Source organism: Carcharhinus amblyrhynchos, chromosome 27 (genome assembly GCF_965287045.1).
Source record: "Carcharhinus amblyrhynchos chromosome 27, sCarAmb.v2.hapA, whole genome shotgun sequence".
NCBI lineage: Eukaryota > Metazoa > Chordata > Chondrichthyes > Carcharhiniformes > Carcharhinidae > Carcharhinus > Carcharhinus amblyrhynchos.
In genome coordinates, this window is record NC_137350.1 from 30,312,917 (window position 1) to 31,432,007 (window position 1,119,091).

Here is a 1,119,091-nt window from a genome sequence, read left to right on the forward strand (position 1 = left end):
GGCATACATTCCGAGGGCAATCCGTCATTTCCAGAGAAGGACAGATGTACGCCTACACTACAACCCTATGGCTAAGTGTCAAACGGAAGCATTTCAATGTATACATACTGATAAGTCGAGTGGGCACTTTTGTTATCATTTACAGTACGGAAATTTAAAGATAAAATCATAGAACTCAAGAGCAAGATAAGGCCATTCAGCCCGTTAAAAGTTCATCCTTCTAGCATTAAAATTCAAACTTATTTTAAATGTCTTTGCCCCCATTAGTTTGTCAGAAAGATTTGTTCCAAATACTTATCATACATTGAGAGAAGGTATTTTTCCTAAAACGTGTTTAGAATTGAGTCTGCAGCCTTTTAAATGTATCCTAATGACCAAACCCAACTCAATGTACAAGTTCAGAGTCTAGCTCCTGCTGGATACCTCTTTTTTTATTTGTTCGTTGTACAAGGGTGTTGTTAGCTGGCCAGCATTTATTGCCCATCCCTAATTGCCCTTGAGAAGTTAGTGGGGATCCTCCTCTTTAAAGCTCTACATCCGAGCGCTAAAATCTCGTATTGGATTCAACTCAACCACAACAGAGAAGAGAATCACAGAATTGTGACAGCATAGAAGGAGGTTATTCTGCCCATCATACCTGGACTGGCTCTCCGAATGTGCATTATGATTTATTGTGCCAATCTCCTGCCTTTTCTGACTGGATAAAAAATATCTGGAATTAAAAACCTATTGATGACCATAACACCATTGTCAATTGTCAGAAAAAACCCATCCAGTTCACTTTAGGGAGGGAAATCTGCCATCCTTACCTGATCTGGCCTACATGTGACTCCAGAGCCACGCAATGTGATTGCCTCTCAACTGCCCTCTGAAATGGCAGAGCAAGCCATTCTTTTGTATCAAGAAGGCATCACCACCTTCTCAAGGGCAACTAGGGTTGGGCAATGAATGCTGGCCAACCAGTGACACCCATGTCCCACTGCTAAAAATAAGTACCACCCACACAGTGATGTAGGGAGGCACATGACCCAAGACCTGGAGTTGGAATGGTGTTGAGTAGAGATGTGATAAGCCCTAGAAATGGAGATAGTTTCAGATCTTTACTGCATATATTTACAGTTACAATTAGTTAACAATGACTTGCAATTATCACTATGAAGACTTTTTTTAACAGATACATTATGTAACCAACAATGCCCTCCTTGCACCTCTCTACCTCGCTTTCCTCCTTTAAGACATTCCTAAACGCCGGTATATCTTTGACCAACTGTTTGGGTCATCTGACCTATTAGACAAGATTCTCCGGCCTTCCAGCCGCATGTTTCCTGCCGGCGGGAAGTGGCATGTTGTTTGCTAGCGGCAGGATTCTCCAGTCCCGTCGCTGTCAATGGGAATTCCCATTGACGTCACCCCCATGTTGGCAGGAAACCCGCGGGTGCACTGCCGTCGGGACCGGAGAACCCCACCAGCGTGAACGGCCAGAGAATTCTGTCCAATATCTCCTTACGTGGCGCGGTGTCACACTTTGTTTTATAATGCTCCTGCAGTGCCTTAGGATGCTGCATGATGTTAAGGGTATTATACTTACAAGTTAACATAATTGTGATTCTCTCTTATTATCCTTGAGTAAAACAAAATGCGTTTATTTGTCATGCTTTGTGAACCTTTCGATTCACAAACCCAGACAACCAGATCATTATGCTTCTTTGATGTGCAACTGCATCTGATTTATCCAAAGGGCAAATTGCACTTAACTTGCTCAAAAACAGACTCCGGTGCCAAGTCATGTGCCCCTGTGTTGTGGAGAAGCCTCTTTCATAACCGTGCTGTTTTCCCTTCGCAGCAATTGCACCCTTCCTGCTGGCTTAATTATTCTAAATGTGTCCATGTTTCACAGGGAAACAATTCCAAGGACGGAGGGGAGGAAGGATCTAGGATCCCGAGTGCCAGATTGCAAAATGATGCCCTAATATCTTTGCTTGTGCGGTCGACACTTTTTCAAAGCAGTGCTTGTGCACATCTGGGATCAGTCTACCAGGATGTTCCACTACTGAGAAATTAATCGGAGCAAATGAGGAAATGCCAAAATGGAATGCACCACCCTCCGATCGAAGGAATAAATATGTCAGTCTGCGAAACGCACTTCTCCACAACATATATCTCAGGACAATTTCCACACATAACTGCCAATATTTGTATTTTTGTAACAAGGTAGCGCTGTCCTGAAAATTCTCCTAACTTCACTGCATTTTTGTCTTAAAGTAATCTTATTTTTGTGGGGAAACAATAGACTTTCTATCTACAATAATGCAAAACAGCATGAACATCCTGTGTGTGTGTGTGTGTGTGTGTGTGTGTGTGTGTGTGTGTGTGTGTGTGTGTGTGTGTGTGTGTGTGTGTGTGTGTGTGTGTGTTTAAGCCTGACAGTGGCTCCATGGTGGCACAGTGGTTAGCACTGCTACCTCGTAGCGCTAGGGACCTGGGTTCTGATTCCCAGCTTGGATCACTGTCTGTGCAGAGCCTGCACATTCTCCCCATGTCTGCATGGGTTTCCTCCGGGTGCTCCAGTTTCCTCCCACAGTCCGAAAGACATGCTGATTAGGTACATTAGCCATGCTAACCTCTGTGTATCCAAACAGGCACCGAAATGTGGCGACCAGGGGATTTTTGCAGTAGCTTCATTGCAGTGTTAATGTAAGCCTACTAGTGACAGTAATAAATAAACTTTAATTCACAATGGCATGGCAAGACTGGTGGTAAATTTATTTTTACTTTTTACATGGACAGTGCAGAGATGTCAGGTGGGCAGCCTGCCTCTGACCCAATTGAGTCCTTTAGTCTGTACTGTAGGGTTTTAATGATTTCTATGGTTTTAAGTGGAGAAATTAAGGGCCCCAAACCACAGCCATTCTGAAATAACAGGTGACACGGGACCATGGAATTAAAAAACCCGGGTCCACTCTAAGAATGAACAGGATAAGGCAGTTCTGGGCAAAAAAGATAGGTTGTCTACAAAGAAAAGTAGAACACTAAAGAGTATTTGAAACACCAGGCACCACATCTTCAACTCCAAACTGGCATCAGACTGAAGCACTGAGAATACTCGTCCAAATGGGAAAAGAACGAGAGCTGGAATGGTTGTAAAGTTTCCAGATATGTATTATTTATTTACTTATTAGTGTCACAAATAGGCTTACATTAACAGTGCAATGAAGTTACTGTGAAAAAATCCCCTAATCGCCACACTCCGGCACCTGTTTGGCTACACTGAAGGAGAATTTAGCATAGCCAATGCACCTAACCAGCATGTCTTTTGGACTGTGGGAGGAAACCGGAGCGCCCGGAGGAAACCTACGCAGATGCGGGGAGATTCCGCACAGACAGTGACCCAAGCCGGGAATCAAACCCTGGTGCCTGGCACTGTGAGGCAGCAATGCTACCCACAGTGCCTCCGTGCCGCCCATCATCTGAGTTTGTCAGATCAGAGACTTGGAGGTGAGGGGTTAGCATGGCAATATGTTGTAAATATATTGGGGGAGGTGTAGTCTAAAGGTGTTCAGGTTGGTAAGGGTTAATGTGGGACTGGGGCAAGAACACCACCTACATGTGATGTAGAGAGTCACATGAGGGTAGACTGTGGGTGGAGAGAGTCTGAGAGAAGTCAGCATGAACACAGAACATACAACATACAACATACAACAGTACAGCACAGGAACAGGTCCTTTGGCCCATGATGTTGTGCCCAACCTGATGCCAAATTAAATTAATCCCTTCTGCCTGCCCTTGGCCCATATCCCTCTATTCCTTGATATTCATGTGCTTATCTAAAAGCCCCTTAAAGAACCATATTATATCTGCCTGCGCCATCTTTCACCCCTGAAGATAGGGCTATATCATGGAGATATGTATATAGTTGTGTGTTGACAATAAAAGGATTATGTTCAAACACACAAGCTTTCAGAGCTCTTAGTGACAAAGCAAACAACTTTACAACAGAGGGAAGCCCTGCCTCTGAATAATCAAAAGGCTATCTGCCAAAAAAATTCAAGCTAGCTTAGTGGAGGCCAGCTCGCACATGACTTTTCTGTTGGAGTGTAGCTAACTTCTCCATTCTCCCACTCATCAGTTTAAAATACAGTCCATGAAATCCATCAAGAGCTCAACACAGGAGGCTGTCTCCCCCCATTGGTATCGTACATAAATACCTGGGTCTCAGGATATTTGATCAGCCATTAGGACTGTGATGAGGTGAAATCTATTCACTCATAAGGTCGTGAACCTCTGGAATTTTCTTTGCCTGAGAGGGCTGTGGTTATTAAGTCAATGAATACAAGGCTGGGCTCAATAAGTTTTCAGATACCAAAGATAATCAAGCGATATCAGGATAAGGTGCAAATGTAAAATTGATGGAAAAGTTCTCAACAATTTGTTGAAAAACGAAAAGCATCCTCAATATTCTGAAGCCAATTTGATATTACAACGCCTCTACTTTCTCAGAAGATTAAGGAAATTTGGCATGTCAACTACAACTCTACAACTTCTATAGATACACCATAGAAAGCATTCTTTCTGGTTGTATCACAGCTTGGTATGGTTCCTGCTCTGCCCAAGACCTCAAGAAATTACGAAGGGTCATGAATGAAGCCCAAACCATCATGCAAACCAGCCTCTTATCTATTGACTCTGTCTACACTTCCTGCTGCCTCAGAAAAGCAACCAGCATAATCAAGGATTCCACTCACCCTGGACATTCTCTCTTCCATCTTCTTCCGTCAGGAAAAAGTTACAAAAGTCTGAGATCATGAACCAACTGACTGAAGAACATCTTCTTCCCTGCTGCCTTCAAATTTTTGAATGGGCCTACCTTACATTAAATTGATCTTTAATCTACGCCCTAGCTATGACTGTAACATTACATTCTGCACCCGCTCCTTTCCTTCTCTCCTATGTACTCTATGAACGGTATGTTTTGTCTGATGCAATCCTTTTCACTGTATCCCAATACATGTGACAATAATAAATCAAAATCCTTGTTTGAATCACCAATTCTTTTAAAACATACTTTCATTAAAGGTTTTTCATTTTAACAATTTACGCAACAAACCCTCAAAATGTATTGCTGAACAGCGTAATTATCTTTCCACATATATATACAGAAACTGACAGGAAAACATCAATTAACTGGTTCAAATTAATCATTGCAGATTGTAATCTGTGCCTCCCACTGTACAGATAATGAAAGGATATTTCAAGGAGACGGGGATACCAGGATGAAAAGGCTTCTAAGGATCGACATAGCATCAGGGGGACTCTTAAAATTGGGATAAACAACCCTGCTGAAAATACATAGCAGAAGCCAAATGATCTTCAGCTGAAACTTACCACGGACACATAAAGTTGAAATTGTTACATACGAAAGCACTTTAAATGGAATTAAGAGTGTGTCATGACAAAGTCGTAAAAAAAAATACTTCCTTCTCCTTCTGTGCGTTACATATATTTTAAACAACTTTTAAATACATATATAAACTTAAACCGCCTGAAGAAAGTCTGCTGCCTCTACTCACTTCAGTGAAAGCAGAAAATAATGTGCAAATAAATAGGAGCAAATCCTCACCTACTTGAGGTTTGAACACGGCACACTTTGAACGCACAAGGCCGTGTGTCTGGACTTCCGAATTGTCCCGACGCACATGTGCAGGGTACAATCTCCTTATATCAGGAATCTGTACTGAAGATGATTTGGCCTCAACTGTTTTCTGTGGTAGTGAATTCCACAGGTTTATCACTCTCTGGGTGAAGAAGCTTCTCCTCATCTCAGTCCTAAATGCATCCTCAGTCTGTGGCCCCTGGTTCTGGACTCAGCCGCCATTGGGAACACCCTTCTTGCTTCTATCCTGTCTAGTCCGATTAGAATTTTATAAGTTTCGATGAGATCCCCACTCAGTCTTCTAAACTCCAATGAATAATATCCTAACTGACTCAATCTCTCTTCGTATGTCTGTCCCGACATCCCAGGAATCAGTCTTTTTTTGTCATCATTCGTGGGACATGGGCGTCGCTGGGTGGCCAGCATTTATTGCCCATTTCTAGTTGCTTGAGTGCAGTTGAGAGTCAGCCACATTGCTGTGGCTCTGGAGTCACATGTAGGCCAGACCAGGTAAAGACGGCAGATTTCCTTCCCTAAAGGACATTAGTGAACTAGATGGGTTCTTCTGACAACTGACAATGGTTTCATGGTCATTGGTAGATTCTTAATCTAGACTTTTTTTATTGCATTCCACCAATGCCAGGGTGGGATTTGAACCTGGATCTCTAGAGCATTAGTTCAGTTTCTGATTAATGGTCTAGCAATAAATAATACCACTAAACCATTGCATCTCCTGCAGTCTAGTAAAGCTTCGCTGCTAATAGCTAATAGTTAAGAATTATACTTTGTCATGCTTAAATATTTCAGTTGGTGAAAGTTATGCTAATTCTTTTTGTTATATTTTGATTGAGTTGTGAAATAAGTTTTATTTTAATAGGAGCTTCCTAGTGGGTTAATCGCATCACACCGGGGATGGAACACCTTAGACTCGACTAACACCAAAATCAAAACTAGCTGGGATCTAGTTTAACTTCATAATGTATCTTAGAGTTTTTCACCTGGACCCTGACAGTGGTCATTTTCCAAAACTCTATCGATTCTGGAACAATTTCTCCACTTTGGACGGTGGCAAATGTCACCCCACTATTTAGAAAGGGAGAGAGAGGAAAAAAGGAATAATTACAGACAGGTTAGCTTGACCTTAGTAGTGGAGAAGGTGCTAGAGTCTGTTGTAAAAGATGCGGGTTAGAATTCTCCGGTTGTTCATATTGGAGGGATTCTCCAGTCCCGCCAGCAGCACAACCTCCACCCGTAGGGTTCCGGCCAGTGTGGGGTGACATCAATGGGAATTCCCGTCAACAGCGGTGGGACCAGACAATCCCGCCACTAACAAACAACACGCTGCCTCCTGCTGGTGGGAAACACACAGCTGGGAGGCCAAAGAATCTCACCTCAGAAACATTCGAAAAAAATAACAGGATTGGACAAAGCCAGCATGGGTTTATGGAAGTTAAATCATGCTTAACAAATCTACTGGCGTTTTTTGAGAATGTAACTGGTGGTAAAGACATGGGAGAACCAGTGGATGTTGTGTATTTGGACTTTTAGAATGTGGAGATGCTGGCGTTGTACTGGGGTGGGCACAGTAAGAAGTCTCACAACACCAGGTTGAAGCCCAGCAGGTTTATTTGGAATCACAGGCTTTCAAAGAACAAAGAACAAAAAAAGTTACAGTGTAGGAACAGGCCCTTCGGCCCTCCAAGCCTGCACTGACCATGCTGCCCAACTGGACTAAAACCCCCTACTCTTCCGGGGACAATATCCCACTATTCCCACCCTATTCATGTAATTGTCCAGATGCCTCTTAAAACTCACTATCATATCTGCTTCCACTACTTCCCCCGGCAGTGGGTTCCAGACACCCACCACCCTCTGTGTAAAAAACTCATGCATCTCCTTTAAACCCTGCCCTTCGCGCCTTAAACCTGTGCCCCCTAGTAATTGACTCTTCCACCCTGGGAAAAAGCTTCTGACTATCCATTCGGTCCATGCCCCACATAATCTTGTAGACTTCTATCAGGTCACCCCTCAACCTCCATCGTTCCAGTGAGAACAAACCAAGTTTCTCCAACCTCACCTCATATCTAATGTTCCCTACACCAGGCAACATCCTGGTAAATCTTTTCTGTACCCTCACCCTACTTTCAGAGCACTGCCCTTTCATCAGGTGAGTGGAAGTAGGTTCACAAACATGCCATATATTGGCAAAGACACAATTGCAAGATAATTACAGATTGGAATGTGAAGAATGGTTGGAATGCAATTCTTTACAGGTAATCAAGTCTTCACAGGTACAAACAGTGCTGATGAAGGAGCAGCACCCCGAAAACTCTTGATTCCAAATTAACCTGTTTGGACTTTAACCTGGTATTGTGAGACTTCAGAAAGTTTTTGATAAAGTCCCACTAAGAGATTAGTGGGCAAATTAAAGCATGTGGGCTAAGGAGTAATGTATTGGTATGGATTGAGAATTGGTTGACAGACAGGAAACAGAGAGTGGGAATAGAACCATAGAATCATAGAAAAACTACAGCACAAACTACAGCGCTTCAGCCCACAAGTTGCACCAATCTTATCTCTACCTACCAGGCTTACCTCTAACCCTCAATCCTATTAAGTCCCATGTACTCATCCAGAAGTCTCTTAAAAGACCCTAAATGGGTCTTTTTCCGAATGGCAGGCAGCAACTAGTGAGGTACCACAGGGATCAATGCTTGGGCCCGAGCTGTTCACAATATATATAAATGACCTGGATGAGGGAACCAAATGTAACATTTCCAAGTTTGCTAATAACACAAAGCTGGGTGGATTTGAGAGGTGAGGTGGATGTAAGGAGGCTTCAAGGTGATTTAGACAAGTGGAGCGAGTGGACAAACACATAGCAGAGGTAGTATAATGCAGCTAAACTTGAAATTATAGACTTTGGTGTGAATAACCGAAAGGAAGAGCATTATTTAAATGGTGATATATTGGGAAGCGTGGTTGTACAAAGGGATCTAGGTATCCGAGCACAGCAGCCGATGGAAGTGGAGAGGCAACTGTAGTAAGCAATCAGGAAGGCAAATGGAAGTTGGCTTTCATTGCAATAGGATTTAAGTTCAGAAGTAGAGATGTCTTGCTATAGTTATACAGTGGAGATTCACTAAGCTGATGCCAATGTTGGTGGGACTGTCCTATTAAGTGAGATTGGTTCTACTGAACCTGTATATACTTGGCTTTAGAAGGATGAGACGAGATCTAATTGAAATGCTGCACTCCCTCTATGGTAACTATATGCTTCCTATGTTAGGGAGATCAAAACTGCATAGAATATTCCAGGTGTGGTGTCACCAAGGCCCACACTTCCCAATACATCACCATTAAAATAATGTTCTCCCTTTCTATTATTCACGTCAAAGTCTATAATTTCAAGTTTAGCTGCATAATACTGCATCTACCATGTGTTTGCCCACTTAGCCAACTTGTTTGAATCACCTGGAAGCCTCCTTGCATCAACCTCAACTCTCATATCCACCCTGTTTTGTGTTGTTAGCAAACTTGGAAATATTACATTTGGCTCCCCCATCCAGGTCATTTATATATATATATATATATGTGTATATGTGAACAGCCGGGGCCCAAGCACTGACCTCTGCGGTACTCCACTAGTCACTGCCTACCACTCAGAAAAAGACCCATTTATTCCCACTCTCTGTTCCCTGTCTGTCAGCCAATTCTCAATCCATACCAATACATTAACCCATGTGTTTTAATTTGCTCACTAGTCTCTTTTGTGGGACTTTATCAAAAGCCTTCTGAAAGTCACAGTAAGAAGTCTCACGACACCAGGTTAAAGACCAGCAGGTTAATTTGGAATCAAGAGTTTTCGGAGTGCTGCTCCTTCATCAGCACTGTTTGTACCTGTAAAGACTTGATTACCTGTAAAGACTCGTATTCCAACCATTCTTCACATTCCAATCTGTAATTATCTCGCAATTGTGCCTTTGCCAATATATGGCATGTTTGTGAACTTACCTCCACTCACCTGATGAAGGGGCAGTGCCTGTGATTCCAACTAAACCTGTTGGGCTTTTACCTGGTGTTGTGAGATTTCCTACTGTGCCCACCCCAGTACAACTCCACGCCCTGAAAGTCCAAATACACAACATCCACTGGTTCTCCCATATCTATTCTGCTAGTTATATTCTCAAGAAACTCCAGTAGATTTGTTAAGCATCATTTAACTTCCACAAACCCATGCCGGCTTTGTCCAATCCTGTTAATATTTTAGAAATGTTCTTTATCTGGGCTGAGATACTTTGGCCTCCCAGCCGTGTGTTTCCCGCCAGCAGGAGGCAGTGTATTGTTTGCTAGTGGCGGGCTCTCTGGTCCCGCTGCTGTCGACGGGATTCCCATTGATGTCACTGCACACTAGTGGGAAACCCACAGGTGGGGGTGCACTACTGGCGGGTCTAGAGAATCCCCCCAGTATGAACAACCAGAGAACCCTAACCTGCATCTTTTACAATAGACTCTAGCACCTTCTCCATTACTAAGGTCAGGCTAACCTGTCTGTAATTATCCCTTTTTTCTCTCTCTCCCTTTCTAAATAGTGAGGCGACATTTGCCACCCTCCAATGTGGAGAAACTGCTCCGGAATCAATAGAATTTTGGAAAATGACCACTGTCAGGGTCCAGGTAAAAAACTCTGATGTATATTTTGAAGTTAAACTAGACCACAGCTAGTTTTGATTTTGGTGTTAGTCGAGTCTAAGGTGTTCGCCGCCCCCCACCCCCCCCCCCCACCCAGCCCCACGCCCCTGGTGTGATGCGATTAACCCACTAGGAAGCTTTTATTAAAATAAACTTTATTTAACAACATAATTAGTATATAGCAAAAAGAACTAGCGTAACTTTTATCAATTGAAATATTTAAGCATGACAAAATATAATTCTTAACTGCTAGCTATTAGCAGCGAAGGTTTACCAGGCTCCAGGAGATGCAATGGCTTAATAGTATTATCACTAGACCATTAATCTAGAAACTCAACGAATGTTCTGGGGACCCAGATTCCAATCCCACCATGGCAGATAGTGGAATTCATTAGAAAAAAACTGGTATTAAGAAACTACTGATGACCATGAAACTGTTCACTAATGTCCTTTAGGGAAGGAAATCTGCTGTTCTTACCTGGTCTGGCCTACATAGCCACAACAATGTGGCTGACTCTCAACTGCACTCGAGCAACTGGAGATGGGCAATAAATGCTGGCCAGCCAGTGACGCCCATGTCCCATGAATGAATACAAAAAAAAAACTATTCCTGGGATAGCGGGACTGACGTATGAGGAGAGATTGAGTCAGTTAGGATTTTATTCACTGGAGCTTGGAAGAATGAGGGGGGATCTCATCGAAACTTATAAAATTCTAACCGGACTAGAAAGAATAGATGCAAGAAGGATATTCCCAATGGCGTGGGAGTCCAGAACCAGGGGTCACAGACTGAGGATACATTTAGGACTGAGATGAGGAGAAACGTTGTCACCCAGAGAGTGATAAACCTGTGGAATTCACTACCGCAGAAAGCAGTTGAGGCCAAATCATCTTCAGTACAGATTCCCGACTTAAGGAAATTGTACCCTGCACATGCGCGCCGTGTTCAAATCTAAACCTGATAGGTGAGGATTTGCTCCTACTTATTTGCACACTATTTTCTGCTCTTGCTGAAGCGAGTAGAGGCAGCGGACATTCTTCAGGTGGGTTAAATTTATAAATGTGTTTAAAAGATGTTTAAAATATATGTAACACATAGAAGGAGAAGGAAGTATTTCTTTATACAACTTTGTCATGACGCATTCTTAATTCCATTAAAAGTGCTTTCATTTGTAACAATGTCAGTTTTATGTGTCTGTGGTAAGTTTCAGCTGAAGATCATTTGGCTTCTGTTATATATTTTCAGCAGGGTTGTATATTCCAATTTTAAGAATCTCTCTGACGCAATGTTGATCGTTAGAAGCCTCTTAAGATGTTGAGTGAAACGAGTTCTACATTTGCAGCGGGATATATGCAACTTGGTTATTTCAAGTGCTTTAGGAAAGTGTAATCCTTAAGATGACATATGCAAGCCTCCTGTAAGCTGATATGAACTATCTGACGAATAGGTATTACAGAATCCAGTGCAGATTGAAAACCTGGAATCATGTTCCACCTCTGCTACGACATCACACTTTTAACTTGCCTCCTTAAAATCACTGAACTTCTTTTAAAGCTCTGATGTAGGCACAGAGACCATGAGAGAAGAATCAGGCTACATGTAAAAATCTTCTTCCCTGCTGCCATCAGACCTTTGGATGGACCTACCTTGCATTTCATTGATTTTTCGCTACACCCTAGCTATGACTGTAACACTACATTCTGTACCCTCCCATTTCCTTCTCTATGAATGGTATGCTTGGTCTGTATAGTGCGCAAGAAACAATACTTATTGCTGTATACATGTGCCAATAATAATTCAAATCAAATCAAATGTACAATTAATTTGTCCAAACATTGCCCCTCCCCCTCCTCCTGCCCGGCCCCTCCCTTCCATTCCCCCTCTTTCCCCTCCTCTCCTTTTCCCTCCCCTGCTTGCATCCCTCTCTCCCTCCCATGCCTCTTTCCCTCCCTCCCTTGCTTACACTCCTTGTTTACAGAAAGACAACAGGGTTGTTGTACTGAAGTGAAAAAGATTTTATTGAACTTTGTGCTATAGTCAAAAAAAAATTATTGATAGGAGCCTGGAGCAGAACCCCAAGGTATATTATGAAGCCAAACTAAGTGTGAGGTTATCCATTTTCACAGAAAAAATCATTACCTAAATAGAAAGCAGATTCAAAATACGTCAGGGCAGAGGGATCTGGGTGTCTATGTTGACAAATCGTAGAAAGTCAGTATGCAGGTGCAGCATGTAATAGAAAAGGCAAATGGGATGTTGGTATTTATTGAAAAAGGGACTGGAGTACAAAAGTAGGGAAGAGTTGTTGCAAATGCATAGGGTGTTGGTGAAACCACATCTGGAATGTTCTGTCCAGTTTTGGTCTCTTATTTTAGGAAGGATGCAGAGCAATGGAAACATTTCAGAGAAGGTTTACCAGATTTGTTTTGGGGATGAAAAGTTTGATGTATGAGGAGAGATTAAACAGTTTGGGTTTATACTCACTGGAGTTTAGAAGGTTGAGAGGGGTTCTGGTCAAGGTATATAAATATTTAATAGGAATTGATAAAATAAATGTAGACCAAATGTTTGCTCTTGTGGGGCAATCTAGAACAAGAGGTCACAGGTATAGGGTGACAGGCTGCAGATTTAAAATTGAGATGAGGAGGAACTACTTCTCGCAGAGGGTGGTGAATTTGTGGAACTCGCTGCCCCGTAGCACGGTGGAGTCTGAATCATTGAATGATTTCAAGGAGGTAGATATATTTCTAATAAAAAAAGGGATAAGGGGATATGGGGAACAGATGGAGAGGTGGATTTGAGACCAGGGAGAGAGGTCAGCCAAGATCTGATTGAATGGTGGAGCAGAATCGAAGGGTTGAATTTGTCCACTTCTGCTCCTAATTCCAATGTTCCTATGCTCCTAGACCTCAGCATTTGTTCTTTATTTTTGGCATAAATGAGAGGAATAAAAGCATCTTTCGAGGAATGATTCCACTGAAAAATTTGGGATCTTTTACAGTAAAACAAACTCTATTTAATAACACAGTTGAAATAGAATTCTAACAAATATACCAATTTACAATTTAACTAGTGACAGTTTACTGCATAATTAAAAATGAAAAGGAAACAACTTTAATTTCTAATTTATCACTGTTTCAGTCCCAAATAAGCAACATCCCTTTTACAGACTTAAATGCCGCTTTAAATACTGTTAGCAACCAGAAATATACTTGCTATAATGAATGTGGAGCATCAAGAAGCTTTTAAAAAGAGAGAGAGAGTTCTCGAAGCTTGAAAAATCCTTCTAACTTCAACTAGGCATCAGCTGCAAACTAAACGTCTTTCTGGAAAAGCTTTTGCTTTCTGCTATAGACCCAGGACTACACATTAACCACATCATCACATGACCCTGTCAATCACTATAATCAGAAATCCCAGAGGAACAAAGTAAACAAACGTCCATTAAATCTACATAACATAACTAGTTGCAAGGCAAAAATGAGTAACTATCGTACATTCTCACCAGACATACTGACTACCTGCAGCACCAAGCTGAATATTTAAATATTCACCTTAAACTTAAAAGCTATATACATTATGTATACATCCACATCAATTTTGTTGCAAGAAATTTAGAAAAGGTGAGGTAATTAAACAAAATTTTATCATGCAGTTGCTAACACCAAATGTTTACCATAATGTTAACATGCTATCAGTTTTGTATTTATAATATTATTTTTGTTAATAAATGTTTTCCATTAAACTTTCCAAAATTCTTCAAATGCCTTATTGAAACATCAAAACATAACATTTAAATATGAGATAATTTTCAATGAATAACATAATTGGTGTAAACAAGACAGAAGAATAAGAACAATGAACATTGAGTGCTTTAGATTTTCCACAGCCCAAAATGTGAACTCTCCTTTTCTCAACCTCATGAAATGAGATATCCGAATCATGGTCTGAGAAGTTCTGACCTCTCAAAAGTTTAAAGTTTATTTATTAGTGTCACAAGTACGCTTACGTTAACACTGAAATGGGGGAGGCGCAGTAGCGCAGTAGTTAGCACTGCTACTTCACTGCACCAGGGACCTGGATTCAATTCCCGGCTTGGGTCACTGTCTACGTGGAGTCTGCCTGTGAGTTACCTGATGAAGGAGAAGCGCTCCGAAAGCTCGTGATTCCAAATAAAGCTTTTGGATTTTTTCCTGGTGTTGTGAGGCTTCTTATTGCACCCTTCATTTTAAAACTGCTGTTTCAAAGACCTCAGGGGCCTTTCCCAATACAGTCCCATCGTAAAGCAGCATGGCTAGAACCCTCCTGCACCACTTTGGGGTCTGCGGAGGCTGCCTCACTGGAGGCTGAAAGCTGCTGCTCCCAGCGGGAGATCAATCTGGATTTTTTTAACTCAGGTAACTCAGCAAGGAATTCTAGTGGACCGTGGCTTTCTGCCAGCGCCAGACGTAAGTTATAGGCCATTGTACATTTTCAAGGAGGAGTTAGACATCGCTCTTGGATTTAAAGGGATCAAAGAATTTGGGGAGAAGGCAGGAACAGGTTACTATGTTGTCTGATCAGCCATGATCATAATGAATGCTAGAGAAAGCTCGAAAGGGCTAAATGGCCTACACCTGCTCTTATTTGCCATTTCTATGTTTCTAGGCGGTGTGTGAGAGACCATTTGAAGTCAATGGGCAGGTTTTATGGTCTGGCTGGGGTGAGATCGTAAAATCCTGCCTGAGGCCAACAAAGATACATGCTTTGGGAACCTTGCCTGCCCTGGAATCGGGGTGGGCGAGGTGGTGGAGTTTTGGCTAATGTCCAAAAGTGAGCACGGAAGCATGGTGGCACAGTGGTCAGCACTGCTGCCTCACAGCACCAGGGACCCAGGTTTGATCCAGCCTTGGGTTTCTGTCTGTGTACAGTTCACGCATTCTCCCCATGTCTGCATGGGTTTCCTTTGGATGCTCTGGTTTCCTCCCACACTCCAAAGATGTGTGGGTTAGGTGGATTGGCCATGGCTAAATTGCCCTTTCGTGTCGGGGGATTTAGTAGAATGAATGGGGAGCTGGGCTAAGCTCTGAAGTTTTTGGCAGGATTCAATCAGGTGGAAGCAATGGCATAGTGGTATTGCCACTGGGATCGTAATCCAGAGACCAACGGGAATGAGGACCTGGGTTCGAATCTTACCATGGTAGATGATGAAATTTGAATTCAAATTTGGGAGCGGAATTAAATTGAATTTAAAAATCTGGGATCGGAATCTTACTGTCCCGCCCACAACAGGAATTGGAACTGGCAAGTGATGGACAGTGGGAAGGTCTGTTGATCTCAGGTGGGATTTTACAGTTTCAGGATGAGCGAAGCTGTAAAATCCTGCTGTGGAAGCCTAATGATGACCATGAAGCCATTGGTGATTTGCCTCTGTCTACATCAATGGGGATGAAGTGGAAATTGTTGAGAGCTTCAGGTTTCTAGGTGTCCAGATCACCAACTGGTCCCTCAGTGCTGGCGCTTTAGTTAAGAAAGCCCACCAATGCTTCTAATTTCTCAGAAGGCTAAGGAAATTTTGAACGTTTACAAAATGGCTCTCACCAATTTTTACAGAGGCACCATAGAAAACATTCTTTCCAGTTGTATCACAGCTTGGTGTGGCTCCTGCTCTGCCCAAGGTTTCAAGAAGCTACAGAGAGTCATGAACAAAGCCCAGTCCATCTCGCAAACCTGTCTCTCATCCATTGGCTCTGTCTACACTTCCCACTGCCTCGGAAAAGCAGCCAGCATAATCAAGGGCCCCACGCATCCTGGACGTTCTCCATCCGGGAAAACATACAAAAATCTGAGGTTACGTACCAAGTTACTCAAGAACAGCTTCTTCCCTGCTGACTTTTGAATGGACCTACCTTTCACTAAGTTGATCTTTCTCTACATCCTGGCTGTGACTGTAACACTACCTTCTGGACTCTCTGTTTTCCTTCTCTATGAACAGTATGCTTTGTCTGTATAGCACGCAAGAAACAATACTTTTCACTGTATGCTAATACATGTGCCAATAATAAATCAAATCAAATCAAAATCAAAAAAACCCACATTGTCTTTACCTGGTCTGGCCTACATGCAACTCCAGATCTACAATAATGTGTTTGGCTCTTAAATGCCCTCAGGGATGGGCAATAAATGCTGGCCCAGCCATCACGCCCACATCCCATAAACAAGTAAAACATAAAGTTGCTTTTAGTCTCACAGATGTCAACCTGGAGAATATTCTTGCTCATCTATGACTTCATATCAGACATGAGTTGAGCAGAACAATGCCAGTTGTTTCAGTGGAATAATAAATCTAACATAGTGGCCAACGTGTGGACCACTCCACAATTGAGGATTATCTCATCCTTGGCATATGGAAGAAGAATAGGAAAGTTAGTGCACTTTGGTTCCATTCAGCCTTGGGTCAGTGTGGAGTTTGCGTGTTCTCCCTGCATCTGTGTGGGTTTCCTCCGGGTGCTCCAGTTTCCAAAGACCAGAGATGGGCGGCACGGTGACGCAGTGGTTAGGACTGCTGCCTCACAGCACCAGGGACCTAGATTCTATTCCCGGCTCAGATCTGCATGGAGTTTGCACATTTTCCCTGTGTCTGTGTGGGTTTCCTCTGGATGCTCCGGTTTCCTCCCACAGCCCAAAGGTGAGCAGGTTAGGTTAATTGGTCATGTTCAATTGTCCCTTAGTGTCAGAGTAAGTATGGGAGGTTACGAATAGGGCCTGAGAGGGATTGTTATTGGTGTAGACACGATGGGCTGAATGCCTCCTTTCTGCACTGTAGGGATTCTAGGATTCTATGGTGTGCAGGTTAGGTAGATTGACCATGATAAATGTTTGGGGTTCTGGGGATAGGGCCGGGATGTTGTCCTGGGTGAGATACTGTTTCAGAGAGTCGGTGTTGACTTGATGGGCTGAAAGGCCTCCTTCTGCACTGTAGAGGTTCTATGGTTACATGGAACGTTAACACAGCAATGCCAGGAAAGCACTGTCCATCCATCCAACCTTTGATGCATCTCTATTAATCCTAAGTCATAATAATGACAATAAGAAGGAGTAATTGTGCTGGAATAATGAACAGAGTTGTTGACATATGGAAGCTAAAGAAGAATTAGAGCAAATGTCTTTCAAGGATTTTACTGAGGGTGGGCAGGGGAGGCTTTATTAACAGGTTCTGAAGTCTTCATTCTATAATCCATTTGTCCATAAGTAGCTGGCTCAGATGGCAATTCACAACTGCACATTGCAGACCTTTCTACTTCTGCTGTGAGTGGTTGCCTGGGTAACATTAAGAGAAAATCTTTATGTTGTTGCGGCTTAAAACGTAAACCCAAATGCAGCAGAAAATGTGAGAGCAGGAAATCATGGGGCAGGACTATAATGACACAGGAGCCACAGAGCCGTAGGCTCCCCTCCATTGCAGAAGGAGGCCGCTTGGCCCATCGGGTCTGCACTCACTCTCCGAAAGAGCATCTGACCCAGGCCCTGGTCATCCTGCCCCTATCCCCGTAATCCCACGAATTTACCATGGCTAATCAACCTAACTGACACATCTTTCGACACTGAGAGGCAATTTATCGTGAACCTAGGGGTTTGAGCAATTCGTAAAATAGTTGAATCTCTCCTGATTGTTAATGCCGAATGATTTAAGAGAAGGACAGCATCCCCCCAACATTGGCATTTACCAGCTGGAAAGCCCAGGTTTTGGAATTTCCTTCCTAAATATTTTTGGGCAGAATTTTCTGGCCCTTCCTGCCCGTGGGATCTTCTGGGCCCAGCATTGCGGGTTCCCTGGTGGTGGCGGGTCTGGCGAGCCACACAAATTGCCTTTGACATCGGCAGGACTGGAAGATCCTGTCAGCGGCCAATGATGAGTTGCCTCTGCTGTGGGGAAACCCACTGGGGTAGTGGGGCATGGAGAGGGGGGATCTATATCCTTCACCTGCTTTGAATCACTCTTTGAGCTAATGGTTACCTAATATTTTCTCATTTGGCTCAATATTAAAATCGGTTTAATGGTGCTCCCGCAAAGCACCTTGGGACATTTTACTGAGTAAGAGCAGCCATATAAACCAATGTGATTGTTACGGGTGTATAGGTGTACAGCCTGTGACAGTGGTCTGTTTAAATCATAGAACCCCTACAGTGCAGAAGGAGGCCAATCGGGTCTGCGCTGACTCTCCTACAGAGCAATTTATTCAAGCCCTAGCCCCATAACTGCGTGCATTTACCCCAATAATCCCCCAACCTACACACCTTGGGACACTGGGGGAATTTAGCATGGTCAATCCATCTAACCAGCACATCTTTGGACTGTGGGAGGAAACCGGAGCAAACCGCACGCAGACATGAGGAAAATGTGCAAACTCCACGGAGACAGTGATCCGAGCTGGGGATCGAACCTGGGTCCCTGGTTCTGAGGCAGCAGTGTTAACCACTGTGCCACCAGCTAAATATCTAGCTTTGCTTTTTGCATGTCACTGTTGTGTGGTGCTTGGCTATACGCTGCAGAAAAGCAGATGGTCATCTGGGGATCAGCAGTCGGCAGCAGAGTTTAGAAATGAACCTTTGCTTCAGGTTTAGTGCTGCAGCTGAACAAGGCATCCTTCAACAATGAGGCAGTCTCCCAGGAGTAATATTGAAGGGAAGGGCCAGGAGATCTGGAGGGGATTTGAGAAAAATCTTTTTTACCCCGAGGGTGGAGTGAGTCTGGAAGTTGCTGCCTGAAAGGATGGTGGAGGCAGGAACCCTCATAACATTTATGAAGCCTCGAGAATGGAGGGCTGGGAGAAGTGGTGAAGGGAATGGCAGGGGGTATCGAGGGAGGGATGAGTGGCGGGGGGATGGAGGATCTCTGAAAATCCAGGGGGGTGGGGATAGTGGGAAGTTGTGCGGTCAGGAAGGGCGGGGAGGGGGAGAAAATGAAGGGTTGATTGTTACCAGAACAATGTTCGCTTCTCTTTATTATCTTTGTTCATTTCAATGCTGGCAGCTGCCCGGGATGCCACTGCCATTGACATCACTGGCACTGGGCAGCACGGTGGCACAGTGGTTAGCACTGCTGTCTCACAGGGCCAGAGACCCAGGTTCGATTCCTAGTTTGGATCACTGTCTGTGTGGAGTTTGCACGTTCTCCCTGTGTCTGCGTGAGTTTCCTCCGGGTGTTCCGGTTTACGCCCACACTCAAAAGATGTGCGGATTAGGTGGATTGGCCCATGCTAAATTGAGTATCAGGGAGACTAGTTAGGGTAAATGTGTGGGCTTATGGGGATAGGGCTTGGGTGGGATTGGTGTTGGTGCAGACTCAATGGGCCAAGTAGCCCCCTTCTGCACTGTAGGGATTCAGTATTAATGTAAGCCTGCTTGAGACACTGACATTGCATCTGCACAGTCGTAAATGACACTTAAAACGCCATAGCATACAAGGCTACGGACCAAATACTGGAAAATGGGGTTGGAATGAATGGGTGCTTGATGGCCAGCACAGACATGATGGGCCAAAGGTGTTCTTCCTGGGCTGTAAAGCTTTATGGCTCAATAAATGCACTGCAATGTCAACCTAAATTAGGGGCTCAGATCACTGATGGGGCTGGAAGCCAAAGAGGACCACGTTTAATTGAACTAAAAGGAGAAGAGCTGTTGCAATGTCTAACATCACCATGAATACATCACTGACAAGCGTGTGTGCATGGTTTTGCTATATTTGAGTGTGTAACATCTTTCTCCCTTGGTCTGTCTGCAATTGTTGATCCATAATTGAAACGATTTTGTCCTTATTAATGGACTTTGCATCCCCAGGGAGTCCATTACCTAACTGCGGGCATGGGAAAGTGTCTAGTCATGGTGCTCTGGGCATGCTGAGTACAGGGCTGATTTGATGGAGCAGTGAGTCATTTTCTGCCCACTGTTTCTGCAGGCTTGTGAATGGACACAGGCTCTAATTTAATAGCAACAAGGCTCGGCAGCTGGATGATGGGAAGTCAACCAAAGCCTAAGGTTCCTGGCAGCCTCATTAGTGTGTTTGTGTGTTGCAGTCCTTGACAGATTGCTCTGTGCTTGTTTTGGAAAAGGTTTTCCTGATTATGGAAGAGAGACAAGACTGTTGGCTTTAGATTCACCCAAAACAGCTGCTCATACAAAGCCATGGTGTTAACATAAAAGATGAGGGAGGATCAACTGGAGATCAGTGGAAAAATAACAGTGTTTAAGAGAATGGGGGCTGCTACCTCTCTGAAATGAATGCTCCCTGTGTGTAAAATCTATTAAAGAGAGAAACTCTCCACAGTTGGCACGCTTCCTCTTTTTGTTCAGTGCAATTTGTTTCCCGAATTATAATGAGATATCACTTCATATCCCAATTGATGAGTCGATAGAGGTGTGAGGATATTCACCAGGACACTGCCTGGGATGGAATATTCGAGTTACAAAAAGAGAGATTGGGTAGGCTTGGTTGTTTTCATTGGAGCAGAGAAGACTGAGGGGCGATCTGATCAAGACATACAAGGTTATGAGGGGCATGGACATTTGTACCACAGCTTGGTATGTTTCCGGCTCTGTCCAAGACCGCAAGAAACTACAAAGGGTTGTAAATGAAGCCCAGTCCATCACACAAATCAGCCTCCTATCTATTGACACTGTCTACCCTTCTCACTGCCAGCATAAGGATGGACCCCGGACATACTCTCTTCCGCCTTCTTCTGTTGGGAAAAAGATACAAAAGTCTGAGGACACATATCAACCAACTCAAGAACAGCTTCTTCTCTGCTGCCATCAGACTTTTGAGTGGACCTACCTCACATTAAGTTGATCTTTCTCTACACCCTAGCTATGACCGTAAGACTACATTCTGCATGCTTTCCTTTCCTTCTCTATGAATGGTATGCTTTGTTTGTATAGCGCACAAGAAACAATACTTTTTGCTGTATACTAATACATGTGATGATAATAAATCAAATCAAATCAAATCAAGGGCCAGTTACAAGATGACACAGGTTCAAAATGAGGGCCAAGAGGTTTAGGGGGGATGTGAGGAAAAGCTTTTTACCCAGAGGGTGGTGACGGTCTGGAATGCACTGCCTGGGAAGGTGGTGGAGGCGGGTTGCCTCACATCCTTTAAAAGTACCTGAAGGAGCACCTGGCACGTCAGAACATTCAAGGCTTTTTTTTATTCATTCATGGACATGGGCATTGCTGGCTGGCCAGCATTTATTGGCCTTCCCTCGTTGCCCTTGAACTGAATAGCTCACTAGGCCATTTCAGAGGGCAGTTGAGAGTCAGCCACATTACTGTGTGGCTCTGGAGTCACATTGAGGCCAGACCAGATAAGGATGGCAGATTTCCTCTCTTAAAGGACATTAGTGAACCACATGGGTTTTTCTGACGATTGACAATGGTTTTATGGTCATCAGTAGATTCTTAATTCCAGATATATCTTATTAGATTCAAATTCCACCAATTGCTGTGATGAGATTCAAACCCAGGTCCCCTAGACATTAGCTGAATTTCTGGATTAATAGTCTAGCAATAATACCACAAGGCCATCGCTTTCCCTGAGGCTTTGGGCCAAGTGCTGAAAAATGGGATTAGGTGGGAAGCCAGGTATTTCTCGTAAGTTGGTGCAGACTCAATGGGCCGAAGGGCCTCTTCTGCACTGTATGATTCTCTGACGATGCATAAATGAAAAGAAATGTAGAAGATCAATGAAAGTTGGGGAAGACTAAATGAGAAGCTGCGAGTCTAAACACAACATACCTCACCGTCTGCCCCTTTCGTGACCTTATCATTGTGAGCATTAATAGCTATTGGTTTATTTCAATTTGTTGTCCTTTTCTACTGGGGCCTAGGTTACAGGCTGTACTTGTAAAATCACAAGAATCCCCTGTCGCTACTAAACAATCGATCAGAAAGTTGGCTCACCTGTCTCCTGTAGGCACATGCACAGTTTCTTCGGGCTGCTTACGTTTAGCATTCTCAGCTCCCACTCGCTGCCTGCTGTCTCTCATCTGGTGCTCATATCCACCCCACTCCCCCTCCCCTCCCCCACCCAGCACCTCGCAGAAGAGAGCAAGGGTGGCAGGAGTAGCAGAGAAATAGGAGAGAAGGGGCAAGTGGCCACCGGAGTGGGAAATGCGAGAAGCGGTGAAGGGAAAGGCAAGAGGGCGTGGGGGGGTGGGTGCGTGATTGGGAGTTTTGAAGGGTCAAGGGAATGGGGATGATGGGGGATTGTGTGGAGGGGAGGGTGGGTGGGGGGTGGGAGAGGAAGTGAAGGGTTGGTTGGAACCAGAACAGTGTTCGCTTCTCTTTATTAACTTGCTCATCTTAATGCGGGCAGCTGCCTGATGCGTCGCTATCATTGACATCAGTGGCACTGATGCTGCCTCTTCACAGATGCGACCCCAACACAAACAAATGCAGCCTTGTAAGGTAATCACCAATAAACTCAATCGAGAATTTACGCAGAGAGCAGTTAGAATGTGGAACTCACTGCCATGAGGAGTAATTGAGGAAAGTAACTTGGATGCAATTGAAGGAAAGTTAGATGAGTGCATGAGGGAGAATGAATGCCAAGGAGTCGGCTCAAAGGATTTGATAAAGAGGGGTGAGAGAAGGCTCATGTCAGAATGGATTCCCCTGGGCTGAATGCACAGTTTATGTGCTGTACTTGACATAGCTCAGTGTAATAGTTAGTGGTATCTGGCCAAGTTCCACAATACTAAAACTCCTGAAAGTTGGACATAGCTATTAAATTGAACCAATGGCTGTCCAAATGAATAATAGAATGATGGAGTCATAGAGATTCACAGCAATGGAAACAGGCCCAACTTGTCCATGCTACCCTTCTTTTTTAACCACTAAGCTAGTCCCAGTTGCCCGCATTTGGCTCATATCCCTCTATACCCATCTGACCCATGTAACTGTCCAAATGCTTTTTAAAGGACAAAATTGTACTACCTCTGGCAGCTCATTCCAGACATGCACCACCCTCTGTGTGAAGAAATTGCCCCTCTGGACTCTTTCGTATCTCTTTCCTCTCACCTTAAACCTATGCCCTCCCTTACCTTGGGAAAAGATGTTGACTATCTAACTGATCTATGCCCCTCATTATTTTATAGACTTTCATAAGATCAGTCTCCTACAGTCCAGGGAGAAAAAGTCCCAGTCTATCCAGCCTCTCATTATAACTCAAACCATCAAGTCCTGGAAACATCCTAGTAAATCTTTCCTGCACACTCCCTAAATTAATAATATCCTTCCTATAATCCTTTCTATAATAATCAACAACAGCAAGTTTTCAAAGAACATCAAAGACATTTGTGTGAATGAACAGATGATTTGGATTGGATGCAGGAGTACAGTCCGTGATATATCAATCATCGAAGTCAATTATATCAACTTGGACGTTTAACTTAGAGACAGTCCCAAGGCACCAATTAATGAATCAGTTTGGAGCAGGATTGCTGTGGATGGAGCTCCGAAGATGCACTTGATTATAAAATGCTGAAGAATTACTGCTGCCCAGGAGCTGGATTTTAACTCAGCCTGGGCGTGTTGTTAAAATGGCAGCTGGGGGGGGGGGGTTAGGGTTAGGGTTAGGGTTAGGGTGGCTGTGCCATGCTCCTCACTCAGCACGCAGACGGGATACTCAGCCAGGGGCCTGTTTCACACTCACAAGGTGCAGTCTGCAGCTGGTGTTTCCTGGTGGTTGCGAGATAATTTTACCTCAGGAAATAGGGAGGTCTAATGGGAGCAAACCCAATCGCAAGACCAGGCTGGAGCCAAGAGCATGGTCAGAAGATTCCACAGTAAGGATTCTCATTTAATGTTGGGAAGATTGATGGTGGAGAAAATTGGAAAACTGGCCTTTTGGGCCTCCTCAGTACAGGTTTGCACCACCGCCCCCTCCCCCCACCCCCCCTCCCCGCCCGCCCGCTGTCCTTTCAAACATCCTCCAGCACTTCAGGCTGGGAACTACACCCACTTTTCATATGAAGTCCCAACCCTGCCCACAAAAACCTGACATGACACCCACTGGTTTCAGATCGAAGGCATCTTCATCGCAGAATTACAGAATTATTGCAGAGCAGAAGGAGGCTGTTCAGCCTATTGATTCTGCACCTGCTTTCCAAACAAACATCATGACTTAGTGCCATTCTCATGGCTCTTGCTACTGGCAGTGGAAGGGGTGCAGAGGAGATTCATTAAGTTGATTCCAGAGTTAAGAGGGTTGGCTTATGAGGAGAGACTGAGTAGACTGGGGCTATACTCTTTGGAATTCAGAAGAGCGAGGGGCTATCTTATAGAAACACACAAGGTTATGAAGGGAATAGATAAGATAGAAGCAGGGAAGTTGTTTCCACTGGCAGGTGAAACTAGAACCGGGGGCATTCAAAATAAGGGGAAGCAGATTTAGGACTGAGTTGAGGAGGAACTTCTTCACACAAAGGGTTGTGAATCTGTGGAATTCCCTGCCCAGTGAAGCAGTTGAGGCTATCACACTGAATGTTTCTAAGGCAAGGGTAGATAAATTTTTGAATAGTAAAGGAATGAAGGGTTATGGTGAGTGGGCGGCTAAGTGGAGCTGAGTCCACGAAAAGATCAGCCATGGTCTTATTGAATAGTGGAGCAAGCTCGAGGGGCCAAATGGCCTACTCCTGCTCCTAGTTCTTATGTCCTTATATTTAACACATAATCATCTAATGCTCTCTTGAATGCCTCAATTGAACCTGCCTCCACCACATTTCCAGACAATGCATTCCCGACCCCAACCACTCGCTGCATGGAAAGGTTTTTGCTTCTTTTGCAAATTCCTTTAAGTCTGCGCCCTCTCGTACTTGACCCTTTTACAAGGGCGCACAGTTTCTCCCCATTCACTTTGTTGTGTCCCCTTGTGATTTTGAACATCTCTATCAAATCTCCTCTTAGCCTTCTTCTCTCCTAGGAGATGGTCGCAACCTCTCCGATCTACCCTCCGAACTGAAATTTCTCAGCCTTGGAACCCTTTTTGTAAACCTCTTCTGCTCTCTCTCCAGTGTGTTCACATTCTTCTTTTAGTGTGACATCCAAAACTGTACACAATATTCCAGATGAAGTCTAATTAGTGTATTACATAAGTTCAGCACAACCTCCTTGCTGTTGTACTCTGTGCTCTTATTAATAAAGCCTGGAATACAATATATTTTATTAACTGCTCTCTCCATCTGCCCTGCCACTTTCAATGAGCTGTGCACACAAACAGGAGCAAATTTTTCCCTTTCCACCCACCACAGGAATCATAGCGGGCAAGGCACGGACCTTAGAAGGGTCCATTGACCTCAGGTGGGATTTTCCGGTTTCAGGGCGAACGCAGCTGGAAAATCCCTTTAAGAATTTCACTCCTTATTTTGTATTGCAGCTCCATATTCTTCTGATCAAAATGCATCACTTCACATTTTTCCACATTGAACTTCACCCACCATCTATCCGCCCACCCCATCTACTTGCCTACGTCCTTTTGAAGTTCTACACTGTTCTCGTCACAATACTTCCAAGTTTTGTGTCATCATCAAAATTTGAAATTGTTCACTGCATTCCAAGATCTATATCATGAACCTATACTGGGGAAAGCAAGGGTCCCTGGGGAACACCACTAAGATTCTTCGTGCAACCCGAAAAATGTCCATTAATCATTTATCTCTGCTTCCTATTATTCACAGTAAAAAGTCTGACAACACCAGGTTTTAGTCCAACCTATTTATTTGATAATATACTCACAAGCTTTCGGGGTTAGCCCCTTCGTCAGGTGAATGGAGAGTTCTGGCCTCAGACAGAGCATATAAAGCACAGACAGTTTAGAGATTACTGATTAGAATGCGAATCCTGACATCTAACCTGCTGTTCAAGACCTGAAGTGGCTGATAATGTGAGTGGAAGGAGCACTGATCACAGTTTAAAGAGATGTGTATTGTCCCCAGACAGTACAGTAAGTGAGGTTTTGCAAACCCAGGCAAGTCACGGGGGTTACAGATAGTGCGACATGAACCCAAGATCCCTGTTGAGACCGTCCCCGAAAGCTTGTGAGTATATTATCAAATAAATAGGTTGGACTAAAACCTGGTGTTGTCAGACTTTTTACTGTGTTTACGCCAGTCCAACGCTGGCATACCCACATCATCCTATTATTCAGCCAATTCTGAATCTGTGTTGTTACTGTCCCTCTTATTCCATGAGCTGTAACTTTTCTCAGAAGTCTGTGGCACTGTATTGAATTACTCTGAAAGTCCATATACACCACATCAGCAGCTTTAACCTCATCAACCCTCCTCTAAAAATTCCAGTAAGTTTGTTAAACACGATTTCTTCTTTAAAAATCCATGCAGGCTCTTCCTAATCAACCCACATTTTTTCATCTGACTACTAATTCTATCCTGAATAATGGTTTGTGTATCTCTAACTCCTCAATCTTATTTACTATAGCCCATGCATTCAAATCCATGTCCAGTCATTCTGAACTGGAAGACCTGTGGAGGGTTGGTCTGGGTTTTTCCTCTAATTACCCAGAAGTTAGAAGCGGTTTTAACTCTTTGAATGTCATCCAATTGACTATGGGTGTAACCCCCATCCAAAGTGATTTAAACCGTTTTTCAGATGGTTCACAGCAGAGATTCACAGGTGGTACGTTGGCACGGTGGTTAGCAGTGCTGCCTCACAGCGCCAGGGATCCAGGTTCGATTCCTGGCTTTAACTTTAACAGGATTGTTCTTGCTTTTTGAATCATCTCCAAATTAAAAATGAATAAATCTTCATATCTGAACATTTTGCTTTAAATCATTCGTTATGGCAGTACAATGGACAGCACAGGGTGGCACAGTGGTTAGCACTGCCAGGGACCTGGGTTCGATTCCCGGCTCGGGTCACTGAATGGGTGGAGTCTGCACATTCTCCCCGTGTCTGCATGGGTTTCCTCCAGGTGCTGCGGCTTCCTCCCACACTCCAAACATGTGTGGGTTAGGTTGATTGGCCATGTTAAGTTTCCCCTTGGTGACAGGGGGGGGTCAGTAGGATAAACAAATAGGGTTATGGGGATAGTGGGATTGTGGTTGGTGCGAACTCGATGGGCCCAATGGCCTCCTTTTCTCTCTGGGATTCTACGAACTATGGAGGACAATTGTTCAGAGGAAATTTGTGTTTCTTGGCAATTGCTGTACAAACCTTGGGAAAATGCGAAAGGGAATTCCCAAACACATCTTTGGGATACACGCCTCAATCTGACACTGACGAGCTCACAATTTACCTTCACTTACGATGCGATGGGATACTTTCCAACAACATACTGAAACCATCTTCAGTAGTAGTTGTAATAATAGTACGTACTTCAGCTTGATCGTCAGAAAGAGATTACATCCAATAATTCAGGTTTGGTGATGGTTATTATCATGTATTTTAGTGCAATGCAGGGCTGTAGTCAACATAAGATACTGTGCTTCGTGTAAGATTGTGGATGGTGGTTTTCAGGATGCTGCTGTGACCTTACTGTGCACTTTGTTGCAAGTACAGTCTGTACCAAGCCAGCTAATTAAAATAATAGTGATTGGTAAGGATACAATGCAGTGAAGAACATTTCTGAGGCAGTTGGGCGCAGTTCTGAACTGGGAGAGAATCAGGTTATGTACAAAAGACACTGAAGCTCAATAGTACTTTGTGAAACTGGATGCCCAAGGTTGAAGGTATTCCTTTCAAACAGAATTGAAAGTGCAGAAGCATTATTGACTGTGAACTCTTTTCTTTCATTACCTTGTATTTAGTTTAACCCCTTGGATTTGTACCAATCACTTAACTTTCTGTCACTCTTAACCATAGCGTGGTGGTTAGCACTGCTGCCTCACAGCACCAGGCACCCGGCTTCGATTCCCAGCTAGGGTCACTGCCTGTGCGGAGTCTGCGCATTCTCCCTGTGTTTGCGTGGGTTTCCTCTGGGTGCTCCAGTTTCCTCCCATAGCCCGAAAGGCATGCTGGTTAGGTGCGTTTGCCGTGCTAAATTCTCCCTCAGAGTGCCCGAACTGGTGCCGAGTGTGGCAACAGGGATTTTCACAGTAACTTCATTGCAGTGTTAATGTAAACCTACTTGTGACACTAACGAATAAACTTTAACACTTTGAGCACTGCAGAAATCCATGAGAGCTGAATCTTTTGATGATTATACTTCTATATTAGAAACCTAAAATCTAGAAGCAGGAGTAGGCCATTCAGCCCTTCCAGCTTACTCCACCATTCATACTGATCATGGCTGATGATCAAATTCAATATCCTGATTCTGCCTCCCCCACATATCCCTTGATCCCTTTAGCCCCAAGAGCTATATCTAATTCCTTCCAGAAATCACACACCGTTTTTGCCTCAACTACTTTCTGTGGTAGTGGATTCCACACATTCACCACCCTCTGGGTGAAGAACTTTCTCCTCACCTCAGTCCTATTGCATGTTCTCTCTTTCGAAAATCATTGTCACCCATACTCATTGTCTGCATTTATGTATGCTGCCATTGGTTAGTCATTGTTTGATTTGAGGAAAAATTCTAAAACGTATCGTCTCATTTGAATTTATACTTTGTGTTCTTGATCTATATTTGGTTTATTTAAGCATGTGCTGGTGAACCACATCTTAATGAAATCCCAATTGTTTCAAAAGAGCTTTCAATGTATTTTTCTTCACAGAGGCAACTCAACACCATGTGGCGTTCACTCAATGTGGTTCTCTCCTGCTGTGACATATGGTGAAACAAGGCTGCAACTTTCTCCACAGTTGGAACTAGAGCTGCTGTGGAACTTGTCCAGCACAAGATAAGGACAAGGCGAGCAAGGGCCATTCTGTTCACTCCTGCAGGAAAAATGGAACTGTGCTATTTGTTCTGGTTGACTATGTTTCCTGAAATTCAGGCCTTGAACTAAAGCCAGGGGGTGAATTTTCAACCAGCTCAACTTTCATGTCACAGAGTTGCCCTCATCTGAAAATACTAGTCTTAGACATAAGAACATAAAACATAAGAAATAGGAGCAGGAGTAGGCCATCTAGCCCTTCGAGCCTGCCCCGCCATTCAATAAGATCATGGCTGATCTGAAGTGGCTCAGTTCCACTTTCCCGCTTTCTCCCCATAACCCTTAATTCCCTTGCCTACCAAAAACCTATCTACCTGTGTCTTAAATATATTTAGCGAGGTAGCCTCTACCACTTCAACGGGCAGAGAATTCCAGAGATTCACCACCCTTTGAGTGAAGAAGTTCCTCCTCAACTCCGATCTAAACTGCCCCCTCCCTTATCTTGAGGCTGTGCCCTCTAGTCCTGCTATCCTTTCTGAGCGGGAAGAATCTCTCTACCTCTACCCTATCCATCCCCTTCATTATCTTATACGTCTCTATAAGATCCCCCCCATCCTTCTAAACTCCAACGAGTACAAACCCAGTCTATTCAGCCTCTCTTCATAGTCCAACCCCTTCATCTCCAGTATCAGCCTAGTGAACGTCCTCTGCACTCCTTCCAAGGCCAAAATATCCTTGCGCAAGTGCGGCGACCAAAACTGCACACAGTACTCCAGCTGCGGCCTCACCAGTGCCCTGTACAGTTGCAGCAAGACCTCCCTGCTTTTATATTCTATCCCCCTCGCTATAAAGGCCAGCAACCCATTCGCCTTCCTGATCACCTGCTGCACCTGCAGACTGGGTTTTTGCGACTCATGCACAAGGACCCCCAGGTCCCTCTGCACCGTAGCATGCTACAGCTTTTCGCCCTTTAAATAGTAATCCCTCCTACTATTATTCCTGCCAAAGTGGACAACCTCACACTTGCTAACATTGTATTCCATCTGTCAGATAGAACCATTCTTCTCCCTATCAAACTGGATGTAAAGTTCAACCATATTGTGGATGCCACTACCTAGGGGTGCCTTTACTCTGAGCTCATTAATTAATCCTGTCACATTGCACAATACTAAGTCTGAAGTAACCTGCTTTCAGAATGTCCTGTTCTAACATGTTATCTCAAAAGCATTCTAAGAACTCTTCACCCAGGCTGCCAATATAAATTTTCCAGTTAATATGTGTCGATGAAAATCAGCTGTGATTATTGCCACCCTTTTATTACAAGAACCCAATATGTCCTCTTGTATACTTTGCCCGACAGTGTGGTTGCTGTTTGGGGGCCAGTTGACCACTCCCATGAGTAACCTAAAAGGAAGATAGCAGAATGAGTTAGCAGGAGGAGAAAAGGTCAGTGCTCAGTGAAAGCAAAGCTGATGAACAAATGACAGATGGCCCTGTGGGGATGGGAGTCCATTCATTTCTATCCTTCTTCAGCTCTGAAGTCACGTGGATTCAAAACGTTAACTCTGTTTCTCTCTCCACAGTTGCTGTCAGGCCTGCTGAGTTTATCCAGCATTTTCCGTTTTTATTTTAAATACAACCTCAGCAACCTAGGTCCAGAAGGTAAGCAGAAGACCAACTTGAAATTGAAGCAGGTGTATTTTTGTTTTGGTTGCTATTATGCAGCCAGCCTATCCATATGGTATAGAGGGATATGGGCCAAATGTGGGCAATTCGGACCAACTTAGTGGTAAAAACTGGGCAGCATGGACACGTTGGGCCGAAGGGCCAGCTTCCATGCTGTAAATCTCTGTACCTGATGAAAAACTATCAAATGGTAACTAAGTGGTTGGAGGCTGCCGTCCTTTCTTTCTTCATTTGGTCTTGGGATGTGAGTGTTTCTGTCAAGATAAGCATTTATTGCCCATCACTAATTACCCCTGAGAAGGTGGTAGTGAGTTCCATGCAGGCGGCACAGTGGCACAATGATAACCATTGCTGCCTCACAGCACCAGGAACCTGGGTTCCATTCCTGACTTGGGCCAGCTTCTGGGACGGAGTTTACACATTCTCCTCATGTCTGCATGGGTTTCCTCCGAAAGACGTGCTAAATTCTCCCTCAGTGTACCTGAACAGGTGACGACGGAGTGTGGCAACTAGGGGATTTTCACAGTAACTCCATTGCAGTGCTAATGTAAGCCTACCTGTGACACTAATAAATAAATTCTAAACTTTAAACATTGCGGTCCATGTGGTGTAGGTACACTCACATGCTGTTTGGGAGGTGCCCTAGGATTTAGACCCGGCAACACTGATTATAGTTCCAAGTTAGGATGATGTGTGGCCTGGAGGGGAACTTCCAGGTGATGGTATGCCTGTTGCCCTTGTCCTTTGAGGTGATAAAGACTCTGGCTTTGGAAGGTGCAGTCGAAGGAGCGTTGGTGAATTGCTGCCTGTGAATATTGTAGATGGTACACACTGCTGCTACTGTGCATTGGAGGTGGAAGGAGTGAATGTTTGTGGAAGTGGATGTGGTGCCAATCAAGTAGGACGGCTCCGTTTTGGAAGTATTGAGTAGTGTTGAAGCTGGACTTATCTAGACAGGCACCCCAGCACACCCTTGACTTCTGCCCTGTAGATGGTGGAGGGATACTGTGAGTTAGGAAGTTCCTCGTGTAATATTCCTAACCTCTGACTTGCTCATGTAGCCAGAATGTTGATAAAGACACAACTGAAAATGATTGATAATCACTGTCAAAGATGGATTCTAGCTCAGCTAAGGTTAGAATTGTATTGAAAGTTGACAAGGGGGGAATACATGTGAAGGGAAGAAAGTTTTTTCAACAAAGCAACAAATGAACTGCTTGTTCAGTTGAGTAGGCAGTAGGTTCTATTGATTGCAATGACTCAGTAATTGGAGATGGAGAAATATGTTGAACCATTTTTCCGTTGTGCGCTCCTGATTTGAACCTTACACTGGCTTCACATAATGGGGAAAGAAAGTGCAAACAATGGAGCTTTTTCTGTTATATGCTACTCTTATTAATTCAAATTCTACAGGAGCTGAAGAAGATTGACATTTGTACTTCCAGCGAGTGCTCCTTGCTTCAGGAATACTGCATGGCGTTCTTTGCTCTGGATTTATCATATGTGGCTGGGGATATTATGGCCTGAATTTTCTGGATGGCGGGATCTCGCTTCCCCCTATCCAAAGAGTCATGGGGAACACATGATGTAACAGGCTACAAGGTAGAGATGAGTCAAATCTCCAGCAACAACGCGCCTCTCCCTGATGAGCTCAATGCATTCTATACCTGTTTTGAGCAAGAGGTCAGCGAGGGGACGTCATCCACCCCGACAGCCTCAGTCGCACCAGTATCCGAGGTCACCATCGCAGGCCTCAGATCTGCCCTCTTGAAAGTTGACCACGGAAAGCAAATGGCCCAGATGGGATCCCCGGCCGAGCACTCAGATCCTGCATGGAGCAGCTTGCGGGGGTATTCGCAGACATCTTTAATCTCTCCTTCCCCCCATTTGAGGTTCCTACCTGCTTCCATCATCCCAGGACCAAAGGAAAACCAGGCAGCATGCTGTAATGACTACCACCCAATGGCTCTGACACCCATCATTATGAAGTGCTTTGAAAGGTTAGTCACCACCATAGTGGGTCAATCGCAAACAATGACAAGACATACAGAGTGCAAGAGTGAGATACAGAATCTGGTGAACTGGTGCGACGACAATAATCTCTCCCTCAATGTCAGTAATTTGAAGGAGGTAGTCATCAACTTTTGGAAACATGGTGGAGGACATGCGCTTGTCCACATCAAGGGGATGAAGTGGAAATGGTCGAGAGCTTCGGGTTTCTAGGTGTTCAGATCACCAACAATTTGTTTTGGTCCTTCCATGCTGATGCTATCGGAGAAAGCCCACCAATGCTTTTAATTTCTCAGAAGGCTAAGGAAATTCAGCATGTCCACTAAAACACACCAATTTTTACAGATGCATCATAGAAAGCATCATAGAAACATAGAAACTAGCAGCAGGAGTAGGCCATTCAGCCCTTCAAGCCTGTTCCACCATTCAACCTGATCATGACTGATCATTGAAGGCAGTACCCTGATCTACCCCTTCCCCCATATCCCTGGATTCCCTTTAGCCCCAAGAGCTCGATCTAATTTCTCCTTGAAACCAGATAATGTTTTGGCCTCAACTACTTTCTGCGATAGTGAATTCCACACATTTACCACCCTCTGGGTGAAGAAAGTTCTAAAAGGTTTACCACTTATCCAGATCACAGCTGGGATTGGCTCCTGCTGTGAGCAAGATAGCAAGAAACTACACAGGGCTGTGAACATCCATCGCACAAACTAACCTCCCATCCATTGACTCCGCCTACACTTCCTGCTGCCTCAGAAAAGCAGCCTGCAAAAATCAAGGACCCCACGCAGCACGGACATTCTCTCTTCCACCTTCTTTTGTCGGGAGGAAGATTCAAAAGTCTGATACAAAAGATATGAAACGAACAGATTGATGAACAGCTTCTTCCCTGCTGCCACCAGATGTTTGAATGGACCTTTCATATACTCAGCTGATCTTTGACTTCACCTTATCTGTAACCGCAATACTTTTTTCTGCACCCTTTTCTTTCCTTCTCCCTATGTATTCTATGAACAGCATGCTTTGCCTGTATAAGAAACAGTACTTTTCACTGTATCCTCATACATTTTGACAATAATAGATTAATCAAATGAAATCCCCACCAACTCCAAGTGCCCCACAGCCATTTCACACTCAAATGAGCATTAATTGGCTGCAGGCAAAGGTCAGGGCGTAGGGGGAGTGGCCTGGGCAGGGTGGGGGGGTGGTGTTGAGGAGGGACGGACCACTGGGCTTTAAGGGGTGTGCCTGCAGTCAGAAGGGGACTTCTGATAGAGTTAATCACTATCCTCTACCTGATTAAATGCCCCCCCCACCCCCCGCCACCAAATGCAGCATGGGAGAACACACCATACACACTCTCTGTATGATAGGACAAAAGAGGTTGTTTTCTCTGTAACTGGAGTGAATCAGGAAGAGTGGACAGTGGGTGAATGCACCAAGTCACGGATTGCATAAAAACACAGGCCATTCGGCCCATTGAATCTGCTCCTTCATTCATTATGATCATGACCGATCTTCTACCGCCACATCATACACCTGGTATTCCCTGCACCATGTGGAGGTGCCGGTGTTGGACTGGGGTAAACACAGTAAGAAGTATCACAACACCAGGTTAAAGTCCAACAGGTTTATTTGGTAGCAGAAGCCACTAGCTTTCAGAGTGCTGCTCCTTCGTCAGGTGAGTGGAAGTTCTGTTCACCAGCAGGGCATATAAAGGCACAAACGCAATTTACTGAATAATGATTGGAATGCGAGTCTTTACAGGTAATCAAGTCTTAAAGGTACAGACAATGTGAGTGGAGAGAGTGTTAAGCACAGGTTAAAGAGATGTCTCCAGCCGGGACAGTTAGTGAGATTTCGCAAGCCCAGACAAGTCGTGAGCTTCGTGAGGGTTACAGAGAGTGTGACGTGAACCCAAGATCTTGGTTGAGGCCATCGTCATGTGTGCAAAACTTGGCTATCAGTCTCTGCTCAGCGACTCTGTGTTGTGTGTCGTGAAGGCTGCCTTGGAGAACGCTTACCTGAAGATCAGGGGCGGAATGCCCGAGGCATGGAAGAGAACACTCTTGCCTGGTGATTGTCAAGCAGTGTCCATTTATCCGTTGTCGTAGCGTCTGCATGGTCTCCCCAGTGTACCATGCCTAGGGACATCCTTTCCTTCAGTGTATCAGGTAGATGATAAGCTGCAGGAAAGGATGTCCTGAGGCACGGTATATTGGGGAGACCATGCAGACACCATGACAACGGATGAACGGACACCACTTGACAATCACCAGACAAGAGTGTTCTCTTCCATGCCTCGGGCATTCGGCCCCTGATCTTTGGGTAAGCGTTCTCCAAGGCAGCCTTCACGATACACGACAACACAGAGCTGCTGAGCAAAGCCTGATAGCCAAGTTCCGCACACATGAGGACGGCCCCAACTGGGATCTTGGGTTCATGTCACACTACCTGTAACCCTCACGATGCTCATGACTTGCCTGGGCTTGCAAAATCTCACTAACTGTCCTGGCTGGAGACAATACACATCTCTTTAACATGTGCTTAACTCTCTCTCCACTGACATTTCTGTACTTTTAAGACTTGATTATCTGTAAAGACTTGCATTCCAACCATTATTTTGTAAGTTGACTTTGTGTCTGTTTGTGAACAGAATTCCCACTTACCTGACGAAGAAGAAGTGCTCCGAAAGCTAGTAACTTTGGCTACCAAATAAACCTGTTGGACTTTAACCTGGTGTTGTGAGGCTTCTTACTGTGTTCTCTTCACACTCAGTGGCACTGTGACCCATCAGCTGCACACATTAGATCCATACATAAACAGGTAGAAGAACTGCAAAGAGTTCCACTCTGCTAACAATAGTACTGTAATGACTTCAATCAGGCAATTGAGGTGGGCCTGTGAGAATATGAGCTCCCTGATTACGAGCCAAATTTTTGAGCCAATCGGGGGGCTCTACTTTGCATTTAACCAGGCATGTCAGTTCCTCTGAGACTCTTAATGTAGACTGCTAATTGAAAGCACTCTGTGTGCTGTTGTCAGACTCTTAAATAAAGGGATTTTGGTGAAGGGACTTCTGCCTCCAAGCACTTACCAGAAGTAACAACAACTTGTCTTTATATAGCACAATAAAATTGCATAATAAAATGTCACAAGACATTTGACAGAGGCATTACGCAGCAAAACTTGACACTGAGACCCATAAGACAATATGAAGACAGATGATTGAAAACTTGGTCAAACTTGGTTTCAACGAGTGTCCTAAAGGAGGAAAGAGAGGAAGGGAATTCCAGAGCTTAGAGCGCAGGCAGCCAACAGTATTGAACTTTCTGATTGTCACATTCATGTTGCTATAATTTAGATTTTTAGGGATGTTGTATGATAATCTATACATGCCTTTTCAAAAGGATTATTCCTCCTTCCCCTAGATAGTGGGGAGGAGGAGGCTCGTGTGTCACCAGCATGGCCTGTTTCTGTGCTGAACTTCCTTTGTACTGGACTGGACTGCATTGTTAGCATAAAATTTGTGCTGAATTTTCTGAAATGTGACGTGCATGTGGAAGTACAATGTGTACCAACTCAGGCATTAGAGTGTGACCATCGAACCACATCTGATACCTGAATCAAGATGACTCATATCTGCAGCATGATAATCATTAAAGCAAATCAAATGCTGAAAACACCACAGCAAAATCAGTCATTCATCAAGTAAGAGCTCATGGCAAAACCATCAAGTACTCTTTTCAGATATCATCTGGGTATTTTGTACAGTCTGACCAGTATCATTTATGTGTAGCCCACCTCAGTCTTTCTTTTTATCCTGAGCTGTGATACAGATGAGGCAGCATTGCAGTGTGCCACGCGGTATATGTCTCACCCAAGAGCAAAGCTCAGAATGTATCCGAGGTTCCTGACTCAGCTGCAGGACGCTGTTAGCACGAGTGGGCAAACACGACCACTACAGACTCAGGGTCAGGTTCGACAGCGGTACAGCTATATTTTAACGTCGGTGGAGGTGCAGTCAGGACATACAAACCAAACTGTCCCGAAAGCACTCTAAAACCCGCCGCAATGGGCTACAGTTATACCTGAACTTCAATACATTGTACAATTCAAATGCTAATGTTTTGTTTACAGTATTCAACTCTGACCATCCTGTTTCGATGTCTTCAGGTATTGTAACGATGGTTTTAAGTGTGTGTTAATCGTTTCTGTTTTATTAATGGCCTAGAATCTCCGGGGTTGAACAATGGATGTTTGACTATTTTGAGGAAGTTTGTGGGGCCAGGGAGGCTTCCTTAGTTATGTCAATCCTTAGGTGTCTTCATAGAGGGTTGCTTGATTAGATCAGAGGTGCTGATTTGGTCGGATGGGGGTGTACTTTTAATTTAGTTCCTGCAGGTGCCATCCTGTCCAGTTCCCTTTGTGTGCTAGCCCTCATTTGCATTCTAAAAGAATGTCCTTGCCTGCTAGTCTGTGTCTGTTCCCTTGTGACCTTTAGTGGGGAGGCTCTGAGTGCAACTTTAGTCTGCTTCCATATTGTGTACCCAATTTCATAAAATTTGTCGTCTGATAACAACGCAACTAAGCAAAGCTCCATTCAAAAAAAAGTTGCATTTCCATAACATCCTTGAAGTATATTTAACAATCACCAGATAGAGAGGGCAGCACGGTGGCACACTGGGTTAGCACTGCTGCCTCACAGCTCGAGGGATCTGGGTTCGATTCCCATCTTGGGCCACACTCCGCACGTTCTCCCTGTGTCTACTTGGGTTTCCTCCAGGTGCTCTGGTTTCTTCCCACAGTCTGAAAGACACGCTGGTTAGGTGTATTGCATAGAATAGAATAGAATCCCCACAGTGCAGAAGGAGGCCATTCGGCCCAATCGAGTCCGCACCAACAGCGATCCCATGTCTTTACTCTAGCTAGTTCCCCTGACACCAAGGGGCAATTTAACATGGCCAATCAACCTAACTCCCACATCTTTGGAACGTGGGAGGAAATCGGAGTACTAGGAGGGAACCAACGCAGACATGGGGAGAATATGCAAACTCCACACAGACAGTGATCCAAGCCAGGAATCGAACCTGGGTCCCTGGCGCTGTGAAATAGCAGTGCTAACCACTGTGACACTGTGCTGCTGTAGCAATGGCCATGCTAAATTCTCTCTCAGTGTACCCAAACAGGTGCCTGAGTGTGGCAACTTGGGGATTTTCACAGTAACTTCATTGCAGTGTTACTTAAGCCTACTTGTGACAATAATATTTAATGAAACTTAGGAGCACAGTTTTAAGAGAAAATGTATGTAATTCTGTGCCAGTCAGCATTACCCATGCAAAGCAGAAATGGCACATTTCAAGTTCCAGTCATGATTCATTTCAATACTTCCAGTTGTATAATAATATCGTTTAGCCAGAGTAACATAAGCACATTATCTGATCTTAGATATATGACCCTGAGACACAAAACAACTTTCGTCATCACATCTGTTGCTCTAAACTACTGCCACTTAGCTCAAACAATTCTCTTGGAGTACGGGGTGTTGAAGGTAGAGAATGCACCAGGTTGTGTTTAATGCTTCTCTGAACAGTTGACATTCATATCAAGGGAGCCAACATTCACTTGGCCATATTGACACCCCAGGTCTCACTCGATTTAAGATACAACAGCACTTTTGATCAAGATAGGTGCTAGAAGGACAGAGTTCCAAAGGAACCAAGTATCCTGAGACCATCAATATTACCCTCCATTTTATTATTCTATTGTCTACCATAGTAATATTTTGAGATCAAGCTCTTTTAGAGGATGAGACAATGGTGAAGTGGTAATGTCATTGGGCTGATGTTCTGGGGCATGGATTCGAATCCCACCAAAGCAGCTGGTGGAATTGAAATCCTGTTAATAAATCTGGAATATAAAGCTAGCCTTAGTAATTCTGACCATGCCAGTTATCATCATTCATTGTTAATAACCCATCTGGTTCCCTAATGTCCCCTTAGAGAAGGAAATCTGCCGTCCTTACCTGGTCTGGCTACATGTGACTCCAAAGCTACAGCAATGGAAAGACGTGCTGGTTGGTGCATTGGCCATTCGAAATTCTCTCTCAGTGTGCCCAAACAGGTGTTGGAGTGTGATGACTAGAGGATTTTCCTTTTTACTGAAGGAATTCACAGATGGTTGCCAAGAAGCACTGTAAGAACGTTGTAAGAGTAATTTCCATTGGCTGATGATGCTGCAACAAAGTAACTTCTGTAATATGTACATTCATATATTGAAATCTTTAAGTATATAGACACATGTATGTACATTCATTTATGTATGTATTTGTTTATATCCATAAATACTAGTGGTTAGCACTGCTGCTTCATAGCGCTAGAGACCTGGGTTCGATTCAGGCCTTGGGTGACTGTCTGTGTGGAGTTTGCACATTCTCCCCGTGTCTACGTGGGTTTCCTCCGGGTACTCCAGTTTCCTCCCACGGTCCAAAGATATGCAGGTTAAAGTAAAGTAAAGTTTATTTATGAGTGTCGAAAGTAGGCTTACATTAACACTGCAGTGAAGTTACTGTGAAAATCGTCTGGTCGCCACACTCCGGTACCTGTTCGGGTACACAGAGGGAGAATTTAGCATGGTCAATCCACCTAACCCACACATCTTTGGACTATGGGAGGAAACCAGTGAACCTGGAGGAAACCCACACAGACATGGGAAGAACGCGCAAGCTCTGCACAGACAGTGACCCAAGTTGGGAATTGAACCAGGATCCCTAACGCTGTGAGGCAGCAGTGCCAACAACTATACCGCCCTGCCACCCAAGGTGGCACATTAGATGCATCAGCCATGTTCATTGGCCCTTAGTCTGTCAGGGATATTGGCAGAGTAAATATGTGGGGTTGTGGGGATGGGGCTTGGGTGGGATTGCTGTCTGTGCAGTCTCAAAGGGACAAATGGCCCCCTTCTGTACTGTAGAGGTTCTATGAATTATATATGTATATATTTATATCTAAATATTTATATATGTATATATGTAAAAATATAATTGGGTAGCTATCAGCCCCGTCTGTGGCTAATTGAGAATCTAGTTTTGGTTAATTGCAATTCAAGTTGACAAATCAAAAACAGGAGTTATTTTTTCCCTGGGCAATGTTAAAATACTCTAATGAGTGACAGTTTTGTGCTGTTACTTATTCAAAAGATTTTTTTATAGACATTAAGCATGTGATCACAAGACTCATTTGCACAACTTGTGGATGTGTATATTTTAAAGAAAGCAAAAAAGTTTATTTATTAGTCACAAGTAGGCTTACATTCACATTGCAATGAAGTTACTGTGAAAATCCCCTGGTCACCACACTCTAGCACCTGTTCGGGTATTCTGAGGGAGAATTTAGCATGACCTGTCCACCTAACCTGCACTGTGGGAAGAAACTGGAGCACCCGGAGGAAACGCACGCAGACACGGGGAGAATGTGCAGACTCCACACATACAATGACCCAAACCAGGAATCGAACCAGGTCCCTGACGCTGTGAGGCAGCAGTGCTAATCACAGAGGTGCCACCGCTGTTGTAGTAGTTGTCACTGTGGCAATGTAGGAAGAATGACACCCAACTGTGCATAGCAAGCTCCCACAAACAGCACCGTGATAATGAACATTTATCAGTTTTAATGATGTTGATTGGGGGATATTGTGGGATCACTCCCCTGTCTTCTTCTGAACAGTACATCCTTAGTTTAATGTCCCACCTGAAGAATGGCACCTCTGACAGTGAAGCACTCCCTCAGCACTGCACTGCAGTGTCAACCTTTGTTTAAGGAGAGGTGGGGATGTAATGACCATAACGAGGTCCATGAGGTTGGCCTCTTGGAGTATGAGCTCCCTGATTGAGGTAATGATTTCCTGCCCAATCAGGCAGTCTCACTTGTATTTATATAGAGGAGCGCCCGGATTCAGACTTTGTATCTGAAGCACTCTTAGGAGTGGAATTGAACTTGTAAATAAAGGGAATCTGATGAAGGAACATCGGCCTCTGAGGAATTATTTCAGGTGGACCTGGGGACCTGGGTTTGAATCCCACCTCAGCAAATGGTGAAATTTGAGTACACAAAAAAAAATTGGAATCAAAGGTCTAATGATGACCATGAAACAATTACTGATTGTTGTAAAAACCCATCTGATTTAGGAAAGGAAATCTCACCATCCTTGCCTGGTCTAGCCCACATGTGACTCCAGAGCCAAGCAAAGCTGGTTGACTCTGAAATGGTCTAACAAGCCACTCAGTTCAAGGGAAAGTAGGGATGTGCAGTAAGTAAAATGAATTTTTTAAAATGTATAGTCAAAAGAAAGGGTCTCTGGATTACTAGTCAAGTGACAATTCGAGCAGTACGGTGGCACAGTGGTTAGCAAGGCTGCCTCACCGTGCTAGGGTGCCAGGTTCAATTCAAGCCTCGAGTCACTGCCTGTATGGAGTTTAAACGTTCTCCTGTGTCTGCGTGGGTTTCCTCCGGGTGCTCTGGCTTCCTCCCACGTTCGGTTGATTGGCCAAGCTAAATTGATCCTAGTGCCAGGAGGATTAGCAGAGTAAATGCATGGATTACGGGAATAGGGCTCGGGTGGGATTGTGGTCAGTACAGACTCAATGGGCCAAACAGCCTCCTTGTGCACTGTCAGATTCTATGATTCGATAGACACTCTGAAATTGTTGATCGAACCTGGTCAAACAACATTATTTTACTTTTGTTTAATCCAAATTGGCGAAGTTGATTTGAGAAAACCACACAATGATTGCAGGCATTTGGAAAGACAAAGTGGTAAGCAGCAGAGTGTAATTGGCGCTTAATGGTCTAATTTAGCTGGAAATCAGGTTAAGGAGTTTAAGAGTGAAGTTGTCGATGTCAGCATTATGAATAGTGCACTGAAGAGCATCTTGAATGATCAATTAATAGATTCCAAAGAGATGGCATGTCATTAAAACAAGCTTTACTCAGCACAGAATGGGGGGGAAAACTACTTAAAATGCAATGACTGAGAGTTGTTTCTTGAAAGCATTTTTAAAAAAATTTAAACGCTAACCTTCAGTGATTAGCGGCTGATGTTAGGTTAATATTGAATACACTCAAGACAAAAGCAAAATACTGCGGATGCTGGAATCTGAAACAAAGACAGAAAATGCTGGCAAATCTCAGGAGCATCTGCAGGGAGAGAATAGAGCCAATGTTTCGAGAATGGATGACCCTTCGTCAGAGCTAAAGGCAGTCTGACATAGGTGATATATAGAATTGTACATACATTGAGCTGAACTTTAGCTATGGATCCAGAAAAAAGGAGCTAGTGCTGTATTTGAGTATCCAACCCGTCCCTGGAGCGGGGTGACAGCCACAGGTTGGAGTTTTGTCCAGGATGCCTCCACCAGCATTGCCCGTTGCTGAACATAACTTCCAGCAATCCAAAAACAGTAAAACTGAACAGTGGTCTGCCTTTTAAACAGGAGATGGCGCAGGTATAGCCGAGGTATGCTGCCAGGAACAGGAAACCATGGCTGACGGAGACTGTACACTTACTTGATGTATATGAGTATCCAACCTGTCCCTGGAGGGGGTGGTAATAGCCGTGATTCCAAATAAACCTGCTTAACCTGGTATTGTGAGACTTCTTACTGGGTGACGGAGAGAGTAAGATGAAGCAGAGAAAGAGGGTTTAAAACAGATAATAAATGTGAGAGTATGGCTGAATATAAAAAAATTCAGAAGTGATGAAAGAAATTAAAGAGGCAAAGAGAGAGCATGAGAAGAGATCGGCAGCGAACATAAAAGACAGTCGGAAAGTCTTCTGTAGGCACATAAATAGTGAAAAGATGATAGGACGGGGGGTGGAACCAATTCAAAGCCAAAAAGGAGACTATGCATGGAAACAAAAGCTTGAAACGAGAAATTTGCTTTTGTCTTTATCAAGAATGAAGATGTTGTGAAAATCATAGTGGAAGAAGAAGAAGTTGAGATAAGAATGGGCTGACATTGATAGTGAGGAGAGCTGCTAGAAAGGCTCACTCTACTTAAAGTTGCTAAGTCACCAGGGCTGTATAGGAAGCATCCAAGGATGCTGAGGGAAGTACATTTGGACATTGTAGAGACACTAGCCATAATCTTCCAACCCTCCTTAGAAATGGAACTGCCAGTGAATTAGAGAACTGCAAAGGTCCTTACTCAAAACAGGGTGTAGGCATCATTGTTCATAATTATAGAACAGTCAACTTAAACACCTTGGTGGTGGGAAGATTTTTGGAAACAATAAGCCAGGACACAATTAATTGTCATTTGGATAATAATAGATTAATTAAGGGAAGCAAGTACGGATTTATTAAAAGCAAATTAGCTAATTTGATTCCATTATTGATGAGGTAACAGAGATGGCTGATGAAAGTAAAAGAGGTGATTTGGTGTATTTGGACTCCTAAAAGAAAAGTGCCACATAATTGCCCTTCCAGCAAAATTGAGATCCGTGAAATGAAATTGGCAATGTGAACTAAAACTGGTTAGTGACAGGAAAGAGAGTGGTGGTGAATAGTTACTTTTCTGGCAGGGGGATGACATTCAGTGATGTTCCCAAATGTTCAATACTTAGAGCCACTGCTTTTCCACGTATAAAATCATACAATGTTACACCACAGAAGGGCGACACAGTCTGGTGGCACAGTGGTCAGCACTGCTGCCCCATAGCTTTCAGGGACCTGGATTCGATCCCCGGCTTGGGTCACTGCCTGTGCAGAGCCTGCACATTCTCCCTATGTCTGCGTGGCTTTCCTCCGGGTGCTCCGGTTTCCTCCCACAGTCCAAAAGACGTGTGTGTTGGGTTGATTGGCCTTGCTAACTTCTCCCTTCGTGTCCCCGGATGCATGGGTTAGAGGGATTAGCAGGGTTAATATGAGGAGTTTCGGGGTGGGATTGTTGTCGGTGTAGACTCGATGGGCCGAATGGCCTCCTTCTGCACTGTAGGGTTTCTATGAGAAGGAGGCCATTGGCCATTAATTGGCCATTAAGGACTACGATGTAAGGCCACAATTTCAAAATTGCAGTTGGCACAAAATGTGGAAGTATTGTTACGGGGGATAGTGATAGACTTCAAGAAGATACAAACAGGCCAGTGGAATGGGCGGACATTTGACAGATGGATTGTAAATCACAGAAGTATGAAGTGAACATCTTGGTCAGGGTAGTAAATTCGAAGCTGACTCATTGTGGCTTAAAGCAATAAATGATTTATTAACAATTATATCACTTTGTGGGTGGCACAGGGGTTAGCACTGCTGCCACATGGAGCCAGGGACTCAGGTTTAATTCTGCTTACTGTCTCTGTGGAGTTTGCACATTCTCCCCGTGTCTGCGTGGGTTTCCTCTGGGTGCCCTGGTTTACTTCCACAGTCCGAAAGACATATTGGTTAGGTGGATTGGCCGTGCTAAATTCTCCCTCAGTGTACCCGAACAGGCGCTGGAATGTGGCGACTCACAGTAACTTCATTGCAGTGTTAATGTAAGCCCCCTTGTGACATGAATAGATAAACTTAAAAGCAAGGAAATTATGATGAGCCAATCTCGACTAGAGTATCTTGTCCAGTTCTGGGGTGTTCTCCTTAGACAAGGAAAGGGTGATTGGAGATATGGCAGAAGCATTCAAAATCATGATAGATGCGGAAGGAGGACATAGAAAGAAACTCTGCCACCACAGATTTAAAATGATTTGCAACAGAACCAAAGGCAACAAAAGGAAAATGTATTGCTACCCAGTGGACTGGAATATTGCTGGAGGCCAGTTCCATTGCAGCTTTCTAAATGCAATCAGATAAGTACCTGAAGGGAAAAGTAATTGCAGGGTGATGAGGAAAGAACTGGGGAAGTGGGCCTATCTAAAACGGTCTTGTGGAGAGATAGCAGGAGATGGATGGGCCGATTGGCCTCTTTCTGTGCTTTAGCCACCCTATGATTGTAGATTCTGTAATAAAAGGGTGAATAAATATTTCATCACAGGAGGCCTAATGACACTTGACAGCAATCTGCAAATTTGCTCGAACAGGCAAATGCAAGCAGCAAAGGATGTGGTAAATTATTAAATGCGCGTGGTACTAACTGTGAAAATAAACCTCTGGGTACTTAATGTTCCCTTCAAAAATAGATGCATTTCCTGCTTTGCAGCATCTGCTCAATTATTTATTTGAAAGTTTGGATTCTTTTTACTCCAAAATCCATTTTCTTTCATTGCAAGCTGTCATTCAATTCTTCAAGTCCATCCTTTTTTATTTACTTTGATGGACAACAAAATGTCTTTAAACTAAAATGGTTCCCTTTGTCCCTTTTTTTGGTACCCTCTGTCCATTTGCCCTATTCCCAGGCATAGGGATTCACCTTGGCAGCTCCAAAGCCAAGTTCTAGAAGTCTATTTATTTGTGTCACAAGTAGGCTTATATTAACACTGCAATTAAGTTACTGTGAAAATCCCCTAGTTGCCACACTCCGGCACCTGTTTGGGTACCCTGAGGGAGCATTTAGCATGGCCAATGCACCTAACCAGCACATCTTTTGGATTGGCGAAAAACTGCAGCAGGCGACGGTGCAGAGGGACCTCGGGGTCCTTGTGCATGAGTCGCAAAAACCCAGCTTGCAGGTGCAGCAGGTGGTCAGGAAGGCGAATGGGATGCTGGCCTTCATAGCGAGGGGGATTGAATATAAAAGTAGGGAGGTCTTGCTGCAGCTGTATAGGGCATTGGTGAGGCTGCAGCTGGAGTACTGTGTGCAGTTTTGGGCGCCGCACCTGCGCAAGGATATTTTGGCCCTGGAGGGAGTGCAGAGGAGGTTTACTAGGCTGATACCGGAGTTGAGGGGATTGAGCTATGAGGAGAGGCTGAATAAACTAGGCTTGTACTCGTTAGAGTTTAGAAGAATGAGGGGAGATCTCATTGAGACGTATAAGATGATGAATGGGATGGATAGGATAGAGGTGGAGAGACTCTTCCTGCTCAAAAAAGACAGTAGGACTAGGGGGCACAGCCTCAAGATAAAGGGGAGGCGGTTTAGAACGGAGTTGAGGAGGAACTTCTTCACTCAAAGGGTGGTGAATCTCTGGAATTCTCTGCCCGTTGAAGTGGTGGAGGCTGCCTCGCTAAATATTTTTAAGAAGCGGGTTGATGGGTTCTTGATAAGAGAGGGGATTAAGGGTTATGGGGAGAGGGCGGGAAAGTGGAACTGAGCCACAACAGATCAGCCATGATCTTATTGAATGGCGGGGCAGGCTCGAAGGGCTAGATGGCCTACTCCTGCTCCTATTTCTTATGTTTCTTATGTTTCTTATGTTGTAGGATGAAACCAGAGCACACGGAGGAAAGCCATGTAGAGAATGTGCAGACTCTGCACAGACAGTGACCCAAGCAGGGCATCAAACCCGGGTGCCTGGCACCGTGAGGCAGCAGCGCTAACCACTGTGTCAGACCAAGGTAAGAGAGAGGTTTGGTGGAAAGCTTCCCTGACTTTCTCTTTGATTCTCTGTCCCTTCCACGCACAACGCCCAAAGGAGAAATAGGACAAGTGAAGCAGTGTAGGGAAAATCCCTCTGTGCGAATAATCCCGAAACATGACCTACTTATTGTCAAATGTTCTACCTTTTCGGCAGCTGACCTCACATGAAACCACATTTAGTCAAAGCCTGATATGATCCAATTAGCTGATAATTCCATTTTCTTTAAATCCATTTGAACGGATTCCAAAAGTGTACCTTTGAATACAAAACAAATTGACATATGCACTTAACAATATTTTAGCTTCATTAAACTTTCTATTTTAGTTCATGTTTATTTGCCTCATATCCTACAGGCATCTTGGCTAAGGTATGGTTCAATGGGGGCTAGTAGCCATTCTGCTTCAAGAGGCTTATGTAGATTCCACCTGAATCACCCACGCAGGCACAGATCCACAGTCCTTCACATCTAAACATGCACGTCCCATCAACAGTTTCAGGATGAACAGGAGAGGGAGCACCAGCTAACACTTCTCCCCTTTACATCACCCGGGGGACTGACACCAATTCTGGTATCTCGATTGCCCTCCGACCTGCGATCAACCAACTCAGAGAGATTGCAAAATAAATCTGGTTTCCTGTGGCTTACTGCTACCCCAGTGGGTATTTTTATCTAGTGGACAATCAGGGAGATTGGAACATTTTATGTCTTTCAGGTGGCCATCCCACACTTTTGGCATCAGGGGATGTCACATTGCTTCATATTTGTACTTTCCTGACAGGTCTATAACATAGGAAAGGATGATGTGGAGTTGCCGGCATCAGACTGTGGTGGGCACGGTAAGGAGTCTCACAGCACCAGATTAAAGTCCAACAGGTTTATTTGGAATCACAAGCTTTTGGAGTGCCGTCCCTTCATCAGGTGAGTGGAGAGATGGGTTCATGCTGTGTTTGTGAACCCATCCCTCCACTCACCTGACGAAGGAGCAGTGCTCCAAAAGCTCTTGATTCCGAATAAACCTGTTGGACTTTAACCGGGTGATGTGAGACTTCTTACTATGGAAAAGAATGGAGTGAGAAAAGGCCATTCATCCATCAAAGCTTAACCTTTTCATGGACTATGTGCAATTTATTCAGTCAAGCGTTAGTATCTAATAGGTTCTATCTGACGGATGTTAAATACCCGGCAGTTGAAGGTAATAAGGTGAACTGGGTGTTAGGTATTGATTAGTTAATTCTACTCCAGCGTGTATATAAGGAATAGTCGGCCAGTGGTGCTGTGGTGCTAGAGTGTTGTGGGCGGCAGATGGGCAGGCAGGCAGGTGGGTGGGCCGGCGGGCAGGCAGGCGGGCGGGCGGGCAGGTGGGCAGGTGGGCCGGCGGGCGGGCAGGTGGGCAGGCGGGCTGGCGGGCGGGCGGGCAGGCAGATGGGCAGGTGGGCCGACGGGCAGGTGGGCAGGCGGGCCGGCGGGCGGGCAGGTGGGCAGGCGGGCCGGCGGGCAGGCAGGTGGGCAGGCGGGCGGGCAGGTGGGCAGGCGGGCGGGCGGGTGGGCGGGCAGGTGGGCAGGTGGGCAGGTGGGCAGGTGGGCGGGTGGGCAGGTGGGCAGGCGGGCAGGTGGGCAGGTGGGCAGGCGGGCAGGTGGGCAGGTGGGCAGGTGGGCAGGTGGGCAGGCGGGCAGGTGGGAAGGCGGGCAGGCGATCAGACAGCTTCTTCTCCTTCCACCAAAGCATCCCAATTTCAGTTCTTCTTCATGAGTAGACTTGGAAATTCTACTAACATCATTGACTTTACCAAAACACTTAATCCCTTGAAGACATGAAAGCTCATTAAGGTTCTATCAGAGTGTTTACCTAGACCCACAACTCCAGTGTTTAACTCCAAGCTCACCCTTAGGGACGATATTCTCAGCATGACACCACTAGAAGTGAAACTTGTCATGTGGTCAGTCTTAGTTTCGCTTTGGCCTGTAAGCACAGTGCGCACAGCTCTGCTGTTGATGTTTAAAAAAAAATCCATTCTTAAAGTTACAAAGCCAGTGCTCAGGGTGAGCACTTAATACATCTCCTTGCTCGCCCCGAACACTAATTCAAATTGAATCCAATTCATGGTCCCTACAAGAGAGAGATACAAGATCCAAGCTAACTGTGATGATGCTGTGCTATTAATATATGTTATTTACAAGGGGAGACTGCTTTAAGGTTCAATGTTTGTTACAACAGTTTGTCTAGGAAAAATACAGCAGATGCTGGAAAGCAGAATGATTGCTCATTTTAGCCATGGAAGTGTTTATTTAGCAGATTTAATGAACTTTTGTTCACCAAAGACCAGGAGCCTTGGGATGTTTTTTTGATTAAAGTAATGGAAAGGTGAGTTAGGTATACAGGGTCATAAAGTCATGTGATACTAGAAATAGGAAGAGCTAAACGGTAGCTGGGAAAAACAGCTTTCTGAATTTAGTTGCCGGAGAGAGCCGTTTAAAGATAATAGCCAATAAGATGCTGTCTCTCTCTCTCTATAAGTCCTTCTGGAAACTTCAAAGCCATTAACAAAGATTAAAACAAGTATGCCTGAATTTGCTAACTATTTTTAAGGTGGGATTTAAGTCTATAAGAGAAACGTTACTTAATTGGAATTGACACAGTGATAAGTTAAAAGATAATTTTTTTTGTTTCATGTTTAAAGATTGTTCAATAGTTAAGAGTGAAACTGGTTTCTTTTTTTAGAGTTACACTTAAACTGTGTTATGAATAAAGCTCGTTTTGATAAAAGATTCCTAATTTGTCAGTGGAATTACTGCTGGAGCAAAGCGTCCTTTCCTTATTTTTATGCCAAAATACAACTATTGTTGCACCCCATCCTGAGCTTGATCTGACTCTTGATCTTAGCCAAAAGGCTCAGAAGCGATGCTTTCTACATTTGCATAAGTGTTCTCAAATGCCTTGTCTCAATAAATGAACCCACAGCATGCTTACCCACACTTATGAATGATTGGTTACCTTTATAGCTTTATAAGAACATAATAATGACTTGCTTAAGATGAGCTTATTTTGAACCCATGCCTTTCTGTTTCGTGCTCTTGAGCTCAGGATAGAAGAGATACTTCAGCCACAGCTTCTGACTTATAGATCTAAATCAATAATTAAAAGTTGTTTATGAGTCACAATGCTGAGTTGCTGTTATGTTTAAATAAAAATATAAGAACTAGGAGCAGGAGTAGGCCATCTGGCCCCTCGAGCCTGCTCCACCATTCATTAAGACCATGGCTGATCTTTTTGTGGACTCGGTTCCACTTACCCTCCCACTCACCATAACCCTTAATTCCTTTACTGTTCAAAAATGTATCCATCTTTGCCTTAAAAACATTCAACTGCCTCAACTGCTTCACTGGGCAGGGAATTCCACAGATACACAACCCTTTAGGTGAAAAAATTCCTCCTCAATTCTGTCCTAAATCGGCTCCCACTTACTTTGAGGCTATGTCCCCTTGTTCTAGTTTCACACGCCAGTGGAAATAACTTCCCTGCTTCTATCTTAACTATTCCATTCATTATTTTACATGTTTCTAAAAGATCCCCCCTCATTCTTCTAAATACCAATGAATGTGGTCTCCATCTATTCAGCCTGACCTCATAAGCCAACCCTCTCAACTCTGGAATTAAACCTAGTGAATCTCCTCTGCACCCCCTCCAGTGCCAGTTCCTCCTTTCTCAAGTAAGGAGACTGAAACTATACACAGTACTCCAGAAAAACACCCATTTATCCCCATGTTTTGCTTTCTGTTAATTAACCAATCCTCTGTCCATGCTAACACATTACCCGTAACGCCGCGCACCTTTCTCTTATGGAGCAGCTTTTTGTGCGGCACTTGGCTGAATGCCTTCTGGAAATCCCAATACACCACATCTGTCAGTTCCCTGTTGTCCACTGCGCTCGTAATGTCCTCAAAGGATTCCAGTAAATTAGCTAAATGTGGCTTGCCTTTCTGGACCCATGCTGTGTCTGCTCAATGAGACCATTTATATCCCGATGTCTCACTAATTCTTCCTTGATGATAGATTCAAGCATTTTTCTCACTACGGAAGTTAAGCTCACCGGCCTATAGTTGCCTACATTTTGTCTACCTCCTTTTTTAAACTGTGGTGTCATATTTGCTGTTTTCCAATCTTCCGGAACCACCCCAGAATTCAACAAATTTTGGTAAATTACCACGAATGCATTTGCTATTTCTCCCACCATGTCTTTCAGTACCCTGGGATGCATTCCATCAGGGCTAGGAGACTTGTCTATCTTTAGCCCCATTATCTCACCTAATTCTGCTTCTTTAGTGATAATGATTGTTTCTAGGTTCTCACCAGCCATAGCCTCCTTGTCATCAATTTTTGATGTGGGTATGCCGGCGTTGGACTGGCGTAAACACAGTAAGAAGTCTGACAACACCAGGTTTTAGTCCAACCGATTTATTTGATAATAGACTCACAAGCTTTTGAGGTTTCCCTCTTCGTCAGGTGAATGGAGAGTTCTGGCCTCAGGCAGAGCATATAAAGCACAGACAGTTTAGAGATTACTGATTAGAATGCGAATCCTTACACCTAACCTGCTGTTCAAGACCTGAAGTGGCTGACAATGTGAGTGGAAGGAGCACTGATCACAGGTTACAGAGATGTGTATTGTCTCCAGACAGTACAGTAAGTGAGGTTTTGCAAACCCAGGCAAGTCACGGGGGTTACAGATAGTGTGACATGAACCCAAGATCCCTGTTGAGACCGTCCTCATGTGTGCGGAACTTGGCTATCAGTCTTTGTTCAGTGCACAGCAACCTCTGCAAGACATGCCGGATCATCGACATGGATACCATCATCACACGTGAGAATACCATCCACCAGGTACATGGTAAATACTCTTGCAACTCGGCCAACATTGTCTACCTGATACGTTGCAAGAAAGGATATCCCGAAGCATGGTACATTGGGGAGACCGTGCAGACGCTACGACAACGGATGAATGAACATCGCTCGACAATCACCAGGCAAGACTGTTCCCTGCCTGTTGGCGAACACTTCAGTGGTCACGGGCATTCAGCCTCTGACCTTCGGGTAAGCATTCTCCAAGGCGGCCTTCACGACACACAACAGCGCAGAGTCGCTGAACAGAGACTGATAGCCAAGTTCCGCACACATGAGGACGGTCTCTACAGGGATCTTGGGTTCATGTCGCACTATCTGTAACCCCCGTGACTTGCCTGGGTTTGCAAAACCTCACTTACTGTACTGTCTGGAGACAATACACATCTCTGTAACCTGTGATCAATGCTCCTTCCACTCACATTGTCAGCCACTTCAGGTCTTGAACAGCAGGTTAGGTGTAAGGATTCGCATTCTAATCAGTAATCTCTAAACTGTCTGTGCTTTATATGCTCTGTCTGAGATCAGAACTTTCCATTCACCTGACGAAGAGGGAAACCTCGAAAGCTTGTGAGTTTACTATCAAATAAATCGGTTGGACTAAAACCTGGTGTTGTCAGACCTTTTACTGTAATCAATTTTTGACACATTATTTGTGTCTTCCACTGAGAAGACCAACACAAAATATTTATTCAATGCCTCGGCCATTTCCTCATTTCCTGTTGTTAAATCCCCGTTCTCATCCCCTAAAGGACCAATGTTTACCTTAGCCAGTCTTTTTCATTTTAGATATTTATAAGAACTTTTACTATCTGTTTTTATCTTCTGAGCTGGTTTATTCTCATAATTTACCTTACCTTTCTTTATAGCCTTTTTTGTGGCATTCTGTTGACCTTTAAAGATTTCCCAATCCTTTAGTTTCTCAATAATCTTTGCCACTATGTATAATCTTTGTCATTTTGTATGAATTTTCGTTCAATTTGATACCTCCTTTGTTTCCTTAGAGATCTATGGCTAATTATCCCTTTTCTTACAGTCCTTCCTTTTAAGAACATAAGAACATAAGAAATCGGAGCAGGAGTAGGCCATCTAGCCCTTCGAGCCTGCCCCGCCATTCAATAAGATCATGGCTGATCTGTCGTGGCTCAGTTCCACTTTCCCGCCCTCTCCCCATAACCCTTAATCCCCTCGCTTATCAAAAACCCATCAACCCGCGTCTTAAAAATATTTAGCGAGGTAGCCTCCACCACTTCAACGGGCAGAGAATTCCAGAGATTCACCACCCTTTGAGTGAAGAAGTTCCTCCTCAACTCCGTTCTAAACCGCCCCCCCTTTATCTTGAGGCTGTGCCCCCTAGTCCTACTATCCCTTCTGAACGGGAAGAGTCTCTCCACCTCTATCCTATCCATCCCATTCATCATCTTATACGTCTCAATGAGATCTCCCCTCATTCTTCTAAACTCTAACGAGTACAAGCCTAATTTATTCAGCCTCTCCTCATAGCTCAACCCCCTCAACTCCGGCATCAGCCTAGTAAACCTCCTCTGCACTCCCTCCAAGGCCAAAATATCCTTGTGTAAGCACGGCGCCCAAAACTGCACACAGTACTCCAGCTGTGGCCTCACCAATGCCCTATACAGCCGCAGCAAGACCTCCCTACTTTTATATTCAATCCCCCTCGCTATGAAGGCCAGCATCCCATTCGCCTTCCTGACCACCTGCTGCACCTGCAAGCTGGGTTTTTGCGACTCATGCACAAGGACCCCAAGGTCCCTCTGCACCGTCGCCTGCTGCAGTTTTTTGCCACTTAAGTAATAACCCTTCCTACCATTATTCCTACCAAAGTGTACCACCTCTCACTTGCCAACATTAAATTCCATTTGCCAGTTCCTGGCCCATTCGCCCAGCCTATCTAGATCCTTCTGTAGACTCTCCACACCCTCCGCACAATTTGCCGTTCCACCAATCTTGGTGTCATCAGCAAATTTCGACACCCTACACTCGGTTCCCTCCTCCAGATCATCTATATAAATGGTAAATAGCTGAGGCCCCAGCACCAACTCCTGGGGCACTCCACTAGTCACCATCCGCCAATCTGAATAGCACCCATTGACGCCCACTCTCTGCCTCCTATTTGACAACCAATCCTCTATCCACGCTAACACCCTACCCCCAACTCCATGTCCCCTGACCTTCTGCAATAACCTCTTGTGAGGTACCTTGTCATATTCTTTTGCTAAGCACTGTGAAAGATCACTTTAAAAGTCCTCCATGTAGATTTTCGATCCTGCTTACAAAGGACGCTATTAATCCGTCTAATTGTAGAATCCCCTACGACTATCACTTTTTTTTTGCTTCTCCTCTTGAATAACTTCCTGTACCATGGTAAAGTGATCGTCTAGCTCATCCTTCCCATACTCCCTTTCTGCATCCACACAGGGGACAAGTACTTCGGACCCATTGGACAAGAGCTGAGGCCCCTCCGTTCCTGAATTCAGGATGCCTCTCCCTGCCTCACTTGCAGTCACACCCTGCTGTCCCTCACCATTGACCGAATTCAAGGTATTTAATCTACTGCGTGTGACCATCTCGTGAAACAAAGCATCCAGGTAACTCTCCCCTTCCTGGATGTTCCGCAGCGCCTGAATCTCAAATTCCAACTCATCAATTCAGAGATGACCTTTGTTTTGAGTGGCACAGTGGTTAGCACTGCCGCCTCACAGCCGCCAGGGACCTGGGTTCGATTCCCACCTCTGCGCAGAGTCGGCACATTTTCCCCGTGTCTGCATGGGTTTACTTCGGGTGCTCTGGTTTCCTCCCACAGTCCAAAAGATATTTTGGTTAGGTGTGCCGGCCATGCTAAATTCTCCCTTATTGTACCCGAACAGGTGCCGGAGTGTGGCAAATAGGGGATTTTCAAAGTAACTTCATTGCAGTGTAAATTTAAGCCTACTTGCGACACTAATAAATAGGCTTTAAATAAACCTCTGCCTGGAATAGCCTTACTAGCAAATAAATTGGTTGGACTTTAACCTGGTGTTGTGAGACTTCTTACTGTGTTTACCCCAGTCCAACGCTGGCATCTCCACGTCGGGATTAGCCTTAAGCATAATTACTGTTACAAATCAGGCTCGTATAATAGCGCCTGTGCAAAAGTTGAATTCGTAATGCAGGGTCTGGTCCTCAGACAGTCGCAAGAGGAAACCTCAAATTAACATTTATACAAACTTATCCAATATGTTGCGGGCGATCTCCCATCATCCCACTCTAGTTGTACATTACAGGCAGCTCTTCTACACATTAGCCAAAAGGGTGTTTGGTGAGCACTGCTGCCTCACAGCACCAGGGACCTGGGTTCAATTCCCATCTTGGGTCACTGTCTGTATGGAGTTTACACGTTCTTTTAAAGTGAAAATTTTGTTTATTAGTAACATTAACACTTCAACGAAGTTGCTGTGAAATTCCCCTAGTCGCCACACTCCAGCAGCTGTTCAGGTCAGTGCACCTAACCAGCACATCTTTGGACTGTGGGAGGAAACCAGAGCACCCGGAGGAAACCCACACAAACGTAGGAGTAAGGTGCAGACTCCACACAGACACTGACCCAAGCCAGGAATCAAACCCAGCTCCCTGCCACTGTGAGGGAGCAGTGCTAATTGCAGTGCCACTGTGCCGCCCCTGTATGTGTCCTCCGGTTTCCTCCCACAGTCCAAAGATGTGCGGGTTAAGTGGATTGGCCATGCTAAATTACCCCTTAGTGTCAGGGAGACTAGGTAGGGTAAATGCATGGGGTTATGAGGATAGGGCCTGGATGGGATTGTGATTGGTGCAGACTCAATGGGCCGACTGGCCTCCTTCTGCACATTAGGATTCTATGATTCTATGTGTGAGAGTAGGTTATATCACCCAGTGGAGGGAGGGAGCAGGCAGCAAGGGAAAAATAAAGTTAAAGACTTACGTTTATATGACGCCTCTTTCATGACTTTAGAACGTCTTAACTTAATTGGTTACGTTTGAAGTAGTTACTCTTGCAAATGTGACTACACAGCAAGGCCCTACAGGCAACGATGTGACAATGACCGGATATATCTGTTTTATTGGTATTGCTCAAGGGGCCAGGACCCCAGGTTAAACTTCACTGCTCATCTTCATCATGGTGCCACTGGTCTCAAGAGGTGCGGGTTAGGTTGATTGACCGTGCTAAATTGACCCTGGTGTCAGGGGATTAGCAGAGTAAATACGTGGGGTAACAGGGATAGTGTGGGATTGTGGTTGGTGCAGACTCGATGGGTTGAATGGCCTCCTTCTGCACTGTAAGGATTCTATGATTCTATGAGAAGGAGCCTGGGTTTGATGCCTCACTTGAAAGACAACACCTCTGGCAATGCAGCACAAGATATTGAGGAACAGCCTAGAGTTCGGGCTCAAGTCCCTGAAATGGGTTTTGAACTGCTCACTCTGAGAGATAGTGTTTTCACCACACCCTCACTTCACATCTTTGCAACATTCTACCACAAAACTATAATCTGTAAAATTGTGCAATAACTTTCGAAAGACCTGTCCTAGCCTGCTCTCTTGTATTGTGAAGACAAGATAGTTCAATGTGATAACAATTGAGGCATTTTACATATCGTTGTCTCTTTAGACACACGTGAGATCATCCTGCATAACTTCTGGATTAGTTCTGAATTTGAACACCTACTGATGGACAACCTGGCACTTTTAGATTCCCTGCAGTTCAATGAGACAAACATGAATCATTGATGGTTTTCTTGAAACATTTACCTCTTCTGCGAATTGACAGTGTTTTTTGAAAACATTATTACAGCAGCAGACAAGTACTGAAAGTTTTAAAAAATGGACCAATTGTCCAATAGTAATTATGTCTTGTGTAAAAAATTGCTAATGTCAGTATTCTATGCCCAAACCAAAGGTCCCGCTCATACACACCATTTCACATGTCTAAAGTGCTTTCCACAGACAGTTGCCTGTAATATTCTTAATTATATGCAGACTAACATAACGTTAGCCATTTAATGCTGCTCCTTGTATAGGTGATGGTGCATCTATGCTGATCATTCTCTTCACCCTATCTGTAACTACAACATCGATTTCAGAAGCATAAAGGAGAACATGCCCCTGTCTATATCAATGGGGACAAAGTAGATCTTCAAGTTTTTAAGTGTCCAGATCACTAACAATCTGTCCTGGTCCCTCCATGCTGATGCTATAGTTAAGAAAGCCCACCAATGCCTCTACTTTCTCAGAAAACTAAGGAAACTTGGCATGTCCACTATGACTCTCAACAACTTTTACAGATGCACCATAGAAAGCATCCTTTCTGGCTGTATCACAGCTTGGTATGGGCTCCTGCTCTGCCTAAAACCGCAAGGAGCTACAAAAGGTCGTGAATGTAGCCCAATCCATCACGCAAACCGGTCTTGCATCCATTGACTCTGTCTACACTTCCCGCTGCCTCGGCAAAACAGCCAGCATAATTAAGGACCCCATGCACCCCGGACATTCCCTCTTCCACCTTCTTCTATCGGGAAAAAGATATAAAAGTCTGAGGTCACATACCAAACTACTCAAGAACAGCTTCTTTCCTGCTGCTGTCAGACTTTTGAATGGCTCTAAATCGCATTAAGTTGACCTTTCTCTACATCCTAGCAATGACCGTAACACTACATTCTACACTCTCTTGTTTCCTTCTCTACGAACAGTGTGTTTTGTCTGTGTAGCGCACAAGAAACAATACTTCTCACTGTATGTCAATACATGTGACAATAATAAATCTAATCAAATCAAATCAAACAAATCATTATATTCTGCACCATTTCCTTTTTGTCTCCATGATGGCACAGTGGTTAGCACTGCTGCTTCACAGCACCAGGGACCCAGGTTCGATTCCCAGCTTAGGTCACTGCCTGTGCTAAGTCTGCACATTCTCCCTGTGTCTGCGTGGGTTTTTCCTCTGGGTGCTCTGGTTTCCTCCCACAGTCAGAAAGACATGCTGGTTCGATGTATTGGCCGTGCTAAATTCTCCCTCAGTGTACCTGAACAGGCACCAGAGTGTGGTGACTAGGGGATTTTCACAGTAACTTCATTGCAGTGTTAATGTAAACTTAGTTGGGACACTAATAAATAAACTTAAAGTTAAAACTTAAACTTATGTACTCTATCAATTGTATGTTTTCGTCTGTATTGCATGCAACTTTTCACATATCACAATACATGTGACAATAATAAATCAAATCAGTTCAAATCAAAGAACTGTGGGAAATTGGTGACTTGTACATTGTCACCCATGTACAACTGCCATAAAACTTTGCACGTTTTTGTCAACCTACATTTCAGCAGCGATCACACCACATCGCTGCTAGTTATTTTTTCCTTACTCTCATTCATTCTTTATTTTTTAATCAAACAAGTGCCCACATTTCACTTGTCTCTGTCAGCTATGAACTGCTATGACTAACTAATATTAGTAAAAGGAGTAAAGAGTCTACTGAGGGATATGTAAGTGGGCAAAAATTTGGCAGATGGAGTATAATGAGGGAAAACTCGTCCACTTTGGCAGCAAGATGTGGCATAATCACACAGTGGCGAGGCAGCATAGTGTCACAGTGGTTAGCGCTGATGCCTCACAGTGCCAGGGGCGCAGGTTCAATTCCGGCCTCGGTGATGGTCTGTGTGGAGTTTGCATGTTCTCCCCACGTCTGCGTGGGTTTCCTCCTGGTGCTCCAGTTTCCCCCCCACAGTCCAAAGACGTCCAGGTTGGGTGGACTGGCCATGCTGAATGCGTGGGGACGCAGTAGGGTGTGGGTGGAATGCTCTTTTGGAGAGTCAATGTAGACATACTGGGCCAAATGATTCTTTCTAAAATAGAAGAATAGAGAAGCAGGATATTATTTAAATGAAGAAAGATTGCAGAACTTGCTGGTACCAAGATGTCCTGGGACATGAATCAAAAAAACATTAATGTGCAGGTACAGAAATTGATTAGGAAAACAAATGGTGTATTGGAATTTATTGCATGGAGAATGGACCATAGAAGTTAGGAAGTTCTTGGTGAGACCACATCAAGGGATATTGTGTACAGTTTAGGCCTCCTTATTTGAAAAAAGATAGTATTGCGCTAAGAAACAGTACAGAGAAAGTCCACTTGATTCATTCCAAAGATGAAGAGCTTATATTGTGAAAAATGTTTCACAGATTGGGCCTAGAGTTCAGAAGAATGAGGGATGACCTTATTGAAGCATGTATGATCTGAGGAGGCTCATAAGGGTAGATACTGAGAGGATACCTCCTTCAGTGGGAGAGACTAGACGACATGGTTTAAGAATAAGAAGTCAACCATTTAAGACAGAGAGGTGTAGCTGCTTTTTCCTTCAAAAGTTTGTTAATCTGTGGAGTGCACTTTCCCATTAAACAGTAGAGGCTGGATCATTGAACTTATTCAAGGCTAAGTTGGATAGAGGTTTTGATCAAGAAAGTCAACAGTTATGAGCACGGTGCAGAGGGCAAACAGGGAAGGGTAGTTGAGTCCACATGAGATCATCCATAATTTTATTGAATGGCAGAACAGGCTGAAAGAGGCAAAGGTCTAATCGTGGTCTGAAGACCTATGTTTTATATTTAAAGTTTATTTATTAGTGTCACAAGAAGGCTCACATTAGCACTGCAATAAAGTTACTGTGAAAATCCTCAAGTCGCCACACTCCAGCGCCTGTTTGGGTACACTGAGGGAGAATTTAGCATGGCCAATGCACCTAATCAGCATGTCTTTCTGACTGCGGGAAAAACTGGAGCACCCAGAGGAAACCGACGCAGACACAGGAGGAACGTGCAGACTCCACAAAAGCCGAGAGTTGAACCCGGGTCTCTGGCACTATGAGGTATGCTTCTATTAGAGTGTATATTGTCCAGTATGGGTATCTCCATACTGACCAATGCTTGTTGCCAAGATGCTTATGGAGGCTGAGAGGTTGTCACTTCTGATGATTGGCGGTCCAATAGCCTGCCCAGTCAGACAACAAGGGACAGACCAATAGCAATGTGCAGAGACTGGAGAAAGGAGGGGCAGAAAGGTCAAGATAAAAATTCAACTGAGCCATGAAAATTGCTAAAAGCAAATCTTTACAGAGGCTTTTTTAGCCCCTTGTGAGAATGGTGTGTGTAGACATAGCTGGAGCTGCTGGAATAGTAATGCCGTATCTGATCAATATGTCTCTACTTGCAAAATAGGAAGATGTAGGTGTCTGTGGTAGTGATGCACATATAGTCACAGGAAACTGGTAATGTAAGGCGTACACACTCAACTGTTTTAAAAATGAAGTGCATAGTTCAACTCCTCTCTCATTTGGAAAAAAGTAGTTCATGTCTTACCTTAACAAAATAGGAAGAACACAAATAAAATTATTTCTATCTTTCCTGTTGGCATTATACAAAGACAGGACAGTACTTGAAAGAGATAGGAACTTTAATCTGACTCCTCTGATCTCTTGGAACAACGTGCAGATGATCCATACTATAAGGAAGATGTTCTACTGTATTTTCTGCAAACTGTGCTCTGCCTCTTGCAGTATTGAAAATTAAATTACCTCCCTTAGGATTCTTGCGGATCAAGAACTCTAGCTCTTGGCATACTTGCTGGAGATATCAAAGGGGAGCAAGTTATTGAAGATTTCTTCCATTCAAAATAACCTAGCCTTGCCTTTAGTACATGTCTGATATTCCCACTCGCACTGGAGAAATTGATTAATTGAAACTTCAGTCACTCAGCAGAACTTACTTTCCCTGTAATGTGTTCGCCAGGAACATTCCTGCATCAAGTTGTCCGTGTTTTTTTCGCTTTATTTTCAGGTAGATTCTTGAATATTGGGAAGACCAAAATCTTCAGTCCCTAGCTTAAAGACTACTGAGATTGAAATTGCCACATTGTCCACATTCTGTAGGAAAAAGATTTGAGTTCAAACCCAAACACTAGAGCTGTAAAAAAACTTATTTGTAACATGCCAAGTCCCTCCAGTCTTTCAGATTTTGTTTGACATTGCTTTGTGTTTAGAACTGAAGATGTGGTTGAAGATTTTCTACATTGTTATTTTGCAATCTAAGCTGATGACAAGTGTGTGGCCAACAGCCAACAAAAAATTCTGTTTACATCTTAAACTTTATTAGCTCTAAGCTGAAGAATTGCATTTATTTGAGTTGATTTGATTTATTATTGTCACATAGAACCATAGAAAATTACAGCTCAGAAACAGGCCCTTTGGCCCTTCTTGTCTGTGCCGAACCATTTTTTGCCTGGTCCCACTGACCTGCACTTGGACCATTTCCCTCCACACCCCTCTCATCTATGAACCCGTCCAAGTTTTTCTTAAATGTTAGAAGTGACCTCGCATTTACCACTTTATCCGGCAGCTCATTCCACACTCCCACCACTCTCTAATATTCCCTTTAAACTTTTCTCTTTTCATCCTTAACCCATGCCCTCTGGTTTTTTCCCTCCCCTAGCCTCAGTGGAAAAAGCCTGCTTGCATTCACTCTATCGATACCCATCAAAATCTTATACAACGCCATCAAATCTCCCTTCATTCTTCTACGCTCCAGGGAATAAAGTCCTAACCTATTCAATCTCTCTCTGTAACTCAGCTTCTCAAGTCCCAGCAACATCCTTGTGAACCTTCTCTGCACTCTTTCAACCTTATTTACATCCTTCCTGTAACTAGGTGACCAAAACTGTACGCAATATTCTAAATTCGGCCTCACCAATGCCTTATACAACCTTACCATAACACTCCAACTTTTACACTCAATACTCCGATTTATAATGGCCAATGTACCAAAAGCACTCTTTAAAACCCCATCCACCTGTGATGTCACTTTTAGGGAATTCTGTACCTGTATTCCCAAATCCCTCTGTTCAACTGCACTCTTCAGAGTCCTACCATTTACCCTGTACATTCTACTTTGGTTTGTCTTTCCAAAGTGCAATACCTCACACTTGTCTGTGTTAAATTCCATTTGTAATTTTTCAGTCCATTTTTCTAGTTGGTCCAAATCCCTCTGCAAGCTTTGAAAACCTTCCTCACTGTCCACTACACCTCCAATCTTTGTATCATCAGCAAATTTGCTGATCCAATTTACCACATTATCACCCAGATCATTAATATAGATGACAAACAACAATGGACACAACACTGATCCCTGGGGCACACCACTTATCACTGGTCTCCACTCCGAGAAGCAATCCTCCACAACCACTCTCTGGCTTCTTCCATTGAGCCAGTGTCTAATCCAATTTACAACCTCCCCATGTATACCTAGCAACTGAACCTTCCTAACTAACCTCCCATGAAGGAACTTATCAAAGGACTTGCTGAAATCCAGGTAGACAACATCCACCGCCTTCCCTTCATCCACTTTCCTGGTAACCTCTCAAAAAAGTATCAGTATACAGTGAAAAGTATTGTTTCTTGTGTGCTATACAAAGCGTACTGTTCATAGAGAAGGAAAGGATAGAGTGCAAAATAAGGGCGGCATGGTAGCACAGTGGTTAGCACTGCTGCTTCACAGCTCCAGGGACCTGGGTTCGATTCAGTTTTTATTCATATGTGGGACACAGGCATCGCTGGTTGGTCAGCATTCATTGCCCATCCCTAGTTGCCCTTGGTCAGGGGGCAGTTGAGATCAGCCACATTGCTGTGGCAGGTAAGGACGGCAGATTTCCTTCCCTAAAGGACATTAGTGAAGCAGATGGGTTTTTCCAACAATGGTTTCATGGTCATCAGTAAATTCTTAATTTCAGATATTTTTTAGTGGATTCAATTTCCACCATCTGCCATCTTCGGGATTCAAACCTGGGTCGCCAGAACATTAACTGAGTTTCTGGATTAATAGTCTAGGGATAATACCTCTAGGCCATTGCCTCCCCCAAATCAAGGCATTTTTGTAGATGTTCTATTGCATGAGCTTTAGCAACGCATTCCCATTCATTTGCAACATTCCAACCGTATTAGTTTGTTTGAGGGAATTTGACATTCAGAGACCTGGGAGATCTCAGGTAGAAGGAATCAGTTGAATATTAGAGAGAAATAAGTTCTGAGAAATTCAGATTATCAAAAATTAGATGAGCCAGCTCAATTAATAATTTTAAATCTGAGATTGATAGATTTTAGGTAAGGTCGGTGGGTAAAGTCAAGCTGTTGTCATCTCATAGAATGGCAGAACAGGCTTGAGGGGCTGAATGGTCTTTTCCTCTTCCTATTTTCCTTAAAAGAATAGCATTGTGGAACTGGGCCTTTCATCAGGGCTGGAATCATTTTAAGATGGAACTGTTTTTAAACTCCAAGGGCATCCAATGGCAAGGCCAGAGGGAGGAAAGAGCAGAAGGAAATATCTGTGGTAGGGAGGAAGGCAGAACTGATGACATGGCCAAAGGGATAGTTGTGCAAGTGAAGGAGGAATGGTTATGGGACAGGTAATGAAACAAAAGATGTATCTCGAGGTGCTGAAAATGACAACAGAATCACTAGCAGCATTTGCCATCCAAAAAAAAAGGGATAGCTGGTTACAATTTGCAAGAATTCCACTCCATGTCAATTTTGGAAGGTCCATAGACTGTGTCTGAAAACCAATTACTTATCAAAGATCAAAGAACATTCAGCAAGTAGAGCACATCTCACTCATTCCTCTTATTTTCAATCTCATTCCAAAAATTGCTTTAGATGTAACAGTCTGATGGCCTAATAGTATTGTCATTAGACTATTAAACTCAGCTAATGTTCTGGGGACCCGGGTTCAAATTATACCACAGCAGGTGGTGGAATTTGAATTCAATCGAAAAAATCTGAAATTAAAAGTCTACTGATGACCATGAAACCATTGTCGATTGTCGGAAAAACCCACCTGATTCACTAATGTCCTTCAGGAAAGGAAATCTGCCGTCCTTACCTGGTCTGGCCTACATGTGACTCCAGAGCCACAGCAATGTGGTTGACTCTCAACTGCCCTCAGTCAGTTGAGATGAGTTGAGACCTCAGGATGGGCAATAAATGCTGGCCAGCCAGTGACGCTCATGTCTCATGAATGAATAAAAATAACGTTTTTAGTTTGTTTGTGTGTCTAATCTTGCTTTCAATAAATGGGAATATGACTCTTTCAAATGGCCATTTGTTTAAAATAAATTGTGCTCAAAAAGGTTAGGTTTTGCAGTTTCAGTTAACATTACAAACATCTTTGCAGGAAGTGTCTAAACTCAACCTGTGGTTCTGTTTGAAAGGTTATCTCGTTGCCATCAAAACTAGCAGTGATCTTTGTGATTGTAATAGATTGCAGGTTACCTTAGGATCATGACTGCAAGTACACCTACTAGACAATGACTATTGAGTATGGTGTATATAATACATTGTGTACTGTCTGAGCGTTTTGACTGATCACATCTGGAGTAGTTAGAAGCAGTTAGAATCCCTACCCTGCAGAAGGAGGTCATTCGGCCCATCAAGTCTGCACCGGCAACAATCCAACCCAGGCCCTATCCCCGTAACCCTGTGTATTTACCCTGCTAATGCCCCTGTCACTAAGGGGCAATTTATCATGGCCAATCAACCTAACCCCGCACATCTTTGGACTGTGGGAGGAAACCAGAGCACCCGGAGGAAACCCACGCAGACATGGGGAGAACATGTAGATTCTGCACAGACAGTCGCCCAAGGCTGGAATCGAACCCGGGTCTCTGGCGCTGTGAGGCAACAGTTCTAACCACTGTGCCAGTGTGCCGCTCACTGTATAGTTTTGGTCTCCTTGTTTGAGAAAAGGTATAATTGCATTAGAAACAGTTCAGAGGAGTTTCACCCGACTCATACCTAGAATAAAGGGCTTATCATATGTAGAAAGGTTGAACAGGTTCCACCAATCCCTATTTAGCAGGATGTGGGGTGATCTTATTGAAATTTATAAAATCCTGAGAGGACTTGATATAAGGAGATAACAGAAGGAAGTTTCCCCTTGTGGGAGAGACTAGGACCGGGGGCACAGTTTAAGGACGAGAGATTTCCCTTTTAAGGCGAAGATAAGGAGAAGTTTCTTCACTTAATGGATCATTAGTCTGTGGAATTCTCTTCCCCAGAGAGCAGTGACGTCTGGCTGATTGAATACTTTCATGGCTTGAGTTCAATGGATTTTTGATAGACAAGGCAGTCAATGGTTATGGGGAAGATGGAAAAGTGGAGTTGAGAATGAAACCAGTTGAGCCATGATCCTAAGTGAATAGCAGAATAGGCTCGAAGGGCCAAATGACCTACTCCTGCCCCTAAGTCCTAAAAGCAGGTAGCATAAAAGAGAATGATTTTACAAAGTACAGTGTTTGCATGCGCTATATCCAGATGTCCTGCTTTGACTCATCCCTGTGCACTCTCCTGGAGTAAGAAGTCTCACAACATCAGGTTAAAGTCCAACAGGTTTATTTAGTAGCAAAAGCCACTAGCTTTTGGAGCGCTTCTCCTTTGTCAAGTAAGTGGAAGTTCTGTTCATAAACAGGGCATATAAAGACGCAACTCAATTTACAAAATAATGGTTGGAATACAAGTCTTTACAGGTAATCAAGTCTTAAAGGTACAGACAACGTGAGTGGAGAGAGCGTTAAGCACAAGTTACAGAGTTGTGTATTGTCTCCAGACAGGACAGTTAGTGAGATTTTGCAAGCCGAGACAAGTGGTGGCCCTGTTTGTGAGCAGAACTCCCACTTGCCTGACGAAGGAACAGCGCTCCAAAAGCTAGTGGCTTTTGCTACCAAATAAACCTGTTGGACTTCAAGCTGGTGTTGTGAGACTTCTTACTGTGGTTACCCCAGTCCAACGCGGGCATCTCCACATCACTCTCCTGGACCCAGAGGGCATATCGCGCAAACCCAGATCTTGGGATTAGGGTCCCATTTCAGATCCAGCTAATAGTATGATAGCAGATGTAGGTGACAGTTATGCCAAATTCCTACTAGTTGCTGTGGGTAAGGTGGACAGAGGAGATTTCATTGAGGTCCTGTGGGGAAGAAAAACTGCCATCCTTACCTGGTCTGGCCTACATGTGACTCCAGAGCCACTGCAACGTGGTTGACTCTTAACTGCCCCCTCTGAAATGGTCGAGCAAGCCACTCAGTTCAAGGGCAATTAGGAATGGGTAATAAATGATGGCCTAGCCAATGACACCCATGTCCCACAAATGTCCCACAAACCGGAGGGTGGTGAATGTGTCGAATTCACTACCACAGAATGTGGTTGAGGCCAAAATGTTGTTTGATTTGAAGGATAAATTAGATATACCTCTTGGGGCTGAAGGGACGAGAAATATGGAGGGTGGGGGGGGGAGGTGGTTAGGATATTGAATTTGATGATCAGTCATGATCAAGTTGAACGGTGGAGCAGGCTCAAAGAGCTGAATGGCCTACTCTTGCTTCTAGTTTCTATGACCCTATGAATCAAAAAAAGAGTGTGCCAGTCTTAGTGTTAGAGATTGGTGCATGAACCACTATCTTCCCCGTGAGCATCAATCCAGCAACAAAACTATTCTGTTAAGCGTAAACCGGTGTCTCCGATTATAGGGTAGAATTTTACAGCCCTTCCCACCTGCGGGATTTTCCATTCTTGCCGAAATCAATGGAGTTTTGAACGACTCGCTGGTTTTATGTTTCCACCCCTCAGATCACTGGGTCAGTAAAATCCTGCCCAGAACTGTAGTTTCAGATAAATAAACAGTTCAGATAAATAAATCTGTGAAGGAATTGCATTGATATCAATGGCCCTAAATGTTAACATTTGGGTGATTTACAGTGTATGTATTGGCTAGTCTAGAGGTCCACACGTCAAGCCAAAATGGTTGGACTGGATTTTCTCTGCTGGAGTTTGCTGGGCAGGTTATGGCTTTGTACAAGATTGTAGAATCTTGTAACCTTGAGACAAACCCCCTTTTGAAGTTTCAACTATTACTTTAGAAAATAGCTATGCAGCTTTCAAGCTGAGACAAATGGGAGCCCATTGCATTCTTTAAACTGCACTGAAGAGATTATAAAGTTGCAACATCTAGTGGTGACGTAGGATATTGCATTGTTATTGCACAGTCTGAGGATTCGGGTAGACCATTTAGGACAGAGGTGAGGAGACATTTCCTCACTCAAAGACTGTTGAGCCTGTGGAATTCATTACCACAGAAAATAGTTGATGGCAAAACATTGAATGTATTCAAAAGGCAGCTGGATCTTGCACTTGGGGCAGATGGGATCAAAGGTTATAGGGAGAAAGCGGGATGAGGCTATTGTGTTGGACGATCAGCCATGATCGTGATGAATGGCAGAACAAGCTCAAAGGGCCAAATGGCCTCCTCCTGCTCCTATCTTCTATGTTATTAGATTAAATTATCTGGGTTAATTAGAATTGTCATAATAATACATCGCAGTCACGACTGCTCTTTAATCTATAATCTATCTTGGTGGACAATATGGTACATCCAGTCAAGGTCAGGCCAGAATCACAGAACTGTGACGGTACAGAACAAGGCGATTTGACCCCGTAACCCTGCACATTGACCAGGAACCCCCGGAGATGTTTCCAGTGGTGGAGACAGGTCGCCGTTGCCCTGCGGGTTCCCCAGCAAGTGCGGCCAGCAAGCACGGCGGAACGGTAATTAGCAATGCTGGCTCACAGCATCAGCGACCCAGGGAGAATTTAGTATGGCCATTGCACCAAGCCAGCACGTCTTTCAGACTGTGGGAGGAAACCAAAGCGCCCGGAGGAAACCCACGCAGACACAGAGAGAATGTGCAGACTCCTCACAGTGACCCAAGCAAGGAATCAAATCTGGGTGCCTGGTGCTGTGAGGCAGCAACGCTAACCACTATGCCACAGTGTTGAATGACAGTTCAACATTCATGAACACGTGTAGAGATATGGAGCATTGATTCCAGCAACCCTGTTTACGAAGGTACAACATTTTTGCATAGAATTATATCAAAATACACAACTGGTCCATGCCACTATTTAAGCTGCACACAAACCCCTCCCACCTCTCTTCATCTCTGCATAATCCCTTCTGTTCCTTTCTCCCTCAGATCTCCCTTAATGAAATGTAGATAATTTCTTCCAGCTCTATTCTGCTTCCCAATATGTCATGCCTATGTTGATATTTGACATGTACACATATGCCTGTGAAGATACACACATATGTCTGTGCAGACACATATGAAGATTAATGTTTTGCAAAACGTTAATCTATCACGACTCGAAACCTATCTGATCATGTTGGCTGTCAGCACCAACTGGGAAGAAAATGTTAGAGAGAATCAACAAGCTTATAAAAACCCACATAGACTCTGCAACTGATGGCATGTAAGATGATGTATTTAAGCATCTTTTCAAACTATAAATATATAATCTTTATCCCTTTAAAAATATTTCCCCTTTGAAATTTTCCGCATTCATTTTAATAGCACAAAATTCCTGACTAGACCAAGAAATGGCTTGAATAAATAAGATTTAATGTTAGTTTTTGAGATTTAATTTATTATTGTCACATATATTAGTATACAGTGAAAAGTATTGTTTTTAAGTGCGATACAGATAAAGTTTAGTGTACATATAGAGGGAAAGGAGAGGGTACAGAATGTCGTGTTGCTGTCATAGTTGGAGTGTAGACAAAGATCAACTTAATATAAGCGAGATTTTTTCAAACGTCTGACAGCAACAGGGAAGAAGCTGTTCTTGAGTCAGTTGGTATGTGACCTCAGACTTTTGTATCTTTTTCCCAACGGAAGAAGGTGGGAGAGAGCATGTTGTGTGCGGTTCTTAATTATGCTGGCTGCTTTTTTGAGGCAGCAGGAAGTGAATGGATGGGAGGCTGGTTTGCATGATGGACTGTACTTTGTTCACGAGCCTTTGTAGTTTCTTGCTGTCTTGGTCAGAGCAGGACCCGTACCCAGCTGTGATACAACCAGAAAGGATGCTTTCTATGGTGCATCTGTAAAAAATATGAGAATTGTAGCAGACATGCCAAGTTTTCTTAGCCTCCTAAGAAAGTAGAGGCATTTGTGGGCTTTCGTAACTATAGCGTCAGCATTGAGGGACCAAGACAGGTTGTTGGTGATATGGACACCATTTCCACTTCATCCCATTGTTGGAGACAGGGGTATGTTCTCTACTGCGCTTTCTAGTTCTAACCTATGCATCTCTGCAGTCTACAATAATTTTTAGGCTAGTGTCCTAGGCCCAGCAATCTTCAGCTGCTTCATCACTTACATTCCTACCAGAATAAGATCAAATGTGCCAATGTTCACTGATGATTGCAAACGTTCAGCACCATTTGTTATTTCTCAGTCCATGTCCAAATGCAGCAAGCCTTGACAATATCCAGTCTTGGGCTGACAAATACCAAGTAATATTCATGCCACACAGATGCCAGGTAATGGTCATCTCCAACAAGTGAGAAGCTAACCATTACCCTTTGGTGGCATCGCCATTGCTGAATCCTCCACTTATCAGCTATGATTGAATGGTGGAGCACGCTCAATGGGCTGAATGGCCTAATTCTGCTCCTATACCTTACGCCTTATGGTCTCATGATCTTATGGTACTATCAATATGCTGGAGGTTACTATTGACCAGAAATTGAACTGCACTAGCCACATAAATCTGTGGCTACAAGAGCAGGTCAGTGGCTAGGAATCACATGGCAAATAATTCACTTCCTGACCTCCCCCCTCAAAGCCTGCCCACTATCTATTAGGCACAAACTAGGAATATGATGGAACACTCTCCACTTGTCTGGATGAGTACAACACCAACAACGCTCAAAGAAACTCGAGACAGACCAAGACAAAGCAACCTGCCTGATTGGCACACAATCCACAAACATTCAATCCCTCCATCACTGACGCACAGTAGCAGCAGCATATACCATCTATAAGATACACTGCAGCAATTCACCAGGGGTCAAAGAACAAAGATCAAAGAATAGGGACAGGCCTTTCGGTCTTTCAAGCCTGCACCAACCATGTTGCCCAACTGAACTAAAACTGCCTACCCTTCCAAGGACCATATCCCTCTGTTCCTGTCCTACTCATGTAGTTATCAAGACATCTTAGTCACTATCGTATCTGCTTCTACTACCTCCCTCAGCAGCTAATTCCAGGCACTGTTGCCCTTCGCAGCTTAAGCCTATGTCCCCTCATAATTGACTCTTCCACCCTGAGAAAAAGTATCTGACTATCCACTCTGTCCATGCCCCTCAGAATCTTGTAGGCTTCTATCATGTCGCCCCCTCAATCTTCATCGTTCCAGTGAGAAAAACAAGTTTCTGCAACCTCTCCTCATAGTTAATGCCCTCTATGCCAGGCAACATCCTGTTGAATCTCCTTAGACATCATCTTCCAAACCCACAATCACTACCATCTAGAAGGACAAGGGTAGCAAATGCCTGGGAACATTACCTTGAAAATCCTCTCCAAGTCACACAGCCTCCTGATTTGGAAATATATCACCGTTCCTTCAGTGTCACTGGGTTAAAATCCTAAAGAACCCTTCTTACCAGCATTGTGTGTGCATCTACAAAGCATGGACTGCAGAGGTTCAAAGAGGCAGCTCACTACCATCTACTCAAGGGCAATTAGGGATGGGCAATAAATGCTGAACCAGCCAGCAATGCCCATATCCTATGAATGAACTGAAGATAACTCTATTGCTCTGTGGTGTGGCCTATCACTTAACATCTGTAAACCATGTTTACATTAACAAAAACAGAATCAGTTATCCAGGGTAAAATGAGCCTAAGGAATAAATGATATTTTAGATATCTATAGCATGTGGCTTATATCATGGAATCCCTACAGTGTGGAAGGAGGCCATTCAGCCCATCAAGTCTGCACCGACAACAATGCCACATATCCCCATAATCCCACATATTTAGAATCACCGAATCCCTACAGAACAGAAGGAGACATTCGGCCCATTGAGTCTGCGTGACCAATTTTTCCTGCTAATCCATCTAATCTACACATCCCGGGACACCAAGGCAGAATTTAGCACGGCCAATCAACTTAACCCACACATCTTTGGACTGTGGGAGGAAACCAGAGCACCAGGAGGAAACCCATGCAGACACGGGGAAATTGTGCAGACTCCACACGGACAGTGACCCAAGCCAAGAATCGAATCCGGGCCCCTGACGTCACACAGCTGTGCGGAAGAAGCAGCTTTAAGCCGGATAATGATATTCAAATTTATTATAAAATATGTTGATCAGGCTGGTGCCCTTTCTGAGCGTGAACCGGATCATATCATTGAAGGGAACTGAAAGGTCACATTCAGAAATCTCACCGGAGCAAATCCCGTTTGTGGCCCCTTGCAAGATTTAGTGGCCGTTGTGGGATTTGCAATTAGTGTGGCTGCCAAAGAGGCTCTCTTCAATTTCCATTCAGATGTCGGCTGATTTTGTCCATAATTTGTAAATTCTTTGTTTCTTTCATTGGATGATAGCTGACTGTATCCAACTTTGATTGCATGGATGATTAGAGGGACATGGTCCAAACATGGGCAACTGGGATTATTTGGGAGGACACCATGCTCGGCATAGACGGGTTGGGCCGAAGGGCCTGTTCCCCTGCTGTATTGCTGTATGACTCTATGGCCAGATTTTTACAGCCTCAGTCGCCTGAGGCTCATAAGATCTCACCCAGGGCCAATGGAGAATGCTGTTCCGCAAGCCTCTGAGATGGGTGACGCTCGCAGACTGGCATTCTCTGTTGGCCTTGGGTGGGATCTTCTGAGCCTTGGGCAGGCGAGATGGTAAAATTCCAGCACATGTCTCTATGTCAGGATGGAACAGTCTTGGGGCTAAAGCTTCATAAATTTTGGTGCTCTAATCCTTGCATTCTTGGCCCTTGAGGAATGCCTATATTTCCAACTAAGATTCCTAACAGTTTTGCAGTGTAGACTTGAGTATTTCTTGGAGAAAATACATTGCATAATTACTTTCACGTGGCTTAATCCTCAGGTTGATATAGTTTCATTCAGGGACTTGGACAATATTCTTTAACCCCAAACAGTCTGTGATTTATTTGACTATTTCTGTATTCTGGGCTGTAATTAACTCTGTTAAACAGGCACTGCGTGGCATAGTGGGCCACATCCTTCCCTTTGAGCCAGAATGCTCCTGATTCAAGTCCCACTCCAGGACTGATGGTCAAGGAAGGCGCACTCATCATGCAGTCAAAGAAATAACTTGTAAATCTTATCAACATACACCAATGGCAGGTGGTAAAAGTGGGAGAAAATTTTGGTCCACCATTTTCTGAAAAGAGTGAAAGATAAAGTTGCCATTGTCCTAGATGCCTATAGACTGCACTCCCTTTTGAGGGATTTAACCTGAGGATCACTACACCTCAGACAAGGGTCAAGGTTGAGTCTTGATGAATAACCTCAGCCCGTACAGGAATTGAACCCATGCTGTTGGCTTTGTTTCACATTACAAACCTGCCATCAAGCTAACTGAGCTAAACCAAACTCCACCAAGTATTAGTACCTCTACCTTTGTTATTCGTAGCTCTAGGCCACAACACGTCAAAGTGTATGTTGCCACAGCAACTTAGATTACTTGGCTAGGGGTGGGGCTGATATGCCCTCAGTTGGGCAGCCAGTATGGAACAACTGGTGCCAATAGCATGAGGTTCAATCACTGTCCTGGCTGGGAGGTGGATTCAGGATCATCCTCTCATGATGGGGGTTGTGGCACTGTGGGCTGGACCTGTTGTCTCACTTTGAGAGAAGAAAGAGGGAGTCAAGCCAGCCATTCCTCTGGGCACTCTGGAAGGACAAATTCCATCAGATTAACCTGCATTGCAGTATTTACAGCAGAACATATTTGTATGTATGCAGCGTGTGTGAGCCTTGCGTTGGAGCCATTGTATTTCATTTCCACCTATCAAAATATGGCAAAATGGACTTTTTTTCTTCTTGATGTATTTTTCACTACAGTCTTGGAAATCCGCAGGAAAACCACCAAGGAAATACAGGAATGTCTGTGAAATCTGCAGGAAACATCTAACATTGAATTTGAAGTGGGTCTGTGCAACTGCATAGGGTGAAAAAAGCATTACAGTTAAAATGATGAATCATTTAAAGCTGGCCAATACTGTTGATCTGACTCTGTACTGCTAGAGGTTCACAGAGCAAATGTTTAACACATGAGTCAACCCTCAACGCTGAAATTATTTTTCATATTTCATGAACTCTTGATATGTACACATACGTGGCTGGCCCCATTTGCTGTGCTACCCAAATAAGGTTTATTAGTTTCAGATTGAGCTTTTAAAAGCAAAAGACATCAGAGAAGGAGTTATTGTTGCATGATCAGTTGTTGCGTTTTGAATCATCTTCAAATTAAAAATGAATAAACCTTACTTAGTTGGTATCTGAACAATTTGTGTTAAATCATTCATTATGACAGTAGAACGGGGGTCATGGTGGCACAGTGGTTAGCGCTGCTGCCTCACAGCGCTAGGGACCCAGAGTTCAATTCCAGGCTTGGGTCACTGTGCAGAGTCTGAATGTTCTCCCATGCCTTTGTGCATTCCCTGCGGGTGCTCCAGCTTCCTCTCACAGTCCGAAAGACGGGTTGGGGAGGTGCTTTTGGCTATGCTAACTTCTCCCTCAGTGTAACAGAACAGGCGCCAGAGTGTGGCGACCAGATGATTTTCACAGTAACTTTATTGCAGTGTTAATGTAAGCTTAATTGTGACACTAATAAATAAACTTCAACTTTAACTTTGCAGTGTTAATGTGAGCCTACTTGTGACACTAATAAATAAACTCAAATGCCCTACATGCGATTTTAAGAAAACCGTCAGACTATAACAAGTTTCGTGTTTTTGAGCTTCATTTCCTGGTTGTGCAGGTTGGAATTACACAATTCTCGGAACAATTTATCATCTATTGGTAAAATGCTATTGGTGAGTGAGGCTTCTCATTGTGAATGCAATTTCAGAAATTGATACTTATTCTGGCTACTTACGTATTGAACACCTACAGACTTTATTCAACTGCGAATGTCATGGAACCAGTCTGCACAATGGGTGTAGTGATCCACATGACACAGTACAGGGCCATTTGGTCTTGAATGCCACTTCTCTGGGTTTCTGTTTATCTTTAGCTGACTGAGCGACAAAGACTAATTAGAAGCCTATGGAAATTAAACATAAGACCGTAAAATATAGGAGCAGAATTAGGCCATTTGGCCCATCGAGTCTGCTCTGCCATTCGATCAGGGCTGATAAGTTTCTCAACCCTATTCTCCCACCTTTTCCCCATAATTTTTGACCCCCTTACCAATCAAGAAACCATCTTTCTCTGTATTAAATATACTCAATGACTTGACATCCACAGCCTTCTGTGGCAGTGAATTCCACAAATTCACCACCCTCTGGCTAAAGAAATTCCTCCTCATCTCCGTTCTAAAGGGTTGTCCCTGGTGCACTGTTTCGTACTGAGTGTGTTAAACACATGACGTGGACTTGAGGAGAGGGTCTGATCGCTTGTGTGCGTACATACGCATGTGTTTCTTCCTCTCTCGTGTAACATCCTTGTTATCCTTGGGTTGCCTTGATAATAGCTTAGGCCATGGAGGGGATGGGGGTTGGGAGGAGGGGGAGGACAAGGTCAGGCAGCAAGTCCTCGAGAACTAACTCTGCCAGTACATGGAGTGAACCAAAACCGTTCATGTTACTCTGCACCGCACTTTAGCCACCTAGACAACTGAACTAACAGATCCCCTCTTTCTGTTTGTCTTAGTCAATTCAGAAGAGAATTTGATTGAAATGGTGTTCGTTTACATTTCACTGTTCATTTCAGACAATGGTGGACATTCTGGCCTGGAAGTTCGTCCTGTTTTTAAGCTTGCTTCGTTAATTGAAGAACATTTTCGGTTTGTTATTCTTTTTTCTATTCATTCATGAGCCATGGGCAACTAGAGATAACCTCTCAAACAGAATCGCAGATTGAGTTTCGATGCTTCCTGCAAAGGCGTTTGTAATGTTAACTGAAACTACAAAACCCAAGTGCCTTTTTTGAGCACAATTTAGTTTGAACAAATGGCCATTTGCAAGAATCATATTCCTGCTTACTGAATCACAGAAAGCAAGATTAGAAACACAAACAAACTAAAGACATTTTTTATTCATTTGTGGGACGTGGGCGTTGCTGGCTGGCCAGCATTTATTGCCCATTCCTAATTGCCCGAAGACAGTTGAGAGTCAACCACACTGCTGTGGCTCTTGAGTCACATGTAGGCCAGACTAGAAAGGATGGCAGATTTCCTTCCCTTAAGGACTTTAATGAATCAGATGGGTTTTTCCGACAATCAACATGGTCATCAGTAGATTCATAATTCTAGTTTTTTTGTTAGTGAATTCAAATTCCATTAACTGCCGTGGCAGGTTTCGAACCCAGGTCTCCTGAATATTGGCTGTGTTATATTTGTGTGTTACAGTTTTGATGATATCATTTAGGAATACTCTAGCATTGTCACATTACATCAAGATATACATTGATGGCCAAACTGCCTTACTTGAATCTGTAAACTGAAAACGCAAGAAGCAAAGTTATGGGGAAAGGTGGCATGGAGGACTTTTCAGCTTACTTCTTGGAAGAGTTTTCTCTTTGAAGTTTCATTCTCAGTTGTGTAATCAATTAGTTGCATTATCTACCATTAACAGTTTGAAATGACTCGAGAGATTGCCTCTCAGATTTGCCCCGAGGAACAATGCGTTCTTTTATATCAAAAAGAAAATCTGTGAGATGGGGTGAGCAGATTGTCATGGCAACAGCATGAGTCATCTACTGGCCTACGTATCAAATCCCATCTCCTGTATAGTTGGGAGGTTAACCAAAGGAAGGATTGAAAAACATTTCACATATGTCTCCGTACGGTGAATGAATAAAGATGTGCTTATTAAGGGACCTGTAAGCAAACATAATCATGCTCGCTTACGCATGATTTGATGAACACCGTGGTCAGAAGTTTAGAAAAATAATATAAGATGGTATAAAATTGGATCTGGTCAGACCAGTTGGTTGTTTTTTTGTTTCATCATCTCAGAATGATGTCCCATATGGTGCTCCCCTCGTCTTGACATAAACAAACATACAACATCCTGTTCATGCAAATAACAAGTCATTAGAAGCATAGTGCCTTTTGGTGAAAGAACCCCTTTTTTTAATTCATTTGTTATTGTATTATATAGCTTAATATTCTTTATATTCTGTTCTCCTTTTTATTTGCAGAAGCTAAGGAGGCAATACTTCATCTTTTCAAACTATCCTGTCGTGTAATTCGATTGTGGACAATTTGCATCTTAACTCCATCTACAACTTTGGTTCTGCAGGGCACAATCTTCTGCTTTTCTGGTCTTGCAATAGTCTGCCCCACCTTGTGTTCCCCGGCGGCATGGAGCGAGTATGGGTGTGAGAGAGAAAGTGATGAATGTGTGTATGTGCATGAGAGAGGTGGGGTGAGTGTATGGGTGGGATTATGTGGCCTCGCTGATCCCGAAACCATAAAATCCTGCACGAGGTCAGTGGACATTTCCATGGTCCACCCCTCGCCCGCTCCGATTCCCATGGTGGGCAGGATGGTAAAACTCCAGCGCATGTGTGAGCGAGAGGGTGTGTGTGTGTGTGTGTGTGTGTGTGTGTGTGGGGTGGTGGTGAGTGTGTGTGTGTTGATGCTGTAGTTAAGAAAGCCCATCAACTTTCTAAGGAGGCGAAGGAAATTTGGCATGTCTGCTACAACTCTCACCAATTTTTATAGATGCATCATAGAAAACATCCTTTCCGGATGTATCACAGCTTGGTATGGCTGCTGCTCTATCCAAGTCTGCAAGAAACTGCAAAGGGATGTGAACATATGTCAGTTCATCACACAAACCATCTTCCCATCCAATGATACGATCTACACTTCCTGCTGCTTTGGGAAAGCAGTCAGTATAATTAAGGACCCCATGCACCCTGGACATTCTCTCTTTCATCTTCTTCCATGGGAAAAAAGATACAAAAGTCTGAGATCACGTATCAACCGAGTCAAGAACAGCTGCCATCAGACTTTGGAATAGGCCTACCATATATTAAGCTGATCTTTCTCTGCGCCCTAGCTATGACTATATCATTATATTCAGCACCCAGTCCTTACTTTCTCCCCTATGTATTCTATGAACATTTTTAATCTGTACAGCATGCAAGAAACAATATTTCACATAGTATCCCAATACATGCAACAATAATAAGTCAAATCAAATCATACAGACATCTCTCTCACATTCACGCACACACTTCTCTCACTCACCTCTCTTTTGCACACACTCACCTCTCTCTCTCTCTCCCTCACACACTCTGTCTCTCTCACGCACACTCACCACCTCCCCCACTCTCATAAACATAGAAAATGCTTAATCATTTATATTAGAAATATAGACATAAAAGATAGGAGCAGGAGGAGGCCATTTGGCCCTTTGAGTCTACTCCACCATTCATTAAGATCATACTCAATGGCCTAATCCTGCTTTCTCCCCATAACCTTTGATCCCATTTGCCTCAAGTGCTATATCCAGCTGCCCCTTGAATGCATTCAATGTCTTGGCATCAACTACTTCCTGTGGTAATGAATTCCACAGGCTCACCACTCTTTGGTTGAAGAAATGTCTCCTCACCTTCATTCTAAATGGTCTACCCTGAATCCTCAGGCTGTGACCCCAGGTTCTGGACTCCCCCACCATTGGGAACGTCCTACTGCATCTATCCTTCCTAGACCTGTTAGAATTTTGTAAGTCTTTATGAGATCCACCCTCATTCGTCTGAACTCCAGCGAAAACTATCCTAACCGAGTCAATCTCTCCTCAGACATCAGTCCTACCTTCCCTGGAATCAGCCTGGTAAACCTTTGTTGCACTCCCCTGAGAGCAAGACCATCCTTCCTCAGAAAAGGACACCAAAACTGCCCACAATACTAAGTGAGGCCTCATAAAGGCCCTGTAAAATTGCCTGTTCCTGCAGAAAAATGGGACGCAAATGGAAACCAGTGGAATGTGTTAACTCTGTACCTGGGCAACAGTCAACAAAATGTCTCATGGGCCACATGTTGCTCCCAGAGACGCAGGTTGCCGTCACTGCGATAAATTGTTGAAATTTGGCATTTTTGCATTTGTCCTGATGAATGTAAGATGGAAGGTTTTGGCAGTTGTTCATGTGAGGGCCAGTTAACACAGTTGACTAGATGGCCTGCAGGTGGTCAGAATAACACCAATAGTGGGTGTCTGATTCCCGATCCAGTTGAGATAGGCCTGGGGCTTGTTTTCTCAGCTTGCTCCCACGAGTGGAAAGCACTGACAAAGAGAAAACAGTACAGGCTGAAGCATCAACAGACAATGAACAAGAGACTTGTCCTCAGGCACATGAATTCATTTATACATTCTGCACATATTCCTTTTACCTCTATAGCACTTTTATAAGTATGTCCTTGATTAGAGAACAGCTGTAAAAGAGCTTGGGTTAACAAAATAAACTTTATTTAGCAAATTCCCTTGGGGCTCCTGTTGATACATGGAATCCATTCTTAATTCAGAAATATCATCATTTGTGTTGCTAACATTTTTGACACGATGAAAAATACATTTTTGAACGCATGAAGATTTTTTGAAATGACTATGCTGAATGAATAATGTCATATTTGCAGCGTTAATATATATTCAACACAATTAAGAGATTGTTAATGTTTTACATGCTTGAGAACCAGTTATCTTCATTTGGTCTCACTCCTCCCATCTTGTAGTAAATCTGCAGAGACCAGAATCCCTTTATTTATAAACGCTAACAGCAGTACGCAGAGTGCTAGTGGTTAGCGGTCTACCTCCAGGGGTGCCAGAGGAATTGACACTCCCGGTTAAATACAAGGCAAAGATTCCCTGATCAATTGAATCCTTAATCAGGGAGCTCATACTCCAATAGGCCAAGCTCATTAGCCTGACTGAAGTCATTACTCATCTTTTCAATGTTGAAGTTTTACATCTTCAAAAGTCAAGAATCTTGACTTGGATGTGTGGATCTTCAGAGAATCAAGTGGTGTGTGAGGCCTGGGGAATAATTCTTATCCCGTATTGTTGATGGTCCGTGCTCAAATGGAAAGATCCAAGGAGAACAGTTCTGGGTCCCTGCATTTTATTCAAATGTAGATGGTGCCGTGGTAGAAAATCATGCAGGTTAATGCTCCAAATTATAAAATAGTCGGGGTCCGGGATTAAGGGTCAAAATCAGGGAATTTGTTCCCTATGTTTCCACTTGAGCACAGGCCATCAACAATGTGGGATAAGAATTATTCCCCAGGCCTCTCGAGGTCCACGGAGTCTCCCTGATTCTGCAAAAATCCAGCCATCCCATGTCCTTGCTGTTAGTAACGTCAAAAGGTCCAACCAGATTAATCTGACATGTCTTGCCCTTCACAAATCCATGCTGGCTGCCTCTCTGAATAGTTCATTCTTGTTCAAAATGCTCAGTCACTCTGCCCCTGATCCCAGTGACTCCCACACTCAGTACATTGAGCTGACAGGGCTATTGTTTCATGATGTCCCACGCCCACCCACTGTCCTAAATGCTGGGACGGCGCTGGGAACTTTCCAATGCAGGGACACAATTCCAAACTCGAAGAACTTTGCAAAAGCATGGCAAATACATCTGCAATTCCCCCACCTCCTTCAATTCCCGAGATTGCAAACCATCAGATCTTAAGAGATTTGTTGGCCTCAATTTCCATTATTATTTCCATGCCTTTTCTAATATCAAATCAACTAATTTCCTCCCATAGGCTTATTTTTAGATTCCTTTCAACATCTGAAAATTGATGCCGAGTATTAACTTACTAGGCTTGCCATTTCTTCATCTGTTTTATAGTCTCACCAAAGTAACTTTAATACACCCACATTCTCCCTGAACATTCTCATTCTCTTCATGCAACTTTCAGGCATATACCAGATTTCTTACTGCTCAAAGACCACTTCGTGTCAGTCACTCATAGTCCAGACTGTGAACAATCATTAGAAAGCAACGCACTGAACTTTCAATTTCAGCTAAGAAAAGTGAAAAGGAACAAAGCAGGTGCATAGACAGGTCATATGAAAGCCTTTAAGGGTTATTTATATTCACATTTTACATCCTAGAGCTATCGGATAGGATTGCGAAATAGCTACCACTGATAACAAAATCAACAGCAGTTTCCGGGATGCACTATTTGTTTTGTGGGTGATTGATTAGATTTCATTTGATTTATTATTGTCACATGTATTGGGATACAGTGAAAAGTATTGTTACGCACTAACAGACAAAGCATACCATTCATAGAATACATAGAGGAGAAGGAAAGCAGAATACCAGGGCGGCACTGTAGCACAGTGGTTAGCATTGCTGCTTCACAGCTCCTGGGTCCCAGGTTTGATTCCCGGCTCAGGTCACTGTCTGTGTGGAGTTTGCATGTTCTCCCCGTGTCTGTGTGGGTCCCCTCCGGGTGCTCTGGTTTCCTCCCACAGTCCAAAGATGTGCAGGTTAGTTTGATTGGCCATGCTAAATTGCCTGTTTAGTGTCCAGGGATGCATGGTTAGAGGGATTAGTGGGTGTAATATGTAGGGATATGGGGGTAGGGCCTGGGTGGGATTGTGTTCAGTGCAGAGCTGAAGGGCCTCTTTCTGCACTGTATGATTCTATGATAATGTAGTGTTACAGTCAGAGCTGGGGTGTAGAGAAAAATCAGTTTAATGCGAGGTAAGTCCTTCCAAATGTCTGAAGGCAGCAGGGAAGAAGCTGTTCTTGAGTCAATTGGTACCTAATCACAGACTTTTGTATCTTTGGTCCGATGCAAGAAGGTGGAGGAGAGAATATCCGGGGTGTGTGGGCTCCTTAATTATCCTGGCTGCTTTCCCGAGGCAGCTGGAATTGTGGACAGATGGATGGAAGGCTGGTTTGTGAGATGGACTAGGTTAAGTACCCAACCTTTGGGATTGTGCCTAAGTATTTCATATGAGGGAGAGAAGATGTCTCCCTCATTCAAAACCAGTTCAAGTAGGTACAGGGCACATGATAACATGAAATGTTCCAGTGCACATGATAACCCAACCTTGTAACTCTTCTTGTTGCTGGCTGTGTGTTGGATTTGAGGTGATTTTCCAGAGGAGGAAGGAGAATATAAGACACCTCAGATCATCAATAAATTGACAGTAGACAGAAAAAAACTGGATTTTATTCTGGGGGTTCTTTTACGTGGGTCATTTTGGGTGTATTTATCGTGTGGCCATGAAACTTCTACTTTTCATTTTACAGAGGGTAGCCTGCGTGGGGAGGCAGTGGTATAGTGGTATTATCACTGGACTAGTAATCCAGCGATCCAAGGTTCTGGAGATTCTAGATCGAATCCCACTGCTGCAAATGGTAAAATTTGAATAAAAATCTGGAATTGGAAATGTAATGTTGACTGTGAAACCATTGTCAAGAAAACCTATCTGGTTCACTAATAGGGAATAAAATCTGCTGTCCTTACTTTGTCTGTGATTCCAGACTCCACAACAATGTGGTTGACCCATAAATGCCCTCAGGGATGGGCAATAAATGTTGGCCCATTGAGCAACTCCTTAAGCCCATGAACAAAATTGTTAAAAAGCCTCATTAATTCTATTTATACATTGATGGTATTTCTTAACAAAACCTGAAAAAAACGGACTCAAAGCTTTTCGTGTGTGTTTGTAACTGAATCTGATTCTGATAATATCTAACCGATTCTGAAGAAACTTGAACACAGAGGATCATTTGTTCCTTTGGGTGATTAAAATGCAGTTAAGCAGAGGACTAATCACACTAATACTTTCCATAGCTCACCTTGTAGTAGGAAAAACAGACTTCTACTTTTGAGCTTGATCCCTGGATTATCATTCAGCCCCTCTCTTGGTCAAGTCAAATGCAGCTGAGACAATATTTATCAGTAATGAGGAATTGCAAATGGATGCAAACTTTAGCATGGTAACGCAATCCCCCAGTCTGTTGACAAAACATTTTAATGGGAGATGTGCCAGTGTTGTGGTGAGCGAACAAAGGGTTACTTTCAATTCCATTTGTGCCATTTGGATAATTACATTGAATTTCTGGATGAAAGATCACTGGAACTGAAACATTAAACCAATAAGACCATAAGACATAGGAGTAGAATTAGGCCATGCGGCCCATTTAATCTTGGCTGATATTTTTCTCATCCTCATTCTCCTGCCTTTTCCCCATAACCCCTGATCCCCTTATTGATCAAGAATATCTCTGTCTTAAAGACACTCAATGAGCTGGCCTCCACAGCCTTCTGCAAAAAGAGTTCCACTGATTCACAACTCTCTGGCTGAAGAAATTCCTCCTCATCTCTGTTTTAAAGGATCATCCCTTTAGCCTGTGGTTGTGCCCTCTGGTTCTAGTTTTTCCTCCTAGTGGAAACATCCTCTCCATGTCCACTCTATCCAGGCCTCGCAGTATCCTGTAAGTTTTAATAAGATCCCCCTTCATCCTTCTAAACTCCAATGAATACACACCCAGAGTCCTCAACCATTCCTCACATGACAAGCTCTTTATTCCAGGGATCATTCTTGTGAATCTCCTTTGGAGCCTTTCCAAGGCCAGCACATTCTTCCCTAGATAATGGGGCTCAAAACTGCTCACAAAACTCCAAATGGGTTCTGACCAGAGCCTTACACAGCCTCAGAAGTATATCCCTTGTATTCTGGCCCTCTCAACATGAACACTAACATCCCATTTGCCTTCCTAACTGCCGTTTGAACCTGCATATTAACTCTCCCATTTCTTTCTACAGATGCTGCCTTATCTACTAAGGTTTTCCAGCTTCTTTTTCTTTTATTTTTGAAGCTAATTATATTGAGTTTTGGCTGGAGTTCCTCAGAAATCTGAGCCATATTTTATATTTAGTTTCTTCCATCTGTTTTCTCTTCTGACTTGGGGGAAGGGGGCTGTAGGGTAACTCTTTATGGGGTATGATGCATTTTGGCTGGTCTCTGACATCATTTGAGATAGGCTGACACGGTGGCACAGTGGGTAGCACTGCTGCCTCACAGTGCCAGGGACTTGGGTTCAATTCATGGTTTGTGTCTGCACAGAGTCTGCATGTTCTACCCGTGTCTGCGTGGGTTTCATCCGGGTGCTTTTCTCCCACAGTCTGAAAGACATGGTGGTGAGGTGCATTGGCCATGCTAAATTCTTCCTCAGTGTATCCAAACAGGTGCCGGAGTGTGGTGACTAGGGGATTTTCAAAGTAACTTCATTGCAGTGTTAATGTAAGCCTACTTGTGACAATAATTAATAAACTAACAAAAAAACACTTTGGGCCACAGACCCCACCCTACCGTTAAAAACTCCCCCAGTATAACTCTTCCCCTGCCAAGAATGGACAGTCATTTTTTTAAAAATCATTTATGGATGTGAGTATTATTAGCTGTAAGAGAAATTTTCCGAGGTGTCCCACTTGTACTCAGCTGATCTCACTCAACTAATACAAGGACTACAAAAGACAGCATGTCGTTCAACAACAAAAGGACGTTTATTGCTAATGCATGCACCAGGAGAGAAGACAGTGAGTTCTGACTATCCAATATAAACATGAGATTGATATAATCTTTTGAACACCACCCACCCTGTCACCCAAACTGGAGGGTCCAATTACAACATTACACCGTATTACCTTGACCAATAATGTTTCATCTATCAGCAGGAAAGGAGCTCATTAGTCCATTGTACCTTAAAATCATTCCCTCATTGCTAAGAAACCGAACTACGTAAATCTGGTATGCTCACAGCTGCTGCTAACATCTGCACATTTTAATTAGTAAAGGAGTCAATTCTCCTGCCCGAATCCGGCTCCTTCTCATCATCATGAGAAACTGTACCAGCCTCGCTAACTACGAGTGAATATACTCCCATTCATTCCAGAACTCTGATTAACTTGCAGCTGCCTAACCCAGGTTGATAAGAATGAGCTGCCCACTATGCATTGTCTCAAAGAACGTGGAATGTCTGCTTCTGCCTACTTCCCATCATGCTGAGCAAATAGACTATTGTTTGGCCAAGACTAACAAACACATTCAAAACTATATTTTAGTTACAATACTAGTTTAAGATTTCATTACTATTAATCATACGTGATTAATAGACAATACCTTTGCTTATATTGTATTAGGCACACAGTGAATCCTTATTCTATACAAAAGGCGCCTTGTAATCTTCTCCTTAACCTAGTCTACTTATTATAGTAAATTAAAAATGAGGGACTTTATATTAGGAGTTCTATACCTCCCTCCATCACTAGCTAGGCCAGTGTTTATTGCCAATCCCTAATTGCCCTTCAGAAGGGGTTGCTGAGCTGCTGTTGTGATCCCAAATGATGTTATTAGGATGGATTCCTGACTCAAAAGATTATAACTTTTACTTTTTTTTTTAGAAAGTGTGAAGTCACAATCTTGTTGATTAGTTCCTAACAACAAGCAAAAAGCATTTATTAAATTTGAAGAGTTGGGTTATAATATAATATTCCTTTATTCCCCCTCCTGCCCTAGCTTCACAAATGTTTTCAAAGATAACACCCCACTCTGACCAATGCCACTCAACTGACCTGCAGTGGATTTCTCCTCAAATTCCCCCATAGATGATTGCAATGTGACTGTTTCCAAATTCCCCTCTCAAAAAGTCACACTTTAAAATTTCTTTCAAACAATGCTTTCCATCAGCTGTTTGGATTTTAAAAAAACTCCACTCCAGGTTTTTCAATTATCCTTCCAAACAAAACTTCTGCTCCACTTTTTAATAAGGAATCCAGCACCGGGCTTTCTACCTCTCCTTTCAGAATTCCTTTGTCTTAAATTGCAACATGCATCGAAAATTCTACAGAAACTCTAGTGCTCAATATCCAACAGAATACAATTGATCAAAAACTGGAACTAAGGACACCACGAATGGGATTCTCTGACTGCTCTTGCCTGAAAATTGGAGATTCCCACCTGACTTCAATGGATCTTCACATGACCCACCCGCCGGCTAGAATTGCAGTGGCAGGTGGGATGGGGGAATTCGAGCACAAATCTTATAATTGCTTCTGATATGTGGCTCACCTGTAACCAATCTCATTGGCTCTTCTCTTCCCAGGTTTGACTTTGACTTCCATATGCAGTATCGTGTAATTTCTCTTTGATCCATTTTATTTCAATATTCTTTGAGCTTCTTTTCCACCCCCTGGTTTTTAGAACTAACTATCCTTTGGTTCCCCTGAAGTTTGCTTTCGTGCGACTTACTACACTGGCTTTCGCATTTCGAGCAGAGCTGTGAGAGTTGCCTTCTCTCTCACTACCTGGCTTCAGCTGCTGTAAGTCAAGCTAAAACTAAACTCAGACAGCCTTCATACGCTAAAGGTATCTCAGATTATTAAGGAACAACTTTATACTTCTTCCATCTTGTTTGCTTTTCATGTCGTAACCCACTCTAAGCACAATGGAAGCACAGTTTGGGCTAAACAAATCTCCGCACATACAAACTGTGCAGTTTGCATGTTCTCCCCATGTCTGTGTGGGTTTCCTCTGGGTGCTCCAATTTCCTCTCACGCTCCAAGGATGTGCTGGTTTGGTGGATTGGCCATGCTAAATTGTCCGTTAGTGTCCCAAGCTGAGTAGGTTAGGTGGATTAGCCATGGTAAATGTGTAAGGTACTGGAATAGGCCAGGGGAGTGGGCCTGGGTAAGACACTTGGTCAGAGAGTTGGTGCAGATTTGATGGGCCAAATTGAATGGCGGGGCAGAATAAATGGGCCAAATGGCCTACTTCTGCGCCCACGTGTATCTGGTGGAAATGTTCTGGAGAGTCAGGAGGTGTGTTGCGCTACAGGATCTCTAACCTGCTCTTGTAGCCATGGTGAATAGGGAGGAGAGGGGGACAGTTTTGTTTCTGCAGACGTTCCATCAACAAACTGCAGGGTCCAAGTTGCTGCTCCTGGTACAACTCTTGGCAGGCATTGTGCTGTGCTCACTGACCTTTTTGATATTACTGAACTGGCTGTTCCTTCAGCAGCTCTAAGCTCTACATTTATGTACATTTTGCAAATGGGAGTTTGAACAGAAGTTGGATCCAGTCCTCAGAACTGGTTTAATGTTTGTCACCTGAACCCTGGGATTGGATTACTGTCTCCAATTAGCACCTTGTTGTCAAGCTTCAGTTTGAACAATGGTGGCAAGAAGTTGCTTGCTGGTTTCAGATGAATGTTATCCCCATGCACATGATGACAGTAACGTGCAGGAGCACATAAAGTTTATTTTGTTATTGTCACAAGTAGGCTTAGATTAACACTGCAATGAAGTTACTGTGAAAATCCCCTAGTCACCACACTCCGTGCCTGTTCGGGTACACTGAGGGAGAATTTAGCACAGTCAATGCACCTAACCGGCACACCTTTGGATTGTGGGAGGAAACTGGAGCAACTGGGGGAAACCCATGCAGACACGGGGATAAGATGCAAAGTCCTCAGAGACAGTGACCCAACCCAGGAATTGAACTGGGGTCCCTGGTGTTGTGAGGCAGCAGTGCTAACCACTATGCCAGCATGCTGCCCTCTTCATACAAAGTGTTTTAAACCTTCCTGATCAAGGTAATAAGCTGTCAAATGAATTTAATCTTTACCTGATTACCCTATTAAATGTCATCATCTCATGGTCTTATTAAGGGAAGCTAGGGTTATGGAGATAAGGCGGGAAGTGGATTCGAGGATTATTAAGGGGGGCGGGGGATCAGCACGTTGAATTCAATGCTCAGCTGTGATCAAAATGAATGGTGGAGCAGGCTTGAAGGGCCGAATGGCCTACGCTTGCTTCTATATTTTATGTTTCTATGTTGTGGTGTAAGACTCTTCCCAGGTCTGACTTTAACTTTCATATGCAGTATCATGTTCCATAAGTAATTTCTCTTTGATCCATTTTACTTCAATATTCTTTGAGTTTCTTTTCCACCCCCTGGTTTTTAGAACTAGCTACCCTTGAGTTCTCCAGAAGTTTGTTTTCGTGCAGCTTACTCCATTGGCTTACGTATTTCTAGCAGAGTTGTGAGCATTGCCTTCTCTCTCACTACCTGGCTTCAACTGCTATAAGTCAGACTATTAAACTCAGAGAGCCTTCCTATGCTAAAGGTGTCCCTGATTATTAAGCAACAACTTTATACTTCTTCCATCTTGTTTACTTTTCATGTCGTAACCCACTCTAAGCACAATAGAAGCACAGTTTGGGCTAAACAAATCTCCGCGCATACAAACTGTGCAGTTTGCATGTTCTCCCCATGTCTGTGTGGGTTTCCTCCAGGTGCTCCAGTTTCCCCTCACAGTCCAAAGATGTGCTGGTTTGGTGGATTGGCCACGCTAAATTGTCCCTTAGTGTCCCAAGCTGAATAGGTTAGATGGATTAGCCATGGTAAATGTGGTAGATGTGTAAGGTACTGAAATAAGCCAGGGGGGTGGGCCTGGGTAAGACACTCAGCCAGAGAGTCAGTGCAGAGTTGATGGGCCAAATTGTCTCATTCTGTCCTGTGGGGATTCTATGAAACAGCTTTGTTTAGCATGAGTCTAATTATAGGTTCTTCCTTACACCGCAACATAGAAAAATAAAAAGGTAGAAGCAAGAGTAGGCCATTCGAGCTTGCTCCACCATTTATTTTGATCTCAGCTGAGCATTGAATTCAATATCCTAATCCCCCTCCCCCCATCCCTCGATCTCTTTAGCCCCAAGAGCTTTATCTAATTTCTTCTTGAAATCACACAATGTTTTGACCTCAGTTACATTCTGTGGTAGTGAATTTCTCATATTTACCACTCTCTGGGTAAAGAATTTCTTTTCACCTCAGTCTTAAAAGGTTTACCCCTTATCCTCAAACGATGACCCTAGTTCTGGACTCCCCCACCATTCGGCACATCCTTTCTGAATCTAGCTTGTCTAATCCTGTTAGAATTTTATAAGTTTCTATGAGATCCCCTCTCACTCTTCTAACCTCCAGTAAATATAATCCTAACTGACTTAGTCTCTCCTCATATGACAGACTTGCCTCCCAGGAATCAGGCTGGTAAGCCTTCACTGTACTCCCTTGATAGCAAGGACATCCTTCCTCAGATAAGGACACCAAAACTGCACACAATACAGGCCTTCCCAATGCAGTAAAACACTTCATTCCTATACTCAAATCCTCCCGCTAGGAAGTTCAACAAACCACTCACCTTTTTTACTGTCTGCTGTACCTGCACACATACTTTCAGTAAGTGATACATGAGGACACCAAGGTCTCACTGAGTATCTACTCTCTCAATATATACCTATTCAAGTAATAATCTGCCTTCCTATTATTGCTCCCAAAATTAGTTTTAATATTCCACACTGGCTTACTTTCATACTCAATTTTTCCCTCCTTAATCAATCCCTAATTTAAACACACTTAAATCTATTTAATTTAATTTGTTTTATTATTGCCACATGTATTAGTATGCAGGGAAAAATATTGGTGCTTGTGCACCAAAGAGACAAAGCTTACCATTCACTGAACAGGAAAGGAAAGGGTGCAGAATGTAGTGTTACAGTCATAGCTAGGGTACAGAGAAAGGTGAACTTAATATAAAGTAGGTCTATTTAAAAGTCTGATGGCAGCAGGGAAGAAACTATTCTTCAGTCGGCACATGTCCTCGGATTTTTGTATCTTTTTCCCGGCAGAAGAAAGTAGAAGAGAGTACGTCCAGGATGCGTGAGGTTCTTGATTATGCTGGCTGCTCTTCCAAGGCAGCGGGCAGTGTGGACAGAGTCAATGGATGGGAGGCTGGTTTGCATGATGGAGTGGGCTTCATTCACGACACTTTGTGGTTCCTTGCGTTCTTGGTCAGAGAAGGAGCTATGCCAAGCTGTGATATATTCAGAAAGAATGCTTTCTATAGGTCATCTGTAAAGATTGGTGAGCGTTGTAGTGGACACACCATATTTCCTTCACCTCTCGAGGAAGTAGAGGGGTTGGTGTGCTTTCATAACTATAGCATGGGCATGGAGTGACCAGGACAGGTTGTTGCTGATACAACACAAATATAGCTCAGCTAAAAGGGCACCTGTTTTCCTGACACTGTCGATGCGCTTTGCTACCCCCACAATACTGTTAGGGAGGGAGTTCCAGGATTTTGATCCAGCTATAAAAAAGGAACAGTGATATGTTTCCAGGTCAAGAAGGTGTGTGACTTGAAACTGTACTCCCCAGGAAAGTGGAAAGTATTCTATCACACTCCCGACTTGTGTAATTAGAGATTCCCCATGGACCTCATGGGAATTATCACAAACCCAATTAAATATCATCATTTTATGGTCTTATTAAGGGAATCAGGGGTTATGGGGATGAAGCAGGAAAGTAGAATTGAGGATTATCAGATCAGTCATAATCTCATTGATGTGGAGATGTTGGTGTTGGGCTGGGGTGGGCACAGTAAGATGCCTCACAACACCAGGTTAAAGTCCAACAGGTTTATTTGGTATCACGAGCTTTTGGAGCTCCTTCATCAGATGACTCACCTGATCTCGTTGAATGACAGGGCAGACTCAATGGGCCAAATGGCCTACTTCTGCACCCACGTGTATCTGGTGGAAATGTTCTGGAGAGTCAGGGGGTGTGTTACGCGCTACAGGATCTCTAACCTGCTCTTGTCACCATGGTGAATAGGGAGAAGAGGGAGACAGTTCTGTTTCTGCAGACGTTCCATCAACAAACTGCAGGGTCCAAGTTGCTGCTCCAGGTACAACTCTTGGCAGGCATTGTGCTGTGCTTACTGACCTTTTTGATATTACTGAACTGGCTGTTCCTTCAGCAGCTCTAAGCTCTACACTTATGTACATTTTGCAAATAGGAGTTTGAACAAAAGTTGGATCCAGTCCTCAGAACTGGTTTAATGTTTGTCACCTGAACCCTGGGATTGGATTACTGTCTCCAATTAGCACCTTGTTGTCAAGCTTCAGTTTGAACAATGGTGGCAAGAAGCTGCTTGCTGGTTTCAGATGAATGTTATCCCCATGCACATGATGACAGTAACTTGCAGGAGCATATAAAGTTTATTTTATTATTGTCACAAGTAGGCTTAGATTAACACTGCAATGAAGTTGCTGTGAAAATCCCCTAGTTGCCACACTCTAGTGCCTGTTCGGGTACACTGAGGGAGAATTTAGTGTGGCCAATTCACACCTTGGGATTGCGGGAGGAAACTGAAGCATCCGGAGGAAACCCACACGGACACGGAGAGAAGATGCAAACTCCACACAGACAGTGAGCCAATCCAGGAATTGAACTGGGGTCCCTGGTGTTGTGAGGCAGAAGTGCTAACCACTATGCCATCGTGCCGCCCTTTTCATATGAAGTGTTTTAAACCTTCCTGATAGAGGTAATAAACTGCCATATGAATTTAATCTGTATCTCTGATTACCCTATTAAGTGTCATCATCTTATGGTCTTATTAAGGGAAGCTAGGGTTATGGGGATAAGGCGGGAAGTGCATTTGAGGATTAGCACATCAGATCAGTAATGATTTCATTGAATGGCAGAGCAGACTCAATGGGCCAAATAGCCAACTTCTGCTCCCATACCTTGTGGTCATACGGATAAAAAGCCATAGTGCACTTAAACAGTACCAAGACAGAAATATAAATTTTCCCTAAGCAGAGTATATATGAAAATTATTCATTAATTTGTGCTTGTAAATCGGCATCAATTTATCCAAAGAAAATCTTTCTTTACCTTTCCAGAGTAGAAAAAAACCTGGCCCCCAGTTTCTCATCAGAAGTTAAGAAAATGGTAATCTATTTGGGAAATTAATTCGCAACTGCTTAAAAATAGTGGAAGTTAGACAGAGGAGGGGTTGATATTTGACTGATGTTCCTGCCATTCTAATGTTTGCTTGAAATTTTGCACAAAAACATATTTTCCAATGAAAATAACAGGCTACAAGTAGTTAGAAAAGGGTACAATGTGTTAGAGAACCAAGGTGAGCAAATGGAGTTAAAATACATATTCGCCATGTTCTGATTGAATGGTGGGACAGGTTCGCAAGCTGAATAGTCCGCTCCTATTCTGATGTCAAGTGATGATGTTACTCAACATGCTTTTGGATGCCAATCTTCAGTCTGCTATTTTACTGGGAATGATGCCATCATGAATACATTAATCGAGGGCGGTTGCTTTCATTGTGAGGAGGTTGGCTAGCTGAGCTGGTCAGATGGCTGGCGTGTGGTTTGGAGTAATACCAGTGGTGGGTCCTATTCTTTTTCCAGCTGAGATACACTGGGACCTGCCTCCTCACCCTGATGCGAGAGTGAAAGGCACTGGTAAAACACCACTGACAAAAATCTGCTAAGAAAATGGCTCAGGATGAAACAACGCAAGGATTTCATGTAGTGCACACATGATTTAATTTATTCTTGTCACATGTATTCAGATACAGTGAAAAGTATTGTTTCTTGCGCACTGTACAGAAAATGCATACTGTTTATAAAGTACATAGGGAAGAAGGAAAGGAGAGAGTGCAGGATATAGTGTTGCAGTTACAGGTAGGGTGAAGAGAAAGATCAGCTTAATATATGATAGGACCATTCAAAAATCTGTTGACAGCAAAAGCTGTTCGTGAGTCGGTTGGTACATAACCTCAGACTTTTGTATCTTTTTCCCAACGGAAGAAGGTGGAAGAGAGTATGTCCTTGATTATACTGGCTGCATTTCTCAGGCTGAGGGAAGTGTAGACAGAGTCAGTGGATGGGGAGGCTTGTTTGAGTGATGGCTACATTCATAACCCTTTGTAGTTTCTTGCGGTCTTGGACAGAGCAAGAGCCATACCAAGCTGTGGTACATCGAGAAAGGCTGCTTTCTATGGTGCATTTGTAAAAATTGGTGAGAGTCATAGTGGGCTGGCTGAATTTCTTTAGCCATGAATGAATAAACTTTCACTGATGGGATGTGGCAGCTGCGGCACATTTGGGAGCACTTTTACAGTCTGACTCACAAGGTTCTGAATTCAAATCCTGCCTCAGCCCTGCAAAGTCAAGGCTGACTTGCCAGTGCAGCACTGAGCGAACTCTGCACTGTCAGAAGTGTTATCTTAAATGACCACGTGTGACGTTACAGGGATAGTGTGCAGGGGAGAGCTTGGGTAAGATATTCCATCAGAGAGTCGATGCAGACTTGGTGGGCCAAATGGCCTCCTTCCACACTGTAGGGATTCTAGATGAGATGTTAATGTGAGGGCAATCCACCCTCTCGGTTGGGTGTGAAAGATCCCATGGCATTACTTCAGAGGAGAGCAGTGGAGTTACCTTTGGTGCACCTTGGCTAAATTTTATCCTTCAGTCAACATCACAAAAACAGATTATTTCACGTTGTTGTTGGTGGGATCTTGCTGTGCGCAAATTGGCTGCTGTGTTTCTTCCACTGCGACAGTGACATTTTCCACAAGTGCTTCATTGGCTGTAAAGCGCTGTGAGACACCAGATGGTCTTAAAAAGTGTTACATAAATATAAGTCTGTTTTTTGTTCTTTAGCATTTGCCAAATTAGGTAGCTCCTAAAAAGAATAGGATTCTTCCGATATGTGACTGCAATGGATAAGAGTTTTGAGAAGTACCGCCAAATATTTGGGACAGTCAATCAGAAAAAATGTTACTGCACAATAAAGGTTAAATGACATTTTGCATTTATCGAATGATTTTTACTGCAAGAAAATATAGTTAAACAGTGTAGAACAGAATGACGTCAAACTAGCAAATGTAGCATCTTTATATTAATAGAGCGCACGAAAAAAACAAAAACAAAGAAAAATAAAAGTCAAGGATATTCAGAACTCCACAGTGGCCTAGAAGAGTTAGAAAACATGACAAATAATCAAAATCTAGTTTGAATGGAACAGGGCTTAGCTTGTAGAGTTAGTATCTGTCATTTAAATTTAAGTTCTAAACCATTAGTTACACACTTGTTGTTTGGTGATGTCAGCCAGTTGCAAAGCATATTTCAGTTACATTTCCCATTCAAGAGTTGTGGATCAGTAGTTTTTAATAAAGAGGCAATGGGAACATTCCCAAGTCAGTCAATTCCAATTGAGATTTTCCCCAAACCAAGATTTCAAAAACATGGAAGAGGATTTTCTGTGAGCCATGGATTTGACCAAAAGGCTCTTATGTTGGTGCAGACTTGACGGGCTGAAGGACCTCTTCTGCACCGCATGATTCTTAAGTTAAAGTTTATTTATTAGTCACAAGTAGGCTTACATTAACATTGCAATGAAGTTACTGTGAAAATCCCTGAATCACCACACTTTGGCGCCTGTTCAGGTAAACACAGTAAGAAGTCTCACAACACCAGGTTTAATTGGTAGTAAACGCCACAAGCTTTTGGGGCTCTGCACCTTCGTCAGGTGAGTAGAGAATTCTGATCACAAACAGAGTTCTGATCACATAAAGGCACGCACAGTTTACAGACAATAACCCTAGCCGGGATTCGAACCCAGGTCCCTGGTGCTGTGAGGCAGCAGTGCTACCCACTGTGTCACTGTGCCACCCTCTATGATTGCCAAATGCATTCTATGAGTCTATGATTGCGAAATGCATTCTGACTGTTGTTTTCCATCTTTTCCAATATGTGAGAAGGTCCAGGAGACTTTGACTCCCCAATACTGACGTTACTTCTGTTCTTTTGTTATGTACTTGTGAGCTATTCCAGATCCTATGCAAGAATTGCAAATAACTTTCAAAGGGACGGTTGATCCAAAATGTTCCATAGTTACTAGCACCAGCCTGATGCCAATTACAAGTTTTTAAGGTTAAAACATGTTAAAGAATTATTAGGAAAAATTGCATTCATAATTGCTGATGCAAATCAGTCAGTGTAATTACTCACCACACTGGATCTTCAATGTAGTAGAAATAGGGGACTTCCAGATCAATTTTTGACACTTTGTGATATGTGATAACATGTGATATCTGAATTTAAGAATCTACTGATGACCATGAAACCATTGTCAATTGTAAAAACCCACCTAGTTCACTAATGTCCTTTAGGGAAGGAAATCTGCTGTCCTTACCCGGTCTGGCCTACATGTGAGTCCAGAGCCACAGCAATGTGGTTGACTCTCAACTGTCATGCAAGGGCAACTAGGAATGGACAGTAAATGCTGGCCCAGCCGGCAATGCTGACATTCCATGAAAGAATTTTTAAAAATATCTTAAGGTCATCCTTTCTCCGAAAATCTTGTGCCATTGAAAATTCATTTTTCTGCCTCCATATTAAGTTAAAACAAGCAGAAAGTGCCATTAAGCCAATTACTGGGTAAAAATATCTTGCACTTCTGATAGTTTGTCCCTTCCTGCTTCACATTGTTAATGAGACTACTGTGAACAAAAGCAGCAAGTTTAACCCTCAGCTAAGTCAACAGCCATGACGTCTTGCACAAATTTAAATCGCTTCTGATTTCTAACTTAAACTGTGCTCTGAGTGTAGATTGGACTTAGTGACAAAATAAATGTGATGCAAATCTACAGAATTATGCATCTACAAGACCATGATTAAACCAATATCCTCATCGGGGCTTGCCTGTCGCGCATAGACAGCAACAAACTATTACACAGCCAGCATTAATTTAGAAAGAACCTCATAAACATTCATGGATTCGTCCAGCACAGAAGGAGGCCGTTGAGCCCCTCGTGGCAGGTCTAGCTTTGCCAAAAAACTATTAAATTCATTCCACTCTGCTGCTCTGTCCGCATGGACCTGCAAATGTTTCATTTTCAAATAAATCCCTGTCTCTTTGTGATAAGAAAATTCTTGAGACTATGCTTTGCTTGCTTGAAGATTTCTACTTTAATGAGCTTCTAACTGCATTTGATTGGACCGAGATGAAAAACGTCTTTTGTGCATGTCTACCACAGATATTTTCAGCCAGACTCTTTACAAAGGAATCATTTGTCATCCGCAAATTAGATGAACGAAGAATCTGCTATTCACAGACAAAATAAAACTGGTTATTTGGCAGAAGTATTCTTCCATCCAAACAAGATGGTCCTCAAATTGTTACATTTTGGACTATCCATACCATCCTCTCCATATCAAATCATAAAGGTTCTCCGATACCAAACTACCACAAACTGTTATATTGCATGTTCTATACCCTGAGTTCTGAGGGAAAGTGACAGACCAGGAAATTGGACGGTATTTCTCTCTGACAGATGCTGCCAGACCTACTGATTATTGCCAGCATTTTCTCTGTTTCAGATTCCCAGCATCCGCAGTGCTACTTTTGATGCCTTTTACAGAACTTTGGCCTCATTAGTTCAGCCACAATTTTTATTGCCCTGGAGAAGGCAGTGAGGAGCCACCTCCATGGTCCATGTGGTGTAGGTACACCTACAGTGCCGTTAGGGAGGGAATTCCAAAATTTTGACCCTGCGACAGCAAAGGAACGGCAATGTATTTCCCAATCAGGGTGGTGCGTGGCTCGGAGGGGAACTTGAAGGCAGTGGTTTTCCCACGTGTCTGCTGCCCTTGTCCTTCCAGATGTGAGAGATGGCGCGTTTAGAAGGTGCTGGTTCGAGTTAAATTTTTGCAGCAAAGCTTTGGGTGACCTTAGGTTTATGGAGGCGAGAAGGTGGGAGATTGGTGAGACAAACAATGGAATAGTACACGCACTTTCCAAAGGGAGGAATCAACTGTTTGTTCTGTTTTGCTTTGCTGCTTAGAATTTGTCCTGAAGATCCAATTTACGTGTCAGAAATCCAAAATTCCCAATATAACCAGGAGCCACAGAGCATTTTCTGTAATCCCTTCACCAGGATTAATGCATGAGGAAACTCTGTGATTGTAATCAGCATTAAATAGAGAATAGCAATGCAATGTTCCAACCGAGAGTCAGTTATGCCAGAATTAAGCTGTAGGAGAGCACAATATTGTATAAAATATTTCAGAACTCAAATCAGAGCCAGTCAATATCATGTCACTGCACCAGCAAATCACTTTTTGTCCAACTTTAGCTCCTCGAATCCAGCCTTCGACTCTTGGGAAAGGTTTGTATTGAAGTCCGAAATATGACAATGGCTTGGGTGGTAAGATGTCTGTTTGGGGTGAGTCACATGTAGACCAGACCAGGTAAGGACGGCAGATTTCCTTCCCTAGAAGACATGTGACTCCAGACCCACAGCAATGTTCGTAAGTTCATCAGTTCATAAGATATAGGAGCAGAATTAGGCCATTCGGCCCATCCACCATTAGATCATGGCTGATACGCTCCTCATCCCCCATTTTCCTGCCTTCTCCCCATAAACCTTCAACTCATTACCAATTAAGAATCTGCCTAACACCGCGTTCAATTTACTCACTGTCCCAGTATCCACCGCATTTTGGGGTACTAAATTCCACAGATTCACAACCCTTTGGGAGAAATAGTTTTTCCTCTGTTTTAAATTTGCGACAAGTTTATTTGGTAGCAAAATCCACTAGCTTTTGGAGTGCTGCTCCAAAGGGGCAGCGTTCTGAAACCTAATGGGTTTTGCTACCAAATAATCCTGTTGGACTTTAATCTGGTGTTGTGAAACTTCTTACTGTTTTTACCCCAGATAAACGGCGGCATCGCCACATCTTAAATTTGCTACCCCTTAGACTATGACTTCCTGTCCTAGAATGCCCCACTAGCGGAATCATCTGCTCCACATCTACATTATCCACACCTTTTATCATCTTGTAGCCCTCAATTTGATCGCCCCCTCATTCTTCTAAATTGCAGAGAGTATTGGTCTAAGTTGAGTCAACAATCTGGTTGACTCTTAACATGGTTACCCAGTAACCGAGGCCAGCAGTGGTCAACCAATTTCTGATTCAGCGATAGTAATTCGAATTCAAATATTTGATATTGCCGGGTTTTGAAAAGTCTCACAGAAGGTGATGATTTCCGTTGGGTTCAGATTGCATTTGTGAAGGGTTTTTTTGACCCACAGTGATTGCAAATGCTCTTCCTATGGAAATTTGATGGCATTCTAGATGATAAAATAGCAACAGAGGAATACTCAGACTTGGAGGACACTGGCAAGCGCTATATGAATCATAGAAATTTACAGCAGAGAAGGATGCATTACAGCTTGGTATGGCTTCTTCTCTGACCAAGACTGCAAGAAACTACAAAGGATTGTGAACATAATCCAGTCCATCACACAAACCAGCGCCCCATCCATTGATTCTGTCTACACTTCCCGCTGCCTCGAAAAAGCAGCCAGCGTAATCAAGGATCGCACACACCGTAGATGTACTCTCTTCCACCATTTTCCGTCGGGAAAATACTGAAAATTCTGAACACATGTACCAACCGACTCAAGAACTGCTTCTTCCCTGCTGCCATCAGATTTTTGAATGGTCCTACCACATAATAAACTGATCTTCCTCTACACCCTAGCTATGACTGCAACACTATATTCTACACCCTCTCATTCCTTCACTCCTATGTACTTTACAAATGGTATGTTTTGTCTGCATAGTGCACGAGAAACAATACTTTTTACTGTATCCCAGTACATGATAATAATAAATCATTAATTCGATTCAAGGCCATTTGTCCACCGCACCCGTGCGATGAACAAGTGGTGCTGCTTAGTTCCACAAACCCTCTTTTTTTATTCTTACCCCTGTTAGATCCTCACCTTTATGTACCTGTCTGACTCCCTTTTAAAATAATGCTGAACATTCGAATCCCAATCAGGATGAATACATTTCTCTTCACCTGCTGTCTCAATCTTTTGCCAGCGATTTTAAATCCGTGACCTTTACATTTTAACCCAGGTGCCTGAGGGGGATTTTTCTGACGTACACTGTCAAATCCTCTCATCATCTTGAAATGCCTGTTAGGCCGCGTCTTAACCTTGTACAGAAAGAAGCACAGTGATGCATTAGAAACTCACCGTCTCTTTCTAAATCCAAGAGATTGAATTCACTGTACGGCACACAGAGACCAGTCTGACGTCTTGCTAAAAGTGCTTTGACCTTCGTTAAAAGCAGTCCTCAAAGGGAGAAAGATCAAGAATAAACCTGTCATTCAGTAGGTTGCTCAGATCCTTGGATGGGATTGGGCAAAGGGGAAATTGGACCTGCAGATTCCACCCAGCCTTGGTCAAAATGACAACTAGTTATCCCATCAGGAGATAAACTTTCCTTGGTGGACAGTGACAAGTAAGTTTAAGATAACCTGAATTGTGGATATCTTTTTATTTATTGAATCGGAGAATGTGATGTCACTGGCAGAGCCAGAATTTATTACCCAATCCTAACTGCTCCTGAACTGAGCGGATGGTGTGGGTCTAGAGTCACATGTAGGCCAGACCAGGTAAGGAAGGCAGATTTCCTTCCCTAAAGGGCGTTAGTGGACCAGATAGGTTTTAGTGACACTCAATGAGAGTTGCCATGGTCACATTTATTGGGATTTACATTTGTACACGGTGGCTGAATGGTTAGCAATGCTGCTTCACCCCGGTTCAATTCTAGCCTCAGGTCATTGTCTGTGCCGAGTTTGCACATTCTCCCTGTCTCTGCGCGGGTTTCCTCTGTGCGCTCCAGTTTCCTCCCACAGCCCAAAGATGTGCAGGTTAGGTTGACTGGCCATGTTGATTTGCCCAGTAGTGTCATAGGGATTAGCCAGGGTAAATACTTGTGGTTACGGGAATAGGGCCTGGGTGGGATTGTTGTCAGTGCAGGCGCGTTGGGCCAAATGGCCTCCTCCTTCCACTGGTCTGCGGGAAACTTTCTGATTTTCCAGTGCAAAGAATTGTCCCCAACCAAGTGTTGCAGACTGACACATTCCAAGATCCAGGATTGCATGTTGAGGGACGCACTGATGCTTGGGGGCAGCCACCACAATAGGGAAAGGAAATAGGTGTACATTTCCACATATTCCAGTCCCTACAATGTACCCAAAGCTTTAGATTACCATTTGTATTGATACATTCTACTGATAAAGGTAAAGCAATGCCTTGAGTAACTCCGCAAAGCCAGTTTATGATGCATTGCACTCATTCTTCAATCTTTTAGCTGACAATGTGGACTTTCTGATCTTAATGGCAAGCTGTGAATAAAGAAACAACTAAATGCAGGAGCAATTGGATCTGTTTAAAAGCTGCCATTTGGTAAACTTCTGTCATGTTAAGAGAAAACAAATCATTGGGAGTGCAACCAAAATGAGTTCAGTTCTGTACAGACTGTACATGGACAGCACAGTAGCGCTGCTGCCTCATAGCACCAGGGTCCCAGGTTCAACTCTGGCCTTGGGTGACAGTCTGTGTGGAGTTTGCACATTCTCCCTGTGTCTGCGTGAGTTTCCTCTGGGTGCTCCAGTTTCCTCCCACATTTTAAAGATGTGCAGGTTAGGTTGATTGGCCGCACTAAATTCTTCTTTTTGTCTAGTCGCCTCATAAATGACACAATCGTATGTCAAAGTCCAAAGATGTGTGGGTTAGGTTGATTGGCCGTGATAAACTGATCCTAGCGTCAGGGGGATTAGCAGGGTAAATACGTGGGGTTACGGGAATAGGGCCGAGGCGGGATTGTGGTTGGTGCAGATTCAATGGGCCGAAGGGCCTCCTTCTGCCCTGTAGGGATTCTAGGATGAAAGGCTGCTGTGTGAGGCCTTTCTGCTCGTGTACACTGAGTGACTAGCAACTGGGTAAAGCCCCTCGCACCGAGTGTATCATTCTAACTGTGTGTAATTTTACTGAAGAAATGCAGAGTGCAACATGACCGATGTGTGTAGTTTGTAAAGAACTTTACTCTTTGTAATGAAAATATTAAAATGTGTATAATGTTCTCAAACTGAACTGAAACACCCCAGTGCGAATCCTGGTGTCTGGAGAAAATAGAAATATCATCGAACTTTACTGTTACAATAATTGGAAATGTTTTGCAATGCGTCTTTCAGATTTTATGTGAATAAAGTATAATTTTGGAAATATATATATATATTTGTGGTCACAGCTGTCAGGCCATGATTGTTGTGGGAAGTCCCCACCCCAGGGTGACCTGCAGGTGCAGCTGTGACTCTACGGCAGAAGCTGCTCTGGTTTAGGTTGCTGGGGGGGGGCAGGGAGGTTGCCGTTGTTGAATGAGATCTCTGCAGTGACCCTCAATCTGTTTAAACAAATCCAAAGTAGCCATCCTCACGGCCACACACTTCGTTTCTATTTCTAACACTGGATAAAAGCAAATTACTGCGGACGCTGGAAAATCTCAGCAGCTCTGGCAGCAGCTGTAAGGGGAGTAAAGAGCTGACGTTTCGAGTCCAGATGACCCTTCGTCAAAGGACAACGGGTCACCTGGACTCAGCAGCCTTTCATCCTAGAATCCCAACAGGGCAGAAGAAGGCCCTTCGGCCCATCGAGTCTGCACCAACCACAATCCCGCCTCGACCCTATTCCCGTAACCCCACGTGTTTACCCTGCTAATCCCCCTGACGCTAGGATCAGTTTATCGTGGTCAATCAACCTAACCCACACATCTTTAGACTTTGACACACCATAGTGTCATTTAAGGGGCAACTAAACAAAAAGAAGAATTTAGTGTGGCCAATCAACCGAACCCGCACGTCTTTAAAGTGTGGGAGGAAACTGAAACACCCAGAGGAAACCCACGCAGACACGGGGAGAATGTGCAAACTCCACACAAACTGTTTTCTCTTTTGGTTTCATCTCCATTTCTCATCATTCCATTACAAGATTGGCCAAAGGACCCTATGGGTGACCAACTCAACACACTGTGTTCAAAATGTCCCACTCCCCTGTCAGAAAGGCCACCTCTGCACGGCTGATAAGATTCCACCCATTAGCTCTGTTTCCCTCTCCAGTGATGCTGCCGGAAGAATTTCCGGCCTTTTTTTATTTCTGATGAACCGATTCTCATCAAAATAAAAATGATCAACTGATAGCGCGGTGGGAATCAATGACTTATTATCCTGGAAGAGCAGTCGGCTGATTACATTAAGAATCCTCCCTCTGAGACGCTGCTAACTAAATTAACTGTAGGTATAGATGGGGAGAGATTGCGTTGTAAAAAGTGCCCTAGCGACTGAGCAACTTCAATGGAAGTCGGACAACTGGGATTACAAGTGGCACACTGACATGTTGTCTGCACGGGAAGCACATACATGAGACCCAGGATTGAAGACACGCAACAGGTACTGAGCAAGATGAGGCAACGCCGATGTTTTTTGCATCGTTACAGCAACAGAGAAAACAAATATTATCCCTCGTGTTTATTTTTTAGGAAGACAACTGCAATGATTAACCGGAGATTTGGAAGGAAAGCTCCCTCCTAATTAAATCTGAGAGTGACAGATCACCTGCTGTTGCCATCATTTGTTTATGAGTTGGGTTTGTGTTGGAGCTGATCTCCGGTTTATAGCTTGTCTTTGCTACCTTACGTTGAAATCCGCCCTCTTGTGGCCTTCCTCAGAAAGCAGCAGTCCCTGCTTTCTCAGGATTTCCTTCACTATAAGTAAATAATTTATGTTTATGCAGCGTCTTTCGCAACCTCAGGACTCCTCAAAGCTCTTCACAGCCAGAGAAGTACTTTTTGAAGCGTAGTCACTGTTGGAAGCAAAAACAAACCAATTCGTGCACAGCAAGCTCCCACAAACAGCAAAGAACCAGTGGGGCAATTGTTACCGTCCCACGCGCCACAGGAATCATAGAAACAAAGAAACATAGAAGATAGGAGCAGGAGGAGGCCATTTGGCCCTTCAAGCCTGCTCTGTCATTCATCACGATCATGTCCGATCGCCCAACTCAGTGGCCTAATCCTGCTTTCTCCCCATAACCTTTGATCCCAATCACCCCAAGTGCTATATCCAGCCGTCTCTTGAATACATTCAATGTTTTGGCATCAACTACTTCCTGTGGTAATGAATTCCACAGGCTCACCACTCTTTGAATGAAGAAATGTCTCCTTATCTCCGTGCTAAATGGTCTACCCTGAATCCTCAGACTGTGACTCCTGGTTCTGGAAATTGAATCGGAGCAGGTGAGAGGTAGGCAATGGAAAGGTCCATTGACCTCAGGCAGGATTTTCCAGTTTCGGGGTGAGCGAGGCTGGAAAATCCCAGCCATTAACTGGATAATTCATTTTAGGTGTTGAATGAGGGATAAATATTGGCCAGCCACAGGAGTTCACACCCTATCCTTTTGTAATAATCTTACCGAGGCCAATCTTCCATCACCATCACTCTTTATTTACAATGTGCTCAAAGTGACATTCAGCGGCTGTAGGATACGGGTCAGCCCCAAAGTCTACCCAGCCTGAGTGAAGCCAGCTAGTTTTAAACCCCCACCCCATTCCCCTCACCGCTCCTTCCCTATTGGGTGAGCCTCCATTGCCTAATCATAGAATCCCTACAGTGCAGATGGAGGCCATTCAGCCCATCGAGCCTGCATCCATCCCACCCAGACCCCATCCCCATAACCCCACATATTTACCCTGCTAATTCTTCCGACATTAAGGGACAACTTAGTATGGCCAATCATCCTAACCACTTTCGGACTGTGGGAGGAAACCGGGAATATCTGGAGGAAACCCATGCAGGCATGGGACGAACGTGCAAACTCCACACAAGGCCAGAATGGAACCCGAGTCCCTGGCGCTGTGAGGCAGCAGTGCTAACCATTGTGCTACTGTGCCTCCTGAAAAGGAGAGCTCAGATTCTAAGAGGTCCACATGGAAATTTATTGACAATCCTGTGCCCATTATAACACCCTTCTTCTGGTAGTGCTATGGGAGACATATATATATATATATATATAAAACAGATATATATATAACAGATGGGAGTCTTGGTTGAGCATCTCATTTGGAAGTAGATGAAGGCTAACTAGCCACATGTTGTACATTTAACACAAATCAAGCCTTACATTGATTAATGGCCTAAGCTAAATCCTGCACAAGGAATAAGGAATTAAGGTATTTTCTTCCTATTAGTCACAGGAATATTTGAATAAATTACGCATAGTGCTTCGTAACTCAGGGATGCCAATTTTATACTCTGCTTGCTTAGAGAAAAAGGACACTAAAACTATTGTCCATGCGTATCAGAACCATTCTTTCTCCAATAATAAGACTAACTAATATCTGTGAGGGATTGAGTGAAGAAATAATAGTTTTTGGCACCATATTCAATAATGTCAACAGCTCCATTTAATGACCGGGTCCCTTATAGTGTGAGCTCCTTGTCACTATATAGAAATATAGATAATTCGGACCACAGAAACAAATCACTTGGCTCCAATGGTCAATATAGATGTTTAGACTCCACATGAGCCTATTTCTCAGGCTGGATCTTACTTTTATGCTTTGTTTAAAGACTTTTAATTTTGAGAAGCGGGCTTAAATCTTACCACTGCAAATGGCTGGGCCGACCCACCCCATTAAAGTAAAATACAGCATGGTGACATCGAGTCAGCGATCCAACATCATCCCACCACTCTCCGATAACATGGAAGGAGAGGAGGAGAAACTGAAAATGAAACTGCCATTTTGAAATGAACAAGCTATTAGCTTGTTAAAAAGCCAATCAAATGCAATTTTTTGTCCCCCGTTTCACTTCTTGCCAGTCGCACAGGGAATACAAATAAAAACCACCCTCACACTGTGAGTATCCTGTTTACATTGAGGTTGCATGAAGTTGAGAATAGAGAAAAGTAAGATAACCATAAGACACAGGAGCAGAATTATCGAATCTGCTCTGCCTTTCAATCATAGCTGATTTCTTTTCTTATCTCCATTCTCTTGCCTTTTCCGCATAACCCCTGATCTCCTTATCAATCAAGAACCTATCTATCTCTGTCTTAAAGACACACAATGACCTGGCCTCCACAGCCTTCTGCAGCAAAGAGTTCCATAGATTCACCGCTCTCTGGCTGAAGAAATTTCTCCTCAGTTTTGTTTTAAAGGATCATCCCTTTATGGTTGTGCCCTTTATGGATGGTTGGATCCATTGGACTCCTCCGCGGAGGACTGGACACAGTATGTACAGTGTCTGGGGTACCGTGGAGATGCACAAGGATTACACCCCGAGGAAGACAAGGTCAAGGTCATAAAGGGGACATTGGCCACCAAAAAGACATCTGAGATCAAATCATTTTCAGGAATTGGAAGTTACTTTGGGTGTTTCTTTACCAAATGTGTTGATGTTATTGGCCACCTTGCTTATTCTGTGAAAGAGACAGGCACATTGGTCTTGGAAAACTTCCCAGAAAGATGCTTTCAACCAAGTAAAATAATTGCTGCATCCTTTGAACTCGTTGGTACATTTTAACCCAACTAAGGAATTGGTGTTGACCTCCAATACCTCTCCATATGGCATTGGTGCAGTGTTGTCTGATGGGATGGATGACGATCTGAAAGACCAATAGTCCACGTCTCAAGAATCCTCTCAGAGACTGAAAAAGGCCACTCACAAATTGAGAAAAGTGGATTGTCAATAGATTTTGATGTCAAGAAAATCAAGAAAATTTATGTGGTAGGCACATATCCCTTCATTCCCATCCTATTCATGTATTTGTCAAGACACCTCTTAAAAGTCACTAACATATTTGCTTCCACTACCTCCCCCAGTAGCGAGTTCCAGGCACCCGCCACCTTCTGTTTAAAAAATCTGCCTCATACAGCTCCTTTAAACCTTGCCCCTCGCACCTTAAACTTAAGCCCCCTAGTAATTGACTCTTTCACCCTGGGCAAAAGCTTCTGACTATCCACTCTGTCCATGCCTCTCATAATCTTACAGACTTCTCTCAGGTCGCCCATCAACCTCCATCATTCCAGTGAGAACAAATCATGTTTCCCCAAATTCTCCTCATAGCTAATGCCCTCCATACTGGGCAACACTCTGGCGAATCTTTTCTGTACCCCCTCCTATCCTTCTGGTAGTGTGGCAGCCAGAATTGAACACTATATTCCAAGTGCGGCCTAATTAAGGCTCTATAAAGCTGCAACGTGTCTCGCCAATTTTTAAACTCAGTGCCCTGGCCAGTGAAGACAAGCATGCCGTATGCTTTCTTGACTACTTTCTCCACCTGCGTTGCCATTTTCAGTGACCTGTGTATCTGTACACCCAGATCCCTCAGCCTATCAATACTCTTAAGGATTCTGCCATTTACTGTATATTTCCTATCTGTATTAGATATTTCAAAATAAATTACCTCACATTTGTCCAGATTAAACTCCATCTGTCATCTCTCTGCCCAAGTCTCCAACCTATCTATATCCTGCTGTATCCTCTGATAGTCCTCATCACTATCCGCAAATCCACCAAATTTTGTGTCATCCACAAACTTACTAATCAAACCAGTAACATTTTCCTCCAAATCATTTATATATATTACAACAGTAAAGGTCCCAGCACTGATCCCTGAGGAACACCACTTGTCACAGTCCTCCATTCAGAAACACACCCTTCCACTACTACCTTCTCTCTTTATAACCAAGCCAGTTTTGTATCAACATTGCCAGCTCACCTCAGATCCCATGCGACTTCCCCTTCTGCACCAGCCTGCCATGTGGGACTTTGTCAAAGACCTTACTGAAGTCCATGTAGAAAACATCCACTGAACTACCCTTCATCAATCATCTTTATCACTTCCTCGAAAAACTTGATTAAGTTAGTGAGACACAACCTCCCTTTCACAAAACCATGTTTCCTCTTGCGAATACATCCACTTATTTCCAAGTGGGAATAAATCCTGTCTCAACGAGTCCTCTCCAATAATTTCCCTACCACTGATGTAAGCTCACCGGCCTATAATTACCTGGATTATTCTTGCTACTCTTCTTAAACAAAGGAACAACATTGGCTATTCTCCAATCCTCTGAGACCTCCCCTGTAGCCAGTGAGGATACAAAGATTTCTCTCAAGGCCCCAACAATTTCCTCCCTTGTCTCTCAGTATTCTAGGGTATATCTCATCAGGCCCTGCAGATTGTCTACCTAATGTTTCTCAAGAATACCAATACCTTCTCCTTTTTGATCTCAACATGACTCAAACTATCTACACTTCCTTTCCCAGACTCATCATCCACCAAGTCCTTCTCTTCGGTGAATATTGATGCAAAGTACTCATTTAATATCTCGCCCATTTTCTCTGGCTCCATGCATAGATTCCCTTCCCTGTCCTTAAGTGGGCCAACCCTCTCCCTGGCTACCCTCTTGCTCTTTATATATGTATAAAAAGTCTTGGGATTTTCCTTAATACTTTTGGCCAATACTTTTTCATCAACCCCTTTAGCCACCTTTACTCCTTGCTTAAGTTTCTTTCTACTTTCCTTGTATTCCACACTTGCTTCGTGTGTTCCCAGCCTCCTAGCTTTGACAAATGCTTCCCTTTTCTCTTTGACTAGGCTCACACTATCTCTTGTTGTCCAAGGTTCTCAAAACTTGCCATACTTATTCTTCATTCTTCCAGAAATGTGCCAGTCCTGAATCTCTATCGACTTACACTTGAAAGCCTCCCACATGCCAGATGTTGATTTGCCCTCAAAAATCCACCCCCCATCTACATTCTCCAGTTCCTGCCTAATGTTGGCGTAATTAACCTTCCCCCATTTAATACCTTCACTTGAGGACTACACTTATCTTCATCCATCAGTACCTTAAAGCTTACTGAATTGTGGTCACTGTTCCCGAACTGCTCCCCTACTGAAACATTGACCACCTAGCCGGGCTCATTCTCCCATAGCAGGTCCAGTATGGCCCCTTCCCTAGTTGGACTATCTAAATACTATTTCAAGAAGCTTCCTGGAGACTCCTTATAAACTCTGCCCCATCCACGCCCCAAGCACCAAGTGAGTCCCAGTCAATATAGGGAAAATAAAAATCTCCCACCACAACAACCCTATTACTTTTACACCTTGCCAAAATCTGCCTACATATCTGTTCCTCTATCTCCCACTGGCAGGTAGGTGTCCTATAATAAACCCCTAACATTGTGACTTCTCTAAATGCTCCAATATTTCTTATAATTTTGTAAATGTTCCCATTCATTTTTGCCTGTAATTAGAACGTCGTCCAGGAAACACTGGACACTATTGATGCAGCTTGGGATTTGATCCATTGATATTTGAAATAAGGCCGCTGCCAATGTTATTTGAACGGTTGGTGTTTATACTGAAACAACCCTTTGTGAGTAACAGTCATCAGCAGTGCTTGTGACACAGTTGCCACCTTCATTTGGAGGCATTCTGGGACAAATCTATCTTACTGAACTGCTTACTCCCAGGCAATCCAGTGAATAGGCCCTCAGTTAAGCACTGGATTTATCGTCATCTTGAAGACAATGTAAATTCTTATAGAACCATTTGGTTTCATGAGAAAAATGTTTGGAGTTCACTCATGGTTATAGGTTCAATCAGTCCGTAGTTTCTCTAGTTCCACTTCTATTTTCAGTTTCATTGCATGTGGCACAGTTCTTGCCATTAAGCGCCTAGGGGCCGATCAGGTTTGATCATGAGTCTTGCTTTAATTCCAGTTACAAACAATAAAGTAATCTCAAAAATGTTCCTATTCTTCTCTAGACATTTTTTGTGGTATGTTCTTGTTAGTAACCAATTGGTAAACTGCTCCCCATTGATTTTGTACAACCATGTTCTCCAAGAGAGTGCAGGAAAATTTCCTTTTACCATATGCAGAGACAATTCTGCTGATTGGCCAATAGCTTCTACCTGAGCCATGATATATCCCTTCAGTGGAACGACCTCCTCGGTACAGTTTCACAGGATTACATTAGTGGAAGACATTTGAGCTTCTAATTCTAAATATTTCCTGAGATGAGTGTTACAACTACACCCGTATCTACTTCCATCTTTATTTCTTTCCTGTTTAACTTTGGATAAACACAGAGCCTTTGTGTATCTCCTTGCATGAAAGAGTGTCTAGTTTAGATCCTTGAATCTTCTCTAGTACGCTATTGCCTTGGGAGCTTTCATAGAATAGAGTCCCTACAGTGCAGAAGGAGGCCATTTGGCCCATCAAGCCTGCACCAACAACAATCCCACCCAGGCCCAATCTCTGTAACCCCACATATTATCCTGGTAATCCCCCAACACTAATGGACAATTTTTATCATGGCCAATCCAGCTAACCTGCACATCTTTCAGATTATGGGAGGAAACCGACTACCCAGAGGAAACCCACGCAGACATGGGAATAATGTGCTAACTCCACACAGAAAATGACCCAAACTGGGAATCGAACCCGGGTCCCAGGCGCTGTGAGACAGCAGTGTTAACCACTGTGCCACCATGCTGCCCCTACCACTGTGCCATTGTGCCACCAAATGTCATCAGACATTTTATAGAACCTTTTTGTAGATCTTGATGTGTTTTTGCATTTGCACACCTTCAGGATTTGAGAAGTCTGTCATGTCCAACACACCTTTGTTATGTGACCTTTCTTGCCACAGCTTCTCCATTTATTTTCTCTGCAGCAACATTCATGTGGACAGTGCCCCACCTGAGCACACCAATAGCATCTTGCATCTTAGGAGATTTCTTTCTGTAGGTCCCATCTTGTGTATTTTGGCACCAGCTCCAATTTGGGAAACTTTTCTTGTGGCCAATTCCATGGAGACCTCAATCTCAACAGGAAGTCTTAATGTTAAAGAATTGCATTGCATCATTTGAATTGCATCATTGCAAAGACCGCAAACAAGTCTGTCGCGCAGAGTGTCTTCGAAGGTCAGGCCAAACACACAGTTCTTTGCTAGCTTTCTTAATGTTGCTACAAATTATGATGTATTCTCATGCCCATTAATGGCTCCATTAATGGAATCTGAATCTCTCAGCAATTATTAATGGTGTAAGCGAAAAGTGATCGTCAAGAATTCTGGTCAATTCCTTGTAGGTTTTTCCACCAGGCCTCTCGGATGGACAAGACTCTGCAGTAAAGGTTTTTATGACTATAAGGCTAAAGAAAGTATTTTAAATTCATCTGTAACTGTGAGAAAATATTGAAATCTCTCTTTGTAAGCATTCCATGTTTCCACGTTCAAACCTTTTCATGGTGCCACCTTTGTAGTCACCAGTTCTTGGGTTGGAGAAGTTCTTTAACTTCCTTCCTTCCTATTTCCTTTCTCTTCCTTTTCAATTTGTATTCTTCCTTTTGTTGTTTCTTTAAATTTGTTTGGTTTTTTAGGAACTGTAGCTTTCTCGATATATGCAATCACCAAAGCAAACCAGAACAAGAAGATTTAAGCATTAATTCTTGCTTAGTTTCATTAGCAGTAACTTTTCCATTTCTTTTAAAAGATAGCAGGCTCTCTCTCTCTTTCTCTCTCTCTCTTTCTCTCTCTCTCTCTTTCTCTCTCTCTCTGTCTCTTTCTTTTCATGTGCAAGGTTTTGCAGTTTGGAGAAGTCTCCCCACATTTATTGGTAAGTAAAACAATCTTCTGTTACTTTTTTGTTGTATCTACTGGTGTACTTCGTCTTCCTTTTGCAATTGATTCAATGGCTTATATCTTTTTTCCAGGTTTTACCCCCCTCCAACTCTCCAATCTCTCTAGGGTTGTGGTCAAGAGGAAAAAAAAAGTTGGATCTTTCCGGAATGCTTTCTTTTCAGTTTAAAAAGTAATTGCTACTCCTAACCTTTGATAACACCCAATGCCCACAGCCAGTTTGCTGTAATATCATTGATGGTGGTGTGGCATTCTGAAAACCATTCCTTGATGCCAGGCCCAGGTCTGAGCTGATTTTAGTTTTGTTTATCTTGTTGAAAACCACTTCTCATCACCAGTTTTGTCTAAAACTGGTCTTTGTGGGTGGCACAGTCATTGTGGGTGGCGTGGTGCCACAGTGGTTATGGGCAGCATAGCGGCACAGTGGTTGTGGGGTGGTATGCTGGCACAGAGGTTATTACTGCTGCCTCACAGCGCCAAGGACCCAGGACACAAGTTAAAAGTGAGGGGTGGGGAGTTTAGGGGAGATTTGAGGAGAAACTTTTTTTTTACACAGAGGGTGGTGAGGGTCTGGAATGCACTACCTGAGAGGGTGATGGAGGCGGCTTGCCTCATATCCTTTAAAAAGAACCTGGAATGAGTACTTGGCAAGTCATAGCTATGGGCCAAGTGCTGGCAAGTGGGATGAGGTGGGCAGGACAAGGCCGTTTATGCATCGGGGCAGACTCGATGGGCCAAAGGGTCTCTTCTGCATTATAGGATTCTGTGATTCTGACCTGAGGGAATCCTATTTCTCTGGGTTTACAATTAGATTTATTAATTGTGATGTAGTAAACAATTGACTTAATGCATCTCATTCACAGAATCGTTACGGTATTGACCTGTCTGGGAATTTTCACACCCCAGAGTTTGGAGGGCGATTTCAGAGATCGGAAGGGAGACTGACGGAAGGGAGCAGAGACCTGAGGGGAGGATTGAAAAGGAGCAGAGATACGGCCATTTAATAACATTGATTGCACCAGTGTGAAGATGTGACGGCCATGGATGAGAAAAATGGAAAATAGGGCAAAGAAGTGAAGCAAAGAAAAATGGAGAGGTGTTGGCCGAGAGTCCTGAGGTGAAAGTAAAAATGCAAAAAGGCCCAAGTGATTGGCTGTTTATCATTAAAGTAAATGTGTAGACATAACTAAAATGCAAAGGAAACGCACGAAGAGGAGATGTGTAAGCACTGTGGAGATGAAAAGGGAAAGCGATCTGAACGGCAGAGACAAATCTGATGGTGCATGAAAAGGATATGAAAGGATATGTCAGCCCAGACAGTCCAGTGACAATTTTCAAGGATAATGCTGGTCCCCTTGCGAATTCTGAAACTGCGCCAACACTGGGCCGTCTCATCCTTAATCTGCGACTCTCTCTCCTCTCTGAATTGACTGGCCAGGCTGTTTCATCCTGTCTTACGGCACTCCAGGAACTGACTCTCCTTTTCAAGTGGAGATCTAAATAAAGCAGTGCAGCTTTGATCTTTCTTTCATAACTTCTCTCTCGTTGCCTGCCAGCAGCTCCTGGAATGTTGCGGAGGATTTTTATTTTGAGTTAGGAAATGTCACTTCCATGAGGCAGGCTAAATCAGTTCTCAAACATTTTCGGCATTTTCACTCACACGTGTATGAAATTATCAAACAGAACCTGTTCCAAGGATAGGGTCAGAGTTAAGGGAAGGAGAGCACGAGAAGTTCATCAATGGGTACAATTTTATGGTCCATTCATCACCCACCCCCACCTCCCCCCCCCCCCCCCCCCCACCTCGTTGGTGAGTTTGCAGCTAGGATGGTGGGGAGGGAATGTGGGGTGGTTGGTTTGTAACTTTCCCATAGTGGCCTGCGCACCACTCTCCCTTGAACAGGCCACAGTTTTACTGGGGTGGGTACGACTGAGGGCAACCTACCCTCCCTTACTCCAATTAATCCTCTTAACGTTTATTTAGTACCACAAGTAGGCTTACATTAACACTACAATGAAGTTACTGTGAGAATCCCCTGGTCGCCACATTCCGGTGCCTGTTCCAAATCACTGAGGGAGAATTTAGCACGGCCAATGCACCTAACCAGCACATCTTTCCGACTGTGGGAAGAAACCCACGTAGACACAAGGAGAATGTACAAGCTCCACGCAGACAGTGACCCAAGCCGGGAATCAAACCTGGGTCCCTGGCGCTATGAGGCAGCACTGCTAACAACTGTGTGCCACCATGCCCATGCTACTTCAGTGACAGTTCAAGCCGCTTCCCATTCCGCCTTAACTTTGAGACTGGTGGGAGATATTCAGGAGCAGGAGGAGACCTAACAGGTCTCCCTCGTCAGGACAGAGGGGATTCCTCCCTCAAAGACAGACCCCCTTTCCACATTGTGTGGCCCCTCCCTGACATCAGCTCCCGCCATGTGTACTTGTCCCAACTGAATCCCCCCGCACCCCCAACACCCCCCTCCCCCCCCCCCGCCCCACCGTCCTTACCCAATAAGAAGTCTCACAACACCAGGTTAAAGTCCCACCAGGTTTATTTGGTATCACGAGCTTTCAGAGTGCTGCTCCTTCATCAGGTGAGTGAAGGACCAGCACTCCAAAAGCTTGTGATGCCAAATAAACCTGGTGGGACTTTAACCTGGTGTTATGAGATTTCTTACTGGGCCCACCCTTTCCAATGCCAGCATCGCAACATCATGGCTTCTTTACCCAATTTCTCCAATAAGGTCGCTACCATCCTTTGGGCTTACCCTCCTCACCATGTGATCCTTTGTTATTATATGTTCCTGGATTCCAGGATTTAGCATCTGGAAAACTGGCCACTGCTGGCGTTCCTGGGGCCACAGAACCTCCATCGGTCAATCTGATTTGCTGACAGCAAACTAAGTCAGATTTACCCCTCAGGGGAGGAGCATTAAATGGTTCTGTGGAGACTGGTGGGCTCTTTGGGCTGCAGGACGGGAAACCCCTCCATCCAAAAAAGTCCTGTTCGGTGTGACTTAAGCTAAAAAGAACTTACATTGATATAGTAACTTTCACATCCTCAGGGAACTGAATACCCAAGGGTGCTCAACATTCGGAAAGGATGGATAGAATGGTAGAAGGGATGGTTGACGTTATTGGTAAAGGATATTTGATCAGAATTCTAGATGAAGGTTCAGTCTGGTGGAAAAAACAACCTATCCCAGTTCAGTTTACTCTAGTTATTTCATCTCCTGTAGTGGGGGTTCCTACATAAGGGGAGAGATACAAAAGTGTCCAGAGGGACAATTTTTTCACACAGAGGATGAACAAGCTGCCAGATGCAGTAGTAGAGATGGGTACAATGTTGTCTTTTAAACAGCATTTAGACTGTTACATGGGTTAGATGGGTATAGAGGGATATGGGCCAAATGCAGGCAATTGGTTTTAGCTTAGGCATTTAAAAAAAGGGCAGCATGAACAAGTTGGGCTGAAGGGCCTGTTTCCATGCTGCAAATCTCTGTGACTCTATAATTGGCTAAGATGGATTGAGGAACTTCATTAAAAGACATGATAAAGGATAGGCAATGTCAAATATTTAAGGAACGGATATATGCATTTTAACAGTTATACATTCCTTTCTAGTTATCCATTCTTTTCCTTTCAAGAAAAGTGACCCAACCATGTTTAACAAGATAAATTAAGCATAATATTGGATCTGAAGAGGAGTCATATAAGATTGCTTGAAAAAGTAGCAAGGTTGAGGATTGGGAGAAGTTCAGTGTTCAGCGAAGAGATTGATTAAGAGGGGAAAATAGAGTATGAGTGTGAATTTGCACGTAAAAGTAGACTGTAAAAATTTGATACGTATATAAAAATAAAGAGATTTGCGAAGGCAAAAGAGAATGTGGAAAAACACAGCAGGCCCGGCAGCATCTGTAAGGACAGAAACAGAGTTAACGTTTCAAGTCCATTTGGCTCTTCATCTAGTTCTGTCCCTACAGATGCTGCCAGAGATTTTCCAGCATTCTCTGTTAGTTTCAGGTTTCAGCAGCTGCAGTATTTTGCTTACTCTAGAGAAGACAAAAGTAGGTCCCTTACTGAGTGAAATGAATGAATTTGTAACAGAGAACAAGAAAATAGTAGAGCAATTAAACAACTATTCTAGTTCTGTCTTCACGGAATAAGACACAAATAAATTCCCGGAAATGCCAGGGAACCAAGGATCTAGCGAGGAGAAGGAGTTTGAAGAAATTAGTATTATTAAAAAATAGTGCTGCAGAAATTAATGGGATGGAAAGCCAATAAACGCCCAAAGCCTGATAATCTACATCCCAGGGTACTTAACAGGTGGATACGTTGGTTGTCATTTCCTAAAATTCTGTAGCTTCTGAAACAGTGCTGGCAGGTTAGAGGGTGGCAATTGTAAGCCAGCTAAATAAATAAGGAAGGAGGGAAAAAACAGGGAATTACAGATTGGTTAGTCTAACACCAATTATAGGGAAAATGCTTGAGTCTGTTGTAAAGGATTCAGTAACAAAACTCTGAGAAAATATCAATGGCATTAAACAAAGTCAACCTGGACTTATGATGGGGAAATCATGTTTGATAAACCTACTGGAGTCTTTTGAGGACGTAACTAGCAGACTGAGGGTAAACAAGTAGGAGTGATGTATTTGAATTTTCAGAAAGCTTTTGATAAATTCCCAGATAAGACATTAGTGTGCAAAATGAAAGCACGTGAGATTGGGAGTAATATGTTGGCATGGATTGAGAATTAGTTAGCAGGCAGGAAACAGAGGCTTGATGGGCTGAATGGCCTCTTTCTGTTCCTATGGGTGTTGATTTGGTTGTGCGAAATGTAAAGTATTCATCTCAGCTGCTCTCCACCCTCACTGCGGCAGGAACAGGGCGTGAACAGCTGGTAGGATCGCACCAGATTGTCATAAGATTGGAGAGAAAGCAAATTGGTTCCTCTAGAGATAAACACACCGGTTTTCTCACCAGAAACAACTTTCTGCCTTTGTTTGTCAGATTTCGCCCTTGGTCTAACTTTCTACTGTTGAGCTAATGTTTCAAAAACGCTTCAGGGCAATCAGGGATGAGAGGTATGAGTTAATGAAATACATTCATGCAATGACCCTATGAAATGCATCCTGGCAGTCACAAAGTGTTGCCCTCAGAGAGATGTGTGAAGTGGATGGCAAAGTAATGTGATGCTTTAAAAATTTCATAACTGCATCAGTGCATTGACGTCAGATGCAATCATCTGAAAACGACTTTCATAGTTCTCCAACTTTTTCAGAAATGTGGGGTTGAGTTTCCATCTGGGCCCGGGAAAACGTGCACTGCTGCGGCTTTCCAAATGCACACCTGACCCACGTGTTACTTCACAAGGAGTTTTACAGGTGGGTTTTCTACCTGTGCTCCAGTTTCCTCCCACAGCCTAAAGATGAGTAGGTCGTTAGAATGTAACCGGTGACAATTTTGTATCAGATGTAATGTGATGAATGGTAACAAGCTGTAAGAGTCAGCTGACCCAGTAAACCATGGGTGTGATGTGATGGTCAACTGACCAGCTGACGCAGTATAATAAGAACCTGTCAGGAATTTTGGGGAACTTGGATTGGCGTAGGGCAAGGCCCCAAGTAATGACATTTCTTTATTAAACCCTTTCTTTGATTTATAAGTTAGACTAAGTTTTGCTGTATTTTTATTGTCTGCATTCAATGAGTTCCTTCTGAAGAAATGTAGGTTACGTGGATTAATGGTAAATTGTCCCCTAATGTCTCAAGATGTGCAGGTTAGCGGATTGGCCATGCTAAATTGCCACTTAATGTCCCAAGATGTAGGTTTGATGATTAGCAAGGTAAAAACCCAGGGGTTAGAGGCACAACCTCAGGCTAAAAGGATGATCCTTTAAAACAGAGATGTGGAGAAATTTCTTCAGCCAGAGAGTGGTGAATCTGTGGAAGTCTTTGCTGCAGAAGGCTGTGGAGCCCAGGTCATTGAATGTCTTTAAGACAGAGATAGATAGATTCTTGATTAATAAGGGGATAAGGGATTATGGGGAAAAGGCACGAGAATGGGGATGAAAAAAAACAGGCATGATTGAAAGGCAGGGCAGACTCGATGGGCTGAGTGGCCTAATTCTGCTCCTAAGTCTTATGGTCTTGTGGATAGGTGGGTCAGTGAAGATTCAATGGGCCAAATGGCCTCCTTCTAAACTGTTGGGATTCTATGATTTATTTTTAGTTGTGTGTTGAGGAATAAATCATGGAAAAAATGCCACACAATCTTCTACAACAAGCTGAGGGCGAACCGGGCCTTAGTTTAACATCGCATTAAATAACGGTGCTTCACTGGAGTATCAGCAAATGTGTTCAGGTCTCTTTTGAGTGCAGCTTGAACCCACCACCTTCTGACTCAAAGGTGAGAAGCACAGTCAACAGATCATAATTTTGCCTACTAACTTATTTTAAAAGGCAGCAACATTTCTGTTCCATTGCTTCATCTATTCAGGCTGATGTTCACACTGGCAACAGAATGTCATTGGCATCAAAATACGCGTTTACATTTTACCTTTAATCATTCAGGGGATGGGGAACTCCCATTGGACTCCCTCTTCTACAATATTTTCATCTGGTGGTGTCGGGGTTTGGAGATCCATTAAAAGCATGTTAGGTTTGAGAGTTCATGAGGAAAATGGGAAAGTTGCTGAGGGGTTGCGGGCATCATGAGAGGTAAGCGTAAAATAATAAAACATCAGCTGAAAGATTTCCGTCCATCCCATAGTTTTTCAGCAGCTGTGGACTCACAGCAGTGTATCTGAGATAGGGAACTCAGCCCTAACGAAAGGTCAAACCTATATCTAATTACCTGTATGGACTTCCTTCTTTTCTCCACCCCTATCAGCTCCCACTCCTTGGGAATGTTCTTGGGACCAAGGTTTAGTTCAATGACAAAAAAATAGGGGTGAAGTGGGGGTTTTTCCTCATATGCTAAGTATTGAGCTGATCAACTAAATATAAAGACTTGCGAAAGATAGGATGCTGGTTAAAGGCATTCTTTATTGACCAACACGTGCTGAGAGAAAGGCAGCTGTACACGCCAACTCCTTTCCGAAGTTAGCAAAGCAATGGCAAAACAGTTGTACATTTTTGAAACGTCAGTTCTCCCGCCTACCCTGTCATCCTAACTGGATGCTCCAATCGCATTGGTATACATTATTTACCTTGGCCAATTGCATCCGATCTTCCAGCAGAATTAGGAATTCATTGTTCTAATAGGACCTGAAAATTCCTACCCACTGTTACTAAGCAACCTCACTTAGGTCAATCCGCAAGGTTCAAAGGTTGCTTTCTCACCTTAAGCCATGGAGTTGAAAAGATGATATTCCCACTGCTTTATTATCAGTAGGAATTGAATGCTTTATATACTTTGTGATACTTCTATTCATTTTCTAAAGTATGAGGATTTGCACTATCCATGACTTTCTTCTGATAACATAACTATATTCTGGGATTTTTTTGTTTCCAAAGATTGTGGCCTGACTGATTTAACTCTCGTCCATTATAGAACATAGAACACTACAGCACAAACAGGCCCTTCGGCCCACAAGTTGCGCCGATCACATCTATATCTGCCAAGCCATTGAATTATCTGTAACTTCCAATCCCATTAGATCCCATTTACTCATCCAGAAGTCTTTTTTACCACCACATCGGTGGTGGTAAAGTTCGCCTCTACCACCACCGACGGTAGCCGATTCCACTCACTCACCACCCTCTGAGTGAAAAACTTTCCCCTAACATCTCCTCTGTACTTGCTTCTCAGCACCTTAAACCTGTGTCCTCTCATAGCGACCATTTCAGCCCTGGGAAATAGCCTCCGAGAATCCACCCTATCTATTCCTCTCAACATTTCATAAACCTCTAACAGGTTGCCTCTCAACCTTCGTCTCTCCAGGGAGAAGAGTCCCAGCTCCCTCAACCTATCTTCATAAGGCAATGCCTCCCAATCCAGGCAACATCCTTGTAAATCTCCCCTGCAACCTCTCAATAGCTTCCACATCCTTCCTGTAGTGAGGCGACCAGAGCTGCGCACAGTACTTCAAGTGGGGTCTGACAAGGGTCTTATAAAGTTGCAGCATTATCTCCCGACTCCTAAACTCAATCCCTCGATTAATGAAGGCCAGTACACCATACGCCTTCTTGACCGCATCCTCCACCTGCGAGGCCGATTTAAGAGTCCTATGGACCCGGACCCCAAGATCCTTCTGCTCTTCAACACAGCTAAGACTCCTACCCTTGATATTGTACACCTGCATCCTATTGGTCCTGCTAAAATGGACCACTACACATTTATCCACGTTGAAGTCCATCTGCCACTTCTCCGCCCAGTCTTTCATCCTATCTATGTCACGCTGCAACTTCTGACATCCCTCCAGACTATCCACAACACCACCAACCTTCATATCGTCGATGAACTTACTAACCCATCCCTCCACTTCCTCATCCGGGCCATTTATGAAAATGACAAACAGCAAGGGTCCTAGAACAGATCCCTGGGGCACTCCACTGGTGACCGACCTCCGTGCAGAAAAAGACCCATCCACAACCACTCTCTGCCTTCTGCAGGCAAGCCAGTTCTGGATCCACAAGGCCAAAGCCCCTTGGATCCCATGCCGTCTCTCCTTCTCAAGAAGTCTTGCATGGGGGACCTTATCAAACGCCTTGCTGAAGTCCATGTAAACCATGTCCACTGTTCTTCCTTCGTCAATGTGTTCAGTCACATTTTCAAAGAACTCAACTAGACTCGTAAGGCATGACCTGCCCTTGACAAGGCCGTGCTGACTATTTCTGATCATTCTAAACTTCTCTAAATGCTCATAAATCTTGTCCCTCAGAATCCTCTCCATCAACTTACCAACCACTGAGGTCAGACTCACCGGTCGGTAATTTCCCAGGCTTTCCTTGTTCCCTTTCTTGAAAATAGGAACCACATCCGCAATCCTCCAATCCTCCGGAACCTCTCCCATCTCCATCGACGATGCAAAGATCATTGCCAGGGGCTCTGCAATCACTTCCCTCACCTCCCACAGTAACCTGGGGTACATCCCGTCCGGTCCCGGCGACTTATCTATTTTGATAGAATTTAAAAGTTCCAACACAGCCTCTTTCTTAACATCCACATACTCAATCTTTTCAGTCTGCCGCAAACCTGTAGTACAACCTCCCAGATCACTTTCCACCGTGAATATCGAGGCCAAGTACTCATTAAGCACCTCTGCCATTTCTTCCGGTTCCACACAGACTTTTCCCCCTTCACCTTTTATAGGTCCTATCCCTTCTCTTCTCATCCTTTTACTCTTCACATATTTGTAGAACGCCTTGGGATTCTCCTTAATCTCCAAGGCCTTCTCATGTCCCCTTCTGGCTCTCCTGATTTCCTTTTTAAGCTCCTTTCTACAAGCCTTATACTCCTTATACTTATGCTCCAGGGCAGTTTGCATTTTGGCCAAGGTGCACAATACATTCAAAAATACTTGTTTAAATCTAAAATACATGTTTAATTTCTATTGCAGACAGAAACTGGGGAATGCATAATAGGGGACATAGAAATGGCTGAGCAACTGAATGCATACTTTGGTTCTGTCTTCACAAAAGAGGACATAAATCAGATACTAGAAATGTTGAAGAATGCAAGATTTTATTGAGAGGGAAGATCTGAGGGGGACAAATACTAATAGATAAATTATGGTGGGAAAATTGATGGGATAAGTCCCCAGGGGCCCAAGTGGAATTCATTACCACAGGAAGTAGTTGATGCCAAAACATTGAGGCAGCTGGATGTAGCACTTGGGGTGAATGGGATCAAAGGTTATGGGAGAAAGCAGGATTAGGCTATTGAGTTGGACAATCAGCCATGATCGTGATGAATGGCGGAGCAGGTTCGAAGGGCCAAATGGCCTCCTCCTGCTGCTATCTTCTATGTTTCTATGTTATGTGTGTGACTCTGCAAGTAGCACCTTTGTACAAAATAAGTGTAAGCCACATTGTGATCCTTATTCTAAGTTAATTTCCCTGTTTAGTAATTTTATTCGTTTTTAAATCCCAGGGTTTCCTGAACCTCTCTAACAAGGGGTAAACCTTCTAAGAGAAATTCCTTCACCCAGAGAGTGGTGAATCTGTGGAATTAACTACCGTCAGGATATTAGATTTGAAGATTAGCCATGATCAAAATGAATGTGAAGCAGACTTGAGGGGCCAAATGGTCTGCTCCTGCATCTATTGTCTGTTTATAGGTTCCTAAACCACCCAGAGTTACTCTTTATGTGAGAGTCATCCCATATTATAAAATCATAGAATCCCTACAGTGCAGGAGGAGGTTAGTCAGCCCATTGAGTCTGTACCGACAACAATCCCACCGAGGTCCAATCCCTGTAACCCCATACATTTACCCACTAATCCCCCTGACCTACTCATCCCTAGACACTAAGGTGCAATTTAGCGTGGCCAATTCATCTAATCCGCACATCTCTGGACTGTGGGAGGATACTGGTGCACCCGGAGGAAATCCACGCAGACACGGGGAGAACATGCAGACTCCACACAGACAGTGGCCCAAGCCGGGGATCTAACCCAGGTCACTGGAACTGTAAAGCAGCAATGCTAACCACTGTGCCACCATGCCACCCCAGGTTCCTTCCCACAGTTTTATCTCATGACCTATGTCCTAATAGTCTGATGTTCCCCTATCTTCAGTTATATAGCTGAAATGTCTACTGCTCCAACACCCACTAAGATCTGTTTGTGGTCTCAACTCCACCTTTCTATCTATCTCCTATAGCCTCTGACTCCCTCATCTCTCAAAAATCTATCCAACTCCACTTTGAATGAATTCAGTGACCCAACCTCCACTGCTCATTGGGGAAGAGAATTCCACACACCTAGTTTTATCTCCCCCACAAGTGAAAAGATCAGCCAGGATTTTTCAGTGTGTACGGGTGCAATGAAACATTTGATGGACCAGCCAAAAGCCTGTTGACTTTGAGTGGGACTGAAAAATCGCAAGCACAGTGGCACAGTCGTTGGCACTGCTGTCTCACAGTGCCAGGGTCCTGGCTTGGGTCACTGTCTGTGTGGAGTCTGCACATTCTTCCCATGTCTCCATAGGTTTCCTCTGGGTGCTCTGGTTTCCTCCCACAGTCCAAAGATGTGTGGGTTAGGTGGATTGGCCATGCTAAATTGTCACTTAGTGTCAGGGGGACTAGCAGTGTTAATACGTGGAGTAATGGGGATAGGGGCTGGATGGGATTGTTGTTGGCGCAGACACAATGGGCCAAATGGCCTCCTTCTGCACTGTAGGGATTCTCTGATCATTCTATGATCCTTATGCATCCATCCTTTCGAGTCCCCTCGGGATCTTACATTTCAATGAGATCTCCTCGCATTCTTCTAATCTCCAACTTTCAACTTTCTTCATAAAGTATGCCCTTCATCCCAGGAATGAATCAGGTGAACTGTTCCCAATGCAATTATTTCCAAATAAAGAAAGCAAAAATATTATTCTAATACCAGGCATTGGCTGTGAAGGAACTGTTCTTTCATTACACAAAACGAAAATAAATAATAACCACAAGGCTGTGGTGAACACAACAGGTTCCAACCAGTACTGAAAGGTTAATGGACCCTCTCAGGGTCTTGCAGTATACAGGACTCGGTATACAAGCTCTATCTAGTTGGCTAATTACAGATCCTCAGGCAGCTCATGTTCAATGAGCACAACTGGGAGATGAATTAGTGATTTCCCCATGCAGATCGTGGGAGTTATCTCAAATATGTTGAAGTAAATAAATAACCAGAACGTTAAGTTCAGATTGGTTGGGAAAGTTTTATTACCAGAGATTAATATCATACATTGCCTCTGACCTTAATTTGATGGGACTTAAGTGGGGTTTTTTCACTTAACTTGGAGCCGACTATCATTTCAATGGTCAGTTGGGTCTCTTTAAACTCGGGAATCGTGTATTTAGTCGCTGCCCAGGCGAGTCGTGCTGGTCTCACTGCTGCAGGATTTCTATTGACTTTGCCGCATCAATGCAGTGAACTGAACACAGTCCCTTAGGACCAACAAAATTCATTCAAAAATAATAGACTCAGACATCTGCAGAGCCTATCTCAAAACGCTGCTAGATATACATAGAACATGTACCCAAGGGAATGCCAGTTAAATATTTTACCTTTGATCGACTGCAAAGTTTACAAATTTCCCTTAAGAAAGCCTAAAGTTAAGACAATTAGGCTGGGATAAGTCTGAAATCATTACCTAATATTTCTGTTTCAACTCCCAGTCTGTTTATGGATATGGATTTGTCAATTTTCAAAGCTTTTGGCGTGACAGATTTTGCTGTGGACTTTTGATATATTTATTAGTCACGAGTGAGCTTTACATTAACCACTGAAATGAAGTTACGGCAAAAATCCCCTAGTTGCCACACTCCAGCGCCTGTTCGGGTACGCTGAGGGAGAATTTAACATGACCAATGCACCTAACCAGCGAGTCTTTTGGGCTGTGGGAGGAAACCGGAGCACCTGGAGGAAACCCACTCAGGCACAGGCAGAAAGTGCAGACTCCGCACAGACGGTGACCCGAGGCTGGAATAGTGGATTGCCACAGGGTGATGTTATGCTTCCAGAGCATTCGTGCAAGACAGCACAATGGCACAATGGTTAACACTGCTGCCTCACAGGGCCAGGACCCGGGTTTGATTCCCAGCTTGGGTCACTGTCTGTGCAGTGTTTGCACATGTCTGCATGGGTTTCCTCTGGGTGCTCAGGTTTCCTCCCACCAGTCCAAAGATGTGGGTTAGGTGGTTTGGCCATGCTAAATTGACCCTCAGTGTCGGGGGACTAGTTAGGGTAAATGCATGGGGTTATGGACATAGGGCCTGGGTGGGATTATGGTCGGTGCAGACTCGATGGGCCGAATGGCCTCCATCTGTACTGTGGGATTCTATGATTGCCTAACCTGTAAGAGATTGTAATAGTGCATTGTTAAAAAGTTTTGAAGAGTTAGAGTAGAGTTTCTGAAGCCTAGGATAAGAGTAAAATATTAAATTTATAGGGTATGCTGGGCAAAGCTTGCAAGAAATCGCCACGCTCTGTCATCATCTTGAACATGCATATTGAATGAACTCAAGGTGAGATAAGGTGAAATAGTACACGCTGTCTTGTGAATCTGGCTCAAGAGAGTCAGAGGCATTGGAGCGGAACCCTATAGGAGGCTGGCGATCCCTGGGATCAAGCACCTTCTGGCAACTCCTGCAACCGAGTAGATTCTAGTCATGGGAGCTCCTGCCCTTCCTGCAGATTCCTCTGAACAGGTCTATTGGATAAATCCTGTGGCAACAATGGTGGTTTAGCCTGCTGGCTAAGGGAGAGGTGGACAGATACTTGGTAGCAGAAGTGCCGTCTATCGATGGCTGCTGTCTCGCAAACTCAGCAGCACTGCTGCAGGAGGGGCACCCACTGGAGGCCCAGGGTCATGGAGCAATCCAGGCCACAGGGTTTTCACAGGGGTGGGATGGGGTGGTGGGATAAGGAAATATAGAAGACTGTAGGCTATAAGAGAAAAGAATGGCAATTAGCAGTCCCCACCCTTCCCAGTGCCAAGTCCCTCACTTGGGTACTGAGTGCACTGGAAGAAGTCTCAACGCACTCTGCAGGAACACAACAGCAAAATGTGATTGAGTCACGTAAGGAGATGTTTAGACAGGTAAGGAAAAGATTGGTCCATGAGTTTTAAGGAGTGTCTTTGGCAAGGTAGAAAGGCAGAGAGTTTTACGGAGCTAACACAGAATTCACAGCATACTAGACAGGTTCAGACAAGGGCGTCAGTGGTGGGAGCAATCGAAATTGGAGATTCATTAGAGACCAGAATTTGAAGAGTGCATATGGTTGGCGAAGGTTTCATAGAATTACAGAATCACTACAGCATGGAGGAGGCCACTTGGCCCATTGAGTCTGCACCGACCACAATGCCACCCAGGCCCTATCCCCACAACCCAATGTATTTACTTTGCCAGTCCCCCGGACACTAAGGGAGAGTTTAGCAAGGCCTAACCACCTAACCTGCACATCTTTCAGACTGTGGGAGGAAACCAGTGCACCCAGAGGAACCCCGCTCAGACATGGGGAGAGTGTGCAAACTCCACACACACAGTCACACGAGATCAAGAATCGAACCCAGGTCCCTGGCACTGTGAGACAAGAGTGCTAACCACTGTGCCACCATGCTGTGCATTTACAGAGATAGGGAGCGCCAAGCGGGGGGCGATTTTGAAAACAAAAATGAGAGTTTTAAACTTGGTGTTGCTGAACCTCGAGCCAGTGTAGATCGGTGCGCAGAAGGATGACGTGTAAATGGGACTTTGTGTGAATTAGGGCCATCACTGATTGCTCTGGTGCTGCTACAAAATAGGAAGAGTCAACTCCAAAGATGTGTGGCTTCAATGGATTGGCCATGCTAAATTGACCTTTAGTGTCAGGGGATTAGCAGGTACATGAGGGTTACAAGAATAGGGCCTGGGTGGAATTGTGTTCGGTACAGACTCGATGGGCCAAATGGCCTCCTTCTGTACCGCAGGGAGTCTATGATTCTATGACAATAATGTATGAAACTATTTACTAAACCTACCAAAACGAAACGCAGAAGTGATGCTGACACGGGGATTAGGCATGTTACCAAGTATGAAATTTTATTCTGAAAGCACCAACATTTTCAAGTTAATTCCGCAGCAACCATGTCCTTCTGGAATCTTCCATGATCACCTCTAGCCTGAGATTTTGCACGGACTGGGGTGGAGCTTCTCTCATAACTCTCAAATTTTTCTTGTGAAACATGACAATGCTTGAAGCAGCGCCCTGAACTGCAGACTGACTCCACAATCGATGCTGCTTTCTGCTACACAGCTGTCAACGCCCAGGATTCTATTCCTAATCCTGCTGGCACTTGGGTGAATTTAATGTAATTGTTTCACTTGCTTCTATCTTGGCATTCATCAGCTTCTTTGATTTATTTACTGTGCATAAATTTATTCCTCTCTCTGCCTTGTTTGTTTAAGCTTTAAGTTTATTTATTAGTGTGACAAGTAGGCTTACATTAACACTGCAATGAAGTTAATGTGAAAATCCTCTCGTCGCCACACTCCAGCACCTGTTCAGGTACACTGACGGAGAATTTAGCATGGCCAATGCACCTAACCAGCTCATCTTTCAGACTGTGGGAGGAATACAGACCCAGAGGAAACCCACGCAGATACGTGGGGAACATGCAGACTCTGCACAGACAGTGACCCAAGCCAGAAATCGAATCTGGGTCCCTCGAGCTTGAGGCAGTAGTGCTAATTACTATGCCACTGTGCTCTTTATTCATAAGCCCAAGTTAAGTGGAGATTCAAGAGAAGCTGGGCAGTGTTTAGAGCAGAGGATATTAAGATGAGATTCATTATGAGTGTTGAAAATGATGAAGGATTTTGACAGGGTTATCATGGTCTAATTGAAAGAGGAACAGGCTTGAGAGGCTGAATGGTCAACTCTCGTTCCTATGGTCCTACATTGATCAGGGGATACAGATCAGGAATGGGCAAATGGAGTTGGTCAGTCATGAAATTAGATAGTGGTGCAAACTCAAGGGGCTGATTGGCCATCTTCTTTACTCCAAATGTATCCAATTGCTTAACATTTAGGTAAGAAGCAAACAATCCCACCAATACCTATCATCCATTCACCTGTGACCTGAGGACGCATTCTCCACCAGGAAGGGATGGCAAGCAATCAATCACTAACCATCACTGCCCACACACCCTCTTCTCTAATTCTTATCTGTATGGAAACCTCTCCATTGAAGATAAGAACCTGGTCATCTGGAGTGAGGCACCCTCACTGTTGCTGTGCTGCAGGCCTGGACCATTCCTCATTCCTGCGCTATGGCAATCACCCAAGCCATTTTCCACTACATCTGAAAAATAGACTGTGTTCGTAGGGACACAATGTGCAAACCTCCAGATAAAGGAGGGGAAAACATGTCCAACATCATCTTAATCCTTGATACCTAATACCTCACAGCGCCAGGGACCCGTGCTTGAATCCTGGCTTGGGTCACTGTCTGTATGAAGTCTGCACGTTCTCCCCATGTCTGCATGGGTTTCCTCCAGGTGCTCTGGTTTCCTCTCATAGTCCAAAAGACTTGCTGGTTCAGTCTCTACCTTTTATTTCTTTATTGCTTTGTTAATTTTTCTCCCCCCCCCCACCACTCTTTTCCCCTACTTTACACCCCTTCCCTTACCCTTTCTGTGCACCTTTGGGTGTGGCTGCATCCAGCTGTGCGCAGATCCTCGAAATGCAAACAACAAGTGTCACTACGTACTGTGGTTCTACCTGTCCCAGGTGTTGTGAAGGATAGTTAAACCTGTCCCTCGTGGAAATAGTTATAGAGGAACATGTTTGACCACAAATCCAAAAGGAGGTGATCCGCACGAAATGTCCTAGAGGCCTTACGGCAAAAGAAGTTGGTGGATCCTGTCAGATGGTCCCCAGAGCAGACTGTCACAGTCATTTGGCAGAATGCCTCCTCTGCAGAGCTTTCAAACAAGCATCAAGACCTCGCTTGGCTGGTGGTGAGAGTGACCCTCCCCATCGGAGCCTTCCTACACGCCTGGAATCTCACCCCCATCTGCATGTTGCCCTCAAGGTGACTGGGGTGGGTGAGAGACTGTTGTCCAACTCCTGTGGGAACGTGCCTTTGCAAGAAGATCTCGAGAGAGCCGAGGTGGTTTTTGTCAAGGTTCATTCCAAGAACCTCCGTGACGCAGGACTCTGTGCTCTACGGGCTGTTTCCAAGGGACAGGGACTCTGTGCTCTACGGGCTGTTCCCAGGGACAGGGACTCTGTGCTCTACGGGCTGTTTCCAAGGGACATGGGACTCTGTGCTCTACGGGCTGTTCCCAGGGAGGGACTCTGTGCTCTACGGGCTGTTCCCAGGGACGGGGACTCTGTGCTCTATGGGCTGTTCTCAGGGACACGGGACTCTGTGCTCTACGGGCTTTTCCCAGGGATGCACACCCGGACAAATATCAAATGCTGCTGGAGGGTCACCAGCTCAGTGAAAGAATATCTTGGGTCAAATGAGTTGGTCATCCAGTTCAAGGAGATGCCCCCCAGTTGAGTGTTACAGACTGACCAAAGCCCAAGACCACGTGATGAAGGACGCATTAAGGCCTGGGGCTGGCACCACAGAGGTGGAAAGGGGAAGGTTGCAGTCTAAGGCCTTTCAACAACATTGAAGTGAGGGAAGCAGAACCTCCTGAGGCCGATTGACTCACTGAATGAATAGAGTGAATATTACATGTATCTCAGTTGTAGGGAAGCACATCGGAGTGTAACTTGTTTTATGTAGGCAACCTTCATATACCTTTGCACTAGTTTTAAGGACCATTGTAAAATGTCGGATTACACTGAAGAATTTCAGAGTTAACTGATGCATGTAAAGAACTAGAACATTATTGCACTTTGTGTGATGGTCATTTTGGAATGTTTGTACTGTTCTTGTGGGTATTTTACGAATAAAGTATACTTTTGCAAAAAGGGATGGAAACCTGCTATTCTATTCTAGTGCATTGTCACTAACCTAAATTAAAACCCAATGATTTTTGCCCCGCGAGGTCCCATCAGGATGAGGCCATTTCAACAGCACAGGTCAACATGGCAATGTCACAGAGCAAGCCTCGTGGTCACTGCGCGTCACCATGAAACCTGACCTCACAATCGGTTTCTCAACTGGATATGATTTGAAGCAAGAGTCTGTGCAGCCCAGTGTAAGTGAACAGCTTTGCTTTGTGAACAGCGTGAGCCAGTAGCCCCAACCCAAGATTGTAAAGGTTTGACCTGATTTTTTTTATCTTGCATCATTTCTGACAGTCATAACCAGGATTATGGACAGTGTCATTGATACAGTAACTCTGCTGCACAGTCAGGTGGAATAGTTCAGTTTGTTATTGGTCGGTTCTTCATGGTTAAGCTCATTGACAATGCGTCTAGATACTGGTGCTTAATTGAGCCCTATCTCAAATCCCTCACTGAGACCCAGGCCTTGGGTTTGGAGCTTACTCACTCCCTGTTCTCGGCTGATCATTGGTACATGCCCTATGGCATTGCTCGAGGTAGTCTGAGGAGTGGGCAACAGTCACAAGTATTTACTGGGACCCATTTTATCGTCAGGATAGTTATTTTACCTCTATGATCTTCATAAATCCAATAGAGATTAATGGAATTGGTTCATCTTCTGCAGCCCTTCTCTCAGGCAGGACTGGTAAAGAAAATTCAGTGGAAGGGCCAGCAGGGAGTCATCTCTATATAAAGTTCCCTCAAGTGACAATCAGACTCCCTCTCTCTCTCTGGCGCCAACACAGGAATATCTGATCGACGGTTCCACGCCACCAACCCCAGCTCCACGGAACTCCAAACCCAAGAGACATGGGGCAGTTTCAAGGGTGTTGGAAACATCTTCCACCAAGAGAGAGGAGTTCAAAAATAGCAAGCAATCTCATCGCTATCCATTGCTAACTCTAACTCTTAGCCACATGGATACCATGTTATTCCATTCTAGTGCATTGTCACTGTAAGACAATGAAAACCTGAGGGTTTTTACACGATACGGTTTCAAGTCAAGACTCCTTGAAATGTAAAGGTCGAGTGCTGACATCAAGAGCAGGCCTCGCAGTCACTGAGCATCACACTGAAACTTGACATCACAGTAAGTTTGAGGCAGGAGTTTATGCAGCCAGTTTAAGTGAAGGAAGGGCAACTGCATTGACTATTTAGTTGTGAGTTCCGTGGATAGGTTTATGGATGGAAAGGGTTTGGTTTAGGTTAGGGGGTCATTGCTTTTTAACTGGTCGGCGCAACATCGTGGGCCGAAGGGCCTGTTCTGCACTGTAATGTTCTATGTTCTATGAGTTTGGCCAGTTTGAACAACTGAACAGCTTTATTTTACAAAGAGAACACAAACAATGCAAGCATCATCAACCAGTGAATCCAACAGAAGGTTGCGAACTTTGAAAGGTCTGTTTTAACCTGTTTAACTTCTGTCATCCTTTCTGCCAGTCATTATAAGCAATATGAATAGTGTCAGAATGGATGCAGTAATTCTGATGTACAATAGGGTGGGATGGAATCATAGAACAGAATCATAGAATCCCTACAGTGCAGAAGGAGGCCATTCAGTCCATCGAGCCTGCACCAATAACAATCCCATTCCGTCCTTAACCCCCTGACGTTAAGGGGCAATCTAGCATGGCCAATCAGCCCAACCTGCATATCTTTGGAGCATGGGAGAAAACTGGAGCACTTGGAGGAAACCCGCGCAGATGTGGGAGAATGTGAAAGACGGTACCCAGAGGCCAGAATCGAACCCAGTTCCCTAGTGTTGTGAGGCAACAGTGCTAACTATAGGGCATGCATAGTTCAGTTTGTTATTGGCAAGCCCCAGTGGCATTGTCTATAGGTTTTCTGGGCCTAGAGCCTGGTTACTGATAGTTACTGAACGCGATCTCAGGTTTCTCACTTAACCAGATTGGGTTTGGTATTGGCTCACAGTTCTGTAATTGTAGGCAGCTTGGTAGATCGCTCATGGCTCAGGATAATCTGGAGGGAGGGTAATCATAAATATTGGCTGGGATGCCATCCAGGGGAAGAAGGAGACAAGCAGAATAACAAACAATGCCCATTTCCTGTGCACTCTGCTTGTTGGGTCATGGCTGCATGAAAACCTGTTGCATTGTAGAACATTCTTGTAATAGAAATAAAGCCCCAAGGTTTAGCTCAACACAGCTTCATCACGCGAAGGCCAATTGGCCAGGTCAAACCACAATGGCCAGTGCAGACACAATGGGCCGAAGGGCCTTGTTTTGTGCTGTAAAATCTATGACACGACAACATCGCAGGGCTCAACCGTATATCAGAATGGGATCTGACTTCACAATGGATTGTTAAGCGATACACCACAGCCAGTTTATTAGGGGAAAAGGGAGCTTGGCTGACTGACTTACGAATCTATCTCGATTTGATCCTTATTGGCTCAAATATCTGTGCAGATTTGCTTTGTGAAGGGACTGCAAATACTGGAGTATCGCTAACAGCTAACAGCCTTTGGGGTTTGATGTAGAAAGCTTGTTCAAGATCATCATTGGTTTCGCATCCTTGTTTCGGACATCTTTACATTTATTTTAATTTACGGCCAATCAATCTCCCGTTGCTCCAGGTGACCACAGCCAGTGACAGCATGGTATCAAATTGAAAGAAAGAGCTTGTATCTTTTACTGTGAAGTCAGGATCGGGGAAGAGGTCAAAACACTAAACGTGTTACCTGCATACACAGCTCCCAATATCAACCACACGGCCCAGGTATTAACTCTCACATGGGAATTGTATATATTTGTAAATGAGAAATGTTTGGGAATGAATGAACTGGTTATTTCTTTCAAAGAGTATAAACACGCTGCAGCGGCTGGCAGCAGAGTGCACGGGGGGGGGCCATCGGGCATGTGCCGATCCCCCACAGTGCCAGGAGATCGGGTGATATTCCCCCACCTCGATCACCGGCCCCAAACCACCCCCCCCACATCACCTCACCCCCAATCGCAGCCCAGGCCCTGACCCCAGCCCCGATTGGTTGCGTAGTGTAGCGGGACAGGAAAAATCATGCCCATGGCTTCATTTGTGGTGAAGCTTTCAGAGATTTGACCAATTTTCCCGAGTTGCACTTCTTGGACATGTGGCCTAGCCTTAGGCAATGATACTCGAGGAGTCGGGGGAAGAATGTTCTATCCCAGGTGTTACTGATGAAAGATTAGAGTACTTACAGCAGATCCTGTTATTCATCTTTAAAGGGGATTGGTAGGGGGTCGGGGAGAGGGGCTTGAAATCTGTTGTAACACATGCTCATTATATCTACTGCCACCTAAAGCACTCAGTGTCCGACAGCTCCTCATGTGCTGGTGATCCATGACACAGCAGGAGAAGGTGTCAATTGTCCAACTCCAGAAGTGTTGGTAGCTATTTATATCCATTTACAAATCTAAGGTAGCACTGTAGCACAGTGGTTAGCACTGCTGCCTCACAGTGCTAAAGACCTGGGTTTGATTCCTGGTTATTGTCCGTGTGAAGTCTGCACATTCTCCCCATGTCCACGTGGGTTGTGTTCTGGCTTCCTCCCACGGTCTGAAAGATGTGTTAGGTGACGTGGCTGTGCTAAAATCTCCCTCAGTGTGCCTGAACAGGTACTAGAGTGTGGCAACTAGGGGAATTTCACGTAACTTCATTGCAGTGTTAATGTAAGCCTTACTTGTGACACTAACAAATTAACTTTACTTTTTACTGCTTTTAATACTGAGGTGATATCAGAATCTGTGGCCTATAATGTTACAAGAAATTAAACAGGTTGATAGATTTGCACTCAGAATCTGCATTAAGAATTTATAGACTAACTGCCATTGTTCCTTGTAACAACCTAGGGATTTTTGTGCGTGTGTTTTTTGTTCTTTTGCCAGGTACATGGTTGGTGTCAGGATGAGGGAGAGGAAATGACTTTTTAATCAAACAACCCACGACTAAAGTTGTAACAAAAGCAAGTATATCACGCACCAGACACCACAACACAACCCAACATGGTGAACACAACACAACAGCTTTACTAGGCTGATACCGGAGTTGAGGGGGTTGAGCTATGAGGAGAGGCTGAATAAACTGGGCTTGTACTCATTAGAGTTTAGAAGAATGAGGGGAGATCTCATTGAGACGTACAAGATGATGAATGGGATGGATAGGATAGAGGTGGAAAGACTCTTCCCGCTCAAAAAAGACAGTAGGACTAGGGGGCACAGCCTCAAGATAAAAGGAGGGCGGTTTAGAACGGAGTTGAGGAGGAACTTCTTCACTCAAAGGGTGGTGAATCTCTGGAATTCTCTGCCTGTTGAAGTGGTGGAGGCTGCCTCGCTAAATATTTTTAAGACGCGGGTTGATGGGTTTTTGATAGGAAAGGGGATTAAGGGTTATGGGGAGAGGGCGGGAAAGTGGAACTGAGCAGCGACAGATCAGCTATGATCTTATTGAATGGCGGGGCAGGCTCGAAGGGCTGGATGGCCTACTCCTGCTCCTATTTCTTATGTTCTTATGTTCAACCTGATAGAAATCAGATCCACGCCAGTAAAGGTCACAAACATGGGTGGGGGGGGAGGTGGAACAGTGCAAGTGAAATTCTCCACTCATTGTTGGTTTTGCATCCTTGTTTCAGACATCTTTACATTTTTTAAAATTTGACGGCCAATCAATCTCCCACTGCTCCAGCTGACCACAGCCAGTGACAGCGTGGTATCAAATTGAAAGAAAGAGCGAAAGATACTGCAAAGGTTAGCAGTAGGTCAGAAGATCGGTCAGATTATAGAAGGCGGTGGAGAATTACCAAAATATAGAAGAAGAAGTTAGAATATGAGAGAGAGCCGGCTAGAAATTTAGGAACGGTGAGAGATTTTTGACGTATTGAGAAAGGAAAGGAGTAAAATAACGGCTGGTCCACCAGAAGAGGGTGGTGAGACTGGAGGTTTAGTCATGATGGGAAAAAGAAAATGGCGGAAGCATTGAACAGGTATTCCCTGTAGAAGACACAAAAAAATCCCAAGAGTGTTTGAAAATCAGGAGGCAAAAGGGAGGAACTTAGTACAATTGCAATCGCCAGAGAAAAGGTACTGGAAAAACTACAGGGAAAATCACCAATGTAATCCCTCTAATCAAGAAAGTAGGCAAGACAGGAAGCAGGGAAATCTAGACCAGTCAGTCTAATATCCGTCAGGGAAAATGCTGGAGGTATTACAAAGAACAAAGAACAACCCAGCACAGGAAACAGGCCCTTCGGCCCAACGAGCCCGCACCGCCCCTTCAACAAAGCATTTTCCTACACCTATCCTGCCCTGTGTGTACGTGAATGGAACCCCTAATGTAGCCAGATTCAGGGGAGAATAGTGTAGGGTCAATTTGGTACACCAATCAGCCTAAGAGCGCATCTTTGTTTGGAGAACAATTAAGGAGGGAATAACAGGACATTTTGAAATCATGATATAATCAGGCAGAGTCAACATGGTTTTGTGAAAGGGATATTGTATTTTGTTATATTTATTAGGGATCTTTGAGGAAGCAACAAGCTAAGTGGATAAAAGGCAATCTGTAGATATGTTGAACTGGGCTTTCCAAAATCTTCCAAAGAAAAAAGAAGAGGAAAGAAGAGAATATTGGGATTGGATAGCTTGAAAATTGAAGGAAGCTAGATGCAAATAAAAATAAGGCACAGGATAGAGATATGAGCCGAGGGACATGCCTACTAGCAGAACACACAAGGTGATGCTGATGATTCAATAAGACGCCACATCAATGGTTACTACACAAAATGAGGTCATTGTGTCAGAGTAACATCTTAGCATGGGTAGAGGATTAGTCAGCAAACAGGAAGCAGAGAGAGCAGGGATAAATGGGTCATTTTTGGGTTGACAATCTAATGTGTGGAACGCCACAGTCCTGGGCGCTCAACTATTTACAATCTACATGAATGATTTGGCAAAGGGGGACCGTATGTAAATAATTTTGCTGATCACACAAAGATGGGTAAAATACAAAGTAAATTGCTGAAAAATTGACGTAGAATCCACAAAGGGATATCGATTGATAAAAGTTTAGCAGATGGAGTCTAATGTGGGAAAATGTGAACTTGACCATTTTAACAAGAAGCATAGAAAAGCAATACACTATTTAAATGGAGAGAGATTGCAGCTTCAAGGTACAGAGGGACCTGGGAGTCCTGCTATATGAATCACAGTGTGTTAGCACACAAGCTACAGTAGCTGATCAGGAAGGAACGTGGAATGTTGGTGTTTATTAAATTGGTTATCTCTCTCAAAGATATAGGGAGCATAAACCAGCTGGAGAAACCGGCAGCAGAGTGCACAGGGGCCACTGGGCACGCACATTGAATCTAAAACTGAAGAACAGAAGGGTGTGGGGCATTGGAGGCAGTTCAGAAGTGATTCACCAGATTGATTCCTGGGGTGAAAGTGTTGATGTATGAGGAGAGATTAAACAGTTTGGGCTTATACTCACTGGAGTTTAGAAAGGTGAGAGGGTATCTGATTGGAAGTATATAAAATTTTAAAAGTGAATGTAGACCAAATGATTCCTCTCATAGGGCAATCTAGATCAAGAGGTCACAGATATAGGTTGAGAGGCAGTAGGTTTAAAACTGAGATGAGGAGGAACTATTTCTCGCAGAGGGTGGTGAATTTGTGGAACTCGCTGCCCCGTAGGGCGGTGAAGTCTGAAGGTTTCAAGGAAGATTTAGATATATTTGTAATAAAAAAGGGATAAGGGGATATGGGGAACAGGTGGGGAGGTGGATTTGAGACCAGGGAGAGATCAGCCATGATCTTATTGAATGGCAGAGCAGGCTTGAAGGGTTGAATTTGACTACCACTGCTCCTAATTCCAATGAGATCACATCTGGGGTACTGAATAGTTTTAGTATGCTTCCTTACGAAAGGATATAATTACATTTGAAGCAGTTCAAAGAAGATTTACTCGACTGATCGCCGGGATGAAGAGGCTATCATATGAGGAAAAGTTGATCAGGTTGAGCCTGTATCGATTGGAGTTTAGAAGAATGAAAAAAGTGATCTTATTGAAAGTTAAGGTCATGAGAGAAGTTGACAGGGTAGGTTTGAGGATGTTTTCCCTTCTGAGGGAAGTCTGGAACCAGGAGACATCATTTAGGAATCTCCCATTCAAGGTGAAAATGAGAGTAATTTTTTCTCTCAGAGGTTGGGTAGTCTTTGGGAATTCTTTTCCCCGGACAGTGGAAGCTGGATCACAAATATGACCCGGGCTAAATTAGAGAGATTTTTGATTGATGATGGAATTCAAAGGGTTATGGGGCTTAGATAGGGAAGTGGGGTTGAGGATACAGATCAGCCATGATATCAGGGAATGACAGACCAAACTCAAGGGGCTAAATGGCCTACTCATGAAAGGTATCGCGCAACTGATGCTCAGGATGTGAGAAAGCCAGATCTGCAAGGGAAAAGGTCCAACCTCCCAGGACAAACAGATCAAAATTCATGTGTGCCAAATATAAACAGTAAGTTGATTCCAGGGATGAAGAGGTTATCATATGAGGGAACGATTGAGCAGGTTGGGCCTGTATCGATTGGAGTTTAGAAGAATGAAAGATGATATCTTATTGAAACATACAAGATCCTGAGAGGACTTGGATTCTTTGATGTTGTTTCACCTGTGGGGGGAGGTGGGGGGGGGCGATGTCTAGAACAATGGCTCTCCCATTTAAGATGGAAATGAGGATAAGTTTTTTCTTTCAGAGGTTACAAATATGTTCCAGCTAAATCAGAGAGATTTTTGATCGACAGGGAGTTCAAAGGGTTATGGGGTCAGACAGGAAAGTGGAGTTGAGGATACAGATCAGACGTGATACAAATGAATGACGGAACAGACTCAAGGGGCTAAACAGACTGCACATGTTCCTAATTCCTGTGTGTGTTATTTTCTCCCCTCTGCCACATGTCTTACCCATTCAGCCAGGTCCTTCATTCCTACCTGCTCCACCCAGACTTATTCCGATATCAATTTGTGTTGTTAATGTTTTAATTTGTGCTCCCAACTCACTCCAATTCCCCACCACACTTCATGTTCAGCCAGTAAGTAAGTCACTTACTTCATCAAACCCTGACCAACTTTTCAGGTGCATTGAGATCCTCATATGAGTATCACAATCGGGTGGGGCCCACGCCTTTCCCTTTATCCCAGCTGCAGCTCAATCAATGCTTGGTGATTCACTGCGTTTTAACCCTGTACCAGCCTTCAAGTTACGCCTGGTGTCAGTATCTGAGCAGGTGGCTATGAGGATCAGATCATTTTCATTAGTGTTGCAGTCTCTCCTCCTGGGGGCTGCTGTTGCCAGGCTGTTGCCTTGGATGTTGTCGGAATGCATAAAATCAGAAGGGGAAGCCCGGGGGTAACGGAAGCAAGAGGACTATGTGGTCACATCATCTGCAGCTCACTCATGCCAGAGAGAAGGGCTAGGGCGAGCTGAGGTTATGAGAAGGTGCACTCTACCTAAATGTTCTTCATGACACCAGATGCCACAGGGCACTGTCCCTGTGAGGCACTGGGAACACTAACTCCTGTTTTGGGGTGCAGGAGGAGACGCAGGCATCCTTGTCACGCACTGTGGCTCTGCTCTGCTCCCTCCAATTGTCTAACAACTGCAAAAGATAGAAAGAATGTCATTGGTTGTATTCGGGCCACGTGCCTGCCATAGCTGAATAGCTGGGGATGTTTGGAAGCAGCTGGGAGAAGGTATGAGGCTGGCATGATTGAAGCGTGCGTGAGGCTGAGCTGAATATCGGAATGTTAGGAATGAGTTGTGAGTGCCAAGGACTGGTACTTATGGGTGAGCGATGGGGGAGGGGGGGGGAGTGGATACGGGGGTGTGTAGTGCATTGTGCAGGATGAGAGGTTGGCAGTGTGGTGGGTAGGTGATGTCACATGCAGATGCATTCTTAATTACCTTGACCACCCATGTGCCGTTGTCAGGACTCCTTTTGTGGCACTCCTGCTGTGGGGATCAGTCCTCGGGTCCAGCCACAGTCTCAATGCAGCTCTCCTTTGGGACAGACTGTCTTTAAGTACGGAAGACAGGCTACATCAGCTTCTGTGAGCACACACTGTTTGGCTCCCTGCAAAGGCAGCCCATCGCTACAGTTAGGTAAATGAAGGTGGCAGCACTAAATTTGCATGACGTCTGCCTGCGCCTCAAAGATCAAATTTTAGCCAAGTGTCTGCAAAAGCATACAACAAATAGGTTCAGAGAGGGCAAGAACACAACAGATGGAGTATTGTGTGGCATAATAGGTTATTCACTTTAAGTAGATGAAGGCAAAAAACTGCAGATGCTGGAATCTGGAACAAAATCTCAGCAGGTCAAGATGGCATCTGTGGAGAGAGAATAGAGTCAACACTTTGGGCCCGATTTTGCCATTGCATTGTGCCTATTTTTGGGCATGAATACTAACTTTAGTCTAACTAGCTCTTCCTGGAGCAGCTCACTAGCCCGTTGCCAGGGGCTTATACCTTGAGAAGCACCACTTGGCATCAAGAGTGGCTGACTAGGAATCTCTCCTGCTCTTACTGCCAGCTATTGCTGTGTTGGAAGGATTTGCAGGTTGACATTCAACCTGTTTGGTTGCGTTATGAATGCACCTTCTTTGGCCATCACGTCCCGGGGTGGGACTTGAACCCACAGTTTCTGGCTCAGAGGCAGGACTCTGTGTTTGTGTGCCACAAGACCTCCTAGCAATATGGTACTCGTAGATTATACTCTGGGTCACTTAAACCACTTTATTCATATGAAACGACCTGCATTATCTTGATTCTCAGCCTCACTTGCTCAATCAACAGCAGAGCACATAGAAGATCATCGGTCTGATTTTAGTTTTTATTCAGCTGTACACACACAGCATCTGTACATTGGTCAATCTAGTCTACATTGCTTTAGTATTTTCTGTACTGAAAGTACTCAAGTTATGGACAATTGTACTTAATTGCTCTCTTGTAAGCTCCTTTTAGTTCTCTTGGGTAGGAGATTGGTGGCGTGCTGTCTCCAGGGGATAATGTAGATGTCAGCATTGCACATGTAGATGAACAATTCTTTAGTAAAGCATTTCTTTGAGGGCCAGAGTGATCTCTTGGACTCATTGCAATCGCCTAACTGGGGTCGGAGAGGAATTTTCCAGATTCTTTTCCCCCACATTGGCCTGGGTTTTTTAAATCTGGTTTTTTGCCTCTCTCAGGAGATCACATGGTCTTGGGGGAGGGTTATGGGGGGGGTGTGGAAAGGGAACAGTGGAGTTGTGGAGGAGTGGGTAGGGGAAATGTCTTTATCGTGATGTACGAGACATTCCAGTTGTGTGGGACATTCTTGAGGAAACCACTTGTTTTTATTTCTGGAGTGCCGTTTTTCGGATGTTATGTGTTACTTATGGTTGTCTGTTGGTCCAGGTAGGAGGCTTTTGGGATCTTTCTTTTCCTCAATCTGATTCCCTCTGGGGCATCACTAAACTGGAATGTGTGAAATATTAGTGCTGTATGGGAGCCAAAAAATGCGTGGGAGAGCTCCCCAAAATTAGAACGTTGAAATCAATGACTTTAAAAAGGAGTTAATGCCTTAAGAGATTTTCAAATTGAGCTGATGCAGCAACAACAACTTTTATTTATATAGCCCCTTCTAGCACAAAACTTCCCAAGGTTCCTCATAGGAGCAAAATTAAACACTGAGCTACAAAAGGTGATATTACAGCTGATGGTCAAATGATTAGTCAAAGAGATGGGTTTTAAGGAGCATCTTAAAAGAAAAATAATGAAAGATATGGGGCGGGATTTTACAGACTTGCTTTGGGCGAGACCAGAACTTCTCATCCAAGGTCAACAGAGGTTTATATTGTTGGATTCTTGCCCATGCCGTTTCCGTGGCTGGCGATGTGGTAGCATTCCGGTCACGGAGAGGTTTAGGGGAGGAATTTCCAGTACTTAGGGCCTTTGCAGCTGGTGGCACGGCTAGCCATGTTAGAGCGACTTTGTTTGGATGCCAGAATGAGCTGGGCACAGATATCTTGGAAGCTCGCGGGGCTGGAGGGAAAAGATAAAGCCATGGAGGGACTTGAAAGAAGAGCAACAGCCAATGACAAACAGGCAGCGGAGTTTTGAATGGCTTCAACTTTATGCAGAGTAGAATTTGCAAGGCCAGTGAGGAATAGCCAAGTCCAAAAGAAATAAATGAGGGACCCTGCAGCAAATAAGCTGAGACGGGCAAAGTTGGGGAATGTCACAGACATGGAAATAGGTGCTTTTTTAGTGGTGGCTTTTACAAGCAGGCAAAAAGGAAGAGAGTAGCTAAAATAAACATTCTTCCCCTAGAAGCAGAGGCAGAAGAAATCCTCATGGGGAATGAGGAAATGGCAGATGTCACTGGAGAAGACATAAAGTGCATACCAGAAACAGAGGGTAGTATCTTGTCTGAGAAAAGTGAAGAATTAATATCCATGTAGAAAAAAAGTATCAGAGAAACTTGAAGAATTAAATCCCCAGGATCTGTTGCGGCCTCCATCCCAGGATTCCTAGGGTGTTAAAAGAGAAAGCTGCAGAAATAGTGGATGTGCTGGTTATAATTTTCCAAAATTCTCTGGATTCTTAAATGGTCCCAACAAATGGGGAGGTAGCAGATGTAACACCACTATTCAAGAAAGAGAGAGAAAAAACAGGGAACTACCGGTCACTTAGTTTCTGCCGATTAAGGGCCTCAAGCTTTAGGCTGGTGAGTGCTCGATGACAGAGGGTGGGAAGTGGGGGGTCCCTAATGGGAAGGCACGTTCGACTGGGGGCGCCCCCTCCTCAGGGTATCCCCGACCCTGAGGAGTTGGAGTTGAGAAGCAAACTTATTGATTCTCAGGGGGCTGGACAGGCTAGATGCTGAGAGATTGTTTCCCCTTGTGGGAGAGTCCAGGACCAAAGGGCATAGTCTCAGAGTAAGGGGTCACCCATTTATAACAGAGATGAGAGCAATTTCTTCCCTCAGATGCTAGTGAATCTGTGGAAATGTATACCATAGAGGCTGGGTTAAGGCTGAGATGGACAAGTGCAGAAACCAAGAGTTATGGAGCTAAGGCAGGAAAGTGAAGATTAGGATTATCACATCAGATCAGTCATTATCTCATTGAATGGTGGAGCAGAATTCGATGGACAGAATGACCTACTGCTCCTATGTTTATATTATTGGCCCTAATCCTATTGAATGCTGGGACGTGTTTGAGGGTTATTTTAATTCATTTGTAGGACATGGGCATCACTGGCTGGCCAGCATTTATTGCCCATACTTATTTGCCTGTGAAGGGTAGTTGAGAATCAGCCACAGTGCTGTGGCTCTGGAGTCAGTTATATGTAGGCCTGACTGGGTAAAGATGGCAGATTTCCTTTCCTAAAGGACATTGGTGAACAAAATGGTTTTTTTTTCCAACAATTGACAATGGTTTCATAGTCATCAGTAGATTCTTCATTCCAAATTTCTTTTTTATTGAATTCAAATTCCACCATCTGCCATGGTGGGATTTGAACCTAGAGTATTAGTTAAATTTCTGGATTAATAGTCTAGCAATAATATCACTAGGCCATCTGCCTATTCAGCTACGAATATTGATACTAATGTCACAAGTAGGTTTACTTTAGCACTGCAATTAAGTTATTGTGAAAATTCGCTATCGCCACATTCTAGCGCCTGTTTGGGTACACCGAGGGAGGATTTAGAATGCAGTAAAAAGTCTGACAACACCAGGTTTAAGTCCAACCGATTTATTTGATAGTACACTCACTAGCTTTCGGGGTTAGCCCCTTCATCAGGCGAATGGAGAGTTCTGGCCTCAGACAGAGCATATAAAGCACAGACAATTTACAGATTACTGATTAGAATTCGAATCTTTACACCTAACCTGCTGTTCAAGTCTTAAAGTGGCTGACAATGTGAGTGGAAGGAGCACTGATCACAGGTTAAAGAGTTGTGTATTGTCTCCAGACAGTACATTTAAGTCCAACTGATTTATTTGATAGTAAACTCACTAGCTTTCGGGGTTAGCCCCTTCGTCAGGTGAATGGAGAGTTCTGGCCTCAGACGGTGCATATAAAGCACTTTAAGTCCAACCGATTTATTTCAGGTTAGGTGTAAAGATTTGCATTCTAATCAGTAATCTGTAAACTGCCTGTGCTTTATATGCTCTGTCTGAGGCCAGAACTCTCCATTCACCTGACGAAGGGGCTAACCCGAAAGCTTGTGAGTTTACTATCAAATAAATCAGTTGGACTTAAACCTGATGTTGTCAGACTTTTTACTGTGTTTACCCCAGTCCAACGCTGGCACATCCACATCACGATTTAGAATGGCCAATGCACGCCTTTCAGACTTTAGGAGGAAACCGGAGCACCCAGAGGAGACACGGGGAGAACATGCAGACTCCAGACAGTGACCCAAACTGGCAATCGAACCCGGGTCCCATGCCGCTGATAAGGGCTTCAGAAATGTTTTGCTAATGTACATCCTGAAAACTAGATCTGTATTTCCTCACTTGGCCCGTTAACGTTCAGGAGCTGGTGTTGCATTAAATCATCACTGGCTCAGTAACCAGATTTCAACCCACTGTCGAAAGGCAAATTAAAATGTGTCACAATTATCAGTTAAAGATAAGATCAAGACAGTTTTCACTCAGACTGAAACAGCACAGCATAGGAATCTCCGACCAACCTTTCGATTTGTTTCAGGACATTGCTGTTAACTGTGGTCGTGGCTGCTGTTACAGAGCTGGACTGGAGAGCGCTGGGGAGCAGAATTGTAGAGAATAATTCTGTGGGAAATCATTTTGGGGGCCAGAGTGATCTCCTGGACTCGTTTCGATCACCTAAGTGGGGTCGGAGAGGAATTTTCCAGGTTTTTTTTCCCCAAACTGGCAGCCCAGGTTTTTAATCTGGTTTTTCGCCTCTCTCAGGAGATTACCTGGTCTTGGCTGGGGGTTGGGAAGTGCCTTTACTGTGATGCATGAGGCATTGTGACTGTCAGGGGCAGACTGGAAGAAACCATTGGGTTCAGGTCTGTCATGTAGTTTCAAAGACTTAAATCACCTAGAAATAAACATTGAGGCAAAACTAACTAATTTTCGGTGTGTTTTCTCATTTGTGCACTGGTCGTAATAGCAAGCAGCATTTAAGTTTCTGTTTATTTATTAGTGTCACAAGTAGGCTTACATTATTAACACTGCAATGAGTCGCTACATTCTGGCGCCTGTTCAGGTACATTGAGGGAGAATTTAGCCTGGCCAATGCACCTAACCAGCTCGTTTTTCCAGATGTGATGGAAACCAGAGGAAACCCACGCAGACACGGGGAAAATCTGCAGACTCCGCACAGTGACCTAAGCTGGGAGTTGAACCTGGGTCCCTGGCACTGTAAGGCAGCAGTGCTAACCACTGCGCCAACCTTGCAGGATGGGTTCCCTCAAGGGGTATTAGCCCTAGGCTGTTGACGGGGTAAATCCTCCGAGTCACACACCAGACAGGGTCCAAAATCAATTGGCAATCTGCACACACAAATGGAGAATCTGTTGATAAAGACTATCAAGTCTATTAAACTTGCCCTATCGCTATGGAGACTAGAACTTTATCTGCTGTGGTGTCCCAGTAATGTCGTTTGGAACAGACAACAGCTAGTGGCCATTTCAGGAAAATCCTCTTCTCACTATCCACACATTCCACGAGACCACAAGTTGCACATGACACAACAGAATCGAATAAAGCTCCCTCTAATTGGCAAGGAGCTCTGAGGAACCTGTCATATCCTCTAAAAGAGACCTCACACGATGCACCACATGCTTGTTCTGCTCTCAGTCATGAAAGGATAGAGGACGAGAGAGCACAGATTTAAAATTGGCAACATTGCTAAAGACATGAAATCAGCACATTTCAGACAGCGTATGTTAAGTGGGGGAAGGGACTACCCGAGAGTGAGGAGGGGGCAGGTTCAGTCGAAGCAGTCCAAAGAGATTTAGACCATCAGCTAAAAAGAAAGAATGTGCAGAGTTAGGGGGAGAAAGTGGGGAAACGGCACCACGGAGAGAGCTGTGGTACAGACATCATGGGCCAACTGGCCTCCTGCACTGTAACAATTCGATGATCCTTTAACTGTCTAAATTTAAGTTTATTTCTTAGTGTCACAAGTAGGTTTACATTAACACTGCAATGAAGTTACTGTGAAAATCTTCTAGCTGCCACACTCCAGCGCCTGCTTGGATACACTGACAATCCCACCCAGGCCTTATCCCCAGAACCCCACATATTTACCCTTCAATCCCCCTGAGACTAAGGGACAATTTAGCACGGTCAATCCACTTAACCATTTGTGGGAGGAAACCGGAGCACCTAGGGGAAACCCATGCAGACATGGGGAGAATGTACAAACTCCACACAGACAGTGACCCAAGGCCAGAATCAAATCCGGGTTCCCGGCACCATGCAGCAGCAGTGCTAACCACTGTGCCACCTGCTCGTGCTTGGACCAAAAAAAAATTGTAAAAATAGTACACAAATAAATTAGCTGATACAGAAAAGTATAGAAATCAAATGAAAGACAAATTTGATGATCTTGAAAACAAAGCCTTGTGTTCAATGACAACAGTTTAAAAATCTGGAGCACTTGGTCAGTCCACCAATATCAACAAACGCGTCTTAATGAAAAGTAGTCTCCCTAACATTTCTGTAGCTACTTTTGAACCAAGTACATTCTTGCCAAAGTAAAATACTACAGATGCTGGGAACCTGAAATAAAAGCAGAAAATGCTGGAAATGCTCAGCAGGTCAGGCAGCGCCTGTGGAGAGAAAAACAGAAGGTGGCATTTAAGGTCGATGACCTCATCAGCTGATACAAGCGAACTTCCATAAAAACAATCCCTGAAGAATTATAAAGTTGGTCACCTGATGTACATTGATCTCGCTGCAGCTTCAGAGAAAGAGGGAGTCCAGATCAGCACGCCAAACTCTGACCCTTAATTTCGATTGTAAAACTCTTTCCCGAAATGCTTCACGCAAAAAGATTTGACGTGTCCTTTGACACATCAACCACACTATCATTGCCGGGTCTGTAGGATCCAGAGTTGCTCTCAGTGAGGTTAATTCCCAGGTCACAGAATTTACATCAATATATACAATATATACATCTTTTCAAATGAGCAGTAACTCAGGAAGCCAACTGGAAAGGAATGGTGTTATATCTTAGAAAGCAAAAGTAAAACCTCAAGCCGGTGGTACAAGTATACAAGGGTACTGTACGATGGGATACTGGACCTGCTCAGGAGCCAGCCTTATAAAGGACTCAGGATACAAGTTCCATCTATTACCACTTGTATTCTACGAGTCCTATGGGAGGTCAATTCGGGATTCCCCATGTAAATCATGGGGGTTATCACAAAATGTAAGGTGCGCACTTCTTGAGGGAAATGAGGGATGGGCAATAAATGCAGGCCCAGCAAACGGCAACCCATTGAAGAATAAAATATATCTCACTGTGTATCAGCATGCTTGATGGCCCTGTTCTCCAGTATAACACACTAGATTTATTCAAATGATGTATATTTTTAGTAGCTGGCAACCACCTCTGCAATCCAACTTCCGATGAAGCTCCTTGCAAAATCTCGATTCACAAACTATATTAATCTACCAATAAAATCAGCTAAAGCACCAAGCTGGCTCCAGACCTGTTTTTTCTGTGATGACACAAGTTTTGTAAAGCAATCAATGATTGGCTTTTTTCTTTCATCTATGTTTAGAATTACCCAAGAAATTCTGCTTGCCTTTTTGCTTTTTCCAAGGTCCAGTTAAAAAATTTAATTCTCTCCTCCACTAATCCAAACAATGTTCTCGCAAAGAAGTCGACCATTATTTTTGGTCCCAATTCCTCTGAACCGCTCCTTCAGCTTGGGCAGAGGGACAGTGTCATTGGCTGGGATTCTCCCAAAAAAGTTCAAATTGGCAGGAAAACAGAAGTAAATCACGCTGGTTTTTTTAGTAGGTTTTCATACTAGAATCTCCCACGCACTGTACACTGCGGAGGCCACCAGTGTGAATATCATTAGAATGCAGGGTGTAGGGCCTATTCCCCTCCAGGACACAGACAGTTCAGGACTTCTGCACATGCGCAGTGGCCCTGAACTGTCAGGCTCCCTTTTTGCTGGCCAGCTGGTTTGCTAACCAGCCCACCTTCTGCCTTGACCGGATCCCAATGCAGAGTGGCAGAGGGACCCTCCACACCAACCGATTGCCTCCTAGGCCTCGCACTCCAATAGGCCCTACCCCCTTGGCATTGCCCCATGCCCAATGGGCAGTGCTAAGATGCCCCCTGGGCAAGGGCACTTTGCCCCTTGGGCAGTGCCAGGTACCCAGGGGCATTACACCACACCGCCCAACCCCTTGGGGGACCCCAATTGCCCCCCTTTCACTCCACTGCGATCATCCTGCTACTTCGCCACATTTGGGGAGCTAGACTGAACCCTGCTGGAGTGAAATACTCCTGGCAAGGTGGGAGATGCTAGAATTTAGCCTCAGGCCAGATAATTCTGTTTTAATAGTATGTTAATACATACTATTAACATACTAAGGTTTAGAACGGAGTTGAGGAGGAACTTCTTCACTGAAAGGGTGGTGAATCTCTGGAATTCTCTGCCCGTTGAGGTGGTGGAGGCTGCCTCGCTAAATATTTTTAAGACGCGGGTTGATGGGTTTTTGATAAGCGAGGGGATTAAGGGTTATGGGGAGAGGGCGGGAAGGTGGAACTGAGCCACGACAGATCAGCCATGATCTTATTGAATGGCGGGGCAGGCTCGAAGGGCTAGATGGCCTACTCCTGCTCCTATTTCTTATGTTCTCATGTTCTTAAATACTATTTAAATGCTAGCCCTGCCTCCCAGCCAACTTCCAGAGCCAAGCAGATGCCGCTGGAAATCCGGGCCTAGGAGACGCAAGAGGGCACAAGCGCTCATGGGTTTCCCGCAAAGCGGTCGACACGCGATTCTCCCGGCCCACTGCGCTCCCCTCCTCGAGTCCATTTCTTCCCCAACACCTCCACCGCCATGGGAGGGCCTTTACCTCTGCTTGGCGATCGGCCTGGGGTCCATTGAAGGCAGAACAACCAGATTAGGGCTGCAGCATGGTGGTACACTGGTCAGCACTGCTGCCTCACAGCACCAGGGATCCGGATTTGATTCCCGGCTTGGGTCACTGTCTGTGTGGAGTTTGCACATTCGCCCCGCATTTGCAGGAGTTTCCTCTGGTCCAAAAGACGTGCAGGTCAAGTGCATTGGCTATGCTAAACTGCCCCTCAGTGTACTCAAATAAGCGCCAGAGTGTGGCAACTAGGGGATTTTCACCGTCCTACTTGAAACACTAACACTTAAACAGGGCTGTCACCCCTCTTTAATTTGTTCATTTTACCGATCACGGCCAGACTTTTCCGTCTCGCCTGCCACAGGAATCAGAGCAGGCGAGGGGCAGAGCATGGGAAGGTCTGTTGGCCTCGGGGCGGGATTTTATGGTTTCGGGAGGAGTCAGGCTGTAAAAGCCCACCCCTTGTGTTTTCATCAAAACAGTATAATAAGATTTCCTCTGGTTGCACTGGTTTCTTCCCACAGTCCAAAGATGTACAGGTTAGGTGGATTGGCTATGCTAAATTGCCCCTTAGTGCTCCAAGATGAGTAGGATAGGGGGATTAGTGGATAAATGAGCAGGGCTATGGGGATAGGGCAGGAGGGCCTGGGTAATGGTGGCACGGTAGCATAGTGATTAGCACTGCTGCCTCATAGCACCAGGGACCTGGGTTTGATTCCTGGCTTGGGTCACTGTCTGTGTGGAATCTGCACATTCTCCCCGTGTCTGTGTGGGTTTCCTCCAGTTGCTCCAGTTTCCTCCCACAGTCCAAAGATGTGCGGGTTAGGTGGATTGGCCATACTAAATTGCCCCTCAGTGTCAGGGGGACTAGTTTGGGTAAATGCCCCAGGTAATGGGAAAAGGGCCTGAGTGTGATTGTGGTCAGTGCAGACTTAGTGGGCCAAATGGCCTCCTTCTGCACTGTAGACATTCTTTGAAAGACTGAGGTCCAGTCAAGGCCCCCACTCCTCTCATTTTTGCTTAATTTATTGATCTTTTGTCTTATTAAGAAAACTTTCAAGCTTGCTTTATGCCAGTAAGTTTTTAGAATCTGCTAAATAAAGTCTGCATAAGTCACACTCCCTAGTCAGCAGAATTCCCCGTATATTGAATACCCCTGCTGGAAACGAAGCTTTATTTTGCATTAAGTAAAAATATTGTGCTTCAGAAAACAAAATGTGACTTGAATCATTGGTTTTTGTAGCTGCAAAGCTTGACGCACAGCTGCAGCGCCGGACTCAGGCCACATTCAGAGCTGCAACGCCGGACTCAGGCCACATTCAGAGCTGCAACGCCGGACTCAGTCCACATTCAGAGCTGCAACGCCGGACTCAGTCCACATTCAGAGCTGCAACGCCGGACTCAGGCCACATTCAGAGCTGCAACGCCGGACTCAGGCCACATTCAGAGCTGCAACGCTGAATTCAGGTTGGATTCAATCTGGATTCTGAGTTCCAGGCTGCTCCCCGCCAAAAGCTACAGGTTTAGCCCCGCCCACATTCGGCCCACCAATCAGGAGGAGTGTGGGCGGAGCAGACGGGGAATTGCTACATGAGGGTGACGGCAGAACCAATCAGATCAGCCGCTGGGCGGTGGCGCCAAAACCTGAAGTTACATTTGGCGGGAGTCGCTACCTGAGCCGGAGAGTTAGAGAAGCACATTCACCGGGAGAGACTGAGAATTTCACTGCCACACTGGGAGAGAGAGTCAGAGAACCACATTCACCGGGAGAGACTGAGAATCTCACTGCCACACCGGGAGAGAGAGAGTCAGAGAACCACATTCACTGGGAGAGACTGAGAATCTCACTGCCACACCGGGAGAGAGAGAGTCAGAGAACCACATTCACCGGGAGAGACTGAGAATCTCACTGCCACACCGGGAGAGACTGAGAATCTCACTGCCACATCGGGAGAGAGAGCGAGAACCTCACTCACTCACTCACCGAGAGAGAGAGAGTCAGAGAACCACAGTCACCGGGAGAGACTCAGAGCCAGAGAACCGCACTGGGACACACACCGGGAGAGAGACAGTCTCGCTCATCCACACTGGGAGAGAGGCACCCAGACCGGGGGACAGATATCAACCCACACCGGGACCCAGGCAGATAGAAACTCACCCATACCGGGGGACAGAGACACCCGCGCCGGGCGGACAGCATCAGCACTGGTTGGTGAGGAGAGCGCAAGCGCCGGGCCTTGAGCTCCTTGAGAGTGTGTGTGTGTGTGTTTGCGGGGGAGAGGGAGAGTGGGTGGTGAGCTGGCACTGTAATTCAAGCTCTTCCTGGTTAACAAAAAGTGCAGCATTGGGCCGAATTCATCAGAATCGATCCTTTAAATTGAAGTAATTTTTAAAAGTATGGATTCGTATTTCATCCTCTCTCCTTAACCCAACTCTAGGGTATCTTTTGCTTCCTGAAATCTTTCTGGTGTTTTTATCCTCTTCTAATCCAGCTCTGAGTTTAACTTTGTTTTTCTTTGCTGGGTTTATTCTTTCTCCTTTTACCTACTCCTGGGTTTATTTTTTTTTCTGAAGTGGCTCTAACCCAGTTCTGGGTTTTAATTTTATCTGTGTCTCTCATTCTTTGCTGGCTTCGTTTTATTCCCCCTCTCTTTTTGATCTAACCCACTTCTGGGTTTAATTTTCTCTCTTGTATCCTGTCCCTCTGCTTCCTGTCATTCTTTGCTCTTGTTATATCTCTCTCTTTCATCCATTGGGTTTATTTTTTTTCTCTCTCTGACCCAGTTCTATGTTTTAACTTTCTCCCTCCCTCTCTTTGCTCTCACCCAGTTCTGGCACCATGCCTTCCAAGGGTAAAAGTCGCGCTCAGACCACCATTAACTTTCCCAAGAAGAAGTTTCATCGAAGCTGCCCGGTGATTAAGGAATCGCCGCCGAAAGAGAAGAATCTGCCCCTCAGCCCCCGGAAACGTCTCGGTAATGTTGCGTTTTAAAGAAGTGGCAGCTTTTTAATTTTTGTTTTTCCGTTTTCAACCTGCAGAACGCTGACAGCCACTTGTGCTGTTTCCGTCGTGAAAGCTCTGATCTGCAGGCCAGACAAGTTATTTTTTCATAAAATTAACAATCTGCAGATTAATATTTGGAGCCTGTATTTTGTCACTGAAAATGTTAGCTCCCCAATGGGATTGAGTGCTCTTGTTTTTCAGTGCTGCCAGCGTTACGGGAGGGGGGTGGGGTGGAGAGGGTTCAAAAAATATCATGGAGTCTTTAAAGCCTGTTCCAACACAGGAAGTTGGCCTCCTCTTGGTCTGAGCTCTGAAAGGCGTCCCCTTGATGACCGCAAACCAGCATCAGTTAGGAAACGTTTCTTTTTTTTTAGAAAAGTTGACTTAATTTAAACTTACTGAGTTAAGAGTCAGCCACATTGCTGTGGATCGGCAGTCACATGTAGGCCAGACCAGGTAAGGGTGGCAGATTTCCTTGCCTGAAGGGTATTAGATAACCACAACAGTTACCTGTGGCTTCATGATCACCATTACTGAGACTTGCTTTCAATGCCACTTTTTTTTATTAACCGAATTTAAATTCCACCAGCTGCCAAGATGAGATTTGAACCCTTATCCCCAGAGTCTTAGCCTAAGCTTCAGTATTACTAGTCCAGAGACATTGCCACTGTGCCATTATTCACCCCCTTTTCTGTAACCGTTTGATACAATTAACTGACTTGGAATCATTAAAATCCCTATAGTGCAGAATAAGGCCATTCGGCCCATCGAGCCTGCACCAACAAGAATCCCATCCCGGCACTATCCCTGTACCCCCCAAGTATTTACCCTGCTAATCCCCCGATACTGAAGGGCAATTCAGCATGGCAAATCTGCCTAACCCACACATCTTTGGTCAGCCATTTCAGAGGGGCAGTTAGGAATCAATTGCTTTGCTATGGATCTATAGTGACAGGTAGGCCAGACTGGGTTAGAGTGGCGGATTTCCTCCAGCAAAGATTAGTGAACTGGGTGGCTTTTTATGACGATCTGATAGTATCATAATCATAAAATCCCTACAGTGCAGAAGGAGGCCGTTTGGCCCATCTAGTCTGCACTGTCCTCAATTTGCAGGGTTAACCCAACATATTTACCCTGCAAATTCCCTGACACTAGGGTCAATTTAGCATAGCCAATCAACCTAACCCGCACACCTTTGGAATGTGGGAGGAAACAGGAGCATCCGGAGGAAATCAACGCCGACACGGGGAGTGTGTGCAAATTCCACACAGGCAATGACCCAAGGCCAGAATTGAACCCAGATCCCTGGCGCTGTGAGGCAGCAGTGCTAACCACTACTGCCGTGCACAGTCATCATTAATTAGACGAGCATTTTATTCCAGGATTGATAATAAATAAGTTTGAATAACCCCAGCTGCTGTGATGGGGTTTAAATATCTGCTTGGAGTATGGGACCAGATCTCTGGCTCATTAATTTAATCAATGTTGCCATGGTGATGCTATCCCTTTAGATAAGGGAGACAAGACCCAGGGTAAAAAAAAATTGGGAGTGTGAGACACAGGACGTTTAAATGAATAGTAAGTTATTAGAATCCTACAGTGTAGAAGGAGGCTATTCGGCCCATCAAGCCTGCACCAACCACAATCCATTTCTACCATTGGTTGTAGCTTTGCCCCTACAGAATGATAGGTTCCTTACAGTGCAGAAGGAGACCGTTCAACCCATCGAGACTGCACTGACAACAGTCTCACCCAGGCCCTATTCCCGTATCCCTACGTATTTACCCTGCTAGTCACCCTGACACTAAGTGGCAATTTAGCATGGCCAGTACACCTAACCCACACATCTTTGGACTGTGGGAGGAGACTGGAGCACCCTGAGGAAACCCATGCAGACATGGGGAGAATGTGCAAACTCCACACAGACAGTGACCCAAGCTGGGAATTGAATTTAATTCCCTGGTGCTGTGAGGCAGCAGTGCGAACCACTGTGCCGTCCCAGTTGGAGAAGCGTTGCGCAATGTGGAATGATAAAGACAAGTGTGATTTCAACTTGAATGCGTATTGAAATATGAGGATTTTTAAAGAAGTTGAGGCTCTCAGATATGTCGGAGGAGAACTATAGGGCCAGTGAGAAGTTGGGGGGGTGTGCGGTTGCTGGTTAGGGAACTTCTGAACTATGTACCTCGATGGAGCATGCCTCGAAGAAGGACTTGCTGATGGTTGATGGAATGTCCATCGATCCCAAGACATTCCTATGCTGGTCTGGGCTGGAGGCTCATAGCTGGGGAAGCCGTATTCACGATGGAAGTTCTGTTAACTTAATTGAGATGTTCCTTTGTGACGATGCGCCTTTACCTTTCTAGGTACTGAGAACCTGTGTAACATACTGCAGCCTCTGCAGTGTTCACCAACAAAACGCAAGAAGGAAAATCAGCCCATCGCTCCATTAACCCCCCAAGGCCGGAAATTAGAATTTGGCGAGAGCTTGATAAAGCAGGCAGCATGTTCCCCAGAAAAACAGGAATCGCTTGTTGTTGGTAAATCGCCTGAGCGAGCAACAAGCCCCCTCAGCAAGGGTGACGAGACACCTTGTTCAGAAAACTCCCTCCGAGGGCTGAAATCTGTTGCGAGGAATCTAGAACAGCGAGGTATGGTCAGCATTTTGAGTAAAATTGAACTTGATCCTTTGACTGTAATGTGATGTTTGACTATCCAGTTTTGGTTGGTTCAGTGTGGCTGGCTAATCGCCAAGACGGGAGCAGACATAGGCCATTCAGCCCATCGTGTCTGCTGTGCTGTTCAATGTGATCATGACTGATCTGATGTGATGATCCTCAACTCCACTTTCCCATCCCCATAACCCTTGATTCTTTTACTCATTTAAAAACCTGTATATCTCAGCCTTGAACATACTTAACCCAAACTCGACAGGCCTTTGTGGTTTTTTAAAAATTCCCTAGAGCAAATTTCTCCTCTTCTGTCTTAAATGAATGGCTTCTTGCCTGAGATTATGCCCTCTGGTCCCAGACTCCCCAGAAGGGGAAACAATCTCTGTGCCTACCCTGTCAAGTCCCCGAAGAATCCTATATGCCTCAATAAGATTGTTTCTGAACTCCAGTGAGTACAGATCCAACTTGCTCAACCTCTCCTCCTAAGGAAACCCCTCCATACCCAGGGTCAACCTGGTGAACCTTCTCTGGACTGTGTCCAATGCCAGTATCCTGGATCAGGGGACCAAAACTGCTGAGTGTTCCAGGTGTGGTCTAGCTAATGCCATGTGTCGTTTTAGCTGGGTTATTTTATTTTTATACTCCATTCCTATTGTAATAAAGGTTAGCATTCTATTTGCCTTATAAAAGCAAATTACTGTGGATGCTGGAATCTGAAACCAAAAGAGAAAATGCTGGAAAATTTCACGTCTGGCAGCATCTGTAAGGAGAGAAAAGAACTGACGTTTCAAGTCCAGACGACCCTTGGTCAAAGCTAGTTGCAGCTTTGGCAAAAGGCCATCTAGATTCGAAATGTCCGCTCTTTTCTGTCCTTACACTTGCTGCCAGACCTGCTGAGATTTTCCAGCATTTTCTATTTTGGATTCTATTTGCCTTTCCAGCTGAATTACCAAGCTGTTAAGGCAGTGCTCCCTCAGTACTGCATTGGAGTGTGTAAGGCTTTGGAATGAGGCTTGAATCCATAGTTCTCCAATTTTGAGGGACAGGAAAGTGAAGATGTCCTATAACTGTACTCGCGGGCAGTTTTTCTTCAAAGGATTAACGAGACTTGACTCTGTTTGATACTGAGATTGGATGTTTTCAGAGTAGTATGACTATTTAAAATGACTGCTATTGTCTTTCTCATTGATAGTTGCATTGCGGGGTGATTGAAAAAGTTAATCATTATTTTTCTCCCCCATTGCCTGCCTTTTTTTATACCATGCCTCCTGAATTATTAATCCAGCACTTGAAATCCAAAATATCTGGCCCTTATGAGGAGGCAGTGGTGTAGTAAAATTGTCACTGGGCTAGTAACCCACAGTCCCAGGGTAATGGTCTGGGACCTGGGTTCGGATCTGAGATCACTACAACAGATGGTGAAATTTGAATCTTGTGCAATTAACAAAGCCTAACAATGACCATGAAGTCATCGTCATTAGTGAACCAGATGGGTTTTTTTTTAATGTCCTTTAGGGAAGGAAATCTGCCAAGCTTCCCTGGTCTGGCTTACATGTGACTCCAAGACACATGGCAATGTGATTCTTTAGAAATGTTCTCGGTTTAAGGGCAATAAGGGATGGGTAATAAATGTTGACCCAGCCAGTGATGCCCAAATCCCATGAATGGATTTAAAAAAACCTAAGTTGATGAAATCAATATCCTGAGGAAGTTTGTATATTGCCACTCTACTTCTGAGTTTGCTAAATTTTATAAACTTTGCGATAAATTTTGCTGCTCAAAATGAAACAAGTTGCAGTTGCAATCTGCCTTTGTGTGCTAGAGAATGCTTTGTAGACTTTAGCTGCTCTTCTCTTGTACGGTGTCCATGTGATTCTGTGCAAAGCCGTGCACAGCGACTGATCATTTTGATTATTGTTCCAGGTACGTGTTTCCAGCAGACCAAACAGGTACTGAACACGGCCACCCCCGAGCGCCTTCTGGCCCGTGAGAGTGAGACCGAAGCCATCTCCCGGTTTATAATGGGCTGTGTCAGTGAGAAAAGGCCAGGCAGTCTATACGTTTCGGGAGCACCCGGCACAGGAAAGACAGCGTGTGTGGAGCGATTAATAGAAGATCTAAAGGTATTGCCATCTGAAATAAAAGTAATGCACTGCAGACACTAAAAACCTGAAACAGGAACAGAACTGAAAATACTCGGTCGGTCTGGCAGCATCTGTGGAGTGATTTAATGTCTTGAGTTGAGTGTGACTTCTGAGAGAGCATTGCTTATTTTGCCTTCCTTTATGCCTCAGTTGGTTCATGCCAGTTACCCTTCTACAGCCCCCTGTGTAGCTCCATTGACATAATCTTTCATTAGTTTCTCGTGCTCTTGTGTTGTCAGCTACTTGCTGTAACAAATTCCATTGAGTGCAGTTTCTCTTCTGTTCTACACTGGGATTATTCAGAGGTAGACTTGCACTTTTGGGGGGCCCCCTGATGATGCCATTCTTCCCCACCCAGGTGATGTGGCTTCTTCACTCCCTCCCCTCAGCCCTGCTCCAGGGATCAAGTTGCCCCTACTGTAACTGCTGCCCTTTGACCTAAGCGCGCACTGGTAGCTCACAGGGTATTTCACCTGGCCTCTGATTTTTCTTTGGTTGGTAGCCCACCTTGGCCCTGGCCTGGAGGTCAAGCGTCACCCTGCCGCTTGACGGCCATTGACCAACAGAACCTCCTCAGTCCTTGCTAAAGGCCTCACACCCCCTGACGCAAGGTCAGCGACCTCGCTGTAACCTCAGGCTGCCAGGCCTGAGTGGTGGCGGATGGCTGCTGCTTTGCTGGCAGAGAGATGTTCAGAAACTTCAGACGATCGAGAGTCACTGTCACCTCTCAAGTGGGACAGTATTTTCCTGCTCTAAGTGGACTCCACCAATCAGATCCCAATGTTGTTCTATTCGGAGCTGCTAGGCTCTGATTGGTGTTCCCACGGACACCTCTCCTTTGGGGCCCCTCCTTTGACTGGGGCCTTGTGCTGCAGCTGTGTGTTTCATTGCAGGCCCACCTCTGGGTTTATTACTGACAATCTTAAATATGTTTTGGCTGCACACCTCCCTCACCATAATTAATTAACTTGCTTGGCATCTGGCTAACGGTGCGCCTGCCACGAGAAACCGATCTCCTCACAGACGGATGCAATTACAGAGGAGGGGAAGGGAAAAGAGATCATTGCCATGGTTTTAAATTCATTTTGAACTTGTCTTGCAGGGCAAACTTGGGGACACAATCGTCATTTCCATTAACTGTATGTCGCTGAGGAGCTCCCAGACTATTTTCCATTCCATCGTAGACAAATTGTTTGGAAAGGGAAAACTTCATTGCGCATCGAAAGATTTTCCAAAGAAACTGGAAAATAAACTCACAAGCCTGGGTCCAATGGTGTAAGTGTCTCCTGAAATCGTTCATCTTGTGGGGGAAGTGTGGGGGGGGGGTTAGGTGCATTGGCCATGCAAAATTCTCCCTTGGTGTACCTGAACAGGCATCAGAGTGTGGCAACTAGGGGATTTTCACAGTAACTTTGTTGCAGTGTTAATGTCAGCCTACTTGTGACACTGATAAATAAATAAAAAGTTACAACGTGGAATGCATTGCTTGAAAAAGTAGTGAAAACAAATTCAGTAGCAACTTTCAAAAGAGAACTGGGTCTGAGTGGGGCTATAGGATTAATCAGTACCTTGTTGAGCGAGCATAATGGCCACCACCTGTGCTGTACGATTCCAAATAGCACTTTTGATGCTTAATCAAGGGATGGCAGTGGGAAGTAATATATCTGTAGTTATAATTTGCAAAGCAGCTAATCGGTTTACTTGTGTATCCTTGTAATTGAGTGTTTGTAATAAGTTACTGAAAATGGGCAAACCAAATACATACACTTGTAAAGGTGATGGGGTTTGAGAAAACATGGATATGATATATACGCACTAAATAGTCTCCAATAAGTACAATAGGGGATTCGGGAAAAACCTCTTTATCCAAAGAATGGTTTGAATGTAAAATTTGCTACCACGAGGAATCCAAATCCCTACAGTGCAGAAAGAGGACATTTGGCCCATCGAGTCAACACCAAATTTCTGCCCGAATATTTTATCCAGACCCACTTCCCTGCTCTATCCCCCAACCCCCCACATTTGGCATAGCCGATCCACCCAACCGGCACATGTTTGGACCATGGGACGAAGCTGGAGCACCCACAGAGAAACCACGTATGCATGGGGAGAACGTGCAAACTCCACACAGACAGTCACCCAAGGTCAGAATTGAACCTGCATCCCGGGTGTTTTGAGGCAGCAGTGCTCACCACTGTGCCTCCTTGAAGCCAATGGCACAGACACATTTAAGGGACAGCCAGCTAAGTATATGGAGGTGAAAGGGTTAGAAGGGAACACGTATTGGGTGGGATAAGTCTCATGTGGCACAAAGAACAGCGCAGACTAGTTGTGAATGGCCTGTTTTGCGCTGTACATTCTGTGTAGTAAGCAGACCCACTTTAAATCGCACTTTGCTGCATTTGAATAGAATGTTGTCTGCACTTAACTGGATGCAGGAAATGTAGGGTAATGTGTTGAAAGAAAACTGCTGAGAGAGATGGCTTTCAGTGTTAATCTTTGGCAGCACATGGGAATGAGTCAAACTTTTAAATTGCTGTTGACGCCCAGGAAACTTGTGTTTTCACAGTCTTTTGATTCTGGATGAAATGGACCAGCTGGACAGCAAGGCTCAGGATGTCCTCTACCGGCTGTTTGAGTGGCCATGGCTGACCAACTCGAGGCTCGTGCTGATTGGTAAGATTTGTCAAAGTACCTGGCTATCTTATGGATTAGCATAATCCGAAAAAATAGGTGCGGGAGTTGGCCACTCGAGCCTGCACCACCATTCAATATGATCAAAGCTGATTGTGCACTTTCAGTATCCCGTGTTTCCTCAGAAGGAACCCATCAAAATGCAGCTAATGAAAATACAACAAAGCTTACTCTGACTTATAAATCAAAGAAAGGGTTTAATAAAGAAACATCATTACTCCAAACTTGGGGTCTCGCCCTGGGCCAACCCAAGCTCCCCACAGTTCTACATAGTTCCTTATTTATAGTGAATCAGCTGGTTTGCTGACTATTACATCCCTCTGTAATTGGTTCTATGGTTTATTGGGTCAGCTGACCCTTGCATCTTGTTCCCATTGATCTCATCACATCCAATACAAAGTTGTCACCGGTTACATTCTAACATCCCATTCCTGCTTTCTCTCCATAACCCTTGATCCCTTTAACCACAAGGGCCATGTCCAGCTCCCTCTTGAACCTGTCTAACCAACTGGTCCCAGCAGCTTCTGTGGGAGAGAATTCCACAGGATCGTGACTCTTGAATGAAAAAGTTCTTCCTCATGTCAGTACTGAATGGTTCTTAGATGGTTACCCCAAGTTCTGGACTTCCCCAACATTCGGAACATTCTTCCCACATCATGATATCACTGTTGCTGGTGTTAACAAGCAGAAAGTTGCCGTTTTACTTGAAGTCTGAATTAGCCATTTGGAAAAATAATGTAAATAGTGGACAGGGACATGGGGCGGGTCTGGAAAAGGCAGCAAGCTATTCAAAAGACCATTGACTTCATTGGGACTGGAAGATCCCTCCCAGAGAGCCCTGAAAATTCTGGTAGTGAATGTTAATTTATTTTCACTTTACTCAAAGTGATCAGCTGCTAAGTGTCTGAGCAGAAATATTCATCTGCTTACTCAGTACCTAGTTTCGACACTTTCTCCCAAAGTGGTAATCCTGACTGGCAGAATCTGCTCAGAGATCTGTTGCCACAGAGGGAGAGGTGGTGGCTTAGTCTTGTTATTGCTAGACAATTAATCCTGAAACTCGGCTAATGTCCTGCAAACCCGGGTTCAAATCCTCCCACGGCAGGTTATGGAATTCAAATTCAATTTTAAAAAATCTGGAATTAAGTATCTACTGATGACCAGGAAACCATTGTCGATTGTCAGAAAAACTCACCTTGTTATCTAATGTGCTTTAGGGAAAGAAATCTGCCATCTTTACCTGGTCTGGTCTACATGTGACGATGTGGGTATGCTGGCGTTGGACTGGCGTAAACACAGTAAAAAGTCTGACAACACCAGGTTTTAGTCCAACCGATTTATTTGATAATAGACTCACAAGCTTTCGGGGTTAGTCCCTTCGTCAGGTGAATGGGGAGTTCTGGCCTCAGACAGAGCATATAAAGCACAGACAGTTTAGAGATTACTGATTAGAATGCACATCCTTACACCTAACCTGCTGTTCAAGACCTGAAGTGGCTGACAATGTGACTCCAGAACCACAATGTGGTTGACTCTCAACTGCCCTCGGGCAACTTGGAATGGGCAATAAATGCTGGCCAGCCAGTGACGCCCTTGTCCAAAAGGATCATAAAACCCTAGGACACTGCATTAGGCCAGATTAAAAATAAAGATGATGTCCAAATCGGAGCACTCCGGCCAAAGTAAAACCTTGCAAAGGAACTGCTTGAAAAACCTGGCAAAGAAACGTGATTAAAATACATTTCTTAAAGAGGCACCTACAAAGAGGAGGGAGAGTCAGAGGGGGCAAATTCCGAGAGTTTGGGGCCCTCAGCAGCTGAAGCAAGGCTGTCAGTTGGTGTTGGCAAGATGGGGTTGCCCCAAGTCACTGGTTCTCCTGGATTGGCTGCCTCTCTTCCCTGGGAAGTGGCCAGCAAGCTGATGGCCTCAGAAAGCCAAACCAGCTTCTTATCCTGGTAACACAGAACAAAGCTGGCCAGAGGCTGCACACAGTGGGCCGTTGCCAAGTGGAGGCCAAGCACCCCTCCACAGGGACAGCGAAGTGAGAACTAATCCATTCTTAAACAATTCTTGCAAGGCGAGAGAACCTTGCTTTCTACTCTCATTCACTTGACTTTGCTGATGTTTGCAGAATAAGGGGACAGCAGTCGGTATGTCCTCAGTCAATAACTCGCCAAACTGATGTGGGTGGAAAGGCAAACTTTCTAAGGGCCACCAATAACTGGACCTCTTTCCTTCTACCTGTGCAAACCTACCGTGCTCTGTTGGTTGCACCCTGTGCGGGAATGGTGTGTTTTAAAGTTCCTACATAGGCCTTTTGTGGCGGCAAGGTGACAGTGATTAGCACTGCTGCCACACAGCGCCAGGGGCCCAGGTTCGATTCCCGGCTTAGGTCACTACCCGTGTGGAGTCTCCCCGTATCTATGTGGGTTTCCTCCGGGTGCTCTGGTTTCCTCCCACAGTCCAAAAGACATGCTGGTTAGGTGCGTTGGCCATGCTGAATTGTTCCTCAGTGTACCCAGACAGGCGCCGTAGTGTGGCAACTAGGGGATTTTCACAGTGACTTTATTACAGTGTTAACGTAAGCTGACTTGTGATACTAATAAATAAACTTTTGTTTTGACCTAAGGTTTATTGGGTGAAAGATTAAGCTTTTCTGGGAGTTATTTTGTATGTTTGTTCTTTCTTAGTCTTCCATCACCATGACTGAGCGACCTGCTGTAACATCTGCCGATAAATACCGATTGCTAGAATGAGCTGTGTTGCTAGTGATCCATCTAGACCAAATTAGATTGATGTTATAAAAATTGTCATGCGGTGAACTACAGACTGAGCTGGGCTTAGTGGCATTGCACTGTTACCTGGCAATGTAAATGCTGATGCGTTAATCTTGAGTGCTACATTAATACGGGAGTAAAGCATTCCAAATGCAGGAAATCTTACATTTAAACAAATTGTGCAAATCGTCAGTGTGTCTGGCAAAATCCAGAGGGAGGAACAGAGTTAATGGCTGGAATTTGCTAACCTCGCCTGCGGCTAGGATCCTCCAGTCCCACTGCAATGAATAGAGATTAGGCCTTGTGCCAGATTCTTCATTCTCGCTGGTGGCGGGTTATCCAACATTGGAGAATTCTGCTCAGTCTGTAGAATCCTACAGTACAGAAGGAAGCCATTCGGCCCATCGCGTCTGCACCAACCACAATCCCACTCGGGCCCTATTCTCGTAAACCTACATATTTACCCCGCTAATCCCTCTGACGCTAAGGGTCAATTTAGTGTGGTCAATCCACTTAACCCGGAGGAAACCCACACAGGCATGGAGAATGTGCAAACTCCACACAAACAGTGACCCGAGGCTGCTATTGAACCCGGGTCCCTGGTGCTGAGAGGCAGCAATGCTCACCGCTGTGCGAATCGTGTTTCAGGTTGATGTCCCTTCATCAGAATTTTGTCCAATTGGACAAGGTTTAATATTGAAACCAAATGATTTTGGCATAGAAACATAGTTACTGAATTTCGATTGGATGTATAAGTGATAAAACGCCTGTTTGAGCAGAATTGTTCTAAATTGTGGATTCTCTCCTCAGGAGTTGCAAACGCGCTGGATCTGACGGACCGGATCCTGCCCCGACTTCAAGCCCGACCCAAGTGTAAACCTCAGCTCCTGCACTTTGCCCCTTACACCAGGGAGCAGATTGTGGCCATTGTACAGGACAGGCTGAATCAGGTAAACAAAAAAAAGCCAGCGCCTGCTGTTTTTAGTGTTCTTTTGTGCTAATTTGTCTCTGAACTTTAAACATTAAAGCAAGCACGTAACAGTTCTAACGAAGTGGGTGCAGTTTTTGGGGCGTCATTCTGTGTGCTCCGATCCTCGATTCCCGTTCGAGTTGGACGCTCAGAGGCTCACTCGCTGCTGACTTTTGTTTTAAACACAGGTTTCTGGGGAAAAGGTCTTGGAGCCTGTGGCCGTTCAGTTCTGCGCTCGCAAGGTTTCTTCCGTGTCTGGAGATGCTCGCAAAGCCTTGGATATGTGCAGGTTAGAAATGGAGATCCATTGGATTGTTGGTTGAAGTTTGGGACTGTTCCAAATCCAAGATGGGTGAGGAGAGTAGAAAGGTTCTGAAAAGCAAAAGTTAATCAGAAATTCCAGGCCCTGTTGCAAAGAGGACATGGGGCTTTGAAGGCTGGTGCAGTCTAAGCTACCGATAGTCACTCATTGATGCTCCCTCTTTCGTACAAGAAATTGGAGATAGAGGGGACCATACTGTCCCTCAAACCTGCTGCCCTTTCAATAGGAATATTTTAAAATTCTTCAATGGGATGTGGATGTTGCTGGCTAGGCCAGCAATTATTGCTCATCTGCAATTGCCCTTGAACTGAATGGCTTGCTAGCCATGTTAAAGTTAAAGTTTATTTATTAGTCGCAAGTAAGACTTACTAATACTGCAATGAAGATACTGTGAAATTCCCCTAGTCGCCACACTGTTTGGGTCAATGCACCTAACCAGAGGGTAATTGAAAGTCAACCACTTTGTTGTAGGCCAGATCAGATAAGGAAGGCAGATTTCCTTCTCTGAAGGACATCAACAGTGGTTTACATGATCAAAATTAAAGTCCAGATTTTTATTGAATTCAAGTTCCACCATCTGCCATGGTGGGATTAGAACCCAGGTCCCCAGTGATAACAACACTTCACCACCGCCTCCCCTTAAACCCTGGCCCCTGTAGCCAGGGTTAATCCTTGCCCTCGACTCCACTTTCTCACCAACTCCCTATATTCTGATACCCTGAGAGACTGAAAGTCAGTCTCAGGCTTGAATATATTCAGCAATGGAATATCCTTGATCTGCTGTGGTTACAGGGTTTTGCTTACGCTGTTCGATTGTGCTGAGACCATGGTATCATGTCCTAGATTCCCCAGCCAGGAGAAGCAACCTCTGTCCTATCAACACTGTCAGCCTCCTTTTAAAATCATGCACGTGCAAGGTTCAAAAGTAAGGGTGACACGGTGGCACAATGGTTAGTACTGTTGCCTCATGGCACCAGGGACCTGGTTTCGATTCAGGCCTTGGGTCACTGTCTGTGCGGAGTTTGCACATTCTCCCCTGTGGCTGTGTGGCCTTCCTCCAGCTGCTCCAGCTTCCTCCCACAATCCAAAGATGTGTGGGTTAGGTGGATTGGCCACGCTAAATTGCCCCTTAGTGTCAGGGGGACTGGCTAGGGTAAACATGTGGGATTATGGGGATAGGACCTGGGTGGGATTGTGGTTGGTGCAGACTTGATGGGCCAAATGCACTATAGAAATTCTATGGCAGCCAAGATACAGAATGGGCTTCCAATTCAAATATTTAGGTTTGCCTTAATACACTGGTGATGTACGAAAAGTCAATTCAGTTTCAGAAGTCTGAATTTTATTTGGGGCTTTATCAATGACCTTTTGAGGTTTAATCGGCTAATTGTTAATGAGTTTAATCCGTTCTATTGATAATATTTGTAGGCGTGCTGTGGAGATTGTAGAAGCGAATGTTCGCAACCAGACTGCAGCCAAGTCAGTGTTGGAATGTAAGTTGGCTTAAATGGTGAAACACTATCTCATTCAAGCAGCTGTCTTAGATTGCTGTTGTTACATTAAGGATGATAAAGCTGGCAAACTCTAATTATTGACTTATTACGCCACAGCAAAGAGACCTTTCGGCCCGTCACTTCTATGCCGACTCTCTCTCAGAACAATTCACCTTGTGCCACTTTCCTGCCCCTTCCTGAATTCCTGCATATATTTCTCGCTTCAGAGAAATGATCCAATTCACTTTTGGAAGGCATGATTGAATTTTGGGTTTGGCACTGCTGCCTCACAGCGCCAGGGACCCGGGTTCAATTCTGGCCTCGAATGACTGTCTGTGTGGAGTTGGCACACTCTCCCCCGTGCCTGTGTGGGGTTCCTCCAGGTGCTCCAGTTTCCTCCCACTCTCCAAAAACATGTGGGTTAGGTGGATTGGCCTTGCTAAAATTGAACCTCCGTGTCACGGGGGATCATGAGCTCTCGGAGTGCTGCTCCTGATGAAGGAGCGACACTCCGAAAGCTTGTGATACCAAATAAACCTGTTGGACCTCAACCTGGTGCTGTGAGACTTCTTGCTGTGCCCACCCCAGCCCAGCACTGGATAGCAGGGTAAATACATGGGGTTACGGGAATAGGGCCTGACTGGGATTGTTTTTCTAAATTTCTGATCTTTGTTTCATTTTATCTCTGTCGTTTTTTCACTTGTGAATTTCACCCACATTAAAGTGAGAATGCTGATGAATAGAACATGTTATTTCAGTAACACCAGAGTTAGATACAGCACAGTTAGGTGCAAGAGTATTATTTCCACATTCCACGCAACTCTCTAAATAGTGATTTCCAGTATGCTTAAAACAACAGATGGGTTGGAATGGATTTTTCTGCTGCTTTTAAAGGTTAGTTAATGCAATGATTGATTTCTGCTCTGATGTTTGAAGCGGATTGCCAAGTTTTGACCCTCTTGTTCATTCTGGGTTTTTTTTTACTGTCTGAAGCTGTCTCGCCGGCAAAGCCCACTCGCTCCCCAGGCCCGGAAAAGGTGGGCTTGCTGCACGTCTCCCAGGTCATCTCCGAGGTCTATGGCGACCGGATGAAGTCCAGCTCTGGCTCTGACGAGTGCTTTCCGCTGCAGCAGAAGCTGCTGGTCTGCTCACTGCTGCTCCTCATCCGGCAGTCGAAAGCGAAAGAATTCCCACTCGGAAAGGTAAGCGGAGCCAAATCTGCCGGAATTTTGATTTGATTTATTATTGTCACGTGTGTTAACATACAGTGAAAAGTATTGTTTCTTGCGTGCCAAAACATACCGTTCATAGAGTAGGAAAGGAGAGGGCGCAGAATGTAGTGTTACAGTCATAGCTAGGGTGTAGAGAAAGATCAACTTATTGCGAGGTAGGTCCATTCAGAAGTCTGACGGCAGCAGGGAAGAGGCTGTTCTTAAGTCAGTTGGTATGTGACCTCAGACTTCTGTGTCTTTTTCCCGATGGAAGAAGGTGGAAGGGAGAATATATGGGGTGCGTGGGGTCCTTAATTATGCTGGCTGCTTTGCCAAGGCAATGGGAAGTGTAGACAGAGTCAATGGATGGGAAGCTGGTTTGTGTAATGGATTGGGCTACATTCATGAACTTTTGTAGTTTCTTGCAGTCCTGGGCAGAGCAGGAGCCATACCAAGCTGTGGTACAATCAGAAAGAATACTTTCTATGGTGCATCTGTAAAAATTGGTGAGAGTTGTAGCGGACATGCCAAATCTCCTCAGTTCTGTTGCTACAGATAATGAGCAAGTTTGTGAGTCAATGGAACTCCCTAAAGATGGGTGAGAAGTTAAACTAAGGCCTCTGTCTGCTGTCAAGCAAATGGGGGGCGGGGGAATCCATACAATGCAGAAAGAGGCCATTTGGTCCATCGACTCTGTACTGACTCTCCAACAGAGCATCTTACCAGGCCTGCAAATCCCCCAACTTGCACATGTTGAGACACTAAGGGGCGATTTACCATGGACAATCCACCTAACCTGCACATCTTTTGACCATGGGGCACCTGGAGGAAACCCATGCAGACATGGGAGAATGCGCAAACTCCACATAATCACCCAAGGTTACCATCATAGGATCCCTACAGTGCAGAAGGAGGCCATCCAGCCCATCAAGCCTGCATCGACTGTGTCAGAGCATAGTACGCAAGACTTGTCCCCATAATCCCACATATTTAGCCCACTAATTCCCCTAATCTATACATCTTGGGACACAAAGGGGAAATTTAGCATGGCGAAACCATTTAATCTGCACATCTTTGGAGTGTGGGAGAAAACCAGAGCACCCGGAAGAAACCCACATAGACACTGGGAGAACGCGCGAATTCCACACAGACGGTGACCCGAGGCCAGAATCGAATCCGGGTCCCTGACACTGTGCGACAGCAGTGCTAACCACTGTGCCACCGACACTATTTTGAAGCAGAGCAAGAGAGTTCTTCTGGCCGATGTTTAGCCCTTGAGAAAATCCTCCTTCAGGTACCAGACCCCAAGAGGGCGTTGGCAGCCTCGGGCTTCCATTGGGTTGGTCTGTGGATTATACTTGGCAAAACTCTTCCGTGGTTTGCTGTTGCCTTCTGCAGTTTGACTGAACAGGAATCCTTCCCACTGTTAACTGCCTGCCATCAGATGTGATGGAAAGATGTACAGGCTGATCATGCACCTGCTTTTGGACACATTATGAATGAACCTTCATGGCCATCAAGTTATGAAGTGGGGCTTGGGCCCAGAGATAGGGGCGCTACCCCATTGCACCACAAGACCTTAAGCAATATTTATTTGGTTGATCAAACGGTTGCTGCCTGTGGGAGCTTCCTGCCTGCAAATTGGCTGCCACGTTTCCTGCCGTATGACAAGTGACTACAAAGCACTCCACTGGCTGTAAGATGGCTTTGTAATATCCTGATCTTGTAAAAGACCTTTGTAACTCTCAGCCACTGCTTGGTACTTAAACTGCAGCGTACACAGTTATGGAACATGGAGCGATCCACATGCTAATGCTCGTCATCACTTTTTGTGGAATTGTAGAAGAGTAAAAGACAGAATGGGACCATTCAGCCCAGCAAGTGTGTGTCAGCTCTTTCAAAGAGTTAGTCCCACTCCCTTCCACTTTCTCCATTATCCCTACAATTTTATCTCCAGGTGGCTACGGGTTGGTAAATGGGATTAGGTGGGAGGTCAGGTATTTGTCACGTGTTGGTACAGACACTTTAGGCCGAAGGGCCATTTCTGCACTGTATGATTTGTATGTTCTGTTTCCTTTTGGCTGTTACTATTGAATCTGTGTTTCTCTCTAAATTCCAAACTCTCGTTGAAGTTTATGCCCATTGTCTTTGGTTCTTTCATCAGTCATCTTAAGTCTGTGACCACTGGCTGCCATTCCTAGAGGTGGCACAATGGTTAGCACTGTTGCCTCACAGCGGCAGGGAGCCGGGTTCAATTCCTGGCTAGGGTGACTGTGCATGTTCTCCCTGTGTCTCCGTGGGTTTTCTCCAGGTGCTCCGGTTTCCTCCCATAATCCAGTAATATGCAAATTGAGTGGATTGGCCATGCAAAATTGTCCTTTAGTGTGCTAAAATGTGTAAATTAGGTGGATTAGCTAAGGTAAATATGTAGGGTTACGGGGACAGGGTGGGGGAGGGTATGGGTCTGTCAGGGTCGCTGCAGACTTGATGGGCTGAATGGCCTCTTCTGCACTGTAGGGATTCAGTGATTCTTTATTTGCTCTGTTTGAGCCAATCGTGATTATAAATGTTTTTGTGGATTTCTTTTTAAAACCCTTGTCTCTTGTAACACTGCACGGTGTATCAGGATGATATTTATGATTATTCTGTGTTCCAGCTCCACGACACGTACACTAAAGTTTGCAAACAGCATCAGATGTCTGGGGTGGATCAGTCGGAATGCTTGTCGCTCTGCAGCCTCCTGGAATCCAGGGGAATCATGTCACTCAAGCGATCGAAAGAAGCTCGGCTCTCGAAGGTAAGATGCAGTGAATTGAATCTGTTGGCGATTCTAATCAGTGTTGACCTGTAATGTGTTAAATGAGTGATGTGCAGTACGCATTCCTCAGCTGCTGAAGCCCAGGTTCTGGAATTCACTCCAGAAACTCGGCTAATATTCCGGGGATCCGGGTTCAAATCCCGCCATGGCAGATGGTAGAATTTGAATTCGATTTTTTTTTAAAAGAATCTGGAATGAAGAATCTACTGATGACCATGAAACATTGTCGATTGTTGGAAAAATTCATCAGGTTCGCTAATGTCCTTTAGGGAAGGAAATCTGCTGTCCTTACCTGGTCTGGCCTACTTGTGACTCCAGAGCCACAGCAATGTGGTTGACTCTCAACTGTCCTCCAAGGGCAACTAGGAATGAGCAATAAATGCTGACCAGCCAGTGACACCCATGTCCTGTGAATGAATTTTTTTTAAGGAATTTTTCTCTAAGGAATCATTTCAGGAAAAAAATCTGACCAAGTTTTTGGTCCTCTTGTGGCTCGATGTCAAATTATGTTAATGTAGCAAAATGTCTTGATGTTTTGATGTACTGTTTAAATGTAAGTTTGGGTTTTGTCACAGTATCATGCTTGTAGCTGCATATTTCTACCATTGGTTGTGGCTTTGCCCCTATAGAATCATAGATTCCCTACAGTGCAGAAGGAGGCCATTTGACCCATCAAGCCTGTACCGACAGCAATTCCGCCCAGACCGTATTCCCATATCCCCAAGTATTTACCCTGCTTGTCACCCTGACACTAAGGGGCAATTTAGCGTGGCCAATCCGCCTAACCCACAGGTTTTTGGACTGTGGGAGGAAACCGGAGTACATCGAGGAAACCCACACAGACGTGGGGAGAATGTGCAAACTCCGCACAGACAGTGACCCAAGCCGGGAATCGAACCTGGATCCCTGTTGTGAGGCGGGAGTGTTAACCACTGTGCCATCCCTGTCTTGGGATGAGTGATGTAGAGATGCCGGCGCTGGACTGGGGTAAACACGGTAAGAAGTCTCACAAGACCAGGTTAGAGTCCAACCAGTTTATTTGATAGCTTGTGAGATTACTATCAAATAAACTGGGTGGACTCTAACCTGGTGTTGCGAGACTTCTTACTCGGGACGAGTGATCCAAACTACTCTCAGGTTAACAGATCTTCGGAGATCTGGAGCCTTATTTTGCTCGCTGTACAGAACGGATGGTATTCGTCCCCGGGGTGAATAGTAAATGTGAAAATGGCAAAGGGGAGGTGTGTAACTGAGCTAATCTTGTCCTACTCTGTTTCCTCTTCAGGTAGCCCTGAAAATTGAGGAGAAGGATGTTGAACATGCTCTTCACGACAAGGTGCTGATGGGGAACATTTTACTAAAGGGTCTTCCTTGAGAGATTTTAAAGCTGATGCTTTCGTTTACAGGGGGGTTTTAATGATTACCACTGCCGTGACTCTCAATAAAATAGGTGCATACAGTATGAATACCTGAAAAGTTTATGCAGAGCCCTTTCCACAATTTGTATTGTCCCTGAGACCAGTTCTTGAGCTGTGGTGTTTTTCCCCCACGTGTTTATGTTTGGAGGAGTGATTTGTCTTATTGTATCTCTGGAGTGTGGGGACTGATGTATATATTCCAGCACCACTCACTACTGAATGGCTCATTTAACATGAACATACTCGTTTGATCAACAGTCGTAGCGAAACTACTTGAAATGGCGAGATCAAGGGGAATTTTAAATCTTAAAATTTTAGATCACTGCTCTTCCAACAGCTTAGGGCAGAGTAGCGAATGTCAGTTAAGGTATATTTTTAAATAACGCACCCTGACGCTGACTTCCATTCATCTCCAATTCTACCTGAGGTGGGTTGAATCAATTGCGCCCCATCCCCTGTCTGAATGGAGTGCATTTTGCTTTTTAACTTCAAATTTTACACCAGCGGGTTTTACTTTTAAGCGACTGCTCCCAAATTTGGGCTTCACAGACTGAGGGTTGCAACCCCTTCCAGTGGGGAATCACAAGAGGAGATTTTAGGATCATGGGCTCTTCACGAGCCACGGAAGACCTCGGAGGTCAGACTGAATGTGAACAGCCATGTGACTCCTTAGAATCCCGGTTGCCTGAAGGGCTGCAACTTCTGTCCTGTCCCAGAAGAACCAGCAGAAACTCTGGGGCCTCAAATTGGGCTCATGTGGGGGAAGCATTTGGAAATTACTCTCTTAAATGGGGACTCGCTTGTTGTTGCAAACTGTAGTAATGCAGTTGAGACTTGAATCACTTGGACTTTTGAAGATCCGTGAGACTGCTGGAGAAAAATGATGATTTGCCGCCTCGCCCTCCCTCTCTGCCACCACCACTGTTGTGTTTGGAGATGACTGTAGGACGAGAACCTAAATGACAAACAGCTCCAGCTTTCTGCCTTTGATCTACAGCCACTCGGGAGAATAAAACCCGACTACATGAGTGTTTTCCTCATTTCAGTTTGTAAGATTGCCTTGTACAGTAGCTAGTTACATTTGGTAAAGAATATTGAAACAATGGGTGGGTGATAGTCTTATCATTTATCTAGCCCTTAATTTGAAAAGTGTAATGTGAATGAGTTTTAAGAATAAAAACACTTTTTATGTTGTTGCCTTTTATTCGTGGTGATTGAGAAATATTGTCTTGGTAAAGCTCTGAAAATTGCTGCTACTGGTAACCTAATACCTGGCACCCATTGCTCCATTAAAAGATAAAATGTTCTACTCTGCTCTTAAGGCCAGATGTGGGAGCTATGATGGTGTATTGTCAAAGAGAACTTTCATACTTTTTGCCATTCAGGTGGCATAATCATTCTGGCATAGGTGGCCATTTGGTCCATTGGCTCCATGCTAGCTCTGGCCATGTGGCTACTCTATACCCATTGTCCTGCCAATTTGTTTACTTTCCAAATCCCTCATTGTCTCTGCTTCCATCACTGTTGTGGTTAGTAAGTTCCAGGTTGTTGCTAGTAACTGCCTTAAGATTCCTTTACTCGCGCGTCCTACATATCTTACCCAAAACCTTAGTACAGAGGCATGGGGAAACAGATCTATTAGTTCATAGAATCCCTACAGTGCAGAAGGATGCCATTTGGCCCATCAAGTCGGCACCAACTTAATGACTGCATCCCACCCAGGCACCATCTCTGTTACCCCATGCATTTACCCTACTAATCCCCCTAGCCTTCATGTGTTTGGACACTAAGGGGCAATTTAGCATAGCCAATCCACCTGACCTACACATATTTGGATATAGAGGAAACTGGAGCACCCAGAGGAAACCCATGAGTCACAATCTTCGTGGGAAGACTTTTCTCTGGCGTACTAATCCAAACCTGTCAGAATCTGATATACCTGTCGAATTTTTGTTCCAACACGAATAGCTAAAATCTCTTATTCCAGCAGCTATTCTTTATAGTGATTCCAAAGTGAAATTTTATTATCCTTATCCCTCATTTTTCTAACCTCCTGCCATCTTTCATTCCTACCACAAAAATACCCATATAATCTGTTAAATGGTAGAAACTTCAGTTTGCCATTTATTTATCGCAAGTAGCCTTGCATTAGGCGGCACAGTGGTTAGCACTGCTGCTTCACAGTTCGATTCCCGGCTTGCGTCTGTCTGCAGGTTTCCTCCCAAAGATTAGGCTGGACTTGCTAAAAAAAATTATGTTTAGTGTCCTGAGATGCATAGGTTAGAGGGATTAGTGGATAAAATGTATAGGGATGTGGGGGTGGGACCTGAATGGGACTGTGGTCAGTGCAGATTTGATGGGCCGATTAGGCTCTCTGTACTGTAGGATTTCTAAGATTAACACTGCAATGAAGTTACTGGGGAAATCCTCTAGTCGCCACACTCCTGCCAAGAATTTAGCAAGGCAAATAGACCTAATTACTCTTGTGGAGTGCAGCAATGACCATTTGAGTCAAAGTTGTTGCTTGAGTGTTAGTTAAAATCATAGATGATTTATAGTGCCAGAAGAGGCAATTTGGCCCATTGTGGCTGCTGCTTGACCAAACCTAACCCCACCTTCCTGTGGCTGTGGCCCTGCAGGTCATGGCTGTCCATCAACCATGACCCAAGCCAGAAATCAAGCCCAGGTCCCTGGAGCTGTGAGGTCACGGTGCTAACTAACCACGATGCTGCCCCTGCCCAAGTAAATAGGTCATCCTCCTGTGTCCCATCTTAATGCTTCGATTCAATGCACGTTTCTGTTCCAAGGAAGATAGCCCCAGCCCGTTCCTTCAGAGTGAACCTTTTCCAGTCCTTGGTTGTGTTAGTAATGTTGTAGAACATGCTGTTTTCCAAACAGATGGCTTCTGGATATTCTCAAAAGCAAAGCAGCTTATGTTGTAAAGTCTCTGGGGCAAATGCTGTCAAATATGGTACAAAAAAACCAAGTGCTGGAAATCTGAGCTAGTGAGAATGTTTCTTTTTCTGATTTCTGCGATAGCCCCAGCATTTTGGGCACTATCTGCAGTGAGAAACAGTTAACATCTTGGGTTAATAATCTTTCAAAACTTTCCAAAAAGGATAGAGTCGGGAGGGGGGACCAAAAGGCGGAAGCTTTGTGTGGCAGGAGTGATTACATGTTTTTCTAACTTTATTAATGTCACAAGTAAGGCTTACATTAACACTGCAATGAAGTTACTGTGAAAATCCCCTAGTTGGCACACTCCAGCTCCTGTTTGGGTACGCTGAGAGAGAATTTAGCACAGCCAATGCACCTAACCAGCACATCGTTCATACTATGTAAGAAAACCCACGGACACAGAGAGAACAGTGATTGGCACTGCTGCCTCACAGCATCAGGGACTGGGTTCGATTCCGGGCTTGGGTCGCTGTCTGTGTGGAACTTGCATGTTCTTCTCATGTCTGCGTGGGTTCCCTCCAGGTGCTCTGCTTTCCTCCCACAGTCCGGGGATGTGCGGGTTGGGTTGATTGGCCATGCTGAAAAAATTGCCCCTTCGTATCCTGAGACGCATAGATTAGCGAGTGAAATATGTAGGGATTTGGGAGTAGGGCCCCGGTGGGATTGTGGTCCGTGCAGACTTGATGGGCCAAAAGGCCTCTTTCTGCATTGCAGGGTTTCTATGACTCTATGTGTCTGGGTGGAGTTTGCACTTGGGGTGGAGTTCTCCCTGTGTCTGCGTGGGTTCCCTGCGGGTGCTCCAGTTTTCTCCCACAGTCCAAAGATGTACGGATTAGGTGGATTGGCCATGCCAAAAAAAAATTGCCCCATAGTGTCAGGGGGTTCGTAGGGTAAGCACGTAGGGTTATGGGGATAGGGCCTGGTTGGGATTGTGGTCGGTGCAGCCTCATTGGGCCCAATGGCCTTCCGCATTGCAGGAATTCCACAAATATCTATTCTATGAACGTGCAGACTTCACACAGACAGACACCCAAGCCGGGAATTGATCCCGGGTCCCTAGCGCTGTAAGGTAACACTGTGCTGCCCTTATGACAAAAGGAATGATGAAGCAAGGAATGGAGTTGTTTGTGGGACAATGAAGAGGAGGTGTGTCCAGATGAGAAATCCCAGCATCTAATATCCAGAGATGTTGTCTAGAGTTGTTTTATTCAATATTGAAAAGTAAAGCTTATTAATTAGTCACAAGTAAGGCTTATGTTAACGCTTCAATGAAGTTACTGTGAAATTCCCCAAGTCACCAGCGCCTGTTCGGGTCAATGCACCTAGCCAGCACGTCTTTCAGAATGTGGGAGGAAACCGGAGCACCCAGAGGAAACCCACATAGACACGGGGAGAACATGCAAACTCCACACAGACAGTGACCCAAGCCAGGAATCGCACCCAGGTCCCTGGTACTGTGAGGTAGCAGTGCTAACCACTGAGCCACTGTGCAAGTATAGCAAATATTTTACAATTTCAAAATCCCGAGCTTGACCATCAATATACACGGGGTATACGACGCAGAAACAGCCCATTTGACCCAACACCCCTTGAACCTTTCATCTTTTCTCATCTTAAATCTATACCATGTAGTGTGTCCTAGTGACCACAAGGGGACACCAGTGAACCATCAGTGTAGTTGGAAGGGAGGGGAAAGTGATTGCATGAACGTGTCGATTCAACACATTTTTGTACTGTTTATAGTTTATTTATTTGTTAAAAATTGCAATTTGTTTGAATTTTAAGGCTGTGTTCAGTTGAATACAAAATATTCTACAAATTACATCAAATTTACAGAAAGTGGCCATTTGTCCCAGCTGGACTTGGTGGTGTTTATACTCACAGAATCCCTACAGTGCAGAAGTAGGCTGCACTGTCCATCGCCCCTGCACCGACTCCCCAACAAGCATCTCACCCAGAGCCCACCCACTTAATTCTCCCTAACCTACACACCTTTGGACCCTAAGGGGAAATTTAGTGTGGCCAGTCAACCTAACCTGCACGCCATTGGAGTGTGGGAGGAAACCAGAGCATCTGGAGGAAACCCATGCAGACACGGGGAGAATGTGCAAACTCCACACACAGACAGTGACCCAAGGCTGGAATTGAATCTGGGTCCCTGGTGCTGTGAGGCAATAGAGCTAACCACTGTGCCAACCTTACGAGGCTCCTTTATAAGCTACAGTGCAGAAGGAGGCCATTCAGCCCATCGCATCTGCACTGACCACAGTCCCACTCAGGCAGTATCCCCATGCATTTACCCTAGCTAATCCCCCTGACATAAGGAGCAATTTAGAATGGCTAATTGACCTAACCTGCACATCTTTGGACTGTGGGAGGAAACTGGAGCACCCGGAGGAAACCCATGCAGACACGGGGAGAATGTGCAAACTTTACACAGACAATGACCCAAGTAAGACCTCAGTGCTAACCACTGTGCCACCGTGCCGCCCCTCTAATTACGTATAACAAATACTTGATAATTTTAAAATCCTGTCCCTGATCATCAATGTGCACCGGGTTACACTGTGTATGTTGAATATTGTCATTTTAAGAGTCAAGGATCGATTCCTGCACCCCCCCCCCCCCACCACCTCTTTACAGTGTGATGGAATGAAATCTTCCAGATGGACTTTGAACAATTAACATTTGACCAAGCAATAGGAAAACTAACATGAAGCACAAAAGCCATCAATTATTCCAAACGTCTTGTTTCAACAGCATGAGGATTGGCGAGAGGTTATTTATTTTGATTTCATCATTATTTTGAGGCGGATATTTAATATTGTGTTGGGGTTAGGAACGTATGAACCCTTTAGCTCCTCCAGCTATTCCATTGATCTATGGCCTAACTCCAGATAAGTCCAACGCCGGCATCTCCACATCCTAACTCCAGATCCCACCTTTGCTCCATGTCCCTTGATGCTTTTGGATAATAAAAATCTACCAATCTCTGATTTAAAATTAACAAGCGATGTAGCATCACTTATAGTCTATGGAAATCCTCTGTGTGTCAAATTGTTTCCTAATTTTGCTCGTAAAAGGTCTGACTTTAATTTCTTAGCCTATACCCCTTAGTCCTGGATTTCCGAACCAGCAGAAAAGTTTTCCCTCTCTCTTTCTCTCTCTATCTCTCTTCCCCTGTGCTGTCTGTTTAGGTATAAATGGTTAAACTGCTTCCCATAACAGCACTGGGTTTACCAAGTAAATGAGCTCATTCCCTACTTTTGGCTAGCACTTCATTGGCTGTGAAGAACTTTAGATGGAAGAGGGGTTAGATAAATGTCAATTGTTTTGTTACAGAAACGAAACAGGCCATTTGGCCCAAAAAGTTCATGCTAGCCTTTGTGCTTCACCTGTCTTCCTGGAACCCTGTCAGTATGTCCCTCAACTGGGTTTCTCCCAGCTTCCAGAGTGTATCCCACATAGGGAGGAGGCGATGGCCTAGTGGTATTATCACTAGACTATTAATCCAGAAACTCAGCTAGTGTTCTGGAGACTTGAATCCCACCAGGGCAGATGGTGGAATTTGAATTCAATAGAAAAAATCTGGAATTAAGAATCTCCTGATGACAATGAAACCATCGGGGAAGACCCAGAAATTGGTTTCACGCCAGTGTGAACTTACGGTGGAATCGTTCGCTGGTGCCCACCACAGCGGGTCAGATAACACGCTAGAGGCCAGTAGCAACCTCACCTGCCTCCCGTTAATGGGATACAGGTGAAGGCCTGGCCAACCCTACGGCAGATTCCTCCTCATGCCGGTGGAAAAACACGCCAGCGTGAAACACGCTTGGAACGATGTGCCGATGTTGGGGCTCACCTGGCAGCTGCTGCTGGAATTCGGGATGGAGGCGTGAGCCGAGGCCGTTGTAGCAGGCTTACCGCTGGGCTCCACAGTCTCCAGGCATCTCTGGACGTCAGATTTCTGGCGTTGTCAGCTCCACACCGATCACAACTTAAATATCATTAGCGGGCCTGAGGCTGAAATCTCCAGGGTGGGCCAGCCTCTATCCCCACCCCCCCAATGCCCCTCCCCACTGACCAGGAATGTTTCACTTCAGCAGGGTTTCCAACAGTAACAGGGATCTGGAGGACCCCCAAGAAGCTGTGGGTCCGGTGGGTGGGGGGGAATGGAGGGGTGCCCCCAGGCATTGCCGGCCTGGCAATGGACAAGGGACAAATTGGCAATGCCTAGAGGGCACCTTGGCACTATTGGAGGTAAGGGGGCTTATTGGCGATGGGGTGGGGGGGGTGCTATTGTGAGTATGGCCTCCGGGGGCAATTGGTGGAGGTGGGGTCCCACTGCCGCTCTGCATTTGGGATTAGTGACAGAGGGAGGGAAGGGTTGATTGGAGTTGACCGTCCGGGTGGGGTGGGCGTCAGCCTGCTGGGGGTGTCAGGGTCTGCGGTGGGGGGGGGCGGGTGGGGGGGTTGTGGTGGTGGTGGTCAGGAGGTCAGGACTGCCGGGTGTGAGGGGGGGGGTGGGAGGGTGGTGGGGGAGAGGGTCGAGGCTGCCCCGGACACGTCCAGGAGGCCAGCGATTGAGGTGGGTGGGGGGGGGGGTGCGGCGGAGAGGCAGCGATCGCACTGGATGGTGATCAGGAGGTTGTCAGTGTGGGGCTGACAGATCAGTGCGTGCGCAATGGCCCCCTCAGTGCTATGCCGTCAGCCTCTCCAGCGGGAAGAGTTCCCGCTCTCAGATTGCTATCGTGATTCACACTAGGGCACTCTGTGATGCTCAGAATGTGTGAGCCTCATTTTGAAAATCCCACTGGAAGAAAGCAGTAGGATTTACTCCAGTTTTTACACAAATTTGGCATTTGGAATTTTTTCTTGGAAAATCCCACCCTATATCTTTCACTGGATACCAATACATGTGACAATAATAAATCAAATCAAATTAACTGCTACCACCAAAAGTTAAAGTAATTGGCCACCTCTGCAGCACGTTGCCCTCTTTGCGGAATAGTAGCTGAATTGTTTTTACTGTTTATCAGACTGATTCTGAACTCTGGAATTTGTCCCCAAACCTTTTCTGCCTTTCTCTTGCCCTTCCCCTCTTTAACGTTTGCTTTAAAACCTCCCTCTTTGACCAAATACCTCACGTGGTGACACATTGGTGTCAAATTTTGTTTGTTGGTGTTCCCCTGTCTCGGCCTTTTGGCTAAGATCAAGTACAGCATCTGTTCTTATCTGTTTAACTCCTGAAGTGTCCTGGGATATTTTTGCTGCGTTAAAGGCGTTATATAAATGCATGTTGTTTTTTTTTAAAGCTATCTGTTTTGCTCATACAGCCTGACCTGCTTTTATCTGGTGATGATGGAGCTGAGAAGTGGTTAAACTTTTCGAAATGAACCCGGGGATGAGAGAGACTGGTCACCGCCTGTGAATGTAGAGTTATGATTGCTGGGGGTGTCCCTGGGCTAGTTTAAATTAATTCAGCGCCTGGACATGACTTCAGAGGAATAAAGTGAGCGTTCTGCAAGTTGGCTAGAGCAGGAATTGACTCACCTTTAATTCCTGTTCCATAGAATCATAGAAATCAAAGCATCCCTACAGTGCTGAAGGAGGCCGTTCAGCCCATCAAGTCTGCACCAACCACAATCCCACCCAGACCCTCTTCCCATGACCCCAGGTAGCTACTCTGCTAATCCCCTTGACACTAAGGGGCAATTTAGCATGGCCAATCCACCTAACCCACACATCTTTGAATTGTGGGAGGAAACCGGAGCACCTGGGGGAAACCCCACAGACACGGGGAGGATGCGCAGACTCCACACAGAGAGTGACCCAAGCCGGGAATCGAACCGCTGTGTGTCAGCAGTGCTAATCACTGTGCCACCGTGCTGCCTCTGTACTGAGTGCTCCTGTATTCACACTGAAACCTGCTGACGCTGCTGTGTATCAATGTTCTCCCTGCCTCAACTCCAAGTTAAAGCAAGATATCCACAAGTCCCCACCACCGAAACACTGAGGGAATCCATGTCTGAACAGTTAACTTTAGCTGGACACCTGACATCAGCTGATAAAATGCATGAGAAGGGGAGTTCCTGCAGACTTTACGTAATTAATGTAAACCCTCTTTGGTGCAGTTAGTCTGAAGTTAATTTTTAATTGTGCAGTATCTGAGGGCACAGCCTCAGAGTAAAGGGACGACCCTTTGGAACCAAGTTGAGGTGGAATTTCTTTAGTCAGAGGATGTGGAATCTGTGGAATTCATTGCCACAGAAGGCCAGGTCAGTGAGTTCATTTTATTCTTTTGTGGGACATGGGCATCGCTGGCTGGCCAGCATTTATTGCCCATCCCTAGCTGCCCGAGAGCAGTTGAGGGTCAAGCACATTGCTGTGGCTCTGGAGTCATATGTAGGCCTTGCCCGGTAAGGATGGTAGATTTCCTTCCCCAAAGGACGTTAGTGAACCAGATGGATTTTCCAACAATCGACAATGGTTTCATGGTCATCAGTGGATTCTTAATTTCAGTTATTTTTTATTGAATTCAAATTCCACCATCTGCCGTGGCGGAATTCGAACCCCGGTCCCCAGAACATTAGTTGAGTTTCTGGATTAATAGTCCAGCGATAAAAGCATGAGGCTATCACCTCCTCACAACAGAAATAGATAGGTCCTTGATCAGTAAGGGGGTCAAAGGTTATAGGGAAAAGGTGGGAGAATGGAGTCGAGAAACTTATCAATTGTGATTAAATGGCGGAGCAGGCTTGATGGACCGAATGGCCTAATTCTGCTCCTATGTTGTACAATCTTATAGAATCATAGAATCCCCACAGTCCATCAAGCCTGCACCGAGGCTCACCCAGGCCCTATCCCCGTAACATGATGTATCTAACTTGCTAATCCCCCTGACACTAAGGGGCAATTTTATGCAGCAGAATAAATTCCACAAGCAAGGCCTCTCACTTCATGTGGTACATAATGTTTCTGTCCGTGTCAAATAGTTTGACAGCATGAGTTATCCCGACTGCGGCTGCTGTTCACCGTCACACTGCAAGGAAAACAAACCTGATGAAAGTAATATTAAAGTTTGTTTAATAGCAACCGGCTTTTATGTTTGTAAATTGATCAAAAATCCTTAAGTACTCAAAATCACATCATAACACTCTACTACTGTGATCTTACTGTACACAGGTACAGATAGGTTCTGCGCAGGGTGGTGCAGTCTTCACTGTGTTAGGCAATCATGCCTCTTGGGCTTGAGGTGAAATTACAAACCTTCAAAGTAAAGCTCAAGTTATTCAATCACCTGTTGCTACTAAACAAACTTTAATATTACTTTCATCAGGTTTGTTTTCCTTGCAGTGTGACGGTGAACAGCAGCCGCAGTCGGGATAACTCATGCTGTCAAACTATTTGACACGGACAGAAACATTATGTACCACATGAAGTGAAAGGCCGTGCTTGTGGAATTTATTCTGCTGCATAAAATTGTCCCTTAGTGTCGGGGGATTAGCAGGGTAAATACATAGTTATGTATAGGCCTGGGTAAGCCTCGGTGCAGGCTTGATGGGCTGAATGTGCTCCTTCTGAACTGAAGGGATTCTATGATTCTATAGTGCAAGAGGGTGGCATAGTGGTTAGCACTGCTGTCTCACAGCATCAGGGACCCAAGTTCGATTCCCGGCTTGGGTTATTGTCTGTGTGGAGTTTGCATGTTCTCCCTGTGTCTGCATACGTTCCTCCAGGTGCTCTGGTTTCCTCCCACAGTCTGAAAGACCTGCTAGCTAGGGGCATTGGCCACGCTAAATTCTCCCTCAGTGTACCTGAACAGAGGCCGGAATGTGGCAAGTAGGGGATTTTCACAGTAACTTAATTGCAGTGTTAATGTAAGCCTATTTGTGACACTAATAAATAAATTTTAAGAGGTGATTGTCACTAGACTTCTAATCCAGAGACCCAGGGTAATGTTCTGGGGAACAAAAACTCTACAAAGGGTGATCCAGACTCGAAATGTTGGCTCTATTCTCTCTCCACAGACGCTGTCAGACCTGCTGAGATTTTCCAGCATTTTCAGTTTTTGTTTCGGATTCTGGCATTCAATGTCATTTGCTTTTATACTAGCACTCTGGGGACATGGGATCAAATCCCAGCTTGGCAGAATGCAATAAAAATCTGGATTCAAAAGTCTAATGATGACCATAAAAATCATTGTTGATTGTCATAGAAACCCACCTGGTTCGTTAATGTCCTTTAAGAAAGGAAATCTGCCATCCTTACCGGTCTGACCCACATGGGACTCCAGAGCCGCAGCAATATGGTGACTCTTAAAATGCCCTCTGAAAATGGCCTAGCAAGCCATTGGGTTTAAGGGCAATTAGGGAGGGAAATGAATGCTGGCTTAGCCAGCAACACCCACATCCGATTAATAAAAAAAAGTGAACGCTTTGTTGGAGTAGTGGGTGACTTTATTCAATCAATGGTGTAAAGCATGCACTCTTTCTCCTTAGGGGGAATTGGAGAGTGCAGGGAGAGAGAGAGGTGAAAGAAAAACTACTGGAATCATAGCTGACAATAATAATGCCCACGATTGTGATTGTGGAAGTATCTATAACACCAATTTATGACCTGACACTGTAGAACCAAATCTCCACCCAAAGATCACAAGCGATTCCTTTGTCAGTTACATAAAATAACTTCAGGTGAATCCATTCTCCAAATTCAAATAATATCCAAATGCCAAAGTTTGGTTTGAACCAGGGATGAGATTGCCAAAAATTAGGTTTGAATTCCTGCAACGCAGAAGCCAAAGGAAGGATTTTATTGTGGGTTTTCAGGATTTTGAAAGGAATTGGTTAAAAGAAAGAGAGAAATTCTCTCCACTGAAGGTTTTTTTTAGTTTATTTATTAGTGTCACTAATAGGGCTGACATTAACACTGCAGTGAAATTACTGTGAAAATCCCCTAGTCGCCACATTCCAGCGCCTGTTTGGGCACACTGAGGGAGAATTTAGTATGGCCGACGCGCCTAACCAGCACATCTCTCGGACTGTGGGAAGAAACCATAGTATCCGGAGGAAACCCACACGGACACACGGAGAACATGCAGAAAGTGACCCAACCTGGGAATCAAACCCTGGTCTCTGGCTCTGTGAGGCAGCAGTGCTAACCACTGTGGGGAGCTAGGACAACAATAATTACAATTTGCATCTGCCTGAGCATCTTTCAAGTAGGAAAATGACCCAAGGAGTTTCACAGGAGCTTTAAGAAACAACATTTGACTCTGAGCAACATGTAGGTAATGCTAACAAAACAACTTAGTCAAGTGAATCATAAGATGTCCGGGTTAGGTGGATTGGCCATGCTAAATTGCCCCTTAGCGTCAGGGGATTAACAGGATAAATATGTGGAGTGGGATTGTTGTCATTGCAGACTCAGTGGGCTGAATGGCCTTCTTCTGCACTGTAGGGATTCTACAGTTCTATGATTTTACACAAGGGGATTTTCAGGAGAAAGATGAGGAAACGCTCCTTTGATGTGATTATGTTTTAGTTAGTACAATATTCACCCACGCACACCGGACGTACTCTCTTCCATCTTCTTCTGTCAGGAAAAAGATACAGAAGTCTGAGATCACGTACCAACCAACTGAAAAACAACTTCTTCCCTGCTGTCATCAGACTTTTGAATGGACCTAGTGGCCAAAACTTTACCACCCTGCCCGCCATGGGAATCGGAGTGGGCGAAGGGCAGACCATGGAAAGATCCATTGACCTCGGGTGGGATTTTATGGTTTCGGGGTGAGCAAGGCTGTAAAACCCCACCTATTATATATTAAGCTGATCTTTCTCTACACCCTAGCTATGACTATAAAACGACATTCTGCGCTGTCTCCTTTTCCTTCTCCCCTGTCTACTCTATAAACGGTATGCAGGTTTACTAGGCTGATACCGGAGTTGAGGGGGTTGAGCTATGAGGAGAGGCTGAATAAACTAGGCTTGTACTCGTTGGAGTTTAGAAGAATGAGGGGAGATCTCATTGAGACGTATAAGATGATGAATGGGATGGATAGGATAGAGGTGGAGAGACTCTTCCCGCTCAAAAAAGACACTAGGACTAGGGGGCACAGCCTCAAGATAAAGGGGGGGCGTTTTAGAACGGAGTTGAGGAGGAACTTCTTCACTCAAAGGGTGGTGAATCTCTGGAATTCTCTACCCGTTGAAGTGGTGGAGGCTGCCTCGCTAAATATTTTCAAGAAGCGGGTTGATGGGTTTTTGATAAGAGAGGGGATTAAGGGTTATGGGGAGAGGGCCGGAAAGTGGAACTGAGCCACGACAGATCAGCCATGATCTTATTGAATGGCGGGGCAGGCTCGAAGGGCCAGATGGCCTACTCCTGCTCCTATTTCTTATTTTCTTATGAAACAATACTTTTCATTATATCCCAAAAATGTGACAATAATAAATCGAATCAACTCAAATTTAGTGAGGTTATAGCTCTCCATTTTGATCTGAAGTGGATCAGTGGTTATATTCTTGCTTTATTTACTCATCTCTTCACACCCCTGACTAGCTAAATGTTACTGATTGCTGATTAAAATTGTGTTTTGAGCTTTTTGTGGAAGAGGAATTGACATTTTTACCATCTTTCATGGAAAGGAGTGTTTCCTAATCTCTCATCTGAATGGATCATCTCTCATTCTTCTTAACTCCAAAGACACTGGATCCAACCTGACCAACCTTTCCTCATAAGACAAACTCCTTCATCTCGGGAATCAACCTAGTGTACCCTCTCCGATCTGCCTCCAATGCAAGTAGACACCCCATTTCCCCCCGCCAGCATAAATAGAGAGACCAAAGTGCTGTGACACAGGCCGCTGGGAGCCAGCAGTTGGCAGTGAAGGGGGGATTGGTGATCCTGTGGGTACTGGAGCCCGATGTTGTGTGGGGGAGGGAGTTGGATAACGATCTGGCAAGCACCAGGATTCAGTGGAGGAGAGGGTGGTGATCCTATGGCCATTAGAACCCCATGGCAGAGCTGGTGCTGCTCAAACAGGGGCCAGCACACAGCGGTGGAGAGTTTTGTTTCATTCTTTCACTGGGTGTGGCTGTCGCTGGCTGTCCAGTGTTAATTGCCCATCTCTAATTTCCCCTTGAGAAGGTGGCGGTGATTCACCTTCCTGAACCACCACTGTCCATGTGGTGTAGCTACACCCATAGTGCTGTTAGGTAGGCAGTTCCAGACGTTTGACCCAGTGATGGTAAAGGAATGGCAATACAGATCCCAGTCAGGATGGGAACTGACTTGGAGAGGAACTTGCAGGTGATGGTGTCCCTGGTTTGAGTTACTATCTGTACTGAGTTTGCATGCTCTTCCCGTGTCTGTGGGTGTTTATTGCAGGTGTTCTGGTTTCTTTCCACAGTCCAAAAGGTGTGCTAGTTAGATGAATTGGCCATGCTAAGTTCTCCCTCAGTGCACCCAAACAAAAGCTGGAGTGTGGTGACTAGGGGATTTTCACAGTAACTTCATTACAGTGTCAATATAAGCCTACTTGTGACTAATAAATCAACTTTAGCATTTCCTATGTGTCTGGTCTCCTTGTTCTTCTAGGTGATATAAGTCATAGGTTTAGAAGGTGCTTTCAAAGGAGCCTTGGTGCATTGCTGCAGTGCATCTTGTTGATGCAACACACTGTTGCTACTGAGCGTTGATGATGAAGGAAGTGAATGTTGAAGGTGGTGAACTTGGTGTGAATTAAGTGGGCTGCTTTGACGTGGTGAGGTCGAGCTTCTTGAGTGTTGTTGGAACTGCACTTATCTAGTCGAGTGGAAAATTTTCCACTAAATTCCTAACTGGTGCTTTGCATTTGGTGGGCAGAACTTGGGCACTCAGGAATTACTCATCACAGAATTCCCAGACTTTGATCTGCTCTTGTGAGATGCACTCAGACCCAACAAGGTAGAAATTAATGATCTCGAGGGCACCAGTACCCAGTGATGGAGAAGACAATGATCCAGTGAACACTAGAACCCAGCAATGGAGTGGTGATCAAGCAGAGGTATCTAAAACCCAATAGCGGAGACCATGGTGGTACAACAGGTAGTAGTTAAGATTGGGGAGTGGGCACTAGGACCTAGCAGAGGAGAGGTAATAGTTGGGTGGGCAATAGGACCCAGCAGTGGATTGGATGATAGTTTGGCAGGGAATAGAATCCGGTGGGAATTAGGACCTGCTGATGGAGGTTCTGAGGGTCCGGTGGGCACTGGGATCTTGTCGTAAAGTGTGACTATCCGTCGGGCACTAGGACGCTATGGTGGGGATGCTGCGGCTCTGGCGGGCGCTAGGACTCTCTGGTGAAGGTGTCACAGTCTGGTGGGCGCTAGGACCCCGCGGTGGAGTTGATGCACTCCGGCGGGTGCTAGGACCCTGCGGTGGAGTTGATGCACTCCGGCGGGCGCTAGGACCCTGCGGTGGAGTTGATGCACTCCGGCGGGCGCTAGGACCCTGCGGTGGAGTTGATGCACTCCGGCGGGCGCTAGGACCCTGCGGTGGAGTTGATGCACTCCGGCGGGCGCTAGGACCCTGCGGTGGAGTTGATGCACTCCGGCGGGCGCTAGGACCCGGCCGCGCTCTCTCCCCCGCAGTCCTCCAGCTCCTGGCCCCCGGTTGTCCTGAAGCGTCTCTGAGGAGCCGCCGGATCCGAGTGGCGGCGCCTCCCGGCCGCAGGCTGTGAGTACCGGCCCCCCTGGAGGGGCCCAGCACACGCACACACAACGGGGCAGCTTCTACCCCCACCCTTCCTCCTCAGGCCGGGGGGGCTCTGTCAGCAGCCAGCCCAGCCGGCACTCACCGAGAGGCGGGGAAGAGGCAAATCGAGAGGCGGGGCTGCGGGGAGTCCCAGGCGGGGCCTAGGGCACAAATTAAACCCTGCCCAGGAAAAAGTTTCCCAAAGGCAGCAGCATCTCCCCACAAACATCCCCAGTGGGTTTGAGGGGAGGATTGTCACCTCTGAAAGTTAATTTACTTTCTCAGTAATTGCCTGTAGACAGGAATTCCCCTCTGGGTTTGATTTGTTTTTTTATCTGTTCATGTTTCACTGTGACAAAATATTTGGCTGTTAATTTATCATCTTGTGATAAATATTTACAGTTAGAATCAGAAACAAAGTGTTTGCAGCCCACGCTGTAAGGTGATTTTGCTTAATTTAGTTGTTGCAATGTGTGCTGTTGCAGGTAGTTTCTTCCAAAGTGTTCAACCTTAGTTTATTGTGAAAGTTTTGTTTGTTTGTTTTACATCTCTCTTCCTTTTCATAGAATCCCTAAAGTGCAGGAGGAGGCCATTCAGCCTATCAAGCCAGCACCGACTCTCCGACAGAGCATCTTAGCCATCCTAACCCCCAGCTAATCCACCCCCAACCTGTACACAGGGGCAATTTGGCATGGTCAATCCACCTAACCCACATATCTTTGGACTGTGGGAGGAAATCAGAGTACCTGTAGGACATGGGGAGAGCATGCAAACTTCACACAGACTGTCACCCAGGAATCGAACCTGGGTCACTGGCATTGTGAGGCAGCAGTGCTAACCATGTGCCACCCATACTCATCATTTGAGTTTGAAGTTTGTGGGTTCAACTCCCTAATCCAGGACTTTGTCAGGAAAACATGGGCTGACGCTCCCAGTGCGGCACTGAGGGGCTGCTGCACAGTTGGAGGTGCAGTCTTTCAATGATGATGTTAAAACAGGGCCCTGTCTGCCCTGGGGTGGCACATTGCTGTCTCACAGCGCCAGGGACCCGGGTTTGATTCCGGCTGTGTGGAGTTTGCGCGTTCTCCCCATGTTTGTGTGGGTTTCCTCCAGGATGACTGGTTTTCTCCCACATTCCAGTGGTGTGCGGGTTAGGTGGATTGGCCATGCTAAATTGTCCCCTTAGTCTCAGGAGGATTAGCAAGGTAAATATGTGCGGTTACAGGAAAAGAGCTTGGGGGGGATTGTTGTTGATGGGCTGAATGGCCTCCTTCTCCACTGTAGCATTCTACGATTCTCTCGGTTGTGTATAAAATTTCTCTCTATAGTCCTGGAGTGGTCAATATTTATCCCTCAAACAACATCACAAATTGATTGCCTAGTCACTATTACGTTGCTGTTTGTGTGATTTTGCTTTGTGTAAATTGACTGCCACGTTTCCTACACTGCAGCAGCGATTATGCGTCAGATATATGTTGTTGGCTGTAAAGCACTTTGGGATGTATTGTGGTCATGGAAAGGTGCTCCATTAATGATGAGGCAACAGCTCCAAAGTGCTAATCATTCAAAACCTGCTCTGCTGGACAGGACACGTCAGGCACATGAACATCACCAGGCTCTCGAAGCAACTACTCAACTTGGTCATGGACAGGGCTCTCCCAGGAGGACAGCGCAATCTCTTTCGGGATGTCCTCAAAGCGTCCCAATCCCCGAAAACCCAGCTTCTGACCAATCAAGGTGGGTAAGGCTCATCCAGGAAGGCTCTGGATACATTGAGAAACTGCATCGGGAATGTACAGAGGCAAAGTCGTGGCAGCTGAGGGAATGCTGAAACCTCCAAGCACCCCCTGCCCTGCAGGCAGCAGAGTCTGCAGGTGGTATAATGGACTGAGCAACCATGTCAGACCCATCAAACTGGAATGGAAACCAGTCGTTCTCCATCCCAAGGGATTGCCTAAGAAGGAGAAGAAGAACATGAACGGTCATCTGTCTTTGATTCTCCTGAAGGTATTGAACCTTTTGTTGGATCTGGCTCCATTGATGCCAGCCACGATCTGGTGCTTTGCTGAAGTTGTTCCTCTTGTGACTCAGAGAGTGGGAGTTTGATGCCAGCACATTACTGAGTCAAACCTGACCCTGTTTATACCTGATGTTCAAACACCCAGTTTCCAGCATGGGACTGCTGACTAACAATCAGGAGCAAGACCCTTGCAGATTATGTACTAACATGATCCTAGCTGGGTTGGTTATTCAGTATTCTCTGTGCTGTGCAAAAATTGGATCACAGACTAGCCACATAGAAAGCAGCAGGTCTTGTCATTGGCATCTGCTAAACTGGGATTGCAGTGAACTACCACACTTGACCTCAGTTCCCTGGTCGAGAATCACAATCCACTGATCCCCATTGGAAGCATGTATGAGTGAAATCTTGATAAGGTTGAGAGTGCAGTCACCTGTGGTCGGTTAACAGGCAGGAGGCATTGTTCAGACTGGCAAAGAGTGGTCCTTGCGTGAGCCAAACGAGGTCTGTTGGTATCATTGAACCTTATCCTTCCAAATTGCAGCATGTTCAGAAAGGGGACGGGTTGGGGAAATATTTCAAAACAAAATCTAAATAAAATGAGTCCTGAGAATTTGGATATATATATAAAAAAAAATTGGGCGGCACAGTGATTAGCACTGCTGCCTCGCAGCACCAGGGACACAGGTTCAGTTCTGGCCTCGGGTCACTGTCTAAGTGGCGTTCTCCCTGTGTCTGTGTGGGTTTCTTCTGGGTGCTCTGGTTTCCTCCCACAGTCCAAAGATGTGCGGGTTAGTTTGATTGGTCATGTTAAATTGACTCTAGTGTCAGGGAGATTAGCAGGGTAAATGCGTGGGGTTATGAGAATAGGGCCTGGCTAGGATTGTGGCTGGTATAGATGATGGGCTGAATGGCCTCCTCCTATACTGCAGCGATTCTGTGATACCCTTGAATGATCTAATTGCAAGGTTAGTATAACAAATGTCACAAGCATTGCTTTTGCATTTTCCAACATCATTTCAGCCCCTCTGAGTTTGGTGTTTTGTAATCAGTGCATGAAATCTGTGATTCCTTGCATGAAATACACTGGTGATAGAATTTCTTGGTGATAAAATTATTTTGGTAAGTCGATTTTTAGCAATGACATTTGCAGTGGCTAAACCTTCAGCGACGTTCTTGTGTATCAGTGATAAATATCGTTACAAAACATAATTGACAGAAAAATTGACCTGAAGCTAATGTTACATATTATATTTTAGCAAAACTCTCCCATGTTTAAGGATTTTCCCAGTAAATTGGCTAACATTCCTCCCTCTGAATTAGTGCTCATTCTGTTTGTGGGATGTAGAGTAGTTGCCACAATTGTGTAGAGAATAATAGTCGCTGCACTTTAAAAAAAAATCTTGCATAAGAAGCGTTTTACAGTGTTTGTGACACGCGGTATTGTAAAATGCTTTTCTTTTGCTTTAAGGCACTGTAATGTCTGAGGTAGGATGGCATCTTTCTAATCGCTTTCATGTTTCAGAATCATAGAAACCCTATAGTGCAGGGGGAAGCCATTCAACCCTGCAGAGTCTGCACTGACTCCAACAGAGTAACCCACCCAGGCCCTATCCCTGTAAGCCTACATATATTCCCCTACTAATCCCCCTAACCGCACATTTGGTCACTAGGAGGCAATTTAGAATGGCCAGTCAACCTAACTTGCACATCTTTGGAGTGTGGGAGGAAACTGGAGCACCCAGAAGAAACACATGCAGGCATGGAGAGAACATACAGATTCCATACAGTCACTCAAGGCTGGAATTGAACCAGGTCCCTGGTGCTGTGAGGCAGCAGTGCTAACCACTGGGCCAGGGACCCATTAACCTTGTTTTTATCATCTTGAATAAAGCATGTCTACAAACTTTTGTGCAGGTTGTAAAGCTGTATTTTTCGTAATCTTCTCTTCTAGATTTCCCTGGTAGGTCAGTGGGTTCACTGTAACACCTGGTGCGATACTGAGCAAAGATCGTGTGTGTCATGTGATGGTACGTTTGTCTGTTTTGACTCTGTGCCAAGCAGATAACCGTGATGTTATAATCTAGGCTGATATTTCAGTGCGTTACTGAGGGAATGCTGCATTGTTGCTAGTGCTATCTTTCAGAGGAGATATTAAACTGTGGCTACACCAGTTTGATGTTAAAAATTCCTTGAAACTTTCCGAAGGCTGTGCTCCCATGTCCTAGCCAGCACTGATCCCAAAACTGATGCCATTGAAGAAGATGACTGGGCTATTTATCCAGTTGCTGTTGGAGGGATCTTGCTGTGCAGAAATTGGTTATTGTATTCCCATGCAATTGATTCATTGGCTCGGAGGACATTTGGGACATCCAAAGGATGTGACAGAAGCTTGGTCAATGCAAGTTTTTTATTTGCCTTTCCTCTCTTGTCCACCAGGGAAACAAAATAATCAGTCAAGGTTTTTAGATTGTTATCCCAAGAATATAGAATGAGAACAAAATGTTCTTGTGGTTGAATAGCCTTTAATTGACATGTGGGGGAGTGGGGGGACACCACTTTGGGAAGGTACTAGAGAGTGGCCAGTTGTCTGGAAATAATAGCTGTTCTAGCATTGAAGAACTCAAAGAACTTTGGGAAGATACCAGAGAGACCAGAGAGTTTCCGGTTGGTTTGGAAATAATTGCTGTTCTAGCATTGAAGAACGCGAGCTAAAATGCTGCAGTGAAATACAATTCTGGGGAAGCTTGTATGTACCATTCTTTTGAAGAGTACATGCATTTTAGATAGATCCAATTTTATTTGAATTGAAAGCATCATGGGTGAAATATTTGTGGTATATGCGCGTTTTGTCACTTCTTCACATTTTAATGGGTTTGCAATTCTCTTATTTGGTCTAACTTAGATCTTCCAGGGGTAGTTGCGCAATTTAAATGAGCAAAATATATACAGAGATGAGACTTGCAAAAGTTTAATGGTTAGATTGTCATGCTATTCGTATGAAATACCTTGTTTTTAGCAATGAGTCAGAATATGCTAACTTTTTAAAGCATTCTGTACATTACATAGTATTGATATCTGAGTGTGATTACAGGACAATAATCTCATCAAGAGGTTCAGATAACATTGTAACAACAAAGCTCAAAGATTAGGTTACCGGTTTAAAATCACTTGTATGTAAGCATTGTTTCTTATAATGTTGTTCTGTCTGCTTTGAATAGATCCTGATGAGCAGGCGAGAGTTACAGGCCAGCATAAATACAATGCCATTCTTTCAGCATTTTCAAAGTGACAACTTAAAAACGTGACTATTGGTTAAAAGTATCTAGTATTTTTGTGATGTGTGTGCAAGTTGATTTTTAAAATGTGTATTTTACAATTTAACTGTTACAACCTTTATAAAATAATTAATACCACTGTCCTCTTGTTGCACTTTCTTAGTTCTTATCTGATGGTGCTTTGGGTTTGGAGTTTATTTTTTCCCACAAAAGCTCGGGTTGTCAGCTTGCTCATCAACATGTATGGGATAAAGTGAGATTCCTGATCATTAACTGCAAATCCTTTTCTCAAAATTACAAATTTCTGTCACAATCTAGGAGCCACTGTGACGCAGTACACTATTGCTTCCATATCTATTGATGTGGAGTGTTTTAATTCCACATATGTGGTGAATTTGAGGTTTTTAATCTTGTCATTTATCTCGTTGCTGTTTGTGGGACCTTACTGTGCTGCAGTTGGCTGTTTTATTTGTCTATGAATAGAATCTGCAAATAAACTTCATAAGCTGTGAGGTTGTAAAAGGTGTTATGTATATGGAAGTATGTGATTCAGTACTTCAGCTGTCGATGACTGCGATGGGTGATGACAACTAAAATAATCTAACCTTGCCTTGAAAAATTTTAATTTGTCAACTGTTTAACAAAATTGTATATTTAAAAACATTTAAAATTTTTTTTGGTAACTGCCTTCAGGAATATTGATTTAATGGGAGAAATTTCTAATGTGGAATGACAGAATGCCTGTTTTGTTTTCAATGTAATTAATGACACACTAATGAAAGTGCTTTCTTTAAAATTGTATGTTTGAAAACCATGTGCTCCTGAGAGGGTTAATTATGAAGGAAAATGGAAAATTTCACATGCTTAGGTTGCTTAGCTCCATTCTGATCCATTAGGAGTGACTGTTAAGATGTGATCTAAACTACTTGTGTAGTTTGTTTTTCGATACTTGTCTGAATGATACTCATCAACCTTTTGGCTAAGATCAAGCCCAAGATGGGATGCAATCCCACATCATGTCGGCTTGGATCTTGTTTGTTCCTTTTATGGGGTCTTGAATTGGATTCAGTTGGATTTTGAATTTGGTTTTTGGAGCAAGCAAGGAATGTATTTGGGTTTGTCATGTCCATTATGAGCATTGCCTTTGTAACTTTAAGGATGGAATAAAAATTAAAAAAATCTTTCTCTGACACACTCTACCACCCCTTCCCTGAGTTTGACCTCCCCAACTAATTCTAGGATGCTAGCAATCTGTCATTTTACCTTGCTTCTAGTAGTCATTCTTAATGTACAATAGATCCTGAATATGGAGGTTTGAATCGGGGAGGCACGGTGGCAGAGGTGGCACAGTAGTTAGTGCTGTTGCCTCACAGTACCAGGGATCCGGATTCGTTTCCTGGCTTGGGCCATTGTTGGTGCAGAGTCTGTACATTCTCCCTGTGTCTGAGTGGGTTTCCTTAGGGTGCTCCGGTTTCCTCCCACAGTCTGAAAGATGTGCTGATTAGGCGAATTGGTCGTGCTAAGTCCTCTGTGTACCCGAACAGGCACCGGAGTGTGGCAACTAGGGGATTTTCACAGTAACTTCATTGCAGTGTTAATGTAAGTTGACTTATGACACTAACAAAAATAAATAAATAAACTTGCAGGGGACTGTCTTGGTCTTGACCCCAAAGCCCACTCACCTTATGTCAGTGCTGTGCAGTTTCCAGCACCAGTCTGGATCCTTGTTAGGAGAAAATACCCTGACTAGATCTCATCAATTTAACCAAGTGCAGAGAGGTCGATTGCCACTATTCCCCCCCCGCGCTTTCTGCCCAAGGTTACATCAGCTAACACTGCAAAGTTGAACATGAGACTTTCTGGTAGGTTTCAGCTGTGCCTCCTGTCACTCACCAACTTGCTGTAGCTCAGTGGGTGGAGGGGCTCCAACTAGTTTTTTATTGGCTGAGGTGATGGATAGTTTAAAAATGTGCTCAGTTACTGCAGGAGGGAAGTTCTTATTTAACAGTTAAAACAAAAGCTGAAGGAGTACATTTGTCGAGGGAGCTCTGTCAACAGTTTTGCCTGGACTTCTTCATGTACTGCTCAGATAACCCCTCACAATTTTGTTGTGGTGAAAGAATCTCTGGATTCTACATTGGTCGAGAGAGCTCTTTAAATAACTTCAGGAAAATAACACACAGCTCAGGTTAAGGTGCATTGACTTATGAGATTGTGAAGCCTAAACACAGTATGAAACAATGTTAGTAGTAAACTCCAAAGTTCAAAGTTGAATGTGTTCTCAAGTTTTATCATCGTTTGCCCCACCAATGTTAGCTGTAGCTCACTTTCGTCTATGAGTCGGAAAGTTGTACGTTCGACTCCCACTCCAGGAAGTTGATCATTAAATCTAGATTGGGATGCCAGTGGAAAACTAAAGGGGTGGTGCACAGACCGAGACAGGCTTGCAGATGATGGGAAGCGACATCCTTTTCTAATTATTTTCCCTATCTGGCACACAACACAAGACAACTTGTAGTTAACCAGTTAACCTAAGATCAGTTCACTCAATACAGTTCCCAAGCCTGGGATCTTCCAGTTAAGTCTGGCTTAATTTGTTTGTCCATTGAATCACCATTTTAAGTGTTTTAATCCCCACTATGCCCCGTAACAAATGCGTGGTGTTCACCTGTGTGTTTCTGGTAATATAGATTGTAAAAATCAAATCACCTTTTTACCATCTGAACTAATGTCTTGAAGTGAATAACAAATGGACAGTTAAAACGTTGGGGTAGGTTTGTGCTGTAAACTTGCATCGTTTAAGAATTGCATCAGCTCAAATTGATTTAAATCTAAAGATAAAGGTCCCTTCCTGTCAGTTTGACACGGTTTCTGAAGAAAAGAAGATACACTGACCTAATGAGCCACTCAGCCCTCTGTACTATGCTGATTTTTTTTTATATATCCTGTAAATCGCCAGGGATTTTACACTCTTCAACATATTGAGCTTTAGAATGTTATTGTGTCCAGTGCTTCTGCTAGGATTTCATTGAGGTGCATATAACAGGCTACATGCAAGATTTCTGTACCATGTTCCATTGAACTAAGGAAAGCTTTGAATAATCTAATAAGTATAGATTTTGTTGTATCTGGGAAGAGTATCATGAGCTGTCTGGTTGTTGAGGTGAGGAAATGTTCACAGATTGCACTGTGATAATGCTGATTGCATTCAGAGGTGATGAATGTAGAGGTACATCGGAAATGTCATGCACAAAATGTCAAAGCACGTTGACTTGAGTGTCATTTTATTTCTGGACAGTTGTGTTGCTAAGTTGCGGCTAAGAGGGGATCTTATTGAAACATATAAGATGATTAGAGGTTTAGATAGGGTGGATAGTGATAGCCTTTTTCCTCGGATGGAGAAAGCTAGCACGAGGGGGCATGGCTTTAAATTAAGGGGGGGTAGCTACAGGATGGATGTCAGGGGTAGGTTCTTTACCCAGCGGGTGGTGAGGGATTGGAATGCCCTGCCAGCTGCAGTTGTAAATGCGCCTAGTTTGGGGGCGTTTAAGAGATCTGTGGATAGGTTTATGGACGAAAAGGGATTGGTATAGGCTAGTGGGTCATTGTTTTTGTAACTGGTCGGCGCAACATCGTGGGCCGAAGGGCCTGTTCTGCGCTGTTATGTTCTATGTTAAGTGAATTCAACATGTTGGTGCCAACCTTTCCCAGCAAAAAAATGACTTCAAAAATTGTGTTATGCAACACAATTATTTTACAAAGACACAATTCAAGTTTAGAAGGCAAAATTTATAGCTTGTACTGATTGATATAGTATTGGACTTGGAATGAAAACCTCACAGCGCAGTGGCACAGTGGTAAGCACTGCTGCCTCACAGTGCCAGATACACTGATTTGATTCCAGCCTTGGGTGACTGTCTACTTGGAGTTTGTATGTTCTCCTCATGTCTGTGTGGGTTTCCTCCAGGTACTCCAGTTTCCTGCCACAGTCCAAAGATGTTGAGGTGGAATGGCCTTAGTGTCCCAGCATTACGTAAGTTAGGGGAGGATTGTTGGGGTAAATGTATTATGGGGATACAAGGATAGAGCAGTGTGCCTGGTTAAAATGCTCTGTCGGAGAGTTGGTACAGACCCGGTGAGCTGAATGGCCTCCTCCTGCATTTGTAGGATCGTTCGATGGTTATGTCATTATGCAGCCTACTCTATAGTAAACCTAATGTCAATATTCACTACTAAGTGTATTGCAGAAGGCTGTTGTCATGTATATATTTGTAACAGGCTGGTAGAGATTTATCCAAAAGTTGCAGGACAATCCTAACATTAGAAGAGAGACGAAAGTTATGTTGGAAGTAAGAAGATGCTCCTGCATCCATTCAAAGGCCAGCATCATGCGAGATGATAATTCAATGAAGAAATGCAGATTGGGGAATTACAAGTTTGCACTGTCTATGCTTCTGGTTAGAGTAACACTTCAATGGAAGTGAAATTTGGCAGAATGATCTTTTGATGCTGACTTATTTAAAAAGACAAATCAGTGTTTTGTAGAATTGAGGCTTTTAAGGCAGTAAAAACGTACCCAGTGAGCAGCTGGAGGCTCTGTATTGTTTTGGCTGTAGCTCAAGGATGGTCCAGCCATATTACAACTGATGTAGTGCAACTGACAATGGGCTGCAGCAAATACCAATCCTTCAAGAGAATACTCAATTGACTACAATGACATTTTTCTATTATCTGCTGTATTCAAATGTGGTCTTAAAAAGATTCTAGCATATTTATTTGACTTTTTTTTCTTTAATTATATTAGAGCTGCTCTGGGACAAAATCCTGATCCTCAGGTTTCTTTGGAATTGTCATATGGTTGACTTATTCATTAAATGACGGTTTGCGAAAGGTTTATTACTTTATGATGAGATTAAAATATTTTGTGACTCATTGATTTGGTCAGAATGCTAATAGGCTTTAATGATGTAATTTTGTGCTACTTTTGATCTGTTGCTGGATTTTCACTGAATTAATTAAGTTTTGAGATTAGACATGCTTTGAAGTTTAGTTGACCAGCTGTTGGAAAGCCATTATTTTAACTAGAAGCTCCCAGGTGTGTGATAATGTGCCTGTTGATCTATGACTTCTTGAGCAGAAGGAGTTGTTTTATTTTTAGTTCCAGACAGCTTTCTCTTGTTCAGTTGAGATGGGTCACAGTCACATCATTAAAATGTATTTCTGAACAGAATGCAGGCATAGATTGTATTGCACTGTGCAGTAGGGCTACACTGAAGTTGTATACCATCTTGGGCAATGCCAAGTTTTTAATCATAGGAAATCTGCTTACTACCTCACACTTATTCCCATTATACTATTTTTGTTTGCAATGAAAACAAGCATTTGATTTTTGAACATGTTCTTTCATGGGATATGTGTGTTACTGACAATATCAGTACTTAGTGCTCATCCCTGATTGCCCCTTGTGAAGGTGGTGTGAGCTGTCATCTTGAACTACTGTAGTTTATGTGATGTAGATAGACCCAGAGGGCTGCCAGTGAGGAAGGCCTAGGATTTTAACCTATTGGCTGTGAAGGAATGGCAAATATAGTTCCAAGTCAGGATGATGTGTGGCTTGGAGAGGAGTTCCAGGTGGTTGTGTTCCCATCTGTCTTCTCTGCTTTTTATTCCAGGTGGTAAAAGTCACAGGTTTGGAAAGTGCTGTTGAGGAGATTGGCAAATTGCTGCCTCTTAATTCTTGAGTAAAATTAGGGATTGGTGAGTTTAAAGTTTATTTATCAGTCTCACAAGTAGGCTTGCATTAACACTGCAATCAAGTTACTGTGAAAATCCCCTAGTTGCCACACGCCTGTGCTTGTCCAGGTACACTGAGGGAGAACTTAGCATGGCCAATGCACCTAACCAGCACGTATTTCAGACAATATGGACGAGGTGGATGATACAGATTTCCTTCTGTAGCGGGAAAATCTGACTGTAGAATATTTGGAGTAGAGAAAGAAAGTTTGGTCTGAGGAGTGATATGTAATGAGAAGAATCAGTTAGATTTATAGAAATTAAAACACTACATATTTGTACAGGGAGGTTACAAGTATCCCTGTGCTGCTTAAAGTAGGAAATCAACAGATAGTTAAACATGAAATGGTGGGGGTAATGTGCACTGAGATATTCGTGATAGAATAATTGCACCCGATCTCTGAAATGCAATGAATTTGCTGGAAAAAATTGGCCCTTCCTTCCTTTGAACTTGTTCATGCATTCTCAGATTGCAGAAGTTGATACTTAAAACTACTGGAATTTGGTATTTTTAGTGCTCAGAGAGTTTGTGTTTAAACAATAGAGAACTGTTGTGAATTTGGCAATGTTTGAGCCTTGTTTGCAACAACAGCCTTTATATAACACCATTAATGCCCTCCTGCACTTTGGAAATAGCAATATTTTCAAACCAGATGTAACACTGAATCTCAGCAATATTAGGGCAGCTGACCAAAGCTTAATCAAAGAAGAATTTGTGCTGAGTGGAATGTGTGTACACATTGTTACTTCTTCCTAGTAGTGTGTACACATTGACAAGTATTTGAAGAGCTGTCTTGTTTCACCTTCTATGCAACATTCAGACTTTAATTTGATTTATTATTGTCACATGTATTAGTACGCAGTGAAAAGTATTGTTTCTTGTGCGCTATACAGACTGAGCATACCATTCATACAGAAGGAAACAAGAGAGTGGAGAATTTAGTGTTACAGTTGTAGCAAGGGTGGAGAGAAAGATCAACTTAATGCAAGATAGGTCCATTCAAAAATCTGACAGCAGCGGGGAAGAAGCTGTTTTTGAGTCGGATGGTACATGACCTCAAAATTTTGTATCTTTTTCCCAACAGAAGAAGGTTGAAAAGAGAATGTCCGGGGTCCTTGATTATGCTGGCTGCTTTTCTGAGGCAGTGGGAAGTGTGGACAGTGTCAATGAATGGGATGCTGTGACCCAAGTCCCTGCCAGTGTCGACCTTGACCAAAGTAACATGGTGACATAACAACAGCCACCCCTCTTTAACACTAATGTGTTTCAATAGTATTCCAAAGAAAATCTCAACATGAACATCATGTAAGTACCGCTGTTACCGCTTGAGAATAAATTTGATGCTGGAAAGTTTGTGAGCCCCAGGTTAACTTGCTCTCCAATTACGATATTTTTTGGAAGTTGCTTCCTTTTTCTAGCTCAGGGCTAATTGTATTACCCTTCTGTGGTCATAACTAATATCAAACAAAAGCCTAGAAAAGTAAATTAAATGTACTGCTGCTTAAGGCTTTATGAAAATAATTAACTGCAGTTGTATATGCAGCATGCATTATTTCATGACCTGGTAATCTGTAGCCTGCTGCTGAGTAAAATTTCATGATAAATATCAATGATCTTTGGAGCAGGGAGTTTCAGAATGTAACTAGATATGATGCTGAAACTAGGGGAGAGTTGTGTATGGAGAGAAGGACGTTCGGTGGCACAGTGGCTACCACTGCTGCCTCTCAGCGCCAGGGACCTGGGTTTGATTCCCAGCTTGGGTCACTGTCCGTGCGGAGTCTGCACGTTCTCCCTCTGTCCGTGTGGGTTTTCTCCCAGTGCTTCAGTTTCCTTCCACAGTCCAAAAGACATACTGGTTAGGTGCATTGGCCATGCTAAATTCTCCCTCAGTGTATCTGAATGGGTGCTGGAGTGTGGTGATTAGGGCATTTTCACTATATTCATTGCAGTATTAATGTAAGCCTACTTGTGCCACTAAATAAGAAGTTGGGGTTGGATCAGTTTTTTAAAAAAGTTTCTTGGGTGAAACCTTTTCCTGTTCTTGAAGCTTCTTAAGTTCCGGCACTCCCGAGTTCCTCTGAACTTGCATTGACTACATGTAGCATCTGTTATAGTGTCTCTTGATGCTGTTGCCAGCAAATAAAAGGGACCCAGAACACCATAAGTGGACAGCTATCTAATTACTGAGTTTATAATTAAAGCTCTGTCTACAAGCCTGCTTTTCCCATGAGCTTTGAATTTTGCTTCCTGAACACCCCCCCCCCCCTCCCCCCCACACGTTGATTATATCCCTGTTGTTGTTAAATGTTGCATTCTGATGTCACGAGCAATGCAGTAGGAGATAAGCTGGTAACAAATTAAAGTCTTATGTATAGCAAGCCCTTTTTTGTAAGCAATGCACTCACTTCCTGACATACTTTCCCCTCACACTTTGAAGATGACACCCCTATTGTCTGACTCGCCATGAGCAGTGCTAATATACAAAAGAAAACGGATGGAGTGATCAGCTGGAGGCATTCAGATGATGGTTATAAACCACAGGAGCAGTTTGAGATTATTGCCTTTTAAATCACTCCAATGAATCCTTTATTCTCTATCTCATCTTGTACAGTGTCATCTTACAGTGATGTTCTACAATTATCTCAGAACAAAGCCCGTGGTATCTAAGGACCAGGCTGAGAAATGCAGCTAATAAGAACGGTTATCAGTTCTCAGATATTTTGATTGTTATAAGTCATTTCTCAATTACGTTTGCTGAAGAAATATGTTTAAAGAGCAGATAACAGTGGACGGATGCTGTATTTTATATAGACAGTGACACAACATTATGCATAGACATGCAGAGTTCAGATAGGAATGCTTCCAAAAATGTGATTAACTGAAACTGGTGTACCATTTACAAGATGTGTTATCAGAGCTGTGGCAACATGCTGAGGCCCCGAGACATTGATTTTAATTTGAAGAAACTTTTTTTGCTGCAGGTGTTTAAAATTGTCTCAGAAAGTAAGCTTTTCTTTTTGAAGCTGAACTTTGATGTAGATTTAGAAATCTGAATTAATTCAGATAGCAAACTCTCCAGGGAAATACAGTTCCTTTTCTTAATACATCTCCTCACACATTTTCTCTCTTGTTACCTCTTTTTACCCACATCACAAGTTTATAAAGTCTATTTTATTGATGTCAAAAGTAAGGCTTACGTTAACACTGTGATGAAGTTACTGTGAAAATCCCCAAGTTTGCACACTCCGGTGCTTGTTTGGTTACACTGAGGGAGAATTTAGCATGGCCAAAGCACCTAACCAGCATGTCTTTTGGACTGTGGGAGGAAACTGGAGCACCTGGAGGAAACCCACACAGACATGGGGAGAAGGCGCAGGTTCCACACAGACAGTGACCCAAGCAGGGAATCAAACCTGGGACCCTGGCATTGTGAGGTAGCAGTGCTAGCCACTGTGCTGCCCTTCCAACCACCTTTGAAAAACCACCTTGTATCTTGGGTATTGTTTGGAGTTTTTTCTGTGGCTACTAAAGGAAGTGTGCAGTGCTCAGCTGACTGAAGACGATGAGAGGCAGTGGAAACCAATGAAACTCATTACCAATACCTGGTGAAATTGAGTGTCAATCATTGCTACCAGTACAGAAAGTGAGCTAAATTGTAGCACTCAGCTCTTTAATGGTCAGAATTTAAGCTGAAGTAGACAAATTAGCACATTTGACTTTACAGGCTTGACACTCTATTAACATCCACAAACTGAACTGGACTGGTCATATTAATGCTGGGGCTAAAAAATCAGGTCAGAGGCTAGGAATCTTATGCCATCACCTCTTGACTTCCCAAGACCTGTTCACCATCTACCTACAAGGCACAAGTCAGGAGTGTGTAAGAATACTCTCCTCTAGGCTGGATGAGTGCAGCTCCAACAACACTCAAGAAACTCAACACCATCCAGGACAAAGCAGTCTGCTTGATTGGCACTGCATCCGCAAGCATTCATTCCCTTCACCATTGACAAACAGTGGCAGGAGTGTGTGCCATCTATGAAATGCACTGCAGGAACTCACCAAGGTTCCTGAGGCAGCACTTCCAAACCCATGACCTCTGTTATCGACAAGGACAAGAGAAGCAAACACATGGGAACGTCATCACCTGGAAGTTCCCCTCCAAGTTGGTTACCTGGAAATATATCACTGTTGCTGGGTCACAATCCTGGAACATTCTAATAGCACTGTGGGCGTATCTACACCACATGGACTGCAGAGGTTCAAGAAGGCAGCTTGTACCAACTTCTCAAAGGCACTTAGGGATGGGGAATAAATGCTGGATTAGTATTGCCCACATTCAGTTAATGAATTACAAATGTTTTTCCATTTATTCTATGGTGTCCTCAATCAGCCTTTGCTATGGTTTAGCAGGTATTGGCACTTATCCAGTTTCTTGCAGATGTTGCTGTTCTTTACGAATAAACCTAGCAACATTTGAAAAAGTGTCAGCAGGATATTGGGCTTTCAGGCGGTTATAATCCACACAAACCACTTTGTATCATACGTTGTGGGTTAAGGAATCAGAAGTCCACTTGCTTTAATAAGTGTAACACCGATAACACTCAAACTCAACACCGTCTGGGTCAATGCTGACTGCTTGATTGACATGCAATGCAACATCTTAATCACCTATTTCCTCTACCACCAATACACCGTGGCAACAGTGTGTCATATTCAAACGTGATGTACTGCGCCAACTCACTAAGGTTCTTTCAGCAAGGTTCCTAGAACCTTCCAAACCCTCAACCCCTTCCTCCTAGAAAAACAAGGCCGCAGACAAATGGGAACACCATCACCTATAGGTTTCCCTCTAATTCACACTTCATCCTGACTTCGAGCCATTTTTCCCTTCTTTCATTATCACTGGGTGAAGATCCTGGAGCTCCCCTCCTAACAGTACTGTAAGTGTGCATACACCACATGGTTCAAGAAGTCGGCTCGCCACTCCCTTCTTGAAGACAATTTGGGATGGTCAGTAAATGCTGGTATTGCCAGCAACACTCACATGCAGAGAACAAAAAAAGAGAAAAGCCTGACTGATTTCTTTTTCTGTTCTCTTCCAGAGACTTAGGGATGAGTTGTAGTAAACTGCAACTTTAGTTGTCCTCTGAACATCTTTTTTATTTAAATGTTTGTGAAATGGCATGTTAAAACTGGTGGCACAGAGATTAGCATTGCTGCCTCACAGCCCCAGAGATTCCTAGTTTGGGTTACTGTCTGCTTGGAGTCTGCATGTTCTCCCCATGTCTGCATGGGTTTCCACCGGATGCTCCCATAGTCCGAAAGACGTGCTAGTTTGATGCATTGGCCACGCTAAATTCTCCCTCAGTGTATCTGAACAGCCACCAGAGTATGGCGACTAGGGCTTTTCACAGTAACTTCATTGCAGTGTTAATGTAAGCGTACTTGTGACACTTATAAATAAACTTTAAAATTCCAAGGATTCTCTCAAATGTCATGTGTCAGGTTGACTTTGCTTTTCAGTATGCATTTGTTTGTTCTTAAATGTTTAAAAAAATGGAACCTACCAGTTTGGACAATGAGATCACATCAGTCTATTTTGATTTCAAATCTGTAACCAGTAAAGCAGTCACCCCGAGCTGTACTGAGCCTATTTTGGGCATGTTATAAAATAAAGAAGTTTACTTTCTTGGAAGGACGCACCAACTGCTGATTTTTGGAGGTTGAGGAAGCTCTGTGTCGGTTTATCTGCCACTGCTGCAATAGGAAGGAGACACAGTTTGTAATTATGTTTTTTTTGCTGTGGTTTTAAGATGCCCGTTTCCTTCAAGGTAAAGTCAGTAAAACGTGGATTCAAGGTCAGGAAAACCTGATCTCCAATAGCAAAGCTTCATAAAATTGTGCAATGATATATGCTTAACAGCGGAAAAATAATTAAGTGTATGATGCAAAGTTCTGAACCTAAAGGAGCAAACCTTTGTGAAATATATAATGCTTCTGCCGGTGTTTACTGAACCTTTGGCAGTTGCAGCTAAGCTGCATTCAATGATTTGCTGTTCTCTTTATAATTTTAACCAAAATAATCCCAGATGGAAGACTTGAGTCTTTCTATGTAGAGTAATGGGTTTGGAAACTTCCGGTGGCTTCACATAATTTTTCAGTAATTCAGTAATCTGCTTCTGTTTGCTGTTTTCTTTAAAGGCGGTGATGCAGTTCTCCCAGTGCGAACAACGTATAACCAACTTTGTGCTTTGCACTGGATACCAGTACTATATTGAACCGCAAGTTAGTGTCAGTGGGTGATAGACATTTCAATTAGACACCGTAAAGAGGATTAAAGGTATCCAAATGGACAACCTGTCAATATCGTCAAAAAAATTAATTCAGTACAGTGTGTACATTGCCGTTTTCTTTAGGTCCAGCCTTATCCTATCTAAACAGAGCATGTGAAAGAGCTTAAATACTTCACTGTGTTATCTTTTCAGTCTGAACCCAAATTCTAACAGCACTGGGCAAAGGAATTAAGAATTTGCATTTTTTTAAAGCTTCTTTTACGCACCAAGGACAATCAGAAGTGCTACGCAGCTCAGGAATTAACCTTTGGGATGGTTTAATGTTTCTGCCAAAAAGACCATTCCTCTGACAAAACTGACGTTGTGCACCAGATTTTGTGTTCAAATCCTGGAGTAGCACTTGACCCACGGACCTGGGAGTTCCAACACTGAGTGAACCTGTCACAATTACACTGTCGTTTAAAAAAAACTGTTTAGCAGAGTGTATTGCTGATCAAGAGGTAGAGAAGTGTCCATTATCATTTATTTCAGTCAGCAAGGTGTGTGATACATCCAGCAATCCATCATCGCCTTTAATTGCTTTTAAAGTTGGCAGTTCTTAATGCTTCCCTTGGTCTTCCCTTCCATCGCCACTCTCCATTTGCCCCAACTTGACCAAGGCTGTGCCACATATCCTGTGCGAAGTCCCACTTTGCTCATCGCCTTGCTCTTATTCTGGCTTCTGGTTTTCTCATGCATTGCATTTAGAATCGCTATCCATAATTCACACCATGTTCTTGTCCCACCTTATCTCCACCAGCCCAATCAGAATAGCACCCATCTGTCATGTCAGGTTGACTTTGCTTTTCAGTATGGGTTTCAGTTTGTTCTTAAATGTTTAAAAAACTGGAACCTACCAGTTTGGACAATGAGATCACATCAGTCTATTTTGATTTAAAATCTGTAACCTGTAAAGCAGTCACCCCGAGCTGTGCTGAGCCTATTTTGGGCATGTTATAAAATAAAGAAGTTTACTTTCTTGGAAGCACACACCAAATGCTCTTTTGCTCTAATTTGACTACACATGCTTCTTCTCCTTCCTTTGTGTCACCATTTAGGCAGAATGTTCTAACCCTGTGTTACAATTGGAAATTCCCTCCCATGCATGTCCACTGTTTGAAAACCTCTCAAATTCTATATCCAAACTTTTTGTCATCCCTCCTAATCTTTATGAGCTTAGTTTTAATTTTTTTGTCCATTTTCCAAGGGCCTTGTGACTTTATGTTAATCGTGCAATACAAGTACCAATTATGATGTGGGCATGTACGGTATTATGTAGGATGACACCTTGGCACTATTCACATCTACAAGCAACTCCAATATCCCAGTGACAATTCCTTATCTATATGCTAGAACAATGACTTTTGATTGTGTAGTTCATCGCAGTTAAATCTAATCTTGCCGTTTCTGGCTGACAAATAGGTAACTACTCATTTCATTCTGTAATTACTGACCATCATCGAAATTGTGTTACGAACGTAAGAACTAGGTGCAGGAGTAGGCCATCTGGCCCCTCGAGCCTGTTCCGCCATTCAATAAGATCGTGGCTGATCTCTTCGTGGACTCGGCTCCAGTTATCTGCCTGCTCACCCTAACCGTTGATTCCTTTACTGTTCAAAAATTTATCTATCCTTGCCTTAAAAACATTCAATGAGGTAGCATCAACTGCTTCACTGGGCAGGGAATTCCACAGACTCACAACCCTTTGTGTGAAAAAATTCCTTCTCAATTCAGTCCTAAATCTACTTCCCCTTATTTTGAGGCTATGCCCCCTGGTTCTACAGTGTTCTCAGAGACTGGATCTTTCAAAATCCATCGTTCTCCTAATTTTATTTGTAGATCATATTAATTGTGGAAAAATAAACAGCATTTTCCTAGTTCCACAGTTCATCAAACTCTAGGAACCAGAGGGGATCCTGGCTGACTGGAGCTCACTGCCAATGAACATGATGGTAGGGAAGACACTGAATGTTTTCAAAAGGAAATTGGATGGACACTTGAAAATAAACTGGTAAGATCCTGGGGAAGTAGAGTGGGGAATTGGAACTAACAGTTGCTTTACAGAGTTGACATGGACCAAATGGCCTTCCTCTGTGCAGCAGTAACTGACTTTTTTTTATAAGGGGTGTACTGAGGCCAGTTGCTCACAATCACACCAACCATTTGAACTTAGACGAAGTTATGTAGCGGTGGTGATGGGTTGAGGCTGGGATGGGGGAGTGGAGGGAAGGGTCTGGGTAAACTACTCTGTCAATGAGAATAGGTGTAGATTAGATGGGCTAAGTGTCGTCCTCCTGCGCTGCAGGGATTCTAGTACAGTCAGTCAAATATAAATGTACCACAACTTCATGTTTTATGAATTGAGCTAGAAATTACTGTTGGTGGAAGACAAATGCATTCATGCATTTCTGTGACATTCTGCTGTTTTAACAGGGGTGATATTATGAGTTTGTGTGATGTGGGATTCTAAATTCCAAAATTATTCGTGCAGTGGAATTGAGGGTGGTGATATTTTTGTACGGCAAGAAATCTTGGAGCTCAACTTATTAAAACTGTAGGATAGTTTTTTCACACAATTGTTTAATTAGCAGGTAGCTTTTGATTACAGTGGGCAACTGGAGTGCCATAAAAACATAAGATCTGGAGTCGACAATTCGGCCTTTTGAGTCTGTTGTACTCTTCAATTTTCTACTTCAATCTTCTGCCTCAACTCCACCTTCCCTAACTATCTTCAATGTCCCTCAATTCCATTAGTCTTAGAATAAGTTGTTACTCACGTGTATTGGGATACAGTGATAAGTATTGTTTCTTGCGCTATGCAGACAAAACATACCATTCATTGAGCATACTGGGGAGAAGGGAAGGTGAAGGTGCAGAATATAGTGCATCAGTCCTTGCTAGGAGAGGAGAAATTTCTTCTCCCAAAATCTATTGGTTTCTGTCTGGAATATATTCAATTTACAGCTTTCTGAGGTAGAGCATATTAAAGATCCACAATCCTTTGAGCGAAGAAATGTTTGCTCGTCTCCATTCTCGACGGCTGACCCCTTATTCTGATGCTGTGGTCTCTGGTTCTGTTCTATCTTTTACTCTCGTTCTATGCTTTTAAAACAGTACTCTACCTCTTGTAACACTATATTCTGCACCCTCTCCTTTCCTTCTTTCCCAGTGTACTCAATGAATGGTATGTTTTGTCTGTATAGCGTGCAAGAAACAATACTTTTCACTACATTCCATGTGACAACAAATCAAATCAAAAATATATTCATGGTACATTGCAAATGATAAAGTGCAGATTTACGCCCCCAATTCCAAATATGCTAAAGATCTATCCCAGGAGAAGCAATTCGGAGAGGAACAGAGTGGCAATTAAATATTTGTTCACAGAAATTACAAGTCAAAGGGTTACTCTTGCTTGCTCTGTATGTTTTCAAATTTCCATTGCGCCATTGATTCACACACCTGCAGGCTGGACAATGGCTCATAGCAGAAAGAGCAAATGGAAATGTTGAAGAAATGCTGAAAACTCACCCAAGTTCTGAGCAAAATCTCTCTTTTACATAACAATGAATTTATGATCTGCTGATTGGCTAAGCACTACCATCAGCAGAAACCACAATATAACCAAAAATAAGTGGAAGTGACTGGAAAAAGTGCCAAAATGTTCCATATCTTATTTTTATTTATTGTCACAAAAGTAGGCTTATATTAACACTGCAATGAAGTTACTGTGAAAATCCCCTAGTAACCACACTCCAGCGCCTGTTGAGGCACAGTGAGGCCAATGCAACTAACCAAGCATGTCTTTCAGACTGTGGGAGGAAACCGGAGCACCGGGAGGAAACCCACTCAGATGCGGAGAACGCACAGATGGGGGAATATCACACCTCCTTCATGCCCCCAAATTTCTGGTCTCTTGAGCATCCTTGATTTTAATCGCTCTGCCATTGATGGCCCTGCCTTTAGGCCCTAAGCTCTGGAATTCACTTCCTTAAACCTCTCCAATTCTCACACTGTCCTCTTTGAGACACTCTTAATCAAGCTTTTTGTCACCTGCCCAAATTTAAACCATGCATCTTGGGGTCAAATTTTGTTTTTTCAGTGTTCCAGTGAAGCACCTTAGGATGCTTTCTTATATTAAAGGTTCTGTATAAATGTTGGAGGTTCTTATTTTACTCACAAGGTAATATTGAACGATATGTTGTGACTTCAGGATTGCTTTATTGATTTTCTGGTCTTTTACAAATGTACACTTTTGAAAGTGACCTGAGCAATTTGTGTGCTTAAGTTAAAACAATTGGCAAAATGGCCATTGAGGAAATTTTTAATGCAGTAAGTTATGATCTTGAATGCACTGTCTGAACAGGTTGTGGAAAGAGATTTAAAAGCAACTTTTGAAAGGGAATTGGATATATGCTTGAGAAGGAAAAATTTACAGTGCTAGGGGAAAAAGCAGAAGAGTGAGATTAATTGAATAGCCTTTTCAAAGAGCCAGCAGAGACTCGATGGGCCGAATGTCAGTTGGTAGCATTCTTGCCTCTGAGTCTGAAGAATGAAGGTTCAAGTTCTACTCCAGGATTTGAACATGAAAATCTAAGCTGGCAGCGCAGTACAATATTGATAGGTATTAGAGGTACTGCCTTTCGAATGAGACAGTAAACCATAAAACATGGGGACAGAAGTAGACTATTCAGCCCATCGAGTCTGCTCCACCATTCAATAAGATCATGAGTAATCTGATATGATCCTCAATTCCACTTTATCACCTTATTCTCATAACCCTTGATTCCCTTGCTGAGCCTGCTCTCTCTGGGTGAGTGTAAAAGGCTCCATGGCGCCATTTTGAAGAAATGCAGGGGAGTTATCCTTAGTGCCCTGGCCAATATGTATTATGATTTGGAGATGCTAGCGTTGGACTGGGGTAAACACGGTAAGATGTCCCACAACAGCAGGTTAAAGTCCAACAGGTTTATTTGGTAGCAAACGCCACTAGCTTTCGGAGTGCTGCTCCTTCGTCAGGTGAGTCGGAGATCTGTTCACAATGAGGGCATGTAAAGGCACAAACGCACTTTACTGAATAATGATCGGAATGCGAGTCTTTACAGTTAATCAAGTCTTAAAAGGTACAGACAATGTGAGTGGAGAGAGCATTAAGAACAGGGTAAAGAGATGTGTGTTGTCTCCAGACAGGACAGTTAGTGAGATTCATGCTCTCAATATGTATTACTCAGACAAGATCACTTGAAAAACAGCTGATCTGGTCATTATTGCATTGATGTTTCTGGGAGCCTATTGTCTGAAAATTGGCCGCCCCATTTCCCACATGACCACAGTGACTGCACTTCAGAAGTATTTAATTGGCTGTAAAGTGTGCTGAGACATTTGTGCCACTTGCTTTCTAAATGAGTCTCTTTCTTCTCTGCTGTTTGGTTCTAAGACTTAGACACTGAGAAAGAACAATGCCCTTTGTTTATTAAAACCTAAATAACAGGTTTAGCTGGTGTCCCTGCAGTGTGAATGGTCTGTGGAAGGGTGGCGCTAGAATGCTTTATGTTGCATTTCAACAGTTTTACTGATGCGAAACGAGTGTTAGGACTGATTATCCACCTAACTAAGCCAATGACACAATGAATGCAATATTCCTTTCATCTACAAGGAGCTAATTAAAGTTCTATTGTAGTTTTAATCCACTAAATCTCTTGTTAGGCTTGCATTGCTAATGTACCTTCATTCTTAATGCACTTGGAGATACATTTATATAAAGCTGTTGATCATGCTGGTGGGAGTTATTGTTCATACATACTTTGGTACTGTTTTTTCCAAATAAGACTAAAGAAAGCTCTTATTAGTGGACCCATCTTTGAGCCACTTTGGGCAGCATAAGAGGACCCAAGAATGATTTGCAGCAGTATTTTGAGGGAATGAAAACCATTAAATGCTGTTTTTGTTTCTCCTCCGGTCTAATGAAACTTTAAATCTGTTTCTCTCTCTAATAGACACTGTTTGATCTGCTAAATATTTCTAGTATTTTATATTTTTATTTTGTATTTCCAGCATCAGCAGTATTTTACTTTTATATTAGTAATTTGGAGAGTTTAACCCCTTAAGTTATTCATTACGCAGATGGCAGCACGTTGGCACAGGATTTATATGAATGGCACAGTTCAGTTTCTGGTCAGGCTGGTTGCTTTCTTAGATTGCAGACTTAATGCTGGGGGAACTCAGCAATGATAATGAAGTTGAATGTCAAGAGGAATTGAATATCTCTTTTTTGGAAATGGTCATTGTCTGAGGGAATGTCTACGTCAACAGGGACAAAGTAGAAAGGATTGAGAGCTTCACGTTTTTGGGTGTCCAGATTATCAACAATCTGTCCTGGTCTCCTCATGCCTACACTATAGTTAAGAAAACCCACCGACGCCTCTACTTTCCAAGACTAAGGAAATTACGAGACTCACCAACTTTTACAGATGCACCATAGAAAGCATTCTTTCTGGTTCTATCACTGCTTGGTATGGCTGCTGCTGTCCAAACTCTGTGGCCTGGGGCTCGGTATCTCCCTCTGTGACTGGATCCTGAACTTCTTAACCCACAGACCACAATCAGTAAGGATGGGCAACAACACCACCTCCTCAATCATTCTCAACACCGGTGCCCCACAAGGCTGTATTCTCAACCCACTACTATACTCGTTATACACCTATGATTGTGTGGCCAAATTCCCCTCCAACTTGATTTTCAAGTTTACTGACGACACCACCGTAATGGGTCAGATCTCAAACAATGTTGAGACAGAGTTCAGGAATGAGAGCGAGAATCTGGTGAACTGGTGTGGTGACAATAATCTCCCCCTCAATGTCAACAGAACGAAGCAGATTGTCATCAACTTCAGGGAGTGCAGAGGAGAACATACCCTGTCTACATCAATGGGGACAAAGTAGAAAGGATCGAGAGCTTCAAGTTTTAGGTGTCCAGATTACCAACAACCTGTCCTGGTACCCCCCCATGCCGACACTATAGTTAAGGAAGCCCACCAATGCCTTTACTTTCTCAAAAAACTGAGGAAATTTGGCATGTCCACTGCATGCCAACTCACCAACTTTTATAGATGCACCATAGAAAGTATTCTTTCTGGTTGGATCACAGCTCAATATGACTCCTGTTCTGCCCAAGACCACAAGAAGCTACGAAAGATCGTGAATGTAGCCCAATCCATCACGCAAACCAGTCTCCCAACCATTGACTCTGTCTACACTTCCCATTGCCTTGGCAAAGCAGCCAGCATAATTAAGGACTGCATCTAACCTGGACGTTCACTCTTTCTTCATCTCCCGCCGGAGAAAATATACAAAAGTCTGAGGTTATGTGCCAACCAACACAAGAACAGCTTCTTCCCTGCTGCCATCAGACTTTTCAATGGACCTACCCTGCATTAAATTGATCTTTCTCTACAGTCTGTCCATGTTTGTAACACTACATTCTGCACTGTCTCATTTCTTCCTCTATGAACAGTATACTTTGTATAGCGTGCAAGAAACAATAAGTTTCACTGTATGCTAATACATGTGACAATAATAAATCAAATCTGAATAAGTAGATGAAGTAAATTATGTTGGAAAAGAGGAACCAAAAATTATTAGCAATACTTTTTGGTTACAAAGAAACTTATTTTCTTTGTCAGTAGCAGCAGTGACTATACATCATGCGTACATCCTCAGTGTCCCAGGATCATCCCTATAGGGATGCAGATTTGTTCTTTTGATTCTGTTCCTGGAATTAAATCTTCATTATTTGTGTAATGTTTTTAATGTTTATTCATCAGCATCACAAGTAGGCTTACATTAACACTGCAATGAAGTTACTGTGAAAATCCCAAGTCGCTACACTTGGACATCTGTTCAGGTACACTGAGCAACAAGTTAGCATGGTCAATGCACCTAACCAGCATGTCTTTTGAACTGTGGGAGGAAACCCAAGCACCTGGAGGAAACCCATGCAGACGTGGGGAGAATGTGCAAACTCCAGACAGACAGTGATGCAAGCCAGGAATCAAACCCGGGTCCCTGGTGCTGTGAGGCAGCATTGCTAACCACTCTGCTATTGTTGGATCTCCAAATACAAATTCCATTACCCAGTTTCTGTTTTCAAAACTATCTGTTGAATAAAAATAGAGTTACCAAAGTCGCAGGTGACCATAGGCTAGACTTAGAACATAGGCTAGACTAGGAAAGGGGACCTGTTTGGGAATTATCAGGCACTTGGAGTTAAATTAGAGAACAGGCCCTCAAGGATTATAATCTCTGGATTGCTACCTGAGCCACATGTGAATTAGCACAGGGGTGAGAAAATTAGGGAAGTAAACACGTTAAAGGGGTGGCGTGGGAAAGAGGGGTTCTATTTCATTGGGAAATGGCATCAGTATTGGAACAGGAGGGATCTTTGGCTTCCTTCATAGGGGAGAGCTGACTGGTAGTGATTTAACCTGAGGATTACCACACCTTAGGCGAGGGGCAAGATTGAGATGGTGAGCCTTCATGAATAACATCAACTGAAATGGGAATTGAACCCGTGCTGTCGGCATCACTCTGCACCACAAACCAGCCATCCAGCCAACTGACCCTGCATCAACCAATATGCAGCACTGAGTCCCATATTCATTATAGGGACTGTTGATTGCTAATAGACAAACCCTCAAAATGCAAATACGCAGTAGTAATTCAGGGGAGAGCAAAAGATTCAAAACGGATTAAGAATTTCTTCTTTTCTTTAATTACCTAATAATCACATCTCAAAATTTTGAAATTAGTAGGTATAGTACCATTGTTAAATACAATACATTTTAACAAAAAATATCAAAATAGTTCATCAGCCTGATAATGGTACTGTATTGTGAACTTGTGCAGTTTGGGATGTCAAACTGTTGGAGCTCTGAAGTCTAATAACTTAGAGTGTTATAAGAGAGTGTTATGTCACTTATAGTGGTCATGTTCTTCGGTTCCTGTCTGCTGCTGTTGCTTTACATTGGACTAATCACACCTCAACTGTTTAAGAAAGTACAGCGTGGAATCCAGTGAGGCTGAAGTTCAATGGTTAGATCCTAAACTTTGGTAGCACAGTAGAAAACCATTCAGTCCATTATGTTTGTGCCAGTATTTATGCTGTCAGTGATGATTCATAAGAACAAGGAGCAGGAGTAGGCCATCTGGCCCCCGAGCCTACTCCGCCATTCAATAAGATCATGGCTGATTTTTTTATGGTCTCAGCTTAACTTACCTGCCCGCTCACTACATCCCTTAATTCATAAAAGAACATAAGAACATAAGAAATAGGAGCAGGAGTAGGCCATCTAGCCCTTCGAGCCTGCCCCGCCGTTCAATAAGATCATGGCTGATCTGAAGTGGCTCAGTTCCACTTTCCCGCTTTCTCCCCATAACCCTTAATCGCCTTGCCTACCAAAAACCTATCTACCCACGTTTTAAATATATTTAGCGAGGTAGCTTCCACCACTTCAACGGGCAGAGAATTCCAGAGATTCACCACCCTTTGAGTGAAGAAGTTCCTCCTCCACTCCGTTCTAAACTGCCCCCCCCCCCCTTATCTTGAGGGTGTGCCCTCTAGCCCTGCTGTCCTTTCTGAGCAGGAAGAACCTATCCATCCCTTTCATCATCTTATATGTCTCAATGAGATCCCCCCTCATCCTCCTAAACTCTAACGAGTACAAGCCCAGTCTATTCAGCCTCTCCTCATAGCTCAACCCCCTCAACTCCAGTATCAGCCTAGTGAACCTCCTCTGCACTCCCTCCAAGGCCAAAATATCCTTGCGCAAGTGCGGTGACCAAAACTGCACACAGTACAATTCCCTTCCTGTTCAAAAATCTATTTATTGTTGCCTTAAAAACATTGAATAAGGTGGCCTCAACTGCTTCATTGGACAGGGAATTTCATAGATTCACAGCCCTTTTTGGTGAAGAAGTTCCTCCTCAACTCAGCTCCTTCCGAACAGTCTGATACTCTTGGATATTTAACTTCCAGATGTGATCGCCCTGCAACCATGTCTCTGTAATGGCCACTAAATCATACTCATTTGTGACAATTTGCGCCGTCAACTCATTTACCTTGCTTTGAATGCTACGAACAGTTAGATAAAGTGTCCTTATGTTGGTTTTATACCTTTTTGAATCCCAACATCTCCATTAATAACAGCGCCTGTTAACTTTTAACATTTTTCATAATTTTCCATGTAGTTGAAACCTCCTCCCCACATCCTAACCTTCTGCTTTGCTTCCCATTTAACCATTATACTTTCCGTAGTTTTACCCTACACTTCTCCACCACTTGCTAATTTAAAGTCCTTGTGACCACCCTATTTATCCTTTCCGGTAGAACAGTGGTTCCAGATCGGTTCAGATGAAGACAGTCCCAATGGTACAGATCCCTTCTGTTCCCATACTGATGCCAATGCCCCATGAAATGGAACCCCTCTTTCCCACGCCACTCCCTTAGCCACGTGTTTACTTCCCTAATTTTCTCATCCCTGTGCTAATTTGCATGTAGTAATCCAGAGATTATAACCCTTGAGGACCTGTTCCTTAATTCCTAATGTCTGATAATCCCCAAACAGGTCGTCTTTTCTAGTCTTGCCTATGTTGTTTGTCCCAACGTGGACCACAACAACTGGACCCTCCCCCTCTCACTCCAGTATCCTTTCAAGCCGGTCAAAGATGTCCCTCATCCTCGCACCGGCCAGGCAACATATCATGCAGGACGCTTACAAAGGATGCTATCAGTCCCCCTAATTATAATACTTCCTCATTAGCTTGGCAATCACAACATGTGTTTGAATTGATGGTCTGTTGAGTGTGGTTACCATCTCAGGAAGAGAATGTAAGTACATTGTGGCCTAAACACATTACTTTGGTTTCTCAGAAAACTCTGTTTCTCAAAACTTCAGTTAGGAAAATTAGTTACTGATTAGACTTTAATCCATCTGAGAAGATCTGGTAGTAAATAAAGTTGTTGCTTTCAAGCAAGTACAGTTTGTGTCCTTTGCTCGGTTATAGTGCAAACCATACAAGTGGCACTGATAGGCTTAAACTTTGCTGCCTTTTATCCATGACTTTCAGCCATAAACAGTTGAACTTTCCTCTTAATAAGGCCAGCTGCAGGAGTGCCACAGTGGTGACTGACCTCTTCGACCTTCGATTTGGTGAAGCTGGGATTTGAACTAAATGTGCGAAGGAAAGATCGCAGAAACGAGCCTTTAACCACAATCTAATTGAATAGAGATACAGCTTCAAGAGACCCTATGGCCTGTTCTGAAAGTTCCAACTGTTATCCAAATGTCCTACACAAGATTGTCTCCTACAGTTGCAGTTCAAGCCATGTATTATGTGGCCTGAGTGGGTGGTGGGGGATATGGTAGAAAGACTGGTATAAAAAGAATTTGAAGGTGCTTAATACAATTTGGCCAGTGCAGGAGTTGGTCACATTGAGCTTCAGTTGCATACCATTCACTGCAGTATTTCTGTTCAGCTCAAGGCTATTGTTCCAACTCTGATTTTCCTTTTATTATTTATTTTTTAATTATAGACTAAAATGTCCCCAGTGACAAACTATGTTAAATAATCTACATAAAGGCGAGTTATTCTATCTATATTGTCGTGCTTTATGGAAACTCAGGAACTCCTGCTGCATTTGCGTGCATCACTTTTTGATACTTGGTCTCTGGAGAGAGCTGGAGATTGGCAGTGTAACACAGTTCAGCTCTATTCCCTCATCTCACTTAGTCTAATTTGACAGCTTGAGGAGTGGTTGGGGAAGGGGAAATGTCCCACTGTACCATTTAGCAGAAAATAACATTTTCAAAAGAGAAATACATTGCACTTTTTGATGAGAGTAACTATTGGCCTTGTAGTCCGACTCACTTCCTGCATTCTTGAGAGCTATTGCTGATATTCATTGGATCAGACGTGAACATCTTCAAACTGACAACAGTAGCCCATGTAATCCAAGATAATGTACAATGTGGTAGCGACTCGCATCAAATCTTTTGATTTACCCATTTTGCTGTGAGAAATACGACTGGCAGTCTGTGGAGTTGTTTGAAGTTTTACTATTCTTTTCGATACCGTGATTTTATTAGATATACATCATGTTTCTAAGAATGCAAGGCAGACGGGAAACATTACTGACTACAGATCAGTTGGCAGGTTTTTATCTGCAATGACATATTTTAGTGGTTCAGTTTGGTATTAAGGTTTGGGGGGTGGGGGAGTAGTGCAAGCTCCTGATCTGTTCTGCAGGCAGCGTTTCCACTCCTGCACACACACCCAGTGCATCTTCATAATTGCCAAATAATCTAAAACTATCTTTGGTTTCTTGGGCATAGTTGAATCTTTCAAACTGTTTCTGCAAAGAAAATTACAAAAGTTCAGTGTAATCATCCATTTGTCCCCCTTGGGCTTTCTGGAGAAGAAAAGGATTGACTTCAATGCTAAAAAGCATTACTTGTGAGGAAATTTCATGATGTCTTACCTGTTAGTAGTTCTGATCAGCCCAGTAAATACATTTCTTGCACGTGAAGAACTGTGTTCTGTTTGATCTGTACTAGGGTCTTAGCTTTGACTCAGTGTTAGCACTTTTGCTCTGGAGCCAGAAGTTCTTGCGTTTGAACCTCAGTCCATGGACTTGAACATGTAATTTGGACAAATAATTTATTGTAAGACTGAGTGAGTTCTGCACTGAATGCAATGCTGACATTTGCTTGGAATTTCATTTAGTCCGTTTGCCGCATTCCTTGAAAATAATGTCATAGAATAATTTCAGCACAAAAACAGCGATCTGTGCTATCTCTTTGCAAGAGCAATTCACCGAGTCCCATTCCACTGCAGGTATCTGGTAGCTCTGCCATTTTTTTTCCAACTCATAGAGTTAACTGATCTTGACTGAGCACTTTATCTAATGGGCTATCCCAAGAGGAAGTCAGTGGGCTCAGTTCGCAGAATGGAAGTACAGTTGACCCTGTGAAAATCCTGACACTTAGAGACACGATGGCACAGTGGATAGCACTGCTCCTCTCAGTGCCAGGGACTCGGTTCAATTCTGGCCTCAGGTCACTGTCTCTGTGGAGTTTGCATGTTCTCCCCATATCTGCGTGGGTTTCCTCTGGGTGCTCCACTTTCCTCCAACACTCCAAAGATGTGTGGGTTAGGTTGATTGGACATGCGAAATTGACCGTAGGCTCAGGAAGATTAGCACGAAAAATATGTGGAGTTATGGGAATAGAGCCTAAATGGGATCGTGGTCAATGGGCACTCGATAGGTTGAATGGCCTCTTTCTGCATTGTATGGATTCTATGTGGGAATTATCAGGAAGTTTCAATGGGCCATTCCCGTGGTCCCTGGGACCCTCCATTAGAGTTTCTGACTCTGAGCTAGACTCGGATACCTGGGATATACTGGCACAGCACATACTTGGATATTTACCCAGGAAATGTTAAGCAGGTTAAAACCTAATCTATCATGTTGGTAACTACACCACTATTCCATTCCACCCCCGCCCACCCAATAAGTCTCACTGACTATCCCACTGACCAAATTAACTAACACCCGACTACCCCATGACCCAACCATCTCTCTGATGCTAATCCGACTAAGGTTTTTCTATCTTCCCCCAACTGTACTCCACTCTGAGTTGCCCAAGTAATGTGAAGGCTGGGTTCAGGAGGTCCTAGTAGAAATATGCAGCAGCATTGAGTTGGGGAATTTTTGAGTGCAGGGGAAGTTTTGAATGCAGCAGATCTGACGATCATTGGTGCTGCATGGAAGATCCAGGCATTACCACTTTTCAGTGACAATGCTGAGAAATGTATGTGTGTAGGCATTGGTTGAGCTCAGATATGAGACTCTTATGGTTGAACAGCTAGGTGCACCCATGTCTAAACTCGCATGTAAAGAATGGTCACTAAGGCAAGGTACCAAAGCCCTGTGCTGTTCCACCCTGGCAAGTCTCAGCATCACAAGGAGAAGAGAAACAGTTGCCTCTGAGGCACTAATAGAACATGCTTTCTGTTGTCAACTCTGTTTATTATCTAGTGATTCCAGCTGTAAAACGGTTGTGGGCATTAGATGAGGCCAGCATTGTGATGTATTTCCTCCTGATTTCTTCCAGTGTGCATTGGAAGAATTGCTGCAAAGATAGTGGTGATTGGGGTCCTTAATCCCTCAAGAGGTGGTAGCTTCAGAGAAAGAGGGAGGAAAAATAGTTCTTCGTATTCGTAGGATGTGAGCATCACTGGCAGGGGCAGCATTTGTTCCTGTCCCTAATTGCCCTTGGAAAAGTGGTGCTGAGCTGCTTTCTTGAACTGTTGTAGCCGATGTAGCATCCTTACCGTGCAGGAGGCCATTTGGCCCCCTGAGTTTGTACTGACCCTCTGAAAGAGCATCTTACCTAGGCTTTTCCCCCTACCCCCTTCCTCACCCAACCCCCATAAACCCCAAGCATTTACCATGGCTAATCCACCTAACTACACATCTTTGGGCACTAAGGGGCAATTTAAGATGGCCAGTGCACCTAACTTGCACATTCTTGGACTGTGGGAGGAAACCTGAGCACCTGGAGAAAACCGATGCAGACACGGGGACAGTGTGTAAACTCCACACACAGTCACCAAAGGCTAGAATCAAACAGTGTCCGGTGCTGTGAGGCAGCAGTGCTAATTACTGTGCCACTGTGCCTCCCTCAGTGCTATTAGGAAGGAGTTCTAAGTTTTCAACCCCACAACAGTGAAGGAATGATGGTATAGTTCCAAGTCACGATCTTGGGAAGGGATACTTTGGAAGGGAACTTGCAGGTATGGTGTTCACATGTGTCTGCTGCACTTGTCCTTCTACATGTTAGAGGTCATGCTTTTGGGAGGACCTGTCGAAGCCCTGCAGCAGACTTTGTAGATGTTATTGCAGCCATTGTGCGGTGGTGAGGAGAGAGTGAATGTTTAAGATAGTAGTTAGATACTGATCAAATGGACTGTGTTCCCTGGGTGGTGTCAAGCTTCTTGAGTTTTGTTGGAGTGCACTTATCAAGACAAGTGGAGAGTATTCCAGCACAATCCTGTCTTGTACCTTGTAGACAGGCTTTGGGGAGTTGGGAGGTGAGTTACTCACCGCAGAGATCCCAGCCGCTGACCTGCTCTTGTAGTTGCAACATTTACATGACTGGTCCAGTTAGTACATTTCTGGTCATTGGCAGTTTGCAAGAAGTTGATGGCTGTGTGTGTGTGATGATGGTGCTGCTTGAACACAGGAACTCGCAATACTTCTCAGTGCTGGATTTTTCAGTCTTAGTTTATGGATTAGAGTGGTGTAAACTCTTGGTGACCTTCTCAGTTAAAGAGATTAAGATTGCCCTTGTGCTGAATCATAACCAACAGTTTGCACGTGTGGATTGAGTGGAGGCCAGTACAGTCCAAAAATAAGCCTGATGGGCTGGAAGGTCTATTTTTAAGCAAATCTCAATTACTTTGTTGCATCTGGATTTATAAAACCTGCATGTTAGAAACTGGTGTCACTGACACAGGACTTCATTCGAGATACGTATGTGCCACTAGAGTGAGTGTAGATCAACTTGAAGCAAACCCTTCCACAGCACTCTGCATTGTGAGCGTTGGTGTAGAGTTGTTTTTATTCTTAAGTGCATCAGTGCTTTAATGTGTTAGATGAAGAGAGAGATCCTTTGTGGGACTGCATTTACTTAAAAGTTGCTCTCAATGGATTTGGTTTACTTTTTGTGTTTGTGGGGGAATTAAGTGATTGATGTCAAATCAATATCCATCACATTCACTTAGCGATAGTCTCAGTTCAAAACAAGGGTTTGTGTTTTTCAGTCCGCTGGCCCTGAGCTGTTGCCTGATTCTTCATCTTGTGAAGTCAATGAGAGAGAGAGAGAGAGAGAAAATAATGGAATTAGGGTTCAATCTTCCTTGGATTTAAAGGTTTTAGAAGTGTGTGTTAACTCTTTCAAAAGCAATAAACTGTAAACTGTGGAATTGAACCCCCACGAAGAATGAATTCATCAGAAATCAAACTTGACATTTCTAAATGCCCAATTGCACCTTGAAAATTGTCAAAGGAGTATTGTTATTTTTGGAACAATGCTCTGATTTTCTTTTCCCTCTTTTTCATTGCACTGTTTTGTTTTATTCGCGGGATGTAGTAAGACCACAATTTATTGCCCATTCCTAATTGTCCTTGAGCTGCTGCCTTGAATACAACTTGTGTAATTTGAGAGGCCATTTCAGGGGCAATTAAAGCCCTCTTCAACCACATTGCTTTGGATCTGGAGTCATATATAGGCCCGACCCAATATGGGTGGCAGATTCCCTTCCATGAAGGAAAGTGAACCAGATGGACTTTGAGGGCACTTTGGTAGTTCCCTGGTTAGCACTGCTGACACTAGCTTTTTACAAAGACGAAAGGAAAGTACAGTACAAAAACAGCCTGCGCCGATCATGATGGCTGCTTAAACTAAAACTGTATGCATTTACAGAGTCCACATCCTTCTATTCCCATCCTATTTATTCATTTAGTTGCCCCTGAAATGCTACTATCGTACCTGCTTCCACCACCTCCCCAGCCAAATTTTCGACAACTGTATTTGTAATTTCTTGGCTGTCATAGTCAGATTTGAATTCACCTTTGGTTCAGCAGTCCTGACCTTTGGAAATTAGTGCAATGGCATATCCCCTATGCTGCTATAATACACCTAAACTGGTATATAGTTTCATAAGCAATGATTGCCTGAACAGGAAGTGACTCAGTGTCATAGACAGAATTAATGCATTCCTTTTTATTGCTCAATACGTTTGTATTTGGTGTTTGGGGTTGTGGGGGGGGGGGTGTGCGGTGCGGTGTCGTGTCGTATCCTCACTGTGAATCAAGTAAATCAGAGATCAGTCAATTTCTAGATATCATTTGATATGGCGATGGCATGGGAAAATGGCTTTGAGCTAGAATATCAGCCATGATCTAATTGAATGTTAAAACAGGCTCGAGGGGCCAAATGACCTACTGCTTATTCCTACGTTCCAAAAGATGGACTAAAAGAAAAATGTCAGGTAGATGTAGGTGCATGAGGGACTGTGTGCCCATGTCCAGCTACATCTTCAAACAGAGTAGAACATACCTTGTTTTGGCAAGTGATTAATATATTGCGACACTCCTGATCCCAAAGGAAGCTTTGTTAAGCAGACCAGATGGCATCACTAATTATGTGAATGCATTTCTAACCATAATGTTGCATGCTTTCTTAATAATGCCCCAGTCACAGTAAATCATGTTTTTAGTGTATTTCATGTATTAAACCATGCCAGTACGATCAATCAGCTAACACCTGCCGAGAAGCCCTACTACCATAACTGTACATTGTCGCAGATATAACTGTGGATGAGTCTTCATTTTGATATGACAAGAATGCAGACAGGAGGGAGAGTGGAAATCTTTAGGGCAATTGTTTATACATCCCTGATTACAACCCTAACCTTTCACCTAACAGATGAATGATAGAAATTCAGGGATGTATTTTCCCTGTTATTGTCTGGCGTAACCCAGGGATTAGTGGATTGTCCATTCCATTTGCACACTGCCCAATTTCTCTTTCCATTGACTTTGAGTGGATGGCAGGTAGCACTTGGAGTGTAACAAGTGGCACATGCACAAACCACCTCCATCGCTAAAACCTATTATTGTTATAGTGCTGCTGTTTGTCCGAGCTTGCCATGTGCAAATTGGCTGCTGCATTTTCTACATCATAAAGTGACTGCATTGTGAAAAGACTTTAGTTGGCTCTAAAACATGAGTGTCCTGATAGCATAGGAGTCACCCTACAAGCTGTTAGTCCTTTATCCAGTTTTTTGCCTGGCAGTAAAAGTGATTTTTTTTTTACCCCCTAAAGTCAGGTCACTTATTTCTGTGCCCTTCTTGATGAGGCCTGATATAGATCTAATGTTGCATGAAAAATCACTCCCTAGACAGGGAAAGACAGAATAATAGTTGTCTCATCAAGCAGATTTGCACCCTGACATCTGTTTTTGGAGGTTAGAAATGCAAGAATTCAGTGTCAATGTCAAACTGTTGTATGAGAGGAATGTGTGACCTTCAGCCTCACAAGGTATTGCCGCTGATAGACCGAGACCATTGTATGTGACATGAAACAGCAACCTGGACTGGGGAGTGCTTGATTTTGCAACTGAATCCTGAAAGTTTGGTACAGCAAATAAATTGACACTGGGCTTTTATGATGAGGCTGTAATGTAACCATTTCTGTGCCATTTATCCAATGTGTTCAGTTCATATAACAGTACTTTCTTCCTTGAGTGGCATACTTCTTCAGGTTTGACAATCTTCACTTCCTCTCCTGAAAGTCCCATCTGAAAAGGCTTGAAATATTTGATTTGTGTCCAAGAATCCAAGACTTGTCTTGGCACATGGGTTCAACTCAGGTTCTGGCAAAACTGCATCCTTTCTATTATGTTTGTAGGTGTCCTTAATATTTTCTTCTACCTTAATGTAATGATTGTCCTCCTATTGAGCAAAGAACATTATGGCACAGGAACAGGCCCTTTGGCACCCCCCCGCCCCCAAAAAAACATAGTCAGTCACATTGTCCTATCTAGACCAAGGACGTGTCTCCCTCTATTCCCTGCCTGATCGTGTGTCCATCCAGATAAATCTTAAATGTCGCTAACATGTCTGCCTCAACCACCTCACTTGGCAGTGCATTCCAGGTCCCTACCACCCTGTGTAAAAAAAAAATTTCCCCACACATCTCTAAGGAACCTTTCAATTTCACTATCACTAATGTCAAGCTCACTGAGCTATAATTACCCAGGTTATCCTTGCTATTCTTTAAATAATGGGACAACATTGGCTAACCTCCAACCCTCTGGGACCTTGCCTGTGGCCAACAAGGAAACAAAGATTTCTTTTAGAGGTCCAGCAATTTCCTCTCCTGCCTTAATAATCTGGGATAGCTACCATCTAGCCCTAAAAATCTGTCTACCTTGATACTTTTTAATACACTTAACACTAATGATGATTTGCTCTTGAGGGTTTACTACCTTTGAGACACCATCAACCAACTTGACCCTCTCCTTTGTGAATGCCAATGCGAAGTACTCAACAAGGATCTCACCCACTTCCTTTGGTTCTACGCATAATTTTCCTCCTTTGTCCTTGAGTGGACCTACTCTTTCTCTAGCTACCCTCTTGTTCTTAATGTGTATAAAATGCCTTGGGATTCTCTGTAATCCTGCCTACCAAGGACATTTTGTGACCCCTTTTTGCCCTCCTAACTTCAAGTTATTTTCTACTTTCCCTGTATTCTTCCACAGCTTCATCTGATTTTAGTTGCCGAGACCTTATGTGCATCCTTTCTCTTTGATTCAGTGCAATTTCTCTGGTTATCCACAATTCCTGAACAATTCTTTTTTCACAGGCATATGCCTGTCCTGCACTCTGATCAACTGCTCCTTAAAAAGACCCTCACATGCCAGTTGTGGATTTACCCTCAATCAGCCTCTCCCAAGTAATAGTGTTCAAAGCCTGTCTAATCTGGTTGTAGTTAGCCTTCCCCCAATTTAACACCTTAATCCTAGGACAACACTTGTCCTTTTCCATGAGTATCCAAAAACTTATGGAATTGTGGTCACTGTTTGCCACATGTTCTCTCACTGCAACTTTGATCTGGCCAGGCTCATTTCCTAGTACTAGGTCCAGTATAGTCTGACAATTGAACAGGCTATCACATATTGTTCCAAAAACTTTCTTGGGACACGCTTAACGAATTCCTTACCAAGCAATGAGAAAAATCAATGAGAAAAATTACATCTCTTTAGCTATTATCTGTATCAATTTCAGTCAATTGTGTGCTCCTCAGTGCTTCCAGATGCTGCTCTAACTGATCCATGCATTTGCTGAGCATCAACAACTGGATGAACTCCCCAAGCGTGTACTCCTCAGGGACACTTGAAGTGTCCATGATACCCCACACATCACAGGAGTAGCACACAACCAGCCAATTGACATCTCTCTCCCTCCTTTGGTTGTTAGATTAAAAACTAAATACTAGTTAGGCAGTTAAAAATTATTGCTGCTGCTCTCACGAATAGTCCCCTAAAATTAGGGTGTCTCCTCATTAGTACAGGTTGGTATAAATGTTAAGTCTAGTTTGCTACCCTCTAGTAAGAGTGAAAAAAAAACCTCTTACCTTACAAAATATAGCTCAGATTCCACTTCTGTGAACCTGGGAATGAATGGGTTAAGAACACAGTTCACTTATTTTATAAAGAATCAATCCAGAGTGCCTGTCTCTTTTGAAAGTTTGACATCAGCAGGAAGTAATCCTGAAGGTTCTCTGTGCTGCTGAAAATGGGGTGCTGATTCTGGCCTTGTGGGCTGCTTCTCTCAGCTAGGTCTCCTGGAAAAGATAAGGCTACAAGTCCGACTTGAACTCTATACAAATTAGAATCAATGGGAATCAGGGGAAATACTCTTCACTGATTGGAGTCATACCTAGCACAAATTAAGGTCATTGTGGTGATTGGAGATCAATCATCACAGTTCCAGGACGTCACTGCAGGAGTTCGTCAGGTTAGTGTCCTAGCTCCAACAATCATCAGCTGCTTCATCAGCGACCTTCCTTCCATCATGGGGTCAGAACTGGGGATGTTTGCTGATGAATGCTCAGCATCATTTGTAACTTCTCGGATAATGAAGCAGTCGATGTTCATATGTGGCAAGACCCGGACAGCATCCAAGTTTGGGCTGACGTGTGGCAAGTAATATCCATGCCACACAAATGTCAGGCAATGACCAAATCCAACAAGAGAGAATTTAACTATCAGCTTGACAATCAATGATACCATTACTGAATTCCGCACTATCACCAAATTTGATATTCAACAGCATTACCTCCCTGAATTCCTCACCATTGACATCCTGCATGTTACTACTGATTGGAAACTTCACTGATCCAGTCACAATCATACCAAGACGTCAAGAGGTTGGAGATTGTAAATTCTGCAGCGAGTAACTCACTTCCAGACTTCATAAAGGCTGTCCACCTTTTACAAGGCACAAGTTAAGACAGTGATCGAATACTGTCTATCCAGCTAGCTGAGTGCAGTTCCAATTGCACTCAGGGAGCTCAACACCATACAGGATAAAGCGGTCCTATTGATCAGCACCCTATTCACCAAAGAACAGAGAAAATTACAGCATAGGAACAGGCCCTTCGGCCCTTCGAGCATGCACTGACCATTTGCCCAACTTAACTAAAACCCCCTACCCTTCCTGGGACCATATCCCTCTATTCCCATCCTATTTAGAACAGATTAGAACGGAACAGAGTTGAGGAGGAACTTCTTCACTCAAAGGGTGGTGAATCTCTGGAATTCTCTGCCCGTTGAAGTGGTGGAGGCTACCTCGCTAAATACTTTTAAGACGTGGGTTGATGGGTTTTTGATAAGAGAGGGGATTAAGGGTTATGGGGAGAGGGCGGGAATGTGGAACTGAGCCACGACAGATCAGCCATGATCTTATTGAATGGCGGGGCAGGCTCGAAGGGCTAGATGGCCTACTCCTGCTCCTATTTCTTATGTTCTTATTCATTTCCTTGTCAAGACGCCCCTTAAAAGTCACTACCGTATCTGCTTCCAGTACCTCCCCTGACAACTAGTTCCAAACACCCGCTACTCTCTGTGTAAAAACATTTCCCTTAAACCTATGCCCCCTAGTAATTGACTCTTCCACCTGGGAAAAAACTTCCGACTATCCCCTCAGCCCATGCCTCTCATAATCTTGTATACTTCTATCAGGTCTTCGCTTAACCTCCGTCGCTCCAGTGAGAACAAACCAAGTTTCTCAACCTCTCCTCATAACTAATGCACTCCATACCAGGCAACATCCTGGTAAATCTCCTCCAAAGCCTCCACATCCCTCTGGTAGTGTGGCGACCAGAATTGAACACTATATTCCAAGTGTGGCCTCACTAATGTTCTATAAAGCTCAACATGACTAGCTGATGAAGGCAAGTATGCCCATATGCCATCTTGAGCACCTTCTCTTACCACTTTCAGTGACCTGTACATCCAGATCCAACTTAAACACTCTCTCCTTCCACCTTTTAGGTACAGATTCTCTGCTGTTGGAGGTGGCCATTGCCTGTCACTTATGTGGCAAGTAACATTTGTACCACAGTCAGCCCAAGTGTGAATGTTGTTCAGCTCTTGCTGCATATAGACACAAACTGCAGTTGTGTAAGCTTCTTACCTGTAGTGCCATTACGTTCTTATTTTTGTCAAATTACCTTTGAAGTGTTCATCATTTCTGCAGATGACATGGCTAAGTTTGAATCTGTACCAATCACTGCTGTGTTATGCACAAAGTAGATGGAAGGATAAATCACACTTTCACCACTGCCTCTCAAACGTGTGGATAAGTAATGTATGAAAACAAATGCACCACAACTTTATTGTTAGCAAGTACTGCATCAATAGCTTGTATGTTTTTCATTGGCAGTGAGGACAGAGACCAAGGACAAGAGACCACATTTAAAATAGTTGGCAAAAGAAGCAAAAGTGATACCAGAAATAAAACCTTCTTATGCAGTGAATGGTTAAGGTCTGGAATGCGCTGCCTGAGAGTATGATGGAGGTAGGTGTAATCAAAGCATTCTAAAGGCAATTAGACTCTTACCTAAGGAGAAAGGATGTGTAGCATGGCAGGAAAGTATGGGAGAGTGACACTTTCTCATTTAGTAAGCTGGAGTAGATGTGTTGGGCTGAATGACATCCTTCTCTGCTGTAACAAACCTATGACTAAGATGAGTGTTTGTGCACCGTGCTGTTGAGGTGGCGTTACACAGATTAATTGCTGAAGTGATTCATGGGCAATGTGATTTTTTTTAATGTATTAGTCACCATTAAGACTTACATTAACACTGCAATGAAATTATTGGGAAATTCCCGTAATCACCACACTGTGGCATCTGTTCACGTCAATGCACCTAATCAGCACATCTTTCAGACTGTGGAAGGAAACCGGAGCACCTGGAGAAAACCCACACAGACCCGGGGAGAACGTGCAATCTCCACACAGACAGTGAGCCAAACCAGGAATCGAACCCGAGTCCCTGGCACTGTGAGGCAGGAGTTCTAACTACTGCACCACCATACTGTCCACTCACCTCTTTCCGATGACATGATATGATATGCCTTTTGTGAAATTACGTTTCCAGTCAGAGAGGATTTGGGAAAAAAAACTAAAGTATTTGAAACTAGTACAAAACCTGTCAAACTGTCTAGATGCATGAGGATAGTTTCTAATCTCAGGCAGGCTTTGTTGGGAGGCAGCAAACAGAAGAGAAGATTTTGCTCAAATGAGGTGAGCATGACTGTTGGCTGCTTCAGAAGCTGCAAGTGCCTTTATCAAAGATTGCCTACATATATCCCTAGCTGTTGTGTGGTTGAAGAGAGAGAATGTGGAAACCTATAAAAATAGAGATTAGAGATGACAAGGAAATGTGCCTTTAATGTTGAAAAAAGCGTTCCAAAATGCTTCGCAGAATATTACCAAACAAAAGTGGTTGTCAAACAAAGAAAGAGACGTGAGGAGGGATGACTGAAAGGTTGGTTAAAAAGGTGGATTTTAAGGAGTGATTTGAAGGAGAAGAGCAAAATTGAGATCATAGGATCCATACAGTACAGAGGTTTAGAGTGGGAATTCCAGAAGTTAGAGAGCTTTACAGATGAAGATACCATTTCCAGTTTTGGAGCAAAAAGTGTTGTGAATGCATGAGAGCCCAGAATAGGAACAATGCAGACTTTTAAATGGATTTTAGTGTTGGAGGTTACAGAGATGGTAAGGATGAATGAATTTAAATGCAAAAACAGAATTTTCAATTTGATGTGTTGGACTGAGAGCCAATGAAGGTCAGTGAGCAGCAGGGTGGTGAGGATTTGGTGTGAAAAAAGAACACGGGCAGAGTTTTTTTGGTTGTGACTAAATAGGATGTATGGTTAAAGCCTGTTTAAGGGCTTCAAGCAAGTTTTTTTTTAACCCCTATAATTTTACATCATAAATCCTTAATTACAATGAAGGCAAAGTTTAAAATAAAACAAAAACCTATAGACATGCAGCACCTTTATTTAATATGAAGCTAACTGAACTTTTTACCCCTTAGCGCACAAATATAGAAACGCAAGCTTAAATGTAAACATATACCTTATTTCTAATGCCCACAATATAAATATAAATTGTTTAAATCAACTTTATTTCATAACATAACTATACTGGAACACATTGGATAGGGTGCAGCTCATCTTGGAGTACAAATGTTCAGTATTATTGATAGAATATTGTCAAGGCCCTTGGCTTTTGCAGTATCCAGTGCGTTCAGCTTTTTCTTGCTGTCATATGGAGTGAACGGAATTGGCTGAAGACTGGCATCTGTGATGCTGGGGACCTCCAGAGAAGGCCGAGATGGACCATCCACTCAGCACTTCTGGCTGCAGATGGTAGCAAATGCTTCGGCCTTATCTTTTGCATTGATGTGCTGGTCTCCCCCATGATTGAGGTCAGAAGCTTTTTATGAAGTAATACAGCCATTGTGAAGCAGTAATGTTATTACTAAACCTCTGGCTCTGAAGGCAGGACAGAAAGAAAATAGGGCTTTCGTTTTCCTAAGTTGTTAGAATTTGTTGTCAGTGCAGAAATAGACTCATTCTGCCACCTGAAATAGTCACTGCATCTCCAAAGAAAAGATATTGTTGTGGGTCAGAGTTTTATGGAACTAGAATTTTTTAAATGAAAAGTAATTGGAACATTTCATCTTTAAGAGGGCTTATCTGCACTGCTTTAAAAAAAACTGCAGCGCAAATCAACTGGAAGAAGTGAGTTTTTCCTCCTTTGAAGGGTATGCCAGCTTGGTTTTGTTGTTATCTCCAGGAAAGATGTTGTATGTGAAGGATGTTTTTGGATCAGTGGGCTTTTAAAGCACCATCCTGGATAACCTTTTACTGCTTCTCTCAGGCACTCAGTGAACATTAAGAACACATGAATCATTTAGGTAGGAGATGTTCCTGCTGCAGCCTGGAATTTATCACCATGTTTCAGCTCTATTGCTGCTACTTGACCGCCAATGTGCTCGCACCAAATGAAAACACTTCTAACTATTATTAAAAGAGATGCTTTTTAAAGACTTACAGGCTATCATAAGGCACTGTAAACTCAAGATGAGAACACGTTCTCATTCACCCAGTACCAGTGCCCTAAGTTGCTGTTAATCTTATCACGAGAATTGCATCTCCTTTTGACTGGATTTGACATTTCTTTTGTAAATGTGAAGACGTTGTCCAATATGAATGTATTAAGACAGCCTCCTGCAAAAGAATGAAAACTGAGGACTTGTCATGCATGAGATTTCCTCTCCGTTTAATGGCCCTGTTCTCTTTGGGTAGAATCTAGAGCCTAATTCCAGAGTGTAGCCTGCTATTGCACAGCATTGCTTCACACCTGCAGAATAATATTTGATTGTCACTTGTATGAAGTAGTTTTAAAATGAATTTTTAAGTCTTTTTCACAAGTGCAAATCCCCAGGAAGAGATTGAGATCAATTCTAATGTTCTTTAGGCATCAACAATTTAAAACTGAAATAACAAATAGATTAAATTTCCTATTTTTAGTTCCCAGATGGCCCAGTGGTTAAAACCCCGTATAGCACTAAGCCGTTTAGCTCAGAAATTCAAGGATTAGTTTCCTGGTCTGTGACTATTGTGCTGATTTCAGGTGGAGTAGTATTTGCATTGCTACAATTCATGCCAAGGTTAGAAAAGGGAGCAAAAATCAGATGCATGTCACTTTGCAGCAACACTTGCAATATGGACACTTAAGTAGAGAAATTGTTGACAAGTGAGCAAGAATAGGGCTTACCTAGATGAGGCATATTTTTACTAATTCAAGTGCCCACTGAAAGCTGAATGTTCTCCGAACTTATGCATATTTCCCAGAGACAATTTTTTTTAAAAAATGGACATGTTAAAACTATTCACTACTGTAAGCATTGTTATATCATTGTATCTATTTTTTGTTAGATAAGGGTATCCATTTAGATGAGAGAATGGTGGCTAATTGGAGTTGAGGTACAGATCTAAATGAGTCGCACAGCAGAGCCGAATGGCTCACAATTGTTTCCTTAAACAATTGGGAACAAATTAAAGCACTGACATTAGGCTGCAAAGTACATGTTTGGACATCAGGTGCAAACAAGACTGCCTTTAGCTGTGACGTCCTGCACTTAGTCTACTCTTGCTCCTATTTCTTATGCTAAGTAGTATTTTGAACCTGCTGTGCTATTCAGTATGATCATGGCTGATCTGCCTCAACTCCACTTTCCTTCTTGCTCCACAAATCCCTTAATTCCCTGAGCAGTCACAAATTTATCTATCCCAGCCTTAGAAACATTCAATGTTGGAACATAACAGCCCTATGGGGTCGAGAATTCAAAAGATTTGCAACCCTTTTGTTATATATTAGATGACTTGACCAGTATCACAAACAAGACAAAAGATGAAGAGGTGTTATAACGTGGGCTTTGAAACAACTCAACTCAGATTTATTTAAGAGCTGTTGCCTGATTGAAGTTCAACATGGAAGAGGGATGAAAACCCCCGGAAGCCTCTGGTGATGTCATAGTATGTCATGTGACTAATCACACACACACACACACACACACACACACACACACACACACACACACACATGCATCATACATAACAATATGCAGTGCCAGAGACCTGGATTCAGTTCTGGCCTTGGGTGATTTTCTGTGTGGAGTTTGCACAGTCTCCATGTCTGTGTGGATTTCCTCCGGGTGCTCAGGTTTTTTCCCCACAGTTCAAAGATGTGCAGGTCAGGTAGATTGACTATGCTGAGTTGCCCCTTAGTATCCAAAGATGTGTAGGGAAGGTGGATTAGCCACGGTAAGTGCAGAGTTCCGGGGTTAGTTTGGGAGGAAGTGGACCTGGGTAAGATATTTTGCCAGAGAGATGGTGCAGACTTGATGGGCCGAATGGCCTCCTTCTGTACTTTAGGGATTCTATGATAACATCCCTCTCCCTTTACTTCAGTAGTACAACAACAGACTTTTAAACATTAATGATTATCCACTATGAACATCAGTAACGTTACCAAGTATGTACAATTAATATGAGAGTCTTTTTGGTGAACATTGATTTTGTTTTGGTAAGTTAAGACATTCTGGAGTCTGATCTTTGACATCCTCGGTAGCCTGTTCCTCATGAATATTGGGTACTTCATCTTGTGAAGTTGCTTTGTTGTCAGCTTCCAGAGATATTGACTGTTCGACCGGAGTAGTATCTGAACTGGGTTCAGTAGTAATCCTTGGTTCAGGTATTTCACAACCTTGGGTTTTTCTGATACTCTCGCTGCTAATTCACTGTAAGAAGTGAAGATTTGATCCGTGTGCCTTTGTCTTATTCTCTCATCATCAAGTTGCACTGCATAAGAAATTGGGCCTTGCCTTAACTAGAATGGTTGCAGTAGAAACTGCTCACTTGTGGAGTAGTTTTTGTCACTAAAACCCTTTCACTTGTTTAAAACTCTTGTTTCAGTGTTTGTTCATGGTGAGTAACTTGTGCTGGTTGTTGTTGCTCTACTCTTGTGGCCTCAGGTGGTGTGAGTAGAAAAGAATTTAGTTCTCAGGTTTTCTCCCAGGAACAACATTGCCGGTGAACTTTGTATGATGGCATGAGCTGTGTTCTGATAGGACGTGAGAAAGTTGTTTACTCTCCTAAATAGCGAACCTTCATCTTTTGATGTTTTGATGGCACATTTCAGTGACTGTACTACCCTATCTATCAATTCGTTAGGGCAGTCCTTATGTGTTGCATTACATTGTTCTTAAGGTAATCCACAAATTCCTAAAATACGAATTGCATCCCATTATTCCTAACCAGTAGTTGGGGCTGTCCAAATCTTGTGAAAAAAGTTATCCAACTCCTCTCCAGTTCTTTCCTTTGTGGTGGATTTCATCTTCCTGATCTCACCTGACTTTGAATTGATGCCACTAGGACAGAAACACATCGCCTTCAATGGATGCCGCAAAGGTTGTTTTGGCCATTCCCCAAGTGAAGTGACTGTAGAGGTGGAATATTCTATATTTTAACGCATGACTGGTATTGCCCCATTGTTCGTTCTATTTGAGAGCAAGTCCCAGTCACCAAAAATAACTTTGTGTAAGCTCTTTCGTCCCCAGTACTCCTGGATGACCTTCGTGCGAATGATCCAGGATCTGTCTTCGTTAGCATGGAGAGATGGTCACTCTCATCCGCCATAGCAAAACCCATTTTGGACAGTTAGAGTCATAGCGGTTTACAGCATGGAAACAGATCCATGCTGCCCCTTTGTTTTTAAAACCCCTAAGCTAATCCTAATTGCCCGCATTTGGCCCACATCCCTCTACACCCACCGTACCCGTGTAACTATCTAATTTCTTTTTAAAAGACAAAATTGTACCCACCTCTACTACTACCTCTGGCAGCTTGTTCCAGACACTCACCACCCTCTGTGTGAAAAAGTTGCCCCTCTGGACACTTCTGTACCTTTCCCCTCTCACCTTAAACCGACGCCCTCTAATTTTAGACTCTCTTACCTTTCGGGAAAGATATTGACTATCTAGCTGAACTGTGCCCCTCGTTATTTTATAGACTTCTATAAGATCACCCGTTGGCCCCCTACATGCCAGAGGAAAAAGTCCCAGTCTATCCAGCCTCTCCTTAAAACTCAATCCATCAAGTCCCCGTAGCATCCTAGTAAACCTTTCCTGCATGCTTTCTAGTTTAATAATATCTTTCCTATAATAGAGTGACCAGAATTGCACACAGTATTCCAAGCGTGGCCTTACCAATGTCTTGTATAACTTTAACAAGACGTCCCAACTCCTGTATTCATTGTCCTGACCGATGAAACCAAGCATGTCAAATACCTTCTTCACCACTCTGTCCACCTGTGACTCCACTTTCAAGGAACTATGAACATGTACCCCTGGATCTCTTTGTTCTGTAACTCTCCCCCACACCCTACCATTAACTGAGTAAGTCCTGCTCTGGTTCAGTCTACCAAAATGCATCACCTCACATTTGTCTAAATTAAACTCCATCTGCCATTTGTCAGCCCACTGACTCAATTGATCAAGATCCCGTTGCAATGGGAGATAACTTTCTTCACTGTCCACTATGCCACCAATCTTAGTGTCATCTGCAAACTTACTAACCATGTCTCCTATATTCTCATCCAAATCATTAATATAAATGACAAATAACAGTGAACCCAGCACTTGTATCCATTGAGATACCTGACTCTGGATCCCATAAGATTTAGCCTTATGCAACAACCTATCATGTGGTACCTTGTCAAAGGTCTTGCTAAAGTCCATGTAGACAATATCAACTGCACTGCCCTCATCTACCTTCTTGGTTACTCTTCAACAAACCTCAATCAAATTTGTGAGATATGATTTTCCACTCTCAATGCTATGCTGACTGTCCCTAATCCGTCCGTGCTTTTCTAAATGCCTGTAGATCCCGTCTCTCAAAATACCATCCAACAATTTACCCACTGCAGATGTGAGGCTCACTGGTCTGTGGTTCCCAGGCTTTTCCCTGCAGCACTTTTTAAACAAAGACACAACATTTGCCACTCTCCAATCTTCAGGCACCTCACCCGTGACTATCAGTGATTCAAATATCTTGGCTAGGGGACCTGCAATTTCCTCCCTAGCCTCCCACGATGTCCTGGGATAGACTTCATCAGTTGCTGGGGATTTATCTACTTTGACGTCTTTAAGACTTCCAACGTCTCCTTCTCAGTAATATATACACTCCTATTTATTTCTCCAAGTTCCCTAACATCCATGCTTTTCTCAACAGTAAATACTGATGAGAAATATTCGTTTAGGATCTCACCCATCTCTTGTTGATCCGCACATAGATGACTTTATTGGTCTGTAAGAGGCCCTACTCTCTCCCTTGTTACTCTTTTGTCTTTTATGTATTTGTAGAAGCTCTTTGGATTCTCCTTTGCCTTATTTGCCAAAACAATCTTGTTAATTCAGGTTTTCTCATTGTAAAAGATCTAAATTCGGGATTCTTCTTTTGGTTGTCCAATGACTCTCTTAAAACCATGACCAAGACTCTACTCATTACCAGATTATTCCTCATGGAACAACATAAACATAGAACATAGAATATTACAGCGCAGTACAGGCCTTTCGGCCCTCGATGTTGCGCCGACCAGTGGAACCAATCAAATGACCCTCTAACCTAAACTATTCCAATGTTATCCATATGCCTATCCACTGACCATTTGAATGCCTTTAAAGTTGGTGAGTCCACAACTGCTGCAGGCAGGGCATTCCACGACCTTACTACCCTCTGAGTAAAGAACCTACCTCTGACATCCGTCCTATAATTACCACCCCTTAATTTAAAGCTGTGTCATCACCGTCTGAGGTAAAAGGGTCTCACTGTCCACCCTATCCAATCCTTTGATCATCTTGTATGCCTCAATCAGGTCACCTCGTAACCTTCTTCTCTCCAATGAAAATAACCTCAAGTCCCTCAGCCTTTCCTCATAAGACCTTCCCACCATACCAGGCAACATCCTGGTAAACCTCCTCGGCACCCTTTCCAATGCCTCCACATCTTTCTTATAATGCAGCGATCAGAACTGTACGCAATACTCCAAGTGCAGCTGCACCAGAGTTTTGTACAGTTGTAACATGACCTCACGGCTCCGAAATTCAATCCCTCTACCAATAAAAGCTAACACATTGTACGCCTTCTTAACAACCTTATCAACCTGGGTGCCAACTTTCAGGGAGCTATGCACATGTACCCTGAGATCTCTCTGCTCGTCAACACTACTAAGAGTCCTTCCATTAGCCCTATATTCTGTACTCCTGTTACTCTCACCAAAGTGAATCACCTCACACTTTTCCGTATTAAACTCCATCTGCCACCTCTCGGCCCAGCTCTGCAGCTTATCTATGTCCCTCTGCAAACTGTAACATCCATCCTCACTGTCTACAACTCCTGCAACTTTGGTGTCATCAGCAAATTTACTAATCCATCCTTCTACACCCTCATCTAGGTCATTTATAAAAATGACAAACAGCAGTGGCCCCAAAACAGATCCTTGAGATACACCACTTGTAACTGAACTTCAGGTTGAATATTTCCCATCAACCACCACCCTCTGTCTTCTATCAGCTAGCCAATTCCTGATCCAAACTGCTAAATCACCCTCAATCCCATGCATCTGTATTTTCTGCAATAGCCTACCATGGGGAACCTGATCAAACACTTTGCTAAAATCCATATACACCATGTCAACTGCCTTACCCTTATCCACCTCTTTGGTCACCTTTTCAAAAAACTCGATAAGGTTTGTGAGGCACGACCTACCCTTCACAAAACCGTGTTGACTATCCCTAATCAATTTATTTCCCTCTAGATGATTATAAATCCTATCCCTTATAATTCTTTCCAAAACTTTGCCCATAACAGAAGTAAGGCTCACCGGTCTATAAGTCCCAGGATGGTCTCTACTCTGCATCTTGAACAAGGGGACAACGTTTGCTATCCTTCAGTCTTCCGGCACTATACCTGAAGCTAATGACGACATGAAGATCAAACCCAAAGGTTCTGCAATCTCCTCCCTAGCCTCCCAGAGAATCCTAGGGTAAATCTCATCCGGCCCAGGGGACTTACCTATTTTCACACTCTCAAGAATTGCCAACACCACCTCCTTATGTACCTCAATCCCATCTAGTCTGCTGCCTGGTATCGCAGTATTCTCCTCGACTACACTGACATTTTCCTGCGTGAATACTGACGAAAAATACTCATTCAGTGCCTCTCCTATCTCTTCAGGCTCCACGCACAACTTCCCACTGCTGTCTCTGACTGGCCCTAATCTTGCCCTAACCAATCTTTTATTCTTGACATACCTGTAGAAAGCTTTAGGATTTTCCTTGATCCTATCCACCAAAGTCTTCTCATGTCCTCTTCTAGCTCTTCTTAACTCTCCCTTTAGCTCCTTCCTGGCTAATTTATAACACTCCAGTGTCCTAACTGAGCCTTCACGTCTCACCTTTACATAAGCCTCCTTCTTCCTCTTCACCAGAGATTCAACTTCCTTCGTACATCACGGTTCCCTTGCTCGATCACTTCCTCCTTGCCTGAGAGGTACATATTTATCAAGGACTCGCAGTAGCTGCTCCCTGAATAAGCTCCACATTTCAGATATTCCCAGCCCCTGCAATTTCCTACTCCACCCTATGTATCCTAAATTTCGCCAAATAGCCTCATAATTACCTTTCCCCCAGCTATTACTTCTGCCCTTCGGTATATGCCTATTCCTTTCCATCACTAAGGTAAACGTAACCAAATTGTGGTCACTATCACCCAAGTGCTCAACTACCTTCAAGTCTAACACCTGGTCTGGTTCATTACCCAGTACCAAATCCAATGTAGCCTCACCTCTTGTTGGCCTATCTACATACTGTGTCATGAAAACTTCCTGCACACGGACAAAAACTGACCCCTCTAACGTGCTTGAACTATAGCTTTTCCAATCGATATTTGTAAAGTTAAAGTCCCCCATAACAACTACCCTGTTACTTTCGCACCTACCCGGGATCACCTTTGCGATCCTTTCCTCTACATCTCTGGAACTTTTTGGAGGCCTATAAAAAACTCCCAGCAGGGTGACCTCTCCTTTCTTGTTTCTAATCTCAGCCCATACTACCTCAATAGACAGGTCCACATCAAATGCCCTTTCTGCCACCGTAATACTGTCCTTGACTAACAATGCCACGCCTCCCCCTCTTCTACCACCTTCTGTGCTCTGACTGAAACATCTGAATCCCGGAATCTGCAACAACCATTCCTGTCCCTGCTCTATCCATGTCTCTGAAATGGCCACAACATCGAAGTCCCTCATGTGTCTTTGTACCTGAGGTGATGTTTTTCAGACATACTCTACCTGGGAGAAGTATAATATGTTGACATAGCTGTCTCGTGTTCTGTTTTCTTACTGAGGCATCTGTGTTGGCATGCTGTTCTGATTGCCAATATTTGATTTCATAATTAGGTGCTGACATTATCAGTGCTCATCTTTGTAGATGTCTTGTGGCTAATGATGGAATTCCCAGATACGGACCAAAAATGGTTGTCAACATCCTGCGGTCAGTCAGCAAAGTAAATCATTTTCCGTACAGGCATTGATGAAATTGTTTATTGCCAGAAATTAAGCTGAGTGCTTCTTTCCCAAATTGTGCATAATTCTATTCCATGCTTGATAATGTTTGGGACGTGAACACTAATGGCTACTCCTCCCCAGTTGCCATAATGAGAGATACAATAGCACCCACCCCATTGGGTGATGCATTACATGCTAGTTGAATTTTCAAATTTGGGTTGAAGTAGACCAATACATCAGATTGCTTGAGCTTGTCTTTAACTTCTGTATATGAACTTTCACAATCCTTCATCCAATCCCATTGTTGGTTAACACACATTAAAGAATGAAGCGGCTTTAGTAGTGTTGCAAGGTTTGGTGGGATGAACTTCCTGTAATAACTGATTAGTCCAAAAAGTGATCATAAATGTGGTCTTGGTGCATTGAGGATTGCTGTCATTTTATAAGGTTCTTCACGGAGACTATCCTTGCCTATTATGTGACCTAGATTACTGATGGATGATTTGAAAGATTCATGTTTTTCTTTCTTCATGTGGAGGTTGTACTTCACCAGATGCTCCTGTGTTTCCTCTAAGTTTTGTAAATGTTCCTGTTCGGTTCTGCCTGTGATTAGAATGTCGTCTAAATAATAATGGATACCGTTGTGGCCACTTAAGATTTGGTCCATTGATTTGTGGAATAAGGCCAGTGCTGTTGTAATTCTGCATGGTATGTGCTTATATCGGAACAATCCCATGTGAGTAACAATTGTTAGCAGTGGTTGCAACTCAGTTGCCACCCTTACCTGGAGATATGCTTGAGACAAGTTTATCTTGCTGAACTGCTGACCACCAGCAAGTCCAGTAAATAGACCCTTGATGAATGGTAAGGGGTACAGGGTCATACACAGTACTAGATTTATTGTCACCTTAATGTTCCTGGGGATGCGTACAGAACCATCAGATTTAATAGCTGGGATGATTGGGGTTGTCCATTGCTCATCATTACAGGCTCCATCCTTGACTACTTTTTCTAGTGCCATTTCTACCTTTGGTTTAATTGCATAAGACAGTTCTTGCCTTGATTCATCTTGGGTTCCTATCGGTTTGATCCTGAGCTTTGCCTCCACTTCAGTTGTGGATTCTAGGGTCTCAAACACCTTCATATACTTCCACAAAAGTTTTCATAGGATGTTCTTGCCATCAACCAATTGGCTAACTGCTCCCCAGTTAGCTTGATTTTGTGTAACCATGCTCTTCTAAAGAGTGCAGGAACATTTTCCTTTACTGCGTGCAGCGATAATTCTGCTTATTAGTTTCTATTTGGACCATGATGCATAGCCTCAGTGGAACTATCTTCTCAGTATGAGTTTGCAGGATTACGTTTGAAGGTTTTAATGGTAAGTGTTTACGTTTCTGATACTTTTATTTTCTGGGAGAAGTGATACAGCAACCTCCTTATCTACTTCCATCTTTACTTTTTGTCCATCTAACTTTGGATAAACCCAGAACCATTGGATATCCTGTCTCATAGATAGGACATCTAGTTTAAGCTCTTTGTTCTTTCCTAGTCTGGTATCTTGGAAATTTTTATCCTCATTAGATATTTTATAGATCCCTTTTTTATGATATAGATGTGTTTTTGCACTGGTACACTTTTGGGAGTTTGAGGAGTCTGCCATGTCCAACATGCCTTTGTTATGGGACCTTTCTTGCCACAGCTTCTACTTTGATTTTGTCTACTTCAACTTTCATGTGGAGAGTGCCCCATCTGAGCACACCTATGCATCTTACATTTTAAGAGATTTCTTGCAGTCAGTTCCCATCGTGTGTATTTTGGCTCCGGCTCCAGCTCCAATTTGGAAAGCTTCTTTGTGGCTAATTCCATGGACAGAGCGATCTCAACAGCACATTTTAGTGTTAAAGAACTTCTGGTGAGCAGTCATCTTTGAAATTGCTTCATTTTGAAGTCCACAAAAAAATCTGTCTTAGAGTGCCTTCAAAGGTTGAGCCAAACTTGCATTTCTTCGTTAATCTTCTCGGCATCGCAACGAATTGCAATATATTTATGTTCTCTTCTTGGCTGCATCAATGAAATCGGAATCTCTCAACAATTATTAGTGGTTTAGGCGCGAAATTACTTTTAAGAATCTTGGTCAGCTCCTTGTAAGTTTTTACACTCAGCTTCTCAGGATGCATGACGCTGTGTTACGATGTAAAGATTTTAGGCCCTTAAGAAAGTGACTAATTTAATCCATTATCTTGTTTGCAGCCAAATAATATTGAAATCTCTCTTCATAAGCTTTCCACGTTGCCACATTTTCTTCAAATGCATCAATGGCACTGCCATTGCCCGCCATTTCAGTTACTGGTCATTATTCGTAGTACTTCTCTTTGACTTCTGCCCCTCTTATTTTTTTCTCTTCCTTACTAAATTGTATTATTTCTTTTATTTTTGGTTATTTTAGTTATTTATTTTTATTTAGTTATTTATTTTTAGTTTTTAATTGGATCTGTAGTTTGTTTTTTTTCAAACTACTTCTTGGTAATCAATCTCCTTTTTATTAAGAAAAGAAGGCTTTATTGTAATCCTTTTATTATATTTTGTGCACGCTCTATCTCTTAAAAATGTTTACACTTAGGAACGTGTGTGTGCATGTGCGTTTGTCCATCTGGTCCACAGTCGGGCACGGGTATCTGGCGCTGCCTGGCTGACCCCTGCTCGCCACTGTGTGTATGGAGGCTGGGTACAGATGAAACCTGCGCAGTGCTTGCGCGACTAGCACATGCTAAATGTACTGGGAGCAGGCAGTACACATGGATGCATGCAATTAAGAGATTAGGGAAACCATACAGAAACGTAGAGGGTTTCCATGGAGTTCAGAGATAGTTGCTTTGCTTTTAGCAACAGAGGTTTTGGGGTGGAAGTATGTCGTTACTGTAGTTGTGTCTGGTGCCTGGATGTTTGCATCAGATGTTGTGTTGCTGTGGTGCAGTGTTAGTTTGAGAATATCCCTCTGCTCTGCCACATTCTGTGAAAATTATGAGCTTGTTTGTCTTGCAACTTTCATGGTATAACATTTCTTTACAATTCAGTTACAAGCGTATTTGGAATGAGCTCTTCCGCATTCTCAAACTGCTTATCAGTGCAGTCATTCTCAAATGGCATTTCGCCACAGAAGCCACCATTAGTTTGCCAAGGTGCTGATTGCATATTGATGGAGCAAGAACTATGCCCTGTGGCAAACACCTGCCGTTAGATTGTTCCAACAGAAGGGACTGGTAATCTACGAATTCCAGTCAGCAGCCCACAGCTGTTCAATGCACACGGGAAGAGTTTGAATGTTTGGCACTTGTTTTGTCTGCATTTTTATACTGAAATGTCCAATTCAAAAACTGAAACGATGGCGCTTAGTAGTAGCTTTCATAGTCAGTTGATTTAAGATCAAGTACTTGCTCCTGTGGTTCTAGCTGGGAATTTTAAAAAATGTCGTATTGCAAAATGCTACAATCTTTAGCCCAATCTAACTCATCACAGTGGCAGAGTGGTTAACGCCATGGACCTGGGTTCAGGTCCAGCCTTGGGTTATTATCTATGTGGAGTTTGTACGTTCTGCCCGTGTTTACGTGGGTTTCCTCCGGGTGCTCCAGTTTCTTTTCACTCCAAATATGTGCACGTCAGGTTGATGACGTTGGTAAATTGCCCTTAGTGTCAGGGGGATTAGCAGGATAAATATGGGGATAGGGCGTGGGTGGGCTTGTTGTCGGTGCAGGCTTGATGGGTTGAATGGCCTTCTGTGCTGTTGATTCTCTGTTTCTAAGAAATGTTTGAGCAGCACAGTGGTTAGCATTGCTGCCTCACAATGCCAGGACGCTGGGTTTTAGAACATAGAACACTACAGCGCAAACAGGCCCTTCAGCCCACACGTTGTGCCGATCACATCTATACCTAGCAAGCCATAGAACTATCTGTAACTCCCAATCCCATTAGATCCCATATACTCATCCAGAAGTCTTTTAAAAGACCCCAGCGAGTTTGCCTCTACCACCACCGACGGTAGCCGATTCCACTCACTCACCACCCTCTGAGTGAAAAACTTTCCTCTAACATCTCCTCTGTACTTGCTTCCCAGCACCTTAAACCTGTGTCCTCTCATAGCAACCATTTCAGCCCTGGGAAATAGCCTCCGAGAATCCACCCTATCTATTCCTGTCAACATTTTATAAACCTCTATCAGGTCGCCTCTCAACCTTCGTCTCTCCAGGGAGAAGAGACCTAGTTCCCTCAATCTATCTTCACAAGGCATGCCTCCCAATCCAGGCAACATCTTTGTAAATCTCCCCTGCAACCCCTCAATAGCTTCCACATCCTTCCTGTAGTGAGGTGACCAGAACTGCGCACAGTACTCCAAGTGCGGTCTGACAAGGGTCCTATAAAGTTATGGCATTACCTCCCGACTCCTAAACTCAATCCCTCGATTAATGAAGGCCAGTACACCGTATGCCTTCTTGACCACATCCTCCACCTGCGAGGCCGATTTGAGAGTCCTATGGACCCGGACCCCAAGATCCTTCTGCTCTTCAACCCAGCTAAGACTCCTACCCTTGATATTGTACTCCTGCATCCCGTTGGTCCTGCCAGAATGGACCACTACACATTTATCCACGTTGAAGTCCATCTGCCACTTCTCCGCCCAGTCTTTCATCCTATCTATGTCACTCTGCAACTTCTGACATCCCTCCACACTATCCACAACACCACCAACCTTTGTATCGTCGGTGAACTTACTAACCCATCCCTCCACTTCTTCATCTAGGTCATTTATGAAAATGACAAACAGCAAGGGTCCTAGAACAGATCCCTGGGGCACTCCACTGGTGACCGACCTCCATGCAGAAAAAGACCCATCCACAACCACTCTTTGCCTTCTGCAGGCAAGCCGGTTCTGGATCCACAAGGCCAAAGCCCCTTGGATCCCAGGCCCTCTCACCTTCTCAAGAAGTCTTGCATGGGGGATCATATCAAACGCCTTGCTGAAGTCCATGTAAACCACGTCCACCGCTCTTCCTTCGTCAATGATATCAGTCACATTTTCAAAGAACTCAACTAGGCTCGTAAGGCATGACCTGCCCTTGACAAAGCTGTGCTGACTATTCCTGATCATTCTAAACTTCTCTAAATGCTCATTAATCTTGCCCCTCGGAATCCTCTCCATCAACTTACCAACCACTGAGGTCAGACTCACCGGTCGGTAATTTCCCGGGCTATCCCTGTTCCCTTTCTTGAAAATAGGAACCACATCCGCAATCCTCTGGAACCTCTCCCGTCTCCATCGATGATGCAAAGATCATCGCCAGGGGCTCTGCAATCACTTCTCTCACCTCCCACAATAACCTGGGGTACATCCCATCCGGTCCTGGTGACTTATCTATCTTGATAAAAGTTCCAACACATCCTCTCTCTTAATATCTACATACTCAATCTTTTCAGTCTGCCGCAAACCTGTAGTACAACCTCCCAGATCACTTTCAACCGTGAATACCGAGGCCAAGTACTCATTAAGCACCTCTGCCATGTGTTCCGGTTCCACACAGACTTTTCCCCCTTCACCTTTTATAGGTCCTATTCCTTCTTTTCTCACCCTTCTACTCTTCACATATTTGTAGAACGCCTTGGGATTCTCCTTAATTTTACCCGCCAAGGCCTTCTCATGTCCCCTTCTGGCTCTCCTAATTTCCTTCTTAAGCTCCTTTCTACAAGCCTTATACTCCCCTAGATCCTTAACATCTCTTAGCTCTCTGAACCTTTTATACACCTTTCTTTTCTTCCTGACCAGGTTCACCACAACCTTCATGCACCACGGCTCCCGCGACCTACCAAAACCTCCTTGTCTCATCGGAACGTTGTCGTGCAGAGCTCCAGTCAAACATTCCTTGAAAATCCGCCACCTTCCTTCAGTACTTTTCCCCAAGAACACCTCTTTCCAGTTTATTCGTCCAATTGTCTGCCTGATGTCATCATATTTCCCCTTACTCCAGACAAACACCTTCCTAGCCTGCCTGATCCTATCTCTTTCTAATGCTATCGTGAAGGAGATAGAATTATGATCTCCATCCCCGAGATGCTTTCTCACCTGTCCTGGTTCATTAGCCAGCACCAGGTCAAGTACAGCCTCTCCTCTTGTAGGCTTATTCACGTGCTGCGTCAGGAAACCCTCCTGAACACACCTAACAAACTCCTCCCCATCCAAACCCCTTACCCTAGGGATGTTCCAGTTGATGTTTGGGAAATTAAAGTCTCCCATCACGACAACTCTGTTATTACTACATCTCTCTAGGATCTGTTTCCCTATCTGCACCTCAACTTCCCTGTCGCTATTGGGCGGCCTATAGAAAACACCCAGCAAAGTTATCAACCCTTTACTGTTCCTAACTTCCACCCACAGAGACTTCGTAGACAGTCCCTCCACAGCATCCACCTTCTCTGCAGCCATGACACTGTCCCTGATCAACAGTGCCACTCCGCCACCTCTTTTGCCCCCCTCTCTGTCCTTCCTCAAGCATCTGAATCCAGGCACCTGAAGTACCCAGTCCTGTCCCTGAGACATCCAAGTCTCTGTAATGGCCAGCACATCACATTCCCAAGCAGCAATCCATGCCCAAAGCTCATCTACTTTGTTCACTACACTCCTGGCGTTAAAGTAGACACACCTCAGACCCTCGGTCTGGCCATTTCCCTTCTCCATTACCCGTCTAACCTCCCTCACATACTGTCTACAGTCCTTCTCTACCTGGGAGCTAACCTCCTCGCTCTCAGTCTCCTCATCTCTATTCCCTCCCCCAACCTTTCTAGTTTAAAGCCCCCCCAGTAGCCCTAGCCAATCTTCCCGCCAAGATATTGGTCCCCCTGGGATTCAAGTGCCACCCGTCTTTACTGAACAGGTCATACCTGCCCCTGAAGAGGTCCCAGTGATCCAGGAACCAGAATCCCTGCCCCCTGCTCCAGTCCCTCAGCCACGCATTCACCCTCCACCTCATTCCATTTCTGCTCTCACTCTCCCACGGCGCAGGCAGCAATCCTGAGATTACTACCTTCGCGTTCCTCTTTCTCAGCTGTCTACCTAATTCCCTATAATCCCCTTCCATGACCCCTTCCCTCTTCCTGCCTATGTCAGCAGTACCTATGTGAACCACAACCTCCGGCTCCTCACCCTCCCTCCTCTTTCAGGATGTCTGGGTCGCATCCAGAGACATCCCAGATCCCAGCTCCGGGGAGGCAAACCACCGTCTGCGACTCCTGTCTGCGTCCGCAAAAACGCCTGTCTGATCCCCTCACTATGGAGTCCCCTATTAACACTGCCTTGCTGCTCTTTTTCTTACTTTTTTGAAGTACTGCGTCAGGCTCAGCTCCAGAGAGCTGGCCATCGCTTCCTCCCCCAGGTGAGCTGTCCCCTCCAGCAGTACTCAAACAGGAGTACTTATTTCGAAGGGGGACATCCACCAGCATGCTCTCCATCACGTGAGCTTTCCCCTTCGTAACCGTTACCCACTTGCCTTCTTCCCGTTAGCCCGGTGTGACCACTTGCCGGTAGCTCCTGTCAGTTACCTCCTCATTCTCTCTAATGAGACGAAGGTCCTTGAGCTGCAGTTCCAGCTCCTTAACCCGGTCCCTTAGGGACTGCAGCTCCACACGCCGAGCACAGATATGGATGTCTGGGAGACCAGGAGCCTCCAGGACCTCCCACATATTGCATTGGCAACAGCATACTGGCCTCACACTCATACTTGCCCTTTTTAGAAATACAGAGAAGAAAGTAATAAAAACTTATAAACTTACCTTGCCTCACCCTTTTTGCTTAGGCCCTGTGAGTCAAAGCCCTTCCAGCTCTCACAAAAAACAAAAACAAACTTACGTGTTCTCACTCCAAGCCCCCCTCTCTCTCTTTTTTAGGTTAGAGGAGGTGGGAGGGTGGGGTACTCTACCTGTGTAGAGTATTGGGATTCCTCACCAGTCCAATTTATGGAAAAAAATATACCCAAGTCCCTTTGCAAACTACTTCCTGTTTTCGGAATAAAATTTAAAGAAAAAACTATCAAACTTAGTGATTTTTTTTTAAATTAACTTACCCACAAGCTCTCCTTACAAATCACTGCCTCTCATCAGTGCTCCCAAGGAGCAATGATTAATTCTGGTTTTGGATGACTCTGTGTGGAGTTTGCACATTCTCCCTGCGTCAGCATGGGCTTCCTCAAGGGGATTAGTGGGGTTATGGGGATAGAGTGTGGGCATGCCAGAGTAAGATGCTCTGTTGCAGAGTTGGTGCAGACTCAATGGGCCAAATGGCCTCCTTCTGCAGTGTGGAGATTCTAATGAAGAAACATGTTATTTCTGTGATATTTATATTTTCACTTATTAGTCTTGTAAGTTAAAATAAAAAATCTTCTACCTTTTCTCCATTTCTTCAAGCCCTTCACAGGTATGCAGCAGTGATTGACCAAGTCTTTGCCAATGGTGCTCTGTTACTGTCCACTGGAAGAGGTTGAGATTTGGGATACCCCTTCTCCAATTTTATCTCACTTTCTGTGGGAGATTGCATAAATATCCACATGGTGTCTGATTTTGAAAACAATCTCTGAATAGATATACACAATGGGGTAGATGGAGGCATGAATCTTGTGTTTTAGCATTCTTGTAAATAATCCTGCAGCAGCATTTTTGTAGATTTGGCTAGTGGAAGCTTTTTTTGCCTGAGGGTTTAGCATGTTCTGCTTTCACCTCTGGAACCTGGGTTGTAAGGGTCCTATGTGTTCGGTAATCTTAAGCCTCCTGTGGCATGAGGATGCAACACAAAATTGCATATTTCAGAGAAATTGGGCAGTGAATCATAAAAGTCATAGTATGGTTACAGAAATGGAGGAGGCCATTTGGCCTCTGTTATCCATGCCAGCTCTTTGCAACTTGGCTAGTACCAATTCCCCCACCCTTTTCCTATAGCCCTGTAAGAATTGATTCACTCAGATGTGGGACAAAGATGACTAGTATGGGAAACATCCATGTTGAATGTACTGGGAAATAATCTTCTGGAATTGGCTTTAAGGCCAATTTCAGACCAATTCACTAACCTCTGCTACAGTAACAACAACTAGCATTTATTTAGCCCCTTTAGCATTGCAAAACATTCCAAGACATTTGAAACAAAAACAGAAAATGCTGGAAAATCTCAGCAGGTCTGACAGCATCTGTGGGGTGAGACTAGAGCCAAAGTTTTGAGTCTAGGTGACCATTCGTAGGAGCTCTGGTTTTCCAGCATTTTTGTTTTTGTTTCAGATTCCAGCGTCTGCAGTATTTTGCTTTTATTCCAAAGCATTTTATTGGAGTGATTACAAACAAGATTTGACACCAACCTGCACAAGATGTTGTTAGGGCAGGTGATTCGCTCGCTGATAGGTGTTAAAGGAGTAGAGGCAAGTGCTCAAACAGGGAGGTCAAGAGAGGAAATTCCAGAGCTTGGGACTGAGGCAGCTAAAGGCATCGCTGCCAATAATGAAGCAAGTGGCGATGCACAAATATCCCATGTCTGTTTTAAGATTCGTGACCTTTTGTTCTAGTTCAAGCAGTAAATGCTGAATTACAAATTCATCCAAAGCCACTTGTTTTTGTAATTTGTAGTTGTTCTTTGGTTTAATAAAAATTAAAACATCAGCCTATTCGGATTAAGTCCTTTTGTACTCAGAGGAGTGGATTGCATTTGTACAATTTGCGCAGCATCTAAGGTCGCTCTAGGAATTAACTACGACTTAAAAGGATAGAAGAATTTACTGTCTGATAGTGCTTGTCACAAAGTGAATTAATCACAGGATTCTTCACAGAAGAATGCGACAGTTTTTAAAAATTGTTGCAATGTGCTGATGACGAGCAACTGGAATTGCAGGAATAAACCTTTCCACTACAGTTTCTGCCATGTTAACTATATTTTACTTTTCCTCCTCTGTACTTTTTGACCTAAGTTTCCTCCTGTTAACTACAGAGTGCTGAGATTTAAACAAGTTACTGGAAATACTTATTGATTAACTTTTCACATTCCAAAATCCGCAATTTAATCTCTAACCTGAGAAAGAAAACGAGCAAAGGTGAAGTTGGTCATTGGGCTAAGGAACTGGCTGCAACTAATCACAGATGATTAGAATTGAGAAGAAAGCAGAGAAACAAAAAGATGAAGCATTGAAGGCGATGGGATAATTGTGCTTTCGTTACTTGTAAATTGGCAAAGTATTGCAGGTTGACCAAACATGGAAAGTGGTTTGCCCCCTTAACTATTTGGGAAGTAGATGTAGTTTTCTCCCACCATGATCTAGAGGTACAACTATTTAGTCTATCTCACCTGGGATTTAATGTTACTTGGAATTAAATACTGATTCCAGTGCAAGATTCAGAAACTAGATGCTGCCATCCATTTGAACTGAAGCCATTGAAGAACATTGGTCCAGCCAGTTCTTATCTTGTGAGGTAAAGAAGATGTGATGTATGTAATCACCTGTGTGTAGCATCAAACTAACCAAGTCCCCAACTATGCAATGACTATTGAACCCTTCACCACATATACATGGGATTGACTCCAAAATCATTCCATGCTAGGAGACAGTTGAGAGTGGCTGTGGTTCTGTTTACACACCAAACACGCATCCACACAGTGGGGACATTGTAGTAGCAATGCGTTAAGGCCTCATTAGGCAAGAAGCTGCCATGCTGTGCCAATGCTTTCTGATTCTGTACTAAATTATGATACTGCTGCTCGGTCTTGTGTATAGAGAAACAGTGAGGTCTCATGGTTCATTTTATTTTTCTTTCTTGGTTGCAATTTTAATACAAATAATATGTCACTTGCTTTCAAGCCCGTATTATTGTGTTTCCCCAGAGATAAACTTGGCTGAAGCGAACAAGAAATAGAAATTAAGCGGAACATAAAAGGAAAAAATGCAATTGCAATTTCTCCCACAGAGTTACAATTCCGATTGCAGATAGCAGTTTGATACAATTTAGTATGTGTGCTATATATATATGAAATATTTTAATATACATTATGAATAATGAAAAACAAGGAGCTGTTGTATACACAATAATGGATAACTAGCAGTGATTACAAAACAATAATAACATCAAGAGGTTTAGCTCATTCTTTATAACTGCCATCTGAATCTTGAAATAAGATTATAAATCATGAAGTTGCTTATTTTTACTGATTATGCAACAAAGTTCACAGCAATGATTTATTGCATTTTTTCTCCGGTCGTTTTTATTTTGCCTGGAGGCAATTTCAGCTGTCAGTGCATGTCATTGATGCCTAATAACATGCACATCCTGGACTGACAATTATGATTAAATGGTTAGAGTTAATTTTCAGGAAGCATTCCAGCCATTCTTAATTCTAGGAATGGAGTTCAGGTGTAGCATTAGTAATAAAAGCAAACCTCGAGCAGATCATAACTATCACCTGAATTTCAGGATGGTTAAACATCTGAGTCTCATCATTTGTTTGATGTTTTAATCTATCTAAATATCCATGAGACTTATCCATTCCTCCACTTCACGCTGACTGTGAGGTCTGTGGTACAATCCCAACAGTGTGATTGCACTGGCCCTATACCTGAGTTCTACCTAAATGGCTTCATTGCATGGTCTCACCAAGGTGTTCTCTGCTACGGAAGGAAAGTCCACAGTAAATGGTAGAGCCCTTAGAAATAGTAGCATGCAGAGGGATCCAGGTATGCAGACACACAGTTCCCTGAAGTTGGCAACTCAGGTGGACAAGATGGTCAAGAAGGCATATGGCATGCTGGCCTTTATCAGTCAGGTGTTGAGTATAGGAATTGGAAAATCATGCTGCAGCTGTATAATACTTTGGTTAGGCCACATTTGAGTATTGTGTACAGTTCTGGTTGCCACACTGCTGGAAGGATGTTGCTGCACTGGAGAGGGTGAAGAAGAGATTTACCAGGATATTACTTGGTTTGGAGGATATGGACTATGAAGAAAACTTGAACAAATTTGGATTTTTTTCATTGGAGTGTCGGAGGATAAGGAGGGACCTGATAGATTTACAAGATTATGACAGCCTTGGATAGAGTGGATGGTCAGTGTCTTTTTCCCAGGGTCAATTACTTGAGGGCATAGGTTGAAAGTGAGAGGAGAAAGTTTAAAAGAGATATAAGGGACAAGTTTTTCACACAGAAGGTGGTGAATGCCTGGACCCACCGCCGGAGGAGGTGGTGGAAGCTGATTCTATAACAACATTCAAGTGGCACCTGGACAGAAAGATGAATAGGCAGGGAATAAAGGAGTATGGACCATGTAGAGGCAAGAAAATATTAAGTTAGCGAGGAATCTGTGTTGGCACAGACCTGGTGGGCCTAAGAGCCAGTACCTGTGCTGGTCTGTTCTTTGAACTCCTTGAATTATTTGAGACTCTTGACATTCCAATTAAGTACTACAGCAAAGATTAATAAAAGCAAAGGTTGGTGAAGTGTTGATGCTCTAACTGTTACTAACTCATTTAGTACATATTATCATATTTACAAAGTGTATTAAAAGATGTGTGGAAGGATTATCATTGATACAATTCTTTCTAGTCTGCATTTCATCCTTCGTTCACTATTGTGCGACTAAAATTGAAAATGAGACTATTTCGGTATATGTAGGCCCTTGCACTGTTCTTTGAACTTAATGGCACCATTGTTTAGTTTTCTGCACCAGCAACAACTGTCACTGAGAATGCCAACATCCTTTTGATTTTCTCTGGCAGTTCTGAGGGCATTGTCTACTTGACACCCTTTATTACCATGCCCAAGTGAATGTTCACATGTGATTGTTGATAGAGAATTCTAACAAACGGGAACATAGAAATGGGAGCGGGCTGTTCTTCCCCTTGAGCCCGCTCCAAAGCAGGTTATATCATTATGGAGGGACACATTGCCCATGTCTAATCCTTTCTTCATGCACTGACTACAGTTTCCAGTGTAAGTCATTAAATGAAATCAGGACCAGAAGCTGAACTGATTTTTCCCCTCCTTTCACCCAGGGATGTCAAGACCAGTTATGAATGGTTGTACATGCATTTATAACCACTGCGGCCTAGAATAACTAACTGAGAATCAAAATTGGGACATTCCATGTGTTTTTTTTTATGGTTTAGCTTGATATTGTATAAAACTGCTGAGCAATTCACAATCATAATGAAGCTTCCTGATGCAGCTAATGTTGAAGGTTGCTGCATGATGAAGGAAATTAGGATATAGCCATTTTAGGACATAAAGTAAAATGTATTTCCTGAAGCAAAACCTTTCATTTCACTCTTTTAAAATAATGTACGTGAAGAGTCACAACCTTGTGTCTAACGTGAATATTTACTATTCTCGATTGTTGTTGTTGTTAACCCATTCTGTGTGAAACATAATATGCTAGAAAAGACATTTGTAAATTAAAAATCAATAATAACTTCCATTATCATTACGCCATGAACGTAGCAAAACACTGTTAAGGCACTTCATGCAGATGTAACGAGAGTGATGGACAGTGAACAAAAGGAGGTGCTATTAGGGGAAATGTCTTTGAAAAATAGCCCTAAAGGAAGAGATAGCAGTGGAGGGGTTTAGAAAGGGAATTTTTTTTACATTTATCCTTTTATGGATTGTGGGCAATCACTGACATTTGTTGCCCATCCCGAATTGCCCCTGATCTGAATGGCTTGCTGGGCCATTTCAGAGGGCAGTTAAGAGTCAACCATATTGTTGTGAATCCGGAGTCACCTGTAGGCCAGACCAGGTAAGGATGGCAGATTTTCTTCCCTAAAGGACATCGGTGAACCTGATGAATTTTTATGACAATTGATGATAGTTCCATGTTTTCTACTACTGAGGCTAGCTTTATGTTCCAGATTTTATTAACTGAATTCAAATTCCACTCACTGCTGAGATGGGATTTGAACCCCATGTCCTCAGAGCATTGGTTTGGAACCTCTTGGTTATTAACTCGGTGACACTACCATTACGTCAATATCTCCCAAATGACGCATGTGTCCGTGTGACTGATGGCACACTGGTTGAGAAAAGGGAATGCACAAGAGGCTAGAGTTAGTAGGATAGAGAGTTTTGGATTGGAGAGTAATAACGTGAGCGCACCATGTAGTAGTTGTAAGGCTGGTGGAGGTAACAACAGAGAAGGGAAGGGGAGCACATAAGTAAAAGAATGAGAACTTTAAACTTAACGCATTTGTGGCCAGGAGCCTGTGTGGGCCAACATGCACAATCATGATGGGTGAATGGGACTTGCTGTTAATTAGGAGAGGGCAGCAGAGTTTGAATGAGCTTAGGTTGATGGGAGATGTAAGATGGGAGTCTGGCCAGGAGAACAATGAGATTGTTGAGATTAGAGGTAACAAATCATGGATCAGTGTTCCAGCATCAGGTGCAGTAAGGTAAGGCTGGGAATTGGTGATATTACAGTGATGGAAGTAAACTGACTGATGGAGATGATCTAAGATCAATGAGAGCAGTAGTTGACTTAACACGCAGATCATATTAACTTCGTTCACTTCAAGAATACCAAACAGGCTGATTGAGAACAGGAGATGCACTGTGTAAGAAATGGTTTCGGAAAGCAGTCCGTTACTCATCCATTGACACTGTCTACACTTCCCGCTGCCACGGAAAAGTAGCCAGCATAATTAGGACCCCACACACCCTGGACATGATCTTATTGAATAGCGGGGCAGACTCGAAGGGCTAGATGGCCTACTCCTGCTCCTATTTCTTATGTTCTTATGACATACTCTCTTCCACTTCTTCCGTTGGAAGAAAGGTACAAAAGTCTCAGGTCGCGTACCAACTGATTCAAGCACATCCTCTTCCATGCTGCCATCAGACTTTTGAATGGGTCTGCCTTGCATTAAGTTGACCTTTTTCGACACCTTAGCAATGACTGCAACACTACATTCTGCACTTCTTCCTTTCCTTCTCTATGAATGGTAAGCTTTGTCTGTATAGTGTGCAAGAAACAATACTTTTTACTGTACAATAATACATGTGACAATAATAAATCAAATCTTCTACTCACACAGCCAAGCATTGTTGGCTTGCCATTGTGGTACACCACTAAATTAAAGTTCATTGATTTTGAATATTTCAAAACATTAATGAAATGCAGTAAAACCACACACCAAGCTTTAGACAACCATATGAATGGGTTTTCCTTTCCTTCCTTTGTATTTTACTTTACAGTTGTAAGAGTGCTAATAAAGCCTCACTTGTTGGCGCATTTGCCTTACAATTGGGTTGGACTTGAACAGGGCTGGAACTTAATGAAATGCATATGTTCTCTGGGAGCTTTCACAGTACTGCAGGAGTTAAATGAGTAAAGTCTCTGTTGGGGAGAATTTGCCATACGGACTACCATATAATTACTTGCCGAAAGAATGGTGACTTTGTTTCTGGCACCCATGCATTTGTGAATTGTCTTTTATTAATGGCAATAATAGCCTCATTGAGGAATCTACATTGTAGGTAGGTGAGACGTACAGCAGTTCTTTAGGGAAAAATGGAAGGGTGGTGTAGCCAGCATCTCTGATTACGGCATGTTGTACTTCAATGGCTTCTTAAAAAAATTAATGTCACAAATAGGCTTACGTTGACACCGCAATGAAGTTATTGTGAAATTCCCCTAGTTGCCACATTCCAGCGCGTGTTCAGGTACACTGAGGGAGAATTTTGCATGGCCAGTGCACCTAACCAACATGTCTTTCAGACTGTGGGAGGAAACCAGAGCACCTGGAAGAAACCCATGCAGACACTGGGACAATGTGCAGTCTCCATGCAGACAGCGATTCAAGCTGGGAGTCAAACCCGGGTCCTTGGTGCAGTGAGGTTGCAGTGCTAACTACTGTGCCACTTACTATAAAAATCGTTGAGATGTTGAGGTTCTGGAAAGCAATATATAAATGTTTTCTCCCCCTCAAGTTAAATTGTTAATGTATTTGTGAGGACAAAGCTCCTTTGGTGCAACTAGAGAGGTTACGGCTGATTAAATAGAAAGAAGCAAATATCAACCTGTTGCACCAATTAATAGAAAAGAACCAATAATTGTGAACACTCTTGCTCACCTGATTTATTTATAGGGTTGTGCTGAAAGATGAGACTAAGGATGGCAATGCACTCTGCAATGTTAGAGTGCCCCCCCCCCCTTCTGAGTTGGGAGTTTGTGGATTAAAATCCCCCTCTGGGGAGTTGAGCAGATAGTCTACATTGATTCCCCAGTTACAATACTGAGGGAGGACTGTACTGTCAGCAGTGTCACTGTTCAGATCCAACATTAAGTCAAGGCTCTTTTCATGTGAGTGCATGGTATAATTTTGAAAGGCAACAGTGTGTCCCCAATGACTGGCTAACATTCATTCCTCAGTTTTGTAATGCTTGCTGTGCTGTTGCATTTTCCACATTGCAACAGTATCATTAACAGTAAGGCTTTGAGATGTCCTGAGTTGTGAAACACACCATGTTATTGCAAGTCTTTTTTTAAATCACATTCTTTTTCAGAGTCTCCTGTAAAGATGACTCTTTTAAATCGTTATATATAGAATAAATCCTGCTAACCCAACAGCATAATAATAGACATATGGAGGAATGTAAAATTTCACGAGTATGAGTGGGAATTTGACAAGTAATTTTTAAAATTATCCTCTTGCATTTATGTAGCATTTTTAATGTGCAAAGTGTCCAAAGAGAGTTTACTTAGTGACAAGAGGAACAGGAACACCAATTTAGATTATGAAAGACCAGCCTTTCTGAGGTGAATTGAGTGACACAAATACACGTGTTCTATAATTCATTCTCAGATTGTGGGTGTTGCTGACAGGTTTGGCATTTTATTCCCCATTCTTCATTGTACTGAGAATGTACTGGTGAGTCACCTTCTGGTTTTGATATGGCTGAGTGGCCTGCTAAAGCCCTGCAGGGAGGCTCATATAATTAGCTGAATGTGAAACTCTTTCCAAACCCAAGTTAAAATAATACCAAAAATCTCAGCAGACCTGGCAGCATCTGTGGAGAGAGAAACAGAGTTAAATTTTTGACTCAAAATGTTAAGTCTACTTTTAACTTTACAAGGTGTAGAAACAAAATAACATTTGTTTGTCAGATCTACTCCTACTAACTGTCTTCCATTTAATTAAACCCTTTGACAAGCAACAACAGCCAAGGGTAAAATTGCTGAGAAGTTCACTGCTTTGAAATTTCTCCAGTGCCCAGAGGCAATTGAGTCAAAACTCCAGGATATCAATCTAAGATTGCAATCAATATTATTCTGTTCTCTTCTGCAGATGACATTATCTTGGCCTCAAAAGAACTGAAATCTGGTGTGTTGAAATTGCATGGTGTGACAATAGTAATCAAATATATAAAGCATTCATCTGAAATCCCATTGTCTGCTATTTTGTCAGAGGAATTAACCTTATGTGTTTGAAATAGTTTGGTGCTTATGTTGAAATAACAAAGGGAGTTCAGAAGAATGCATGAAGCACTTGCAGACTATTGACCTGCCGCGTGCTATCCAGACACATTGTATCCTTCCTTTCTTAACCATCCAGCTCCATTTTAAAGGAAATAATTGACATAGCATCAGCTGTTTTTTTTAATGGATATCTCCAACTCTGCAGGGGAGAAAATTCTTCTAATCTGGTGTCTTGCTTGAGGCTTATGAAGGTTGTAATCATGCTCTCTATTTTGTGATCACAGCTTTAAGTAGTCTACTTACATCTGCATTAGACATGATTTGCAACAATTTAATGACTCCTCCAGAGCAATTACATAATAATTGGAAACAGGTTGGGATATTTGTAAAGAAAAACTATAAAATAGACATTTAAGAAAATGATCTAATTTTCTCGATCCACATGTAAAAGAAAACTTTATCTGGAGTTTTGAATTTGCCCCCGGTTATTTTCGGACTCCTTCCCTCATTTGTTCCAGCTATTGTTTCCCCATGATCCACATTTTCTCATTAAAAAATAATTCATACATTTAATAGAGCTTTTAATAACATTTAAATATCTGAATGCCTCACTCAGCCAGTTATTTAGAAAGTGCAGTGGTCGTTATTGAGGGATGGGTATGCAGCAAATTGGAAACCTGACTCCAGGCATTTTCCAATGCTGCTACTCCACCAGGGAATAGTAGTCTCTGAATTGGGTGAATGTCTCTCATGATGTGATAGGTATACTCCCTCTTGCACTGCTGGCTGTGGTTGGGACAGTTAGAAATATTGGCACTGAAAAACATTCTTATTTAGTTTGGGCGCATGGTGGTACAGTGGTCAGCACTGCAGCCTTACAGCGGCAGGGACCCGGGTTCAATTCCGGCCTCGGGTGACTGTGGGGAGTTTGCACTTTCTCTTTGTGTCTGCATGAGTTTTCTCCCACAGTCCAAAGATGTGCAGGTTAAGTGGATTGATCGTGCTAAATTGCCCCTTAGTGTTAGCGATATTAGCAGGGTGAATACATTTGGGGTTAGGGGAATAGGGTCTGAATGGGATTGTTGGCGGTACATGTTAGATGGCCAAATTGTCACCGTCTACATTGTAGGGATTCTATGATTTCACGAAATATTTAGCGCATGAATTTTGTAGGCATTGTTGGCATTGTGCATGTTGGATTCATAATTTTCCATGGACCTCCGCCATTAGCTCAGCTATACAGCATTCTGGCTATTACAGTGGCAATCCTTAAAACAGGAGAAGAGGAGTTTGCATAACTCCAACTAAAATGGGGTTTTATAATCCGCCCCAGACCAGTGAAAAACATGGGGAAAGCTTACCAATTGGCAGATCAGAAATTAAATCCTTTCTTTTCAAAATCAATTTCACAGTTCAGATCTGTTTTGGGGCCACTGTTGTTTGTAATTTTTATTAATGATCTGGATGAGGGTATAGTTGGGTGGATTAGTAAATTTGCTGATGACACCAAAGTTGGAGGTGTGGTAGATTGTGAGGAAGGGTGTCATAGTCTGCAGGGAGACTTAGATAGGTTGCAGAGCTGGGCCGAGAGGTGGCGGATGGAATTTAATGCGGAGAAGTGTGAGGTAATTCACTTTGGTAGGAGCAACAGATGTGTCGAGTATAGGGCTAACGGGAGGACTTTGAATAGTGTGGATGAACAGAGGGATCTAGGTGTGTGTGTACATAGATCCCTGAAAGTTGGGAATCAAGTAGATAAGGTTGTTAAGAAGGCGTACGGTGTCTTGGCGTTTATTGGTAGGGGGATTGAATTTAGGAGTCGCAGTGTAATGTTGCAACTGTACACTACTCTAGTGCGGCCGCACTTGGAGTACTGTGTGCAGTTCTGGTCCCCGCATTACAAGAAGGATGTGGAGGCGTTGGAGAGGGTGCAGAGGAGGTTTACTAGGATGTTGCCTGGTATGGTGGGGAGGTCCTATGAGGAGAGACTGAGGGATTTAGGGTTGTTTTCGTTGGAAAGAAGGCGGCTAAGAGGGGATCTTATTGAAACATATAAGATGATTAGAGGTTTAGATAGGGTGGATAGTGATAGCCTTTTTCCTCGGATGGAGAAAGCTAGCACGAGGGGGCATGGCTTTAAATTAAGGGGGGGTAGCTACAGGACGGATGTCAGGGGTAGGTTCTTTACCCAGCGGGTGGTGAGGGATTGGAATGCCCTGCCTGCTGCAGTTGTAAATGCGTCTAGTTTGGGGGCGTTTAAGAGATCTGTGGATAGGTTTATGGACGAAAAGGGATTGGTATAGGCTAGTGGGTCATTGTTTTTGTAACTGGTCGGCGCAACATCGTGGGCCGAAGGGCCTGTTCTGCGCTGTAATGTTCTATGTTCTATGTTCTATGTTCTAAAATGCAGTTATAAAATTGAAAGCTGAATTTACATTGTGTTTCAACATCGGAGCTATTTATTTTTAAAATTTCAATTACCACTTGTTAAATGCCTTCAACCCATCATTAAACCAGCTGTTAGTACATATGGCTATATTATGATGACCATTTATATACTTGGAGGGTGGCGTGGTGCAAGCTGTCCCGGATACAAATGAACACAACCTAGCAAAAATATGGAGAAAACTGAAGTGCCACCCCCTTTACAGGAAAGGTAGCTCCGTCTACACTTTCCACTGCTTTAGAAAAGCAGCCAGCATAATCAAGGACACCACGCACTCCAGACATTCTCTCTTCCACCTTTTTCTGTTGAGAACAGATGCAAAAGTCTGAGGTCACATATCAATTGACTTGAGAACAGCTTCTTTCCTGCTGCTGTCAGACTTTTGAATAGACCTCCCTTGCATTAAGTTGATCTTTCTCTATTCCCTAACTATGACTGTAACACTACATTCTGCACCTTCTCCTTTATTTCTCTATGAACGGTACGCTTTGTCTGTATAGCACACAAGAAACAATACTTTTCACTGTATACTAATACATGTGACAATGATAAATCAAACAGTGCACAAAAACGAAGCAGACAGTGACAAAGTTTATTCAATTGTATTACAAATGGAAAAAATAGCAAGCAGGATTTGGAAGATGTACAAATTTTGTGAAATTCTTAGTCTCAATGCTTTGGATAATGATTAAATCCAGGATTACCCATTTATAATGGGTTTGTCTGATCTTCATTGAGTCAAGGTTCCAGTTGCATAATTAAAGGAAAAGGCACATGCCTTTCAATTCTCATACCTAGCTCAATCTACAAAGAATTTTTTTTGTAGTGCAGAGAGTTGTTATGTAGATAAACAGTTTGGCAAGTCAACAATCAAACTGCCTAAATATTTTCATCTGAAGATTTGATGCAGATGTCCTTTGTATTTTTTGGGGACTGGGGATGGCCAGGAATGGTGGACGCATATAACAAATGGTTCCTCTGCAGTTCCTGTCATTAGTGTTATGGATCTTAGAGAGAACTTTGAAGCCCAATCATTAATCACAATCTAGCTGTATGTCTCTTTTTATTTAAAAAAAAATTAAACCCCTGATTATGGCCAGAATTGCAGTGTTTTTTAAGCATGATATCTGAGCAAATTCTACAGTTAGCATGCCATTTAATTAAGCAAGAAATTCATCTTTTTAATCTTTGAAGACCCCTCTTTATCCATGTAGGCTGGTTAGCTTGTTCCAAAAGGCAGCATCAGGATTTATGCAGGAGGGACTGACTATCCAATTTGCTTTTCTTTGAAAAGAAATGCTGGCGTCTCTGTTGTATTACTTACACATCCTAATTCCTTGCAAAATTGAAGTTTACTAAATTGACATTTTGTAATCTTGCACACTGAATCTGATGGTGATGTGTAATTGCCATTGTGAATTCTATCAGAGAATCACAAAACAATTAGGAGCTGAAGGAGGCAGTTCGATTGATATCATGATCACAGAAAGCTTTTAAAAGTCACCCCATTTCAGCATTTAATTGGATCTCACACAAGTCCGGGGTTTTTGCCTCCACTCATATCCAATTGTCCAAAGTTAGGATCATAGAATCCTACAGTGCAGAGGCCATTTGGCCCATTGAGTTTGCACCGATCACAAGCCCACCCAGGCCCTATACCCTAATCCAAGAATTGACCCTAGCTAGTCCCCACTGACAGGGGCAATTTAGCTTGGCAGTCAACCAAACCTGCACAAATTTGGACTGTTCCTAAATAATATCATTTATTATTTACATTTTGTAACTTTGAGTGATGTGCATTCTTTACAGAAGAAATGTGAAGAAGCAATGTGGACCTCTGTTACAGAAGTTTTATATCCTACATGTAGCCCATTCCATTTCATGGACGAGCTCAGTTGAAGTGACAGATGTTATAGACTTACCTGTCACTCCAGGTGATCTGATGAGATGTGGATGTTAGATTGCATGAGAACTTTTCAAGTGAAATGGTAAAAAGTGCAATTCCATTTTATAGATATATATTCCAGACAAATTACTGGGAGAGGAATGGAATTTTGTTTCCATGAGAAAGTGTAAATGTTGGTAGGGATCATTGGAATTGATCTGCATGGAAATAGCCTTTTGAAAAGTAAAATTTCAATGTGGGATTAACTCTGCAGTATGGTGTAACATCAGCTGCAAAAACAGAAATGCTGGAAATATGTAGAAACTTCCTTAGTGTCTGTTACGAGAAAAGATTGCTTTATGGGGCGGTCTAATTCACAGCCAAGCATCTTGAATGATTTTACTAAAGAAATTGGCAGAATGTGCCTAGCCCATTTTCTTCGCACATGAAAAGCAAATAAGTCAATCAGCTAATACTTGCATTCTAACCATCGGATCACAGCATCTTGTTTGATTTGATTTAATTTATTATTGTCACATGTATTAACATATAATGAAAAGTATTGTTTCTTGCGTGCTATGCAGACAAAACACACCGTTCATAGAGAAGGAAACGAGAGAGCGCAGAATGTAGTGTTACAGTGATAGCTAGGGTGTCGAGAAAGATCAACTTATTGCAAGGTAAATCCATTCAGAAGTCTGACAGCAGCAGGGAGGAAGCCTGTTCTTGAGTCGATTGGTACATGACCTCAGGCTTTTGTATCTTTTTACCGACGGGAGAAGGTGGAAGAGAGAATGTCAGGAGTGCATGGGGTCCTTAATTATGCTGGCTGCTTTGCCGAGGCAGCGGGATGTGTAGACAGAGTCAATGGATGGAAGGCTTTTAAACAACTTGTAACAACTGCAACTTTTAACAACTGCAAATGCTTTTGCCTCTATTACTTTGCTAGGTTGTTCTGTAGCTTCCGGGGAATGTGGGAGTGGTGTGGTGGGGGTGGGGTGGGCGTTAATAAACCTTCTGGAAATAGGCATAAAATACAGTACAGAATTGTGTGTTTATCATCATTAAGATCGTGTTTGTTGCTGCTGGAATGCAGGCATGGCTGTTAATAGAAGCAGTTACTGTAGCTTAATTGTTGCTTCATTTGCAGGTGTTGTCAGGTTATTTTTTTTGGCTGGTAATGGCCAAATTGAATGGATAGAAACTTAAACTTATTAAGCAACATCATACTATATCTTTAATTTTCAAATGTATTACAATCCCTTTTAAAGTCAGGTTTCTCCGTGAAGGGCATGGTCAAATCCAGGCCTTTTGTTATGGACTAATCTGAGAAGAGTTTTCTTATGAAGTATTCAGAATAGGAATTACAGGAAACACCCAGTAAAAAAAAATTGAGCACTGTATTTTTAAACCTATCCTGTCTTGGCTTAATACTTTCCACTAATGTACAGATAAAGAACAGAAATTTTTAGCAGTGTAAGATAGCACAATATTTTAAGATGGTTTGAAGTTCCTCTGTATTAAAACAATTATTTACCTGTGATTGCAAAAGGAAAATAACAACAAACGGAAGCAAATTGTGGACCAATTTTTATTTTTGTCAGGGAGACTGCTTTATCACCTGTGTGCAATGAATACAAGTAAATTAGACAGCAAAGAACATGTGGCCCATTTTGAATTAAAAATGAATGGAGGAAAAGAATTGAAATTGCTGTTATAGTTACATAGAACAGTACAGGCCCTTTGGCCCTCGATGTTGTGCCAAGCTTTGTCTGAAACCAAGATTAAGCTATCTCACTCCCTGTCATTCTGATGTGCTCCATGTGCCTATCCAATAACAGCTTGAAAGTTCTTAACATGTCTGACTCCACTATCACAGCAGGCAGTCCATTTCACACCCCAACCACTCTCTGAGTAAAGAACCTACCTCAGACATCCCTCCTATATCTCCCACCATGAATCTTATAGTTATGCCCCCTAGTAACAGCTACATCCACCCAAGGAAATAGTCTCTGAATGTCCATTCTATCTATCGCTCTCATCATCTTATAAACCTCTGTTAAGTCGCCTCCCATCTTCCTCTACTCAAAAGAGAAAAGCCTTAGCACCCTCAACCTTTCCTCATAAGACCTACCCTCCAAACCAGGCAGCATCCTGTTAAGTCTCTTCTGCACTCTCTCCAATTATTCCATATCCTCCTTATAGTGAGGTGATCAGAACTACACACAATATTCCAAATGTGGCCTCACCAAGGTCCTGTACAGTTGCAGCACGGCTCTTGAACTCAAACTCCCTGCTAATAAACGCTAACACACTATAGGCCTTCTTCACGGCCAATCCACCTAACCCACACATCTTTGGACTTGAGTGGCAACCTTCAGAGATCTGTGCATATGAACACCAAGATCTCTCTGTTCCTCCACATTCCTCAGAACCCTGCCGTTGACTCTGTAATCTGCGTTCAAATTTGTCATACCAAAATGAATCACCTTGCACTTTTCAGGGTTAAACTCCATCTGCCACTTTCCAGCCCAGCTCTGTTGTGCGCATTCCCTGCCTGACTTCCTTATATTTGCTGCTCCCTGCAATCCAATAACTCCCAACTACAGGACCAGGAAAATCTGCCTTTTATCTGTTTTGCAGCTTAGTGAAAAAAGACACTCAAGTGCAGACTTTAGAGTAGACAAATTGGGTTACTGTGTTTTAAGAACGTATGTTGAAATGCATTACAGATTTATTAAATCTTTGTGTATTATTTAGGATGGTTAAAATGTTTTCTGCAAAGTACTGTAGTTGATGGGTGTAGTTTTTGTAATCATAGAATCCCTATAGTGTAGCCTATCAAGTTTGCACTGACCCTCTGAAGAGCTTCCCACCCAGGCACACATCCCTGTCCCATCCCTGCAACTCAAGACCCCAACCATAGCTAGTCCACCTAACCTACACACTAGAGACAATTTAGCAAGGTCAATCCACTTAACATACACATCTTTGGACTGTGGGAGAAAATAGGAGCATTTGGAGGAAACCCACACAGACACAGGGAAAACATGCAAATACCATACCCCCAAGGCCAGAATGAGCCTGGGTTCCTGTTGTTATGAGGCAATAATGCTAACCACTTTGCCACCATGCAGCCTCAGTGTAATGTATCCACTGAAGGTTACAGATTTGGTGCTGGTGGTGTTGGGAGAAATCTGAGGTGACACACATCCCTTAAACATATTGCGTAACAACTACATGCATTAGCTTTATTGCTTCTTTTCCTATACTGCATTGCTGCCAAAACACCAAATATGTGTAGTCATATCACTGAGGATTTTGTTTTAAAAGTTACTTGAAGCTGTTTTGCAGTTTCTAATGTAAATTCTGTTCAGAAGTGAGTGCTTAACTGTAAATTTATTCTGCTGAAAACTTAGATTTACTTTTTGATAATTTACTCAGTCCCCAGGACGACCACAGTGAAAGTTACAAAAACATGCATGTATTTTCATAAATTGACAGGGGACTAGTTTAAATTATTAGCTCATGACTCACTGACAGTGTAAAATTTGTATGAATATACATTTTCAAATCTGAAATTGGGAAGGAGCTGAAGTGGAACTATTTTCCCTGTTACTAGAGATTTGTGGTAAGTCATCACAACTAAAATGTGTTTATATGCATCTCGTGTTTTATAATGTCAGTGAGTCAGAGTTGGTAATGTAAACTAGCTTCATGACAAGCTATGAAAATGGTATCTCCTTCTAACTTAACTGTTTCACTTCAAGACTTGGGGAGGTAATGATGTGCCCACCACATTAATAATAAATGAGACCCGGAGTTCCACTTAGAACTGAGCAATGCAGCTCTCAAAATGCCCATGTTCAAATCTTGGGGAATTTACCTGATTTTGGCCAGAATGAAGACAGGTGTTCTACCCTAAGGAGATGGAAGGGGGAGAGGAAAAATATTCAGCCAGGGTTTCCATTTCTGATCATTGCCCAGTGATCCCTGCTGCAAAGCACATGTGAATGTCATTGAGGAAGGGTTTGGGTGAGCTGTGACGCCTTCTGAAAATATTTATGTTAGAACACTAGTGTGAAAGGAGGCCATTTGGCCCATCAGGTCTGCACTGACCACAATCCCACCCAAGCCCTATCCCCTAAACCCTATGCATTTACCCTAGCTCGTCCCTCTAACATGTAGGGGCAATTTAGCACGGCCAATCCACCTAACCCACACGTCTTTGGACTGTGGGCGGAAACCGGAGCACCCGGAGGAAACCCATGCCAACACAGGGCAAACTCCACACAAACAGTGACCCAAGCTGGGAATCGAACCTGGGTTCCTGGTGCTGTGAGGCCGCAGTGCTAACCACTGTGCCACCATGCTGATTTCCTTCAAAATGCTTTTGGCTTCAAAGTACATCAGTCAGTGTTATAGTTTCAATGATGTTGGTTAGATCGTATTTTAATCCATTTTTTTAACAAACTGTATATTATTTCACCCCTTGTTGAAGTCAGTTTAGCTTTTGCCTGTAGTATTTTGAAGCATTATTTCTAAAACTCCACAGTTTATAAGCAGGATAGTATACTGTACGTGCAGACTGACATGTGTTCAGTGTGCAGAACTGGATTGTGTGAGAGCACTGAACTCCTTTGCGGTTACATTCAAGGGTTATTGAACTCTATGGTGAATCAGTGCTGGCAGGCTTTAAACTGGCAGAAGCTATGTATTTTTTGGCCTGGAAGTGGATTTCACAATGTCTAGGAGAAACACACTGTTCTTCTGTTGGATTTGTAGGGAACATAAACAATAAAGCAAACAGACAGAAAGGGGCCCAGGCTTTTTAAAATACACTCCGCAATTGATTGTGTCTACATATTTCACTTTTCATTTTGACTTGTTTTTATCAAGCATGAAAGTGGAGCACCCATGTAATAATCATGTATCATTTCATGTTACGTATGCCACATTTGTATTGGTGGGACACCAAAGGACAATGAGATTGATCTGCTTGACGAGCATTTGCTTTCCTGTTTTGAACTGGACATTTTAATTATTGGGGAAATATTACAAACACAGTAACTTAAAATGCCCCTGCTGATTTTTTTTTATTTGAATGTGAAAATGCTTTGATTTTTAAGAAAAATCTGTACAGTAAATATTAATTCAGATCTCTACTCTTTACTCTTTACCCCCCCCCCCATAATCTTCAGTGAAATCACCTACATGGTGATCTTCAACATAATAGATTATTAGCTTGCATCAAGAAACATTGCTGTTGTAAACGCTATATTTATAGTGTCTGCACTTCGCTAGGAAATTGGGCACCGTAATTCTTAATTTCCTAGCAAAGTTTCTATTTTGAAAGATTGACACTCAATCTGTCTTTTCTTTTTAGACACTTTGAGACTTGCTCTGTGTTGCCAACATTTTCTGTTTTTGTTTTAGGATTATTGAGATTAGTGTTGCATTGTTAAGTTAGGAATTTCCCCGTGAGACCATCCACCTATATAATGTTCTCCGCTGCATTCCTCGCTTAGGCCGTTTGCTGCTGGCCTCGTTACTTCCTTTGTCACCTCCAGCTATACTGTTCTATTGCTCTGCTGGCTGGCCTCTCGTCCTCCACCCTCTGGCATCTTCAGTACATCCAAAAGACCTGTTGCCCACATCTGACCCCGCTCATCACCTTTGTCCTTGCTTCAAATAGCTTTCAGCTTCCCAATGCCTTCATCTTTCTTTCCTTTAAATTGCCATCCCGTAGCTGTGTCTCCTCCTCTGGCTCAGTGACTGTTTTTGCATCTTTTTTTCCAACATTGAAGATGCTATATACATGTAACTTCTAGTTGTTAGTAGCATTTTCACCAGAAATGAATAATGTTGACCTTAAGGTGTCTGCTTTGGTTCAGTTTCTCCTCCTTCTTTCTTTGCAGCATTTGAAACTTTGCAAGAATTGGTGCTGAGCTGCTGACATCCGCTTTGACATTGTTTCCCCTTTGATTGCAAAATATAATTTGAGAGCACACACACACTCAGGTAAGCAAGTAGAAATGAACTGCCATGTTTATTAAAGGGGCTGTAACTCGGACGGCAATAAGTAGGAAATTTATGGATTGACAAGAACTTCCACTCTTATGCTGTTAGTTTCACTACGAAAACCTTTGACAAAGTTACACCTTGTTGAATAATTGTAACAGAGATTTTAATGGTGCATGTACTAAGTTCATAATTACTGTCCCTAAAAAACAAGTATTGGTGGAATGTCAAATTTCTCTAATTTAAAAAAAACATACAATTTTAAAATCATTTTTTAAGTTTTGAAATTTCAGTTTTTCCTTTTATGTCATGTGTATGCCCTAATAGTTTATTTCACTATCTGTAAAATTTAAAATGTTAAAAGCGAGATGATTCATACTTTGTTTTACATCTTCATTTGCTGTCTGTGAGAATACTTCAATGTGTTTGACTGCTTACCCTGATGATTGTCAATATCTTTTCAATTACCCTAACAACCTTGACAATGTCATTTACGTTGTAAAAGGGAACATGTGCAGGGTGTTTCAACACATAAGGGGACTTCTTTGAAAATCGTTCTGTAACATACAAGGAAAAATAAAGGCTTATTGGCCAGTTATCTCAGGTGGTTAGTGTGGTATTGACAATGCCAAGGCTGAGAGTTTGATCCTTGTACTGGGTCAGTTTGGCTTTTCATAGTTTGAATCACAGTTTCATGCTAATGTGTTTTAGTGTGAGGGTATAGCTCAATGGTAGAGCATTCGATTGCAGATCACGAGATCACTGATTCGCAAATATCTGGAAATTGTGCACATTTTAATGCAGGCTATGGCTTAGTGATACTGCTTTTGTCTCTAGACCAGAAGGTTATTGGTTCAAGAGTAACACCAACAGAGATTTGAGTGCAACATTTAATTGGGTGAGTAATTGTTGTAGTGGCAATGTCATTGGACTACAGTAATCTAGAGGCCCAAGCTAATGCTCTGGTGACTGGAGTTCAAATCTCACCTTGGTGTTTGGTGGAATTTCAGTTTCCCTTGAAGGGAAAATTTATCAGATATGATAAATCTCTCTTTATCAGATATGTGGAGAATCCTTTGACTTGGCACCAGATTCAAACTTGTATTGTCTATTTCTTATGTTCTTATTGAGCATGTTAAAATGAATGCCAGAGATCACTAGATCTTTGTGGGCAGCTTTTATAGAATTGTAGAATCTTGCAGTGAAAAATGAGGCCATTTGGCCCATTGAGCCTGTGCCAACTCTTCAAAAGAGCATTTTACCCACCCTGCTCTATCCTCATAACTCTGTGCATTTACCATGGCTAATCCACCTAACCTATGCATCTTTTGGACACCAAGGGACAATTTAGCACGGCCCATCTACCTAACCTGCAAATCTTTGGATTGTGGGAGGAGACTGAAGTACCCGGGGGAAACCCACGCAGACATGAAAAAATGTGCAAACTCCACACAGTCACTCAAGCCCAAAACAAACCCACATCATGGCTACTGATTTAGGTGGCACTACTGCCTCTCAGTGCCAGAGACCCGACTTTGATTCCTGGCTTGGGTCATTGTGCGAAGTCTACACATTTTTCCCATGTCTGTGTGGGTTTCCTCCGGGCGCTCCGGCTTCCTCCCACAGCCTGAAAGACATGCTGGTTAGGTATACTGACCATGCTAAATTCTCCCTCAGTGTACGCGAACAGGCGCTGGACTGTGGTGACTAAGGAATTTCACAGTAACTTCATTGCAGTGTTACAAGCCGACTTGTGACACTAATAAGTAAACTTTAATTTAGTTGGAGCTACAACTCACATTTTTGCAACCTGTTACTTTAGAAATAGTTAGATTTATGACTTTCTGAGGGTCCCTCTTAATACACACACATCCAAGTTTTTGAAACAAACATATTTTATCTAAAGCTTCAGAGTGCCAGGTGCAAGTTTGTTGGACATGAAAAAGTCATTTTATCCTTTTTGCAGTGATTAGCTCTTCCATACTGTGTGATGGTAGCACACAAATCTTAGTCAATGTATAAGATCGTCTGCCCTTTTCCCATATGGAACAGTTTGTAACAAGAAAAATAAGAGTTAGGCATTTTGGGGAATGCACAGTTGATTTTGTATGGATGCATTTTGATATTGAAATGCATACTGTTCTCCACAATGTCACCTCAAGTTTAAATGAAAAGATTTGAGATTTCTACTGATTCTTGATCCTATTTACATAAAAGTGTTATTTCTCTGATCAGCTAACCCCAATTAATGGGTGTAAAGTGGGTTTGAGTGAACAGAACAATGGCCTGAAATGCATTGTTTTCATCCATTTAACACCCATTTAGTTTACCAGTTGAGGTTTGTACTATTGCAATAACTGTCTATTACCTTTGCAGTTATCTGTATTATAGAAGCCCCTGCTGAGGTTTGTGGCAGCCACACAATCTCCCAATTGATTTACTTACCTTTATTACTGGTATCTCCCATGCCATTATTTACCAGGGAAAGGGGAATTTCAGAGTTCTGGAGTGTACAGTCTAAAAAAGTGTACTGTAAAGAATTTTGGGGTGCTTCTGAACCTTTTTTTTGGTGGGGTGGGATACTGGTCTCCACACTGTTTAAACTGAGCTGATAGAGATTTTGTTCCAAGTGTTTTTTAGCATGTGCATGACAATGGAAAGTGAATGTTGTAGTGAGAAGCCTTTGTTACTTTTTTGGAAGAAAAAGAGGTGCAACGTGGGATGCTAGGTTATACCAAAGTAGACCTCACTCACCTACTTGTTTTTTCCTCCCAGCATTTACATGAACTGGTGCACCTGAAGCTAGATACATATGCCACATGTTAGATGGTGGATGGCAGAGCTATACCATCTGATACTTGGACAGCTGAAGTTAACTTGCATTGTAGGATTTGCAATGCCTTTTGCTGCAATAGTCATGATGTGGAGATGCCGGTGTTGGACTGGGGTAAACACAGTAAGAAGGCTCACAACACCAGGTTAAAGTCCAGCCAATTTATTTGATAGTAAACTCACAAGCTTTCGGGGTTTGCCCCTTCGTTAGGTGAATGACGAAGGGGTAAACCCTGAAAGCTTGTGAGTTTACGATTAAATAAATTGGTTGGACTTTAACCTGGTGTGGTGAGACTTCTTGCTGCAATAGTCAGCAGGATCTTCAAATTCTCTTGTTCTGTCTTCTTCCAGGCAGGTTCCAATTACGCTACGGGCAAGTGCAATGGAATGGAAAATAGGGTCATCTTTTTCATTCTTACTTCCACTTCAATATCCCTCATCTCCATTTTTCCAGATATACAGAAAGGATTCAGATGTTTCATTCTTTTGCACTGAGACATTTAGGAGCGCTGCTCTTTGCCACCCTGATCCACTCACCTGATGAAGGAGAGCTTGTGATAATTTTACAGGTACACCACAGAATACATCCTTTCTAGATGTATCGCAGCTTGGTATGTTTCCTCTTCTGACTAAAACCACAAGAAATTACAAAGGGTCATGAATGTAACCCAATCCATCAGGCAAACTAGCCTCTCATCCTTTGACTCCGTCTACACTCCCCACTGCTTCACAAAAGCAGCTAGCATAATTAAGGACCCCACTCATTCCCAGACATTCTCTCTTCTGCCTTTTTCCGTTGGGAAGAAGGTACAAAAGTCTGAGATCACGTACCACTGACTCAACAACCGCTTCTACCATCAGACTTCTAATGGATCTACCTTGCATTAAGTTGATCTTTCTCCATAACCTAGCTATGACTATAACACTACATTCTGCACTCTCTCTTTTCCTTCTCCCCTATGTACTCTATGAATGGTATACTTTATCTGTATAGCGTAGAAGAAGCAATGCTTTTCAATGCATCCCAAAACATGTGATAATAAATCAAATAAAAAAAGCTTGTCATCATATGCTAGGGAGGACTTTTCAGGGCCAATCAGGCTGTGATGGCTGAAGTCCAATCCTGCTGCCACAGTGCCTATGGGTCAGAATATTTCCCCATTATTTTTGACTTTTGCATCACTAAGTGGCACACTCATTTCCCAAAGGACAGTGATACAGTTAGTTTATGTCACATCTTTCAAGATGATGGGGTTTGAATACATGATCTTTAGGTTCTGAATTCGGCACTATAACCATATAGCTTACTTGCAGCCACGAGAACACACAAGGAACTTGTAACTTTGTCTTGCCTTTGGCATTGGGGACTATTTTCTAATGTCTTCCTTTGTTTAAGCATTGATTCTGTGACCAAGCTTTTTCTACCTTTTCCATGTTAATGCATTTGATTCAGCATTAGCATGGTGGCAGTGGCCACGATTGAAGTAAAAGAGGACAACAGGAAAATTGGCAAATCTCAATTTTTTTATAGCCAATTAAGATTCATGCCTGCAAGTTATTAGTTTTGACTGTAAACCAGAAATCAAAAAGTATTTTGTTCAAAATAAAATATTGACTTTATATACAAAAGGACTGAAAGCTATTTGTTAGGGTAGAAGCTAAAGGCTAAATTTTGTCATTAGAACATCCACACTTGTTATTTGGTGAATTCAAGTTCTTAATGCAGGCTTTGACATGTTCTGAAAATAGTGTACAAAGCATCTTTTCAACTTTACTATGCACTAGACGTATGATGAGTGGAATGATCAAAACAACCAACATCACCAGCAAAAGATCTGATGCATTTCCAGTGATCGCTGTAAATGATGTTCATCCTAGCTGTTTCCAGCTCTGAGACGATAACATTAGCAAACTAATAGCTGCTTTTTCCTAACGTGTCAAACAGATACATTTTGCGTTTTATCTTTTTTCTATTTTTCCACCATTGCAGTGGTTAGTCTTGTTAATGAATGTAAAATAAATTGTACAGAACTTAATCATTGGGAAAATTGATTGTCATCTGTTGAATGCAACATGACCGAGGGCAGCCGTCAGATACTTGATCATCCAGAGAAAGTCCTTAATTGCAGTTGTATGTGTTCTTTATTTCTGTAGAATAAGTAGGCTCCTACCTGAGCCAGAATTGATTCTGACCCAGTTATAGACTTGATTTTTTTACTGTTCTGTTTTGGCTTTATTGTGTACAAATCTTAATTGAAGCATGAAATGCCATAGCATTGGCAAGCAACTCATGCGTGTGTCTGATTTTAACAGTGGAATTGATGGCAGCAATAGTTGGGTATTAATTTCAAAATGATTCATCCTTTTAAAGAAAAGGATACTAAAGGAATACGGGAATAAATTTTTAGCGCTTTTTTTTACAGGATTATTCAAATCCTTTGGTCAATTTTAATATGACTGATTAAAATATGTTGTGGTTGATTACCTGTACCATATTAAGAAGCCTCACAACACCAAATTAAAGTCCAATAGGTTCTTTGCTATCACTAGCTTACGGAAAGCTGCTCCTTCAACAGGTTAACTAACCTGATGAAGGAGCAGTGCTCCGAAAGCTCGTGATACCAAATAAACCTGTTGGACCAAACCATATTGCCAGCATAAAGCTGTTTTTTTGCAAATAACCAAAGATTTACGCATTCCCGTTGAGGGAGAAAATTAACCTGAGAATAAAAATTGCAAGCCCAAAATAAAATAATATTTGCTTTATAAAAAATGTATATTATTGCTAGTAAATAAAACATGCTTCTGATTTGAAGCTAAGTGCAAGTTGTTCTTTTAAAACTGAATAAAAACAAACTGCCCCCTCCCTAGTGGCTCCTTTGGCAAGTTTGAGCAGTGTACTGAGTCACCAGTTGTCAATCTTTTTGACCAAACAAGCTAAATTAACTGAGGGACAAATTAAAAGGGACAGCCCCCAAAAGAAGGGACCGCCCAAAACAAAGCAGAAAGGAAACTTAAAACATCAAATTAAAATGTGATTAAAGGGGTCAGTAATACATCCCAGCCCCTGTGGTGTCCAATGAGCACAGAAGGCCTCGATGCTGCGCTCTCCAGGGACACCTGGCCGTGAATATAGCCACTGTAGGGGACGGACAGTCGGGCTAGATGACCCACTCCCTGGTCGCTCTAGAGCCCTTCCGCTACAACATTCTGTGAGTGAGCCATGTTCTGGAGCTCCTCTAAAACTGGGCTAAATTGTTGAGGCACACAGCTACGGCCTGCTGTGTCTCCAGAATCCCAGCGAGAGCCCCAGCCATGATGCAAAGTGTTTCCAACTTGCTCCTGACACTCGTGACCATAGACCAGTGTGCGTTCAGGATGCCGATGACACCCTCAGCCATGGCCCATAACATCTCCAGGATGGCTTGGACCCTGTCACCTATGAGGCCAGATCCTTGTGCCAGAGATCTCACTGCAGACACCACCCTTACAGTGTTGGCCTGGTTGACATGCTGTGCTGGCACCACCTCCTGCGACAGCACTCTGACTCCCCTAAACAGCCTTGCAGTAGCAGCATGGTTGCTGACAGCCCGTCCACAACTCCCCGGGGTTTGCTGATGCATCTTCACCAGCTCCAGGTTGAACGAACCCTGAGGCCCTGCATCTGGCTCGGGGCCACCTGCGTCCTTGACTCTGACAGGCTTCCTTGTGCCTGAGCCTTTGGATGTGCCCGCCCCTACCTGACATGCGACAGTGGCTGTGATGTGCTCACCAGTAAGTCACCTAGAATCCTCATCACTAATGTGACCCACCGTGGTGACATTCTCTGTGTTGGTGGGTTGTGTGGTTGATGCCTGTGCTGAATCACTGGTGCTGTCCTCGGTGGATTCTTCAGAGCCTCCCTCTGAAGTGTCATCCGAGGTGTTATGAGAGTTGAAGCAGCAAGGGGCCCCGATTCCAGAAGCAGCAAGGGGCCCCGATTCCAGAAGCAGCAAGGGGCCCCGATTCCAGAAGCAGCAAGGGGCCCCGATTCCAGAAGCAGCAAGGGGCCCCGATTCCAGAAGCAGCAAGGGGCCCCGATTCCAGAAGCAGCAAGGGGCCCCGATTCCAGAAGCACCTGGTTCATCAGGATCCAGCACTGGAAAAAAGAACACACAGTTTGGGAAGGGAGGGAAAACAGCCCGTGCAGCATGGCACTAACTTCAAAGAAGACTGAGGAACAGTGTTCAGCTGATGTTCACTTGCATACCGGGCGCCGATCTGGCTGTTGGTTACCATTCAAGGCATATCCGCCACACCCCAAGGCACGCTGCTGAGATCTTGTCAACAGCTGCAGCTCAGGAACACCCCCCCACCAGTCTTTTCCCTTTCATGGCGGTTGTGTACGTTTTTTCTCTTTGGGGTCATAAAGGGGGATTGAAAGCATGATGTATGGAAGACCATCGGTGCTATGTGTGTCAGGGTTGGGGAGCTTGTGTTGGCTGTTTTGGCGAAATGGCTGCCCACTGGGGGGTGCTAACGGGAGGTTGGGGGGGGGGGGGGTGGGCAGGGGTTGGTTGGAGAGGCAGTCCTTGAGTGTGTGGGGATGGTTTTACATTGTAAGCACAACCACACGTACAGATTTGAGAATGGGATGCACGCTCACCCTTGCAGCCCTAAGAAAATTGTTCATTTTCTTGTGGTACTGTTCTCCAGACTGTGGGGTCAGAGTCCTGGCATTCACTGTAGTTGCCACTGCCTCCTATAAGGCGCTTGCTGTGTGACCCCTCGGGTGACAACCCTGAGTGGGGTACAGCAGCCTCTCCTCCACTGTGTCCAGCAGGTGGGCCTTCTCACTCTCAGAAAATCTGGGAGCACTTTCCTGGGAGCCACCTTCCTGGCGTGACTGCCTGTGTGTCCATAATTGCCGCTTATATACAGTTCTGCCTTGTTAAGGGAGTCCAAGTGCTGTCAGTTTGGGACTGTCATGGGCCCGTTAGTTAAATTTCAAGCAACCTAGTTTCAATGGAGAGTGAGCCATCTCCAAAGGCACTGATTGGGTGAACTCAACAAGATACTATGTCGGGGAGGGGGAGGAAATGGGAATGGGGATGGGGAGGCCAGCAATGTCTGGGTCAGTGAGGGATGGGGAGACCAGCGATGTCCGGCTCAATGGGGGACGGGAAGAACAGCAATGTCTGGCTCAATGGGGGACGGAAAGAACAGCAATGTCTAGGTCAGCGGGGATGGGAAGATCAGCAATGTCAGAGTCAGTTGGGGGTGGGGAGGCCAACAGGCCAGTGATTTTCTTGTGAGAGGAAGGGGGATGAGCGGCCAGTAATCAGGCCAGCACTGTCCATGGCAGGGGCGGTGTTGAGGCCAGCAACGTCAGTGCTGGGAGGATTTGTTTAGGTGTCTCCCAGAGATCGGTGCGTGCGCGGGGACCTACTCAGTACACGGATTTCAGGTATTGCAGTGGGAATCCCCTGGATTTTTTGTGCAATTTGTGCTTATGCTCACTGCAGTGCACAATGTTTGGGTGATTCATTTTGAAAACCCCACTGAAAAAGACATGATTTACTCCAGTTTTCACACAAGTTTGACACTTAGAATCTTTTTGGGAGAATCGCCCACACAATGAGGGAATAAATGTAAAAGGAAAATTAAATAAATTCAGCACTCAGAGGACTAGAATGAATGAATTTGTAAATTTCCTCTGTTTCAGCATCCCATAATTAATGCTCTCTGCAGAAAGTAATTAAACATCGGCTCAATAAGAAATTCCCTTTTGGATAAAAACATTGTCCAGTATAACAAATCGTGTGGATTAGACTCCCCAGGTTTGATTTTAAAGTTTATTTATTAGTGTCACAAGTCTTACATTAACACTGCAATTAAGTTAATGTGAAAATCCCCTAACTGCCACATTCTGGCGCCTGTTCGGGAATGGTGAGGGAGGATTTAGTATGGGCAGTGCACCTAACCAGCATGTCTTGGTACTGTGGGAGGAAGCTGGAGCACCCAGAGGAAACTCATACAGACTCTGCACAGACACTGACCTGATCCCGGGTCCTTGGTGCTGTGAGACAGCAGTGTTAACCACTGTGTCATCGTGCTGTACTTTTGGTGACATTGCTGGTCTTAGTGGGAACATAGTAGATTGTGGAGGGATGTGGGCGTTGCTCATGAGGCAGAAACTTATTGCCCATCTCTATTCTTCACTTTGCTCAGTTGCTACTGACTCTTCAGAGAGGATTTGATGTTCTGGGATTGCAGTTGTCAAAGCAAAGCAGTGACAAAAGTGCATCTGTATGTGTTTTGTCTTGATGGGTGTCAGGAAAGTGCATTAATGTACTGAATCCAGTATTTGATAGGCACTAAATTAGATGAGAACAACTCTTCAACTGAATTTTCAAGCATTAATGGATCATTGTTTCTACAGTACCAGGATTGTGCTGCATTCGGCAATGAAGAATAATAAGGCTTTTGAAAGACTTAACAAATCCATTTGTCATGTTCCTCAAAAACCGTTATTCTTTATTGTGCATTACAATCTATGGTTTTGTCTGTTATTACTGGAATTTAAAGTTTTAACTGCCTGGTATTCTGGCCTTTCCCATTTCCATAAATGTCAGTAACACACCAAGTTTCACTCCCAAATCACCCACCATCCTGACTTGGACCAATATTGCCATTCCTTCTCTGTTGTTGGGTCAAAATCCTGGAACAACTTCTAAAAGCAATGTGGGTGTACCTACACCAAATGGATTGCAGAGCTTCAAGAAGGCAACTCAGTGCCACTTCTTGAGAGCAATTTGGACTGGGCAATAAATGCTGGCCTAGCCAGCAACATCTGCTTTCCATGAATGAATAAATAAAGTTTTCAGCTGGGCTGACCAGGTTAGAGACATTCCATTCCATCTGGTACTTACAACCATAGAGATTTAAAGGATGACAGGAGGCTGGTTTGAGTGATGGGCTGGGCTTCGTTCATGACTCTTTGTAGTTGCCTGCGGTCTTGGGCAGAGCAGGATCCATATCAAGCTTTAAAAGCTGGAGATAGCAATAGTGGACATGCCAAATTTCCTTAGTCTTCTGAGGAAGTAGAAGCGTTGGTGGGCTTTCTTAACCATAGTGTCAGCATGGGGGACCAGGGCAGGTTGTTGGTGACCTGGACGCCTAAAAACTTGAAGCTGTTGACCATTTCTACCATGTCTCCATTGATGTAGACAGAGGCATGTCCTCCACTATGCTTCCTGAATTTGATGACTATCTCCTTTGTTGTTATTGAGAGAAAGATTATAGTCGTTGCACCAGTTCACCAGGTTCTCCATCTTTTTCCTGTACTCCATCTTGTCGTTTGTGAGAGCAGTTTAAAACTAATCGCACTATCCTACCTTCTGTCTGAAATCCTGCATTTTCTGTGTTTCAGGTATTTATCCACATTTTCCAACTGAGCTGCAATGTTCTTTGCTTCAGCTTCCTCTTGCATCATCAGCATTTGATGCTTTAGTACCAATCTGCATAAAATATAGTTTTTAAAATCATTCCTTTTTCTAATGGAAATTTTAAATCGGTGAACTTTGTCATTAACTTTCAAAAGAGAAGTCAGTAACCTTTGCCTTTTTATCCTCTTTAGAATTTTATAGTTTTAAAAATGTCCATTAAAACTCCTTTTGTTCAGTGCACATAATTCCAGTATCTCAGGAGTTGTCTCATCCTTGGTTTAGTCCTGTGAATCTCTGCTGTATGTTCACATATGCCTTTATATATTTGCTATACGTGGAAGTGCCAGCATGTACGGAGAAATTGTAGTGGGAATGAGGTAAGTGAAAATATGATGGATAATCTTGATACAAGAGGAATCTGTGTTCCATTGTATAATTCAGGATCATTCAATAAATTTCTCTTGCTGTTGCAATCTCGAACAATGATTTCTCAAGTAAAATTCCTACATTAAGCAGAACATAAGAACATAAGAAATAGGAGCAGGAGTAGGCCATCCAGCCCTTCGAGCCTGCCCCGCCATTCAATAAGATCATGGCTGATCTGTCGCTGCTCAGTTCCACTTTCCCGCCCTCTCCCCATAACCCTTAATCCCCTCTCCTATCAAAAACCCATCAACCCGCATCTTAAAAATATTTAGCGAGGCAGCCTCCACCACTTCAACGGGCAGAGAATTCCAGAGATTCACCACCCTTTGAGTGAAGAAGTTCCTCCTCAACTCCGTTCTAAACCGCCCCCCTTTTATCTTGAGGCTGTGCCCCCTAGTCCTATTGTCTTTTTTGAGCGGGAAGAGTCTTTCCACCTCTATCCTATCCATCCCATTCATCATCTTATACGTCTCAATGAGATCTCCTCTCATTCTTCTAAACTCTAACGAGTACAAGCCCAGTTTATTCAGCCTCTCCTCATAGCTCAACCCCCTCAACTCCGGTATCAGCCTAGTAAACCTCCTCTGCACTCCCTCCAAGGCCAAAATATCTTTGCGCAGGTGCGGCAACATGTTTTTTTAAAAAACACTTTTTATCCCTTTGTTGAACTCTCATTCACTCTCTCCACCTCTCTAATCATTGCATAACCCAAACTCCAGCAGTTGCTTTGAGTTTGTTGGTCTGTGAATTGAGGCTGGGAGGCATTTACAGCTTGAAGAACAAAAAAAAGTACAGCACAGGAACAGGCACTAGACCCCTGCAAGCTCATGCCAATCATGATGTTCTAACTAAACTTAAAAAAAACCTTCTGCCCTTATTTGGTCCTTATCCCTCTATTCCCTTCCTATTCATGTGCCCATCCAGATGCCTCTTAAATGTTGCTAATGTGCCTGCTTCCACCACCACCTCTGGCAGCACCACTGAGGCACCCACCACTCTCTGCATGAAAAACTACTCCCGTGCATCTCCCTTGAACTTTTCCCCTCTCACCTTGAACCTGTGGCCCCTTGTAATTGACACTTCCACTCTGGGGAGAAAGCGTCTGACTATCCAACCTGTCTATGCCTCTCATAATTTTGTAGATCTCCTCTATTAGGTCTCCCCTCAGCCTCCACCTTTCCAGTGAAAACAACCAGTAGTTTATTCAACCTGTCCTCATAGCCTGTGCCCTCAAGACTAGGCAACATCCTGGTGAACCTTCTCTGTACTTTCTCCAAAGCTTCCATATCATCGAGGCATTCTGGTGGGACACTAGGGCTGCCAACTGTGGTGGTTTTCCTGAAGTTTCATCGCATGACCTCTCCAACCATCCTGCCTGCCCAATAAGTCTTCAAAACCCACATTCAGTATTGTTATGGCTAATAGACAAAAGTGTTCAAAGAAAGAATTGTTCTTGGGTTTTTAACAGCTGTGTTCAGGAAATTAATCCTGGAAGGAAAGCGATAAGATGATGCAGGGTTACTGGTGGCTGAGGATTCTTGTGGCAATCATTGATCTAATATATTGACGGTACAACTGGCCTTTATAGCGAGAGGGATAGAATATAAAAGTAGGGAGGTCTTGCTGCAACTGTACAGGGTACTGGTGAGGCCGCAGCTGGAGTACTGTGTGCAGTTTTGGTCGCTGCACTTACGGAAGGATATATTGGCCTTGGAGGGAGTGCAGAGGAGGTTTGCTAGGCTGATACCGGAGATGAGGCCGTTGGCCTATGAAGAGAGACTAAATAGACTGGGTCTGTACTCGTTGGAGTTTAGAAGGCTGAGGGGGGATCTTACAGAGACGTTTAAGGTAATGAAGGGGATGGATAGGGTAGAGGTAGAGAGATTCTTCCTGCTTAGAAAGGATAGCAGGACTAGAGGACACAGCCTCAAGATAAGGCGGGGGGGGACGCAGTTTAGATCAGAGTTGAGGAGGAACTTCTTCACTCAAAGGGTGGTGAATCCCTGGAATTCTCTGCCTGTTGAAGTGATGGAGGCTACCTCGCTAAATATATTTAAGTCATGGATAGATAGGTTTCTGATAGACAGGGAAATTAAGGGTTATGCGGTGAAAGCGGGAAAGTGGAACTGATCCACTTCAGATCAGCCATGATCTTACTGAATGGCGGGGCAGGCTCGAAGGGCTAGATGGCCTACTTCTGCTCCTATTTCTTATGTTCTTAAGTACAACTGTGTATATCTACTTACTGTATAGGGGTGGTTTGCATATACCGGTGCTCTGTTTAATGTGATGGTTGCAATTCTCGGTGGAGAAAAATCTGTGGTTTGGGGCCTGCCAGCAATATCAGTTTTGATCACGTTAGACCAGTGAAATAAATTGAGTGGTCACAGTGCGCCGCTTTCTGCCATTTTATCTGACTCACTAAGGGTCTCAATTAGCAAAATGCCATTGCTGCGATCAAGGCCAGTTAGTCTAAACAGGCGTGTGTCTCATAAATCAAGGCAAAGAATCTTGACTGTTTCGATACCTTTTAGAAATGTTTCACTTCACATTACTCATACTAAAGAAAGCTGATGTATGCCACTAGTCATAATTCATGTTGATAAAATAAAAATGCTAAAATGAAATCTCAGCCAGTAAAGTGATGGCAAATTTGAAAAAAAATGACAGGAGTCATGCTAAGCTAATTTTCTATCCCTGAGTGGCCAGTGGATTATTTATCTTGTATTCGAGCAGTTAGACCCAAAATCCTTTGCAACCAATGCCAGCTTTCAGCAGCCAATGAAGTGATGATGTCCAGATAGTGTTACTGTTTTCACTTCTAGTCAGAACATTTGCAGGAATTGAGTTTTGAGTGAATGCTTTGGGTTTTGCTTTACCTGGTTGACAATATTTCTTGCCATATTTAGCTTTAGATCACTTAACAGTTTTGTAATTGCTTTTGAACTTCTGCTAATGGCGGAGATTTCAAGAATGTTAAATTCCACTTTTCACTTTGTCTCTGGCATGTGCCCACTGGCTGATTTTTTTTTAACTTGTCCAGATCACTGTTAACAAGGTGGTAACATCCTTAAAACTGAGTCAGTAGACTCACTGGCCAGGTATCATTGATGCCTTGGTGGCACCATTATTAATGGGGCCCTGTTTCAGGTAGATAGTCCTTGAATATGTGAATAGAAGTTCTATGCCATGCATGTGTTCAGGAAACAGTTGAATCATAACATTTTTTTGTAGTGCTGGGAAAAGGCTCCTGAATCTGGTAATCTACATTAGGGATGACTGTTGGGGGTGGCAGCTCGCCCCCTGTATTAAGTGAGATATGGGTCTCAAAATAATTCCAGCGTCTTCATTCCCGATGTAAGCAGGCAGCTACTGTACTTTATTGGTCAACTACTGGATTGTTAAAATCTAACTCCTCCTGTCTTCATTCACATACTTGCAAGCATTTTCTTATTTATCTACAGGGCCTGATTCTTAGAGACCAGTAGAGTGGGTTTTGTAACGGTGCTGTTTAATAGAAATGCTTAAATTCCCTGGGCATTAATCCATTTAAAATAAACCAATTAACAGCAGTTCCAAACGATTCTGACCAGAATTTGGCACAAGTGCTTAAGTTTAATTTGATCTGATTTCTTATTGTCGCATGTATTAATAGATAGTGAAAAGTATTGTTACTGACGCATGGTATAGACAAAGTATATCGTTCATAGAGAAGGAAAGGAGAGAGTGCAGAATAGTGTTACGTCATAGCATTCATACCAGTTGGTGACGATTAGAAGACAGACTCTTGGAACACCAACACACTGTACAATGATGTGACTGAATTTCAATCTAATATATTGCATGGAAAGTGCTTTGGGATGTTTTTGACGAGCATGTTCATAGAATCATAGAATCCCCACAGTGCTGAAGGAGGCCATTAACCCATCGAACCTGCAACAATCGCAATTGCACCCAGGTTGCATCCCCACAACCCCACGTATTCACCCCGCTAGTCCACCTGACACTACGGGACAATTTACCATGGCCAGTCAACCTAACCCACACATCTTTTGATATGTTAAGGAACTTTATAATGTTAATTCTATAGTGCTTGGCAGTCATCTAACTATGTTCTTTTTAGAGGCCCAATCTCAAGCTGCAAATGATTAGGTACGTATTAGGTCATAGACTTTGTACCAAACCATATTGCTAGTTTAAACATGGCACAAAAATTCCATAGGCCAGGGCTACGTTGAGAGAAATTATCGAGGTTAACTCAGTTATACATCTACAGTAACAGATATTTAGCTCTGGATATTAGTGGTCATTGGAGGGTCTCTGAGCTGGCTTGGATAGATGGTAGTGTGTACACCAGCAGTGTAGGTTTGATTCCCGTTCCAGCAGAGGTGGGTTTGGAACCTGCCTCCTCATCCTGCCCCCTGAAAGTGGAAGGCAGTGGCAAACTACCACTGAAAAAAACTGCAAAGAAAATGGCTCAGGATCAAACATCAGCCACAACCTGGTACCTGCCTTCAGGCAGAGCACACACAAATGAATGAATTAATTGGTAGTCAAGGAGCAGGAGTAAGCCATTTGGCCCTGTGAGCCTGCACCATCATTCGTTGCCACACAATCATGGCTAAACTTCCATCTCAACTCCATATGCCTTAATTCTGTTAGAGATTACTAGATGTTTGATACCATCTTTATATTAATGACAAACAGTTACAGGTTTTGGATAAAGAATTCAAAAAATGTGCAATCCTCAGACAAGAAATTTCTTCTCATGTCAATTAATATGCATCCCGTGGATGCATGCGCAAATAGCATGGTGTTAAATAATGTGAAACAAAAGTGAGTGCCGAGGTGTTTTGTGTGTGTAACATATGAGATGGATGGCTGAAAGATAAGCAGTCACTTTGGTCAATTGGAGAATTGGAGAAATACAGAGAGAAGCAGGGAGGAGAGAGCCAATAGACATAACCATTGCAGTGAAAGTGCAAGAGGCAGAACTTGAGAACAATGAGCCACTGATTCAAACATTTTTGTCTCAGCCCTTAGTATAAATTTAATTTAATTTTACCAGCACTGGAATTTATCTTAATTTGAGAGGAGCCGTAGTGACTGAGTAATTGAGTGCTTGGCTGCCGAAGTTGAAGTGCCTGTTTTGACTGCCGTTCAAAACATCCCTCTCAATCAGCAATATCGTGAAAGGGTGGAATTTTTGTTGACACTTGGAGCACGATTGTTTCCTTTTGTAGAACTTGTGACTCTACTGTTTTTCTTTGGCTTGAGAATTTAGTATACCCTCTCATCCTTTAAATGTAATGATGCGCTGGTTAATATTTGAGAGATATGTCTGAAACAGTTTCAGGTTTTGAATAAAGAATTCAAAAGATCCACAATTGTCAAAGAAGAAATGTGTGGCTTTTCTGTTTGATCTTTTCTTAGCTTTTTGGTTAATTAGATATGTCACACAGAAGAGAACAGTGTTAATTTGCCAGTGGGGAAGAAAAAAAATGTCATTCTGCAATTTTTCTTATAATAGTTGAGCAGGGCACCGCCAAAGGTAAGAAAGTATAAAGTGTTGTCTTGTGAGGAAAGGTTGAACAGATTAGATTTGTATCCACTAGAGCTTAGAAAGGTAAAAGGTGACTTGATTGATCCTGGGGGGTATGGACTGGGTAGATGTGGAGCGGATGTTTCCTCTTGTTGCAGATTCTAGAACTAAGGGCCCCTATTTAAAAATAAGGGGTTGTTCATTTACATCAATAAGACCATACGAAATGGAAACAGGAGTAAGCCGTTCGTTCGGCCCTTCAAACCTGCTCTGGCATTCTATAGGATCATGGCTGATCTGACATTCCTTGCATTCCTTTCCTGCTCTTTCCCTGTAACCCTTGATTGCCGTTGCTTATCAAAAATCTGTCTATCTCAGACTTAAATATACACAAGGATTTGGCCCACAGCTCTCTATATTACGGAGTTCCAAAGACACTCAGCCCTCTGAAAGAAGGAATTCCTCCTCATCTCAGTCTTAAATTGGTGCCCCTTTATTCTGAGATCATGTCCTCTGGTCCTAATCACACTCATGAGGGAAAACATCCTCTCAGCATTTACCCTGTCAAGCCCCTTAAGAATCCTGTACGTTTTAATAAGATCACCTCTCATTCTTTTAAATTCCAGTGAGTAGAGTCCCAACCTGTTTAACCTTTCCTCAGAAGACAGTTCCACCATCCTAGTGAACATTCCCTGAACTGCCTCCAATGAAATAATACCCACTCTTAAATAAAGAGACTAAAGCTACTCTCGTAACTCTAGATGTGGCCTCACCTATACCTTCTACAGTTGCAGCAAGACTTCTCTACCATTATACTCCAACACCCTTGAAATAAGGGCCAGCAGGATTCCATTAGCCTTCCTGATTACCTGCTGTTCCTGTGTGCTAACTTTGTATTTCATTTACAAGTATCCCCAAATCCCTTTGTATCCCTTTCTCCAGTGTTTCTCCACATGAGGCAGAAATGTTTTCTCTGAGAGGGTCATGCGTCTCTGGAACATTTTTTCTGAAAAAAACAATGGGAGCAGAATCTTTGAATATTTTAAAGGCGGAGCTGGATGGAATCTTGATTAATAAGGTGGTGAAAGGTTATCAGGGATAGGCAGGAATTAGGGGTTAAGGTTGCACTCAGATCAGCCATGATCTTTTTGACTGGCAGAGCAGGCCGAAAGGGCTGAGTGACCTACTCCTCCTAATTTGCATGTTTGTATGCAAACATAGAAAATAGGAATAGGCCATTTGGCCCTTTAAGACTGCTCTGCTATTCATTATGACCACGGCTGCACCCCCCTCTCTCCCCCCATATCCTTTGTTCCCTTTAGCCCCAGGAGTTATATGTGACTCCTTCTTGACTTTGGCTTCAACTGCTTTAGTATCAGTTGGTAGCAAATTCCACAGGCTCACCACTCTCTGGATAAAGAATTTTCTCTTCATTTCAGTCCTAAATGGTTTACTCCATATTCATAGACTGTGACCTTGATTCTGGACTCCCCCACTGTTACAGAATATAAGAGTGTTCTTATAAGCCTTTTCTCCTATGAAACAGCTTGGTATGATTCCTTCTCTGTCCAAGACTGCAAAAAACTACAAAGGATCATGAACGAAGCCCAGTGCATCGTGCAAACCAGCCTCGCATCCATTGACTCTGTCTAGACGTTCCACTGTGTCAGAAGGTGGGAAGCATAGACAGACTTCCCACTTGAAGTCTATGGTGTGGAGGCGGTACTTCCTCATTTAATGGAGGGTGGGTTTAAAAAACCCATTGGTTTTACATTTAGGACACTGACCAAGGTTGAAAAGGGATGTTCAGAATTGTACGAAGAGGGTCTAGCTGTTGTTTTTGTGGTGAAAAGATTTCGTCAGTACCTCTGTAGTTGTTCATTCATCATATGTACCAACCGCAAGCTGTTGATGAATCATTTCAGTGATTCGAAAAAGGATTCCTCTTATGACCTCAGCAAGAATACGGCGGTGGGTGCTTCCATTGTCAACTTATCAGTCCAATATTGTGTGCAGAGCACAAAAAGAAAACACAAGTGCAAATGCATTGAGTCATTTCCCTTTACAAAATTTGCCATCCAAGGTATTATGTCCTCCCGAGACAATTTTCCTACTCGAGAAACTTGCACATTGTGCAGTAAGCACGAAGTAAATTAAGCACTGGACAGATCCTTTTCCGTCGCAAGTTAAAAAATTTCTGATGAAAGGATGGCCAACTATCATTGAAGATGATGAGTTGAAACCTTATGTGAAGCATAAGGATGAGTTAAGTGTGCAGGGTGGTTGCATACAGTGGGGGTTATGAAGGGTCTTCTGAACCCTGATCATTCTCAAGTCATGGAAGAACTTCATGAGACTTATCCAAGTGCCTGTAGAATGAAAAGTCTAGCCAGGTCGTATGTTTAGTGATCTAATATGAATCTGGACTAGGAAGGGCAAGATTAATTGCTGTTCAACATGTCAGATAAATCAGAAGATGGTGTCAGCAGGGCCACTTCGTCCTTGGCCCGTGGTCCAGACTGCATGTGAACTTTGCATTATCTTTCACAAGCTACTTGTTTTTAGTTGTTTTGGTTGTCGTAGGTGCACATTCGGAATGGTTGGGAGCTCAAATCATGAATAATATTACAACTCCTGTGAGAATTGAGAAGCAACATCAAATTTTTGCAACTCATGGTCTACCAGGTATGCTTTTTTTAAATGATGGGACTGTGTTTACAACAGAGTTATTTCAAGAATTCGTGCAGAAGCATGATATCTGTCACGTGCGTATTGAGCTGCTTCATCCGACTTTGAACAGTTTGGCAGAGCGAGTTGTTCAAACTCTGAAGAAGGGATTGAAGAGAATGGCAGGTGATACTTTTGAGTACAAAAATGTCAAGATTTCCATTCCAGTATTGATTCATGCCACAATCCGTGACTGGGCTCGGTCAAATGGGATTGTTCTTCAGTAGAAGACCAAAGTCTCATCTGGTCCTGCTTCATCAAATCTCCAAGCAAGAATGAGCAGGAGACGAGAAGCAGAAGGAAGGACAAGACTACCACGCCAGAAAGGCAGTTCACAACGATGATCAGATTTGCATCAGGAACTTTGGTGGTAACCAGCTGTGGTTACCGGGAGTAATTTTAAGCCGAAGTGATTCAAAATCTTGAGTCATGAGGCTGCAACATGGGAGAACTGTGTGCTGACACCAAAATCATATTAGTTTATGTTTTGACTCAGAGTCAGGGAAAGTTTCAGAGTCAGCAGCCATTACAGACAACATGGCAGAAGGTAATGCTGCTCTGGCTATTCACCAGGAGGTGGTTTCTGTGTTTCCAGGTTTGCCAGTTGACTCTACACGGAATCTTCGTGTGCAAATTCTCAATCTGCCTCTTCATTTATGCTTCCAAATCAGCCATTACAAGATTCACCTGTGCTGTTGTGTAGGTCGCAATGCAATTGCAAAGCTCCTGACAGACTCTTGTTAAGTCATTACTTTCGTTGTATTTCTGTTCTGATGGTGGAATTAAAATTTAAGGGGAAGGAGTGTTACAGAATGTCATTTTAAGTACAGAGCGTTCTTATAAGCTGTTCCCCTGTGTACTTGTCCTACTGGTTTCAACTGAGGGCTCTGAGCATGGGTGGGCTTTGGCAGGTTTTTTCAGTCTGCAAGAAGGTGACCTGTAAGCAAGATCTGTTTTACTAGTGCTCCTGTTTCCATAGTTACTATTATTACTGTTCTGTTGAGTTACTGTAATTGTTAAACTATTATTTATTTAAATAAAGAAGTTCCTTCTTTTACACAATGCATTTGACTATCTTATTTGTGGCCTCAAGTCACCACACCTGCCTTCAGGAACATCTTTCTTGCATCTACCCTGCCTAGTCCTGTTAAAATTTTGCAAGTTTCTTTGAGATCCTCCCATATTCTTTTAAACTCCAGTGAATATAATCCTGACTGACTCAGTCTCTCCTCATGTGTCTGTCCCACCATCCCAGGAATCAGTCTGGTAAACCTTCACTGCACTCTCTCTATAGCAAGAACGTTCTTTCTCAGATAAGGAGGTCAAAACTGTACACAATATTCCAAGTGTGGTCTCACCAAAACCATGTATAATTGTGGCAAGGTATCCCTGCTTCTGTATTTGAATACTCTTGCTATGAAGGCCAACACACCATTTGACTTCCTTACCACTTCCTGCACCTCCACATTTACCCTCATCGACTGTGTACAAGGACACTCTGGTCTTGTTGCACATTCTCTCTCAGTCTAGAGCCATTCTGATAATAGACTTTCCTTCTGTTTTTGCTATCAAAGTGGATAACCTCACATTAATCAAATTTATTGGGCCAGTGGGCTGATGAGTGGCAGTTGGAGTTTAATTTAGACAGATGCGAGATGATGCATTTTGGTAGATTGAAACAGGGCAGGACTTACTCAGTTAATGGTAGGGCGTTGGGGAGAGTCACAGAACAAGAAGATCTAAGGGTACATGTTCATTGCTCCTTGAAAGTGGAATCACAGGTAGACAGATTGGTGTTGAGGGCATTTGGCATGCTTGGTTTCATCGGTCAAAACATTGAATACAAGAGTTGGGACGTCTTGTTAAAAGTTGTACTCGACATTGGTAAGGCCACACTTGGCATACTGTGTGCAATTCTGGTCACCCTATTATAGAATGGATATTATTAAACTAGAAAGAGTGCAGAAAACATTTACTAGGATGCTACCGGGACTTGATGGATTGAGTTATAAGGAGAGGCTGAATAGGCTGGGACTTTTTTCTCTGGTGTGAAAGAGGGAGGGGTTACCTTATAGAGGTCTACAAAATAATGAGGAGCACAGACAAGGTAGGTAGTCAGTATCTTTTCCCAAAGGTTGGGGAGTCTAAAACTAGAGGGCATAGGTTTAAGGGGAGAGGGGAGAGATACAAAAGTGTCTAGTGGGCAATTTTTTCACACAGAAGGTGGTGATTGTCCGGAACGAACTACCAAAGATAATAGTAGAGGCAGGTACAATTTTATCTTATAAAAAGCATTTAGATAGTTACATGGGTGCGATAGATATAGAGGGATATTGGCCAAATGCAGGCAATTGGAATTAGCTTAAAAAAAAGGGGTGGCGTGGACAAGTTACGCCGAAGGACCTGTTTCCATGCTGTAAACCTCTATGACTCTATGACTATACACGGTATACTGCACCTACCATGTATGCCCACTCATTCAACTTGTCCAATCACACTGAAGCATCTCTGCATCCTCCTCACATCTCACCCTCTCACCCAGCTTTGTGTTGTCATTTGCAAATTTAGAGATATTGTATTTAGTTCCCTTATTTAAATCATTAATATATATTGTGAATAGCTGGAATCCTAGCACTGATCCCTGTGGTACATGGCTAATCACTGCCTGCCATTTGGAAAAAGACCTGTTTCTTCTGACTCTGTTTCCTGTGTGCCAACAGTTTTTTGTCCATCACAATGCACTACTGCCAAACCCCTATCCTCTAATCTCTTTGTGGGACTTCGTTAAAAGCCTTCTGAAAGTCCAAATAAACCACATCCACTGGCTCCCCCTTGTCAACTTTTCTGCTAACATTCTTGAAGAATTCCAATAGATTTATCAAGTATAATTTCCATTTGGTAAATCCATATAGTCTGATCCTGCCACTGTTTTCCAAAGGCTCTGCTATTAAATCTTTTATAATCTTCCCCATTACTGACATCAAGCTAACTGGTCTTTAATTCCCTGTTTTCTCTCTACCTCCCTTTTTGAATAATGGGGTTACATTAGCAACTCTCCAAGGCTGCAGTTTAAGTCTTTCTCCTGCTGCCTGTGGGAGGGATGTTAAAAGTGATAGCAAATTACACCACCCCCTCACCTAACTTCAGCAGCTCATGATTTAATTTAATTTCCAAAGTCATGGAAAGTCTGTCACTTACTTGGCGCCGTTAAAGTTGAGTGGTATTCCAAGAGGCTCTAAATATATAACGCTGAGGAGTAAAATCAGGACACTGGTTTTCCTCTTGATTTATTTATTTGTAGCAGTCGTGAGAGAGAGAGAGGGAGAATGAAATCCAAGTTATGCATTTGAATATAAATGATTTAAGCTGCCTGTCAGGTGGAAGGGAGCTGAAGAGACAGACCAGATGTAATGCTGGAGGCAAGAGCTGCAGTACTGCAACGTGTTTTAAAAATGCCTTGATAAGGAATGTTAAGGAGGAATGTGTGTGTATATATTTTTAACAATTCTTCTGACCTATCGTGTTGATTGTAAGCAAACAAAAGCATTTATTTAAAAAAACACAGTTGGTGATTTTAATTGCCTGTTTTCCTGCATGAGTAAGGAGCAATTAACTCCTTTCCCCTAGAAATAACTGTAGTCTGTGGTACCCTGTCCAGTGAAATACTGAACCGATGCTCTGTCCTAATTTGTGCTAAGTTAACTTGTTTCAGGCAGACTAGCAGTTAAATGCTTCATTTCACTTCAGCTCTTTGCCACCACCCTCCCACACAGTGCCACCACCCCTCCCGCTCCCCCAATCCCCACATCAGCAGTGCCATAAATTTGGGTATGCACCAGTCTATGGTAAAAAGCCAATGAACAAATGTCTGACATCTTGGGATATCATTTTGTATTAAATTGTACGAATAATTCAAGTTGTCACTTTGAACGCTGCTTCCTTAGAAGTCAGGGGGAGGGACAGGATGGGATGAAACAGGGTGGGATAGTGTAAAATTGCCCAGAGCACTAGGGCTGCAATAAAAATATCCTTTTAAAGAAAATTTTTCCTTACAAAGTGAAATCAGTTGCACTAGGTATGGTAGCTCTTAAATGTTTAAAGCCTCCTGCATTGAATGGCAATAATCTGACGATGCCCTGTATTAATATAGCGTTAGTGGTTGGAAATTGCCTTGCATTTGGAAGTGGGTAGGTGTATTCAATATCGCTTCTGATAATGGTGGCTGATGATAAAGGTGTGACTTTCCTCTGACATTTCCTACCCTGTGACTGCCAAAATTGGTTGTTAGTGGTGAAGAAAACCCACCTAAAACCTTTGCGTAATGGTGGCTGCTTTCTGCAGACAGAGTGACTTGATTTAACACAAATTGTTACTGGGAGGCGTAACCATGCAGTTAAGCATAGTGGAACTATTTAGCAATTTTCCCTCATTTGCTAAATATTTTAGTGTCGTAGCAGTTACTTAGTACCCCGAGAAGAGAGAAACAAATGAGCAGCTATTATCCAAGGTGTCGTTTCTTTAAAAGTCAAGAATGTTTTTTTTGCGGCTCTAAACATGCGGTGCTCAGAGATTGAACTGCAATCCCAAAGCTGTCATGCATTATGTCCAAGTCATTCTGTGACAATTGGCCCCTAGCTACTGTAGAGAGAGCTATTCAGCTATCGTGTCTTCTGTTGCAAAGACATTGTATCTGAACATTGGATTCTTGCCTTCTGTGAATTCATTTTTTGTGGAATGTCGTACAAAATATCTATTTTTAATACGCAGAGGCATCATTGTAACCATTTGTAAAAAGTGCTCTTGCATTTAACTCTTTGATTGTGATAGCGCTTTTACTTTCAGAATAACCATCTCTCATCTAACAGCTGTGGAAGTAATCTAGGCAATTTGACGAATTTTATTAGCCTTAGCCCTGAAAGATCTAATATGGCGAGCATCGATAAAAGGGATTTTTAGTACTTGGCCAAATTGTGGGGCTGCTGTGAAAGGACTGGCAAGCCTTGCTAACCACATCTATTCAGGAGGCCACTTGGGTCACCAGTCATCACTCTCCTCACAGATCCTAGGTTTGTTGATGACAGGGAAAGGGGTCAGGAATCGAGGTCTGAGTGTTTCACTATGACTAGTTAAGTCAAAGTTTATTTATTAGTTACAAGTAAGGCTTACATTAACACTGCGATGAAATTCCCCTAGTCACCAAGCTCCGTCGCCTGTTCAGGTCAATGCAGCTAACTAGTACATCTTTCGGACTGTGGGAGGAAACCAGAGCATCCGGAGGAAACCCATGCAGACATGGGGAGATCATGCAAGCTCCACACAGACAGTGAGCGAGACAGGGAATTGAACCCGGGTCCCTGCTGCTGTGAGGCAGCAGTGCTAGCCACTGTGCCATCCCAGGCTAGTTGCTGACCAACGCAGTGCCACTAGCTGGGAGGAATTAATTGAAGTTGAGACAAGAAGAAGTCAGAATCCTCACCATCAAGAATGCCTTGATATCTACTAGCATCCTGCCATTTTGGGCAGAGCAGTGGAGGGAAATCCAATCCTGGCTGTCCAATAATGCTTTTATTGTGTTTGATTTTAACATGGATGTTTTTTTAACTTGGAGGTGAAAGAGTTAGCAGTAGGGCAGATGTGCAGAGAAACTAGAGGGTTTAGTCAAAATGAAGCAGTGTTCTCATCGTAAAGTGAAATTAATCTTCAATTCACTTCAACACAGTAAACATTGTGTAAACATAACTTTCAGCATCTTTACTAATTAACTTGATCTGTGATGAACTATTGACTTGAGTAGACAAAGGTGAGTGTATATGGTATATTAACTGCCTGTTGTGAAAGATATTGCAGTGAATTAAATTTTGTTGCTGCGGCCACATTTTTTTAAAAAAAACCTTTTCTTATCTGACCTGTATAATAATCGAAGCACCAAGCAACATAGTGAATGGTAAAGAGATGAATATTTTCTTAAAAATCACATTGGCTTTCATCTTTAGTGAGATGGTAATGAGTTTCATCATAGCTGAAATCCTTGCCAGTGAACTATGCACAGATTCTGTCAAACAGTATTAAAACTTGCAATTGCCCCAAGGGCAGTTTACATCTTTAAATTAAAGTTGACACGTGATTATTTATACGAATTCTCTAAATTTCATTAAATAGAAAAGCCAGTGGAGGAATCTATGATTCCACTTATCTTAGAAGTCCGCTTTTGTTGTGTTAATCTGCTTGTTTATCTGTTCAATCAGTTGGAAAAATGTATTGAGTTCTAACATAAAGTAGAATAATAGAATCTTGTAGAACAGAAGGAGGCCATTTAACCCATGGTGCCTAAGCTGACTCTTTGAAAGAGATACTCAATTAGACCTGTTCCTCCTCTACTTGCCCATAATCCTGCAAGTGTTCTGATTTTCAGAAATACATCCAATTCACTTCACAAGATCCCAGTGAATATGCTTCTATCATCCTTTCAGTCCATTCCAAATCGCAAAATTAATTGCCTTTTTCTACACTATACATTTGTAATCCATCTACAAACTGCCAGGCGTCTTAAAACAGCTTCTTCCAAACCCACAATAGCTACCATCTAGAAGCAGGCTCCAGCACCAAGCAGTTCTCCTCCAAGTGCTCTTTATATGAACTATATCATTGCTTTTTAACATAGAATCATAACATCCCTACAGTGCAGAAGGGGGCCATTCAACCCATCAAGTCTGCGCAGACAACAATCCCAGCCAGGCCTATCCCCATAGCTCCACATATTTACCCTACTAATCCTCTTGACTCAAAAGGGCAATTTAAAATGGCCAATCGCAACCTAAATTGCACGTCTTTGGACTGTGGGAGGAAACTGGAGCACCCAGAAAAAAACCCACATAGACACAGGGAGAATGTGCAAACTCCACACAGATATTGACCTGAGGCTGGAATTGAACCCGGGTCCCTGGTGCTCTGAAGCAGCAGTGCTAACCACTGTGCCACCCAGTTACCCACAGTTGCTGGGTCAAGGTCCTGAAACTCCCTGCCTAACAGCACCGTCGATATACCTATACTACGTGAATGTAGTACTTCTTAAGGACAATTGGGTATGCGCAATAAATGCTAGCCTAGCCAGTGAAACACACACCCCATAACTGAATTTTAAAAAAGTAATTTAATATATGTCTGTACTAACGTTCCAAAAATGCTTTCATCTAAAGCTTAGGAACCCACAGAGTTTAAAGCTTATTTATTAGTCACAAGCAGGCTTACATTACACTGCCACAAAATTACTGTGAAATTAGATTATTGGTTACATGGTATAAAGCATAATGATGGTGGATTGTCAAAGGTCTTTCCTTTGAAATGTGCCCTCTTTGTTCACCAATGCTTGTGGTGCTGGTGAATCTCACATGCGAAAAAACAGTAATGATCAATGTCAGTAAACTCTAACGATCAGTATTGCAATCCTGTAGATTTGCTGTGCAGTGAGTCTGGGTTACAGGAACTGAAGTAGTTGACTGGTGAACCCTCATCCACGAGTTTAATTAACTCCTCAAATAATATCTCTATCTTGGAGAAGCATGATCAGGGCACCTGATTTTAAAGTTAGTATTTGTTATATATACAATTGAATCATCAAAATACAAAAGGTACAAAGAAAAGTTAATGAGATATTCAGATAGGCATTTCTGATGAATATATGAACCAGACTGTTAAAATCCTACTGGTACGATCACTGCCTGAAAACCCATGTCCAATAAGTACATTGTATCTCCTTTACTGTTGCATCTCTTGAATAATAAAATCCAAGGCAGCAATTTTGGTGAAACAGGAAAAATAACGATACAAATCCAGAAACCAGGCTTCTCTAATGTTTTCAAACTGATGCAGACCATTCATTTTCGCCTGTAAGCTTTTTGAGTAGACACTGATCACATCTGGTATACTCTGAGGCATTTCTGTGCTACAGCTGTTGGGCTGAAATAAAAACAGAAAATGGTGGAAGTAGGCTGTAGGTCTGTCAGCATTTATAAAGAGAAGAAACTGTTCAACAGTCGTGTGTTCACAGAACTCCTCTTAAAATATCTGCAGTCAAAACATTGAGTTATGATTTTCAGCCATTTTATGATCAGCCATTTCAGATTTCCAGAATTTGTATGTTTTTTCAATATCAAAGTCAGTAACGAATCTCTATGTTTTGCAAATGTTGTAAAAATATTTGGTACTGTTCTGTTGCTGTGTAAAAGTCCAATATTTAAAGTATTCTGAAAACATATTGAGCAGAACCTGGCTTATTGCTTCCCTCATTTCCTTAAGGACTCTGGATGTCCCATCTGTCTTGTAAACATTTAATTCCTTGTGTGTTTTCCTCCCATGTGTTTTACTTGTGTTGCAGATTCCAGACCCAAAATGACTGGTTCAATTCCAGATCCCCAATCTTCATTAATTAAAACTGATCTGGAGAATCTGGTTTGCATGCTGGCCACAATCCGATCCTCTGTAATATTTCTTCCCAATTTAGCCATTAAAAAAAACCCACCTGATCCTCTATTTGATTCCAGCTTCACTTAACAAGTTACAGGTTGGACATTAGGATTCAGATTTACCTTTACGGGATCCATTGATATTGCCCCTTCAAGTTTGAGGATATGTAGGTTAGGTGGATTAGCCATGGTAAATGCATGGAATTAAAAGGACAGGGCAGATGACACACGGAATGAGACTGTTTTGCCCATTGTGTGTGCTGGTCAAAAAAGAGTCATCCTGCTTAATCACAACATGATTAACACATCATGCCTTTGCCTGTAACCCTGTAGGTTAGAGTATATCAAGTTCATACCCAAGTGTCCACAGAATCCCTACAGTGCAGAAAGAGGCCATTTAGTTCATCAAACCTGCACCAACAACAATTCCACCCAGACCCTAATCCCAGTAACCCCACATATTTACCCTGCTAGTCCCCCTGACACTAAGGATGGGAATTTACGGCCTCACTTAAGTGAGTTTCAGACTATCACCACCCTTTGAGTGAGAAACATCTCCGCAAATGAACTTATGAATTAGGAATAGCCACTAGGCCTCCCATGCCCACTCTGTCATTCAACTGGATCATGGCTGATCTAATTGTAACCTCAACTCCACATTTCACCTACCCGCAATAACTTTTCACCATCTTTCTTATCAATAATTTATCTATATCTTAAAAATGCTCAAAGACTTTGGCCAAAATTTTCTGTGATAGCGGAACCGATAATAATGATGGCTTTTTCCAACATGTAGTCCAGGACTTATAAAAAAAAACTTGCAGTCAATCAAGGGTTTCAAAAGGTATCACTGGAGGGCAGCCACTGATTCACCCATCCTGCCATCAGATCAGGCACTTAATGATCTAGGTATCATTTATAATGGCCTCTCCAGCACACAGCAAACTTAAGCTGTTTTTCTGCTATGCTGGTTGGCGGTAGGTGACTAGTGGAGTGCCACAGGGATTGGTGCTGGGGCCTCAACTGTTTACCATTTATATAGATGATCTGGAGGAGGGGGCTGAGTGTAGGGTGACGAAATTTGCTGATGACACCAAGATGAGTAGAAAAGCAAATTGCGTGGAGGGTGTGGAAAGTCTGCAGAGAGATCTGGCTAGGCTGAGCACATGGACGAGGACCTGGCAGATGGAGTATAATGTTGGCAAGTGTGAGGTTATCCACCTTGGTAGAAATAATAGTAGGAGGGATTATTATTTAAAAGGTGAAAAGCTGCAGCATGCTACGGTGCAGAGTGACCTGGGGGTCCTTGTGCACGAATCGCAAAAACCCAGTCTGCAGGTGCAGCAGGTGATCAAGAAGGCGAATGGAATGTTGGCCATTATAGCGAGGGGGATAGAATATAAAAGTAGGGAGGTCTTGCTGCAACTGTACAGGGTACTGGTGAGGCTGCAGCTGGAGTACTATGTGCAGTTTTGGTCGCTGCACTTGCGCAAGGATATATTGGCCTTGGAGGGAGTGCAGAGGACGTTCACTCGGCTGATACCGGAGATGAGGGGGCTAGCCTATGAAGAGAGACTAAATAGACTGGGTCTGTACTCGTTGGAGTTTAGAAGGATGAGGGGGGATCTTATAGAGACGTATAAGATAATGAAAGGGATGGATAGGGTAGAGGTAGAGAGATTCTTCCTGCTTAGAAAGGATAGCAGGACTAGAGGGCACAGCCTCAAGATAAAAGGGGGGGGGGGCAGATTAGATCGGAGTTGAGGAGGAACTTCTTCACTCAAAGGGTGGTGAATCTGTGGAATTCTCTGCCCGCTGAAGTGGTGGAGGCTACCTCGCTGAATATATTTAAGTCACGGGTAGATAGGTTTCTGATTGACAGGGAAATTAAGGGTTATGGGGAGAAAGCGGGAAAGTGGAACTGATCCACTTCAGATCAGCCACGATCTTATTGAATGGCGGGGCTGGCCTACTCTTGCTCCTATTTCTTATGTTCTTAGGCTTCATCAATGACCTCCTCTCCATCATAAGGTCAGAGGTGGGAATGTTTGCCGATGATTGCACAACGTTCAACACCATTCGTGACTCAAATACTGAACCAGTTCATGTTCACATGCAACTAGATATGGACAAAATTCAGACTCGGGTTGACAAGTGGCAAGTAATATTTGTGCCACACAAATGCCAGGTCATCACTCTAACAAGAGAAAATCTAACCACTGTCCCATAACATTCAATGGTGTTACCATCACTAAATCCCCCACTGTCAACATCCTTGAGGTTACCATTGACCAGAAACTCAACTGCATTTGCTACATAAACATGGTGGCTACCACAGCAGATCAGAAGCTGGGAATACTGCGGCAAGTAACTCACTTCCTGACTTCCCAGAGCCTGTCTACCATCTACAAGGCACAAGTCAGGAGTGTGATGGGATACTTCTCACTTGCCTGGATGGATGCAGCTCCAACAATTTCCAAGAAGCTTGACACCATCCAGGATAAGGCAGCCTGCTTGTTTGGCACCACATCCACAAATAGCCAATCCCTCCATCACCAATGCTCAGTCAATCCCTCCATCATCAATGCTCAGTGGAGCAGTATGTACTATCTACAAGATGCACTGCAGCAATTCAACAAAGATCCTTAGACAGCACTTTCCAAACCCACCACCACTGACATCTAGAAGGACAAGGATAGCAGATACTTGGGAATGCCACCACCTGCAAGCTCCTCTCCAAGCCTCTCACCATCCTGACTTGGAAATATATTGCTGTTTCTTCACAGTTGCTGGGTGAAAATCCTGGAATTCCCTTCCTAACTACATTGTGGGTGAACCCAGCAAAACAAGAAGGTAGCTCACCATAGCCATCTCAAGGGCAACTAGGGATGGATAATAAATGCTGGCCGGCCGGAGATGCCGATGTCCCACGAATGAATAAAAAAACACAGCGAACACACCAGGAAACAGTTATCACCCATGTTCAATCCCTGGCATCAAGTTGGCACCACCCTGACATTACCCTCTGCCCTCTGAATGCTGCACTCACATCTCATCTCCCCTGGGAGTACTGCTCATCAAGTGCACAGTTTCTGAAATCATTCGTTCTTCGTGCCATTCTGGCGTAAGGGCTTGATAATTATGTTCATTTATTGTATGAGGTAATGTTGTGATATGTGGCGTGTCACTGACAGGGTGACAAGACAATCGCTTCCTGCTTTGACGTTGTTGTGAAATGTGACATTAGCCCTTTTGCAATATTTTCCACTCCAATCGCTGAGAAAAAAAATACTTGGCTCTCATTTTAATCACGTTTTCCAGCACCTGGTCCACTGCTTTGCAGATTGCACCATATTCCCCTAAAATCCATGCTGACTATCTCTGATCCATCCATGTCTTTCAAAGTGATAGTTTATCCTGTCTTTCAGAGTTGTTTCCAATAATTAACCTATCACTGAATGTTTGCAGACTTTCAATCCTCTGGGATATCACCTGGATCTAGTAAGGATTGGAAAATGATCCTCAGGGTATTCACTATTTCCTCCCTGGCTTCCTTCAGCAGCCTGGAATACAATCCATCTGGCTCTGGTTATTTATCTACCTTCCAGGATGCCAGACCCTCCAGTACTACTTCTCTCACTATGCTTATTTATTCTAATATTTCACATTCTTCTTTAATTACAATGCCTGAATCAACTCTCTCCTTAGTGAAGACAAGGTATTCCTTGAAAACTCCGGGTATATCTTCTGAGTCCGTCACAAATTACCATGGACATCTCTGGCCCTGTCCTATATTTTTCTTAGTTATTCTCTTGCTCTTAATGTATTTGTAAAACACCTTAGTCAAGCAGGCTAGTAGGATCAAGTAGGAATATTCCTACTCCTAAATCTTAGGCTTCTCTAGTGCTCCAGCTGTACATCGATTTACATAGAATGTACAGCGTAGAAATGGGCCATTGGCCTAACTAATCTATGCCAGTGATAATGCTCCACATGAATCTCCACCTTCCTACTCCTCTTCATCTAATCTTTTCAGAATAACTTTATATTCCTTTCTATCTTGTGTTCATCTACCTTCCCTTTAAAATGCATCTTTGCTATTTGTTTCAATGTGGTAATGAGTTCTACATTCTAATCAGTATCTGTGGAAAGCATTTCAATTCCCTGTTAGGTTTATTAATGGCTATCTTATATTTATGCCTCCTAACTCAGTCCACCATCCCCCACAAGTGAAAACATCATGTCCACAGCTATTCTATTAAGTTCTTTCAGGACCCAGACTTTTTAATTGTTTTCATTCGTGCAAATCTTTTTTCTTTCAGCTTTTCTACTGCCTCCAAATCCTGATGTGTAGGCCAGAAATTTGCATCGTACTCTAAAGTGTGAGGTTCTGTGCATGCTTAACATTGCGCTTAAAGTTTACTTATGGTGTCACAAGTAGGCTTACATTAACACTGCAGTGAAGTTACTGTGAAAGTCCCCTAGTTGCTACACTCCAGCACCCATTTGGTTACACTGAGGGAGAATTTAGCACAGCCAATCCACCTAACATGCACATCTTTCAGACTGTAGGTGGAAGCCAGAGCACCCAAGGGTCACATAGACATGGGGAGAATGTGCAGATTCCACACACATTGATCCAAACCAGGAATTGAACCAGGGCCCCTGGCGCTGTGAGGCAGCAGTACTAACCACTGTGCCACCTATCTCAGTTTATCAATTCTCTCCGTCTAAAAATACTCCCCTGTACTTTCTTGCTTTTAGAATGGCATTATTAACCAGTTTCAAGCTTTTAAATCTTAACCTAAGCACAGCCCAATTAAGGATTTCTTTGTTCGAGGCCAGCTCATCACAATAGAGTGTAGAAGTTTTTATAATAAGGTATCACAAAGTGCTGTGAATTGATTAGTTCTGTAAAACCCAGTGAAAAGTAACATTTATTCAATAATCAATATTATCAATAGGTTTTCTCAAAATGATTGCTGTCAGTAAAATGTTGGGAGCAGGAGTAAGCCATTACGTGCATCTGACTGGGTCCATCACTCAATAAGATCATGGCCTGGATTCTCTGATCTCGTCTGTGGCCATCCCGCTGAAACTGAAAGCAGAGAAGTTGGTGTTCCAGCCAAAACACCATTCACATTCAGCAGCACCGGAGAATCCCAGCCGCGATTGAGAATCGAAATTTTCAGCGCACAGCTGATCTGATTGTGGCTTTGACTTCACCTTCCTGTCTGCCCTGCCATAAACGCTTCACTCCTTTGGCAATCAACTTTCAATGACCCAATCTCCAATATTCCCTTGGTTTGAGACTTCCAAAGATTAATGATCCTCAGAGAAGAAATTCCTCCTCGTCCCTAAAGTGAGAGCCCTCAATCTTAAACTGTGCTCCCATGAAGGGAAACAGCCTTTCAGCATCCACCTGGCTAAGCTTCTACCTAGAATTTTATGTTGAAATGAGATCATCTCTCATCTTCTAAACTTCAATGAGTATAGGCCCAACCTGATCAACCTTCCCTCATAAGGCAATTTTTTCATCACAGGAATCAACCCGGTGAGCTTTCTCTAAACTGCCTCCAGTGCATATTCCTGCTTAAATAAGGAGACCAAAACTTTGGTCTTTCACCAGACCCGCCCTTCCAGCCTGACCACCCCAAAATCCACCCACTTACCTTATATGCTTACCTTCTGCCAACTTGTGCTGTACAGAAAAGGGGCATGACGTCCTTCCCTCTGAAGGTTTCAGGAGAGTGCTGGCCTGGATGGCTCTCACCTGCCCTGAGACACAATTGAAAAAATTTAAAGGTTAAGGGAAGAAAATCTGACTCCGATTGCCACTCCATTGAAGTTCAGTCCCCTTCTGGCTATTGTCAAAAATGTGCCTCCTTCATTCTTAGTCTATAAGATATAGGAGCAAAATTAGGCCACTCAGCTCATTGAGTCTGCTCTACCATTCAATCATGGCTGATATTTTTCTCATCCCCATTCTCCTGCCCTTTCCCCATAACCCCTGATCCCCTTTATTAATCAAGAACCTATCTATCTCCATCTTAAAGATGCTCAATGACCTGGCCTTCTGCGGCAAAAAGTTCCACAGATTCACCATTCTCTGGCTGAAGAAATTCCTCCTCATCTCTGTTTTAAAGGATCGTCCCTTCAGCCTGAAGTTGTACCCTCTGGTTCTAGTTTTTGCTACTAGTGGAAACATCCTCTCCACCTCCACTTTATCCAAGCCTCTCAGTATTCTATAAGTTTCAATAACTTGTGCTTGATAATGTCAACTTATTAATGTAGTCCATGCATAGGTGCACAAGTTGTTCAAACCAGATTAAACAGTTTTATTCTGAAATTATGAAGAGTCTTTATATTGCACCAGGAGCTCTGCTGGTTCTCATGGTGCCCAACAGACTTATTTTTGGGAAACACACTTATCAACATGGGCCTAACGCAGAATAAAAATGACTGTCATTTTTGCTCTGGTGTCTTCTCCCCATGCAAATGGATATCTGGAATTCTAACTTATCCTTTGTCTTGAATATAATCAATTTAATGAAGAGTTGTACAGCAGCAGCAAGCACATTAAAACCAAATCTATTATTTTGAAACTGCTCACCTGTAAACTTAGTATTTTTTTTGAGTAATTGTTGTGTCTTGCGATCATCCCAAATGTCTAGATATGTGCGCTGTGCCCCACATCACAGGAATACAGGAATCCCTCAAGTGTTTGGACTGTTGCAAGTAATCAGCTTTTTTATTTTCCTGTGTGATGCATATAAAATTAATCATATGTACCCGTTGTATATACACTTGAGTGCAGCATTAATTTACGTAAATGCTACAGTAAACCTGTGGAAAATGGGAACGCCTGCCTGTTATGCGAGACAGCTTTGTTTTGATGTATAGAATTTGTGAAACCGCAAACCAGAAACCTCCGACTGAGGTTTTGCTGAAAGCCAACTTTTGTTGTATTTAACACACAGTGCTCCTTGCAGCTTGCCATAGTCTCTTATTTTAACATTTCCCTTGATAACTGTATGTAATTTATAGTTGAAATAGTTGGAAAGTTGTCAATTTTTTTGGCTCTTTGGGGTTATTAGTTAAACAAATTGCTGCTTCAAACATGCACTTAATTCATCTACTTAATTTTCATTGCAGCTATCAATGGTTACAGGGTTTCAACTGCCATTACATCTATAGCAATTATTTTCCATAAATCTTTTACGGTTGAGTATTAGAAACCATGATTAAGGAAATGTAAATTATGTAGTCATTGTAGATATCTGTGCTTGAGTACTTCCTGATTACAGGTTATTAATCTCTCCAGTTTAAGATGTTTTCTTTGAATATCCCCAATGGCACAGTTTGTAAAGCATCTAGAATAAAACAAAGCCTGAAAGATCAGGAAGAGTCCTCCATTTAATCCACAACCTGTACCAAATTCGCAGATTTCAGCTAGGGTTACATTTAACATCCCTAAAGTAGAGTTTGAAGGTATTTGTATGCAATGGGAGGACAGGATTGATCTCCATTGTAGTGCATCAAGATTGTCTGCTTTATGTATCAAGTGTTGCCATTTGAGTGAAGTGCTGAACTCCACATTGGAACTGTTTTGAACCCTGTGCATCCATGCAACGTCTTGCTTCCATCAGCCTCTGAGATCTGGGGTTACAGGGAAAGGCAGAAAACTGGAAGGAGCATGTTGCCTTTGGAGATCTGGGGCAAGGCAGATTTGGTTTTGACTAATGCCTAATGTAGTGAGTTTCAGCATCATGGGACAGCGCAGTGCCATAGTGGTTAGCACTGCTGTTTCACAGCACCAGGGATCCGGGTTTGATTCCGACCTCAGGTCACTATCTGTGTGGAGTTTGCACGTTCTCTCCATGTCTGCATGTTTCCTCCAGGTGCTCTGGTTTTCTCCATACTCTGAAGATGTGCAAGTTAGGTGGATTGGTCATGCTAAATTGCCCCTTAGTGTCAGAAGATCTAGCAAGATAAATACATAGGGTAACAGGATAGGGTGTGGATGGGATTGTTGTTGGTGTAGACTTGATGGACCAGATGGCCTCCTTCTACACTGTAAGGATTGTATGAATTGGAGGCAGCCATTGTTCTGCCATCACTGAGCATGACCAGATTGAACAGGTACCTTCCTGAATAAAGACAAACTTTAGCTTTTTCTCCTTCTAAGCACACACATACATTTGAAGCTTAAGAACTTTGATTGGGTCATGACTCAACATTTACATTTTACAATATTGTTTTTGGTTTAACATATATTACGGAAACTATTGTTCTTGTGCAGAATGCTTCAAAAAGATGTGGTATAAGTTTTAAAAAAAAGTTGAAATTTTGCCTGTCTTGGGTTGAGAAGTATCAGTAGGTTGGATGTCCATATAATTTGAAATGGATGTCCAATTTTGAGGTTAGCTTGCTCCTTCATTTTTACAGCTGAAATATTGGGCATTAAATGTGTTTTTGATACTTACACAAAATAAATATTTCGTCCATGAGTTGATTGCTGGACTAACTTTTAGTCACTGACTGGACTAAAAATGGCACGTCAGTTCTCTTGAGCAGGCCTTGACTTGGGTACGTGTGGAACCAAAACATGAGTGCATTGTGATTCCTTGATGAGGCAGCGGTGTTACTCTCTGGTGGTTCACCCAAGAATGAGGGACAATAACCTGCCTTCTGTTAAGATAAAATATGGAAAATGGTTAGCCTCAGCATTGTGCATTGGTCATGGTGCTTACAACCCAGCTCAGTATCCTAGCTATTTGTTATTTTTTAAGCACTTTGGTTAAGTTGTGCCAAAAATGGGCAGCACAATGTGTGTTTGTTGAAATTTTGTGAAAAGTGATAGAACAGGAAGAAGAGTAAAATATTGCAGGGTTGATAGCTCCCATGTTAATTAAGTGTTGCAGATTTGTTTGGGTACATTACCTGATGCTATCTCCATTGGACAAGGTTTTGGTGACCATTTCTTCTCAGTGGTCTCAGACCACTGTTTATAGTTTTAAGTTTTATTTATTAGTGTCACAAGTATGCTTATGTTAAGACTATAAGACATAGGAGCAGAATTGGACACTCAGCCCATTGAGTCTGCTCCACCATTCAATCATGGCTGATATTTTTCTCATCCCCATTCTCCTGCCTTTTTCCCATAACCCCTGATCCCCTTATTAATCAAGAACCTATCTACCCCTGTCTTAAAGGCAATCAGTGACCTGGCCTCCACAGTCTTCTATGGCAAAGAGTTCCACAGGTTCACCAGACTCTGGCTGAAGAAATTCCTCTTCATCTCTGTTTTAAAGTTTCATCCCTTTAATCTAAAGTTGTGCCCTCTGGTTGTAGTTTTTCCTACTAGTGGAAACATCCTGTCCATGTTCAGTCTATCCAGGCTTCGCAGTATCCTGTAAGTTTCAATAAGATCCCCCTAATCCTTCTACACTCCGAGTATAGACCCTGATCCTCAACCTTTCCTCATACAACAAGCTCTTCATTCCAGGGATCATTCTTGTGGACCTCCTCTGGAGCTGTTCCAAGGCCAGCACATCCTTCCTTAGATACGAAGCCCAAAACTGCTCACAATGTTCTAAATGGAGTCTGACCAAAGCCTTATACAGCCTCAGAAGTACATCCCTGATCTTGTATTCTAGCCCTCTCGACATAAATACTAACATTGCATTTGCCTTCCTAACTGCTGATTGAACCTGCAAGTTAACCTTAAGAGAATCTTGAACAAGGACTCCCAAGTCCCTTTGTGTTTCTGATTTCCTCCCAAATCTCTTTGTGTTTCTGATTTCTGATTAACACTGTAATGAAGTTACTGTGAAAATTCCCTAGTTGTCACACACTGGCACCTGTTCATGTACACTGAGGGAGATTTTGGCATGGCCAATGCACGTTATCAGCATGCCTTTCACACTGTAGGAGGAAACCGGAGCACCTGGTGGAAACCTACGCAGATACGGGGAAAATATGCAGACTGCGTATGGACAGTGACCCAGGCCGGGAATCAAACCCAGGTCCGTGACGCTGTAAGGCAGCAGTTCTGATCGTTGTGCCACCATGCAATAGTAAGCAGTAGATAAAGCTTTTTACTCCATTCAATAATCTCTGGATTACTACTGTAAATAAGCAGAGTTGTAAATAAAGTAGGAAATAAAGACAAGTGTACATGCAAAGTTGCTTTTGTACCCTTGGTCTGCAATGTCACATGCTCATTCCAATTTTTACATTATCATTGATGGGTTATCAAGGACCAAGAAAGTTATCTTTAACATGTTAGTGATGTTCAGGAAATAATCAGAGTTCATGAAATGTCCTGTGACATGTTTCATTAAAAATGGTGAGAAAGAAATTGGATCAAAGAATACATGGTCTCAGGACCATTGCAGATAAAAGAGCAGGCAGGTAACACATCCATTTTACACTTTACATCTTAAATAAACCATTTTATGTTTCATTTATTATTTTTGAAAGTTCAATTTATTCCCTTCTATTTAGAAAGTGCTAAGTCGTGCTGGGATGTTTGGTTCCATGGATCCCGGCAGTCCTTAAGTACCTCAGCAATCTGACTGTTTTCATATGGAATACTAGATAGTGAATGTCAGTAGGCTTCTGTACCAAGAAGAACAGTGCAAATGAACCCAATTCAAAGTTCTATAAACTCTGGAATGGTTCTTGCAGATTGGAAGGTGGCAAATGTCATCTCATTATTTAAGAAGGGAGTGAGAGAGAAAACAGGTATCTACAGACCTGTTAGTTTTGCATCATTAGTAGAGAAATGCTAGAATCTATTCCAAAGTACGTGATAAATGGACCTTTGGATAACAATGATCTGGACATAATAAGCATGGATTTATGAATGCTATATCATGTTTGACAACCTTGTTGGAGGTTACTTCCACTTGGACTTTCAGAAGGCTTTTGATAAAGTCCACTAAAGGAGGTTGGTTAGCAAAATTAAAACACATGGGGTTAAAAATTAGTTAACGGGCAAAAAACAGAGAGTAGGAATAAACATGTCATTCTTGTGTTGGCAGGCTGTGACACTTGACTACCGCAAGGATCACAATTATATATAGCAACAGAAGTTGGTTAGCTTAGTTGGCTGAATGACTGGTTCATGATGCCAACAGCGCATGTTCAATTCCTGTGCCGGCTGATGTTGTTCATGAAGGCCTGCCTTCTCAATTGTCTTCCTGGCCTGAAGTGTGGTGATCCTTGGGTTCAGTCACCACCAGTCAGCTCTCCTCCTCAAAGGGGAGAGCAATTAATGGTCATCTAAGACTATGGTGACTTTACTGTACCTATCTATATATCAGTGATTTGGATGTGGGGACTAAATGTAATACTTCAAAGTTGGGGGATGACACAAAGCTAGGTAAAAATGTAAATTGTCAGGAAGTTCAAACGGATTTGGGCATTCTAATTAGTCAGATATGTTGGCCTTTATTGCAAAAGGATTTGAGTATAGGAGTCACAAGTCTTCTTTCAATTGTATGCAACCCTGGTTAGACAGCACCTGGAGTAATGAGTGCAATTTTGGTCCCCTTATCTTAGGAAGGATAATGTTATCACAGAGGAAGTGTGACAAAGATTCAGCAGACTTGTTGCCAGGATGATGGGACTATCCAATGAAGAGAGATTGGGGAAACTGAACCTTTATTCTGTAGCGTTTTGAAGAATGAGAAATGATCTCATTGAAACCTATAAAATAGTTAACGGGATAGACAGGGTAGATGCAAGTAAGATGTTTGCTCTGTTTGTGGAGTCTAGAACCAGGAGGTATGATTTCAGTACAAGGGAAAAGACACTGAAGACCAAGATGTGGAGAAATCTTTTTACTCAGAGGGCTGTGAATCTTCGGAATTCTAATCTGCAAGAGAGCTGCGGAAGCTCAGTCATCGAGTATGTTTGAAGCAGAGATTGACAGCTTTCTAAATAACAATGACATAAAGGGATATGTGGTGGGGGGGAAAGGCATTGAAGTGGGTAATCAGACACGATTGCATTAAAAGACACAGCAGTTTCAAAGGGCTGAAGGTCTACTTTTGCTCCTATGGCTGCATTTAACCTGGAGGTGCAATATGTGTCATGAAGGATAGGTAAAGGTCATGAACAAGCGGTTAAGATATGGGGAATAATTTTAACTGGTGCTGCTGGAGAACTTGATTTCAACGTGAGTAAAGATTGGACACATTCTATAATGGATCCATTATGTAAGGTTGAAGTTAAGTGAGGGTTGAAGTTACAAATATTGTCATTAGGCTTATTTAGCATAACACGCTGTTGAAAATGTACCAGTTAAGCCAATACCATTCAATGTTGTGTGTCCATTGATATGATGTACTTTGTTTATTATCTCTCATTACCTCCACTGCTCTGACCGCCAGTGAACATCTTTTACCCCTATGCTTCATCATAAATCAAAATATTCTTTTCAGGCAAAACCCACATTTGAAAAATGTTTTAGTGTGCTGTGCAGTAATGGAGTGACATGATAGATTTTCAGTTGAGACCACAAAAGGATAGATGTTTTGATTTTGGGAAACAATGTCCTATCACCAGGCGGTACCAGAGAATGGAAGCTATCATGTTGACAGAGGCGCCTTGCTCCTCTTCTCCTTACGTATGTAAACGGCGTGTTTAAAGCCTGTTTCAAAACCATTGCACAAAGTTCATCAGTGGAGCAATCGGTCTCCCAAACCCAACTTCGTTGTATCTGGAAGTTGGGATACCATCAGTTCACTGAACTTTCCTCTAGACACGATTGCTGCTGGCAGCTCCCCAAATGATTACAATGAGACCCAAGTCCAAAATTTGAGGAAACCCTGGGCATTTATTTTGGACAGGTCCACTTTTCATTATGTAGCCAAAAATAACCTTTACCTTGTATGTAATTTATTTTGTACTGGTGATAGCATTGCATAATCTCCAAACCAGAAACATGCAAGTACCTGACCTAGTTCAAATTCAAATCTTCAGGGAACTCTCATGGAGTCATAAAGTTTTACAACACTGACAGAGGCCCTTCGGCCCATTATGTCTGCACTGGCCATCAAGCACCTATCCTAATCCCATTTTCCATAGCCTCGTATGCTACGGCATTTCAAGTGCTCGTTTCAATGCTTCTTAAATGTTTAAAGTTTGTTAGTGTCACAATTGGCTTACATGAAGACTGCAATGATGTTACTGTGAAAATCCCGGAGTTGTCACATTCTGACGTCTGTTTGGGAGAATTTAGCATGGCCAATGCACCTAACCAGCACATCTTTTGGACTGCGGGAGGAAACCGGAATGCTCAGAGGAAACAGACACAGACAATGGGAGAGCGTGCAGACTCCGCACAGGCAGTGACCCAAGCAGGGAATCAAACCCAGGTCCCTGTGCTGTGAGGTAGCAGTGCTAGCCACTGCGCTGTCATGTCGCCCTCCACTGTGCCACTTGAGAGTTCCCATCTCAACCATATTTTCAGGCAGTGAGTTTTAGATTCCTACCACCCTCTGAGTGAAAAAGGCTTCTCTCAAATCCTCTCTAAATCTCCTGCCCCTTGCATTAAATCAACGCCCCTTCGGTTACTGGATTGGCACTGACTGGGTTACTCTACAGAGAGTTGGTGTCGGCTGGCTGTAGCAACACTGGATACAGACATGTGTAAAATATATTTTTTAAATCTGCTTTCTTGACAACTCGTCAAGTTAGTATCCTTAGCATAGAAACTAGGAAAGTCCCTGATACGTTCACTGGTATAAGCTAAAATAGTTGGTCACAAATGGAGGGCATTGGTGATGCTGGAATTCATCTCAGCATTCGGAGTTACAGTAAATAAAGAATCTTTGCATCAGTTTCCACATTTGCCAGCTACCCAGCAATCTCTGCTAGAAAGACAAGTATGTGGATGGTAGCTGAGGTCATGACCAAATTTAACTCTGATGTTCACTGCAGTTATAAACAGCCTACAGATATGGAGCCTTCACATGCTGCATACCTATGTGTCAGGAAATTGCGCGCAATGATTCATTCCTTTTAGTGTACATTAATGATACTCCATCTGGGTGAGATATCTGACCCAATCCTGACTGGAAACTCTGATTGGACTCATTATAGACAGATTCGTTGAGACTGACCTTTTGTCGAATTTTCATGTCTGTTGAGTGTCATCAGTGTCTAATGACTGAAGTGAGAACTTGGCCCCACCGCCTTCGAGTGAAATGTGAAAAGAGGAAGAAGTTGGGGAATGCCAACAAAACAGATTAAACACTATTAGTTTCATTTCTCCAAGAAGAGGTTTATTTCTTGTCTGCAAGACACTGGTTGCTGTAATTCCTTATTAATTTTAATGAAAAGGTAATTATGAATCTCCAGAAGTGTGCTGACCCATTTAGGTTTACAAATGGAAAATGTGCATTACTGTTGATCACCCACTAGGTGTCATTATGCACCTGTTAGCAGAGGTGATTAACTAGTGACATCTAGCTGTTGTGAATGGATTGTGTTCCAAAGAATGGACTTGACATTCAACAATCCTGAATTTTTTGAGCTTTTGGCAACTTTGTGCTCTAATCTGAGAGAAAGTACCAATAGTAGTTGTGAGTGATTAAACGCTGATTTATGATTTATAAGAAACTTTTCCACATTGAAAAACTGCAATAAAACACTATCTATCTTCCTATCAACGTAATTATTTGTTATTCAAAGTAGCAATCCCTCAGTTTATGTGATTTAGTTTAAGTGGTTAGTTGATTTATTCAAAATAAGAATAATAATTCCTGAAAGTAGGTTTCAGGAGGAGCTGAGGGTATACAGTGGTAGTTTGTCTTTGACTGGTGCAGACTTGATGGGCTGAAGGGTCTTTTTCTGTGTAGTAGGTCTCTATGATACTATGACTATGACTATGTGTAAATATACAGGCTGATAGTTAACCTTCCGCATTCCTGTTTGTGATCTGAAAAACATATAATCGCAGTATAAACTGGATAATATGAAAGAGATACATGGTACCTTTTGAAATTGTATTCCAACTTGTTATCCACACTTGGCTATAAATCTGCATTGTTTATTTGCTTCTACAACTCCTTTTATTGCCCCCATCCTGCTTTTTCTGCATTTGCCCATCAGCCATTTATTTCCTTCTGAATGTTCATTTCCTTTGAATTCAGCTTTAAGGATTCTCCTACTCTTCGCCTTACCATCAGAGCCAGCAGCCCCTGTGTCATGATCTGTGGAACTCCTGAAATATGGCTCTTGAGAAACAGAAGTTGAGACTGAGAAGATCTCTATGTTAATGGTGTATTGAAGCAAGCTGTTGGATTCATAGAGTCCTACAGTGCAGAAGGAGGCCATTTGGCCCATCAAGTCTTCACTGACCACAATCCCACCCAGGCCCGATCCCCATAACCACATGCATTTACCCTAACTAGTCCGCTGACACTAAGGGGCAATTTAGCATGGCCAATCCACCTAACCTGCATATCTTTGGAGTGTGGGAGGAAACCAGGGCACCTGGAGGAAACCCACGCAGACATGTGGAGAGTGTGCAGACTTCGCACAGATGGTGATCCTAGCCAGGATTCGAACCCAGGTCCCTGGTGATGTGAGGCAGCAGTGCCAACTACCGTGCCACCCCAGCTCAAGGTATGTACTTCTGAACTAGTACAAATAGTTAGAATAAGACATGTGTTTCAACAGACAACATTTAACCTTCCACTAAAAACCATTACGATCATCTAGCTGACTCTCCCAACAGTATAATGTGAAAAAGCATTATTTGATGTAGTACTAAGTCGTACACACTGCCTGATGTTGGTAATATAAACAAAATTGTTCCAGATTTGATCCTTGTTCTGTGCTGATATCAGCTTGACAATAGGAGGTGGATTACAATTGGCATTATTGCCCCTGACTAAAGAGGGGAAAATCATCCAGGGTTGCCACATCTGATGGATAACCAGTGAACCCTGCTTAGAGTTTGTGTGGGTGGCCATTGGACAGGGGTAGAATTTGGCCATGGTGCCCTCTGAACAAAAAGCTTCTGTGCAGGGAAGTTTTGCAAGGGTTGTTGGCCCCCATAAAACTGTAACCCAAGAGTCAATACTGCAAAGAGAAAATGGGGCTGGATAAAATGATGGTTTAAAATGATAGTTTTTGCTTATGGAACTTTTGATTTTTTTTTCTCCTTGTACTTCAGTTAGTTCATACAGACTAACAATCATATTGGGCAATAGTAAAGCTAAAAACAACAAGCTTAAGCTAGATGTTGTTCAAGATACTCTTGTAAAAAGAATTCAACAGGGCTGGGGTTCTTCAGAGCAAATTAAACAGCCATTTTCTTGTAAGTTTTTTAAGTTTATTTGTTAGCGTCACAAGTAGACTTACATTAACATTGCAGTGGGATTACTGTGAAAATCCACTAGTCGCCACACTACGACATCTGTTCGGGCCAGTGTCTAACCAGCATGTCTTTTGGACTATGGGAGGAAACTGGAGCACCTGGAGGAAACCCACACAGAAGGAGGCCATTCGGCCCATCGAGTCTGCACCTACTCTCCGATGGAGCATCTTAATTAGGTTCATTGCCCTATCCTCATATCCCCATAACACATTTATCCTGATAATCCGCCCCTAACCTACACAACTTGGGACACTAAGGGGCAATTTAGCATAGCTAATCCACCTCATCCTGCATGTCTTTGGACTGTGGGAGGAAACCAGAGCACCTGGAGGAAACCCACGCAGACACGGGAGAATATGCAGACTCCACACAGGCGGTGTGACCCAAGCCAGTTCACAAAGAACTGCTATGACAGTTGATTGACTGCAATGTGTTAACAGTACCCATGGAGGTCACTATTGCCCTCACCTTCCAGTCCACAGGGATCTTCCAAGCAGTCACTGGGGCCTGTGCTACTCCATTGTGGTAAGTAATGAGGATGAAGCAACTAGCACTAGTGAGAATAGGCTGTGATGATGGTTAATGAAGGTCCAGTCAGCAGATCCTAGCAGGAATGAGTTGTAAACAGATGCATTGATTTCTGGACTTGAAGGCAGGAGAGGCTGTTTGAAGAAGGGAATCATATTGAAGTGTTGACACTAGAAAGCGGTAGCTTTCAGAGCTTAGTGTGCCAGAGTGTACTGCTTTCCTCCACCCAAATGATGCAAGAGAGCAACAGTTATTTATGATGAAGATGTGGCAACATCAGTATAATCAGTAGTGTATTGGTGCTTTTGTGTAGTAGGCTATCTCATGCTTTGAAGGAGCTGGGCAGTTCGGTTGCACAGTGGTTAGCACTGCTGCCTCACAGCGCCAGGGACCCCGGTTCAATTCCAGCCATAGAATTCCTATAGTGCAGAAGGAGACTATTTGGCCCATCGAGTCTGCACTGACCACAATCCCACCCAGGCCATATCCCTGTTATCCCATATATTTGCCCTGCAGGTTCCCCTGACACTAAGGGGCAACTTAGTATGGCCAACATACCTAATCTGCACATCTTTGGACTGTGGGAGGAAACCAGACCACCTGGAGGAAACTCATGCAGACATGGGGAGGACATATAAACTCCACACAGTCACCTGAGGCTGGAATTGAACCCGGGTTCCTGGCTCTGTGGGGCAGCAGTGCTAACCACTCTGCCACCATGTCACCTCCGGCGACTCTTACGCTCTCCGCTCCACTCCCCTCCCCTACCCCGCGCTCCACTCCCCTCCCCTACCCGTGCCCCTTTCCAGATAGCGCTGCAATTGGATTATTCTGTAGGTCAATATTGTTGCAAATATGGTTCTGAAAAGTTGATTTAGAGAGTTCATCTATCAGTACTATAAACAGTTTTCAAGTTACCAAGTAACTTATTGGCATGGGAATTAATGCAAGATATTTTAATTGTGCAACGCTGCCCTGATCGTCCACATCCTTGGTAACTTCTCTGATCCTGGGGTCAATGACTTGCCAATACGGACTGTGATTACAGCCAAGCATTTGTATGTTATGTTTACATATTGTTGTCTGAGAACTCACTAGTTTGCAAAAATGGACGCTTTAGGAGATGGGAATATTTGTTCCTTCCTGTGTTGCAGCAACTGGGGGAAAATTACTTCACATGGTTCACATGAACTTGAGATTTAGTGGTTTCTTCTGCTTAACTCTTTAAATGCAGTCCTGTTGTTTCAGCTTCTTAATTTATTTTCCAACCCAAATGCAATTGTAGGAAATAGACTGAAAATTTATTTGGATTGACATCCATTTTGACCCTTTGAGAGGTGTAATATTTTGGAATGTGTAAGTACCTAGACTAGAATATTAATTTCCATTGATACTTAAAGAAATCCTTCACAGTTGCATCTTCCCTCTCACCACCAGGACATCTTGTTAAAAAGTGTTTCACGCAAATTAATTACTCCTGAAATAAAGCCATTGCTGTTATGTAGACATAAATAGCAAGTAACCGTCATCAAATGTGGTAAATTCTAGTTAGCCAGTTTTTCTTGTCGTCGCAGCAAATAATGTTGTCAGGGGCACCAACAGAATTCCTGCTTTTTAAATTGCATGGGTTTCCTACATTGCAAGACTCACTTTGCTTCCAAAGTTCTTTGTCATCTGTAAAGCTCTTTGGGACATCCTATCTGAGTTGAAAGATATTACATAGATGCGTGTCTTCCTTTTTATAATTCTGTTGGTGCCGTTGATACCATTACTCCATGCGATAACGCATGAAAAACAGACTAACTGGACGTTTGATGCTGATTTGTGTCTCATCCAAACATCATCATCATACTGAGAATGCAGCACCCTGCCAGTATTACACTCACTTATACTCACATCCTAGGGAGAACTTCATCTTGTATCTTTTTTGGGTACCGTAGAGTCATAGAGCTGTTGTTTGAACAAAAAACAATCCTAACCTATCCTAATCTAACTCTATAGTACTGAATTTTTGGAATTTGCAAGATTTTATAAGATAGTGGAGATGCACAAATCTTAAAACAAAACTTGGAACATTTTTATCTTTTTCACTTTTTCCTGTAGTTTCTCTCTTCCCAGTACCTCTTGATTGGGAAAGCTTACTCTGATACTTCCAGTCAAGTGTATGATCCAATACTGTAAGTATCATGATAGGAACTAGTCACAGCTATGCCTAGTAATGTTCTCACCTGATGTCAACACATATGTACTTCACCAGGCATTTTTGATTACTGATCTTTAACAGAAACCTTGACTCAGGAGTGATAAAGCTGAGTGAAATTACACACCCCACTTTCTTCCAAAGTACTTTGTTGCCTATAAAGTACTTTGTGACATCCTATCTATGTTGAAAGATGCAAGATTGGGGTCCTAACTCAGAATGTTTCTGTCCACATAGGTTCTTAAATAGTTGAACCAGTACAGTTATTTATTAGTCACAAATAGGCTTATATTAACACTGCAATGAAGTTAATGTGAAAATCCCCTCATGAGGGAATCTCTAGAATAACAACTTATAACTCTTAAATAAATAATTTGATTTAGGATGTGGATGAACTGGCTGGGCCAGCATTTATTGCCCAACCCTAAACTGCCCTTCTTGGCTTTCTAGGCCATCTTAGAAGCATTTAAGGTTCAATCACATTGTTGTGGGTCTGGATTCACAGAGGATGGTGAGGATGGCAGATTTCAATGAACCAGATGGTCATAGTTAATAAACTTTTAATTCCAGACTTTTAAATTCAAATTTCACCATCTACCAAGATGAGCCCTTAGAGCATAATCTTGGGTCTATGGATTACTAGACCAGTGACAATACTACTATGCCACTGCCTCTCCCCAGCAATCTATGTACCTGGTAACTAAACATTTTTAGTGCAGTTTTATGTTCTGCCTATTGAGCTTCCTTGATAGTCTGGTTGGCGAAGGCACTGGCTAATGTGATACTAAGCCATACATAAAACCATAGAACACTACAGCACAGAAACAGGCCTTTTGGCCTTTCTTGGATGTGCCGAACCATTTTTCTGCCTAGTCCCACTAACCTGCACCTGGACCATATCCCTTTCATCCAAATACCTGTCCAAGTTTTCTTAAATGTTAAAAGTGAGCCCGCATTTACCACTTCATCAGGCAAACATCATATACTAAAGATCTCTGGTCTGTGGTAGTTGCTGATCTCAGCCAGGGAATGATAAAGCTCCTACAATTAGTTTTCCCACCACTGGGCTGGAAGTGACACAGGCAGGCAGTCTTCTGTTGTCTTGCCAAGTGCCTTACTTCATGTGTGACTCTCAGTGGTGATTATTTGATCTTGTTAGACACCACAGACTATCCTGTTCTCCCACAATGTTCACATGTACATGCTTCTAAAACTGGAATGTCTGAAAATCAATCAGGAGTAGGATTCTAGGTTTTTTTTGGTAATATCTCTGATCTACAGCCCGTGGTCAGCTCCTTTTAATTCTATCTAGGCTAAAGTGATCATTTACTTTATATGTATTTTTGATTTTTCGTGAGGAATTGCTACTTAAGTCCTAAAGTAGTTAAATTCCAGCTATTTTGCTAGTGATGAAGTATAATTATTTTTGGATTCAGTCAAGATCTCTGTTAACTGAATGTTACAGCCAAGCAGTGGTCCTCCGACAAGCCCATTTTTGTTGTTGCAGACAGTCCTGAGGCACTGGCTGCACCCTATGCTTTGATCCTTCTTGTACAATTCCCCGAAAAATCCAGCAAAGTACTTCTTTTTGCATTAGTCAATGACGACCAAATGTATTTTTTTAAGTCCAGATTGTGATTCCTGCATTGATGACTTGATACTGATGGGAAACAAATCTGTGCCTGTAATCGGATCCTGTAGTGCTTCCGTGTGACTAAGTTACTCTTCATTATTAAACACTTTGGTATACCACTGTCTGAGGTGTACGCGTAAGTGCATTACTCATTGTGGGACTGAGTCATAAAAACTAGGAAGGTCCTCTGACTGATCTGTTGTCTGTGATGAGTTAGCTGATGTCAGCCACCATTAGCCTCAACATGCTTTGCTAGCAGTGGGGAAGTGGTTCCCATTCCTGATCATATCCCCGTGATTTTAGTTGGAAAACGGAAAATTGAATGAGCACAGATCGAGACCCAGTTGTGGTGCCTTTCAAAGCTGAATCAGCTGCAAACATTTATTTATTAGGCTTACATGAAGGGTTGCCACTTGGGCAAGATACTGAAAGAAGGTTAGAGCCGAGGTACACTGGATCCTGCGCAGTGTGATTGGAGCACTCGCTTGTCCTGCAAGATCTTCTTAAGAACGAGGAAGAAGATTTTGATTTCATGTGGAGAGTCAATTACGAGGGGGCACAGGTTTAAGGTGTAAGGGGCAAGGTTTAAAGGAGATGTACGAGGCAGATTTTTTACACAGAGTAGTGGGTGCCTGGAATTCGTTGCCGGGGGAGGTAGTGGAAGCGGATAGGGTAGTGACTTTTAAAGGGCATCTTCACAAATATGTGAATAGGATGGGAATAGAGAGATGTGGTCCCCGGAAGGATAGGGGCTTTTAGTTCACTCGGGCAACATGGTCGGTGCAGGCTTGGAGGGCCAAAGGGCCTGTTCGTGTGCTGTAATTTTGTCTGTTTTTTGATTTGATTTATTATTGTCACATGCATCGGTATACAGTGAAAAGTATTGTTTCCTGCACACTATACAGACAAAGCATACCTCATAGAGAAGGAAAGGAAAGAGTGCAGAATGTAGTGTTACAGCCGTAGCTAAGGTGTAGAGAAAGATCAACTTAATATGAAGTGTGTCTATTCAAAAGTCTGATGGCAGCAGGGAAGAAGCTGTTCTTGAGTCGGTTGGTACGTGTCCTCAGACTTTTGTATCTTTTTTCTGACGGAAGAAGGTGGAAGAAAATATGTCAGGCGTGTGTGGGGTCCTTTAGAATGCTGACTGCTTTTCCGAGGCAGCAAGAAGTGTAGATAGTGTCATTGGATGGGAGGCTTGTTTGAGCAATGGACTGGGCTTTGTTCATGACCCTTTGTAGTTTCTTGCAGTCTTGGATAGAGCAGGAGCACACCAAGCTGTGATACAACCAGAAATCTTTTACCTGCATCCCCATTCAGTAAGATCTTAGCTAATCTACTCCAACTCCACCTTTCTATACTATTCTCATATCTCTTGATACCCTTAGCATCAAAAAGTCTAACAATCCCAGAACTGAATATATTCATTGTGCACTCACAGGTCTCTGGGGTAGAGAATTCAAATATTCAGAACCCTTTGAGTAAATAAACTTCTTATCTCAGCCCCAAATGGCTAACCCCTTATTCTGAATCTGGGTTTCCGAATTCTGGACTCTCCAGACAGGGAAACATCCTCCCAGCATTTGCCCTAACAATCCTCTTAAGGACTTTTTATGTTTCAATGAGATCACCTCATATTCTTCAAACTGTAGAAAATTTCGGGCTAGTCTGCCTAATTTTCCCTCATAGGTCAATCCAGAAATCCATCTAGAATTTTAATTTTCTCTTCCTCTCAACCAAATGTATCTTTCGTGTAAGCAGATTTGAATTGTACACAGTACTCCAGATGTAGCTTCTGCAAGGCCTTGTACAATTGCAATACGCCAATCTTTTTGTAACAATGGCTAATTGCTCTACCTGCTTGCCAGTTTTCTGTATTCCATATACCAGGGCACCCTGGCTTCTCCGACCACCAACATTTCCCAATATCTTGCTGTTTAAAAAAGATTCTGCTTTTCTATTTTCCTTTCAATTTGCGTGACACCCTTTTTCCACATTCTATTCCCTGCCACCTTCCTGCCTATGCACTTCATCAGCTATTTTACTGCCACTTTTTGTCCCCCTTACAGCTTTCTTTCCCACCTAACTATATATTGTCAGGAAACATAGACATGTGGCATTCAGTCCCCTCACTTAAGTCATTGATATAGACCGAGGTCCAAAAGCTAATCCTTGTAGCAACCCAAAGCTGACAGTTCAATCCCCCTGTTTTCTGTCTGTTAATGAGGCCTTAATCTGTGGCAATGTATATTGCCCCCAATTCCATGAGTACATGGATTTTCCTATATTAAAGTTCTTTTATACGTGTATGCTCCAAGCTGCTTATTTTTTCGATACTTGCGATACTTAGATCATCCAGTATGGGTAGATATGGAAACTTTTTATTTGTCATGGGATGTGGGCATTGCTGTCTGGGCTAGCAATTATTACTTATCCCGGAGGACATTTAAGAGTCAACCACATCACTGTGGATTTGGAGCCACATGTAGGCCAAATTTCCAGATTTCCTTCCCTAAAGGACATTAGTGAACCAGATGGGTTTTTGCAACAATTGACACAAGTTTCATGGCCATCACTAGACTTTTAATTCCTTTTTATTGAATTCAGATTTCACCATCTGCTATGGTGGGATTTGAATACGGGTCCCCAGGGCATTACCTTGGGGTCTCTGGATTATTAGTCCAGCGATAATACCATTATGCCACTGACTCCACTACTGAGTGCTTATCAACCTCTGATGGAGATATGGTGAGTGAAGAAGTAGAACTAAAATAGGTAAGTTTATATGGGAATATCAAAAAACTAATTGTGCTTTCTGATTGTCAAATAGGAACTCCTAATCACTCAGGGATATGTTTTCCTCCGTTTGCTCATTCTTCAAAAAAAGATGAGGTGAAATCAGTGTTCTACTTCAGGTAACTGAGGTAAATATATCCTGAATTGTCCCAGTCATTAAAAGCCGAAGATGGTTTTGAATAGAATGGAGCTTGATGGAACCGGGTATTCTTAATTCAGTGGGTTTTGAACTACTCCAAAAAAATGCTCTTTAGGTTCTCAAAGGTGCACGTAACCAATTGTACGTATGTATTTCATTGTCAGATGCTCCAGTTGAAGACTGAAAAATTCAGATTAAAGATATTTTAACCGAGCAATAGTAATAAAATCTTGGAGGAACTAAAAAGCAGAGTTTGGCAAGTCCTTTCTTTCCAGTTTTGTTTTGTAATATCTCAAAACAAAACATCTGTAGTTAACAACTAATCAGAATGGAGCTTTCAAAATCAACAGTGCAGAGATCACGACCTTCATTGAGACACATTGGAATAAATCACAATTTGTTTTCAACATTTACCCTTGCAGGCCCCACAGTTTAAACCCCAAACTGTGACATTTTGCTGTTTAGCAGCTGTTATGTTTATATCATTGTTTCCACTGAAAATTTTCTTATAAAATCTTTGCTGAACTGCATGCTTTATGAGTTATTCACAGCACGATATTACATCTGTCAAGTGATATAGATCACATAGCGAAGCAACTTAACAGTGTGGGTTGTTTTTCTTTGGGGATGGTGAAATTTTTACATAGCGTTTCATCAAAGTGACTCTGATCAAATCCTGCCTGTTATGTGAGGAAGAAGCATTAGCTGGAGGCTTTATTCAGAAGGTGCAATAAAAACTTAAAAAAAAAGGCCATATCATTGCCCGTTTGTGTTAAGAGTTTGTTTTGAACCTGACCACATGCTTACTATTGAAAACCTTATCTAAGTAATTTGTACAGTTGCTAAGTTTACCAGTGGATATTGCAGCATGACTTATTTAATTTTTAATGGTATTTAGCTTCCAGATGCTATTGGATTAGAATGCTGTATATCTTGTATTATTACTTTTTTCAATATTTTGTAGTTATATTAATTATAGATGGATAAACAGCATCTATGTAAATAATTCCTATTGACTAATCTGTGTCTTATTTACTTCGCTAAGGCAGAAAAACCTCTCTTGTGCTCATATCACCTTTCATGTTATCATTTGTGAACATGTATCCAAAATTGTATGAAATAGGAAAGCGAGTGAGTTGATGTAGATTTAGTTATGTCAAAAGGAGTTAATTTCTCAGCCAGATGTTCAGAGACCCCACCCTGGTTTGCTTCTAGCAGCCTGGGTACTGGATGCCGGAGATCTGAAAAAAAATGGCAAACCTCAGCCATCCAGCAGCTTCTAAAACTCTGAAGGTGAGGTGTATTGGAATTATATGTTGGCTAGGGTTTGCGCCGTCAGGGAACCCCCCGCAGGGGATTGACTATGGCAGGATCAGAAGGGGTGGCACAGTGGTTAGCACTGCTGTCTCAAGAGCCAGAGACGGGTTTGAATCCCAGCTTGGGTCATGTCTGTGCGAAGTCTGCACATTCTCCCCATGACTGCATGGATTTCCTCTGGGTGCTCCGGTTTCCTCCCACAGTCTGAAAGACATGCTGGTTACGTGCATTGGCCATGCTAAATTCTCCCTCCGTGTACCAAACAGGCAGTGGAGTGTGGTGACCAGGGGATTTTCACAATAGCTTCATTGTAGTGTTAATGTAAGCCTACTTGTGACTAATGGATAAACTTTAAGATCCCACTGACCGAATGGGCCTGGAAAATCCCATCGCTTAATCCTGTTTCTCTCTCCAGATGTTGCCAGATCCTGGCTGAGTTTTTCAGCACTTTTCTGTTTTCATGTGAAATAGTAAATCTCAATATATAGTCACTCGTGGAGAGTTAACCACAGGAATACAAAATGAAGCATCATATGTTTCTCTGTGTTTCTAAGTATGGAATTGTTAACTGAACCTGCAGAGTGTTGCTTATTTCTGTTGACTGCATGTCTAAAAAAGAAATCAGTTTCAATGTGTTGATGCTAATGGAATTTGAAATTTTCCTTCTCAATTAAACTGACTGCTTAGTAGGTCCGAGCACCATTCAGCTGATTATTCCTTTGAAGACCACAGTGACAAAATATAAAAGCAAAATAGGACAAATAGTTAATGGTAACTGAAATAACATCTAATTCTTTTACTATGGAGTACTTTTACTTGTTTTTTGAAATGTCCAGCACTGCTGAATCATGATAAAATGGTTCAGTATTTAAATTGTTCATAAAAATATTGAAACTAGTGTTGTAAGCTCCCTACTCCCACAATGCTGCAGTTGTTTAACAGAAGCTTTATGCACTCTTTACATTTATCAACAGGCATTGCTTGCTGGCATACAAAAAAATGCTTTTCCGTCACAAAGACTATAAGTGTGCAGATATTAGTCACTGATAATGCTCTTGCAGTGCACATATCTAAGCATTGATCGTAGTGTGCCAGTCGCTAAATAAAAGGTTGCAGCCGTAGCTCCAATGGTGCTTGATCATTCTTTTGGTTCATTCTTTTTGTTGCCATTTTTCATTTTCCTAAAGATGCTGAGTCTTGATGGGATACGGTTGTACAGCTGCTTGCTGGCCTGTTGTACCTAGCTGTTCTACCCAAGCTTCCTGTCTGAGTCTGGTTGGGGTATATTGGCGGATTATTCAACTGCAAAAGCATCGCACTGGAGATGATTCTCCCCTTGTCTGGTATAGGATACATACCCTTCACAGAGATGTCACAATGAAATATACATAAAGTCTATAAATCGCTGAATCAAATTCCCATTTTACCCCATCGGCACCCAGAACTGAAGGGATCCCACTACCTAGCCACCTTTATTGGCATTTTCCTGCAACTCGATTCGATTAGTTCCCTGCAGCTGGCCACCACATCAGATGAAATATCTTGCAACTGGTCAAGAACAGTCCAGAAATGTGCAAGTCAGATGGATTGACCATGCTATATTGTCCATTAGTGTCAGGGGGATTAGCAGGGGAAATATATGGTGTTAAGGGATAGGGCCTGGGTGGTATTGTTATTGGTGCTGACTTGATAGGCCAAATGGCTTCCTTCTGCACCGTAGGGATTCTATGATCTATGACTTCAACCATGAAAGCCAGTGGAACAAGAATTAATATATCTTCCTTTTGCCCTCATCCCTGAATGTCAATGTCCACTGTGGATAAGGGAGCAGTTCTTCTGTCAAGTCATTATTAAATTCTAAGGCCAGCTTTTGTGAATTCAGAATCATTTTGTGGATCTCTGGCAGGATGCTTGTATAAAGAAAGATATAATTCCCTAAAGGTTTTAAAAAATTATTTGGCTGATTTTGTGGGGGGATCAAATAAACCTAAATAAAAAAATAACTTAAAGAAGTCACTACCGTAATAATGTCAGTGAAAGCATTTCCCATTGTGCTCAGAGTGGCTTATCCAGAAAGGAAGTTTCAGGAGTATTTGCACAGACAGATGGAGTAATGAAGCTGGATCTGGTGTCGGGCATGTCTTTGCTTGATGCAGACACTAATACCGTTGTTGAAAAATGCACAATCATCATTGTAATCAGTTTCCTAGGGGATTTTGTTGTTCAGTTTCCAATGGTACATTACAGTATTACCTGTAGTACTTAATTAATCACTTGTTGGTAATATAATCTGGTTTCTCCTGAACAATTAAACTGGTCATAGAGCACTGGTCCATTTGTAACAGAATTAAGGAACCATTTAAGGTCTGCAGAAAAACTGTTGTTCAAGGGAACTTCAGTCATGGATATCAGATGGCGAGCTGATAAAGCTAGCATGCAGTTTAGGTCAGGCAGATCAGAAAGCCTGTGGTTTTGCTGTCAGTCCATGTTCCAGACCAGCTAATCTAGCGACTCAACAACTGGTTTCATCATCTTTAGATTGGGAGTCAAAAAAAATTGTCAAGGGTGTCTAGCTGCTGGAAATTGTGCCCCTCTGGACATTGGATGTGGAGGTGATTGGATTGGACTCAGCTATGGTACTATGGTGCTCTCAGTTACTGAATAATTGGCCTGTTCTGTGTTGCTGAATAACAGCCGATAGTCAATTGTTAAATGCAGATCTGAAGAATGGGTTTTTGGACAAGATTAGCAATTGGCAACTTCCAGCAGTGAAAAGTTAGCGTCAGCAGTCACCTGGGAACATTTCTATTTTTAGAATTCTTTGTGATCTAACCTATCCTGTAATGTTAAACAGTATGCTATGACGTATACAATTCCTTCCCTGATGGGAATGTTTTAGCCAAAATCAAAAGTGTGTAGTTTTAATTAAGAAAACCTTGTTAGTTTCTTAACTGATTGTATTGGATTGCTATGAACAAACTAAACAGATCTTATACAACAGTATTTGAAGATTTCATAAAGCCAGCATTGGGATAATGGGCCAAATGGTCTCTTGGGTACTTCCTGTTTGTTTCGTGTGTGTGTAATGATATGAAGCTTTTAACATTTGCATCCCACTTTTTGAGTGGTTTATCTTCCATATGCCTAAATGAACAACAGATTAATGTTTTGTAACTGAGAAAAATATACCAGAAAAGAACAGAAACTCTGCAGGAAATCAAAGCACGATGAAAATTCTGTGGCCAATGTTTTTTCCTCTGAATTTTTGAATGGAAAAAATTTTGAATGGTTTCTAATGTATTACTGAAAGCTTAAAAGTATTTCACAGTACCTTAATCGAGCCAAACTTAATCTTTCATGTCTCTGACCACTTTTGATAATCTGTCAACCTCTCTGATAAGCCTAGCTTTGGAATTGTGCTTTTTCACAAATCTATTGTTTTGCTTGTTGAAAACACCTGTATCCACAATTCCCAAATGACCAAAGACGTATGATAGACATATTGTCTATCGTACGATATGTATGATGGACACCAGTAGAATTTTCTTGATGCAACACCTAGATGCATGTTTCTCCCACACGCAATTAATTCTTCCCCCTTAAATTACTTTTTCTTTAAAAAAAAGCAGAATATAAGCATTACAAATATTTTTGAAGTAAGTTTTCACAGGAAAACTATTTTCAAATAAAATTGAGAGAAGAGTTGGCTGAGAGAGAGAGAGGAAAGAGGAAGAGGGGAGGCAATAAAAAAAGGACCTGATTTATTTTATCCTGCTTATACTGAAAGTTCAAAAATCTTCAATACATAGAAGATTAATTAATTTGCCTCAGTTTGAGGCTGGAATGTTACGGCTGTTCAAACCAGTGGGATTTTCCCATTCTACTGCAGTGAACAGAGATTTGGGGGGGGGCACCAAATTCTCCGATTTCGCTGCAGTGGGAACATGGCACGAATGGCCAGTAAGATAGCACCTGTGAAGTGTGGTTGTCGTTAATCTATGACAAAAGTTGAGATTTTTTTTCAAATAATTTTAAAACCAAACTTGAATGAACCACATGTGTTTAATTTTTCATTTCCGGGAAGGTGGCTGAGAGAGAAGAAAATTGTATACTGTGCTTGTGTTTTGATTAAATTGAAATTTTGAAAACAATTTTTATTCACAGAAGCAGCTGAAATAGATGAGGACAGTTTTTTTTGTTTTGGACACTATCACAGGGTTTATGTACCTTATTCAAAATTCTACACATCACTAACCTCTTACAATAATACAATGTCTGACTCACGATGAGTACTGCCAAGGAAGATCTGCTGTTTCAGGTATAACATCTTGGTTTCTAGTGTGTTGTGCTTAACATGTCAATGGGAGCACCAGAATGATAAACTGACCTTGATCAAGGTAAATAGTAACCTGTCATAACTGATATTGTACTTGGGCTCTATCAGTAAGTAATTAATACTTTGCTAGCTTTTTTCAAGGCAATAGAAACTTAGGCTTATCCTGCTGTTTCTCCCACCCTGGTGCTAGAGGTTTACAAATAGCTGAAGTCTTCAAAGTTCCAATAGCACAAGCAATCACATAGAATGTATAACACAGAGTCAGGACATTTTACCCAATTGCTCCATGCTGATGTTGATGTTCCACATGAACCCCTTCATATCCCCCTCTGCTTTGAACCCTAAAAGCGTAAAATTCTATTTCTTTCTTTGTTATGTAGTTACCAAGCTTCACCATGAATGCATCTATGTTACCCATTATTTCCACATTCTAACTACTGTCAAGGGGAGTAATTTTCTTCTGAATTCCCTATTTGCTTTACTGGTCAGTATGATATAATTATTGTCCCTGAGAATTTTTAACAGTGGAGTTTCCCCCCGGTTAGGTTCATCGAGGGAAGCACTGGCTTATTATCTCCCAGTGACTTTTTCTTCCTTTTACGACAGAATTTCTTCTCATCCTGAGGCCTCAGCAGAGTTTGGGTTTTTTTGACGTGCTGGGCACTTTCATACTTTGAATTGTCTTTAGATTCCGGTTTATATAGTTGTCATAACTGTGGTTTGCCTGGTGATAATTAAATCTATGATGGTTGATTAAATTGCCCCTTTAAATGAGACATTCCTGTTCTTGGGACGTATCTGCTAATCTATAATCATTGTGTCTTTTGGAAAGGAGTGAGTACTTCTCTCTCCCTGGGTTAGGGGTTGCAAGCTCTCTGGTTGGAGAAATTTCTGCAGGTTTTACCAACTGATGTCTTAAAGTTTATTTATTAGTCACAAGCAGGCTTATATTCACACGGCAATGAAGTTACTGTGAAAATCCCCTAGTTGCCACACTCTGGTGCCTGTTTGGATACACTGAGGGGGAATTTAGCACGCATTTCACCTAATCTGCAGATCTTTGGGAGATTGTGGGAGGAAACCGGAGCAACTGGAGGAAAACCAGGCAGACACAGGGAGAACGTGCAAATTCACAGTCAGTGACCCAAGTCGGGAATCAAACCTAGGTCCCTGGCTCTGTGAGGCAACAGTGCTAACCACTGTGCCACCATGCCGCCCCATGTCTTAACCACTTTGTAGTAGTTCTGATGAAAAAGAAAAGAATTTGCATTTAAGCATGTTCCCAGAATAACCAATACACTTAACTAATGTGTACTTTTCACATTAGATTTTATTACCTTAAAGAGACAGGCTATTTGAGTATCACTCCATCTAACCAGCAGAATAATGATCTTGTATCATGTTCCTGTGGTTATAAAATAATAATTTCTACCATTTTGTTATGACCAATCTCATGGGGATTTTCCAGTTAATGTAAAAGTGTCTTAAATATCTTGCACCACAGGAACTGAAACCTGTGACTGAAGTGCTATGACGTAAGCATCTTAAGTGCTAAGTTACCATACTGCTGTGAAACTGAATACTGTACTATTAACACCATGAAAATTCAAAAGAAAATTTAATCCTAATTATAACTGAGTGAACTAGAACTGTTTACCTCATTTTTCTTCCTTCTGATAAATCTAATTCTGCTCTCTGTTTTCTTCTCTTCCTTCTGAGGCCAGACATTCTCTGGTCTCCATGTTACTGTAACCAATGCACACTTAACTAGATTGCTGACTGATAGAAATTCCAATTGGGCAAATTATATTCAGCAGAATGAACTTGAACTGAATGAAACAACCTTTTATGGATATGCTATGGACATGTTCAGAATAAATTCCCTTCTGGATGAGAGAAATGTCTTTCTTCAATTTTTGTATCTTCCAGTTTTGATTTTGGTAACTTAGTTTTTCACAGACTAAAATATTCTTTCACCTTAGCCAGAGTTTACTCACTGCAGTGATTTATTTTCTTGGTCCCGCCTCTTCAAACAGTAGAACCTCTTGCACCCACCATTGAATCCTTCAGCCTCTGCAATTGTGAAATTGTTTTCTACTCAACAACAATATGCATTTATATAGCATCTTTAATGGAGTAAAATACTCAATGTGTTTCACAGGAGTCTTATTGAACAACGATTTGACACCCAGCCACAAGGAGATATTAAGACATTTTAAGGCGCATCTTAAAGAAGGTAGAGAGAGAGATGGGAAGGGGTAAGGCTGTTGAAGGGCTTGATAGGAAGGATAAAAATTTAAAAATAAAGATGTTGACCAACCTGGAACCATTGTAGGTCAACGAGTACATGGCGTAATGGTGAGTGGTAGTTGGGCAGTAGAGATCCCACAGCATTCCACCACCCTCGAGCATCTCTCCTCCTGTCAGTTTTACAGGAGGATGTTCTGTCAGCAACTTGTTTACTCTTTCACCACCCAGTTGCTATTCCCCAGCATTTTTTTTTCCAATTACAAATTCCAAAATTCTAATTATTCAACCATTTTGTAATTTAAGAATTTTTTATTAGTATTACATGTGAGCTTACATTAACACTGCACTGAAACTACTGTGAAGCCATTTATATGCGGAAGATGTATTGTGTTTGAAATAACTTCATGCTCATCCACTCTAACCCTTGGCTGTAAACGGTGCACATATTTCTTCCATGGTGAAGGTTCTTTGCTGCCATAATGCCAATCTTAATGTGCTACTACTTCCTCCATCATAAGGCAGCTATTGATGAGCAGGGCCTTTTTAGACAATCTTAGACCATCCTTCTAAGAATATCCTGAATTCCCCAACAATATATTTCATCATATTGTTTTTTTTAAACAATTACAGGACTTTGACTGGTACTATTCTTTCTAGAAGTTTATTCCATTCGTTGGTGACTCTTTATGTGCAGAATTAACTGAGAGAAGCTAAGTTTTCTATTTACTACTTTGAACCTGTGTCCCTTTCTCCTAGTCTCATAATTTGACTTGGAGTAATATTCTGGATTTACTCAACACTTTTCCCTTTATTATTTAATATAGCTTTTCTCCAGTGATGGGATGGGTTCAGATATTAGGCATAGTCTCTAAATTCCAGACCCAGCAGCAATGCTACAAGTAACTCATCATCATCATCGCTTCTTTCGTTTCTCCCTCCATTCTGTCTCATCTTCCACATAAGTATGCTGTTTGACTGAATCGTTCACAATTGCTAATGAAAATGCCCTGAGAGAAGTTTAGCTGAAAGTATGCACCTTATCTTTCAGTTGGAATTACGGCATGATGATGGATGAAGTCCAGTGAAATTACTGTTTTTCTTAATTCTCTTAATGAGAAAGCCTGTCAGCAGTGATTTATTTGATACTGGCTGTAAACTGTGCTTCGTTTGATCCTATTATCTGTGCTCTCAAACCATCTCTTTGCCTTGCAGCTTACATTGTCCAAGGAGGCCAGTTGATATATGGCTTTTTTTTTGGCGGGGAGAATGTTGTTTCAAAATTAGCGGAACAGGTTGCTGGGATGGACTGGTTATAGGGTGCAGTATTTTTTTTGTTTTGTCCTGTTATCTTTAGTTAGGCATTGCCAGAGATCGGGATCTGATGGTCCTCTTTTTATGAGACCTATCAGTAACTGTATAGGTAGATCACATTCCCAGCTTTTAAATTAAGAATAATGGCCCATTAATCAGCGCTGCTCCCATTGTCTGGTCAATGCGGTGTGGAAGATTTACACAGCCTTGGTCAGAGGCTGCAGACACTGACATTTTTCTCCTCAGTGCTCCGAGCTGGTCATTTAGAAAAGACTTAAAGCTGCTGAAAGGCTCATCTTTGTCCCTTTGGTAAAATACTGTCATCTGTAGGAAGCAATTACTAGGTGTTGTTTGATAAAGTGGCTTTTGCAACTTTTCAGTTTTGAAAACGTGCAGATACCTGCTTTGTTGAAGCATTTCTGATGTATATTTGCAGGTTGGAGAAACATTTCTAATGAAGAAAATAAGAAAAGGTGTTGTTCTTGTAACGTACAAATGAGGACATCAAAGATTTTGTGATTTGCTTTGTTGAAATCAGATTGTAATGTGCCTTTCCGGTACAGTAACTATTATCGCATAGCTAGCAATTCATTGCCACAGTCATGGGTATCAGCTATAATGAGCATTGCTTAAGGCTGTCTGATTTATAATGCACGATTTATATAGCAGGGTAGCTTTGAAGTGTGTCTCCAATATAGGTTGGCGTTCAGTGCTCTGAAATTACCCTATTTACAAGTTATGATTGTGCATTGTTTAAAATTACAACTACAATTTAAGAACAACGGTGCATAAAGAGTTAGTTTCAAGGAAAAACTCCAGCTTTAGGTTTCTGGTACTGAACCTTTGCTAATGTCAGGAGAAGGCTCACATTGAGCAGTGATGTGAAAACCCCATTGCTGGCCTGTATGGTTAGACGGAGGCAAGTGGCAGTTGTGCCCCCAGAGGAGCAATTTAACGTCATTTAACTGTCAAAGGGACTTAGGAGTGAAATTGCCTAGTAAGATGGTATTCTTAGGGTGTCCAGAGGAATGAAGACTACCATAATACAAGTGTATCAACAAGGAAACACAGGTGCAATGTCTCAAATCCAGCTGTCCCAAAAGCTGGAGGTGAGCAAAAACAGGACGCGTTTAGAATGTGCCACGCATCAATTTTAATGGAGCAAAATAAAACAAAATGACCTGGACAATTCAGCTTGGCACTGCATTGATGAGGTGTGGCGGTGGACTGGTTATCTGCTTTGCTGCTTGCAGGTTGGTCTCTTCCCATGCTCCAACAGACCCTTCATCTCACCCGTCCTGACTTGAACAAGAAATCCAGTAAGGTCCAAACTCCCTCAACCTTGGTCCCGACGTGGCTGGTTTTGAGCCACTGTGCTTGTAATTTGGTATAAAAAAGTATACAAAGCATTTTAAGGGACGGAAGATTTACATTTATCGATCATTTTTCATGATCTGAGAATGTCCCTGCAGTTTATGAAATTATTTTTTTAAGTATAGTCACTGATGCAATATAATAAACAAAGCAGCCAACTTGCACTGCAAGCTCCCACAAACAGCAATGAGACAGTCATATCATCTATTTTTTATGATATTGTTTGAGGGACACATCTTTCCCAGGTTACCAGGGGTGGCTCTCCTGTTAAAAATGGCAGGGGATCCTTTCCGTTCACCTGGAGAAGGTAGACAGGACTTTGCATTTCTGCATTTTTCTTTATTTCAAAAAATTTGATTCAAAAACTCACATGCACATGACTCCTAAGAGAAGTAATTGAACTCCGCTGCAGTTTATTTCACTGAATTAGAAATTGCCACAAGTGAACATTTTGCAACTTAGTGAACAAACGATAAAGCTCTCAACAGTCAAGGACTGCAGGGATATAACCTGCAGGATGTGTATTTTGGAAGGCTTGAAAATCATTAGTTTTGTTGATCTTTATGATAAAAGATTGAAATTTAAAATTTATATGAAAGCAAAGCAAACAATATGGGGATGGATTTTAAATTGAAAAGTCTGTAGGTTGCCCTGAAGTGAGAATACACATGAGAGTAGTCTTAATTGGTTTGGAGTGGGACCTCTGCCCCCATTTGTGAGCATGTCGCACTAGAGAAAGGAGGAAGGAAGGGAGGGAGGGTTAGGGGAGGGAGTTGGGGGAGAGGAGGTGGTGGTGGGGGGGAAGAAGAGGTGAGATGGATGAGGAGGTGAGGAGAGAAGGGGTAGGAGGAGGACAGCAGGTCACCTATTTTATTATATGAGCCTTCATCACTTTTAAATACCTGGTGTGCAGCCTTTAGGTCTGTAGAGAAAATTGGTTTCATGCATACTGTTTGGAAAATAATCCAATTTAACTGATCTACTGTTTCCTCTTATATTTTGTAGTACTGCTTCATATTTCCCTCTCTACGAACAAAGGGCCCTATCCCTCTTCCCTTTTCTACTGCCCTCCCTTCCAAGTGGAACTCAGCCAGATGAAATCAGCTTGTTTTCTTCAGCTCACTGGAAAGCTAACACTTATACAATGCTACACTGTTGAGACCAAAGGTTCAGTATATGAGCAGATTACAGACACAAATTCGTCATCACCTTATGACATGCTGGATGGCTGCTCCAGCATTGCATTGCCATGTCTTCGGCTGTTAATCTATTTTCACTGCTGTGTGAATTGTACATGTTTGACCAGCTGTGTTTCTCTCACCATTTCATTAGTAATATACAATGCATATAAATAAAGTTGTTCTAGTAATATTTGTTAAGAAAATAATCAGCTGCATTAACAGCAGAACTAGAGATTGTTATAATTCTCTTCCGATCTTCCTTTTAATTTTCATTCTTTGTATGATAACAACTTGAGACATCATTTCAGGATATGCAGTCTGTAGATAAGTAGATGCCCAGTCAAAATTAGAGATATTAGGAGGTGACCAAAAGAGCTAAGTTATCGAGTTAGTCTAAAAAGCAGAGAAATGGATGGAGGAACAGGGGTGTTGATGTGGTAATTCCAGTTTGTGGGGCGTACACAGCTGAAAGCACAGCAGCCAATAGTGGAAGATCACCTAGCTTATTATAGACTGAAATACATTTGGGATTTTCTGCTCTATATGGCACAGCAACATTTACCAACTGAGACATTGGGGAACGACACTGGTAATTTTCTAATGCTTTAGCTAGACCAAGAGGTAGGAAATTGAAGTGGTGAGTATATAAAAGAAATGGACAGGAATGTAAAATACTACTGCAATTATTATAATGTTCATCAATCTGTTTGAGGTTTATAGCAACTAAAATGTTGGCTTCAAATATTGATGCTGTTAAACAACCAGAAAGAGTGTCAGTGTTAGCAATTGAATTCTATTGCTCATTTAGAACTTCAGAAAGCTTTTTGTGTTTTGAGAAGATATAAAGTTCAACATAAATACTGAACATTTCAAATAAGACTTGAATTTTGTTTGGCGCCCTCTCTTCTGTTATGTCTGTTGCCTATTTGTGCTGTTTGATAAAATGGGCTACCAAAAGAATGCTCATCCAGTGCACTCCTGCCTGAGATAAAGTAATACAGTATTTACCTTTTAAGTTAATTTCATACACTATATTAGGATGCTCTGGCTACAGAGTCAGCAAATAAATACAGTGCTGGAGCCTTCTCTTTTCAGAGGATCAGACGTGACAGATGTACACCGGAGCTAGATGAAGTACTGGAAATGAGGTAAATCAGATGTAGAGGAAACAGGAGGTCCTTAGTGTCTTAACAACTGAGCTGCTTGGGCAAAGGCGGTCCCAACTTGATTTTTTGGAGTGAATTGGCTGGTCCTAGCCAGAAAAGTAATAAAGTGCTTAAAATTACCCCAGTGCCTTTGGATAGGGAAAACTTAGTTTGGATTTCTGCTCCTGATCCCTATCCGAGGGCTCCAGCTGGAATTGAACATGTACGTATTGGAGTGGACTATGATCACTTTGGTTGTATATAACATGTGAATAGGGTCACTTGGAAGAATTACCAGAGTATGTTGCATTTTTGGACCTTTTCTTTCCTTTTGGCTTCCTTATTTAGACTGCTCTGGCAGGTGTTATTTTAGCTCTTGTGCACATAAAAATACCTTAAACAGTAACAATTTAGGTAAATTTAGTAGCATGCCTAAGAACTTTCATTTCGAATTGCTTTGGCTGATGGATATAACCTTTGTCTTGGTAGAATCTTCCTTGGCTGTAACAAACATCTGGCATTGCTTTAGGCTTCATGCCCAGTACATTTATTGAAAATAGATGATAAAGCAAGTAAATAACTGCGCTATAATATGTATATTTGCAGGACATGTGAGACCAAGCTAACACTTATAGTAAAGATGATTACAAATGGTTCATAGTCTCAGCACCGAACTATATACTTTATATTTAACATTTAAATGCGCAATTATACCTTTTCCCTTCAGTTCTTACTAACTGAGGGAACTAACTAGCTTAAACAAAAACAGAAAATGCTGGAGAAACTCAGCACCTCTGACGGCATCTATGAAGAGGGACTAGAGCCAAAGTCGTCCAGACTCAAAACATTGGCTCTATTCTCTCTCCAGAGATGCTGTCAGACCTGCTGAGTTTCTCCAGCATCTTATGTTTCTGTTTCAGATTCCAGCCTCTGCAGTATTTTGCCTCGAGCTAACTAGCTTATCCGGATCTTTATGGAAACTAAAGATGAAGAGTTAGGGATTTTGCTTCTGTGCTTTTCACCCCCCTCCCACTCTGATTTTCTGTCCATTAGTGTCAATGTATAGAAAGTTGTTGGTTTATGAGTACAGAAGAGAAATTTCTAACAGCAACTTCCATATTTGAAGAGTGTAAGCTATTTGAATATAACTCAAACAGTTGCTGGGACTTTGTGTATTAGAATAACTCTCAGCTAAATTCAAAACACACTTCAGGTCATGCACATAATTCAATAAATCATAAAGCTATTTGTGTTCGAATTGTACTGAGCGACCTGGCTCCTCACTTAGAGCTGTCTGTTCAAAAAATTGCACTGTGTTAGGCTGGTATTATAATTTGGAATACATTGGGTTTAAACTCATTTATGTAGCATAGTTGAACTAAAGCATCCACTATCAAGCTAAACTTGGATAAAAGTATTTTACTTTAGTCATACAAGGGCTTCTGACATTTGTGGAGGCGTAAAGCTAGAAAGTATCGCAGTAAGACAGGGAGAAAGAATTTTTTAAAAAACTAACTCATTGACGAGCTGACAATTATACTGTGACATTAGGTCTGCTGGTTAGGTTATCATGGGAGGGAGAACTGTGTAGTACAGGAACAAAGTGCAACAGCATGTAAAACCTTCTGGTATGTTCCAGTGCAATATTAAACACTATGTTTAACTATAATAAACTGAATGGAAAAATGATTAAAATAATTTTTTTTGATGGGATTGTCATCCCAGCTGCGGTTTTTAAAAAATCCATTTTCAATCCCGTTTAGTCAAAAGTATAAACGTGTTGGCTATTTTCTCTGTACTTTCTTCATTGAGATTTGTGCTCATCTTGGGAGGGAGAAGTTATTGGTTGGGAATGGGTTGTTTTTCCATTTGCACCCCTTTGTCAACATAAATTATCTCTATTAGGTATAGATCCCCCTGCCCACTCAAAATGCTCAAATCTTCACCTCGATCCTTCCACTCAGTGTGGCATTTATGACATGTTGCCTTCTGAAGAAGATTGCCAGTTTAGTGGCAGTTGTTGCTCAAATGAGGGCCAGGTTGTGTCTTTAAACATGCACCAGAAGGATCAGGATTGATTGAGATTGTCGAAATTCATTTCATGCAAGATCTTCACACCTAAATTTGACCCAAGTCTCGGGGCTAAAAGACTAATGTCTAATCATTGCACTTTCCCGACCTTCAAATGTGTTACAGTTTTAATTGTGCTCAAGTTTGTCTAGACACATAGTTTGCATTTGCTATGGTCTTATGATCTTCAGCTGTGTAGAGAGCATTTGACTGTTTTCAACTTGTGCTAATGATCTGGCATTCTATTCTATCTGGCTAGCCGTGCACAGCAGAGGCCCATAAGGTTATTAACACTGATTAGCCTACACTGCAATACAAAGCAATACAATGCTTGACTAGCCTAGCAGCCTTGAATTAATTTTGTAGTCTTGGATCATTGTGAGCCAAATATTCCCCTTCTATACTATGCAGTCAATTTTTTAAAATTTTAATATGTTTTTGAGGACACGAGTTACATTTTTATGTTGCAATTACATTTTTTGAAATTTTCCCAATTGTTTGATGCATTGGGCAACCTGAAATCAATATTTATATTTTAATGTTTGAGGACACAACAAGTTACATTTTTTATGTTGCAAATTATATATTTTGAAATTTTCCCGATTGGTAGGTGCAGTGGCAACGTGACACTGGTTCCTGTTTTACACTATGTAGTTTGTATTTTAATATGTTTGAGAACACAAGAGTTACATTTTTATGTTGCAATTATATATTTTGAAATTTTCCCAGTTGGTCAGTGCATTGAGCAATATGACACTAAGTCTTGTAGAGCTGAACATGTTCTGTTTTTCTTAAAAAAGAATAAATTTGTTGTGCAGTGTCTAATGGGGCAGTGTCAAGAATAAAGCCTCTTAAGAAAGAAAAACAGGCCCCAAGTCAGACAGCTGATCCTTAATTAGCTGACTGAAACTGGAATAGCAGTAGGAGTGCTACAACTGGATCAAGGGGGTTGTCTGACTGCAGAGGAGGAAATACATCAGATAGGATTGATTCCCTTCTGGGCCAATTTTCTTCTCCCAACACTCAAAGTTACCAAAACTACAGGTTATCAAACCTACAGGTTGAATTTGGATAACAAACAACAGTAGACTTCACGAATGATAGACTCAAGGTTACTTCTCCAGAGTAGAGGACAAGGTGATTAGGAAAGCAATAAATGTCTAAGGGTATGAAGTACATGAAGAATGACATGTAATTTTTAAAATATATTCATGGGATATGGGCGTTGCTGGCTATGCCAGGAATTTTTGCCCATCCCTAACTGCCCTTAAGAAGGTGGGATGAGCTGCCTTCTTCAACCATTGCAATCTGTGTAATGTAGGTACACCCACAGTGTCGTTAGGGAAGGAGTGCTCGGATTTTGTCCCAGCAACAGTGAAGGGATAGCAATATATTTTCAAATCAGGATGGGGTGTGGCTTGGAGGACAACTTTTAGGTGGTGGTGTTTCCATGTATCTGCTGCTCTTGTCATTCTAGATGGTAGCGGTCATGAGTTTGGAAGGTGCTGTCAGAGTAGCCTTGGTGAGTTCCTGCAGTGCATCTTGTAGATGGTACACAGAACTGCCAGTATGTGTGTGAATGTTTGTGGGTGGGATGCCAAGCAAGTAGGTTGCTTTGTCCTGGATGATGTCTACCTTCTTGAGTGTTGTTAGAGCTGCACACATCCAGGCAAGTGGAGGATATTCCATGCACACTCATGACTTGTGCATTGTAGATTGTGGACAGGATTTGAGGAGTCAGGAGGAGATTCCTACAGGCATTTAGAGATGCAAAGACTGATTAGGGACAGTCAGCATGGCTTTGTGAGTGGAAAATCATGTCTCACAAATTTAATTGAGTTTTTTGAAGGGGAAACCAAGAAGGTAGATGAGGGCAGTGTAATTGATGTTGTCTACATGGACTTTAGCAAGGCCTTTGACAAGGTACAGTATGGGAGGTTGTTGCATAAAGTTAAATCTCACGGGATCCAGGGTGAGGTATCTAAATGGATACAAAATTGGCTTCTCGAGAGAGTGTGGAGATGCCAGCGTTGGACTGGAGTAAACACAGTAAGAAGTCTTACAACACCAGGTTAAAGTCCAACAGGTTTATTTGGTAGCAAACGCCACTAGCCTCAGAATCCTGAAAGCTAGTGGCGTTTGCTACCAGATAAACCTATTGGATTTTAAACTGGTGTTGTTAGACTTCTTACTGTACTTAACAGAAGCCAGAGGGTGGTTGTAGAGAATTGTTTTTCAAACTAGAGGCCTGTAACCAGCGGTGTGCCTCAAGGATCAGTGCTGGGCCCACTGTTATTTGTCATTTATATTAATGATTTGGATGAGAATATAGGGGGCATGGATAGTAAGTTTGCAGATGACACCAAGATTGGTTATTAACTGAGTAAGTCCTGCCCTGGTTCAATCTACCAAAATGCATCACCTCGCATTTGTCTAAATTAAACTCCATCTGCCATTCGTCAACCCACTGGCCCAATGGATCAGGATCTCGCTGCAATTGGAGATAACCTTCCTCACTGTCCACTATGACATCAGGATTGTAATCTCCAATTGCAGCGAGATCCTAATCCATTGGGCCAGTGGGTTGACGAATGGCAGATGGAGTTCAATTTAGACAAATGTGAGGTGATGCATTTTGGTAGATTGAACCAGGGTAGGACTTACTCAGTTAATGGTAGGACATTGGGGAGAGTTACAGAACAAAGATATCTAGGGGTACATGTTCATAGCTTCTTGAAAGTGGAGTCACAGGTGGACAGGGTGGTGAAGAAGGCATTTGGCATGATTGGTTTCATCAATCAGAACATTGAATACAGGAGTTGGGATGTCTTGTTGAAGTTGTATAAGACATTAGTAAGGCCACACTTGGAATACTGTGTGTAATTCTAGTCACTCTATTATAGAAAGAATATTATTAAACTAGAAAGAGTGCAGAAAAGATCTACCAGGATGCTACCGGGACTTGATGGATTGAGTTATAAAGAGAGGCTGAATAGACTGGGTCTTTTTTCTCTGGAGTATAGAAGGCTGAGGTCTATAGAATAATGAGGGGCATAGACAAGGTAGATGGTCAATATCTTTTTCCAAATGTAGGGGAGTCTAAAACTACAGGACATAGGTTTAAGGTGAGAGGGGAGAGATACAAAAGTGTCCAGAGGAGCAATTTTTTCACACAGAGGGTGGCGAGTGTCTGGTACAAGCTGCCAGAGGTAGTAGTAGAGGCGGGGTACAATTTTATCTTTTAAAAAGCACTTAGATAGTTACATGGGTATGATGGGTATAGAGGGATATGAGCCAAATGCAGGCAATTGGGATTAGCTTAGGGGTTTTAAAAAAAAAAAGGGCAGCATGGACAAGTTGGGTAGAAGGGCCTGTTTCCATGCTGTAAACCTTTATGACTCTATGATTCTGGTCTTTGATCTACTTTGGTAGCCAAATAACTTATGTAGTTAGTCCAGTTCAGTTTCTGGTTAATGGTAATCCCAGGATGTTGATAGCGGGGATTCAGTGTTGTTAATGCCATTGAATGTCAAGAGTCAATAGTTAGATTCTCTCTTGTTGAATATGGTGATTGCCTGGCACTTATGTGGCATGAATGTTAATTGCAAATTGTCAGCCCAAGCCTCAGTATTGCCCAAGCCTTGCTGCATCTGGACACAGACTACTTCAGTATCTGAGGAGTCACAAATAGTGCTGAGCATTGTGCAGTCATCTGTGAACAAAAAACAGCACAGCGCAGGAATAGGCCCTTCCATCAAGCCTGCAGTGATACTTAATGCCTTTCTAAGCTAAAGACCTTAAACATCTCCACTTCTGACTTTATTATTGAAGAAAGGTTATTGATGAAGCAGGTGAAAATGGTTGCACCTAGGACACTGAGGAACTCCCATAGTAATATCCTGGAACTGAGCTGATTGATCTTCAAGAACCACAACCCTTCATGCTTGGTATGACTTAAATCAGTTAAAGTTTTCACCCTGATTCCATTGACTCCAGTTTTGCTAGGGTCCTCTGATGCCATGCTCAGTCAAATGTTGCCTTGCTGTGGGCCAAGACTCAGTGAGTCTGGTGGAACTCAATCTGAGCGTCAGTGAGCAGGCTATTGCTAAGCAAATACTGTTTGATAGTCCTGTCGGTATCGCTTCTATCAGTTTGCTGATGATCATGAGTAGACTAATGGGGTGGTATTGACTGGGTTGGATTTGTCCTGCTTTTCATGGACACTTGGGCAGTTGCCAACATTGCCAGGTAGATGCCAGTGTTATAGATGTACTGGAACATCAGGATGCAGCAAGTCCTAGAGCACTTCTTCAGTACTATTACCTTTGCAGTATTTGGTGCCATCACTGTTCCTTGATATTAGATGGAGTGAATCAGATTGGTTGAATTCTGGCATCTATGATGGTGGGAATTCTCTGCCCGTTGAAGTGGTGGAGGCTGCCTCGCTAAATATTTTTAAGACGCGGGTTGATGGGTTTTTGATAGGAGAGGGGATTAAGGGTTATGGGGAGAGGGCGGGAAAGTGGAACTGAGCAGCGACAGATCAGCCATGATCTTATTGAATGGCGGGTCAGGCTCGAAGGGCTGGATGGCCTACTCCTGCTCCTATTTCTTATGTTCTTATGTTCTTATGACCTCCAGAGGAGGACGCGATGGACCATTCACTTGGCACTTCTGGCTGAAGATTGGAACCTTTCACTACTTCAAGGTTTTGCAAACATTTAAGTCAATGAAGTACTTTTAAAGTGCAATAATGAAATAAGTTTCAGTTTGTGGGATATTGGTGAAATAAGGAAAATGAGGTTCCAATAGGGAAGAGGGAACTGGGAAAATAAAACTAACCAAGATTAGCTACTCATGAAGAGGGAAATGGAGAAGGAAATTAACAATTCAGCAAGAGAGATATGTAGTCGAGGCATGCAGCCAATTGGATCAGTTATGAACAGGGAAATGACTAAAGTACAGAGAGTTGTTTAGCTTAGATGAGAACATATTATGGGAAGTAGAGTAATGTTGTAAAAATGGTTAAAATATTTTCATGGCAATGAGCAGGGACGTAAATTAGAAGAACTGGAACCAATTACCCTACAGGAAAATCATCAAAATAAAACAGAAAACGCATCAACAAAGTTCTGGCTTCAAAGAATGGAAAGTAATTATATTAGTATCTAATATTTTTAGGAAGATAGAAATATCTGGAAGGAGGCAGACTGGGAATAATTGTTATAGAGGAATGGTTGAAGCTCAAAGATTGCATATTCTGGAAAGGAAGTTGAAGGGAAACTTACAGTCTGAATAGAAGTGAGTAGGAATAACAAAATGATTATTCTTGGACAGTTTAATTATCTATTTACTGATCTGGACAGAGAGAGAATAAATGGAGAAAAGGGAATGGAAGTATCAAAAAAAAAGTGTGCAAGCTTCCTCAAGCAAACAGTATGTTATTAAAATTTTATTTGCTCCATCCTTAAAGTTGCAAAGAATGGACTAGGGAAACTCAAATCCATTCCTTGCTTGCTCCAAAAACCAAATTTAAAATCCAGTTGTATCCAATTCTTAGTCCCCACAAGAGACAAACACAATCTAAGCTGACAAGATAAGACATTGCACTCCCATCTTGGGCTTGATTTGACATTTGGCCTTAGCCAAAAAGCCAAGAAGCAATATGTTTGTAGGTTTACAAAGGCAGAGGTGTTGCTAGTTCTGATTATGTATGGTAACATTGGGTAGAATTAATGTGGGTGCTGTGGCTCCAATTTGATCCGGTTTGACGCCTAACCAGAAAAGAAAAAAGTCAGTACAATCAACTCGTAAAGGTTGCTAAGGCTTTATTAAAAATTATTTTTAAACAATATAATTCTGATATTAATTGTGAGGTGAAGAGGTGATGATGAGTTTATATAAAACCCTACAAACATTTCAGTCAGTGTATTGTTTGCAGTGTTGGGGGCCATGCAATATGAAGGGTCTGCAGAATAGAAGATGCAGATTCATTAGGATATTTCCAGATGAGGAAATATTGGGTCACTGACTGTGTGGAGTTTGCACGTTGTCCCCGTGCCTGTGTGCATTTCCTTCAGGTGCTCCAGTTTCCTCCCACAGTCTGTAAGACATGCTGGTTAGGTGCATTGACCCGAACAGGCATAGGACTGTGGCAATTCGGGGAAATTCACAGTAGCTTCATTGCAGTGTTAATGTTTTACTTGTGACTAATAAATAAACTTTACTGTTTTACTTTACTCAACATTAAGACAGGTTTGAAAAATTGTCAGAACATTGCAGATTAGTGGTCAGTCTGGGAGAAGTATTTAACTCCATCATCAGCTGCTCCTTGATTCGAGGATGTCATCACACATTTCTGCATTTGGTCTTCATAAAGTTGAACAGATTCATTCTCTACAGATCTTTGGGCACGTGGGGCAGGATGTCACATGAGGTAGTGGAATACAGAGTGAAGAATTTTCTTCCTCTCGTTTCCTTGTCTTTTGCTCCTGTGCCTCATTATTCAGGCATTGGGACTCAAAGTCTGGTGCGAGCATAGGCAGTAAAGAAAACAATTGGTATGTTGGCCTTCATAGTGAGAGGATTTGCGTTTGGGATTAGGGATGTTTTGCTGCAATTGTACAGGGTATTGGTGAGGTCATACCTGGGGTATTGTGTGTAGTTTTGGTGATTTTATCTGAGAAAAGATGCCCTTGCTAAAGAGGAAGTGCAGTGAAGGTTTACTGGGCTGATTCCTGGGATGGCAGATCTGTTATATGAGAACAGACAAAGTTAATTAGGATTTTATTAATCGGAGTTTAGAAGAATGAGAAGGGTCCTCTTAGAAACGTATAAAATTCTAACAGAATTAGACAGAGTAGATTCAGAAAGAACATTTCCATCGGTGGGAGAGTTGAGAACTAGGGGTCATAGTTTGAGGATAAGGGTTAAACCTTTTAGGACAGAGGTGAGGAGAAATTTCTTTACCCAGAGAGTGGTGAATCTGTGGAATTCACTACCACTGAAAGTAGTTGAGGCCAAAACACGTTGTGGGATTCCAAAAAGAAATTAGTGTGTCTGTGAAGTGCTTTCTTTGGCCTGTCCTGAAATGAGGGCCATTTGAAAGAACTATGAAAATTGGGACAGGGTAAATGGCCGCAAATTGTTTCAAGTACTTGAGCAGTCCAGAATGAAGGCCTGGAGGTGGAATATGCTACATAGAAGATTCAGAACTGAGAACAAGAATGAATGTCTTGGCAGAAAGTTATAATGCCATGGAATTCTGTTTCATGTTTAATGGATGAGGCAGAAAGTATGTTAGTTTTCCAGATTAAAATGGATAGATAAGTGAAGGAAAAGGGACAAATTTTATATTGCAACCAGTCAGATAAACAACATCAAGTCTATTTATTGACGTGGTGGGTAAGTGCAAACACGGACTGAGTGGCATGTTTTCCACTTGTGCCTTTTATACATATCTATATTTAATTTCCTTACATTAAGTATGCAAAACCAACCTGAAATATGTGTTTAATATTTTAAATGCTGCAGTTTTTAACATTTATTACCGATAACATAAGTAATGAAGGCTCAAAACATATTTTTCACCTCTGTTCAGATGCATTGTGGCAAGATGTTTCTTGTAGATACAGTCCACTAATGACTGAGTTAGCATTATAATCTTGTTTGCAGTGCAAATGAAAGAGAACTGTCCAAGTAGGTTATTTGATCTGAAATTTCTTAGTGAAGATTCTGAAAATGAAAATAGTACTCTAGAAATGAATTACTTGTTCTGGTAAATGAATTTTTTGATGTCTCAGATTTAGGTAGCACTAAACAAAGCCAGATGTTTCTTGTTGATATAGTATTATCCTTCTGATATCATGGAAGAATTGTTTCTTTAATACAAATCTGCCAGCAGTGACGGTCATAAAACAATCTAAATCTTTGAGAAATGCAATAAAGCAAATAGGCTTTTTTTTAAAGTAAATGTACAGAATCATTAGTTCACTCAGAATTTTAACCAGAATGCGGCTTTATAACATATTGCTCCCCTCTGTTTAATTTGCTCTTCTGACGTATTTAAAGCAAATATTCATTGTTTCTATTGAAGTAATCTAAAGCGTAATAGAGCTGTGGGCAGTGGCTAAATAACAGTTCGTGGTGGTAAGGAGGGAATGTTGGATAGGAGACAGGAAAGATTGTTGGGGTGGCACTGGTGGGAAAGCACAATGACATTTTGAGAATGAAGGGACAGGGGGGTGGCACGGTGACACAGTGGTTAACACTGCTGCCGCACAGTGTCAGGGATCTGGGTTTAGTTCCTGACTTGGTCACTGTCTGTGCGGAGTTTGCACGTTCTCCCTGTGTCTGCACGTGTTTCCCCGGTTTTGTCCAGCAGTCCGAAACATGTGCTGGTTAGGCACATTGGCCATGCTAAATTCTCCCTCAGTGTACCCGAACAGTAACTTCAATGCAATATTAATGTAAGTCTACTTGTGGTACTAATAATCAAACTTCAGAAGCTTTAAATTTTGAGATGTGCTGAAGATGAAATTTACACTATTACCAACATGGTCAAATCCACTAGGGGGCCTCCAACCACATTTACCAACAAGCAAATATGTCTAAAATTAAGACCACCATTTAGTTTACAGAGTAAATATGTACTGTGGCAAGATATTCCTTGTAGATACAGCCCTCTTTAAACAGCCCTCCAAGTGGAGGTGATTGGGTTATCATTTTAATCAGCAGTAACCCCACCACATATTTGGACGTAGGTTAACCTGAAATGAAATTCCCCAACAAAATTTCTGAAAACAACAGTGATCCAGAAAGCAGTAGCTTGTTCCTGATGAACTATTTAATATTACATCGATTATCCGGCAGGGAAACAGGCAATTTTGCCTGACCAGAACCTGCCAGTGTTATGCTTCAGCTGAACTACTTCCTATCCTTTCTCATTTAACTCTTATCAACCTAACTCTCTATTTCCATCTCCTTCCATCATTTATCTAGCCTCCCCTTAAATGTATCTATAATGTCCACCTAATCCACTCCCTTACAGTGTAGAATTGTGAATTCTACACTCGCCCCACTCTCTGGGATGGTGAGTGTTTCTTCTGAATTCTCTACTCGATTTTTTGATAACTTTATGTTTATAGTCTCCAGTTTTGCTCTTCCCCACAAATGAAGGTGTATTTTGTCTACTACGCTCCAGAAGAAAAAAGTCCCAGTTTATCCAGCCTCTCCTTATAACTCAAACCGCCAAGTCCTGGTAGCATCCTAGCATATCTTTTCTGCACTTTTTCTGGTTTAATAATATTCTTTTTATAATAGGGAGACCACAACTGTACATAGTATCCAAGTATGGCCTTACCAATGTCTTGTACAACTTCAACAAGATGTCCGAACTCCTGTATTCAGTGTTCTGACCAATGAAACCAAGCGTGCCAAATGCCTTCTTCACCACTCTGTCCACCTATGACTCCACTTGCAAGGAACTATTAAACTTGGCCTTTGTTCTATAACTTTCCCCAACGTACTACCATTAACTACCAAAATGCATCACCTTGCGTTTATCAAAATTAAACTCCATCTGCCATTTGTCGGCCCACTGGCCCAATTGTTCAAGATCCCGTTGCAATTCTAGATAACCTTCTTCACGGTCCACTATGCCACCAATCTTGGTGTCATCTGCAAACTTATTAACCATGCCTACTAAATTCTCATCCAATCATTAATATAAATGACAAATAACAGTGGACCCAGCAGCGATCCCTGAGGCACACCGCTGGTCACAAGCCTTCAGTTAGAAAAACAACTTACTACAACCACGTTCTGGCTTCTGCCATCAAGCCAATTTTGTATCCATTTAGCTACCTCACCCTGAATCCCGTGAGATTTAACCTTATGCAAAAACGTACCATGTGGTACCTTGTCGAACATAAGAAATAGGAGCAGGGTAGGCCATCTAGCCCTTCGAGCCTGCCCTGCCATTCAATAAGATCATGGTTGATCTGAAGTGGATCAGTTCCACTTACCTGCCTGCTCCCCATAACCCTTAATTTCCTTATCGATCAGAAATCTATCTACCCGTGACTTAAACGTATTCAACGAGGTAGCCTCCACCACTTCAATAGGCAGAGAATTCCAGAGATTCATCACCCTCTGAGAGAAGAAGTTCCTCCTCAACTCTGTTCTAAACTGCCCCCTCCCTCTAGTTCTGGTTTCCTTCCTTAGTGGAAAAAATCTCTCTACCTCCACTCTATCTAGCCCCTTCATTATCTTTTAAGTCTCTATAACACTACCCCCCCCCCCTCAGCCTTCTAAACTCCAACGAGTACAGGCCCAGTCTATTCAATCTCTCTTCATAAGCTAACCCCCTCATCTCCAGTATCAGCCTGGTGAACTTTCTCTGTACTCCCTCCAAGGCCAATATATCCTTACGCAAATAAGGGGACCAAAACTGCACACAGTACTCCAGTTGCAGCCTCACCAGTGCCTTGTACAGTTGCAGCAAGACCTCCCTGCTTTTATACTCCATCCCCCTCGTGATAAGGGCCAACACTCCATTCGCCTTCTTGATCACCTGCTGCACCTGCAGACTGAGCTTTTGCGATTCGTGCACAAGGACCCCCAGGTCCCTCTGCACAGTAGCGTGCTGCAACTTTTCACCATTTAAATAATAATCCATCCTATTATTATTTCTTCCAAAGTGGATAACCTCACATTTGCTAACGTTGTATTCCATCTGCCAGGACCTCGCGCACTCACTCAGCCTATCCAAATCTCTCTGCAGACTTTCCGCGTCCCCCACGCAATTAGCTTTTCCAGTCATCTTCGTGTCATCAGCAAATTTTGTTACCCTACATGCAGTCCCCTCCTCCAAATCATCCATGTATATGGTAAACAGTTGAGACCCCAGCACCGATCCCTGCAGCACGCCACTAGTCACCAACTGCCAAGCAGAAAAGCACCCATTTATTCCAACTCTCTGCTTCCTGTTAGATAGCCAATCCTCAATCCACGCTAACACTTTACCCCCAACTCCGTGTACCCTAACCTTCTGCAGCAACCTTTTGTGCGGCACCTTATCGAACGCCTTCTGGAAATCCAAAAACACCACGTCCACCAGTTCCCCTCTGTCTACCGCACTAGTCACATCTTCATAAAAATCCAGTACATTCGTCAAACACAACTTCTCCTTCATGAATCCATGCTGCGTCTGCTTGATTGAACTGTTCTTTTCTAGGTGTCATTATAGATGACAATTCACACCTCTTTAACCTATGATTACCTCTCTCTCCACTTGCACTGTCTATACCTGTAAAGACTTGATTACCTGAAAAGACTCTCATTCCAACCGTTGTCTTGCAATTGTGACTTTGCCTATAAATGCCGTGTTTGCAAAACACACCTCTCCACTCACCTGATGAAGGAGCAGTGCTGTGAAAGCTCATGATTCCAAATAAACCTTTGGACTTTAACCTGTTGTTGTGAGACTTCTTACTGTGCCTACCCCAGTCCAACGCTGGCATCTCCACATCACCTCTTCAATACAAATGTTTTGAACTAATACAATTGCGTTCAATCCAAGAACTGGAATTTAGATTGTAAATATGATAAAATAGTTCAATCTGTAGCAAGAAAATATTTGGTAGTCTGGACAGGCTCAGATCTGTGTGATAACAACTTAGAACATTCACTACGTTAAAAGTGCTGAGATGTTGACCTGAACTATGACGCTTCATTATACATGATATGTACAAAATCTCTAAATCAGTGGTGGGTCACATGCTGTCCATCTGGGTTCTGAATGCGACCCATCGGACATTTTGTTGATTGTTGCCTATGCGCAGAGTTGCCAGTTCCATCTGCTTTGTTTTTTTCCTCCCAGTATGACTAAAACAATACACACGTAAAAAAGCAAGGGCAAATGAAGTGAGGTGAATGGTGATTGCACGCAACATTGACTGCGAGAGTTGTGCGCCCCAGAGGGTAAATAGTTATTTGTTTTTACCATTTGGAGTTGATAGTTTTTTAATATATAAATAATTAAACATGTCCTATAACTTGTTATAAAATATTCAGCATGTATTAAATGTACGTTATTTCATTTCTGAGGCCGCGATTAGTGAACAAGCCCACTGCTCAAACTTGCAGCGCACTGAGTTGAAGGAGGGTCATGCATGTGGCCCACTTACTAGCCTAAGTTACCATTAGTGGTCTAAATAATTAGAAACCTGAATTTCAAAGCTGTGTTTGTGAAACCTACCTCTCCACTCACCTGATGAAGGAGCAGCGCTCTGGACTTTAACCTGGTGTCGTGAGACTTCTTACTGTGTCCACCCCAGTCCAGTGCCAGCTCTTTCCATTACCTCTTCCATACAAATACACTTTAAATGGAATATTTACCTACTCTTAATCCATTTTCATGCAATTTCCATAGAAATGGTGGAAGACAAGTAGCAGTGTCTCCTCATTTGATTAACTTTGATTTGGCTACTTCTAAGAAACATAATCTCTGTATGTTATTTTTTGTAAGTTTTTTTCAATTCAATTCCTCAAGTATAATTTGTTTTACATGTAATGAGCATTTGCACTTATTGATAATTGCGGTAATGTGTAAAATTAAGTTGCAATCTCTGCTAGTTTGAAAGCAGCATATCTTTCAAAATGCTGGTTCTGATCCATGCTGATGCTTTTGTGGTTTTCTTTTCAAGTTAGTATTGCCAACATCCAGAACAATTTCACTTTACTCTTGGTTACACCAAAAGTGGGTTTTCTTTAATTGAAGCCAGTTATACTGGCTTCAGGGGGGAAACATTTCAAAACATAATGCTTTGTATGACAAGTTGATGCCAATTTTGTCATTGTGCAGTGCATTGTGGGGCGCACCATCCTGAACGGAAGCAGGCCTGTAACGGCCTACAGCCAGATGCTTGACAAAAGCTCATTGTTGTTTTTGTTTCCTTCTGGTTAGTACAGAAGGAAGCCTCAGGTCTTATACTGCACATCGGGGACTGATTTGTCATATTGTGGAGCTGTCCCAGCTTTTGTCTTGCAGGATAACTAATATTGGTGGATCTTCTCAAGCTCTGTGTATTGAAATATTTAAAGCTTCACATATTTTAATGCTGTGAAAATGGAGCATGCGGCTCCACAAGTAAGCTCAAGTCTTGCAACAGGAGTGTAGAAGATAGTGAAATGAGCACAATTAATATATTGTGAAAACCACAAGCTCACCCTGCTTCTGATATCCAGGAATAGTAGTAGATTACATGGTCTACAAATCCTCAGGCTTCTGTGCTTGGTTGTTTGATCTCAACCAGGTCGGTAGCCTTAATATCCTGGCTTAGAGAGGGGAAAGATCAACTTGGGTGCCCTGTCCTAGTCATCATTTATGGAATCTGGCTGTAAGATGAACTTCTGTCAGCATTAGTTAAAAACAGGACCAGACTTGACTGTTATGTTCTTCACTGATGAAAAGTCTGCCAGCATTTCTGCCCAGATGCACTCATAACGAACAGCCACTCAAGTGATGTATTCATGGTCAGCACTGGTCGAACTATAGACTGGTAGTCTATGGATAAGTCAATGCTCTCAAAGAAGAGTGTACGTTAGAAAAATAATGAATCAAGAAATTAAGTAAAATCTGACAAGCTATTACCTATTACACAATTAATTAACTTGCTGTTCCTAAAGTATATTTTTTATTTTAGGTCTTGCCTAATAGAGGAAGCAATGCTGCACGGAATCAAGATAGTGGAATCAAAAAAGGTAATGATCAACTGTCATCTATGCAGTTAAAAGGTGTGAAAATAATGACATTTAACAAGCATATCATAAATTCCTATCGTTGCACTTTTAATAGAGATATTGACCTATTTTAGTAAGTGAGGAAAAAGTACAAATCTTTTACCTTATGAAATCTTAGAGAATGGCAGAATACGTGTGTTTGCCAAAATAATTGAGATCAAAAACTAATTATTGATGAGAAAGAACAGTTGATTCATCCATCTAGAGAAGTCCTAACGTCCTCCCGCTATTCACTTGTTTCTGAAATGATTCCAAGGTTTTTCTTTGAACATCTGCCCTAAACATTCCCTTCCCTAACTTGAACATGTGATACCTATTCCAGGTATTTCTCCAGGTAATTCTTAACAAACTATCATACCTTTATAAGCTCAGTTCTCAGATGCTCACTTTCCAAGTTCAAATGTCTAGTTTCTCCAGTCATTTCTCCTACCCTGACAAAGGGGATTAGTCTCCAAATTCCTATGGATCTATAATGGAAGTCTCAGTTACAGATCTAATTTTCTCAATTAGCAGTATTTTTAAAAAGTATCTTCTTTTGTTCGAAGCTTTTGTTTGAAGCAGTATATTTGGGGCAAAAAAAGTGATGAAGGGAAATTTTTGCCTCAAAAATACATCATAGAATTCATACAGTGCAGAAGAAGCCATTTGGTCCACTGATCTTGCACCGACTCTCCAACAGAACATCTTACCTAGGTCCTATCCCCGTGACCCCAGGTATTTATTTACCCCATTTATTTACCCCTTTAACCTATGCATCTTGGGATGTTAAGGGGCAATTTAGCATGACCAATCAACCTAACCTGCACATCTTTCGAGTGTGGGAGGAAACCCCAAGCAGACATGGGGAGAATGTGCAAACTCGACACAGACAGTCACCCAAAGCTGGTATTAAACCCAGATCCTTGGCACTGTGAGGCAGCAGTGCTAACCACTGTGCTGCCCATCTTGATATAAGTTACGCTGGGTGAGGGTGTGTGTGCCTGCATATAGGTGAATGGCTGATCAGTTAGATAAAATTCTCTTGTGACACCCAACAAATTGGATGATCAGTAATATGATGTTGAGCGCCAACTGCTATGGAAGCAAGAGTTTCGAGGCCTACTTGACACCTAACACCCATGGGATACCTCTATGGCAGAAGGTAATTTCAATGTTTGAAGCCTGCACCCAGATTTCATAAGGCTCATTAAAGTGCACGATTTTGTTTAAAAATAGATCCTTCCCATAATAAAATCCAGAGAGTAGAACCATTCAAGTACATTGATCACGCACACGTAAATGGCTGCTGCTGTGGAAACCTATGCACGTCAGTTGGGTCCTTGTTGCTAACAATACATATCCGTTGTTGCTTAATTTCCTAATGACTTGAAAGAAAGACCTTACATTTTATAGAGCATCTTTCGCATCTGCTGGAACTCCCAAGCCATCTTATAGCCATTTATATACTTTCAAAATATAGCTGCTTGTTCAGTAGGCAAATATGGCAATTTGCACACATCAAGATGTCAGAAATAGCAATAGGTAATGACAAGTTAATCAATTTGATGTTGAGGGAGAAACTTTGATCAGGATACCAGGAGAACAGCCCTGATCTTCAGGTAATGCCATGGGATATTTAGCATCCACTTGACAAGGCTTATCTGCCTGTCCAGCTTGTAGCTATTTCCATCTGTTGTCATGTTATGTCAGACTCGTCTGCCTTACACTATGCTCTCACATCCACTGCAGCTTGTCTGCGTCTGCTTTGTGACGTCTATCATTTAGTTACACCTAGGTTAACCTCTCTTTCTGCTGCCCCCCACTTCATTCTCTCAAGGAGATCTGTGTTGCTTTTTCAGGCTGAACATTTTCTTTCCTGGGTGTCGCTTTTTAGAGTGTTTTTAACACATGCAATTTCAGACACCTCTTCATTTGTCTTACAGTCTATATATGGAATTTTTGGCATATGTCTCAGCATTCACATTTCAAAGACCTCTGTTTTCTGCCAAACATCACAATTTATTGCTAAGGTTTTTTGAGAATTCTGTGAGGATGTGACTAGAGCGGTAGACAGAGGGGGACCGGTGGATGTGGTGTTTCTTGATTTTCAAAAGGCGTTTGATAGGGTGTCGCTCAAAAGGTTGCCTCAGAAGGTTAGGAGGCATGGAGTTGGGGGTAAGGTGTTAGCGTGGATAGAGGATTGGTTGTCTAATAGGAGGCAGAGAGTTGGTATCAACGGGTGCTATTCTGATTGGCAGTCGGTAACTAGTGGAGTGCCGCAGGGATCGGTGCTGGGGCCTCAGCTATTTACCATTTATATAGGTCTGGAGGAGGGGGCTGAGTGTAGGGTGTCGAAATTTGCTGATGACACAAAGATGAGTGGAAAAGCAAATTGTGCGGAGGGTGTGGAAAGTCTGCAGAGGGATCTAGATAGGCTGAGCGAGTGGGCGAGGACCTGGCAGTTGGAATACAATGTTGGCAAGTGTGAGGTTATCCACTTTGGCAGGAATAATAGTAGGAGGGATTACTATTTAAAGGGCGAAAAGCTGCAGCATGCTATGGTGCAGAGGGACCTGGGGGCCCTTGTGCATGAGTCGCAGAAACCCAGTCTGCAGATGCAGCAGGTGATCAAGAAGGCGAATGGGATGCTGGCCTTTATAGCGAGGGGAATATAATATAAAAGCAGGGAGGTCTTGCTGCAACTGTACAGGGCACTGGTGAGGCCGCAGCTGGAGAAGTGTGTGCAGTTTTGGTCGCTGCACATATGCAAGGATATTTTGGCCTTGGAGGGAGTGCAGAGGAGGTTCACTAGGCTGATACCGGAGATGAGGGAGTTGGACTATGAAGAGAGACTAAATAGACTGGGTCTGTACTTGTTGGAGTTTAGAAGGATGAGGGGGGAATCTTACAGAGACGTATAAGATAATGAAGGGGATGGATAGGGTAGAGGTGGAGAGCTTCTTCCCGCTCAGAAAGGACAACAGGACTAGGGGGCACAGCCTTAAGATAAGGGGGGGGGGGGGGCAGTTTAGAACGGAGTTGAGGAGGAACTTCTTCACTCAAAGGGTGGTGAATCTCTGGAATTCTCTGCCTGTTGAAGTGGTGGAGGCTACCTCGCTAAATATATTTAAGACGCGGGTAGATAGGTTTTTGGTAGGCAGGGGAATTAAGGGTTATGGGGAAAAAGCAGGAAAGTGGAACTGAGCCACTTCAGATCAGCCATGATCTTATTGAATGGCAGGGTAGGCTCAAAGGGCTAGATGGCCTATTCCTGCACTTACTTCTTATGTTCTTATCGAATGTAACATCTTATGAATTTATTTCCTTGTTTCAAGTTTGAAACAAGGGAGATAAAGCCTCAGCTCAATGCCTTGTCTGAAAAGCATCTCTAACAAATGCAAAGTTCTCTATACTGCTTTGTATCAGCATAGATTATGTACTTTAGATTTTTAATACGACTTGAATTGGTACCATCTGACTTAGAGGCAAGAGTCTTTCAACTAAGTCAACCTGACACTAATTGTTTGTGAACTGTTTTGGTATTGTTAGACAGAAATAATTAAATTTGTTGGAGTATTTCTGATACTTAAAGTTGCACTGTATCTTTTGTCAGTGCCTAAATGTACAACTTTGTGATTGTTAGACAGCTTGTTGGCACCCAGCTATAGGTATTCCCATTACCGAGATCTCTCCTTTGCAACAGATAAGCCTCTATACTAACACCCCTGCCTAAAAAGACAACATCCTTGGCCAGTTGAAGAAACCTGCCCCTGTTAGCTTCCTTCATGAACCAAAGTGATCACTGACCTTTACCCGCTCCGGAATTGGAGACCAGATTCAGAGGAGGGATACCTTTATCAGGGTTATCATGATTCCAGCTACTTTGAACTTGTACACAGACACCTTCCAGGCAAGTGTCACAGAATGCTGTGATATCTTCCAATCTTCAGTTGAAAGTTTTTAAGCAGGAGACGGCAGTGCTCTTTGTTGATGCTAAAGATTTTGTCGAAGGAGCTAACCGTAAAAAAAAGTGTTACCACATGGGAAGATTCTTAACAGTAAAGGGAATTATCAACTGCGTTTCTAGCCATGCTTGCCCCAGTTTGAATTCAGCATTGCAAAATGGATACCGTTCCATTAATGTATACTGACTCCAAGCACAGGAGCAGGTTTATGCACATGAATGCTCATTTCCCCTGAATCATTCTTCCTGTGGTGATCAGTGCTTGCCTTATTGAATACTTTCCCAATCAGATCCTGTCTAATGACTGCAGCAGTCAGAGAAGCTCGATCAGTAGACGGATCTTCTCCCTCACAGTCATCCCTTGCATTCCATTTCAGCTGCCTCTTACCTTCTGGTTGCTCAATTTAGGCCCTCTTTGCAGGACAAAGCTATGGAGCATTCAGCTGTCCGACTACTCCTTGTGTCAGTCTAAGCAATGGAATCCGTGCTTCGAATGCAGAAGGTATTTTTGAATATGACCATGTGCAGAGGTTGGCTGCACTGCAGCTCTCCTGATTTCTAATCCTCGGGTATTCGGATGTCACGAGCCAGGAAATATCCTTGGCCTGTGAAAACCATCCTTCCGTTTTCTTTTGGCCTAGAACCATGAAGGCTTTGTGCTGTGATAACCGTGACTTCTGGAAGAGAGCCATCCCTGATTTGGATGAAACATATAGGCCGCTGATGGAGCCTTGCAAAATCAAATCTGTTATGTCTGGGGAATTGTTATTGACTCTAATCTTACTCATTCGCATACCCGCAGTATCTAGTGGATAATAACTGAACTTCCGCGCCTTGGAGCACTATTTTTAATGTAGACACAGTTCTAAGAACTGCTCAAAGAGCCCACACATGTTTCCATTTTAAATCTTAGATGTTTGAGGTATAATAAATCATCTCTGCAAAAAAATGTTGTGGTATTCTGACAAAAAAGAAAAAGTGATTGATGTCCTTTTATAAATTATGCAATACATCTTAGATTACCTGGATTAAAACTCCTCCGTTCTCTTGTTTCTTAATGTTCTTCTGTTAAACGGCTCTATGTCTCTTGCAAGCTTAATCAACAATTATTGCTTTGATGGTTTCATTTTTACCCAATATTTTTGGCCTCATTATCTTTTCTGATCTTGAGTGGAACACCCATTGTTAAAGCTGTTGTTAAAGAAAGGCATTTTATCCTTGTGCACCAAATATTTATTTTGCTCTTAAAGGTGTTGACTTTTTTTTATGAATCCACGCTATCATTGGAAAGATTTACCTGTTAGAGTGTGCATGTTGGCAAATTGTAGGTTCATGATTTTGCCTCTGTTTTGAATAAAAATCTTGATTCTTGATATGCAGAAGCAACAAATAAGACTCTGTATAGCTAACATTAATTCATAAAACAAGCCTCAATAGCTCTAATGCCCTGTAAAGTTTAACACCTGCCAAGACTTGAATACTATTATCACGTCTATTTATGGCTTGAGAGAATTTCAAGACAAATTTCTTCGGATATGTGATTTGTCTGCTGCTCCTATCTTTCAGTTAGTTGTATTATTGTCCTTTCCATAATATGTATTTATTTGGTGGTGAGATCACCACAGCCTTTTTCACCCCAGAAAATTATTAGAAGTTTAAAAAAAGTGGTTGACCTTCTGTGGTTTCACTCTTCCTCTAGCTGTCTGTATCTCTTTCTCTCTCTCTCTCTCCCTCTCTCTCTCTCACCTCTGCCTATTTATTCATACTTCATTTTTCTTTCTTCAAATGCATTAACTCCTCTGTGGAAATAGTTACAGATGAATACGTTTGAACAACTGTAGTTTGAAACCTTTAATGAGCCTTGCAGCTTTTAAATGAAATGCATTTTAAAAAAAAATCCCCTTTCCCCTGCCCTGAAGACACTGACTCCTCAGTGAGATACATTTTGGTTTCACAATGATTAAATGCAATTTTTATATAAAATTCAGTAACTGCTGTGAAGTTCCAGTTAATCGACCTCGTTTTTTACTCAGAAAAGTACAAACCTCGTTATCCAGGTCAGTGAGCTTGAGTGATTTTTGTGTGTTTAAGGTGATGGAAATCTGTACTGAGTTTTTTAAAGTGTTTGCTTGAGTAGTAGTGTTCCACTAGTGTTGTTTTGCAGCTACATTGGCTCAGGAGGACTTCAGATTCGCAGTCAATGTGTGTTCTTCATGCTCTTGGGTTTTACAGAGAGGGACAAGATAGAAAGCAGGAAACATACAGTTGGCACAGTTTACTGCCAAACTGTGAGTGTTAAGTTTATGATAATGAATTGATAAGGCTTCATTCTGTAGAAAGTGAGGGTTGGGTGTTAAAACGTCTTCTTGATTTACAGTAAATGACTCACTGTGATGGTGAAATCCAGATGATGTATGAAGATCTCTGCTAAGCCATTTCCAATACTGCATTGTTCGGCTCCCTTTGTTTTGTATCCCACCCACCCACCCAACCTGCAGAACCACTCAAAATTTATGTTTGAGGTTAAACTTATTCAGTCCAATTGCCATTGCTTGTTTGGTTATTTATAGAATAAGCCAATATAACCAGCTATCCTACCGGCTCGTTTCAGGGTCCAGATATGATGGCCTCACCAATGGGAATGGATGCCATTGAAGCATCCCGGGTGGTTAGGCACTCTGGCAGTGCCCATTGGGTACCTGGCACTGGGCAGTGCCAAAAGGGCAGGGCCTGAGGAGGCTGGGCTCAGATGGGGGTAGCTGTGTGGGAAGGGGGAGCTCTGCAGGAGGGGAGGGTTGATTGGCTGGGGTGGTGATTGTTGGGGGGGCAGGGGCGAGAGAGTGAGGGGGGAGGTGATGGGGGGTGGGCCATGGCACAGGGAGCAATCGGTGCCTGGTCAGGTAGGTGAGGGGGACCTAATGATCATCTTTTTATTCACGCACTTAAGGTGAGAGGGAGCAAGTTTTTGAGTGGTAGGTGTTTGGAAGTAGTGGTGCAGGCTGATACATATGAGGTATTTAAGGGGCTTTTAGATAAGCACATCAATGTGTACAGAAGAGAGGGATATGGACCAAGGGCCAGACAGAAGGGATTGGTTTAATTTGGCATCATGTTTGGCACAACATTGTGGGCCGCAGGCCATTTCCTGTGCTGTACAATTCTGTAATCCCTGTTCTCCTCCATTTTCCACTGAGCTGCTGAACAGGTTGACCTGCTGTTTTGGCTCTTGGCCGGAGACGATGCCCCAGCAACTGAGAAAGATTGGTCATAGATTAGGGGGCAGGCAAGGGACGTGGTGATCTGGGGAACGTTAATTGAACTGGTAAAAGGAAGTAGGAGGCAGATGAAATTGCATAGTAGAAAGGGAGTGATGGAGTCTTGAGGTATTTGAGGAAGGAGGGCTGTGCTTTAGAAAATGGTCGTGTTTTGACGTGTATCTCTATCTCGCAATAAAATAGAGAATGCGGGAAAAATAATTATTTTCGGAGACATGTTCGTGTGATGCAGTTGCTATGGGGAGAATAACTTGAGCAGAAGTCAATTAAGGTGGGGGAGGAAGGTGGCAGTTTTAACACCTTTTTGCAGTATCTCACAGAAAAAGGCCAGTTGCTATTTGAGATGCAGAAATAAAACAGCTACTGATGTGGAAGAGCAAGGGTGAACTGTTTTCCTGTTAACGACCAAACAGGATGCTTTATCGAGTTCAGTTTTTGTTCAAAAGAAAGGGAATGGAATAGGTAGGAAGCTTGAAGATTTAAAGTGCAGAGAGTCACCAAAATGCGCCTTGCTGGTGGTGATTGTGTCCAGGAAAAGTCGGACTGAGTGGAAAGATGGTTGAAAGATGCTGGAAGTTTCTACCTGGCTTGGCAGGAAGAAATGGACCTCTGCTGGGGAAGTGGGAGTATCTGCAATGTTACATACCTGCTGGAAGCATGACATTGTTCCGTAAGACATGTTTCTGTCTTGTTAGTGAATGTGAAACTTGGGTTTGATCTTCTGTTTGGTGTATTAGTTGCCTTTTAATAATATTTGATTTAAATTGATTTTACTTTGTGTTATAGTGCCCTTTGGTTCTTTTTGTTAGTAGCTGGAAAATTGGTCCCTTTTTAGAGCATAAAGGTGTCTAAAGGGATTGTAAAAATTGGGAGACGCTGCAGGATGGGTTGATATTAAACTGGTAATTGGGAGGTTGAAATGAGGGCACTTGGAGTGATGCTTTTGCTTTCCTTTTCTAATTCCGTTGCTCTGCTCATAAGGTGATGAATGCCCCTTGAGTTCTACCTGCCCAACAGCACCTCTTGACCACTCTTGATCTGTGAGCTTGGTTGATGAGTGTTAAAGCATTTGCAATTGTTGCAGACTTTGCAGCTGAGCCTAGTCCTTGTCCTCGCCTAACATCCACACACACGTCCAGTAGGAATCACTACACTGTGACTAGAAGGGGGAACCGAGGAGAATTGTAATGTTGGCATCACTACACAACGAATTGAGTGCGTAATGTTGATTCAAGCCCTCAAAGTCCTAATTATATGATTGCTTATTCTATGAACTCATTGTGTTATTTGAGTTGGTGTAACAGATTAATTCTTTGTGAATTCTGTAAACAGAATACCTTTAGAAGACCTATTGTAGAAGGTTTCCATTGCAGTCAGGGTGTAGATCATAACTCACAAGTGAATTGCCAGATCAGCCCATTTGTGGGATATAAATCCTATCCCATAGATGTTCAAAATGGATACTCTATATAAAGTACAATAGCAATATCATTCCTGGCCAATCCAAAGTGTCATTTTACTGCATCATTCAGCCAAATCATCTGTCTCAGCTATATTCATTTTAATGAAATATGTTCAGTGTTGGTCTTGCAGTGAGTGAGGAAAGTTCCTTATTTAATGCATCACCTAGACTTTTTCATCAAAAAATCATTCATTTCAATGGCAGTTTTATTTTCTGTCAGAGTGTAAAGGTTTACTGTTAGTTTGATTTGATTCTTTGAAGAGTGAAAGGTCTGAGGATAAATGGATATGTGCAAAATCTCATGCTTTTGTTACATAGTAGAAATGAGGTCTAGAGAGGATAGAATGTGCTTGAGGTATTTAGGAATAAGGCCTTCACTAACCTACAAACAAGGGATAAAGCTTTAGAATACAAACAATCATAAAGCATATATTTAAAGTTTTTAACTGAAAGAAGATTTAGTCCAATTTATCTTCTTTCCTGAGGGGGAGAAAGCTCATTCAATGGAATGGTGACATGGGCATCCACAGCTCATTGTTACCTGTACTCTCAAGTACAAGTACTCCAGACTGGACGTCAAGACATATGAGTGCTATAGTTATGTAAAACTACAAAGAAAACTTACAATTTTTTTTGATTTGTATTGGTGAAGGTGATCATTAAAGAAATGGGTATTAAATTTAAAATGTATATTTTCTGAATGACAAAATAAATTCAAATCAAGTGGTTAGCACTGCTACCTCACAGCACCAGGGATCCGGGTTTGATTCGCAAAAACCCAGCTTGCAGGTGCAGCATGTGGTCAGGAAGGCGAATGGGATGCTGGCCTTCATAGCGAGGGGGATTGAATATAAAAGTAGGGAGGTCTTGCTGCAGCTGTATAGGGCATTGGTGAGGCCGCAGCTGGAGTACTGTGTGCAGTTTTGGGCGCCGCACCTGCGCAATGATATTTTGGCCTTGGAGGGAGTGCAGAGGAGGTTTACTAGGCTGATACCGGAGCTGAGGGGGTTGAACTGTGAGGAGAGGCTGAATAAACTAGGCTTGTACTCGTTAGAGTTTAGAAGAATGAGGGGAGATCTCATTGAGACGTATAAGATGATGAATGGGATGGATAGGATAGAGGTGGAGAGACTCTTCCTGCTCAAAAAAGACAGTAGGACTAGGGGGCGCAGCCTCAAGATAAAGGGGGGGCGGTTTAGAACGGAGTTGAGGAGGAACTTCTTCACTCAAAGGGTGGTGAATCTCTGGAATTCTCTGCCCGTTGAAGTGGTGGAGGCTGCCTCGCTAAATATTTTTAAGACGCGGGTTGATGGGTTTTTGATAAGAGAGGGGATTAAGGGTTATGGGGAGAGGGCGGGAAAGTGGAACTGAGCCACGACAGATCAGCCATGATCTTATTGAATGGCGGGGCAGGCTGGAAGGGCTAGATGGCCTACTCCTGCTCCTATTTCTTATGTTCTTATGTTCTTATTCTGACCTTGGGTAGCTGTCTGTGCAGGATTTGCATGTTCTCCCTGTGTCTGCATGGGTTTCCTCTGAGTGCTCTGATTTCCCAGAGTCCAAAGATGCTAAGTTGCCCAAGTGTCCCAAGTTGTGTGGGTGAGGGGATTAGCAGAGTAAATATGTGGGGTTTCAAGGATAGGTTGCGAGGGGGGTGGTGGGCCTAGGTAAGATGCTCTGTCGGAGAGTTGGTGCAGACTCGATGGGCTAAATGTCCTCCTTCTGGACTATAGGAATCCTATGATTCTTCAATGATTCAAGTGGGGAAGCGTCTATTTTTATTGCTTATTGTGTCTTGGTACTGATACTGCAATTCTTACCTGCTTTTCTTGAGAAAAAACTTGCCATGTAGTTTTGCTGAGTGGGGATGAAAAGAGAAGATCGGACAGTAGTTGAATGCAGTGATGTGAACTGTTTGGCAAGTGTGAATTACTATAGTACCCTACCGATAAAGCATGTTGGAACAGGGCACATTTGATCTGATCAGAAAAAGCAGTAACTCTCAGGCTATTGATGTTTAATACAACGTCCTGATTGTCGTTTGGAATTCCACTTCATTTAAACAGGCCGTTTGCTGTTTATGATCTAAGTACCCATGACCTCCATTAAGCACAACCTTCCCATGCCATTTGTTAATTAAATGCAGTCCCTTGACATCTTTAAGGGGGTAATCAATTTTTATGGTTTACTTTAATGTGCCTTTTGAATAATTGATGTTAATTTCTACACTGAATGAGGTGAAGCAAGCTAATTTTACACTAAGGTGCAGATTATGAAGAAGAAAAGGCAGGACTCAAATGAGCTTTGTTTAGGTTAATAAATAGTTGCCCCTGTTGTGGTTTGCAGGTGCAGGATGAACATTTTGGCAGGTGGAATATCACTTTCCATTTAATGTCTGCTGTTTAAGATCTTTAAAAAAGTAGCTGCTTAATAGCATGAAAAAAAATGATGGTTTGTAATTTTGGTTACTTCTTTCCTTCCCTGTTAACACATAGGCATTTCCATAGCTCTTTGGTTGACCCTTCAATAGACATACTTGACTGACTATGAAAATAGATGCTTCTCATTTTGGCTTTATTTTGTTTCACCTAGCACTCTCCTTCAGATGACCTTTGGGGAAAGCACGAGTCCAAAGGCTAGTTGAGACTTTCCAGATTTATTTCCCACACCTCAATTGTTTAGCTTTAAATTACCACTTTGGCCTGAGATTTACCCTCCATTTGGTGGCCATCACTGCTGCTGCCTCAGTTTTTCCTTCTTTTGTGAGAGAGGATGACCCAAGCTATAGAATTTGTTTCCATATAAATATAGTCTACCGACAGGAGGCTTGATGTCAGCAGTCAATTAACTCTCTCTTCCACAAGGATGAACTGTTTCTCTTTTCTACAAGAAGTTTACATGACAGATGGCCGTAAGCTACTGATGAAATTAAGTTCGTTCAAGTGACAATCAAAACTTGGATTTTAATTTGTATTCTCTGGATGGGTACCCACTATTCCTTCAGTTCAGCTACAGAACTAAAAACTTGAGAATAGAATTTACTTTGATGGGTATAATTGGGGATATCTTGCCCATTAACACAAGTCTCACAACTGTTTTTTCCCCCAGTGCTCTGTGGTTAAGACATTGATGCTTTCTTGAGGATAGTTTCAAGGATTTCTCAACTCCTGCAATGCCCTATTGTCGTGACTTTATGTTTTCCTCCACGAGCTTTGTCACTACGTGCTGGCAGCCTATTCTGCCTTGGAAAGCCTTATTTTAGAATCTTATATCTGTATTGGTCTTCATGGAATTTCCATGCCTGGAGAGATGACGAGGTGTTAGGTTGGTCCAAGAAACTGAGGCTGTTTGCTCTGCCACACTGCCTCACTGACTGAAATCAACTGCTTTTTGAACCTGGAACTTTTCTGGCTTGAATGCATTTATGGTGCATTTATTTTATTTGTTCACAAGATATTAATGGTGCGCTTCTGTGGTATGGTCAGCGGGCCTATAGTGGAACCTGTATATCATTGATCAATTGATTCTGTAATATACCAATAGCCCCATAATAGGGGTACAACCTTCTTTATTATGCCGTCGAAGCTTAATCATCAGTGTAATTGTCAGTGTCAGCTGAAACCAATTCCACATCACAAGAGTAGCTCCAGGGACAGGGACTTAATTCCTTTGGTTTATGATTATCATTGCAGAGCAAAAAAAATGACAGGAATATTATAGGTTTTACACAGCACTGCTATAAATCAGGATGTGGATAATGCTGTGATATCAATTTTTAATAAACCCTTTGCCTTAGCTGTTTTTCAGTTTGGCTTCCATTGTTCTCAGAACATACAGCCAGCTCAAAGGAGCCCCACTTCACCCTAAACGTCAAATTTAATTAACCTGTATCAAGACACAGCGTTAGCTTGTAAAGTGTACATTTCGATTTCTTTATGCAGTAGTTGGAAAAATCAATTTGTATCTCTGCTTGTACTGGTGACTGTTGAGGAGTTGTGTGATGGCCAATTCTGTTGTGAAGGGGGGGAAAGATTAAGAGGTAAAACCTTTCTTAGGCATGATGTGAGGCAGTAAAAGTTGATTGTGCTGCATAACTACTGAGGGTAGGAGTCAAAGGAGAGATTTTTAAATCAGATGAACTACTATGTAAGGCATAGTATTATTGTTATATTGTACTGTATTTTAAAAGTGCTGCCCAGAATCTGCTTACCAGATTCAGGAATTCTGTTGAAGAGTATGGACATTGTTCAAGATATTCAATGGAAGCAGGTTGTCGCTTAAAAGCAAAATTTAACAGATGCAGGAAATCTGAAATGAAAACAGAAAATGCTGGATAAACTCAGCAGGTCTAGCAGCATCTGTGGAGAGAGAAACAGACTTAAATTTTTGGACCTAAATGACCCTTTACTGGAGTAGAAGGATCATTTAGATCCAACACATTTCTCTTCACAGATGCTGCCAGACCCTGCTGATCTAATTTTGTAACACTGCTTGACTCCCTCGTTGTCATATCTGTTCTCTTGATACCGTGGGCTGGATTCAACAGCAAGAAAGCAACTGCTAAATATATAAAATGGCTCATAAACTGATATTCAAAAGTTGGATTTGCTATGTTGTTAATTTGGCTGGAATGTTACCTGATGCAGGGGGAAGGTCCTTAGAACCAGCAATTGCTGCTGTTCTTGTGTTTTGCACATGCTGAGTGGGAAATGGACCGGATCCATCTATCAATGTGCAATATTTTCCTGCATTTTTTCTGGCTAAGCTTATCCAAGCACAATCCTGAAATCTGGACATCACAAGACTATGAGCATCTGATAGGATCTCTCCTTGGGATTTCACTGCCAACATGAGAGAGGCAGAGTGGCAAAATCTTGACTTGTTACTTGTTCTGTTAATTATGATCAACTAACTCGCGGCAAGGTGGTAAAATGGTTAGCGCTGCAGCCTCACAACGCCAGGGACCCCAGGTCCAATTTCTGACTTGGGTCACCCTGTATTGAGTTTGCACATTCTCCCCGTGCATGCGTGGGTTTCCTCTGGGTGCACTAGTTTCCTCCCACAGTCCAAAGATATGCGGGTTAGGTGATTAGCCATGCTAAATGAGGAGGATTAACGGGTAAACATGTAGGTTTACGGGAATAGGGCCTGGATGGGATTGTGGTCAGTACAGGCTCGATGGGCTGAACTGTCTCCTTCTGCATTGTAGGGATTCTATGAAATTTAGTGAACTCCTGTGGAATCTACTATATTCAGGACTGAAGTGAGAAAGAGGGCAGGAAACCCAATATTAATACCCCAGTATGGCAGATACCCCAGTATGGCAGATGTTTCCTGGGGTCAGTGTTAGGACTATTACCTTTCTAGGTCCCTAATTTGGATTAAGACTATTTTGTATAGGAAACAATTTCAAAATGGGGGTCAGGAGGCAGAGAGCCCTGGGGGTACATGTGCAAAAATCATTGATGGCAGGGCAGATTGAAAAAGTGGTTAGTTAAGCATGTAGAGACCTGGTTTTATAAATACAGGCATAGAATACAAAATCAAGATAATTATACTGAATTTTTATAAAACAATCTTTCTGCTTCAAATGGAGTATCGTGTCTAATTCAGGGAACCACACCTTTGGAATGATATGAAGCATTAGAGAAGGTACTGAAAAGTTGTACAAGAATGTTTCCACAGATGAGTACCTTTAATTACATGGATAGCTTGGAAAAGTTGAGTCTGTTCTTCTTAGAGAAGAGAGCATGGAACGGAGATTTCATAAGCGATTAAAATCATGGGAGATTTTGACAAAATAGATTGGGAGAAACTGTTCCCATTGGTCCAGAGTCAGATTTGTGGTGAATGGCAACAGAACCAAAAGCATCATGAGGATAAACCTTTTACGCAGCAAATGGTTAAGATCTGGAATGTTTTGCTCAAGAAGTGGTGGAGACAGTTTCAGTCCGAACTTTCAAAAAGGAATTGGATATTTACATGGCTGGAAAAGATTTTTAGGACTATGGAACAAAAGTGGAGGAGTGGGATAAATTGAATTGTCCTTGCAGATAGCTGCACAGACACGTCAGGCTGAATGGCCTCCTATGCTGTAATCATTCTACAATTCTATGATTCAAAATGACAGGACAGATGATTTATACAATGTAAAGTATATGGTAAGCCTTGCTGTGAACAAGCAACCGCAAAGAGCTGAGAGTTTAGTGTGGGAAGATGTATTTGTTGACTGTGTTTCCAATTATGCAAAAGCTTTCAGAAATTTGCATTTACTATAGAATAACTTTAATTAATTTATAGTCATGAATTTCCTTTGCTTAAATACCTTGGACAATGCGACTGTCATAATATGATTGTGTTTCTGTCCAATTTTCATAGTTTGATGTTTCATAATGTTGAAAGTATACAGCCTTTGATATTACAAGGAAACCATTATCCTTACCATGCAGGTTTCATGCCATTGAAAGACTACTTCTCGTCAGTTGGATAAGGCAGATTGATCTTCTAACTTGGGTTATGACCACGTTGCAAATGATAAAAACTGAGTGATCCAGATGAGCGAACTCTGTTCTATTCTCTCAATTTGAACAGAATCATAGATCCTGACAGTGCAGAAGGAGGCCATTTGGTCCATTTGAGCCTGCACCATCCCACCCAGCCCTATCCCTGTAACCCCACATATTTACCCTGCCAATCCCCCTGACATTAAGGGGCAATTTAGCATGGCCGATCCACCTAACTGGCACATTTTTGGACTAGTGGGATATGAATTTCCAAGTCACATTTGGAAATTCATATCCTAGATGAACAACGGCAAAATTCATTTTAAAAATTAATTCTCGAGTTGTGGGCATCGCTAGTAAAGTTGGCATTTATTAGCCATCCCTAGTTGTCCTGAAAGCAATTACTGGAATACACCACTATTTGCTGAGAGGAAGCCTTTCTTCATTTCAGTATGTTGAACAGTTTTTCTATATCTCCCTCAGGGGAAGTTGAAGCATTTGTTTGACTGCATTCATTTTTTATACGCTTTCAGCTTTCCGGCTAAATATTTTGACAGTACAAATCAGTTCCTGTGACATTCATGATCTGTAATTAAGTTGAAGCTGCAAACAACAATCATTTTCGAATATAGCACTGAAAATTCCAGCTTGTTACTCCTTTTTCTTTACAGAGCTGACTATAGTCTGAAGCAACAACATGAAGTCAAAATAGTGATGGCAATGTCATCAGAGGCATCAAGACCTTCCCTGAAGATTAGGATTCTTTGTGGTGCCTGCAAATTCTGAGTACTAACAGGGGCAAACATCAGCAACCGTTGGCAGCGGTACTAACATTATTTGAGGTGCTCGTGCAGCCTGTCAGTCAATTTTCTACATGTTCTAATCTGTTTGGATCTTCCTTCATGTCAAAATGGGTTCCAGACAAAGTCTGATATATGGCTTGAGAAGGCAAACTCTGCTGAAGTTGCATTCGTGCCTTTAGAGCAGTATGCAAATACCAGTCTTGCATGTGTCTAGTTACTTATTATTGCTAAATTTACCCTGCCTTAATAGAAGGGACAGATTTGACAGCAGGCCAATTATTAGACACACTTCCAAGAGATCAAAGTAAAAGGAAAGTTTAAAGTTTGTTTATTACTCAGAAGGAGGCTTACATTAACACTGCAATGAAGTTACTTTGAGAATCCCCTAGTCGCCACACTCCGGTGCCTGTTAGGGTATGCTGAGGGAGAATTTAACATGGCCAATGCAGCTAACCTGCACATTTTTGGATTGTGGGAGGAAACCGGAGCACTCAGAGGAAACCCATGCAAACACAGGGAGAATGTGCAGGCTCCGCACAGTGACCCAGGCTGGGATTTGAACCTGGGTCCTGGCGGTGTGAGGCAGCAGTGCTAACCACTTTCTTAATCTATGAAAGTGGATTCTCCCAAGGCTATATCTTTGTATTTTAAAATTTTCTGACCATGAAGCTGGCTACTGATGAGAAGAGCAATCACCGTACAATGATGTTTAAAAACTTCTCTCGTAGCTTGGCTGCAAAATGCAGTACCTGATATAGTGATGGGCAATATAGACCAGAAAACCTGATTAGATTTCTGGCCTATTCTCCAGTTAGGTCTACGTGACTTTAATGATCAGATTGGGGGTTGGTCAGGAGAAAATCATGTTGGGGGTCTGCTTAGGGAAAAAGCAGATAAGGTAAGTTTCCTGATTACTTCCCAGCAATAACTCTGAGAAAAAGAATGAGCAGCCATTGGGTGACAAACAAACCTTGAACTTGCTGTTGCTAGTGCTAATAAATGAATGTTTAATTGCTTGTAAGTTTTTTTTTGCTATTTTAGTAGAGATGTTAATTGTCTATACTGATGTAAAAATAGCAGACAAAGGAATGTTAAATGGTTAAGTTAAACATTGATCTTCCAGCTTCCCTTTAATATTTACTAACATTCTCGAAATAGATAATACAATTCACAAATTTCCTTATGCAATTTGAAAGTCATATACAGATTACGAAAAGATAGAAAAGATAACAATTATAGTTGTATTACCATCATAGAGTCCCTACAGTGCAGAAGGAAGCCATTTGACCCATCAAGTCTACACCAACTCTCCAACAGAGCATCTTACCCAAGTCCTATCCCTGTAACCCCACTAATCCCCCGAAACTATACACCTTGGGATACTAAGGGAGAGTTTAGTATGGCCAATCTACCTAATGTGCACATCTTTGGACTGTGGGAGGGAACCGGAGCGCCCGGAGGAAACCCACGCAAGCGGGGGGAGGATGTGCAAACTCCACACATCCAGTGACCCAAGGTTGGAATTGAACCTGGGTCCCTGGTGCATGCTGTGAGGCTACAGTGATAACTCTTGAACTGCCTTCAAATAATCTAAAAGACAAAACATCGTCACAGAGACTAGACTAAGCTACATGGCCACTTTTGCGTTAACATAAAGTGATTTCAGGTGTATATTGACATGAAAGCAGCAGTGTGTTAGATGTCAGTTTTTGATTTGAAATCTGAGCAAAGTCATGCTAAGCTGGTTTTGTCTTGTTCCTATCCAGAGGCTGACTGCTTTACTTGCACATCGTTAGCAGTATGACTTCAGCCTGCCGTAAAGATGTCCTGCTGGTTTGTTGGAGTTCTTGAGAAATTTTAAGAATTGAATGGAGCATTTTTAGCCTTCTGAAGAAACAAATGCATCTGCTGCACTGCCCTTTTGGTTGCCAGGGGAGTGAGTACTTTTGCAGCTGCCTTACTGGTTTTGGGTTGCTAGTTACAATATACCTGAGGCTGACTATGGAATAATTCATAACAGAAGTTGGACAGAGCTAAATTTAAAAGACGTAGAAAATGATATGCGCGCGGTGGGAGTTGTAACTATATCTCTAACATCAAATTTTACAGCGCGGCCAGCGTATGGGACAAAACAGAACATCTGGGCAGGAAGACCAACCAGCGAGGGAATGAGATAATGATCTGGGGGGTGAGGGGAGAAATAGGGCAACTGACAGCTGAAAATCAAAACAGAGCAGCACATAGCGTAAGTGTAAACTCAGAATTTGGTGCCAAGGAGATCAGAAGATAAACCAGGAGGAGGACGAAAAAATATAACTTTGTGACTGTGACCAGAGCTGATGTGAGAAGTTTAATTTTGGAGTAAAGCTCCCGAGTTGGTGAGGATGCTGAAGTGTGAAGACAATAAGCAGAACTGAGGCACAGTGACTAGTTTGCAATATAGTTTTAAAGCTTGTATCTTAAGAGAGTGTGTTTTTAATGCCTATTTTCATTTGTTTTCTATATTTCAGTAACTGCCAACTAAGAAGCCACTACATTTTGTTGCCATGTGGAAAGTAGGCATTTAAACCTGATCATTTTTTTGTTGCCTGCCAAAAGATATAAAATTAAGATTCAGAAGTGATCCATTTCCACTCTAGATTTTATTGGATTTCTATGGTGCCTGTGCTATTTTGTTTCTTCTGTCTGTTGCAGCATTAGATTTTCCAAAACAATCTTGTATTTTGTTACTTCACATCATTTTCTCTCTCCTTTCCATTTATCTCTTCACCATCTCCCAATTTTTTTTCTTGCTTTTTTTTCCCCTAATTTAATTCCTGCGCTTTGTAATGATCTGTTCTCCTCCCCCCACCCCGGCCACAACCTCGTCAATAATAGCTCCCTAATCTCTTAAACGCTTCACAACAGTTGCCAACAAAAACTGAAGCCTGTTGATCAATACATTGTTTACTCCATCAGCCATCAGCCTTTTTGGTGCCGTCATGCTTCCATTATCAGCAGCCACACATGGCATGCTGAAGCACTGTCATCAGATGGGATGAGTTATTTAACCCACCCATGTTTGTCTGCCCAGAATGTTTTGAAACTTTCTTGAACCCAGAGAATGCATATTGAACTCTTCATATTTGGAGTAACGTACAATGAGCAGATAAGATTGAATGAAACGAGTGACAGCCACAATAACTGTATGATATAGCTGGTCTGTTCATTTGATAACTATGCCAACCAAATTGTTCATTCCTGTCCTCTGAGTTTATTTAATTGCTTCCGCTCATAGTGCAAGAAAACATATAGGAATGAAAATGGCGATAGTTGGCTAATTTTGCTCTAGCTGCTAATAAATGCGTCATGTTTTTGATTAATCCATTAATCTGGAAATTTGTAGCTTCTCCGCTGTACCCTTGCTGTAGCTTCAATGTTTCCAATTCTAAGCCTTGCACTGAAATTTAGGATTGGTCTGATGGTGTTGGAGCCTCTCCCCCTCTCGCCACCAAAGCAAAACTGTCAGCCTTAAAGAGGAGAGTCTTGGCTTTCCCAGCCCTCAGAGGAGCTGATAAAGGATTGGTGAAGTTTACGTGAGAGGTCAGTTGGACTGTCCTGATGAAGGCTGGAATTTTCCCAGCGGTGGATGTCGATGGTGGGAGGGACTGGAAAATTTGGCGTGAGGCAAAATATTGATTACCGTCGTGATAAAAATCAGTTGCAATTTTCTGCTCCCAAGGCTACATGGCAGGTCACGTTGCCCACCACATTATGTTGAGAACGGCATCATGTGCCTTTGCATCTCATGAAGATTCATTGAATCTCAGATCATCATAATCACATCCCCATCCCAAATTCATCGGTCATCAATCACAACTGGATATAACTGACGTAGGCCTGGTGGACTAGATTTTAAAGTTTAGGCAGCGCCCGCCTACTTTTAACTGTGCTGCGCTGCTGGCTGCTCTGACTCCGTGCCAAGACTGTTCAGGCAAGCCCAGTGAGAAGGGAAGGGGATGAAAGGCACATGTTTGACTGGGATGGGGTGGAGCTGATATTAGACGGAGGCAAAAGAAGGATCTGGATGTCACATACTTGACTGGGGGTGGAAGGAGGGCTGGACCAGGGAACATGACTGGGATAGGGGGTGTTAAAGGAGCAGAGAAGGGGAGGGTAAGACGAAGAGAATCCTGACGTAGTTTGCACCATGTTGTCGGGGCTAGAAAGCAGAGGCGGTTCTGGGGCAGTGCTCACTATGCTAAAAGGCTGTGCCTATCATGCATTTCCTGGTCCCAGACAAGGAAGGGGGAGAACCTGTTGTGCTATGTCGGTCAGGCACAGCATGGTCTGCAGGGTGTGGTCAGTGCCTCCTACATTTTGGTCCTGAGGGGTTGTTGACTTGGTACTAGGTCGCAGACGTCACAGTCAGGGGAGGTATCTGCAGCCTGTAAATGGGAAACTAGTAAATAGGACGTGGTCTCAAAGTGGGAGTTGGGTCCCAGTAGATCACTGTGCATAGGGCCTCAAGATGTAGAATGGCCAGGTCAATATGGGGACAGCAAGAGAAAACAGTTCAGTGGGAGGACAGGGATATCTTCTAGAATTATGATGGGTTCCAGAATTAGAAGGTTAGGAAGGAAAGTGAATGGTTGGAGGGAAATTTGCACATCTGCAATTCCACGATGATGGGAGGGACATGGGGTGTTGTTGGAAGGTAACCTCATAGCAGAAGCTGAGCAGCACTATTTTGACACCTGGTGGAATGACGCAGTTGAAAAATAATCCAAGAAAAGAATTACCAAGGAGGGACCCAAGATCTTGAGAGGAGTCGACCACTGCACTTTTGGGCCATTTGAAGGGCTGGTACTAATTTCTGTTTCAGAACGTGGAGAGCTAGGTTTAGCTGAGACATGTTAGGAAGACTGAAATGCCAATTGAAGGCTTTGGGAACCTTAGCTCCTGGTGCATATTCTTATGAGAAATCTATTGCGGCTTGGAGCCAAATGTCGGTTGGATTTAAGTGACCATTTGTTCCTCTCAGAGAAATGTGCAAAGCTCATAAGGATCCAACTGTATGAGACACAGAGCTCACAGGTGCCACAAATCTTTCAGGGCCCTTAACACATTCAGGGTTGATTCATTTGGGACAAAGAGTACCCCCAAAACATATGGCTAAAATGCCAGTTGGCGGCCATGAAGTGCTTCAGAGGAGAGATGCAATTAGCTCATCTCGTGATACGTTCCCTGATTGAGCAAACCATTGGCATGCTGAAGATACATTTCCGATTGGAAGAAAGAAAAGTACATACAGGAACAGGCCCTTAAGCCCTCCAAGCCTGTGCTAATCATGATGCCTTAACTAAACTGAAGAAAAAATCTTCTGCACTTACTTGGTCCATATCCCTCTAATCCCTGTACCTGTCCAAATGCCTCTTAACTGTTCCTGATATGTTGCTTCCACCACCAACTCTGCAGCACGTTTCAGACACCCGCCACTCTGTGTGAAAAATTCCCCCCACACGTCTTCGTTAAACTTTCCCCCTTTGATTTTTAATCTATGCCCCCATATAATTGACCATCCACTCTGTCTATCCTTTCAGAATTTTGTAGACCTCTATCAGGTTTCCCCTCAGCCTCTGTCTTTCCAGTGAAAACATTCCAAGGGTTTTCAACCTCTTCTCATAGCCAACACCCTCGAGGCCAAGCAACATCCAGGTGGACTTTCTTTGTACTCAAAAGCTTCCACATCCTCCTGGTAGTATGGAGACCAGAACTGCATGCAATACTCAAAATGCAGGCTAACCAATGTTTTATATAACTGTAACATGATTTCTCAATTCTTGTACTCAATGCCCTGGCTGATGAAGGCAAGCATGCCATGTCTGGATCTATTGAGCAGTACTCTCTCCAGAGGGTGACCTGCATTATTGTGACTTTCTGTGCTCTACACAACTTGGTGCTCCGAAGAGGATGAGTTGCCAAACAGAGAGATTCAGAAGTTGCACATCTCCTCTGATAAGCAGCACATCGTGAGGAATGAGCTCAGTGAGGGAAAAGATGTTACTGCCCCAGAAGAACAGGCCACGGCACGGGCCAGGTGCAGCAGGTGTACCCGTGAAATCCTTGTAGCCACAAGATTTCTGGACTATGATGAGGAATAAAGAACAAAGAGCAACACAGCACAGGAAACAGGCCCTTCGGCCCTACAAGCCCGTGCCGCCCATTTTAACACTGTGAGTGCCTCATACCAATCCTTCTTTTACCTATGACTTTTGTCTACGCCTCTTGGAGTCCACAATAAAAGGGTGCAAATTTAGAGAATTTTAAGTGTGCCAGATTAAGGGAGGTCTAATTTAGGGACAATTCGTTAACACCAATCAGCCTAAAGGCACATTTTTGGGGTGTGGGAGGAAACCGGAGCACCCGGAGAAACCCATGCAAACATGGGGAGCATGTGCAAACTCCCACAGACACTGACCCAAGTTGGAGATCTGACCCGTGTCCCTGTATCTGCACAGCAAACAGTGATAGTCACTGAGCTGTCGTGTTGCCTGTCAGTTGGTCCAGTTTAAGCGTACACTAATGACATGAAGCACTAGGCAACTCTCGAAGCAATATCCAAGAGCAGCCCTCGCACAACCCACCGCGTGTATGCCCCTTGTTGGCCAACAAGGCGGACCGAATCACCTGTGGATGTAAAAAAGAGATGTCAATATACATACACCGCCTATACAGACATTCACGGAAGATCCCCAGAAGCTCGAACGTAAGAGACAGGTGAAGCATAAAATACGTTGAATGTATTTTATGGCTTCTTTCACCTGTGTCATTTATACAAACTCAGCATTAACATCATCTTTGCTATCCTCAGCATCTCAGTGAAGCACATCAGTCTTCATAGAGCATTTGGGAATTCTGTTATTGGATAAGAACTCCATTAGTGTGCCACTATATAGAAATTAGACATGGTGCTGTCTTTTTGAGCATCATTCCAACATTTCACGCCTTATGGCAATATACAAGAGCCAGAAGCAGCATTGCAAATCTTAGTGCACCCATGGCATAATGTTCTGGAGTATCCCCAGAATCAATGTGCCTCAACCACTGGTTCTCGTGTGAATGTCTGAGAATTGATCTGAATCCAAACAATGGCATTTGTCCACAGGCCATCCCTCATTGCAAGAGTAATGTTCTGACCTTCTAATCATCCTGAATCTCCAGCATGAGATATTTCTTTAGGATGCTGTGATTTGTCTCTGTCAGTCAGGTACAAGTCAGATCCCCATTCTGTGCACAGAGAAAACTTCAGCAGCAACATTGTCTGAAATTGCGGGAATCCTGAGTTATTTGCATCAGCATTAGCCTTAGGTCAGGTACCGGAAGACTGGAGGATAGCAAAGAAAAACCTGGGAATTATAGACTGGTAAGCATAACACCTGTGGTTGTAAGTTACCAGAGAGGATTTTGATGGATAAGATGTACAGACATTTGGAAAGGCAGGGTTTGATTAGGAGTAGTCAGCATAGCTTTGTGCATGGGAGATCATACCTTACAAATTTGTAAGAGTTCTTTGATGAAGTGACCGGGAAGTTTGATAAGGGCAGGGCAGTAGACGTAGCCTATATGGACTTCAGTAAGGTCTTTGATAAAGTTCCACATTATAGGCTGTTCAGGAAGGTTAGATCATGTGGAAACCAGGGAGAGCTGGCAAATTGGATATACAGTTGGCTTGATGGATGCAGAAGGTAATGGTGGAAGGATGCTTGTCGGACTGCAGGCCTGTGACCAGTGGTGTGTCTCAGGACTCAGTGCTTTGTTATCTACATCAATGATTTGGATGAGAATGTGCAAGGCATGATCAGTATGTTTGCAGATGACACTAAAATAGGTCGTATTGTAGACTGTGGGTAAGATTATCGAAAATTGCAGCAGGATCTTGACCAGCAGAGGAAATGGACTGAGAAATGACGTATGAAGTTCAATATAGATAAGTGTGAGATGTTGCATTTTGGAAAGTCAAATCAAGGTAGGACATTCACGGTAAATGGTAGGAACTTAGGGCTATCGTGGAACAGAGGGATCTTGGAATTCAGGTGCATGATCCTCTAAAGGTGGAGTCACAAGTAGATAGGGCAGTGAAGAAGGCTTTTGGCATGCTGGCCTTCATCAGCCCAGGGCGTTGAGTATAAAAGTTGGGAAGTTTACATTGGAGTTGTACAAGACGTTGGTGAGGCCACACCTGGAGTATTATGTTCAATTTTGGTCACCTTGCTATGGGAAAGATGTGTTAAACTGAAGAGAGTGCAGAAGAGATTTACAAGGATGTTGCCAGGACTCGAGACCGAGTTATAGGATGAGATTGGACAGACTAGGACTTTTTTCTATAGAGCATAGGAGATTGAGGAGGGATCTTATAGAGGTGTATAAGACCATGAGAGGCATGGATGGGGTGAAGCTCTCAGTCTTTCTCCCAGGTTTGGGGAATCGAGAACTAGAGGGCATAGGTTTAAGTTAAGAGAGAAAAGAGTTAATGGGAACCTGAGGAGCAGCTTTTTTACACAGAGGATGGTACATATGTGGAATGAGCTGCCGGAGGAAGTGGTGAGGCAGGGACATAGACAACATTTAAAAGGAATTTGGACAGATACATGGATAGGAGAGGTTTAGAGGGTTATGGACCTAATGCAGGCAAACGGAGTTAGCATAGATGGGCATTTTGGACCAGTTTGGGTCGAAGGGCCTGTCTCTACGTATAGATTCTATGATTCGGTCCTCCGATGCAAGTCTAAGATATGAATTGCCCAACCATCATGTTGATAGAACAAGAGGCTTTGCTCACGCTGGTGCTGTGGATGGAAAGGGACTCAGTGTACCTTGATAGGGTACATGAAAGGGATTCACTCAATGCCTTTTAGATAATCAAGGTATATTTATAGATGAGCAAAATGTAAACAATGGATGAACACTCATGCCACCTTTGTGCTCTCAATTTTGTCTAACAGTGGATGGGACAGTAACATAGTGGCTAACACTGCTGCTTCACAGCGCCAAGGACCTGGCTTGGTCTCTGTCTGTGTGGAGTTTGCACATTCTCCCCATGTCTGCGTAGGTTTCCTGCGGGTGCTCCGGTTTCCTCCCACATTCTGAAAGACATTGACCCAAACAGGTATCAGACAGTGGTGACTAGGGTATTTTCACAGTAACTTCATTGCAGTGTAAATGTAAGCCTTACTTGTGACTAATAAATAAACTTTAAAAAAAAACTTTAGCTGTAAGCTGCTTCCCCAACATCCATAGCAGAGGTGGAGGCAGCCTGCTGAATGCTGTGTCCTGTTGTCTGCGATGACCTTGGCGGGCATCCTCCTTTGGGCCTTCTAATGTGGGCAGGAGCACCCTCTTCGGCCTGAGCAACTTTGCGGGTCCCCAGACAAAGGGGATATGGAGTGGCTGGACAGCCCACTGGCTGGTGTTCCTCCTCCCTATGGATGCTCAAGAGCCCCTCCCTGATATCTTCAGAAGAAGGGGGTTCCTGGGGGAGATTGGGGTCTCCGTCCTCCCCAGGTGTAACAACTTGTGCATCCCATTACGGTGATGGTGTACATATCTAACACAACTACCCCAAGTTCTCCGTGATGGTTGACATCCTTCCATAGGTGAGGTCCATGTGCTTGCACGTCAGCGCCACTACATCTCACAAAATGTAGACAGATTCCTCCATCTTTCATTCTAATCTGCTGGTGACCTCAGACAATGCTGCCCTTCTTTGGAGCTCCAGCATCTCTGAGAGCCAATCCTAGGGGTTCATCATTGGACTCAAACTCAGCAGGAGCCTAGCCTCCAGCAGTTCTCTGACTGCTGGTGACCCTGGCTGTCCCTACCTTCACCTGCTATATACCCACTATGAGCCTGTGCCAAAATTCGGTCCTTCTGAGGATAGTGCAGATGAATGAAATAATGGCTCTACATTCAGTGGATTCTCATCTGCAATGGCCTGGCAGCTGGGGCTGTTAGGCTGGCTGACAGTGTGTCTCCTTCTTGCTGGTGACTGTAATAGAGAGAAGCGATAATTAATGATTGGCTGGTTGGTCACCTATATTACAGAGCACTCATTGTTTCGGTGGGTGGGCAAAGACTGGTGAATAGGGCTTCATTGGCTTGTGAGATGTGGTGATCTTGCCTTCATCGCAGAAATGGACCCTGTCTTTGCCAGCCAGTTCTACCATCTGCTGCTCAAAGAGGGTGAGTGACCTGAGCTCCAACACCCTCAAAGGGCTGGATAGCCTACTTCTGCTCCTATTTCTTACCCAAACTCCTGGCAGTTATCTCTCCCTGTTTATGGGTAATCTTTCCCTGCATAAAGTCAGACAGACTGTGAGCAGGATGGTTGAAAAAGCAGATGACAGCATGCCCCCACCACCACCACCACCACCGCCGCCTTGTCTTTTCTTTCTGTGTGTGTGTGTGTGTGTGTGTGTGTGTGTGTGTGTGTGTGTGTGTGTGTGTGTGTGTGTGTGTTGGGGGGGGTGGTGGTTAGTGGTGAGGGGGTGTCCTCAGCTGCAGAAAGTGTATGTGTGCAGAGGTGTCGTTTGAATATAGAAGTACGAGCTGATGAGGTAAGAGCAGGGTGGACAAATCCCAAGTCTGCTCAGCCACGAGGTATGACCTACTGCTCATTTATGCATATATAATGAGAGGAAAAGCAGAATCTGGCATAGAGACCCCCATACCAGCCGGCAGGAAGTGCATCCCACTGCATTTAATTCCACCCTAAGTGTTATTACTTGGCAAGGAATTTGGCCCGGAAACCAAATGAAGTGCCCAATTTTTGTACATTTTTAAAATAACTCCTTTAAGTTAACTCTGGGAAATACTGCCCAATTTGAAATGGATAGGTTTGTAGAATTGAAAAGGGAGGGCATGAGTACTTGCAGTTACTGTGTAGAACAGAGAGCAACCCCTTGACCTGAGGTTGTGATCAGTGATGTGGGTGTATTGTGGCTTTTATCCGCCCCTTCGCCTCTTGCAGAATTTCAGAGCTGCTGAATGCAAGTGTTCTGAGTGGCACGCTATACTGCAGTGGAGTTTGCACATTCTCCCCACATCTGTGCGGGTTTCCTCTGGGTGCTTCAGTTTCTTCCCACGGACCAAAGATATGTGGGTTAGGTGGATTGGCCATGCTAAATTGCCCCAAAGTGTTGGGGATGAGGTAGAATAAATGCATGGGGTCATGGGGGCAAAAGAACATTTGGAACTCTTTAATGGCAGACAAGAGGGAGAGTGTTAAAATGTAAAATCAAACTAGGTACTGTGGGCAAAAAAATCACATTATACAAAAGACCCCGAGATCTAATAACGTCATCGTTTTGTTTCTTTATGACAACTGCTTCTGGAAGAATTTTGAGATAAATGGGTTATTGCTTGCGTTAAGAGAGCAGACAAAGCAATACTGAATGCACCAAGCATTCATTTGCTAATATCAACAGGAGAAGTTTCCAGATTCTGGTGCAGTATTCTTTTTTGCTTTTTTGATTACTGCGCTGTAGTGAATAGACATGTTGAGCCCCCTGTGAAGTAATATCCCCACTTCTCTTTCAACTTCATATTTTGATATTTCAATGGCATTCACACTACTAATCCATTCTAGAAAGTTATGAGTACAAATATCTGTAAACCATTTAGACAATGACTGCCATGTACCTTGCCTCATCCCACCCAAAAATAAATTATTATTTAAAAATCATTCTGATTGTTCTTGATGTTGGCAGAAGCAGGCAGAATATTTCTTAATTAACAGTTAAGCTTTTGCAAATTGACATGCAGCAAATGCTTGTCCTCCTTCAGCTGTATTCCATCATGCAAGAAAATTAATATTTGGGATATTCATTGTTAATCTATTAAAATATGGGTTTATCAATATGCTGCTGGGGTTAAGGCATTGAAGGCTTGACCATGCTCGGTCAGCTCCTCTGGGTGGGCCACATCATTCATATGCCTGACACAAGACTCCAGATGTAAGTGTACCAATCAGAGCTTTGACATGGCAAGTGAGCTCCAGGAAGGCAAAGGGGAAGGGCAATATTTCCACCAATGGCTGGAAACCCTGGCCCAAGACCGCTCTGGCCCAAAAACACCTCATGTTTCATTGCCTAGAACAAGCTGAAGCCAAGCGTTGACAGTGAAAGGAGTACGTGGCAACCTGGGCACTCCAGGGGCAGCACCGTAACACAGTGGTTAGAACTGCTGCCTCACAGCGCCAGGGACCCGGGATCGATTCCCTGCTTGGGTCACTGTCTGTGTGGAGTTTGCACATTCTCCCCACATTTGTGCGGGTTTCCTTTGGGTGCTTCAGTTTCTTCCCACAGTCCAAAGATGTGTGGGTTAGGTGGATTGGCCATGCTAAATTGCCCCATAGTGTTGGGGGATGAGGTAGAATAAATGCATGGGGTTATGGGGATAGGGCCTGGGTGAGATTGTGGTCGGTGCAGACTCGATGGGCTGAATGGCCTCCTTCTGCACTGTAGGATTCTATGATTCCACTCATCCATCCACTCCTCCATTCACTGTCTGCCCCATTTGCGACAGTAGGTCACACATTGGACTCCCCAGTCACCTGAGAACTAATTTTCCATGTGGAAACAAGTCATCCTCAACTACGAGGTACTGCTTATGAAGAAGAGGAAAGGGTTAAGGCTGCAAGTTTCACTGAAGTAAACTTGGGATACCTGTACAATAGGTTTGGCCAAATGCAACGCAATATAGTCTCACTCCAGATTTTGAACCGACAAGGTACTAATTCACTCCCCTGCATTTACTAATGATAATAATGAATCTTCTGTTGTGCTTACGCTGAAATAGGCTCCTTGAGAGATGATTCAAGTACTTCAGCTGCACTTCATGGTTTAATCAGCAGTGTTGTTTCCCCTCTTTCAGCATAAAATGCATTAGATTGTTCATTATAAGCATATTGTTACTGCTTGGTCAATAACCAGAGCAGAGTGAGTTGATACAAATGGCAGGAACAGATGTCAGGCAATGACAGATTTGTGCCATTGCAGGAACGAAACTCTCGAAAGCAAACACAGTAACCTTCACTTATATTAGCAGTCTTGTTCAGAGCTCGCTCTCTCTCTCTCTCTCTCTCTCTCTCTCGCTCTGTGTGCTGTAAATGTCAAATCCGCTTAGGCAGGGTGACTGTGACTCAAGCTGACATTGGTGATTTACGGCTGAATGCACGCCACACTGGAACCACTGGCACACAGACAAAACTCTGTGCTGCTGCTGGCACCCATGCGCACTGCAGGCCTGGGTCTCATGACTTCTGTTGTCCTTAGGAAGCAGAGGTGGAGCATAGCACAGGATGTGCAGATTAATGGCAGATTCTGAAGAGTTGGTGAAGCAGATTTCCTTCCTCGGCCTGTGTTGGTGTGAACTATGATACAGCTGTAGTTTGCTTTGCTTTTTTTAAAAAATAGCGAGTGATTTTAGGTGTGAGGGTTTCAGTTTTGGACACATTTCTTTATTCAGCAAGTTGCTGGGGCCTGTGAAGGTATGTACTGTATGGGTAATTTTTTTTTTGGTGGACCGGGGATGGAAAATGTGGGTAGAACTGCATTTACTCAGGCTTGTATGAGTGAGGCCTCACCGAGAAATTCTTTTTTTAAGTTTTATATTGTTTCGTGTTGTTGCTCCAGTTGGCTGATGAAAATTAGTTTTGTTTTATAAAGACAGATGTTAAATGCTAATTAGATAGAATTACAGGGTAGAGAATCACGTTTTACTGTCTTGTTTTCTGCTGTGGTTTTAATTTTTCTGAAGTTAATTAAAATAATTTTAATATCTCGAGCTGAAATAACTTTGTTGAGAAATACTCTTATTTGTCAAAGTCCTGGAAAGATTATAAATAGTTGTGTGTGACTTTTAGTGATGAATTGGGTTTAGTGCTGTTCAGATATAACTTCGGGCAATAGTGCTTTATTTCCACAACTTTATATGTATGTTTAAAGATCAAAGGGGTAGAGTACTTTTTCCGACTAATTAAGTATCAGAGTTGGGAGGGCTCTGTAAACAGGTAAGCGGTATATTGTAGTTGGGGGATCTCAATGTGTTACCTATTATTCTAATTTTACCAAAGCCACACTCCCAGTGGGAGGGTTACTCGAACAGAGCACAAGTCAGAAGGAGGGTGATGCAGCAGTGTGGTACCAATTCTCCATCCAACCTGTGAGACTTCTCACTGGAATTGGTGAATTGATCCCATAATTTAAATGAGTTAATATTGAGATTTTGAAAACAGTGCAGCAACACCCAGGAATGGACGTGCTCTCTGATTATCAGTCTCCTGCTGTTAATTAAATTAAAGAAACATGAGCTCAAGCTAAATTGGCTAAAGTTATGATCTGAATCCCTTGATAGCTCAGCGGGTTTATTCAGTGAATAACAGAAATCCATGGCCTGCGCTGAAATAGCTGATACCAGCTGGGGCAGCTGTATTAACGTAACAAATGGATTCAGCGTTCCCAAATTAGGGAGGAGAAAATTGCCTGTTTGATATTTAGACAGATTGCTTCCTTATCTCATTGCTTTCTATGGACCTTTAGTTTAAGTGCGTTGATTGCCACATTTAACAACATAATAATGATGATTATTCTTCAAAAGTGATCTATTTGCTGTGAAGTGATTTGGGACATCCTAAAGCTGTAAAAGTGTGATCAGTAGGACCACCTATTTCCATCTGTGTAACTCAACTCCACTCCTACCTTCAGAACTTCAGGAGTTTAATAATGAAGAGAGATTATACACATTAGGTCTATTTTCTATAGAATTTAGAAGGTTTAGGGGTGATTTGATCAAAGTCTTCAAGATACCAACAGGAAGACAGGGTAGATGAAGATAAACTATTTCTACTGGCTGGAGATTCTAGAACTAGGGGGACATGGTCTAAATATTAGGACCAGACCATTCAGGAGAAATGTTCGGAAGCACTTCTATACACATAGGGTGGCAGACATTTGGACTTCTCTTCCACAAATGGCAGTTGATGCTAGATCAGTTGCAATCTTTAAATCTGAGATAGGCTTTGTTGTTTAAGTAAAGGTATTAAAGGATTTGGGCCAAAGGCAGGTGGATGGAGATAGGCCACAAATCAGCCATTATCTCATTGAATAGTGGAACAAGTTACAGTTGTTCTTGTGTTCCTATCTCAGCTTGCCTACTGCTTACCTTTGTTACCTCTAGGCATGATTATTCCAGTGTGCCACTGGTCAGCCTCTCAAGGTCAACTCCTGCCCTTATGGAAACGTGGAATCTTCCAAAACTCTGTTGCTGTGTTCTTGCATCAAACCCCTTTCACCATCACCTCTCTGCTCACTGACCTACAGTGAATCCTAGTGAAACAATGCCTCAATACTAAAATTCTCATCCTTGTTTGCCCTTCCTTATCTCTGTAATTTCCTTCAGCTCCACAACCCTCTACACATATGCACCTCTCTAATTCTGGTTTCTTGAGCATCTCCAGTTTTAATTGCTTCATTGATAGTGGCTATGCCTCCAGATGCTGAGACTTCACTCCCTGAACGTCTCTGCCTCTCTACCTCTCTCTCATCCATTAAGATACCCCTTTAAATAGACCTTCTTGACCAAGCATTTTGACATCTGCCATAGTATCTCTGTATATGGCTCAATAGCACGTTTTGCCATAGAATGCCTTACATATGGGCACTGTGTAGAACAAACATTATTTAAATAAATGAAAGTTCTCCTTCACTGATCATTAATCGAAGTGCACCTGTATGAACGCTGGAGTGAGGGCTAGAATAGACTTGACTGTGATTCCCCCCTTGAGGCTGATTAGTTTGTCAGCACTCCTTGTCAGGATTCATTCATGAAAAGTGACTATTTGGGCAAGGCATCAGAGGATCACCGACGCCTATCGTTCCAGGAAGTCAACACCTTCCGTGGAGCTGAAAATTGTTACAAATGAAAATTATTTATATAATTATTGAAACATGTTGATTTGTTTCAAGAAACGTCTTTAATAAGTATGAGCATTAAGCCTCCAGTGACGAGTGAATATAGGATTTGGTGTAGTAATAAAATGCTAAAGACAAGGAGGACCCCAAGTCTGTTTTGAGTTACCCAATCTCAACTAGAGTAGCAATGAAATGCCATAATTGTCATCCGCATCCCCAGGCTAGGAAGAGGAAAAACATAAAGTAGATTATTATTCAGTACACTTCTGTAGTTGTTGGGCTAAGATCTGATGTTTGTTATGGTTGGATATCCAGCAAGTTTATTCTAGTGTTGTTGCCAACTGCGTGTGACCCATGCTGCAGGCAGTGAAGGCTGGCAACCAATAGACATCTATTTACATTTTATTTTGTAAAGTTTAATAACTATTCCAGCTCAATGGCATTGATGCTTGGTATGTTAAATGGTTTGAATAAGTTGTTTGTCTTAAAATTATTCAATTTCATTAAGTAATTATGAGTTTATTGATGTTATATGTCAGAGGGAAGTTAAAGATGAAATTGAATTTTTGCAAAGTAAAGTTATTAAGAGTTAACAGGTGCCGAGCTTTGCTCAACCAGAGGTCTCATTAGTTAATTAGTTGCAGCAGTCAGTGTGTCTTAATTGCAGGCTTTGTGGGTTTTCTTACATTGAAACAAAGAGCCTGAAAATTGGAGGGGCTGCATACAAGCCAGACTGACTTCTACATCCAACTATTTCATCTACCTTCCTGTCCAATGAAGTTCTCTAGTGGACGTCCTGACTGGTTAAATTTACCATTTAATTGCAATGCACTCATTTCGCAGTGTGTTGTTGACATAAAAATATCATTTTTGAGCTCAATGAGCAAGTACAGTAAGCCATCCACATCTGGAGAGTTTGCCAGGTTTGACCCATGATTGACGCTGAGTTCACCAATGTTGGCTTGGGAATGCCAATATTGGTGAAGGGCATAAGAGATGAGGCACAGGGATTGCTGTTGTCAGTGTTAGCATTTCCAGACCAGAAATCAAAAGCCATCCATATGGCAGCATGGTGACACAATGGGTAGCACTGCTGACTTACAGTGCCAGGGACCTGGCTTGGGTCACAGTCTGTGTGGAGTTTGCACATTCTCCCTGTGTCAGAGTGTTTCCTGCAGGTGCCCCCGTTTCCTCCCACATTCCAAAGATGTGCGGGTTAGGTGGACTGGCCATGCTAAATTGCTGCTTAGTGTCAGGGGGCTAGTTAGGATAATTGCATGAGGTTAAGGGAATGGGGCCTGGGTGGGATTATGACCGGGCAGACTCAATGGGCCGAATGGCCTCCTTCAGCACTGTAGGATTCTATAATTGCTTAAAACTTCCATTCTTAGCCCTGTTCAGTCACTACTGCTGGGAAGTGAGCCTGGATGAAAGTTGAATGAGGGTTGATTCAAGTGTAACGTGATGTACATTTCTTAAATAGTGCGTATATTCATAGAATCCCGAGTGTGGAAGCAGGCCATTTGGCCTGTCGAGTCTGCACTGAATTTCCAACACAGCATCTTATTCATGCTCTTCTCCAGCTCTATCCCTGAACCCACACACATTTGCTGTACTAATGCTAATCCTGCTAACCTACACATCTTGGGATACTAAGGGGCAATTTAGCATGGCCAGTGCACCTAACCTGCACATCTTTGGACTGTGGGAGGAAACACAGTACCCAGATGAAATCCGTGCAGACACAGAGAACATGCAAATTCCACACAGTCACCCAAGGCTGGAATTGAACCCGGATCCCTGGCGCTGTGAGGCACCCTGGCTCCAAGATTAACTGATGGTCCCCTGCTTGAACATTCTGAAAACACATGCTTATACACTTGTACATGTGGTTGAACGAGGCACTATACGGTATAGATTCTGTGGTATTCATAGAATCTGTGTTTGCTCCTTAAAGAAAGAAGTGGGGGAATCAGCGAAAACCGGAGGACCAAGATGGGGGAATTCAGTGAAAAATTTTTATACTTTGTGTGGGAGTATTTTCACATTTGTTTATGCTGTGCCTTTATGTGGTCTCTGCATGGATCATACGAAAGAAATACTGTACCTGTATTCTTCTCTATGTTTACTGTGCCCATCAGAGACCCAGGCTTATTCTTGTTGTAGTAATTGCAAAAGATGTAAACCAGTAGAAACTTGACATTTGGTGTTGTCAAGGAATTCTTATTTCAAATCATTCCTCCTGTATACAGCCAAGCATAGTCTGGGTGATTTTTTTTAAATAACTGAATCAAGTCAGGAGTGTGACAGAATACTCCCCACTTGTCTGGATGGGTGCAGCTCCAACAACACTCAAGAAGCTTGATACCATCCAGGACAAACACCACATTACCAAACATTCACTTCCTGTACCACCAATGCTTAATAACAGCAGTGTGCCCTATATACAAGATGCACTGCAGTTGCCAAAGATCCTTAGACAGTACCTTCCAAACCCATGACCATTTCCATCTAGAAGGACAAGGGCAGCAGATACATGGGAACACCACCACCTGCAAATTCCCCTCCAAGCTACTCACCATCCTGACTTGGAAATATATCGTGGTTCCTTTGCAGTCACTGGGTCAAAATCCTGGAATTCCCTCCCTAACATCATTGTGGTTCAACCCACAGTACATGGATTGCAGTGTTTCTGGAAGGCAGCTCAACACCACCTTTTTCAATGGCATCTAGGGATGGGCAATAAATGCTGGCCAACCAGTGATGTCCATGTTCCATGAATGAATTAAAAAATAATATTGTTTTACCTAATTCAGTGCCTCTTTAAAATGTCCCCGGGATCCAGGGAGTTAATTTTATGAATTTACAAATCTTCAAGAACATTAACTATTTTTTCCCGATTTTAGCTCCTGGTGAGAAAAACTGCATACCTGGGTTAAATCTGCAAGGTTATCTCTTCTGTTTGTAAACTTTCTATAATTATTTTTTCTAAATTTGATTTGGAAAAATTGTAAAGAATCCCTCCTATCTTTTGACTCATTGGTTTTTGAAGACAAATATTAGTAAAATTTGATAATGTCACTTCCTGCTGTCAAGATGAGGTCCTCTTTCCCAAAGTACAGTAGCAAAAAAGGCAAGTTCTACTTTAATTCTCAACTTCTGCTGGCTCATGACTGCAGCATGTGACATTGCAATATTACTGACGGTGTCAGTTGTGATTCAATTGGTAGCAGTCTCATCATTGAATAGAAGCTTTTGGGTTCAAATTTCCCTTAGGACTTGAGCACAAAAGTCTAATGCTGACATGCCAATGCACTACTAAGGGAGGAAGTGCTGCAGTGTCAGTGGTGCTGTCTTTTGGTTGAGATATTCATTCATGGCTCCGTCTGCTCTCTCAGGTGAAAGCAAAGAAATCTCATGACACCGCATTGAAAATGGGGAATTATCTGTGGTGTCCTGTCCAAAATTCACTCTTCAATCAACATCATAAAAACCATTGTCATGTTGTGGAAGCTTGCTGTGCACAAATTGGCTGTTATGTTTCAAGTGACTACACTTCAAAAATCTCTCAATGGCTGTAAAACACTTGAGATCATGAAAAGTGCTGTCCAAATGCAAGTCAAATATAATATATTTTATATATGTATAGTGATTAGCACTGCTGCCTCACAGTGCCAAGGACCTGGACTCAATTCTGGCCTTGGGTGACTGTGTGGAGTTTGCACATTCTCTGTGTGTGTCTGTGTGTGTGTGTGTGCTGGGGGTGGGGTGGGGGGGGGGGGGGGGGGTGGAGTTTCCTCCGGATGCTCCAGTTTCCTCCCACACTCCAAAGATGTGCGGGTGAGGTGGATTGGCCATACTAAGATTGTCCTTTGGTGTCCCAAGATGCATTGGTTAGGGAGATTAGTGTGGTATATATGTGGGATCATGGGGATAGGGTGGGGGAGAGCACCTGTCAAACTCCGAATAAGAATGCTATGATTAAAGGTGACCACTTGGGTGAAATACTGGGGGACGTCCAGCTCAGAAAGAAATTGGTCTCATCAGAAGAAGGAGGGTAAGATGGAGAAAAGAACAGAGAAACAGTTTTGTCCAACAAAGATATCTCATCTTTTGTAATGCAAAACTCAGCCAAAAATGTAGTCAGTTCCTGTGGCCGTCCACTAAATATTTATGTAAGACACAGAAACATCATTCTGGTCACCTGGGAATTTTATTCAAAAGCCATCAACTACTGTTTGAAATTGAAGCTTAGAGGTCTGGTCACCTTACCTGAAGCTTCTGTTTAGGTTTCTGTTCCTTACTGATTAACTGCGACAGTTAACAGTGCGTATCTGTGATTTACACACATTCTGCTCCCTGCATAGGGTCGGCCACATACATTTGCACATTTTTCCCATTTGTCACCCTTCTCAAACCATGATTCACTATGTGCATTCCCTGCTGCTGTTTTATATTGACATAGTAACACTGCCACTACTCTCAGATCTCTGCTGCGTCTTCAGTGATGTCTCCAAGTTCTGTAAGCAAGGAAGCAGTCGTGATTCCCGATGTGTTTTTCATGTAAGTGTTCATAGTGCCAACTCAAACTCTACTGCAGATGTATAACTGAGCCTAATTTGCCCCAGGATTTGATGTAGTTTTGTTATTTCTTACTTTACATCAGTGCCTGCTCAGTTAGCTTTCTTTTTAAAAGTCATAAGGAATAAGCTAAGCCAGTTCATTTGCAAGCCTTGTCTGAGTGTGTACATCTTATTCCCAGTGTGCATTTCTACCCTCCTTTATCTCTGATTCATTCATTCTCCTGTTTCACATCATCTATGCGCGTGGCCACAATAATCCTGTTATTTTTTATCTGCTAATTTATGCAATCAGCTCCTCCCCCCCCCCTTTTATTTTCCTCCCCACTCCCCTCCCATCTGCAATTCCTCTTTGTGGAATATTAATTTTAGCGCATTATCTTGTTCTGAATCACAATTTTCATTTGTCACGGTGGGGGCAGTCATTATCTATTGACATCGAGAACGCCAGTTCACTAGCTTTGGGTGTGTTTCCTATTATTTCAGAAATAAATCTTCATAAAGCTTTAACATGGTGGCACAGTGGTTAGCACTGCGGCCTCACAGCGCCAGGAACCTAGGTTTGATGCCTGGCTTAGGTCGCTGGTTGTATCGAGTTTGCATGTTCTCCCTGTGTCTGCGTGGGTTTCCTGCTGATGCTCCGGTTTCCTCCCACACTCCAAAGACCTGCTGGTTAGGTGAATTGGCCATGTTAAATTCTCCCTCAGTTACTCAAACAGGCATTGGATTGTGGCGACTAGGGGATTTTCGCAGTAACTTAATCCCAGTGGGAATGTAAACCTACTTCTGACTAATAAGTAAACTTTTAAACTTTACTTTTAGATGTGCAATGCAGCAGTTGTGATGCTACATTTGACCTCATCTTCTCAGAGCAGATAGGGAATGATAGCAATCCCTGCTGGTTAGAACATTTCTGTGAACGCAATGAGAACAGATTCAAATTTGGCTGTGGCATGTTTCATGGGTTTAGGTGGCTTACTGGCAATCAATTTTAGGTTCACACCTCAGGAGGAGCCACTTTGGAAAAGATGTCAAAAGCTGCTGATACATTGGGTGTCAACCCTGGTATGAGCTGAACCATGTTTTGTGTTTACCCAATTAAGAAAAGTAGCAGATAAAATTGGGGGAAAATAATTTCACGATCCCTCATTTTAATTGTACTGATTTCTTTCATCAATTTCGATTAGGCGGGTCTGCAACTTTTCTGCAGTTCCCTATGTCATTGCTGTACATGAAATATATTTACTGCAGAAGAAATTAAGCAAATTTCCCTGTTCTGCTGCGTACAGCATTATTTTGCTTTCATGTGACAACTTATCTGTTATCGTGGTGAAAAAGTGATTGAAAGCACTTCATGTTTGTGCTAATATTATCTGGCCGTGAATCTGGACCTGAGCAACCTTGTACACATTACTGAAACTCTCCAGTGTGGAAAAATGAAACATTCTGAGAGTTTATTAAACAGAGGGGAATTGGTTGCAAGGGGTAGAATAATGGATGTATGAGGATAGATGTTTTGGTCAGTTACCTTTGAGGAGAGAAATTGGAGAGAAACTTCATGAGACCTTTCCTCAATAAGACGAAGATAGACTAAAATCAGTCTACATGTGATTTGTAGGAGGAAGAGGATTGACGGGTTAAGTGGCATCTTGTGTTCCTGAACATAGCTTTTACTCTAAGGCAGAAAATTTGGATGAAAATCATAAATTGCTGGTAACTATTAAGAATCCTTTGACAGTTTAAGTCACCAGTTTCAAACTGATTCCCATTGACAATTTCACAGGACAAAATTCAGCTCAAGTTCATACTAAATAGAAATGTGATGCTGGTTTGTTGGGGTTGATGGAGGGAGGTGAGGTACGTTCTTCTTCTGGGTTTTGAGATTTCTTGTTCAATCAATGTAAAGGAAGGCTATTTGAGCATGTAATCTCTGCTCAAAGGAGTTTGTGATGAAAGGACAGGAAAACAGTTCATTTTCCTCAAAATATGACTGTAAACTCACCATGTGGGGCCAAGCAAGTGTTCAGATGTCCTACCATCTACTGCAAACATGTTGCTGTAACATCATATTCAGCATTTATTAACTTTGTGACAAGAACTATCTCTTTGAGTTGTATCTGCAGCTTCTATAATATTCAGTATTGAATAGTCAGTGAAGGAGTGCAGATATTATTTTCCAATCATAAGCAATGAAACCACAAACCAATATAGGAAGAGTACACCAAAACCTCTAATGAAATTATCTACATCCTGCCACAATGTAGCACATCCATTTATTCTTGGACATACCCATCTGAAATATTTGTACATCTGTAATGTTCGCTTTCTTTCTCTCTCTTCTGTGCTATGCCCGAATGCAATGACTTATATTGTGGATTACTTCTATTTGTTCATGGGATGTGGGGGTTGCTGGCTGGACTGGCATTTATTGCCCATCCCTGAGAGCATTTATAAGTCAACCACATTGCTGTGGATCTATTCACATGTATGACAGACCATGTAAGGGCAACAGATTTCTTTCCCTAAAGAACTTAAGTGAACCTGATGGCTTTGCATAACATTTGGCAATGGTATAATGATCAGATTTTAATTTCAGATTTTTGTTGAATTCAAAATTTCACTAACTGCCATGGTGGGATTTGAGCTCAGGTCCTCAGAGCATTACCCTGGATCTGTGGGTTACTAGTCCAACAACAACAATACCACCACCTCTTCTGATTTGATGAATGCTGGCAGCCTTGAAGTTAAAAAATGACTTGTACTTATTGGGGCTCAGAAACAGCTTAATATTTTGTGTAAAATTAATAACTTAAGAGTTCAGGTGACTGCTATCCTGTAGATAAGTGCCTTTTGAGCACAAGACTTCATTAACACTGAGTTGAATGACCAGTTAGTCAATATTTTTGTGATGCTTGAGAGGGGAATCTTGGCAACTGGGGAAAAAAAATCTTTCTGCTTTTGTGATTTGTACTGAAGGTTGAATGGTCAGCAGCAGCTCAGTTTAGTTTTTCATCAGAATGTGCTTCATTTCCAACAGTTCTGCACTATGGTGTCAATATAGATTATTTTACTGAAATGTTGATGTGGAGCTTGATGATGATCAGAAACCTTTAAAATAATAATTATTGTCATAAACTTACTAGATTGGCCTACTTCTGTGTTGTATGTTCTAAGGAATAAACTTCACAATTAGAAGGTTAGATATTTCAAAAAGAAACTAGAATCATTTTATCTATGATATTGTGATGATTGATCATTAAGCATTTAACTCCCTTTTAAAATTATTTAACTGCCAGAATAAATAATTTGCACTTAATGATATCTTTGGCCAAATTAAATTTTTTAAAAAATGTAGTTTTCTGTAAAGTACCTCCCCAGCTAATGTAACTGTTCAACACTTCAGTCAGACAGCTAAAGTGAACAATTCTTTTTGTCCGAGAAATGTTGTCTTTTGGAATATACTGCTGATGATAATGGAGCACACAGCATTAACTTCTGTTTCCCTGGAAATGTCACCACTTTTTGCAGGGAGGTGCTGATTAATTGATTCCAATTGATTATAAATCTGCTCTGACAAATGAATGGCAATAATCAATTTGTTGACTTGCTATTAGATCAGCCTGTTACAAATACTGAGCTCACATACGCCTGATCTTTGCCTCTGCTTCTGGAAGAGACAGACCACTGATAGTGTTTATGGAACAAAACGAACATCAGTTTATTTTCCCACTTTGTCTTCAGCTTGTTAACTGGCTAATTTGCATGTATATTGAAGGCTGAACACTGCAACTTGGTTCATTCCCTCTGATGTTAACATATTGCTGTAGTTTGCTACAGTTCCGTCCAGCATTTTGTTTGATTTTAGCTGAAATGTGCTCATAAAAGAGAATCATGCTCCCTGACTATCCTGAGTCTAAGTTTGTTTCCCTCCCTGCGATGTTGGCCCCGTCTTCCAGCATTGACAGTGTTAACAATCGTGTTGTTCATTGTGACCGTAGTTCCTGAGAAAGTTAGCAGAATCTGAAGCAGAAAATTCATCAGGCAAAATTGATCATGTCTGATCGGAAAAAGTTTCATCGTTCTTGGGATTCCCAGTTGTAAGTAGGATTAGGTGATAAAATGTATAATTGTAATGTGCTGATATCAGTACTCCAGACCCTTTTCATTTCACAGCTGTGACAGGCCATTAAGGCAAGTGTTTTTAACTGTTTAATTTTACTCAGGAGAATTTGTTGTTGTGCAGAGCCATGTGGGAATGTGAAAAAAAATGGTGAAGAATCCCTCGGGCCGCTTTTGCGTGGCTTCAAGCAGCCATTTCCAGAGAGGCATTGGCAGAGGTCAGAGAGTAGGTCATCTGAATGACCTCTTCAATGAGGAATGGTGCATGATGTTGGGGGAGCCTAAAGGGGGAATTATTTTTAAATTGGAGAAGGGAATATTGATGGATCAGTTTCAACCTATACTGTTGTAGCCTATTCCCACGGTGAGACTGTTATTTAATACCAGCCCAGAATTCATACTTGTCTATCTTTTTTTTCACAACAGTTTGTCAGTTTTCTTTGCTTTATATCACTGGATGGTCCAAGCTAAAATATGCTGCAATGCATTTGTGGTAAACAAAATTGGATCCCATTTTGCTTTATTTCAGTCACATTGAAAGAAAGGAGCTTACGTTTATAAAGAGCTTCACAACCAATGAATTAGTTGCCGCTTTTTTTGTGGACAACCAAAATGGCCTTTTTTTCATGCAGCTTCAAGAGTCTTGCTGCAATAAGATGAATGACCAATTAATGTGTCCAGGCCCAATCTCTGTATTTAACAGATACCAGCAAAAGGAAACCACTTTGTAACAATAGTATATTGCAAATGGTTGGCTTCCATTTAGAATCAATGTTCAAACAAAGACAGTACGTTTAGTAAAATATTTGATCATCTGGTTTATGCTAAGTTAACTGATCTGAGTTGGGTCACTGCAATTGAGGTTTGCAACTCTCTTCCTGAGCAGAAGAAAAACAGCTCTTACTTCTGATTTGCTGTCTAGTGCTCCCTTCACAAAGATTCACAGATGGCCATCGGGTGAGGGAAGAGTACATCAGTGGTTGGTTAGGCTTAGCTTACATAATGGTCACTTGTTTGAAGGGCCAAAGCTGGCATGTTTGAAACAACATCTTGGAAAAGGGAAAATTTGCTCCCAAGTGGCAAAGCTGAAATTCCAAAAATTGGCAGGATGCAGATCTAGAGCAATTTTGATATTGTCATTCTTGATTTCAGTTGTGTACAGTAAAGGTGCAGAATGGAAGCTGAGAACTTCTGCACAGAGATGGATGAAACAAATCAGTTGAGTGAATGCTTGAGTTGCTCTTGCCACATCTCCTAGAAACTGATTATAAACATTGCAAGGAAACCAAACAAGAGAAGGGATAAAGTAATACCTTAAGAAGTTAGTATGTATCCTATTATTATAGAATCCCTACAGTGCAGAAAGAAACCATTTGGCCCATGGAGCCTGCACCAATAACATTCCCTTCCAGGCCCTATCCTTGTAGCCCCACGTAGTTACCCTGCTAATCTCCTTGAACTAAGGGGCTGTTTAGCATGTCCAATCAATGTAAACTGCGCATCTTTGAACTGTGGGAGGAAACTGGAACATCTGGAGGAAACCCACTCAGACACTGGGAGAACATACAAACTCCACAATCACTCAAGGCTCAAATCGAGCTCGAGCCTCTGGCATTGTGAGGAAGCAGTGCTAACCGCTGTGCTGCCTGTATGTTTAGGTCTCTCTTCTCACATAAATGTTTTTTTCTTTCTCATGTTTTGAATCTTGGACTTTTATAAAGACTATTCTCTGACCAAGAGGGTAAGCAAGGTGCTGCCCCAGTGTCTTCCAGTGTCATTCTGTACCCTACTGTTAAGAAGCATACGGATTTAACCAACCATCTCTTGGCACCATTTTTCCTTCCCTACTCATACTTGGCTTTCAGTTGTCTTCTTCCTCAGCAGATTTGCTCAGATGAGCATCTCTCTATGTGCTTTTGGATTAAAAATGCAAATCCATTATTTAAAAAAGGATGGAGGTACATACCAGCAACTACAGATGTGTCAGTTTAGCATCCATTGTGTGAAGTTTCTGGAATCTGGTAGCCAACATTGTTCCCCTGTTTAAGGACATAAGGGACAATCTGGGAAAATTACAGGCCTGTAAGCCTTGCTTCATTAGTGGGGAAATTATTGGAGAAGATTCTTAGGGACAAGATATACTCACATATGGAAGAGAATAGACTTATTAGCGATAGGCAGTGTTATTTTGTGAAGCGGGGGGTTGTGTCTGACAAACTTGAGCGAGTTCTTTGAGGAAGTGAGTTAGAAAAAATGACCAGGGCAGGGCAGAGGATGTTGTATGCATGGACTTTAGTAAAGCCTTTGATAAGGTTCCTCATGGCAGACTGATGCAGAAAGTGAAGTTAAATGGGATCCGAGGTGAGCTGGTAAAATGGATATAAATCTGGCTTGGGCACAGAAGTAGAGGTGCTGGTGTTGGACTGGGGTAAACACGGTAAGAAGTCTCACAACACCAGGTTAAAGTCCAACCAGTTCATCTGATAGTAAACCCACAAGCTTTTGGAAACGCTGTTCCTTTGTCAGGTGTGTAGAAGACAAATAAACTGGTTGGACTTTAACCTGGTGTTGTGAGACTTCTTATTGGGCATAGAAAGCAGAGGGGGTAGCACTGGAAGGATAATTTTCTAACTGGAGGTCTGTGATAAGTGCTGTTGCGCGAGGATCAGTGTAGGGGGCCACTGTTGTTTGTAATATATATAAATGATTTGGAGAAAAATTTAGGTAGTCTGATTAGTAAATTTACAGATGATACAAAGATTGGGGGAGTAGCAGATAGTAAGGAGAATTGTCAGAGGATGCAGCAGGATATAAGTCAGCTGGAGACTGGGCCGAAAGGTGGCAGATGGAATTTAATCCAGACAAATGTGAAGTGATATGATTTGAAAGGTCCACGGCAGAAGGAAAGTACACAGTGAATGGTAGCGCCCTTAGAAATATTAGCATGCAGAGGGATCTAGGCATGCAGATCCACAGCTCCAACTCAGGTGGACAGGATGGTCAAGACGGCTTGAGGCATGCTGGCCTTTATCAGTCGGAGCGTTGAGTATAGGAATTGGAAAATCATGCTGCAGCTGTATAAAATTTTGGTTAGACTGTATTTGGAGTATTGTGTGCTATCCTGATCGGCACACTACCAGAAAGATGTTGATGCATTGGAAAAGGTGCAGAAGAGATTTACCAGGACGTTGCCTCGTTTGGTGGATATGGATGTAAGGAGCAAGATTTTCACACAGAGGGTGATGAATGCCTGAAATGTGCTGCCGGAGGAGGTGGTAGAAGCAGATTCTATAATAATGTTCAAGAGGTATTTGGATAAATACATGAATAGGCAGGGAATAGAGGGATATGTACCACGCAGAGGCAAGAAACTGTTAGATTCTAGCGGCATCTGTCGTTGGCACAGACTCAGTGGGCAGAAAAGCCTGTTCCTGTGCAGTACTGTTCTTTGTATCTATCAACAGGGACTGCGTGACTGAACATTTGGACAAGTATCAGCAGATCAAAAAAGTCGGCATGAATTTGTGGAGAATAGGTCGGATGTCTGACTAATGTAGTTGAATGTTTTGAGAAGGTCACTAGCATGGTAGGTAGGGAAGCGTCTATTGATGTCTATTTGGATTGCCAGCAAATATAACATTTTTAGCAAAAATCAGATCACATGGAATTAAAGTTAAGCTTAAAATTTTAGCTGATAATTGGTTGTGACATAGGAGACCAAGTAGGGATGTGAATGAATGGTTGGATGTGACCAGTGTTATTCCTCATGGATCTGTACTGCTTTGTCAGATTTTCACCGTACAGTTTAACAACTCAGATGAAAAATATCCAAACATACAGGTGACCTTAAGTTAGGGGACACAGTAGGTGGTGTGGATGGTAGCATGAAGTTGCAGAGGGATATATACAATCTAAGCAAATAGGCAAAACTGACGTAGTTCAGTGTGGCCCATTTGATTTTGGGGAAGGCAGATCTGAATATTTTCTCAACATTAAGAAGCTAGAAAATGTAGAGCATCAAAAGAATGTACATTCTTCTCTTGTACATAAATCACTAAAAGCTAGTGTGGAGGTACAAATAGTAAATCAAAAATGCTTATTGATAATTAGGATGTTATCCTAAGGGGGATGAAATTTAGATGTGTGAGTGTTATGTTTCGAGCCTTGTCAGACCCCAAGTGGTGTACTGCATTCAGTTTTGGGCACCAAATCTCAGAAAGTATGTATTTGGCTTGGGTGAGGGTATAAAACAATTTGCAAGAATCTTATCAGAGTGTGAAGGGATAAATTATGAAGGCAAGTTGCTTCAATCTGGCCTGTCTTCCCTTGAATGTAAAAGGGTGAGGGAATAATCTGACCAAGATGACCAAAATGCTGAAGGAGCTTTGATGGGATCGATAAAGAGAAACTGATTCATCTGATAGGGTAACTGAGCATTAGATGGCATAGTTTTAAAATTAGAATGAGGCCATTTTAGGAATGAAATCAAAGCACTTTTTCCACACAAAGGGCAGTAGAAATCTGGAACATGGTCCCACAAAAGGCTGCAGATGATGGATCAATTCAGATTGTCAAGAGGGAGATCGATGGATTTTGTTACGTAAGGATACCATCAAAGGCAGATTAATGAAGCTGGTGGGCAAATCAACCATGGTCTGATTGGTGGAACAGGCTCCAGAGGCTAAATGGCCTATTCCTGTTCCTGTGAATCACAGACATAAACCTATATTCTGTCGCGTTTTGAATTGTTTTATGCAAATAATACTTTAAAATCTGGTATACCTTCAAATACTCTTCTAATGTCTTCTACAATAGGAGTAATTTGTATGGAGTGCCGCCTCTGGCTCTTGTACTGATAAAGCATAAATAAAAATACACTTATTGATAGCATTCTCGTATGCTGATGTTTAAAATTATGGCAACGTTGCCACAAAAATACAAATTTTTCTTCAAATTATTTTAAGTTGTGATTGAACATCTGGATGAGCACTCCTATGAGTACAAAAATATTCATTAGTACTAGTCCAAGGGACAAAATTTAGTCTCTGCAAAGACTTCTACCGTGACCCTGGGCTGCAGCAAGTCAATCTCGCTAGTTTTGAATTAGTCAAAGGCTTTCTTTTGAGACTGAATGCCAGCATTGACAGCAGCAATGATTTATTTTCATTTTGAAAATGTTTAACCAGCCTTGCTCAGTGAGATGGCTCATCTCATTTAGATTGGGGCCCCGGGGATCATTGCAGTGGGTAGGCGGGTCGCTATGGGGGGAATATTGGGCAGTGGTGCATTTTCCAATGAGTGATTTATTTGAATGATTTAAATAGTTGTGAGTCATATTTTCCTTTTAACTTAAAATGCTGCTGTCGGTATAGAGGATCTGAAATATTTATTCCATTTTTTTTGAATGCAGATTTTATTTTTTATTTCATACTTCATGTAGTCTTCAGGTCATTTTATGAAGAGATTTCTGTAGCTGGAAAATTGTGCATAAATTCAAATGAATAACTGGCTTGTCTGATTTAATTATTTAAAAAAACATCTCTCAGCTTAATAACTGAACTTATGATGGATGCACCAGTACTATCTTTCAATTGCTCTGAGTGATTGAATCTAGGGTCTGCGTGCAATTTTATTTCATGGATGTATTATTACTTTTTGAGTAAAATATGTTCCGATTTTACTGCTTGGTGTTATATGTGTATTGTTTCACCTTTCAAACAAGAAGGATGCCTCAAGTTAACCCAGTTTTTTTTCATTTTCAATTCTGCTCGCTCTTTATTATGATTTCTTGAAGATACTAACTCATTGTTTCATGGGCATCAGTGGACATCCTCTAAGTTGCTTGAATGACCATTCTTTATGTATGAGCCTACAGAAGGCGGTCCACAAGTGGGCACTCTCCAGAAAGGGTTAATGGATAGCGATCAGGAGCAAAAACATTGGTTGATATTATTTCATTCCCCGAATTCGCCCTGGCTACTGGGATCAATTGTACTGTCCCGCCCATCACCCTGATTGAGATTCTTTAGCTAGGCAGATACCAGAAAATCACATGAGAGAGTCCCAATAAAGTTAAAGTTTATTTATTAATCACATGTAAGGCTTACATTAACACTGCAATGAAGTTACTGTGAAATTTCCCTAGTTGCCACACTCTGGCACCTGTTCAGGTCAATGCACCTAACCAGCACATCTTTCAGAATGTGGGAAGAACCCGGAGCACCGGAGGAAACCCACACAGACATGGGGAGAACATGCAAACTCTACTCAGCCAAGTGACCCAAGCTGGGAATTGAACCCAGGTCCCTGGTGCTGTAAAGCAGCAGTGCTAACCACTGTGCTACCATGCTGCTCATATGTATGATTCTCACTGTTTTAACCAGTGGAACCATCTGAATGGCGTGATGAAGTCTTTTGTGTTAATTTTTAACTCTGTTACAAATACAGAAAGTATAAAATTGTTATGTTTGGGACTGCCTGTGATTGTTAAAGGGGGCCCTAGGTTGCTTGACCTGGAAGAAGGTGCTGTAGGTTGACCATGGTAAGAGCAGTGATGTTGATTGTGTGTAAACTGTTAGTCTTCAGGTCTAAGAAGTCTCACAACACTACGTCAAAATCCAACAGGTTTATTTGGAATCATGAGTTTTTGGAGTGCTGCTCCTTTCTCAGGTAAAAGGAAGGAACAGCACTCCGAAAGCCCATGATTCAAAATAAACCTGTTGGACTTTAACCCGGTGTTATGAGACTTCTTTCTGTGTCATCCCAGTCCAAAGCCGGCATCTCCACTTCAGATCTCACAGGGAAGTGTTAGGAATGTTAGATTTTGTATTCAGTTACACTTTGAACTTTGTATGAGATTCCAGAATAGAATGGAACTGGGGATCTAGAGGATAGCTAATTAACGTTTCTGTCTGATACAAGGCCCCTGTGATTCATGTTGCATTGTAATGGACTGTGAGTAGAGAAGTCAGTAGTCATTATCAGGTTCCAGTTTTCTAAGATGTCTTTGAAACTCAGGCCAGTCATTGTGTTTGTCTGTGTGTGTTTATGTCTGTGTGTAAACGGGCAGAGGGGCAGCTAGACCTGCTCTGGAGCAGAGAAATTGCTAACCTTGTCATTCACCACGCAGAGAGCTTGTGCTCAGTTTGAAGAGACTAAGTTTGTGGGGACTTAAAGGGAACTGGAAGATTTGCCTAACTTGGTCTGGAGAGAGGGGACCTCCAGTGTAATCCTCATAGTGGAAGTCAGTTCTGGCTTTAGAACTTACCCGCTAGGAAAGGAAAAAAGTCTTGGGAGTGAAGAAGAGGTTTGGACTAGTTCCGTTTTGGACTAGTTCCACTTTGGACCGCCACTTAAGGGACAGTATAAGGTATAATACAGGAAAGGATCTACTGGCACTGGAGGGGATGCAAAGGAGATTCACTAGATTCATTCTGGAGTTGAGAGGGTTGGCTTAAGAGGAGAGACTGAGGAGACTGGGGGTTATGTTCATCAGAATTCAGAAGAATGAGGACAGATCTTATAGAAACATATAAAATTATGAAGGGAATAAATAAAATAGAAGCAGGGAAGTTGTTTCCACTGGCAGGTGAAACTAGAACTAGGGGTATGGCCTCGAAATAAGGGAGAGCAGATTTAGACTGAGTTGAGGAGGAACATCTCCACACAAAGGGTTGTGAATCTGTGGAATTACCTGCCCAGTGAAGCAGTTGAGGCTACCTCATTGAATGTGTTTATGAACCATAGAACCCTACAGTGCATAAAGAGGCCCTTCGGCCCATCGAGTCTGCACCGAACACAATCCCACCCAGGCCCTACCCCCATATCCCTACATATTATACCCACTAATCCCTCTAACCTATACATCCCTGGACACTAATGGGCAATTTCTTAGCATGGCCAATCAACCTAACCTGCACATCTTTGGACTCTGGGAGTAAACCGGAGTACCCGGAGGAAATCCACGCAGACACGAGGAGAGTGTGCAAACTTCACTCAGACAGTGACCCGAGCTGGAAGTCGAACCCAGGACGCTGGACCTGTGATGCATTAGTGCTAACCACTGGGCTACTGCGTTGCCCACGTTTAAGGCAAGGATAGATAAATTTTTGAACAGTAAAGGAATTAAGGGTTATGGTGAGCGGGTGGGTAAGTGGAGCTGAGTCCATGAAAAGATCAGCCATGATCTTATTGAATGGCAGAGCAGGCTTGAGGGCCAAATGGCCTACTCCTGCTCCTAGTTCTTATGTTCTTATAATAATAGTGGAAGACTTTTGATTGTTTTAAAAGTTTATTGGGGAAACTTTTCTCCTGTTAGAGAATAAGGTGCCTACAAAAATAGCGGTTGGACAATGTTGCTTTTATTTTGTTTGTTGTAGTAGAAGTCTAAAATCTTGTCATGTGATCCTTTCAGTCAGTTACTGAAATTCAAATACCTTTTTAACAGTAATCAATCTCTCTGGAGATTGTAACAGCTCTCTCGCTGTTATGTTTGCCTGTGCTACAGCATTTCTTTGATTGGACCATGGGACTTTGCGGATCTTATTTTTTATTTCATAGTTCATGTAGTTTTCAGATCATTCTTGGAAGAAATTTATGCCGATTGTCCTTTTGAATCTGACATGCAAAATCAACTGACTGCATAGACTAAATAGCAGAAAACAGTCAGTGCGCACCTTCACTGATTTCTTCCTTACACATAGTGTAGAATAATAATGAAAAAAAGAACTTGCATTTATACAGCACCTGTCACTTTCTTGATGCTTCCAAACTGCTTCAAAGCCAATCAATTTCTCTTAAAAACTAGTCATAGTTTTGTACACAAACACGAACGTGGAACCTTGTGTGCAAATTGCCAGCAAGGCACAAGGTAAATGGTAGATGGCCAGAACACCAGAAGAAATTGCTTCTTTTTCTACAAAATAGTGCCATTCATATTTATAAAGTCATTTGAAACCAGCAACAACTTTCACTTATATGGCGGTAAAATGACTTGAGATACTTTGCAGGAGCAGTAATCAGTCAAAATTTGATGTCCAGTCATATGAGATGACACTAAGGCAATTTGGCCAGAGAGATTAGCTTTAAGGACCATTTTAAAGAAGGCAAGAGGTAGGAGGTAGGAAAGTTTCAGGGAGGGAATTTCAGGGCTAGGGCAGCTGAAGCTACAGCAACCAATGGTGCTGCAATTAAAATGGCAAGAGTGGGAGGAGAAGGAGGTGCAGACAAAGCTTGATTTAATCTGTCATCGTAAAGAGAGCATCACTAATAATACAGCGTTCCCTTAGTGTATTGAAGTGTCAGTATAGATTATATATTCAAGATCTATAGCGAGCTTGAAGACAAACCTTTCTAACGCAACTGGAATTTGAATTTGCAAGGGAAGGATGTAGCTATTTGTAATATTTTCACGCTAATAGGGCTTAGTACCAACAAACTCAGCTTTATGGTGTTAATGTAACTTCTGAATGCATAATTGGATGCAAATCATGCCTTAATAATTCTCTGACAGATGGTAAGTCCAGGATTTCAGTTGGACGTCTTAGAGAGGCAGCAGCTAGAGGCCCTTCATCATAGAGAAAAGGGAAATAAAAAGACCAGTTGCGCCACACCTCTCACAGATGTGTCCACTCTTATGAATCATGATTAGGGGGAACCTAGTGGCTAGTCAGTTTATACTTAGGAAAACCCTGAGGGCATCCAAAAAGAGTGTTGTTTTAAAATTTATTTATTAGTGTCAGAAGTAGGCTTTCATTAATACTGCAAAGAAGTTACTGTGAAAATCCCCTGGTCTCCACACTCCCGTGCCTGTGTGGCCACTGCACCTAACCAGCAAGTCTTTCAGACTTGTGGGAGAAAAGCCAGAGGAAACCCACACAGACATGGAGAGGACATGCAGATTCCACACAGACAGTGACTTAACTAGGAATTGAACCCGGGTCCTTGGTGCTGTGAGGCAGCAGTGCTAACCATTGTGCCACCATGCCACCCCATGGAAGAGAGAAATCAAAATAAGAAAGGGTGGAGAGATGACCACAGGAACTTTTGCTCTGACCATGTGAGTGAAATGGGTGATAGCAGATTGGCCACCTGTTTCACGCCTTGCCCAATTCCTTTTTCCATTCAAGAAAGGAACAAGAGAAAAGTTTATTGAGGAATATAAGTTGATCTTCTATCAACAGCTTTATTACGAAACTGAAGTTAAGGTTCGCATGACTATTGTTAACTGTAGGTAAGCAGAACATAATATTATTCCCATCTCTATCTCTCAAATGGCTGCATATGCTGGGCCAATTGAAATTTTTGAAGATGGAGATGGAAAGATTTTTATTAGGTGAGGGTGTTAAGAAATATGGATCCGAGGCAAATGAATGGAGTTAGGTACAGATCAGCCATAAACTATTTGAATGGTGGAATGTACTTGAGGTGTGTGAACGGCCATTTCTTGTTCCTGTGTTCCATCCAGTTTTGTTTTATTAATCCCCTTTCCTGGAAGAAGGACCTTTGACATATTCCTCTGTGGGCATATGTGTCCTCCTCCATCTCTCACAAGCAATTCCTATTAGAATGGCAGGGGAATGGATAGTGACAGTCACCAGTCTGGCTATTATATCCAGATTCACTCATTACATCATCATTTGGATTTTGGAAATCAGAACTTCAATGGGACTCAGTGGATGCCAGTCAGTTGTTATTTGTGTAAATTAAGGTCATGTATACAGGATGTGGGGTGGTGTGGGCTGTTATTGGCTAACTACTTGTGCACATACTGAGACACTACATTTTACAACCATATATACAATCCCTGCAGTCCAGGAGGAGGCCATTCGGCCATCGAGTCTGCACTAACCACAATCCCACCCACACCCTATTCCCATAACCTGACATATTTACCGTGCTAATCTCCCTGACACTAGGGTCAATTTAGCATAGCCAGTCAACCTAACCCACACATCTTTGGACTGTGGAAGGAAACTGGAGCACCTGGAGAAAACCTGTACAGACTCCACACAGACACTGACCAGAGGCCAGAACTGAACCCGGGTCCCTGGTGCTGTGAGGCAGCATTGCCAACCACTGTGCCACAATTTAGCTCAGTGGATAGCCCTCTTCCCTGTGACTCAGAAGTTTGTGTGTTTGAACTTCACGATAGGTATTGAGCATACAGATGACACGGACTGAACGTATGTGTTCTCTTACTGCCCATAATCAGTATGTTTCTGCAAGAGATGGAGTGCATCATCAGTCCCAGGAATATAATTTTAACTTAATTTGGTAAATTTTTGTTGAAGTTGTTTTAAATTTTGTTGTTACATCGACTTAGTTAATTGGTATACCCAAGTAGAAAGAGACACTTTTGGACATGGGATTGGAGGTGGCTGAATATTTTATTCTCTCCCTATTGAAGTATCACCCACCTCAGTGTTAGTCTCATTTCACCGGGGTTCAAGCTGTGTATTGCATGTTTTATTTCATACATGCATGCATTTGCATGGAAATCATTTTTTTCCCATTATACATGCAAGAAAGCTAAATTTACATGCTACACATAGCATAGTCACATGTGCTTGTTTCTAGTATCTGTGCAGTTTGAAATCCTCACATTAAAGCAACATGATATTGCGCCAAGCTCAAAGATCTGCACCCCTTCAAAGGCAATCAGAAGGCCAAAAAGAAACTTTCAGTCACGTGACAGCTTGTTAATATAAAAGCATCAATTCAGTATCAAAGCGTCCACCAGCAACTTACCAGACTTTTTTTTAGCTCATATTAAAAATGTACTTTGATCACAATATCTGCTACAGTGGAGAATAAGATTCACTTTGACAGGAAATAAATTGTCATTTTGGGGTAGATGCCTTATTGTTTTCTCGTGAAAATGTGAAATGTTGCTCGCATTTGGAATTAGACGTGTAGGTGTACTGAAACTTGCTTCTTCACCACAATCTGTTATCGGATCACTGATGTCAGTCTAAATGGAAATGATCACTTTTTTAAAAAGTGAACTCTTTCCTGTTCCACTGACATAGCCACGATGGGAAATTCCCACAATCTAAAGTACAAATGACCAACTTTCAAGGTTTTAACCAATAGTAGGTCCCTTATAAAAAGGGCAAATAGTTTAGTACCATCGTTTTTAAATAGTAAGTTGATGTTGCTTTCCATGTTTTCAGTGGATTCCAGTCATGTCATACACTGTTGAGCTCTAGTTGACTTATTTGATAGAGATCAGTTTTGGTTTTTTTCAGACTCAAGATGGAAAGTTTAAGATTTTGAACATCAGAATATTGTAATTGATGAGGCAATTCATCTACTATGTGAATCTTAAGTTTGTTGTTGAATCGATTATTGATTTCAGACAGACTTTTACATGAATAATTTTCACTGCTTTCACCTCATAAAAGCATTGATTCATAAATGGCAAACAACTCACCTCATGACTCCTTAAAGTTCGTCCAACATCTACAAGTCAGGAGTGTGATGGAATACTCTCCACTTGCCTGAATGGGTGCAGCTCCAACTACATTCAAGAAGCTCAACACCATCCAGGACAGAGCAACACTTTTGACTGGCGCTCCTTTCACAAGCATTCATTCCCTTCACCATTGTGCACATTGGCAGCTTTGCGTATCATCTGCAAGATACACTGCAGGAACTTCCGAGGTTTCTTGGGCAGTACCTTCCAACCTGCTACCATCTAGAAGGACAAGATCAGCAAACACGTGGGTATACGCCACCACCTGAAAGTTCCCCTCCAAGTCACTCACCACCCTAATTTGGAAATATATTGCTGTTCCTTCACTGTCACTGAGTCAAAATCAAGGAACCCCCTCCCTAACAGCATCGTGGGTGTATCTACATCACAGGGATTGAAGTGGTTCAAGAAAGCAGCTCACCACCACCATGTTGAGGCAATTGGGTGGGCAGTAAATGCTGGCCTCGCGAAGACACCCACATTCTGTAAACAAATAAAAAATAAATCCTACTTCATGAGTGACAAATGACCTCTATTATCTCACCTAAGACCCCTTCTATGTGTGTGAACTTAAATGGTGAGCTTTGGACATTACTGCATGGCCCAATCCTGTCCATGTCTGACATCTCCATATATTGAAACTTCCCAGAAGGATTCAGTGAATGGTAACCAGCAGTGGGAATACTTTCTGGTTTCCTTCCATAGTCCAGAGATGCTAAAACCAATTATACTTTGCAATTGTAATCTATTTGGGATCACCTTCATTTGTATTGTTCAGTTCCATGCTGTCATTGTCAATAGTGTGATTAGGAAAACTGTAGAGTTTCAGTGTTTCTTGGGTCTTTCCAGTAACCAACCTTAGCAAATTCAGGAAATCTACTTTGGGGTTGCTGCTGAGTATTTTGATGCTGGCAACAGTGTCAGTGGGGGCCTTGGGCAGAGGATAACGTGTGGGCATAGTTTTCCACTCAGCTGGAGCCATGAGCTAAGTTGGCCTAGTGCCTTTCCGTACCCCAGAGTATGGCCTGGGGCAACTACCCTGGTTGCTTGTCCCTTTGCTTTGCTGGTATCAGAGATCTTGGACAGGATAAAACTTTGGATCACTTATTCTGGTACCAGACAACTCAAACTTAGTGTTTTGTCTTTGACTTCACTGGCTGGCTCTGAGTGCCAGATATAGTAAGCGTAAATGCCTAGCCCATGGACACCTGTTTCCCCATAATCCATCCTAAATCAGCATAAGAACAGAATGTGAGTGACATTCTTCTGTATAAACTTCATACTTGTGTTACAGTAGACACTGTATTTAGGTTAATAGCAGAAGTATTATTCTCACTGTGAGGCCCATTTATCAGCATTATCTTGTATAAATGTTTCTACAAAATGTCTCAAGGGCAGCATTAACCGATATTGAAACTTGCTTTATGGTTCATTTTTATGCACAATCAGTCAAACTTCATAACTTCCTGTAGTTCAATCAACAAGCAAACTATGAAACAGATACAGTTCAGTAAAATCCTTTTTGTTTCAGGCCTTCTAATTTCCAAAACTCAAGAACAGCTTCTTCGTGCTGCCATCAGACTTTTGAATGGACCTAGCATATATTAAGCTGATATTTCGCTACACCCTAGCTATGACTGTAGTATTATGTTCTTCACCCTCTCCTTTTCTGCTCCCCATATACTCTGTGGAACGGTATGTTTTGTCTGTATACCCCTCAAGAAACTGTATCCCAATACATGTGACAATAATAAATCAATTAAATCAAAGACCACTCTCTCTTTTGGGGTGATAAAAGTAGTAACATTGACCAAGTGGCACCAAATGCCACTGCCTGACCAAGGCTGGTCCACGTCTCTTCTGCGCAAAGACTTAATTTTAGCTGTGATGTTAAGGAAGGCGCTGCGCAAAGGCAAGGCACTTCCTATGTCACTGGTATCTTGTACCCATTCACAGAGTAATGTTGGCTTCTTATTGAAGGATGCATGCTGCCCATCTTTCATTGGGTTAAAGTCCAACAGGTTTATTTGATAGTAAATGCCACAAGCTTTCAGAATGCTGTTCCTTCGTCAGGTGAGTGGAGAGTCCTGATCAGAAACAGGTTAGTATTCTGTAAATCAGTATTCTGTAAACTATGTGTACCTTTATATGTCCTGTTTCTGATCAGAACTCTCCACTCACCTGACAAAGGAACAGCGTTCCGAAAGCTTGGGGCGTTTACTATCAAATAAACCTGTTGGACTTTAACCTGGTGTTGTGAGACTTCTTACTGTGTTTACCCCAGTCCAACACCGGCATCTCCACGTCATCTTTTATTGGCTCATTGAACAGAAGAACCAAAGGCGGTCGCACAAAAAAGAATGTGAATACTTTGTTTTTAGAAATTGGTAACATATTAAGTTGAAGTCTATTTTTTAACAAAATGTCAGTGCTGTTGTTACTGACAGTGAGAGTTTTTCACTCGGTTGCGTCCTTTGCAGATCATCCCACCCATATCCTGTCAACGAATAAAAAAAAATGCTGGATCTGAAAGGATGTTGAAAAGCAGGATTAAGTTACACTTGCTCTTAGATCTAACAATATGTGATACATCACACAACAACTGACATGCATATGCTGTTTCCAGCCCCTTCTCAACTGTGGAACCAGTTTAAGCTACCTTTTAGAAGATTGTTTTGCTGGGTCTAAAAATGCCAACACTTGATTGAAATCTGTTTGGAGTGCCAGATTTGATGAACATAAACCAGTTCCAAATCCTGTTCAGGAGCTAAACTAATTTATTTTGTTCTATTTTAATTTGATTTTTTTTCCCTTTGTGAAATTTCTTTGTACCATACACTTACGCTTTCAGGCATCTTGCATTGATAATTTGCCTTCCCTGATAGAAAAGGCAAAAGAGACCCACAATAATTACCTCATTTTCTTCTTATCCTTTATTGGATGGTTGGCCATCTGTCTCTGCACAGTGATCAGATTGAGATTGTCCTGAACCAATATTTCTTCCCTTCCTCTCTCTGTCCCAACAATCCATGGTTTGCATAGACAATGTGCATTTTTGGCTTATGCTGCTTGCCCCTGGTCTCAAATGCTCAATGGTCTAACTGCAGAGTAAAGCTTGGCATTGCATTATTTATTGTGTTGTGGTTGGAATACCTTCAGTGGTTCCATCCTTGTGCTTTTGCTAGCTGTGAAGGGGATTTAAAGCTCCTTATTTCACTGAATGGGAGATGGCAGCAAGAACATTTTTGGCCAGGTTGATGTTAGTCGACAAGCAGATATATTACAGGGAACCTAGATGCTTGAAGCATGAAAAAAGCTTCAGATGGGCCACATTTACCAGAATCTGGTAGTGATGTTTAGGCAGGACAACGTACATGCATTACAAAGATTTTCCTTTGAAGTCTCAACAATTTGTATATGATGTGGACATGTTGGTTATTAAATGGTATGTGGCTGATGTCAAATGTAAATAGCCCATGTTAAATGTTGCAACAGAGGCACTTGTCACCTTTTTCCTCTCGATATTGGAGTGTACATGAATGGGGTCCTGTTGCCAGTCCAAGATTTGATTTGTGCTGAGTTGACCAAAGGGAAGCACGGTTAGCCTTTCTAACCATGGATTCGGCGAGAGAGAAACCCCAGAGTTACAACTCCAGGCACTGTCCTGAAGTCCTTGTTGGAAGTGCATTGCTGTAAATGTTGGGCCTAAACTAGTATTGATATCACTGTCCAAATTGCCTGGCAATAAACTGTTCACACACTTGGATGAAGAATCTTCAAAAAGGGCAAAGTGCCAAAACATACTCTGTGCCATTCTCAGGTAAGAGTATGCAATTCCCAACTTGGAAGGAGACAAAAATAAATATAAAAATGCCACCTGAGATTAATGTTATAAACTTTATGATGGCTGGCATGAAAGAGAACTATTGGTAGGCTCCATGTCACTCCTTGTAAGAATTGAAAGGAAAAAAAACTTCAAAATGGAGTAAAGAATTTTTGAACCATTTGAAGTTTACACACAAACTATTTGCAATATTCAGTTACCTGTTTAAAATCTTAGATGATTTATAATTGTTGTCACGCATACCCCCTTCCTTGTGTGACAATAATGGATAAAATGTGTGTTAAAGGTGAAGGAGAAAATGAGAAAAGTAACTATATCAGCATCGGCCTCACATTTTCAAATTAATAAACAATGTGCTCCTTTTTCATTTCTCATTCTCACATCACAAGCTTCTTGATGATAATCTTTTGTGTAACACAAAACCGACTGTGATAGGTTCTGACAGCAGAACAGAAAACTTTCTCATGTAACAGAAATGTGAGCCCGGAGCCGAATGGATTTTATTGTGTGCAATTTTTCGCGGCAGCTGAGTGAATGGTGGCATTGACAACATCTTCATTCCTTTTGTCAATCAAAAGCTGCAAAGCTCTTCTGTGTACAGTATCTGTAAATTAAACAGCTCGCTCCTGCTGTTCATTAGAAATAAAAACATTTTCGGGTTGGAATGGGTTAAAGGAAATGCAGGTGAATTTCGTTGCCACTTTCAGCACCTTCCTAGTACATTATTGGGGCAAGTAAATATTTGTGAAGGGGAAGTTACATTGATTTTCCTGCTATTCCTTTCCTGGCTCCTTTTTTTTTCTGACTTTCTTCTAATTTGCTTGCTAAATCCCGAATGTCTTTATTTACATTTACAGTGCACTGTTGTAACTTAGACTGAGGTTTGTAAGACCCAGCTGTTGCAAGGACAGCTGAGTTGGGCAACAGTGAGGATTATTTTGAACATGAAGAGTCTGACTGATTTGACTAGCACTTTGTCCAGCTGGTAAGAGCTCTTTGCACAGACTTTCCAACAGGTTAGAAGATTTTCAAACTCCATCCCACAATGAGGGTTTCTCATGAACAATTATTGTATTACCTACTGAAATACCCATGTATGCCATCATCATGGAGAATGAGCAGTACACGATAAACAAAGGTGCCAAACTTCCTTTAAGCAGGATGCAACCCACCAGCGATTGTCTTCTTCCGTAGAAGAAGCAGGAAGCATGTATAACAACCTTTATTGAAGAAATGTGCAAGTGTGAGATAGTAAAACAGTGTTTAAAGTTTATTTATTAGTGTCACAAGTAGGCTTACATTAACACTACAATGAAGTTACTGTGAAAAGCCCCTAGTTGCCACATCTGGTGCCTGTTCGGGCACACTGAGGGAGAATTTAGCATAGCCAGTGCACCTAACCAGCATGTCAATCACTGCAAGATGACCTGCAACCATGTTTACCTTTCCACATTGCTCTGACTTTCTACAGCATAGACTCAACTCGAGTAGCTGTAAGAGTCTCTGTAATGTCAGCCACATTGTGTTGCATCCTTAACAACAAAGTGGGGGACCTCATAGGAGTGCCAAAACCCATTTCAGGAATGTTGGTAGCAGAAAAATGGGGAAAGGAGCATTGGTAAAGAGAGGGCATTGGGATACAAAATGGCTAGAAGTGATAAAAGCGCATGAGGGCGATGAAATGAACACCCACCCAAGGGTCACATAAATGAGACTTTTGAGATTGGGCATACACTCTATACTAACCCCAAGTTATGTGACTGCAAGCCTTGACATTTTTCCTGATTTTAGCTGCATAGATCATCATTATGCTGTCCTACCTGGAGACAAACAGCTTAGGTAAAAGGAAGTGTGTTGTTTCACATCAATGTAGTGAATTATTATGTTATGATACCTTAGACTGAAGCAATAAGCCACATGTCTGGGCCTATTTGTTAAACACAAAAGACTATAAATTTCAGTTTATCTATTAATTCAAGGTGGAATGGCCAGCAATAAACACAAGGATTATGATGTTTGGCACTCTTCACATGACTGAACTGTTTAACTTCTGCCAGAAATTCAGACCTTAAACAGAGAAAATGTGCCAGCAAATCACTTGATCTTACTGAGAAAAGCAGGGAGAGGACACTGCTGCTACCAGCATTTGTGAGGGGAAAAGATCAAAGGTGCACCTGTGGGAATACTATGTCAGGACCAGTGATAAATTCTTCTGACTGTGATCATATTCAACTTGTGACAATCAACAGCTTCAGCGACCGCACACGTCGATTATCATGGGTTTTATGTATCACAGTACCTTGGGTGCAGTAGATTAAATACAGTGAAACTCACATTTAATAGTTGCTTGTGTAAAGTAGTTGCGTTTTTTAATGACATTTAAACTTGGACCAGAAGCCATTCCTTTAAGCCTTAGTTACACATCAAGTCAGCATTTGACTGAGCATAGCATTAAGGAGCCATGGCAAAATTGACATCAGTGGGAATCGGGGAAAACTCTCCGTTGTTGGAGTCATACCTTGCCTAAAGAAAGATGGTTATTGAAGGCCAATCATCTCAGCCCCATGACGCTGTTTCAGGGGTTCCTCATGGTACTGTCCCAGGCATAATCATCCTCAGCTGCTTCATCAATGACCTTCTCTCAAACAGGAGTTGTTGGCTAATTATTTTAGTGTTCAGTATAATTCCTGACTCCTCAGATAACAAATTAGTGTTTACCCACATGCAACAAAATCTGGACAGCATTCAAGCTAGGGCTGATAGGTGCCAGGCAGTGACCACCTCCAAAAGGAGAGTCGAATCATTTGCCAATCAATGGCTTAACCATTGCTGCATTCCCATCACCAACATCCTGAGGGATCGCAATTGACCGGAAACTTAACTGGACCAGCCATATAAATACTGTGGCTAAAACAGCAGATCAGAGGCATGACTTCCCAACTCTGTCCACCATTTACGGAATGTGATGGAACACTGTGGACTTTTTCCTGGATGACTGCAGTTCCAGAAACACTCAAGAAGCTTTACACCATCCAGAACAATGCAGCCCACTTCACTGACACCTATTCACCAGTGGGTTAAAATGTCACCCCTCCACTAGTAGCAAGCAACTTGCTGTGGCTCTACGACAAAACCTTCAAAACTCTTGGTCTCAACTGCCTAGAAGACCAAAGGCAGAGGACAATGCCGCCTGCAAGTTCCCCTTTAAATCACTTGACTGCTCATTCAATGTTGCTGGATCAGAATCCAGGAACTCCCCCACCCTATATCAGTGTAAGTGCACCCACCATACAGGGACTGCGTTAGTTAAAGAAGGAAAGCTCACCATCATCTTTTCGAATGTTTAGGAATTGGCAATACCTTACTAGCAGTATTCACATTCTACAAATAAATATGATGTGGAGGTGACAGCGTTGGATTGGGGTGGGCACAGTAAGAAGTCTCACAACTCCAGGTTAAAGTCCAACAGGTTCATTTGGAATCATAAGCTTTCGGAGTGCTGCTCCTTCATCAGGTCCACTCACCTGATGAAGGAGTAGTGCTCCGAAAGCTCATATTTTGAAATAAACCTGTTGGACTTTAACCTGGTGTGTGAGACTTCTTATTGTACAGATTAATAAAAAAAAAGGCTTCTACACAAAGAGACTGCAATATATCCATTCTGTGCAGTGGCAAAATGTTATATAACTGTAAATTTTGACTCTTTCGAAGTTCCAGTTCTTAGGTAGTCATGAGAATCATCTTGCACAGAAAAGGAAGGAATGGTTCCTCACAAATGTAATGGGTTACGCTTATCCCATAATAACCTTGACCTTGAACCTTGCTGTCATATTGACTGTCTTTTCCTGAGGCCGTCGATAGAGAACCTTTGGACTGGCTATTCCTCTTGATCTGTTCAATCATAAATTATCATAATAGTTTGGCTCAGTGCTGCGCAAATAAGTTCTGGGAACTTACAGGATTTGATGTCATACCCAGGATGTCATTACACCACCACTGTGGATCACTTCCCCTTTTTAGTTGAGCAATTTGGTGTAAATATGAGAAAAAATATTACTGTAGCTGCCAGCCAAGGTGAAAAAAGGGTGGCACAAGTAGGCATGTGGAGTATAATAGAAAAAAATACAGGTGCCAAATGATTAGGGAGTTGAGGGCAATTTTGTGCCTTGTAGTTTTGACACATGAATTACCAGAAAAACATACCAACAGTATTATTATAATGCTACTAGTTTTATTAATGGGGAAATGAAACGTATACATGGGTTTTAGTTGTGCTGAAATAACAAAATTGAAATTAGCAAAACTAAAACCGATGCAAAATTAACCCTTTTCAAAGTGCCACACGAGGGTTGATTGCAAATGTACAAATTCTGGCCAGCAGACGACCACAGCAGGGACCAAAGGAATGATCCCAAAGATTAAATTATACAGTTTTGTTTGAGAGTTGAGTGATCTTAATTATAAATATCAGAATAGTGTGTTGTGTAGTTGAGAATGATTAATCTGACCATTCCTGTCTTCTTTAAGTCCACTAATTTTCAGCAACAATAGGGGTAAAATCAGTCTTTGATGTAAGTATAAAACATACACAGTGGAATGGCACCCTATCTTATAATATGTCCTATTTCGTTAGCCATTATATGCTGACAACATGTAACTCTACCTCTCCATTACCTGTTTCAGTCTCTTCACTGCTTTTGTGTCACCAAGTTCTTATCTGACATCCAAACTTGAATAAGTAACATTTTCCCCAGTTACCTTGGTAGTAGCCTTTGACTCTGCTGCAAGCTTCATACCCTTGCTACCAATTTCATCCCTCATCCCAACTAGAACTTTGTGTTGAAACAAACTGATCACAATCTCAGCATCTGATATTACATAGAAATCCATTTCCAACCCCATATCCTCACCTGCTTCCACTTTAGTGACATTGCCAGCCCCTACCACTGTTGCTGAATCCCATCTTGAGCTCTAGTTGCCTCCATACTTGACAGTTTGAGTGCTCACATGACAAGCCTGCCATCCTGCACTGTCTGTAAACTGCAGCTCACCCACATCCTTCCCCACATCAAGTTGAATCATTGCCCCTGTCTTTGCTGATCTATATGGATTCTCAGAGCTCAAATTTTAGTCCTGATGATAGCTCTGATGAAGGGTCATCCAGACTCGAAATATTAGCTCTATTCCCTCTTCACAGATGCTGTCAGACTTGCTGAGTTTCTCCAGTGTTTTCTGTTTTTGTTTATATCTCTTGTGTTATCTCCTCCAGCCTTGCACAATTTCCCCTACCCCCACCCAGCTCCACACCCAATGCTATATTCCTCTGACTCATCTTGTGAATTTCTTGCTGGTTCCTCCCTTACAACCGTACCTCCAGCTGATTGGCCATAGACTGTGGAAACCTCTCCTTCTCTCTCTCCTTAAAGACCATGACTTTGAACAAACTGATGGCTATCTTTCTTAATATGATCTTTGTTTAAGCCTTCATTTCTTCCATATGCCTTCTTGAAGTGCCTCGTGATGGATTTTTTTGGTTGAAAGTGCAATGGAAATGTGAGTTGTTCCATTCTATTTGTATAATTTTACCCATAATGTGCCATTTTAACTCTGACTCGTAGCTCATTGGATACTGTACAAAACTGGAGTTTCTGAAGTAAAATTTTGAGATTCTGTAGGAATAGTTGCAGAAGTAGGAGCATATGAGACCTAAAAGATTTTTGTTGCAATCTTCCCAATCCCAAGCCATTAAGATAATGTTCCTGAACATTGGGTAAGTGTCCAAAGGTGCTTTTCTGAGCTGAATTATTAAATTGTTCCAGTCTGCATGTAATGTTAGATTTAAATTAGTGTAAACACATTGGGAGCTTGTTGCTCTTAAAAATTCAGAAATGATTGACAGAGAAATGTCCCAGTCCAGAGACTTGTTGGCAATGCCAGAGGTAACCTGTTTGCCTTGCAAGAAACAATGTAGTATAAAGAAACCTTATATGTTTTTCTTTGTAAAGTTTCTCATTTGGAAACATTGACATTGGAGACCGTTTTAGTGACTAACCCAACAGCTGAAAAAGCTATTGGGCGGCAGCTTGACTGCAGTTATACAAAAGAAATCTATGGGGCTCGGTGCCACGTGTAAGTCTCGAGCAACAAAATTCCCTCTCATTGCTCTTTATGGGTTCATACAATCAGCGTATAAAAGTCATGGTCATTAACAACAAAAGGGTCCAAATTGTACTGCAGACCTTCACCCTGCAACTTGACAGCTTGTAACAGGAGTAGTAAGTACTGTAAAATTGTGCTGCTGTCTTCAACCTGCTGTTTATGTCCAGCAACTTCCCACCACCTTTGACATTGAATGAATTTGTACGTGTTGGCATGTTTTAAGGGGTGACACAGTGGTTAGCACTGCTGTCTCACAGCGCCAGGGACTCGGGGTTCAATTCTGACCTCAGGTGACTGTGTAGAGATTGCATGTTCTCCCCGTGTCTGCGTGGGTTTCCTCCGGGTTCTTTGGTTTCCTTCCACACTCTGAAGATGTGCAGGTTAGGTTGATTGACTGTGATAAATTCCTGTTTGGTGTCAGGAAGATTAGGAAGGTAAATATGTGAAGTTACAGGGATGGGACCTGGGTGGAATTGCTATCGGTGCAAGTTCGATGGGCCAAATGGCCTCCTTCTACACTGTACATTCTATGATAATCAATGTTTTTTTTTCATTCTTTCAGTGAGTGCAAAAACAAAGGTAAATAAAGCTGCCAAATTATTATTGAAATGCTGTGACCAGTTTGAAGTTGTTTTATTCAACTACACTGAAATTATAAGATCTTGTTGCATGGTGCCAGCTTAGAGACTGAAAAATCATTGGTTTGGTATATTCTGAATAATGCAAAGCTTAAAATAAAACAGTGATGTCACTAATTGACCAAGTCACTGTACCCTTTCTTCCCAGCCAATATCCCTTGTGTGGTGTAAATGCAGTCTCTTCCAGTTTTGGTACCGTGTTAGGACCCCACCAATGGTATGGTATTGATCACTGTGCCATGCTCAGCTGACTAAAATCAGCCAGCCAAGTAGGATCTCAGTATCGCTTTGTTATGGACGAGGAAATTGGGCAGAGATTTTGCTTTATTGCAAACATAAAATGCAGCAGATAGTGAAAATCTGAAATGAACATGGGAAATGATGGATAGACTGAGCAGGTCAAGCAGTGAAAGGAAATGCTTATGGTACGGTGGAAGATAGTAGAGATTAAATGACAAAAAGAATGCTGGTGCAAGTCAACTGGTTTATTCATCCCCCTTTTGTTCTCTTTTCTCTGCCTCCATACATCAGACTTGTACATCTCTAACTGTTTACAGTTCTGATGAAAGGTCATCGACCTTAAATGTTGCTGCTTGATGTGACGATCATTTCCAACATTTCGTGTTTGGCGGCACATTGGTTGCACTGCTGCCTCACAGTGCTAGGGACCCAGGTTTGATTCCCAGCTTGGGTCACTGTCTGTGTGGAGTTTGCACGTTCTCCGTGTCTCTGCTCTGGTTTCCTCCCACAGTCCAAAGATATGCAGGTTTGGTGCATTGGCCATGCTAAATTCTCTCTGTGTACCTGAACAGGCGCTGGCAACTAGAGGATTTTCATTGTAACTTCATTGCAGTGTGAATGTAAGCCTACTTATGACTAATAAATAAACTTAATTTTTATTTATAAGATTTAGATTCTGCTTACTATCCAGTGATCCCTAGACTTGAATATAACTTGTGGGACTTGAGCTCACTATTCCATTCTATGAGTGGTGCCCACTTTCCCCAATTATTTCTGCTTGGGATTGTCGATCAGGGATCAGGATGTGTCATACTTGGCAGTGTGCTCAAGTAGCATTGTTATAAAATGGCCACAAAGACAACAGGCATACTTGCTGAAACCAACAGCCTTGAATTGCAGTTATTGCGCCCTAAGGTCTTGTGTGCTCAGGTTAGAACTAGTTGAAACTATCCTTGCAGATTTTCTGCTTTGAGGATCCTGCACGTGGGTCTATAAACCAATAATCCAGGACACCAGAGTTGAACAGATAAAACTAGAAAAGGCAAGGTAAATCGGGAAGTAATAGTTAAGTGAAACCTGATGATTACATGAGCAAGGGAGAACTGATTGGAAATGAGCTGCAAGAAAAATTGATTTAAAGCAGAAATCTGATTGCTAATTTTGATTCCAATAGTCTTGATTGTGCGTATATAAGTGAACATTGCTTTATGTGGGGGGAGTTGGCCTAGTGGTATTATTGCAACACTATTAATCCAGAAACTCAGCTAACATTCTGAGGATTCGGGTTCAAATCCCACAAAGGCAGATGGTGGAATTCAAATTCAATTAAAAAATATCTGGAATTAAGAATTTGTTGATGACCATGAAACCATTGTCGATTGTTGGAAAACCCATCTGGCTCACTAACATCTTTTAGGACAGGGGAAAGCAAATCTGCTGTCGTTACTTGGTCTGGCCTACATGTGACTCCAGAGCCACAACAATGTGGTTGACTCTCACCTGCCTTTGAACAAGGGCAACTAAGGATGGGCAATAAATGCTGGCCAGCCAGTGACATCCATATTCCACAAATGAATAAAAAAAAAATTCTTAGATGGATTTAGGAGAGAATAACATTTTTTGAAATATATTGCATATATTTGTAAAATATATACAAATTTACTATATAAATACAAATGTCCTATTTCCTTTTTGTGAAATAGTAAAAAAAAATTGATATCATTTCCCTTATAAGCATACTGCACAAGTTTATGTGTACTTTAAACTCTGGTAGGAATTCACTGGCTCCTTGCTGGAATTAGTACATTGGATAGTCAGGAGTACAGTGTTGCAGCCCTATGTCACTCTGTTCTATCTTGACCCTCTGCTGGAGCACGGGACTTGAGTTTTGCCCTCATCAGCTTTACTTACTGGTTTTCACAGGACAGACAAACCAGTGCGTAATACTTGCAAACCACCTTTAGTGAAGGTTCTCTTTTATCAAAGTGTAGCACTTAGAAATCCAAATGAAGATTGAGTTTCTCTGAAATTCCAATCATCTTTGTTAAATCTGATAATTTGTGGTCTGCAGCATTTAAGCAATGCAAAACGGCTTATTGTGTTACATAAAAATGAGGAGCAGGATTTCTGTCATTCAGTTAATGTGAAACAGGCCTGAGTACATCATTGTTAACTTATATTGTTAAATTCACCGTGGTTACCATAATAGATCCAGTGTAATTAATTTAGAACAGAAGCAGAAAATACAGGAAAAACTCAGCAGGTTTGCCTGCATATATGGAGAGAGAAACAGAGTTAACATTTCAAGTCCCATATAAGTCTTCAGAGCTGGGGAGAGGCCCATTACTGTGTAGTTAGGTTGATTGGCCATGCTAAATTACAGCTTAGTGTCAGGGGGATTAACAGGATAAGCATGTGGTGTTACGGGGATGGGGCTCGGATGAGATTGTTATTGGTGCAGACTCGATAGGCAGAGTTGCCCCCTTCTACACTATCGAGCCTGCAGTGATAACAATCCCACCCAGGCCCTTTCCCCGTAAGACCTTGTATTTACCATGCTAATACCCCTGGCACCAAGAGCTATTTTGCCATGTCCAATCAACCTAACCTATACATCATCTGGGTAGAAATGTGTTGTATTTTGTGCTGCTTGAGAAGGGGTGAGCAGCAAGTAGGGCAAAAACTGAAAATTGGAGAGCAGGAAAGATTAAATGACAAGGATTCAAGACAAATGGAGTGCTACTGATAATATAAAGGCAAAAGCTTTGTCTATAGTCGGTGTTAATGGCAACTTAAAAATCTGAAAGAAAAATAGCTGAATAATAATGTTAGCAGAAAAAGAAGTCAGGAGGCAAAAAACATGAGAACAGAAAAACAACACTTCGGAAAAGTAATTTAAAATGGGGGACAGAGTTCAGGTCTGATGTTGTGGTACTCAATGTTGAGTCCAGAAGTCTGTAAAATGCCTAATCAGAAGATGAGATGCTGTTGCTCCAGCTTACATTGAGAACATTGTATCAGGTTGAGGACAGAAATTAGAGCATGAATGCAGAGGGTGAATTGAAATGGCAAGCAACAGGGAGGTCAGAGTCGTGCTTGTGGACTGAGCAAATGAGTTCTGCAAAGTCTGCTTACAGGAGACCACATTGGGAGATGTGAATATAGTAAACTGAATTGAAAGAAGTACAAGTAAGTTACTGCTTTTGAGGCCTTGAACCGGGAGGAGGGAGGAGATAAAGAGACAGGTATTGCACTTTCCCCAATTGCATGGAAAGCTGCCTTGGGAAGAAGATGAGGTGTTGGAGACGATAGGGTAGTGAACCATTGTATTACAGAGGGGACAGTCCCATCAGAATGCCAACAAGAGGTGAGAGAAAAATGTATGTGCGGTGACATCATGCTGGTGTTGGTGGAAATAGCGAGAGATAAATCATAGAATCCCTACGGTGCAGAAGGAGGCCATTTGGCCCATTGAGTCTGCACTGACTGTCTCTGACAGGTTACCTCTTCCAAGCCCTTTCCTTCACCCGATCCCTGTAATCCCACACATTTGCCATGGCTAATCAATCTAACCAATGCATCTTGGATACTAATGGGAATTTAGCACAGCCAATCCACCGAACATGCACACCTTGGTCTGTGGGGAGGAAACCAGAGCACCTGGAGGAAACCATGCAGACATGGGGAAAACGTGCAAACTCTGCACAGACAGTGACCCAAAACTAGAATTGAACCTGAGCCACTGGCATTGTGAGGCAGCAGTGCTATCAACTGTGCCACCATACCAATCTATCCTTTGACTATGTTGGATACTGAAGTGGAAAGTAAGGACAAGTGGAACACTATCATGATTCTGGGAGGGTGGGGAAGGAGTCAGGGCAGGTGTGCTGAAGATGGAAACGGCTGAGAGCTGTGTCAACTACAGTGGTGGTAGGGAAGAGTTCTTGGCTGAGGAAGAAGGAAGACTTATCAGTACCGCATTTGTGGAAGATAGCATCATTGGAACAGATACAACAGAGCTGGAGAAACTGGGAGTCCTTGCGCAAAATGGGGCATGAGAAGTTGTAGCCTTTGGGAGTTATTCCATTGTTGTGTTGGTGTTTCCATGGTACATACTTTTATTAACCATTTTGCAATGCACTTCTTGACCATCCTGTAATTTAAAAAAAAATTAGGATTAAATAACTGTGCAAGTTGAAACAAATAAAAATGTGTTGGTTCACGGGACTTGAGGACTTCCAGTGAAGCCAAAGGAAGAGAAAGACCTACTATTTATATGGAGCCTTTTACTTCATTAGGAAGTCCCAAAGCTCTTAGCAACAAATTATTTGAAGTGTAATTGCTGTTGCAATGTCAAGAAATATACATACTTTAGTCATGGTATGAACCCACAAGCAACCATGTGATACGTGACCAGATAATCTGATTGTGTTATGTTGGTTAAAGGATAAATCTTGGCCAGTTCTTCAAAAAATGCCATGGAATTTTTTATGCTGATCTGAGAGAGGCTGTTTAAAATTGGCACCTCCTGCAGTGCAGCATTCACTCAGTACTGTACTGACGTGTCAGCCTGGGTTATATGCTCAAGTTTTAAGGAGTGAATTTAAAAGGAGAGGGGCAATTTTCCTCAATTGCCATTGCCCCTGCCCGCTCACCCTTCTAACGCATAGATACGAGGCAAATCAAGAATACCAGATTAAAATATCTCAAAATATTACTGTAATAATTTGTTAAATTAGTATTTTGGAAAGTGTTTTTCTTTATTTGTCCTTTAAAATGGAAATTAAGAGCCGCTGTTTCAGATTGCTTAAATCAACTAATGGCTGCTGTCACGTATGAGAAAAAATGGTTTTGAAACGTTTGGAAATGCCACCGTATTTGAAATATTAAATACCTTGCTCAATCATGCCCTTGCACTCTACTATTAGTTTGATTCATTCATTTATACAATGTTCTGAAATGAAGAAATGATAAAAGCTGAAATATATACTTAATGCAGATTTTTGCTTTTTGTTTACGGAATGATAGGTTTGCAATGAATTGTCTGCAGCTTCTTGTATTCTTATTGAACAGTGCCATACATTCAGAATGTTTTAAACAATTTGTAGTGGTGTTGAGATTTCAAATCGTTGTTTCTATCTGAATGCAGTACAAGATTCACTTTTCATTGACATCAATCCCTTCTCCTCACCTACCCTGTGCATAAAAATAAGTTTTTTTAAAAAAATGTTGTAATATATTCCCTTTCATCCATTTTACAAAGGGAAGTAAGTCTGGGAATTGCTGGAACAGAAAAAGAAAGGTCCATGATCGGTTGTTTTGCCTTCACTAACTTGGTTGTTTTTGTGTTTGTTAGTGACCAGAGGAAAATATAACGTGAGTGGTGCTGAGAAAGATTTTATTTTCAAGTTGCACACATAGCAGAGGGAATGTATCAAACCATCAAGAAATGCTGGATTTGCATTAAGGATACTTGATCCTAACTTCTTTTATAAACAAAACTTATGTGCATGTATCCTGTACAGTTTTGTGTTTACATCATGATGAGACCTGTGAGTTTTATTACTTGGAATGACTCCAGCTCTTTGCTTGGAGTCATCAGGTCTCATGCCATCGAGTTTGGAACTAGTGCAGTACAATACCGTAGTGACTGGAATATAAACGCCTTCTGTTCAAAAAATTAGTGGCCAAAAGAAAATGGAATAAGCTTATACAACCTTGTGTGCAAGGTATATGATACTTATTCTATGTGGCATAGATAGTGTGACAACACAGGACAGATAATAAGTAGAAAAGAGGATGTTAATCTGCAGCACCATTTCAGATTAAATCATGACTGCAACACAAGGGTAGATCTGTACTTGCTGGTAAAAGGCAAATTCACGACTAATTCAGAAAATACTTGTAAAGGATGATTAATAACTTCAATAGTGGTGAAGCAAAAATTCTGGAACCAATCAATTAGGGAGTTAGCTGCACTACAGGGGAATCATAGATTTCTGTGAAGATTAGCCTAAGTGTGTTGAATGACCTCTTCTGTCTGTATTTACCTTCAGTATTTTCAGCAGCACTATCGTAAATGCCATTTTAAAACAATGTTTGTGTTTTCTGCCCCACTCATTTGCCCTCATCTCTCTTTAGAAGACCAGCAAGCTATATGTTATTTTGCACTCAAATTCATAGAATCATAGAATTCCTACAGTGCAGAAGGAGACCATTCAGCCCATTAAGCTTGTCCAGGGCCTATCCCTGTAACCACGTAATCCCTGTAACAACACCTCACTCCAAGGGGCAATTTTGCTTGGCCAGTCTACGTAACCTGCACATTTTTGGACTGTGGGTGGAAACAGAGCACCTGGAGGAAACCCACGAAGACATGGGGAGAACGTGCAAACTTCACACAGACCTGGAGTTGGAATTGAACCTGGGTCCCAAGCACTATGAGGCAGCAGTGCCACCATGCTGCCGATATTAATTCATTATTTTGTCCCATCTGTTGCTGGTATTATGAAAACTGAAAATACTTGAAAAACTCAGAGGATGGCAGCATGTGTGGAGAGAGAAGCAGAGCTAAAGTTTCAAGTCTGTATACATGTTCTGCAGCACTGCTGTTATCTAACTAACCATGAGGGTGCAGGTGAGAACTGTCTATGGCGGTTTCCCCTGCATTTCCCCTAGATCTTCCTACTCTTTGTCTTCTGTTCACTTCCACTCATGATCCTGTTGAAACCTAGTGCAGGATCCAACTTTATGGTTCATCCTTGGCCACGCTATTTGTTAACTATTACATCCCCTTCTGCATTTACACACCTGTGGTTTACTTGTTGACTCTAGTCAACTGTGAGAATATCCTGGAAGTGTGAGTGACAGCATCATGACTGGATCTATTGTGATCTATTTCCTTCCCCATTTCTGCCATAATGTTAACAAACCTGGACATTTCACAAATTTCCCATTGATGTAACTTCTGTAGAACTGAAGCGTTGGGAAAGGGGAGTACTCATTGAACTTCTTTGGTCTTGAAGACTGGATCGTCAGTGAAAGAGGTAGGAATTGCTGAGATGGCTTAGAGAGCTTATGTAGAATGGGACAGATGCATTTAAAGCAAAGCACAAAGATGCCAGACGTGATTTCATTTTATTCTATGTTAACCTATCTCAATTGCCACATTTGGTCTCGGGAAGGGGAAGATTGGCCAGAGTTCTCACTCCTTGGTTTTATTCAAAACTCACTGCTGGAGGCAGTGTAGATGTTAGGTCAGAAAAGAATTAACTCTCATTGAGACTAATTGGGAAGGCTCACAGTTGAACAATGGCCACTCAATTAACTGCAGAACTTTAAACAGGAACTGAGATTTCCCAGTTATAGATTTACTCATAATTCTCAGCAGGGGAGTGAGCTCATGCAACTCAAGAAGTTAAATAAGTGAATAATACTTTGACTGGAAGAAGTATTTACAGTAACTGGCAAGAAGATACACATGACTACTTTGTGGTTAGTTATACATATGTAATTATATGTGCATATACAACACTGCATTAACAAAACAAATATTATAGTTTTAAAAATATTTTCATCACATGTGAACATGGCTGGGAAGGCTACCATTTGTTACCCATCCCCAGTTTCCCTTGACAGCATGATGGTGAACCACCACCTTGAACCACAGGAAGCTACCCAGTGTAGGTATTGTGCTTTTAGGAAGGGAATTCCAGATCTTTGACCCACCTCCAGTGAAGGAATAGCAGTATAGTGCCGAGTCAAGTGTGTTTCGTAGAACCATAGAATCCCTACAGGGCGGAATTTTACCAGCACATCAGCACAAGGTTCATACGATCCCGCCTGAGGCCAAAGGAGAATGCCGTTCTCCGAGTCTTGCCCACCCCCAGAATTTGGATGGGCATGCCGATAAAATTCTGGCCTTAAACTTATGTAGATTAAGCATTTCAGGACATCTTATAGTTTTCAATTTTCTACAAATTTTAGTTTTAATGTTTGCAGGAGGGCAAAGGAACAAAATCAATAAGACTCAAACAGTATAAGATTAGAAAACATGTGCTTTTTCCTGCAGTAGATGTTTAGAACAGACTGCTATCAAAAGCAGTTAAAGGCTGTGTTGAGTAATCCCTTTGAAAGAAACCTAAGGCACTTTTGCACTGATAAGAATGCTCAGGCAACCAGTACCCCCACCAACTGTGAAAGACTGATGCAAAACAACTGAACTCTGTGCTTTGGGCATAACCATTTGCGGGTGCCAAGAATGAAGGCTGACGCTACAGAAAGCAAATGCCTCTTTCTGTTGTCTGATGGGGTTCTGGAGGCCCATGGGAATTGAAAGTGGAGAGCTGCAATGGAAGCTTCACAAGGTTTTATTTTTAGCGGTGTTCTCCTGGAGACTCAGCCGTGAAGTCAAAATACCTGAGATGGCCATGTGCTGCATGCAAGTATTATGATTTCAATCTTGTTGAGATTGTGAAATGACATCTGCAGAATGCATGCAAGGGAATAATGTTGATTAGTGTCCTATATTTTAAATTTCATCCAGTTAATGTTCGGCTGAGGGTGAAATGTTTAGACCTCCACCTACCTGCAAAGTTTAGCACAAAGCTGGAGTCCCAATCCATTCGAGAATGTTCTGGCCAACACTTAACCTTCAATCAATACACACAACAGATGATCAGATCACTCTTCATTTCTTGAAGATTGCTATGTGCAAATTAGTTGTGTACATTACAACTGCAATGGCACATCAGAAATACTTTATTGGTTGCAATGTAAAGCACCTTGAGACATCTTGAGGCCATGAGAACTGTTGCATTAATCCAAACGCTCTTGTTTTATTTGTTTGATGTGTTTGCCTATAAAATAACATTGACCACAAGGCAAAAAAAAATCATCAGCTCTGAAAGCCCTTTCAAATGCCCTGACTATGTGAAAGGCCTGACAACACCAGGTTTTAGTCCAACCGATTTATTTGATAATAGACTCACAAGCTTTCGGGTTAGTCCCTTCGTCAGGTGAATGGAGAGTTCTGGCCTCAGACAGAGCATATAAAGCACAGACAGTTTAGAGATTACTGATTAGTTCTAATCAGTAATCTCTAAACTGACTTTTTACTGTGTTTACGCCAGTCCAACGCCGGCATACCCACATTATGTGAAAGGCACCATATAGCTGCAAGTCTATATGTTTGACATAATTTAATACTGCCAAGCAGGATGGTCAGCTATTATTCCAATTGCATTTTACTGTCAAAGTACTATTCAATTTTTTAAGTTGTGTGCGGACGGCGAACAAGCTCCTGACTGCTTTTGTCTTTCGCTGCTCTTATGTTCTCTCAATTCAGATTTTTGGAGTTGACTTCTGGCGTTTGTGGTGTGAGACCCATTTACTACAACTAAGAACTTGGCTGTCAAACCCAAAATTGGATTTAACAACAAACATTGGGAGCTGGCTTTTGAATACTAGAGAATTGAGATTAAAAGAACAATATTCAAGCAGCTCTTATTTATTGCATTGAAATGCTGCAATATCTATGCTGATGGGAATTCCAACAGAGGAAGCTTGGCTTGGTTTAAAAAGTTTGAGCGTTAAGTGAGTTACATACAAAGCCAAGTTTTATTCTTAAAAAATATCTTTGTGCAAAGAAATGGCAAATTGTTGTCACCTGTATCGTAGGCAGTAAAATAGGATCATGATTTAAGATAAAGCCCAATGTACAAGACTATTTATTGACTTGGACAATGTCTCTGAAAAGTTGAAATGCATTTTTTGCCTTCTAGTCTTCAGTTGCCAGGAGCATTGTTATGTGATTGCTCTCCTATGAACACTCTCAGATATTTTTAGTCAAATCTCCAGATGGCTCTGTAAGTTGTATGCATTGTATGGAGACCAAAAAAATGCAGGTTCAATCTCTGTTCTGTCCTGAGTTAACTCATGAACCCGAGATCTGGCAATGATGGTACTACACGGAGTTTGGTTATTTAGGGCGTGGATGTTGCTGGCAAGGGCAATATTTATTGCCCATTCCTAATTTCCCCTGAGAAGACAGTGGTAGGTTTTTCTCCTTCCTCTGCTGCATTCCATGAAGGTGAACACATTCTTATGTATAGTTACTTAATGACAAACAAGGAACACCCCAATATATGCCCAAGCCAGGATAGCATATGACTTAAAGGTAATGGCCATCTCGCTCTCACCAATATCTTGCCATGGGATATGCTTAATAGAGGTTTGATATGACTCTACACAAAAATAGCTTACTGAAGTTCACTGTCGAGGCTCAGATAGACGAGTATTGAATGCTGTTTGCTGTCTGGAATTGTATCCTGCTTTGCTTTGGTTTTTTCCAGAGAAGGGGAAAAAAGAATGAAGTCATTGAGTTCCCTTTTTACCAGTTGTCAGCGGGAGGAACCCAATTCCTTGTTTTTTGGCTTCATCGTGAGCTGGGTCTTGTAGGTGGAATTTCATTTAATGTGATGATTGCCATGCATTAAATTATGGTGCCAGATTGACTGTTGATTTTGTAAAGTGAGCACATCATGGGGCCATGCTATATTTCGGGTATTCACGAACCAGAATGACAAACCCACTGAATGTGCAACGTTGACTCTTTATACGTTTCTGTGTTTAAAAACTGAACGTTTTACATCCAATAGAAACTTCTCATTTTGACACACGAATGGTTTAGTAGAGAGTAAATGTCATTGCCTGATGTAGTGCTTTGAATGGATCTACTCGTATTACGTTGATCTTTCTCTACACACTAGCTTTGACTGTAACACTTCATTCTGCACTCTCTCCTTTTCTTCACTATGTGCTTTGTCTGTATAGCATGCAAGAAACAAGACTTCTCACTCTATACTAATACATGTGACAATAATAAATTAAATCAAATCAAAAATAATGTTCAACTATGCTGATCCGAAGATCTGAGATTTGATTTCAGTCTGTATCGGGTTAATTTATTGTAGTCAGAATACTCATTACATCTAAGCTGGGGAAAGGGAAAATGTCAGCCTGAGTTATGGCACCTAACCATTGTCCAGTGATTGATGTGAAGGACATACTGAGACATCAGGCCAGTGTTCAGCTACCACGATTGAATATCACACCAACATCAACACCAACCATCAAGGTTCACATATGAATAATGGCTACTTGGGTGAGGGACTGCAGGGAAACCATAACCTGGGGAATTGTATCCCAGCAAAATGTTAGTACTTTGAATAGAGGAGAAAAATGGGAAGAAAAAGATACATTTATTATTAAATTTACCAGTTTATTGCCCCAAATTCCATTTATATTTAACCTTAAGGCATGTCTGTTAATTTGCCAAAATTTTACTATCTTCCCTGTAAATCCTGAAAAGCTTTCAACATTCAAATTCTGCTTTTTTTGCGATAAACTTATCGACAAAATATATGAAATGCAATGGGAGAGATTCCAAAAAACAAGTATTTCTGAAGCTGAGTATTTCCAGAATATGCCAAAAATTGTAATCTTCAGCATACTTGTGTTGATGGGGTCAGAGAGTGCACTGAACAACAAAATTGCTTTCAGAGTTACTGCCTGCCCCGCCCCCCGCCCCCACCCCAAGTGCTTGCTCTGTGGCTAGAGTGAGGAGCAGAAGCTGAGATGGTTTTAATGAAAAAAATGTTGATGGACGCTAAAACTGCTTTAAATGAGAAAAGATATTCACAAACAGAGAATGTTCCAGGCATGGGCTGAACAGTCACTGTTGTATGTGGGTAGCCTGACAGAATGCCAGTGTTAGTATTTCTGCACGGTTCAGCAATTCAACTCTCAAAATACCCTGATACTTGGCGTTTCCATTGTGAAAACTGCAACTTCCCTGTTCCTTGTTTCATTTATACATTTACATTGACATTAAGCAGTAGATAAAAAATTTGAGTTTCCTCACACAGAACTTTCCAATCATTTTACTTTTGTTGGTGTTTAGCTTTTCTTTGAAATGTGGAGACCAGAAAAGAGATGTTTTGATTCTTGGTCTTTTGCTGAGTTTAACAGGTTTCAGTGGGAGCAATCTTTACAGATGTAACACTTGGCCTCTGTACTCCTCGCTATGGAGAGGAAAGTTACTGCAGATTCCTGCTGCTGATTGCCACTAACATCTCCTGCTGCAACATGAATATAGGGTGAGGATAGGATTGGGTTCATGACGTGAGGTCACATATGAAGGAAAAGAAAGATGTGCATTCATATAAGAACACAAGATGTAGGAGGGAGGAGTAGGTCATTCAGCTCCTCGAGCCTGCTCCACCATTCAATTAAATCATGTCTGATCTAATTGTAGCATAAACTCCATTTTCCTGCCTGCCCATACAATAACCCTCAACTCCCGTGTCAATCAAAAGTCTGTCAGTCTCAACCTTGATAATATTCAACGATCCAGCTTCCATTGTTCACTGGGAAGAAGAATTCCAGACACTAGCAATGTTGAGAGAAGAAATTCCTTCCCTTCTAAGTTTACTATTATTTATTTTACTTTATTAGTCACAAGTAAAGCTTACATTAACACTGCAATGAAGTTGCTGTGAAATTCCCCTAGTTGCCACAGTCCAGTGCCTGTTCAAGTCAATGCACCTAACCAATACTATCTTAATGTGGAGACATCTTATTTTGCAACTTGCCCCTGGTTCTGGATTACCAGGGAGGGGAAACGTCCTCTCAGCAACCACTCCGTCTAACCCCCTCAGAGCTTTGTCTGTTTCAATATGTAAAATGATAGGTAGTCTGGTATAGTGGCTTTCATGACTGTAGGACATCCCAAAGCAGCCATTGATGTACTTCTGAAGTCATTCACTGTTGTAATATAGGAAGCATGGCAACCAATTTGCACGCTGCAAGACCCTATAAACAGTGGTAAGCTGCATGACTAGATAATCTGTTTTTTCAGTAGTTGTTGTTTAAGGGTTATATACTGGTCAAGGCACCAGGAGAACACCCCTACTCTTCCTTGAATTGTGCCTTGGGATTTTTGCCTTCTACCTGAAAATTCAGATCTGAAAGATGTGACATCTGCTCCCTCAGAACTGCACTGGCTTGTCAGCTTGATTCTCTGCTCATATCCCTAGAGTGGGACTTGAAATTACAACCTTTTGGTGCTAACAACCAAAACTTTGGTTAAAGAACATGATAAAACATTAGCTGCCAAGGCTGCTTAGAATCATGAGAACCCTACAGTGCATAAGGAGGCCATTCAGTCCATCTAGTCTCACCAATGGAGCATCTTGCCCAGACTCTATCCCACATATTTACTCTGCTATTCCCCATAACCTACATATCTTGGGACACTAAGGAGCAATTTAGCGTGGTTAATCAACCTAACCTGCACATCTTTGGACCGTGGGAGGAAACTGGAGCTCCTGGAGGAAGCCCATGCAGACACGGGGAAAATGTGCAAACTCCACACAGACAGTCACTCATTGCTGGGATTAAACCCTGGTCCCTGGCACTGTGAAGTATCAGTGCTAACCACTGTGCCGCCGAGATAAGGGAAACTAGAGGGTTTTGTTAGCCTGTAAAATATATCTTAGCCAGAATCAGAGAAAAATAAAAGATCAAAATATTGTATTTCTTGATAGCTTTTACTATAAACATGAAAAGCAGACTACTTTTTAATAAATTAATATAATTATGCCTTTATCCTCCCTTCGGCTTTTATTACAGTTCCTTGTAGCAGTCGCTTAATAAATTCAGCAGCTTCTAGCCCCATGAATTCGAGCAGCGGAATACCACTGTTTTGACAGTGTTGTGCATGCCTCAAGGCAGAAGTCTTGCAGTTATGCTGGTAGGTGTCACTGCCTACTGACTGCTGAGGGTGCCTCAGGCAGCAAACATTCGGTTGTGCTGGCAAAGTTATTTTACTTCAGACATCACAGCATCTCTGATAGCAAAAAACCTTTCAGTTTTGTGACTAATGTTTCAGTCTCTTATAGGTGAGCCAGGCAACTCGAGCCTCAGTTCTGTAATCGTATTGTAGAATACGATTACATTTTATAGAAACAAACAGAATGTAAGCGGGGGGAGTGACTCCTTTAGAGACATCACACAGACATGGGCTGTATGGCTGCCTTCTGTTCTGTAAACATTCTGTATGATCCTAATCTATTACCACATGTTTCGTTCCTCTTTAGCTAGTTCAAGTTTGCCAACTGCTTGAAATGAAGCTCACCTTTTTAATAGTTTTGCCAAGTTCCAAGGTTCCAGACAAGACTTCTGACTTCTCACTTTTCTTGGATAATGAACTGGCAGAGGTGAAAGAAAAGTACTGTCTCAAATTCTTCAGTACTGGCACTGCTGCTGTTAGCTGGTTGCATAATTTCCTTTGGTAGTTAGACCATAGGACTATAAGATACAGAAGCAGATTTAGGCCATTTGGTCCATTGAGTCTGCTTCGCCATTCAATCGTGGCTGGTAAGTTACTCAAACCTATTCTCCCGCCTTATCCCCATAACCTTTGATTGCCCTTGCCAACCAAGAACCTATCTATCTCTGTTTTAAATACAGCCGATGACCTGGTCTCCATAGCTTTCTGTAGCAATGAATTCCGTAGATTCACCGCCCTCTGGCTGAAGAAATTTCTTCTCATCTCAGTTCTAAAGGGCCATCTCTTTACCCTGAGATTGTGCCCTCGGATCCGCGTCTCTCCTACTAATGGAAACATCTTCCCTGCATCCACTCTATCCAGGCCTTTCAATATTCTGTAAATTTCAATGACGTCCCCCCTCACCCTTCTAAACTGCATCGAGTTCAGACTCAGAGTCCTGAAACACTCCTCATACATCAAGTGTTTCACTCTCGGGATCATTCTTGTGAATCCCCTCTGTACTCTCTCAAGGTCAGTACACTCTTCCTTGGATATGGAGCCCAAAATTACTCTCAATATCCCAAATGTGGGCTGACCAGAGCCTTATAAAGCCTCAGCAGTACATCCCTGCTTTTGTGTTCTCATCCCCCTGGAATGAATGCTAATATTGCAAGTTAACCTTAAGAGAATCCTGAACTAGGACTCCCAAGTCCCTTTGCACTTCTGATTTTCTCAATTCTCTCCCCATTTAGAATATAGTTTATGCCTCTATTCTTCCTACCAAAGCGCATAACCTCATACTTTTTCATTTCTTTGCCCACTCTCCAAACCTGTCCAGGCCCTCAGCAGCCGCCGCCACCCCCCCAACCCCCACCACCTCCGCAATACTACCTGTCCCTTCACCTACCTTTGTACCATCTGCAAACTTAGCCACATCTAGAGCATTGATGTATAAAGGGAAATGTTGTGGCTCCAATAGAGTGTGTGTCTGTGTATATGAGCACACACATATGCATGCTTGAATATATCTGTGTATCTTCTTTTTCATCAAATTTGAATATTATAGTGAGAAGAGCAATGGTACAAAGAGGTCCATGCAATATTTTGGTCAGGTACTTTCTTCCCTTATGCTGCTGAAATTTCATTGCAATTTAAATATGGGAAGCTTGACTGAAGGTGACAATGTACAAGCCTTGGAGTCTTAATCCCAGTACTTTGAATCAAAGGTGTTGTACGTACAGCAAGCTGACTCTTATGCAGTGGAGTCCACACTCTACTGCTCCTGATGTTGTGTGAATTTATATTGGTGAGGGGACAGTTTCTGCAGCCACCTCATTCAACTGTGTTTCACATTGACCTAACTTCATAAACAGTGACAATTTTTCTGGGCTACATTGGCCCTGGCTAGGGAATGCTGGTATAAACCAGTAGCTGAAAAAACTGCATTGCCAGCTTGTATGGAAGTGGACTGGAATGCTTCAATTTGACCTGTTGAAACTGAAGAAATCTGGTTTATGATTCAAACGCTATCGTAGCAAACAAGTTGGATTTATCACCATCAGGTATACAAGTGTTGTTTGAGATATAGATGAAACCCATTCATTTTGTTCATGTGCTACCGACTTTGTCAACACTAATAGTTTTGTTCTGACTTCATGTGGGTAGATTTTCAAGTTACCGCTGAAACATAAATGATGACCCTTTGGATCAGTGACAGGTTATAGAAATCACATGATGTTCATGTCCATAGAAACTGATGGCAGTAAGATTAGCATATTTGCTAAAATTGACGACCAGTCCATAATGCCAATGGGCAGCACAGCAATTAATTAGCACTGCTGCCTCACAGCGCCAGGGACTGGATTTGATTCCCAGCTTGGGTGACTATCTGTGCAGAGTCTGCACGTTCTCCCCATGTCTGCATGGGTTTCCTCCTGGACTTCCGGTTTTCTCCAACAATCTGAAAGACATGCTGGTTAGGCATATTGGCTAAATTTTCCCTCAGTGTACCAAACAGGCGCCGGAGTGTGGCGACTGGGGAATTTTCACAGTAGCTTCATTGCAGTGTTAATGTAAGCCTAATTGTGACACTAATAAATAAACTTTAAACTTTTACACTGGGCAGTAAGTTGAAAATCTACCCCAAAAGGCCTATTAGCAAATTAGTGCCAAAAAATGAACCTTAAACAATAGTAGCTCTTACCCATGCTCACTGGTGAAAGTTCAATATTCTTATTTAGATAATTACTACATGCTGATTAGCGTGATTCAAAAGTAGTTCAGCAATAGAACAGTTCTGCCCAAATAGATACAGTTTGGTTATCAGATGGCAATATTTTGAACTCGATCGACCAGCCTTTCTAGGCCACAAAAGATTATTGCTGCGAAGAGATGAAATGTGAACTTCAAGATCGTGATCTGATGGCAGGAATCTTAGTTCTGATGGTTTAGCGTCAGACTCTTCCCTCCAGGCCACATTCTGTCAGAATAAATTGTTAGATAAGTGTTTGAAATAATTAAGCATGAATTCTTTTTAACAGTGTCAAGTAATCATTCAAGTGCTAAAAGTTCCTTTCTACTGTTGTGTGCAAGTGGGCAGGAAGTTGAAAAGGGTTGGGAAGTTTCACTTGCAAACCCTAAAGGAATTAATCTGCACATTTTGCTGTGGTTAGTTTTGCTTCCTGTTTTATGGGTGTGACTCTAGTTTTTAACCATTTGATAGATTTGCACGATACGTAGGCCTGAAAACGCATTGACGTTGGTAGCTTGATGGTGCAACATGGTGTTGCACTGACCAAAGTCCAAATCACAACCTCAGATGACACTAATAGTCTGACTCTTCTAAGCTGCCGGGTTGTCAGTCTTGCCTGATTTATCAGCCACAAAAACAGATCATAATTAAAACAGAGCAACACCAACAGAGCTTGTAGAGAAGTCGTGGCTGCCTGTTTGTCTGGACAGTCCACTGTGTGACAAGAGCACAGATTTGCTGTGGTATGAAGCTTTGGAACTATACATGGACTTCTTGGGGAGGACTATAGATCAGAATTGGTTGGGTTTTAAATTGTTAAAAACTTTTCCCAGGTTTGTCCCCATCTTGCCTAAAGACCTGACACTTGCTAGCACATGCTTCCCCAGGCATTGACAACAATCTTACAGTAACTTGTTTCTTCTGCATACTTAAGTTTGTTTACTAGTGTCACAAGTAGGCTTACATTAACACTGCAATGAAGTTACTGTGAAAATCCCCTAGTCGCCACACTTCGGTGCCTGTTCGAGTACACTGAGGGAGAATTTAGCATGGCCAATGCACCTAACAAGCACATCTTTCGGACTGTGGGATGAAACTGGACAATCTGGAGGAAACCCATGCAGACACGAGAAGAATGTGCAAACTCCACATGGACAATGACACAAGCCTGGTCTCTGGCACTGGGAGGCAATAGTGCCAACCACTGTGCTGTCCGATCTCAGAAGACTGATCTCAGAATAATGAGAAGCAACCCTGCGCATGGGAAGGTTGAAGTAAATGGAAGGAGATGGTGTGCTTCAGTGAATGGTGGATTCTATAATAATTATTGGATTAAATCAAAACATTACCAAGAGATCATCCAGCAGTTGATCTGTTTAAGGCAGTCCATACTTGACTGCTACTAAGCAAGGTAAATTGTAGCATCTTCTCTGGTCTTTACTGGTTAGTTGACTTTGGTTAAGGGACATGATATTGCTAAGGAGTTTGGGCTCTTGCCTGCAGGCTGGGGAGCTAGTTAGAGGCCGGTGTTTCCTCTTTTCAGCAGGACCCACTAAACCACAAACAAGTCAGACAGTGGCAAGGCCAGTGGTGAGCCTTCCCCAGAAATCAAGATCCCTGGGAGCAGAAGTTCTGCATTTCGGGAGTTCCCACCTAATGACAAGCTGGCAGCTGTAGTGCTCAGCAGCACCCCTGAGAAAGCTCTGGCTGGTGATTGTTGCTGGAAGGACAGGCACCAGAGTCCTTGGGTTGGCGAGCAATCTAGGTCACAGGTAATTAATTTTGCTGATTAGTGGCCATGTAGGAAAAGGTGCAGGGGGCTCAGTAGCAAGGGCAGGGGGTGGCTCTGTGATCCCCACTTCCCAATATCCAGTCTCTTAATCGAGCACCGAGTGTCTTTGATTGAGGCCCCCACCACCTCCAGGAAGTGACAAGCTTACTGCTCAGCTTCAGCTGCCACTCACACCACTTGGCGACAGGCCCTCCTGGAGTTAGCCCCAGCAGTGGTGAGGTGAAGCCCTTAAGTGGGCATTAATTGGCTACTTAATGGCATCAAGTGGCAGAGGAGTTCTAGTCCACCGTCATTCTACCTAATCGTAGTCCTGCCTCCAAGCTTGCCACCAGCAAGATCACCAAAGTTCAGCCCAGATAATAGCAGGCATGCAACAGTTGGGTTCAGTGCCACGGGTGAGGGAAGAAACATTCAGTCAGCGCTCAACATCCGATTGCAACACTCTCTTTTGGTCTTTGAAATCAATGCAAATATGTAGAGTTTGGATGAGGAGATGGTTGTGATGCACATTGTCATCAAAGTAACTCATCAACATTCACTAAAGGCTCACATAAGAAGAATGCCCACCCAAATGGGAGGTTGCTTTCCACCCACATAACAGACTCCAGCAGGGAGTTCTGCTTTTATAAAAGAGGGAAGAGAGAGTGAATAGACTAATGAAAAATGCTGCCTGGGCAAAGAATGCCACCTCGCTTTTAGAAAGTATATTTTGATGAGGTCAATGAATTTGCCATTTTAATTGTTAGGCATGTGGATAACAAGATTTGAAGCATGTGCTTGTTTGTGCTAAAATGCTGCTTTGTGACATAATATTGTAGCAGTTTGGGATTTTAATTACCTTGGTGTTGCTTATATATGGGTTGAGCTTGAGGAAAAATAATTTCTGACAAGGTGCATAGCTGTGCTGTTTCGGAAAGAGGCAAGCCCACTTTGAACATTTCACTCAGTGTTAATTAAACTGCCAGCCGTCTGTCTTCGGCAGCTGTTTTTGTTCTCTCTTTCAAAACTAACAGGTTTCTAATTTAATTTATTAGGACCAGCAACTACCAGAATTAAAATGACAGGTTAGCACTGTAAGTAGATGCAGTCTGCACCTGGTTTAATCTGTCACTCCTGAACAGAGTTATAATTACTCTTACAAGCCACTGCTGCAACCAAATTTGGGGAATAAAATGCCATTAACTGTCAGTTGAATTTAGTAGCCATACATAACAAATTTAGTAAATACCAAAGTTCTGGAGAATTACACTGTGAACAAGTTTGCTCTCTTTGTAATAACTTGATATTATTGCAGTGATATATATCTATGAATAGCAGCATTTTAATTGATTAAATTAGGCACCATACATTCATCCAGAGGCATATAAAAATTGCCTTGCATGGTTGTCTTGCTCACTGTCTCAGAGATCTGATGGAAACTTTGACCTCCGGCTACTTTTTTTAGAGGGGTGTTCACGCTTCCACTATTTATCTGCTTCATTTGGATTCATTATCCGAAGAGGGCAGTTTCTGCAGCCAGTCAGTCCTGAGACTAGGGAAGGTGGCGTTCCTATCATAGTGAGACCTCACCTTCTCCTCTGCATAGTCCCAGAGGGACCTTTTCTGTCTATCCCAGTCCCAGCATGTTTTCAAGCTGTTCTACCAGACCTCACCCACTGTGAGTCTCTGCAAGAACCATTAGATTCATGGATGAGGAATGCATAGGTAGGGTCATGACCAGGATAACAAAGTGTTTTGAATACACCCTGTTAATGTGTATATTTCGTCCTTTATTGTAATGGATAACCTGATGGCTGGGTCACGAAATGTTACAAGTTGGTTGAGATTGTGAAGAACTTTGAATCACTGAGGCACATATTGGGGTGAATGATGGACAATTCTTTTTGCATGATTTTCTGCTCGTGTTTTATTTAGTGGAAAATCTCCCACACTTAAAAATCTTGAAATGCACTGTGGTTGCACAAAGGTCTGTACCACCAGTGCTAATTCATTAAATTTGTTTTAAGATGCCTAATTTGCTCTATGATATCACAATGGTTAGCACTACGGCTTCACAGTGCCAGGGACCGAGGTTCAGTTTTGGCCTTGAGTGACTGTGTGAAGTTTGCACGTTCTCCCGGGGGCAGTGGGCCTGGGTAAAATGTTGTGTCAGTGCAGACTTGATAGGCCGAATGGCCTCCTTCTGCATTGAAGGGACTCGATGATAGCCTCATCCTTTCACAATGGTTCATAATTTATTTCTGATTTAACTGATGTGTGCTACACAGCATAAACAGGATATTGAGTATTCAGTATGATTATTTTACTGAGTTTGAACAATGTTTTAAACTGGTGTGAAAGGGTGGGTTGGGGTAGGAGTTTTCCTTAAAAATAAACAGTTGAGCTTTACAATTCAGGAAGTACTTTTTCTAATGAAGGCTATTGGGAGTCTGGAGCTCTGTCTCAAAGGCTGTGGATACTGGAGTTAAATGGAATTTTCAAGACAGATTGACAAATGTTTGTTAGCTAATGATATCAAAGGATATGGAGCACAGGCAATTAAATAGAATTGAGGTAGAGACAAACCATAATCTCAGTGAGTCGAATGCCAGACATACTAAAGGGGCTGAATGGTCTATTCCTGGTCCAACCTTTACTATTTTCCAGACCAAATTATGCCCATTTTGAAGTGTTTTATACACCCCCAAGTTTCTGCTCAAACTTATTGCGACGTTGCTGAAAACACAATCAGTCATGAACTAGTGTAAGAAGGACAGCGTGTTAATACTTCTTTCTACCTGATAAACCAGTGTAAAGAGCAGAGATGGTTATTAGTTCAATGGATGAGGCTGGCTTCTGGTATGTTGCTTTCAAAATCAATGCAAAGAATTGCCGAAATTCGAATTGTGGCAAGTCCAGAACAGTGAGTTTATCCAGTGGAGTAGTCGGCCTTTTCAGACCAGGAAGACATCTTGAGGTTTACAACTGGCGCTATTGATTTTTGAGAGAACTGGCTAGAATTCTCAGTCCTGTTTATTATCCAGAGATCTTTGATTGAAGTTCCTGAATGTTGACACTGAATAAGAACGGGCTCGGGCTCAGTTGTGAAGCCCATGTGGTTAAAACCCAGTTAATATGCACTGTTAAGGCTCACAGAAGACCAACAAAACTTGGCAGATATGCTGAACAGTGTCTGGTTCTTGGCGCTTGTACCATGTTAAAACCAAATTGACTAAATGTTAGAAGAAGCAAAAAAATCAGTGGGAAAAACATGATCAAGACCTTAGAATAGTCCACAAAGATTTTACAGTATTCTGCTAGCCTATTCCTGCAATCTCCTGCCCTTCACCATATTCCCCCTTCTCATCTGTAATTACTTCTAGCTCAGTGTTTTGAATTATAAGGAGAAGCTGGGTAAGCTGGGACATTTTTCCTTGGAGCATAGGAGGATGAAGGGTGTCCTTACACAGGTTTATAGAATCATTGGGGGGGCATAAATATGGTGAATGGCCAAGGTCTTTTCCTCAGCATAGGGGAGTCCAAAACCAGAGGACATAGGTTTAAGGTAAGAGGGGAAAGATTTAAAAGGGACTTGAGGGGTAACTTTTTCATACACAGGTAAATTGTACCTGCCCGTACCAGCTCCTCTGTCAGCTCATTCCATAGACACGATGTGTCTATGGAATGAGTTCCCAGAGGAGGTGGTAGGGGCGGGTACAATTACAACATTTAAATAACATTTGGACAAGTGCATGGATGGGAAAGGTTTAGAGGCACAAGGGCCAAATGCAGGCAGATAGGACTAGTTTTGTTTAGGAAACATGGTCAGCATGGATGAGTTGGGCTGAAGGGCCTGTTTCCATGCTGTATATCTCTCTGGCTTAGTGCTATGCAGGAGCGGCTAAATTCTGGATTTGTCACCATGGTCACTTCCATTCCTTCCACTTCACACTCAACTGCCAAGCTATGTGTGAATGCTACGTCAGCACTCGTAACTCACCTGTGTTATGCCTTAAAAACTTACGTGGCGAAAAACTGCAGCAGGCGACGGTGCAGAGGGACCTCGGGGTCCTTGTGCATGAGTCGCAAAAACCCAGCCTGCAGGTGCAGCAGGTGGTCAGGAAGGCTAATGGGATGCTGGCCTTCATAGCGAGGGGGATTGAATATAAAAGTAGGGAGGTCTTGCTGCAGCTGTATAGGGCATTGGTGAGGCCGCAGCTGGAGTACCGTGTGCAGTTTTGGTCGCCGCACTTACGCAAGGATATTTTGGCCTTGGAGGGAGTGCAGAGGAGGTTTACTAGGCTGATGCCGGAGTTGAGGGGGTTGAACTATGAGGAGAGGCTGAATAAACTAGGCTTGTACTCGTTAGAGTTTAGAAGAATGAGGGGAGATCTCATTGAGACATATAAGATGATGAATGGGATGGATAGGATAGAGGTGGGGAGACTCTTCCCGCTCAGAAAGGACAGTAGAACTAGGGGGCACAGCCTCAAGATAAAGGGGGGGCGGTTTAGAACGGAGTTGAGGAGGAACTTCTTCACTCAAAGGGTGGTGAATCTCTGGAATTCTCTGCCCGTTGAAGTGGTGGAGGCTGCCTCGCTCAATATTTTTAAGACGTGGGTTGATGGGTTTTTGATAAGAGAGGGGATTAAGGGTTATGGGGAGAGGGTGGGAATGTGGAACTGAACCACGACGGATCAGCCATGATCTTATTGAATGGCGGGGCAGGCTCGAAGGGCTAGATGGCCTACTCCTGCTCCTATTTCTTATGTTCTTATTCCCACTAGTAGAATCAGATGGCTAATGTTATTGGTCCACTCAGCACCCACACATCAACCACGTGTGTGTTGACTGGAAAGAAGTGGCAGGCCCCTTTCCTGAAGGACCTTGGTAAACCAATTATTTTCTTTTCCCAGTAGTATGGTAGCTTTTATGGTCATTTTGTCTGATACAGACCGCAAATTTCTGAGTTTTCAAATTCAAATTTATAACTTGCCACTGTTCAAACTCTGGGATCCATGAGTTGTTCGTCCGGTACAAGTCAGTAAATTTCTGATGTACGTTTGTGTGATAAATTTTAAGTAGAGGAAGTAGATCTGTATTGATGTGACTGAGCTTTGTAGCTGAGCCAGGTTTATTGACCTCCCTTTGCCAAACTTAAGTAGGAAGTGATATCTGCTGTGTGAGAACTGGCCCTCAGTGCACACTGCACTAGTGAATCATCACTGTGTGACAAAGTGACACAACAGCAGCACTGCCAGACTGCTCTGGTGCCTGTGACCATTTGCACTGCTGCCTCACAGTGCCAGGAACCCAGATTTGATTCTGGCCTGAGGTGACTGTCTGTATGGAGTTTGCACATTCTCCCTGTGTCTGCATGGATTTTCTCTGGGTGATCCGGTTTCCTCCCACAATCCAAAGATTTGTGGGTTAGGTTGATTGGCCATATTATATTGTCCCTTAATATCAGGTGGACTGGTGGGGTAAATATGTGGGGCTACGGGGATAGAGCCTGGGTGGGATTGTGGCTGGTGCAGGCTCAATGGGCTAAATGGCCTCTTTCTGCACTGTAGAGATTCTATAATTCTGTGAAATTCTTGCACTACCCTTTTGCACATTGTCTTCAGACAAAGCCCTGTCTCACATGTAGGATAATAATCTTGTTACTAGTTTTAACCTTGACTTTATGGGTGGGACTTTCCGACTGCACGCGCCCCAAGACCAGAAAGTCCTCCCAAGGTCAATGGACCTTTGCACGGTGGGCGGGAGAGGAAAATTCCATCCCATATGTCTTGCCTTGTAGAAAGTTGCCTATCGGAGTTCGGATGCAAAAGATAGGGGCACTATCTTATGTATAAAAATATGTCATTGCTATTAAATGTGGTGTTTACATATCCCTATTAATTATCATGTCCCTGAGACTAATTTAATGTTAATTAAATGTAGTGAATTGTTTTTTCCTTCATAGCAGTTGGTGCAGCTACTGTGAATGTTCAAGTTCATTGATTTCTTCAAAATTTTCTATTAATATTTGATCCCTTTTCCGAGCTGTAACCAATTAAAATTACAGGTATAAGGGCAATTGTGTAAATTGTATATTCATTAAACTTCGTAGCTGAGTCATTGGATCAGCAGCCATGCAAAATGTTTCTTGTGCTATTACTATTCACATTAACATTGTTTTCATCTGCTCTGAAGCAGCAGGGGTGTTAATAGTTATTGCACCATCTAGGCTCAGTAGGTGGTTTATCGGATTTCACGTTGTTGGATTTTAGGTCTTGGTGTGAATGCTGCTGAGCGTTTGTGTGCTGGCAACGTAAGCATGCAATAGTTCGATATAACGGAGGTGAATGCTGCCCCACTGTCGTGCCCCTCGGGTCAAATCATGAGTGTGGGGTGAACAAAATTTTGAATTGTTTTGATTTATTTTATTGTCACATGTATTAGTTTACAGTAAAAGGTATTGTTTCTTGCATGCTATACAGACAAAGCATACTGTACATAGAGAAGGAAAGGAGAGGGTGCAGAATGTAGTGTTACAGTCAGAGCAAAGGTGTAGAGAAAGATCAACTTAATATGAGGTAGTCCATTCTAAAGTCTAATGGCAGCAGGGAGGAAGCTGTTCTCGAGTAGGTTGGTACACGACCTCAGATTTTTGTATCTTTTTCACAATGGAAGAAGGTGGATGAGAGTATGTCTGGGGTGCTTGGAGTCCTTGATTATGCTGGCTGCTTTTCCGAAGCAGTAGGAAGTGTGGATGGAGTCAATGGATGGGGAGGCCGATTTGCGTGATGGACTGGGTTACATTCATGACCCAGTTTGTCGTCCCAAAATAATGGGTTCCATCACATTAGCTGGCTAATGGATTCAACAGAATTTAGGATGAATCGTGTGGCAACTCCAGGACAATGAATGTGTCAAATGGATTAGCCAACTTGCACTTGGAACTTTTTGTAATGAAAGATTTGAAGAGTTTTCAGAGATCGCACGTCTCCACTTGAGAGCCAAATGCTCCAGCATCCTCATAAACGACTTTCCCCATTGTTATGGTTTCTCATGGCTACGCACTACCAATAGTGAGGAGAAGCAAAAGCAAAATACTGTGGAAGATGGAAATCTGAAATAGAAACAGAAAGTGCTAGACATGCTCAACAGGTCAAGCAGCATCTGTGGAGAAAGAAACAGTTAACATGACAGGTTAATGAACTTCATGATTTCCAAAACTACACATGACAAAAATTCATTGATGAAATTCCTGTAATTGTATATTTTTGTTGAAATGTTTGGTCAGAAATGTCAAGCCTCAGACCTTTAATCCACTAGCCTGCGAAACGAATTTCATGCCCTGCGTTTTTTCCTCCTCCTCTCCACTCCTAGAGGGGCTGACTCCTTAGGTGATCATAACAATCCATAGAGGCCAATCTGGCCCTGAAGTACAGAAGGAGGCCATTTGGCCCATTGAGTCTGCACCGACTCTCTGATACAGCATCCTGCCCAGACCCTATCCCCGTAACCCCACATATTTACCCCACCAATTCCTCTAACCGACGCATCCTGGGTCACTAATGGACAATTGAGTATGAACAGTCCACCTAACTGGCACATCTTTGGAGTGCAGGAGGAAACTAGAGCGCCCTGAGGAAGCTTTTTATGTACCTCTTTGGAGCAAGAAGGTAGGCCTCAAGGACAATGGAGGGAAGTTATGTGTGGAGCCAAAGGAAGTGGGTGAAATCACATTCACGAGATTGATTCCAGGTTTGAAGGGGCTGTTGTATGAGGAGCGGTTGAGTAGCTTAGGTTTGTACTTGCTGAAGTACAAAAGATTGAGGGGGAGATTTGATTGAGATATATAAAATACGTAATGGGATTGTTAAAATAAATGTTAACCAAATGTTCCCCCTAGAATAATCTAGGACAAGCGGTCATAGTTGTAGAGTAAGAGGGGGAAGGTTCAAGACAGAGATGAGGACAAGCTACTTCTCATAGAGGGTTGTGAATCTATGGAACTCACTGCCCCAGAGTGCAATGGATACAGAATCGATCAATGGATTCAAGAAAGATAAGTATTTGATCAAAAGCGGGATAAAGGGCCGTGGGGAAAAGACAGGGAAGTGGAGTAAGGATGAGATGGAGATGAGTCATGCTCATCTCGAATGGGTTTGAAGGGCTGAATTGTGTATTGGAAGGATCCTTGCAACAGTATGTAGATAGCCCGACTAGAGAGGGGGCGATACTGGATTTAGTTCTGGGAAATGAGCCGGGTCAGGTGGTTGAGGTTGCGGTAGGCGAACATGTGGCTAATAGCGACCACAACTCCGTCTACTTTAGGATACGAATGGAAAAAGACGAGAGCTGTCCTAAGGGGAGGGTGCTAAATTGGGAGAAGGCTAGATACAGCCAGATTAGGCAGGAGCTTAGGGATACAGACTGGGATAGGCTGTTGGAAGGCAAGACCACGTTAGGCATGTGGGAGTCTTTCAAGGGAAAACTGCAAAGGGTGCAGGAAAGGCATGTGCCGGTTAGGAGAAAGGATGGGAAAGGTAGGATTAGGGAACCGTGGATTACTAGAGATATAGAAGACCTGGTTAGGAAGAAACGAGAGGCGTATGTCAGGTCTAAGCAGCTGGGAACGGAGAGAGCGTTGGAGGAATACAGAGAGAGTAGGAGGGATCTCAAACGGGGAGTTAGGAGAGCAAAGAGGGGGCATGAGATGGCTTTGGCAGGTAGGGTTAAGGAGAATCCAAAGGCGTTTTACTCCTATCTGAAGAACAAAAGGGTGGCTAGGAGTAAAATCGGTCCTCTCAGGGACAGACATGGGGAATTGTGCTTAGAGGCAGAGGGAACGGGGGAGATCCTGAATGAATACTTTGCGTCGGTATTCACGAAGGAGAGGGGCTTGATGTCTAGTACGGTCATTGAGGGAGCGGTAGACCAATTGAAAGATCTATCGATTACGAGGGAAGAGGTGTTAGGGCTTTTAGAGGGCATTAAAACCGATAAATCTCTGGGGCCTGATTGCATTTATCCTAGGCTGCTTAGAGAGGCGAAGGATGAGATTGCTGGGCCTCTGACGCGAATCTTTGTCTCTTCTTTGGACGCAGGTGAGGTCCCAGAGGACTGGAGGATAGCAAATGTGGTACCGTTGTTTAAAAAGGGTAGGAGGGATAGCCCGGGTAACTATAGGCCAGTGAGCTTAACATCAGTAGTAGGTAAATTGATGGAGAGGATTCTTAGGGATAGGATGTATGCGCACTTGGAGCATTGCGATCTGATTAAGGATACACAGCATGGCTTTGTCAAGGGGAAGTCTTGCCTTACGAATCTGGTCGAATTCTTTGAGGAGGTGACAAAAACGGTTGACGAAGGACGAGCCGTTGATGTCGTCTATATGGATTTCAGTAAGGCATTTGACAAAGCCCCTCATGGTAGGTTGGTACAGAAGATTAAAGCTCATGGGATATGTGATCAGGTATCTAGATGGGTAGAGAACTGGTTTGCAAAGAGGTCAGAGAGTAGTAGTGGAGGGGTCTTTTTCTAGCTGGAGGTCTGTCACTAGTGGTGTGCCGCAGGGCTCAGTACTGGGACCTCTTCTCTTTGTAGTGCATATAAATGATTTGGAAGAGGGAGTAGGTGGTGTGATCAGCAAATTTGCTGATGACACCAAGATGGCTGGATTGGCGGGCAGTGAAGAGCAGTGTCTGGCAATACAGCGGGATATTGATAGGCTGGTTGATTGGGCAGATACGTGGCAAATGGAGTTTAATCTGGATAAATGTGAGGTGATGCATTTTGGCCGGAATAATGTAGGGGTAAGTTATATGATAAAGGGTAAGCCCGTAAGGAGTATAGAATCGCAGCGAGACCTGGGGGTGCAAGTGCACAAGTCTTTGAAGGTGGCAGTGCAAGTGGAGAATGTGGTGAAGAAGGCCTATGGTATGTTAGCCTTTATAGGAAGGGGTATAGAATATAAGAGCTGGAGTCTAATGTTGCAGTTGTACAGAACGTTGGTTAGGCCACATTTGGAGTACTGCATCCAGTTCTGGTCACCTTACTACCGGAAGGACGTGGAGACTCTGGAGAGAGTGCAGAGGAGGTTTACCAGGATGTTGCCTGGTATGGAAGGACTGGGGTATGAGGAAAGATTGAAGAAATTGGGGCTCTTTTCCCTTGAAAGACGCCGACTGAGGGGGGATCTAATAAAGGTATATAAGATTATGAAGGGTATAGATAGAGTAAACAGAGGTAAGCTATTTCCTATAATAGAGACATGTAGGACAAGGGGCCGTGGACTTAAGGTGAGGGGGGAGAGGTACAACATAGATATTAGAGGGAGGTTTTTCACACAGAGGGTAGTCGGGGTATGGAATGCTCTGCCAAGTAAGGTGGTGGAGGCAAACATGCTAGAGTCCTTTACGAGTAACTTAGGCACATGACTGAGTTGGAGATGGGTGGATATAGGAGATCCTTTTAAATAAGGGTCATTAGCATTGGGGCGTCCCTGGTAATGTAAATGGGTATAGTATGATAATGTTTTTTCTCTTTTCATTCACAGGTTTTAAGTCGGTCCACCTCGTGTCCAACGAGGGGCATACACACAATGGGTCGTACTGGGGCTGCTCTTGGTTGTTCGAGATTGGCCTAGTGCTTCATGTCGTTAGTGTGTGCCTAAACTGGACAAGATACTGGGCAAGACGACAGCTCAGTGACTATCACTGATTGCTGTGCAGACACACGGATTTGGGCGGGTGTCTGTGGGAGTTTGCGCATTCTCCCTGTGCTTGCGTGGGTTTTCTCCGGGTGCTCCGGTTTCCTCCCACACCCCAAAGATGTGCTGTTAGGCTGATTGGCAGGAATAAATTGTCCCTAAATCAGTTTCCCTCAATCTGGATGACCATAAAACATTAGACAGGGGTCGTGGGTAGAGAGGTGGACTGGTGGTGTTGAGATGGCGGCGCGGGCTCGTTGGGCCGAAGGGCCTGTTTCCTGGGCTGATTTTGTTCTTGTTCTTATGGTAACGATTATTTTGTATCTGTATTCACCAAGGAGAAGAACATGATGGATATTGAGGTCAGGGACAGGTGTGTGTACGGTCTAGAGAATCTCAATATTATCAAAGAGGAAGTGTGGGTATCCTAAATTGCATTAAGGTAGACAAGTCCCTTGGGGACTAGGATCTCTGTTGTTTGTAGCATATATAAATGATCTGGAGGAAAATGTGGATGGTCTGATTATACGTTTGCGGATGACACGAAGATTGACAGAGTTGCTGAAAGTGCCAGGGATTGTCAGAGGATACAACAGGATATAGATACATCGAAGACTTAGGCACAGAAATGGCAGATGGGATTTTATTCTGTCGAATGTAAGGTGATGCATTTTGGAGGATCAAATTTAGGTGTGAATTTTACTATAAATGGCAGAACCCTTAGGAACATTAACATCCAGAGGGATCTGGGCATGCAGGTCCACAGTTCCCTAAAAGTGACAACATAGGTGGCCAAGGTGATTTAGAAGGCATATGGCATGCTTGCCTTTATCAGTCGGGGCATTGAGTGCAAGAGTTGGGAAATCATGTTGCAGCTACATAAAATCTTGCTTAGGTTGCATTTGGAGTATTGCGTGCAGTTCTGGTCACCACACTATCAGAAGGACGTAGAAGCTTTCGAGAGAGTGCAAAGAAGGTTCACCAGGATGTTGCCTTGTATCAAAGGTGTCGACTATGACTATGTTGAATAAACTAGGATTGTTTTCACTGGAAAGATGGAGACTGAGCGGAGACCTGATAGTGGTTTACAAAATTATGACAAGCGTTGAGAGGGTAGATAGTCAGAGGCTTTTTCTTGTGGTGGCAGTGTCAGTTAAAGGTGAGAGGTAGAAAGTTTAAGGGAGATGTGTGGGGGAAGTTTTTCATGCAGAGTGTGGTGGGTGCCTGGAATGTGCTGCCAGAAGAGGTGGTGGAAGCAGGCACATTGGCATCATTTAAGAGGCATCTGATGGGTACATGAATAGGGAAGGGAATAAAAGAATACGGATCGAGTAAAAGCAGAAAGTTTTTTTAGTTTAGATACAACATCATGATCGGTACAGGCTTGGAGGGCCAAAGAGCCGGTCCCTGTGCTGTACTTTTCTTAGTTCTCTTTGAAGCCCACACAGGCACAAGGAGAATGTGCAAACTCCACATAGACCAACACTACCAACCTTGTACAGTACCAACCTTTTCTAGGATGCAATCTCCCCCCCCAAGCAGATACGAGTCCAGCTCTCGTTTTGTGGGAATTCAGCTGGTCAACATTCACTGCATGAACTGGCAGCCAATTGGCCATTTCACTTAAACGGCCATTCTTGTTTGTGAGTGCCAACGAGCAGTGTGAAAGTGGGCGAATGTCACACATCAGTATGATCCTAACCTTGTCCACATGAAAATACACGGAAACTCAAACCTATCCACAGCCAGAACAAAATTGGCAACAATTCACTGCACCCACATTTCCTCCTCAGTTATTAGACAACAAAACTTCTTTGCATAATAAGCATTCCATTACCTCTGGAGGTTCATAGAGCACCTTGTTTACAAGATAGAGTTGCCTTCAGAGATAGATCGGTAATATAAATGGAGCATCAGACTGATCTGAGACAGGTTTAGTGGATGTTAGTTTAGAGAACAAAAGGAGCCTCACATTTGGCAGTAATTAACAGTAAACAAGGACATTTTGGCATGTTTTCACTATAGCTGATCTCTATTAAAATCAGCTGTATTTTATCTCAGAGAAAGCAGATATTTCCAGGGCTGGTGTGTTTATCAGCTGTAACATTCACTGACCTACGTGTAGTGGTGTTGAACTGAAATTAACTTCAAAGGCATAAGATGTATGAGGATTTAAATATTGTATTCGTCTGAAAAATTAGAATGCTGGCTCGGAAGGAAGTGGCTGTTGCACGTGCTAGTTTTTGGATGTGCCGTATCAGCAGTTTCGTAGCGTGCTGAGGCTAATGAAAAAGATTTTGCGGGGGTTGCTTGTTATGTGGAAAATGCCTGTTTGCTACTGATGTTCAATTCAATGTTTTGACTGATGTCGCTCTGCTAGAGCGAAGCAGATTTCTGAAATTCAGCGACCTACTCAGTATAAAACATCTGATTCCCATCAGCCAGCTCTGGCGCAAACGACATCCATTAGTAAGCAAGATAATGAAAATCTGGCCACCTGATTAGTTTGCAAGTAGTCATTAATCCCTGGTGGAGTCCATCATTTGTAGGATGCAACTTGTTTCAAACTGTTAATGTGTAACGTTTGAATTACCTATTAATGGTTATGCAGAACAAAGTGATTTTATCCTTCTCTCTGTCTCCTGTTTCATTTCAGAACTAAGACAATTTGTTTTCTGCTCAGATTCATTTTTCTATTGCCGATGAACAGAAGAACGCAGGTCATTTGGCTCTTCTGGCTTTCAATAAGATCTGATTATGACCTCAACTGCAGTTTCCTGTCTACCCCTCATAACCCTTGACTTCCTTGTCGATCAAAAATCTATCTAACTCGGGCTTGAATAAGTTCAATGACCCAGCCTTCACGGCTTTCTGGGAAAGTGAACTCCACAGACTAATGACCCTCTGAGAGAGAAAGAATTCTCTTCGTGAAATCTCCCGTGAATTAGTGCAGTATGTTTCAAAGCATCATTCCTCTTTTGTAAAAAAAATGGTTTTAAAACAACATTCCTTGATATATTTAAGAGTGGCAACTTGATTCAGGTTGATGTGTACAGCTAAAAGTTATTTAAGTTAAGTTTACTTACTTGTGTCACAGTAGGCTTACATTAACATTGCAATGAAGTTACTGTGAAAATCGTCTAGTCACCACACTCCAGCGCCTGTTCGGGTACACTGAGGGACAATTTAGCATGCATCTAATGAGTACGTATTTCGGACTGTGGGAGGAAACCGGAGAAAACCCACGCAAAGACAAGGCGAAAGTGTAGACTCCGCACAGACAGTGACCCAAGCTGGGAATTGCACCTGCGTCCTGATGTGAACAGTGCCACTGTGGGTTAATCACAAAGTGTAGGCAATTTTAATTACTGTCAATTCAATTTTACCAGTAACCCAATTTGAAAACAGACTATTGCTCACTAGATTGTGGTAAGTTAGTTTCTTTGTAATTTTTTTAAAAATTGCACTTAAAACCGAGTTTGCAATTTCTCCTCGTGTCTGTGTGGGTTTCCTTCAGATGTTCCGGTTCCCTCCCACAGTCCAAAGATGTGCAGGTTAGGTTGATTGGCCATGCTAGACTAACCCTAGTGTCATGGGGATTAGCAGGGTAAATGTGTGGGGTTAGGGGAATAGGGCTTAGGTGGGATGTGGTTGGTACATATTTGATGGGCCAAATGGCTTCCTTCAGTACTGTAGGGATCCTATTCTATGAAAACATTTTAAAATGTGCCTCTTAGTGTCCAAGTGCCTAAAAGAATTGGCTGAACTTTGAGTGCCTCCTTGAGGTTGCACTTGAGGTTGATTAATTCACCTTGGGACGTGACTTCTGACACAATGGGCAGGATTTTCTAGCCGTGCTTGCCCCGAAACTAGAAAATCCCATCCGAGGTCAATGGACTTTGCATGGTCTGTGTCTTGCCTGCTACAATTCCTGTGGTGGGCGGGGATGGGAAAATTCAGCCCAAAGTCTGGCATAAAATACTTTTAAATATTTTGTCTTTAAAATTCCACAATGGGCTGTCCCAGTTTTGGGTGAATTACACCAAAAGAAACCAGCAGTACCGAGCTGAAACTCTGTTCCACGATTTTAGTCACAGTGCCATTATTTTAATTCTCTGAGTTGCAGAAAAATAACAGGGAAGTGTTTTTTTTAATTTGATTCTTTTGACCAAAGCTTCCTGTTGAAACTGCACTGAAAATTCCTTGTATAACATAATGTGCAATCTCTACTGTGGAGAGAAGTGGTAGCAGATGGGGCTGGTATCTGGGAAAGGGCCTCTGCTGCACTAGTATGGCACAGTTATAATGATGATGCTCACTTAACTCCAGAGGGAAATCTACAGTCTGTTCACATTCCTGTCACCAAATTTACTTGAATCTAATACCTACCTCTTTGCAGATTAATAGCTGTCCTCAGAAATAGTGAAGTTATATTTCTTACAAATAAGGAAGGAATGTTTTCCCAATAGCCAAGTAAATAAAGGCTTTGGCTGATGTATTTCTAGAAGATACTGAGATTTACCCCTAATCTGAGGCGGTTAGGATGATCACAGTTCCCTTGCTAGATAACAAGATGGGTGGCAATCAGGTATGTCTCCTTCTCCTGATTGCATTTATTTGACAGGATCACTCTAAGTTATGATGTTTTCCACTGAATAATGATGCAGCACTGACTATCTAGGCTCATGTGAAGATTAACCACTTGGAGGACAGGTGGTGCCTTGGGACTATATCCAGCAAGTTAGTGCCTTCAAGAGAGGAGATTAAAAGGGAGACAAATTAAATGAAAGAAAAATGATCGGAGAAAAAAATTGGATTTGTCAGAGTTTGGGTCCTGGATTTCTCCACAGAGTTAGTTCTTAATTTTGGCTATAGTGGGCAATGGCCAACATTGATCAGAGACCAATTCTTTCAGAACATGAAGAAAAAAGGCTCATTGGACAATGACTCTACGCTATTTGCATTAAATTCTCAAGAAAGAAATTTACAGACCTGAGAGAAGTGATCAGGCCTTTTGATTAGGAAACAATGAGGATGAATTTTATTCGCATCAGTCAGCTAGGCAAAAGAAAAAGACAAGCTGACACACAGTATCGGTTACTGAAGGTACAAGTAAGATAAATAAATGAAAATAGTATTGAGTTTATTGTAAAAACATATTATGCAGTAGTAATTGTGTTTGAAATGAGGAAAAGATTTTGTGGTATTTTGCTCCAATGCAGACATGAACTAAAACAAACTGGATTTATTTCAATGTCAATTCAGTCACACCTGAGAAGATAGTTGAAGGCTTGGAAGGGGCTGAAACACAGTTTTGATGAAAGATTTACTAAAGACATTTTGATGGGATAGCTCTTGGCATCATATGTTGAAGCAGACAGCCATGCAGATCAGCACTCCACTGTTCACTTATTTTAAAGATGGTTCCACTCCTCTCCTCCACCATTAACCCGCAACCTCCCCCCAATTTCTTCCAGTGTCTCCCTCAAGAAACTGATCTTCGTGTATGAGCCAAAACAGAGTGCAGATATCTGAACTCTGGGCTGTGGTAAGGCTAACCTATACTAGCTGAACCAATGCCATACTGTACCATCCTCACTTAAGACAGGATTTCCTGGCCACTTGTCCCAAAACTGGAAAATCCTGCCCAAGTCAACGGATCTTTGCATGATCCATGGTGGGTAGGATGACAGAATTTCCCCCTTGGTTATTTCTATCAAAAATCAGGAGTAAAAGTCTCGGCTGCGTTTTATCTTCCCTACCCGAAGAAAACCTCAATTGCTGTCCTCAAACAAAAACAGAAATGTTAGAAAATCTCAGCAGTTCTGACAGCATCTGTGGAGAGAGAATAGAGTCAACGTTTCGAGTCAGGGTGACCCTTTATCAGAGATCAGTTGCTATCCTGCCTGTGCGCACGTAACTCCACACATTGAAGCTTAGATTTCTAATCTGTATGCTGCAGTGCACTTATATCTCCAAAATTCAAGAAAAATCATAGCATTTTTTAAGCTAGTCCTTTCACATCCTCATAATGTCCCACTGTGTTTCACAGCAAGTGGTTTACTTTTGAAATGTAGTCACTTTGTTTTGAAGTCACATGCAGCAGCAAGGTCCTGCAAACAGCAATGAAATGAACAATCAGTTCATCTGTCTCTGATGTTGGTTGAGGGGAGAGCTCCCAGCTCTTCTTTGAAAATGTCATGAATTCTTTTCTGTCCACCTGAATAGGCAGCCAGGTTCTCAGCACAGTATCTCAAAGACAGTGCAGCACTCCCTCAGTTGTGGCCATGAGGTGCAGCTGCCGATGTTGGACTGGGGTGGACAAGATGAGAGGTCACACAACATTAGGTTATAGTCCAACAGGTTTATTTGAAATCACGAGCTTTCAGAGCACTGCTCCTTCATCAGGTGAAGTCTTTGGGAGCAGTGCTTTGAAAGCTTGTGATTTCAAGCAAACTTGTTACTATAACCTGATGTTATGTGACCTCTTGTCTTGCCCTCAATTGTACGCTGCAGTGCCAACCAAAACTTTGTGCTAAAGTCCTGAGATTGCAATTAAAACGTACCAGCTTCTGACTCCAAGGTGAGAGTGCTGTCGTTGAAATCACATTGATATTGGGAAAGCTGAGCTTTAAAAATATTTGAAAAGGAAGAGTGGCCCTTTACTCCATTGATGGGACTCTCTGGTAATTTTCCATAGCGGCTACATATCAAATAAAGGGCAGGTGTTTAATCAAGAGCATTTTTGACAGAGGCAGAATCCTGAAACTCCTTACCTAACAACACCGTGGGCGTATCTGAATGATGCAGATTGCAATTATTCAAGTTCACAATCATTTCAAGGGCAATTGGGGATGAGCAATAAATGTTGGCCTTGCTAATGACTATCGCGTCAGCACATAACTCTCTCTTTGAGTTGGGTGGCATAATTCAGTGTACTTTACAAGTATGCTAATGGTTACTGTTGTAAGTTTATGGTTTGTTTATCTGGGATCGGCTGGTAGATGTTGTTTTAAAAAACCCATGAAGTAATGGGTTATTGATTGTGCTATGTGTACTTTAATGACATTATTTGTAGTTGCGCCAAAATTCCTTGGCATCTGTAATGTGGTTCCGTCATATCTTCGGTGGAGGAATTACCAGAAACTTTTCTTGCAGATTTCAAATGTGGTGCCCAATTTTCTGGATGTCATTGTAAAGGATGAGACTCTACAGCTGCCCATAGAAAACCGTGCTCTATCCTCACTGGATCTTGTTGTGCCTTATACCAGGTTAGGGGACGGTAGGGATGAGTCCCACCAGGGCACAGCGAGCTTGGGATTGTGGCCAGGTCGGCTAAAGATTGTATGTTTATTTTTGATTATTTTTTGGAAACTTGTTTTTTGTGTGATTGGTTAATCTTCATACGTAATCCTCGGCAGCCTGAGTTACAAAGCTAATCATTCCAGGGGTGTCAAACATCAAGATTAATTTAAGCCCGAGATTATTCTTTAATGAAAAGTGGAAGAATGTCTGTTTTTTCTGAGGCTTTGGTTGTGAATTAAAGGCATGAAGCTTGCTAACGTCTTCCTTCAAATAATTAAACATTTGGCATTCCTGCAAGAAATTCCTGCTTTGAACTCTGTTATTTTGGCTTGTCAGTCGTCTTCAAGAGGCATAAATAGGCGGTTTTCTGTTTTTTTGTTAATGAAAAGTTTCAGACTCCTTACTGGTGCTGAAGTATAAATAGTCTGCTAAGGGATTTGGCCTGGTGGACTCTTCTTTGACTGTCAAACACTGTATTGGAAACCACCTCATTCCAATGCCCAGCCTCCCCTGTCAGCTCAGCCAGGTTTGGGGACTTCCACGATGAGAGCTGTCTGTCTTAACCAATGTCCCACCATTCCTTTGATAAGTATTAATAAACATATGAATTTTCTTCTTCTTGTCTATTTTCTCTCTTGAAAATTGTGTTGGGGTACAGTTGGGTGGGCTGCAGCTATTCTCTGCAACTTCACCTAAATAGCCACATATGATGAATCCTGGTGTCAGGAAGCTATTCAGTGGTGTGAAATAGCTCAACCAAGCCTATTCCTGCTGGCACCCAACATAGATAGACATGCTATTCAAACTGAGGCTGTTGAATAGTGATCCAGAATGACAATCTTGGCTAATTTTCATTGCTGTAAGCCCAGGATGCTAAGGCCAATTGTAGTATCCCTGTAAAAGAATGACTTGAATTTATATTGTGCCATTCACAGCCACTGGATGTACCTTTGAAGTATCATCACTGTTCTAAAATAGGAAACACAGCAGTCAATTTGTGTATAGCAAGCTCTTACAAACAGCAATGTCACTTAGACTGTTTTTGTGATATTGTTTGAGGAATAAATATTGATCAGGTTACTGGGGATAACTCCTGCTCTTCTTTAAAATAGTGCTGTGGGATCTTTCATATCCACCTGAAAGGCAGATTGGACCTTGGGTTAATATCTCAGTGGCATCTCTAAGATGACATCTCCAACAGTACAGCACTTCATCAATATGGAGTATCAGTCTTAAGTTTTGTCCTCAAGTCCATGCAGTGGTGGGGCACATAGAACAGGAAACCTAGTTGACAGTGATGGAGGCGGGATGGGGGGGGGGGGGGGGGGGGGGGGAGTGGTTTAAAAAAAAATCACGTCCCTTGACTGGAACTTGAACCCACAACCATCTGATTTGTAGGTGAGAATGCTATCTATGATTATCTTCACTAGTTTTCTCAAAATCGTCACAAGCCAGATATTGAGTCTGAGTTCTTCTGGTTTGTGTAGCTCAGGTTATCACTACATACATCCAGTAAATCATGAGGATTGCCCAGATTATAACTACATAATTGAACAGTCCTGTATAAAACTGCAATGTCAAAGATAAGTGAGAGATGAGCCACATCATTACGTTAGTGATTGAAGATGTTTCAGTAATGAATTCATCGATACCTTCTTTGTAAAGCAGTTGATTTTTAAAAAAAAATAAAATGCCTTTAACAGTTTATCGTATTTTATTCACAGGTACCCTGTTTGAATTAGTTTTGGAACTCTTGAGGATGCAGTAAATATTTCAGTGGTAAGTTTCTTTATTCTTTCTTAATTTCCAAAGCAGATCTAGAAATATTGAACTAAGGCGTAAGATGGAGATTGAACCGCAAATTGAATTTTTGTGGAGAGAAAACTTAATGAGAATTCTCTTTCAATGGAATTGTATGCATGGAGTTTTCTTCTTATTAATTGCTACTGGTCACTTATCCTTAGCTGGGGAAGATATTCTGGTTCTGGTCTGAACTTTTTGAGGTCAATTTTGACATTGACCAAAGTTTGGAGAACTGATGGTACTGAATTGGCTGCCCAATTTACACCAACAGAAGGTTTTTTAAATTGTTGACTATATTGGAACGGGAGTTGAGCCTGGGTATGTCACTGTTGATTAATCCACTAATGTCCGTTTTCTGCTGAAAGTGAAAATGATCCCCTTAGTACTGGGAAACCTAGGTGGAAGGTCTCACACTGCAGGCAAAATCACTTCTTAAAAGAGTGATGAGAATGTGGAACTTGTTGCCACGTGGAGGTAATATTGAAGTGCTGAAAGCAAGGAGGTTTGGTACATACTTGAGGAAGAAGAGATTGGATAATTATGAAGGCAGAGATGGAAAGAGATCGTTAGAATGGGAGGAATCTCCTGTGAATTGTAAACACTGGCATAAGCCTCAATGGTCAACAACCTAGGTCTGTGCTATTTAATTCTTTATAACAAGACAAACTATGAAACAGTGTTAGGGAGACACAGGGATGAATGTGGAGATAGTGGGACAGTCCATGAGTAAGCAGAGGTACCCATTTCAGGACAATACGCCCATTTGGGGCTGGGCTTACACTGCTTGGTTTTACTAAACATTGGCCCACATCTTTCATAAAAGATTGCCTAGCCTGAATGTTAGTTAAGGCTAAGATAGTGATCAGAAAGGAGGACGAGATTGGTCCAAAGCCACCAGACCTATTGAGAAGAGGGGTGCCCAACTTTATAAAGGATGCAGGGTTATATATGATATAGAAGAGATTTATTAAAATGATATAGGGATGAGGGATTTCAGTTATAAGAAGAGATTAGAGACAATAGTACTCCTTTCACCAGGACTGAGGGTGGCACACTGGCACAGTGGTTAGCACTGCTGCTTCACAGCGCCAGAGACCTGGGTTTGATTCCCGACTTGGGTCACTGTCTGTGTGGAGTCTGCACGTTCTCCCTGTGTCTGTGTGAGTTTCCACCCACAGTTCAAAAGACGTGCTGGTTGGGGGAATTGGCAATGCTAAATTCTTCTTCAGTGTACCCAGGCACCAGAGTGTGGCGTCCAGGGGATTTTCACAGTAACTTTATTGCAATAAGCCTACTTGTAACACTAATAAATAAACTTTAAGAGGAAATCTAATTAAGCAATTAGAAATTGAAGAATTTTGATCATTAGAGAAAATTTATTGCTACTAATTGGTGAAGTAGCAATTAAGGGAATATAAAGTTAAGATCATTAGAAGAAACTAGGAAAGGAATGGTGAGAAATGTTTAATACAGAAGATTGTTTGGGTATGGAGAGCCATTCAAGAAAAGGCAGTAAATAGCTTTTAAATGTAAATAATTTTTTTGGAAGAATTGAAACGCTGTAGAAAAATGTACATGGTGCATAATTTTCATTCAGTGTATCATGCGGCTTCCTTCTGAGCTGATAGCTTTGAAAACAGCGCACTGGTGCAACTTTAATAATTTATAATGTGGACTATTAAAACTATATAGCAACCTTTAATAATAGCGGTAGGCTATAAAACTATATTAGAAGATCATCATTAGGTGACCGATGAGCGATTGCATGTTTAGCCAGTAGCATTGGGTCTGTGACTGTTCTGATGCCAGAAGTAAAAATTTCCTCAAATTTACTGATGACTGTTAAATCTTTAAAAGCTATGAGCACGATTGAAGTTGGAAAGAAGAATTGAACATCACAACACAGAAGGAACAGTGCTTATAGCTATTGCTGCACTTCTCCATTGCTGTAATATTCAAACGTTCCCACCAAACCCAGATTTCAATGCTGCTTTCTGCTGATAATTTTAAGCATTGATACTGCATTTAAATGGTGATTCTTCCTCCTCATTTAAAAGTCAAATAATCTCTCTCACTTGCACCTCATTCTAGCTCAGATTCCCCAGTTTCAGATGCACCAGGTTCTGAGTGACAAGTTAATGATTTGGCGTTGTGTTCGGTTCCAACCAGTTCAGGTTAGGAACTTGGTTTTCACATTTTTTAAAACAGCAGGGGTTTGCAAGGTTATGTTTAACGTCACAAAGGGAACAATCAGAATTTTGAATGAAAAAAATGCATTTTAGAATTCGTGTCTCGGATCAATTAAATGCGTTCCAGGCGAACATGATATTGGGCCATATTATACTCCAAAACCTTGTCCTGCTTGTGTGAAGAAACAAATATCTAAAGAAAATATTCCACAATTGTGCCAACCTTGTTCTCTTTTTAAAGTTCTATAGCCCTGGTTGATAATGTGCCAAAGTTAGTATTAAACATTTCTAAAGGATGATATTGACAACGGTTGTCAGTAAATGTACTTTCAGAAGGTTTCTGAAATTAAAGTTCCCATCTACAGTCCAAAACGGATTAGCCTTGCCATAGAGATAAGAGGGGAATGTGAGATGAATTCCATTTTCTATTCATATTATAAAAATGGATGTTCATTCCAATTCTCTGACGTATTGTGCCACAAGCTTTTCTGGTTGGCAGGCTCAAGAGGGAGTAATCCGTACTCCTTTCGACGTAATCTGAGTCTTGTCGGGATGTGGCTGTAGGGAGGTGTAATATCCTTGACCTTAGTCATTCTCTATTTATGAGCCCAGGCTGTAGCTGCTGTCTGTTCTACAGTAGAAAGCATCATTACAACATCAATTCCAGAGCCCATCTAGTGTGCATACGTGACTTCCAGCAGGGGATCACTGAATAATGATCAGCACGAACCATATACTTCAACAAAGGCCTTTAAATTTTTTATGTAAATGAATAAAGACTATTGAATGTGAATATGAGAATGAAATAATATGATTTGGACATAGTTGCAATTTTGCAGAAGTGCATTTTTACAAGCCTACATGTTGTCAACTGTGTGCTCCCAACTTGCAGGCTAGATGAATGACATCAACAAAATGTTGAAATCCAATCCTTAGGTCAAGATTTTGATTTGATTTATTATTGTCACATGTATTAGTATACACTGAAAAGTATTGTTCCTTGCGCGCTAGACAGACAAAACATATCATTCAGAGAGAAGGAAGTGAGAGAGCGCAAAATATAATGTTACAGTCATAGCTAGGGTGTTGAGAAAGATCAACTTAATGCAAGATAGGTCCATTTAGAAGTCTGATGGCAGCAGGGAAGAAGCTTGAGTCAGTTGGTGTGTGACCTCAGACTTTTGTATCTTTTTCCTGATGGAAGAAGGTGGAAGAGAGTATGTCCGAGGTGAGTGGGGTCCTTAATTCTGCTGGCTGCTTTTCCGAGGGAGTGTGAAGTGTAGACAGAGTCAACGGATGGGAGGCGGGTTTGCATGATGGATTGGGCTACATTCATGACCTTTTGTAGTTTCTTGCGATCTTGGGCAGAGCAGGAGCCGTACCAAACTGTGGTACAACCAGAAAGAATGCTTTCTATGGTGCACCTGTAAAAATTGGTGAGGGTCGTAGCTGACATGCCAAATTTCCTTAGTCCTCTGCAACAAGTATCTTGTTGAGAGGACATCTTGAGAGGAATTGCTTGATAGAGCAGACGCAGCACGGTTTCGTTAAAGGGAAGTCGTGTCTGACAAATTTACTGGAGTTCTATGAGGATGTGTCTAGGGCGGTGGATAGAGGAGAGCCGGTGGATGTGGTCTTTCTTGATTTTCAGAAGGCGTTTGACAAGGTACCTCAACAGGTTATTGCAGAAGGTCAGGGGACATGGAGTTGGGGGTAGAGTGTTAGCGTGGATAGAGGATTGGTTGTCAAATAGGAGGCAGAGAGTGGGGGTCAATGGGTGCTATTCGGATTGGCGGATGGTGACTAGTGGAGTGCCCCAGGGGTCGGTGCTGGGGCCTCAGCTATTTACCATTTATATAGATGATCTGGAGGAGGGAACCGAATGTAGGGTGTCGAAATTTGCTGATGACACCAAGATTGGTGGAACGGCAAATTGTGCGAAGGGTGTGGAGAGTCTACAGAAGGATCTAGATAGGCTGGGCGAATGGGCCAGGAAATGGCAAATGGAATTTAATGTTGGCAAGTGTGAGGTGGTCCACTTTGGTAGGAAGAATGGTAGGAAGGATTATTACTTACGTGGCGAAAAACTGCAGCAGGCGACGGTGCAGAGGGACCTCGGGGTCCTTGTGCATGAGTCGCAAAAACCCAGCCTGCAGGTGCAGCAAGTGGTCAGCAAGGCGAATGGGATGCTGGCCTTCATAGCGAGGGGGATTGAATATAAAAGTAGGGAGGTCTTGCTGCGGCTGTATAGGGCATTGGTGAGGCCGCAGCTGGAGTACTGTGTGCAGTTTTGGTCGCCGTACTTACGCAAGGATATTTTGGCCTTGGAGGGAGTGCAGAGGAGGTTTACTAGGCTGATGCCGGAGTTGAGGGGGTTGAGCTATGAGGAGAGGCTGAATAAATTAGGCTTGTACTCGTTAGAGTTTAGAAGAATGAGGGGAGATCTCATTGAGACATATAAGATGATGAATGGGATGGATAGGATAGAGGCGGAGAGACTCTTCCCGCTCAGAAAGGATAGTAGGAATGGGGGCACAGCCTCAAGATAAAGGGGGGGCGGTTTAGAACGGAGTTGAGGAGGAACTTCTTCACTCAAAGGGTGGTGAATCTCTGGAATTCTCTGCCCGTTGAAGTGGTGGAGGCTACCTCGCTAAATATTTTTAAGATGCGGGTTGATGGGTTTTTGATAAGAGAGGGGATTAAGGGTTATGGGGAAAGGGCGGGAATGTGGAACTGAGCCACGACAGATCAGCCATGATCTTATTGAATGGCGGGGCAGGCTCGAAGGGCCAGATGGCCTACTCCTGCTCCTATTTCTTATGTTCTTATGTTCTTAAGTAGAGACATTGTTGGACTTTCTCAACTACAGTATCAGCATGGGAGGATTAGGACAGGTTGTTGGTGATCTCAACACCTAGAGAGTTGAAGCTTTCGACCCTTGAAGCTCTCGACAGGGGCATGAACCCCATTACACTTCCTGAAGTTGATGACAATCCCCTTTGTTTTATTGACACTGAGGAAGAGATCGTCTTTGCACCAATTCACCAGATTCTCTATCTCATTCCTGTACTGTGTTCCGTAATCGTTTGAGATCCAAAATGGATCTCGCTGCGTTGTATTGTAGTAAATTGAAACAGAGAATAGAGCCCCTATTATGTTGATCCTTGGGCTCCAGAGGAGCTGTTATGCTCACCATTAATTGTAGGGACTGTTGGAGGGCCATCAAAAAGCAGCTCCACTTTGTCAGGAACTCTTAATGTGCTTTTAGGCTCAGGAAGAGCCAAGTTCCAGAAGCATGCTTGCTTCCTTCATGTCATAGCGTTGGAGGAGTATCGGCATTAAGTACCCTGGAATGGAAACTGAGCTGGTTGTGGTAAATCTTTCAAGGCGTAACATGTGGTGGAATAATTAATGGTGTGCAGGTGATAGCAGCTGCTTTCAGTTTTCAGTATCAGATCTGTGGACAGGTCATGCTTAAATGCAATGCCATGTTTATGGCAGCTAGCTGTGCATATTTTGATCTGTCAGAGGCTCATGAACATGCTTCACCAAGAAATCAAGCATGATCACTGCTTGTTATTTTGCTCTAAAAATAGTGTGATATAAGAATTCTCTGAAATATTTTTCCTTGCAATCAGCAATAAAAATTTCAAAGATTATATTTTGTTAAATTCTTTACCCGTTAAGTAATGGAAAGGGGATATTTAAAAAAAAATCTGCAGTAGCCGTTCTGGTTTAAGTTCGTATCAATTTTCACATCTTGCAGTTGATATGTGTCAAAAGGATTTAGGGAATGTGATGTACCCAATGCATTTGAAATAGTCAGTCTAGAATCCAGTCAGATCAAATCATTGTTTTTCTCTATCTGTAGACCTATTTCATGGTAAATCCAGACTGACTGATCTTACAATTCAAATATGATTTTGATTTAATTGTGAAAGTGTTTGACAAAGCAAATATATAGAAACTTGCTTCAACTGGAAGAGGGTCAGTAAGCAGAGAGCACAAATTTCAGGTAAGTTGGTGAAAAACCCCAGAGGGAAATTATTTTTTTTAATGTAGCGACTTGTTTCTGGGAGCAAGAATGGAGAATGGTTAGGTGCAGTGACCCGAACAGGCGCCGGAGTGTGGTGGCTAGGGGAATTTCATTGCAGTGTTAATATAAGCCTACTTGTGACTAATAAACTCTAACTTTAAAAAGAAAGCAGATTCAGTGGTAGCTTTCAAAAGGGAATCAGATTTGTGTACCAGAAAAGGAGAAATGTGTAGGGCAAAGCATTAGAGGAGTGGAGCTGATTGGATGGCTCTTTCATAGAATTGACTGAAGCACGATGAATGGTCTCCTTCTGTGCTGCGTTATTCTATGTTTCATTGAATTAAAACAATTTTGGGACAGCTTCGTCAATATTCTGGGGAGGGTGGGGTGGATTTTACAGTGATTCTATGAGAAACATAGAAACACAGAAAAATTACAGCACAAACAGGCCCTTCGGCTACAAGTTGCACTGAACATGTCCCTACCTACTTGGCATACCTATAGCCCTCTATCTTACTAAGTTCCATGTACTTATCCAAAAGTCTCTTAAAAGACCCTGAGGCTGGACATCTGAAATGAAAACAGGAAATACTGGAAATACTCAGCAAACCGGGCAGCATCTGTAGAGAGAGAAACTGTTAGCGTTTCAGGACAATGACTGTGCATCTAATTTTAGCTGTTGAGTATTTCCATTGTTTCCTGTTTTTGGTACATCTTGTACAGGAGTAATTCTGATTTTTTTTCTGTGACTTAGAGTACTTGGTTTCTATTCTAAAGAAAAGTAGAAGGCAGAACCTGGCAGCAGAAACAGTCTAGGTAAAATTCATTGATACTTGCTCTTCCTGCATTGAATCACACTCAAAGGCAGTGCAGGTGCAGTGGCTGGAGTGATGATGGAGTGCTGAACTTTCTTGAGAGATTGAGCTCAGCAAATAATAAAAAATAACTCATTGAAAGAGTGACTTTCTCTAAGTTAAAGCTTATTTAAAGTTATAATTTATTTATTAGTCACAAGTGAGGCTTATATTAACACTGCAATGAAATTCCCCTAGTCGCCACACTCTGGTGTCTGTTCGGATCAATGCATCTAACTAGCATGTCTTTCAGAATGTGGGAGGAAACCAGAGCACCCAGAGAAAACCCAAGCAGACACAGGGAGAACGAGCAAACTCCACACAGACAGTGACCCAAGCCGGAAATTGAACCCGGGTCCTTGTTGCAGCAGTGCTCACCTTTGTGCTACCGTGCCATCCCTAGACAATGAAACAAAGGTTGATCCCAAGAGCATGAAATGAACATATCACTGATTGCTGTGAGTCAGTCACTAGCAGGTGCTTGAAGCAGTAGTCCCAATGCCTTCCTAATATGTGTTCCAGTTGAAGATCCCAACTATTCCTTTCCCCTTGGCCAAAGTGTAGCGATGAGCAGCCGTTTGAAATTATTACTAGAATTTTGAGTGAGCCAAATTGAAAAGCCGTTTTTGCTGAATATTTATTTTCCTTTGCCAATTAATGTCCCTTGCTCTCCTCTCCAAAAAGCATTGATGCCTTGTTTTGAGATTGAATTCCAAAGATGTCCCTCCCCTTCCCTTACTCACTGCCATTCTGAATATAGTGTGAGAGTTGTTCTACTTTGATGGTTGGGAGGTGGTGGTGGGGGGGCACCAGAGCTAAACTTAGCCTTTCCTCACCTCCTTGCATATGTAGGTAAATCCAGCAGAAACTGTTGGGCAGGAACCTAGAGTGAATTTCCCTTTGCAAACTCAAATGCAATTGATAGCACTATTGATGGCCATTGCCTTGACTGAGATCCGCCATTTTGGCACAGACCCAGAACTGTACCTAGGATCTTTATATTCTGTGCAGTTCAATTAGTCACTGATTAAACTTTCAAAGTGATTGGGGAGAGTTGATTTTTGTTTTCAAAAGTGCTGAGCACCTTTGTATTTCACAATGTTCTTGTTGTAACTGCCTGTGTCATTCCCTATAATCCTTCTGCTGCCAGTGCATTGCCTGCGCTGCCAGGCGAACAGACAGGAAATCGCAGAAGCTCGCAAATCCGATGCACTGCTCGACAGGTGGGTGTAGTGAGTGATGTACTCGGGAGTCTGCAGTCACGGGATTTCAACTGGCTTGCTGGGTTGATGACATCGGCAGAGTTCTCATATTACATCTTTGTTTTTCCTGTTTCCAAAGTTTACACAGTTAACCTGCCTTCCCCTCCTTTTCACCATTCTGCTCTCTGTTCCAATGGATTTGACACCAGTGTGCGCTTCTTACAAGGATTCCAGATACAAGGTTGGTGCAAACTTCACCATTTCACGTGCAGTTGGGCACGTCTGACAGCGGAAATGATCTTACAGTTTTATTTCTGTGAATATTTTGGCTACTTAACGAAAGGGGGAAGAAAGTTACTGAGAAATTAGGTGCGGATAATGTGTTTTCTAGGCTGCATGTTTACTGATTGGCCCTGGTTCAGGTCTTGTAGTGCCTAGACTGTGTTCTGTTTTCGATCAGTCTGTTCGCCTGTGGGAATCAGAGCTCTGTCTGAAGCCTGGTTCTTGGCCCCAGTCTGTCAGTCGGCTGAGTTCGCTGATATTTTTCCAGCCGCTGTGCCAAAAACAAAGGAAAGAAAATAAAGGGGGTAGAGAGAGGGAGGAAGAGAGAAAAGAGTTGTAGCACTGTGGAGGTAATGACAGTGTAATCTCCTGCTTCTCCTTGTTTAATTCCTAAGTGACCAACGTGTGTGTGTTCGATTTTCAATGTAAAAAATAATCATTTATTGTGGGGGTAAGGATGAGAGAAAAGTTTGATGAATGAAAAGATAAGATTTCATTCATCTTCTGGTTTATTTTGTTGAGCTATGGTATATGCTTAATAGAAAGTTTCTGAGATTGCTGTGACTGAGACAGTTTACAAGTGGATCCTTTTAATCTACTTCTTGAGGGAGTGACTGCACTGATTTCAAAGTTTCACGTACCTGATCCCAACTCCAATGTATTTCCAGTATTTTGCATGTAAAATGCCAATAAATTACGATATGAGGGAGACAGGTCTTTTTGGCAAACAGGCTTAGCAAAGCTGGCAGAAGCTGGGGTTTGCTGCTAGATTTGCAATACTTGTCTGCTGGAAGTCAGTGGCATTCATGTAACTCTTGAAATCCAATTTAAAAGCAGTTGTAATCCTTTTTAGTTCTGTTGCAAGTAGGGTGTGTGGGTTGTTTGAATGTATGTTTTGTCTTATTGAGAGTGTGTGATTATAGATAACATCCAGTTGGAATTGCAATTGTTTTACAGTTGCTTCCTCCTTAAGACTGTTGTCACATGCAATTATCCAGCAAAAATCAGGGTTTACTTTACAAAGGCCAAGTGTCTTCTGTCCAAATTATTTGAGGGGAGAGGGGTCATTTTTTCGATTAATGCTTTCAGGTGACATTCCAATCTAGATAATGCAGAAACTACCACTTCAATCTACATTTTTATTTAGCAAGACATTTTTCAGTACTTTTTCCACATTGTTCATGCGCATGAATTTGTCTTTTCTAAGATAGTGGATTTCTGCGTGATTTGTTCTCTCTTGTTCTTTGTACTGCATGATAAAATTGGTCAATTCACCTCTGGAGTAATGATTAGATCACTACAATTGGTCTTAACAAGTGCTTTCCAAACTGAGTCTCGGGACGAGATTTTGGGATTGTCAGCTCTGCGGCAGCAATGTTGGCCGTGGATTTCAGACTGAGTTTTGCTAGCTGCGAGGCTCCTTTAAATCTGTGTGTTTTTTTTCTCTCTGTTAGTGGGGGGATTTGTCTTAACAGTTCACCTCTAAGGCCTGATCCAGCAAAAAGGTTTATTGCCACGAATTTCAGGGCAAACCCAACAACCTTTGACCACACTTAACACCCCATTTGCACCTGGTCAACGCCCCCCCCCCAATTATCACTGTGGGCTTACAATAATTCTGAGACATTAAATGGGGCTACATCAGGAAAAGGTTTGGTAAGCGCCAGAACCCTCTTAGCAGAAAGAGGGCAAATTTAGTCAGGATATCTGCCCCATGATCCCTACCAAAAAGTACACGTGTGGATGTAAGGTAAGATCAGGTGTGGTTCTTTGATCAAATAGCCTAACTATTAGCTCAATCTCCGGATTCACAATTGATGAGGTCCAATGGCAAACTACTACAGAATGATGGTTACCTGTGAAACGCATCAAGAAATAGCAATGTCATTAAAAGAGGGGAAAAGTAACAGGGAAAATGTAAGCAAATCATGGAATTACATGCAAAGAAGGGAGGTCATCTGGCGTTTTGTGTCTGTGTGTACTCTCTGGTAGAACTATCCAAGCAAAGCCCAGTTCCCTGTTCATTCCCCTTGGCCTGCAAATGTTTTCCCTTTATCTTCTGCTGAATCTGCTTCCAACACTATTTCAGGCAGTGCATTCCAAGTCACAATAATTCATCAAGGGAAAAATGTTTCATCATGTCACCTCTGGTTCGTTTGCTAATTCTTAAATCCGTCTCTTCGGTGTGGCACAAAGAAAGCATGTGCACATGCATAATCTTTAAGAATTTGTTCCTGCACTGTGGCACAATGGTTAGCAGTACTGCCTCACAATGCCAGGGACCTGGGTTCAATTCCAGCCTCGGGTGACTCTGTCTGTGTGAAGGTTGCACATTCTCCCCATTTCCTCCAGGTCCTCGGCTTTCCTCCCACACTTCAAAGATGTACAGGTTAGGTGGATTGGCCATGCCAAATTACCCCTTCGTGTCTGGGGCACTAGTAGGGTAAATACTTGGGGTTATGGGGATAGGGTCTGGGTGGGATTGTTTTTGGTGCAGGCTTGATGGGCTGAATGGCTTCCTGCACAGTAGAGATTCAATGATTCTATTAATATATTTATTAGTTATATTTTCACAAATTAAGTGTTAGAAAATTTGACTTTTGAAACATGTAGAAATCACGGGTACGATTTTGTCGCCAGACAACTAGAAATTCCTGCCTGTAGTCAATGGACCACTTGCTGGTCCATAAAATTATCCATCCTCCTTGCTATGACTCCCATGGCGGACAGGACCAGAAAGTTTAGGTCCATGCTCCTCGAGGATAGTAGCAAACATCTGTGAATTCTAAAGCTGGCAAGAATAACAGTCACTGGGTGAGTGGCAAATGATATGCAACCAGGTGTTTGTTACCCATTGTTCAGAGTCTCCAAACCAAGCTAAATACATCTTCCATTCGCCTGGTATAAAGTGTGAACTATTTCTTCAAAGAACACTAACAGACAGAAATGCACAGCTTACCAAAACAGGTCATCCAGGACCACCGTACCTGTTAGGGTCCAGGCTTGCTGGGTTACCAAGGATGGAGGCAGAAATATCTCATACCAAAGTGATGGGTCTACTGCTCCAGGCCCCTCAGTAAGTCTATTAAAAATGTTTCCCTGGAATACTGAGGGTGGCACAGTGGTTAGCACTGCTGCCTCAGAGCTCCAAGGACCCTAGTTCAATTCTTGGCTTGGGTCCCTGTCTGTACAGAGTCTGCACGTTCTCCCCGTGTCTGCATGAGTTTCCTCTGGGTTTCCTCCCACAGTCCAAAAGACATGCTGGTTAGGTGTATTGGCTATGCTGAATTCTCTCTCAGTGTACCTGAACAGGCACCAGAGTGTGGCAACTAGGGGATTTTCACAGTAACCTAATTGCAATGTTCATGTCAGTCTACTTGTGACTAATAAATAAACTTTGATTTACTTTTGTGGAGTTGTCTGTATTGTTGTGTCTGTCACTAAGGGCCAGCTACTTCCCATCACTTGTTGCATAATTTTGGGAGTCAGCTCACCCAAAGAAACACAGCTGACCATCCTTAACTCAATGAGGATAGTTGTCTCTACGTTAACAACTAATGAGTATTTGTTGGAATGTTATCACCTGGTTATGCTGGCTCCTATTTCCTAGATACCAAGCACTCCTACTTCTGTTCTGGTTGTACTTGAATTAGATTTCATCATTCGGGCCAGTTACAAAGCTGGGTTAACCCCAACACACTGTAATGGTGTCATGCACAATGTACAATTTTGTACAATGCATTCTGAGCATAGGATCACAAACCTAATCAAGTTTGTAGCTATACTGTTGCTTTACATCTGCAAACATTGAAACTCAAACTGACTTATTGTGGTAGTTTTTTGGATTCTGGTTTTGACTAGCTCGGGAGCAAAAGGTATATTTTAAACTATTTTTGGAATGAGATTTCAGATCATTTTAGTACTGTTGGAATACCAAAATGCTTTGGAGCCTTACTTTGGCTAAGTTATTTGAGTCATGATGCATGCTTGAGCCTCCTTTCAAAAATCTACAAGCCAGCTAGCTGGCTGTTGCTGTAAATCTTAATGCCTTTGAGATTTGCTGTAAAAACAGGACATGAGGCTTTTGTTCAAAATGTACTGTAGACCAGGCCTCGCATGTTAAGTCTGTCAGAATTCCAGCTTTAGTATTTCTCTCTCTTTCCCATATCTGATAAGACTGTGCTTATTTTTTTCCCAAAAGAAGTGACAGAGCATGAATCCAGCCTGCTAACTGGAATGTTGACAGTATTTTCTATTAAGGTCAGATTGCTGAGTGCTAGCTCTCTCCAACATAAACACCGGTTCACTTCAGTTCAGCAGACAACTTTGCAGATGCTCATCTGGTTCTGAGTGATTTTCATAAGAAAAAGAAAAGCTTGACTTTGATATATTTGGGTAATTTATTGTTTTTTTTAGAAGAGGGGGCAAACAGTTTTTAAATATTCCTGGGATCCACATCTGGAAGTAATTTTCTGCATTCCAAAAGGATTACCACATGCTTTGTGATGAATTGGATTTGACTGATTGTTCAGACTGACAGGTTTGAATAATGTTGAGAGAGAAAAGTATTTACAGTTTTTAATGGCTTTGAACTGTACCAAGAGATCCAAACCAGAGAGAATTTATCACTGATGTTGGTACATTTATAATTCAGATAAAACTTTATTCAGACAATGCAGTGCATGTTTCCTCTTCGGGCAGGGTGTGTTGCAGTGGAAATTACTGTTAACTCTTAATTTCTGAAAATATTTTCGATGCTTCAAGGCCTCACAACAAAAAGAATTTTAGTTTTGCTTTTATTAACTATAATGTATATTTTTGTTTCTCAAAGTTTATTGAACAGTAAAACATTTAATGACTGTTATGGTAGATTTTAGTGTGAGTGCATAAATACTTTGTCAATTAGCAGCAGCACCAACATCTCCCCTGCCCTTCCACCTTTTCTTAAACTAATGCAGGAATAAAGTTTCCTTTCCCTTCTTGAGCCAGGGCAAAAAAGGAATGGGATTGGAATTATATTCTTAAAACGATTTGGCTAGGTGGCATGGTGTCCTTGCCTCTGGTTCTTCCGATGGGCAGGTTTGAATATGAGCTACAGCTTGGACTAGTTTTGACAAATCAGGTCAGGGGCAAGAGTGAATTTCAACCCATCCTTTGAAGTGCTGCCTGCAGCCTTTGTTTTACTTTCTGTATGGGATTGGAATAGGGCTGGTGCTAGAAAAGTAAACATACTATAGAAATTGGTAAACATGGTGAGTTGGTTGAAAAAAGGTTTAAGTAGGATTGATTCAATGAACGGCTGCCCAATTCTTTACTGAAGGTTGGTGCTTTTGGAATGTTTTGAAATTAGGGAATAATGCATCACACACAGCATTAAGGTTCTTGGCTTAAGTACTAGCTGTTATTGATTTGTCAATTGCTTGTTGGTACAAGGTAAGCAGCTGCCCTAAGTGGCCAGTATTCACTATGTACATAGCAAACAGAAGGCTTCCTGTATGGGGATGGACTGAAGTGTTGTGTTTTATCAATGGATTTGTTTCATTCAGTGAATGTTCAAATAAATAATATTGATATTCTAAGTCTACTTTTCATGCAGCACTAATGCTGTTAATGGAACAAGTTTACTTTTCCATCCCTCAACGTGAAATGAAAAAAATTCTATGATTACTTATTTTGTGAAGTTCCCAACCCCAGTTCCATCTGATTACCTTTCAGATAACAAATAGCATTTACCTGCACCTTTTAATGTGGGAAAAATGGCTAAAAGAGCTTCCTGGAAGTGAAATCAAAGAACACTGAAGAAAGAAATATGAGGAGCGGTGAGGATAAACTTTGCCCAGGGAGGCAGGCTTTAAAAGCACTCTATATGGTGGTAAGGTGGAGGGGTTTAGGGAAGGAATTATGGAATATGGAGCCTAAATAGTTCAAAGACTATTAGTGGGGCAAAGGGAGGGAGTGAGGGTGGGGAAATCCAAATGGACCAGAGCTAGAACAGTAGAAAGTTTGGGTGGGTTGTAATGTTGGTGGATGATTCAGAGTTGGGAAGGAGTGAAACCATCTGAAGGGATTTAAGGTCAAGCTGTTAATGAATTTGAGGTATTGTAAGTCAACACATAAGGGCTAATAGGTAATCAGAATTTGGTGCATGATAAGGGCAGCAGAGGTTTAAATAAGCAAATGCTTACAATAATTGGAGAATAGGAGAGCATCAGAATAGATGAGTCTGGAGGTAAAAAAAAATCAAGGATGAATGTTTCAGTAAAAGGTGGGCTGAGGTAGGATGGACCTGTTTTGTTATGGAGATTAAATAGGCACTTTTGTGATTGAGAAGATACACAGAGTTGGAACTTCAGTTTGGGGTTGTAATCGGATGCTGAGATTGCAGACGTTCAGGTTCAGCTTGGGGCGGGGTGGGGGGAGAGATTCATAGAATCATAGAACCCCTACAGTGCAGAAGGAAACCCACCAAGGTTCAGCTCATCGAGTCTGCACCAACTCTCCAACAGAGTGTCTTACCAGGCCCTATCCCTGTAACCCCATGTATTTATCCTGGTAAGGGGCAATTGAAACCGGAGGAAACAGCGAGAATGTGCAACCTCCACACAGACAGTCACCCAAAGCTGGAATCGAACCTGGGTTCCTAGCGCTGTGAGGCAGCAGTGCTAACCGTTGGCCATCCTGTTGCCCCAGTACACATTGAATAGGTAACTGAGACAATGCCATGGACATGAGATAGAGTTGTGGGGGGACGATGATACTTTGGACATTTGAAAAGTTAGAGGGGGTGAGGAAGGATGCTGCAATGCAGTCACAAATAATTGTCATAAGTAACTTTAATTAAGGCCACTTCTATGCTTTGGCAAGGGTACAAACCTGATAGAGATTCAGACAGGTATCTGCAGGAGGGGTGAATAAAGATGTGGGAAACGACTTCAGTAATTTCAATAATCTGCTAGATGAAAGCAAGATAAATGTAATTGCCATTATGAAAAATTTACCTTCAAGCAATCTGCTATTGTAGTGAAATGTGTACAAGAAACTGCACAATGAAGACTTGTGCATAATTTTCCATAACCCTATCTGAATCCTTTTTAATGGACTTATCATGTTTATCAGTTTGCTGTTACAGCACCAGCCCTTTTTCAACCCCATGCAGAAAGTAAAGCTATTAATTTAGCAGGAATTTGCTGTCTCTCATTTTACTATTTTTGATGTGTTGCTTTGAATTTTGTATGTATAGAAACACGACTGTTCTTTTCAAAATTTGATGCCTCCTATTTTAAAATTCATAATTTCTCCTAATCAGAGTGAGTTTCTTGAATATTAAAGAATATTCACTGCGCAAGTCTCTCATGAAGTACCAAGTACTTGATATGTTCCATGTGGTTTTTATGTTTACATAATGTATTCTTTAGGCAGCTGCATTTTGTAAATCTCTGACCCAGTGATATCCATTTCTTGCATCCAAGGGATTCAGCTCTGGTTTCTGGAAACCCCAGTGGACGATATCCACTTCTCAGCATCCTTATTGATTATCCTTGGTTTACTTGTTGGCAGACTGTCAGCTCTTGTTCATTTTTGTTCCGGCTTTCTTGCGAACTCCAGACATTGCCGTGGTTTTACTAACCCCGGACAAAACTCAACAAAGAATCTCACAAAAGAGAAAAGAAGGTTAATAAGAAATGCAGTCCTTAATCAGAATGAAAGCAGATAAAATACATCACCAATAATAATGCAGCCTTCAGTTATTCCCTTGGCAGAATGCATGAGGCTTAATCTTCTCAATATCTTCATCTCAAAAATAGACACCTTCTGAGCTAAACAGAAGTTTCCATGAACTTTTATGTTTTTTAATCACTTGCATGGGATATGCAAAATAAGCAAATCTCTTGGACATACTGAAGCATAACCTCATTCACATTGTCAATCATTAAAAAGTAACATTGGATAGTATTAAATATATCAATGCTCCTTAAATTTCACCATTATTCACTTTATAATGAAACTTAAGGAAACGAGGAAAACCAGTGAATTTGAGGCAATTTAGTTTGTGGAGACTTATTTAAGACACTAAATTTTGAACCTCAAGCTTAATACTTGATTGCAGGGTTGTGGGTAGAGTAAAATTGCTTTTTGAAGCCACATTTGATTAAACTTTACTGTTGAAAGTGGAATTTTCTTGCAAAAGGGTTTGTGTCGAGCATAATAAGCTTTAAAGAGTTCCAACTTCACAAAATATGAACACAGCTGACTTTAGTGCAGCCAACATATTAGAATGCTGTAGAGAGAAGCAATAATAACAAAGCATAAGGTTAGCCAGATAACCGAGAGAGTTTTGGGATTGTTATTCCTTATCTAGGTTAATGTGAAGACCAAAGCCATTGTCCTTGGTCCTTGTTGCAAACTATGTTCCCAAGTTACCAATTCTGTCCCTTTCCCTCAGCAAGTTCCTGGGGCAATCGTAGTGTCAGATTTAGCCCTGAAGTGAGCTCCTGACCTCGTATCTGTGCCATCACTAATGCAGGCTAATGATTATTACCATCTCTGTAACTTTTCCTAGTTCTGCCCGTGCCTAAGCTTATCTGCTAAAATCTCATCCATACCTTTATTACCTTCAGGCTTCACTATTCCAACTCACTCCTGGCTAGCTTCTCACGTTCTACCCTCCATAAACTTGAGGTCATCCAAAACTCTTTATCTGTATCATTATTTGCACCAACTCCCACTTAAGCTTCAATTTTAAAATTCTCATCCTTGTTTTCAAATTCCTCCATGGCTTCACTCCTTCTTATCTCTATTCTCCTCCAGCCCTCAAACTCTCCATGTTTTCTGGCCTTTTGAGCATCTTGTATTTGAAACACTCCAATATTGTTGATGTGCCTTTGATTGTCCAAGCCTTTTAGCTCTGGAATACTCTCCCTACACCTCTCCATTTCGTTATCTCACTTTCCTCCTTTAAGATATTCTTTAAGTTCTACTTCTTTGGCCAAGCTTTAGTCATCTGACCTAACATCTCCATAAGTGGCTTGATGCCATATTTTGTTTTAAAATGCCCATGTGAAGTATTTGGTTGCTTTCTGTTACGTTAACGGCATTATAAAATAAGTTATTGAGTTGTTGTATAATTGCTATTCAGTGACGCCTGCTGGAAGAAAACTGTAGCTAGTGATCCAGCGAAAACAGGATTAAACTTGGCTGCAATGGCCTTCATAGGCTTGTTGTCCAGGCTTGAAGCTTGAATGGCTGCTTGGGAGATGTATAGGAGTGATACTATTATCCAAGTCAGATATCAAAACATTGTGAATTAGAAGTATGTGTTCAGATTATCCACGTCCTTTATTTTGCTGTATTTTCAAGTGAAATATAGGTCAAAGTTAAAGAGATGAAGTGGGAAGTGCTGCCTATGGCTTGTTGCCAGTCCTCTCTGGGATCAATTTGGGATTGGAATTTATTTTCATGTTATAGCAGTTACTTAGGGGAGGGGCTGTATGCATTGCCAAAATTGAAAAAATATCTTTCAGTACTGCATTTACATTAGTGTCTGGAATGAGTCCAGTGCATCTAGGTGCGGACACTACTGAGGTCAGAACTAAGTTTGGCTGAATTTACAGAATGGGCCTTAACAATGTGTTTGTGCAGGCATACATTTCAGCTGGACTTCTTTGGCATTCCTTGTAGTCTGAAACTAAATGGTGTAGATTGATGGAGGTGTTCATTCTGAACTTGGGGATTTACACTTGGATAAAACAATGCTTCAATGCCCAAGTCATTTGGATATAGAACAGTGACTGTAGCAATGAGTTTCTGGCTTTGAAGTGTATGCGGGATTAATATGAACATGATACTGTTTGATTTACTCCAGGTTCATATTCCTATTAAAATTGCTCATGAAAACTAGTAAGTGCATGGAAGGGAGGATTTAGTAACATTTTTGTTGGACTTGACAATTTTTGAGATTTGTGGTCTGTAATTCGTCCACAAAATTGACCACTGCTTGGTGAATGAGCATTATGTACTGTATATTAAGCTGCAGAAAATTTTTTGCTTGCCCACTTGTTGTTCAGAAAGGTTTTTCCAAATTCTTAAAATGCGCTATGCAGCCACCAAAGAACAATTGTGAAACACAAGACAAACAAACTAAAATCAACGTTGATCAACAAGCAACGAATCAAACAAACTTAAGGAAAAATACAAAATGCACAAACTTTTGCAACAGAAGTATGTAATACCATAGAAAGCATTATTTCTGGTTATATCACAACTTGGTATGGCTCCTGCTCTGCCCAAGACTGCAAGGAACTACAAAAGGTTGTGAATGTAGCCCAACCCATCACGCAAACCACCTTCCCATCCATTGACTCTGTCTACATTTCCCACTGCCTCAGCAAAACAGCCAGCATAATTAAGGACCCCATGCACCCCGGACATTCTCTCTTCTGCCTTCTTCCTTGGGGGAAAAAGATACAAAAGTCTGAGGTCACATACCAACTGACTCACAAACAGCTTATTTCCTGCTGCCTTCAGACTTTTGAATGGACTTACCTTGCATTAAGTTGACCTTTCTCTGCACCCTAGTTATGACTATAACACCACATTATGCACTCTCTTTCCTTCTCGACGAATGATATGTTTTGTCTATATAGCACGCAAGAAACAATACTTTTCACTGTATGTTAATACATGTGACAATAATAAATCAAATCAAAATGTTATGCAAAATTATTTTGTGTAGTGCTTCATTCTAATGTGCAGGTACATGGCATTGCAGAATCAATCCCACAATCGCTCCCAGCTCTCCAGCAGGTTCACTTCCTCCCCGCTACGCCAAGTCGAAAGTCAAATTATCCATTAGCAATTTTTCCACTCCCTGTTTGAGTTTTCAAGACCCAATTATTGTCGACTAGGCACACATTAATGATTACATTCCATATATCTTCAAGAATTTGTGTTTGTTCTGTTCTCTTTCTTTTTAACAGAAAGTGGACTCTCTCAAACCTCCTGCTTGGTTGTTAACATTAAAACAATTTGCCCGGCTCCCATATTTCTACATCTCAACAGCAGCCATCTATTTCTATAAGCAACTGTGAAATGGTGTTAAAATTGCCATTCCAACCTCAGTGAATTTCTGTTTGAGCTTCTCTCTCATGGCAACTAGATCACATGGGCATGTCTCTGAACAGAGTCGTTTATTATGACTTTACTTTCCCCTTTTCAAGATGTTCCGATTCACCTGAAGTTAAAGGGAACATTTTAAAACATGTTCCCTTGTGTGTTCAGTGTTCGTCACACAATTTCTAAATAACAGTGTGTAGATCTTAGAATCCCTATAGTGCAGAAGGAGGCCATTCAGCCCATTGAGCCTGCACCGACAGCAGTCCCACCCAAGCCCAATCCTGTAACCCCTCGCATTTACCTGCTAATCCCCCTGACACTAAGGGACAATTTAGCATGGCCCATCCACCTAACCTGCACATCTTTGGCGTGTGGGAAGATACCAGAGCACCTAGAGGAAACCCACACTGACACGGGGAGAATGTACAAATTCCATTCAGTCACCTGAGACCAGAATTGAACCTGGGTGCTGTGAGGCAGCAGGGCTAACCACTATGTCACCCAGCTCTGTCTCAATGCTTCCGTTTTGTTATTTCAGACTCGGACTTGGTGCTATGTTAAGACATTTCAGAGAAAAAGACCCATCTTAAGTGCAGAAAGCACTCAATTACTTGTGATACTGACTGCCTATGTACATTTGTTTTCATATGCCAACATGAGTTTAGTTCTCTGCTTTATCCCTTTTCAAAACCAAAACTGAGCTGCAAAATTGAGCATTCATGTTTTCTTTCATATTTATCAAAGAACAATTTGTACTAAGGGCTCCTGAATAACAGTCTCTGTGGAGTGGGCAATGGGGTGGCACGCTGACACAGTGGTTAGCATTGCTGCCTCAACACCAGGGACCCCGGGTTCGATTCCCACCATTATCTGTGCGGAGTCTGCACATTCCCCCTGTGTCTGCGTGGGTTTCTCCGGGTGCTCCAGTTTCTTCCCACAGTCCGAAAGACATGCTGGTTAGGTGCATTGATCGTGCTAAATTCTCCTTCAGTTACCCAAACGGGCCCCGAGTGTGGCAACTAGGGGATTTTCACATTAACTTCATTGCAGTGTTAATGTAAGCCTACTTGTGACACTAATAAATAAACTTTAAACTGATGTGGTTGAATATCCTGCCGTTTTGCAGGATGTATGTGACAAGTGACTGTTAAAGCTCAACAAATTCTAGATGGGCATCCCTTCTCAATGGGTGGAAGGTTGGCAATTCAACCAAGTAACGTTCTAACAGTTTCCATGTGTGCAATATGGTATGAATGCAGTTAAGTATTTTTCAACGTCCAGTTTTAAAATCTGCATTTTTATCAACTGCCCCACTGACCTAACTGGTAAATGCACTCCCTGATGTTATATTGTGCCATTTAGATCAAAAGGTCCCAGGTTTGATCTTCAGTCTGTCCTTAATTAGCTGACATCATCTGGGGCAACAGCTTTGGAATCTGCAAGTAGCCTTGAGCATCTCTGGTTTGGATGTGGGAAGAAATCAGCCAGCACTTCCACTCTTGACTCTTATTATAAAGTGTTCCCGAGCGTAACCAGATAAGTTACATTTTTACAGAAACTTTTCATATAATAAATGTCTCAAGGCAGCAGCAAAGACAGACCATGGGCAGTAGTAAAATTGGGCAATGTATTGAACAAGGTTGGAAGGATTCCATATCTAATGCACCACCTCTTTATGCCAATATATTTAGCAGATACATTCAGGAAATCACCAAGAACTGAGGGTTTCAAGGCAAGTTGCATGGTGGCAGGCCTGATTACATTGGCAATCCTGTGTTTGAGCTAGGTGCTGGCAGGACTAGGACCTGATATGTTATAATTTTGCTTCACACCAGCTGCTATCTTGGTCAACATGGCATCTTTTTTTCCCACTTCACTTGGAAAAGTATTTTTAAATCTTTTCTTTAGCACAAGTAATTAGCCATATTCCATTTGTCATAGATATTTAGCTAAAGTGAGGTTTCTGTGGTTTGTGTTGCAGGGAGGTACGTACATCTGGTGTACTGGATGTTTCCACCACTTTATAAAGCAAACCACACTTTTTTTTAACATAAATCAGGTAGTAAAACTGTTAGTGTATGAAAATCTTCCGTTTTGGGAACTATATCCTATTGTGTATTATTTTTAGTGCTGATGACGTTCAGATGATTATGAGTCAGATGCATGCAGTGCTGGAGAAATGTTATGAACTTATAAATTACCATATGTATTCTGGACCATGCTGAATTCACCAAGCTCAGCAAAGACAATGGCAGGCAACACTAGAATTATCTTCGATGCTTGTGAATCGAGGAAAGATAAATCAATCGGAGCTCCTGTTCAAGTCATTTATTCAGTCACCCTGACCTGAAAGTGCAGTAGTACAAACTGGATCTGTCTTGGCTCAGATGTCCCTGTGGTTAAGCTGTCTGCTGCCACTCGGTGTCAAGATTTACACTTAAATGAGGTTCTGGATTTTGACCAAGGAATTTTGATGAAGCAACAAGGAAGTGGGAACAATAGAATGTGTTTTTACAAGGTGCCTTAGTAACCTGAGGATGCCCAAAGAGTAGCAACTGATCCTACTTTTAAGAACATAAGAACATAAGAAATAGGAGCAGGAGTAGGCCATCTGGCCCTTCGAGCCTGCCCCGCCATTCAATAAGATCATGGCTGATCTGTCGTGGCTCAGTTCCACTTTCCCGCCCTCTCCCCATAACCCTTAATCCCCTCTCTTATCAAAAACCCATCAACCCGCTTCTTAAAAATATTTAGCGAGGCAGCCTCCACCACTTCAACGGGCAGAGAATTCCAGAGATTCACCACCCTTTGAGTGAAGAAGTTCTTCCTCAACTCCGTTCTGAACTGCCCCCCCCTTTATCTTGAGGCTGTGCCCCCTAGTCCTACTGTCTTTTTTGAGCGGGAAGAGTCTTTCCACCTCTATCCTATCCATCCCATTCATCATCTTATACGTCTCAATGAGATCTCCCCTCATTCTTCTAAACTCTAACGAGTACAAGCCTAGTTTATTCAGCCTCTCCTCATAGCTCAACCCCCTCAACTCCGGTATCAGCCTAGTAAACCTCCTCTGCACTCCCTCCAAGGCCAAAATATCCTTGCGCAGGTGCGGCGCCCAAAACTGCACACAGTACTCCAGCTGCGGCCTCACCAATGCCCTATACAGCTGCAGCAAGACCTCCCTACTCTTATATTCAATCCCCCTCGCTATGAAGGCCAGCATCCCATTCGCCTTCCTGACCACCTGCTGCACCTGCAGGCTGGGTTTTTGCGACTCATGCACAAGGACCCCGAGGTCCCTCTGCACCGTCGCCTGCTGCAGTTTTTCGCCACGTAAGTAATAGTCCTTCCTACCATTCTTCCTACCAAAGTGGACCACCTCACACTTGCCAACATTAAATTCCATTTGCCATTTCCTGGCCCATTCGCCCAGCCTATCTAGATCCTTCTGCAGACTCTCCACACCCTCCGCACAATTTGCCTTTCCCCCAATCTTGGTGTCATCAGCAAATTTCGACACCCTACACTCGGTTCCCTCCTCCAGATCATCTATATAAATGGTAAATAGCTGAGGCCCCAGCACCGACCCCTGGGGCACCCCACTAGTCACCAACCGCCAATCCGAATAGCACCCATTGACCCCCACTCTCTGCCTCCTATTTGACAACCAATCCTCTATCCACGCTAACACCCTACCCCCAACTCCATGTCCTCTGACCTTCTGCAGTAACCTCTTGTGAGGTACCTTATCAAACGCCTTCTGAAAATCCAGAAAGACCACATCCACCGGCTCTCCTCTATCCACCGCCCTAGACACATCCTCATAGAACTCCAGTAAATTGGTCAGACACGACTTCCCTTTAATGAAACCGTGTTGCGTCTGTCCTATCAAGCAATTCCCTTCAAGATGCCTCGCAATTTCCTCCTTAATGACGGATTCTAACATTTTACCTACCACAGACGTTAAACTAACCGGCCTGTAATTCCCCGCCTTTTGCCTGGCACCCTTCTTAAACAACGGCGTAACATTAGCCGTTTTCCAATCCTCCGGCACTTCCCCGGAATCCAGCGACGTCTGGAAAATAACCACCAAGGCATCCACTATCACCTCCGCCATTTCTTTCAGAACCCTCGGATGCATTCCATCCGGTCCTGGGGACTTGTCCACAATCAGCCCCTCCAGTCTGTCGCGCACCACCTCTGTAGTAACAGTAATGTCATTAAGACCCTCCAGTCCTACCACCTTTCCATCGCTAACACCCGGCAAATTATTCACGTCCTCCTCCGTGAAGACAGAAACAAAAAAGTTATTCAAGACCTTAGCCATATCCCCATCCCCTACCACTAGGTCCCCTTTCTCATCCGCTAAGGGACCAACGTTCACCCTAGCCAGCCTCTTCCTTTTTATATATTTATAAAAACTCTTGCTATCCTTTTTTATATTAAGTGCTAGCCCAGCTTCATAGCTTCTTCTACCCTCCTTTATCAACTTTTTTGTCAATCTTTGTTGACATTTAAACCTTTCCCAATCCTCTTCTCGCCCACTGCTCTTAGCTACTCTAAATTCCTCCGCTTTTAATTTAACACTTTCCTTCACCTCCTTCGTTATCCACGGCTTATTACCTCTCTTCCTACTGTCCTTTTTAACCATCGGAATAAATTTCTGCTGAGCACCAAGAAAGATCTCCTTAAAGATCCTCCACTGCTCCTCAGCAGACCTACCTTCCAACGCGCTCCCCCAGTCCACATTCGCCAATTCTTCTCTCATCCTACCATACTCCCCTCTATTCAAACAAAGGACACGTGTCCGGGAACCCACTTTCTCCTCCTCCATCTGCAACAGAAACTCCACCATACAATGATCACTCTCTCCAAGAGGATCCTTCACCTCAAGGTCCCTAATTCTACCCGCCTCATTACATAGCACCAGATCCAAGATAGCTCGCTCCCTCGTCGGCTCCAACACACACTGTTCCAGGAAACTATCCCGGCAGCATTCCAAGAACTCCTCCTCGAGCCCACCTCGTCCAAAATGGGTCGACCAATCAATATGCAGATTGAAATCCCCCATAACTACTGCCGTCCCATTCCTGCACGCCGCACTTATTTGCGCGTTAACAGCCCGCCCCAGCTCCAGATCATTATTCGGGGGCCTATAGACGACACCCACCAGCGTCTTCCTCCCTTTGCTGTTCCTAATCTCCACCCACAACGATTCCACTTTCTGCTCTTTGGCTCCGATATCATCCCTTGCTACCACCTTGATGCTGTCCTTAATCAGCAGAGCTACGCCACCCCCTCTTTCCTCCTGCCTATCCTTCCTAAACACTTGATAGCCCTGTACATTCATCTCCCAGTCCCTGTCACCTTGCAGCCACGTCTCTGTAATGGCCACCAGATCGTATCCATTTTAGTCGATCTGCGCCACCAGCTCATCCACTTTATTCCGAATGCTTCGTGCATTCAGATAAAGCGCTTTCATCCCAGCCTTCTTCTGGACCCTATTTGCCGTAACGCCACCACTTGGGACATCCTCAGCCTCTTCCCTTACCTGTACCCTATCCTTAACTGTAGACCTCCTAACATCACCTACCCTCGCACCCTCCCCCCCCCTAATTAGTTTAAAGCCCTGTCTACAGTTCTCTTTACTCGATTCGCCAGCACTCTGGTCCCAGCACGATTCAGACCAACCCCATCCCGCCCGAACAAGTCCCACCTACCCCAATACTGGTGCCAATGCCCCATAAATTCGATCTCATTCCTCCCACACCAATCTCTGAGCCACCCATTCACTTCCTTTATCCTGTCAACCCTACGCCCGTCTGCACTCGGTTCAGGCAGTAGCCCAGAGAAGACCACCTTGTCGGTTCTACTTTTTAATTCCATTCCCAGCTTCTCATACTCCCTCCCCAGATCCTCAGTCCGCACTTTGCCTACGTCGCTGGCACCCACATGTACCACCACAACTGGGTTCTCACCCTCCCACTCCAGGTTCCTCTGCAGCCCAGCTGCGACATCCTGTACCCGAGCACCAGGCAGACAACACACCCTTCTGTGCACTTTGTCATTGTGACAAAGGACAGTGTCAATACCCTTCACCCCACTATCTCCAATCACTACTACGTTCCTTTTCCCCTTCTCTTTGCCTATGTCCTGCTGCATCACTGTACCGTGTGCAGTTTGCTCACCAACCTCACCTGCCTCGTCCTCTTCCAGACTGGAAGCAAGAACCTCAAACCTGTTATGCAGATTAAGAGGCTGAGGCCTCCGCTCCTCACCCCCCTTCCTCCTCCCAGCAGCCCCCTTTTGTTCCTGACCCTTAGATTTAGACAGTCTAGGGGGGGTGGATGTCACTTGCACCCCATTGACAATGACACCCTCTCTCCCCCTGATGAGCCTCAGTGTCTGTAGCTCAGAGGCCAGCTCATCCACCTTGAGCTGGAGCTCCTCCAGCAACCTGCACTTACTGCAGACATGGCCACTGGGAAGGACCCTGGGGTCCACCAGTTCCCACATCATACAGGAACCGCACATCACATGCCCCTCCATTATTCAATATAATTTGTTGTGGGAAAAAAATATTTTCCTTGTTTTTTGCTGTAGTAGTTTTGAAAAAAAAAATTTTTTTTTTTTTTCCTTGTTCTTTCCACCTGGCCTTTTTACCTTCCAGCCCTTTTTGATATTAAGCCCTAATAGCTCACTCTGCTTCCCTCTCACTCCGCTGCCCGCTCCGACGCTGCCCGCTATCTACACCAGGCCTCCTTTTAAACTTGGCGCTGATTTAAAGCTGATGGGCCACAACTGCCTGATAATCACTCCCTCACAATTCTTAAAGCAGTAAATACAATAAGTAAATGCTTTAAACAGTTCTACAAAGAACAAAGTGCTTTAAACTTATTTTAAACAGGTTTTTAACAGGTAAAGTCTTAGCTTTCTCTCTGATGCTCCTTCCTCGTCTGCTCCAGCAAACAATGTAAGGCTTCACCGTGTGGACACTTCTGTGATTTTGGTGGCCCTCACTGAGTGGTACAAGACAAAGATCAGAAGTCAATTTCTGTATTTTTCTTTTAATTTTGAGAATTCATACATTGGACATAAGACACAATTATATTTCTTCCCTTATTAATCTCTGCTTTTTCGTGTTGTATGTGATGAAGTGAATTTACTTTGACATCACAAAATGGAGGAATGAAGCCTCAATTGTTTCCGAAAGGCAATATAAACCAGAAGTTAATTTACTGAGTTAAAGGATACTCTAGAAGGAATAAATGTCTGGAAACTATCCACAAAAGATTATTCAGAAAATACTGTCTTCTTCTGACAAAACTTTGCAGGCCAACCAGATCGGTACCAAAATTCCCATTAGGTTTCTTTTCTCGTTATTTCAAATCGTTGTTCCTCCTTGTGAATTTTGTTTCAATGGCCTTTAAGTACCATCCAGTGCTGTCCCCAAGTCTTTCTTGCAGTTTGTATCTTGATAAATGCAGGGATGTCAAAGGTGAGCTGGATGCAATTATTGCTGGCTGTTAGATTTCCAATGTAAGCAAAGTGCTGGGCAAAATCAACAGGTCTTCCAGCATCTGTGGAGAAAGAAAGAGAGTTAATGTTTCGAGCCCGATGTAACTTGTAGGCAGCAGCGTTCCCATGAATCTACTGCCCTTGTCTTTATAGGTTGTAGAGGGTTTGGAAGGTGCTGTTGAAACAGCATTGGTGAGTTGCTGCAGTACACCTTGGAGATAGGTCATAGAGGTTTATAGCATGAATACATGCCCTTCGGCTCAACTTGTCCATGCCGCCCTTTTTTAAACTCCTAAGTGAGTCCCAATTGCCCGCGTTTGGCCCATATCCCTCTATACCCATCTTACCCATGTAACTGTCTAAACACTTTTCAAATGACAAAATTGTACCTTACTCTACTAATAGTCCTCTGGCAGCTTGTTCCAGACACTCACCATCCTCTGTGTGAAAAAATTGCCCCTCTGGACCCTTTTGAATTTCTCCCCTCTCACCTTAAAGCTACGCTCTCTAGTTTTAGATTCCCCCACCTTTGAGAAAAGATTTAACTAGCTGATCTATGCCACTCATTATTTTATAGACCCCTATATGATCACCCCGAAACCACCTACGCTCCAGAGGAAAAAGTCCCAGTCTATCCAGCCTCTCCTTATAACTCAAACCATCAAGTCCTGGTAGCATCCTAGTAAATCTTTTCTGCATTCTTTCTAGTTTAATAATATCCTTTCTATACTAGGATGATCAGAACTGTACACAGTATTCCAGGTATGGCCTGACACATACTGTACCACTGTGCATTAGTAGTAAAGAGAGCAAATGTTTAAGTTAGTAGATAGGATGCCAGTCATGTGGACTGTTTTGTTCTGGGTGGTGTCGAGCTTCTTGAGTGTTGCTGGATTTGCACTCATCGAAGCAATCACACTCCTGACTCATGACTTGTGGATGGTGGACAGGCTTTGAGGAGTCAGAAAATCTGTTACTTGTTGTACTCCCAGCCTCTGGCTGGCTTGTGTAGCCAACAGTATTTATATAGCTTGCCCAGGATGTTGATATTTTTGATTTGAATTATTATTTGATTTATTGTTATCACAGCTATTTGTGAAAAATATTGTTTCTTGTGCAATATGCAAACAAAACATACCATGCATTGAGAAGGAAAGGAGAGAATGCAGAATATTGTGTTTCAGTCATACCTAGGATGTAGAAGGAGGATCAACTTAATAGTAGGGGTTTCAGCGATGGTAGTACCATTGAAAGCCAAGAGGAGATGGTTAGATTTTATCCTGTTTAAGAGAATGATGAGAGAAATGTGAACGTGATAGTATAATTTGAGTAGCTTTTTAAAGAGCTTGTGGCTTTCTGTAACTTTACAAAACATCTTGACACAATAGGAGTAATTTTAAGTTAATCACTCTGGCAGGAAGCTGACCAGATAGCACTGAATGCTGGGGTTACTCTAGCGCTTTTGCTCTTCATTGATTTCATTACGTAGGGTGCAAACCCAACTTTCAACACGGTTAGTTCTATTCCTTTCTAGGGAAGATAATTTAACATTTGAGATTTTAATTCACCCAAAACCCATTCACTGATACAGAGTTAAAATAGGGGCCATATCAGTGTCCAGTTTGGTTTTGAGACAATCATATGGTTATTGCTATCTCTAATTTTTTTTTAAGAGGCTGTGGCTTAGTTACTATACAGAGGATATTGACGACGTTGGCAGAGCTGATATTAGAGTGATGATATTGCAAACTGTCAAAGAGTCCATAGTTCTCTGGAGAGTACTAACAATGTTTCATGGAAGCATAGTTAGAACTGTCTTTACTGTAAGTTTTTAATGGATGGTCATGGATGTAAAATGTGGCGCCTGGTACTGTGTTTTTTGTGCTGTTTCACTATTTTTAACCAATCCATGAATACGTTCCATTAGAACAAGGTTCAGACTAGTGTCAGAGCAATTTAAAGATGGGTCACAGATAGAGCAGCCAGTGCAGAAAACTTGCTTCTGGATAGGATGGCGGAAGGGGAAAAGACCCAATAATTTGAAAGGTCTGTCTGCATCCTAATACTGGTGTCCCCCCCTCAGCTACGCTTGATAACGTAAACAAGTTGAGTTTTCCAGCAGCATTGTAACGCAAGTGACATATGGCACTACACTACTCCCATCTGAATGGATGAACTAAGATGGGAAAGTGGCCTTATTCAACTGTATCTATGCTGTGCCCTCTCCCACTTAATCTTATTATAGTACGTATTTGATTACAAATGGGAAAACATGTACAGGAGTGCAAAAAACCATGGTAGTCCACATGGCTGTTCTCAGTTAAACCACTTTTGACAAGCACTTAAATGTGATACACAACAATCATTACTTGATTTTATTTCAACATCAGTGAAGTGTTTGTTCCACTTGTTCCCAAAGTGCTAGTTTCACACAAGCAGTGCAAACCTGTTAGGTCTCGGAAGGTTTAGTTTGAATGGCTTTTGCTAGAAGCCCACCTTAGTGAATCCAGCAAATTTACACTGGAGTTGCCTCTGGCCAAATGAGTTATGCATTTCAAGACCCAGCAGTTCAAACAAGAGCTAAGATGGCTATGGTCGTTTAACACCAATGTAAAAGCAGCCGTTGTTGGTGCTGGCCTAGTTCAACTTGTTCCTCCAGTGGCTGCCTTGTGCTGTTTTTTAACTTGGGAGCATCTGTTTCTTTTTGCCATTGGAAACCTTTTCTGTGACCTTTGTGCAGTAGAAGGTATAACTTGATGCCCATTGGAGTGATTGACAGGATGGTCTCTGTCAACGAGGCATGTGAAGTGTTCAAAAGCTGATTGCCGTCAAAATTAAAACCACATGTATCATTCTAATACACACATTAGAGAACATTGCATTTTAACAACATTTCTGTTCATCTATCACAATTATGAACAATTACAGTGGTTTCACATTACCACAGCAGGGAATAACAAATTTGCCTTGTGCCGGTCTAAAGTGAGGCCTTTGTGATTGTCAATCTTGATATTACAGAAATCTTTTTAAGCACTCTGTCAGCAGTAGTGGTGGCCTTTGCATTTGTGCTGACACAGGAAGAGACTGGATTCTGTTCCATTTGTTGGTATTTAAAATGAATTGAAACTTTATTTTCAAAAGTCCTTAAAGTGCTCTTAAACTCAAAGTTTTTGTATTAAATACGTGACTACATCCTGGGGATTGACCAGAAACTGAACTAGACCGGCCATGTAAATACATTGGTTGCAAGAGCAGGTCAAAGGCTGGGAATTCTACAGCAAGTGATTCACCTTCTGACTCCCCAGAGACTGTCCCATCATCTACTAGATTCAAGTCAGAAGTGTGATGGCATATTTTTCACTTGCCTAGATGAGTGCACCTCCAACAACATTCAAGAAGCTTGACACCATGCAGGAAAAAGCAGTCTGCTTGATTGGCACCCCATTAATCACCTTAAACATTCACTCCCTCCACCACCAGTGCACAGTGACAGTATGTATCATTTACAACATGTACTGCAGCAACTCACCAACGCTCCTTTGACAACACCTACCAAACCCTCAAACTCTATCACTTCACAGCACAAAGACAGTAGATACTTGGGAACGTTTTGCTGAGAAACGGGGGAAAAGACGGGAATGGCACTAAGTCACGATGCTCTTTGGAGAGCCGGTGCAAAAACGATTTGCCAAATGGCTTCTTGCGCCCATAACAATTCTATCAATTTCTGAACACCGCCACTTGCAAGTTCCCCTCCAAGCCACACATCATCCTGATTTGAAGCCACATAGTTGTTTTTTTACATTGCTGGGTCAAAATCCTGGAACTCCTTTCCTAGCTGCTTTCTGGGTGCACCTATATCACATGATATGCAGCATTTCAAGAAGGCATCTCACCACCACCCTCTTGAGAGCAATTAGAGATGGCCACACCCCGTGAAAGAATTTTTAATAAAAGTATAACCTATTGCACAGTATGGGTGCAGTATAAACATTGGGAACCCGACATTATATCAGTGGTTGCACTTCAAAAGAAGTTTCATTAGCCGTAAAACACTTTCAGATATCCTGCCAGCATGGGTCTTAAACAGTGCTAGATAAATGGAGGACTTATTCATCGTTCTCAGTGAAGTTTTTAAAAAACTCACGGTGGTTAGCACTGCTGCCTCACAGTACCTGGGACCTCGGTTTGATTCTTGGCTTGGGTCATTGTCTGTGTGGACTTTGCATGTTCTCCCTCTGTCTGTATGGGTTTCCTCCAGCTACTCCGGTTTCCTGCACAGTCCAAAAGACGTGCAGGTTAGGTGCATTGGCTATGCTAAAATCTCCCTCAGTGCACCCGAAAAGCCACCAGAGTGTAGCAAATAGGGGATTTTCACAGTAACTTTATTGCTGTGTTAATGTATGCCTATTTATGTATTAATAAATAAACTTCACTTTAACTCTGTATAGAGGATTATGCACTGAACAAAACAGGACTTGGCTCAAGTGATGAATTCACAGGTATTCTTATCGACATTCAGTGAGCATTTTAACTGCCATTGCATCCATATCGTCATCACCTTGTTTCACCAGTGCTAAATTAGACATTCTGTTTGGTGAGCTGGTGCGGGGGGGGAATGGTGGTGTGCGAGAGTAATCGAGGAAGCTTGCAGTCTTCTGAATCTGTACCAGATCCACACACCAAACATGGTTGTTTATTTTATTTCAGATATGGTTGATGGCTCTTGGTGAGCGAGTGTTGGCACTGTTTGCACTTTGTTTTCATAAAATCTAGAAATGAATTTCTCTGCATTTTTTTAACGATTGAGATTTTGGACTGAAAATGTTTTGTATAAATCCATATTGTGTAAATTAATATCCTATTAGCATATAACAGTCAAATTCTTTCAATAATTTCACTAGTCTATAATGCGTTTCCACCATTAAAAACAGTTACAAGGGATTCCTATTCTCTGGTGGGTGGGAGTTGCCCAGCTGTAGGAATACACAATCACAGCACAGATGACCTAAACTAGCAGTTAATGCAGAGAGAAAGATGGATTGTACGAGGCTCACCCTCAAAAGGAAAGAGAAATCCATTCAAGCCCACTGCACAGTGGAGATAAAATCACATTAACAGTGACAGATGTGTTTACGGAGGAAAAAAATAGGTTAATCCCTTGTATGGCTGGCCCTCATCTGAGGTAACTCTGCACAGTTCCAAAGAAACCTGTCTCAAGACAAGAAAGACAACACTTGACAAAAGAAACATAGGTTTAAGTGTGATACTTCCTTGGGGTACCAATAAATGACATACTGTAGAGAGAGTGTTACAAGTTTGAGCACAATGTTCGGATTTTTGCGCAGCTAGAGCACCTTTCAAAACATGAGGCGTAGGGGTTAAACATTCAAGTTTTGTGATTTGTTTGGATGTTCCGACCATTAAGATTAATGGTCAGAAAATCAAGATCTGCCAAGCAGGTATAAAAAGTCAAGGATAAGAGACAGGGACATAGGTTCATACTAATAAAAGGCAGTCTTGACCACCTTCTAACAAAGAATGATCATATATGGGATGGACTTCCAGAGCAAGCAGGAGAGGTAAAAATCCTAGAGTCTTTTAAGAACCAGTTGAATGCCATATTCTGGTGATTGTAGGGTGGATGAACAAAATGGGTGGAGTACCTTGTCCATTATTGTTTTGCAAATCTCTTTGCCCCTATTCTGATATGTAATTCCACACAAGCCATGCGCCCAAGAGTAAAAACTTATAAATTGCCTCATCTATGGCTATAGAGAGAACTGTGGCATGAATTGTTCCCTTCAACTAAACAGGATGATTGATAAAAAGATTCCAAACAGCAAAATTGGATGGACACCAGTAAGTGGTTTGAGAAAGGGGAAGTGGAAAAAAGATGTGGTCTGAAGTTCTGAAGAAGTAGCTTTAACCACAGTCTTATTTTGCATACCAATTTTGGTTTAAAATCAAGCCAGTAGCTGCAAAGTTTTGCTGTCCCATGTCAACAAACTGGACTAAATTGACTCTGTTGTATTCCTCGTTCAAAGCTGCATTGAATTTAAATCTGCATGATTGGCACTCCTCTCCAGAACATTGGAGGTTAACTGACCGCATCACATCATTGTGGCATGGTGCCAGCTGTTTATTCAGGAGGAGTCTGGTTTATTTAACTGGAATGTCAATTACGTACAGTCATCATCTTTCCTGCTTTTCAAGTTGGTGCTCTTCCTCCTTCATCTAATTTTGTTGTAGCCAGCACTCATTGCTAGTTTCCTAGTTCTTTTCCAGGACCACAGAACTGGAACTCTTATGTCCCTCAGTCTTTTTCTCTCTCTCTCTCTCTCTCTCTCTCTCTCTCTCTCCCTCCCCCCCCCCCCCCCATCTCTCTTTCTATAACTATCTGTTCTTCATACTTTAAACTCTGTGTCACCAAATCACTCATGCTGTTCACCTTATTTATTTTATACCTTTCAAACTTGGTAGTGAAATAAATTTACAGTCTTTTCACATAAAAGAAGAACTGGTGGTTTAAAATTTGCAACAACTCACCATTGAGAATATGCCCTCCATGCTCACATATTGAACAAAGGAAAATTTGAAAAACTGGGACCTTTATTATTTAAACAACATAGATTACACGTCAGTAGGAAAGAAGTATTTAATGTTACAAAATGATTAGACAGGTATAGTAGGTACATACGAGCAGATAGCTTCCACTAGTGGTTGGATCAAAAAAGAGGCACCGTGGATGCAAGATTAAATGCAAGAGACTTAGAACAGCACATGACAGAAACATCTTGTTGTGAGGCTGTACAATTCATTTCTAGAGGTACTGATTGAGGCAGACACTGTCAACATTGGTTAGGTAAATGAAGGAAAAGATTGAGTTGGGGAGATCGGATGAAGGAATATGGAAGCTGGGTGATTAAACGTGATTCGGGTTATTTTGTTACAGGAAGGGTGGACACCGACATAGGCTGATGGGACCAAAAGGCTTCTTTCCATGTTGTATTGTCTGCTTAGTTTAAAGTTTATTTATTGTCACAAATAGGCTTACATTAACACTGCAATGAAATTACTATAGAAATCCCCTAGCCGCCAAACTCCAGCACCTGTTCGGGTACACTGAGGGAGAATTTAGCATGGCAGTGCACCTAACCAGCACATCATTCTGGCTGTGGGAGGAAACCGAAGCACCCGAGGAAACTCTTGCAGACTTTGCACAGACAGTGACCGAATCGAATGCAGATCCCTGGCACTGTAAGGCAACAATGCCAACCACTGTGCCACCGACTTATCTCTTTGTATATAAAATCAGTGCAAAAGGTTTGCTGTTTCACAAGCTTCACCACAGTCGTAAATGTATTGGCACTGTGCATGGAGCTGACTGTCTTCTAAAAACCAGATGCTTAGTACGCGGGAGAGAAAGGGAGAAAAATAAGACTTGAGTAATTTGAAACATTGTCAGATAGTTAGATATGCATGGTTTGTTGAATTGTTGGTAGATAAAATATGAAGTACCCTGAATACCAACCTTGAATGCTGTGCAATTGCTTCCATTATATTTGAGTAATCATAGAATAGTTATAGAACTGAAAGAGACTATTTGGAACGTTGTATTGGGAGCAGGAGTGGATCATTTATTGGTTGTCTGAAAGAAGAATTTAGCTTGACCCATTCCCCATAGCTCTGTATTTTCTTTTCTCTTCGGGTGCTTATCCCATTCTTTTTTGAAAGCCCCGATTCTATTTGTCTGCACCTCGCTCTTAGGCTGTGCATTACAAAACGTAACCTGTTGCTGCACAAAAAAGGTTTTTCGTCACATTGCCCTAATACTTTTGCTAATCACTTTAAATTGATGTCCTTTTGTTCTAGACTCTTGCCCCAGTGGAAGCAGTCTTGCTCCATCTACTTTGTCTAGACCCCTCATGATTGTGAACACCTCTATCAGATGACCTTCTCTGAGGAAAATGACTCCATCTTCCCCAATGTGTCCGCGTAAACTGAAGTTCCTCATGTTCAGAACCGTTCTCATAACTTACTTCTATAGCCTGCCTAAAGCCTTTGCATCCCTGCTAAAGTTTGCTAGCCAGAATTGGGCAGGATACGCCAGGTGAGACCGAACCAATGTTTTATAAAGATTCAGTATAACTTCCCTTCATATTCTGTATGGGCGGGACTTTACAGCCTCTTTTCTCCCGAAACTATAAATTCCCTCCCAAGTTCAACAGACCATTCTGTTGTCTGCCCCTTGCCCACTCAGATTCCTGTGGCAGGCGGGGCGGTAAAATTCCAGTCCATGTCTCCATTTGTAAAATCCATGATCCCCTAAGTCTCTTTAACCACTTTCTCAACAAGTTTTGCCACCTTGGAACGACTTATGCACGTATACCTCCAGGTCCTCCTGCACCCCCTTTAAATTGTGTCGTTAGTCTATACCATTTCTCCGAGTTCTTTTCACTGAAATGTACCACTTCACACTTTGCTGTATCAGATTAATCTGCATTAAGTTTCTAGACCTTGTTGTGCATCAGTGGAAATGTGAGGTGGAAATATCATGCACCTCTCTGTTGGGAAAGTGCAACAGATGAAGGGCAAACAATCCAATAGTCTTCTCAGGTAACCTCCCATTACCAAATAAAGAATGACATTCCAAAGACTGGAGCACAATTCACCTGCTTGCCCTCAACACCAGGGAATGTAGGTACAATGAGAGGAGGGAAATATTGTTAATGGAAAAGAAGAAAAAAACGGTAAGCTTAGGTCTCAAGAGTTTAGCTATATGAACTTTTGGGGGTGTGTGTAAATTTCTGTTCTTTGTCATTTCTCGAATAATTGCAAATGTGTTTTATAATGAGTGCATTTTCTTACAAATAGTGAATACAGGAAGTCTTTCTTACATCGTTCCACCCTGAATTTAGACAGATCCCTGAGTCTTTTTATACATTCTTAAAAGGCCACTTTATTCTAAAACCTGGCTGGAATATTAGCATTCTAAGTATCAGCAGCTTGCTTGGTCAGTTAGTAGCCTATATGGTATCGTGGTGATGCCATATTGCTGGCACTGTCATCAAACTGGGCACCAAACCTGAGAGCTTCCTTATTTGCCTGGCTGTCTAGTATTGGATTTACTTTCTGAGCCACCAAGAAATTCACTGCAGCACCTTTGTTCACATTTGGAAGTACATTTAACCCCTGTTCAGTAGCCAGCAGTATTTTTGTAGCAGTCAGTGAGATAACAAAGTCTGAAGCTACAGCTTCCTCCCAGTAAATCTGTCAAGCCCTGGCACTTTCTAGCAACATTACTACATTTTGCCAGCTGCTGTTTCGTTTTCGAGCAACGTTTCTTTCAGCAGTGACATATTTGGGAGGGAATAATTTATTTATCACAGCATGTTTGGGTCAAGTTACTGTCCTGATGATATTAGGTTGAACTGATTATAGTAGCATACCAGAAAACACTTGCATTGTCCAAGTAATTCAGTTGGTTGTGTTCTTTATGCAGCTTTCTTATTAACCTTAGTTATTTCGTAATGTTTTGTGCTTGAAAAGTGAAATAATGATGTGGAGGCAACACAGTGGTTAGCACTGCTGTCTCGCATAGATTTTGCACATTCACCCCGTGTCTGTGTGGGTTTCCTCTGGTGCCCAGGTTTCCTTCCATAGTCCAAAGATGTGCGGGTTAGGTTGATTGACCATACTAAATTGACCCTAGTGTCAGGGGATTAGCAGGGTAAATATGTGGGGTTGCATGAATAGGGCCTGGGTGGGATTGTGGTCGGTGCAGGCTCAATGGACCAAATGGCCACCTCCTACACTGTAGGGACTATGATATCATAGTTCCATAAATGCCATACTGGTTGTTTTATCCAAGAGACCTAATATTAAATATTTTGCTGCTGCAACCTCTGGGGAAGCAATCTTGCTGGAGTAAAAACAAGTTGATATTCACAGAGTGAATCTACCTCTGCACTATTGCAGGTCATGCTTGTTTTCACGCTAAGCGCTATTAGTGGTTCTGAGAACAGCTTATCCATTAATCTTTCTCCAACTGGCAGCATTCCCATTAAACTCACTTATTATGTTTGTTCCCCTCGTTCAAACGGGATATTTGTTCCCGACAAGCAAGATGAGATTCGGCTACGTTCTAAATAAATCGGAGAGTCCTAATACACACAACAGGGATTAAAAGTTTAATTTTCTTCTTGCTGACTGGGTTTTCATTGTTTTGTTACAATCCAAGGCTGATGAATTCAAGTGATGCACGATGGGAGTTGAGAATGAAAACCCACAACCATCTGGTTTTGAGGTTGCTACTTGAGTGCATATGATATTGGGCTGACTTCGAGTGGGTGGCCTCCAGAAAATAATGACTAGCCTCATAATCCTAAATGGACTTCTAGCTCAAGACTTCCAGAGGGTTTTGTTTGTGTACCGCGTTATGCATTACATTTTATTTACTGTTTTAACCTCTCCTGCTTGTTTTGTGCCTCTCTCATGCACTCACATCCAGAAATAGAGAATAATGGATTGGCTTCTAACCATGCCAGTGTCACTCTTCTTCTGATTCTGGAACCTAACCAGAGAGTGGCTTAAGATTTGACTGACTATTTTCTCTCCCTCAGATAAAATTCCCAGTTTTCCCATAGGGGCCGTGATTTATCACTCCATAGTGTAGTGTCTTGGTATACAAACCCATTGTACCTGCAACTTTCGTGCTAAGATTTTAACCAAAAAGAGTCAATTTCAGAAGATCTTGAGATTTTTAAAATTGAGATGCACAGTCAGAAGGCTGTCCCAAGCTTTCAGATCATTTTTCTTTTATTCCTGTTATAGTCTTTGTAATGTACATGAGAAAAAAAAATCGTATTTAAATAGCACCTTTCATAAATTCTGCATCCTAAAGATGTAGCCATTGTTGTAATGTAGGAATTGCGGCAGTCAATGTGTGCATAGCAAGGTGATGTCGTAAGAAATAGGAGCAAGAATACATCATGTGGGTATCGAACCTGTTCTGCCATTCAATACAAACTTCGCTGATCTTCCCCCTCAATTTCCCTTTACTACCCACTCCCATATCCTTTTCTATTCTTACTACCAAAGCAGCAATGTGGGTAATTCCAGGATGATCACTTTTCTAATAGGTATGTCAGAACAAGATATCACCAGAATTGAGAGGGTACTGGGCAGGATCTTAGGTTAGTGTGTTGGAATTTTAAGTACTCAAAACTTGCTCCATAGTTGCTGAGTTTTATAAAATTAGCCCAATTTATCCTTTTCAAATGATTGCAACTTGTAGTTGAAAGCAGCATGCCCTGGAATATATGCCTTAATTTGTGCTTGGTAATTACACCATCAGATGCTATTTCATCATGAATGTCTTTTATATTCAGGGATGTTTTATACTACAATATCAGGCATACAGTGAATGAAAATTCTAACTCCGTACATGCCTAACCAGCTCTCTAGCTGTTGCTACTTAGACATGGGACATGATTCTCTGGCCCCCTAGCAACGTATTTCTCAGGCTGGGAGGTGGGCCACCATTGGATGGCGGTGGGATCTTCTGATCCTGCCACTGTCAATGAGGTTTCCCGTGGACTTCATTCCCCCCCCCCCCCCCCACTACTGTTGGGAAACCCGCAGTGGGGATGTGCCATCGATGTAACCAGAAGATCATGCGGCGTGAACGACCATGAGATTTCCTTCCGTATCTCAGTGGCTAAGTGTACTGCAGTGATCAATACAGGCCATGCAATTTTTTCTCATTTTTCTCCTTCATCAGCTTTGGGTGAGTCACAAAGGGAGAAAGTTTAATGGGGATTCCTGCTTTTGATTGACATCCAATGGCAGCACTGAAGAAAGCCTATGAGTGGATTTAGATTGAACAAGCTCTGGCACTTCCCTGAATGATGACATTCACTATCCTAACTAACGAATTAAGGTTGAATATCTGGGCGAGGTGCTTCAACTGTAGATTTTCAAGAAAAGAAAGATGATGCAAGAAAGTCAAAAATAATTTTTAAATCCATATTTTATTCTCCTTTATGCCTAGCCCTGTTGAGACAACAGGGGATGAATTTTGTCCTGGTTTTCACATTGCCAATTTAATCGTTTCCTGAGATGTGAGCCAAGCCTGATTTACCCTCAAAACTGCACTTCCTCCTTTTGAAGAAGATCCACATTTGGTGCTTCCTCTTCAAGGCACCGAGTTGGATTTGTTAAGCCAGTAGAAAAATTGTGGATGAAACCCAAAGTCCATTCTACATAAGCACACCCAACATTCAATGCCAACAGGTAGTCCACAGGCCAGGTGCAGAATCCAAAAGGCAGGTGTCAAAGCATTGGCCAAAAGGAATCTCAGCAAAAAGTCACAGCTGGAAGAATGAAAAGAGCGAGGAACTTTCTGGAGCCCTCAAGAAGAGTCATATGGATACTTTGGGGAGACATTGACGTAAGGGTATTATCACTGGACAACTAATCCAGAAGACCCTGGGAATGATTTGGGGACATGGATTTGAATCCCATCATGACAGGTATTGAAATTGACTTCAATAAAAAAATCTGGAATTAAAAGTCTAATGATGACTATGAAACCATCGTCGTATAACCCATCTGGTTCACTCATGTCCTTTAGGGAAGGAAATCTGCTGTTCTTACCCAGTCTGGCCTACATGTGACTTCAGACCCACAGATTTACTTTTAAATGCTCTTGGGGATGGACATCAAATGCTGGCCTGCCAGCAATGCCCACATCCCATGAATGAATAAAGAAAATTCAGAACGTTAATTCTGTTTCTCTCTTCACAGATGCGATCAGACCTGCTGAATTTTTCCAACACATTCTGTTTTGATTAAAACTTTTGCTTTATTGTGGAAATACTGGATTGGAATTCTTCCTTTTGATTATTTTACAGAATAAATCATTGCAATCATTTTCACTTCCCTTTCATCAGCATGCAATCAGGAAATGGGAGCAATAACACTGAGTTAATGGCTTTTATCAGTGATGCTTGGAAATAGAAAGTAAGAGTTATGTAGCATCTTCCTCAGGATATCCCAGAGCACTGTTGAGATGCAGCCACTTGTAATGTGAAAAATAGGATGGACAGTGCGCACATGGCAAGCTCCCACAGTCAGCAATGTAGTAATGACTAGACAATCTGTTTTTGTGATATGGATTATGGAATAAACATTGGCCAGGACAGTTGGAATAACTCCCCTGATGTTTTTTAAAATAATGCCATGGTATTGTGCCGGTCCACATGAAAATTCAGAGGACTTTATTTGTAACATCTCATCTGAAAGCCAGCATCTCCGACAGTATTGCTCCTTCGGTACCATATTGAGTATTAGCTTTGATTTTTGTGCTCAAATCCTGCAGTAGGACTTGAAACCACAATCTCCTGATTCACAGACAAAATTCTGAGCTACCGCTGGCACTCGAGAGTTTGAGAATTTCTCTCTTTTTCTTCCTCCCCCCATCCCTCCCTCTCCACCAACCACCACCATGTCAATGTATGACGAGTTTTGAGTTAAAAATGTTCAGCTTCCTGTGAAAGAAAATATGCGTAGGCTGCAGAGCCCAATTGAGCGTGGCAGTCACATTCTGTAATGCAATTAGATGATGATATTTTGGTTGACAAGCTGATTTCAGTGGTGGAAAGGTCAGAAACCAAAGGTCGTAGATTTAAAGTCATCGGGGAAAAAAGCCAGTGGCGATAGAAGGGGAGAAAAATGTTTATGTAACAAGTTGTTGTGATCTGGAAATTCGGAAGAATAGTGGAGACCAATTCAGTGAAAACTCAGTGATTTTGGACTCATAATTATAAGAAATTTACAGGGAGAAGGGTAAGAGCAAGAGAGTTGACTAACTGAATATCTCTTTCAAAGAGTCAGCACAGATACAATGGCTGAATGGTCTCCTATGCTGTATCATTCTATGACCCTAAAGCTCACTGTCTATTTTATTAAAACAACAGAATCATGTAAAATTAGTTTTCCCAGTTTAACTGGGCAAAAATCCACAGTGCAAGTTGTCTAGCTCATTCACATACCATTACAAGATTGAAGCAACATCATAAATCAGCTTGTGAAGAATAGACTGAGAATGTATGGAGGAAACTTTTCCCATGAGGATAAATTGGTGACTTGGGGAAGAAAATCCCAGTGTTGTGATGCAGTAATTGCTCTGGGTTTGGAGCAATTGAAGAGCGTTGGTCAGTGCTGTGTCTCAGCTCACCTCGCTGAATGGTCTTGGTGCTGCAACTGAGTGTCAAGTGTATAAAAATATTTCATTACCTAACAGTGACCGTTGTGACGGGGGCATAAGCATCACAAGCAAAAAATGTAGAAGAAGCCTGTTTTGTTTTAGTTGTGTTCCCTGGAATACCTGATTTGGGTATAATAATAACAGCAGGCCTGAGTGCTGATAAAGCTGTCTTTTCATACGTGGAGAATCCTGAATATTACTTTTATGACATAGTGCATCAAAGCGTAATGGTCATTGATGCAGGGCAATGTTTCACAGTTCATTTTTTAAGTCATTTTCAAAGGCACCCACGTACTGTACTATAGGAAAAGTAGAGCCTCTCAATCATGTCAGGGAATGAGGCACCAAGGTAGCTGTAGCTCACATGCTCTTTTGGACCTCATGAGTTATGGTCTTTTGAAGCTTCAACTCTTCATCTCAGATGAGGTTCTCTTTATACAACTGAGTTTTATACAACTGAAGGATGTGCTAGAGAATGCCATAGGGGATTTGCAAATGGCACAGCTTTGTTGCTTATGATCGTACCATTTTGGTCTTTTCCACTGACTGTTCTGTACCACCCTTTTGTGCTAATTTCAGAAAATAAAAAGATCGATCTGCCCGGTATGAGGTAATGTTTATGGAACATTGGGCCAAAAGATTTTTGACTGTACTTGATATTTCTCTGAAATTATTTGCAGAGGATTTAATGAGACAGGGCTTTAGTATTTTATGAACTTTTTTTTAAATGTGACAATTTAACTTTTGTTTTGCTCAAGGATTCTATTTGCACATTGGTGTGACCTGATTTTTAAGTAACAAGCTGTCAGCACTAGTTAATTAAGTTATAATGAACAAGAAACCTGCCTTGTTATCTGGGGATAATGACACATCTGATTGTGTTGGGATGTGGCAAGATGAGTGGTGAAACAATGGATGAGTCTGTTTATGAGGAATGGCTAATTGCACCAGCATGTGTGGTACTGAGACACGTAGAAACAGAAGATCGCTTGTTCAAATCTAGAATTGGACACTACAGTCAGCCTCAGCTAATTGAGAGCGCAAACCAAGGAGCAAACAACAGTAAGAAAAGTGAAAATCAGCCAAGGTACTCCTTCACTATCCGGGGACCCTTACTGGAAAGTGCACGTTTACATGCATAGGATAAGGACTCAATTAGTCTTGGATGCGATGCCCCACAGTTGAGTAGTCTGCTGGCATTCACTATCTAGACTCAGAAGTAAAGACTAGCACCTGGATTAAATACTGGATGGCTACTGACTTCTATGAAATTTTACCTCATGGTTAGTAGTTCTTTAGAGTTAGTTAGTGCTGCAGAACTAACTATGTCTCTAAACAATCTATTTCAGTACAGCTACAACTTTTGCATCTACCCAGCAATGTAGAAAATTGCCCCGGTATGTCCTGTCCATAAAAAGCAGGATGCCTAACCAAGTCAATTACCGCCCAAGAGTAACTCATGATCATGAGTAAAGTGACGGAAGGGGTCAATGACAGTGCTATCAAGAGGCACTTCCAAATAACCTGCTCCCTTTTAAAAAAAAAGCCTGCTCACTGATGCCCGTATTGGGTTCTGCCAGGACCACCCAGGTCATTGATTCAGAGAGGTATGGACAGAGTGGACGTGGAGAGGATATTTCCTCTTGTCAAAGAATCTAGAACCAAGGGATCGCTCATTTAAAACAGATATGAAATTTCTTTCTCTCAGAGGGTCATGGGTCTCTGGAACTCTCTTCCTCAAAGACAGTGGACAGTGGAGTGAGTATTTTTAAGGCAAAGCAAGATAGATTCTCAATCAACAAGGGGTGAAAGTTTATCATGGGTAAGCAGGAATGTGGGGTTAAAGTTACAATCAGATCAGCCACAATCTTATTGAATAGCGGAGCAGGCTCGAGGAGCTGAGTGGCTTACTCTTGCTTGTAATTTGTATGCTCATATGTTCATTACAACCTTGTCCAAACCTGGACAAGAGAGCTGTATTTAAGAGGAGAGGTGAAAGTGACTGCCCTTGACACCAGGCAGCATTTGATAGAGTATGTTATCAAGGAGCCCTAGCAAAACTCAAGTCAATGGAAATTTCGGGGAATTCACTCCATTGGTTGGAGTCATACCTAGCATAAAGGAAGATAGTGTTTGTTAAGGGCTAATTGTCTCAGTGTCAGAACATTGCTACAGGAATTCCTCAGGGTAGTATCCTATGCTCAACCTCCTTCATCAATGATCTTTCCTCTATCATGAGGTCAGAAGTGGGGATATTTGCTGATGATTGCACAATGTTCAGTATCGTTCACGCCTTCTCAGATATTGAAGCAGTCTTTGCCCATTCGCTGGAAGACCTGGATAGCATTCAGGCTTGGGCTGAAAAGTGGGAAGTAACACGTGCCACACAACCTTGAGGCAATGAACATTTCCAGCAAGAGAGAATCTAACCATCTGCTCTTGACATTAAATGGTATTACCACCACTGATTCCCTGACTGTTAACATGCTGTGTTAGGATTAACATTAATCAGAAACTGAACTGGATCAGCCATATAGATATTATGGATGCAAGAGCAGGCCAGAGACTAGAATTCTGAGGCAAGTAATTCACCTAAACCCCCAAAACCTGCCATCATCTACACACATCACAAGTCAGGAGTGCAGTTGCCCAGATGAATGCAGCTTCAGCAACATTCAAGAACCACAACACCATCCAAGACAGAGTAGCATACTTGATTGGCCTCCCCAGCCCACCTTAGCATTCAATCCCTTGCACAGTGGCAATTATGTGTCCCATCTACAAAGTGCATTGCAGTAAGTCACCAAGGCTCCTTTGACATCACTTGAAAACCCATGACCTTGATCATCTATGAGGACAAGGGGATCAGATGCATAGGAACACCACCACCTATATGTTCTTCACCAAGCCATACCTCATGGTGACTTGAAATTATATTGCCGTTCATTCATTGCACGGTGGGAGTACCTATACCGCGTGGACTGCAACGCTTAAGGAGGTGGCTCACCACCACCAACTCGAGGGCAATAAGGGATAGGCAATATATGCTGGTCTAGCCAAAGATGCCCACACATCATGAATGACTAAATTAAAAAGAATTTGAGCTAACAATGCAATGTGAATTTAAGAGGAAATTTTCCAGTGGGTGATCTTTTCTTTGGAATGGTCAAGGCAATTCTGCCAGCATTGCTTAAAGGCAGACGTTAACCTGATCGTGTTTGACAGTGAAAGTATAGATGCAGATTTAAATGCTAGTTGCAGTTTAAAGAAATGACTGTTGAAAAGATCAGCACAGTTAAGCAAATTGCAACTGTTTAATCTAGTACCTGGGCATTGCACTGTATAGTTCATGAGGAGTGAGACTTTTGGAACTACAGTCAGACCAAAACTAATTTTTTAGTTTCTTTAATCCTCTTGGTCATTGACTGATTTCCTGGTGTACCCTTGTGAACCACAAAGACGCTACCCATTTCCAACAGATTAATGCATGAGACAGCTCATGCACATAATTTCAAAATTGCATGAAAATGGTACAGTGCAGTTTGAAGGATCACCATAGTTATGCTTGAAAGCCAATTCCTGTAACCCAGAATGAAAAGATTCAATGAGTCTGATTAATTATTAATAAATATACTGTTGCCAATGTTTTTGGAGTATTCATCAGTAAGAGTGAAAATAAGTAATGGCGACCAATGGGACTCCGCCATCATCTGTTTATGTTAAATGTGGATGCGTTGTTGTAATGAATTTCTAATTGGATCCATTGATACAATTCAGCTGCTCGAAGCCCTGCCATTTTCCTGTGGAACAACTGACATTTTTAAAAAGAAAATTTGTACTTTTCAAAGCTCACGCTGTTCAAAAAAACAATTCAAAAAATTTTGAATGGCTAGAAAGTGCATAGATCTGTAGCCTTATTACATGTCTGGTGGCAATGAAAGATTTAACAATCTGAATTTTTTTTCCACAAAGATTCATCACCTATCAAGTGGTTCGGAAGCTGGCATTCTGGTGATCCCAACTGAGTTAGAACAACATGTGGTTTTCATTAACCCTTGACGTTAACCAGTTAGTGCGTCAGATGGTATTGGATTTCAATTTCACCTTTGTAGAGTAGGGCAAACTGTTCAAGAAAATTGAGTTTTAAAAATAACTTTTCTCTGCAACCTTCTCATCCTTCCCTACTTTGCATGTTTCCCTGTTGCCCCATTTGTCTGTTACTATGAGGGGACACCCAGACCTCGTCTGTGGCTTACTCTCTGGGCAACAGCTTTGCCTCTGTCTGCCACTTGCCCTTAGATAATCCAGTTGAAATTGGGAATTTGAGCCAGGAAGAGATTTTACTAAGCAGTGACTGCCATGCGCATAAATGAGTGCTTTTTGATTTTGAATAGTAGGCAACTAGGAGCAAGTTTGAGAATGTAATGGCCGTGCAGCATCTCCACCTTGCAAAATGCTTGTGACTGATTAACTATATCAAACATTGAAAAATTCAAGTCTGTTGTAATCATTACAGTAGGAAGAGAATCTTAAATGGTTTTATTATCACTTCCCTCCCTCCTCACCTTGTTAAGCTACAATTCTACTGAATTGTAGAATCCAGTGGAATTCTACAATTCTAGTTGGAAAAAGATGTCTTCTTCCAGACCTCTACTGGAAGAAGAGGTCTTCCAGTACCTCTACCAAGTGCCTATTCCTCATTTATGAGCTTAGACAAGACCATAAGAATGCAATAGCAGGAATGATTCGTTGTGGGAATCAAAGCTGATTTTCCGTCTGTAAACCAGGAACTTTGAGGCCAATTTTAGTACTGATAGGTCAATAAACTTTGCTTAGGCCAGAGGACTTTGCTGATCCGTATGATTCTGATGGTCACTACCGTAATTAGTCATGGTATTGGGAAATACCAACTTAATTTTCCTAAGCTTTGGTCCTGCGGAATACTCATTTTCTCATGCACGCGGATCAGGATGAAAGGAATGTGGCCCTGTTTTTGCTGACTTTTCATCCTTTTTGGCTTGCTCAGGATTTCTAGGGCTCCTCTCCAATTGGTGTGGCCTCATTGCTTACATGTAAATGAGGCACAAGGACCTTTTTCTCTTGGAGTGGCAAGGTTTTCCCCTATAAAGCAAACATTTGGGCCTGAGAAGCAGCCAGAAACCCATGAGGCTAACAGCTTGAAAATTCTCTTCCAACTATTGCCAGCACTCGGCTCTGTGGGCGAGCAGGCCTGTGTTGGGAGTGTCCCCAAGCCATGTTACTATACAAAACTTAGCTTCATGGCTTTGTGAAATGCTTTAACCTTTAAGAACCTGATTTTCCTGCTTGCTTTCCATGCCAGCTTTAACTAACAGCAGCTGAGCCACTGAACACCACACCTAATTAGATGCAGATAGGCTGGAATGGCAAACCTGTTCTTTGCGAGGTGCCCCATACTAATTGTGTTGTTGTTATCCAGCGCAGGCAGAAGGGAACCCGGAAAAAGTTGAAAGCATTTCACAAAACCATAATTTCAAAGACCTCCACCATCATCCTGAGCTTTAAAAGAGCTGCTTTGTTTGCACACACTTGTTCCTGCCTTACTGTCTTGAATTATTAGTTTCGGCTTTTCATCCATTTCCGAAGGTGACCTGAAGTACAAGAGGGACCTTAAGACTAGTGGAATGGCCTGTATGGTAGTTAACTTTCATGTCAGGAGGTGGTATTTGTTTTGTGGCTAAGTGGCAGGCAACTGCATTTTTACACTTGCATTGTTGTAGGAAGGCTTTGATTCTATCCCTTAGAGACAGCTTTATTACGCTTCTTCCTCGCAGTAGAGGGATTGCTCTAAGTCCACACACTCACCTAATGGCACTCAGAACCTTTTGTACTTGTTTTGCACCAAACAAAGCAGGAAAAAAGGGCTTTTGTTTGGGCCGATTTGTCTAAAGTAGTAAAGAAAAAAAACTTGTCTAGAAGGGTTAGAAGGTGCAGCCCACCACGCCTCATCCTTCCAGCTCTCTAGCTCTGAGTTGAAGCAGTATCACTGTTCTCAGGGGAATCGGCCCTGGGATTTTTGGGTGGATTTGTGCAATATCATTAATCACCGACCAGGGAGTCACTTGGCAACTGGCAAAATATTTGTCATACGTGTAGAAATGGGAAGCAAGTTGAGCGATTGAGCTACCAGACAGGAACATGCTCAGCGAGCAGCATGCATGGGGGCGACAGGCTGCAGACTGCTCTGAATGCCTTCACACGACAGGAAAGACGCCTGGGAAGGGGATAATAAGACAAGGGACAGGAAATCCTTAATGTTGCTGGCAATCACTGGTAAATATGTAACTCTGAACAGAACTTGAAACATAAAATTGGATTGGATGTACAGTACTGCTAAATGATATCCAGATTGAAACATTTGACTTCCAGGAATAGATATTTAACGGTTTGTATTTTTTAAACAGTTGACTCCCACTGTTGATTAAAATGTTTGAAGTATAAACCATTTTTTGTTAGTTGCATATGTCTGTATCATATGCTCTGCTCGCATTAATTAAACCAACTGAGGTGAAAAATGGTCATGTTTAAAACAAAAGAGTAAAATTGTAAATGTGTTTTAATAGCTTGTCCCACCATAACATAAAGTCAATTTATTCAGTGTCATTTGAATAACTGATGACACTGTCTCTTTGTGCAAATGCACTGGAGGACAAGCTGCCTTAATCAGTCAAAACTTGTGCTTGGAATTAGATAGTATGCTCAAATGTTTGTGTTTCTTGGGCATTGGCTCACTCGATGAAAATGTGCATAGCACCATTGTATTTTATTGTGTTGTCCGCTTATTTTGCAATGTAACAAGTATGAATGTTGTGTAATTTAGTCTGGGGACTTGTTTGGTATCTTGCACACAATTGAGCTACACTATATTGTGTTAAGCTTTCTTGTGCTGTATTCTGTTAAGTTGCTTTGGGTTCTGTTGTCATGTCTTGTGTCAGCACTGTTTTGTATTGAATTGAGTCACATTGTGCTGTGACATGTTACTTAGAGCTGTGTTGCATTATGAGTTGCTGATATTGTGGTTGATGGTGCTACTCTCAGAATATGCTGAAACTTAGAACAGTTTGCTACTAGCGTAAGTAGATCTTGAATTACTGTAATTTTTGGATGGGTTGGTAAAATGATTGTACCAAGGGGCATTATCATTGAGTTCACGTTGAAGGTAGTGTTGCACAATGGAATGACTCTGAGAGTAAGAGGAAATGTTCTGCCACTGATGTCGTATTAACTCGTGAGTGATGCACTGTATTTCTCCCACAAGTAGTAGGGGGCATCTACTTTGATGTAGCGGTTATCAAATTGTCTGTAATACTGCAAAAATGTTATAGTGGAATCTTCATTATTCACCATAATGGAAATTGCTAGATGATTTAAGATGTATTTTATTCAGTAAAGCTATTCAGTGTGCATTTTATTCAAACCTGAACTGTGAACATAACGTATTGCCTCTGGTATAAAAATATATGGTTTGCCTCATTCTATCAAAGCTTGTGTCTGGGTTAAGCAATTATACTTTTTCAAAAGTATGGATTTCATGTTCACATTTTGAGAATCTGAGCTCAATATTATCATAGGATCACACAACACAAAAGAAGGCCATTTTACCCCCGATGCTTATGCCAGTTATTTGAAAGAGCAATTGAATTCATTCCACTTTCCTGTCCTTTTCCATAGTTCTGTAGATTTTTCCTTCCATTCTGTATTCAATTCCCTTACTATTAATCTGCTTCCATCACTCTTTTAGAGGCTGAATTCCAGTTTGCAACAACAGCAACTTATTAAGTTTAGAAGGCATTGTTGCCAAAGATAGGCTGTTGAAGAGCCAGTGACATAACCATGGGTGAAGATAATGAGGGGTCTGTGTTCTTCCACCTTACATTCTTTTCCTGTAAATTATATCCCTCTTCCTTGAAATAAAAATAATGGCTGGAATCACTTACTGCCGCTGCAGTATAAGAATCCAGCTAATCGGACACCCTATGCTTTCTTGGCCATGACTTTTCCAACTCATAATCCAACTATGATCCTCACCCTAATTTTTGCTTCTTTTCCAACCTTGAATCATCTTGCGGAGAGTTGGGTATGTGGATAGAAGGGAAGGAGTATTGCACTGGTGCACCTACAATCACAGGCACTGTCCTTCAACTTCTTTGGCCCTCTTTAGAATAATCAGCAATGTGAAACACACACAGTTATAATTTCAGAGAGTGCACTCTTCTTCACTGAAGTCAGTGACATCATCAGCACACATTTGTGCAGACAGGAGGGAAGCAGTGACTTTCACATTCAAGCAGACCATCACTTTCATTAAGGATTGGCAAACAGCTTAGCTAAGCTTGGCTATGCCTGATCGTCTGACATCTAGTACTGGTTGCATTGCAGTTTCGTCCCATTAAACCTTGGGAATTGTCTTCCGTTTCTGCCAGAAACCCTGGTCTTTCACCTCTGAATCTATCCTCCCTCCCTGGCCATTGTCTCAGGCTGAACCAGTCGCAGCATCCTCTTTGATTCTGAGATGAACATTGATCCCCACATCCTCTTCATCAAAAAGGCCAGCTATTTCCACCTCCATACTCCCCCCACCCCTCAAGTAATCTGCTGCCAAAACCCTCATTCATGTTTTTGCTATCTCGAGATTTGACGATGCTACTATTGTCCTGGCCAACCTTCTGTCGTCCATCCTGCATAACTTGAGCTCATCTTGAACAAAATCACCAAGTTCCATTCACCCATCTTTCCCAAGTTTATTGATCTACAAAGACACCCAAATCCACCAAAGTCTTTTTCAAAATTATCCTCAGTTACGATTACCTTAAAACGTATCATTTTAACCAAGTCACCCCTCCTAATATCTCCTTTGGCTTGTTGTCAATTTTTGTCTGATTACACGGCTGTGAAATGCAATGTTCACCATGCTTCACAAACACAGTTTTTTGTTGGCAAGAAATTTGCTTTGAAAAGAGCTAGCAAAACTTTAACATTATAAACACTGATTAATGAGTATTGTGATATTAAACGCATTGTAGTTTAATTTTATTCTAAGTCCCACACAGCTGAATAAACAGCAATACCATCTGTGAACTCTCAAAGACTAATGCAGGATTATACACACTGATTTCTTTTCTTATCAGCTTTTGCCAGATTTTTTCATCTTCCCCCAGTTGTGAGGAAAGCAGTGACTCTTTGCCGAGGTGCAGTTCCTTGGGCAGTAGGCACTCTCCAGCACCTTATCCAAGTGACAGTGGTTGATGTGAGAGTCTCAGTATTGAATATTAACGCACTGTTTAACCAGCAGAATGTTGAAACCACACTCTTATTTCATTCCTATGCAATACTCCCATGCATTTGGTAGCCACTTTGGAATTGGTTATGGGCAAATGAACTGATTTTTTCCTTTCTTAAGTCAGGAGTATTGAGACCAGTTTTAGCACCCACACTGAATCAGGATTGCCAGTCAGCCAGAATTATCCTAGAGTTTCCAGGAATTATAGGTTAATTTTTAGGTTGATGCAGACTCAGTGGGCCGAATGGCCTCCTTCTGCACAGTAGGGATTGAGATTGCTGCTGAGAGGAATGAAGGGGGAAACAGTTGTTGGGTATAATTATGTAGATTTTCCTTAAACATGGTGGCACAGTAGTTAGCACCGCTGCCTCACAGCGCCAGAGACCCGGGTTCGGTTCCCGGCTTGGGTCAATGTCTGTGCAGAGTCTGCATGTTCTTCCCTTGTCCGCGAGGGTTTCCTCCGTGTGCTCCAGTTTCCTCCCACAGTCCAAAAGACGTGCTGGTTAGGTGATTGACCATGCTAAATTCTCCCTCACTGTACTTGAACAGGTGCCAGAGTGTGGCGACTAGGGGATTTTTTACAGTAACTTCATTGCAGTGTTAATGCAAGCCTATGTGTGATTAATAAATAAGTAACCAAAACACTTTTGTTTATGAGAGATTAAAATATTGGACATTGGGAAAAATGCCTGTTTGACAGTGAAAAATCGTCCAGTTGGATGAAGTGTATCTTTGCTTTCAGTTGGCTGGAAAGGAGGTGCGGATGTATGGGATAAGCAACTAAACATGGAACTATGAGTTACAATGTGTTTCGACCCAAGAGAAACCTCTTGGACTGCCTTCAATTAGAATTAGCAACCCTATACTCAATCAGCTATGCATCGAGTAAGTGGTCTGCCTTTTCTGTTCTGTTTAGCCACTGATTGGGTGAAATTTCTGAATCACTGAACTTGTGTTTTAATTCTTTTCATGGAATTAACTTAGAAACAGTGATTCTTACTCTTTCACAGAGCACAGCCTTTGCTTGAGCTAGGGGTTTGTGGTTGCGTGATTTCTGGAGTTCCTCTTCCATATTTGGCTCCCATCCAGATAGGAAGTTGGCTTTAGGAAGTGGAAGCCCTTTAGAGTTTAAAACAAAGGTGGATAAGAGCAGACCAGCATTACATTCTGCACAGAGGTTTCTTAATTTGCTCTGAAGACTTGGGGCTAAATTTTGTAACAGTTATTCAGATAATAAATTAGTGTCACTACCACGGTTCATGGCATTGATCCAATTAATCTTCCTCTATAAAAGCCCTCAGAACACAGTGCAGTGCCTTCCTGTCCGATACTAACCCGGTGAGTGTTTAACAGTTGAACTGTGGATTGAGGCGGCAATTCTATTCAACTAATGAAAGGTTTGGACAGGCTGAAGTTATTGGACTTGGAGAGTGAGCAGAACAGTGGCATTGGAAATAGTTAGAGATCAGAACAAAACTTTCACTCATCAACAGGATGTGGAAGAGACTCCTAGTAAAGAGAACTGCTTGAAGGTCAGTCTGCACCTTCAAGAGGAACTGGGTCATTCTGTGTTGCAGAGGTTTAAAGGTGCGAGAGACGCTAATAGTTCTGCTCAACTGTTTGGGGGAGATTGGGAGCAGAAACGACTGTAATTTTGGATGAGGTAACAGATGGTAACAGGTTGATGAGAACAATATGTTTGGTTTGGTGTACGTGAACTTGAAAACAAATTCCTGCCACGTGCTAGGCTTGCCAGCAAAATTGGGGCAGCACTATGGCACAGTGGTTAGCACTGCAGCCTCACACTGCCAGGGGCCCTGGATTCACTGTCTGTGCGGAGTTTGCATGTTCTCCCTGTGCCTACATGGGTTTCCTCCAGGTGCTCTGGTTTCCTCCCACAGTCTGAAAGATGTGCTGGTTAGGTGCATTGGCCCAAACAGTTGCCGGAGTGTGGCGACTAGGGGAATTTCACAATAATCTCATTGTAATGTTAATGTAAGCCTTACATTAAATTGTGACTAATAAATAAACTTTACTGTAGTTGAAGCCCATAGACTATGATTGACAGAGGCAGCATGGACACGAAGGTGGCTAACTGACAGGAAACAGAGTAGCAGTAGTTTTCTTGGACTGGAGGAAAGATATACAGTGTGGCTCCTAAGGGGTGGATACTTGAACTGTAGTTCTTTTTAATACACATTGATAACCTAAACGTGGGTGTGCAGGGCACAATTTCAAAATTTGCAGATGGCACAATCTTGGAACTATCATGAACTGTGAGGAGGAAAGTGATGAACTTCAAGATGACATCGGCTGGTGAAATGGGTACAAATGTGACACATGCAGTTAAATGCAGAGAAGTGTGAAGTGATGCATGTTGATAGGAAGAACAAGGAAAAATGAAATAAGGGATGTAATTCTAAAGATGGTGTTGGAACAGAGACCTGGGGGGTATATATACACAAATTGTTGAAGGTGGCAGAGCAGTGTGAGAAAGTGGTGAAAAAGGCATGCTATGACTAAGTCTACACAGTACAAAAGCAAGAAAGCTACGATAAACCTTTATAGAACCCTGTTTAGCTTCAACTGGAATATTATGTCCAGTTCTGGGCATGGCACGTTAAAGTTTATTTAGTAGTCACAAGTTGGCTTACATTAACAGTGCAATGAAGTTACTATGAAAGTCCCCTAAGAAGGACAATGAAGGCTTTACAAAGGGTTTTTTTAAAAAATATATTTGTCCATAGGAGGTGTATGTCTCTGGCAAGGCTGGAATCCTTAATTTAACCCGAGAAGGAGATGGTGAGCTGCCTTCTTGGACAACCACAGTCCATGTGGTGTAGGTGTACCCACTGTGTTAGAGAGGGAGTCCCAGGATACTGGGGCAGAAAAGGGTTAGAAGAATGGCTCCAAAGATGAGGGATTTTAGATAAATGGATGGACTGGAGAATTAGGCTTTTTCCCTCAGAGAAGAAAAGGTTCAGACTGAAGTGTTGAAAATCATGGGACGTCGAGACAAAATGGATGGAAGCTATTCCCATTTGTAGAAATGTCACACACTAGAGAACAAAGATTTAAGGAGAATGGCAACAGAACCAAAGGTGACGAGCAGCAAGTAGCTAGGATCTGAAAAGCACTGTCTGAGGGTGTGGCGGAGGTAGATTTAATCACAGTTTTCAAAAGGGAATCAGATAAGCACCTGGAGAGAGAATAATGTGCAGTGTTCCACAGAAAGAGCAAGGGAGTGGGACTAGCTGAACTGCTCTTTGAGAGATCCAATATGGACAGTACGCTGAAGTTATTATGAAAATCCTCCAGTCGTCACACTCCGGCAACTGTTTAGGTACACTGAGAGAAAATTTAGCATGGCCAGTGCACCTAACCAGCACTGGTTAGGACCGTGGGAGGATACCAGAGGAAGCCCACACAAACACGGGGAGAATGTGCAGACTCCGCACAGATCAGGAATCGAACCGTGTTGCTGTGAGGCAGCAGTGCTAACCACTGTGCCACCGTGCTGCATTACATCTCATTGTAAATTTTCCAGTAGTTATTACACCTACCTGATTTGGGAATGTCATAAATAGTCACTATTTTTGTGCTTTTTTATTTGCCATCTCAGGTCAGACTTTCTGTTTCCAAAGACTTCAGGTGAACTCGTTGACTTGAAACAGACTGGTTAAGAAACACGCCTGACATCACGCAAATTCAAATATTCTTCTTTACCTTTCAAAAGAGCTCCCAATATATATTCAAATTAATTATATAAAATGCTTGTATTTTCATTGAACACTTGAGGCCTTTGCTACTCCTTATCCAGACTGGAGCTGCAATTTGTGTAACCAAATAAAAGTTGAACAGCTTTTTGCTCTGGAAGTGAAGCTGATTTTTGTCCTCATGTAATGTGACACAAATCAGGAAGCCAAAAACGTGATACATCTGATGTTTCATCAAGGTACTCCCTAATATAAAGAACCTGACCTTTAAAATTCTGTTTTTGTTATAAATCCAGATTTTTGTAAGCCTTGGAATCTTTGAAAGTCAAGTGTTTCTCATCCTTTTCCATTAAACAGTTTTGTGCATTTATATATCTGAATCATAATGCAACCCAGCATGTCAATAGCGAGGTCTTGGCCCTAAAATCCAGATCAATGGAATTGTTTATTATGCAACAAGTGGCTAGTATGTCAGCCTCAAGCACTCTAGAAATGGCAGTCTCTTAGTCCGTGAGTTGAAATAATGAAGCATTTTTAATTATGTTTGACATTAATGGATTTTTAAAACCCATCTACACAAATTGTTATTTGACAATACTTTGCTCTGTTGTTTCAAGTTATTCCTGGTTGACTAGGCTTAACAGTTGCTGGTACACACTTGCATGGACAAAATCAGTCTCCATTTTATGAATTAACTTTCTATGGGCGTATGACAAAAGTAGCAGCAAATTGCAATGTAAGTTGGGGATAGGGATGCGCAAAGCCATTCTCCTGAGATATATTTGTAGATTTGATGTTCCTTCGCCCTTTGTTGGTTTTGTTTAAGTATTGTCAATTAGAAGCTGAATGTGCATTTAACGCAGTCTCTCAAAACCTGACATTTGTTGGTAATCAATTGGATGTCTGCTATATTCTTTTAATATCCTAAGGCTGGGTCATGTCATCAATTCCATTTATTAGTTCTAAGGTGCATTATTACAATGCAGTGTTCAGGATGTTGTCAGGAATTGTTGAGTATTGGTTTTTTGACTGATGCTTTTGCTATTTATTAAAGAGATGAGTGATGTGATGTTTTGCAAAAAAAAAATTCTGAATGAATATGCTTTTAATTAGCCTACAGATGTATTTGATCAAGCTGGTGTTTGACTGCAGCACAGTATATTGGAGGTGTTTGAGGATGTGTCTGTCTTGTGTCCCATGCAAGTTGCTTCCTGCTTGACAGCTTGGAATGAGCAATTGCGAGATCTATGGCGAGATATAGCAGTCGACTTAGTATTCTTTCTCATGTGATCAAAGAGACACAGAGGTCTGGTGATATTTTTACAATGTCTTTTCATGGTACAGTCAAAAGAAGTTGTTATCAGAAATGTTTTCTGCTTCCCACATCATTCCTTATAAGAAAAAATAATTGTTTTTTTTTGCTTTTTCTAGTTTCCTATTTTGAATCCCTAATTAATTTTATTTGCGCGCATTTTTAAACAGCTGTGCAGCTACTTGAACAGATTCTTGGTCAGACTTTTCTTTAGAATTTGAATGACTTCAGGAGTTTATTTATCAGAAATGCTTTTTCTGCTGAGCTAGTGAAGTGACAGCTTTGGTGACATCTGCAGTAGAATTCGGGAGAGCTTTTGGTTTGAAGCATTTCGGTATCGCAACCCAGCACATGACCCTTTGACCAAAACAGAATTAGAGAGCATTTAATAACTCATTCACTACAAGCACCTTTTCTATTGATGCTGCCTTAGTTGGGATTCCGGTATCTTTGAAACAATGGTGGGCATTTACACTCCCACAACCTGTTGGCAGTCTCATAAACTCCGCTTTTCATGAAATTGCGAAACTACCGTCAGGAAAAGTGAATCGGATTTAATGGTATAAAGGACTAGAGGCCATGTAATCCAAAGTGAAACAGAATTTGGCCCAAAACATAAATGTCTTTAAAACCAACTCTGTAAAAAAAAAGCAAAGCAGAAAGAATCACTTTGAAAGGCGGTTTTATCTGCTCCTTTCTCTAATAAGTAAGTCCTTGAGCAAAGCGATGTCTAACATTTCTGGACCTCTTGGGAAGGGAGAGAGTGGGAGTAGCGTGGAGAAATGGTGTCTGACCTTTTAACTCACTCATATTGACCAGAAATATGCTTTCAGCATTGCTGTCCTGTACTCCCGACACCAGAGAAGCCTCAGTCAGGCGAAAATGAGTTTGGGTCCTATAGTTGCTAATCCTGTGTCTGAAATTAAGCATATGAATGTTAAAAATATACTTGGATATAATAAACAAAGGCTAGCTGATGTGAATACATCGGATCACATCTGCAAAAGCGGCATTGCTTTCAGCTGTGTTTTTGCCTTTCCTTGACCACTGATTCAGATTGCCAGCCTGATGATGCGTGCTACTGCCTGTTTCTCAATGTTATGATGCAATGAGTAAATTGGCTTGGTCCTGAAAAGTGTGGTCCAGCATTGCCTGAGTGTACTTTGCTGTTTGAACATTGATGTAGCTGCAGTGCTCTCTGTGTTGTTCTCTCTGAGTAATACCATTCATTATTTCCTGTACTAATTAGTCTTGTATTTCAAATGTAGCATTGAATGCACTCCTGTAGCTCCAAAATTCATCGCCTGATTTGTCTTATAATTGTGAGTTGACAATCCAATGCTATCCTGAATCCAAACTCTCATCTTCTTTCTGATTTGGTGCAAATGTGAAAAGGAGTTGGATATTTCACCAATGTGCTCCTGGTGGAAAGCTGCTTTCAAGGATTAGAGTGAAATATGAGTTATTTTCTAACCTTTGCCTCTTGCATCTACAACACTCAATAATGTGGGGTCAATGAATTTACCTTATGTCCCAGTAACTGAAGTTGTGGGACAACTAACAATTGTCAGTAGAAGAGGAGCAAAGGTATCTTGTTGATATCTGAGCTACAAGGCACTTCTTCTTTCTGTCTTTTTTTCCATTTCTCCCTCAGTCTGACATCGACTTAGGCAACAGAATTAACAACAGCACACCTTACCCAATCTATCAATGATCTTCCCTTTATTATGATGAAAGAAGTGGGATATTCGCTGATGATTGCACACTGTTCAGTACTGTTCACAACTCTTCAGGTCGTGAAGCTTTCCCTGGCCAAATGCAGCAAAGCTGGGACAACATTCAGGCTTGGGCTGAAAGTGGCACCATTCAGGTGCCAGGCAAGAGAAAATCTAACCATTCACCCTTGATATGCAATGCCCTTCTGTCCCTGAATCCCCCACTATCAACATCTTGGGGGTTACTGTTGACCAGAAATTGAACTGCAGTGGCCATATCAATGTTGTGGCTACAAGAGCAGGTCAGAAACTAGGAAACCTGAGTTGAGTAACTTACTACCTGACTTCCCAAACCTGTCCACCATCTGTGAGGCACAAGTCAGGAATGTCATGGTATACTGTCCACTTGCCAGGATAAGTGCAGTTCCAAAATCACTCATGGAGCACAACACCATCCTTGGCAATGCAATCCACTTGATTGGTATTCACTTGCGCATTCGCTCCCTCCACTCCTGATGTGCACTGACAGCAAGCAGCATGCTCCATCTACAAAATGTATTGCAGCAACTCACCAATACTCTTTTGACAGCTTCTTTCAAACCACGTAGAAAGACAAGAGCAGCAGGCAAATGGGGGACACCACAAGTGCAAGTTCCTCTCCATCCTGCACACCATCCTGACGTAGAACTGTGTTGCTGTTCCTTCACTGTTGCCCAGTCCTGGAATCCTGGAATTCCCTTCGTAACAACCCTGTGGATGTACCTACATCACATGGACTACAGAAGGCCAGGAAGACTCTCACCACCATCTTCTCAAGGGCAATTAGGAATTGGCAACATATGTTGGCCTTGTCAGCAAGCCATGAAAGAATACTTAAAAATCATCTCAACCCAATTTCTCCTTTGTTTCCCAGGAAGGAGACCTAACAACACTTACTGACACCTGAGATCGTGTACACAAACTGTCCAATCTACAAGTCCCATCCAATCCCTAGAACCCGTAGACACACTCCAGCAAGTAAACCTTGGCTAAAGGAGGGAGGTTGCATGCACGAAGTGAAGTTTATTTTTTTTTAATTTAAAATTTGGAATGATCATGTGCTTGCACGTAGTATCTGGCAGATTCAGAGCTAAACAGCAGCTCTGAGGCACAAACAACTCTGCCAGCCTAAAGGAGATGACATGCATCACATTTAATTCACATCATCACCTGAGCCCTTTGCAAAAATAACATCAGCATCAAGGGCAATGAAATTCGACCTTGCCAGTCAGCGCATACTTGCAAGAAGTCAATTGCAACACTCACTACAAATGTGTGTCAATTGTAAGTCGGGATGGTTAGTTGAGTTGTTTACATCATTTTCAGTGACGACCTATTGATTTCTTTTTCCCTTCTGTTTTCTGATCGATTTAAGGCAGGAGAAAGATTCCCTGTTTGGTTGGATGGTGTCTGAGCAAGTGTCTGGATCTGAGTTGCCAATTCACCTAGAAAGTGGAATTCAGCCCCACCAGTGTGCGTGTGAGAGAGAGAATCTCTGTTGACGCACCTAGAGTTGTATCCCACATTACATCGCTGCTTTTGCTCCAGGAAGTTCATTAAAGCCAGAAAAGGATCTGAGTTTGTACTCATATTGGCTGTTGTAACTCTGGAATTCCCTTCCTAAACTTTTTTACCTCTCTCACCTCCTTTAAGGCGCACCTTAAACCCTATCTCTTTCTCCAAGCTTTTAGTCACCAGTCCTGAAGTCCCCATGTGTGGCTCAGTTTCAAATTTTGTCTGCTAATGCTATTATGAAGCACTTGGAATGTTTACTACATTGAAAGCGCTGTATGAAAGCAAGTTGTTACAATTGTTAATTGCAGACAAACTTGCCATGCAAACCAATATATTGTAAGGTGCAGGATAACAGTTATTTAAAAGTGCAATTGCTCCATAATTTCTTTAATGTCTCTGTACAGGAATATTTCACTTTGAAGTTACTCCACTCAGACAATGTTCCCCGTTTGTACTGATTCTGGTACAGCATTATAGAAGATAGAACACTACAGCACAAACAGGCCCTTCGGCCCACAAGTTGCGCCGATCACATCAACACCCACCAATCTATAGGCCTATCTATAACCCCCAATCCCATTAAATTCCATATACTCATCCAGAAGTCTTTTAAAAGACCCCAGCAAGTTCGTCTCCCCCACCACTGATGGCAGCCGATTCCATTCACTCACCACCCTCAGTGAAAAACTTACCCCTAACGTCACTTCTGTACTTGCCTCCCCGCACCTTCAATCTGTGTCCTCTCGTAGCGACCATTTCAACCCGGGGAAATAGCCTCTGAGAATCCACCCTATCTAGTCCTCTCAACATTTTATAAACTTCTATCAGGTCGCCTCTCAACCTTCGTCTCTCCAGGGAAAAGAGTCCCAGCTCCCTCAACCTAACTTCATAAGGCATGCCTCCCAGTCCAGGCAACATCCTTGTAAATCTCCTCTGTACCCTTTCAATAGCTTCTACGTCCTTCCTGTAGTGAGGTGACCAGAACTGCGCACAGTACTCCAAATGAGGCCTGACAAGGGTCTTATAAAGTTGCAGCATTACCTCCCGATTCCTAAACTCAATCCCTTGATTAATGAAGGCCAGTACACCATACGCCTTCTTGACCACATCCTCCACCTGCAAGGCCGATTTAAGAGTCCTGTGGACCCGGACCCCAAGATCCTTCTGCTCTTCAACACTACTAAGACTCCTGCCCTTGATAGTGTACTCGTTCATCCCATTGGTTCTGCCAAAATGGACAACTACACATTTATCCGTGTTGAAGTCCATCTGCCACTTCTCCGCCCAGTCCTGCATCCTATTTATGTCCTGCTGCAACTTTTGACATCCTTCCAGACCATCCACAACACCACCGACCTTCGTGTCATCAGCGAACTTACTTACCCATCCCTCCACTTCCTCATCTAGGTCATTTATGAAAATGACAAACAGCAAGGGTCCTAGAACAGATCCCTGGGGCACTCCACTGGTGACTGACCTCCATGCCGAAAAAGACCCATCCACAACCACTCTCTGCCTTCTGCAGGCAAGCCAGTTCTGGATCCACAAGGCCAAAGGCCCTTGGATCCCATGCCTTCTCACCTTCTCAAGAAGTCTTGCTTGGGGGACCTTATCAAACGCCTTGCTGAAGTCCACGTACACCACGTCCACTGCACTTCCTTCGTCAATGTGTTCAGTCACATTTTCGAAGAACTCAACTAGGCTCGTAAGGCACGACCTGCCCTTGACAAAACCATGCTGACTATTTCTGATCATGTCAAACCTCTCCAAATGCTCGTAAATCTTGTCCCTCAGAAGCCTCTCCATCAGCTTACCAACCACTGAGGTCAGACTCACCGGTCGGTAATTTCCCGGGCTATCTCTGTTCCCTTTCTTGAAAATAGGAACTGCACCCGCAATCCTCCAATCTTCCGGAACCTCTCCCGTCTCCATTGACGACACAAAGATCATCGCCAGGATTATAGGGGGATTTTAACCATACACAGGCTGATGTAAATCATAAAAACATGAAATACACTGCAAATGCTTCAACTTCTATTTCAACTACAGTAAGTGTGAGGTTGGCTGAGTAATCTGCTCTTGGAAAGTTTACACTGATTTTATTGGTGAGGTTCTATTTGATTTTGGCAGCCATTTAGTTTGAGCCTTGTACAAAGCTGAAATAAGGTAGGGTAATGTCAGTCAAATAGGGAAGTGCCTTTGCAGCACTGCTTGTGGACCAAGAGCAACAGGACCATTTCCACTCCAACTTTTATGCAAAACCTCTATCACAATCTCGCCCTCCCTACGACTAACTGAAACACCCATAACTGAGGGTCAACTCTTCTCCCCACGTTTGCCTTCCCTCCCTTGCTGCCTGCTGCGCTGCATGCTGTTGCCTCCAACCAACAAAACCCCAGCTACCTCTGATCACTTTTGCAGGTTTTCCCATCACACAGCTGACCTGTGTCTCAATCTGTCTGGATGGGAAATGGAACAAAACAATTCGAATGTGATCCTGCCTTAAAGCCACCTGGATCTCAGCCTACAAAAGGCTGCTGCATTTGCTTGCTACCATTCACGTTTTCCACTGCTCTTTGCATCCCTGCTCCCTCGCTGCCTCCCCTTAAATAAGAATGTGATGTGGAGTTGCCGGCATTGGACTGGGGTGGGCACAGTGAGTAGTCTCTCAATACCAAGTTAAAGTCCAACGGGTTTGTTTGGTAGCACGAGCTTTCAGAGCACTGCTCCTTCATCAGGTGAGTGACGAAGGAGCAACACTCCAAAAGCGCGTACTACTAAATAAACCAGTTGCATTTAACTGGTATTGTGAGGCTATTTACTGTTAAATAAGAACAAAGAACAAAGAACAATACAGCCAAGAACGGGCCCTTCGGCTTCCAAAGCCTGCACCGATCACATTGTTCTATCCAGACCAACTGCCTGTCTCCCTCTGTTCCCCACCTGTTCATGTGCCTTTCCAGATAAGTCTTAAATGTCGCTAATGTGTCTGCCTCAACCACCTCACTTGGCAGTGCATTCCAAATATTTCGGCCTTTGTGTCTGATCTGACCTTGGAGCTGCAGCGTTGTTGTTTCATAGTTCTTTCCTTTTCCCATAATTTTCATCTCCAAAATGTTCCCCATTGAACTATTCCAACAATTTGACCTCCATGCAAATGATGTACGATATCAGGTTCGCTATTTGACTAATCTTGGCAGTGTCCCGAGAATCACATTTTGATCCGCTGTTTGTGACTCACTAATTTAATATTAGGGGAGGAAATTGAGATTTAGCATTTTACGTCTGTGATCATGTACTTCAACGATATGTGTTTAACTTTAAAAATAGCTACAGTAACTTTACTGTGTTTAAAATATCATTCTTTTTACTTCATCAAGCAGATTTAAAAATACATTGCTTTTGAAGCACTTTAATGCCCACGTTAACATCATTTTCCATTTGAGAAAAGAACAGAAAACTCCCCTTGAACCTCTGACTTTGCTATTCTGTAATTGGACACTGTAAGATACAGAGGAGCACCCCTGATTTTCAGAGAGAGGGGTGGGAGAAGAAACAATAAAAAAGTAAGCTACTGACCCATTCCTTGGGTTAAGTTGGGTGTGGGTGGTGGTAGTGGGGGGATTTGTGTTGGATCCTCAATCTGAATTGGGGTTTCATTTTCCTCTACAGGAGGGCAGACACAGAGGTCCTCACTCCTGTGAGGGCAAAGACACAGTAGCTGCAGTTGTAAAAAATCTATGCCCCTCTCTGTGGCAGTGATGAATGGAGGCTTTAGTCTATAAGTGAGTCCACAGGAACTCAATGTGCTTATTGGCAGGTGCAAAGAGGATAGCCTACTCAACCTCTCATTTCTTTTAAAACCATTTTGATCTTAATTGAAACTCTTTTACAAAAATTGAATAGTTGCTGTGTTGAGGTAATAACCTAGGAACTGCAGTTATATTTGTGTCTAGTGTTTAATTTGATCACGAGTAGTCTCCTTGGCCCGATCATCTTCAGCTGCCTCAATGACCTTCCCTCCATCATAAGAAGTGAGGATGTTCACCATTGATTGGTGCTGAACATTGCACATTCATGACTGCTCAGATACTGAAGCAGTCCATGTTCAAATGCCACGAGATCTGGACAATATCCAGGCTTTGGCTGACAAGTGGCAAGTAACATTCGTGTTACACAAGTGCCAGGCAATGACCAACACTAATGAGAGACTCTCTAACCAATGCCCCTTGACATTCAATGGTGTTACTGTTGCTGAATCCTCCATTGTCAACATTCTTGGGGTTACCATTGACCAGAAACACAACTGGGGTCGCCACATAACACGGTGGCTACAAGAGCAGTCAGAGGCTAGGAATATTGCGGCGAGTAATGACTTCCCAAAGTCTATCTGCCATGTACAAGGCACAAGTCGGGAGTGTGATGGAATACTCTCCACTTGCCTGGATGGGTGCAGCTCCAACAGCATTCAAGAAGCTTGACACCATCCAGGGCAAGGCAGCACTCTTGATTTGCACCATATCTACAAACATCCATTCCCTTCACCACCGATGCTCAGTAGAAGCTAGCTACAAGCTGCACTGCAGCAATTCACCAAAGACCCTTAGACAGTACCTTCCAAATCCACGACCACTTCTACCTCGAAGAAGAAGGACAGCTGACACATGGGAACAGCACCACCTGCAAGTTCCCCTCCAAGCCACTCACTTTCCTGACTTAGAAATATATTGCCGTTCCTTTACAGACACTGGATCAAAATCCTAGGATTCCCTCCTTATCTGCATTGTGGGTCAACCCACAGCACGTGGTCTGCAGTGATTCAAGATGGCAGCTCGCCTTCTCAAGGGAACTACGAATGGGCAATAAATAAATGCTAGCCAACCAGCGACGCATGTCCCACAAATAAGTTAAAAAATTTTAATAATGAAGTTTTTTTTGTCCATTGCATTAACTGATCTATTTTGAAAAACGTTGGCACCTGCAGAAAAATAACAATGTCAAATATAAAACTTGCATATGCTAATATCACAGTTGGTTCTTATACTGAGGTGCCTACATTTGTATTGCAGGAAGCTCTGAGTCTTATTAATAACCATTTGTAGAGATCATCAGTAAATGCAAGAAAAAACGTACAGAATAATTATTACATGCAATGAATGGTTCATATGATATCAAAAACCATAAGAGTACATGGTATGATTATTGGCAATGTCAAACAGGTCCAGCCTGAACGAGTGCTAACACATCATATGCACATTTCAGGCTTGCCAAGTAAAACAGTAAAGCAGCTGATCATTAGCACAAATAGAGAACAGGGAGTGTTCCACACTGCTCGCAATGCAAAATACTGTTGCATTTTCATTTTTTTCCCTACTCCATGCCAAGTATTAACTCTTGCTGGGTATAGTTCTGTGAGTGTGGTTGATTTTCAATACCGCATCCATGAACGCATTCTTTGCCTTTCAGCAACAAAATTGATTGTTGGCAGATTATTAGAGGGAATCGCCCAACCATTTAACATTTGCGATACACAGGTGCCAAGCAATGACCATTCCCTACAAGAGAGGATCTAAACAGTGCCCCTTGCCATTCAATGACATTTCCTTCACTGAATCCCCCACTGTCAATATCCTAGTGTTACCATTAACCAGAAACTGAACTGTACCAGCCGTATAAATACTGTGGCTGCCAGAACAGGTCAGGTTAGGAATCTTGCAGTGAGTAACTCACCACCTGTCACCCAAATCTTGTCCACCATTTACAAAGCATAAGTTAGGAGTGTAGTGGAATACTCTCCACTTGGCTGGATGAATGCAGCTCTGATAATACTCAAGGCTCTTGACAGCATCCAGGACAAAGTAGCTTGGTACCCCTTTCCTCCATCACTGACAAACAGTGGCCACCGTGAGTACTGTCTGAGCACCTTCCAAATCCATGACCACTAGCATAAGGACAAGAGGAACAGATACCTGGGAACACCACCACTTTGACATTCCCCTCAAAATCACTCACCATTCTGACCTGAAAATGCTGGAATTCCCTTCCTAACAGCTCTATTGGTGTACCTTCACCTCCGGGAGTGTAAGGGTTCAAGAAGGCAGCTTACCACCATCTTCTCAAGGGCAACCAGGGATGGGCAAAAGATGCCAGCCTAGTCAGCGACACAATCATCCTGTAAAATGAATTTTTAAAAAATCCCGATCTGGTCTTCTCCTCAACAGCTAAGCATGTATACTTGACACTCTGAATTGCTAGAAAAGGATCAAGAATGGGGACTTTTGAAATCCTTTCTTGTTAAAGGAGACTGAGGTCAATTGAAGTTGAAACTTCAATTGCTTTGTGAGTGAGATCAGTCAACCTAGCAGGAAACAACCCATCTCCACTTGATAGCTTTTTGGTTCATTGCTTTGGCTCCTAAGCCATTAAAGGTCTAACAATCTTTATATTTATAAGTAATAATGTAGATCAATACTTACGTGTACTATAGCATGGGAGTGGGGTTAGGTAATGGGGTTGGGGAAGAGTTTATCATCGGTTAAAGTATAAGGAGCGAGTGATTAAGTTGTGCAACTAATTGGGTTGTCCATAAAGCCAGCAACAATGAATTACTGCAGCAGCTTGCGTTTATGTAGTGTTCTTAACACGTCCAAAGGTGTTTCATGAGAGCCTAATCAAACAAAACTTGACACCAAATCACATCAAAAAGATATTGGTACAGAGCACCAAAAGCTTGACCAAACGTTTTGTTTTCAAGGAGCACCTTATCAGGTGGGGAGTTTTAAGAAGCAAATTCCAGAGTTTAGGGCCTAAGCAAATGAAGATGTCCTAAAAATATTTGACAATGAGATTGGAAGAAATCTGTATTTAGTAAAAATTTTGGGGTGTAGCTTGAATCTGATGTTTCCGGGGAGGAGTGACTTCAGTTATGAAGATAGATGAGAGAAGTTAGGGCTGTTTCCCTTGGAGGATAGAAGGCTGAGAGGAGATTTGGTAGAAGCATTCAAAATCATGAGTCTGAATAACTGTTCCCACACATGAAAGGGTCACGAACAAGAGGGCACAGATGTAAAATAATTGGCACAAGAAGCAAAAGCAATGTGAGAAAAAGCTTTTTCATGCAGCAAGTGGCTAAGGTCAGGAATGCAACGCCTGAGAGTGTGGTGGAGGCTGGTTCAATCAAGGCATTCAAAAGGGATTTAGACTGTTGTCCGAAAAGAGAGAATGCGCAGGTTATGGAGGAGAAGGTGGGAGAATGACACTAAGGGTCAAGTGCTGATAAGTGGGATGAGGTGGGCAGGGGTCAGGGCCTTTCGTGCGTCGATGCAGACTCGATGGGCTGAAGGGGCTCTCCTGCACTGTAGGATTCTGTGAAGAGAATTGCTTATTCGGAGAGCCGGTGTAGACATGGTGGACGGAATGGCCTTCTCCTGCACTGTGTCTATAACTCTATAGTGAGTATAGGGAAAGGTGAAGTTCTGGTAAACCTGACAAGGCTGGCAGCTATAAATCCAAGTAAAGAATTGCTCAAGAGTCAAGCTTTCGAAGTTGCAGACTTGTAGGAGCTTTTTCCTTCTGAATTGATGAATGTATGGTTTCATTGGACTTGATACTATTTCACTGAGCAGCTTTAAGAAAGAAGCATAGCTAGTAGACCCTAGAATTTAAGTTCAAAGGCATAGACTTGTAAAGTGCTATAGAATGCTATTTAACACAGGGCACAATGCGTGGCGAAAGATAATTATTTTGCTGCCTTGTAAGTTGTAGCTTTAAATCACCAGGCCAGAAGTTTTGAATAGAGTTAACAGTAGAGTAAAGTAAAAAGTAAAGTTTACTTATTAGTCACAAGTAAGCCTTACATTGACGCTGCAATGAAGTTACTGTGAAATTCCCCTAGTCGCCACACTCCAGCACCTGTTCGGGCCAATACACCTAACCAGCACATCTTTCAGAATGTGGGAGGAACCTGGAGGAAACACACACAGACATGGGGAGAATGTACAAACTCCACACAGACCGTGACCAAAGCCGGGAATTGAACCCATATCCCTGGCACTGTAAGGCAACAGTGCTCGCCACTGTGCCGCCCCAATAGTGCGGAGCAAATGGACTTAATGTTCTTGGCCCATTCCATTGTTTTCTTGAGTTCTACATCCAGTCAAGTACTGTGAAAGGAAATTTGTCATCTCAAAAAATAATAGCTGATGTTTAATGGGAGAATTAATTTGAGAATACAACTGTTTAGCAAAAAGGGTTGGTACATTGTTGGTTGTATAGCATTCAATAGAAGACAATGGATAGCTCTTGGTGAATTGCAACACAGCAGTTAAATCAAAGGGGTTAGAATGTCATTATTGATCACATTTTGCTTACACAACAAGTCACTGCATCTAAAGAGCAATTCAAAGTAGTTTGAGACTTGACAGGTATATAAATCTAAAGTATTTCTTTTTCTTTGGAATCTCTTGAAATCATTGCAGAATTTTTGTCAACTCTCTGGAGTATCTGTACTCTAAACTGTCAGTTCATTTTCCTTATGAGCCAGATTTGGCTGCCGTTTGGAGATGAAAGTGATGGAAGATGGGCTGGGACTGCCAGGTGGTAACATTCTGGCCTCTGAATCAGAAAGTTGAGTACAAATCTTATTTCAGAACTTCATTGCACAAAATCAAAGATGACACTGCAGTGCAGCACTGAAGGAGTAATGCATTAACAAAGATGTTGTCTTTTGGATGAGACATTGTCCTTTCAGGTCAACTCAAAAGATCCAACAGCACAACTCTGAAGACAAACAGGGGGTTTATCCCTAGTGTCCTAGTCAACATTTATCTCTCAATCAACATCATACAAGCAGAATATCTAATCATTTTCACTTTGCTGTTTGTGGGAGCTTTCTGTATATACATTTTCTGCCATGATTCCTTTTTTGCAGCAGTAACTACACTTCAAACGTACTTAATTGGCTATAAAGCTTTTAGGGTTGTCCTGTAAAGGCGGCATATAAATGCAGGTGGATGTGATGAGCATGCCACTGATATTGTAAGAAGTCCTGGATGTTGGATTTGTATTGTGGACCATGAAGATTTGTGAAGTAAGATTTGAAACATTTACATTTGAATGGAGGATTGTGGGAAAATTTGCGACAGTGTATCATGATTAAATAACATGCTGCTGGTCCACTAGAGGGTGCATGCCATTAAACATAATGATTTGTAAAAGAGCGTTGCCTGAAGGGCATGATTCCTCAATTTGCTTGAGCAGTGTTTCTGGGTCACATAATACAGAGAGAGAATGCATATGAACTGCAAATCTATTCTCTTGTGCGCTGGTAACTACTTGAGTTCAGATGTAAAAAATGGGTTTGCTCATCTGGTTGATTGCGAATAGTTTGTCAGTTCTCAACATCTCCCAGATTGCAGATGGCAGAAATGTCCCAGTGATTTGCCCCATCATATGGGTTACTTACTATAAGAATTAACTGCCAGTATCCCAATCTTCAGTGCTTCCATTTAAAATATTTTGTTCTCTTTCCTTAAAATGTATTACTAAAATATTTGTGCTGAGAAGTTGTGTGGGCTTTAGTTTGAAGCTGATATAATACCAAGCTATCAGTTCATTCTCACATCAACACTTTTACCGTTAACGTAACTGCAAGAACGAATTGGAGGAAGTAAAAAGATCTGATGTAGGAAGAGAAATCTGCAGTGGCCATAATATTGTATTCCTCTTGTCGTAAATCAAAGCCTCAATTTGAGTGAGGGTGCTCTCAACAATGAAGGACCAACTACAGCTTCCGGTTAATGATCAAAATCAGCCTTCCACTTGTACAGCTGAGCAAAATGCTTATGAGGCATTGCTGGCAAGTACCAAAAGTAACTCAAATAGTGAAGCGTAATGCTAAAAAGAGATAGTAAATGATCCTTCCACTTGTCTACCCTCCTGAGTCAGTTCCAGAAGACTAGAAAACCATTCAGAGAAAGTTAAAGTTCTGATTCAGGTTTGTCATTCAGAAGGCCTCAGTTGCTATGTGGCACATTGACAATTATATTCTGGGAATTCTGTAGGCACGTAAGTAATCTGTTCCATAAATTGGCTACACTTGATGCTTGGAATGGTGTCTACACAATTGGGTTCAAAAGGCAGTTAAGGGTATTTTGAGAGGGAGAGAGAGAAGGCTCCCTTGTGCACATTCTAACCCAAGCCAAGTTTCTATCATCTGTCACCTTTTGTTCTTGTTGATCCACATTGCTTATGGTTTACAATTGCCTCAGTTTTAAAGTTCTCATCCTTGTATTCAAATCTGTCCACTGCCTCACCTCTTTCTACCTTGGTTACCTCCTCTGACTCTGCACCATGGCAAAAAAACGTTTGCATTCCTCCAAATCTGGACTTCTAAGTATACCACGCTCACTTTGCTTCTTCATTTTCAACTGAACCTTCAGTCCTGAACTCTGGAATATGCCCATGTCACCCCCTCTCTCCACCTCCCTCCTTTAAGATTGTCCTTTTAAATCTGCCTATTTGACCAAGCTTTCTGCCAACTGTCCAACTATCTCCTTTGATTCTGTGCCAGTATTTTCTTGAAGACTCCCCTGTCGAGTGTCTTGGAATGTTTTCTTACATTAAAAGTGCTGTATAAATCCAATTTATTGTGGAGGGATAATAAAAGGAGGAGGATGGATGAGATTGTTTTGGGTGTAGAAGGACCACTTTTTCAGCCTATATCCTTTTCCTGCTCCTGTTCTTACTGCAGAGAAATACGTCACTGGCCATGTTTTCATTAGTTGGATGCCAGCTGTCAAAATTGTCTTAATGAGTGTTGGGCATAAGCAGGAAAACGCACTTTATTTAATCAACTTCATGTTACAAGAATTAAAATTAATAAAAGGAACACAACATTTAAAACAGAAAATGCTGGAAATTCTCAGCAGGTCTGAGAGAGAACAGAGCCAATGTTTCAAGTCTGAATGACCCTTTGAAAATTCTCTAGCATTTTCTGTTTTTGTTTCAGATTCCAGCATCTGCAGTGTTTTGCTTTTATCGCAGCATTTAAAGCTAGTGTTTAAGATTTTAGACAGCAGAATGCCTCTCAAACTGACTAATCACGGATCACATTTGGGAAGCAGCCAGACGACACTATGTTGACAACTGAACACTTAAAGGAGCAATGCCAAACTGGCCCATTCACTGCAACATTTGGGGGGGGATCAATAAGAGGTAACCTTTAAAAATGTTGGCCTCTTTTGAATTGCAATGAGATGTAGCTGTTCCCTCCAATCCCACATTACTATCATTTGCTCTGTTGTAAGTACCTCTCCCTGGCTTCCTGTGACTTTTGTCTATCTAATTAAATTTACACATCGCTAGTTCCTGTTTGATGCCTAATAGTGGTGATGAATGGCGTCTTTTTGGAGGCTGACAGTAACAGATACCTGACATTTTTCACTCTGTCACAGCTCCCTGCTTCTCCAAGCACTTCTGACCCTATTGTTTTGGGGGTAATTACCATGTTGTACTTCATCATGCTCCCAGACACAAATGACAGTGCCCCTGTGAAACAAATGAGCGAAGGTCGGACAGAGCAGCTACCTACTCGCCAGCTTCCAATTACAGGTTACCACACGCTAAAGTAGCTCGGAATGTCAGGCAGTAACGCACTTCCCAAGTCTCAATTAATCACAGAAACCATATGGAGTTGCAGCCACTGTTTGTTACATCAGTAAAGTCAAGCTGACACTTCCATGCTGAGATTTTAAGCTTGCCTGCTAGCTCCTATCTTAAAGCCAAAATCTTCCAGAAAGTCACAGAACAAAAGCTCTCTTTTCACTGGAGACTAAATTGGGATGAATGCAGTGAAGAGTTTAATTCCCCCAGTAAAGTATTAGCCTGGAATTATGGGCAGGATTATGGGTCATACTTGCCCCAAAACCAGAGGATCTTACCAGAGGTTAATGGACCTTTGCGAGGTCTGCTCTCCGCCCCTACAGTTTCCCCCTATGTTCTGGCGTGATTTTGACACATGGAGCTGTGGGTTTTATTATCACTTTTGTGCTGTATTAAGAAGCAACATAAACAGTGTCTGAACAAATCTCCAGAATAACCCTCAGCCCAGGTTGTTTCCACACAATTCTTGGCAACATCAGTAACCATAGCAGCTCACCTTGCCATGGCAGTCATTAGCTGGAGTGAACCTCACCAGAATTCCTAGTCGGTGCTGGTGTAAACCGAGTTGTGAATATTTTTAATCCCTAGCAAGGGCTATACATGTGGGAGCCAAAGCTGATGGGAAGATATCTGGCCTTCTGCAATGCGAGACACAGGAGCTTTAAACTTTTGGGATGGATGACTTCAGACTCTTGCCTGGCCCTGGCAGGACGCCCCATCTGGCCTACACATGAGAATGTGTTCCAGGCAGCAGGAGGCTGCCATGTTGATCTGAAAGACTGGTCCACCAGCAGTGAAGTAAATACTTAGAAATAAGACAAGGAGGGCTTCGTGGTTGGTGAGAGGGAAGGCCCCAAATTTTCTTGTGGGTGCCCTGGAGGAGAAAGCAGGTGTTAGCTTGAAGTTGCAGTCAAGAGGGCTAATGATGTCACCAGAGCACAATCTTCATATTTAAAGCAGAATTCCACTGCCTCCTAGAGGATGTACAGCATGTCTGCCCAAGAAATCAGGTAGAAATTGCAATCTGTGGGAAATCCACAGGAAGGGGGACAAGTAAGATCATTTTAACAGCCCACGTGGCTGACTTCCAACAAGCGTGCAAAGGTAAAAGCGGCCCTTTACTGGGTAAGTGCATTGTTCGGTATAGCACGAGCCAGAAATCATAATATCCCAGATTTAAACAAGCAAAATAGGAGCAGAATTAGGCCATTCAGCCCTTCAGGTGCTTCAGCATTTGATAAGATCATGGCTGATCTTTTTGTGTTTCAAGTTCTACATTTCTATATAGCCTGGTTACCTTTGATTTCCTTGCCTAACAAGAATCTATGTTCCCCCACCTTGAAATTATTCATTGGTCCCCACCTCCACCACCTTCTGAGGCAGAATTCCAAAGTTGCACAACCCTCTGAGAGAATTAATTTCTTCTCATCTCTGTCCTAATTTTAAAACAGTTCCCTCTAATTCAGGACTCACCCATGAGAGGAAACATCCTTTCCACGTCTACCTTGTCAGATCATTCGGGATCTTAAATATTTCAATCCGGTCACCCCTCGCTTTTCTAAACGCTGGCGAAAACAAGCCCAGCCTGTCTAATCTTTCCTCATAAATTAACCTGCTCTTTCCAGGTACCAATCTAGTAAACCTCCTCTGAACTACCTCCAACACATCTTCATCCTTACGTTTGTTCTCCGGTCTGCTATTTGTTTGCAGCTAGATCTCAGTCACGATGCCAATGGTAAAGCTATAATTGGCCTCAACATTTCGAGGCTGGGGTGGGAAATAAAGTCAACCAGGGCTCCCGTTCCAGATAGCTAACCCCCATTTAAAAAAAATGAAGTCTTGTATTTATTTGGTGTCTTTCACAATGCTAGGATATCTGAAAAGACGATGCCAGTGAAGCACTTGAAGTGTGATCACTGTTGTAATTTAGGAAATATGGCGGCCAATTTGTACAAGGCAAGTTCCAACAGACAGCAATGTGATAATGAGCAGATGATTTACTTTTTAGCCGTGTTGAGGGACGAGTACTGGCCAGGAAAATAGGGAAAAGCCCCCACCATCTTTTACTTGTACCTGAGAAGGCAGATGGGTCTTCAACTTAATACGCCATCCCAAGATACAATGCAGCACTCCCTCAGTACTTGCACTGCACTGTTAGCCTGGATTTTGTGTTCAAATCGCTTGAACTCATGACCTACAGACTCGGAAGCAAGAGTGTTACCCCTGAGCCACAGCTGGAAAGTACACGTCGTGGTCATGATTGCACTTGGATGTGGTGTTTTTTGCAGTCGATTAACTTGCTAATTCTCAAATGATCACGTATGAAGAATATTTACTAGGGGCAGGGATTGGAGGCCTGTCAGCATTTACGGCTAACCGTTTCAGAAGAGCTGCGGTGAGCATTGGATTAAAAAAAAATTGAACCTTGCAGTCACTCTAGCAGAGTAACCATGAACCTAAGAAGTTTGATAGTGCAGAATAATAGTGATAGATTTCTCTTGCCACCATCAAAGCAGCATTGGTGAACATCTAGGGGGTAGATCACTCCCCCTTCTTTGGTGCAGTTAGTTTGTAGTGATCAGAGGAATATACTGAAATGTTTTATCCTCTACAATTTCTATTTTTCAAAGAGTTTTGTCAGAATTTTCTTTTCTAAGTGTTATATGCAAGTATTCCTGATAATCACTCCACCATTCATGGCTGCGCCTTCAACTGTCAAGGCCCAAAGCTCTGGAATTCCCTTCCTGAACCTCTCTGCCTCTCTATCTCTACCTCCACCTTCAAGAAGTTCTTTAAACCTACCTCCTTGACCAAACTTTTGATTATTTGATTTGATTTCTCTTTATGTGCTAGGTGTAAGAGTCTTGTTTTATTGTGCTGCTGTGCAGCATCTTGGAACTTCTTATGATGTTAAAGCTGGTATGTAAATACTTCTGTTATTGAGGTCTTTGTACACATACACATTGAGGTATTTACTACACGTAATAAAATAAATATTATAAATAATAATAATAAGTCACAATGTTTAATTTACAATGCCTAAGGTTCACTCTCTGACATAAAATAGAAGTAAAAAGTCTGACAACACCAGGTTTTAGTCCAACCTATTTATTTGATAATATACTCACAAGCTTTCGAGGGACACCCTCTTCGTCAGGTGAATGGAGAGTTCTGGCCTCAGAGCATATAAAGCACAGACAGTTTAGAGATTACTGATTAGAATGCGAATCTTTACACCTAACCTCTTGAACAGCAGGTTAGGTGTAAAGATTTGCATTCTAATCAGTAATCTCTAAACTGTCTGTGCTTTATATGCTCTGTCTGAGGCCAGAACTCTCCATTCACCTGACGAAGAGGGTGTCCCTCGAAAGCTTGTGAGTATATTATCAAATAAATAGGTTGGACTAAAACCTGGTGTTGTCAGACTTTTTACTGTGTTTACGCCAGTCCAACGCCGGCATACCCACATCATAAAATAGAAGTGCAAACGTGATGGTAAATGCGCATCTAATTATATAGTTAAGTGCTTTTTGCTATTGCATGTTAGCTAATAATATATTGCAGCTTGAGGTAAAATGAGAACTTACTTTGGGTAATAATGTATCAGAGGTGTTGTAATCATCTCATAGACCACAACAAAGGGTTTTGAACTGTTTTTGTTGTGACCTGAACGCAGAAGCAATATTGCAGCCAGTAGTGCATTCCCAAATAGCTGATGATTTCAGCAAGAGGTGCAAGCCTGAATCATTTTAATATTTTTGCCCTGGGTAAGCTTAGCGCCTGCTGAGTTTTGTAGTTTCCATTTCTGCCACCTGGTTAAGGCTTGTCTGGATTTTTGAACCACAGTCACATAAGGCATCTGTCATTTAGATTTCAGTCCTTCTATTTTGGCGCTTGCATGCATTCTGTGAACTTTGTTCAGATTTCTATCCTAAATTTAGCTTTTGAGAATATTCATAGAATGGGTGCAGCACAGGAGAAAGCTTTTCAGCTCATGCCAGTCCTCTTTAACAGCAAATCAACTAATCACACTGGCCTGTCCTTTTCTTGTAATTCTGTAATTATATTTCTTGTCAAGGCCCAATTCTTCTCTGAAAGCCATATTTGAATCTACCTGCACCTCACTCTTAGCCAGTGTATCCCGCACCTTAATCACGCATGGCGTTTTTAAAAAAAGGTTTCCTCATCGCACCATGTGTTCTTTAGCCGTTCACCTTAAAACTGTGACCTCTCGGTCGCAGCCCTTCTGCCAGTAATAACGGATTCACTCTGATTTTGGACACCTCGACCAAATCTCCTCTCGACTGTCTCTAAGGAGAATAATCCCAAATTCTCCAGTCTATCCACATAACTGGAGTCCCTCATTCCTGGCATGGTGGCACAGTGGTTAGCACTGCTGCTTCACAGTGCCAGGGACCCGGGTTCAATTCTGGCTTGGAGCACTGTCTGTGTGGAGTTTGCATGTTCTCTCCATGTTTGTGTGGCTTTCCTCCCACAGTCCAGAGATGTGCGGGTTAGGTAGATTGACCATGCCAAATTGACCCTCAGTGTCAGGGGGACTAGCTAGGATAAATACATGGGGTTATGGAAATATGGCCTGGGTGGAATTGTGGTTGGTACAGCGTCAATGGGCTGAATGGTCTCCCTCTGCGCTGTAGGATTCTATGATTCTCATGCACGATTTCTGCTCTAAGAGGTTTTCGCATTGATCCACTGTGCGAGCTTAGACAGAAGGGTGCATCAGTGCAAAAAACCTTCTCTTCCAATCATGTCACAAGATCAATGGTCCACGTGGGAATGTTTTGTCAAATACTGCATGGCTCTCAGTGTAAGTTGATAAGTGAATTGGAACCTTTTGACTTTTCCAAAATGTAGAATTCCTAGCACAAGAGGAAGCCATTCATCTGCCAATGTAGATGTATTTTATTCTTTTAAAAAGCAGAGCTCCCTATGTTTAAATTTGATTTGGAATATCTCTCTCATAATTATTTTAAAGTTTATTTAATGGACAACTTCTATTTGCATGACAGCATTGCATCTTTCATGAAGAACAGGTCCTAAAATGCTTTACAGAAGCATAGTCAAAACAATGGACCATGAACTAAAGAAGGAGGTATTAATGCAAAAATCAACGGTAAACTTCAAGAAAGGGTTTAAAATATAAAAGAGGTGAGCAAGAGGTGGAAGAGGACTTTACATTCGGAATTCCAGAACTTAGGACCTGGATGGCTGATGGAATGGCAGCCAACAGACGAAGGAAGGGTGGATAAACCAAAGGCCAGTGACTAGAGAAACAGGACAATCAGAGTGGGATCAGAGGGTGGAAAGAAATTTACACAACTGAGAGTGGAAAGGCAATAGAATGGATTTAAACACGGGAATGAGGATTTTAAATTTGAGTTGCAGTGGAACCAGACGTTAGTGGAACTTGGGGTGAGATAGGATAGAGACACCAGGAGTCACTAAATTTGCAAGGGATTGGAGGTGGATAGATGTCTAGGTCAGTATTGGAACAGTCAAGACCGTAATTGGCAAAAGCATGCATTAAATAAGGATTGCAACATCAGGTGGTTTGAGATGAGCGTAGACATTGTTGTGTGATTGGATGTAGGCAGCTCTTTGGAGATGATGTGGGTGTCAGAAACTCAGAACCGTATTGTGTCAGACAGTTCTATTGAAAGGGAGGTTTTGGTTTCCAAGGAAAGAGAACTATTTAAAATGTTAACTTGTGTGAAAATTAAGAGGGAAATTGGGTGAACAGGGATGGGAATGAGACAAAGGAAGCAGAAGTGGGCAAAGGTGAGTTTGGAGAGTGCAGGGAAGGAGACGAGAGAAAGACTAAAGAGAAGACTGGCTTGGGTTGGAAGTAACTTGAGTGGAAATGAGGGAAATAGGTTTGGTGTGCAACATGAAGTTGTTGGGATTGAAGATCTGGGTGAATTGCAGAGGAGGCTAAACAAATGATCTGAGTCTTAAGTGACAAAAATATTTACTAAGGCCAGAGTTGAGGGTGGTTGATGCAGGATAGAGGGGCTTAAGAAAATAACTTCTGTTCTCCAGGATATGCCTGGAATAGTGGGTGACTTTCATGATGTCTACTAGAACTTGATGTGATTCAGTCATGTAAGTTGATGAACAGTAAAACTTGAAGCATAACAAATATGCTCAAGTCTGGCCCCTTGAATTTGAAGAAAAAAAATTGAAAATTGTTATTTCTGGGACTTTTAATTGTACATTTTACTGTTCATTATACACCATGGATATTTTTACTTGATAGAAAATGTCTGAATTTTGAATGTGGCAGTGAATAGTTGTAAGTGTTAACTGCCTTTCTGCAGTGGAGTTGCTTTGTATATGTAAATTGTGGGTGTTGACGTTAAGGCTGACAACACATCCAAATGTCAAATGAACAGTGAGCTTGATGTGTCATGAGTGTGGCGAGTAGCCTAATGCCAATTCTTGCTTGGGAGGAGCAGAGAGCTTCTGTCGAATGTATAATGAGCTTGTTTTGCTGAGCATCTTATTCTGATCTTGCTTGAACTCTGTTGTCTGGACTCCTGTTTTCCGAAGCTAAAGTTTAAACTCAAGTTGATATCAGGTCAGTGTTGCATGTGGCCTCTGCTCATGAGTGAAGGAACAGAAGTTTCTCAGGGTTCTTGTTATTGATTGCAGGAGGGTGTGTGTGAGAACGGTATTGGGGTTGGTCCTCCAGTACAATTGTTTGGGACTCAAACAAATACTGCTGTGTTGTTCAACTCTGACCTTATGTATGAAATGTTGTCATTTGAGGGAGATACTGAAGAACTGGTCGCAGCAAGAATCAGCACTTTCTGGAGGAGGGGGAGCGAGGAGACAAAATTTATAAAAGGAGTTTTAACAAGCTTATTTTGTTATCCTGCTTATACATCAATTGGCATGTTATTCCAATCCTCCCTGAATTAATTATGTTGTTCTGTGTGGAAGGTGGGGTTTAAATTTGTTTGTTTAGAAATATGTTCAGCTTTTGTTCATGGTTTATTCTCTGTTGCGAGAGTTATATTTGAGATAACATGGGTCTAAATAGGAGGATTTGCATGTTCAGTGTCCTGATTACACTCCCTTGTACACTGTTGACAGTCATATTAGTGCAAATTCTTCCTTTAAAGAAGGTTGTTGATGTGTTGCAAAATATTTAGCATTTGATTATCATACGTGGTCTGTGTGTGCACATACATTTATATACAATATATTTAAAAAGTGGCAATGTCAAAGATGCTTTATTTCTCTTTTATTCTTCACTTGTTACTTGCCTTGTTGCCCATTTACCAGCTGTAGTTATGAAGGTGGGCATGAGTCTTATTCCCAGCATCTCACTACAGCTTTTCTGGAACCAAATACTTAGGAAATGAATAAGATTGATTTAAGGATGTATCTTAGAATAGTTCCTGTTGCTGTGGGATCTTCGCTATTTATAAAGCATCCGATTTCCACAGCACATTATGACTTTGACTTCAACTTCTAGTTTTTGGACCTTCCCTGATGACAGGGAAAGTTGTACAAATGGTTGGAAAGCCCAGATTGCTGGCTTCTATTTGCAAACTGAGTACTCAACACAGTTATGGCCAACATTCCCGACACCAGGGATGGCTCGGTGGCACAGTGGTTAGCACTGCTATCTCACAGCGCCAGGGAGCCTGTTTCGATTCCCGGCTTGGGTCACTGTCTGTGCGGATTCTGCATGTTCTTCCCATGTCTGTGTAAGTTTCCTCTGGGTGCTCTGTTTCCTCCCACAGTCCAAAAGACATGCTGGTTAAGTGTATTGGCCACACTAAATTCTCCCTCAGTGTACCTGAATAGGTGCCAGAGTGTGGCAACTAGGGGATTTTCACAGTAACTTCATTGCAGTATTAATTTAAGTCTACTTGTGACAATAATAAAGAAACTAAGTGAGCTGCCATTGCAGCCTCCAGAGTCACAGACAAAACTACGTTGTCAAGAGGCAGCAGAACCACCTCACTAACTAAACAGATTATCTGACCATCTATCTTATTGCTGTTTGTGGGACCTTGATGTACACAAATTAGCTGCCAGTTTTCCTACATGTGTCAACCTTTGCATCTTTCATTCTTGTTCCGAGGATTGGTGGCCACAAAATGAACAATCTTTCTATGCTGATTTCTATTCTCCGCTTCACTCACTGCTGTCCAGAGGGAGACCAGTCAATGCTCTGATATCCATTCATGCCACCTTGGGTCTGCCTTGGGCACACTTTTAGATGTTTTATCTGGCATTACCTCTTTTTCCAAACACTTTCATCATGTTCGCGTCATGTGTCCCAAAGCATGTGATCTTCCTTGCTATCACTACTTTAAGCAAGATCCTCTTAGCACCAGTTTCCAACATTACAATACTCCAATTAGTACTTAGTGCTATGTAAATGTATATCTTTTTTAATACTTCAGGTGCGATTAACATACAATCCTCTTAGAACCACTAACTTTTTTTTAATGTTTGAAGAAATGGCATTGTCTAAACAGGGCCTTATGAATAAGTTGAATGCAACTTAATAAGAACTTTAGGAAAATGAAATTGAGGATAATGGATATCTTTTAAATGAATTACAGGGTAGTAATCCATCAGAAAAGTGTGGATTGCTTTCTTCAATTCACTTACAGGTACCTGTGTCTTTTTTAAAATTAATGACTCATCAAAATTAATATATGATGTTTAAGGGCCCTAATTTTCTCTTGGTTACGATTGAGCGTTGAAAAGATTGGTACCAGTATACAGCAAGTGAACTGTATACTTGCACTGACTTGTTAAGTTACATTAGAGATTGGAGGGATATATGTCCAAACAATCCAGAGAGTTGTAAAACAGATCATTTATAATGTAGAACAGGCATGGAATTTTTGTTTCAGATTGTCTTTTGAACTATTATAGTGATGCATTTCTGTCAAAATGAGGCTTTGGCTGAAGATGAAAGTAGTACCATATGCTGTAGGGCTGAGCATGTGTAATGTTAATTAGTTTTTTATGTGGCCTTTGCACTAATCAAGGTGAGAGATGTTAATGTTGGCGAAAGGGAGCCTTTCCAGTTCTGGTACCGGGTTCTCTGCATTAAGTGCTCCCAGGTTGGATGCAGCGTGCCGAGATGCAAAGAGAGGCTCCATTTAGTTGCGCATCAGGTTGTTGTTTCAACCTCGAGCATTTCCAATTAGACCAATGAAGCATTTTGCAAATACCTGTTTCAGACATCTCAGAAATAACACTGTTTCTGATGCTGTGAATGCCCAGCCATAATACTGAATAGCAGAGCAGGCTCAACGGGCTGGATGGCCTTCCCCTGCTCCTAAGTTCTTTGTTCCTGTGGGCAGTTTTGTCCAGTGAGACCAAGTCCAGTAGGAATTAGATTGAAAATTATTGCAAAGAGGTTGCAGGAAGCCAACATACCCTGGAGACTTCCATCCCATCAGTAAGGACTAATTAGGCACTTCCACATAGGTGGAAGTGCCTAAACTAGTGCTCCACATCCAAGAAATGGAAGGATACTGTAGCCGGACCTGTCTTTGTATTATTTTGTAATTGTATAACGTGGCACAGTGGTTAGCATTACTGCTTCACAGCGCCAGAGACCCAGGTTTGATTCCCAGCTTGGGGTCACTGTCTTTGTGGAGTTTACACGTTCTCCTTGTGTCTGTGTCGGATTTCTCTGGGTGCTCTGGTTTCCTCCCATAACCTGAAAGACATGCTGGTTAGGTGCATTGGCCCTTCTCAATTCTCCCTCAGTGTACTCAAACAGGTACTGGAGTATGGCGACTGAAGGAATTTTGCAGTAACTTTATTACAGTATTAATGTAAGCCTACCTGGGACACTAAATTTTAACTTCAAAAAACTTTACATCAAAATGTACTTTCAAAATAATTAATAGGCAGGTACAAAGTTGAGAAAAAACTTCTATTCCGTATAGTTTTATTTTCTCCATAGAGAATCTATACATTAAAATGCTGTAAAAGGTTATGCTCTATTTATAATGGGATCATTGTTTCAGAATGAACACAGGGTGGTGTCAGTCAAGAATGCACCAGTGTAAATGCACCAAGCCGAATACTCTGGATTTATAAACTTATCTTGCCTTTAAAGAACTGTAGACATGTGGATTTCACACTATTAACACAGCTTGATGGTAATGAGGACTCACTTTATGTTGGTCTCATGGTCTTCTCATCCACTCCCCTAAATGTATGGAGCTATGGCCGTGTATTGTTACCTAAGTATCTACCACATACAACCAGCTCAGCATTGATTTTTGTTCTGTAGATGCAAGTAGTTGTACCTGTTTGATTTTATATATCAATAGATAATACAGAAAGTTATTAATTTGAGATGCTTTTATTTCTGATTGATGTGATGTCCTTTCTGCAAACGTATTTTCTTCGGTGACTCCTGGTGGTGCAGCAGCAAAGGTAAATGAGTGGAGGGCGTGCAAACTATTTGTGGGGAATTGGGGATGACTAAAGCAAGGGAGAAAGTGGCAACTGTTTTCCAAGATACATGAAATTCATAGCTGGAGAGTGCATATATGCATTTACCAGCGTGTTGATCAAAGCATGTGAAGAGTTGATGAGAAAGTAGGGTTTGAAAATTTCGCTTTTTAAGGCTGAATGTTCAGATCAATGTTTGATTCAGTAGAGTTAACAGACAAATTAGACTTGACTTCATGCACTAAAGGAGCCTTGATAGTGAATCAGTACAACGCTCAGAATCCGTCTTAAATGGATGTAGCTTGTGTTTAGGGAATGGAAGCCCTTCTTTGTGATTTTTCAATGCAGGAGTGTTTTCCGAATGTCGTTATTACATTTACTTTTATTTTTTCCGTCTCTTTTGAAGGAGGATACTGTGTTCGGTTAACTGAACAATCCTTCAGGATCTTACTCAAATAGTTATTCTTCAAATTGAATGAAGGCAAGCATCACAACAAGGCCCATCTTGTCCTTCACTGACATTCACAGTTGTCAGCAAAAGGCTCACTGAATAGCAATCAGGAGATGGAACCCCAGCAAATTTAACCCTTTCTTTACCTTCATGTGAGTATGCTCTCTACTTGCATTCCAGGCTGAGATTGGCTAACTCAGAGCAGGGAATGAAGCCGAGCAAAACCAACTGTTTTTATTTTTTGCTGGCTGCCGTAGGTCAGTACTTTGGGTTAAAAACATAAGAAATAAAAGCAGGAATAGACCACATGGACCAGGGAGCCAGTTCAACCATTCAGTATGTTCGCACTTGATCTTTGGCTTCAACTCCACTTTATCACTCCCTTCCTATATCCCTTGATTCACCGAGAGAGCACAAATTTGTCTATCTCAGCCTTAAAAACGATGAAACATCCACAATCCTCTAGGGTACAGATTCTCAAGCCTTTGAGTGTAAAGATTTCTCCTCATCTCAGACCTAAATAATAATAGAATCCCTACAGTGCAGAAGGAGGCCATTCGGTCCGTTAAGTCTGCGCAGACTCTCTGGAAGAGCATCTTACACAGGCTCACCCCACACCCTATCCCCGTAACCTGTAATCCCCCTAATTTACACATCGTGGGACACTAAGGGTCAATTTACATGGCCAGTCTACCTAACCTGCACATCTTTGGAATGTGGGAGGAAATGGAGAACCTGGAGAAAACCCAAGCACACACGAGGAGAACATGCAAACTCCACACAGACAGTCACCTAAGGCCGGAATTGAACCCAGGTCCCCAGCACTATGAGGCAGCAATGCTAACCACTGTGCTGCCCCTTTAACTGTGCCCCATGCTCTAAATACCCCAGCAGGAGGAAGCATTGTCTCAATGCCTTCCCTGTCAAACTCCTTCAGAATTGAGACTTCTAGCATCTGCAGTGTTTTGCTTTTGCTCCAAATATTGTTTGCTTCTGGAATCTCTAATTCCAGACTCCAGCAAATTTGGATCCAATTTATGCAGCCTCTCATCATCTGGTAAGCCCTTTATCCCAAGGATCCATCCAGAAAGTTCCACCCAAATGTAAAGAGGACAGTGCACTAATGTCAGTTTTCAACAATTACATAATTTGATGTAGTTTAAATCTTTTCTAAACCGTTGTTCCCCTCCCCCATCTGCCTTGAAGGTATAGACAGCTTCTTTCTGAGATCTGATTTCACAAGAGCAAATTGTCCTTCAGTTTCTTGCACTAATGGTTTGAGACACCTCGGGATATTTTGTTACACTAAAGGTGCTATACAAATGCTTGTTATGTGTCATGATGAGTATTTTGTCGATGACATTACAGCTGATGTTGCCTCAATATACTTCCAGACATTGTTACTGAATAGCAATGAGGGAGGGAACCCAGGCAGATTTTCTCTTTGCTAACTGTGGATTTGTGACGTCTTTCATAGGACCCTTACCCATTGAGGGGATTATGAGCAGCTTCATGAGGCCTGGCTAAGTTTTATAAAAATTGAATTTGCCTGACAAACAAAAGTTTCCGTGAATCCATATGGATTAGCAATGAGCAGAGATATGAAGTCTTCAGAGAAAATCACTTGTCTGTTGCAGAATTAAGAACATAAACAAGGAAATCCACGCTTTTGCTTGTACTGAATTACCTTTGGGGCACTATAGCTTATTGTGAGAAGGAAAAAAACACAAAAGCAAGTTTTTGTTGCTTAACTTAAGCAGTTTCTGAACTTTTTACTTAACTAGAAATCATGACATGTTGTATTGCTACTTTGCCTCTCACTAATACTGTCATAAAGTGATAATATCCACAGTTAAGCTCACAACCATCCAGAGAAACCGTGTTTTCTTCAGGCATTTAGAAGCTTCGTGAAGCTCAGCTTGCTTTTGGAACCACACTGTGATTTAACTTTCTGTGTTAGTCAATATAATGATGATTTATTTGTAGATATATTCACAGATTTATAAAATCAATTTTTCTTTTTTAATAAGTTAAATGTCAAAATTGTCTGGACAATGGGCGCCCTCCCACCTGCTGTTTTTAACCTCGGGCATCTGTTTAAGAGAATAATGGAATGCGTGATAGATAGTGCTTTCCATTTGTCAATAATGGTGGAAGGAATCTGCTGTTTATCCAACAAGATTAAAGCTTGGAGCACATGTTTGTTGAAAATAAAAACTAGAGATTGCTCCCTTTGCTAGGACGTAGGAAAATTCTGCCCCTGACCATGTGTCTTCAGTTTTCTTATGACAACTTACCCAACTGTTGTACCAGCTTGTTGAATGTCAGCCAAGACAACAATCACTGCATCAAGATTTAGCATTAAGGCGTTGCACACCAATGGCTTATCGTTGACGTAGAGATGCCAGCGTTGGATTAGGGTAAACACAGTAAGAAGTCTCACAACACCAGGTTAAAGTCCAACAGGGTTATTTGGTAGCACAAGCTTTGGCAGCGAAAGCTAGTGGCTTTTGCTACCAAATAAACCTGTTGGACTTTAACCTGGTATTATGAGACTTCTTACTATCATTGACAACAGACGTGAGGTACCTCCTAGGCTGATCATATACTAGATAATCAAAAGGAGCTGACTACCCCAGTGTTACAACTTCTGCTTGGTTTCTGAGAGTTGCAGTTGGAATCTAGTTTGGAGTCTATTCAGACTCCAAAGTAGACAGGCAACATGCCAGAGACAGTAAAACAAGAGGAGTGAGAGACTGTGCGTTTCTGTTTGAGCACAATTTTCCCCCTGAACTATGGTAGTAGTATTAAAAGGCCCTTGGTTATCTTAACAGCTTGGTACATCAGGTGTTTTCAGTTTTTCCACAGAGAGGCATTTGTAGTGAGTGGGTAGAACTTACTGTGCTAAAACTTCATCGTAAGTGATAACAGGCGAATGTGAAAGTGTTAACATCGGTTTTAAACATGTGTTTTAGTCTGCTTCCGGTCGCTGGTTAGAAACACCTGTGATGAATGCAGTGTATATATACACTCTGTTGAATCTACTTGTAATTTTGTACTATAGATTCAGAACAAGAAAGATTGCACTGTGTTGCCCTGGTTGAGCAACACTAATGCTCCTCCCACATCAAGAACTCCAAATTAGATTACAACTTCAGGTGACATTTTTGTATTTAGCTTCCCCCCAGGCAGAGTTTCTGACTGTGGTTTTGTGTTAGAAAGTTGCTATGCAGTCTCCAAACTGGGCAAGTGAGCACTGTAGACTTTGGGACAATAAAATAGTCTGCAAATGAGCTTTTAAATCAAACATCATTTGGGTGAAGCGTTGGACTGCAAGAGGTTAATGCAACTTCAATCCCAAATTAAACCTTTGCGTGTAAACAGGGCTCTAGGCTGCAGGCTGAAGAGTTTCATTATGCTGTGGTATCTGAAAGCTGACAGTGATGGAGGGCAGCATAAAGAAAGCACATTTGGAAGTCTTTAAAAAACAAGGCTGGATTTGCAATATTCTGTGATTGAGTGAAGTGGCTGGAGGGTAGGCCTCGGTGAGATGTCTTATCAGATGGATGACACGCTCCAGACGCAAGAGGAAAAATCATATAGACAATATGCTTCTGTACGTAACAAGCAATAAAGAGGCAAGCAGCAATTGCGAGAGACGAAGAGGCCTCGGAAGCAGAATAAGTGAAGCGTGGTATACAATAAAGCCATTTTGATAGCTTTCATAGCTGGGTTGAACAGGTAGTGGATTGTGGATTCAGCAACCCCCCCTCCTCCAACAAGCCCTCCCCACCATTCCCTTCTCAGGGCTGAGTTTGTAAGTGTAGAAAGGATTATTGGAACTGCACTAATTTAGGTAGGGAAGGCACAAACAGCTATGTTTACCTGCTAATGATTCATGAAACTTCCCATTACGAAGTATTTGTGCATATGCATTTTAATGCAAATGGCAGTGATATCTTGAAAGGATCCCAGTAATCTTCAGAGTAATTTTTGTTCAGATGCAAATGAATCTATTCTTTCTCACAAATGATAGCAATCTCAATGAAATTCATAAGAACATAATGAGGAAAATTGCAAATACCGCCCCCTTCCACAATCACCACCATTGCATAGAAAAGTAGACTTGCCCAGACTGTGTACCTCTTTGATATGCACAGTTCAAATAAATTGTTGGATAGGAAATCAATTTGAATCTTCATCTGCGCACTCCGGTAGAGTGAAAGAGCGTATGGTACTATTTGAAGCAGGATAAGGGAATTCTTGTCCTATCTAATTAGGGTTTATCTCTCAACAAACATCTTGTAAACATATTACAAGGTCCTTTATCTCACTGCTGTTTGTGGGCTCTTGCTGTGTGCAAATTGACTCCACTGAATCTGTCTACATTTCCTGCTGCCTCGGAAGAGCAGCCAGCATAATCAAGGATGCCACGCACCTTGGACATACTCTCTTCCACCACCTTCTGTCGGGGAAAAAGGTACAATAGTCTGAGGTCACGTACCAGCTGACTCGAGAAGAGCTTCTTCCTTGCTGCCGTCAGACTTTTGAATGGACCTACCTCATACTAAGTTGATCTTTCTCTACACCCTCATTATGACTGTAACACTACATTCTGCACCCTCTCCTTTGCTTCTATATGAACGGTACGTTTTGTCTGTATAGCATGCAAAAAAACAGCACTTTATTGTCACATGTATACTCATAGATGTGACAATAGTAAATCAAATCAGAATGACTGCTGCCTCACAAAAAACAAAGTTTCTACTTTGTTTTCTGGGAAGTTCTGAAATCATTTAAAAAAAACTATATAAAAACAGCTTAAAATTCTCATCCTTATACATTAGCCCCTTCAGGACATTTCATTCGTGAGTTCTGCAAGGCTGAGAACCTCTCCATTGAGAGAGAAACCTCAGTCAGATAGAACAAGAACTCTCCAGTCCTCCAACTCTGGCCTCTTGTGTGTCTACCTCTCAGCCCATCAACCAACCAGCTTTTCAGCTTTCCAATCGCCATACTCTAGAATTTCCTAAATAAGCAGCCTTTCCACTTTCTTATCTTCTTTCTACTTGAAATAACACCTTGTCATAAGTTTTGTTAATTTCTACACTTAAAATGAAAGGAAAGAATTTACATTTATATAGCACCTGAGCATGTATCCTCAGGACATGGCAGAGCGCTTTAAAATCAGTGAAGCAATTTTGAAATATGTTTTAATATACGTAATATAAACTTGCCATGTGTAGCTTGATTTACTGCCCAGGCTCCTCATAATTAGCAATCCTAAAAACGTTGCAGAGAATTTCTGAATATTTCTGAGTGATGACAAAATATAATCTGCTCAACAGAAAGCAGAAATAATTGCAGGGCATGGGAAAATTGGTAATAATTCTGAGGTTCTTTTTCGGAGGGGTTCTGGTCTCTAACTCATTTTGTGACATCTACACAGCTGGAAGATCCAACTACCCAGTGTTAAGACATCACCAATGTGGCCCCGCTTGCTCACCGCATCCCATTTGCGTCAATGGAGGAATGCTGCAATGTTTCACCAGACACACAGTTGAAAAACCTCAGTGCCTGATTCACATTTGTTTAGAATGAGCCTGCAGAATTGCTTTCACCTCAAAATAAAAGCCACAGCCTTGGTTTCCAGCACCCACAGAGAACTTGTGAAACAAGTACTCAATTTTGCATGAAATTGAGATTCTTGCTTGGCACATTCTGAGGGTGCCCGCCAAGCACTGAGAGCATGAGAGCAGCATTTGTTTTTTTTAGACTGGTTGCACCAGTGAAAGCAAAGTTGGCAGGAAGTTGGTGACCTTTTACATTGCAGTGCCTGCAGATTGACCCTGATGTAAAACCTACCCAGGAAGTGGGTTTGCTTAAAGCTGGAGCTGATTAGGAGTGCAAAATTCAATGAGTTTACATTAGAGTGGGTAATCAGATTTGGGGAAATAATAAGTATACTCTGACCTCTGACCACAAGACTAAGTAGGGCATGAAATTATTCCATGTGGGACAAAATAAATTACTTGACTATGTTTCCACTAATGTGCATCCACCATTTTGGGAGTGTGCACAGCTAAACAAATTATTTTTTAACCCTGTTTAGTTACTTGGACGAGGGTAATGGTGAGCTCTTCTGGTGTATCATTTGACTACTAGGGTTCATCTGTTCACTATTTGCAATTCCTACTGCAAAGTGTGTGTGTATGGCTTTTGATTTGACTTGATTTATTATTGTCACGTGTATTAGTATACACTGAAAAGTATTGTTTCTTGCACGCTATTATAGACAAAGCATACTGTTCATAGAGAAGGAAACGAGAGAGTGCAGAAGGTAGTATTACAATCATAGGGTGCAGAGAAAGATCAACTTAATGCAAGGTAGGTCCATTTAAAAGTCTGATGGCAGCGGGAAAGAAGCTGTTCTTGAGTTAGTTAGCAGGTGACCTCAGACTTTTGTATCTTTTTCCCGACAGAAGAAGGTGGGAGAGAGACTGCCCGGGATGCGTGGGGTCCTTAATTATGCTGCTGCTTTGCCGAGGCAGTGGGAAATGTAGACAGAGTTAACGGATGGAAGGCTGGTTTGCTTGATGGATTGGGCTACATTCATGACCTTTTATAGTTTCTTGCAATCTTGGGCAGAGTAGAAGCCATTCCAAGCTGTGATACAACCAGAAAGGATGCTTTCTATGGTGCATCTATAATAGTTGGTGAGAGTCGTAGCTGACATGCCAAATTTCCTTAGCCTTCTGAGAAAGTAGAGGCGTTGGTGGACTTTCTTAACTATAGTATTGGCATGGAGGGGCCAGGACAGGCTACTGGATGAGAGGGAGCATGATGATGCCTTCTATGACTGAAAGCTACTGGCACTCCAGTTTTGGCTCACATAAAGAATGCCTGTTTGGACAAAATAAAAAATGATATGAGTGCAACCACTGAGCTCTAAGCCAGAAAATTGTGGCCTCAGCAGAGATTTGAACAAATAATCATGCTGAGGGAGTGTTGCATTGTCAGTTGGCACATTAGAATGTTTGGCGGGGGTGCAGTTTACTTTCTCAGGTGGACAAAGAAGTGCTACTGATAGTCTCCAAAAAGAGTCGGGAGTTTTTCTCCGTGTTTAGGCATTACAGTTACATTATAACATCTATAATGTTGCAGTGTTATGGCAGTGAGAAACTGTCTCCATGTGAAGCAGTTGGCAGGATTAGATAGTCTCTGGATAAAATGCCATTTTACTGCAACCCCTTCTGAACTTGACTTTTTTTAATTAAGACCAGGCTGAAACTATAGTGGAAGGTGGTGAAATATTCATTCAAGCAGTGAACAACCCTGATTCAATGATCATAATGTAGAGGAGAGTGGAAAGATGTCAGGTTTTAGTGGGATATGTAGAGTACTCAGAATGACCTTTATGACAATTTCAAAGTTTATTAGACTCTTTCTGACAAAAAGAGCAGTCATTTTCACGTGAAAAGATGAGGAAGAGTTTACTCAAAATATTTTTGAATCGTGAGTCATGTGGATATCCAAACCTCAATGATGCCTAGATTTCCAGAACTGAATTTTGACCTCACGTTGCCCAGTCTAGCAATAGATCTGAAACAGAATATTTAAAAACAGCTGTGTACCTAATATTTCAATAACCTGAGAATGTGCAAAGATAAAACCAGTTATCTGAAAGAACTTCCTTTCACCTGCTTTCATCTTCAGGAAGCAATTGAAAGCTTCAACACTGGTTAAACTATGATACATTGGCCCTATTAAAGGACCAGACTGAGATGGGATGACCCATGAATTGTTGTTGCTATCTCCTTTGATTACTGCCTGCTTTCAGTTTTTACATTTGTACTTTCAAAGTTTACATTTGTTACTGAGGACAGGAACTTGATTGCGGATAGTTTTTTTCACGTTGCACTGGAATGAAGCAGGCAAGAAAGAAGCTCAGAAATACAAACATTACCTTAAAAGAAAAAGTTGCGTTGCTATAGGAAGATAAAAGGAGAACAGAATGGGAAAGTGTTAACTTCAGAAGCACGTGTTGATGTAATTATGATGTAACATATCATGAAATCCACTGACCTTTGTGTTCCTGGGTATTAAACTCACAGCCTGTGGAGATTGTAACATTTAAGGAATTGGATGTTCCTGCCCAGTAACAAGGGTGGGACCTTCTGGGAGTGTTTTTAATAGGTCAGCAGATCAGTTTGAGGGTGGGTGAACACCTCTTCATGAGGCAATCAGTTTAAGACAGATTTCCAGCCAACCAACAAATGTTGCAAAGATAAAAGTGGCAGAAACAGGTCCCAATAAAGTTAAAGAGAGAAAGCCTTTATGCTAAGATCAAACGTCAGATCAAGCCCAAGATTGGATGCAATGCCTTATCTTGTCAGCTTGGATCTTGTTTGTCTCACTTGTGGGGACCATGAATTGAATTCAATTGGAGTTTGAATTTGGATTTTGGAGCAAGCAAGGGATGGATTTGGGGTTGGCCGGTCCACTCTGAGCATTGGCTTTGCAACTTTAAGGATGGAGTAAAATGTGTTTAAAAGAGAAAGCCATTGTGGATCAGTCATGTTCCATTTGGCACAGCCAAAGATCTAAAAGTGTGCTTGTGAGCTTGTGTTTGAATGTGCTCAGGAATCAGGGAAACGAATCTCTGAAAGCGAGATTGAAGCCCTTTGAGGTGAGCCATTGTTAAAGCCGTCCTTGTGACTTTTGGAGAGAATTTGAAGGAGAAATCTTTGAAGGTAAAGTTGGGAATCCCTTGCGAGATGAAGGTTGGTATTCAGTAATGTCTGGGTGGGTACTTGAGAAAACCATCGTCTCTTCCTGGTTGCATTTGACATTTTCTCTGTGTCCAAACACAGTTTGTCCATTCGTTCACATGGACCTCATGTTTGTTGGAAGATACATATTGCAAATTATTTTATCTTTCTGAACTTGTTTAGTGAATTTTGTTTTTGTTTGTTCAAAACCTATGAAATCCTGTGGCTTTATTCCAAAAGCAGGTGTGTCTTGAATCTCAACCTTTATCTGCTTTAAACAAGACATTATTGGTCCCTAACCTGATCTCCCCCAACACTCCCGGGGTCTGGCCAGGGCTCGAAAATAAAACATCACATGATTGAATAATAGAGACCTGGACGGAGTTCCTAACGTGTAGTTTTAAGTTTATTAGTGTCACAAGTAGGCTTACATTAACATTGCAATGAAGTTACAGTGAAAATCCCCTAGTCACCACACTCTGACACCTGGTATTCTGGGTACAATGAGGGAGAATTTACCATGACCAGTGCATCTAACCAGCTCGTCTTTTGGACTGTGGGAGGAAACTGGAGCATTTGGAGGAAACCCACGCAGACACGGGGAGAACATGCAGACTCTGCATAAATAGTTGCCCGAGCTGGGAATCAAACCCGGATCCCTGGCGTTGTGAGGCTGCAGTGCTCATCACTGGGTCACTATGCCACCCATAAATATAGAACAGTGATTGTAAAAATAACAGTCTCGGGCAGCATTTGAGAGAACAGACAAACCCCAAAGCGCCCCATCTGGATGTCAAACATATGACAAAATGAAGACCTATTGAGAATGAGTTGAACAAGACAATGGAGTTTATGCTAACTTAAGTCTTTTGAATTTCTGAGTATGTCTATCTTTCATGACCTGCACATCATTTGGTTGTGCTTATGTCTATGTAATTTCCCACGTTATGGAGGACCTTATCTCTCTTGCTCAACTCCCTTAATATCCACCGCTTCCCCTCCTCATGTCAACCGATCATCTGTGGAGGGTTTTTCTACTGCTTATTCACATAACTTGATTGAATCTCATCTGTTATCATTCACGTATCACTGACAATTGTTTTCCTCTGGTTCCCAATGTATTATTGAGACAGAAATGTTTATCTGATTGCATGGGCAGACTTCAGGGGAGGCTTATTCAGCAAATATTTTGAGTGGCAATCTGCTGTTTGGTTCTGTATATAATTTATCACTTGTGCTGGTTTCTTTTCAATTAAAAATGTGCAAAATAAATGACTCTGCAGTTCCGTGTTGAGAAGCGTGAACATTGTGAAATCAAAATAGTCAGTAAATTGTGGAATGGTAGAGCAAGAATAGTGAGTTACAGTTTGGAAAATGCCATGTTAATGTAATTAACCTGGTGTTGTCAGACTTTTTACAATGTAATTGGGAGCAATTACATTTGAACATCACTGCTTTAGTGGATGAGCTGATGTGAGACAAATACCTCCCTGCATCTGTATTTGGCTTGTGAAGCTGGCAATGGAATTTACTTCCTTCTGATGGCCAGAAACTGTAAGTTTCACTTCTGTTTTGATTATGGAGCCACTACTTGGGAGAGGTTGAACCAGCACAGTTTCTCAGTTTTATGACAATGAAATGAATCACCTCACAAAACAATGCCTTTCGGGGAGATGGTGGTTTAGTGGTGAAATAACTGGGCTGGAAATTCAGAGGCCCAGGCCAATAATTTTTGGGCAGTTGGCAGAATTTAAGGGCTAGCATTGCCACCTCAGAGTGCCAGGGACCCAGGTTCAATTCTGGCCTTAGATGACTGCGCGTGTGGAATTTGCACATTCTCCCGATGTGGGTGGGTTTCCTCCAGGTGCTCTGGTTTCCTCTCTCATTGCAAAGATGTGCAGCTTAGGTGGATTGGTGGAGTAAACATGTGGAGTTACTGGGATAGGCCTTGGGTAGAACGCTCTGTCGGCAAGTCGATGCAGACTCAATGGGCCAAATGGCCGCCTTCTGCACTGTCAGGATTCTATGATTAGCATTGTACACTTGTGGAGGCACACAGTCCAAAAACTGAACTGGTTTGTACTAATGCTGCAGTCGAATCCATGCGGCATCTGAAAATTTACTGGGAGATGGAGAACCAGTGGAGATTTTCAAAGATATTACAAAGATGAGGACATGGGTCATGCTGTCCCGAATGAAGTGTAGTCTGTGAGGGCAGAGGTTGGAAAAGAAGGCTGATATGACGTAGAACCTGAAAGCAAATAACAGTGTTAATTATGATTTTAGCAGCAGGGAAGGAACAAAAGTGGGTGATGAATCAAGAGGATGAAGGAAATAGTTCCTGGGTTTTGGATTGCATCAAGGATGGACTATTACTTGCATTTTATTAATACTTTATTGCTGCCTTTGTGCTTTGGGGCATATGCAAAGATTAAACAATAACAAACTTTTAAAATACAAAGTTTACTTGTTAGGCAAGTATTTTGTGCCAATCAGATAGCACTTTTATCACTGCCATTTGAATCATGTAGTCATAGGAGCTCTTCACTTTGAACCATTTGTACAGATGTGTGGCTATTCACATAAAGTAAGTCATCTGACAATCCACTCCAAGTTATCCCAGCTATTTATTACTATGTGTATCATGTGTTCCTAGTCGCCTGTTATCTTGTGAGAGAATCCTGGTTGTGTATTAGTACAGAAAATAGTAAATGGCAGCCCATTTTGCAACCAGCCTGGTTTCTTTTCCCAAAGGAAATAGGGCAGGCTATAAAAGGAGTTGTTGATGTACCATTGCCCATTTTACACAAGCTTTCAAAGCTGGTTTCACCTTGAGTGTTTGGCAGATAGTTTGCACTGAACCAGAAGAAAATATAAAGCTAGTGAGGGAAAAATTAATCTGTCCCTGGCTTTCACTATTTTGAGGTTTTGTTTGTTTTATTGCACTGACTTGCTTGTCTTTGTCCATGCCTTTCCTAGTTTATTTTTTTCCTAATATTTCACTGAATGATCTGGGTTGTAGGTGGCGGTTACATGATGCATCAAATATTCTCAACATTTATGATTATGATAAACAAATGTGGTCACGAATCAAATACATTCAAGCCAGATATGAACAATGAACTTGTTAAAAGTATTTTACGAAAAACAAGATAGAATCACTGGGGAGTAAGTGGCAGGGGTTAAGGTCCTCCTCATTAGCACCACGTATGTTGTAAAAGCAGCCCTGCGTTATGTGGAATGCTTCCCCAGGCACAGTTTAAAAGAAAATATATAGCTCATTAATATTTAATCCATGTCTTCTCGCCAATTTCCTTTCCATACAACCTAATGGGAATTTTTATTTTTAATGCTGGTCCTTTTTTTTAATGCCAATTTTCTTATTATCCCCTTGTTTCCTGAAGGCGTTTATGCCTTGCTTTTATAACTTCATACTGGCACAAGCCCCCACTGATCCTGGGTGTGTTCTTTTTGCCTCACCATCTGACCATTATTTATTGCTGTAGTCAAGTGTTAGAAGGCTATTGAGTTGTGGGATGAAGGGCCGGAGTGGGAGGCAGTGGATGGAGCAATGGGCAGGCATTATAATGAGTCCAATTCACTTCCTACCTGATACCACATATTCCTACATCCAGCAAGAATCAATCAGGGATGCAAGTCATAGTAATTGTTCCTCTTTATTTGGAGAAGCTATTGGAGAAGTTGTATCTGTGCAGTGCAAACTGAATGAGACCCACCATGTTAGGACAGGCAGGCAATATAGCTTCTTGTTGTGTCTCTACTTATTGGATAAACTCGTTGCATCATCAGGAGAGCCAACTAAGATCTTTGAAACTAACCCACAGTACATGGTGGCACAGTGGTTAGCACTGCTGCCTCACAGCGCCAGGGACCTGGGTTTAATTCTGGCTTGGGTCACTGTGTGAGTTTGCTTTCTCCCCGTGGCTGTGTGGGTTTCCTCCGGATGCTCCAGTTTCCTCCCACAGCCCAAAGATGTGTGAGTTAGGTTGGTTGGCCATGAAAAAATGCCCCTTAGTGTCATGGGGATTAACAGGGTAAATATGCAGGGTAATGGGGATAAGGGCTGGGTGGGATTGTTGTTGATGTAGACCCAATGGACTGAATGGCCTCCTCCCATACTGTAGGGATTCTATGATACACAGTTCCAGCCTGACTTTCTAATGTCAGCTTTTAATCCTTTACTTTTGAATGATTTCAGGAATTTCTATTACTTCTAATCTTAATGATCTTCTTAGGAAATAATTTTTTTAAAGAAAATTAGATATAAAGTGGTCTGGGTTAATGTAGCAGAGGTCAGTAAACAGCACCCATTGCTATTAAAATGATCCAGCATGGCACTGCATTGTTCAGCAGCATTAGCCTGGATGAGACCAACAGGTAGTTAAGGGTGCCACCAGTAGATTATATGTAGCAGAAGTGAAATTGGAATGGAGGAGTTTTGCTGAACATGCCTCACAAGCAACTACAACTCGAGATGCTCTATGTACAGTTACAGTCTAATAAACCTAATTCAGATTTTGATAGGGATATCTAAACTTTGGAATTGACTGGAACATTGAAATTTGATACAGAGAAGCCCAGTTTCTGCATTGCTTTAAGCAGATATATGACGTGGAAAGTCAATGTGTGTGGCACTGAATTTAACTTTTAGTAATTAGTTTGAGTTTGCATAATTCATTTTTTTCTTTCACATGACTTTGCTGCATTGAAACCGAATAATATTCTAATACCTTTGCTAATTACTTGCTGCACCTTTACGCAAACCTTTTGCAATTCACGCACTAGGACACCCAGATCCCTCTGCATCTCCAAGCTCTGCAATATCTCACCATTTCGATAATACGCATCTTTTTATTTGTCCTACCAAAATAGACACTCCCACATTTTCCCCCATTATACTCCATTTGCCATATCTTTACCACTCAATTAACCTATCTATGAACTGTTCGAGGCCTCCTTGTGTCCTCTTCAGAACTTGCTTTCTTACCTGTCTTTGTGTCATCAAAAATTTAGCAACCATACAATTGGTGCCTTCATTCAAATAATTTATATAAATTATAAAGAGTTGAGGTCCCAGTACTGATCTCTGTGGCACACCGTCCCATCTTATCCTGCCAACCAGAAAATGACCATTTATGCCTACTCTATGTTCACTAGCCAATCTTCTATCATGCTAATATGTTAGCATCACCCCCCTCCCGCAACACTTTGATCATTTATTTTCCACAGTAGCCTTTGATGAGGCACCTTATCAAATGAAGACGGCATGGTGGCACAATGTTTAGCACTGCTGCATCAGCGCCAGGAACCCAGGTTCAATTCCAGTCGGTGACTGTTGTGAAGTTTGCATGTTCTCCCCAGGTCTGCTGGGTTTCCTCCAGGTGCTCCCGGTTTCCCCCCACAGTCCAAAGATGTGCAGATTTGGTGAATCACCCTGCAGTGCAAACTAAGGAGTTGGAAAATGCAAAACTAGCAGTGAAGGACCACCAATGCCTCTATTTTCTCAGAGGACTAAGAAAATTTGGCATGTCCGCTACAACTTTTATAGATTCACTATAGAAAGCATTCTTTCTGGTTGTATCACAGCTTGGGATGGCTCCTGTTCTGCACATGACTGCAAGAACCTATAAAAGGTTGTGAATGTAGCCTGGTCTATCATGCAAATCGGCCTCCCATCCATTGACTCTGTCTACACTTCCTGCTGCCTTGGCAAAGCAGCCAGTATAATTGAGGACCCTACGCACCCCAGACATTCTCTCTTCCACCTTCTTCTGTCGGGAAAAAGATACAAAAGTCTGAAGTTATGTACCAACCGATTCAGGAACAGCTTCTTCCCTGCTGCTGTCAGACTTTTGAATGGACCTACCTTTCATTAAGTTGATCTTTCTCTGCACCCTAGCTATGACTGTAACACTACATTCTGCACTCTCTCCTCTATGTATGGTATGCTTTGTCTGTCTAGTGTGCAAGAAACAATACTTTTCACAATATGCTAATACATGTGACAATAATAAATCAAATCAAAACCAGTGTCATGGGCTGTAATTACAGCATAACCAGACGACTAAGGCAGTTTCCCTTATACATGTGGATATAGGAATATATCATGTTTCAGGAGGTATGCACAATTGTGAGAATTTTAATGTGTTAAGGTAACAGATGTAGATAGACAAAATGTAGGGCAAAAACACGAGAATACATGTGACTGAATCACAGCGCTGAAGTACAGTGTTTTTAAAAAATTCAAATGTGTTTCTGTCGCTTCTATGAGAAACCTTAGCTGAAAATGTGGTGTGATGGTTCAATTAAATAAGTTTGGACTTAGCAGGCAAAGTGATCCAGTTTCATAATGAGATAAAATGAGGATGGAGCTGGCATGCTTCTGGTGCGTCACTTGTCATTGTGGGGGTCTGTAAATGGGGTAGTAATTATTGTTCACATGCTTTCATAGGAGCACCATAAGGGAGGCTTCTCATACTCTGTTTACATACCTTGTAGGAACTATTAAGAAGCCAGTAAATGGTTTGTGTATATGTTTGCCAACAAGAAGACTTTTTTTTGCCGGCAATGATAGACTCCGGACTAATGCAGCATTTAACTGCTAGTATTCTTTAGTTGTATCTAACGTATCACATTTTGGTTGAAGCAACTAGCTGCAGCCCTGGAAGGGTTAACGGCCTTAGAAGGATTGTAAACATTTCAGTGAAAATCTCGATTTTGTTTTTGGAAATTACAGTAAGCAGCTGAAGGACATGCCAATAGCTATTTAGTTTCAAAAGGTTAAGACATTTTCTTTTATGAAAGGAGTCTGTAGTTAGAGTTGTCTCTTGTCTCGGCAGTGTGCGCCATTCATCTTCTCCATTATTTTGCACTGCTTGTCACATCTCATTCCCTTTGTTGTTGTAACAGATGGGTTTGATGAATCTCTTCCTCCACTCAAGAAGGTCACATTTGATTAAGGGTTCAGACTTAACCCCTTTAATCAACAGAAACATGAGGATATTGATTATTTTAAAAAAAAGATTATTCAGAAAATCTAATAGCTTGTTGCCTGGCGTGTGATTTTATGTTTCTTTCCCTCTTTGTTTTTCCAATAGCAGTGCAAGAAATTCTATGATATTTCAACTTATTAGTACAGCTTAATGTTTGGCTGTTTAAAATATAGTATACATCTTGTTAAAACTTAAAAAAAAACTCAGCAATTGTTGATTTGTAAAATACTGCCTTTTCAAGCTTAAGCTATTCCTGAAGACACTGGAAGTACTGGTAGCTACAAATCTGTTACTGGTGGTAGCTGTGCTGGGAGCAATTTGAGCTGATGAATTAAGACTTTCGCACAAGAACTACTTTCTCACACGTTTAAGGGATTTGGCTTAAGCGTACTTTTATGCGGCTATAACGACATTGAGTTAACTTTTAAAAATTACATTTAATTCTACACCCGACAAAGAGGGATTTTGTTTTCCTGGTTGGGATAGACAGCTAGAGAAACCTTGTGTCGAGAAGGCAAACATGTACACTGAGGGTGGAGAGTTCATAGATCCCTTTCAAATCAGACTGTACAATTCCTCAATCTATGATATAAAATCTATGAGGACTGATAGTGTTACTGCATTGTTCCCTGTAGCTATCCCCTGGTGTCCATACATCCTGGTAATGGATGTAATTAGGAACTCCTGCCTCAGTCAGTTTAGCAGCAATATTTATTTCAAATTGAGCCCTTATCATCTCCTGGGCGCTGTGGGACATTTCTAGTTTATTGCTTTGATATACACCGCTGCCTGTTGCGACAGGTAGTAGCTGAATCACATTTGTCTGGCCCTGATATTTACCTATTCTATATCAAAAAGCCTCCAAAAAAATTAGAACTTTCCCAATCTGTGCGTAAGGACTACAAGGGAAGCTGCTGTTCCAGCCTGCCTAAATGAGAAATGACTGGTGATTGCGTGTACTTGTAAATAGCAGCCTCAATCCTGAATTCCTCCTGCTATGATAGTGCACACCAGTAAGGTTTGAAATATTTTGTTAGCTGAAGAAAATTAAAGCTTTTGGATTCCCCTCTTGTTGCATAGAACATAGAACACTACAGCACAAACAGGCCCTTCGGCCCACGAGTTGCGCCGATCACATCAACACCTACCAACCTACAGACCTATCTATAACCCTCAATCTCATTAAACCCCATATACTCATCCAGAAGTCTTTTAAAAGACCCCAGCGAGTTCGCCTCCACCACCACTGACGGCAGCCAATTCCATTCACTCACCACCCTCTGAGTGAAAAACTTACCCCTAACATCACTTCTGAACTTCCCTCCCTGTACCTTAAATCTGTGTCCTCTCGTAGCAACCATTTTAACCCGGGGAAATAGCCTCTGAGAGTCCACCCTATCTATTCCTCTCAACATTTTGTAAACTTCTATCAGGTCGCCTCTCAACCTTTGTCTCTCCAGGGAAAAGAGTCCCAGCTTCCTCAACCTAACTTCATAAGGCATGCCTCCCAGTCCAGGCAACATCCTTGTAAATCTCCTCTGTACCCTCTCAATAGCTTCTACATCTTTCCTATAGTGAGGCGACCAGAAAGTAAAGTAAGTAAATACCCTAGCTGTTGAACAAGTCTGCTCCGGCAGGGTTACCACAAGTGCCAGAATAATATGCCCTACACTTTGATAGGAAACTCCTTGAAATCTGCATGAAGGGTATAGTGTAAAGATCATATTTTAGAGTATAGCTTGGTGCAGAAACAGATTATTGATGTCATCAGCAAATGTTCTGTGTGAACATTTAATACCTCACCCTGATCCTGGATGAAGTACCAGGGGATGCCCAGTGGCTGGGGAGATGGACCTTAACAAGAACTAACTTGCCTTGGCCAAGGTAGGAGTACCTGTGCTGTATTTGAGGGAAATGAGCCAAGCTTCCTGCTTGCTAGCCAGTGACTCCTGCTGGAGTGAATGAGGGGGGGACATTTGTTGTCTTGGTATACTGAAAAGAATGGATGTTTCAATGAGGTACAGAAAGGCACACAGTCCCTTAGGAATGTAACTCAGTTGGAGTCAGGGTGCCAAGGAGAGGAGGAGAAAAGTTATCTTGAAACAATATGCAAGCCACAGTTGTTCTGATTTATTTATCTGTCCATGGGATGTGAGTATCGCTGGCTGGGTCACCATTTGTTGCCCATCCCTAATTTCCCTTGAGAAGGTGATTGTGAGCCTTAAACTGCTGCAGTCTGAGGTGTAGCTGTACCCACAGTGCTGGCACTCATTCAGGGTTTTGACCCAGCAACTGATAGTTAGGGTGATGTGTGGTTTGACTAGAAACTTGAAGTTTGATGTTGCCATCACTTCTATCCTTACCATTCTCGGTGTAGAGCTTGTGGGTTTGGAAGCTGCTGTCAGGGTATACTTGGTGAGTTGCTGCGGTGCATCCTACAGATGTTTTCACTGCTAGCACTGAATGTCTGTGGAGGATAAAGTGAACATTTGTGGATGGGCTACCAGTCAAACAGGCTGCTTGGTCCTGGTTGGTGATGAGCTTCTTGAGTATTGCTGGAACTGCATTTATCCAGGGGAATGGAGAGTATTCCATCACACTCCTGGCTTGTGCCTTATAAATGTTGGGTAGACTTTGGGGAATCAGGAGCTGGATTACTCTCTGCAGAATTCTTAGCCTCTAACCTGCTCTCATAGCCAGAGTTTTTATATGGCTGGTTCAGTTTAGTTCCTGGTCAATGGTAGCCCCCAGGACATTGATGATGGGACATTCACCAATAGTAATGCCATTGAATATGAAGGGCAGATTGTTACATTCTCTCTTCTTGGAGATGGTCATTGCTTGGCACTTGTGTGGTGTGAATGTTACTTGCCACTTCTTGCCCAAGCCTGAATATTGTCCACGTCATGCTGCATGTAGACACAGATTGCTTCACTATCTGAGGACCACAAATTGTGCAAAACATTGTGCAACCATGAGAGAGCATCTCCGCTTCTGACCTTATGATGTAAGAGAGATCATTAATGAAGCAGCTGAACATAGTTGGGCCTAGGACACTACCCTGGGGAACTCCTGCTGTGATGTCTGAGATGATTGATCTTCAACAACCACATCTTTCTTTGTGCTTAGTATGACTCCAAACAGTGGAGAGTTTTCCCCGAATCCAGTCTACTCAGTTTTGCAAAGCTCCTTGTTGCTATAATTGGTAAAATGCTGCCTTGATGTTGAGGACAATGTCACAAAATGGTAGGATACTGTTAATTGAGTGTTTTGCACAAGTAAAATCAAATTGCCATGTATTTTGTAAATCGTGCATGAGCAGCAACTAAGAGAAAAGAAGAAAAAGAAAAGAATAAGAAACACAATGTTCTTTGTAATTGACCCAATTAGTCAGAGTACTTTGATTCAGAAAGCAATTTAGACACAGATGAGTTGTTGAAGAAGCAGCGGCAAGAGAGAGCGAGGCAGCCATCTCCAAGAATCAGTTCAATTGGAGACTATGGGCAGAAGGCAGCAGAAGAGCAGGGTAGAGGGGCAGCCATCCTCGGGGAGACAGTTCGGCTAGAGATGAAATGCTGAAAGCAAGAACCAGTTTGTGAAAAAGATCACTTTCTTCGCTGAATTGAAGACCATTCTCAAGTCCTGGTCACTTACGCTGCATGGTATGGTAATCACTAGCTAAATTTGACCAATAAGTTTAAAGCCGTTATTTGGGAAATGGCATCTAAACAGGGTTTAGGGTTACAAGGGAAACAGGTACTTTTGGGTTTTCAGTCTTTGAGAGACTAAGTGCTTAGATTCTTCTTTGTAGTGTTTTATTATCTTTCTTCTACTTTAATAAATACTTTTCATTTGTTGTTTAACGAAAGGGAGGTCTGCGTTCTCAATATTTTCACAAACGTTTCTCGCTAATATCCAAAACGAACAATGCACTACAGGAAACCAGTGTTTGGGACACCCTCGCAGATAACATCAGTGGGGTTGTGTAACATATACAATTTGGGGCTGGAATATCTTAAAAAGCATAATTCTTGTGGTGTAGAGAATTCGACTTTTTAAAGGGAACAAGTGTGAGAAACGTTGAAAATAGTGAGAACCTCTACATTACAAAGAACAATCTTATACTTTGGGCTATTAACTGTAAGCATTTAGCCTCTCAAAGATTAAAAACCCAAAAGTATCTGTTTCCCCTGAAATCCTAAACACTACTGAGCACGTCCTCCCTCCGCCCCGCTCCCCCAGTCCTCCCCCCCCAGTCCTCCCCCCATTTCTCAAACAGCAACCATACACCTGTTGAACGTAGTCACTGATTACCACGTCGTACAGGTTAAGTGACTAGGATTAGAGAATGGTCTTTGGTTCAGCAAAGAAAATTATATTTTTCACAAACTGGCTTTTGCGCTCAGCACTTCATTTTTAACTGAGCTGTTCCCTGAAGATGGCTATTCCTCTGCCTTGCTGTTCTGCTGTCTTCAACCCCTAATCTCTGGCTGAACTGGTTCCTGGGGACAGCTGCCTCTCTTTCTCCTGCTGCTGCTGCTGCTTCAACACCTCATCTGTGTCTAAATTGCTTCCTGGCTTACAGCACTCTGACTACTAATTGTATCAATTGCAAAGAACTCCCTGTACCCTACTCTTCCCTTTTCCTTTCTTTCTCCTTTGTTGCCCAGACATGGTTTACAAAATACATGGCAGTTTGATTTTACTTGTGCAAAAACAACATTTATTTTAAAAACAGAAAATAAAAAAAACAGAAGTAGGCCATTTGGCCCTTTGGACCTGCTCCTCCATTCACTTTCGCCATGGCTGATCATTAAATTCAAAATCCTGATCCTGCCTTCATCCCATATCCTTGATCCCTTTAGCCCCAAGAGCTTTATCTAATTTCTTCTTGTAACCACATGATCTATTGGCCTCAACCACTTTCTGTGGTAGTGAATTCCACAGATTCGCCATTCTCTGGTGAAGAAATTTCTCCTCACCTCAGTTCTAAACAGAAGACAATGGGATTGTTTGCCCTTTGGTTGTTGTGCTTTCTCAGTAAAGAGATGCATGGCATTTCCACCTCGCAGTTGCACTTAAACGCAGCAAAGACTGGAGACTTTAGTGCAGATCAATCTGATGCAGCAAAGTATGAAATGATATATTTCAGTGAAAAGAACTAGGAGAAGCAATATAGACACAGAGGCCAATATAGACACAAAGGGCACAATCTAAGGTGGGTATTTAGTAGTATCCTACAATTTTGTTACAGGCAGTCACGTCACCTCACCTCTGAAGTTAAGCAATTTAATCAGTGTACGAGAATGCTACATTCTGTGACTAAATTTCTTGGCTGTATGTGATGTGCCTTCAACAAGTATGTGGAAATACTCATTCTGTCACAAAAATCTGCAAACTTTCCATATAGGCTACTGGTTGCGTTGTTAAAATTGTGTGGAACATCATGATGGCTGGTCAGTGTCCATATCCCAGCATGATTTTATAGAATTTCTACTGGACAACATTCCTGGTTACTTTCCCCTCTCCCTACTTCAAGGTATTGGCTGCACTCAGCTATGGTTAGATAGGTGCGGATACGATAACTCACTCCGAAGGACGTCAACTCTTCACCCAATCCTGCCTTCATTTGGTGCCCATACCCATGCACTTTCAAACAAGCCTATTGATGGCAGTTAAGAAGATGCAGTCACCCTAATGGGGTACCATATCCCTCTGCTGTGTTAACCCCAGGAAGTGTGCCTTTCCCAACAACAATTTGCAAAAATATCCACAGTATTCTGGTAATAGTAGACCATTCAGACAATAGTGGTATAATCGGACAAGCTCAGCATGGACTTAAAAATCTTGCTTGATGAATGTATTAGAATTTTTTGAGGATGTAACTAGTAGAGTTGACCAGGGAGAAGCAGCAGATATGGCTTATTTAGACTTTCAAAAGGCTTTTGACAAGGCCTCACACAACAGACCTTGCTTTAACTATGTCAAGTTAAAGCACTTGGGATTGCAGGTAATGACTTGAGATGGATAGAAAGCTGGTTAGCAGATAGGAAGCAAAGAGTTGGCATAAATGGGTCTTTTTCTCATTAGCAGTCAGTGACTAATGTATTATCTCCAAATTTGCAGATGATACAAAGTTGGATGGGAGGGTGAGCTGTGAGGAGGATGCAGAGATGCTTCAGTGTGTTTTGAAAAGGCTGAGTGCATGGGCATGTGTATGGCAGACACAGTATAATGTGGATAAATGTAAGGTTATCCACTTCTGTAGCAATAATAGGAAGACAGATTATTGCTTGAATGATGTAAATTGAGCATGTTCAGCAAGACCTTGGTATCCTCGTGCATCAGTCGCTGAGAGTGAATGCGCAGATACAACAAGCAATAAAGGCAAACGGTATGTTGGCCTTCATAACGAGAGGATTTGAGGATGGGGATATTTTGCTGCAATTGTTTAGGGCGTTGGTGAGGCCACATTTGGAGTATTGTATGCAGTTTAGATGTCCTTATGTGAGGAAGGTGTCCTTGCTATAGAGGAAGTACAGCAAAGGTTTACCAGGTTGATTCCTGGGATGGCAGGTCTGTCAGATGAAGAGAGACTAAGTTGGTTAGGATTATATTCACTGGAGTTTAGAAAAGTGAGAGGAGATCTCATTAGAAACTTATAAAATTAATTGACTTGGTTTGTTATTGTCACATGTGTTAGCATGCAGTGAAAAGTATTGTTTCTTGCGTGCTATACAGTCAAAGCATACCGTTCATAGAGAAGGAAAGGAGAGAGTGCAGAATGTAGTGTTACAGTCATTGCTATGGTGTAGAGAAAGATCAACTTAATGAAAGTTGGTCTGTTCAAAAGTGATAGCAGCAGGGAAGAAGCTGTTCTTGAGTTGGTTGGTACATGTCCTCAGACTTTTGTATCTTTTTCCCATGGAAGAAGGTGGAAGAGAGAATATCACAGGTGTGTGGCGTCCGTAATTATGCTGGCGGCTTTGCCGAGGCAGTGGGAAGTGTAAACAGAGTCAATGGATAGGAGGCTGATTTCCAACAGGGTTAAATAGGGTAGATTCAGAAAGAATGCCCCTAATGGTGGGGGAGTCCAGAACTCGGGTCATAGTTTGGATAAGGACAAGAGGTAAATCTTGTAGAACTGAAGTGAGGTGAAATTTCTTCATCCGGAGGGAGGTGAACGTGTAGAATTCATTACCACAGATTGTAGTTGAGGCCAAAACATTGTTTGATTTCAAGAAGAAATTAGATATCGCCTTTGCAGTTAATAGGATCGGGGGGGGGGGGGGGGGGGGTAAATCAGAATATTGAATTTGATGATTAGCCATGATCAGAATGAATAGCGGAGCAGGCTTGAAGGGCCAAATGGCCTAGTCCTGCTTCTGGTTTCTATGTTTCTACAGTAGTTTAGCATTTCTCCAGTTTGCCCTGGCTGTGTTGCAGTTTGACTTGGTGACTGTTCTGATCCCATGCTCAACTGTGACTTTCTGGGAATCACCCTTCTTGAGGCTCTTAAATGCCTCTGGTTTAGTTTGATGCTACTTTCCTCTTCTTCTGCCCTTGCTGTTTTGGGACAAATGCAACAAAGGCATATAAACTAAAGATTAGGAGGATAAGATCTTGTTGCTTCATTAGGGTTATAGCCATAATAGGATAAGCGTATACATAATGCGTGGAGGTGAGGGAGCTTTGAAGGATAGGACAGGATTCTATTTTAAAATCAGTATTAAAATAGCGAGGGGGAAAATAGTCACTGAAATCATGCTAAATTTTGAGCTCCTTTATTGTGGCTGACTATCTCCAGCCAGTGTTGGAAAATAGTTGACAAGCAATTGTTGTTTGAACCCACAGACCTAACTCTCTGTTTTGCAATACGACAGCATAGTGACCCAATATGCCACAAAGCTCTTCAACATATTCATTATATAAAAGAAAATGCATATGTTAGTATGCTGCTGAATCTACCCACTGGCAAGGCACCTCACCCAGCCCCCAGTAAATGACAGAAAATCACAAGCATAATAAAGATTTTTAGTCAGTAGAGTCAATGAACAGAAAAACATGAGCAAGGGGCACAGATTTTTTACCCATATCCATGTTTGTTGGTCACAGAAGATGGTTATTAATGTGGACATTTTGCAGCATAATTGAATACTGTGACAATTTAACTCCCACACTGAAGACATTCTAGGCTGCAAGTGACTCTGAAGGGATTTACTTTGCAGTAATTCTTGTGACGGTTCCGATTAAAAAACCTACATCCTGTGAGAGCAAGAGAAGTAAGGGAACAGAGCAAGAAGACGGACAAAAACATGACAAGATAGAGAGCGAAAGCAGGTAAAAGAAGGAAAATAGTAGAACTAAATAGGAATAGTAACAGTATACACATTGCAGTTTGTGTGGCCTTTCTGTGGAAATGTGAATGTGCTTCTTGATGTGTGGGCTTGCAGAAGAATTGCAGGGTTGGTATGATCTCAGGAATATCATGTATGTGTGTATACACGTTGAGGAGGACTGTTTGAAATCAAATGAACAAAAAAGAACAACTGCTTTTTTTTAGGCTTGCTGTCTGAACTTCTGCATTTTTCAAGAGGGATTTCCTGAATCCTGTACTCCGTACTGTTTTTCTGGATTACTCCACTTAATAATGTTTCAATCTGTCACCCGCCTAGTTGGTGTTTTCTAATAGGAATTGATAGTGACCCAGCCTGGCCAGTGTTGTACAATATCAAGCGTTCCCTGTCTGTGTACGGCTGTACTCTTTTTTTAGAGCAGTGAGGTAATAGTGTTATGTGATTAAACCATATCATTAATAATCTGAGGGGACCTAAATGGTGACTTGACCTTTGCAATATCCAACTGTTCCAAGGCCAGTAATTTAATCAGCAACAGTCTGATGGCTGCGCAGTGTCAGGTCATTTTTCTACTGAGGAAATTTTGCAGCTATTTGCCAACAAGAAGTGCTGAACTATAGTTAAATAAAATCATGGGAAGCATTATAAGAGTGTTGCCCTGGGACAGATGAGAGCTGATGACTAAGTAAAAATTTGGATCTGGTTATGAGAGTGCACGCATCTCGTATGTTAATAACAGTGGCATAACCATAAAGTAAATCCCTTCATCATCATGTGCACTAGAATATCTTTATTGTGAAAGTTAAATTGTTTGAGCAGATGGTTCTTAGCACAGTCATTGTGATTTGGGCCTGATCATTGCCAGGCTAGTGAAAACTGTAATACTGTCTTGGTTGATGCCATAGCATATGGAAACATAGCATCCCTACAGTGCAGAAGGATGCCATTTAGCCCATCAAGCCTGTACCGACCTCAATCCCACCCAGGCCCTAACCCCACCTATTTACCCTGCTATTCTCCCTGACACTGTGGGGCAATTTAGCATGGCCAATCAACCTAACCCACACATCTTTTGGACTGTGAGAGGAAACTGTAGCACCCGAAGGAAAGCCACGCAGACACGAGGTGAACATGCAAACTCCGCACAGTCACTCAAAACCGGAATTGAACCCAGGTCCCTGGCACTGTGAGACAGCAGTGGTAACCACTATGTCACCGTGCCTGGCATTGCAGCTCAGGTATAATAGAGCACACAGAAGTGATGCAGCACTGCATCTGGTGGACATGGCAGCAATATTGTCTTTTTTCAAATCTCTCAGTTTTCTCCCCATCTCATGGGCACTTGCTCAAAGTGGGCCAATGCTCTTTTTTTTGAGTCAGAATGTTTAACTCAGAGATTTAGTGCAGAGGTGAGGAGGATTTTTCACTCAGCGGGTGGTGAATGTTTGGAATTCTCTGCCTCGGTGGGCTGTGGAGGTTCAGTTGTTAAGTATGTTCAGAATTCAGGTTCAATTTTGTCCTCGGGTGACTGCCTATATCAAGTTTGCACATTCTTCCTGAGTCTGCGTGGGTTTCCTCCGAGTGCTCAGGTTTCCTTCCACAGTCCAAAGATGTGCAGGTTAGGTTAGTCAGTCATGCCAAATTGCCCCTTAGTGTCGGGGGGTTTGCAGGATAAATAATTGGGGTTATGAAAATAGGGCCCGGGTGGGTTTGTTGTTGGTGCAGGCTCAATGATCCAAATGGCCCCTTTGCACTAATGGATTCTATGAAGACTGAGAGTGATAAATTTCTACATGTTAAAAACATCAAGAGATAAAAGGATCGTGCAGGAATATATCCATGATCTCATTTAATGGCAGAGAGGGTTCAAAGGGCTGAATGGCCTACTCCTACTCCTTTTTAAAGATTTTTCTGTTATCAACATTTTTGACCATAGGGGATGCGATACCCCAGTTGAGCACAACTGTCTCCTCATAAGACATCACTCTGCAGTCACTGGAGATGAATCAGGATCTTGGTTGATTTTGACACCCTAGCCCAACAACCCTGAAGGTGCTGTCCTCATTGCAATCAATTAACTTATTGCAGATCGGAATCTAAATCTGGGTATGCCTGTTTTAGGACTGCACCAACTGTGCCTCTATCCAGCAGGCTAAATGGCAAGTTTGGTTCTTTTTACTGCCTTGTCTGGCCTAACCTAAGTTTTAAAATAATGAAAGATGGCATGGCATGGTGGCACAGTGGTAACCACTGCTTCCTCTCAGTGCCAAGGACCTGGGTTCCCGTTTTCAGTCACTATCTGTGTGGAGTTTGCACATTCTCCCTGTGTCTGCATGGGTTTCCTCCAGGTACTCTGGTTTCCTCCTACAGTCCAAAAATATGCGTGTTAGATTGATTGGCCATGCAAAATTGCCACTTAATGTCAGGGGGACTAGTAGGGTAAGTAGGTGGGGTAATAGGGATAGGACCTGGTGGGTGGGATTGTGGTCAGTGTAGACTCAATAGGTTGAATAGTCTCCTTTTGCACTGTAGAGATTCTATGATCTATGATTGTATGAAGGAAATACTTTCAACGAAGTCCAGTTTTATATATTTTTAAATACATAGAATGAAGTTGATCTTTAATATTTATTTGTTTAAAACAAGTACAAATCAATGGTGATCCACAGAGCAGCACATCAATGTACGATCTATTCAAATAGACCTTTCTAATACTGCATATATTATGCACTGAAAAAAAAAATGAGTGGGAAGGATTACATGGTGGACCTGAAACCAGCTGGACTTTCTATCCATTGATATCTTCCTTTCCCCTGAACTTCCCTGTATATACTCCTCACCCAATGCAAAGACGCAGTAATAGAAATTTGCCCCACTATATTTGGGACTGAATTACTATATTAGGGATACCAATCAACTTGTGTTTAAAAAAACAAAATTTAGTTTGTACTTTAGATGTCACTTCCAGAGTTTGTATGTTACTGCTGTTTTCAGCAGTGCTATCTAATACTTGGGTGGCATTATTAAACTGGAGAAGGTAAAGGGTACATCACTGTCTGTATGGAGTTTGTACCTTCTCCCTATGTCCTCCGGATGCTTCAGTTTTCTCCCACAGTCCAAAGATGTGCAGGTTAGGTTGAATTGCCCCTGCTAAATTACACTTAGTTCTATTTATTTATTAGTGTCACAAGTAGGCTTACTGACACTGCAATGAAGTTACTGTTAAAATCCTCCAGTCACCACACTTGGGCGCCTTGTTCAAGTACACTGAGGAAGAATTTAGCATGGCCAATGCACCTAACTAGCACGTCTTTCGGACTGTGGGAGGAAACCGAAGCACCTGGAGGAAACCCACGTAGACACTGGGTTAACGTACAGACAGTGACACAAGCCGGGAATCGAATCCAGGTCTCTGGCGCTGTGAGACTGCACTGTGCCAACATGTACCCCCAAGATGTGTATGTTAGGAGAATGGTGAGGTAGATACATAGGGTTATGGGGTTGGGGCCTGGGTGGGATGCTGTGTTGGAAAATTGGTGCAGACTCGTTGGGCTGAATGGCCTCCTTCTGCACTGCAGGGATTTTATGGTTCTATTGCCTTTTCAATGTTAACAACTGGTTGCTCTAAATAGATAGATGGTTGATATTCAATGGTCGGTGAAGCAGGTTCCTGCAAGCTACCACTGGGCATTCCACATCCCCATAATGGGGTCTATGTAGTGTACACCAGCATGGGCTGTGCAAGAGATTCAGTATTCCAAACAAGCTAGCAACAGTGAAATTGATGACACAGCATATCTCCACGGCAAATGATAGCGTGGCAAAAACTATGCAACATGAGGAGCTTTTACTTTGTTGGGAAAAAACAGTTTTTAAAAAAGTGTATTTGGTGACTTGCCAAAATTAAAACTATTTTCAGGACAGGAAAGAAAGTAAAGAACTTCATAGTTTACGACTGTGTTACACGTTGACAAAGTGATTTGAAAATGAACCATTGACAAGTTTTACATTCCTAATTTGGAAATTACGAACGCTGCCAGTTTTAATTATACAGTACAGAGGCATTTTTGTTTGAAACAGTAACATGTCATTTAACAACCTGGCTATTATTTTGTGCAAACTGCATTAATCCTGAAGCTAAGAATGGTTCAAGTTTCTGAGTGTCTTGCATGTTTGACTGAAGAATTCTCACAAAGGCATTGTGCCTTTTTAAAATAAATACAATTACCTGCATTACTTCTGCCAGCACTGATTTTTCCATTTCATTTTTTTGTTTACCCTCTGGGTGGGACAAGCCTTTGAAAAAAATATATACATTCCTCTCAATCCCTTTCTTGTTTTTCAGCCGCACCAATGCAACTTAGGCATGCAGCAACAGGTTGCATTTGTGTATATTCTTCCATGCATAAAAATGTGCCAAAGTACTTCACGGGGGAAAATGGTAGCCACTGCGTTAGAGGAAGAAAGATTAGGAGCAGTGGCCCAAAAACTTGGTTAAAGAGAAATTCAGGGAGGGATTTCAAGACAGTAGAACCTGGGACAAATTGTGACCTTGACAGTTGTTCAACCATTCTGAATCCATCCATTAAGGCCCATGGACATTATCCTCTATTTGTTTTGTGTTTTGGAGTTAGAAGACTCAAAATGCAAACCATTGCCTCAAGAATTGTATCCCTCTGTCAACTGAAATCATGAAACGAAATGAGCCCATGAAGGCGAATAATATTTGGCAAAAGGAGAAGAGGTATTATCAGATCAATTGCACATCATGCGCCTCTTAATTCTACTTTCTATAACTTCAGTGCAAAGAAAATCACGGAGGCATTTAACAGGCAGTTGACGCAATAGCATCTACTTTACACTGTTAAAATTACCCTCTTAATATGAGTAGTTCACTTGTTTCCTATGAAACTGCATCAGAGCAAATAGGTGAGAACATGTAGATGACATTGGCTCAATTTCCCCCAAAGCCAAAATAGCAAGAGCTGGGACATACTTTCAAAGGTTTTTAATCGCATTCCATTTTCGTTCATCTGCTTCTGCTGATGCTGACACTGGCACTTTGTTCAAGTCTTTAAGTCTAGATGAGTAATGGCTGCTTATTCGACCTTGGGTTACATCACAGCTGATGCTGATTCTGTCCCATTCTCTACACTTGCACTTTCGATGATTGGCCACTGAATAACCTGGCTCATTTTGCCATCTTCCTAATCAGTTGTCTAAGGTCCAGTGTGGACAGCCATTGAAAACTCAAGGAAAGGGGTACATCAACTTCAGCTAAACCTGTTAATCAGTATCATTTTCCAATTCTCACAACATGATTAATTAAACCAAATATTTGAAGTAATAAAACTCAGAGTTAATCCATTGGAAGTTCAGAAAAAGCAGGAATTCTATAAATCAACTCCACAATTCATGTTATTAGGCTTCAACTGGAAAGAACTTGCTGTGCGTTAAGTTTGGAAATGAATTTGCTTTATAAATGTCCTGGAGTACAGAACCAGTGATCCAGTTCAGAATATAAATTTCCATTTGTAGGCATGGGATTTATCCCAGATTCTAAAGTTTGAGGTCTGGTTGTAAAGTACTCTTGGATTTAGGATTTTGTCTTTAGCAGAGCAATCACTTCCACAGCTTGTATAAGGTGAACAGCTGGAAGTATTTCTGTTTCAAACCTTTCCTCTCTTAGTTTCTGTTGAGTTGTAATGTAAAGATTTGCATCAGTCGACGAGAAATACTTGATGCAAAATTGTAGATTGGGACTGAAGTGTTCAGCGCACCAGTGGCAGGTAATTTAGCACCTCCTAGCATGTAAACTGACTGAAGACTGCCTTGACTGTATTCCTCAGAGAATTACCTTCAGAGTAGATCAGCTTGACTCAAACTGAATGTGATGGTGCATGGTGCACGTGTCCAACTTCATGCAGTTCTGTTGCGAATTCCTAATTCGTTTGAATATGGCCTCCCACATGGACTTCAAATCCACTTGCTGAAGCATCCGCAGTAATGTAGAAAGGTGGATTTAACGCTTTGGAATTTGAAGCGACATCAAGAGTTTGTATTCATAGAGCTTCTTTAACCCAGTAAAGTGTCTCGCGGTGCTTCAGGATTGTTACTAAATAAAGCTTCATCCAGCCACATTGTGATATTAGGACAGATGATTAAATGCTCAGTCAAAGAGGTAAGTGTTAAAGAACATCTTAAAGGGAGAAGAGAGAAGGGTAGGAGTTTAGAGAAAGAGTTTCAGAGCTTAAGACCTCAGCAGCTGAAGGCATGGCCACCAGTGGCGTAGTGATTGAACTTGGAGATGGGTTTCAGATCAGAATTTGGGGAACCCCAGAGAGTTGTAAGGCTGAAGGAGGTTAGAGTGATGTTAGAGGAGGTTAGAGCCAAGGCCAGGTTTTGCCAGTGGTGGAGTGGACTTTGGAAATTAGATTGATTTTAAAAAAGGCAGTGTTGACTGAGTAGGTGTCAGTGTGCATCACTGAACAGGAAACTCGTCATGGGCCAGCAGAATTCTAGAGGATGGAAGGTGGGAGGCTGGCCTGGGGACTGTTGGAATTGTCAAGTTTAGAAGTAGCAGTGGCATGAATGAGGGTTTCAGCAACGTAAAGGTGAACAAATACATAAAGCAAATTGTTAATCTGACAATGCTTTCCTGGAATCCAAACAAACTTAGAAGACAACAATAATCTTATTTGAAGCAATTTAGCAACTTTGTCTTTTCCATTTTGTTTGGATCAAAAAATTGTCATATCCTTCTGATCCAAACACATTAACACACGTAGAAGTATGCTTTGGGTGGCAAATCATTATGCAACCTAATGATATATTCTAAAATATGCATGTCAAAGTGTTTTAGGGTTGCTCCTGCTCCTTCCTTCTCCTTTGATCTGTGTTACCATTTTCCCTGTGAACTGAATTTGTTCCAGTTCATGTATTGTCTTGGTGATTGTATCTGCAGCCAATAATCCAGATTTTGCTGTGGTGATCACAGTGGAACTGTAAAGTATTTGCTACTATGACTCCACCCAAACTGACAACAATTTCTGGAGTCCACATGTGTGTAGAGTAATAAGGGAATCCAGAGGTTGTCAGTGATTCGGTGTTCCTCCATAGGGTGTGCTGTAAAGGCTCCCACAGATTGCTATCTCTGACAATCATGATTTGATGAAAAAGTCCGCTCTACCATTGTTTACTTGCTGTAAAAATGCTTAAATAAGCTACACCTTGTTGAATGAAGTGTACCTAGGCTTTTAATTGCACATAAACTTCATTATTACTGCTAAATGCTCACACATAGTCCTGTAAAACTATTTTTGGAATGTCAAATTTCCCCATAATAGAAAAATAACCCACATGTTATTTTAAAACAAAATGTTTTTAAAAGTGTGTTTATCTTATTTTAGCTACTATCTTAATTTGTCATAGTCCTTTATTTCACTAACTGAAAGTGTAAATTATAAATGGAGTGATTCAGTGGTTTTAACTTCCTGGTTTGCTGCATGTGAATACTTAAATATGATTGGCTCCTTACATGCTTGCTGGAATCAGTGTTGCTGCATGTCAAGACATGCCCTTTGACCTGACACCTGCAATAGGGAAAGGGGGAACCTTGCTGCAGATGTCTGGATAGCTTTCCTCTAGATCGGCAGTAAGTTCCTTTGCTTTGCCACTGACTGCAAAATCTGAGCCAGTGAAATATTAGCCTTGAAAAAACAGAACAAAATAATGCAGATACAGATGTGAACAGAAAATGCTGGTAATACCCAGCAGGTCAGGCAGCCTCTGTCTGTGGAGAGAAGGAAAGTTACCCTTTCAGGCCGATGAGGGTCATGAGGAAGAGTCATCAACCTGCAGCGTTAATTCGTTGTTTCTCCCCACAGATGTTGCCTGACCTGTTGAGTATTTCCAACATTTTGCTGTTTTTATTTCAAGTATCCTTTGAAGGTTCAAGTTCAAAATATACCCAGCCAAACACTTGGCATGGTGGCACAGCGATTAGCCCTGCTGCCTCACAGTGCCAGGGATGTGGGTTCAATTCCTAGTTTGGGTCACTGTCCATGCGGAGTCTGCAAGTTCTCCCCATGTCTGAGTGGGTTTCCTCCGGGTGCTCTGGTTTCCTCACACAGTCCAAAAGATGTGCTGGTGAGGTGTATTAGCCATGCTAAATTCTCCCACAGTGTATCTGAGCAGGTGCCAGAGTATGGTTACTGGGGGATTTTTGACAGTGACTTCATTGCATGTTAATGTAAGCCTACTTGTGACACTAATAAATAAACAGGAATATTGAGTTCAAGGAGTTTGATGCTTTTGCATCTCAAAACTTGCTGTTGTGATTGTAATAAATTGAGAGATTCCAAAGGTTAATTTTCCAGTATGTCCCCGACCACCATGGAAGAAAGTGTGAGAATAACTTGAGGCTGTTTATAGAATAATAGCTAAAATCCTTATTTCATACTCTGGTAATTGTAAGTTTAGCCCCAGTGGAGGCTGATGTCCGTGTGTCAGGAACAGAATGCCTTCTGTTTATTTTCTGGATCTCTTTGCTGTTAAACTGAATGGGGGATAAATACTGAGACATCCCAAAAGCTTGTCTGACATATATTATTGTGTATCATGCATCAATTTCCACTATTCTCTAACTGGGAAGGAAGACTTTCATTGCACTAATGCAGTTATGGTTGAGGGAAGATTGAATGGAGGTTGTTCCAATTATGAGGAGCTTGATAAAATAAGAGAAACTATTTCCCCTGACAGGAAGACTAGTTACCAGAGGACACAGATTTAAGGTACTAAAACCAGAAAATGCTGGGAAAAAACAGGTCTGATAGCATCTGTGGAGAAAGAAACAGAGTTAATGTTTTGAGTCTAATATGACTCTTCATCAGGACTGAGAAAGATCAAAATGTGATGGGTTTTATGATGTTGAAAAGGAGGGCGGGGGTGCGGTGGGGGAAGAGAAGGGCAGGTGGTACAAAACAGATCATGGAAAGACTGGAGGTCAGGAAAGACTACACGGGAAAAATTTAAGATCATTGGCAACCAGAGGGGAGGTGAGGTGATATTTTTTAATGCAGTGAATTGTTATGATTTGGAATGTTCTAACTTAAAAGGTGGTGGAAGCAACATGATTTTGCAAAAATAATTGGACTAATACTTGATAAATATCAGGCCTTTTGGGGGAAGAACAAGGTAATAGGACTAATTACTCTTTCAAAGAGTCAAGGGCACAGTGGGCCAAATGGTCTCCTGTGCTATAGAATTCCATGATTCTATAATTCCTCAATATTGTTGTTTGACTGTCTAGAAAGGAGAGACATCTTTCGGTTGCCTTTAGCTGAGTTTCTGTCAATGTCGCTAAAGCAGTCATGGCTAGAGTTTGTCACAGGTTCTGTTGATGGTGGTCTGGGAAACAGGGAGAGAGATTCGGCTTCAGCATTGTGGGCCTCTGCCCGGGTCCCATCAGTGGGGTGTGTTGAGCAGGTAACGGAAGAGGGATCTGTGTAGCATGGAAATGTTGGTTTGCTGTGTCGCTGGCAGCTACTTGGTGTTGGCACCCAAGTGTGTCCAGCCAGCAAAGCAGATTTAAACCCTCAGATCTACCATTGGACTCACGAGGTTGCATGAAGCGTGTGGGTAATCTGTTTATTTTGTAAAGTGTCTTCTTTGAGCAGAGGGAAGTATCGTGATTTTTTTTAGCATTGACGTATCATAATCAGATTTTGACCAGATTGAATAATATGTTTACTGTCATTAGGCACTGTATTTGCTTTGAAAAAAGTGGTCAATATGTGTTCCATATGCCTAGAAATACTGATGTCACTGCTTTGGGGTTCTTATTCCCAGCAATATGTAGGAGGCAGGGTCTGTCAGTAGGTTGAGGGGGGAGGGGAAGGGAGGGCAGGGAGTAGAAATTCACATCAAACTCCATTATTTTTAAGGAGCCCCTTTCAGTTTTGCACATTTTAATTTGCACGTGCTAGGTCTAGTGTGTTCTTAAATCAGATGTTTCAGGACAAGAGGAGTAATTATTTTAAACACTGTAATACAGCTCTACAAAGCCCACACACATACAAGAGCTGATTCTTATCCTCCTTCCCGCCCCCCTCCCCCCTCCACCATTCTCCCTCCCCCTTGTTTTCTGGGGAGGGTCCAGATGCTTCTGCTTGTCTTTTCTACTGTAAGATTCGATTTTAAAGCTGTGGTTATTTGCTGTTTCTCAACAAGTTTTCCTCTGCTCTTACAATTATGTTCTTTTCCAGTGTAAGCACACCCAGTCTGGTCCAGATTTAGAGGAGAAGAACGTCTCTTCAAGGAGCCTCTGAGGACGTGAACAGCATTTTATCCACGAGAATTCAGCTGCAATATACATTAGGATAGTGCTTGGATAAATTCATATGGAACCAATGGCTGAATATCAGGCTTGCCATCCATAAGGAATACAGACTGCCTTTTTAATTTTTCTATTAGGAGAACTGGTGTTATATCGTTTTTTTGTATGAACCCAGCTTGTTTCTGAAATCAGTTCTGCACGCAAGGCTGTCATTGCCTTTTGTTTCTCTTGACATTTCTCCTATTTGACATGTGCTGATCAGCTTCGTGGTGCACATGTGAAGACTATCCTGCACACATCTTGCTTCACCATGTCAACCAACAGCAGTTCGTGCACACCGCCAGGTAATGGACACGTAAATGGTTACCCAGTGCCCCATTACCCATTCTTTTTCTCACCGGTCATCGGGGGCCTTTCACCACCATCCATAAATGGATTGCAACACCAGCTTCCAGTCAGTGGCTACAGTACCCCCTCTCCTGCCAGTAAGTGACATGCCAATGTTTCTATTTCAGATCTGTGTTTTAACAGTAAATAGTTTGGGTGTGTTTGAAAGGAATGCTTGAGATATTCATTGTTTGTGGAGGTTTTATCTTGGTATAGCAGCCTGAATTTTTGCAACCAAAGGCACATTGATGGTTCACAGAGGCAGCAGCACGTGTTAACATGCTGCACCACCTTCAATCTGATCCAGTCTTTGCCAATGAGATGTCCAGACATGAACTGTGAACTCAGAAGAAAGTGTAAAGTTAGCGGAATTCTTTGAAAAGGTATGATAGTCTTTTGGGGAGACAGGATACATTTATGGAGATCTCCAGGGGAGATCTCCCTTTGTGAAAGGGAAGGTGTCCTTCGTATTGTTAATAGTAGTTAATGAATGTGCATTAAGAGTGGATAAATGCATAGGAGCTGTCAAGCGAACTGTCAATCAGGTCAGTTATAAAATGAGCAAAAGTGTAGGGTGGGTGACATGAATTGGCACTAGCCTGGCATAGGGGCTATAAAGGATCATGGGAGTGGGTGGGAGGCTGGTTGGCATGACGGTAATGAGGTACCGAGGAAATTGGCGCAAAGATATGAGGGACCATGTGTGTTGTAGAAGGACATAGGTTAGCATGAAGGGTATGAGAAGCAGAGGACATGGGTTGGCATTGGTGGGAAATGGGAGTGTGGTGGATGATGAGGGCTTGAGAGCTGTTTTATTTTTGCAGCTGGGATGAACTGCCTGATCATCAAGACCAGTCTTCGCTCAGCTCAACTCTGCACATGGCACCCATGTGCTGCTCTCAACTGTTCCCGGAGATGGCAGGCACAACTCTTGTTGGTACCCGTCGCATCCAGAACAAAATCTAACCATCTACGAGTCTGGTTCATGGAGCTGGGAATTTTCCTAACTCTGCGTTCCTGACCCAGGAGCGGAAATTCAGGCCAGTGCCTTTGTTGCAACACACATGGCTGGTCTTCCGTCCTTAGCAAATAATTAATTTGTTAGTTTTCAATTTGCTTTATATTTGAAACTGTATTTGGTTTGGCAATGCAAATTTAGGGACAGAAAGACAGTACATGCTTCTGAAACGCCTGGGCAAGTTGATGAACTGATCCTACATTAAGTAATTGAAACTACTGCTATGCTGTGTTCGTGCTGCTTGCTACCAACACACAGCCCTGTGCAGCTCGTGATAATCTGTTGAATGTACTAAAGCTGGATGACTGGAACTTTACTTTGGGGTTTTTGCTGGTTGAGTCCCACACATGGGGAACCATTTCCATTAACAAGAGTACAAATTAATACAAAATCAACATTTTCATAGAATCATAGGATCCCACGATGCAGAAAGAGGCCATTCGGTCCATCAAGCCTGCATCAACAACAATCCTACCCATGCCCTATCCCCATATCTCCACATATTTACCCTGCTAATCCCCCTGACACTAAGGAGCAATTTAGCATAGCCAATCAACCTAACCCCGCACATCTTTGGACTGTGGAAGAAAACTGGAACAGCCAGAGGAAACCCATGCAGACATGGGGAGGACGTGCAAACTCCACACAGACAGACACCTGAGGCTAGAATTGAACCTGGGTCCCAGGCACTGTGAGGCAGCAGTGCCAACCACCTTGCCACCCATTATATTGTTTGCTGTCTGAATGGATTCATCTTTGGCCATTCAGCAACCAGGACCGTCAATTTTCCTTACCATTATGCCTGAAAACAGATCAGCACATTTCAATATTTTAATACATATGCAACTGGAGTCATTAGCCAAAACTGCAAGGGCACTGAAATCTTCCATGGAGGAATGGAGGACTTTTGTAAATAGCAGTGACATTCTAAAGTTCTGCTTGCCGCAGATGTTTGACCTGAGTGGCTTGCAGGGTTAAAGCTTGTAACCAGGATTTGCTAACGAACAAGAATTGTTTCTAATGAGCCCTGTTGGGTGTTCATTTCAATGGGAAATGGAGTGTGCTGTGTTTGTTTCTTTATCTTAAGATATTTCATCAGCCCTGTAGGTAGCACAGTGAGATTGCACTCTTTTCGTTTTCTTTGGGGCCCTGGGAGAAGCAGAGAAACTAGAGGCTTTCCTCCAATTGCATTTATATAACAGAACCACTGAAAGAAGCTGTTCCCTAATAACCTATGCTGCATAGTGTTGGATTACATTCAGGAAGATCCAACCACAATAGTGAAGATAACAGTGCACTGGTGACTAGTATGGGTGGATGGGCTTTACACTCAACCTATGCATATCCAAAAAGCTCCCAAAGGCACTGTTTATTCCTTTGTCCCAGATGCAACGGGAAAAGCATTTCCTCCATGGGGTCTTAGAGCTCTGGATGCAATAATGTTTACCTTACAGTGTTGCTGTCAAAGTCAAGACTGCCAACACTGGCAGCACTAAATGTAATTATTAGAGAAATATTGGACAGGACAAGGGAGTTACCCCCTGCAGTTTGAAATTAATGCCTTGAGATCTCTCTTGTCAGCAAGGACAAAGAGACAGAACTCCTATTTTAATCCTCACTCTGCAGATACTGTTAAATTAGTACTAATTGTGAATTTTGAGCATTTCAAAATACTGCTTTTATTTGTTTCTGATTCTTTTCATTTAGATAAAGCTTTTTATTGAACATTAGCCACAGTGTTACATAGAAAAAATATGAAGATTTGGATGCAAATATAAATTATAAGTAAGATTGTTGGGAGTTTATCAGGTTTCAAGCTAAATTTGTGCCCGGAAAAGGGTTACCTTCTGTGTGAAGCACTTATCTCCTGAAATGTGTTAACTTGAAGAGCAATGGAAATTTGAAACACTTATCTCCTTCCACCCCCAGTCCTCCCAGTAGTTAGATCAACTGGAAATTCCAAAACATTAGAATGGTTGTTAGGTGAGGGTATTGAGGAATATGACACCAAGGCAGTTAAGATGGAGTTAAGATACAGATCATCCTTGATCTAATTGAATGACAGAACAGACTTGAGAGTTTGAATGGCCTGCTCCTATATAATAGGTGTATTGAAAGTCCCAAGCAATTTTCCATAGAGGACAATCAATGCAAACATGCAGTGCTGTGGTTTTGGTGATATTATAGAACCATAGAATTCCTACAGTGCAGAAGGAGGCCATTCAGCACATCAAGCCTGCACTGACAACATAGAACATTACAGCGCAGAACAGGCCCTTTGGCCCACGATGTTGCGCCGACCAATTAAAAAAGCAATGACCCTCTAACCTAAACCAATCCCTTTCCACCCATAAACCTATCCACGGATCTCTTAAACGCCCCCAAACTAGGCACATCTACAACTGCAGCAGGCAGGGCATTCCAATCCCTCACCACCCTCTGGGTAAAGAACCTACCTCTGACATCCGTCCTATATCTACCACCCCTTAATTTAAAGCTATGCCCCCTCGTGCTAGTTTTCTCCATCTGAGGAAAAAGGCTATCACTGTCCACCCTATCTAAACCTCTAATCATCTTATATGTTTCAATAAGGTCCCCTCTTAGCTGCCTTCTTTCTAACGAAAACAACCCCAAATCCCTCAGTCTCTCCTCATAGGACCTTCCCTCCATACCAGGCAACATCCTGGTAAACCTCCTCTGCACCCTCTCCAATGCCTCCACATCCTTCCTATAATGTGGGGACCAGAACTGCACACAATACTCCAAGTGTGGACGCACTAGAGTTTTGTACAGTTGCAACATGACATTGCGGCTCCTAAATTCAATCCCCCTACCAATAAATGCCAAGACACCGTATGCCTTCCTAACTACCTTATCTACTTGATTCCCAACTTCCAGGGATCTATGCACACATGCACCTAGATCCCTCTGTTCATCAACACTATTCAGAGTCCTACCGTTAGCCCTATACTCTACACATCTGTTATTCCTGCCAAAGTGAATTACCTCACACTTTTCCGCATTAAACTCCATCTGCCACCTCTCGGCCCAGCTCTGCAACTTGTCCAAGTCTCCCTGTAAACTATGACACCCCTCTTCACTATCTACCACTCCTCCGACTTTGGTGTCATCAGCAAATTTACTGATCCACCCAACAATACCCTCATCCAGATCATTTATAAAAATTACAAACAGCAGTGGCCCCAAAACAGATCCCTGAGGCACACCACAACAGTGCCACCCAGGCCCTATTCCTGTAACCCCATGTATTTACCATGCTAATCCCCTGACACTAAAATTTACTATGGCCAATCAATCTAACTTGCACATCTTTGGAGTGTCAGAGGAAACCAGAGCACCTGAAGGCAACCCAGGCAGACACGGGAGGGAATGTGCAAACTCCATACAGTCGCCCGAGGTTGAAATTGAACCTGGGTCCCTGATGCTGTAAGGCATGATGTGGAGATGCCGGCGTTGGACTGGGGTAAACACAGTAAGAAGTCTCACAACACCAGGTTAAAGTCTAACAGGTTTATTTGGTAGCAAAAGCCACTAGCTTTCGGGCCTCTGACCCTTTGTCAGGTCATCTGATAGCAGTGCTAGCCGCCATGCGATATGGAGCAGTAATGGAAAGGGCAGATCCCATTGCTACTTTTCCACATTAGCTCTTTCTCCAACTGCATATATCAAAATACACTTCAGCCTGGCTATTAATTCAGTATAGGTTAAAGTCTTCAGTGATGGAAATGTACTTTTCACTGTGTTAACATGAAAACAGATCAGATATCCTTCTTGCATTTTCCCCAACCTGTCTCCTAGGAAGACCAGTTTTATTTTTACAATTTCATATTGCAGTGGTTTAAAATGTTTATCTAATACTCCCTCTGTTCACCTTTCCAATTGCGCCAAAATACTTTTGGTGGGGTCCTTTTTTATCTATTCTTCCTGGTATTAGTGGAAATTAGATTGGCTGTTTTTGCATATTATCAATCTGACAGACCTTTTGTTTTAGGAAAAAAAATTCAGCGATCTATTTATACATGATACACTCTTGCAGACAGCATTGGTATACAAGAGAATCTTGGCTAAATGTGCTATCTCCCAAATACATTTGTATAACTGAAATGGAATCTGTATCCCATGGAAAAGCCACCATTAACACAATGACTGTCAAACATAAAATTATCTGGGACACATCAGGTAAGCTCTAACTGACAGAAGACCATGATTTTTTGTTCTTCTGTCTTCCCTTTTCCTGATCATGGCAGCTCATACCAGTACAAAGTTCCATGAGTACTTAAATCTCCCCTTAACTCATCCACATTAATAGTCTTCCAGTGGAAAATTTAAAATCAGAGGCTGGGGACAGACCATAGGGAGCAAGCAGTACAATCGACCCTAATTCTGCTCCTACTTGATGTCCACCATCCCTTTTGAGAATAATTTGAAGAGGAAATCCAGTTAACTGTTTCCGGCTCTTCAATAGTCTAGAGAAACTGAATCCAGCCACAGTGCTTCCACAGCCACAAGTTAACTCTGCCCAGGTTTGGGATCAAACCTGGGGCCTCCAGATCTCTGTGGCCCAGTGTTAAACCTCGCAGGGCATGTACCTGCTGAGGCATCAGTTGATTGCAAACTTCTCCAAAACAGAAATTTAATATCTTCGCTCTTGTGACCACCTACTGGGTGCCCCCTGCATTCAATGAATGCAAAACATGTGAACCAGCAACAGTTCAATAAAGCATGTGAAAAATGCCATCCAATTAAAGGATTACAAACAATCTAGCCATAATTGCACAGTGAGCCAGAACATCATATTGCATTCGGAGAGGTGGAGTATTTTAATAACAGGAATCTTGTCGTTGATCTGAATATTTTGAAGGTGTTTCGTTCTTAAATTCATTTTTTTAAACCCCGTTTTTTTTTATTCTGCTATTCTATTAGACATACAACATCAGCCATCAAATAAAAAGAAGCAAGTTGTCTCCCATAACGTTCAATTTGGTCTGCTGCTGTGTTGTAATATGACAAGCAGTTCACTGTAAAATGAGACACCTCCAGGGTCCCACTTGTCCTCCTCAATGCTGATGAAAATTAAAGGTACCATTAAGAGCTACAGAATGCCTGTCGGCTCAGGTTGCAGAGCTAACACAATTACATTAATGTCTCTCCCGGTGCTGTAGTGATTCCTTAAAGGTCAGGGGACAAGGTTTGCCTCTTTTTTTTTCCCTGGTGACGTGTCCTTCATAGTTCCCTGTGTTTGAGAAACCTTATTGTTCTGCCGTCTTGGAATGCGCATAGGCAATTCTTTACAGTGCAATTAGTTTTAGTCTTCTGGCAAGTCTTTGCACTGGGAGATTTGCTTTAAAACAAATTAAACCAGCCGTTTTGACACTAATAATCTGTCAGTCACTTCATACCCGTCACTGGTGTGGATTTGACAAATTCACACTCCTATCCAATCAATTCATGAACAAAAAATCTCTCAGCATTGCTAACCTCTGTATTAAGAGGTCCATGTCCTAAAATTTACCTTTGTATGTCATGCATGTTTAAGGACTCTCTCAGCTCTGCTTCTTCTCCCCAGCCATCAGCACCCATTTTCTTTCCCAATTTTTGACCTCCTCCCTTGAAGATTCTTGCTTGCTGCTCCCTGGGCTGCTGCTGGTTTTGAAGCAACACGAACATTCTTAACCTGTGCAGTTGACTGTTGGCAGGCCATTCAGTTATGGAAGGGATCGCAGGATGATTAACAACAGGAAATCTGCTTGTTGTTATCCGACTGACAGTTACCACTGCCCGCATTGCAATCACCCTCGTGTCTATCTTCCCCTTAGTAAAAGGAAAGTATTGCTGGATAATCCTGCTTTGGAATTTAAAAATTATCTTTAAAAAATCTGACTGTATAAATGAGGGTACTAAATTCCTCAATTTTCTTTCTTGATTCCTCTCTCTGGAACCACAGCTTCCGTAGGCAGCTTTCTCCCAGTGCTTATACAGCACTGCTCCAAGCTGACTGCTAGGAGGCACATGTCAAAGCTCTTTGAGCATAATCCCCTTAATTTTATTTCCCTTCGGTGATCACCTGTGTTCTGTATTCACATGGGGATTGTACTTGCCTTCCACTACTCCTGTGATGCAACTCATTGGTAAATGTCTAATGCATGGCATCGCAATTCCCTGTTGTCCTAATTGTACAGTAATAACAGTATGAGAGAGCATTATACTGCTTTGCATGATAAACAATTAAATCACAAAAAAAACTCCTCTGAAAAGCTAGTGAGTGAAGATATTTCCGGACAACTCACTGTAAAAACAAAATGGTTTGTCCCAAACTAAGATAACTAGGCCATTAGACCTATCCTGAATATCTGTTATTTTTCAGGCCCAGATATATATTGTCTTAAATGTAAGTTAACCATTAAAGAGTTGGGACATGTAACTGACTGGATTACCCTATAGAGCTAATGTCTGGGGTCCCAGGTTCGAAACCCACCATGGAATGGTGGAATTTGAATTCAATTTTTTTTTAAATCTGGAATTAAGAATCTAATGATCACCCTGAAACTATTGTCGATTGTCAGAAAAGCCCATCTAGTTCACTAATGTCCTTTAGGGAAGGAAATTTGCCATCCTTTCCCAGCCTGGCCTATATGTGACTCCAGACCCACGGCAGTGTGGCGGACTCTCAACTGCCCTCCAAGTGCAACTCGGGATGAGCAATAAATGCAGGCCAGCCAGTGATGCTCATGTCCCACAAATGAATTTTTAAAAAAAGAGCTGCATTAGACTCAAATGGCTTCCTTCTATGTCATAAATTACTTTTTGGTCCTCGCATTGAAATCAGCAAACTTCAACAATATTTGAAATGAATTGAAAATTCACTAGGAACAATTTGCTCCAATTTAGGTGCAAAAAAGCATCCTGAGGTGGCTAAACTGGGTTCTTAAAATTCCGTGTCTAGCGCAAGACACCATCTTGGTAAAGTGCTTAAAGTGCTAGCTCAGAGGATTACTAAGGGGCTGATTGCTAACCTGATTTCCTGCTTGCATTCATTAATGTGTCTGCATGGGTTTCCTTTGGGTGCTCTGGTTTCCTTCCACAAAGATGTGCGTGTTAGGTTGATTGGCCGTGGTAAATTGACCCCAGTGTTAGGAGATTAGCAGGGTAAATATGTGGGGTTACAGGGATAGGGCCTGGGTGGGATTGTGGTCAGTGCAGACTCGATGGGCCGAATGGTTGCCTTCTATACTGCAGGGATTCTATGATTAATGAAGCTGCACAGGATTTTTGTAGCCCGTGCTTAAGCTAACGCCCTCTCTTCACAGCAGCCAGTTAAACAGGAGTAAAAAGTAACTGCTGAGGATTTTGAGCACTACAAAAAGGCATTCTCAACTTTCCCTGTTTACATGCTACTGAAGTTTGAAGAGTACATTGAGAAACTTTCTGGATAGTTTGTCAAAACTTCATCAATGCTGTATCGATGTTTATTCCAGATGTTTCCTAAGCATCTCATAAGAGTAAGTGCTGTTCAGTTGCAATCCCCTCCATAACTGAATGGCCATCTTACACTCAACTGCACAGGTTAAGAATGATCATGATATGTCAGTTATTAGGAGAAAAGAGTGCTTGGTCATGAGCATTTTCTAAGGGAATCCCCTTTGCCTATAGATGAAATAAGAAGAGGACATGGGATCAGGCAGGAGGACTAGCTGAGGCAGGAGTGAGGAATGCAGGAGAGTGTGTTGGATTCCTTTCCTACCCAACAGGTATAAGACATTCCTCCTCTTCAGGGGCTCCAGAACCACATCCAAGATATTTGTGACCCATCCATCCATCCCAGAATAATCCTGAAGCGAGTTGTGGATCAGCCAGCTCATTCCTCACCTTCAGTGGAAGTGAGTGCATGAAGCTCACTTAGACTACTCCACAAAAATCGCTTGTAATCAGTTTGAATGCTAATAGCACGATCTTACCAGCCATTCGTGCCATGCTTGGCACCCAGCCAAATCCCTGTTTACTGCAGCGGGTTGGGAAAATCCCACCAGCGTGAACTGCCGTAACGTTCCAGGTTAAATGTGCAGCTGTCTATTTTAGCATCTCCAGACAGCTTCAATTGCTGATGAGAAATTAGGCACAAAATTTTGTACTAAAGCTTTCAAACACCATGCCTTATTAGCACAGCACTTAGCAGTTGTTTTCACCCTTTCACCCATTCTTTTTCTGATACTCATTGACCCCAGAACTGATCCATGAGGGTAAGCTATTTCCTCATAAGTAGAGGAATCTATAAATTACAGAAATAAAATCTGTTAGTCAATGGTTGGACATCTCATTAAGATTTTCCAGTATTTGTGCTGATGGTAAACATCTGTTGATAAGTCAAATCGATTATTTAAAGCAGGAATCAAGAGTTACTTCTACGCATTTGCAATCCTGATGTAAAGCTGCACTCAGCAGGTGTATTTCAGAAACTCAATCTCACTCCCGTCTTGTGATCACACTTCTATTAAAATTACAGTTGGGAAGCATAGGTGGAGCATTTCCATATTCCTGATGTGCGCTCCTGCTAGCATAGCTTTGTTTCAGGATCACAAATGCAAAAAATTATTTCTCTCTCCCTGCTATTTTAAAAAAGTAACAGTGAGGGAACAATTTTGAACTGGAATTTCCGGAAATTTATAATAGCTTGCACATGAAATATTCATACGATTTTGGACTTTGTGAAAAACGTGTATGCAGCTCCCTCTTTCCAAATTCAGTTTATGCCTGGACATAGCATTTTGGGCTAAAGCTGTTTCATGTTGACAGAGTGCCGCTGACAGATATGTGCTTCTTTGCAACAAGCTGTGTTCTCTCGCCTCCAGATGAGCTACTATAAACCTTCACTTATTTCCTGATAAGAGGTCTTTGATTAGGAATCGAATCAGGGACAAGATAGAAAAGGGGAGAGCAGGCCAAAGGTGGCAGTGCGTGTCCATTTGAGCAGCATTCCTATGGGATCCCTATTTAAAAATAAATATGTCTCTCTAACACGAGTGAAGGATTGGCGATTACAGGTCTGACGGAGATTGAAGAAACTTGAAGTAAAAGAAAAACTTGTGTTTATAGAGCACCTTTCACAATCTCAGGATATTGTTAAGCACTTTACAGTCAATGAGTACTTTTGAAATACAGTTCCTGTTATAATGTAGGGCAGTGAAGTAAGCATGAGACGTAAAGTTATTCCTAAATCTTGTTGCAGAATACCAGCTGATAATTATGCCTAATAATAAGTCGGGGAACATGTAGAATAAACCGCTATCAGGATTCTTCTGTAGTGGAACTTGATTCAAAAAGACCACAGGTTGAGGGTTTGGTTGTGATTTTGTATAGTAAGGTAATCTCCCCAGTGTTTAAATGAGCCCCATCTCCTTTCCAATATCCGTTTCAGCTATCATGCCGACTAGTTACTTAAGTGACAGCTGAAGAGCTGAAACACATCTCACTGTTTGTTATCTTATCACAATACTGTCAGCTGCCTGCAGGAAAGTAAGATCTGATGATTAAATCAGAATGTACACAACACTGTACTATGCCAGTACTTAGAAATTATTATTCAAGAGCAATTATTTTAGTGTTAAGCCTCCTTGCAAACTTTGTTGATAAGTAGATTTTCCCTGATAGCATAGCCATTCACTCAATGAGCTGCTGAGCCATTCAGACCCGGAAGGCCCCAGGTCCGATCCTCTGTCTTTTGAGTTAACTGATTAGCCAAAGCTGCATTAGGACATACAATAGCATACAGCACCTTCAGGTTACAATGGGAAGAATTGGACCAGCTTCCTGTTCCTGATTGCTATCCAGTAATTTCTTTTTGATGTGCTTAAGCGTGGACATCAAGTGAGGACAGGAGGGAGGGAGGTCAACTGCAATACATTCTCTCCTCCCCTTGTCAGCCTGCCTCACTGATTGTTGAAGGTCACAAGTGAATTATGGTCACTTGATATCAGATGTATCCAAGATCTGTGGATAGAAAAAGAGAAAAATACATAACTGATAATTGTTTTGCCGTTAAAACCAATTTGTAATCCATAGTGCAGTGGTTCTCAAATTTTTTGGTTGAAGGAACTCTTTTGATTTCTAAAACCATGTAATATTCATACATTATGAAAGTGCTTCAAGTAAAGAGTGTTCTGATATTCTTTTAAGAAGCTGATATCAATGAGAGAAGAGTGCTTGCTTCTCACTTCAGAGTCTCTGTCTTTATCCAGACAGGAATCTGTAGAAAGCCGAGCAGGAGAAATGAAGAAAGCGTTAGATGAGCGTGGGGAGAACAGAGAGCAAGAGGAACAGACCATGTGTCTGACTACCACTTATTTTGCTTACTCTTGACTGCAGTGCCCTGGGCGGTCACCCAACCATCAAGCCAGCCCTATGGCTTGGACCGCCATGAAATTCTCTACTGACCCTGGTTTGAGTACCACCATTATTGTGTCTTTGATGACTGCAAGATGTTCAGCCACTTCACTGCCTGACGTATAGTAACTGTTGTTTTGTATGGAGAAACAACAGCTAACGGTGAGAATAAAGTGATCAGCTAATCTGTTTTGATTATGTTGGTTGAGGGGTAAATGTGGCTGGAGCTCATCCTCTGAGCTCATTTATGAAGAAGGACCATTTGCTTAGCGTTTCAGGAAATTTCAGTGAATTATACCCTGGGCAGAAGGGCAAAAACGTAGAGTATATTTGCTGAGCTTACATTACAGATATATCTGAGTTGATGAACTATCTCATTGTAAATACATTCAACAGCAAAATAACAAAAGTTTTTTTGTAGTAAAACTGTGTAAATTAACAAATGGCATCATGGCTGTGGCCATTGCTGATGGTTGACTTCAAAGGGACAACATTACATCGATAACACACATACATTTGACACAACTGGGCCAATCCAGCCTTTATGTTCCATACAAGCACCCACTTCAAGGGGCAAAATACTCCTATTTCTTTTTTTAAATTCATTTATGGGACATGGGCATCGCTGGCTAGACAGCATATATTGCCTGTCCTTAGTTGCCCTTGGAGGGCAGTTGAGAGTCAACCATATTGCTGTGGGTCTGGAGTCACATGTAGGCCACACCAGGTAAGGGACGGCGGATTTCTTTCCTTAAAGGACATCGGTGTACCAGATGGATTTTTCCGACAAATGATATTAGTTTCATAGTCATCAGTGGATTCTTAATTCAAGATTTTTTTTATTGAATTTAAATTCCACCATCTGTAGTGATGGGTATCGATAATACCACTAGGCCGTTGCCTCTTAGTGTTAGACAAATAAGGGAGATCGTACCAGCATAACTTTCTATTCTCCTTAAATACATCTGAGCTTTTTGCTTCAGTTACTTCTTGTGGTCAAAAGATTTGATCAAAACCGGTGTGCTTATTTGCAAACATTTAACAGCGGATACAATGCATGTTTAATTTGCAAATATTTAATTGTCGACACACTGTTTCATTTGCAAATGTTTGACTTGACATTGTGATGTAGCTCAAGCTGATACCATTCTTGTCAGTTTTCTCCTTCCTTCTTTTGCTGCCCTGTGGTACTTTTCTCAAGTGGCCATTCTTCACATGTAAGATTTGACATTGCCATCAGACTGTTTGATTGGCACGGAGAGAGAAGGGGCTTATAGCTAATGTCAACCATCTTCTCGCCCAATGTCCACATGTTCACACGTCCTTTAATTAAGTGCTCACTGGCTAGTGATTCAAAGAATAGGTCCTTCTCAATTCTTGATGAGCAAATGCATCACAAACTTGTTGAACCTGGGACCAAAAGGGAAAATGCTGGAAAATCTCAGCAGGCCTGGCAGCATCTGTAAGGAGAGAAATGGGCTGAACCTAGGACCTACCTGGGTTGTTATACCAGAGCCAGGAACTTGACAACCCAACAATCTATCAGGGAGACAGCTGTTATTAAGCCGCTCTTTAATTTTCAGTAAAAGTGAAATGTAAATGTTCCGTTTTGAAATGTTAGCAATGTCTGAGTATGTGACTGGGAACATTTTCCATGTACTGAAAGTTGCCATGAACATCCGATCCTTAAAGCATCTAGCCACATTTACCAGGATTACCTCGGATCCTGTCTCCTTAGTGCTAATGTTCAGTCGCTTTGCAGTGATCCATGCACAGTACTGTATTTGGCAGAGTGGCATTTTCAGTTTGGATAAAGTTTCCATAATAAAATTTACCTTGGCATAGTCTTTATTTTTCTTTGCGTCTTCTAGTCCTTCCATGTCATGCACAGGATGAGTGGACAACCCTCTCCTCCTTGTGTTTATGGCAGTGCTTTCATTCTATAGAGCAAAAAAACATGGATTGGAATTTTAAGATCAACACAGAAACTGCAGGTAGATGTACTGTTTTTAGGTAACCATCAGTCCTGCCTTGCGACAAGTTGCTCGGTGGTGCAGGATGTGCTTGTTAGTTATTCAGGTTTCTTATATTTTTCTTATTGGCCAAGAGCCTGGTTTTATGCCGCGCCTTCAAGCAATAGGACTGTTGTGATCAGTAATCGATGTTTTTACTATCAGTGCCATAACGTGAATCAAACTTGTCTTCACCAATACTAATCCTACAAGAGTGGTTTAAGGTAACTTGTTGCTGATTTTCTTTCCACACCTTCCTGTAATTGTTGTGAATATGACACCTGTCTTTCACCATCTGTCTCAGTTTGCAGATACACAGCCGGAGGCAATGGCATTTAAGATTTCATGTTTATTTATTAACGCCATAAGCAGGCTTATATTAACACTAATGAAATTACTGTGAAAATTCCTAATGGCCACACTCTGGCACCTGTTTGGGTACACTGAGGGAGAATTTAACATGGCCAATCCACATAACCGGTAAATTTTTCAGACTGTGGGAGGAACCAGAGCACCTGGAGGAAACCCATGCAGACACTGGGAGAACGTGTAGATATGGGGACAATATGCAAACTCCGCACCGACAATGACTGAAGGCTGGAATTGAACCTGCGTCCTTGGCGCTGTGAGGCAACATTGCTACCCACTGTGTCACCGTGCTGCCCCACATTCCTGCATTTTATTTATGTTGCATTAAAGATATTACTTTCAGTGGAATGAGACCCGGTTAACTGTAAAATTTATTTGAAGCCCAAAGAATTTCCCAGTGTTACCTGTCCAGTATAAAATGTGCTTCAGGTAGTCACTGGTGTAAGTTGTGTGCAGTGAGGATTTCTCTGCCAATTTGTGTTGGCTGTTTACACGTAAACAATTTGCCTGAGGAACTTGGCCCATGGCGTAATTGCTTAGTGCAAAGTTTGATGAGTTAGCAGCATTGAATGGGTTACAGCACGGGCAAATGAGGGCACAATTTCCATATTGGCTGAAGGGTTGGTGAACTACAGCAGGGTGTGCACTAAAGAAGGAAAGAGTCTATTGAGATTGAAAAGCACCCAGTCACTGCAAAAGTTTCAAAGACAGAGGTTGTTGACTGAGGCAAATCAAGCAGCCATCTACCAAATGTGGAAACATGGGGAGGAGTAGGCCCAATGGTATTATGGCTAGACTATTAATCCAGAAACTCAGCTAATGTTCTGGGGACCTGCATTCAAATCCCACTATGGCAGATGGTGGAATTTGAATTCAATAAAAAATGTCTGGAATTAAGAATCTACTGATGACCATGAAACCATTATTGGAAAAACCCATCTGGTTCACTAATGTCCTTTAGGGAAGGAAATCTGCCGTCCTTACCTGGTCTGGCCTATATGTGACTCCAGTGCCACAGTAATGTGGTTGACTCTTAGCTGCCCTTGGGCAACTAGGGATCGGCAATAAATGCTGGCCAGCCAGTGACGCCCATATCCCATGAATGAATTTTTTAAAAATTCCTGACATCAGGGAGAAGACAAAAGCACAAAGGCTAAATATGCAGACATGAGAGATGTGAAATGAAAAATGAACATGCTGGAAATAACCAGCTGGCCAGGCAGCATCTGTAAAGTGGGAAACAGAGTTAACATTGCAGGTCGATGATTTTTCATCAGAACTTGAATCTTTCCTGATCAAAGATCAGACCAGCTTTATGTTTCCAGCATTTTCCCTTTTTATCTCAGAGGATGAATATAGCCGGATCACTCAGTATTACTCCCAGTGTCTGTGAGGCTCACTGATTATGCCGAGGCACTGTGGAAAAAGCAAGTCCACATCGTAAATCTGGGGTCTTTAGCATTGCTGTGAATACAAACCATTTTGCAGCAAAGCTTTATTTTCTAGTACAAACACAGCTTGAGGTAGGTTTTAATCACCGGGTCATTGTATGTTAATCTTGAGGGAAAAGATGGAAGGATTATGCAGTTTAGCAATGAATGTCTTGCTTTGATTCTGTTATGTGGGGAAAAGATATAACAATTTTGTGAAAAGTTCTATTCCAAATATTAGAATTCTTGGCGTGGGACTTTCGATTCTGTTTATACTTCCCTGCAGTATTCTGGCATGCTGCCATGCTGCTTTACGATTAATGGCAAGCTTGCCCAATGGTTCTGACATAGTTAGAGCCTTGCCAGCTGTGGACAACCAACGGCTGTTGCAGAACTTTGCAAGAGATCCAGATCAGTTCCAGCAGTGTTTAGATTCAAAACTAATGATGCTGTCACTGGTGAAGCAAGAAAATTATGCAAGGTCCCTGCCCAAACTTCGCTTTTTCTTATTTGTAACATGACACAGCTGATTTGTAAACCTTCAGGGCTGCCATAGGCCTACATCTTAGAGAAGATTGAAAGGTTTTCCATTGTCTGTGCCTTTTCAGTCCCCTCAACGAGCAGCACGATGCACAATGGAACAGATCTTAAACTAAATATCTTTATATTCTTGGACTAAAAGACATGAATTTGCTTTTAGCAAGGCTTTTCCATCATTGACTGGAAACTGCTTGGTTAGAATGGAAGGCTTGAGAAATACACTTTAACTTCGAATGGTTTAATCTCTTTGGTAAATCCCTAGGCATTTAAAGCAGTGTGAGCTTGTTTATCTGCTTGGCCCAAAGGAGAGGAAAGGTGTGTAGAGCCATTATTGTGTTTATCTTCTGGCATGGCAGCCCTTCCTCGAGGGAACAAATTGTTCTTGATTGTGCTCTGTAAATATCTTACAGCTTTTTAGCTTCATGGGCAGGAAGGGAGAGACAGAGAGATGCACAGCAAATGATCTGTGCACACGTTAACTGTTTGTTTGTTTAATGCTTATCTCTGTTTGTATTTGGATTGAGGGTTTCAAATCCCTTTTGTTTTTGGGCCCACAGGCCTTTAAAATAGTTTCTGATCAACAATATACGACAGGCGTTAAATTGCAAAGGAGCACAGAGGCCAAAGCTCTAATGGCACATTTATATCAACACTTGTTCTAAGAAGATTGGTATTGTAAATTTACTCCTTATACATCGAGAACCATCAAAGGAGTATTGCAGCAGTCACATGTGCCAGACAGTGTGCAAGCCAGCATTTAAAAGTCAAAACTTGGATCATTTTAGATTGCAGCAGACCTAGGAGAGAGAGGAGGACTCCAGCTTCCTTAGCAATTAAATATAGAAACTAGAAGCAGGAGTAGGCCATTTGGCCCCTTCAACCCTGCCCCGCCATTCATTTTGATCATGGCTGATCAAATTCAATATCCCGATTCCCTCTTCTTCCCATATCCCTTGATCTTTTTAGCCCCAAGAGCTATATCTAATTTCTTCTTGAAATCAGACAATGTTTTGGCCTCAACTACATTCTGTGGTAGTGAATTCCACAAAGCATTAGAAGCCTATGACATAAAGCATGTCCTACTGCCTCCACAGGTGATGTAATGCAAAATTGGGTTCTGAAGAGCTGTCACTCATGACTTGGTGATTTTGGATAACCGGTGATAATCTCAAAGTAAACTTGCTGCATTGCTGCTGACTGTGTGAGATTTACACATTAAGAATAGTGCTCCATGTGCCCCACCAAATCCAATGTGAAGACAGCTTCAATGCCACATAATGGGACAAAGGCCCAGTTATGTTGATTTCAGCTTTCCAGTGTCATTCATCAAGCAACTGGGACTTGGGATATCCATACATCATAATGCAGTGTATGTGCAGATTAACTCCTTTAACTCTGAGAACATAAGGTACTCTCATTTTAATTTTGTTGTTGAGACAAATCCACTGAATGTAAGGGCTGGATTTTTTTGAAGAATCTTCCTGACTCTGAGAATCTTTGATAGGCAGGAGGGAGTCCCTTTCCCCTTGCTGACCGATCCAATATTTGCCAGCACGGGAAGGGGTCAGGATGTGAATTTGAAGTTGGTGCTAAGTTCAGACATACTCCATTTTGGATGTTCCAAGTGCCTTAACTGATTTTGGGAATCACAAAATAATGGAATAGATGTGAACACTCTTGATGGCAATGTAAAGTTTAAGTGTCGTGATCTGAAGTTTTTAAAAATGCCCTATATTTTAAATTTGAAAATAAATAGGCTTAAACTGTCAGTGAGAGATAAAAGCTTCTGTTGGATTGTTTTAATTGACAGACCAACTGGTGTAGATTAGAAAGAAATATCATTTGTTTATACAGTTTCAATAGTGTTCTTTATTGACATTTGTGAAGGGCTCGTATTATTTCATTATTAATGCTTGGCTGAGTTACAAAAGCTATAGTTATTTCAACAGGGAGTTCGGAGTTCATAGTTTAAACAGTTTAAAGAGGCTATTAAAAGATTAGTTGTGTTCGATGTGAGTTCTAAGCAGAAATTTGTTTTTATAAAGGATTGAACACTTAAGATTTAACAGCTTTCAATGTGTTGTTGTAGAGGCTAGCAACATGGCAGTAAATGTAAAGAGAGAAAACTACATTCTAACATTGCAGACATTCACCAGAGCACTGTTGCAAGAATATAAAAGACCCTTTAAGCTTTGTCTCATGGATGGCAATTATCAATTTGATTGATAATGGTAAGTTGTTACTAAGGATCCCACGCAATTAACATTTTCCTGTGACATTTCTATCCTGTAGGAATTTGATAATGTGAACAAAGCTAACAAGACAGGTTTGTACCCTGTTCAAAACCATTACATTGTTATTGAGGCAAATCTGAAGAGCTGACCACACTTTGTTTAAACAAATGGAATGAAAATAGATTCTTAAGCAGATTGCCCTTCGTGTCGACAGTTGGCAGCTTTCTTGTTAGAATTGCCTTAAACATTTTGAAACTTGTTGTTTCTAACCAGATGTGCAGAAGACCTTGGGGGAAGTGTGCAGATTCTAATTTACCTCGCAATTTAGACTTTCAGCAACATGTCTACTCTGCAAAAAGATATTGTGTATTGGAACACAATTCATGAGAGCGTTAGAATGGATGGTTCATTCTATTGAAATTGTTTCCAATGGAATGTCAGTTAGAAGGTTTCGGGATTTAATTCCCTGATGAGTGCAGGGACAGTCATGGTAAAAACCTGAAGGCGTAATATTTAAAATTCAGCCATGGAAAAGCATGACTTCATCTCACCTCAGTGGGAGGCTTCCATTAGAAAACTAAAGATAGCACCTTATGCCCCATTTAATTTAAATCATTGTCTTTTGTGGAAGAAATGCAACCCCTTATGGTTAGTAACTCAGCAGACTCCATGGCCACCTCCTCCTGTTCTGTTCTATTCTATGACGCTATGTATTATAACGTTATCTGCTCCCAACCAGTGATTTTCTGTCCATTGATGTTAATGGGCAGAACATCTCTGGCTGGGAGGATAAAATTCTACAACAATACATTCCTGGCACTTGAGAGGAATGGGGACATCAGAATTTATACTTGCTGGCAGTGTCGGGGGAACTAAACCCTCCCATGAGGTTTTGTTGATGGTCTGTGATGATTAGGTGCCGGTGATGGCATTTGCACAATTGATCTGATTGTGGGTCAGTGTGCGTGTAGAGAATAAATCGATAGGATCATAAATGTGCCTTTTATATTAACTGCTGCAAACTTCCGCACGCATTTTATAGTTGTGTTTGTGGCTTTTGAATAGCTGTTTGTCCACAGTTTCTCCTTTTGCATGCAGATATATTTTGAATGCTTTGTCCTGAAAATAATACATAATGAAATTTTAGTTAGAAGAAAGCACCTTAACTGCACGTATTCTTGGCAAAAACCTTGTTTTTAACTTTTCTTTGGAGTATTTTCAAACTAAGCCCATAGATCATTAGCAATAGGCTGTGGAGCAGATCCATCACCTTGTCACTCTACATTTATGAATAAACAACATGAGGAAACCAGTGTCTGGGAAGAAATTAATAGCAATATCAGAATCCAGGCAATATTAATCTCTCAGCACGCAGGCCAGGAATTCTACATCACCAGTCTAAGCCAGTGAATGGAACTGGAAGGTGCAGATTGACTGAGGAGTTATTTTAGAAGTTTTGAAGGGTCAGTTTTCTTGGTGTCTTAATTGGATGAAGCTGCACGGTCTTATGTATTATTAAAAGAGAAATGTTCAAGAGCTGATTTCAGCTCGGATAGCAACTGGATCACAAATTGTTCTCAGTGTTTCCTGATTAAGGAGGAGAAGAATGAACCTCGATTTCTGGCCCTGAGCATCATCCAGTCTATCAAATCCAGCTCCCCTCTGATTGATGCCCAAGTCCCATTCATGTGCCACCTGTTCTTCATAAGACCTACATTGATTCCTGGAGCAGTACGACCTCAATGTTAAAATTCTTATCCTTGTTTTCAAGTTTATCCATGACCTCATCCCCTCCTTAATTGGGTAACCTGCTTCTGCCCAAAATCCTCGAATCCTAATTTCTTCCGCATTCCCAACTTCTTTCTCTTGACCAGTGGTGACTGAGCATTCAATTGCATAGGCACTCATCCTTTCTCTCTTCTACCTTTTTAAGACACTCCTTAAAAGCTAGCTCCTTGTTCAGACTTTTGTCACAGTTCCTAATACCTCGTGGGCTGGCTGTCAAATTCTGTTTGACATCAGTTTCATGAAGCACCTTGATATATTTTACTATGTTGAAGATGCTACATAAATGCAAACTTTCATGGCATGAGCCTGTCAACAGTAGCTGCTAAGCTCAGAAATGAAGTATGGTAACTTGGATGAGCTGTGTTTGCAGTGTCAAATCCAGCAGCATTCCCATACAAACTTGAAAAAATAAATTATGCCAGATTGCTTTTGGAAGCATGAGACTTACCCAAAAAGGGTGAGCTTTGCTGGTGTCCTGAAGTCAAAATCTTGTAAATGCTGCTTCTGATGGTAGCACTTACCAATTCCTCTGACTGCAGGAGATCTGAGCCTACGAATGTCCATCAGTGCTGCTCAGAGCTATTCAGAAAATATCAACATGAATTGTGGCTTTTGAGTAATGTAAACTAAGCAGATCCCCCAGCACCAAAAGCCTGAAGTATTTCAGAACTGTGTCTTTTTGAAGAGGTTAAGTAATATAAACACAACATTAAACTGGCTAAGTGTGCGAATATGCCAGTGTCTTTGTTGTTAACTAAGGCCACACTCACCTACCCAAGTTTAACATTGGGGCAAAACTGAAAAGATCTTCTAAGTTTGGCAGCGTAAGTCAGCTTCCAAGGCTTATACTGATTCCTGAACTAAGTAGTCTGAGATTTTCTCCTTCACTAAGAGTCTCTGCTTCACCCTGATGTCATCCCAATTCCTGAGGCTACATACTTCCATTGTAAATGAAGTATCAATGTGAAGTCAAACCACTTGGCACTGTTTGAATCCACCCCCAGTAACATTTCTGCCTTTGAATAAAGTTATGCATGAAGAGGAATATTCATTTATAGCGGACTTCTTGCTAAACGTTTTCTGTTAAATTGATCTCAGTGTAGGTCTATGAGACTATTAGCTCAGATCACTTAGTAAGGAAATTCTTGTTCATGGTCTTGGAACGCAATGAGATTGAAATTTTACAACCACTTCCTCGGTGAAAGTCTATCATGTCATTACTAAACAAATGCAGTAAAATGCAGTGTCTTGATATTTGATTAGAAAACTGAAGTTAAAATATAAGAGAAAATAATGGCTAGTTCATTCCATACATGTTTTGCATCAGTACGCCTGTTAAATTGATAGTGGCCTGTTGGGAAACATGCTTTGTGTCAATACAGCGCAATTTTAAAATTTCTGTGATGGAATGGAAATCATCCACAGTATATATTTCTGGCTGTGTGTCAACTTAGAGATGTATAGCATTCTATTTGCTTGGTTTATGTTAGTAGGGATGGATGATGTGAATGTGTGTCTATTGGGTAAGGCTGTTGAGTTACAACTGCTCTACGGTTCAGAGGTGCTGTAAATCTGATGCAATGGTTGTGTTTAAAGTCTTTCCAAGCAAAATGTTAGGAAATAATGTATATACCAAAACCATTGTGTCCATGCGATTGGTATAAATTTGCTGGAAGGAGCTCTGTTTGTTCATTTTTTTAATGTACCCACATCACTCCCAAGGGAACATTTTTTAAAAGGGTTAGGAAATTGATCCTTCATCCCAGCTGGTCCCATATCCCCCTCTGCAGTCTCTGTAACAAATGCCATAACAAACCTATCACATCTGGCACTTTATCATGCATCATGTCTGGGAAATAGCTGCTGGCTACAAGTTGGTGGGGGTGTGCAACTACACCTCGTTCAGTTCCTCCATGCTCAAAATGGCAGCTCTGGCAAGGCTGCAAGAACACTGCTGTGCGCCTATTATTTTGCATCAACAATTTTACACATGCACATTTGTTGGGCAGGTTATTAAGTTTTATAATTTTGAAGTATTGATATTGAGGAAAGTTGCTGATTTAGAAACATGCAACTTGTCTTATTTAGGCTCACAATTACAACACAAAAAATATGCTGAACTTAGAATTTCAGACATGCTTTGTACTCCCAAGCAAACATTGTAAAACACTGCTTCTGACTCTCAAATGAACATAGAAGACACTTGTTATCAGTATCTAAAAATTTCTAGCCCCAATTTTAACTCTGAACCAAAGTCATATATGTGGGGGCTGAGAAAAGAGTTTCACTTTACTCTGAGAGAATTTGCTTTTGTTCTTTCAACAGAAGTCTAGCTAGCAAGCAAGTATTTCTTGCATATCCCCTGTTGCCCTGAGCAGCTGCTGATGGACCCGATTCTTGAGTAAAGATTTTTTTTTCAACTGAATACTTTGGTAACTTCATGGGACATTAAAGAGTCAGCCATGGAATGTGGGATTGGAGTCACATTTAGACTGGATCATGAAGGGGGCACTGGTTCCCTTTCCTGAAGAGACATTAGCGAACCAGTTGCATTTTGAGAACAATCTGACAGCTTTCGTAGCCACTAGAAGAACATGAAGGAGAATATTAGTGGTATCAGATTCATAATCAAAACAGCAAAGAGAAAATCAAAAAAGTAGAGAATCAAATAAATCAATAGAATATAGCATTAAATGCCGCAGAAAGAACCAAAACACAGAGGGGAAGGGAATAAATGTTAACATTTACATATTGTGGGAGAGTACCAACAGAAAAACAGGGCTGAGAGAAATTAACAACATCGGGCTTATTAATATGGCACAGCTGGAAAACTAGTTCAATCTATTACAGGAAGCAATCTAAACATATTTAAAAGAGCAATAATTCACATGGATTTTTAAAGACTGGTTATGTCTCCCTGTTGGAATTACTGCATTTCTTTGAAGATGTATGCAACATAGTTAGTGGATAAGTGTTATTATTTTAGAAATTATACAGTTTGACATTTGGGGGTGTATTTAATAAGATCCCTCATGAATGAAGCGGTGTGTCTCAAGTGAAAAAGTCTTTGTGTGATTGACTAACGCTTTGACTTGGCAATAGATAATATATTATCAATAAGGAAAGAGAGGCTTAAGTTTATATACTATCTCATTACGGTTTCTCGGCTTTCAAAGCAGTTTACATACAATGAATTGTGTTAAGTGCAATGTACCAATGTCTAATATTAACAATGATCGTGACTGGAATGTGTAATAAAGTGCTCAGAGATCTGTGACTGTAATGTTGTTATTATCTTGGTGGGGCTATTGTACAGCATGTTTGATGCCACCAGAAGTTTATGGGTGGCACTGGAGACAGCTTTATGGAGTTGAGTGGATAAGGTTCTGTTGATCCACTCTGCTCAGTTTCTGATTTAACTATATGTAAGAATCATAGAATCCCTATAGTGCAAAAGGAGACTATTCAGCCCATCAAGACTGCACTGACGACAATCCCACTCAGTACCTATCCCCGTAACCACACGTATTTACCCTGCTTGTCCCCCTGCCACGAAAAAGCAATTTTGCATGGCCATTCAACCTAACGGGCATATTTTTGGACTGTGGGAAGAAACTGGATCACATGGAGGAAACCCACACAGACTTGTGGAGAATGTTTAAACTCAGCCAATCACCCAAGGCCAAAGTTGAGCCCGGGTCCATGGCGCTGTAAGACAGCAGTGCTAACCACTTTGCCCAAATGGAGTAGGAATGAGCAAAACTTGAAAAAAAGAACTCTCTCAGGACAGCCTCACACACATCTTGGTGGCTGACCAAAAAGCAGTACTGTTGGTCATGTGGAAACAGGATACCTGTTTCTGGCCGGTGAAATATTCTCAATATGGAATGTTATAGTTCAGGTTAGAAACTCCAAAGTGTTTTATGAAGCCTGCCTGAATCATTAGCTTTGGATTTTGAATTTAGCTAGGATAGGCATGAGTTGTTTCACTTCAGGTATGATTCAAGTGACCCACTGGGGAGCTTTTATCAAACATATATTTAAGAATATAATTAACATGTATAGTAAGAAAATTAGCAAGAACTTTTATAAATTACAAACAAGAAATAATCATGATATAACCCTTGATGTCACCAGAAGTTATAACCCTTAATGAATATATATAAGCTATCCCAAACCTCCCATAGACAAAAACCATTTCACAGATTTAACACAGCATAGACTAATGTTCACATGATACTGGGATCGAGGCCATAAGTTGAATTCTGCAGTTAAATGCTCTTGAGACTCAAAACAGCTTGAAGACAAGACAGCTTCCCAAAACAGCAAAGGGGCTGTGGTCCAGCATCCCAACAGCAGCAGGTTTTCACCCTTCAGGAAAATAAGTTCTTGTTCTCAGCTAACCAACAGAATTTTCAAAACAACAAGGAGAGAGGGAAAACACTTGTTTTTAGCTTGCTGTCTCTTCTAAAACTAAAAATCAAACCTGTAGCTCCAAACTGAAGCTGAAATGAAATCCCTGTCACCTGATTGCCCACAGTTTTTTCTCCTCCCAACAGTGACATCACCTAAGACTGTGAGCATGAATTTTTTAAAAAACCCTTAAAGGTACACTAACATCACATGAAAAAGAACAGAAGATGTATTTTCTGGCTAAGACTTTCCTTGAAGGTTTAGAAGTCCTTATTGCTTTGTGAATAAAAAAACCTCTTGTGATAGTATGTTAAATTAAATTGTATGGAAAAATAGGTACCTTGAGGAAAGAAATAAAATTCAGAGATGTCACGAGGAGTCACACGGCAGACAATCATCACTAAGAAGCATGAGAGAGAAAGATCATGGTGGTTAAGACAGCAGATTACAAAATACAAATGCTATGTCATGTCATAGGTGGTTGAAAAATAGCTACTGAGATCCATAAAATGCAAGTTTCACAAAATTATACCATGAGTGATGTGGAGAATGAGAGCATCATCTTAGAGGGAAAAGAACTGCTGGTATAAGGTTCAAAGAAGAAAGAAATAAAGATTTGCATTTTTATGAAGCCTCATCACATCTCAACATCTCGATATTCATGTGGAATGAATTAGTTTAGTGATCAGTAGTTAGAGGCAGAGTTGGAAATTATTTTTGTATAATGAGATGTCGACAGCAATGAGATGAATGACCATTTGGACTGGTTTTTGGCAGTGTTTGTTGAGAGGGCAGTATTGGATGGAATGGAAAGCAGTCAGTAAGAGAGTCCTGTATTCATGTATCACCTAAATGTGCCGTTAGTGCATTTCAAAGCACTCAGCAACTCATTAATTACTACTGAAGTGTAGTCGGTGCCAATATATAAACAGGTGTGACAGCCAGTTTGCACACAGCACGATCCCATTAATATCAATTGAGCAGGATATGGAAACATAGAAACAAGAAGCAGATGTAGGACATTCAGCCCTTGGCACCTGCTCTGCATTATGATCATGGCTAATCATTAAATTCAATATCCTGATTCCATCTTCCCCCCAATATCCCTTGATCCCTTTAGCCCCAAGAATTATATCTAATACCTTCTTGAAATCACACAGCATTTTGACCTCAATTACTTCCTGTGGTTGTGACTTCCACATATTTACAACTCTCTGGGTGAACAAATTTCTCCTCGTCTCAGTCCTAAAAGATTTAGCCCTTATTCTCAAACTATGACCCTAATTCTGGACTCCCCCACCATCAGGGACATTCTTTTTGAATCTACCCTATCTAACCCTGTTAGAATTTTTTAAGTTTCTATGAGATCCCCTCCCACTTTTCTAAAGTCCCGTGAATGTAATCCGAATTGACTTGGCCTCTCCTCATATGACAGACCTGCCATCCCAGGCATCAGCCTGGTAAATGTTTGTGGAACTCCCTCTATAGCAAGGACATCCTTCCTCAGATAAGGACACCAAAATTGCACACAATAGTCAAATTGTTACCTCACCACCACCCTCCTTATACAATAACCAATCACTTGAATGGAGGGCTACTTTGAGGCATCTGTTGTCATTGTGAGGTGTTGTTACTTTAATTTGGCACGGGGGGTGAAATTTGATTGCACTGAAGAATTATTTTGGGAGATATAGTGCTGTGGGGATTGATTTCTATGGTGAGCGGCTTATTTATTCTGTGTATGGTGGAGTCTTTGGGGGGATTTAGAGCTGTGATGAAACAAAGCTGTGATTATTACATGCAAAATATAAGTTCTGGAATAAGAAAAGAAAATGTTCGAAATATTCTGGTGGTCGGACATCATGTATGGAGAGCGAATCAGAGTCGCTAGTGTTAGCTCTGTGCTTCTCTAGCTACAGATCCTGTCAGACCTGCTGGGTGTTTCTAACATTTTCTTTTAAATCTGTCCTATTTTAATGGATCTTCACACACACACCCCTTCCCTTTAGGGAATGGTGAGGAATCATAGAATCCCTACAGCAAGAAAGAAGCCATTTGGCCATCGGGTTTCCACCAACCACAATCCCACCCAGGCCCTATCCCCATAACCCCATGCATTTACCAAAGCTAGTCCCCCTGACACTAAGGGACAATTTAGCATGGCCAATCCAGCTAGCGCACACATCTTTGGACTGTGGGAGGAAACTGAAGCATCCCGGAGGAAACCTATGGAGACACGGGGAGAATGTGCAAACTCCACACAGACAGTGACCCAAGCCTGGAATCAACCCCTAGTCCCTGGCGCTGTGAAGCAGCAGTGCAAACCACTGTGCCACCGTGCCGGGAAGTGGTGGAAGGATTTCTGAGCTGATTATCAGCCAATTGAATGGCATTATGAATGCTCCTCCCGTGGCCAACAAGTCCTGGTGTTGGACTTGAACCCGGAGCTTTTGGTTCAGAGGGACGCTACCACTGTGCCACAAGACCTCCTAATGCTTTTAACGTTTTCTATTTATACTTCAGGTTTCCCGCATCTGGAGTGTTTTTTGCTTTTTGTTTAAGCTTAGCAGTAACTTGTTTAAATTCTGGAGTCAATTGCCATTTCAATTTGAACCCCCCTGCGCTCGAAGTCAGGGCTGGCAAATGAAGTTGGGCGAGTTTAGATGACAAAGGGCAGCTGGCACTCATGGAACCTTCCCCTCCCCCAACATCAGTCAGGAGGAGAGGGAGAAAAATAGTGTGTGGGAAGAAATTACAGGGTAATTTAACATTGGTAGAAATTTACTGCCAAGCTGTGACTAATTATCTCCTAAAGGAATCTGAATTGAAGACCATCATCGGATGATGACGTTGCAGTCATCCTGGCAGTTCAGTTGGTTATAAGACCATCTATGGGATTTCATGGAGCCATCTGGCAGTCAGTACTGCTGCAGTTTTGGTATGATTGATATAAGAAGGAAGCATTTACTCTCAAGTGTTTTAAAAGCAGTTTTATGATTTCACAAGAGCCATTTACCAGAGGAAATATTCTTGGACATCTTTTGGATTCTGTTCCAGGCGGTGGATAGACTTTAGCCTCAATCCTTTACTCACAAAGGAATGTTGTCAGAGGTCACATGACTCAAGTCACTATGGCAAGCCACAGTACACAATGAGCAGAAAATGCACAAAGGCATTTCTCCAAATGTGATCATCTTTGTAAAAATGATGCAAATACATTATGTGCATTTCCAGTTACAAGTTACCCATATACATGATCTATAGAGAACATCATCACAGGCAAACAAAAAAGCTGTTCATTTAGTCTGTCTCACTTCCGTCTGTCTCTATATATGCATTTCACGCAGGTCTTCTCATGGGATGTGTGTGGCTTTTTATTGGTTGTTTGTCTGGCCTCTGCTGGTTCCCGTGATGACTTTGCCTCTCTGGGGAATGTCATTGCCATGACAAGTGTTGCTGCTGATCTGTTGCATTTGTTGGGGAGCAATTGACCTGTGGGACTGAGTTCTGTTTGTGAAGTCAACTCTTCCTCATCAGCTGTCTACTGTGAAGGGGTAGTTTCTCTGGTTGTGCATATGTGTTTGCGATTGCAAAGATATATCTGTTTTTATTTTCACGTCCAAGGGGATAACTGCTTTACGTGGATTCCAAATTGCCATTTTTGAAGCTTCCTATATCTGGTACCCACTGCATTGTGGATGTTACTATTGGTTACTGTTTAGTAGCTACAGGTGCCCATAGTGTCAAGTGGCTGGAGCTACACGAATTGTGGCTTCTTAATTCATCTCACCACTGTTGTCGGAACTCATGCCTGCTGCTGTCTTCTACTTTGTCCATTTCTTCATCTTACATAAAACTTTTGTTGAGTACGTTAAATGTTTTCATTCTCTGCTTTCCAACATTTTTCACTGCTGCAGTGCTGCTTATCCATTTACTTGATAACTCCCACCTTTCAGGCTTCCATATCCTGTCTTACAGGCTGGGCTTGAGAGCAGCTGAGACTCTTCTTGAAAGATACTGAGAGAGTTTCGCACACTCTCATTTGCTTAAAGGTGATACCCTCAGAAAGACACCCAACACTTGTGAAATTTCTAATTTGTCAAGATCTGTTCAACAGTCAATGACTTGGTACCATGGGAAACAAAGAAAAGTACAGCACAGTAACAGGCCCTTCGGCCCTCCCATCCCGTTTCGATCATGAAAAAAAAGTCTGCCCTTCCTCAGTCAGTACCCCTTTATTTCATCCCTATTCATGAATCATCCAGATGCCTCTTAAAAGTTTCTAATGTACCTGCTTCCACCACCACCTCTGGCAGCAGGTTCTAGGCACCCACCACTCACTGCATGAAAAACTTGCCCGCAAATCTCCCTTAAACTTTTCGCCCTCTCACCTTGAACCTGTGCCCCCTTGTAATTAATATTCCACAGTGGGAAAAAGCCTCTGACTACCTGCCCTCTCTATGCCTATCATAATTTTGTAAACCTCCATCAGGTTTCTCTTCAACCTCTGTCTTTCCAGTTTATTCAACCTCTCTTCATTGCCAACACTCTCGAGACTAGGCAACACTGCACATCTCTTCTAGTGCATGGAGGGTTACCAGTCCAATCTGACTTCACAGCGAACATAAAAGGATTCTACTATCTGGAACTTTGGATCTTCTTCCTTCCTATTGGGCTCTCCACTTACTTTGGCCGCTTTGGGTGAGCACCTAGCATTGTTCCATCAACTTTACCTTTGGCTTCATTTTCAGGTAACCATCTTGAGAAACTACACACAGGTCTGCAAAGCTCATGATGTTACACATAGCACTGACATCCATCTGACTCTTCACATTGACTTGATGTTCTCCTCCTGCAGTCATCATTCCAGTCAGGATAAACCATTTTTTACCTTCAGATTCAACAATGTCAACCTGTTCTAAGGTATCGAGTGATCCATCAGAATCATTGTTGACATCTCTCCAGCAGCTATTTTAAAGACTTGCTTTTCTTCTTTCTAGAAGAACACGCAGGCAAAATTTTCGCTCTGCTGGACATGCTTCCTTTTATTTTGTGTGCTATCCTCTGCAGTATTTATATTGTACTCTGGCTTTGATCTTTCTGCTGGCCCAACTGTAAATATTCCTTCCATTTCCCCATTGACTTGTGCTTGGAAGGCCTGAACTACCTCCACATTGTCTGTTCTCCCATTAAAATTCTTCAGCTGATTAATTATTTCAGAGCTCCTGTACACCTCAGGAGTCTCCTTGAGACTAAATTTCTTATCTCTCAGCAGACATGCTGTCATGGCAGGATCTCTTCATATGTCTGATCAGATTATCCTTCAGTTGCTCAAAATCACAGGATTCAGGTGGACGTTTCAGTGCAGTCACATACTGATCAATTTTCTACCTGTTGACTTGAGCTCCGATATTGAACATACAGTGTTCAACAATTAAGTTGGTAGAGGACTTAAAGTGGATCTTCAAGGCCTCCAGAATTTTCACAAGACTGGCTTTTTTGCTCCTTTAGAGTGCGATATAGCTTGTAGTACTCTTTCCCAGCACCGACAACAGAATTGCTACGTATTCTCGTTTGTTCCAGCTCCCTGTTTAATTACCTGGCAGTTCTGCCTTACAGGCTGGAAAAAATTCCAACCAATTCTCAAATCCCCCTTCACCTCCATAGGAGCTAGTGCTGAAATATTCAGAAGCGTACTGATTCACCCAGCTGCCGATGACCTATACAGAGTTGCAGACTGAAGTTTTAAATATTCTCATCTGTTTCTTACAGCAAGTATCTCTCTTCCTACTAACAAAATTCACGTAATTTCAGCTGCACACCCCAGACACCATATTCCATTGCGGTGGATAAAATGGTTTCTGCCTCAGTCTCTTACTCTCAATGGAATGACATCAGAGATAGCATGGCAAACCACAACAGGCAACCATGCACAATGGCATTTATCACCATAGAATCCCTACAGTGCAGAAGGAGGCCATTCAGCCCATCAAGTCAGCACCGACCACAATCCCACCCAGGCCCTATTCCATTACCTCGCTAATTTACCCTGCTAATCCTGATACTAGAGTCAATTTAACATGGCCAATCAATACAACCCGCACATCTTTGAAGTGTGGGAGGAAACTGGAGCACCCAGAGGAAACCCACCCAGATATGAAGAGGATATGCAAACTCCAAACAGACAGTGTCCCAAGGCCGGAATCTCACCCGGGTCCCTGGCAATGTGAGGCAGCAGTGCTAACCACTGTGCCACCGTGCTACCCTGGTTTCTTCAGGAACCATTACAAATAGCCTCCAGAATTGTCCCTCATGGTGTCCTATTCATTGCAGTGAAAACTCAAGAGTAGGAAGTTTTGAAAACACAAATCTGTACTACTTCTACTGGCTTGGTTTTTGGAGGAGGTACGTTTTTCCACTTCATGTCCCCTTTTGTTTTCCACGACGATGCAAGGAACATGATACTTTAACTTGGGTAAAATGTTGCAATGCCTCAATAAAGAGAAGTGGGACGCTGCGTGGGACTATCAGTTCTATGGCTAGGAGCCACTACATTTCTGGCTGTGTATCCAGTAACAAAACAATACAAAACTTTTCTGGAGACATTGTTAACTCTGCATTATTATAATAGGGAAATTATATATTTTTAATGATTTTTGCACAAATAGCAGAAGCATTTTCCCTCTTGCCCCTGTGTGGCACCAATGTAAGGCAGGCTGTTTGAAAATAAAGGCATTTATAGGAGCAAACAGAACAAAGCAAAATACACATTATGCTTCCGTTTACATTACTGTGTGAGGGTAGATGAAATTAATCCACTTCCAAAGCTGCCTTAACCTGCAAGAGCAGACTGTTCCCATTCCCACCTTGTTTCAAATGCTTGTTTTGAACGTAAAATGAATATCAGACATTTCCTGTTCTACATAAATAAAGACAATACCTACTTAACTCAGACATTCCTGACAACGTGTAATAATTCTAAATAATTAATGCAATGGTTCCTACATCAGACTCGCATTCAGAGAGATGTTAGTAGTTTATCACTACACAATAGCCTTGAACAGCACCCGGTACTTTAATTGCTTTAGTGGGTGCAATCTGTCTCTAAGTTTACCTCATAAAATTCCGTTTTTATTCATTGCTGCTTGAAGTGTTCTGAACTTTATGGTATTTTTGTTATTGGGGCTCAGTAAAGGAGACCACAAAAAATATTTAACATGGGCAGAGATTAGGGTGGAAATCTATTTGGGTTTCTACATAGTTAAAAAAAACAGCAGTAGATCTTGATGGCAAGCTAAGTTTTCCAACTGAATAGATGGCCACAAGGACAACAAAAATCTTGGTTTCAATTCCTGCAACTCGTGAGTTGCGCTGAGTTAACATATCTCAGAAAGGACTGTGTCAGGGGTGCTAATGTTGACTTCACCATCTCTTTGTTGGGTACATGCGGGTACGTTGGGTTCATTACAATGGCCTCTACTTGGGATTCCTCCAGTGATCCATTAGGCTACCGATATTCACTATTCCTGTGAATGATGACCGCAGTATTGGACGGTGACTGTCCCTCGAGGAATGTACCCCAGCAAGCTATCAGTAACTAAGGTGGGATGGGAGGAAAAAAAGAGAGAATTAATTATTTCATTTTCCCCACTTAAGTACAGTTTGATGCATCAGAGTTGCTATATTAAAATCAGCTGCATCAAAAGGAATACTAAGATTACTTATGATTCCCATTCTTGATCTCTGTCCAGTGTTGTCGGTGCCTTCTGTCAACTTCTTCCCAGGCTTGGCAATTTCATTTCATCCCTACTTAGAACTCGAACTCACTAACCTTTCGGTCACCCCTACTAATCCTTCCTTGTTTGGCTTGATGTTTAATTTTCCCCGCACCCCCTTGAATGGCTTTGCAGAGTTTTCTGTGTTAACTGCAGCTTGTTGTTGGGTTGGCTGATAGTGATCAGGAACGGAAGCCTGGCTTTTCTTTCCCTTTTTTTGCTAAGAGACTGTGGCCAGTTGTGGTGTACCTACAAGTGTCTAACAAACTCAGCCAAGCTAGACATCAAACTTATGGCCTTCCTGGACTTTATGGATTAAAGATGGTGAATTTACCTCAGAGCCATTAGACAAGTGGCAGTATATCTTCAAATAAAATCTCTGTGTTCCTTTTTCACATTAAAACGTAATGGGTTTCTTTAAGTGTTCAGCATTGGATGCTGTAAATCTATTCCTGCTTATAGCCAACATGCAGGAAATTAAAAGTTCATGCATTATTTTGTTATAAGCACTAGTGGGATATTAAACATAATATTGCTGATGATCCTTTTACTTAGGAGTTTATGCAGTCTAAGAAATGGCTCACAGCTGAAAACCGTTTGGTTATTTCAGTGCAATAAATCATTGCCAACAGTATAACAACTTTACCTTTTACTGATCTTGCACACACGCACATAATTATAAGCTGCTGGTAACTGAAGCCAGACAGGTTTACCACTTCACTTTCTTAGTGAAGTAATAGAGAGGAATCGTCCCATATGTGGGTTTAACCATCTGGGTTCGAGATGGAATATGTGCCGGATTTTAATAACACTTGTCTTCAGTTAAGACAGTGATCTGAATGTTAAGTGTGCGGAGGCTGTAGAATTATGGCTGTTGAGTTCAATTAATTTTCCAAGAGTTCAGGATTTCCACATATTTAGTGGAAGGAAATAGCTTGCTCGGTGCAGATTTACTGTTTGGAGGATGAGATTCCATTTTGTTTAACTTTGTTGTAAAGATACAGACATTATGTCTAGAATGGTGAAATGGCAATTTCAACATCCTGCTAAGTAAGTGGAGAATAAGACAAGCGTTTTACTTTAGCACATCACATAAAGGATAGCAAATTGAGGATAAGAAACAACCCAGCAAATAAAAACCTAGTTCTGACACACAGATTACCAAAGTGAAAGCTCCACACATAAAATTGAGCACAAGCTGCTCACACTTTTCAGTTTATTAAAATGAATTGGATAGAAACCTCAGAGCAGCTGCTGCCCAATTTTACAATAAGGTCTTTTGCCTCAGTGACCTCCTGTGTCCTGGCACTGAACAGGATTGAGTACCTTCATTACAGCTCCATCAGCACCCAAAAAATGAGGGAACCCTCAAAAACGGTTCATCAGAAAGAGACATAAAATGATTGGAATGTGTAGCTATGAAGGAGTTTAAAGCACTTTGGTTTTGGCTATCCTCTAGCTGAAAATTGATGCTGATTATTGGAAGCAAATGTACTCCATCCACTCCAATCAGACAAGAAAGTGTTTTCAGAGTTAGTGATGCACGATAAAATAATCAAGTTCATTTCACTAAACAATTATAATTATAATTTGACGATGACATGCTTTGCCACATATGCGTAAGTATAACCATATTAGTTAATAACACGTGAAATCTCATTACCACTTCATTACTAGCCTTGTGTTGCAGTAAGGGCAAGCAATCCAATTAAATGTGTAGAAGAAGACACATTTTAAAAAAAACCTTCGTGAAGGATGCATACACTTTTAGGTGCCTGTCCTGGAAGAGAGGCGCTCAATGGATACCTGATGCATCTGTGCCCCTCCGTACACATTCTTCTTATTATAGAATAGAATCATAGAATTCCTGCGGTGGAGAAGAAGCCCATCTTGACTGCAGCAACAGCAATACCATCCAGGTCCCAACCCTGTAACCCATGTATTTACCCTGCTAGTCCCCCTGACACTAAGGGCCAATTTAGCATGACCAGTCATCAGCCCACACATCTTTGGACTGTGGGAGGAAACCCATGTAGACACAGGGAGAATATGCAAACCTCACACTGACAGTGACCCGAGGCTGGAATTAAACCCGGGTCCCTAGTGCTGTGAGACAGCAGTCCTAACCATTGTGCCACCCAAACCAATTTGCTCATAGTTCTGTTAGAGTTAGCTTGTGAGCTCTGCTCACCTTCAGAATTCACAGTCTCAGAATAAGGGATTGACCATTTAGGAATTGACAGGAGGGCATTTATTTTTCTTGAAGGGTTGTGGATTTTTGGTTTCCTCTACTCCAGAGAGCTATGAATGTTCAGTCATGGAGCATATTCAAGACTGAGATTGCTAAGTTTTTGGATGCTAATTGGATTGAGATGTATGGGTAGTGCGGGAAGGTGACGATCTGCTACATGCATATTGAAGGGTGGAACTCGCTCAGTGTATAATGGCTTACTCCTGCATTTGTCTCTTATTCTTAAAGGCTGCCTCAAAGCCTGACTTCAGTTCATACTCCTGCTGTGGTCTGCCTGCCAACTGTGGATCTCTAGGTCCATATTCCTATGTTAAAGGCACAGTAAATGTACATTTATTGGTGATATGTATGGACAGGACTGGCATCATCTCTGAAGCTCTTTATGATCAAATAGCATGTGAAGAAGACTAATTTTGACACAATGCTCAAGGACTGCCAGAAAACATGAAACTCTATCCAACTTAAGTTGCTGCCTCTAGAACTAGATATGGGAGAAAATTGACAATGAAAGAAACAAAGAGCATAGGAGGAGGAAAATGAGGTTACATGAAGAAATCAGCCAAAAGTCACCATTTTTATTTATCCTGGACAATTCTACGTCTGCCAATACCATTCTTATCTGTATATAAAAACTAATAAAGTTGATAATTTTTGAAGCTCTAACCATGAACAATGCAGGACTATCATTAGAGATGGGGCCAGTTGGAGAAGGACTGTAGCACAAAAGGTTAAAAATGTGGTAAGGGATGGGAATGGGCAAGAGTGAGAACAATATAGCGAAAGGTAATAGCTTTTCCCTATGATTTTTTGACACAATTAAACCTCCCAAGCTTTATTACAGCTCTTAAAATCTGCTAACTGACATCGCTGTCAGCCATGGTCACCTCATCAGGCTTTCCACTTTCTCTATCTTTGCATAAAGCTATGCTAGTCTTCTGTTAACAGCACCCAAGTTTCTGTAACTCCGAAAGACTTCAATTCCACCATAATCTGTTAAGATACATGGAGGTTTACAGCATGGAAACAGGCCCTTTGGCCCAACTTGTCCATGCTGCCCTTTTTTTTTTGAAACCCCAAAGCTAATCCCAATTGCCTGCATTTGGCCCATATCCCTTTATACCCATTGTATCCATGTAACTGCCTAAATGTCTTTTAAAAAACAACATTGTACTCGTCTCTACTACTATCTCTGGCAGCTTGTTCCAGACATTCAGCACCCTCTGTGTGAAATAATTGCCCTCTGGATGCTTTTGTATCTCCCCTCTCACCTTAAATCTATGTCCTCCAGTTTTAGACTCCCCTACCTTTGGAAAAAGATATTGACTATCTAGCTGATCTGCGCCCCTCATTATTTTATAGACCTTTATAAAATCACTCCTCAGCCTCCCACGCTTCAGAAAAAACAGTCCCAGTCTATCCAGCCCCTCCTTATAACTCAATCCATCAAGTCCCGGTAACATCCTAGTAAATCTTTTCTGCAGTCTTTCTAGTTTAATAATATCCTTTCTATAATGGGGTGACCAGAATTGCAAACAGTATGCCAAGTGTGGAGTTACCAATGTCTTGTACAACTTCAACAAGACATTCGAACTCCTCTGTTCAATGTTCTGATCGATGAAACCAAGCGTGCTGAATGCCTCCTTTGCCACTCTGTCCAATTGTGACTCCACTTTCAAGGAGCTATGAACATACACCCCTAGATCTCTTTATTCTGTAGCTCTCCCCAACGCTCCACCATTAACTTAGTAAGTCCTGTCCTGGTTCAATCTACCAAAATGCATCACCTCGCATTTGTCTAAATTAAACTCCATCTGCCATTCATCAGCCCACTGGCCCAATTATCAAGATCCCATTGCAATTGGAGATAACTTTCTTTGTTATCCACTATGCCAACAATCTTAGCATCATCTGCAAACTTACTAACCATGCCTCCTATATTCTCATCCAAATCATTAATATAAATGCCAAGTAACAATGGACCCAGCACTGATCCCTGATGCATGCCGCTGATCACAGGCCTCTAGTTTGAAAAACAATCCTCTGCAACCACCCGCTGGCTTCTGTCACGAAGCCAATTTTGTATCCATTTAGATACCTCATCCTGGATCCCATGAGATGTAACCTTATGCAACAACCTGCCATGCGGTACCTTGTCAAAGGCCTTGCTAAAGTCCATGTAGACAATATCAACTGCACTGCCCTCATCTACTTTCTTGGTTACGCCTTGATTAATCTTTTAATATAAGTCACTTTAATCAGTTTTCTAAACATTTTAAGATTCATAAGTTCATAAGATATAGGAGCAGAATTCGCCTATTCGACCCATCGAGTCCACTTCCCCATTTGATCATGGCTAATATGCTCCTCATTCCCATTTTTCTGCCTTCTCATAACCCTTCAATCCATTACCAATTAAAAATCTATCTAGCTCCTCCTTAAATGTACTCACTGTCCCAGCATCCACCGCACTTTGGGGAGCAAATTCCACAGATTCACAACCTTCTCCTCAACTTGGTTTTATATTTGCTATCCTTTATCCTAAGATTATGGCCTCTCGTCCTAGAATGCCCCACAAGAGGAAGCATCTGCTCCACGTCTATCTTATCCATACCTCTTATCATCTTATATATCTCAAAGATTGACATGATTCCATCCCTTGTCCCACTCTACAGGACAGAAAGTGGCAACTTGAAAACCATCAGCTAAGCATTTTGCCGAGTGATAATGGGACCTGGTTTTGGAGCAGTCCTGATCATGCTGATTCCAGCATTTGGTTCACTTTCAGCTGTTGACAGGTTTTGAAAAATAGCTGCGGGAGGCTTAGCTGATGGTTTCGTATTTCTAAGTTATAGATAAAAACATTTTCTTATTTCTTCCAGATGCCCTGCTTTGCACAGGAACCTTACCTCCTCAGAACCATTGGAAATGACAAAATTTCTAACTGGGTAACACTCAGATTAGGTTTACAGTGCTGAAAGGTCTTAATTGAACCAGTGCCACTTTACATAAAAACCAGCAGGGTTTTTTGGTAGTGTATAAAAGGTATCATTATCAAATATGTTTTCAAATGGAAAGCAATTATCGAGCAGTGTAACTGCATATTTGAAACTCCCTGCAGGCAAATTTTAATAGTCTGGATAATGTGCACCAGTTTATTTAAAAAGCATTTCCCCGAAGGAAGATTTTTCAAAAAAGTAAAATAATTTTGTTTCAAACCTACAGGGAAAAAGGTTTCTCCAGTGCTGACACTTGTGGGAAGGAGATGGTGGTGTCTTCCTCTGTTCCCTTCTCCTAAAAAATAATCTGCACAGTGTTAGTTAATGGTTTCTTTCTGGATATTAGTGTATGCATTACAGTAGTGCACATCTACCAGGTGTCACACTTTGTTACAGATCTTACAGCAGCAAATCATCGTGGAAAGGTCTCTAACCAATGTCTCCTGGCAATTATGCCCACACTACATTTGTTCATGGAAAACAACCACTCACATGAGGCACTGAAGAGCTGCTAGAAGAGGAATAATTAGGATTTGCCTCATATGAACTTGGCCCATTCCTCTGAAATCAGCTCATCCTGACCATAAATACCTGAAGAATTCCTTTAAATCTCCAGCTCTGAGCAAACTTTGTGTTGTATCAACACAAGAGCAAATAATCCTCTACAGTTTCCTTATCACTCTGTTGACTTACTTTCGGTTCACTGTCCAGTGTCCATTTTCACAGTTAATAATTAGTGGCTGACAGAGTCCATTTATTTACAATAAGTAGGCCAAATTCCTTTATCGCACCAAGTAGCATTTGAAAAGGAATCAAACTATTTCCTGTGCTTTGTGTTAGCGGATTATGTATCAGTTATTTTACCCAATGGCTCTTTCATATTTTGTAATGGTTGACATCTTGTGATCTTGCCCTGCATGCACTGTAACAAAATCCATAAGAGATGAAATGAAGAAGTCCATAACCTAAGTAGTATTTGCGATGGCACTTTACACTGGCACTATAGCACATCAACTGTAAAGGCTTAGAATGAGAGTAAAGTCCCTAAGTTTACATCTTTTATGAGTTGAAAACCAGACCATGACAGGATAGAGAAACTTGAAATAAAAATGGAGAATTTTGGAATAATTCAGCAGGCCTGACAACGTCTATTGAGGGACAAACAGAGTTAATGTTCGAGTCCAATATGACGCTTCTATGGAACAGAGTCATATTGGACTTGAAAGGTTAATTCTGTTTCTCACTCCACAAATGCTGCCAGACCTGCTGAGTTTCTCCAGCATTTTCTGTTTTTATTTCAGGTTTACAGCACCAGCAGTTTTTAGCTTTTAGTTTAGAGATACTTGAAGTGGGAAAGGGCTGAGTTCTGAGGCTTGGAAGATGTAATAACCTGGAAGTCTAATCTTGCCATCCCATGAAGAGAGAACTAAATGGAGAACATTGACTTTTAATTTAAAATCCAGTTATTAAGGTGCAATTGATAGAATAGTGGGACAAAGGGACTCAGAGCCAGCTCCTGAGTTGTGACAAAAGCTTATTCGGCCCTTGAATTGTACTTAAATGAGATGTCAACCTCATAATGTGGCTGGCATGCCTTAACACTCAAGCTGAACGCAGCTCATTTTGAACAGTCATTGAAGAGAAGCCCAAATGTTTCAAAGTTGCCCATTTCTGCTCCTGCCCCCAATCCTCCCCACCCCATGGCCAGATGCCCGTGCCAGGAAAGCACTTGGCAAGCAATGGGAAACCTAGGTTGGAATTTTCCAGCCCTTCCCAGCAGCGCGATCTTCTGATCCTGTTGAAGTCAATGGACACTTGAATGGCTCACAGCACACCTGATTCTTGTTTCTGGTTTTGGCACCTAGCAATGCAGGCTTGATATTCTTTTGACTTGATTTATTATTGTCACATGTATTAGTATGTAGTGAAAAGTATTGTTTCTTCTGCGCTATACAAAGCATACCGTTCATAGAGAATGAAAGGAGAGAGTGCAGAATGTAGTGTTACAGTCGTAGCTAGGATACAGAGAAAGATCAACTTAGTGCGAGGTAGGTCCATTCAAAAGTCCAATAGCAACAGGGAAGAAGCTGTTCATGATTCGGTTGGGACCTAGCAGATTCCTGAGAGAGATGTGTGAAACGTGTAAATGGATTGACCTTCCGTTGTCTCAGAAAATCTGCTAATTTTTGCACAGTGCAAATAAAACGGACATTAGCAACCCAACATTTGATTGGTCATCCCCTCCAGCATCCCCGATGTCTAATTTGAAGTTGAGGAGTTATCAAGATTTCAAACTCAAAAGAACAAGCTTTGCAGATGGAAAGCAACCTTAACCACCCAACTTAGTTGTTTTCTGATCTTTCTGGGCCCTTGGAGCAAATAGTGAACAGAGGAGATGGAAGATTTTTGTGGGGCATTAATACACGCCTAATGCAAACCTCTTGTGTTCCAATTTGAATTAACTGGGGAGGTCAAGGGGTGAGAATCTATAAACATAAGTGTGAATGGCGTTAACTAGGTGAACATTTAATATGGTTTAAACATGTGGTGTAATGCCAGCTATAAATTTACAATTTCAAATTTGTGCCTCAAATATGGTAGAACAGCTTTATTCCTGTTTAAATGTCAGGGCAAATATAAATTTGTAGCCGAGATGTACACAGAGCTTTGCAGTGACCAGTTTTAGTACTTAGTGACCAGATGTCAAATGAGACTGGTATATAATCTCAGGAGCAGCTATTGTCCTGTGTGCTGAGAATGGTATGTGAATCCCTTTAACTCAGGTAATTCTGTACATTCCTGTCAATCACTTTATGGTGACCTGGAGGATATGGTTCTGATAACTGCCTATCTGGATTGCTGTACCCAACACAAATACAGGATCATTTTATTGAGGAAATTGAGTGCGTGTACTCCCTCCCTTCCCCCCACCTCTCAAACCACCACCTCCCAGTGTAAATAACTAACGTTAATGTCTTGATACTGGTTTAATTCAGATTTAAGAGCGACATCCTTCAGTCATTTCTCTGCCTTTATACTCCTGACTCGTGCTACCCCATCATAGACATAGTTTTTTATATACTCATCGCCTTCCAAAATTTGCACTAAATAAGTTCCAATTTAAATGCAACTTCAATCTTCCCCTGGAGCTGCGCAAGCTAATCTATTCGATTGAAGTGAGCAGACGAGGTCCCAGCTTCTATCGCCAGTCCGTATTGGATTAATTCATCTTAGCCGCGGCACTAGTGGAGTTGATTGCCCTCTGAGTACATCGGTTAACAAGGTAGGAAAAGAATTGACCAGACTTCTTGCTTCTGATTGGAAATTGCTTGTGTGTGGATGTCAGCTGAGGTCAAGATTGGGGTTAGCATTGCTGCTTTCTGTTGAAATGCTCATGTAAGTATCCTCAACAAAGCAATGGAGGGTTCCGAGCATCAACAAAACAAATCAGAAACTTAAAGAGGGAAGAAAGGGAAGATGTGGGGACTTGGTGCATGGTGCTGCCTTCAGTGAATGTATCGGCTTTTCTGACTCTGGGTTGACCCTTCTATGAAAGCAATATTTCAAGTAAATTTACCTTAGACTGGGACCAACTTGGAGTACAGAAACTGCACCTTTTGTACCAGCTGCTATAGACTAGGTTTCATTTGATGTCAGGCCCATTCTGGCACTCAACATAAATACCAAATGTTAAATGGTTTGGTTATCGTTGTCCTAATCTATTAGAATTTCAACATAACTTCTGGTGCTTTAGTTTGGCTGTTGTCTTTTTCTAGACAATTTATCACAGACACCTTCCAGACTTAGTACCAGTGGAATAGTCATATATGCAAGATTCATATTCGTATATAGTCACTCCTGCAACTTAAAACAGTTTGGACAGTACTTTCCCATATACTGGAAGCAGTTTTGCAAGGACTAATAATGTCAAAACTACATTGATGGCTTGTATGTTTGAATTTTATGGGCTTACCTACACAACTGAGGATTGAAATAAAAAACACTTTCACACAAAGGAAACTGGAAATTTTGAACTCTCGCCTTCAAAAGGTTGGGATACTGGATGTCAGTTGCTGTTTTCCAGCCAGTTATATTTTTTATTGGTAAAGTTATCAAGAGATGTGGATCAAAGGTAGGTAAATGGAGTTAACATACAGATCAGTTGCAATCTACTAGGAAGGAAGAATAGGTTCAAGAAACTGAATGACTTTCAGCTTTTTGTATACCAAATGCCATGTTATAAAGCATGCATTCAAGGAAAATATTGTCAATAAAGGTTTTTGAGTTATTTGCTAAAATATTGATATTGCTGCAACCCCACAGTGTGTTGTTAATGACTTGATCAATTTTTGTCAGTGCAGAAGCAGACTGCCAATTGATGGAATTAATTGATTAACTGATGGAATTCAAATGAACTTTTGCATCTCGAGAAAAGTAAAAAGTCAGCTACTGAGGGGCTGTGCAAATTCCTTGTTAGATGTCACAAATGAAAATGTTTCCAGAATAAAAGTTTAAAGTTTATTTATTAGTGTCCCAAGGAGGCTCACATTAACATTGCGGTGAAGTTACTGTGAAAATCCCCTAGTCACCACGTTCCGGCACCTGTTCAGGTCCAATGTGGGAGAATTTAATAGATGGTTGACTATGGGTTTATAAATTTGTATGTTATGCAGGCCAAAGGTCTCTGGGCAGGAGAGAAATGTCAAAGCAAGGGTTCCTGTTCCTCATCATAAGCCAGTAACAGAAAAGAAAGACATAAATTTCATAGAGCAACTTTCAAAACATCCCACGGTGCTTTACTTAGGATTACATAGAAGATACAGTACAGAAACGGATCACTCCGTCCATGCTGTTGTTTATGTTCTATTCGAACCGCTTTCCATCCTTCCTCATCTAGCTTTATCAGCACAATCCTCTATTCATCTCCTTCATATCCTCTGCTTATCTGGCTTCCCCTTAAATTCACTTCAACTGTTCCTTGAGGTCATATATTCCACATTCTCGCTTGAGGTAAAGAATTTTTTTCTGAATTCCCAATTGGATTTTTTTGTGGCAATCTTGTGCTGATGGTCGCTAGTTTTGCTCTTCCCCACAAGTGGAAATAGTCAGTTTTAAGTCACATTAAAAGCTTTCGGAAATCTTAAGGTTTCTATTTGGTTACCTCTCTTTCCCGATGGGTATAGCTTTGTGATTCTGGTATCAACCATATAAATTGTTTTTGAATCCTCTCCAGTGCCTCTGTACCCTTTTGTAATTTTGGCTTTACACTAATGAAGTACTTCCGAAGTGCAGTTGCTGTTATAATGCTAACAAATGCAGTTGTCAATTTGCACGCAGGAAAAAAGGTCTCACAAACAACGATGTGATGATAACTAGATCATCTTTTTAGCGATATTTAGGTTCAGGGTTAAATGTGGACCAGGACACTGGGGGAGAACTCTCATGCTCTTCTTCCAAATATGTCCATCTGAGAGAGCAGCTGGGGCCTCCATTAACATAGCCTCTGAGGCATGGCACATCTGACAGTGCAGCATTCCCTCAATATTGCACTGAAGTGTCAGTCTGCTTTATTTGCTCAAATCTCTGGACTTGAACCCATTACTTTCTGACTCAGAGGCAAGACTGTTATCCACTGAATCACACGTGATACTAATGCTGTTGGAAAGTGTATGTACATAAACATCAATTGAAGAGTAATTGGGCTCAAATCCAATGTCTTTGCATGAAACATGGCCCCTTGGACAAGGTACAAGAGGAAAGCCAAGCAACACTCCATATCCATTGCTGTTCTCAGGTAACTTACCTATCGCCTGTAATGGAAAAGCTTCTACAAGTAGAAATCATCTCTCTTTTGAAGGCTTGTGGCTAGTACCACATGTATCAGCTTTGACTGTGTGAGTGGAGTTGAGTCTACTACAGTCACTGCCTCCTGGGCTCTTCTGAACAATTACTTTGCAGTGTGACCTGAATAGAATTCCTGTTTTAAAAAATCACTTCCCATTCACTCCTGTTACATAACGCAAGAAAAATAAACACACAATTCTAATCAGAATGCAGAATATTTACAAATTTCTTGACTCCTTATTCCACAAATATTAGAAGACAAATATCATCAATGTTCCATCTTAGTTTACACGCATTTATGTAAAAATATGCTTATTGGACTGTGGGAGAAAAGTGAAGCACCCGGAGGAAACCCAAGTAGACACAGGGAGAATGTGCAGACTCTGCACAGACAGTGATCCATGCAGGGAATCGAACCCTAGTCCCTGGCATTATGAGGCAGCAGTGCTTGCCACTGTGCTGCTCACAGAATAGCTAAATGAGTTAAATGTAGTACTGATGTTTACAAATTGTTTATTTTTATCAGCATTTTGCAAAAACCTTAGCTAGACATAATTTATTGACAGAGTGAAATGTGTGTATTATCAAAGTGTTGACTACGTAAACAGTGCAGATATTTGGACACAGAAAGGAACAGGTATCTTTTCAGGTCTCCATTTTTAAGCCACCTTCAATAAAGCACAAGATCAGCATTAAAGGATGTTCCTTGCTTTTACCTGCAGCAGACTGACCGTTATTGCTACGTTTGAGCTTTGGATTACATATAGCTTTGTTAACAATTGCATTCCTAGTCATATGACAGCTAATCTACACTTGTGGAATTTATGTCTATCCCTGTATGCTTTCTTAAAAAAAAGACTTCCACACCTGTGGACCTGTATGTATCCTGTAAATTTCACAAAACTGATAATTGATGGATTAAAAAAAATGTATTTTGTTCTAATCTGGACACTAAATACTTCTAAGGCATGAGTACATTTTTTTTGACTAACGAGGGAGTCAGAAAGTATTTGGGGTAGGCAGGAAAGGGGAATTGAGGCCACAATCAGCACAGGCTCAAGGAACCAATGGCCAATCCCTGCTCCTAATTCATGCCATAAATTTGAATGAATTAACATCTTCAGAAGACCAAGGACTAGGTTTTGGGCTAAACAAGAGGGATTGAATAATTTAAATTGTGATTAAAACTTTAAAAGATTGCTTCTCTTTTGCCCCTAACTTTTGTCCTAAAGTATACTAAATTATTTTAAAATATAAATCGAGGTCAATGTACCCCCTGTAAAGCTATTTATTAACATTGGCACCAATGTCAAAAGTTTTCCAAACATGCTCACTTCTTTCAGTTGATGAATATTTCCAAATACTTTGATAACACCTCACTGTTGATAACACTTATGTTTTTGTTTAAATGTTTCCAAGCTCTTTGCACAAATAGATTATTTTGAATTGTATTGTGTAGGCAAATATCAGCATCTTCTAATGCCACCTGCTGATAAATTGGTCATTTTTGTGTGCATGCAAACATTTAAAGCATCTAATCATTTGAATTAAGCAACTTTGAATTAGTGAATGGGACGATGTCAGAGTTCCTGGATGCAGTGATAGATGTCAGGATGTTTTTGTGTCCTCTGAAGATGATATTGCATTTACATTCACAAAATGGAGAGGTCACTCCCTGCAATTTGGATGTTTTGTAACACTAACCATACAACTTTTTGAAATGGCTACAAGATCATGATAGATGCCACAAGATTTGCAATCAAGAAGAGGGCAAGCACTGACAGTGACCATGGCAGCCCACTCAGAACCACATTGGAGGTTTCGGTGCAGGATTGCAGTGTGTAAAATATGCCTTTTCTATTAATCCAGGGGATTTGTGGAATCAAACACCACAACTGGGAACCAAATCAAAAATGTCAGCAGGCATTTATATGTGGAGATTTCTCAGTCCCTGTTGTAAATGTTCTCCATTAAGTAGATACTGGAAAGATGAAGTCCTGTGAGGTGGGAAGGACAGGGAAACCCTATTAACTAATCTTGAGTATAATTTAATTGAGTCAATAAATTCACTCATTGCTTGAGCCTCTATGTAAGTAACTAATCATTTGCCTGGGGGATCTCTACAAATCTGAACTATGCAATCCCACTGATATCCTTGGGCTTGTGTTTCTTTTCGGTGACAGGAGATCAAATTTTCTCCAATTTAGATGGATTAACACGGACAGTATCATTTTCTTTTTTTTGAAAGATCAGGGCTCCAAAGGGATTGGACTAATTATTATATGAGGATGTGGCTTTGTTATTCTGCCTTTACAGTCTCCAATGGCAGACAACCAGAAATAGATAAGTTGCTTGTGTTTTGAATGAATAAAATTTATTTTCCAACCACTCCCTGTCACAAGCCCACACACAATTTTCTGTTGATAGTAATGTTCCCACTCAGTGTCATACCATCCATTTGCATACCCCGAGTGACATTCTTCATATGTGAGCCTGTTTAGTCACAGAGAAAATCACACCCAATACTGTCCTTGCTTGAATTCTGCACTCTGATTTTTTGCAAGATTTGTTACATGGAAATAAGGAAATCTTACAGAGCTGTCCCCTTCCTCCCTCACCGCTGATGGAGTAGCCTAACTGTCACCACTAAGATCAATTATAGAACATTGCATTTGGTATTTCCTTCCCCATATGGCTTTAATTTGAATATCCTACCTACCAACAAAACTGAACATAACTTATGCCAGGATTATCCTGCATATCAGCAAAGGCTGACGTCAGATGGTAAAAGTGGCGTTGAAGCAGTGGTTGCTTTCTGACATATAGTTCGACACTTGGAAAAAAAAATGATTTATTCATTCATGGACGTAGGTGCCACTGTCAGGCCAGCATCTGTTGCCTATCCCTAGTTGCCCAAGAGCAGTTGAGAGTCAACCACACTGCTGTGCACTGGAGTCACGTGTAGGTCAGATCAGGTAAGGATGGCAGATTACCTTCTCTAAAGGACATTAGTGAACCAGATGGGTTTTACCGACAATCGACAAAGGTTTCATGGTCATCAGTAGATTCTCAATGCCAGATATTTTTTACCAAATTCGAATCCTACCATCTGCCGTGGCGGGATTCGAACCCAGGTCCTCTGAACATTAGCTGAATTTTGAGATTAGTAGTCTAGCAATACCACTAAGCTACTATACCACTGTAGTCTGAGACTTAGAAAAAAACTTTAAGGAACGGGTTGTCCTGTCCCGCCAGAATCTTGAGGATTGGGGTGCCTTTTTTAAACGTTACCCCAGCACACAGCACCCATGTGGGTCCTAAAATGACATGTTAATATATTCAAATGAGGTTCCTGACATTCAAAGCTGCGAAACACACCCCATTACTGCTAATGGGAGGGGACAATCAGGTCATGTATTCACGCTGATGTAAAACATGACTTTCATGGAATCCTACAGTGCAGAAGGAGGCCATTTGGTCCATCCATCAAGCTTACACCGATAACAATCCCATCCAGACCCTATCCCCATAACCCCACATATATTTCCCCTGACACTAAGGGACAACTTATCATGGCTAATCAACCTAACCCACACATCTTTGGATTATGGGAGGAAACCAGAGCGCCTGGAGAAACCCACTCAGACTAGGGGAAAATGTGCAAATTCCACACAGACAGTGACCTGAGGCCATAATGGAATCACTGTGCTGCTCCACTTTGCATTTCTCATGATATTTTCCACTCTCATCGCTGAACCCACCTGACATAAATGGGAGCAGAAAATCCTGGCCAGTCTGTTTGTCTGACAGAGTGCACGTTCTCTTCCCAAAGTGAGTGATGCATCCTGCTTAAGCCCAGAGTGTTTAGCTGCAGGTTGTCAGAACTGGTACTTGGTGATCTCCCGTGTTGTTGATAGTGCTGTTGACATTTAACGAGCTTTAATGAGTTAATGAAGTCTCTGCATACATTGCTTGCCTAGCCGGGCTAACCCTATTCATGAGGCATTTTCCATAATATCTGGAATGAACTGGGAAGAATGCCAACCTGCTTTGAAAGGCCCATCCCAACACATTCCAATAGTGAGCTAGTCTGGCTGGTCAATGCCCTGGAGTATTGAAAACATGCCTGGCTAATGTCTTGAATAATGCCTGCCATCAAGGGTTGGCTTAGTTTTGAACTTTGATGGCAGTTGTTCATCTTGGATCCAGTTTTACCCCAAAGCTACCATCCCCCTCATCTCCAGAGGATAATCACAAAATGCAGCCCAAAATTTCATCAAATATTCAGAACCTTAGTTTCCATGAACAATACTTTTTATTTGTTTTTAAAGTCCAAAAAATGTCCTGACACACTCTGACTAGACATTTAACTTAGAAAGAAACATCTGCAATCAGCTGCAAGTTATTGTCTTTCTGTAACTAAGCACTAGGAGAGAATTTTGAAACAAATATTGTTGTTATTAATGAGATTGTTCTTCCAATTTAATAGCATTGAATGTTAAATCTTGTTATTTTCATTTGAAGTGTTAATCTAGTTTTACAAAATTGCACTTCCAGGAGCAGGTGAAAAATGATGGGGAGCATGTGTGTGATTTCTCAAGATGCATTGTTTGTTGGTGTTCAGGACATACCTTTGTACCTGCAATGATTATCTATCAATGCCTTTTCCCCCTCATTGGGTCAGAATGTGTGATGTGCTGTTTTTGATCCTCTTCAGGCCTCTTGTACAAACTCATATATAGCTTAGCTCTCCAATCTGAGATTCAGCATACTTAAAGCCCGGTAAAAAATCCTTCTGTATAAAGACTGTGTGCATGTGCAAGTTGAGAATTTAACCTAACTCTATGACTGCCTCTCAATCCTGTCCCAAGCCATGAACATCATTATCTCCTCTCAGCTCCCCCTGAGTAAGCTGATGCTGGGGTGTAACCCCCATTTAATAAAACAAGTTTTTCTGACACATAGCTATTTTACAGGCTGGAAATGCGATAAATAAATAGCATGCATTTTGTCAGCCATTACATCCAACACCAACTGTGGCCAGCAGTTTTAGTGGGCATTCAGGAGATGCAAGTGGTGCTCATGCCACCTGCTAACAGGAAGACCAACCCACCATTAACCCGGGAATTGCAGTGTGATTTCTATCACCAACACGTTTCCAACATTTTGGCTCCTGCTAGATTCTCAGCTCCCACTCACCACCAAGCCCACTGTGGGTGTAATGGGAGAATTCCTCCCAGAGAGTGGGAAATAAGCAAGACAACAGCTGTATGAAGAGAGACTTCTTAATTTTTGTCTGTGAGAAACGATATGGAGATGAACTAGTGTAATTAATTATTGATACAGATCATGCTATTAAACTTCTCTCTGTGCGACTCTCATGAATAGATTGCCTGCTTACTGACTCTCAAGCATATCAGTGTGTTGTGTATGACTCAAAGCATGAAAACAGCTGGACAGTTAATTGAAAACTGATGTGCAATTGTCTAGCCAAAGTAGATCTGCCTTAAAAGCCTTTCCTTGTTAACAGTTTAATGAGGGCTGTTATGAAGTAAATGGTAGAGAGGAGGACAGCTTTGCGTTTAACATTTACTCAGTCATTTCCAAGACCTTATTTTCACTGTACACTTAATCGGGTAAACAATATAATTTCTACCAAAATATAATTAAATTGTGGCATTTACATTTTTTTCTCACCTTTTTGGTAAGATGTTCTCAAAATTTTATCTCCTCAAAACTCATGCAAGTGTTGATTCCTTACTGGGGTGTTGTTCTCTGTGTCCTGGGATTCTCCTGCATCAAACCTCGGTGAAGGTTATTCAGGAAATAATGTCGAAAATGTTGGTAGTATTCAGCAGGTCAGGAAGCAGCTGCAGAGAGAGAAAAATAGAGTTAATATTCCAGGTCAATGACCCTTCATCAGAACCTGAAAGATCCTTGAGCTGAAATGTTAACTTTTTCCCCACATATTTCCAGCATTTTCTGTTTCCAGCATCTGCTGTATTTTGCTTTTGTGGGTGATTATTCATGAGTGAGTATTGACTGTAAGTATCGACAGGTTATTTGTCCGCAGGGACACATCACAGCTGAGCCCAATCCTTTGCTCTCGTACAGCATCCACTTGGATATTTCAGAAGCGATTGGAGTAGAAATTCTGGTAATGTTTCCTGCCTTAGCTAAATGCAGTTTTAGATGTTTCTTTCGTCACCCTGGCCTGCCAATCTGCCCAAACTGGGAGCATGGTTCAAGGAGGCTTGCTGCAAGGAACAAGATGAGACCCACATTCCCTTCCTCAACAAAGTGGATGGGAGGACCGGGGTGGGGTGGGGGGGAGCTGCTGATAACAGCTGGCGATACATATGCTTGCAATTTGGTTACCACCCCCACCTTCAGCTCTTTGCATTTGTGCTCATGGGCTTAGTACAAGCTAAAGGAAGCATAACTGCAGTGTAACTGCTAGGGTCACAGCCCATGCAAATTCCAGAGTTGCAGTATTTAGACTGCATTTTTCAATAGTTCCAATTCACTGGGTATTTCAAACACGCTACAGTCATGTTCTGTAGCCACTTCTACATCAGGGAAATGCAGCTGATCGCTGGGGCACCATTCTCTTCTCACCATCAGCTGCATCCCGAGTGCAAATGATTAAAACCTGCAGGAAACTGACAGCAGCGTTGACCGAGAAAATGTAGGCATATCAAACCTACCCTCTGATTAAGGTCTCCTGTTAGAAAACCAAACATGGCAAGTGAAATCTATGCATCTGCACTTTGAACCTCTGTATTGAAGCACAGCATGTCTAAGGAGTGCAGCACCTGGAGCCAAATATCAGTGACAGGCAAAGCTCAGACACTCAAGGCAAGTATCATCATCAAACCCACTAAATCACAAGCACACTAGGTGCATCATGGTTCATTATGCATGGTGTCTGAAAAAGGTGTATAGTAAACCTCCACAGCTACATCCATGCCCTTCTCGTAGGTAGCTGCCAAGTAGCTTTGGTTGAATTCTAGGGTCAGCCTATTGGTCTACCTCCTTGAGAAATGGTATACATACATAGTGATGGGATGGCTGTGCTTGGGAGTGGTTGGGGGGGAGAATAACTGTGACATTAGAGAGTATAATGCAAATGCTTCAGTGTGCCTAAGGCAAATGTATCAGGAAAATTATGTATTAATAAGCTAAAAGGCACAGAACGATAATCTGATTGAAAGTCAGATTGAGAGTATTCAAGAAATGCGATTTGTACATCTTTAAAGATGGCATTGTTCAATATAAAAGAAATACTGCAGCCATCCTGAGGCTGTAAACTATGTTGAATGTAATATTTTAACTGTTCGTACAGGACTGCACAGTGGAAAAGAACAAAACCAGTATGCCTAACGCAAAGTGACGGGTGACCCCTTCTTCTTCCTGGTGCCTTCATTCTCAGATTCAGTATTCCAGTCATCTTTTCTGTTTCTGGAACTGAGATAATGTTGAAATAAAATCAAACATTCTGTGCCGCAGGCAGTAGATGGATTCAGTAATTGATGTAATGAGACTTGTCAGGCTTATTGAAGGCAGTCATTAGCGAGCCTGGATGCCTGCACTCGCTGCTTCATCACGCAATAAGAAATTCCCCATTCTTCACAGGAACAAATGAGCAATCTTGCATAAGAACCTTGCAGAGCTGGATGTGAGGATATTCCGCAACCCCCCCACCCAGTAAAGAATTTGTCAAACCAGCTGAGGGATCGATGATAAGTTTATCTGACCTTAATATTGCTGGCAATTTGGGGAAAAAAACAGGGGTCAGCTTGTGTCTGTGTGGATATTTATATCTTATTATATGCATGACCTTCAACGATCCAGAGTAAAATTGAGGTGGTTGCATTGGCAGGGGGTCTGTATGTCCCACCAAGGTCAATGAAGTATTTATTACACTTTGGCTTTTGCTTTTCTTTTTAACCTTTAATCTTCACATAGTGAATCAGAAAGGAAGCAAAAGGACCTTGCCATGCATTCCCTTTTAAGAAAGCTAATTAAGTCTTTGTATTGCATTTTAGCAGTGATTCTGTGGAACGCTACAACCATTTGAAGCTCTGGAGTTTTTGCAGTCTGCCTGTCAAGAGTCTCACCTCCTCAGAAGCAATTTTCTGTTTATTTTTTACGACTGTATTATGACTAATTTCAGCCACAGCAGTGGACCTTAGCATTCCAGGGGCAGGGATAGTTACAAGAGAAAGACAAATTAATCATAGTTTCCACTCTTGATCGCTACCCTGCTGGTGAATGCACAAGGTTGGGTGCACCTCAAGATCATCGCTGGGCTTGTGTGTGAAGCCCCCCCCCCCAACTAAATAAGCTGTCAATGCTCGTGGTCTGGGTTTGTATACAAAGAACAACCATTTCATAATTTGCTGAGGAACTGTGCCTTGGCACAAATCAGCACCTTCCAGATCTGGTCAGATAAATTATTGGTCCTTAGCTGGTGTGACAAATTGTTGGTTGTGTGAATATCTTTGTGATACAATTCTCGTGAAAGAGTCCCGTGAAGAATGGAGAATGTCTTACTGTGAGGTGAAGATCTGAGGGGCTTATTAAATGCAGTCCACAAGAGAGCAGAGAGAAATCAGTAATTGGGATAGAATACTGAATAACAGAAACCAAACTTGGTGTTAGTTTTACCCAAATCTAAACATTTGCTCAAGAAGGAGGCTCAATAACAATGGGTGATGACAGTCATCACCATCAACCCCCACCTCTCTCTGCTTGTCTTTCATTGCAGACATGCTCAGTCTAGATTACTGTTGCAGAATTACGCAAATTCATGTATAAAACCCTGACATGGATTAAAATGAGTTTGGCACTGCAAACCATTCACTTCGTACTTTTAATGCACTGGTAGTCTTGAGTAAAAGAAAATCTATAGTAATATCATAGAAAATGCTAAATCTATAGAATAGTTACATCTGAACAAGCTATTGCCAGGAAAACATGGAAGGTTCAAAAGCGGCCTCCTCTGTATTATGTGGGCCTTTCTTTATTGCAATCTTTGTTTTGACTTCCATTTACTGTCAGTCTGGTCGACCCAAAAGGTGATTTGCAGGCCTGTGCTTGTCATAGATATAGATCTCACGTTAGAATTAGCTTTTAGTGTGTGGTGTGGTACTTCTGTAGGTGCTATGTTATAGAGTCAGCCCAACTTGTCCATGCCACCCATTATAATTGTAGAATTGTAAAATTTGGAAAAAAGAAGGAGATGGTGGTGTTGCATGTTAATTAGTAATTCAGAAACCCAAGATAATGCTCTGGAGACCCAGGTTTGAATCCCACCAGGGCATGAATTCTAAGTATCAGGAATTAACAGTCTAAAAGGAACCTTTTTCAATTGTCATAAAAGCCCATCTTGGTCACTAATGACTCTTCATGGGAAGAAAATCGTCTGGCCTATACGATACAGGTTGACTTTTGGGTAGCACGGTCGCACAGTGGTTAGCACTGCTGCCTCACAGTGTCAAGGACCCAGGTTCAATTTCCAGCTTGGGTCACTTTCTGTGTGGAGTTAGCACATTCTCCCTGTGTCAGTGTGGGTTTCCTCTGGATGCTCCGGTTTCCTGCCACAGTCCAAAAGATGTGCTAGTTTGATGAATTGGCCATGCTAAATTCTTCCTCAGTGTACCCGAACAGGTGCCGGAGTGACTAGTGGTTTTTCATAGTAACTTCATTGCAGTGTGAATGTAAGCCTAAATGTGACTAATAAAGAAATAAACTTGAATAAACTAAAATAAACTTTAGAAAGCCACAGAAGGCTGTTATCAGAGGCAGCAAAAAATTCAAACCTTGTTTTGACTCCATACATCTCAGTGGTACAATACCAAACTAAAATGGTAAGAGCAGACTTGGTCAGTTGCAAACACCACAACATCCCTGTTCCCCTGTCATCATAAAGGCATCTTGAGTCTTGGTTTCTGTATTTGGTTTCTGGTACTCTGAGTAATATAGAATGCATTCTTTGAGGTTACTATAGTAACTGAAAAATACCTATCCGTGTTAAGAGTTAAGTGAATAAGACAGGGGTCAAATTCTCGATAGCACCCAACACAGTTTCACCCATAGAAGTTGTATTGCAACTGGCAGTTAATCTGAACCTGTTTGTAAGGTTCTGGGCAGTAGGAATAGGTTAAATACTAAATAATGTCCCAATCAAGTAAACCCACTCTGTTTAAAAAAGAACACTGATGTTCAGTGCTGTTTATTCCCTGGTGTATAAGAAAGAAAGACTTCCATTTATGTAATGCCTTTCATGACTTCAAGGACTCCCAAAGTACTCTCCAGCCAGTACCTGTTTCAAGCGTAATAATGTAAAAAAAAACACAGCAGCTAATTTGTGTACAGCAAACTCCTACAAGCAGCAATATAAATGATCAGATAATCTGTTTTAGTCGGCTGAGTGCTAAACATTGGCTAGGACACGGTGAGAACCTCACTACTCCTTTTGAATACCATTGTGGGATCTTTTATGTCTGCCTGAGAAGGGGGACGCAATGTGGGTTTGATATTTTACCTGAAAGATGGTACCTTTGGCTGAAATCTTCACTCATACTTTTGCTATCTCTAGACTTGATTATCCCAATACACTCCTAAGGCTTGTCATGTCCTACTCTCTATAAACTTGAGGTTATTCAAGACCTTGCTGCCTGTGGCTTAATTCGATGAAGCTCTGTCAAACCCTGTGCTTCTGACCAGAGCCTTAGTGACTACCAGTTAAGCAAAGTCTCTGTTACAATTGTTTTTAAATCACCTCCTTGACCTCGACCTTTACTATTTCTGTAATCTTCTTCTGCCCCACAATCATAGAATACCTACTGTGCAAAAGGAGGCCACTTGGCCCATTAAGCCTGCACCGACCATAATCCCACTCAGGCCATGTTTCCGTAACCCCACGTATTTACCCTGCTAAGCCCCTGATACTAGGGTCAATTTAGCGTGGCCAATCAAACTAACCCACACATCTTTGGACTGTGGGAGGAAACTGGAGCACCCGGAAGAAACCTACGCAGCCACAGGAAGAATGTGCAAACTCCACACAGACAGTGACCCGAGGTCAGAATTGAACCTGGATCCCTGATGCTGTGAGGTAGCAGTGCTGACCACTGTTCTACCGTGCTGCTCCAGATATCCTCCAAGATATCCTCCAATTCCTGCTCCTTAAGAATTGCTGATTTTAATAATTGCAGCTTGGGCTGCCAAAGCCCTAAGCCCTAGGTTTCCATTGCTGAGCTCCACTGCTTTTCCCTGTTATTGTCCTCCTTCCAGGTGCTTTAAAAACTTTTGGTCATTGGCCCTAATCTCTCTGTGGCTCAGTGTCAACTTTTTGTTTGACGAACCTGTGAAGTTCCTTTGCTTGAGATGCTATATAAATACAAGTTGATGTTGCTATAGAGCAGCACCTGAGCATGAGTCAGGAGGAGAAACAAATCAGTGTGAACTTTCCAAAAAGCTTTATTCCCTGTGCCATGAACACAAAAATGCCTGCTTTGTGTACAGGTCATACTGTTATGTCCAATCACGAGATGTAATCTTGTTCCATAATGGTAATTTTCACAGCTTAACATCTCGGTTTGCTTACAGTTGATAATGTCCTTGAAATTAAATGGAGATGTATGTGTACTCTGTGAGGCACAAAGGAAGCATTTTGAACTTATAAGCAGATTTCAGGTTTGGGTGCCATGTCACTTGGATTTCTCATTTAAATCATTTGAACCCCTAGATTGGGGCGTGCTCTGTTATCTCATTCCGAGGTTTCTATTCCAAGTATCAAGTTATATACAAGTAAGACATGCCAAGGCGTCAGCAGTTTGTTTAAAGATTGAATTCAGGCAACCGACTCTTGTTGAAAGCGAAAATTGTGGTTAGTGTGCACGACATGACTTGTTATCTCTGATGATGAATCTGTGGGAGAATGAAACACTGTTGAGTATTGCCGTGCTCATATATGCCTTCATCTGGGCTATGTAATTCAATTTTCAGTCACACTGCATAGAATCACTGGTAAATGAAAGCTACTATTGAGGATGTTAAATAGATGTTACACAGCTGACAGCAGGTTAGAGGGCTGGACTGAGAGAGTTAGTGAAATAATTAGGAGTGATAGGGACTATTTAAAGCTTATTCAATTATTTCTGCACTTATCTCAGTCATGTGAACCCTATTCATATGATTCACAAAGAGGGATCAGCTCAGCACCTGATGAGGTTATGCTAATAGAAAGTGATTTGGTAAATACTGCATCAGCTTTTCTGCTGTTTGGTCAGAAATTTAGGTGGGGGTTGAAAAGGGCATTCATTGCAACTGCTGTTATTATAGTCCGACTAATCAAATAGGACACTCGGTTTCCAAGGTTGGGCTACATACACAGCTGCATTGTAAAGATTGTATTGCTGTTGCACCTTCTGTCTCATTTATGGTGTTTAAAATTGCGACGGGTTTAGATGGAGTAAGTGAAGAGAGACTGTTTCCAATGACTAAGGGCACCAATTGGAGCGATTGGCAAAAGAGCCAAAGGCAATTTGAGGAAAAACTGTGCTATGAGTGGTTAGCATTTAAAATGCACTTTTTTTTCGGGTAATAGAAACAGATTCAACAGTAGCTTTCAAAAGGGAACTGGATAGATACTTGACAAATAAAATACAGGGATATGGGGGAAGAGCAGATTAGTGGGACTAACTAGATTACTCTTCGAAAGAGATGGCACTGACTCAGAAGACCAACTGACCTTCCGTTGATTCTAAGATTCTCATTCACATAAAAGGAGAAAGATGAAAACCTCATCAGACCGATTTTAATTTGAAGTTTTTTTTGGGAGTCATCTTGTTGGCTTAGTCAGCCCTTTATGTTACATCTATAATGTTTCAGTACGAGATGTGGAGATGCCGGCGTTTGAGTTGTGTCTTTATATGCCCTGTTTGTAAACATGATTCTGACTCATCTGATGAAGGAGCAGTGCTCAGAAAGCTCGTAGCTTGTGCTACCAAATAAACTTGCTGGACTTTATCCTGGTGTTGTGAGACTTCTTACTGTCACTACAAGGTGTCAGCTCAGCAATATCACTCTTGCCTACTTGTCAGAAGGCCCTAGGTTCGAGCCCAGAGACTTAATATAAAATCCACACTAGCATTTCACTGCAGTATCGAGGGAGCATTATACTGTTGGAGATGCTGCCCTTGGGTTAAGATGTTGAACCAACCTGCCCCCTGTGGTGGACATTGAAAATCCCATGGCACCATTCGAAGTTGAGCAGAGGAGTTCTAACCCATGTCCCTGTCGACTTTTATTCTTTAAACAACGTCTCAAACGATCAGCTCACTGTTTATTTCACTACTTTGCTGTAACCCAATTGGTTGCTGTATGTGTAACATGAGAACAATGACTATATTTCAAAAAGTGCATTATTGGCTGTAAATGTAAGTTATTCCTTCCACCTTTCAGTGGGTGTCAGTAAAGTGTATTGATGTGTGTGTGAAATTTTCATAATCATTTCCAGTTGTAGTGTGAACATACATTGTGGTATTTTTATAGCATCCAGCTGTATTTGAGTAACGTTTGAGGGAGACTTTTGAACTACATATCTGAGTTGCAATGCTTTCTAGTTGGTGGGGGACCAATTTGAACCATTTACACCAGCTTGCACTATAAGCCCAGTGACAACATTCAGCTTTCAAGATCGCTTTATTCAACCTCCATTTCTCTGCCATAGAGTAATGACGGAAAGGCCACTAGATTCCATCCTTTTGTCATTCGTAGGTACTGGATACATTGAATATTTCTCCTGAAACTCCTTCGTATAGTTTGAGATGAGTTGGATTAATGAGATCCTTTGAACCTAAGGGCACAGATAGGGAGAAGCACAAAAGCCTAAATATTTGATTGCATTGCTGATTGAATAGCGCATTACAATAGTATGAAATACATAAAAGGAAGGGGTGATAGGTAGATTGATGAGAGAGCAACAAAACAGAGAATCAAGTTAAATATTATTCAGGGCATTTCAAGTTAAAAAGAAAGATTTAAAAAACATTGATCCAACAAAGAGTTTCAATCTTTTCCCCTTCAAATTCTATTCTTTCTATTTTTGCCATCATTTTAAAAAAAATCTGGGATGTGTTTGTGGATAAAAGTCATCGTCCTTGAGTCTTTGTCCATCCCCATGATGAATGGTAAACTAGTTTAGCTTTTTTATTCTTTCTTTGTATGATTAATGGCTGCTATTCATTGTTGTCACTGCACTGTCTCTTGTGGTGGACCTTTATGAGTAATTGGAGGGGGCTAGAAAAGGTTTTGGACAAGTGGAATCCGCTGCCCAAAGTATTCGATCAGCAACAATCGGCTGAAGTTTAATTTTTTGTTTTGTTTTTTGTTTATCCAATAAAATACAAGTTCTGGCCCCTTGCATATGCCCAGTTTTAATCTCTCTTCCATTGGCAGCCCCAAGCTGGAGAATTCCCTCTATAAACTTCTCCTGCCTCCCACTCCTCCTTTAAGATGCTCCCTAAAACCCATTCCTTTGACCAAGCCTTTAGTCAATGGTCCTAATATTTCCTTATGCTTCTCCATGTCAAACTCTGTCCGGTAACATTGCTCTGAAATGCCTTGGACGATTTTACTATATTAAAGATGCTAAGTATACACATATACAAGTTGTGTTGCATTGGTTATTACTTATGTAAAGTTAGTAGATTTAACTTCCATGTGATTGATTTCCTTTGATATAAAAAATATGGTGCACGTTTTAGATTACAGCACTTGCGGCTTTTTCTGCCCTGATAAACGGGGAAGCCTGTGTAACGATCTCAGGTCAAGCTCAGTGCCAAACACTGCAGTGACCCTATTGCGTTTGATACCAAACCTACAGTTGTCTGGGAAACCGAATGAAGCTGCCAAGGCAGAGTAATTCTGCCAATCACATTATGTCTGTAATGATGCCCTGGAGGATTACTCATTTTCCTGTAGGTTTTGATAACAAACAATATTGAAGCTTTCCTCAGTTGTGCTGATGAGCAGTAAAATGGCCCCATTGGTGATCTCTCACATTCTGCAGCATCTTTCATTGACACTGCCCGTGTTATTTGACCTACTCCCATTCACGAGGCTGGAGTGGCCATCGTGGAATTTTACCAAGATGGTTGAAGTCAGTGTCAATCGATCTAGCTGGAGTAGGCTTTTCTCTATTCATTCTTACAATAATTTTTTTTTTAGCAATTTCAACTTTGCATCAGTTTCTTAACAAATTATTTGAACATTCTGTGGTGGGGGGGCTGATAACCTGACATTTGTTAAAGAAAACTTTTAATTTTTAAAGAATAACCTATAATGTGGCAAATCCACACAATATTACTTTATTTTTTGCGTACAGTGGCCATTGGGAGTAATCAGAAGGATTTGTTCAAAGTTGTTCTGTTACAGCCGTCTTTCATATAATTAAGGGCGGCACAGTAGCATAGTTGTTAGCACTGCTGCTTCACAATGCCAGGGACTTGGGATCAATTCTGGCCTTGGGTGAATGTCTGTGTGGAGTTTGTATGTTCTCCCTGTGTCTGCATGGATTTCCTCCGGATTCTCTGGTTTCCTCCCACAGTCCAAAGATATGTAGGCTAGGTTGATTGGCCATGGTAAATTGTCCCAAAGAGTCAAGGGGACTAGCAGGGTAAAGACGTAGAGTTGAGGGGATAGGGCCTGGGTGGGATTGTGGTCGGTGCAGATTTGATGGTCTGAATAGCTTCCTTCTACATTGTAGGGACTCTATAATTTTTATACAGATCATATGAGTATATTCAATTCAGTACAGATCTAATCATATTCCTCAATATATTGGATTTCCTACCTTGTTTACCCAAATAGGTCTTTACCAGAATACAGTTACAGCCATAAGTAAGTTACATATGTGGTTGTAGCTTTTTTCCCTCTATAGCATTCCATTCCTTGTATGCTTTCGTTTTACTCAAGTCGTGCTATCCTTTCTAATCCCTGTCAAGCCATGCTAACCCATTTTTTCTGAGTTAGCCCTTTATTTATATTCTACCTTTTCACATCGAAAGATCAGTGGAAGTCAAATTCTCAAAACAAAAGGACTTGGGGCAGAATTTTCCTACGTCCCTGTCAGCAGGTTCAATGATAGACAGGATGGGGGGAGAATTTGGTGCGAAGGTTGAGGGGAAGGAATTCAACAGGAGGTCCAAAAATCAGTTTCATATCCGTGCAAACTTACGGCATTATCTTCCGATGGTGCTTGTCAGTATTGTGCTCTTCTTCAATACTAGCATGTGATCTTGTTTGTATACTTGAGCAGGCAGATGGGGCCCCAGTTACGTCTCATCTGAACGACACCCCTTCTACTGTGCATTGCTCCCTCAATACCGCATTGAAATGTAGGCAGAAAGTTGGATGTAGAGAGAGTGTTCCAAAATTTATGACCTAACCAGCTGAAGTTGCAGCCACCAATGGGGGCGTGTTTAAAATTGGGGATGCACAGGCGAACAGAATGAGAGGAGCACAGATATGTCAGAGGGTTGTGGGGCTGGAGGTGATTACAGAAATGGGTCTTTGTGTGGAATAGAGCCACATATAATGATATTGTCGCTGACAAATAGTTAACAATTATCTGCGAAGAAAATGGGAATAAATTTTGCCCGTGCTTTTCGGATGGTTGTGTTTGATTGCTAGTCCACGGCAACTTAATTTAATCTGGGAGCAGGAGAGAACTGGTGTTGTTTGGTTTATTAAATTTTAAAGTGAAATCTCCATCTTTTTTAAATGAGGTTCAAAATGCTGCAGTGCAGGAATATTTTACACACTGTGTATGCTGGTGGGTTATAAAGTAACCTGCATGGGGGTATTGGGGAATTGCTGTGGTCACCACGTATGAATCGCAAACACTCTTTGCGATTCATACATAGATTGCAAACACTCTTTGCGATTCATACATAGATCGCAAACACTCTTTGCGATTCATACATAGATCGCAAACACTCTTTGCGATTCATACATAGATCGCAAACACTCTTTGCGATTCATACATAGATCGCAAACACTCTGCGATTCATACATAGATCGCAAACACTCTTTGCGATTCATACATAGATCGCAAACACTCTTTGCGATTCATACATAGATCGCAAACACTCTTTGCGATTGCTTTAAACAGTGCCACAACTTGCCCTGCCACTCGGTGGTAACGTTTCACTTTATGTAGATCAGAAATATAATCGCGTCACAGCCTCGCTTCTCTGGAGAAGGTTGGCTGGGTATTACCATATCACGGTCACATGAGATACATCATTGTCTCTAGCAGGAATTCGCTGGCCCTATAATTTCTGCCATGTATGTTGAATTTGGGAGAAAAGCAGTCATTTAATCTCGTTTAACTTTGTTCAAAATGATGTTTTTGAACAAGGCAGTTTCAGCCTGAATTAATTTTTCTGCTATGTGCCCAGCACTTCAGTTAAAGTTGGTGAGGGTGCAGTACGTTAAAGTAAAAAGGTGGATTGGAAATGTAGGCTTTTCGACCCATTTTACTTTTATAAACTTCTAGTTGTTTTGTTTAAGCCACAGACTCTGTCCTAGAGTTCCACAACAAGGTCTCCAAGAGTGAAGGGGGGGTGGGTTGTGTGCTCTTTTCATCTGGGCATTCTGCTACTGAGAAAGGGCGGTTACCCATCACAGGCCTCCCATTCACACAGCCTGCTATTTCAGATGGAACTGCCGCAAACAGTGGGAGCTTCTTTTCCCCCTTAACTTGCAAATACAGAAGGAACCCCACCGATCCTGTTCAAATGGTAATTTAAAGTCACAGCTTCTGCCTGATGAGCATCTTTTTCTGAACTGAAAAACATAGCAATCGGTCTTCCCAGCAGTGAACATGACAATCCCTCTGATATCAGTGGGGGATTTGTGTCCTTTACTGCACAATCTCTGTAAATCAATGATTAGTTCCTTAGATTGGCTCCTCTTACAGTACTTACATTAATGTCAAGAGCAGTTCCTGTTTATTTCTTGCATGGTAATTTTAAATTTCTTTCCCATCCGCAGAGAGCATTCCTGCTGGAACCCTGAATATTGCCTTGTTTGTGTTACTGATTAAGGGCACTCATGGCAATACTGAAACAACAATAGTTGCTTCAGTCATAAATCCAACTTCAACATCAGGCCATGGACTTAACCCTGATATTGAGGAGCGATCACATAGAGCAGCAATCCAAGTACCCCTGTCACTGTATGAATGGGATCAGGATACCAAAGGCAACCAAAGGAATTGTTTACTGTTAGCTGTGTCTTCTTGCCTCCGAAGGCAACCATTGTGTTAGTTTGCAATAACGCTGCGAGGAACCACCTCTTGACCTCTTGGGCATGTCTTGCTTACGTTGCAGAGCTGAAGACTGGGTTGCTTCCAACTGTGAAGTTGCCATATAAATATAGCTATGTGTGGCTGGAGTGGAGACCTTTTTGTCAGCTCTGCTGTGCGGCTAGCCATTAGAATCTGCAGGAGTGGCCTAGCATAACTGCTGTCTCATTTTCCACCTCTTCCAGTTGGGATGCGCTTGAATCATGCTTGGTGCCTTCTCAAAATTGAGAAAGAGAGAAAAATAAATCCATGTTGGGAACAGTCATGCTCAAGCCAAGTGTCATTGGTAGCCGTTTCTTCCCTACTGTGACATTTTTAATTATGGGATGATTTTAGTTTGAATTCATTAAAATAAACCATTGGCACACCTTGGCAGAATTCTGTAGCATTTGAGTTATGCAATCTCTCCATCCTATGTTATGGCTTTTCAGTTTGCAGAGCAGTTCTGGTAGGCATACTTACATGCAAAAGCAAATTGTGTTGCCTGGAAAGTTAGATTAAGCCATCAAATTTCATTCATGGTATAATCAAATTAATAATGACAAACAGGAAAAGCAGGACCAGTCCATCAAGCTTTTCTCCACGTTATGATGGCTGGAGTATCATGCCTGGACGTTTCCTAATTTTGTTATCGCCACATAAAGCTCTTGTAAATTGCTCACAGGAGCCTAAAACAACTTATACTTTCAAAATTTTAGTTCAGTGCTGAAACCTAGTTATGTATTACTTTCTATAACATGTTCATTTTATAAAATTATTTCAAGGAATTTCATTGGCACAGTGCAGCATTTTTGCTACTCCAAAATTGCAAATGCAATCCAACATACACCTCTTTCTTCCTTGTGCAGGCCTTGGCTCAGTGCGAACACTTTTGCATCTGAGTTTGAAGATTGTGGGTTCAGAGTTCCACTCTAGAGATTTGAGCATCCATGTCCCCTGGTTCTAGAATTCTCCACTAAGGGAAACAATTTTATCCTGTCCACGCTATTTCTTTCCTTCTTAATTTTTTGTACCCTCTCTATTAAGTCACCCCTCAGCCTCCTTTGTTCCAAGGAAAATAACACCAACCTATCCAATTTCTCCTCATAGCTACACTTTTCTAACCCTGGCAACATTCTTGTAAACAACAGGGCAGTACTGAGGGAGTGCTACATTGTTGGAGGTTTCATTTTAGGAAGAGACATTAAACCATTAGCCTCATAGGTGGATGTAAAAATTCCCATGACCCTTTTAAAAGAGAAGGAGGGGAGATCCCTATGGTGTCCTGGCCAATGTTTAGTCTTTAACCTTCACCAAATCAAATCAAATTATCTAGTCATCTCATTCCTACTTTTGTGTCACCTTATTGTGTGTAAATTGGCTGCAAATTAGTTATATTACAACACTAACCACATGGGTATGTCACTAGCTATAAATCATGTTCAAAGGTCCTAGGGTTCTGAAAGGCAGCAAGTTCTTTCCTGTCCGAATCCTGACTGTTCAAATCAAGATTCATCTCATTATCTTAAACTTTATTTTATGCTTTCTACTCTTTTTGTCAGTCATTCCTTCCTCTTGCAGTTTTCAGGCTTCTATAATCAAAGTTTATTTATTAGTGTCACAAGTAGGCTTATATTAACACAGCAATGAAGTTACTGTAAAAATCCCCTCGTCCGAAAATCCACACTCTGGTGCCTGTTCAGTTACACTGAGGGAGAAAGTAGCATGGCCAACGCACCTAACCAGCACGTCTTTCAGACTGTAGGAGGAAACCAGAGCATCAGGAGGAATTCCCTGCAGACACCGGGAGAATGTGCAGACTCCACACAGACAGTGACACAAGCCAGGAATCAAATCTGCGTCCCAGGTGCTATGAGGCACCAGTGCCAACCACTGTGCCACCGTGCCACCATTTTCATTTGTGTGAAAGCTGGAAAGTAAAACAGCTATTTACTCGCTTCGCTACTGCTTCTTGATCTCGTCAATTCTGGCCTTGGCTTTCAATTTTGAGTTGACAGTTTTTAAAAAAGTGCAGTGTTTTTTCCAAGTTCTGTGAGAATAATTAACACAATCAGCAGGCGCGTTAGCAGAGAGTTGAAAAAGAGGCCCCTTGGCCTATCATATCTGTGTTGGCCATCGAACACCTATCTTTTCTAATCCCATTTGACTCTGATCCCATTCTGGTCAAAACTGGAAAATCCCGCCTGAGGTCAACGGACCTTTGCATGGTCCACCTCTGCCCGCTATGATTCCCGTGGCAGGCGAGACAGGAAAAGTCCCCCCTACAATTCTAGATTATTTCATCCAGATGGTGGTGTCCATCTGGAATACTTTGGTTGAAAATGCTACATGAGTAAACCTGCAGCAAACTTCTTTTTAAAAAGTGCGTGGACAAGCACTTGAGTCTCAAAACCTCCAAGCCTACCAAAAGTACAATTAGGCTGGGTAGCATCTTTTAGGCTGACATAGACACCATGGGCAGAATGGCCTCTTGTACCATAAATATTCCGTGTAAGAACCTTTGTATTCATACAGTCAACATTATGATGTCAACATAGGGTTCATCTTAATCGTTCAGCTCACATTACTTTAACCGCAAGTGTTTTTGGGTTACCAGCAGACCTCACTGGCCAAGTTTTAGAGCAGTGGGCAGTTTAAAAATTCACGTATTCTCTCATATCATCCTCGATCACGACTGTATATTGTGATAACCTCAGCGTCTCATTGTGGAGTGAGCAAATTTTGTATTTGCCATTCTTCGAATAACCACCAAATGCTACTCAGTAATACTAAATTATTTTGCTGCAAGTCTCATAAGATAATGAGATGGGAAGTGAATCAACTAAAGGCGTTCTATTTATTCAGAACCATCAATGTTTTGTGTAACCATATTAATAATTTCATTCATTGTTAGCAGCCCATGAATAAAGCAGCTCCTGTCTCAGATATACATTTCCACACCTCGTGCCTATTGCCAAAATGTTAATTTAATTTTTTTTAAGAAGTGCTGTGTGAAAATTATAAATGACCCATCAGAGAGGCTATTTACTGCCTTTTATATGGATTGTCCAAAGTGCAAAACCCCCTCAGTTCCTTAAATTGTCCCTGTTTTCTCTGCTCCCCCAGTTGCTGGCTGCAGGAGTTCGTCTCAGTGTCTGGTTTGATTGACAGGAATATTTGCGGCACTGAAAGAGAAAGAAGTGAGATTGAGAGGGGCTGAATGTGATGTCAGAATGGTGAAGGGTCATTTGAAGGTTAGCTGCCAGGGAAAGGGTTCAGGGAGAGTTCAGGCGCATATATTAAGCAAATGAATCCTTTTAACCCAGTGACAGAGAGGGAGGGAGGAGAGAGACCAGCAAGAGAACACCAAGATATCTTACTCGGGATCAGAGAGAAGGGGAGATGAGAGCGAGCAGTGTTTAAACTTGTGTGTTTTAATCTGCAAGGACTATCCCAGACGTTTGAACAAGCATTTGCTGAAGATGCACTGAGACTCTGAGGCTCTTCTGATGGGCACAACAGTGGAACTGGTGATGTTATTCTGACTAAGAGGGCTGTGCCTCCCTTTGTGGGTTTGGTGGTGTCGAGATCTTTAAATGGTAAATGAACAGTTGGATTGATTACAGGATCACGACTTCAGCAGCTGGGACTGGCCATGACTCTAGGTCCCAGTCACAACAACAGAAGCAGAACTCAAACATGATCCCTGTTTCTAATTCTGGCAACCTTGTCCCCTTTTGACTCAGAGGTGTTGCTCTGAAGTCTAATGCTAATTTGCAGGCTACCGATCCCTTCTTGAAAGAAGCAAGAGAGGGAGATAAGAGTACTGTGGACTGTTTAGCATTCTTTGGTACATTTTTGATTTCTGTCCTGTTTCGCAATGTTTGACTGCATGGATGTGCTGACAGTGAATCCAGGACAGCTGGTGGATTTTTACTCTCAAAGCCCCTCCTGCATGCTCCAGGAAAAAGGATCAAGCCCACCCTGCTTCATTGGGATCAGGCACAAAGACTGGCAGAGGCTCCCTAACCCTCAGTGTAGGTACCACAAACTCACTTCATCCATATTGCTCTCTTTCCAGGAAACTTAATTTTTGTAGGAATTCTTGTGCATGTGTTGTAGAGTTAGTCTCTTCCAGTTTGAGCTATTAAATGATTTAAAACACATTAAAATTCAGTTCATGACAAAGTGTTTTGCACTTACAGCACCGCAAAGTCCAGGTGCACAAGTTTAGTTTTTAAAAATGAGGATTTGAACTTTGTGACTTTTTAATGCTGAGCTGTGTCTTATGTTGTAAAAAGAACAATTTCAAAAGGAATGATCAACATTTCTGTTGTGAAAGCCAGCTGAATATTCAGGAGTGTCAGCATGCATATTCAGACCCACCCCTATAAAGCAGCAGTGTGAAGGCCTAGATTTTTGACTAAAACAAGAGTATCACAAGGAGATTAAAGTCTTTGTAATTCTTTCCCTCGCCTCTCCTCACCCACCCCCTCCCCGCACACACACACCTACTTTCAACCCAATATAAAACCAAATGAATAAACTTTGCTCTCCGTTTTCCAAAGATATTCTGTTGTGACAGGAAATTTGTTATTAATTAGAATGTAATGTTGCTCGCTGCAAGGTGCTTGTGACCTGGTACGGTTGCACTATTTTCCCCACGGCACACAATTTTTCTGCTGTTAGGCTAACCGTTTCTGACATTTCTTCCATAGCAGTGATCACTGATGCTCTCTGTGCTAGCTTCCCGAATTTGATTTTGCCTGTAAATAATTTGAATAGAGTAGATATTAAGAGGCTCTTCATAATTCATGCCTGTTTGTAACAATCTAAATGCAGGATATATTTTGGATGAAGAGCATGGGTAACTGAAGTTTTCAGTGAAGACATAGCTGTACAAACGTCACGGCATCTGTGTGTGTTTTTCACTTCATTACTTTCAAGTTTCCCATTCCTTGCATTATGGTTAATGACGACAAACACTCCCTTGTTTAATATGCTCCTAAGGAGTCATTGTTTTTGTTGTAAATCTGTTGGAAAACTTTTCCCTCTTGTTTGAAAGCCTGCAGTGTAATTCTATGACTTGCATTTCGAAAATATTTCAGCCTCATGGAAGTCTCATTGATGACTGAAATGAGCTTCATGATTAAAATGACTTGGAGCTGTTAAAAGCTGCTCCCATCTGGAGTGAGTGCCTCTGTGTGTTTTGGACCATGAGAGAGCCCACCTCACCACGCAGCTCCTTGGATTTCTATTACCAAATGCAACTTCCTTATTCCCGACAGCAGAATCGTAAATCCATGTTGTGCTGTCATTAGAAGGAAGTGGATTTTAGTAGTGTAAACATGGAGAGTTGGCACACAACTGTCACTCTCTCTCATAATCCAAGCTGCAGAAACACAAAATGAACATAAAGAGGCCCAAAAAATGCCAGCAATCGCTCTTTATTTAGGATTGGAATTTGCAACATGGTATTTCAAAATGTAGTCCATTGTATTTTTTTCTCTTTTAAAGCCAGCTGGCTTGAGAATCTGCTATTATACTGAAGTCCTTTGTTCGAATAGATTAGTGTTATAACCAGGATTTATAATAATGTCAATACCAGTAAGTTATTAATAGCATCCTACGTTTTCATAAGATAGCAAAACATTTCCATATTCTTCTATTGTCCCAGCTCCTGAACAGTATCCAATAAACTTTGATTCACAAGGGACATTGAACACCAACAAAGAGTTAGAGGAGGTAACCAGTATTGTGAATTTTTTAGTAAATTTTGAGGAAACTTTCGAAGATGGGGAAGAGCAATATGGAAGAAATGAAAAAAAAATTCCAGAACATTCTCATCACAACAAGTTGGCATCAGAAAGTGGGTTTTGGGTCGAAGAGATGGTGTCTCTTAAGAACATAAGAAATAGGAGCAGGAGTAGGCCATCTAGCCCTTCGAGCCTGCCCCACCATTCAATAAGATTATGGCTGATCTGAAGTGGCTCAGTTCCACTTTCCCGCTTTCTCCCCATAACCCTAATTCCCTTGTCTGTCAAAAACGTATCTACCCGTGTCTTAAATGTATTTAGCCTCCACCACTTCAACGAGCAGAGAATTCCAGAGATTCACCACCCTTTGAGTGAAGAAGTTCCTCCTCAACTCCGTTCTAAACTGCACCCCCCTTATCTTGAGGCTGTGCCCTCTAGTCCTGCTGTCCTTTCTGAGCGGGAAGAATCTCTCTACCTCTACCCTATCCATCCCTTTCATTATCTCATACGTCTCTATAAGATCCCCTCTCATCCTTCTAAACTCCAACGAGTACAGACCCAGTCTATTTAGTCTCTCTTCATCAGCCTAATGAACCTCCTCTGCACTCCCTCCAAGGCCAAAATATCCTTGCGCAAGTGCAGCGACCAAAACTGCACACAGTACTCCAGCTGTGGCCTCACCAGTGCCCTGTACAGTTGCAGCAAGACCTCTCTGCTTTTGTATTCTATCCCCCTTGCTATAAAGGCCAGCATCCCATTCGCCTTCTTGATCATCTGCTGCACCTGCAGGCTGGGTGTCTCAGACTGGGTGACTGCAGTCTCTTACTTACTTAACTGTGAAACAACACTTTGTTATGCAACTTGATGATCACATACAACGCTGCTCACCCAGGAAAAGGGGATAAAAAGCCCATCAGATTTTTAACTCTGTACTTCATGCAGTATTTCTGACAACGTTACCCTAATCTAACAAAACATAGTTCAAAATACTGGAGTGAGTCTTTTGTAGACTTTTGCGTTTGACCATGCATTTCACCCTGTGTCATCCTGGCTCTGTTGGTAAGACACACCTCTGCATCAGACAGTTGTGGGTTAAGTCCCACTCCAGGAGCACCAATTTGGGATTAGCACTTAATTGCGGTGCTGCACTATCAGAGGTGGAGGTGAGTTGTTATTAAAGCAATACCCATCTGCTGACTTCGGTGGGTATAAAGGGAAGGAGGTTTTGCTCCAGCTATACTAAGCCTAGTAAAATCACTTCTGAGGTTCAATTCTCCGCATCATGCCTTTGAACATAGTGACCTTGGAACAAGTGCAGGGCATATTGCTGGGATACACGGATTAAATTATGAGGACTAATCACACAGGTGAGGCCTGTATTTCCTAAAATACGGAATGCTAAGATGTGATATTATTTGAAGTTTTTAGGATTTTAAAAGGAATTGATAGGGTATGGAGATGAACTTTTTACTGGTGGAGGTGTCAGAGACTTGGAAACATAACCTTAAAATTAGAGTCAAGACATTCAGGAGAGGAGTAAGGTAACACTCCTTCACACAAGAGGAGGTAGAACTCTGCAACAAAAAGGGGTAGATGCTTGCTCTATTAATTTTAAATTGTGGATTGCTAGATTATTTTCCTATAAGTATTATGGGGTACAGAGCCATTTTCGTAGAGTTGTGATATCATGACCTCACTGAATAGTGGAACAGGCTCGATGGGCTGAATGTCCTATCCCTGTTCCACAACACTATCTGAAGCGTGCAGGGAACTCACTCCATAACCTTTAAAATGTTTATCCTTCACCCAACAGTACCAAAAAAACACACAAACTGGTCTTGTGTCTCACATTTGTAGGTTTTTACATTACTACATGTCAGACACCATATTTACTCCCATAACAACAAGGATTGCACTTGAAGTATTTAACTAGATATTAAGATGTGAAAGACACAAGGCACTTTTTAAAAAAAGACAAGTTATCTCTTAACTCACAAAAATAAATGTTGAGAAGATTTTAATCAAAATTTCATTTTTTTCCCATTGGTTTACTGTAGAAATGTGTACAAAATAGTTTAATTTATTCCTTTCCTCTGTTCCAGTGCTTGTTGTAGCTGGGATGGTGCTCAGAGGTGGCCAGTATGTTGTTATGTGGTTGTGCAGGGCTGGTTTCTATTCCTTTTTTTGTTGTTTCTGATGTGGGTTAGATTCTGTAGATTCATTCTGGGAGGCTAGATGCAGTGTAATTTTCACTGTGTGTGCAGCAGAATGTAAAAAGCTCTAAGGGTGGCCTGGCTGGTATGGTCTGCTGACAAAGGCATGTAGTGTCAAGGCCTGTAGCCTTGCTGTGATAAAACACAGGCATCAAGCAGTTTTTCCCCCCTCCCCTTCCAGTGTTCTCTTATCCTCTCCCATGGGCATTGTCTCCTTGTTTGGTGTGCTGTTCCAGAGGGGCCAGCGGTCTTCTGATACCCCATCTTCATGTGCAAACCTAACCAGTGTGTGCTGGAGGCTGTTTTACCTTGATGACTTTGCAGCTAAGCTTGTCCTCACACAATATCTTTGCATTCTATTTTGTGGCAAAAGACATTGGATAATGATCAAGATAGGTATCTTTGTTTGTTTTTTTCTTTCCCCAGCACCCAGCCTCAAAACACATTGAGATCAATTTACTCAATCCCACTACTGCTCTGCTGAAAGCAGCTAACTTGATTTAGTCCTAAGATCAAACTTGCTTTCTTCCTAGTTGTGCAGTCCAGCATTGCGTTACACAACATATTTTACTCATCAGTTAAACAGGAACATTACTGCTTTATAACATCTTTCCACTTAGTTGCTTGTATTTGATTTGGTTGGATACTGGCTCACAAAGCATAGGCTGTGAGCAGCCACCTGTTGACAAGCCCAAGTTAAACTGTCCAGATGAGTTGAAGCCAACAGCTGGGAACCCCTTCAGGTAAACTAGGCCTTGGTGAATGCACATGTTTACTTAGGGGTGGCTGCTGCAGCATGTGACCCATCTGTGAGAAGCTAATGATCATGACATCCCACTAAACCCAATATAAGAACAAAGAAAGTTTTTGGCAATCGAAACAAGAAAGAACATAAGAACATAAGAACATAAGAAATAGGAGCAGGAGTAGGCCATCTAGCCCTTCGAGCCTGCCCCGCCATTCAATAAGATCATGGCTGATCTGTGGTAGCTCAGTTCCACTTTCCCGCCCCCTCCCCATAACCCTTAATCCCCTCTCTTATCAAGAACCCATCAACCCGCTTCTTAAAAATATTTAGCGAGGCAGCCTCCGCCACTTCAACGGGCAGAGAATTCCAGAGATTCACCACCCTTTGAGTGAAGAAGTTCCTCCTCAACTCCGATCTAAACCGCCTCCCCTTTATCTTGAGGCTGTGCCCCCTAGTCCTACTGTCTTTTTTGAGCGGGAAGAGTCTCTCCACCTCTATCCTATCCATCCCATTCATCATCTTATACGTCTCAATGAGATCTCCCCTCATTCTTCTAAACTCTAACGAGTACAAGCCCAGTTTATTCAGCCTCTCCTCATAGCTCAATCCCCTCAACTCCGGTATCAGCCTAGTAAACCTCCTCTGCACTCCCTGCAGGGCCAAAATATCCTTGCGCAGGTGCGGCGCCCAAAACTGCACACAGTACTCCAGCTGCGGCCTCACCAATGCCCTATACAGCTGCAGCAAGACCTCCCTACTTTTATATTCAATCCCCCTCGCTATGAAGGCCAGCATCCCATTAGCCTTCCTGACCACCTGCTGCACCTGCAAGCTGGGTTTTTGCGACTCATGCACAAGGACCCCGAGGTCCCTCTGCACCGTCGCCTGCTGCAGTTTTTCGCCACGTAAGTAATAGTCCTTCCTACCATTCTTCCTACCAAAGTGGACCACCTCACACTTGCCAACATTAAATTCCATTTGCCATTTCCTGGCCCATTCGCCCAGCCTATCTAGATCCTTCTGCAGACTCTCCACACCCTCCGCACAATTTGCCTTTCCCCCAATCTTGGTGTCATCAGCAAATTTCGACACCCTGCACTCGGTTCCCTCCTCCAGATCATCTATATAAATGGTAAATAGCTGAGGCCCCAGCACCGACCCCTGGGGCACCCCACTAGTCACCAACCTCCAATCCGAATAGCACCCATTGACCCCCACTCTCTGCCTCCTATTTGACAACCAATCCTCTATCCACGCTAACACCCTACCCCCAACTCCATGTCCCCTGACCTTCTGCAATAACCTCTTGTGAGGTACCTTGTCAAACGCCTTCTGAAAATCCAGAAAGACCACATCCACCGGCTCTCCTCTATCCACTGCCCTAGACACATCCTCATAGAACTCCAGTAAATTTGTCAGACACGATTTCCCTTTAATGAAACCGTGTTGCGTCCGCCCTATCAAGCAATTCCCTTCAAGATGCCTCGCAATTTCCTCCTTAATGACGGATTCTAACATTTTACCTACCACAGACGTTAAACTAACCGGCCTATAATTCCCCGCCTTTTGCCTGGCACCCTTCTTAAACAACGGCGTAACATTAGCCGTTTTCCAATCTTCCGGCACTTCCCCGGAATCCAGCGACGTCTGGAAAATAACCACCAAGGCATCCACTATCACCTCCGCCATTTCTTTCAGAACCCTCGGATGCATTCCATCCGGTCCTGGGGACTTGTCCACAATCAGCCCCTCCAGTGCTCATTACATTCAGCAATCAGAGACCAAACAAGTCAAGGTTTTGGGTAGGGACCTATTTTATAATTTTGTTAAAATTTGCCACAGGATCGAATTGAAACTAAAGTTGTATCTGAAAATTCTAGAGCAAAAACATAGTGTTGCAATGAAAATCCTTATTTTGCAGTACACCCCTGCCTTGCAATTCTTTGGAAGATTCACTCCAACTGTTCTGATACGTCGATGAGTTGAGCATGACAAATAGAAACAGTCTCAGGTTTGGCCGCTGCTTTCTGTCTAGTTAGCTAGTCCAGCTTGGGCAATAGTGCACTTTGACATAGTGACTCCAAGCTGGAGGGTAAAAAGAATTAGCTATACAGCCTACTCCTGACCACAATTTTAATGACTTTTACCCAAAATTGTGCCTTTTTGCATTGTGGGGACGTGATCTTATTATGATAAAGAGCACAAGAAATAGGAGGAGGAGTAGACCATATGGCTTGTCGAGCCTACTCCTCCATTGATTATGATCCTGGGCTTCAACTCCATTTTCCCACCCACTCTTCACTTCTCTTAATTCCATGAAAGACCAACAGCCTGTCACCTCACGTTCAGCGTATTCAATGATTCAACCCTCGGGTAGAGAGTTCCAAAGATTCACAACCTTTAAAGTTATTTCTTCTCACCACTTTCCTAAATTATTGGTCTTTCATCTTGTGCCCTCATATTTAAACTCCCCAACCAATGAAAACAATAAAACAATTTCTCACCTTATAAAGCTCCTACAAAATTGTGCAGGTTTCAATGAGATTGCATCTCGTTCTTCTAAACCCCATAGAACATCAGCCCAATTTACTTAGCCTCTCATTATAGGACAAGTCCCTCATCCTAGGGACCAATTCAGTGAACTTTTGCTGTACCACCTCCAATTTGAGTATATTCTTTCTTAAATATGGAGACTAAAACTATGTACAGTATCCCTGATGTGGGTCTCACTAAAACCACTGTATAATTAAGTTTAAGTTTGTTTATTTGTGTCATAAGTAGGCTTACATTAACACTGCAATGAAGTTCATGTGAAGACTTGTTTATTGTTGTACTGCAGTCCCCCTGCAATAAAGGAAATGTGACATTTGCCTTCCTAATTGCTTCCTGCACCTGCATGCTAACTTTCTAACATTCCTTGTATCGGTACACCCAAGTCTCTTTGAAAAGCATCACTTTCAAGTTTCTCACCTTTTAGAAAATTTAGAAATTCACCGTAGTGAATAGCTTCACACTTCCCTACATATATTCCACCTGCCGTCTTGTTGTCCGTTCACTTAACTTGTTCATATCTCATTGCAGTCTCTTTGTGTCCTCCCCACAGCTTCCCACTTAACTAGTGGTATCATCAGCAGCCTTTGATACATTACTCTGTCTCTTCATTTGTTATTACTGTAGATTATAAATAGCAAAAGCCTCCACCCTGATCTTTGCAGCATTCTACTATTCACTACCTACTAATTTGAAAAAGTCCCATTTATGCCTTATCTCTACTTTCTATACATTAATCTTTCCATTGTCCATGGTAAAATATTACTCTCAACTCCATGAATAATTATCTTGCCTATTAATCTTTTGTGTGGTACCTTATTCAGTGCCTTCTTGAAGTAAAGACACAATCCCGACAGTGCAGAAGGAGGCCATTCAGCCCATTGTGTCTGCACCAACCCTCTAACTGGACATTTTATCCAAGCCCTATCCCCATAACCCCAAATATTTACCTGTTAATCCCCCTAACCCACATATCCTGGGACACTAAAGGCCAATCCATCTAACCTAGGTATATTACATCGACCAGTTCCCCTTTATCCTACTAGTTACATTCTCAATAAACTAATACATTTGTCAAACAGTATTCCCCTTCAGTAAAAGCATGTTGATTTGTTATAATCATAGTATAATTTTCTAAGTGAGACTTTCTTAATAATATATTCCAGCATGTTCCCAAAAACTGATGTTAGGCTAACAGGCTTGTAGTTCACTGTTTTCTGTCCTGCTCCTTCCTTGAAAAGCAGTATAACATTTGCCAGCTGTATCTCTAGAATTGATGCCTTGAGTGAAATCAAATAACTCAGCTCCTTAAGATGGGGACAAAACCTGGGCTGCTTTGTTGGGATTTTACACTGGACCATGATACTAATCATTGGAATCTTCAACAATGCTTCATTTCCAGTTGGCTTTGTAAATTATAATTTGAGGAAGCAGATCAATGTGGACACACCCAGAAGCTGCAATAGGAAAATGAAAATAGCTGGCAAAGGAAAGAAGTTTTAAGAAGTTGGCAAGAAATAAACCCAATTGGGATAGAATAATTTGATTTAATTCAATCATTTTTCCCATCTAGTAATTTCCCAATGTGATTTTTCAGTGTGCACTGACATATTGACATAACTTTCATCCCTCCTAACAAGGTCTAAATAAAATCAAGACATGGTTCTTGTTAACTAGTTTTAACATTGTGCCAATAAAATGATGCAAAGTTTTGAACAGTGGCATTAGTGTATTAATGATAAAACTGACTTCCCATCTTCAGCCACAACAGTTTCACGTGACAAATTATTTTCATTTGAGTAGGAGATAGTTAACAGAACTTGGAATAAATCTATAAAAAGACCAAGGAGAAGGGTTGTAATTGTTAAAAATTTGTTTACTTTTCTGAAGCTTAACCTAAACTGCCGATCGTTATCCTCTGAACCATTTGTTGTTTTTTGTGCTGTGAGAAAATTTTGTCTTTGCCTACATTGTGGGGCCAGGAGGGCCTGCAGGCCTACTATTTCGGCATGTGGTTATGTTTAGCCAACCCTATCTGCATAAAGCACAGTTTTTATTCATCTCTCTCATATAGTTTTACCGAGAAAAGATGCCCACTGCCTGCATTATTAAATATCTCTCATTCTCAGAAATGTATTATTAATTTTTATAGTAATTTTTGCAGAATATTTTGCAGCCTAAAGAATTTCCTAAAGTTAGATCAGAGTTGAGGAGGAACTTCTTCACTCAAAGGGTGATGAATCTCTGGAATTCTCTGCCCATTGAAGTGGTGGAGGCTACCTCGCTAAATATATTTAAGTCACGGGTAGATAGGTTTTTGATAGACAAGGGAATTAAGGGTTATGGGGAGAAAGTGGGAAAATGGAACTGATCCACTTCAGATCAGCCATGATCTTATTGAATGGCGGGGCAGACTCGAAGGGCTAGATGGCCTACTACTGCTCCTATTTCTTATGTTCTTATTGTTCTTTTCAATTAGGTTCATCGTTTTGCAACAATCTCATGTCCTGCTTTGGATTCCTTGATGAAACAAAAAATAATTTTTTTAGCGCTAACTTTCGTTTTAAACCCAATATCTGAAGTCTCAAGGGCAAACATTGAGTTGTTCAAAATAAGTTAGGGAATTGGGCAGAGCTATTTTCACCTGAAGGATAATAAGGTTATAGAATATTTTATCAAGAACACAATCGTAAGTAGATAATATAAATTAAACAATTTTGTTTTTAGAAACGTAGAGGGGTTGAGATGGCACGGTTGGTGAGAGTGTGATTTGTGGGGGAAAAATGACTGGCCCACTTGACCCTAATAGTATATTCCTGGATTTTAAATTCTAATGCTTTTATGTTCAATCAATGGAGACATTCTATAGTGGAGTACTCCTATTTTCCAAAATGGCGACTAATACCATCCAGCTTATCCATGCTATAAATTATCAAAATAATAAGCCACCTCTGAAATTATGATAATAGTGGGATTGAAAATACCACTTCACACAAAGAGTTAGGGTGGGGGTGGGAGCAGATACATCACCTATTTCCTTGCTTCAGAGCTATGGAGAGAGGCAATGTTCAGTGTAGCTGTACTTGTATTAATCTGATGATGTGCCAATGCTGCTAGCTCTATTCCAATGTCAATGATGCAGCACACAACCCCTCATTTGAATGTCAATCAAAATTGATATGCAGCTGCAAGAGGTTGAGATGAGAAAGATCCCTGCTTGGTATTCCAGAACATCAGGTGAAAATCCAGCAGGTTTATTTGGTATCCCAGAGGACAGCAGTGCATTGTTTCTAGTTGCAGGTAGTTACCAAGTTCGATGCAGTGTTCGCTACCTGCAAGACTTGAAGCAAATGGCATATTTTAAAGAATCTGATCAGGCTAGATTAGTAGTATTGCAATACCATGTATTGAGTAGTTGATCCAAGATTAAATGTTCCAGAAATTGCCTATTAACCCATCCCAATATTAATCCTGGCCTCTGGTGTTACCTCATTCAAACCTACAGCTTTCTCTCTGCACCTCCTGTCTTGGTGCAAATTTAAATGTGCAGTACATAGTTGAGAACCTTGCTATACTCCCATCTTTCAAGAGGTCAGACCCTCAAACTATTGCTAACCTACCTACCTGATGTGATGTCGTGTAACCCATGTTTGCGTGCAGGCTATGCATACATTTGATTTTGGATATGTGCTGTCCTTTCAACTTCCAGTATCTCTTGGTTACATTTCTACGTATTATCCATATGCTGGCTTGTCAAGGGCGCAGTCTCAACCTAGAGAAAGACGTCCCTGGTGAAGTGTGTCTCTGCTAACATGACCGTGTAACTGTGATGGGGTGGGGTTCTATGGTCCTTCTCTCCTTATTCCAAAGGATCTCTTCCTTGTTGTTTAGCTCCCTGAGAGCAAAAGGAAAACCCACCCTGATATGGAAGCTGTCTCAAATTGGCAGCAAGACACCCCAGTGTGGTAGGACGTGAGAAAGGAAATAAGAAGAAAAACAATCTAACAGAGTGCCAAGCTACATGTCACAAAGCAAAGCATGAACAGCTCTCATAACACTCAGAAACCAGCTATATGCACCTTTAAGAAACTGAAGGTCAGGAAGTGCCGTTGGATGTGCCCCTGTTTATACTGGCGTTCAGTGATGGTGTTTTCTTCCTGGAGAAAACCACAGAAAATATAAGGTGAGGAAGCCCTGCCCTCGTTTGCAGAGTTTCTGTGCCCACAGTAATGTCTGTGCAACAACCTCTGCTGACACCAGCACACTCTTGTCAAAGCAAAACAGGCAGCACACCCTCTTCACTTTTGGGAAAGTGATTCTCCTCGCCTCCCAAGTTGTCACACCGCCCTCGCCCACTTTCTACTTCCTCAGCACTTTATTATAATATTTTCTGTATTTGTACTTGGATGCAGTTTTTCTGTGTGCAAATTCTCATCTCTGTGTGCCTTTATTGCACTAAATGTTCACATACTTTCCTCTATGGCTTAGAACGTTTTAGCCAGTAAGTAACTGGAGTGTGCAAATTAGGAAGACCCTGAGATTGATCCCCAGTGTGTACAGAGTTAGATTATCTGACCTAGATTGGCAGTATGTATGTTATCTTTGGCCTATTTCACTACCGTCATGGCACGCTACCATAAATGACCAATGTTTTAGAAGTTCTTGATATGATTTTGAACAGTTCAGTGCAGAAAAAGATACATTTCTGAGATACATTAATTGTATACAAGTCCAGCATTGTGAGACCCTACAGTGGCGCATAGAACTTGCTTCTTCAAATCCAAACCTCCTTCCTTTTTGTCCCCAAAGGAGGCAATTCATGCACGGTGTTGGTAGTTTGAATGTGTAACCCTTCACACTGAACGGCAATAGGCTAATCAACTATGAGAGCACCAATCTTGTCCTCTCTCAGTGTCCACCCTTGTGCACCTTTCAACAGGACAGTGATCAGGAATGGCAACACTTTTTTTCATTTCTGTGCCCAAGAGGCACCAAGCCAAATTTAGGAATGACCCATCTACCAGTACCCTAACTTGACACAAAGAGTATTAAACCTGGACTCATAGCAGGGTGTGGCTTAGTTTACTGAACCAGTATTATCATTTTTGCATATAATACACTGCATTCCTGGGGATGCTACTGTGCCCCGAATGTCCCCATATGCGCTTACAGGTGTAACATATCACTGTTAACGTTGCTTTGAACTTGACATCAGTCGCTTTCCATCAGATTTTTAAGCATTTTTAAAACTTGTGTTGTCCTCTGCTTTTGTACATCAGTGCCATTTAAGATGTATATTTTTAAAATGTGACTTTTTAAATAAAAGCAAGCATTGATGTAGTTGGTGTTTATTCTATGAAGGAGCAGCTGTTGGGCAGGGACTTAAAGACAGTAATTGAATATTTTGTTTCTGCTGAGGTATAGAAACTGCTTGAGTTTTGCTCTTGCAGGTTTAAAACCTCATCAGAATGTGATTAAATTGCAGTCTTGTAACTACCTCCTACGCATCCATTATTCCAGATAGCGCTTACACCGCCTTCTGAACTGTAGTATTCTGTATATCGTTTGTGGGCGTAAGCATCACTTCACACACATCTCAGTGTTAGGCTGATCTGACAACAGATCCGAGGCTTTTGTGAAAGCTTGTCATTCGGATTGAATTAACTTGTAAAATCACCCAAAGGGGCTGCACTGTTCCATTTTTAGTTACAGGAACTCTCGTGATCATGATGAGGAAAGTTGGAGTGTAAAGCAGTTTAAAAACAATGGTTAAAGAGCTTCCAGTAAAGTAGTTTAAGAAATTAATATCCAATGATTAGCTCATTGGCAATCCAAGTTTCGATAAATGCTTTGTTCAAGTAAAGAATGGCCTTATTGTAAACTCTTTAAACACACATGCACGTGCATGCACACACTTCATTGGAGTGCAGGGAGATATCTATATGAGTTGATGACTGCTCCCTATTTTTAACTAATCCCATCCTCATGTCTTGGGAAGCAAACTGTTGAAAGCCCTAGACCCTATTTTCTCCTAAATATTGTATTTCACTTTAAGTTGATGCTGAAGTCTCAATTAGCTTCCTTTCCAAAGAGCTGCTTGTCAATTTAAAGCTTGTTTGACCACTCACAAGTGACCTAGGCCACGATCTCTGTACTGGTTTTGGGGAAGGACCATGAATAAGTAGATTACTGCAATCAAAATTGAATGAAAACATTGTGACGTCCCAATAAGGCCTCAATGGGCCTTTATTTTGACATAGACCTCAAGACATAGATGTGGGCCACAAAAGATCCTGGCAAGTGGAGAACTTGGGCTGTTTTTGCAGGAGCAGCTGCTGATTTTGCCTGTTAACATTTTCGTGCTGCCACTTATGTTATAACATAAGCATTTACTGTGTGTAAGATCAAATTAACTTTGTTTCATGTTAGCATTTTCAAGTCATTAGTTAGAATTAACAAATATGGCATAAAATTATACTATTAAAGAGCAGTTTACTATCCTGGGCTTATCACCATTTCTCACTTAGCATGGGAAAATCAGCATCCAGAACATTAAAACAAAAAGGTGATGTTTAGTGACAGACAATATGGCAAGTACATTAACTTACACTACACGAACATGGCAATCGTTATTTTCTTCATAACACTTTATTAGTCCTTTTACTTCCTTCCTTCTGGTCTCTAATAGCCCTTGCCAGTGGGTTGCAAGTGGAGAACTCAGCCTGCGCACTCCTGCCAGAAGATAAAGTAAAGTTATTTATTAGTCACGAGTAAGGCTTACATTAACACTGCAGTGAAGTTGCTGTGAAATTCCCCTAGTCGCCACACTCTGGTGCCTGTTTGGGTCAATGCACCTAACCAGCATGCCTTTCTGACTGTGGGAGGAACCCACACAGACATGGGGAGAACATGCAAACTTTGCACAGTGACACAAGTTGGAATTGAACCCGGCTCCCTAGCGCTATGAGGCAGCAATGCTAACCACTGACTGATTATGATCATTTCCAATTTTCTTCTCCCTGCACCAGATTCTGACTCCTCACTGATGCAGATTTGGGGTGACACAGTGGCATAGTAGTTAGCACTGCTGCCTCACAGCACCAGGGAACTGGGCTCAATTCCAGCCTCGGGTGATTGTCTGTATGGAGTTTGCGCCTTCTCTTTGTGTCTGTGTGGGTTTCCTCTGGGTGTCCTGGTTTCCTCCCACAGTCCAAAGATATGCAGGTTAGGTGGATTGGCCATGCTAAATTGCCCCTTAGTGTCGGGGAGATTAGGAAGATAAATACGGGGATAGGACCTAGGTGGAATTCTAGTCAATGCTGGCTCGATGGGCAAATGGCATCCTTCTGTACTGTAGATTCTATAATTCAGTAGTCATTTTCCAAAGGGAATTTAATGAACACTCGATGAGGTAAATGATGGGGGAACTGGGGCTAACTGGATAGTTCGATCAAAGAGCCAGCACAGGCACGATGGGCCAAATGACCTTGTGTTGTATCATTTTATGATTTGACCGTAGCTTGTATTATGCATACCTGTATATCTGGCACGCCGTTGAGCACAGACATTCTGCTGAAACATCAGCAGTGTGAAAATCTTACAGCTAATCAACACTCTAATCAGCAGCTGACGGTTCTGTGTACACTTTGGGGATCAAATCAACCACCTACACATAACTAACAATGGGGTTCCTCAGGGATCAGTCCTTGCACGAGCCCTTTCAACATAAATACGTGTGATCTCCCTCCCACAGAGACACAGCTCTATGTTTGATGGTGAGTTTTTAATGCTGAGATGTTTTCCCAATGTCCTGAAGTTCTTTAGCCTGGAACACCAGGGCCAAGTCATCAGCTGTGTCTCGGTGGGCTCTATGCGCCAGGGAACCGTGTCCAATTCCAGCCTTGGGACACTTTCTGTGTGGAGTTTGCACATTCTCCCTGTGTCTGCGTGAGTTTCCTCCGGGTGTTCCGGTTTCCTCCCACAGTCCAAAGATATGTGGATCAGGTTGATTGGCCATGCTAAATTGACCCTTGTGTCAGATGGATTGGCAGGTTAAATATGTGGGGTTACAGCTGTAGGGCCTGGGTAGGATTGTGGTCAGTACAGACTCAATGGGCCAAATAGCCTTCTGCACTGTAGGGATTATTTGATTCTGTGATGGCCCACAGCACCTCATTGATACCCAGTATTGAGAGCTTAGCTCTGTTTTGAATTTACACACAAAGTGCTGGTGTTGTTCATGATGGAAGGAGTCCTTAGTCTGAAGAAGGGGCATTATTTCCAGAAGCGCTGTGTGGTAGCCAGGGGGAGATGGTGGTGTGGTGGTAATGTCACTCGAGTGGTAATCCAAAGACCCAGGCTAATCTTCTGAGAGCACATACAGGTTCAAACCCCACCATAGTGTAATTTAAAATCAATTAATAAAATCTGGCTTGAATTCTAGGTGATAGTGACCATGAAATATCAAATGTTATAAAAATCCACCTTGTTTGCTAATGTCCTTTAGGAAAGGAAATCTGTACCCTTATCTGATCTGGCCTACATGTGACTCCAGACCCACAGTTGTGGTTGATTGTTAACTGCCCCTGCAGCAGATGGATGGGTAAAGATAAGGTCAAGCAGGTATTTTCCTCAGGTTGGTTCTGTCATCACTTGTCACAGGCGTGGTCTGTCAGCTATGTCCTTCAGGACTTGGCCAAATTGGTCAGAAGCTCTGCTACCCAGTTATTCTTGGTCATGGACATTGAGGTCCCCCACCCAGAGTGCATTTTGCCTTTGCTTTGCTCAGTTTCTTTTCGCATCTGTGTTCAGCGTGGAACATTCATCAGCTCAGGGAGGGAGGTATATAAGCAAGAGGTTTGCTTGCTCATGCTCTAGTTGGTGCCATGGACTTCGTTGGGTCTAGAGTCAATCTTGAAGAATAACAGGGTCACTCCCTCCTGACTGAATTCTATTGTTTGTGGATCCCTCCTGCCAGTGGAGGGTGGAACAGAAAGATATGATTTACTGAAAGGTATGATTCTCTAAGTATGACTATCAGATTGTTGCTTGGATAATCTGTGGGACAGGTCTCAGTTTTGGCTCATTTTAGCTAAATGGTCATGTGGAGGCCTTTGCAGAATTGAATAGGCTAGGTAAGCCTTTGTCTTGTCCGGTTCCCAACTTGACGGCTGGTTCATCTAATTCTGCTTTTGTTAGATTTTTTTCAAAGAGGTTTGACGCAACTACATAGCATGCTAGGCCATTTCGAAGGGCAGTGGGGTGTCAGCACATTGTTGTGGGTCTGGCATCATGTGTAGGCCAGACAAGATTGTGCAAGGTCTTCCTTTAATGGACACAAGTAAGCCACATGTGTTTTTCATAGTCACTAGCTTTTTATTGAGTATTTGTTTAATTAAATTGAAATTCCTCAGCTGCTGTGGTGGAATTGGAACTTCTGTCTCCGGATCTTTAGTCCAGGCCTCTGGACTGCTAGTCCAGTAACATAACCACAATGCTGCTGTATCCAAAGGCTTGGCTGTGATGCTCCAATTATCAAAGTATCTTCTGACACTCCTTGTCTATGAATGACCAAGGCAGCGGAAAGTGACTGATACCTATGGAATGATACTGAACTGATGTGTTGAGCAGACGGATGGTGAGAATTAGTGAAAGAAAAATATTAAATGTGGAAAAAATAAATAAAACTGTGCTTTCCAGGAAGTGTTGACCAAAAATGTTCTGAGTGTCAAGAAAAGCATAGTCTGGAGCTCATTGATGTGAAGAAGGGGGTAATAAAGTGCAGTATTCCCTGTGCTTGCCAATTGCTAACTCTTCCAGACAGACTTGGGAACTCATAGGGAATTGTAGAGCACAATCTGCATTCAATTGCTCTGACCAAGAGCATTAGCACACCATGTACGTGTGTTTTAGAACTCGGAGGGAAGCTATTGCTTGTGACATCCATCGCCTACTCAAGGAAAGCTGCCCCAAATATTTGGATTAAAACCAAAGAATTTTCTCCTATTGCAAAATTGCCCATGCAACATTACTTTATGAATTTACACTCCCAGTGTGGAGCTGCGCATGCACACAGGCCGTGTTAGAAGTTTGGATGAAGCAAACTGAAATTAGGAATGAAAGAAATTGCACAGGAATGGGGGGAGGCCATTCAGCCCCTCTGGCTTATTCCACCATTCAATTAGATCCTGGTTAACTCCATTTACCCATCTTTGCTCCATATCCCTAATTCCCCATCCCTCTACCCATACAAAAACCAATCTCAGTCTTGAAAATTTCAAATCACCCAGCATCTGCAACTGTACATAAAGACTTTGGAGGGGAGGTGAAAAGTAATTAAGAAAAGCAAGTAGGGAGTATGAAAAAAGACTGACAACCAACATGAAAGGGAGTCCCAAAGTCTTCCGTAGTCATATAAACTTTAAAAAGGTGGTAAAAGGAAGAGTTGAGTCAATTAGAGACAAAAAACTGTGATTTACATATAGAGGCAGAGGACATAGCTGAGGTATTAACTTGCATCTGTCTATACCAAGAGCACTGATGCTATTCAAGCTATTGTGAAAGAGCAGGTAATTTGGATATTGTATTGATACAGAGGAGGCAATGAATGGTTAGCCTGTTTGTGCTTAAAGTTTCCAAGGCACCAGGACCTGATGAAATGCATTTGAGGATAATGAAGGGAAATTGCAGAAGCACTGGGCATAATTTTTCAGGGGATGGTGCTCGAGAATTACAAATGTTACATCTTTGTTCGGAAAAGGGTCTAAAGATAAACCAAGCAACTGCAGGTCAGTCGATTTAACTTTGGTGATGAGAAAACGTCTAGAAACAACAATTCAGGACAAAATTAACAGTCACATGAGCAAAACTGAGTTGAATCAGAAAAGCCAACATGGATTTCTTAAGAGAAGATCATGTTTAATTAACTTGCTGGAGTTTTTTTGGAAGAGGTAGCAGAGAGGGTTGATGAGGATAACACAGTTGATGTGTACATGAATTTCCAAAAGGTGTTTTGAGACAGTACCACACAACTGACCTGTGAGCAAAGTTATAGTTCATGGAATAAAAGGGACAGTACTAACTTGGATATGCAATCGGCAGAGTAATAGGAAACAAGAGTAGTGATTAATGCTTTTTTTTGGGCTGGTGAAGGGAGTTTTCCAGGGGTCAGTATTGGGATTCTGGCATTTCTGGTATCTATTAATGACCCTGACTGTGGTGTACAGTGCGCAGCTTCAAAGTTTACTGATGATCCGAAACTTGGAAGCATTGTGAACTCTGAGGAGGTTACTATAAAACTTCAAGAGGACATAAACAAGCTGTTGCAATGGGCATACAGTTGGCAGACGAAATTCAGTGTGAAAAAGTGTGAAGTAATTCATTTTCCTAGGAAGAACTTGGAGAGGTAATATAAAACAGAATGGCATATTTCTCGAGGGGGTGCAAGAGCAGGGAAACTTGGATGTATGTGAACATTAGTCATTGAAGATAACAGGATAGGTTGAGAGAACAGTTAATAAAGCATGCAGTATCCTCATTTTGTTAATAGGGGCATAGACTTTAAGAGCAAAGAGGTTATGTTGAATTTGTATCGAGCACTTCTTTGGCCTCAGCTGGAGTATTATGTCCAGTATTGCATCTAGTTCTGGATACCACACTTTAGGAAGGGTGTGAAGGCATTGGCAAGAGTGCAGAAAAGATTCATGAGAATGATTTCAACGATGAGGAACTTCAGGTGAAGATAGATTGGAGAAGTTGAGACTGTTTTCCTTGGAGGAAAGAAGACCAGAGAGGAGATTTGATAGAGGTATTCAAAATCATGAGCGATTTGGACAGAGTAGAAAGAGAGAAACTCATCCCACTTGTGAAAGGATCAAGAATAAGAGGCACCAATTTGAAGTAATTGGCACAAGAAACAAAAACGACACGAGGAAACACTTCTTCACGCAGCAAGTGGTTAAGGTTTGGAATGCTCTGCCTGAGAGTGCGATGGAGGCAGGTTCAAGTAAAGTATTGAAAAGGGAATTTGACTTATCTGAAAAGGAAAAATGTGCAGAGTTACGGGGAAAAGATGGGAGGGTGTGAGTGCAAACACGATGGACAGAATAGTTTCTTTCGACACTATAAGAATTCTGTGATTCTGTTTGAGAGAGAGAGAGATCCAAATTTCCACTGCCCTTAGTGAACCAGTAACCACTTCAGTAGAAATAATAAGCCATTTGTTTTTGGAGGGTAGGGGAACAATAGCAACATGTGCTCAGAATTTGGATTAACCTTTGGAATTTGACGTCAAGTGTTTATGGATCTGAAGCCACGCAGTTTTGATTCTTCGTATTTTCCAAAGCTGAAGTTCAAACCATTGGAAAATTAAAAACATGTTAGTTTCAACTATTGACTGTTTTTCAAGTTGCAGCTATATTCAGAACTCGTAGTGACAGTAGAAGGTTGCATTTGCCACCCATTCAAATTTACTTTGGCCTTGAAAGAAGTTGTGCCTAAAAAAAATCCCCTGAAAACTCAAAAATAGGGGATGTTCTGAGGTATGTTTGCAGCAGCTGAGAAAAACACTGCTAATGTTGGGTGCTCATTCCTGATGTTAATGAAACTGACCCTTGAATCTCCACCTCACTTCTTGGCCAGCCAGTCCAGATTACGCCGTGATTTTTCTGATTTTTTTTTAAAAGACCTCAGCACGAGGCCTTTTTTTGTCAAGACCTTTATTCAGCAAGAAGCTGGCAAGCATTGAAACCATTACAAGATGCGCCCTCATGTTAAAAGAATGCATGTTGGCACTGGAGTGACATTTTCCTCCACAAATTGTTCAGATGCTAGAGTCAAACACAAAGGGTAATGGGTGATTAAACAATACTGTCTCTCTGCTTTATGACTCCTGCATTTTGCGCTGTCTGCAGTATATTGTGACAATAGCTGGGGAACTTGGCTGACAGCGTGAAGTTCAGAGATTACAGACCAATGTCACAAACAATATTTTAGAAAGGATTTGGTTCAGGGCAATATCCACATTTGAGGACTGATATCCTTGCCAAATTTTAAAGTATGTGTATCTTTTCTAATCTGTAATATCTGGCATGATTTTTTTAATTCGCAGTATGTGGGCATTCTGACAAAGTCAGCATTTATTGCCCATCGTTACTTGCCCTTGAGAAGGTTGTTGTGTGCCATCCTATTGCCAAAGGGCAGTCTAGAGTCCATTACTTTACTATAGTCTGCAGTCACCTGTAGGCAATGCCAAATAATGATGGTGTATAAGAGCCATTTTTTACCATTCCCAATCATGATCTAATACCACAAATTCTAAGGAAGCATCAAGGTTGCATTTACACAATATTGGTACCATTAGAAAAGATTATAGTATAGATCGAAGTGAAGTGTTGAAATTCTCCTCTTGGAGGGGTGGGAGACTGTAGTCTGAAAGTGAAGAGAGTAGGAGACCGTTCCCTTGCTTGCAGTATGGGAGACATAGCAACAAGATCACTGGATGATTTTGTAATGCAAGCAATTCTGAGCTGCTGTCAGGTTAGTTGGTGCACAAAATGATCAAGGAACCACTGCCGTGCCCCCCCCCCAAATCCATCTTCAGCTGTTTCATCAATTACCCTGCCTCCATTATAAGAAATGGGAATGTTTGCTGATGATTGCACAATGTTCAGCAACATTCACAGCTCCTCAGATACTGAAGCAGTCTGTGTCCATATGCAGGCTGACCTGGACAACATTCAGGTTTGGGTTACTAAGGGGCAAGTACCATTCATACCACACAAGTGGCAGGCAATGACCATCTCCAACAAGAGAGAATCTAACCATTTCTCCTTGACATTCAATAATATTACGACCACTGGTCCCCAACTATCAAGATCCTGGGGGTTATTGTTGACCAGAAACTGAACTGGTCTAGCTATTTAAATCCTGTAGCTACAAAAACAAGTCAGAGGCTAGAAATTCTGAAGCATATAAATCAATTCCTGACTCCCCAAAACCTGTTCACCATCTTCCAGTAATGAGTCAGGAGCATGATGGAATATTCTTCACCTGCCTAGATGTGCAACTCCAAAATTATACAAGAAATTGAACATTATCTAGGACAAAGCAGCCTGCTTGATTGACATCCCAACCAACACCTTAAACATTCACTCCTGTCGCCACTGATGCATAGTGCCAGCAACGTGTACCATCCACAAGATGCATTCCAGCAGCTCACCAAATCTACTTCAACAGCACCTTTCAGTACCACAGCCTCCACCACCTAGAAGGACAAGGGCAGTAGGTGCACTGGAATACAACCACCTGAAAGATCCTTTCCAACCACCCAACATCCTGACTTGGAACTATATTGCTCTCACTGCCTCTGTATCAAAATCCTGGAACTCCCTCACTAACAGCATTCCTGTGATGGGTGAACTGCAGCAACTCAAGAAGGTGGCTCACTATCACCATCTCAAGGGCAATTAGGGATGGGCAATAAATGCTGGTCTGTTGCTCGCATCCCGTGAAAGAATAAATTAAAAATGTCCAGGTTAAATTATGATCAGTAGTACTTGAGTGAAGTAAAGGAGGATTCCTGATATCTTAGAAAGGGATGTGCATGTGCCATGATGTGTTCAACTGAGGAAGGGAAGGAAAAAACAGGAAATTAGAAGAAAACCAAAATGTTGCTTGGTAATAAATATCAGGATATCTGAAAGTGTTTTAGACAACACCTTTAAAGTTTAAAAAGCAATTCCCAATGCAAAGCAAATGAAAACACAGTGAAATGGATGCTGAATCATGGAGGGGGAAATTAGAAAGTTTTAGAAGGACTAAAGCCTGGGGAAAAACATGTATTTTATGAAGGCTTTGGAAGGAAGAAAAGACAAGTAGATAGGCAAAGGGATTTGTAAGGGTGAAGCAACTTACAGACATGGGCTATTGAAGATTTGAAATAGATGACGAGGGTAGTTTTGCATGGGAACTATACATTAGCCAAGGTGATGTGCGCGTAGGATATAAAGTCGGGCAGACTACAATAGACCTGTGCTTCATGGGTGGCCCTTGCATCCAACATTATTCCTTGAATTCATTATCTTGCACCTGGCTACTAGGAAATGGAAGAGAGTTACAAGGGTGGGAACATGGCAGGCATGGTAGTCAAGTTCCTCACGTAAGTGGGGGTGGGATGTGTGTGTGTTAAGGGTGTGGGAATGCAACTCTTAGGCCTGAAAGTCTAGCAAAAATTGTATTTCGTAGAATAATGTATAATTGATGTACCTTCCTATTAACATGTCTTCTGCTATCCGGCCTTCAGTGCGTCCTAATAGTTCCGTCATCTGGCGTAATGTTAGTATGGCAGAATTCATGCAGAGTTCAGATGCTCTGAATAGCTGCCTGGCATGCAGATTACCAGACCATTTGTTTAGTGTGTTCTCCAGTTTTCCCATTGTCCTACAGCAGCCCTGAAGAGTTAACATCACAAAGCTCCTTTGTGAGCAGTTCTCTGCCTTCGTTTTGAACTGTTGCCTTTAATTTGAGTAACAGCAGTTGAGGTTTTATAGTCAATCTCTGGCCCTAATTAACATGCTATTTGTTTGTCTAATTTCCATGGCTAGCACTTGCATTGTGCCTTTCTGATCTGACAGGGTGGCTACGCTCATTCTTTCCTTTACTATTTGCATATCCTAATCCTGTTCCCCAACTCTTCCGGATTATATTACATTTACTTTTGTAAGGTTTTTGCTGCTGCTCAGTTGGTTTTGCTCAAGATCTGCAACGTATTCATCTGGCCATTTGTTCAAAACTAGAGACCATTTTCAAAATTATTCCTGGTTTAAATGATGAATCAATTCTTTTAACTTGAGGTAGTTCCATAGCTAAGGTTTCTCTCAAGATGCCATTGCAAGATGCAAATATCACTTTTTGGAAGGGAAGAGGGGGAGTTGGAGAAACCATATTTGATTTTGATTTATTATTGTCACACATATTAACATACAATGAAAAGTATTGTTTCTTGTGCGCTATACAAAGTATACCGCTCATAGGGAAGGAAAAGAGAGAGTGCAGAATGTAGCATTACATCATAGCTAGGGTGTAGAGAAAGATCAACTTAATGCGAGGTAGACCCATTCAAAAGTCCGATGGCAGCAGGGAAAAGCGGTTCTTGAGTTGGTTGGTACATGACCTCAGACTTATGTATCTTTTTCCCGATGGGAGAAGGTGGCAGAGAGAATGCCCAGGGTGCATGGGGTCCTTAATTATGCTGGCTGCTTTGCCGAGGCAGCAGGAAGTGTAGATAGAGTCAATGGATGGGATGCAGAGAGGAAACAACAGTCTTGTTAGTTTGTCATCCTTGGGGTAGTTGTTGCAATTTATCATGAGGGACAGAGTAAAGATGAGTTGATCATGAGAATCAGCATGGATTCATAAAGGGAAAATCATTTTTGACTAACCAAGCTGATTTGCTTTTCAGCAAGTTGTCAACATGGTGAGCATAAGAGTGTCAATGGTACTTATGTCTATATAGATTTCCAAAAGGTCCTGTATAAGATTCTGCAAAAAGATTATCAGCAAAAATAAAAGGACAAACAGCATTGCAGATTACTTTGTCATGTGGGGTGGTAATTGGTTGGGAAGTCGGAGGAGGACAGTAGGTAGATAACAAATGTTCTCTGGTTGGTGAGATGTTGCATATGGTGTTCCTCAGGGATCATGCAGAGGCCTCAGCACTTCATGATAAATATCAAACAAACTTGGATGAAGCATTAAAGAGATATGTATCCAGATTTTTAGATGACAATTTGTAAGAGACAATAAGTCATGTAGGCTAGAGCAGGAAGTTACGAAGACGCACTATCTGCAATAGAAATGCATATCAGAATTGCATTACGTATAATAGGTGGCCAATCCAGAATTAGCCATTCTGCCTGAGATGACTTTCTATCCACCCGCGCTCTCCCCCGCAAACACTTGTGTGTCAAATCCAGCAGATCATACATTCTAGATGGCAACAAGACTTGTCTGAGTCATTATCATTACTGGTGAGGCTATTTAATTAGCAGCACAGTGAAATGAAGATCAGCCATCCATCATTTTTGTCTTGATGTTTTTGCAAAGAAATAGTGCTTTGCAACCGGCCTTCATTATATGCAAGTATTGAACCATTCAAATCAGAGCACTGTCTAATAATTGAAGGATGCTCCAGCAAAGAGGTGTTCAAGAATTCAGTGTTGATTTCATATTAGTAGAGTGCAGCATCCATTGTTACCTTTTACAATCTGATTCAATACTCATGATTCTTGAGTGTTAGTGTGGGTGACACCAAAAGATGCAGATCACAGGTTTAATTCCTAACCTGTGTCTTCCTGACTAATCTCAATTGGTGCGTAATAGTTGGCCTTGTTGGAAAAGAGAAGGAAGGTTTTAAAAAAGTCAGAGTCCTGAATCTATTCCATGATCACTGTTGAAAAGAGAGGAAGTGGACTGAGGGCTGGGAAATCAAACTGATGTGCAGTAAATTTTGTGTTATCCAGCATTCTACCAACCTATATTCTCAAGGAACTGGTACCCCTGGACTTGATTTTTTTTTAAAAGCCAATAATTTTCAGTGTTGAGATAATGTATTCCTTAAAAATTAAAATAGATTGTAATTCTGCAGGGGTTATCCTTGGGTTTTACATCAAAATTATTGAATTATTGCATCAGTTTTGGTTATTTTGCCTGAACAAAGGTAATACCACACATTGTCTCATGTCTAAAATAACGTAACTCCCCATTAACCAGCATTTTTAGTTAACTGACAGCCCACATTCCCCGAGCATGCTGGGTAACAAAGATTGTACTGCATCAGTTCTTCAGTAGTTTCTACATGCAGATCAAGCAGTGTCTGCTAATGTCAAGCACCTTGATCAGGGCTGGCTCCACTTATTTGGAAGTTGTCCAGGAGTTTGGTTCCTATTGCTCAAGTGTTTTTTGGGGCCTCATTTCACAGAGTAATCCTCAGTGGTGCAGAGGTCAGAATACGAAGGGAGAACATTTTTAAAAAAAGGACTGCTTGACATGATTGAGCAATTCAGGCAGAGAATTCAAAGTGAGTGATTGCACAATACCACATTTTTATACATTTGTCCAGTCATGCATTAATTCTGACATAAAATCAATTATTGATGTCCCATCGCAGTGTGCTTAATATGAGACTAAGGTTTCAGATGATTTATTGATAGCATGTAATCACTCAGGTAGGAATGGAGCTGATGTACTTTGGACAGTGGGAAAGCAGAAGAACTTAACAAATATGCTTTTCTGTCCCTTATTATTTTCCCCTGACGTCAAAATTGCACTCATCTTCCCAAGAGAAAACTTCCAAAATCAATTTGAAATTGCAGCTTAAAATGAAGTTTCAAATGAAGTAATATTGGTTTATCCTTTTAACTCAATGATTTTTTTTCTCGTGAAAAGCTGAGCTGTGGATAAAAGTAGGGTCCCTGATTCAATTCCCTGCTTGTGCTTAATTGGTCTCAGCCGGGCATCCATATGAGGAACTACCCGATTTTTAAAAAAATCTATACATCTGAAGGAAGAACAGAAAGTGCAGCAGGTGGTCAGAATGGGCGGCACGTTGGCACAGTGGTTAGCACCGCTGCCTCACAGCACCAGGGACCCAGGTTTGATTCTCGGCTTGGGTCATTGTCTATGCAGAGTCTACATGTTCTCCCCATGTCTGTGTGGGTTTCCTCCCACAGTCCAAAAGACGTGCTGGTTAGGTGCATTGGCTAAGCTGAATTCTCCCTCAATGTACCCAAACAGGCACTGGAGTGTGGTGCAGTGTCAATGTAAGCTTACTTGTGACACGGCATGTATGATGTATTAACATCCAGTTAGTACTATATAGGAAAAACAGGAAAGGGTCTTTGTGGTTCACACCAGGAATCCATACTGCAAATCAATGCAGGTTTCAAAGTTTATTTATTAGCCACAAGTAGGCTTACATTAACACTGCAATGAAATTACTGTGAAATTCCCCTAGTTGCCACAGTCTGGTGCCTGTTCAGATCAATGCATCTAACCAGCACATCTTGCAGAATGTGGGAGGAAACCAGAGCACCCGGAGGAAACCCACGCAGACACAGGGAGAACATGCCGACTTCGCACACACACTGACCCAAACCAGGAATCGAATCTGCATTCCTGGCGCTGTGAGGCAGCAGTGCTAACCACTGTGCCTCCCAACATAATGTGGGTATGCCGGCGTTGGACTGGCGTAAACACAGTAAAAAGTCTGACAACACCAGGTTTTAGTCCAACCTATTTATTTGATAATATTCTCACTAGCTGTCCCCTCGAAACCTCCCAACATAAGACAGATATAACGTAAGAGCAGATTTGCAACATATTTCTAGGGAAATAACTAAAATATAAAGCTTGGTTTTCCTGTACTCTCCCTTCCTCTTCCAAAAGCACGAGGGCCTGTACCATGACAACAGTTTTTGATATTTATTGCCCCCTTCCCAGCTCCATTTCCAGATGGCTGTTACCAGTGTCTGAGCCGCCATAGTCCGACTGTCGGCAAACGCTCCGTTAGCAGATCAGCCAGCTTCTGATCCCTTTTTTCCAACAAGAATCAGCTGATGGTCCTCTGAGGAACCCCAGTAATTTTTATTTCCTCATCACTGATTCGAGGGTATTCAGGCTGATTCGGATACCGTGACTGAGATTAGCTAGGTCAGCACAGATTGAGGATCAGGCATAGTTTATGTGGGCCGGTACCACATGAACAGGAAAATAATGCTATTGGGACCAGCTTTGAACGTAGTTTTCATTAAAAACTGTATTCAGTGGTATAACTTTAGATAATCAGGTCTGGCTGCATGTCTGTTTTTCTACCCTCATGTTTCACTGTCCTAGCTTCCTTTCTCTCCAGCTCCGGAAACATGCTCTCCCCTGTGTCTCAATGAAAAATTCAAAATTGCTTTTTTTTTGTCTCATAGCTTCTGCCAACATAAATGAGATATTGTTGTAGCTAACATCTGTCCAGCACAGTTTAATTGGATTAAATGGGTCTGTGTCATTGGGGGCATACAGCGTTGTTTGTACTCTGCTGGGCTGCCCAGAAAATGTCTTCATATAAAACAGACCTCTTTCATTTCCAAGTATGGCCTGGTAATCCTTTTGTTGGGAGGAGCGTTTCAATGTTTTTAGAAATTAAAATCAAAGCAAAACTGTACGACAGGATATTAAAGAATAAAACCAGACCTCAACACCTAGACGTTAAAATTGCAACATCCGTTCGGGCTTCCTGTATGGAAGGACTATCAAAACATCAAACTCCCTTCGGTGCCTCAGCCTTCTTGGGATCTTTTCCAGACCATTTTAACCCTTTGTACCATAAAGCTGTGTAAAACATTATGGAGAAACCTCTGGTGAGATCATTCTCGTTACCAGAATTGTAGCTTTCTGTTCTCCCGGCTGTCAGCCTTGATTTAAATTCACCAAAAATCGTTTTTTGTCCAAATGCATTTCCCTGACAAAAGACTCCTCCAGTTAACCACAAAGCCATTAACTGATGTCAACTGTATTGATCCAAGGAAAATGACTTCAGAATGTCACTGGCTTCATTTATTTTATAAGTTTTGTCACTACCTTCTTCAATTTTCTACTTCTCTCCCCCATCCCTTCTTATTTTCTCCCCACCCCCTCTGCTGCATGTGGGATATGGTTCTACAGACACCAGGAAATCTAATTTTTTTTTTAAAAACCCATTTGAGTCATTTCTCAAGCTGACCGACATTGGAAAAGGCAGCAGAAATTCAACCTGAACTGTTCTGACTGTTTCCCCTTCTTATCTCCCCTAGCGCGAATGGACATTGCTGTTAACACTGCTCACCCCTACCCTCTGTCTGTATTGGAAGGATTTGGGGGGAGAATTGAAGGAATGGATCATAACTTGCATTCTACTACTTGTAGGGCTAAGCTGCCTGCTTTATTTTTTATCCTGTCAATGTGAAGTTTGGCTATTGTGGAACAGAATGAAGGAATAAATACAAATGAACAAAGAAATTACTTGAGTATTGCTGAAAAAAAGATTTTTCGTTGAAGCTTTTTATCTTGCACTCATCAGGACATTCGTAAGAATACAATATAGGGGAAATAAATAAATGTATACTGTATACGAAGAGAGTGATGATTGGTTGGCAAGTGGACTCTAGTAAAAAAAAACTGCTGTGGAGAATGTAACAGTGGATGGTGACTGACAATTAACTGCCGAGCATTATTTGAAATATAAACCAGGCAGCTTGACTCCTGATTGCTCAAGGCCTCTTGACTCTGGTCCTGTGGAATGAACCAGCAAATGGCTGTCACTTATTTTGTTTAAATGAAACAGACACAATGTGTGTTTGCAAAGAGCAGTGTCCTGTATACTAAGATATGTAACTTCCAGTGTACGTGAATGCACCACACCGAGCCTGCCTGACCATCTCAAATCAGTTGTCAGTGTAATTCTTAGCACGCTGAGATTTATTCAGCAAATGTTGTCCCATCACAGATTGCATCTCATGTGGACACTATGTTTTGAGTTTTGCAAGCAGGCTGGTTGGGTTACAGCCTGTACGTCGCCTGATGTGAACAGCGGAAGGGGCATGCTGTTTGATGCGATCAAACATTACTGACAACAATACTGATACAGAGCATAGTATAGAGTGGAATGGAGGTTGGGGGGGGGCTGCGCGGGCAGAAAATCCCAGCTATTACTACAAATTGAAGCCTCGCATCCAAAAATAAATGCAATTAGTTTTGTAGCAGACGCACGCTATCTTCAATCACGATACCCCACAAAGCACAGCAATAATGTGCTGCCAAATTTGCCTCATTTATACTGAGTTGGATAACTGTACATGCATCAGATATGTGCGCATTCACTTTGAAGCTATGAATATAGCTGTATGTTAAAGTGGAATCTTCTGTATGTGCAATCTCTCCAAAGCAGTGTTTCATTTCTCAGCATGACTGGGATCTTTTCTGATGCTGCTGGCTGGTTGAGTCCAGCGATGGTCAAACCACACTGTTTACACGTGCTAGTGGGGTCTGTCCACGGCCAGACCAAACTTGGCAAACTGAGCACCGCAGGCTCTGGCAGCCTCTATTTGTGTTGGCTGTTCAGCGCTGGCAGCAGGAGAAAAGCCCCGGTCCCAAGGGGAGCTTTCATGACACAATGGTACTTTGTTGCTTTGTTTACTTTGCAGAGTTGCTTCTAGTGGAATTCTTGAAATCAGAGGTAATAATCACTGTAAAGTAAATGAGCTATCTGTACGGTTTTCAAAGCCTTCCAAAGCACAAAAAGAGCAGTTAATCTTTTCTGTTGCTAATTGAGCTCTTAAAGGATTTTTGAGCTTAATATAGAGTTTTAGGTTCCCTTAGGGAAGCAGATGCACCTTCTAATTCAGTAACATATATTTTACTTAAAAAAGAATGAAAGTAAAATCCCCATTGAATTTTAAATACTGAATCCACTTACTTGCATGCTTTAAGTATAATCTTCCCCAAGTCCCTGTTTGCTGCTTTAGTGCTAAAGCGGCCACTTATACTGCTTTGATTGCAGACAACTTTCATTTTGCCCTGTTACTCTTCATGTAATTCACATGCTATTTCTTATCAACAGAAACCAGGAAAAAATGTTTGTTATACTCCAAATGGAGCACCACTTCAGACTTTTTTTAAAAAATGAATAACGTGCAGAATTTATTTGAAAAGTCTTGAGAATTAATTTTGTCGCAGACGCCTGGACAACTCAAAATTCAATCAGCCAGATTAGGTGTACAAGAGATCTGCTGATGTGACATTGGACTACTGAGGCATCAAAGTTCTGACAACTTCAGAGACTTCACTGTTGGAGCTCTGTATATCACAGAACAACTGCCACAAGGGTGCTCAAGGCGTATACTTGATGAGAAGAGCAGCCATGTCATTCTGCTCTGAAATCGTGCTTATTGCCATCCCTAAGGTGTTCATTAACATCTTGAGCACCTCTGGGGCCAGGTCTGAACACAATGGCTGAACCAAATGTCGTATGAAAAGCATCAGCTGTGCGCAGAATATTCAAATTCTGGCCAACATTGCTATCAGCTTCCATCTACCCTCTTCTGGATACTGGAACTTTTTGTTCTGTAAAATAATGATTTAAACAAGATGGGATGTGTTCTCTAAATGGTCCCTTTATTGTTATGATTGCCTCTGGAATTTTTCAGTGTGTTTGTATTTTGACAGGAAATTGCACAGGAAATTTAGGATTTAGCAGAGGGCATTACACAAAATGCAGTGGAATGTTGACAGTTTTATGAAGAAATCTCATTCTAATGATAGTTCTGAAGGACACCTTGTACCAATTTAGAAAAAAGTTTAAAAAAGCAAGCCAGGCATGTATTAATGCTGTAATCTGGTGCTTAATTATTATTCTGAATGATATAAGAATATGTACAAGAAAATACTTTTTAAAATTTGTTCTCAGATGTGGTTTGCTTTTATTTGCCAATATCAGTTTGCTCCGATTTGGTCATCTCAGAGAACTCAGGGCCACATAATATGTGACTGGACTCCAGTCTATGCCAGGCGGAGTAGGACTAATGAGTGCCCTTCCCTGAAAAGTATTAGTGAATCCCCATAATAGCCCTGCAGTTTACATGGTCATTACTACTTGTGGTAGCCTACAAATTAATCAAATTCAGTGAAATGTTGTGGTGTGGTTTGAATTGACAACTTTTGGTTTGGTAGTCTGTTACCAAAAACAACATACCCCCTCTTCCTGTTGCATTCCTGAAATTGAAAAAAATTCATGAACCAGCCCCCAATATTTATGCTGGTAAATCGAGTTCCTTCAGCTGAGCAGCAGGCTTATATAACCAGTTACTGGATTTAACCATGCAGTGACCATCTCCAACAATCTTCCCGTGACATTTAATGGCATTGCCAGCACTGAATCTCTCTCAATCAACACCCTGGCAGTTACCAGTTACCATTAATCAGAAACTGAATTAGACAAACTTTATAAATACTCCAACTATAGCAGCAAGTCAGAGGTTGGGAATTCTAGGGCGAATAACTCAACACTTGGCTTTACAAAGTGGTCTATTATCTACAAGGCTCAAGTCAGGAGTATAATGGAATCCTCTCCACTTGCCTGGTAGAATGCAGCCCCATCAACACTCAAAAAGCTTGACACCATCCAGAGCAAAGCAACCCACTTGCTCAACACCCCGTCTACTATCTTAAACATTTACACTCCCTTCACCACCAATGCACAGTGGCAGTAGGATGTACCATTCAAACCAGCGACCATTACCAGCAAGAAGGATGAATGCAGCAGATGCATGGGAACATCACCACCTGGAAAACTCCTCCAAGCTGCACATCATCCTGAGTTGGAATGATCTCAATGTTTCTTCACTGTTGCTTGGTCAAAATCCTGGAATTCCCTCCTTAAGTCACTGTGTATACCTACACCACATAGATTGTGCCAGTTCAAGAAGGCTACTCGCCTCCACCTTCTCAAGTGTAATTTGAAATGGACAGTAAATGCTGGCCCAGCCAGCAATGCCCACATCCCATGAAATAAAATAAAAACATTGCTTTAGTAAGTCCAGTTCGTTTAGGTCTAGGATCGAGGTCTAAAAATCATTCTTGGTCAATTGAGTAGCAGACTGTATTTTGTGTGGCTCAGTGATATGAGTTTCCCTCCTCCCCAGGCAAAGGAGTAAGTGACTTAGAAATAAAATTGTGTGTGTTCAACTAACAGTTGTTTCATTCTGACATATTTCTGAAGAAGAACATACTTTAGTGCTCGTTGGTTTCAGAAAGCTTTGAATGGATCGTGACCAGGGTCTCCAGCAGAAGTTACGAGAGAGGAAGCTATAGAAGGAATTTTCTGTGGGGATCACCGCCATCTGGACCTATTTTTTATTTTTCCTGTTGCCAGGAGCAGATCCACCAAAATGTCCTGTGATTCACCTGACGTGTGCACCAGTTGGCCAAAGATGAAGTGCTGTTGTAAAAGGCAACCACTGAAAATGGATATGGAACCACTGATATTGTGTGCGGATGCAACAAACCCTGGTTGCAAAGCACAGGGTTGCTAACTTTAGGCTGGTTTCCTATTCCAAGCAGACATGGACTCCTCCAAACCTAGCATTTAATTCTGGAGTCCATTTGGAAGACTAAAATGATCTAAGGTTTGTTACGTGCAAATTGAAAGGAGTCTCATTCCCTTGAGCCTTGACAAAATAGCTAAATTTGCTGGAGTTTTCAATCTGGAAAGGCAAAGAGATAATGTATTGATGCAGCCAGTAGGGAATGAAAGGTATTTCGAGTTGCCTCTCAGAAATCCCTAATGTGCAACTTAAATACATTTAGGCCAACCTTTGCAGCAGCCAAGCCAAATATAGGAGTGGCTAATTCAGTATTTGCTGTATATTTATGTACGGATGCAGTATGGTTAACCAGTTCTAGGATATTGCCCTGTCACAAGGAGTTCTTCTATTTCATGGAACCTGTATATGTACATTTGGGTTTCATTGATGCAATTGGCTGTAAACCAAAAACAAAACTGGGAAGCCTCCTTATTAGCATGTTTTCCAGGACTTAGCAAGTTCCAGCAGTTTTACTGCTGATCTTCAGCCAATTGTACAACACCCAGACTTGGGGAACCCTATGGCGGCAGTGCATCATGAAAATAACTGGAGAATATTGTCAAATTTCCACTGTCGGCTGATAGTAAAGCATTTCACACTGTGGGTTTTGCTGCACTTCTGTACAGCCTTTATGATGATACCTTTCTCACCCTAAAGGATTTCATATTAAAACTCTGTGGGTGTCGTCACCTGAACATAAATCAGCATTTCTCTCCAAAATGTGCTTGCAGTCAAACGTAGACCCAGTAGAGAAATGTGGGCTATCCCTGGCAAGGCTGCCACTTACCGCCTCTCCCTAGTTGCTCCAAGAAGATGATGGGTTGCCTTCTTGAACTGCTGGCATTTTAGTCTCTGCTGTGCTTAGAGTGGCTTATTTAACCACTTCAGAGCACAGTTTAAGAGGCTGCAGCAGATGGAACTGAAGGCCTCTACAGACCAACATCAATAAAGACACTAGGTTTCTTTCCCTAAAGAACAGTTATGAAGCAGTTGCACTTTTTATAACAATCCAACTTTCACTGATACCACCTTTTTTTTAAATTTCCTGATCTTTTCTTAAACTGAATTCCAAGCCCCACTGTGCCCTGGTGAGATCTGAACTATGGATGATTAGATTACAAGGCCAGTAACATAACCTTGATGCTGCTGTACCCTTTTCTAGGGTATGCGATTTTTTCAAGAGTAAAATAGGGAGTGGGATATCGCAGCAAAGCAAGATTATTACTTGTGTCATTACCTTTGAGGTTATATGCCAGGTGATTTGGGAATAAGCATGCCCTGATTCAATTAGTGAAGGAAGGAGCCCAAAGAAACGTGGATCTCTGGTGCTACCAGGATCGTAGGAAGTCGAACCCTTTATGTTACAGAATGTTTTTGATAGGAGGAGTGCCACTTCTGTCAATGGCACTCAATATTGTAAAGGTTCCTTGAGCAGTGAAGCTGTAACTCGGGTTATAATACAAGCAGAACTGCTAGCGTTTTGATCTTGCTTTTTTTTAGATAAGTTGAGTTCTGCTTACTGTTTTAACTGGGGCTGCAGTCCTTTCATCAAGGAACAGAATTTGGTAATTTGTTGATTTTTTACTTCTGATTATTTACTGTAAAAATGATTTGCAGCTATGCTGTACAGGGCTGATAGCTACAGCAACTGGTCCATCTGCAATTGGAATTGGAAACCAAGGATGCAGTGCTGTAGTAAATGTCTTTGTCAATAAAGCTGCATCTCTGTTGTTGGCTGAAGCATACATGATTTCGAAAGATCAAAAGGTGAAACCTATTACCATTCTACCTCCATCACCTTGTCATAATTCTCAATGTGTCATTTTGAATTCTTGATCCATGTTTTCATTATGCTGCACACTGCTGTTTTGCATTAGGGGAAACAAAAGGGGGAGGTTTTAGCTTCTGCACTGGACAGGAAGACATATTAGGAACATGTCCATCATTCGGGCACCTTTGCACCTGTATGTTAATCTGCACCTTGCACATTTTGAACATCATGATTCATTTAATTAATGTTTCCATGATGTAGCCGCTTCACATGGAGATTGGTAACACTCAACATCCAAGCTGCAACATGAAAGACCCTTAAACTATGCCCTATAGTGTAGCCCCAGTGAATTTTTTTCCCAAACTGTGGGGTTCCTTATATTCCTCAGCCTTGCAAATCCCAAGCTTGACTTCACCTAATCACCATTTTCTGTTCCTTTGGTTATTTACTGACCTGTGGCCAAGAAGCTTTCCCTGGACATCTCAAAACTAATAAGAGCAGCTTGCACTTAGATAGTTCCTTTGACACAGTAAAACGTTCCAAGATGCTTCATAGGGGTGTTACCAATGCAAAACTTGATATCAAGTCACCTAAGGATATATTAGGTGCTCAAAAACTTGGTCAAAAGGCAGATTTTAAGGAATATCTTGAAGGAGGAGAGAGTCAGTGAGACTTAAAAAAGAAATTCCAGAGCTCGGGGCATAGCCAGCTAAACATAAGGCCATCAATGATGTAGCGATGAGAATTGGGGATGCACATTAGGCCAGGAGTGGAAAAGAGAAGAGTTGGAGGAGTGAAGACATAGAGAGATTTGAAAACAAGGGTGAGAATTTTAAAATCGAGGTATTGCTGAACTAGGGACCAAAATAGGTCTGTAAGGTTGGTGCCTGGATGGGATTTGGTGCATGTTAGGATACACTAGAACAGCATTGAAAATTAAACGAGATTTTATCCTTCCACATGCACTGAATTGCACACAGGAGCAGAAAACTTGGCTGATTTCTGTTCTGCTGCCAACTGAGGGGCAGTGAGGCCCCTAACAGTGATCCAGTTATTCTCTAGGCTGAAATCTGCTCATGAATTTGGGACTTACTAGTATGTTTGGCTTAATAATATATCAGCCAGTGTGGCTTCATCCACTTAGCCATCCTATGCACTTCTAAGATTAACCCATAGTCAACCATCCCACTTCTAGTTCAATCTGCTTGGTTAGAAAAGACATCCCAAATTTGCTGCCCTGTTTACTGATAAATAATATCAAAATGCTGACACTGTTCACCAGTGTTTTATCCAGACACTAATTCCATCATCTTGTGCATTCATAAGCAAACTGTGATAAGGTGATGGATCTGTTTCATAGCTCATTATTAATAAATTTGGTAACCAGCCTGTGGCTACTTGTGACACACTGTCAAAAGAAAAGGGACAGGCTTTGTAATTCCAGTGGCACCCAGAACTCCAAAGTCCACAGAACCACAAGTGAGGTGTGTAAAATTTGGCCTTCAAACCAGGATCGACAAGTGATAAGCTTGAAAGGAAATCAGACAGGAGTCATTTGGAAGGTCATGTGTTCTTGTTTCAGGATTGTTGCCTGGTAATTTGAACATCAGTGTAACATAACACAAAAAATTCCGTTTGTATAGTGTCTTCAATGTGGACACTTTACAAAATGCTGAACACAGAATAACTAACCTGTCCCTCATTTGGTGTCTGGTTTGCAAATCATCCTGAACTATCTTGGAACATTTTTATCCTTTGAATTCTCTATGCAATGATTTTAATGTGTATGTAATATTTTTCTTTAATATTTAAAAAAACAGTAAAAATAATCTCATAGGCACGCGCACCAAATAATGCATATTTTCTGGACATGCCTCTTGTGTTCAGTGGATAAGCCTGTAAATTTTATGTGTTGAAGTTCCTAATTCAAATCCTAGTACTGTAAAAGAGATAGATGAGCCCTTTGAGCAAGAAACTATTCCAGTTAATCAGCTACTGATGTATACTCTTGTGCAGATAGTATCAATGTGGGTAAACAGGGCTGGGTTCTTTTATCTGTTATGTATTTCATTCTATCTTTTGCCCGTTCTAGATCACAGACACATGTGTATACATGCATGCAAATACACAAAAACACATCATGATTTGTTTGTCGTGCTCCCTGCATGGTGAGCCCACTGCTGGGCTAAAAGCAGCGGCAGTGGGATGGGACCCTTAAGTAGGCATTAATTGCCCATATAAAGGGCCTCAATTATTGCCCCAGACTTAATCAGGGTAGAGACTGGTCAGTGTCAATCCCAATTAAATACCCCACACCATGGTGATACAGTGGTTAGCACTGTTGCCTCACAGCACCAGGGACCCAGGTTCATTTCTGGTCCTGGTCACTGTCTGTGTGGAGGTTACACTTTCTGTTCGTGGGTTTCCTCCCACAGTCCAAAGATGTGCAGGTTAGCTGGATTGGCCATGCTAAATTGACGCTACTGTGGGGTTACGGGAATAGGGCCTGGGTGGGATGGTGGTCAGTACAGACTTGATGGGCCAAATGGCCGCCTCTTGTACTGTAGGGATTCTATGATCTATGACCATCGCCACAGTGGAGGTTATAAAATTCCAGCCCAAGAGTCTGTCCTAAAGAGCAAAAAAAACGTAATTATTTGGTAGCAGGACAATACCAGGATGTGCAGTCCTTATCGCTTCCACTTGTACCTATCTGCATGTTTGTTTTACTTTTCTGTATTGTAGTGTGAGTTTAATTATGAAAATAGCTACTACAATTCTGAAGATAAGTATTCCAGCTGTTGCCACAGCAATGATTCCTGTGGTATCTCTAGTCTTTTCACACGTGGACTCCTGCATCCTTGAAGGGCCTACTTCTTCATTTTTTCACTTCGACACAGAATCCATACAGAAATTACAAGGTGGAAGCAGAACGTTTGGCCCAATCACTTGCTTTAGTATTATTCTTCCACAAGAGTAGCAGTTCTAATCCCTCAAAACTGTTCAGTTCCCAAAACCCTCCCATCATGTTTTGTAATGGTTTGTTTAGTAGATCTCCCTAAGAGGCTCAGGGGCTTAGAAGGTTGAATAGCAACAGGTTTGCAGACTGGGTGCAGAACATCTTCCCTCAATAAGCAAACATGGACTCCCCACTTCCTGTCGCTTACCATTTCAATTTATTATCTTGCTCTCAAGCCCGCATTTCTAACCTTAGCCTGCTGCCGCGTTCCACTGAAGCCCAGGGCAGATTGGAGGAACAGCACTTCATCTACCAATTAGGCACTGTAGAGCCTCTTGACACAACATTGAGTTATATAACTTCAGAAGAAGAGCTCATTCCTCCTTTTTTTTTAATCTTATAATTCTTCCCCATCCACCACACATAACTTGTTCTTGTGTTTTGTATCACAAAGCACTGACCTTTGTTCTCCTGTTAACACATTCTGCTATCTGACCTTTATGCCACTATTAGCGCCACTACTAGCACCACCTTTAGTCTTTAACACTCCCTTGTGTCTATGACATCTTTGTCAAATCTCTTTGGAGCTCCTACCAATCCTGACCTTCTATTTTGCTCCACCTGCCCCAGCTGCTCTTCAGCAGTATAAAATCCATCATATTTCTAGCTCTCCAGCTCTGAAGAAGTCACATGCCATTAAAAAAATTAACTTTGCTTCTCTGTCCATAGATGCTGGCAGACCTGAGTTTTCACAGCATTTTCTATTATTAATTCTGATTTCCAGCATCCACAGTATTTTGCTTTTATTTTGTGAATAGTCCTGTTTACTGGTAAAGTAACTATTTACATATGTACAAAGTTTTAGCTCAAACTAGGGGCTAGCTTCACGCTGATTTCTCCTTGACTGTCTTCATCCAACTCTGTCTGCTGTCATGTCTCTCTGTATCACACTGTGGGTGGCATGGTTCTCTAATCCCACATTTAATCCTTATTATGCTGAATACCCTTATACCACATCACCAACCTGTTCCTAGGTGTTCTTATGGTCTCTCTTCGAATCTCTGGGGATATATTTCACAGCTTCTCTACATTGAGAGGCTGTTTGTCCAAAATAGCTTTACTATTAATCTTGTATTTGTGCCTCCTTGCTCCACATCCTTCAATCACTAAAAGAGTTTCTTTTTACTTTGTTTCATCCTTGCAAAATTTGAAACGCGCCATCAAGGTGCCTTATAATCCACTCTCAGGTCTAGATAGCCCTTCTTCAGAGCTAGATGCATGAGTTTCGACGAAGGGTCATCCAGACTCAAAACGTTGGCTCTCTCTCTCCGCAGATGCTGTCAGACCTGCTGAGATTTTCCAGCATTTTCCTGTTTTTCTTTCAGATTCCAGCTCCGCAATATTTTGCTTCCATCTTCCTATCAATTTCCCTTTTGCAGTGTTCTCTAGTTCTCAGGAATTATTTACTGGACTCATAATTTAGACAATGTTGAAAAAAAAAGACACCATGCCCTCAGTCCGAATCACGATGCGCAACAGTGAACTTTCATTGTGACACCAAGAATGATGTGAGAAGATTGGTGGTGACTCATGACCTTTTGAGCTGCCCTTCCCTCTCTACATTTATCAGTGTGTAGCAGTTTTGTTTGAGGTTATTGGAAGCCCAATGGAAAGCAACGCTGTATTTACCATGCTTTTGATAGGTATTCCCGAAATCCAAGAAAAGCCTAATTCCAGGTATTCACTTCCTTTTGTACTGCTTTGTTGTTACTGCTGGGAGCACTGCGCGAGAGAGTCCAGCTTTCAAAGTGGATCTTTTTATTAAAAAAACTGTTCCATTGAAGAAATTGTACATGCAGCTGTTGTTTCATTATAACAGCTTACACAATTCAACCCCCATGGCAGCTGGGTCTTTAATCTGCCATGGCAAATGTGTGTTCAATATTTCACCGACTGCTTTCATACTCTCCATCCAGTCTGTTGTTACAGTACACAGTGACAATGCCCTGTAAAGCATGTCAGTAAAACATTTTATTAGGAGCTTGAGTTATATCAGACATTGTTGGATAGGAACCCATCTTCAGTCAAGCTATTTTATTACTTCGTTTGGGATACTTTATTTAAGTTGAGGGCTTTTAGGCACGAACACTATTTTTTCAAGAATTAATTTATTTCCCCCCTGTTTCTTTTGCTGCTAGTCCAAAATCCCAACAGAATTGCTGACCCTCAAGCCCATTGTTAATACTCATTACACCGATCCAGTGGTCTCTTACATAACAAGTTTCCAGCACAGTGTAGTTATGTACCGTAATCTGTAGAGCCACTTTTCTGTTTGAGCACGGACATTACCAGTTAATGCCAAGTTGCTAGTTACAATCAAACTCATATATTTGCAACCCTGATTTGAGCACAGGTATATCAATCCTGCTGACTAGAGCAAAAAGACTGGCAAATTTCATCTTGGTTGGATAATGTATATCATGCTCTAATCGTCAAATGGAAGAAGGGCAGCATTGTGGCACAGTGGTTAGCACTGCTGCCTCATAGCACTAAGGACCCGGGTTCAATTCTCGGCTTGATCCATTGTCTGTGCAGATTTTGCACATTCTCCCTGTGTCTGCGTGGGTTTCCTCCGGATTCTCTGGTTTCCTCCCACAGTCTGAAAGACATGCTGGTTAGCTGCATTGATCATGCTAAACTGTCCTTCAGTGTACCTGAGCAGGTGCCAGACTGTGGCGACTAGGGGATTTTCATAGTAACTTCATCGCAGTGTTAGTGTAAGCCTACTTGTGACACGACTAAATGCATTTTAAATAAACTTTAAGGAGAAAGACCTTGCATTTATGTAGCACCAATCATGACCTTGGGATGTCCAAAAGTGCTTTACAATCAATGAAGAATAATCACTTCTGTTTATAACCCCAGAGATGAGGGGGTTGGACTATGAAGAGAGACTAAATAGACTAGGTCTGTACTCGTTGGAGTTTAGAAGGATGAGGGGGGATCTTATAGAGACGTATAAGATAATGAAGGGGATGTATAGGGTAGAGGTAGACAGATTCTTCCCGCTTAGAAAGGATAGCAGGACTAGAGGGCACAGCCTCAAGATAAGGGTGGGGGGGGGAGATGCGGTTTAGATCAGAGTTGAGGAGGAACTTCTTCACTCAAAGGGTGGTGAATCTCTGGAATTCTCTGCCTGTTGAAGTCGTGGAGGCTACCTTGCTAAATATATTTAAGTCACAGGTAGATAGGTTTTTGATAGAGGAATTAAGGGTTATGGGGAGAAAGTGGGAAAGTGGAACTGATCCACTTCAGATCAGCCATGATCTTATTGAATGGCGGGGCAGGCTCGGAGGGCTAGATGGCCTACTCCTGCTCCTATTTCTTATGTTCTTATAAGATGGCAGCTAACTTGCACGGAGTTCCCACAAAGAACAATATTATTGTAGCAAGATAATTTTTTTCTTTTGAGATGTTAGGGTAAGAATTGATCAGGGAATGGGAGAGAATTCCCGTTCTGCTCTTGAGAATAATGTTGTGGCATCTTTCATCCCTGAGAGGGCAGACAAGGCCTCGATTTAATGTCCCTTTTCCAAAAGATGACACGTTAAACAGTGCTGCCATGAATACACTGTGATGTGACACTGACCCGTGTAGACACGATAGGAGCCAGCTTTGGTTGCCAGCCGGTGTTAAGTTAACTGGTTCCCATAGCAGTCAGGATCCTATAGTCAGTGTGGGGATCCTTGGGCTGGATGTTATTTAATAAATCTTTGTTTTCACCAATGGAAATTTGCATATGCTGTAACTGTATATGCAGATTTTAAAAAATTATAGCCCTAAAGTACATGACATAAATTTTCGATTGTAATCTCTGTAAAGAGCTAGATAATCCATCAGACTTTGATGTAGGATTACACCCTTTACAAATCACACTCAGTTCCAGTAGTCATCATTTGTTACTGTTTTGAAACTCTGCAGGCTTGGAAACACAGTGGCTTCTTCACTAAGAGATTTGAGCTTGAATTTGCACTTCACTGATATTTGCACTTGTGATACTCCATGACAATGATTTTTATCATTTTTAGCCAGCTCGATTGAAGAGGGACTATCCTGAGAGTACCTCTCTCAGGATTTTTAATGAATTAATCAAGGAATGACATAAAGGCCCCTTTAGAGATGGGAAAATAATTTTTCTCTTAACAAATAAAACCCATTTTCATTCAGACAGAAACCAGAACAAAGTGAGCAGCACTGCTTCCCAAACATTTTCCCACTGTATCTGTGACCCCCATCCTTGGAAATTGCCGTGACCCCAGACTGGGAGCAAGGGTTGGGGACTGGGAAGCTGGTGAGTTGTGAGAGCAGGGAGGAAGATTTGTGAGCGAAGGGGAGCGTAGAGATGTGAGGATAGGGAGGGAGGACATGGGGGTGATGTTGGATAATGGCAGCAGTGTTATTTATCACCTACTGCTTTGCAGACTTTGTGGAGGGCAGCAATTGCACTTCAGAGTTGATTTTGTTAGGCCAGGAAAAAAGCATGCAAGTCAAAGGGCCTCAGAGCCATTCTTATGTCTGTTCCATCTGAGTCTCCTCCACTCCCTGATCACCATTGCTGCCCTAGGGTGGAGAGAGACCTTGTGACTGAATTGCTTGTTCTGCGGCCCCACTGGAGGGTCATGACCCACAGTTTTGTTAAGTACTTATTACTTCCTGATCATAAGGTCTATCGTCCTATTGCCCCATTACTCAAACTCACTTCCTACAATATTTGGATGCACATTGCAGACCTCTATACTTGCCTCCAGAACCTACAAACACTTTAGTGCAGTAAGTTGTGCTTTTTCCTTTTCCATTTGGTTCCACATTCTCTTTACAACCAGAAATATTAAGGAACACCATGAATTAGAATTCCTTGAAATATTTTCCTATAATGAGCTAAAGGTTGTTTTTAAACTGATGGCAATACATTATTGGAATATTAATTGGTTGTAGACTTATGGTGACATAGAGGTTGGCATTTTTGTCCTTCAAGCCTGTTCTACTGTTCAGTGAAGCTGTGATTGATTTGTGCCTTCGCTCCATACGCTCACATTTGGCCAATATCATTTGATGCCTTTGATTAGGGAAAATAACCAGTATTCTGACAAACTTTCCTCGACATTTCCTTGATTTTTCCTCATTTATCTTCTCCTTTGCTCAGAGATTGAACTCCCCAAGGCACTGTTCCACAACTGCTTGCAGTGCCCACTGCTTCGCCCAAGTGACCATTTTGCATGTATGAATTTTGGAAGTAAGTCCCTTAAGGCTATTCAACTGTGAGCACATCACTTCTGAGCCATATCCTGCCCTTGACTCATGCCGAAACACGCATACTTCAGTGCTGGGATCACCACGTGACCGCCAGTGAGAAGTCTGGTGATTCCGTTCTCCATTCCTAACCCAGATAAGACCGTTTGGAGCACTTAACCCCAGTTAAGATCAGTGCAGGCCAGGGATTAATCCTGTACTACATAGGGTGGTGCATTTACTGAGACATTGGGTGGAATTTTCGCAAAAATAGACAGAGTGGCACAGCAGGTGGGAAAATCAGTGAGGAGGCCATCAGGCCCAAAGGCAGCTTTCTCCATGTCATTCTGCTTATAGCCAAAAAGAAGTGAAAGGGTGGGTCCCACTATGACACACTGGCGGGGCTCTGATTGAGCCCATCCTGCCAGCAATGGCACCCTGATACAAGAAACTAAAAATAGAAACTTGCCCTGACCAACCATCCCTGCCGCCAACCCGCACGCGCGCACACACACACACACACACACACAAAATGGAACATGCCCCCCCGCTCCCCCAGGAACACCCCTTCTATCACTGTCCCTGGCACTCTGCAGGCAGTGCCTGTGCATGAGATTCTCACCCCTAAGATATACACTCGCAACTCTTCTAGCATGTTCAGCCTGCCTAGTGCACAACTTGGGACCCCTGCCACGATTATATGAATGGACAATCTAACGGAGGGGGGAATTATGCACGGCACAGTGGTTAGCACTGCTGCCTCACAGCGCCAGGAGACTTGGGTTCAATTCCATGCCTCTGGTGACTGTGTGGAGTCTCCCCATGCCTACATGAGTTTCCTTTGGGCGCTGTGGTTTCCTACTACACTCCAAAAATATGTGGGTTAGGTTGATTGGCCGTGCTAAATAGCCTCTTAGCGTTGGGGGTGGGGGGGGGGGGGGGGGGGCGGTTACATAGGGTAAACACGTGGGGTTATGGGGATAGGGCCAAGGTGGGATTGTTGGTGCAGGCATGATAGGCCAAATAGCCTCTTTCTGCACTGCAGGGATTCTGCCAGTTATGCCGCCTTTGGGTGAACTTGTGCATCTTCCGACTTGCCCACTAAATAAGACATCAAGCAGAAACTGAAGGAAGGAAGAATTGATACTATGTCCTCAAACACACATTTTGATAATCACTCGGAGAGTATCATCGGTTGTTGGCAGGTTATATCCAACAATGTCCCAGCTGGTAGAGGAGAAATGTACAGTGCAATAATTGGAAATGAGAGAAAGGTGAAACATTGAGCTTTAGTACTGTTTGTTTTCAGTCAGAAATATTTTGAGTTTCTCAATGTGCACGCTCCTCCAAAATTCATTCACAGAGCCATGTAAGTGTAGATTTTCTTTGCTGGTTCTGGGCTTGTGTACGTTTTTTTACTAATGCATGCTTTCCAACATCCTACACTGATAAGCATTTGGAAAAGAACTCTGCAGGCTCTGCCCTGAGTTCATTACCGCCCTTCCCTCATCTGTTACACACTGATATTTACCAGACATCGCGCACAAGTCACGTAGCTCTTAATCCCTACGGGAAGACCATAGCAGCTGGAGCCAAAATCCTACTAACAAATTTAGACCGATTATTTACGCCTGACCTGTATCTTCACTAAGTGAACAGGCATTTCTCCTGGGATAACTTCTCAAAGAGCATATTCGAAAATTTGACAGTAATGCAATAGCATTGAACCAGTAGTAAACTAATAGATGGCTTTCTTGATGTCACGTGCTCCAAGGTCATAGGTACCTTTTCCAAATTTGCTGTCAATACAACATAGGATGGCAGCATAATAGTGCAAAATATAAAATGCAACATTTTTTTCCCCATTTTCTCCAGCATGGTTGAGTGCGTCTGATGTAGCTTTTTACAAGAATAATTTTCTGAAGAAATGCTTTAATAACGGCCGTATTTTCAAAACCTATATTTGTTTTCCAATTTTCTCCACTGTATCGCTGCCTCTTCTGCCCCCAGGTGCCTCACTCATTATTGAGCCCAGGGACTGATGGTGGGGAAGCCTTTTGACTGTGAAGTGTCACAGCTAAGCCGCATGGGCACTTACAGTGCAACCTACTGGGTAGCAATCACTAGTGACAATACTGGCTAATTTGATTCTCATCCTCGTTAGCTTGGGCCTGTTGGACACATTTACATAAAACACAGTCGAATTGTAAAGAACCCATTCCCATTGATGCACAAAGCTAAATTTTAGTATGTTGGCAAAAAGTGCAGCTGTAGCATTAAACTAAAGAACAGCAATGACTTTGAGTGTATCTTTACACTGCTCACTGTAGTTATTCCCACTGCAATACAAATGAAAAGCTTGTTGGTTAGAAGAAGTACTAGTTGGATGCACATGAAATCATTGCAATATTCTCTCCCTGACTGCTGTTTGAACACGTCTTTGCACGTTTCTGTGTGCCCTAGAAGTGCTGGACCTCAGTTACACTGTAAACAGCAAATTTGACTGCACTTGATCATGTGTGTGTTAATGTTCAGTGATGTCATTGAACTAGCCCGAGCTTGTAGGCTTGGCACAAAAGATATCTGAATGATAATTCTACTGGAAGTCAATGGCTTATTGCAGGACAATTTAACACCTAACCAGAGATTATTATTATCTGGGGAGGTGCACTGTCTGGGGAGAACTCAGTATCACAGCATTATCCCATACAAGTGTTGTTTTCATGGTGCAAGCGTGTATCTTGGCACAGGCCATGCCATCCGTTGACTGTCTACACTTTCTACTACCTTGGAAAAGCAGCCAGCATAATTAACATCCCCATGCACTCCGGACATACTCTCTTCCACCTTCTTCCATCAGGTAAAAGATACAAATGTTTGAGGTCACGTACCAAACGATTCAAGAACAGCTTTTTACCTACTGCCATCAGACTTTTGGATGGACCTACCTTGCATAAGTTGATCTTTCTCTGCACCCTAGCTATGAATGTAGCTCTACATTCTGCACTCTCTCCTTTCCTTCTCAGTGAATGGTATGCTTTGTCTGTATAGCGCGCAAGAAACAACACATTTCGCTATATACTAATACATGAGACAATAATTAATTAAATCAAGTCAAATCAAAATCCAAGCAGTTAGCATCTCTGCCTCACAGTGCCAGGGACCTGTGTTCAATTCTGGCCTTGGGTGACTGTCTGTGTGGAGTTTGTACGTTCTCCCTGTGTCTGTGTGGATTTCCTCTGCGTGCTCCGGTTTCCTCCCATAGTCCAAAGATGTACAGGTTAGGTTGATTGGCCATGCTAAATTGTCCCTTAGTGTCAGGAGGATTAGCAGGGTAAACACGTGGGGTTACATGGATAGGGCCTGGGTGGGATTGTGGTCAGTGCAGGCTTGATGGGCCAGATGGGCCAAATGGCCTCCTGCACAGTAGGGATTCTATGATAATGCAAGATGGAAAGGTAGGTCAGTAGTTTTCAGTGAGGATGATCAAAGTGAACTGAAGATTTGTAACTAGATGGTCATTAACCTATAGCACCATCTGAAAATTGAATTTTTTTTTGTGAAATATCTTAATTTCCTGGACGAATGGCAAAGCCTGTCGGAGTGAAATAACACGTCTGAAATTTATTTTCCAAGTGGCCGCATGATGGCATGGCTACAAAAGGGACCACGTGCCGAGTGGGCAGAGCATAGGTGTGAAGTAGTTGTGAAGCTAGTGATTAAACTACTCTTCGTTATAAGACCCTGTCGTCTCTGATTCGAGAACTCAATACATTTACAATTTTTAAATTGTATATTGGAAACACAGATGCTTTTACCAATTTTCACTCATGGCTTCCTCCTCCTTTCCTTTATCTTTCATCCTGTTCTTTCCCAAAGGCATTGACTTCTTGTTGAATTTCAATTCTATGGCACAAACCAATGTTCATGCATCTTGACAAGAACTTGCATGCGAATTAGGAGCAAAACTAGGCCATTCAGCCCCTTGAGCCTGCTCCACTATTCAATAAAATCGAGGCTGATCCGATTGTGACCCCCAACGCCATGTTCCCACTTCCCCCTTTGACTCCCTTGTTAGCCAAGAATCTTACCTACCCCAGCCTTAAAACTAAGATCTGACTGGGTTATTTTACTTCGGTGGAGGAGGAGTGGTAAGTCTGATCTTTCCTTGCCTGATGTACACTTCCGAATGGTGTCAATGGATAGCGGATCAGGGTTCAAAGCTCGGGCATTTCAGATGGCTTAGCTACTTTGATGAATAAATTCATTGAGCCATCAAGAGTCCCATGTTCAGGGTTTTCAAATGCCTGAGCCACCTTCAGTATCCTGACATGTGAGGGATAAGCTCCATTAGTCAAATGCAGTGAAGTCACACTTCCATGGAGCTGAGACTCAGTACATGATAAGCAGCAAGAATTATAACACACTCTGCTGTTGAGATTTATTTTCCCAATAATCATTTTGCAAAAAAAAAGATGTGAAAGAACTTGAAAGTCAAAGCGGATAGTGATCAACCTTCAGTTGGTGAAGCATTTTCTGTTTCTGTTTATTTGTTCTTTGTCTATAGTCTGAGAATTTCTGAAGCTGCTGCCTGCAGAAACTTGTATGTCCTACAGGGCTGTTTTGCTCTGTAGATCACTTCCTTTCTGATATTTTTGCCAGCTTAAAAAAAGAACACAGCTAAAAATATAAAAACACGGGTGACCTACTTCAGCTAACCCGAGCAAGGATTTGTCCAATATTCATTTAATATTTTTTAGAATCATAGAATTCCTACAGTGCAGAAGGAGGTCATTCGGCCCATCAAGCCTGCACGCACAACATTCCCACCCAGGCCCTATCCCTGTAACCCCATGTACCTACCCTGCTAATCCCCCTGACACTAATAGTCAATTTAGCATAACTAATCAACCTAACTCACAATCTTTGGGACGTGAGAGGAAACCAGAGCACCCGGAGGAAACCCACACAGACACTGGGAGAACATGTAAACTCTGCACTGTCACCCAAAGCTGGAATTGAACCTGGTTCCTGGCGTTGTGAGGCAACGGTGCTAACCACTATGCCACCATACCGTCCCAAACCTATAATTTATTTTTGTGTTTTCGTTTCATCTATTCACAGCTGTTTATGAAGTGATAGTCTTGGTTCAAGTGGAGGGTAAATACAGATGTGAAATAGTTGGATTAAATGGCCTGTTTCTGTGCTGTTTATTCTCTGAAATTGCAGTTCTCAGGATTTTCTAACTTTGTAAAAGGTTTAGTATGGAGAAGACCAAGCCACACACATACCAGGTTTGATAGCTGAGCAGTGCTGAGTTATTTGATCCAGGTTAGTTCAGACTTGAGCAGCACCCCTTCAATTTTCTCTGCTGGAAAATGTTTGGTGAATACAAGGCAGTGAGCAACCGAGAGCGTTGTCTGACCTGATTGTCTGCCCCTCTACCGCAGCCACATTCGCAGCCGGGTGTCCCTGGAGAGGGAGCATGCGGTGTCCCAGGGCACCTTCAAGGCCTTCCATGATTGCTCGGCACTGCAGGGAGTGGGTGTGTTATTGACCCCTTTAAACACGTTTTGGTTTAATGCTTTTAAATTTCCTTTCCACTTTGTTTTTCTTTTAGGCAGTTCCCTTCTTTGGGAGCTACCCTTCTTGCTTTGTCCCTTAGTTTGAATAAATCAATTGAAATAAATTAAACAAAAGAGTACTGTCTGTTACACACCCAAATGGGTGAAGAGCGTGCTGAAACTCACTGTTACAAACTTAGAGAGGTAGGTAAGCCTTCGAGGCAACATAACAATAGATACATCTGAGCAAGTACAGTTGAAGTGGTTGGGCAACTCAGTGCTTAGCACTGCTGCCTGTCAGCACTAGAGTCCTGGGTTCAATTCCCAGCTTGGGTAACTGTCTGTGCGGAGTCTGCATCTTCTCCCCATGTCTGCGTGGGTTTCCTCTGGATGCTCTGGTTTCCTCCCGCATTCCAGAAGATGTGCTGGTTAGATTGATTGGCCACGCTAAATTGCTACTTAGTGTCAGGGGATCAGCAGGGCTTAGAGGGACTGGGCCTGGGTATGATTGTGGTTGGTGCAGACTCAATGGGCCAAATGGCCTCCTTCTGTACTGTAGGGATTCTATGAAAAACATTCAGAATAGCCAATTATTGAAGAAAGAGTAGTTTCAAGCCAAGACTGGATCTATATGTTTCAATCTGGGCCATGGGATGAGGGATTTATTCCACGATGATCAACGGTGTAAATTGGATCTATATTCCCTGTAGTTTAAAAATATTGGGAAGTGATCTCATTGATTCTGAAGGAGCTTGACCAGGTCAACATACAGTTTGCTCCTCAGGCTGGGGAAATGGACAAGACAACATTACAGTTTCAGGATAAAAGGTTGTTTATTTAGAGCCAAACAGAGGAGAAACTTCTTCGCCCGTAGGGTTGTGAATCTCTCTATCCAAGAGGGATATCGATATTCCATTGCTGAATAAATTTAAGACTGAGATCAACAAACTTTTGGTTTCTCAGAATAGAGGGATGTGAGAAGTAGCATTGAAGCTGAAGACCAGCTTTCGCTCCAACCCTGCTCCTCCATTTTATGTTCTTAATCTACAGTGCATTGAAATTAATTGGAATTTAAATTGGCGTTTGGCATGCGAGTGAATTTCTTTCGAATTTGCAAATTAGTTCTTCGCGGGTGATGGCTGGTTTTCTTAGCAGTTCTGTGTAATATTGGGACATCCAGATTCAATCAGGACAGATAAAAGTGGGCTGTGACTAACAAACTGCTGAAATTTCATCTTTGTTGATGATGACTACATTGTGTCTCCGTGGTGTTCAAGGTTACGATATCTTGTAGGCATTGATGCACCCTCCTTCACATCAAGAAAGAGAGAACTTGTTTTTATATTTTAGCTTTCATGATTTCAGGTGTCCCAAAGCACGTAACAGCCAACAAAGCACTTTTGAAGTGTGATTTGTGTTTTTAACGGCGGGAAACACACAAGCCAGTTTGCACAGAGTGAAGTCCCTCCAGCTGCGGTGAGATAAATAGTCTGTGTTAAAGCGACTGTTGAATGCAGTTGGCCAGGAAAACAGTAAAATTCCCCCTGCGCTTCTTCTAAAAGTGTCATGGAATCTTTTACATTTTGTCTGAGGATAGACTGGGGTCTCAAGTGAAGTGGATGGGATTATCTGGCCCTTCTCAATTGGGATCTTCTGGTCCCAAAGAGGAGGGAGGGGGAAATCCCAACCGTATCTCATCTGAAAGACAACATGGGCAGCACCGTGGCACAGTGGTTAGCACTGCTGCTTCACAGCACCTAGGACCTGGCTTCCTGGCTTGGGTCACTGTCTGTGTGGAGTTTGCACGTTTTCCCCATGCCTATGTGGGGTTTTCTCCAGTTGCTCCAGTTTCCTCCCACGTTCTGAAAGACGTGCTGGTTATGTGCATTGATCTGAAAAGGCGCCTGGCTGTGGCAACTAGGGGAATTTCACAGTAACTTCATTGCAGTGTTAATGTAAGCCTTACTTGTGACCAATAAATAAACTTCAAAAAAAGACACTGCCGTTAATGCAGCACTTGCACCAGCCTCAGCTCAATACTGTCCCGAGTAGCAGTGTAGATTAGGTGCACAAGTTGCTGGAATGGGCATGATAAAATGGCTTTCTAACTTTGAGGTGAGAGTGCTACCATAAAGTGGGGTTTGACAATTGTCTGTGTCAGGCGAGGAATTATTTTAGCTTGTGATTTGAATCTTTGTGTATAGCTTCACAATTTCACTGCAAGTGTTAAGCAGAGAAAATATTTCCCGAGCTATCTCACTTGGCGTTTCTCCTCAGTTGCTGAGATTTTCAAATCTCACTACAGCAGGAATTCTTGGTGGATGATCCAGTTGCAGCTGTCTTTCTTGTCAGTGATTTATCCTCAGATTCAAAGGCACCGGATTGCAATCCGGCTTGGTGAACGCCAGCCGGTGTGTTTTTTTTCCCCTAACGTTTCATCCCCCGTTGTCAGTAGATTTTAAGAAAATGTGTCATAACAGTTTTTCCTTCCCTCCCACAGTAATTTTGAATGTCTACATCTTGCCATGACTCTGTAGCTTGCCAACAGCTGTAAAGACTGTAATCAAGAAATTGAGGCAGGGATTTTGAAGTGGTTATGTTGACTGATAACTAGAAAATGACAGCCATGAGATATTAATCAAAGTCCTTGATTCTGACTCATCCAAAGTTGTGTTACACTGGGTACTACAAAACTTTGGTTTGTACTATTGAACGTTTTGAGCCTGCACTCCAGCCATAAGAAACCATTCCTTTACAAAGAGTATTCCCATCTGATAAATTACCTTGAAAAGCTGTGGCGATGCATGAAGTTGCAGAAAGGAGGAGTAGCAGCAAGGCCACAGAGAGATTTGATAAGTGGAAGGTGAATTTTTAAGTTTTTAAGTGGACAAGGGGCCAATGTAAGTTGGTCATTCCCAAGTTTATCACACTATTCATTTCTGAACAGTGATGCATTCTGATTCTCTTGCAGCACACCCTATGTAAGGAGGATTAAGAGTTGATGGCCTGAGCCCTCCATTATTTCCACCCTTGCATCAGAGCAGGAAATGGATATTATGGTCAAGATAGAGTATGGTGGGTGTAATAACTCCAGGGAGGCGAAAGTCCCGTCACCAAGTTACTTTATTTACTCCATACATCTGCACACAGCCAGCTCTCCAATTCCTCCCTGCTGAATGCAGGCTGGGAGTCTGACACACCTGCTTTAAATAGGGAGCATGAGGCTCCCTGATTTAATCATCAATTAGGAGTTCGTACTCTAGCAAGCCAATCTCATTAGCCTGGCTGAAGTCATCACAGTGGACAAGATGGGAAATAGGAGAGAAACTAGAGAAAGGCATAGGGCAAAACAAAACCTTCAGGGTCGTTTGGCTTGTTAGAATGGGATGTGGCAGTTGAATGGGATGGCCTTATTACCGGTGACAAAAAAGTTGATGAGCTTCTTGCACTTGTTAGTGGAAATGAGGGTAGAAGAAATTAAGGAGACTATTGATAGTGGAGAAGAAATGTCAGGACTTATTTCTACACTCCTTAATGATCCTGAAATAGTGAACATGTTTTGCCCAAGCAGATCAGGGTCTGATGGTGCTTGATTTGGTCTGCCCAGATCTGACAATGAATGTCTCAACCAGTTGTGCATTCAAATCTGTGCCCCTTGGACTTAAGGGGGTAAAGACAAGGAAATCAACCATGGAGGCGGGAGTAGGGGCAAGTAGTTAGGAAACAAAGGCATAGATAAATGAGTAGATTGACAGGTGCTGGAGTTTTCCTGGTGGACATTGATAGAATGATATCACGATAATACTGATCGTTAGCATTTAAAGTTAATAGAACAATAAAATCCAAATGTAAAACTATTGAAGAAACCAGAGGATTGTGCTACAGCATAAATATCACCTAAACTAATCCAATGGCAACACTTACAATGTTCCAGTATATTGAAAACAAGTGCAAGTGTAATCATTTTTTATGTTGTATCAGGCAGGATAAAATTGAAAAAAAAATGCATTCAATGTAGTTAGTCAGTGGAAATCATGATAACTTTATGGCTCACATACTTCAGTTCATGTTGGGTTTACGTACATTTTGTTAATGTTTTCATGATGGAAGTCAAATGAGGATTGGAGAAACAGAAATCTGCATTCTCCGACCCACTCTCCCTTTGAATGTAATTCTCTGTAAAGAGTGTGATCTACTGCATGACAATTCAATGTTTAATGGTCAGCTTCCAGTTGCCAGCGTATTTTATAATACTTTGCCAAAAACACGCCTTGTCTCAATGTGCCTTCTGACTGTTTCACGTTCCTCCTGTCTATAATTTTTGTAGTTTGTGTGAATTGAGTGCAGTGACAAAGTTAAATGTTATTGAATGCCTTCTTTTACATTTAAATTCTGACTCTTCTTTCTTTTTGTATTTCAGCCATTGAAACACAGAGTACTAGCTCAGAGGAGATTGTGCCCAGTCCACCTTCCCCACCCCCTCCTCCTCGCGTATACAAGCCCTGTTTCGTCTGCCAAGACAAGTCATCAGGTTACCACTATGGAGTCAGCGCTTGCGAAGGATGCAAGGTACGAGATAAGACCTGAGGTATTTTCGCTTTGCTATGCCAGAGTCAGGAGAGTGGTAATATCTCCCCGGTTGCTGTTCTTCACTGTTCTTTTTTCAGCCACTATCAGTTTCTATCAGGGCACCAGTCAGAATGGTGCTAGTGAATCAGGGGGAGTATTTGAGCCCCTTGTAAAAGTGGGTCCCTGTTATCATGGGAACAAGGAGAGTTGACCTCTATCACAGAATTGTTACAATGCAGAAGGAGATTTTATAATTAGTAACATAGGTCAAATGACAGGGAGAGGAGTGTTTGCCATTAGCTATAGTCTTACTTGATGCAATGCCTTTAAAGACCATAATTACTACACCTTACACTTCCAATAACATTAACTTTGTTCTGATATTCCAAAAAGATAAACCTAACCCAAATTTAAAATTTTTTTTCCATTATATTTGCAACCTTCATTAGTCATCATTATAAAGGGAATCTCATCTCTACCCACCAGCAGCCCCAATAATGGACAGATTTTAGTCTTAAGTGTACCCACCTCACTCCCCCAAGTCTATCAAAATATGTAATATGACCCATAACACTTGCCTGACACTGAATTATAGTTTGGGATTTTCATTAGAATTGTTAAAACACATGTATGATCACTGCATTTCTTTCTTTGGGGTCTTTTATTTGTGGTATGCCTTGTTTTCACTGTAGTTAAAGAGTTAAATGATGACACTGCTCGTGTTTGATAATCCAGGCGCAAGAATGAACTGCATTCCAGACAGACAACATTCGCAGTAAAGAAAACAACTGATGAAAAATGGATGCCAGCTTTGGGGTAGGGGTGGGAAACTTGGATTTTGCTATTAAATGCAAAAGATTATTTTTACTCTCACCCATATTTCTGCTCTTAATCCTGCTGTTCATCAACCATTCTTCCACAGTGAAATCCATTGTAGTTTAGGTCAAAATTGTATTCACATTGAACCATTATGAAATGGACTGTGAAAAAATACTACTCAAGTACATTTAGTTTGTGTATGCAAAGTGATAATGAGAGTTATGAGACAGCTACTTGTAAATGTTGCAAATATTATTATCAGAGATTTCCAGTGAAAATAGTGCTCATCTCTTTCAGAACAGGTGATCACTTGATTGTACAAGAGCGGAATATTTTTTTCCTGGTTAAATCTGCAACTGACACACGTAGAAGGCTGTGGGTTCAAAGTAAATTATGAATCGGGCAAATAAAATACACTCATGCTCCAGTGTAGTAATAAGGAAGCGCAACAGTGTTGGAGATGTCATCCTTATGATGAGATGTTAAACTATACTTTGACTGTTCAGGTGGGCATTCGAGATTAGAGGCCCCATTCAAAGACAAAACAGGATGTTGTTCTTTCCTCAGCCAAAAATAGACTAGCTGATCATTTTTGGAATGTTTCTGTGTGCAAAATGACTGCCATATTTACCTACATAGCAACAGCAACTACAACTCAAAGAGCTATTGATTGCATGTGAAGTGCTTTAGGATTAATGTGGTAAGGCGCAGTATAATCTAAGTTCTTTATCCTGTGTTGCAACATTTGACAGAAAGCATGTTTGTCTTTCAAGAAGTGAGCAAGTTCACGGGTCTTTCAGCACACTCAACATGCTTTTTGCTCCCCTCCCTTTGAGAAAAGGATTAATGTAACCGTGCCCCTGTCACATGCAAGGTGAATGATTAAAATAAATTTCCTCAGCTAGAGACATAGAAAAGAAGCCCCTTTTTATTTGGCCATAATGAGCCTGTTTGCTGATTTCCACAACTGCAGTAACATGTTTTATTGAATGAAAGAAGAGTAGAAATTAAGATTCTTTTCAACCACTTAATCTCTTGTCACATTTGTGGAGCCGAAAGGAGACATTCCTTTGGCTAATGGAGCCTTTCAGCGATTTTCTTTGGGGCAGAATCAGGTTTGAGCTGCCATTGGCGGATTTACAAACAGTGATAGTTTTTGGCAAACACCTCAACAACACTGAGGTTCAAGTGGAGAAGCAGAAACTTAATTTAAACACTGAATGAAATACATTGTTGATGAAGCTTTGAATTTTTGATTTGAACAGTGCCAAGTGATGTAGTTACTTGAGATTGAGGTGGGGGAGAATTGTGACCTGTAGGAGGTTTAAGTAACAAGAATGTTAGGAAGTTATTTGTATTTCCTGAGTAACTGCCCATGACTTGTACTCTCATTTATCTGAGTTTCTCCTCTGGCACAGATCTCAGACAGCTCTGCCAGAATGCTTTTGAGTAAGAGTCATGGTAGATTTTTATGTCCGTGAAACAGGTTTCTGCTTTTAATAATTGAAGGTAGTTTGATGCATCAAACTGTTCAGCTTGTACATTCACATGCATTTAAGTATTAACTGAAAATTTATGCTCTTAATTGTTTTATAGTGTAATTTATGTCAAAGTGCCAGTGTTAAGAATAGAATAGGATATTTTTTAATGTCATAGTTTGCGGTTGATTTGGCAAGTTTGAGTTCCTTCAATGGTTTAATAAAGATCCTGGGCAGAATCTCACAGCTGTTCACCCTGGCTGGATTTTCTGATCGCGTTGCAGTGAACGCAGTTTGCCTGAGTGCCAAATTCGCCATCCTCTCTACAGTGGCAGCAAGGCGTGAAAGGCAGTAAGATCGCTCCCAAAATCTTTCATCATCGATACTATTAACTTGGGTTGGACTCCACTGGGTTGCATGTAGAGCACTTAATTTGGCCTCAGATCCCCTGCATTTGAAAGGGAGAAAAATTGGCTTATGTTTCCATTCCTGGTCACTATCGAGGGACCTCCTGGAGTCTGTCAAGAATCAATCCTTGGCCATCTTCCTATTTTTCAGCCACACTTTGCCCATCAGTGGCCTAACCCCTTTTTTAATTAGAAATATGTCTATCTCCTCCTTGAAACCATTCAACGATTCAGACTCCACTTAATTAGCCCCATGTAATAAATCTTGATCTGTTTTAAGTTATGAGTAACAGGGAAAGTTGTTTCCATTACCTTCTGCTATTGTCCAATTACAAAGTGGCAGTTTAAGCCACCTGATCATCCTGCAAGAGTAGCACAGTGGTTAACACAGTGGCCTCGCAGCGCCAGGAACCTGTTTGATTCCCAGCGTGGGTCATTCTATGTGCAAAGTCTGCACATTTTTTCCATGTCTGTGTGGGTTCCCTCTGGAAGATACCTTTCAGACGCCTATGGAGTGCAAGTTTCCCAAAAAAAAACCATGTCAACTTCTGACTCCAGGAAAATGATAATTTTTTAATATTTCCAATTACTTTTTTTGTACTGTTGCTTACCTTGTCTATAGTTTGGCACATTTACCATACACATCCAAAGACACAGTCCCTTTACTTGAGAGCCATCTTAAAATATCACTAAATATGGTGGCACAGTAGTTAGCAATGCTGCCTCACAGCTCCAAGGACCTGGGATCGATTCCTGGCTTTGGTCACTGTCTTTGTGGATTTACACATTCTCCTGTGTTTGTGTGGGTTTCCTTCAGGTGCTTCGGTTTCCTCCCATAGTCCAAAGATATGCTGATTAGATTGATTGGCCATGCTTAATTGCCCCTTAGTGTCCTGGGATGCGTAGGTTAGAGAGATTAGCTGGGTAAATATATGGAGTTATGGGGATAGGGCCCTGGTTGGGGTTGTTGTTAGTGCAGACTTGATGGACTGAATGGCCTCCATCTGCACTGTAGGGATTCTATGATTTCTATCAATGCAGAAGGAGATATTAGAGAATCATTGATGTTACAGCATAAAGGAGATTTTTTTGGCTCACACACCCTTGTTTGGGGCAGCATGGTGGCACAGTAGTTAGTACTGCCACCTCTCAGCGCCAAGGACCCAGGTTCGATTCCTGACTTGGGTCACTGTTTGTGTGGAGTTTGCACATTCTCCCTGTGCCTGTGTGGGTTTCCTCTGGTGCTCCAGTTTCCTCCCACAATCCAAATACATGCTGGTTAGGTGCATTGGCCATGCTAAATTCTCCCTCAGTATACCCGAACAGACGCCAGAATGTGGCGACTAGAGAATTTTCACTTCATTGCAGTGTGAATGTAAGCCTACTTGTGACTAATAAATAAACTTTACTGTTTTAGTTCTTCAAATTGATCTATCCTAATCCAATTTTCCTACCTTTTATTTGTATTCTTGTAAATCTTCCTTTTCAAAGATTTAGCCAGTTTAATTTTAAGTGACGTATAGCCTCTACCCGAAGAGTTTTCGTATTAAAGTATTACATATTTTTAAAATCCTCTGCAGAAAATTGCTTCTAACTTCTCCTGGCATTCCTCTTATGATGATATTCTTTGGGTTTTTTCTTACCAATTTGCAAATCGAATGAAATATTCTCTTCCTGTTCACTAGTATTTCTGCAGCACGTACAGTAATAGGGTTTGGGAAACCTTTGAGTTGGTCCTTGAGACCTCGAGCTTTCTTGAAGACGTTTGTCCTCTTTACGATCTTCTGTGTCTACATCCAAGTAACTTCTGGAGGCAATGTGATTATTTTTGTAAACTAGTGTTAGGATCCACAGTCTTTGGCCATTTTACAATCTGAATCAGATGAGATCAAAAGCATTGTGGAACATCAAATAATATTTCATTGTTAAAACATAGCACCATGTGTTCGATACATGTTCTAACCAAAGTTTGCTTCCCCTCAAATTTTGCAAATGGGTGGCCTTTACAAAAGCAATATGCAAACCACAATCATTCTAGATCACAGCATATTCCAGCACTTACTTGCATCATGGACATCAAGATATCTTGCCTGTGACAATCTGATTGTTCCCGTACCAAAAGTGGAGATTGCATTCAATTATCATTGACTACACGCAACAAAAACATTAGAAAGGGATAGCATATTTAGCTGGCTCTATCAGCAGTAACCTCAGGCTGCTGTTAGTCTTCTGAGCCACATTAACCTTTTTATAGGTTGGTATTACCTAAATTTTACTGGCATGCCTGCCCTGATTCCAGGGGCGGGCGAGCCTCAGAGAATGGCATTCTCCATTGGCCTCGGACGGGATCGTACGAATCTTGGGCAGATGTGCCGGTAAAATCCCACCCAAAGCATGATTCTCGCCAGTGGGGGGAGTGGTGGAGTCTATTCTCACCAGGGAACTGGCTGCTGACTGCAAGGTGTGTGATTGCACATGAGTCTTGATCTCTCAGTATCCTGTTTACAGATGTACACAGAACATTGAGAGATCTGTCAGTACGTCCACCCACCCCCAGATATTGCCCCCCCCCCCACCCCAACAATCGCTGGATCCCTGGCCAACCACCGCCCCAAAACTCTGCCCCTGCCCCCAACCACCAGGAGGGCTTCAATGGCCTACAGTCTGACCAGCGAGGCCGTCACGACACGTTCCCATTGCTGGGGATCTTACATGATTGTCGCCAGTGAAGACATCCACCAGCAAGAAACAGCACGCGCATCCTGTTTTTCGACTCTCTCACAGTCTTGCTGGCTTGCCATGCTGATCGACTGGCGTGATGAACTGGTAAGAACTCCAACACAAGTCATTCCGATGCTTTCAGGCAAATTCATCGACAGATCGGCAAGTAATGCCGATGATTAACATCCTGTGTTTAAGATATTGGCCTGGTTATAAAGTACATGCTCCTCATTGTTCAGTACAGGCATGGGCACAACCATCACAAGATGAAGCTTTTACCTGACTTTTTCTGGATAGTACATTGATTGCTGATGGGATATCCTTTGGTGTTATTCCTAGGTGATATATGTTTCTTCGACATATATTCACTTTCTTTCCTCCACTTGGTCAGAAAAATATTAAAGTCTGAAATAAAGGCACAGAAAATCCATTGTGGCTCTTCTGGAGAGCCCTTGAATGGGTTAATCTGCATAATGTGCATTTAACAGTTTTCAAATGCCCTTCTGCCACCACAGGGAGTGTAATTAGTAAATCTTCACCCAAATTAAGTACAAACACTTAAACAAAATCTCTTATGACAGCCTAATTTTATTCAGCACTGCAATTTAGCAAAATATTGATCTGTAAATATTCAAGCAAATCTTAATTCTAATCAAACAGGTGAATAAAAATCAGGTCTGAGTTATTTCTTGACTGCAACTTTGAAAACCTTGGGAAATTCAGCCACTGTAAAAGCTTCAAAAGTGTGCAAATTTAAATAAGTTGTGCATTAAAATAATGTCATTCGATTTTAAAACTGACCACCAAAACTTCCTTTCTCCTCTATTTCATCTCCCTTTTCAATTAATGGTGGTGTAAAATGTCCTTTGGGTTTATAAAACTTGTTGCAACAATTTAACATAAAATAAAACTTGCAGAAATATTATCACACAATTATTCCATAATTTGCCTGATTAAAGCGTATGAATTTTGCCAAAATAAATTTCAGCCTGAAGTGGGTTTGGTCTGTTTAATTTCTGGTTCTCGAACTTTATCAATAACAGCAGAAAAGTCTTCCCCAACTTTTACCATTTCTGCCTTTGATCAACAATACCACAAGCTCACTTCGCATCCTTAGAAAATGAAAGTGTGTTAAAACATGCAGAAACAGTAACTTCTATTTTTGTGTGAAACCCTATCCTATTAGAAAAGACAGAATTTTAGCTTATCACATTTAAAATGAAAACAAGTGTTTCCTACTTATGTCCCATCTGTACACAAGGCCTTGCATTTGTTTGTTTCATATTCATCTCAATTTTTTGTGAATTGCTTCATCCCCCTTTTGGAGTTGAAAGGTGTTCAAAACATCTTATTTTAGTAACTCTACTGAGAGCAGGCAAATGAACGTGGGTTCAATCAATACAGATCAATTTGAAAATATCTTTGTGTCTTGGGTGACAGAAGATCTCTCAGGACTTTTCTAGACTTGGATCTTTCTTGGTCACAGTTGCAAGACTTTAAGACCATAAGATATAGGAGCACAGTTAGGTCACACAGCCCATCAAGTCTGCTCTGCCATTCAATCATGGCTGATATTTTTTTCGTCCCCATAACCTTTTCCCCATAATGCCTGATCTCCTTATTAATCAAGAACCTATCTATCTCTGTCTCATAGAACCTATCTATCTCTGTCTACCTATCTCAATGATCTGGCCTCCACAGCCTTCTGTGGCATTTAAAGTTACAGTGCAAAGCTTTGATCAACTTGGCTGCATTGTTATCTGTTCTAATTTCTTTAAAAATAGACCACAATGAATGAGACAAAGGAAGACAACCTTGAATCTCCCAAGAGTTTCACCTGAAGATGAACTTCATTAATGCCGTGCATTTAAACAGGCTTTCTTAGACATAAACCGTGCGCAAATTCTCCAGGATTAAATAAAAAACTCCAGTCAACCTAACAATTCACGACAGCCCGATTAAAGCTTAGCTTATTGATGCCCTGTTTCAAATCAGAAGTTCCAGCTGTTAGGTAACAGTCCCATGTCACAAATCAGATATTGTTTATGTAATTAGATTACCAATTGTTCACAGTGGCTAGCCACACAAAAAAAAACAGTGTTCATAGTTTAGGAAACTTGACCAGTCTGTAATTTTAGTTCACACCAATTACTCTATCTAATTCAATTGAGATTCAAAAACTGAGAGACTCAGATTTCAAAGCAGCATCGACATATAAAAATATAAAACAACATGTGCAATACGACCTCCTCTTTAAATGCTTCCCGTAGATTCTAGTTATTTCTAAAGTCGTCCTCCTTTTTATACCTTTGAGTGGTAGCTTCAGTTATTGCCAATTAAGGAACGTGTCATTTGTTACCCTAAGTGTTTTTCTTCCATCTGTCCTTGAGGTTATGGCTGATCACTGTGTTCCCACTGTATCATACATTGTGTTCCTACAATATCTTACATTGTCTTATAGTTTCAGTAGATGTTTATTTAATTGCAACATTGTTCTTAGAATGACGAATCCACATTTTTTTAACAGTTTCAGCAATTATGCTTACAGTACAGTATGTGGAGATGCCAGCGTTGGACTGGGGTAAACGCAGTAAGAAGTCTCACAATACCAGGTTAAAGTCCAACAGGTTTATTTGATAGTAAACCCACAAGCTTTTGGGGTTTGCCCCTTCGTCAGGTGAGTCCACCGACAAGCTTTTGGGGTTTGCCCTTTCATCAGGTGAGTGGACTTACCTGACAAAGGGGCAAACCCTGAAAGCTTGTGGGTTTACTATCAAATAAACCTGTTGGACTTTAACCTGGTATTGTGAGACTTCTTGCTGTACAGTACAGTAGCCAGTGCTAAATCATAACAGACTTGAAGGTTGGCTTTAACCAAGACAGTAATTGGATGCTGTAACTGAATTCATCATCTCTGATTTGGAAGACAAAATGTAAACTACGTTTCTCCCTCCTGACTGTTCTCTGTGATATCTGCATGTGTGGTCATTGAGTTGGTTGTGCTATAATGGCCTTCTGAAACTTTTTGCTTATGTTGTAAATTTTACCTTGCAACTGCAAAACTCCATGGAGATAAAAAAAAAAATAGCCTGGTTAAAAATTTCATCCAAAAGATAGCATCTTTGACAGAGCAATGCTATCTGAGTACTGCTGATGAATTTGACTGCTTTGTTGCCAGGGTGCTTTCAACGCCACGTGCGTGCTGGCAATAGCCTCTTGCACTTGTGGGAAATATCAGATTTCTGCAAAACCCAACACTCTTGTAGCCTGTCCTTCGGGATCCCAGTGGAATTGGAAAAAATTGGTGCACTGTTCTGAAGAGGGTACCAGATGCACTTGTGTGTTGCCGACTGGGAGATGCCTCAGAGGTTCCCAGTTGGGCCCTGGAAGGAGCCACTGGCAAAGAAGTTTAAGGCTTTTTAAAAACACTGGCTTGGGATTGCCTTCAAGTTCTTTGTGGAAAAGCTTGGCAGATGTGGGTGGCATGGTAGCACAATGGTTAGCACTGCTACTTCACAGCTCCAGGGATCTGGGTTCGATTCCCGGCTCGGGTCACTGTCTGTGTGGAGTTTGCACACTTTCCTCGTGGGTTTCCTCCGGGTCCTCCGGTTTCCTCCCACAGTCCAAAGATGTGCGGGTTAGGTTGATTGGCCATGCTAAAATTGCCCCGTAGTGTCCTAAGATGCGTAGGTTAGAGAGATTAGTGGGTAAAATATGTAGGAATACGGGGGAGGGCCTGGGGTGGGATTGTAGTTGGTGCAGACTCAATGGGCCAATGGGCCTCTTTCTGCACTGTAAGATTCTATGATATTTGTCCAGTCAAAGTCCAGGACATTAAAGGTGCCTCCAGCATTTTCTTTTGCTCATCTGCAAACAGCTGCACCGTCTGTGATATACCTGTGCTTGGGCCAGTGCTTCCTGTTGCATTGGACCCTGCTTGCCAGCACCCTGACCACCTTGAGGCCTCAGTTCTTCTTGCTGCTCAGGCTATTGTTCCTCCTGGCCCCATGTCAAACTGCAACAGGTCGCCCTCCCCTCACCTTGATTAGAACCAGTAGAAAGGCAGTGTTGCCTGGAACCTGCATCCTCCAGCCCTCAGTGGATCAGTGAATCAACTGAAGTAATAAATGTAGTGAGCATGTTCTTTACAGGTTTTCCTCCATCATGAAGTCACCCAATCAGTGCCTGGCTTCCACCTGGATGTGGCACCCCTGACTGGTTCAGGTGAAGGACATCAGCAGGGCTAGAGATGGGTGTTCCTCCCATTCATACATGACTGTGCATGGGACGCATTGATCTTTGACCAGGTTGATGAGATCCATGTGTGAGAGCCCTCTATCTGACACTATTCAGCTTGTTTTCACTACCCTCAAGGCTATTTTTAGCATTTTTGCGCTAGAACCATATCAAGGCAAAATATAATGCTACATTTGGCATTTCCTGCAATGTAAGTTGGTAGTCACCCTACTGAGAGTTGAATGGCACAGAAGCCCTTCAGAAATGCTGCCCTGTAATAGTATTTGTGACCATTCTCAAGGTCAAATACATTTTCTAGGTTACAAGTTAGAGCCTGAATAAATCTGACAAGGACAGATACTATAATTCGCATTTTTATTGGGAGTGACTTTGATAGTGATCTATGATCTGGAAATTTTTAATTATTCCAGCCTTCTTCATCTTCTCTGGCCACGCTGCACAAGATCCCTGGCAACTGTGAGGTGATTTCAACGTTACTGCTTGATTGATTTGAAGAGTTAGATTTGAATGGCAATCTTTTTCCAGAACCCCCTCCCTCCCCCACATCTCCCATCCATCCCACCAAAAACCAATCTGTTCCGCACACCAAGACGTACTATATAGTTAAGAGATAAGGTGGCTGTCAACTAAATCTGGGATTGAAAGTCAGTGCTTTCGGTCTTTAATAAGTTAGCATTTTAACAGCAGGACTAGACCCAGCGACAATAACTAATATTTGTCTGATGCCTTTTACACAGAACAAAGTATTTTAAGGTGCTTCACAGAGGCAGAAGGGAAATGGTTAGTGAATAAGAGATTAGGATTGCTGACAACAGCTTGTTCAGCGAGGTGCATTTACAGCAAGGATTTAAAAAGTAGAGAGGGAGGTGGTGATTCCAGAGAGTAGGCTATAATTAACTGTATTACAAGGACTGTAATCTGTGTAAAGATGTGTTTGTGTTTTAAATAGAAAATGCGAGTTAATTGGCTTTTATACCATTATGTAATGGAGGTCAGTTGTGTCAAGGGTTTAGCTGCATATATTTAGACACAGCTGGAAAGCTAAGAAATGCTGGAGGTACAGAGGTAATGTACTGAGTTGGCTGCAGTCCTTGAGGTTTGTATTATTGGTGGCAAGACCATTTTCAGTGCTTGGAATCAGACTTTTACCAATATCTGGCAGGTCCACTCCTGATACGACACTATGGCTTTCCTGAATATTTCCAGATGGGTGGTTATCTCATAGATAATCTTGATTGAGTGTTGATGAATTATAAACCATTAGATCCTGAAGCAGCGTAAATTAAGGTCATTGGTTATTTTTATATACATCCCATGAACTTCTGTTAAACCTATTAAACCAGAGTGACCTTCACTTGCTCATTGATGGTTAGCTTCAGAAGTAGTGCTGTACTTGTGTATTCATTGGACCCAAGCTCAAAACCCAATTGTGACTATTATTCAGACTTGATTATGTTAGCTTTTCAGGTTCCGTTGTCCTTGGTTGGGCTTAAATAGAGTTCTTGACAGCAATGGAGTGCTGCATCTTTGCAGCGAGGAAAAGCTAATAGGACTAGTCTTGTAAAAGTGATCACCTGTCAAGAGATTGACCTTGACAACAGAATAAGAAGTCTGACCCAACATTTCCCATCCCTGTAGCTGACAAGAGAAAAAAAAGGCTTGAAAGTATAAATACACTAAATTTCTTGCGCAATCTGTAAAACACATGAAATTTTGTCCTTTGGCTGGTAAAATTGCCCAGTAACGAGGTGACCATGGCACGAAAAGCAATAAAACATCAAGCTGACGGGGGAAATTCTTCCATTGTTTATCTGCAAGTACAGTATAAGTTCTCCTGGGCTACTCCCTCTTCAGATTTCTGCAACAGCTGAGTGCTAATAAATGCAAGTAAAATTCCCAGTTCTGACATTAGTGGTTACTTATAATAAGGGGATTCTTACTTGACACTGTAAATTCTAATTGTACGTAGGCATTTACTTTTGCCTTTAATGCTTGTCCCTTTTTTTATTTTGCTATAGATCACCCTTATCACCTTTCCTTTTGTTCTCCCCCGACACCTACATTGCCCTGCTTGTGTTCTCTTGTTTGCAATTTGTTTCATTTTCAATTCTGGTGACAGGTCATCAACTTGAGCCGTTGACCCTGTTCCACTCTCCATAGATGCCGACTGCCCTGCTGAATGTTTTCAACAGTTTCTGTTTTTATTGCAAATTTCCAGCATCTGTTGTTTTGTGCTCCTGTAGAGAGAGCAATACAGCATGGAAACAGGCTCTTCAGCCCAACTGCTGCATAGCAACTATGACACCCCCCGCCCTCACAGCTAGCCCCGGTTGCCTGCATTGGGCCCATATCTCTCTAATCCTTTCTCATCCATGTACCTATCCAAATGCTTTTTAAATGTTGTTTTTGAACCTGCCTCAACCACTTTCCCTGGCAACTCATTCCATACACGCACCACTCTCTGCATGAAGAAGTTGTCCCTCAGGTCCTTTTTAAATCTTTCCCCTCACACCTTAAACCTCTATTTATCTGTATCGAAATCCATTTGCCAATCCTCGGCCCACTTCCCTAACTGGTCAAGATTATCTTGTAATTTCTGATAACCTACTTCACTGTTAACAATACCTCGTATTAATGGTTACTAAGCTTATTCAGTAATTCATACTGTAAAAGAATCATTAAGGCAATCAGCAATGTGTAACAATCCCTAATAACAGTGACAGAAGGAATCTCATTTGCAAGTGTATTAGGAGACTGTTGTAGAAACACAGAAATGCATGCCAAGGTTGGTCTAATTACACAGATTGTGCTGTTCCAAAGCATTGGCCAAAGTATTTGAAACAGCTTTCATTGCTTTGGAACTCATCTTGTAATACCTACCTCCTGACTAAAATATGGGAAAAGCAATATCTGCACCTTGTGGACTTTGCATGCTGACACAGATGTTCAAACTGAAATGAGTCCATAAAAGTTTGCAATTTGGCAGCACCCTTTAGAGATACATAACCTCATTTCATTGTATCCTGTTATGCCAGAACGGGAGGCTGTTGTGCAGACCTACAATGTGTCTGCTGGCTCTTGATATCACTCAGAGAGGGGTTACTTGGGAAAATAGCTTCAGCATGTCTCCGTGGGGCGGGGGGTGGTGGTGAATTACTTATTGAATATAATCTGAAACACGTGAGGAGCAATCGCAACAAAATCTTAATGTTTCTTTAATGTCAAATTCCTTCTTCAAACTTTGGAGAAATTGTGAAGCTTTTAACAAACGGCAAAGACTTTTTTTGTAAAAAAAAACTTATTGTCTGGAATGTTACGGCTGTTCACACCAGTGGGATTTTCCCATCCTGCTTCAGTGAACGGAGATTGGGCTGGGCGCCAAATTCTCTGACTTCACTGCAGCAGGAGCATGGCGTGAAAAGCCAGTAAGATTGCGTCTGTGTCCAGGGAAGCGTGAGGCCTGTTCACGCGATTTTACCACCAGAGTTTCCCTAATGACTGAGTAGATTAAGTCACTGTGCAGTGTGTCACTCAGCCATTTGTGTCAACCTTGGCTTTGTGGTGGTGTCTCTGAGCCCTGTTTGATAAAGATCTGTGCCTGACAGACGAACAACAGAATAGTGACACTATGATTATTTGGCTATAAAAAATTTTTCAAAGCTAAAGATAATGAAAACATAAACTTTGATATACTTTCCCAACTGTGAAAATCTTTCATCTTCTGAGTATGTCATCGACAAGCCAATTTTATATATAGATAAGCATGCAGTTGAATACTATGTAATATATGTAACCTAGTTGCAAGATATTTTGGATTTAGATTTCTGTATACTGTAAATAAACACACATTTGTAAATGCACTGCAGCCCATTAGTATTCAGTTTCATTCATTGACATCCAAATTCAATTTGAACAAAATCCTGTAATTCAAATTAAAAGGCCAAGGAAACCATAAGAACTGGGAGCAGGAGTGGGCAATTCAGTCCCTTGAACCTGCTTCACCATTTAATACAATCATGACTTAACTCACCTCAATCTCAACTCAACCTTCCTGCCTGCTCACCATAGCCCTTACTAATTAAACACCTGTGCACCTTGTCCTTAAATTTACTTAAAATCCTGCATCCACAGTTCTCTGGGTAGTGACCGATGACCACAGACTGATGACCCTTTGAGGGAAGTACTTTATAGAATAGAATCCCTACAGTACAGGAAGAGGCCGTTCGACCCATCAAGTCTGCACCGACCACAACCTCGATGTGGAGATGCTGGCATTGGACTGGGGTAAACACAGTAAGAATCTGACAACACCAGGTTTAAGTCCAACCAATTTATTTGATAGTAAACTGGCAAGCTTTCGGAATTTGCCCCTTCGTCAGGTGAACCTAACGTCACCTTCAGGTCACCTTCATCACCTGACGAAGGGGCAAACCCCAAAAGCTTGTGAGTTTACTATCAAATAAATCGGTTGGACTTAAACTTGGTGTTGTCAGACTTCTTACTGTGACCACAATCCCACCCAGGCCCTATTTCCATAACCCAACATACTTACCCTGCCACTCCCCCTGACACTAGGATCAATTTAGCATGGCCAATCAACCTAACCCACAACATCTTTAGACTCTGGGAGGAAACTGGAACACCTGAAGGAAATCTATACAGATACAGGGAGAATGTACAAACTGCACACAGATGGAGACTGGACTTGAACCCGGGTCCCTGGTGGTGTCAGGCAGCAGTGCTAACCACTGTGCTGCCCTTCATATCTGTTTTAAATCTGCCACCCGTTATCCAAAGCCATGACCTCTTATTCTAGATTGCCCAACAAGAGGAAACATCCTTTCCACATTGACTTTGTCAATCCCCCTTCGCATCTTGTACACCTCAATTAGATAATGAATTCTGTCACCCAGCTTCCATCTCTTAAATCAGCAAAAATGATGCAATTTAAAAGTAACATGAACCGTGTTTTGTCCTGTATGGATCAACTGGTAAAGCCAACATAGAACTGAAGCATTAAAAACCCAATAGTCCCGGTTCAATTTGTTTGTTCTAAATTAGCTGTAGCTTTCTTAAGGCTTGAAAAGCAGAAGCAGCCAAAGTTCCTAGTCTTGAGTTGCTATCAGCAGATTCCCTATTTGGAAAACACGTAACTGAATTTTGGGTAAGAACAGGACCAGGTTTGGCTTTGATAGTACTTGCAATCAAATAACCCGCTGAAGACCCATAAGGAAATAGACACTTCATTGAGGCACCAAGGACTGCAGACAGCTGTGGTATGGCACAAGGGCAAGGGTTTGTTCCTTTAGAAGAGATCAGGGAAAAAAAGATGAAGATGAACTGATAAAAAGTACATTGCAAATGTTTCTGCTGCAACTGTGATACCGTTTGCAGCTGTGGACCCAAAAGGCTGACAATAAAGCTTTAAGATATGCAAGAGCATGAAGGAAAAATTTGGCAGTGGAATGAATTGATGGTATGCAATATGCTGAGCAGCTGAAAATTTAATACTCTGGTAACATTTCATGTCTATTTAGGTGTTGAATTTGAATTTGGGGTTTAGACCTGGAGCAGTGAATTGTATACAATAGGAGCTAATGGAAAGCTTTTTCGAATAGTGAAAATATTTGTTTTGGTAAAAATTATGCTTGGATCAGCTTGATAAGTATTTGTCGGATTGAAATGTTTATATACATTGATGCAATAGGAACGTCACCACAATTTATCAGTAACCACGTTGAATACATTGTGTACAGACAGCTGTCAAATATATTTACATGGATCTGCTCCTATCGACAGTACACTTAGAAACAGCTGTTTGTAATGAGGCCAGTGTACTTTGGAAGTATAGTGAGGATTGCAATGGCTGCACAGATATTAGTGCCAATTTTCCAGATTCATGCTGCAGGTGGAGGTTGTTGTCTTCCAGCTGCACACTCTGGAGAATCACGTGTGCTGGCCACAGTCGCCTGATCTCTATGACACATGGGCAGTGCTCCTTACTGGCTGTGCAAGCTCAGCGAATCAGCCATTGTGAGTCATGTGATATTTGCTGGCACCTCCCCTTTTTCCCAATATAGGGTTCAAACATCTTGTATCCAAATGTTTGGGAGAGTACAGGGAGCAGCAACAACAGCTATCATTTCTAAAGCACCTTTAACATAGTTAAAGTTCCAAGGTACTTCCAGGGAGCATTATTAGACCGAGGGATAACATGTATTACATGGGAAATATTAAAAGAGATGGTTAAAAGCTTGGTCAGACAGGTAGTTTTTAAGGAGTGTCATAAAGAAAGGGAGAGAGGTTTAGGGAGTAAATTCTGGAGCTTGGAGTCTATACAGCTGAAGGTCCAGTGGTGTGCAAAGGAAATTGGGAATGAACAAGAGGCCAAAATTGGAGGAGTGCAGAATTCTCAGAGCACAAATGCTCAGTTCCCCTATTGGCTGCTCTCCTGTATATTAATAACCAATCCAGTTTTCCTGAGAGTATCACTTGTCAAATTTCCATTTATAAGTGAAAATAGAAAATTATATTCTCTCACCTTTGTCAGTGGGAATCCAGCTTCCATTAAGAATAATGAAAGTAGGTAAAATAAACAGGAGTATTTAGTGCACTCAGACCCCAGGTTGCTTCTCAAGAACCCTTAGCACAATATAAAACATAGAACATAGAACATAGAACATAGAACATTACAGCGCAGAACAGGCCCTTCGGCCCACGATGTTGCGCCGACCAGTTACAAAAACAATGACCCACTAGCCTATACCAATCCCTTTTCGTCCATAAACCTATCCAGAGATCTCTTAAACGCCCCCAAACTAGACGCATCTACAACTGCAGCAGGCAGGGCATTCCAATCCCTTTTGAGCCTTTTGAGACAGTATATGCTTAGAGAATGCAGATGCACTAGACCCAGGTCATGTTGTTGACTACAGCAAGATAGACCAGGTGCAGAGCTCTACCCACTAATGTTCATTTATGTATTTTTAACATAACCAGTGTAACAAAAGCAACCAGACCATTTGTTAAAACTGAAAGGTTTAGAAAAGCTCCCAAGCAGTTCAGAAATCATCCGGATCAGCTCACATTGCAGCACCTAGATGTTAAAGTGTAGCTGTTACAAAAACAAAGCTAACCAAGTTCGCTTCCAAGCTATACCATACAATGTGCCGGATTATGAAATTAAAACTCCTACACATCAACACTGTATAGCATAACTGGCTTGTTTATTCTGAAACTCAATATTGGGCTGTCTCCTTCAGCACTGACACTGCTAAAAGCAGCTTCGTAACTCAAAGGATGTGAAGAAGTGGCAGACTAAGCAGCGTGGCAGATTTATCCTCTAAGACCTTCCTGAAAACCGACTGAGATCTTTCCATTGGACACCTTTCCTAATCTTCTTAATTTACCATCCATTTTTCCTCATGCCTCTTGGGAAACAGCTTGGGATCTATTTCCACATTAACGGTGCCATATCAATGTAAGCAGTTGTCATTTGATGTTTGGAATGCCATTACAGGCTTGATTGATTGCTAATTTTATGTATTTGTGCCTTGATAAATTTCCAAATCAGGCTCACATAGGTTAGCATTTGAAAACAAACTTTATTGTTAGTACAATTGTTATTTTAAAATAACCAGTGCATGTCGTATTGCTGAACAAGCACAAGCGCTCAGCAGAATCTTTGCTTTCTTGAAGGGAAATGGGGCTCATTGATCTGTCAACAGGAGCAGCCTAGAACACAGGGAGGAATTTCTAAACCTAGTATCAGGTTGGTGAATAGTATCAGTGCAACTGGATTAATTGTAGACAGGCGTCCTACTTGCCACTCATAAATTATGGAGCAGGATAAAAGAATGGGAGGAAAAATGTTATAACCGTCAGTGGCAAAAAGCCAGAAGAAATATAGGAATTTTGGCCAGGCAGGTGTTTTCCTCCCTAAAATTTCCAGCATCCCTTCTGCAGGTGTGATTCTCTATTAAATTACAGTAGAGAAAGTGTTCAAGCTTTTTCCCACATAATTGCAACACATATCTTTACAAATAACTTATAGTGGCAGAAAAATGGTGCAGAAGCTTTTAGCACTTATTTTTGCTTCAAAATCTCTTTATGCTCATTGGCTCTGCCCACTTGTCTTGAGTGACTTTATTTGGGCATTTGTTTTCATGAGCATACATTTCTGAGGGAGGGGGAGGAGGCTTGTGTTGGTGTTGTGTGCTTTTACATTCTCAAAGCATTTGGGGTAATGTAAAATGAGAACTAAAAGTCATAGCTATTTCCCACTTCAACTCAGATAGTTGGAGCTGAGGCATTTCTGGGCCTGAAGAGTGTGAAAAGTTTCAGTTGGAAACTTTGTTGTTCTGCCTGTGCACTACTGTATTTCTCATTAATTGTGGCAGGGTGAAAGCATTGGAAAGTTTGTACCCTTCACCTATAGCGGGGGCTTCTCACTGGCAGGTTTGGCATTCCTTAGGGGATAACCCTTTATCGTGACATGCAAGCAGCACAAGAGAGTCAGGAAACCTCTTGTGGCTTAAGGTGTATACAGACCACATACACCAACTTTCAGTCTTACATATAAGCAATATTGGGCCATATGAGGATCTTAGTAAGAGTGCAGTGTATTGTGATTCATGCTGCAACATGCATGTATTTGTCAAGTGACTGATGCACTTTGCAGAAGAGCTGGCTAATTCAACACCTTTGGCATTACATGGCAGTAGCGATATGGAACCATCGAGCTTTACGAGATTGCTGGCTTTCTCAAGGTCCAGAATGCAATCGATGATGCTTATGTTGCTCTGTGAACTGCTGCAGACAACCCATTTATCAGGAGTTGTTGTGTGACATTTGGATGGCACAATGATTAGCATTGCTGTCCCACAGCGCCAAGGACCTGGGTTTGATTCCAGCCTTGGGTGACTGTCTGTGTGGGTTTCCTGCGGGTGCTCTGGTTTCCTCCCACAGTCCAAAGATGTGCGGGTTAATTGGATTGGCCAGACTAGATTGGCCCTTGTTGTCAGGGGGATTGGCAAGATAAATATGTGGGGTTACGGAGATGGGGGTAGGTTTGTTGTAGCAGCAGGCCTGATGGGCCGAATGACTTCTGTCTGTACAGTAGGGATTTTATGCATTCTGTGAACATGTAAAGCATGTTGACACCAGATATTGTGGAAGCTGTCATTCTTCCTTCAAAATCCAGTCCTCCTTGACCTCCTCAAGGAACAAAATCAGATCAGTAGATGACTTGTAGGTGGTGAAGCCAACTACATTCCCATGTGGAATGAACCCACTAAGGATGTCCTGGACAGCAGCAGAGGAGTTCTACAGTAAGACACATGCCAATACTAGATTGGTGATGAAGAAAACTACCTGGTCTTAAGATGATGCATTTCCTGCATATACAAATCAGAGAGATTCTACATCCATGTTCTAGATTGTGCTACATGTAATTATGATTGAATTGATGTAACCCGCACATTAAAGTTTATTTATTAGTCACAAGTAGGCTTGCATTAACATTGCAATTTAGTTACTGTGAAAATCCCCTAGTTGTCACACTCCGGCGCCTGTTCGGGTACACTGAAGGAGAATTTAGCATGGCCAATGCAACTAACCAGCATGTCTTTCGGACTGTGGAAAGAAACCGGAACACACGGAGGAAACCCACATAGACATGGGGAGAACGTGCAAACTCCACATAAACAGTGACCCAAACCAGGAATCAAACCCAGGGCCCTGGTGCCTGCGCGGCAGCAGTGCTAACCACTATGGCACCATTTTGGCTTGCTTATATAAAAATGACTGGACTTTAAACATTGCTGATGAGATAATCCTAGTGGCTACTGCAATTGGCATCAGAGCACACCCTATCACTGAAGTCTTTTCTGTGTAATTTTTGACACTTCCTTCTGTCAGGAAACAGAGGTAGTTTTAAATAAATTATCTTTATATTTGTGGGTATCAGAAATAGGGTACAGCTTGTTCTGATCAAGGGTAGCTGTAATTGCCTTTCTTTTGACCATTTGAATGCCTCTAGGTGCAATCTCTGGGTCAGTATCTTGAGAAGTGTTTGTATGATCATCTGTTATACAAAGATGCCTGGGAAGAGGTAGCTGTCTTAAGTCTGCATTCTTGAATTTTGTTCACGTGTAACCTGCTCTTGTCCCCCATGTTCCACTACAGTGATACTAAAAGCCACAGACGTTGCGTTTTTATTAAGGTATAAAGTCACCAATCACGCTTAAGGGATTGAGTAGACACGTTCTGGGTTAATTTATTTAGACTAGGCACATGGGAACAGCTACACAAAGGTAGAAAACTTGAAGACATCAGCAGCAGAGCACGAGAAGCATGTCATGTGATTGAGTCTCAGTTTCATCTGTATGTGTGCTGTGTTCTGCTCTCATACAAATGAAGCTGAGACTGAATGACAAGACACATTTCCCTTTCTAGTGATGGCATGCTGCAATCCATTAAAGGCATATTACAACAAGAGGTCCAGTTTATGCTGCCATAAAAACGGAGAGACAGCAGTAATAAATAGATGAATCCCAGGTGTAGCCATTCCAGTATTCCCTGGAGCTGTGTTCCCATTGATTTGCAGGATTGACCTCAAGAGAGAATCCCAATCATCCCCGTCCCTGTTCTTACCAGACTACTATTCACACGTTTTCCAGCTGGAATGAAGGAGTGGAAACTGTCATTTGGTTTTACATAGCACTGCAAGTTCTCAAAAAAAATTGCTGATTAGATAGAAGTTAGCTGGTGATTTTTTAAAAAGAAGCTGGATATTTGTGTATCCTGTCTTCTTGAGTTCACCGCCTGAAGGCAGATCCAACCCATGTCACGACGACCTCCATCATGGGTAGGATAAGGAAACAGATCAGTTGGAACAGGGATCAAACCCTGTGCTGTTGACACCAACCTGATCCACACCAGCCATCCAGCCAACAGAGCCAACTAGCCCCCTAAGGAGCCTGAATTGCTGTGACAGCACACACATTGACGTGCATGCTGTAGCCTGGAGATATGAATAGTGCTGGTTGAGAGTCTGATTTTGTTACATCACATGACTGACCAGGAATCGCTCCTGTTCTTGCCACCTGCTGTTGGCGTGTGTTGCAAGCATTTGCAAGCTGCTACTCAACTTGCTTCACCATCTTATGCCCGCTCCTTCCTAGGCCACCAGGGCCTGGAATGGGCCTTGAACCTGGAGCTTCTGGCTTGGAGGGAGGGCAGCTACCCACTACGCCACAAGACTTCTTCATTTGTCTATTAAATGGTACAAAATTAGCAACGTAGCTGCATCAATTGTAGTCAGGTAAAACCATTGTGTAGGTGGACTGACATGGGATCTGTACAGGAAACAATAAGTGAGAGGTTAAACCAAAAAAAGAGATTTAGCGATTCTTTGTGGAACAGCCTTGAAATACTAAATGTATTGTCAGATTTGTATTTGGTCTTTGGAAACTTCTTCAATCTGGTATGCAGCTTTGTTAGAAGGCTACACTTATCTTACCATGTGTTACATTTATCAGTGACTTAAAATTAGAGCTGACTCATGTCCATTTGACTTGTACACAAGTGTTAATGATATCAAAAGAGAAAATGCTGGAAAATCTCAGCAGGTCAGCAGAGGGTCATCTGGACTTGAAACATCAGCTCTTTTCTCTCCTTACAGATGCTGCCAGACCTGCCGAGATTTTCCAACATTTTCTCTTTTGGTTTCAAATTCCAGCATCTGCAGCGATTTGCTTTTATCCAGTATTAATGATATATTCATAATGGGAGATACTGGAAAGGTTCTAGTAGGGTTTGTTGTGCAGTTGGTGCCTCTGGTGACTTCTCCAACTCATGTTGTTAACAAAATGAGCGGCATCAGAACTGATTGATCTGATTTCCTGTGTGTCCTAAAGACAGATCCGCATCAAGGATTGTACTTTTCCTAATGTTAGTTCTGCAGAAACTGCTTATTAAAGATCTGGGCATGACTCGGGACAAGCTGTAGTGGAGCCACGTGCAACTAGTGGCAGCCACAAAGTACAACTTCAGTGGGGTTCAGTTTGTGCTGCATGACCCTTGCAATGAGATTAGTGACACTAGCCCAGGCCCTGTATAATAACAAAACAATCTTGGCAGTTACCTCATGTATGAACTTTTCAGAGGCAGATTACCACTGTTAACTAAGTTTGATAACAAACAGGAGCAAGTGAGGGTTGAGTTTTCATGTCATAAGTTCTGAAATTTACAATAGCAACAAGAATGTACTGAAAGCCTTTGCATCATTAATAGATGCAAGTGGCTTCACGGATTTTTATTTTATAGCGACTTGAGATTCGCAATCAGTTTACATATTGGAAATTTCCAGACCGTCTTATCCATTTAGTAACCCTAACCAAGGGATGTTCTTGAAACAGGAGGTCATAGACTGAAAGAGAGCATTTCATGGGCAGCACGGTAGCACAGTGGTTAGCACTGCTGCTTCACAGCTCCACGGACCTGGATTCGATTCCTGGCTTGGGTCACTGTCTGTGTGGAGCTTGCACATTCTCATTGTGTCTGCATGGGTTTCCTCCCACAGTCCAAAGATGTGCGGGTTAGGTTGATTGGCCATGCTAAAATTGCCTCTTAATGTCCCGGGATGTGTAGGTTAGAGGGATTAGCAGGTAAATGTGTAGGGATATGGGGGTAGGGCCTGAGTGGGATTGTGGTCGGTGCAGACTCGATGGGCCGAAGGGCCTATTTCTGTACTGTAGGGTTCTATGATTCATTTGGGGGTGGAGTGCAGTGGGAAGCTAGGTCAAGCATCAGATCCAGCCCAAGATGGGGTGCAGTGTAAAACCTTGTCAGTTTAGATCCTGTTTTTCTCTCTTGAGGAAACCATGCATTGGGTTCAATTTGACTTTGATTTGTGGGGCAAGCAAGGAATTAATTTGGGTTTACCCAGTCTATTCTGAGCATTGACTTCGTAACTTTGAGGAAGGAGTAAAAAATTAAAAAACAAAGATAGGAAGGAGGACATTCAAATTATCATTTATTTCATCCCAAACCATGGTGGCATATTGACCTGTCCAAATGCCATTTGCCATTCCATAGTCAAGAGATGTGAAACCTACCTGTATTCAGTCCCAATGTATGTATCACTCCATAACAGTTGATTGAAATTGTCCCTGGAATGACGTTATTCAACTGGTCCCAGATAGTCAGACCAGATAACGTCATATAATTTTGGAGTGAAAATGTTTTTTGTTACAGTTTTCCTTGTATTGATGTGTATTATTTTATGACATTGCAAGACGCCTAAAATGGCAAGAAATAATATGACAATAACTTTAGACTCCTTTGGGCACAAAGGCATACATTTTTTCCAGGCAAGGTTCCCAGCCCAAAGCTCCAACTGGGGAACAGATTTAAGAGTGGAACGTGCAACTCCCAATTTTCCAGTGTGTAAGATTAACCACAAGGATAATCAAGAACATCATGGAATGAGATGCAGTGTATCAAAAATGTTCAATTGATTTTTTTACCCCCTCTAATTGTTTTTGCACAGGCTTGCCATCATTTAGAAATTTTCCTGTTTTGTTAGCCGGAAATTTGGTTGCAGTCAAATGTTTTTTATTGAAATTTCAAAGCTCGTGGTTTCAGAGTCAGTGAGACCCATTTTTCAAATGATCAATATTTTTGTCAAATTCAGTTGGCTCAATTAGATTTTAACTCCTAAGCCTTTTTTATTTCACTCTTTTCTCTTGCCAATTTTATCACCCAAGTTTGCTTGTTTGTCGACATTGACTCCTTCTTGGTGCTGTACTCCATAGTGCCGATTAATTATTCAGAACTTAACCTGAGTAGAATTGTGGAATGGCCCCAGCACAGCAGGAGGCCATATGGCCTGTTGTATCTGCCCCAGTTTGCTGCAAGAGTGATTCCCACTCTCCCATACTAAGCTCTGATAAAGATGGTGGTATCTAACAGAATGCTGTCCCTGATCTTCATTGCTCCATCATTGGTGGTTGGCCTTTAGAATATCCTCACCAAATGTCCCCACCGCTCTACCTCTCCTTTAAGCCATTCTTTAAAACCTATCACTTGAATCAAGGTTTTGATGATCTGTCCTAAAATATCTCCTTATGTAACTCAGTTTCAAACTTTTGCTTGGTAACACTCCTATGAAATGCCTTTGGAAGTTTTACTACGTTAAATTTGAATTGTTGTTATCCCCGGAAAAATAAGGTGATTTTATAAACTACAATGTTAAGCATGATCTTTTTTTAATGAGTAGCATAATGTTTCAAACCGCACAGTTTTTGAACAAGATTGGATAGAAGAGAAAAGAACAGGAGCCAGTACTAAACTTGGGAGGGAAAAGGCAGTGAAGATCTACTTGAGTAAACTATAATTCAGAGATTTCCAGCTGACTGCTTACAGTGATAAATTAACTGCACAGTGTTACAAGTGCAGAGTTAGGTAACTTGTCACTCGGATTGACTTGGCCCTAGCTTTTGAGGTGTGTGATCTCAATCTTATTCACACTGCCTAATGATTTCTGATATTTCCTATGGCATATCGCAAGCCTTATTCGTGTCAGCTTGATGGTGAATGCCAGCAGTCTTCCAGATACGAAGAACTGTCAGAGTCAATCCTGCTAATGTCCATCCACATGCATTTCCAGTATAGTCACTGGAAAACTATCAGGAGTTGATGCCCTGATCAGTTTTCCTTTCACTTCAGTTACATATATTTTAGGAAATATCCAGATGAGTTTGACAGATATGTAACCTATTCTAAAGTCCGTTACCACTTTTCACCTTGAGGTGCGCAGGAGCTTTCTAAGATGAGGGTGGCATAGTGGCACAGTTGTTAGCACTGCTGCCTGACAGCATCAGGGACCTGTGTTCGATGTCAACCCTTGGTTGATTGTGTGGAGTTGTGTCTACGTGGGTTTCCTCCAGGTGCTCCGGTTTCCTCCCACAGCTCAAAGATGTGCAGGTTAGGTGGATTGGCCATGCTAATTTGGCCCTCAGTGTTTAAAGATGTGTAGGTTAGGTGGATTAGGCATGATAAGTGTGGAGGCTTGCAGAGGGGAGAGCCAAGGTGGGATGTTTTTTCAAAGAGTCAGCGCAGACTCAATAGACCAGATGGCATCCTTCTTCACTGTAGGGATTCTATGGTTCGATGGGTTTTGTGGTCTTCACTTGGTATCTCGTTCCAGGATAAGAGTTAGCCTACGGTCATACGAAGGGCATGCTCTGCACTTTTATGTTTTACTCCCCCCTTGAATATTTCCTTCATTTTTTTCTTCCTGTTGTATAATGTACAATGATTCCTGCCTGATACTGTACCCAGGTAACCATTCTATACATGGAGCCCAAAACAGTGGATGTTGATATGCTGTTTAACCATAGAGAGATTCACAGTTGAGCCTGATCTTGACATTCGCATCCAGATGCTGTGCCATAAGAATGAGATTGGGAATGAGATTGCCGTGGCGATTGAGATTGGGAACTTTGCTCGATTTTGCCGTCCCTTAACCCAGCCAGCCAAGGCCAATTGAAATGTGCTAATTACTACTCTGGCTGAGATCAGCTACAGTAAGAAGTCTCACAACACCAGGTAAAAGTCCAACAGGTTTATTTAGTAGCAAACGCCACTAGCTTTCAGAGTGCTGCTCCTTCATCAGATAAGGACTCCACATCATGAAATCAACTAACCAGGAGTTAAAGCTCAGACATTCTCTTATCTTTATTAATTGATCCATTTATGGAGTTATTTTTGTGGCTGCTATTGCAGTTTCAGATTTGTGCTGTGCTTGTCCATTTGTGGTCAGTCCCATATTTTCCTCCTGTGTTTTTGTGCAGGGCTTTTTCAGAAGAAGTATCCAAAAGAATATGGTGTACACATGCCACAGAGATAAGAACTGCATCATCAACAAAGTCACCCGAAATCGATGCCAGTACTGCCGGCTGCAAAAGTGCTTGGAAGTTGGCATGTCCAAGGAATGTAAGTCTCTGCATTACATTTGAATTGATGTGCATCACCTGAGCTTTTCTCAATTTAATTTTTCATATTACGCCAGCCTGTATGTCAATGCCAAGGTGGTAGAATGGATGGAAGCAGCTCTACTTACAACTGTTAGGAGGTTACCAGGTTTTGAACACGTGAGGTGTGTTATTCACACCCTATTGTCCCCATACCCTCATCCCATTGCCCCACCACTGACTGCGATGTTTGAGTCCCTAGGTTTTAGTTCAGTAAAGGAGGCACGAGTTCTGGTTCTTCACAAACTACCTTTACTTCTTTGACCCAACTTCACATACAAATCTCCACCAACACCCAGTGCTACCTGTAGTCCCTTTATATATCAGTGACTTCTATTGAATAATTGGTAGGAATGAGTTAAGGGACCTTCCAATTAAGTCCTAATTTGATTCCAAGCGATACAGCTGTCTAGACTCCCTGCTCTGGAATTTCTTTCTTAACTCTTCTGTCTCTCCATCTCCCATTACTTTAATATCACCCACCTTAAAACTCATTCCTTATGGTCATCTCTCAATATCTCTTTTGGAATTCTTTATGTTAATGACATTAATTATGTTATGTTTTTCATGCCCTAAACCCAGGAATGTAAACCTAATCATAGTATTGCCACCGTGACTGAGATCGGCCCACTCCACACAGAATTGAAATCAAATCTGAGATTTACTTAAACTGTATCAATATCACACCATGTGGTGCATTACTTACTAATTTCATTCAAGGAGCTCCATTGTATTTCCTTCAAGGTGAAGTATCCACTTTAGAGGGATGGTTATAATGAAGATGTTGATGCAGTCAAGCTGGCCATGATGGGAATTCATTCTCGCTAAGAACTGTTAAGTTTCCATGTGACCAGAGGTGATCAATCCTCAGCAGTGAAAGTACACTGATACCTGCCCACAGCAATACATAGAAGCCCTCTTACCTTCATTTGTGTAACACTAATTTGTGACAGGTCGCAACATGTTGCTGAAATAAATCCTAATAGATTTAGGCACTTTGAAGAGCAGCTTGCAGTCAGATTCTTGCTTAACTGAACCGTGACAGAAGTTAAATGAGTTGTGCCTAAAGAAGCCTAAAATGGTCTTACACATATTGAACCTTGCCTACAAGCATTTTAGCATTTGTCAGAAATGTAAAGAAGCTAAATTGTTAGCTCCATTCCATCATGAAGACATTTGACTTTTCGCACAAGTGTCCAGTTTGGGAAAGAAGCTGAATATTTGCTTCCACCTCAGCGTCTTCTTTTGAATGCATACCCCCTGCTAATTCCCCAGGCCCCGACTGAGAATTATCTTTCATAATCACCCGAAAAGAATGGCTGGTCGGTTGTCTCATTGCTGGTGTGGGATGCTGCTGAGCACTGGTTAGATTACTTTCTGGATTAATAGTCTACTGATAATATCATTAGTGGTATTATCGCTAGGCTATTAATCCAGAAGCTCAGGTAATGTTCTGGTTCAAATCCTGCCATGGCAGTTGATGGAATCTGAATTCAAGAACAAATATTTGGAATTAAGAATCTACTGATGACCATGAAACTATTGTCGGAAAAACTCCATTTGGTTCACTAATGTCTTTTAGGGAAGGAAATCTGCCGTCCTTACTTGGCCTGGCCTTTATGTGATTCCAGAGCCACAGCAATGTGGTTGACTCTCAACTGCCCTCCAAGGGCAACAGTGGATGGGCAATAAATGCTGGCCAGCCAGCGATGCCCATGTTCCACAAACTAATAAAAGAAAAAGGTAGTAGTGACTACATTTCAAAAGAAATTCATTGATTGTGAGCCATTTTGGAACATCTTGAGGAGGTTGGCATGCGTTATAATAATTGAACTTTTTCATCCTTTACTCAAAAATCATCAACTTTGGTAACCCAGTGCCAGTGAAGACCCTGGATTTTTGTGGGGCTTGCGTTGTGTTGTTCAAATCTGCTGACCTAGTTTTGGTAAATTAATGCTTGAGAATCATGAATTAAACTGAGATCATTTTTGACCTCATGTTTCCAGGCTTGCTAATATGCCACAGGACTTGAGTTCATTCTAGTCTATTAAAACAAACTGCGGCTTTTAAAGAAAAATCTATAAAATTTATTTTGAAGTGCCCATTTGAACTGAGCTAACAGCACATTATGACATGCGGCACACGCACAAAAATAGCTGGCCTCCACTTTTGCCCTTGGGCTCCAAAGGGCCTACGTGAAAAGTTGATCCAAAGAGTAGTGTCAGTATGAGAAGACGATGCACACAGATTGGATCTAAACATAAAAGCCAGAATGTTACCGCCATTCACGCTGGAAGGATTTTCCCATTGTGCTGCAGCAAACAGAGATTTGGCTAGGTGCCAAATTCTCCGACCTCGCTGCAGCAGGAGCATGGCGTGAACAGCTGATAAGTATTTCACACAGTGAACATTTTAAAGTTAAAGTTTATTCATTAGTTGCAAGTAAGGCTTACGAAGTTACTGTGAAATTCCCCTCGTCATCACGGTTTGGGGTCTGTTCGGGTCAGTGCACCTAACCAGCACATCTTTCGGACTGTGGGAGGAAACCGGAGCATCCAGAGGAAACCCAAGCAGACACGGGGAGAACGTGCAAACTCCACACAGTCACCCAAGCCAGGAATCGAACGTGGGTCCCTGGCGCTGTGAGACAGCAGTGCTAATCACTCTGCTATGGTGCTACCCAGACATTACCACATTAAAGGTGCTATATAAATGCAAGTTGTTGCTTAAGGAAAGCAAAGTTTAATGAACAGTATAAATCATAACTGCACAAATTGAAAAGTGTCACATTTTGAGAACTCTTTTGTGTTTTTATGTATAGGAACTGTAAGACCCAATATGCTGTCAAGGTTGATCCCACCTACCCAGTTTCTTGCTATTAATTGTCCCAATCCCTTCCCTGTGCATATATTTATTTGCCTCTTACACTCTCTTGTGCTGTAGGTTTTCCGTGATAAACTGTTTCACATCCCTGTAAGTGTGAAGATTCTGAAATTAAAAATAGAAAACGCCAGAAATACTCAATAACATCTGTCAGCCTGGACAGAGTGAGAAGGAACAGAGTTAACATTTCAGGTCAATGACCTTTTCATGGGTGCAAAGATTCTTTCAGCTTTCCTTTCTTACTCCTAACTTCCTCATTTCTAACTGGTGTCTTGCAGCCTTCGAACCCTTCATCATAATGAAGGCTTTATTTGTAATGACCTTTCATAAACTTGAAAATTTCAATTGGGTCCTTCTGCCCAAAGAAAATAAGCTAAAGTCTTTCAGTGTCATGAATGGAATGGGTGTAGCAGGAGAACATTCTTTTCTTAGCAGCAAAATATTTTCTATGTCAGAAGAAGGCACTGCAGCATTGTAGAAAGTCTGTGCTTTTAATTACTTGATATTCTGCAAGGATAATGTTCGCAAATGCCTTTTGTGGTGATACTAGGGGTCCATGGAAGAAGAGCTAAAATAAGACAGGTCACCTAGGCACGGCAAGATATAAATGTGCGGCTGATTAACTTGATGTGACATTTTGACTCAGTGTCAGAAATAATCAAGGAAACTGTCTAATGAATTCTAGGATAGCCTGCAAGGAGGCAAGGTAACCTTGCATCGCAAGCAATGTATTCTTTGTCTGTACATGTTAGTATATGCATGTATGTTTGAAAAACAGGACGAGAAAACATTACGTTTTATTTGGCTACAAATCCAACAAAACCACATTGTGATGAGATGTGGGAGTGCTCACACTTTTCATTTTTTTTAACACTGTTATTTGTTTCCATTTCATCTAATTTTCTTTTACTCCCTGCCCTGAAGGCACAGACTCCTGCTGAGTCGTTCTTTGAGTAAGAGGTCAGACAGCAAGTGTGGCAGACTATTTGATTACAGAAGGCATCGGAGTCAATTCCTCCTTCCTCATTCAACATCTCTCCGGCCGGGGCCACAGACAAGAATGGGAATCGAGCTTTCTGTTGCCCAACCCCTCACACGAGGCAGTGGGGTCAATCATAGCACTCAATTTGTAGAGCAGCTCAGAACAGGAGTTAGACCCCCTCCGACTTAGTCAGGTTTGCACTTAGGATTGGAGTTGCAGTGTTACCCCTTTTTAAGACATGGGATTGGCTTTAGGCTTCATGTTATGGGAACCACATGCCTTCTCAGATTGGATCTTATTTATTTTATAAAGTGATGATGACAGAAGCAGCTGGCATTACGTTAAATTTATTTTTTAAACACGGCTTAAATAAAAAACTGGATTGAACTTTTTTATCTCCAGGTGGAGTTTATGCTGGTTTCAGTAATATTGGGTTAGATGAAGAAGGTGCTGCAATTGACCTCGCAGTAAGGGTGGTTGTTACGAATATGTATTTATTCTTTTGGCTCACTGGAAATATGCTGTGTTAATGTATGCACTGGAAACAATGTAATAGATCTAGTGGGGGAAACAGAGAGAGAAGAAGCAGCCATAGAAGACATCACACACCATTAATAATGCTCCGTTCGGTTATAACCAAAGCCTGTCCCACGTATCGTCTCTCTAACGCACAACAAAAACTGGTGATGAGGACTTTGGATGTGCACTTACGAGCTATCTGCAAAGAAGAAATTAACTGAGGAAAAGATAGAATAAAAAAGAAAACTTTTACATGTGCTATCGAAGCTAACAGGTTGGGTGGACATCAGTAAACAATACTCTGCAAGCAGGTTATAGGGCTGGCTGTGATAAATAAGAGGCTGAAGTCCAAAGGTCTGTGGGTTAGGTGGATTAGCCATGCTAAATTGCCACTTAGTGTCAAAGGGATTAACAGAAAAATATGTGGAGTTATGGGGATAGGAACTGGGTAGGATTGTGGTCAGTGCAGACTCGATGGGCTGAATGGCCTCTTTCTGCACTTGTAGGGAGTCTATGATTCTAAGTTTGAGTAGGTAAGAGCATCAAGGTAGCTGCTGGAAAGACGGGTGCAAAGAGAACATACTTTGAGCAATCCTGTGCTTCCAGAAATAATGGATGTGGTTTTACGAGGAAAGACTTCGGAACTAACACCTAACCTGAACCCCTAGTACTCCAGGGGAATGGAGTTGTCAGTACGGTCAGAATACCTTCTATGAGGGTGCAGAGTGATCATTCCTTCACCTTTGAGGATGTAGATGTTAGAGAAGCTACATGAAGGCCACTGCAGTCATACGCGTGAAGGAAATAGCAAGAAGTTATTTCTGTTGGGCTGGATTGGAAATGGAAATTGAGATGAAAGCTACCACCCAGCACCACTGTATCCATGGGAATGGCCTGAAGAGGCTTGGCAATGTGCCCATGTGGATTTTGGAAGACCTTTCAAAGGACAAATGTTCTCAGTAATGGTCGATGCTCACGCCAAATGGCCAGAGGTTGTTGTGATGACATCTACCTCATCCGAGAAGATAGGAGAAGTATTTAGTCACTTTATATTTTCTGAACAACTGGTGGAAGCCAACAGACCTCAATTTGTCTCTCAAGAATTTGAGAACTTCCTACAGGAAAATGGTATTCAACACATTACTTCCACACCATGTCATTCTGCTACTAATGAACTCACAGAAAACTTCATCCAAACCTTGAAAAACACTTTGGAAGCAGCTAAAGGACAAGATTGACTTATCAAACATCTTAACAAATTCCTACTGGCCTGTTGGAATACCACACATTCTATGACCAAGACCACTCCTGCCTTACTCATGATAAAAAGGCAGCAACATGCCACATTTCATCTTTTAAAACCTCTAAAAATGAAGAGATTATGCGACATCGACAGCAAGCAGAAGTGGAATTGCGGGAAACAAGGCAAAACTTAGCATTTTCCACCAAGGTCAAGGAGCTCTGGCTCGGAACCACTCCACAGGTGAGAAATAGGTTCCTGCCACCATTATTGTGCAGACTGAACCTGTCTCTTACACTGTCCAGAACAGAGATAAATTATCCAGAGGAGACTTGGTTGGAAGAACAGATCAGGCGTGACGACACTATTCACTCCCGTAATGTCAACATAATGAAGGAAATTGTCATCGACTTCAGGAAGCATAGTGGAGAACATGCCCCTGTCTGCATCAACAGGAATGAAATTAAAAAAGCTTCAGGCTTTTAGGTGTCAGATTACCAACAACTTGTCCGGGTCCCCGCCATGCCGACACTATAGCTAAGGAAGTCCACTAACACCTCTACTTTCTCAGAAGACTAAGGAAATTTGGCATGTCAGCCATGACTCTCACCAACTTTTACAGATGCACCATAGAAAGCATTCTTTCTGGTTGTATCACAGCTTGGTATGGTTCCAGCTCTGCCCAAGATCGCAAGAAACTACAAATGGTCATGAATGTAGCCCAATCCATCACGCAAACTAGCTCCCATCCATTGACTCTGTCTACACTTCCCACTGCCTCAATAAAGCTGCCAGTATAATTAAGGGCTCCACACACCCTGGACGTTCTCTCTTTCGCTTTATTCCGTTGGGAAAAAGATACAAAAGTCTGAGGTCAGGTAGCAGCTGATTCAAGAACAGCTTCTTCCCTGCTGCCGTCAGACTTTTTAATGGACCTACATCACACTAAGTTGATCTTTCTCTACACCCTAGCTATAACTATAATGCTACATTCAGCATTCTCTCGCTTCCTTCTGTATGAGTGGTACGCTTTGCATGCGTAGCGTGCAAGAAACAATACTTTTCGCTGCATACTAATACATGTGACAATAATAAATCAAATCAAAGATCCACCAAATCTGGAGACTGTTGAAAATTCAGGATCAGACTTACAAAGTTTTGACTTAAACCCTTCTATAATTCCTATACTATCTGAGGCTGTTGAGGAAAGCAACACCTCAGAGACAACCTCTAGTTTATCCATTTACACCAGTTAAACCAACCACTGAGGACATTCCCATCAGCGTGAAGAGGAAGATGCCAGAGATTCTGCATCAACCATTTTGAGAGTGACAACCTCCAGACTACCTGACTTATTAAATGGACTGACATATTGACTACTGTTTATATGGAAATTGTTTAGAGCTTGTTTGGGAATATTCAATTTAAGGTGTGAGGAAATGTTATGTATTTGTGTTTATTCCTATCGGCTTACTGGAACCAGGCTGTATTAATGTATGCACTGGAAATTATGTAATAGACCTAGCATGAGAAACAAAGAGAGATGCAGCAGACATGGAAGACATCATTCACCATTAGTAAAGCTCTGCTCATAACCAGAGTCTGCCCCACATATCACCTCTCTAATATACAACAGTGGTGTTGTACAGAAGGGAGAAAAAAGCAGCCATCGGACTTGATCGCCGTCCAATAGCGGTAATAGGATGTGTTCATGTATAGGACCAGATTGCCTTCCAGTGTGAGACCTGTAATGATTGAATACCCTGCTGACACTGGATTTGCACAGGAAGAAGCATATCTGGACAGAATCCAGAGAGGCTGCTGATGCCCTGAGGCCATACTCATGTTTAATTCAGAAAAGAAATAGGTAAATTTGTGAGAAATAATTATGCCGTGCGCGATAAAACATTACAAAAAAAATCAACATTCTGATGGCTATATTTTCTGTTGCAGTACATGCTTTGGTGGGAAGTATGGTGCAGATTCATTAGAGTGTAACCATTTTGTAAATATGTGAGGTCTGAAGGGGCACTTTTTGACTTTATATGATGAACTGATTACTGACTGTCCACAATTAGTTGGGAAAGGGAGAAAGGTTTCTTTCTCAAGGAGTGATGCTATCTGAAAACAAACACATTTCTGTTTCACTGGCTTCCGCCTAGCTTCAGGCAGGTCAGAGAGCACTTCGATGTCAAGCCAGATGGTTTTTAGAAGGCTGCGTTTGGTGGCAGCAGCCCACATCTCCAAGTATTGAGGCACTGCAGAGAACAAGCACAGAACTGTAACTCTGTGTTCTGGGTTTCCCCAGCACAGCTGCAAGAGCTAAGCTTTGAAACACAATTCCATCCATAGTATGGTGAAGCAATCACACAATCCTCTCTTGTGACAGACTGACATTATCACACTGAGAGCTGAATATCCCTTGAATTTTGCATATTATGCATATGTGAATAATATGTGTGGTCACTGGCGAACGAGCGGCACCAGTCATTCACTAGCTTTGCGCTTGTTCATAGACTTCCTGTGAGTGTTTGCATGGCAAGTTCCTATCATCCAATCATTTAAAAAGCACAGCTACAGAGCAGCTGGCACCCTTGTGAACAGGGCAAGCAACTATGTATGCCCTTAACCAGTTGGATTGAAGAATTGTTGATAAGCAAGGCAGCGTCTATACCAGAAGTTATGGATAGAATATATAACTTGGTATTACGTTAGTCCCAGAAAACAAAATAGAGGGGAAGAAAGGGTTATGAGAAAGATGAAAAAGTTTTTAAAAAACTCCAACAATGATTAAAATCTGAAGGAATGAAATACCACACTTATTAAAATTCATTTTCAGTTGTAGTAAGGTTGTTTGACAGTTAGTAAGACTTATAATGACAGTACAAGTTTGAGTACTTCGGTATGGAAATGTCCTAACTGTTTCTGCTGAATTCTTTGTGTCGGTAATTTGAGTAAACTCACACTATTCCATGTCTTTAAATGTTGAGTCCCTTAGCAAGGTACTGGGATAGTGTGGCTTCGGGGGAACAGCACATCTTGCACAGTAAATTTGGATTTGCACATTTACCTGCAGATGTGTGTGGTCATTGAAAATTGCTCTCTGATTTACTTGTTAATAATGGTGAACACAATTAGCCTCAGTGTTACTTCTGCTGCAAAATCTGACCCAATATGATTGAACTAAAATTTATCCTCTGCTCTGTGAAATACTGTTTCTAGGGCTGTCTGTGCTTTTGTTTCTGTGGATCATGGAGGTTACATATAAAGTTTGAATCTGTGTTCCTCAATTCTATGAATAAGCATAAATAAGAGTTTAAGTTAATTTATTAGTGTCACAAGTAAGCTTATGTTAACACTGCAGCGAAGTCACCCTCAGGCGCCTGTTCGGGTACACTGACGGAGAATTTAGCATGGCCAGTGCACCTAACCAGCACGTCTTTCGGACTGTGGGAGGAAAGCGGAGCAGCTGGAGGAAGCCCATGTAGACACAGAGAAAACATACAGACTCTGCACAGACAATGACCCAAGCTGGGAATCGAACCTGGGTCCTTGGCGCTGTGAGGCAGCAGTGCTAACCACTTTGTCACCATGCCGCCCACAGTCTAAAGGGGCACTTTTTGACTCCATACAATAGACTGACTGTCCACAATTAGTTGGGAAGGAGAGAAAGGTTTTTTTTCTCAAGGATTGATGCTATCAGAAAACAAACACTTAAGACCGAGTTGTATGAGCTTTGAATGTTGGATAACCAAACTTGTTGCCACAGGGTAGACACAGATGCCTATCTCTTCAGGGGGTAACAAAGCGAGGATACTCTCTATTCATATTACATTTGGCAGTCCAGTAGTGTAACTCCCAAGTAACAATGGAGTATTTTGCAAGCTGGGGATAGGAAGACATCTGAAAATTAGGAGATCAACTTAAAATAAAATCAACTTAAAATAAAAACAAAGATGCTTCTTGTTTCCTCCATCCTGCACTCCTCCATCTCTTTTCATCATGATTGCATGCAAGGCAGTCCCCATAGGAAATCCCATAGCTTGTACTCAGAATTTCTTGCGTTGGGTTGAACCAAAAAAACCCGCTGATCTTGGGGGCTGTCTGGCTGTCAGTAGATAAATTCAGATACGAGACAGCAAAAAAAACGCGCATTTTCTGTAACTTCAATAATCTGTCTCTTGAAGTCTTATTCAAGTTTCAGCCTCCTAAGCACCACATTCCCACCAGCATCAATCCATGTTGGCAATGGGTCTATTTTGTTCTATTAGGCTTATTAGGATGGGAAGCACCAGATATCGTGACTTCAACATACGTTGCTATGCATGTTAATATATGGTAATGAGGTACCAGCATCAGCAAATGCATGGGAGATGTTAGATCGTTTCAGGAGTAACACCATAGCCACTAGAGGGTCCAACCTCAGATTCCACTCACAGAAGTGACAGTACAGTGAGGTGTTGCCCAAGTGAATTTGGAGTTTGGCTTTTTACCCAGAAGATATTCTATTAAAATTAGCCTGTGTGATGCACCTCATGTTGTATCTGTGGCTGGCAGATCTACACAACATTAACTTGGTGCCTAAAGGCACATCATAGAAGATTGCCTTCAATTCGTCAGCAATTGATGCTAACTCTTGTTCAGAGAGGCCAAAGGAAGGCCAGAATGCCATCTTTCTAATTTTAGTGAAAACAGACTTGAGTAATAAATGGCGGAATGAGCCACAGCAATGTGGCTGATTCTCAACTGCCGTCCAAGGGTAACTAGGGATGGACAATAAATGCTGGCCCAGCCAGCGACACCCATGTCCCACGAATGAATTTTAAAAAGTTACCTTTTTTTAACCTCAATTATCTTTCCCTAAAATGATCAATTATAGACTGTCTAGCTAGGAAGAAAATAGGAAATACTATACTAGTATACCAGGAAATGTTCTCCTGAGGTAATGCTGCAACAAATTGTTGGATCAGGGTAGAGTGAGCTTTTAAACTATGACCAGGAGAGTCCACAATAGAATCATTTTAGCACCAGATAAAACATAGGACTTACTGAGAAAATCTTGTCCACTTTGTGAACCTGTTCTTAATGTAGAATCATAGAATCCCTATACTTCCTCACCAATGATTACTTTCAAACCTACATGAATCACCCTGTACACCCTGTGTCATTGACCATCCCTAACATATTTCGGTTGCATCTGGGAGTGCCCGACAGCAGGAGGTGTTTCCTGTGAGTGCCAAAGCAAATAACCGCTGCTGACTTACTCAAATTTTCAACCCAGAACACAGACAGTTCTTGGGTGCGGTGGACATGACTGAGCAGGATCATGTTTGCTGCTGATGTGGCAGAAGGAAGATGGAAAAATAGGCTCGTTTGAGGTGACTTCAGCAATGAATGGCTGCCATTTCAGTGAATGGGCTGAAGTGAGCTTGCGGATATCTGAAAACCGTGGCTGCTTTTAGCAAGGGGATCTCATTTAAGGTCAGTTGGTTCACTGTGACATGGAGGATTAATGTTGGGGTTTGAACATATAAGTCTGGTTGACTTTGTGATGTAGAGGGAGCTTTATTCTGTACCTAACCAGGCTGCATCTCACCGGGGAGTGGTTGATGCTTGTCCAATTTGTCTTCCATTCCCAGCACTAACATTACTCAACTTGATAAACACAAATTGCACACTCAAAGAATAGTTATTTTGAGAAAATCACCTTTCAAGCTCCTCTTCCGAATATACCCTTTCAGTACTGAGTACAGTGAATCCTCCTTGTTAATACCCATGGCGGTGATCGTGAACAAGGGTGGGGCCTTTTGGGATTAGGATAAATCAGTGGAACATACAGCCTGAAAAGTCTGCTCATGGTTTTTAAAACTGATTACCGGACTAGATATAGGTCTCCTTATCACAGATCACAGAAATCCTACAATGCAGAAATAGGCCATTTGGCCCATCGGGTCTGCACCGACCACAATCTCACTTGGGCCCTGCCCCATGTCCCTACATATTTTACCTGCTAATCCCTCTAACCTATGCATCTCAGGACATTTAAGGGACAATTTTAACTTGGCCAATCAACCTAACCCGCACATGTTCGGACTGTGGGAGGAAACCGGAGCACCCAGAGGAAACCCATGCAGACACGAGGAGAATGAGCAAACTCCACACAGACAGTGACCTGAGCCGCGAATTGAACCCAGGTCCCTGGAGCTGTGAAGCAGCAGTGCTAACCACTGTGCTACCGTGCCGCCCTTATCTGCACTCAAAGCGATTGTGAGGCAGGAAATGTGATCAAAAAATCTGAAAATAAAGGCTCAGCAGTTAAAACCAGTGATTGGCCCAAAAGCATTAGTAAATATGTCACCGTCCGCTGAAAGATTCATAACAAATAGAGCTGTGGGCCCCACTTTCTGTAATTGGCCGGTTCATTTAACAGAACTCATCTGATTGGATCCATGTTTGTTACTTGAACTTGTTACGCTGAGATTTAATTGTGGATTTTTGTCTGGTTTAAGACATAGATAGGGATACGTATTCTAAGAGAACAAACGTGTCACTTTTTCTTAAATCAAAAAAACCTGATTCAAAGACCTGTTATATAGGATAGCTCCAGTCGGGTTGTGATCATTCAAGGCCAGTGAAACTGAAGAGCATTCACAGACAGGGCGATAAGTCCAAAGAAAGTTAGAATTGCAGCTAGAAATAATTTGAATGGTAAGGTAAAAGCTTTAATGTTTTTGGTGGGTATAAGGAGGTGGGGGCTGTTCATACATCCAGCCTTGGTAATTGGCATATTAACGTAAACACACATAACCTGCAGTTTCTTTCCATGGTTCTCCTGCTACAGAAATGTAAATGATTGTTCGGATTTCAATATCATCCCCAAGTGTAGGTCACCATGTCTGCATATAACAATGAACCACTAAAACATATGATGTTTCACCAAACAAAATATCTTTTTTTAAAAACTATAGAGATTTAAGGATCTGTTTTACGTGTTTCCATTTTTGACATACAGCTTCACATGCTTGAAGCACATACTGGGACTTTGGGTGCAGAGGTCAGCACTCCCTGTGAGATTTTCCATTCATTAATTTTAACAGACAGAAAATCCTGCTAGGCATGTTGACCTCTGCCTCTGAATTCCCAGTGTGCACCCTCAGCATACGAAGCTGTGTGTCAGGAGCGAAAATTCATAAGGTTTACCCTAAAGGATCTGCACTGCGAATAGTCCATGTACAGTAAGTACATTTATCAAGGTACCATACAATAAACTAGAACGGGAACGTGGGCCTATTATCTCTAATAACAATCCTGAACAATGTGTGTCAAACCCGTCTTTTATTGGATGCCAAAATGATGCAGCTTTCTTTTAAGAATCATTTTCAGATCCTGCGTCTTGTTCTAATATTGCCATTAAAATTAAAAAAGAAATAACACTGCAACGAGTGAGTCTGCAGGGAGGATTGCATTATTCATCATGAAAGAATGATCACCCAATCTCGTGACCCTTATATTGTAAGATGGCGAATGTGCCTGAAAGTGCAATGCTTCTTGGGTAATTAGGGACCGTGTCCACTTTTGGTGGAGCCATTTATCAGAAATATTGCATACTCACGCAATGGAAGTAATGTACTTTCAGGCATTTATCACAGTTAAATAGTCTTGTTAATTGGTTAAAATATTATCACTGCAGCTACCCCACAGTCAGCTTTGTGTTTTTTCCGGAAAACGCATTTTTAAAAATTGCATTTTTGTTAGCATCTTGGAAAAACAAAGCAAATTAAGCAATATTCCAGGTTTTTTTCCTGAAAATTTAATGAATTCATCCAAAGACATGCTTTTTGTAAATCGCTTTCAGATGGAAGTTACATGTGAGTTATTAAACTTGAATCTTGTAATGGTGGTTGCAAGTTTGTAATCTAGGCTGCTTGGTCTGTGTACATGGCAATTTCCAGCCAGTTTTTCGCTCTGTCATTCCATGTGCAGCAGATTCAAGGACTTTCTGTTACTTGTACGCCGAGGAAGGACTGTCTTTGCAGGTGATCTTGGGTGATAAACTTTGCAACAGAAAGTTGGAAGCAAGTGGAGAACTTGACAATCTGATTCATAAACCAGACACCTGAGACCATTGCTAATTGACCAGTTATTCTGGAACCTGGAAGGAAAGACCTGGAAAGATTGTGCCTGCTCATTCCTGATAATCTACAAGTACTTTCCCAATTAGTAGAATGGTCTTAGATGGGCGGATTTATCAGTGTGAATCACAGAATTGTAGCAGTGCAGAGGAAAGCCATTCAGTCCATCATGTGAACACTGACTCTCCAAATGAACATTGTGACTGAGTGCCATTCCCCTGCCTTTTCTTATAACCCTGCACATTTTTTCATTTCAAATAATCTCTTGAATACCTCGATTAAACCTATCTCCATCACACTCCCTGGTAGTGTATTCCAGACCCAATCCATTTCTTACATCACATTTGATTCTTTTGCAAATCATTAAATCACAGGTTACATGATTTTGAAGCTGTATATAATTAGTGTTCCGTGCACACTTGTTGAATAAACCTTGGCCAAGCCAATATGGACTCAGATAAGTACCCTCCATATTCAGCAAAGAGAAATTCTACATGTGGGATCTTAGTGACATGATTTGTAGTCTCTTAAAAATTATGACAGGTTTCTGCTGATGCTGTCCACCCAGTTGATACAAAAAAACCTAGCTCCCTGTTATGCCTCGGTAGCACAATCTTGGTTAAATATCTGTCTGTATTCTGTTCAGATTATTATGACATTTTCCCTTGGGGCTTAAAAAAAATACTTGCCTGTGGCAGCGCAGGTGGAGAAGGTAGTTAAGAAGGTAAATGGCATGCTTGCCTTCATCAGCCAGGGCATTGACTAAAAATTGACAAGTCATGTTGCAGCTTTATAGAACCTTAGTTAGGCCGTACTTGGAATATAGTGTTCAATTCTGGTCACCACACTCCCAGAAAGATGTGGAGAGGGTACAGGAAAGATTTACCAGGATGTTGCCTGGTGTGGAGGCATTAGCTATGAGAAGAGGTTGGAGAAACTTGGTTTGTTCTCACTGGAATGATAGAGGTTGAGGGGCGACCTCTTAGAAGGGACATGGACAGAGTGGTTAGTCAGAAGCTTTTTCCCAGGGTGGAAGAGTCAATTATTAGGGGGCATAGTTTAAGGTGCGAGGGGCAAGGTTTAAAGAAGATGTACGAGGCAAGTGTTTTACACGGAGTGTGGTGGGTACCTGGAACTGACTGCCGGGGAAGGTAGTTGAAGCAGATACGATGGTGAGTTTTAAGAGGTGTCTGGACAAATACATGAATAGGATGGGAATAGAGGGAGATGGTCCCCTGAAGGGTAAGTGTGTTAGTTTAACCAGCATGGTCGGTGCAGGCTTGGAGGCTGTAATTTTTTTTGTTCTTTGAATGAAGTGATGGTTAATTCTAACCTGCACACTGTCCATAGAAACGTACATAAAAAACATAAGCCAGGAGTAAGCCATTCAGCTGTTGAAGCTTGCTCTGCCGTTCATTTTGATCAAGGCTGATCATCAAATTCAATAGCCTGATCCCACCTTTCCCCCCATATCCCTTTATCCTTTTGGCCCCAACTATAACTAATTTCTTCTTGAAATCAGACAACGTTTTGGCCTCATTAACTTTCTGTGGTAGTGAATTCCACACATTCACCACCCTCTGGGTGAAGAAATTTCTTCTCGCCCCTCTTAAAAGGTTTACCCCTTATCCTCAAACTATGATCCTTAGTTCTCGACTGCCCCACCATCAGTAACATTCTTTCTAAATCTTCCCTGTCTAATCCTGTTAGAATTCCACAAGGTCCCCTCTCACTCTTCTAAACTACAATGAATATAATCCTAACTGACTTAGTCTGTCTTCATATGACAGGCCTGCTATCCCAGGAATCAGTCTGGTAAACCTTCGATGCAGTCCCTCTCTATCCTCAGATACGGACACCAAGACAATATTCCAGGTGCTGCAATAAAACGTCCCTGTTCCTATACTCAAATTCTCTTGCTGTGAAGGTCAACATACTATTTGGCTTCTTTACTTTCTGCTGTACTTGCAGGCTTGCTTTCAGTGATTGCTGCTAAGTATCCACTTCTTTCAAATTACACCTTTTCAAATAATAATCTGCCGCCTTATTTTTGCTTACATTTATCTACGTTACTCTGCATCTGCCATGATATGCCCACTCAATCAGCCTGTCTAAATCACGCTAAAGCATCTATGCATCCTCTTCAGAGCTTACCCTCCCACCTAACTTTGTATTATCTGCAATTCTCCCAGCCTGCTGCCCTGCTTTTGTAGCACAGCAAGAGACTTAAGCGGAGACCGTTTTGCGGGCTCCCTGCTGGGTGCCATGGTCTCCGTGATTCTTCAGGCACCAGATTTCGGGTGTTGTCAGCTCTGTACCAGAAATCAGTGCGGAGCTGAATAATTCATGCACATGTCCATTTAAGTACAATTTAAATCCAATTAGTGGGCCCGGGACTGAAATCTCCAGGCACTGTTATCTCCCCCTCCTGCCAGGAGTGATTCATTCCAGCGGGGTTTGGTATAGTTCCCCGCAAGTGGGGAGCTAGTGCCCCAAATCCACTGGGCCATTGAGGCCTTCCCCAGAGGGTTGGGGGACTGGGTGGGCTGGTGCCCCGGGCATTGCTAGCCTGGGCCCCCACCATTGCCCAAAGGGCAAAGTATCAATGTCCAGGGGACACCTTGGCACTGCCCACCAGGCAACAGGCAATGCCAAGGAGGTGTGGCCTGATGGGGCAAGGCCTCTGAGGGGGGTGCGATTGATGGGGGTGGGGGGGGGATATCCCGCTGACGTTCTGCATTTGGGTTGAGTGACAGCAGAAGGGAGGCCATCAGCTAGGGCTGGGCATTGGTGTCGGCAGTGGGAGTGGATTGGGAACGGGGAGGAGAGATTGAGGTCACGTGGTGGCGGGGGGGAGAGGGCGTTGAGGCAGTTGGGGTCCTAGCACAGATCCCTGCAGCACTCCAGTGGTCGCTGCCTGTCAATAGGAAAAAGACCCATCCAACTCTTTGCTTCCCATCTGCTAATCAGCTGTCTATCCATCTCAAGACACTACTCGCATTCTCATATGCTTTAATTTTACACAGAGATCTACTAAATGAAACCTTGTCAAAAGCCTTTTGAAAGTTTAAGTAAACCATATCTATCGGTTCTCCCTGGTCAACTCTACTAGTTACATCCTCAAAGAATTCTGATAGATTTGTCAGGCATGATTTCCCTTTTGTAAATCTATGCTGACTTTATCTGATTATACCATTGCTTTCCAAACGCTGTGCGATGAAATCCTTGATAATGGACTCTAGCAAGTTCCCCATTACCGATGTTAGACTCCCTGGTCCATTGTCCCCTGTTTTCTCTCTTCCTCCCTTTTTGAATAGCATGCTTACATTCACTCTTTTCCAATCTGTAGGAACCAGTCCAGAGACCAAAGAATTTGGAAAATGATCACCAATGGATGTACTATTTCTAGGGCCACTCTCTTAATACCTTGGGATGAAGGTCATCTGGAGCTGGCGATTTATCTGCCTTCAATCCCATCAATTTCCCCAAAATCATTTCTCCACTAATACTGATTTCCTTCAGCTCCTCTCTAAAACTTGTGTTTCTTACAACTTCTGGTATATTATTCACGTCTTCCTTTGCGCAGACAGATTCAAAATGCAAATTTAGTTCTTCAGCTAATCCTTTGTTCCCTGTTATGAATTCCCACTTTTCTGACTGTAAGGGATCTTCACTTGCTTTTGTCAATCTTTTTCCCTTCACATACTTAAACTTGATTTTATGTTCTTCATTAGCTCACTTTTATACTACACTTTCCCCTTCTTAAACAGCCCTTGGTCTGCTTTTGCTGAATTTTAAACTGCTCCCAATCCTAAGGTCATATAGGAGCAGGATTAGGCCATTCAGCCCACCGCCATTCAATCATGGCTGATAAATTTCTCAACCCCATTCTCCTGCCTTTTTCCTATAACTTTTGATCCCCTTACCATTCAAAAACCTTTGTCTTAAGCATACTTAATGACCTGGCCTCCAAGCTTCCTGTGGCAATAAATTCCAAAGATTTACTACCCTAGGGGGATTTTCACAGTAACGTCATTGCAGTGTTAAGGTAAACCTACTTGTGATACTAATAAATAAATTTTTAAAAAGCCTGGCTGAAGAAATTCCTCCTCATTTTGATATCAATTGTTATTTTTTATTGCTTTTTCTTGCCAATTTCTATCCTTCTTCTTTGACCCTGACACTATCTCTAATTTTCCTTGTAAGCCATGGTTTGGCCTCAGTTCCTTTTCCCAAATAGGAATAAGCAACATTGGAGTTCACCTATTCCTTCGTTGAACTCCTGCCAATACCTGTCCAGGTGTTGCAAGACCATAAAAAAAAGTGGCTTATTTGTTCCTGGATGAGCACTTTCAACTTTGTTTGCGTACATAAAAGACAATTATTTAACAAATTAGTTATCCATTTGTGCGGCAGTAGTAGTTAAGTACTTCATCACTTGAATGGCTTATTTCATTTTCGCCAAGTAAACATGAATTGAGGCAAAATTCTTGTCTGAACTAGCACGGCAGGTAAATTGCTATTTCCTTTTGTATGAATATTTGCATTTTATGTTCTTCAGCTGGCTTCTCTTGTAAACTGATCTCAAGCTGAAAGCAGAATCCATAAATCCTGGCAAGATTATTTAACTGCGAGCAGGCTAAAGTTTTCTAGACAAATATAAGTACAACAGTGTAAGCTCAGGAGAATCCTGGAGGTTCACATGGCAACCTTAACCACAAGAGCAAGTTGGGTTATTTTTAAAGTCACCTCCGCTCTTGAAATTGTCCTGCAGTCTATTAACACATTTTTGGGCATCACTATATATCATGTTCCAGAAGTCAAGCAATTTCTTCTAAAAAAATTACTTTATGGTGTACGTTTGTTTTATCATTTTCCCTTTTAAGTTAAGAGGTGGCACAGTGCTTTGGACTGCTGCCTCATAGCGTCAGAAACCTGGGTTCAATTCCTAGCTTGGGTCATTGTGAGGAGTCTGCATGATGTCCCCATGTCTGTGTGGATTTCCTCCGGGTGCTCCGGTTTCCTCCCACACTCGAAAGACGCGCTGGTTAGGTGCTAAATTCTCCCTCAGTAAACCCAAACAGACACTGAAGTGTGGCAACTAGGGGGATTTTCACAGTAACTTCATTGTGGTGTTAATGTAAGCCTACTTGTGACTAATAAATAAACTTTTTAATTTAATCGATTTTACCAGTAGGAAGGACAGAGACAGGTACGCAAGTAGAGAGACCACACTGGATAAATTACTCCAGATGAGCTATGGAGAAATTCCCTTCCTCCTACTTTACCCCCTAGACTTTTCTCCTCCCCTCTGTTGGAGCCACTGACTCATGCCAAGTTTGTTTACATGGGCACAAACTACCCCCTGCTTCTTCACTCAAATAGCCATTTTTTTATGTGTGAGCCTGGAAAGCAAGCAGCAGGACACAAATCAACCATAAAGAACATGCAGGTTCAGCTCAATTCTGTCCCAGTCAGGGTACACATACATCTGCCTGCACAGATCTTTCCATTAGGGATCAGTGGTAGAGATCAAACGAGCAAATTTCCATTTGTTTTCCCTCTCCCAAATCCAGGGGCTCTGACACCAACTGGACGTTCACCATTGATACCCAGCTGAGACAAACTAATTCATTGCCACTGAGGTGTTAAACCTAGGACTTTCTAATCTGTGTAACTCTGTAGGACATTCACCAGCCTTTTGGCCTTGGAGGAGTGCAGAGGAGGTTCACTAGGCTGATACCGGAGATGAGGAGGTTGAACTATGAAGAGAGGCTGAATAGACTGGGTTTGTCCTCGTTGGAATTTAGAAGGATGAGGGGGGATCTTATAGCGACGTATAAGATAATGAAGGGGATGGAAAGGGTAGAGGTAGAGAGATTCTTCCCGCTCAGAAAGGACAGCAGGACTAGAGGGCACAGCCTCAAGATAAGGGGGGGTGCAGTTTAGAGCGGAGTTGAGGAGGAACTTCTTTACTCAAAGGGTGGTGAATCTCTGGAATTCTCTGCCCGTTGATGTGGTAGAGGCTACCTCGCTAAATATATTTAAGACACGGGTAGCTAGGTTTTTGGTAGGCAAGGGAATTAAGGGTTATGGGGACAAAGCGGGAAAGTAGAACTGAGCCACTTCACATCAGCCATGATCTTATTGACTGGCGGGATAGGCTCGAAGGGCTAGATGGCCTACTCCTGCTCCTATTTCTTACGTTCAGCCAGAATTAATGATTTATTGAAACACGGTGTACCACTTGTGTTTCTTCCAAATAAGAAGCTCAGATGTAATAATTTGAAGTTCAACGCATGTTGTCAGTGACGCCCTTCACTCCCAGGCCCTGCAATGTGCAGAGGTTCATGTAGGAAATTTGATTTTGACTTCCTTTAAGATTTAAATTTCCAACAAGACTCATGAGCTGTTGAAGTATTTCACAAATTTGAATATTGTCCACAAATATACTTGCAGACATACTGCAGCAGGGGTAGCAACTAGCTCATCAGCTTGTCAACTAAACATCAGACCCCCAACTGCAGTGCCTTCTACAACTTTGTTACAAATAAGCATGTTCAGTTAAAACTGCAAAAAAAAATTAACCAAATGGCTCTGTTTTCACTATTACTGGAGTGAAAGATCATTATGCTTGTATAACTCTGTTGACTGTCATTTTAATGAGACTGGAATGGGGTCGACAGGCAACTCCTACTGCACCTACAGAACATGGTTATGTTAGACAATGTCTGTCACTTATATCCTGAGGAGTTATCAGTGCACCAATCCACCATGAACTTGCGCTGAATTCTTTGGCACCATCTCTCCCAAGTACAATGAGTTTATTACTGATGCCATTTCATGCCAGTTAACATTATGAGTTTCATGCCATGCTTATTCCAAGCTGTTGTCAGCCATGGCTCAGCGGGACCCACACTTGCCTGAGTCACAAGGTTCCAGGTTCAAGTTCCACTCCAGAGCTTGAGCACAAAAATCAAGGCTGACACACAATGCAGTGCTGAGGGAGTGCTTTCCAGTTGGAGGTCCTGTTTATCAAATGAGACATTATTACTGTATCCCCATCTGGCTATGTGGGTGGATGAAGAAGATTCAAAGTCATTAGTTTGAAGAGGAGCCAGCGAGTTAACCCTGGTGTTCTGGCCTTTATTCATCCCTAAATTAACATCGTAAAAATAGGTTATCTGGCAATCACCGATTTGCTGTTTGTGGGAGCTTGCTCTGTGCAAAATTGGCTATCACCTTTCCTACATTACCAACATTCCTACATTACTACACTTAAAAATACTCCATTGGCTATAAGGCGCTTTGTGATGCATGGTGTTGTGAAGAGCGCTATATAAATATAAGTCTTTTACTTGTACTTCTGCAGGGAAAAAAACTGGATTCTATTCACTGGACCATAAGAACTCGAGACATTTGGATTCAATTACGGTGGACAGTAATAACCTGGAGCCTTTTTTTTTGGAGGGAAAGATCATTCCAAATGCAGTATAAATAGATTTTTGAAGAACAGGCACAGGAGATACTGTAGTTTGTATAGGCACATTGTTGAACGTAGCCTCTGGATGGGTTGGATTTTAGCTATGAACACTATTGCTTCATAATTATTGACCTGGCATGACAGGCCAGGTAGCTGTAACAGAAAGTAAAAATGCTGCAGTATTTGACTGCCAATTTACACAGCCCTGTCACTCCCTCACACATTTCCTTGTTCTGACCTGTTTTATTTTCAATGCAAGATAATTTTATTACCTCAACTGATTTGAATGAAACTGCGATGCATATGGAGATAGTCACCGTGGTTTCTGTGTCTTTATTTAATTGTCTATGGAAGATTGTTTTCTTTACAGAGCTGCCTGGAATTGTCCCTTTTGCAGTTCTTTGTGCCCCCAAGAAACATTACCTATTTTTTGTTCCTTGGATAGGTTTAACTGATGCCGTTAACAAGCTGCCTCTGGTTGGTGTGCTTGGTCAAACTGGGTTTGCTGCCCAGATGGCAAAGGAAATGCATAACTGAGCCACAGCAATAAGGAGAACTCAGATTCAATTGTTTAACCTACTTTGAGTTAGTGTATCGCTACCCAAACAGTAGTTGGGGTGCTTCAATTCCTATTGGCACTAGGCAAAGGGGGAGTTCCTGTTCCTGATTGCTATTCTGCAATCCTGTTTTATTAGAGAAAGTTGAACAAGGACAAGACTGGATTTTACAGTAATACCCTACATGAATTAATAGCCTTGCTCAAGCTCATGTGTTGACAAAAACATGTGGGCAAGGTGCAAGAAGACTATACATTTGTATCTAAAACAAAAAGCATGAGTGAGGTGGGGAGAAATTAATGCACCAAAAATTAGCATGAAATGGGTGTTGTACCTGGAATTGTGGGCAGTGTTTCATTAAATGGGCTTGAGCTGCACTAGTTGTAAGTAACAAATGTTACGTCATTTAAGTGAGGATGTTATGTCTAATTGAACATCAGTGGTTTCAAATGCAACATACTTTAATAACCTGTCAGCACTCGGATTAAATGAAGTGTCATTTTAGTCTTGTTATGTGTTTTTTATTATTGGTTAGTATTTGAAGTTGCTGACATAAATATTTCTAATTTTAGGTGTAATTACTGATTGTTATTGCCTACTCCATTAAGCATTAGTGACCTTCCAGCCTTCATAGAATTGTAATTTGAGTTTTGTTGCATTTCAGCACTTGGGAGGTAATTGCCCTTGAAAAAATGTTTGCTTTCCCAGTTACCACTTAAACCCGTACGTTTCTTTCACTACTCCCCACCCTCCAATTTTTGTCTTTTGTTTCCTGGAAGACTCTTTCTTGACTTGCTGGGGTACAGAACTCCGGCTGCCTTGCTCACACTGCTGAGGCTGGAGTAGTGAGTTTTATAGCTGTTTAGCTATGGGGATCATTGCAGTCAATTCTGGTCCTTATGGGACATTCACATGTGCACACTTTGTAGCAGGACTTCAATATGATAAAAATAATTTTTCACCTCGGGTGCGGTGAGAACATTTATAGTACCTCTATTGCTTTCACATTGTCTTTGTCAACTTAAATCAACTCATCCATCAAAGATAAAGGATAGAATAATATCATGGCGGAAGAAGGGTGGTGGTTGTTAAATAGCAAGCCAACCCCCACCCTGAAAACTATAATACCCCACCCCTCATTTGACAGTAAAAGGATTCATTTCCTTTTAAGAGTTGAGAGAGTATGATTTTCCAATTCTGCAAGTGTTTCACTCTTGTTGGGGTTGTAGATAATTACCCACACAGGTTTTCTTTGCTTAAGCAACGAAAGGGCTAATTTTGTTGAAATAATTCTCGAGCTTAAAACAGATATGAAAAATAGGATACTATTCATATGGTCACATACATTTGTCTGGGCCCATGCACACATTAGTACAGATGGCAAATGGATATGGCTTATAAGCATTCTACCGTCTATGAAATAAAAAACTGGAAGTTATGGCTCGCTGTTTCCTCATTGGCCTCAGGAAAATGGTACGGCCATTTAGCTTAGCTGTATTACCGGATGCAGTTGTATGTATGGGGCAGATCTCCATGTTTTTAAAAGATCACAGTTCATAACGGTTCCTTCTTTGGGTGGTCACTTTACAAATTGGGTGCAGTACTTTCTGAGAGTTACGGAGAGAGGGCTGACAACTCCTTTCCACTTCTCTCCCTTGCTTGGCAGAGATTCCCTTGAAATACTTTGCTGTATGTATGTTCCAAAGGGACAGCATGGTGGCAAAATGGTTAGCACTGCTACCTCACCGCACCAGGGACTCAGGTTCAATTCTGGCCTCGGGTGACTGTGTGAAGTTTAGACTTCTCCCCGTATCTGCGTGGGTTTCTTCCGGGTGCTCCAGTTTCCTCCCACAGTCCAAAAATACGCATGTTAGGTGGATTAGCCATACTAAATTGCTGCTTAGCGTCAGGGAGACTAACAAGTTAAATACATGGGGTTACGGGGATAAGGCCTGGGTGGGATTGTTGTCAGTGTAGGTTCGATGGGCTGAATGGATACTATGATTCATTCATGTCTTCTGCAGTTATTATTTCAAAACAGATAATTTTGACATCTCATCTCAGAACTACTTGCAATGTTTCCGCTTGGTGTGAATGGTCAGATGATGGAGTCTTTCATGCACTCCAGGGGATTGATTGTTAACTTTTTTTCAAACTTTGTGGCATGCGAAATTGTGTTTTGTAGCAACTCAGCCTGTCTAGGCTGTTCCTTTAAAAGAAAAAGCAATTGTTTAGACAGGGCTCCAGTTTAAAATCCAATGAGTGAAAAGAATCAGAAATCATCCCTTTAAAACACACATCCTGGTGACGTAGGGCATTAGTGCCATTGAGCCTAGCAGTATGTTCATAATACAGGGTTGGGTTGCAGGATCATGATATTTATCCAAACAAATGGGTTAAGTCCATGCTCTCGTCAGTGACTTTGGTGCCGCGGTTGGCATGGAGTGATGCCTCTTGATGTACGTGCTCCTGCCACTTAGTTGTCATCCCTAAACCTTCAAATGTACTTATTTTCTTCCTGTTTTTTTATACAGGCCTAGCAAAGCCTTTCTGAAGATTGGGACATTTGACTAGCAAAATTCAGCTGCAGACAAGCCAGCTAAAATTTAAACATGCTCAGACTCAGTGACACTGTCTCTGAGGAGCAAAAAAAAATGATATGGTAAAGAGGTTATTTGCTTAAGAGGAATTACCGTATTAGTACAAGATGATAGATCTCTCTGTAGAGTTATACCCTTGAAGATATAAGATCAGGCAGTGCTCGTTATTGGTCAATTTAATTTGATCTTTGCAATGATTGACGACATGGTGCAGCTGCAATTTTCTCTTCCTAAATTTTCCGCTCGCTCTCCCTATTTTTTTTTCCCTTTCCCAACCCTGTTATTGAATTCACACAACAGACATGAGTGATTATGTGCGCAGTCTAATAGTTTAGTAATGAGCTCATTCTTTTGTGAATCGTGCTGCACAGCTTTGGATTCTGGCTGTCGTTTTTCAGTTACAATAATAATTAGGTGTTGAAGCCAGAGCACCAGGCTCGCCACCCTGTTTCATTGTAATTCCTCAACCGTGGACCCCCACTCCCCCTCCCTGGTGACCCAGCCTTGTGAATTAATTGCGGTTTTACTTTAGCCATATGCTGTTGGCGGCCTCCTAGCAGTGCCCCGTGTCACCGAGGGCACATTTCAGCGCAGGGAATGTGAACTCTGTGCCTGCCTCGGCACCCTTGGCTCAAAATTATATATGGGTCCCAAGGCAAACAGAACACAGGACCCTACACACAGTGTGAGCCTCCAGCAAAGCTAATGGCAGACTCCCAAGGAAAAATGGGTGAGAGGTATTCATGGTTCATGAGCAGTTTTGCTTTGCTTTGCAGTAGAAATAAGTGAAATTCTGCTTTTCAAACTTGGAACTCCCTCTGATGCTTTTGGATTTGAATTAAATGATTCTGTCCATTTACCCGTGTCTTTGGCCATGGGTCTCCAATCAAATGTTAATCTCCCAGTACTGACGTAAGAAGCTATGTGACCTTTAAACAGATATGTTTGTTTGTTCTCTGGATTTTGCGTTTAGAATCTCTTGTCCTGCCTTGGAATTCCTGCCGGAATTGTCACTACTATTTTTCTACCTTTCTTCCATTTTACTGTTTTCCCCTCCTTTTGAAAGTCCCTCATGCGGTGTTCCGTTGTCTAATCTGAGAGATGTGCTAATCCCAGGACATCACGTCACTACTCTATCGCTAGCCAGTGGGGTGGGGAGGGGGTATTGCAGGTTCAGCAGCTACGTCCCGAAGTGAACCTAACTGGGGAGGTCTGACAAAAATCGTAACCAACATTTTTAACACGCCACCAAGAATAAGGAATCCTGACTGAGAAATCCTGGCTCCTTAACCAACAACTTTCTTTTTCTGCCACTTCCCAGCTGTGCGAAATGACAGGAACAAGAAGAAGAAGGACACCCCCAAGCAGGAGTGTTCAGAAAGCTACACAATCACACCCGAGACTGAGGATCTAATAGAGAAAGTACGCAAAGCCCATCAGGAAACCTTTCCAGCTCTGTGCCAGCTTGGCAAATACACTACTGTAAGTATCAGTGATAAGCATTATGCACTAACTAACCGCTAAATACCAGTGCCGAATGCACTAATATATTACTGTAAGATTAATAACTCTAGTTTAGACAGTGTCAGATGTATTACTGGTAGTGCCATTGTTTAAACAAGCTCCAGTGGCAACTATGCTAGAAAATATTATGCTATATTGAATTACTGTAAGTATCACAGGTGCTGCATTGAAGACAAACATTCATATCATGGACGTATATTCAAACCCAAGTGTATCAGTTGAACCATTTTCATGAATAGTGATGTAAGACAGGAAGCCCCAGCAGTGCATGCACAGTAACAGCTCGTTGTTTTTAAAGTTTATTTATTAGTGTCACAAGTAGGCTTACATTATCACTATGATGAAGTTACTGTGACAGTCCCCTGGTTGCCACACTCTGGAGCCTGTTCAGGTAACAGAGAGGGAGAATTTAGCATGGCCAATGCACCTAACCAGCATGTCTTTCGGGCTGTGGAAGGAAACTGGAGCACCCGGAGGAAACTCATGCAGACAAGGAGAACGTGCAGACTCTGCACAGACAGTGACTCAAGCTAGGAATGGAAGCTGGGCCCCTGGCGCTGTGAGGCAGAAGTGCCAGCCACTGGGCCACCATGCCCCACCATTGGTGCTCACACAAGAACAATTGCTACTTTGGCTCGGGTAGTAGGGACCGGGAAGTGTATTCTAACGTGTCAATGCCCTGTAGAAAGGGGAGCTGATTGGCAGAACAAGACAGGTAAGGAGCAGATCCATATCTAGGAATGGCACAGGACAGGATCCCCATTCACAGCTAGTGCATCAGGTAGAAGAAAGAATTGGTGGAAGAAGAATCTGTAAAACTGTTGGATACCCATCCTGTAGCCAGGTACAGAATGTCTAATTGTCAAGACAAAGACCAGGAAATGAGGGTTACGGGTATTGAATAAATACACAACGATTAGTATCCAATTTATGCATACAATACAGCTACATCTACTGCATTAGTTCTGCAAATACTGGAGGTGATTTCAAGTCACAATCTGCGTTTTCATTTATTTTTGGCCAACATATACACAAATAAGAAATCCATCTGTGCAAATACAAGCTCCAGATTGAGGAGGCAGGATCACAATGAGATTACCATTCATATCCAGCCCATTCATTATTCCATGCAAACACAAGCAATGGTTTTGCAATCTAACTGGTGCAATAAACATTTGAAGATACTGAGTGTTAATAGGCAACTTACAGTAGCTTTCAGTTTAAAGATCAGCATTAAATATATGCTACAAGCAGGGTCCCTTCTCTTAGCTTACTCAGTTGACATTCAAAACTGCGAAGAATCAAATCCCTTCAGCATTCTTCGAAAGAACAATGAGCTGAACTTTCACACACTGTCCACTAAGGTGCCCGTATTTGTGATGTAATTAATACATTTGTTGGAATACCAAGTTGATTTGTAAGATTTCCAGAAGTGCCACTCTAAGTAGATCATAGAATCATAGAAACCTACAGTGCATCTGCACCGACCACAATCCCACCAGGTTCCATCCCCATAACCCCGTGCATTTACCCTTGCAAGTCCCCCTGACACTAAGGGGCACTTTAGCGTGGCCGATCCACCTAACCCGCGCGTCTTTTGGATCGTTGATATTCAATACTCCCTGTCATGGGATTTGCCCCACATTCACTGGAAATTTCTTTATAATGCTGAGGTTCTGACCTATGACTAACTGAGGATGCCAACCAATATTTTACTGCCATTGGATAATGCAGTGGGTCTAAATATACTGCTTTGGTATCTTAGAAATGACCCGCCCAAAATTATGCCATGGAGTAGCAACGTTCAAATATTAATCTGAAATCTAAAATTGGATGCTAATCCATTTAAAGTAAATGGGATGTGGGTGGCAAGGTGATACAGTGGTTGGAATTCAGCCTCACAGTGCCAGAGACCAGGGTTTGATTCCTGGCTTGGATGACTGTGCGGAGTCTGCACATTCTCCCTGTATCTATGTGGGTCTCCTCCGGGTGCTCCGATTTCCTTCCACGGACCCAAGATGTGGAGGTTAGGTTGATTGGCCGTGGCCCCTTAGTGTCAGGGGGAATAGCATGATAAATATGTGGGGTTATGAGGATAGGACCTGGGTGGGATTTGTGTTGATGGGCTGAATAGCCCGCTTCTACACTGTAGTGATCCTGTGATTCTAGTATAGAGGACCTGTGTTCCAGAACTAGCTGAGTCCACAGCCAAACTGTTCAGGTACGCCTACAACACTGGCATTTACCCAGCAATTTGGGAAAACTGCCCAGTTATGTTGTCCACAAAAAGCAGGAAAATCCAATCTGGCATGGCACCCGCACAGCAATAACCTGCTCATTAATACTCAGCTTGAGTTCTGCAAGAACTCAACATCTGGACACAGCCTTGGTCCAAATGTAGACAAAAGAGCTAAACACCAGAGATGAGGCAAAAATGAAAATAAAGGTGGCACTTGACTTGAATATGGCATCAAGGAACCCTAGCAAAACTGGAGTCAGTGGAAGTCAGGATGAAAACTCTCCACTGATTGGAGAGTTACCTACCACAAAGGAAGATGGTTGTGGTGGTTGGAGGTCAATCTTCTTAGTTCCAGGAATCACCGCAGGAGTTCCTTGGGGTAGTATCCTAGGCTCAACCATCTTCATCAATGACTTTCCCTCCATCATAAGGTCAGAAGTGGGGATGTTTTCTGTTGATTGCACAATGTTTAGCGCCATCCATGGCTCCTCAGAGTCTGAAACAGTCCGTGTCCAAATGCATTCAGATCTGGACAATATTCTGGTTAGCGCTGATAAACGGCAAGTAATATTTGTGTCACACAAGCACCACGCAATTATCATCTTCAACAAGAGAGAATCCAACCATTATCAACATCCTGGGGGTTAGCGTTGGCCAACAGCTAAATTGCACCAGCCATATAAATACTGTGGCTACAAGAGCAGGTCAGAGGCTGGGAATCCTGTGATTTACTCAGTTCCTGACTGTCCAAGTACTACCCACCATCCACAAGGCACAAATCAGGAGTGTGATGGAATACTTGCCACTTGCCTGGATAAGTACAGCTCCAAACACACTTAAGAAGCTCAACATCATCCATGATAAATCAGCCCAACTGATTGGCACCCCAACCACCACCTTTAACATCAACTCCCCCTACCACCAATGCATAATGACAGCAGAATGTACCATCTATAAAATGCATTGCAGCAACTCATTGAGCCTCATTCAACAGCACCTTCCAAACTCATGACCCCTACCATCTAGAAGGACAAGGGCAATAGACACATGGAACAGCACCACCTGCAAATTCTTCTCTAAGCCCCTCATCATCCTGACTGACAGTTGCTGAGTCAAAATCCTGGAACTCCTCCTTAATAGCACTGTGGGTGTTCCTACACCACATGGACTGAAGCGGCAATTCATCACCACCTTCTCAGGGACAATTAGAGCTGGACAATAAAAATGCTTCCTGTGAAAGAATTTTTTAAAATGCATATCATTTGAAATCTGAACCTTGTTTAATTTTGTTTATGTGGCGTTTAGAGCCATGCTTGATTGCAATGTCTGAATTAAAAATATGATCCCCATTTACCTTTGATCTAAAAAGCAGTAATATTATTTTTAAAACTATGGTCAACTACAGAAGGCCAAACATATCTGTAGAATCCCTACAGTGTAGAAGAAGGCCATTTGGCCCATCAAGTCTGCACCAACTCTCCGACAGAGCATCTCGCCTAGGCCCTTTTCATGTAACCCCATGTATTTACCCCACTAATCTCCCCACTCTACACATCTCTGGACATAAGAGACAATTTAGCATGGCCAATCCACCTCACCTGCACATGTTCAGATATCTTAATTCATCCAGTCTACCAGCAAGAATATGATGAAACATCTCTAGGTGTCCATGTTGTGAGTTTCCATCAGGGGAATCTAGGTGTCTGGAACAAGAATTCTGTCAAATTGGGCCATGCACACAACTTGGCCTTCTTTATGCCTGTGGTTCCTTTGATGTAATGAGTTGTCCCTGGGCGCTTCACAGGGCATTATAAGACAAAGTATAATGCGACACGACACAATGAGGTGAGTTCAAATGATCAAGAACTTGGTCAAAGAGGTAGATTTTTAAAAGTGAGGTAGAGGTGTGGAGACAGAATATTCCTGAGCTTGTGGCCTTGGCAGCCAAAGGAGTAACCATCCATTGGAGAACAACTAGAATTGAAGGTGCACAAGAGGCCAGAATTAGAGGAGCACTGAAATTCCTCCTGCAAAATGTTCATGTGGATGTCAGGAGAGAGCAGGATTTGACCCAGGCTCAGATTTGGGCTGTGATTCCTTGCACGCTCGAGTACTCTGCTGCCACTTGCTGTGTTAGCTGAGACATGAAGAATGGCTGAATTGGTGCTGGTGCTGTGGAACCTAATCCTGGCAAAAGAGTCATTACCTCTGAGTGAGAAAGAATTGGAAGGGGGAAAAACAGCCACACTTTAAACTGTTCTAATAATGTTCATGGATGAGATTGTTGCCAGTCTGTCTCAACCTTGTGAATTAAAGAAGAACCTTGTGAATTAAAGAAGGTCAGAAATTGGATGCCAGATCTCTGTGAACACCTATACTATGTTCTATGGTAGGTTAGTTCAAAATAATCTTGACTGTAATAATCACCTCATACTTTGACAGCAGCTGCTCCCATTTATTAATCCTGTGTGTCAAGCTAGCGAACATTACATTCTTTTCTGTTGCAACCTCCTGCTTGCACCATTCCCCTGTCCTAGACCATCATCCCAAGATGACAGTTGTGAAGGTCAGTGTCTTATGCTTGGAAGAAACCCTGCTGCATTAAGCACTTTATTTTCTTGCTTGCTCGCAGTTACTGCCAAACCAAGCAGAAACAAGCATTCCATTAAAACTGATCCTTAAACGATGTGGCATCTATTAAGGTTGTTCTGTCCTTGATCACATGAACAAGTGCAGAAGTGACAGCAAAGAGTTTTTCGGGGAAGGGAAAGTAACTGTGATGGAGCTGCCTAAACATAAGGTGTGGCAATCTTTCATCTGTTGAAAAGATGGAAGCAGCTGCCATCATTGCCATTACCCAATGTGACTGTTTGCTCATTGAGTTGTTGTAAAATACATTATGTGGCTTTAGCTCTGCTTATTTAATAGTGCTGCACAAACCTCCAGACTCTGTGATTTCAAAGAAATTCCAATCTTCTCTCCATTGTTACCTCAATGCCTGATTCTAGCAGCATTTCATTTCTCAGACATCTGCAGTCTTTCACTCACTCTCCTCAGTTGAGCGGTCTCCTCTTGTGCCGTAATAGCTCTGTGACTCGGTCTTTTGTACAGAAGCCTGGGCAGTAATTACAGAGCTTATCACCGCTGAACTTGAAGCTCTGTTCACCCAACAGGCACCTGTGGGCACCTTGAGCAAGGAGTCAGTAGATAATAATCAGCAGCCGGAAGTCGAACTGAACATAGAATCCTTACAGTGTAGAAGGAGGTCATTCAGCCCATCAAGTCTGCACCGAGAACCCAGGCCCTAATCCATAACCCCATGTATTTACCCCACTAATTGCCCTGACACTGAGGGACACCTTAGCATGGCCAATCAACTGAAACCTATTCTCCCCCACGTCACCCTCCATATTCCAGGGATCACAGAAACCTACAGTGCAGAAGGACGGATCTTGAAACCCAGTTGATTTCTGCCCAGTTGGAATCAGCGGAATCAACATTGACTGAGGCTGGGAATAGAAGCTGGAGCCCCCTCATCCAAGTGGCTCAGTCTTATGCTGCAGGGTACATGGAGTCATGGGGAAGATGTTTAAGTAGCTTTATGAAATATAGCCATGCAGAGTGGATATGTTGCAAAACAATTCAATTTGAACTCAGAGCCACGCATGATACCTGTGTCTGAATTAAAGTTGTGATCCCCATTCATCGTTCAGAGACAGCACAATGATTAGCACTGCTGCCTCACGGCGTATGGGAACCGGGTTCAATCCTGGCTTGGGTCTCTGTCTGTGTGGAGTTTGCATGTTTGCCCAGTGTCTGTGTGGATTTCCTCCGGGTGCTCCGGTTTCCTCTTACAGTCCAGAGTTATGCAGGTTAGGTGGATTGACCATGCTAAATTCTCCCTCAGTGTATTGGAACAGGCGCCGGAGTGTGGTGACTAGGGGGTTTTCACAGTAACTTCATTGCCGTGTTAATGTAAGCCTATTTGTGACTAATAAATAAATTAACTTTTTTGATCTAAAATCCAGTAATGTTATTTTCTAAAACTATGGCCAATTACAGATGTAGTTGATTAATTATATAGATCATCAAGTACCTTTTACAGAAGGCCAGACACATCCATAGAATCCCTACAGTGTAGAAGGAGTCCATTCGGCACATCAAGTCAGCACCAACTCTCCCACAGACATCCCACCCAGGTCCTATTCCCATAACCCCATGTATTTACCCCACTAATCTCCCCAGCCCACAAATCTCTGGACATGAAGGGGCAATTTAGCACAGCCAATCCACCTAACCTGTACATCTTTGGACATGATTATTTATCCAGTCTAGTTGCAAGAATATTGTGAAATGTCTGTGTCCTTGCTATGAGTTTCCATCAGAGGAAGCAAGGTGCTCAGAACAAGAATTCTGTAAAATTGGGCCATGCATGCATTTTGGCCTCTTTTATATCATTAATTCACAGAAGAATTGATGCCACTTACAATTCTTCCCATTTCAGCTCAGTTAATGCTTTTAACTTCCATTTAAAACAAATGCATCCAAAAATGATGGATTGCTGAATAATAAATGTATTAAAATCAGCCATTCCCCCAATGGCTGGTGCTTAGTTACAGAAGAAAATATCCATTTCTCTGAATTCTATTACGAAGGAGCTTGTGCCCTTTAATTGTGTACTCATACCTCATTGAAGGGGAAAGTGTGGGGGATGCCACTCACAATTTAATGTCATCCACAATAAGAACGTGGATGATCCAATCCTGCAATAACATTCTGTGATCCAGTTTATTCTGCAGTAAACAGGGAAGAGTAATAACACAAACTGAGGGAATGGAATTAGATGCAACTCATATTAATGTGTAAATAGATTCCAGTATCTGGTTTCATGTTTGTATAGCTTTTTGTCTGAGAACAATGGATGCAACAGTAACGGTAACACTTAGATTGCAGAAAAACGAAATGGGCTTATGTTTCACGTGAATGTTTAATATTTATATTGCTGTAAATAAAGAAACATAACTGAATATATTTTGGAAATTATCATGCTGGGCATTCCATTTTCCCTATTCTAATGTCACCTTGTTTCCGTTTGCAGAATAACAGCGCAGAGCAGCGAGTAACGTTAGACATTGACCTCTGGGACAAGTTCAGCGAACTCTCGACTAAGTGCATTATCAAGACAGTCGAATTTGCCAAACACCTGCCTGGATTTACCACTCTAACCATCGCTGACCAAATCACCCTCCTCAAAGCTGCCTGCCTAGACATCTTGGTGGGTACAATGCCTCTGTTTTATCACTTACTTCCTACAAATTTCTTGTCTGTTTTCCTCTCCAGAAGAGACTGATTCTGATTTCCAATGGCACAGCCCATCTGGCCCTTCACAGATTTGGCAGTTCTTCATATATAACCTGTGCCAGTTTGTGTCAGCAGATGTTTGACTCCAATGAGACAGTGCAGATAAGCAGAATCCTTTCCTCGTATGATCGCTGAATAGTAGCAGGAACGCTGCCTGATTTTTCACCTCCCCAGCCCAAGGAGACTGAGTCCTGCCATAATACCCCAGTTCCTGTGCTGGTTAAGATCAGCTCAGTATGGATTAGAGATTGAGCCTCGGAACTCCCAGTGTGATTCTGTACTGCCTTTACGAACAGAATCATGAGAGAATCATCAGGTTCTTTCTTTAGCACTTATCCAGGTGAGAGATGGAAATGTTTCCAGTACATATTGAACACAGAGAAGGTTCATCTCTGTTACAGTAGACTAAATGCAAGGGTTCTTTCCTTACATTTAGGTTTTATACAATTAGCATCAAAACAAGCACCAACACAGAAAAGTTCTGATAACCTTCAACAGACTGTAGGGACTATATTAACAGAATTGAAAGGGTTTCAATCCCTTGGCTCTTGCAATAATCTGGCACCCCAAAGCCAAGCCAAGTGGTTTTTTTAAGTTTATTTATTAGTGTCACAAGTTTGCTTACATTCACACTGCAATGAAATTACTGTAAAAGTCTCCCAGTCGCCACACTTTGGTGCCTATTCGGGTACACTCAGGGAGAATTTAGCATGGCCAATGCACCGAACCAGCACGTCTTTTGGAATGTGGGAGGACACCAGAGCACCGGAGGAAACCCACACAAACACGGGGTGAATGTGCAGACTCCGCACATATAGTCATCCAAACTAGGAATTGAACCGAGGTCCCTGACGCTATGAAGCAGCAGTGTTAACCACTGGCTTCTTTCTGGAACTTCCTTGAATTGAGTTGCCACAGAAAGGCAGGAGACAGTCCATTAATGGCTGTTAGTGAACCTGAAATTTGGTGCCAGTGTTTGTACTTTGAATTTATTTGTACTTTGTATTTGTTTGTACTTTGAATTTATTTTCAGCTAATCTCAGTCTGGGTAGTGCTATGAGTGGTACACTTCATTACTGGATTAGAAAGAAATCAGTTGAAGCTCCCTGTTGATATCCAATGACCCCTTTCCCCGAGTGCATGTGGATATTCAGTGAATAGGTTTGGCTACAATGTTCTTCATGGCTTAAGAAAAGTTTGCAACACTCAATTGTCTTGCCTCATCTTAAGAGGAGCAATGGGCAACTTTGAAGCCTAGTATGGAGTGAATAACTTTGTTAACACTAAAACAATGGTCTGTGAATGTCAAAATGGCCCGAGAGAACTTATACTGCAAGTCACTGTGTTGTAACAGTTTAGGCCATTTTGGTATTAATGTTGAGGGTCTGAACTGTATACCAGTATTGTTCGTGGTACTTAAGAGTTGGGACCAGATTTTGGCAATTGAGGCAGGTAGGTCAAATTTGGAAATTCTTTGGCTCAATGAACCCACCTCATATTGTCCGCATTCATAATAGCATAATTTATAGCCTTGGAGAAGTGTCAACAAGAGTTCTGTTGAAAGTGCATGGCTGAATGTTACTTTTTCTTCTAGCCTATACCTGTCAAACAAAGCAGTCCAGCAGAGAGGTTGTTAAACTCTCACTGACAGCTGCGGCCTGTGTTGTTTTTTAACTTTAAAAATTGGGGCATTGAGGAAACTGCAGATCTTGATCGTTAAGCAGACCTTATCTGCCCTTTAAGAACATTTACATCTATTCCATCAATTTGTGACTCCCACACTGTGGTTTAAGGCCCTTTGCAACAGCAAAAACTGAGTTCAAGTGGCCCTGCTGAGTTTGAGTTTGAAGGGTGGCATGGTAGCACAGTGGTTAGCACTACTGCTTCACAGGGCTAGGGACTTGGGTTCGATTCCCGGCTTGGGTCACTGTCTGTGTGGAGTTTGCACATTTTCCCCATGTCTGTGTAGGTTTCCTCAGGGTGCTCCGGTTACCTCCCACAGTCTGAAAGATGTGCTGGTTAGATGCATTGGCCTGAACAGGCGTCAGACTGTGGTAACTCGGGAAATTTCACAGTAACTTCATTGCAGTGTTAATGTAAGCCTTACTAGTGACAAATAAATAAGCTTTACCTTCCCTTAGTTTCCCTCCTGTATGAATCACATTGTACCCCCCTTTCCCATACTGGCAAAAATTGGATTTGTTGGAAATGGGAATGGGAGTTTTGTATCCGGATTGCTCCCACCATTCTTAAAGATTTACAGAGTGTTTCCGAAACTGTGAAAATTCAGCCCTCAATCAGCACGCACTCATCATATTTCTTTGTTTGCTTAGATTCTGCGAATCTGTACCAGGTACACCCCTGACCAGGATACCATGACTTTTTCTGATGGCCTTACCCTGAACAGGACACAGATGCATAATGCAGGCTTTGGCCCCCTCACTGATCTGGTTTTTGCGTTTGCCAATCAATTACTGCCACTGGAGATGGACGATGCAGAGACTGGGCTCCTTAGTGCCATCTGCCTCATATGTGGAGGTGAGTAAGAAAAATACTTCACACCTTTCACCTTTTAAACTGGAACTGCTAATAGGAATTGCATTGTAAGATACAGTATATTAATACATATTAACATGATAACTTTACTGCTTACTATTGCTTCATGATTAATAATGGTAAATTAATTGGAGCTTTTTGTTATCCTTTCATGGGATGTTGGTCTTGATGTTGCTGGCTGGACCATCATTTTTGCCCATCCCTAGTTGCCCTTGGGAAGGGGGCTGAGACTGCTGCAATCTATCTGGCATAAGTACATCTGTGGTGCTGTTAGGAAGGGGGTTCCAGCACTTTGATCCAGCAACAGTGAAGAAATGGTGATATATTTCCAAGTCAAGATAATGTGTGACTTGAAGGGAATGTAAAGCGCAGGAGAATATCTAGGGAGCAGCAATCATGGTATAATAAGGATTACAATAATGATTTGAGAGGATTACTGATGATACAAAGCCCAAGGTAATTGGGAAAAGAAAAATAATGAAGGTGGGCCAAAGGAAGGCAAATTGGAGAAAAATATTGCCAAACAGGTGGCAACATTTAACAGGGAGATTAGGAAAGTTCAAGAGGAATATGTTCCATTACAAAATGAGAACAACGTGGCCAAGAATTAAATGCTATAGATAAATAGAGATTAAATTCAATTTGAATACACAGGTTTTGGAGAGAGTACAGAATGGCAAAAAAAAAAGAGACAAGGATGAGCAATTTTCTTTTTAATTCATTTGTGGGACATGTGTGTCACTGGCTGGCCAGCATTTATTGCCTATCCCTAGTTGCCTTTGGAGGGCAGTTGAGAGTCAACCACGTTGCTGTGGCTCTGGAATCACGTGTCGGACAGACCAGGTAAAGAAGGCAGATTTCCTTTCCTTGTAAGTAGTCTCTCAACGCCAGGTTAAAGTCCAACAAGTTTATTTGGTAGCACGAGCTTTCAGAGTATTGCTCCTTCATCAGGCGAAAGGACATTAGTGAATCAAATGGGTTTTTCCGACAATTGGCAATAGTTGCACAGTCATCAGTAGATTCTTAGTTCCAGATTTGTTTTATTGTATTCAAATTCCAACATCTGCCCTGGTGGAATTTGAACCTGGGTCCCCAGAACATTAACTGAGTTTGTGGATTAATATCCTAGCAATAAGACCACTAGGCCATTACTGCTCCACCAGTCACATGGAGAGACCAGTGAATTTGAAACTGTTTCCCTTAGAGCAGAGATGGCAAAGAGGAAATTTAATAGGCTGTTCAAAATGAAGAAAGGGTTTTGATGGAGTAACTGGGAAGAAATTATTTTCTGTCAGGAAAGATAGCATGATTAAGGTGACTGGCAAAAGAACCAGTGGGGGAGATAAGATTTTTTTTTGCAGCAAGGTTATGTGAACTGGAATGCAATGCTTGAAAAGTTGGTAGAAGCAGATTCAGTTGCATCTTGCTAAAAAGGGATTTGGTAAATACTTGAAAACGAAAATATTTCAGGGCTATTGCAATACAGTGGGGGTGGGACTAATTGGAACAAAGACAAGTGGCCTCCTTCTGTGCTGTCAAGTTATATGATTCTAACTATATTAATAATAAAGGAGATAAGGACATAAGGGAATATGATAAGCTCAGGGAAGAGGTTAAACAGACCATTATGAAGGCAAAGAGGAAATATGAAACTAAAATATCAAAGAAAATAAGAAATAATGAATTATTCCTTAGGCATCTAAGGAACAGAAGGAGAACTAAGATGGGGATAGGTCCACTAAAGGAGAAACAGGATAAATGTGTAGAGGATGATTCTGAAATTATGGGGAAAATGCATCACAGTTTCCACTGACAAGACTAACAAAGAGGAAACCACAGCAGTAGAAAAAGTCACTCGGGGTATTACAACAGTTAGAAGAGAAAGAAAATACAAGCCAAAGTAGCCATGCTTGATGACAACAAAATCCTGGGTCCTGATAGATTTCACCAATGGTTTCTCAAAGATTTGGGGTACAGATAGTAGTAAAATCCATTAAAACACCCAATCCCACAGGCTGCATGAAGATGAAACTTACTCATTGGATTTCATGGTAACAGCCTTCTAGTAACTGGGACACTTTGAGAAGTAAGTGGCAATGCCATTTTAGAATTGGAAATTACATAGTTTAAGCAACTCTACCTGCCAGAAACACAAATCAGGGGACAGTAACAGCTACTGGTACAAACAGATTCCCCAGGCACAAATCAATCATTCCCCTGGCCACAGACTCTAGAGCCGATTGATTCATAGAATCCCTACAGTGCAAAAGAAGGCCATTCGGCCCATCATGCCTGTGCCAGCAACAATCCCATCCAGACTCTATCCCTTTAACCTCACATATTTGCTCTGCTAATTCCCCTGATACTTAAGGGTCAACTTATCACGGCAATCAATCTAACCTGCATATCTTTGGACTGTGGGAGGAAACCGGAGCGCCCAGAGGGAACCCACCCAGACATGGGGACAACGTGCAAACTCCACAGAGACAGTGACCCAAGCCAGGAATTGAACCTGGGTCCCTGGCGCTGTGAGGCAGCAGTGCTAACTACTGTGCACCATGCTGCCTGATTGTTGAGATGATTATTAGTGACGTGGATAATTCTTTCCTGAGTGAATTCTAAATACTGTTAACTCTGTACTTCTTAATTTTATGATGTAGTTTAATCTGCACTGTGATTTGAGGTCATGTTCCCCTTTTTTCAAAGAGCAACTGAATATTCACATCAAAATGCTTGACATTGTCAGGGTATTTTAATCATGCGTTTACTGTCTTTGCTGGCAAGAGTTGATATGAATGGCGTTCTCCAATCTGTGGACAGTGTAACCTTTTCACTAAAAATAGTGAGCAGAGGAAAATATAACTACCTGATTTTCTCAGCATGCTTGTCTGGAGGATACAGCTTTCTCTCCTGCACATGCATGCATGTGCATGTACACAAACACATACACACACATGCACACAATCTCTCTCGCACACATACATACATACACGCTCGCCCTCTCTCGCGCACGCTCGCCCTCTCGCGCACGCACGCACTCACACAGGCATTCTCTCACACATATACACACACACACTCTCTCTCACTCTCTCTCACACAAACACATACACTCACTCACACACATTCTCATTCTCTCACTCACACACTCTCACATACACACACACATACTCATGCTCACACCACACACATACACATACTCATGCTCACACCACACACACACACATACTCATGCTCACACCACACACACACACACTCATTCTCGCACTCTCACTCACACACCCTTACACACGCACACGCTCACCCTTACACGCACACGCTCATTCGCACTGTGTGACACACACATGCTGAGAGGCGCAAAAACATGAAGCAAATTAATTGAATATATTCACATTTGCAGCCAACTCTTTGTTTGCGCAGGTGTGTCTAGGGATATATTGCCATTTCATTCTGTTGGCAGAAATCTGATGTGCATTTCTGAAAGACCATAAAGGTGGAACGGGTCACTTTAGATCACTTGTTTAAATGTCCCACTGCTTGAAATGAAGCATGACCCTAACTTAGCATGGGATAACTTTTTTGGCAGCATATAGATTAATTATAATGAATTAGTCCAAGGAGCACTGGAGTGGTCCAATGAACAGCATAATACAATCCGAATTATTCAAAATCTCTTCCTGCAAACTAAAGGAAGAGTAATGGAAAGTTACTTTCAAGTCATTCCGTCTTTGGTAAAAGTAGAGATCCTGATTGAAATGTTTGGCATAAACTAAATGGCCCCCAACTTGATTCTGAACTCTGCTGCCAAATAGCTTGTGGTTTTCTGACCCCCGCCCTTACACTACCCCCTTGTGTCCCAAACACCCCCTCTCAGCATCCCATTATACATTTGCCCAGCTCACTCCTCCCTCAAACTTTTCTCGCATTCTTATCTTTTCCCAGTTCACTTCTTTCTCAAACTTGCCCTCCCAATATCCCTTCACCCTGCTCTCCCCCCATCAACATTTCCTTTCCATTATCCCATCCTGTTCCCCCATGCCTTCTTTCAAACATTACCTCCACAGCTCATTCTCACCATCCCTCAGGTCCTTCCTTTCCCAGGCTATTCCTCTCAATATCCCGATGCTGGCCTGATCCAGCCCTTTCCCTCTCTCAGGTTTTCCTTATCAGCTGCTAGCACAGAAGGCGGCTAAATGTCTCATCGTTTCTGTACTGACTGCTCACCGAAATAATCCAAGACAAACCCTGCTTATTCCCCGTAGGCCTGCGTTTTTCTCTGCTTCTGCCTCAACCAGTCCCTGTGACAAAGTGTACCCTACCACAATAATCTCCCGTCCCCTCTCAACACTATCAATGATTATACAATCAGCCAAGATTGTATTAAAGGGTGGAGCAGGCTCAACAAGCTGAATGGCTGTCTCTTGTTCGTAGAATCATAGAATCCCACAGTGCCAAAGGAGGCCACTCAACCCATCGAGTCTGCACTGACCACAATCCCACCCAGGCCCTAGCCCCATAACTCCATGCTTTTACCCTAGCTTGTCCCCCTGGCACTAAGGGTCAATTTAGCACGACCATTCCACCTAACCTGCACATCCTTGGACTGTGGGAGGAAACCCATGTAGACACAGAGCAAATGTGCACGCTCCACACAGACAAGTCGGGAATCGAACCCAGGTCCCTGGCGCTGTGAGGTAGCAGTGCTAACCACTGTGCCAGCATGTCACCCCATGTGCCACCGTGCATTGTTCCTATGTTCCTATTCCTGTGTTAAGTTGGCGGTCCCCTCTTCACTGACTCATCGACCATAACATTTCTTCCCACTATTCGCACATGTTAGACCAAATCTCACAATGTTTAAAATTAAAACAAAATACTGCAAAACCTCTCAGCTTATCAGCCACATGTGTAGGGGCAGAAAAACTGAGTGGCTTGCTAGGCCATTGCTGTGAATCTGGAGTCAGATGTAGGCCAGATCAGGTAAAGGCAGCAGATTTTCTTCTTAAAGGACATTGGTGAATCAGGAGGATCTTTACGACTATCAACAATGGTTTCATGGACTTTTAATTCCAAATTTTCACTGAATCCAGATTGCAGCTTTGTGGGATTTGAACCAGATCCCCAGGATATTACGCTAGGTCTCTGGATTATTAGTCCAGTGACAGTACCACTACAAATATGCTATTTGTATTAATGTTCATCAGATTTGTGCCAACAGTTTTAATTTTACTGTAATCCAGCACTAAATGTGTAAGTTGTAATACTGTAAAATAATGGCATGATTATTTAATAGCTCTGAAATTACACTAACATGATTGGTTGTTTACACAAGTGTAATAATTCATTGATGATGTCGGTAAAATAGTTGGCAAAGGAGTGCCTTGAGGAGGTGCAGCATAGGTTCACTAGAATAATACCTGAACTCCAAAGGTAAAATTACAAAGAGAGGTTGCACAAACCTGGGTTGTATTCCATGGAAGATTAAAGGTGCTTTGAGCTAAGTTTTCAAGATTAGTTAGATAGAGAGAAACTATTATAAAACAAAGGTTGGGGAGTCTCGGACTAGAGGAACGTAGCTGAAAAATTATAACCTAGCCTTTCAATTGTGAAAGTAAGAAACAGCTCTACACACACAGGTTTCTCGAAGTTTGGAAACTTTGTTCTGAAAGTAACTGGCAATTGCTCAAGTGTTATTTTTCAACCTGAGGTTTGTCGATTTTTTTTTAACCACAGGTATTCAGATGCATGGCATTATATTACAGGTCAACCACTATCTCACTGAATGGTAGAACAGACGTACGCAGACGATTGCTTGTTTGTGAATCTGTTCTGGCAGTTTCATTCCCAGTTTTCCTGAAAGTGTTAATTGCAGCTGAGATCTGAGCTCTGTAGGTGCTGTTCTGCCTTTTGGTGCCTTGTCCAAGTATTAATGGCTTGTATGAGCTGAGCACCAGAGTTGAAACCACTCCCGTTCTTTCACAGCGTCTAGACACGCACACCTCCAGATGAAGTCGCGGCTGGATTGGGTTGGTCGTCCTACTCCTTAAACCCAAACTAATTGCAACACCGCAAACTGCTGATGGCAGAAGACTCAGCACGGATCAGGAATTGATCCTTTGGCCTTCTGGTTTTTAATAGCTTAGCGGAGATTCTAAATTAGACTTCACTTTTGATGGTTTTTTTCTCAGATAGTTTAAACAAAGCAGTATTATTCCAGAAAAAATAGCTATGGTTTTTTTATTATGATAGCAACGCTTTTTGTCGAAATGATGTATAACACGGCCGGTAAAGGCTGTTTGTTTTACAGCTGGGAATGTTTCAGCTCTGTTTAATAGTAAGTAATAATTTACAGTGAACACTCCAGTTGAACTGTTACCCAGTTGAAGCAAATTCTTAATCTTCAAACACAAGAATCCTAGATGTTTAAGCTGTAGATTGGAGGCCAACCTTGCAACTCCATTAATGCCCTCATTTCCATAATGTTTTACTAGCAGAGCAAATCTCACACAAGATAGGACAGTTAATGTGGAAAGCAGAAAATCTCAAAATAAACCATGTTCACTTGAACTTAGGATAAGGTGCGTTACTTTTGTCACATGTTGTGCATTAGTGTTGAGAGATTTTATCCATCACGGAACGGTGGCACAGTGTCAGGGATCTGGGCTCAATTCCAGTCTTGGGTGGTTGTCTATGTGGAGTTTGCACATTCTCCCTGTCTCTGCATAGGTTTCCTCTGAGTGTTCTGTTTTCCTCCCACAATCCAAAGATGTGCATGTTAGGTTATTGGCAATGCTAAATTCTCCCTTAGTGTCCACAGATGTGTAGGTTAGGGGGAATAGTGGAGTAAATCTGTGGGGTTATGGGGATAGGGCCTGGGTAAGATGCTCTGTCGGAGAGTTGGTGCAGACTTGATGGACTGAATGATTTCCTTCTGTACTATCGGGATTCTGTGGTTCTAAATTGGGACATAAGATTGAGGCATTTTATTTTTAATGACATTATTTTGTTTGGTGATGTCAACAAACTTGTTGTACTGCTGTTGGTAGAAAAGTTTGCTTCCAGAAACTGAATAAGTTGATTTAGCAGTGCCACAGTAATTCTCTTATGACTTTGTCCCATGCATTGAGGTGTCTGCTCACATTGCAAAAGGGATAAACCACTGGGGGTGGGGGGAAGTGGTATGTTACAGTCATTGGCGAAACTGGTTTGCAGATCAAAATACAACACTAAATTTTGTTATTTTTAAAAATCTCGTCTCTGGAGTTTTACCTCAGAGTTGCTTCATCGCTTTTAAACTGTTTTCTGCAGGAGCACAGAGGGACAGTAACAATGTACAAACAAAATGTACTGCTAACATCCTATTTGGAAAGGCAGGTCCATATCTTTTCATGTCTCCATGAGCAACTTGGCCCAGTTAATATTGAGCAGAGAGGAAAAATTCAGGATTTGCTTGCCAACTGGTCATTCAAATCTCTTAACTAGTTGTGTAATAATATGCACTGATATTTGGAATTCAAGCCAGTTTTTCAACATGTTCTGCTAAGAAGCATCATTGCATGCTTATATCACCCTCTGGTGTTTGTAATATGTGGCTTTGTTAGAACATAGATTGATGTTTCATCTGTAGGCGGCAATACTTTTAATTATTAGACTGAAACACCATCAACAAGATTTAAATAAGTAGCAAATAAAATGACATTTGCACTTAATATTTATTAATTCTTACTCCTCTTTTATGGTCATTCTGGCTCAGTTAGTAGTATTCTTCCAGAATTTGAGAACATAATCTAGCCTGATATTTGCAGGGAGCATTGCATTAATGGAGATGTGTCCTTTGGATGGTCTGTCAGGTGTTTTCCATATGGTTCGGATCAATGTTCAGATTTCAGAGCAATATTTCAGGAAAGGAAAAAAAAAGTTCTCAATGTCCTGGGACAATTCATCTTCAAGTAACAGCAGGTCGACTGGTCATACGTCTCATTGTTGCTGTTGGACTTCACTGTGTTTCCGTTATATGAAGAAGATGATGTGGAAATGCCGGTGTTGGATTAGGGTGGGCACAGTAAGAAGTCTCAAAACACCAGGTTGAAGTCCAACAGGTTTATTTAGTACCACGAGCTTTCGAGCGCTGCTCTTTCATTAGGTGGCTCACTTGATAAAGGAACAGCACTCAGAAAGCTCGTGATACCAAATAGATCCGTTGGACTTTAACCTGGTGTTGTGAGTCTTCTCAATGAGAAGAAGGATGCAATTGCATTGGAGATAGTGTGGCAGAGATTCACTGGATTGGGATGAGAGGGTTGTCCTATGATGGGGAGCTGAGGACATTGGGCTTCGGACTCACTGGAGTTTAGAAAAATGAGAGTTGATCTAGGTTCTGAAGGGGCTTGACCACACACAGGTGAGTCCATCTGGCTGGGGAATCTAGAACACGGAGCATAGTCTCCGTATAAGGGCCGATCATTTAGTGCTAGAATGAGACAAAACTTATTCACTGAAAGGGTTGTGAATCTTTGGAATTCTGTACCCTAGAGGGTTGTGGATACTCCATCATTGAGTACATTTAAGGCCGAGATAACCGGATATTTTTGCCAGCATTCTACTGCCCCAAGCACCATGGAATCAAAGCAGACAGAAGGCAGACAATGGAAATGTCCGTTGACCTCGGGCAGGAATTTCCAGTCTTGCTCAAGTGAGGCCATAAAATCCCATCCTTGATCTCTCACGGAGTTACGGGATGAGGGAGTGAGTAGGAAAGTGGGGATGAGGCAGATGATCCGTTGTGAATATATTGAATGGTGGAACAAGTTTGAGGGCCGTATGGTATACTCCTGCTCCCTATTTCATATGTTCTTAAATAACTTCTTGATTTATCCACAATACATTTCCCATGAAGTACTTTGGATATAGCTGAGAGGCACTAGTTTCAGCTTCTATACGCTTGAAACTTCTTTCTTGCGTGTAGCCACAGCTGGAGGGATGAAGATTTAACTTCATTGCACACATGATCAGTACAATGAAGCTAATTTGTTGTTGTTGTTAAAATCTCCGAGAATAACTCCTCCAGGTTACGTAGCAGGTCATATGGACAACAGAAGTCCCAGATTCAATCTCTAGTCTTTAGTAGCTGACTCAGCTAGGACAACGATGTTACCTCAATCCCTCTGGGCTAATCATGACGTGAAGATGCTGGCACTGGACTGGGGTGGGCACAGGAAGAAGTCCCACAACACCAGGTTAAAGTCGCACAGATTTATTTGGAGTCACGAGCTTTCAGAGTGCTGCTTCTTCTTCAGGTGACTCTGGGTTAAGGAAGTTAAAATCAGCCCATATATCTGCCCCTGACTACTGGTAGATGAGAACAGCGTTAATGTGGACTGTTCGGTTTCCTCTAGCTGACAGGTTGCTGGTACATGTGGTCTTCATTCATACATTAAGAATGGCTTACTTGGGTACAGTTCCAGAAAAATAATTGGCACATAATGGACCTTAATCCCAGGAAGGAGTGAATGTCCTTCAGGAGAGAGGGGGTAAAAATTAGTGAGGAAAAAAGAGAAGGGGAAAGAAGACTATATGTGCAGCATGTTACCATGGTTTTGGTGATGGAATCAAATTGCCCAAAGGGTGGGGGTGGAAGTGAAACTGTCTTTCTGTACCTGATGGGTGGAGGCACTATCTGATGAGTAGTCTTTAAACGCTGTCCTTTTAACAGCTAGGATTTGGGTTTGATTCCAATCCAGACAGATGGGGTGATAGTGTCCTTTGTGACTGATAGCTATTAAGGGTCATAAGTGAAACAAGCATGAGCACATCCTTTATTCAATTCCCAGAGGATGTGTGTCTTCATCAGAGAATGACCTGCCAACAGATACTGCAAGGGCAAAGTCATGGAATGCTGTTTGCATATAGCAGTTAGTTTAGTAGTGTAAATGTTTATGAGATAGACAGCTCTCTGCACTATTACTGATTTGAGGTTTTTGATTGTTCTCTTCAGAATCTATGTGTAAAATTCTCATTCACCTATTCATTATAGAAACTGAAGACTTTGCATGCTGATAAAGAAGTATTGCTGTCCTTTAGAGTTGATAAGAAAGCTTTTGAATTTCACATTGGCTCTTTAACTAACTTTTACAGACTAGAAGATCCAGTTTAATTCACAGTAAGTAGTGCATTAGCTGGAATGGCCATTGAAAAGATAAAGTTGGCCTTTGTTAACCCAGGGATAAAGCGACTCGTAATCAGCCTGAGTTTCTGCACTTAATTGCTGTTAGTTACCATCCTGTTGGAATGTACAAGTGTGTGTGAATGTCAGATGAGAACAGAATTAGGCCTGACTGTGATGAACCCCACTGTTAAGTAATCATCTGACACTGACAGAAGACACATGAAAAGTAGCCATCTGGGCCTGGTATCCCTCTGCTCTCAGTGTCTATAAATTCTGGCTCAGCTGAAGTTGAAACTGGGCAATTAAAAAGAAAGCATCAATAAATGTCCAGTACAACATTATCATTTGCCTTGCTGTTACACTGCCTCAACTGCAGAAGTAACGTTTTTATCCAAAGAGTGGTGAGAATATGGAACATGCTACCACAGGACACTTAGAGAGGGGGACGTACACTTTAGAGAGGGGGCGCTATTTTCCCTCCCGGCTGCACTGGTTGAGTAGCATAGCGGGGTGGCAAATTTGAACGGGTGTCAAGAAATCCAAATCGCACCTGGAGTCCGGCTGGTTGACGGATCTTCCACAGACCATGTCGATTTGTACACAGTATAATGGAGATCAGGACGCATGCCTAGCAGTCTGCAGCTGGTTTCTCCAGCGAGCTTAGGCTCCGCACCCACCCACCGCCCCCCATTTACTGGCATGAAATCAAAAGAATTGACCAAGTGTAGGGAAAATTGCATGTGGTAGCTCACTGAAAAAAACTGTGTGAAACTCTCCTGTTTTCAGACTTTGGTGACACTTAGAATTTGCTGGGGAAAATCACCCCCCCCCCGCCCCTGTCTTTAATGTAGCAAGATAGATGGCTAAAGGTGTTTCACAGGACTGATTGTCGAACTCCAAGCCATATTAGGGTTACATGAGCTAAACTGCACAGAAACAGGCCGTTCGTCACAACCATGCTGGTATGTGGTGCCACTCAAGCCTCCTCCTAACTTTCCTCATCTAAATCTGCCCTCCTAACCATCTGTTCCCTTCTCGGTCTGATACCTGTCTCGCCTCTTTGTAAGTGCATTCCTGTGGTAGCAAGTTCCATATTCTCACCACTCTTTGGATAAAAACGTTACTTCTGAATTCCCTGTTCGATTCTTGGTGACTATCTGACGTTGGTGAAGATATCAAAACATTTGACTGAAAAATAGGCCGACTTTAAGGAGCTTCTTATAGAAGGAGAGAGAGGCTAGCAATACCAAGACAAAAGAAAGTTAGGGATGTGCAAAAAACCAGTGATTGCAGAGCGTCCTAGGTCTGGAGGAAGTCACAGATAAGAGTAGAAATATCAATTGTCAGAGCACATAGGTTAAAAAGGGGAAAGTTTAAAGGAGATGTGAAAGGCTTGCTTTTTACACAGGGGCTGGTAAGTGCCTGGAATGAGCTGCCAGAGGAGGTGGTAGAAGCAGATACAATAGCAACGTTTAGAGGCATCTTAACAGATACATGATAGGCAGTGAATAGAGAGATATGGACTGTGTAGAGGCAATGGTTTTTAGTTTAGATAAGAGTCATGTATTGGCACAGACTTAATGGTAGGAAGGGCCATTTCCTGTTCTGTACTGTTGATAGAACCCCTACAGTGCAGAAGTAAGCCATTTGATCCATCGAGTCTGCATCAACAGCAATCCCACCCAGGCCTTATCCCCGCAACACCACATATTTGCCCCGCTAATCCCTCTAACTACACATCCTGGGACACTAAGGGGCAATTTAGCATTGCCAAAGCACCTAACCCACACATCTTTGGACTGTGGGAGGAAACTGGAGCACCCGGAGGAAACCAGAGCACCCAGAGGAAACTCACACAGACACGGGGAGAATGTGCAAACTCCACACAGAAAGTGACTCAAGCCAGGAATTGAACCCAGGTCCCTGATGCTGCAAGACAACAGTGCAAATCACTGTGTTCTTTGAGATATAGAGGTGGGAGGCCAGGGAGGATGTTTGAAAACAAAGAGGAGCCTTTTAAAGTCAGGATGAGGCCAGACTGGGCGCCAGTGAAGGTCAGCAAACACAGCGGGTTGAGCAAAAAGTGCTAAGCACAAGTTAGAAGGTAGGAGTACAATGTTGTCACAACTCCTCCATGCTCTGTACACATTAAACTGACTGATGTAATTGACAGAAAGAGAGTGTCTAAGCAAGTTAAAGAATGTGAGGAAGGATGCGAGAGATGAATGTTCTCTGATAATCTTGGATGTTTCTTTGTGTAGATCGTCAGGACCTGGAGGAGCCAGAGAAAGTGGACAAGCTGCAGGAGCCACTGTTGGAAGCCCTGAAGATCTATGTGAGGAAAAGGCGACCGAACAAGCCCCACATGTTCCCAAAAATGCTGATGAAGATCACGGATCTGCGCAGCATCAGTGCCAAAGGTGAGTGCATGGGATGGTCAACCGAAGTACAACAGACACATTGAATAGCGCGTGACTGACGAATGGGACTGAGATACATTGAGCTGGTTAACAGGCTCCCCACAAAGTCAATTTCCTCACAGCCTGAGGATTCAGCGTAGACCGTCTAGGACGGAGGTGAGGCGACATTTCTTCACCCAAAGACTGGCGAGCCTGTGGAGTTCATTACCACAGGAAGTAGTTGCTGCCAAAACATTCAGTGTATTCAAGAGGTGGCTGGATGTAGCACTTGGGACAAATAGAATCAAAGGTTTTGGAGGGAACAGCAGAATTAGGCTGTTGAGCTGGATGGTCAGCCATGATCGTAATGAATGGCAGAACAGGCTCAAAGGACCAAATGACCTCCTCCTACCCCCACCTTCTATGTTTCTGGGATGGGGCCACCCATATTTCAATCACTTCATTGGATCAGAAATGATACATCACTTGGGTGCAGATTAAATTTCCTGCCAAACATTATTTGACAAAGGTCAGTGTATGTATTAAAACTATTTGCAGCCTTTGAAAGGCTAACATTGTATTTGATTTGATTTATTATTGTTTAAAAAGTTAAAGTTTATTTATATAGTGTCGCAAGTAGGCCTACATTAACACCACAATGAAGTTACTGCGAAAATCCCCTAGTCACACATATTGGTATACAATGAAAAGTATTATTTCTTGAACGCTATACAGACAAAACATACCGTTCATAGAGTACAGAGGAGAGGGAAAGGAGATGGTGCAGCAAATAGTGCTGTAGTTACCAATAGGGTGTAGAGAAAGATCGACTTAATATGCAACAGGACCATTCAAAAGTCTGATGGCAGCAGGGAAGAAGCTGTTGTTGAGTCAGTTGGGACCCTTGTATCTTTTTCCCGATGGAGGAAGGTGGAAGAGAGTATGTCTGGGGGGCGTGGGATCCTTGGTTATATAGCTGAGGGTCCCTTATCTTTAAATGGCTGTATACCTTAAGTTTACCTCTGTCATACCTCTGCACTGTTGAACTCCCAAAGCCAGCAATATATTGTGACAGGATGCTGCCCTATATTGGTAGGGCAACATCCTTAATGCAGGTCCCTCAGACTATCTTGTACTAAGTTGATTTTTTTCTCCACCCTAGATGTGACTGTACACTACATTTGCACATTCTCCTTTCTTTCTTAATGGTATGCTTTGCATGTATAGCGTGCAAGAATCAATACTTTTTACTGTATGCTAATACATGTGACAATAAATCAAAATTTGAATTTTTAAAATAATTTTTTTAAAGCAAAGAGCACTGATTTATAACAGTTAAAAAGTCTCTCAACATCAGGTTAAAGTCCTGGTTTATTTGGCATCACAAGCTTTTGGAGCGCCTTTCCTTCATCAGGTGAGTGGGCAGTGCTTTGAAAGCTCATGATACCAAATAAACATGTTGGACTTTAACCTGGTGTTGTGAGACTTCTTACTGTATCCATCCCAGTCCAACGCCGGCATCTCTGCATCATCACTAATTGATAAGGCACAGCTCACTCATACCCAATCAAAGATCTGGTCGAAAACTCTGTCCCCCATTTAGGACATAACAATTAAAGGCCTGCTCAGGACCATGGTATCACCCTATCATCATCAGCAGCAACCGTTTACACAGCCCCTTAAACAGAGAAACATTAAATCCTTTAATGGGTGGGAAAGAGGGAAAAAGCTATAAAGACTACTTATTTATTTTTAATTACAATGATTGCAAGAAAACAGGACAAGAACAGAAGAAAACATTTATTTCAATTACTTGTTCCTTGTTTACAATGCTGTCCTTTGTGTACTGGGTTGTATGTACTGCCAGAGTTCACACACCGGGTCAGTGCCACCCTCTGATACTTGGCAATCAGTTGTTGCAGTGTGTCTTCAGTTTCATGGTTGTGTTTCTCTCTGCGTTCCCAGGAGCCGAGCGGGTTATCACCCTCAAAATGGAGATTCCCGGATCCATGCCACCACTCATTCAGGAAATGCTGGAGAATTCCGACGGCATCGATCCCTCCTCCTCGCCTTGCAGCAAAAGCAGCGCTGCCCGTCCGTGCAGCAGCCCGAGCATGTCCCCGAGCTCCGCCGCCAGCAGCAGCCCAAACACTCAGTCACCATAGCTTTGGGAGAAGGGGGTCAAGTGAGTCGGAACTCTCACTCACCATGGACGTTTGACGTGTTTGTAAGAGGTGAAGTGTTCACAGGAGAGCCACAGTATTGTTTTGCCACATACTCTGCAGCTTGCGGAAGGCGCTCGGGACTGAGTTGGAACTTAACACACTGTGCTTAACCACGCTGGAAGCTCTTTCAAACGTGCTTAACTGAGATGGACACCGAGTTCAGGGCTGTGATGAGCAGCAGAGATGAACCCCATACATACACGCACACATATATATACACCCACCCCTCTCCGGAATAGGAATCAACCATTCTCAAAGCAGACTCTACTCCACTTTGCAAGCCTTCAGCTTCTGGTTTTTGAACTTGCTTTGATTTAACGTTAGGAGAGAACAATGAAGACCCTTTGCGTTTTTTTAAAAATATTTTTCTTCTCCTTTTGTTTATCTTTCATAATCTCATATAATACTAGCTGATAGACTGGATCACCAGCACAAAATCCAATAGCATCCAAAAAAAAACAAGGAATTTGAACAAAGAAACATTTATACAAATGAAACCTTTAACTAATTATTTTTGTTGAACTGTCTAAATTGGATTTACCAGAGGAGGAAGGAAAAAAAATTATGGTGTCATTACATTTTTGAAATGAGTTGCATACAAGCGGGAAGATAATGAAGGTAACTAGGTTACTCTAGGGATGTGTGTAAATATGCTGTTCTGTTTTAATGTACTCACAGAGGTTTCCAATCTTTTCTTTTATGCCTTTGTTGATTGGATGTTCATTTTTAAGCACATTTATTCTGAGAGAGAGCATGGTTCTGAAGTACTGTGTAGGTTTCAAATATCCCTCCCAGGTCACTGCATGGCAAGGGAGCCGTGTGTATGTGCGTGTGTGTGTGTGCGTGTGTGCGTGTGCATGTATGTGCGTGTCTAGTCACACGTCAGGGCCATGCTTCACGCCCCTTGCCGTGATCGAAATGGACTGGACTGGATGCTGCCCGTTCCCTGTCTGGGACCGAGGAGGGAAAAGATGGGGTCACAATTTACAGCTCAGGGCTGCTGACTGAGAATGATTCTGGACGGTTGGGCTTCAACTGACCGGAGTCTGGAGATTTGTGCGTCAACTCCAACCGTGGTGAAGTATATCAGTGGGGCCCGGAAAAGCCATGAGCCTTTCCTTGCCCTCGCTGATCACATGTAGCAACCCGAGAAGTTATCAGTGGATTAATTTGACTGCAGTTTGCACAGGAGGTTAAGTCACATGCAGTGGTGTCATTGGCAAAAAAAAAAGGAATTTAAACTTCTCAGGATTTGACCATGGTGTACTGTGAACATAGACCTGCATAGTGCTCAAGATCTCGTGATGGTTCATTCAAAAGAATGATCGATCACCTTTCGACCTCACCTTGTTTTACTCTCAGTGATCTCGTTATAGTTAACGCTTTAAACTGCATTGGAATTTTTTTGATATTTGAGGCTGCCGTGTTTGAAGCCGTGCACATTTGTTAAAGAGTGAAACAGGCCTAACTGGATACAGGTGCGCTGCCACGGGCTGAGGTGAAGCACCCACTCCTTCGAAAGTTTTATTGCTCGCCTGCCCTCTACCTCTCTTGCCAACTCGCAAACCTTGACTCAAGTCGGGCGAACCACTCTTCCAAGAAGGCACAAAAACCTGGATTCTTTTATATTCCTTCTCCAAACGAGGGGCATCGCTGGCAAAGGCCAACGTCCACTGCCCACCCCTTAACAGTCCAGAGAAAGAGATGGTGATGATGATACGATTGGGTGGCTTGTTTAAGCTGGCTCAAAGGGTGGCTAAGATTCAACCACATTGGTGCTGGACTGGAGCCATAGGCCAGGGTAAGGTGGCAGGTTTCCTTCCCGAAAGGACATGAATTGGACCAGTTGGGTTTTTGTAGCAATTCACCACCTTCACTTTTCCTGGTGCCAGCACTGCATTTCCAGATTTTTATTTTGGTTCATGTTGAATTCAGATGCTCAATGGCCCCCAAACCATTCAGGCCTTAGATCCCAGTCACCAAGGCTCAGCAGGCCTGACTGGCATGTTGTGTGAGTTGAAGTGATAGAAATTGGACGCAGCTCAAAACAGCCCTAACAATCCTGCTAACAAGTATAAAACTAGGAAGAAAAATAAACCAAATGAACTGGAGCCATTTTCAATTGATCTGGGCTCCTCCGTTAGAAAGATTGGACCATGGGAATGGGGCGTGGTGGGGGGAGCGAGGAGGAAAGGTTATTGATGAGTTTTGTCACATCGGTTGCAAGGCCATTATTTTGACCTCCGACCCTTTGTCAAAATTAGAAATCCAATTGCAGACACAAAACCTCGCGGCACACGAGCCTGTTTCCAGCAGAGATCGAGGTCTTTTATTCAGTGGATGTTGAGGTCTCCGATGATGGGATTTCTTCGGCTGGTGACTGAACGTAAATCACTTTGACAAGACGAAGAACTAGGTGGATAAGGAAGCAAGGTCCCTCTGTTCGTTTGTGAAGGTTAAATGGTATCTTCAGGGCTGTGGGGAATCGCTGTGCTGTCGGTCTGGGATGAGATTCAGTCGAGGCATCATTTTTTAAAAAAAAAGATGAATTTATCTGTCAGAACACCAATACGCATTCACTTGACTGAGGACTACTGGCCTTGCACCAGAATGGCAAGGGTAGTGGCGGGGGCAGTTCACAAATGCAGCTGACCTGCTTGGCTGGAAGGATAGATCTCATGCTGATTTTTCCCTTAGTGTGGGAGCATGTAACAGTAAAAAGGGGAAAGCTTGCTTTTCCACTGATATACCAGAGTCAGACCTTTGGGAGAAGTTGCAGTCAAGAGAAGAGAATTCCGAGTCCTTCATTCCCCTGGACCCAACTCCCACCATCCAGGGAGAAACGGGATGGGTAACGCTACGTGCAAGTCGAAGAAGGTTTTTCCCCTGAGCGCAACACAGCAGTGAGGTGCATAAGAGTTCAATATTAGTCCAATGGGCATTAACTCCTGAAAGCTCCACATAGGATGTACAAACCTGGCTGATGTAAGATTCAACGCAATCTATACCTTGTCCGCGCTCCGGTGAAGTCCAAACATTGCCCTCCACCCCAAGTTCCACCCTTGCCACTCACAGGCTTCACAAGAGTTAAATAAGAGAGCACTACAAGGCGTATCCAGATATAAACTTGCAGATTCCAACATAAAGTTTGGACAGTCTCAGTTGGTGTTCTCAGTGAAGACACCCTTAAATTGGATACCAAATTGTACATCTGTAATCGCTGGAGCAGACAGCAGGAAAAGAGCCCTTCAGCCTGTCCCCTCCCAGGCCGGTGCCTGTTCCAGGATTCAAAAGCTTTTGGAAGGTGTTGGGTTGATACTTCACCAGATTTGAAGTCTTTTATTTTGCGCAGGTTTTATCTTTGAGCAAATTCTCCCCCCCTCAAGTGGCTCCCAGTTTTTTATTAAAAGGAGAATTCGCAGCTCAGTATTAATTTTTTATATATATATATAATATTTATTTGAATTTTATCTCTTGATTTGAATGACACAGCCTCAGCCTAGGTCTGGTATCTCCCCTCCCCACCCATGCCATGTTGCATAACCATACAATCACAGCAAATGTGAGCAAATAGTGCCACTCACTGGTCATTGTTGCTATTACAAGGTAATTTTCTGTGCACGGCATGTGTGGCCAACTGCTCGAAACTGGCACAGTGGTCCAAAGCGTCTTGCAGTCATTGAAATGCACAAGAGGAAGGGCAACACGTAATCCTGGCTCTGTGACCCAGAACTGATGGGGCACAAGTGTTTTGGGTCATTGTGAGTTATAGGGCGTGATGAAAATTTTTCCCTCCCAGGCTGCAGTGTTCCCCTCATTCACGGATGTTATCTTATCGCTCTACTTTGTGACTGAATTCCTTCCAGCACGCCTCTGCTCCCCCCCCCCCACCCCCTCTGCCACCACCCCCCCCCCCCCCCCCCAAACCCCCGTCCCCACCCCTGCCTCCTCCCCGCCCCCACACCTTCCTCCCAGCCCAGTGACAGCACATCTCTGTCTCTGTGTTTGTAAGTGGCAATGTGGCCCAATTCAGTGTCATATTTTACACTTTTTTTCTATTGTAAAAAAACAGCCACCTGTGGTTTTATCAAATTAAAAGGTACAGTTACACATTTAGTTGAATCATTAACCTGACACCTCCACTGTTAATGGCGAGTTCTTGTTCTGTTCATGGATGTGTTAGTGTACCGAGTCAACTGTACAGCAAGATTTCCTATAACAAGGCTGTCTCTGTGCAGAAGTTACTGTTAAACTTTTCATGAAATCTACTGGTAAAAGAATAAAGTTATATTTATTCTACAATTACGCATAGCTGTCTTTGCTAATGTGGCAATCACTGTTTTCCTGGAGTAACACCTCATTTTTCTACCCGAGGGGCAGCACCGAACAAGAACTGATTCTGAGGCTGATTCTGGGATTAGAATACGGTGAGTGTGGAACTGGAGGTTTTTGTTTAACAAATGTCAAAATGGATATTAAAAGTTACAAAGCCAGTGTTCAGAGTGGACTGGGCAAACCTAAATCCATTCCTTGCTTGCTCCAAAAACCAGATTCAAATTGAATCCAATTCAAGGTTCCCACAAGGGAGACAAACAAGATCCAAGCTGACAAAATAGACACCATTGAACACAATCTTTCTGGTTGTATCACAGCTTGGTATGGCTCCTGCTCTGACCAAGATGCAAGAAACTACGAAAGGTCATGAATGTAACCCAATCCATCACGCAAACCAGCCTCTCATTCATGGACTCTGTTTATAATTCTCACTGCCTTGGCAAAGCACCAGCATAATTAAGAACCCCACGCACCCCGGACATTCTCTCTTCCACTGGGGAAAGGATACAGAAGTCTGAGGTCACGTACCAACTGACTCAAGAACAGCTTCTTCCCTGCTGCCATCAGACTTTTGAATGGACCTCGCATTAAGTTGACCTTTCTCTACATCCTTTAGAGCCATAGAAACCCTACAGTGCAGAAAGGGGCCATTTGGCCCATCGAGTCTGCACTGACCGCAATCCCACCCAGACCCTACTCCCATGACCCTACATATTTACCCGCTAATCCCTCTAACCTATGCATCTCAGGACACGAAGGGGCAATTTTAGCATAGCCTATCAACCCAACCCGTGCATCTTTGGACTGAGAGAGGAAACCGGAGCACCCGGAGGGGATTCACGCAGACACAAGGAGAATGTGCAAACTCCATACAGACAGTGACCCAAGCTAGGAATCGAACCCAGGTCTCTGGAGCTGTGAAGCAGCAGTGCTAGCCACTGTGCTACTGTGTCGCCCCTGGCTATGACTGTAATACTACATTCTGCACTCTCTTGTTTCCTTTTCTATGAACAGTATGCTTTAGCGTGCAAGAAACAATACTTTTCACTGTATGTTAATACATGTGACAATAGAGGGAGGTGTAGGAAAATGCTTTAAAATGGCGGCGCGGGCTCGTTGGGCCGAAGGGCCTGTTTCCTGTGCCGGGTTGTTCTTTGTTCTTTAATAATAAATCAAATCAAATCAAAAATGAGTCATTTCACCCCATCTTGGGCTTAATCCGAAGATTGATCTTAGCCGAAAGGTTGAGAAGCGATACTGATAGGTTCCCAGCCTGCGCCCGCTCCAGGCTCTGTTCAGTACTGGGCAACCCCATCACACAAACCTGCCCCAGTCAATTCAGCACCACTTCAAAGTAAAGCAGAGAAGCTCCTGGATTTGGAAAAGTTTCAGTCACATAAAAATACCATGGGGAGCGCTTTACCTTTGCCATTCAGCTGCTGTGGGTGGAACAAGTCAAATTAATTGCCAGATCAATTATCATCCCATTATAATTAATGGAGATGACTATTCTGTGCTGGGTGGGTGATTCATTAACCAGTCACAGGCAGCAGGTCCAGCAAAATGTCACTCTTGAGCAACTGATACAGGCATTTTTCCCAATGGGCCTCACAATATGAACATATGAAATAGGAGCAGAAGTAGGCCATTTGGCCCCTCGAGTCAGTTCTGCCACTGTATAAGATTGTAGCTGATCTGCTTGTGTTCCCCCTGGCCCCAATAACCTTCGATTCCCTTGCCCGACAAGAATCTACCTACCTCCACCTTAAAGATATTTAGTGACCCCCACCTCCACTGCCTTCTGAGGAAGAGTTTCAAAGCTGCACAATTCTCTCAGAACAGAAGTCGCCTCCTCTCTGCCCTAGTAGAGCACTCCTAATTTTAAGTCATTGCTTCCGAGTTCTGGGCTCATCCATGACAGGAAACGTCATCTCCACATCCAACTTGTCAAGACCATTCAGGATTTTGTATTATTCAATCAAGTCGCCCCTCACTCTTTTAAACTCCAGTGGAAACAAGCCCAGTCTATCAACCTCTCTTGGAAGTTAAAACCTGCTCATCCCAGTATCAATCTAGTAAACCAATGCACTACTTCCAATGCATTTGCATCCTTCTCTAAATGAGGAGATATAAACTGCACATAGTACATTCTACACCACATTCTGCACACACTCGTTTCCTTTTAGCGCGCAAGAAACAACAATTTTCACTGTAAATACATGTGACAATAATAATGTATTCAAGATGTGGTCTCACAAATACTCTGAATCATTGAAGCATAACATCCTTACTTTTATGTCCACTTCCTCTCGTAATAAAGTATAGGCTTCCATTATCCTCCCTAATTATTTGCTGTACCTGCAGACTAACTTTTAGTGACTCTTCCCCTAGAATATCCAGATCCCTCTACATCTTGGCATTCTGCAGCCATTCTCTGTTTCAGGATTATTCTGCTTTTTTTTATTCTTGCCAAATTGAACAACCTCACATTTTCCTACCTTGTACTCCATCTGCCAGATTTTTGCCCACTCAATCAATCTACTTTGGTCTGCAAACTCCTTAGGTTCTCTTCACAGCATACTTTCCTACCTATCTTTGTGTCCTACCTAAATTGTGGGAATTTAACTCTCATGCCTTGGCTTCGGTCACCTAAGCCATTGAAATAAATTGAGGCCTCAATGATGCCATCATACACAGGAACTGTCAATGGGTAGACTATTCACCACACACTCAGTTATGCCACCCAAGTTAGTGGAAGTCAGGGTTCTTTATGGGCACTGGGAATTCAGAAATAAATAAATAAAGGTTGCCATCCCAATCTTGCACAATATTCAGTCAGTTAAGGGTTATCCTTCATCAATGTCTTGGGATTTCTCTAGTCAATGCTCTAGTTTTCTCTCTCTTTACCTGTCCTGAAGCTCAGGAACCTTGCTGGGACACAGCACTGCCTGGCAAGTAGCAGCCCTCCAATACCTTCATCCATATCTTCATTCTGCATGGCTGGGTTTGATGTGTCTGCATGTACCCAACAATCAGGAGCTTGGACCAATGTCTCAGGTTAGTTCCTCCTTTGTTCTGCAATGCTCCAAGCTAGGGAATTTGCTTGGGTTCTTTCTTGGGTTCCCAATTTTGGCCAAGTGTAATGAGGGATTGAATCTGGGAGCATTCCAGTTTGAGTGGTTGAATGAGACGTCAGAGGAGAGTGAAGGAGGGAGAGAGTTCACACTGAACCATTCTCCACAGCCATGATGGTGGAGGAGGGAAGAGTCATTCTTTATGTCATGTTACATATTCACCCTTAGTCATTAGGGGGAAGGTGTTAGTATTTACTTTAAAGGTTCCTATGAATCATTTATCATGGTTTACTGACACTAGGGTGGCACGGTGGTTGGCACTGCTGCCTCACAGTGCCAGGAATCCAGGTCCGATTCCCTGTTTGGGTCACTGTCTGTGCGGAGTCTGCACATTCTCCCTGTTCCTGCGTGGGTTTCCTCTGGATGTTCCAATTTCCTCCCATAGTCCAGAAGATGTGCTGGTTAGGGGCATTGGCCATGCTAAATTCTCCCTCAGTGTACCCTAACAGATGCCAGAGTGTGAGGACTAGTAGATTTTCACAGTAACTTCATTACAGTGTTAACGTAAGCCTACCTGTGACTAATAATTAAATAAATCTTTTACCAATAATAGATGAAATTCCCTGTTTTGTTTTTAAACAAATTGAACCCAATATTTGGAATATTAGAGCAATTTGTAACGAGCTGCACCATGGTTAGCACTGCTGGCCGTGGGTGACTGCTTGTTCTCCCCGTGTCTGCATGGGTCAACTCTGGGTGGTTAGGTTTCCTGCCCCAGCCCAAAGATGTGCTGGTTAGGTAGATTGGCCTTGCTGCATTGCCTAAAGATGTGTAGGTTAGGTGGATTAGCCATGGGAATTGCATAGAATTAGAGACATAGGGCAGGGGATGGGCTTGGGACAGATGCTGTTTTGGAGAGTCAGTGCAGACTCAATGGATTAAATGGCCTCATTCTGCACTGTAGGGAATTCTCTGGTTCTAATCCAAGGGCAGCTCTAACCAGATGCATATTGTCATGTTTTTATTAACACTGAAATGAAGTTACTGTGAAAATCTCCGAGTCGCCACACTCCAGCGCCTGTTCGGGTACACCGAGGGAGAATTTAGCATGGCCAATGCACCTAACCAGCGTGTCTTTCGGACAGTGGGAGGAAATTGGAGCACCCAGAGGAAACCCACACAGACACGGGGAGAACGTACAAACTCCAGACAGACAGTGACCCAAGCAGGGAATCGAACCTGGTTCTCTGGAGCTGTGAAGAAGCAGTACTTACCGTTGTTAGCTTCTGTGATGAATTGACCCTGAAAATACCACTTGAACCTCATCTCGCAGTTGTGTGAAATCTCCTGGGCTTTAGATGTTTATCCAGTGATTAACCAGAGTGCTGTACAGTTGCAGTGTGAAAGTCTCATCCTTGCATGCTTCTGATATTGAAACATAGCGCTGCATCTCTTTGATTTATTGACTGCTCTCTCTTTAACTGGAGACGTCACTCCCAAGAGTTTTCAGATTGTACATTGTACTTTTCACTCAAGGTGTAGCTTGCATTCTTCCTTTTATTGTTTAGCACCTCACAGTTCTCTGGATTGAGTTTCAGTTGGTAAAGTTTTGCCTGGCTGCAGTTTTGTTGAAATTCTTCTGTTGTGTTTTGGGTGCTTCTTCATACTTAGAATTCCTGCAGTGCAGAAGGAGGCCATTCAGCCCATCAAGGCTGCACTGACAACAATTTCACACAGGCCTTATCCCCATAACCCTATGTATTTAGCCAATTAACCCCCCTGTCCCTCAGGGACAATTTAGCATGGCCAGTCCACCTAACCAACACATCTTTCGGACTGTAGGAGGAAACCGGAGAACCCAGACATAGACATGGGGAGAACATGCAGACTCCACACAGACAGTGTCCCAAGCTGGTCCCTGGCGCTGAGGCAGCGGTGCGAACCACTGTGCTACTTTGAGAATGTACAGGTGAATTCACTTGGAGGTCAGGGTTGATTTACAGCTGAATTCAACTCATTTACAGATAAGTTGATCTACAAGTGAGTTGAAGGAGAAGAAGGTCGGGTGGGGTGGGTGGGACGGAAATCGAGGGAGGAACTGATTGAGCTGTATTGAGGGGATTGGAAAGGCTAGATTAATCCGAATTTATCCCTTTATAACAGACACCAATAGATTTAAGGTAAGGAGCTGGAGATTTGGAGAGGCTTCGAGGAAAGACTTTTTCACCCAGAGGGTGGTGGAGACTGGAACTCACTGTCTGAAAGTGGGGGTAGAAGTGGGAAACCTCACAGCATTTAAGAAGCATCTAGATGAGCACTTGAAGCACCGTAGCAGACAAGGTTACAGACCAAGTGCTGGAAAATGGGATTAGAATAGATAGGTGCTTGATGGCTAGTATGGACACAAGGGGCCAAAGGGCCTTTTTCTTGGCTGTAAAACGTGATGACTTTATGATTTATGGGTGGATTCATTCACAGCTATGCTTTATTCCCCAGTATCCCAGGGGTCCCGGGAAAAGGTTTTATTTATCTTTAATCTGGCTCAGTGATCCTGAGCGTCCGTTCAGCCATTTGGTGGGTTGAACGTAGTTGCTGTAATTGGGTCTCTGTGGCCCCACAGGTGCCCAGTGATGATAGAACGTCTACAGTGCAGAAGGTGGCCATTCGGCCCATCGAGTCTGCACTGACAACAATCCCACCCCAGCCCCTATCCCCACAATCCCACATCAGATTAAAGTCTTTTTGGCTGAATTTGTGAATGTTCCCTTAAACTGGGAAGCAGCTGTCAGAGAGAGAAGTGAGGTTTTGGGTGGGACCCTTCATGAAAAGTTGATAAAAGATGTTAAGCTGTTTCTCCTCTTTCCAATTACATTAGATAGATCTCCAGTTTTTCTGCTTTCAGTGAAGCTTTACAGTTTGCTTCAGATTTGGACTGGGTGGGGGGGGGGGAGCGGTTGCTTTGTTTAATTTCAGTAGCTTTATTCACCAATGTTTGGTGAGAAGCTCACTTCTGTGAAATAATGGACTATGTTAAATAGTTGTTCTTGTTCAGATTTTGCCGATTAAGGTTTCGACAACTGTTATTTTTGAAATGTCCACTTATGGTCTTCATTCTTGTTGTAATTCTTGTTGCCAGCACAAGATGGCACCAACAGTACAAGAACCAATTCAGGCTGGAAAAGACATGTCGTCCAGTGGAGATAACAGAATTATAGAATCACTACAGTGCAGGAAGAGGCCATTCAGCCCATCGAGTCTGCACTGGCAACAATCCCACCAAGGCCCTGTCCGTGTAACATCACATAGTTACCCTGCTCATTCCCCTGACACTAAGGGCTAATTTAGCATAGCCAATCCACCTAACCTGTACATAGAATCATAGAACCCTGCAGTACAGAAGGTCATCATTCAGCCCATCATGTCTGCACCAACCACAATCCCACCCAAGCCCTATCTCCACAATCCCATCATTTACCCTAGCTAGTCCCCTTGACACTAAGGGGCAATTTAGCATGGCCAATCCAGAATCATAGAATCCTACAGTGCAGAAGGTGGTCATTCGGACTACTGAGCCTGCACCGACACAAACCCACCCAAGTCCTATCCCTACAGCCCCATGCATTTACCCTAGCTAGTCCCCTTGACACTAAGGGGCAACTCAGCAATGGCCAATCCACCTGACCCACACATCTTTGGACTATGGGGAGAAACTGGAGCACCTGGAGGAAACCCACACAGAGAATGTGCAGTCACCCAAGGCCAGAATCAAACCCAGGTCCCTGGTGCTGTGAGGCAGCAGCGCTAACCACTGTGCCACTGTGCCATAGAGGTAACTCAACATGCATTCGCCACTTCTTGACTGATGATCCTTTGATATAAAAGTTGTTTTTATTGGCTGGTAAATACCAAATTTCTGCTTGTGCTATTTTAAACACTAATTATTCTGTTTAATTTGTAGAGTAAAATTGTGCAGACAGGGACTTGCATTCAAAATGGGAGCAGAAGTAGGCCATTCAGCCCCTCGAGCCTGCTCCGCTATTCAGCATGATCACGGCTCGGTAGCAGTAAGCTTTTTTACACAAACAAAAACAGCTACAGTCAGAAAATCAGCCTGTGAAATACAGGCTGGTAGCTCGCAGTCCCTTCCACCAAGGCAGCAAAGAGCTGTGATGTCGTGGGAACAACATCACCTCCAATAATACATGGTCTTTATTGGGATAAACATCTGGAATTCCCTGACAAACATCATCGTGGGAGCAGCTGCATTCTGGGGACATCATCTCAGGAAATAAAGTCAATGCCAACTGTTTGGCATTTGCAATAACTTGGCCTTATCAAATCTCAAATCCTTAGAACAAACACACACTAGCCTTTCAGTGTCACTACTACAATGACTTTTCCATGAGGATTTGCACAGTAATTTCATTGCAGTGTTACTGTATGCCCACTTGTGACACTAATGAATACACTTAAACTTGAAAAGCTTGTGTTTATGTAGCACTTCTAAAGTATCAAAATAGCAGCAGGTTCTCCACTGTGACAATATAAAATAAAATGTAACATTGGGCCACATCAGAGGGCCCCAATCTGCACTGTGCCTCACAGCACCAGGAACCCAGGTTCAATTTGAGCCTTGGGTCACTGTCTGTGTGGAGTTTGCACATTCTCCCCGTGTTTGCGTGGGTTTCCTCCAGGTGCTCCAGTTTCCTCCCACGATCTAAGGATGTACTGGTTAGGTGGATTGGCCATGCTAAATTGCCCCCTTAGTGTCAGGGTATTAGCAGGGTTAATATGTGGGGTTATGGGAGTAGGGTCTGGGTGGGATTGTTGTCGGTGCAGGTGTGATGGGCTGAATGGGCTTCTTCTGCACTGTAGGGATTCTATGATTCTGCAAAGCAACAGTCTTCATCAGACTGCCACTCTGTCTGAATTGTTCATTGCACTGACTCTGCTCCATTTCTCTTATCCGGTCTCCCACCTGGCCTCTTCAGAAATGCCGAGTGTGCAGCCCAACTAAGAACTTCCTTGCGGAGCTGAAACATCGGGAGAAGACAAGACTGCCCCCTGGCTGTTGTAAGGCAAGTTTACAAGTACAGTGTGAATGTTATCATAGAGTCATAAAGGTTTACAGAATGGAAACAGGACCTTTGGCCCAACTTGTCCAAACCACTCTTTTTTAACCACTAAGATAACCACCGATTGCCCATGTTTGACCCATATCCCTCTATACCAGAGGCCTCCAAACTACAGCCGGTGGGCTGCATCTGGATTGGAGTTTGGAGACCGCTGCTCTATAACCATCTTTCCCACGTAACTACCTAAATGCATTTTAAAAGACAAAATTGTATCCGTCTCTACTACTACCTCTGGCAGCTTGTTCCAGACACTCACCACCCTCTGTGTGAAAAAAATTCCCTTCTGGACCCTTTTGTATCTCTCCCCTCTCACTTTAAACCTATGCCTTCTAGTTTTAGACTCCCGTATCTTTGGGAAATGATATTGACTATCTAGCTGATCTATGCCCCTCATTATTTTATAGACCTCTATAAGATCACCCCCTAAGTGTCCTATGCTCCAGGGAAAAAAGTAAGAAGTCTCACAACACCAGGGTAAAGTCCAACAGGTTTATTTGATAGTAACCTGGTGTTGTGAGACTTCTTACTGTGTTTACCCCAGTCCAATGCCGGCATCTCCATTTAAGGGAAAAAATTCCCAGTCTATCCAGTCTATCCTTATAACTCAAACAATTGAGTCCTAGTAACATTCTAGTAAATCTTTTCTGCACTCTTTCTAGTTTAATAATACTCTTTCTGTAATAGGGTGATCAGAACTGTGTATGGTATTCCAAGTGTGGCCTTACCAATGTCTTGTACAGCTTCAACAAGACATCCCAACTCCTGTATTCAAAGTTATGACCTATGAAACCAAACATGCTGAATGCCTTCTTCACCACTCTGTCCACCTGCGACCCCACTTTCAAGGAGCTATGAACTGTACCCCTAAAAGGGCAATAAATGCCCAAAAAAAGCCTGAAGGCTTAGTGTCTCAATGTGAGGAGCATTTGTAATAAGGTGGATAAATTAGCTGTGCAGACGGTCATTAACAGATACAGTGTAATTGGACTTACTGACCTGGGTCTAGCGTGACCAGGGATGGGAACACAACATCCAGAGATATTCAATGTTCTGGAAGGAAAGGCGGAAAATAAAGGGGTAGCGTCGCTGGTTAAAGAGATTAATGCAATAGTAAGGAAGAACATCAGCCTGGACAGTGTAGAATCTGTATAGGTGGAGCTGAGGAACATCAAAGGACAAAATAACACTCATGAGAGTTGTGTACAGTCCATCAAACAGTAGCAGTGAGATTGGGGATGTCATCAAGCAGGAAATTAGAGGTACATGCAGTAAAGGTACAGCAGTTATCATGTTTCAAACTGCATATTGATTAGTGAGTGGGCAGGGTGGGTGAGGTGGGCCCAGAGTCAGGTTGGGTCAGGTCGGGGAGGGGGGGTGTTGGTGTGGTGGGATGTGGTAGTCGTGTTGGCATGCCGGCTGGGTGTCAGTCAGGGTGTAGTAGGGTGGTGGAGGCGGTGGGTTTGTGTGGTCAGGATGGTTGGTTATGGGGTCTCAGTGGGGGGGTACTCAGGCAGTAGTGGGGGTAGTCAGGTGGGTTGACAAGGAGTCAGAGGTTTGAGGGGGCAATCCGGGTCAGTGCGAGTGATTGTGGGGAGGCGTCAGTTCTGTAATTACCCAGGGATTAATCTAGGAATTCTCTGTCCAACATCGCCACGGGAACTGTCCAGGAGAGTAAATCAGAACTGTCCAACGTCTCTGGTTTTGACTCAGGCTCAGACTTTTCTGGAGGATCTTGGGGAGCAGCTTACCGGAAGTTTAAATTTCCAGGTAATTCCCACAGAGGTCAATGAATTGGAACTCCTGTGAGGGCCCAGTGGCCATCTTGGGTCATATGTCCCACCTCCGACAGGCCCGAGACTGCAAGATCTGGACTGATAGCTGAGGTGACCAAATGTTTGATCAAACAGGCAGATTTTAAAAAGTGTTTTGATGGAGGAGATGTAGGAGTAATAGAAATTTAGCCTATATCTAGAAAGAAAGAATCTCTATAGCACAAATTTCACAACATCAAGACAAAAGTGCTCAAGTATTTTTAAATGTGTTTTGTATCAAGGTACATTGCACAAGAGGTTGGAGGGAGATTATATTTGGCTGTCCCTTATTATTCAGCTGAGTTTTTTTAATTTTATCTTGCCTGTGATTTCAGCAAAGCAGTTATTCATTCAGGGCGGTGTCACTGGCTGGGCCAGCATTTATTGCCCATCCCTAATTGCCACTTCAGAACGTGGTGGTGAGTCATCTTCCTGACCTGTTGTTGTCCCCCTGTTGTACGTTCACCCACAATGCTGTTAGGGAGGGAGCTCCAGGACTTTGACCCAGCAACAGTGAAGGAACGGCGATTCCTATCCAAATCACTACGGTGAGAGGACGGGAGGGGAACATCCAAGTGGCGGCTGTTCCCATGTGTCTGTTTTACAAAGAGAGAATAAGGGGAGGGTCACTGATGAAGCAATGTGAGAGAGCAGGCTTGACAGCAGCCTGTATGCTGGTAAGGACATCTGGCTTGCTCCAAAGGAGCCTGGAAAGCAAATGGAATCTATCCGATCAGAGACAAAAATGTGCATTACTAACTTCAGGAACTTAAATCCTGGGTTCAATTTCCCAACCTGTCTGTGCAGAGTCTGCGCATTCTCCCTGTGTCTGTGTGGGTTTCCTCCAGGTGCTCCAGTTTCTCCCACAGTCTGAAAGACGTGCAGGTTAGGTGCATTGGCCATGTTAAATTCTCCCTCCGTGTATCCAAACAGTCCAGAAGCCTCCAGTATAATCCGAGAGAAACGTGACGTGCAACCGAACAGGGAACTTTTAAGTTCAAATTGTTAAGTGAAAATTTAAACAGAAAAACAAGAGTGATCTTGCCTTTATATAGCAATTTTATCACACCTAGGAAACAATTAATTGACTGCATTTCAATTGTGTGGAATGTGGCAACGAGGGGCTTTTCACAATAACTTAATTGCAGTATTAATGTAAGCCCACTTGGCACACTAATAAGTAAATAAAGAAATATTCATTTATATCAGAATCTGTAAAACACCAGAGAAGTAAAGATTTTCATCGTGACTAAGTTCCAGATTTTTTTAATACCGGAGCTCATTGTCAGCTGCGTTCACTGTTGGCATTCCAGTCTCAGAATCAGAAGAGCTTAAGCTCCATGTCTAGGGCTTGAGCACAAGATCCAGGCTGACACCTCAGGAATGAGGAAGTCCTTTATCGTTTGAAGTAGCCAAGATGTTGAACAAAAGCCTTAGAACTTGTTCAGTTGATCCTTTAGGATCACCAGGTATTTTGGAAGAGATGTGGGGAGTTTTTCCATGCATTTTGATCAGAATTGCTCCCTCAACCACCAACGGCTGATTCATCTCAAAGCGGTGTAAAAGGATCCTTCTGGGTTTACCTCTGGAATAGAGAACTCTTCACGTGAGATATTATCATAAAAGCAAAAATCATGTGGATGCTGGAATCTGAATCAAAAACAGAGAATTTTGGAAAATCTCAGCAGGTCTGACAGCATTTGTGGAGAGAAAAATAGAGCGATGTTTTGAGGCTGGATGACGGCTCACCCAGACACGAAACGCTGGCTCAATTCTCTCTCCACAGATGCTGTCAGACCTGCTGAGATTTTCCAGCATTTTCTGTTTTTGCGTGTGAAATGCTATCAGTTGTTTCCTAGATGTGATAACTGTTTTATCTATAAATGCGAGTTTGCATTTATTCCTCTGTTTAAACTTTCACTTAACAATTTGTGCTTTAAAAGTTCCCTGTCCTGTTGCAAGTCGGGTTTCTTTAGGGTTATCCTGAAGTCCGCTGGATACTATTGCAAGCAAACCCAACGAGGAAAAGCATCAGGGCATTAAAAACAAACTTGACCACTTTATTAGTTACACAAAAATAATGGACATGAGGAAGAGAGACAAATACTGGACAGTGGGAGGCAAGTTGTTAGAAGACACAAAAATATGTTGAAGCTGTATTGACAGTCCCAGTGGCCCAGACCTAAATATTCCCCATTCACAACTGTCCCGATCTCTTTGTTCCCATTTATTTCTCCTCAGTGGCCATTGCATATCTTGCCTTCACTTTTCCTAGGTCTGGGTGATCCATTAAAACCCATTCAATTTGAAGTCAAAGCCAATCATTTTCCAAAATTAAACCAGGCATCTTGGGGAGGCGATGGCCTAGTGTTATTATCGCTAGACTATTAATCCAGAAATTCCTTTAAAAATACTATTTTAGTACATATAAAGGATGCAGAATCAAAAACATTTCTACAAATGGGCAGACAACAAATATTCCTAGAATTACACATTTAATTACAGGTTGTACAGTATAAAGTTGGTACCAGCCAACTCCCGTTAAGAAAAAAAAGTTGCGGAATATGGCATTATTTTATTCTCCAATAATAATCCCCCCTCCCTCCTTCCCACCATCGTTGTCTCCTCATGGTGCTGGCTCATATTGAGGCCTGACACATGGCCCTTGGTCGTGCCCTGGTAGCCCAGGCAAGGATTCATCACATGACCTCCTATCCTCTTCCTTCCATAATCTCCCACGTCCTATAACTTCTACAGAAATGATAAAAAAAACACATGCAAATTGCTTTCAATGAAATTACATTTCTGCCCCAGCAGTGTCTGAGGGATCGATTGTCCATTTTGCGAGATTCCAGGGAAGCCCTGGAGGAGATGGCGGCAGTCGGCACATCACATCTGAAGCCCATTCCATCTTCAACCGTTGTCTGTTCACTTTGTGAGCCAGATCACTGACCAATATGGCTTCTTGCAACCCCACCCCCCAGTTCAGCAACCCATGCTTCCAAGGGGCCCTTCCTGCAAACCCTGAAACTAGCCAAAGTCAAGCTTAAATCTGGAGCCAGCCACGCACTGTACGACCGAGCAAGTGAGGTGATTGCTGCCACCGTCTTGGGCTCTGACGAAAGGTCATCTAGATTCGAAGTGTTGGTTCCACTCTCTCTCCACAGATACTGTCAGACCTGCTGAGATTTTTCTGCTTTTGTGCCAACATCTTGGTGTTACAGCTCATAGGATTTTGCCAGATTGGCAACCCTTAACCTTCAGCCTGGCCCCTGTTTCATTGAGATCCTTGTAGATTTCATCAGGGATAGTAGGTGATGAAGGGGAAGACAGGCATTTCCAATATAAAAATAAAACTACCTCCAACCTGCTAGACTGTCACTTAGTTTTCTGATCCGACAAGGACTTCTCCACTTGCCAGGGAACTACTCTATTTACCCAGGCCCATTTCTGCTACAGTCTGTTTGATTACAGATTCCACCAACTCGCTTAACCACATCAGTCTCTCTCCAAGTGAATATTCACCTCCCCACCCCAACCCCACCGAAAAGAAGTGATTGTCAGTTTCCAGAAGGTCTCACTAACCTCAACAAGTTCCATTGTTCGACAGCAGTCATTTAAATAGCCAGGGAAATGATTGGCCAACTAAAAGCACAAGCACCGTGAAATAGAGAAACTGGATTCAAACAAAATGACAATCGATTTGTGTCCTGTGTCCATTGCCACCCACAGGAGGTTTTGATCGGATCAAGTGTTTAAGTTTCCAGTCTCCCTTTCACCTGTGGCACCAAGATTGTCTCTTACAAATGTCAGCAACTGATCAGGCCCCGTGCCAGTTTCTCCTTAGATGTTCAGAGGAGGTTTCTTTGCACTGGATTGTGAGGACCTTCCGCTATTACTACTGCCCAACGATTTCGACTTATGACTTGACTCATGACTCGACTCCATGTCAGAATGGTTGGCGTTGTGTTTCTTTGCACCTTTCTCCTTTATTAACAGGATTGAGTGTGGGTCCCTAACCCTCTCATAGTCAATGTTTGATTGGTTCTGTTGCTCGCAGGATTTCATTGGTCTCCGGTGATGCCACTTACGGAGGATGTGCACCAGCTCGATGAAGCTGATGATTGTGGAGAGGATGCTGATTACAAAATAGAATATTAAAAACACCGTCTTTTCCATTGGCCGAGATACAAAACAGTCCACGATGTGAGGGCATGGGGGGACGGTGCACAGGAACTGGGAGTCGATTCTGAAGCCGTATAGCAAATATTGAGAAACGATGAGGCCAATCTCAGTCAGCAGGCGTAGAATAACGTGGGTCATGTAACATTTTTCTATTTTTGATGTCCCGTCGCTAGCCTGCTCTTTCCTTTTGATGAGGCCAACTTTCTCTTGCTTCTCTTCCTCCTTCGAGGACAGGTGCATCGCATAGACCACGAACAGTAGGGACGGGATGGCCAGAATGATGATGTGGAACGTCCAGAACCTGAACGGCGAAATGGGGAACGCCTCGTTGTAGCAAACCTGTTTGCAGCCGGGTTGCAAGGTGTTGCAGGCAAACTCCTCCTGCTCATCCTCAAAAACGTCAGTTCCCACCGTGGCCAGGACGAGGATTCGGAAAATCAGCATGAGGAGGAGCCAGAGGCGACCCAGCATAGGAGAATGGCTCTTGATTGAATCCAACAGGTCGCTCAAAAAAGTCCATTCTCCCATTGTGGCTCAGTCCAGTTTATTTCCTGCAGAGAAGGATCAAAAAGAAAATTCATTAGCGACACACAAAGTGACTCAATTAACACTGTCCACTCCTAATCGCTGTATTAATTACTGCCAGTTTAGCATTCAGGTTTCACATTCACTGAAAACTGGAATGAAACTTGTTCCCTGTGTTTACCTCAGATTCCAATTCAGGTCTCAGCATTGAGCTCACAAATTTTTAAAGTTTAAAACTTATTTATTATTGTGATAAGTAGGCTTACATTAACACTGCAGTGAAGTTATCGTGAAAATCCCCTAGTCGCCACTCTCCAGCCCCTGTTCGGGTACACCGAGGGAGAATTTAACACGGCCAATCCACCTAACCAGCGCGTCTTTCAAACCATTGGAGGAAACCGGAGCACCCGCAGGAAACCCATACAGACACGGGGAGAATGTGTAAACTCCACACAGACAGTGTCCCAAGCCAGGAATCGAACCAGGTCCCTGGCGCTGTGAGGCAGCAGTGTTAACCACTGTGCCAGCCCAAGTCGTGCCACACGCTGATCCAGCAACTGAACAGGAGAAACAGAGCATCGATATGCCAGTCGATGGATTTGAAACCAGATCCTTCAGCTACAGAGATGGTTCTTTTGGCAATAGTGCCACCGCAGTTCCGGAAGAAATCCATTGCGCTGGCACTGAATGAGCACATTGCTCTTACACCTGAAAGGAATTGGCCATCTACCTGCTCCAAGGTCTCCGATTAGTGGAAGGTGTCCATCCAAGTTGTAGCGATTGGACTCCACTCCAAGGACCAACAATGGAAAGTAGATGCAAAACACAACCTCAACCCAATCGCTGAATAAGGCCACGTGACCACAAATGGATTTCTTCCAGGAAAGTTTGCGGCGGGGGTGGGGGGGGGGCGGGGGTGGGGGGGAGCTTGGAAAAGTTGCCAGGATACATCTGTTGACTTTCTACCCAAACCAAAGTTGAAATTGAGTTACTTACGGTGCTGTGTTTTATAAGCCTCTCACCCTGCCTTAGAAATGTTGCTAAGTAACACCCATATTAATTCCGTCAAACAAATGTAACCTCTATAGCGATGGAGGTCTGAGGCCAGTTTTTCAATAACTTAACCCTATCATTTGGGGAAAAGATGATTATAGGTTTGTGCGTACATTTGCAGGAATGCACTGAAACTCCTAATCTCTGTCATGAAGCAATGAATGCAAGTGTCCAGTTGCATGATGTTTATTGACTGAGCCTCATTAGTAATGAACCATTCACTACTGAGAAACTTGCTGCTTTATAAACTTGCTTCCGCAGGATGTACTGACACAAGTGATCTCACCTGTACTAGTTGCATTCCTCTGGAGATTTCCCCAGGGTTCTGTATTCTACTGAGTAAATGGGGTAATTCTTTTGAGGCTCCAGTCCTGAGGCAGCATCTCACTTAAGAGAATCTGCATTGGAGAATTCAATGGAGCGGCATGGTGATACAGCGGTTAGCACTGCTGTCTCTCAGCGCCAGGGACCTGGGTTCAATTCTGGCCTCAGGTGACTGTGTGTGTGGAATTTGCGTGGTGTTCCTCTGTGTCTGCTCCAGTTTCTTCCCATAGTCCAAAGGTGTGCAGTTTAGGTGCACTGGCTGTGCTAAACTGCCCCTTAACGTCCCAAGATGCACAGGTTAGTTGGACTGGCCATGCAAAATTGCCCCTTAGTGTCCCAAGATGCATAGTTTAGGTGGATTGAAGACCCAGGTAAATTTGTCTGCATTCTCAAAGTGGCACGGTGGCACAGTCGTTACCACGACTGCCTCACAGCGCCAGAGACCCAGGTTCAATTCCAGCCTCGGGTGACTGTATGAAATTTGCACGTTCTCCCCATGTCTGTGTGAGTTTCCTCTGGGTGCTCCAGTTTCCTCCTACAGTATAAAGATGTGCAGGTTAGGTAGACCGGCCATGCTAAATTAACGCTTAATGTCAGGGGGACTCGCAAAGTAAATGCGTGGGGTTATGGGGGTGAGGCCAGGGCAGGATTGTTGTCGGTGCAGACTCGATGGGCTGAATGGCCTCCTTCTGTACTGTTGGGATTCTATGAATGCAGAGGTCATTGTGACTAATTTGTGGCTCCCTATTGCCATTCAAAAAAAAAATTGAGTGCTCTGTTTGCCAAATCTGTTTACTGACTTATCATGGAGATTGTCTGATCTGTGGTGACAACAAGCAGTCTATAAAAATGTAACCACAACAACTTGTATTTGTGTGGGACTTTTGACGTAACAGAATGTCCTAATGGTTCCAGTGATGTGTGGGTTAGGTTGACTGGCCATGCTAAAAAAAAATTGCCCCTTAGTGTCCTGAGATGCGTGGATTAGCGGGTAAAATATGTAGGGATATGGGGGTAGGGCCTGGGTGGGATTGTGGTCGGTGCAGACTAGATGGGCCAAATGGCCTCTTTCTGCACTGTAGGGTTTCTATGATTCGTAGAGGCATCATCAAACAAAAGATGGCATCAAGCTGCTTAAGGAAATATTCAGGCAGATATCAAAAGCACAGATTTTAGTGAGCAGCTTAAAAAGGGGGAAGTGAGGCAGAGGGGGCCAGGGTGGGAATTCAGGAATCTGGGCTCTTGGTAGCCAAATGCACAGCATCCAGGTTTGGACTGACTAAAATAAGGGACACCCAATGAGCCAGCATTAAGAAGAGCACACGTTGTGGTTATGGAGCTGGAGGAATGAATGTCCGAGGACAGGGGCGAGGAGCCTCTCTCAAACAAGGGTGAGAATCTTAAAATCGAGCTGCTGCTGAACTGAGAACAAATGCAGGTCAGCCAGCATGGGATGATGGGTAAACGGGATTCGATGTGGGCAGCCGAGTTTTGGAAAACCTGAAATTTACGGAAGTTAGAATGTGTGAGGCCAGCCAGAGGTGTGTTGGAATAATCAAGTCTAGGGGGCGGCACGGTAGCACAGTGGTTAGCACTGCTGCTTCACAGCTCCAGGGTCCTGGGTGTGATTCTCGGCTCGGGTCACTGTCTGTGTGGAGTTCGCACGTTCTCCTCGTGTCTGCGTGGGTTTCCTCCCACAGTCCAAAGGTGTGCGGGTTAGGTTGATTGGCCACGCTAAAAAATTGCCCCTTAGTGTCCAGGGATGTGTAGGTTAGAGGGATTAGTGGGTATAATATGTTGGGATATGGGGGTAGGGCCTGGGTGGGATTGTGTTCGGTGCAGACTCGATGGGCCAAAGGACCTCTTTCTGCGCTGTAGGGATCTATGATTCTATGAAACATGAATGAGGAATTCGACAGAGGAAGAGAAGAACTAGTTTAGCAGGCTATTTGTCTTGATATCTTAAAAGGTGCCCTGTCATTAATAATGAGCAGTGTAGGCCAGGTGATCATGTGCACATTGATATGAGGTGGGTACAAAAAGAGTTACACGCTGCGCGTTCTTCCCTGGTGTGACGTTAGTGTACCTTTAAAGAGTTTTTTTTTAAAATTCGTGTTCATAACCTTAGCCGATGTTATCGTTAGGAGGGAAAAAAAGGCTGTGGCAGCTCAGGTGACAGAACTTTCATTTTTCAGTTTCAGTTTGGAGCTGCAGGTTTGATTTTTAGTTTTAGAAGGAACAGCAAGCTAAAAAGAAGTGTTTTCCCTCTCTCCCTGTTTTGAAAATTCTTTTGGTTAACTGAAAAAAAAACACGTTTTCCTGCTGGGTGAAAACCTGCTGTTGCTGGGAGCTGGACTAGAGTCTCACTAGTGTTTTGGGAAGCTGTCTTGTCTTCAAACTGTAACGAGTCTCTAACATTTGACTGTAGAATTCAACTAACAGCCTTGATCCCAATATCACGTGAGATTAGTCTGTGTTGTGTTAAACCTATAAAAAGGGTTTTTTGTCTGTGGGATTGTGTGATTGGAACATTGTAGAGATCTTTGTTAAGGGTTATATATTATCATGATTATTTATTTCTTGTTTGTAACTGATAAAGTTTCTTGCTAATTTTCTTACTATACATGTTACCTATATTCTGGATAAAAGCTCCCCAGTGGATCATTTGAATCATACCTGAAGTGAAACATCTCACGCTTATCCTAGCAAAGTTCAAAATCCACAATTTAATATTCTGGTGGGTTCACAAAATACTTTGGAGTTTCTAACCTGAACCACAAGACTGGGCACAGACAGACACACTGCATAGAGTCATAGAGATAAACTGCATAGAGTCACAGAGATAAACAGCATGGAAACAGGTCCTTTGGCCCATCTCATCCATGCTGACCAGATTTCCTAAACTAAACTAGACCCATTTGCCTCCATATCCTTCTAAACCTTTCCCATCCATGTATCTGACTAAATGTCTTTTAAATGTTGTAATTGGACCTGCCTCTACTACCTCTTCTGGCAGCTCATTCCATATACTCACCACCTTCTCTGTGAAAAAGTTGCCCCTTGGGCAGCATGTAAGAGCTGCTTGGTATCATCAATAAACCTTTATTGTTTTTAGTCCCTGGTCACCACTTGTTGCAACCCAATGTCGGGGAGGCGATGGCCTAGTAGTATTGTTGCTAGACTATTAATCCAGAAACTCAGCTAATGTTCTGGGGACCCAGGTTCCAATTTCACCACGGCAGATGGTGGAATTTGAATTCAATAAAAAATTTCCGGAATTAAGAATCTATCGATGACCTTGAAAACATTGTCAATTGTCGGAAAAACCCATCTGGTTCATCAATGTCTTTTGGGGAAGAAAACCCACCATCCTTACCTGGTCTGGCCTACATGTGACTCCAGAGCCACAGCAATGTGGTCGACTCTCAACTGCCTCCAAGGGCTACTAGGGATGGGCAATAAATGCTGGCCAGCCAGCAGCACCCATATCCCATGAATGAATAAAAAAAACTTTCAGCTCTGACAAAGGGTCATCCAGACTCAAACATTGGCTCTAATCTCTCTCCACAGATGCTGACAGACCTGCTGAGTTTTTCCAGCATTTTCTGTTTTTGTTCCAATACTTCTACAATCAGGGAAAAAAATCCTAGCTAGCTTTCTTTCCCACCCTCGAGCAGGATATTGAAGTCAATTATAATACCTCTCCCACCCCACCGTGCTGTCCCAACCAAGATCTGAAAACCTAGGAATCAAACTTGGGGCTCGTCTGTTCCATGTGTGGGAGTATATGCAATATGGGAATTGAATTTTATGGTTTATTGGTCATTCTTTAATTTATTTATGAAAAAAAAGCCATCAACAGCTGCTGCCTTGTGTGAAATGATAGTATCCACCCTCCAGAGGAGAGAAACCAAGACCAAAACCCAAAAACAAAGTTCTTACGTTTCAGGATTCGAGTTTGTCAAAGGTTGGTTCCCTGAATTTTGCATTGGATTGTTAACAGCAATATGCCACTGATGTGCTTAAAACAACCCATGGCGTCCTCTCTAGATGTGGGTGGTGTTGAGGAGGTGAGACCTGAGCAAACATACTGACAGAGGAAGTGCTCTCGCTAAGATCATAGCAGCTTTAGAAGAGAATTTTAGAATAACGGGGCTAAATGGCTGTCCTAAATTGTGAAGCAATGGAAGATACACAATTCTAATCACAGCAAGAATGCAGCACTGGGCGAGGGTCGCCAGAGAAATGATAAAACTCAAGACACTGGCGGAGAAACCAATTTTTTCTGGCAACATTTTAGATAAATGCGAGGTGATGCATGTTGATAGATTGAACTAGGGCAGGGCTTAGCCAGTTAATGGTAGGGCATTGCAAAGAGTTATAGGACAAGCACATTTAGGGGTTAGGTTCACAGCTCTTTGAAACTGGAGTTTCAGATGGACAGAGTGGTGAAGAAGACATTCGGCAGGCTTGGTTTCATTGGTTAGAACATTGAATATAGGAGTTAGGATGTCTTGTTGAAGTTGTACAAGACATTGGTAAGGTCATGCTTGGAATACTGTGTACAGTTCTAGTCACCCTGTTATAGAAAGGGTTTTATTAAACTAGAAAGAGTACAGAAAAGATTTACTAGGATGCTACTGGGACCTGATGGATTGAGTTATAAGGAGGGGCTGGATAGGCTGGGACTCTTTTCTCTAGAGCATAGGAGGCCGAGGGGGTGATCTAAAAGAGGTCTATAAAATAATGAGGGACATAGCTCAGCTAGTTAGTCAATAACTTTTCCCAAAGGTAAGGGGAGTCTAAAACTAGAGGGCATAGGTTTAAGGTGAGAGGGGAGAGGTACAAAAGGGTCCAGAGGGGCAATTTTTTCACACAGAGGGTGGTGAGTGTCTGGAACAAACTGCCAGAGGTAGTAGTTGAGACAGGTACAATTTTGTCTTTTAAAAAGCGTTTAGACAGTTACATGGGTGAGATGGGTATAGAGAGGATATGGGCCAAACAGAGGCAAAAGGGACGGCATGGACAAGTTGGGCCAAAGGGCCTATTTCCATGCTGTAAACCTCTATGACTCTAACTCCACTCACTTCACCCTGCTTATTGTTCTGGATTTAACCCAAAAAATGTGAACATTATTCTAGGGATAGAGTAATCCCCTTTCTATTAAGGCTGGGGAAAGTTTTGAATGTCTTTTTTACTGGAATTGCTGCAAACATATGAATGAGGAATAGGGTAGGCCATTCAATCCTTCAAGTCTTCTTCGTCATTTTATAAGATCATGGCTGATCTGTGACCTCCACTTTCCTGTCTATCCCACCCAGACGTAGCCTTTGACTCCCTTGTCAGTCAAAAATGTATCTCATACAGCCATATGAATAAGCAATAACCCAGCCTCCACTGCTCTGTGGGGAACAGAATTCCACTGACGAGCAATTCTCAGGAAAACAATTCTCATCTCCGTCTTAAATAGAAGACCTATTAAAGTAGCGTTCCCTAGTTTTAGTCGCTCCCACAGGGGGAAACCATCTCTCAGCATCCACCCTGTCATGTCGCCTCAGGATCTGATCTGTTTCAATAAAATCATCTTGCATTCTTCTAAACTCCATTGGTAAACAGGTGCAATTTACTCAATCCTATTCATAAGATAAAACCTTCATCCCAAAAACCAGTTGAGTGAACTTTTTCTGAACTGCAATAATGCTCTTTCTTAAATAAGGAGAAAACTGTACATGGTACTCCAGATCTTTGGTGGGATTTTCCCATCTCGCTCACCATGAGAATCGTAGCAGGTGGGGCAGACCATGCAGAGGTCCGGTGGCCTTAGGTGGGAACATCCGGCCTTGGGGCAAGCGTGGCAGGAAAATCCTATCTGTGGTCTCACCAATGTTTTGTACAATTGAAGTAAAACATTCTTACTTTTAGATTCAGTTCACTTTGCAATGAATGGCAATACTCCATCTGCCTTGCTGATCACTTGCTGTACCTGCACACTAACTTTCTGTGATTCACGTACCAGGACACCCAGGTCCCTCTACACCTCCAAGTTCTACACAGTGTCATAATCAATATGCTCATTCATCTAGTGGTGCCTCCTCCTCATCGACACAAGCTGCAAACCTGTGGGTCAATCGAAAAGGCTGAGACTCCCCTGCTTCTACCTTCTTGGTCTTCATACTGGCCTCACTCGCAGGTGCATCTTCCTTGACCACTGACCAGAGCACAAGATGCCAAGCTTTCGTGGCGTGACCATCTCCTGAAACAAACTGTCCAGGTAGCAGTCCCCCTCCCTGATGCATCAGAGCGTCTGAAACTCAGACTCCAGCCCATTAACTATTGAACTGAGGTTCCTTCAGCTGCAGACACTTAATCCAGACGTGTTAGCCTTGGATCACAGTGGTGTCCACAACCTCCCACGTTCTGCAGCTGCAACACATTTAGTCCTGACATTTTTTACTGTTCTAATTATTCTAATCTGGGGCGGCATGGTGGCACAGTGGTTAACACTGCTGCCTCACAGTGCCAGGAACCCGATTTCGATTCCTGGCTTGGGTCACTGTCTGTGTGGAGTTTGCATGTTCTCCCTGTGTCTGTATGGGTTTCCTCTGGGTGCTCCAGTTTCCTCCCACAGTCCAAAAGACATGTTGGTTAGGTGCACTGGCCGTGCTACATTCCCCCTCAGTGTACTCCATTTCCAACTATCTGCTTCTCACTCCAGCTTCTAGAAAAAAAACATTTCTTTAACCAAGCTTTTTGGAGTCTGCTTCTAAACATTGCTTGAACTAGATTGTTTAAAGTTGATTTATTTATTAGTGTCACAATTGGCTTATATTATCACTACAATTAAGATTCTTTTAAAAAAAAATAAGTTTATTTATTAGTGTCACGAGTAGGCTTACATTAACACTGCAATGAAGTGTGAAAATCCCCTAGTCGCCACACTCCGGCACCTGTTCGGATAGTGGTTGCACTTGTCCTTCTCGTCAGCAGAGGTCACAGGTTTGGAAAGTGCCATCGAAAAGATGTGATGAATAAATCATTCCGATGTACAGTTGCAGATTTTGTCAACTTTTGGGCCGGGTGTATAACTGGCATTGTGACAACAATTATATACTTGCAAATGAAAATCAAACAGCTTCTATAACAGGCAGACAGTGTCAATTTCCTTAAGGTGTTTCCCTTTGGAGGGTGTCAAAGGCGCTACATCAATGCAAGTTGTTAATGTCCATGGATGCTGTAAATAGCTGAAACTCTGTGGTGTGATGTGACTGGGAGAGAATTCTAATAATCCCAGTTACTCAACACTCATCCTCCTTCAATGAAATTGCATCTCCTCACGCGATTTCCCACCAGCACCTTTGCCCTGTTCCAGTCTATTTATTGCTCACCAATTGGAGCCATTGACTTAACTCTTTTAAATTCACTTCTGGGCCATCGTAAATCCTCCCGTCGCACAATCAGCATCGCCTGCAGCGTTCACACGGCTGGCACAAAAATGTCAACAGTCCCTCATTAAAGCCATTATTAGAGGGCAGAAGGGGAGAGGCAGAGGGAAGAATTCAGGTTGATCCCCACTCAGTTGTGATACTCAATCACAGGTCTCAGACACACCCTTCACTCTGATTATAGCAATTGCCCTCCACCACCCACCCCGAGCAGCTGGTGCCTGGATTTAAGAACTTTGGCATCCGACTTGATTTGGCAGCAACAGCCGTCCCACCACAACTGGGAAGACTGAAGAAAGAACCCTAAAGCCATGTAAGTGCGTACTGTACAAGCTGGCAAATAGATCATTTGTGTGTATAAGACACACCCTGCCTTTGTTTCTTGATCAATACATGGCATAAAATTGACACTGACTACCTGTTAGAGAAACTGTTTGATTTTCATTTGCAAGGATATAATTGTGGGTCACAATGCTAGTTATACACCCGGCCCAAGAGTTGACAGAATCTATGACTTACATCGGAATGATTTATTCCAAACCTGCGACCTCCACTGTCGAGAAGGACAAGGTCATGGGTACACCAGCACCTTTAAGTTCTCTCCCCAAGTCACAAGCCATCTTGACTTGGAAATATGTCTTAAAAGGAAATTGCTGGAAATTTGCAAATAAAACCAGGAAATGCTGGGAAAAGCTCAGCAGGTCTGGCAGCACCCGTAAGAGAGAGAAATAAAGTTAACATTTCAGGCTGGATTTTCCACCCTCGCTTGCACCGAAACCGGAAAATCCCACCTGTGGTCCAAGGAACTATTTTTCTGTGGTTGCCCCTCATCTGCTCCGATTCCTATGGAAGGTGGGACGATAAACTTCTCCCCTTCAAGTCCAAGTTTTTAAGTGTCCAGATCACTAACCTGTCCTGGTGCCCTCATGCCAACACTATAGTTAAGAAAGCCCACCAACACCTCTACTTTCTCGGAAGACTAAAGAAATTTGGCATGTCAGCTACGACTCTCACCAACTTTTACAGATGCACCACAGAAAGCATTCTTTCTGGTTCTATCACAGCTTGGTATGGCTACTGCCCTAGTCGAGACTGCAAGGAACTACAAAAGGTCATGAATGTAGCCCAATGCATCACGCAAACCAGCCCCCCATCGACTTCCCGCTGCCTCGGCAAAGCGGCCAGCATAATTAAGGACCCCACACACCCTAGACATTCTCTCTTCCACCTTCTTCCATCAGGAAAAACATGCAAAAGTCTGAGCTCTCGTACCAACTGACTCAAGAACAGCTTTCTCCCTGCTGCTGTCAGACTTTTGAATGGACTTACCTTGCATTAAGTTGATCTTTCTCTACACCCTAGCTATGACTGTAACACTACATTCTGCACTCTCTCATCTCCTTCTTTATGAACGGTATGCTTTGTCTGTATAGCACACAAGAAACAATATTTTACACTGTATGTTAATACATGTGACAATAATAAATCAAATCAAATATCACCGATTCTTAACTAATATGGGGGTGGTTAAAATACTGGCAGTACCTAACATGTACCTCCATCACACAGTCTGCAGCAGCTCACCACCACCTTCTGAGAGGCAATTAGGGATGGGCAATAAATGCTGATTTTGCCAGTAATGCTCACGTCCCACCAATGAAACAAAATTCATGCCCAAAAAGAGTCCACCCATCTATTATTCTGGAGCTTATGTTTAATATGAACTCTCCTTTGTTGCTTGAATGAGGTCGGCATGATGGTAGAACTCTCTTTTTAGGTAACCACATAAAGAACAGAAATAAAGTTTGCTTAATGGCTTACGTTAGTGGGCAATGGGTGAGACAAACAAACCAGAAAGGCTTCGTGTTTGAACATCCTCTAATACTGGGGCTGCATTTGGGTATTTAGTGGGTCCCAGTGTCAATGCATTAGGAAAATGGTTGATGAATCGACCATGGCATTTGTTGAATGGGTCAGTTAGTGGCATAAAAGTCTTATCACACACATTTATTTGTGTGTTAATAGTCATCACGATCAATCTTCAGTCACCTAGTATGTGCGTGTGTGTGTGTGTAGTCCTGGTGGTCACAACAAATACATTCCCTGGCTGGAACACAAGTGAAGGGACAAGTCCATGGCTGGGTGACTGGAGCTGTACACAAACTGTATAGCCCTGGAACTGCACGCAAAGATACAGTCAGCAATAGGATGGGAGAATCACAGAATTGCTATGGCACAGAAGGAGGCCATTTGGCCCATCATGTCTGCACTGGCTCCCCAAACAAACGTCATGACCTAGTGCCATTCCCCTGTCTTTTCCCTGTACCCCTGCACGTTAGATGATTACCTGAGTAGAAACAATGTCCTCCTGAATGCCTGGGCTGAACCTGCCTCCACCAAACTTCCAGACAGTACATTCCAAAAGGAGGATGGAACGGGGGGAACAATGGATAACAAAAAATGCAATCTAGAGGAAGCTGCAATCCATTCAGTGATCAGAATAAAGATAAAAATACAATTGATTTTGTTACTAGACTAATTACAATGACTAAAACCTAAAGCTATCTTAACACTTGGTAGTGAGAACTCTTTGCTGCTTGCTACGATACAGCAGGTGGAGGGATTGGTGCCAATAGCTGCCATGGCCTTGGCTATCAAGCTCCAGCTCACATCAGAGATAGTGGTATTGGCACTTGCCTTGTCTTACCTTACTGCTTGTCTGGTGGACACCCCTGGGGGAGATCTGACTGGCATCTGCTCAGGAAGGGAAAGGATCAGGATAGTGTTGAGCCGATGACAAGTCGGCTACTAAAAGGCTAAACACGAGCCAATCTCCCTCAAGCCGTGTCCCGAGCTCTGCAGTGGTTTGGTCTGAATGGTCATTCCATACGTGAGCATTATTGTGTTTCACAGCTGTTGGTTTCTATCCATTTGAGTGAAGTCAGCACCAATAATATCCAACAATTTGGACATGTCTGTCTAGCTCACATCCTGAATTACACTTGCATCAACCTGTGTTGTTTGTCCACAGACTGCCGCACTCTGTGAATCATAGAATGACTAAAGCACAGAAGATGGCCATTTAGCCCATCATGTCCATGTCAGCTCTCGGTAAGAGCAATTGTGTTATTCCCACTCTCCCGCCTTTACCCATAGCCCTGCTATTTAGATAATTATCTGATTCCCATTTTGAAAGTCTCAATCAAATTTGCCTCCTCCACACTCTCAGGCAGTGCATTCCAGATCCTAACCGCTCTCGGCATAAATAAATTGTTCCTCATGTCACGTTTGGTTCTTTTGCCAATCATCTGAAATTCAGTTCAGATAAAGGCAAAATACAGCAGATGCTGGAATCTGAAATAAAAACAAAAAAGTGCTGGAGGACAGTTGAGAGTCAAACACATTGCTGTGGCTCTGGAGTCACATGGAGGCCAGACCAGGTAAGAACGGCAGTTTTCCTTCCTTCCCTGAGGGCCATTAGTGAACCTGATGGGTTTTTTTTTCCCCAACAATCGGCAATGATTTCTTGGTCATCAGTAAATTCTTAATTCCAGATTTTTTTTTATTATTGAATTCAATTTCCACCATCTGCCGTGGTGGGATTCGAACCCGGGTCCCCAGAACAATAGCTGAGCTTCTGGATTAATACTCTAGTGATAATACCACCAAGTCATCGCTGGTGACAGTGAAGGAACAGCAATATCGTTCCAAGTCAGAAAAGTGCGTGGCTTGGAGAGGAATATGCAGGTGGTAGAGCTGTCATTGTCCTTCTAGGTGGTAGAGGTTGCGGGTTTGGAAGATGCTGTCAAAGGAGCCTTGGCGAGCTGTTGTAGTGCATCTTGTAAATGGTACTTGCTGCTGCTGGAAGGACTGGCAGATGGGGTGCTAGTCAAGCAAGGCTGCTTTATTCTCATTAAGCTCCCTGAGTGTTGTTGGAGCTGCACTCAACCAACAAAATGGGGAGTATCCCATCACACTCCTGACTTGTGCTTTGTAGACGCTGGACAGGATTTGGGGAGTTGGGAAGTGAGTTAATCACCTCAGAATTCCCAGCCTGCTCTTGCAGCTGCAATATTTACATGGCTGGTCCAGTTCCGTTTCTGGTCATTGGTGTCCTCCAGGATGTTAATAATGGGGAATTCAGTGGTGATAATGTCATTGAATGTCTTGTAGAGATGCTTAAATTCCTTCTTTTTGGAGTTGGTCACTGCCTGGCACTTGGTTGTGTGGTGTGAACATTACTATTAAATCAGCTCAAGACTGAATGTTGTCCACATTTTGCTGCATATTATCACAGGCTGCTTCAGTAGCTGAGGAGTTGTGAATGGTGCTGAACATTGGGCAACCATCAAACATCCCCACTTCTGACCTTATGATGAAGGGAAGATATTTGACGAGGCAGCCTGCTTTGGCAAATTAGATACTCGCAACTAGTGGCAGAAGATTCATAGAGTCCTTACAATGCATAGGCGGCCATTCAGCCCATCAAATCTGCACTGACTCTCTGACAGAGCATCTGACCCATGCTCAAGCCCCCGCCTCATCCTGTAACCCAGCACACTTACTCCACTAATCCCCCTAACCTACACATCTTGGGATACTCAGGGGCAATTTAGCACGACCAATCCACCTAACCCATACATCTTTGGATTCCTTGAGTGAATGAAGAGAGAATTTTTCTTTCAATAGTTCTAACTTCAGGTTATAATTAAGTTGTTAGATCATTTGTGCTGCACTAATTTGCTTCCACTCTCACCTCCAGGATGCTGTCCTGATGGAGTGACATTGGTTCCACAGACAATGGCAACATTCCAATCTTTTGTCCTGTTGGCCATTCATCTGTAAGCTTTCAAAGCAAGCATTGAAATCGCTCATACAGTCAGAGGTTTACACCATGGAAACAGGTTCTTCAGCCCAACCTGTCCATGCCACCCTTTTTTTTGTTAAAACCCCTAAACTAATCCCAATTGCCCACATTTGGCCCATATCCCTCTATACCCATTGTACCCATGTAACTATCTAAATGCTTTTTAAAAGATAAAATTGTACCTGCCTCTACTACTACCTCTGACAGTTTGTTCCAGATACTCACTCCCACCCTCTGTGTGAAGAAATTGCCTCTCTGGACACTTTTGTATCTCCACCCTCTCACCTTAAACCTATGTCCTCCAGTTTTAGACTCCCCTACCTTTGGGAAAAGATATTGACTATCTACCTTGTTTATGCCCCTCATTATTTTATAGACCTCTATAAGGTCACCCCTCAGCCTCCTATGCTCCAGAGAAAAAAGTCCCAGTCTATTCAGCCTCTCCTTATAATGCAATCCATCAAGTCCTAGTAGCATCCTAGTAAATCTTTTCTGTACTCTTTCTAGTTTAATAACATCCTTTCTATGCCCGTTGAAGTGGTGGAGGCTACCTCGCTAAATATTTTTAAGATGCGGGTTGATGGGTTTTTGATAAGAGAGGGGATTAAGGGTTATGGGGAGAGGGCGGGAATGTGGAACTGAGCCACGACAGATCAGCCATGATCTTATTGAATGGCGGGGCAGGCTTGAAGGGCTAGATGGCCTACTCCTGCTCCTATTTCTTATGTTCTTCTTATAATAGGGTGACCAGAATTGCACACAGTATTCCAAGTGTGGCCTTACCAATGTTTTGTACAACTTTAACAAGACATCCCAACTCCTGTATTCAATGTTCTAACCAATGAAACAAGCATGCCGAATGCATCCTTTACCACTCTGTCCACCTATGACTCCACTTTCAAGCAGCTATGAACCTAACCCCTAGATCTCTGTTCTATAACTCTGCCCAGTGTCCTACCATTAACTGTGTAAATCCTGCCCTGGTTCAATCTACCAAAAAGCACTACCTCGCAGTTGTCTAAATTAAATTCTGTCTGCCATTCATCAGCCCGCTGGCCCAATTGATCAAGATTCTGCTGCAGTTGGAGATAACCTTCCTCACTGTCCATCATGCCACCAATCTTGATGTCATCTGCAAACTTACAAACTATGTCCCCTACATTCTCATCCAAATCATTAATGTAAATGACAAATAACAGTAGGCCCTGCACTGATTCCTGAGGCACTCCGCTGGTCACAGGCCTCCAGTTTGAAAAACAACTCTACAACCACTCTCTAGCTTCTATCAAGAAGCCAACTTTGTATCCATTTAGATATCTCACCCTGAATCCCATGAGACTTAACTTAATGCAACAATCTACCATGTGGTACCTTGTCAAAGGTCTTGCTGAAGTCCATGCGGACAACATCAACTGCACTGCCCTCATCTACCTTCATGGTTACCCTTCAAAAAAAAAACTCAGTTAAATTTGTGAGATATGATTTTCCACTCACAAAGTCATGCTGACTGTCCCTAATCAGTCCTTGCATCTCTAAATGCCTGTAGATTCTGTCTCTCAAAATACCATCCAACAATTTACCCACCACAGATGTAAGGATCACTGGCCTGTAGTTCCCAGGCTTTTCCCTGCAGCACTTTTTAAACAAAGGCACAACATTTGCCACTCTCCAATCTTCAGGCACCTTACCTGTGACTATCAATGATTCAAATATCTCAGTAAGGGGACCTGCAATTTCCTCCCTAGCCTCCCACAATGTCCTGGGACATATTGCATCAGGTCCTGTAGATTTATCTACTTTGATGCGCTTTAAGACTTCCAGCACTTCCTTCTCTATAATATGTACACTCCTCAAGACATTAATATTTATTTCCCCAAGTTCCCTAACATCCATGCTTTTCTCACAGTAAATACTGATGAGAAATATTCATTTAGGATCTTACCCATCTCTTATGGATCCGCACATAGATGACCTTGTTGATCCTTAACAAGCCCTACTCTCTCCCTTGTTACTCTTTTGCCCTTTATGTATTTCTAGAAGCTCTTTGGATTCTCCTTTACCTTATCTGCCAAAACAATTTCGTGTACCCTTCATGTCCACTCATCAACACTGGCTTTGCCCTCACACCATCACAATTGTCTGCGTGCACAAAGTTAAGGTAGCAATTAGGACTGGAAAATTTTTCCCCCTCCCCTATTAAATCCCAAACTTATTAATTTTGATTTGATTTATTATTGTCACATGTATTAACAGTGAAAAGTGTTGTTTCTTGTGCGCTATACTGACAAAACATACTGTTCATAGAGTAGGAAATGAGAACACTACATTCTGCACTTTACAGTCATAGCTAGGGTGTAGAGAAAGATCAACTTAATGCGAGATAAGTCCATTCAAAAGTCTGACAGCAACAGAGAAGAAGCTGTTCTCGAGTCGGTTGGTACATGACCTCAGACTTTTGTATCTTTTTCCCGATGGAAGAAGAGAAAATGTCTGGAGCGCGTGGAGTCCTTAATTATGCTGGTGAGGCAGCGGGAAGTGTAGACAGAGTCAATGAATGGGAGACTGGTTTGTGTGATGGATTGGGCTACATCACAACTTTTTGTTGTTCCTTGTGGTCTTGGGCAGAACAGGACCCACACCAAGCTGTGATACAACCAGAAAGGATGCTTTCTAAGGTGCATCTGTAAAAGTTGGTGAGTGTCGTTACTGACATGCTAAATTTTCTTAGTTTTCTGAGAATGTTTCAGAGAATGTGTCACCATGCCCTTTCACTGACCCTTCCCTGTGTGTAGCTTGTCGCATTCTCTTTAGCAGTGGTCTTTGGACTGGAGCCTGCCATTTCCAACATTCTTGAGTATTTATGATTGAATTCAATTTTGCTTCCCTATATTTTATTGCTCCTTTGCCTCCCATTTCCTGTTACCTGTGGCAGTGACATTGAACTGTTCGGACCATGACTCTCAGACTTGAATCTAACCTGCGAGTTATGAGATACACCTCCACCTTCATCTGAACTTTCTCCTTTTTGCCAAAGGCCCTGTTTCTCGTGACCAGCTCACTTTCTCCGGTTTGACTTTGGCCATAATTCACTTACAGCTGATTAAGTTGAGTAATTATCATCAAAATAACTCGCTTTTCAATGAATGGTTAACCTTACTACCTGCAGCGTTACTGTAATCATGACAGCAAAACAGCTAGTTTTCCAGAGCAGCATTGGACTTCCAGCTTGGCTCCATTCCAAATAGAAAGAAAGAAAGAAATTAAACTTATGGAGAAATTTTCATAACCTCAAAGCACCTTACAGCCAATGAAGTACTTTTGAAGTGTAGTCACTGTTGTAATGTAGGAAATACAGCAACCAATCTCTACTTAGAAACAGCAAGGCAAACAGCAAGGTCATAATAACATGACAACTTGTTTTAGTGATATTGGTTGAGGGATGAATCATAGGACACAAGGGGGAACTTCCCTTCTCTTCAAAGTAGTACTTCAAGATTTCACATCTAGATCATAGAATCTAGAATCCCAACAATATGGAAGGAAGCCATTCAGCCCATCGAGTCTGCACCAAAAACGATCCCACCCAGGCCCTTTCCCCATAACCCCACATATTTACCCTACTAAATCCCCTGACAGTATGGGGAAATTTTCGCATGGCCAATCAACCTAACCCGCACATCTTTGGAATGTGGGAGGCAACTGGAGCACCCAGAGAAAACCCATGCAGACACGGGAAGAACATGCAGACTCCACACAGACAGTGACCCGAGGCCTGAATTGAACCCAGGTGCCTGTCACCTTGAGGCAGCAATGCTAAGCTCTGTGCCACCGTGCCGCCCGAGAGGTGGACAACATTACAGTTTAACATTTCATCTTGAGGCCAGTGCCTTCAATAGTGCAGCAGCCTTTCAGTAAGGCGCTCGAAAAGTTATCCTAACTAATGCTAAAAACTCCAGAGGAAGACTGGAATAGAGGCAAGGATACCAGCATTGAGACACAAAATTAACTTTCTGCTATCACTCTGAAAAGAATTCCACAGAATCTGTGTTCTTATCCATAAACTGGGACAACGCTAGCTAAATCTGTGACTTACATTGCCTTCCTCCATCACCATTGGGTTAATGTCAGACTGACAGGCAGAGCAATGTTTAAGAATAGGACACATCTAACATCTGTCAGTATTACCATATTGTAGTCAAACCCCCAATTTGATTTCCTCTGTACTAAACTGCAGGGTAGAGGTTTATTCAAATCGATTGAGAATTCTCATTGTCCTTATTCTCACAACATACTCCTCCTTGTATCCAATTATCAATTCCCTCCTTTTAAGGATGTTGACTTATACAGGGGTACAGTTCTGAAACACTCTCTTTTCCACCATCTTCTGTTGGGAAAAAGATACCAAAGTCTGAGGTCACGCACCAACCGACTCAACAGCAGCTTCTTCCCTGCTGCCATCAGACTTTTGAACGGATCTACCTCGCACTAAGTTGAGCTTTCTCTACACCCTAGCTATAACTGTAATACTACATACTGCATTCTCTCGTTTCCTTCTCTATGAATGGTATGCTTTTTCTGGATTGCGCAAGAAACAATACTTTTCACTGCAATGTGACAATAATAAATCAAATTTAAAAAAAGTTGCAAGTTCTCTACGTAAGACACTTTTAAAGGGGCAAATATTCCCGTCCCGCCCTCCACGGAAATCGACAGACCATGGAACAGTCCGTTGACCTCATGTGGGATTTTCCAGTTTTGGGGCAAGCCTGAAAACTAAATTCCAGAGACTATTATCTCCCTCAATTTCATCATCTACTGTTAACCGGGTCACAGTTACACTGACGTAGTGACCCACCCTTAATTGTATCAATTATATGATATAATTGCGGCAGGAATGCAGAATAGACAGTGGTTTCACCCACAACAGCACATTCGAACTGTCTTTACTCGACACCTACACCCATGTGCTCTCCAGCAAAGAATGAGGAAATCACTGAAAAGGAATAAGAGGCTGATTCTTAAGCTCCCTCAACTTGTTGAGTTTAACCGGAGGATAAGTAGAGATCAGGGACTCTCCTCGTCAACAGCAACTGAAACCACCACGGGAATGGATCTGGTTAATTTTCACACATTGCGGTCCATTTTCTTTTTTTGTTTTATTGCTGCCCTGCGTCGACATTTCTTCTATCTGTCTGCCTGTCACTGATAACGCTTTATCTTCACATTTGCGTACTTGGAATGTGGGTGCTGACGGCACCCACACCCTCATTGCTACAATTATATTATGTAACAGCAACAATTCCATGGTAACTCTGATCCCGCTATCTGTACGTGGAAAGATTGTGAGAGTCATTGTCTGTGTGGAGTTTGCACATTCTCCCCGTGTCTTTGTGGGTTTCCTCCCACCCTCCAAAGATGTGCAGGCTACGTGGATTGGCTGTGCTAAGTTGCCCCCTGGTGTCAGGAGGATTAGCTAGGGTAAATGCATGGAGTTATGGAGATAGGGTTTGGGTGGGTTTGTAGTCAGTGCAGACCTGATGGGCCGAATGGCCCCCTTCAGCACTGTAGGGATTCTATGAACAAGATATCTGTGTGTATAAAGGGGAAAGTAGTTCAGTGATGCCTCTCCCATGGTTTTAACCTTAGATTTCACTGTGCCACCCAGCTACCAACTGACTGCTTCTGCATCAAATTACAAAGAGACAATTGCAGTTGACACAGAAAGAGATCCTTTCAATGTCAATAGTCACAACATTGGGCATGTGAAAAATGTACCTGTCTGAATGGCAATATTGTCCCAAGCCCTAAAGGATAGTTTTGCTTCACTGCTTCTGCATTTAGCCCTTCATCCCCAGTGTATTCCTGCTCTGCTCCAAGCCAGTCACCTTATTTCAGCAGTTCAAACTTTTATCTCATCTCTAAAATGAGTTTTGTTTGAAGCAGAGAATTCTGTTCTGGCTCATGGACTTTGAGAGTTGGTTATACTATTTTCTGAAAACTTCTGTAACAAAGCAAATCATTGTGAGAAAAGTGTAACAAAACTAACCGCTTTAAAGTTTATTTATTAGTCACAAGTAGGTTTACATTAACACTGAAATGAAGTTACTGTGAAAATCCCCTAGTTCCCTATTTCAAAATGATGAGACAGCCAGGAGTACCTTAATGAACCAGATGGGTTTTTCTGATAATCGACAATGGTTTCATGTCATTAGTAGATTCTTAAATCAATATTTTTTACTGAGTTCAAATTCCACAATCTGCTGCAGTGGGATTCGAACCCAGGTCTTCAGAACATTAGCTGAATTTTTGGATTAATACTCTAACAATAATATCAGTAGGCCATCACCTCCCCATTTACAAAAGGTAAATCAAACAGAATTAAGTTCACAGTGTCATATATTTGTAAGCAGTTTCTGTTTTGCAATTTTATTTCTTTGATCCTTGGAGTCAGTATCTTCCTTGTTCCACACAGTTTTCAAACAGCTACAACGGTACATTTCCACCAGGTCCTCAATCCTAACCCCAGCCACGTCTATATCCTATTTTTTTAAACTGCAGCAGTAACAAGTTTGGGAGCTGTTTGCTTTCCTTGGGAACTTTTGTTTCACTTGAGCTTTCAAACTAACCATCGGCACTGGGACAACAGATCAAATTAAATTAAAGCACCTTTATTTAACACAGGAACTACAATACAGAGAACGCCATTTGGCCCTCTATTCCATGCCAATCTTGATACATAGAAACATAGAAGTTAGGAGCAGTAGGAGGCCATTTGGCTCTTCGACCCTGCTCAGCCACTCATCACAACCATGGCTGCTTGTCCAACTCAATAGCCTAATCCTGCTTTATCCCCAGAACCTTTGATCCCATTCGCCCCAAGTGCTATATCAGGCCACCTCTTGAATACATTCAATGTTTCGGCATCAACTACTTCCTGTGGCAATGAATTCCACAGGCTCACCACTCTTTGGGTGAAGAAATGTCTCCTCATCTCCATCCTAAATGGTCTATTCCTGGTCTGAGCTTATTCCATCTAATTTCACACAAAACTTTCAAAACATCCTTCTATTCCTTTCTCCCTCGTATATTTAGATAGCTTCCTCTTAAATGCAAATCGATTCTGTTCACCTGTATTCTATTATGTAGAAGTTCCACATTCTAGCAAATCTCTTGGAAAAGAGGTTTATCCTGAATTTGTTATTGGAATAAATTGTAACTATCAGATTTATTTGGATTGCATACAATTGAAAACGTTTTTTCTAACTCTACCCAATCGAACACCTTCATATTTTAAGGCCTCTATTAAGTTGCTAATCGGCTTTCTTTTCTCTATCGAGCAAAGAGCCTGAACTTGTTCAGTCTTTCCTCATTATGGTAAGCACTCAGTTCCGGTATCATCCTTGCAAATTGTTTTTGCACCGTCTCCTTTAAACTCTTTTTGGAATACGGAGACCAGGGGCCGGATTTTACCCATTTTCATTCTAAGTGCTGAATCTGGGCGCAATTCAGATCCAACTTGGAAATCTATTCTCAGGCGCTCCCAAACACACTGAAAAACAATCACAGGTCTGAATCGCGCTGTGGGCGGGACTTAGCACGCCCTAAGCGATCGGAGCTTTGAACCACGCGTGCGGCGTTAGAAAAAAAATTTGGAAAAGCGTGCCCCCCCCCCCCCCCCCCCGTGCCACATCACTCCCGGGTCGCAAAAAGCAGAGAAAGCAGCCCAGGAATGAAAAGCGGGAGCTACGGCCCCCCCACAGACATCAATGTCCCCTTTATCCGCGCACTCCCCCTGCAACCCAGACCGATCGCGACTCCATCTCTTCCACCCCCCTCCCGATCACCCACAGAGTGGCAGTGGACACTCCCCCCCCCGAACTCTCCCTCCCCGTCCCTCCCACCAGAGATCCCTCTGGCCTCCCTCACTCCTGCCAACCAGAGCTACGTCGTACCCACTTCCAGTCCCCTTCCGAGAATGATCTGGCCTCGCTCCCCAACACCCCCGCCCACTCCCCCCCAGAGAATGATCTGGCCTCACTCCCCAACACCCCTGCCCACTCCCCCCAGAGAATGATCTGGCCTCACTCCCCTCGAGGTATATCTGACCCTCCTCCTCCACCCCCCATTCAGACAATGATTGTGCCTCCAACCCTCCCTGCCTACCGCACCCCCCCACCAACCAGAGAATGATTTGACCCGCCTCCCTCCTTCCGCCCCCACCACCGATCTGAGTCAGAGAGCCATTGGAAGCTCTGAACGCGCTCTTCAGCAGCTACAGCACCCGAAACAGACTGCTATTCGTGTCCATCTCGGCGCGATTCTGGATCAGCGAATGCGGTGGTAAAAGGGGAAACATTGATAGAGTTGGGTATTTACCATGTTTTCATGCCTGAACACAATGGTAAAATCGGGCCCCAGATCTGTGAGCAGTACTCAAAAATGTGGTTTAAGCAAGATTTTTCAAGGGGGTGACTTCAAAGGTCGGAATCACAGCGTCACTGTGGTCAAGGACACTCACAAATCAAAGCTGTGCTCATCTCTGACATCATGGACCCAAATGTTCAAGTATTGGTTCAGATTGGGACATGCGTTTTAGATCCACCTCATGAGCAGCTTGCATGTTTAAAACATGATGCATAAAAGCACTGTTCTCCTAACCCAATGCGTGTGCACGCACATGCACACACAATTCCCACATGAGTCCCGTGTACTTCCACTTTACCAGCTTCCATGTCCATACTTTATATAAATGGTTTAGAATCATAGAATCCCTCTAGTGCAGAACGAGTCTGCATTGACCACAATCCCACCCAGGCCTATTCCCATAACCCCACATATTTACCCTGCTAGTCCCCTGACGCTAGGGGCAATTTAACATGGCCAATCCACCTAACCCGCACATCTTTGGACTGTGGGAGGAAACCGGAGCATCCAGAGAAATCCCACACAGACATGGGGAGAATGTGCAAACTCCACACAGGCAGTGACCCAAGGCCGGAATTGAACTGCGGTCCCTGGCACTGTGAGGCAGCAGTGCTAACCACTGTGCCACCATGCTGCCCAAAAGACATAGATTTGCATTTATATAGCACCTTTTACAACCTCATGTTGCCATCTCCAATGCCACCCCCTCCCCAACCCCAAAGTGCATTACAACCAGTGCAGTACTTTTGAAATTCAGGTAACATGGCAGCCAATTTACACTCAGCAAGATCCCACAAACAATAATGACTGCACAACAGATCATCTGTCTTGAGTGTTGACTGAAGCTGTCTAAACTCATGCATCTTTTTAAGTACCAATTTTTTTCTGATATAGGGATTTAACTAGCACATAACTGGTAAAATTTCCCTCTTCCTTGGAACTTGGCTTCCAACAGGGAGAGCATCATCAGGACATATGGATTATTCAAGCCATATCCCAGATGCAGGATGCTTCTTGTACAGCTTTAGCAGGCTCCAGTGTGATGACACTGTGCCTTTAAGAAATGTACTGTGTCATGTTTCTTATGTAGGATTTTTTTTAAGCAGTCTTTTCTATTCACTAGGAGCCTCTTTGTCTGTAATGGCAGCCCATTCTGACACTGCAGAGGCATAATGATCTTAATTGCTAAAGCGTTCATTTTAATCTGGACTAATGCAGTTCTGTTATTTTAGTGTTTTCCCCTGTAGTTTTCCAGAGCAGGGTTTGATTAGGTTGATAGATAGGCAAGTCATGTGACTTGGGGGGTGGTCTCGGCTCTCTCTGGAGCTTGAAGACTGGGACCTGCGAGGGAAATAAGTCTCCGTCTCTGAAGTTCTGCAGTTTGAAGCTGAATCTTTCTCTGGAGAATACTGTATGGGAGTCTAAAGATAGGTGTCCTTTTGTATCTCTGTCCAGAGTGGTTAAAAGACTGGAAATATAGCACCCAAATGAGCCCATCTGTTCTTGTGCTAACGGATTCTGAAGAAGGCTGTATATCTATGGGGATATTGCTTGAATTGGAACTATGTTACAGTTGTATAAAAGACTGGTTTGGCCACATTTGGAATACTGTGTCCAATTCTGGTCAGTGCACTACCAAAAGGACATGGAGGCTTTGGAGAGAGTGCAGAAAAGGTTCACCAGGATGTTGCCTGGTATGGAGGATATCAGCTACGAGGAGAGATTGAATGAACTGGGATTGTTCTCCCTGGAAAGACAGAGGCTGAAGGGCAACCTGATAGAAGAAGTTTATAAATTTATGAGAGATATCAATAGGGTGAAAAGTCAGAAGATTTTTCCCAGGGCAGATATGATAATTCCAAGGGGGCTCAAGTTCAAGATTGGGGGCAGGGGCGGGGACTAAGGTTCAGTGGAGATGTGTGGGGGAGGTTTTTACACAGACGTGGTCTGAGCCTGGAATGCACTGCCAAGTGAGTTGGTTGAGGTAGTTACGTTAGGCACATTTAAGACTTATCTTGATAGGCACGTGAACAGGCGGAGTATAGAGGGATATGAGCATTTGGTTTAGATAGGTAAACATGATCAGTGCAGGCTTGGTGGGCCAAAGGGCCTGTTCCTGCGCTGTACTGTTCTTATGTAGATAGTTAACTGTTAAGAATTATACCTTGTCACATTTAAGTATTTCAATTGGTAAAAGTAATGCTAATTCTTTTTGTTCTATTTTAACTGTTGTTAAAGTAAAGTTTGTTGTAATAAAAGCTTCCTAGTGGGTTAATAGAATCACATCCTGGAGCGAAACACCTTGTGCTTACACTAATGCATGGTGGCACTGTAGTTAGCCTCACAGCACCGGTTCAATTCTGGCCTCGGGTCACTGACCACATGGAGTTTGCACATTCTCCCCACATATGCGTGGGTTTCCTCCAGGTGCTCCCGTTTCCTCCCACATCCAAAGATGTACAGGTAGGTTGACTGGCCGTGCTAAATTGCTCCTTAGTGTCAGGGGGACCAGCAGAGTAAATACGTGGGGTTATGGGGATAGGGCCTGGGTGGGATTATTGTCAGTGCAGACTCGATGGGCCAAATGGCCTCCTTCTGCACATTAAGGATTCTATTATTCTAATTCAAATAAAGTTGGGGTCCAGGTTAACTTCATAATATACCTTAGAATTTCTGATCTGGTCCCTAATACCAGTCAGTAATGAAAAAACAGAACCAACCTCCTTTCCACTTGCCTTGGATGTTTTAAATCTCGCTCAGGCTTTCTCTTAAATTTCTTCTCTCCGGTGAAAGAAAGTTCACTTGTTTTTTTTTGTGTTTTGTCAGATTTCAGCCCACCGCCCCCCCACCCCCCCCACTTAAAATGATCCTGGCCAAATTCCTCTGCACCGCCCCGAATATCTTCATAAAAAGGTAGAGGGGCCAACATTGCGCACATAATGCTGCCAATGATCTGTATAAGGTTAGCACGGTTAGCTTTATTTGATGTCTGGCCCAATACGCTCGAGATGGATTGCAGAAAGCGACAGCAGGAAGACTTGCTACATATCATCAGCGCGGGGCTCCTCCAGCCCAGGAACAGCCTTGGCCCTGAGAGTTCGTCAGACACTTTATTTTCTCTCCCTTATTTAGAAAAAGCCATTGAGGGCCTTCCGAAATAAAAACAAATACATTCCACCCACATTAGAACAAGCTGCCAGCAGCCAAACAGTTTGGCGAGGTAAAAAAGTTTCCATAACACTGGACTAAACACAGAGGGGATAGTAACAGACAGGAGATGAGCAAGTGTTGAAATTCGGAGTAGGGACCACAGTGTGGGAAGCACTGGAGAGACAGTGCAAGGTCACGTGACCACCAGTTCCCATACACCAGGTCGCGAATTCCCTATTTTAGTCCTGCCATTCGAGGAAACTGTTGCAGAGAGTGTTTAGGGAGCTCGTCATCCAAGGCACTCCCGCTCACACATTTTTAAGCTGTCCTTCAACAGCCTTGCTGACAGAGGTCACAAGCAGGTCACCTGTCTGCCAAAGAACAAAGAAAATTACAGCACAGGAACAGGCCCTTCGGCCCTCCAAGCCCGCACCGACCATGCTGCCCTTCTGAACTAAAACCCCCTACCCTTCCGGGGACCGTATCCCTCCATTTCCATCCTATTCATGTATTTGTCAAGAAGCCCCTTAAAAGTCACTGTTGTACGCCCTTTCCAGCGGAAGGAATGGAAGTGACCTTCACTGTAACTATAAAGAGTGTGAAGAAAAAAAAAACCCCCCTAAAATTCCAAAAAGAAGTCTTTGGCAAACTTAACAGCTTCACCTCTAACAGAGAACATAAGAACATAAGAAATAGGAGCAGGAGTAGGCCATCTAGCCCTTCGAGCCTGCCCTGCCATTCAATAAGGTCATGGCTGATCTGTCGTGTCTCAGTTCCACATTCCCGCCCTCTCCCCATAACCCTTAATCCCCTCGCTTATCAAAAACCCATCAACCCACGTCTTAAAAATATTTAGCGAGGTAGCCTCCACCACCTCAACGGGCAGAGAATTCCAGAGATTCACCACCCTTTGAGTGAAGAAGTTCCTCCTCAACTCCGTTCTAAACCATTCTAGGGGGCTGTGCCCCCTAGTCCTACTGTCCTTTCTGAGCGGGAAGAGTCTCTCCACCTCTAGAAACAAAAGGATGGTTAGAGGGAAGATTGGTCCTCTCAGGGACAGAGGAGGGGAACTATGCTTGGAGCCTGGGGGAATGGGGGAGATCTTGAATGAATACTTTGCGTCGGTATTCACGCAGGAGAGGGGCCTGATGTCTGGTGCTGTGCTTGAGGAGTTTGAGGATCCGTTGAGGGAAATAGTCATCACGAGGGAAGAGTTGTTGGGACTTTTAGACAGTATAAAGACGGATAAATCTCCGGGGCCTGATGGCATCTATCCCAGGCTGCTAAGGGAGGTGAGGGATGAAATTGCTGGGCCTCTGACGCAAATCTTGGTCTCTTCTTTGGACACAGGTGAGGTCCCAGAGGATTGGCGGATTGCTAATGTAGTACCGTTGTTTAAAAAGGGTCAGAGGGATAACCCAGGGAATTATAGGCCGGTGAGCTTGACTTCAGTTATAGGCAAGCTAATGGAGAGGATCCTCAAGGATAGGATGTATGAACATCTGGAGCGCTGCAATCTGATCAGGGATACGCAGCATGGCTTCGTTACAGGGAGGTCGTGCCTTACGAATCTAGTGGAATTTTTTGAAGAGGTGACAAAAACGGTTGACGAAGGACAAGCCGTTGATGTCGTCTATATGGATTTCAGTAAGGCGTTTGACAAGGTCCCTCATGGTAGGCTGATAGAAAAGGTGAAGGCTCATGGGATACAAGGCCAGGTATGTAGATGGGTGGAGAACTGGCTTGGGAGGAGGAGACAGCGGGTAGTAGTGGAAGGCTCCTTTTCCAATTGGAGGTCTGTCACCAGTGGTGTGCCACAGGGCTCGGTACTAGGACCTCTTCTATTTGTGGTATATATTAATGACTTGGAAGAGGGGGTAGGTGGTGTGATCAGCAAATTTGCTGATGACACTAAGATGGTTGGATTGGCGGGTACTGAGGAGCAGTGCCTGGCAATGCAACAGGACATAGACAGGCTGGTAGATTGGGCAGATAGATGGCAAATGGAATTTAATCCGGAGAAATGCGAGGTGATGCACTTTGGCCGGAATAATGTGGAGGGGAGTTATACGATAAAAGGTAGAACTATCCGGAGTATAGATACGCAGAGAGACCTGGGGGTGCAAGTGCACAAGTCCCTGAAGGTGTCGGTGCAGGTGCAGAATGTGATGAGGAAAGCGTATGGTATGTTAGCCTTCATAGGAAGGGGTATAGAATATAAGAGTAGGTGTCTGATGTTGCAGTTGTATAGAACGTTGGTTAGGCCTCACTTGGAGTACTGCGTCCAGTTCTGGTCGCCGTACTACCGGAAGGATGTAGAGATCCTGGAGAGAGTGCAGAGGAGATTTACCAGGATGCTGCCTGGTATGGAAGGGCTGTCTTACGAGGAAAGATTGAATGAACTTGGGCTGTTTTCCCTTGAGAGACGTCGGCTGAGGGGGGATCTAATAGAGGTTTATAAGATTATGAAGGGGATAGATAGAGTAAATGGTGGTAAGCTTTTTCCGCTATTAGAAATGGATAGAACGAGGGGTCACGGGCTTAGGGTGAGGGGGGCTAGGTATAAGACAAATATTAGAGGGCAGTTTTTCACGCAAAGGGTAGTGGGGGTGTGGAATGCACTGCCGAGTAAGGTGGTGGAAGCAGGCACGCTAGGGTTGTTTAAGAGTCGCTTAGACAGCCACATGAGCGGTCTACATATAGGGGGATATAGCAGGCCTTACTAAACATTGTAGGCTTGGGATTCCGTTTTGCCTCAGGGATGTTACAGTCTTTGCCTGTTTAATAATGAATTTTTTGTCTCCACAGGCATTTAAGTCCACCTTGTTGACCAGCAAGGGGCATGCATGCGGCAGGTTGTAGTGGGCTGCTCTTGGATGTTGCTTCGGGAGTTGCCTATTGCTTCATGTCGTTAGTGTGCTTAAACTGGACCATCTCGAGGACAACACGACAGCTCAGAGACTATCTCTGTTGCTGTGCGGACACATGGATTTGGGCCTGTGTCTGTGGGAGTTTGCGCGTTCTCCCCGTGGTTGCGTGGGTTTCCTCCGGGTGCTCCGGTTTCCTCCCACATCCCAAAGATGCGCTTTTAGGCTGATTGATTGGGTAACAAATTGTCCCTATATTGGACCTCCCTGACCCTCGCACACTAGGCGTAGACTAAAATCATGAATAGGTCACTGAGACAATGGGACGGCGGCGCGGGCTCGTTGGGCCGAAGGGCCTGTTTCCCGTGCTGTGTTGTTCTTTGTTCTTTGTTCTATCCTATCCATCCCATTCATCATCTTATGTGTCTCAATGAGATCTCCCCTCATTCTTCTAAACTCTATCGAGCACAAGCCTAGTTTATTCAGCCTCTCCTCATAGCTCAACCCCCTCAACTCCGGCATCAGCCTAGTAAACCTCCTCTGCACTCCCTCCAAGGCCAAAATATCCTTGCATAAGTGCAGCGACCAAAACTGCACACAGTACTCCAGCTGCGGCCTCACCAGTGCCCTATACAGCCACAGCAAGACCTCCCTACTTTTATATTCAATCCCCCTTGCTATGAAGGCCAGCATCCCATTCGCCTTCCTGACCACCTGCTGCAACTGCAGGCTGGGTTTTTGCGACTCATGCACAAGGACCCCAAGGTCCCTCTGCACCGTCGCCTGCTGCAGTTTTTCGCCACGTAAGTAACAGTCCTTCCTACCATTATTCCTACCAAAGTGGACCACCTTGCACTTGCCAACATTAAATTCCATTTGCCAGTTCCTGGCCCGTTCGCCCAGCCTATCTAGATCCTTCTGCAGACTCTCCACACCCTCCGCCAAATTTGCCGTTCCACCAATCTTGGTGTCATCAGCAAATTTCGACACCGTACAGGTTGCAGTGAAACTCGGGAATGACAAAAAACTGGCTAACGGTTGGCCATCCGCTAAGAGAGTCTGGATTAGGGCAGGGGTAGGAAGAGGAACGGTGCCTGCTTCCTTAATATTTTCAATTTACCTCAACAATTTAGCTTCAAAGGCAGTTCAGAAACCTGTTCACATTCTGTAGGGGTGAATTAGATAGGATTCACAGCACAGGTGTGGGCCACAGGTCTACTGCAGAAGGAAAGTATACAGTGAATGGTAGCGCCCTTATAAATATTAGCATGACAGAGGGATCTAGGTGTGTTCGCTGAAGGTAGCATCTCAGGTAGGCAAGATGGTCAAGAGGGCATACGGCATGTTGGTCTTCATTGGTTGGCGCATTAAATATAAGAATTGGAAAATCATGGGTTTTTGATAAGCGAGGGGATTAAGGGTTATGGGGAGAGGGCAGGAATGTGGAACTGAGCCACGACAGATCAGCCATGATCTTATTGAATGGCGGGGCAGGCTCGAAGGGCTGGATGGCCTACTCCTGCTCCTATTTCTTATGTTCTTATGTTGCAACTGTAGATTTTGGTTAGGCTGCATTTGGACTATTGTGTACAATTCTGTTTGCCACACTACCAGAAGGATGTTGATGCATTGAAAAAGGTGAAGAAGAGATTTACCAGAAGGTTGCCTGGTTTGGAGGATATGGACGATCAAGAAAGGTTGAATAAACTTGGATTGTTTTCATTGGAATGTCGGAGGATGCAGAGGAACCTGATAGAGGTTTAGAAGATTATGACAGGCTTGGATAGAGTGGATAGTGAGACTCTTTTCCCAAGGTCGAAGGGTCAATTACTTGGGACATAGGTTGAAAGTGAAAGGGGGAAAATTTAAAAGAGATGTAAGGGGTAGGTTTTTCACACAGAGGGTGTGAATGCCTGGAATGCTGGGGGAGGTGGTGGATGCAGATTTTATAACAATGTTCAAGAAGCATCTGGATAGATAGATGATAGGCAGAGAATAAAAGAATATGGACCATGTAAAGACAAGAAAATATTAGAGAGACATCTGTGTCGACACAGACTTGGTGGGCGAAGGGCCTGTTTCTGATCTTTGTTCTTTGTTCAGCCCAACCAGGCCATCCTAGCATTTATACTCCATTTTAAGCCTCCTTCCATTATCTAACTAGTAACATTCTGCCATGGGAATTGGAGCGGACAAAAGTCGGAACATGAGAAGGTCTGTTGATCTTGGGCGGGATTTTATGGTTTCGGGGAGTGAAGCCATAAAATCCTGCCCCATCTCTTGTAGCCTCCTCCCTCATAGATGTATCCATCTCCTTGGCATCTAAACTGTACAGTTCAGTCAATCCTGTGTTAGTGAATTGCACAGTCTCACTGCCCTCCATTAAAAGAGGTTTGTACGAATTCCCTATTTGTTATCTTACATGGATAGCCTTGCTCCTTCCCTCAACAGAAACATTCCTCTCTCTCCATCTACTTTATCAAAATCTTTCATAATTTTACACACCTCTACTAGCTTACTTCCCTTTTTAGAATAAAATAAAACTTGCTGCTTATTCTTTGCTGACAGGTATAACCTCAGTTCTGATATCATTCTTGTATTTTCTTTGTGCCTTTTTCAATTCCTCTGCCTCTTTTTTATAATATGGCAGTCAGAGCTCCCAAGTGCAGTCTAATCAAAGTTCAGTACATGTTGAGCATAATTTCATCCCCTTTCAATTCTATCTCTCTGGGAAGGAGGGAAATAATGCCTAGAACCAAAGAAAATGGGTGAGATCCTTAATGAGTACTTTGCATCGGAGATCACAAAGGAGAGGGACACGTTGATTGATGGTGCCACAGAAGGGTGTGTAAACCTTCTAAAGCCAGTCATTATTCCAAGGGAGGAAGTGTTAGGTGTATTAAAAAGAATTAAGGTAGATAAATCCCCAGGGTCAGATGGCATCTATCCCAGATTACTGAGAGAGACACAGACAAGAGAGGAAATTGCTGGGCCTCAAACAGAAATCTTTGTTTCCTCATTGACCACTGGTGAGGGTCCCAGAGGACTGGAGGGTAGCCAATGTTGTCCTATTACTTAAGAGGGGTAGCAAGGATAACTGGGGTAATTATAGGCCAGTGAGCTTGATGTCAGCAATAGTGAAATTGTTGGAGAAGGTTCCTATGGATAGGATCTATACACATATGGAACTGAATGGCCCTATGATTGACACTCAGCATAGCTTTGTACGAGTGAAGCCGTGTCTCACTAATTTGATTGAGTCTTTTGAGGAGGTGATAAAAATGATTGATGAAGGAAGGGCCATGGATGTAATCTACATGGACTTTAGTAAAGCATTTGACAAGATCCCTCGTGGCAGGCTGATGCAAGAGGCTAAATTGGAGAATACAGCAGGATATAGATAGGCTGGAAAATTGGGCGGAGAGATGGCAGATGAAATTTAATCTGGACAAATGTCAGGTGATGTATTTTGGTAGATCCAATTCAGGTGGGAGCTATAAAATAAATGGCAGAACCATCAGGAGCATAGACACACAGAGTTCTGGGAGTATAAGTCCACAGATCCTTAAAAGTGACAGCACAGGTGGAAAAGGTGAAGGAAACATATGGCATGCTTGCCTTTATTGGCTGGGGCATCGAGTATAAAAGATAACAAATTATGTTACAGTTATAGAAAATATTGGTTAGGCCACATTTGGAATACTGTATCCCATTCTGGTCGCCACACTAGCAGAAGCATGTGGAGGCTTTGGAGGGAGTACAGAAAAAGGTTTACCAGGATGTTACCTGATATAGAGGGTAGTAGCCATGAGGAGAGATTGAATAAACTGGGAAGATGGAGGCTGAGAGGCGACGTGATAGAAGTTTATAAAATTATGAGGGGCATAGATAATGAACAGTTGGAAGCTTTTTCCCCGGGGCAGAAGTGACAATTCCAAGGGGGCACAAGTTCAAGGTAAGATGGGGGGAGGGGCGGGGGGGGGGGGGGGGGGGTGGGGGGAGATTCAGTGCAGACGTGCAGGGTAAGTCTTTTACACAGGGTGGTGGGGGCCCGGAATGCACTGCCAACTGAGGTGGTTGAGGCAAACACATCAGCAACACTTAAGACTTATCTGGATAGACACACGAACAGGTGGGGAATAGAGGGATACAGGCAGTTGGTTTGGATAGGACAATGTGATTGGTGGAGCCTTGGTAGGCAGAAGGGCCTGTTCCTGTGCTGTAGTGTTCTTTATTCCTTGAAACAAACACTAGTACTTGTAGGATGTTTGACACCGTTCGTTAGATCTTAATGATGAAGTCTCCGTTGTCTGAAGTAGATTGTGTGTATTTATTAACGACAAGAACAATGTGCATTTATACAATAAAGGTTGCAAACTGTCTCTGTGCTGGCTTGTGCACAAGTCTCTGTCCAACACTAGACTGATTCCTAGGTGCGGTTCATGTGTTCGTTACATCACTGTGTGGGTAGTAATGTACTTAGTCCCACATTAAACCTATATGTACCAGATCCTTATACTACACCTCTCCCTAAATCTTTATCTAACGTATTTCAAGTTAATCTAGTTTGTCCCATGTATTTACATCTTTATTACTACCCCATCTCTTCCCTTCAAGTCTCTGAGTATGTAGGTTCAGTTCAAGCTTCACAACCCTTCCATATGTTGTTACACTACTGCCAGATTTTTGGAATGGAAATGAAAAAGTATTTCTTTCCTGAAAGCTTAGCCATTAATATATGACTCTGTCCCTGTCGATCAACCTAATCAAAACTGCACTGAAATCCCCGGGGGAATCCCAAGTAACACATATGCATAAGATCAGCTTAAGACAAAACCTCTAGGTACAGAGGAGATGTCAGGGGTAAGTTTTTCACTCAGAGGGTAGTGGGTGAGTGGAATCGGCTGCCGTCGGTGGCGGTGGAGGCAAATTCGATAGGACTTAATAGGATTGAGGGTTATAGGTAAGCCTAGTAGGTAGCGATATGATCAGCGCAACTTGTGGGCTGAAGGGCCTGTTTGTGCTGTATTTTTTCTATGCTCTAAATTGAGTACTTGTCTTGTACTCCCAGCTACCAATTTAAAGATTTTGCTAGACAAATTGGCAAGCTTCAAAACAGATTTGAACTCTAACCCTATCTCTTCCAAGAAAACTGATATAAATGTATTTCTTAAAGGCTCAGTATCATCACAGGAGAATCCCAGCTGCAGATGAGGTCACAGATCTTTGCTCCATCAGATAAACAATACTCAAAAATCAAAGGCTGAGATGAGGTTTTGGACAAAATATACAGGAAGTTTATGTCACGGCACAGTAGCACAATGGCTAGCACTGCTGCCTCACAGCGCCAGGTACCCGGGTTTGATTCCCAGCTTGGGTCACTGTCTGTGCAGATTCTGCACATTCTCCCCATGTCTGCGTGCTTCCTCCGGGTGCTCCTGTTTCCTCCCACACTCCGAAAGAAGTGCTATTATGTGCATTGGCCGTGCTAAATTCTCCCTCAGTGTATCCGAACAGGTGCCAGGGTGTGGCGACTAGGGGATTTTCACAGTAACTTCATTGCGTGTTGCTGTAAGCCTACTTGTGACACTAATAGAAAAAGTCATAACTCCTCTTGAAGGCACCTTCAAAAGCAAACTGATGAATTTGCTAAGGATCAGTGACCCTGACTCCTTGGATCCTCCCATTTAGTAGCGTTAGCAAATCTAACAAGTTTCACGATCTGACAAGACACTCAGCAGAACACTGTGTCACTCAGACTCCATGCCTCCTCACGACCAGGCAAGGAGCTGTCAAATAGGATGGCAAAACACTACAGATGCTGCGAATCTGAAACAAACGGAAAATGCTGGAAAACCTCAGCAGGAAGTGTCAAAAGTGGGCAAGAGAAGAAACATGTCAGGGTTAAATAATATCCTTTGCTGAAGTGTTGCTGGTCCATTCTGTGAACTGTAGCAGCAGTTTGGAAGATTTATTTTGTTTAGTCGCACTGAAGACAGTTTAGTGGGGCCTGTGGAATGTTTCCTCATGAGTTTTTGACTGCAGTTGACTGAGCTTTATAGCTTCATGATCTTTTCCAAAGTCAGTCATTGGAGGGTGAGTGACCTAGAACGCCTTTAACCCCTGTAGCGATTTGCATTTCCCTCAGTGTGCGTGTGATTTATGATTCTCTAAGTCAGCTTTCTGAGCAACGATGACAAAAATGTACCTCTTCAGACCGGTTTAACCGGAATGACTGTCAGAGCAATGTTGCCACACCGTTATCCAGTGCTTACTATTTGTACTAAGGGCTTTTAAAGCCACAGTAAAAGTTCTTTTCCTTTTCCTTCTCCGTGACAGGCAGTGACTTATACCGATGACCATACTTGGAGGTACTGTCAGCATCTCTGTGTGTCACTCTAGTCTGGGAAAAATCCAGTGAGATGTCAGTGGACTGGTGAATCATGGAGGACACATCCACACATAGATACAAATCCAAGCAACAGCAGCCATTCCAGACTCACGCACATCTGTCCCCTCTGTCCCCACTATCACGTGCCAGTTTTCCATGATGTAAATATTGCAATACATGGGGAACTAGAATCATAGAATCCCCGCAGTGCAGAAGGAGACCATTTGGCCCATCAAGCCTGCACTGATAACAATCCCATCCAGGCCCTATCCCAGTAACCCACGTATTTACCTTGCTCATCCCTTGACCTTAAAGGGTCAATTTAGCACAGGCAATCATTCTAACCTGTAGATCTTTGGACTGTGGGAGGAAATTGGAACACCTAGAAGAAAACCACGCAGACACGGGGAGGATGTGCAAACTCCACACAGACAGTGACCCGATGTCAGAATTGAACTTGGTCCCTGGCGCTATGAGGCAGCATTGCTAATCACTGTACCACCCAAACTGCGCCGCAGACCCTGACTTGTGAAGTTAAGTGAGTTCCAGTGAAGCAACAGTGCAGAGCTGGCAGGAAGTTAATTTTTTTTATTCATTCATGGGATGTGGGCATTACTGGCTGACCCGCATTTATTGCCCATCCCTAGTTGCCCCAGAAATGAGTGGCTTGCTTGGCCACGTCAGAAGGAAGTTAAGAGGCCACCACACTGTTATGGCTCTGGAGCAACACGTAGGCCAGACCAGGTAAGGCCAGCAGATTTCCTTCCCTAAAGGGCATTAGTGACCCAGATGGGTTTTTCTGACAATGGTTTCATGATCATCAGTGGATTCTTAATTCCAATATCTTTTATTGAATTCAAATTCCACCATCTGCCGTGGAGGGATTCGAACCTGGATCCCCAGAACATTAGCTGAGTTTCTGGATTAATAGTCTAGTGATAATACCACAAGGCCATCGCCTCCTCTGATATTTTTCAGTTTTGGATGGCGTAGTGTAGACGTGCCCTCTCTGGCATCTTACACCACACCAGGATTATCAATCGTGTTTAAACCCAGTGCCATCCTATCAAAATCCTGTATGGATGGACAGTGACATACAGCATAGGCAGGTTTACAGTGTTCACAGCAGCCAGTCACAGAGAAGCTAAGTGGTTGGGGGAGGAGAAGGGGTATCATTCTTAAAAGGTTAAAGTTTATTTATTAGTGTCACAAGTAAGGCTTACATTACACTGCAATGAAGTTACTATTAAATTCCCCTTGTCACCACACTCTGGCACCTGTTTGGGTCAATGCACCTAACCAGCATGTCTTTCAGACTGTGGGAGGAAACCAGAGCACCCGGAGGAAACCCATGCCGACAGGGGAAGAACATGCAAACTCAACACAGACAGTGACCCAAGCCGGGAATCGAACACAAGTCCCGAGGACGGTGAGGCAGCAGTGCTAACCACCGTGCTGCCCACTTCCCCCCCTTCCCCAATGTTTTTCTAACTTAAGGATAACTCTCTATCCCGCCCTCCCCTCAAATCATTCCCCCCCTCCTCCTATTATAGCCAGCAACAAGATCAACGGTGACCAAATGGGAGGGAGGTGGGTGTGACCTGTCCTGGGCTTTTCACCATCATTACACTGAGCCCAGCACTAGAAGGGATGCATGTGTACATTTTTCATATCTCTGCCTCAAGGTCACCCCTGCTGCTTGTGCCACCTCCACCCCTCCCTGTGTTACATCACAATCTGGTTCACAGTGGGTAAAGGGTCAGACCCCCACCCCTCTCCAACTCCTCACACCGGTTTTGTGCTCCCATACACTTTACTGCTGATTTCTCTCGAATTAGTGCGGCTCAATGGCAGGGCTCTTGCCCTGGATCAGATGGTTTTGGTTTTTTTTTAAAGTTCATCTGTGGGATGTGGGCTGGATAGACCAGCATTTATTGCTCATACCTCATTGCCCTTGAGAAGGTAGTGGTACTGTCTTTTTAAACCACTGCATTCCCGTAGGTACACCCATAGTGCTGTTAGGGAGTTCCAAGATATTGACCCAGCAATAGTGAAGGAATGGCGATATATTTCCAAGTCAGGATGGTGAGTAACTTGGAGGGGAACTTTCAGGTGGTGGTGTTCCAATGTGTCTGCTGCCCTTATCCTCTAGAGGTAGTGGCGTAGGTTTGGAAGGTGCTGTCTAAGGAATCTTGATGAGTTCCTGCAATGCATCTTGTAGATGATACATCCTGCTGCCAGTGTGTGCTGGTGGTGGAAGGATTGAATGCTTCCGGGAGGGGTAGCAATCAAGCAAGCTGCTTTCTCCTGGATGGTGTTGAGCTTCCTGAGCATTGTTGGAGCTGCACTCATCCAGGAAAATGGAGAGTATCCCATCACACTCCTGACTTGTAGATAGTGGTCAGGTTTTGGGGAGTCAGGAGGTGAATTACTCGCTGCAGGGTTCCCAGCCTCTGACCTGCTCTAATCACCATGTTATTTATATGGCTAGTCCAGGTCAGTTTCTGGTCAATTGTAGCTCCTAGGATGGTGATAGTGGGGAATTCACCATTAGTAATGTCATTGAATGTCCAGGAATGACGATAGATTCTCTATTGTTGGAGTTGGTCATTGCCATGCAATAGTGTGGGATGAATGTAACTTCCATATGTCAGTCCAAGCCAAGACCAGGTCTTGTTGCATCTGACATGAATTGTTTCAATATGGAAGGAATCACAATTGGTACTGAGCATTGTACAATCAGCAGCAAACATCCCCTCATGGGCTGACACAGAGGTGAGCATTGCTGCCTCAGTGCCAGGGATTTGGATTCGATTCCCAGCTTGGGTCACTGTCTGTGCAGACTCTGCACATTCTCCCCGTGTCTGTGTGGGTTTCCTCCGGGAGCTCCAGTTTCCTCCCAGAGCCCAAAACACATACTGGTTAGGTGCACTGAGGGAGAATTTAGCATGGCCAATGTACTTGAATAGGCGCCAGAGTGTGGTGACTAGGGGATTTTCACAGTAACTTCATTGCAGTGTCAATGTAAATCTACTTGTGACACTAATAAATAAACTTTAAACTTAAAATTTTAAACTGATGATGGAGGGAAGGTAATTGATGAAGCATCTGACGATGGTTGGACCTAGGATATTACCCTGAGGAACTCCTGCAGTGATGCCCTGGAACTGAGATGATTGACCTCCGCCCACCACAACCATCTTCCTTGTGCCAGGAATGACTCCATGTTTGTGGGAACTTGCTGTGTGCAAATTGGCTATTACCTTCCCTACATTACAGCATAATTACACTTTATAAAAAGTTACCCCAAGTCAGCTTGAGCTTTAGAAAGGTGCTATATATATGTAAGTCTTTTGTTCCGTTCAGAATTAGATTATCCCAATTGTTGTTTGGTATTTGATGAAAGATCACACGACACCAGATTATAGTTCAACAGGTTTCAGAGCGCTGCTCCTTCGTCAGGTAAAGTGGAGTGAGGTGCGCTGGCACAGAAGATATAGGCAGAGTGACGACAGCCTGAGACTAATAGGTAATAAGAGTGTCAAAGGATAAGTACCGTTTGGTATTTGAGTATTACTGAAAAAAAGATATAGGGTGGGATTTTCCGGTCTCGTTTGAGCAAGGCCGCAAAATCCCGCCTGAAGTCAACGGACATTTTCGTCGTCCGTCCCTTCCCTGATCCAATTTCATGGCGGGTGGGGTGGCAGAATTCTGGTCATGCTGTTTATTTTGGAGAGTGCATGGCAGTGTGACTCACACAGAGAACATAAGAAATAGGAGCAGGAGTAGGCCAACTAGCTCTTCGAGCCTGCCCCGCCATTCAATAAGATCATGGCTGATCTGTCGTGGCTCAGTTCCACATTCCCGCCCTCTCCCCATAACCCTTAATCCCCTCTCTCATCAAAAACCCATCAACCCGCGTCTTAAAAATATTTAGCGAGGCAGCCTCCACCACTTCAACGGGCAGAGAATTCCAGAGATTCACCACCCTTTGAGTGAAGAAGTTCCTCCTCAACTCTGTTCTAAACCGCCCCCCCTTTATCTTGAGGCTATGCCCCCTAGTCCTACTATCCTTTCTGAGCGGGAAGAGTCTCTCCACCTCTATCCTATCCATCCCATTCATCATCTTATACGTCTCAATGAGATCTCCCCTCATTCTTCTAAAGCTAGAGCTCTAGATACGGTACTTATTCTAGAGCTCTGTCCTTTATAGACAGAAGGAGCAGGTCCTCACATTGCACCTTTTTCAGCTAAACAAGAACTTGAGGAACAGCCATTTACTGGTTCATTCACCACGACAATGCTTTGACCAGAGTCAACCTGCCTGCTTTGAATTGAAATAAAATCTTGGCAGTTAACTGTTCCCTAGTGCATTCTTCATGGCAGTGCCTCTACCAATTAAGGTCCACCTGCCTACCAATCAGCATTCCCTTATATAATATAAATTATTGTTCCCTTTTGTAATAACACACAAAGTGTGACTGGAAAGGAACTGTATTTATCGTGAAACACAAAATAAAGCCACTACTCTGTGGCATAAATACACAAGTCCCAGTAGTTCTGCAGACTCTTCAGTTTAAGTCTTATGAAGTGCTCAGGTGATGAGTTCTACCTGGGCAGCCCATTGCCTGTTACCAAGGGAACTTGCAATGTTCAGTGCAAGCCCCCAGGGAGATCAATTAGAGATTCCCCATGGGGGTTACCATGCTAACCAGCCTCCCATCCGTTGACTCTGCCCACACTTCCCACTGCCTCGGGAAAGCAGCCAGCATCATTAAGGACCCCATGCATGCCAGATATATTCTCTTCTACCTTCTCCCATTGTCAAAAGTCTGAGATCACATACCAACTGACTCAAGAACACTCCTACACATCCTGCACCTTGCTTCACATTACCTGAGAAAGGAGCAGAACTCTGAAACCTGTTGGACTATAACCTGGTGTTGTGTGATCTTTCATCAAATACCAAATATTAATTGCAATAATATTCATTCTGATTCGGAACAGAATAAAAGACTTACATTTATATAGCACCTTTCTTAAGCTCAGGCTGACCTGGGGTAACTTTTTACAAAGTGTAATGTTGCTGTAATGTAGGGAAGCTAATAGGCAATTTACACACAGCAAGTCCCCACAAACGTGGAGTCATTCCTGGTACAAAAGAAGATAGTTGTGGTTGTTGGAGGTCAATCATCTCAGTTCCAGGACATCACTGTAGGAGTTCCTCAGGTTCAAGAACAGCTTCTTCTCTGCTGCCTTCAGATTTTTGAAAGGACCTACATTAGCCCTGCTGCCTCTCAGCACCATGGACCCAGGTTTGATTCCTGGTTTGGGTCACTGTCTGTGTGGAGTTTGCACATTGTCTCCGTGTCTGCCTGGATTCCCTCTGGGTGCTCGGGTTTCTTCCCACAGTCCAAAGACGTGCAGGTTAGGTGCATTGGTCATGCTAAATTCTCCCTCAGTTTACCCGAACAGGCACGGGAGTGTGGCAACTTGGGGATTTTCAAAGTGACTTCATTGCAGTGTTAATGTAAGACTATTTGTGACTAATAAATAAACTTTCACTAAGCTGCTCTTTCTCTACAACCTAGCTGTGACTGTAACGCTACATTCTGCACTGTCACCTTTCCTCCCCCCTTATGTACTCTATGAATGGTATGCTTTGTTTGTATAGTACCCAAGAAAAAATATTTTTCACTGTATACTAATACATGTGATAATAATAAATCAAATCAGACACCTTTACATTTAGTATTGTGAAACGGTCCTGATAAATGCAAGATGAAAAGTTTAGACAGAATACTCTACTGTAGCAACTGGATCAGTGTACAGAAAAACACTTTCGTCTTACTAATTCCAGCAGGAAATTCATAACATCTAATAAATTATAGCAAAGGCTTTAGAATTGAACTCCGAGGGAGCAAAGTCCTGATTGATGAACACTATCCAAACTAATCATACTGAAACAAGCATGAAGTTATATTAGCAAAATCAAGTTTAAAACTATAGCTACTTACGTTCTTTTCCACTGGTTATGTACAGAGAAGCTTCACTGCGCTGTACAGATTGGCAATGAATGAGCAATGAATGGGAAGAGCAGTGCAAAGAGTAAGAGGGTTACCCAATTTGAGTGTGTAACATGACGTATTTAATTGGATATCTCTTTCTGATGACTCATCTACCAGACTTTCTTTCCATGCTTTCCATAAATTTTTCTGCTGCCACACTTTTCTCCCATCCCTCACCGCAGCCACGGAGAAACATGGGACAAGTTCCCCTGACCTACTCCTCCACGACGCACCACACTGGAGTCTTGCTTCAGCTGTGCAAGACATTGGTGAGATCACATCTGGAGTACTGTGCATGATTCTGCTCTCCTCACAGTGGGAGAGTGGTTGGCACTGCTGCCTCACAGTGCCAGGGACCTGGGTTCAATTCCAGCCTTGGGTCACTCACCGTCTATGTGCAATTTGCAAATTCTCTCCATGTCTGTGAGGGTTTCCTCTGGATGTTCCGGTTTCCTCCCACAGTCCAAAGATGTATGGGTTAGCTTGACTGGTCATGCTAACTTGACCCTAGTGTCAAGGGGATTAGTGGGTAATTAGTGGGGTTATGGGAATAGGGTGGGATTGTGGTCAGCACACATTCGATGGGCCGAATGGCCTGCTTCTGCACTGTAGGGATTCTATGATTCTAAAGGAGGGATATACTTGCAACACTTCAGAGAAGATTTACTGAGCTGATTCCTGGGATGGAGGAGTTGCCTTATGAGGAAAGGTAGAGCAGGTTGGGCCTGTGCTCACCGGAGTTCAGAAGAATGAGAGGTGATTTTATTGAAACATAAAAGGGCTGAATTTTCCAGCTGTTCACTCCGGTGGGATTTTTTGGTCCCGCTGCAGTGAATGGAAATTTGGCTGAGCGCCAAATTCTCTGGCCTCGCTTGAGGCAATGGTGGAGCATAAACGGACAAAAAAGAGAGTCTGGCTAAGGTTTGGATGAGTTGGGGGTGGGGGGGGCAGCGGTGCTTGACAGGGTGGCTGCTTAGAGGATGTTTCCTCTTGTGGGGAAATCTAGAATTGGGGAGCACAGTTTACAAACATCAAGGGGTCTCCCGTTTAAGATGGAGGTGAGGGATGAGTTTATCCCTCAAAGCCTTTGAAATTCTCTTCAACAGACTGCACCTGATGAAGTAGCCTGAGACTCTGAAAGTTTATGCTGCCAAATAAACCTGTTGGACTTTAATCTGGTGTTGAGAGATTTCTTACTGTCATCAAATATATCCAAGGCAGAGTGATAACAGGTTTCTGTTTGATAAGGGAGATAAGTTATCAGGCCTGCCGTCATTGTACTGGATGGTGGAGTGGGCTTGATGGGCCTAATTACCTACTTCTGCTCCTATTTTTTAAAATCTTTGGAACTCATTTACTGCTTAGGTGAAGGAATAAAGGCAAGTGCTTTCTTTTAACGTGCGTCAGTCACCTTTTGAAATCTTGGACTGTCCGAATACGGAGTTGATCTACGTATATTTTCCAAAAGTGCACTTCCTCCTCTGATAATAGTCAAGAGGTTAGCCAGGGGGGCCTTCACACCCAAATTAAGTTATTCTGGACTGCGTCCTCAAATCGTTCCTCGAGAAGGGCGGCAGCTCTTGCTAAAGAACAAAGTCTCAAGGGTCATTTCAGAGTTCACTCAGAAATAAAATGAAGAGAGTTGGTTTATGTAGATTACAGGTGTCTTGCTAGCTTTGACTTTTCTTTCGACATGATGTTCACAGGATCACAGCATGGGAAAGGGAAAACCTGTACAGGGCTTTGAGATGCATGGATCTGGGTAGATGTGAAGGATGCGGCTTGGTGGTTAGCACTGTTGCCTCACAGCAGCAGGGGCCCAGGTTTGGTTCCAGTCTGGGGGTGAGTATCAGTGCGGAGTCTGCACTGCCTGCTTGGGTGCTCTCCCACGGTCCAAATGACGTGTGGGTTAGGCAGATTAACAAGTGTAATGACTTAATAAGGTAATTCAGGTTGGTCTATTGCAATATGAACTCTCTGATTAAAAAGTCAATTGATGAGCCAATCAGGGAATCTTTTCCTTGTATTTAAGCGGGAGTGTCAGTTCCTCTGGCGCTCCTGAAGGCAGACTGCTGACTGATAGCACTCTGTGTACTGATGTTAGAATTGTAAATAAAAGAGTTTTGCTGAAGGGACTTCTGCCTCTGAAGATTTATTACAGCGGGATACACAAGTGGTGTTAGGGGACCTGGGTAAGATGGAGGGTTGGTGCAGAATCAATGAGCTGAATATCCTACTTCTGCATGTCAGGATTCTATGATCACTATTGACCCACTATCAGTATTCCATTCAGTTAAATTCCTTCATGATGGTTCACGCCGTTGTGTTTCCTTTTCTGGTTTGCTGCCTGCAGTGGGGCCCCAAACGCGAACATTCTGACTCAGAGTGAGAATGCGGTGTCTCAGTCTGTGCTCCCTCCATTCAGATGTGAGTAACCTGGTAGATATCAGCCCAATGTGTAGGGACCACATTCTTGTCTCCAGCCACTGCCTCTGTCTGGTGGGGAGTTCAAACACTTTCTCTTCTGTCTCAGCAGTAGAAAAGTTAACCACTAAAGTCCTCGCTCTCTCTCTCTCTCTCTCGGGATATATCCCTTTAAATTAATCAGGCTCGGTGAAGAACATGGCAAAAGTTTGTCTAAAAGTTTTTTGATTTTATTTTTAGATCATACAGGACTGTGTGGCTGGCTGCCGAGAAATACTTGTTTGCAGAATGACAGCAGGACAAGGAGAGACTGAAATAGGCCTATCCACTCAACCCCTAGAACTCCTCAGCATAACTCAGCGACAGAAACTCGTGATAATTATGCTTTGAACACAGGGTGGGAACAAGGAGAGGGGAATAGATCTGATGTTATCCAGTATCTACGAAAATGTAGAATTAGAAAAAGATATTGAAGTTGGCAGAAATCATGGAACGATTCAGATTAGTTTCTGTTTCAGAAACTACATTGTAGAATCATAGGTGGCACGGTGGCACAGTGGTTAGCACTGCTGCCTCACAGCACTAAGGACCCGGGTTCAATTCCCAGCTTCGGTCACTGCCTACGTGGAGTTTGCACATTCCCCCCATGTCTGCGTGGCTTTCCTCCGGGTCCCCGATTTCCTTCCAGTCTGAAAGATGTGCTTGGTTAGGTGCATTGGCCATGCTAAATTCTCCCTCCGTGTACCGAACAGGTGCCGGAGTGTGACGACTAGGGGATTTTCACAGTAACTTCTTTGCTGTGTCAATGTAAGTCTTCCTTGTGACTAATAAATAAAATTTTTAACTTTTACTTATTTAATCTCTACAGAGCAGGAGGCCATTTGGCCCATTGAGTCTGCGCCGGCCACAATCCCATTAACCCCACATATTTACCCTGCTAATCCCCTAACACTAAAGGCAATTTAGCATGGCCAATCAACCTAACCTGTACATCTATGGGCTGTAGGAGGAAACATCGAGCACCCAAAGAGAACCCACGCAGACACAGGGAGAACGTCCAAACTCCACACAGATAGTGGCTCGAGGCCAGAATTGAACCCAGGTCCCTGGCACTGTAAAGTAGCGGTACTAACTGTGCCACCCATAACCTATGTAAATTGCTCTGATGCATGCAAATTATGCTAACCACTGCTGCCTAATAGTGCCAGATATCCAGGTTCAATTCTGGCCTTAGGTGACTGTGTGGAGTTTGCATGTTCTCCCCATGTCTGCATGGGTTTTTTCTGGGTGCTACGGTTTCCTCCCACAGTCAAAAGATATTCAGCGAGACCTTGATGTTCCCGTGCATCAGTCACTGAAAGTAAGTGTGCAGGTACAGTGGGCAGTAAAAGGAGGCAAATGATATGCTGGCCTTCATAGCAAAAGAATTCAAACATAGGAATAGGGATGTTCTACTGCAATTGTGTAGAGAGTTGGTGAAACCACACCTGGAGTATTGTGTGCAGTTTTGGTGTCCTTATCTGAGGAAGGATGTCCTTGCTGTAGAGGGAGAACAGCGAAGGTTTACCAGGCTGATTCCTGGGATGGCAGGTCTGTCACATGAGGAGAAACTAAGTTGGTTAGGATTATATGCATTGGAGTTTAGAAGAGTGAGAGGGAATCTCATAGAAACTCAACATTCTAACAGGATTAAACAGGTTAGATTTGGAAAGAAAGCTCCCAATGGCGGAGGAATCCAGAAGTAGGAATCATAGTTTGAGGATAAAGGGTACGCCTTTTAAGACCGAGATGAGGAGAAATTTCTTCACCCAGAGAGTGGTGAATGTGTGGAATTCACTTCCACAGAAAGTAGTCAAGGCTAAAACATTGTGTGATTTCAAGAAGAAATTAGATATAGCTCTTGGGGCTAAAGGTATCAAGGGATAGGGGAGCAAGTTGGGATATTGAATTTGATGATCAGCCATGATCAAACAGAATGGTGGAGTAGGCTCAAAGGGCCAAATGGCCTACTCCTTCTAGTTTCTATGTGCAGGTTAGGTAGATTGGTCATGCTAAATTGCCACTTAGTGTCCCAAGATATCCAGGTTAGGTGGACTGGCCATGGTTGATGTGCAGGGTTATGAAGATAGGGTGGAGGGAAGGGCTTGAGTGGTATACGCTTTTGGAGAATTGGTGCAGACCCAATGGGCTGAATGGCAGCCTTCTGCATTGTAGGGATTCTGTGACAAACCAGGAAGGCTCTCTGTATAGTCACTAAATCTATACTGATTTAGCGGAAAACAATTTAATCTCAATCCTCGGTGGATCTAATTTGTCAGAGTAATTCAAGCCCATACCACAGTGACAGAAACTACACACTGTGGGTCATCTTTCTCATCATTCTCTTCTCCTGCTCCTCTATATAAAGTGCCCAGTTATGTGTTTAGCCAAAGGCTATAGATGACCAACTCAACACCTTAGGAACTTACAGATGGAAACAAGAATGCAAGAAGCGATATTTTGATACCCCTCCCTCACAGATTAAAGAAAAAGTGCCAAATTGGAAGGTGGAATGAATTGAACTGAATGGCGGAACAGGCTTGAGGGGCTGACCTTTTACTCCTGTTCCTTACATTTCACCCAATACATGGGGTTCCACCCTGCAAAGATGGTCATGGAGGGACTATCACCTCCCAGCTGTTTGCAAATCATTGCTGCAAAGACATCATCACCTCTTTCTTTTTACAAATGCACAGCACCAAAACTGATTGAGGCCATTGTCCTACTGTCAACAGTGGCTAAAGAACTTGCTTGGATGCTATTTACTCACGTCAAGGACCCTCATACACACCAATGTTACACGAGAATAAGGAAAGGTCCAGCATTGAGCAGATATTTACACTACGGCAGGTGCAACCAAATGAGATAAATAGCACGAGACACAATACGATGCTTACCTCAATATGAAAAAGGTTCATTGATTCATTGAATGCAGAGTGCCAATGGTTTCTGTTACCATGTCTAGATACCCCATCAAAGTTTTATTATTAATCATAAGAGCTTTACATCCACGCAAGCAGCCAGCATCATATTGACAGGAAGTGTTCTGAGCCAGGGCTGTGTTCTCAACCCAACTTTATTCTTGCCAGGTGTTGACTTGCATTATGAAGTGAGGAGCCCCTGTGGAGTAATATGCAGCATTGCTACCTCAGAGCCAGAAGCACTGGGTTCAAATCTCACTCTGGGATTTCATGGTCAAACAGGTTGATTATCAACTTACAAACCCTTCCTACACTCCTATGGCAGGCAGTAACAGGGGAGAGTTTTCTGGTTAGCCAGAACCATGTGGTTACTGTAGTGCCCACATTCAAGGTTAGTGTTCACTGGCAAGTATCCTCCTTGCTTCGAGCGACTATCAGAGAGACTTTACGAAGTAAACAACAGTAAAGATGTGAGGCCTGCCTGAGCAGTGGCTACTGATAGGCTGGTCTAGACTTCGCCAACACTAATGGGACATTGGCTGAAATTATGAACTTGGTCACCAAAGCCTGACAAATCTTTGACCACGAGGTATTTAGCCTTAAGTCTCCAGTTCAGTTGGAACAAGATAAAAAGGGCAAATGCTAGGACGGAGGTAATACCAGCTACCTTCATAAACTACAGAGGATTGTGAACGTAGTCCAGTCTATCATGCAAACCTCCCATCCACTGACTTTGTCTACACTTCTCGCTGCCATGGAAAAGTAGCCAGCATATTCAAGGACCCCACGCACCCCTGACATTCTCTCTTAAACCTTCTTTTGTCAGGAAAATGATACAAAAGTCTGAGAACATGACTCAACTGACTCAAGAGCCACTTCTTCCCTGCTGCCATCAGACTTTTTGAATGGACCAGGCAGGTGACACCTCCTGCTTAAAATCCAAAAGGTCAGAACGATAGTGAGGCCCTGCTTTCATGGTCTATGTGTACTGAAAATCAAGTTTGGCAAGTTTTTGGCCTTCTGCTTCAACTTGATATATTAAGTTGATTTTTCTCTACACGCTGTCCATGACTGTAACACTATATTCTGCACTCTTCCTTTCCCCCTTTCCTTCTCCCCTATGTACTCTATAAGCAGTATGCTTTGCCTGTATAGCACACAAGAAACAATACTTTTCACTGTAGCCAAATACATGTGACAATAACAAATCAAATCAAATTGATGACAATTCTCTCAAGACGGTGGGATCAGTGATAATTCACTTAGAGAATAGGACTCCCTGCCATGGGAACTGTTCTTCCAATTTTACATTGTAATTGTGAGCTCTCATATGTTATCTCATATATGGAGACTTAACATATTTCACAATCTTAAAATACAATGCATCAGCAATATTCACATTTATACCTACTTCAGGAATGCGAGTGGATATTATAGTAACGAATTGGTGGATCAATGGATTTAACTCTGTGAATCCTACACTACTAAACATAGAGACATAGAAGATAGGAGCAGGAGGAGGCCATTCAAGCCTGCTCCACCGTTCATCATGATCATGGCTGATTGTCCAACTCAATAGCCTAATCCTGCTTTCTCCCCATAACCTTTGATCCCATTTGTCCCAAGCGCTATATCCAGCCGCCTCTTGAATATATTCAATGTTTTGGCATCAACTACTTTCTGTGTAATGACTTCACAGGCTCAGCACTCTTTGGGTGAAGAAATGTCTCATCTCCACTCTAAATGTTCTACCCTGAATCCTCAGACAGTAACCCCTGGTTCCGGACTCCCCCACCATTGGGAACAACCTTCCTGCACCTATCCTATCTAGGCCTGTTAGCATTTTATGAGTCTCTATGAAATCCCCCCTCATTTGTTTGAACTCCAGCAAAAACAAGATTAAACCTTGGGATGAAATCTTAAATGAGGATGTGTGCAACCTGGATAAATCAACCACTGCTGTTCTGATGGTTTGATACCAATTCTTCTACAATGGGGACATCATGCATCATCCTGGCTCTGACCTTGCTAACTCATTCATCACCAAACCATTATCAACATGGAAGATGCCATAGGGAAGGCCCAGAATTAAATGAATTATAAGTACCATTACTAATGGATGGTAACAACTCAGTCATCAACTCAGTGGGGGAGTGGAACCACCCAGACTACTGAGGTTTCAGATTTAGTCCACTTCTGTGCGCATTAAGCTGAAGAAATGTTATCCAAGAACTAGGTCTGACTGCCACACTGGGTTTCTGACGTGTAAACAAAATTACCCAGGCTTTTTTTCCCCTACATCGCTCTCCATCAATCCCTTTTAAGGACAGAATTTGGCTCAATTTTAATTCATTTCACACTAGTGAATCATAGTTTTTTTCTGTAAGGAAATCACCTGCTGGTGAAGCCAATATTTGGTTACAGGATTCCGGTGGCATTTACAAACTAGTTTCACTTTTGTGGCTCCGCATTCCGTTAGAGCTCCGAAATTGTCTTATTATTCCTACTATTGTTCAATAAATAGAATATACAGGGTAATTGCAGCCTTGCAGAATGCTCCTCATCAGGTAACCCCGGAATGCATGCCTCCCGTTGAACTTGGGTTTTGCCCAGATGAAACCCAGTGTGCAAACTGTCCGCTACACCACGAGATAGAATGCCTTTCTTTAACAAATTTTATTCATGCCAACTACACCAGTCAATGCCTCCATGCATCACTTGGAGATTCACAGGTAACTTTTCTGGGCATTTGCAACTCAACAACTTCAACTTCAACTAAGTAAATTCAAAGTTACGACTGTATCTGGCATGGGCATCAGTGAGGCAGGTTCACACACGAGGGGATAGGATCTGCAAAGCACTGAGAGAGGGCTGGAGGCAGATTCATACAGCGAGTGGATAGGATCTGGAATGCACTGTCTGAGAGTCTTTTCAATATGCGAACTGCCAGCGTTTATATTAATAGGATTATGTTCCTTTTTGACCTTCAATTGTCTGATCTATCTACTCATTCTCTGCTGAAGGTGTTGAGCCTTTTTGGAATATAGTTCCACTGGTCGGGACGTCCTGCAGCAAGTTGTCCAAGTGGCCGTTCTTCATGGATGATGGACCTGAGGAACTTTCTCTCAGGCAAATTCCTGAAGGACATAGCTGCCAGATTGGACCTATGGCAGGTGGTACATAACTTCTATAAGATATAGGTGCAGAATTAGGCCATTCGGCCCATTGGGTCCGAATCACCCATTCGATCATGGCCGATAACCTCCTCATCCCCATTTTCCTGCCTTCTCCCCATACCCTTCAACCCAATAAGATGGTCAGACAATCCATGAGAGACAATCCATGAGGGACAAACCTCCTGGACCTCATTATCACCAAGCTACCTGTTACAAGTGCATCTGTACATGGCACGTACATCTGTAAGTAATACTGCAGAGTCCTTCTGAAGTCAAAGTTCTGGCTTCACACCGAGAACACGCTCCACAATGTTGTGCAGCATAACCAACATGCTAAATGGAATAGATTCAGAACAGACCTAGCAGCTCAAACCTGCGCATCCATGAGGAAATCATGACCATTAGTAACTCGACTGTATTCCACTACACCCTGTAATCTCATGGCTTGGTATATTCCTTACTATACTGTTATCATGAAGCCAGGCTATCAACATTGATTCAATGAGCATATCTGGAATAGTACCAGGCATACCTAAACATAAGGTGCCAACCTGGTGAAGATACATCACAGCACCGTAGGTCTGTTCAACAGCAGAACCAGCATGCAACCAGGAGTTAAACAATCCCACAAGTTCTGTCACATCCAGTCATGAATGGGTGGTGGACAATTAGACAAGTAATGGGAAGACGTAGCTCCACAAACATCGCCATCCTCAGGGATGCTGGGGCCCCATATGCAGATACAATAAAAAACAAGGCTGAAGGTTTTAACCACACTTTCAGATGTGCTGAGTGGATGATCCATCTCAGCCTCCAGTCAATTCAATTCATGCCACATGATGTCAAGAAAGTGCTGAGTGCACCGTACACAACAAGGGTTATGGACCTCAACAACATCCTGGCTGAAGACTTGCCAGTGACACCCCACATCCCATAATGTTTAAAACAAAAATGAAAGCAAGCTATGGTACAATAGATGCATATAAAAATCGTGCAACATGCACAATTTCCAGACATGGCTCGGTACGAACAGACACAATTCACGGTGACAGATTTTTATTGATAGAGGAATTATGACTTTTTTTATTTTTGTCACAACTAGGCTTACATTAGTGGCCTGAAGTTACTTTCACAGTAACTTCATAGCACTGTAGTGAAGTTACTGTGAGAATTCCCATGTCACCACGTTCCGGCACCTGTTCAGGTACACTGAGGGAGAATTTAACACGGCTAGTGCACCTTTCGAACTGCGGGAGGAAACTGGAGCACCTGGAGGAAACCCACGCAGACATGGGGAGAATGTGCAAACCCCACACAGACAGACAATGACCCAAGCCAGGAATTGAATCTGAGTCCCTGGTGCTGTGAGGCAGCAGTGCTAACCATTGTGCCCACTGTGCCACCCAGGGTTTAGTTTGTTCCTCCAGTGGTAATTTTTGGAGGGAACATGTTCCTCCCCACTTCCCCCAACCTCCCTCCCCACTCAGTTGCAAGCTTGCTATGGCCTGAATAAGAAACCTGGCTACTTTCCATTTGCCGCTCAGGAGCAATGAGGCCAACTGTTGCCCCAGATCACACAGACCAGCAATCATAGAATCCCTACAGTGCTCAAAGAGACCATTCATCCCATCATGTCTGCACTGACCCTTATCCAGGCCCTATCCCTGTAACCCCATGGATTTATCACGCTGATCTCCCCAACCTGTATATCTTGGGACATTAAATTGAAGCAGTAGGCACAAGTTCATATGGATCAAAGGTATTTTAAGTATATATTTTAAATAGCTTCTCAGAACCAATCCGTCCAGTGACAGATCATTAAGTTATCAATAGCCTTCATTCAAATATGATTAATGCTCATTTCGTTCAAGATAGGATACTTGTGAAACTTGACCTATGTTAATGGTCATGAAAATGACGACCCCCAAGTTGTCACCTAGTTGAGATGCACAGAATAGGAAGGTCCTTGGAATCTGCTGACTTAGCCAAAGCCAGCAAGAATACCTCGAATATCCCAAAAAGGTGAGGGAGGCGAATATTCAACCAGGGATTCAGCTTCTGATTACTGTCTAGTGACATCTGCTGGACACTAAGGTTTTGTGTCAACACCGGCTGAGGCAAAAACCTAAACCTGGCTCTGATGCCCAGTTTCCCTGGACTGAAATAACCCATTGCCACAAACAGAATTACTTTGTCTAGCTACCTGGCGGTGCCTAACTGAGGGAGTTAGTTAATTCAGATCATAAGAACATAAGAAATAGGAGCAGGAGTAGGCCATCCAGCCCTTCGAGCCTGCCCCGCCATTCAATAAGATCATGGCTGATCTGTCGTGTCTCAGTTCCACATTCCCGCCCTCTCCCCATAACCCTTAATCCCCTCGCTTATCAAAAACCAGTCAACCCGCGTCTTCAAAATATTTAGCGAGGCAGCCTCCACCCACCTCAATGGGCAGACCGTTCTAAACCGCCCCCCCTTTATCTTGAGGCTGTGCCCCCTAGTCCTACTGTCCTTTCTGAGCGGGAAGAGCCTCTCCACCTCTATCCTATCCATCCCATTCATCATCTTATATGTCTCAATGAGATCTCCCCTCATTCTTCTGAACTCTAACGAGTACAAGCCTAGTTTATTCAGCCTCTCCTCATAGTTCAACCCCCTCAACTCCGGTATCAGCCTGGTAAACCTCCTCTGCACTCCCTCCAAGGCCAAAATATCCTTGCATAAGTGCAGCAACCAAAACTGCACACAGTACGCCAGCTGCGGCCTCACCAATGCCCTATACAGCCGCAGCAAGACCTCCCTACTTTTATATTCAATCCCCCTCGCTATGATCACATCAGTCAGAAATTGGTGTTGCAGCACCTGACCCAAACCAACTCTCTGATTCCAACGGTAGCATCATGGAGCTTCAGGAATATTTAATCATTCCATCAGTGTCTTGAATTAAGCTTGCTACGAAAAGTTCCTGGCTAATGCTATTTTAAAGTGGGGGGGTGGGGGAGGTAATCTCAGAAAAAAGTTAGCCAACCACTAGTGTAATTACTATGAAATCAACTAAAATGTTACTAAATATTGCAGAACACTGGCTTTTCGAAAGCTGCATGAAATATTCTTATTTCGACCCTTTCCCGTGGTCAGGTGAGCGAAAGAAACATTCCCACTCAAACCTTGGTCTGAGCTGCTCTCCCATTTCAAGTTAAGGTTTTGCTACCCCAGCTACATTGAGAGGCAAACCCTGCCATCAGTTCCAACCGGAAAATCAGTGCAATTTGCTGCAAAGTTTGCAACTGGGTAGAGGGCATGTTCCCTCCAAAAATAACCATTGGGGGAGGGAAAAAAAAACAAGCTTAATCATAACTTCTCTATCACTAAAAAAAATCTGTCACTGTGAATTGTGTTTTCCTTGAAATGCTTAAAGAAGGAATAAAGCAACTTGATTAAAAAGTTTCACTTAACTTTTTTAATGACAGGCAAAGTTCTCCATAACAAAAGCCAATCTTTTGCGATGTCTTGACACTCCCTCTAGCAGTTGCCGGGATCACGATAGTAACGTTTCTCCTCCTCCCCATGCATTTATAATCACAGTTGCACCGGCATTGGAAGAGTTTGAACCCATAAAACAGCAAACTTTTTTTTTACAAAACGCGTCCACCTCTTTGTGGAGGAAGTCGACAGAACCGCTGCTCAGGGAAATCAGCAGCGTCAGTCCCGCAATGATGTGTGTCATGGGCTGCAACAGAAAATTCCTCCCGTTTTAGGAAGATGCTTCTCCCCCGCCTCCCCCTTTGCCAAGTCTTTGAAACTTCAGGCTGCTGGTGGCTGTATCTCCTCTTGTCCAAGCGATCCCGACATCCCTCCTCCCCTTGTAACGTGACCTACGGAGCGGCTAAACCACATCTTCTTTGACACAGCAAGTCTCCTAAATGTTTGTCGTGGAAAAGTTTTCAAGAAAATACTCAAGTCCACGCCGCCAGGGCTTGTTTAATCTGTGGAATGACGACTGGTGAACAGCCACCTCCCCCTCCCATTCCCATTCCCATTCCCGGGCTTTCACCTTCCCATTGACTCAATGACGCCCCTAATCAGCTCCTCCTGAAATAGGGATCGGTAAAGATAAATCGTTCCCTTGAAACATCCCACCCCTCCCCTACTTTATGGTAATAAAATGCTTCTTTTAGATAGTGCCTTCAATGTAGGAAAAGGCTTCATAGTAACATGACAATAGACAAGACACTGAGGCAAGATAATAAGAGTAAAAGCAAATTACTCTAATGCTGGAATCTGAAACCAAAAGAGAAAATGCTGGAAAATCTCAGCAGGTCTGGCAGCATCTGTAAGGAGAGCAAAGAGCTGACCTTTCGAGTCCAAATTACCTTTTATCAAAAAGAATATAAGGACACAGAAACACAGAAAATAGGAGCAGGTGGAGGCCATTTGGCCCTTGGAGACTGCTGTGTAATTCATTATGATCATGGCTGTTCATCCAATTCAATAGTCTGATCCTGCCTGCCCTCCATATCCTCTGATATCACCTCAAGTGCTATATCTAACTTCTTTTTGAAAGCATTCAATGTTTTGGCTTCAACTGCTTCTGTGGTAGTGAATTCTACAGGCTGACCACTCTCTGAGTGAAGAAATTTCTCATCTCTGTCCTAATTGGCCAACACTGTATCCTCAGACTGTGACTCCTGGTTCTGGACATAAGAACATAAGAATAAGAAATAGGAGTAGGCCATCTAGCCCTTGGAGCCTGCCCCGCCATTCAATAAGATCATGGCTGATCTGTCGTGGCTCAGTTCCACATTCCCGCCCTCTCCCCATAACCCTTAATCCCCTCTCTTACCAAAAACCCATCAACCCGCGTCTTAAAAATATTTAGCGAGGTAGCCTCCACCACTTCAACGGGCAGAGAATTCCAGAGATTCACCACCCTTTGAGTGAAGAAGTTCCTCCTCAACTCCGTTCTAAACCACCCCCCCTTTATCTTGAGGCTGTGCCCCCTAGTCCTATTATCCTTTCTGAGCGGGAAGAGTCTCTCCACCTCTATCCTATCCATCCCATTCATCATCTTATATGTCTCAATGAGATCTCCCCTCATTCTTCTAAACTCTAACGAGTACAAGCCTAGTTTATTCAGCCTCTCCTCATAGCTCAACCCCCTCAACTCTGGCATCAGCCTAGTAAACCTCCTCTGCACTCCCTCCAAGGCCAAAATATCCTTGCGTAACTACGGCGCCCAAAACTGCACACAGTACTCCAGCTGCGGTCTCACCAATGCCCTATACAGCCGCAGCAAGACCTCCCTACTTTTATATTCAATCCCCCTTGCTACGAAGGCCAGCATCCCATTTGCCTTCCTGACCACCTGTTGCACCTGCAAGCTGGGTTTTTGCGACTCATGCACAAGGACCCCAAGGTCCCTCTGCACCGTCGCCTGCTGCAGTTTTTCGCCACGTAAGTGATAATCCTTCCTACCATTATTCCTACCAAAGTGGACCACCTCGCACTTGCCAACATTAAATTCCATTTGCCATTTCCTAGCCCATTCGCCCAGCCTATCTAGATCCTTCTGTAGACTCTCCACACAATTTGCCTTTCCTCCAATCTTGGTGTACTGTTGCTGCACCACTTCACCAGATTCTCTATCTCACTCCTGTACTGTCTTGTCATTGTTTGAGACCTGACCCACTGTGGTGGTGTCAAGAAACTTGAAAATTGAATTGGAGGGGAATTTGGCCAATCATAGGTGTATAAGGAGTATAGTAGGGAGGCTGGATGGAGGCCAGGAATTGAGTAGTCTGTAGTTTACAACTTAAGGAAAACTCATACTTGCCCTGGACTCTTATATCCCATTTCCCCACAGGAGCTGGAATTATGATGCCATTGTGTTCAGTTCCAAATTAACTGGTGTCTTTCGTCACCAGACATTACGTGAGTTACTTTGACCCTTTTGAACCAATCCAGCAAAACTAATTGGCAAATTGAAAGGTGTCATATCGAGAGGTCCATATCTTGCCCAGTGAAATGTTTTCATGTTATACCTGACCCAGAACATAAGAACAGGAATGAGTTATTCATCCCTTGAACTTGTCCTGCCAGTCAATGAAATCATGGCTAAAAATTAAAAAACCTATTTACCTATCTTGGGCCCATACAGTGCATCATAAATCCAGCAATCTCAGCTTTAATATGTTCAACTGATCTATATTCTCAGCAGCATTCCATTCCAGCGTAAAAGGTTTTTCCTGACAATCACCCCTAATTAGCCTAGTTCTACCTATAAGATTATGCTTTTTTGTAATAATTGCCTCACCAGATTTTTTTCTCAAACTACCCTATCTCATCATCATAAACATCCCAGTCAGATCATCCATTAATCTTTTATGGGCAGCATATGGCATAGCAATTAGCACTGCTGCCTCACAGCAACAAGCATCCAGTTCGATTCCCAGCTTGGCTCACTGTCTGTGTGGAGTCTGCATGTTCTCCCTGTGTCTGTGTGGGTTTTCTCTGGGTACTCCAGTTTCCTTCCACGGTCTGAAAAATGTGCTGGTTAGGTGCATTGGTTACATTCATTTTGTCCTCAGTGTATCTGAACAGACACTGGAATGTGGTGACTAGGGGATTTTCACAATAACTTTATTGCAATGTTAATGTAAGACTATTTGTGACTAATAAATAAACTTTATAATTGAGAGAATGAGTACCAGACTATGACTCCTGATGCTGATCATAGTGTTGAATTCAAATTATTCAGGAATCATACTTACTTGTGGTGGGACATTGAACTGTGAAAATTAATTGATAAAATTGATGTACTTTACAAAGGAGTTATTTTAAATTAACAGCCAAGTTAAATAAAGCAACTTTAAATTGAGGAAACTATTATATTTTTCTCAAAAGCACACAGTTCAACTGAGAGAATGCTCAAAATGTACTTTTGTAAAAAAGTTTTATTTCAGAATTTGGAAAAGTTAAAAAAGTGAAGTGCAAGTGAACCGGTAAGTGAGAGGATAAGAATCAGTTGCCAGCAAATATTTACAATGGACAGACAAAACTAAAAGTTAGCCAGCATATTTCCAAAATATTCCATTTGCAGTCTATCAGATCATTCTTCATACAGATTAGAAAACAGACATTCAAAGGCTATTCAATTGTGTGCAGAAAGCATATAAAAACTGCACTTTCCCCCATAGGTTAGGAGCAGGAATCTGCTTTGATTTTCACCCACTATCCCAGAGGAAGAATAGTGTCCCAATATAACAGATAACATTATAAAGCAATACTGGGACTTCCCTGGTCTATTTGGCTCAATACCAAAATTGGCAGGGCACAAATTAAATGGACAATACTTCAACATTTAAAACAAATCATCATCGTCAGAGTCCTCCAAATATTGAACAGGCTTTTTTGCACGGCTCGTCATTCTGGGAGGTCTACCAAGATCAATACTTGAGTTAGAGTCTTCAGCAGAATCAACACGGAAGCTCTCATCTTCCAGCATCTTGCATTTCTGAAGGAGAACCACAATATTAAAAAAAATACAACTATTTGAGGATTCTGGCTGTGTTTTATTAAAAGACGAGGGAAGCCAGAAATAAAGTTCAAATCATTGTGCAACTGAAGAAGCTAAAAATAAAGTAAATGTAGTGAGGATTTCCAAAATCAACAATAATTATATAAGTGGTGCCGTATCTGCAGTCACCATTCATGTATAATCATCACATCCCTGTAGTAGGAGGCAGGGGTATCACTGTTCCTCAGGTCCTTGCCAATGTCCTCATTCACACATTTTCAACAGGCACTGCCAAATGTGAGTGAGAACTCTGGCTAATATTACTCTCTATAATTCAGGAATATTAAAATACTTCTGATGCACCATCTATGATCAGCTAAGTCAGCTAAGAGCAGTGCACATATACCAAACCATCCTCACCTGAATGAGTTGGATGTCTTGATTAATTTGATTAGTAAATAAATATAAGCATGAGACACAGTTATTGGGAATGTGATGCACTACTTGTATTTATACAGTATATGCACTCGAGAGTTTATGAAAAAAAAATCAGCACTTGTGAACTGTTTTTGATCAATTTACTTCTTTGGTTACCTGCTAAGATAGCATGCAATGTGTCAGAGATACATCCCGTATGAAGGGAAATATCACTGGCAGCTTGGTCAATCAAAATAATTAGAGCAGCAGAAGAAAGCAAACTTAATAATTGGCAGCTCCAAAGGATATGTATGGAACAAATAAGCAGTATCGAGTCAGGCTCAAGAGATCAGAACATATCCTGCAACATGAAGTAGCAAGCACTGATAAATTTAAAGGGCTACCATTGGATTATCCAGTCACAGTCATGTTGGATAATCTCACTACCCTCCCCCGCTCCCCACCCCCCCAAGGTTAGTTTGTGGACTCCCAGCGTTGCCATGCCTTCATTTAAAGGTACTCAGTCCTTGATTGAAGGCTTGACGATTAAGAGCCAACCCTGTCCTTGCTGGTGACCTCTCTCGCCTCTAAAGGGTGGCCTGGATGCTGCTCTCTGACCCTAGGCTTCTGGCAAGAGCTACTCTGGCATTAGCTCAATATTGAAGACCTTTCTTGGAGGAGGCTATGCAGGGCTTTTGCCACATCTTGGGCCAATAAATGCTGCCCATTTTTACCAACCTACGCAAAATATGCTCCCATCTCCCTTCCTACCACTGGCAGTTTGAGGGTTGATCTGTGCTTTGTGCAGATTTCATTAGAAATCAGTTTGAAATTACCATGCAAATTTGAATAAATTAATAAAGTCCAGTTGATTTATGACTTTTAAAGCAGCAAACAAAATTCACCAGCCACATCTCAGAGATGAAAAGATGCAAATCATCTTACTAACTTCAAAGAAATGCACTGGCAATTTTACGCTCCAAAAAGTGGAAGTGAAATGAAAAACCCACTCACTTTGCTCGCAGTTGCTTTTGCAGCCTTTGAACCAAAGTCAGATTCCGAATCAGAGTCAGCATCCTTTTTCCTTTTAGGTTTTTTAGTCTTAGCAACTTTCTCTGAGGCATTGCCTTCATCAGAAGATGTTTGTTTTTTTGTTTTTGCAGCAGTCTTGGAAGTTTTTGGAGCAGCCTTTTGTTTGGTGAGAACATCAAAAATGGAGGGCTGGTTTTCATCTGGAAATAATTATATTTTACATTAAACCTAATATTGAGCTTTTCAAAGTTGCTATTCGTTAACCTGTTCAATAACTTAGCAGCAAATATAATTCGAAATGACAATAAGTTCACAATAAACATTTCCTTTTCCCAGACTGAGAGAATAACCAAACCTCAGCTTTTCTCAAAGCTGCTCAAGTAGGCAATTCTCACGAGCGGTCAAAAGGAAAACTTCTCAGGAACTCCAGTAAAATCTTTCAAAACCACCAGATGTCTCAAAATGGTTTACAGCAAACTACGTCCTTTCGAAGTATGGTAAATTAGGAAAAAAAGCTTTGTTGTAACTCTTTGCATAAACAATGTTTGACAATATGGTATAAATCTCTAATCTCAGTTATTAATTTATCAAATCCAGTCTTCAATAGCAATGGTAAATTGGCCTCATAGTTATAACACATTAATAACTATATCATTGCTAAGCATTAGCCACGGTCGCTTTACTGGAAATGAAACATAAATCCAAAGAAAAATACTGAAACAATTTCTGATATCTTTTTTTCCCAATTAGGGGCAGTGATTTTGTTGCCAGAAATCAAAGAACCGTGCAGATTGCAATCAAGACCAGATCTTTTTCAGAACAGATTCACTTGCCTTTCTTAGAAGCAAATGTTTGTTTCTTTCCAAGAGTTCGTTTTTTTGGTGCTGCTTTTTCTCCAGCAGGTTTGGCTGCTAGTTTCTTGGCTGCAGGTTTAGAAGTGGCAGAATTGTTTGAAGGAGCTTCAGGTTCATCAACTGTCTCAGAAGTTGATAAAGAATCATCAGTTACTTCAGGGACATTCTTCTGAATGTCCTTCGTGGCTGTAAACAAGAATAGATTTTATAGTTAAGATAAGTGTCAAAAAAAAATCTAATAGCAAGGTCCCAAATCCTGAAAAACACTATTTGTATATTAATCACATTTTCTAAACAAATTGCATCAATATTTTCCTCAACAGAAGAAAATGATCACCTTTTAAAAAACCTGTCAATGCTACAATCAGCAAAGCAAATTCAGTACTATTTTGTAGAATTTCAAAAATATTAAGAGTTCTTGAAATATCTAACAACATTGTTTGGGATTGATTTGTTCAGGCACATTCAGCAAGGCACGTATACAGCATTCGGGGGTGTCAGGCCAAAATGCAACCCAATCTCAAAAGCATTATTATGGGTTAAAAAAATACTCAAAGCTCTTCAGCTCGACGTTGACCCCCCCTTTCATAATACTCCACTAAATTCACTGCAGACAATATGGCTTAATTACAAGACAGCTTTTAAAAATCTTTTTGCTCATCTCCTTCTTAAAACACTGAATCAGCTGCAAACACCACCCTGGTGCTCTACAATGAACCAGTTAGTAGCATGCATAAGTAAATCAAGCAACCTTGTTCAGTTAGCACCACCTTTTCACCAATGACTGCCCATACAAGGAATGCTGGAGCCAAATATCCATCAATTTGCACATTGATTTAAGCATAACATAGAAAAACTACAGCACAAACAGGCCCTTCGGCCAACAAGTTGCGCTGATTATATCTCTGCCTACTAGGCTTACCTATAACCCTCAATCCTACTAAGTCTCATGTACTCATCCAGAAGTCTCTTAAAAGACCCTATCGAATCTGCCTCCACTACCCTCTGAGTGAAAAACTTACCCCTGACATCTCCTCTGTACCTAGAGGCTTTGTCTTAAGCTCAGCTTATGCATTTGGATTTTCTTCTACTGGTATACACTTTCTAGATGCAACATTATGTCCAACAACTTAGTACATGGTTAAATTTTGTTCTACTCTATCTCACTCATGAAAGTGTCATCTTGTTGAATTATGATTCTGCCAGTTTCGATCAATCTCAACCACGTGCCACATATTATCAGCATTTTACCACAAGAGAACACCGGAGCCCATGCATGCACTTTAAAATAAATGAGTGGATGGCAGTTTCCAAGGGCATAAAGGTTATTTTTCATCTGCAGTCACCTGGCTGATAGACACAGAGATCAAATCCAGGATCCATTAGTGTGTAGTTTAATTTATTTTCATGGTCAAAAAATACTGATCCATTAGCGCTGCTTCCAAGCTTGTATCAAAATGATAGTTCTTTAAAGTTACTACTGTTGGAAATGCAGATTCACTTACATGTTTTGGAAGATGTCTGTGATGATTGCAGAATTGCACTCTCACGAGGAACAGCCTTCTCAGAAGTTTTTGACTGAGCTTTCCTGGAGGAAACACATTACATGCATTATAGGCAAATGTATTTGTCCATTTCACTTGGGACAAATTCACCTCTGATTTTAAATCTCATTATCACACTTACTTTAGGGCATTAGTTGTTTTTGGAGCGGAGAATTCAGTATCACTATCAGAAATACAAAAATCATCATCACTTTCCCGATCACTCATCATTTTATCACCATCTTCATCTTCCTCATCAGATGTCCCAAGCACATATTTGGTCTTCGAAGCTGTGGTAAATGGGGAAAGTGAGAAATTATCTAAAGGAAATTCTGTACCTTTCTGCTCAGGAAGGATAAAATTAAAAATGTGAGCAGAGCTCAAGGAAACACAATTGAATCTGGGTAGAACAAAAACATGATATGAAATGTGAATGTGCAAAGGTGATTGCAGGTTTGAATTTCTATTTTAGCACATTTACTTTTGGAAAATCTAATTGAAGGACTAAAAATCTTGCAGAAAATGTCAGAGTCCTGAAGCCATTGAGTTTTGGAATTAGGAATCGGAAGATTATAGAAAGGAAAAACTGAGGCAATAGGAAAAAGAGGCAAGGTCCATTAATAACTATTAAACATAGTTTTCATCTTTTTTCGATATGTTAGCGCACTTTTTGAAAACGCCAAAAGATAACAACGAAAGAATCAAAGGTCTTTAAAATGCCAACGAATGAGCATAAATAACAGCTTTCCTGAATCTGGCCATAAAAATTATTTGGTTACTAAAATTGTGCAAGAATTTTGCAAACACAAAAATTTAAAGGTGTGCAAGTCGGTTGAAATGTTAAACTATATACTGCTATGGCACGGTGGTTAGCACTGCTGCCTCATAGCCGGTTCAATTCCCGGCTCAGGTCACTGTCTGTGACGAGTTTGCATGTTCTCCATGTGTCTGTATGGGTTTCCTCCCACAGTCCAAAGATGTGTGGGTTAGGTTGATTGGCCAAGCTAAATTGCTTGCACCTGTCCCTTTGGGACTAGTAGCGTAAATGGGGTTACAGGGATTGGACCTGGGTGAGGTTGCGGAGTTGATTAGACTGTGACAACTGAACAACAAAATACCTTTTAAAAATGGTAATGCTTTTAGCTAGTTCAATTTGATAATGGGTAAAACTAGGAAAGCAACTAATAACAAAAATCTGAAAACAAAGTGCTGGAAATATACAGCAATCCCATCAGAACAAGCAAGTGATCTATTGTCACTTCAATTCTTTTGTAGACACTAACATTTTAAACCATTGATGGGACATGGCATTATTGGCAGGGCCAGCATTTATTGGCCATCCCCAATTGTCCTCAAGAAGGTAACAGTGGACTGCCTCATGAACCACTGTGGTGCAAGTACACCCATGGTGCCATTAGGAAAGTGGTTTGAGGATTTTGACCTAATGACAGTGAAGGTGCAGCAATATTGCTCCAAGTCAGGATGGTGTATGGTTTAGAGGGGTATTTGTGGGTGACGATGTTTCCATGTTTTTCTAGGTGGCAGAGGTCATGGCGAAGTACTGGAGGATTGGAAAACTGCCAATGTGCCACTCCCAGTCAAAAAGGGAAGGAGGCAAAAGCAGGTAACTATAGGTCAATTAGTAAAACATCTATTGTTGGGATCAATTATTAAGTAATAATAGCAGCACATTTGGAAAACCTATCTAAATAAGCAGAGCAGCATGGCTTCATGAAAATAAATAGTGTCTGATTAGTTTCTTAAGAGTTTTCTGAGTCAGTCTCAGAATGGATAGAGGGGAACCAGTAGATGTGTTATATTTTGGACTTCCAGAAAACATTTGACAACATACCTCACAAAATGTTAAATCATAAGATAAGAGCCCATGGTGATGGAGGTGGCGTATTGGCAATGAATAAAAAATTGGCAAATGGCCAGAAAATGTGAGTGTGGAAAAGGGGTTCTTTTTCAGCTTAGTGACCTGTAACCAGTGGGATTCCACAGAGATCAGTGCTGGGACTGCAACTGTTTGCAGTATATAGTAATGGCTTGGAGAAAGGAAGCCAAATTTGCAGACAACACAAAAATAAGTGGAAAGGCTAGTTGAGAGAGGGATATAAATAGTTTACAAAGAGATATTGATAGGTTAAGTAAGTGGGCAAAAAGTTAGCAAATGGAAAATAAAATGTGGGAAAATGTGAAGTTGTTCACTTTGGAAGTGAAAACACAAGAACAGAGTATTATTTAAATGGAGAAAAACTGCAGAAAGCTGCAACACAAAGGTATTTTGGAGTACTTGGGCACAAAATGCAGAAAGCTAACACATAATTGCAGCAGGTATTCAGGAAGGCTAATGGAATGTTGGCACCTATTTCATGGGGGTTGGAGTAAAGGAGTAGGGATGTCTTGCTGCAACTGTACAAGGTGCTGGTGAGACCACATTTGGAATGCTGTGAGCATTTTTGATCCCCTTAAGGACAGATTGTTTCAATGGAGGCAGTTCACAGAAGGTTCACTCGGATGATCCCGGTATGGAAAGACTGTCTTATGGTAAAAGGTTAAATAGGTTGGGATTTTACTCACTGGAGTTTAAAAGAATGAGAAATGATCTCATTGAAACATATAGGATTCTTAAGGGGCTTTACAGGATAAATGCTGAGAGGATATTTCCCCTTACGGGAGAGTCTAGGACCAAAGGGCACAGTCTCAGAATAAAGGGGTGGCAATTCAAGACTGAGATGAAGAGAAATTTCTTCTTTCAGAGGGTTGCGAGTTTTTGGAGCTCCTTGCCACAGAGAGTTGTGGGGACAGTCCTTGGTCGGGAATTTCCAGCTGTGCTCAAGGATTGGAAAATCCCACCTGAGGTCAACAGATCTCTGCATATTCCTGTCCCGCCTGCCATGATTTCCATGGTGGGCAGTATAAAAAAATTCCACCCCTTGCGTATATTTAGGGCCAAGGTAGACCTTGCTCTAGACAAGGGGGTTGCCTTGTCAGATGGTAAACCCAGAATGTTGATGTTAAGAGATTCAGCAATGGTCATATTGCTCAATATCAAGAATGGCGAATTTCTCTCTTGTTGGAGATAATCACTGCCTCCCACTTATGTGATATATGTTGTTACTTGACACTTATCAACTCAAGCTGAATGTTGTCCATCTTCTGCATGTAGGCATGAACTGTTCCTTGCAAATGAAATAGGACAGTATAAGCATCAGAAGGCAATCTACTCCTGACCTTAGCAGGAAGGGAAGGTCATTAAACCTGCTGAAAGTGCTTGGACCCAAAGCAGTGCTGACAAACACCCGTAGCTATGCTGATTGGCAATCAATAACCAGACCACCTTGTTGCTAGGTCTGACTCCAGCTAATGTAGTTTTGCCTGGTTCCCACTGATTTAAGTTTCACTAGGAATCCTTAATGTCACACTTGGTCAAATGCTGCCTCTCTCACTGTGCTATATAGTACCATGTATGTCAGCTGTTTTCCAGAATCTAGGTCAAATGGTCATTTTTCAATGTGAACTCAATTAACATGTGTTTTGGCAGGCTTACTTTGACTGATATTAGTGTCATAGCCATTCTGTTCTTTTTCCAATAGATATATTTTGGAGCAAGGATAACTCAACAGCAATTTGTTGAATGCCCAATTCCAAGTTCACTAGCATCCCTGCCATTGATGGGATCAAGTAGTTAGAGTCCCAGGACCATTCAGTCTGTACGAATTTGCTTTTCCCACCTGATCCATTAAAGCTAACCATAACTTATTTTATACTATGTATAGATAATTCTTGATTTCAATTCTGCTCAATAGTTTTGTTAATGTACTTCTTATGCACTTACAACACCAGTATTTACAAACCATCTTTGCAAATCCTTAAAAAAAACTTAAAACTAAAAAAACTATGAAAATATTAGCAGAAAAGTGGATTCTAAAGCATTACCTGCTGCCCTTTGTGTTTTTTGTCTTGGAGGAAGTTCAACAATTTCCACATCACTGTCCGACTCTGATGCAGAATCTGAATCTGACCAAGGATTCCTTTTCTTCGCAAGGGGTTTAAATTGAAGTTTAGTCTGCTTCTGAGCTGTTGGCTTAGTCTTTGTACCTTAAAAAAAAAGAAATATTTCATTAACACTATAGAAATGGTGCAAAAAGCTCATTCAAATAAAACATTTCTATGTAAAATCAGTTAGCAGCAAGCTATTGAATGGCATACATCATAACAAACATCATTTGATCTTGTTCATCTGAAATCCCAGCATTTTAGCCCGCTGGGTTAAGGTTAATATATATTGTGGAGTGGAGAGATTCACATACACAATAGCCATTAAGCAAGGGTCAACCTGGTACAGCCAACACAATGGGCAATCTATAGGAGGCAAGACATCTTTGCTAATGTGACAACAACAATTGATTGGCCCAAACAATCTGTTAAATGTTGTAATTTCCAAGTCAATTTATGTTTGGTGATGTATTCAATATATTCTATTTGCTGCATTATATGTGTTGAACAGAATTTCCCCTCAAAAAAAATTGAAGCGTCAAACAAGATGAATATGGGAGAGCCCCAAGTCGCAGTTGAAAACACTTAAGAAGAAAAAGAGCTTAGATACGATCCTTGTCAGTCGGGGAGTACACGGAGCCTATTCTTGCCAGGAAGCCGGCTGCTGAGCTCTAAGGGCGCCACTGCACAGGCACTCTGATCTCCATGTACACAGTATACGGTGAGACTCCCCCCTCCCCGGGCATGTGTCACTAGCATTGGGGCCCTCCTGATGCGTACCCCACTGCGACCCTTGACATGTTCCTCTTCATGACTGACCCCTGCACGATCCCCCACACCTGGGCAGTGTCCTGGTACACTGGCAGTTGCCCCCGGACCCCCCCCCCCCGTGACTACCATGCCTGGTCTCCGCGAGTGAAGATCAGCACTGATTGACACCAGCATGACCTCCTGCCAGAGAGGTGGGAACATTCCAGGAAGTGGGACAATCACAAACTTGTTGCTGAGATTATTGAAACCCTCAAGGTCCCTGTCATTAATACAATAATAAAAAGTAATTTACACAGGAGAGATGCTCCTTTTCCTCAACATGGGTGTTCAGCTCAAATGGAGTAGAAGAAAGCCTACATGTGCATGTAGAAAAGTTCAATATGCTGGTGTTCCCATTTGTCAATTCCTGTTGAGAGAAAATCAACCATTTTTGGTTAAATTACACTGTAAACCTACCTCCTTCAGTTTTCACTTTCTTGGAAAGTCGTTCTGCAAGACTTTCATGTTCAAGGGGACTTCCCTCTTCATCACCAAATTCCATCTTAACAGCAAGGGAATCTGTTTCACCCTGTAGTATGACAAATATTTTTAAAAACTCAAGTCAAAAATTCACACAACTGCTACAACAAATAGCGGCATCCTTACACTGCAGTTCCACAAGTTCGAAGATAGATCTGAACAAATAGAATTTTGAACAATCCACCATTTGAGAATCTGCAAAGTCTTATCACAGAAAGCCAACAAAACCAACATCACTGAAGCCATTTCTGTTAACAATAAGATGTGAAGTGGGTTTAAGAGTTTAACTGAAAACAATATCAGTAGATGGCTGATCAAATTAATTTGTTGTATGGCAGGCACTATTCTGCTTTCTCCCCCCTCACAAGTACAAGAGCATTACATTTAGTCAGAAAACCCAATATGGGTTGAAGAATCGCACCCCATTTAGAGCACATCACATTGTAAAAGGACACAGCTTTCCCTTTCAGTTCTCATGGAACATTTTTTTGTGGTGAAGGTTAATGAAAATCAAAAGTTGATTAAATACCAAAGTTGTCCCAAGCCCAAAATTCTTCAACATGAACTGTGCCATTGAAAGCAAAAAGCGCATGCAATACCAACACTGGAAATTTAAGCCAGCAATTTTATTGACTATAATCACCAGTGAGGTGGGCCATGATCAGCTGCTGGCAAGATCTTCTGGTCCCACTGAAGTCAGTAATGATTTATGTTCCTCATCTGTGCAACTCTCAGAGAACCCATGGTGGGATTCAACTTTGGCAGAACCGGAAGCTCCCACCAGAAGGGCGGGACGGAGTATTCCTTCTATTGTAATGGTAACATTTCTTTGGTTCAGGAACTTTTTGTATGGTATACTAATATTTGCATTAAGACCCAATCACAATAGCAATGCTATTTTATTGTCATTGGCTATACTGACATTTGTTTGAATCCCTTAATTGTAGTTCAAAAAGCATCAAAAGCAGATTGACTCACCTTTCCCCGTTTTTTTATATTTTTCTTGGTGGCTTCCATCTTCATGGCAGTAGTAACTCTGGGGACAATCCTTCTGCCTTGAGGAGATGGCATGGTTTCTTCCAACTGTAGCTTCTTCATTTTACCCTTACCACCTTTACCTTTAGCAGCCTTAGAACTGTGAGCAAACTCATCATTTTTCTCCTGTATCTCCACACGCTGAATAAAGAAAAAATAAATCATTTTGAAAGGAGAAAAGACACTGATCTCTCCAGTGAGAAGATGAGGAGCTGCATCCCCTCCAAATTCTTTTGTATTGTGCAATGAATGGAAGAAAATGTAATTACGTTGTGTTATTTACTATATCAACAAAACAACTTATTTCTTCAGTTACCTTTTAGCTGTGTTGCGGCAACATTTTAGCCCAGCTCAGTAATTTTGTAACTTTTCACTTATCAACTGTGTAACCGGGGGCAGGGCAGGGGTGGGTGTGTGTGTGGTGGTGGATGACACACACAAAAACAGCAAAGAAACACAAAGAGCAAGAGCAAGCTGATCCTTATTGCACCCTTTTCTGGGCAGGATGTGGGACACAATGACCAAGATCCCCCACCCCCTCCAATGCTGCTGAGGAACCCACAAGGGGTTGACTTTGAAGGGACTGGAAGATCCTGCCAGTGGGAAGGGCTGGAAAATCTGGGGCGAAGGACCAATTTCATGGTAGAGGGATCAAACAGTGCCCATCTCCAGGCAGCATCTAAAACAGGCACCATGTTTATGAAAAAATTAGAAACTCAATATGTTTCAGGTTCCTTCACTGAAATAATTAGCAATATGTGGAGCAGATGCAAGATAAACTTTAACAACAACACCTCAGCAAAGAAACCATAAATTTTAGACAAATTCATTATATGAAATTGAGCAATTAAAATGAGTTTAACTGTGACAACACCCAATTTTCCCACTGCATGTATATTGGCTTGCTGTGTCAGAGATGGCGAATATAGATCCAATTACTTGATCCCTTAGAGGAATATTAAGGATCGCACGATAGTATTTAAAGAAAGAGATTCTTGGTGCATCTTGCAAATTTTCTTTCCTTAACTAGTTTAACCAAAAATACATTCACTGCAGTGTATAGGTGTGTTAAGAAGCAATGTGTTTATTTGTAATGCATAAACTTGCAAATTACTTAATGGAAAATATTTTTAAAAGACTTGCAGCACATTCAACACCATGACAAAAGTCTGTACAAGGAAGAAAGGCAAGGATAAGAGAGAAAATGCCAAGTAATCTCAATTTATAACGTGCTAAGTAGACACAATAATTTAACGGTGTTTCCAAGCAAGCAGAAATAATTATAGTACCTCAAGCTCCTCAACGAAGGCTGCCAGATCTTCCTTCCATATATCAGATGGGGTTTTCTTCTTCAGATCCTTAAATTCTTTTTCCTAACATGGAGTTTGAAATTACAGACCAAGAAATAAAATTAATCCCCATCGTCATATGCAGCAGATTCCCCACTTCCAAATCAGGACCATAGCAGAGATATGGGTGTAGAAAAGCCTGTGTGGCTTCCATAACTCATGTCGAAACATCAGGAACTAAGGCACTCAGTTTAGCATCTGTCCTTATTTCAAAATAGTCACCAAAACATCAAGATTCCATTGCTGAAAAGATTTCCAAATTGGCATTGCTGCTAGTGTTATTGGGTATCGGGAACAGTTGGATAATGCTGTGGTGATTGGGTAGATGTGTGTCAAGAATGCTGAAAAAGTTGTTTAATAATAAGTTGCGAGCGACATTCCTACTAGTTTTCTTGCATGAACAAGTGTTGGTGCAGACTACCTCATGGGAAATTAATCTTACAGAAGGGGTCCACAAATAGCAATTAGGTACCTTTTTATGCCTATGTAAAAGACCCAACATCTGCTTCAGGGATGGGCAAAGAATATCTCTTACTTGTCAAAGGATTTCATGCTTTCTTCATGCCACAATTGCTATGTCCCAGCACACAAACATTGAATATCAACAAATTAATTTAGAAACAAATGCAACGGGTGTCATGGTAATTGAAACTTTACAGATACCAATGGGAAACAGATACTGATTAGAAGCAATACTGTTCTGAAGTACAAAAATTGATCTCCACACTTAACATCAGTCTCTTATTGATCTACATTTACCTACTTTGACATCTCTTTGCTTAAGCAATTCATCCTTCTTTTCCTTGGTCAGGTACCACAAGGGCATATTCAAAAGATAGTTGAAATCTGCCCCAGATGAAGTAGTCGTTTCTTCTCCCTCGGTTTCCTCCAGCTCAGATTCTTGCTCCTGTTAGGAAGTAATTTAAAGCACTTACTGAAGAAAAAATACAGAACAAATGAGAGTAGTTTTAACTAAAATCCAGCCAAGGTCTAAACTTGTCTTAAAAGTAGATAAATTTGGAAATTCACACGTCCATGCTTAGCACATGTTCAATTTCCCCACCCCGGAAACTCTCTCCTGTAAGAAAAGAATACCAATTTACAAGATTTCAAATGGAAAAAGATAATAGGCGTGTCAGCAAGCAAGGATGCTGGCGTAGCAATACAACATTGTTAGGATCTGGTGCTGTTAACGTATTGCACCATTGCCTGCTTTGCAAAGGTTCTATTAATCCCAAAACGTTTTCATTGATTCCTTCAGAATAGGTTGGCAAAGTATATACCTATTGTAGCAAGAATTTCTATATATTGGTTTATGATTATTGAAATATCTCAAAGCAAATATGACATTCACATTGTGCTACAAAGATTCCTTTTAACACATACAAAATTCTGCATTTTTATATAAAAATTCCAACAATTACAACTTGTTTCTACCACATTGCAATAGTATTTCTAGAATTTGACACCAGGTAGGGTTCCCTGGCCTCCCCACAGTGCGAGGCAGCACATCGTTGATCAGATTTTCTAGTCCCATCATCATCAATGGGATTTCCCTGCCACTGGGAAATATGCGGCAGGGGTGTGCTGCTGGCATGAACAGCTGGAAAGTTCCAGCCATCATCTGCTATACTAGGACACATCGCTCCAGCAGGACATACAACTTTTGTGATTCCAAGTAGTTTGGAATAAGCAATTCTTCATCCTGAATGTTGATCATTGGCACCCACGTCCCCTGCTACCTAAGTTCCAAAGCTCTGGAATAAGAACATAAGAAATAGGAGCAGGAGTAGGCCATCTAGCCCTTCGAGCCTGCCCCGCCATTCAATAAGATCATGGCTGATCTGTCGTGGCTCAGTTCCACTTTCCCGCCCTCTCCCCATAACCCTTAATCCCCTCTCTTATCAAAAACCCATCAACCCGCTTCTTAAAAATATTTAGCGAGGCAGCCTCCACCACTTCAATGGGCAGAGAATTCCAGAGATTCACCACCCTTTGAGTGAAGAAGTTCCTCCTCAACTCCGTTCTAAACCGCCTCCCCTTTATCTTGAGGCTGTGCCCCCTAGTCCTACTGTCTTTTTTTGAGCGGGAAGAGTCTCTCCACCTCTATCCTATCCATCCCATTCATCATCTTATACGTCTCAATGAGATCTCCCCTCATTCTTCTAAACTCTAACGAGTACAAGCCTAGTTTATTCAGCCTCTCCTCATAGCTCAACCCCCTCAACTCCGGTATCAGCCTAGTAAACCTCCTCTGCACTCCCTCCAAGGCCAAAATATCCTTGCGCAGGTGCGGCGCCCAAAACTGCACACAGTACTCCAGCTGCGGCCTCACCAATGCCCTATACAGCTGCAGCAAGACCTCCCTACTTTTATATTCAATCCCCCTCGCTATGAAGGCCAGCATCCCATTCGCCTTCCTGACCACCTGCTGCACCTGCAAGCTAGGTTTTTGCGACTCATGCACAAGGACCCTGAGGTCCCTCTGCACTGTCGCCTGCTGCAGTTTTTCGCCACGTAAGTAATAGTCCTTCCTACCAAAGTGGACCACCTCACACTTGCCAACATTAAATTCCATTTGCCATTTCCTGGCCCATTTGCCCAGCCTATCTAGATCCTTCTGTCAAATTTTTTCAGTCTCCTTTATGATGGTGCTTGAAAACAAATTTTTCTAACCAAGCTTTGTCACATGTCCTAATACCCAATGTCAAATTTAGTTCAATAACGCTACTTGTGAATTGCCCTATATTGGTAAAGACACTCTAAAATTGCAAGTTTTCTTTATTATTCATGATACATTTCAGTTTAATAGATCCATTTATAAATTCATTCTAAAAAAAAAATCAGTGTGAAATTATAAGTGCGTCAGCGGCACAGTTCAAGTCACAACTGATCTTGCTGGCCTGGCCTATTACCTTTTCCTGAGATTCTTTCCAGCTCCTCACAGGATCTGAGTCATAACCTCGGTCGAGCAGTAACTGGATCAACTCACGTTTTGGTTTGTTTTCTACAGAGGGAAGAAAATTATACATCTGGTATGAACACTTAAAGACCACAAGAGGAACAAGTACTCTTACACATTAAGTGGCCAGAACGTTAAATAGAATTTTGCCATCCAATTTCACTGGGTATTAGAATCACACAGCACATACACTGGGACATCCAATGAAAGGAAAATAAAGCAGATATTGCCTTCAAATATTTTGTCCTGTACACACATTTGGAGCATAGACTAGACCAAAATGCATGCTACGTAAACCCTTAGGTGATAAGACGTACCGATGACCAATATGCCTTCAATCTTCTCCAAGATAAAACGGGCCTGGTTGCTTAATTTGTTAAATTCTGCTCCCAGTAATCCCTCAAGCCAATCCTTTCTTAAACCATAGTACTTCAGACGCAAGTCAAAGAACTCTTTTAGGATATCTTGTACATTTTCATACTTCTTCAGACAGCCAGTGTGGTCAAACAACACCTAAAAAGAAAAGCAATTAGAAAACCAAATTAAGATGACTTTTAAGTGATCACATGCTCTTCGTTTAAACCAACTTAAAAATCTAACATGCTGATCCATTATAACAATTAACCATTTGTACTGGGAAATATGCACTGGGCATAAATCCCTCTTGTCCCCACTGGTAGATTCAAAGGTGTGCATGAGAATATGGTGGGAGACCCAGAAAGTACTTTCATGCTGGCATGAAGTTACTGCGAAATCTTCTGTTGGTGCCTGCGGGTCAGAAAACTTAAGAGGCTGGCGTAATTATCATCTGCATCCCATTAATGGGATGTAGATGGAGGCAGCCCAGAGCCCTGGAACACTACAGCAGCGGGTTGGGGGGTGCACCTGCAGGTGGACCTTCCAGATTAGGTATCCTGGAGGGGATCCATCTTCCTCATAATCATAGAATCCTGACAGTGCAGGAGGCGGCCATTTGGCCCATGAAGTCTGCGCTGACCACAATCGCACCCAGGCAGTATTCCCATAACCCATGTACTTACACTACTTATCCCCTGACAGTAGGGTCAATTTAGCATGGCCAATCAACCTAACCAGCACATCTTTGGACTATGAGAGGAAACCAGAGCACCCGGAGGAAATCTAAGCAGACAAGTTGAAAAATGTGCAAACTCCACACAGACAGTGACCCGATGCCAGAATTGAACTGTGGGGCAGCGGTGCTAACCACTGTGCCACCATGCTGCTCTGCAGCCTCAGAATGTTCATGAGGATCCACCTTCCAATTTCAGAGTGCTCCTGGAAATCTACCTACATTTTCAGGCAGTCCACTTTCTTTCTTCAATTGTGGGCAGTGATGTTGGACACTTTTTCAATATGGCACCCGGACATGACAGTAGCTTACGTACTATCCAGGTCTGACCCGCCACTGAATTTGTTGTGAAAAACCAGGGTGTATAACTAATGAGGTTAGGGGTGGAGAATTTGGCATATTTTTGCACTCGCTAGTGGGAACGGGGGCCATTAAAGCCCCCGGGTGGTCAGAGCAGAGCTGGGCATCACCAACCTGACACCTCCAAGGTGGCAGGGCCTCAATGGGAGTTGGGGGGGGGGGAGCCGCAGAGTCCAGGTGTCCAGAACGACACATACCCCTGGGAATACACTGCACTGGGAGATCAGGGCGCCTGCACAATGGCATCCTTAGAACTCAACAGCCAGCTTCCCAGCAAGAATAGGCCTGGCCTCACTGGTGGTGAGAATTAACTCAGCTTTTCTTCCCTCCCTAAGCACTGTATGATTACATCAGTGAACACGCCTAAAAAGTGGAAGTGATTCTCTCTCATTTTCTTGCGTAGACCAGTCGTGATTCGCACCTATGTGACATCTTGTTGGAGAGGTGGGAAGCATAAGTGCCAAACTCAGTAATGATACTGAAATCCATTCAATCTCATGCAAATATTCATCGCATTCTTTTTGGGCTGAGCCATCCGGAAGGGGCCAGGAAAATTGGAAACATTTTGCACAGGCACGGTTTAGATTTTTAGCTTTGCACGCTCTTTTCCCAGATCAAAACTAAACCTATGATCATAAGGAGATTGGGGTAACTTAATTTTATTACCTAATAAAACTAGAATATAAGGTTTCTACTTCTGTAGTTTAGAACCAACATTCAGCCCCAAACAATTAGTCTTATCAATATCAATGGCTGTTCCATATCAATGCACACGCGTAACAACTAACGCAATGGCCAGCATTGGGAGACTAAAGGATTACTTGTGGTTTTGCCAATGAAAATTCAGGACAAAAAGTTCCTTCAATGTATTCGTGATCGAGTAGGTTTTCAAACTCTGAAAGTGAGATGTAGTGGTGAAAAATGATCACGAGGGGAGAAAAAAACTTGGTAGGCTCTCAAAGACAATCGGGGGAACAAAGTTAGCAGAAAATGGTGTGTAATTTATTCAAACTTAATAGTTTCCAATGAAATATTAGGATTGCTTGGAATGGTCTGGAGCTATCTAAATAGTGTTGATGTAGATTTAGTGAAAGAGCAGGTAGGTTCTGGAGCTTCTGAAGCTTTTCCAATGGTAGAAGCAGCCTTTATTTTGTTTTGCATTGCATGGATAATTTGTTTTAAGTGTGCAGTCACTCATGCAGTAACTTAAAGGGGATTACTTATGCACAACCTCTATGACTCTTGAGTTGCTACATGGCTTAGAGGGAACATTGTGTGTAAGCATAATATATGCTGTCAGCATTGATATCCAAACAAAACTTCAATATACATAGAATATTGAATAATTGTATATTATTTACCATTGAATTGCACGTAAGAGGGACATTTAGTTTGAAGACTTTGTGCAGCCCTGCTGCTTCTGCCTCAGCCAGTTTTTGCTCAGTCATTGTTATTATGAAACGTACAGTGGTATCAGTGTGGTACTCCTTGTAATCAGTGATCAATGACGGAGCTTTCTCTGTTCCATTCAACATTGGTTCTAGTATCTGCTCCTTGTAAGTCTGCATAAGATACATCAAAGAGAAATGGTCCATTAAGTTAGCTTGATGAGAAAAATGTATAAATACTTTATCAATCCTGGATGTTGAAGTATACACATCACTCAAATATAGTATCTCAAATCAATGCCAACATAGTCCAATAGCCACAAAATTAGTGGCTGTGGTCAGGTGTGGAAGTACAACTTAATCATTTTCTAGTTGATAGCAAGCCAAACACCGTTATAAAACTCATAAAATGGATGCAATTAAAAAGCAACTACAAAAAGCTTATGAGGTGGGTATAAGCAGTAAATGCCTGTCTAAAATTTTAACTGTGCTACTTTGATACAACAGATGCAGATTAGTCAAATATGAAAGCTCCATTTACCTGAGTCCATGCCTTGACTGGGAGTTCAGAAATTTCCACAGTGGTGGTATTCAACACTGAGATTTCACCATTAATCATGTACTGATTGGCACCCAATTCAAAAATCGTACCTTTGAAGTTCTTGTAATTAGGAAGCTATTGAGAAAAAGTCAAACACACACACATCAGAATAATTCACATTCATAAATTCTGTAATAACGAATACCATGTGAACAAATTATGCCAGTCAGCAAATCCATTTAATCAACTATTGACTAAGAGTAATTTAACCAGATTACAAGATTCCTTCCAACTATCTTCTTAATGGTGTATTAATACAAAGGAGGATAATCTTGAAAGGTTCTCAAACTGGGAGAGGATCGTTGCTGTAATGTTACTGGACCAGTAATCCAGAGGTCCTAACTAATTTTCCAGACACGGGGCTGAATTTTCAGAATTGGGAAGTCTCTGCCAACATTTAGAAATGGCTGCTGGGACTTGATTCTGGGATTCTCAGCACCTCAATTTTCATCAGCACACGATGCAGGTTAGTACCGGCCAAGACCCTAAATGGCTGGCTCGACTATGGCCCCGCAACTATATTGGTTTCAGGCCAGCTTTTCAAGGAGTTGCGACTCCTGACCAAGAGGCATCATGAACCATAATCTGGATGAGGAAACCTTTTGAAAGGGAAGTTCAAACGATTTTAACTGTGCCCCTCAACTCACCCCGATGGTCTCTCATACCCTCCATGCTATCCATGGAGCTCTTCTCATCAACTTATGGCACATCCATGCATTATTCACTCTGTACACGACCAATGAACCTTATAGCATCAATGGCATGTATCAAAAGTCACCCATAATTTTCTTTTAAAGAAACTCTTTTTACTACAGCTTTATAAAAATGTCGATCAACCATACCTTTAAAGTATCAGCAAGAGAAAATGCAAACACTTGACATCTTTATCTTCTATAAATAAATACTGAACAATTGAGAATACAAAATGCATAACGAGGCATGGCTGAGCAACCAGACCTCCATGACTCTGTTGAAGCAACTGTACTCAAGGGAAGCCTTGATCTTAGACCTATATTTCAATTGCTCAATATTTCTTTACACAAGATAAAGTAGTGTCAAACATTCACAGCATTTTCCTACCTGCCTTTAGAGTGTAAATCCAGCTCATGGTTTCAAATTCCACCAGCTTGGAAATTTAATTTAGTAATAAATTTGGAATGAAGTGCTTGCTGTGAAAGTGACTGTTCAATGCGCCTTGGTCAGATGTTGTTTTGGTCAACAGTATGCAAATTAGGTCTGTTAGATGCAAGTGCAGCACAGACTGGACTGATTGGGGCGACTTTACCATCACGTAGTGCCTGAACAATACCACCCTAGCACCTGGGCAGTGCCAGCAGGGGAGCAGCTAATGGGGGTGGAGGTCAGTGGAGGGGGGGTGGTTCTGCCGTCATTCTGAAATGATTGGGGAGGGGGCAGGGGGGGAGGCGAGGTGAGGGGGCCTGCTGCCATTCTGCAGGGACGAGCGGAGGAAAGGGAAGGGGAGATCCACCACCACTCTGCAGTGAACAGCAGGGGGAGGGCGGCGGGTCCCTGATCGGTCTGGGCGACGGGGGCTATATCTTGGGCCATGGGCCCCCGAGATTGCAGAGAGGGGAGCTGCTTCAGGCAGCCTGTATCAACAGGGGCCTGACATCTCTGTCTGTCAGAACTCTGCTAATGCGCAGCATCAGAGATCTGCACATACACACTACCTCCCTCTGCAGGGTTTCGGGCGCGTTAAGCCCAGCCCACAGGCTTCTGCAGCAAACAACAGGCTTACTGATATTTTGGAGGCAGAGTGCATATGGAGGGCCTGAAAACACACCCAAAAGACGAATCAGAAACTCTCCAAGTTTCAAATCCGCCCAGCACTTTGAATAAAAATGGTAAAATAATGGCTATTATCTCAGTTACAGGGGGAATGTGTATGCAGGAGAACAGAGGACAAGAAGATTGCCAGGTAGATCCACAATTATCATGGTTAGTGGTGTGTGATAGTGTATGAATGAAGCAGCAGCATGATGGGAAAAATGGTCAAGTATTTAGTATGAAAGAAGGATAGCAGACAAGCCATTTCAAAATACCAGACCCCTGTAAAACTGACTGAACAAAGAAATGACTACAACCAGAGAAGGCCAAATGCTTGGCCTCAGTCTGTCTTGATAAGGTTGACTTTTCACAGCCTGAGTGAGACATGATTAACACCAGGAAAGCCTGTCTTAACAAGGCTGACTCCATATACCGTGAGATAACATACGAGACATTAGATAAGGTCGGGGATGAAGAAGTCACAGAATTTGTTTATTACAGAAAACATGAAGGAGTCACAAAACCAAGGTTGGGGATGAGGGAGTCACAGAATATGTTTTGTTCCATGTAATTAGTAATACAATTAGTAATTGTATTACTAATACAATTACTATTGTATTAGTAATACAATAATGACTTGTATTACTAAAGTCATGTAAGCTGATAAGAAAAAGGTATAATTACTGAATTGACCCTGGTAGTTGGTGCGGTCTTGGGATAGAATCAGCAGTTTGTGCGGACTGCTCTCTGTTTCCAAGATTCGGTCATATACTGCATGCAGTTTTGTGATAATAAAAGCTAGTTGTTTTTGTTTCAAAGCAAACTTTGTTAAGTTTTGCTATCACAGCTTGGAAAACAAGGAACTCTCCACCAAAACAGGTGGATTCCAGTCTTTTATACTGAGTATCATATGGTATTTCAAATTAATTTGAAGGGGAATCCATGATTACTAACCCATTTGAAAAAGTATTCTTTAACCAAAGGTATTGTGAATCCCTGCATTAAGGAATTCAAGTTAATGGAAATGGAAACAATTCACTTACCATGGGCATTGGATCATCTCCATCCAGCATACGCCTGATGTTATCAACAATTTCTCTTGCATCATAATTGGGGATTCTGCATGCCCACCCTGTGCCAATACCATCTGCGCCATTCACTAGCACCATAGGAATAATAGGGATATACCACTCTGGCTCCACACGCTGATTGTCATCATCCAGGTATTTCAGGATAGCATCGTCCATTATGGGGAATAGCCGGCGAGTCAAAGTACTGAAGAAAACAAATTGAGATTACTTGTGCAATTCATGGAAACTAGTTCAAGTACAATTTTCCCAGGTTATGTATCAAAATCTGTAGATGTGACCCACCTACTGAAATCCACGAAAATTGCACCTGTAACTGGCAATTGTGAAAGATAATTGATAAAAATAACTTTATTTATACATAACAATAAAACGTGAAATACTAACGAGGCTCAGAAAATGGTTGAAAGAAATCTAGGCATTAGCTTAAAACGTTGAAAAATATTGAAGCAGCTATGTCAGAAATTCTGGGCATTTACTCTTCATAAATATTGAGGCTTTGCATGTTAACTTTTGTAAAATTTATATCTCAGAACCACGTTTAAAATAAAAGAGAACTTCATATGAAAGGAAAAACCGTCAGGAGGATCTTACTGCTCATCATACCAATCAATTGGTGAGGAGAGGTGGTAAGATCGTGAGAGGCAAAAACCTAGTTTGTGCCTGGCTTCCCGCTGCTCATGATGATACTTGCACTGGATTGTCAGTGTGATCAGCCTCACATCTGGGATGAGGCTGATTTAAATATTTGAATCCTAATTTGAATATTATTAGTGAGCCAGGGTGGAATCATGTGGGCTCACTTGCCTTAATGGCTCACAGGTGGACGATGTCACCATTGAGGATCATGCATGTGATAGCCTTGCTGGTGGGACTGGAGGTCATTGAGGGGCCCCCCCTGCCGGTTACAGGCAGAGGGAGGGGGCAGTGCCCGGCACTGGACGGTACTAAGGGATGGGGATCTGAAGGAGAGGCTGCAAGTGAAAACCTGTGCAATCTGCAATCAGGGATCGCCACAGTAACGATAGACCAGGTCAAACATTTCCAAATAAAATCTTTCAACATGATATACTCTTTGTTAGAAAAATAAATTGCTTTAGCCCAAACTAAAACTCAGTTACATGATTTAACTTTCAGAAGCCAATTTCTCACTTTCAATGAGTAACAACTGGAACAAAAAAAAGGTACTTAAAAAATTTGCAGCTCAGACAACTCAAAAACAAAAAGCCTTTCAGAAGATAAGGAAAAGAGAACTTGCTTCGTAAAAAGAAAAGCATTCAACAATCAACATTCTTACATTAAGTTTACAGCACAGGTTAGCATTGGAAAGCAGAAGAACAATGAAATGTAGGAATATCATTTTAGTGGTTCACAAAATAAGGGTATATCACTAAATTTTTCAAGTCTTCGTTTAAAGGTATCCTTCAAAGTATACAAACTGGGTCAGTTAATAAATTCTTGCAAAATAAATTTTAGCTGCTACCAACTGTGACTTAAACATTGTAATGGTACCCACCTGAGCATAGTGAAAATATATCGTGGACTTGCAGCATCTTTGCCTCCATTTAGCCTTGTACCAAACTGACCAATTGGCTGCAGAAGATTGATATTATTGCTGCCCACAAAGTTCTGAGCTAATCCAACAATTGTCATCATAAGGGAACTCTGAAAGCATCAATTAAAGCAGCAGGTAATAAAAATACATCTGAACTACAATGCAACAAATGATTTTATGAGCATTCATTTCCTAAGTAAGATCAGGAATTCTTTATGTAGCCATCAAGTGTTCTATTTATATCATATGCTTGCATTTTATCAGGTGACAATTATTTCTGATGTTTTAGTAAATCCTATATGTTAGGGCACAAAGATTTTGCCTCTCTTCCAAAAAAATCAATTCAGACAGTTATAGATGTAGTACATATATTTTGATGACTGGTGATGGACCTACACTTCCAATTTCACACTTTGACTAAAATGTGACAATTACGATGGAATTTTCCAGTTCCTTTGGCCAACAGTGAAAATTGAGAAAACCGTCATTAAAAAAAACTTGCATTCTTGCATAGTACCTCATCATGTCCCAGAATGCCAGTGAGTTACATTGAGGTTTTATTAACCGTTCTCAAGATGGAGAACATTCATGAGGAGAACACAAAATCATGTAGAGTGTTGTACTTTAATCAACAGTTTTCACATATAGGATCTGGATGATTGTTAAGCACGGAATTGTCATAACTCTTAAGGTCAATTTCAAATCCAAGTTAGCCACAACAAAAGTCAGTGAAACTTCTAAGAAGCAATAAAATACCAAATGAGCCATGCTCGAATGGACAAGATTCTACATGCTCATCTCAAATGTTAATGGCAAAATTATTTCTGATGTCCTATTTAACTAGTATAGATGGTCCTTTTGAGGGTGGCAATTTAACCCACCAGGTGTCTGCCAGCTGAAATAGATTCATTTTCAGCACTTGGCAGTAACCCTGTAGATCATGGTATTCTTAATGGATGACCACGTGCGGCATATCCTGGAAGCTTTCTGCCTATACTGCGCCCACACCCCCACTCGGGTTAAAATAATTTCCCCTCCACTGCTTCAGCCTATCGCTTTTAGTCTATGCCCCTCTGGTGACTCCTTTTCAAAACAGGTTCTTTCATATCCACTCTGTCAAAGCGCACTCATTAGCATATCCACTTGCAAGTCTCGTGAAGGACTCCTCCACAGCCTGGCAACAGCAGTTGAGCAAATGGGGTCACGCATTCTAAGAGGCCTTGAATCATGCATCCAGTCTGTTATTTGTATTCAATTGTAATTAAATCAATTCTAATCAGGCTTTCATCCACCCTGGATGGAAATCTGATCTGACCAGGCACAACAAGTCAGGAGACTTGCAACAGTTTGGCAAGCATCCTGATTTGGCCCTCACACCCGATTCCACGGGCTACCAATAATCTCAGCTCAGGCTAGCAGCCCTGGAGAATTGCCCCTACAATCAAATTTATCCACTGAATGGTCTTATAATCTCAATATCCCATTTAGGTTTTGCTTCAAGGCCATTAGCCAATCTGATGTGCAACTGGATTTTTAAAAATTAATTTCATACCAGCTGTCCATCATCCTTAACCACGCCTGGACATTGAGCAGGGAGACGTTATAATTCCTAGCATGCACCTTTGCATCAAAATTACTTAAGTAATCCATTTTGAGGATTTCAGGCTATTTGGTTTTTTGCCCCAAGATATTAAAAGTAGAGGTTTGATCTCAGAAGTTTGATTTTGGCTAAATTTGACATTGAGAAATGTACTTTGATGAACTCCTCAGATATCCCCCCAGTGATTGTGGTCTCTTCACCAAATAAGAGAAAACAGTTTACTAATAAGCTAAGGCAATTTACCTCATTTGCAAAGTAGGAGTAATTCATGCTTATGGAAATTATTATTAATAACTGTTGTTCAGTAAGCTCTTTATTTATGTACAGAAAGCAGCTGCCATGGTCATTTTTATTACTCATAATTGCCATGAAAAAGTGATGCGCTTTCTTCTTGAACTGGTACAGTTCTACCAAAGCTACCTGCACACTGATATTAGGGGAGCCTAGTAGAACCACAGAATCCCTACAGTGCAGGAGTCCATTTGGCTCACAGAGTCTGCACTGACTCTGACAGACATAACCCTGCCCTTGCCCCATAACCCTATGCATTTACCCTACTAATCCCCCTAACCTACACATCTTGGGACATCAACGGGCAATTCAGCATGGCCAACCCAACAACACATCCTTGGACTGTGGGAGGAAACTGGAGCATTGAAACACGCATTCCACCTAGATAAGGTTAGAATTGAACCTGGGTCCCTGGTGCTGAGGCAGCAATGCTAAGAACTGTGCTGTGTATGACTGTATAATGTCTGACTGTAATTTAGTTTCATAACTTGCAATTGGCATCTGCATTTAAGATATCCAAGCTGCTAGTCCAATAATGGTGCACTGCTGAATTATCAATAGCAAGGTCGTAATACTTGAGGATAGCACAGATGGAAAGGCTTCTCAGTAGAAGTGCAGCGGAAACTAATGGTTCAAGGTCTTTTCTCTTGTGCTTTTGGCTATGAAAGTATTAATCCCCGATCTCAATACTGACAGATTCTGGATTTCCTCAGTGAAAGACTTAACATAGCAATGCCCCTAAACACCTGGATTCATTGTGAAAAACATTTGCTAAAAGCAGAATAAAGAAGTCTTTTCAGCTTCATGAGGCAGAACTACCACTGACTATAAATTACAGAAAAAATTAAAATATTATTCTCTTGTAGACTTTGGAGAAGGATAATCAAAATGCACCTGATGTAGGGTGGGCAAGTTAGCCTGTTGGCCAAAAATGTATTTAAATGCCCACAACCCACACATGTATGGCATTGAAAACCCACATTTACAACCACAAGCCTTCCCCAAATAGGAATTAAAAATTAAGAGCAGTTAACCAATAAAACCTTACCTCACCATGATGATAGGCTGATATCTCAGCAACAGAACCAGCCAACTGTGCAACTTTGACTTCACGTTTGTCATTTCGCTTAAAACAGGTGAATAAAACCTTGCGCTGACCAGGTTTCAGTCCTTGATTAATAAACGTTGAGTAAAAGAAATGTTAAGTCAAATATTCCAAACAACAATGCATTCTCAAAGTAAAATTTTAACTTTGATGTCTACTGCTATCCTGGTTGAAATCAACAAATCCAGCACAAACTAGAGGCATATTTCCTATGTGCATAAATCAGTAGAATACCATATGATAGATTTAAACACACCTACCAAGAAATGTTATATCAGGGAATCTGAACTTTGTTAGCTGGACACAGATGTTAGTCCAATTGACTACCTTTTCATTTACATTCATATGCACAATGCACATATGTTGGCACAACTTGTAAAATTCCCTGTTCCCATTAACCTATTTTTGTATAATTCATTTTAGAGAAGAACTGAAGTAAACAATTGATCCACTTTCCAGAACACCAGAAAATTTAGAAATTGTTGCATTATTTCTATCAAATGTGAAATTGATGGGCAGAATCTTGAATCTGCACTCTCCATTCATCAGATCACCTGCTGGGGCTCAAGCTCTGGCAAAAGCCGAAAATCGCAAATCATGTCATCTAGATTGTGATATCTTTTATCACCCCTTGCCAGCAGTGTGCCCGTTGTGCCCAATGAGGTACCCGTCATGCATGATAGGAACTCGATTACATCATTGGTGGGGACAACTGAGCGAGGACATCCTCCAACATAAAAGCCGTTTTCTGCCCAATTCTACTTGCTGAAAACTGGGATGGGTTTCTCAGCCATTTACATCATAGCACTAGAAGACATTTATTAGAATGGTGTCATAGTTGATTAACTTCAGTGGAAAGACGAGAACAGCTGTAATTATTTGGCAGAAATTTGGTAAAGGTGCCCAAAATTAAGAATTTTCATGGAAATATAGGGACACTAGCTAAGGAAGTTTTGGGGGGGGGGGGGGGGAGGTGTTCAAAAATTAGGACATTGATTCAAGATAATTGGATGAAGAACTGAGAAATGAGAATTTTTAATCAAATCATGTTAAAGAATCTAAAATGCACTGCCCGAAAAGATGGAGAGAAGCAAACTCAATACTAACTTTCAAAAGTAAATTGTCTATATAACGCAAAAGAAAAATTTACAAAGCAAAGCTACAGGGAAAGAGCTGTGGAAAGGGTTAGTAGGATAATTCTTCTCTCAGAAGATGGTGCACTTTTGGAATTCTCTGCCCCAGACAGCCGCGAGGCTTTGTCGTTGAGTATGTTCAAGACCGACATTGCTAGAACATCAAGGGATATGGACAAAAGATGTTGAAGTAGGCCATGATCTCACTGAATGGTGGAGTGGGCTGGAAAGACTACTCTTGGTCTTGTGTTCTTTCAAAATGTTGGCCTAGACATAATGGACTGAATGGCCTCCTTTCTGCTGCAGCATTCAATTTTCTACTGCTCATCAATTGATTTGCAACAAATCTACATACTCAATTAAATAACACAATACACAAAAAACTTACATGAAGCAGCCAACCTTTAGCCCCTTTGCTGCCTACAACTTACCATGCAGACCAGGCACATTCACAAGTAATGAAGAAAAGGAATAATTAATTAATTACACCTTGATTGTAAATGTCTAAAACATCTAGTTAGAAAACTACGGTTATGCTATAGACTAACAAATAAACCTATGTATTTATCACAGTTAAAGACTCACCATCCACAAGTGAAGGAATTGACCGCTCATTGTCAGAGTTTGAGAAAAGCACCAGTTCCTTATTGATGAAGTCATTGTAAGTCAAATATTTTGTTTCTTTCCCATACAAGTATTGCTGTAAAAAAAAGTCAAAATCATTTTATGGAGGTATTTCTAGCAATATTCTACAGCAGAACAGGCTAGGTCCTGCTCCTTAACACACAATCTGACTATGCCAATTGGAGGTTTGTTCTTCATAACAGCCAAAGATATAATAGTTTGTAGTTTTGTCTATACACAAATTATTTTATTCATCTTCCATGTGGCACATTCAGGATAATGATTCAATAAAATTTGTTGTGATTTCCAGCAAACAAGTTTTGATACAATACATCTGGTAATCCATCTAATTTCCGCTGTCTCCTGTCAGCCATGAAGTTAGTCAGCCACTCTTTGCGTTCGTCGATTTTTTTCCGGCTAAATGCCTGAAAAATTAAAAGGATTAGTAATTGAGGCATTTAAGGTAACAAAACTCTTTTTGATGACACATTGTTGCATTCAGTTCTCACCAGAGTTATAGCAGCATCATCTTCTGGTCCACCATATTTAAAGGGGATACGATGCCTCTGCATTTCAGCAAAATATTCCTTTGCCTCCTTAGCAGTGCTCGTACCCAAACCTAGATGATTTAAGTTCAGTATTTAGATGTAAGCCAATTACACGGATACACAGCATATCACAAGGAAAGTCATGAGACACTTCTGAATGGTTAAGAGTGAAACCACTAACAGTTCACCTGTCAATCAAAAATGATGAGCCACAGGCAAGGAGGGGGAAGATAAATTTTATTTTCATGGGCTGAAATATTCCAGCCTTTCACGCCAGCGAGATCTACAATGTGATCGGGATTTCAATGGCTCACTGGCTCCACTGCAGAGGAATTCCACAGCAGGGTCTAGACAATTCCAATCACAGAATCAGAAATTGATCACAGAATCCTTACAGTGCAGAAGGAGACCACTTGGCCCTTTGAACCTCACTGACAACAATCCTACCCAGGCTCTATCCCCATAACTCCACATTTACCTTGCTACCCCACACCCCCCACAACACAAAGGGACAATTTACGATGGTCAATCAACCTAACCCACACATCTTTGGACTGCAAGGAAACTGGAGCATCCAGAGGAAACCCATGCAGACAAGAAAGAGTCGATTCTATTCTGATGCAATTACAGGTAAAAATGAAATGTTGCTAAAAATATTTTTTTTAACTATCAGAGTAAACTTTATAACAAAGTATGTTCTTACAGAGTTGAGTACATTAACAAAAGATTTTTAGACAAACCTTTGTAGTACTTTATTCTCCAAGTTTTGCTGTTGTCTACGGTACTTTTCCATTCGTCAAATTCAGGGATACTGTAAAATGCTAGCTCCTGTTTGTTTTTTGACACCTGGGAAAACCAAAATCTAAATTTGTATAGCGTATTGCCTGTCACTGCTGCATTAGTTCATGGAACACTGAAGTAATTGTGATGTAAAATTAAGCTTGATTGTGCATATTTTACATGGACTGCTCTAGACTATTCTATTTAATATTATTCAAAAATATACGAACATACCTTTACAATGGGAGTAATAAACTCCTCAATAAAGTTATGTCTGAGCAATGAAGGCCAGTTGTGATGGATGAAATTGATCAACAAGCCCTTGATATGTGAACCATCTTGATCCTGCAGAATAATAATTCAGTCGAATTAAGATTTACATTAGAATGCGGAACATACTCCACAAGTCTGCACAATAAAATGCATTGGGGGATAAGAAATTTATAACAAGATCTCAAATACATTTCTCTTTGTATTAACCACAGAATTAATATATCATATTTCATTTATTTTCACAATTGCCACCATGCAGGCACTTAACTTTTCTCAGCAATTTATGCCGTTTACCTAATGACTTTCACCTAGAATGCAATTTGAATAGTTCACAACATTTTGTGGGGGAGTGGGATTGGGAAGGGTGGCACAGTGTCACTGCAAATTAATGTACAACAACCCAGATATTCACTTCCTGAACTTCACACAATTAGAAAAGATAAGCTATTTTTCAATGCTACAAGTCAATTGAACAAACCTGATCTGTCATAATCATCAGTTTTCCGTAACGGAGTGTCTTCAGAGACTCTTGATCGTTATAATCCTTCTTATATTGTAGACCAATGATTTTTATCACGTTGTTGATCTCAGCATTTTCCATAATCTGCAAAAAACCATTGATATGTAAACTAAATGTTTCTGATTGCCTACTAAAGTAGCAACTCATCGTATTGTGCATTATAATCTTCAATGAATGGCATGGATAATAGGGTTCAATTGCTGAAGTATCAACTCAGATTGGGCTACGCTTCTCTTTCATTTCTGGCCAAAGGTGGTTAATCAAGGCAGAGTTACTAGTGGCCTGTCAGCTGGGGACACATCGACAGAACAAACAGGGTGGAGGTGAATGTAGCACTGCATTTCCTCTGATTATAAAAAGATGTTTGTGTACAAAAGCATATTATCTTACATTTATAATGAGGGCAGTACAGGTCACAGCAAACACCAGAATTACCTTAGTGAATATATTTTCTGAAAAGCTCTCTGGGACAACTCAAATGATGTAGGAATATATTATACTACAATATATTTATTGGAGCACTCCATCCTTCTCAAAAACCCTGTTCACAAATCAGGCTGGGAGAGGATGAAAAACCCAGGCTGAAATGCAACCCACTTCTGAACCTGATTTTCATATGAATTCTGCCAAGACCAGCTGTGTGTTTAACCTGTGGAAAACGTAGGATTAGTTAAAGCCAATTGCTTTCTTGGTGACCAGGGCTTGGGCACTAGTCTGCCCTTTTAGTGCTACTTCACAAGCAAAAAACAATTTTGTTTATTAGCTCTGCTTCATGGCATATTTTAATGATCATTTTAATTTATTAACACTTAAAAAAAAACCTATATCACCGAGAAGGTTGGCAAAAATCAAAATGGAGACCCCAATCATGAATCCCACAGACTGTAGGCTCAAGATTGTACCCTGCAACGCAGGGTGATGCACTTGTCATTAACTATCCACCAGCAAACAACAACTTGCATTTGTACTGTGCATTAAACGCCCCAAATCCAGGAACTTAATCATAGAATCCCTAGTGTAGGAGGCCATTCGGCCCATCCAGCCCGTATCAACAACAATCCCGAGGCTCTTTTTCCCTAACCCCACATTTTTACCCCTCTAATCCCCCTGACACCAATGGGCATTTTTTCATGGCCAATCAACCTAACCTGCACATCTTTGGACTGCAGGAGGAAAATGAGCATCTGGAGGGAACCCATGCAGACATGAGGAGAATGTGCGAATTTCAGTCACCTGAGGCTAGAATTGAACCACAATGGTTAGCACCACTGTGTCACCATGCTGCCTATGAATGATGACATGAATGCAGAAGCCACATACTACATCCACATTACTGATTCTAGCCTTTTATGGATGTCATTTTGGGCTGGACTGGATTATTCACAAACTCAACATCCTAGACATGGCCTACGAGTCCATACTCTCTCCTTCATAAAGCTCACTTACTTGCACCTCAAATCTTCCCATCTCCACACTTGCCCCAACGTCTCCTTCTAAAAACCAAAAGTGTCCAGATTTGACTATTCCAAGGCTTTACTGCTAGCCTCCCACCTTCCTTTAGCAACTAAAACACTTGCCAGCAAATTCCATCCCACTTGTTCACATGATCATGCGTTCATATTTACCTATATTGCTTCCTGCTCAGTGTCTCAAACATCAAATTCTTAACTGAATTCTTTGATGGCCTAATGTCTTCCTAGGTGATAAGTAATCTTTCTTGGTGCTGAAGATATCTACCATTGACTTCTCCAAATCTAAACTCCTGTGTACCCTTTTGTCCCTACCATGAGCAGACCTGCCATTTGAATTACACCCATGCAAAGTGATTTGGGACATTTTTCAACATTTAGGATGCAAAATAAATTCAATATTGACATCGACCTACCTGTTTGTGAGAAGCTTCTCGTACATTGAGAATTTTCCCTTTAAGAGGGAATACGCCATACCGATCTCGTCCAACTACTCCTAGACCTGACACAGCCAAACTTTTGGCTGAATCTCCCTCCGTTAGAATGAGAGTACAGCCTTGAGAGTGTTTTGTCCCTGAAAGAAAAGGTTTGATATTTATGGTTACAATTCACATCTAAAATTAATTATTTTTCCTGTGCATGGAGCGTAGCATCATTGGCTAGGCCAGCATTTATTTCAGATCTCTAATTGCCCTTGAGAAGGTGGTGGTGAGCCACATTTTCGAACCCTTTTGCCCTTTATTTTGCAGATGCACTCAAAGTGATGTTAAAGAACAAGTTCAAGATTTTGACCCAGTGACACCGAATGAACACTGTTTTATTAAGTCAAAATGGCGTGTGGCTTAGAGGGGGAACTTTCTGGTGGCAATGTTCCCATATGCCAGCTTCTTTGGAGGAATAGAAGGCATTAAAAAAAAAGGCAGCAAATTCCTGCAATTTATTTTGAAGCCACTGTGCATCAGTGATGGAGGGAGGGAATGTTTAACATGCTGGAAGTATGTCAATCAATGTCCAGAATCGTGTCAAGCTCCAAAAGTGTTATTGGAACGGCATTCATCAGGGTAAGTGAGAATATCCCATCACAGTCCTTGTGGATGGTGGATAGGCTAAGATATAGAAGACTCACTACAGAATTTCCAGTCTCTAACCCACTCTGTATCCAATTGATCTAGTTTCTGATCAATGATTAGATCCTCTCTTGATGAAGATGGCTATTGCCTGACATTTTTGTTGTACTCAGATTACTGATCAGCTAAAGTTGGAATGTTGTCCAGGTCTTGCTGCATGCAGTCAGGATTGCTTCAGCATGAGTTGCAAATGATATTCTCATTGTGCAATCATCAACAAACACCCCCCTTTTGACCTCATCTTGGCGAGATCCTTGGCAAAGCAACTGAAAATGAGTACTGAGCTGCTGTCCTTTTAAGAAGGTATGACTCCAACCAATGGAAAGATATCCCTGCAGTTTCCAGATTTCAAATTTGCTACTGGTTATTGCACTGGGTCAGATACCACCTTGGTGTCAAAATTCAAGGGGACAGCACAGTGGTTAGCACTACTGCCTCACAGTGCCAGGGACCTAGGTTCGATTCCTAGCCTGGTCACTGAATGTGTGGAGTTTGCACATTCTCTCTGTGTCTGTGTGGGTTTCCTCCCAAAATCCAAAGATGGATAGCTTAGGTGGATTGGCCATGCTAAATTGTCCCTTAGTGCCAGGGGTACTAGCTAGGGCAAATGCATGGGATTATGGGGATAGGACCTGGGTTGGATTGTGGTCAGTGCAGACTCAACTGGCTGAATGGCCCTCTTCTGCACTATAAGATTCTCTGATTCATCACTCTCACCTCAGGAATTCAGGTCATTAATTCATTCATGGGATGTGAGTGTCATTGGTTGGGCCTAAGTACTTGCCACACCATTTCAGTTAATCACATTGTTGTGGATCTGGAGGTCAGGCCAGATAAGGATGGCAGAATTCTTTCCCTAAAGGACATTAGTAAACTAGATAAGTTTTTATGATGAGATATATGGTTCATGTTTTTAATTTCAGATTTTTAAAAAACCGAATTCAAATTTCACCACCTGCCAAGGTGACATTAGAATCCAGACCACCAGAACATTACCCTGAGTCTCTGGGTTACCAGTCCAGTGACAATACCACCACCTCCCCATGTAATGTGGTCTTGAGCTGACTGGCTCTTTCAAAATTCAAACTGAGCATCAGTACTGCTTGATAGGACTGATGACGCCTTGCTTCATTTCACTAATGATTGAGAATAGACTGATGGAAGGTAATTGGTTGGATTGGATTTGTCCAGATAATTTCTCACATTATTGGGTAGGGCGGCACAGTGGTTAGCCTGTGTTCAATTCCTGGCTCGGCTCACTGTCTGTGCAGAGTTTGCACATTCTTCCTGCGTTGCCGTGGATTTCCTCCCAGTCCAAAAGACGTACTGGTTAGGTGCACCAGCCATGCTAAATTCTCCCTCAGTGTACCCAAACAGGCGCCAGAATTTGGGGACTAGGGGATTTTCATTGTGCTGTTAATGTAAGCCTATTTATGACTAATAAATAAACTTTAACTTTAAATCCTAGTGTTGCAGCTTGGCTTGTGTTTCTGCTAGTTTTGGAGAAAGTCTTCAGTACTGTACAGGAATTAGCAGGGCTGATGGCCTTTGCTGTTACTTTCTATCGTGTGGAGTGAATTGGCTCTCAAAAGGTCGTTTATCTATTTAGTACTGCTGGTTAAGATGATTGCAAATGTTTCAGTCTTGTATTGTGCATTAATATATTGGCCCCCCTCATGAATGAAACTGGGTAAGCTAATGGACCTTCCTCCTTCTTGTTTAATTGTCCACCATCATTCATAATCGAATGCAGCAGGACCACAGAGCACTGATCTGATTTACTGGTTATGGACTTGCTTAATGTTGTCCCATTGTTTAAGAAGGGGAATAGAGACTTTCCCGGGAATTATAGACCAGTGAGTCTTACTTCTGTTGTGGGCAAAGTATTAGAAAAAATTATTAGGGATAGGATTTATAGTTATTTAGAGAGTAATGAATTGATCGGAGATAGTCAGCATGGTTTTGTGAAGGGTAGGTCGTGCCTTACTAACCTTATTGAGTTTTTTGAAAAAGTGACCAAAGAGGTGGATGGGGGTAAGGCAGTTGACGTGGTATATATGGACTTTAGTAAGGTGTTTGATAAGGTTCCCCATGGAAGGCTTCTGCAGAAAATGCAGATATATGGGATTGGGGGTGATTTAGTTAATTGGATCAGGAATTGGCTAGCTGATAGGAGACAGAGGGTGGTGGTTGATGGAAAGTATTCGTCATGGAGTTCGGTTACAAGTGGCGTGCCTCAGGGATCTGTTTTGGGGCCACTGCTGTTTGTAATTTTTATAAATGATCTGGATGAGGGTATAGAAGGATGGATTAGTAAATTTGCTGATGACACCAAAGTCGGAGGAGTGGTAGATAGTGAAGAGGGGTGTCATAGTTTACAGAGAAACTTGGACAAGTTGCAGAGCTGGGCCGAGACGTGGCAAATGGAGTTTAATGCGGAAAAGTGTGAGGTAATTCACTTTGGCAGGAATAACAAATGTGTAGAGTATAGGGCTAACGGTAGGGCTCTGAATAGTGTTGACGAACAGAGGGATCTAGGTGTATATGTGCATAGATCCCTGAAAGTTGGAAATCAAGTCAATAAGGTTGTTAGGAAGGCATACGGTGTCTTGGCGTTTATTGGTAGGGGGATTGAATTTCGGAGCCGCAACATCATGTTGCAACTGTGCAAAACTCTGGTGCGGCTGCACTTGGAGTATTGTGTACAGTTCTGGTCCCCACATTATAAGAAAGATGTGGAGGCATTGGAGAGGGTGCAGAGGAGGTTTACCAGGATATTGCCTGGTATGGAGGGAAGGTCCTATGAGGAGAGGCTGAGGGATTTGAGGTTGTTTTCGTTAGAAAGAAGGCGGCTAAGAGGAGACCTTATTGAAACGTACAAGATGATTAGAGGTTTAGGTAGGGTGGACAGTGATAGCCTTTTCCCTCGGATGTCAGAGGTAGGTTCTTTACCCAGAGGGTGGTAAGGGTATGGAATGCCCTGCCTGCTGCAGTTGTAGATGCGCCAAGTTTGGGGACGTTTAAGAGGTCCGTGGATAGGTTTATGGATGGAAAGGGAATGGTTTAGGTTAGAGGGTCATTGCTTTTTTCTTAATTGGTCGGCGCAACATCGAGGGCCGAAGGGCCTGTTCTGCGCTGTAACGTTCTATGTTCTGTGTCTTACATGTTATTCAGCTGTTTAATATGCAGGCATTTGGGGAGATGATAAATCTATGGTCCTGGTTCAAATCCCATCACAGTTACACGTGGAATTTAAATTCAATTAATATATTATCTTAAAAGCTCTGAAATTGAAAGCTAGTCTTTGTAATTGTACCCATGAAACACTCATCAATTGTCATAAAAACACATCTGGTTCACTTACGTGCTTTAGAGAAGGAAATCAGTCATTCTGGCCTGATCTATTTGTGACTTCAGACCCACAAAAAGGACATTTAGGGATGAGCAATAAATGCTGGCCTTGCCAGCTATGCCCACCTCTCAGGAAAAATAGTAAAGGGAAATTGCGTTGTAACTTTACCAGGTTGGCACCTCAGTTTTGGGTTTGCCTGATGCTTCTCCTGGCATCCTTTTCAACAACCCCCAATATTGGTTCCTAGCTTGATGATTATGGTGGAGTGATAGATATGCAAACACAGACTGTTGTTGAATGAAATTTTTCTGCTGATGGCCCAATGAATTAAGGATGCCTAGGTTTGAGCAACTATTGTGTTATCTAGAGCAGCCAAATATCTGTCAGTGTACGAACAAATGCACACGTGGGGGCGATTCTCCCATCCTGAAGCGTGTGTTTTTTGGCATGTCGGGGTGGGAGAATCGCACATTGGCCATTTCGTGGGATTCACGCATTCGTTCCTAATGCACAAGCGTCTCGCATACTCAGACCACGCTGGAAGCCAGGGGGAAGAGAGATAAGTAATTTAAATTTAAAAAAGTATTTTAAATGTCATTATCAGGTCCTGCATGGAATTCTCTGGGCCAGATATATCTCCCACCCTGCCAGGAGTATTTCATTCTGGCGTGGCTTAGAGTAGACTCCCACTTGCAGCAAAGTAGTGAAACGGGGAGGAGGCGGCAATTGGGGCCCCTAGGGGGTTGGCGCCTCTTGGACATGGGCAACCTGGCAGTGCCAGCATGTGCCCTCTGGTACTGCCCACCAGGCATCCGACAATGCCAAGAGAACAATCGGAGGGGAACCCCATTGCCACTTGGCATTGGAATCAGTCAGAGCTGGAGGGAGGCTAGTGATCAGTGCAGGCTTGGGGGCTGGCCAGCAAATAGGGAGACTGACAGATTGGGGCCACTATGCACGCGCAGAGGCTGGAACTGTCAAGACTCTGACACAAGTAGGGCCTGCCCTCCGAGCTTTTAATATTCACGATTGTGCAATACAGAAGTCACAAAGTGTCGAGTTTTGGGTCTGAAGTTGAACTGAAAAAAAAGTTGAGATTTACACTAGTTTTCTTGCCGATTCACTGCTTTTTGGGAGAATCGCCCCATGCTTTCTACTTATGTTGCTTCAACCCAAGATCCTTGTATTACATGAAAAATTGAATCCGAGAGCATCAAATTTAATAAATGAGGCCACGTTTTGACCAAAAACCCATGATTCCACCCGAGTGGCATGGTGGTGGCACAGTGATTAGCACTGCTGCCTCACAGGGCCAGGGACGCGGGTTCGATTCCTGGTTTGGATCACTGTCTGTGCAGAATCTGCATGTTCTCCCATGTCTGCATGGGTTTCCTTTGGGGGCTCCAGTTTCCCCCCAACAGACTGAAGGACGTGCTGGTGAGGTCCATTGGCCATGCTAAATTCTCCTTCAGTGTACCCAAACAGGCACTGGAGATGTGGTGACTTGGGAATTTTCACACTACCTTCATTGCAGTGTTAATGTAAGCCTACTTATGTCACTAATGAATGAACTTTAAAGGTTTTAAATCAAAGCCCCAACAGTCACCAAGAGGACAATTCCCATGGAATACTTCAGTCACTGCTTCTGGTGCTTGATAGGAAGACGGATCAAATCACTAGATGCAACAATCAGTACGTCTAGTGTATAGCCTTTCAAATTGCTTGAACAAAAATAAGGCCACAATGACATAGGTTGCATCTTCCTGTTGTCACATGAAACTGCACCTCAATACCAACTGAGCTTATTCTACGATCATTTTGCATATAAACTATTACATGGCTGTAGCTAGCTGAATCTTAAAATGAGAATTAAATAGACATCCATGAATAATTTGTCTTAGTTGTGAATATCCAACCCATTTTAACATTTAAGTTCTGCAGATCATAGTTATGGGTCTTTGGTCAACGTCTTTATAAGATTTGAGATATCTTACCGGGTGTTCAAAGTTCAATTAAACAGAAGATGAATGAATCAACAGAACACATTGAACACAAGAACAGAATTCCTAGTTGTGCTTATATTACAAGCTTTGCTAACTGATCAATGTTCTAGGATTTAAGGCAATGATTGCCAGTTTTAATTTTCCACACCTTCTAGTTACATCCCATTATCCAGCATTTTCTTGCATTAAAATGCTTTAGCACTTGAACATTGATACTTCATTGCTATGATAATTGGCCTTCCCCAAAAACTTGTTAGAAATGTCATCATACCAGCATCGTTAGCATCATCCAGTTTCGGAATTCCTTTGATTTTTGTTTGCTTTAATCCTGAGCATTTCTTATTAAGCATATTCTGAGCTTTAAACCTAACCCAGTTCATGATGCTTTCAACGACGCCACAGCTCATTGCCTATAACAGAAACAGAACAATATGCATAATTTCACAGCTGGTCCAAACAATACAGCAAAATAATTATTTTTTGAAACCATGAACATATTCAAAATTGACACTGATCTGCCATAAATCCAAGTTTATAACTGTTAATAATACACAAATAGGCAACAGAGAATAATCAGACATGCTGCATCATAAACAACAAAGTAAACGAATAGACAGAAATCCTCACAAAAGAGATTAAAACTTACTTCCTCGATCAACAAATCAATTTTCTTTAAAAAAAGGCAGATGACAAACGTTAGATTGGGTCAGACTGACAATGATGTAGTACACATCAACAGGCTTCATGAAATAGATGCCTCAAATTCTAACTACCAAGGAAGACATCTTTGGCTGATTCCTTTGAAGAGGATTTTCCGCTCCCCTTGGACTGGTTCAGTGGAAAATATCACAAGGACTGCAAAGTTGCATTTTATTAATGCATAAATACATGATGTGATTGTCCCTTCCCATCAGCGATGGGGTGCATTTCCCGTCATTCACATTGTGACATCATCAGGCCTACACCGGCATCAGGCTCCGTGGTGCGAATCACAACTGGTCTCCTGAAGCGTGCACCGAGTGAACAGACCTTCCATGGGAGCCCAGCTGAGCACTGTGCTCAATGGAGAGGGTCACGCCCATTGCAGTCAATGGCTTCAATGCCACTTTTCTTGCCTGCCACCAGTTTATGCCAAATTCTAAGAAAACTTTTGGTCTCTGCCTACAACTTCCCCAATAAAGCAAAGCAGAGAACAAAAACTAGCATTACAGAAAACTGCAGTTGTGCTTTTGTCTTCTACATTCAATGGCACCATGTTGAAACCGACATGCATTCCACAACAAATAACACAAAATATTTTGCATAAAGGCACCTTCCTTCTGCCTATGGAAAACCACAAGTGGATATAAATTGGACCAATGTTCATGGCAGGACAGATAGTGTTGGTAATAGGGAAGCAAGGATAGGGGCAAAAGAATCAAAATATGGGTGCGGCAAAAGAATGCGAATCACTAACATATGTTGTTACAGAGCAGATATGTACAGAGCAGGTGTAAAGAAGTATACTTTGGCTGTTTACGCCATGCTCCCACTGCAGCGAAGTCAGGAAATTGGCACCCAGTCAAATTTCTGTTCACTGCAGCGGCTTGGGAATAACCCGTCAGCGTGAACAGCCGTACCATTCTGGTCTGAGTAGGCCACAAATTAAAAAACTCTAAAGGACCCAATTGTCGAAGGAGCGTAGAAGTATAAACACATGAATAAAGAAAAACAAAGCCTTTAAAATGTAAACAATTTTGGAGTGGCATCCAATGTAAAAACATACAGTGATGTTAAATATAGTCAGAGCATACCGCTTTGATGAATTTCTCAGACAACATGCATCTTGACCCAAAGCTCTTTGCTTGAAGGGTCATGTTCTCTTTGGTCTGGGAGTCAAACGTTGGGTTTTCAATCAAACTGTTCACAAAGACCCAAAGGTGATTCTTGATCTGCCATAAATCCAAGTTTATAACTGTTAATAATACACAAATAGGCAACAGAGAATAATCAGACATGCTGCATCATAAACAACAAAGTAAACGAATAGACAGAAATCCTCACAAAAGAGATTAAAACTTACTTCCTCGATCAACAAATCAATTTTCTTTAAAAAAGGCAGATGACAAACGTTAGATTGGGTCAGACTGACAATGAGGTCCATTTCTGTCTTTCCTTATGAGACTGCACTTCTCATTTCAGAAACTCGAGAAATAGGTCTTACGTTTCACATGATTAACCCGGAGGGCTATAGTTGAGACACGAAACCATCAGATTTCTTTGTCTTTAGTTAGCAATCGATTAGAGTAAGAGATCCATCCAGTGGTAATTTTTTGAAATAGATACCCAAGTTTAGAATGGAAATCACTGAGTTACATCTGTTCTCATTTAAAACCCACCTCCTATCATGTATCCAGATATCAATAAAGCTGTCACATTTGTGAAAAAGATGCATTTCACTTTCAGACATCTGTTAGACTGGCAAACACATTTCACACAAACCTCACCTGAAATGGCTTCACTGCAACGCCTCCTTTATTTTTCTTCTTAACAACCTCAATTAATTTGTTCACCAATTGGTCAGTAACATAGTCAACATGTCTCCCACCCTGTAAAAGGAAATAGTCACATCAAGCATTAAAATGTATCAAGTAAAACTGATGATCAACATCCTCCCATTCTCATCTTTCCACTATTGATGGTGATGCATGCACCATTTAGACTCCAAACTTTGAAATTATTTACTCATTTGCAACAAATACTTTGAAAACCCCTTTAAATGTAACCTTTTAGTCACCATACATACTATGTTGTTTGGTTCCATGTTGAATTACAACTTTGAGAAGCAAGGCATACCCTTTTCTACATGAAAGGTGCAAGCTAATTGCAAGCTGTAATCATAAAAAAGTACAATGATCCAGACTTTCACTTTCTCCGAATTACTCTGACCAAGAGTGGCTCGGCAGGAGCACTACGGATCTGGTCCTAAAGAATATAATTGCTAAGCTGGGTCTGCAACAAGTGGTGAAGGAACCAACAGGAAAAAACATACTTGATCTCATCCTTAACAATGTGCCGACATTATCAGTAAGAGTGACCACCACATAGTTCTCGTGGAGACAAAGTCCCGCCTTCACATCGAGAATAACTGCCATCATGTTGTGTGGCATTATCACTGTGCTAAATGGGACAGATTCTGAACAGATCTAGCAACTCAAGACTGGGCATCCATGAGGTGCTGCGGGCCACCACCAACAAACGTACTTCAGTACAATCTGCAACCTCATGGCCCAGCATATCCCCCATTTTACCATTACCATCAAGCCAGAGGTTTAACCCTAGTTCAATGCAGAGTGCAGAGGGCATGCCAGGAACAGCATCAGCATACCTAAAAATGAGGTGTCAACCTGGTGAAGTTAATAAACAGGACTACCTGCATGCCAAACAGCAAGTGAGCAATCTCACAATCAACAGATCAGATCTAAGCTCTGCAGTCCTGCCACATCCAGCCATGAATGTTGGTGGACAATTAACCAATTGCCCGACGCCAATTTACTAGCACTGGATATGCAGCAGAGTCAGCCTCTCGCCGGAAATGGGCAAGAGGCAAGTTAATATATTTAAACCTGGGATATGGTCCAGGTGCAGGTCAATGGGACTAGGCAGAAAAATGGCTTGGAACAGCCAAGGACCAAAAGGCCCGTTTCTGTGCTGTAATGTTCTATGGTTCTAATTCACTGTAGGAGGAGGCGCTACAAAAATTCTCACCTTCAATGATGGAGGAATTCAGCATATCAGTACAAAAGATAAGGCTGAAGCATTTGCAGTGATCTTCAGCCACAAGTGCCGAGTGAATGATTCATCTCACCCTCCTACAGTCCCCAGCATCTCAGATGCCAGTCTCTAACCAATTCAATTCACTCCACATTATATCAAAAAACAGTTGGACGCACTGGATATCGCAAAGGCAATGGGCCGTGAAAACGTTCCGGCAATCGTACTGAAGACTTGCGTTCCAGAATTTGCTGCTCCCCCAGCCAAGCTCTTCTACTACAGTTACAACACTGGCATCTACCCAACAGTGTGTAAAATTGCCCAGATGTGTTCTGTACATGAGAAGCAGGACATATGCAACCCGGCCACTTATTGCCCAGCCTACTCTCAATCATTAGCAAAGTGACGGAAGGGGGTCATCAACAGTGCTATTAAGCAGCACCTGTTCAGCAATAACTTGTTCAGTGATGCCCAGTTTGGGATTCGCCAGGGTCACTCAGCTCCTGACCTCATTACATGCACAAAAGAGCTGAATTCCAGAAGTGAAATGAGTGCGACAGACCTTGACATCAAGGCTGCATTTGACTGAGCGTGGCACCAAGGAACCCTGGCAAAACTGGAATCAATGGATATCAGCAGACAAACTCTGCTGGTTGGAGTGATACCTGGCACATAAGAAAATAGTTATGGTTGTGTAGGGTAACTAATCTCAGCTCCAGGACATTTATGCAGGAATCCCTTAGTGTCCTAGGCCAAAACGTCTTCAACTGCTTCATCAATGACCTTCCCTCCATCATAAGGTCAGAAGTGGGGGTGTTCGCCGATGATTGTACAACATTCAGTACCATTCGCGACTCCTCAGATACTGAAGCATACGTCTTCACATGCAACAAGATCTGGACAATATCCAGGCTTGGGCTGACAAGTAGTAAGTAACATTCTCGTCACACAAATGCAAGGCAATGACAATCATTAATAAGAGACACTCTAACCACTGCACCTTGACATGCAATGGTGTTACCATCACAGGATCCCTCACTGTCAACATGCTTGAGGTTACCGTTGACCAGAAACACAACTGGACTTGCCATGTAAGTACAGCGGCTACAAGCTCAGACCAGAGGCTACGGACATTGCCATAAGTAACTCACTTCCTGACTCCCAAATCCTGTCAAGGCACAAGTCAGGAGTATGATGGGATACTCCCCACTTGCCTGGATGGGTGCAGCTCCAACAACACTCAAGAAGCATGACACACCCAGGACAAAACAGATCACTTGATTGGCACCACACCCACAAACATCCACTCCCTCCACCACTGAGGCGCAGTAGCAGCAATGTGCACTATCTACAAGATGCACTGCAGCAATTCATCAAAGATCCTTAGACAGGACCTTCCAAACCCACGACTACTTCGATCTAGAAAGACTAGGGCAGCAGATACATGGGAACACCACCACCTGCAAGTTCCCCTCCAAGCCACACCATCCTGACTTGGAAAAATATCACTGTTCCTTTGCAGTTGCTAGTCAAAATCCTGCAATTCCCTTCCTAATGGCATTGTGGGTCAACTCACAGCACGTGGACTGTGGCTTTTCAAGAAGGGAGCTCACCGCCACCTTCTTGAGCAAGTCGGGATGGACAATAAGTGCTGGCCAGCCAGGGACATCCATGTCCCACGAATGAATAAAAAATATCTTTGCTGCTCAATTTAATAATCAAGCACATCCTTCAATGGAGGTTTATGCACAGTCAAGATGTATTTTCCATTTGCCACAACAGCTATCCTAATAGATTCTGAGAATGACAATTATGTCAGCTATTTTATTTGGTAAACTCACAATTATGGGAAATTGTATTGCCCACTTGAACCAGTTAAAAATGGAATTGAAACGGCTCAGGATTTACTCCATTTATCATTTTACCTGCCAATTGGCTGAATTCAAACACACTGAAGATACAACTAAAAGTATGCTACTCAGGGGGTGACTTTATCATCATGTTGCGTGCATTTTCAGGCATGACGCAGTGATAAAGTGGGCCACTGGCAGCAGTTCTTGCATCTAGCACCGGATATCCAGCATAGTCAGCCTCTCACCAGAAATGGGCAAGAGGCGAGTTAATATATTTAAATCTATTAAAATGAATATTTGCACCTGCTAACCAAAACCGGCACTCAGTCATCTGGGCTCAGCCCCACTTATGACTTCTTCAGGGAAGGTTTGCACTGGCACGGAATAGACATGCGGCCCACGAATGGGGAGCAGTTGACTTTTGACCTCGCTGGTAAAATCAGAGGCCGCTGAAGCCTCCTGGAGAGGCTGAGGGCAAGGGGGGTGCCTTGGTCAATGCCAGAGTGGCAATGCCCATTGGACAGTGCCAGGGGTGGGGCTAATGGTGGTAGGGGGCCCACTGCCACTCTGTAGGGATTGGTGTATGGGAGGGAGGCCCATTGCCACTCTATAGCAATCAGTTGGTGGGGGGCGGTGGTGGGAACGCGATTGCGCAGGGGTCAGGGGAGCTTCTTCAGGTAGCCTGCAATAGCAGCGGCAGGACAGTCTTTCCTGCTAGTCAAACCCCTTCTACTGCTAATGTGCAGCATCAGAGCCTGTACATGCGCAATGCCTTCCTCTACAGTCTTTTGGGCACGTTAAGCCCGCACACCGGATTCTGCAGTGCGAAACTGACACACTCGAAACCTTGCAGGCAGAGTGCGTATTGGGAGGGGTACTAAAAACTGGCCTTAAAGTCAGCTCTGAATCTCTCCCAGTTTCAAGTCCGCCCAATATAGAACCTCTGCACCATTCGGTGCCGAAAGGTTGAGATAGAGGGCAGAATTTTACCGGCACATCCACTTGAGGTTCTTATGACCTCCCCCAAGGCCAATGGAGAATGCTGTTCTCTGAGCCTCGCGTGCACCTGCAATCGGTGCGGGCATGCCGGTAAAATTCCAGCCAGAGACTCAATGTTCCAAGCATTTCTCAACCTAAACTCCCTGATTCTTGAAGATTTTGTCCTGCAATATACCTCTCATGATAACTGAGCCACTTCCATTTCCCTCTTTACAAACCATTGTCTTTGTTAAAATGAACAAACGCACAGAAGATTAAAAACATGGCCCTTTGCAATCTGTTTGGTTCAGCTACTTGCTGAATAAATTAGTTAAGAAAATTATTTATTTTCAGGCCACGTTCTCCAAGACAAATCTATTTGGTGAAACACCTTTAAACTGGCAAAAATAAATGTCAGCTTACCTTCGTGGTGGCAATGCTATTTGCAAAGCTGATCTGTTGGAAGCCTTTCTCGCTCATAGTCATACAGACTTCCCACCGCTCATTTACAACTTCATGGACTACTTTAAGTGGGCTGCCTGTTTCATCCACTTTGTCTTTTACGTAAAGATCCACATAACTACGGAACCCAGAAACCTATTAGCAAGAAGACAAGATAACGTAACAGTTTTGGACATTGGTCTGGACTCTGCAGCATAATGACAGTGAAACTGTCAGCCTACTATCATTATTGTTCTGAAACTGACTCTATTTACTCAGTTAAATTCAGTTATTGTAAGCTTCTCCAGAAAGTGTACCATTAAAGTACCCCTACAATTAGAAATCAATGAATTGTAAGAACGTCTGCTTTATGCTACCAGCCTTATTGCGAAACCCCCTGAAAAAGTCATATGCTACTGAACAAGGTACAAATGAGTTCAACAGCATTAAGTATTGCTGAAAAATCTTTCTGGCCCTGAAAGCTAATTTTATATTTGTAAAATATCAAATGTCTTAATTGTGATAAACAATGCACATATTTTAAAATACATTTCAAGATTTTGTTATTTCTACTGCTACCTTAATTTCCCATGTGTATCTCCCAAACGTTTATTTCAATCGTCATAAAACTTAATTAAAAGCTCATTTTTCTCTCTGGTTGACTGTGAAAATACTTCCAAAGAAATTGGATCTTACTTGCTTGATTAGGATTGCTGGGTATTCAAAGATCTCCAGATTTAATGTAACACCAGGAAAGAAGAAATTCTTGCCAAAAGAATTGCTAGATATTTGTGGGTAGCTTCCTTTGGGATAAGCAGCAAACACCGTTGCTACACCGCTGACCTCAAAAATCCAGGGAAGTATCTAATTCTGTTCTAGTGCACTTAAATTGAAGGGTCAACTCAGGGGAACAATTAGCCAAGATGCACAGAGTTCACTTGCCTGCTTGTCCAAGAAATGATAGGTACAAATCTAATATGGACATGAATTGGGTAAAAGCTTCATTTTGGGATCAGTAATGCTGAATGTACAGCTGGATGTCTCTTTTCCATCTTGAAAGTGAGCTGCAGCAACACTTACACCATTTTCACTTTTCAAGTTGCTTTGTGGCAGTCATTATTTAGCATTAACCATTAAAATTATAGACTATATCAGTATATTGAAAACAACTCTAACTTGCCACTTTTTATAAATGCAGTGGCAGTCAGATATAGCTGTGCACTAATATACCTTTCCCGAAAAACCTTAACAGTATTTTCAAAAACGTACAGGTAATTTCTTGCCATTTAGGAACACTTTGACTCCTTTGCAGGTGCCAGCAATATCATATGCTCTCCGTGACATTATTGCCACAATATCTTTGTCAAGGGTCTGCATTTTGAATTTTGGGAGATCGGGTTGAAAAGTGATGCAAGTGTAATCATCACCATCGAAGGGCTTGATCTTAGCTTCTTGTGCATCTCCCATATTGTTCGTCCAAGTCTGCAAAGAAAAAGTGGAATAAAATTAATGAAAACCAACCATGATTAAATTTCATATCATTCTTGAATTTGTCTAAAAGGATTTTAACTAGGAACTTAATTAACTGAAACACCTGAATTACACCCCTCAACTATAACACATTTCCTGAAAATTTGGAAACAAAAATACCAAAATGGATTTGTCACTAAAAGAAATCCAATAAGTAACGCAGATGCAGGATTTTTTCAGCAATCCTTTTAAGACAGCAGCACCTGCTAAAGGTACATGATATTTTGTAGGTACCAGTCTAAGAACTATCTCACACTATAAACTGCTCTGAAAAAAGATTAATATTGAAGTTCTTTTAAACCCCAAGTTAGGCTAAAAGAATAATTACTCAGAGTTGTCAGTTCAATGCACCTGTTTGAAACATTTCTTGTACTCTCTGCAAGCAGTTTCCACTGTAAACTTTGTGCTGAAAATGTTGCAGAGCTTTGCACCATAACCGTTTCGTCCACCTGAAACAAACAAATAAGGATTATTTTCCGGTTCTGTAATAGCACAAAAAGCAAAAACTGATGGCGCCAAACCTGCAATTTACATACATTTTTAATACATAGTGTTCCAAGCTTTACATGTTGCCTGAGTAAGTGAAAATGAAATTCAAGTATCACAGAGCAACAAGACATTTTAAGCAAATATGGTATTATCTATCTATATCAAGGAATTTAAAATGTACACTGTATTTCACATTTTTGTTACATTTGTAATGAAATGGCCTATGCTGACTTGTCATTCTCTAATTATGCCCTGCCACAAGTGATGTCACGACTCAGTTCTGTTCCTCCCACAAACTGTGCCACTAAAAAACTCCTATATTTCAACCAAATCTATGCCTCAAACTTCCATGTGATTTGCTATTTAACTATAAATAACATAAAAGTGAAATGGACATTATAAGTCAGGGCAGAAAAATAAATTTAAATTATATGATTCAGCACATCACTGCAGTTATCCTCACCTCTCATCCATTTAATCTTGATGCTCCCATGAAAACTGTTACAGGAAATCAATTTGTTACAACCCACACTCAGTTAAAGGGTGATGTCAACTTCTTTCCACCCCATCATACAGAAGGTCTGTAAAAGTGACTTCAATTTTATTCCAGAGATGCACCAAATCAGGTATTTTGAAAACCTGGCAAGCTGGCCATTGAAATCAAGGCCATTTAGTCCTAACTGATTAATCCTAATAAATTTTATGCAGTTAGAGAATTCAAAATAACTGTTATTGATGATGCCTCACTGGTTCATAAATCTTGAACCACAGAATACTATAGTGCAGCAGAGGCCCTTCGGCCCATTGAATATGCACCAATGCATGAAATGCCCTGACCTGCCCACCTAATCAAATCAAAGTTTTTAAATAACCAGGTACAAACTATATGTAGCATCCAAGAAACCATGGCATCTACCAATGTAGTCTAACTGGTCACTTTTTATTGGTGAAATAGAATGATCACATCAGGGTTTTGTTTAGCTTCAATAACACATTCAAAGTAGTTTGTCCTATGGCAGACACTAACTTCTGAATGCTAGTTAAATCTCATATTTTTAAATAGCTGAACTCCAAATAATAGTAAATAACACAAACGTACCAGTAACTTTCTTCTGATCATCATCATAGTTGCTAGAAGTCAGTAACTGGCCAAAAATGAGATTAGGAACATAAACCTTCTCTATTTTATGTTCCACAACAGGAATTCCCTTTCCATTGTTCCACACTGTTATTGTATTGTTCTCACTGTGAGTAAAAAAACATAACAATTTCACTTTCTCCACGTTATACATGATTCCTACACCCTGTCCACTAACTACAATGCACAAGTCCAGATGCGTTCAGCTCCAGTGCTCAAGAAGCTCAATACTATCCAGAGCAAAGCAGCATCCTATTCACTGAATTAAACACTCACTTTCTCTGTGTGTAGCGTACGTAAATGCACTGCAGCAACTTGCCTAGCCTCTTGCAAAAGCATGATCTCCACCACCTAGGACTAGGGCAGCAGGATGATGGGAACCTTGCCACCTGCAAATTCTGCTCCAAGCCACACAGCTTCCTGACTTGAAATTATATCAGTTTCTTCACTATTATTGGGTCTAAAACCTGAAACTCCCTCCTTAACATTATTGCAGGTCAACCTACTATACATGGACTGCAGTATTTCAAGAAGAGAGCTCACTTCTCAATCTGGAAGAGCAATAAATACTGACCGTGCTAATGATATGCACACCATAGATCATTTTGGTCATTACCAGACATGGCTTTGTCACATTTTACTTTGTGTGGAATAATCTTGCCTTACTTCTGGAGCTGCATTTTGTTTTGTGGAGTTAAATAATTTAACACTGAATTACCTTTCGATTCATGGCATTAATAGTTTTGAAGACTGATCAGATTGATCCTGATTTTTCAAATGCTTGGCAGTCAATAACAGTACAAAGTAAATAACATAAAGGAAATTTGACTAAGCTAAAAATTGTGTATATATTGCGCCTCTATTTCTAGCATTTTATTTTTAAATTATTGGGGCTAAATAAATTTTCAGATTCATCACACTTGCCATTTGGTTGGCTCATCAAATAGCATTCAGTGACTGGACTGATGGCCATTTGCATGAAGCATGAGTATGATAAACATTAAACCAAAGCCTGGCTGTCTTTTTCACATGATATCATCTGGTCTCACTGAAATGCAACTTATAAATATGATTGCACACTGCATATCATTTTTCACAACAGACACAGTTCACTTTCATAAACAAGATCACCTTAAAAGTACATGGAGTGAGCTTCAAACTTTAATGTCACTTACATTCATTTTAAAATGATATACTCCATCATAAATATTTAGGAACCCAGAGAAGTTTTCTAAATCGATTTAAAAAACAACTTACGGGTCAATATTAATTTTGATGCAGGACATGTTTTTATCCCTCTGCTTGTTATCGGCCGCATTCACTATTGAAAAAGAGAATTAATTCAGCAATTTAATTTACAATCACATTCCAAAATACAGAAAGATTATTTAGGATTTTTGTTTCCACGTACCTAGAATTTCATCAAATATCTTGTACAAACCAGGAACAAAAGTTACTTCTCTGCAATGAAGACCAACTTCTTCATCAAACACCCACATTTGCTATAAAAAAGAGACCGCATTTTCAAGCAATTGGCGATTACACACAGTAATTTTCTCCTACAGTTCTTGTATTTTCAAATATATTTAGTAAACGTCAGACAGATTAATGCCTCCCAATGTTGCATTCTAAATATTACTAAGAGCACCCCAGTGATAGTGATGTTACAACTGGTTGCAATCTGGAACAGGGAGGGGATGAAATGTAAAAGAAATAAATTTCCACATTAAAATAATGAGGTTACACTATTAAAACTTAAATTGTTTTGCAAGGTAAAAGGAGAAAACCACAAACTTGAAATAAAAAACTCAAACGAGCAGCAAAAGGATTTTTTTTTGGTCAGAAATAGGCAATTAGCACCCTTTGCATTGCATTCAAAAGGAGCATGCAAAATGGAATTGCCTTCTGTCATATTCTTAACAATGAGTTTAGATTAATATATTTAATTCACAATGCAACAATATCAATACTCACTTGTACAACCGTCTCCACAGAGCCAATGTAACTGTCAGGGCGGAGCAAAATATGCTCCAACTGCGTCTTTTTCTGGTAGATTCTCTCAACAGACAACCTACGATCTTGATCACCTTTCTTCACCTTACTTACTTGATTGGGAAACAAAGGCTGCATGAAGATGAAAATAAAGTTAATTTTGATGTTACTCTTCACAAGTTCTCTACCTGAAGGGAAGTCTTTGGTGATTATTGACTAAACCATGCAAAATGCCATCAATATTTGTCAAGATTAGGGAGCAGAAGCAGGCCCAAGTCTACCTCAGCAGAATGAATATCAAACTCTGCGGTTAGCATTAATCTGATTCACAAACTAGCTGTTTATATACATCGATTTTACACTGTGTAGCAAAACATAAAACAAACTGATACAAGGTAATGGTATATGGATCATTCTATTGTATGGGAAAGTTATAAATAATCAGTAAAAAATTGTATCAAGTAGTTAAAATACTTGACAATTGTTGGCTGATTTAATTTGGGGAAATTGGTAGCAAAACCTTTTTGGAAGACAGGCAAGGGAGAGAAATTATAGTGAAGTAAAAATGCTGTAACGATATGCAAATGGATTTTCATCTAAAAATGCTGTCACAAGCCGCATAAGCTGTAGTCACAACTGTGGCCAGAATATTCCGACCAGCAGGATCTCTGGTCCCGCTGAAGGCTTCCAGAGAACAGTGCTCCTTCATGACATTAAGCCACTGGACTTTTGATGCACCTTCTCAATTCTGCTCCCCCTCCCCTCCTGGACTCACTGATTAGGTACTTTTATATCCTGCGGGTGCTCCGGTTTCTCCCCAGAGTCCAAAGTTGTGCAGGTTAGGTGGACTGCCCATGCTAACTAACTAACTGATGACTGGGTGGCACACTGGCAGTGGTTAGCACTGTTGCCTCATAGCGCCAGGGACCTGGGTTCAATTCCCGGCATGGGTCACTGTGTATGCAGTTTGCACGTTCTCCCCGTGTCTGCATGGGTTTCTTCCGGGTGCTCTGGTTTTGTTGACAGCAGTGGAATCAGAAGATTTTGCTGCCGGCTAACAGCAGACTGCCTCCGCAAAACAAATTGGGGAAAATGCTATTTGAGCCAAGTCAAGCATCAACAATTCCATAATGAATCTTTTTGCTTTCCAAGTAGCCTAGGAAGACAGTGCATCACAAAGATGGATGTGTTAGTCCAAAAAATGGTTAGAATATGGAGGCAAATCACATCAGGAGACTTTGAGGACATTGCATCACGATTGGGAACCTTATACTGAAGTATAGTTTACTTAAATCCAAGCAACACCAAGCTCCTTCATGACATTAAGCCACTGGACTCTTGGTGCACTTTCTCAATTCTGCTCCCCCTCCCCTCCTGGACTCACTGATTAGGTACTTTTATATCCTGCGGGTGCTCTGGTTTCTCCCCAGAAACCAAAGTTGTGCAGGTTAGGTGGACTGCCTATGCTAACTAACTAACTGATGACTGGGTGGCACACTGGCAGTGGTTAGCACTGTTGCCTCATAGTGGCAGGGACCTGGGTTCAATTCCCAGCATGGGTCACTGTGTATGCAGTTTGTGCGTTCTCCCCGTGTCTGCACGGGTTTCTTCCGGGTGCTCTGGTTTTGTTCCAAAGTCCGAGAGACATGCTGGTTAGATGCATTGGCCATGCTAAATTCTCCCTCAGTGTACCTGAACAGGTGCTGAAGTGTGGCGACTAGGGGATTTTCACAGTAATTTCATTGCAGGGCTAATGTCAGCCTTACTTGTGAATCTAATAAATAAACTTTACCTTTACTTTGCTCCAACTGTCTCTGCAACTGGAGATTCAATTCCTTATCTTCCAGATCAGCCTAACAGCTGATCAAACAACAGCTAACATTTTCAACAAGTTGGGTGGGGGGGGGGGAATTTTTTGATTTTATTTATTATTGTCACATATATTGAGGTACAGTAGCTATTATTTTGAACACTATACAGACAAAACACACCATTTATAAAGTACATAGAGGAGAAGGCAAGGAGAGGGTGCAGAATGTAGTGTTACAGTCATAGGCAGGGTGTAGAAAAAAGGGATGAGAATCACAAAAAGACTTTGCAAACGTAGGATTGAATTTAAAAAAAACAACGTGCACTTTGCTCTCTTCAGCTCGAGGTAATACTTGAATATTTCCCACAACTTTACATTTAAAAAAATAAAATAAATCCCACACTTTCTCTTCCTCCAACTCGGCCATGGGGTATTTTAAAAGCTGAAACTTTAGCCTCGATCAAGTTTTAATCAGAAACAGTTGATGAGGAGCTAGTGGAAGCTGAAGTTTGGGGAGGGGTAAGGGAAGCTGTACTCACCCTCAAGGGGCTCGATGCAAGTTCCAACGCCATGGTTTCAAACGGCGATGTTTAAAAGCTGCTTAAACAACAAGGTGGCGGGTTGAGGGGGGGGGGAAGAGTGATGCTATTGATGATTCTCTCTCTGGCTGTGTTTCTCTCCCCGAGGTGAGGTGAAGCGATGGCGCTCCGCTCCGCTCGGCTCTCCTCCCGCTCGCGCCGCGCTCAGACTAACGCTCGCTGCTCGAGCGCCCGATCTCTCAATGAAACGCCAGCCCCACCAATCGCGCGGCGGCCCGCCAAAACTTCCGGCCAATCCCAGCCGCCCGGCTTCAGGGTTTGAATCTGATTGGGCGGCACTGCGGAGGGGGGCGGAGGCGGACCTGACGTCGTGGCGCCGTAATGACCCGCGGGAGTTGTAGTTTCTTTCGCCTTCCTTGCTGCCTTGTGACGTCATCACAAGTCCAGCAATTGGAATCCTGCGTTGTTCTGATCACCCTGTTAGAGTCAGAAGTTTCACAACACCAGGTTAAAGTCCAACAGGTTTATTTAGTAGCAAAATCCACTAGCTTTTGGAGCACTGCTCCTTCATCACATAAGTGGGCGTTCTGTTGGCAAATAGGGCATATAAGACAACTCAATTTACAAAATAACTGTTGGAGTAAAACAATTTGTAATTTGAGTTTGTGCCTTTATATGCCCTGTTTGTGAACAGAACTCCCACTCAACCGACGAAGGGGCAGTGTTCTGAAAGCTTGTGGCTTTTGCTACCAAATAAACCTGTTGGACTTTAACCTGGTGTTGTGAGACTTCTTACTGTGCTCATCCCAGTCCAATGCTGGCATCTCCACATCACCCTATTAGAGTCATAGAGGTTTACAGCATGGAAACAGGCCATTTGGTCCAACTTGTCCATGCCGCTTTTTTTTAAACGCCTAAACTAATCCCAATTGCCCACATTTGGCCCATATCCTTCTGTACCCATCTTACCTATTTAACTATCCAAATGCTTTTTAAAAGATAAAATTGTACCCGCCTCTATTGCAATCTCTGGTAGCTTGTTCCAGATACTCATTACTCTCTGTGTGAAATAATTGCCCCTCTGGACACTTTTGTATCTCTCGCCTCTCACCTTAAACCTATGCCCTTTAGTTTTAGATTCCCCTACCTTTGAGAAAAGATATTGACTATCTATCTGATCTATGCCCCTCATTATTTTATAGACCTCTATACGGTCACCCCTCAGCCTCCTGCGCTACACTGAGAAAAGTTCCAGTCTATCCAGCTTCTCCTTATAACTCAAAACATCACATGCTGCTAGCATCCTAGTAAACCTTTCCTGCACTCTTTCTAGTTTAATAGTATCTTTTCTATAATAGGGTGGCCAGAACTGCACACAGTATTCCAAGTGTGGCCGCACCAATGTCTTGTACAACTTCAACAAGGTGTCCCAACTCCTGTATTCAGTGTTCTGGCCAATGAAACCAAGCATGTTGAATGCTTTCTTTACCACTCTATCCACCTGTGACTCCATTTTTAGGGAGCTATGATAGAAAGGATATTATTAAGCTAGAAAGATTGCAGAAAAGATTTACTAGGACGTCACCCGGAATTAATGGTTTGAGTTATGAGGAGAGTCTGGATAGACTGGGATTTTTTTTTCTGAAGTGTAGGAGGCTGAGGGGTGATCTTACTGTATCACGGTAGAGTTTGCACATTCTCTCTGTGTCTGCATGGGTTTCCTCCAGATGCTCTGGTTTCCCCCCATAGTCCGAAGATGTGCAGGTTAGATGAATCGGCCATATTTAATTACCCCATAGATGTGTAGGTTAAGGAGATTAGCAGGGTAAATGCATCGGGTTATGGGTATAGGGCGGGTGGGTGGGCCTGGATAAGATGATCTGTTGGAGAGTTGGTGCAGACTCAAACGGCCTCTTCTACACTGTAAGGATTCTATGATTCCTCTGTCAAAACCTGATCACAATTACATCACTATTTATATAGGATTTATAAAATAGAATCCTATAGTGCAGAAGGGGGCCATTTGGCCCATCGAGTCTGCACCAACCACAATCCCACCCAGGCCCTATCCCCGTAACCCCATGCATTTTCCCTAGTTAGTCCCCCTGACACTGAGGAACAATTTAGCATGGCCAATTCACCTAACCCACACATCTTTGGATTGTGGGGGGAAACCGGAGCACCTGGAGGAACCCACGCAAACACATGGAGAATGTACAAACTCCACACAGACAGTGACTCAATCCGGTTCCATGGAGCTGTGGGGTAGCAGCGCTAACCACAGTGCCACCCTGCCACACCAAATATATTAGCTATTGCGTTAGTATCAGCTGTGGTTCAGCTGGTAGCACATTTGTTCCTACAATCAGGAGGTTGTGATTTCAATTCCCATTCCAGGCTCAAGTACAAAAATCATGGCTAATATATCAGTGGAATGCTGCATTGTTAGAGGTGCTATTACACTGATGCACCTGGTGTATGGAAGAGTTCTTTCCATGCATTAATTAACTCCCTGACCTCTGATAACTGAGTTATCCCTGGCATCTTAAATAATATTAATTCTTCAATCAACATCACAGAAATCAGATGATCATATCTTATTACCAAGGAGACACAGTATAAAATAATGGTACATCTCCAAAGTGGGTGGAGGATGAGAGGAACCTGGGTGTATATGTGCATTAGCCATTGAGGGTGGAGAGGGCAATTAATATAGTGAACAGTACCCTAGGTTTTATTAATAGGATCATAGAACACAGAGGCAAGGAGGTTATGTGGAACTTGTATAGAACACTTGTTTGACATCTAGGCACCATATATTAGGAAGGATGTGAATACATTGGAGAGAGTGCAAAAGAGGTTTATGTGAATGGTTCCAGAGATTTGAAACTTCAATTATGAGGAGAGGTTGGAGAGGTTGGGACTGTTCTCCTTGGAGAGAAGAAAGCTAAGAGGAGATTTGATAGAGATCTTCAAAATCATGAGGAGGGCTGGACAGAGTGAATAGAAAGAAAATTTTCCTGCTCATATTTCTCGGTTGTTAATGCCTTGCCTCTGCTGCCAGAGAGGACAGAGAATTTGGCTCAGCCAAATCTGCTGCGGGCCCAGAGGATTCTGCTGGCGCGAACGGCTGGGGAGTTCAGGCTGAAGTCTACCCCCAAGTATCCTAGGCAATATTTACCCCTCAACCAAAATCAGATGATCTGATCATTATCGGGTTGAGGTTTGTGGGACCTTGCTGTGCATAAATTGAATGTCTCATTTCTTGCATTGCAGCAGTGGCCACATTCAAAGATACTTTACTGGTTGTATGTGCTCTGGGAAGTCCTGAGAATGGGGAAAGGCATGATCAAAGTGGAAATCTTACTTGCATTACTGCAGCCGTACAGCAGGGGTTGCAGGTTGCTAACAAATCGTCTTGATAGTAAAATGGGCAATTTTTATATCACAATCATCATGGAAGCAGAAACTATTGACGAGTTCTTATCGTTCTCGTGGTTGTCAGGCAGACCTCAGTCTTGACAACTAGAGGTCAGCAACAAGGACAACACAAAGGAGGAGGACCAGCCTGCTGCATCTCAATATTGTAACTAGGAATGCAATATGAATAACTATGTTTAACTATATAACACGGACTGGGTGACTGATATAGAACTATAGAATCTCTACAGTGCAGAAGGAGTCCATTCTGCCCATCAAGTCTGCACCGACTCTCCAACACATCATCCCACCCCAGGTCTTATCCCTGTAACCCCACTTATTTACCCTGCTGATCTACACATCTTAGGACACTAGGGGACAATTCAGCATGGCCAATCAACCTAACCTGCACATCTTTGGACTGTGGGAGGAAACCAGAGCACCTGGTGGGAACCCACGCAGACACAGGGAGACTGTGTAAACTCCAAGCAGACAGTGACCTGAGGTTGGAATTGAACCCGGGTCCCTGGTGCTGTGAGACAGCAGTGCCAACCACCCTGATTAAAGACAAAGCATGTGCCCTGTTTAGATATATTCGTGGTGTAGGGCAATGCGTACTGAAGACAAGATTGTTTATTTTGTGCAACCATATATCCCATTACCAAGCTGATTCCAGCTCTTTCATATTGTCCAGTTAAAACCCCCGACTTAAAAATTCAGATACAGAAGCAAAGCATTGTTAAAGATGTGTTTTTTTTAATTGATTCAAAGACGTGGCTGGCGCTAGCATGGATATGATGGGCCAAGTGGCCTCCTTCTGTGCCTTAATTGTATCAATAGGCTGTGTTTTGTATGCTTCCACCAGGCATGTTTTCAGAGGTGGGGGAATGAGGTCATGTAGGGCGGGTAGTCACCCCACCACCTCCCCAGCCACCCCTCAGCTCACCCCCTTAGTACAGGAAATGGGTCAAAATTGGCCCTTTGGATGGCTATTCAGGGGGTAATTAAGCTTCCTGCCAGTTGACCCTGATAATATGCTGCCCACACAAGGAGGCAACAGTCAACCTGATTTTTAAAAATAATTTGGTCAAGGACGGTGTGGAAGGAGGAGGAGTTTTATCTGTAGGTGGGAGTGGGATGAGGGAGGGGCAGCTGCCCTTTGTAGATTGGGGCCAGCATCCCCTATGACCCAATCTCCTTCAACCCAATCTTCCACTCAGCTTCAGCCTTAAGCCCACCATCCACTCCACCCACTCCCTCCAGCCACTCCCCCCAACTTGCTCGAGCCTATTGTGCCCAAGGCCCCAATTGACTTGGTTCTAGGGATCCATTGGAGTTCCATCCTCCTTCCCGTGCAGTCTGGCAGTGGCCTTTAACACACTCTTGGTGCTGTTGAGATTGATGGCCAATGGGGTTGAGGGCTGGGGGGGGGGGGGGGGGGGGGGGGGGGCGGTGGGGGAGGGGGGGGGGGGTTGTGTGGAGTGACGAGGCAGCCACCCCCCCTCCCATATTCTCATTTTCAGAGGATGTGAATGTCACCGGCTTGGCCAGCAGTCATTGCTCGTCTCCCATTTTTAATTTCCCTTGTTACTGTGGGAGGGAGGGGAGGGGGAAGGTTGAGGGGATAGTGGGTCAGAGGGGGTTGTGCTGGCGAGCTGCCTCCTTGGACTGCTGCAGCCCATGTGCTGTAGGTCCACCCACAGTGCTGGTAGGGAGGGAATTCCCAGATGTTGACCCAGTGACAATGAAGGAACAGCGATATGCTTCCAAATCAGGAATGGTTGTGGCTCAATTGGGGAAGTTCCAGGCCGTGGTGTTCCCTTGCATCTGCTGCTCTTGATGGTGGCAGTTGTGGGTTTGTAATGTGTGGCCAGAGGAGCCTAGGTGAGTTGCTGCAGTGCAGCTTATAGACAGTACACAATGCTGCTACTGTGCGTCTTACACGCACATTATAATCTGGAGCTATGGATAGTGATGTGGAGGCTCCTTCATTAGAACCATAGAATCCCTTCAGTGCAGAAAGAGGCCATCCAGCCCATTGAGCCTGCTCAACTCTCTGAAAAAGCATCCCACCCAGACACTCCCCTCTGCCCTATCCCCATAACCTCACGCTGTAAATGGCAAATGCAAGTAACCTACACATCTTTGGACACTAGGGATAATTTAGCTTGGCCAATACACCTAGCCTGCAGATCTTTGGACTATAAGAGGAAACCGGAGTACCAAGAGGAAATCTATGGGGAGAAGAGCGTGCAAACTCCATGCCGATTGTCACCCAAGGCTGGAATCGAATCCGGATCCTTGGCGCTGTGGGGCAGCAGTGCTAACCACTGTGCCACCATTCTTTCCAACACTTGGCTGACCAGGATTCTCTCCCACTATTACCAACTGCTCTTGGTGTTGGAAGGATTTGTAGGGTGAGACTCACCTGTTTGGCTGTGTTATGAATATGCCATCCTTGACCATCAAATCCTAGGGTGGCAGTGGAACTCAGAGCTTCTGGCTTCAAGATGGTGGCACAGTGGTTATCACTGCTGCCTCACAGTGCCAGGGGCCCGAGTTTGATTCGTGGCTTGGGTCACTGTTTATGTAGAGTCTGCACATTCTCCCCGTGTCTGCGTGGGTTTTGTCTGGTTGCTCCGATTTCCTCCCACAGTCTGAAAGAGGTGCTGGTTAGGTGCATTGGCCATGCTACATTCTCCTTCAATGTACCCAAACAGGCACTGGGGTGTGCTGACTAGGGGATTTTCACAGTAACTTCATTGCAGTGTTAATATAAGCCTACTTATGATGCTATTAAACTTTAAACCTTAAAACTTTACTCACCACACCAAAGGACCCCTTGTGATATTTCGTTTAAGGATAGAAGCTAACAAAGATCTAATGGGCCTTTTTTTTATCATCTAAAGTGCTCATTTCTCATTTAACTTTACAAAGATTAAATTTATTGTGTGTTTTAACTCTTACCATTGGAGCCCCTGAGGCTTTTGATTCTGGTATGTCCTTTTTCAGCATTTGATACATTTTTCTCAGTTATATGTATGAACTGTCCCGCTTATGAAATCTCATTCCACCTCTTGGTGAAGATTTTTTGGCAATTTCCCAATCTTTGGAGCAAATTGATTCTGTTAGCAACCCGGCAGGCAACAATCTACTTTCAAGCACATGTCTTTTGAAGGTAAACTCAATTAAACTGCAATCATTTTTGCTGCTGCCATCGGGAATCTCAGTTTGATAGAAGGTCAGAAATTCTATTTGTGTTGCACAAAGATGGCCGAGGCAGCTTGCGTGGGAGAAATAGTAAAAGACTTTCTCCGGATACGAAGTTAGAATGAAATCCTCGTGTGTGGGGCAACTGCCTTGTGTGCACTGCAGCATGGAGGGATGAATGGAATTCAGATCAATCTCTGCGTTGAGATTTTAGAAAATAGGCAAAAGTAGTATTGATTGCTATACTTTCTTTTATTCATTCGTGGGACATGGCCATCGCTGGCTGGGCAGCATTTATTACCCATCCTCAGTTGCCCTTGTTCTGACAGCAGTTGAGAGTCAACCACATTGCCCTGGATCTGGAGTCACATGTAGGCCAAACCAGGTAAGGATGGCAGATTTCCTTCCCTAAAGGACATTAGTGAACCATATGGGTTTTTCCCAGAATCAACAATGGTTTCATGGTCGTCAGTACATTCTTAATTCCAGATGTTTATATAATAAAACACCCCTCCGACATTTTCAAACAAAATTTGACACTGGGAGAGTTATTGCCACAAGGAGGTATTGGAAAAAGTCAACAATGGATTCTTAATTCAAGATTTTTTTTATTGAATACAAATTGCATCATTTGCCATGGCAGGATTTGAACATGAGTCCCCAGAATATTAGCTGAATTTCTGGTGCAATGATAATACCACAAGTCCATCACCTCCCCAGGCTGTATGAGTTAGAAAGTCACACAGTTTTTCATAGAATGGTTACAGCATTGAAGGAGGAGGTTCAGCCCATCGTGTCTGCATTGTCTTCCTAAAGGACCAATTCACCCCGTGTCACTCTCTGCTTTCTCCCATAGCTCTGCACATTCTTACTTTACAATTCTCTCCTAATAGCTTCATTTCACCCTCCCTTTACCGCGCTTGCAGGCAGTGCACCCCAGATCCCAACCATTCACCATACGAAAAGGTTTATCCCCAAGTTGCCATTGCTTCCTTCACCTTGAATCAGTGCCCTCAATCCTTCTCAATTCTTTCACCAATGGGAACAGCTGTTCCTTCAACTACATTGCCCAAACCAACTACATTTCTCCTAAAGTTCCTCTCACTACAGGATGATAAATGGCCTTCCACATCTCCCGCTGTTATGATTTTGGATACTTCGATTAAACCTTCTCTCAATATCATCTTTGACAAAGAAAACTGTCCCAACCTTTCCAATCTAAATGAGGTCCTTCACTTCTGGAACCATTCTTGAGAATCTTTTCTCCACTCTCCCTAATGCATTCTCAAAGTGCTGCGTCCAGATCCGGACACAATTCTCCAGCTGAGGTTGAACCAGTGTTCTATATGAGTTTAACCTCCTTGTTTTTGTACAGAAGGAGACTTGACTGTGCTCCTGCAAGTATTTCTGCTACCACCAGGTGATTGGCACAGTACAAAGCCTTGCAACACCAGATTAAAGTCCAACAGGTGGTGCTATGTTTGTGAACTAAACTCCACTCACTTGTTGAAAGAGCAGCGCCCTGAAAGCTCGTGATTCCAAATAAACCTGTTGGACTTTAACCTGGTGTAATAAGACTTCTTACCATGCCCATTCCAGTCCGATGTTGTCATCTCCACACCAGGGCAGGGCTTTGCGGGATTGGTGGAAATGATGGTTAAAAAAATAACTCAAGTTGTAGTGTGACTGTCCAAAAACTTCCAACCTGTGGAAGTTTGGAACTGGGCAATGCACTCCTTTGATTGTTAAAGTTTCCCTTCAGTTGCCACTGCAATGCAGGTAGGACACAACAGTGGGGCTGACCTCCAACTTTGCACTTACTGTGAACTTCAGTTCATCCAAAAGCCATATCCAAACCCTCACTAAGCCCTATTCACTCTATACACACAGGCCTGCTGACCTGCATTAGGGTCTGTTCCAGTAATACCTCAGTTTAAAGTTCTCTTCTTTGTTTTCACCCAACCTTGTTATCTCTCACTGCCCCCACCCCCGCCAATCCTACAATCCTTGAAGAAATCTGCATCCCTTCAATTCTATCCTCTTAAAATCCTTGATTTTCATCACTCCAACATCAGTGCCTGACTTCAGCTGGCATTAGCCCCTAGAATTCCCTCCCTAAATCTTCCCAACTCTCAACCCCTTTCTCCCTCTTTTAAGACAAAACTCACTTCTTTGACCAAGTTTTAGTTACCTTGCCCAATCCCTCCTTTTGACAAATACCTCCCCCCAGTGTCAAATTTTGTTTGAAAATGTCTGGGGGTACCTTTCTATATAAATATCCGTAATTAGGAATCTACTGATGACCATGAATCCATTGTTGATTGTCGGAAAAGCCATCTGGTTCACTAATGTCCTTCAGGGAAGGAAATCTGCCGTCCTTACCTGGCCTGGCCTACCTGTGACTCCAGAGGCACAGCAACGTGTTTGACTCTCAACTGCCCTCAGAACAAGGGCAACTAGGGATGGGCAATAAATGCTGAACAGCCGTGATGGCCATGCCCAACGAATTAATAAAAAAACGTATTTAAAGTGCTATATAAATGCATGTCATTGTTGATGTCCAAATTCACTAAGATGTCCGTGACAAGAAATGCATTGAAAGATGGGTTAATGTCAGATCAGAATGCACCCAGCAAATTTATTTTTTATTTGTTCATGAGGTGTGGGTGTCACTGGCTGGGCCTGCGTTTATTACCCACTCCAGAAAGCGTTTAGGAATCAGTTGCATTGCTGTGGCTCTGGAGTCACATGTAGGCCTGACCAGGTAAGGACGGCAGATTTCCTTCCCTAAAGGACATTAATGAACCAGATGGGTTTTTCTGACAATTGACAATGGTTTCATGGTCATCTTTAGACTTTTAATTCCACACTGTTATTGAATTCAATTTCACCATCTGTCATGGTGGAATTTGAACGCAGGTCCTCAGAATATCGATTAAGTAATCCAGCGACCCCAGTCACTGGATTATTAGTCCAGCGATAATACCACTATGCCACTGCCTTCCCGAAAAATGGGCAGATGTAGACAACAACTGGCAAAAATCCCAGAAATAACGGAGGCTGGTGTTCCAAGGATATTTGCTACTGTGTCTTTTCCTGCCCATTCCAAAATTTGTGGTGGGAATTCAATGAATGGTATCAATTAAGCATTCCAAACACCATGAGTTGAGTAACAAACAGAACAGCTGAAGAAAGCGGGAGATGTGGAAGGCCATTTATCATCCTGTAGTGAGAGGAACTTTAGGAGCCTAGGTTATGACAGTAATGATTTATTTCGAACAGGCTGAGCTAAAGGTACCAGTGGGAGTGCCAGCCCTGTTTACTCTTCACTAGAATCCATTTTCCAGAGAGAGCACACATCATATGATGGAGATCATAGTCTCACACATTTCAGGAACACTGATAGTCTAGGGCAGGCTTGCAATTCTGCAAGCTACCTTCAATGCTATGAAAGTCATTTCACTGACAATCCTAAAGCTAACTGTGCAGTACCATGTAGAACTGCAAATGTCAGTTGGTCAGTTTCTGGTAATTATACAGAAAAGAACAGGTAATTACAGTTAAACAAGACTGCACTGTTTTATCTGTTGATATTACCATGCTGTCAAGTTTTCTCCCTGTTTGAGATGATTAATGGCGCTATCTTGTTATAATGAGAGGAAAGAATATTTAATGCAAGCAAGCTCCTCAGCACTCTACACTCAGCCCCTCCTAGCAGCAATCACATTTACATTTTTTGTCAATCCAACGTTAAGTTTACAAGTTGCTGAGTCTGTAAATCTTAAAGTAGTTTTATCATTCTTAATGGCTCATCTTTCAGCATGGCAGGGTGGCACAGTGGTTAGCACTGCTGCCTCACAGTGCCATGGACCCCGGTTCGATCCCCAGTTTGGATCACTCTCTGTGTGGAGTTTGCATGCTCTCTCTGTGGGTTTACTCTGGATGGTCCAGTTTCCACACACAGTCTGAAAGGCATGTTGATTAGGTGCATTGGCCGTGCTAAATCATAGAACCCCAACAGCGCAGAAGGAGGCTATTCAGCCCATTGAGTCTGCACCGACCACGATCCCACTCAGGCCCTATTCCCATAACCCCGCATATTTACTCTGCAAATCTCCTGGCACTAGAGTCAATTTAGATAGCCAATCCACTTAACCCACACATCTTAGGAGTGTGGGAGGAAACTGGAGCACCCAAAGGAAACCCATGCAGACATGGGGAGAATGTGCAAACTTCACACAGACAGTGAGCTAAGTGGAATTGAATCCAGGTCCCTGGCACTGTGAAGCTGCAATGGTAACCACTGTGCCACCGTACCTCAGTGTAACCAAGCAGGCGCCGGAGTGTGACAACTAGGGGATTTTCACAGTAACTCGATTGCAATGTTAATGTAAGCTTACTTGTTACTAATAAATAAATGTTACTGTACTTTTTTCAAGCTGTTATCGCATAGTCATTTCTTGTTCTCCTAAATTTATATTTTTCTCACTTTGCACGTTCTTGAGTTCTATGGGGAAAGCACTTCTGTTTTGAATTTGAAGCATAGCAGTTGTATAGCATTCATAGTGTATGACCATAAGATGAAGGAACTGAAATAAGCCATTCAGCCCATCAAGTCTGCTCTGCAATTCAACATGATCACAGCTGATCTGATATAACCTTCAGCTTCACTTTCCTGCCTTATCCCCATAACCCTTGATTGCCTACTGATTAAAAATCTGTCTATCTCGGCCTTGAACATACTCAATGAGCCAATCTCTACAGTCCTCAGGTGTAAATAATTCCACAGTGGTCCCTTATTCTGAGATTATGCCCTCTGGTCCTAGACTCTTCCACAAAAGGAAACATCCACCAGAATTCTGCCATCTTGCTCGTCACAGGAATCGGAGCGGGAAAGGGGTGGACAATGGGAAAGGTCTGTTGACCTCGGACGGGACTTTCCGATCTCAGGTTGAGTGAGGCCATAAAATCCTGCCCATCTTGTCAGCATCTACCCTATCAAACCTCCTGAAAATTCTATATGTCTCAATAAGGCCATCTCTCATTCTTCTAAACTCCAGTGAGTACAGGCCCAACCTACTTAACCTCTCCTCAAGAGAAAAGCCCTCCAAAACCAGGATCAACCTCGTGAAACCTTTTTAGCATGAAGTGGTTAATTAGCATGGCCAATGCACCTAACCAGCACATCTTTCCGACTGTGGGAAGAAACCAAAGCACGCGGAGGAAACCCACACAGACATAGGGAGAACGTGCAGACTCCACACTGACAGTGACCCAAGCCAGGAATGAACCCGGGTCCCTAGTGCTGTGAAACAGCAGTGCTAAGCACTGTGCCATCATGCCACCCACTAGTTTGGACTGCTCTAATGCCAGTACATCTTTCCTTAGATAAGAGGACCACTGTATTCCACATGTTCACAGTATTCCAGGTATGGTCTAACGAGCGTCTTGTATAGTTTTAACAGGGCTTCCTTATTTTTATTCTCCATCCCCTTTGAAATAAAGGTCAACATTACATTTGCCTTCCCAATTAGTTGCTAAACTTGCATACTTGTTTTGTATGAATTATGCACGAGAACCACCAAACCCCTCTGTGCTGCAGCTTTCTGCAGTCTTTCTCCATTGAAATAATATTCAGCTCCTTATTGTTCCTCCCAAAGTGCATAACATTTCCCTGCATTGATACATTTACAGTTCTTACATTGTGGTCTGTTTTAAAATGCCTGCGTCTTGTTTTTCAACTAGAAGATTAGAATTCCTACAATGCAGAAGGAGGTCATTCAGCCCATCGAGTCTGCACCAACTCTTCAAAAAAGCATCCCACTCAGGCCATGCCCTCCACCCTGTTCCCGTAACCCTGCTCATTTCCCATCGCTAATCCCCCGAACCTGCACATCTTTGGACAGTGGGAGGAAACCGGAGCACCCAGAGGAAACCCATGCAGAACATAGAAACATAGAAGAAAGGAGCAAGAGGAGGCCACATGGCCCTTCGAGCCAGCTTTGCCATCCATTACGATCATGGCTGATCGTCCAAGCCTAATCCTGCTTTCTCCTCATAATTTTTGATCCCATTCACCCCAAGTGCTCCTTTTGACACAAGGAGAATGTGGAAACTCCACAGATAGTCAGCCTCTTTCTTCTTCTTATCCACAATTCTTGTTCTTATATACTTTCTCAATGTTCTAGTGTGACAGAAGTGACCTTTCCTGGGATATGATTTCATGGGTGATGGTAATTCTCCAAGTAATTCACCGAAGTGGACAATCTACACGTGTGACTATAGAGAATGTCAGCGGTCTATAGAAACATGAAAATGTTAATTAGTTGAGCTAAATGCCTTCCTTACTAACTTTCACATGTGGATTTTCCAGCAAAGTTCACTAAGTAGGACTCAGGAAACTATTTATTTCCTACTCCCAAGGTCAAGGACACAAAGGCTATTTGTAGCATCCACCCAACATCCCCCAGAAATGATCAGCTAATTCAGCACTAACTCAGTAGCCACCTGTAAGCTTCCTGAAAACTTCCTTTATAGTTACTGTTTATTTCTCTAAAGACAACCATTAAAGTATGAATTATAACATGCTGCATACATTCAGGATGTTTTATATTTGCAATTAATTCTCCTTCCTCGTGAATAATTTAAAAATAGGCCTGATACTTCTTGTTGAGATGTTTGTGTGGTGTAATGTGTAGTATCCCAAAGCGTCTGAGTTCGAGTCCCATCCCAAGACTTGATGGTAAAGAAGATTGCATTCAGAACGCAGTTCGATTCTGGCCTCAGGTCACTGTCTGTGTGGAGTTTGCACATTCTCCCCCTGCCTGTGTGGAATTTACTCTGGATACTCTGGTTTCTTCCCACACTCCTAAAATGTGTAGGTTAGGTGGACTGACCATGCTAAATTGCCCCTTATTGTCGGGGGGCTTAGCAGGGTAAATATGTGGGGTAATGGGGATAAGACCTGGGCAAGATTGTTGTCGGTGCAGGCTCGATGGGCTGAACAGTCTCTTTCTATAAATTAGGATTCTGTGATTACAATGTGCATCTTGCAACAGCAACTCACACTTCCTGAGTGACCTACAACGCAACACCACTTCCTGCTGAATACAAATAGCTTTCAAAAATTTGATCAAAGTACCAAACACCACAGCAGATTAAAATTTGCTGATACTTAGATTATCAGTCGCTCATCAAGAGCCAATTTGAATGCAAACATTTCCTGCAACTGAAGGGCTATTTTCAATTAGGTTACCCTGGAGGTACAATGGTACAGTGGTTAGCATTGTTCTCCCATAGTGCCAGGGACCCAGGTTTGATTCCCGGCTTGGGTCATGGTCTGTGTGGAGTTTGCACGTTCTCCCTGTGTCTGCTTGGGTTTTCTCTGGGTGCTTCGGTTTCCTCCCACAGCCCAAAGATGTGCGGGTTAGGTGGATTGGCCATGCTAAATTGCCCTTTGTGTCAGGGGGACTAGCTATGGTAAATGCATGGGGTTATGGGGATAGCGCCTGGGTAGGATTGTGATTGGTGTAGACTTGATGGGCTGAATGGCCTCCTTTGGCACTGTAGGATTCTATCTATCTATGGTACACTTGTGCTGCTATCTTAACATTGGCCAATTGACAATGACCATTGTTGTACACATGTTTATAATTTTAATACTTTTACTAACAATGATTTTATTGTTAGTAAAAACAGAATAAAAGTGATGTAAGTGTTGTGCTGCCTCAATCGGTTTGCTGACACTATTTCCCCCATCACACTATCCTCCCATTCAATAAGTTGTGAAACTATCTTCTAAGATATTACCACTCTGCAAAGAAACCAACTTCACATTAAAGTTTCAATTTATCGACTAAAGTTTGGAGGAAATAGTTGACGGCTGTGACCATTATTCATGGGATGCATGTTGATTTGTATTTGTACACAGTATTTATCATAGAATTGAGTAGGCGATGGCCTAGTGATATTATCGCTAGACTATTAATCCGAAAACTCACCTAATGTTCTATGGATCCGGGTCCGAATCCCACCATGACAGATGGTGGAATTTGAAATCAATAAAAAATATCCGGGTTAAGAGTCTACTGATGACCATGAAACCATTTTTGGAAAAAACCCACCTGGTTCACTAATGTCCTTTAGGGAAGGAAATCTGTTGTCCGAACCCGGCCTGGTCTATATGTGACTCCAGAGCCACAGCAATGTGGTTGACTCCCAGCTGCCCTCAGGTAATTAGGGATAGGCAATAAATGCAGGCCCAGCCAGCGATGCCCATGTCCCACAAACGAATAAAAGAATGTCTAGAAAATCTTTGAGGTATATCTTATGAAATCAAATGCCGTCTGTTGAGATATCCCATATAAAACTTGCCCATTTTCCCATGGTAGAAAGGGCAGAATTGATGGAAATTGTCTGTCTGAATTTTCTTTCAATTCTTTAAGGGTTGCAGTAGCATTTTGGATCCAGTTTAAATCAAAATTCACGGATGGCTCTTGGGAGAAAACCCATCACACATTGAAGGAATTCAATAGAAGAAATTTCCTGCATTAATTGAGTCAGAAAATAACCTTTTGTACTGAGAGAACTGTTCCTCAGGCTGAAAAGACTGGGCTGGATGCTGCTTCCCTTGAGGTGCTGAAAACTGCATATGTATCGTACTCTGTATAATAAACTCTGCTGCCCTCAAAACAAACAACAAGTTTCTTTTTTCCCCATCAAAGCGTTATACCTACAGCATGCTAAAATGGAACAACTGAGGATCAGGATTAGTTTGCTGCCTTAAGTTTTGAATTTCTTGCGTTGATTACATGCAGGAGGAGTCTTTAGGTCCTGTATTTCCTTCCTTGGATAGATTTTTATCTGCCCTGTGCTGGCAGGTGCAAGAGCAGGTCAGGCCAGTAGGGGAGCCATGTCAGGAAGGTTCCCCATTGCATTCTAGCTACTGGGGAGGGGGAAACAGGATTTGGGGTGGCACGGTGGTTAGCACTGCTGCCTCACAGCACCAGAGACCTGGGTTCAATTCCCAACTTGGGTCATTCCCTGTGTGGAGTTTGCACATTTTCCCCATATCTGTGTGGGTTTCTTCCAGGCACTCTGATTTCCTCCCACAGTCCAAAAATGTGCAGGTTAGGTGGATTGTCCATGCTAAATTGACCCTTAGTGTCAGGGGGACTAGCTAGGGTACATGGATGGCGTTGTGGGGATAGGGCCTGTAGGAATGTGGTTAGTGCAGACTTGATGGGCCAAATGGCCTCTCCCTACATTGTAGGGAATTCTATGGTTCCTTGCGCCCGCTGACATTTTGCTGGTTGACAGCAGTTCTCCACTGCATACCTTGTGGGAAAGTCTCCAACTTTATGGAGGCAGCTTTCCTGTGATAGATGGGAGGGGGCATTGAAACTGGAGGCTCCAAAGAGTCATGTGGCCTGGGAAAGCCACTCTCATTCCCCAAACATTGCCCTGTTTTTTGATGATGTGGCGATGCAGCCATTGGGACTGGGGTAAGCACAGTAAGAAATCTCACAACTCCAGGTTAAAGTCCAACAGGTTTATTTGGAATCACAAGCTTTCGGACCGTTGCTTCTTCATCAGGTCCACTCACCTGATGAAGGAGCAATACTCCAAAAGCTCGTGATACCAAATAAATCTTTTGGACTTTAATCTGGAGTTGTGATATTTCTTATGATGATGTTGATTGAGGAATAAATATTGGCCAGGGCACTGGAGATATCCCTTTGAAATAGTGTCATGGGATATTTTACATTCACTTGAGCAGACAGATTGTGGCCTTGGTTTAATATCTCACTCAATGAGACGGGGCAGCATGGTGGCACACTTGTTAGCACTGTTGCACGTTCTCCCCGTGTCTGCATGAGTTTCCCCTGGGCGCTCCAGTTTCCTCCCACACTCTGAAAGACATGCTGGTTAAAGTGGATTGGCCATGCTAAATTCTCTCTCCGTATACCCAAACAGGCGTCGGAGTGTGGCAACCAGGGGATTTTCACAGTAACTTGATTGCAGTGTTAATGTAAGTCTACTTGTGACACTGACAAATAAGCTTTAAACTTTAAAACAAATAATACTACTCTCATGAGAAAGTGCAGAGTGTAGTGTTACACGTAAAACTAGGGTGTAGAGAAAGATCAACATAATGCAAGGTAAGTTCATTCAAAAGTCCGACAGCGGCAGGGAAGAAGCTGTTCTTGAGTTGGTTGGTATGTGATCTCAGACTTTTGTATCTTTTTCCCAACAGAAGAAGGTGGAAGAGAGACTGTCCGGGGTGTGGGGGTCCTTAATTATGCTGACTGCTTTGCTGAGGCAGCAGGAAATGTAGACAGAGTCAATGCATGGGAGGCTGGTTTGTGTGATGGATTGGGTTACATTCATGACCCTTTGTGGTTCCTTGTAGTCTTGGGCAGAGCAGGAGCCATACCAAGCTATATACAACCAGAAAGAATGCTTTTTATGGTGTATCTGTAAAGGTTGGTGTGAGTCATAGCTGGCGTGCCAAATTTCTTTAGTCTTCTGAGAAAGTAGAGGCATTGTGGGCTTTCTTAGCTGTAGTGTTGGCATGAGGGGGCCAGGACAAGTTGTTGATGATTTGGACACCTAAAAACCTGAAGCTCTTGACCCTTTCTACTTCATCCCCGTTGATATAGACAGGGACAAGTTCTTCTTTATGCTTCCTGAAGTCGATGACAATCTCCTTCGTTTTGTTGACATTGAGGGAGGGCTTTTTGTAGCCATACCAGTTCACCAGATTCTCTATCTCATTTCCATACTTTGTCTTGTCATTGTTTGAGATTCAACCCACTGTGGTGGTCTTATCAGCAAACTTGAAAATCGAATTGGAGGGTAATTTAGCCACACAGTCATAGATGTATGAGGAGTATGGTAGGGGGCTGAGAACACAGCTTTGTGGGGCACCAGTGTTGAGGATGATCGTGGAGGGGGTGTTGTTGCCCATCCTTACTGATTGCGGTCTGTGAGTTGGGAAGTCTAGGATCCAGTTGCAGAGAGAAGAGACTACTAGACATCTCAAGATGTTTTACACCCAATTAAGTACATTTTGAAGAGTAGCCACTGTTGTAATGTAGAAAATTGCAGCCAATTTGTAGGCAGTAAAATCCCACAAACAGTAATATGACATTGAGCAGCTAACCTGTTTTTTGATGATGTTGATTGAGGGATAAATATTGGCCAGAGCCTGGTGATGTCTCTTTGAAATAGTGCCATGGGATATCTTGCATTCACTTGAGCAGACAGTTTGTGGCCTTGGTTTAACACCTCACTCAATGAGATGGGGCAGCACAGTGGCACAGTGGTTATCATTGCTGCCTCACAGCACCATGGACCCAGGATCGACTCCTGACTTCTGTCACTGCCTGTGTGGAGTCTGCACATTCTCCTGGTGCCTGCATGGGTTTCTTCTGGGAGCTCTGGTTTCCTCCCATAGTCCGAAAGCCATGCTGGTTAAGTCTGTTGGCCATGCTAAATTCTCCTTCAGTGTACCCGAACAGGTGCCAGAGTTGGCAAGTAGGGTATTTTCACAGTAACTTCATTGCAGTGTTAATGTAAGCCTATTTGTGACACTAATAAATAAACTTTAAACTTTAAAACAAATGATGCTGCTCAGTACCGCACTGGAGTACTGCCTCTGAACTGTCTCCAACGCATTTATATCCTTCCTTAAAAAAGGAGACCAAAATTGCGCACCGCATTCGAGATTGGTCTCACCTATGTCCTACATAAAAGAAGCATGACATCCTTACTTTTATGTTCAATTCCTCTCCTAATAAAGGATAGCATTCCATTATCCTTGATTTTTATACTCAAGCCCTGCAGTTCGACTTGAACCTGATTCAAAGATGAAAGGGTTACCAAATGATCCACATGGCTAACTTTCAAAGGCCTTTGTTCCACAACCTCATAGGCCCTTTGCTCATCTGTCCCATACTGCTTCTCTATTTATACTCATCTGACATCTATAGTGCACTGCTTCACGTTTTCTAATATTGCACTGTATCTGGAGCCTCAACCTTGTAAACAAGAGGAGTGAAGACATGGTAGCAGATGACACAAGGATAGATAGGGAAATAAGTTATTTACAGGCCATAAAGAGGGTGGCACAGTAGTTAGCACTGCTGCCTCACAGTGCCAGGGACCTAAGTTCGATTCCCAGCTCAGGTCACTGTCTGTGTGAAGTTTGCACATTCTCCCTGTGTTTGTGTGGGTTTCCTCCAGGTACTCCGGTTTCCTCCCACAATCTGAAAGATGTGCTGGTTAGATGCATTGACCTGAATAGGCAACAGAATATGGCAACTCAGGGAATTTCACAGTAACTTCATTGAATTGTTAATGTAAGCCTTACTTGTGACTAATAAATGAACTTTAAAGAGGCTGCAGGTGGACATAGTTTGAGCAACTGAGGACAAATCTGGCAGGTGGAGTAAAATGTGGGAAAATGTGAAGCTGTTCGCTCTGTCAGGAAGAATAAAAAAGCAGAATATTACTTTAACAGAAAACCATTGCAGAATTCCAAAGTGCAGAGGAATCTGGGTGTTCTAGTGCATGAGTCACTAAAAGTTAGTAATCAGGCGCAGCAAGTAATTAAGAAGACTAATGGAATACTATCCTTTAATAGGAGAGGAATTGAACATAAAAGTAAGGATGTCATGCTTCTTTTAAGTAGGACTAGGTGAGACCACATTTTGAATATGGTGCGCAATTTTGGTCTCCTTTTTTAAGGAAGGATATAAATGCGATGGAAACGGTTCAGAGGCAGTCCAGAGGGGATGGGGTGGAAAAGGCCCAGCCAATGTCTTCTTGCTATTTCTAAAGCCTAGTATCAAAAGCTACAGGACACTCTTTTAAAATATAAATACCAGTGAATCCAGATTTTTATCCATCAGCATGCTTGTGTGGATGCTTTACTGCCATTGAATATGTCAATGTTGGGTTGCAATAATCAATGATTAAATTGCACTGTTCCTAAAGAGCTACATGCATTCTCTGTTACAGCTGATCCATCATCCAACTATCTGATGCCTGGTGCCACTAAAGTGTATCACTGACAGCAAAATGAAATGAAGAATAGTTGAGTCGCAGATAATTGTCTCTCCTTTATTGAACGATGAAAGGTAATTAGGTTCACGAAAGGACAAGTAAACGTTGCTTAATTTAGAATTTAGATGAAGACACTAAAAGCATACTAATTAAATAGAGGTTTTCTGCTTAAGTCTTTAGGGAGTCAGGGGAACTGATGAATCTATTAACTCAAGGATAATAAATACTCATTGCAATCTTTTAAAAAATGTTATATTGCATGAAATTATTTTTTATTACTTTTAGCTCTTCTTCAGGAGAGAATTCCAGGATCAGGTGATCTCCATTTATGTTTGGAGCTATGTTAATTGGTGACCATCACTCCTAACTCCATCAGAATACAGTTTTTCTTAAAGTTTAAAGTTTATTTATCAGTGTCACTGTGAAAATCCCCTAGTTGCCACACTCTGTTGCCTGTTCAGGTACACTGAGGGAGAATTTAGCATGGCCAGTTCACCTAACCAGCATGTCTTTCGGACTATGGGAGGAAACCGGAAGTCTATGAAATGTACTGCAGGAACTCACCAAGGCTTCTTAGACAGCACCTTCCAGACCCACGACTACTACCATCTAGAAGGATAAGGACTGCAGATACCTGAGAACACCATCACCTGAAATTTCCCCTCCAAGCCACTCACCAGAGGAAGGCCAGGCAGACATGGGGGAGAAGGTGCAGAGTCCCTACAGGCGGTGACCCAAGCCAGGAATCAAACCTGCGTCCCTGGTGCTGTGAGGCAACAGTGCTAACCTCTGTGCCACTGTAATTGAGTTCCAGAGAGTTTATCACCATTTCAGTAGCAATCTCATTGGAGTTATATTGTCAGTCCCCTGGAACAGCTGAACAAATTCAGCTGGTGTTGTTTCGTATAGGTTCCATATTGATGAGGGCACTAACATTTTTGTCACTGATGTCCCAACAGATCATTTGTCTGGTTGCTGTGTCCAAAATCTGCATAACAACAGTGACTACACTTCAGAGAAAGGTAACTCAGTGGCTGTGAGGCATCTTGCATCTTCTTGATAATGTGTAAGGTGCCATACATAAATAATTTTTACCGTGGTTCGGGCATCCCTGTTTTGTTTGTGTCAGGCTTGTGATCTGCACGTGCGAGATGCTGAAGACTAATGAGTTGTATGAGTTTGTGATGAAAAAATGTAACTGTATTGATTCAGAGAGTTGCAGAGACTGCCAAAACATTACAGCAGAGCTGTCTAATGTGCCAGAATGAAACAATTATTGGGAAATTAGTGTCACTGTGTTACAAACTGCAGGCTGAAAATGAATGGAATGACCTTTACTAACGCATCAGGGAGGCATCTATGCAATATTTATATTAAACAGTAATAACATTTAAACGTTAAAACAAATACAGCATTAATATTTATGCCATGGTCGTGGCTCTGTGACAATATTTTATCACAAATATATAGATCTTAAATTGTGGCAATCTCATCTAATAATCTGATTTATCATGAGCCCTTTCCCATCTGATGGGACGTGATCTCATGAATAAAGGATTTCTTTTATTCCCACCTCTGGGGCAGACATAAAATCAGCCGCAGCCAACATTTATATGGGAACTCCCAGCGTAAAACCACTGGCAGTGCAGCAGATGGGATGTGAAATTAGACATGACCCAGGTAGATTTGTTCCTGACCCTACACTACGAGTTTCTATCAGGGCACAATGAGGCAAGAACTCCCTTTGTATGAATCACAGGCCCATTCAGTAAAGGGAACCACATATAGGAGAGGGGATCCCTGGCAGGAATTTTGTGGAACTTGGTTTCCATACCACTGGGGCGAGGTGGGGGGGTGGTGGCGGCATGCAGATGTTGGGTTAGTAATAGCATCTTAGTTCTCTAAGCATCAGATCATCCAGGACAAAGCAACACTTTTGATTTGTGCCTCAAGTATTCATTCCCTCCACCAGAGGCAGCTGAGTATGCCGTCTACGAAATGCATTGCAGGAACTCACCAAGGCTTCTTAGACAGCACCTTCCAAACCCATGACCACTACCATCTAGAAGGACAAGGACAGCTGATACCTGGAATGCCACCAGATGAAAGCTCCCCTCCAAGCCACTCACCATCCTGATTTTGAAATATCTCACCATTTCTTCATTTCACTGGGTCAAAATTCTAGAACTGCCTCCCTAACAGCACTGTGGGAGTACCTACAGCACATGGACTGCTGCGGTTCAAGAAGGCAGCTCAGCATCACCTTCTCAAGGGCAGTTAGGGTCAGGACTAGGCAGAGACATCCCAATATGCAAATGCAAGATGCTGATGTTGACTGCTGTACAGACATATTCTAAATTGTTTTGAAATTGTATTTTGGCAGTTTCTGAAGTTACTTAGAGGTCACACAAAACCGGCAACTGAATAAAATAGATAAGTGAAGTGTGTGTTGCATTTTTGTGTATGTATTCTTGTCTTTCTGTCTCCTGAGACATTTTAAAGCGCTGGGCCAGAATTTGCCAGCACATTCCATTAACGCTCTCCTCATGTTCCAGCTGAAATGCCTTTGCATTGCAAATTAATGGACGCAGAAGCAAATAATGAGGGTAAATGCAAAATACTGCGGATGCTGGAATCTGAAACAGAAACAGAAAATGCTGGAAAATCCCAGCAGGTCTGGCAACATCTGTGGAAAAGGGTCATCCAGACTCGAAATGTTGGCTCTATTCTCTTTCTGCAGATGCTGTCAGACCTACTGAGATTTTTCAGCATTTTCAGATAATGAGAGCAATGAGGCATCTGGGATCGTGATGGGACCAATCTCCTGAACCAATGAGCTTTCAGTTTAGAGAAAGAAACCAATGGGGAAGAAATGGGTAAATTGGAGTCAAGTCAGATGTCAAGGATTAAACAGGCAATGTACAAGATTGGGGGAACGGCAAATTGTGCGGAGGATGTGGAGAGTCTGCAGAAGGATCTAGATAGGCTGGGCGAATGGGCCAGGAAATGGCAAATGGAATTTAATGTTGGCAAGTGTGAGGTGGTCCACTTTGGTAGGAATAATGGTAGGAAGGACTATTACTTATGTGGCGAAAAACTGCAGCAGGTGACGGTGCAGAGGGACCTCGGGGTCCTTGTGCATGAGTCGCAAAAACCCAGCTTGCAGGTGCAGCAGATGGTCAGGAAGGCGAATGGGATGCTGGCCTTCATAGCGAGGGGGATTGAATATAAAAGTAGGGAGGTCTTGCTGCAGCTGTATAGGGCATTGGTGAGACCGCAGCTGGAGTACTGTGTGCAGTTTTGGGCGCTGTACCTGCGCAAAGATATTTTGGCCTTGGAGGGAGTGCAGAGGAGGTTTACTAGGCTGATACTGGAGTTGAGGGGGTTGAGCTATGAGGAGAGGCTGAATAAACTAGGCTTGTACTCGTTGGAGTTTAGAAGAATGAGGGGAGATCTCATTGAGACGTATAAGATGATGAATGGGATGGATAGGATAGAGGTGGAGAGACTCTTCCCGCTCAAAAAAGACAGTAGGACTAGGGGGCACAGCCTCAAGATAAAGGGGAGGCGGTTTAGAACGGAGTTGAGGAGGAACTTCTTCACTCAAAGGGTGGTGAATCTCTGGAATTCTCTGCCCGTTGAAGTGGTGGAGGCTGCCTCGCTAAATATTTTTAAGACGCGGGTTGATGGGTTTTTGATAGGAGAGGAGATTAAGGGTTATGGGGAAAGGGCGGGAAGGTGGAACTGAGCCACGACGGATCAGCCATGATCTTATTGAATGGCGGGGCAGGCTCGAAGGGCTAGATGGCCTACTCCTGCTCCTATTTCTTATGTTCTTATGTTCTTATGGTGACTACTCGAATCTTTTAAGTTTTTTTATCACCTGCTTGCAAGGGGAACAGACACAGTGAACAATGAATTTCACTATGGTGTCCTATCAATTCATAGAAACCCTACGGTACAGGAGGAGGCCATTCGGCCCATCGAGAATGCACCGACAATAATCCCACCCCAGGCCCTATCCCCACAACCCCACACATTTACCCCACTAATCCCTCTAACCTACGCATCCTGGGACACTAAAGAGCAATTTAGCATGATCAATCAACCTAACCTGTACATCTTTGGACTGTGGGAGGAAACCAGAGCACCTGGAGGAAACCCACGCAGACATGGGGAGAATGTGCAAAACAGACATTGATCCGAACCGGAAATTGAGCCCAGATTCTTGGAGCTGTGAGGCAGCAGTGCTAACCACTGTGCTACAGTGCCATCCCATACAGATATTTAGCAGTTATAGCCCGTAAGAGCAAATGAGAAGCAATACCTTTCTCATCCTTCATTTGCATACATCGCCCATCAATCATAGCATAGTTTTTTGCCCTTTCGTCTCCTTCATTAGCGTAACATGTCAAAGTATCTTGTTTTTTGGTAATCATCATGGTTTCTTGTCTTTGTTTTCATCCTCTGTGCTAGCTCTGGAATGCAATGTTTATGAAACTGCAAGGTTAGATTAATTTCTTATCCTCAGTATGCAAGTGTTGGCCTCACTGAAGACCTTGTTTGCTGATAAACATTTTCCATTACTTGACAGAGTTGTTTGTCTTAAAATAATTTTCACAGTTATTGTAACTTAATTTTTCCCTACCAGCATCTGCAGTTTTTAACTGCTTTTACCTATAGTTTCACAGGTTCCAGAAACTCCAGGGTGTTTTATTTGAAGTGAGCAACTTTAATCTTGCAGAACAAAATGAATTGAATGTTTGCCCATAGCTGGAATTACAACTTAGTTTCCACACAGGTAGAGATAAATAGAGGGAAATAAATATTGGACTGAGAGGGAGAGAGGGAGAAAAAGAGACAAGAAAGGAAAAGTAAGAAATCTTTTTAAATTTCTCAGAAAAATCCATGACACGAATCTCCCCTGCTTCAGCTGTTGTATCTCTGACCTCGAACAGTTGAGCGGCATTGCATCAACATAAATCTCCCCATTACAAGGGTGCAGGTACTGCCCCCAATTTTCTGCAGTAAGTTTAATTGTGCATTAATGTCCAAATGCAACAATGTCATGTTGAGGGCAAGCTGGCATTTTCATGAGGTTATTGACAAAATGGCACACAATTAACTAACGACAGTTCACAACTCATGGTTATCCCTTCCTCTCTGCATGCCCCATGAGTTCCACTTTGAAAATAGCATGTGTGTTAAACTCGCTGTTATTTTGTGAGCAAACCCCATCCCAATAGTTACTAGTTGTGTCCTGCTCTTTGAAAATAATTGCAGCACTGAGATGCCCGCATCCCTTGAATGAATAAAAGAAAAGGTGCAATGTTAGGGTGGACACAGCTGGAGACCAAGAGTACTGAACACCAGACCTACAACACTGTGATGTGGGAAGAATTATATTATTGCTGCTGCACCGCACATGGAGATGGTATCATCATGGACCTCCCATTCACAAGCATGCAGCCTAAAAATGCACCAGAACGACCTTTGTTTGTGTATATAAAGCCTTAATTTTAAATCAAAGCTGATGAGGGCAGCAAACTGCTTTGCCATCTATCCCTGGATAGTAATTCCCTTTTAGGTCCCTGGGGCCGAATGGTTGCAAAGATAATTTAGCAAAATTATAGATGTATGCCTCTTTAAACAAAACTTGCATTGGATATATCCGATGGAAAGGCACTTTGTACCTGCTAGCAGGTAAACCAGACACTCTTGTATGAAACCAAATGAACAGTCATCCTATAGACCCCACAGTTTAGGGTTTAGTTAGGGATCCAAACCTGTGGCCTGACCTAGACTCCTGCCCACATCAATTTGTCTCCATATCACAGAAATATTTCCTCCAAGTGAGCTGCAATGGGACATCAGGGCTGATCGCAACCAAGGACCAGGAGGCTGCACTAATTTCAGAAAGTGGTAGATGCTGTAATGAGGGAACTCCTTCTCTAATACCACTGTGCCTACACCACATGGACTGCAACCATTCAAGAAGGCAGCTCACTACCACCTTCTCCAGGGCAAAATACTAACCTAGCCAGTGACGCCAATGTTCCAGGAAATAATTTTAAAAATGGCAGAATTGATATTCAGCAAGGAATAGTTTAAATTGGCCAGCACGGCGGCACAGTGGGTTAGCAATGCTGCCTCTCAGCGCCAGGGACCAGGGTTCAATTCCAGCCTCGGGTCACTCTCTGTGTGGAGTCTGCACATTCTCCCCGTGTCTGCATGGGTTTCCTCCGGGTTCTCCGGTTTCCTCTCACAGTCCGAAGATGTGTGGGTTAGGTTGATGGTCATACTAAATTGCACCTTAGTGTCAGAAGTCTAGCAGGATAAATACATGGGGTTATGAGAATAGGGCTTGAGTGGGATTGTTGTCAGTGCAGGCTCAATGGGCCAAAAGGCTTCCTTCTGAACAGTAGAGGTTCTATGGTTCTATGCTGTAATGAGGAAACTCCCTCCGTACCAGCACTGCGGGTGTACCTACATCACATGGACTGCAGCAAAGGTGGCTCACCGTCACCTTCTCCAGGGCAATTAGTGACTGGCAATAAAATTGCTGGACCTGGCAAGTGATGGCCACAATCTGTGAAAGAATGAAAAAAAAGGCAAGATTGATACTCAGCAAGAAATAGTTTAAATGCGCCAAAGGGGTCTCCATGCCACAGCTCCATGCCATAGTTTCTGTTGAAACTAACTGTTGGAACAAGTGAGCAGGCTTAATTTAACTGTCAATTTCTTGAGCTACATTAAACTGATGAACACAACCACAACAGTTAGATTTGGCAGCTCTTGCAAAGTCCAAAACCGCATAGAGGATATAAGAATTCTTGACACAGGCTCCTGCTGGCCAAGACCACAGACATTCCACAGAATAAGAATCAGCTTTATTACGAAATTTAAAAACTGAACTTGAAATCCAGGAGAAAGAAAAATGAGAGCCCTTGCATGTACGTGAAATATTTTTTTAAAAGTGTGCTATAACTATAGAGATCCATTACTGTCTGTCAGCCGCTAAATTATTTAGTTCTGTCACCCAAACGTTTCAATCTGTTTGCAAAAGAAATGTTTGTTTCTGTTGCCCACTTCATAAAAGTAAATGAGTGACTTTACAAATTTAATTAAGGACCCAACGCACTCTGGACATTCTCTCTTCCACCTTCTTCTGTCGGGAAAAAGATACAAAAATCTGAGGTCACGCACCAACCAACTCAAGAACAGCTTCTTCCCTGCTGCCATCAGACTTTTGAATGGACCTACGTTGCATATGCAGCAGTTAGAACTGTGCCCGTCAACAATTAAGCAGACAGTTAGCCCATTCATAAGTCAGTTGAAAGTGATTTTATGCAGCCCGTCCAATTTTACAATTGGCAGAGCAGCCATTTGTCCAGACAGCCTTCATGTTTTTGCTGCAACCTCAATCCAGGGTAGGGTGAAAGGTCCAAGGGTGAAAAATCATTTCAAAAAACGATGTCTGGCAACTGAGGTATTTTGAGTTCTGCTGTTGGCTGCTTGAATGTGATGCATAGGCACCGTTTGCTGCATTTTCTTCATCTCGTTTAACTTGTACAGGTCAGTGCCTCCCTCAGGCAGCTCCCCAGCAGCTGTTCACCTTAAGGGAGTTGGTTAAAAGTGCCCACCCACACCCTCACTTCTCTTGCCACCGACTTTCTCTCCAACTTCCTCCCCACACCCCACGCCGCACTCCTGGCAACATTGAGCCTTTCTCAGTGCACACTTCACTCTAGCTGCCCTTTAGAAACAGGAACATAGAAACTAGAAGCAGGAGTAGGCCATTCAGCCCATCAAGCCTGCTCCACCATTCATTTTGATCACGCTGATCAGCGAATTCAATAGTTAATCCCCTTCCCTCCCCATATCCCTTGATCCAAGAGCTGTATCTAATTTCTTCTTGAAATCACACAATATTTTGGCCTCAATTACTTTTTGTGGAAGTGAATTCCACAGATTCACCACCCTCTGGGTGAAGAAATTTCTCCTCATCTCAGTCTTAAAAGGCTTACCCTTTATCCTCAAACTATGATCCCTAGTTCTGGACTTCCCCCACCATCAGGAACATCCTTTCAACCCTGTCTAACCAAGTTAGAATTTTATAGGTTTCCATGAGATCCCCTCTCACTCTTCTAAATGTCCGTGTGAAATCATGTTGGAGGCCAAATGGGGCCCAAAGCACATCTTGATTTGATTTGATTTATTATTGTCACATGTATCAGTATAAAGTGAAAAGTATTGTTTCCTATGCGCTATACAGACAAAGCATACCATTCTAGGGGAAGGGAAGGAGAAGATGCAGAATGCAGTGTTACAAACATAGCTGGGGTATAGTTTAAAAGAGTTAGAATGAAGTTTTAGAAACAGAACGAGAGTAAAAGATACAATTAGAAGGTATGCTGTGCTCAGGGGCAGAATTTTGCCTCACTCCGGCATCATTTTGTGCTGATGAGCATGAGATTCAGGCCTAGGTTTCATTTGCAACATTTTTAATGACTTCAAGGATCTTAACTTTCATTGGAAAAGGTTAATCAAGCACAACTCTGGATAGGTTTGTCTCTAGAAAGTCCTTCTGGTTAAATCATTTGGTGGTTGCTGAAGTTCAGCATCTAATTAAACATCACATACCTGAGATTACAAGGATTTTAGAATTCTTTGGAGAGATGTTTTGTGTAGGGAACAACTTGATATTTCATTATTCCAGCCTACGTGTACCCGCTTTGCTTAAAACTGATATCCCTAATTGCAATTGGGTGGCTAATATTGCTAGTTAAGCGATTGTATTTATTTCCCTTGTACAGAATCTGAGTTCAGGTAAAACGAATGTAAAATGGTGACGTCCCATTCCTTTCCTCATCACTGAAACCATGAAATCTACAGCTGGGGATTGACTCTATAAATACAATGGGCACGGTTAGAAGGATGACTGAACATAAAGGACTTCTTAAAAATCTATAAAGTCCTTTTCCTGAATTATACATGTTCTTAAAATATTAACTCATGAGACATGGGCATCTCTGTAGGCAAAGCCAACATCAGTTGACTGGCCTTTATTGCCCTTAAGAGCCAACCACATTGCTATGGGGCTGGAATCACAAGTAGGCCAAATGTGGGAAGGTTTCCTTCCCTGAAGGACATTGTTTTAAAGTTTTTTAAGTAAGTTTATTTATAAGTGTCGCAAGTAGGCTTACGTTAATACTGTAATGAAGTTACTGTGAAAATCCCCTAGTTGCCACACTCTGGCACCTTTTCGGGTACACTGAGGGAGAATTTAGCAAGGCCAATGCACTTAACCAGCACATCTTTCGGACTGTGGGAGGAAACTCGTGCAGACACAGGGAGAATGTGCAGAGTCCACACAGACAATGACCCAAGCTGGGAATTGAACCTGGGTCCCTGGCGCTGTGAGGCAGCAGTGATACCACTGTGCTGCTCTAGTGAACCATTGGTGAACCAGATGTGTTTCTACAACAATCAAATTTAATGGTCACCATCACTGAGGGTAGACACATTTTTGTTTGACATGGGAGATAGTGGGGTGTGGGGCCCAGGCTGAAAGGTGGAGCTGAGGATGCAGCCAGGTCAGCCATGATCTTAATGAATGCAAGGCTCGAATAGCTGCATGACCAATTCCTGCTCCGATTTCTCATGATCTTATGACCGTGTTTATCAGCATGAATGGCACCGTAGCACAGTGGCATGGTTTCCTCCAGCTGCTCCAGTCTCCTCCTACAGTCCAAAGGTGTGCAGGTTAGGTGGATTGGCCACGTTAAATTGCCCCTTAATGTCCCAAGATGTGTAGATTAGGGGGATTAGTGGGGTAAATACATGGGGTTACTGGGACAGAGTCTGGGTGGAGTATTCTGTCAGAAAGTCGGTAAAGGCTCAACGGACCAAATGGCCTGTGGAGAAGCACTGTAGAGATTCTACAAACAGAGACGATAGGTGAACTGATGGAAGTCTCCTACAGTCCAAACACTAGTGCCTATATTGTGCTGTTCGACATTAGCAGTGACTTAACATTTCCAAAGGTGAAGAAAAGAATCCATTAACTCTGCTGCTTAAATGTGCATTGTGATTATGAATTGCTTGGTGCAGACTGAAGAGGACAGACGTCTGAAAGAATAACTATCGAGGCAGAATTTGACATTTAAAATCAATACACTTAACCTTAGGATACACCACCAGCAGGTATTTCATATGAAATACACAGCACACATGTAGTGTCTTTCTATCTCAGAGAACACTTCAATCAATGTTAATATCAGCGGGTTAAGGATAAATAATTAAATGTTAGTGTTGAAATTTTTCATCAACAATAAATCAATTGTATAATAACAAATTGCCCTGCTCTCTAAATGTCCCAAAGCGTTTCAGATAAAATATGCACACCCCTCCCCCCCCACCACTGCCCCTCCCCACCCAACCTCGGAGATTGGGAAGAGGTTGGCTTAAAATGAAGATGACATTTAATTTGAAAATATTGCATGCCCTTTTATCTTGTTCATTCATCCCAGATGCAAGTACAAAAATTATCTTCGAGGATGAAGAGATTTATTAGAGCTGGAATAGTTATAGCACAGAAGGAGGCCCATTGTTTCCATGCTAGCTCTCTGCAGCAGAAATTTAACCACCCCTTTCCTCATTGAATTGGATTGTATGAACTGTTAGCCATCTACTCTGCTGTTCTGATGATCATTCCCCAAGATTGTTGGCAGAGGATATGTAAATTTACCAACCCCATTTCTATATCACTTAGGATTGCCTCCATCACTGAGGAGATTTTTTTCATAGAATCACAGAATGATTACCACATAGAATCTCTATGGTGCAGAAGGAGGCCATTCAGCCCATTGCATCTGCACTGACTCTCTGACAGCGCATCCCATCCAGGCCCTATCCCCTTAACCCCACATATTTACTCCGCTAATCCCCCTAATATACACATCTTTGGACACTAAGGGGTAATTTAGCCCAGCCAGTCCACCTAACCTGCACATCTTTGGGTTATGGGAGGAAACTGGAGCACCCGGAGGAAACCCACACAGACATGGGGAGAATGTGCACCTCCACACAGGCAGTCAATCAATGCTGGGATGGAACCCGGGTCCCTGGCACTGTCAGGCAGCAGTGCTAACCACCCGTGCTGCCCTGACGTAGAAGGAGATTATTTGAGTCTCTGCCACTTCTCTCAGACAGCAACTCAGTTTGTCCCACAAGCCTTTTCCTCACTCCCCTGTAAATATTTTCTCTTTAGATAACTGAAAGCCTCGCTATAAACCTGCCTCCACTTTGCTCACAGACAGTGCATTCTCGATTCGAACCACTTGCAGCATAAAAACCTATCTCCTCATGGTGTCCCTCATTCCTCTGCCACTAACTGTAAGTCGGTGTTCCTGATCTTTCCAAGTGTCTTCCAGATGTTATGATTTCTTCTTTGCGCTGTGACAGAGCTAAACCTCACCCTTTTATAAAATATATCCTTATTGCTATTTCATTTTTTTAGCTGAATGGAGGCCATTAAAATAGCTGATCTCTGTCAGTGAGTTATCATCTGTAAGCCTCCTGAACGAAAAAGAATTCAATTCTCAATTTCTGCAATGCTGCACTTGTTATAAGGCCATAAGGCCATAAGACATAGGAGGAGAGTTAGGGCACTCGGCCCATTAAGTCTGCTCTGCCATTCAATCATGGCTGATATTTTTCTCATCCCCATTTTCCTGCCTTTTCCCCATAACCCTGAGCCCCTTATTAATCAAGAACCTATCTCTGTCTTAAAGATAGTCAATGACCTGGCCTCCACAGCCTTCTGCGGCAAAAATTCTCCTCTCTCTAGCTGAAGAAATTCCTCCTTATCTCTGTTTTAAAGGATCGTCCCTCTAGCCTGAGATTGTGCCCTCTGCTTCTCGTTTTTCCTGCTAGTGGAAGTATCCTCTCCATATCCACTCTGTCCAAATCTTGCAGTATTCTGTAAGTTTCAATAAGATCGCCCCTCATCCTTCTAAACTCCAATGAGTATAGACCCAGAGTCCTCAGCCATTCCTCATATGACGAGCTCTTCATCCCAGGGATCATCCTTGTGGTCCTCCTCTGAACCCTTTCCAAGGCCAACATATCCTTCCTTAGATATGGGGCCCAAAACTATTCACAGTACTCCAAATGAGGTCTGACCAGAGCCCAGACACAGTCTCAGAACTACATCCCTACTCTTGTATTCTAGCCCTCTAGACATGAATGCTAATGTTGCATTTGCCTTCCTAACTGCCGACTGAACTTGCACGTTAACCTTAAGAGAATCTCGAACAATGACTCCCAAATCCCTTTGTGTTGCTGATTTTCTGAGCATTTTCCCATTTAGAAAATGGTCTATACCTCCATTCCTCCTTCCAAAGTGCATGGCCTCACACTTTTCCACATTGTATTCCATCTGCTACTTCTTTGCCCACTCTCCTAACCTGTCCAAGTCCTCTGCAGGCCCCCTGGTGCCTCAATACTACCTGTCCCTGTGTCCCTGATGTCGAAGGAGCTTCTGTCAGATCACCTGGGAACAGCACAAACCAACTTCAAAGGGAACTATTGGATGGCTATTTGCACTTGACAAACCACGGTATCATGTGAGTCTATGGAGAGACCCTCAACTAATAGCACCTCTTTCAACCCATAATGGCTGGGATGTTATCAGCCTTGAACTCAAAGCTGCTTTCCAGGCACTTGATAAACTTCCTTTTTTGAAGACATTGTGGAGAGTTAAGAGCACATAACCTAAGCCTCTGGCCTCAGGTTAATGTTGCCTTCTGATAACCAAATAGTTGGCTATTTAACATCTGATTATTGAGGCAAGCCCTAGCCAGTCTGGACAATTGTCCCCCATCTAACCTGACTCTGGTAGAGATTTTGCAGTGAAGATTTACCAAGCTGATTCCTGACGTGACAGCTCTGTCATATGAGGGGAGATTAAGTCGATTAGGATTACTGTCATTGGAGTTCAGAAAAGTGAAAGGGGATCTCATAAAAACTTATAAAAGTGGTGGATGGGGAGGTCGGGGTGGGGTTGTCAGATGCTGGGATGTTGAGGGATTGGAAGACAGATGTCATTGGGAAGACACGCATATTAGATGAGTTGGTAGGGTCTGGGAGCGGGATCCAGCTAGGTCATGTTGGTGGGGTTGTGTCAGTGAGAGTTAAGTCGGTAGGGTCATGTCAGGGGATTGGGTCGAAGGTTGGGAATGAGAATCGAGCCCTCAGGCTGAGAGGGTGAGTCCCCTGTGCCTGGGTGTTGGGGGATGGGGGATACCATGGAAGGGTGATTAGTCAGGGATGGGGATGGGGGTGTCCCCTGGTTGGAGGGGGTTGTGGTTGAGGGTAAGGGGGGTGTCCTGTGTATCGATTGGTCTGGGCGTTTAAAGTAAAGTGGTTTTATTTCTTCTAACTTTTTCAGAGTAACTACCAGCGTAACCCTGGCAGAACCATCTGAAGTTAACTTTTCTAGCTTCATTTTCCAATGGCCCAATGTCTATATTTGCCTCTCTCTTACCTTTTATATATTGAGAGACTCGAGCTACTAGCTAGCAAACTACCAACAACAGAATTTTCACTCCAGGAAGCCCAGAAGTCTTGGTTCCAACTAGCCAACAGAATTTACAACATCAGAGAGAGAGAAAGAGAAAGTAATAATAAGAAACAAAGCAATGGCAGAGGAACTTTGTATCAATCTTCATGGTGGAAGACACCAGGGGATTCCAGGGCTCCAGGAGAGTCAATGGGCACAGATGAGTGTAGTGGCCATCACTAAGGAGAAGATACTGGGGAAACTGAAAGGTCTGAAAGTGGATAAATCTCCTGGACTGGATGGATTACACCCCAGGGTTCTAAAATAGATAGCTGGGGAAATTGTGGAGGCATTGGTGGTAATCTTTCAGGAACCATTGGAGGCAGGGAGGGTCCCAGAAGAATGGAAAGAAGCTAATATAACACCACTATTTGAGAAGGAAGGGAGGCAACAGACTGGAAATTATAGGTTGGGCAGCCTGACTTCAGTCCTTGCCAAGACTTTAGAATCCATTATTAGAATCATAGAATCCCTACAGTGCAGAAGGAGGCCATTCAGCCCATTGGTATTGCTCCCAATCCTTGTGTTCCAGCTTTTATCTTGTTCTCTCCCAATGCATTCCCTCCATTTTCATTAACTTGTAGCACAGTTCAGTGATTGGAATCTGCACATTGGAATTTCCATTAAACCATGGTTATGGTTTCCTTTCTAATTATTTATTTTCATATCGACTGTTTACAAATAGTTTACGATCCTCCTGAGACATTTCCCTGAATTAAAGATGCTATGCCGGTGTCTATTGTTAAGTACAAAATCATAGAATCTCTACAGTGCAGAAGGGGACCATTCGGTCCATTGAGTCTGCACCAAGAAACAATCCCATCCAGGCCCTATCCCCATACCCTCACATATTTGCCTATTAATCCCTCTGACCTAAGCATCCCAGGACACTAAGGGGCAATTTGTCATGGCCAATCGACCTAACCTGCACATCTTTGGACTGTGGGAGGAAGCCAGAGCACCCGGAGGAAACCCATGCAGACATGGGGAGAACGTGCAGACTCCACACAGACAGTGACCCAAGCCAGGAATCGAACCTGGGTCCCTGGTGCCGTGAGACAGCAATGCTAACCACTGTGCCACTGTGGTTAACATAGTTCTGAATGACTGAACTCAGAGTAACCCTGAGTGACCTGAAGTTGCATTGCTCAAACAGACATACCAAAGTGATCCATTTCCACTTCACATTCTCAGGCCGAGTTGAAGCTGGGCTAGACGTCTGGATGGATTTATCAGTCTGGTGTATTTAGGACGGCAGATTGACACTAACTCCATGGCTGCAGCCTTTGACTATCATTCTGAATAAAATATCTAGCTGCATCCAATGGGAATTATGGGTGATATTGACTTTTGGCCTGTGTTTTGATAAAATGTTTGCATTCGAATGAAAACTCAAATTGAGTAATCTGCAGCGTGGCGCAGGTACTGATAGTATTTTTCTATCCTGTTCATTGTCTTTCTTTAGAAAGTAAATATATTTGTTCAGTAGATGGCAGGATTGTAATGGTGTCCTCTATGATTGCTGATTGGATTCTGCTTGATGAGACTTCTTGAATGAGTCACATCAGAGGCTTTCTACCCCGCTGTGGTTTGGGGAACTGTCAGCCTTTGATTTTTGCACTCACGTTCCAATGTGTGACTTGAACTCACAACTATCTGACCCAGCGGCAAGACACTGTCAGCCATCAGCTAACTCAGCAACAGAACATGAGACCCTCCTGACACATTCTTGACTCAATTCAGTTCCATACCCTGTGACGTGATGTCAGTTTTTAAATTTATTTATTATTGTCACAAGTCGGCTTACATTAACACTGCAATTAAGTTATTACAAAAACCCCATAGTCGCCACATTTTGGCCCCTGTTTGGGTGCACGGAGGGAGAATTTACCATGGCCAATGCACCTAACCAGCACATCTTTCAGACTGTGGGAAGAAACAGGAGCACTCGGAGGAAACCCCTGCAGACAGCGGAGAATGCGCAAACTCTGCACAGACAGCAAACTAAGCTGGGAATTGACCCCGGGTTCCTGATGTTGTGAGGCAGCAGTGCTAACCACTGTACCATCATGTACCAATCTCTAAAGAAGTGTCTCGACCAACGGAAAATACCAATTTAACCGACACTCACAAATACACAACCCTTTTTAAATTATCTTGCAGGATGTGGCTGTCGCTGGCTAGACCAGCATTTATTGTCCATTCCTAATTGCCCTTGAGAATTTGGTGGTGGGCCGCTTTCTTGAACTGCTGAAGTCCATGTGGTGTAGGTAAACCCACAGTGATATCAGGGAGGGAGTTCTGGGATTTTGACCCAGTGACAATGAAGGAACAGCAATATATTTCCAAGTCAAGATGATGTGTGGCTTTATTATATTACACGGAAGTTTCCATGTGCCCGCTGCCTTTGTCCTTCCAGGTGGTAGAGTTTGCCATTGGAGAGGGGCTGGTCAAGGAGAAGGAAGAGGACACAAAGGGTGTCAATATTCTCTGAAACTCCTGTGGTCATTCCTACAGCATCTTGATGTTGCCCCAGAAAGCTGTTGCTGTATTAGGATGGATGAGACATTTCAGCTGACATAAGGCAGAGCAAACCTGAGGTTTATTATACTTGGGGGGCCCATCAGGAAAAGGAAGTCATTTATTTAAACCAAGAACCAAAAGTGAAAGAACTGTTTTCTAAGACTCCACAATGATGATTCATGGAGCCTGATGGGAGACTTGAATGCACATGGAGGTTATATGCAATATTAGAAAGATATTTTACCCCAGGTTTCCAAGGGGAGAATCAAGAGAGGGGGTCAGTACTAATGGAAACATTGAGAATGAGAATGACAGATGACAGATCGAAAAAATACTCCGGTGATTTTATATTTACCACTGAAAGGAGAGGCAGCGAAGAAGATTCAGTTCATCCCAAATTATTTTTTGTGTGCTTTGTCAAAGTTCACTTAGGCAAACAAAGGTTTAAAGTTTATTTATTAGTGTCACAAGTAGGCTTATGTTAACACTGCAATGAAGTTACTGTAAAAATCCCATGGTCGCCACACTCCGGTGCCTGTTCAGGTAACACTGAAGGAGAATGTAGCATAGCCAATGCATCTCACCTGCACGTCTTTTGGACTATGGGAGGAAGCTGGAGCACCCGGAAGAAACCCACATAGACAGGGCAAGAACGTACAAATTCCACACAGACAGAGATCCAAGTCGGGAATCAAATTCGGGTCCCTGCTGCTGTGAGACAGCAGTGCTAACCACAGTGCCACCGTGCTGTCTCAAACAAATGAGCCCTTCCCTTGCACCTAAAGTGCCCGTACACTTGTATTAATTTTACCAAAGCGAATGCATGAAATGGAGTGCAGTTTTATCACACAGTGTGAGTTATTCAACAGAGAGCATCTGAGCTACAGAAGCTTGAAATTGATATTAATCAATCACTTAAAGGAGTGAGAAACTCTGCAGCTTAATGGGGAACATCAGAGAGGCATTTCCAACACGTGCCTGTTGGTTTGCTAGAAGAAGCTGATCTTTAAAGAAAAGAAATGATGATTGTTAGGAAGCAGGCCAGAAACCACAGGAACTCCACAGGGGATCGAGACCAACAGGAAGCAGAAGAATGACACAGGTAAAAACCTGGGGTGAAGTGTAAAGTAAACGAGGAATGAATCGACAAGAAACACTTAGCACCTGCTATGAGAAGGAGTTAAGAAATTTAGAATAAATGTGGAAGTGTTGTATGCGCAGTGTACATGTTTTGGTGATGGTACTCAAAAAAACACAAGGCCATTTTCATGGAATTCCTACAAATCAGAAGGAGGCCATTCTGCCCATCAAATCTGCACTGACCACAATCCTACCCAGATCCCTATTCCAGTAACCCCCACATTTACCCAGCTGATTCCCCAACACTAGGGTCAATTTAGCATGGCCAATCCACCTAACCTGCACACCTTTGGAGTGTGGGAGGAAACCAGAGCACCCGGAGAAACCCACGCAGTCACAGGGAGAACGTGCAAACTTCACACAGACAGTGACTGGAGCCAGGAATTGAACCCAGATCCCTGGCGCTGTGAGGCAGCAGTGCTAATCACTGTGCCACCATGCCGCCCAATGTCTTTCCATGAGAACAACCTAAGGATTTGTTTTTAGTCTGAAAGTGAAAATCTGCATCAGTGATAGTGACTGTGAAGCTGTCAGACTGTCATAGAAATCCAATTGATTTATTAATTTCCTTGGAAAGGAAACCCTCCAACCATACATGGGTTTGATGTCTCAGTTTTGGATTAAGATCTCTTGCTACCATCAGAGTGTGAATTAAATATATTTTTGCCAGTGCCTTCTGCCTTTCCTGCAGTCAAAACATAGGGCTGGATTCTCCCACCTTATCAGCAGCAGGAATTCTCCGGTCCTGCTGCAGTGAATGCAGATTTGGCTGAACGCCTAATTCATGGTCCTTGCTGGCAGCAGGGCAGGGTGAACGAGATTGGAGAATCCCGGCCTTATACGGTTTGATCATCACTGTGCCCCTAGTCTGACATTACTTTGTAGTTTGCTTTGTGGGTGGGGCTACCCTCATGCACTGTCGATGACCCATTGCTAAGTGACCTCTTGTGCTTGAAAAATTGAAGACCTCGGAGAGGTTGTTTTACAAATGAATGTAAATGTGATGGAGAGCATTTTAGAATGATGTGGAATGATTTTGAGATATAAGGATTAATTTGATAGTTTGGTTAATAAACTATCGACTAGAGTACTAATCAGATAATTGCTTGGTAGTGCAGGATTTTAGTACTGTTGAAAAAAGAGATATCCTATCAAAGTTTTTAATCTTGCACTCATCAGGACAGAAGCAAGAATATCAAATTTCAAAGGGAGCAACAATTTATACTGCATGAGAAAAGCATACCTTTTTTGAATTTAGACAATAGCTGGGAAGATAACTTTTCCCTTGCTCATTCTCCAAGGCAATGCCTCGTTCAATCAAAGTCTACTTGCCAAACAATCAGCACCCTTTTCTCATGCAGTATAAATTGTTGTTCCCCTTCGACCATCTCTAAAATGATAAAATCTAGCTATCTCCCCTTGACAGTCAATGGCATCAACATTGCTGAATCTCCCAATATCAACATCCTGGGGGGGATTACCATTGACCAGAAACTGAGCTGGACTAACCATATAAATTCTGCGGCTACAAGAACAGGTCTAGAAGCTGGGATCTGTGGAAAGTAATTCACCTCATGACTCCCTAATTGTTTTCAACCATCTACCAGGCACAAGTCAGGAGTGCAATGGAATGCGCTCCAGTTGTCTGGATGAGTGCAGCTTCAACAACACTCAAGAAGCTCGACACCATCAAGGGCAAAGCGGTCTGTTTGACTGGCACCCCAACTAATAGCTAAACATTCTCTCCCTCCAGCATCAACACACAATGCCAGCAGTGATACACTGCAGCAACTCACCTAGACTCCTTCCAAACCTCTGACACTGAGAAACCTAGAAGGACATCAGATTCAAGGGAACGCCCACCACCTGTTAGTTATCCTCCGAGCTACTCATCATCCTGACTTGGAAATATATCGGCTGGGTCAAAATCCTGGAACTGCCTCCCTAGCAGCACCGTGGGTGTACCGAGACCACATGAACTGCAGCCTTTTAAGAAGGTAGCTCACCACCGCCTTCTGAAGGGACTATTAGTGGTGGGCGATAAATGCCAGTTTAGCTTACATCTCATGAAAGAAGAAATAAAAAAAGGGAAAAATCTCATGACAACTTTTATTTAGTTAACATCAGAAGTGATTCTGTACTCCTGTGCAGCCAATGGGAAGTATTGGTTCCATCTTGGGAAATCCTGAAAACACATTGCAGAGTTATCTCTAATGCACATTGAGTATTCTTTATCCATGAACTGAAAAGTGAACATTTCCAAAAACCATATTTGTTTTATAACCTCATCGACCTGTGGCAGGGTGAATCTCTGAGCCAGGCTGACATTAGTCGAGTCAACACAAACCTTCCTGAAAACACATCCTTTAGTGCAGAAAATCTACTTTGTTGTCTGTGCTGTTACATCGTGAGCCCTCTGAGGAGGACCTTCTTCAATCAGAGGTTGGTGAACCTGGATTTCATTGCCCAAGAAGGCTGTGGAGGCCTGGTCATTGAGTGCATTTAAGACAGAGATAAATAGGTTCTTCACTGGTAAGGAGATCAAGGGTTACGGGGAAAAAGCAGTAGAAGGGTCGAGAAACTTAATATCCATGATTGATGAGTGGAGCAGACTTGATGGGCTGAATGGCCTAATTTTGCTCCTGTATTTTATCGTCTTATGCTCTCTCCTATGAACAGAATTGCTATCAAGGGTATGAACTTATCCCATTACTCCATATTGACTATTCAGTGACATATCTTACTTTTCTAGCCATTCAATTTACTTTAGACCACAGCTAACCTAGGCTTCCAACATTGTAAGGTAAGTAAGGCTAGGCTTATGTGTGGCATTATTACAATTGTGTTTTACTTCAATTGTATAGGGCATCAGTGAGGCCACATCTGGAGTATTGTGTGCAGTTTTGGTGTCCTTATCTGAGGGAGGATATCCTTGCTGTAGAGGGAAGGCTTACCAGGCTGATTCCTGGAAGGGCAGGTGTGTCATGTGAGGAGAGACTAAATTGGTTAGGATTATATTCACTGGAGTTTAGAAGAGTGAGAGGGGATCTCATCAAAACCTATAAAATTCTAACAGGATTAGACAGGGTGGATTCAGAAAGAACTAGGGGCCATAACTTGAGGATAAGGGGTAAATCTTTTAGGACTGAGGTGAGGGGGAACTTCTTCACCCAGGGAGTGATGAATCTGTGGAATTCGCTACTATATAAAGTAGCTGAGGCCAAAACGTTGTGTGAATTGAAGAAATTAAATATAGCTCTTGGGGCTAAAGGGATCAGAATATTTGATGATCAAGCACAATCATAATGAATGACAGAACAGGCTCGAAGGGCCGAATGGCCTAATCCTACTTCTAGTTTCCATGTTTCTATACGTCGGGAAAGCTAGGATGATCTGAAATCTGAAAGGCAGTCGGGCCCGAGGGTTCCAGATAAAGGACTTTCGACCTGTAATATAATTTCCAGCCTTGTTAATTTCCTATTCATGACAAATCCCCATGCCTGAGTTAATGAATAGTGCAATATCTTAGTCACATCAAAAAAAAAACGCTGCGAGGCTTTGTGTAGAATTTAAATTGATCTGATCAAATTTTAATTCAAAGTGTTTAACCATGGGTACATATCTGGGCATTCTGGTATGTCGGAACTCTAATTGTAAATTGTTTGCATCACCATTCTGGTTTTGGACAGATAAACAGCAGCTTATTTTTTTTATCTGTAAACTGACTAACAGAAATCTTTTCAAAGCGTAAACCCAATTTCTGGTCTCATTTCTGTACTCTGTGATGCGTTAGTTCTTAAGGTCACAAAACGTTGATGCATTTTTATCAGCTGTGTTATATATATTATATGCCTGAGAGCAACGTAGAGGTGATGCTAGTTGCTAAGTAGTTTTATTCAAATAATTCTTAAAAAATACCTCAGCAATCACTAAATATCTGCATTCACGCTTCCCGTTTAGCTTCTAGCAGCTCCTATGATGCTAATCCATACCCAGCCAATCAAGCACAGCGAGTCTGGCCGAAATTCTCCTATCTTTACTATGTTTACCTTTATGCTATTAAACTGGAGGGAGTGCAGAAGGGATCTACAAGGATGCTGCAGGATCAAGGGACTGAGTTATAGGGAGAGATTGGACAGGTTAGGTCTTTCTTCTTTGGAGCGTAGGAGACTGAGGGGTAATTTTATAGAGGAATATAAGATCATGAGCGGCAAGGATAGGATAAGTGCACACAGTCTCTTTCCCAGAGTTGATAATCAAGAATTAGAGGGTACAGGTTTAAGAGGGGAAAGAATTAATGGAAATCTGAGGAGCAACTTTTTTACACAGAGGTTGGTATGTGTGTAGAATGAGCTACTGGAGAAAGTGGTTGAGGCAGGGACATTGACAACATTTAAATCACATTTGGACAGATATATGGGATGGGAAGGTTTAGAGGGATATGGGTCAAATGCAGGCAAATGGACCAATTTGGGCTAAAGGACCTGTCTCCGTGCTGTTGATTGATTCTATGATTCTCTCCTGCTGTGGGAATTGTAGTGGGAGAGACAGACAATTTAGCGGTGCATTTAAACGTCTGTTGAGCTCGGGTGGGAATTTCCAATCTTGGGGCATGTGTGGCTGGAGAATCCCACCTTCTAGATCATGGGTGGCATTGTGACACAGTGGGTTAGCACTGCTGCCTCACACACTCCAGGGTCCCGGCTTCAATTCCGACCTTGGGGTCACTATCTGTGTAGAGTCTGAATGTTCCCCTCTGTGTGTGTTGCCTCTGGATGCTCGAGTTTCCTCCCACTGTCCGAAGATGTGTGGGTTAGGTGGATTGGCCATGCTAAACTGAACCTCATGTCAGGGAATTAGCAGGGTAAGTATGTGGGGTTATGGGAACAGGGCCTGGGTGGGATTGTGGTCAGTGCAGACTCGATGGGCCAAATGGCCTCCTTCTGCACTGTCTGCCTGGAGTCTGCAAATCCTCTCTTTGTCTGCATGGATTTTGTTCAGGTGCTCTGATTTCCTCCCACACTCCAAAGATGTGCAGGTTAGGTGGATTGACCAACTAAATTGTCCTTAGTATCCCAAGAGGTTAGCTGGAGTAGCTATGGTAAATGCCTGGAGTTAAGGGGCTAGGGCAGGGGAGAGGGCCTGGGTATGATACTCTGTCAGAGAGTTGGTGCAGACTTGAAGGGCCGAATGGCCCCCATCTGCACTGTTGAGATTCTATGATCAGTTCTATGATCAAATAATCAAAGACAGAACAAGTAAACCATTGAACCTGACAAGTGGTTGCACAAACCTTGATTTTAATCCTCTACAGGAAGGGAGGAGGCACACAGTTAAGATAGATTTGCAAAAGCTGACCAATACGTTCCGACTTAATGCCCTGACAGACAAGTCAAAAATTTTGACATATTGCTGAAAATTAATTGTGCACCGGCGAAGCAGTGAGATACTTAATGAGGGTGTTAAGACTGATATTATCATGATTGGAGAAGGTGGTTGGCTGTTTCAGGCAGCTACATTGAACAATTTAAAGTCCCAGGCTTGGATATTGTGGCCATTCATGCCAACGGGATCTTCTGGTCCCGTCAATGGATCACCCCCAATGCGGGTTTTTGGGTAGCAGGGAGTGCATTCTGGCTAATGGTGAGCCGTCCCCACTATGGTGAAACACATGGCGGGGTGTGCAGAGGATCCCGGTTTGCTCCGATTTCTCCTCTGTAAATTGGCCCACTAAAAATTAATTTTTTGCCTGAAAACATCAACAAGATTAAAATGGTACATAAAGAGTATTGACACAGGGTCACTGGTATCACAGCTGTCTTAACTCAACTGTGCCATTTTGTGTGATCAGCAGCAATGGGGGACTATTTTTTCATTTCCATTGTACATACTTCATGAGTTTATTCACAGATCCTCGATGTCAAAAAAAAATCCTGTTATTTGCTGCTTAATGGAACTTGGTATGTTTTAATCCCAACATGCCTGGGGCCATTTTAATTAATGAAATCTCATTGGTGACATACGCAGCAATGTAAGCACTAACTAATCTACATTTCGAGAAGTATCTTCCCAATTATGTGCCAACGGGAAAGTGACAATTGTAAGACGCAGTCTGTACTGAATGAACCAACGATAATTAAACCGCGTATTTTACTGAGAATTTGAGAAGGTGTATTTCCAAATGTGTGGGCGGAATTCCCCTCGCGCTCCTGCTGGCAGCTTCAATGGAGGGAGAATTTTGCGGGATGCCCAGAAATCGGTTTCAGCTGGTGTGAATTGATAGCAGGATCTTCCTGCTCTTTTGAAGAGTCATCCTGGCTCAAAGCGTTGGCTCTATTCTCTCTCCACAGATGCTGTCAGACCTGCTGGGATTTTCCAGCACTTGCTATTTTTGTGAGCAGAATCTTCCATTGGGACCTGGCACAGTGGGTCGGAAAACCCAACAGAGGCCGGTGTGAGCCTCATCTGCATCCCATTAATGGAATGCTGGATCTGTGCATGCCAGATTCACCGCAATATTGATGGGAAAACAAGCTGGTGTGAAACACGTTTAGAACATGTTAGGCGGTATGGTGGCACAGTGGTTAGCACTGCTGCCTCACAGCGTCCAGGACCCGGGTTCAATTCCAGCCTCGGGTCACTGCCTGCACGTTCTCCCTGCATCTGTGTAGGTTTCCTCCGGGTGCTCCTTTTCCTCCTACAGTCCAAAGATATACAGGTTAGGTTGATTGGCTGTGCTAAATTGCCCCTTAGTGTCAGGGGTTAGTAGGGTAAATAAGTAGGGTTATGGACTTAGGGTCTGGATGGGATTGTGGTCAGTGCAGACTTGATAGGCCAAATGGCCTCCTTCTGTACTGTAGGGATTCTATGATTCTATACCAATACAGGTTGGAACTCACCTGAACAACGGCTCCAGAGTTCAATACGGAAACCTCCCATAACTCTGGGCCCTGGAACACTGCAGCTGTGGGTGGAGGGGTGCAGCTGCAGGTAGCCCTTCCAGCTTTGATTTCCTGCAGGGATACCATCTGCCAACCTCAGAGTGTTCCTGGAGTTCCACCTTCATTCTCAGGAGGTCCATCGTCTGGTCTCAGAGTGCTCCTGGAGATCTATCTTCACTTTCTTCAACAGGTGGTCAGTGAGATTTGGCATCTTTTTAATATGGCACCTGGTCACAATGGTGGACAACGCTCCATCCAGGCCTGCTTCGCCACCGAATTTAACATAAAACACCAGGGTGCGTAATTAATAAAGGCAGGGCCAGAAGTTTTGCCATGTTTGCCAACCAGACGTGGCAGAGGGAAACACTCCTTTCTGCCCCTGTTAGTTCCTGCAGTGCATTTCGTAGAGGGCATCCACGGCTGCCTCTGGCAGAGGGAGTGAATACTTGAGGCGCCAATCAAGAGTGCTGCTTTGTCCTGGATGATCTGATGCTTAGAGAACTAAGATAACTATTTTTAACCTAACATTTGCATGCAACACTGCCCGCCCCCCCCCCCAACCTTGGCTTCCTCCCCAAAAATGGGGTGGAGTTTCATTGTATCTGTTGGTAAATTGTTTAAGTGTCCATTCTTTGCATGTGAGTGTAAAGAGAACACTTAAGGATCACAGGAAGAAATCTGTTCCCATCTGTACCCAATGCCATGCCCAGTTCGAGTGGGTGTTTTGATAGTAATTAGGATTGTGAAATATGGCCAATATTTTTCTCCCGGAATGAGGGGTAGTGAAGTGAATTATGGTATTCCTGCCCTTGTCGGGGGTAGACCAGGGACAGAATCTTAGGCCCTGTTGAGTTCAACAATGGAGATGGACAGGACTCAGAAGTATAGGTGCCGGCTGTCATGCTGGTTTCTTCCATCAATCTAGGTGGGGGTTCATGGCCTGGCAGGGCTGACTACCCCACAAGGAGCACAGCCAATAAGACTCATTAAGAGCCTTGTTCAGGGCACTAATCAGAAGCCGTTCTGGGATTACCAGTCGGCCTCCATTTTCCTAATGTGATGGGTGGACGGTTTAACTACCTGAAGGCGGGCACCCAGTGGCAGGGCCCAGTGGTTGGGAGTTAGCAGGGGCAGCACTCCAGGCAAGTCTACAGGCCTAAGGTGCCCTTAGAGGGTCTCTACCACACTCTCCCCCCTTCCTCAAAAGTGGAGGTCCGTCTGATTTTTCTGGTTCTAGTTAATATTTTTAAATGAGCTGGTGAGAAGGTGCTTCCATGTTGAAGTTTCTTATTCTCCACTGCAGCCTGCAGCTCCTCTCAAGCTAGAAGGCCTCTAACTGTTCCTCCACCTTCGAGAACCCATCTCTGGTGCTCTTAATTGGATGGAAAACCTAATTCTGTGTTGAGGGTGAAATGACTTCAATGAAGTCCACGAGGTTGGCCTCTTGGTGTATGAGCTCCTGATTGCCTGCCCAATCAGGGAGCCTCACCTATGTATATATTGAATCGAGTATGAGCTCCCTGATTGTGGTAATGATTACCTGCCCAATCAGGCAGTCTCACCTGTGTATAAATATGAGAATGTCAGGTCTACTGACAGTCTGGATTCTAACTTTGTCCCTGAAGCACTCTTAGGAATGGAATTGGGTTTGTAAATAAAGGGAATCTGGTGAAGGGACACCAGCCTCGGATGAGTTATTTCAGTGGGGGTACCTCAATCCTTCCCTCAGTGGTGGTGATGGAGGGGATGGGGTTCAGGGCTCTGGAAACAATCTAGTTCCCTAAAGTAAAGGTCCAGTCCCAGGGATGTAACTTTGGTCATTTATAAACATGCATTGTTGGCATATCGGTGCCACCAGCTTTAGTTGCCCACACTAGTTGCCCTTGAGAAAGTGACGATGAGCCTCCGCTCGAACGCTGATTGCAGTTCCATGCAGTGAGGGTTCTCCCACAGTGCTGCTCAGACTGCAGGCATTAACTGCTTATTGGTTTAATCAGCTGAGCCATTGGGAGAGGCAGATTAATTAATAGCTTGAAAATGCCCAAGGAATTCCTTTATCTCTGCAAAAGCTGCATAAATTTACATACATGATCAAAGGAAGCATCAGCTGGCATCAGTAACTAGGCCGGTGTTTCAGGAAATCAAAATTTCTTTCTGTAATTTAAAATGATTCATTCTGCATTTTATCCTTTAAAGAAACAAACTGCTGAAGGTGACCACAGGGTACATTTTCCATTAGAGAAAACAGATAGCAGTGATTAGTACTCCAGCAGTAATTACTTTCAGGTACATTGTCTGGATTATCTTCTTGATGCTATTCAAGGTGACCCTATGAAGATACAAGAGCTCTCCTACATGTACTTAAAGGAGCTCATGATTATAACATTCACATTTTCCTTGGTGAATCAGTCTCTGAGGATAATATTTTTACCCCCCCACCCCTGCAGTTTATGGGAATGAACGATGGTGGGAGTGTTTTACAGGGTGACACAAAGGGCAGAGTCTTGTACCCCTAGTGAGTTTGGCAGTAGGTTGAGCAATGGGGGGAGGGGGTTCATTCAATCAGGCAGGAAGGTGGCAAGTGGGAACCCCTCACCTTCTTGTCCCCACCTCGATTTGGTCTGTGCTGTGAAGGCCCATGGACAGCTTTCCTGGCCCATTGCCAGTTAAGGCCTTTAACTGGCACTCCAGAAATGTGTGGGTTAGGTGGATTGTAAATTGCCCCTCAGTATCAGGGGGGCTAGCTAGGGTAAATGCATGGGGTTTTGGTCTAGGGCCTGTGTGGAATTGTGATCAGTGCAGGCTTGATGGGCTGAATGGCCTCCTTCTGCATTATAGGCATTCTATCATTTTACGCATTCCTCTCTAAGACCCAGGTTAGGTCCTCATCCCACCGTCGCAGGTATTAACCCAGCTGCAGGCAGGATACTTGACAAATGTTTGGTATGATAAATAAACTGATCACAGGCCTTGGTTGGATATCGTAACGAAGGAAGGCAGGGGCGTAGTGGTACTGTCACTGGGCTAGCAATCCGAAAACCCAGGATAATGCTCTGGGGAACCAGATTCAAATCCCACCAGGGCAAATAGTGAAATTTGAATTCAATAAAAAAAATCTGGAATTAACAGTCTAATGATAATCGCAAAACCATCGATAATTGTTAGAAAATCCCATCTGGTTCACCAATGTCCTTTAGGGAAGGAAATCTGCCATCCTTACCTGATCTGGCCTACATATGACTCCAGATCTGCAGCAATATGGTTATTCTTAAATGTCTTCAGGGATAAGCAATAAATGCAGATGGTGATGACAACATACAACGAATAAATTAGAAAAACAGCCACAGCCAATCTCCCCAGTATATGGCTATTCAATAAAACTGCTGCCTTCTGATTGGCCAGTGACTCTTGGTGGGCGGGAAAGGTTCACCGCTGGCCTGTCAAGTTCTTCTTGGAAAGGAAGTGGCCACGGGGTTCCCACTGGCTCTCCAGCTGATGACTGAGATCTCCATGAGATTCCTCCCGAGGACCTTGGTTGTCCGGAATTTTCCAGTCCTGTCCGTTAGCAGGAAGTTCCAGTCCTGCTGAAGTCAATGGCTGTCTCGCTGCATCCATCAGGGGGAAACCTGCTGTAGCAGGACTGGAAAATCATATCCCATTCACTCTGTTCCCTTGTCTGCAGAAACTGCCTGACCTAAGTATTTCCTGCATTTTCTGTTTTTATTTAACATTCAATTGAAGGGCGGAGTTCAAGCAAAAATGATTGCATGTGGCAACTTGGAACTGAGACCAACTTTTGTTTCCAGCATTGCACTTAGTACTTCTGTAAAATGCACATTATCATTCATAAAATAGTTACATTTTTAAAAATTTGCTCATGAGATGTGGGGATCGCTGGTTGCGCCAGCATTTATTGCCCATCCCTAACTTAAAAGAGTCAACTGCATGGCTGTGGACCTTGAATCACATGTCGGCAGACCAGGCAAGGACCTTAATGAAGCAGATTAGCTTTTAATGATAATTGTTTTAATGTCAACATTCAGATTTTTTTTAATTCTACATTTTTATTGAATTTACTTTCTACCGCGGTGGGATTTGAACTCAAGCCCCTGGAGCATTACCCTTGGTCTCTGGATTAATAGTCTAGTGGCAATACCACTGCGTCACCACCTCACCGGGGTGGATTTTCCCATTCAGCCCGCCACTGGAATTGTAGTGGGCGAGGGGCAGACCATGGAAAGGTTCGTTGACCTTGAGGGGGATCTTCCGATTGTGGGGCAAGTGGGATTGGAAAATCCCGTCTATCAGCTTCAAATGCTGTCACTTTGGATAAGGAATTAAAGCAAAAACTAGATTTATGGCGGCAATAAAATCTACTGCTGATAATTTGCAATGACAATTGAACTAATTATTCAATGATATGGATTAAACAATGTAAATAGTAATAGGATGAGAATACAGAAAATAGGGATTTCGAGGTTTTTGAATTATTATCTACTTGGAACTGAGAAAAATAGACCATGAAATTCTGCTTTTATTAGAAAGGTTCATGGGTTTTACTGGGCTTTTGAGGATTGCATTTGACATTCTGTCCCCTGGTGAGGAGTTATGATTGTAATGACAAGATTAATAAATTCTGATTTTACGACATGGGATTTACGGGGATTTGCAGAGTGACTCAGTCCATTTTTCTGTGGAAACTAAAATCCACAGTTTTTAGCTAGTGCGACGATAGTCTACGAATTAGGTACGCTTGGCACTTAGTGAGTGAACTCTTGTGTTGCCAGATCACTAGAGATTCTTTTCATCTTCAGTCCACCCACAGGACGGTAACTCTGTCAGCAAGACAGAATTGCTTTTCAATAATCTGTACAGTTTTATAGGTTATTTACCTTTTCTGAGAATTGAATCTGTTTTTTTTTAAACAAGATGTTGCTTATGAGATGAATATTGGCAAAGCCAGTGGGAGAATTCCTCTTTCAAATCAGTCCGACCTGGAGTCTTGTTTAATATCTTACCTCAAAGCAGTTACCTCCTGACAATGCAGTGTTCACTTCGCATCATACTTAATGTTTTCAAGTTTATTTATTAGTCACAAGTAGGCTTACATTCACACTGCAATGAAGCTACTGTGGAAATCCCCTAGTCGCCACACTCTGGCGCCTGTTCGGGTACACTGAGGGAGAATTTAGTGCGGCCAATGCATCTAACCAGCATGTTTTTTTAGACTGTGATGGAAACCAGAGCACCCAGAGGAAACTCACACAGACACAAGACGAATATGCAGTCTCAGCACAGACACTCACGCAACTAGCTAGGAACTGAACTGGGGCCCTTGGCGCTGTGAGGCTCGTGGCTAGATAGGTTACAGTAATTTTAAGGCCCAGGTTGGAGTAGTTTCTTTAATGTTCCAGCCATCAACCCCTAAATTTGCCTTTATTTATGTATTTTCAGCCTGTGCAGCCATCACCAAGGCAGGCAATAGCTTCTGCCGTGGCTAAATGGAGCTCTGTAAACCCTCTGCTGAATTGGTTTTCAATGATGTGAGTCATTGATTGGGGTGACCCACATCTGCAGTCAGGGTTCCCCGCATGGCTGCAGATCTGTTGCAGAAAGGCCTGGGCCAGGGCGGAAATGGTTGAGGGGTGCCCAGTGTTGGCGGGTTTAAGTAGGGTGGACAGGCTGTGGGATTTGTAATGAGGGAGGTGTTATTAATGGTGGTGTATTGGTTCCATTCTTGCTGCTAGAGGCCTCTGTTGTTATTTCTTGGCATGGTGGCCTTAGCTATACAGGCTGGCGTGATGTCAGCCATGATCTTATTGAATGGCGGGGCAGGCTCGAGGGGCTAGATGGCCTACTCCTGCTCCAATTTCTTATGTTCTCACGAAGGCAGATAAGAAATTTAAATCATTTTTAAATGTATTTTAAACATGTTTAGCTGTTCGTTATCTGGAACTTTCAGGTCCAGATTGAATCTCCCACCCCGTCAGGAATGCTTCATTCCGACAGGGTTCAGACTAGCTCTCCACATTCAGGGAATTAGCGGAAGACCCCACTGGAATGAAGGGGGTGCAATCGGGGTCCCCCAGGAGGTAGGGCAGAGGGGGATTCCCCCAGGGCATGAGCACCCTGGCAGTGTCAATCTGTGCCCCCGGCACTGCCCAGGGAGCAAAATGCCCTTCCCCAGTGCCCACCTTGGCACTGCCCATCAGGCATTGGGCAGTGCCAAGGGGGTGTGGCCTAATGTTGGCAGGGCCTGGAGTGATCAATGGGGGTGGGGGGTTTCGCTGCCCCTCTGCATAGCAATTGGTCTGGGATGAATGGAGGCCAACGATTGGGGAGGGCTGGCGGGAGGGGGTGATCTGCTGGGAGAGAGGGTCTGATCCCAGAGGGGATCAGTGTGTGGGGGGGGGGGGTGGGCATCTGCCGGGGTGAGCAAAGTGCAGGATTGCCACTGCTGAGGGGGGGGTGGGGGTGGCTATGCATCAGGGCACTATGGGATGGGGGGGGCATAGAGGTTGGCCTGGGAATTGCTGTGGGGGGCCACGATTGGGGGAGCTAGAAGGGCAGCACTGCGGGAGTCCTGGGCTAGCCAGCGATGGGGCTGGCCAACACCGGGGAGTCTGACAGATCGGGGCCACTGTGCACGTGCAGAGTTCCAGAATTGTCAAACTCCGGCGCGATTGAGCCCTGCCCCTCCCTGTGTTTTTAATGAAACTCGTGACTGGGACCTCTGCAGTGCACGGAGCGCAGAGATTCAGGTGAGAAGCTGAACTGACAAAATAGTCGGGATTTAGACCAGTCTTCCCGCCAATTCAGCACCTTTGGGACAATTGCCCCCAATGTTTCCAGTCTGAATGATCAAATATATTGTGTAAATTCTCCCGTAAAGGTTTTGCTGTTACGTTTACAACTGAATATGGAACTAAGCCATAGGACTGGGTTTTTCCGGATGGGTTGCGATCCCAATATGTGGGTCTCAGTTCTAGGTGGGGGACCTGGTGGAATATCAATCATCATCTTATCAGAGGTAACCAATGAAGCTCCCTTTGGAATCCCTGTCCAATTAAAGATGGCAGGTGGACCAAGGAAACAGGATGCCCAATAGGAGTGATGGCCGAGAGAGGTGGGCCTTGGTGAGGCAGACACAAGACCTCAAGGGAGGCATAAGATAAAAGATATGGCCCCAGCTGTCAGGCTATCTTTGCTCGCTGATCGTTGTAACACAGATACGTCTGGGGTGATAGAGAGGAGGCTTTGATGGCTTCTTGACCATGCCGCTTCCAGTTAAAAACGGGGCTCCGGCCTCAGCAGGGATACGTCCGATGTCAGGAAGATCCAATAGCACCATCACCTTTCCCCCAGTGGACTCATTAATCAGTAGCTCTGCCTTTCAACCCCGCACGGTTCCTCAGAGGTGGCAATGAACTGACATGCTATTTCAACACTTTGCCCCTAGATCCACTCATAACCTGTTGCTTGGTTATCCAGTTTATACAAGGTGCAAAGTGTTAGCTTGTCAGTACTTTGGGGCAGCATGGTGGCACAGTGGTTAGCACTGCTGCCTTGCAGTATCCGTGAAACAGGTTAGATTCTGGTCTTGGAGTGACTATCTGTGTAGAGTTTGCAAGTTCTCCCCGTGTCTGCGTGGGTTTCATCTGAATGCTCCGGTTCCCTCCCACAGTCCGAAGATGTGACATTAGGTGGATTGGCCATGCTAAATTGCCCCTTAACGTCCCAAGATGTATAGGTTAGGGGATTAGTAGAGTGTATACATTGGGTTATAGGGATAGGGTGTGGGTAAGATGCTCTGAATGAGAGTTGGTGTAGACTCAATGGGCCACCTGGCCTTCTTTGGCACTGTAGGGGTCCTATTATTGATTCAATGATGCTGAGACAGCAGTGTCCACCAGCATAGCAGAAGACATGCCACAATTGTGATTGGAGCCCAGAGATATGAGAGAGGAGAAATCAGTGCTCTCCTGCTTGGTGTTTAATGAATGTCAACTGAGGACAAGCTCGTGTGCAGCAAAAATGCTTCGATGGTCAAATAACCATCACATCATTATCTAAGCTGACCTAGGAGTGAAAAGCTTGAGGCAAATGTACTACAAGGACAGGCAGTACTTGTGAAATTGTAACTCAGTTTGCAATCAGTCCCTTGAGGATAAGATGAAATAAAAGAAAGGAAAAGGTATTAAAATGACCAATCAACTAGCGGAAAATAAACTCAGTGCGATGTGTGGAATGAATAGCCCATTCAACAAATACCTCATTTGGTGGGTTTACAATATTTCAGATAAGTTACCATTCAGAATGATCTGGCTATAGAATGAGAGTATACAATGGAAATGTATATACAACAGATGTCTGTCTACATAGATCAGAATCTGGTTTTGATCAGTCACTTGTTTAATTGGACTCCACCATGCTTTTAGCTGGAGGCAATTGCTCCAAAACAAGACAGTATAAAAGCTATTGCTATCAACTTGATGCAAGTGCATTCCAAAAGCAGCCCAATTTTTATAATCTGCATTTTCATTCGAAGGCGCACTTCCCTTCGGCTTCTCCTAGCCCTATCTGCTGCTGCTTGAGCTGGAACTCAACTGCTGTCATTAGCCATCACTTTTCACCCCCTCCCTCCCCTTCCCCTCCCCCCCCCCACACTCCCCCGCAGGTTCCATCCACCAGTGAGCAAGGACATTTAAAAAAATCCCCACCAAATCAAGCAATTTGCCGGAGGCAATTCACCTTGCGCTCTGCACCTCAGCAGAAACTATTTTTAAAATGCTCTTAACATAAATTATCTTCATGAATTTACAACGCTGTCTTTTCAATCTTCAGACTGACTGATCTGGAAGGAGGTGATGTGAGTTAACCTTCCATGTCCTCTGTGTCCTCTCTTTGGGGTGAAATCATTCTTCGTACACATGCAGTTTAGTAAGTGGCTGTTTTAAGACTTGCCCTTTGCGCTGGCTGGAATACCCAACATCACTCAGTATGCTTTTAGAATGTTAGGATCCTTCAAATAAAAATGTGCAAAGAATATGCCAAGTGGTAAGTGCAATAACTCCTCAGAGGCTGTGTCCCTTCACCAGATTTCCTCTATTTATAAACTCTATCTCAATCCTAAGAATGTCCCAGGTACAAAGTCAGAATCCAGAGTGTAGGTAGCCCTGACACCCCTCATTATATCCACAGGTGAGACCCCCGATTGGACAGGGGAGGTAATGGCCTAGTGGTATTATCGCTATGCTATTAATCCAGAAATTGAGCTAATGTTCTCGGAACTTGGGTTCGAATCTTATGATGAAATTTGAATTCAATAAAAAATATCTGGAATTAAGAATCTAATGACGACGACGAAACCATTGTCAGAAAAACCCATCTGGTGCATTAATGTCCTTTAGAGAAGGAAATCTGCCATCCTTACCTTGTCTGACCCACATGTGACTCCAGAGCCACAGCAATGCGGTTGACTCTCAACTGCCCCCAGGCAACCAGGGATGGGCAATAAATACTGGCTAGCCAGCGATGCCCAAGTCCCATGAATGAATACAAAAAAAGACAATCGTCACCTCAGTCAGGGAGCTCATACAAGAGGCCAGCCTCATGGGTCTCATTGAGGTCATTTACAGTAAGTACCTGCTAGGATGTTGCAAAGTTGTTGTGAGAAATTGCACAAAGGCAGAAAACAAAATTTAGAGAGTGAAATCTGGTGTTCAAGGCGGGAAGTGGAAAATCACAGCCGTGTGTGGAGCAGTGAAGAGACAAAGCAAGTGTGGTGGCCCTCCACACAGGGAGGCCAATGGCTGGAATTCTCTGGTCTCATTTGCCCTGCCACTGCTATCACCGAGAATGGGGAATTTGGCACTCGGCCAAATCTCCAATCATAGTAGCGGGACTGGAGATTCCCAGTTGTAGTGAGTTTGAGGAATTGCAGCCAATATGTGGATGCCAGGCGGGAGAGGATGGAAGGATATCCAGGATAAAAAAAAGCAAACACCTATTATAAGTTTCCCCTTTTAAAGTGGTTTCATTTAGTGCTTGAGTTCTACTTAAAGGGCAGCATTTCCCATTTTAAAGTGTGCAAGCGGTGTGAAGACATCTTAAAATCGTGAGTCTGGTTTATGGACAGCGTCACTTTATCCTTTCTTTCTGTTTGAGGATTTTTTTGTTGCATTTTTCAGGTACCCCTCTCCCTGTGCTAAACTAAACTTCACGTTCAAACTTGGAGCATGAGAAGGTACAATCCAATACCAGTGTCTTGTGCTTAAACAAAGGAGGCTACAAAGGGAGGCGGTGGTTAAGGTAGACTGGGAGCAAAAACTTTATGGTGGGACAATTGAGGAAAAGTGGAGGTCTTTCAAAGTGATCTTTCACAGTGCTCAGCTAAAGTATATACCAGTGATAAGGAAGGACTGTAGAAAAAGAGGTAATCAGCCATTGATACCTAAGGAAATAAAGGAGAGTATCAAATTAAAAGAAAATGCATACAAAGTGGCAAAGGTTGGTGGGAGCCTAGGGGATTGGGAAATCGCTAAAGGTCAACAGAAAACCACGAAAAAAAACTATAAAGTAAGATGGATTATGAGAATAAACTAGCTCAGAATATAAAAACAGATAGCAAAAGTTTCTACAAATATATAAAACGAAGAAGGGTGGTTAAAAGTAAACATTGGTCTTTTAGAGGATGAGATGGGGAACATAATAACCGGAAATGAGAAAATGGCTGAGGCATTGAACAGGTATTTTGTGTCGGTCTTCACAGCGGAAGACACAAATAGCATGCCAAAAATTGATGACAGAGAGGCCATGGCAGATGAGGACTAGAAATTATCATTATCACAAAAGAGATAGTGTTGGGCAAGTTAATGGGGCTAAAGGTAGACAAGTCTCCTGGTCCTGCTGGAATGCATCCTGGGGTACTAAAAGGGATGACGGGGGAAATAGCAAATGCACTAGTGGTAATTTACCAAAATTTGCTGGACTCTGGGGTGGTTCCCACAGATTGGAAAATAGCGAATGTGACGCCGTTATTTAAAAAAGGAAGTAGACTAAAGATAAGTAACTATAGGCCGGTTAGCTTAACTTCTGTAGTGGAGAAATGCTTGAATCTATCATCAAGGAAGAAATAGTGAGACATTTGGATATACATTGTCCCATTGGTAAGGACAGTAAGAAGTCTCACAACACCAGGTTAAATTCCAACAGGTTTATTTGGCAGCACAAGCTTTTGAAGTCTCAGGCTTCTTCATCAGGTGAGTGAAGAACTGTGTCCACAAACAGGGCATAAACAGACACAAACTCAATTTACAAGATAATGGTTAGAATGTGAGTCTCTACAGGTAATCAAGTCTTAAAGATACAGACAATGTGAGTGGAGAGAGGACCAAGCACAGGTTAAAGAGATGTGTATTGTCTCCAGCCAGGACAGTTAGTGAGATGTATTAACATGGATAGAGGATTGGTTAACTAACAGAAAGCAAAGAGTGGTGGTAAATGAATGTTTTTCTGGTTGGCGATCAGTGACTAGTGGTGTGCCTCAGGGATCAGCAATTGTTTACGATTTACATAGATGATTTGGAGTTGGGGACCGAGTGTAGTGTGTCAAAATTTGCAGATGACTGTAAGATGAGTGGCAGAGCAAAGTGTGCAGAGGATGCTGAAAATCTACAAAGGGATATAGATGAGTCTAAGTGAGTGGGTGAGGGTCTGGCAGATAGAGTACAATGTTGGTAAATGTGAGGTCATCCATTTTGGTAGGAATAACAGCAAAATGAAATATTATTTAAATGGTAAAAATTGCAGCATGCTGCTGTGCAGAATGACCTGGGTGCACTTGTGCAAGAATCACAAGGAGTTGGTTTGCAGGTGCAGCAGGTCATTAAGAAGGCAAATGGAATTTTGTCCTTTATTGCTAGAGGGATAGAGTTTAAAAACAGTGAGATTATGTTGCAGCTGCAGCTAGTGAGGCCACACCTGGAGTACTGTGTATAGTTTTGGTCTCCTTACTTGAGAAAGGATATGCTGGCACTGGAGGGAGTGCAGAGGAGATTCACTAGGTTGATTCCAGAGTTGAGAAGGTTGGCTTACGAGGAGAGACTGAGTAGACTGGGGCTATACTCAATGAAATTCCAAAGAATGAGGGGAGCTCTTATGAAAACATATAAGATTATGAAGGGAATAGATAAGATAGAAGCAGGGAAGTTGTTTCCACTGGTGGGTGAAACTAGAACTAGAGGGCATGGTCTCAAAATAAGGCAGAGCAAATTTAGGACTGAGTTGAGGAGGAGCTTCTTCACACAAGTGGTTGTGAACCTGTGGAATTCCCTACCCAGTGAAGCAGTTGAGGCTACCTCATTGAATGTTTTTAGGGCAAAGATAGATAAATTTTTGAACAATAAAGGAATTAAAGATTATGGTGAGCAGGTGGGTAATTGGAGCTAAGTCCACAAAAAGATCAGCCATGATCTTATTGAATGGCAGAGCAGGCTTGAGGGGTCGGATGGCCTACTCCTGCTCCTAGTTTTTATGTTCTTATTTACTGTACCCTGTAGTAGATGACAAATTTTGTGGACACGGTTTTTGGAAAGAATTCTCCACTGTGCTGTACCTTATACTGCAGATCCTGTACTGAACACTTTGTTTCTCAAATTCTTTTGCCGCTGATGAAGAGGAAATGCAGTGGACTTTGATTTTTAAAAGAATTTTTTGCTATACAATCCTTACAGTGCAGAAGGAGGCCATTCAGCCCATCAAGCGTGCACCAACAACACCTAGCCCTGTAACCCCACATATTTACCCTGCTAATCCCCCTGACACTAATTGGCAATTTAGCATGGCCAATCAACCTAACCTGCACATCTTTGGACTGTAGGAGGAAACCAGAGCACCCAGAGGAAACCCATGCAGACACAGGGAGAACATGCAAACTCTACACATTCAGTCACCCGAAGCCAGAATCAAACCCCCGACCCTGGTGCTGTGAGGGAGCGGTGGTAACCACTGTGCCACCGTGTCACTTTGGTGCTGCTCTGCACTGTATTGTGCAATACCTGTGTTGGACGAATTTGTTGTAAGTGTGCTGTTTAAAACAGGCCTCTGCGAGGCAGAGGTGGGTTACCCTTCTCAGCACCCCACGTTCTCTCTCTTTGTGGGATCCACCCGTTACATCACACCTCACCCCTTGGCGACATGGCAGCTCGCCCACCTGTGAGAGCTCTGCCCTTGCCTGTCCAGCCCTCCTCAGCCATGGCCCTGGGGGTTGAGTCGCTCCTGTAGCTGTTCTCCTTGACGGATTAAGCTGTTGGGTGTGTTGGCGACTCACTGACTGAACGGCTGCTGCGGCTGCCGGCTATCGGGCCTGGCCTCTGCTCTCGCCCTGGAGGGTCTACTTGCCTTCCAGCCCTCCTCACCCTCATCCCTGTTCTCTGGTCGAGTCACCCCACTGCTCCCCCACAAAAAAACCACACTAATTCAGAGCTACCAAGCTCTGAATGGCGTTCCCACAGCCACCTCTCACTATGTCCCCACCCCGACATGGGCCTGGGTCCCACGCTGTATGTTTCATCGTATATCTGTCTCTGGTGCTAGCGTAAAGCCTGCCGGCAAGGTAGCAATGGTAAAGTCACAGGCTGTACAGTATTGTATAGTACAATATTCCAGAGCATGGTATGGTGAGGAAAAGATTGCGTCTGTGCTGGTTCTTATGAAAGAACTATCCACCTATACCACCTCTCACTGCTCCCCCTCCCCCCGATACCCCTCCCACATTTCTCCACACTCCCCCGAACCCCCTCACCACCCTTCCACCCCCATTCCCTGCTCCACCCCCACAACTTTCCCCTGCTCTTTCCTCAAAGCCCTATGTTTCCAGTTTCTAGAACATGCCCTACAGGGCAGCATGGTGGCACAATGATTAGCACTGTTGCTTCACAGCACCAGGGATCCAAGTTTGATTCCCTTGGGTCACTGTCTGTGTGATGTCTGCATGTTCTCCCTGTGTCTGCATGGGTTTCCTCTGGGTGCTCCAATTTCCTCCCACAGTCTGAAAGACGTATTGGTTAGATGCATTGGCCATGATAAATTCTCCCTCAGTGTAACTAAAGAAACACCAGAGTGTGGCGACGAAGGGGTTTTCACAGTAACTTCGTTGCAGTGGAGCCTACTTGTGACATTAATAAATAAACTAAAAAAACACTGGTACATGGATGGATAATGTATTATTACTTTGTGTGTGTTTTTAAGTGCATGCATGTGTGAATGTGTGTGTTTCTGTGCGCATGCGTGTGTGTGTGTTTGTGTGTGTGTGTTTTTGTGTGTACATTTGCATGTGTGTGTGTGCGTGCGTGTATGTGAGTGTTTTGTGTGCATGTATGTGTGTGTTTTTATGTGCATGTGTATTTTTGCATGTGTGTGCATGTGTGTATGTGTATGCATGCGTGCATACCTGTATGTGTGTGCATGTGTGTTTTTGTGTGTGTGAGACATCATAGTGTAGAAGAAATTTACATGTCGCTGTTTAAAGCAAGAAGAAACTTTGAATCAGAAAAGATTCTTCCCCAGATATCCTTTCTCTTTTAAATGCTAAAATATTCCATGCCGTTCAGTCACGAGTATGTTTCTACTGGCAGGTCACAGGGCAAGGATGACTGCGTTACTTAGTGATGCAATAAAAATACATCCTTTGAAGCACATTTTCCATTTTGTCAGTTGCCGTAGAAATACAGAGAATCTGCCAGTCGGTGCACATCTCCCCGTCCTCACAGCCTCTTTGTACTGAAATCGACTAATTTCAGACCTAGCCTGGTTCACTGAAACTGCGCAATTTAAAAATATTAAACCTCTTGCTGCCAGAAACCCTGGGCTCCAACAGGCCAAAGTAAATGCCATTCTGCATTCTGTCCATGACCTGGAATGATACAGAAATGAGGGAGGCCATTCAGTCCATCGGCCCTCCAAGTCTTCACCGACTGAACTAAAACCCCCTACCCTTCTGGGAACCATATCGCTCTATTCCCATCCTATTCATGTATTTGTCCAGATGCCCCTTAAGACACATGATTGTATCTGCTTCCACTGCCTCCCCCAGCAGAGAGTTCCAAGCATCACCACCTTCTTTTTTTTTCCCAGTTTTAGAAAAAATTATTAGGGATAGGATTTATAGTTATTTGGAGAGTAATGTATTGATTGGAGATAGTCAGCATGGTTTTGTGACGGGTAGGTCGTGCCTTACTAACCTGATTGAGTTTTTTGAGAAAGTGACCAAAGAGGTGGACGGGGATAAGGCAGTTGACGTGGTATATATGGACTTTAGTAAGGTGTTTGATAAGGTTCACCATGGAAGGCTTCTGCAGAAAATGCAGATGTATGGGATTGGGGGTGATTTAGTTAATTGGATCAGGAATGGGCTAGCAGATAGGAGACAGAGGGTGGTGGTTGATGGAAAGTATTCGTCATGGAGTTCAGTTACAAGTGGTGTGCCTCAGGGATCTGTTTTGGGGCCACTGCTGTTTGTAATTTTTATAAATGATCTGGATGAGGGTATAGTTGGGTGGATCAGTAAATTTGCTGATGACACCAAAGTCGGAGGAGTGGTAGATAGTGAGGAAGGGTGTCATAGTTTACAGAGAGACTTGGACAAGTTGCAGAGCTGGGCCGAGAGGTAGCGGATGGAGTTTAATGCGGAAAAGTGTGAGGTAATTCACTTTGGCAGGAATAACAGATGTGTAGAGTATAGGGCTAATGGTAGGACTCTGAATAGTGTTGATGAACAGAGGGATCTAGGTGTATGTGTACATAGATCCCTGAAAGTTGGGAATCAAGTAGATAAGGTAGTTAGGAAGGCATATGGTGTCTTGGCGTTTATTGGTAGGGGGATTGAATTTAGGAGCCGCAACATCATGTTGCAACTGTACAAAACTCTGGTGCATCCGCACTTGGAGTATTGTGTGCAGTTCTTGTCCCCACATTATAGGAAGGATGTGGAGGCATTGGAGAGGGTGCAGAGGAGGTTTACCAGGATGTTGCCTGGTATGGAGGGAAGGTCCTATGAGGAGAGACTGAGGGATTTGGGGTTGTCTTTGTTAGAAAGAAGGCGGCTAAGAGGGGACCTTATTGAAACATATAAGATGATTAGAGGTTTAGATAGGGTGGACAGTGATAGCCTTTTTCCTCGGATGGAGAAAGCTAGCACGAGGGGGCATAGCTTTAAATTAAGGGGTGGTAGATATAGGATGGATGTCAGAGGTAGGTTCTTTACCCAGAGAGTGGTGAGGGATTGGAATGCCCTGCCTGCTGCAGTTGTAGATGCGCCTAGTTTGGGGGCGTTTAAGAGGTCCGTGGATAGGTTTATGGATGGAAGGGGTTTGGTTTAGGTTAGAGGGACATTGCTTTTTTAATTGGTCGGCGCAACATCGTGGGCCGAAGGGCCTGTTCTGCGCTGTAATGTTCTATGTTCTGTGTAAAAAAACTTGCCTTGTAAATCTCCTTTAAACCTTCCCTTTCGCACCTTGAACTTATGCTCCCTAGTAATTGACTCTTCCATCCTGGGAAAAAACGCCTGACTATCCTCTCTGTCCATGCCCCCCATAATCTTGTGGACTTCTATTAGGTAGCCCCTCAACCTCTGTCATTCCAGTGAGAATAAACCAAGTTTCTCCAACCTGTCCTCATAGTTAATGCCCTCCATACCAGGCAATATCCCTGGTAAATCTTTTCTGTACCCTCTCCAAAGCCTCCACATCCTTCTGGTAGTGTGGTGATTAAAATTGAACACTATATTCCAAGTGCAGCCTAACTAAGGTTCTATAAAGCTGCAACATGACTTACCAATTTTTAAATTCAATGCCTTGGCTGATGGAGGCAAGATGCCGTATGCCTTCTTGACTACCTCTTTGGCCAGTGTTGCCACTTTCAGTCATCTGTGTACCTGTGCACCCAGATCCCCTTTGCCTATCAATACTGTTAAGGGTTCTGCCATTTACTGTATATTTCCTATCTTTATTAGACCTTCCAAAATGCATTATCTCACATTTGTCTGGATTAAACTCCATCTGCCACCTCTCTGCCCAAGTCTCCAACTGATCTATATTCTGCTCTATCCTCTGATGGTCTCATTGCTATCCGCAAATCCATCAGCTTTTGTGACATCTGCAAACTTATTAATCAAACCAGTTACATTTTCTTCCAAATCATTTATATATATTACGAACAGCAAAGATCCCAGCACTGATCCCTGACGAATGCCACTTATCAGAGCCCTCCATTCAGAAACACTCCCTTCCACTGCTACCGTCTATTTTCTATGACCGAGTCAGTTCTGTATCCACCTTGCCAGCTCACTTCTGATCCTGTGAGACTTCACCTTCTGCACCAGTCTGCCTTGAGGGACTTTGTCAAAGGCTTTACTGAAGTCCATGTAGACAACATCCACTGTCCTACCCTCATCAATCATCTTCGTCACTTCCTCAAAAAACTCAATCAAGTTAATGAGACATGACTTCCCCTTCACAAAACCATGTTGCCTCTCGCTAATATGTCCACTTATTTCCAAATGGGAGTAAATCTTGTCTCAAAGAATTTTCTCCAGTAATTTCCCAACCATTGATGTAAGGCTCACTGGCCTGTAATTATCTGGATTATTCTTGCTACTTTTCTTAAACAAAGGAACAACATTGGCTAGCCTCCAATCCTCTGGGACCTCCCCTGTAGCCAATGAGGATACAAAGATTTCTCTTAAGGCCCCAGCAATTTTCTCCCTTGCCTCTCTCAGTATTCTGGGGTATATCCCAGCAGGCCCTAGGGACTTGTCTACCTTAATGTATCTCAAGAGCCCGAATACCTCTTCCTTTTTGATCTCAACAGGACTCAAACTATCTACACACCCTTTCCTATATTCATCATCCACCAAGTCCTTCTCTTTGATGCAAAGTACTCATTTAGTACTTTCTCCATTTCCTCTGGCTCCATGCATAGATTCCCTCCCCTGTCCTTGAGTGGGCCAACCCTCTCCCTGGCTACCCTCTTGCTCTTTATATATGTATAAAACGCCTTGGGATTTTCCTTAATCCTGATGGCCAATGCTTTTTCATGACCCTTTTCGCTCTCCTTACTCCTTGTTTAAGCTTCTTTCTATTTTCCTTGTATTCCACACTTGCTTCGTGTGTTCCCAGCCTCATAGGCTTGACAAATGCTTCCTTTTTCTCTTTGAGTAGGCTCACAATATCTCTCGTTATTCAAGGTTTCCAAAACTTGCCATACTTATCCTTCATTATTACAGGAATGTGCCGGTCCTGAATCCCTGTCAACTTAGAACATAGAACATAGAACATAGAACATTACAGCGCAGAACAGGCCCTTCGGCCCACGATGTTGCGCCAACCACTTAAAAAACAATGACCCTCTAACCTAAACCAATCCCTTTTCATCCATAAACCTATCCACGGATCTCTTAAACGCCCCCAAACTAGGTGCATTTACAACTGCAGCAGGCAGGGCATTCCAATCCCTCACCACCCTCTGGGTAAAGAACCTACCCCTGACATCCGTCCTATAACTACCCCCCCTTAACTTAAAGCCATGCCCCCTCGTGCTAGCTTTCTCCATCCGAGGAAAAAGGCTATCACTGTCCACCCTATCTAAACCTCTAATCATCTTATATGTTTCAATAAGATCCCCTCTTAGCCGCCTTCTTTCTAGCGAAAACAACCCCAAATCCCTCAGTCTCTCCTCATAGGACCTTCCCTCCATACCAGGCAACATCCTGGTAAACCTCCTCTGCACCCTCTCCAAAGCCTCCACATCCTTCCTATAATGCGGGGACCAGAACTGCACACAATACTCCAAGTGCGGCCGCACCAGAGTTGTGTACAGTTGCAACATGACGCTGCGACTCCTAAATTCAATCCCCCTACCAATAAACGCCAAGACACCGTATGCCTTCTTAACAACCTTATCTACTTGATTCCCAACTTTCAGGGATCTATGTATACATACACCTAGATCCCTCTGTTCATCCACACTATTCGGAGTCCTCCCGTTAGCCCTATACTCGACACATCTGTTATTCCTGCCAAAGTGAATTACCTCACACTTCTCCGCATTAAACTCCATCTGCCACCTCTCGGCCCAGCTCTGCAACCTGTCTAAGTCTCCCTGCAAACTATGACACCCTTCCTCACAATCTACCACACCACCGACTTTGGTGTCATCAGCAAATTTACTAATCCACCCAACGATACCCTCATCTAGATCATTAATAAAAATTACAAACAGCAGTGGCCCCAAAACAGATCCCTGAGGCACACCACTCGTAACTGAACTCCATGACGAATATACTTGAAAGCCTCCCCCATGCCAGATGTTGATTTGCCCTCGAACATCCGCCCCCAATCTATATTTTTCAGTTCCTGCCTAATATTGTTGTAATTAGCCTTCCCCTAGTTTAGCACCTTAACTTGAGGACTACACTTTTCCTTATCCATCAGTACCTTAAAGCTTACTGAATTGTGGTCACTGTTCCTGAACTGCTCCCCTACTGAAACATTGACCTCCTGCCTACCCATGATAACCTTCAACTCCCTTGTTAGTTAAGAATCTATTTGTCTCCGCCTTACAAAGCATTCATTGACTCCGCCTCCACTGCTCTCTAAGGATGAGATTTTCAAAGACTCACAAACCTCTGAGAGAAAAACATTCTCCTCACCTTTGCCCTAAGGGATTTCCCATTTATTTTTAAATGGTGTCCCCTAGCTCTAGTCTCCCCCCCAACAAGGAGAAACATCCTTTCAGCATCCACCCTGACAAGTCCCCACAGGATCTTATATTTTTTATTCATTCATGGGAGATGGACGTTACTAACTGGCCAGCATTCATTGCCCAATGTGAGTTGCCCTTGGAAGGCAGTTGAAAGTCAACCACATTGCTGTGGGTCTGGAGTCATATGTGGGCCAGACCAGGTAAGGATGGCAGATTTCCTTCCCTAAAGAACATTAGTGAACTGGATGAGTTTTTCTGACAATTGATTCATGATCATCAGTGGATTCTTAGTTCCAATTTTTTTTTGTTAACTTCATATCTGCCATGGCGGGATTCGAAATGGGGGTTGCCAGAACATGAGCTAAATTTCTGGATTAATAGTCAAGCGATAATACCACTAGACCTTTGAATCTCCCATATGTTGCGATAAGATCACCTCTTGGTCGGTGTGCTGTGGAGGCCCATTGATTTGCAATCCTCCCCCATCCCATCTGACAATCTACACATTTTCAGAACCCAAACTTGGCAGGCCAAGAACACTATTTCTTCTTAATTCATCTTGTTCTCTGCTCTCCTCAACCTTGGCAATGTGCTGACTTTGACACATCACCTTGGTTTTTCAATACAAGAGTTTTAAAAAGGGTGAATGCCTTGAGGCAGACAGGCATGGGTTCCTGCAAATCTTGAGCAGGTTACCTCATGGGAAAGAAATGTCTTGAATTTCACAGCAATACTGCAGCAGCCTATAGCAGAAAAATAAATATAACTTCTGTACAAAAGATGAGACTGTAAGAGCTTGCTCTTCCAACTGTGAACACAATTTAGAAGTAGTTAATTGGCTGTAAAGTTCTTTGAGAGATCGGTGGCCATGAAAAGTGCTATAAATGCAAACCTTTCTTTTTTATTTCTTTTAACTCTGAGATTAATAAGATACGACTGACCTTAACTCCACTTTACTACCCTATCCCCACATCCTGTGATCCCAAAAATCCATCGATCCCATTCTTAAGGAGCATCCAGTTCTCTCAGGGTAAAGAATTCCAAAGATGCTCACTCCTCTGAATGAGGGCATCCTCAGATTTTCATTCCCAGTCGGAAGCTCAGAGACGGAAGAACTCCTGGCTTTGTGGATTCAAGCTTTAAAATGGGCACCCACTTTGTTTTATTATAAAAGTAGGGAGGTCTTGCTGCAGCTGTATAGGGCATTGGTGAGGCCGCAGCTGGAGTACTGTATGCAGTTTTGGGCGCCGCACCTGCGCAAGGATATTTTGGCCCTGGAGGGAGTGCAGAGGAGGTTTACTAGGCTGATACCGGAGTTGAGGGGATTGAGCTATGAGGAGAGGCTGAATAAACTAGGCTTGTACTCGTTAGAGTTTAGAAGAATGAGGGGAGATCTCATTGAGACGTATAAGATGATGAATGGGATGGATCGGATAGAGGTGGAGAGACTCTTCCCGCTCAAAAAAGACAGTACGACTAGGGGGCACAGCCTCAAGATAAAGGGGAGGCGGTTTAGAACGGAGTTGAGGAGGAACTTCTTCACTCAAAGGGTGGTGAATCTCTGGAATTCTCTGCCCGTTGAAGTGGTGGAGGCTACCTCGCTAAATATTTTTAAGAAGCGGGTTGATGGGTTCTTGATAAGAGAGGGGATTAAGGGTTATGGGGAGAGGGCGGGAATGTGGAACTGATCCACTTCAGATCAGCCATGATCTTATTGAATGGCGGGGCAGGCTCGAAGGGCTAGATGGCCTACTCCTGCTCCTATTTCTTATGTTCTTATGTTCATGTTGGGGGGGGTGGGGAAGGGACGTTATGGGGGTTGGGGCTGTGGGCCCACCAAGAAAACACAGAGGCTGTCCCTTATGGAGGTGGGCTAGGAAGAATGCCTGCCTCTGTGCTCCAGAACTTTGTTGAATTAAATTAAAAATAGATTAAATTTTAAAAAAGCCCTCATCCCTCACCTCCCTCACCCCCCACCCACACATTCCCCATACCCCCACCCACCTTTCATAGCCCCTCAAACCCCCCTGCTAACCCATGTCCTCAACCCATCCCTCATGTCCCTTATGCCAGAATATGTCCCTCTATGCATGGCCCCTCTTAAACCCAAGGCTGCCTCATCCCCATGTCCTCTTTGATTTGATGTACAATGAAAAGTATTGCTTCTCATGGTGATACAGACAAAGCACACCATTCATAGAGAAGGAAAGGAGAGGGTGCAGAATGTAAGCATAGAATGAGAGCAAAAGATAGAATTAGAGGGTATGCTGGCCACAGTTCACAAGACACCGCGGTGCTCCGGTGCCATCTAGAGTCTTATAGCCCCTTTGCCAACTTAATGCCAACTCATGCCCTCACATATCATCCTTTCTGCTTAACTCTTCCATGTTAATTCATCAAGTATCTTTTGACAGTTCCTTGACAGTTATGAGAGCTCTTTGACTGCTTTGATAGTCGCAATGAGTTGAAATACCTTTTGCACATTATCATGTTTAATTTTTAAGGTCTCAAAGGATGTCTTATGTCTCCTGAGGTTATCCAGGGAATATATCCAGAGGAAAACCTTACCTCGCCAAAGAAATGGTCTGGCTATCCAAATTCATCCATCAAGTCCAGACCTGCTCTTGCCAGGTGTACTCTGCACGCTCCAGGAATCACATTCCTGGCTAACCAAAATCCCACATCAGTGGAGGCAGCTGATGAGTTAAATACCCAGCTGCCTCCAAAAAGCACGCATGAACGAACCCCCCAGTTCCACCCCAATTTCATCTCTGTGAAAATATGAAGCGCTGTGTTTGGGGTTCAAATTTCCAGGCTGGTTTTCCATTTTTGCCACGATGGCGAACCTCTTGGCCAAAATGTCTGACTCTTTTTCCTGAGACTATACCCCCTGCTGTAGACATTCCAGATGGGCGAAAGAACTCAGAATTAAGTGCACTAAGAATACAGGTTTTAATGTTAAACAACATTAAAATGGCAAACACAGATGTCATGGGTGAATGAAAACAGCTTGAATTCGCTTGACAGAAACTTCCCACTGGGAAGAAGGGAAAAACCTTTCTTGACCTTGGTTTCCAGTAGAAACGTAAACACGATGGTCATTTTGTGTGGTATGCTTTTGCACAAATGCAAACATTTACTAAGTGAGTCAGAACAGAGAGATATTCTAGAATTTTATACAGAATTTTATACAGCCGGGCCCCAGCCTTGGCTGAAACATTGACCTCTGTTTGGCTGGGTCACTCCCAGCATCCCCCCTCCCTCCACCTTCGTCACTGTAACTTAATGGTCATCTGGCTGTTAATTGGCTCAGAGCAAGATTTCCACCTCTGTCTGGGAGGCCATCTGCCTCCCAGAGCTACTGACCAATCAGATGGTCAGCAGCTCACTAGTCCTAGCAGCACCACCAAATTTGGTCAGTGCAGGTTTGGAGGCCGAAGGGCCTGTTCTGTAGTTGTCTTTGTTCTTTGAAGGCAAATTGGGGTCTCTTGACAGCACCTATCTAGCAGGCCTCGGTGAGGGGATTGGAGGATCGGGTTCAGGGTGGTGCTGTGGGGGAGCAGGTGGAAGGGTGGAGATGGGTAGGGCAGGAGTGTCCAACCAGAGGTAGCAAGAACTACCTGTTTCCCAGATGTAAACAAGTGCCGTGCATCAACAATGTTAAAGTACATAGATGCTGCTTTCTCCTACCTTTGCATGTTCTTGTGAGATTTCAGGTGCCTTGTCACAAGTTGTGTGAGGGCTGGGCACGGAAGGCAATAACAGCAGCAAGTGGGCAGACAGAGGAAGGGCTGGAGGTGAGAGTATGGGAAGGGAAGAGGAGTCAAGGGATTCAGTGATATGAGTAACCGGGGCTGGAGGGTGGGAGAAGTGTGGGAGTGACTGGGGAGAGTCAGTTGTACACTTACCTACACATTAGACTAGGATTTTTCTGTCTAACGTTTCCTGAGTAACTGTTGAGGTAGGTAAATTGGAACTGTCCAAAGTCTCTGGGCGGAATTTTCTCATCCCACCCTCCAAGAGAATCATAGCGGGCAGGACACGGACCATGCAAAGGTTCATTGATCTCGGACGGGATTTTCCAGCTTTGGGGTGAACGCAGTTGAAAAATCCTGCCCTCCGACTCTAACTCAGTAGACCTTTTTGGAGGGTTCTCTGGAGCTGCAGAATTGCCCATTGGAAGTTCAAACTTCCCGGACAGTTCCCACAGAGACTGTTGAAGTGTGTCAACGTGTATTTTGTAGTGGGGGTGGGGGTGGTGAGAGTGGGTACATCTAATACCTGATAATCCAGAGTTTGGAAGATCTGAGCCAATATTCCTTCACTGCCAAATGTAAAGGACCAGCTGTTTGATACTTTCATCTTGAAACCTGATTTTTGTTCTGATGGGATTTACTTGTAAAGCTGTTTTTTTTTGCCCTGCGTGAGATTGCTGGAAAATCCTCCAAACTTGGCTTGAGATTCGAATCTGTTTTAACATAAAATGTCAGATCCGAATAAATAAAACATTAGCAGCAAAGTGTGATCTTTCCTCTCCCACCACTCTGTTTACAGGCTTGCCCAGCGTGTCTCCCTTGATGCTAAATGTATATTTAGATTTTACACTTAGATGACAATTAGGGTAATTTCACCATCAAAAGCCCGAAGAGAAGAAGTCAGAATGTATCTGTGATCTTTGGTGTGTTGGTGGAACCTAAATAGGATTCATTTGTAAATTAGTGTACTGGTCTAAACAAGACACGAGTTTCCTCTTCACTGTCATTGAGGTAGATCAACATACTGAAGAGGGAAGAAGAGACTGATTACAGTGGCTCTTGCACCAGAATTGCCTCTGGGCTTCCCCAGCGAGTTGGTAGTTAGAAAGGCAAATGCAATGTTAGCATTCATTTCGAGCAGACTAGAATACAAAAGCAGGGATGTACTGCTTTATTCGTCTATGGGATATGGGCATCACTTGCTGGGCCAGTGTTTGTTGCCCATTCCTGAGGTCATTTAAGAGTCAATCTCATTGCTCTGGAGTCACATGTGGGCCAGACCAGGAAAGGAAAACAGATTTCCTCCCCTAAAGCACATTCATAAAATCACAGAATCCAACAGCCCATCGAGTCAGCACTGACACATGAAAAGTCTTGCCCATCTAATCCCACTTGTCAACACTTGGCTCATAGCCTTAAATATTATGACAAGCCAAGTATTCATCCAGGTACTGTTTAAAGGATGTGAGGCATCCCACCTCCACCACCCTCCTGGGCAGCGCATTCCAGACCCTCACCACCCTCTGAGTAAAATTAGTGAGTCAGAGGGGTTCTTACAACAAATGACAATGGTTTGATGGTCATCACTAGAAAGTTAATTCCAGATTTTCTTATTGAATTCAAATTCCATCATTTTCCTCGGTGGGATTCGAACCCAGGCCTGCTAGAACATTACCCTCGGTCTCTGGATTACTAATCCAGCGATGTTACCACTTGTATCAAACAGCACGTTCCTTCAGCTGTTTGCAATAGACAAAGTACTGACAATATTCAACCAACGGATGCTTACTACACTCAGAGCATAGTGTCCAACATTAGATGTGATTCTTACACTTATTAATCCTGATTATGCCAGGGTTACACTAACTACTGGTTTAATATTAGCAATCGAGTTCACAGTGTGGCTCTCTTATGTGTACCAGAAACTATATATATTCACACACATGGCCATAGCCCTTGCAAACACAAAAAACATGTGCACGCATTGTACCTTTTTCACCTTATAAAATCCAGGGTGCAGCCATTCCCTGGTTCATTCCCCATAGCATTGAATAATACCAGGTTTGAATTGAAACAAAAGCTTGGCAGCTAACTGTTCCCTGGTGCATTCTTCTGAGCAACATCTCTACCAGTCAGAATCAACTTGAAAACCATCAGCACTCTCTTCTCATGCAGTATAAAATCCCTTTGAGATTTGGTATTCTTGCGTCTGCCCTGGTGAGTACAAGGCGAGGAGCTTTGACAACATGTCTCTTTTTACAGCTGATAATCTCATTGAGGGAGATTGTGGAATGTTTTCTCCATCATGAATGATGTTGTGTGACTGGAGGAGTTTGTCATAGTTTCATAGAGATTAACAGCATAGAAAGAGGCCCTTCTGCCCATCGTGTTTGTGCCGGCCATCAAGAACTTATCTGTTCTAATCCCATTTTCCAGCACTTGGCCCATAGCCTTGTCTGCTATGATGTTTCAAGCGGTCATGTAATTGCTTCGTAAATGTTGTGAGGGTTCCCACCTCTACCACCCTTTCAGGTAGTGAGATCCAGGCTCCCACCATCCTCGGGGTGAAAGCTTTTTCCTCAAATCCTCTCTAAATCTCCTGTCCATTACCCTCAGTCTATGGCCCCTGGTTATTGAATCCTAAATTAAGGGGAAAGTTTCTTCCTCTCTACCCTATCTATATCCTTCATAATTTTGTATGCTTCAGTCAGGTCCCAACAACCCCAGCCTAACCAGCCTATCCTCCGTCTCAGGCAATATCCTGGTGAAACACCTCTGCACCCTCTCTAGTACGATCACATCCTTCCTATTATATGATGACTAGAACTGCACACACACAGTACTCTAGCTGTGGCCTAACAAGTGTTTTATACAGCTCCATCATAACTTCCCTGCTGTTATATTCTATTCTTTGGCTAATAAAGGCAAGTGCAACACCTTAACTACCAGTCCTGCTGCCTTTAGGGACCAATGAACATGTACTCCAAGGTCCCTCTGTATTTCCTAGCATCCTACCATTCATTGTGTATTCCCTTGCCTTAGAACATAGAACATTACAGCGCAGAACAGGCCCTTGGGCCCACGATGTTGCGCCGACCAGTTAAAAAACAATGACCCTCTAACCTAAACCAATCCCTTTCCATCCATAAACCTATCCACGGATCTCTTAAACGCCCCCAAACTAGGCGCACTTACAACTGCAGCAGGCAGGGCATTCCAATCCCTCACCACCCTCTGGGTAAAGAACCTACCCCTGACATCCATCCTATAACTACCCCCCCTTAATTTAAAGCCATGCCCCCTCGTGCTAGCTTTCTCCGTCCGAGGAAAAAGGCTATCACTGTCCACCCTATCTAAACCTCTAATCATCTTATATGTTTCAATAAGATCCCCTCTTAGCCGCCTTCTTTCTAGCGAAAACAACCCCAAATCCCTCAGTCTCTTCTCATAGGACCTCCCCTCCATACCAGGCAACATCCTGGTAAACCTCCTCTGCACCCTCTCCAAAGCCTCCACATCCTTCCTATAACGTGGGGACCAGAACTGCACACAATACTCCAAGTGCGGCCGCACCAGAGTTTTGTGCAGTTGCAACATGACGCTGTGACTCCTAAATTCAATCCCCCTACCAATAAACGCCAAGACACCGTATGCCTTCTTAACAACCTTATCAACTTGATTCCCAACTTTCAGGGATCTACGTACACATACACCTAGATCCCTCTGTTCATCCACACTATTCAGAGTCCTCCCGTTAGCCCTATACTTGACACATCTGTTATTCCTGCCAAAGTGAATTACCTCACACTTCTCCGCATTAAACTCCATCCGCCACCTCTCGGCCCAGCTCTGCAACCTGTCCAAGTCTCCCTGCAAACTATGACACCCTTCCTCACTATCTACCACTCCTCCGACTTTGGTGTCATCAGCAAATTTACTAATCCACCCAACTATACCCTCATTCAGATCATTAATAAAAATTACAAACAGCAGTGGCCCCAAAACAGATCCCTGAGGCACACCACTCGTAACTGAACTCCATGACGAATACTTACCATCAACCACCACCCTCTGTCTCCTATCTGCTAGTCAATTCCTGATCCAATTACCTAGATTACCCCCAATCCCATACATCTGCATTTTCTGCAGAAGCCTTCCATGGTGAACCTTATCAAACGCCTTACTAAAATCCATATATACCACGTCAACTGCCTTACCCCCGTCCACCTCTTTGGTCACTTTCTCAAAAAACTCAATAAGGTTAGTAAGGCACGACCTACCTGCTACAAAACCATGCTGACTATCTCCAATCAATTCATTACTCTCCAAATAACTATAAATCCTATCCCTAATAATTTTTTCTAAAACCTTGCCCACAACAGAAGTAAGACTCACCGGTCTATAATTCCCGGGGAAGTCTCTGTTCCCCTTCTTAAACAATGGGACAACATTCGCTATCCTCCAATCTTCCAGCACTATACCTGAGACCAACGACGACCTGAAGATCAGAGCCAGAGGCTCTGCAATCGCCTCTCTTGCCTTCCAGAGAATCCTAGGGTAAATCCCGTCCGGCCCAGGGGACTTATCTATTTTCAAACCCTCAAGAATATCCAGCACATCCCCTTATCAACTGCAATACTGTCTAGTTTACACCCCTGTAACCCAGTGTTCTCCTCAGCTACATTTATGTCCCCCTGCGTGAACACCGAAGAGAAATATTGGTTCAATGCCTCTCCAATCTCTTCCGGTTCCACACACAACTTCCCTCTGCTGTCTGTAACTGGCCCTAATCTTGCCCTAACCAACCTTCTGTTCTTAACATATCTATAGAACGCCTTAGGATTCTCCTTAATCCTATCAGCCAAAGTCTTCTCATGTCCTCTTTTAGCCCTCCTTAACTCACTCTTCAACTCCCTCCTAGCCAATCTAAAGCTTTCTAGTGCACTACCTGAGCCCTCAAGTCTCATCCGGACATAAGCCTCCTTTTTCTTTTTAACCAGCGAATCAACTTTTTTAGTGCACCACGGTTCCCTAGCTCGACCAATTCCTCCTTGCCTGACAGGGACATACCTATCAAGGACTCGCAGTAGCTGCTCCTTGAAAAAACTCCACATTTCGGACGTTGCCTTGTTCAGCTTCCCAAAATGTATCACCTCACACTCACGGGGTTAAATTCCATTTGCCACTGTTCTGGCCATCTGGCCAGTCTGTCTGTATCACCTTGTAATCTAAGGCTTATCTCCTTGATATTTAGCACACTACCAATTTTTGTGTCACCAGCAAACTTACTGTTCATACCCCCCACAATCCCATCTGTATCATTAATGTACACTACAAATAGCAAGGGACTCAGCTCCAATCCCTGCTGTACATCACTGGATAAAGGCTTCCAGTCACAAAAATAACCTTGTCTGAGATTAGAATGAGGTCCATTGTTGGAGTACAGAATAGAGAGTGTGCTTTGCTATGCATGACCTTGGAGAGACAGCTACTGACATTTGGATCTCTGAAATGGAGAGAGATTCCTTTCCAGCACAGACACCTTTCACCATTTTAAACAAATCTATTTAAAGAACAAGATAATAGTACCAGTTATCCATTGTTTCCTTGTCTTCTTCAGGTTCTGAATGAACATTTATTTATACCTTCCCCTCTAGTTCATAGAATCACCATCATTGGAATCCCTAAAGTGCAGTAGAGGCCATTCAGCCCGCTGAGTCTGCACTGACTCTCTGACAGAGCATCTTGCCCAGATCCTTTCCCCGTTTGATCTCTGTAACCCCGTATATTTCCCATGGCTAATCCATCAAACCTACACATTTTGGGACACTGAGTGGCAATTTAGTATGGCCAATCCATCTAACCTGCATATCTTTGGACTGTGTGAAGAAAACGGAGCACCCAGAGGAAACCCACGCAGACAGTGTGCAAACTCCACACAAATCAGCCACCCATTGAATTTAACCCAGGTCCCTGGCGCTGTGAGGCAGCAGTGCTAACCATTGTGCCACCATGCCGCCCACTAATCTAATTCCAATCTCAAGTTCCAGATTGTCTCAGTTCAGTATAGTCAGAGAAAGGGTAACTTTTCTCAAGCTTGCTGGGTTTACTAGTGTGAAAGTTATTCTAATGCTATGCCTTACCCAGTAAAACAGCAGTAAGATGCCACATCCTATTTGTGTGAGTTGTAATAATCTCTCAACAATAATCTCTCTTTCAATGTCAACAAAACAAAGGAGATTGTCATCAGCATCAGGAAGTGTAGTGGAGAACACTATTTCTGCACCAATAGAGACAAAGTAGAAATAGTTGAGACCTTCAGGTTTTTCAGTATCCAGGTCACCAACATCTTGTCCTGGTTCCCTGCCATGCTGACACTATAGTTAAGAAAGCCCACGAGTACCTCTACTTTCTCAGAAGACTAAGGAAATTAGGCATGTCAGCTATGACTCTCACCAACTTTTACAGATGTACCATAGAAAACTTTCTTTCTGGTTGTATCACAGCTCGGTATGGCTCCTGCTCTGCCCAAGACTGCAAAAAACTACATAGAGTCGTGAATGAAGGCCAGTCCATCACGTAAACCAGCCTCCCGTCTATTGACTCTGTCGACATTTCCTGCTGCCTTGGAAAAGCAGCCAGCATAATTAAGGACCCCATGCACCCTGGATATTCTCTCTTCCACATTCTTCCGAGGGGAAAAATTTACAAAAGTCTGAGGTCCAGTATCAAGAACAGCTTCTTCCCTGCTGCTGTCAAACTTTTGAATGGAGTTACCTCGCATTAAGTTGACCTTTCTCTACACCCTAGCTATGACTGTAACATACATTCTGCACTCTCCTCTTTCCTTCTCTATGAACGGTATGCTTTGTCTGTATAGCGCACAAGAAACAATACTTTTCACTGTATGTTAATACATGTGACAATAATAAATCAAATCAAATATTGAAATTCAGTTCCACAGCTGGAGTCCTGCTCTTTAATGTTCTTTAGTCATCTGTAGTCATTTGGACTAAACTGCATTGTAACTGATTATCTTGAGATTAAGGCATCAGAGACCATTTTACAAGGCTGTCCGTTGTTGCGACATTGGTTTTATATAGATTAGCCCAGCTCCAAAAATAGGTGAATTATAATCAACTTACATCCAAGCGGACCCTGGTATTAAAATGGAACATGAGATTCATTTGTAATGAAGACAGCGAACACGATGAGCTGAGTTAGCTCATTTCACGAATGATTAATGGGACTTCAGATTTCCCCAACCACTCTAATTTTTCAAGACTGCAGCCATGCATCAGCTGAAGATGCTTGCATAGCAACCAACATCTGTACTCCATTAATCAGATTTTATTAGTACACAGTCGGGGCAAAGTTTTATGCGCTCTGTAATATTTCAAATCGCAATTTGTAATCTAAATTTCAAATTTAGATTCCAAAATCTCTAAAATTTTGGTTAAGTTTGTTTTTGTGTCCATTAAATGTGAGGTTTGTCAGTGTGATGGTGAATATGTCTTACATCTTGGATATTCCTTGTTAGCATCCCTGGCTGACTGACACTACATTTTTTAAATTTCATTCATGGGACACAGGCATCGCTGGCTGGTCAGCATTTATGGACCTTCTCTAGTTGCCCAAGAGCAGTTGAGAGTCAACCACATTGCTGTGGCTCTGGAGTCAAATGTAGGTCAGAATGGGTAAGGATGTCAGATTTCCTTCGCTAAAGGGCATTGGTGATGGGTTTTTCCAACAATCGACAACGGTTTCATGGTCATCAGTAGATGCTTAATTCCAGATTTATTTAACCGAATTCAAATTCCACCATTGGCCGTGGTGGGGTTCGAACCCGTGTCCCCAAAATATCAGCTGAGTTTCTGGATTAATAGTCGAGTGATAATGCCACTAATACCATCACCTTTTTGTGCAGATACAGAATAAGGCTGCGAGTAATCTATTCTAACAATCTGCAGGAGTCCATGAGAAATGCATTCCCTGCTGCAGATATTTTCACATTGCGTTTTAGCTAGTCCATGTGACCACCGTCAGTGAAGCTGCCAATTTTGGTAAATCTTGTGTTGAAGCAGTTGTGTGCCCTGATAGCAGCTGGGTTAAGACTGTAAAACTCACCTCACATAAGGTGCTTAAAGACAGAACAGACCATGCCATTCCATCTGTCTGGATTGAAAGAAAATCGCTGCGCTGCATTTGATTTGATTTATTATTGTCACATGCATTAACATGCAGTGAAAAGCATTGTTTCTTGCGCATTATACAGACAAAACATACTGTTCATAGAGAAGGAAATGAGAACGTGCAGAAAGTAGTGTTACAGTCATAGCTAGGGTGTCGAGAAAAATCAACTTCATGTAAGGTCGGTGCATTCAAAAGTCTGATGGCAGCAGGGAAGAAACTGTTTTTGAGTCAGTTGGCACGTTACTTCTAACTTTGTAAATTTTTCCCGAAGGAAAAAAGTGGAAGAGAGAATGTGCGGGATGCATGGGATCTTTAATTATGCTGGCTGCTTTTTCAAGGCAGCGGGTAGTGTAGACAGAGTTAACGGATGGGAGGCTGGTTTGTGTGATGGATTGGGCTTCGTTCATAACTCTTTGTTGTTTCTTGCAGTCTTGGACAGAGCAGGAGCCATACCAAGCTGTGATACAACCTGTAAGAACACTTCTATTTTCAAAGAGCAGGACATGTGGAAACAACTAATAACGATTGGTATAGAGTTTGCTGATGAAATATGGAACTTGTGGGGCAGGCTTTAGTGAGGAAAGGATAACCATCGGTTGTGAATTGCCGTGAGTTAAATTTGTGCCGTTTTGTCATTAACCTCATGAAAACGCCAGCTTCAACATGAGTTTCAAAGATTTTTGCATTTGCACCTTTGTGAACAATTAAACATACAGTAGAAAGGTGGGGGTAGGGCTCACATCCTTTTAGCAAGAAGATTGATGTTGATGCAACACCATTTAACCCCTCCAGATCAGAGAGAGAACTGTTGGAACATGAGAGACTCATTCCTGCAGATCGTGAAGTTTTCCTAGAAATTTATAAATATTTCAATTTTTAACTTTTCTTATTTTCCCTTTCTTGTCTCTTTTTGTTCCCACACTCTCTCTTTTAAACTCTTTTAAGAGAGACGCTATCCACCTGCCTTATCATTCAATGGCATTACCTTTGCTGAATCCTCCACCATTAACATCCAGGGGGCCAACACTGTCAAGAAACTTGACCTAACAAAGCCACATAAACTTCACAATGACCAGAGCAAGTCAGTGACAAGGTACTCAGTGGTGAGAGGCTTACATTCTAATCTCAGATCTGCTTCACTCTCTGCAGGGCATTAATCAGAAGTGATGTTATGTTTTTCATTTCTCTGGATCGTGTTGCTTCTTGATCAGTAATTCATCCACTTCAAGGAGTTAGGCTGATTGGCCATGCGAAATTGATCTTAGTGTCAGGGGAATCAGCAGGGTAAATATGTGGGGTTGTGGAATAGCGCCTGGGTGGGATTGTGGTTGGAGCAGACTCGATGGGCCACATGGCGTCCTTCTGCACTGCAGGGATTCTATGATTCTAACATCCACTGCATCCACAACCGGTGGCTGCAGGGTGCACTACCCAAAAGATACACTGCAACAACTTGCAAAACATTTCAACAGCACCTCCCAAAACCATGGCTTTCCCCTCTAAAGGAACAAAGGCAGCAGATGTATGGGAACAGGATCCTGTACAAGTCATACATTGTCCTGACTTGATGGATATGAATGCCAATCCTTCATCACTGCTGGGTCAAAATCTTGAAATTCCCAACTGGACAGCATTATGGATGCATCCTCACCATATGGACTATATGATACCACAAAGAATATGGGCCCTGACAACATTCTGTGATTGCACTGAAGATCTGGGCTCCCGAACTAGCCTTCCTCTTCTCACCAAGCTGCTCCAGTACACCTACAATACTGGCATCTACCTGGAAATGTGGAAAAATGAACTGGAATGCCCTGGTAACAAAAATCAGGAGAAATCCAACCTGGCAACTACCACCACATAAGTCTACTCTCGATCATCAGCAAAGTGATGGGAAGTGTTATCGACAGCGCTATCAACACTGGGCAGCACGGTGGCACAGTTGTTAGCACTGTTGCCTCACAGCGCCAGGAACCTGGGTTCAATTCTGACCTCGGGTGACTGCCTGTGTGGAGTTTGCATGTCCTCCCCATGTCTGCATGGGCTTCCTCCATGTGCTCCAGTTTCCTCCCACACTCCAAAGATGTGCAGGTTAGGTTAATTGGCCATTCTAAGTTACCTCTTAGTGTCAATGGGATTAGCAGGATAAATATGTGGGGTTAAAGGGAGAGGGCCTGGGTGTGACTGTTGTTGGTGCAGGCTTGATGGGCCAAATGGCCTCCTTCTGCACTGTAAGGATTCTGTGAACAGGTCCTTACACAGCAATAACCTGCTGATTGATGCTCAGCTTGGGTTCCGGCGGGGCCACTCAACTTCTGACCACATTGCAGCCTTGTTTCAAATATGGTCAAAAGTACTAAGGGCAAGAGGTGAGATGAAAGTGACTGTCTTTGACATCAAGGCAGCATTCGATTGAGTGAGACACCAAGGAGCCTGAGCAATACTGGAGTGATCCTCCTTCATCTCAGTGCGTCACAAGGTTGAAATCAGGCTTGTTCACGAACTGTGACCCTGTGAATAAGGTTAAATATATTTAATAAACACCGAATATTTCATAACGAATTATAGAAAATGTTCAATCATTTATATATTCACAGAACTCTCAACAACTTCAAATGGTAAAAACCAAGGAAATATTTACACTTGGGATAAGAAGGCACCCTCAGCCACTCAGCACTCACCTCACTTCACTTGCCCCTGCTTTCCATATGTATCTCTTCAGCCATATTGGTGGGAAACAAAACCTACGCAGGTGGAACTAAGTGGGATGTGGCAAATCTGCGCGTAGGCAAAGGTCAACAAAATGGCTCGTGGAGCCGCACCCAGAAGCCAGTTGGGCCACATGTGACCCCCAGGGTGCAGGTTGCCCACCAGCGGGTTATGGATTTTCAATGTTACGTTTGGCCTGACCTACAAGACAGGCAGAAACTTCATTACCATTGCAGTGGAAGGAAGTCAATCAGCAATAAGATTGAATGGGTTTGTATTTTATTAAATTTCATAGCGCAAACATGTTTCAGTTCAGAGTTCACGTCCACTCAATTGGCAAACCCTGAACAGCCATTTGCTGTTTCTTGATTATTATCGACTAGCTGCTTTCAGTTTGAAGATTAGACACTCACCAGTGACGTCAGTTAACATTGTTTGATATATATTATTCCTAGCAATCATTTCAAACTGCGTTAGAATCGTTCATACAATAGGAAAACAAAACTCTAGGATAATGAGTGTCGCTACAAGCTGTTCATGTTTTGTTGACTTCTTAATAATAACATTTCACAATGCAGTTGGTATGGTGCCACAGCTTAAGAATGGCTTCACCAATAGACACAAAACTCAACAAGCCTCCTTAGGCAACACCAAACCCAGGACCCATCGAGAAGGATCATAGTAGCATTCGAGTTACTACTGCTACCTCACAGCGCCAGGGACTCAGGTTCGATTCTCGGCTTGGGTCACTGTCGCTGTGAGTCTGCCTGTTCTCCATGTGTCTGCGTGGGTTTCCTCTGGGTCTGATTTCCTCCCACAGTCCCAAAGACATGCTGGTTAGGTTCATTGGCCATGCTAAATTATTCCTCAGTGTAACCGAACTGGCACCGGAGTGTGACGACTAGGGGAATTTCACAGTAACTTCACTGCAGTATTAACGTAAGCCTACCTTTAACACTAATAAATAAACTTAAACTTAAAAAACATGGGAACATAGGCATCTGTAAGTACTCCTCCAAGTCATTGCCAACTTAGAAATTGTGATAACCCCCACGACTTGCCTGGGGAATCATTGATTGACCTCCCTGTAGGACTCATTGGTAATTAACCAAACAGGTGTACCAAGCCCTGTATAAAGCAAGGCCCTGAGTGGGTCCATGATTCATTTTGTCCTGGTTGGGAACAGTCGTGTGGCTTTTTGTTTTACTTTATTTTGTGCAATAAAAGAACTGTTCCTTTACAACCAACTCCTGGAGTTATTATCAAAATATATCCCCGTTTCTTCACTGTTGCTGGGTCAAAACCCTGGAACTCCCTCCCTAACACACTGTGGGTGTACCTACACTCCACACATTGCAGGGGGTCAAGAAGACAGCTCACTACCACCTTCCCAAGAGTAATTAGGGATGGGCAATAGACGTTGGCCTGGTCAGCAATGCCCATATCCCATGAATGAACTAAAAGAACTGTAGCCTTGGAAATCTGGTCACCAATTTTATAACAGATACAGATACTAGGGATTTCTGTGTACCTCTGCCATCACTCTCCAACCTTCCCTCCACAACGTTTGTTCATTCTGCTTTGGATACAGAATCAACTCAACCGCAGCACACATGGTCAATAGCCAAAGTCACAAATGGATGTGGGCTGCCAGTTTGATGAAAATGTAGGTGAACCACCGAACTTCCATGTTGTGGAAACAGGGAGAACTGATGTCCATCATTTTGGTGTTTTATTTCCCTGTTGATGTGGAGATGCTACTGTTGGACTGGCGTGGGCACAGTCAGAAGTCTCACAACATCAGCTTACAGTCTAACAGTTTTATTTGGAATCTGTGGAACTCTTTGCTGCAGAAGGCGGTAGAGGCCAGGTCTCTAAGTGTCTTTAAGACAGAGATAGATAGTTTCTTTATTAATAAGGGGACCAGGGGTTTTGGGGAAAAGGCAGGAGGATGGGGATGAGAAAAATATCAGCTATGATTGAATGGTGGAGCAGATGGGCCGAGTGGCCTAATTCTGCCCCTATGTCTAATGGTCTTATGGTCCAATAGGTATACAAACAATCGCTCATTAGCACAGAACTTGACTATTGCTGAAAAAAAGAGACGTATTGCTGAAAGTCTTGCACTTCATCAGGACAAATGCAGGAATGCCAAATTTCAAATGACCACAGAACTTTACACTGCAGGAGAAAAGGTTGCTGATTGACTCTGATTGGTCAGGGTGTTGCCATGGAGAAAGCAATCAGGAACCATATGCTTTCCAGGCTCCTGAGCAATTCAGAAAGGCTTAATGTTTAAACTTATTCTTTCTGTTTTCAGAGAATGGGTATTTGCATATTCTCTAGTAAGTTTAAATGAGCCACGGTAGGAGTTCAATTAATGATCTTAAATTAGGTGTTAGTGTACCTATTGGTAAACTCAGGATTATTCAGCAAGTGCTGCCCATTTGTGGAGTCACATCCACCAGTAGGCGTTTTTTTATATTTAGTGCATTTCTGCAAACAGACAATGATAATGGAGAGATTTTAAATTGATTTAATTGATTGTACTCAAGAGGCGGCTAGAGAAAGCATTTGAGGCAAATGGGATCAAAGGTTATGGGGAGAAAGCAGGTTTAGGTTATTGAGTTAGACGATCTGCCATGATCGTAATGAATGGCGGAGCAGGCTCGAGGGGCCAAATGGCCTCCTCCTGAGCCTATATTCTATGTTTCTATCAGAATAACAAAGTAAGACATGGCTGGATTTTCCTCTGCATGGCAGGAATTGTGAGTTGGACAATTTCCTGATGGCACAATTCTGCTGCCAGCTCACTCCTGCTATCTTCAGTGTGTGGTGGTGGCATGGGGAGGTGGGGTGGTGGAGGGTGCGGGGGGAGAGAGCGGTTGTTGGTCAAGGCTGTTGCTTTCCAAGGCAGGCCCGAGGCAGAGCTGATGTCAGGATGATGTTGAGGCAGGCAGGCTGAAAGGTTTTCTCCATTCACTGGAACATCAATCCAGTTTGGCAGATGAGTGTGACACAGGAACATAGGAATTAGGAGCAGAAGTTGGCAAATTCAGCCCTTTGAGCCTGCCCCGCCATTCAATTAGCTCATGGCTGATCTCTCCCTGATCTCAAATCCACCTCTTCAACTGTTCCCCATATCCCCTTGTCTCTTTTTTATGCGAAATATATCTAACTCTTCCTTGAAACCATTCAATGATTCAGACTCCACCGCGCTATGGGGCAGAGAGTCCCACAAATTCACCACCCTCTGCGAGAACTAGTTCCTCCTCATTTCAGTTTTCAATCGACCTCAACATAGATGTGTGACCTCTTGTTTGAGATTGCCCCATAAGAGGAAACATTTGGTCTACGTGTACTCTATCAATCCCTTTTGTATTCTTCAATCAGATCCTCTCTCATCTTTCTGAACTCCAGCAAGTATTAGCCCAAATCATTTGATCTCTCCTCAAACATCAAACTTTTCATCCCCGGGAGCAATCTGGTGAACCTGCTCTGAACTGCCTCCAATGCCGCTGTATCCTTCTTCAAATAAGAAGACCACAATTGGACACAGTACTCCAGGTGTGATCTCTCCAACACCCTTTACAATTGGAACAACACTTCTCTATTTTTATACTCCAGTTCCTTTGCAATAAATGCCAACAAACGATGCCACCGCATCTTGCCCCCTTACCCTGAATTCACCCCTAACCTCTCCACATCTTTTATGCTTCTCATATACCTCTCACACTCATACTTCCCCATACCCCATATTCCCACTTGGCTCCATGACCCCATATCCATCCATGCCCCTCTTAATCCCTCCATACTCCCTCTCCCTTTACACACCCTCCATGTCTGACGGGGGGGGTGGTGTGGGGGCTGCACGGTAGCACAATGGTTAGCACTGCTGCTTCACAGCTCCAGGGACCTGGGTTTGATTCCCGGTTTGGGTCACTATCTGTGTGGAGCTTGCACATTCTCCTCGTGTCTGCATGGGTTTCCTCCAGATGCACTGGTTTCCTCCCACAGTCCAAAGATGTGCGGGTTAGGTTGATTGGCTACGTTAAAATTGCCCCTTAGTGTCCTGAGGTGCATAGGTTAGAGGGATTAGTGGGTTAATATGTAGGCTTATGGTGGTAGGGCCTGGGTGGGATTGTGGTCAGTGCAGACTCGATGGGCCAAATGGCCTCATTCTGCACTGTCGAGTTTCCACAATTCTATGTGTCAACTCAATTCCCCAACCTGTTCACTTGCTACCCACAATGTACAGGGCTCTTGAACCTATGATAACATTGGGAAGTTTGAGATGCCCATTAAACTGTCAAAATAAACACCCACTGTTGTAATGCAGGAGATGTTGCAAGATATTTGGAATCTTGGGTTCATGGCGCACTATCTGTAACCCCTATGACTTGCCTGAGCTTGTAAAATCTCACTTACTGCCCTGTCTGGGGACATTACACATCTCTTTAACCTATGCTAATGCTATCTTCACTCACATTGTCTGCACCTTTAAGACTTGAATAGCAGGTTAGCTGTAAAGACTTGCATTCTAATCAGTATTCTGTAAACTGTGTGTGCCTTTATACGCCCTTCTCTGATCAGAACTTTCCACACCTGACGAAGGAACAGCATTTCCAGAAGCTTTTGAGTTTACTATCAAATAAACTGGCTGGACTTTAACCTGGTGTTGTGAGACTTCTTACAATGCAATACTTCCTCAGTCCTACATCAGAATTTCAGCCTTTGAGTTTTGTGCTCAGGTCATGGGGTTGGACCTGAATTCACAACTTTCTGATTCAGAGGCAAAAGCGCTACCAGCTGAACCATATTCCCTTCCTGCAGGACGCAAGCCTATCTCATGTTTTGACAACCACCCAGTGTTCGAATATTTACCAAAGACAGCTGGGAGGCCTCATATCTTTTCACACCAGACTGCTACTTCCTATTATTGCTCCCCTAAACCATGGCACCGTCACAAACAATCCTCTGATGTATGCACCTAGAGCATTCCCTGCTGTGAGAAAAGCCTGTGTGTCAAAAGCTTTTCTTATCAGCCAGTATCGAGTAGGGTTTTGGAAAACATGACAAGAAAAGAGAGGCTTTTTCAGGACATGATTTAATCAGAGGCATCACTTAGTTTAGATTTGTCACTCTTAAGAATAAAAGCAATGAAAAAAATGACATTTTGATAGTCTTACAGTGAACAGGATGGTGTTTAGGGTTGGTGCAGTTGTTTGGAGGCAGCACCTTTCAACAGTGCCCAGCCTGACTGCAGCAGAAAGATATATTCCCTGAGCACCAATTTTATAACAGGCACAGATACTAGGGATTTCTGTGTACCTCTGCCATCACTCTCCAACCTTCCCTCCACAACGTTTGTTCATTATGGTTGACGACCGGCATGGGTGGCGTAGTGGTCAGCACTGCTGCCTCATAGCGCCATGGACCCAGGTTCAATTCCAACATTGGGCGATTGCCTGTTTGCACGTTCTCCCTCTGTCTGTGTGGGTTTCCTCTGGGTGTTCCGGTTTCCTCCCACAGTCCAAAGATGTGTGGGTTAGGTGGATTGGCCATACTGCATTGCCCCTTAAGAGTCAGAGGGATTAACAGGTTAAATATGTGAGGTCATGGGGATGCGTGGGAGTGTTATCAGTGCAGACTTGATGAGCCAAATAGCCCACTTCTGTACAGTAGGGATTCTATAACAGAATAAGAGATACTGAGACAAGTTCCTGACGTTTTGCAAACAAGATTTGCATAAATCTATGGTGTAAAGGTGAAAAAGAAAGGCCAGGATTCTCCAGCGGGATTCTCTGGTCCCACTGCGATGAATGGAGGTTTAGCTGAGCGCCAAATTCTCTGTCTTGTTTGCAGTGGTGACGGGGTGTGTGTGGCTGGAGAATTCCGGCCAAAGATTTTCTTGGTTACTCCAATAGTGCTACATCTTTAGGATAAAAGCAAATTACTGTGGATGTTGGAATCTGAAACCAAAAGAGAAAATGCTGGAAAATCTCAGCAGGTCTGGCAGCATCTGTTAGGAGAGAAAAAAGCTGATGTTTTGAGTCCAGAGCTGCCAGTCCAGCTTTGAAAAAGGGTCATCTGGATTCGAAATGTCAACTCTTTCCTGTCCTTGTGGGCAGCACGGTAGCACAGTGGTTAGCACTGGTGCTTCACAGCACCAGGACCCGGGTTCGATCCCAGCCTTGGGTCACTGTCTGTGTGGGGTTTGCACATTCTCCCCATGTCTGCGTGGGTTTCCTCCCACATTCTGAAAGATGAGCTGGTTAGGTGCATTGACCCGAAAAGGCACCAACGACTAGGGGACTTTCACAGTAACTTTGTTGCAGTGTTAATGTGAGCCTTACTTGTGGCTCATAAATAAACTTTACTTTAACTTCTCTTTACAGATGAGGTCAGACATGATGAGATTTTTCAGCATTTCTCTTTTTGGTTACATCTTTGGGATACTACGCACTAAAGATGTAACAGAGCCATGGCTCAGTTATTATCACTCTGGCTCCTCAGTCAGGAGGTTGTGACTTCAAGCACAAAAACCAAAACTGATACCCCAGTGCAGTGTTCAGGGAGGACTGCATTGTCCATTGAGTGAGGCCCTACTACCCTCTCTGGTGGTTTTAGAAGATCCCACGACACAACTTCGTAGAAGGACAGGGAAATGATCCCCATCGTCCTGTCCACCATTCATCCCTCTAATCAACAATTTAAAAAACAGATTATCTGGTCATGATTAGATTGTTGTTTGTGGGATCTTGCTGGGTGCAAATCACCCACAGTCTTTCCTGTATTACAACGGTGACCTCTCTTAAAAATGTCCTTCATTGGTCATAAAGAGCTCGTGCGTATCCTGTGGCTGCAAAAGGCATGACATTAATGCAAGCTTTCCCTAATAAAGGGCACTAGTTTTCAATTTTTGTAACGAAACAGATGAAATCATAGAATACAATCCCCAAAATACAAATTGAAAAATTCCCAATGCAATAAAAAATGCAAATGATTCATTCAATCAACTTGAATAGTCCTGTGAAGGAGCAGCCCTTTGGCAAATTGATGGGTTTTTGCAGTTTAAGAAGGAAGTTTTGCATTCATACATCACTTTACCAGATCGCTTAGGGCATCTTAAAGCCCTCCATGTATAATGAATCATCTCGAAGTCTAATCAATCACTCTCAGTATACCTATCAGCCACATTGCACACAGCAATGAAATCAGTGAGTGATTCATGGAATCGCTGAATCCCTACAGTACAGCAGGAGGCCATTCAACCCATCGAGTCTGCACCGACGACAATCCTACTCAGGCCCTTTCCCCATAATCCCACTTGGCTAATCTCCCTGACATTAAGGAGCAATTTAGCATAGCCAATCCACCTAACCAGCACATCTTTGGACTGTGGGAGGAAACTGGAGGAAACCCACACAGACATGGGGAAAATGTGCAAACTCCACATAGACAGGGACCCGAGGCCGGAATTGAACCTGGGTCTCTGGCGCTGTGAGGCAGCAATGTTTGCTACTGTGCCACCGTGCTGCCTGATTGTTAAGAGAAGAATACTATCCAGGCCACTATGTTGTGAAATCCATCTTAGATGATAGAGAGTGACGGGCAATGGTGAATGGCAATTCACATACAGCATGATTTTCTTCTTCATTGAAGAGTGCTGGCCTGTGGTTGCAATTTTGGCCCACTGCCCAAGATGACTTTCACCCAGAAACATCCTATTCTTCTTCGAATCTTCAGTGGGTACCTAATGGGTTCCACTGAGTGGCACGTTGGAACAGTGGTCAGCACTGCTGCCTCACAGCACCAGGGACCTGGTTCAATTCCAGCATTGAGTGACTGTGTGTGTGAAGTTTGCACATTCTCTCTGTGTCTGCGTGGGTTTCCTCTGGATGCTCCGGTTTTCTCCCCACTCCAAAGATCACATCATAATTTCTTCGACTTTTAAGGCCAGATTTTCACAGAGTTGGAAAGTGTGCTCAAAAGTGGAGGCAGGACTCCAAAGAACAAAGAACAAAGAAAATTACAACACAGGACCAGGCCCTTCGGCCCTCCAACCCTGCACAGATTATGCTGCCTGACTTAACAAAAACCCGGGGACCATATCCCTTTATTCCTATCCTATTCATGTATTTGTCAAGATGCCCCTTAAAAAAGTCACTACTGTATCCGCTTCCACTACCTCCCCTGGCAACGAGCTCCAGGCACCCACCACCCTCTATGTAAAAAATCTGCTTCGTACACCTCCTTCAAACCTTGACCCTCTCACCTTAAACCTGTGCCCCCTCATAATTGACTCTTCCACCCTGGGAAAAAGCTTCTGACTATCCATTCTTTCCATGCCTCTCATAATCTTGAAGATCTCTATCAGGTCACCCCTCAACTTTCATCATTCTAGTGAGAACAAACCAAGTTTCTCCAACCGCTCCTCATGGATAATGCCCTCCATACTTGGCAACATCCTGATAAATCTTTTGTGTAGTCTGTCCAAAGCTTCCACATCCTTCTGGTAGTGTGGCGTCCAGAATTGAACACTATATTCCAAGTGCGGTCTAACTAAGGTTCTATAAAGCTGCAACATGACTTGCCAATTTTTAAACTCAATGCCCTGGCTGATGAAGGCAAGCATGCCGTATGCCTTCTTGACCACCTTCTTCACCTGCATTGCCACTTTCAGTGACTTGTGTACCTGACCACCCACATCTCTTTGCCTAATAATACTCTTAAGGGTTCTGCCATTTTCTGCACACTTCCTATCTGTATTAGACCTTCCAAAATGCATTATCTCACATTTGTTCAGGTTAAACTCCATCTGCCATCTCTCCGCCCAAGTCTCCAACCAATCTATATCCTACCGTAACCGCTGATGGTCCTCATTGCTATCCTCAACTCCACCAACTTTGTGTTGTCCACAAATTTACTAATCAAACCAGTTACATTTTCCTCCAAATCATTTATATATATTACAATGTGCAGGCTAGGTGGATTGATCATGATAAATCACTCCTTAGTGTCCCAAGATTTGCATGGGAAGTTTAAGTTTATTTACTGGATGCCATGGTGCCACAGTGGTTAGCACTGCTATATGGAGTTTGTACATTCTCTGTGTGTCCGCGTGGGCTTCCTCCATGTGCTCTAGCTTCCTCCCACAGTCCAAAGATGTGTGTGTTAGGTGGATTGGCGATGCTAAGTTGCCCCTTAGTTTTAGGGGAATTAGGAGTGAATTGATTGGAGACAGTCAGCATGGTTTTGTGGAGGGTAGGTCGTGCCTTACTAACCTTATTGAGTTTTTTGAGAAAGTGACCAAAGAGGTGGATGGGGGTAAGGCAGTTGACGTGGTATATATGGACTTTAGTAAGGCGTTTGATAAGGTTCACCATGGAAGGCTTCTGCAGAAAATACAGATGTATGGGACTGAGGGTGATTTAGTTAATTGGATCAGGAATTGGCTGGCGGATAGGAGACAGAGGGTGGTGGTTGATGGTAAGTATTCATCATGGAGTTCAGTTACGAGTGGTGTGCCTCAGGGATCTGTTTTGGGGCCACTGCTGTTTGTAATTTTTATTAATGATCTGGATGAGGGTATAGTTGGGTGGATTAGTAAATTTGCTGATGACATCAAAGTCGGAGGTGTGGTAGTTAGTGAGGAAGGGTGTCTTAGTTTACAGGGGGACTTGGACAAGTTGCAGAGCTGGGCCGAGAGGTGGCGGATGGAGTTTAATGTGGAAAAGTGTGAGGTAATTCACTTTGGCAGGAATAACAGATGTGTAGAGTATAGAGCTAACGGTAGGACTCTGAATAGTGTGGATGAACAGAGGGATCTGGGTGTATGTGTACATAGATCCCTGAAAGTTAGGAATCAAGTGGATAGGGTTGTTAGGAAGGCATACGGTGTCTTGGCGTTTATTGGTAGGGGGATTGAATTTAGGAGCCACAGCGTCATGTTGCAACTGTACAAGACTCTGGTGCGGCCGCACTTGGAGTATTGTGTGCAGTTCTGGTCCCCACATTATAGGAAGGATGTGGAGGCTTTGGAGAGGGTGCAGAGGAGGTTTACCAGGATGTTGCCTGGTATGGAGGGAAGATCCTATGAGGAGAGACTGAGGGTTTTGAGGTTGTTTTCGTTAGAAAGAAGGCGGCTAAGAGGGGACCTTATTGAAACATATAAGATGATTAGAGGTTTAGATAGGGTGGACAGTGATAGCCTTTTTCCTCGGATGGAGAAAGCTAGCACGAGGGGGCATAGCTTTAAATTAAGGGGTGGTAGTTATAGGACGGATGTCAGGGGTAGGTTCTTTACCCAGAGGGTGGTGAGGGATTGGAGTGCCCTGCCTGCTGCAGTTGTAAATGCGCCTAGTTTGGGGGCGTTTAAGAGATCCGTGGATAGGTTTATGGATGGAAAGGGTTTGGTTTAGGTTAGAGGGTCATTGCTTTTTAACTGGTCGGCGCAACATCGTGGGCCGAAGGGCCTGTTCTGCACTGTAATGTTCTATGTTCTATGTTCTAAATACACGGTGTTATAGGGATAGGGCCTGGGTGGGATTGTGGTCAGTACATACACGATGGGCTGAATGGCCTCCTTCCGCACTGTAGGATTCTATGGGCCTATCTTCTCCGAAGGGCATGTCACTTGGTAGTGCAGCAACTCTCCTATCCAGCACTGACATGTCCACCAAGGTTATTCTGAACTTGGGTCTTGAACACACAACCTACTAATCAAGGCCTGAGTGTGGCACCAGTCAAGCTAAGCTCACTCAAATGAAGTTCAGTGTAGCTCTTTTCTCCCAGCTTCAATATTTTTGTAACAGGCAATAAGAAATGTTCAAAGAAAATGACATTACTATTAATGTCTATGATATTTCACCACGTTTACACACAGCAGTGTCCTGGACACTGATCTTCAATTCCAGGCTGACCCTGTTGGCAACCCTAAGCTTCCAATCTCTTCCTTCCCATTATCACACCTTTTACGCTCTTTTGCTACTGATTACACTTCAGCTTCTTTCAAACAACACACTTTCAATGTTTACCATTTCTTAATCTTCTCAGCAGCTGAATCACTGTGGTATTGTCTAGATCCCATTGTGTTGATTTTGAAATGGTTGGACAATTTAAAGTTCATTTTATTAGTCACAACTATGCTTACATTAACACTGCAATGAAGTTACTGTGAAAATCCCCTAGTCGCCACACTCCAGTGCCTGTTCCGGTACATTGAGGTAGAATTTAGCAAGCCAATGTACCTAACCAGCACATCTTTGGAGTGTGGGAGGAAACTGGAGTGACCAGAGGAAATCCATGCAGACATGGTGAGAACGTGCAGACTCTGCACAAGCTGTGACCCAAGCCAGAATTGAACCTAGGTCCCTGGTGCCAAGAGGCAGCAGTGCTAACCACTGTGCCACCATGTCGTCCAAACAAGCAGTTCATTGTTAGGCCAACAGGGGGAATAAAGTCATAAAAGGACTTTTCTTTAAAAAGAATTGATGGAAACTTATCAACAAAATAAAATTCAAGGCAGTGATGAAATTAAACAATGGAGCAAAATTTATCCTCAAGAAAGGATAAGAATATCATATCCAAAGAATTACATTTGAAAGAGTTAATGAAAAGTAATTTAAAGTCTACTAATGGAAAATATGATTGCAAAATAAGCCTATAAATCCAAACACTGCTGTGTCACAAGAAATTATTAGAATTGGTGGAACAGGGCAGTGTCTCGAGTTTAATTTAAACTGAGTGGAATGGGAGATAATACGGAAAGTTCCAAAAGTTAATTTCAGCTCCCATTTCATTGTGGAAATTTGTTCAGGTTTATCTTACTCAAACAAAAGTGATGTATCTCTCTTTTCAATTTGCTGACTTTCTGAATGTTTTTAGAAGTTTTTGGCAGCTGCTGTTAACTCCCAATTACTCGTCACATTGAATGTTCAGGTTCATTTCATTAACATTGTACAGCTATTTCCCTTGTTACTCATCTCCAGTACTCTAATCTCAAGCAGTTTTGTGACTCACATGTCATTGCTTTGGGTTCCTCAAAAGCCTTTAATAGACGTTGGCGCTGCCCATCTCTAATCGTGTTATTGTGCCATCAAAACTATTACTTTCCTCTCATATTGCTTCATCTGGACTATAGCAGGTGTTTTGCTTTTAGATTATTCTCCCATCAACTAAGAGGCATCTCGAGAATTGCCAACTGCAATTAAATATATCCCTAAAAGATCCATCCCCTCTCATCCCCCACACTCCAGCCATAGTCACCCAGCAAATCCATCCTTGCAACACACTGCCTTCCAGTGCCAACTGGAAAGCAAAAAGACTCATAACCCAATTGGCCAACAGCCCCACATTTTCAATAACTTTATTTCTGGCAATGAGAAATGTTTAAAGAAAATGGCAAAAAGAAAATAATCTTTTTTATGTCCCTGTGATACTTTTCCAGGTTCACACACAAGCAGTATCCTGGAGATTGTTCTTCAATTCCCAGAGAGTTGGTAACCCCAGGTGTCACTGGGATTTGTTCATCTTCCATTCTCTCTCTTCCATTGATCTGTTTATTATCTCCCTCACCTCATCCACTCTTTTGTTACTGATTACACAAAGAAGCTAATGTTATAAAAGCAAAACAATGTTGGAAATCTGAGGTAAAAATGAAAAGCATCGAGAGAGAGGGAAATGTAAATATTTTGAGTCCAATATGACTCCAGTCCAAAGAGGGTCACATTGAACTCTCTCTCCACAAATGCTGCCAGATCAGCTGAGCTTTTCCATCACTTTCTGCTTTTTTTATTGCCTTCAATGTGTGCAGTTTCCTATTCTCAGAGCAGGAGCTGGATCACTCTGGTATCCCCTCAATCCTGCTGTGTCAATTTTTTCCTTTGCTTTTCTAGCCAATTTATGATGTGGAGATGCTGGCATTGGGCTGGGGTGGGCACAGTAAGAAGTCTCACAACACCAGGTTAAAATCCAACAGGTTTATTTGACATCACGAGCTTTTGGAGCGCTGCTCCTTCATCAGCAAATCTCACCTCTTACCAATACAGGCCCAGGTTTAGTTTGACTGGGACAGAAACATCACCTGTTTCATTTACCAGCTGAAGTCCCATGTTTTCTTCCCAAGGGTTCATCTTTTAACCAGCTCTTTCTGAGTGGGCAGGAAGGGGACAGGCCAGAAACCAACAAGATCCTTCTTGAAATAAGCATATCAGGCTGCGATGACAGTTTTAGGGGAGTTGATGGCCCAGTGGTATTATCACTAGAATATTAATCCAGAAGCGCAGCTCATGTTCTGAAGACACGGCTTCGAATCCTGCTACAGCAGATGGTGGAATTTGAATTCAATAAAAAAAATCTCAATTAAGAGGCTACTGATGATCATGAAACTATTGTCATTTGTCGGAAAACCCATCTGGTTCACTAATGTCCTTTTGGGAAGGAAATCTGCCGTCCTTGCCTAGTCTGGCCTACGTATGATTCTAGAGCCACAGCAATAGGGTTGGCTCTCAATTGCCCTCTGAAATGGCCCCGCAAGCTGCTCAGTTCAAGGGCAATTATGGATGGGTAATAAATGCTGGCCTCGCCAGCAATTCCCATGTTCCACAAGTGACTAAAAAAAAACAGGGGCCTGTTTGGGGAAACCATTGCGGCTTTCTCACCAGGACAACCTACTGGAATTAGATGTTAAGACTGGAACAGGTCCAACAACGAACGTCAAAAAAATGCCGGGGCTGCAGTGCCTCGTCTAGATCTCGGGGGGAAAGTTTAGTTCTGACCTGCCCAGGCTTCACCATTCCACCTTCAGCACCCACCACAACCAGAATCAAAGAACAAAGCACAAAGAACAAAGAAAATTACAGCACAGGAACAGGCCTTTTGGCCCTCCAAGTCTGCAGCAACCATGCCGCCCAATAATCACAAGCCCCTTCCAAACCACGTCCCAGCAACTTGTCCAAGCTCTGGAACTGCCCCGAATTCAACTTCCAATCATTGGCCAAGTATCACTTTGCAGTTCCGTAGTAGGGTGACACGACTCAAAGCATTAATGCTGTTTTTCGCTCCACAGATGCTGCCAGACTCACAGAGCTTGTCCAACATTTTCTGTTTTGATTTTATGTTTCCAGCATCCAGAGTGTTTTGGTTTAATCTGAGTGTCACTGTGCAGTCATTTGCTTAAGGGGATCTGACTCAGCTTTACGTAGCTGAGGCTGATGAGTAATACCTCACACTTCATGGTACTGGTGTCAGGGCACTTTGCCATTCACTACTGTCCCTGACAGCATGCCTGTGACTCCACATTATAACTGGGGCTTCATTTCACCTCCTCCATTGTTCCATCTGAGAAAATGTTCCCTCTCTTATGAAGTCCACATCCAAACATTCTGTTCACTTTTTGCCTTACACCATCATAGGGCGGCATGGACAAGTTGGGCTGAAGGGCCTGTTTCCATGCTGCAAACCTCTATGACTCTCTGTCATCACTTCCGTCATTTCATTTCCCTTGTCTTCCAACCCCGCACAGACATTCCTTTCATTCTATTCCCTCTTCCCGCTTTCTCTGCCTCTGTATTTGCCTTAAACTTGACAGGACAAAATACAAAAGCCTAAGGTCATGTACCAACCAATTCAAGAACAGCTCCTTCCCTGCTGCCATTAGACTTTTGAATGGATCTACCTTGCATTAAGTTGATCTTTCTCTACACCCTAGCTATGACTGTAACACTACATTCTGAACTCTCTCCTTTCCCTCTCTATGTGTGGTATGCTTTGTCTGTATAGCACGCAAGAAACAATGCTTTTCATTGTATTCCCATGTGACAATAATAAATCAAATCAAAAAAAGGTCACTAACTTTTTCCAGTTCTGAAAATTGACCTGAAATGATACCTCTGTTCCCTTCTCCATTGCTGCTGTCAGAACAGCTGAGTATTTCCATCACTTTCTTCAGATTTCCAGCATCATCAGCATTTTGCCTTTAGTTGTGGAATCTTAGGCATAGACTGGGACATTTTGTACTGAGATAGACTACAAAAATGTTCTTAACAGAGATCTCTGACTGCAGAAAACATTCCAAAGTGACTTAACAAGTCAACCGCATCTCAGGTTAGATTCTGATCACGTTCCTCTCTCTAAGTTTCCAAAGCATAGCTGACATTAGTCCATGAGGTGGAGATGTTAGGTGTTGGACTGGGATGGGCACAGTAATAAGTCTCACAACACCAGGTTAAAGTCCAAAAGATTTATTTGGAATCACGAGCTTTTGGAGTGCTGCCCCTTCATCAGGTGAGCAGAGGCTAGGTCACAAACACAGCATATATAGGCAAAAACACAACTGCAAGATAATTACAGGTTAGAATGAGAGATAATCAAGTCTTTACAGGTGCAAGCAGTGTGAGTGGAGAGAGGGATAAGCATAGGTTAAAGAGGTGTGAATTGTCTCAAAGCAGGACAGTTCGTAAGATTTTGCAAACCCAGGCAGTACAGTGGGGGTTACAAGTAGTATGACATGAACCCAGGATCCCGGTTGAGGCCTTTCTCATGTGTGCGGAACTTGGCTATCTGTTTCTGCTCGGTGATTCTACGTTGTCATGTGTTTTGAAGGCCATCTTGGAGAATGTTTACCCTAAGATGAGGGCAAGAATGATACCCTAAGGCTGAATACCCTTGACTGCTGAAGTGCCCTCCTTAATTTAGCTGAGTTTCTGGATTAGTAGTCTAGCGATAATACCATGAGGCCTTTGCCTCCCAAAGTTTATGTTGTCCACAAGTCTCCCAACCACCTCCCTTCATCTAACCCCATTAGCATAAACCTTTTATCCCTTTCTCCCTTATATATGTACCAGTTTTAACTTTTATGCATCAGAAGGATACTAACTTCATAGAATTAATGCTGAGCCGCTTGCATCTCACTTCCAGCCCCACTGATTTTATTAGCACAGGGAAGGGGGTGGAAAAATCAAATAAAACCAGATATTAACATGTGGCCTGGGCTTTCAGGTTGTAATGATGGCAGTGGCCTATTAAAATGAATGAGTTTCAGTTGTAACTGGGGAGCCGAGCTCTTATATAAGTTTCCTTCTTTAATCTTGCAATTGGACCATTTTATTTGACGTCTGGGAATAGTGTGATTTATTATGCTGATTGTAGTAAACAGAGAAAAATAACCAGGGCAGAACAAAACAGGAGACTGTGTTCAATGAAATTTCATATGCTATTTGATTATTTATGGTAGGCTTGTCTGATGTGTGGGTCGTGGGCTGCATATGCCCAGTGAATCCCCCAAGGTGGCCCCTGGAGAGAGTTTTCAAAATGGTGGTTAGTGGAGTAGAAGATTCTGAAAGAAACTATTCCTCCAATCACAGACCATTCCTTCACCGCATTTAAGGTTTATTAGTGTCACAACTAGGCTTACATTAACACTGCAATGAAGTTACTGTGACAATCCCATAGTTGCCACACTCAAGGTGCTTGTTTGGGTACACTGAGGGGGAATTTAGCATGGCCAATGCACCTAACCAACACATCTTTCAGACTGTGGGAGAAAACTGGAGCACCCAGAGGAAACCCATGCAGACATGGGGAGAATGTGCAAACTCCACACAGACAGTGTGACCCAAGCCTGGAATTGAACCTGTGTCCCTGGCTCTGTGAGGCAGCAGTGCTAACCACTGTGCCGCCATGCTGCCCGTATTGCTGATAGGTTCACTCACTCACCTTCTTCATCTCCCCTGTGGCTTGTCTCCAAAGGCACCTGTCTAGTTCCAGTCACCATACACTTCTGCCAGGCATCCTTATCATCTGTCCTGGCACAGGATCCTGCTTACGCTCTCTCTCATCCATGATGAGCTGGCACATAAGAAGATGGAAAGGTCTCAGATGGGAGTCAGGGGCTGATACAGGGGATGAACTCCCCAGAAAGCCGTCACTCATAGGCGCCTCAGGAGACTCCAAGGAGAGAGCCATTTGGTGGGCCAATGAGGACATGAACTGTTCTGTTGATGAGGTTGGCGGTGCTCAGCTAAGCTTAACCAGCACTGCAGCATCCATCAGACAACCATGCTGTGAGCTGTGTCTCCTGTTTCTCAGGCTCCTGACAAAGCGACAATGACATCCCCTTTCTCTTGCAGGCACATCTAGGATACAGACGAGGGGATCAATGAGCCAAGGTCTTGACTTCAGCCCTGACAGAAGAGTCAATACGATTCACAGAATGCGACACTGAAGACCTGTCACTGCGCTCACCCTTGCCCTCCACTATCACAGACACTCAGGTCTCTTGGTGGGGACCTAGCTCTCGCGCAGCCTCAAGGAGACAATCTGTGAGTACATCACAATGTCTGATCCACAGCAGGTGGAGACAGCGGCACACAAGGATGTGGGGACTTGGAAGATTGCTGGAGGCCAGGAATTTGCTGACTATTAGTCAGATGACGGAACTGCCCTGAATTTTGCTCCCAATTTCTGGCCAGCTGTCACTTTGCAGTTCTGTTGAAGAGTCACACGGATGCGGAGCATTAACTCTGTTCCTCCTTCCACAGATGCTGCCAGTCCTGCTGAGGTTATCCAGCATTTTCCCTGCTTATTTCAGGTTTTTGGCATTCACAATATTTAGCTTTTATCTGAGTGTCACTTTGCAGTAGTTTGTTTGATGGGTCCTGACTAAGCTTCACGTAGATGATGAGTCTCTGGGCTCAGTCATGCCTCAGCTGGTGATCCAAAGGCAAGGTTGGGAAATCAGAAAGGGATGTCTTTCCTCAGATTGCAAGGCTCCATGGAGGAGTCTCTCCACCTTCAGTCTGAGGTGATTGTGTCAATGGCTCATTGCACCAAGGCCAGCACTGGTAGAGTGGTGGTCACTGTGGAGACTTTCATCCAAGACTCCTGCCCTGCACTGCTGCAGAGCTCGCTCGTGGCAGAGGCACTTGCTGGCTTCCACCAGTGTCAATACCGGGGTGGAAGGGAGGTTCCCGAGCTCTCTTCAGCTGCCCCTCCCTCTCAAGGAGATATCCAGCGCCCTTAGCTACCCACAGGGTGGAGGATCAGCTGGTGCACACCCCAGGGTTATCCACCCTGGTAACTCTGAGAGTATCCATGCATCTGCATTCCCTCTTCTTGTGATCACATCAGCTCCTGGTTCACAGGCTGAGGAAGATGGCACTGCCCTGCCACAGGGCCCAAAAGCAGGCTGAGGTCCTCCAGCTCATGGCTGTCCAGAGGACGCTGTCAAAGTCCTCACTGTGTGTAGCAGCAGCAAGAGGGCTGCCTCCCCTTCCACCGTTGGGGATGTTGGGAATGTAACATGTAACAGCAGGGTAAGGAAGATTAAGAAATTGTAGTTACAGAATGTGGGCACGTGTGTTAATTACTTGTACATAACGTTCACTTCTGTAAATAAACTCCCACTGATTTCACCCTATATTCTAAAAGGGTTAAAAATCGCACAAGTTTATAAATCACATAAGCTGCAAGCTGAACCTCAGTCACACAAGGAAAGCTATGTGCAAACGACAGCTCTTGATTAAAGTAAACCCAGGTAAGACTCAAGGACCATTTAATTGAATGATGTGCATTTACAGCTCAATGGAAAGGAAGGTTAAGATACCATTGGTCAGAGATATAGCCATCATTGTTTGATGATATTATAGGTACAAGTTATAATTGGACACTATACCCTTATGTATGCAGGAAGTGACCTTTATCATTAACTGCAAATGGATAGAGATAACTGATATGCCTTAATTGGTATATGCTAATTACTTGTAATCAAATTAGAAACTATAACTGCTTGTGTATTTCTGAATTCTGTACCCCGGCTGGCCTATAAGTCTCTAATAAATCATCTGAATCCATTCCATGACTTTGTCTGACTATTTGGGGAGTATAATCGTCTTAACTACCACAAGAAAAAACATTGTGACAGTCTTGTAACAAATTGTCATGAAGCAGCGGTTGATTCCCTCCTCTGAGAACTAATACCGAAACATCCAGAAACAATGTTTTGCCCTATAATCTGCAAGAAGTGTATGTGAAGTGGTGTGACCTGCTCTTCAGCAACTTCTAGTGGTTATATAAAAGTAAATCCCAGACTCTCTATCTAAAATCAACACGTAATAATTTATTTATCTAGCTAACAGTGAGCAAATTAACTAAACCATTAACAAACCTAATAAATCCCTTCTAACTATTAACTGTTCCTGAATAAAACAAAATTCTAATGGAATGCTGTTCCAATAAATACAATTCCCGCTCATTAAAAAAAGAGAATTTAGACACTCTCTAAATTACAAACAGGTCTTGTGTCTACCAAATTATTCTGGGCTATCCCTGTTGATTTTTCTGTTGGGAACTTGTTTCTTCTCTGGTACCTTTGCTATTTAGATGGTGTTTTCTCTAAAGCATAGATGCACTAATGAAAGCCAGCAGTTTTCTCTCTCTGTCTTTCTCTCTCTCAAGAGGGAGAGTTGAGAGCCCAGAGCTGTTAGCTCTGGCAGGTGGCAGTTGCTCTCTCCTCTTTGCTCCACTGATCCTTTCTTTTATACCTGTGACGACATATCAATAGCTCCCAAAATAGGATTATTTGTAGGTTGTCAAAACCATCAGATTTAACTTTAATAGCTTTTTGGTATCTAAGTGCCTGATTCAAATTGATTGGTTAAATCCCAAAACCTGTTTTCTTGGTAAAAACGACTGCTTGGCCTTTTGATACCAATCTTTCGGTTTGGGCTCTCTGTGTACTTGCATCTTAAATCTCTAAGCAGAGAAAAAGCACCACCTTTTAATGGGACTGCACCATGCATCCACCTTCCTGTATTTTACAATTTTATTAACATCAAATTCGAACTTCCTACCTCCCAATCTACTCTACTCAATTATTCTAAACAAATTCGCAACAATATTCTATGGCATAAGATTCCTGGCTGTGCATGAGCAGAATCTTGGGGTAAATCAAAGTATCATTCATTCATTTCTTTTCTACAAGTACAGAGAATTCCACAGCCAGCATTCAGAGCAGTTAGCTTGTTCATCAGGGATATGAAAGGATCATTATTGCAGCAACATTGACTGATGTTTTTGTAATGTGTAATAGAATTATATAAGCACATATTTCAAAAGAGCACACGTACCCTGAAGACTGTGATGGTACATCATTTATAAACAATAATCACTTTCGCTCAATTTTCTCAAACAAAAATAATATTGGCACTGGCTACCATGTCCTATGTTGCTGATGCATTTCCTGGTGTTTCTCTGTTGTGGACAATCTCCTCAGTGCTGCAAATTTACTAACTGCATTAAAAGCATGGTCCGCACAGTCAAGTGCTACAGGCAATCCTTCATTCCACTTCTTAAAGTGGTAAACTTAAATTATTTTGACAAATTTTTGATTAAACAGCTTGCAAGTATTCTGACTTACATGCAACTTTCAAATCCTATGTCTGGTTTGCCATCAAGGATATCTTTTTCTACCTCGATGTGATTGCACATTTCTCCATTGCTTATGGGCGGCACGGTGGCACAGTGGTCAGCACTGCAGCCTCACAGCGCCAGGGATCCGGGTTCCATTCCCAGCTCGGGTCACTGTCTGTGTGGAATTTGCACATTCTCTGCATGGGTTTCCTCCGGGTGCTCCAGATTCCTCCCACAGTCTGAAAGACTTGCCGGTTAGGTGTATTGACCATGCTAAATTCTCCCTCAGTGTACTGCTTCATAAAAAAGCCTTGGTGTGCTTTACCTCATTAGAAGCGCTATAAACGTGTTACTTTGATGTTAACCTAACAAGCAGGATGTTCTGATCCTGCAGTGTGTTTTGTAGTGACAGAGATGATCGACTATTGTCCTGTCATTGTCAACAAGTTTTCCTATTATTCATACCCTCTGTCTTCAGTGAACCCATGGTGGGGGGAGGTGGGGGGGCTGCCATTGGCGGGATCAGAAGATCCCGCTGACAGGAACAGCTGGAAAATTTTGGTGAACGTGTTAACAATGGGTGGGGCTTTCTGCCTCCCCCATGCTGAATTGACCCTGGTGTCAGGGGTTTGACGGGGCAAATGTGTGGGGTTGCAGATATAGGACCGAGGTGGGATTATGGTTGGTGCAGACTCGATGGGCTGAATGGCTTCCTTCTGCACTGTTAGGGTCCTATGATAAAGAATGCAGGTAAGGTTCAAGGATCTATTTATTCACCAGGAGATGAATTCTCTTTTATTAGATATGACAAGTCACTTGTTTAAAAAACTGAGCCATAAAATTGGGAAAATAAAGACCAGACACACACTCATCTCATGGAGCAGTATTTGCAAAAGGGATCCCAATGGAATTTAATCAACTCCTTGTCATTATAACATTTTAATTGGTTCCATGTGGAGTATTTTGAACACTCTCACTCAATACCCTGCATGGTTCAGTAAATTCCATTTATTTCTGATATGCTTAATTATTTGTAATTCACAAAAATATCTGGTTCGGCATCACAGACAGCAATTAACACTGGCTCCGACTGTCGTGATATTGCCTTCTCATGACTTTGATTAGATATGTTTTATATTTTCGAACGGTAATGATACTCTGTTGTGGCAAGAAAAGTAACTCCGCAAGTTGCTGAACTTCATGAAGTTTTAATAAATTAACTCTAAGTGGTGACCAAGATTAAAAGGCATTTGAAATTACATCAGGCCTTTGCATTCATTTCAAAGAAATGCAGCCATGTTCAGTGGGGCGACCAACTCGGTTAATGTGATTTAGCCAGTGCGATGAGGACCAATTGGTAAAATGAATTTCTGACAGGAGGAAAGAATTACAGAGTGTGGGAGAGAGCTCCAGCCCAAACCACTGTTATTCTTTAGCAGTTTGAAAGGTGGATTTAGCCCCCTGGCTAAATCTGTGTTTTTACAAGGACCTGGATGAAGGTGGCACAGTGGCACGGCTGCCTTACAGTGCCAGGGACCCAGGTTCAATTCCAATTTGGTGTCCGTCTGTGTGGAGTTGACATGTTCTCCCCTTGTCTGTGTGGGTTTCTTCCAGGTGCTCTGGTTTCCTCCCACAGTCCAAGGGTGTGCAGATTAGATGGATTGGCTATGCTAAATTGGCCCTTAATGTCCAAAGATGGGCAGGTTGGTTGATTGGCTATGCTAAATTGCCCCTTAGTGTCAGAGGGATTAGTAAGGTAAATATGTGAATAGGAGGATGGGAACCCGATGAGATTGCTGTCAATGCAGGCTCAATGGGCTGAATGGCCTCCTTCTGCACGGCAGGGATTCTATGATTCTATGATGAAAAAGTGCTGTACGATTTGCAAATTCATTGTCACCGCTCTGCTGATGCCCCACACGGCCTTCTGGGTCAGATAAGGACTGAGCGAAAAATAGTACGAAAGGGAAAAGAAAGGTTAAAAGTGCTCAGAGCATTCAAAACAAAATGGATGAATTAGTTGCACAGATAGATGTAAAAGGGTTTGATATAGTTGGCATTTCAGAGTCGTGGCTCCAAGATCAACAAGGATGGAATTAAACATTGAGGGCTATTCAGTGTTTGGGAAGGACAGACGGAAAGAAAAAGGTAGTGAAGTTGCTTTGTTGATTAAATCAAGCTAACCTGTGCATCTTTGGAGTGCGAGAGGAAACCCATGCAGGCACAGGGAGAATGTGCACACTCCACGCAGACAGGTCACCCGAGGCCGGAATTGAACCCATGTCCTTGGCACTGTGAGGCAGCAGTCTGAGCCACTGTGCCACTGTGCTGCCCCACTTCCATCCAGCAGGAATTGCTCACATCTTCAGATTTTATGACCATCAACATTAGTCAATTGCCCTCTTGAGGAAGGGTGAGATAAAGGGAATAGCCAGTTTGCAGACTCTCTGCTCTGTTGGCTTCGAAATTGCCATTTCCAACCATGGAATCATAGAATCCCTACAGTGCAGAGGGAGGCCATTTGGTCCATCGAGTCTGCACCAACCACAACCTCAGCAGGGCACTATTCCCATAACCCCACACATTTACCCTGCTAATCCCCATGGCAGTAGGGTCAATTTAGCCTGGCCAATCGACCTAACCCACACACCCTGGGGCTGTGGGAGGAAATTGGAGCACCCGGAGGAAACCCACGCAGATGTGGGGAGAATGTGCAAACTATACACCCAAGGCCAGAATTGAACCCAGGTGCAGTGAGGCAGCAGTGCTCTCCACTGTGCCACCGTGCTGCCAAGATGACGTCTGTGGCAGGCCTGCTGTATTCCCAGGCGCTATTGATGACAGGGCAGCCACTTGACTCCTGAGGGACAGGATCCCTTCACTCCTTGTTTAACCCTGCAAACAAATGCCCTGATGGTGGCTGGCAGGAAGGCAGGACGCCTCCACGATCTTAACTCATTCAGCTTGAGAATTTCCCCAGCACATGATTGAGGAGGTCCGCACCTCAACACTTGGCAGCCTGTGCCTAAGATATCTGTGTTTAGGAAAATGATGTGTATTCCTCCAGGAGAGGCATCTGAGGCAAACATGTAGAACCCATGTGGAATTTTCAGCAGTTGGATATGGGCGCCTTGGTGCTTGGAATCAAAATACCTCCAAAGCAAACCAGCCCTGCAGTCAAAAAACTTAGCATTTTGGAGATAATTCACTAGGTGGCAACCTTCAACTATTAAGGAAAATACTGATAACTGTTTACTTGGCATCAGATACTGACCAATCTAGGAATCAGTTGAAGCCTCCAGGACATTAAATTGTTGCCAATATTTCAACTTGATGTGCTTCTGGCAAAGCCACAACACAGCATGATTGCATTTGTATTTAGCTTAATTGCACTTGTATTGGTATTAGATTTTCAAATGACTACTTACTCTCATCCCATTTCCCACCATCATTTTGTACTCTTGCTTTTTTTTTGTACTCGTCCAATTCTCCTTTGAAAGCTTTCATAATCTCTATCTCAGTGAGCACTTTTACATTGAAGCAATCTGTGTCCAAATGAACCTCTGTGTGAAGAAGAGCCCTACACCTTCCCCTCTCATTCTTCCAGCAGTAATCTTTTGTTTCCCTAGGGGTGATTTTCACCCTGTCAGCAAGAACAGCAACACTGTCACAAAATACAGTGAGAATTGGGTTCTCGCCGGTGAGATTCAACATAAGAACATAAGAACATAAGAAATAGGAGCAGGAGTAGGCCATCTAGCCCTTCGAGCCTGCCCCGCCATTCAATAAGATCATGGCTGATCTGTCGTGGCTCAGTTCCACATTCCCGCCCTCTCCCCATAACCCTTAATCCCCTCGCTTATCAAAAACCTATCAACCCGCATCTTAAAAATATTGAGCGAGGTAGCCTCCACCACCTCAACGGGCAGAGAATTCCAGAGATTCACCACCCTTTGAGTGAAGAAGTTCCTCTTCAACTCCGTTCTAAACCGCCCCCCCTTTATCCTGAGGCTGTGCCCTCTAGTCCTACTGTCCTTTCTGAGCGGGAAGAGCCTCTCCACCTCTATCCTATCCATCCCATTCATCATCTTATATGTCTCAATGAGATCTCCCCTCATTCTTCTAAACTCTAACGAGTACAAGCCTAGTTTATTCAGCCTCTCCTCATAGTTCAACACCCTCAACTCCGGAATCAGCCTAGTAAACCTCCTCTGCACTCCCTTCAAGGCCAAAATATCCTTGCGTAAGTGCGGCGACCAAAACTGCACACAGTTCTTTAAGTTCCCTTTAAGTTCCCTTCCAAGTTACACACCATCCTGACTTGGAAAATACATTTGGTCCTCTCCATCTGATTAGTGGATGCGCTCTGGATATTGGAGGACCAATGGGTGGTCCTCCAACTCAGAGGGCTCAGCTGCCTGTTGTTGCAGGTAAGGAAAAAGAGAGGCTTCCTCAGCCTTGGGGTCCCCTCTCAGCACTTTAAAAATATTTGAAGTACAATAATGATCACAGCTGCCAGACTATCATTGTAGGGAGGAAACACCGTGACAGGACAGCCCATCGCCACAATTGTGGCCAAGTGTTGGGAGAAAGGGGGAACTCGGGTTATGCTAGAATGTTGACCATTTGGTTTGCTCCTAAGAGGCTGGGTTCAGGGAGCTGACGCTGTAGGGGTGCCTACAGGCTAACTGGAATTGTCAGGTCAGTCTCTGATCCAGTCAAATTCTGCTCCATCTCCATCTTCAAGTTTGCTGATGACACCACCATAGTGGGTCGGATCTCAAACAACGACAAGGTGGAGTGCAGGCAAGAGATAGAGAATCTGGTGAACTGGTGCAACAACAATAATATCTCCCTCAATGTCAGTAAAATGAAGGAGGTAGACATTGGCTTTGGGAAGTGTGCTCCTGTCTATGTCAACGTGATGAAGTGTAAATGATCAAGACCTTCAAGTTTCTATGCATCCAGATCACCAACAAACTGTCCTGGTCCCTCCATACTGTTGCTACAGTTAAGAAAGCCCATCAACGCCTCTACTTTCTCAGGTGGCTAAGGAAATTTGGAATGTCTGCTTTGACTCTCACCAATCTTTACAGATGTAGAGTAGAAACCATCCCTTCCAGTTGTATCACAGCTTGGTATGGTTCCTACTCTGACTAAGACTGCAAGAAACTACAAAGGATTGTGAACATAGCTGAGTCCATCATGAAAACCAGCCTCCCACTCATTGACCCTGTCAACTCTCCCCACTGTCTCGGAAAAGCAACCTGTATAATCAAGGACCCCACACACCCAGGATATACTTACTATCTTCCATCTTCTTCTGTTGGGAAAAAGATACCGAGGGTCTGAGATCGAGAACCAACCGACTCAAGAACAGTTTCTTTTCTGCTACCATCAGACTTTTGAATGGACCTACCTCGCACTAAGCTGGTCTTTCTCTACATCCTAGCTATGACTAACACCACATTCTGCACTCTCTCCTTTCCTTCTCCTCTGTGTACTCCACAGAGTCTGTATAGCGCACAAGAAACTATACTTTTCACTCTATACCAAAACATGTGACAAAAATGAATCAAATCAAATCAATGGCCTCGATTGGCCTTTAAATTAGCTTAACAAACTGCCCCCTGCTGGTGAGTAAGTAACCACTCAACCCCGATCTGGCCTTCAGGAAAATGGCTCAGGTGTGGGATGTTACTGGCAAAGTGGTCTGGCGATGTGAAACTATGCATCCTCCTGCCTCAGTTCCTGCCCCATCGGCTTCTGAAATTCCTGCCCAATGTTTCCGGCCTCAACGTCACTTCATTGCATTGTTAGTTAGAGACAGAAACCCACACACACCACTGTGTACGACTGTATAGTAATTAGGGTGGATGTTTTATTCTGTGATTCTAATACCAAGCTGGTTGATGGTCTCTTTGCCATCTGCCAACACTCTGAAGCCTTTGTGACATCCCATCAGTATAGCAGCAAGCTGCTCATGGACAGGGGGTGCAGGTTTCAGCATCTAAATTGATTTTCAAATTGTTTTTCAATGTCAGGGTAAAAAAAGAGCAGATTTGAATTTGTCTTCAAAGTGCTTAGAACCATTCCGCTAACTCAAGAAAAGAACCTTCCAAAGTATTGTCCAAGTGGAGGGATAATGTCAAAAGCTACAAGAGAAAAAGAAGTATTAATTGCTAATATTGATCAGACACAAAGAATGAAAAGAATGAGCAATTTATTCCATTGGTCATGCACTCTCACGCTGTCAAATTCATTTCTTGAACAATTACAGAATCAATACAGACTGGAGATCTCGGGGATGTTTTTATGCACAGTGATTACCAAGAAATGGAATTGTACACCCACCCCTTTCAGGCTAATCTCACCTTTTAAAAACTAACTGAATTGGAGAAATCTTGTACAAGGAATGGAATGTAGATCCATACTGCATAACAGCTGCAAGTTAAGGGGAGGTGATGGCTTACGGGTATCATTAAACAATTCATCCAGAAACTCAACTAATGTCCTGAGGACCCGGGTATGAATCCCATCCATGGCAGATGATGGAGTTTGAATTCAATAAAAAACCTGGAATTAAGAATGTACTGATGACCATTAAACCGTTGCTGATGGGAAAACCCATCTGGTTCATTAATGTCCTTTAGGGAAGGAAATCTGCTGTCCTTACCTGGTCTGGCCTACATGTGACTCCAGAACCACAGCAATGTGGTTGATTCCCAACTGCCCCCGGGCATCTAGGGATGGGCAATAAATGCTGGCCAGCCAGCGATACACATATCCCATCACTGAAAGCTGTTAATTTTGTGTAATTACTGTTTATATTAGTCAGTTACATATAATTATTATTCCATCTGCAACATTCCAACAGATGTGTTCCCCGCTGGTGTATCTATGTTGCAATAGTAGATATATCCTTGTAATCTGCTACTGACTTAGTGCTGGACTCAACTTCAGTTGTGACGATAGATTGGAGAAGTTGGGACTGTTCCCCTTGGAGCAAAGCAGTTAACAGGAGATTTTTTGTTCAAAATTATGAGGAGACTGGCCAGTGTAGAAAGGGAGAAACTGTTCCCCTTCTAAAAGGATCACGAATGAGAGGGCACAGATTTAAAGTGATTTGCAAAAGAAGCAAATGTGATGTGGAGGAAAACATTTCCACCCAGTGACTGGTTAGGGTCTGGAATGTACTGCCTGGAAGTGTGATGGAGGCAGGTTCAATTGAGGTTCTTAAGAGGGCATTAGATGATTTTTTGAATAGAAACAATGTGCGGGGCACAGGGAAAAGGCAGGAGAATGGCACTAAATTGCAATGCTTGGTTGGAGAGCCAGTGCAGACATGATGGGTTGAATGGCCTCCTTCTGCACCGTGATAATCCCATGATTCTGAGTAACATACAGTATTACTCGTGGTAGATCTTAAACAAGAGAGTATATGTGAACTTAAGGTTGTTGGTGACCAGATCAGTAACTCCAAGGTATGTTATGCTGTTAGCCTCAACCCTAACTTTTACATTTGCTTTCGGCATTAGGGTGAGCATAAGGCATTTCACTCCAGGTATGATTCTAGTGACCCACTAGGAAGCTTTTATCAAAACAAACTTTATTTAAGAACACAGTTAGAACATACCAAAAATAGCATAACTTCTACCAATTAAAATACTTAAACATGACAAAGTATAATTCTCAACAGCTAGCTATCTCTATTGTTCCAATTTAAAGCAATACCACATAGATATGCACACTTCTTCAAAATTAGTTAGCACAGTAACAAGTAAAAGATTTTCAGCTTTTTAACACTTTAACAGAGATCCAGACAACAGTTTCAAGAGAAGGACTTACCCCCAAAACAGCAAAACTTCAGGGAAGTAAACCTAGTCTCTGGCAGCTCCCAGCCTCCAGAGACAGAAGGGAATCTGTCTCTCTCTCTGCACTTCCAAAACAGCAAGTCTCAAAGAAAGATCCACTCTCATACAGCAGAATCTTTTAAAAAGATTTGATTGATTTATTGTTGTCAGGTGTATTAGCATACAGTGAAAAATATTGTTTCTTGCATGCTACACAGAAAAGCATACTATTCATAGAGAACAAAAGGAGAGAGTGCAGAATGTAGTATTACTGTCATAGCTAGCATGTAGAGAAAGGTCAACCTAGAGCGAGATAGAAGGAGACTTATCTCTTGGGCAGATTCCCATTTCCAACTTCAGAGAGGGGAAAAGAGAGGCACTCCTCTCTCTCAACTCAAAAGCTATATCTAAACTTGAATATTCTGTGTAAGCCTAGCTTTACTCAGTCATGTGACTTTTCCTGTCAATGAACCTAATCAAGCCCTACTCTGCAACATCCCAGGGGAAAACACCCATAACAGCAGAACAGCATTTGTTCAGATTAAAATAAAGATTCTATCAATTAGACCCAATTATGCTGCTGCAGTTACAATACAGGATGCAGGTAGAGAGAAAGGCTCCAAATGCATAAAACTGCTACAATAAATCCTGCACAAGAACATGACTCTAAAACATTTCTTAAAGGCACAATGATATCACAGGAGACAGAGGTCATTTTACTTTGATGTACCGAACATTCAGCAGTGTATTTGCAAGGGGTTGGGAAGAAAACTATGATAAATTCTGCAACTTTTTTGGCTGCAATTCTGACCTGTGGAAAACTGGGGAAGAAACCAAAATAATTAAACAAAATGATATATTTGTTTGTTTGGGCTTGTATACATTTCACGTTTCTGTTAAATTGTTTGATATGTTGAAAGGTTTATTACAATGAAACCAGAGCTGAGAGATCATACCCAACGGAGAAGATTACACTGATTGGAGCCCCTTTCTCTAGAAAAGAGAAGACTGAGTGTGACCTAATAGAGGTTTTGGAAATTATGACAGGGCTTTATCAGGCAAGATCAGAATAAGGAACCACAAATAAAACTCTACTCTCCAGCATGGAAAAAGTCATCGTGAGAATCCTCCTCAACTACTGCCTCCTAGTGGCTGAACATCTCCTCCCTGATTCTTGGCCCATTGGGCAGGATCTTCAGTGTGTGGCAAATCCTTGAAAAGTGCAGGGAGCAGCATCAGCCTCTATTTTTGATTTGATTTATTATGTATTAGTTCTTGCATGCTATACAGACAAAGCATACCGTACAAAGAGAAGGAAAGGAGAGGGTGCAGAGTATAGTGTTTCAGTCATAGCTAGGGCGTAGAGAGAAAGATCAATTTAATGCAAGGCAGGTCCATTCAAAAGTCTGATGGCAGCAGGGAAGAAGCTGTCTTGAGTCAGTTGGTACATGTCCTTTATATCTTTTTCCTGATGGAGGCAGGTGGAAGAGAGAATGTCTGGGATGCATGGAGTCTTTGATTATGGTGGCTGCTTTCCTGAGGCAGCGGGAAATGTAGACAGTGACAATGGATGGGAGGTTGGTTTGTGTGATGGACTGGGCTTCATCCACGGTCCTTGTAGTTTCTTGTGGTCTTGGACAGAGCAGGAGCCATACCAAGCTGTGATACAACCAGAAGGAACGCTTTCTATGGTGCATCTGTAAAAGTTGGCGGCTTTCTTTAATCTCTTCCACTCTGTAAACTGTGAGGAATTGTGGAACATCCTCCTCAAATTCAGCCACACTCAGAAATTCGTCACAATTCTCCACTTGCTCCATGATGACATATTAGCCTTAATCAGCAATGCAATCAGTAACCACCCAGTATGTGCGGAAACAAGTCAAACAGGGCTGCATCATCGCACCAAGCCTCTTCTCCATCTTCCTCACAGCAACACTCCATCCCATCACCCTGGAGCTGCCCACTGGAGTGGAGCTAACTTACCGGGCAAGAGGGAAACTGTTCAGCCTCTAACACATCCAGGCCGGAACCAAGATAACCCCAAGCTATAGAACATCCTCAACGCAGTCACCGAGACAAGTGAGAGAACAGGCCTCAGATTAAACATCTGGAAAACAAAGGTACCAGCCTGCTCCTGCCAAACAAAACTGTTTTCTGATCATCAAGATCCATGGTGAGTCCCTGCACACTGTGGATCACTTTCCATACCTCGGGTGCTTCCTCTTGGCGCGAACGGACATCGATGATGAAATCCAGCATCAACTCCAATGCACCAGTGCAGTCTTTGGACACCTGGGGAACAGAGTGTTCGAAGACTGAAACCTCAAATCTAGCACCAAGCTCATGGTCTACAGAGCAGCCATGGTCCCCGTCCTCCTGTATCCATCAGAAACATGGACAATGTACAGCAGACACCTCAAATCACTGGACAGATATCACCAATGCTACCTCCACAAAATCCTACAAATCCACTGGCAAGATCAGCGTACCAATGTGTGCATCCTTTCCCATGCTGATATCCCCAGTATCGAGACACTGATTGCACTCAAGCAGCTATGATGGGTGGGCCACATTTGTCCGCATGCCCAACACAAGACTCCCAAAACAAGTGCCCCACTCCGATCTCCTGGCAAGCTATCCCTAACAGGGTAGTGCCTTACTACAAGGACACTCTAAAAGCCTCCCTAAATAAATGCAATATTCCTGTCAACACGTGAGAAGCACTTGCTTTGGAACATGTTAACCGGTGAAGTAGCCGGTGACCCACAAAGGCGTCAATCACCTTGAGCGTCACTGGGTGGAGTACGCGGAGGCCAAGCAGAAAGAGAGCCCAGAATCCAGAGCGCCCCACCCACTCACCTCACTAAACACCCCCTGCCAAGCCTGTGGCAGAGTCTGTGGCTCCAGGATTGGACAGCCACTGCAGAACACGTCTCCTTGGCGTGGACGCAAGTTATCCTCCACCCTGAGGGACTGCCAAAGAAGAAGAGGATTCAGGAGTGAGATTAAAAAACATTAATTACGCCAAAAGGGGTGAAAACCTGGAACTCTCCCTTTAAGGGCTGGAACAACTGGAATGTTCATGCCTGAATTTTGATGGATTTTTGTAAGGCAAAGGAATCAAGGCATATTGATCAAAGGTAAATAGATTCGGGCTACAGATCTGACTAAAGAACAGGGTTCAGCGGGCTGAATGGCCCACTCTTGTTCCTAGATTGGAACAAATGGGCAGGTCTAAGGGGAAATGGCAACCAGGAAATGTTTGCCAGAGGGAATATTTGAGAACAGTCATTGTTAAAGAGAACAGGATTCTTGAGATCTATGGAAGATAAGGCCTATCCCTTGTACACTTAGTTCCTTTAGGAGATCATGCTGTCTGGTTGAGTTATGCTACCACCAGTTTCACAAGTTGATAAGAATCCCCACATTGAGTGTTAAAGCATCGCTTGTACTGAAAAGAAAAATATTTCACATGTATCAATTGTTCAGTGTGTTAGACAACCTATCAGGGATCTACCGAACTATGCAGATGATGGAGGAGGAGTCCGTTACAATTTGTGTGGGGTTCTGTCGAACTGCATTAATGTTCTACTGTCAACCACCAAGCTTGTGATCACTTTAATGGATGTTGCAGCTGGACCTTGTTTGTTGGAGTCCATGACGCCTGTAATAGCTTCTCTTAAGGTGCTCATATTGGAGAGTCTGTGACCACCCAAACCAATGCTCAACCAGGTACCAGCCTGACTGCTTCAGAAGCCATTAACATGCTTCAGTCTAAAGCTAAACTTTCTCAGACCCAAGCTCCTGGAAGATGCCAAACACAAGAACTTTAAGATCTGATGTCAGTGTCAACACAGCCCTCCATCTCCAGTACTGAATCCACCATTAGAGCACTCTGAAGGAGGAGTGGAGTACGGAAAAGTCCACTTAAAGGTAATGTAACCTTACACCTAGATAATGATGAAGTTGATGCCATTTAGGTTACACAGAGAAATTAGAAACCATTTGAAATCTGAATTTAGTAATTGCTGACTCTGGGATGCCAGGTAACATGTACACCTAGATTGACCTTTGAGTGGAAGTAGTTTTCCATGGATGGCATGGTGGCACAATGGTTAGCACTGCTGCTCACAGTGCCAGGGACCTGGGTTCAATTCCAGGCTTGGGTCACTGTCAGTGTGGAGTGTGCATGTCCTCCCCGAGTCAGCGAAGTTTCCTCCAGGTGCTCTGGTTTCCTCCCACACTCCAAAGATGTACAGGTTAGATGGATTGGCCATGCTAAATTGTTCCTCAGTGTCCCAAAATGTGTAGGTTAGGGGAATAAGCAGGGTAAATACTTGGGGTTACGGAGAACAGGTCTGGATGAGATTTCCCCTTTGTGTCAGGGGATTATGTGGAGTTACAAGGATAGGGTATGGATGGGATAGTTGTCGGTGAAGATTCAATGGGTCGAATGGCCTCACTCTGCACTGTAGGGATTCTATGATTCTATGATAATGCTGCTTCTGATGGTGTTTCCATTGCTGGGATAAGTTGTGTAGCGTAGAGGAAGCCACGAGAGTAATGGGCACCTCTTGCCTGGCTTTGTTGCAGGAGAGCGAGGGTGTAAAATCCTGCTCTCTGCCTTTTAGCATCCATGAGTTAAGACAGATTTTAGAAAAAGCAGGCACGAAATGAGGCAAAAAATGCATTCACCCCTCAAGTATGCCATTGGACTGCATTTTAATATAGTCATTAGTTGCCCTGCAGTTTGGGTGCCTAAATGGATGCCTGCCTGGAGAACACGATGGCTGGTGTTAAATCAGTAATTTATTTACTTTACTATTTTCTGTGTCCATTCAGGATTAAATAAGAGGGGCACGACACAAAGGTAAATTGGCCCCTTGGTTTGTGGTGAAAATCTTTGCAAGCTGGCTGGTTGCCTTCCAGGATGTATAAATAAATCTGACATTAATGCTACCATTGTGTTAACTGTCACACAGTAACATGAACTTCCCATCAGACAGTTGTCTTCAGAACCTCATTTGCTGAACCTAAAGGTTGCTTTTCCTTGCACTGTATGCATCTTGTATAGGAAATGAGGAGTGTTCTGCTCTGAATTGAATTCTCAATTACGTGACCCAATTTTGTGTCTCCCTAATTGCTGAGATAAGGAAGCGTCGCTACATACTCAGAGATCCTGCGGAAAGGGCTCCCTCAGGCAACACAGCGCATTGGAAGAAGCTGCAATTCATACAGTGGAGATATGACAGAATAGCTGTCAGTTGAAGAGAGGCAGCCAAAGTCATTAAAATAAATAGTCAGGTTCTGCCAAAGAAATTCCTTTGACAAGGTGGTGACTGTTGTGTACGAGATCAGAACTAACAGAATGGAAGAAATGATAGGAGCTGCAAAGTTTGATTCTCTATTTCTGTCTCTGAGAATTGGCAATGTGTTACATGTCAGACTGTATTTCAGCATCTTAAAAAATTCAACAGAAAATGTAACGTATCAACATAACTTTCTGTGCTTCAAATGCAAGATGCTTTTGATCGCCCGACCTAATTTGTCCTTCTTTGGTATCATGCCCCTGTGAAGCAAATGTTTCATGTTTAAAAACTACACACAAATTCATAGTTACAGGTGGGGGTGAAGCGTTTATGTAAACTACATAATAAAAACAACTTACATTTATGTGGTGCCTGTGACTGAAATGAAAATCTCCCAAGAAACAGAGGAATAATGAGCCAAAGTTAACACTGAGCTAAAGAAGGAAGGGGAGTGAGAAAAGCTTGGTCAAAGAGATGAACATTGAGGTGGATCTAAAAGCAGGTGAGGCAGGGAGGTGTTGGGAGAAAATTCCAGAGAGGCTCTGCTGTTACCTTTGTTATTGGTCTTAGATGAGGTTGTTCTCAGTGAGACTGGGGCATGCACCACAGGTGGTATGATGCACAGAGCCACATGGTAATAGACTGAGAGTACGATCTAGGACAGAACGTTCTGAAAGCAGCCTACATGCATGGCAGCAGTACTATGCCTTGTTATAGATTGGTATAGCTCCTGCTCTATCCAAGACTCTAAGAAACATCAAAGGGTATCGAACGAAATCCAATCCATCACACAAACCAGCCTCCCATCCATTGACTCTGTCTGCACTTTCCGCTGTCTCAGAAAAAGAGTCAGCACAATCAAGGACCCCACGCACCCCTGACATTCTCTCTTCCACCTTCTTCTGTTGGGAAAAAGATACAAAAGTCTGAGGTCACATACCCACTGACTCAAGAACAGCTTCTTCCCTGCTGCCAACAGGCTTTAGAATGGACCTGCCTTGCATTAAGTTGATCTTTCTGTACACCCTAGCTATGACTGTAACACTATATTCAGCACTCTCTCCTTTCCTTCTCTATAAATGGTATGCTTTATTTATACTGTGAACAACAAACAATACCTTTCATTGTATGCTAATACATGTGACAATAATAAATCAAATCAAATCAAAGGTAGTAACTTGTGATCTGTAAATTGTTAAAGGCTACCAATATCCATGTTCAAGAGTACAAGTCTCAAAATCTCCTCACTGAGGCATCCAAAGAGCAAATATTACAACATGGTGGCAGTGGGATTGGCGATGATGACCAGCATTTCTGGTACCACGGTGAACTGCAGTGGTGATCAACAGCAGTAAGAAATGTGGCAGCCCAACACAGTATCCCAAGATATGAGAAAATGAAGCTGGACTAGAGGGAAACGTGCAACAAAGAAGAAAACTTGAAGAAGAAGTTGGAGCAGCTTAACTCCAGAATTGGAAAGGAGGAAACCATCAGAGTGAGTGGACATCTGCTGCGAGACCTCTGAGTGATGCAGAGTCAGAAGCTACTCAGATCACAGAGCAACACTACAAAAAAAACCCGACTGACACAGTTTACCAGATGGCGACCTGAAATACAAAGAAAAGCTGTATTTACATTTTCGAATAGGTGGAAGTCTCAAGGTCTCAGCATCTAGAAGGAAGCCAACAGAGAGCTGGAGTAATAAAAATCAGTATGCTGACAGTTTTCATAGAATCCTACAGTGGCCTATTAAGCCTGCACCGACAACAATCCCACCCAGGCCCTATCCCCTTCAAGGCATGAATTTACCCTGCTAATCCCCCTGACACTAAGGGGCAATTGATTTAGCATGGCCAATCAACCTAACCTGGACATCTTTGGAGTGTGGGAGGAAACCGGAGCACCTAGATGAAACCCACGCAGACATGGAGAGAACGTGCAGACTCCGCACAGTTACCCAAGCCAGGAATCGAACCCGGGTCCCTGATGTTGCGAGGCAGCAGTGCTAAAAAGAGAAAGGGACTTGCAACGGTTAAAAAATGGACAGAATCAGCCAGAAATACGGTGGCACAATGGCACAGTGGTCAGCACTGCTGCCTCACAGCGCCAGAGACGTGAGCTCAATTCTGGCCTCAGGTCACTGTCTGTGTGGAGTTTGTGCTTTCTCCCCATGTCTGCATGGGATTCCTTCAGGTGCTCCGGTTTCCTCCCACAGTCCGAAAAACGTGAGGATTCGATGGATTGGCTGTGCTAAATTGCCCCTTGGTGTCAGGGGGATTAGCAGGGTAAATATGTGGGGTTATGGGGATAGGGCCCACATGGGATAGTTGTCGGTGGAGGGTCGACAGGATGTATGGCCTCCTTCTGCACTGTAAGGATTCTGTGAAGTGATGTGATGCAATTTAGAAAGTTTTTAGTAAGTTATAAAAAAGCAGCCACATCTGCAGAGATTACAGAAAAGCACAGCAACAGCAAAACATGAAACTGATAGGCTGCCAGCGGTCCCCAGAGTACGAAACAAAGAAAGTCTGTAGGGTTTAAAGGCAGCACTCGCTGCATAGGCTTTTTTTTTGTTTTTAAAGTTTAGAAAACTTTCTAAAAAAGAAGGCCCACATTCACTGGTGAGGCCTCCAAAGAGGGAGAGGGGGGATTCGCACAACCAGAATTGACAGCTGCTGACAGCCCAGGTAATAAAAATGGTTACAGCATCGATTGGCTGAAAGAGGTAAAAACATTTGAAGCGGCAACTACAAGATGAATAAATTAGAAGACGCAGATGCATTTGTACTGTAGAAAGGGTTGAACTAGATCCAATGGTGGGAGTCTTGAAGGCCTTTGACAAGGGACTGCATTGTAGGTCATTGCATAAGGTTAAATCTCCAGGATTCAGGGTGAGGTAGCTAAATAGATACAAAATTCGCTCCTTGGCAGAATAAGAAGTCTCACAACACCAGGTTAGAGTCCAACCAGTTTATTTTAATAAGCTAGTTGCAGTCTAACCTGGTGTTGTGAGACTTCTTACTGTGTTTACCCCAGTCCAATGCCAGCATCTCTACATCCTTGACAGAAGCCAGAGAGTGGTTATAGAGGGTTTTTTTTCAAACTGGAGGCCTGTGACCAGCGGTGTGCCTCAGGGATCAGTGCTAGGCCCACTGTTATTTGTCATTTATATTAATAATTTGGATGAGAATATAGGCGGCATGGTTAGTAAATTTGCAGGTGACACAAAGATTGGTGGTATAGAGGACAGTGAAAAAAGTTATCTCTGATTGCAACTGGATCTTGATCAATTGGGTCATTGGGCTGATGAATGGCAGATGGAGTTTGATTTAGACAAATGCGAAGTAATGCATTTTGATAGATTGAACCAGGGCAGGACTTACTCAGTTAATGGTAGGGCATTGATACATGTTCATAGCTCCTTGAAAATGGAGTCACAGGTGGACAGAGTGGTGAAGAAAGCATTCGGCATGCTGGCTTTCATTGGTCAGAACATTGAATACAGGAGTTGGAATGGCTTGATAAAGTTGTACAAAACATTGGTAAAGCCACACTTGGAATTCTGAGTACAGTTCTGGTCACCCTATTATAGAAAGGATATTATTAAACTAGAAAGAGTGCTGGAAAGATTTACTAGGATACTACTGGGACTTGATTGTTTGAGTTATAAGGAGAGGCTGGACAGACTGGAACTTTTTTTTCTGGAGCGTAGAAGGCTGAGGAATGATCTTATAGAGGTCTACTAAATAATGAGGAGCATAGATCAGCTAGATAGTCAATATCTTTTCCCAAAGGTAGGGGAGTCTAAAACTAGAGGGCTTGGTTTAAGGTGAGGGGGAGAGATATGAAAGTGTCCAGAGGGGCAATTTTTTCACACAGAGGGTGGTGAGTGTCTGGAACAAGCTGTCAGAGGTAGTGGCACAGACGGGTACAATTTTGTCTTTTAAAATGCATTTGGATAGTTACATGGGTAACTATCATAGAGGGACATGGGCCAAATGTGGGCAATTAGGATTAGTTTAGGGGTTTATAAAAAAGGATGGCATGGACAAGTTGGGCCAAAGGGCCTGTTTCCATGCTGTAAACCTCTATGATTTAATTTTTATTGTACAGAAAGTGGAAAATTAAACCAAGAATGAAGGAAAGTACAAGTTGATAAATAAGTTTTTTATGAGGCTTTGGGTCATTTGCTGGTGAAATACTTCACAGTCAATGTTTAGATCAATACTCAACAACATTTGGTTACATTAAAAGGCTTTGAGATACATTTTGAACTCTGCCGAGGGCAATAGGAGACTTCAGAAAGAGGGAAATCTCTGATAAAGTGCCAAGGGCAAACAAAGGATCTCAGAGAGAAGACAACAGAAGACTCCAGTGGGAGGGCAAGCGGAGACCATAGAGAGAGGCACCAAATAACTTCAGAGACAGAATATTGGAATACTCCAAAGGGAGAGCAGAAGAAGACCTCAAAGTATGAGCTAACTCAAAAGAAGCAGAAAAAATATTAAAAGCAGCTCTCCAAGAAAATGTTTGCGGCAGAACTGAACTGGAAGGCTTGAAGCACAAGACTCAAGCTGAGTGTATACCTTTGAAAATGCACCTTAAGACCAGAATCCTCAATGAACCACACTGTCTGAGATCTGAGCAAACAAACTGCAGCGGCAACACAAAGGTATCAGGAGGAAATAACAACCCCAGTTTCACAGTTAGCGCATCAAAAAATAGTTGGGAAAACTCAACCAGATGCATAGCCAGCCATGGCAAAGGGGAGAAAGGTGTGCAAAGTAATTGTGATTGTAAAAAACTCCATGAAGAATCAATATGTGGCCATGGAAGAACATGAGGAACTAAAAGAGAGGTTGAACGCTACTTTTGAGAAAGCTGAGTTGGAAATATCAATGGCGATGGAGTGATGCACTGAAGCCCAGAGAATGAGTTGGCAAGAGGTCAACAAAAAATAAACGCTCGGAAGGATGGCTGATCTTTTTAAGCGAGTGTAGGTATCGTCAAGCCAGGCAACAGCGTCTGCAGTGGCTAAATGGATCTCTCTGAGCCCTTTGCTGAATTTTGCCAGGGGGGCAGTCTTCAATGATGTGAGTCATTGATGGGGGTGCACCACAGCTGCAGTCAGGATTCCCTGCAAGATCACGCTTGTGCCAATTTGCCGCACAAAAGCCTTGGCCAGTGTGGAAATAGTTGAGGAGTGCCCAGTGTTGGCATGGTAGATTGATGCTAGGTGTGTGGGCAGTGGGCTCTGTGATGAAAAAATGGTTTTTAATGATGGCATGGTAGTTCCATTTCTGCTGCCAAGGGACCTCTGCTGTTATTGATTGGCACAGCAGTCTTTGTCATACAGGCTGGTGTGAAGGGAGGTGAGCAGTAGGTGGATCTGTAAGGAAGGTCTTGGCGTAAAGGCAGGCTTGGGTTGATGTAAACCTTCTTCAGGAGCTTTCTTGTTACAATGCTCTACTTATGGGAATGTTGCTTAGGACTGTGAGCCAGGGAGCTGAGTTGATGTTTGTTTGTTTGTTTAGCTTATCCTCAGACCCATACTGTTATCTACTCTTTCTTGGGGGGAATAGTGGGGTGAAGTGGTGGATGGATTTCTGAGCTGATTATCAGCCCGTTGAACTGCATGCTCCTTCTGTGGCCAACAGATCCTGGCGGTGAACTTGAACTTGTAGCTTCTGGTACAAGAAAAAAAATTGTTCTTCAAGACCAAATGAAAAAAGAATGTGTTATCATTCAGGAACATGAAGAAATTTAAAGACTCTACTGAACTGCAAGAAAGGATGAAGCAAGCAAACTTCACAAAGACAAGGAAAATGTGTTGAAAGACCTTCCGATCCTACAAGAATCCCTTAAGGTCGAATTCATTCCTGTGGAAAATTATGAAGAGAGGGAAAATGGAGTTAATGTCACACTGAACAAATCGAGGAACCAATTAGCAGGGAAGACTCAGCGTTATTCCACATTCCAGGAAGAAGCCAAAAGCAGCAAGAAACTGACTGAAGAAGCAGTTGAATGGAAAAGAGGAGCCACTGAAAGGAAAAGGAAAAGAAAAGGAAAAGGAAGGAGTGAAGTAGAAAAGGTTGAGACCTTCAAGTTTTCAGGTGTCCAGATCACCAACAACCTGTCCTAGTCCCCCCCATGAAGACACTATAGTTAAGAAAGCCCAGCAACACCTCTACTTTCTCAGAAGACGAAGGAAATTTGGCATGTCAGCTACGACTCTCACCAACTTTTATAGATGCACCATAGAAAGCATTCTTTCTGGTTGTATCACAGCTTGGTATGGCTCCTGCTTTGCCCAAGATTGCAAGAAACTACAAAAGGTTGTGAATGTAGCCCAATCCATCATGCAAACCATTCTCCCATCCATTCACTCTGTCTACACTTCCTGCTGCCCTGGCATAGCTGGCAGCATAATTAAAGACCCCACACACCCCGGTTAATGTCTCTTTCACCTTCTTCCTTTGGGACAAGGATAAAAAAGTCTGAGGTCATGTACCAACCCACTCAAGAGCAGCTTCTTTCCTGCTGCTGTCAGTCTTTTGAATGGATCTACTTTGTACTAAATTGATCTTTCTCTAAACCCTAGCAATGACTGTCTTCACTACATTCTACACTCTCTCTCCATCTCTGGGAATGGTATACTTTGTCTGTGTAGTGCGCAAGAAACAATACTTTTCACTGTATGCTAATACATGTGACAGTAATAAATCAAATCAAAGAAGTTGAATAAAAGCAAATTACTGCAGATACTGGAATCTGAAACAAAAAGAGAAAATGCTGGAAAATCTCAGCAGGGCTGGCAGCATCAGTAAGGAGAGAAAAGAGCTGATGTTTTGAGTCCAGATGACCTTTGACTGTTCACCGTTGCTTGGTCAAAATCCTGAAACTCCTCCCTAGCAGTGCAATGGATGTAGCTACGCCACACAGAATGCAGCATTGCAAGAAGGCAGCTCACCAGCACCTTGTCAAGGGCATAGGTAGGTTGAGGGATGAGGTCCTCCAGGCAGATTTCAGGGAGTTAGGGAGGAAATTAAAAAGCAGGACCTCAAGAGCAGTAATCTCAGGATTACTCCCAGTTCCACATACTGGGAACCATGGGAAGAGGCACAGGATTGATCAATTAAAAATGTGGCTGGAGGAATGGTTTGGACGGAGGGCATCAGATTTCTGAGGCACTGAGACTGGGTCTGGGGCAAGTGTAAAAGATGGATGGGTTACATCTTAACAGGACTGGCACTGATATACTCGCAGGAAGCTTTGCCAGTGTCGTTGGGTGGTACAAATGGAGCTGAAAGTTGCTAAGTCCTCGGGACCTGATGTTATGCATCCCAGAGTGCTGCTATCGAGCTAGTGGGGGGAATTTCCCCATCCCGCCACAGGAATCGTAGCAAGCAGGGGGTGGACCATGCAAGGGTCTGCTGGCCGCAGATGGAATTTTCCAGTTTTGGGACGAGCGTGGCAGAAATATCCTACCCAGTTGATACATTAGTAATCATCTTCCAAAATCCTATAGATTCTAGAATAGTTCCTGAAGCTTGGAAGGAAGCAAATGTCACCCTTTTATTTGCAAATAGAGGGATAAAGAAAACAGGGAACTACAGTAGTAGAGAAAATGCTAGAATCTATTGGATCATAGATTTTCGAATCTACAGTGCAAAAGATTCGACCCATTGAGTCTGCACCAACAACAATCCCATCCAGGTCCTATCCTATCCCTGTTACCCTACATGTTTACCCTCCTAACCCCCTTGACATTAAGGGGCAATTTATTATGGCCAATCAACCTAATTTGGACTGTGAGAGGAAACCAAAGCACCCAGAGGAAACCCACGCAGACATGGGGAGAGTGTGCAAACTCCACACAGACAGTCTCATGAGGCTGGTATTGAATCCGGGTCCCTGGCGCTATGAGGCAGCATTGCTGACCACGATTACGTCAACTAATGATTACTAGAAGTAGAGGGCACAGCCTTAAAATAAGGGCGGGGGCAGTTTAGATTGGAGTTGAGGAGGAACTTTTTCACTCAAAGGGTGATGAATCTCTGGAATTCTCTGCCCGTTGAAGTGGTGGAGGCTACCTCGCTGAATATATTTAAGTCACGGGTAGGTAGGTTTCTGATAAACAAGGGAATTAAGGGTTATGGGGAGAAAGCGGGAAAGTGGAACTGATCCACTTCAGATCAGCCATGATCTTATTGAATGGCGGGGCAGGCTCGAGGGGCTAGATGGCCTACTCCTGCTCCTATTTCTTATGTTCTTATGATTATATGGGATGTGATAAATGGATACTTGAACACTCATGATCTGATTGGGCAGTATCAGCATGGATTTATGAATGAGTGTTTTGAGGGTGTTAACAACAAAATTAATAGAAGTTTATCCAGTTCAAACAGACAGCCACCCAAGGCCAGAATCAAAGCCTGGTCCCTGCTGTGAGGCAGCAATGCTAACCACCATGTCATCATGTCACCCTTTACCACTGTACCTTTACATGAGATTGTTCTCAGAGTTCCTGGCAATTTGTAATTGAATGCTAAGGGAAAAATAACAAATTTGTTACGGTTGACATTCAAATATCCTCTGCTTGCCACCTATTGGAGTCCCAGGATTGAGGGATCACCCATCTTGCAATCAGGCTGACATTGGACAGAATCTTGTGCTTGCGACGGGAGGGTGAGCTTGGAGGCTGGAGGGTATGTAATTAAGCAGAATAGTCGTACAGAATCCCATTGCCTTTCCACCTCTGCCAGAATTAAGTTCTAGGCGGGAAGGCCCATGTTTGACCTTCCTACCCTGTTGAATATTGAGGCCCGTGAGTGGCCAACTAATGACTTCCACTCCATTAGTTACCTGTGGCTTGGGTGACCCCTCAATCTGAGACTCCAATAGATGCTTTTCCTGCAGCTGCCACACCTCCCCTGTGGTGCTGCTGAGCACAAGAAATACTGGCTTCTGATTGGCCAACAGCTCTCAAAAGGCAAGACTTCTTCCCTGGGGTCTTGATTCCTGGGGAAGGCCTCTGAGTGGCCCTGCCACTGCCTGGTTAGCTTGTGGTTTGGTGGACTTTCCCGGAAACAGGCAGTATGGGTCTCTCACCGGTTCCAGCCAGCAGGGGTGACTCTGACGTCTCAGTATGATCTCTGCCCATTGAGCCTAGATCTTGATTGTAGTATTGATGTACAATTTATTAACATGGCAACATCTTTGAACTTTTGTGCTCAAATTGGTAAATCATTAGAATACACTGGAGTGCGTTTTACCTTGTATATCAAGCTTAATATCCCATTTGGGCACACATAACAGCTATAAAAATCAATGTAGCTTTGTTTTCCTGGTTAATCATGTTCACAAAGCCCTTGTCAGTCAGTTTACTCCTTTGCAACAATCTCTAAAAGGAAGATCTTGGATTTATAGCATATTTTACAACCTCAAACAAGATCACTTTACAGCCACTGGAGTACAGTCACTGCTGTAACTTAAGGAAATGTGGTAGAAAATTTACGTACAGCAAGGTTTCTGCAAATGAGGAAATGACTGGATAATCTACCCTAGTGATTAACTGATTATAGAATAAATATTGGCCCAAGTCACCAGGAAGAACTCTCCTGCTCTTTTTCAAATACTATCAAAGCCTTGTTGTTTCAGTGTTTAATTTCTCTTCCAGGAATGCCTTCCTTGAGTTTAGGATGAGAAAGCATCTGATTGAGGTATATAAAATTTTAAAAGGGATTGATAAAGTAAATGTAGACCAAATGATTCCTCTTACGGGGCAATCTCGAACAAGAGGTCACAGGTATAGGGAGATAATGCTGCAACTTTATAAGACCCTTGTCAGACCCCACTTGGAATACTGTGTGCAGTTCTGGTTGCCTCACTAAAATCAGGATGTGGAGGCTATTGAAAGGGTGCAGAGGAGATTTACAAAGATGTTGCCTGGATTGGGTGGCATGCCTTATGAGGATAGGTTGAGGGAGCTCGGTCTTTTCTCCCCGAAGAGATGAAGAATGAGAGGTGACCCGATAGAGGTTTATAAGATGTTGAGAGGTATAGATAGGGTGGATTCTCGGAGGCTATTTCCCAGAGCTGGAATGGTCGCTACGAGAGGACACAGGTTTAAGGTGCTGGGGAGTAGGTACAGAGGAGATGTCAGGGGTAAGTTTTTCGCTCAGAGGGTGCTGAGTGAGTGGAATCGGCTGCCGTCGGTGGTGGTGGAGGCGAACTCATTGGGGTCTTTTAAGAGACTTCTGGATGAGTACATGGGATTTAATGGGATTGAGGGTTACAGATAGGCCTGGTAGGTAGGGATGTGATCGGCACAATTTGTGGGCCAAAGGGCCTGTTTGTGCTGTAGTGTTCTATGTTCTATGTATATGTTGAGAGGCGGTAGATTTAAAACTGAGGTAAGGAGCAAGTACTTCTCGCAGAGGGTGGTGAATTTGAGGAACTCGCTGACCTATAGTGCGGTTGAGTCTGAATCATTGAATGGTTTCAAAAAGGAGATAGATAATTATTGTTATAAAGAAATGGTTAAAGGGATATGTGGAACAGGTGGGGAGGTGGATTTGGGACCAGGGAGAGATCAGCCATGATTTGATTGAATGGTGGAACAGGCTCGAAGGGCTGAATTTGCCTAATTCTGCTCTTAATTCCTGTGTTCCTATGTTCTGCTCTTCTATCCGATGGGAATTCTGTTTGTCTCTTTCACCATGTTCTCTGACCTATCCCTGTTGTTCTATTCTGCCCGACCTCCCCCACCCACCTCTCCTGCTATATAGTTCTTTACATTTCTACCTTTCTTCAGTCTTGTAGAAGGCTTACTTAGACTTAAACCAGGCAGAATCTTCCATTGAAACCACCATGTTTTGTGGAAGCTGCCCACTCCTTACAGCAGCAAGTTCTCCTGGTCCCGCCATTGTCAATGGAGTTTCCTGTCAAATGCATCAATGTTTCCTGTTGAATGGGGGGTGCACCATCGGTGGGACTGGAAGATCCCACCGGCACGGACAGCCAGAAAGTCCTGGCCACCAATTCTGTAACAAGTCTTTGGAGGCAGAAGTTCTTTCACCAAAATCCCTTTACTTACAACTCTAGTAGCAAAACACAGAGGGCTAGCAGTCAGCAGGCTACCTTCAGGAGTGCCAGAGGAACTGACACTCCCAATTAAATACATAAGAACATAAGAACATAAGAAATAGGAGCAGGAGTAGGCCATCTGGCCCTTCGAGCCTGCCCCGCCATTCAATAAGATCATGGCTGATCTGTCGTGGCTCAGTTCCACTTTCCCGCCCTCTCCCCATAACCCTTAATCCCCTCTCTTATCAAAAACCCATCAACCCGCTTCTTAAAAATATTTAGCGAGGCAGCCTCCACCACTTCAACGGGCAGAGAATTCCAGAGATTCACCACCCTTTGAGTGAAGAAGTTCCTCCTCAACTCCGTTCTGAACTGCCCCCCCTTTATCTTGAGGCTGTGCCCCCTAGTCCTACTGTCTTTTTTGAGCGGGAAGAGTCTTTCCACCTCTATCCTATCCATCCCATTCATCATCTTATACGTCTCAATGAGATCTCCCCTCATTCTTCTAAACTCTAACGAGTACAAGCCTAGTTTATTCAGCCTCTCCTCATAGCTCAACCCCCTCAACTCCGGTATCAGCCTAGTAAACCTCCTCTGCACTCCCTCCAAGGCCAAAATATCCTTGCGCAGGTGCGGCGCCCAAAACTGCACACAGTACTCCAGCTGCGGCCTCACCAATGCCCTATACAGCTGCAGCAAGACCTCCCTACTTTTATATTCAATCCCCCTCGCTATGAAGGCCAGCATCCCATTCGCCTTCCTGACCACCTGCTGCACCTGCAGGCTGGGTTTTTGCGACTCATGCACAAGGACCCCGAGGTCCCTCTGCACCGTCGCCTGCTGCAGTTTTTCGCCACGTAAGTAATAGTCCTTCCTACCATTCTTCCTACCAAAGTGGACCACCTCACACTTGCCAACATTAAATTCCATTTGCCATTTCCTGGCCCATTCGCCCAGCCTATCTAGATCCTTCTGCAGACTCTCCACACCCTCCGCACAATTTGCCTTTCCCCCAATCTTGGTGTCATCAGCAAATTTCGACACCCTACACTCGGTTCCCTCCTCCAGATCATCTATATAAATGGTAAATAGCTGAGGCCCCAGCACCGACCCCTGGGGCACTCCACTAGTCACCAACCGCCAATCCGAATAGCACCCATTGACCCCCACTCTCTGCCTCCTATTTGACAACCAATCCTCTATCCACGCTAACACCCTACCCCCAACTCCATGTCCTCTGACCTTCTGCAGTAACCTCTTGTGAGGTACCTTATCAAACGCCTTCTGAAAATCCAGAAAGACCACATCCACCGGCTCTCCTCTATCCACCGCCCTAGACACATCCTCATAGAACTCCAGTAAATTTGTCAGACACGACTTCCCTTTAATGAAACCGTGTTGCGTCTGCCCTATCAAGCAATTGCCTTCAAGATGCCTTGCAATTTCCTCCTTAATGACGGATTCTAACATTTTACCTACCACAGACGTTAAACTAACCGGCCTGTAATTCCCCGCCTTTTGCCTGGCACCCTTCTTAAACAACGGCGTAACATTAGCCGTTTTCCAATCCTCCGGCACTTCCCCGGAATCCAGCGACGTCTGGAAAATAACCACCAAGGCATCCACTATCACCTCCGCCATTTCTTTCAGAACCCTCGGATGCATTCCATCCGGTCCTGGGGACTTGTCCACAATCAGCCCCTCCAGTCTGTCGCGCACCACCTCTCTAGTAACAGTAATGTCATTAAGACCCTCCAGTCCTACCACCTTTCCATCGCTAACACCCGGCAAATTATTCACGTCCTCCTCCGTGAAGACAGAAACAAAAAAGTTATTCAAGACCTTAGCCATATCCCCATCCCCTACCACTAGGTCCCCTTTCTCATCCGCTAAGGGACCAACGTTCACCCTAGCCAGCCTCTTCCTTTTTATATATTTATAAAAACTCTTGCTATCCTTTTTTATATTAAGTGCTAGCCCAGCTTCATAGCTTCTTCTACCCTCCTTTATCAACTTTTTTGTCAATCTTTGTTGACATTTAAACCTTTCCCAATCCTCTTCTCGCCCACTGCTCTTAGCTACTCTAAATTCCTCCGCTTTTAATTTAACACTTTCCTTCACCTCCTTCGTTATCCACGGCTTATTACCTCTCTTCCTACTGTCCTTTTTGACCATTGGAATAAATTTCTGCTGAGCACCAAGAAAGATCTCCTTAAAGATCCTCCACTGCTCCTCAGCAGACCTACCTTCCAACGCGCTCCCCCAGTCCACATTCGCCAATTCTTCTCTCATCCTACCATACTCCCCTCTATTCAAACAAAGGACACGTGTCCGGGAACCCACTTTCTCCTCCTCCATCTGCAACAGAAACTCCACCATACAATGATCACTCTCTCCAAGAGGATCCTTCACCTCAAGGTCCCTAATTCTACCCGCCTCATTACATAGCACCAGATCCAAGATAGCTCGCTCCCTCGTCGGCTCCAACACACACTGTTCCAGGAAACTATCCCGGCAGCATTCCAAGAACTCCTCCTCGAGCCCACCTCGTCCAACATGGGTCGACCAATCAATATGCAGATTGAAATCCCCCATAACTACTGCCGTCCCATTCCTGCACGCCGCACTTATTTGCGCGTTAACAGCCCGCCCCACCTCCAGATCATTATTCGGGGGCCTATAGACGACACCCACCAGCGTCTTCCTCCCTTTGCTGTTCCTAATCTCCACCCACAACAATTCCACTTTCTGCTCTTTGGCTCCGATATCATCCCTTGCTACCACCTTGATGCTGTCCTTAATCAGCAGAGCTACGCCACCCCCTCTTTCCTCCTGCCTATCCTTCCTAAACACTTGATAGCCCTGTACATTCATCTCCCAGTCCCTGTCACCTTGCAGCCACGTCTCTGTAATGGCCACCAGATCGTATCCATTTGTGTCGATCTGCGCCACCAGCTCATCCACTTTATTCCGAATGCTTCGTGCATTCAGATAAAGCGCTTTCATCCCAGCCTTCTTCTGGACCCTATTTGCCGTAACGCCACCACTTGGGACATCCTCAGCCTCTTCCCTTACCTGTACCCTATCCTTAACTGTAGACCTCCTAACATCACCTACCCTCGCACCCTCCCCCCCCCTAATTAGTTTAAAGCCCTGTCTACAGTTCTCTTTACTCGATTCGCCAGCACTCTGGTCCCAGCACGATTCAGACCAACCCCATCCTGCCCGAACAAGTCCCACCTACCCCAATACTGGTGCCAATGCCCCATAAATTCGATCCCATTCCTCCCACACCAATCTCTGAGCCACCCATTCACTTCCTTTATCCTGTCAACCCTACGCCCGTCTGCAAGGCAAAGGATTCTCTGATTGGCCCATCACTTGACTCCTTAATCAGGGAAACTATTTTTGTCTTCTTCCACCATCCCCCCACCCCCCCTCCCTTTGCAGGCACGGACTTTTGATGGACGGGAGCACTGGCCCAACAACTCAGTCCTTTGATGTCCTTTTTTTGCTTCCTGCTGTCCTTCCTCCTGCAGAGGGGAGCTGGGCCCTCAGCCTCCAGGCCCATGGCTTCTGGTCTTCCAGGCCTCTCTCCCTCTCCTCTCCCGAGGAGGGAGCACCTGCCAGTGGCTCGAACTCCTTAATCAGGGAGTTCATATTCCAATAGGCCAACCTCAGTGGCCTGATTGAAGTCATTACAGTTTCCCTCCACAGATGCTGCCAGACCTGCTGAGCTCAGCTGCATTTTCTATTTTTACCTCAGTTTGACATCCCATCTGAAAGACAAATGGCACTTCTGACCGTGTAGCACTCCATCGACACTGAGTGCCAGCCTAGATTTCTATACTCATGTCCCTGAGCTGGGACAATGAGCTGCTGAGTTAAAGACAACAGAGTTATGATGGGCAGGCAGAGGATTCGCAGTTTGACCCAGCCAAGATTAAAATTCTATCCTTATTATTTTTTAGCAGCTAACTAGCTTGTGCTCTGTTACGTGCTGGGTGATTTCGCTCCCAAATTTACATGGTGTTGGATTGATTCACGTCCCAGTTAAACATCACACGGTGCTTCCGAGCTGCCGCGATCTCTCATTTACTAACTGACACAGAGCACCAAGGGACTGTGTAAACGTTCACCACCCTCTGTCTGAAGCAACATAAAATCACACCGCTTTTACAAATTAAAGCAGTGTGAATAAGCAATTCCCTAGTTAATTAGAGTTGCAGCACCAGATTCAGCCCACACTCACTGTGGCACAGAAACCTCAGTGCGGTGCATGGAGGAGATTGTCCAGCCCAGGTGCTGGCTTCTATAACATGAAACCTCGTGGCTCACGCACCTACATCCATGAAGCTGAAGCAGGCCCATTGGGAGGGGATTTTGTGGCAGTGGGATTTTACAGTCCCATCGGAATCAGTGGACATTTGGACGGCTCGCTGTGTTTCACTGTCTTTGCCATGATAGGATTGGAAAAACTCCATCTCAAGTGTTGGAGCTGCTTACCTGTGGAAAGTCGCTGCAGCGCTCTTCTCTCCCAGTTTCCATTCAGAGCAAACAAAGCTATGCCAGTAAATGCCAAATTATCCATCAGAGCAAACGAAAGAGCACATCAAAAAGGTTACAGCATCTTGACAGTGCAGACAGAGGCCATTAGGCCCATCGAGCCTGCACCGACAACAATCCCACCTAGGCCCTATCCCTGTAACCTCACATATTTACCCTGATAATCCCCCTCACACTGAGGGCCATTTTGGCCTGGCTAATCAACCTAACCTGTAACTTAGGAGAGGGGGGTGTGCAGTGGGACCTGGGTGTTCTTGTGCATCACTCATTGAAGGTCAGCATGCAGGTGCAGCAGATGGTAAAGAAGGCAAATAGCATGTTGGCCTTCATTGAGAGAGGTTTCGAGTACAGGAGCAGGGATGTGTTGTTGCAATTATACAGGGCCTTGGTGAGGCCACCCACAGTATTGTGTGCCGTTTTGGTCTCCTTTTCTGAGGAAGGATGTTCTTGCCCTCGAGGGAGTGCAGTGAAGGTTTACCAGGCTGATTCCGGGGATGGCGGGTCTGTTGTATGAGGAGAGATTGACTCTGTTAGGATTGCTTTTGCTGGAGTTCAGACGAATCAGCAGGGATCTGATAGAGACTATAAAATTCTAACAGGTCTGGACAGGGTGGATGAGGGAGGATGTTCCTGATGTTGTGGAGTCCAAAATCAGGGATCACTGCCTGAGGATTCAGGGTAGACCGTTTAGCATGGAGGTAAGGAGACATTTCCTCACCCAAAGAGTGGTGAGCCTGTGGAATTCATTATTACAGGAAGTAGTTGATGCCAAAACATTGAATGTATTCAAGAGGAGACGGGAAACAGCGCTTGAGGCAAATGGGATCAAAGGTTATGGGGAGAAAGCAGGATTAGGCTATTGAGTTGGACGATCAGCCATGATTGTAATGAATGGTGGAACAGGCTCAGAAGGTCAAATGGCCTCCTCCTGCTCCTATCTTCTAGGTTTCTATATTTCTGTGTAACCTGCACGTCTTTCAGGCTGTGGAAGGAAACCAGAGCACCCTGAGAAAACCCACGCAGACAAAAGGAGAACATGCAAACTCTACCTACAGTCACCAAAGGCTGGAATTGAACCTGTATTGCTGGCACTGTGAGGCAGCAGTGTCAACCACTGTGCCACCAATACTGCCCAGATGACCAAAGCAGTAGCATTAAAGCCTTTACATCCCAACCTTCCTCTCCCTGGGGGAAATACGTAATTTCCATTAACCACAGCTCAGGTGCAGCAGTCACACACATCATTAACATCTTTCAATATAGAAAACCTAACGAATTCACTCCAGTTTTTGGTGTTTATTTATTAATGTCACCAGTAGGCTTACATTGACACTGCAATGAAGCTACTGTGAAAATCTTCTAGTTGCCACACTCTGGTGCCAGTTCGGGTACACTGAGGGAGGATTTAGCATGGCCAATGTACCTAACCAGCACATCTTTCAGACTGTGGGAGGAAACCCATGCAGACACGGGGAGAACATGCAGACTCTGCACAGACAGTGACCCAAGCCAGAAATCAAACTTGTCCCTGGGCCCCTGGTGCTGTGAGGCATCAGTGTTAACCACTGTACCATTGTGCTGCCCCACAGTCTGGGAACGTGGACAACTGAGTCAAAAAGGCTGATAATTTGAAGGCCCAGCTGAAATTATTGTACTTTGCTGTGCCAGTGTGTTGGAGCATTACCAAAAACCCGGGTGTTGCCGAGTGCATGATATTGACCTGACAACAGCGACCACACTTGGTATTTAATTGGCTGTGAAGAGCTTTCAGTTGTCCTGAGGTTGTGAAAGGTTCTTCACAATTATAAATCTTCCTTTTCTTCGGCTCTCGAAAGTTTTGGGATTCTGTGTAATGTGTTTTGTTGAATGTCAGATCAGGATGGAATATTGGTGTCCCTGTGAATTTGCTATGTAATATTTTGTCAGCTAACACACAAAGGAGGGCAGGTGGTCTGTCAGAACAAATTCCCTTATCCCAGCCTTACTCGTTTCCCTACTGGAGAAGAAACAGAAATAGTAGAACTAAGCCAGGAAATGCTGGAAATATTCAATAGATCAGGCAGCATCTGTGGAGAGAGAACTGGAACGAATGCCTGGAATTTTCAGGATGGTGTGTGATTGATACCCATCATCCTGAGAGTCCCGGCTGGGTTTCCTGCCTCACTGCAGCGTGTAGATACCAGGAGAACCATAGAGAGAGTTCCAGTGTCATGCCCATTTGTGGAGCATATGTTCTGCTCAAAGATAGGTGCTTGGCACATTGTCCGCTAGTGCGCCACCTGAGCTGTTTTCTTGGCAGTTTTTGTGAGTGCCTTACACTCTTTGATTTGATTTGATTTGATTTATTATTGTCACGTGTATTAACGTACAGTGAGAATTATTGTTCCTTGCATGTTGTACAGACAAAGCATACCATTCATAGAGAAACAAGAGTGCAGAATGCAGTGTTACAGTGATAGCTAAGGCGTAGAAAACAATCAACTTAATGCAAGGTAGGTCCATTCAAAAGTTGACAGCAGCAGGGAAAAAGCTGTTCTTGAGTTGGTTGGTGGTCACCTCAGACTTTTGTGTCTTTTTCCTGAAGAAAGAAGGTAGAAGACAGAATGTCCAGGGTATGTGGGATCCTTAATTATGCTGGCTGTTTTGTCGAGGCAGCGGAAAGTATAAACAGAGTGAATGGATGGGAGGCTGTTTTATGTGATGGATTGGGCTACATTCACGACCTTCTGTAGTTCCTTGCGGTCTTGGGCATGGCAGGAGCCATACCAAGCTGTGATACAACCAGGAAGAATGCTTTTTATGGTGCATCTGTAAAAGTTGGTGAGAGTCGTAGCTGACATGCCAAATTTCTTTAGTCTTCTGAGAAAGTAGAGGCATTGGTGGGCTTTCTTAATTACAGTGTCAGCATGGGGGGGACCAGGACAGATTGTTGGTGATCTGGACACCTAAAAACTTGAAGCTCTTGACCCTTTCTACTTCATCCCCATTGATAAAGACAGGGATTGGGTGAGCAGGTGGGCCCCAGTTTGACCTCAGCCGAAACAGAAATTGAACCCATGCTGTTGGCTTTATTCTGAACCACATACTAGGCATCCAGCCAATGTAACTAACCACGTTCTGTTAGATGTAATATAATGGGAGCAAATAATCAGTTCTCTCGACATTGCTACATTGCACCTATTATTAAGGGGCAATTTCAGACCAGGGCCAAGAAAAAAATAGCCTTTGTGTGACTTATGCTGATTTATCCGTGATGTGCCTGAAAATATCATACAGCTTAATGGCTGTTCCGCGTTATATTTTAACATTATTTCCTCAGACCTTTAAGTGATCCAGATGAAAATGAAATAGGAAGAAAGTTGCAGATGCAAATTACAGAGCACAGGTGTGAAAATACCTGGAGATCATATACATGAGATGAATACATGAATAGGATGGGAATGGAAGTGCATACGGTTTTGCATGGAGTGGAAATACCTGGAAAATACCCGGTGAAAATACCTGGAGCAACTCCTGCATTGAAAAATAATTCTCCTCATTTCATCTCTGGTTCTTTTTGCCACTTAACTGTTTCTTCATTCATTTGTGGGATATGGGCATCGTTGGCTGGGCCAGCATTTATTGTCCATCCCTAGCTGCCTATCGAGGGCAGTTGAGAGTCAACCACATTGCTGTGGCTCTGGAGTCACATGTAGGCCAGACCAGGTAAAGGCAGCAGATTTCCATCCCCAGAGGACATTGAAGAACCAGATGGGTTTTTCCAATAATCGACAATGGTTTCATGGTCACCAGTAGATCCTTAATTCCAAATATTTTTTTCATTGAATTCAAATTCCATCATCTGCCGTGGCAGGATTTGAATCCGGGTTCCTAGGACATTAGTTGAGTTTTTGGATTAATAATCTACTGGATAACATCAGTAGGCCCTATAATAATAAATCTTTGATGTCTGGTTAATGGACCCTCTGCCAGTTGATAGCATTTCTCTTTATTTAACTCAATCAACACACTTTGTGATTTTGAGCACCTCTCTTAAATTTCCCCTTAACTTTCTCTGCTGTAAGGCAATCAAGCCTCATTGAAGATTGTCACAACGTTTACCAAATGGAATGAAACAAAACAATAGATCAGGCTGGGAGCAATTAGGGTCACAAGCTCGGCGACAGCTATGGCAGTCATGGAGATACTGATGGGACAGAGTTGTCCCGATCCATGGCCCTTTTGATACACCTGTGGAGGTTTTAATTGCTCCCCATGATTCGACTGGTTTCTCTTAAGAGAATTTGCTCCATGGTTCTGTCAGTGTCTGCAAAACAATTGTTGAAAAAGTGGCACGGTGGCACAGTGATTAGCACTGCTGCCTCACAGCGCCAGGGACTTGGGTTCAATTCCAGCCTTGGGTCTGTGTGGAGTTTACACGTCCTCCCCGTGTCTGCGTGGGTTTCCTCCGGGTGCTCCAGTTTCCTCTCACAGTTGAAAGATGTGTGGGTTAGGTTGATTGGCCATGCTAAATTGCTCCTTAGTGTCTGGGGGACTAGCAGCATAAATAGATGGGGTTATGTGGATGGTATGGGGTTGTTGTTGGTGCAGGCTCAATGGGCCAAATGGCTTCCTTCTGCACTGTAGGGATTCTACGATTCATCGCTGTTTAGTGCCCTCCTCCCTTAGTTCCCACTCAGATGTTTTTCTCCTCGTACCTTGTTTTGGCAGCTCCCCCACGTCCACTTGCTGCATTTTCAAATGCTAAAATGAGGTCACAGTGGGAAGAAGTTGGGAAAATGCAGCAACAGATGTTGGATGTGACACATACGGCTATAGTCATGTCTCAGATCATCAGCATGCCCTGCTTTTCCAATATTATCTGTTTTCGTTTTCGATATTGACCTTCTTTAAAAGGAGTCTCATTTGTGAGATTCTACATCTGACCGTGTTCACGTCAAATACAGAAAAATGCCTTAAAGCTTTGAAAGGAACCAACCATACTACGTGGACCTGGCTGATTGGCTTTTAAATAAGACATCTCTTCCGACAGGGTGATGAATAAAAGATAGGTTTTAATTCTGTAGAATAGGTAACAGTGGAGTAATCCTTAAGGTCAGATCAAAGATCCTATACCCTTCCACTCACTCTGAATAATCACAAGCACAGATGTACAAAGGGCAGCACAGCGGTTAGAACTGCTACCTCACAGTACCAGGAACCCGGGTTCGATTCCTAGCTTCGATCACTGTCTGTGCTGAGACTGCATGTTGTCCCCGTATCTGTGTAGGTTTCCTCCGGGAACTCCGGTTTCCTCTCTCTGCCTGAAAGACATGCTGGTTAGGTGCATTGGCTGTGCTAAATTCTCCCTCACGTGTACCCGAACAAATGCCTGGAGTGTGGCTGCTCGGAGATTTTCATAGTAACTTCATTGCAATATTAACGTAGGCCTATTGTGACACTAATAAAATAAACATTAAGCATGTTTTCTAAAACATATTCATTTGATCTTATTGGTTTAGGTTAATTTGTTTCATACCCTAACTAATCCATTATGCCTAATGGAATTATGATTATATTAATAGACCTTCCCCTTTGAGTTATAGTGGAAGTCCATTTGCTAATTAGCCTAATTTAAGCCTCTACATTAGGTATAATTAACATGATCAATATATAATTCCTAATAGCAATCTAATTATACCCCTGACCCAATGTCACATAACAACAGCACCGGAGATTATTACATATTAGTAAAATTATAAAAAAGCTTTACCTTGAGAATACATATTCCTCCTTTCTATAATTTCCTTGGTATAAAACTCCATGGGAGGAATGGATGGGCAAACAGTCTTATTAATTTTACCTTTGCCCAAGGACATGTTTTTCAAATCACATAACTTTGCTCATGAAACTTTAATAAATTCAGAGGTCATGAAATCAAAACGGAAAGTTCTGCAGAGGCTAAGAAGCTTTCAGTTCCTTCTATGGCCTCAAACCTACTCTTAGTGAAACTGCAACTCACTTGTGCCTTTTCCAAGCTGGTAAACAGCATTTGAGCAAAGAACAAAGAACAGCACAGCACAGGAACAGGCCCTTAGGCCCTCCAAGCCTGTGCCAATCATGATGCCTGCCTAAACTAAAACCGTATGCACTTCCATTCCCATCCTATTCATGTATTCCTCTAGTTGCCCCTTAAATGCTGCTATCGTATCTGCTCCCAACACCTCCCCGGCAATGCGATCCAGACATTCCCCACCCGCTGTTTAAAAAAAGGGGCCTTGCACATCTCCTCTAAACTTTTCTCCATGCACCATTAACCTATGGTCTCCCTCACACTTGACTTTTCCACCCTAGGAAAGAGCTTCTGACTATCCAATTCTGACTATTTGCTACTCAAGAAATGTTCTCTTCCACATTGGAATGATCAAATGCAGATGGGTTGATTGCGCTTCTGAATATCTCTGTTTTGTCCTCAAGTCTGATCTTGAGCTTCCGGGTACCCGGGTACTCTGACCCTGAGCTTCCGGGTACTCGGGTACTCTGACCCTGAGCTTCCGGGTACCCGGGTACTCTGAGTCTGAGCTTCCGGGTACTCTGACCCTGAGCTTCCGGGTACCCGGGTACTCTGACCCTGAGCTTCCGGGTACTCGGGTACTCTGACCCTAAGCTTCCGGGTACCTGGGTACTCTGACTTTGAGCTTCCGGGTACCCAGGTACTCTGACCCTGAGCTTCCATGTACCCGGGCACTCTGAATCTGAGCTTCCATGTACCTGGGCACTCTGACTCTGAGCTTCCATGTACCCGGGCACTCTGACCCTGAGCTTCCATGTACCCGGGCACTCTGACTCTGAGCTTCCATGTACCCGGGCACTCTGACTCTCAGCTTCCGGGTACCTGGGTACTCTGACTTTGAGCTTCTGGGTACCTGGGTACTCTGACTCTGAGCTTCTGGGTACCTGGGTACTCTGATTCTGCCTCCCTGTCTGACCTTATTCATCTCATGCATGAGTAAAAAACCTCCAGCCAAAAATGCTGAGTGAATGATCCAACTACATCCTCTCTTGAGGCCCCCAGCTTCACTCAACTGGCTTGATTCACTCCATATGTGATGCTACTGTGCCTTTAAGAAACATCTTTATATCATATTTCTTATAAAGGGTGTGTTTAAAATTCACTCTGTTTATATGGTGCTGATTTGTTTGCCCCAGGCAACTCACTTGCTGAGAATGCAGGCTAAGTGCTCTAGGACTGTTAACAAGTAAAATCACATAAGCCTGTGTTGTTTGCAAACTGATTTTGAAGGGGAGTTTAAGTCTATAAGAGGAATACTGTTTAAATTAATAAAAATAGGTTAGTAGTTAAGAATTGTTATGTTTGAGTATTTCAGTTGTTATAATTTAAGCTAATTCAGTTGTTATGGTTAAACTGTAGTGGTAAATAACTCCTTATCTTACTTTGAAATTAAACAGCTAAAAATCCAAACCCTGACTTATTTCCTAATGCAAATGTCTACTCATGTTGTGTTTACTTGTAGAACACCCAACCTGTGTCTATTCACTTCAGTTCATACCTTTTATGGTCTAAATTCCATTGGCGCTCAGCCCCACACATAAATAAATTAGCCACGAACAATCAAACACAAACTCACAGCCCCCACAATCCTACTTTGCAGAATACCATAGTGCTCTGAAAAGTTTTAAAAGAAAACATTTTCTTCACAATTATACTGAAATGGTCCATGTCCAAATGTAAGAAGATCTGAACAATATTCAGGCCTAAGCTGACAAATGGCAAGTAACATTCGCACCACATGTGCTAAACAATGACCATGTCCAACAAGAAAGAATCTAAAATGCTGGAAAATCACAGCAGGTCTGACAGCATCTGTGGAGAGAGAACAGAGTCAATGTTTTGCCTCTGGATGGCCCTTAAGAGCAAAGAGGATCAGAAAAGATTTGTACTATGGGGGTGGTGGGGGTTGGGGGGAGTGTCTGTAATAGGACATCTATACAATGAGGGTGGCGCAGGGGGTTTGGGGGAGCTGTAATAGGACAAAGGGAATGTAAATAAGGATGAAGAAGGCTGAGGGAGGGGCTAAAAGTGTCCATTAAGTGATCAGAATGTGTGAGTGACATCCTCCGGATGCTTCAGTTTCCTCCCACAGTCCGAAAGATGTGCTGGTTAGGTGCATTGGCCATGCTAAATTCTCTCTCAATGTACCTGAACAGGCGCTGGAGTGTGGCGACGAGGGGATTTTCACAGTAACTTCATTGCAGTTTTAACGTAAGCTGACTTGTAACACTAATAAATAAACTAACAACGCCTTAAAAAGATCATAATAGATAAGGCAAAATAAATCAATTTTATTTTACCTGACAATAGTGGCCACAAGGAGAACATAAAAGGTTTAATATTCTGGGAAAGGAGGATAAGGACAATAGGGAAAAGGTGAAAGGGGAAAAATATGTTGAAATTGTTGTTGGAAGCCATGCTTAGGGATATGGCCATGCAAAATCTCCTAACAGGAGTTCTGTGTTGGTACAGACTCTGAAGAGATGAAGTGAAGAACATTCAGCTACCCCATAGAAGTGTTTGTTTGTTTTAGAAAGCAGGGTTTTGTTCAAAACCTTTGGAATTATCCACAGAAGATTGAGAGAGAGAGAAAGCCAATGGCATATCTTCACCATAGCAACAGGTAATGCCTCATAGATTAACAATCTATAGGGATGGTTGTCTCAAGGAGTTTTCATTTGTGAATTTAATCAAGTATGAATCTTTTGGAGAAAAGTTCCGCAGGACTAATTTTAACTGTGTAAATGTAATCTTGCATGGTTAAGATTCTTTTTTGTTAATAAATGTTTTAATTTACTATTTAAAATCTCTAAAAATGTTAATGAAATTTATGATGCCTGACTTCTGTATGCATACGTTATTGTATTGTAAAATACAAATTGTTGTGATGGCTTGCCAAGTTTCCCTTTGGGATTTGGTTAACATGTCAGCTACAACCTGCCGATCATAATAGAATTGAGTTTCGTGTTTCCAATCCATGGAATGATAGACTAATCAGCTGAACATCAGAGAGAGGAAAATAATGGAATCTTTACTGAAGGAGAGTGTAGAAGAACATCTACAAATGAGAGACTTAACAATGATAGTCAGCATGGATTTCAAAAGGGAACATTGTGCTTGATCAACTTTATTAATTTTTAAGGAGGTTGCAAAAGAAGTAGACAATGGTGAGGATTGTCAGTAACGTGTCCCTAATACATAAAGTTTATTTATTTATTAGCCACGAGTAGGTTTACATTAAGCATAGAAACATAGAAGAGATAGGAGTAGGAGGAGGCCATTTGGCCCCTTGAGCCTGTTCCGTCATTCATTACGATCATGGCTGATCATTCAACTCAATAGCCTATAGCCTTTCTCCCCATAATCTGTGATCCATTCACCCCTAGTATTATATCCAGCTGCCTCTTGAATACATTCAATGTTTCTTGTGTTAATGAATTCCACAGGCTCGCCACTCTTTGGATGAAAAATGTCTCCTCACTTCTGTCCTAAATGGTCTACCCTGAATCCTCAGACTGTGATGGTACAATGAAGTTACTGTGAAAATCCCTTGTCGTCACACTCCAGCCCCTGTTTGGGTACACTGAGGGATAATTTAGCATGGCCAATGCATCTAACCAGCACATCTTTTAGTCTGTGGGAGGAAACCGGAGCATCTGGAAAAAATCCATGCAGACACGGGGAGAACGTGCAGACCCTACACAGACAGTGACCCTAGCCGGGAATTGAACCCAGGTCGCTGGAGCTGTGAGGCAGCAGTGTTAACCACTGTGTCACCGTGCCCATGCAGACACGAGGAGAACGGGCAAACTCCAGGTAAACGTTGACCCTAGCTGGAAATCGAACCCAGGTTCCAGGAAGCAGCAGTGCTAACCACTGTGCCACTGTGCCGCCCATTGGAGACCTGCTCAGGTTTAGGTTCCCGAATCCTCTGATGAAGTTGCACTCACGTTTATTTCCCTCGTGAACTGAAACAGCTATTTGGCGAATCCTGATGCTCTACTCAATGAACTGAAAAAAAATCAGTCACAGCTTTGTCTATTTCATTAATATTCTTGGATATATTCCATCTGGCCCTGTTAGCTTATAAATATTCAAGCACCTCAGTTTTAATGACAGTTTAAACACTAATTTCATCTCTGTGAACCCAGGACACATCTACCATCCATCCAATTATCAGAAAGGACAGGCAGTGCAACTTCTGTATTCAAAATTGCAAAGGCACCAGCTGAAGATAATCCGAGGGAAATGAATGCAACTGGTATATCTCTGAGACCCAGCAACATCATTCTGCTCATGAACAAGCTTTTAAAAAATCCAAATGTAGCTGATGTTAATGGGGATGGTTACAGTTACAGATTGTTTTAAGATAGGGGACTATTTTTCAGTCCGCAGCGTACTCCTGTGTTTCTACCAATGGGGATGTTGAAAGCTGTGAGAGAATTTTATATTTGCAACGGGATGCTCGAACTGACAGGCAGGAACTGTAATTAAAGGGTAGATCACGAAGACCTCTGGCTCCTGAATTATTCACTGGAATTGTACAGTAGCCGATTGTGAGTGGCATGGATCGGATCAGTGTAGGAAACTTTACATTCAATTGTACATGCCTTCGTGCCAGACAGAAAGAAATTTAATCATACATAAAGTTACAGTATTCCCTTTTCAATTCACTCTGACCATCTGGTCCTTCTCAAGTGTCTTGTTAACACTCCTTCCTTGATATGCAACAATTAACCCCTTGAGTGCTGGAGGTTTGCTGTCCCACTGCGTAATCCTGCTACTCCTATTGACATTGGACTCTGACAATCTTAGAAATACAGGCCCCTTTAAGAATAAACCACGTCTCGAAGCAGAGTGAATTGAGAGCAGAGAAGCTCAGTGAAGCTTGAATTTAAGAGCTGGGTTTTTTTTTTCCCCCGGAGGCGAGTTGTTCCGGACATGGAGAGGATCCAGGAGGGAAGAGTGGAAACTGGCATTTTTACCGAACTGCAATGTAACACCATAAAACAGTTTGCGAATCCCAAAATGTCTCCTGCTGTCTGATTTACAAAGAACAAGGAACAATACAGCACAGGAACGGACCCTTCGGCTCGTCAAGCCTGAGCTGATACGTGGCTTCTATCCCTCTGTTCGTCTCCTATTAACGTGTCTATCAAGATAGAATGTTGCTAACATGCCTGCTTCCACCACCTTCACTGGCAGTGTGTTCCAGACACCCACAACCTACTGTGTGGAAAACTTCCCTCACTCATCTCCCCTAAATTTATTGAGGGGAATTTTCCTGCCATGCTCGCCCCAAAACCGGGAAATCCCAACCAAGGTCAAGGGACCTTTGAATGGTACACCTCACACCCCCACCCCCACTATGATTCCGGAGGTGGGTGGGATGAGAAAAAAACCCCCCACCACCTCTCGCCTTAAACCTGTGTCCTCTTGTAGTCCTGTTGTGTTCTTTTGTAGTCCTGTTGTGTTCTTTTGTGATCCTTCCATCCTGGGAAATGGCCTCAGGCCATCCACCCTGTCTACGCCTCTCGTAACTTTGTAGACTTCTATTCATTTAGTAAATGAATATCCACCTGTTTTTCAGACAGTACTGACACTTCAGAGCTTCTCAGGCTGGACATTATTTTGGGTTGTTCTACCTCATGGGGGTGTACTAAGGTAAGAGTGACTAAAGCACCAACGCTAAGCATGCAGGTAAGTCAATTCTTTCAGGTTGTGGTCTTAGCAGATGGGTAGGATTCTGCTCCCCTCACTCCTCTGTTAGGAGACTGACCGAATATCTGGGCCTGCCCTCCATCGACACCAACTAAACGCTTCCTAAACGACCATACTGTCCCCACTTGCCGCAAAAATAAAATAAAGTTCGTCCTTTTCCCTGTTTCAGTGCTGGAGCAGGTGCAGGGCAAGTCGAACACAACAGTCTCCACCCTTCAGTAGGCCCAAGGCAGATACTGCCATTGTTCCAGGGCTCCCTTCAAAAAGGTGCCTCCTCCGCCACACTCCACCTCTCCGGTCCCCCTCCCTCCCCCACCGCTGCCCCCATTCAGCCCACCCCAGCCTGCTAGAAAGCCATCAACTAATTAAAATACTGCGGATGCCGGAATCGGAAAGGAAAACAGAAAATGCTGGGAAATCTTAGCAGGCCCGACAGCATCTGTGGAGGGAGACTCAGAGCTGACGAAGGGTCATCCCAGTTATACAAGGGGGAAAAACAATGCTACAAGCCATGGAAAATATTGTTTGTAATGCAACGAGAATAAGATGTTTTCAAATCAACGAAATCCAACTATTTTGTGATTCCTCAGGAGCCAGAGACACCAGTTTGGAAATCTATCATTGTACATTATAGTCAGTATTGTCTCAGTCTGACTGCTGCTGCTTCATGTTGATATATCAATGGTCAGAAAAGGCTTGCAATTGTTTGGCTCAGTGGAGTATTGATCATCTGTCTATGTATGTTTATGCTTTGGCTCCCTTTTAAAAGCAACTAATTAAACTGACATTAACTACTTTTAGGCTCTGTGGGTTCCCTATATCTTCTACTCTGTAGGGAAGATATATTCTTTTCATTGGGAGTCATGCTCCAAACCATTCAGATTATAATCATCTCCTGAAGTATCTCCATCAGATTTATAATATCCACATCTCTTGCTATTTCGAGGCAGGACTTTCAGTAATTTTGATCCACTGGCTGACTTTTCGCCCTTGAACCACCTTCCTGGGGTTTGGATTAGGGATGGGATGGCTACCTCCCTGCGAGATGGCTTGTTAAATTAATGAAAAGGCCAATTAGGGCCAACAATCAGAGTGCGTCCCTGCCTAGTCATTCCCCATCCAGAATGGTGGTTTGGCAGCTCTGGTCACCTTTTAAATTTCAAATATTTCTTTAAAGCTGCAGAGAATCATTGAATCTCTGCGGTGCAGTCGGAGGCCATTTGGCCCACCAAGGCTGTACTGACGCTCCAGCAGAGCATCTGATCCAGGCTCCCCACCTTATCCCTATAACCCCACACGTTTACCCCATCAATCCCACTAAACTACACATCTTTGGACACCTAAGGGTCAATTTCCCATGGCCAATCCACCTAACCTGCATAGCTTCAGACACCTAAGGGGCAATTTAGCTTGGCCATTCCACCTAACCTGCATAGCTTTGGACACCTAGGGGCAATTTAGCTTGGCCAATCCACCCAACCCACTCATCTTTGGATAAGTAATCTCAAGATGGTGACATCCTCTCTCTTGTTCCCTGCAATGGCAGGCTGCAACTCCCTCTGTGCTGGAGAGCCTCACAAGAAGACAAGAGATAAGAGCAGGAATAGGCCATTTGGCCTAGTGGGCCTGTTCTGCCATTCAATATGATCGTGACTCATCTTGAGCTTCAATGCCACTTTCCTGCCCACACCCAATATCCCATAATTCCCTGAGAGATCACTAATCTGTCTATTGCAGCTTTAAATGTTTTCCACAATGCAGTATCCGCAACCCTCTGGGATAGAGAATTCTGAACGTTCACGACTTAAATATAAAGTCCTGACTTTGTACTGCATCCTTCATCATTCCTTTGAGCAATATCAATTGGTTCAACTCTGCCAGTCTCTTCTCAAAACTTAGGAGGTTTGAATGATTGAAAAAAATGTCTCTCCATTCATCTCAGAAGCCTCTTTCAGTGCATTAGCATCCTTTTAAAAATAGATCATTAAAAATGGCATGTTATATTCCAAAGCGTTCTGGCTATAATGATTAGCTCTGCTATTAACATCTTCACCTTAATGCTTCCAGGAACTGCTGCTAATAACCAGTCAAATCTTTTCTTTCCTATTATTTTGTTATCACTTGTGGTTATGACCAATGGGTTTCCCCTTAAGTTTTGAGAAAACATCACAGGGTTTGTTTTCCAACTGCGCATGCCAAGCTGAGGAATCGCAGCTGATTATGACAAGTTCACAATTGACAACTGCTGTCCAGAGTCCAATGCAAGAACTATTTGTGAATTAGGCTGGACTATTATGGGGCCCTAACAGTCATCACCTATTTTATCCCAATAGGATATAGAGCAGCATTATCGTTAGCTGATTTTTGTCTACTGAGTGGTGATTTGAGACTCTCCCTATCTTGGATGTCAATCCAGCTCCTCCAAGGCTATTGCAAAATTTATCCGACAACAGTAGGATTCGCTGTTGTTTCCATGTGTTGTGCCAGGCAACAGTTGAGATGAGTGTTTGATCTCGTCCATGCTATTGAAGACTTTCAATATGTCTTCCTTTTCGACACACACTACTTGAGGGGACTATTTGGTCGATGCCTGGATGTTAACCAGCACGACCAGTGTTCAAAGAGTGTCTTTAAATAACACGCAATAAGCTATTTAGCAGTCTTATACTCTTCGCTGAGCCTCGGCTCAGTGCGTGTCTTCAATAGCATGGACGAGATCAAACACTCATCTCAACTGTTGCCTGGCACAACACATGGAAACAACAGCGAATCCTACTGTTGTCGGATAAATTTTACAATAGCCTTGGAGGAGCTGGATTGACATCCAAGATAGGGAGAGTCTCAAATCACCACTCAATAGACAAAAATCAGCTAACGATAATGCTGCTCTATATCTTACCTGAAGGAGGTCTCCCCTAATCAGGAGACCCAGTGAAGCAGGTCTTCAACTAATTGTTCAGCCAATCTCTCCAGAACTTAAAATTCCCTCCCTGTAATTAAATAAATAGTTTTGAAGCAGTTCTTCTGGGCAAGTACTAGATATATTCTTAACCTCCCTGACTGGCTAGTTCCTTCATGCATCTTATCTGGGAATTAAAAAATAAGTTGGTTTAATTGCCCATCATGAATTTCTTTTTTTTACTTATTCATAGGACGTGGGTGTCACTAGCTGGCCAGCATTTATTGCCCATCTCTAGTTGCCCAAGTGCAGTTCAGAGTCAGCTGCATTGCTATAACTCTGGAGTCACATGTAGGCCAGACCAAGTACGACAGCAGATTTCCTCCCCTGAAGGACATCAGTGAACCAAATGGATTTTTCTGACAATGCACAATGGTTTCATGGTCATCAGTGGATTCTTAATTCCAAATTTTTTTTATTGAATCCAGTTTCCACCGTCTGCCATGTTGGGATTCGAACCCGGCTCCCCAGAATATTAGCTGAGTTTCTGGATTTATAGTCTAGTGATATTTTGAGGCCTAATTAGCTAAGCGGACACTCTGTGGCAGCAACACGACAGTTCTCTGCTGGTTCTCAAGCTGATCTGCCCGACAGTTGGAGCCATAGGGAGAACACAATCCATGGTAGGGTGGTATAGGCTGGCAGTATTTGGAGTTACCCAGATATGATCCCATGTATGTTGTGGCCTCACCAAATAAATCTGGCTGTAACTTCATGGCATGGTGGCACAATGGTTAGCACTGCTGCCTCACAGCACCAGGGACCCAAGTTCAATTCTGGCCTTGGGTGACTTTGCGGAGTCTGCACATTCTCCCCATGTCTGTGTGGGTTTCCTCTGGGTTCTCCAATTTCCTCCCACAATCCAAAGATGTGACGGTTAGGTTGATTAGCCATGCCAAATTGTCCCTTAATGTCCCAAGATATGTAGGTTAGGGGGATTATCAGGGTAAATGTGTGGGGTTACAGGGAAGGTGGGGGGTGGGGAAAGTGGGCCTGGGAAAGATACTCTGTCAGAGAGTCAGTGCAGACTCGAAGAGCCAAATACCCTCCTTCTGCATTGTAGGGATTCTATGTTTCTCCTGAACCATTTGTTCTGTGGCCTCCATCAGTCCCGTTAAGGAGTGGGGCAGGCTTATAGTTCGTTGGGACAAATGACCAGAGCATGCACAGTGTATTCGCCACCAATTTGTATCTCAAAACAGCAACCTAAAATCCCACCTACGTCATAGGACCGCTGTTTGTATATTAGAAGTAACCGTCCCCTTAATACTGGCAGGTATCTCTGGGCCCCACTGAAAGTCATGATGTGGACGATCTTTTTGGAGATCAGCAGAGGCTGTGTGGCAGTGTATACTAGAGCAGTAAGTGAACCCGATGACATTTTCATGTCAACCACAGCCATCTTCCTTTGTGCTAGTATGGCTCCAACCAAGTTGGAGGAAGTTTTCTCCCTGAATTCCCTTATTCCCCCAACCCGAACATTCTTTCTTCCACTTTCTTCTGTCAGGAAAATGATACAAAAGTCTGAGGTCACGAACCAGCCAACTTCAGAATAGCTTCTTCCCTGCCGCCATCAGATTTTTGAACGGACCTACCTAGCATTAGTTTGATCTTTCTCTACATCTTAGCTATAACTGTAACATTGCATTTTGCACTCTCTCCTTTCCTTTTCTATGAATGGTATACAATGACTATATAGCATGCAAGAAACAATACTTTTCACTGTATCCCAATACATGTGGAGGCAATGCATGGGGAGGTGATGGCCTAATGGTATTATTGATAGACTATTAATCCAGAAACTTAGCTGATGTTCTGATGACCCGGGTTTGAATCCCACCATGGCAGATGGTGGAATTTGAATTAGACAAAAATATCTGGGATTATGAATCTACTGGTGACCATGAAACCATTGCCGATTGTCGGAAATACCCATCTGGTTCACTAATGTCCTTTAGGGAAGGAACTCTGCTGTTCTTACCCGGTCTGGCTTATACGTGACTCCAGAACCACAGCAATGTAGTTGACTGGCTATCAACTGCCCTCTGAGGGCAATTAGGGATGGGCAATAAATGCTGGCCAGCCAGCGATGGTGATATCCCATAAATGAAAAGAAAAACTGAAAATAATAAATCAAATCAAACAAAATTAGATCTTGCAAAGGCTCCTTGTTGCCATACTTGGTCAGGTGCTATCTTGATATCAAGGGCAGTTCCCTCAGATGAAGCAATTCCTAAGCAACTCCATGTTAAGTTCTATAAGTTCAGGTTAAAACAACACGTGCACTTGTTTTGCCACGTAACGTTCTGGGGTGCTTTACAATCAGTGAATAACTTTGAAAATTATAATTGCAGCAGCCAAACTGCGCGCATCAAAGCCCTACAAACCAGCGACTGAATGAATAAGCAATTAAGTTGCTCCTGATGGTATGGGTGGAGTGAGAAACGTTGGCCTTGACATTAGGAGAGCCATCTGCTTCTTCTTAAATGCCGTATGATCTTTTACTTCCACTTGAGCAAGCAGCTGGTGCACATTTCATCCGAGAGGCAGCACCTACAACTGTGTAGCACTCCCTCGGCATGTCAGGTGTTCAACTCCCCGACTGTCACTCCAATCCAGGACATTTTGACTGCGTTAGTATTTGACATAGATTGTAATTTACTTACATTAACTGGGTTAATACTTCCATTCAAATATCACATGGAGGAGTTTCACGCCATCGACCCAGGCATTCGGCTGGTTGTCAGCACAGGGACTGGCCACAGCAGCTCCTGGACTGAGATCAGTCACAGAGACAGACTAACAGGACACCACTGGGGTGAAGCTGATCTTCACCAATGGATCCAAATTGGTGATAATGAACTGATTTCCCCTTTTTACGTCCTGCTTGGATTCTGGTGAGAGAAAAATCAGTTTGAATGGAGTCATTTTGTTCAGTCACATGAGGCCAGTGTCATCTTTGATTTGATCTGATTTTGATTTGATTTATTTTTGTCACATGTATTAACATATAGTGAAAAGTATCATTTCTTGTGCACCATACATAGCGAAGGAAAGGAGAGGATGCAGAATGTAGTGTTACAGTCATAACTAGGGTGTAGAGAAAGATCAACTTAATGCAAGGTAAGTCCATTCAAAAGTCTGGCAGCAGTAGGGTAGATGCTGTTCTTGAGTCAGTTGGTACATGACCTCAGACTTTTGTATCTTTTTCCCGAAGGAAGAATGTGGAAGAGAGGATATCTGGGGTGTGTGGGGTCCTTAATTATGCTGGCTGCTTTGCTGAGGCAGCAGGAAATGTAGACAGAGTCAATGGATGGGAGGTTGGTTTGTGAGATGGGTTGGTCTACACTCGCAATCTTTTGTGGTTCCTTGTGGTCTTGGCCAGAGCAGGAGCCATACCAAGCTGTGATACAACCAGAAAGAACGCTTTCTATGGTGAATCGGTAAAAGTTGGTGAGTCGTAGTGGATATGCCAAATTTCCTTAGTCTTCTAGGAGGATAAAGGCTTTGGTGGGCTTTCTTAGTTTTAGTGTCAGCATGAGGCAACCAGGACAGTTTGTTGGTGATCTGGACACCTAAAAACTTGGAGCACTTCCTCAAATCTGCAGGGGCTGCATCATTCCTTACCTGTGCTGTCTGCCTCAATTTAAAAACATTCTGAAAGATGTGCTGGTTAGGTGCATTGACCTGAAAAGGCGCCGGAGTGTGGCTAACTAGGGGAATTTCACATATTGTGCCTGGCATACTGTCTGTTTTAACCCTTATGCAATGGACAAAGAATTGCAAGTAGGCTTCTTGTTAGTACAACCAATATTTATTTATAACACACAATCAATAATCACCCACGCAACCAACAATAAGTTATCTTACAGAAAATACTAATGTTCAAGTCCAATACGAGACCTTGACTTAACTTTGCGCGACTGGCAAGTACCCAAGAAGATATTGGCCTTTATCTGTGTGCTGGTCTCGGTCTCCTCTGCATAGCCTGGTCTCTTCATCTGGTCTGACCCTCTGGCTCTGGCCTTCCATCTTGGGTGTGGTGGCTGTCCTCGTGCTGGTCGTTGCTGGCGACGGTCACCCTTGTTGTAGCTTGTTCGTGGAGTCAGAGAGAGAGAGAGTTTCTACTGTTGTATGGCACCTTTTATTCCACCTTGTCCTTTTTGGACGGTCTTCTGATTCTTGTTCCACCATCTCTCCCCCCCCCCCCCCCCCCCCCCACCCCCCCATGTTACTTTGGGAAACAGGAGGCAGACTTAATCCTTCCAGACCAAATCCCAATTGTCCTCCATTAAGTGGAATTAACAAAGCTCTTTTAAACCCACTTGTCTGGCTGCCTCATGGGCATGGATAACCTTGCCAGGCCTTGAAACCACCTCAGCTGATGCCAGGAATGGGATGGGGTAGTGGGGATGGGGGTGGGAAACTGGCATGCTAGCCAGTGTTGTTATTTTTGGCTGCCCCAGTCCAAAGATGGGCAAATCAGGTGGGTTGACCATGCTAAATTGTGCAGGTTAAGGGATTAGCCCTTGTAAATGCGTGGGATTATGGTTATGGGGCTGGGGAGAGGGCCTGGGTAAGATAATCTGTCAGAGAATCGGTGCTCTCGATGGGCTGCTTCTGCATCGTAGAGAATCTATGATACTATGATTAAGTTTAACGTTTACTGGTGTCACAAGTAAGCTTGCATTAACACTGCAATGAAGTTACTGTGAAATCCCCGAGTGGCTACACTCCAGCTATTCTCTAGAGGCAATTGCAGAGCATGTGCATGCTAATTGTCATTCCTAGTTAATTCTCTGCTGGAGGGATATCCCATCCTCAGCGACAACTGCAACTTTTCAGTGTCTACATTTGGATTAGAATTGACCACTTGAATGGAATCTAATCTTCCCTGGTGGTCCAGTGGTTAGAATTTGTCACATTCACTGCTGCGACCTGGGTTTGATTCCCAGTCAGGGAATGAAGATTTATTGCGGGCTGCACAGTGGCGCAGTGATTAACACTGCTGCCTCACAGCCCTGGGGACCTGGGTTCAATCCTAGCCTTGGGTGACTGTCTGTGTGGAGTTTGCATGTTCCCCCTGTGTCTGCATGGGTTTCTTCCAGGTACTCCAGTTTCCTCCCACAGTCCAAAAATGTGCAGTTAGGTTGATTGCCATGCTAAATTGCCCCTTAGTATCAGGGGGATGAGTAGTGTTGATATGGGGGGGGGTGGTGGTGGTGGTGGTGACTGGATGGGATTGTTGTCAATGCAGGTTCAATGGGCTGAATGGCCTTGTTCTGCACTGTAGGTATTCTATTCTATTCTCTAAACCTTATCTGGAGCATCTCAACTGACTCTTTCTCAAAATATTTTCAGAGGAAGAGGAAGAAAAATATCGTTTTTTTTACAAATGTAACAACGGATGCTGTTCTTTGCAAACTGTCACAGCAATTTATTGGCAAGAAAATGATCTCATCCATTATTAATAACTTTGTAATTTGTCTGAGATAGTTATACTGTATGCTTAAATTTAATCAAAAGAGCAATAAAGCATCTGGTAGATTTAGCTCACAGTTCCAGACTGTACCCAGATCTGCAGTTAATCAGGGATCTGAATATTTGTTGTACAGCAGAAATAAGATGAGTTTCTAACTTCAGCTCCAGAAAGCTATGGGTGTCTAATAGATAAACAACTCTAAAGCACAGAACATTGCTACACTGATCCTTTATTGGTCAGCCCTGTTGCCGTATTGCTGACATAATCAAGGGCATTCTGATGGTTGCCTTAAAATTGGGGAGGTGATGGCCTAGTGGTATTATTGCTAGATTATTAATCCAAAAACTCAGCTCATGTTCTGGTGGACCCGGCTTCAAATCCCACCACGGCAGATAATTGAATTTGAATTCAATAAAAATAATCTAGAATTAACAATCTAACGATGACCATGAAACAATTGTTGGAAAAACCCATCTGGTTCACTAATGCCCTCTAGGGAAGGAAATCTGCCATCCTTACTTAGTCTGGCCTACATATGAGTCCAGAGCCGCAGCAATGTGGCTGACTCCGAACCGCCGTCCAAGGGCAACTAGGGAGGGGCAATAAATGCTGGCCAACCACTGATGTTCCATTTCCCACAAATGAATAAATTAAATAGTCAAAATTGGTAGACTAAAGGGCTTTGCTGTTTTTGTTTTGTCCTTTGCTCCCTGTTGTTGGTGGAAAGTGCTGCTCCTCCATCAATAGAAGAATCTAGTCACCATAGCAGCTGTCTTCTTTACAGATACTAAAATCTCGTCTCCTTTGGCTGGAAGTGATTTGAAGACCAAAAGTTAGTTTGAACGATCGAGAGCTGTAGATTTTTTAAATCATTATCCATGACATGGTGGCGCAGTAGTTAGCACTGTTGCCTCACAGTGTTAGGAGCCTAGGTTTGATTCCTGGCTTGGGTCACTGTCTGTGTGGAATTTGCATGTTCTCCCCATGTCTGCGTGGGTTTCCTCCACGTGTTCTTGTTTCCTCCAAAGGTGTACACGTTAGGTGCATTGGCCATGGTAAAAGAAAATGCCCTTTAGTGTCTATGGATGTGTAGGTTAGCTGGATTAGCCATAATAAATGTGTGGGGTTACAGGCATAGAGTGGTAGGGAGGGCCTGGGTAAGTTACTCTGTTGGAGGGTTGGTGCAGACTTGATGGGCTGAATGGCCTCCTCTGCACTGTTGGGATGGTATGATTCACAGGATGTAGATGCCACTGGCTAGGCCAGCAATTGTTGCCCATTGCCAGTGGTCTCTCAAAAGGTGAAGGTGAGCCACCTTCTCAAACCTTTGCAATGGGTTTGGGGAGGGTTGACTGCGGTGCTGTTAGCGAGGGAGCTCCAGGACTTCGACTCACTGACGGTGAAACATCTGTGCTTTAGTTCCGAGTTAGGATGGTGGGGAAATTGGAGATAACCTATGGATAGTACACAAGGTAGCTATCATGGTGGAGGGAGTGAATGTCTAGGATGATAAATAGGATGTGTGTCAAGCACCCTGAATGTTGTTGGAATAGCACTCGTCCAAGTAAGCTTGATTTGATTTGATTTGATTTATTATTGTCACATGTATTAACACACAGTTAAAGTATTGTTTCCTGCACGCTATACAGACAAAACATACTGTTCATAGAGAAGAAAACGAGAAAGTGCAGAATATAGCGTTACAGTCAAAGCTAGGGTGTAGAGAAAGATCAACTTAATGCAAGGTAAGTCCATTCAAAAGTCTGACAGCAGCAGGGAAGAAACTGTTCTTGAGTCAGTTGATAGGTGGCCTTAGAGTTTTGTATCATTTTCCTGAAGGAAGAACGTGAAAGAGAGAATGTCCGGGATGCGTGGGATCCTTAATTATGCTGTCTACTTTGCTGAGGCAGCGGGAAGTGTAGACAGAGTCAATGCATGGAAGGCTGGCTTAATATTTCGTCCTACTTCTTTTTAAACTTTATTAGTGTCACAAGTAGACTTATGTTAATACCGCAATGAAGTTACTGCGAAAATCCCCTAGTTGTCACACTGCGGCTCCTGTTTGGGTACACTGACAGAGAATTCAGCATGGCTAATGTACCTAAGCAGCATGTCTTTTGGACTGCGGAAGGAAACTGGAGCACCCAGAAGAAACCCACACAGACAGGGGGAAAGTGTGACCCAGACAGACAGTGACCCACGCCAGGAACTGAACCTGGGTCCCTAACACTGTGAGACAGCAGTGCTGACCATTGTGCCGCCGAGCCTCCCATCCTGGCTTGTGCCTTGCAGATGGTGGAAGGGCTTTGGGAGTTAGCAGGTAAGTCACTTGTTGCGGAATACCCAGCCTCTGACCTGCTCTCACGGCCACAGTATTTATATGGCTGGCCAAGTTAAGTTTCTGGTCAATGGTGATCCCCAGGATGTCATGGTAGTGATCTGATGATGACAATGTTACTGAATGGTTCTCGAGGGAGATTGTAACACTGATTAAGAGGAAGAGAGAGTTGAATGAAATGTACAGGCAGCAAGGAACAGATCAGACGCTCGAGGAGTATAAAAAATGCAAGAAACTACTTAAGAGGGAAATCAGGAGGGCTAAAAGAAGATATGAGGTTGCTTTGGCAGACAGAATGCAGGAAAATCCAAAGAGCTTCTGTAGGTATGTAAGGAGCAAAAGAATAACGAGGGATAAAATTGGTCCTCTTGAAGACCAGAGTGGTAGACTGTGTATGGAAACAAAAGAGATGGGGAAGATACTAAATGGGTTTTTTTGCATCTGTATTTACTGAGGAAATGGGCATGTAATCTACGGAAATAGGGCAAACAGGTAGGGAGGTCATGGAACCTTTACAGATTAAATAGGAGGGGGTGCTGGCTGTCTTGAAGCAAATAAGAGTGGATAAATCCCCAGGACCGGGAAAGGTATTCCCACAGACCTTGAGGGAGGCTAGTGTTGAACTTGCAGGGGTCCTGGCAGACATATTTAAAATGTCAATATTCACAGGGGAGGTTCCGGATGATTGGAGGGTGGCTCATGTTGTTCCTTTGTTTAAAAAAGGTTCCAAAAGAAAACCGGGAAATTACAGGCCAGTAAGCTTGACATTGATGGTTGGCAAGTTATTGGAAGTTGTGATAAGGGATAGGATCCACAAATATTTGGATAGACAGGGACTTATTAGGGACAGTCAACATGGTTTTGTGCGTGGTAGGTCATGTTTGACCGATCTATTAGAGATTGTCGTGGAGGTCGCCAGGAAAGTGGATGACGGGAAGGCGGTGGATGTCGTCTACCTGGATTTCAGCAAGGCCCTTGACAAGGTCCCCCATGGGAGGTTAGTTAGGAAGGTTCAGTTGCTAGGTATAGATGGGGAGGTAGTAAATTGGATTAGACACTGGCTCAATGGAAGAAACCAGAGAGTGGTCGTGGAGGATTGCTTCTCTGAGTGGAGGCCTGTGACTAGTGGAGGTGTTGGGTCCATTGTTGTTTGTCATCTATATCAATGATCTGGGTGATAATGTGGTAAATTGGATAAGCAAATTTGCTGATGATACAAAGATTGGAGGTGTAGTGGACAGTGAGGAAAGTTTTCAAAGCTTGCAGAGGGACTTGGACCAACGAGAAAAATGGGCTGAAAAATGGCAAATGGAATTTAACGCAGACAATTGTGAGGTATTACACTTTGGAAGGACAAACCAAAGTAGAACGTACAGGGTAAATGGTAGGACTCTGAAGAGTGCAGTTGAACAGAGGGATCTGGGAATACAGGCACAGAATTCTCCAAAAGTGATGCCACAGGTGGATAGGGTCATATAGAGTTCTTTTGGTACATTGGCCTTTATAAATCTGAGTATCGAGTATAAAAGTGGGAGTGTTATGGTAAGGTTGTATAAGGCATTGGTGAGGCCGAATTTAGAGTATTGTGTACAGTTTTGGTCACCTAGTTACAGGAAGGATGTAAATAAGGTTGAAAGGGTGCAGAGAAGGTTCACAAGGATGTTGCTGGGACTTGAGAAGCTGAGTTACAGAGAGAGATTGAATAGGTTAGGACTTTATTCCCTGGAGCATAGAAGAATGAGGGGAGATTTGATAGAGGTGTATAAGATTTTGATGGTATAGATAGAGTGAACGCGAGTGGGCTTTTTCCACTGAGGCTAGGGGAGAAAAAAAAACCAGAGAGCATGGGTTAAGGGTGAAAGGAGAAAAGTTTAAAGGGAATATTGGGGGGGTTTCTTCACGCAGAGAGTGGTGGGAGTGTGGAATGAGCTGCCAGATAAAGTGGTAAATGTGGGGTCACTTTTAACATTTAAGAAAAACTTGGATGGGTTCATGGATGAGAGGGGTGTGGAGGGAAATGGTTCAAGTGCAGGTCAGTGGGACTAGGCAAAAAATAGTTTGGCACAGACAAGAAGGGACAAAAGGCCTGTTTCTGAGCTGTAATTTTCTATGGTTCTATGAATGCTATGGGGAGATGGTTAGGCTCTCTCTTGTTTGAAGATATGGCCATTGCTTTTGTGTGGAACCAATGTAGCTTGCCACTTATCAGCCCACACCTGAATATTTTTCAGATCTTTTGTGGATTTCTCCATTATCTGAGGCATTGCAAATGGGAAAAAAACACTGCAGTTATCAGCGAACATGCCCACTTCTGAGCTCATGATGGAGGGAAGGTTATTGATGAAGCAGCTGAAGATGATTGAGTCTTGGACACTATGCGGGGGATTCCTGCAGTGACACCCTAGGGTTGCGATAATGGATCTCCAACAATCAAAATCATCTTCATGTCTTATATTTTGATATATTTTATATTATAAACCTGTCACAATCTAGCTCTCCCCATGATTTCCTTCCCTATTACAATCTGAAAAAACACATGTTTGCATTATGGATATCCGGATAATGAGTAATATTTGCTGCCGAGACAAAGCCAGAGGGTTTGAAATGAAATAAATATTTGAACAATACTTTTTCCAAGCACTCTTGTCATTTAAAGCAGGAAAGTTTGTACTTTCCACTCACCCTGACCTTTGTTGTGTCCAGCTGTGTTTTCCAGGGGTGTTTTGATTGATCGTTGTTGTGCATTCGTTGGAATAGGAAGTTGCTTAAAACGTTCACAGTGTCAGAAGCCAAGACTCTCAACGAAATGTCTCAGGTCTTAAAGAATATTGGCTAAAGGAGTGAAACTGCAGGTGCAGGAAACCCCACTGAACTGTACAGGAAAAGCAGATGGCAATTGACCTTTCAGACACTCCAGCTTAGAAGATATTTTTGGTACACAAAATGAGTTTAGTTAGATCTTCAGTTGATATATTCGTGTCGGATACTTTAGCATTTCATTTCTTTGTCTCTGATGTGTGACTCTTTGGGCGGGATTTTACAGCCTTGTTCAAGCAAGACTGGAAATTCCTGCCCGAGATCACTGGATATTCCAGTGTCGGACCCTTGCCCATTCTGATTCTGTGTGGGGCGGGGGGGAGCGAGGTGGTAGAATTCTGGCCTCTGTTCTGTGAATGCATTGAAGAGATCTGAGCTGGCATTTTTGGATGAACTAGCAGTTCGATTGGTTCACTATTTGCTACTTCCTCCTGACAACAAAAATTTTTAAAAATATTTCATTTATAGGCTGTCGCTGGCTGGCCCAGTGTTCATTGTCCATCCCCTAACTACCCTCCATTTCAGAGGCATGTGTGGGTCAACCACATTGCTGTGAAGTCCCATGTAGGCCAGACCAAGTAAGGACAGCAGATTTCTTTTCCTAAAAGACAATAGTGAACCAGATGGATTTTTCTGACAATCAACAATAGTTTCATGGTCATCAGTAGACTTTTAATTCCAGATTTTTATTGATTTGATCCCAAGTCCCCAGATCTTGCTTTGGTTCGCTGGACTACTAGTCCAGTGACAATAATGTAGGGGAGGAGATGGCCTTGTGCTATTATCGCTAGACTATTAATCCAGAAACTTAGCTAATATCCCAGGCTCGAATCCTGCCATGGCAAATGGTGGAACTTGAATTCAATTAAAAAAAATATCTGGAGTTAAGAAGCTACTGATGATCATGAAACCGTTGTCAATTGTTGGAAAAACCCATCTGGTTCACTAATGTGCTTTAGGGAAGAAAATCTGCTGTCCTTACCTGGTCTGGACTACATGTGACTCCAGAGTCACAGCAACTGCTCTCTGAAATGGCTTAGGAAGCCACTCAGTTGTATCGGTCGCTCAAGAAGGCAGCTCATCACTATTTTCTCAAGGGCAACCAGGGGTGGACAATGAATGCCAGCGATGCCCATATCCCATGAATGAATAAAACAAATACCACTATGCCAATGCCTCCCCTATACATAACTTTGTACATACCTGGGCAAAGGTAGCTGATTAAAACCTTCTGCGCTAGCTATGTCGATATACGGATTAAATATTTATGCTAGCTGCTTTAGTTTGCAATTCACCTTGCCACATTACAAACTATTTGCAAATGATTTCTTTTAAGCTTTAAAGAGCACCAGGATTCTCAGATTTATCAATATTTAATCTGCAGTAATGCTGTAATGTGTCGTGAAATCCATTAATAAATGAACACTGCAAACTTTATTGGGAGAATATTGTAGGTGAGAAGTGTTTTTGTTTCTATCTACTTCACCAACAGGTGGCAGAGGGTCAGCAATTAATTTAGTAAATACCTGAAATCTGCTGTCAAACCCACTGTAAACGCACCTCATCTTAGTTAAACTGCAATACATTGCGAGCACAGGAGAAACCCTCACTGGAGATTTCAACATGTTACTGAGGCTACTTGCCTCAGAAGCCTCCCTCAGGGTAGGAGGTTTAGGGGGGATTTGAGGAAAACCTTTTTTTACCCACAGGGTGGTGAGGATCTGGAATGCACTGCCTGGGAGGGTGGTGGAGGCAGGATACCTTACATCCTTTAAAAAATACCTGGCTGGGTACTTGGCATGCCATAACATTCAAGGCTATTGGCCAAGTGCTGGCAAGTGGTTTTAGGTGGGCAGATCAGGGCCTTTCATGTGTCCGTGCAGACTCGATGGGCCGAAGGGCCTCTTCTGCATTGTAGTATTCTGCGATTCTGTGATTTTAAGTTTAACGACTGTGATCAAGTATTCTCAGGGGTCAGGAAAGCCAGCAGCTGAGAGATGCCAGACTCAGGGTCTTTTCAGTACTGCTTGAAGACCAGGAGGAGTGGGAATGCTCCCCCCACCTCCCTACACCCCCCCATTTCTCTCTCCTCCCCCCCATTCATCTTCAGTCTGTGTGATGAAAGTGAATCACTTGAAGAAAGTGGATGATTGCCCGTGTGGAGTTTGCACATGTTTTCATGGGTTTCTTCTGGGTGCTCCAGTTTCCTCCCACAATCCAAAGATGTGCAGGTTAGGTTGACTGGCTGTGCTAAATTGCCCCTTAATGTCCCAAGCTGTGTAGGGAGACTATGGAGTAAATATGTAGGGTTATGGGGATAGGACCTGGGTGAGACACTCTGTCAGAGAACTGTGCAGACTTGATGGCTAGAATGGCCTCTTTCTACACTGTAGGACTCTATGATTCTATGAACCCCTTCATTGTCCTTCAACATTACTGGAACTAATATGTTCGATGGTTACTCTGCTGAGGTTGCAACTGGTTTCCAATTGAATAAATTATACTTATCATTTGCTACTGAAGGAAACACAATGTAAAAGCGGTATCAATAATTAAATAGAACTAAAATGAGGGAAATATTGTTGAGCATTGCATCTTGTACCCATCAGGACAAATGGAAGAATACCAAATTTCAAATAACCGCAACAATTTATCCTACAGGAGACAAATCAGCACCCATTTCTCTCACAGTTGTGGTCATTTGAAATTTGGTATTTTTCCATTTGTCCTGATGAGTGCAAGATGGAAAACCTCACCAACATGTTTCTCTTTTCAGCAGTATTTAAGTTCTGTGTTAACAAGTGACGGGAAATAGAACTTTGTATTCCAAAATTGGAGGTTTAATTTGGAGCGATAGAACAATTTGTCCTAACTTTGGCCACCAAGTGAGAACATCAAGCTGATTTTAATCTCAGATGAATGGCCCCTGCTGTGCCAGAACCTCAGAGTTCTGAATTCCACACCCCCTCCTTGTGTGGATTGCCAGAGTTGGATTGTCAATTAATACTGATAAATTGGAGAGAGGATGAGAGGAAGATTCAGTGTAGCCCAGGGGCTACAGCGCAGCAGGAACTAAGAATGAACTAGAAATATATCCTGAAATTCCAAAAGCACAGCCACAACTGCTGAGACTGCAATTTAGCACCAGGGCTCCGATCTGTCATATGAGGAGAGATTAAATCGATTAGGATTACATTCATTAGAGTTCAGAAGTGTGAGAGGGGCTCTCATAGAACCTTATAAAACGGGATTAGACAAGGTGGACTCAGAAAGAATGTCCCTGATGGTGGGGAGAGTCCAGAACTAGGGGTCATAGTTTGAGGGTAAGGGGTAAACCTTTTAGAACTGAGGTGAGGAGAAATTTCTTCACCCGGAGGGTGTTGAATGTGTGGAATTCATTATCATTGAAAGTAGTTGAGGTCAAAACATAGTCTGATTTCAAGAAGAAATTAGGTATAGCTCTTGGAGCTAAAGGATGGGCGGGGAGGGGTGGTGGGAGGGGGAAAAGGGGGATCAGGACATTGAATTTAATGATCAACCATGCTCAAAATGAATGATGGAGCAGGCTTGAAGGGCTGAATGGCCTATTCCTGTTTCTATTTCCCATGTTTCAATGAAATAGAATATTGTTGAGAAAAGCATTTAAGACAATTCAAATCCTTTGGGTCACCGCTAAGGAGATAAGATTGGTGAAGTATGGTTTACATGTGGACTATTTAAGCACCATTATCATCCTCTCAGTCTTTGAAACATTTTTTCTGAACACTACAGTTACTATAATTACTGTTTGCAAGCGATCTGAGTTTTAAAAGCAGAATTATTTGCCGCTGTACTCTGACTTCCATCCGGGGTAAACAATTTACTTCACTTTGCCCTGAATGACAGCTTTGTTTCCCTGTGTGCTCAAGCCCTCACAGCTAGGTCACAATCGCTGCCATCCATCTTGTTAATTCAGTCGTGGATCAATTTTAATAACAGCAACCATATTTTCCTTCTGCCCGGTTGTCCAAATCACTAGCCTGTGGCTTGTCTGCAGGGTCTTCTGTTTATGATAGGCATCTTCAGCTCTTGCATTCTGCTCAGAATCCTAGCCTGATTCAGAGGTGGCACAGTGGTCAGCACTATTGCCTCACAGCTCTGGGGACCTGTGTTCGCTTCTCGGCTTGGGTCACCGTCTGTGCAAAGTCTGCTCATTCTCCCCGTGTCTCTGTGGGTTTCTTCGGGGTGCTCCGATTTCCTCCCACTGTCCGGAAACACATTGGTTAGGTGTATTGGCCATGCTATATTCTCCCTCCTGAACAGGGGCTGGAGTATGGCGACCAGGGGATTTTCACAGTAACTTCATTGCAGTGTCAATGTAAGACTACTTGTGACATTAATAAATATAATGTTAAATTCTTAATCACAAGTAAGGCTTACATTAACGCTGCAATGAAGTTACTGTGAAATTCCCCTAGGCGCCACACTCCAGTGCCTGTCCAGGTCGATGCACCTAACCAGCATTTCAGGCTGTGGGAGGAAACTGGAGCACCTGGGGGAAACCCACACAGACACGGGGAGAACTTGCCACACAAACAGTGACCTGAGCCAGGAATCGAACCCTGGTCCCTGGTGCTGTGGGGCAGCAGTGCTAACCACTGTGCCACCATGACACCCCAATAAAATTAAACTTAAATAAATAGGAGTGGCCTCCCCTAACCCTCTGAAATGTATTGACAGCATTTTAAAAATTTTGTGCTGCCGCGCACCATTAACCCCTCGATAAACTCTGCACTTGCCTGAACCAGAGGTTTTGGGTTTTATATTTCAGTGGTTTTAAAGTGATCTCGGTCCTGATGGCCGCGCTTAAAAATAAAACTGAGCTGTTTTGTTAGTTTGCTGAAGGAGAATGTGCTAGAATGTTCAATGAGTGTCTCTGAATTTTGATCTGCGCAATGGAAATACTTCCACGGAAACACATCCTGGAAGGACCTGCCCACAATGCATTGATGTACCAACAAGCTGGCAACTCATCAACATCCAAACATGAACTGCCAGGGCCTGACTTGATTCAATCCCCTGAGACTAGCGCAGTCTGAGTTGCTTCAGAATGAGTGGATTTCATTAAGCAGTGTGGCTCCGAAGCCCAGTTGTGTCCCTTCAGCTGCGAGTATCGTAGGCTAAGCATTACAAGCAAAAATAATGCACTTTGCAACAGGATCCCATCATAAATGTTTCTAAAACTAATCTCACCTCAAATGGCCATTTCAATGTATTGCAGGCTGACCCCCAGTATCCACCCTACACAAACCCAAACTCATCCAAAACTGTCCGATTCAGACATTAAACCCCGCCAAGACCCATACACCCGTCAGCTCTGTGCTAACAATGACTCAATTGTAAAATTCTCCCCTGTGTTTTCAATAGCCTAACCCTTCCCTATCTCTGAAACCTCCTTCACCCTTTTGAACTGTCAAGCTCTCTGCGTTCCTTCAATTCTGCCTCGTGGGTGGCATGTAGGCACAAAGGCTAGTACTGTTACCCCACAGCGCCAGGGGCCAAGGTTTAATTCCAGCCTTGGGTGACTGTGTGGAGTTTGTACATTCTCTCTGTGTCTGCGTGGGTTTCGCCCAGGTGCTCCCGTTTTCTCGCACACCCCAATAATATGCAGTATAGGTGGATTAGCCATGCTAAATTGCCCCTTTGTGTCCCAACAGGTGTAGATTAGGGGGATTAGCGGGGTAAATATGTGGTGTAGCGGGGGGAGGGCTTGAATGGGATGCTTTGTTGGAGAATCGGTGCAGACTTGATGGGCCAAATGGCCTTCTTTTGCACTGTGGGATTCTATGATCAGGTTCATCTCAATTTTAATCATTTCACCATTGGTGACACTACTGTCCATCTCACACTTGTTCTTTAAGACGCTCCCTAAAACCTATCTCTTTGGCCAAGCTCCCGACACCTCCTCCTGTGACTCAGGGAGGGTTTTTTTCACTCTAACCCCTGCAGCATGTTTTCCAGTGAATGAGGTGGGTCGCCATTGGTCACTGGCGGAATCTTCCGGTCATGCCAACATCTATGGTGGGTTAGCGAGACTGTGTTCACCTTTGGCAGGACTGGAAGATCCTGAAAGTCCTGGAAAATCCCACCATCAGAGTTGAATTTTGTTTCAGAACACTACTGGGACATATGCCTATGTTGAAGGCGCTATATAATTGCAAGCTTTTGCTGTTGTCACTGCACTGGAAACATATAACCCTCAGGTCAGCTCTTCTGAACCTGTTGCCATGTAAACACAAGTGTTACCCCATTGCACCATCCCTGTACAAATGCTGTTTCTTGCTTTTCCCCAACTGTATGTCCTACTTTCATATGAAAAATACGTTCAGTTTCACTCCTCACTCGTACCCTTAAACAGTCGTGACAGGGATGGTTTACATCAGAGAGCAGCTGTCAAATCAGTGGATGATAAATTGAAGAGAACTTTGCCATTTGATTTTAAATGACAAATGCAGCTTAGAGCTGTGTGACATCTTTAGCCAAAGTAACAACTGCCATTTGTATAAATGCCTCAAGTTGTTCCATTTGCAAGAAAAGAATAATTGATATCAAGCAGGAATTGCGAGCTGGTGACCAATGCAAGATTGGAAAAAAGACTAGGGTCTTGGGAGTTTTTTTATATTCATTGGTGGGATGTGGCCACCATTGTCTGGGTCAGCATCTATTGCCCATCCCTGAGGGCATTTAAGAGCTGTGGTTCTGGAGCTACATGTAGGCCAGAAGATCTCCATCCCTAAAGAGCATTAGTGAACCAGATGGGTTTTTAAGACAATGGTTGCCATTGGATTTTTAATTCTAGATTTTTAGTGATTTCAAATTTTGCCATCTGCCGCACTGGGATTCGCACCCAGGGCCCCAGAACATTACCCTGGGTCTCTGGATTACTAGCCCAGCGACAATACCACTTTGCCAATGCTTCATGGTTGAGGTAAAGTAGGAGCAGCAAAGCACGTGGGTATGGTGGGGGTGGCAGGGCGGCTGCAGTGGTGGTGGGCAGTGCTTTGGAAGCAATTTTTAAATGTAAAGTTATGATGACTGAGTGAAACTTAGGCCCAGAGAGGGATGCTGGATTAAAGCAAAGTTAAAGTGGGACAAAGCCAATGACTGATTTGTGAACAATTATTTTGATTTTCAGTGTGTTGGGTGATGAGGCAACCACATTGTTTTAAAATCCAAATTTGACTAAAGTTCAACAGAAGCAGGTTGTTACACGTGGAACATGGCATGACTAATAAAGATGCTATTTAAAGGATAGTGTTAGGAGTCACGATGGTAGTGATCTGTGCTGTCACTGCTACCCAGGGCTTTGACAGTTCTGTTGAAGTTACAAAGAAACTTTTATTAACATTATTGAACTATGTATAGATTTCCAGAGGGTAAAGGAATGGAAAGGTCCTCATGCTAGGTCCTTACAAGTTGATAGCTATCTCTAGACTGACCTTAGCTCTGGGTCTGATACCAAAGTGTGGGCCGTACTGTACTCAGCCCCATCTTAACCCTTTAGATACAAATTCCTTCTACTACATGATAGACTGTAGATTTTAGCTGAAGCTACAAAATAAACTACAGGCTATATTTCTCAACAATTATTATCTATTGCCCTTGTTACTGTCACATATGTTGAGGGAAATTCACGAAATGCGAGATTGGTTTTGAGGAGGAGTGGTGGACTGAGAATCATAGAAACCCTACAGGGCAGAAAGAGGCCATTTGGCCCATCAAGCCTGCACTGACAACAATCCCACCCAGAGCCTATTCCTGTAACTCCACTTATTTACTCTGCTAAACCCCCAGACAATAAGGGGCAATTTAGCATGGCCAATCCACCTAATCTACACATTTTTGGACTGTGGGAGGAAACTAGAGCACCCGGAGGACATGGGGAGAATGTGCATACTCCACACAGGCTGTCACCCAAGGTCAGAATAGAACCCAGGTTCCTGGCGCTGTGAGGCAGCAGCGCTAACCACTGTACCACCGTGAGGGGTCAGCAATAAGGGAAAGGATTACAAAGAGAATGTCCCAGTGCAGGGTCATAATGGACGGCAAGAAAATGGCAGGAGATGAAAACACAGCAGTTCAATCTCAGAAGAATGTGGAATGTGAATGGCCTCAAGAGGTAGGCTTATACCCACCCAGCCAATTCCCTCAACAGCAAATGTAACATACATTTTCCAGGGGCAGAGGCTTCTTGAATGATTGAATCAGCCTTTACACGCCATAATGGGGTGGCTAATTGTGCTACACATCCATCTCCTCAGAGGTAGCAAAAAAAAACTCCAACACAAACATGGATATGTGCACATTAGAGTATCTAGATTATAAATGAGTTCTCAGTTTCTTAGTAACAGAGGGATCAAATCACTTGAAATGTAACAAGAAGAGATGAACTGTGCTAGATAAATGCACTTTGGGGTAAAGTCATCATATGCATTGAAAATCCGAGAGAGAATATAATAGCACATTGTGCAGTCTGGTGTGACACAGTTGGCCATACATTAACCACAAGAATATTCTTAGACCCCTCCCTTTTCCTCAAGTAATTCAGAGTCACAGGGAGTGGCATGATGGCACAGTGGTTTAGCACTGCTGCCTCACAAACCTGGGATTTGGGTTCAATTCTGGCCTTGGGTTACTGTCTGTGTGGAGTTTGCGCAATCACCCTGAGGGTTTCCTCAGGATGCTCCGGTTTCCTCCCACAGTGCAAAGATGTGCAGGTTAGGTTAATTGGCCATATTAAATTGCCCCTTAGTGTCCCAAGATGTATAGGTTAGATGGAATGACCATGGTCAATGTGTGGGGTTACAGGGACGGGGCAGAGGGGAGGGTCTGGGTAAGATACTCTTTCAGAGAGTCAGCCTGGACTTGATGGGCCAAATGGCCTCTTCTGCACCGTAGGGATCCTATGAAAAGCTGAACAGTCCTATATAAAGGCAGTATAATGGGAAACATTACCAACTGCAAGTGACCAACTTGATCTTTGTCAACATGCCGGAAATTCGGAGTGAGGGAAAACGTGAATGGCTTTGCATGTTATTTGTCTTTGATTTTAATGAAAGCATTAACGGGACTTCATGCATTCCTTATATTACACAGAGGAACTTTTTGCATCAATTTATCAGCATTTTGTTTACTGAAATCATACAGTGCAACCAGTTTTCAGTTAATCTCAGAAACTGACAAGAGAAAATCAAAGAAAGATGGAAAGCAGATGAGTTAACAACATTTAAGAGGTATATGGATGGGTACATGAAAAGGGAGAAAATGGAGGGATACGGACTGAGTCAGGGTGGAAGGTTTTTTTTAGTTTAGTTAAGGCATCATGATCAGCGCGGGCTTGGAGGGCCGAGGGGCCTGTTCCTGTGCTGTACTTTTCATTGTTTTCTTTGTCCCTTGGAACAGAACCTCTGAATTAGTAAAGACGAGATAGACTCCCAAACAGCTTCCAATAACAGCTGGGTATCAATGCACCCAGGTTCATAGAATCATAGAATCTCTACAGTGCAGAAAGAGGCCATTTGGCCCATCAAGTCTGCACCAACCTCAATACCACCCAGGCCCTGTTCGCATATCCCCGCATATTTACCCTGCTAATTCTCCTGACTCTAAGGGGCAATTTAGCATGGCCAATCAACCTAACCCGCACACCTTTGGACTGTGGGAGGAAACTGGAGCACCTGGATGAAACCCACGCAGACATGGGGAGAATGTGCAAACTCCACACAAACAGTGACCCAAGCTGGGAATCGAATTCAGGTCCACCTGAAGTTGTGAGGCAGCAGTGCTAATCACTGTGCCATTGTGCCACCCACTCCAGTATCAGACAATCCTGGTTAATGTTGTAATTTTCTACTGGTCCAGAAATACGCTAAGAAATTTATCCTTTTATTTGAAAGGGAGTGCCTCTAAGAAATATTATAATTTTTTAAAATTTTTTTTCAGAGGATGTGGGTATTACTGGCTTGACCACTATTTAATGCCCATGCATAAATACGTTTGAGAAGGTGGTACTGAACAGTTTTCTTGAAAACTAATGGTCCATCTGGTGTTCCCGCACCCGCATTGCTGTTTGGGAGAGTGTTCCAGGATTTAAATGAACTACAGTGAAGGGATGTGGATGTTGAAGTCAGGATGGTATGTGGTTTGAAGGGGAACTTGCAGGTGGTAGTGTTCCCATGTGTTTGCTGCCCTTGACAGAGGTCACGGATTTGGAAAGTGATGTGGAAGCAGCCTTGGTGAGTTCCGGCAGTGCATCCTGTAGATGGTAGACACAGCTGCCACTGTGTGTCGATGGTTGAGGAAGTGAACGTTTCAGTTTGTGGAAAGCATGCGGCTGCTTTGTCCAGGATGGTGTTGGGCTTCTTGTGTGTTGTTGGAATTGCACTCATCCTGGCAGGCGGAGGGAATTTCACTTCACTCCTTAAAGGGTCATCTGGATGTCAGCTCTTTTCTCCCCTTATAGATGCTGCCAGAACTGCTAAGACATTTTGTCTCTTGGTTCCATTTCACTCCTGACTTGTGCCTTGTGGACAGGCTTTGGGGAAAGGTGGAGGTGCAGGATCCCAAACCTGCTCTGGCAGCCATTGTATTAATACGGCTAGTTCAGTTCAGTTTCTGATCAATGGTAGCTCCAGGGTGTTGATAGTGAGAGATTCAGTAATGGTAATGTCATTGAAAATCAAGGGGTGACGGTTAGATTCTCTCTCAATGAAGACAATCTTTGTCTGGCGTGAATTCTTTTTACACTTGTCAGCTAAAGACTGAACATTGTCCAGGTCTTGCTGCATTTGGACATGGACTGCTTCAGTATGTGAGGAATCGCGAATGGTGCTGAACATTGTGCAATCAGCGAACATCCCCACTACTGACCTTATGTTGGATGAAATGTCATTGATGAAGGAGCTGAGGATAGTTGGGGCTAGGACACTACCCTGCGGAACTCTTGCAGTGATGTCCTGGAATGAGGTGATTGACCTCCAAACACCACAACCATCATCACTTGTGCTAGGCCTGACTCCAATCACAGAGGGTTTTTCCCTTGGTTCCCATCGATTTCAGTTTTGCTAGGGCTCCTTGATGCCACACTCGGTCAAATGCAGCCTTGATATTAAGGGCAGTCACTCTTACACCTCACCTCTGGAGTTCAGCCCTTTTGCCCATGTTTGAATCAAGACTGTAATGAGTTCAGGAGCTGAATGATCCTGACAGAACTCAAGCTGAGCGTCGTGAGCAGTTTATTGCTGAGTAAGTGCCTCTTGATAGCACTGTTGACAACACCTTCCATCACTTTACTGATGATTAAGGGTAGTGTGATGCGGTGATAATTGTCTGGCTTGGATTTGTCCCAGTTTTTTGCGGACAGGACATAACTGAGCAATTTTCCACATTGCTAGGTAGATGCTAATATTGCAGCTAGACCCCATTTTCCAGTGGCGCAGTTAGTTCCAGAGCAGATTTCTTTAGTTCTATTATCAAAATGATATCAGGGTCCACTGCTTTTTTATTTCATTTATTAATCAGTGTCACAAGTAGGTTTACATTAACACTGCAATTGGTTTCGGGATGAGCGAGGCTGTAAAATCCTGCCCCACAACGAGTGGAGATCGATTTGGGGCAGCACTCAATTAGGCCCATTAAGAGCCTTGTTATAAAAGCACTGAAAGAGAAAGGGCATCCCACTGGCCTCCAGCTCCCTGACACCAACAGGTCCAGCTTAACTGCCTGGAGGTCGTCACCTTGTAGCAGCCAGGGGGGTGAGGGAGGGCAGGGGGGGTGCTGTGTTGCAGCAGGTCCTAGAGTACCATCTCCGCCTTCCTGGATGCAGATTTAGCTGGAGGCCACCATGTAATGGGATTCTGCATCAACCATCATGGTCTGACTGCAGTTTTAATATTTTTGAAGAAGTGGTTACAGGGTTCCTTCATGTTGATACACCCTCCCAGCTACTTATCCTTTACCGCAGCTGCTACTCCTCTCAAGTTAGAAGGCCTCTGAATGTCCGCCAGCTTCATCAGCCCATTTGAATTGGACAAGGAACCTGTCCCCATGCCAACCAAGGGGGTTGGATCAGGATCCGGAAACAGAATAGCTGTGACTCCACTTTCCCAGCCCAGAAGAGAAAACATCAAGCTCATAATTACTGTTTTAAATCCAACCTAGCCAATAAAACAGGCTACACATTGTAACACCACATGTCCCGACCAGAATGCTTGGGCAATTATGCCTGGAAACCTGCTGTGAGTGACTGAGATTGAATCTATGTGCAGAATTTCCTATCACTGTATTTTACTGGTGAAATAATCTTGTTTTTATAGGCAACACAGTAGCAGAGTGGCTAGCACTGCCACCTCACGGTGCCATGGACCCAAGTTCGATTCCAGCCTCGGATGACTGTGTGGACTTTGCACATTCTCCCCATGTCTGCCTGGGTTTCCTCCGGGTGCTCCAGTTTCCTCGCATGGTCCAAAGATGGGCGGGTTAGATTGATTGAGCATGCTAAATTGCCCCTTAGGGTCCAATGATCTGTGGGTTAGGGGATTAGCAATTGTAAATGCACAGGTTTACCAGGATGCGGGGGGGGGGGGGGGGGGGTTGCCGGTGGGGAGGGAGAGTGAGGGGGAGGAGGGGGGGGCAAGGTTGTGGGGGGGGTGAGCCTGGGTAAGGCTGCTGATTTGAAGAGTCAGTGCAGACTCTATGGGCTGAATGACCCACTTCTGCATTCTAGGGGTTTATAGTTCTTATCAGGATGCTCTTGTTGTGTTCAATGATTTAATTGATCTCTATTTGATTATGCTATTCTCTTCTCTGATCTATGAACAATGTGTTGGGCTATGAGCAGAGCTAGAGAATTAAGAAATCTGAGGAGTTTCCAGAAAGATTGAAGCTCCCTGCAGTGACAGAAAATCCTGTAAATTCTGGCATGTTACAAAGTTCTGTAAATAAACCTGTTTGCATTTGGAACTAGATTCATTCCTGCATTGTTGTGATGAATTAAACAACCGAGATATATAGCAAGCTGGTGAATACATAACCGAACTTTACTGGAGTCTTGATCATAAGTTCTATCTGCTGTAGCTCCAAAGTTTGAATTCAATTTACTGGGGATTAGATAGCAGATTGTAAGCAGAGCTATAAGTCCCTCTCTGTCCCAGTGATGCTGTCTGTGATTTTAATAAAAAGCCCCTTGCCACAGGGTAGAAAATTGCAAGATGGATCTCACTTTCTCTTTCCATTTTTGTAGATTGCACAATCTCAGCTGAATTTGCACTTTCTAAAATAAGGTTCTACCTTTTATTTAATACAAATTATTTATAGTGCAGCAGCCTGTGTACTGCTGGTAAAGCATGGCTGGGCAGCATGGTGGCACATTGATTAACATTGCTGCCTCATAGTGCCAGGGACCCAGGTTCGATTCCCAGCTTGGGTCACTCTCTGTGTGGAGTTTGCACGTTCTCCCTGTGTCAGCGTAGGTTTCCTCCGGGTCTCCGGTTTCCTCCCACAGTTCGAAGATGCGCGGGTTAGGTGGATTGGCCATGTTAAATCGCCTGTAGTGTGAGGAGGACTAGCTAGGGGCTATGGAGATAGGATCTGGGTGGGATTGTGGTTGGTGCACACTGGAAGGGCTGAATGGCCTCCTTCTGCACTGAAGGATTCTATAATGCTACCTGTGGACCTGGGTACACATGCTTTCAAATACATTATATGGTGGCACCAAAACCTCCTCAATTCTCTTTTGACACATAAGCGCATTTGAGTTTTAAAGTTACATAAGAACATAAGAACATAAGAAATAGGAGCAGGAGTAGGCCATCTAGCCCTTCGAGCCTGCCCCGCCATTCAATAAGATCATGGCTGATCTGTCGCTGCTCAGTTCCACTTTCCTGCTTTCTCCCCATAACCCTTAATCCCCTCTCTTATCAAAAACCCATCAACCCGCGTCTTAAAAATATTTAGCGAGGCAGCCTCCACCACTTCAACAGGCAGAGAATTCCAGAGATTCACCACCCTTTGAGTGAAGAAGTTCCTCCTCAACTCCGTTCTAAACTGCCCCCCTTTTATCTTGAGGCTGTGCCCCCTAGTCCTACTGTCTTTTTTGAGCGGGAAGAGTCTCTCCACCTCTATCCTATCCATCCCATTCATCATCTTATACGTCTCAATGAGATCTCCCCTCATTCTTCTAAACTCTAACGAGTTTAGAGTTTAAACGAGGTACTTTGTCAAACGCCTTCTGAAAATCTAGAAAGACCACATCCACCGGCTCTCCTCTATCCACCGCCCTAGACACATCCTCATAGAACTCCAGTAAATTTGTCAGACACGACTTCCCTTTAATGAAACCGTGCTGCATCTGCTCTATCAAGCAATTCTGTCGGCTAAAACATTATGTAGAACACACAAATGTTTGTGGACATATTTTACCTCAGTAATTGTACCCTTTATCATTTACCTTGTTGAGGCAATTGAAGATATCCCTGGAGAGGGAACACCAGGTATCTATGGGTACCATCAAGGTCTTCCATGCCCAGTGGGCACTACGGGGACTGGGCTGCTTTATCAACCTTTTTAATCATGTCTGAATTGCTGTTTTAAGTTTCATTTGTGATTTGGCTGTTGCTTAAAGCAGTATCCCTTTAAGGGGCTGCCCCTTTAATTTATGGTAAGAAGACTCACAACACCAGGTTAAAGTCCAACAGGTTTATTTGGTGGCACAAGCTTTTGGAGCGCTGGTCCTTCTCACCTGATGAAGGAGCAGTGCTCTGAAAGCTCGTGCTACCAAATAAACCTGTTGGACTTTAACCTAGTGTTGTGAGATTTCTTACAGTGCCCATCCAGTCCAACGCCGGCATCTCCACATCATGGCCTGAAATTTATTTCAGTTCATTTGATTTAGTTTAATTAGTTATTTGTTTTATCCCTGAATAGAAGTACCATTAGGGACAATTGCAATGGTTGAGTGTGGGAAACCATATGGAGGCTGTGGTCAGAATGTTACCACTGTTCATACCGGTGGGATTTTCCCATCCTGCTGAAGTGAACGGAGATTTGGCTGGGTGCCAAATTCTCTGACTTCACTGTGGCGGGAGTGTGGCTAAAACAGCCAATAAGATCTTGCCCTGTAACTTTAGAAGCATAGAATCCCTACTATGTGGAAGGAGGCCATTCGGCCCTTTGAGTTCTGCACCGACTCTCTGATAAATCATCCCACCCAGGCCCTATCCCTGTAACCCCACCTATATGCCTCATTAACCCCCTGACCTACACATATTGGGACACCGAGGGGCAATTTAGCCTGGCCAATCCACCTAACCTGCACATCTTTGGAGAGTGGGAGGAAACCAGAACACCTGGAGGAAACCCACACAGACATGGGGAGAACGTGCAGGCTCCACACAGACAGTGACCCGAGGCCGGAATTGAACCCGGATCCCTGACACTGTGAGGCAACAGTGCTAACCATTGTGTCACCGTGCCACCCCTGAGCTGTTTGAAGAATGGATTTGCTAAAGATAAAAGACAAGTTTCTGTATCATTCCTCCAACATATACTGCAATGGAATGTTACATTCCCAATTAAGGGTGGGGGGACAAAGAAGAGAGATCATTAGGAGTGAAGTAGAACATAGAACATAGAACATTACAGCGCAGAACAGGCCCTTCGGCCCACGATGTTGCGCCGACCAGCTACAAAAACAATGACCCACTAGCCTATACCAATCCCTTTTCGTCCATAAACCTATCCAGAGATCTCTTAAACGCCCCCAAACTAGACGCATTTACAACCGCAGCAGGCAGGGCATTCCAATCCCTCACCACCCGCTGGGTAAAGAACCTACCCCTGACATCCGTCCTGTAGCTACCCCCCCTTAATTTAAAGCCATGCCCCCTCGTGCTAGCTTTCTCCATCCGAGGAAAAAGGCTATCACTATCCACCCTATCTAAACCTCTAATCATCTTATATGTTTCAATAAGATCCCCTCTTAGCCGCCTTCTTTCCAACGAAAACAACCCTAAATCCCTCAGTCTCTCCTCATAGGACCTCCCCACCATACCAGGCAACATCCTAGTAAACCTCCTCTGCACCCTCTCCAACGCCTCCACATCCTTCTTGTAATGCGGGGACCAGAACTGCACACAGTACTCCAAGTGCGGCCGCACTAGAGTAGTGTACAGTTGCAACATTACACTGCGACTCCTAAATTCAATCCCCCTACCAATAAACGCCAAGACACCGTACGCCTTCTTAACAACCTTATCTACTTGATTCCCAACTTTCAGGGATCTATGTACACACACACCTAGATCCCTCTGTTCATCCACACTATTCAAAGTCCTCCCGTTAGCCCTATACTCGACACATCTGTTGCTCCTACCAAAGTGAATTACCTCACACTTCTCCGCATTAAATTCCATCCGCCACCTCTCGGCCCAGCTCTGCAACCTATCTAAGTCTCCCTGCAGACTATGACACCCTTCCTCACAATCTACCACACCTCCAATTTTGGTGTCATCAGCAAATTTACTAATCCACCCAACTATACCCTCATCCAGATCATTAATAAAAATTACAAACAACAGTGGCCCCAAAACAGATCCCTGAGGCACACCACTCGTAACTGTACTCCATGATGAATATTTACCATCCACCACCACCCTCTGTCTCCTATCTGATAGCCAATTCCTGATCCAACTTCCTAGATTACCCACAATCCCATACATCTGCATTTTCTGCAGAAGCCTACCATGGTGAACCTTATCAAACGCCTTACTAAAATCCATGTATACCACGTCAACTGCCTTGCCCCCATCCACCTCTTTGGTCACCTTCTCAAAAAACTCAATAAGGTTAGTAAGGCACGACCTACCCGCTACAAAACCATGCTGACTATTTCTAATCAATTCATTACACTCCAAATAACTATAAATCCTATCCCTAATAATTTTTTCTAAAACCTTGCCCACAACAGAAGTAAGACTCACCGGTCTATAATTCCCGGCAAAGTCTCTGTTCCCCTTCTTAAACAATGGGACAACATTCGCTATCCTCCAATCCTCCGGGACTACACCAGAGACCAATGACGACCTGAAGATCTGAGCCAGAGGCTCTGCAATCACCTCTCTAGCCTCCCAGAGAATCCTAGGGTAGATCCCATCCGGACCAGGGGACTTATCTATTTTCAGCCCCTCAAGAATTTCCAGCACATCCCCTTTATCAACCGTAATACTGTCTATTTTACACCCCTGCAACCCAATGTCCTCCTCAGCTATATTCATGTCTCCCTGCGTGAACACCGAAGAGAAATATTGGTTCAATACTTCTCCAATCTCCTCCGGTTCCACACACAACTTCCCCCTGCTGTCTGTAACTGGCCCTAATCTTGCCCTGACCAACCTTCTGTTCTTGACATACCTATAGAACGCCTTAGGATTCTCCTTAATCCTATCAGCCAAAGTCTTCTCATGTCCTCTTTTAGCCCTTCTCAACTCACTCTTCAACTCCCTCCTAGCCAATCTAAAGCTTTCTAGTGCACTATCTGAGCCCTCCAATCTCATCCGAACATAAGCCTCCTTTTTCTTTTTAACCATCGACTCAACTCTTTTAGTGCACCACGGTTCCCTAGATCTACCAAATCCACCATGCCTGACAGGGACATACCTATCAAGGACTCGCAGTAGCTGCTCCTTGAAAAAACTCCACATTTCAGACGTTCCCAGTCCCTGTAATCCCCTAATCCAATCCATGCTTCCTAATTCACTCCTGATAGCCTCATAATCGCCCTTACCCCAGCTAAAATTGCTGACCCGAGGTTCATGCCTATCTCTTCCCATCACTAAGGTGAACGTAACCGAATTGTGGTCACTATCACCAAAATGCACACCAACTTCCAAGTCTAGCACCTGGTCTGGCTCATTTCCCAGCACCAAATCCAATATAGCCTCACCTCTAGTTGGCCTGTCTACATACTGAGACAAAAAACCTTCCTGCACGCTTTGTACAAACACTGACCCCTCATCAATCTGCCCTCAATTATCTCCTACTCATGGTTTAAGTAGAGTATTATGAAGGTTTTATGAGCCTGTTGTCAACTGAAAGTCTCATGTGTGGTCGCCTCACAATTCAAAGCCACAACAAAGGAAAGGGAGAACTATTAACTTCCTTTCCAGAAATGTTATTTGGTGTACATACCCTTGCCCAAAAAAGGGTTTTGGAAAACAAGAGTGAAGTGCGTGAGGGGAAACGAGCTTCTATTCAGTGGTTACACACGCACTTCAGTCGGAGACATTTGTTAAGCTATTTGTCAAATGTCAAGTGTCTAATGAAACATTCAAACAGCTCCCATAAACATGGCAATAAGTCACCAGCAATAAACCACAGCTCATAAAAACGTCAAGGTGTTTTGTTCACGTTTAACACTGTTGAGGAACAAGTGAAAGGCCTGAAACCTGTTTCGAGTACATGGCGCTGCAACTTAAAGAGTATCAGGTTGTTTGCAATGGATTCTGAGGGGCTACCTCAGCATTACTATTTGTGTCCTTTTTATGACTATACCAGTGATTAATAATGCAACTCTTTCCCAAACCGAAGTAGAAAAGAAAGTACATTGACTACCAAAGCTACTGAAATATAGCAATCATAATGTCAAACACTTGATGCTTTGATGGAAAATTAATTATAAGGTCATTTAAATGGATCAAAGACCCCCCCCCACCTCTTGACAATGAAGAAACCAGCAAAGTGAAAGATCCATCCAGTCCAAGAAACTCACCTCCACTTTTTGCTGATGCTCTTGTCGATATGAACAGCACAGTAGCACAGCGGTCAGCACTGCTGCCTCAGGGACCTGGGTTCAATTTCAGGCTTGGGTCTGCACATTTTGCTCGTGCCCGCATGGGTTTCCTCCGGGTACTCTGGTTTGCTCCGACAGTCCAAAAATGTGCAGGCTAGGGGGATTGGCCATGGTGAAAATAAATTGCCCCTTGTTGTCCCAAGATGTGTAGGTTAGATGGATTAGCCATGGTAAAATGTGTGCGGTTACAAGAATAGGACTGGGGGGAGAGGGGCTTGGGTAAGATACTCTGTCAGAGATTCGGTGCAGACTCGACAGAATGGTCCCGTTCTGCACTGTGGGGATTCTATGTTCTATGACATCTCCCTCCGTATAGACTAATTCTAACCTGGAAATATAAGATGTCGGCAGTGGAATCACAAGAACTACATTGATTCAATGATAAGGTTAAAATTGTCACAGGAATCTGTTAATTAGCATTTTAATTTCCAGGCAAGTCAGTATCCTATTCTGAGGTTATCCACAGATCTAATCTAATCAATCTAATTCAGAAACACCAACACTCTCAGTTGGAGGATTCAAATGCCAACTAATGGCTCAAATAAAACTCTTTAGAGTTTCCAGTCTTGTGCCAGTCAAACAAAAAATGCTAATTTGGGTCTAGAATAAACAGAACAGAAATTTACAGAATATTGGACCGAATTTTAACTCACTCAAAATCCATTCATTTCGACAGAGTTAAAATCAGGCCCAATTATCTTTCTTTCCCACTTCACTATTGAAAGTTTTATTCAAGGTCCTGGGGTAGCATGATGGCGCAATGGTTAGCACTGCTGCCTCACAGCGCCAGCGACCTGGGTTCGATTCTGGGCTTGGGTCACTCTCCATATGGAATCTGCACGTTCTTCCTGGCGGAATTCTCCGGCCACTCTAATCTAAAAGCCGGAAATTCCCACCTGACTGTCAATCGGGTTTCACATAGTCTGCAAACCACCCACTAAAATTCTGGGATGGGAGAATTCTGGCCTGCGTGTCTGCGTGAGTTTCCTCCAGGTGCTCCAGTATCTTCCCTTGGTCCAAAAGACGTGTTGGTAAGCTGGATTGGCCGTACTAAACTCTCCCCCAGTGTACCCGAACAGGCGCTGGAGTGTGGCGACTAGGAGATTTTCACAGTAACTTCATTGCAGTGTTAATGTAAGCCTACTTGTGACACTAATACATAGACTTTTACTTTTATTGGGGTAGGTGGCACAAGCTCAACCAGTAGCCCAGATATTTGTTGATTATTGAACCTGGATAATGAGATAGTGAGTAAGCCACTGAGAACATCACAGGCTGATCTGACCTCATTTTAACCCAGCAGCCATTTGTACATATTTTGAAGTGATGGGCAGTGGTTAGTGATTGGGAACAGAAGTCCTGGGTGTTCTGTAATCCCTTTCTAAGCCAGGAACACTGGTAATTAACTATGGCATCCCAACTTTTGCCATGTTGGAGATTGGCTATGGGAGCAGAAATGGCCAAGGGATTTTCAGTGCAGCATGGCACAGTTCTTCTCTAATGGACGCCATACCTCTAAATAGCATCCCTTACCAATACCAAACTGCACACTTTCCCAGTCATAAGGAGGTAAGCAAATGTTAAATATTTACCTCAAAACACAATATCATTTTATATCTAAAGCACGAGAAGTGCTTTAGATTGTGTTAATGCGTATTCACGATAAATTACACTGATGAAGAAGCAATTGGTGCCAAGGATTCTGTGAATAAAGTGGCGATTGAATTTGCTTCTCACTGAAACAGCAATTTTCATACCAGAAATTTCAAACTTTGCCAAACAGTTTTGTTACCCAGTGCTCCAAATGTCTTTTCCATCAGGTGAGATTGGGAAGTTCCGCCCACACTTGCCAAAACACTTGAAGATGTATTAATTTCTGGAATGCAGCCATTATAATATGTCATTAAAACTTGCATTTGTTGGAATAGAATATAATAGAATCATTACAATATACAGGGAGGCCATTCGGCCCATTGAGCCTGCACTGACAACAATCTCACACAGGCCCTATTCCACATATTTACCCTGCTTATCCCCCTGACACTAAGGGGCAATTTGGTATGGCCAATCCACCTAACCTGCACATCTTTGTAGTTCTCTGCAAATTATTTGTAGCAATTCAAAGGGCACTGGAAATGGTACACCACTGATTCCTGGTATGGTAGGTAACATATGTTTGAAACACAGAAATATACAAGGATAATGTGCATGCTCTTGTCTAGTTAGTGGTTTCAAAGCAGACTCGAGAGAGCTTTGGGTGGGAACACAGGAACATTGAAATTAGGAGCGAGAGTAAGCCATCCAGCCCTTCAAGCTACTCCACCATTCTATTTGATCACAGGTGATCTCCATCTCATCCTAACTTCACTTCCCTACCTTCCCCCCATAGTCGTTTGTGTTGCTTTTGATCAAATATTTACCTATCTCTTTCTTGAATTCATTGATTGCTTCTGCGTCATCTGCATTCTGGGGCAGTGAATTCCATAGATTCACAACCCTCTGTGAGAGGGTTCTCCTTATCTCTGTCTTAATTCTCCCCCCTCTTACTCTACTACTATGACCGCTTGCCCTAGACTGTTCCCTAGAAGAGGGAACATTTGGTTAACATTTACTTTACCAACTCCGTCGAGTATTTTATATACCTCAATCAAATCCTCCCTCACTCTTCTGTATTCCAGTGAGTACAAGCCCAAGCTACTCAACCATTCCTCATACAACAGCCTTAAAACCTGGAATCAACCTAGTGAACTCCTTCTGAACCGTCACCAGACAGTGACCCAAGCTGAGAATTGAATCTGGGTCCCTGCTGCTGTGAGGCAGCAGTGCTAACCACTGTGTCATCCTCATAAACCAGTGAAGGGTTGCTGCTGAGTTTGATGAGATGCTAAACTATGGCTTTGTTTATTTGTTCTGATTTCCTTGGTTAAGAAGTTCCTGATTTCCAATCTACATCAATAATTTACAAACAGGAACAGAGTGTAACATTGCAAAATTTGCTGACGACATGAAAATATGTTGGAAAGAAGGCTGTAATGAGGAGATAAAGAGTTTATAAATGGTTATTGACAGACTAGAAGAAAGGCCAGAATCTGGCAGATAGAATTTCCTCAAAGAAGGTGGCTAGAATTGAACATAATATTCCTAGAATGGTCTCACCAATGCCTTATACAATTGTAACAACACTTCTCTGCCTTTTATACCCTAGACCCTTTGCAGTAAATGCCAAGGTTTCATTTGCCTTCCTTATAATATTCTGTGCTTGCATACCCACTTTCTAGGGTTCATACACAAGGACACCCCGATCCCTCTGCCTTCTGAATCTGTTTCCCATTTAAATAGTAATTTGCCCTTTTATTTTTCTAGCTAAAATGGATAATCTTGCATTTTTCCACATTAAATTCTATTTGCCAGAGTCTGGCCTTTCTTCTAGTCTGTCAATATCTATTTATAAACTTTTTATCTCCTTATCACAGCCTGTTTTCCCACATATTTTCATGTTGTCAGCAAATTTTGCTATGTTACACTCTTTCCCCTGCTTGTATACGATTGATGTAGATTGGATATCAGGAACTTCTTAACCAAGGAAATCAGAACAGATAAACAAAGCTGTAGTTTAGCATCTCATCAAACTCAGCAGCATCCTTTCACTGGTTTATGAAGATGGCATGGTGGTTAGCACTACTACCTCACAGCACCAGAGACCCAGATTCGATTCTCGGCTTGGGGGTCACTGTCTGTGCGGAGTCTGCATGTTCTCCTCATGTCTGAATGTGTTTCCTCCGGGTGCTCTGGTTTCCTCCCACAGTCAGAAGGACCGCTGCATTGGCCGTGCTAAATCCTCCCGCAGTGTACCTGAACAGGAGCCGGAGTGTGGCGACTAGGGGATATTCACAGTAACTTCGTACCAATGTTAATGTAAGCCTACTTGTTGACACTAATAAATGATGGGGTTTGAACTTCTGAGTCAGTAGCAGCTTGCTCATAAACTGGAAAATCCTGCCTGAGGTTAGCAGACCTTTCCATGGTCTGCCTCTCACCTGCTAAGATTCCCGTGGCGCACGGAATGGAAAAATTCAACCCCAGATGATTTCCAGTCAGTCTCTTGTGAGATATCGTTGTGGCCCTCCTGCTTGAATTTCTGCTTTCTGAAATGAAGTGGTTGTAACTAGTGGTTGGGCTTAGCAACTGCAATGGCTTTCCAAGTCAGACTTTCCCTTCTCATTATAATCCAGGTTTATGAACGGAATTTAAATTCCACCAGCTACCATGATGGGATGTGATCTCATGTCCCCAAAGCATAATTAGCCTGGATTACTAGTCCAGTGATAATATCACTACACCAGCACCTCCCCCAATACATCTGGTGGCAAGTAGAATTGGTGGGACAGTTTGCTGTTTCTCCAGATCTAATAACATTTAAAGAATGAGTTAAAATTTATAAAGAGCAGAAATAGGCTTGAGTATCAGCATGCAGCAAACATGGGACAGTACATTAACCTTCCTCAGGCTATTCCATTTGGCCAGTCATGAGTTCCATCATACCTAGTTAATCTCCCAACAGATGCAACAGTAAAGAACAGAAAAAACACCATCGTACTTCTTCCTGATGTTGCAAGGATGTCAAAATATACAGCTCTAGCTACTTGTAGCCCATAGCGGACAGGTCCAGAGCCCCAGTAGCACAAGCAACCGATGTTTCCAGTGGTGGATTTGATCCGATCTGTCTATATTCATTCTGCCTGCCTCGTTATTAATGCTGCAATTAGGACGTAATTGACAACGGCTCCCAGCAGCAGAAGTTAATGCTATTCAAACCTCGACTGTCCTGCAGGAGGGATGCAGAGTTTTATATCTGGTCTCACTTGTGGTGTGCTAATTTTATACTCAGGTCCTCCAGTTCTATGATTACAGCCTGAGTTAAGTAGTCTGCTTGCATCTGTGTTTCTGCAGCTCCAGTTGCTAAGGAGACAAAGGCTGTCAATGCCAGATAGCTCAGCAAGCGTGGAGAGTGCTTTCTGAAGTTGGGGAATGGTCAGGAGTGTAGTCAAGCATTTCAGATCTGTGATATAGAAACGGCATTGGGAGATCTGGCTGAGTAGATACGGTCTCACCAAAACTACAAGGTGAATTCATAGAATCATGGAATCCCTACTGTGCAGAATGAGGCCATTCAACCCATCAAGTCTGCACCAACCACCCAGGTCTCATTCCCATTACTCTGTGCATTTACCCTAGCTAGTCCCCAGAAAAAAAAATTGCAATGAAGTTACTGTGAAAATCCCCCTGATGCTAAGGGGCAATTTAATATAGCCAATCCACCTAACCTGCGCATCTTTGGACTGCGGAGGAAACCCATGCAGACACGGAGTAAACACGCAGATTCCACGCAGACAGTGACCCAAGCCAGGAATCGAACCCAGGTCCCTGGCACTGTGAGACAGCAGTGTTAAACACTGTGACACAGTTCCTCCCCCGAAATGGCTCAATTCAGCCATTTTGTTACATAATTCCCAGCTAAAAAATAATGGTGATGATTAAGGACTTGCAGAATTATTTTCCAAATCTCACTTCTTCCACAAAAATGCTGGACATGCTTGTATTTAATCTCTTTGTTAATCCTTATTTTAATCTCTGGGTTAAGAGCGCACAAGGGAACATTATCCCCCTCTGTACCACCATTCCCTTCCCTGCATCCCCCCACCCTTCCCCACCCATATGATCGCAGCTTATGTGACATTATTACTGCTAATGCCAGATTATAAACTCAACAAATCTCAACCGATCACTGAGTTTCAGGCCAAATGTCAGGCCTCATACTTACCTCTGTATGATGGTAATAGCTGTGTACAAAGTCAGGCAGCTCTCAAAGAAGGAGTTAATAAATTGTTGATTTGTGTACACTGTTGCTCTGCAGATTGCCCTGTCCAGAATGTAAGCGCAGGATGATTAGTGGAAAGTAACAAACCAACATGTGCCTGGGATTACTGAGTTCAACCGATGGAAAGATTCTGAAATATCACCAGGGAGGCAATGAATATACTGGAAAGATAAGTGAGAGATTACATAGCAAATGGGGAATGACAAATCTAGTAAGCAGCTGAGCTCAAGGCCTGACACACTTAATGGCTTTGGAATACTTTTAACAGCAATGTTGTCTCTGTATGCGCTCCCTATGTTACTATGTGAGCATTGCCACATGCAAGGGGAGGGGTCTGGCATTGGAGTTCTATCATCATTTTAAAAGGTTGTTTTTGCCAAATTCCATCCATTCAAAGCTATTTTGCTATTTTTACCCCCGTTCTTTATAGATTAGAATCTTAGAATCCCTACAGTGCCTCTCCATGGTCCGCTCCTCGCCTGCTCCGATTCCCATGGTGGGTGGGCTGGTAAATTTCCGGCCCTAATGTTGCGTTCCATCTCAGGGATGTGGGGAAAAAGTGGGCAAGCGTGACTGAGTTGCTGTTTGAAAGAGATGCCATGTCACACACCTGAATGCTTCCTTCTGCCCTGCACTATTCTACGTCCAGCTGTCATTAAGCTACGTCACAAAACTCCACCAGTTTGGATTTACTCCATGTTATTCATGTTATGCTGGTACAGTGGTTAGCATTGCTGTCTCACAGTGTCAGGGACCTGGGTTCGCTGGGTCACTGTCTGTGTGGAGTTTGCACATTCTCCCCATGTCTGCATGGGTTTCTTCCAGGTGCCCTGGTTTCTTCCAAAGAATGGACGAGTTAGGTGGATTGGCCATGCTAATTTGCCCCTTAGTGTCAGGGGGACTAGCTAGGATAAATGCATGGGGATAGGGCCTGGATGAGATTGTAGTTGGTACAGGCTTAGTTGGCCAAATGGCCTCTTTCTGCACTGTAGGATTCAATGATTCACAGAAAGTAGAGACATTCCTCTGGTTCCTGCAAGTAGCAAAATTATAAACTACCATTCAGAAGATGATTTTCTGCTTTGATATTTTTAACTAAAATTGCTCAAAAGAAACATTTCTGATTTTTCCAAGAACATTAAACAGAAGAAATATTCCCAAACCCACTTACAGCTTTCCATCATTGTCAGTTGGAGGTAAGTATGTGACCTGATGTTTGTTCGTTGTCTATTTGAGATTTGTTGAGCTAATAATCGGGCATTAAGCCTGAAAAATTGTAACCTCAGAGTTAACAAAGTAAATTTATTAGTCACAAGTAAGGCGTACAATAACACTGCAACGAAGTTACTGTGAAATTTCCCTAGTTGCCACATTCCGGCACCTGTTCTGGTCAATGCATCTAACCAGTATGTCTTTCAGACTCTGGGAGGCAACTGGAGCACCCGGAGAAAACCCATGCAGACATGGGGAGAACCTGCTGACTCCAAACATTCAGTGACCCAAGCCGGGAATTGAACCCAGTGCTGCGAAGCAGCAGTGCTAACAACTGTGCTACTGTGCTGCCCCCAAAATATGTTAGGGAAAATGAGAAAGTTAGGACATGTAATGCTGCAGTGTCGCAGTTGGAGGAACTCCTTTAAGATTGGGATCAATCTTGGTTAGAAACTGTGTTATTCTATATGCTCTGACGAAGGGTCATTCTGAAACATTCCCTCTATTCTCTGCCACAGAGGCTGAGAAACCTGCTGAGTTTCTCCAGCGTTTTCTGTTTTTGTTGCAGATTCCAGCATCCACAGTATTTAGCCTTCATTCTACGAGGAGCTGTGATAGTATCTGCACTGGTAATACAGGACCGTGAGTGGCAGAATTGATCAAATCCTCTTTTCCCCAGCACTGATCTCACACACATAGAAACATAGAAACTCGAAGCAGGGGTAGGCCAGTCAACCCTTTGGTAAATGTGCAGGTTTACAGGTATAGGGTGGAGGGGTGGGCTGGTTATGTGCATTGGCCATGTTAACTTCTCCCTCAGTGTACCTGAACAGGTGTTGAAGTGTGGCGGCTAGGGGATTTTCACAGTAACTTCATTACAGTGTGAATGTAAGCCTACTTGTGACTAATAAATAAATAAACTAAATAAAAGAATGGATCCTCCACTGATCATCAAATTCAATGTCCTGATTATGCCTTCCCCCCCAATATCTCATGATCCCTTTAGCTCTAAGAGCTAGACCTTATTTCTTCTTGAAATCAGCCTCAGGTATTTCCTGTGGTAGTGAATTCCACATATGCACCCCCCTCTGGGTGAAGAAATTTCTCCTCACCTCAGTCCTAAAAGGTTTACCACTTCTCCTCAAATTACGACCCCAAAGCCCACTGTAATGAGGATGGTATTTTTCCGAGGATATGAAAAGCTTTAACTACAGGACACTGAAGTTTTTGATATGAATGCAATGTCATTCAAAATTCAACCTTACAGTAATATGCAACCACACATTACAGAAAGGGGTACTGAAAAATGTGAGATATAAATGTTTAACAGGCTCAGGATTTGAAGCTATGTACTTAAATAGTATTCCTTCCCTTTCTTTGAACATGAGGGTGAATTAATGAGGTAATTTTCTTACACTCTGTGCCTTCATTCATCTTAAATATGACACGCACAAAGTCAGAAAGATGAGTTCATTATGCTTGTGCTTTTGTACATGGTTCTCAGGATGAGGCAATCCTGGCATGACTGCATTTATTGTCCATTTCTAGTTGCCCTTAGAAGGTGGTGTTGTTGGTTCTTGTCATTGGACAATCCACTCCTTGTGCTGATGGTATGAAGGAGGGGCTTCCAGGATATTGACCAATAATAATGAGGGAATAGTCTACGTTATGAACACACTCCCCTTGGTCACCAACTCCTGGTGTGGGTCTTGAACCCAGAGCTTCTGGTTCAGTGGCACCATGAGACCACTTCTCTCTCTGTTAGAGAGACAGTTTAAGTTTATTAGTCACAAGTAGGCTTACATTAACACTGCAATGAAGTTACTGTGAAAATCCTCTATTCACCACACTTCAATGCTTACTGGTATCACAAGTAAGCTTACATTAAAGCTGCAATGAAGTTACTGTGAAAATCCCCTAGTTGCCACACTCTGGCACCTGTTCAAGTACATTGAGGGAGAATTTAACATGGCCAATGCACCTAACCAGCATGTCTTTTGGACCATGGGACCATTTGGACCAGAGTGCCCAGACGAAACCCATGCAGACATGGCGAGAACGTGCAGACTCTGCCCAGACAGTGACCCAAACTGGGAATTGAACCCAGGTCCCTAGCGCTGTGAGGCAGCAGTGCTAACTAACCACTATGCCACCGTGCTGTGTTGCTTATGTGGATTGAGGGACGCCACTTCACATTAAGCTGGGGCAATCTCAGGAGGTTGGTCTGGCCTTCCAATTACCACAGCTGGTTCAGGGATTCAACCCTGGCTGTTGGCATCATTCTGCACCACACACTAGCCATTTAGCCAACTGAACTGACCGACCCCCCCCTCAAATCGATATTAAGTTATGTCAAATTTTTTCCCAAGACGTTTCCTGAACTCGCTAGGTCTAATCCAAGGTGAGAAGGTGGATTGTAGTTTTAGACAGTAGCACTAATTAGTTGGTATTGCATGGGCCAACTTGTATGGGCCCCATTTGATATACAGATCCATTGAGAAAGAAAGTCTTGCATTTATGTAGAACTTTACCTCATCTCTACATATCTCAAAATGCTTAGATTCATTGAAGTTCATGGAACTGAATGTGGAGTTGGTGGGGGGAGTTTAAAGTGGCCAGCTGATATAATGATCCCCACTTTGTACTATCACCCACGATGCTTTTCTACCCTGAGGGGTTTGCCATCACGCAAGGTGGGAGAATCAGTAGGTGAGATAAGCTAATAAATGAATTAGAAGGTGGTTATTGAAGAGAATGATCAAAATGGAGAGAGATAGAGGAAGAATCGCAATTAATTGGACTGAGACAAACTTTTCCTTATTGTAGAGGGACAGGTATCTTCCCCATGAATTAGACAGGTGATTGATATTTAAGTGATAGTTTTGACCTGATTGTGGTGTTTAAGATTATGAGGGACATGGACAGGTAGATAGGGAGCAGCTGTTCCCCTTAGTTGAAGGGTCAGTTATGAGGGGACACAAACTAAAAGTGAGGGGTGGAAGGTTTAGGGGGGATTTGAGGAAAATCTTTTTTTACCCAGAAGATGGTGAGGGTCTGGAATGCGCTGCCTGGGAGGGTGGTGCAGGCGGGATGTCTCACATCCTTTAAGAAGTACCTGTAGGAGTACTTGGCATGCCATATGGGCCAAGGGCTAGCAAGTGGGATTAGGTGGGCAGGTCAGGGTTTTTCATGCGTTGGTGCAGACCCAATGGGCCGAAGGGCCTCTTCTGTACTGTAGTCTTCTGTGATTCTGTGGCCGTTTCAGGAAGAAGCTTAATCACCGGTAACTTAATAAATTGAATGGCAGAAAGCGCACACTGGGATTTCTGACGTGCATTCCCAGCAGTTTGAGTTTCAATTTACTGGTAATTGTTTGGTCTATCTCACTAACACAGCGTCAAAGGCAATAAGAACAATAAATGCAGGAAGCCTAGAAGGAGATAGGTTGTCCTAATAACCTTGATAGCTTTTCAGTCTAGATTCACACTAGCTCTCCATCTTCATCTCTTTCTATTGTTATGCGGACATACCGAAAATATTGAAGATGCACAGGGTCTCCAGAGTGTGTTTTGGTTGTGCCTGTAGTGCATCTGCTAGGCTGTTTGTACTCTGAGCTTCCTTTTATGAGAAGACATGTAAGTTAATAAAAGATATTAATATGAACATCAGAGGAGTGAATGCACGGTTTCTTTGCTAGCAGATAAACAGACTTATCTCTTCTAAATTGTCTGGGTCACACATTTCCTGTCCAAACCTTATTTCCTATTGTTGTAAATCTATTTTTCTGTCATCATTTAGAATCCCTACAGTGCAAAAGAAGCCATTCAACCCATCACCAACAACAATCCCATCTAGGTCTTATCTCCATAACCCCAGATATTTACCTTGCGAGTCACCCTGACACTAAGGGGCAATTTAGCATGGTCAACAACCTAACCTGCACATCATTGGACTGTGAGAAGAAAGCTGGAGGAAATCCACACAGACACGGGGAGAATGTGCAAACTCCACCTAGACAATCACCTGAGGCTGGAATTGAACCCGGGTCCGTGGCACTGTGAGGCAGCAGTGTTAACCACTGTGCCACCATAGTAAGTTGCTGGCCGGAATTTTCCCATCTCGTGTGCCCTCCTATCGCTGCCTGTGAGAATGGAGAACTTGGCGCTCGGCCAATTCTCCATTCACATCAGTGGGACTGGATAATCCCAGCCCTGCGGGCGAGGTTGGAGAATTCCCACTGCTGTGTCAATACATGACAATGAAATGTCGCCTCAGCTGTCACAATGTAATGCAGATTCTGGCCATGTGGTGGGCAGACAAGGCAAAAGAAGTTCAACATCTCGCTGATGTGAGTGATATCCAGGGTTTATTCACTGCCACAAAGAGCATTTATGTCCCGCCTACTCAGGGCTCAGCCGCTCTGAGGCCTGAAGACAGGGGAGATCTGATCAAGGAAGATGTCAATATCTGTTTTTGAAGAACTTTTCAATCAAGAGTCTATTGTTGAAGAGAATATTTTCATTGCTATCCCACAACTCCCAGTAAGAGATGGGCACAGAACTCTGCCAATATCTAAGAAGCTGAGGAAAGCCATCACACAATTTTATTTTATCCATCTGTGGGACATGGGCATCACTGGCTGGCCAGCATTTATTACCCATCCCTAGTTGCCCGAGGGCAGTTAAACTCAACCACATTGCTGTGGCTCTGGAATCACATGTCGGCCAGACCAGGTAAGGACGGCAGATTTCCTCCCCTAAAGGGACATTGGTGAACCAGATGAGTTTTTCCAACAATTGACAATGGTTTCATGGTCATCAGTAGATTCTTAATTCCAGATATTTTTTATTAAATTCAAATGCCACCACCTACCATGCCAGGATACGAACGCCAGTCCCCGGATCATTAGCTGAGTTTCTAGATTAATAGTCCAACAATAATACCACTAGACCAACACCTCTCCATAAATGAAGAAAAATAAAGCGGTAGGAGGTGATGAATCCCTTCTGAAATCTTTAAGAATGAGGAATAACATTACAGATCCTAGCCCTTAACCTGCAACTCTGCAAATAAGAAGTCGTCTCAAATAATCTCAAGGACACCATGATTGTGACAATCTTCCAGAAAGGGGACAACTCTAACTGAGGAAATTACAGAGACATATCCTTGCTTTCCATTGCAGGAAAGGTCTTTCCAAGAACTCTTTTGATCCGTCTCATTCCACATGTTGAAGATCTACTCCCTGAATCTCAAGGTGGGTTTTGGTCATCAAAAAGCACAGCCAACACAATCTGTACAGCTTGCCAACAACAAGTAAAATGGCGCAAGCAACATTGACCTTATCTTGACAAAGGCCTTCGAATGTGCCAATTGTAAGGCACTCTGGAGGATTCTGCTGAAGTATGGATGCCCTTCAAAATCTGTCACCATCTTTTGCCTGTTTTACGATGCTGTGTGAGCTGTGACCCTTCATAATGGATCAATTACAGCCCCTTTTGAGGTTTAAACAGGAGTAAAGCTCTTTTCTGATCTTCCTTGCTGCCACGCTCTGTCTTGCTAGGGACAAACCTGCTGGACTGCAGCTTATTTGTCCAATGGATAATAAATTATTTAATCTCGGACGAGCCTAATCAAAAGCTAAGAGCAGGTTGATACAATCATTGAACTTCAATAAGTTGATGATGCTGCAGTAAATGCTGTGTGGGAAATGGATCTGCAGAGAATCAATGACATATTTACTGAGGCACACAAGAAGGTGGCACTTACATTCAATACTCAGTAGGCCAAAGTCCTCCATCAGCAAGCTTCAAATGCCCATGCCCAGCCCCATTGATTAGGATTAAGGATGGGCACCTGGAATTGTGAAACCCTTCCAGTAATTTGGGAGTTCGCTTTTAGAGGAGGCTAGCAAAGAAATCCAGCATTGTCTGAAATCTTTTGCACATCTTTGGCTACCCAAGGAAGCGAGTGTTTGGAGATTGCAATATCAAAACTAAATCCAAAGTTCATGTTCTACAATATGACCCTGATCCTTCCTTACAGCAAGGAGCTGAAACCTGGACAATGTACAGGAGGCACCTCAAAGCACTGAGGTTAAAGGATCAATGTTGCCGGGGAGGATATTACATATGGTCCACAAACATCAATGTCCTCTCACAAACAGGCACCACACACATTGAGGCTACAATCATCTGCCATCAGCTTTGTTGGGTTGGCTATAGAGTTTGGATGTCAGATTCCAGGCTTCCAAAGTAGGTTTTCTTCTCCCAGCTCTGTCAGGGCAGACACACCAGAGCAGAACAGAAGAAGTACTTCATGGATGTGCTGAAACCCAACATGAAGAAATGCAACATTGGCATAAGCTCCTGGGAGACCATCGACATGAACTGGATCGGGTGGTGATGGGGTCTGTGGGTTAGGGTCCCCCCATTTTGAGATCCAATGAGGAAAAGCTAAAACAGTAAGAAGATTATGCCATGTGACCCAAACTGAAAATACATGGCCAGACATCTCAGGAGGAGAAAAACATACACGTAATAAAGTCTGCAGATCCCAAATCTGCCTCATCAGCCATCTTCAAACTTTTGGTAGACAATCATCCTCACTCAGATAGCCAATAGTTGCAGATCCAACTATTGCCTAATTTCCCCCAACCTCATAACCCTCCTGTAAATCTGCTCTCCTCCAATTCTGGCCACTTGGTGATTGCAGGAGCTTTGAATACTCTCCTTAAAATCTATCACAATCTGCTGTATGTATCAACTGACCTTGAGTAAATCATTGGCTAATTTACTCACACTATATTAAAGCCCTTGTTCCCCCACAATTCATTGAGTTCAGCGAGTAATGCTGTGACGGGAATGCAGATTATCCTTCCTGAAGGCACTGCAGTCTTTAAGAAGCATCATGGGAAGAAGTCCTATTATTTTCCCTTGGTCCAGAGATGAGAGTGTAGATTCGCTCAGTCCATTTCCTAACTTGCATAGTGCCCCTCAGTGACAGATTCCACGTATACAATGAAGGCACCCAACTTTATAGGTGGGATTTTCTGGCCACGCTCATCCCAAGACTGGAAAATCAATGGACCTTTGTAGGTCTGTGTCCCGCCTCCTGCGATTCCAACGGCATGTAGGATGGCAAGGTTCAGCCCCATGTATCCACCACCTCTTGACGCCTCCATCTAAAAATTTTCAGACTGCCTGTCTGACACACAATACCAGATGAATAAAAGCTTCCTCCAATTAAATTTGGGAGGGTTGAGACTATTATCCTCTCTTCAAACTTTGTTCCCTAGCCATGAACTCCATCCTTCTCTCTGGCAAATTTTTGAGGCTCAACCAGAATGTTTGCAACATTGGTATTATATCTGATCTTGAGATAAACTTAAAATCACATTCTACGATGACATCGTGGTTAGCACTGCTGCCTCACAGTGCCGGGAACCCAGATTCGATTCCACCATTGGGTGACTGTCTGTGTACAGTTTGTCTGTTCTCCCCGTGTTCTGCATGGGTTTCCTCCGGGTGCTCTAGTTTCCTTCCACAGTCCAAAGAGGTGCAGGTTAGGTGGATTGTCCATACTAAATTGCCCCTTGGTATCAAAAGATGTGTAGGTTCAGTGTAGTAGCCATGGTCAATGTGTGGGTTTACAGGGATAGGGTGGAGGGGAGGGCCTGTATGAGAGAGTTGGTGTAGACCCAATGGGCCAGGTGGTCTATTTCTGCACTATAGGGATTCTATGGTTCTATCAGTAAGACTGATAGGTACCAAGCCTATCTCAACTGGAATAGGAACTGTATTCGTTGTGTTGCGCTTATTCTGAACCACATGGGAGCAATCTAGACAACTAAGCTAAGCAGCTCCCTATGCTCCAGTTTATCTGCCCCTGAAACCTTTAATCATTCCTTTGCCTGTTTGACCTCTTCAGTGCACTCCTGATCGACCTTCCATTTTCTACCTTTGGTCAACTTGAGATCTTCTAACACTCTGTTGTCCATCATTCTAACCTTCACCATCACAATGCTCGCTGAGACATGTTGGCTGCCTGTTAGGTAATGCCTCAATTTAAAAATACTCTTCGAATCTCTCCATGACCTCTCTGCTGCCCAATCTCCTCTGACTTCATAACCCTCCTGTATGTCTGCACTCCTCCAACACTGGCCTCTTGAGAATTCTTGATTTTAATTGCTCCATCAGTGGTGGCCATGGCTGCTGCCAAGGCCCTAAACTCGGGAGCTCCCTGCCTAAAACCCTCTGCGCCACTTACCTTCTTTAAGCTCAGGAAAACCTACTTTTTTCAGCATGTTTTTTGGCCATCTGCTGTAAAATCTCATGAAGTTCCAAATCCAACTTTTATTTATGAAGATCCTGTGAAACATCTTGGGTTGTTGCATTACATGAAAGCTGCCATACCAATAGAAGTTGTTATCACAAGTAAAGCTAAAAGCAAATGGATTCCTGTTCTTTATCTGCACTGCATGTTGGGGCAGAAAGCATGTTGTATAGAGAGAGAGACATACAGACCCTACAGTGCAGAAAGAGGCCATTTGACCCATAGTCTGCACTGACCACAATCCCACCCAGGCCCTACCCCATTTCCCTACATATTTACCCACTAATCCCCTTAACCTATGCATCACGAGACACTAAGGGGCAATTTTTAACATGGCCAATCAACCCGCACATCTTTGGACTGTGGGAGGAAACCCATGTAGACACGAGGAAAATGTGCAAACTCCACACAGATAGTGAACCAAGATGGGAATCAAATCCAGGTCTCTGGAGCTGTGAAGCAGAAATGCTAGCCACTGTGCTCTACGTTTTTCATTCATTCATGAGACATGGGCATCGCTGGCTGTTATTGCCCATCCCTTATTGCCCTTCAGAAGGTGGTGGTGGCCTGCCTTCTTGAAAGTCAGACCATGAGCTGTGGCCCAACCAATTTCATTTCTTTGTTAAGACTTTGTGTACACATTTCAGAGAGCAGCTGAGTGGCTCTGGAATCACATATAGGTCAGACTGGGTAAGGATGACGGATTTCCTTATTGAGTTCAAATTCCACCATCTGCCTTTGCAGGATTCAAACCTGGGTCCCAGAACATTAGCTGAGTTTCTGGATTAACGGTCTAGCGATAATACCACTAGGCCATTGCCTCCACATGAATTAAGGTGGTATTTTATTTATTAATGTCACAAGTAGGCTTACATTAACACTGCAATGAAGTTAAATTGAACCCCCCCCCGTCCCCCGCAAGTTGCCACACTGCAGCGCCTGTTTGGGTTCAGTGAGGGAGATTTTAGCATGACCAATGCACCTAACCAGCAAGTCTTTCTGACTGTGGGAGGAAATCGGACCACCTGGAGGAAAGTCATGCAGACACAGGGAGGACGTGCAGACTCCGTACAGACAGTGACCCAAGGCAGGAATCGAACCCGGGTCCCTGGTGTTGTGAAGCAGCAGTGCTAACCACTGTGCCACCGTGCCGCCCCATTTGAACTATGGCATGGTGACGAAGATGGAGAAATTGGACAGCAATAATAGATTGTTAGCATCATTAATTGTGGACAGATGTGAATGGAATTCTACGATTGAATAAAACTTGATTGCTTCCAAAAAAAAAGATCTTCGCTTTTCTCCCAGCCAACTGTGCCTGAGGCCTCAGGAAATGTCCTTCTATCTCCAAATTACATTTAGGGATAAATTGGGCCAATTATGGCTCAGCCAAGTGCACAATACAGCAACATTCCATTATGCTATTCTCCGTCAAGTTTGCCTCATGTGCCTACAGGTTGTACAGCTAATTAATGTATTCATAATAACCACATTTAGTGTATTTTATTATTCATATCCTTAGCTTATTACTTACGTATAGCTCTTTGACAGTTCCCCTTCAGATCAAATTCAATTTACCAGAAAGGGCTTGAGTGTATGATCATTCTTCTCTCTGTTCTCATTAAACTTTAAGCCACAAACTGATCGAAGTAACTCTCGGACTCCTGGTCCTGCCGTAGCTTCTGTTTTCAAATTTCAGCTCATTCACAATCTTCAGAGGATCAAATACTCATTTCATCGTAATAAAGATGTTCAAATACAAAGAGTATTTTTTTCACAATATTATACCCAATTCCAGTGGAGTATACTTAAGGTATAATTTGAAGTATAATTAATACATCTTAAACATTTGGAGGATGACGTTTGCCACTGTGGGGTGGCACGGTGGCAGAGCGGTTAGCACTGCTGTCTCGCAGTACCAGGAACCTGGGTTCAATTCTGGCCTTGGGTGACTGTCTGTGCAGAGTTTGCATGTTCTCCCCGTGTCTGCGTGGGTTTCCTCCGGGTGCTCCAGTTTCCTCCCACAGACTAAAGATGTTGGGTTAGGTAGATTGACCATGGTAAATTGACATTAATATCAGGGAATTAGGGAGGTGAATATGTGAGGTTATGGGAATAGGGTCTGGGTGGGATTGTGGTCGGTGCAATGGGCTGAGAGACCTCCTTCTGGGATTCTATGTTTCTAAGACCCACGTTTAATTTGCGATTCCTGCAGGCAGTCTTCTTCCTCCAGATCCACTCTCCATTGCTTCATTTATATAAATTATCTTCATTCATTTTAAATCCATTTGTCGCTTAGCCTTCCAAATTCTAAATACCGAGGACCACTGAAAGAAAGACAGATTGTATTTCATCTTCTAACATAGAATCAAAATACTGTGGATGCTGGAAAGCTGAAATTAAGACAGAAAATGTTAGAAATACTCAGCAGGTCTGACAGCACCTGGGAAGAGAGAGCTTCATCTTCACAGGAGGATTGAAAAGAAAATAAATTTGTCTGCAAGATTAACATCTTGCTAGCTGCTTTTTTGGAATTTCATCGAGTTAGTCTGAATATATCCAGTCAATGCATTGAGAAGGTTGCTCTGAAGAGAGTACTGTCATGATACTCACTGCTGTGCACTAGTTCACTACAGTTCTTACTCACTGTGATAACTTCAATCAGACCATTGAGGTTGGCCTATTGGAGTATGAACTCCCTGATTAAGGATCCAATTGATGGACCCATCATGACTCTTTGCTTTATACTTAACTGGGAGTGTCGATTCCTCTGACACCCCTGGAGATAGACTGCTAACTACTAGCACTCTGTGTACTGCTGTTCGAGTTTGTAAACAAAGGGATGTTGGTGAAGGGACTTCTGCCTCCAAGACTTATTTCAGTAGCTACTCTGCTAATTCTGATTAGATTTAATTGAATCCCTGAAGTACAGAAACAGGCTATTCGGCCCATCGAGTCTGCACTGACCACAATCCCACCCAGGCCCTATCCCTGCAACCCCATGTATTTACCCTGCTAATCCCCCTGAAACTAATGGTCAATTTAGTATGGCCAAGCCACCTAACCCATCATCTACAAAACACAAGTCAGGAGTGTAATGGAATACTCTCCACTTGCCTGGATGGGTGCAGCTCCAACAATACTCAAGAAGCTTGCCACCATCCAGGACAAAGCAGCCCATTTGATTGGCACCACATCTAAAAACATTCAATCCCTCCAACACCGACAGTCAGTAGCAGCAGTGTGTGCTGTCCACAAAAAGAACTGCAGCAATTCACCAAAGATCCTTAGACAACACCTTCCAACTCCACTACCACTTCCATCTAGAAGAACAAGGGCAGCAGATAAATGGAAACACCACCACCTGCAAGTCCCCTCCAAGCCACTCACCAAGCTGACTTGGAAATATATCACCATTCTTCTGCAGTCGTTGGGTCAAAATCCTTGAATTCCCTCCCTTACGGCAAGGTGGGTCAACCCATAGACTATGGACTGCAGTGATTCAAGATGACAGCTCACCACCACCTTCTCAAGGGCGACTAGGGATGGGCAATAAATGCTGGCCAGCCAGCGACACCATGTCCCATGAATGAATATAAAAAAACCCCACACGTCTTTGGACTGTGGGAGGAAACTGGAGCACCTGGAGGAAACCCACACAGACACGGGGAGAACGTGCAAACTCCACACCGATAGTCACCCAAGCTGGGAATTGAACCCAGGTCCTTGTGAGGCAGTAGCACTAAACATTGTGCCACTGTGCCATCCTGATATCGATGCCAGTGAAGTAGAGAAAGGGTTAATGAATTTAATGCATTTTGTATCTAGCATATATTACAAACACAGCCCTTCCTCATGGCTAATCTCCTCAAGGTTATACTGCTGCTGGCATCAATATAAAATTACTTATTCATGTTTTCCTTACTTGTTCATGTCTTTCATTCTTTAGCTTTCATTTCCATAAAGACAGATAGTCAATGTGAATATTGTTTTGCAAACCTTACCTGTTTGTGCTAACTGAACAGCATTAAACCGCTGCAGCTGGTAGACTGCGATACCGGCTTTTTCTCAGGAGGAGACCTACTAGGACAGCCGCGACTGCCCAAGTAACTTCAACGGAGAAGCTACTGGAACCGCCGGAGAGGCTGTGAACTGTGATGGTACCGATGCCTGCATCGTGATTGAAGCTGCCAGATAGGCTGTGAGTCCTGGTTGAAGCCGGGAGCTGCATCCTGGCTGGAAACGGAAATGTTGCAAGTCCTTATGGATACCAGTGTTTGGGTCGTGACTGGTGCTGAGAATCATAATGTATAAATACCCACTTGTATTTGTGTTCAATGAGAAGCTTGGTAAGCCACTGTTGGGGCAAGGTTTCTCCCAAAAGCTTTTGAAATAAAACTTACTGTATTTTCACTCACTAACAGTCTCAGAGGTGTCTTTTACCTACAGCTTCAGTCAGCACTTCTAGAAAACGATGGCAAATATATTCAAAATTATTGACAGCTCACATAAACACAAAGAGACTTATGAATTAACAGCGGAAATCTGGGCAAAAGTAGTATTACATTTGAATCTATGTGCTGCCAACCACAAGCTTGGAATGTGTGAACACAGGCCTAAACAATAGTGGTTTTAAATCAGGGACACTTTGCAGTAACTTGAATATTCAACTGTGCTGATGTTTTCACATCTTGCTCATTAGGTATGTGGGTGTAATGAATTGTTAAGGGAGTTTGGACATGGACTATGTTGGCATGAATTTTCAAGTTGTTCACACCCCCTGCTTCTGCAAGCCAGAATGGAGAATTTGGCGCTCAGTCCAAATCTCCTTTCACTGCAGCGGGACTGGAAAACCCCACCAGCATAAATGGCCAGAGAACTCCACCCGTTAAATTTCTCCTCTGCCAGCACTTTGCAATCATACTGATGAACATAGTTGGGTGCATTGTTTAAACCTTAAACTCAATTGCCAAAGCTGAATAAGGCGCTAACCCCTCAGTCAAGAAGAATGAAACACGTTCCCCTTTTATTCCCAAATTCCTGTGATTCAAATCCGAGATCCATCGGTGCTCAGCTTGAAAGGCATTTGAAATTTGGGAATATTGCTTCAAAGCTGGGATATGGAACAATGTTAAAAGTTATTCACAAAGCCATGACATTGTGAGTGAACAGGGTTGGTGAGTGATGTGATTGGAGTATGTTTGAATACTGGTAGTCGTGTTGTGGGATTGTTACTGGAATAGTGATGCAGAGTAATGTGCTGGGGATCCATGTTCAGATCGCATTGTGGCAGAAAATCTGGAAACAAAAGTCTATTAATAACCATCATTCATAAGAAATAGAAGCTGAATTAGACCATTCAGCCCATCAAGTGAACTCCCCCATTCGATTATGGCTGATTTTCTCCTCTTCCCAATTTCCTGCCTTCTTCCCATAATCGACCCATTACCAATTAAAAATCTGTCTAACATGGGCTTAAATTTACTCACTGTCCCAGCATCCACTGCACTTTGGGGTAGCAAAATCCAGATTCACAACTCTTTGGGAGAAGTAGTTTCTCCTCAATTCTGTTTTAAATCTGCTACCTGTTATCCTAAAACTATGACCTCTTGTCCTAGAATGCCCACAAAAGGAAGCATCTGCTCCACTTCGACTTTATCCATACCTTTTATCATCTTATATACCTCAATTTGATCTCCCCTCATTCTTCTAAATTCCAGAGACTATAGGCCTGAACTGTTCAATCTCTCTTCCTATGACAAACCCATCATCTCTGGAATCAATCTGGTGAAACATTGCTGATTATTGTAAAAACCCATGGGTAGCATTTTCCTAAAGATTGGCAAAGTGTCAGCTTCAGACTGAAAACCGGAGGCAGAAAGACAGGGAGGTTTTCCATCCAGAACCTCCCACACTTTGCCATTTTTAATGAAGGGGTTGGGATGGAGGTGGGGGGTAGGGGACAGAAACGTGTTTGCACCATCATTATGAGGGACTTGGCCTCAGGTCACTGGCCAGTCCAGCTCCACAGAGATTAGGGCACCCTTTAAAAGTCTCAAAACCATGTTAAAGACCCTTCTCCCATCATCGCTGGCATTAGGACCTCCCCAGACCCCAAACAATCACCAGAATCTGATCTTCAGGGCATGGTCCCCCCAACTCTCCTAATCTCTGGTCTTCAGGGCATTGGTGACCCCCCCACCATGCCCCCATTTCACCCCTCCCCGATGTGAAGTGAACTCCTGTTATGGAGTAGCCAACAAGCCCCTTTCGTGTGTAGGTCCCGCTGTTTGGCAATGCCAACCTGACAGTGCCAAGTTTGGCCCTGCCAAGATAGCAGAGTGCAGGGCACTGCAATACCATATCCCACCCTGGGGCTACACTGCTCTCTGAGCCCCTGGCATGATCATCACATCCGGTCAATGTTTTTGGAGCCCAGTTGTGTTTCCTGTTGGAGTTACTTCGTACTGACATGTGAGAACATGTGACGTTTCTGGAAGATTTGACGTTAATCTAGTTTTGAATATTTAAACATTTTAAATGAATGGTAATCAGGTTCATGTCCTGGCTGGGCATGAAACTGTGGGTGACACGGTGGCACAGTAATTAGCACTGCGGCCTAGGTTCCAGGTTCAATTTCTGGCTTGGGTCACCGCCTGTGTGGAGTCTGCACCATGTCTCCGTGGGCTCCCTCCGGGTACTCCGGTTTCCTCCCACAGATTGAAAGACGTGCTAGTTAAGTGCATTGGCCGTGCTAAATTCTCCCTCAGTGTACCCGAACAGGCGCCGGATTGTTGCAATTCAGGGATTTTCACAGTAACTTTTTTGCAGTGCTAATGTAACCCTATGTGTGACACTAATGTGTAAACTTTAAACTGATGAGTTCACCAGTTGAGGGGTGGGTTGGGGGGGAGGGAGCGGGGGATGGTGCTGATCTCATTCAGAGATTTCCCTGGTGCAAATCCCATTATGGTCCTCTCACGAGAGGTTCCGGCTGTAGCGGGATTTGTGCTTGTGTTAAATGGGGCTGAAGAATTGCCCCCATCTGATTCACTGATGTCGTTTTGGGAAGGAAATCTGCTGTCCTCACCTGGTCCAGAGCCACAGCAATGTGGTTGACTTTTGACTCCTCCGAAATGGCCCAGCAAGCCACTCAGTTCAAGGACAACTAGGAATGGGTAATAAATGCTGGCACTTGCCAGCAATGCTCACATCCCATGAAATAATAAAAAAATGTTTGATTTGACCACAGTGTTGGCAACATAGTTCATGAGATTTAGAACACGAAATCTTACACCGCTATATCACATTTTGTGTGACAACAATGGGCTGTATGGCACCCTGAAGGGAAATAACCAGGATTCAATCAATAAATACTTGTTTCAAATGGGAGAGGAATATCTTTATTCATTTGTGGAACATGAGCGTCGCTGGCTGGGCCAGCATTTATTGCCCACCCCTAGTTGCCCTTGAGAAGGTGACAGTGAGCTGCCTTTTTGAATCACTGCAGTCCGTGTGCTGTGGGTTGACCCACGATGCCATAAGGGAGGGAATTCCAGGATGTTGACCCAGAATATGAGAAAACAACACGACATACACAAAATATCATTGACGTTTAATGAAACTAAGCTAACTGCTGTGTTCATACAACACCAAAGGTCAAACAACTTTAATCAACTTGAATCCTTGTCTTAAATTCACCGACAGCAATCTGCTATCTAACGATAAGGTGCCCAAGGGCCTCAACTGTATTTTTAAAAATAATTTTTACTCCATTCTTAAAGTTGCAAAGCCAATGGCCAGAGTGGACCAGGCAAACCCAACTCCATTCCTCGCTTGCTCCAAAAACCAAATTCAAAATCCAATTAAATCCAATTCAAGGTCCCCACAAGAGACACAACCAAAATCCAAGCTGACAAGATAAGGCATTGCGCTCCATCTTGGGCTTGATCTTAGCCAATTACCCAGAGGATACAACGTTTTATAAGGGTGAGAACGCTAATTACTGATGTAATGAACATTACTAATGCCATATGTCTTATGTGCTAAAGTGTAATAAACAGTGCATTATTCTATTAAGATGAAGCTGTGTGCTATCTGAGGGTATCCGGGAACGTGGCACAGTGGCGCAGTGGTTAGCACTGCTGCTCACAGTGCCAGGGACCCACGTTCAATTCCCGGCTTGGGTGACAGTCTGTGTGGAGTTTGCACGTTCTCCCCATGTCTGTGTGGGTTTCTGCCGGTGCTCCGGTTTCCAAAGACGTGCAGGTAGTTTGGTCGTGCTAAACTGCCCCTTACTGCCCTAAGATTTGTAGCTTAAGTTTATTTATTTATTCGTCACAAGTAGGCTTACAGTAACGCTGCAATGAAGTTACTGTGAAAATCCCTGAGTCGCCACACTGCAGCTCCTATTCGGGTACACTGAGGGAGATTTAGCATGCCCAATGCACCTAACCAGCATGTCTTTCGGACTGTGGGAGTAAACCAGAGCATCTGGAGGAAACCCACGCAGACACGGGGAGAACTTTGCACAAATAGTGGCCCAAGCCGGGAAACAAACCCAGGTCCTGGGTGCTGTGAGGCAACAGTGCCAAACACTGTACTGCCGTGCCTCCCCTGGGCCATTAGCCATGGAAAATGTGTGGGATTACAGGGATAGAACAGGACTCAATGGGCCGAATGGCCTCCTTTTGCACTGTAGGGATTCTGTGATTCTATGAGTGGCGTGCCCTCGAGTTATAAGCCCCTGGCGACAGGCCAGTGACCTGTTCCAGGAATAACTCACAATGGAAACAGATGAAAGTCTGCCTTCTGCACCACGAGATGTGGGAATAGAAACAACAACAAACAACATCAGCTTGATATAAAGATAAGTGGAACAAAGGGGCACAGAGGAAGAGGTGTTATAGGGATTAAGAGTGACAGAAGGTGCAAGATGTTTGCTATATTATCAGTAGAAAGATAGGCTGGCATTGATTCATTTTGTGGAATTCAAAATATGTATTTACTGTTTGTTTCTGCTCCAGTTCCTTCCACGTTCTACTGACAGCTGCTAACCTGTCTGACGTCAGAGAGAGTTAACAAGAAAGGGATTGCAGATTGTGGAATGTTCTCTCCGATAAAAAAATGCAGAGAAGGAAAATCATTTCTCAGAGAAAGATTTGCATTTGTATAACACCTTTCACCACCTCAGGACACTCCAGAGCACTTTAGAATCCTACAGTGCAGAAGGAGGCCATTCAGCCCATCAAGTCTGCACCGACTACAATCCCACCCAGGCCCTATGCCCATAACCCCAGGCAGTTACCCCAGAGTGTTCCCCTGACACTAAGGAGCAATTTAGTATGGTCAATCTACTAAACCTGCGCACCTTTCAGACTGTGGGAGGAAACTGGAGTTCCCGGAGGAATTCCATGCAGACACGGGGAGAATGTGCAAGTTCCACACAGGCAAATTGAACCCGAGTCCCTGGCACTGTGAGGCACCAGTGCTAATCACTATGCCATTGTGCCAGTCATGGTGAAGTATAGTTGCTGCTGTGCCACAGGAATCCCAGCAGCCAACACAGCAAGATCCCACAAACAGCAATGACCAGAATATCTGTCTTTTAAATTATGTTGGTTCTGGGATAGATGTTGGCCAGGACAACAGGAAGTTGAGTACACATTGAGTATAATCCAAAACTCAATGCTGCCAGGATTGTAAGATATTGTTATTAGGTTGAGAGTGTCATGGGCTATAACATCAGGCAAACGTTCCACTAGTACATTTTCAGCACATTGGCACAGTGGTTAGCACTGCTGTCTTGTAGCGCCAGGGACCCAGGTTCGATTCCTGGCTTGGGGTCACTGTCTGTGTGGAGTTTGCATGTTCTCCCTGTATCTGCGTGTGTTTCCTCCAAGTGCCCTAGTTTCTTCCCACAGTCTGAAAGATGTGCTGGTTATGTGCATTGACCATGCTAAATTCTCCCTCAATATAGCTGAACAGGCGCCGGAGTGTGGTGACTAGGGGATTTTCACAGTAACTTCATTGCAGTGTTAATGTAAGCCTACTTGTGACACTAATTTATTACTACCTTTAAATTAGGAAGTGTTGTTGTGAGATTGTCGTTAAAATAAATAATTGGGACGGAGGAAGGAGGATTTTACTCTGTATCTTGCCCGTTCTAAAGTTCACCTTGGAAAGCTCATGTCAGCACTGGGAGGAAGAGTGCCCAGCTCCGGTATCCTTCAGAGAAGAAAAAGAAAATCAATAAATGTTAAACAATAGTGGATAAATATTTTATTATTGTTTTTGCCAATTACAATGATAGTTTTCTGAAAAGGTTCAACTCTTTCAGTCACGGGTAAAAAGAAAGCATTCCTTCAGCTTGGTCTGGGCTCCTGCTCTGCCCAAGACTGCAAGGAACTACAAAGGGTCGTGAATGTAGCCCAATCCATCACGTAAACCAGCCTCCCATCCATTCACTCTGTCTACAGTTCCAACTGTCTCAACAAAGCAGCCAACGTAATTAAGGGCCCCACACATCCCGGACATTCTCTCTTCCACCTTCTTCTGTCGGGAAAAAGATATAGAAATCTGAGGTCACGTACCAATCGAAACAAGAACAGTTTCTTCTCTGCTGCCATCAGATTTTGAATGGACCTACCTTGAATTAAGTTGATCTTTCTCTACACCTTAGCTATGACTGTAACACTACATTCTGCACTCTCTCATTTCCTTCTCTATGGACGGTATGCTTTGTCTTTTAGCACGCAAGAAATAATACTTTTCACTGTATATTAATACATATGACAATAATAAACCAAATCAAATCAAATCAAAGAAATGACTCAGTGCAATTGAAAGCAATCACACATTGGACTCTTTTAACAATAGCCACAGGCTGAGACCATTCGCAAATCTCAACTCCATACTGACCAGTGGATGTGGCCTTCTGGGAGGTGACCTCCTAATTAGTTGCCACCCTGTCTTCCAATGAATTAAAAACAATATGTGGATTCCTAAGGTTGTAGGTCCAATCGGGGTGGGGGGGGAGCGGGGAGGAGCACGCGGGGAGGGGGCCCACGATCTTGGAAGGACAGCAGCCCCCCCCCCAGTGGTGGGGCTGCACTGAGGGTTCCTCCATCTTGAGCTGCCCTCTCCAGAGGTTTGAACCATTGCAAAATAAATGGGAAACCCACCCCCAGGTTGGTCTGATGCCTGCAGCCTTGTTGCTGGGGGGTGGGGGAGGATGAGAGGTGAGCTGTGGGGGTCAGGGGGGGTGGTCAGAGGGGATGTAAAAGAGACACCGAGCCACTGGCCATCCACTGGAAAGTCACCTCTCGGCACCTTCCGGCTTTGGTCAAAGCAAGGGAGGGGGTCCTGTTTTCCACCGAGAAATACTTAGCAATGTCTCAAATCATCCCACGAATGTGAATTTAATTATTTAAGTTAATGCGTTCTGCAGCCAGACAGGTGTCTGCTGTTGCTTGTCTCTGGCAAGGTCGGCTAGTGGTGAAAATGTGTTGACTCACCAACCCAATCTCTTTGCTTCCAACTCTCCTCCTGGGTCTGCTCTCAAGCCTGCCTTGCTGAGACCAGAACTATTTTGCCCACAGTGCTGCTGTTATATATCCCAGGCAGTGATGAGTTCCACTGAAGTCAATGGAAGTAAATATGGACCATGCGATGGGGAGCCCAGCAGGGCACCAACCAATGTCAAAACTTGGATAAAAGCAAATTACTCTGTGTTATAACTCCATGGAGGCAAAAGTCCCGTCACTAAGTTACATTATTTATACCATACATCTGTACACAGCCAGCTCTCCAGTTGCTCCCTGAAGAATGTAGACTGGGAGACTGACACACCTGCTTTAAATAGGGAACAAGAGGTTCCCTGATTTAACCATCAGGTATCTCTTTTTGTGTACCAACCAATTATACAAAATCAAATTTACTTAGGGAGGACTTATCAGGTAGTTCTTTCGTGTCTCTTTTGACACCAACCAAATAAACAAACTCAAATTAACTTAGGGACAAATTAAAAGGGGCAGCTCCCCAAAAGGAAGGGGGGAGAGCCCGAACCAAAAACAAAGCTGAAAGGAAACTTAAAACATCAAAACAAAAGGTGATTATCAGGGTTGATGGTACACCCCAGCCGCTGCGGTGCCCAGCAGGCGCGGAAGGCGTCAGCTGCACCCGTGGACACTGTATGCTCCCTCTCCAGGGACACCTGACCGTGAATATAGCTGCGGTAGAGGGGCAGACAGTCAGGGTGGACGGTCCCGTTGATCACCCACTGCCTGGACCTGTTGATGGCCTGCCTCGCCAGGAGGACTCATCAGGTTGTTCATACTCTAGTAAGCCAATCTCATTAGCTTAGCTGAAGTCATCATACAGTAGATGCTGGAATCTTTGACAAATTGTCATCTGGATTCATGATATCCCCTCTTTTCTCTCCTTACAGATGCTGCCAGACCTGCTGAGGTTTTCCAGCATTTTCTCTTTTGGTTTCAGCATCAAAAGCCGTTCTGGATAATTATCTCTTCACCAACAGCATTCTTTGCTGAATGGTCAGTAACACTTTTGTTGATCATTTCCTCTTCTTCACCTGTTTCCATGGATAGCTCACGCAGTTAATAATGTGACAGCTAAGTTGGGGAATCAGTCTTTGCAGGCCGAGCCCTAGTCAGTAAAGGCCAGCATGGAATCACAAATGCCGTGGACTCTCTCGCTCTCTCTCAGTGAAACAAAAAACTCATTCCTGAGCAGCAGACACAAAGCTAAGAGGCAGCTGCTGTTCAAAATTGATTTCAGGGATGACCTTGTCTTGAAGGTTCGAGGCATCCTTTATACAGAAAACCTCATCCCCTGTGGGGAAAAGGCATTAAAGCTGAAATCTTTTCTCTCAAGGACAAGCATTAAGATCCCTATAAAATCTTGTAGTGTGATTTGATTTATTATTGTCATATGAATTGGAATACAGAGAAAAGTATTGTTTCTTGTGCCCCTACACAGAGAAAACATATCATTTATAGAGAAATGCCCAGTGAAATAGTTGAAGCTACCTCATTGAATGTTTTTTAAAGCAAGGATAGGTACTTTTTTGAACAGTGAAGGCATTAAGGGTTATGGTGAGTGGGTGGATAAGTGGAACTGAGTCCACAAAAAGATCATGATCTTACTGAATGGTGGAGCAGGCTCAAGGGGCCTGAAGGCCTACCCCTGCTCCTAGTTCTTATGTAAAGAGAGTGCAGAATGTAGTGTGCAGGATGTGGAGAAAGATCAATTTAGTGCAAGGTAGGTCCATTCAAAAGTCTGATGGCAGCAGGGGAGAAGCTGTTCTTGAGTCGATTGGTACATGACTTCAGACTTTTGTATCATTTTCCCAATGGAAGAAGGTGGAAGAGAGAATGGGTAATCTATCTTTACAAACATAGTCAGGCAAGAAAGTCAAGAAGTTAATTTGATATCTGTGAGCTGCACGGTAGCACAATGGTTAGTACTGCTGCTTGACAGTGTCAGGGACCCAGGTTTGATTCCTGGCTTGGGTCACTGTCTGTGTGGAGTCTGCACGTTCTCCATGAACGCCATGAATGATGGAGCAATCTCGATGGACTGAATAGTCTACTCCTGCTCCTATTCCTTATACTCAACCTCTCCGTTCAGTAGAAAGTCTGAGGTAGCTCCTCAGAGGCTGGTGTCCCTTCACCAGATTCCCTTTATTTATAAAATCTATTCCAGTCTTAGAGCGCTTCAGGTGCATAGTCAGAATCCAGAGCTCTGGTTGACCTGACAGTCCAAAGATATGTGGGTTAGGTTGATTAGCCTTGATAAACTGCCCCCTAGTGTCAGGAGGATTAGGACTGTAAATATGTGGGGTTACAGAGATGGGACCTGGGGTGTGATTGTAGTCAGTGCAGACTCAATGGGCCAAATAGCTTCCTTCTGCACTTTAGATTCTATAATTCTGTAATGACACACCCATATTTATACACAGGGGAGGCTCTGTCATTGGGCAATTATGCCCTCAATCAGGGAGTTCATACTCCAAGAGGCTAACCTTATGGACCTCATTGAAGTCATCGCAAAACCTATGAATGTCCTCGGCTTTTTTCTGTTCCCCGACATTGTTGTTACCAGTGCTATCTGTTTACTGTATTTGAAACTTATGATTTCTTGTTTGTACGTGACTTGCCCAGATCCTGAACCTGAACAGGTGGCCCACACCAAAATATAAAATATTCTACAAATATGGTAAGAATGCTGTATGCTGGCTGGGCGCTGCTTTCAGGGGAAATCTTCTCTACAATCTGTACAAAATAAACTTTTCTTTGGCCAGTCTAACTATGTTAATCTAATCTTTCTGTTCCAGCCACTCGAACTGATTGCTATCAATTATCTTCTGATCAGGGCACACAAAGTCCAAATGACGTCTGACCACATTGAACTCTCTTTATCATGAGCTTGGGCCACAGCAAGCGAGGCGATAGGAATTTTCCTTCATTTAGAAAACCTTTCCCTAACCAAAAAAAATACAATGATTTGAATAAGTGAATCATAGAATCCCTACAGTGCAAAAGGCGGCCATTTGGCCCATTGGGACTGCACTGACCGCAATCTCACCCAGACGCTATCCTCATAACCCCAAATATTTACCCTGTTAATTCCCAAATGCTAGATCCATTTAGCACAGCCAATCAACCTAACCTGCACATCTTTGGACTGTGGGAGGAAAACAGACCACCTGGAGGAAACTCACACAGATCTGGGGAGAATGTGCAAACTCCGCACAGTAACCCATGGCCAGAACTGAACCCAAGTCCCTGGCACTGTGAGGCAGCAATGCTAACCACTGTGCCACCATGCCTGCCTTTCATTGTGCCACAATGCAGCCCAAAAGAGTACCTAAAGGAGTACATTTTCCCTCTCCTCTTCATAAAGAGGCAGATTATGGCTCTAATGACACAAATCACTATAGCTAGGGACAGTGTTGCCGACTGCGATTAAATATATTGCTGGAGATTTCATCACATGACTTGCCTCCATGTTCCAGCCATTCATTGGCCAGCACATCCAACCCTGTGACACACTGCTTTCCTATAGGCCAATTGGAAAACAAGAAGACTCATCACCCAATTGGATGCTGCTTGAGACTGTCAGCCAAACAGCCTTTGTTACCCCCACCATTTTCAATATTTATTTTTGGCAAAGAGAAATGTTCAAAGAATTTTTAAAAACTATCTTTGTTAATGTCCCTATGATTTTCAGCAGGCTTTCAAACAACTGTGTCCTGGAGATTGTTTGCCACTGGAGACATCAGGCCAACACTGCAGGCTTAACAACCCCAGCCAGGGAATGGGTGCTGGGAGAAAGTAGGAGAATGAGGTCATTGGCATGATTTACCTCTCCCTCTCTTCCCTGCCTCTTCCAATCAGGGAATGCACATTGCCTTCCCCAGCCTAATGGAAATCATTGTACAATTGCCAGGAGCCTGCTCATTGTGTGATGTAGACTATTTTCTGGCTATTCAATTAAGAGAGGTAACACCCTATCTATTCCTGTTTGATCCAGAAATCCATTCATGTTCAACAGGCCAAACGATCCAGTTTACACAACCCCAAGCAAGGAAGACTGAAACTAATTGGAGGATTCTCAATACTTACTCAGATCACTGATTTCACTTAGAGTGCTTCAAATGGACTCAGTGAATGTCAGTATTTTGGCTTTTAATAAACCCAGAATATCACCACCCCCACCCCCCCCGCCCCACTCCCACTTCACGATTCATTGCCCAACTCCCTAAGCATATCAGGGCTCCCTCCAGTCTCACCATCAAAGTGCTCACAAAAAAGCAGTGGCATGGTTAGCACTGCTGCTCCATAGTTCTGGGGACCTGGGTTTGATCCCTGGCTTGGGACAATGTCTGTGTGGAGTTTGCACATTCTCCTCGTGTCTGTGTGGGTTTCTTCCAGATGCTCTGGTTTCCTCCCACAGTCCAAAGATGTGCGGGTTAGGTTGATTGGCCATGCAAAAATAAAATTACCCTTAGTATCCTGAGATGTGTAGGTTAGAGGGATTAGTGGGTGGATATGGGGGTAAGGCCTGGGTGGGATTGTGCTCGGTGCAGACTCGATGGGTCTAATGGCCTCTTTCTGTGTTGTAGGCTTTCTATGAAAATGGGTGTTCTTCAAGAAAGGGAGGACATTGTATTTTTAAAAAAATCACAAGGGCCAATATTTTCTGGCAGTCCACACTGATGGGACTCTCCGATTCCGCCGGCAGTGCATCCCTGCCCATGAGTTTTCCGCTGGTGTGGGGTGACGTCAATGGCAATCTCCACTGATAGCAGCAGGACCAGAGAATTCCGCCACTGGCAAACAAAGCGCCACCTCCCACTAGCGGGAAATGAATGGCTGGGAGACTGGAATATCTCGCCCCAGATCTCCATGTAGTCTCTCTATCCTATATATCTACCTGTGTGCTCTCTGTTTTGAGGGCACATGTCTTACAAAATAAGCCAGTACGTATCTCACTCCCATTCATTATAAGGAAAAGTGGCTGATTCACCTGCAAGTGCAAAATCCACTCTTTGGACATGTCAACAGAGATAGAAAGAGCAGTAATTAAAATTACATTAGAAGCCATTTTCCATCTTCCTTTCATTGGATTCTACACCGTTCAAAAAGAAAATTATAACCCTCATCATATTTTTGTTTTTTAAGATGATCAGTTTGAATCTTTATTGTTACATTTTATTCCTTTATTTTGCTTGGAATCTGTGCCAAAAACCAGTCTTTGGAATTACAGGGTGGTATTTAAGCTTGTAAACCGTGCTTCAGGGATATTTCCTAATAGATTTCTGTGCTTTTCTGAATTGATGCCAAATCCTGAAGCACTGCATCTCTGTCAATGCTGAGTAAAATCAGCCAGGGTTGGTGTCCCTGATTGTCATCCGGTAATTCCTCTGGAAAACACACAGATATGGAAATCTGGTGTGGACAATATGTAGTTTAGTCAGTGGTGCTCTCTTACAGTCGATTAACATGTTGAAGTTCAATAGAAGTAAGATGGGACATGGGTGGGAACACAATGTAGGTGATATTTCATCAGTCATCGGTGAAATGTTCTGCCCCAAACTGACTTCCACTGATTTCAATGTCACTGGATTTTTGGTATGTGGTACAATGGTCAACAAATGAGCTTCCATATAGGGCAGCATGGTGCCACACGGTTGCCTCACAGCACCAGCGACCCAGGTTTGATTCCAGCCTTGGGTTACTGTCTGCCTGGAGTTTGCATGTTCCCCTCGTGCCTACATGGGTTTCCAGTTTCCTCCCACAGTCCAAAAGTGTGAGGTGCATTGACCATGTTAAATTGCTCCTTCATGCCCAAAGATAGAGCATAGAAGCATAGAATCCTGCAGTGCAGAAACAGGCCATTTGGCCCATCAGGTCTGCACCGACCACAATCCCACCCTGGACCTATCCCCATAACCCCATGCATTTACCCTAGCTAGTCCCCCTGACACTAAGGGGCAATTTAGCATGACCAATCCACCTCACCCGCATATCTTTGAACTGTGGGAGGAAACTGGAGCATCTGGAAGAAACACTTGCAGATATGGAGAGAATGTGCAGACTCTGTATGGACAGTGGCCTAAGTTGGGAATCAAACTTGGGTCCCTGGCACTGTGAGGCAGCAGTGCTAACCTACATGTGTAAGTTAGGTGGACTGGCCTTGCTAAATTGGTCCTTAGTGTCTAAAGATGTGTCGGTTAGATGGATTAGCCATGGTAACTGTGTGTGTGGGGTTAAGGTGACATGGCGATACCTGAGTCTGGATAAGACACTCTCTCAGAGGGTCGGTGCAGACTTGATGGGTCAAATGGCCACCTTCTGCACTGTAGGGATCCTATGGATTCTCTGGCTTTGTATCTCTGCCTATTTATCTCTCACTGCATTGGCTCATCCTGCATGAAGTGAAGCCACTTTGGGAGGCTGTTCAAATTAACAAATCCTTCTGCATTGTCATCATTCTATGTTTCTGAATCAGCCCTTCCTGGAATGGGGAGGGGGATTGTCTTATTAGGGGAGATTAAATAAATTCGACTTATATTTTATGGTGTTTAGAAGAATGAGAGACAATCTAAAATTCTTAATGGACTCGAGAGGGCTGAGAAAATGCTTTCCGTGGCGGGGGAATTCAGAACATGGGATCACAGTCTCAGAATAAGCGGTCAGCCGTTTATGACAGAGTAGAGAAATTTCTTCACTCAAAGGATTGTCGATCTCTGAAATTCGCTGCTCCAAAGAGCAGTGGATTACTTAACCAATCTGTTTAAGACATAGATCGATAGATTTTTGCAAATTAAGGGACATGGAGAAAGTGTAGAAAGATAGAGTTGAGGGTGAAGATCTGCATGTAGCTTATTGAACAGAAGAACAGGCTTGAAGGGCCAAATGGACAACTCCAACATCTATTTTTTATCCTGCTTGAGATGATCGCCAAAAGAAGCAAAGGCAGCATAAGGAAAAACTTCTTGTCTTACGCAGTGAGTGGTTGGGATCTGGAATGTACTGCCTGAGAGTGTGGTGGAGACAGATTCACACAGCAAGTGGTTGGGATCTGGAATGCACTGTCTGAGAGTGTGGTGGAGACAGATTCACACAACAAGTGGTTGGGATTTGGCATGCAACATCTGAGAGTATGGTGGAGACAGATTCACACAGCAAGTGGTTGGGATCTGGAATGCACTGTCTGAGAGTATGGTGGAGACAGATTCACACAACAAGTGGTTGGGATCTGGAATGCAACATCTGAGAGTATGGTGGAGACAGATTCACACAGCAAGTGGTTGGGATCTGGAATGCACTGTCTGAGAGTATGGTGGAGACAGATTCACACAACAAGTGGTTGGGATCTGGAATGCACTGTCTGAGAGTATGGTGGAGACAGATTCACACAGCAAGTGGTTGGGATCTGGAATGCACTGTCTGAGAGTATGGTGGAGACAGATTCACACAGCAAGTGGTTGGGATCTGGAATGCACTGTCTGAGAGTATGGTGGAGACAGATTCACACAGCAAGTGGTTGGGATCTGGAATGCACTGTCTGAGAGTGTGGTGGAGGAAGGTTTAATTGTGGCTTTCAAAAGGGAATTGGATTATTTTTGAAAAGAATAAAAGTGCAAAGCTCTGAGGGAAAGGCAGGAGTGAGGTATTGGGTGAATTATTCCTACAGATGAACAACATGGGCACAAAGGGTAGGATTTACCGACTGTCCCGCAGTATGCTTTACGGTGGCGGAGATGCCCACTTTTGGCTGTTGGTGGGATTTTCCAGTCCTGTTTTCCCATTATTTGCACCGTCTATTGCGGGGGGATCCATTGGCAGGACAGCGTGATGCCACGGGTGGGTACAGCTGGAAAATTACATCCGAAGGGTCAAGTGGCTTCCTTCTATACCGTAACCATTCTTCAATTCACCTCTGGTTCTTTAGCCAATCATCTCCCTCTGGTTCTCAACCCTCTTGAAAATGGGAACCATTTCTCCAGCTTTAATCTATCCATACTCCTCATGATTCTGAACACTTCCATCAAATCTCCTTGAAGGTGAACAGCATCCCTTCCTTCAGTCTATCCTCATAACCTTTCACAATTTTTTTATGCGCTGGCAACCTACTGTGTGAGGAACGGAACAGGAAGGCTGCCAGAAAGCAAGTGGTGAATAAGAATCCACTTCCCATTGAGATTGTGCTGTGGCTGAAGTTATAAGAATGCAGGAATGTCCAGGATTTGGTGAGACCATTTGCAATCCAACTGGGTGTTTTAAAATATATCAGCAGTCCCTCGGCTGCTTTCCCTTTCAAATGTCCACCAAATTCTCTCCCGATTGCTGACTTTCTCCCAAGGTAATTCCGACCACAGACACGTTTACATGTATAGTAAAAGCAAGGGACATAATTTCTCCTAATGCCTCGGGGGGGGAGGGGGGCTGAGGGGGAGTGCCAATATTCACAGCTGTATGATTGCATTTAGATTTTCGAGCATAGTTTGAAATAATTACCAGTTGTCATTCTACGTTATTTGGAAACGACCCATTTCATGGCTGCCAAGATTGCTTAATGCTAAAGAGAATAGTTCTATAATGTGCCTGTGCCAAGATCCAGCACTAATAGGTTAGGGAAGCATCAGAAATCATTGCTACAGTAACATCGAAGTTGCCAAGCACTAGACGTTGGGCGGAACATCCATTTCTGCCAGAGATGGTGTGAGTCCTGCTGCGATTTTAATGAATGCAAACTACACCGAGCGCAATTGGGAGTGAAGTTGACAAGTTATCATTATAGAATCCCTACAGAATCTCCACAATGCAGAATGAAGCCATTCATTCCATTGAACCTACACCGCACAACATCCTCACCCAGGCCCTATCCCCATGACCCCGCACATTTACCCTGCTAATCCCCCGACACTAAGGGTGGAATTTTACGACCTCACTCGTCCCGAAACTGTAAAATCAATGGACCTTTCCATTGTCTGCCGTTTGCTCGCTCCAATTCCCGTGGCAGGCAGGGCAGTAAAATTCAGGCCTAGGGGTCAATTTAGTATGGCCAATCCGCCTAACCCGCAAGTCTTCTGGACTGTCGGACAAAACCAGAGCACCCGGAGGAAACCCACATAGGTACGGGGAGAATGTGCAAACTCCACACAGACAGTGACCCGAGCCTGGAATTGAACCTGGTTCCCTGGCGCTGTCAGGCAGCAGTGCTAAACTCTGTGCCTCACACTGCCAGGGACCCAAGAGAGTCTTAAGAGGCATTGGACCATCTCGAGCAGCAATATTTCATTATTTGCAATATGTCAGCTTCACACTCCCTGCAGAATAAGTATCACCCAGGAAAAGCTAAGATCCGTTTGACCATCTGGATGTTTTTAATCAATGTAGGTTTTTAATCATTTAGTTGGAGCAGGGATCAGCCAGCATGTTCAGCTGGTAGGGTAACATTGAGTTCACCAGGATAGATTTTAACTCTTGGATGGCTGACTTGAGTGAATGTGCCAGGCCATTTTGAGGCCTGGACCTCACTTAAAAGAAAACTGGCAAACAGTCCAGTCTGAAGGATATAGCTGATCACATTATGTCGACAGAAAGATATATCCTTATGGAGGCCGTGTACTATGGTGAGGGTAAGGAATCAGGGGGTTGCAGAGTCCCAAGTATGTTCTGTGTGACCAGTAAGAGCACTCCTGCCCAGGTTTCTATCGCTCCAGCATTGGCCGCCGTGCCTTCAGCTGCCTGGGCCCTAAGCTCTTGAATTCTATTCCAAAACCACCCCACCAGACTCAATTGGCTAAGCAACCTATCCCTGCTCTTGTGTCCTATTTGGCTGTGAATGGTCATACTAAGCACGGCTCATATTCCATTGGCTAACTGGGCTCTATGAGACAATTCCGAGGGTTGTCACTGTGCCATGGTGAAGAGGCTTGCGTTCTCCATGAACCATCAACTTTCCTGATACTCTTTTTGAAGGTAGATTCTTCAAAGCTCATCTGACTTTTTCTAATCATTACCAGTTGCGTACTACAAGGATGGATTTCCTCACCAAAAACTGGCATCCAAATGTTGCCAAGAGTGTTGACGTATGTGTTTCAATTGAGCCCAGTGATGTTAAGTTTGGTTATGAGAAACCCGAGGAACAAGATCTTCCGGAGCTCACACTTCTGGGACATCGGAGGGACTGGCAGACCCTGCTGGTGGGAGTGGCTGGAAAATCCCACTCTAAGTTAACAGTTGGAGACGCATCGCTTGATTGAAAGCGTCGCACGATAAAAAAATCATGGCCAAGGGAGAGTCAGTTCTGTCTGGATCCAACACAATCTGAGATATCCAGTATAGATGTTTCCATTCTTTTGCAAATGGAGCTTCTCACAGCCCTTCCAATAAATGATGCCTACAAATAATGATTAACAAGCTTAGCACTTTCCTTGACTTATAAGAAACGATTAATCTGCTATACAATATTCATTATCTACAATCCATTTCTGTGCGTGAAAGGAATTAATTATTAGTTTACTATCTTTGTAAAGCTTTTCGTGTCGAGGTTTCTGACAGTTCATAGAGACTGAGAAACCAAATAATGAACTCATTTCTTTATAGCTCCAAGAATTGAATTTTTTGCAATCTCGGATCCCTCATTTGCCTTGAAGGAGTAAAAAGATCAAGGAGAGTGTGGCCAGCCAAGGAGATGAAGGAAATTTGGCATGTCCTGTGTGACACATCAACTTCTACACATGCACCATAAAAAGCATTCTGTCTTGTTGTATCACAGGCAGCTGGACCAAAAGGTCCCACCAGTGTGAACAGCTGGAGAGTTCTGGCCAAAAAGTCAGAAATTCGCTGGTATAAAATCACGTGGCAATTCCCTGGTGGCAGATTAATGGTGAGTCTGCATCCCGCTGGCACGTGGCTTGGATTCCATTTCTACCTCAGGATCGCTCTTTAAACAAGCTGCCAAGATACCCCATCAGGCATCCCAATCTTGCCTTATGCCAGCTGGAAATCATTGCTCAAGAGTGGCACGCAAAGGCGCTTATCAATTCACCAGAGACTACGAGGTGAATGCAACGCAGTCAGAGTGCTGCACTGCTCCTGCTGCACTCCCCAACACTCTGACAGACTGGTTCCTGCCCTCCATCCTCATCCTGAGTTGGTCTTCACCCTGCTGCTGGACCCCTGGACCTTTCTGTGTCACTGAGTCAGATCAGTGCTGCGCCTGGGGTTGGGGAGTACAGGGGTCACCCCCCCCTTCCCCCCAGTGCCTCCCCCACCACCCCCACCCCTCCCCGCTGCTGTCACACGCCAGTGTCTATCTAGACAGTGCTGTGCAGCAGGATTCACCGCTACAAAGTTTTGGAGTTTGATTTAGGGAGTTGAACATAATAAGAAATAGGAGCAGGAGTAGGCCATCTAGCCCTTCGAGCCTGCCCCGCTGTTGTGTCATGTAAGGAGTTGGGGTGGGAGTGGGTGTGAGGGTGGTGGGGGTGGGGGGTGGGTGTGCAGTAGGGGTTGGCCTGATGAAGACAAGGGGTCAATGTGGAAGCAGGAATGTATAAGTGTGGGGGAGGGAGGCTGTTAGGGGGAGGGCTCACAATGACCGGCAGAGGGGCTAAGAGGTGAATATAGAAAATGAACAATGGAAGGCAGAGGGAAGGCCAAGGTGAGGGAGTTGGACCCCAGCATGGCTGCATGAAAAGCTCACAAACAAGAGGGTCAATGGGATTCCACATTGTTCACTGGAAAGGGATGAATGAAGACTGCAGACAGGGTGGTTGGAGCTCCAAATGGGACATGGGCGCAGAGTGGGTGATGAGCTCGGGGGAAGCATGCTTGATTCAAGGAATGGACTTCTTGATAAAAGCAAATGACTGCGGATGCTGGAATCTGAAACCAAAAGAAAAAATGCTGGAAAATCTCAGCAGGTCTGGCAGCATCTGCAGGGAGAAAAAAGAGCTGGCATTTTGAGTCCAAGTGACCCTTTGTCAAAGCTAAAAGGCATAGAAAGTGGGAGATATTGGGAGAAGTGGGGCTTCTCCTCCTTGAGGCTGCTAGCCTTTTCCCTCTGGGATGCTGACATCACGCATCGCCTGGCAAAGAAGCGATGGCTGGAGAGAGAAGTATGAGTGTACAGGACTGCCGTTTAAATACGGCGCTGGGACCTTCGAACCCATCAGCTGAGGGCTGGCGGATCAATCCGCTCCCAGCCTACGGTAATTAATGTGCATAATTAATGAGGCGCCAAGTGCAGAATCTGGCATGGGAGCTGCCATTTTGGTTGGTGGGACAGGCGCACCTGGAGGTGTCCAACTTTGCATTTAATGAGAGAATTTCACCAAAAGGTGTTTTGCACGTTCAAATTATGGAAACATTCAATTAGGAGGTGTTAAACCTTCAGACAGCCATCCATTTAATACCTGCTTTCATCCTCTGGCCAAGAGAACCCCCACGGATTGTTTACAGATTTACAGAAAATGAATATGCGTTAAACTAGATGAAAGATAAACGGACTTGATAATGCATAATTGTCTCAGTTTAACCCATAACACTGGGGTGCGGCGCAGCAGAACTGAAACCTTTGGCAAGATGCGAAAGAAGTCATTTTAACTTCCTGTTATCAAAAAGTAGTTTGACTTTTACGCTTGTATTAAAGAGTGGGTTTGGCAAAGGTTCAAATCATCTGAAAAGCAGAGATGGATTACAGCAACCTGTCTGCTGTTCTGAGACCAATTACTGTAATTGTCCTTCTAATTGCGTTTTGAATTCCAGATTTCAGATTAGCTACCCAGGGACGAAGTGCAAATGTAGTTATCATGTTGGAATTTTAAACATGTTTGACCAGAGTTGGCGGGCATGCTTTATTAGACAGAAAAACACCACAAACAAATGGTAATATTGTACTGGCTATCATTTGCCCATCCAGTTAGCGGATGTCACACTCACACATCGCAAACATCGTTCCCCAGAACGTAACTGTGAAAAACAATTTTAAAATGAACACCATGCCTGTTGCACGGGCAGAGATATGTGGAAAGTCTTGCATAATAAGGTGGCACAATACTTAGCAAGGCTGCCTCACAGCTCCAGGGATCGATTCCCAACTTGGATCACTGTCAGTGCAGAATCTGCACATTCTCCCCATGTCTGCGTGGACTTCGTCTGGGTGCTCCATTTTCTTCCTACAGTCCGAAAGACGCGCTGGTTAGGTGAATTGGCCATGCTAAATTCTCCCTCAGTGTACCCGAACAGGTGCCGGAGTGTGGTGACTAGGGGATTTTCATAATAACTGAGGAGTAACTTTTTTACTCAGAGGGTGGTGAGGATCTGGAATGTGCTGCCTTGGAAGGATGCCTCACATTCTTTAAAAATGAGTACTTGGCACGCTATAACATTCAAGGCTATGGACCCAGTGCTGGCAAGTGGGACTAGGTGGGCAGGTCAGGGCCTTTCATATGTCAGTGCAAACTCGATGGGCCAAAGGGCCTCTTCTGCACTTTAGAAAGCTGCGATTCTGAATTAAATTGCAGTGTTAATATAAGCCTACCTGTGACACTAATAAGTAAACTTAAACTTGCATGTCACAAACATTATTCCCAAGATTGTAACATTGCAAAACAATTTAGAAGTGAACACCAGGCATGGGCAATGAAATGTCTTGCATAATCTTAAAAGTATTGAAAGAAAAAAAATTTCCATCTTTTTCTGCAAGCTTGACCTGGGCTTTTAATTTTTCATCTTGCCCTCACGTTAACAGCCCTGTCCTCAGCTTGCTAGTCTTCCAGTAAAACTCAGCATATATGTTTGAAGAAGAGAGAAGTGGTGAACCTATGGAATTCGCTACCACAGAAAGTAGCTGAGGATAAAACATTGAGGGTGGGGTTTAATGGTCTCGCTCGACCTGAGACTGGAAAATCCTGCCCGAGATCAATGGATCTTCCCATTGTCTGCCCCTCATCCACTCCGATTCCCGTGGTGGGTGAGGCGGTAGAATTCCAGCGTGAATGTTTTCCGGAAGTGGTTAGATCAAGCTCTTGAAGTGAAGAGGATCAAGGAATATGGGGGGGGAAGACAACCAATTGAGTTGAATGGTCAACCATGATCATAATGAACGGCAGAGCAGGCTCGAGGGGCCGAATGGCCTCTTTCTGCTCCTGTTTTCAATGTTTCTATAAGCTTGAGGAACATCGCCTAGTCTTTCAATCAGGCACTTTACAGCCTTTTGGATTCAACATCCAGCTCAACAAAGTCAGGCCAGTCTCCATTTTGTTTCCTTCTCTTTGCGTGTTTCTGTTTTACTCTTTTTGCTTTCAGGCAGCAGCGTATCTGCCCCAGATGCATATTTTGTTTCTTTCCTTGCCCCATCATCATTCCCTTTGGCCCTGCAGACTGTTATATATTATTATCTGGAAGTATCTGTAAAGAGCTAGGAACGAATTGCTGTGTGTAAATGTTCCAGGGGGCTACTTTTCATGGCTGCACGAGTGCGTAATGTGATGTGCAACAGGTCCTGTTCAAACCGGCCCTTTCTGTACAAGGCAGCATGGCAAGCATTAAACGTAAAGAACTCTCACCTTTCCCAGGTTAAAGTGCGATTATTACAAACATCGGAGATCCAAGAGGCAACAAGAACTCATGGACCTAATTCTTCTGTCTTTCAATTGCTCCAGTCTAAAACAGACCTTCCTTGTCCAGCATGTCCCTTGCTCAAAACCTATTACCTCTGGGATTCTCCGACCTCCCCATGGCGTTTATCCCAGCGACGGGAGACTGCACGGTAATGGCTGGTGGTGAGATCTTCTGGTCCCACTGCTGTCAATGGGAAATGCCATTGATTTCACCCCCCCCCCCCCCCCCCCCAACCTGCTGCCGGGTACCTGTGGTGAAGGTACGCCAGAGGATGCCGCTGGTGTGAAGAGCTGGGAGATCACACCCTCTAGGTGGGATTTTACGGCCTCGCTCGAGCGAGACTGGAAAATCCCGCCTGAGAACAATGGACATTTCCATTGTCCTCCCCTCTCCTGCTCTGATTCCATGGCAGGTGGAATTCCGGCCTATGTCTCTAACTTTTCCCGGTTGTGAATGGTCACAATTCGGCTTCTCTGTCCGTAGCCGCTGCCATAACCTGCCGAGCATTTCCAGCATTTTCTGCCTTTCTTTCAGCTTTCCAGCGTGTGTAGTTTTCTGCTTTCCTTTTTTAAACAAACAAAGCATGTGTCATCACACAAAAGCTGTCCAGCAGCAGGAAATGCCTGATTAATTGGGGTGTTACACAGCCCGCTGTTGACAGGGAGATGGGGAGGGAGATTGGAGGGCTTTGTGTTTTCGTGTGGGAGGAACCTGGAAATCCTGAGGATGGGGAGGTTGCGCTGAATTTAATGGCAGGCCCTCATTATCGTCGTACACTTTGTTTCCTGCCAGAAGCCAGCCAGATTGACTGATTGCAAAGCAGGAAAGATACTGCTCAGGGTTAGGGATGGCAGGGGAGAGAGACGTATCAGTAAATATTGTAGAGCTGTTGGACAGAACTTTCCCATTCCGCCGCCATGGGAATCATAGCAGGTGGGATACGGACCATGCCAAGATCCACTGACCTCGGGTGGGATTTTCTGGTTTTGGGGCAAGCATGGGTGGAAAATCCCGCCTGTTGAGTGGGGAGAGGGTGGTGATTGACAGGCTCGGCAAGGCTCCTTCTGATCTGTAACCATTCAATGAGTCTAGAAGCTCTTGCACCAATCTTTTCTGTTTTTAAAACACTTTTTAAAACCTCTTTGACCATCAGGACCCCACGCACCCTGGACATAACTGGGGGTGGCACGGTAACACAGTGGTCAGCACTGCTGCTTCATAATGCCAGGGACCCAAGTTCGATTCCCAGCTTGGGTCACTGTCTGTGTGGAATTTGCATGTTCTTCCCTGTGTCCGCGTGGGTTTCTTCCGGGTGCTCTGGTTTCCTCCCACAGTCTGAAAGATGTGCTGGTTAGGTGCATTGACCCGAACAGGCGCCAGACTGTGGTGACTAGGGGAATTTCACAGTAACATCATTGCAGCGTTAACGTAAGCTTTACTTGTGACTAATAAATAAACTTTACTTTTACATTCTCTCTTCCACCTTCTTCCGTTGGGGAAAAGATATAAAAGTCTGAGGTCGCGTACCAAGCGACTCGAGAACAACTTCTTCCCTGCTGCTGTCAGACTTTTGAATGGACTTATCTCGCACTAAGTTGATCTTTCTCTGCACCCTAGCTATGACTGTAACACTACATTCTGCACTCTCTCCTTTTCTTCTCTATGAACGGTATATTTTGTCTGTATAGCATGCAAGAAACACTACTTTTCACTGTATACTAATGTATGTGACAATAATAAATCAAATCAAATCAAACAAGCCTGCGACTCATCAAATTTTATCCCATACAGCTGCTGTGAAGCAACTTGGAATTTTTTAAAGCTCCAACATAGCTATGAACCATTGTTACTGTGAGGCACCAACTTGTATATTTCCCCATATCCAACCCCGTTTAACATTTATAGCACACTCAATACATTTCAGTTAATAACAAATATATTGATAAAGAATAAATCCTTCTGAACAAAACGTGTATTCTTATTAGCAGTTAGTATTTTTATTCTTTTTTAAAATCATTCCTAGGATTTGGATGTTTGTAATAATGCTCGTTCTGCAGTTAAGGGAAAAACAATAACATGTTTATTTACGAGGGCATAACGATAAAGTTCATGGTGGGAGATATAGGAGGGATGTTCAAGGTAGGTTCTTTACTCAGAGAGTGGTTGGGGTGTGGAATGGACTGCCTGCTGTGATAGTGGCGTCGGACACTTTAGGAACTTTCAAGCAGTTATTGGACAGGCACATGGTGCATCCAGAATGATAGGGAGTGGGATAGCTTGATCTTGGGTTTGGACATAGCTTGGCACAACATCGAGAACCGAAGGGCCTGTACTGTTCTGTACTGTTCTATGCTTTATGTTCTATGTGCTATGATCTACACTGACCCAAGCTGGGAATTGAGCCCAGGTCCCTGGCACTGTGAGGCAGCAGTGCTAACCAATCAGTCTATTGATGCGTGCTGTAAATATCAGGAAAATGTTTTCTCAGAGAAGCTTACCTTTCTCTATTGTATTGACTGAATTTGGAGAATTGTTTGTGTTGGGCTTTGTTGATCTTGTTTTGTAAATCTCTTGAATTCTCGGTAATAGAATGTTAATCATGTCAGTCAGCAACCCCCAGCCTCTTCTCTTCATCTCTGCTGAAGGTACAGGTTAGATCTTTCCCTTTTGAACCAGTAATTAGAGTGTATTAAGACTTGTTGTTTAATGGCTGCAATTTTTCTGTGAAAACTTTGAAACAATGGAGTAAATTTACCGATCCTGCCTATGGTGGAAATTGCCGCAGGCAGGACAGACAATTTATTGGGCCATTGAATGGTCCGATGACCTTGGGCAGGAATTTCCAGTCCGAGGTGGGCAGGACTGGAAAATCCTGGCCGACGTGTTTTGTGGAGGCAGTCTACCGTTGGCTGACGGAGGGATTTCCAATCCCGCCACTGTCACTGGGTTTTCCAGGTTGTGTGGACCCTCCACCACTGGGGAACAGTGGTCAGGGGGATCGGGGGGGGGGGGGGGGGGTCAGTATCAGTGAGCCCAGAAGATCCCACCGAGAGAAAGTAAAGCTCTGGCTAGTTATTTTTTGAAAAAAAACCTTGTCCAAAGCAAAGTTTTGATAAAGGGAGGATTTCAGAGCCATGCGCTGGAATTCCAGCATCTTGCTCACCACAGAATCTGAACAGGCAAGGAGCAAATAACGGAAATCTCTCTTGACCTCAGGTGGGAACTTCCGGTCTCGCTCAAACGAGGCATAAAATTCTGCCCATGGAGTCATTGAGACAATCAGACTTATGCCAACTCTTTGTAAAGCAAAGGGTGGCATGATGGTTAGCATCACTGTCTCACAGCGCCAGGGACCGGGATTCAACTCCGGTCTCGGGTCACTGTCTGTAGGGAGCCTGCACATTCTCCCCGTGTCTGTGTGGGTTTCCTCCAGGTGCTCCAGTTTCCCCCCATAGTCCAAGCATGTGCGGATTAGGTGAGTTGGCCATGGCTAAATTACCCCTCAGTGTCAGGGGGATTAGCAGTGTAATTGTGTGCATGTATGAGAATAAGGCCTGGGTGGGATTGTGGTCGGTGCAGACTCGATGGGCTGAATGGCCTCCTTCTGCACAGTAGGGATTCTATGATTCTAATCCAGTCGGTCCCATTCTTCTGCTCAATCTCCCTGCAAGTGCCCCACCCAATTTCCTGACAACATACCTCAAAAATAAACCTTCAGTCAGAGTAATAGTCTGATTAAAACCAGTTGGTGCAGGGTAGAAATAAAGCAGGTCTGGCCTCCCTCCTCAATATGACAACTTTTGAGTGAGGTGGCTGACGGGCGTGATCTTACTGACCGTTCATGCCACGTTCCTGCTGCAGTGAGGTCAGAGAATTTGGCAACCAGCCAATTCTCCGTTCACTGCAGCAGGATGGCGATATCCCACCGGTGTGAATGGTGGTAAGATTCTGGCCATGGTATCTAGAAGGGGTTGGATGGGGAGATTTAAAGGCGACATTGTTGTCTCTTGGACTGGATTTTTTTTATTTATTAGTGGGACATGGGCGTCACTGGCTGGCCAGCATTTATTGCCCATCCCTCCTAGCCCTTGGAGGGCAGTTGAGAATCAACCATTGGTGGCCAGACCAGGTAAGGACAGCAGGTTTCCTTCTCTAAAGGACATGAGTGAACCAGACGTTTTTTCCCAGCAGTTGAACATATTTTCTTGGTCATCATTACATTCTTCATTATTTTTATATTGAATTCAAATTCCACCATATGATGTGGTGGGATTTGAACCCATGCCCCCAGAACATTTGCTGAGTTTCTGGATTAACAATCTAGCGATAATACCATCAGGCCATCGCCTCCTTACTGCTCCACTTCTCAAAGATAATAATTTCACAAGGAAGTGGGAGCCTTAAATTATTTGTTTTGCTTGCTCTCACCATCAGCTTTAGGTATATTAGCACAATTTGCTGGTTAATAACCCACTACTTTGACCACTTTACGCACAGACCTACCATGGCCACCAAATCCTGGAGTGGGATGGGAACACAGAGCTTCTGGCCCAGAGGTAGGGGTGCTCTCCACTGCATCACGGACCAGCTGAGTCTCTAGGCTCTAAGTTTTGACAAATAGTTGTCAGTTCTTTTCTCTCCTTACAGATACTGCCAGACCTGCTGAGATTTTCCAGCATTCTCTCTTTTGATACCGTAACTGATATTGTGGACAGTTCCATGAGGATTGGAGAAAGTTTAAAGTTTATTTATTAGTCTCACAAAGAGGCTTGCATTAACAGTGCAATGAAATTACTGTGAAAATCCCTGCGTCGCCACACTGCGGCATCTGTTCAGGTACATTGAGGGAGAATTTAGCTTGGCCAATGCATCTAACCAGCATGTCTCTCGGACTGTGGGAGCAAATCGGAGCTCCTGGAGAAAACCCACACAGACACGGGGAGAATGTGCAGACTGCACACAGACAGTGATCCAAGCTGGGAATCGAACCCAGGTCCCTGGTACCGTAAGGCAGCAGTGCTAACCATGCCAAAATCTTCGGTAGTTGATGGTGGTAACAGTAACAATTTAATTTCAGTTACCGGGATCAAGTTGGTTTACATGTATTGAAGTATGAAGACGCAAACAGAATTCTTTTATACTAGCATCAAAACATCAGGAATAAAATGCTGGAAATGAGAATCAGTGATGTTCATTCAAGAATTTAATTGGTATTTCTGAAAGCAGCTTGAATATTAATGGTGGGTCAGAGGTACAGCTGATAGGTTCTGAGGATCTCTGTAAGGATTGCAGTTCGGTCGTACAGAGAGAGGGCTGTAGTTTAGAGATAAAATGAAATGATGTAATTGCAGTTGAGAAGGAGGAATGTTGGAGAGCAGGAGGGTATTGAAACAGCTTTGCTGCAGCCAGAGCTTCGGGTTGATCAGCGGTTGATTGCTGATATGTGTTCCTGGTCCCTGGGGCAAAGTTAGCACAGGACAGGAATTGTGGTGAATAATTGATGAGAGTGCAGACGAGCAGCGGAGTTTTATCAGAGAATCTTTAACCGTTCCTAATGGGGAAATCAAGTGCAGAAAGCAGAAAGGTTGAGTTATTTATCAACACCGTGAAAAATAACTTCTATAGTTAACATCTTACAAATAGAACAATTTATTAGATTTCCTATTAATGAGCCAGCGACTGTGCTGGATTTTCACTAAGGAGGCGGGTAAAAGTGATTAACTCTTACAAAGAACAAACAAAGAACAAAGGACAGTACAGTACAGGAACAGGCCCTTCGGCCCTCCAAGTCTATGCCAATCATGATGCCTGCCTAAACTAAATTTTAAGACGCGGGTAGATGGGTTTTTGATAAGAGAGGGGATTAAGGGTTATGGGGAGAGGCCGGGAATGTGGAACTGAGCCACGACAGATCAGCCATGATCTTATTGAATGGCGGGGCAGGCTCGAAGGGCTAGATGGCCTACTCCTGCTCCTATTTCTTATGTTCTTAAAACTGTATGCACTCACGGAGTCCGTATTCTTCCATTCCAATCCTATTCATGTATTTGTCTAGATGCCCCTTAAATGCCGGGTAAGTAATCTCACAACACCAGATTAAAGCCCAACAGGTTTATTTGGTAGCATGAACTTTTGGAGCATTGCCCCTTTGAAGGGGCAACACTCTGAAAACCCGTGCGACCAAATAAACCCGTTGGACTTTAACCTGGTGTTGTGAGATTACTTACTGTGCTTACCGCAGTCCAACGCTGGCAACTCTACATCATGGCTACCACCGACACCTTAAATGCCACTATCGTACCTGTTCCAACCATCTCCCCGGGAAACGTGTTCCAGACATTCATTACCCTCTGTGTAAAAAAACTTGCCTCGCACATCTCCTCTAAACTTTTCCCCATGCACTTTAAACCTATGTTCCCGAGTACTTGACTTTTCTACCCTAGGAAAGAGCATCTGACTATCCACTCTATCCATGTCATTCATAATCTTGTAAAGCCCTATTAGGTCACCCCCTCAACCTCTGTTGTTCCAGTGAGAACAAATCAAGTTTATTCAACCTCTCCTCATCGCTAATATCCTCCAAACCAGACAATATCCTGGTAAACCTCTTCTGTACCCTCTCCAAAGCATCTACACTCTTCTGTTAGTGTGGTGGTCAGAATTGTACACAATCTTCTTTAAAAAAATTGCACTTTTTTTACATTTTAAATGATTAAAATCGGATTTAGGGGCTTTCCATCTTGTCGAGTTAGGTGTTGGCTGAATGAGTAATAAAATCAAGCTAGTGCTTCATCCTTCATCAAGGAACATCTCACAGGTTTGGCCTCTGCTAACACCCAGGCTGCCTCTTCAGTTTGAAGTACTGTGCTGAGCAGAAAGCACCGCAAAGGAAGCTAATGAGCTGATGTGATCCTCACTGCAAACTGGCATTATGTGACATGATATTTTCATCCCCCATTAGCCAAAGCTCATTAATGAGGAGCATTTGACTGCACCAATATTGATTAAGGGAACTGCGGGGTCGGAGTCAGAATTGTTACAGAGGGAGGCCATTTGGCCCATCATGTCTGCGTCGGCTCTCAGAATGAGCAACTCAACTACTGCCATTCTCCTGCCTCCTCACCACAACCCTGCACCATTCCTCCTTTTCGAATTACAGTCTAATTATTTTTCGAATGCCTCATCCACACTCTCGGGCAGAGAATTCCAGACCCGAACCACTCGCTGGGTGAGAAATCTTTGGCACATATCATCGCTGCTTCTTTTACTAATTACTTTAAATCTGTTCCCTCTTGCCTTGATCCTTTCATGAGTGTGAACAATTTCAACCTTTATCTACTCTATCTTCTATGCTGCTATAGATATAGCCCTTGGGGCTCACGGGATAGAGGGGGAGGGGGAAGGCGGGATCAGGATATTGGAATGATGGAGCAGACCCAAAGGGCCTAATGGTCATTCCTTTTATTTTCTATGTTTATTCTGTCTGGACGTCTCATGATTTTGAATACCTTGATTAAATCTCCTCTCAGCCTTCTTCCCCCGAAGGACAACAATCCTCACTTCTCCAATCTATCCTCAGAACTGAACTCCTCATCCTAGGAACTGCTCTCGTGAACCTTGTCTGCACTCTCTCCAATGCCTTTACATCCTTCCGAAAGGCCAGTGCCCAGAACTGGACACAATACTCTAGCTGAGGCCAAACTAATGACTTCAACATAACCTTCCTGCTCTTGTACTCTGTGCTCCTATAAATAAAGTACAGACTGCTGTTGCTTTATGAGCCAGTTTCTCAACCTGTCCCACCCCCGTCAATGACTTACACCCAAATACACCCAGGGTCCCTCTGTTCCTGATCCCTGTTAGTGTTGTACCCCCTACAAGTCAGTATCAACACATCATGATGATAGTAGCATGGTACTTTATGGAGACTTCTGAGTGCGCAGCAAGAAGGTTAGTATTTTCAGCTGATGTTCACAATCATGATATTGGATGCAAAAAAGCTTTTTTATTTTTCAGCTCTCTGTCACTGTCTTTCTCTCACTCTCTCTCTGCCTCTCTACCTCTCTCCCTTCTCTCTCTGTTTCTGTCACTCTCTCTCTGTCTCTCTCTCTCCCCCTCTCTGTTTCTCATGTGCTCTTACTTCTCTCTGTGTCTGTCTCTCTTTCTCTCTGTCTCTCTTTCCCCCTGTCTTTCTCTCTCTCTCTCATGGAAATTTTACTACCCCGCCCACCACGTGAATCGGAGTGGGTGAGGAGCGGACAATGGGAAGGTCTGTTGACATCAGGCAGGATTTTACGGTTTCAAGATGAGCGAGGCCATAAAATCCTGCCTTCTGTGTCCATTTCTCGCTCTGTCTCTTCTCTGTCCATTTTTCTCTCTCCCTCTGTCTCTCTGTCCCTCTCCGTCTCTATTTCTCTCCCTCTCTCTGTCTCTCTCCTGCCTTCATGGATAGATCATTGAATCCTACAACACAGGAGGAGGCCATTTGGCCCATTGCGTCTACACAGACACAATCCCACCCAGGCCCTATTCCTGTAACCCCATGCGTTTAGTCTAGCTAGTCCCCCTGACACTAAGGGACAATTTAGTATGGCCAATCCAACTAACTCGCACATCTTTGGGATGAAATCATGCAACAGTGTGAAAGAATAGTGCTGAAAACTGTGGGAAAGAAAATCATTTTTCAAATAACTGCAGCAGTCTCTGAGCAGATTAGCTCTATATTGATAATATAAGATGAATGATTTTTGCACTTCTCAGCTTTATACAGAACTTTGTGTCACACATTACAAGATCTATCAATGTTTTCACATCATATATTTTCTGAGAGATGGTGCTGTCTAAAGCATAAAACAAACTGCGTGGTTGGTGCCAGATTTCTTGTGCCAGAGCACTGCTGCTGCCTTATTGTGGATAAATCTCAGGAGCCGATTCTTCACATAGTCATAGAATCCCTACAGTGCAGGAGGAGACTATTCGGCCCATCAAGCCACTTGGGTCCTATCCCTGTAACTCCACGTATTAATCCAACTAATCCCCCTGACACTACGGGGCAATTTAGTATGGCTAATCCACCCAACCCGCACATCTGTCGGACTGTGGGAGGAAACCGGAGCACCCGGAGGAAACTCATACAGACACGGGGAGAATGTGCAGACTCCGCACAGACAGTGACCCAAGCTGGGAATTGAACCCTGGTGCTGTGCCACCATGCCACTCTTCCTAGTTCTATAATTTATCATTTAACGGTGCCGTAATGATGAGTTGTCATAAAGCCATGTGCATCACATAAGCCCCGAATTTGGGAGTTGCGGAAAGTCATCCAGGATATGGGAGTCTAGTCCTTATGGTACTGGGCTAGCAGTTCTGAGGTTGTGAGTTCAAATCCAGCTTGGATAGTTGTGAAATTGACTTCTGCACTGACACAAGAAAGATCCCGAAAATGACCAGCCTGATATAAAATCTTACTGGGGTTTATTGATGCTTTTCAGGGAAGGAGACCAATCAGCTCCATCTGATCTGGTCAAGTCGCAACCCTAGCCTCACATTAAATAGTTGCCTCTGAGTGCCCTGACAGCATGAGACAAGAAATAGGAGCAAGATTAGGTCATTCAGCACATTTCTGTTTCATAAAATAAAAGTGCAGAAGGAGGCTATTCAGCCCATTGAATCTGCACCGATCCTTTGAATGAACACTTCACCTAGTCCCACTCCACAGCCCTATCCCCGTAACTATTGATCACAGCTAATCCACCTAACCTACATACCTTTGGACATTAAAGTTCAAATTACCATGGCCAATCCACCTATCTACACATCTTTGGACAATAAAGAGCAATTTACCATGACCAATCTACCTAACTTACACATCTTTGGTCACCAAGGGGTAATTTAGCATGGCCAATCCATCTAACCTAGACATCTTTGGAGTGTGGGAGGAAGCCAGATCACCCGGAGGAAACCCACGCAGACACGGGAAGAGTGTGCGAACTCCACACAGACAATGACCCGAGGCTGGAATTGAACCCGGGTCCATGGCGCTGTGAGGCAGCAGTGCTAACCGCTGTGCTACCGTGCCACCTCAGCTTTCAATAAGATTCTGGCTAATATGATTATGCCTTTACCTCTACTTTCCTGCCTGTCCCCCATCACTCTTGACTCTCTCCTTCTGTTTCATCTGATGCGAAGACAGATACAAAATCTCTGCCATTTCTTTGTTTCCCATTATTAATTCCCCAGACTCACTCTGTCAGGGATCAATGCTCACTTCCACTGTTTGTTTCCTTATATATTTATCGAAACTTTTACTGTTTCCTTTTCTAGTTCTTGTGAGATTTCTCTCATATTCCACTTTCTCCCTTTATTTTGTAGTCATCCTTTGCTGGTTTCTAAATGTTTCGCAATCTTCTGACCTGCAACTAATCTTTGCAGCAATGAATGTACGAACAAGGTGCAGGAGTAGGCCACTCGGACCCTCGAGCCTGCTCCACCATTTAATAAGATCGTGGCGATCTGATAGTAATCTCGGATCCACATCCCATTTACCCCTGATAACCTATCACCCCCTTTGCTTACCAAGAATCTATCCACTTCTACCTTAAAAATGTTCAAACAATCTGCCTCCACCATCTTTTCAGAAGAGTTCCAAAGACTCATGATCCTATGAGAGGAAAAAAAATTCACCTCGTCTTATTGTAAATGGGCCAATTTTAGAACAGTGACCCCTAGACCTAGATACTAAGCAAGGGATTGGTGAAGCCTCACTTGGAGTATTGTACATAGTTTTCGTCCCCGTATTTGAGGAAAGATGTAACGGCATTGGAAGCAGTTCAGAGGAGTTTCACTAGATTGATTCCAGAGATGAGGGGCTTGTCAAAGATTGAACAGGTTAGGCTCATACTCTCTGGAATTTAGAAGAATGAGGGAGGATCTAATTGAGGTACACAAGATATGGATAAAGTAGGCTTGGAATGGATGCTTCTTCTTGTGGGATATTCTCGTATGAGAGGTCATAGTCTTAGGATAATGGTAGCAGATTTAAAACAGAGTTGAGGAGAAACTACTTCTTCCTAAGGGTTGTGAATCTGTGGAATTTGCTACCACAAAATGCAGTGGATGCTGGGACAGTGAGTAAATTTAAGAAGGAGTTAGACAGATTTTTAATTGGTAATGGGTTGAAGGATTATGGGGAGAAAGCAGGAAAGTGGGAATGAGAAGCGTATAGGTCATGATTGGATGGTGGAACAGACTCAATGGGCCGAATGGCTTAATTCTGCTCCTGTATTTCATGAACTTATGTTCTCATGCAAGAGGAAATATCCACCCTGTCAAGACTCTTCAAGATCTTGTTTCAATCAAATAGACTTTTACTCTTCTAAGCTAAAACAGACTTCCAATGAGTACAAGCTGGCCCATCCAATATTTCTTCTCATTAGTGCTCTGTATAACTGAAGTATAGCTTCCCCACTTTTGGAATCAATTCCTCTCACAATAAATAATAGCAAGCTTGAGGACTGGGAGAAGTTCGGCATTCAGCAAAGGAGAATAAAGAGATTGATTAAGAAGGGAAAAATAGATTATGAGTTTAAGGTTATTTATTAGCGTCACAAATAGATTTAAATTAACACTGCAATGAAGTTACTGTGAAAATCCCCTAGTCAGTACACTCTGGTGCCTGTTCGGGTACACAGAGGGAGAATTTAGCGTGGCTGATGCACCTAACCAACACATCTTTTGGAGGAAACCGGAGCATCTGGACAAAATCCATGCTGAGACGTGGAGAATGTGCAGACTCTACATAGTCAGTGACCCAAGCCGGGAACTGAACCCAGGTCCCTGGCACTGTGAGGCAGCAATGCTAACCACTGTGCCACTTGCAAATAACATATGTCAGGTAAACAGAAGTAGTTTTAAGAGGTTTGTATTGTTAACTATTAGAAATAAGACATGGATTTCAGTGGGTTTAATTAGTGTAAGAGGAATAAAAGTCTAGTTAGATTCACTTCCCACCCGAATGAAGAATTCCATCATGTTGTGTTCGCTGTTACTTAAAGGATGGCACACAACAAGATTATTAATTAACCCCTTCTCATTGCATAATACCAAATCGAGGATCACATGCTTTCTCGTTGATTCCTCAACATACTGGTCTAACTAAACAAAAAAAAGTGATAGGTTAGAAAGCAGGGGTGATTAAATGACTAAAGGGATGAAGATACAGGGCAAAAGGGAAGATAATGGGACAAGAAAAGAAACAAAATATGGATCTAGAGGCCTTGCCAATGGGGATAGCAGAAACATTATCAATAGCTGCTGTCTGAAAACAATGGGGCACTCTTTATGGTCTGAGATTGTTGAACTCGATGTTGAGACTGGAAGGCTCTAAAGCAATCAATTAGAAGATGAGGTTTCTTGAGCTGACATTGAATTTCACTGGAATAATGAAGAAGGTCAAGGATAGAGAACTCAGAGTGGGGGTGGGGTCGGAGAGTTATAATGATAGGCACCAAGAAGTTTGGGTTACATTTGCAGATTGAATAAAGGCCTAACGCAATGTGAATACCCAATCTGCATATTTCCAAAATGTTCTTCCTTTTATTTGATTCAGTTTGATTTGATTTATTATTGTCACGTGTATTGGGATATAGTGAAAACTATTGTCTCTTGCACGCTGTACAGACAAAGCATACTGTTCACAGAGTACAGAGGGAAGAAGGAAAGGAGAGGATGTAGAATGTAGTTTTACAGTCGTAGCTAGGGTGTAGAGAAAGATCAGCTTAATGTATGGCAGGTCCTTTCAAAAGTCTGATGGCAGCGGGGAAGAAACTGTTCTTGAGTCGGTTGGCACATGATCTCAGACTTTTGGTACCATTTTCCCAATGGAAGAAGGTGGAAGAGAGTATTCCTGGGTTGTGTGGGGTCCTTGATTTTGCTCACTGCTTTTCTGAGGCAGCGGGACGGAGTCAACGGATGGAAGGTTGATTTGCAGGATGGATTGGGCTATGTTCACAACCCTTTGTAACTTCTTGTAATTTTGTTTTCAGTTTACCAGTGTTTGGTTTTTGTAAATGTGAGGGAATAGTTTGTTATTGTCTAAAATAATAATATTCAGCTCCCATGGTGGGAAGAACAGTAAAAAGAAAATTTCACAAAAGAAATTATCAAAGAGAATCTTAGGTTTGATTATGATGTTCTGACGTTGTCATATTGAAGAGATAGATGGAAGGATTATATAACAATTATAAAATAGATGGCTGCATTCACAACTGTTTGATGTGCTTAGCACAGTACAGTTAACTTACTAAGAAGTTGTAGTGATGCTCTACTGTTTATTGGAAATTGCAGAGAGATCTTTTGGAGGGATAAGAAGTGCTATTAGCTGAAAACAATAAGCAGAGTGGTTGTTCTGTTCATAACCCTGAGTACATTTAAAAAACTTACTTAGTTATCAAGTTGAACGGTTACATTCTCCCAGAGGCAGAGAGACCCATGGCTCTTCTGAAAGTGACTCAAGAAGGCCTGAAACTTCATGAATGGGGAAAGTGGAATAAACGCTCAAAACAGCAGTCCCGTAAAGAGGAAGGGAACTTGAAGCGTTTGAAATTTTCTCATTCCCCAGATGTAAACAATTTATTCTGATTGACTGCGTGTTCCAAGAGATCCAGTGAATGGGCTTAGAAAGCTGAATTCTCAGATATCTCATTGGATAACTCTCAGGTAGTCATCCACCAGTAGGCTTCACCTACTCCAGTCCATTAGTAGGTCATACCTATTCAAATCAATCCATCAGTAGGCCACACCTACTCCAATCCGTCAGTAGGCCATACCTACTCCAACCCATCTGTAGGCCACACTACTCCAATCCATCTGTAGAGCTCACGTAATCCAATCCATTAGTGGGCCACACCACTCCAATCCATCAGTAGGCCACACCTACTCCAATCCATCAGTAGGTCACACCTACTCCAATCCATCAGTAGGCCACACCTACTCCAATCCATCAGTAGGCCACACCTACTCCAATCATTGCTGCCAACCTAGCTCCAGGGATCCAGGTCAAATTCCAGTCTCGGGTAAATATCTGTGAGGAGTCTGCATGTTTTCCCCATGTCTGCGTGGGTTTCCTCTGGGTACTCTAGTTTCCTCCCACACTCCAAAGGTGTGCATGTTAGGTGGACTGGCCATGCTAAATTGTCCCTTAGTGTCCCAAGGCGTGTTGGTTGGATGGCTTAGCCATGGGAAATATGTAGGGTTAAGTGATTAGAGTGGGGTTTCCTCCTACACTCCGAAAGATGTGCTGGTTAGGTGAGTTGATCATGCTAAATTCTCCCTCGGTGTACCCGAACAGGCATCAGAGTGTGGTGACTCGGGAATTTTCACAGTAACTTCACTGCAGTGTTAATGTAAGTCTATTTGTGACACTAATAAATAAACTTAAACTAACAAATTTATATCCTTTCTTAAATAAGGAGACCAAAACTGCACTCACACCATTAATCCCCCTGACACTAAGGGAGAATTTAGCATGGTCAATGCATCTAACCTGCACATCTTTCAGACTGTGGCAAGAAACCGGAGCACCCGGACGAAACCCACACAGACATGGGGAGAATGGGCAAACTCCACGCAGACAGTGATCCAAGCTAGGAATCAAACCCGAGTCCCTGGCACTGTGAGGCAACAGTGCCACCGTGCCACCCTAACATTAATGGGGCGATACTTAACAGTATGAGAGGATGATAGTTACAAGGTTTGAACAAAGGGGAGATTTCAGAAGCACTGGTTCATTACCTATATTTGACACACTCAATATTTCCAAGTAACTTCTACCCATTATGTTCTTGGCAGCATTGCTCCAACACTTCTGATGAATGAGCCAGTGCCAAATGATCCCAGTTCCTGCTCTATAATTAGCTGGGAGGGAAGACATTTGAATGATGCAGTTTGGCTTTCCATTTCCAAGTTCCTGCCTCTCCCACGACTGCGATCACAATGACAATTTATTTAATAAGCCTTTAACATCATAAAATGTCCCAAATTGCTTCACGTGAGTGTTAGAAAATTTGTCATTGTATCGAAGATGGCGATATTACAGAACAGATAGCCAAATGTGTGGCTACGGAGATAGAGGTAGAAAAGAAAGGAGGTGCAGGAAGAGAATTCCAGAGCCTTGGGCCTTGTCTGCTGAAAGCACCAATTAATATTGGGGAGGGTCAAAAGGCTTGAATGATGTGAACACAAGTATCTGCGAGGGTTCTAGGTCTGGAGGAGATTGCAGAATTGGGGTAAGGGAGTTGGGGGGACGTGATATGATGCAAAAGGGAGAGAGTTGAAAACCCCAAGGTGGCGCATTTTAAGATGGAGGCATTGCTTTGAGCTGTAGCTGATGTAGGGCACTGAGGTCAAGGGTGATGGGTGAGCAGGACTTGATGTGAGGAAAGCTCACAGGCAGTGGGGTTTTGGAGGAACTTAAAGTCATTGAGCTAGATTTTATAGGGAGGGATGTGGGGTGGTATCTGGGCAAGCCCAGGATCTCGCCAGCCTACAGGGTAGGGGAGAGGGGTAGGTGGTGAGGGGGTTAAGGTGAACAGGGGATGTTTGAGGGGAGACCTCTGATAAGCACCGGGGTACCATTGAGGTGGCATCCTCCCGCTTTTGACCAGACATCAACTAACCAGGATGGACACTTGGCATCAGCATCTTACCCCATGGGTAAGATTCCAACAGTGGCGGGGGGAGGTTCTTAATTGACCATTAACTGGTAATTTACGGTTCTCAATTAGCTCAAAGACAGGCAAGCCTCCATGACAGCTCTTCCACCACTGGTAAAATGGCTGCGGGGTTAGGGATAGGGTGAATAAGTACCAGGAATTGGCCCCAATTTGAACCTCCCCCTCCACTTGCCAACCTGCCCCAGGGCACCATAAAGTCATTGTGCCCATTGTGTCAGGAGTCACGCAGCAATCTGAGTGTCACAAACTGTAATTAGTAATCCGCTGCCCCATTAAACCAGCACAGTATACCAGCGCTGCTCTGGGATACTTTACATTATCTTGCAACAATATTCTAATGGAAAAATGGCTGATTTGCTGCAACAGTCGGGTTAGATTGTAAAGCTGCTGCCTCAGATGTAAGATTCTAAGTGAGTGCTTTAATTGACTCATTATTTGACTCTCAGATTTAAACAAAAGGAACAGTTTAATTTGCAATTTGAGAAGTGATGTGTTAATTTCATTTTTCACAAACAAGTATCACAAGCACCCTGATTGTTTGAGCAAGATGTTGCATAATCTCAATCCATTGACATGCAGGGAATTTGGATTAGAATTGACAAATGACACAGTTTGCATCTAATTATCGGATCAAAACAAACAGGTAAAAATGGATCAAGGCTTTACGGATCATGTCATTGCCCCAGATCTGCCTCCATACTTTAATTCTCATTTGGTTCAGTAAGAAATATTGTGACTGCCATGTTTTCCTACAAAACAAATTCGTTTTTGAAAAATTCTTTCATGGGACATGGGCGTCGCTGGCTAGGCTGGCATTTATTGCCCATCCCTAATTCCCCCTGACAAGGTGGTGGCGAGTCATCTTCTTGAACTGCTGCAGTTCATGTAGGTACACCCACAGTGCTGTTAGGGAGGGAGTTCCACCATTTTGTTAAGGAATGGCGACATAGTTCCAAGTCAGGATGGTACGTGACTTGGAGGGGAAATTGCAGTTGGTGGTGTTTCCATGTATCTACAGCCCTTACAGTAGGTGGTAAAGGCCAAGGGTTTGGTTTTTACTGTTGAAGGAGCCTTGGTGAGTTGCTGCTGTGCCTTTTATAGATGATATACACAGTGCTGCCACTGTGCATCGGGGTGGAGGGAGTGAATGTTGGAGTGCTGGATGGGGTGCCAATCAAGCGGGCTGTTTTGTCCTCGGTGTGTCAAGCTTCTTGAGTGCTGTTGGAGCTGCGTCCATCCAGGCAAGTGGAGATTATTCCAACACACTCTTGACTTGTGCCTTGTAGGTGGTGAATAGATTTTGAGGGGTCTGGAGTTGAGATATTCTCAACAAAATTCCCAGGCTCTGAACTTCTCTTGCAACTACAGCATTTACATGGCTGGCCCAGTTCTGGTCAATGATAACCCCCCGGATATTGTTTGTGGGGGATTCAGGGAAGGTAATGCCATTGAATGTCAAGATGAGATTGTTAGATTTGTTCTTGCTGGAGATGAGAGAATGTGGTGATGAGAGAGTAACTGCCTTTGACATCAAGGCAGCATTTGACACATCTGTGGCATCAAGGGTACCTAGCAAAACTGGCGTCAAAGGGAATTAGGGGGACACAAGAAAAGGTGGTTGTAGTGGTTGGAGGTCAATCATCTCAGCTCCAGGATATCAGTGCAGGAGTTTTTGAGGGTAGTGTTCTAGACCCAACCATCTTAAGCAGCTTCATCAGTGACCTTTTTTCCATCATAAGGTCAGAATTGGGAATGTTTGCTGATGTTTACACAATGTTCAGCACCATTTGCGACTCCTCAGATATTGGAGTAGTTCATGTCCAAATGTGGCAAGACTTGGACAATATACAGCCTTGGACTGACAAATGGCAAGTCTTGCTGCAGCTGTATAGGGCATTGGTGAGGCCGCAGCTGGAGTACTGTGTGCAGTTTTGGGCGCCGCACCTGCGCAAGGATATTTTGGCCCTGGAGGGAGTGCAGAGGAGGTTTACTAGGCTGATACCGGAGTTGAGGGGATTGAGCTATGAGGAGAGGCTGAATAAACTAGGCTTGTACTCGTTAGAGTTTAGAAGAATGAGGGGAGATCTCATTGAGACGTATAAGATGATGAATGGGATGGATAGGATAGAGGTGGAGAGACTCTTCCCGCTCAAAAAAGACAGTAGGACTAGGGGGCACAGCCTCAAGATAAAGGGGAGGCGGTTTAGAACGGAGTTGAGGAGGAACTTCTTCACTCAAAGGGTGGTGAATCTCTGGAATTCTCTGCCCGTTGAAGTGGTGGAGGCTGCCTCGCTAAATATTTTTAAGAAGCGGGTTGATGGGTTCTTGATAAGAGAGGGGATTAAGGGTTATGGGGAGAGGGCGGGAAAGTGGAACTGAGCCACGACAGATCAGCCATGATCTTATTGAATGGCGGGGCAGGCTCGAAGGGCTAGATGGCCTACTCCTGCTCCTATTTCTTATGTTCTTATGTTCTTAACATTCATGCCCCACAAATGCCAGGCAATGACTATCTACAACAAGAGAGGGTCTAACCATCATCCCTTAACATTCAATGGCATTACCATCGCTGAATCCCCCATCATCAACATCCTGGGGCTACCATTGACTAGAAATTGAACTGAACGGGCCATATAAATATCAGTGCCAGCCAAAGGCTAGGAATACTGTGATGAGTAACTCACCTCCTGACCCCACCAAAGCCTATCCACCTCATCTACAAAGCACAAGTCAGCAGTTTGATGGAATACTCTCCACTTTCCTGGATGAGTGCAGTTCCAACAAAACTCAAGAAGATTGACACCATCCAGGACAAAGCAGCCTACTTGATTGCTATCCCTTCCACAAACATTCAATCCCTCCACCACTGACAATCAGTGGCAGCAGTGTTTACTATATATAACAAAGAACAAAGAACAAAGAACAACCCAGCACCGGAAACAGGCCCTTCGGCCCAACGAGCCCGTGCCGCCACATCATCCTACACCTATTCTAACCTGCGTGTCTACGAATGGAACCCCTAACTTAGCCAGATTCAGGGGAGAATAGTGTCAATTTGGTAAACCAATCAGCCTAACAGCACATCTTTGGGGTGTGGGAGGAAACCAGAGCGCCCGGAGGAAACCCACGCAACCATAGGGAGAATGCGTAAACTCCCACAGACACAGGCCCAAATCCATGTATCTGCACAGCTAGCAGTGATAGTCACTGAGCTGTTGCGGCGCCTGTCTACCGGTCCAGGATCAAACACACACACCGACACGAAGTACTAGGCCACTCCCGGAACCTCCAAGAGCAGCCCACGCACGACCCACCGTGTGCATGCCCCTCGTTTGACAACAAGGTGGACCTCCACCTGCGGAATAAAAGACAAAAATGTTAACATACAAGTCTGCATTTCCGGTGTCTCCTGAGGCTCTGACCTTATTTAATACCCCCTACTATAACCCTCCATCCTTGTTTCGCTCATGTGTCTGTCTAAGTGAACCTTAAACGAGTCCAACGTTCCTGCCTCCACCACCCTACTCGGTAGCACGTTCCATACCCCCACGACCCTCTGCCTGAAGAACCTTCCTCTCACATCCAAATTATACCTCTCCCCCCTCAATCTCCGTCCCAGTCCCTCCAGGCCAGGCAACATCCTGGTAAACCTCCTCTGCACCCTCTCCGGAGTCTCCACGTCCTTCCGGTAGTAAGGTGACCAGAACTGGACGCAGTACTCCAAATGCGGTCTAACCAACGTTCTGTACAACTGAAGCATTAGACGGCAGCTCTTATACTCTATACTCCTTTCTATAAAGGCTAGCATTCCATAAGCTTTCCTCACAACCTTCTCCACTTGTGTCGCAACCTTCATAGACTTGTGAACCTGCACTCCCAGGTCCCTCTGTATTTCTATACTCCTAATCGGTCTACCTTTTATCACGTAGCTCCTCTCTGCATTATTCCTTCCAAAATGCATCACCTCGCATTTGTCAGGATTAAATTCCATCTGCCACCTATCTGCCCAATGCACCAACCTATCTATATCCTGTTGTATCACCTGACATTCCACTTCAGTACCCGCCAACCCTGCCATCTTGGTGTCATCCGCAAACTTGCTGATCACACCACTTGCGCTCTCTTCCAAGTCATTTATGTATACTACAAAGAGGAGAGGTCCCAGTACTGAGCCCTGCGGCACACCACTGGTCACTGGTCTCCAGCCCGAAAAGGTCCCCTCAACAACTACCCTCTGTCTCCTATTGCCCAGCCAGTTCTCAATCCACCTAGCTACCTGACCTCGTATCCCATGCGCCTTAACCTTTTCTACCAGCCTACCATGAGGGACTTTGTCAAACGCCTTACTGAAATCCATATAGATGACATCCATATAGATGAACTCACTGAAGTTCCTTAGGCAGCACCTTCCAAACCCAAGACCACTACCATCGTGAAGGACAAGGGCAGCAGATACCTGAGGGTATCACCCCACCTGGAGGTTCCCCTCCAAGATACTCACCATCCTGACTTGGAAATATATTGCTGTGCCTTCACTGCCACTGGGCCAAAATCCTGGAATTCCTTCCCTAACTGCACTGTGGGTATACCTACATCTCAGAGATTGCAGCAGGACAAGAAGGGAGCACACCACCACCTTCAGAAGAGCAACCAGGGATGAGCAATAAATGCTGGCATGGCTAGAAATATCCAAATCCTGTAAAATGAGTTTTAAAAAGATATCATTGCCTGGCACTTGTGTGGTTGGATTTGTTTTGATTTATTATTGTCACATGTATTAGTATACAGTGAAAAGTATTGTTTCTTGCATGGTATACAGGCAAAGCATACCATTCATAGAAAAGGAAAGGAGAGAGTCCAGAATGTAATGTTACAGTCATAGTTAGGGTGTAGAGAAAGATCAACTTAGTGTGAGGTAGGTTCATTCAAAAGTCTGTGGCAGCAGGGAAGAAGCTGTTCTTGAGTTTGTCGTTATGCGACTTCAGACTTTTGTACCTTTTTCCCGTTGGGAGAAGGTAGAAGAGAGAATGCGTCAGATCCTTAATTATGCTGGCTGCTTTTCCAAGACAGCGGGAAGTATAGACAGTCAATGGATGGGAGGTTGCTTTATTATGTGTATTAATATTTCAAGGACACTCGGGACTGGTCAATTAAACTTGTGCCAAATTAGTTTTTGAGTGGGCAGTAACACTGAAGCATAGAGAAGGAAAGGAGAGAGTCCAGAATGTAGTGTTACAGTCATAGTTAGGGTGTAGAGAAAGATCAACTTAGTGCGAGGTAGGTCCATTCAAAAGTTTGTGGCAGCAGGGAAGAAGCTGTTCTTGCATGACCTCAGACTTTAGTATCTCTTTTCCCAACAGAAGAAGGTGGAAGAGAATATGTCTGGGGTGCGTGGGGTCCTTAATTATGTTGGCAGCTTTGCCGAGGCAGCGCAAAGTGTAGACAGTGTCGGTGGATGGAAAGCTGGATCGCGTGATGGACTCGGATTCATTCACGATCCTTTGTAGTTTCTTGCGGTCTTGGGCAGAGCAGGAACCATACCAAACTGTGATACAACCAGAAAGAATGCTTTCTATGATGCAGCTGTAAAAGTTGGTGAGAGTTGCAACGGACAAATTTTCTGATGTGAATGTCACTTGTGACTTGCCAACCCAAAACCTGAATATTGCCCAGGTCTAGCTGTGTTTGGACACACTTTTTCCGTATCTGAGCAGTTGTGAATAGTCCTGAAAAATGCATTCATTCATGAAAATCCCCACCTCTGACCTTATGATGGAAGAAAGGTTATTGATGAAGCAGCTGAAGATAGCTGGGCCTAGGACACTACCCTGAGGAACTCCTGCAGTGATGCTCCATGATCTTCAGATTATCCTGATACTAGTGCTAGTATCATCAGTTAATGCACATCTTTCTCGGGATGCCTCACATCCTATTAAAACATCTTTCTTTCCTATTCTTTGTAACCTTAGTGTTGTCCTGAACTCTGGCCTTTAAACCTTTATCTTATCAGCTAAAGAAACAAGCAGCAAAACACCCAGCAATAAACATCCTTACTGTCAACAGCAGAACAGAGATGGCACACACATACACATATTAATGAACACCTAAAATGTGGAAAATAGTCCCATAAAATTACAAGAGGTAGATTAACACGTCCATAAAATAGCTGGGCACCTGATGCCCTCGCTATAGAGGGAATACAACGAAGGTTTACCAGGCTGATTCTTGGGATGGCAGGTCTGTCACATGAGAAGAGATTAAATTGGTTAGGATTATATTCATTGGAGCTAGAAGGATGAAAGGGGATCTCATAGAAGCTTAAAAAATTCTAACAGGATTAATGTTCCCAATCGTGAGGGAGTCCAGAACTAGAAGGTCATAGTTGAGGATAAGGGGTCAATCTTTCAGAACAGAGGTGAGGAGAAATTGTTTCACCCAGAGGATGGTGAATATGTGGAATTCACTCCCACAGAATGTCATTGAGGCCAAAACATTGTCTGATTTCAAGAAAAGATTCAATATAGCTTTTCGGGCTAAAGGGATCGAGGGATTTGGGAGGAAGGGGGGATCAGGATATTGAATTCGATGACCAGCCATGATCAAAATGAATGATGGAACAGGCTAAAAGGGCCTAATGGCCTACTCCTGCTTCTGGTTTCTATGTTCCTATGATTGTTAACTTTTGATCTCTTCCACTCTCACCAATGTAACAGCAATAAGACACATTGCTCAGGGTAGGTAGAAACTAGGTCATTCCAATTTGTTTGCCTGACTTTTAATTCCACCTCCACCCGCCTCCCATCCCTATTCATTCTTCGATTCCCAGAATTTCCCTTGTGACCATTCAGCCCTTCAAGTCTGTTTCACCAATTAGTAAAATCATGGCTAAACTGGATCTAAATGCTTTCTGACTCCATTTCCTAAATAGCCTTGCTCCAATTTTAAAATGTTGTCGCCTTACAGTAGACGGATCTAGGACATGTGTTACCACCCTTTGCTGTGTATAGCTGTGCCCCACAAAAGCCACTATGTATTTAGAATTGAGAAATAAAGGTAAAGTCACCATAGTCCCAGATGATCGTAGCTAAACTGGATCTGGATACCCCACCCATCCAGCATCCACTCCCCAATTCAGGTAACTCGGTTAGTTAAAGTTTAAAGTTTTATTTATCAGTCACAAGTAGGCTTACGTTCACACTGTAATGAAGTTACCATGAAATTCCCCTAGTCGCCACGCTCCTGCACCTGTTTGGATACACTAAGGGAGAATGTAGAATGACCAATGAATCTAACCAGCATGTCTTTGGACTGTGGGATGAAACTGGAGCACCCTGAGGAAATCCACGCACACACTGTGAGAACATGCAGACTCTGCACAGATAGTGACCCAAGCTGGGACTCAAACCCAGATCCATGGCACTGTGAGGCAGCAGTGCCAACAACTGTGCCACCCTAAGGAAAGGATGAAAAGGAAGAATGAATTACGCTTTTTTTTTCACCGCTCATCTGAAACCAGCCACGCTGCAAGTCAGGATGACACTTCCAGTCACAAAAACTTTCTGATTGAAGTCAAACATGAGGTAATCTCATGTTACTTACATACAACTTTAAGACAATACGAATTATGTTCAAAATTATTTCACAAACACAACTTATGATCAGTTTCAGCAAACATTTTACTAGCCCAATTAGGTGGACAGCTGGTCCATGATGCAGCTGTCCATGCCAACTGCATGGGTTCAATTCCCATACTGGCTGAAGTTATACACGAAAGCCACGCCTTATTGCAACCTTGCCAGAGATGTGGCAATCCTCCAGTTAAAATCACCACCAATCAGCTCTCCTCACTAAAGCCTGTGCTTATCTTGGACTACAGCAACATTACCTTTCCTCAATTCTAAATATGCGGTGGTTCTTATAGTGCACACCTATACACAGCAAAGGGTGGTAATACATCTCCTAGATGCTTGCAACCTAAGGAGACAACAGTTTAAGATTGGAGGGACGTTATTTGGAGAATAGAATCATAAACCATTTAGTCCACATACTGTATCATGGGAATCTGGAATTATTTGATGTGATTTATTATTGTCACATGTATTAGTATACAGTGAAAAGTATTGTTTCTCGCAGCTATGCAGAGAAAGCATACCACGCATAGAGAAGGAAAGGAGAGGGTGCAGAACGTACTCCAACAGTCTTGCTAGGGTGTATAGAAAGATCAACTTAGTGCAAAGTAGGTCCATTCAAAAGTCTGATGACAGTGGGGAAGAATCTGTTCTTGAGTCGGTTGGTACGTGATCTCAGACTTTTGTGTCTTTTTCCCAATGGAAGAAAGTGGAAAAGAGAATGTCTGGGGTGCGTGAGGGTCCTTGATTATGCTGGCTGCTTTTTCGAGGCAGTGGGAAGTGTAGACAGAATCAATGGTTTGCGTGATGGACTGGGCTTCGTTCACGACTCTTTGTACTTTCTTGAAGTCTTGGGCAGAGCAGGACCCATACCAAGCTGTGATACAACTAGCAAGGATGCTTTCTATGGTGCATCTGCAAAAGTTGATGAGAGTCAGAGCAGACATGCCAAACTTCCCTAGCCTCCTGCGAAAGTAGAGATATTTTACCCAAAAGGATGTGGAAAATGGGTCAATTGAACATGTCAAGGTTGACCTTGATAGATTTTTGTGAGATAAGCAGATGTCTAAATGTAGTTGAGATGCAGTTCAGCTGAGATCTTATTGACTGGTGGACCAGGCCTGATGGGCTGAATGGCCTATCCTGCCTCCTTTGTCCTTACCCTTGCTAAATTAAGAACTGCTAACAATAATGATAATGTCCAACCTTTTCTAGCCTCTGGTTTATCAAAAATCTG

The 1,119,091-nt window shown here is 42.8% G+C and overlaps 4 protein-coding genes and 1 non-coding gene across 13 annotated transcripts; 3 read left to right on the forward strand and 2 right to left on the reverse strand.

The window, feature by feature from the left end:
* Positions 1 to 147,521: 147,521 nt before the first annotated feature.
* Positions 147,522 to 166,891, forward strand: cdc6 (cell division cycle 6 homolog (S. cerevisiae)). Its single transcript, XM_080213514.1, has 11 exons — positions 147,522 to 147,658; positions 150,054 to 150,338; positions 152,283 to 152,482; positions 153,606 to 153,778; positions 155,073 to 155,179; positions 158,785 to 158,924; positions 159,133 to 159,233; positions 160,695 to 160,759; positions 161,753 to 161,961; positions 164,627 to 164,767; positions 166,074 to 166,891. Exons 1-11 carry the CDS (start codon positions 147,523 to 147,525, stop codon positions 166,161 to 166,163), a joined length of 1,647 nt encoding a protein of 548 aa, XP_080069640.1. The 5' UTR covers position 147,522; the 3' UTR covers positions 166,164 to 166,891.
* A 7,458-nt stretch (positions 166,892 to 174,349) lies between these two features.
* LOC145359347 (U2 spliceosomal RNA) lies at positions 174,350 to 174,536 on the forward strand. The gene has a single exon (XR_013889566.1). It is a non-coding gene; the product is annotated as a U2 spliceosomal RNA (small nuclear RNA).
* A 7,241-nt stretch (positions 174,537 to 181,777) lies between these two features.
* On the forward strand, positions 181,778 to 757,538 carry raraa (retinoic acid receptor, alpha a). Of its 9 annotated transcripts, XM_080213768.1 has the most exons (13): positions 181,778 to 181,884; positions 260,387 to 260,489; positions 340,291 to 340,348; positions 442,467 to 442,521; positions 524,155 to 524,351; positions 558,606 to 559,161; positions 676,926 to 677,074; positions 702,614 to 702,755; positions 728,511 to 728,671; positions 736,051 to 736,227; positions 738,647 to 738,851; positions 751,293 to 751,451; positions 753,396 to 757,538. In XM_080213768.1, exons 6-13 carry the CDS (start codon positions 558,987 to 558,989, stop codon positions 753,593 to 753,595), a joined length of 1,368 nt encoding a protein of 455 aa, XP_080069894.1. In that variant the 5' UTR covers positions 181,778 to 181,884; positions 260,387 to 260,489; positions 340,291 to 340,348; positions 442,467 to 442,521; positions 524,155 to 524,351; positions 558,606 to 558,986; the 3' UTR covers positions 753,596 to 757,538. The 9 variants fall into 9 exon arrangements, with proteins under 9 accessions (XP_080069894.1, XP_080069891.1, XP_080069897.1 ...); XM_080213765.1 differs by lacking the exon at positions 524,155 to 524,351; XM_080213771.1 differs by lacking the exons at positions 181,778 to 181,884; positions 260,387 to 260,489; positions 340,291 to 340,348; positions 524,155 to 524,351 and adding exons at positions 369,694 to 369,901; positions 444,637 to 444,719.
* Positions 757,539 to 771,537: 13,999 nt separating this feature from the next.
* Positions 771,538 to 825,767, reverse strand: LOC145359105 (gap junction delta-3 protein-like). The gene is made up of 2 exons (XM_080213490.1): positions 825,320 to 825,767; positions 771,538 to 772,746 (listed from the first exon to the last, which is right to left on the reverse strand). Exon 2 carries the CDS (start codon positions 772,721 to 772,723, stop codon positions 771,854 to 771,856), a length of 870 nt encoding a protein of 289 aa, XP_080069616.1. The 5' UTR covers positions 772,724 to 772,746; positions 825,320 to 825,767; the 3' UTR covers positions 771,538 to 771,853.
* Positions 825,768 to 828,793: 3,026 nt separating this feature from the next.
* top2a (DNA topoisomerase II alpha) lies at positions 828,794 to 881,271 on the reverse strand. Its single transcript, XM_080213326.1, has 35 exons — positions 881,083 to 881,271; positions 878,716 to 878,865; positions 878,153 to 878,243; positions 877,999 to 878,062; positions 876,703 to 876,848; positions 875,466 to 875,563; positions 874,854 to 875,066; positions 873,567 to 873,740; positions 869,046 to 869,147; positions 868,353 to 868,490; positions 866,831 to 866,969; positions 860,494 to 860,651; positions 858,567 to 858,692; positions 858,050 to 858,160; positions 857,776 to 857,881; positions 856,997 to 857,106; positions 856,820 to 856,912; positions 856,449 to 856,563; positions 854,674 to 854,795; positions 851,696 to 851,844; positions 850,135 to 850,366; positions 847,244 to 847,378; positions 846,676 to 846,876; positions 844,182 to 844,377; positions 843,818 to 843,909; positions 841,666 to 841,809; positions 840,843 to 840,926; positions 839,497 to 839,694; positions 838,456 to 838,567; positions 837,169 to 837,330; positions 833,369 to 833,516; positions 833,188 to 833,270; positions 831,662 to 831,868; positions 830,811 to 831,028; positions 828,794 to 829,376 (listed from the first exon to the last, which is right to left on the reverse strand). Exons 1-35 carry the CDS (start codon positions 881,113 to 881,115, stop codon positions 829,224 to 829,226), a joined length of 4,803 nt encoding a protein of 1,600 aa, XP_080069452.1. The 5' UTR covers positions 881,116 to 881,271; the 3' UTR covers positions 828,794 to 829,223.
* Positions 881,272 to 1,119,091: the final 237,820 nt, after the last annotated feature.

Excerpts from the sequence above, each read along its gene's own strand:
- top2a (XM_080213326.1), bottom strand. The coding sequence starts at position 881,115 with ATGGCGTTGGAACTTGCATCGAGCCCCTTGAGG. Across the intron at positions 858,693-860,493 it reads GAGAAGCTTCTCACAAACAG|ATTATGGAAAATGCTGAGAT; the intron begins GTAGGTCGATGT and ends GGTTTTTTGCAG. Across the intron at positions 857,107-857,775 it reads GAGAATAAAGTACTACAAAG|GTTTGGGTACGAGCACTGCT; the intron begins GTTTGTCTAAAA and ends TAAATCATCTAG.
- cdc6 (XM_080213514.1), top strand. The coding sequence starts at position 147,523 with ATGCCTTCCAAGGGTAAAAGTCGCGCTCAGACCACCATTAACTTTCCC. Across the intron at positions 155,180-158,784 it reads CTCGAGGCTCGTGCTGATTG|GAGTTGCAAACGCGCTGGAT; the intron begins GTAAGATTTGTC and ends TTCTCTCCTCAG. Across the intron at positions 158,925-159,132 it reads TACAGGACAGGCTGAATCAG|GTTTCTGGGGAAAAGGTCTT; the intron begins GTAAACAAAAAA and ends TTTTAAACACAG.
- raraa (XM_080213768.1), top strand. The coding sequence starts at position 558,987 with ATGTCAACCAACAGCAGTTCGTGCACACCGCCAGGTAATGGACACGTA. Across the intron at positions 559,162-676,925 it reads CAGTACCCCCTCTCCTGCCA|CCATTGAAACACAGAGTACT; the intron begins GTAAGTGACATG and ends TTTGTATTTCAG. Across the intron at positions 751,452-753,395 it reads GCGCAGCATCAGTGCCAAAG|GAGCCGAGCGGGTTATCACC; the intron begins GTGAGTGCATGG and ends CTGCGTTCCCAG.
- LOC145359105 (XM_080213490.1), bottom strand. The coding sequence starts at position 772,723 with ATGGGAGAATGGACTTTTTTGAGCGACCTGTTGGATTCAATCAAGAGC.